Source organism: Maniola hyperantus, chromosome 5 (genome assembly GCF_902806685.2).
Source record: "Maniola hyperantus chromosome 5, iAphHyp1.2, whole genome shotgun sequence".
Classification (NCBI taxonomy): domain Eukaryota; kingdom Metazoa; phylum Arthropoda; class Insecta; order Lepidoptera; family Nymphalidae; genus Maniola; species Maniola hyperantus.
Window position 1 is genome coordinate 10204333 of NC_048540.1, and position 1015223 is coordinate 11219555.

General features: G+C 36.5%; 15 protein-coding genes, 3 long non-coding RNA genes and 1 pseudogene across 37 annotated transcripts; 13 read left to right on the plus strand and 6 right to left on the minus strand.

The window, feature by feature from the left end:
• Window positions 1-8: 8 nt before the first annotated feature.
• On the plus strand, window positions 9-1030 carry LOC138402329 (uncharacterized). Its single transcript, XR_011236734.1, has 2 exons — window positions 9-347; window positions 901-1030. It is a non-coding gene; the product is annotated as an uncharacterized lncRNA (long non-coding RNA).
• A 2147-nt stretch (window positions 1031-3177) lies between these two features.
• LOC138402323 (uncharacterized) lies at window positions 3178-7566 on the plus strand. The gene is made up of 2 exons (XR_011236732.1): window positions 3178-6884; window positions 7437-7566. It is a non-coding gene; the product is annotated as an uncharacterized lncRNA (long non-coding RNA).
• A 4755-nt stretch (window positions 7567-12321) lies between these two features.
• LOC117982571 (putative gustatory receptor 28a) lies at window positions 12322-15200 on the plus strand. The gene is made up of 4 exons (XM_069498689.1): window positions 12322-13356; window positions 14001-14069; window positions 14178-14267; window positions 15138-15200. Exons 1-4 carry the CDS (start codon window positions 12322-12324, stop codon window positions 15198-15200), a joined length of 1257 nt encoding a protein of 418 aa, XP_069354790.1.
• Window positions 15201-19906: 4706 nt separating this feature from the next.
• LOC117982429 (cytochrome P450 4c3-like) lies at window positions 19907-28750 on the plus strand. The gene is made up of 10 exons (XM_034968788.2): window positions 19907-20263; window positions 20962-21051; window positions 21547-21657; window positions 22826-23011; window positions 23776-23972; window positions 24327-24396; window positions 25139-25340; window positions 26258-26409; window positions 26773-26961; window positions 27843-28750. The coding sequence occupies exons 1-10, from the start codon at window positions 20107-20109 to the stop codon at window positions 28037-28039; spliced, it is 1551 nt and encodes a 516-aa protein (XP_034824679.1). The 5' UTR covers window positions 19907-20106; the 3' UTR covers window positions 28040-28750.
• A 2815-nt stretch (window positions 28751-31565) lies between these two features.
• Window positions 31566-44376, plus strand: LOC117982427 (probable tubulin polyglutamylase TTLL2). Of its 3 annotated transcripts, none has more exons than XM_034968785.2 (13): window positions 31566-31792; window positions 31873-31972; window positions 33108-33230; window positions 34883-34986; window positions 37719-37866; window positions 39821-39983; window positions 40457-40570; window positions 41053-41258; window positions 41469-41626; window positions 42782-42935; window positions 43169-43255; window positions 43458-43652; window positions 44135-44376. In XM_034968785.2, the coding sequence occupies exons 2-13, from the start codon at window positions 31892-31894 to the stop codon at window positions 44327-44329; spliced, it is 1728 nt and encodes a 575-aa protein (XP_034824676.1). In that variant the 5' UTR covers window positions 31566-31792; window positions 31873-31891; the 3' UTR covers window positions 44330-44376. The 3 variants fall into 3 exon arrangements, with proteins under 3 accessions (XP_034824676.1, XP_069354642.1, XP_069354641.1); XM_069498541.1 differs by having other exon boundaries at window positions 43458-43613; XM_069498540.1 differs by having other exon boundaries at window positions 31566-31788.
• Window positions 44377-109660: 65284 nt separating this feature from the next.
• On the plus strand, window positions 109661-664212 carry heph (polypyrimidine tract-binding protein 1 heph). 15 transcript variants are annotated; one of them, XM_069498756.1, is made up of 19 exons: window positions 109661-110402; window positions 338943-339047; window positions 348974-349116; window positions 455396-455452; window positions 584543-584644; window positions 594520-594666; window positions 603134-603280; window positions 611494-611520; window positions 616962-617081; window positions 619514-619640; window positions 628234-628292; window positions 652308-652521; window positions 653982-654178; window positions 654662-654695; window positions 656154-656246; window positions 657573-657687; window positions 658634-658735; window positions 658818-658895; window positions 659325-664212. In XM_069498756.1, exons 3-19 carry the CDS (start codon window positions 349108-349110, stop codon window positions 659455-659457), a joined length of 1761 nt encoding a protein of 586 aa, XP_069354857.1. In that variant the 5' UTR covers window positions 109661-110402; window positions 338943-339047; window positions 348974-349107; the 3' UTR covers window positions 659458-664212. The 15 variants fall into 15 exon arrangements, with proteins under 15 accessions (XP_069354857.1, XP_069354853.1, XP_069354854.1 ...); XM_069498752.1 differs by lacking the exons at window positions 348974-349116; window positions 455396-455452 and adding an exon at window positions 253427-253475; XM_069498753.1 differs by lacking the exons at window positions 348974-349116; window positions 455396-455452 and adding an exon at window positions 253432-253475.
• Window positions 316137-318061, minus strand: LOC138402333 (uncharacterized). The gene is made up of 3 exons (XR_011236737.1): window positions 317847-318061; window positions 317300-317521; window positions 316137-316921 (listed from the first exon to the last, which is right to left on the minus strand). It is a non-coding gene; the product is annotated as an uncharacterized lncRNA (long non-coding RNA).
• On the plus strand, window positions 647752-649990 carry LOC117982040 (uncharacterized). The gene is made up of 2 exons (XM_034968315.2): window positions 647752-648242; window positions 649113-649990. Exons 1-2 carry the CDS (start codon window positions 647947-647949, stop codon window positions 649975-649977), a joined length of 1161 nt encoding a protein of 386 aa, XP_034824206.1. The 5' UTR covers window positions 647752-647946; the 3' UTR covers window positions 649978-649990.
• Window positions 664213-678709: 14497 nt separating the features above from the next.
• On the plus strand, window positions 678710-684091 carry 140up (RPII140-upstream gene protein). The gene is made up of 6 exons (XM_034968375.2): window positions 678710-679137; window positions 679419-679584; window positions 680231-680319; window positions 681463-681596; window positions 682448-682556; window positions 683376-684091. Exons 1-6 carry the CDS (start codon window positions 678959-678961, stop codon window positions 683494-683496), a joined length of 798 nt encoding a protein of 265 aa, XP_034824266.1. The 5' UTR covers window positions 678710-678958; the 3' UTR covers window positions 683497-684091.
• Window positions 684092-684999: 908 nt separating this feature from the next.
• On the minus strand, window positions 685000-694203 carry twf (twinfilin actin binding protein). Its single transcript, XM_034968701.2, has 9 exons — window positions 694036-694203; window positions 693517-693594; window positions 693332-693443; window positions 692349-692511; window positions 691281-691414; window positions 690252-690355; window positions 689939-690082; window positions 689005-689123; window positions 685000-688016 (listed from the first exon to the last, which is right to left on the minus strand). Exons 1-9 carry the CDS (start codon window positions 694058-694060, stop codon window positions 687864-687866), a joined length of 1032 nt encoding a protein of 343 aa, XP_034824592.1. The 5' UTR covers window positions 694061-694203; the 3' UTR covers window positions 685000-687863.
• Window positions 694204-736789: 42586 nt separating this feature from the next.
• On the plus strand, window positions 736790-747480 carry LOC117982572 (uncharacterized). The gene is made up of 8 exons (XM_069498691.1): window positions 736790-736897; window positions 737819-737996; window positions 739256-739429; window positions 740576-740604; window positions 741262-741499; window positions 743806-743975; window positions 744316-745819; window positions 747416-747480. The coding sequence occupies exons 1-8, from the start codon at window positions 736790-736792 to the stop codon at window positions 747478-747480; spliced, it is 2466 nt and encodes an 821-aa protein (XP_069354792.1).
• Window positions 747481-748954: 1474 nt separating this feature from the next.
• LOC117982575 (uncharacterized) lies at window positions 748955-755416 on the plus strand (annotated as a pseudogene).
• An 11952-nt stretch (window positions 755417-767368) lies between these two features.
• LOC138402406 (tenascin-like) lies at window positions 767369-774042 on the minus strand. The gene is made up of 7 exons (XM_069498803.1): window positions 773975-774042; window positions 772882-773088; window positions 771965-772171; window positions 770565-770756; window positions 769841-770032; window positions 768627-768809; window positions 767369-767607 (listed from the first exon to the last, which is right to left on the minus strand). Exons 1-7 carry the CDS (start codon window positions 774036-774038, stop codon window positions 767549-767551), a joined length of 1104 nt encoding a protein of 367 aa, XP_069354904.1. The 5' UTR covers window positions 774039-774042; the 3' UTR covers window positions 767369-767548.
• Window positions 774043-775276: 1234 nt separating this feature from the next.
• On the minus strand, window positions 775277-804073 carry LOC117982576 (zonadhesin-like). 2 transcript variants are annotated; one of them, XM_069498710.1, is made up of 37 exons: window positions 803947-804073; window positions 802459-802653; window positions 801144-801335; window positions 800083-800268; window positions 799432-799629; window positions 798716-798910; window positions 797930-798130; window positions 797516-797707; window positions 796401-796598; window positions 795714-795911; window positions 795020-795205; window positions 794547-794744; window positions 793822-794022; window positions 793125-793316; window positions 791789-791983; window positions 790956-791156; window positions 790338-790532; window positions 789631-789825; window positions 788844-789038; window positions 788170-788364; window positions 787731-787913; window positions 786973-787164; window positions 786397-786591; window positions 785864-786058; window positions 785229-785411; window positions 784816-785007; window positions 783791-783985; window positions 783458-783652; window positions 783016-783198; window positions 782258-782449; window positions 781905-782099; window positions 781301-781483; window positions 780713-780904; window positions 779819-780013; window positions 778958-779152; window positions 778158-778355; window positions 776100-776924 (listed from the first exon to the last, which is right to left on the minus strand). In XM_069498710.1, the coding sequence occupies exons 1-37, from the start codon at window positions 804014-804016 to the stop codon at window positions 776902-776904; spliced, it is 6864 nt and encodes a 2287-aa protein (XP_069354811.1). In that variant the 5' UTR covers window positions 804017-804073; the 3' UTR covers window positions 776100-776901. The 2 variants fall into 2 exon arrangements, with proteins under 2 accessions (XP_069354812.1, XP_069354811.1); XM_069498711.1 differs by lacking the exons at window positions 776100-776924; window positions 793822-794022 and adding an exon at window positions 775277-775401.
• A 4223-nt stretch (window positions 804074-808296) lies between these two features.
• LOC138402364 (uncharacterized) lies at window positions 808297-812330 on the minus strand. 3 transcript variants are annotated; one of them, XM_069498610.1, is made up of 5 exons: window positions 812162-812330; window positions 810696-810782; window positions 809945-810142; window positions 809297-809497; window positions 808297-808469 (listed from the first exon to the last, which is right to left on the minus strand). In XM_069498610.1, exons 1-5 carry the CDS (start codon window positions 812199-812201, stop codon window positions 808369-808371), a joined length of 627 nt encoding a protein of 208 aa, XP_069354711.1. In that variant the 5' UTR covers window positions 812202-812330; the 3' UTR covers window positions 808297-808368. The 3 variants fall into 3 exon arrangements, with proteins under 3 accessions (XP_069354711.1, XP_069354713.1, XP_069354712.1); XM_069498612.1 differs by having other exon boundaries at window positions 812003-812330; XM_069498611.1 differs by having other exon boundaries at window positions 811981-812330.
• A 50621-nt stretch (window positions 812331-862951) lies between these two features.
• LOC117982361 (junctional adhesion molecule 2A-like) lies at window positions 862952-882934 on the plus strand. Its single transcript, XM_034968715.2, has 6 exons — window positions 862952-863163; window positions 868587-868792; window positions 875362-875497; window positions 877371-877504; window positions 877967-878171; window positions 880861-882934. The coding sequence occupies exons 1-6, from the start codon at window positions 863121-863123 to the stop codon at window positions 880953-880955; spliced, it is 819 nt and encodes a 272-aa protein (XP_034824606.1). The 5' UTR covers window positions 862952-863120; the 3' UTR covers window positions 880956-882934.
• A 50814-nt stretch (window positions 882935-933748) lies between these two features.
• Window positions 933749-938210, plus strand: LOC117982577 (uncharacterized). The gene is made up of 2 exons (XM_069498571.1): window positions 933749-934682; window positions 938102-938210. The coding sequence occupies exons 1-2, from the start codon at window positions 933811-933813 to the stop codon at window positions 938127-938129; spliced, it is 900 nt and encodes a 299-aa protein (XP_069354672.1). The 5' UTR covers window positions 933749-933810; the 3' UTR covers window positions 938130-938210.
• A 32934-nt stretch (window positions 938211-971144) lies between these two features.
• LOC117982273 (glutathione S-transferase 1-like) lies at window positions 971145-977310 on the minus strand. The gene is made up of 6 exons (XM_034968600.2): window positions 977152-977310; window positions 975085-975225; window positions 974602-974660; window positions 973397-973535; window positions 972177-972370; window positions 971145-971312 (listed from the first exon to the last, which is right to left on the minus strand). The coding sequence occupies exons 2-6, from the start codon at window positions 975223-975225 to the stop codon at window positions 971195-971197; spliced, it is 651 nt and encodes a 216-aa protein (XP_034824491.1). The 5' UTR covers window positions 977152-977310; the 3' UTR covers window positions 971145-971194.
• A 23942-nt stretch (window positions 977311-1001252) lies between these two features.
• Window positions 1001253-1002056, plus strand: LOC117982578 (uncharacterized). Its single transcript, XM_034968941.2, has one exon. The coding sequence runs from the start codon at window positions 1001253-1001255 to the stop codon at window positions 1002054-1002056; it is 804 nt and encodes a 267-aa protein (XP_034824832.2).
• Window positions 1002057-1015223: the final 13167 nt, after the last annotated feature.

The following is a 1015223-nucleotide window of genomic DNA, read 5'->3' on the forward strand; positions in this document are numbered from 1 at the left end:
GTGTCGCGACGAACGTCGCGAAATATTTAATTGTACAAAATATAAATAGTAATCATCGTAAAATTAAATCATCCAATTATAATATCTAATTACAATAACGAGCAAAACGAGATTAGAAGGAGAGGAATCCAGAGCCGGACGCTTAAAATACTATGGTAAGTTGTCTGTGACTTTACTCTGTGGGTCTAATGGTCTACACTTGAAACGCGACGCCGACTGTCTGTGGTCGAAGCCTCGAACCACGGCGCCCACCATTTTGTTAACTGACTGGATCCGAGCACGGCAGCCTCGCCTCACAGCACGCCCACCGTCATCAGTTCGGTGCCTCGCATCCTGTATTATTACTCGTAAGTGGCTAACTATAAGTAACTATATTTGATTGCTATTAATTATGTGCATAAGGAACGTTTCCATGTAGCCAACGTCGAGAGTCGTAAGGGCCCTTTATTGGCAGGCCTTAGTCGGAATAGTAAATCGTCAGCGTCGGGAGCCATTGGGACCCTTGTTGGCAGGACTTGGCTGGGAGAAAGTAATCCGTCAGTATCGAGAGTCGTAGGGGCCCTCGGGTGGCAGGCCTTAGCGTCGAACCGCTAACTCTCGATACAGATGACGAGACCAGCTAGCTCTCGACGTCAGTGACGACCCCGGCTAACTCTCGGCGTAAGTAGCAAGCAAAGGTGTGGCACTTTGAGCCGGCACGAATAGCCAGTTACCTGACCGAAACGCGGTAGGTCAATGGGACCCAATTATAATCCTAATGGCTAGGGCTAATGATGGAACCGTTCCTCCTTTAATTTAGCGCTAGTCAGCACTGGTCTTCCCCGCTTAGCGGCGAGGAAGACAGTAGCCCCGGCAGATTTCGTCTAGGCGAAATCTGCCCGTCCCATATATGTATTACAGAGTGCGAGGCAGTGGATTCTGTCCTATGCGACGGGGAGGAAGGCCGCTTCCTCGCCCGTCGCCTCAGTGCCGCGGAGACGGCGCATTAACCTGGTGTCGCACGCGCAAGCAGACTGCGCATCGAGCAAGGGTGAGTGCATAATCAAACATTCACAAACTAGCCTTCGTGACGTCTCTGGTTTCAACCCTCAAACCCGGGCGGCAAGCCGAGTCTAACTAAGCATGAACAGGAGGCGTCACGACATGGTGGAGATGCTGAGGATCTGATAAATCAGTAAATGAGCTTTCAGCAAAAAATGCTAAAAGAAAGAGGGTTGTCAAATAAGTTGTGAATGTTGTTATGCACTGACCTAAATCAGACATGTCTCGACAAGTCTCGACACGTATAGAGCGGCAAAGACCATTAGACCTTAATAGGTTATTTTCATGTCTTGTTTTCTCGTAGCTATGTGATTTGTTCTGAATATGATTATTCTTAAGCGTGAATGACCTACCTACCTACACATGAAAATTATTTTTCCTACTATTGAGTTTTGATACCTACCTACAGGTGATGAATAATTCTACTTATAACTAACACTTTAAACTCTAATATCTACTTTAAATAAGCAAAGTTATGTTGCATTTCACTGATGATTTTAACGTTTTCTTAGACAGTTTTAATATAAATACCTACAATACATTGTAGTGAATAGTGACAAATGTTCAATGTTTAATTTAATAAAGGATAGGTACCTACCTAATGTGAAGAATAAAGGAGGATGCTGTGCGTATAGTCCTATAATAGAATAAAGGAAACCGAAAATTAAGAATAACCTCATTCTCTGTTAAAGTCTAATTGTAAAGATGCGACGGTATTACCAACGTTCTGAATTATTATATTCACAATAAAGTGACACTGTTATTGCAGTTTAGTGGAATAATTATTATAATTATGTTGATCCATGTGGGACTAAATCAATTAAAATAAAAGTTTGAGCTCGCATGAACTTTCTGACAAATTAAGATTATTGTAATATCATATTCAACTGAGACTTAAAGATGAGTCAATTTCAAAAGTGTTTAGGGTTCCGCACCTAGTAAGAAAGAAAATCAATTCTAAAGGTTATCGTTTCTTGTATAACAGTTATAAATGTGAAAAAACCCTTCGTCTCGGTGCGCAAGGAATTGTTTTTTTTTTTTCACAAATTTTATGAATGAAACAGTGAAGTGATATGGACATTAACAATAAACGATAGGTACCTAGAGCAGTCACCTGCGATAGTACACTGACCTTTGCCGGTGCATTCACACTGGACTTGCTAGAACGGTTAAATAGTTACACACACATACCTACCCGACTTGAGATTGCTATGATCATACAATTTTGATACGAAGGGGTCAATCATTGAATGCTTATGCTGAATGGTCACACAGTGTGTGTGCCCACGCATACCTAGTAACTGAGATGATTAAATACTAAAATTGAGACCCGGTTTAGCAATGCGAACCTTAGGCATGAAATAAAAGCCAGTAGAATGTACAGAGATTTAAGAATATTTGTAGAAGTTTATTGAATAGAGGTATAATGCTACTCTATTTTACTACATTCTATATCTTGTTGCAAGGGTAGGCATAACCCTTCTAGCATGTTAGTGGAATTGTGTACACATCTGTGGGCAGATGACTGACAATTATTGATAAGGTCGTTGTCACACTATGACGACAGGGCCGGACTATGAAATTGATTTATGATAAAGTCGGTTACTTACTTTATCCGCGATACTAATTAATTTCATTCTACAACAACAACGGTACAAAATTATTTCGTTATAACTAGTCGTTGAAATTTATTTGATAAATTATTTGATGAATATATGAGATTTATAGAACAAGGGTTACCATGAATATTCAAACCATAGGACATTGATGTAACACAACAACTAAATAGAAGTTTTAAATGAACTTTAAAGTGAAATAAATGAAAGATGAACGATCATTTGAAAAATAGATCTACGATACTGACACAGATAAATAAAATTAAAAAAAAAATTTTTTTTTTTTGTTTTGGCCAATCCGCTTCCTTTCTTTCTCTCTCGCTTTTCTCCTAAGCGGTGCTATTTCATTTATAGAGAGACGAGCCACGAAGTTTCCGGTCACAACGAAGACATCAACTAAAATTCTAAAAACCTTAAACCACTAACCCGTTTAAAGGAACTTTTATCTACTAATATTTCGAACATACCGACAAGATGGATCAAAGTCTCATGGTGATGTTGCACTCGATGAAAACAAAATTACAAAATCTATCCACCAATGCATCTCAAATAATAGAAACTCTTGATGATCCAACAATTCAATCTCCAACGATTATACAAGAAGCAGAAATTATTTCTTTGAAATTACAAACTTCGTTAAATAGATTGAGCTCCGAATTAACCAATTACTTTCGATTAAGCAACGATCCTGCGCCTGATGACATATCCGAGATATCTACAGTACAATTAGAAGCCGAAGATATATTGTGTGAACTTAAAGTCAAAATTAAAGAAAAGATTAAAGTAATTGAACGAGAAAATCAAGTCAACAGGGATACGAATCCGAATCTAAACAGCCGGCTACCGAAACTGAGTTTACCGGAATTCGACGGCGATATCCTGCAATGGTCAACATTTTGGGATCAATTCAGCTCAAATATTGACAAACGAAACTTAACCGATGTTGACAAGCTATTGTATTTAAAAGCTTCATTGAAAGGTGAAGCGAAGAAGATCGTGGAAGGCTTAGAGACAACAAACAAGAATTACAGTATAGCTCTAGTGACATTAAAAAATCGATATGGGAAGGAAAACCACATAATTGATGCACACTACTCAGCACTGTATCGTGTCAAGGCTTCCACCGCAATGAATGTCACGGAGGTGAGACAAACACTGAACGAGATCGAACGACATCTTAGGGTGCTTAAATCGCTGGGCGAGGACATAAACCACAACCATCTACGTTTCCTAATCATGGAAAAATTCCCGCAAGAAATCATTTACGAAATGAAAATGAAAATAAACACCGAGTCCATCGAGGAGATAAGGAAATGCCTCGAAGTCATTATCACGGCTAGGGAAGACGCAGAGAGAGTTATCCAGGGAAAATCTGAAGACAATTACACTACCCAATCTCTACACGCGAATGCATCCGACGACAATAATATGAAATTAAAATCCAAAAGGCCAACAAGTAAAGAAATGTCCACAAAGAAACAAGATAAAAATCGGGGACTATTTCAAGGTTGTCAGGGAAGTTCTAGGAAACAATTCAAAAGAAAATGGGAAGAGCCAGTAGGAAACCAAGAAAGGCAACACGAAAAGAAAAGAAAACTTCACTGCATCTTCTGTCAGGAGAACCATTTTAACGATCAATGCAAAGCCTTTACAACGTTACGAGAAAGGAAAAATAAATTAATTAACCGATGCTACGCATGTCTTCGCATAGGACATACCGTAAAGATATGTGAGAGAAAAATAAAATGTGCACACTGTAACGAGATTGGATCTCACAATCGGGCACTTTGTCCTAAAAATCTACAAAAGGAGAGTGAAACAACTAATAAATAAATAAAAATAATAAATAAGAATGTAAATAATAAATAAGAATAATAATAATAAATGATTATATAAATAATAAGAATACAAACGAATCAACTAATAATTTAATGCAATTAGATACCAAGGATACTACTATACTTCAAACAGCAGTTGTGAACGCGAAATCTGAAAAGGAAGAACATCCTGTTCATTACTTGCATCATTGTGTCCATCAGAAGGAGAAAACCATCAGAATTATATACCGACTCCAAAAAAGCGTTTAAACAAATGTCTATGAACTTAAGGGAGTGGAGTTCTAATTCTTATGAATTTATGACACAAATCCCAGACTCGTCAAAGGAAATCCGTGTTAAGATATTAGGACTTGATTGGGATTTAAAGGAAGATCTACTTCAATTGAGATACAAGATCGACTCTAATGCGAACAATAAACGGGAAGTATTGAGAGTGATCGCTTCAATCTACGATCCTTGCGGATTTGTTGCACCACATATCCTACCTGCTAAATTATTTAAGAAGTCGTCTTATAAAATGTATTCGGAACTTTCTTCCTGCAAAAGTAACACATCAATTTCTTTGGACCGATAGCCAAATTGTAATCGGATGGTGCAAGTCTTCTAAACTTTTACCACCATTCGTAGCAAGGAGAATCCAAGAAATTAAATGAAACAAAGAATTGATCATAAGATATGTTCCCTCAGAGCTAAATCCCGCAGATGTAGCAAATAAACCTTACAGCACTTGTGAAGATAAAGCGAAATGGTTAACTGGACCTCAATATTTGTTACAAGCATCTGATACATTGCCACAAAGGGCAACGAATAGTGATCCCTTTTTGTTTCGGGAGGCTCTTCCGAATGATAGTGAAGATGAGGAAGTTGAAATTAATGAAACTATTTCTGTAATATAGAATAAACGAAAAGGAACAAGAACATTATAAAAACACTGTCTTAAGGATCACGAACTATCTACAGTAATGAAGGAAATTGAAGCCGTGGTAAATACACGTCCACTCACCCATATAGATGCCGAGCTGGATCATATATTTGTCGGCAGAGAGCTCTAGGATCGTCGTATTACCTTCTATTGGGCGTTTATCTACAGGGTTATCATGTTGGCTTAATAGGAACGCGGGATACGATTCTACACAAGTACACAAGTCGTTTCTCTTACCATCTTCAAACCATATTGTTATTCTTACGTGTCCATGGTAACCCAGATTGTGTCATAATGCGTAGACTCGATCAACGCCACTAGACAACGTTTGCGTCCCGATTACTGCCGAGTATCTCCGACATATTGAAACCAGTTGATTTCTTGGCTGTAGGAAAATGTATAACAGTAGAGACTACCCGGAAGGAACCTTTAGCAGAAGGAACCGTTACAAAAAGGGAACTAGTTAAAGGTTGGAAAAGAGCTCTTAAAATCCAGGAAGAATTTAGAGAAATGTTTTCTAATCGTTACCTTCTCAGCCTTCGAGAAAGATACCAGCATTCACATAGAGATCCAAGAGTCACTTCTAAATTAGAACCTCAAGAAGGACAAATAGTCCAGATAAAGGGGGAACATCCTAATCGGGAAAGCTGGCGAGTTGGGAAAATAACAAAACTTATGAAGGGGAAGGATGGATTTAGCAGAACAGCGAAAGTAAAAGTAGATAATAGCGAATATATTAGATCCATTTCACACTTATATCCACTGGAAATGGACGAACAAGAAGCTCACGCTCTAGCTGACAAACCTAGACCAAGTTACAACTATATACCTTCCGAACGCATAACAAGAGAAGTGCACGAAGAAACCACTGGAGAAACCAGTGAGATACGTAGTGGTGAAATCGATGCACCTGAAAAGGAAAATGATCACACCATACAAGACCATAATGAGACGATGTTAGAGGATCAACTTCTGCCAGAGGAGATTACTAACGCAAACGAAGTAGACCTTTCTTCCGAGGAGCCAAGACCCAAGAGAGAAGCGGCTGTCAGGGCCCTCGAGAAGATTAAGGAATGGACGCAGAATCTTATCGTCTTATTGTAACTTCCGTTGTTGGGGAGTGTCGCGACGAACGTCGCGAAATAGTTAATTGTACAAAATATAAATAGTAATCATCGTAAAATTAAATCATCCAATTATAATATCTAATTACAATAACGAGCAAAACGAGATTAGAAGGAGAGGAATCCAGAGCCGGACGCTTAAAATACTATGGTAAGTTGTCTGTGACTTTACTCTGTGGGTCTAATGGTCTACACTTGAAACGCGACGCCGACTGTCTGTGGTCGAAGCCTCGAACCACGGCGCCCACCATTTTGTTAACTGACTGGATCCGAGCACGGCAGCCTCGCCTCACAGCACGCCCACCGTCATCAGTTCGGTGCCTCGCATCCTGTATTATTACTCGTAAGTGGCTAACTATAAGTAACTATATTTGATTGCTATTAATTGTGTGCATAAGGAACGTTTCCATGTAGCCAACGTCGAGAGTCGTAAGGGCCCTTTATTGGCAGGCCTTAGTCGGAATAGTAAATCGTCAGCGTCGGGAGCCATTGGGACCCTTGTTGGCAGGACTTGGCTGGGAGAAAGTAATCCGTCAGTATCGAGAGTCGTAGGGGCCCTCGGGTGGCAGGCCTTAGCGTCGAACCGCTAACTCTCGATACAGATGACGAGACCAGCTAGCTCTCGACGTCAGTGACGACCCCGGCTAACTCTCGGCGTAAGTAGCAAGCAAAGGTGTGGCACTTTGAGCCGGCACGAATAGCCAGTTACCTGACCGAAACGCGGTAGGTCAATTGGACCCAATTATAATCCTAATGGCTGGGCTAATGATGGAACCGTTCCTCCTTTAATTTAGCGCTAGTCAGCACTGGTCTTCCCCGCTTAGCGGCGAGGAAGACAGTAGCCCCGGCAGATTTCGTCTAGGCGAAATCTGCCCGTCCCATATATGTATTACAGAGTGCGAGGCAGTGGATTCTGTCCTATGCGACGGGGAGGAAGGCCGCTTCCTCGCCCGTCGCCTCAGTGCCGCGGAGACGGCGCATTAACCTGGTGTCGCACGCGCAAGCAGACTGCGCATCGAGCAAGGGTGAGTGCATAATCAAACATTCACAAACTAGCCTTCGTGACGTCTCTGGTTTCAACCCTCAAACCCGGGCGGCAAGCCGAGTCTAACTAAGCATAAACAGGAGGCGCCACGACAATAATGTAGGGAAAAATAAAAAAGTATATCGCGTAAAATTTAACTCTTCACGCGCCATTTTAACTTTTTGTGTCCATGTCAAAAGTACGATTTTAGTCCTTATTATAAAGGTGAATCGTACTTTTGACACGACAGTGGACCCATGGAGTTAAAAATGCCGCGTGAGGAATCATTTTTTACGAACTATATTTAAGAGGCTAAAATAGGCTACTTGACTCATATCTAATTTCGTCCAATAAATGATTATTTATTATAGTATTTTGCTTAAGACAACGAAATATATCAATAACAATTATTAAAAACGCAGGATGGATATATAAATCCAATTTAAAAAATACAGTTTTTATTTTTATTTGAAACTCAGAAAACGCTGTCAGCCATGATGTGACGTCATTAAATATGTAAACAAACAAATGTCATCCCTATTGACTAACGTAGTATCCATATATATAAAATTCCAAGTCCTCCAGACTAACTTATATATCAACGCACAGCCTAAACATCTAAACAGCTGGTCCTAGATACATGAAATTTGGTGCGTGTGTTCTTTGTAGGTAAAGAGAAGGTATCCACTAGGAAAGGATTTTTTGAAATTCCACCCCTGAGTGGGTTAAATGGGGGTTTGAAATTTATGAAGTCCACGCGGGCGAAGTCACGAGCATAAGCTAGTTTTTATATATTTCTAAAAACTCATAGTAAACGTAAAAAATTATCGTTTTCTCTTTATAAATTGAATAAGTTATTAAGTAAGACTTACAACAAAGTGATCTTTGCAAAAATAAATTTGGGTTGCAGTCGTTAGTCATATAGGATCCCTTTAAGCAAGTCTTCGCGTGTTACGTATATTTATTTCACTGGGCACTCTAATCCACAACTTTCCTGTGGTCTTTATCGATGCGTTTTTACATTCTCGGATGATACAATACCGATAATTACTATATTTTTCATGTAAACTAGTATAGAAGTCATGTTTATTAAACTTTGGGAGGTTATGCTGTTGTTTACAAATGCATGACGTCAGAGCACAGATAATCTATCGGCCAAACATGGCCGACAGTGTTTTCACCTGTCTAAGAAAAATATATTTTTAAATTAAAGTTTTACGGTTTCTAGGGCGCAAAAAAATATAGTGTTAATTTTTTTGATCTAATAGGACAAATATTAACCATTTAAGACCTACTTAAAAAAAGTGTCAACTAGCCTATTGAGACAAATTTGTGTTATCTTTAATAAACAACAGCTTTTGTCATTGGTCTCTATTTGAAATACAACTATTTAGCATTTATCTCTTATCAAAAGCCCATATCGTAAAAAACACCGAAATAATGTTGGCATTTTACTTTGAAAGTACCAAAGTTATTAATCCATTCAGCAGATATTATGTAATTCATTAAAAAAACTTTCGATACATAGTATATTTAGATCTTAAACATATTGTGCTATCAAAAATATTAGGTTAATGTTAAATTATTACAATAAAACATAAATAATTGCGGCTGTATTTCATTACTTTAGGCGGCTATTAAATAGTTGAAAGGCAGCTTAAAGTTAATAGTTTATATCTAATGTGAGATCAGAATATTTATGTCATTAACTTGAAATTAATTATTTTGACACGAACATAAAATAAATACGCTCGCGTAATTTACAAGTGCATTTGTTATCAATATTTTCACTGTTGGCAGCTAAATTCTACTATTTTAGACAGGTAAAAATTAAGATGTCTAATGTTTATAATAGACAATTAGACGCCACCTTAAGAGGGATAAATAAAAATATGTAATTAGTATTTGTCTACTATACAGTATATTGTTAACAAAATTAATGATGGGAGTAATATTAGAAGCAGACCAAACTTTTAATTAAAACACATATGACACTATAATAATTATGAAAAAAAATAAAACACAATATTATATAACTGCTGTCAATGTTAACTATTATGTCACAATGATATAATTCGACTATTGTTACAGCGATAACGCACTGCACTTCCGTCATCCGAGTTCTATCCGTCATCCGTGAGAATACCGTCTGCGCGATTGCGGTACCTAGTATGCCTACAATGCATTGTTGCAACAAGAATCGCACAAATTCAGCCAATCACAATAATTGAGATTGTAATAATGTTTTACGAAATCGCCATACAGCGATTATCAGCGACTTAACGTCATAAGCTACCATACAAAACAAAAAGGAACGTATTTTCACGAACTCGGATAGGATGAGTGCGTAACCGCCTTTAATGTCACAAAAATGCATTTATTTCAATGAATCTTATTAAGTATAGGTTTCATTTAAATTTTACCTCTATAGAATAAGGTGAAGTTTCGATTGGCTTGGCTTTGTAATGGTGCCTCAAAAGTTCTATATAGAATAAATATCGAAGTACATAAGCAAAATATACCCGTAATATAATATACAGTTATTTATTTTTATTGCCTGAAAGTGTGATAATTTTCTAAAATATTTCACAGATAGGTTATTATTAAGTATATTCGAAACTTAAACTATAAAGACCATTATTTAAAATGCAAAATACTTATAGTAACTCAAAATAATATATGAACGAAGTAGAATAAATGATTATGAAATGAATATAGTCCTACCTAAAACAATACCTACAGCTTGAAATACTCGTACTAAGTAAATTAAATCGTATAACGTATAAATTCTTTAAATTTTTTTTTTGACTAAACGGATTTAAAATAAGCTAATATTTATCAGAACAACAAGTTCGTAATGATATAAGGGCACACATATTAAATAAGTATCGTTTTTGATTTCCAAAGTTGAATATCTATTACCACGGCTGTTTAAATACGAAATGTACCTACACATTATTATTCTACGTTTAAAAAAAATAACAATTTGTAGTTTGTAGAAAGCTCTTTGGAAATAAAGTAGGAGATCAGACCTTAAAAAGTAGCGCAGGAACATAATATGATATTTTACATATGATTTTTTATAAAACTTCATTTATCCCTGAAGCAGTAAATAATCTAAATGTTTTTTTTTTACTACTACAATATTTTTTGAGAGTTATATTTTTTGTATAGTATATGTATTTTCAGTTAATTTATTTTATGACTATGATATTTATTTCTGTTTCATTACATTCCAATCAAGTTGTAATAATAATTTAAGTATTTAATTTGTTATTCTATTTGACAGTTTTTAAATAAATAAAAAAATAAAAAAAATTGTAGCCTAGCTCTACAATGTTCCTAAATATTAATGTGTAGTAATTACATCATATTTATAAAATCTCAATTTCAAATCCTTAATAAAGCTTGCGGCTAAGGTACAAATTACAATGTTATTTATATTAAGCTCCATTGGAACCTGCAAGTACTTATTTATTATTATTTACCACCATTGAGTCACACAGAATATTTCTTAATTGATCGCTACATCTGTCATTAGGGTTAACTACACTGGATTAATTTAATTTTGGATTTTTTTACAGAATCGAAGTACAACAGATTCTTGAGGCGTTTTTATTCTTTTGTAATTGATCATGTTCTTGGAAATTACCATCACGTACTGATTTTTAAGTGTAAACATTCACCATAAATAATTCACCATAAATTCACCATAATGCATAAAGTTGCCTAAGACAACAATACCGTAGTCGTAGTCGATTTTAAAACCTTACCTATTTAAAAACTTAAGGAACAAACTTTTGGTATGGTTAAAGCGCTCTCAGTCAAAGTTGTTCTTCGCTATTAAAGTGCGCTTTCTGAAAATGCTCATTGCTCATGTTATGCGTTGACCATTAGCTTTCTCTCGAGGCTCGTATATATAACCTTTGGGTTATGGAGTTGATACATTGGTACTCCAAAAACATAATCGCTAAGATAATAATATACAATTTCAACATAAAAATAATAATACTAAGCAAATGAGACCTTTTATTATGAATTAACTATTATTAAGAAATAATGTTAGAAAACGCTCTCTTATGTACTAGATTATTGTGATTGCTATTACGAGGAGCACAATTATTTTATTGTTTGTAAGTTTTTATTTACTTAGTTATCAAAATGTACGTTGTATTGCGATTACTATATTTTTGGTAGCGAGATTGAGATATATCATAGTATTATAATAAAATATATTGTATACTAAAGCGCTTGTAATTTCACAATATGTAAAGTTGTATAGTGCTTATAAATAAACGCGAAAAGAGTTTCAACACCTAGAAATCCTGTGTATATAATATGCCTCCATTTATTTGTTAATCTGGACAATATATAGAATGCCTATGATGTTCATTAATGAAGGTTATCACAAAATGGACTGTAAATGTGAACTTTCAAAAGAAATAAAATTAATTATCCATTGGATAATGGCGAATACCATAACTTGTTTTATTTGTTTGCGTTTTGTCTAATTTTACAAATATTAAGTATCCCTTATCGGAATCATGTTGAAAGTATAGAATTTGTTATGGCAAGTCCACAACATAAGCGTTAATTTAGGCAATTATAATAAAAGAAATTGTCACTTTATGGATAACACGTAGTAAGGCAATTTTCATAATGTAAACAGTTCATACTAAATTGTTTCATTACATTAAAACTTTAATAGATGTAGTGCCGTGAGCTTATCCAGAAGAGAACAAAACTCCGTGCTGAAATGTACAATTTAATTAAGAAATTGAATTTATTACAAAAGCCGAAACTGCAAGAAAACATTGTGGAAACAGCTTATTTTATACGATTCATAAGAAAATTAATCGGCGCGTCGGTGATAACGATAGAATGTACCCCTGAGAGTAGAGTTGTTCAAGCATTTACTTGGTTTGGTTTTATATCTTTTATTATTTGGTACACTTCATATTTCTATTGTATTTTCAAAATTAGTATGGAAGATCACACCATATTAAGGGCCCTTTACGATACGAGACTTCAACGATACGGCGACGACGTAGAGAGATTTACCGTCTGTGTTTTCATGTTGTACGCAATGTGGAAGGTGCCTTTTGACCTGAGCGGAAGCACTGAAGATGTCCAATTGATCATTGAAATAGATAAAGCTTTCCAAGCTTTGAACGAGCCGATGATTTATTCGAATAGCCTGCTTTTGGCCTTCTATTTATTTCTCATCCAAGCGTGTATCAGTGGGACCCGGATGTTTAGTGTATGGATGTCTCTTCGTGGTGGCACGAGCATGCCAGCGGAAAAACTATTTCATATGGTTTTCACAGATTCCATAATTTTCATTATAACAGCACAGTACTGCTCTTACCTTTTAATTTTGAAAAGGAGGTACAAATTTTTGAACAGGGCTCTTAATTCAATAAGATTACGTACCTCTTCAGAGTTTTTTAAATTTCGTTTACAACAACAGACTGTTCCAAATGCAATTTGTAATGTCAAAGATAAATATCTGTGTAAAAAGATCAAGGCGTGTGGAAGAATATACGGTATGTTGTATGCAGCAACCGAGACTGCCAACGATAAATTCGGGCTCGTGATATTAATGATGATGTTTTTGACGCTTTTGTTTACAATATTATATCTTTATTATTTTATGGAGGCAACAGCGTCAGGTTTATTTCATGATCCCGAGAAGTACATTAATTTCCTAATTTATGTTTTCTGGCAAATTGGATATGCCATTGCCGTTATGTTGGTTTGCATATATTTCAGCGAGAGAACTGTTAGAGAGGTAAGTGTCTTACTTCTTTTTTTAATTTTTTTTATTGAACCACCAACAGAATATTACAAAAAAAACCGGCCAAGTGCGAGTCAGGCTCTCGCAACGAGGGTTCCGTAATACAGTCGTATTTTTTCAACATTTTGCACGATAATTAAAAAACTATGATGCATAAAAATAAATAAAAACCTGTTTTAGGATGCACAGGTAAATACCTTTCATATGATACCCCACTTGATATAGTTATCTTTCTTAGAAAATTTAAAATACTAATTATTAGTTCATGACCACAATTTTTTTTTGTGTGATGTAACCACAAATTCACGGTTTTCAGATTTTTCCCCAAATGTCAGCTATAAGATCTACCTACCTACCAAATTTCATGATTCTAGGTCAACGGGAAGTACCCTGTAGGTTTCTTGACAGACAGACAGACAGACAAACAGACAGACAGACAACAAAGTGATCCTATAAGGGTTCCGTTTTTCCTTTTGAGGTATGGAACCCTAAAAATTACATTATTCAAATCCTACTTAACTTCACTTTTTAAGTCTATTCTAATTTCTAGAAGACAGTAGGTAATTAATTAATAATTATAAATAGATACGTATGCACCTACCTACTATAGAGATATATTTACTTTATACTTTTTCCAGGCTCTTGTTACTCCTCAAGTAATACATCAAATAATAAACAGTGATCTGGGTAGTACGATAGAAATGGAGGTAAATCTATTGATTTTTTTAATATTTTTTTAATTAAAAGGTACCATTTGGTACCAATTTTTGTAGGTAGATACCTTCCTATGTAATGCATAATTCTGCTTGTTTTAGGCAATTAATTTGTCTTTACAAATACTCCATCAAAGGCCTACTTTTACTGCGTATGGTTTGTTTAAGCTAGATAACGTGATGGTGTTGGAAGTAAGTACATACCTATTATTTTATTTAAACGAGTACCTACATTACATATATACGCTACCTATATAGCTATATAGTTATACGCTACCTACCTATCTATAAAACCGGCCAACTGCGAGTCAGACTCGCGCACCGAGGGTTCTATAGTCGTATTTTTTCGACATTTTGCACGATAAACCAAAAACTATTATGCATAAAAACAAATGAAAAACTGTTTTAAAATGGACAGGTTAAAGCCTATTCATATGATACCTCACTTAGTTATCTTACTTTAAAAATTGAAAATACTAATTATTTGTTCATAACACATTTAATTTTTTTTGTGATGTAACCACAAATTCACGGGTTTCAGATTAATTCCTTTACTTGTGTTATAAGACGTACCCACCTACCAAATTACATGATTCTAGGTCAACGCGAAGTACCCTATAGGTTTTCTTGACAGACACGACGGACAGACAGACAGACAACAAAGTGATCCTATAATGGTTCCTTTTTTTTGAGGTACGGAACCCTAAAAATTAAATTAAATTCCATACTATTACTTAATTATTATAAATGCGAAAGTGTGTCTGTCTGTCTGTCTGTTTCTTTGCTAGCTTTTCACGGCCCATCTATTAAACCGATTTTGATGAGATTTGGTACGTACGTACTTTAGCTTGCATCTCGGTAAAGGCCGAAGGACATGGGCTACTTTCGATAGCGAAATATCAAAGAGTTTCCACGGGATTTTAAAAACCTAAATTTACGCGGACAAACTCGGGGGCAACGTCTAGCAATAAATAAATTGATTTTATATATTAACTCTTAAGTGGTAAAAAATGTTACTTAGGTACAACATAAAGTTACCTACTTTAAGCTGTTCTGTTTCAGGGCGCTCGCTCCGTGACAACGTTTCTTGTGATCCTACTACAATTCGTTACGGATAAACATTAGAAATAAGAATCAGTGTGTTCGTTGGTTTGTCCTTTAATCACGCCGCAGTGTAGGAACGGATCGACGCAATTTTTTGCACGGGTACTACAGTTAAAGACCTATAGTCAAACAAAGTTACGGGCATATAATTATTCTTATTGATAAGTTTATTAATTTTATCATTCTACCATAACATAATGTATGATAAATAGGTGTTATGTGTTGAAATAAAGTACTTGCCTAGTAAAATCTAGATAGTTTCACAAAATAGGCGGTTCCTAATCTTTAAATATATAAAAGGAAAAGGTGACTGACTGACTGACTGACTGATCGATCTATCAACGCACAGCTCAAACTACTGGACGGATCGGGCTGGAATCCGGGCATCCGCTAAGAAAGGATTTTTGATAATTCCACCCCTAAGAGCCCTCGCCCATGGCGACTTTTTGTAGCGATGCTGTCGCGCGTTTACTAAACACACGCCAGCATCACTACTAACGCGTGTTAGTCGGATTAGCAACGCGCTACTGCATCGCGACTGTATCGATGCAAACGCGCGACCGTGTTGGACGACATCGGGGAAAGAACGGAGGGAGGGTGGCGCATGAATAGAGAAGCATGCATCAGTGCAACATTTTTTTCTCGTTTGCATCGAGACGGAAGCGCGACAGTATCGCGTTTGCATCGCGACTGAATCTAAGACCGTGGGCGAGGGCACACAGCTAGCGACCGCTTCGCGACTGTATCGATGCGGAAGCGCGACAGCATCGCTACTGTATCGCTACAAAAAGTCGCCGTGGGCGAGGGCTCTTAGAGGGTGAAATAGAGGTTTGAAATTGTAGTCCACGCGGATGAAGTCGCGAGGATAAGCTAGTTGTTAATATTTGTGGTGGCACGTAACGTGCTTGAAGATAGGTAGGTATAGATGCGAATTTAACTGCCGTTAATTTACTAGGGATGTACGTAAGTATACGTGTCACAAAGTTAATTGTCCAATTAACTAGGCAGGTAGGTGCCTACCTTCCTACAGTTAGCATGCAAGGATACTCTTCGAAGAATTGTGATTTAGATATTGCGGCTGTTTCAGAATAATAACATTTACGTATCTATTATTATTAATTATTCTAACTTTTTGTAAATTTGTTTGCGCTCGAGCCTTTGAAATCCTCGCTACGCTCAGGATTCAATACAAACTCTCGCGACAAAATTACAAGTTTGCAGCCTTGCATAACAAAATTCTATTATTTTGTTGCGAATTTTTTGTCACAAGTGGCACCAAATCATTATCAATCGACTCGGGCCAGCGCTGATCGCGCGAATTAGCGATACAATGGATCTAGGTACACAAAATACTAATGAGTGAGAATTGAGAACATCCATCCAAATTCAGAACACAACGCTTGAAGCTACGTCATATTGTGTGGCCTCTGCTTTACAGCAACATAGAAAAGCAACTGTTTGCTGGAATAATATAGTTCTTAGTATAAGTACGTATAATTAAATATGACGTGAAAAACCTTAAGCCTGCATAGTTGACCCCCGTAGTTGAGTTGATTGTGGGTGACATATAATTAGCTTGTACTCCTATTTGATCTGAATATACATACCTACTTATATAAAATCCTGTAGTAGTATAATGATAATTATAGTATAATTATAATTCCCGTCACGGAAGTTGGAATTAAGTTCCATTTGTGGTGCGGGGCGATTCAAACGCATATCTATAGTTCGCGACAGGTCGAGATGACTATCGGGGTATGAGGCGGGGGGATGCCCCGCACATCCGCATAGCGCCCGCCCTAGTCTGTGTGTTACCTTTTGACGGTAAACCGATCAACCGGTAAATCGATCTTGGTATAATTGGACATTTTGCACGATAAATCAAAAAATGCGTAAAAATGTGTTTTAGAAACTGCACTTTCATATTATGACTCCCCGCTTTGTATAGTAATCTATCTTTGAAAGTTGAAAATAATAATTATTTGTTCATGAACACATTTTAATTTTTTTTTGTGATGTAGCCTCAAATTGACGGTTTTCGGATTTAGTCGTTTACTTGTGCTATAAGACCTACCTACCTACCAAATTTCATGATTCTAGGTCAGCGGGAAGTACCCTATAGGTTTTCTTGACAGACACGACGGACAGACAACAAAGTGATCCTATAAGGGTTCCTTTTTCTTTTGAGGTACGAAACCCTAAAAATTAAATTAAATTCCATACTCTCACTTAATTATTATAAATGCGAAAGTGTGTCTGTCTGTCTGTTTGTTTGCTAGCTTTTCACGGCCCATCCATTAAACCAATTTTGATAAAATTTGGTACATAGATAGCTTTCATCGCGGGAAAGGCCGAAGGACTTAGGCTTCTTTTTATAGCGGAACATCAAAGAATTTCCACGGGATTTTTGAGGACATCTACTTGGTACAGAGACAGCTTGCATCCTGGAGATCGACATAGACTGCATTTTATCCCGGAAGATTAAAGAGTTCCCACGGGGTTTTAAAACCTAAATCCACGCAGACGGAGTCGCGGGCATCATCTAGTGTCTAGTACAGACTAATTTAATATAGGTTATAGAGTCAAAGCTACGTAGGTACTTATAGTTGCATAATAAGATTACTGTAATCAAATGTGTAATTAACACTTTATAATTATACCAGAAGTAGGTACCTACCTATTTAAATAATTATTATGTAGGTATTATTTAGAATTGTGCTTGAAGTAATCTTTAAATCGAGATTTAAGAATCGAACCCGGGACCTTTCACTTATAAGACCATAGCGCTCACCAATGCGCCAGAGAGGACGTCAAACCATTGGTCCTTTATAATTCTTGTTTTCGTCATAGCACGCAACATTTCAGCGCATGCATCTCAATTCCCAATCCCAGTTACTCGTTCGCATTGTCGATCGCATGCGATCATCTGAGGTTGCCCCATCCGAACTTAACTAGAGTAGGTTATAAGGAAAATGCTGCATTGTAAGACACAAAAATGCTTCATTGTGAATTGTAACACGTAATAAGGTGGTTAAAAAACCGGCCAAGTGCGAGTCAGACTCGCGCACCGAGGCCAATTTTTCGACATTTAGCACGATAAATCAAAAACTAAGTAGGTATTATGCTTAAAAATAAATGAAAATCTGTTTTAGAAAAACAGATACAGCCGGGGGCGAGCTGTGACTTGTGAGTCAAAACGTAGGTATTCCTCGATTGTGTAGTGCCTATGCTTTTTTCGGGAGCATATACCTAACTTCAATAGATTTAGGCATGTCTAAAATTAATTGTCGATTTTTATTATAGAAGAGTAGGTAACTATTGATGTAGGAATAATCTACAAGATTACCTTCACTCATTCCCACAAACGACTTTCGGACTTTCCTGAGACAGCGCAGGAGTCGCGAGCCTAACGGTTTCTAGTTTGCCTATCATGTCGCCGATTTTCGTGTAACTTTTTAGGCGTGGTTTTAAATTATAATAGACTGTGCGTTAACCTACTTACCTAATAATAAATAAAATATCTGAGTAGATAGTAGGTACTTACCTAACGCTTTTATTGCTGACATTAATAGAAATTATATCTATAGGTAGGTACATATACCTATTTTGTTTAACTCTATACCGACTTGATGGGTCAATGGTCATTGACAAAGTAGGTAGGTATACCTGCAGGAAATAGGACCTTGCTCTTAGGGAAAACCAGACGCGAGTCAGTAAGTACCGTAATAAGATCTATTACATTGGACACCATGCTAACAACAATGATAAGAGGTGGATATACCTAATAGCTAGCATATCTAGAATGGAGTAGGTACCTACCGACATTTTGTCTCCTTCAATGTACAAGTAACGAGATCTAGGAAGGTATCGGACTGTTTTTATCTGACTAACAGACTACAGCGAAGCCAAAAGGAAAGGTTATGATTTTAGCAGTCTAGGACTTAGGTTATCGATAAGACGTCCTGCCGGGGTCACACGGGGCCTCTTCTTCGAACCTTTAAAGCCGTTAAGCTCGCTGAACATAATCCAAGCAACGGATCGACGTGATATTTTGCATGGATATAGTTTAAGACCTGGAGAGTGACATAGGCTACTTTTCACCCCGAAAAATCAAAAAGTTTCCAAGGGATTTTTGAAAACCTAAATCCACGCGTACGAAGTGAATTGGTACTAAATGATTTGGTACTGAGATACCTTGCATCCCGGGGACGGGCTACTACGGATAGGCTATTTTTGTCCTGGAAAATATAAAGTTCCTACGGGATTTTAAAAACCTAAACCCACGCGGGCGAAGCCGCTGGAATCAGCTAGTTCTATAATAATATTTTAGACTACTACATCATCACTTACCACAGTGAGATTGCAGTCAAGTGCTAACTTGTATCTGAATAATTTTTATTTATATTTATATTGTATGCCGAAAAGAAATAGTGATATAACTAAAGCAAGTTGCCCAAAGACATTTAATAGGTATTGTTTCTCCAAAATCTACGCCATCCATACCTTTAAAAATTAGTGGTTTATGTTTTCGCTTCACTAACCACTTTCAAAATAATAACACCCTCTATCTATGTCATAGAAGCCTCAGTGACAAGTGGTGTATGAACACAGAACATCGACTATGTACCATGAATAACAAGTACCTATCTAAGTAGTTAAGACAATTTTTCCTACGTCTTTGAAGGTTACACGCTTTATACCGTGAACTTACGACCCCTAGACTGGTACCTACTACCTAGTCAGCTTGTTCGCAAACCGTCGCGGTCAAAGGAAAATGTCCATATAAATCGTAGCGCTATTCTTTCATGTTAATACGCGATACGTACGTTAAAAATTGCTTGTCTCGTAGTTATGTTCATTCATTCTCCACGAGAATTACTAGTCTTAGAACAGTCACTTTTATAAATCTTTAATAGTAAATCGCACAATGATTTTGTGGCTATTGTTAGTGGTGCTAGTGCTATGGACTGCGCACTTTAGGTTTAGAAGGAGGAGAATGTATGAATTGGCTTCAAAGGTTCCACATCCGAAAGATGAGTTGCCAATTATTGGTATAGCACATAAATTGTCGGGAAATACGGAAGGTAGGTATGATTTTTAAAATTAAACGATATAACTACTTACGTGGTCTAATATTTTTAGATTTTTTTCTTTTATAGATATTCAGTGTTAGTTTATGATAAATAATGTATGTACCTACCTAATTAATAAAAAACCGGACAAGTGCGAGTCAAACTCGCGCACTGAGGGTTCCGTACGCAGGTATTTTTTTTCGAAATTAAAAATGAATCAAAACTATTATGCATAAAAATAAATAAAAATCTGTTTTAGAATGTACAGGTAAAGCCCTTTCCATATGATACTCCACTTTTTATAGTTAACTTACTTTGAAAATTTAAAATACTAATTAATAATTTGTTCATTCAATTTATTTTGTGATGTAACGACAAATTCACGGTTTTCGGATTTATTCCTTTACTTGTGCTATAAGATCTACCTACCTGCCATTTCATGATTCTAGGCCAACTTGAAAACCTATAGGTTTTCTTGACATACACGACAGACGGACAGATGATGGACAGACAGACAGGCAACGAAGTGATCCTTTAAGGGTTCTTTTTTTCCTTTTGAAGTACAGAACCCTAAAAAGTAGAGTCGTTATTTTGATCGTACGTAGTAGTACCTATCGCAGAGCAAAAATTGTAAACGTAAAATATTTTTTCAAACAGAACTGATATTAATTAACACCCTAACTATCTATTAATAATAATAATATTTTCAGATATAATGACATATTTGAAACAACTCAGCTACGAAGCTATGGAGAATGATGGCGTAATTAGAGGCTGGCTTAATCACATTCTTTATTTCTGTAAGCAATATTTTTTTAACTAAAAAGACATGCCCATGATGGATACTCTGACGACCTCCCTGGTGTGTGATGAATCTTGGGTTCAATTCCCGGCTAGGGCAATTTGAGAATTTATAATTTCTGAATTGTCTCTGGTGTGGCTAATACTACTACCCTATCGGCAAAGATTAGTGAGCACAAAGAGATAGAAAAACAAAAATATTGTAAAAGTGAAAAGTGGTTGTTGTGCATTGTAACGTGTAAATTATTGTGTAACCCCACAGACAGAAAGTGCGCGCCAAAGATGTAGTCCAATCTGAAGTTGCAACATGGCACAGCTGAGATCTGTTTTTTTTACAATGCGCAATCAAACCCTTTGTGTTCAGATTGGAATATTTCTTTTGCCCGGACTATAATATTATTAATACGTTACATTCGCATTTACAATATTAGTATGGATGGATGATTAAGTTTTTTTAAATAATACCTATTTACCTAGTTTTTTTTACTTATCAGTAATAGTAAATCCCGTGGACTTGGAGATGGTGTTGAAAACGTCCATGGAAAAGGATGATCTCCATAGATTTTTACGAAAAATAATCGGCAACGGCGGCATTTTCGCACCAGGTAAGTAACTACAGGCGATGCCAAACTTCTTGAATGCTCTGAAGTTCTTGTTTACCGATAGTACAAAAACAAAAATCCTTTCGATGTTCCCCGGGTCGAGGGCAGGGGGCGCTCTATACTCTGCTCCCGCTTCTCGCTGATACCTGTTATGCTCATGCAACGACTCCTCACCACTTCAGAGCATTCTAAATGTTTGCCGTCACCTATGGACTATTTATGAGTGGTTTGTTAGTTTAATTAGGTTTTTTTAAATGTATATCATGTTATCTAATAATCCGGTTGACACTACATCCTTTACTTTACTTTTATTCGTTGTTAAAAACGATTCGATAGTTTCACTTATATTAGATACATTTTATAACGTAATTTTTTTGTGATACGGAACCCTAAAAATACGAATTCTTCATGATGAATTATCATGGTAAATCACCTTGTATGTGAAAAATGATTAAGTGGTGTTGATGAATCTTTTTTTGCGAATCGCCTTTCGGTGTTTCTTGGTGGTAAATTCAGAATTCTACTTTTTGTTTTGTTATTAAAACACGATATGTTTTATAAAATATTACTTAAGTAAGTGAAAATCTATTCGTGAATATCGAAACGTTATTTTAAATAAATAAATAAAAATATTTTTTATTCAATTAAACTTTTAAAAAGACTTTTTAATCGTTTTTTTAAAGCTCTCTCGGTTGCTCTTTTCAAAGATTTGAAATACAATATTATGCCATACATATAAAAAAGTAGTTGCAGCCCCGCGCATTGCTGGAACGGGCTGCAGATCAAATCCACGCTCTTTTATCATTTACATGATCTTCGATTGTGTAATATGCTTTTTTCAGGAGCATACTTTTAATGGATTTTTTAAACTTGTCTAAAGGCAAGTCCAAAATATTGATAAAGAATCCTCAATTACGGATGTATGTACGAACGGACCGTAATACCCTTTCATACATATCTACTTACATTCGCAAGGAGCGCAACGTTAACTACTCGTCGATGCTTGAACGGACCGTTACTTATAATTCCTTTTAATTATTTATTATTTTTACTATACATCACACACTTACATACATATAACTACCCCACACGTTAAAAAAATATCGTAGTACCCATTTCATTTATTAATTATGTAGGTACCTACTATTATTTAAGTATTGTTATATTTTAGTTCCCATTTGGAGACGCCGAAGAAAAATCCTAGTACCAACGTTTAGCCCCAAAATTGTTGAAAGCTTTATCGAAGTTTTTTCAGAGCAAAGCCAAATATTTACGCAAAGAATGATCAGTATGTGCGGATCTGGACCTTTTAACATCTGGCCTTTTGTATCATCTTATTCTTTGGATTCCGTGTGTGGTAAGTTTATCATTAGATAAGGGAGGGCGCTGCCTGAAAGTAACAACAGGTCGAGATGGCAGTCAGGATTGGGAGGCCCTCACACCCGCACTACCCCCATGCTCACCCGGTGCGGGATAGCCTAGGTGACGTGCGGGTGTGCGGGGCGTCCCCCCCGCCTTACACCCCGATTGCCATCTTGACTTGTCACGTACAATCAGTGCGTACAATCGATATTGTAGATAGGCAAGGCAATTATGTAGGTACATTAGGTATTTCGGAACGTGTGATACATTAACGGTGTCGTTCTAGATACAGAAGTATTCAAGGCAACGTTATTCGTTGATTTATCTACGTTTATAATATCATTAAAGGTACACGCGAAGTAAGACTTTGATTTACGGGGATTTTTAGTCTAGAAAAGTCGTGATTTACCTGTTTGATATTTGCAGTAGATTAACTGCAATTATGCAAGATTATTGGAAAGGAAAGGATTGCGAATTTTTAACTACTGCATCCTGCATGTAGGTTCCTACTTAGATACTTTTATTTAAATGAACTTTTATAAAGCGCTTTTGAATATTGACGGATGCTCTTTAAGAAAATAATCGCAATAAGTATTTACATATAACAACTCCACGGCCTCTTTAAGAGGCCCATGCAGACTGCTGCAGTGCTTATCTACATGTAAACTGCGGTTCTAGTTTAGACTGAAGCAGTAAAAATTACGATAGTCAACGCAAAAACCTTTTGCAAGTTCCACCAATTTCAAAATCTTTCCTCAGAAACAACGATGGGGGTGAAAATAAAGGCGCAGACGAACTCAAATTCACCATTTTTGACGAGCCTGGCGAACGTTCTCAACATCGTCTGCCAAAGGATCTTCCACTTGTGGCTGCAACCTGACTGGTTGTTCAAATTCTTCCCGCAATATCCCAAACACCAGAAATATATTAAAACTCTACATGACTTTACAGATGTGGTACGTAACTAAAACAAAAATCTGGGAAGGGAACTATGGCCTATTTATGTACTCAAGTACCAAATAGACCAGAATTTCTATAAGCTGTAGATCAGTCGCGTCAGTCGTGCGTACGAATAAATAAAATAGATATACCCACTGTACCACAGTGGTTGCAGTAGGTACTACGATTAACACGTGGCATCAACGTACAAGACCCATAGGGGTCTATAGTATAGACATCATACACTGAAAGTCAGAGTAGAAAGAATTCAGGCCATATTTTCTCTATTTATAGATTTCCTAACTAGTAGCTAAGTACTTACCATTAGATTAATAGAAGTAACGTGTTCTTAATGTCTCAATTTTATTTAGGTAATCCGAAAGAAAAGGGATGAGTTAAAGAATGAAAAACATAATCAACCCGAAGCTGACAGTCACTATGGTATGTGTTATGAGTTCATATTTAAACAAATAACCAGGTGAAACCACTTGGAAGCCCCCGTAAAAAAATTTAAAGAGTAAAGTAATTATAAATACCATAATGGCAAGAATTAAAAAAAAATTTACTCTCGCTTCGCTAGCTTATATGTTTAGTTGTTTAGTCAAATCACTAGCATGCATATAATTATTATTGAAAGTTTATAAGAAGCTGTGCTCAGTACACTCGCAATCATCTCGCAATAGATATTATTCAGTGATTCTAGATTCTGATTTTCTGACCTCTATTATTAGGAGTGCACATTGCTTTTGTAAAATGGAAGGAAAAGTTTCGCGCGGTTACTTAGCCTTATGTACTCTATGTACTATGATTAATTTACTATAGTTTCAGTTCGTTCTCGAATCTACTTAGTTTGTTGTAGTTGTAGTTTGTATTACAAAACTTATTACTCTTATTAGAAATCGCGAACACTTCGCTTGCAAGTGAAAAATTTATTAGAGCTCACTTCACTTGAGCTTTTATTATTACATATTCCGTTTACAAACAACTCCGGGGGATACTTCACAAAAAAAACAACAGAACGATTGCATCACTTAGCAATACCGCTTCTGGCACCTTAGTCCGCCGCTAATCACTTAACATCAGGTGACCCACCTGCTCGTTTGCTCGCTATACAGTATACTTATTAAAAAATATAAGTATACCTAAATATAACATATCTAATGAATACAAAATTATTTTGCAGACTTAGGTGATTATCAAAGGAAAAGTTTTCTTGATTTATTAATCACTTTATCCGGCGGCGAAAAGGGTTACACAGATTTGGAGCTTCGCGAAGAGATCGTAACACTAACTATCGCTGGCACAGACACGTCTACGGTCTGTTTGTGTTTTACCCTCAAATTATTGGGAAAATATCCAAAAATCCAGGAAAAGTTATATGAAGAGTAAGTAATATACGGGTTACAGGGAAATAGGACACGATCCCGTTAAGGGGTTATAGTACAGGACATTAGCTATCAAACGACCCCTAAAGTGCTTATGCAAAAGTGTATCGTTTTCGAGTTATTCATTTTTTTATATTTTTCTTGGTACCAATGGATAGCTAATGAAACGTAGATGTTTTTAAAATAATCCGCAGGATAAGTGCCACAGTAATTTTTACAGAAAATTTGCAAGTTATTCAAAGAATTAAATTTAAAAATTGAAAACTTGTACAGTTTTTGGTCTGTAATTTTAAAATGCTTGAAGATTTTTCTTGGTTTATAACTGTTTATTATTAACAAGGATATGTACTAGCAAGAAATAAAAAAAATCTGATGAAAAACATTGTTCCTTTTTTTTATTAATTTTTAAAGTGGCAAACAGCCCTTTACTAAGAAAAAAATAAAAAAATGAATAACTCGATAACGATACACATAAGCACTTTAGGGGTCGTTTGATAGTTAATGTCCTGTACTATAACCTCTTAACGGGATCGTGTCCTATTTTCCTGTAACCCTGTATACACAACCTTAGTGATATATGTTATACCTATTTGAGGTGCTGTTACTCCTCATTATACATAACAAATATAACGAATTAGTTGATGCCCACGACTTCGTTCGCATGGATTTAGGTTTTTTTAAATCCTGTGGGAACTAAGTATTTGATTTTCCGGGGTAAAAAGTAGCCTATGTCACTCTCCAGGTCTTTAACTATACCCATACGAAAAATCATGTCAATCCGTTGCTCCGTTGCGACGTGATTGAAGAACAAACCAACAAACAAACAGTTTTTCAAACCTCACATTACTTTCACATGAAGTTCGCAGTTCGACGTAACGATCTAAATTGCCTGATCATAACCATACCTTTAATTTTAGGATAAGAGAGGTGTTTGGAGATTCCGATCGCCCGTTAGTAAAGGAGGACTTACTTAGGTTGAAGTATCTGGATAGAGTTGTGAAGGAATCTCTAAGGTTGTTCCCTCCTGTGCCTTTTATTATTCGGAAAGTCGAAACAGAGTTTACGTTACGTAAGTTTTATGAAACCACATTACTTATTATAAAATAGAACAGACACTTAGTTTTAAAAAAAATGAAAAAATCGTTTGTTTAAATATACAATCAAGTACAATACAACTGAGTCCTGCTGTGCTGGCTTAATATTTAGTGGTTAGAGATATTGTACCAAAAGTTTGTAATCGAAGAAACTTCAAATTTTTCTATAAAAAGAGATGATCCAAAAACGCATGAGAGTACCACTGCGTATAAACCCCAATTGATGTACACCAAGTACCTACTAACAATTATGTAAAAATGATAAATGAAACCATTTCGTGAGTAAGTTAAGAGTCAGGACTTTTTGTTCTAAATACATAATTAGTAATTTTTTTTAGCTGGCTCTGGTCTGACAGTCCCAAGTGGTTCTGGCATAGTTGTCTCAATAGTTGGAGTTCATCGCGATCCCAAGTACTGGGGTCCGGATGCAGAGCATTTCGATCCCGATCGGTTTCTTCCTGAACGCTTCAAGTTGCAGCACGCCTGTAGCTACATGCCGTTTAGTAATGGACCTCGAAATTGTGTGGGTGAGTGCTGTTGTTTTGCTGGTAAAAAACTTTAAAATAAACTATTATTTTATAGAGCGCGTAAAAAAGTAACGTGGCGGCTTGCGCAGGTTATAGGTATACTAAGGATTAAATACACAAGCCCAGCTGAGATTTGTTTTTAACCAACTTCCAAAAGGAGGTATAGTTCTTAATTCAGCTCGTTTTTTTTCAAATGTATGTACCTACACCGATTTTCACAAGGTTTCTGGACTGATTTGCATATTTTTTTAAATCAACAGTAGAAGTTTCCTTAGTAGTCCCATAAAAATTCCGGATCCAACTCCTTAATCCTGATGCTGCAGGGTTACTGCCCGCTTAAGTTATCAAGATTCAGGAAGTGTTCATAGTGAATTAATATTGTAAGTACCAAGCAACGACTTCATGCTTGGATTCCAAGTCCCAACTCGGTACAGCACTCCTAAACTATAGTGATTCAGGTGATGGTGCAATATTATGTTAGGTAGCAATTATAGACTACATTATTGAACTTCGGTTCCCAAATCCTCAATCCTGATGCAGCAAGGTACTGAACTCCTAAGCCGTGGGGATTCGGAAATTTCTGATAGTGAATTGATATTTTAGGTATCAAGCAACGGCTTCATGCTTACACTCCAAGTCCGAACTCCTCAAACCTGACGATACAGGGTAGGTACAGCATTCCTAAACCATTGAGATTCAGGAACTGTTCCTGGTGAAATCGTATTGTAAATGCCGAGAATAGACATTTGTTATTGAATTCTAAGTCCTAACTCTTCAATTCTGATGCTGCAAGGTACCTACTGAACTCCTAAGTTGTGTAGATTCGGAAAGTTTTGTAAAGTGTTCTATTCGTGGAGCTAACCATGTTATTATGTTTACAGGTTACCAATATGCTCTGACATCAATTAAGACTGCATTAACATCGATAATACGAAATTTGAAAGTCATAGGAGAGCCAGAAAAAGGTCCCATACCGAACATAAGAGTTAAGTTGGACATCATGATGAAAGCTGTTGACGACTACCACGTGACCTTGGAGAAGAGAAAATCTGACCCTGAGACGGAATCACAAAAATAATCTCCTAAATGTCAACATTTTTCAGCTTCCAATAGCTGAAAAATTTAGATCTATTTAGTTTGAATTTCAACTTTAATATAAGTAAGTTATAAATATATTTTGTGGTCGACGTTTATTTGAAGATAGCGACGATTTAATAATTTATTATGACACATCTGATTTGTAAATACCTATGTTATATATATATAAATTACTGGGGAAAGGTGGAATAGATTGAATATATGTACTAACTTCCGTGAACATTATTATCTCATGAAGTTATTCATTAAATAAATAATTATAAACTTATTGAGCATCTAATTTAGTTTCGCTTAGTACCTATTCTTATGTAGGTAATTTGTAGTAGGTGTAAGATTTGTCTGACGAGGGTTCCGTACTACAGTCGTATTTTTTCGACATTTTGCACGATAATTTAAAAACGATGATGCATAAAAATAAATAAAAATCTGTTTTAGAATGTACAGATACAGGAAGACCTTTCATATGATATCCCACTTGATATAGTTATCTTACTTCGAAAATTGAAAATACTAATTATTAGTTCATGACCACAATTTAATTTTTTTTGTGTGATGTAACTACAAATTCACGGTTTTCAGATTTTTCCCCGAAAGTCTGTTATAAGACCTACCTACCTGCCAAATTTCATGATTCTAGGTCAATGGGAAGGACCCTGTAGGTTTCTTGACTGACCGACAGACAGACAGACAACAAAGTGATCCTATAAGGGTTCCCTTTTTCCTTTTGAGGTACGGAACCCTAAAATTAACCTTCATATCGACTTATTACTATACCCAGTAGGTAAATATTTATAGGTAGGTACCAACCATTAAATAGTGTATAATAAAATAAGCGTTTGTAATTATAACTTGACTTTTAAAAGGACTTCCCCATACAATAACTTCTTAGAGAACGTTTTATGAGCGTTTTATTGACAATATAATTTTATGAATTAAGTAATTACCCAAGTAAGTACCTACCTATTAAATACCCAAGATGGAAGTGTCATTTATTGATTCTTTTAGACTTTAGATTATTACTTAGTGATTCTACAATTATTATTGTTGTAGAGTCTAGAATGTAGACCGTTAGTATCTTTTTGCACTGCATCCGATTCGACGTTGATAAAATTCAGATCTGTTTCAACGGATGTTGTTTGCGTACCTACTACACCTGCCCCGACTGGGATCGGATGCAGTGCGCAAGCGTCCATACTTCATACAAGTAATATTAATATTAATCCGGTCACTAAATGATACTCTGAATTGAAGATATTCTCTGTGATTCGGATCAGATCCAGTTCGTAAAGAGCCTTAGCAGTCTAACGGTCTAGAGTTCTGAGTTCAGAGTTCTCACAGAGCTCTGCTCTCTAATTAGACTAAAGAATCGTGAAGCTTATAAAAACCTAACCTGCTAGCACTCGTAAAATCGGAGACTATATTCATTCGGAGAGTATATTTTCTCAATTTTTAGGGTTCCGTACCTCAAAAGGAAAAACGGAACCCTTATAGGATCACTTTGTTGTCTGTCTGTCTGTCTGTCGTCTTTCTGTCTGTCTGTACTCTGTTCGTCTGTCTGTCAAGAAACCTACAGGGTACTTCCCGTTGACCTAGAATCATGAAATTGGGCAGGTATGTAGATCTTCTAGCTGACATTTGGGAAAAATTCTGAAAACCGTGAATTTAGGGTTAGATCACACAAAAAAAATTAAATTGTGGTCCTGAACTAATAATTAGTATTTTCAACTTTCGAAGTGAGTGACTATATCAAGTGGGGTATCATATGAAAGGTCTTCACTTGTACATTCTAAAACAGATTTTTATTTATTTTTGTGCATCATAGTTTTTGAATTATCGTGCAAAATGTCGAAAAAATACGACTGTAGTACGGAACCCTCATTGCGCGAGCCTGACTCGCACTTGGCCGGTTTTTTTTTAATATATAGACTAGCGCTTGGCTGCAAGCAGACCTAGTGGCAAGTGATGATGCAGCCTAAGATGGAGCGCGCTTGCCTAGAAGATGCCTAGTCACTCTTGACTTGAAGGTACCCATATTATAATTGGCGGGGAAAACTGATGCTAGAAGGGCGTTATTTTAATTTTATACCTATGTCAAATTTCATGCAAAAGTATCTAAGTATGATTTTAATCCTCAATTTAAAGTGAACCGTACTTTTGACATGACAATTGAGCCATAGAGTTTAAATGGCACGTGAGGAGCATATTCTACGAACTATGCACACGACTATGCATAATCTGCTTGGTTCATGACAATTGATTCTAAATCGGGTGAATAGAGCAAGATTAGCCTGTCATGACATAGCGATGTTACGAAAGATTAATAAGAAAAACGATTTCCAATTTACTAACTGGCGTAATTTAGTGCATGCTTTAATTATATCGTATTTTGTAAGTTTAAGGAAAAACTAGCTTGCCAAATTAAGTTAGGTTGGTATAACTTTTAACTTGTGGAAGTTTAACTTGTCAGGGCTTATATAAATAACTAAATTCTTAAGAGTATTTATTATAGGTACATGCTCTTAAAACTAAATACCTTTCTATTCAAATATTAAACTTAAAGTTAAATATATTATAAGTAGGTACGTATAGATCTATCTGAGGGTAGCGACACACCTGCTGAACGTACTGCGGCGATACTTCAGCGACTGAACTATCGGTCGTAGTCGTGGTCGTGGTATGCGGTTGGCGTGACACACCAAACGCGCCGAACAGTCGGACGGCAGCGGCGCCGGGCGTTAAGTTCAGCAATGTACGCGACGAAAACGTGGTACGTGGCATCGTCGTCAGCGGGTGTCGTCACTTTGTGGTGTGCGGTTGCGACGTGTTGAATAGCCCAGAAAGATGGATTTTATTGGCTATTATAGAGGGCTTAGAAGAGGAAGTACAGGCGCCGAACTTTCGGTAGCGTAAAGCATCACGCATCGGCCTATAGCACAGAATTATATAATAGGTAGGTTTATCTAAAGGTTTGCTAATACCCTCTGGGCTCTGTGGAAATAAATTTTTATGCCCATTTTCTGCCTACGAATACTCGTATGGTGAAAACATAACATTCTTAGGTTAATTAACTTTAAAACCAAACGAGTTTAAGAATAGGTTTTATACTTAACGCTCACTCTAAAGCTCACGATTTCAACACCGCGAGGAGTTATACTTAAGTTCTTAAATCAACAGATCCTTGAGTTATGTCGTAATGGTATTGAGACTGGTTCCAAATCCCCAATCTCAAAATCAATGAGGATAGAGGATCCTCACTTCGATCGAAATCCTATCGAAATTGTATAAAAGTAAACCTAGGTAGGTAACTCAAAAGTTTTATGTTAATTTTCTTGTTAGGTCGATAAATGAATGACAAGTGCAACGATCAAAAATAAAACCTCCACATCATTACATCTATTAAAGGAATTTAGTTAGTAACTGATTTTACTAAAAGCGGTGTGTCACGAAAGCTTTAGTTATAAATCACTAAGTTGTCTTTGATGTTCGCAGGAGCAGTGTGGCCCGGGCGCGCGGCGTGACTAGTCGAGCGCCTGTCACGTTTATGTGCTCAAACTTGAACGTAACGTAAACAGTAAACGTGTCTCCATCGACATGTAGGCTCTAAATATGAAATAATGCCATGCGTTTATTACGATAAGTTGGCATGCGATTTACACAATCGCGTACGCAAAATTTTACTTCGACTTGGCTGCGACATGAAATGCCTTAAAGTTTGAACAAATTTTGTTTGTAAGTAAGTACCTAATTTGAACATTTTTTTATCAAATTCAATATTGAATACTTTGTAATATTCAATAATATTCAATATTTCAGATAGCTAAAACTAAGAAAAATGGGACAGCCTTTCGATAGTGATGAACCATTTATTTACCGACTAAACGACAACGGTTCAGGACCAAGTCTTCTGGTTAGGGTAAGTTTTGTTGGAGTTTCGCTTAGAGTAGGTAGATAAGATCTTAATCTTACAAACGATTGGTTGGTACTTTAAAAGTCTTCTAAAGTATAAAACATCACGCCGCGTTTGAGATCGTTGATAATAAGAAGTTGTAGAGCCGCATATCCATCTACTTACCTACGAGTTTCTATGTAAAAGATTACCAAGCTATAATATTATTTATGCTCTTGGAGCCCCTAAAATTTCATTAGAAAATACCATCAAAATTTGAGCAGTACCTATTTTGCAACAGCTCTTGATAATTTTCGTAGAGCTTTTTTACACCTAGAGCATCTACACAACACCTCACACAAAATAATTAGGTGAGTAGGTATTCTTTCTGTTTTTTAGCGCTGCACTGCAATGTGATGTGATCTCAAACGGGTTAAATTTGCCACCAATTTCTCATGACATGACACAGGCTCACTAAACTCAATTTTGTGATGCGTTTGCTTTTCCTGCACGTGTACCAGTGGAAAAAACGAAGGGTGCATATTGAATGCCTCATGCGGTACCAGTACCATCTACCTACCAGCTGTATAAGAACGAAAACTTGTCGTTTCAAAGTTACACACACTATCAATCACGTTTCTCTGACGTTTTATACTTAGGTACTATTGTATTTAAAGCTACGAAACCCCCGACAACGTTAAAACCATGTTAAAACATGGGGGATATTTGACGTGGATTTTTTCATAATAAGGTATAGCATGGTGATTACTAAAAAAGAAGGAACGAAGCCAATACCTACTTCAATGTGGTTTCATTTGTCTGAAGCATTGAAACCCGTTCATCCCTTTGAAATCTTAGATTTTGATGCTACGTCATGTAAAGATTATAGTAGGTACTTAATGATATCTGAGGATTGTTCAAATAAATATTATGTACCTAATGCTTAATATATCTGACTCAAGGCTCAACCGCTATATGCAACAGAAATAACGCAATCGCAATACGCCATACGCATACATTAGTATGCGTATGGCGTACCGAGATTGTGCTTGATTACTGCTAATTTTTAGCCTGTGAAAATCTGAATTCCGACATCCTATCAGCTTTTTAAATAATCTAAATCCGCGGATGAATTCGCGTTATAATTTCGTGATAATTCTAGGTTTGTATCGACCGAGGTTGGCGTATGTACCAGGGCTACAGCGGTTGCGAAGAGAAATGGAATCTCTGGTGGAGGAACAGCGCTTTTCCGGCAACCTCTTACAAGTCTTTGGGGGACTGGCAGGTGAGGTTGTAGTGTTTATAAAAATACACTGTGTCAGTTGTCTACTGTACCTACTAACTACCAACCAGTACCTACTTAGTACCAAGAGACGACCCACAAGAAGCACAATGCTATGCTTCAAAACTGAAAACGCACACGACGTTTTAAATTCAGTCTCATTCTATTATACTCAAAACTGTGTCTCTTTCTATCTGCCACAATAATCATCGAAGAAATTTTGATGATGTCATCATCATTTCAGCAAATTTCAGCGACAGCAAAGGCACAGGTTCGTACTTCTTGCAAGTCAGCGTCTACTTCTGCGAGAACTACGACTGCTCTGCCTCTGCCATTTCATGACATCATCAGAATTTCTACGATGATAGAGACACACTATTCTTACTTCTTGCATGGCAGCGCCGATCTCTGCAAGAACTACGGCTTCTGTGCCTTTGCCATATCATGTTATCATCAGAATTTCTGCGATGATAGAGGCACAGTATTTTTACTTCTTGCACGGCAGCGTCTACTTCTGCGAGAACTACAACTGCTGTGCCGCTGCCTGCCATATCATGTCGTCATCGGAATTGGTGCGATGATAGAGACACAGTATTTTTACTTCTTGCACGGCAGCGCCGATCTCTGCAAGAACTACGACTTCTGTGCCTCTGCCATCGCATGCCATCTTCAAATTTCTGGAAAGCAACCTGACCTCACGCATTTTTACAGCACGTATATACGCTGCTGCAGATGTCATACTTGAATTTTCACTAATTTCTGAAAATGTGTGATCTCCAGTGTTTTTATTAGGTTGTATTGTATTATTTAGTATACAGATAAATAATAATCAAAGCCTGTGAATAGCTACCTTTAGATAACTCTTGATAGATAGGTAATTCATTCATGTTCTCTATTGAGATTTCTCGTGCTTACGCCTAATCAAATGTTATGACGCTGTGACAAACATTGGTAGTTTTATAGCAGATGCTCGTGTCTGACAATATTATAATTCATATTTGTATCTATACTTTTTTATATTCTTTACCTCACTCGTAAAGTCAAAAATTTGTATTAGACCTACCTTATATTATTGAAGGTGCAAAGATTTTTATCAGGTTTATAACTTAGGTCTTTCATCGATAAACTTATAATTAAAAAATAACTTATAAAATACTTTTGAATTATTTGGATTTCATTTAGGATTTTATGATAATATTATAAAAGAAAATGGTTAAGCCTATGAATGTACTTGGCAGTGAAGTAATGAAAGTGATGGTACAGTCCAAGAGTAGGTACAGTACGCGGCGGAAAGTAATGTACATCGACATTTAGAAGGAGATAGCAGATTTGTAGAGCGTTGACCCTGTCGTTGAGACCGACAAAATGTCATATAGGTATAAGTGACAGAGACAACGCTCTACAAGCCGAAATGTCATTCTAAAGGCCGATGTACATTACTTTCGGCCGGGTACTGTACTTACCAAAGACGGGTACATTTCTTCATCTTGCTGGAACGAAATTGTGATGAAACTCTTAGTTAGATACTATGAAAGTAGGTATAAGTTGGTTATAAAATTGTGCCAGTAGAAATAAGGTCAGCCTAAGGAACTTGATCAGTCGATTAGATATGCAGAATTAATATACAATTGATAATTTCGTTGGATTAATTTCAGTTCATGAATCATATTCCGAAAGGAGGCTCAATTTGTCGGAAAGACAGCTTGTCTCGCTTACTCCGATGCATGAGAAGAATATATGGATCAATTTACGATTTCAGGTCATTATCACTTAATATTTTATGTATTCTTTAGTAGGTAGTACTGTTAATTAATTGAAGTGGTAAGTTGAAATGATTTTCCTTCAAAGCACATTGCGGCAGATTAAAAGCAAAGGAGGTTTATTAAATGTTACAAAGTAAACCAAACTTCATCTCTATTCTCTATGATGCTAGAATCGATGCTTTAACGGTGAAGGAAAACATCGTGAGGAAACCTGCATGCCTGATAGTTCTCCATAAAGTTATGTGAAGTCTGCCGTACTTGGCCAAAACCCTTCTCACTCTGAGAGGAGACCCGCGCTCTGTAGTGAGCCGGCGATGGGTTCATCGTGATGATGATGACATTTAAGAGACGTTGTCATCATAAACTTCAGAAGCTATATTTTGCCATCGCGTTTCTGCTTAATAGGACTCTTAAATATGGATATGGGAATATAATGGGAAATAGTCAATAAACAAAACATAAATCTTCCAATTTAAAGCTTTAAAAAAATTCAACACGCGAAATCATGAATTTTAATCGACGTTGTAGAATACAGAGAGGGTATTTGCACCCCAATACTTTTGTGTTTCGGCAAAAATACACAAATAAAATATTGGTTTCTGAATTTCCAAAGACTTGAGAATATTTTTGCTATCATCCATACTACCTAATATTATAAATGCGAAAGTGTGTTTGTCTGTCTGTCTGCTAGCTTTTCACGGCCCAACAGTTTAACCGATTTTAATGAAATTTGGTACAGAATTACATTCTTACAGCTTACATTCCGGGAAAGGACATAGGCTACTTTTTATTCCGGAAAATCAAAGAGTTCCCACAGGATTTTTAAAAAACTAAATTCACGCGGACGAAGTTGTGGGCGTCGTCTAGTTTTTTATAAAATTAATAGTAGGTAGGTAGATACCATGGATGTACGAAGTAACATTTCTTACTAACCCAAAGGTCTTTGGTACACGAGTACCAAAGTTTGGTCAAAGGTACACGATCTTGATATCTACTCGTGTGATCTTAACAATAACGATCTTAAAGAAAATCAAGGTAGCATGTAATAGCAATCTCGATTATTTGAACGCATGTAATTATGTATATACTTACTATGTACCTAGGTACTTAATACAGTTCATCGGGTTAAATACTAGGTACTTATTTTGAAAATTTGTACGCTGCTGCGTACAAATTTGTATTATGTAAAAACTTGGAACTTGTTCACGCAGATTTCTTTGTAGTTATGTATAATATATCTACCTACATATAGGTCTGTACGGATATGCGATAAATTGTCGAGATCAATGGTTGCCGATGCTATATACCTGTAAACTTCCGAAGTTAAACTGCGATTACAGATTATTGCTTATAATGAATATCGAACGGCATGAAATTAACAAATTTTATCATAAAAATAGCATCAATCGGCAATGAAACTTTCCAATACGAAATATCAAGCTATTAGGCAGTGTAGTGGCATTGTCGATCGCATTATGTACACACAACTGTAGAGTAGCCTGTATTACAATAGCAAGAAGGACCATTAAATTGTTAACATAATATTATGTATTTTCTTTGGGGCACGAGTCAATCGCTCCACGTCATGGCTTTTGAATGAATCCACGCGTTTGTTGCGTGTAGCACGACATTATCTAGTAATTCTTTTGTAGGATTCGGTGGAACAGAACTCATTTTTTCAAACGTCGTCGTCGTCGTACAAGAATTTTAAGCAAGTTTGTATGAAAATTTGCATGCCACGTACAGCAACTTTAATGAAATTGGTTTAAGCATAAAATTATTTGCAGTAAGCTGAAAGAAGCTCAAATTCGTTAAGTAAAACGAATATAACAATGCATATCTAAATAATATACTTATTTAAACAAAATGGTTTTTTATTCGACGAATTATGATCAAGGTACGAAAATGTATCTGAGTAGGAGGGTACCTAAATGTTACCAAAAGTTCATGAAAAATACCTAAACAAAGTAGGAATAGACATTTCCTAACAAAATTAAGCTCTACAATCTTGCAAAAAAAATAGATATAGATATTCATTTATAAATCATTGTACTTACCTAATCGTAGTTTTAAAAGTAGACCATGAACAAATAAGAGGCAAACGAAACAAAGCTTTACCCAACAATTAATTATGCCAATGAACGAAACGCGATATTGTCGTTCCAATACTTGTTAAGTAAACTGCGATTTGCAGTCTAGTCAGAAAGGTCTATGCCAAAGTTTAAAATATACCAACTCTGATATTAAATTAGAAACTTTACTTTTAAAGGTCAAATAAGAAATTCTTCCTGTTGGGACGAAGGTGAAAGTTCGAGGTAATATTAAATTATGGTGATACTAATGAATCGTGCTTCTACGGCAATTACGCCAAGTGGTACCGCAGATCGCGTGTCGCTCCTGGGAAAAGTCAATGTCGTGGGTTTGTTTTATAACAATAATAATTATAATGCGGGGACGTTTTATTAGCGGAAGGAGTAAACGCTGTTTAATTTTTTAAGAACCTAAAAAAGAATTTTATAGGTAACTACGTAGCTTACTCCCGCAACATCGTCCGCGTGGAGTACAGAAATTTCAAACCCCTTTTTCACCCTTTAAAGTTTTAGTATTTTTAGGTGAGTTCGACATAATTCTAATAATAGAACTTTTATTCACAATTACATAATTGAACCTTCAAACTTTATGCTCGGTTGAATATTAAAATCTGATAGAGATGAATTTCTCCTTTCAGCCCGCCCTGCTTTCATCTACCGTTGGAATACGCGAAGTTGGTTTCGGAGTGCTCACGTTTAAGACGAGGAGAAGATGCCGGCTCCAGCGTGGTGTGGATACATAAGCCGGTAGCTCAAAGCCAGGGTCGAGGGATATTTCTCTTCAGGGTAAATAAACATTACCATCGCACGTAGACATAGGCAGCATCTGGTTAGCTGGATTTTGATTGAAGTTGCGAAGCTAAAGTGGCAGTGGACAGTAGGTCATCCGCATATGGTTCGAAAAACCGATACATATTGAGATTATAAGTAATTAGCGACAAAGAGAGTCGATGCTAGCCCAAGGTGCTAGAATGGCGACCTCTCACCGGAACCGACGATATCTAACGAGTCGCAGGACTAGACGCTGAATTCAGGCGACGCAAGACCATGGCGTGTGAAAGTCCCTACAAGAGACTATGTCCAGCAGTGGACGTCTATCAGTTGATAATGATGATAATGATAATAGGTTGAAGTTGGTTTAAGAGCAGTGCAGTGGTACGTAAAACGATAAGCGGACTAAAGCAGACGAGTTTTATTTTAAAAATCAACGAGGTCGCTTCTCTGATGATTAATTTGTGTTTATTTTGTAATAATACAGTAAACATTTTTACTCTACAAAAATCATAAGTAGCTAAATAATGCCCAAGACTTCATCCGCGTGGATTTCGGTTTAAAAAAAAATCAAGGGCAACTTTTTGATTTTCCGGAATAATATGTGCCTATGCCCGTCTTCGGAGTGCAAATTATGTGTGTAAGTACCTACTACTTAGGTAAATTTTGTCCAAATCGGTTGAGCGGATGGGCTGTGAAAAGGTAATAAATAGGTCTAGGGTTAGTTCTCTTTAGGATTTAATAAGTTTAAATGAAAACAATGTAAATCAGTCCTATGCCAATAATGTAAACCATGCCTAAGAAAGTACTACGGGAGGATAGCTCTTAGCCCATATGCATACCCCTATATATCCCTATATACCCCTCCGTTCCATCGTGGATATACTTATAACAGAATCCTTCAAGAAAGAGTAGGCATAATATCGAAGAATTCCTCCCTAAAAGAAAAAAGGCATACGTAGGTAGGTATAAGCAGGTTAACGATTCTTGTTCTTAGGTTTTACTATACACTATACTGTCACACGGCTAATAAGTTTCCATAACAAAATGTGAATAGCATTGTTCGTGAAATATTCGGTTGGCATTACTGTACGAGAGTACTTATACCTACTCGTATTTACCAACGTCTGCAATAGCTTCCGAGTGCACAAGTTTTGGGCTAAATTCCTAAACTAAGCACGTGTAAACACGCGATAAGGCGGTTCATAGGTTCAAAAACTACAACTCGTACAGGTTACAGTCATACATAATTTTGTTTACTAAAGTCGTATGCACGAAGTCTGTATTTGACCTTTGTATGAGCGAATGTTTCGAGTTTCAACTTCAAGTAAGTACCTATCATTCATTCCTTGAAGCGCTTATGGTATTTTTATCAGTTTATAGTAGTTGTAAGTTTTGTTTCAGTAATGGATGCAAGTAGGTATTATAATAAATGGGTTAGTTGTATTTTTATTTTGGCTTAAATTCAATCTCTGTTTTCTATTCTCCGTTTTTAGATAGCAAGAAGTATGGATAGATTTTAAGCCAGGTTGTTGGTTTGTCTTCTTCATGCAATTTGTTGCAACATCAACAGAGCATCAAATTTCAAAAGTAGCTGGAGAGTAATAAGTTTTTTAGTAATAAGTTAATTTTATCCCGGAAAAAGGTTTCTAAGGTCAATTTAAATCCACATCGAAGAAAGTGCGAAAAAAGCTAGTAGGTACTTACTTAGCTAGTTTTCGGAGGTAGGCCTAGCTGGATTTAGTTCACCGCTGCCTTAAACTGTGACGTTGTACTCATGTTGAACCATTGACGAAGGTTCTTAAGCCAGGATGTTCGTCTACGGCCAGGTTTACGTTTGCCTTTTATCTTGCCTTGTATTACAAATTACTCAAAATATGACCATGTAATTATGGCCCAGATATTCGAGCTTTGTTCTTTGCAGACGTCATTTGAGTATATAGAAAAGGTAAATGCAATTTATTTTCAGAGCGTATGCGATATGCGATGTGGTAGCCCAGCCGTGGTGCAGAGATACATCGAGCGACCACTTTTGATCGCTGGATACAAGTTTGATCTTCGATTGTACGTTTGTGTACCCGGATACCGACCGCTAACCGCTTATATGTATGCGGAAGGATTGGCACGATTCGGTAAACAATATTAATTTTATAGCTGCTATCTTCATCCGTTTATAAGTAGGTACCTACCGCAAAAGTGCTGAATAAAATTATTGAATTAATATGGAAGAACCCTCCACTAGGTGGACGGACGACATCTGATGAATCGCAGGGAGCCACTGGATTCAGGCGGCGCATGACCGTGACGTGTGGAAGTCCCTACAAGAGACCTATGTCAAGCAGTGGACGTCTATCGGTTGACGATGATGATTAAAACTAAAATATTTTATCGTTTTCAACTGTGGAGGGTTCATACCGACTTTCTAAGGGATTCTTTCTTTGCGTCGTGATGCGAGAGAGCTAGGATTTATCTTGAAGCGGTGGTAGAACTATGTTGTGTGTTAACGATGCTACCATCGCTAAGACTTCGGTCAAGTATGGGTGGGTCCGGGGTCATTATTGCTTCAATATAGGTACTATAGGGCTTTTGTGGATGTTTGTTACAGGTACTGATAAATACACGCTATCGGATATCCATAATCCTTACAGACATTTGACAAATTCGTCATTGAATAAGACAGGTCCGAGGTATGCGGAATGTAAGGATCGAATCGGCAGTGGTAAGTTAATCCTTGGTCGAGTTCAAGATTTTACTACGGTTGAGGTGGTGATCAAATATCAGAAGATACACTCGGGTTTTAGAATTCCTACCCAGTAGTACCAAACTCACAATACGCCTTTACTTGATATAGCAAGCGCTACGGGTACGCTACTGGACGTGACGTACTTGGCTTTTCACTGTGTATTCTGAAATCTGTGGTAGCACAGATGGTATCTACTACTGAAACATTATTTGGTTGTAAATGGACGCTGAATTTAAGTGAAGCGGCCGTTTGCCGGTACCGTTGCTCTACTTTCCACCTTGCGGCTTCTGATATCTGTTAATGTAGATGGCGTTACTAGAACATTTTTCTCAGGTTGTAAATGGACGCTGAATTTAGCGACGTGGGCACTCCGCGACGGTACCGTTGCTCTAGTTTTTCCAACTTATGGCCTCTGACATCTGTTAGCATAGATGGCGTTACTAAAACATTTTCCGCAGGTTGTAAGTGGACACTCAAGCAAGTGAGACGAGCGCTCGTCGGTAGATGGGGTGCTGTAGAGTGGTTGGTTTGGCAACGAATACGAGCACTGGTTACCTTGACGCTACTAGCGCAGGCTGCGGGGACTCCCCCGGCAAGGAATTGCTTCGAGTTTTACGGGTTCGACGTGCTACTCGATGATGCATTGAAGCCCTGGCTTATTGAGGTAGGCCTTTGTATGTATTCATTTATCTATTCATGTACCAATAACTTAAAACTAAAATATATCTGCTACAATGGAATGACGTGCATCTTCATTGCATCTTCATTGCATTCAGACGTGCAAGGACAACAGCTTATCTGTAATGGGGAAATTTCTTTCCTTCTTTCTGTTACATCTTGTAACATCTGTGCAATAAATAAATAAAACTTTCAGGTAAACTTGTCTCCAGCATTGGCGGCGGACTGCGAAGCCGACGTGATTGTGAAACAACCAATGCTTCACGAGCTATTCGATTTATTGGGCTTACCCATGAAACACACCGGACTGTCGTTACTCCAAGGACCACCTACACCTGCACCTAATCTTACTAGGTAAGATCGCAGATTGAAAGCACGACGCGACGCGACTTATCTTTAAATGGTATTAGGTAGATAGTATATGTACCGAATACTTCATCTACGGCCGGGCGCAGGTACATATTTAAATGTGAAACAAATCAAGCTAGTGAATGAATAAGAGACCGTTATGTTATTCAAGGCCCCTGAAAAAAAGAAAGGAATCTGACGTGTTGAAAGAGTTCACAATTTATCTAATCGATATAATCTGTAAACAGGGGCGTGCAGGTCATAGAGGCATAAATGATCTGCTTACCACAGTTGTAATTTAGCTCAATGCATATTTTTCATTATGACCTGCCAATGATGAGGTTCCTAGCTAACTAATGCCTACCCTGGCTTCAAACCTGTGCACGCCACTGTCTGTGAAATATGAATTGAACGGAATATAGGTATTAATGCTCTTACAGTTTTAGTTCGGTAGAGCCCTACGAAGTTTCTTGAAGAACTCCATGCTTGCTATAACTTTTTAAAATTTATTTTCGATTCTAAAAAAGGTCAGAGACAAATTTAGGCTAATCGCGTGCGGAATCACGCGAAATCCATTGCAATGTAACATATTGAAATCTTGGGGGCGCGTCATATCTATGATCATGATTGCGTGATCTACAAACAAAATACTTAATTACTACTAGCTGATGCTCTGCAAGAGTTGCCATGAGAGTCGCGCGCCTTCTATTGTATAGTCCGCGACAGGTTGAGATCCCCCGAACGCCCCGCCTCATACCCTGCAATCGGGGTATAAGGTGGGGCGTTCCCTTCCCGATTGCCATTCTAACCTGTCGCGTACTATACCTACGTTAATGGTACTGTCTCAAAACCTATCAGAAAGTCGCTGATTTGATGTCGACGTCTACCTGCTGCCATCGCAACGCTTTCCGGTTCGAACGCACCATTTTAGCACCTTGGGACCGAAACGTCTATCGGTTTTTTAAACTAATTGCTCTGGTCATTACCAATTCTGTTTCTCAACTAGTTGAGCTATGTCGGTTACTTTGTTTCTTCTGCGGATCTCCTAATTTCTTGATCACTTAGAGAAACTCCAACTATAGCTTTCTCCAATGCCCGCTGTGTGACTATTATCGATAGATAGTATTAAGATATATATGTGTATGTGCGGGTATATTACAGCTGTAGTTCAGAAGACGAGAGTGGTTCAGCGAAGACTCCTTCCAGACATGCGACAGGACACCGTCGAGGAGCTCGCCGCATGCGCAGGCGTCGCGCGATGCCCATCCACTGCGTCACCTTACAGGCTCCTATGCCGGAGAGGTGTTTAATGACTGTGAGTAATTAAGATTAAAGCAGATCAACCTCTTTTGATTCCATATCGATTGTAATATTAATAAATACGAAAGTGTGTTGGTTTGCACATCAAGAATTAATACTTAATACTACCGCTACATGTTTTATTTTGATATTGTTTGCTTTATTCGTTTGGTTATTAGAAATGTAATGGATACTAGATAAGTAATGGATATTGTTAATCATCATCCATCATAAATATTTTCATTGCAGGATTTGTCTGAAAAACCTAAGGATATTCAAACGGGGAGGTTATACAAAACTACATCTGAAATAAACTGTGAAGGCATTGAATCTCAGGTAAGTTTAAAAAAACATTAATACTTTTTTTTTAATTCGCGCTCGCTGCGCTCACCTCTGTAATACATTGGTTAAAAATAATTAAGTATTCCTACCAAAATTAAAATTTATAATTTAAAGCCATCTATTATAGAAAAAAAATCTTGACTTAATTTATTAAAGAAGCATAAAAAAATATTTTCTTACTTGTTCTACTACTAAGTCCACAACGAGTGTGGCCATGCCGTCTGCGGATCCGGTAGACGAGACATGGCGGGGCGGCTACGCGACCGCGGCGTCTCGGCGGCGCATGATGACCGCGTGCTCGTGGGGCAACGGCGTGCGCTGGGACCGCGGGACCGGCCGCGTCGGGCAGTGGGTACGGATATATCCCCACGCGTTACCGAAGGACGATCAGGTGAAATTAAATAAGACTGATCTTTTAGGTTGCCTTCAAAAGCGAAGTGCGTTGCACGCGCGTCACAAGCGTGCAACGCACTTCGTCGTAAGCAAATTCAAAACGCACCTAAGACGGGTGTTCACGCACATAATTGTAAGTTAATACTTACAATTAGCCGCCGGTTCACGCGGAGACATGGTGCTTTGTAAATTCATATAATTTCGATCGTTAAACTGATGTGCGGCTGCAGCGCAGGTGTAGCGCTGCAATAGTGCGTTTTTATTTATATGGATTTACGAAGCAGCGCGGCAATTTGTAATCGGTTCATTGTATTTATTTAAAAATAAATAGATTATAGTTATTTTTACAAGTTTAGAAAATTCAACATCTAGCAAATCTCTGATATCGTGATTTAAAACATATAAAGTTCATCAAGCTGAAAAAATTATTGGCACCATTAAAGCAACCTAATTTTTCATTTAAAAAAACATTTCTTTCAGCTATCTGTAGAAGATGCTCGTGAAAGTGTAGCTCATGTGTCAAAGTTCCTCCGAGCGGCGCGCGAGACCGCACGCGAGGGCGGGCGGGACAAGAGCGCGCCTCGGGACGGAAGCCGCGACGCCTTTCTAGAGGCTGCGCTACGCAAGAAACTCCAGTACGGTTCAAGCTTTGAAGTATGGCTCCCACCATTCTAATGTGTTCAATTAATTTAACTAAATTTAGTTAGGCGTAATAAATGCTTGCTCAATAAAACAATCGTTTTTATTTTATTTTAGAGAACACTTTCGGCTAGCTTTTTATTTGTACCAACGTTGTGATACTCATTTATAGTATAGTTGAAATTAATTGACCTTAAAATAAAACAAAAACAGACACCGTAAATTGCTGTGGACAAAAGATTTGTTTTGCTTGTTAGCAGTCTACCGAACTGAATAACCTTTATAACTCAAACCAAATAGAAATAAAAAATTCTTATTATGTAAATGAAAATATTAGTTCAGGACATTTAAATATTATATTATTACATGGTTGGCCAAGACAGGCGCTAATTACGATTTGTTAAAAAACGGAAACTACATTTATCCAAATTTTTATGAGCTTCAACGGAAACTTCATTTATCCACATTTTTTTGGGTAATGAACCTACTTACATTTTCACCTCTTAAATACCTATCTATTCCCTATCTTTTTCTTTTAAATATCCAGAAGCCAGATATGAAATCTAAATACACTTACGTCATCCAATCCAAACAAACGTTCATTGAATTTGGTAGTATTGTTCATTTATCAGTATTTCCCGAAATTCGCAGTCATGAAGCAGCCAGTGATTTGAGCGTTAAGGCTACAAACAATGAAATCACATCGTTAGGCACAGAGGCCGGGGCATTTCGGATTTCACACTGCAGGCGACTGATACGCTACGCTCGTTAGCAGTTGACTGCCCGAACCTTTGTAAAGCTAACCAGTTGGAAAATATTACTGCATTTGTGAAGGTACCATTCAGCGCTAACTCTACGATCCCGCATTCTTTAAGGATTCCGTACCTTAGTGAAAAACTTAGTAAAAGGGAAAACGTCTAAGTGCGGAAAAGAACAAGGAAGCAAGGATACTATAGAATAAGTTGACAAAGAAGCTTAGGTATAATTTTGTTAAGCTTGATCTAGGTATTAAGTTTTATCAAGAAAATACACATATAAGCTTTCAAAGGTATCAAATCCAGCACTTCCACTTCCGGAAACTAGCTGTAATTGACGGCAGTAAAGAGGCGACGAGCGAGCGTATGAGCAGAGCTGGTCAATAGAAAAACACAATGGCCCCAGAACAATGACGCCATTCACGACTTTTAAACGTTGCTAGCCGAATGGAAATTTGAGAGCTTCATGTCACACCTATATGTCGCCAAATGGAGCATTGTACATATTGTAGTGAATTTTAACAGGCAAAGAGCTCTATTATCTCCTGAACTGCATTTTTGATTGCAATTTGTGTCGTGGTGTTATCTGTGTGTCTATCTATGGGAATGAAAGGTCAAAATTTGCAAAAAAATAAATGATTTTTTTGCTATTTACTTACTCGATTCAGATTAGGTACTGTTTCATTGGGCTACATAATATATCTTTTCTTATTATTACTGTCCACATTATAAATGCGAAAGTGGCGGTTTGTTGGTTTGTCCAATCACGTCGCAACGGATTGACCGGATTTTTTGCATGGGGTATATTCAAAGACCTGGAGAGTGACGCACATAGGTTATTTTATAAAAGGTAAATGTTTCTCTGTGTATTTTCCCCAACACAGGGAGGAAAGATCAGCGACTATGTATGTAGTTTGGATCATGGTGGCTTTGCGAGGTAACAGGTCATAAATGTGTAAAAAAATCTTACGTTTAAGTATAAAGTCTAATTTTTAGGGTTCTGTACCTCAAAAGAAGGAACACTAGACAGTGCACACAATAAATAATCCGCATGCGTCTTTAGTTCGATTGTAACTCCGCCACTTTGATTCAAGTTTGTGGCTTCCATTTTCGAATGACAATAATAATTATTGTCAATTATTAGAAACATAATTACCTATTATCTTCTACGAGTAGGTATGTTGATTGTTGTATCTATCATCTGCCGTAAAACGTAATTTCCGACTAAGAAAGGATTTTCAGAAGGGCATAAGCTAGTCAGGTAGGTATATTATTGTGTCTTGGCAAAGAACATCATTTGGCGATAAATCTCATGCTCTCTGAGAGCAAGTCCGAGCTGAAGGTAATGTTATAAAGCCGTACATTCTGCGCCTGCCCGCTGGTCGCCACATAATTCATCCACCTCCTTTAATATATATTTGCTTTATAAATCTATTAGGTTATTACGTGTGGCTTATGCTCTATGAATATACCTACATAGAATATACAATAGTTACCCCAAAAAATAAATTTTTCCAATCATAGAAGCAGATTCGGATTTTACTATATCTACTTACTATATCTATATTATATCTACTTAGCATCAATAAGGGATAAGACACTTATTTTGTTTTTGAGAATAGCATTGTTTGTCTCAACTCTCAAGGTAACTTTTAGTTAAAGTTACCCGTGCTTTGCCTAAACATGTAATTAAGTTTGAAGATGACAAATCATTACGTCTATTTAAAAATGTAGATTTTTAAAGTCTAACATAAATCGTATCGACTGATTCTTATTATGTACCAGATAATTATACATATTTCAATTTACCCTGTGTGAGCTAGGTTAATAGGTATTTATATTATTATCAGGCTGGGCCCACTTGGTCACGTGACCCTAGAAATATACCTACAGCGGTGTGCCCCTTTGACGGCTCTTGCATAAGTCTTATCTCATAAGAGAAAGATAAGAAATAAGAGTTAACGCGATAGAAAGAGAAATGTTTGTTAAATTTTAGTACGCAGCGCTGTGCGAACTGAATTGCACTTCATTGCGACGCAACAAGAGTCGCTGTTTATTTAAACGTCTTTGCAAAGTGAGCCTTCTGTACCTGGAAGGTATAAATTAAATTAAATATTCTATGGTATTAGTATGATCATTAATGTATTAGATTAATAATTTGTAGTGTTACCGACGCGACGTACAAATGACAAAACAGGTGTTCAAATATGCATATAAATCCCCTGGGCTGCGTCCGGTGCAGTACCCAGTTACCTAACAGTGTCATCTAACTATCTATTCAGCTAAATTCTGAACTCATACAAATTGTAAACTTGTAAAGTCATTTGCAATATTAGTTACTCTGGGAATTGAGTGAATAATGTTCTTATATACATCCTTGGGCAAATAGAAACAAACGATGGAAAAAGTTGTTAGTCGTGACAAGACAAAATTTGCAATCGATTAGGTAAGTATAGATAGGTATATACTTCCTAGATAAAGCTGTAAATTATTTATTTATGCTTTTAGATTGAAAAAGGGATAGACAATTATATTAAAAAAAACTTAAATCTAAATTAAAAGGAAAATAAGGCAAAATTAAATTAAAGCTAAAATAAATTAAACTAAATCTAAAACATCATCGAGACCACCGCACTTCCTAGATTAAATAATAAAATGTTTATGAAATAATCTTTCCACCAGGGATGTGAGAGTACGGGAAGCAAGGGATGAAAGTGAAACTTATATTCTTATCCCTTTTTTGTTCAGTTGAATATGCAGTTTAGAAAAGGAAACTTGATTTGTTGGTCCTTTGTTTTAAGTTTTCCTAATAATATGAGCAAGATGCTACAAATAAAAATACCTACTGTAACGCTTTCGCAAAACCTGGCCACAGTACCTATTTCCTAATAACCTATACTTATTACAATGTCAGCAGGTCCAGCAAGTCGATAAAACGGTATTTCTAAAGCGTCATTTCGGTATGAAATTATTAATTCCATACTCCGTAATAACCGGGCGACACATCGGCACACATCGACGACCGCGACAATTGAATGAGCGACCGGACGGCGCGTTCGGCCGAGCAATCCATTATGCAGATTGCCAGCCCGATTGCGGCATTGTCGCCGGCTCGCTGTGCCTATTACGTACGATGCACCGTACCCGCCCCGTGCGCGGCCGATTCATTTTATGGATATAGCTGGATTAACGATTGATTGATGATTGAGCTGGTTTCACTACAGCGGTGATGATTCTAAGCGCAGGGATTGGTAGTACGGTGCGTGCGTGATGCTACGAGTAAATTGCATCCGGGTGTGTACACTTTATTAAAGTGACATTGATACAGAGATACTTTTTGTAACTGTAGTCGGCTGGAGCTGCTGCGGAGCGTGAAGTATAAGTACGTGACAGGTCAAGATGGCAGTCGGGGAGGAAACGCCCGCACACCCACACAACCCCCGTGCTAACCCGGTGAGGGCGAGCGTGGGTGTAGTGCGGGTGTGCGGGACGACCCTCGATTACCATCTCAACCTGTCGCGGACTATAGGTATTTTTAATTCTAACACGCTGTTACTCTTGTCGATGCCAATGTTCCTGGATTTCTGAAACACGCTTAGGATTAAAGATAGGTAGACTTATCTCAACTAAGTAAGTATAGATGTGTCTTGAGAAGATTTTGCGATCTATTTCATACTCACCTCTCACTAATAGCCACATTTGCGACTACTTTAATGTCAATGTAGTAAGTACTTACTAAGTATTTTAAGTTATACGTAATTAATTTTTACACAGGCGAACTCTTCAGGGCTTAGCCCAACCCTTTCTCGTGGCCAGGACGTCGGAGCGTTATGGAAGTCATGAATATGTAATTATTTCTCCGCTATTAATATTTTTACCATCTCCCGGAGCGTTGATTGCCTCTTGAATTTATTATCTAACTCGGCAATAGCCCATTCTCGTATTTATTAAGACCACCTGCCACGCCGCGAACGCACCTCTCTGAGTGAATTATGGACCGGAGGATTTCGCTGATAGAATATTTTATTTTGCTTGTTTCGCTTTGTTTATGGCCTGCAAAATTAATGCCTAAATCTAGTACACGATTCCTGATGGTTTCGCTGTCGGCATTGTTTGTATGGTAATCACTCTTCAAGCACAGTTACACGATTCTTTTCTTACTAAGAAAATTTCAATAAGAAGCCTCCTTCCTTCAAGAAGAAGAATAACCTATTGCCTAAACACTTCTTATTCTGAAAGGAGATCTGTGCTTAGTAGTAGGCCGATAATAGGTTGCTGATGATGATCCATTTGCCTACGATCTCGTCCGCGTAAAATTAGGTTTTTAAAATCCCCGTAAGAACTCTTATTAACGTTGAAACTACGGAGAACGGAGTCTTATGATACAGGAGTAGTTATATATCCTACTCTAATATTATAAAGAGGAAAGATTTGTATGTTTGTATTCGATAAATTCTGAGACTACTGAACTGATTTTAATAATTCTTTCACCATTATTCTGTCAAGCTGCGTTATTCAGAAGTAACATAGGCTATAAATTACATAATTATTATGTATCACGGATGAAGTCGTGGGCAAATGCTAGTTTGAAAGTAACTAAGTATTATTATTTGATTTTATACTAGCTTATACTTCGTCCGCGTGGACTTTTCAAACCCCTATTTCATCCCCTTAGGGGTTGTATTTTCAAAAATCCTTTCTTATCGGATGCCTACGTCATATAATAGCTATCTGCATGCCAAAATTCCGTCCGTTAAATAGTTTGAGCTGTGCGTTGATAGATCAATCAGTCAGCCAGTCAGTCAGTCAGTCACCTTTTCCTTTTATACATATATTTAGATAGCCAGTATGAAAACCTGAATACATATCATTTTAAATATGGAATATCCAATAGCCATTTCTATCGGAACGGCAAATGGAGGGCAGTTTTATCGTGCTGGTACATTCGCAATCACCAGGATTGCTAAGGTTTGTAGTTATTAGACAAACAGTGGAGCGCGCACCGATGCAATTGTTTGTGGATTGTGCTCATTATTGAAATAGCTGCTCTAATGGCTCTAATATGAATCGAACTGTCAATAGACCAAAATGATTTATGGTGATACGAAGGGAAATGGATCGTTTCGAATTGTAGGCTGATGGACTCTGGAATAGTCTCCTTGGCAAAAATTTGAGACATAAATAAGATTTTATTAACTAAACAAATCAAACTTGTTCCTGTTTCAAAGCTAAGTATATTGTGAGATTAAGAAGTAAGTAAGTTCTCAGACCACTCAATATTCAATAATTCAATAATTGACAATCCTAAAGGGTTCCGTACCTCAAAAGGAAAAACGGAACCCTTATATAGGATCACTTTGTTCTCTGTCTGTCTGTCTGTCTGTCTGTCGGTCTGTCAAGAAACCTACAGGGTTGACCTAGAATCATGAAATTTGGAAGGTAGGTAGGTCTTGTAGCAGACATTCGGGGAAAAATCTAAAAACTGTGAACTTGTGGTTACATCACACAAAAAAAATTAAATTGTGGCCATGAACTTATATAATTAGTATTTTCAATTTTCGAAGTAAGATGAAAATATGAAAGGTCTTCACTTGTGCATTCTGAAAGAGATTTTTATTTATTTTTACTTACACATCAGTAGTCAGTACCTACCATTGATGTTGGGTACCTACTATCACCTGTCTTCTTTTTTGTTAGTGCTCTAATTACACCGTAAATTAGGATACGATCGCTGACATACAGCTAGCAATGTAAAACCTTCAAAAATAAAAGATTTAAAAAAGGTCTGTGACAAAGTTATTTTCTGCTAAAAACGAGGCGGTACGAGTATATTCAGGGAATTACACATGGTACGTAAATGTTTTTAGCTATTAGATAAAGAGCAAAGAGCAGAGTTTGTATGTGCACAGCAAACTTAGTTTGCGGATTGTGCCGATGCATATTAGCGCACCCATTTCAGTAATGACTGTTTGGGTTACAAAATTAGTGTTTATTGTGGTAAAACCTAATTATTTATGACGTTAATACCTAATCAATCTAGGTACACTTCTATAATCTATACTAACTTATAATAAAACTGTAAATAGACGATTTCTGTACATAAAAATAAATATTACGTATTATGAAAAATTTAATCGGTGGAAGCTAATCTACTGGCCTAAACGCTGGCGCGTGCAAGACCTTCCTTTTTTACAAAAGCTGAAAGTTTATCTGCGTACAACAGGGTTTCTTCGGGCATGGGGTTAGGGAATGAACATTTGTGTCGATGTTGTACTCCATACCATAACTCTGTCAAGTCTTAGCCGATTGTAACAATTTTTACAAAGGTTGATGCCAGTTGGTACTGGCATACAACCTTTGTAACCTTCCTAGTTGCTGACTTAACTCATCGTTACAACTAGAGTCATTGACATTATTAATCATTATCGCCGGCTCACTACTGAGCACGGGTCTCCTCCTAGAATGATAAAGGTTTGACCATAGGCCACCACGCTGGCCAAATGAGAATTAACACACACCATTGAGAACATTATAAACTCTCAGGCATGCAGGTTTCCCGATTTTGTTTAATCGCTTAAAACGCACATAACTTTAAAAACTTCGAGGTGCGTCCCCAGGATTGAAGACCGGACTCCCCGACTAGGAGGTGACGTCTTAACCACTAGGCTATTATCGCTTAACAGATATACGAGGTCGCAACTAGGTCACGCTACCGGTCAATAACAAATACACAGTGTTTCTTCGACAGCAAATAACATTCAATAGTTATTCCGATCGGGACCGCAAATGGGAGATCGGTATAGCGTATTGGTGCTGATTGCAAATGTTCTCACTTATTAGATAAACAGTGGAACGGTAGCAGCGCGCGTGTTTGCGGATTGCTCTCATTACGGAAATGAGGTCACTAATATGCATTGAATCGTCAAAATCGGTCGGTGGTTGTTTGTCATTATTATATACCTAGGAGATTTACCTAGATAAGGTAAACTTCATACACGCTTCTCCATACAAATATATTACGCCGACTATTCTATTATTTGTTGTTCTAGATCTAAAACTAATTATCGACGAATTATCTAAAGCTTATTATCGACTAGCTGATGCCCGCGACTTCGTCCGCGTGGATTTAGGTTATTAAAAATCCCGTGGGAACTTTTTATTTGGTCAGTGATGAACGGCATCGACTGTGGCTAGTTAGCGTCCTACCAACAAAGCCGTACCGTTAAGCGATCGAGCGTTCCGGTACAATGTTGCGAAGAAGTGTGATTCGATCCCGGGATACGGGAATCGAGTTCGAATGTATAGAACATGACATAATACATATGATTGAGTTTTTGATCATTAAATCTATATACCTACCTAGTCCAAATATTGTATTCAGAGCACTACGACTTTGTTCAGTATTTGATTCACGAAAGCAGTAACTTCAGATGAGTAACAATAACACAAACGGGCCCTATCACCCCCAGGACCAGGTTGTACCTGTGCCATTGTTACGTGTTTAATTAGGCGCGAACAAATACGGTGCGCTGAGCAAACTGAGCAAATGCCCCGCGGTGCTGAGCTTTTGTCCTTTGTGATGAAATTCACAACTTTCTTGCGTCCGCAAACCGACGACTTTGAGACCGCAGCAAACGGCTCTATTTTAATAATTCGTAGTAGTTCCTTTATCTTCGTCCATGCTCATTGCTTACGGATGTAAGTTATTATATTTACTTGTTTATTTTTTTGTTGGTTAGTGAAATAGCGTATTACCTACTAAACATTCTGTGAAGTTATCCGACTATCTAAGTACATACGTTTGTTTCCTCGTGATTGTCAAACTAAGTAAACTAAGACGTCGCGCGTCGTCTTTTCTTCCGAAGTAGGAAAAATAGGGAACACCTGGAAGCCCTGGACCCTAGCATTGGAGGAATTCAGGACTTAGGAATATCATCCTAAACATTGTTTCCATTATCCACGCGCCTGACGTACCTAAATATCGGTTAACTGTTTCGTAGATAAGTAGTAGGTAGTCTATCTTGTAGATACTAGAATTTAAAAGTAGCTAATTACCCAAACTTGCACGTTTTGAAAAATGATTATCCAATTCAAACTTGATATTGTAGGACCCTTTGTCTTTAGGCTATATTTATTTTTACTCTATTTGCAGTTTGGATTTCATTTAACGTTCTGCTTACTTAGGTTCTTTCCATTACCCAAGTGTTATGTCTTAAAACATCGAATGTTAGTTTTGCATGCTAATATGGAAACCTAATTGTATTTTATCCATATTATTATACCTTTAATACCAGTTTGATACGACCTTTATTGTAAAACATTTAACTAGGTTTCAAGAGATTTCCTAAAAAAAGTTCTTCTCTAATCTTAATCTAAACATAATAATATTATTAACTATTGTACCTAAGTGGGTACGGTAACTCTGAAATCTGAATACAAAATAAAATTAACATAATTGTAAAAGTTTTATTTGAAAAATGACAAACGAACTAATTGCGAGCTGGGCTAAGCCCATAGGTACAGGTCCTTCCCATATGGTATTAAGTACTCGTAAATACGAATGTGTTAGAAAAACTAATAAATGTTACATATTAAACCCTGTGAAATGTGATAAATACTTAACGCATTAAAATCGATGCTATACGATTTAGAGAAGAAAAGAGATAGGAGACCTTACCTACTCGTAATTCGTTTGCGACTTGGATTTTTAAGTTCATTCTACTTATTAAATTTTTGAACTTAAAAAGCAGAGAAGAATGCTGGAGGCTAGCTTTATTAATAAGCCGAGCAGAGCCGAGAACCCGACCGGGCTTATAATGTTTGGCGTATGATCACTAAATGATTGACGCTTTTTCATAATTTTCTTGAGAAAAACTCAGTTTATGAGGGTTTATTTTTAAATGGCATGTAAGCACTGGTGTAAAATGTAAAGCGGAGGCAACACAAGTAGGATAGCTTGGGGCAACTATTTTAGTTTGCACCGTACCTACCGGGCACCGGCCTTCCCTCAGGCCCTCCTAGCTGTGTGAATTTTCCGTTCCAAAAGTAAACCCGTCTAATTGAAATATATTATTTAAAATAATGGGTTTGGTTTAACATTTTATACAGGTATGTGTTTATTTTTTATTTATATTTTACACTTTCATGGATTGTTGCATGGAGTTTTAATAACTTCCACTGAACAATATTAATATTCTTGTGAAACGATTTCATTCCTATGCCAATATAACTCTGAAAAACAATTCCTTGATCTTGAAACACAATATTGTAAAGTACAATTTGTATTAAGTTTGTTTGTGATACTACTGACGAATTAATCAATCATTTTTAATTAATTCAATTTTATTGGGTTTATTTATTACATATAAATTTTCTATAAAAAAATGCTTTTTTTAAAATGTAAAGATAAACAAAGAGTTTCTATTGAATCGGTCTCACCATAGTGGGAATTGGGATGGTTTGAATTGGTTAAACCAAGGTTACACCACACGTATACCATTCGCAATTAAATGAAAATACCTAGAATATTAGCTAATAAACATGAAACCAAAATTGAGAGAGCTTTTTATTAATAGGTATCATGGCATTATGAAGGCATTCATTTACTGGCAATTCACGGGAGTAAACTGTAACAAACAAACATATTTCTAACAATGGCGGGAATTGGCCCGACGTATTTGTGTTTGGCAAACAACTCGCCAACCGCCCACTCCGATGATTTGCGCTCAAAATTAAAATGGATACAATGAACAATGACCAAAAACCAAACGCCCCTACTAGGTATCAACTACAAACATGTTAGAGGTATCTACTTCTACTATTATATTTTAAAAAGGTAATGTTTGTAAATTTGGATGTAGGGGGTAATGGTCCGATTCTGAAAATTCTTTTACTGATTAGCTTCCTGTACATTATCCTCGAGTGCTATAAATTAAGCTAACAAGTCGTGAAAATGCTAGTAATTTATACATTATAAAATTTAATTATCTGTCTATGATTTAGAAATAACTGCCTTTTATGTATAATGTAAATCATTAGGTACATTAAATCTTTCTAAAACTCTGTCTGTTGGTTTATTGATATATGGCAAACGTGACTGACTGACTGATTGTCAACATACAGCTCAAATTACTGGACGGATCGGGCTGAAATTTGGCATCCTGATAGGTAGCTTTTATGACGTATAGATTGTATCCACTACGATAGAATTTTTGAAAATTCAACCCCTAATGGGGTAAAGTTTGCGGCCCAGGTGTCTGAACCACGCGGATGAAGTCATGGGCATAAGATAGTTCTTTATAAATTAATCAATCGTAATTAGTAAGATCATAATTTAATTTCTTATCAGTTTCAATCGAGTGTAAACCGTAGTAGGTGCTATCGACAGGTTTGTTGATAATTTACCCCCACTGTTTGATCAAAGCGTGGTAAAAGCTAGCTAGAAATTTCAGTATATACTTACCTACCTAGTCACGAAATATTGAAATATCTAATATTTAGTATATTGTGTTTGCACGGTATGAAATTTTTGATTCCCTGGTCCAGGTTTGTAGGTAAATATAATTAGTAAAAGCTTTTAATAAAAATGCTGTAAGTAATAGTGAAACAGTTTTTGGTAATTACGTAGTACTTACTATTTTTAAATTTAAGTAAAAAAAATATCTGATGGCACATGTTTTAAACAATAGTTAGTTACCTATTGTTTTTCCTGTATTCGCCCTAAAAAAATATGGAAATTAAAAATTAGTGGCGTAGGTATGTAGTTTTGATTGTAGCTCTGTGTCCAAGCTAGTTATTAAATGAATTGAGCACAACTTAACATTATTTAAAATTGAAATATTAGCTATCGGCTATGAATTGGCACGGCTTCGCACCAATCGATGCCCCGTGAGATTGATGGATCCCCGGTATTATTACTAACGTTTGATAAAATAACTAAGGAAGGAGGAGAAAGGGTCATAGAACCTGCTGCATTATTATCCCAACAAACTGCTTTCATTATGTGATTTATGGAAAGGAGTCGTGACCCTCAGCAATGAGGAACTCCTACGACGCAGAGAGAAAGGGTATGTAAGATTCATCTATAAAAATTACTTTTTAACTAAAAAATGCACTAAACAATAATAGCCCCCAAGTAAATCGAATCAGCTAATTTGCGAGGCTACACCATGAAACTACGTGTTTAGTGGCTTAACCAAATCTCACGTAGCCATGTTTAACCTCATTACCATAATTACAGACATGCGTTGTTCATGAGGAGTTCATGTCTGGTTTCGAGTTGTTTTGGTAATCATGTCTATCTAACAAAATATCTGAATGTGTCGCTATCAAGCAGATCCAAAGTTTTGCCGGTATTTAGTCTACTCTACTATTTGAGAAGCCCGTCCTTATCCGGCAGGTCTGGAGTTCGATTCCGGGCTATCTTTTCGGAACTCTATCTTTCCGGAGTTATGTGCGTTTTTTTGAATTGATCTCACGGTGGTTAGAGATGAATGATTATGCAGTCAAAGATAAACTTCTAAAATAACTTGAGAAATTATCTAAAACTATTAAAATACTAGAGGGAAAAACAGTATTTTTATTTTATACCTTTTACGTCATAAATACTTTTAAATAAGATAACGTTTAGAGTTCTATGATACCTAACATTTATGACCAAAAGGAACACTTAATAATTGAACATTTAAATTTTCCCCTGGTACCTTTCGTCTATATTTATGTGAAACTATAATTTTACTTACCGTATTACTTACCTGTCATAATATTTACTTAAATATACTTACCCAAAATGTTCTGTAATATTATAACTTAAATAAAACTAAACTATCATGGTTTCAACCCGAAATAATTCATAATCAGGCTAATCCCAGATTTGGAAGAAACAATTACGGTTTGTGAATTATTAAGAAGGCTCCGGCATTTGGCTGATGTTACAATATAATTTGGGGATAACCTACAAACAACCGCTGCGCTCCTAACTTCGACCTTTACGATCTTGAATAGAACTGTACGTACACAATATTTTTATATAATATAAAAGATTTATGAGCCAGCCCTCGTTTTCTTTAATATTTACTTTTGAAGTACAAGTTTCTAACATAATGTGCATAGAAGCATTATTCAGTAGGTATCTACCGCGTACTTTGTTTGTCCCGTTGTAAGTGACCATTTATAAACATTTGAATTATTATTATACGTAGGTACTTATACTTATAAAGTTTTCTTTTCTCAAATCTGTATTGGCCCGAGAGTCCATCGAAAATGATGTTTGATAAAAGGTCAAAGTTTGAATACTATGGTGCAGTAATATCTAATAGATAATTCTTTATTCTTCTTCTTCTATACATAGTATAAAATAAAGTCGCTTCCCGCGTCTGTATGTATGTATGTATGTATGAACGCGTAGATCTTTTAAACTACGCAACGGATTTTAATGCAGTTTTCACCAATAGATAGAGTGATTCAAGAGGAAGGTTTATAGCTATCGTTTAATTCTCAACAAATTAGAGATCCTTATTGAAATTGAAGTAATGTGAATTAGGTCGGAAAAAATCCTTTCATTTGAGTGTTTCCGAGGCAATGACACCACATTAGTATCTACGTTGCACCCATGCGAAGCCGGGGCGGGTCGCTTTTACGCTTTTAGTTATTGATACAAAACATACATATGTCATGAGTTCCAACTTTGGTTCCAACTGATCTAGTGGTGGTTTTTGAATTTTAGACGAAGCTCCAGTTCCAGGTAAGTAGGTACTTACTCATTCACTTGTTTTTTATCCCACAACATTTAGCTGAGTTCATCAGGCCCCGACAAATTTTAGATATTGATTTTCTGTTAATGCGACGTACTGTGTTTAGTATTCGATCAACCGATAAGCCCCGACAAATTTTAGACATTGATTTTCTGTTAATGCGACGTACTGTGTTTAGTATTCGATCAACCGATAAGCCCCGACAAATTTTAGACATTGATTTTCTGTTAATGCGACGTACTGTGTTTAGTATTCGATCAACCGATAAAACAAAGTAGGTTCTATATTCTTTAATCTCGAGAACAATTATTATTGTACTTACTACCAAGGCAAGTAATCGACATAATGTAAGAGTAGGTATATAACATAATGGTATACCTATCCTTGGGCTGGATGTATTTAAATAAGAATTAGGTAAGAACCCATGTGTTTAAAGCTCAACAGAAATCTATTGTATCGCGGTTATCTACCTAGTTTATTAAATTCTGCATTCTGTTATAACATAATTTCCTTATATTAACTCTACCTAGAGTTTCTTTAACATCTTATGCATCATTAAAATATTACATCGCCCACCGTTTCCCAAGACCGCATACGGTTTCTTGTATAATTTTCCAACATTCTGCATAAAGTTTCCCTTCTTACTAACGACTAGACTTACTCAGGTAATTACCTTGATTGCGCTGAAAAGTAACTTCATGATGTACCGTTTGCCCACAAAAACTTCTAGGAACACGTCTTCGCAGTTTGTCTAAACGTTGACGCAAAACATAAAGTATCTAACTATATTCACGGTTGTACCTATAATATAATATGATTCTAACGTATACTTAATAGAAGTTTTCCTAGCGCAGTCACGCTTTGAAAAAGGATTTGTACGTAAACGTTGGAGCCCGTAAGTATAACTTTAAAACTATACAATTTTTTACAGAACTCTGGACAACTACTCAGTTCCACCATTCTGGAAAAAAATAACTAATTGTTTCTAGAACGTGTCTACAAAATTTAATTGAGTTTGATTGGTCAATATTTAAATAAGAACCAAACTACGTTTTTTGGAGGGCGCTACGAATAAACTCCTCTTAATACTTAGGTATTATTTTCCTCTATCTACTCCAACCAACAATGCACAGCTTGAACCAATGGAACCAGAAGCATGAAATTTTCCTATAACGTAAGTAGGTGAGCACTATAAGAAATTAAAATGATTTTTGAGAATCACATTGACAAGGAATCGAAGTGAAATTCAAAAAATTACAAAGCATCATAGCACAATTTTGCGTAAATTTAGATTAGTAAGTAGGTACTTAGTAGTTACCTATCCAGAGATTCCACTCGAGCAAAGCTGGGGCGAGGCAGGTAGTTTCTGACTATGTAAAGTCATAATATTATAAAAGTAAAATCTTATTGCAAATAAATAATTAATGTATTTCTAAGTTTCTAATTGAATTCAAATGAAGGTCGAAGGACCCACTCTAAGGAGGATTAAAATAAGTTTATGAATTGTTTATTTATCCACAAAGTCACAGAATATATTTATTTCATACCGCAACTAGATGCCCACGACTTCGTCCGCGTGGATTTACGTTTTTGAAATAACTCGAGGGAGTTCTTTGTTTTACCAGTATAAAAAGCCCGTTCCAGGGATGCAAGCTACGTCTGTACCAAAAAGATGATGCCCATGACTTATCCAGGTGAATTATGGTTTTTTAAATCCCGTGACTCTTTGATTTTCCGGGACAATATTCATCCGTCTCTCGAATGCAAAGCTATCTCCCTACAAAATTTTGGCAAAATTGGTCAAACGTAAGGAACATGAAAAGCTAGCAGACAGACGGATACAATATTGCATTAATACTTAGTATTAGTACCTATGATATAGATTAGTGAATAAATAAATAAGCAAATGAGTCGTAGTATTAGGCATAGTTAATTTAATAGGTACTACAGCAGTCTTTTGGTACCGACTATCGGTTTGTTTGATTCCCTTAAAACAAATGTACTGAATAAACGAGAATAAACATTCCATGAAACTCTTAAGCTCATTTAAATTTGTAGAAAAACTAAAGAAACATTGAATAATAAATAAGTATGACTATTTGTCCACAAAGCAAGTTGCTTGCGGTAAATAAATATCGCAATGTCACCGCAAGCCTCTTATCTGGCGATTGAAAAGTTCCATTCAACTATTGTAACGACAGACGGCCCTAACATTTGTATTTGATATTTTTTTTCATGTTAAAGAACTTAAATTTATTGTGGCCTAGTAGGAACAGTAAAAAATATCTATTCTAAGGTCGACTAGCCCTTTCATGCATATTCTTCCGCGCGGATTTAAGTTTAGGTTCACATGTTCATTTGTTCATTTGTTGCACGCTTATGATAACGTATCAACAAATTCCTGAAAAGCCATTGGTGGTTCTTTTGATGCTACAAATGTTCATGAGCAGCGGTAATTTTTTATACAGATACCAAGTTCGCCCTTGACTGCTATCTCACTTGGTGGTAATAAGTGATGATGCAGTCTAAGATGGAAGTGGGCTAACCTGGAAGGGTTGTGGCAGTTTTTATCCAACCCATACCCCTTTTATTTCTACATGTCATCGTACCAGAACGCTAAATCGTAGACTACGAGCAAAATTACAAGTTACCAGATCCGGCTGTTTCAACTGTAGGTTTTCTTTTTATTTACATTAGTAATATTAATTTTATACACCAGGTTTATTGCAACGCTAACCAAATACAACTCGTTTGACTGAATTTTAGGAGGTACACATTCATTCCATGCCTCTGAGAGCATAATATTAAGCCCCGATGTGACAGCCGAATTAACTTGGGTTTTTTTTAATAGAGCCCAGAAACATTGGTAGGGGCCTGGAGAAACGGAAGCGAACCGTTTAGATTGTAACCGCGGCCTGCGGCGACAGAAAAATGCTATTTGTTGGAGCCGATCGCAATATAGTGGAATAAGCTTACGAACAAACAATAGAGACTTTATGTAGATAAGTTAGATACACCAACTACCATTTATTACTCATCGAATCCACAGGACCAATCTCGGATATCCCCTTCAGACCTTACCTAAGGCCTAAGTAGACTAAAAATTAAAAGTTAAACTATTTCAATCACATGTCTCTTCAATGGGAGACGACGAGTGATTTTATATGATCTATTTGTATGATTTTTTTCAATCTTAAAAAGGAGTTATACGCGCATGAGCTGTATTTGTATGCTGTACTTTTAATTTAATTTAATTAACTACATAGTACATAATATTATAACTGTACACGGAACAGAAAGAACAGTTTTTTCTGTTCCGTGATAACTGTAACTTCATATTATACATAATTATAATTATACGTAGGTATGTATACTTAGCGCCTAAGATTGATATCACGCCCGTTGTTTACGTGTAACACTGCTGCAAGTCCTAATAAAATAAAATAAAAATTTGCCAGGTAAGTATTTTTGTTCGATGTGAAAATGAAGTCTGTCCGTTACACTGCCAACTGAATCGATCTCCACGAAAGACTAAGTATAAGTAAGTATAATTCATGATGAAAGTTTGCATCCTGTAGACGCGTATAGAACAGTTTTTATTCTCGGAAAACAAAGGCTTATTATTCTTTTAGATCATAGTTTTCCTCACCTCGAGTTGTTATTAACTGCGGTCATCTATTAGGATTAGTATAATTTTTTATTAAGCTTCCAAGCGAGTTGCGCTTTGGAATTAATGTGAAGAACTGCGCCAATATTTCTTAATATGCAGTAGCTTAATTATCAGATATTATGATGGAGAGCTTTCTCATTATTTAAAGCAGAGGCCATAAATCAAACATTTTTGTTTTACCACACTGGTAAGCTGGGGTCAGCGGAGGAGCCGTGGTGGAGGCAAGGGGCAAGGAGCGTGCACATATTTTATAAAAGTTCCCGCAGTCCGCGGTCAGAGTTCGTTCCATTCTCCTCACTAACAATGCTGGCTGACGTTGACTGATCGCACGCTCAAGAACACAGCGCGCTTGGTTTCTACGTCTTTGCTATGTTTATGTAAACTGCTGGTAATTTATAAGTCGCTCCATTGTGCTTTATCGTATAAGTAATTAACTTTAGACGAAAGTCGATGTCTATACTTACTTACTTTCAATCAACCCTGGTAAGGGGCCGCCTTTTTCCCAGGAACGCTCGTAGGTGTCAAAAGGAAAGAAACTCCACGCCAATAACGCCAATTAGCGAATGTCTCATACGTCATAATAGCTATCTGCATGCCAAATTTCGATCCGTCCACTGGTTTGAGCTGTGCGTTGATAGATCAGTCAGTCAGTCAGCTTTTCCTTTAAATATATAAATATATCTTTGCTTCCAATTTCCATTCTTAAAATTAAAAAAAACTAATTAGGTGTATTTTCATGCTTCCATTTACAAAGTTCCCTTGAAGCTTTTTGTTTCGACGACAAGTTAGCCCTTAGCGTTTCTGCGATTTCATAATAATTGTTATGATGGTATTGGTAAGTGATGACGGCTAAGAGATGTAATCTTAGATGGAAAAGGGCTCACCTCATCTAATCTCAACTCAATCCAATCTACTAATCAACTACTATTGCACGATATATGAGCACGGGTCGCATTTCATATACTAGTCTAGAGAGTTTAAGTCCACCACGCAGTACAGTGCGGTTTACCAGATTTCACACATCTTTGAGAACATTAGGGGAGCTCTCAGGCATGCAGGTTTCCTCACGACGACGTTTTCTTTCACCATTAGGTAAGGGCTAAGGCAAGTGATATTTAGTAGTTTAAAACGCACATAACATGCTTTTCAGCTTTTTTGTAGACGTCGAGACGTCGTTTTAGAGACGTCTTAAAATAGTTATTTAATTATTTATTATAGAGTAGGTAAGTAGTTATATAGTATAGAAGGTAGGTACCTATATAGCTTTAAAGCTGAATCGATTTTTTGTTTTCAATTTTTCTGTCTAAAAACTAATTAGGTAGGTAGGTACCTACCTTAACCTAAGTACCTATTAGGTAGTAGCCGAAGTGATTTCATGTGTTTAGTTTTTCTTTCGAGTACGCAACACTTTTTAATACTTCATAGTATGGCTTAAAGCCTACAAGTAATTCAAATATATTTTTAATCAATACATTTTAATATATTTTGAGTATATACCTACTAATTAGAATCCGATCCATTTTTTGTGAAGCTTTGAATCATTGAATGCAAAGCTTTTGATTCGTAATCCGAAAACGGAGATTGCATGGTTTTATGGTTTATACTGTAAACTGCCATCTACCAAAAATCCTTCGAAGTACGTCGTGGTAAGTTGGACACACTCGCGAACGCAACATACACTAGATGGCGCTATGTGTCGCGTAAAAAGTTAAACCTTAGAGTTCACTCGATTTGAATTTTGAACTGTGTAGTTTTATGGTTCCGTAGTAAAATGAGGAATCCTTAATAATTTCGTCCCGTCTGTCTGTCCATCTAGCTGTGTGTCAGCCATTTTTGAACTAAACTAAGATTAAGATATCTAACGTTGAAATTAAACACAGTTACTACTTACCCATCCGTTTAGCGCCGTAACGCAGAAGTAAGTAAGAGGAAAAACATATTTTTTTTAATTTTCATGGCATTAATTTTTTGTTGGTTGGGGTCAAGCGGCAATAGAAATATATAATTTTCTGTCAAGTTCAAGTCTATCTATTATGGTTCACGAGACGCTGGTGGACAGACAGACACCGGATGGTTAGTAATAGGGACCCGAAGTGCCCGAAGGGTCCCACCCTTCGGGTCGGGAGTCGGGACCCAGGACCCTAAAAATGATTGTTATTAGGAACATACGAAGGTAATGGTAAGTAATGCATGGAAAATTTTGGGATAGTTTATGTAAGCGTTATAATAACATAATGTTTCGCTCCAGGGATTCAACGCGTAGAAGTGAAAATGCCAGTTTCGTTTGCATGCACTCAGGGATGGCGAATCTCACATAAAAAATATTTTATTTAGCTTATGAAGTGTTGGGATGGTTCTAGATGGGTATCTGGGTTCATTACTTACTTGCGTTTGTTCAGTACAAGAAGACTCTTTATCTATGTTCACAGGAACAGATGATTCTCCTTCTGGACTACAACAATCAACACAATCATAAAATTGATCATCACCAGGTTCACTATGTTCTTCGAATAGTAATACTGACTCCGTATTTTGAACTATAGGTTCTGATGCATTTTCCTTTAAAGGTGTAAAACAATTCTCAAAAAAATTTGCATCTCTTGACTTAATAATACGTCTTGTATTTGCAGGATCCCGAAAAACATAAGTATTAGGATCTTCCGAGTAGCCAACGAAAATTGCTTCCTCTGCTTTTAAATCTAGTTTCCTTCTTTGACATGAAGGTACATGAACTAGAGCTCTACATCCAAATACTCTTAAGTGACTTAGATCACTTTTCCGACCACTCCACTTATCATAAGGTATTTTGCCACTCAAAGCTCGATGAGGGGACCTATTCTTCAAATAAACAGCAACTTGGAAAGCATCTTGCCAGTATGCTTTAGATAGTGAGCTTTCAGCCAACATTGATCTCGCCTTCTCTGTTATTGTACGATTAGTGCGTTCAGCAACTCCATTTTGCTGTGGGCTATAAGGCGTTGTTACTTGGTGCTCAATCCCATTCGAAGAAAGGTAATCAGAAAACTCTTTATTTACATATTCTTTTCCTCCATCGGTTCTAAGAGCCTTTATTTGAAAACCTAGTTGTTTTTCAACTAGAGCTCGAAATAATAAAAATTTATTCTTTACGTCAGTTTTAGAAGATAAAAAATAAGGAAAAATCTTGCGAGTATAATCATCTATGAAAGTTAAAACATAAACGTTTCCTTGAAAAGATGTCGTGGACATTGGTCCACATAAATCACTATGGATTAGTTCTAAAGGTGATGACGCCCTATTATACGCTACGTTTTTAAACGGTTTTCTGGCTTGTTTGCCTTTTACGCAAGCGATGCCACTATTTTTATCAACCTTAGTAAAATCTACTCCTACCTGATGATTCTTCAATTGATTCATGCCTATGCGACATAAGTGTCCTAACCGTTTATGCCAGAGCTGATACTTGCTCAGACAGTCAGAGTGCACCTCATACGCAATATTTTCACTATTCATCTTAGGTGGAATATTAAAAGTACCATCAACTATGTACAGTCCACCACAGGGCGAAGCATGAAGGACAGAATCACCTGAAACACAAAAAGTATCATTTTTATAAAAACTACATCCTCTTTTGTCGAAAACACATACAAAACCTTTATCAATAACTTTCTGTACAGATAGTAAATTAGCCTTTAAATCTGGTACTAGGGCAACATCACTTATTGTTTTTACTACATCACCAGGTGTCTTAATAGAAATATTTCCTATTCCACAGCATTTAACGCTTTAACCATTTGCAACAGTTATATTTCCAGTATTCATTGACCTAATGTCCCGAAACCAATCTTTTCTGAAAGTCATATGTTTTGTAGCTCCAGAATCTACGTACCAAACATCCTTATTTGAAAAATTAGCAGTAAGTGCTGTGACCGAATCCATGACCTCATTTGCTACACTTATTTTATCTTTATTACGTCGCTGAGGACAATCTGGGCGTTTATGCCCTGGCACGTTACAGTCATAGCAAATAATCATTTTATTTGGTTTGGATTTCATTCCTTTGGCCTGGAAAACTGTCATGTCATTTTTAGACATTTCATTTAATAGTTTTGTTTTGACCAAATCGGAAGTAATATCGATGTTGCAGTTTTCAAGTGCCATAATCAATGGCTCATATTTCGATGTGAGACCTCCTAGTAATATAGCTGCAATCGATTTGTCTTCTATTACTTTGTCTATGTCAGCTAGGTCTTGTGCCGTTGACAGAACTGCATCTATATATTGTTCAATATTTTCAAAGTCTGAAAGACTTAATCTATAAAGCTTAGGCTCTAAGGCTAGCCTTCGGCCCATACCTTTATCCTCAAAAGCTGCCTTCAGGGCTTCCCATGCTTCGGCTGCAGTTTTTGCACGTCTTACGTGTGTAATAGCTACACCGTCTAATGTTAAGCATATTTTAGCCAGAGCCTTAGCGTCATTCCTTATCTTAATTGATGCAGCGGTCGTATCTCCTTCTGGATACCCAACTATAGGAAACCAAAGGTCCTCATGTACCAAATAATTTTGCATTTTAAATTTCCAAGTTGGATATCCTTCTCTATTTTTGAGACTAAACGGAGGAACTGACGAAGAATGTAACATCTTGTTACTACTTAAATCTCCGCTTGCTTGCGACATTTGAAAAAGAAAAATATCAAAAAAAAAAACGATTTTTCTTATTCGCAACAAATAAAGCAACTATGGACAATTAATACCACTTTTCCACTTTTATTTTTCCACCTAGAGCCCTTCGTGCTGATAACGTGTTGGGATATTTAGAATTTATCGGAAAAATATCAGTAAAAGGAAAAACTTGGACGTCCTGTTTGAGATATATATTTGAAGTGTGTTAAAAAGTCATCAAACGTAAAACAAAGGATTTTAGAAAAAAATAGGAATAAGAATATATTTAAATATAAACAATTTAGTTTACAGCCAGTTCCAACATGAAGTATGAATGGGAAAATATTGCGTCGGATTTCGATGGAAATAATTTGGAAACGAAATATTATAAATACTATCTGTCCCGGCTTACTCACGTGTGTAGTCGACGTTAGCCCGACTAGTTTCGAACTCGAAACGAAATATCTAAATACATGTACTAAATCGAATGTGTCTTTTTTAGGGTACCGTGCCTCAAAAGGAAAAACGGAACCCTTAAAGGATCACTTTGTTGTCTGTCCGTCTGTCTGTCAAGAAACCTACAGGGTATTTCCCGTAGTCATGAAATTTGGCACGTAGGTAGATCTTGTAGAAGACATTAGAGAATATTCATTAATAAAAATATAGTAAGTACTATACCGAAGATTAAAACATACCAAGCGACAGAAATTACTATATTTTTTTAGGCGTCCAAAATATTCTAGAAAATCGGAATATCACTTACGATATTATGTCATAGGTTTGCCATCCCTGCCTGCTCCCGACTCATTTCACTCAGGTGTACGGAACTCTGTTTATAAATGCACGCATGGATTACTTTGAGTCCGCTTCCATAGAACAGGGCATGCATGGAGACCGATTTTGAATTTCTTTGATTTGATAATAATATGGTAGGCAATTTCTTAAAATCGCCAAAAAGTAATTTCTAAATACTTTTTTTGACATAAATACTCAAGTAAGGACTACAGTATTTATGTATAAAATAAATACCTACATAACAAAATGAATACCTAGTGTTTAAATATTTAGTAGTTCAGATTTTTTAGATATATATATAGATTTTGCGAGAGAAAAACGTTTAAAAAACTGTTTAAAGCTACATTTTTCATATCGTTGAGAAAAAGATTTATGCAAACCATTAAAAATTGAGCAGCGGCTTGAAGCCGCAAACTGTGATTTGTATCCATTGCAACAAAGTAATGTCACTGAATAAAAATATCAGCGAGACCAATAATTAATCTATGAAAAATATACTTATATTTATAAGGCATTACCTATCGCTGTTCTGTTAGCTTATTTACAACCGCAGCAGTTTTAAGCCGTCGCGTCGTGGGTTCAGCCATATGAGCGATGCGTTTTGTGTCAACCCGAACATCTATCGTAGAACGTCTTCGTTATTTATTCTAAACGCTAATATTTACTCTAAATCTGCTTCCAAATTGTTGATGCATTTTTTTCACAAGCTAATTGCAAGCATATCTGGCAGCTAAGAAATCATCAGTTGTGCTGATTACATACAAAGAATCGGAGAATGCGGTACTTTTACAAGTATAGTCTCACCTGCAGTAAATAAAGTAATTAAGTAACCTGAAAGTGATTAAACAAAAGCGTTATTGGTGAATAATTTGGCTACTCGAATTATGTCGAATTAGTAACTCTACTCAAATTATAATAAGTATGTAAAGATGATAATATCAGACATGAAGTTATATTAAAGTCTTTATCTTAACCCAGGAAAATTCTATTAAATTTCCGTCTGTTCTCATTAAAAGTTTAGGGTCTTGAACATTGCTAAAAACAATGAAAATTTAAAGGTTAATTTAAGCAAGATTATTATAATTTATTTATACAGATTTGGTTTGAAATTCTCCATGAAAACATTCACCTGAATAATTAGGGTGATTATTAATTATTTATTTAAATATCTTTATTTCTACATTCTTAAGTATTACAAATAATAAAAATACAGGATACACTACAAAATAAAGTGCATCAAAAAAATATTTGAAGAATTATATTATCGCCTTAAATACCTACATATTAGATTGGGTACTAAAGTTATATTTGAACAAGGAGAATTAAAATCATCTTTGGCATTCTTGATTTTCATAGACCCCCTACTTTCAAAACTCTTTCAAGACAGTATTTTTTAGTTCACGCTGCTGAGTCGTAAAAACTTTCCCATTTTATTTACTTGAAGTCAACTTATTACGAGTTAGCTTATCTAAACTTTGTTTCTTACAAGCAAATAGGTACCTACCTACCTACTAGAAACAATTTTCCGTAGCTAACAACATCGAATTCATACTAATAATATTATAAATGCGAAAGTGTGCCTGTATGTCTGTCTAATAGCTTTTTGCGGCCCATCTGTTAAACCATTCATTTTGAGGAAAGGTTCAGAGATAGCTTGAATCCCGGGGATTGACATACAACTCATACTATAGGCTACTGTTTGTCTCGAAAACCATACAGTTCCTACGAGGTTTTTAAAAGCCCATCCGTTTAACCGACTTTGACGTGGTTCAGAGGTAGCTTGCATCCCGGGGGTCTGAGCCGGGGACAGAATAGTCTTTTTTTTATCCCGGAAAATCCAAGAGTTCCCACAGAATTTTTAAAAACCTGGTGCATGAATATTATCATTGTCGTTCGAATTCTGTGACGTAACGCTGAAATAATCCAAATGCATACGAAGTAGTACATGAAATTTCTTTGCCCAAATGGGCAAAAATGTTTGCGTTCGCGCCATAACTTTTATTTGAGAAAAGTTACCTGTATAAACCATGTCTTATTTGTGAGATTTCATTGCTTTCCCAAAATACGTACGTACAGTACGTATGGATATTTTTAGGGTTCCGTACCTCAAAAGGAAAAACGGAACCCTTATAGGATCACTTTGTTGTCTGTCTGTCTATCTGTCTGTCTGTCTGCCCGTCTGTCTGTCAAGAAACCTACAGGGTACTTCCCGTTGACCTAGAATCATGAAATTTGGCAGGTAGGTAGATCTTATAGCTGACATTTGAGGAAAAATCTGAAAACCCTGAATTTAGGGTTAGAAAACACAAGAAAATTAAATTGTGGTCATGAACTAATAATTAGTATTTTCAACTTTCGAAGTGAGTGACTATATCAAGTGGGGTATCATATGAAAGTTCTTCACCTGTACATTCTAAAACAGATTTTTATTTATTTTTATGCATCATAGTTTTTCAATTATCGTACAAAATGTCGAGAAAATACGACTGTAGTACGGAACCCTCAATGCGCGAGCCTGACTCGCACTTGGCCGGTTTTTTATATTATATTTTTTGTACCTACGTAACTATGGAGTTTCTTTTTAGTTGGTTTTATTGTACTTATTTAGCAAGTATTTTTATGCATAAAGTATAAACTATGATAAATTGGCCAAGTTCCTGGTAGGCACAAAAATATGAAACTAAGCTTGGTAACAGGTTTTACAATATTTAGATACCTAACAGTGCTTTACTCTACCTCTTGATACAGGTAGCGTAAAGGTAGAGGCAATAGCTAGTAACTAATATAAATTATCTAGAGTCTAACGATTCTTGATAGAATCTATAGACTCTAGGTATATTTGTTACTAGCTTCCCCCGACTTCGTCCGCGTCCCGCGGGAATTTCCGTGGATTTTCCATAAAAATCTTTCATACAAATAGACCTTGGAATCCCAAGTTGCTAGAATATCAAAACAACCCATGAGCGCTGTTAACCACCCACTCGAAAACCAAGGAGATGTGACATGAAAATTAAATAAGTCGTACGGGGTCGCTGGAAACAAACAACTCAGGATCATTGCAGTGTAGAAATCTCTATATGCTATGTCCAACAGTTGACTTGCGTTGGCTGAGATGACGACCACGCTAAATTACAGTCGTATAAATAGTTTATTAGTTGAAAAATACTCGACACTCTCGTGCTTTTATTGAAGAGCCCGTGGGATTTATAGCTCAGAAATTTTTCCAATCGAAAAATGATCAAGATTCAAGACGATATGTTATTTTTTCATTTCAACAAAGTGTTTCTCAAAGGAATGCTAGGTTACAAATTAAATTATATCAACCAATAAAACTCAATTTATTGCTCGTTTCCAACCTATTGACCTCCTCTATGATTTAGAGGCTATATTTTATGAAAAATCGGGCACACTCCGACATAGATGTTTATATTTACAGTACGACAAGGCTCTTTTGGCACTTGAATGACATTGACAGGGGGGCGTAGTTGTAGAACAAAGGCTGCCAGCAAACAAAATCTTAATTTTACGAAATATATTGAAAATGTTAATGTGGAAAATCGAGTAAGTTTTATCTTATTTTAACTGAATGATAAATTGGGAAAACCGTCCCTGTTTCCAAATCGAGAAAGAATAATGAAAACCTACTCAAATACTGTATTTACCTATTGCTAAATATAGCTGTAAAATCCAGACACATTTATGTTGTATATATTATCAGGATATATCGTGATGTTATGTATACGGAATGGCTCGAATATTTACCAAAAACAGTGAATTTTAGATTTTTTACTTAACAACACCGTATATAAGGGGACAGTCATAGTGAAGTATGCTCTTAATCTATGGGGACAGTGTAACACTTCACAAGATGGCGTTAGTTTAGTTTTTCGTCACGCGCCAAAAAAGCCTTGTCGCACTGTATTGTGGTTTAATTGAATCTACGTAAAAGCAACTTAGGTACATACTTGCAAACGCAAGCCCTAATTTTGTTTTAATTTTTCCCACGAAAAATAGGTCAAAAGGATATTAATCCATCAACTGCGATGTTCAAATATGCGATACCTAACCGTGAGTTTTAGTTTTCTTATCAACCTGCCACAGAATAAATACAGATAGAGAGAGTGCCAGTGCGTGCCAGATATTCGTTATTTTATTAACTCCGATAGTTTCTCTGCGTATTGTCCACAATCCTGGGAGGGACGTTTGTTTGGATCACAGTGGCTTTGGGAGATAACAGGTAATAAAGGTGTATAAGGTCTACTTTTATATTTTACTTGGATTAGTTGTTAGTAGTTTGGAGTAGTTTGGAAACTTTTAAACTTTAAGGGTGTCTGGCAGGGGGTTGCCATGATATTAAGTGCCTAGCAATGCATGACATGATTTCTAATACTATTCTGAAGAAACATAAAAAGTTAGACTTTATACTTTGACGTCAGATTTTTACACTTAAACTTTTAAACTTTAAGGGTGTTTGGCAAGGGGTTGCCATGATATTGAGTGTCTGGCAATGTATGACGTGATTTCTAATACTATTCTGAAGAAACATAAAAAAGTTAGACTTTATACTTTGATGTAAGATTTTTTACACCTTTATTAACTGTTATCTCCTAAAGCCACCATGATCCAAACAAACATACAAACAAACGTTCCTCCCAGTGTTGGGGACAATACGCAGATAAACTTTCAGCTTTTATAAAATAACGAAGGTCTGGCACGCGCTGGCTCTTAGTCCAAGAGGAGTTGACCGGCTCACCGGGCCGGCTGCGACTGTCATTTGTCATCGGAGCGGCGGAACTCTGACGGATTCCAATTACCCAACCCACACTCCCTCCACAACGAGCGGGCTGGCCCAGGGAAGAACTTTTCTTTGATATTTTGTAGTAATTGTGCATTACACCTCATTAGGCACATGAAAGTATGACTGTAAGTTTATGTTTATTACTTAGATGGTATCTCACTTGATGGTATGGTACTGTCTAAATATTGGATACATTAGCAGGTATGGCATACAAGAATCGAACTTTCATCTAATTTATTGTTTCCGCCGCTTTCTAAAGAAAAAAATGAAATATACTACTAACTAAACTAAACTCTATACCTACGTAGTTTAAGATTTTATAAGCCTAAACAACTATTGGCTAATCGGTTGAACGGATGGGCCGTGAAAGGCTAGCAGACAGACACACTTTCGCATTTATAATAAAAGTATGGATATTAGCCTTGTTAATAATGACTAATATTCCCCTTTCCCCTCCAATTAAGCAAAAAGCTTGTGCTAGGAGTGGGTACGACAATAGTGCAACGGGTGGGGCTTGAACCGGCGACCTTTCGGAATTCAGTCCGCTTTATTGAGGCTCTAAAACATTGAAAACGAATATGAAATGATTTCCAAGCAAAACTATTTAAAACTGCTAAAAATAAATCCAAAGTTCAATATTTCGATAAAAAACGGTACAAACAATAAAATTTCAAAGCTTATATTAAATTTTTTGCTTTTGTAAAATTTAATTTCATGCAATTTGTTCGCCAGCTACTGATATTTTTATGTTGTATCTAGTTGGTTGAAGACAAGTAAATCAACTGTCCATATACACTATTAGGTATAACTTTCTTACATTTGTTGAAAATTTACGACAAGTGCCTGAAACTAGGGGATTTAGGTTTATTGCTTCCTATATTTCAATCGGGACATAAATGGTCCGGTGTATTTCAATAGAACAACACTATTATTGCTCCACATCACCCAAAGCTGTTTAACGCAACACTCGTAAAAAGAACATTAGTGTGTCCAAAATTACATAAGAATTTGATCACTGATCACTCACCGCTAGAAATATTTCCGTTCATACCTATATGATTAGCAGTACTTCATCATCATCATCATCATCAACCAATAGACGTCCACTGCTGGACATAGGTCTCTTGTAGGGACTTCCACACGCCACGGTCTTCCGCCGCCTGGATCCAGCGGCTCCCTGCGACTCGTCTGATGTCGTCCGTCAACCTAGTGGGGGGTCTTCCAACGCTGCGTCTTCCGGTGCGAGGTCGCCATTCTAGCACCTTGGGACCCCAACGTCTATCGACTTACACACAGCAACACTTACTTACGACATATTTGATGTCGTACGAGTAGCTGTAAATGCTTGACTTGACTTTATTGTTTTTTAATCTCCGACGTAAAAGACGGATATTATAAAGGGGTTTGAATATATGGGGGCGGGGAGGATGGCCTACCAGTCCGCCATTTTTAGGGTTCCGTTCCTCAAAGGAAAAACGGAACCCTTATAGGATCACTTTGTTGTCTGTCTGTCTGTCGCTCTGTCAAGAAACCTACAGGGTGCTTACCGTTGACCTAGAATCATGAAATTTGGCAGGTTTGGAAAAATCTGAAAACCATGAATTTGAAAAACAATATAAATTTATTTTACACTAGATGATACCCGTGACAACGTCCACGTGGATTAAGGTTTTTTTAAATCCCGTGAGAAATCTTTGATTTTCTGGGATAAAAAGTATTTTTTCGACATTTTGCACGATAATTCAAAAACTATGATTCATAAAAATAAATAGAAATCTGTTTAAGAATGCACGGGTTACCCTTTCATATGATACCCCACTTGTTATAGTTATTTTACTTCAAAAATTTAAAATACTAATTATTAGTTCATGACCACAATTATTTTTTTCTATCACGAACCATAAATTCGCGGTTTTCAGATTTTTCCCCGAATATCTGCTATAAGATAAGGTTAAGTATAAGTTTTTAGGTCAACGGGAAGTACCCTGTAGGTTTCTTGACAGACCGACAGACAGTCAACAAAGTGATCCTATAAGGGTTCCGTTTTCCTTTTAAGGTACGGAATCCTAAAAACAATTATGATTTTGTATTTCTGTATTGTATTCAATTACCTTTACTCTCCAGAAAATTCCAAAGAATATTAGTGCTGTCGATGAATAGTTAGTTGTTTTTAAATTACCAGTAAACCACATCACAAAACAGTGATCCAATTTCGCCATACAGGGCACGGTCGTGAGCAGTACCTGAGAGCTAGGATTATCTAGCAATTACACTTCGGTGCGGGCTTTGCTATGCTCTGACTTGTGAACTTGAACGTGTTTCAATTTCGTCGCCTTCCTAAAGTGTGCACGGGGCTTTTGCTGTCGTATTGAATGAATAATATCTACCTACCACTCTGAAACAGACTATGCGCAACGGAAAATGCATGGCAGACACACTGAATGCGCGCGTACTTGTGTAGGTACGAGTTTTAAAACAAGAAGAAGAATTTTTGTTTCTACACGTGTATGTATGTTGAAGTCGGGCGAGCTTCACGATTTGTTTTCTAGTGTCTTTTAATATGCTCGTCCGACTTCATACATACATACACGTGTAGAAACAAAAATATTTTTTACTTAGTGTGTTTTTGGAAGTCGGTTTTTTAATATATTTTTTATTTTATTCTTTTTATTGTAAGTAATCATTACTTGGTACCTAAAATATCAATTCACTAGCAAAACTTTCCAATTCTACCCGGCTAAGGAGTTCAGTACCTTGCAGCATCAGGATTAAAGAGTTGGGATTCGGAATTCAAGAAGAAAGTCTATCCTCGGCATTTACTATATTATTTTAGGCATTCCGAACCAGTGGTAGATGCATCCGACTATTCGTAAGCACTTGTATAAGTTTATACGAATAAAAAAAAAGATTTTCATTTAATTTCATTTCATTTCATTTCATTTCATTTAACCAGGAACAGTTCCTGGTTTAGGAGTGCTGTACCTTGCATCATAAGGTTTGAGGAGTTCGGACTTGGATTGTAATCTAGAAGCCGTTGCTTGATACGTAAAATATCAATTCATCATCAGAAATTCTCAAATCTCCACGGCTTAGGAGTTCAGTAGCTTTCAGCATCAGGATTGACGAGTTGGGATCTGAAGTTTAATGATGTAGTCTATGCTTGGTCCTTATAATAATACCTATTGTATCATCTGCAGTTCCTGAATCACTATAGTTTAGGAGTGCTGTAATCTACATCATCAGGGTTGAGGAGCCGATTTGAGAACCACCTTCATTTTGGAAGTCGTTAAAAAGCTTTATGACGTGACTTCAGAACTAGTTTAAATATTTTTAAGTGAACATGGCTATAATAGGTATCTAAGATATCTTTTACATTTTAAGCGATTTTAAAAAGGATAGATATTAGTGACAATATAACAAAATATTAATAAGTGTGAGTGAATGATGCAAATAGGTATACCTGAAGAGTAGTTAACGTTTATAATAAGTAATGAGGCATTTACGTGTTATATTGTTGAAGTGCACGAGGTAATTTATGCAGAAAAAAAATTATCATTAAGTTCTCCATTTTTATGCACTTAAATGGAGTAAATTACCTGAGCAAAACGCATAGCTTTACGAGCAAGGTATAATTATACTTATATTCAATACGAGTGAGGTGGTAAAAAGCGCATAAAACTTTTAAATTACATGTACCTAATTACCATTGTAGAGCCTGCGGTTGAGCCCTATGCGAGGTAACAGCCAATTTCTCTTTTCTAATTTATTCGACTTTTATGAGCCTTGCCTAGGTATGTGAAAGCATTATTAGCACTTTACTGGGAATAAAACGAGTTCACGTTAATGACCTTCGCGTTTCTTGAAAAATTTGTTGGAGTTAACTTTTTTGTCAAAATTAGATGTTTCTTTGATTCAACCATGCGCAGGAGGCTTTCCCATGAACATGGATTAGCTGGGGGAAATACGTAGAAAATTTATTTTTTAGTTTGCTTAGAAAAGAGTAGTAGATTCGTATGAATCGGTAATGTTGTTTCATATTATCGGAGCAATAATATGGTTACAAAATAACTTATTATGAATACTAATTATAAATTTGAATGCGTCATGTTGCAGCATTCCATTTTATGCCAAAGTACCATCGTGTTCAAGCATTGGAATACTACTACCCTACTAGTACTACCCCTCAGAATACAGTGTTCTGTATTCTTAGTACTACTCTAATATTCCAACTCTATGTACGACAATGAAGGTATTGCTAGTTGCCATATCTGACGATATTTTCTACTTGCGGAGCATGACGGGCTCCGATAAAAGACCCCCTAAGCACGCCCTAAACGATTCCAACAATTAAATCATACCTGACAATGCACCCTAACTTGTAGGGCATCTACCACCTCTGCACAGCGTCGTCACCGGCGAAGACGAGGTCTCCAATTTCTAACGTCTGTGTGGACGTGGACTCACGCCACGGCCTTGGGGACATATGAACTAATCAAGTCCAACCAACTCATTCGTCCCAACGTTATCTTACGCCGCGGTTCGTGTCTCACAGGAGTCAGGAGTCACCCTTAGGAAGACATTATCTCTCCAATTATTTCTTCAAGCCCTAGGCCTCACCCCCAGGTGGACTCCACGCTCCTATTCCACCTGGTGACGCTATAGCAGCCAGTAGGGCCTACGCAGGATACCTTCGCAATCCCAAACTAAAAAAGAAGGCAACGGACATGATGCGACACCTCCAGCGAGCTCGTCGCGCGTTTGAGTGTGACAAACCCTTTTATACAATCCTCTGTAGTCCTACTACAGATTTTATGTGTATTTTGTGTGCCCAAACCTTTATAATAGGTTTACAATTGACATTGTGTTGTAAAGTTAACACAAAGTGAGTCTTATCGTATTTGTTATAAGGCACTTGTAATACGATGATGATATTCTGCCTTTGTTACGTACTCAAAGTTCGATGAGACCGATTGTACTCCACCTACAATAGCCATTGGCGTTGCATCGATCACCAATGTCAAGCCTTTGACGGTGTAATCTTGCAGAACGGTTAATTACTATCAGTTATTGAGCACCGACCAAGTATTTTGGAATTGCAAACGGAATACTCGGACCTAAGTAGTTATTTGTGAGTATAGCAAAGCATCTTCGTTGGCTTTAATCCAGGGGTCTTTGTCAAAGATCTACGTGTAACTAGATGTGACATGATTTATGTAAAGTTTGGATTAATATAGGTACTTAGCTGAGACTTAGTTGCAGTAAGTTCAAACAAATGGAGTAGAATAGAAAACACTTTATAGTAGGTATCAAAATCAGGTATCTGTATCAAAAAAATAATTACAGTAAGAAAAAATAAATATGAGTCTAGCCCAGCCTGCAATGGCGGAGAGGGATTATGATTTGCTAGATAAACGTGTTTCCACTCGAAATTTAAAGTGTTTTGGGTATGTGATTTTAAAATAACCTATGGTTATTAATACGATTTCAAAACCTCATTCATCTATTTTTTATTTTATTTTGGTCTGTCTGTCTGTTTATTTGGTCGGCCTAATATTTACAACAGCTGTAACGATTTTAATGAGACGTTGACAGGCAGATAGGGGACAACAGTATCTTAGGAGTGGTTTAGGCTACTTGTTGTCCAGAGAAAACCAAGGGTTATTACGAAAATTCAAAAAAAAACCTGTTCAATCAATTTGATGATTTAACTTTTACTTGCACTTCTTATTTACATGTGACAAAGTTGTTCCTTTATTGAAGAACCTTTATAATCTGGGAATTTGTCCGACTTGTCGTTTTATCAAATAAAGTTATTTTGGTTGTACTGTACACGAGTATGTAAGTTACCTATTATTATTATCTAAAGAGTGACAGACGTGACAGGAATACAACTTTATGCTTAGTATGAGATTTACTTCTCACCAATGTTGATAGAATTCGAGTCTCGTTACAAAATAACAACGTAAAATGGCAAAGTAATAAAAATCAAAAATTCAGTATCTACGACTTTAATTTCGCAACGTTTCCACTTGAAAGGCTGGCTGTAAAATAATGTGTGGATAAATTTGAGCTTTAAAATAAGTCAGTTAAGGTTCATTTTACTTTAACGCTGAAGTGTTTCGACACTCGAATACTATCAACGTTGGTGAGATATAAAATCTTATTCTATGCGTACTGGTCGAGGTTAGCAATTGCGAGGTACGTTTATGATGGTGTAGTTTCCGGCCTCTGACACCGGACCTGGGCCTGAAGGGTGCGAGGGTGATAATGCTCGTCTAATGTCCTTTAGAAGCGTTAGTCGTTACCCGAATGTAAACTTGTATGAATAGATAAATAGAAACATCGCCCCAAAAGGCCTTTTATGGAAAAGTGTCAAAGATTACTTATTTGTTTTTGTATTATGCGCCAAATAGTAACAGTTTCAAATATATTCGTCAAAAACGTGTTAAAAAGCAGCAAAATTACGTTTTTATATATATTACTAAATATTTCCTATTTCACTCCAGGTCTTTATCTATTTCTTGGAAAAAGAATTGTTGCTCCATTGCGACGTGATTGCCTTGACAAGCTCGCAAACAATCACAAATCGCATTTATAATGTGGGTAGTAATATAAGTATTTTGAAAAAGGCTTCGACAACTGAGTAGCAACCGATTTAGACTTTTTTATTGTTTATTGAAATTGTAACAGTAAAACTTAGCTAGCCAATTTAATTACCGTATATAAATCACGCTCGCGTGGAATAAATACCCACTGGCCAAGAATACTGGCTGCATTTCCGCTCTGAACATTAAGTAGAAATATTTTCAAAATCAGTTCTGGCTTTTTAACATTAAACACAACAATATCAGACAAAACCGTTCCGTGAAGTAGTCTTGTAGAGTAGACTTGTAGAGAAGAGGATACGTCATTGTCGTCAACAGCATTCCTTCGATGCGCGCTATGCTGTTGAGCACTCATGTGGCTCAGGTGGCTTTTGAATCTTCTGCGAATCTAGCGAGTTGCCTAAATTCAATTCGCAGTTAATTTTACTCCTTCCAAAATCTCTATATCTACGTTGTATGGCTCTCTTGCAATTAGTTTCTGCTCAAAGCACGTCTGCCACAGACTGGAGTCTATGATCCGAGCTGAGCTAACGGGAACCAGAACTACGGTATACGGAAATCCCCCGACAAAGTAAAGGAGCGATTTAAAATGTTTATCCACCGCTAATATTAACTGGCTGATATACCAACAGCGTAAATGCGAAAGGGAAACTCCTTACTCAATGTTTAATATTTTCACCTGAAGTTCTTGATGCGATGCTTTGTTAATCACTGCGCAAACTGCGCTAGTGTTTTGACCGCCAAGAGAGCGTCGCTGAGCGAGTTTTTGTTTGATAGACTTGTCGCTACGACGAACTACTGCCGGTGAGAACTCTTTTTCCACCAGAAGAGAGTTCTCACCTGGGCACACTATAAATATATCAATAGTTGATCGCTGACTGGTCAGCTATCAACTATTGATATATGACCGTGATTGAAAAACCGTGGGATTTTTAAAGCATCATACGTTTAAATGTGTTTACGGGTAGGTACTACTACAGATAGGCTACTTTTTGTCCTGATAAATCAAAAGTTCCCACGGGGTTTTAAATACCTAAATCCACGTGGGCGAAGCTGTTTGCATCAGCTAGTTTAGGTAATATAACAATTCACCGCTGCATCAGCGTTGAAAACACCCGTTTTCAACGCTGATGTTTTCAAGTTATCCCCAGGTTATGTTTTCACATATATTATGTAACCCCGACCGCAATCACCTAATATAAGATATTCATCCAACAAATTCAATTGAGTTCAGATTGATTGAGCCGTGGAAGACACACATACAGATAGAATTTTCTTTATAAATTAAGTATGGAGCAGGGATTACGGAGGTCAACATTAACTAAATAATACAACTCGTCGCTGCGTCAGCGTTGAAAACAGCTGCCGTTGTAAAATAGTACAAGTTAGGAACCTAACTACAAAGTAGAATCAATTATTAGCTAATCGGAAAGTAATCATGCAAGGGTATTTCAAGTTATCCCCAAGCTTTGTTTCCACATACATTATGTAGCCTCGCTCGCTATAAGATATTCATGCAGCAAATCCAATTGAGCCCGGACACTAGGAACAAAGAAAATCATTTACCCTGCTTTTATGTCCCGTAAGTCTTTTGTATTTTTAGAAAAGATATGTTTAAGTATAAAGCATGATTTTTATTTTCTAACATTTAATTTTCTTTAAAATTACATTTTTTTCAGCCATGTAGACCGCACAATAAACACAAAAGATACATCGAATAAAGTAGTTCGCTAATAATAAATATCCTATCTATTAATATTTATTTGTCGGTTACTTCTTTAACATAACTTAAGCTACTGAACCGATTCCAAATCAAATCAAATCAAATCATAAATTTTATTGCCTTTAAGTTGCTGAGTGCTGACATAAATTATATAAGGAACACAGAAAAATATTAATAATACAGATAAAGAACAATTAATAACAATTCAACCTTTGTTACAACTCTTAAACACTATCTGAGGAAGGGCATACAATATTTCTATCCAAGGGAAACAATGGGTTCCTATAGGGTTTTTAAAAAACCTTTACGACCCCTAAAACTTTAGCGATGAAGTCGCAGGTAAAAACTACTTAGTTCAAAATAAGAGCTGTATTGGTAAAATTTTATTGCTAAAACTGTATTCTTTAACCAAATTTACTTCTACTATCTTATAAGTAATTTTGTAAAAAGAAGCTATGCAAAAAAATCTTGTCTAAATTATAACTTTTACTATATTAATTTAACGAAATATTTAAAAGGCGCTACCTGGTTTCATATAATATTAATAATAGCCCCGGTACGACCTATTCACATATTTGAAAATCAGATAAGGCACTTGAAAAAGGCCGTCTGTACCTTCATTACAAGTCTCGAAGGCTCTCACAATAGCTGTGTAAGTATTCAGGTGGGGGGAGGCTGAGCAACCTCTCGTGATTTCTCAGGAGATGCGCGTGAATGCCGGTCTTTGGGCTACTGGGCCGAACTGACTTAGAAACGACAACTATGGAGACTACTTTATATATTTTACTTACTGGATGATGTTTGCGAATTCATGATTCACTGGTTTAGATTTTTGAAAATCCCGTGGGAATTCTTTGATTTTCGTCCGTCTTTGAAAAAGTCCAGAATAAAATGTCTGTCTCAAAGATTTAGTTATCACTGTATCAAATTTCAACAAAATTGCTTAAGGATTTAGTAATTTTATCAGTATGGACTATGGATTATTATAGCTGTTATCTGGGATTTCGTCCACTCAAAAATGCCCCTAGTTTATACTCACATTAAACTTAATGCTTTAATTACATTGACTTATATATTACTTCGTATGGACAGGGCTATTGAACAAACAAAATGGCGCCGATTCAGGGGTGCTTTAGCACTAATGTAACCTCAGTGACGTCTGGATTTCTAACGGGTTGTTCATTAGTATCTAAGAGGTGGCGCTGATTTATTTGGTTCCAAAACCGTGAAAAATTTTGTTCGCTTGGGCATATCTTGTCATTTATATCGATGTTAAATTACAAAGATATTTTGCTGTTACTGTAGGTTAAAAAGTAATTTTTGCCCGTCCTGATAGCCTAAAGCTATTTAAATCTAATCAAATTCAATTCAGCTGTTTATCCGCAAAAAACTGAAATGATAAATTAGGCATTTGGTTTTGTTAGATTAAAAAAAATACTTTCTCAGATTCATAAAATAAACATGTTTATCTCGTCATAATATGCATACAGTTGCATTCTTCTGTCATAGCACTGCCGTTTTTCATTTGAAAATACTTAGATAGGTAATTATAATTATATTATAGTTAATGTGAATTTATTTGAAAAAAAAACAAAATCAATTCTACCAAAGATCATGATGATCAATCATCATCATCATAATCAATAGTCCGTTTTACCAAAAATCGTTTGGATTTTTTTACAATAATGGTGAAAATCTACCATACATTCCAACCTCTTTCCATACCTTCCAACTTGATCTCGAATTCTTTATAAATCCATATTAAGGGAAGCTCTATCAGACTGTTAATTTTAGGCCAAATTTACGAAATTTAATTACATTAATGAAGTGAAATGCGTTTATCTACGCTGCGGGAGACGACGCTTTCAAATCGGGGCTTATTTGTGGAGAGACAAGTGCTTTTTGAATGTTGGAAAATGGAATGGAATTATTTTATTCACAATAGCTATTCAAATCATTCAAATAATATTTTCAATATTTTACTGTCCCGGTTTTTGACTTCGATTTCGCTATTGTAGACCTAAGAGGTTTGAATCCCCCTAAATAATATGTGTTATTAATAATCTCTGGAATTTATAAAAATCTTATCTTTGTGGGTATAAAGAAAACCTAAAGGCAAAATCCAAAGTTTCTACACCTGTAGTTTGAACTGTACCTTGATTTCAGTCAGTTTTGCCTATAGATTTATTATTAACTGATTTACGCCCGCGACTTCGTCCGCTTGGGCCACACACATTTCAAAGTCCTATTTTACCCCCTTAGGGGTTGAATTTTTAAAAATGCTCTCTTAACGGATGTCTGAGTCATAATAGACATATATCTATATACCTGCATGCCAAATTTCAACCCAATCCATCCAGTAGTTTGAGCTGTGCGCTGATAGATAAGTCAGTCAGCTTTTCCTTTTATACATATATTTAGACGAACATATAACCGCGATTTTGTTAGTGTGGGTTTAAGTTCTTTCTAAAAGTACCATCTATTTTCTTGCGATGTTTTTACTAGCTGATGACCGCGACTTCGTCAACGTGAAATTAGGTTTTTTAAAAATCCCGTGGGAACAATTTGATTTTCCGGGATAAAAAGTAGCCTATGTCACTTTCCATGTCTTTATCTATGTATACCCATGCAAAAATCACCTCAATCCGTAGCACCGTTGCGACGTGGTTGAAAGACAAACCAAAAAACAAACACTTTCGCATTTATAATAAGGATAGGTACCTACTGATTAAGTTTGCGTAAAGTCATATCGGCGAGTGTCTATAGATACTTAGGTATTTGTCTCAGTATGATCTAATACTAATATATTCAAAAGCAATTTCAATGACGAGTACAGTGATTTAGATAATAAGACCGCTGATCTAACTATAAGTTTTTACTTAGTTGCTCAATCAGTTCTCGGAGTTTTGATCAAAGTGTATTGGATCAAAGTTTAATAAAGTTTATAGTTAGCGGTTTGATTTGCTAAAACGCCGAAACTTTCTTATGAGTTGTCCTTTTCCTTTCATGCTTATATTTTCATCTGTTGACTACTTGATAGGCACTAACTTCAGGTGGCCGGAAGAAATAATGTCGGGATGTGCGGGATACCTCGGGTGACATACGGGTGTGCGGGGCGTCCCCCCGCCTCATACCCCGATTGTCATCTCGAATTGTCGCGTACTATACATAGTTCATAGGAAGATATTATTTTACTACACCATATTCTATCTTTTACCCCCACTTTCTTAGTAACTACACAGAATCTATGCTACACAGCATTAGGCAATCTTCTACAAACACGAATCTTGTCTTTTTACTGGATCGCAATCCTTGAAATGCGGGAATGAGACAAGAGTGTTTACAAACCCACTTAGAAGCATAAATAAACAGTAAACTGCCAAAAAGTTCGCCCTCTTGCTTGCAGACAACAATATTCTCTGCAGACTTGTACAGATGACTACCGTTGGATTTTCCCTTCAACGTATTTTGTATGATTAACTGTAAATTTTATTAAAAGGCGTATTTTACATACATACTATAGCTACCTATTATTATTTATAAGGAAATATAATTTTACTCGATGATGCCCGTGAATTTATCCGCGTGGATTGACGTTTTTAAAAATCCCGTAAGAAGTCTTTAATTTCCGGGATAACAACTAGGTAGGTACCTATCCTATGTAGGTATGTCCCTTTTCCTAGAAATGCAAGCTATCTAGCTAGTAGGTACCAAATATATGTTGCAGGCAATTTATTCCACGTGGATTTAGGTTCTTTAAGGATCTCCGGGACAAAAAATGTGCGGGATACTACCTATATCCATGCTAAAATGAAGTCGATCCGTTGCAGCTTTGCGGCGTGATTGAAGAACAAACCAACAAACAAACCCACTTTCGTATTTATAATATGGGCAGTGACTACTGATACTTATATGATCTAAACTAGACCGAAATCATCCCCTATTTACCTTGGTTCGGTTATTCCATTATGTAAAAAGCCCCAGATTTTTACTTTGACTCCAGAATATGCAGAACACGCAAAATCTCTTAGTGAATAAAGGAATTTTCCTCCAAAGCAAATAAATATATATGTATAGGCATTATAGCAACCCTCTTCACCTCCCCTTGTATTATTCAGTGATATTGCTCGTAAAATTGGTGGCGTAAACGCGCTGTGACGTCAACTCTGGTACCAACTGATTGTCAATATATCAGAGTGAGATCAACTGAATTACTTTGCGGCACCTTCTAATTTGTTTGGTTTATTATTTTTGATAGTGAACATATAATACATTTTAAAATAAAATAATGTATGAAAAAGACAACCAAAAATATACGCATAAATTCATGTTCCTTACTGAAAACTTGTTCCATTTATGAACATTTTTTTTCATTTTAAAGACATGAATGAGACCTAAAAATCAATATCAAAATCAAATAATTCATTCAAAATAGGTAATAAATGACACTTTTTGATTGTCAGTTGTTGGATTTGTAAGATTAGGTAGGTATAGGTGATAATTTTTACGCGAACTTATAACTAAAGCTACGAGTACACCACTCGCTCTAGAATGCCTTATTCTTATGACTTAAGCCGTGTTGTAATGTTGTACTTATATCAATTGTGCCTTAAGGGATGTAATGTTGTACTGAAATCCATTATGTCTTAAGGGATGTAATGTAATTTGAATTTAGAACATTCAAGTTTTCAATCATTCTTAGTCTTAGTTAGTTAAAAAATAAGTCTTAGTCTTTGGCGCCCCTAAACCTCGCGCTTCACTCAGGTTTCTAGATGCAACACACTCGCTACGCTCGGGAGTTACGCGAGTAAGCATAAGAGAGCGTATATTATGTGTATGTACATACAAATGTGATCTAATTTCGGCAGTGTTAAGCACTTTAGACATGTATGTAACGTACTTTTTACATAATATGATTACATCACTGGTTAGTCTATACAAGCTTACTTATTTAGCTCACTTTAAACACTTTAGTCAGTTGTACTGAGGTTATACGTTGTACTAACTTTATTCCGCGTCAGATGTTTGCGTGTAACTCCAGGCAAGCTAATTCAATGGAACGGGAAACAGTTGATGCGCGATATTTCCTCGCGCTAAACACAACGCGATTAAAACAAAGAGAACTTTGTATTAACGATGTTGTTCCACATTTGTGGGTAATGCGATGATCTGTGAACGTGCTACGATGTGGAATATCGGAGTTAGCTTTTCTTTGTCACTCGTCTCGTACACAACTAAGACTTATACCATTTGTTTCATACAAAACTAAGATAACCTAGATAATAAAGACGTTAACGATGTCGATTCGCCTATTGTGTTATATTTTTGCAAGAACCACACCGATATAATCCATCGCTACACTAATTTCATAGCAAATACCGGAATGGATATTAAGTAGGTACTTACCTACATTTGCCCAATTAAGTAATATTTCCGCTAACTTACGAATATATACCTATATCTACTAAGCTCATGAGTCACTCAGCGGGTGATAGAGAGAGCTATATGCTTGCTGTTTTTCTACGTAATCAAATCAGAAATGAGGAGATCCGTAGGAGAACCAGAGTAACCGACATAGCTCATAGTGCTAAAACGGCAGAAGGTAATGTACATCTGCCTTTAGAATGAAATTAAATTTCGGCTTTCTAGAGCGTTGTCTCTGTCACTCATACCTATATGATATTTTGTCGGTCTCAACGACAGGGACAATGCTCTACAAACCTGCTATCTCCTTCAAAAGGTCGATGTACATTACTTTCTGCAGCGTACTGTATGTATTTTAAAGGCTGCTTTGATATTTAGGTATGATTGAGCTGAAATTTTACATCATACATATAGATCACTCATACAGATAGCTATTATGACGTAGACATCTGTTAAGAATGGATTTTTGAAAATGCAACCTCTAAGGGAGTAAAATAGCCGTTTGAAATTTGTGTAGTTCATGCGGACGAAGGCGCGGGGATAAGCTTGTAAAGAAATAATTTTATTCTCTGTTACATTAAAACACAACATACAGAATGATACCTATACAGAAATATAGGTATACATCTGTATAGGTACCTACACAGATGTATACCTATACAGAAAGTTTACATACTTATTTCATTCTCAGTACTTTAGATAAAACTTTCTGTTTGTTGTCATTCTGCTTGTATAATTCTACGTAGATGTTGTATACCTATCAAGATTTTTAATGCAATGTATTAAGCTCTACCCCTCTAACCATTTAGGTGAATTTTCAAGTGAGCAGTAAGCAACGTTATGCTTTTCGTGTATCACAAAGCCATGTTTTGAAGCAGACACAAAATATATTTCAATTAAAGTTGCGTCTGAAAGTTGCTTTCAGTCGCTGAGAGCTGCGTTCTACAAAATGGAATTATGAGCCCGTCTTACATTTATGGTTACCTTCACTAAACTTAGGGTGGTGTTCGGATAGGCGAACCTAAGTACTTAACAAATAAAATATACTTTTAATTTTTACTTTTTAGGGTTTCGCACGTGAAAACTTCTTTAGGCCCTTCTTCTTTAACTTTGGAACCAACTCCCATCGGCGGTGTTCCCACTAGATTACAACATGGGGTTATTCAAGGGGCGGACCAACAAATTCAGGGAACCCGCCTGCTTGCTATCTCTATTTAAAAAAAAGGCCCGTTGGGCGATTTTAGGATGGGTAAAAATTACAAGCAAATCGGCCCGGCCGATTCTCTTGTACGCAATCTCTAATCTAAACTAATTTAACAGGTCTAAATCTAGTGCTATCCTTTTCCGCAAGCAACATTATGAAAGTTGAAAGATGAACATTAAAATTCATCCTCGGTGACGTGTAAGACATAAGATACAAAATACATGCGAGTAAAGAGATAGCGTAGCGCACTTTAGATACGTATGATATAACGTACCTACCAACTTGTTTTTTACATAAAATATTTATATCTAATTGCCAAATCTTATTTTATTTTTTGGTAAGTATTAAATATTTACATTACCCATACCGATATGCTGAGCCATTTTGCTCCGAATTCCGATACACTTCATCGGCCCCAAATGTGTTTAAGACATGAACACCGCGTCTGATGCCTAATACAAAGTAATCGGTTTAGAGACTTATGAAATTCTTTATTCATTTTTCTTTACCTTCAGTATTTTTTCTTTGTAATCAAATAAAGAATTACTGGCAACCATCGTTGTTGAAAAGCCGCTTAAGTTTTTTTACCTATTTATTGTTAGCGAATATTTGACTTGGAATTTGGTATAGTCGAGTTGATATAAAAATAAACCTAAATATTAAAAAAAAAACATATATTTCTTATTGAGAACCTATTTTTTAAATGCATTATAGGCTGCATGCGTTTTCGTACGAAATTCGGTCGTACGAACACGTATCGAATTCGCGAACGACTAACTCGCATCCAGTGTGAGCACTCATATCTACTTGAAGGGTCGGGATCGTTCGTACCTTTTCAAACGTGTTCGCATGACCGAACTAATAATTAAATTCGAGGACCCAACTCCTCAACCTTGACGCTGTAAGGAATTGCATTCCTAAGTCATGGTGATTTAGAAACATAAATACCTACCTACATTTTAAGTTTTCTTTTTTTGTAACCTGTTATTTGTGTTTTGTGCTGGTGCAATAAAGTAAGTCGACGACCTCTTTGGCGCAGTCGTGAGCGCTGTGGTCTTATTAGTGGGAGGTCCCGGGTTCGATTCCTGGCAGGGGTTTGGAATTATATAATTTCTAAATTTCTGGTCTGGTCTGGTGGGAGGCTTCGGCCGTGGCTAGTTACCACCCTTCCGGCAAAGCCGTGCCGCCAAGCGATTTAGCGTTCCGGTACGATGCCGTGTTGAAACCAAAGGGGTACGGGTTTAATAAAAACTGCCATACCCCTTCCAGGTTAGCCCGCTATCATCTTAGACTGCATCATCACTTACCATCAGGTGAGATTGCAGTCCCCATGACTGCAATCTCACCTGATGGTAAGTGTCTGGTACTGGTAGGTAAGGTCTCACCTCACCTAACTTGTATCTGAATTTAAAAAAAAATATATATAAACATACATAAATTGTTTTATTGCTATTTACCTACTCGATTATGAAAATGATCAACAAGAAAATTATATTTGTCCGATTCATAAATTCGATCAATGAAGAGCTTTTCTGAAACGTTGGTTTGTCACCTACCGTCACACACGAGATCGCAATCAAGTGCTAACTTGTCGTCGGAAAAAAGAATTGTATAAGTATTACGTCAGAACAGAGATGCGCATCTGAAAATACTCGTAAAAATGTATAAAAATGGTAGTTTAGTTATACTCACGAACTATATTAAGTATGTAAGTATAGTATGAAGTCATTCGTTACCTTAATTAGATTTCTCGAGGCAATTTAAAACGAATCAATTACCTGCTTGATTAAAAAAAAATTAATAACGACAAAGCATGCAAAGTTAAAATAAGAAATATACGTACGCCAGAATGTACTGTACAATATTGCATTAATAATATTGCAACAGTTAAGCACTTAAGGCGTAAATTTTAATTAGAGTTAGAGCTGCTTAAGTAATAGAGAGAAGCGTAATTAATATAAGGTTATTTTGTACATGTTACGGATAAAACGGGCAAACTATGCAGCATAGTTGTGTGTAGTGTGTGCTTGGACACCAGGCGACATAGTCATTATAGTATCAAGCTGTTTAACAGCTCCGAAGGATTAACAAGCTGTTAATCCTTCGGAGTTACTGTATAATAATTATCCTACTATAAATAATAAATAACCTACTATTACTGTATAATAATCAGTGATTTGATACCTAATATAATAAGTCTATGATAATAATATAAAGGTCAGTTAAGAGTACACTAATAAAGGTCTTGAAACGAACAACAATTGCATTAAAGTTTCCTAGATACTAGAATAGATTTAAAACTTCACTAATTGCAATCCAAATTATAATTCGAAGCTTAAGGGGTGATTTATGCCAAGATAAAGTTTTGAATCCATGCCTCGTCCGCGCCTCGTACGTGGCACCGTCCGCGCCCGCCACGTGTTGGCATAAATCATTCCTTAAACCGAAAATATTTTAAAAGGGAATTATAGAGCAAGACAACTAGATAACACACATTTTGTTACTCATAAAATAAGGCGAATCTGGCGCTACGGAGATCTTGGTCTATTATGTTCAGTAACTTGCCAAAGTGACTTATATACGGAATGGGAAGTGAACGGAACACTTCTGAAGTTTCGTTAATGAATAATGCAATCGGTAAATTAGCGGAGCATCAAGTTTGTCAAAGAACTTAGTCTAATTGCACTTCGGTCTCTGCATTTATTTATCAGTGAGGTAAATGGATACGATAGGAGTTTCGAATTCGGTACTCTCATGTCTACGAGAGAAAAACTGCATCGAATTTCAGAAGGAATGAAAAGCACCTAAAAAGTAATTGTAGTACCTACTCGTAGTATTTTATACCAATCTATCGTCTGATTCGATTTACTTACACCACTGCTTCTCACGATACCTAATATGTACTACTCTATAGAATTCTATATTTTTGAAATGAAAATATTCTTAACATGAACCTTTTTTCTTACTTACCTTTATTCAGATCTGAGAAGGTGGGTACAGTTCGTAACACATACGTATTTTACGAGGTTAGTTTATTAGGACAGACTGTCTATATGTCTAACTAATGTGTTTTCATCTCGTGTTTCAACTTACTTCTAATTACCTGGTGCGCATGTCTCATGTTCATCAATAGCGCATACATCAAACCCTGTGCAGCACGCAATAACGCACGCACTTTGTTGCATCCTTTCTCTAGTTTATTTATGACAGACATGCAATAAATTAATATTATACGTAGATGCATGCACGCATTCAGCAGCTTACATGATGCGTGTACCTCTACGCAAGTTGAAAGCACACCTGTATAGTCAGACCATATGGGGGCAAAAACGAAAAAAAATAGGAATCTCATAATTCCACCGGATCAACTAATACTAAGTAATAACTTATCGACCTATCAATGTGTATCACAATGTGATCGAAATTCTTGCATCCAATGTCAAGTCACGGGACACACGTCGCTCTTTCGAAAATCACTGTACGATTGTTTGATATGCCGTCAAATATGATTGCTCGTTCAATCTATTACGTTGACCTACACTATTGTATTACACCTCACTTGCCTTACCTTCGCAAAATATTAATGTATAAAGTAGCTATTGCATAGGCAGTTCCTATGAGTGCCAGTGTGTCTAATGTAACTAAGATGCCAATCCAATTACTTATAATAAAATATAATACCTATGTGAATATAATCCGAGTATTTATGAGCTATGCTCAAAACCACTTGCATGTTTACAACCACAGAACAAAAATCGTAATATTGTAGCAGACTGTACATCATGAATCTTCTAAGCGGGTAGAAATACGGTGAAAATACAAACATATTATATTCAATACTGGGAACACCTACGGCATTGCGGTATCGTGAGGTTTCCTTTTCACCAATAATACAATGATCCTATTTTATTTAATCGTAAATAAGGCAACTCGGCTGGGCCTCGTAAATTACCTGTCCCGTGCGAATTGCCTCTCCCGACTCTAATAAATATCAATCAATACATATGTATGTATATACCTATCTATGAGGCCGTAATGGAGACGTTATCTCCTCTTAAACGTCTTTTTATTCAGTTAAATGGCTGAATAAGTAATGTCTTAAGTGCCTTATATGAGAAAGGTACAATAGTGTACCTACTGTTATATATATTTTCGTTTTACCGAAATACACTATTCTCAACTTAATATTAATTCTAACAAGTATAAATTTTCATCCCTATCAATTTCGGCTATGTTTCAACTAATTGCAGAAATAACATTTTTATGTATAATGATTTCAAGCAAATCATTCTAGAAACTTTGTACACGAAATCGTACCTGAATTTGTTGTTATTTGAAGCCACTAGAAAAAATATTAAGTAAGTAGGTATATCTAACCAAAAATATTATAACCATATTATTTTGTATCACTATCAGCCGCTCGTATGTTTCGACTCCATTTCAACGTCTGTGTACTACATCATTATTATCATCATGATCAACCCATCGCCAGCTCACTGCTGAGCACGGGTCTACTCCTAGAATGAGAAGGGTTTGGCCATATTCTTCTATGCTGGCCAAGTGCGGATTAGTAGACTTCACATAGGTATCTTTGAGTACATTATGGATAACTTTCAAGCTTGCAGTTTTCCTCAGAATATTTAGTTAGAGGTGCGTGTTCGGGATCGTACGCGCAAACCTCCCGAGGCCGAAGTCTTAACCTCTATTACCGTGCTAGGTACTGTAATATTATTATTAGTAACAAATTACCACTAGCCGTGGTCGTAGCCCCCACGTATTTGGACTTTAGAGTGGGGTATATGAAACCAATCGTTTCAGCCCTTTAAAATTCACTTGAAATATATTTTAAAGTAGAATTTATTAAAAACCTATCAAAATGTGAAAAAACTGGCGCTTCGAGTGAAGCATGCTATGTAGAGATAAATATAGACGAATAAGCTTCCGTCCACAATGTTTTATTCATAACCTTCCATCGCGAGAAGTGCCACTGAGTGAAACTCATTAACTACTTAAAACATGCGTTTAAGTTTAAGTATCTTTTTTAATATTATGTACTTCAACCTAGACCTCATCATTGCTTTTCTAAGCATGATTGTCGTCAAGCGTAAGCCTATCATGCAACAAAAGAAATATATAAAACTTTTTGGATTAATTGTCATGCTCAAGAACTTAATGCCCAGGGCGTTACCGAGCAAAAAATATACAAAATTTTCATACATCTAGATAAAAGGTAGCCTATGTGTTAATATAGAGTATCTATGTGCATGCCATACTTCAGCCAAATCAATCTAGTAGTTTTTGCGGGAAAGAGTAACACACACACACACACACATACAAACAAGCTTTCGCCTTTATAATATTAGTGTGATTACAAAGTGAGAGTTTACGCTAAACATATTAGGTAGGCATACGTTAAAAATCAAGTAGGTAGTATTGGTGAGGCAAATGGAAAATATTTTCATAATCCGAGCACCGGATGCAAAACATGGCTGCGCTGGATAGACTTGGTCGGCGTTCATTATTAAACAAAGTTGATCCGACCGACTGTGTGCAGCATATTGGCCTAGAGCTGACGGACACTTTTAGAGAAGGTGCTTTATAGAAGCTTTTAGTTTGTTACGTAGTTGTGCGTTTTTTGAGTAAATATACTTACCTTGTGTCCTAGACATCTGGTCGGCAGTGGTGTTGAAATGTAGTGACATGACAACATTATTCTGATTGCAAAAAAACAGTGGTTGACCGTAGCCACCGGGCTTATAGCGTTGACAAGATGAAGTTTTTAGCTCTTACTAAAAATATTAACATTATAAGGAAAAATTTATGGTAATATAATTCATTTGTAAGCGAGCCGCCTGGTTTAAGCATATACTATAATAATTAATATATAGCCTATGCCTATCATAAGTAATTCACCTTTCAAAATTGTGAAAGAAATTCTTTCACCATTTTGAAAGGTGAAAGAATTTGCATAGAGATGCAGTGGTTTCAGAGATTAGTCTCCACATACACACAAATTCACCAAATTCGCAAACTTTCTTTATATCAGATTATAATATTATAAAGTATAGACTACCTTGTACCCGCGACTTCGTCCGTGTGGACTACAGAAATTTTCAATCCCTATTTAAGGGTTAAATTTTCTAAAATCCTTTTTAGCGAACGTCTACGTCATAAAAGCTATCTGCATGCCAAATTTCAGCCCGATCCGTCCAGTAGTTTGAGTTGTGCATTGTTAGATTAGTCAGTCAGCTTTTCCTTTTACATATACATAGATTATAAATAATAATCTGATTCTGAAGTTAACGATAAAGGTATACCTATTTATTGAAGTTGCATGCCATACTTAACCACAAAGTCTAGGTAGTTTACCAAACTCAGGTAAAGGAAATATGATATTAGAAATTTTGAGCCTTTTAATCACCTCGACAGAATTTCCCCTTAGCTCTCGGCCATATTGGTTTGTCTATACTCCGGGGCAGTTCGTATGGAATACAATCGCTGTATATACAACTCAACGATTTGACATTCTGACCACAGTTTTCGATGGCAGATTTGCGCAAACATAGAATGACCTGATTTGATAATCATCAGTAATATAACTAGTAGTGTGCTAGCCGCTAGGAGTCGTAATAGGTAGGTAGTTATTGTGGAGAAATTATAAAGTTAGGTGGATACTGCCGAAGCTATCCATTAAAATACCTACACTTTAGAACTCAGCTGTTGACACTTGACCAACGAACAAGCAAAGAAGCTATTATAATATCCCTATTCCTCCCGCTGTACATCTGTCTGTTCATCCGTCTGTCTGTCAATGCGCTGTATCTTATGAACCGTAATAGTTGAAATTTTCACAGAATATGTATTTCTATTGCTGCTATAACAACAAATAATAAAAAACCAAGTTGGCACATTTCGAAATGGCCGCTATGCAAGTTTAAAAAATTAAAAAGTTCATAGTGTTATAACTTATACGGGTACGGAATCCTTTGTGTAAGGGTCTGACTCGACCTTGACCGTTTTTTTAAAGCATGCTTTTAGGCAAAATTATAACTATATTGCCCCGTAAATTGCTCCCCGTCCGCTGTGCCAGATCCTTCGTTCCACGCACATGCAAACTGTGGAACCCACTCCCATCGGCGGTGTTCCCACTAGATAACAACATGGGGTTATTCAAGGGGCGGACCAACAAATTCCTAAAAGGCCGGCAACGCATCGGCGGTTCCTCTGGTGCAAATGTTCATGGGCGGCAGTATTCACTTAACATCAGGTGACCCGCCTGCTCGTTTGCTCGCTATCTCTATTTTAAAAAAACATGCTAGACGTGACGGAAAACTATAAAATTAAAGAGCTTTCCGAGGAGTAAAGGATAAATTCGGACCACCGAACTCCAAAATCAGTCACCCATTCAGTTAGTTAGGTCAACGGTGCATTAAGTATCGGGCAAAACTACAATAATTTAGCTTATGGGTTTATCATACTCGTATAGATATACGGCAGCATTGCATTTATTTTACCACAGGACAAAGTTCTTATCTACAACTCGATTATAGTGTGCTGGAGTTTCCACATTCCAACATACTTTGATATTAAAAGTTTTCCATTTGTTGTCGTAATAAAAAAGTTGTTGAATTATCGTGCGAAAAGTGGAAATGCACTATTGACCCGGTTTATGTAGTAAGTAGGTAGGTAGGTATACCTAGAATATAGATGACATGAAATAATATGCATAACTATAGGTTATATTTTACTGCCCGCGAATTCATTAGGTTTTTAAAATCCCGTGGGGATTTTTTAATTTTCCCCGGTATGCCAGCTTTCTCTGTACCAATTTTCGTCAAAATCGGTTGAACGCATCGGTCGTGAAAGGCTAGCAGACAGGCAGACAGACAGACGCATTTATAATATTAGATTGGATGGATGGAAGTATTATAAACAACTTAACCTCCAATCCGGGTTTATTAGTCTTGGGATGACCCTAGTATGAATCAAACGCATGTCCACAGTCTTATATTCAGGTACACTTGTCACATCCACTTAGTTTATATCTAGCTTAATTAATCACCTAGTACTTATATCTCGCTTAATTACTTTTATATCGTTCCTCTTTTTTTCCGCGCGCTGTCACACCTCCACTCACGGGTGACAGATCGCAGGTTTTTCTGTGTTGCCCACAGTCGTCCATCCTGCTCCAGATATGTCCCCATATCTGACCACTCGGCCTTCCAACCGAGAGTAATGCCCTCATACCCATAACTCAATAGGAGCAACATAGAATACCTTAACAGTCCTATATTATAATTAATATGATTAGTATAATAATTCCTCTAACAGATCAAAGCTAACATTGTTAGATTTAACAAGTGCACAAAACAAGTGCCAATGAGACCTACAAAATACTGGTATCAATAATCATTATGTACATTGCAATCAACATCTGTAAGTCTAATTCTTATAAATACACAACAAATCACACTGAGATAAGTAAATAGTAAATACTATAAGTCATTCTGATTTAAGCTTGATATTAAGAAAATTCTATAATCTAGTTATTGTTAGTGATATACGTATACAACCAATTCACAATAGTATAATCAAATACTGAAATCAACACAATTTATGTTAATACTTAATACAAGGAAATTATAGTGAAATCAATAATTTAATTTTTAAATATTATTATGAACTACATATTCTTCAAGTTTGTATTTGTATTTAGTAATACGTGAATAAATATTTGCATGGCAAATGTGGCAATACTAATTATGAGAATTATAAAACATCTTTGGTAAATTGCATTTAAAGCGAATAAAATATAATCAAACTTAAACAAAACAACAACGAGGAAAGAAAAGAAGGATAGTGAATTATCACCAACTTGAATTCTGAGTGCTAAGTACTCTATGATTTTAAACCATGTCACTATCAGTTTTCAATTAAAGTAAGTTTGTTTGCCCTTTCCTTCTTACCACTGTAATGACATGAATTCTAATCCTACATAATGCTCTAATGCAACACAAATACAATATTTTCACTAGTATAAACATTTTAAGAGATATGGTAAGAGTGGTTGGATCCCATTGACCATTACTAACACTTTATACAAAATTAATCACAAAGTTCTACAATATACCAATGAACCTAACTACTTCTGTAGACTTCATAATTTCTTTAAACTTAAAAATAAATTAAAAGAATATCTTATAATCCAATTTTCTCATACAATTGATGAATATTTGATATGAGTTGACCTTGATTATAATGTCTTTGTAGTGTTTCATGAATTATCAATTTGACTATCGTGAATTGACATTTAATTATTCTCAAGTGGTACCTACTGATTGACACCGTTGAAAAAAATTATAATATTACAATATAAGTATGTAACGTAAAACAAATAATAAGAAAACAATATGCCAATCTTTAATTGCATATATGTAGTATTATACTAAGCAATATCGGTAAGTATATGAATAATGATTGTAAAATATTTTTGCAGACCAGAAAGGCAGAGATGTCGGCACAGATATTATGTGACCATATTTTGTACTCTACTTGAATAACAATAAAAGATAATTACCTATCAAATTGAATTATTGAATATTGAACCAATATTCTTGATGTCTACGAAATCAAGATAAATAATATGGTTAAATGTAGTTGTTATTATTAATAAGTACTAAGATCGAAACAAACCACAATGTATTCTAAGGAGAATCCAATAATCATATTATTTCAGAAATTTAATGAAACATGAATCCACTAATTGATAATGATACACAGTACAGATCACTATGAGATCTACAATGTGCACAATGTAATCCTATATTTTCAAATAACTGAGACGACTTCCTCTGACTGTATCTCGATTGTAGTACAACAAATACTATTATTAATATAACAAAATAAGTCACAATGATGTTAGCCAAGGTATTATTGTATTATTATAAACTCGTTACCCGTGGTGCCCCATATCATCCTTGCACTAGGGGTAGATGCATGCATAACTGTGTCTACCATAAGCCCCGTAAGTGCGATAGAGAGCGCAACAGACGGCGTTTTGTTGCCCCATTTTATTGTCTCGCAAGCAACGAGTCCTTGATGGCACTATAGACTTAATTGATGTAACATACAATAAAATCTGATTTCTGGAAACTTCCATTCTTGTACATTCTTGAGCGCGTAAGGACGAACGATGCCAGAGACCCTCGTCCTCTTATGATAATATGGTTAACTTGAACACGGTGATTGAGGACAGACAGCACCCAACGCTGCACCAACCCAGCGTCATGCTGAGCCGTGAATTGCTGCATCGGTCACCGTTGCTTGTCTCGTGTCAGTGTGTGACAAATGAATGACTAAGATGTAGGAAATTATTTCGTGATACATTGGTGTACTTATACGCTTTGATAACATATCAGCGATCCATACATTAATACCTAGCGAGTGAAGTCAGCAAGCCTTCGTGCGCGAACTGCTTATATAGTCTATTAGAATAGATGTTACTCGAAATAGTATTTAAGAATTTGCTCTTTACTGTGCTGTTTCCACCAAACATCAACGTAATACAATGAGTAACTGCGAAGATGTGCATTAACATGAACCGATATTTAGCATTTACAATCAGCATGTCATTTTAGATCTACTTTAAAGGGTCTATACAACTTCTACTACGTACCGAATTCAGCAAGACATAATTAATATATTATTACTGAATACGTCCATTATAAGAACTTTAATTTGAATTTAAGTAACCCTTGAACATTAGTAAGTATCTGCTAGAACAGGTAAAGTGATTTCCAACCATGATATCTACTTCTGTACCCCTATTCTGTAGATAAATCTATTATTATTAATAAAAAGGATACACCCTTTCCACTTGCCGACCCCGATTTAGTCTGCTTGTTTTCCATCAAATTAACTGGACTCCCTCTTGTCACCATCGCGACCCGATCAGTTGCTGAAGTTCATACTGAAGATCACCGTCCACTCGCATCGGGATTATCGAATCAGGTTTTACCAGACTATTATTGTTCGTCATTTTTCAGACGCTTCGTCAGCCGTTTTCCAATTCGTTTGTTGGTTCTTACTAGGACCAGCTTTTGTCACCGGAATACGATCCATTGTTTACGTCAGTATTGCCACCTTCCATTTGTCATTCTTGATTCCTTATTCTTAGGTTTATATTATAGTCAATGCTGCCCTCCTTTGGCACGATTGCTACAAAATCAAAAATTTCCACTTGCTGTATGTCACAATTGGGACATGAATTAAATTTTCCAATAACAATATGTCTCATTTGGAACATATAAAATAGACAACCTTTGACACAATTGGGACAAGGTATATTACATAAACTATTCTCAGCAATTACCGCTTATCACACCAGGAATAAGTCCATACATAAGTCGGTATTCTTTTCTCTTATTTGCTTGTTGGGTTATCATAAAATATTCTCAAGAATCACCGCTTATCTCACCAGGAATAAGTTCATACATAAGTCGGTATTCTTTTCTCTCATTTGCCGGTTGGTTCATCATAAAATATTCTCAGGAATCACCGCTCATCACACCAGGAATAAATCCATACATAAGTCGGTATTCTTTTCAACTATTCTCAGGAATCACCGCTTATCGCACCAGGAATAAGTCCATACATAAGTCGGTATTCGTTTCACTTATTTGCTTGTTAGGTTATCATAAAATACTCTCAAGAATCACCGCTTATCACACCAGGAATAAATCCATACATAAGTCGGTATTCTTTTCAACTATACTCAGGAATCACCGCTTATCGCACCAGGAATAAGTCCATACATAAGTCGGTATTCGTTTCACTTATTTGCTTGTTAGGTTATCATAAAATACTCTCAAGAATCACCGCTTATCACACCAGGAATAAGTCCATACATAAGTCGGTATTCTTCTCTCTTATTTGCTCCTTAGGTTATCATAAAATACTCTCAAGAGTCATAATGCTGATATCTACTTACTATTAATAATTATAGCCTTCACTTACTCTGTTCTAAAAGTATCAATTGGTAATATTGTGACTTATCAAATACCTACTTAGGTATTTTGATGCAGTAATCTTACATTAGGCACTCTTAATATTCACCCATGCTTTAATGAACATCCACTGTAAGAAGGTAAGTACACAGATTCACCGCTTTCAATACAACCTATGGATGCATTGGACCCATCGACCTACGTACTTCTGCTTGTTCCAGACAGTATAAGGTGCTTTCCTCCAACCAATCTCTTGAGTAGTTGCGTTGGAGACAAGTCCTCCAACTCGACACAGGTCTACTCAAGTACTCCCAAAGTAATAGTGTAGCACCATTGCAGTTTGTATGTATTTCATATTCACTTTGTTATTCGTTCAGGTAGGTTTCTTCATATAATTTCCGATATAAGTACCTAATAAATATGTTGCTATGCATCTTGTACAGGCACTTTTAACATCTTCCAGGATAGACCCGCATTTTTGGGCATGAATCACATCCAATCTTCTGATATAAACAACTTAACCTCCAATCCGGGTTTATTAGTCTTGGGATGACCCTAGTATGAATCAAACGCAGTTCCAATGTCCACAGTCTTATATTCAGGTACACTTGTCACATCCACTTAGTTTATATCTAGCTTAATTAATCACCTAGTACTTATATCTCGCTTAATTACTTTTATATCGTTCCTCTTTTTTTCCGCGCGCTGTCACACCTCCACTCACGGGTGACAGATCGCAGGTTTTTCTGTGTTGCCCACAGTATGGATTAGTCGCTTCTTTGTTCAACATCATCATCATGATCAACCCATAGCCAGCCCACTACTGAGACCAGATCTCCTCTCGAGTTAAGAAGGGTTCAGGCCACAGTCCGCCAGCTGGTCAAGTGTGGATTGGCAGACTTCACACGCCTTTGAGAATATTATGGAGAGCTCTCAGGCGTACAGGCGTCCTCACTATATTTTTCTTGTGATATTTAATTGCTTAACGCACATTGATCAGTATGAACTCACGAAACTCAAGCTCCTATACTTACCTACCAATAACGATTGTTTGAACGATGCGATGACGTTTTCTTTTGGTTTTGATATCTAACCGCTCTACCTCCCTTGAAAGTTTAGGCATTGAATAATAGCGAATTCGGAGAAACTTTGTTTAATTGTAATGCCTCCTCTGTGGTCATTCGTCATTACCTCTTCACGTTGTCAGAGACAAACTTACCTACCTGAAGAATTCCTATTCTATTAAATTACCTAAACGTCCAAGGTCTGCTAGTTATAAAGTACCTAAACGGCCCATTTATCACCTTATGTACCTACGCACATTATGCAAATAAAGAATTGTATTATGAATAATTGAATTTTTTTATTTTTTTAAATTATTTAAGGACTAGATAAATAATATTTTGTAGATATCTATGTGACTTATCTAATTACTATATAAATCATGACCGCGTGGAATGGTGCCAAGAATACTGGCTGCATTTCCGCGCTGGACAGCCAGGCTGATCCGTTGCGCAAAAAATGAGCCAGCCCTTCTGTCACCAGATGAGGCTATTAATCGCTTATCGAGAGTCCGTTTCTACACAGTAAGGCAGGACTTTGGGGTTTTAACTGCTCTGAATCCCACCATTGACCCAATGCACTATAAAAAGTCATGGGGTAAGGACGCTTGTCGTTCAACAAAGGCAAATGACGCTTTTATAGCCCCACCGCTGTCCGGAGGAACCTGGTGCACGTTCTCGGAGTTCCGACGAACCGTTACGTATAGGGTGTTCTGTACTATAATGTACAGCTGATTACCTATCGTACAAAACTTCTAGTTAGGGACTTTAATAGCCCTTTCTGATGGCACGAGAGGCCTAAACCTCAACTCCACTGATGTAGAAAATTTGACTTAATTATAATAATTATTGTATTATTGTATTTACTTATATCGGTACTATCTAGTATCGCCGGTATTAAAAATAGGTTACCTATTATTATTAGAATAATGTTAATCTTCTTTCCGTAAAGATTCCTATGAAAATTTTGGGAGCAGGGAAAACGAATAGGTTGAACCGCGCATCCATACTAATATTATAAATATTCGGTGTGTCTGTGTCTGTCTGTCTATCCGTCTAGTTACCTAGTAGCTTTTCACGGCCCAACTGTTCAACAGAACTTGATGAAATTTGGTAGAGAGATAGCTTATATTCCTGGGACGGACATCGACTACTTTTTATCCCGGAAAATTAAAGAGTTTTCACGGGATTTCAAAAATCTAATTCCATGCGGACGAAGTCGCTGGAATTTTGTGTTATTTTATATTTTCTCTCTTTTTGTCTCTCTCTGCGAAGTTATCCTCATCACTGAAGATCGTCACCCCTTTCCACCACACACAGTCACACAATGGCTCTACCATTGTAATAATAATACGGTGGGTTCTCATCTCCTGCATATTGTAACTCGATTAAGAGGATGATTTCGACACTTCGATTAATGATTTATTTATCATCATCATCAACCGATAGACGCCCACTGCTGGACATAGGTCTCTTGTAGGGACTTCCACACGCCACGGTCTTGCGCCGCCTGAATCCAGCGGCTCCCTGCGACTCGTCTGATGTCGTCCGTCCACCTAGTGGGAGGTCTTTAATGTAAATGTATGGTATTTAAGGTTTACAAATTATTTTAACCTCTATGATTAGATTAGGTACCTACCTACTAAATTATGGGCAGGTATCAAATAAATAGTTTGAAAACTTCTTCGCTGTGAAATATTAAAGCCACACATGCAATTATGGTATTAAGGGGTAAAAAATAAACAAATTCGAAATGCATATTTTATCACGTTAGAAAACCTATTAAGCTCGGTAATGACCACTTTCGATGTTAGTAAAATCTGCATAATGTGAAAAGCAAAACCAATTTAGTGACCGCTTGGCTCCGAAATTAGTTTTCAGCCTTATTTGCGCTGTGGTTGAATTCCGATAAAGACAAAAATAGATTGTCCTAATAAACACAAACTTTGAATCGTATATCTGTGTTATTTTTAGACGGACCACAACTATAACCAGACCTTCTCTCTGTGTCATATTCCTCATTGTTGAGAGTCGCGACCCCTTTCATTTCATTTTATCACATAATGGTAGAATACGGTGGGTTCCCAGATCCTTCCTCTTACAATTCGACAATGACATTTCGACTCTTAGTTTTTTTACAGATATTATCAGATCTTAGTGACCTATTAATCGAGACGGCTTAACATGTTCTCCGAGGACGCAGGAAAGGAAAAGCCCAAATTCGGATTTCCAAACTAGGTCACCCATCTAGTTACCGACTTGCGTCAGCGTTGCTTACCAATCATGATCGATCGATATGCGTTGTCACAACTAGGCCACGCGTCCCTCAGCCAGACAACAGCAGCAAAAATGACGCACGGCACAACACGTTTGAAATCGCGAGGTTCCATACACACGTAGGATAGTATGCGGCAGGTCGAGAGGGCAATCGGGGTAGAAACGCCCCGCACACCCGCACAGTCCCTGTGCGCGGGTGACGTGCGGGTGTGCGGGGCGTCTCCCCGCCTTATACCCCGATTGCCATCTCGGCCTGTCGCGAACTTATTCCCACAATAATTTTCAGTTAAGACTGTCGCGAAGAACACTTCGTCGTCTTGTGGCTGTGTCAACGCGACTTCAGGCAGTTGCCGCACCAAATTTTTACCATTTTAGTGGCTATCCAGACCATCTGAATATATCCAGATTTACGATTAAGATGCACTAAAAATATGCAAGCACTTAGTATTCCTTACAAGCTTACTTGTGAATAGTTTAAGTACTCCTTAATTGCTTCTACATGCCAATTAACAAAATTCAGAGGATAACATAACTAAATGCGCAAGTAAACCTATTACTTAGGTATACGAAAATGAGATCTAGATGATGCCCGCGACTTCGTCCGCGTGGATTTAGGTTTTTAAAAATTCTATGGGAACTCATTGATTTTCCGATCATTTTTGATGTAGCCTGTGTGTTGATGCAAAGTATAATAGTGCTATCTCCATTACATAGCCAAATCACTTGTCATTGTAAATGTAGCATGAAGGAGTAACAAACATTCAAACTTTCACATTTATATAGTGTATAAGGATCTAAAAGAAACGACAAAGGTAGACTCAAATAGAATCAAACGCTACGCTTTTTATACTCTTTATATAATTAATTTAACTTGTAATTAAAATTAAACTTTAAACTCGAAATACATGCCTACATGTAAATACAATACCGGGAACCTTTTACCCTATTGTAATTCAGACCAACAAATGGAGGCGTAAATAATGTATGAAAATGCTCGTCTTGAGCGATAATGACGTCACAATGACAGGTATTATCCTAACAATTCCTTCGCTCCCATTTACCTCCACAGACAATGTGTATTGTTTACACAAACAATTCAATACAACGCCGATCAATGTATGACTGCGTCTCAAATGTGTTCGCGTCACAGTATCTCGGTATGTGATGAATAAAACATAGGGCATCTCGTGGATCTTTGGCTTCTACATATTGTATTTAACCACTCGTTCGAGAGCTTTTTGTTCTGACTTACGAAATCGACGCTGAAACAAAAGTGACGGAAAAGGAGAAGAATTCGAGCGGTAAATTTTACTTATTATAAAATACATGTCTAGTAAAATGTTAAATGAAACGAATACGGTGTACATAAATAGGATGAAAGATTAGAAAGATATGATACGTAATCTGATAGCATGTGAGAGATTGGCGCGAAGTTAAAGGAATAGATCGTAATGAATTCGTAGTATATTCTACGAATCGAGGATCGTTACCGCGCGCCAACGCAGGCCGTTGGCGCGCGGTAACGACTTGATTTCCTAGTCGTGTTGGTATCTCACTGAAGGCGGATAACTGTCGATTTAGTGGCAGCAAGCCCAACAGTTTCAGCAAAGCTCACAATAAAGTTACGGGGACGCGAGGAGAGATTAAAAATCGAGCGAGTCCCAGACACAATGAAAATGTTTTTTCACAGGCCCCTTTCAGGCGAGCGCTTTGTTTGTAAAACGAAGTTCGCAGTTTTTCCCTCTATGCGCTTCATCGCGATTTTCTCTTGGGTGGAAATATTGCGTAATGAATACTCTGCTCCGATTTCAGTAAATGAGTGAGATTTTGAATTGCATACGTCGAGCTCTTCTAATACAATAATTTGACAAACATCAGCACCATATATTCAGGGTGTTATTCGAGTACTTTTAGTGCGGTCTTCTGAGACTCATTTAACAACAGCTAACATTTAACTATTATAGTGTCCTCTCTCTTTGAAACAATTATTGCTTAATGAATATTCCGATTGAGCAAACTACGAAGAACCTCAATTGCAAACCTCGATAGCTCTGATACAATAATAATTTGGCTTATCAATGCATTGTTCGCTTTCAGGACTTCTTTTTAATGATTGCGCTTTCATTTTTATTTTCAACTTGACAATTTTCACACATCCAATAATATTTTTAGGGTTCCGTACCTCAAAAGGAAAAAGGCACCCCTATAGGATCACTTTATTGTCTGTCTGTCTGTCCGTCTGTCCGTCGTGTCTGTCAAGAAAACCTGTGGGGTACTTCCCGTTGACTTAGTATCATGAAATTTGGCAGGTAGGTAGGTCTTATAGTACAAGTAATGGAAAAAATCTGAAAACCGTGAATTTGTGGTTACATCACCAAAAAGAAAAAGTAGGTAAAATGTGTTCATGAACTAATAATTAGAAGATATTTTCAATTTTCAAAGTTAGATAACTACTTAAATCAAATGGGGTTGTGGCGGTTGCCACAATAGAAACTAGATGGCGCTGTTCGCTCCCCTACAGGGTATCATATGAAATGGCTTTACCTGTATATTTTAAAACAGATTATCATTTTATTTTTTGATTTATCGAACAAAATGTCGGAAAAAATCCGCCTATATTACGGAAAACTCGGTGCGTGAGTCTGACTCGCACTTGGCCGGTTTTTAGGGTTCCGTAGCCAAATGGCAAAAAACGGAACCCTTATAGATTCGTCATGTCTGTCTGTCTGTCTGTCCGTCCGTATGTCACAGCCACTTTTTTCCGAAACCATAAGAACTATACTGTTGAAACTTGGTAAGTAGATGTATTATGTGAACTGCATTAAGATTTTCACACAAAAATAGAAAAAAAACAATAAATTTTGGGGTTTCCCATACTTAGAACTGAAACTCAAATTTTTTTTTCATCAAACCCATACATCTTCAAAAATGATATTCAGGTTTCCCAGGACAGGAACCCTCAGTGCGCGAGTCTGATTCGCACTTGGCCGGTTTTTTATTATTTAGAGATTAGAGTCCCGTACCTATGCCACGGTAATATAACATTACCGTGCCTATGCCATTGATATGCCATAGGTACAGTCGGATCGGTTGAAACTTAAAACGCCGACAAATGAATGTATAGAAATGGTAAAGATTGAAAAAAAAAATACAAAAAAGTTTGTAAGTTAAAATATAAATTACATTCCAATCGTATTTACGTTTGAGGCATATGGAAAAAGGATGTTTTCTAAATTATTTCGTAAGCTCATCCTCAATAACCTCGCTCAAGGTTTCAAGGGATATTTTATTGCGTTGGAAGAAGCCAATTTAGTAGGTCTCAATTTCAAACGTTCGATTCGAGTGGCGTAAGATGAAACGATAGGGACTAACGAGGGTGATGTTCTTATTTAATTTATGTAATGTATGCAGCTCTTGAGACGATCACCAAACCATTTGATACTTTCCTGGGTCCCATTTAATGTAAAAATTTATGTTAAAGTATTTTTTTGCAGTTTTTTAGAAATATTTTATTGATATGTCCATTTGGCTCATATTCTGCGATATTGATTTGCAAAAACAGATACTGATTCAAGTAGGAAAGAACCCACAAGCGTGGATGGATGATGGTTTTGCCGTCGGTACTACTTAAGTATTGCTGCCTACCTAAGTGTAAAAGTACAGAACGCAGCCGAAAGTATTGTACATCGACCTTTAGAATGACATTTCGGCTTTGTAGAGCGTTGTCTCTGTCACTTGTACATATATGACGTTTTGTCGGTCTCAACGGCAAACACAGTGCTCTACAAATCTGCTGTCTAAAGGTTGATGTACATTTCTTTTGGCCGCGTACCGGTACTGTAGCTAACAAATTGGAAATTTAAATGGAATTGCTGAATTATCATCTTCTTTCACTATAAAACACGCTTTGAAACGGAACAGTTTCCGAGAGAGTTCACGGCTGCTAATTGGGTATTTGACTCCAATTTTTTTATTACTTTATTATAAACTAGGATAAAAATAATGACATAAACTGAAAAAACTAATTAAATCGATCAAATAACAAAAAAGTTATAAGCATTTAAATATTTCTGATTAGACAGAGATAGCGATATAGCATTTGACGTCACACCTTACTAATGCCATAGTAGCTTCGTGCGGTTTCATACAAATTTTCGTTTTGCGAGAAAGGGATAGAAGACCCTCCCACTCCAAAATTAAAATGCCTGTAACTTTGTAAACCTTTGTTGGATTTTAATGTTTTTTTCAGCGTACGTCATTAATTTTATCCTAGTTTATAATAAAGTAATAATATTTATCAAATTCAAAAGTAGGAAAATACCCAATTTAGTTGGCGTCGACTTCCGAACTCATTGTTTTGTCACGCTTAGCTTTGGATCATACGCTGGTCAATACAACGCAATAGAGTAGAAATTTAACAAGGAAATGAAGTGATTTGCCTCCCCATTTCTAATTCGCACCACTAGGATATGGAACGCCCTTCCAGCATCAGTTTCAGTTACTCTTCAATTTTATATTTTCTAGTATCTTCAAGTCAAGAGTGAATAGACATCTTCTCGACAAGCGCGCTCCATTTTAGGCTGCATCATCACTTGCCAGCAGGTCTGATTACAGCCAAGCGCAAGTTTATAAATAATTAAACTATAAAATTAGGAATATTAATACTTATTATTCAGGACTTGAGATTAATAATTTAAATTCAAAATAATTTTACAATAGGCACTGAATTCAGAATTAGGACGTTTATGACAACCGCCGCACAGAGGAAGGTCGCATTTTTCGCTCACCTACAACGAGGATCCCTCTACGAGTTTACATGGTTGGACCTCGAGGGGAACATAGCCAGAAAAAGGACCTGGCTGTCAAAGAAGGAAGTGGTTCGAAGATATAAGGATGAAAATTGCGCAAAACCAAAAAGTTTTCTCGGCTGACCGCCGAACTTTTTCGTAAAATGTCATACATAATAATATGCGCGCAGATAATCACAAAAGCTCTATACTTAGTCGTTTTTTTCTGTCCATGTTTAAAACCATTTCTGTTCAAACAATCGAAATTTCGGGTCGAGCTAGCGTCCTGAACCTGAAGTATTTCCTACCATACGCTTTATTAAACTCATATCGATAAATGAAGTTGGGTTTCCAGCTACAGGCAATACTTCCAGTATATCGGCCAGAGCTAAGCTTGACAAAACAGTAAGTTCGGAAGTCACCGTCAACTCAATTGACAGCGGTGGATGGGCGCCTCGGAAACTGTTCCATTTCAAAGAATATTTTCCTCTATACTCCTGGTATTATATCTGGTTCTGGTATTAAATTCAACTTGCTTTGTAATGGGGTATTAATTTGTATGGAGTGGGGCTAAATTCTTGAACTTTTGAGGCAAAATCCAATTAAATTACGCTTCGTTACATTTTGTACTAGACCCGATTTTGTCTGTGTGGATATGAGTTTTTTGAAATTCGCGTGGGATCGGTGATTTTCTGGGATAAAAAGTAACATTTCCTAATGATTTGATGATGATTCCTAAGATTTGTCCATTCCCGAAATGCAAGATCTTTATGCAAAATTTCATCAAAATCGGTTAAACGGATGAGCTGTGAAAACGTTTTAAACAGACAGACACACTTTCGCAATTGTAATATTACGTACTACCTACCTATGGATCCGCGCAAATAAATAATATCCACGACCTTAAGTTTAAGCCTTAAATCTCTAAAGGCTGTTTTACGCCGGAACAACAACATACAATAAAGCAGCATAACTACAAATGCTTTTTAGGCAACATGCGGTCTATATTTTTATACAGACACTTAACATCATACTGTAGAAATGGAATAAGTACCTATATACCTACGGTACAAAAGTCTGTCGATGATTCTTCAATTCAATTCAATTCACTTTATTGCGAATTTGTGATATTCTAAATAATAACTGTTCCATGCGATTCTGTGGCATTGTGATTTGTGACATTAAATGAGCTTGAGTTCATTATAGCATATCAAGCGAAATGGGATAAAAAAACTTTACCTGCGGCACATTTAACTTATTGGATCATGTGACTTTTGACACTCGTTTGCATAAAAAATGGGACCGGCTTTAATCAAAATAAGAAAAAAATGCTTGAAAAGGAATGGATGTAGGTATTGAAAAGGTAAAATTTACCTGCATGAACAACATAAATAGCTCCGTGGCACAACGATGTGGTAACATTTTTGTTATTAGTTTTATGTTCTTAGTTAGGATTGTCATTTGTCGATGACAAGTGATAAATGATAATACTATATTTACTGTTAGGCATAAAGTAGACAAATTGCACACAATATTTTCATCAGTGTGGGCTTTTTACGTGATTTTACAGAAAAGGATTCGAATTGGCGGTGAATTTATTTACATTTATGCAGTCGACACTTTTCTCAACATTTTATTGGCGTGGTTTATTTTTGTATCTTTAAAAATAAGTTAATACCTACATAGTAGGTAAATTGTTACAGCGCATTAGCAATTTGCGAGATTTATCTATAGCGCAGAGCAAGGAGGCCTCAAAATTAAGTTGGAACACGTTTCAATTATGTAGGTATTTTAAAATCGTATATTTTAAACCATCGTGATTTGATTAAATTAATGTTTAATATTTCCGTCATGATTCGGAGTTTTGAATGAATCGTGTTTGACTGTGAGGTGGTCAATTATTATTTTAAAGAGGCAATTTTTCCAAGAATGGCAATACTATTTTTGTGCTGGTATCCTTGTGAGATTGGTAGTGGTAGACATAATTTAATTTACCAATAGTAATTGAGCGCGCGTTTTTTAGAAAAATGGCGATGAGCGGGTAGGGAGAAAATGGAGACGTAAAGACATGGAGACTGGTCACTGGAATCAGGGATTCATTACGTGTTTCTGGGTAGAGCGAGGTTGTGGAAGAATAGTGTGAGTGAGTTACCTGCTGTAATAGTTATCTTGAGTGGTTGGTTATTCGGTAAGTGTTTTGTATCGTTAAAATTTGTATAGATAGATGTGGTTTTACATAAGTGTGGTTACTGTTGATTAGTAATGTTGATTGTAATTGAATAGTTACCTAGATACTGGTTGGTCTGGGACCGGTGTAGGGGTGGAAGGAACCCGTCTAGGTAGGGATTAGGCATGGATTAGGTTAGGTTAGCCTTGCCTAGTACTCTTTATTACATCAGTGGTTTAACTGGTCGGTGCTACATATTCTATTTAGTTATAGGATCTCGTGCCGCTCTATGAGTTTGTAACACAAAATAATTCCAGTTGAAAGAAGCAACGTCAATCTGTAAAACTGGAATTAATGATGGGTATCATCAGTGATGCATCCGTGCTGTGTTGTGCGGAACCCTCCGCTCAGTGTATCACGCACGTGTTGTCAGATTAATTGAATGCCTTGCCGCCGCCGGCGACCCGCCCGCATCGCACTCCGTCCCTACAAATTATTATTTGAATAAATACGAGGGACAAACGGATAGTATTCATATAATATAGGACTCTACTTCGCTCGTATGCTCTCAACTTCAAAAAAAATTCAACGTAACTTATATTTTCCATACGAACGTCTGAACGCGGGTCGCAGGGCGCGGGCGGGATAAGAGGCGGTCGCGGGGAGGGGCGGGTCGTATGGCCTCTCGCGTTTAGTACAGCGCTCAGCAGGAGTGTCGGACGCTCGGCTTCGCAGTCGCCGACTTTAGTATTCTTCGTTTATTTTCTTTTTCTATTCGTTTAATTTGTCGCTCAGACCCGTAACATTAAAAGCTAAAAGTATCGACGCCACCGAGTGAGTTTTGATGTTATTTAGATCGGTTTTGTTTTGACAGTGTCACGTGCGAATTGAATTGTTACCGGTTCCGTAGTTTACAAGTGTTTATAACGCATACGGCCTTCACTTGCCGCAGGTAGAGCCGGCGAATCATCAAAAAAGTGCTGTCAAGTTTGTTGGAATTTAAAAGTAATACAGGAATTGTTGTGGGAACGACGGATCTGAGTGGTTTCCAGGCGATAAAGTGCTTTGCGCTGGATAAAAGTTCACGCGGATTGCCTCCAATTGGATTCTACTTGGAAACTTTGGAAGTGCGTGGAGTGAAGTGAAGTCTAGAAGTGCCTATAACTTAAACATAACCTTATTCGAAAAAGGCGCGTGTTCCGCGGGCATGCGCAGTGGAGTCCTTCGAAATTATTAACAAGTGGATCGTACCTAATACTATAAACAAACGCGAAATGTGTTGTGCCGGCTCCTAGTGCGTTTGGAACATCTAGTGCACCAGCATTTCTAGTCGATTGTTACGGCATCCGTTATCTTCACCTTTGGGATTTCGAATTTTGAATCGAGAATAACGTTCAACTTTTGGAATCAGGGATTTTACCTGCGCGCGCATCTCTTCTTCTCAGGTGAGTCGAGTGTTGACTGTTAAAAAAATTTAAGTTGGCACCATAATTATTATTGGTTACTATTAGCACCAATAGAATATTGATAAGAAGTTAAAGACATGGTACGTGCTCGTAGTAGGTAGAGAGGTACAGTGTGCCGACTGTCGGGCTAACCTGTCTGTGTCTTCAGACTTCTTTTTCACTTTTATTTTTTGTGCATACCTAACCAGTTGCTTATTCTTCGGATCTGACTATGGCATGACGTCATTACACATTTAAGCATCCACGATTTTATTTCTACCTCGCACGTTAAGCGTATTGGAAATATGTGCTTATTACCCCGTCATAAGGTCTATTCAGCTGACCGCATACCTATTTCGCTAGGTGTTTTAATTAAATATCCCTGGAAATCGGCTCATGAATTTTGAAGTTCATTATAAAAAACTGGTGTGTGTGTGTGTGTGTGTGTGTGTGTGTGAAAATTCATGATTCTAGGTCAATGGGAAGTAGGTACCCTGTAGGTTTTCTTGGCAGATACTACAGACGGACAGACTAACAGACAACGAAGTGATCCTATAAGAGTTCCTTTTTTCCTTTAGACGTACGGAACCCAAAAAAGAAAGAAAGTTTGCTCCATGGTGTTTCTTGATATTGAAAAAACTTTTGAAAAAGTTTGGCATGGAAGGTTTTATTTATAAAACTATCTTATGCCCTCGACTTCGTCCGCGTGGACTACACAAATTTTAAACCCCTATTTTATACCCTTAGGGTATAAATATTAGATAAGATAGATAAGTGTAAATTACAAACTTTCGCGATTCTAACTTCAAAACTGACAGACTTTCATACAAACTTCAAACCCCTATTTTACACCTTTAGGGGTTGAATTTTGAAAAATCCTTTCTTAGCGGATGCCTACGTCACAATAGCTATCTGCATGCCGAATTTCAGCGTGATCCGTCCAGTAGTTTGAGCAGTGCGTTGATAGATCAGTCAGTCAATCAGTCACCTTTCCTTTTATATAATATATAGATTAGAAAACTGCTTCCCAAATCATTCGCAGATATCCTGGAATCATACATTACAGATATAGCATTTAGAGTAAGACAAGAAGATGACTAATCTGAACTGAAATGTATGAAAGCTGGAGCTGCGCAAGGGAGTGTTTTAGGGCTGGTCCTCTACCTATTATATACCCGCGACATTCCAGAATTTGAAAAGAATATTGCTACTTTTGCTGATGAGACTGCTATTATGGCCGTAGGAGGCACACATGAAGAGGCAGTGGGTAATGTACAAATAGCGCAAAAAAAGTTTAAAAATTGACAAAAAAATGGAGTTATTCTCTAAATGAATCAAAGTCATTCAGTTCATATAGCTTTCACAAATAAAACAAAAAATACAGAAACAGAAAATCTCCTACGTGGATACAGTTAAATAGTACAGGTACCTTGGTAGAACACTTGATGTAAAGTTGCGCTGGAAAACTCCACAGACAGACAGACAGACAACAAAGTGATCCTATAAGGGTTCCGTTTTTCCTTTTGAGGTACGGAACCATAAAAAATATATCATGTAAGTATCTAAATAGGTACCACTAGTTAGTAGGTAAGTATGTACTACCTGACGTTCATGAAATGCTTAATTATAAGTTCAAACATAATACAGAAATCTTACAAGGTCTACCAAATTTGCTCGAAGCTAATTAGTAAGTAGAGCAATCCTATAAGAATTCGACTTTTCACCTACGGTTTCTATTTCTAAGTAAGTCTATTATATTAATTTACTTTGGTGTACTTAGCTATTGACGTACATTTCTTTGTAATCTAAATATATAAAATGAAAAGCTGACTGACTGACTGACTGATCTATCAACGCACAGCTCAAACTATGGACGGATCGGGCTGAAATTTGACATGCTATTAGGTATAACATAGACACCCCAAAAAATTGTTTTTTTGAAAAGTCAACGTAAGTCAGTCAAGTAAGGGAATAAAATATGGGTTTGAAGTTTGTGTAGTCCACACGGACGAAGTCGCGGGAATAAGCTACTCTATATATATAAAAGGAAACGCTGACTGACTGATGCCACGAATTCTCAAAGTTTGTTTTGCAACTAAAGTTGTATTCCTAGAAAAAAATCGGTTACACGATAAGGGACAAAAAATAGGTTAGCTGCGTCTCTGTTTATCACATTAGTAACTTTATCTGTGCTCTCTTTTTAGTGTGATTGAGAAAGCAAACGTTCCTTTGTCTAGATTTTTTACTCCGTCTACGGATGGAGCGAAGTTTCTCGGAAAAATGTCCGCTGTTTACGCAGCATATCACATCAATGAATTATTATCGTTACGTTTAACATAGTTACTTTCTCTTTCTTACATCAATGGTCCCCGGGCCACTAGGGGAATCAGGAACGAGTGTTTGGAGCAGACAGCTGGCATAAAGGAAGACATGGAGACGTTTATACCGTACAGAACTACTACCTATATTATGTACATAGTTGTTATTATTATCGTTACTTGAAACCATTAAAACTAATAGACCGGTATAAAACTGACGGGTTTCGAGCTGAAGTGACAATGTAGGGTAGGGTAGGTACATATAGTTCGAAAAACCGATAGACGTTGGACCTCGCACCGGAACGTTTTCCGGAAGACCCCCCTCTAGGTGAACAGTTAACCTTTAAGGTCATAGAGTCGAAACACCATTGGGGTCTTGGAAACTCTGACTAAAGGCCCAGCATCCCAAGCACAATCAGTGCGACAGTACTTTCATGCGTGAATTTTTCAAGGCCCATGACTTTTTCCACGACAAAACGTTGCAAAAGCCGCTGGAAAGATAGGTCGCGGCGGTAAAGCTCGGCACCACCACGCTATCTGAACACTGCGAATTTTTCCGTAGGATAAGGATTGTATCGATAAGGATTGTTAAGCAACGTTGACCCAAGTTGATAAATGGGTGACCGATTTTGGAGGTCAGAATTTTGCTTTTTGTTTTCTCCGTGACTCACGTCGTGAGAGCACGTTAATTGCTCGGTCTCGGTTATTATCCCTAACATCAGCTGATCAGAGTTGAAATCACGTTTTCTCTTAGTCGACTTGTATGCGGATGGATCTGAAAACCCACCGCATTATTATCCAGAGAAAACTTCATCATTATGTGATTCATAGAAAAGGGTTACCTTACGACCCGCAGCAATGGAATACGACGTAAAGAGAGACTGAAATCATGATCATGATCAACCCATCGCCTGCTCAATACAGAGCACGGGGGTCTCCTCTCAGAGTGAGGAGGGTTTGGTCATAGTCTACCATGCTGGCCAAGTGCGGATTGGTAGACTTCACACACCTTTGAGAACATTATGGAGAACTTTCCGGCATGCAGGTTTCCTCACGATGTTTTCCTTCACCGTTAAAGCAAGTGTAGTGTGTAGTGTTAAGTGTCTTTAAGTAAACTCAAAACGCACATAACTCCGTTTAACGTGAGACTGATATACAAACGTTTAAATTCTGAGTTAGGTAACTAGTTTAACTTATTAGGGTTCCGTACCTCAAAAGGAAAAAAGGAACCCTTATATAGGATCACTTTGTTGCCTGTCTGTCCGTCTGCCGTGCGTGTCAAGAAAACCTATTGGGTACTACCCGTTAACCTAGAATCACGAAATTTGGCAGGTAGGTAGGTCTTATAGCACAATTAAAGAGAAAAATCCGAAACCGTTAATTTGTGGTTCGCTGTCCGTCATTAACTTGCAGTTATCATCATCATCATCAACCTATAGACGCTGCTGGACATAGATCTCTTGTAGGGACTTCCACACGCCACGGTCTTGCGCGGCCTGAATCCAGCTGTTCCCTGCGACTCGTCTGATGTCGTCCGTCCACCTAGTGGCGGGTCTCCCAACGCTGCGTCTGCGAACTTGCAGTGTTCTACTTAAAAATATTAGGTAAATATATCATATCTTGTCGGATAGTACGGAACCCTTAGTGTGCGAGTCTGACTCGCACTTGACCGGTTTTTAAGTATGTAAAGTTCAAATATTATGTCCGACGAGTTAATCCGATTTTGGAATCATTATTGTTTTAAAACCTCATGCCATCAACGGAGCCGATCAATTAATTTAAACTCACGTAAACCATTAACATCCATTAGCGAGCCAAGCCTTCATAGGTCAGAATATTCGTAGTTTGTTATTTAAGTAAGTAAATGAAGGGATAATTTTATATGGGTAAAAACTTGAAAAGTCTATAAATAAAAGTAGGTAGGTCTTGGTGGTTCTACTTAAGGTTGACTATTTCGGTCTGTAAACTATTGGATTTTTTTCGTTCGTTTCAGAAAAAATGTCGGCTATATACTCGTAACTCCGTAACTTCTCCGATGTACGCTTCATAATTATTGAAACGCATAGCATAGTTAGTAAACATTCATAGGTACCTACCTATACCTAGGTATGTACAAGCCCGCGAGAGTCATGTAACCGAAAGGTTTAATGAAACGAGCAAATAGAAACGCTTTCCTGTAAACAAAGTTAAGGTACACCGCATATTACGCTGAGGAAGACACATGTGGATTGCGATAAATGAATCGCTAATTCGCCACAATTTGTTTTACAAATTGAAAACTTAATCCTTGTCGAAGTTAATAGTTAGTGGACTTAGAATAACTAAGTAAATAATCTGTCTCTTAACTGCTTAATGCTCTATTAGCTAAGAAAAGTAAATACTAAATAGGCACCTCAGTATAGTTAAGATGAAATATATGATTTAATAAATGTGGGTGAGTTGAGTGTGAAATGCATAATCGAGATTACATATTAGAAGGTAAGAGTAATAATAACTTTATAAAACTAAACAATATATTATGTAAGTAACTAATGGTTCGCCCTGAACTAAACCTATTAATAAAAGGGAAAATTTTGCAAGAAAATAGGACTTCTTAATTTTATTCTTAATTTTATAGAAGGATTAATTTTTATTTATTACTTTCCAAATTTTAATACAGTATTTATTGTTTAACAGCTACAGGATAGTTATATTACTAAAATTAGGTATGGGTACATAAGTAACAGCTTTTGAGTCAAGGCAGTTTTGAAGGTAGAGCCCGGTACAAAACATGTCTAAAACAGTGACTTTGATAGCCCTCTAAATCATCAATTTATGCATTAGTTAAAATTCAAAAGAAATTGTTTTATGACCCGGGGACCTCCCTTCGCTCGGTCAATAAATATACATACATTCGTTCCCAGCAAACTATAAAAAAATTATATAGTATGTATGTATGTATGTATATACTTTATTGCACCACAGAAACACAAATGACAGGTTACAAAAAGAAATCTTAATAAGTAGGTACAAAAAGGCGGTCAGGTAGGTATAGTCGTCTGGCATAGTCTGTAATCGCCTTTAACCATCGTACGCCATAGAGTCAAGGCTCAAAATCGTCGGGTACGGGGTTTAATGAACTGTCTACCACTTAAGGATCGTAAATATTTGAGACCTCCTACATCTCTGCGGCACAGTGTAATATCACGAAAATGTCGTGGTTTGCCCATTTACATGTTTAAAATAAACAAATTAAAATGCACGTACGTAGAATGAATTTTTGAAGATACTCGTAGTTTTGCATAATGCCCCTACCAAAACGACAAAAGTTTAGTTAAACAAAACAGTGGACTTATTACGTGTGTATACTCGCCTACCTTATACTTAGGATTTAAGAACTCAGGCAGAACATTTTTTGACTTTTTAGGGTTCCGTACCTCAAAAGGAAAAACGGAACCCTTATAGGATCACTTTGTTATCTGTCTGTCTGTCTGTGTGTCTGTCTGTCTGTCTGTCTGTCTGTCTGTCTGGCTGTCCGTCTGTCTGTCAAGAAACCTACAGGGTACTTCCCGTTGACCTAGAATCATGAAATCTGGCAGGTAGGTAGATCTTATAGCTGACATTTTGGGAAAAATCTGAAAACCGTGAATTTAGGGTTAGATCACACAAAAAAAATTAAATTGTGGTCATGAACTAATAATTAGTATTTTCAACTTTCGAAGTGAGTGACTATATCAAGTGGGGTATCATATGAAAGGTCTTCACCTGTACATTCTAAAACAGATTTTTATTTATTTTTATGCATCATAGTTTTTGAATTATCGTGCAAAATGTTGAAAAAATACGACTGTAGTACGGAACCCTCATTGCGCGAGCTTGACTCGCACTTGGCCGGTTTTTTGTGATGTAACCACAAATTCACGGTTTTCAGATTTATTTGGATGTTTTTTGGTTACAGTGGGGATATTTGTTACTCAATCACGCAAAAACTACTGGTTACGGATTTGGCTGAAATTTGGAATGGAGATAGATTAAACCCTGGATACCTGACTGGACCTGGACATAGGCTACTTTTTATCCCGAAAAATTAAAGAGTTCCCGCGGGATTTTGAAAACGTAAATCTACGTGGACGAAGTCGTGGGCATCAGCTAGTTAACTATAAATCTATTATACAATCTACTGATTTATGTGTAGCAGTTAAAGTTACTTCCTTTGTACTCTTACCTATGCATTAGTGATTATAAAAGGTGAGGAAGGTGAAACCATTGTTTTATCAACTTCCAACAAAAACTGAGGAAATGCTACTTGAATGGTTTATTTTTTTGTTATCGCCTCGATGTTGTTATTATTATTAATACTAATAAGTATTTACGACGCGCGTTAACACCAATAAGTTTTTCTATCGACATAACTATGACTGAGTTTCTTCTATAGATGGGAGCAATAATTACGCTATATTACATAGTAGGTACGCGACAGGTCAAGATAGCAATCGGGTTGGGGACGCCCCGCACACCCGCACAGCCCCCGCGCTAGTCAGGTGCGGGATAACGCGGGTGATGTGCGGGTGTGCGGGCCGTCCGCCCGCCTCATACTCTGATTGACATCTCGACCTGTCGCGTACTATACCTATTACCACAGTTTAACGAAATACTACTATTACCTACCAATCTTTATTAAGTAGCAATGTAATGTATTTATATAGGCTCTCAGGTATAAGCCTACAATGATGCCTTTCTATTCAAGATGTTACATTCTTGGAATGCAGCCTGCAGTGGAAATAGTTACATAGTTATTCTAGTAAGAATCTTTCGCAATTTGTTCGTTATAATAATATTTATTTAATTTATATTATATAAGTAACAATTTATAAATACAAAATATATAATATCATCTTTAAGGTCATAAGGTAGATTAATTTGTATATTATATTATTAATAGTGACTGTACCATGCACCGCGCAGCCCGCTGCACCCGGTTCAAGACCAACTATACAGTTGAAAACGTCTGCTGTAACTGCAAAAATGCTTCTACTATGCTAACTTAGTTATTAGAAAAACGTTAAGTAATATTAATTTGTCAATACTAAACAAACGTCTTTTAAGTAAACAAACGAAGATCACGATAATTACAAAATAATCACCGATGATCAAATAGGCACGTTTGTCTTGAGATGTTGAAAAATATCCGTTCACTTGGGAGGTCAAGTGTCATGGATACTACACTCGCAACTGTACTTATTTAACTACCATAAACATTCGCCTTTGCTTCGTAAGCATCTCGGAATTATCTTAGAAGAGTAAGCATCGTGATTCATGTTGCACAACAGATTATTAAGTATGTAGGTACATTATTTTATACGTAGTTGTTTTACCAACTACTTTAATTAATAGGTAGTTAAGGGTATCTATAGCTAGCTAGAAGGTAGGGTCATGTTACAAAAGATACGGTTTAAAAATATATCTAAGTAGTATAATGTTTCTGCACGTGTCAAATAAGTAATTAACTACATGATGCAAAACGGTTATTTTTGTAAGAACTTAGCAGTAAAAACGATCTTTTTTAGTACTTGGCTATCTAATTATCATACTATTACCTAGCTAGTCTGTTGGATAACGTTATACGTATAGCTAGCAGAAGCTTGTCTTAGCTGTCAGATATAGGTAGGTATATATTTCATTTTAACCCGATTAAAAAATAAGAATATTGTAAAATGAAGTACAATTATCCCAGATTGCGTCATTCGACGCGGTTAAAATATCTTTTACGCCGACATAAAGAGTAATAAAAATAGTTTAGTTTCGATTGGGCGTAACAACCGGATCTGGGTTCGTCCCGATCGCATCCCGGCACAGACAGACAGATTTATTTCTTGAGGTCATCGATCGATGTGTATGTTAGTGTTACTTCAAAGATATTTAGCCGTTTAATAATACAGACAGGATAAAGCCATTTAGTTAAGCACCTTTATATTGACGAACTTTGCGGTATGCGCCAGAGTTGTATACAGAGGAACATGCAGTTTTCAATACGCATGACGTCAGCAACACGCCCCACATTTGCGTGAGAGTCGTGCTGCTGACATCATTCGCGTTATTATTATCAAAAATTAGTTGATGCCCGCGACTTCGTCCGCATAGATTAGGTTTTAAAAATCTCGATTTTCCGAGATAAGTAGCCTATATCACTCTCCAGGTCTTCAACTATTCCTATGCAAAAAATCACGTTGATTCGTTGCTCCTTTGCGACGTAATTGAAGGACAAATCAATAAACCAACAAACAACTTTTGCATTTATAATATGGGTGGTGATATTGATACGTTGCGATCGGTGTGCGACTCGTCCTTTAGGTGATCAATCTCTTTATAACCCGTTTCTGTTAATACTTACGCGAGAGTTGAAAACGAAAGCGCTTAGTTACAGCAGAAGTTTGGCTTAAACGTCTGTTCTATGCGTTTGCTTCACCCTTGCATCACCACCACACCTAAGACCGGTGTTTAATTATTTTATTGCATAGCGCAAGTTATAAGAGTTCAAAATATACGATGTTTTGATTATCCTCTCTACTTTTTAAATATCTCTGTCCTAATCCTATGCAGTAATCATATTAATACGATGACCGATTGTGATTATTTGTATGTTAAAATTCCGTGAAGGGAATGACGTGCTGATCAATTGTTTATTAAAACTATATCATCATGGGTACTCGCCAGTCAACACTCATCGCTTTTGTTAGGTATAAATATTTATTCACGCTTTCAATTATATTATAAGTCTGTCACTAGTCTTCTGAAAAAGTTATGCCATCAATTTCGAATCTTGACTTTTAAGTAAGTCACTAGCCGTAATTTTGTTTTTGTAATTCATGAGTGACGATGGTGATCGCACCATTAAACCGTCGAAATGTGTTTAGACAACTAATTGCATTAAAAATCATTTTACCTAATTTAAATAATGTAATATGTTTATTTTAGTTTAAATACCTACTCAATATTTACATAATATTTTTTTTCTTTTTTTTTTCTTTTTTATTACATAATATATTACTTGTATACCTACATCATATTTATTAACTTCTATTTTACGTACAAACGTATTGTTCTTCCTTTACAATCTCTCCCACTGCCAAGCATCATTGGTAGAGATCCCTAACAGTGATAAGTGCTTGCCTGTCCAATTCTTATCTATTTCTTTTTACTAAGTACTAATTTTTGGTACCTACGCATAAATAGAAATAATAATAATATGTCCTTGTTGAGCTCTTGGCAATTCATTCACCTTATACTTTACTCATTTAATTAATATTATTTCTAAACATTTTCGATTTTTGCTTCTTACTTAATTAGTTTATTATGAAATGTGACCTTTAAAATTTATTTTTGTTGTTGAGTAAAGTGGCTCGGTGTGTTTATTTATGCTAATGTTTTATGAATGCTTACTTAAATCATAGTTCAATGGAAAACATTGTAGAATCAGTTGAAGAAATCGTTGCATAATTATAATAAAATCTTTTTAACTTACGTACTATTGGCCGAAATCAATAAATAATTAAGTAATCAATCCTATCTGTTGATAAATTAATCAGCAACGTTGATTTTGTCTTTTTATGGTCTAATTACCCGACTACGGCAAACACTTGTTTTAAGTGATCTTGTTTACTAGCGTTTGACGTCACACGTGTCATATGACCAGCGCCATTACAGAAATGTCATTTTTGGCGCGGTCTTCAGAACTTTAACTTTATCATTGATTTTAATTCTTAAATCTTAATACATTCGATTTTCCGAAAAATATTAATGTTGTGTGCTTGTTATGTATAATGTAATAAAGCATGATTTAAAACGATTTCCAAAAATTAGTCAAATAGCCTATTGGTTTCTACCGACTGAAAGCCGTATGTACCCGGATGTAAGTGCGTTGCTGTTCCAATCCTCCCGACGAATAGCGGCGAAGTTTGTCAAATTATCAAAGAATTTCACGCCAAAAAAGCCCCAGGCCCCGACTCTATTAATAACAAAACTCTAAAGTTACTCCCCGACGTATTAATCAACCTCCTGGTTGTCATTTTTAACACCCTCATGGCGGGATGCTCCTTCCCCGACAGGTGGAAAGAAGCTACCGTTATAGGCATCCTCAAGCCAGGGAAACCTAGGAACCTCCCTACTAGCTACCGCCCCATTAGTTTGCTCAACACCCTTGGCAAGGTGTATGAGAAAGTCATCCTTAACCGACTTAGGTCCGTCGTAGAGGAGAAAAACCTCCTCAACGACGAGCAATTTGGCTTTCGAACCAGACACTCATGTGTTCACCAAGTGCACCGCCTCACGGAGCACATCCTTCTCGGTTTCAACCGATTCAAAACGAGAGGCATCGCAACGGGAGCTCTCTTCTTCGATCTAGCCAAAGCCTTCGACAAGGTGTGGCATGCCGGCTTGATCTACAAGCTTTACCATCTTGGCGTGCCCGAAAGACTCGGAACGTTTACTACGAGAATTTCTCACCAATCGAACTTTTCGCTACCGTCTGGATGGGACCCTATCCTCCCCAAGACCTCTCCGAGCTGGAGTCCCTCAGGGCTCCCTGCTCTCGCCACTTTTGTACGCGCTGTACACCAGCGACATTCCCAGATCCCCTCATGTTCATATAGCCCAGTTCGCGGATGACACCGCTCTATACAGCTCCGACTTAAACTACCGGAACGTTAAAGCTCGACTCCAAAAGGCAGTCAGTTGCCTAGGCCACTGGTTCCGCCTTTGGAGGATAGAGGTTAACCCGGAGAAAAGCGCAGCAGTGCTCTTTCAAAAGTCCAAAAGGAAATCACAATACAAACTTCGACAGACTGAAATAACTCTTTACGACCGCCCCATTCCCTGGCAAACTAATACCAAGTACTTGGGTGTAACCTTTGATGACAAGATGAGCTTCGCCGCGCACATTCGTAGAGTCCGCAAGAACGCAGCGTATGTGCTTTCCCGTCTCTACCCCATGATTTGCGCAAAAAGCAAAATGTCACTTCGACATAAAGTCACGCTATACAAAACGTGCATCCGCCCAATAATGTCTTATGCCTGTGTTGCATTTGCACACCTGCCGCCCTACTCTCTTAAACCTCTCCAAGTCCTACAGAATAAATTTATGCGTATGGCCACTGGCTCCCCGTGGTACATGCGCAACAAGGACCTCCACAGAGACCTCCAACTCCCGACAATAGCTCAGTACTTTAAACAGCTTTCCAAAAACTATTTTGAGAAAGCCATTAGACACCCCAACCCCCTAATAGTTGAGGCAGCGACATACACCCCCGACCGAAACGACCCCCCTGACAAAAGGCGCCCTAAGCACGTCCTTAACGATCCCGACGATCAAATCATGGCCGACAATGCTCCCTATCTCGTAGGGCTACACAATCCAACCTTATCACAGCGTCTTCGCCGGCGAAGACGAGGTCCCCGATTTCTAACGTCACCCGGACGTGGGCTCACGCCACGGCCTCGGGGGCGTACGGACTAACCAGTAGTCCAACAACTCCACCCATCCCAACGTCATCCTAAGCCGTGGTCCGAGCCTCACAGGAGGCGCCCTTAGGAGGACGTTGCCCCCCGACCTCTCGAATTATTTCTTCGAGCCCTAGGGCTCACCCCCAGGCGGAGCTTCGCGCTCGCCAACCCCCCCGGTGACGCTGTAGCGGCCAGTAGGGCCTACGCAGCATAGTCAATCCGAAACAACACAAAAAAGCGTTGCTGTATTGCAACTTCATGAAAATGTAATTGAACGCTCCTCGCCCCATTAAACACTGGTATTGGCAGAAACCCAATCTGTAGTTTACAGTCGACTCCCGTCAAATATCAAAACTCTAGGAGGGGAGCTATCCATGCCTAGCTAACTTCAAGCGTTTCCAGGGCTGTCATACATGGACAATTTAAGTTCTTCATCCCATTTATTTACTTAGCATATTATAATGGACTACCTGATGCCCGCGTTCGTCCGCGTGGAATAAGTTTTTTAAAAATCCCGTGGGAACTCTTTGATTTTTCGGGATAAAAAGTAGCCTATGTCACTCTCCAGGTCTTTATCTATACCCATCACGTCAATTCGTTGCACCGTTGCGACGTGATTGAAGGACAAACCAACAAACCAAGAAACCAATTATAAACAAACACACTTTTGCATTTATAATAAGGGTACTGATTAAAAAGGATTAATCCAATCGTTAGTTCGTCAAATGTATGGTTGTTATGCTGATATTCCTACACGTTCAAGCCTTAGTCCTTACGCGAATTGGATTAGAGTGTATGTAGGGAACCAGTTACTTAATTTAATTTTATCCTTGGGTCCAGGAAAATTGCTTCAAGTACTTACTTAAATAAAGTGTTAGAGGAGCTACTTATTGCTAAATTATTTAAAATATTGTTTCATTCATTATGCAGCTACACAATGAGTTTATGACTCTTCTGAGATATATTACGACTAGTACTAATAAAGAAACGATTTGAAACAAAACAACGGTTAGCATTCCAATCTCACTCACACAGAAAACTTACACGCTAATACACAGTATAGTGTGTACAGTTCTCGCAATTCACGAAGACGAGTGAAGATTACTTGTGGTTACGTCGTTTACAGGGCCATTTCGTAAGTGTGCGTGCATGTCGGACCAATGAGTCGCGAGCAAGCGCTCGCAAACGCACACGTTTAGTATACCTTACTTTCACCGATACGACTTAAACACAAGCATGAGCCACTGGTCTTCGTGAAATGCAAGAACTATAAGAGGAAATGATCAATGCTGCCATTTTCGATTCATTTATTGGCATAAGTTATAATTAAGTACCTAAAGAGGTAAAAAGTTTCGATCCTCAATTTAAAATGTCGCTCCAATATTTAGATTAACTGTGTGGCGTCCCTAATTCTGCAGCGATGGAGGCCGAAAGGTAATTAATTACCGCTGCCACTGACAAGCGAAAGGTGAGTTGTCTAAGTAGGAGTAGATAGCATAGCTCGTTCCAGACAAATTGTCAAAAACGTTATACTATAAACCAGTTGTAGTGTCTACGTTTTTGTCATCGATATATAAATGACAAGATATGCCCAAGCGAACACCATTTTTCACGGTTTTGGAACCAAATAAATCAGCGCCACCTCTTAGATACTAGATGAACGACCGTTTGAAATCCAGACGTTACTGAGGTTGCATTGGTGCTAAAGCACCAATGAGTCGGTGCCATTTTGTTTGTTCAATGACCCTGTCCATACGAAGTAATATATAAGTCAATGGTTTTGTAATGTAAAGCTAATCTACTACCCAATTTTTTCAAAATCAGTTAAACGGATGGGCCGTGAAAACTTAGCAGATAGACAGACACACTTCCGGATTTATAATAATGGACGTATTAGCATTCCATGTGACGTGCTGCCGGGATGTTGCTGTCGCACTTTGGTTCTTCGCCAGTTACACTAGACAGTTTTTCGGTATATTAATTGGTTTAATTTCCCCATACAGTAACTGTACTGATAAATAAAACACACTGTATTATAATACTTACTTAGTACAGAAATAAACTAATAATATTATGTCCACCAACAATAGCTAGTTTATCTACTTATTTAAACTGACTATAGTCCGCGACAGGTTGCGATGGCAATCGGGGTATGAAGCGGGAGGACGCCCCGCACACCCGCGAGTCACCCGCGCTCGCTCGCACCGGATTAGCGCGGGGACTGTGTGGGTATGCGGGGAGTTACCTCCCTGATTGCCACTTCGACATAGAGTTATATTTCCAGAGATGCGGATGCAAGTCTGGAGATATCGCTTTATTTGCTCACCACAACGTATATTCTATTGTATGTAGTTGTAGGCACGCTAGTTAGTTGTTTTAGAAAGTGTTGAATGGATGGATTTCTACAAACATGAACGTTATGCACACTAATGACGAGCAAGACAGTTACCACTTGCAATCAATTGCAAAATTTATGACACGAGACTGGAGGTTAAGAATTAAAGATTTACGATTTATTCCATTCTAATACCAACAACTAATACCACTGGTATTTGTTTGAACTCATATGTATTTTCTTTTCCTAACAGATACCATTGTATAACTAATACCAAAACAAGCTCAAAGATAAAAGGTACAGACAGTTAAAAAGTTTTGTATGTAATTTTAAGACCTTTAATTTAAAAATAAACAGCTGTAGGTACATCCAAAAATTTAAATTTAGTTAGCAAGCGTCTCGTTCAATAATAAAATATGACTAATAACAATTAACCTTAGAATGAATAATTTTGATTCCTCCATATACCTACCAGTATATATTTTTTTTGCAAAAACATTAAACAAGAACAATTTACTTACAATCTAAAAATTGAAAATCATCACAGAAAATCACCTTTTTTAATAATCAAATTGGTAATTTATCACCTACATGCAGTGGCGTGCAGCTCATAGAGGCATACACGCACTGCTTACCCTCATTGTAATAAATCAATGCTTGTTTTTCATTATAACCGGCCGTAAAATAAGTTCATACCTAAATGCATACCCTGGCTTGAACTCCTGTGCACGCCACAGCCTACATGGCAATGAATAGGCAAACATTTTTTTGCACAAACATCGAATAAGAATAATCCACTTATAATCTGACAATTGTAAAATATCACAGAAAATCAACTTTTTGTATCATCATCATTTTATACTTACAGGTAATGAATCGGCAAACTTTTTTTGCAATAAACATTAAATATAAATAATGAAAACATCAAAAGAGAAGTGACTTTGGAAAGAAACTGCATTTCGAACCTCGGTTCGTATGCTACGTCTGTGACTCTACCACGGGTGGTAGATTCACAGACGTAGCATAAGAGACAGTAGTTATCATTTACCAAATAAATAAATTTCGATTTTTTGATTTTATGAAATCGTACCTATTCTTACGCGTTTGCGAGAGGATCTGGGGGCATAAAAATCTCTCTACCTACCATTATGTGATTATTGGAATGGGGTCACGACTCACGACTCTCCATAAGGATAACGGCTCGGCGAGAGTCCAAATAAAATGTACCACGAAGTTTTAAAGCATTATGTAGCCCACCGATAATGGTGTAAGATGCAACACAATAGGACTGAACTGCGAGGATGAAGTTGCAAAAGTGTGCAACTGAATTCTGCAAGCGGAGATACGTCTCCAACGAGACGTACGTAATGCGCTCGATAATATATTCAGCATCGCATTTATTCGCAAAGCCGTACCCAGCGAAACAAGGTTTGTTCACAGCCGTAAGACAATCCTCCTGGGTTACAAGAACGCTTTGAGCTACAAATAAAAGTAATTCTTCAGTGTTAAAATACATAGAAATCAATCTATAGGTACATTATACATGTTCCTAATGTGCACTGTTGCCATGTCTTTGTTTACACCAAAAACAACTTGTGACGGTAACTATTTTGTAATACATGACTTGTAAATTACATTAAATATCACTTGCTTTAACGGTATAGGAAAACATTGTAAGAAAAACTGCATGCCTGAAAGTTCTCCATGTTCTCAAAGAGTCTGTCAATCCGCATTGGGCCAGCGTGGCAAACTATGGCCTACACCCTTCTCACTCTGAGAGCCGTGCTCAGTAGTGGGTTGATTATAATGATGATGAACTTGTAAATAGTTTTGCCGTGGCTCTACTAGGTATCATTCTGTTATCACGTTTTGTAAAACTAGAATCAAACTTTTTTGTTGGTGTAAACATGGCGCAAGAGGAGAGCCGCCGAGCAACAATTCTTCAGTGTTTAATTAATATGTAGATAGAAATCAATCTAACAATAACCAGTTAAGGTTTGAGCCAAAATAATGAGCTTGAAGTTTAGCTAATCGTAATTACATAACTAACCGGTTACATATAGGTGTAAAACATGTAGATTGTAGGTATTCTACATGTGCCTAACATGCGCTGTTGTCATGTTTTGTTGACACCTAAAACAAGTTGGGACGGTAACTATAACCCATACTTCTATATCCATATTCATACTAATATTATAAATGCAAAAGTGTGTCTGTTTGTCTGTCTGCTAGCCTTTCACGGCCCATCCGTTCACCGATTTTGACGACATTTGGTACAAAGTTAGCTTACATCCCGGGAAAGGACATTTTATCCCGGAATATTAAAGAGTTCCCACGGGATTTGAAAAATCTAAATCCATGCGGACGAAGTCGCGGGCATCATCTAGTACCTAAGAGTTGTACAACAAAACTTGTGAATTACTTGTAAACAAATTTTCATGGGTCGGAAATTTCGGAATATTGAAGAGTTCCTATAGGATTTTTAAAAACCTAAAACGAAGTCGCGGGTATCTGTCTCTCCCACTGCGCAAGTTCAAAGTCGGAGTTCTGACATTATGAATATCGTTGACCATGTCGGATTCCAAGACGATACTCGTGGCGAATGACGTATCGGTATATTGGCTGTGTTACGAAAGTCCAAAGCTTGTGTGATGCACGCATGGTATGAACTATGAAGAGCTAGCAAGCGTGACGCGGTGTGCAATATTACGCACCGGCGCGTATCGCAATGAGAAGGTAGAGTATACATAGTGCAGATCCTATTTTATTTCGATGGTATTAAAGTTCAAACTCGCATGTAAATATCCACCATACCACGCACCGTGGTAAGCCACCATAAACAGCCACAATTAGGGATACCAACCCGAAATTGTAAAAATAAAATGTATTTAAAGAAGTACCTACATACTTACCTTATCATCATCATCATGATCAACACATCACCGGCTCACTACAGAGCACGAGTCTTCTCTCAGAGTGAGAAGGGTTTTGGCCATAGTCTATCACGCTGGCTAAGTGCGGATTGACCGACTTCACACACGTTTTAGAACATTATGGAGAACTCAAGCGTTAAAGCAAGTGATATTTAATTACTTAAAACACACATAACTCCTAAAAGTTAGAGGTACATATACTTACCTACTTCATTATAATTCATGTTATGCAAAATTTTAAGTAGAGACGTAGAATCATCTGCATTCTGCATAAAGCAAGTCGCTGAATAGAAGCGTCGCTAAAAGAAAATATACCTATTCGTAAAGGAAGGACTTCAGTGGGCTCAAACATGAAAAAACCGGCCGGAGGGTTCCGTATTACAGTCGTATTTTTTCGACATTTTGCAAGATAATTCAAAAACTATGATGCATAAAAATAAATAAAAATCTGTTTTAGAATGCACAAGTAAAGCCCTTTCATACGGTACCCCACTTGATATAGTTATCTTACTTCGAAATTTTTTTTTTGTGTGATGTAACCACAAATTCACGGTTTTCAGATTTTTCCCCTAATTTCTGCTATAAGACCTACCTTACTCCCAAATTTCATGATTCTAGGTCAACGGGAAGTACCCTGTAGGTGATCCTATAAGGGTTCCGTTTTTCCTTTTGAGGTACGGAACTCTTAAAAAACATATATTTCACACCTAACAAATTAGCATAGTAAGTAACATTTTTACTATTGAAATGATATCATGGTTAAACAATAGCTAAGCGGTCACATTGTCTTCACAAATAGGAATACCTACTTGTTTGAGGACGTGTGAAAGCTATTAAAATATATTTTACTTAACGGTTTCTCATACAAAGCGTGATGGTGCGATATGATGGGCCTGCCCCCCAATTGTGTAAGAATAACCATTTCATGGCTATCGCAATCGTCAAGAAATTCTGCCCTTTGATTTGTTGATTCGCTGTTTACATTTTTTCACAGCCAATCAAAGGGCAGAATTCTTGACGATTGCGATAGCCATGAAATGGCTATTCTTACACAATTGGGGGGCTGCTTAGTTATGACTAGAGTTTGTACTTGCCTCCAGCCCGCGAAAAGGATGGTTGACTGATCAACCATTGAGCAGACCAACCTACATAGGTAATAGCCGCCTATCACCGCGCCTCATAGTTTCACTTTAATCTTATAGTTCATCGTCATCATCGTCACAGATAGACGTCCACACTCCACATGCCACGATCTTGTGCCGCCGCCGCCATCCTGCGGTTTCTTGCGTCTCGTTGAATGTCATCCGTTCATCTAGTAGTAATATTAAGTCACCATCCAACAGCTAGAAAAACGTAAAGAAAGAAACAAAAAGGAACAGCAAAGCGAACGAGTCTGTAATTACAAATTTTGGGAACCGCCTAGTACACTGCGTCAGTATTTTAATTTTCTTATTTCCTTTTTTTTTTGTTAAAATTCGACGTAAATGGAACTCTCGCGCATGACCAAAAATGTGGGATTTTTCTAATACTGATCTTTCTACTAAGCGCAGCGCTTTCCGGTGCGAAGTCACCCTTCCAGCACCTTGCGACCCAACGTCTATTAGCTTTCGTATGAAGCCCATTATTATTGTTAGCGATCATGTCTTGTATGTAGTTACTAGGTACACACCTAATAGATATAAGTCCTCACCTTTTCGAAGTACCTACTCACAATGCTGCACGCGACTTCATGAGCGCAGCTTCTATGCGCACTTCAAAGTGTGAACGCCTTCGTACAGTTTCTTGTATTACAACTGCTAGGAGGCACGTCGGCAAGCGGCAGCTACTGGCAAGCGTGCCTGACAGGGAAGCAGCGGCAGTGTCCACCGTACTTACTCGATATCTTGATATACCTACATATTATTATGAAGTCATAGAAAATGTAGGTATAGGAACCAGTAGTGACGCTTGCGGGCGGCGGTACAGTAGCTTGTCGCCAGTCGCCAGTCTCAGACTCGAGTGTCTACCGTCGAGTGTTTCAAGTTTGAACTGAATTATCATTCGAATACTTGTCACGTTTTTAGCCTTTGTAACGCTGTAAGTTTTGAAATTCCGTTTAAAACTAAGTAATTCAGACAAACTCGGCGTCAAGTTTTATTGAAAATTTAAAATTCTAAGCGTCTCGTTGGTTTCGCAGATTTCTCCCATATCCGTATACAGGATTCGGTGTAACAATTTAACGTTTGTTATTTCTAAACAGATTGCCTTGTCTATGTTAGTAAAAATATACCTGTAGTGTAGGTGTACTAACTAAATCTCGAGTGTGATGTGATCAAGGCTTTAATAAAATGCACTGGCGTTATTAAAAGTTTATATCAAGGCGTTTTATCAGGTAGCTGAAGCAGTGTATTGTAGATTTTCCGTCCCGTGATTGTCAAGTTTGATGGTGCCCTGTTGTTATATCCGATGCGTCTACTCTTCGTCGCCACTGATGCCTAATTACGGAAGCAGTGTTGAGGTACGGTACTTACATAGCAAGAGCAACTCACGGGGCATAGGAGCTTAATTTCTAATCCGGACTTACTATTCAGGAGTGGTAATAATATGCGCAACATCCGTGTCCGCGCAAACATAGTATCTTTTTGTAGAGCCAATCAGCTAGGGAATGCTGTTTAAGTATTTGTTATTAATTATGTTATTCTAGTTAGTTATTCATGATCCAGTCTATTAAAGTAGGGAACTAGGGATCCATGATCCTCAAACTTATGACAACAATAATATAGATCGTCCCTAAAAGTTTATTCTAATGTGTTAGGCAGATGTTGATGTCTCCAGTTTCGGATTGTTTGAACAGGACCGGCGTTGTTAAGGAGGTTAACTGTAATTAGTGAGCTCTAGAACATAATCCTTAACTGTTTGTTATAATAAGATTAACACAGGTTTATCCGCTGATAAGAGGTGATCCCTATTTGTTGAGTTTCTGTAATCTTCCCTGGCTTGATGACGAGCGACGAGGAATAAAGAATTTCTTGTATTTTGTGTACAGTCGCCATTTAGAGCCAACACACTAACTATATTACGTATTATTTTTAGCATCATGTTTCAGCTTTTTCGGGATTCAAGCTCATTTCATACTACGGGATATAAATTATATTATAGTCCGGTCAAAATAGACATTCAGGGTTACAATAATTAGTTACAGTTAGATTTTATAGTACCTATGTATGCGCAAAATAAAAAAATCTACATTGTTTTGGTTTTAACTAGATGTTAAAAATAAAGGCTCTATTTTTAGTGACCATTTTCCTTTTTTAATGAGCAGATAACTACTTTATCTAATTTTTTTTTTGCCCTATATTCTTGTCGTCATTCATTTGAAAGACGACGGGTCGCTATCCGACTGCTCGTTAACTATTTTCTTTCATTTATCATGAATAGGTTTACCTATACGTAATCTATTTTTGCTTCGTAACAAGGGCAACAGGATTAAGAGATTCTTGAAGCCTGTTTTTAGCCGACATCTAAATAAGGTCAAGGTTAACGTATCCATACTTTGTCTTATATATATTGTGATATTTTATCGTTGCTCTACTACTTTACACAGTCTGTTATGCTTTTCTAAACAAATAAGGAGGTACCGAGGGTTCTTATATCTTATGGTGCATCTACATCGCACTTACCTTTTGTGGATTCAAAGTTTTGGATCGTAAACACATTAAGTAACTTTCTATATTTTCTATAAAGAGCTTTCCGTAATCGGAACTTGCCCACTAACACTTGGAAACTCTCTACAAAAAGTAAATACGTCAGTACCTATTTACTTTTTGTAGAGAGTTTCCAAGTGCAGTGTGTATGCATCTTTATTGATTATCATCTTATTAACGTCAACACATTAGGCACAAACCATTTACTTAAGAGTTAAATGCAAATTAGTTTGTGAATGATCCAGCAAATGAGATAAAAAATTGAAACAAAATCATCTAAAATGAGCGATATCTTGAAATCTTCCTTTAAAACCAGTGTTCTATGCCGCAACGACATAATATTATGTATTTCAGAGTTAGGTAGGTAGGTATATAATATGTGATATTGTTGACCATCAAGAAATTAACACTGACGTTTTGTTTTGTGAGGCTTCTGCGCAATTGGGTTTCTTTTTCATTTATTAAATATTTTTTCTCGAAGTTTTAATCCACTGTGTCTTGGCAATTAAGTAAGTATCATATTATGTAGGTACCTATAACTATAAGTAGGTAGATATTTCCCTACTTAAATATTATATAGTGACCTCTTTCATGTGTTTCACGAGGCGTGTCGGTTAACGTACGATCGTTGCTGTGTGGAAGAAACAGATAGTAGGTATATAATTGAATGACCTTCACTTATCGTCTCAAGAGTCACTCACCAATTATTTGAATAATTCAACCTGACTGCACGTTTACTAGGTATTATACAAATACCATTGTCATTGCAAGGTTACTTGTAAAGCATAGGGGGTCTTTTGATGGACAATAAAATTAAATACTAACAAGTTGTACTTAATAAATTAAAAAATCACGACTGCCCTGCCACTAAACGTTAAAATACAAGTTTAACATTCGAAAATGGCGACAATAGTTACCATACTAAATTTTCTTCAAAAAATAATTTAATCAGCGTCACTCGGGAAGATGAAAGCATTCTAACAACACTCCATACATTCAAATCTGTGTAGGCAGTTTAAAGTTATGGTAGAATAAAGAAACTCACAAGCATACATTAATGAAGCCTGAAAATATTACACTCCTGTTTTGGGCGGTCTAGTAAAAATTAACACACTGCTAAGAACATGACTTCAATTAAATAAATATATTGAGACAGTAAATAATAAGACATGAATAAATAACGTGTAAATTTTTATTGAGTAAGTAAGTAATTAGCTTGGGTGTTTTAAATTAATGTTATCTACTTATTAAAATAATAAATACCTACCTAGTTATTATAATTTGACTTGCAGAAAGCAACAGATATTTTTCACTCCATTTTATCTTTAAAATTGTGTAAAAAACTGTCCATTTCATAGTTCAGAGTTATGCGTAGTAAAATCAATTTAAGGCTAATCATGAGGTAAGAGTATGGTAAAAAAAAGGCAGTCTACACTTATGATTGTTATACTTAATTATTACTTAAGTAGTACGTACTTATAATAAAGTAAAACTTATTTATCGTTAAGTAGGTACCATTTTTATCGCTGCCAAACATTCAAAACTATCGAATCGTAGATTAGGGAATAGGTACAGCGTACGCAACTGTAGTGTAACTATGTGTCATCGGCAAAAGAACTCGGCAAGTCTATTCTAAAATTAGAATAAATTTCGTTGCGGATCAAATGGCCGTCTGTGATAGCGGACAGCCGCAAGAATATTGTCTAAAACGTTGGATCCTGTCCAACAATCGATTATTTTCAATTCAGGAATGACCAGGCACAGGAAGTTATCATATTATGGCAGCACATTCAAACGCGTCTAAATTTTTCGCATATGATTTCAAAAGAATAAATAAACTGTTATTAGTGCGTGTTCACGTTGAAACGCGAGCGTGGAGACGGTCGCTTTAATTCTTGTATACCGCATCCGAGTAGATGTGACACATACACTTGCGTCAGGTACAAAGAACTCTGAATTTGGACCTATCTAGTGAGTGATTAATCGATGGTATGAAGTGAGAAGTGAGGATGGAGATGTACAATTTACATGCTGCCGCGCTATTTGTTCGTCAGTCAATCTGTCGGTTTCCCACTGCAAGAAAAGAAAGTAGTAGTAAACACATCTCCTCAAAGTCGTCTTGAGTTCTTTTAACCTGACGCTACTACTACTTACTGCACTACTCCATAACATATCCATACATTTGTTTGATATAATGACTAGAATTCATAATTATAATTATGTATTTAAAAAAAACATTATATTTATTTATTTTTAACATAAACGTCACGCTGTACGGAAGGTGAATAATGACGTCACAATCCGTAAATGAGAGTTTTTTTCAATTTTTAAACACAAAAATAGAATAATTTCCGCGGGAAAATATTTTTTATGTTACAAAATTAAAAAATATTTGTCGTTTACACCTTGTGACGTCATTAATCACTTTTGGTACAGCGTGACGTTAATAATGAATTACGTATATTAAAAATAAATAAAAATCTATATTTTTAAATTATTCTCTTCAATAATGAATTTTTGCCCCATAAACTGCTGCTATACAAAATATCCCGTCATTTTATTACTGCAGTCCAAGACCCTATTCGCGATGTCGCCCATTTAGTCACTCGCTAGTAAGCGTGCACAAGCATAAGAAATTCCTAGACTAGCTCTTAAAATTGTACCTATATAGGTAATAGTTATGTTCCCTTGAGTGGAATTCAATACTGTTCTCACATTATCGAGGCGGCGGTTATTATAAATTAGCCATAAGTCACTTGTGTGGCACCTGACAACATATCAAAGATAAGAATTGACATTTTTATCACTTTAACATGTTTGACATGTCACTTGCAACTTGCGAGCATCTATATCAGACGTGATCAGACTTAAGATTGTAAATAAACCAGAAAACGGTCTAAATTGGTAACAGAATTGGGTCGAGGAAATAAAATATTTTCCGCGATCTTGCCCGCGAATAACAGAATTAAATTTTCGAGAGAGGACTGTACCCAGTTCTCTGTAAAAGTACGTAACTATAATAAAACTAAACAACTAGTTGTATTTATACCAAGCAGTTATCTGAAGTTTAAACTTACTGTATTCCAAAAAAAAATTGTTTAGTAAGTAAGTAATATAGCTTAGGTACACTTTTTAAAGCGTTTTTGTCCCATGGGTTCATGGTTTTCGCATTTGTTTTTTACTAGCTGATGCCCGTGACTTTGTCCGCGTGGATAAGGGTTTTCGAAATCTTGTGGGAACTTTTTGATTTTAACTATAAAAATTCACGTTGAACGACAAACCAACCAACAAACATAATTTCGCATAAGCTGTGTCAACGTGTCACTATCCAGCGGAAGCAATTTTGACATTCATGTTATACTAACTAGTTATAGCTTTTCTTTAAATAAATCCATTATAACATCAACACACAATTTTCGCGCCAACATAACGCAGTTATCCCAACATCTTTTCTAAATTATTATATGGTTCAACAATAATTGCGAACTGGGCTCTTGTTGTTCAGTCAAGCGAGTCCTCCATTAGGACGACCTTTAGGGGAAAAATTCACTCGAAAAAATTCCCATGTATTTAAGATTTTAAAAAGTATAACAAAGTGGGCGTTTGCAAGGTTCGTGAAAAATGTTTGGAGGCTGATATATATATATGAGATGAGAGCGTGCTTTGACTTTGCTTAGACTTAAGTTTCAGTTAAAAAGAAAGATTTATGCCAGCAATATAACGCTGTCTCTTTTTAAAACTGCCTCAAGTCTGAGCAAACTCAAAGTGCATTCTATAGATTTCAGCCTTAGACGTTTATTTTATTAACGCCAAGGGTTTAACAAATATCTGCTCAGAGCGTTTATTTTTCTTCTGCGTGGACGCCTAATATCGGAAAACGCCAGAGGAAACTGTTGTTAAATAAACTTCGAAGTAGGTAACTTCTCATATACACGTTTGACCCGATATCGAGATAAAAATAAATACATACTATATCACAGTCTATTCAGGAATGACCTTTTACATTTTATTGTTAGCCTCTGAACAAATTGATTTGAAAAATTCTTGCTCGAGTATTTGTTGACGATACACGGGCTCACAGTTGATAACATGGGTCTATTTCAATATGTATGTTGGAATAACAGAAGAGAAATGAGATGAGATGCGTTGTACCGCTTATAGTTAGGTACATATATCGAATATTTCCAGTAAAGTATCGGCCGTGAATCTCTGGTCAATCTATCATCTACCTCCGTGCTTTGAGGAGTCTGGGTTGGTAAAACTAACTTCACAAATGACGATTTACGAGCACTTACATATCATCTATTTCTATACGTTAGTATAAAGTTTGTTCATCTTAGACAGCATAATTTTTATCTTTAGAGTACGAGTAAGTACGGTTTCACATCAAGTTGAGACTGACAAAGATGGCGCAAAGTCTATCTTTAAACCGGCTCTTCTATGGCTGCTCTGATTCGATTCCTAATTCTTGAACGAGCCCTATCTCGCTCTGACATCAACCATTGATGTAGGAAAAATCTAATCAACGGTGTCCGTGTCGAACCTGTCATGGGTCATCGATAAAGAGATCCGGACCGGACATGTGTGATTATAAAAATATGCTAAATTCCTTAATATTATAATCTTACGACTGCCTGATATCAGGACCGGTAGCCTTGTTAATGAACGCTGTCACGACGCGGGCGAGGTCACGCCGCACGATTCATTGCTCTATGATTCTTTCCAGCAATTCAAATATACCTACCTACCTATGGTTGTCTAAATGCATAGCTATTGGCTTGATCTACAGAGAATAACATACCATCTTCATTGATTTTTTTTAAACAAATTACCTAGCTACTTATTTATTTTTATTTTATTCAAATAGGGCGTCATATAAAACAGATAAAAATACTTTAAACTCTGAAGGTAGCCGTAACTATTAGTAAATAGGTTATGCTAACAAGCATAATCTAAGTTTGACATTGAAAATAAATATCAATAAAATATAATTTAAGCAGGTAATAATTTATTTTAAATCACCTACAAACAAAAAATATTACGAAATCTGGAATGAAATAGTGGGGCCGATTCTCTAGTACACAATCTCTAAACTAAACTAAATTAACAGGTCTAAATCTAGTGCTTTCCTTTTCCGCAAGCAACATTATGAAAGGGATAGCAATAGATTTAGACGTGATATTTTAGTTTAGTTTAGAGATTGTGTACAAAGGAATTAGTCACATTGTGGCCGATTCTCTTGTACACAATCTCTAAACTAAACTAAAATGACACGTCTAAATCTATTGCTATCCCTGTCGTAATGTTGCTTGCGGAAAGGGGTAGCACTAGATTTAGACCTGTTAATTTTGTTTAGTTTAGAGATTGTGTACAAGAGAATTAGCCCCATTGTCTGAATAATAATTTCAAGATACGGTTCTGAAGAACGTAAATTGTAAAATATAGGTAAGTTACCTATATTTCAATCAGCTTCTAATAAATGTATAAAAAAATTGCATTTTGCTGAATAAAATATCTCAGTTATTCTTGGTTCCGTGTACTCGTAATCGTTAGGTATCTTCGCATTATCTGTTAAAACCTTTAAACACAACGCAATTATTGGTTGCGTGCAAATAATACGAAGTTAGGTAAGCGGTTGGGAATGACTTCCGCGTGTTGATGATGCGACGTTTTGATGACGATGATGTCATTCAGCAGTCTTAGCTTATTCGGGGCCATAGTTGATGGGAATAACGTGTGTAATATATGTCACAGTAAATTAAATTAAAGCAAGTACCACATCACACTATTATCAACGACGAAACGTAAAATATTAGGATAACGGACGATCGAATACTGAACCATTGATTTAGTACCTACACTGAAACGGTATGATTTTTGGTAAATATTTTGTTTATGCAACTACTTAATGTAATAAAACTTTATTTGTTAGCGTTCTTAGGCAGGTGTTAAAATTAGTTTGAAATATTTGGCTGTTAGTCCCAGATTTTGATCGATAAAGATAGTTTCATAATGAAAAAGTCAGTTTCCATAACCCTGACTGCCCACAACATTATAATACCTACCTGTGCTCTTGGAAGCGATAACTTGAAATTACGCTTGTAAACACGGCAATAAAAGACCAATCAAATTACTTAACTTATTAAAAAAGTTTAATAAAATAGGTAATAAGCAGTAAACAAAGAACTTTGCAACAAAATGTAAATTATTTAGGTAAAGTTTTCATTTCTAAGAGACCCATCAAAGGGATACAAGCGAAGATAAATTTAATCTTTCGAAGTTTCCACGCCGATAAATAGAAAATTTCACAAAGTAGAGTTGATAACAAAATTCCTTATTATCTCCTATCAAAATTCGGTCATGAGTTCAACAGTGTTTTATGGGAATCGCTATCCCATTAAGTCGGTGAAGCAAAACTTTGGCGAGGAATTTGTACTGGAATGTTCGGTAAAATTCCCGAAATAGGGAACCGCCATCATACTCCCACTGGGAACTAAGACGTTAAATCCTTGTTACGACCACCTATTGAGCCTTTACTCACGCTCTAAATAGATACAAATTGCTGAATGAATTGCTGTTAGGAATTAGCAATGTTGTAATGCCGCTATCAAAGTTAAGCTGGAATTTCAACGGACTGCGATGTTTCCAATATCGAGGCGAGGATTTGATATTTAGCTGATTTCACATTTTAATTTTCTTAACCTTTGTGCAGTTGATATCCGAGTCGCGGACATCAACTGCACAAAGGTTAAGAAAGTCTTCGTGGATTTAGGTTTGAAAATCCCATTGAAATAAAATAAATAAAAGGTTTCTCATTGTACCAACACATTTTTAAATGACTATACCATCATTTTTGAATGTCAATACTTTAAATCATACAAGTTAGGTTGTAGTGGTTATTACTAATAAAGTTAACTTAAAACTAAAGCTTGGATGGAACTCTCGTAAAGCTCTGAGAAAAGAAAAGAAAAGAAAGTATAATTTTTACTATCATTATCGCACAATATTTCCGAACCAGAGGTAGATAGATGCATTTGAAGACTTAAAAGTACTTGTAAAAATTTAATTGAATAAAAACATTTATATTTTTTATTTTTATTGTGATATAATAGATTTGACCTATAAAATACAATTCCTCGCAATAAATAAACTACGAAATAGGTACATATTATCATAACAGCGATTTCAATACCTGTCTTCTAAAAATACCAATATTTGTTATTCAAAAAAGTAGATGATTAACGATGCTTACAAAATACAAGCGCAAATTTTCAAGGTCGATGGTAAGCGCCGAAACGTACCCGTACGAATTTAAGCAAAAAGTAAACAAATTTGAAGAACGAGGTCATGCTACATGAGCCTCGAATCTTGATTAAAGACTGAATTGCACAGAACGCGGTCTTCGGTCTCGTCTCGAAACAGCGCGATTGGGCGACGTGACAGAAGACGAATGTGTGAACAGGTAGCTCGCGTCCTGCTTTGTCACTCGTCGCACTCTATTGCAATTGAGAGTGAACAAGCCCATTCTCATCAAGCAGCGGATATCTTTCATTGTTTAAGCGCACACTCTTACTTTTTCGGCCACGTGTCTAGGGGAGAAGGTGTGTCCATAGAACGACCATACGTCCATAGGCAACGGCAGATCGCCCAGGAGACGAATCAAATAAAAAACAATAGAAATTCCATTACACGAGAAATAACACGAGAAATAACATAACTGTAGCACCTAAGAAGAAGATGCACCCAAAAGGACATTCACGCTCCGAACTGCGCTCTAGAACTAAGCTTAACTTTGACGTGGTGCATGTCATTTACTTGATATTACAAAATATTGTACAGTATAAGTGCGCGTTTAGAGTGACGTTCTGCCGTGCATCTGTCGTCGCGCGTTGTGTGTTGCAGGCTTAATTGACGTGAATGTAATCTTCTTTTTAATTAAATTACGCTTTTCGAGGTGAAATATATAACTGTGTGGTCTAGGTCGTTTGTATGTTAGGCAGTGGTCTTTTAGTTTACGAGATCTATAAATGGAATTCAGGTTGGTGCAAATAAAATTGGAAATGGAATGAAATCGATACCATTAGCTATTCGGAGTTTACGCTTTCTGAAATATTTAGGTTCACAGTAACTCTTTAAGAATTTAAGACCGTCCGGCGTCCATGTTTCCGGCAGCAAGAGGAATACATAGACACCTTCTAGACGACCTCCCTGGCGCAGTGGTCTTATTAGGGGGAGATCCAGGGTTTGATTCCTGGCAGGGATTTGGAATTTTATAATTTCTAAATTTCTGGTCTGGTCTGGTGGGAGGCTTCGGCTGTGGCTAGTTACCACCCTACCGGCAAAGTCGTGTCGCTAAGCGATTTAGCGTTCCATGTAGAAACCAAAGGGGTATGGGTTTAAAAAACTACCATACCTTCGGACACACCTCTAGGAAAATACGGTAAAGGACGAAAGGTCCTCCTTTGCCGGATTTTCCGAGATTCCGGAAAATCAAGAAGTTCCCACGGAATTTTCAAAAACTTAAATCCACGCCAACGTAGTCGCGGGCATCATCTAATCTTGTATAAAAAGAACTTAGTGCTTAGTTTTGTTTACAGAAACGTGAATAGAAAAAAAAATAGGAATAGAGAGATTTTTACTCAAATAAACCTTTACAACTGCTTTTGAATCGTCAAGAGAATCTGCTACTGGTTCGGATTGCCCTACTTCCGTGAACCTTAAATTCCAACTTAAAATCGTAATAAAATAGAGGATCTCATACTTAATTAGTTTAAGCTCTTAAATAGTGTTGTTATTTAAGATATAATATTAACATTACAATAGCCAACCCTGTACCGTAAATCTTATGAATTATCCTATAAAGCGAGTTAATTAAGCAGACAAACATAATGCTTGGTGTAGGGGGCTGTTCCGTAGAGCCCTTGAGACGGAAAGATAAAGGAAGACCGTCAGTCAGTTACCATACAGCCCTATTTGACGAATTAATATGTTTTGTATTCTGTGAAGGAAGTGATGAAATGCTTGCGATATACCTAAGTACCTACATCATTATTTATCTTCATTAGCTCACACATCAGTACAGCCAGTCAATCAACTGAATCCAGTGTTTTGAGTGTACCAACTTACGATTGAGCTAGCAGATCATCAGGTATTCTGCCATAATAATTAATATATTAGGGATATAAGTTTATGTCAGGGACTTCGTTCGCGTGGACTACATAAAATTCAACCCCCTATTTTACCTCCTTAAAGATTGTATTTTAAAAAGCCTTAGCAGATTTACGTCACAATAGCTATCTGCATGCCAAATTTCAGCCCGATTTGTCAAGTCATTTGTGCTGTGCGTTGATAGATCAGATAGTTAGTCAGTCAATCGGCTTTTATATATTTAGATGTTCCAAAACGCAAGTAGCCAACGTTGGGTTTGCGACGCTTTACTTTAAATGGGACTGGGCAGCTCATATTTTGTGCTATACTTATTCCAGACGACTTGTCTGACTTATATATCAACGCACAGCCTAAACCGCTGGTCCTAGAGACATGAAATTTGAAGGGTCTGTTTTTTGTAAAGAATAAGTATCCACTATGAAAGGATTTTTCAAAATTCCACCCCTAATAATTCAATGCCCCTAAGTGGGTTAAATGGGGTTTGAAATTTATGTAGTCCACGCAGACAAAGTCGCGAGCATAAGCTAGTCATAAATCCTATATTATTAAAATGCAGTACCTTGGACATAGCAGTAGTTAAAATTGAGACAGGAAATGGCATTATGCGGGAAACTGTCAACGCCCGTCCCTGGAGGCAGAATGACCGCATGATCGATAGCAACTGCCTATAGCTACTTGTCTCTAATGTATGCGTAATGCATTTCACATTCCGTTGCTCTAGTAAGTCTAGTTGGTAGTTCGGCAAATCAAATTAAATTACTCGAAATTCGAAAATTTCATAGAGGACAAGATTATCTCGAGAGCAGGGATAAATTAATCCACAGGATAATAGCTTAACATTTATAGGATCGTCATCATCGACCAATCATCAGCTCACTACTAAGTACGGGTCTCCTCTTAGAATAAGTAGAGTTTTGTCATAGTCCGCTGCTTTAGCCAAGTGCGGATTGGTAGACTTCACACTTTTTTTTTGAACATTATGGAGAACTCTCAGTCGTGCAGGCTTACTCACGATGTCTCAAGTGATATTTAATTGCTTAAAACAACACATAACTCAGAAAAGTTAGAGGTACGCTCCATCCTAGGCTGCATCATGACTTGCAAGCAGGTCTGATTGCAGCCAAGTGCTATTTTATAAAAAAAATAAAAACACGGTTAAAAATCAGTTACAGGATACAGAACAAAATTATCTTGCAAGCAGGGATAAAATAATATACAGGTAAAATACAGGTAAGACTAAAACGCAGCGGATCAGCCTGGCTGTCAGCGCGGGAATGCAGCCAGTATTCTTGGCACCATTCCACGCGGGCATGATTTGTATTATAATTAATTAGATTAAGACTAGCTTGAAGTTTTTTTGTAATATTTTCATTAAAAAAAAGAGTAAAAGACATTAGTATTCTAAAAATATCATAAACATGGGCTGCACGCAATCCCTCGTTAGAACAATAAAACAAAACAGAAATTGATGTCCGCAGAATGCATGTTCGATATAATAATTAAAACGACTAGTTTATTATGAAATCGCATCGATGTAGATTCTTGAAATTTGGTAAAACTTGTGCGTACATTTGTTTATTAATTTTCTCGGGGGAATCCTAACAGACAGCCATGAAATAGCGGACGAGTGCAAGATCAATAACTCTCTACTGCCTATCCTTAGCTACCTTATCTCATTTTTATGCTCATCTCATTCCTGTGCTGGTAAGCAAAGTAGATGGGCTACTTAACAAGCAAGACAAAAATCCGTCGTCCTTTACTTCGGTTTTTTGCCATACAGTTGGCCTTTATGAAGGTGCGAACTGAGTCATAAATAATAACGATCATAGGATTGTGAGAATGCCGCAGAAGTTGTTGTCGATAAAAGGATACCGTACGGACGCAGGTAGCTGGTAGCTAATTTTGTATTGTTTCCTCTCGCTCTTTATAACCTGTTATCAACTACCGTCAAATCATTTTTTGTACTGTTACACACACCACTAGTGCATCACGTTCCATTTCCATTAGGCCTGTAAGTGCAAGCGAGAGGCTTGATAAAAATGATTTATGACCCAGTTCGCACGTTTGTAATGGCCCATTTATAGTCCACCATGTGCATTATGCGATTCAGTTCTTAAGTAATCGATGTTTGTCCTCCGCGGACAGTAGTTCGTCGTCTAAGCAGACCCTTGTTTGTAGAAAATAGTGTTCCGACAAAAAAGGAGAACGTACTTTGTTGGAATTTCCTAGATCAGGATTACGTAGATATCTAAGATGACCGGCAAAATATCTAGGATCTGACAATGACTTAAAATGGGGCTAATACCATGTCTAATTGATTGAATCGATAGAACAAGAACCAACAAAAATGATACAATAAGTGAGTCTTCACTTATATGGATGGACATCATATTTCGACGCTTGCATTGTAATGCAGAAAAGAAAATCTTAAAAATTGTTCAAAATTCACACTGGGGATGAAATGTAGTACTAGACAACGAACGGTATGACGCGTGAAACTGTCAGCGTTTGCCTCAGGGACAGGACGACCGCATGATCGATATAACTGCTACTGCATATACTTGTCTCAAATGCTTTGAAATGGGATATGAAATCGAATGCACTAGTATTACCGACTAAAACCATCCCTATTAATAGAGAATAGCCGACGGATTATAAATTCAATTTCTTTATTTTGCATTTTATTTTGACACATTCTTTACAATAAGATCTCGTTAGTGGTACAGAGTTCTCCAATATAAATGTTTCACCTTAAAAGACAGGCATGAGAAATGACATAAAAATGATGAATAATTGACGCTTACTGTGATTTTGATTGATTATACGTGACAACGTAATTCGCTAACCTATTTAGGTTAGGATTTACGCTATAGTAGTTTTTGAAACAACTACAACATTCAATTCAACCCGTTTATCAAGATTTTCTTATTTAGGTACTATATTGCTACTTCGCTCTCTCAAAACTTGATAATTATGACCTTGAGATAGAGAAAAGCTATATTTCAGAGAAACAACTTTATAGTAATGAAATTTCGGGTAACTACAGCGAGCTTTTTTATCTATTAAATGAAGTTACGAAGTGAAAATTAGACAGAGTATTCTGACTTTTACTATTGCATCTCTGATAGCCTTGAGTCTAGACGGTAAAGTTAAAATTATCAAGATACTAAATTAAATTACGTTCAAAATCACAATCACATGTTATAATATTATGTACATAATTACGTGGCTACATTGCTGGTGTCTGCATTTTTTTTTATTGAACCACCAACAAAATTATATACAATAAAAAATTACTTTACATTATTACTTATAATTAAATTCATTAAAAGATTTTTTTATTTCCTGTATTCTTTATTATATATTTTTAATTTTAAGTAAGTACCTATTGTGTAAACTGTTTGGGCCTGAATGAATAAATAAAAATAGAATAAAATAATTAAGTACCTACCAAAATATGCTTCATAGTAAGTAATTTTAATTAGTTCATTAATATATACATTACTACTATTTTTAGTAAATTACTTTATTGAAAATTCTGGAGGTTCGACATGAACATTTTATGCTTATCTAGCAATTAACTACTATTAGCCTACTGCTGGACATCAGTCTTTCCTCAAGCGCGCCACCAAAATAGTCCCCCGCGTTCCTCATCTTGATAAGATTATATCTATAAAAGGAAAAGGTGACTGACTGACTAACTGACTGACTGATCTATCAACGCACAGCTTAAACTACTGAACGGATCGGGCTGAAATTTGGCATGCAGACAGATATTATGACGTAGGCATCCGCTAAGAAAGGATTTTTGAAACTTCAACCCCTAACCGGGTTAAATAGGGGTTTGAAGTTTGTATAGTCCACGCGGACGAAGTCGCGAGCATAAGCTAGCTCTTAAATATTTTTATCATCATCAATTAGTCAGCCTGTGACCGTCCGTTGTTCAATATAAGCCTTCGCTAGTGAGCGCTTTTAGTGTTTTTAGATTCCTCATTGAGCCGTTGCTGCCTACCATACTTCTTTTATCATCGTTAACTTTTGAACTTCGTTTAAATTCGATAAGAAAGCCAAGCTATAAATCTTAGCTTGGCTTTTATTCTGCTATTAACAATTAGCTATTATTTTATTTAGCTATTTTGGCTTGGATTTTGATAGAGGTAAGTACACAGTATTTTACGTTTATTAGCAAAGTTTTGCATAAGAAACATTTTGAAATTTAAATAAAATTGCAATAGGTACGTATTTGTCAAAATTTCTTTAGGTACCTACTTACTTGAGTTCACTATGAGCTATCTAGTGTTCAGTTTGTGGTCACTGCCATGTGATTCAGAGTAGGTATAGTGGGTAGCTGATACGCCACGGTGTCTGGCAAGGATCCATGAGTAAGTGTTGTGTGCAAGGCGTCAGACTAATAATGTATCGAGACATTGCTACCGATAAAGCATGTTTCAACCAAGTTCAACACAGACTTGCTTGGACACAGTGTGCATTTTACATTTTCACCACAATTTATAAATCTCAAGCATACTTCTAGCTAAGGTAGTTCAAATTAACATGTAAAATAAATGAAGATGTGTTTAAAAATAATAATCTCTTACTACATCAATTAAAATACTTAGTACAATGGAGCAAATTCAGCAACAACTGGGGATGTTAGGGTGAATCTTCAGTTGGAAGGCAAGACGAGTATTCAATGCAAGGCACCTTGTAAAAAGATTAACTAATAACTCATACCAAAAATACCAGCGCGGGTGCTGCTAAGATTGACATAGTAAGTTGGAATCTAATTATTTTGTGTTGGAAATTACATAGATAACTACAGAAAACGCTGAAAAAATTACATCACAATTAATATAATTCTACAATAATACGTAGATGGCATCATGTGTGCACGTCATAAAAAGTCTTTAGAAATATCAAAGGCATTAAAGGTAAGTATTATTCCGTTCGTTCGCTAACTGTTCACAATTTGATGAGTCAAGGATTTCAGGTTCGTATAAAATTCTTTTGTGACAAGTGCTTCAATGAAATCAATAGATATTTGGGTCACATTCTAAAACGCTTGGTCTCATTACATTTTTAATATCCTACACAAGCGATAACAATGATTGGATTCAGGGGAGCAGAAACCATAAAATTGAAATCAATTTTGCTGTAATGGTTATGGGTGCATAAAACACGTTGCTGGTCACCAAAAGAGTTTCTTTATCTTTATTGCAAAAAAATTTATGTGCAGCTATTAGATTTTCATTGCACTTTCATGTAAAACAATACTATCGTACCTATTTACACGTTATTTTAGTAAATTAAGAAGTACATATTACTGTTTTACTCACTAATATCTTATTTGCAAACTAAAGTAGGATTTTTTTTCGGCAACTTGATTATGGAGTTTTTCTCGTTAAATGATATGCTCGAGATTCATACCGATAATATTATTATTTGTACAATACCTAACGCATTATTTTGCACTTTATCTTTCACAACAAATGTCATTGTGCGATAGTGTTCATTCAGTTACAGTCATGTGTTGTGTTGTCTCTAGTATCTAAGTAGTTTTGTAATTATTTTTAGTAGTAGGTATATGTGGTCAGTGACAGCATTTGGTCTGAATTGTTTATTTCACTTATAAAATATAGCTAACCTTGAAAACACACGTGCAATCGGAAGTTGTTAAGTAACTAGAATACTGAATAGAGTTTAGTGTCAATTTACATATCTTTATGACGGAGTAGGATTTCAATACACCGAACATATCGCACGCCTTACCGTGTGATCGCAATTTGGGATTTGTAAAAATACCTCATCCGAGATAAACAATTTTGTATTTTATGTTTAGCGAGGTAGAATTGAAAATAGCTTGATTTGATTGGAATATTCTCTCTCTTATTTCGACAAATACGCCTTATTTCAACATTCACCCATACGCAGTAGTCATAGAGTTTGTTATTTCTTAACCCAGTATAATATATTCAGTTCACAAAATGAATTGCCTATGTTAGTAACTCCGAGTGAGCCCGTGAACATATTCGTATGGATCCGTTGCTTTGGGCTTCTCTCATATTGGTTACACGGTTTGGAAACGTTGAATTCTCCTCCTAATCATATTTAAGGTTCAATTTCGTTTAGCTAATGTTTTTGAAATTTCGGAAATCTTTTATATCGATGGGGATTAAAGTAAACAAAACCAAGTACCTAGGTACTTTTGAAAACTTTTTCAGTTTCAGAGAAAGATACTTACTAAAGTCTTGAAGACAAAAATGACGCAAGGTCGGAATTTACGTTTTAAGGACGAGCACTTCACGGCATTGTGACGTTGCTCTTCAGGTAGATAAGACTGAAGATTCAGCCCCTCAAAATTGGGAAGGTATTTTTATTTGAAAAAGTATACCTAGCTGACGACCGTGACTTCGCGCTCCCTCTTATTTATTTATTATCTCTGAACATTTCTGTAAACTCTGCTCTGTACACCCATACTAAGCAGATAAAAAGAGTGTCAATCTACGCACATTTTATATCAGCTCTGGATCAACTATTCTTTCATACTATAGAGATTGTGAATAAAATATTAGGTATACACTTACATTAGATAAAATTTCATCGACACGTAGAAAATATCATCATCATCGCTAACCGATAGATGACCAATACTGCAAGGGTTTTTGTAGGGATTTCCACACGTCGCATTGTCTTGCACGCCATGAATCCAGCCGCTCGCTGCGGAAAAAATATATGTACCTACTTATATCTTTTTCTGAGTTAAGTATAAAACTACATAAGATGTTTTTGCATACAGCATTAACATTGTTTGTTTAGTCAACGTTAGCTGCTAAAAGGTCTCTTTGCGGCTCTAAAGTAAGCAAGTCTGTTGCAATATATAATTCATGTTTATTTACTATAACGGCTCATCCTTGGCACAGTTTAAACACTACTTCGCTTAGCTTGTGAATTTCCTAACTTGTCGGGATAGGCTTAGCAAACGATTTTGTAGAAGCTACTATACTCTTATATACAATATTATCTATAACACTAATCTAGCTATTACCCGGCGATCGGCATGCTTTGCAATGCTTGTTGAAAATTTGTTACATGTGTGTGATTCATGCCAGTAGTAACAGCAAGTAACTAACAGATTAAATAGCTTAGTGCTGTTATTCAATTACATGTGCAATTTTATGAAAATGTAAAAGATAATGACAATTTTGTGTGCCTGCAGTAAATGGGCAACGTAACGTCTCAGCACAATCGTAATGTTGCAAATGGCGGTGACGCCTTTTTGCAACATAGCGCTGAGCTCGTGCCTCGAAAACCACCAGGAATAAACAAATCTTTCGTAATATGTTACAACAGAATATTATTTCGCTACGAATCCGAAGCCATAATAATTTCAACAACACCAAAATTATTTTCATCATAAAGAACGCTTTTACAAAACTGGGGGCTAATATTTTTATTATTCCGACCGTATTTTTCCTACGACTCCATTACGAGTATGACTTAGTACTCTAGTAACCTCAAAATGAATCGGTGTCTTGAGGATTGCCCCGCAGACTACCTCGTGAAATATTTTAACTTAAAAGATTCCCATAAGAGTCTGCTTAGCGGGGTTTTTTACACGAGAGTGAATGTATTTTACGTGTGGAAAATAGATTCTCGAGCCTTCGGAATTCGTTCCATATTGGAGAATATAGCGTGTGGAAAATTTAATTATCATTCTGACCGCTGGGCATCCGTCATTGTTATTCGACTTGCGTTCGACTGGCGACCGATGACGCAAGGGCGGAATATATCGCTGCAGATCGATGACCTCGATGCTGTTTGTCTAGACTAGCATTACAGTAGAAAATCAGAGCTACAAAAAATAATGCTGATCGAGTATAATAATATTTTATTTGCACTGAGTACCTGCCAGGTTTCGCGAGCAGTTCGTAACTACTAAAAAAATACCATACGAGCCATATACCATAACCACCATACGAGCAAAATACCTAGTATAGTACTAGGTATTTAGACTGCTCGTATGGTGGTTATTTCAAAACTTGCCAGCAATACAATAATACAATAACTGATAAAGTGTGTGTTAGAACACGCGTAATGTAAGATTCCGTCGTCATGCTAGTTGCTAAAGACATTGGCGGTCATTTCTTAACTTTTTTTAAAAACGATTTAAGAAACAACAACAAGAAGAAACCATAACGGTTTCTCTTTTTACAACGAAACCCTAAAAGATATTAGTATATTCTAACTATGGTTGATACGTAAAGTTAGATTCTTTGACTCCCTTTAACAAATAATACTTAACAAAAATGAAATCGTGTTAGGCCAAACTTTCGAAGAAGGTCGGTTTTTCTATGATTACAAGCATTTGTCTAAAAAGGCCCAAACAAATGAAGGGGAGACATTGCGAGAACAGTCACCTTCATTTTGTTTGAATAAATTATTGTTCTTTTAAACTTTATTAATGTTGTTTTAACAAAGACTGAAGTTTTGCAATCAGGGAACATTAATGATGTAAATGGTGGACGTTTCCACTTTCTAAGTCTTATTTTAGCCTTAATTTGTTGTTACGTAATGTCTTGTAAGTTGTTTCCAGGCCGTAACTTACTGCCTGAAAATGCTGAAAACAATCTAACTATTGGCTCAAGAACCCTTCGGCTCAGCGTGTTTGGTCAAACACTGTTCCAACGAGTCACTTGGAACTTGTGCGTGAAAAATAGACCAAGTGGAGGGCCACTAGTATGTATTGTAGTCGTCATCAATTATTGTTAAACGTCCACTGCTAAACATAGGTCTCTTGTATGGAACTCCACACGCTGTGATCTCGCGCTGCCTATTAGATCCAGTGGGTCCCTGCAAAGCCTTTGGTGTTGTCTGTCCACCTGTTGAGTTGGGTTGGGTCTGCCAATTCCAGCACCTTGGGGGCCCAACGCGTACCAGTTCTTCGTACTATTTATTACTCCAATTATACTTAAATACATTGGCACAACATATTTACCAGGACCCTTGTGACATCTATTGCATTATTTGTGATGACCGTAACTGGTCATTGTTTGTATCAATCAAAGGTTTGAGGGAAGTGGAAATCTGTGCTAGAGACATGCAGATGTCAGGCATTTGTTATTCAAATTCGTACAGACGCTACGCTTCTCAAATGCACCCTGACATCTCAATGAATATGTAAAAACGATTATGGAAAACTTTTGAATAATATTAAAGGACTCATTTTTTTGTTTGGATTTTTATGTGAGTTTTATGAAAATCTAATTTTTTAACACCGTTCTAAACGTAAATTCTTTTATGAGTTGTACATTTTGTTGGAACCGTGTTGGATGTTTGGGGTAGAATGTGAGGTAGATATGTTTTTGTTTTACAGTTTTGCTGTGGTACAAAATCGGCTTAAATGTCGGCTTGTAGCACGAAACAAGTTTTTGGATTTATTCATTTGAGTAAGTAAATTATTGGGTTTGCAATAAACGACGTAGGGAATTGAAACAACGATTGAAAAATGATCGCATAGGTAGGACTTACTTAATAAAAAAAGCCTTTATAATATTTAAGTAGGTACCCACTTACCTAGTCTCTACATAGTACAAAATAAAGTCGCTTCCCGCTGTCTGTATGTATGTATGAACGCGTAGATCTTTTAAAATAAGCTACGGATTTCAATGCAGTTTCCACCAATAGATAGAGTGATTCAAGGTTAATAGGTATAGTAGGTATTGGTTTGTGTTAATTTGTTGAAATATAACGATATTTGTACAAAATGTTGAAAAAATGACGCATCCATCGAAAGTTAACAAATATTATACGAAAAAAGTAGGATGAACTCACCCCACCACATTAATATCTACATTGAACCCATGCGAAGTCGGGGCTGGTCGCTAGTGTCTAATAAAATACTAAGTATTTTGCTTCCGAAAATTTGATTTTTGCTAGGGGCCCATGTTTTATTTTTATATAGGTTCACAACCAAAATACTTGATGAACTTTTTCAATTCCTGATTAAACTTTTTCAGCTCTCGCTAATTGACTTATATTGCTGCTAAATCTTTTCCTTGCGTATATTTTTCTACAATTTGTTTTTAATTAAAGCGTCGCGGAGGCTTAAACAGGCAGGCTCTTTTCTCTCTATTGTTGTTGTTCGCAGGCCGTTTTCGAGATTTCATTTTATTTTATTTGAGCGGCCGCGATCCGATTGATGAATACTGGCTGATGACAAATCTAATCTACTTTTTTTTCTTTTTTTTTAATAGAGATAGCGAGCAAACGAGCAGGCGGGTCACCTGATGTTAAGTGATTACCGCCGCCCATGAACAATTTGCAGCACCAGAGGAACTGCCGATGCGTTGCCGGCCTTTTAGGAATTTGTTGGTCCGCCCCTTGAATAATCCCATGTTGTAATCTAGTGGGAACACCGCCGATGGGAGTTGGTTCCACAGTTTGCACGTGCGTGGAAAGAAGGATCTGGCACAGCGGACGGTCGAAGTGCACCAGCCACCCAGGTGATGAGGATGAAATTCCTTACGGTGGCGCGCGGTGCGGTTGTAGAAAAAAGAGGGTGCAATGAGGTCAAAAAGCTCTTCAGAGCACTCCCCATTATAAAGGCGATAGAACGCGCATAGAGAGCTAACTTCTCTGCGGTGCTCCAGACTTTGGGACTGTGTACATAGTAGTAATAATAGAAGAAAGAACTTAATACCAAATACTTAATATATAAAAAAAACGCCTGTAGTAGGTAGCAGTGGCGTGCACAGGAGTTCAAGCCAGGGTATGCATTTAGGTATGAACTTATTTTACGGCAGGTTATAATGAAAAATAAGCATTGATTTATTACAATAAGGGTAAGCAGTGCGTTTATGCTTCTATGAGCTGCACGCCACTGGTAGGTAGGTATGTAAATAACTAAAACGTAGGTCAATCAATATACTCCCATTCAAACCTGAACAAAGGAATTTTAAATAATAGAATCGAATTAGCATAAACTTTATATCACTAATTTTTGATTCTCTCATTAGAATACTCATGACAATAACATTTTTTAAAAATGTATACAAAAAATAAAATATCAGCAACATTCCTAAAAATACGGTTGAATGGATTCATCTAGCAGCGGGGTTAGGTCTATAGGTTAGGAAAAAAAAATCTCAATAAGACCGTGGATTTGATACAACATAACAGGCAGAAATCTCGTGTTACCTTTTACCTATTATGTACGTAAAATATTATTTTGTGGCTACTTTGCACAAAGTATGTCTAAAGTGTAGGTTTGATATTGCAGGGGTAAATGAGCACCTCCGCGACAGATCGAGATGGCAGCTCGACCTGTCGCGTACTATACATTTATTGCGGTAGGTACGTAAATTCAAGAAAAACCTAGTCCACATTTTAGTACCGGTAGCCACATAAATAATGAAATATTTTCACGCCAAGCTGTACGGAGACGTCTATGTTAATGGAAAACAATCGTGTTTTATTAGACTCGTAAGGTTTGATGGGCATATAAAAGTGTTCACCTCAAGGAAAGGGTCCTGCCTTCACGATTATAGAGGGTTTCTGTACTTAAGACGCCCTTTATAGGCTAGTCGCAAAAAATCAGCCCCACTTCTATCCAATATTGAACCTAATCTCCAAGATGGAGATAACGCCCGTGGATTCATCGTTAAGAGTGGGTTAAGGATAAGTTCTTGCTTTTTTATCTATTGATCGATCTTGTGAGAGGAAGTCGAAATTAGTTGGTAAAAATTTAGCTCAGCAGTTTTATTTTTAATCAAGTCACACTTTTATATTGTTATATATTTCCAAAGATCTCGTATTTTAAGTATATTAGGTAGAAGAAGGTTTCAACATTTTACTCATTCGAAAGTAGGTATTTTAATATGTTGTGTAAGTATAAAACTCGTGTAAAAATGGCGAAGGTTTATAATATTTAAATACTTAAATCTATATGTATAAAATTTAAAGTCCTGACTGACTGACTGACTGACTGACTGACTGACTGACATATATATCAACGCACATCCTAAACCGCTGGTCCTGAAGACATGAAATTTGGAGGGTCTATTCTTTGTACAGAGTAGGTATCCACTAATATGATGCATAAAATTTTTTTACAAAAAAAATTAAAACCGACTTCGTTACACAAACACTAAAAATTGTAAAATAATTTAATTTATTACCGAATATATTATGTATACAAGAGTTAATATAGTTCCATAATAATACTTTTTGGTGCCGGTGCCAATTAGCTTTAGCTGCGCGAATCGTCTAGACTTCATATTTTTATGGGACTCCACAATGGCACCTCATTGGCACCGACCCCAAAAAATATTATTATGGAACTATATTAACTCTTGTATACATAATATATTCGGTAATAAATTAAATTATTTTACAATTTTTAGTGTTTGTGTAACGAAGTCGGTTTTAATTTTTTTTGTAAAAAATTTTTATTTCACAATTTTTAGTGGCCCCATGGAATTATGCTATGACTGGTTAAAAATCTACTGTTTACTAAGCTATTACACTGATCGCGAGCAATTTACTCTTATCCGTTGAGGAGTTCCAGTATCTATCTTCGAAGATGTTCATCAGATCTTCACCAAATTGAAATGGGACCAACTTTGAAGTATACCCTTTCAAACAAAAAAAGAATTTTCAAAATCAGTTCAGGCGTTTTTGAGTAATCGGGGAACATACATAAAAAAAAAAAAAAAAAAAGATTCCGACGAATTGAGAACCTCCTCCTTTTTTTGAAGTCGGTTAAAAATAAATAAAAATCTGTTTTAGAATGCACAGGTGAAGACCTTTCATATAATACCCCTCGATATAGTTATCTTACTTCGAAAATTGAAAATCCTAATTATTTGTTTATGACCACAATTTTTTTTTGTGTGATATAACCACAAATTCACGGTTTTCAGATTTTTCCCCTAATGTCAGCTACAAGACCTACCTACATGCCAAATTTCATGATTCTATGTCAACGGGAAGTACCCTGTAGGTTTCTTGACAGACAGACAGACAGACAACAAAGTGATCCTATAAGGGTTCCGTTTTTCCTTTTGAGGTACGGAGCCCTAAAAAGCATCAAAATAATAGGTTTGATGATGATCATCAAAATAACATTGGGCTTAATACACTCACAACTAAGTTTCAAGTAAAGTTTGCATACTAAGAAGCTGGAAAAGTTAAAACAAATTTATCGCTGCCGGTTTTGTCGAGAAAGTTACGGGTCAAGGGCCTTGGATCTTCGTAACATTCCAATAAAGTTAGGGGATATCGGCGCATCGGCTCACTTGCTAATCATTCAGGAGGAACGGGAAGTTTTATTACTAGTTTGCAGGTAGATTGCATTAAAGTGCTTCATAGTTTTGAATCTCCAGTTTATCAGGAACTTAAGAAATGTTAAGTCTACATTGCCAAACATGTAGTTTGGTTAAATAAGATAAACACTAACTAATTTTTTTTTAACGATCGACCACGACGTGGGCTGCCGACACTTGAGGGTCAGTCTTTAAACGTCATTGCGCCATGAGTATCCAAAGATAACTTTTTCTTAAGAAAAATTCTAGTAGGTAAGTAATTTAAGTGGGTACTTTATTAGAGAACACTATATACATACTAACTAAATAAAAAACACTAAATATTATATTTAGCTATACTCGTAGATCAAGAAATTTCGTAATAAGCTTTCAGTAAAACTTAATCCAAGACTGCAAAAGACTTGAGCGATCCGATACCGCGGGTTAAAGAGAAGAAACTTATAATTATTTATACAGGTACTTACTTGCATCTCTGACTCGGCTAGTTGTGAGCTCGTTCATTCAAGTTTTTGAACGAACGCCTCGAAAGTCAACAAGTCTGCGTTACCGTAGCGCAGTACAGTTTATAAGAGCCAAGTGCTTTGAAGTTGGCATATTAAAGTACCTGGCTATTATATTATTATGTTAATCATACTTTGCATAAACATTTTTAGTTTGAGTTGCTTTAGTTAGTTTTTCAAGAGTCAAGATATCTTCAGGAGGACTCCTGAAACTCTTGATTTTGAAAACTCTATTATGAGAAGAAGAAATTGAAGTTGTTTTCGTGAGTGAGTTGACCTTTTGCATATAGATACTGATATAGGTATGTATGTTCTTAGTTTTGTAAGTAATTAAATCAAAGTTATTTCTGGTCTCATTATAGCCAATCGTATATCTATTTATGTAACCAATGTAACAATTTTAACTGAAATTCCGATAGTCGACGAGTTTTCCGGAAATAAAACAACGTGCCTTGGCCGTCCATACGAACTTTTTAAATAAATCTTGCACCGCTGACAGGGGACCAAACCAATAGCGTCGATTTTAAAGCATCCATTTTAATTCATGTAGGTACATCTTCTTTATTTTAAAAAACGAAATTGTTAAATTGAATGATAAGGACCACTCGTAAGTAAGTGAAATTCAAACTCGTGGGGAAATCCCATCTCTAACCAGAACTCAAAAGCTAGCAGCTATCAGCTATTATAATATCAAATTGAAAGATTTTCTACCTCTAATTAAATGAAAAGCGTTATTCTGCACCAAAAAAGTTAAATTTTTATAAAGATGTGGACATTTCTTTATTGACTTGAACACCTGTAAAGAGGATGGGAGAAGATCATGCTGTAAGAAATAAGAATAACATACATGGGTTGTTCGATAGGGAAACCCTACTTGGATGCCCAGCGGCTCGATTGCGGTAGAATGACAGTTACAATTTCTTCTTTTTTCTTCAATTTCACTTTTGGCTTTAATGCATTGTTGCAACAGGAATCGTACAAATTCAGCCAATCACAACAATTGAGATTGTAATAATGATTGATGCAGGTTTTACAAAATTGACCTGCAGGTCTCGCTGGGTCTTGTTTGGTGTAGTGAACAAAAACCTGCAAAAAATGTAGAGAAGACTTCTTAATTCTTGGAAGACTCTGCTGGCGTGAAGCGGCCTAAATAGGCGTAAGTGGCAGCTTCACTAGTTTTTTCTTTCGGGAGAGGAAAAAATCCCTACAAACTTCTGCCTGCTGTTAGGATGTGTCCAAACTTGCACGGACTAAAATTTCCTCCCTCCTGTCGGCAAAATCAGCATGGAAACGTGTGGTATTACATTACTTCGCAGTTGTTCTCTCTTCTCTTTTTCTTGCTGTTTTTTGTTCTCTCGCCTCATTAATATGACCCGCAGGATCTGACTTTCTAGTGTCAAGATCCTTTTTGGGTCATTGAGCCAGTAAAGTAGGTACCTAATACGAGTAATTTAGTACCTAAGTACCTATTGTGCTAAAACTGGACTAATAGAAACAGAATGTAGTAACTTGAGCACAAACACATTAGTTATACAGACAAATGATAAACACCAAACTGTGTGAGGCTAGTCCGATAATATATAGCTTTATTAGGTTATTTAACTGGGAAGCAGGCAGACTCGCCCTGCATTTGTCCGGTTGACGGAGGTTGTCACGGCGGTCATTACGCCTCGGAAATAGGCACTTTTCCCCTCGTTAGTAACTCGTTCGCTGTTTTAGCCCTGACACTATCAAACTACGTATACACAGTTGGCTATAGCGATTCCTATGTAAACATTGAATGCGATGACACGGAGCGGAGCTAGACAAAATAAATACTTAGTGTTGACATAATGTTACTTACATAATATTAAAAAAGCTAAAAAGTTAAACACGATTTGTTTATTTTGTATAACATCATCTATGTACATATTATAAAAAGAGAAACCGATTGATTACCTACTGACGGCTCTAGAAGCTTAAGAATTTGCACATGCGTCCCTTCCCCGATTGTCATCTCAACCTGTCGCGGACTATAGGTTAAGAAAGGTTTTTCAAATTTCCACACCAGCAAATCCGGTCAGGTGAGCTGGAAAATTATTATAAGAGTAATTTTCGGAAAGCTGTCTGTTGGTAAATAAGTTATAGAGCAGTAGAGTATCTCAACGGATAAAAATATTTGAGCGTTCTCTGCGACGAAGAACGTGCGGTTTGGTAAGTACCAATAGTTATATTATATAGGTACCAATAGTACCTACCCTACTAGTTTGTATCGATGAACAGGGTATAGTGAATTTACAGTACTTACCCACATTAAAGGCTGTTGCAGGGTTTTTCAAATGTCTGTAAACGACCAGAATCGCGTGCATCTGCTACTTGACAATAAACGGTTGTAGTCCAATTGAAAATCTGTTGGCGCTAATGCCGACCTTTTATAAAACCACAGTGTGTTCCGAACAAACTGGTTAATTCGCTTGATAGAAATCGACTTCTGTTCCGTGTACATAAGGACCAGTTCATCGATTTCATCTTGAGACCTTTCAGCGTCTGACACTTCCGTCTTAATTAATGTTCGGTACAGCACTAAGCTTGGATTGTGTATTTTTTGTGCCTGCACTGTACGCTTATTGCAAGGGTTTTAATTTCTGTAGTATTAATTATGGGAGTGTTGGCGATTATGAACCTTAATTGCTGGCTTTGTTCTGTTTCAGAAATGGAAGAGGGTTAAGTATCAAATTACGTGTTATTGAAGTAGCATGCTCGTCTACGGTGTATGAAACAGTTGCTATTATTGTAATACTGAAAATTGACTTTGAATTGTTGTTTTTACTGTTAAAAATTCTTAGACAAAGAGAAAATTCGACCGGCTGTATAACAATAACAAATAGAGAAAATAGTTATCACTAAGCATTCTATAAACGCGACAATGTATTTGTTTGTTGGTTTGTCCTTCAATTACGTTGCAACGGAGCAACGGATTGACGTATTTTTTTTACATAGTTATAGTTAGAGACCTGAAAAGTGATAGTGATAGGCCACTTTTTATATCGGAAAATCGTAGGGTTCTCACGGGATTTTTTAAAATCTTGATCCACGCGTATGAAGTCGCGGGCATCAGCTAGTCCTGAATAATTTACACTATGTGGAGGAAATAAAAAGACAGTTCAGAGGAAAAGCTTTCTATTGATTAAACTTTTAGGAAGTCCGCAGTCAAGTTACATGGTAGGTAGGTAGCTTTAGGTAATTTTAAAACCAATTTTCCAACAGACGTAGTGGTGGACTTATTAAACCGAGGCACATCACACAATAGCAAAGATACAATAATTACTGATGTTTCGGGCCGTTCAGGACAATCCGTCATACAGCTGTGACAACCAAAAGAAATCCAATAAAAGAGACATTCCAATGCCATTGGCGTCTCATCCCAAACCGGTTGAACCGAAATCCAAGATGGCCGGCGTGGCGGGAATACAATATTTACATTGACATTTCCACGTTGGAACTGGTTCGCGGTGTTTCGGTTAATGCGAGGCACGTGACCTTCACCTTGATCACGCAGGTGTATTGGATGCGTACAAGATGGGATTTTTTTACGATTATAAGCTCAGTCCCAGTATTGGTTTGACATTGTAAGCATTTATATCTTTCAGTCTTTTTATTCCCTCAAATCGTACTATCAAATGCTATTTATAATCTTCGTTGAGATCACCGTTGAAATAATAGGTGTAGGTGCGTCTACTAGTAGTTGGTATGCACGATGGAACAGACACTATTCAGTGTTGTGGTTTCGGTTTAGAGGTTTTGTGTTTGGGTATAATTTTTATCAAAAACAACTTGACTTTTGATGTACTTTTTTGCATCATAAAGCTATCACCTGACAGCCGTTTCTTTCAAATGTTGTACGTTTGTAGACTAGCAGTGGCTGGTGTAGTCTTAGATTTTTAAAAAATCTATTATTATATATTCATTTGTTACCTAATATAGTTCAGTAGTTATAGTACGCGACAGGTCGACATAGCAATAATCGACATAACTAAACTTTATAAATCATAATTTCGCACAAAACCTCAAAAAAGCTAAGTGATTGAGCTATTGGTGGATAAAGGAGCGCCTGACGTTAAAGAAACTACTTCGATCCCATTATAATGCCAAGAATTAAAAAATAATTTAATTTATAAAACTACTAAAAATAAAAAATCACACATACTAGTAAAAGCGAAGGAAACCTTTGAAATTAAAAATTAATACTATTCCTCTGAGACGGTGTTGGATGCAAGAATAAAAGTTGTGGTCCTATAGGAAATCGCGCTAACAATTTAGCCTCGTTGGAAATGCCACAAAACATAGCAATATTTAACTTGCTTCTGTGTTGATTAACCGATATTCAGGGTTGCCAATTCATTTTGACATCCATTTCTGGTCAGCACATAGGTCTTTGCAAGGGTTTTCATAGAACACAGTTACGGACTTCCTGGTTTATCTGGTGCTGCAACTTTATATGGAACGCTCGATGGAAACGTGTCACATGCGGCTACTAGAAGTTATACCTATGCATATGCAATAAAAATAACTATGTTATGAACTCAGAATACTCTGTATTCTGAGGTTATGAAGGCATGCATACACACTGGGAAGGGCGCGTTGGAATGCCAATTTCCACGCATCGTTTGCGCACGCTCTACAAATTGACGTCCTGCCATGGCCCATGCAGTATCAACATCATCATTATCTTCATTGACATCACTATCATCATCATCGACATCACTATCATTATCATTATCAACATCATCATCTCAACCGTTGGCAAAACTACTGAGTCTCCTTTCAGAATGAATAGCGTTTAGGCCATAGCTCACCATTCATATCATTTGCCAAGTGCGGTGTGGCGGACATGCTGGTTTTCTCACGATTCCTTCACCGTTAAAGCAAAAAGTATTCAATTTCTTTAAACTAAACTTGCTAGTAGGTACTCGTAGTCAAGTATTGGTTGAGAACAGGTTTACACCCAATGCATTTTCCGTCGCGTGTTGATGTTTAAAGCCTTACTAAACTGAGTGACTACTGACTGCTTATATAGTTACTTGGTCAAGAGAAGGTTTGCATTCAACCCATTAAAATATCGGGATAGTAAATTGACAACCCTACTGAAATTCTATAATTTCATTTCATTTCAATAACAATGACTTGTATTGAATAACAATGACTGCTAACACAATAATCGATTGAAACGTTAAAACCTTTTCGGGTGTTCGTTAGCAGCTGACCACGTGTTTCCCGAATTAATACGTAAACAAACAATGCTAACCCAAAAATAAACTGCGGTTTGCGTTCAAAAACGTTCGCAGCTGTTGTTGCGCTGATTGAGCGTGAAACGATGGAACAGGCGTCGACAGCGGGCATTTTAGACAAGAATTTAAGAGAAGTTTCCCTAGCGCGTTCCTCAGTGGTTTCTATACAAACGTAGTTTGGTTCTCGTTTAAATATTAATTAATTAAATTGCATTAATTCCTTCAGGGATAAGGTCACTGACATACCCGAATTACGCCCTCCAGCACGATGGAACGACGATATAAAAAGTCTGGCGGGAAGTGGCTGGATGAGGAAGGCTAAGGACGGGTGTGGTGGCGCTCTTTAGGTGTCCATGTCCAGCAGTCGACGTCCACAAGCTGATGATGATGATGATGAAACTCAATTACATTTTGTAGTCACGCTCTAGAAACAAATATCTGTGTCTGTGGTTTGGCAGATTTCCGTAAGAATGTGTAGTTTCAAAATTATACGGTTTTTTGGAATGATAATGTAGTGAGCTCCCAGTTCCTTCTGCACAAGCTACATTGACTTTACGATTTATTTTATTTATTTTTATTTTTTTTATTTTTATTGAAAAGGTTCGCTAGCGATTTTTACAAAAATGATCTTAAATTATATAAAGTTAAATTACATGACGTTGTTTGTAAAATCATTTGAAAGCAAACACTACATGCACATTCACACAATTTACATGCAAACAATTATTAATCATATAAGTAAAATAATACAAAAAGTAGGTAAAACTTTCCGAAATAGTGAAAACACAAAAAACAAAAATTATTCAAGGTGCAATGGTAATTAAATAAATCTAAAACTATAGTAAATTTATTGAAGAAATAGGCCAAACTCGGAGCTCTAAAATAATTTTTGTCGCTGAGGTGTGTCATGTTTCGTAAGGACCCTTATATTTATGTGTATAAAAAAGAAAAAATTCTATTGTTATTATGAGAACTTATTACCCATACAATATTACAGTCTATCAAGGCATAAAAAAGAACTCCTGTAGTATCATAAATGTTACATATTATGTATAATATATCGTTTCTTTAATATACTGTCTCACTGTCTCAGAGTTCTTTCGAATATTAAAATGAACTGACTCAGTATCAGTTTCATTATCGTTGCGAGCGTTTATACTTACCTATAATATCGAAGGGGAATCTTGTTATTCGGGTCCGCGGTGTATCACAAATTGCCAGATATCCGGTTTTAAAGCATGTATAGATGTTCCAACAAGTCACCTAACGACGCGTTCTCATCAGATAAATAAAAGTTTGGTCGGGCTATTTTTTTTTTAGCAAATATACTAATCAACCTTTTTATGTGGCCACTTTAATCATTTTATAACGGGAGAGGGGTGGAACCAATTAATACTACCACGCTTGTGTGACAGCCGATTGCCTTTACCACTGAAATAATAGTCATCAGATTGGCCTAACTGGCTCATTATAGCCCAACGAGTCGGCTGCTGACTTGTGTTGGGAGGACAGGAGTCGGTATATCTGTTAATTGCTTTAAAAGATGGCAAACCCACCACCGGTATTCGGTATTATTGGTTTCGGAAGTTTTTAATGTATTCACAAGCAGCTAATGTTTGCCTTTATTAAGTAAGATTTTACCTCAATATTACGTTTTTAGGGTTCCTACCTCAAAAGGAACCCCTATAGGACCAGTTCTTTGTCTCTATGTCTGTCTGTCTGTCCGTCTGTCGTGTCTGTCAAGAAAACCTGGGTAGATACCTACTTCCCGCAGATCTAGAATCATGAAATTTGGCAGGTAGGTAGGTCTTATTTGAATGAAATTCTGTTTGTAATGACTATGATTATGTTTTATATCTAATAGGTACTTTGTTTTCTGCTTATACTGTTTTCTAAAATAAATCCACTTTGGTCACTCTAAAGCAGTTAATTCAACGCCTGTGTAACGAAAGTAATGTACATCGACCTTTAGACGGAGGTAGCAGATTTGTAGAGCGCTGTTCCTGTTGTTGAGACCGACAAAACGTCACATAGGTATGAGTGACAGAGACAACGCTCTACAAAGCCGAAATGTCATTCTAAGGGCCGGTGTACATTACTTTCGGCCGCGTACAATTACATGTTATATGTGTTGTATAGTTTCCCCACAAGTGAACGCATTCCTTGACATGGGTATTGCGTATTCGTGTTTAGGTACTCGCGGTAAAAGGGAGACTGTAATGCACACGTCAAGGTCACAGATAAGGAATGAAGACGCTTAAAGTTAAGGACTGTACGATATAACTACTATCTTATGTAATAATATTAAGTAATTACTTACCTATTTACTTGCAAGTTAGTTATTACTTGAAGCTATTACGTAAGTATTTAGTTATCATTATTGTTTTTGCTACATAGCTATTCTTTCTGAGGAAATTTTAATTGATAGAAATAATTTCACTCTCCATTCTCACACAACAGTCGCGATCTGTTATTTTATGCCAAACTGTCATGTTGACAGCGACGATCGCTTTTCATGTTGACAGACGATCGACGCTTGATTCGTTAAAAGCATTTTTAGGGATCCGTACCTCAAAAGGAAAAACGGAACCCTTATAGGATCACTTTGTTGTCTGTCTGTCTGTCTGTGTGTCGGTCTGTTAAGAAACCTACAGGGTACTACCCGTTGACCTAGAATCATGAAAATTGGTAGGTAGGTAGGTCTTATAGTTGACAATTGGGGAAAAATCTAAAAACCGTGAATTTGTGGTTACATCACACAAAAAAATTAAATTGTGGTCATGATCTAATAATTAGTATTTTCAATTTTGAAGTAAGATAACTATATCAAGTGGGGTATCATATGAAAGGTCTTCATCTGTACATTCTAAAACAGATTTTTATTTATTTTTATGCATCATAGTTTTTGAATTATCGTGCAAAATGTCGAAAAAATACGACTGTATTACGGAACCCTCCTTGCGCGAGCCTGACTCGCACTTGGCGGGTTTTTAAAACTAAATAGGCATGCGCTTGACTGCTATCAGACCAGCAGGTGATGATGCATCCTAAAACGGAGTGAGCTTCCCTAGAAGGTGCCTACTCACTCTTCTTTAGAAGCATAAGATGACAGCGCGACCAAGTAGCGACTGGTGTTGCTTAGTGACAAAAACCTCATGAAATAGACCTACTAATTGAATCGGATCCCTGTCAGTTTGCTTAAATATAATTCAGTAATCAGTCCTTGACCGCCGTACTCAGAGTCGCTAATCGTTACTTAAGATTGAGTTAAAACGAGACAGATTTATGTGAGAGATATAGCTCTGTCTCGTTTTAACTAAACTTAAGTAACGATTAAGCGACTCTGAGTACGGCGGTTAGACATATTTATGCGAACCAACATTACAATGTTTTAAAAGCTCTATCTGAAATGTTGGCAATTAAAGTGATTAGGACATGCTATCCCAACACGCTACATACCTACGAGTAACGGTGGTACATAAAAAGTACAAAAAGCTACGTTTTGCACGCGATTCCATTTGTCATTGTAGCATGCGAGACGAACCATTGTTATATTATTTCTCAGGATTAATCGTTTTTAAGTTGCTTGTTGTTTTTTTTTCCTATTACAAAACAGCTATTATTTACCCTTAACTATCTACTTATCATGAGAAAAACTGAGCATCAAATAAGTAGGAAAACATTAGACGTCTCAGGTCTTCAGTAGAACCAATTGGTGCGAAAACGCGCAAGACAGGCATGAGTGCCTTTTGGCGTCAGAAACCAAGATAATAATCATAGGGGTAAATCAGTTAAGAGATTCGTCATGTTCCGGTCCAATGCATCTATCTAACAAAAGGGTGAGGGTACAAACGTGAGGTAAGTAGCTTGGTCTAAAAAAACCATCGACTTATTATAGAAAAAAAACCGGCCAAGTGCGAGTCAGGGTCGCGGAACGAGGGTTCCGTACTACAGTTACATTTTTTCGTAATTTTTCACGATAATTCAAAAACTATGATACATAAAAATAAATAAAAATCTGTTTTAGAATGCACAGGTGAAGACCTTTCATATTACCCCCACTTGATATAGTTAACTTACTTAGAAAATTGAAAATACCAATTATTAGTTCATGACCACATTTTTTTTGTGTGATCTAACCCTAAATTCACGGTTTTCAGATTTTTCCCCAAATGTCAGCTAAAAGATCTACCTACCTGCCAAATTTCATGATTCTAGGTCAACGGGAAGTACCCTGTAGGTTTCTTGACCGACAGACAACAAAGTGATCCTATAAGGGTTCCATTTTTCCTTTTGAGGTACGGAGCCCTAAACAGTTAAATCCAAACTCCGCCCAAATGCTTATAGCACGACCTTGACAATTCAAAGTTGTGAGTGGTTAGCAGGAAGTCCTCACCGTATTAGCATAAGTATTTGAACGGGGTAACATTTCTATTTCCTCCTATTAGTGATACTGTGTGGTAGTTCAGGTACATGACATTAATAAGCATTTTCTTAGTAGGTGCACCATATTCATGATTCATGGCGTTTATGAAACTCTAGCGATCCGGTCCGCCTTCGCAAAGGTAACTTATTACAACTTTCGTAGGGACCTCAAATTTTTTTGGTAGTAAAATATAGCACATGTCACATAGAAATAATATAGCTTTCTACTGGTGAAAGAGTTTTTAAAATCGGTGCAGTAGTTCCAGAGATTACCTCCTACAAACCAACTTACAAACTTTATATTATAGAATGGATTATCTCAGCATGTATATTCTTTCGACAAAACCCTCATGCTCAACAGGTGTGGTATGTGACAGCGCACAACAAGCGCTGGTTTGTCAAAGAAGTTAACAATAGAAAGTGAATGTGTTGCGTTCGTCTAAAGTGTTTCTGGCATTCCTCATCCCCATGCCCATTCGTAAAAGTTTTAATACTAGTACGAAAAAAAAAACCGGCCAAGTGCGAGTCAAGCTCGCGCAAAGCCGTTTCGTACTACAGTCGTATTTTTTCGACATTTTGCACGATAATTCAAAAACTATGATGCATAAAAGTAAATAAAAATTAGAATGCGCAGGTGACCTTTCATATCATACCCCACTCGATATAGTTATCTTACGTCGAAAGTTGAAAATACTATCTATAATAATTATTAGTTCATGACCACAATTTAATTTTTTTTGTCTGATTTAACCACAAATTCACGGTTTTCAGATTTTCCCCGAATTTCTGCTATAAAACCTACCTACCTGCCAAATTTCATGATTCTAGGTCAACGGGAAGTACCCTGTAGGTTTCTTGACAGACCGACAACAGAGTAATTCTATAAGGGTTCCGTTTTTCCTTTTGAGGTACGGAACCCTAAAAATATTCTTCGTCTTTGGGGGTTAGAGCTACAATGGTAGGTGCTATCCTTTTTACAATGTTTAATGAAAAATATGAATGTGGAAAAGCATAGCATTACATTTAGACCTGCCAATTTAGTTCTATTTAGAGATTGTGTTCAACCGAATTAAGAACTTGGATGTTATTTAAAGAAAACAAATTAGTTTAGTAGAGATTTAAATACAGAAAACTGGTTACATTGATGATATCCTAATAATAAAATAAACGAGTCTAGCAATCACGATTTCTAAGATATTATCAGTAGACGCCAAACTGATCTCAAAACTCGTGACCCGAAGCAAAAACATCTCACAGGTATTTATAGTTGTAACTTCCGTAACTTTACTTAGCCTTCCTACTCGATATTGCATACATCGAAATATCATTAGCGGTTCTACGTTATAGGCCGAGACGGGAGTCGGAATTATTACGATAGAGCAAACTCTTTATAGAGAACTAGCTTGCGACTTTGTCCGCGTGGACTACACAAATTTCAAACCCCTAGTTTTACGGGAATTTAAAAAACCTAAATCCACGCGTACGAAGTCGTGGGCATTAGCTAGTTTTAAATATATAAAAGGAAAAGCTGACTGAATGACTGACTGGCTGATTTATCAACGCACAGCACAAACTACTAGACGGATCGGACAGAAATTTGGCTATTATGACGTACCTAGGCATCCGCTAAGAAAGGATTTTTGAAAATTCAACCCCTAAGGGGGTTAATTAGGGGTTTGAAATTTGTGTGGTCCACGCGAACGAAGTCGCGAGCATAAGCTAGTCTGTCTATAATTTGTAAACAGGCATAAATGAGTACAACCCTCGTGCTAGTTATTGAATTTTATATTCCGGGTCGCTGATATTCTATTTTAACAGTTCTAGGGGAGTTTAGGAGCGCCGAAAATAGTCCCGCAGGGGCGAAATGTTTTTAGTGTTAGTTAAGACCCATTTTCAGCGACGCGACGCTGGGGGTGAATGTAAATAAGATTTAAATATTTAAACAGTGTACATACAGGTAACACATCAGACACTCAAAGTACAGTGTGTGTTAGCTAAATATTATCTACTAAGTAAAGTAGGTTAGGCATGAATTTGAGACACGCAAGTTTTTGTTTTTTGAATTTTTTATTTGTGCCAAAACATTTACAGTAAAGAGAAAAAGAGAGTAAAAGTAGACATGGAAGCACTTACTCGTACATATAAGAGATCTCTACCAGTGACACTCTTTAATTTTTTTAAACTATAATAATTACTTGGTTTGTCAGAGATGACCTGCCCCCCAACTGTGTAAGAATAACGTTTTCATCGCTATCGTAATTGTTAGCAAATTCTGCGCTTTGATTGGCTGTGAAAAAGTGTAAACAGTGAATCAACCAATCAAACGGCAGACTTTGTTGACGATTACGATAAGGATGAATACGTTTTTCTTACACAATCGGAGGGCTGGTATATTCATATCATGAACATAATAATAAATAGTAGGTATACTAGGTATAGGAAACCTCGTCATCATTATCAACTAATTTGCGTTCTGAATAATAGGCCTCCCTGAGAGCGCGCCACCACACACACTAAACGCTTTCCAGTCGAGCTTAATTAATTTTATCACGCATCAAAAACTTGTACTAATAACTTGTAATAATATAATGTTAATAATAAGATAAAATTAAAAACTAAGTATTCAAAATGTATGTGCATGGTAAGGAATAATAAAAGCTTTTTTATTAATTTATTTTATTTATCAAAAACTAAATTAAGAATGATTGATTTTTTTCTATCTTTTATTAATTGGATTTGAATTTTGGTTATTTGTTGAATCGAGTAGTTTAAGTTATTAAGTAATATCTCTAACAAAAGGTGGCTGAGAAGGTTGACGTTAAAAGGGTACTTCACGCCTTATCGGCAGCATTCGAAACTATGAACTATTGTTAAAATGTCATTCACGTAAGGATACCTTATGGGCCCATTGCTTAGTTAGTATATACCTCCAACAAAATAAATATCCTGCGGAAGTTCCATATTTGGGTCATTGGGTGCAGCCGTACTCTATACAAATGCATTATATAAAGTTCTATACCAAACCTCTCTATGGACTCTAGACTAGATACTTAATAAACAATGAATTCTTCCAATATAAAATATTCAGTATATTGTAGGTATTCAATGCAACGTACATATAAAATAGCTTTGATAATGTGAAATTAGAATTTAGAATTATATAGGTATTGCTAGTGCGCACCACGTTGCGGTGAATTGCAGTACGTTTTAAAATCTGAAAATTTGAATTTTAATCTATCAAAATCCGGTGCGGAATTAATTCCGCACTGCGCGCACTTCTATGTAGTTCAATGTTCACAGATTTGGCCGAAAACAACCGTACCTACGGAAATTTTCCGTGGTGCGCACTAGCTCGTAAATGATTCCGTAGGTTACCGAACGTGTTTGCTACAGTATTATAGATTTTATTCAAATAACAGTCAACAAGTCTTCTATGTCCCCTGAAAGTCGACGTTGTGCCCTTTCGGTGTTTGTTCATGTAATTATATGTACGTTTTGTAAAGTGCTTTTATTCAGATGACTTAAACACGTGCAACACGCATAAAGGGCTCGGTTATCCCAAAGCCCTTTTATTTTTACCCCGTAAAGGTTAGGCCAGACAAAAAGCCCGATCGCGACGCCAAAGTTATACGTGTTGCCGTTGCAGCTTTTAGAAGTTTTAATAAAACGAGATAACTGTTTGAAGTTGTACACAAACGCGACGATTCTATACTATGACAGAGTGAACGAGAGTGAGTGAACTCCGGCTTGACCTTGAATCGATGATCTGTCAAATATCTATCACTAGGGTTGAGACATAGCTACAATTATTATAGATAGGTAACTAATTACCTATTAAATCGAATTGAAAAAGTTGTCATTCTGTCTCTCTTTCTCTTTGCACCGTATCCCCTCATTGCTGAAAGTCCCTTCCAAACATTTCCAAATCAATTTGGAGGAGTTTTCTTAGGCTGGCTGCTGTGTGGTGTGACTGCGACGTACCTCAACAGTTCCCTATATAAATCGTACACGCATTCAGTGTAAACTTCTGCAGTGTTGCTGCAGTCGCGCTTTGTGTCTGTACAGGCCTTAAGCATTACATAGATTCAAACCGAACACATGGCCAAGTCTCTAGTGTGCCATCAGGGCAGGGTGAATGGAACGATTAAAATTTCAAAGACCGTTTGTGGAGACCGCAGTAGGTGAAGACCGAAATAGCGTTCCCCTTTGGTGGATTGACGCCCTACGTGATTTTGTAGCCGTCACTGAGATGTATTGTTTTTACTTTGTGTATCAGTTTTCTACTGTTTCTTAGAAGTTGTACAACATTAGATGGACAGGACTAAGAAAAATAACAGTTTATATTTAAATATTTTTTTTAAGTTAGTAGATTTAAAGGTTTCCTACTATTTAAACTAAAATATCTTACGTAGAGATTATACTGAGGCAGATTAATTATTTTGAACAATCAAATAAGATTTTGTTGCCATTAAATTAAAAGTACTACTTGGCAGCGTATATCAACAATTTTTTAAAATATAATATCGACTTGAATCAGTAATTACTGATTCAAGTCGATATTATAATAATCTTTGAATTACTTAAGTGAGATCAATTTCATCTAAAATATTTTTAAGTTATAAAGCGTATGTATTAGTAAAATATAATTTCACTGATTTCACCCCTGTTATACTAGAATAGTACTGCAAACTTCGTTATTTTGAAGTGGGATAGAACTAAATATAACGTTTGAATATAAATGCGAGTCTGTTACGTACGCAGGAAACGAGGGGAGATACCCCGAGCCTCGCGTTCGCCGGTTGCGTCGAGATTTCTATCGCCCGTCGTATATTCACGCGCGAGATACACAATACACATGTCTTATTAATTGTGCAACTATTTAAACCAGTTATACAGTATTGTATTGCTACTTTAACTTAGTGTAGACTAGCTGATTCGGTAGGAGCCCGGACTGAACACAGAACCAGTGTCTCCATTTTAAAAACGCTAGCCGTAAAAACTCGACAAAGTATTTAACAACAATCATAATATATGTCTGCGAAAAATACTCAAGTACTTCCGTCACATAGTCAGGAAAGATGCTACAAGCATGGAAAAGCTCATGCTAACAGGTAGAATCGTAGGAAAGAGGCAACGTAGACTAAGACGTTTCTTTAGATGTACCTTCTTATCACACGGAGGAGAATATGCTACGTTGGAAATATATTATCAGGAGGATGTTATCAGACAGAAGCCTTGATCCTCAGAAAGTGAGGGAGTGACGCAAGGAGAAGGAGAAAAAGTACTAAAAAATTACAGCACTTTAACGCGTAGCCCAGTTGGTAGTTATATGGAGAAGCGACCTCAACTCGGAATGGCAAAGATTAAAGCGATATTGTGCGAAGGTGTAACATAAGAATGTCTAACGAAAAGATACTCGCATAATTACTGAGCAAAATTACACCACTTTCACACCAGCGCGTGGCACAGTAGGTATGTTGAGACTGGAGAAGTGCCCTCAAAAGTGCGCGAAGTTCACTCGCGCCATTACGCTCGGAATGACGGAGATTACAACGATATCGCGCGACGGTGGCGCCTAAGAATGTCTTACTCGAAATTAGATCAGACCGATAGATTTCATGGAACCGATACTGATATTACACTCGAAGAAAGATGTCGAGGTTCGCCAATAATATCGCGGGAATATCTCTAAATCCTGGATGTAAAAGCTTTAAAGTTTATTGAAAATTTGATTTAGAGTTGGGAGTGTATAAAGCTTAAAGGTGGGCTATACTTACACATATATATATTCATATAATTTGCTTTGCCCTTGTCCTTATTTAAATATTAAAGATGTGATGCTATTAAGAATGTGACAGGAAATAAAAAAGTAAATTATGAGCCGAATTGAGAATCTTCTCGTTTTTGGAAGTAGGTAGGTACGCTAAAAACGTATTCTTGACAAAATTCTATTTTTAAAGATTATGTAGCAATTTTAATTTTCGTATCACTTATTTTAAGGACTATTTAGAGACATAAATACCTAAAAGAAATATCGGGGAGTTCATTGAAAAGAAAATGTATATTGAGACGTAGAAAATAATATCTAATAATTTATATCGGCTAGTGTTTTTTTTATTTACACAGTTAACTATAATATTAACAAAAATGTGTACACTACAGTGTAAATGTGCATTATTTAAAGTTGCAAGCATTATAATATCACGGTAAACTCTTTCTCAGAGCGATGTCTATAGAGCGTGGGCTCCGCGTCACCCGCTCTGTATACCGCCATTCAACCGGCGGACATCCGCCACGCCACGCCATTCGCCAGCCATGTTAAAGGTTTGGACAGACAACGCGCGACATCGCTCCATGTGGAACGTGGCTCGTAGTTTCTTGCGGGACCTTCTCGGTAAGAAGGGCATTTGAGTTTTGAATTCTCTTGATGATTCGAAAGTAGGTACGTAAAAGTTTGTTTGGATAAAAAACTTTCCTATTCTATTCCATTTTAAATAGAAGGAACTGTTGTTGTTATACTAGTACTTAGCCTACCGGTTTTGGCTGTGGTAATTCTTTTTGCTTTGTAATAATTTTTGTTTCCTTCCTATTTTATTTTTGCGCTGAGTAAAGATCGAGCACAGTAAGAACAACATAATATTAACGCGTAGGCAGTAAGAGACGAATTGGCATTTCGCTACGCATTGCGATTTTATACAGTTTTTCGTATTGGTACAAATGGAGTTTGACGTCTCGCAGACCAAATACAATCAGTGCTACAAATCTCTCCACGTGAATTTTGCACCTCATTGACGATAAAAAATCACAAGAAATAAACTATTGTGGCACTGGTTGTGCTTAGGTTGTGTTTCGGTTTTCTATCCAGCGCCACTGCCGTTGTGCGTAACGTCTGACCAAGCCCTAAAGGACTGCGCACCAGACAATGCCCCGCGACGTTTTGTTTTATTTAATTGAAAATTTTCGCTGTATCGCGCGCTATTGTTGTGCTGAATATACGTCCATCAAACGCTACCGAAAGATAAGACGATTTAGATTTCATAACGCTACAGTCTGCACTGGGAATGGTTGTTCTATTTATATTTTGGGAAGCGGGTCTGCTTTCCCGTGGCACGAGTAATTAAATAAGCTTTTGCTCTATTAACTCTGTCAAAGTAATTCAATTATTTTAAATGGAAACACAACCAAATCAAAGTAACTTTTACCTATTTTTGATTTGTGTTCGTAAATCATGAAAGCTTTTTTCGTACCCGCGACTTTGTCCTCATGGATTAAGATTTTACTAAATTCCGTGGGAATTCTTTGATTTTCCGGGATCAAAATCAAATCCGGGATTATGTACATCTTCGGGATGCAAGGTATCTCTGTACGAAATTTTGCCAGATTTTGAAAATTTTTCGGTTAGAGAGATGGGTCCCCCTCTGCGGGATGCTAGCTATCTAACGTACCTATCTATTAAATTTTGTCATAATATTCTGTTAAACGGATGGGCCGTGAATAGGTCAGACAGGCACACTTTAGCAATTGTAATATTAGTATGGATTCATTTCATTATGTGGTAGTAGGTAGGTATACTAAAAGATGACTCGCAAAAGACGCAAAAGTTGTAACGTTTTTCAGTAATGAAAATGTGTCTGATATGCTTATTTAATTACTAGGTGATGGCCGTGACTTCGTCCGCGTGGATTTACGTTTTTTAAAATCCCGTGGGAACTCTTTAATTTTCCGGGATAAAAAGTAGCCTATGTCCTCCCCCGGGATATAAGCTAACTCTGTTAAAATTTCATTAAAATCGGTTGAACGGTTGGGCCGTGAAAAGCTAGCAGACAGACAGACACACTTTCGCATTTATAATATTAGTATGGATGTAGTTACAACGATTTTGACAATGAGATCTCAGCTGCGCCGCATTTATATTCAGACTAAATCTTAATCAAAGGGAAACCTATTGATATAAAAATATTTTAAACTGTTTTTGTATTAAGTAGTTAATCGTTGCAGCCAATTCCTTGCGCACAGTCAGTCAGGCCCATCGGTCGCTTATCAGCCGGCGACACGCGGTCGAAGCGGATTTGACACGGGGATGCACAGCTATTATGTGGTCCCTATATATACATGTGTTGTATACGGGTGATACTATTTACCAAATAATTCTGTATTGTCTTGAGGAGTAGTTGATTATGGACAGCCAATGTAGTTTACGATTTTTTTGAGGGGCAGAGAGATAAGGATCCATAACATCGCGTGAGTCGCCAACTCTTCACGTGTCGTTATAGGTAAAAAGTTGAAGTTCCAACCTATTCCTTAATGGGATATAGTAGTAACTAAACCTAAGTATACTCGGTTGAAACTTATAAAGCTAGAGTAAATATAAATTTGGTATTTTATTCAATCTAAGTAGGTAAAGAACTGTGTACTTACTTAAGTTATTTAATTAAGACATATTTTTTTCAGAAATTCTCAAGTTGGTAAAAGTAAGCTACAAAATGCTCTTGAACCGTTTAAAAATGTATAAAACTGTAGAAAAGAATTCTGAATAGTGAATTCTGTGAAGTCCAAGTGTACAGTACATACACTCATTATTTGTTTTAGTATTTGACCAACACGAAATGTTGTGTTTACATTTTTATGTATTCCGGTTTTAGGGGACACCTTCATGTTGTAAGTAGGTAGTCACGATGCCGCATTCCTCAAACTGTAAAAACCGGTCAAGTGCGAGTCGGAGTGGCGTACCTACCGTACAAGAAATAACACTGTTTAATTTTTAATTTTCATGGGAGCCATTTTGAAATTTTAATTATTTGTTGTTACCTGCCGTCGACTATGTCTGTGAACACTTCGCGCTTTGTGGTGGTCTATGTCTGAAGAACTTAGAACGTTTTGTTTGTATATTAATAAAATTTACTGCACGAACTCACAAATTCCCAGCAAGCCGCGTTCGAGTTCCGTCCCTAGAGCTTGAATTATGAACTAAGTTGTTCAAGATTGAAAACTGTAACTTTCAACAATGGAGACTCACTTTCGACTTGCTAGGTAATAAGAAACGTTTTTCTCCGCTCTCCAGGGAAAATGCCTAGACGGTTGATTTTTTTTTTCAATTTCTGTTCGTAAGTTGAAAGTCAACAAGAATTAAGTATCTAGCTAAAACGGATTTGATGAATGTTCTTAGAGGAATTATCATCATCGTCAATCGATAGATATACACTGCTGGACAAAAGTATCTTGTATTGACTTCCACGATCTTGCACCGCCAGAACCTCGGCTCACCGCGACTCGTTTGTCAGTGTCGTCTGTCCACTTACACTGCTGGACAAAAGTCTCTTGTAGTGACTTCCACGATCTTGCACCGCCAGAATCTCGGCTCACCGCGACTCGTTTGTCAGTGTCGTCTGTCCACCTACACTGCTGGACAAAAGTCTCTTGTAGTGACTTCCACGATCTTGCACCGCCAGAATCCCGGCTCACCGCGACTCGTTTGTCAGTGTCGTCTGTCCACTTACACTGCTGGACAAAAGTCTCTTGTAGTGACTTCCACGATCTTGCACCGCCAGAATCCCGGCTCACCGCGACTCGTTTGTCAGTGTCGTCTGTCCACTTACACTGCTGGACAAAAGTCTCTTGTAGTGACTTCCACGATCTTGCACCGCCAGAATCTCGGCTCACCGCGACTCGTTTGTCAGTGTCGTCTGTCCACCTACACTGCTGGACAAAAGTCTCTTGTAGTGACTTCCACGATCTTGCACCGCCAGAATCTCGGCTCACCGCGACTCGTTTGTCAGTGTCGTCTGTCCACTTACACTGCTGGACAAAAGTCTCTTGTAGTGACTTCCACGATCTTGCACCGCCAGAATCTCGGCTCACCGCGACTCGTTTGTCAGTGTCGTCTGTCCACCTACACTGCTGGACAAAAGTCTCTTGTAGTGACTTCCACGATCTTGCACCGCCAGAATCCCGGCTCACCGCGACTCGTTTGTCAGTGTCGTCTGTCCACTTACACTGCTGGACAAGTCTCTTGTAGTGACTTCCACGATCTTGCACCGCCAGAATCTCGGCTCACCGCGACTCGTTTGTCAGTGTCGTCTGTCCACTTACACTGCTGGACAAAAGTCTCTTGTAGTGACTTCCACGATCTTGCACCGCCAGAATCTCGGCTTACCGCGACTCGTTTGTCAGTGTCGTCTGCCCACCTACACTGCTGGACAAAAGACTCTTGTAGTGACTTCCACGATCTTGCACCGCCAGAATCCCGGCTCACCGCGACTCGTTTGTCAGTGTCGTTTGTCCACCTACACCTATTGAGAGGTTTCGCTAACTCTGCGCTTTCTTATACCTAAATCTGCTTCTAAACGTACTAGAAGTCAGAACCTTGATTCTCAGCGAAGTCTCGCTAATTTAATAATATCTCAAATTATATTGGGTCGCCGCCAGTTCTTCAATATCCTAATTCTTCCTCGAGTCTTCATTTAGCGTGCACGCATTTCATGCTTGTTTCGTCAAGCAGGGAAATGGAAAGAGGAGGGGAATGGGAGCAGGGGAATGGAGGAGTAAAAGCAAGGAAATGAAAATCCACCAGACAAGCAAGGATGAGTCAGACGAATGATATATTGTAAAAAAATCTGTGGTTTCGTGACATTGTCTCTAATATCTATAAATAAAATTGAAGTGTCTGTTTGTAGTGTCATAATAACAGCTTTTTACTAAATGCATATGAAAGTATAACAATACTTATAACAAAAACAAATTTTTAAAATTTTTGTCTGCCTGTTTGTTCCGGCTAATCTCTGAAATGGCTGGACCAATTTTGACGAGACTTTCACTGACAGATAGCTGCTGTTATAAGGACAAAATCAAGGTACATTTATTTAAATTTAATAAATAATTAGAGCCCCGCGCAAAAAAAAACCCCATGAAATCTTACTTTTTATCTCAAATATTCAATGAGTTCCCATGGGATTTTCAAAATTCTAAATCCACGGGGACGAAGTCGTGGGCATCAGCTAGTATTGTATTTAAAATTGTTCACACATGCAGATCGAGGTCACGTAAACGCGTTGAACGCATTTGTCACGCATACGACCGTAGACAATTTACTTTTTACGTCTCGTAGATTTATTAATTCTACGGTGTTCTATTTACACTTTACACAAATGAATAAATCTATTATCTTTATGTTTAAAAGTTAAATGTAATTTAATTACTCAAGTAATAGTATAACACAAACTACTTACCCAATTATAAATTATCTAAACAATACACAGTAATTTATTTTCTAACCGATCACTGAATACTTCAGTATTACACCAATTTCTGAAACGTAGGAATACTTATCGCATCGTCTTCAAAGTAATTTTACCTACCAAATATTATTTTTCGTAGTTTCAGAATTTTATTTTGTAAGCGGATAAGCTGTAGTAGCATATAATGAAAGAATAATAAAAACCTCGGTCTATCTAGTGTAAAGGTTTTTATTTTTATTCAGTAGTTATGTACAGACATGTAAAGAAGCTATTTCATAAAATAAACAACGACGTAGAATGTGCGTGCCGTAAATTATCTGAGCAATTTGAATTTTAAATGATTATACTTTTAGTACTAACATGGTTGCTCAACTTGCATGAAGGAGCCATCGCGCATTCGTGAAAATAAAAAATTCTAGCAAAACTTTAGACCACATGTTCTCATAACAGACTAGTTATTAAATCGTAGCTACGGTCAATAAAACTTTAGACCACATGTTCTCTAACAGACTAGTTAATAAATCGTAGCTACGGTCAATACATAGAATATTAAGAAGACACATAAACAATTTACATTTTTCTACATTGAGATATTTTTTTATACTTGCCTATGTTTGAATAGTTGATCCTTCCTTTGTTACCTACTCGGATTTTTTATTCAATCACTATCACTAAGTATTTGTAGTAATATCCGGATATTTATATTCGTTTTTTAAATTTTATTTAGAAGATTTCTGTCACGCATGCTGCAGTCATTTCAAGATTTTAGTCGCATGTATGTAACCAATTATAAAGCTAATGTTAAGTTTACTCATTGTAACCAATTTAATGACCCAAATATATATAAAAAAACAGTTGATCAATTGGTCCAGCAAAATAGGCAGTTGCGGTAAAGCCAGTTCCATTCGATAAATCGATTGCACCGATCTACACTCTACAGTCTACGACTTCATTACGCACTAAAAGAACTTATCACTGCTAGTAATAAAGCAACTCTTTATGGCTACGGAGTATGAAAAGTAGCACTATTTTGTAATTATTTTAATGCGGAACGGAAAGCTCAAATTGAAATGAATTTCTTCTCGTTTTCAAGTAGGTAAGTTCAGGCTACTTACTTCGCCTCTAGACTTTTAGAGCTATAAATTCGGAATGCCGCCTGATATATTTCTCTTTGGAAAATTAGGCTTCCAAATGTATATCGTGCAGGTAGATTTTTATCTTGAGTGTCTTTGTAAAGAAGATTTTGTCAAGTTTTGAAAGTGAACTTAGTTTTAAAAATTTTGATAATCAATTATAGCTAACTTTTGCCTTTTTTTTCAGGTAATTCCAGATATTTTCAGTTGTAATTGTAAGTAAGGGTACCTTTTACCTAGTTTAAACTATCGTGAGTGATCCATATAGATAAAATGTCTGTCAGCGGCCGAAAGTAATGTACATCGGCCTTTAGAATGACATTTCAGCTTTGTAGAGCGTTGTCTCTGTCACTCATACCTAGATGACGTTTTGTCGGTCTCAACGACAGGGACAACGCTCTACAAAATTGCTGTCTCCTTCTAAATGTCGATGTATGCAAACATTCGGCCGCGTACTGTACACATATGGTATAAGATATACAATAAGAAGCCGCTCATTTAACTTTCAACTGACCCTAGACTAGACGTGCCGAGTTTTATTACCTAGCCATTCTTCAGAACGCTACGGAGCTCTTAATTGCTGGAGCAATTATTTTTAAACTTAAATTGATGCGAGAAAGCATTTTTGCACACGAAACCGACATTCATAATTCATTACCTCCCTAATATGAACCTCAATCTATTATATCTCTAAACGATTTCGCACTGAATGAATATTCATTTAAGAGTAATACCGCCGAAAATGGCATTAGAAGCGAAAAAATACCCCCTTGGGTTGCGGGTCGGCGGAAGCTCATTTAAATTTTTGATTGTGACGGAAAACGCGCTGCCTGCTTGAGTACTGTAATTTAAAGGTCAATAACGTGAATATAGTCCACTGTGTCTATCTTTAGAAGTCACTAGTATGTCTTATCTATATCTACTTGTTTAAAAATATCGGAACTATGGTGTAAATGAATCCATATTCCTAGCAGAATGTGTGTGTATTCCGTCTCATAAGTCATAACACAATCTCTAAGTAAGTGTGTATCTATTCCAGTTAAGCTTTTAAAGTAATTTATACAATAGAGAATATCAACCAGTGATTTCATCATCATCGAGCTGACAAACATCAATGTTGGGCCTCTTTACATCATCAGACTAAAGTTAATGACACATTTGAAGCACCCAGAATTTCGCCTAAGGAGAGGTAGGTACCTGCCATTAATTAGGTGTCATGTTCTTACCACTAAGGGGTCACAGGATCCGTCTGCACATGTCGAACGGCTAGAAGACGAATGGCCGGGTATTTCACAAAAACCTTTTCTGTGTGTCATTAGTGTTATAGTAACGAGCAAAAGTTCTGGTCCAAACCGTCTAAATATATCTTTCGCCTTTACCAACGACAATTAATTTATATTTAAGCATTGGGGCAATCGCCAGTCGAGATTTTTGACATTCAGTAATTTCAAAAAATTAAAAAATTTCATTCAGTAAAAATTCAGATAATTCGCATTCAGCGCAGTACCTGCTTTTATTCCTCCAGTCTATTATATTACTATCTTCGTCGTATGAGTATGATAAAGAAACAAGAAACTACCACAGATTCAAAAAAGCGGGTTCTGCTAAGCCGACAGTAAACTCAGGTTACTCCTCAAAACGCATCGTGCTAGACTTTTGTATAGCAACATTATTATAATCATGTCTATCAATCAACGTTAGAAATCTTCTAGGGCCTAGGCAATCGAGCTCCATCTTAGGCTGCATCATCAATTGCCAGCAGGTCTGATTGCAGCCAAGCGCTTGTCTATAATTTAAAAAAAAAAGCTATCTTGTAGGCAGCTGAATGCTTCCTATCCATGCAACTTTTGTCATGAATTGTATACCTAATAAAAATAACCTTGATTCAAAACGTTATGTGTGTCGTTTTTTTTGCAAATCCTATATTAAACATAACAAAACTCTATATTATACATAGGGATAATACGTATATTGCTTTGCAAAGTGTTTATTTCTGCCAGACATAATATACAAATCACCGGTAATGTTTATAAATTAGCTTGCATTGCTCAACATTGTGCAACTAGGACGGACTGAGTGCGTAACCTTGATTTTATTTCGTGCTTGAATTGTTTCGTTAAAATCTTTACGGCGCGGCGCGGGGAATTATACCGCGCGTATTCCTAATAAAATTCACTGTAAAATCAAATGTTTTCTTACTCTATGTTCCTGGTATTTAAGCAAAGCCTCTAACTCCTCTAACTTGGCTACCTGACAGATGCTCGCTCGTGAGTGGCGACCTTTCATCTTCATAAGTCTAATCCATGGTATTTACCTACATATTTATCAGTGAGTCCGGCTCGCCACTTACTGTTTATGTCATCGACACGTCTCGCCACTGCGCGAACTCACTACGCCGTTTCATGCGAATAAATGCACCGAAAGACGATTTTGCGATTGCCGCTGTCAAATCAAAAGTTACATTACAGAGCCGCGATCGCACAACCATCGCGTGGTAAATCAAGAACTTGATCAAGAACTTTAGTAACTGTCACGAAAACAAGTTATACGATTGGCTAGGCCTGCTCATTATTAATGTTATTATTCATCGATGAATGAACCAATATACTGTGATTACAATAATTGCCACCAATATTTTTTCTCGCCGCAACTTTTTAATTATTTTTTATTTTTAAGCAGTTAATTTACTCCTATTATAATATGTACATGTATATATATAACTAAGTAATATAAAATGCAATATTAGTTGACCAGATATTAAAAGTTCTAATTAAATAATAATTTCTAATATTAATTGGGCACTCTAAATTCTCACATTGCATTTTCGATCCTAAAATATTGCCTTTTTGTACCTAAATTAATTTACATTCTCCGCGCGAGCCCAATTTGGAAATTTCATGGACTACTCGATAACATGGATGCCACCCTTAAAAGTACACTAGAACAAATTCTAAATTTAACTTTTGATGAGCACTCCTGGAACCAAGCAACTTTACCGGTCAAGTACGGTGGCATCGGCGTGAGGAAAATTTCCAGTGTAGCTCTTCCGGCTTTTCTGTCCTCTGTGCATAGTATAAAAGAGCTTAGCTCTCAAATTCTCAAATCCAATTCATCATTGACCTATGCCACAGAGGCCCTAGAGAGTTGGAAGGTCAGATGTCCCAATGTCGACATCCCGAAGGAACGTACTACACAAAAACTTTGGGATTTGCCATTGGTTCAACTGACACATACGAATTTGGTTCAAAATCTTACAAGTGACAGAGATCGTGCCAGGCTTCTAGCATTATCCGAAAAGGAATCTGGGTATTGGCTGCATGCCTTGCCATCAAAAAATCTCGGCACACTTTTAGATAACGAAAGTTTTCGTGTGGCTCTAGGTCTCAGATTGGGAACACCACTGTGCCATCAGCACAGATGTCCGTGTGGAAAAGAGGTTGATAAATTTGGAATCCACGGACTCTCTTGCCAAAGGAGCTCCGGTAGGCTGTTTAGGCATGGCTCTCTTAACGATACAATTAAAAGAGCTCTTGCCACCATAAATATTCCTGCGCTCATTGAGCCGGCAGGGATTAGTCGGGATGATGGCAAGAGACCTGATGGATTGACGCTGGTTCCCTGGGAACGGGGACGGGCGCTAATGTGGGACGCAACTTGCGTTGACACATTGGCCCCGTGTCATATCAGGAAGACAGCATCAAGACCGGGAGCCGCAGCAGAAACAGCTGAAAACGGCAAGCGGCGCAAGTATGCCTCTCTTATAGAGAGTTACATTTTTGTGCCGTTTGCCGTGGAGACCCTGGGGCCATGGAGTCTTAGTGCTAAAAATTTTTTACGAGACATTTCACCGCGATTAATAGCCTCAACTGGTGACAGAAGGGCTGGCTCATTTTTTGCGCAGCGGATCAGCCTGGCTGTCCAGCGCGGAAATGCAGCCAGTATTCTTGGCACCATTCCACGCGGTCATGATTTATATAGTAATTAGATAAGGCTAGCTTTAAGTTTTATTGTATTAAAAAAATAAAAAAAAAAATAAAAAAATAAAAAAAAAAGTTCTTGTAAGTCCCCATATTGAAAATATATTGAACAAAATCAATACAGATATTGACAATGGGAGAAGTCACTTGTCACGCACTTCCTAATCTTTTCTGAACCGCTTATGATGTATGGACCCTTCCGGTGACCTTCGGAGAAAGCACGTCTCCGACTTGAGAATCATTTTCGAGGGTCGCCCCCACTTTACGCATCGTTTACTGTTCTTCAATTATGTGATTTTCTTTAAGTGGTCAGTCCCTTTTTGTCCTTACGAAAGAATTTGGCATGGCGCGACCTGATTTATTTAAGAGCCACGTTGAGTAAATGAATGTTGAGGTATGGTTTTAATATTTAAAACTATGCTCAAAAGAATAGTATTTTCATTTTCTTGAAAGGAACTCAAGTAAACCTCGTTACTTCTGTGACATAAGTTCCTATTTTTGGAGACAGTATGTAAATCACCGTAGTCATGTCATGTCGGTACGGTAGTCTGTGGGTAGAGTAATACACTAGATTAGTAGGTACGTATTGTAATAATTCTATTCTATCTGCATACCCACATCTAATGTGAAGAAGTTCGACCAATAAGGCACATAAAGTTACTTTGTAGAATTTTCAATGCACTAAAATATTTACAGTAGATGCAGATGCTCGCGATTTCGTCGTCTGCGTGGATTTAAGTTTTTAAAATCTCGTGGGAACTCTTTGATTTTTACATGATAGAAAATAGCTTATGACAATCTCTGGGAAGCAAGCTATCTTTGTACCTTTCATAAAAATCGGTAAAATCGGGCATTTAGCCCATCCGAATCCTATGGAAACTCTTTGATTTTCCGGTATACAAAGGAGCTTATGTTCATGGGAAGAAGTTATTTATGTCCAATTTTTTTTATAATAAACCATAACACCTTCCTTTTGGCCTTGCCGTAGTTGGGTAAAGAATAGGTTTAACGGAGGGGCCGTGAAAAGCTAGCAGATAGACGGACACACTTTCGCATTTATAATATTATGTATGGATAGTATATGACATGTTGTATATATCTACGTAGGTGGAGGTTCAAAATGCTGAATATATAATTTAAAATAGTCAGCAGACCCGTTAATGGGTACACATTGCAGTTTGCTCGTCCCCACTGTGACATAGAGGTCAAATTCATTGCACTCAATTGAGTGCGCTGGAGATTCTATTCGTTTGTATACTTACAAGTGAGTGAATCAATTGTCAAGACCTAGTTCGCATGAAACCCAGTTATATGCGGGCGTTGAACGATGTCAGTTTATGTGTTTCCTATATATACGTGTATGCAGTGGCGTGCAGGGCATAGAGGCATAAATGCACTGCTTACCCCAGTTGTAATGGCTCAATGCATATTGTTCATTATGACCTGCCAGTAAATAGGTTCCTACCTAACTAATGCTTACCCTGGCTTCTAACACTGTGCACGCCACTGCGTGTATGCAATGCCCGATTTCAAATACATACCTTACCTATATTACGAGTAGGTATGTGGGAAGCTAACCTATTTTAAGGTATTGTTGAAAATAATGAACAAAAGTTACAGACAGTTGATAGGAGTGGTGATAGTCGAGTAGTTCAAAAGATTCAAAAGTACGTACTTGTTAAAGTTTATTTGAATAAAAATATTTCTATTTTATTCATTTAAAGGTGTGATTCCGAACCACGCTGCACGCAGCAGTGCTGCCGCAACAGTGCTGTCGCGGCACTACTGGTCCCCATACAATGTCTATAAGCTTATATGAGATTACATTCCGAGCTGGGCAGCAATGTTCCGCTACATTGCTGCCGCGACATTGCTGCCTAGCTCGGAATGTAATGTCATATAAACTTATAGACATTGTATGGGGACCAGTAGTGCCGCGACAGCACTGTTGCGGCAGCACTGCTGCGTGCAGCGTGATACGGAATCACACCTTTAGACTAGTTGCGGGGTCCGGGATCACGGACAATGGACATGCACCCCTAATTTTTCGGATTTATGTGTGTTTTAAGCAATCACTTGACTTACGGTGAAGGAAAATATTGGTGAGGAAACCTGCATGCCTGAGAGTTCTTCACAATGTTCTTAAATAGGTGTGCGAAGTCTGCTTCCGCTGCGATTCGCACTTGGCCAGCATGTCAAACTGTACGCCGATATATCGCCGCCGGCGATAGTTTGTTGATTGAAAAATTCATAATTCGAAGTACGAATAGGTACAGTAGGTACCTTTGTTATTCGTAGATAATAATTCGTATTTCTGCGGTTGATCTGTTTTTTTGCGTCAGGCATATTTTTTTTTATTTTTTTTTTTTTTTTTTATTTTTTTATTTGACTAACCAACAACATTTACACATACACAAGTATTTACATACAAAAGGATTTATAACTAAAGGACACATAGCATAAACGTTAACAACTGGCTAGTACATAAGATTTAGGTACAATGATGTTATGACTTTAAAAGGCAGTAAAGTAAAGCAAAATGTAATAAGGAATTAGCACGTTAAATCGGTTACGTCTCATTACAAACTGATTAATTAGCTCCCTTTCGTAGGGAGATAATGACGTTACGACGAAAGCAGGTTGTCGTAGAATTAAAAATATTTAGCTGTCGATCTTTCTGATGAAGCGTATTAAATTGATGACAGATGCGATTGAGGAAAGAGTGCGTCGCAAAAACAGTGCGGCAGGGCTTAGTTGGAAATACGTTGTAAGTGCGAGTTGCTCGTTTTGGGATTTTACAATTTAGACCTATTTTTGACAAAAGTGTGGTATCCGTTTGATTGTTGATGATTTTATGCAGTAGGATTGTATCAAGTAGCATACGGCGCAAGCATAGAGAATCGAGTTTAAAATATTTTAACTTGTCTTCATAAGAGGAATTGACAAGCTTTCTATTGAATTTAAAGAGAAGTCTTCGTAAGAAACGTCTTTGCACTGATTCAACGGCATCGGCATACGTTTTCTGGTAAGGGGACCAAACTGGGGCACCATATTCTAGGATACTGCGAATGAGACTTTTATAAAGATGCATTAGACTTAAAGGGTTTTTAAATAAATACTATATGTATTTATTTAAATAAGGGGCACTACATATAATATAATAATATTATATGTAGTGCCCCTTATGTAATGGGTATACTTAGTGAGAACAACACCAAGGATATAATATTATGAGAACACCGCTGCCCTTGTATGTTGCTAATGTCCTTACATTAATAGCTTAGCAAGATCAGCCCTGTCGGTTCTAAATACATAAACAATGTAGGAGCTAATCCGTGGGGCTCCGGAAAGTTTGATTACGGGTCGTTTCGTCGATTGGTGGTCGATATCCCCACAAATCACAATGGCTGCTTGTGACGTTTTGAAATGTGTTTGGATTTATTTATTGAAACTTAGGTTTTAGCTCAAAATGTTATGTTAAAGTGTCTATATCTAGTAGGGAATTTCTTATTGAATTATGATATCTGTTTCTTATTTAAGTACCTAACTATAGAACGCGACAGGTCGAGATGGCAATCGGGGAGGGAACGCCCTACACATCCGCAAAACCCCCGGTGCGGGTGAGCGCGGGCGACGTGTGGGTGTGCGGGGCGTCCCCCCGCCTCATATCCCGATTGCCATCTCAACCTGTCGCGGTCTATACCTACTATTTATGAAAGTTATAGAATTTATTGCAAACATGACAAAAAAATCGATAAAAAATCGTACGAAAAGATAATGGATAAACACTTTCGTATTTATAACATTAATAGATGACGCCCATGAATTCGTCGACTCTTTCTTCTTCTTCTTTGATTTCTCGGGATAAAAAATAGCCATGTCACTCTCTTCTTTCACAGTCTTTAATAATATCGTTGTTCAGTTACGGCATGATTGAAGGACAAACCAACAAACAAACACACTTTGAACTTTCGCACTTCTATGTTAGAAGGAATAAGTATGCATGCATACTTCATTTTAGTAGCATCATTACTAAATCTAAATCAACAAAAACTTCCCGGCTTCTGGGATCTATTTTTAACCGACTTCAAAAAAGGAGGAGGTTCATAAATTCATAAATTCGTGTTCAGCGGAATATTATAATACTAAATAATGCCCGCGACTTCGTCCGCGTGGATTTAGATTTTCCGGGATATAAAGTAGCTTATGTGCTTCCCTGGGATGCAAGCTATCTCTGTACCAAATGATGATCTTATTAGGTCAGAATTCAGAAAGTGACGTTGGAAAACAGGATTTAAAACTAAAGAATCTGTCAGCACATTGTTATCAAATCGGGTAAAGTATAGCTGGAAATACCGATATTAGAGCTTCAAAGTCAAGAAAGCTTAAACAAGAATTTCCTTTAAGTTTCCTTATCTAATTCCTTCCTCTCTTTATTTTTCAAATAGCCAAAGGCACTCACAAAATTGAACCGTATCAGAAAGAATGTTGCCAGCTAAATCAATTGAGGCGTATGGACCAATAAGTGTTAACCGGGGCCGATTTCTTAAACTATTGTCGCTCGACCGACCATTCTAGACGTCACGTGGTCAGAATTGCAACGAGATCGCTACTGAGAAATACTCAAATTGTTTTCTTTGGAAAATATACAATGCAGTGGTATTGCAGGACTGTACACAGCTATGGCACCTAACAAAACAAACTGCAACAAACAAAGAACAAAGTAACATGTTTCATCAATCAGAATAGGTATACCTACAACATTAAAGAAGTCTGATATTGTCGCCGCGACAATGGGCAATGACGCGTCAAGGATTATTGTGCGTTATTCTAAAAGTAGACTCGGTTCTTTGGATGCTGGAGATATGTTCTGTTCTTTTGAAAAATTTTTGTACATTTTTGTATGACTGATTTGGTCAAAATCGTCGGCTTGTGGTTGCCGTAATAAAAACAACAGATACCATTTCTATGCTGTGACCAACTCTAGTAACTGGCAACATTTTGAAGCATGCTCGAAGGCGTCGTTGACACTGTCGAATGCATAAACACCGCGCTGGTATCTAATGTAATCTGTACCGCTACGCGCATGATATTATTTGTGTAGCACACCCAAGAGCGTCGAATTAGTCTTCGCTTTTGGAATACGAATGTATGAGCTTTACCTATCAGGAGTTTTATAATATCCTATGAGCCTATGATCGATGATGATGATGATGGTTTAGCCTGTGATCTAGAAAAAGAAGAAAAAACAATTTTTGAGCCTATTCTAGATACAGTTGAAATTGAACTTACCAACTCGAAGCTTTAAAAAGGCGCCTGCTAAAAGTTACATTTATATGATATGGGGCATACGTGATTCGATTTACTCATTCTGAACTGAAACCTGAAACGTTATGATATATGGCTGTAATCCACTCGCTGCTCTTTATAGTATCAAAAAATATAATCCGTTATCCGTAAAGCCTGAAGGTGCTCTTAGAAAAGTAATTGAAATTGAACTACCAATTCGGGACATACACTCTTTGAAATGGTACCTATCTGGTGAAAATATTTTATGAAAGGCACGTGATTTGAATTACTCACGCTGAACTGAAACTACGCTGTGTGCTTTATACAGTTTTCCACTTTCATATTTTGAAGTCAAAGAATGTTAGTGTTTCTATTCGCGAAAGCAAATATTGAAGTATCTTGCGAATATTAAGTTTGGATCCTAAACTTAAAGCTAGCTTGTTGTTTAAGTTTATAGCGCTGACTAGTATTTTGCTCGCTGCTCTAGCTGCTAAAGCAGCTCTCGAGGTCTATAATGGCCATTTTGAACAATTAAAAAAAAAGTCATACATTTTGTATGAAAAATAAATTCCGCCATTTTGAATTTTTTTTCCATCCATCGAGTAGACCTTTGGACCCTGATCATCTTTTGCCAAGAAACCACTCTTCCATCTTTCATACCCTCCGAGATGGACGCCGATGAAATTTGTATGGAAGCCATATTTTTTTCACAATTTAAAAAAAATAATCAAATTTTTGGCAATTGGATGAGGTTTCGAATGACATTTGCTCGAGCACCTCCCACCTATCTTCAATACCTTGAGCGTGCCCTTCACCCGTCTCCGAAATCCTCAATCATCAGCTCCCTCCATATGTTGCCCTAAAGGAATCTTTTTCTTCTATATGAAACCATAAGTGAAAAAAAAAAGTTTCATACAAAATTTTACAGGAGGAAATTTTTTGAAAATCTCGCCCGCCATCTTGTTTTTCAAATTTTTTTCACTTTTTCTAAAAATCCCGCCGCCATCTTGTTTTTCTGAAATGTCATAATTTTTCCCTACTCGAATCCCACTTCTGAACATATCTCCCATACATTATTATATCATTATCTGTCTCTTTCTAGGAGAACAATTATGTCAATGAGTGAGTCAGTGAGTCAGTGAGTGGTAATTGAGCTATATTATATAGCGCTGATTTTACATATTATTTTAACCTGACTGGACCGTTTTTTATGCATTTTTAGGGTTCCGTACCTCAAAAGGAAAAACGGAACCCTTATAGGATCACTTTGTTGTCTGTCTGTCTGTCTGTCTGTCTGTCTGTCTGTCCGTCTGTCTGTCAAGAAACCTACAGGGTACTTCCCGTTGACCTAGAATCATGAAATTTGGCAGGTAGGTAGACCTTATAGCTGGCATTTGGGGAAAAATCTGAAAACCGTGAATTTAGGGTTAGATCACAAAAAAAAATTAAATTGTGGTCATGAACTAATAATTAGTATTTTAAACCTTCGAAGTGAGTGACTATATCAAGTAGAGTATCATATAAAAGGTCTTCACCTGTACATTCTAAAACACATTTTTATTTATTTTTATGCATCATAGTTTTTGAATCGTGCAAAATTTCGAAAAAATACGACTGTACCCTCACCCTCGGACGGAACCCTCATTGCGCGAGCCTGACTCGCACTTGGCCGGTTTTTTTTGCATAATAGACATCTGTATGGTGCAACGTGCAGCATGCGATTTTTTGAAAGCATTGTAAGGTCTACGTCTCCTGAGACGATCCAACAACGCGATCCCGCGCACTTCGCCCGCGTCCCTTCCTTCGCCTCGTCAACTGTGCCCTCTGTAAGCTCCCCCTGCCAGGTCATTAGCCATAGCCAACAATATCCCCGAAGAGAAATTATTAGCTATGTTACGGGGTGCACCGGCCCGAATACTGCTCTTCCCCTCGGACGGATCCGAAAGGGACCACCAGCACCCAGGCACACTGGGAGGTTACCTGGCTGGCACCCCTCCTTGTAAAAAAAAACCTAAAGCTCTCTGGGGTTGGCCGCATCGCGAAATATGGCTATGTCTATAACTTCGTCGGATGACGGTTTAAATCCGTACCGTATTGCGTCCAGTTTATCAAACCACAGATTTTTATCGTGCGAATTTCATGCCTCCAATGGATGCGGTTTTCTCTCAGTACGGACTAGTTTTTACTGGGCCTATCTAGTTATACATATAAATTCACCAAAACGCCTTTAATCATAACTAATATAACCTAGTAAAACCGCATTCACGACATGCTTCTTGCCGTCGAAAAGCGTAGCTCGCCCAGATATTTATGACCCTAAGTTGTAGATGAGAGAATATGTCGCCCCCCAATGAAATATCGGGTCATAATTCTCACTCGGACATCTTCGATATCGGATGCCGCGTTTAATAGCAAATTGCATTATTGATTGGAAATAAAATAGCTAATGGCCAATGTTGTGATTTGTTGATACCTACTTGTTTTGACTTTTGACGCAAAGAAAAATATGTGGTAGCATTAATTTTACGTCTCATAAGAAAGCTCCAAGGAGAACCAAAACTAATGACCTAGTTCAATGGGTTGCAAAGCTGAAGTGGCAATGGTCAGGGCCACCATAGTTCGGAAAAACGATACACGTTGAAGAACGTGGCAAAAGGAAATCCCTATAAGAGACCTATGCCTCACAGTGGACGTCTATCGGTTGATGATGATGATTATTTTGTATCAAGTTCTGCAAACGACCTTCGACAAAATTGATTATAAAAACATTAAACTATAATAGTGAACTAATGCTACATGAGTTTTTAAGTTACGTCATATTCGTATTTTTATAATACTGCTGTAATGTTAAGTTACACAAGTCGTTTTTTGCCGCACGACTAGTATAAAACCAAACAGTGTTTTATGACACCCAGTCGAATTTCAGACGACTTTCGCCATACTTGAGGCGAAAACAGTTGTTAATCCACCTTATATTTAAGTTTCGACAGATAATGTTTGGTAATGAATCATCCACAACTATTATACTGTATGTACGTAGAGAAAAAATACAGGCCAAAAAATGGCAGTGTTTTTGCTATGATTTTCAAAGATAGAGGCGAAGACGCTAGCGCACAGTTAAATAAAAATACTTGAAGAGAGTCTTTACTCTTTAGTCTCACAGACATTTATTTGACTTTTCCAAACGAGAAGATATTCAAATACTTTTACTTAGTTCTTTTTAGTATGCAGCGTTGACGATTGCTCCGGACCAGTAATAATTTAAAGTTTGGACGGATGCAGTTTAGTTCAGCTGTCTTTGCTAATGCAGTGTCAATATGCAATAAAATGTCTACTTATTTAATTAAGTACCTAAAATAAAATAAAAAGTTTTTATTAAAAACCTCATTGTAATGAAAATATACAGGAAATTTAAAATACATTAGCTGTGGACTAAGAGCCAGCGCGCGCCTTACCTTCGATATTTTAGAAAAGCTGAAAGTTTCGCTGCATATTGTCCCCAACACTGAGAGGAACGTCTACGTCGTCGTACGTTAAGTAGTCCGATGGCTGTAATGACCTTATTTCCGTAAGAGCAAATAGTAGTACTCTATCATCTGCTTTTGGGCGACCTATTTCTCATCAAAAATTATTTCGTTTGATAGATGAAGACATTAAAGGCCATTAACTATTTATTGTACGAGAATATATTATAACGATGCGTAATCCTTGACATTCATATAAACACATAAGAATGTATTTTAATTCAAGGAACATTAATAGTAAAGGTCGTGGAATCATGGTGGACAGTGTTCGGTAATCGATTAAATGTGTCACGTCACACGTGTGGAATATGGAGGTCACTTTTATATTAATAATTTGTTCTTCGTAGTTATTATAACTAACTAATAAAGACAGGCATAATTAATTAAAGTAACGCCGACCTTTTCAGTTGAATCACATTACACTAAGCAAACTTATATGAAAATAAGATTCATGAACGGACCAGAGAAACGTATAGATGCCCTGAACCTTTAACCATCCTTTCATTCGCTAAACTCAATTTTTTTAGTAACTCCAACCCTGGTAATGGGTCGCCATTTTTTCAGCATGCTCGACGGTGTCAAAAGGTGCGTAAACCCCGCTCGAATATCTATGTAGTCTGTTTCACGCATACAAGCATACGAATTTATCTTCACTTTTTAAAATATAATCCTATGAGCTTTGCCTATCTTGAAATTTTAAATATCTTTGAGCAAATCTATCAAAATTCTAGGATTTTCCAAATTTTACTTCTATTACACACATCTGTTACAAAATCCGATTGAAGTGAAAATGTCTGATACGTTTTAAGATGTAAATTATTCTGCAGATGTATTACAAGTTGAATACCCTATTAATTCGAGAATATCTTTGATGTATGATATAAACACATGTGATTCATTGCTGAGCGGTCATATCCGTGAATCTTGACGTGTCACACTTCAATGACTTGAAGCTTGTTGCCGGCGATCATTCATAGAGTCAAATTGCATAGTAAATTTTGCGATGCGGTTTTTGGCTTCAGCAAGATGCAATTTTTACTACCTGGTGACAATTTATATCTATGTAAGTACTTACTTGAAATAGATTTTGTGTTTCTAGTATTCAACATGGTTTTATTTAACCAGAGGATATTATTGTACCTATTCATTGCTAAATCTTTAATAGGTACTTTCTTAAAATCCTCATAATAATATTAGCGTTTTTAAGAAACTTAATATTCAGGAATTAACAAACAGTCATCTTGTGTTTCATAAAATATTGTATTCAGAGCTTTGATCTTTGATTTTCATAGGAAAATTAATAATTCCACTATAGGTTCCACTATTATTACTTCTATTAATAATTAATATTATAAATTTACCTCTTTATACCAATATTACTAATATTATATAGTTACCTTTTTATAATATTAGTTTGTAAGTTTGTTTGCGGAAAGTTATCTCTGGAGCTACTGAAGCGCTTTAAAAAAATCTTTCACCAATAGAAAGCTAAGTTCTTTTTGAGTAACATAGGCTATTATTTTATTTTAAGCAACCGTGCGAAGCCGGGGTGGGTTGCTAGTATCTACATAATATAGCTAAATTAAAAATATTTTACCACCTCCTACCTCAGTCTAAACATTCCTTATTCATTTAATTATTGCTGTCGTTCTTCATTATCGCCTTATTGATAGATTATCTACATAATATCATACCGGAACAGCTTCTTAATTAGTTTGATATTTCGACGTCCGTTAGGTACCCGTATCTATTAGACAACTGACATGAGACCCTTTGAATACATTAACAACTTATTCAAACAAATCGGGTCCATTTAAAGTAGTCAGATGAATAATAAAACGCGGCTTACAATGATTGTCGAGGGTCGAGCCCGAGGCGGGTCGACACGAAAACTTTAAACTGTCTGACTTCTAAGGAATTAGGGACGACTGATGACGGTAGTAAGATAAAGACATTTTGCACTATTCGACACTTTAGAGAGGAGCAAAGGGATAATTTACGTCATGATATTGGGCACGATCCCGTTAATACAATGAAATGTAATTCAAAATTAGGTCAACAGTGTAAATATTTTATTATTATTATTTTAATGAAGGATGTAATCGAACCGCCGAAAATGTTACCACATCAACAAGAGACATTTAATATAGATAAAGTCATCAATATTAATAAAATAGACATATTCAATGAGTTTGTCCTATGAGGCGTGTCTGTAGTTATAACCAATATCAACCAATTGTTATATCCTTGAATCCTATATGTGCTAATAAAATGTACTCAATGTCTATTGTTCTCCCCTACGGGATTCCTTTTTATTTTGATAATTACATTAGCTGGTGAAAGGTCGACATCAAACGAGACGCGGCGAACCATTGGACACATTGGACACGAGCGGCACACGAATAGGGATGATGACTATGTCAAAAATAATTTATTTCTTAGAAACTATTAAATAACTGGGTCTTCCAAAATTCGTAAAATCCCAGTCCGCTGTTAGCTTTAAGTTTGCCAACCATTTAAATCATTATCGAATTCACTACAAAAGTACGTCTAATAATGTCAAACCTTTAGGACGTACTGTGTATTTCATACACGCTCCGATACTAAGCAAGCGTTTTGACGTTTTATAAAAGTCGCCGATTTGACTAGTAATCATCATCCCTATTTGCAACTGTGGAGATCACTTCTTGCCTAGGCCCTGGGTCCATTTCTCCAGGCGAACACATCCATCGTTTGAGGTAACGACGACGACCACATAATCTTACAAACAATTATTTCTTTTATTTCCTCATGGAACTTAGGGCTGCAGCAATTGTATTCTATGGCTGCTGATTTGACATAGTTCCACGAGAGTCCCACTCTTTTTAGGTCTATCTTAATGGACTTCCTCAGGTGTTGGTTGGTCGACCAGCGGTATGATTTGCTAAATCAGTGTGTAAAGTGGCACCGAGTGATAGAAACCGAGCTTACTTCACATTAGCTGGTTTTACAATGCTGACCTGACCTGGGTGACGTCACAGTTACAACCGTAAATTATATATATAGCAAATAGCATCATTGATTGACGTAAAATAATGTTTGTGGCTTCAATACATTCATTAATCAAAAAGAATTGGAAGCATTGGAGCCTTAGCGACAATAAAATAGATGAAGATCTGTTCAACGAGCTCTTATTACTGGGCGCGTCTCTTATAGCCAATATAAACCAATTGTCACATCCTGGAGTAAATAATCATACATTTGATGCTTATTGTGGACTTCTATCTCTCGGGAATTGCTAGCTGCTAGCAGGAGCTTCATAAGTACAATCAATATAGCTACTATTCGATGAGGAATTCAGTACCTAGCATCCAAATCTCAAGGTTATAAGCAGATCCCCGACGCTTTCTGGAGTGAGTGTGGCTTATTTACGTTATAAGTAAATAACTGTATACATTAGGTAGTTTGGTGTAGTAATTACTATGACTTGTAGTTATAGTGAACATCTGAATAAACAATGTTTGTCTCCGAACATAAACTGCAATCAACTTACTTATATTACGTGTAGATAATAATATATAACCTTGTGGTGATGTGTTCTCATCTCAATTTAAAGCGAAGTACCCATAGAATTAAATTAAGAGATGAGTTTTTTTTGAATAACGTTACAGTATTTTATTAGTGGTAGATGGTACAGAGTATAGACGCCACTTGTAATAAGGTATGCGAAACGAGACAAGGCGTTAGAAAACCGCATAATAGTTTCACTTACATTACTTTAAATTTCGCGTTAGCATTTAAAATAGGGTAACTTTAACAGCTAAAAGACAGTGAGATAGTATTTCAAACTAGTGCAGATATAGATATAGGATTACTAATTCAGTCACACTGTTCGGGAAACCTAAAAATAGACGCTGGAGATACGTCAGTTGGTATTCCACATTAGCAAGAATAACTTCTAAAATTACTGTTTGACAACCTGGAGTTTGTAATTTTGAGTTACAAGGATACACTGTTTAAAACTACTAATCTTGATACTATACTATACTCATTGATAGAAGATAATAGCGATAGAACTGCTATTTCAAATAAAAATCGTGTTCTTTGAAGCTATCAAAATAAGTTATGAGTTACAAAAAATAGACAGTTCACGAAAGTTAGCGAACTTCCAACAAACATCGAGGCTTCTACGTCACTAGCAGGCGTTAAATGTTAGTACATTTGACGCACGTAGCCCTTAAGTAGCCCTATTTTTCTATGATTCATGTCACCATAGCCAAATATCTGACATATCGTTACGTTAGTACTATTATATTATTCTGTGATATCGTCAATTCAGGATCAAACCGAGAGTTTCCTCACTCTAGTTTACTCTGGCAAAAACGAGTTGCAGCCCGCAATTTTTTTGACCCGTTGGATGATCCATCTAGAGTGTAGAGATAGAGGTCGTTGATTAAGGTGAAGTAATTGTTAAAGGCATATTAAATTAAGAGAAATACTAGCTGATGCCCGCGACTTCGTACTCGTGGATTTAGGTTTTTAAAAATCTCGTGGGAACTCTTTGATTTTCCGAGATAAAAAGTAGCCAATGTCACTCTCCAGGTCTTAAACTATACCCATGCAAAAAATCACGTCGATCCGTTGCGACTTGATTGAAGGACACACCAACAAACCAACGAACAAACACATTTTCGCATTTATAATAGGGATATTGGTGATTCGCATTTGCGAAAGTATTGCCTAAAATTAACGTCTGGCAAATAGGTGTTTGCTGTTTGCTGGCAAATAGGTGTTTGTTGTCAATGTTACACACGCAGTGCTTATAACCGCTGTATCGATTCCCACATGCTACCGACTATCATTAGCCTAATCAGGGCAATGTAGCTGTGCCCATAAATAATTTATGTCCTGCTCTATTGTTTTCAGGGCGTTCATAATGTATGCCTTAATAATTAATTGATTAATGCGCAGATTGTAAATGTTACATAAATGACGTACTTATAAATTTATTTGTTTTGTTTGTCGTAATACCACTAGCTTTTACTTCTTTTTTGCAGCATAAAAAATAAAATATCACTTATAAGGTCGACTCTTCTAGCTTTGCTATCATGCTTTATGCATAACATTTATTTTCAGATAAGCATCTTTTTTCTGCTTTTGCAGGATTTTATTCTGCATTTGCAGAATAAATTATTATTATTTTTAACATTAACAATTTGAATGTAAGATTTTCTCATATCTGATGTTGGCGCCCAACTTAGTGAAATATTTGTTTTATTACTTAAAAATATTTTATTGGAGCTATAGCAATGCTTCAAAATGTTAAAGCTCAAATGTTACAAATACAGATCACCATAATAATGCCTGCGACTTCGTTCGCGTGGATTTAGGTTTTAAAAATCCTTTGGGAACTCTTTCATTTTCTGAGTTAAAAAGTAGCCTATGTCACTCTCCGAATCTTCAACTATACCCATGCCAAAATTGAAGGACAAACCAACAAACCAAAAAACCAACAATTCAACAAACAAACACACTTTCGCATTTATAATAAGGGTACTGATTTTCAGCACACTTAGCAAATCTATAATTACTTAAAGATCGTTTTTGTACCGAGCCCAAAAATCGTACCTACTGGTTTATACAAAACAGTTCATTTTATTGGAGGTAACCCAATTAGCGAAGTCTCTTTCATCCGTAGCCGTTTTGTAACTCAATAACTTTTGAACCGATTCAGCTGATAATTTAAATTGGCATACAACGGCCGATTCGAAAATAAAAACTCAAAAGTCATCCTGTGAAATGGATGCGGATTTTGGAATGGAACTTTTGAATGAATGATTTTTTGTTGTATCTCAAACGTCGGGTAACTAATCAATTTGGCTTCGTCTATTGCCTTGTTTATTAAAACTGTGTACTTATTCTAACATTTGATGGTTTATACGTAGTTGCGTACCTATAGTTGCCTTCTGATAATTAGAAGCTGCCACTTTTGAACGAAGATGATTCTTTACCAGCCTCTAGTTGTCAAACGGTAGAGTCGCGCTGATTTAGTCTCTCCAATTATAGCATATAATTGAACTCTCAAGCGTCTAACTGTATATTTTTTATTAGTTTAATGATTGGTCATAACATAGATCAAAGTTGCAATTAACAAACGAGCGCTTTGCCGTCAGTCCTTGATTAATAGCTGTTGTAAGTAATTCCTAAGCTAATAATTTACAAGTTTTGACGTCCCTTGGCACTTTGATTTCATGTTATGTGTCGTTGTGTTAAAGATCGGTCTTATATTATTGAGACTATACCAATATCACTCAACTATTTCAATTTTGAGCAGGTAGACTTTGGAGCTCATCACGACATTATTCTAAGCTTCAGCTTTAATAAATTCACCCAACCTAAGTATGAAACGTATTGTTATGTACTATTCTTACTGCATTAATCCATTAACGTGCGATCTTTTTTTACGGTCAACGTTGTGTAAGAGTTAATTAACAACTTGGTCCCGTGTAGAGTTTACACATTCTATGCATTTCTCGGAAGCTGAAGCCTATACCGAAACCGTTGTCGGTCCATGATTGATAACGGTTGTAATTAATTTCGCCGCTGATAAGTTGACAGTTTGGACTCAGAGCGCCGGCGCTTGATTATGCTTTAATACGTAATAAAGCTTAAGCAAGTAAATTAGCGCATTAATTTTCTGTGCCTATATCAGTATTAAGTAGTTTCAACTCTATATAATATTATAAGTTTAAGGGTCACAACTTACCTACAGGGAGCGTTCAGGGTTAAGGTCGGGTTCAGGGTTGAGGTCGGGTTCAGGGTAAAGATCGTCTTGCCAAAATCGCTTGTGAACTTCTAAAGAGACTTTGACAAGTGGGACAGGCCCGAGAGAGACGATAGCCCGTCTGGAGACGTCATTGTCGTGTTGGCAATTCGTGCAAGAGACCTGTGCCCAATGGACATTAGAATAGAATATTTTTTTTCAAATAAAGCACTACCTAGTGGTAGTGCTTTTGAAACGTCAATTTCGAGGTAATCGGGATGATGATTACAAAAACCGGTCAAGTGCAAGTCTGACTCGCACTTTTTTAATTCGCAATGCGGCCATTTTGAATTTTTTATTATTTGTTGTTATAGTGGCAATCGAAATACACATTACATGCTCTGTGACAACTCAACCTATTACGGTTCATGAGATGGCCCGCTGACAGACGGACGGACGGACAGAGGAGGCTTAGTAATAGGGTCCCGTTGAACTCTTCGGGTTCAGAACCCTAAATATTACATTATTTCTAACTATTTATGCTAACTAAGCTTTATTTTGCTAAGAAGCGTTATCACGCGGCGCTCCTGTGCGTTTGAACTGTCAACTAACCAGCAGCGAGGAATTAATTACTGCCACTATCAATCACGAACCGATGACAAACTGCTACAATATATTCATCAAGACGCTTAATCATCTCACAATTATGTATCAATTAAGTTAATTTCTATATTAATATGTTTATTTTATTATTTATTGCCGATTTAAAAATGTCGAACGTTAAATTTTATTCAAGTCTAGCAGTTTATGACGAAAATGGTTTCATTTTTGTTTTTAGGTATTGTGGCAAAAAAGTATTTTAAAGATATGAAGTTATCATATTACTTATACCTATTTATATCTATGCGAAATTATGAGAAATCCGAATAAATGGTTCTATGATTTTACTGAAAAATAAAAATAATGTAGATAGGTTCAAATAATCAATCTGAAATAAATTTAGTAATTTATCTTTACGTAACAAAAAGGAAAATCTTTTCTATTGTAAAGGTGCAGCTGGCACATATTACCATTAATAAAGTTAATTGCAAAATAATTGTGTCAGCGGAAGACACAAGCGTTTTAAAGATCGGCTCGGCCTAGTTTAGACGCGAGCGTTTAGCTTTTATTGAACTATACATTGAGTAATATTACAGTTTTCTAGATTAAAACCTAAATGGATTGGTAGGAAGGTATGACTACCCTCTACACTAAACCATATGTGATTAGTCAGTCTTTGACAAATTAGATTGGACAGTCATTGGGTATTTCGCTTTTATAGAAATAGAAGCACTTAACAATAATATGGAAATTTGAACCAGGTAGCTAGATGACAGTAAAAAATCTATAAAAAATTTAGTACACGCCTACAAGAGCGACATCAAAGAATTCTTGTCTTCCTGTACAACAGTTATTGCAAGATCATGTGATAATAATATTTTTCAGCACCTACTTTTTCAAAGTCCAAACATTTATAGCGGATGTCTGTCGAAGTTAGGGGTCGTTTCGCATTTTATTGCCCAGCTGGTTTATGAAGTGTAAAGCTGGCTACTAATGAAATGGTGTTTATAGTATATTTAAAAATTTACTTTTAAATCCATTCAAAATCAAGGATTTTTACATAAACTAAACTCTTAAATTCACCTAATATTTTTATTTGTACGTATAATTTATATATTTTTTTTATATTTTAATTTAGATACAGGTTGACTGCAATCTCACCTGGTGGTAAGTGACGATGCAGTCTAAGATGGTAGCGGGCTAACCTGGACCATACCAGGGGTATTTACCCTTTGGTTTCTACACGGCATCGTACCGGAACGCTAAATCGCTTGGCGGTACGGCTTTGCCGGTAGGGTGGTAGCTAGCCACGGCCGAAGCCTCCCACCAGACCAGACCAGAAATTTAGAAATTATAAAATTCCAAATCCCTGCCAGGAATCGAACCCGGGACCTCCCACTAATAAGACCACAGCGCTTACCACTGCGCCAGGGAGGTCGTCAAAAATTATCTATTGTATATAAGTGTACTTATTTTATATCTATACTATGTATTCATTTGGAAGGAAACTAGCTATTTCAATAGTAAAATATGTACGTATTGGTAATAAAATACGAAATATTATTGCCTACGTATTTATGAGCTTTGTGAACGAGTGCTAACATTTTTAATATTTGATAACACCCACCTTCTCATATTATTTTATATGGAACTGTAAGATTGATCTCTGCAATAAAGTTCTCGGTTAGAGTTAGGGATGGACATTAGGTTCGTCAGGTGCTGGGAGGGTCACCCGCACTGGAAAACGCTGGTAGAGAAACTGTATGTGTACGAATTTCAAGCGAGTCGAAAGAAGACAACAGGCAAAAAGGTCTTGGAAATGGCTAATGGAGACCAGCAGCAACATAATAATATTGAACACTGACACTTCTTTAAATAAGTACTTATGTATTGCATTTTTTCTATTCGTACCAAATTAGTCACGGTAAAAAGAAAAAAGATGGGAAGTAAACATGGAAGAAGTTATCTCTATAAGAGATATCTGTCGGTGACCGTTGGTTGTAAAGCTAGAAGAATAGGTACAACAATTAATATAGAAGGTGGGACTTAATAAAAGCTTCTTATTAACATGTATCATATTTTTTCGTTTTTTAAAAGTATAAAACATCATTATCAGCTTATATTGCAAATATTATAACTTATATTATATTTAAGAAACCGAACTGCATTGTAAAGTCACGACTGGTAATATTTTTTCTCATACAAATCTTTAAAAGTGACATATTGAATTGGCTCTAGGTATTAGTTGTTAGATTATAAAAGTTAGATAGGTACAATAGTAGTAAAAGGAACGCATAAAATGTAGCTAGTTTGTACGTAGTAAACGTTTTGCTGGGACAAGGTAGCACCGATGTTATCGGGCGGCGGAACAACCGATAACCAAATTGTGTGAAGAAAATAGTGGCTTGGTAATTTACTTGCTTAGTTTCTTTTATATTATGTTGACACGTAAGAAAAATGTTTTCAGCCTGAACCATTGTTACGGCTGAAAACGTCACGGCGGTGTTAGTTACAAAATGCCTAACCAACTAATCAATTTGGTAGCGATTCATTATTGCAAAAACACAACTAGCTGATGCCAGCGAATTTCGTCCGCGTGGATTTAGGTTTTCATAAAAACCCATGGGAACACTTTGATTTTCAGGAATAAAAAGTAGCCTTTAACTATACCCATGCCATCACATCGATCCGTTTGCTCCGTTGCGAGTTGCGACGTGATATGAGGACAAACCAATAAACAAACAAACAAACTCACTTTCGCATTAATTATTATATGGGTAGTGATGTTCGACCGCAACGCAGCGACACGGTATCTGCACGGCAAGGCGTCAGACTAAATTCACACTTCTTAGCTTTTAGTGCTTATACGTGGTGGAGTAGAGATCAATCATCATCATCATCATCATCGCCGTCAACCTATCACCACTACCACCACTAGTCACTAGCCCTAAGCGTGTGCTTGTAATACATGGAACTGGATGACGCAAGCTAATAACTGTATGGATAGTACATCGGAAAACGTAAAACCTAAAAATTATAATATTTACTACAAAAAATTACATTGAAATACCGTGGGAATGCACAACTGTATTTGCGCAGCGCTGTTACCTACATTCAAAGTACATTTCCATATATATACCTACTTACCTATTGTACTATGCATGTAAAATGTTCCCTAACGATTTGCTGGTGCAACTTGGCACCGACGTTGTCGCCGAATGGAACGACCGATAATGCAATTGTTTGAAGGAAACAGCGCCTTGTAAATTACTTGCTCAGTGCTTTTAATAAGAAAGATAGTGATAGGTAATCAAAAAAAGCTCTTGCAACTTGCAAGAATTTTTATATACCTACCTGTAGGTAGAAGACATCTATCTAAAGACTGTCCAGAAGGGGCAAATTCGCCGCGACTCATTTTCATAAACGAATTCATTCATTTGGGTGCAATACATCGATTCCACAAGCATCGTGCGAATGCGAAAGATATAACGCCTAAAATTCAACTCCTCACGCGCCATTTAAATTTTTTGTGTCAAATTTCATGTCAAAAGTAAGATGTTAGTCCTTATTTTAATCCTTTTACTTTTGACATGGCATATAGTTGAAATGGCGCGAGAGGAGTTATTTTGTACGGACTATACGCGCTAATATATTTTTTATTCAATTAAACTTTTAATAATACTTTTGAATCGTACGAGTATAATGCATCTACCACGGGTTCGGAATGCCTACGCTACGTGCTACGCCTGGTTCTCGATTCAAGATACTAGAGACTCGTTGCGTTCAGTTTACGCGCGAAGCGAACTTCAGAGCGAGTTTATCTATCTAGGGAAATGGAACGGCTTGAATGCTTTCTGGCCGCAACCCGCGTACATGCGCGAAACGCGTTTCGCGGCGAATTCGCCGCTTCTAGACAAGGTCAACAAAGCCTGACTCACAATTGAGGAGCTGGCGGTGTGATTGTACAAAATACAATTTTATAGGAGGAGCAAAACAACTGAATGAAAGCCATTGAAACTATACTGTGATTGTACTATTTTGATAGAAAACACGTACTTTGGACTGAATTTGAGCATGGTTTTATGCCATTTGACTTAGAAATGAGCTAAACGTATGTAGCGATCAAATTATGAACTTTGGAGTTCGGACTCAATTTCAGTACAGTTTTAAGTCAGTTAACTTGGAAATGAGTTCAAATTTGTTTTCAGTGGGCCAAAATTTTTTTTGATCAGAACTGTAATTACTTATATTTAGTTCGCCAGCTCCTCAATTGCCTACAATCAATGTTTGGCAGCAGTTCAAGATACATTGACTAGACAAGATACGTACAATAATAATCATCAATGGATACATCTCACTGGCAACTTTAGAAACGCCTTGTCAATGGAAAAGATACGAGAAAGTCTTGTCACACTGATTGTGCTTTGGCTACGGGATATCACAACGAACACGCGCGTATTCGTGTACGCTTGTATAGGTACACTACACGTTCACGCGCGTTCTGTTTCAGCTTTTAGCGATGCATTTACAGATTATATAGGTACTTAAGTCAAAACGAAAAGTCTCTCCAGCCAAAGGGTGTCAGTTATCGGGTATTTAGTGGAACCATGAGATAGTAGGAGAGAAGAAGGAAACGATTTTCCTAAGACAAGTTAGCCCCGATGTTATCAGCGAGCGGAACGGCCGATAACGTAATTGTTGGAAGGAAATGGTGGTTTGTTTTCTTTAGTTTTTTTTTCTATTAACATCTAACACCTCAAAACACTCACGCCATCGTGCTTTGATAAGACTTAAGTAAAAGTATTTTAATTGCTTACGCCTTTTTTTAATAATAAAAATGAATCATTATGATAACACTCCTATACATACTAATAACCGATTATTTTCTTTAACTTATTTAACTAACTATAGATAACTGTCGCGACATAAATTTTCATTTTGGATATAGTACGCGACAAGACGAGTTGGCGATCGGGGAGGGGACACCCCGAATACCCGCACAGCCCCCGCGCTGACCCGGTGCGGGCGAGGCGGGTGACGTGCGGGTATGCCGGGCGTCCTCCGCCCCATACCCCAATTACCATCTCGACCTGTCGCGAACTATAGGTCCTACGTTTCGAGTAGGTACATCGATTATATTTTAAAATGACATACCTACCTATCTTTTATTTTAAAGCTGTCTTTAATTACGTTTTGTAAGTTGTAACCTCAATGAAAAAGCTAAAATTCTACCTTTGTATTTACTACTAGCTTATGCTCGCGACTTCGTCCGCGTGGACTACACAAATTTTCAACCCCTATTTCACCCCCTTAGGGGTTGAATTTTCAAAAATCCTTTCTTAGCGGATGCCTACGTCATAATAACAATCTGCATGCCAAATTTCAGCCCGATCCGTGTAGTAGTTTGAGCTTTGCGTTGATAGATCAGTCAGTCAGTCAGTCAGTCAGTCAGTCACCTTTTCTTTTTATATATTAAAGATTTACCTTATTCCCCACAAGTCCGTCCACTGTGCGCATTATATTATGCGAAAACATATTTATTATGGATGAGTGAAAACGCTTAACTCACTTATTATGCAAATAAAATGCATATTGCACGCAGTTTTAAAGCCTTACAAATGTGCGAAATTTATTTAATAGGATGATCGTGCTTTAGAAGATTAGCATCTGAATAGATTGTCAAGGCCCTTTGTTTATTCAACTTAATAGGTACTTATGGTGGGTAATTATACGTTTATATGAGTATAAAATTATTTATAATTGTATACCTTAGTTATAGGTAGCTTAATGTGGCCTTGTTATATATTACGTTACTTCAACTTATTAAATGGTTGAGTAGGATTCACCCCACCAAGCGACTGGGTGGCGAAGTCGTGGCGCAGACACAAATGCCTCATAGACTTGTAGCGACAGTACGCGGCAGAAAATAATGTACATCGACCTTTAGAAGGAGATGATGGTTGTGCTGTGTGGTGGTTTACTCGGTTAGTAGAGATAAGTTAGTACTATTATATTATATTCTGTGGTAGAGATCAAATAGCGATTTTAATAAAAATTGGTAGTATGACAAAAACCACTTGAAACAAAAAGTGGGTCCCAGTTAAATACAGAAAACTTGCTGGCATGTCTTTGCTAAATCTCCTCTTTGTGTGTTTTACGTAAATACTAGGTCACTGGATGGTTTTGTTAAACATATTTTTGTATTTAATGCTTTAGTAAAAGGAAAACTTTTTTTAAGTAATTATTAAGTAATCTAGCAAATTTAATGCATCGAAGATCTGTGGTTATAGTTCGCGACAGGTCGAAAAGGCTATCAGAGTATGAGGCGGTGGGACGCCCCGTAGACTCGCACGCCACCCGCGCTATCTCCCGCCGGGTTAGCGCGGGGGCTGTGCGGGTGTGCGCGCGTCTCCAGCCCGTTTGCCATCTTTTTTTTCAACCTGTCTCGTACTATAGTCTGTATTAGTGTCATGAAAATAGAGGCGGACGTAATTTCGAATGGAAGTATGGGTTTCAATTTTCATATCCGCTTTCTGTGCGTTCTTTGTCATTTAGAGGCTCAAGTAACGGCGTCATGTCACGGACGGTGTGCAGTCATAACAAACCATAAAACGCGCCTCAGCATATATGAGGAAATTGCCTGGCTGACATCTGGTTACAGTTATTTGAACCATTGTCTCACGTCCGCGTTAGGTACCTACTTGAGAATGTTATTATTATCGATTTTCGGGCAATACCGAATTGTTTTAGTATGTCTAAATATATAAAAGGAAAGGGTGACTGACTGACTGACTGACTGACTGACTGACTGACTGACTGACTGACTGATCTATCAACGCACAGCTCAAACTACTGGACGGATCGGGCTGAAATTTGGCATGCAGATAGCTATTATGACGTAGGCATCCGCTAAGAAAGGATTTTTGAAAATTCAACCCCTAAGGGGGTGAAATAGGGGTTTGAAATTTGTGGAGTCCACGCGGACGAAGTCGCGGGCATAAGCTAGTTCATTCATAATTTCAGTTAGATATTTTTTTATTTTATTTACTACTAGCTGATGCCCGCGACTTCGTCCGCATGGATTTAGGTTTTTAAAAATCCCGTGAGAACTTTTTGATTTTCCGGGATAAAAAGTAGCCTATGTCCTTCCTCGGGATGGATGCAAGCTATCTCTGTACTAAATTTCGTCAAAATGGGCCGTGGAAGGCTAGCAGACAGACAGACAGACGTACACACTTTCGCATTTATAATATAAAGTATGGATCACACAAAAATGGAGAAGATGCCAATGCAACGGCAGAATCTGCGCCATGAATCATCTCAAGGCATTATGAGGCATCTCAAGATCCCGGGTATCGGATGCAATTGAGACCTTTAGAATCTGTTAACCCTATTCCGAAAACAAATAAGTTACTGTTATTTGAACCGTTTACCTGACAATGAGATCCCAAAGTGTTCTCCGAGAGATTTTTTACAAAGTTAATAAAACATGCAAATTCAGTAGTGAAAACTCATTACTAACGGTATGGAACAAAGCTGGAGTTGTTAAAAATGTAATTAAACGTTCCCAAAATGCCTACAGCTCATTTTTCGTTCAACGCAGAGAGATATCATACACTAGAGGTGGTGATGTAAGAGTGAATTGTGGTGATGTCCTTCAATATGACAGGTGACCAAGAGAAGCAGCCGTGTTTTTGTCATTTAGTAAATGAGCGCTACTCTTGCTGTTACTCTGTCTGTCAATACTATTGTTATTTTCATAATAATATTCTGTGTGAAGCTGATTGGAGACTGCAGCGTTGGCAGCTCTCCCTACTAGGTGGTAGCATCCCCTACAAGAGACAGCAGTGGACATCTATCAGTTGACGATGATGATGATTCAGAACAAGCTTCTATAGTACGTAAAATTAAAAATACAGAAATAAATATATTTATTTAAAGACCTTAAAGTATTGTTATTTAGGACGCGTCAGGCGTCGTATGAGGTCTGTATCTCTATATTTTTTAGCTCAATGAATGATTTAACGTAAAACAATACGTGTTGATGGAGAAAAGAAAACAATGAATGCCAAACAGTAACAAACGTAGAAATAGCGATATGAGCTCAACTGGCTGCATATCGGCGTGCAATTTATAAACATTTTAATCGTTGATTGTTCCGCTTCTAAAATGCATGCACGCGTCGCGTCGCGGTCCATTGTTTCGACCTAGTAAATACAATCATTCTGTTTGCAGTTTTCATTACATTTCTAGAATTTATGTAGTACTTTGTATTAAGGAAGAAAATAAGGAAATAATAAGGAAAACTTAAAAACGGTATATAAACACAGATGCAAATTTTTAAAATAAAAGTAACTAGTTTATTCCCGCGACTTCCTCCGCGTGGACTACACAAATTTCAAATCCCTATTTTACCCTTTCTTTAGCGGATGTCTACGTCATAATAGCTATCTGCATGCTTTCAGCCCGAACCATCATTTGTTTGAGCTGTGCTTTGATAGATCAGTCGGTCAGTCAGTCAGTCAGTCAGTCAGTCAGTCAGTCAGTCAGTCAGTCAGTCAGTCAGTCAGCCAGTCAGTCAGTCAGTCAGTCAGTCAGTCAGTCAGTCAGCTTTTCCTTTTATATATAAAGATGTTGGTTTCTTTCGAAGTAGTTTAAAATATTCTTAAACGAACTTAGGATAGGTAGGGTCGGCAGATGTGCTAATAGATAATATTGCGTTATTGTTTTTAATAAGGCAAAAGCACGGGATTATGCTAGTAAGAAGTAATCACGAATATAGAAGATACCGCCGCAGGTTCTGAAATTCAATTTTAACCTTTTCATGCTTTGAGTCTTATCGAGACTTATTGATATTCTGGATAGGCTCTCCGCATAAATAATAAACAAGCATCGTCGGATGAAATTGTGAAAACGTGACATTGAATCGGTCTACCGAAATTCTTTTGTATAAAACTTTTTTCGCACCTGCCGTTTTTAAGCTCCATGCAAAGCGCTATAAAGTTTAATTTCGGGAAGCACAAAAGGACTCTATATCACTTACCGGTGCCATAGGAAAGTTCGTGACGTGAGAGGCGTCAAACGATGAAATGGCTTGACGACGTTGCAAATTTAGGTCATGGAGCCTTCGAGATTAGGTTGGTAATCCCGAATTAGGCTTATCTTTTAGTTTTATTCAAAATACGGCAGCGTCGCTCGGAACGGTGTGAAGTGAGATTTATGTCGTTTGTGTAACAGCCGCGTTTCGCAGGCGGGTGGATGTACTCTGCATGCATGAAGGCGCTCCGGAGTCGCGGGGAATCTTAATTGTGCTCCATTGAGAGATTCCAGCACAACGCAACTTTATTTTTGAATAGCGCGACTTGTTGCATGCGGTGACCGTGACTTGAGGTATATTTATTAGTCAACGCTCAGTTTTATCGCGAGTGATGTGACTAAAGCGGTGCACATAATATCTCTTCTGTATTTTATCTTCTCTGTAGTATAATACAAAGTTAAAATCTCCGTTTGTGTGTATAACGTATAAACTTTTAAGTGGATTTTGGGGCGGCTTTTACTATTTAGAACATATTACAAGAAAGTTTTATTTATGGTCTACGACTTTTTACGCTTGGATTCAGGTTTTTTTAAAACCCCTGATAACTCTTTATAATAACATAAAATAGCATAAATTTACCTACTTATGTTCGTCTTCGGGATAAGCTTGGGTTATAAAAAGGTAAAACACAGATACCTACACACACTTTCGCATTTATAACTATGGATATGGACTTACTTTTACATTCAATACAAAGTCACAGATTTCTTTAAAAATGTGTAATTTTAAAGTTACAAGACGTACAAACAAATCTTTGAGCAGGGTTACTTCTCTTAAATTTCGTTTGAATTATGGATAGGTACGTAGACGCTGAATATAGACCAAAGAAGAAAATTTCGTAGTTTCTACGCGTTGCATTTAGCAGAGTCATAAACACTAATTATGTTACCCAAGTAGACGTACGAAATTAAACTGAGCGTAGAGTAGACATTTCCGTTGTTATTTTCCGAACCAGTTGTTTAGGTAACCTGAATACTTAGCTATAGTTACGTACTCACTAAAAATGAAGCTAAATCGAAGGATCGATTTCAGCAGGAGAAAGCTTGTATGTTTAATGAACCATTGTATTTGATTTTCCAATCTCATTCAAAACACGAGTATGCTCGTATCTCATGAGTTAGGACCTGTCATTCTACGGTCCCTTGACGCGCGACCCGTTTTTCATCCTAAGTGCTGTTCTTAAGCATGTAATTGAATCTCTACTGTATTACGTTGATATTAACAGTTCATATCAGTTGGTAATATCGTGTGAATATTCATCCCATTGAAGGTATCCTTTCAATTATGGGCTTGACTTAGAAGTTGCTTATTATGAATGTTTGAATAGAAACAGATAAGTCCATTAGTACGGTCACGAAACTCTATATTCGGTTCTGAAAACCATCTAATCGTGAACAAAAGTTGTGTCATTTACTTTCTCTATTCCTGGAAAAGTTACTTTACCTACTTCACTTATGCTAGAAAATAATCTACATAGCATGGCTAGGTACACTACCTAATATATTTTTTAACTACCAACATCACCATCTTCTTTATTACATTTTATTTTATTCTGATTCAAGTTAGCCTTTGACTGCGATCTCGCCTGTTGGTAAGTGATGATGCAGTCGAAGAAAGAAGCGGGCTAACTTGGAAGGAGTGTGGCAGTTTCATTAAACTTTATACCCCAGATCGTTTTCTACACGTCATCCTATCTGAACGCTTAATCGCTCGGTGGCACGACTTTGCTGGTAACTAGCCACGGCCGAAGCCTTCCACCAAATTTCTCCTGCCGGGAATCGAACCCAGGACCTCACACTTATAAAACCACAGTGCTTACTACTGCACCAGGGAGGTCGTCAAACTATGACTACTACAACAGCATGTGACTATAGCTTAGCCACTTCAAGGCATTCGTCACAACAACAGATTTAATGGGGTACCCTTATCGATATTTAATTAAGCAAATTTAAGGCAAGGCGAGAAGAAATTGACGTGAAGGAATTTAATTATAAGCGACCATTGATTCTACCACGCTTCGCAAACAATTAACAAGCTTCAGGGCAGTTAGTATCGAAAATATTTCTCTGACAGATGTCTGTCGTCAATGATAAGTATTATTTAATTATTATTATTTATTCGGATGCCTGGATCTATAGTCTATATTGGTCTATACCATTTGGGATGAGAGGAAATACAAATTACTCAGTTATAATTTGTTTTTCGACGTGTATCAAAAGTATGCCCTTCCGGCATCAGTTTTCCCCTCTACTTTTAATATTGGTACAGTACGTGGCCGAAAGTAATATACATCGACATTTGAAGGAGATAGCAGATTTGTAGAGCATTGTCTCCGTCGTTGAGACCGACAAAACGTCATATGGGTATGAGTGACAGGGACAACGCTCCACAAAGCCGAAATGTCGTTCTAAAGGCCGATGTACATTACTTTCTACGTTAAAAATAAAAGTTGAAAATACTAATTAACTGTTTATGAACACATTTTTTTTTGTGGTAAAACAACAAATTCACGGTTTTCAGATTTTCTCCTCACGCTATAAGACATACCTACCTGCCAAATTTCATGATTCTAGGTCAACGGGAAGTACCCTCTAGGTTTCTTGCCAGACACGACAGACAGACAAACAGAAAGACAGACAGGCAGACATACAGACAGAAAGACATCAAAGTGATCCTATAAGGGTTCCTTTTTTCCTTTCGAGGTACGCAACCCTAAAAAGTAAAATGAGTTAAAAATACTTACTAGTCATTACAATAACCTTTAGGCCTAACACTTTACCAAAGTAGGAATGAAAACAGTATTTCAGACATTGAGTTAATGTTCGAAACTACTGGCTTCGATGCAAGTTCCTCTGTACTGATCTCATTCCTAAGTCCATCGTTTAACTTTAGCAATTATGCACATACTTTAGCTGGTCCTAAAACATCGACTATTGTTAGTTAATACCTACCTACTTTAATTATAGTTGTAGTGTCTTAGCTCTCCATCATGATCAACCCATAGCCGGCTCACTACAGAGTACGGGTTTCCTCTCAGTATGAGAAGGGTTTGGCCATAGTTCACCACGCTGGCCAAGTGCAGCAGACTTCACACATCTTTGAGAACATTATGAAGAACACTCATGCATACAGGTTTTCCTTCACCGTTAAAGCGAGTGATAGTTAATCTCTTAAAACGCACATAACTCTGAATAGTTAGAGGTGCGTGCCCGGGATCGAACCGAATGGGAGGTGGACCTTGTAACCACTAGGCTATCACGAATCTAAGTAAGGTTTTCTTATTATCATTTTAATCTGATCACACTATATCGTTAACACGTTTATCATACGTTCTATTTCTTTCAGCCTTTAGATTTGAAACTGCAACTATATCAGCAGGCCAAGCACAATTAGTGCGATAACGCGTTTTCACGCTTTTTTATCGACAAAGCGTTGCAAAAACCGCCAGAGAGATGTGTCGTCATTGAGCTTGGCAGTAAGTTACTTAAAACGCGAAATAATGTGTGTAATTGTAAAAGCTATTTAAACACTCATTAGCCATCTGCTTTGGGCAGGGTGAGGAGATGCTGCGTCAATTTGAGGCATACCGACCGTGCTATTAGCTGACGAGGCATGATTTGTCGTATGTTGTCGCGCAGCGCAATTCCGATTTCCGACTCGTGCGCTTAGGGTATCTATAGGCCACTCCAATGCACGCGAAGCTTACAGTAGTGATATATAATACTTATAAATAATCGGAAGATATATACTACTTACTTTTGGTGATTATAATTACGCAATTTCAAATTCTCTCTGCACATAACTTAGTTTGCTAGTTACTAATCACACACGTAATCTAGTCTCTTGGTAATAATAATAATAATCAAGTAGGTAATTGAATTTCCCAATTTAAGTGGTAAGATGTCAAAACTCGAACGATTTTGTTTTATTTCTTAACATTTTTGTTCGATATGCCACTTCTTATATTATGCACAGAACAAATATTCATTACCTATATCTGATTCTCGCGATATTAATGAAACATTATATTCATTCTAGCATGAACACTAGTACTGCCTGTAGCTCATTTGGTAAAGGGCGTTTCGGCTAAAGCCAGAGTCGTTATTTCTATTATCATGTAGTATCAATTTTTTTTCTCTTTTCTACTTGTTCTGGTACAAGCCTCAGAAGTCACTTGAGCGGTGGTGAGAGCTACGCTCGAAGTCAGTACATATTATGTCTACGTGATCAAATGAGAAGTTCCGTGGAAAATCTCACGTCACCTGACCTCAAATGACTCGCATTGAGCCCCTTAACACCAGGTCTGTAGTGAATGAAAATCCCTTCAAAACTAGCAATCTGAAAGTCCAAATGTTATCGCACTTTTGCCGCCTTTGAAACGGAAGTCACGTGTTCTGTTTTGGCTTGTGGGGCGGCCATCTTGATTCGATAAATACGATTTCTATAAATACGAGTGTTTGATGATTCTTAAGCTAGTCTCGTTCCGACCGGGACTCGATCGACTATTAAATGCTTTTTGTGTTTAGGTCGCCATTCTGACTGAGTGGTCACAATAACAATTGGACCCTAGTCAAGTTAAATATTGCAGTAAGCCTATTCGTGTCGTGGTTAATATTTAACTGCACTTCTGTTTATACAAATATGTATGTAAAAAAGAGAATGTCCAGTTATGGACATACAATCCGTCGATTGAATCGACGACTAGTCCTAAAACGAGGTCAGAGATGGACAGTAAAGAAGAAACAAGAAGTAATTGGTCGGTATACCTATTAAGTGTGACCAATCAACGCAATCGTTTGATATATCTTCCTACGCTCGTAGTAATATGACATGTAATTTATTCTAAAATATTTATAGTCATTTATATAAATAGGCACCTGTTATGGCACTACAATATCCGTGATTGTAAATAATGGTCAGCATAAAAGTAGCTTGTAAATCATTGCTTAATGGCATTAATGCATTTTCTCATTCCGTGGAAATATGATGTCGGCATCTTTATATGCCGTTGGCTGGATAACGGATCGTAAACAAAGGCATTCGAAGGTAAGCGCTTAGGTTGGTTGTTTGCTCTTTTATCACCTCTTTTACGAGTCTGCAGGGCACTGAAAGTCTATAAGATTCTATTTCTTTGCAACCGTCTGGCGATGCTAAAGCTTGATTTATATAAATAACTGCTTGCACCTGTAAACTTTGATTACATTGCTCCCTATAGATGACTTGAAAACAAACTCAAATTATAATGTTTTATAGTTAAGTAAAGGTTGAAATAAACAGAACACACGGCGATGCAGTTCTTTGATTTTGTAATAGGTAACTAATAGGCGTTCCTACAGTGCCTTCTAGAGTTCTTTGTATAATCACACACGCATTTGTATTGTCCTCCCTACCGAATTTCGGCCACGGCAAATTAGACATCTGCGCGTGAGATATTACCTATGAAGTTCAAGCGTATGCGCAAATACAGGTGCATTCTCTATTCCCTTACTATCATAGTTCGATAGGATGGCAATTCGACACGAAGGAAGAGAGATCACGCGCAGGACCGTCGACTTTACGAGCTCTCCGTAGCACGGTAGTGAAACACTGCTAATATGCCGCCAACTTTATAACACCGGGTTAGTACCTAGTACTGGATTTTTTTAACAGAATTTGTATTATAAACGTGTAAGCGCGCATTCGGTGTATCCGTGTAGAAACATTGAAAACCATAAAATACGCCGGCAAACTATTTTGTGTTTTCAAGGTTTCCTGCAGTTTAATGCCTATTTGAAGTCCCACAAAGGGACATCAAATAGGCATATTTTATTTCCATTTTCTAATAGAGCAATACTACTTACTGCATCTTCCTATAAACCCATATTGCCAATGCCAAACATATAACAACGCTGCAACGGCCTTTGACACAAAAATCATCCGGCTTTACTAAATAATTTTAATTGGATGATTTCTGATAGGTGATAAACCTGTTTAGTTAATATTTAATATTGAGTCACGAAAATCACAACTATGTGGTTTATTGCATTCATAAACCAATGTATGAGCATGCAATTAAATGGGATGTGAGAGGTGACCTCTGACACGACCTCGGCTTCAAAGGTAAAAATTAGGAGTGCTGTATACACTGCAACAACATTGAATAGGCACAATAAGATGATGCCATCGAAATGGTTGATTGACGGATTTTAAATAACAAATAATACGTAGGTACTTATTTTTATAATATTTCTTTAATATAATATGTCAGACGTGTAACAATGTAATTGTCTTCCGCGTACACTTACCTACACTACCTTCAGGCGTTTTTTAAAATATTTTAGGCATGGTTTAACAAAATTATTTTGTTTTTTCGTTTGGAAATTAAAAAATCCTCATGGATGCCTCAGGCATGTCGGATTTCATTGGAGATATTGCCCAAAGGCCTACGGACTAAGAACCTCCTCCCCTGCTCTACTCTTTCTTTCAGGTAACATCTTTCTTTAGGCGCCAACTTGTTTCTGACTATTCTATTAGCCCTTAATTCTTTTTTTCATTAATTTTAAGTTAAACATTAATAATTATTTCATACTAGTTGATACACACGACCTCGTCCGCGTGAATATTGGTATTAAAATTTCCATGCGGGCTCTTTAATTTTTCGAAATAAAATAACATAGCAAAATTTCGTAAAAAACTAAACTATATTTTCTATTTTCAGATTATTTAAAACAGGTTTCGTTATTATTCAGGTGATTTTTTTAATTCCACCACAAGTTAGCCCTTGACTGCAATGCAAGATGAAGCTAACTTGGAAGGCTAACTTGATAGATTTATTGAACCCATAATAGGATATGTATAATACGCGCCAGATCGAGTATCGTAACCGGGGAGGTAACGCCACGCACACCCGCACACTGTACGCTAACACGCTGCGGGCGAGCGCGGGTGACGTGCCTCCCCGCTTGCCATCTCAACCTGTCGCGGACATCGATGGTTAGGCATTACACCGATATGGCGATCTGTTTACGGTTAGAAGTACGAGTAGGCTTGCAGATAACTGTGCAACGTGAACCGCCCTTTATTAAGCGTTTTGAGCAGACGAGTTTGCCATAATTACAGCATCGGATTGTAGTGTGTAGTGATACGCGAACTGTAATTAGTCTGCCATTAAACCGCGCAGCCTTGATTTGATTAATGATAGTCGGCTCGCTGCATCAAATTCGCGACAACTGATACCAGCTTATGGACTAAGATCCAGCGCGTGTCAGACCTCCGTTATTTTATAAACGCTGAAAGTTTCTTTGCATATCTCTTTGGGAGATAACAGATAATAAAGGTGTACTTATAAAATCTTACGTCAAAGTATAAAGTCTAATTTTTAGGGTTCCGTACCCTTATAGGATCACTTTGTTGTCTGTCTGTCTGTCTGTCTGTCTGTCCGTCTGTCTGTCAAGAAACCTACAGGGTACTTCCCGTTGACCTAGAATCATGAAATTTGGCAGGTAGGTACATCTTATAGCTGACATTTGGGGAAAAATCTGAAAACCGTGAATTTAGGGTTAGTTCACACAAAAAAAAATTGTGGTCATGAACTAATAATTAGTATTTTCAACTTTCGAACTGAGATAACTATATCAAGTGGGGTATCATATGAAAGGTCTCCATCTGTACATTCTAAAACAGATTTTTATTTATTTTTATGCATCATACTTTTTAATTATCGTGCAAAATGTCGAAAAAATACGACTGTAGTACGGAACCCTCATTGCGCGAGCCTGACTCGCACTTAGCCGGTTTTTTTATGTTTTCTTCGGAATCTAAATATATAAAAGGAAAAGGTGACTGACTGACGATTGACTGACTGACTGATCTATCAACGCACAGCTACTGGACGGATCAGGCTGAAATTTGGCATGCAGATAGCCATTATGACGTAGGGGTCCGCTAAGAAAGGATTTATGAAAATTCAACTGCTAAAGGGGTGAAATAGAGGTTTGAAATTTGTGTTGTCCACGCGGACGAAGTCGCGAACATAAGCTAGTAGTATTACAAAACCGCGTCATGCACGACACTTAATATCGTGGCAACCCTCGGCCAGACGTAACTCCCAGCTTTTATAAAATAAAGGTGCGGTGCGTTTTAAAATTAGCGGATTTTAAAACGCACCGCAACTCGTCGCACGGTGGTGCGCACTAGGTCTTAAGTTACAGACAATGGCGTCGATTCTGTTCTCTTTCTCTAAACTAAATTTAGAGTATCTGCATCTTTTTATTTTTAATATTGCTGCAAAAGGACGGATCATGAATTTTACATTTTTTTTTTAAATACTCTTATTTTTATTGCACGCTATTTAAACAATAGGCTCGCGAATAAATTAAATTCAAACTGTCAAACCTTGTGTCTGTCCTTTTCATATTACAAGTAAGAAGAGGATGCAAATACTCTAAAATTTTGTTGTGCTTAGAATCAGTACCAATGCAAAACCTCCGTGCGTGCGGCAGTCACTCTTTATTATAGTAGTTGCACTATATTGTCGTAGAACTAATATGTAACCTATAATGTTAATATTGATTCAAGTATAACTAATTGCTTTAGTTCGGCTTTGGCGTGTCCTGTTTATATTGATCTCGCTACCCGCAAATATTCACTGCACTGACATCTGCAACTTTGGCGTACAAACATAATAAACTTCAGATATTGATATGCAGATGTGAAACTGATTTCAAAGTCAAGTCACTTGACAAAGACAGTCTACTTGTCCTTGGCGTTTTCAAGGAGTAGGTATGCCACCAAGGCCTATGCAAAGTTCTTTTCTTTAGTCCCTACTGGCACCGAAAAATCTCCCTCGAAACCAATTTTCGAATAGTCAACAGATAGACTGTCCGTTGATCTAAATCTGCTTAAAATAACTTTATGCTTTTCTTTTATTTACAGGTACGTCTACTGAGTACTGAATGAGCATTGGCAAGACAAGACGCAATGGAAAGTGTGAACACTGCATGTACAATACTTATCACAACATTGTATAACATAATTCACCCGCAACTTGGCGAACTACGCAAAATCGATTTTACCTCAGAGGCATCGGGGTCCTCGTTATTTTTATTTTACCGGCGACACAAATTGAGGGTCTTTTTTATAAGAATATTCCCGTTACTCGGTTTAACAAACTTTCCAAGTGCCTTTATTGAATTTTCTCAAGTTTTGATAGGTTCTCCGTCGATTTCGCCTTTGTTGCTTTTTGTTGAAAAGTTAGTCGCTCTAGTAATTTGGTAGCAAACATTTATTGTGTATACTTTTAATAAACTAGAGTTTTTCAGCCATGACTTTTTCGTAAGTGAATTTTTCAAAAGTTACTTTGTCAACTTTATGGGATTGGTTTTGACGTTGTATTGCAAAGTTAAATTCTTTTTTATAATATTCTTAGGCGATATTTTGTATTAGTCTTGCTTGCTATGTACCTATTTGTCATTAAAATTACCTTCCACTTTACCGTTTATGGTTTTATTCTCAATTTCAATCTAGTTCGCAAGATCAAAATCTTCAGGAACCTTGGTGATTTTATCAAACAACAGTTTTTCCGCAACTACATATTGTTCCAGCAACTTTAGCGGGAAATTCAATAAAATAGAAAGTCTCGTACGCACTTAGTAGCGGTCTGGCTCAATTCCTTTCCGCTATTTTTCTTCTTTCATATTACCTCACTGTATTGTACATGAAGTATTTGAAGCGAAAAATATTTTTAGCCCGGCTTAGTCAAAATAAAAACATTATAATGGTAGCAGCTTTATGCGAATATAAACATTAGGTTTACTGAATATTTTATTACTATTATGACTCGTAAATGATTTATGAAATTTCGCAAACAAAAGCACTTTTAGTTTTGTACAGAATATTTTATTAGTACTTACCCTTTTCAGTATGTGAATCGTATTTCAGCATTAGTACCTACCTGGTATGTGTGTGTTCGATTCTGTCATAATGCTTAAACTAATCATTAAAAGATATTGACAAAAATGTGATTGATAAGTGACGTCATGAAAAATCTAATACTTTTTACTTTAGCACATCCATTTGAGCCTGAGGTTTGAGCGCTGCGATGCCACAGACAAACACAGAGCCGCACACAGAAAAGCAATCAAAATAACACCGACAGAGGGGTTGGTATTTTTATGAGAATAGTTACTCGTAGTCTAGAGTTTGAGCTTTATCTTGTTAAGGATTAATCAACTCTTTTAATCTCGAAATGAAGTGTTCAAAATTATGATCGCTCGAGTGGCAACGGCAACGGTGGCGAATAATAAATTAGTAGGAGCTCGAAAGTTTGTCGCCGTCATGTAATTAAATGCTCACGGCTTAGCAACTGTTACTTTAACTTAGTTAATTGCCGTTTAACTTGTTAGTGATACGCGGTTAGCTAACTGGATTTACATATACATTTGGTTAAGTGAGTTATACTAATAACTGTCACTTGTGGATCTTCTTCTCTATCTCTAAATGATATGACGTAAACTAGCAGCTCACGTTTGTGTGTATTCGTTTATAACTTTATAACTCATTTGAATGTAGTTTTCATCAAGCTATTATTTCTACTTATATATGTATCTAATAATATGTATTCCTATTTTACATTTATATTTTTATATGTTATTATTATTTATTTATTCATTATTTAAACCTCGTCCTTTACATTCGAAACTTTTACATTCAACGCGTTTATCGTATTATAATTTGCCTAGATAGATAGACTCTGATGAACTTATGGAGTCATGAATGTGTCTTTGAGTTTGTAAAAATCTCTATAATTTCCATTTAGCAATAGACGAAAGTGATCAAAATTAAAAAACCATGTTAAGTAGTATCCAAATATGGAATTAACTTGTAACATTTTGGATATTGAGTTTAAAAACAGTTTATTATTATGAATATATAGTCATTGTAGGTATAAAAAAAGGAATAGAGGTAATTGGATATTTCTTATCTTATATCTTATCTTTAATACAAAGTTTATGATGGATCTGCTAGTAATTATTGACTGATAGTTGCCTTCATGTAAAATATACGTTTATGAAGGACCAGATGCGGTACTATTCTATTCCAAGTAATAAATACATAAATATTAAATACCATCCTACCGATACTAATTAAGTAGTTATTTCTGGATATGTCATTGTTGGGATGATGTATGAACTCGTCAGTCGCGTCCAGCTTTAAATACAATGTGCTGTACGGAAGCACTGAATGATATTATTATTATAATAACTAGAAAACCGTCTTGTTGTTAAACCGTAACATAGGTACAGATCCCTCAATAATTTAAATGCAATACAACAAAATTTTTGTTTGCGCTTAAAGCAATGTTTAAAAAAGTAGATAAAAGTTCAAGTTAAAGTAGATAATTTCATTTCATTTGACTGCAATCACACCAAGCAGTATTAGATGATGCAGCCTAAGGTGGATAGGTCTGATTTGCGGAAGGATTCAGAAATGCGCCGCACTATTATCCGAGTAAAACTGCTGTTTACAACCTTTACGAATGAGGAGAAACGCTATAGAGAGAAAAAGAGGTGTGTAGATAAACATTTTGCTTATTTCCAAAGAAAGGATAATATGAATACATCATATATTTAAGGAAATATTTAATTGTATTTCGAGAAAAAATACTATTTTGAGGCGGAATAGAGACAGTAAAAACTATTTTCATCCATATTTCATATAAAATTATTTGGGAAACACTCACGTATGATATTTATTGGGCAGGCCCGACTAGTTTAGATTCCATACGGAGTTCTTATAGTCATAAACTCGGCGTCGCGATGCGAGCCATGAATGTAAGTACTTGTAGTACCTAGTTCATAAAAATTCAAATAATATATTTGGAGAACGTCGTATGGAGGAGTCGTATTTTTCATTAAAGTTTTTTTTATAGAGATAGCGAGCAAACGAGCAGGCGGGTCACCTGATGTTAAGTGGTTACCGCCGCCCATGAACATTTGCAGCACCAGAAGAACCGCCGATGCGTTGCCGGCCTTTTAGGAATCTGTTGGTCCGCCCCTTGAATAACCCCATGTTGTAATCTAGTGGGAACACCGCCGATGGGGGTTGGTTCCACAGTTTGCATGTGCGTGGAAAGAAGGATCTGGCACAGCGGACGGTCGAAGTGCACCAGACACCTTGTTCTTGACCTTTTCTAATTCCGATTCTATTAAAACGTTAAAATTGGGGTTTTCGTAGATATAATGCGGCCAGAGCTGAAATTTTTCCGCATACGTCACGACTTCGTCTCTTTATTTTATATCAATAGATAATGTGGCTAATTCCTTTGTACACAATCTCTAAACTAAACTAAAATATCACGTCTAAATCTATTGCTATCCCTTTCATAATGTTGCTTGCGGAAAAGGATAGCACTAGATTTAGACCTGTTAATTTAGTTTAGTTTAGAGATTGTGTACTAGAGAATCGGCCCCATTGTTTATTAAAAATCCCGTGGTAATTTTTTTGATTTCCCGGGTTAAAAAGCAGCGTATATATCCGTCTCCGGGACATATCGAGTATTTTTGTAACTTTCATCAAACTCGGTTAAATAGCCTTCAAAAATCCCGTGCGAACTCTAACTTTCCGAGACAAAAAGTAGCCTAGGTATGTCTATATCTATCCCCGGGATGTAAACTAACATTATTATGTCAAAATTGTTTAACAGGATAGGACGTGAAAACTAGCAAACAGACAGATAGACAGACACATTTTCGCATTATACTATATATAGCTCAATTACCACTCACTGACTCACTCACTGACTGACTCATTGAAATAATTGTTCTCCTAGAAAGAGACAGAAATTTATAATATAAGTATGGATATGAATTTTCAGATCTTAGTGATAATAGCTGTGACAGATGCCCCGCTTAGTCTATATTGGGTATTCTCAACAAGCATATTTGTAATGGACTAAGAGCCAGCGCGTGCCAGACCCTCGTTATCTTATAAAAGCGGAAAGTTTCTATGAGTAATAACATCAACACAGCGAGGGACGATCAGGGACTTTGAAGGCTTTGGGAAATAACAGGTTAATGTGTAAAAAATCTTACACCAAAGTATAAAGTCGATTTTTTATTTTGATTTTCTGAATAGTATTAGAAATCACGTCATGTATTGCCAGACACTTAGTAAGGTGGCGACCTCCTTGTAGCATACTATCATAGGTTAGTATCTGTGGTCAGGACTCGCTCTATGGTCTGGAGAGTCGAAAGTACTCACTAAAATGTTCAATTGTTAAAAGTGGCCTAATAAAATACAATATTGTGAGAATGTCTCTTTTATTTGTTTAAATAGTTACATGTAATTAATAAAGTGTGATACAACATGATACATGGCGCAGTCTTTGTTGACCTACGTATAAAATCGTAAGCAAGAAACATCAAGCAACAAAATGGCGGTTTCGTCATTCAACTTACCAGAGAAATTGGATGTACTAGGAAACTTGGCTGAAAATTGGAAGTTTTTCGAACAGAATGTGAACATATATTTAACAGCCGCGGGTCTTAACAAAACCAGTAATGAGAGAAAAATTGCGATTCTTCTAAATATAATTGGTGAAGAAGGCGTGAAAATTTTTAATAATTTTTCCCTTGCTAGCGATGCTACTTATGAGCAAGTAATTCAGTTGTTCAGAGAGTATTCTGAGCCAAAACAAAATGTGTTATATTCTAGATACCTTTTCTACCAAAGGTCTCAAAAGGAGGAAGAACCTTTTGACCAGTTTGTAAATGATCTCAAAAAACTGACAAAGGGCTGCAAGTTTGGTTCAGAAGAGGAGGCCATAAGAGATAGGTTAGTTTTTGGTACTACAGATAAAAAGACTCAGAAAAAGTTAATCAAGGAGGGTGATGTTTTATTGGATGATGTTATAAAAAGATTAAGACTGGCGGAGGTTGAGAATCAGCACGCTGCTGAAGTTCAAGGTACTTCAAATGTTCAGGTTAATAAAGTTAATAAAAATTTCATCGAAAAGAAGACATTAAACATGTTGATACGGTGCAAATGGTGTGGTGATGAGCATGAGCGGAAATTGCAACTCTGTCCAGCAAGAGGAAAACAGTGTGAAAAGTGTAATCGGTTTAACCATTTTTCTAAAGTGTGCCGTACTAGGCAAGTTAAAACAGTGGCTTTTAGTCAGTTTTCTGGAGGAGAATCTGGCCATGAGTTTTATTGTAATAGTGTAAATGTTAATATTTGTTCTATTGAGTGGACGGAGACACTCATTTTAGAAGATAAAGAGAGTTGTAAGTTTAAGTTGGATACAGGTTCAGATGTCAATTTGATTCCATATAATGTGTTTCATTCGTTATGCGAAAGTAAGAAGTTGAATTTAAAATGTTGTAAATTTAAATTGCATGCCTATAATCAGACAAATATTAGAGTATTCGGGAGTGTTTTATTGGAAGTGAGGTTAAAAGATAAGCACTTTTACATTGATTTCATAGTAACTGACTCGTGCTTTCAGCCAACTCTTGGCAAAGATGCTTGCATTATATTAGGCCTTATAGAACGAAAGAAACAGGTTAGTAGCGTAGATGTGGAAAATCTAAGTTCAGATAGCCCAGAAAAACAGATTCTTATAGATAAATATATTGATGTTTTTACTGGTTCAGGTAAATTTCCTAACGAATACAAAATTTTACTAAAAGAAGGATCTGTGCCTGTTTCTAAACCACCACATCGCATACCTTTAAAATTGAAGGAAAAGCTCAAATTTGAATTGGAACGGTTATGTAATAAGGGTGTCTTATCTAAAGTGGATACTCCTACTGAATGGGTTAATAGGATAGTGGTTGTTGAAAAAGATGAAAATAACATTAGGGTGTGTTTAGATCCACGTGATTTGAACAAATGTATTTTGAAAAAATATTTTGAGATACCCACCATTAATGACCTGAAAGCTAAGATTGGTAATGCAAAATATATTTCAGTGTTGGATTTAAAAGAATCCTTTTGGCAAATTGGACTTGCAGAGTCCAGTAGAAAAATTTGTACTTTTTCCACTGCATTTGGAACTTATCAATTTAATGTGTTACCTTTTGGTCTTGATGTTTCCGCTGAAATTTTTCAAGAAACTTGTGAAACTTGTTTTAAAGGGATTGACAATGTATTTATTTATATTGATGATTTTTTGGTTTTTGGACATACAAAGGAGGAACATGATGTAAATTTAAAAAAAGTCTTAGATAGGGCTAGACAGTTAAATATAAAATTCAATTTGAAAAAATTTCAATATTTGCCAAAAGTTGTTAAATATTTAGGACATGAAATAGTTAATGGCTGTTTGTTACCTGATAAGAATAAGGTTAAGGCGTTAATGGATTATGATGTACCTAATGACAAGAAGAGTTTGCAACGTTTTTTGGGAATGGTTAATTACTTAAGAGAATTCATTCCAAATCTCTCAGAACTAACTGGACCACTTAGAGAGCTATTAAAAAAGAATGTTGATTTTGTCTGGAATCAGAGTCATGATAATTGTATACAAAAAATTAAGAATGTTTTAACTAGTCCACCTGTTTTGAGAAATTTTGATCCTAATAAGCCGTTAACCATTCAAACAGATAGTTCAAAGGATGCAATTGGTTGTGTATTATTACAAAATAATCAACCAATAGCATTTGCATCAAAAAGTCTAAATGATGCTGAATGTGAATATGGACAAATTGATAAGGAATTTTTGGCCATATTATTTGCATGCAAAAAATTTCATTATTATATTTATGGAAGACACACTATCATACAAACTGACCATCAACCGTTAGTTGCATTGATGAAAAAAGAAATTCACTGCATTGCATCTCAGCGTTTAAGAAAGATAAGGTTAAAACTTAATATTTATGATGTTGATGTACAGTATGTAAAAGGGTCGGAAATGTTGATTGCAGATGCTATTAGTAGAGCATCTTCTAAAGCTGATTGTGTGAGTGTTGAAAATTCTCTGGATGTAGTGGTACATTCAGTCAATGTTAGTGATGAATTTTTAAGTGATATTGTTGAGGCAACTGTTAGTGACATTTTAATGCAGAAGTTAATTGATTTTTATAAAAATGGGTGGCCAAAGAGTATTGATAAAGTTCCAGATTATGCTAAGTTTTATTGGAAATTCAAAGATGATGTTTTTGTGGAAAATGGACTGGTTTATTTAAATCACAGAATTATAGTACCAGATTCACTTCAGAAAATAGTATTAAAAAAAGTTCATTTATCGCATTTTGGTACAACTAAAACTTTGGGCAGGGCTAAGTCATTGTTTTTTTGGCCTAATATGAAAAATGATATTATTTCATTGGTAAGTCAATGTCCATTGTGCCAAAAATATAGCGTGAAGAAAGCAAAGGAACCTATGATTATTGATGAAATTCCAAAACTCCCATTTCAAAAGATTGGTTGTGATTTTTTGACATTTTGCAACAATAACTATTTGATAGTTGCAGATTATTTTTCGAAATGGTTTGAGTTAGTCAAAGTTAATTCTCTGTCAGCTGCAACTGTAATTAAAATCTTGAAATGTTTATTTGCTTCACATGGCATTCCAAAAATTCTCAGAGCTGATAATATGCCATTTAATTCACAAGAATTTAAGGATTTCGCAAAACAATGGGGTTTTTCAGTTGTAACATCCAGCCCCTTATATCCAAAATCAAATGGTTTTATAGAAAGATTTGTAGGTGTTGCAAAGAGTATGCTTAAAAAGTGTAAGGAAGTGAAGTCAGATATTGAATTAATGCTATTAGAATACCGTAACAGCCCAGTGATTAATAGTCCATATTCGCCTTCACAACTATTGATGAGTAGGAATATCCGATCAATATTACCAATGCATGACAAATTATTGATACCAAGGGTCATAGCTAATTTTACTGAGTTTCAAGTTAAAAGAAATGAAATAAATAAAAGAAACTATGACAGAAATGCTAAACAGTTTAATTATAATTTTAAAGAAGGGGACAAGATTATGTTTTTGAAAGATAATGTTTGGTTGCCAGCTGATATTGTAAGCGCACATAGTTCTCCAAGATCCTTCATAATAAAGGATGATAAAGATAATTATATGAGAAGAAATACATCTCAACTAAAACCGTTTATTAAAAAAAGTGTAATTTTGGAAGAACAAACATTACAAGATTTGTCACCAGACAAATTATTGACCAAATTGGAGAACTATGAACGTCCCAAAAGACTCATAAGGCCCCCTAACTATTTGCAGTATTATGATACTTCATCGTAATTAGTAATTAAGAATTTTAGGTTTTAGGATTGTATTTGTAAGGAGAAAGATGTAGCATACTATCATAGGTTAGTATCTGTGGTCAGGACTCGCTCTATGGTCTGGAGAGTCGAAAGTACTCACTAAAATGTTCAATTGTTAAAAGTGGCCTAATAAAATACAATATTGTGAGAATGTCTCTTTTATTTGTTTAAATAGTTACATGTAATTAATAAAGTGTGATACAACATGATACACTCCTACCAGACACCCTTAAAGTTTAACAAAAAGTTAAAAGCCTTTATTATACTCCGAATAGAATAGATACTGCTCGTATAGTCGATTTCAATAAGAATCTCTTACATCAGAATACGTAAACTCTTCTTCCTCATTTCTTATTTGAATTTATTTTAGCGACCTTTTATCCATATCTAGATCAGTGCATCCTAAATTAGTTTTTTTTCTTTTAAATAAAATGAGTCTATTAATATTCCATCACTTATAAAAGTTTTTTGCGTTTGAAATAGTCAGTTCGGAAATAAATTGCTCTTAAGAAATTTTGTTAGAAACTTGTTGGATAGCTGTTTACCGACACAAGTCCAAACTCTGTTGGCCACGAATTTTTAATTACGTAAACAATTTTTCAAAGTCGCGATTGCTGGGGTTCAGTTAAAAGTTTTTCTCTTTTTTTTAGAACCTAAAGCCGTATCACAGTAGCAGCTTATTTTAATATGAAATATTTAATTATTCTAATATTATAAATGCGAAAGTGTGTCTGTCTGTCTGCTAGCTTTTCACGCCCAATCCGTTCAACATATTTTGACGGGTACAGAGATAGCTTGTATTCCGGAGAAGCACATAGGCTACTTATATCCCGGAAAATCAAAGAGTTCCCTCGGGATTTTTAAAAAGCCGAAATTTACGCGGACGTAATCGTGAGCATCATCTATAGTCTACGCATTTTAAACTGAGTCGTCGAGTTATCCGTCTGTTTTGCTCGCACTTACCAACGACCTGTAAGTGCGAGCGAAACAGACAGATAACTCGACGACTCAGTTTAAAATGCGTCGACTATAGTTTGACATAATCCGTTTTACAATTATAGCTGCTCATGTGTTAATCTGAATATCGAAATAGTAGTATCCGTTACGATAATGGTTTGAGCGTTTAAGCGTAATGGAGTAATAACAATCTTAAACGGGGTGTTCTGTACAGTGTACTATTTGATAGAGTACCTACATACCATATTATGATTAATTTGATTGAGCAGTTTTGACAACATCTATGGATAACTAGGTACATATTAGATAAAGGTGCTTGGCCGACTATAAATGATAACATAAAAGTATTAAGGAAATCCTTACTAATACAAATTTAATTAAAATTTAATTTATATCACGTATGTATGCATGTATTGCACGAAAAAACTTAATACATATTAGAAAATACGTACGTATACGTAATACGTCCTATCCGTTTAACTGAATTTGACGAAATTTTATCCCAGGAAATCAAGTTCCCAAATGATTTCAAAAAACCTGAATTCAAGTCGCGTGCAGGAGAAACAGCGATAGTTGGCATCCTGGAAACACAGATATAGGCTACTTTTTATCCCGGATATCAAAGAGTTCTCTTGTGCTTTTTAGAAAACCGGAATTCATGCGGATGAAGTCGCAGGCATCATCTAGTCTGGATCGGGGATGGGGCGTGAAAACGCGGGCAGGTAGATAAGCATACTTTTGCATTTATACTAGATTATGCCCGCGACTTCGTCCGCGTGGATTAAGGGTTTTAAAAATCCCGTGGGAACTCTTTGAATTTCCGGGATGAAAAGTAGCGTATGTCCTTGCCTGGGATGCAAGCTATCTCTGTAGGTATCAAATTTCATCAAAATCGGTTGAACGGATGGGTCGTGAAAAGCTAGCAGACAGATAGACAGACACACACTTTCGCATTTATAATATTAGTACGGATTAGGATTTTGTGATTTCCTACAAACAACAATAAAATAATTGCCTACTAGCGGTCGTCAGTGTGATAGCGCTCTTAGATTTTATTACTTGCTTCTCCAAAAATCTCCACAACAATCTGTCTAAAAGTTTTTAAGTAAGCAATCGTCAGTGGAGCTTATAACTTTGACCTAAGCGATTCTCCTCAGTGTATACACTCTGAAATTCACCAAATCCTCTGGACTGTAACACTTTCTTTAAATTCAAAACAACTCCTCACTCTTTACCAGGCTCAGGTTCGATCTGGCATGGAATACTGCTTCCACCTTTGGGATGGGCCTGTCAAGTACCAACTCGATGCATTATACTCAATAGATCGCCGAGCCCGAAGAAGTGGCGATCAATCAGTTACGCAGGCGAAATCGCACAACTTACAGCACCGACGCAATGAAACTTCATAACATTGTTCCTACTTCACCATTCTACCACCTCTGTGGAAGAATGGTGAAGGAGGAACAAGGTTATGAGAGCAGCGAGGAACCATAAAAGTTGGCATCCTTATGTGGTCGACATCCAATCCACTGCCACGAAACGCTTTGGTTCAACGTCGTTTGTGATACAAATCGCTAAGGTGTGGAAGGCCCTTCCGGGCGTCCAATTTTTTTTTCAGACTTTTTTTTCTTTTACGGATATCCGTTTAATTGATACAACCTTACAACCCTCGAAAACCAATTTCTGCTCATCCATGGATGGGTTTGTCCTCCTTGTCGAGATTGTCAATTATTTGAAACCCGAACTTTTCCATTTAACTTTCGGATACCCAAGTTCAGAACATTCTTTCAGACATTTCGCGTTGTCAAGGCTTGCTGTTAAAAATGGAATTTTCGTGGTAATTTTATTTCGAGCGCGGTGCCTTAAGGTGCGACAGCGGTCTTCTTGCAACAGTTTTATTAGTTCAAAAATACAGTGCTTTTAGAATTTTACGTTTTCAAGCCTTGTACGTATACTACATCTGCAAAAAATTATGTAACGATAACGACGTTTTCGTTGGCGTGTAATCCCGCTGGAATTATTTGATTTTTGGGGATAAAATAGCCCATCTTCGTCTCCGGGATGCAAATTATTTTGTACCAAATTGCATCAAAATCGGTTGAACGGATGGGCCTTTTAAAATCCCGTGAGAACTCTTTGTATTTCCGGGATAATAACTTTTGTCCGTCCCCGAAATGCAAGCTATGTTGTACCCGTCGAAATTGGTTAAATGGACCGTGAATAATTTAAGTATGGATTGAAATACCTAAACTTTACATTTATTATATACCTTACATAATTTTAACGGTAAACCGCTAAATGAATCTTCAATCATTAAAACTTTGTTAATGTAGGTTAGGCGGAAAATTATGGATGCATATATTTCTGAGGAAGACGGTTTAGACTTAAATTTCTATTAGAAGAGACAATATTTAATAGCTTCCTTTTCATATTCTGCAAGATAATAAATATTTTATTATATTAAACGTGTCGCACTAACAGACGATTAGTCTGTGTCGAGGAAATTGCAGACTTTATGCGCTTTGATAAGCTTCGCACCGATATGGTGTATTTAAATTTTAAACGTAAATATAATGTCATACGAGCTGGTATTGTCAAATTTTTGCTGAAGGTTACCTTTAGATATTAACCTACAACTTTTTTCAAGAGAATTTTCAGTACCAAATTTCTATTATCAGTTTAAGTGCCTGATTACGAACATGATTTATTTTGAACTTTAATAAAACGCCCTAACCAGAGATGTTTTCTAGTTGCATATTTTTTACCCAATTCGTCTAGCCATTAAAAATTTTCTTCAAATTTTATGTGTTGAATATAGTTTTTCATCGAGGAAAGACTGAGGCTCAAAGCTAGTCACGTTAAAATATAATTACGGAAGTGCAGCTGAAGCTGCCGAAGCGGGTAAACTTTACACAAAAGCTGTTAGTGAGGCGCTAAAACTGGATTCAAGAAAAGTTAGTCTTAGATTTGTTTCAAGATCTGTCTTTCTCAGGGTGAAGAGCGAAATGTATGTACATTTAGTTAGCTGTGTATGTGAACTTAATAATTAAGTTTCATTTTGTTCTACAAAAAACAACGAATTTTTTCCAAAATATTCGAAAGTTTAAGGTAGATACCGACTCAAAGCTTAAGAACATCGTTTGAAGAACCAGTAGGCTCCCAAAGTGGTTGAATGCTGACCTTGCACCGGAAATCGCAGCGTTGTGTTCCTTCCTCCCCACTACACTGCCACTACACTAGGTGAAAGCAAGATCTTCAGAGTATCCGTTGAATACCAGTGGTAGAGAAGGACATACTTGTTATCCCGGAAAATCAAAGCATTCTCACGAGATTTTTTAAACCAAAATCCACGCGGACCAAGTTTATTAGTGATTTAACCAATATTTTTCTGACGAGGCAGCGTTGTAGTATTTAGTGTAATGAAATGAATGAAAAAAGTATAACGATTATTAAAACTAAACAAGGTTACGAGCTTTTGATGATCAAAAGCCAGAATTAAAATTATAACACAGAAGGTAATAATTTATTTTTAAATTGTACCTACGGTTAAGACTAAGTTCGCCGTACTTAAATGTAGATGCATATCTTAAGAACGTATTTATATTCAAGGCTGAATAATCATTTTAACTGAGAGGAGAATATGTATATCGTTTATTTTAAACCACGAAACGATGTTTGCTTTAATAAAATCGAGCATGTACATTGTACTTACGGTCTATGCTAAAATAAGTACATTCAGTACTGCTTCTAACTATAAATATAGAGTTTCCTGAAATCTATGGGAACTTTGGGAATTGTTATATCAAGCGCATACCTACCTGAAAAAAATCAAATAAGAAAAAAGTAAAGGTGGCTACACTAAAGAATTGTCGCAGATTCGTAGAATGTTTAAAATTATGCCTATCACACAGACAAATTGTTTTGTAAGTATATTGTTAGACAAATTATCTACAGCAAGCAGCATTGAGCGACTCCTAAATGCAATCCGTCTACTACAGACTCACGAGAAGATAAATAACCTGTGAACGCTGATGCCAATGATTGGCATAATTTTAAACATTCTACAAATCTGCGATTATTCGTTAGTATCTATATTCCGCGACAGATCGAGATGGCAATCGGGGTATGAGGCGAGGGGACGCCCCGCACATCCTCACGTCACGCGCGTTCGCCTGCACCGGGTTAGCGCGGGGGCTGTACGGGGCGTTCCCTCCCCGATTGCCATGTCGCGTACTATACATGGACGGCACGGCTAATTTTATGTAAACCTGCCTTATCTTAGTTATATTTACCGTATCTAAAGCTTCCCCTCTAGCCAACTTAAGATCAAGCAAGATTTGATGAGTTTAAGTTTTCCAATAACTTTTATTGACTGGTGACCGGCTGTCACTTTTAAAGCATGTGAATAGGTGTCGTTAGCGAAAACACTGCGCCAGTATCTACGCAGCCGTTGCTGCTACGCGTATCCTACGTACAGGCTTTGCTAATTTACGAATTTGCTTTACTTTTTAAAATACGGATGTATGAACTTGTCTATCTGAACTTTTATAATGTCTTTGAAGTTTCTATACAACTCTATCCAGCTATCCTGTCTATACAAGTCTAGCGTTTTTGTGCTGTGCGACCTATTTAGTAATTTTACTTACGTTGCTTGTAGCATTTCTATATAATAATATAATAGATGCAACCTACATTTATCAAAGTACCGTGAACTTGTTAACAGAAGCGTCGCGTCGCTATAAATGACCGGGCCCGCACTTAAGAGGATTACTACTGATTCACTTAAAACCGGATTTGTTGCTTTAAGCATTTCACAACCCAGTTACTCTTGTTACACAACAAAATTTTATTCACAGTTAAGTGAATTAGTATTAAGTATATCCGTAAAATATTTGCTTAATTTCACTCCTACCCATTATTGAAGTGAAAACTTCTTTAGACGCGTTGGGCAATTTTGGGATGGGTAAAAACTTCAAAGTTGCATCATAGATATGGTAATTTTGGTAGTGCTCGGAGTGCGAATAGATGTAAAAAAATTGTAATTAAAAAAACTAAAAACCCGACTGCTAATAAATAGTACAGTATATGGCAGAAAATAATGTACATCGACCTTAAGAAAGGTATAGCGGATTTGTAGAGCATTGTCTCTGTCGTTGAGACTCACAAAACGTCATATAAGAGTGACAGAGACAACGCTCTACAGGTGTAACGATGTACATTACTTTCTGCCGCGTACCTACTGTAACTGGAAAAGCAAAAAATAAGCTTTGCATTCTATAAAATAGAAATTGATTAGGTCATAAACATAAATGTTAGAAAATGTATGACAGGCGGGGGCATTACTTAGCCAACTACTAGGACCTACCTACTTAGGATGTTAGGTTTTTATTTTTATTTTTTTATCTAATAACATCACTACACCAATATAATTTAGTCGGTCTGTAGACGTCTAAAATAATGACTTCGAGAGCTAAAATCGCTTTGCAAAACATTATACGTAGTAAGAGGATTATCAGTGTTATTTAACTCACGCTTAGCCTTTTATACTCCTCGGCTAACTTATTCATTTTCTTAGAGTAGCGTTTAAACACATTTATGTAAAGTAATTATTGTTAAAGTACTTAGTAAAAGATCTAGAACCGTCGTGGTAAGTGACCTGGCTTTGTACTAAGAGGATTACTACTACACGCTTCATTTAAAACAAGCTTACACTCCTTTTCATACTTTACTTACCTCTCTCTCGGCATTCTATTTCTCATTCTATCTGTACATAAAAGATAAACTGACTGTCTAACATACCAGAGATGTTGCAAATATATTTTCTCAATAACGGACTCTCACTATGAACGGATTTTCAAAAATTTCACACAAGTGAAGCCGGGATGGCTCATCTAGTTTGATATTGAAAAATAGCGTCATCTTTTTAAGACCTTATCTTTTATTGTTCGGATTTTTAAGTGTATTTCAAGTTTTGGAGTATCCCACAAATAACATTGAGTTTAGTGGTGATACTTCAAATATTGTAATGGCTGCACCTAATGGTCTATACTATAAAATCTGGACATGATTTAAGTGTTAGACCATAACGCAAGGCTACATGAAAACTTTATAGTCTAAATTACGGCAATTTGCGTAATGCTGGAGGATGTTCATCGATGTTTATGACTTGGCATCGTTTGGACGTTACACGTTCCAAGATGGTAGCAAGCTATGTTATTATATCTGATGCATTCAAGAAAATATTATCTGTTTGAATTCTTTATATCTTACTCGTGTCCTACAGTGGCAAATATTTAGCGTAACGTTTTACTGTTTAAAATTAACTAGGCAAGAACGAAAGAATTTAAAGGCGCACTGTCAGATTTTGAAAATTGCAGAATTACGAGCGGCGAACAGAAAACATCGAAATGCAATCACAATTTAAAATAGCGTATTAATTAATAAAGCAGATTGCACACAGCCGCAGGAAGTACAAGAGTCGTATGAGGCGCATTGTTTAGTAATGAATATGCGAGTGAGGTTTGCAGCATCGGGCGCATCGGTCACATCGGCGTCCTCTGGTGACTTTATCATCATTTTTCAATCGCAATTGATTCTGCCGAATCTTGCCGCTGATGTCACACCGATTTTCAGTATTGAAGTTGGCGTTCTGTGAGCCTCTGGCGACTTTCATGTCATAGCGTGTCATGGTGTACGGGATTATCTTGTACACCGCAATCCTTATTAATATGACAAATGTGATAGAGCGTTTGTCTGTCTTCCTGCCTGTTTGTTATCTGCGACGCACATAGGCCTTTTTATCCCGGAAAATCTGGAAAGTTCCCACGGCATTAAAAAACCCCTAAATCCACGCGAACAAAATCGGGCGTTAAAAATTCTTTTATTTGAGTTCAATTATCACAAGTTTCAAATTAGCTAAAAGCGTTCGACTATCAGAAGAATTTAAAAAACATCAGGCATATGTTTCCCTATCTTTATTGGAATGCGACCAACTTCGAAGTGATTTTATTAGTGTTCCCGATTTTGATAACAGTCTGTTACCAATTAAATTCGGCTCGGAGTTGGCTTCCGATCAAAGATCTAAACCGGCGATAAAAAAAATGTTCTTTGTTGACACAAACGTCAGTCAGTAAGCACTTAACTCATTTTTACGACTCCTCAAGCCCCATCAAATATTGTGGTACTCGTAAGTGCTGTTCGCGCCTTTGATTAGAAACATTTGGGAACTTATCGCAATTGTTTACTTTTCCTTTTTATATCGAAGCCGTTCTTGGAATCTTTTGTCTACACAAAAATATTGAATTACTAGATGAAGCCCGCGACTTCATCCGCGTGGATTTAGGTTTTTAAAAATCCCGTGGGAACTCTTGGATTTTCCGGGTTAAAAATTATGTCCTTACCCGGGATGCAAGCTATCTCTGTACCAAATTTCATTAAAATCCGTTGAACGGATGAGCCGTGAAAGGCTAGCAGACCGACAGACAGACACACTTTCGCATTTATAATATTACCTAGTATGGATGTGAGCTATGTTTACTTGGTTGTTTAGCTATGTTTGCCACTTTTGTTGCAGGCAACTATATAATATTTGCTTTTTTACATTTCACGAGTTTGGTATAAGGGCCAAACATAATATAAATATAACATAGCTATTTATAAAAAATGATTATTCGATCATTTGTTTCAGTATCTAGGTATTATTTTATTTGACAGTTATATATGACTGTGGAAGTGTTACGCGACTATATTTTCAAAACATGTTTGTATTTCTAAAAGGGCAGAAATTACAGCTTTAGCGCAGTGTCCTGGTTTAATGTAACTACATACCGTTTCTCTACCTAAATAGTTATTGGACATACAAGCTCGCTCTTTGCACTTGCGTGCAAATCACGCAAAACGCACATAACTTCGAAAAGTTAGAGGTGCGTGCCCGGGATCGAACCCCGACTTTCCAAATAGGAGGCGGGTCCTTACCACTAGGCTTTACTACATACTTTACTATATCTAGTCGCAACTGTACGAATAAAAGTGTCACTACCCAGGCGTTATACCCACTCGCAAAATAAATCTTGTGCGTAACATACCTATAAAGTTTGTTAATTGCCATCTGAATTATAATTGTCACAGATAATTGTAGTTGTTTCGGATGTGTTTAGGAAATTCTCGGAATACTTGGCTTAGGTTGGCAGAGTTAGTCACTTGTTAGAAATACACAGTTATATACTATACCTAAAGCATGCGGAAAATCATCATATTGGTAATTGTACAAATATGTGATGATAGCAATATTGCTATGAAATAATATCATAGAATCCGATACAAACAGGTACTTATTAAATGTTTAGGGTACCGTACCTACAAAGGGTGCCAACGGGAACATATCTAAGTCCATCCGTCTGTCTGTCAGCGGACTGTATCTCATCGTATAGAGTTAAAATTTTCAGTGTGTATTTCTATTGCCGCTATAAAAATAAATATCTACTTAGTAAAAATTTCAAAATTTCCACTGTGCAAATTAAAAAGTTAGTACATATCTAGAACCCTTCGTGTGCAAGTCCAGCTCGCATTTGACCGATTTTTGATAATCGTCTAAAGTTTTATTGTTTTAAAAGCGACTGTTTGTATGTTTCGAGTTTCGACGCGTATTGTAGTCGAATAAAAAATCTCTCGCATTCTCAACTCAGCTAGACAAAATTAATCCGAACAGCTGCCGCGTGCCATCTTTGTGATGTTTTTAGTGCACGGTAATCCACAGTTTAGTGAAAAAGGGGATACGCTTTGACAAATGGTTCTTAACAAAACTCATTTAAAATGCGTTATTCAAAAGTGAACTTTTTAAATGTGGTCAATGACAGTCTTCATCTAGATATAGTACGCGACAGCCAAGACAGGTCGAGATGACAATCGGGGTATGAGACTGATTGCACTACGCCTTTTCAATCTTGTCTATTTCTATGTAGTTAGCGAAGGCCAGTAGAATTCCTAGTTTTACGATGTACACTTAATTTTTTTATTACATGTAGCGGCAACTGTTCAAATCCTCGAATATATTATGTTTATTACAAAATGTTATATAATATGCCTGTGTGGGTTCGACTGTAAAATAGTCAGACTTTGTTATACGAAGGGCTTTTAGATTTTTTAACGTCGCGCGGGCTGACTCTAACTCTTTTTTTAAGCCCAATTGATTTTTTTTACATTTTTAAATACCTAGACTACTCGTACTAGTAATGCCAGAGTGAACTATCCATTGATATTCTAAAAAAAATCTATGTTGAATATTTATTATTCCTATTATTATTATATAATTATATTATATTATTATTATTATATATTATAGAATTACGATAAATAGTAATTTCAGCTAAGAAGATAGATGATAAAAAAACTGACTGAAATTATAGAGTTACGAGGTGATTCATAAGAATAAAGGTGGAGGGGAAGCAATCTCGTCGTTCAGTGACGCGGACGCGGCGTATTCAGCCGTCTAATTGGGCGAAAATTACTTCGCAAGTGCTACTAGGTTGGTGCTAGGCTGTAAGACCACAATTTCCTTTTTAACTGGACTGCTTTGCGCCGAAGTAAAGCCAGACGATTTCTGCTTCGTGTTATTTTGGTTATTGAAAAATCTGTTTTCGTGAATTAATTAAAGGTTTACTACATTCACTAGGTGTACCTACAGACGAGTCGCCGTTGGATTAAGGCGATGCAAGACCGTAGCATGTAAAATGACGTAGGTATGTTGGAAGTCCTACAAGAGATCTACGTCCAGCTGTGGACGTTTATCGGTTGATGATGATCATGATGTCAATACCTACTAGTTGACCCCTCCTGGTAAGACTCCTGGAGTGGAATATGTACTAAAAATTCTTTAGTGAAGGTCTACGTTGTGAAGAACACCTAAGTACATGCTAAATCTCAAATAGACAAAAAGAAAGAAAGAAAAAACGTTTTGTACGACTTATGTAGAGTGGATGTGCGGTGAGTCGGAAGTTTTCCAAGAAAACACGTCGATAGTAGGGACCGAGTATGTATATTCCGTTACAAGCATAGAGGTACAAAATTGGTGACTACTGAACTGATAACCATCCGTATATGGCGGCGGGAACAGCATAGGAACTCTAGTTTACAGGTCGACTAATAAAGTCAGTGTTATAGTTTTATTTTATGCCACGCATCACCAGTTGTACCTACCTGAGGCTACGTCTTAACAATTTAAATGGTAACTAATTAGGTATTTTATAATTCGTTCGTTCGTTTCGTTTATACAGTAATCTATGTTCAGTTATGAGCAGAATTACAAGACGTGATAATAAAATAATAATTGGGACTCACTTTTTAACGAGAATGATTTATCTTTAGTATGAACGCACCTACATAAATTCTTGTACTGGCGTGATAGAATAATTGGTTGTCGTCTCGAAACGAAACGAAAGAGCGTAACCACAACAGATAAGTAGGCGGATAAGGGGAAATATAACTTCTAAATTGCTCGTAACGCATTAATCAAGATTTAGAAATAGGCGACTGTTTTGAACACATGGATGGTGTCGAAATATGAAACAACATCTGTCTTGTTTAGACCATGTTCACACGATATTAACACCGCACGTCTTTTAGTAGGAGAATAGTTATCGAATACCTAATGGCGCATACTTTGAGTATAGTCACACCTTGTTTGTACTGCAAAAAACCGTGTTCACACGGTTAAAACTGTGAGTTTCTATAGTGTATTCACATATTTGTTAAAATTTTTGCAAAAATCGTGCGGTGTTTAAGCTGTGTAAACGGGTCTTAGGGTTGCCATATAATTGTATAAAGATCAAGGTCACAGAATATTTAAAGACATTGCGAAAGAAATAAAATTTGGGTCACATTTTTTTTTAAATTGTAGAATTTCAACTAAGGAAAGAGAAGAGTCTCTGTTTTCTTGACATTACCAAATTTTTAATGGGATTTAAACATATTTTTGATTGGGTTTGAAAAGAACATAAAACTGGGAATGTTGAACAAATGGGTGACAACAAATGTGTGGTAGTTTCGGCAATAATTTTAGACACTTATTAATTGTACCTACTTACGCAAAAGTTATTTGTTAAAAATGTTTTTGTTTTTGTAATATCACTGTTAATTTGGAATCTGGCATCGATTCTTACTATTGTGAAATGTTGAATGAAATGAATTGTAGTAAAACATCTTCAACATTTCGTCTTGAGAATTACCAGAAACATAATTCAGAGAGAATATTATCGTGGAACATGTTAATCCGAAACGTTAGGGGTGTCACCGTGTTTTCCCGGGAAAGTCCTATATTAGTAATGTGATAGATATTTATGGTTATTGTCTATTTCTGTAGCACTTGGCTGGGCACTAGACGTACATTTATTTTTAGGGTTCCGTACCTCAAAAGGAAAAACCGGCCAAGTGCGAGTCAGGCTCGCGCAATGAGGGTTCCGTACTACAGTCGTATTTTTCGACATTTTGCACGATAATTCAAAAACTATGATACATAAAAATAAATAAAAATGTGTTTTAGAATGTACAGGCGAAGCCCTTTCATACGATACCCCACTTTATATAGTTATCTTACTTCGAAAATTGAAAATACTAATTATTAGTTTATGACCACAATTTTTTTTTGTGTGATGTAACCACAAATCCTGACCTACCTTCCTGCCAAATTTCATGATTCTAGGTCAATCATCTAGGTTCCATCTTCTTTCTTTATCGGAGAAGCAACTGACATCAACGTTGACAAAACGTTGTTATCAATGGTTGTTACCAATATAACATATCACTGGTTGTTACAGATAATGGTGTTAGATAGTAGGGTTGTTGCGGATGCCAACATGATACCGATGGAGATTATTAGAAGTTCACATCCGCGGATGCGAATGCATATGCTGATGTCTGAATTCATGCGAATGTTCCGAATTTGCGGATGCGGATGCGAATATCCGTAACACCCCTGTTGGGTACCACTGTACACTTTTATCAACATACAAGATATCAACTAGCAAACACGCGCGAGGCACGCGCCACTCTTTCCCCGCCCATTTTCTATGCAGATCGTTACTTGTTGCAAGTATGAAAACGCATCCGTAAAAGCTCCTTATTAATTTGATGCGGATGCGGATGGCTGAATTAAAACAAATGTTCCGCATTTGCGGATGCGAATATCCGTAACACCCCTATTAGATAGTTACTAGTACTCATAGGTATATATTGAAATAAATACTCTCGAAGGTATCTTTACAAAAACGTACCTATCCTAGCAGCAGAATAGCAGATCATTCTTACTTATACCTTTATACGATTTCCTGTATGTTCCTTTTCAAGGCATAAATAAATCGAGAGGGCTACGAATCGAGAGGAGTGGAAAATAAAAAAAACAAGGCATAACGGAGCGGTAAATGTCGAGTCTTCCTGATTTTAATGAGATCGCCAATAAGATGAGGGTCGCCCACTTTTTGTAATTAATTATGGAAAATGTTTATGTTGGTATTTCATTTATATTTTGAAGCTTGTACTTTCGTTAATGGTATTTGTATTGTCGATATTTTCATGTTTAATTAATTAATATTGATGGAAATGGATGTGGATTCCTATGGAATAATGTCGGTTTAAAAGTCTGAGTAATCAGAATTTCGAATATGAGGGCCATAGTAGACACGATGCTTTAACGTCCTCATACATATTTATAGTACGCGGCAGGTCGAGAAGGCAATCGGGGAGGGAACGCTCAGCACACCCGCACAGCCCTCGCGCTACCCGGGCGAGCGCGGGTGACGTGCAGGTGTGCGGGGCATCCCCGCGCCTCATACCCTGATTGATTATCCATAATAATATCTCAGTAGGTAAGTACCTACCACCGACCGAGTAAAAATAAATAGGTAAATTGTGAAATACCTGGACGTAAAAAAAAGTGAAAAACACAGTTATATAATATGTAGATACCTAAAGTAAAATAGTTTAAAGAGAAAAAAAATAGTACAAGAGTCAGTTAAGCTGTTAATCGCGGAAATGCAGTTAGAATTTCGTTCTACTCTATAGTAGGTTAGATTGGTTTAAAAAAATGAAGTACCTAAATAACTTTGGCTCTAGATATACCTACTAAAATTTTGTGTACTAGGTATACTGTTATCAAACTATAATTACATCTCATGATAGTGCTGTTCTCGATAGAAGCCGATTAATTATAGTAATTTTGCCTATTACGCCTAGCATCATCGGGGAGCGTCAACCGAACAGTAGGCTTAGTATAAGATTTTACATCTCGCCAACGATGATAGCATTCGAGCGTCGAAACACTTCAGTTGGACCTTAATATCCTTGTTTTAAAGTCAAACTTTCAGTACCATCGAATTTAATTTTGTAAGGTTTCCTCTTGGAGCGCTGCTGGCTGCTCATACTAAACCTATAGGAGAGTGAGGATGCCGAGATTGTAAACAGGGTATATTTAGGGTTGCCATCTATGTGCAGGCACCTGGACTTGTGACTCGACTTTTTGTCTCTTTGCTTTACCGTAAGTATAAACTTGCAGTCGCATGACTTTCGGTCTCTAGATTCTGGAATATTATGAAATGGGTTTAGATACTTGGTGACTTTGTAGATAGGTAAGTTACTACTTAAAATTTTCGACATGTTATTTTTATCGGCTTTAAATAAGCGATCCCTCCCAATATTCTGTGCTGTTCCGACTGGGTGTTTATTTTCTTGTCATCTAAATAATGTTTAAATACCTAATTATAAAGTTACATAATTTTATGAAATCTATTTTATTTTATTTATTAGGTCACTAAACAGTAGCACGAAGTCTAAATCTAATTAAATTTTTAACTTTCTCTCTTCGGTATCCTTAACTTTTAGAAGAGGAGAGTAGATTAGCACTTAGCTGTTGTTTAAAGACAGGTTAGTATATATTTAGTAAGTACGTATTAAGTTTGTTGATCAACAGTTTACCTACTCGAAGACGTAGACATCTAGGTACATATTATTTTGTCCTTATTTTATTTTTTAGATATCCACTTTGCATGTACTTACCCAGCAACAGCTATATATATGTAATTCAAGTATCTATAGACAGCACAGTCACAGTGCGTACAAATTATTTACGCTAATATAGCCGCTATTGTCCTGTATTAAATATGAAAATTGTGTGGAGTATTTGTTGCGGTACAACATCGTGTGGCTGACAGCCGCCACTGCATGGGCGCGAAATTAAATTGGCCTAAATTGACTTATATTAAATTAAGGTTTTCGGTTTTGTACGGGCTGTGTTGTAGCGGTTGAGGTTGCTAGTTGAAATCTCTTAAATCCATATTAGACTTTATAGAGTTTGCGTGTTGCAGTACTTATACCCACTGGGAGTTTCTTGAGATGGGCTTAGTTTGACTAAAACATTCACGTGGGCATATTGTAAATACTAGCTTATGCCCGCGATTTCGTCCGCGTGAACTACACAAATTTCAAATACTTATAATACCTGGCTTCGTCATAATAGCTATCTGCATGCCAAATTTCAGCCCGAGCCGTCCAGTAGTTTGAGCTGTGCGTTGATAGATCATTCAGTCAGTCACCTTTTCCTGAAATATATATATAGATTTAAATGCTTGATTGAAAAAATTGTACACGACTCTTTTTATTAATACTGACAGTGATAGTCATCTAAACTCATCGCCGCCGGCCCACTACAGAGGCAGTGAGCACAGATCCTCTTTCAGATTGAAAAGTGTTATAAGGCTATAGTCCACCACCCTGGCTACTTGTACGGACTGGCCGACTTCACACACTTGAAAAACCATTATGGAGAATTCTCAGGCATGCAGGTATCCTCAAGATGTTTACCTTTACCGTTGATATTTGATTACCTACTTAAAACGCTCATAACTCCGAAAACGTAGAAGTAGATGCCCGGGATTGAATCCCGGACTCCCCAATAGGAGACCGAGTGACGTCTTAATCACTATATCCCCATTACAATGACCACTAGACTATGATGTTAGTAGGTAAGTATATAATACAAGATATATGGTGAATATACTGTGTGTATTATACACTTACACATTTCTGGATTACTCGCATTAACGGTAACACGTGTATTAATAATAAACAAACTAGATACCCAAGCAATACCATTTTCATTATTTATTAATGTAATGAGCGCTTAGAGGATATTGTCTCACAAAAAGCGAGCACACCTCTAGACGAGATTTATATTGTGTTTTCTGTTACTTTTATTACTTAGACGGATCTTGTTATGACCCTAGTGTGGGTACTGTTGGAACTGGCTGTAAACTAAATTGTTTATATTTAAATATATTCTTATTCTTATTTTTTCTTAAATCCTTTGTTTTACGTTCGATGACTTTTTAACTCACTTCAAATATATATCTCAAACAGGACGTCCAAGTTTTTCCTTTTACTGATATTTTTCCTATAAAATCAAAATATCCCAACAGGTACCTATTTAAAGTTAACGTTAACTTTATAAAAATCGGCCAAAATTGTTATGGAGATTCCATTTGTAGAGTTTCGTACCCGAAGGGTGCCAACGGGACCCTATTAATAAGCCTCTGCTGCCCGTACTCTGTCCGTCCATCTGTCTGTCCGCAGGCTGGATCTCCTGAACCGTATGTAGAGTTGAAATTTTCTCAGAAATGTGTATTTCTATTGCCGCTACACTATACCAACAAACAATAAAAGTTAAATTCAGTCAATTGTTCAGAAGTGAGGAAAACGTAATGTGCTTCGTATCCATTAAAAGCAGGCCAGGTGAAGACCTCAACCTCTGTTATGTCATGAGATATGCCAAACTTTCTTTTGTTGGTTTTTTATTTACCTGACTGCTCTAGAAGGAGGGTAATGTTTTCGCGCTTAAAAGGTTTTAATCTCAGCTGCTTACGTGGGACTGCTAAAAAAAATCGCGTCATAATAAATAGATGTCTCTCACAACCCTCTTAAATAAAGATAACAAAATCCAAGTTGCAGTAAACTTTGCATTTCGTTTAAACTCTGTGATAAGTAGAAGAATGCAACACGGATGTATAGTGTAGCCCTCCTATATTTTGTACCAAGTAAATGTATAGGTTATGTCTGTCATCACCTTATCGAAGTTATATGAAACGATCTAGATACCATCTCGGGAACGTGTAACAAAACGATTCATCTGTTGCTATCTTCATTCATAAATCCCTAATTTACAGTTTGATTAATATACCGTCATCATTTAGATAGAGTTGGAGGATGAATGTAAGCCTGTCACCCGTCATAGGCACCTCCCATTGGTGTGCTGCTGTCATTTAATAGCTACAGTTATTAGTCAAACGATTGTTCCTTTGTCACCAAACACGCGTCTGTTTTGATTTATTACTTTTTAAGAGCTTTATAATATTAGTTCAGGCTTTTGAATCGAGATAGTATGCTTACAGACAAGCGGCACTTTATCGACGACTGTGGAGTGACTGCTGCCGTCGTCGCGCATTGTCATTGCCTTTGACGCTTTGGCGGCTGCCGTCGACACGCTTATGGTGGCAGCTCACTGGCTGCTGCCTCATGGCGACGGCAGCCGCTGACATGCGAGCGGCTATCGTAGCGAGTCGGCAAAGTTACGCTCGTCTCGAATACTACTCGTTCTCGTACTTCGATACCATGAAGTCTATCTTCGTTACCTCGAAGTTGATTTTCGTAACCTCGACATTGACCGTCCTTACCTCGACATCAACCATCGCAACCTCTTAGTCGACCTTCGTTACCTACTCATCAACCTTCGTTACCTCGATATCAAACGTCGTTACCTCGAAGTCGATTTTCGTAATCTCGATATCGACCTTCGTTACCCACACATCGACCTTCGTGACCCGTAAGTCGACTTTCTTAAGCTCGTTATTTTGTTATTTGTTTCATACAGGCATGCCCTAACCGGCCTTGGACGATCTAACCTAGGTTAGATCGTCCAAGTAACCGGCCTTAACTTTGATATGCGCCTGAAGTGTAAGTTAATCTGCTTAAATTAGATAAGACGTATAGAAAGCGGAGCGAGACCAATAATTAATCTATGGTACAGAAATATCAAGTCGTGACCTTTGCCTTTGACAGTTTTTTTAACGCTCATGTCACTGTAACTAAACTCCCGATAACTCGAAAGTGACTACACTAGGTCTCGGGCATAATTTTTAATAATACTAGCTGATGCCCGCGACTTCGTTCGCATGGAATTAGATTTTTAAAAATCCCGTGGGAACTCCTTGATTTTCCGGGATAAAAAGTAGCCTATGTCACTCTCCAGGTCTTTATCTGTACCCATGCAAAAAATCACGTCAATCCGTTGCACGGTTGCGACGTGATTGAAGGACAAACCAATAAACTAACAAACAAACACTTTTTCGCATTTATATAATAAGGGTACTGATTAATACAACTTATATTGATACAATGTTGTGTGAACAATATTCGTTTGAGAACTGTATTTAAACATCTCTAAACTCATTCTAGGGTTATAAATGTTAACTCTATATTGAAATTTTGCACCCACTGAGAAAGAATTTTCAGAAACTCAAACCGAATTAAGCTGTACCACCAGGTCAGCTAGTCATTGAATACGTTCATTTCTTTCATGATACTCTTATTTCATTGTATTATAAAAATATTATAGCAATTTTCCTTCTACAATGCACTTCGTGATACTATTCACGGTCTATACAAATATTTGGACTGCATCAACATCTCAAACGTAAATATAACTAAGAGTAATAATCCTGAAAAGATTTGTACCGTTTCCGTTCTTCCGTTGAATTATTTTTCATTGTTGGTGTACGGTTGGCCGGCGCCCAACTTTGCTTTTACGATTATCCCCATTTTAGTTTCCTCGATATATAATGGTCTAAGAGCCAGCGCGTGCCAGACATTCGCTATTTTATAAAAGCTGTAAGTTTATCTGCGTTTTGTCCCTAACACAGGGAGAAACGATTAGCGACTATGAAGTATGGACCATGGTGGATTTGGGAAATAACCTAGGTAGGTAATAGAGGTGTAAAAAAATCTTACGTCAAAGTATGAAGTTTTTTTTAAAATAGAATAGAATAGAATAGAATAGAATAGAATAATGTTTATTCGAGGTATATAGGTGGTACATGGTGTAGGCAATATCGTCCTGTACAGCAGTGCAACACCTCGAACAGGTAGGCCACTCAGCTTGTGTTGAGACGTCGGGCCCCTCAGACACAAACCTCTAGAGCAAATATCTGAGGTACCAGTTGCCCCAACGCTGATTTTCAGTGACCGCCTTTTAAATATTACCTAAACGTCAGTGGCATAGAATACATAAAGTTGGCGAGTAAATGGATAAATAAAATGAAAAGTGCTTACAGTTTTTAAATTTAAAGTGATATAGGACATAAAAGAAGAAATAAGAAATAATACATTGAAATAGATGTTGTAAATTGTAAGAATAGGAAAATTGTACGATAGTTTTTTTTTTGTAAGTATAATAAAGAAAAAATAAAATAAAATAAAATAGCTCGCAAGGTGTGGATGAGAAAGTAAAGTTTGGTAAGATAAATAAATTAAATAAATTTTGACTAAATCTGTAACTTTTGAATATTTAAAAGATGTTTTTTGAATTTTACTTTAAAAGCGCCAGAAGTCTGAAGGTTTCTATAAGGTGGAGGAAGGTTATTCCAACATTTCGTTGCATTATACTTAAAACTACCTCTGAAAGCCGCAGATGCATGACGCGGCATAAGGATTAAATATGCAGCTGCCCTGGTATGGTGAGTGGTATGAATATCACTTGCCCACTGCAGTTTATGGTATAGATACTGAGGAACTTGGTATTTTATAACCCCAAATAATAAAACGGCAAAGTGTAACTGTCTCCGGTACTCCATTTTCATAACTCCAGCATTATTTAAGAATGGCGTGACGTGAGTACGGGGTGGTATTTGAAAACAGTAACGAGCGCAAGCATTTTGTACCTTTTGGATAAGATTCTTAGTGCGAGCTAGTAATCGTGGACCGATGACAATGTCTACGTAGTTCAGCTTAGATAAAACTAAAGATTCACATAGTTGAATGCGCACATCTGTTTTAATAAAAGGTCTTATTCGATACAAGACCTTGAGACGGTAAAAGCAGTTTCTTACTGTGTTAAGTACATGCTTTTCAAATCGGAGATTTTCGTCCATTATCACACCAAGATTACGTGCCTCAGTAACGCGTTCAATGTCTTCGCCTTGTATTTTTACGGTAGGTCTTTTACCAGAAATTTTTTGTATTTGAATTTTTGTTCCAAGGATGAGATATTTGGTTTTAGTTGGATTTAACACCAAGCAGTGAGACTCTGACCATTTGGCTATGTTGCTTAGATCTTCGTTTAGCTTATCCATAGCTTCATAGGTCTCATTTGGTGCAAACGATATATAAATTTGTATATCATCCGCATACATATGATAATGACAATGACGGATCGATTTAATGACGTCTGCGCAGTATAATATAAATAATAGGGGACCTAATATGGTTAATTTACAATACAAAACTACAAGCTGACATAAATTTAAAACTTTGTTTTTGTTCTCCATTGGCCTCTTGTCCGGCCAAGCGCTTAATCAACCTAAAACATAAGTGTCTTATAAATAACTCTACACTACTTTAAGTCTAATTTCTAAGAGTAACACAGTAATTCCTTAAGTCAAGCAGGTTGTCGTCGCTAAGTATCAATAATTTTAACCGTACCTACTTGAGACGCACCCTTTTTTGTAACCAACCGACGAAGTATGGGTTTTTATTTGTTCTACTTAGGTACGTCGTTCATCGAATTCATGCAGCAGTAAATCTAGTCGCTAACAAAAATAGTGTTAGAAATCACGTCATGCATTGTCCGACACTTAGTGTCTTGGAAACCCCCTGCCAGACGCCCTCAAAAATTAATAAATTGTTAAAGTTTAAGGGTGCCTGGCGGGGGGTTGCTACGATAAGTATCTGGCAGTGCATGACGATTGACGTGATTTTTACTACTATTCCAAAGAAAAAAAAATAGCTTTTATACTTTGACGTAAGATTTTTTACAACGTTATTACCTGTTATCTCCCAAAGCCACCATAATCCAAACCTCATAGTTGCTAATCGTTCCTCCTTGTGTTGGGGACAACACGCAGAGAAACTTTCAACTTTTGTAAAATAATAAAGGTCTGGCATGCGCTGGCTTTCTCTCTATAAACATTGGTGTTACGCTTTGATAAATAGGAGCGTATGGATCAAGTCGTCACTATCCTCTGATTTATCAAATTTCGGTACAAGACCGCTTGCTACATAACTCAGCTTTTTCATACATTTTTTTTTCAATGTAGGGTTTTCACTCACACAATCTTACTTTAAAATAACTCTTGTGAAATCGGACACTTACGTATTTGTTTTCGTATAGACTTAAGTACTGGCTTGGTGGTGCTGTTTGCCGGTACATAATGTTAAACCTCGAACGAAGAATACCTACTAACTATACCCCAAAATCAACGATATCTATATACACAGATCTGGAAAATGGAAAAATAGTTTTCCAGTGGAGTGCACATAAAAATAAAAAGAAGTAAGTACTTAAATAACAATCTATTCTACTACTCGAGTACTTATTCTCAAAACTGCGCTAGTAAGGTCACCAAAAAACGATTAAAAGACATCCCAGCTTCACTATTCATAATACAAACAAAAGCAGAGCTTATGCAATTCGTTGAATACCTACGCTAACGAGCATTTTAATAATAATTGTACAAAAAACCTCGTACAATCAATGCATCACGAAAGGCACTTGTAGGAAGCTCCCATAACATAGTTTCCACTTTTTTGGGAACTTGAGGTCACTTCTGTGAACATTCAATTTTTAGGGTTCCGTACCTCAAAATAATAAACGGAACCCTTATAGGATCACTTTGTTGACTGCGTGTCTGTCTGTCAAGAAGCCTACAGGGTACTTCCCGTTGACCTAGAATCATGAAATTTGGCAGGTAGGTAGGTCTTATAGCAGACATATGGGGAAGAATCTGAAAACTGTGAATTTGTGGTTACTTCATAAAAAAAAGTCATGAACTCATAATTAGTGTTTTGAATTTTCAAAGAAAGATAACTATATTAAGTGGGGTATCATATAAAAGGGCTTGACTTGTTCATTCTTAAACACATTTTTCTGGAGTCTTTATATTATGAAGATTGAAGACGTAATAATACTAGTCTATCGCGGCGCACTAACGCTCGAAGCTCAGAATCGGTCGCACCATTGCATTGCGACTTGCGACATATACCTACCTACAGTGTCTGTAGTTTAAAAAGAATACCTATAAAATATTTCGTTAGAATAATAATCTCATTAATGTTTAAATAGTAGTTTTACGATGTGCATAGATAAATCAAAACAGGGAAATCTTGATCAACGCGCTGCTGTTTGTTAAGGCGTAACGTCAATCGTTTATATCGAGGAAACTATAAAATGGGGATAATCGTAAAAGCTAAGTTGGGCGCCGGCCAACCGTATACCGACAATGTAAAATAATTTGACGGGCGGAACGGAACTGGATCAGAACTTTTCGAGTTTATTGCTTCTACATAGTTACTCACTAGCTGGACAGACGACATCACATGAGTCGCAGTGAGCCGCTGGATTTAGGCGGCGCAAGACCGTGGTGTGTGGAAATCCCTACAAGAGACCTTTGTACAGCTGTGGACGTCTATCGGTTGATGAAGATGATGACATAGTTATATTTACAGTGGTCGCAGAACATGCAGTCTAATCTGAAGTTGCAAGTAACATGGCGGTCGGCGCAGATACCGCCAAGGATAAAAGCCTCGCTGAGATGTTTTTGTACATTGCGCAGTCATACGGCTCGTGTACAGATTGGAAAACCTTCTAGTTTTGCGATCATCTCCATCTGTCTTTAGTGTCTGTAAAAGAGAGACAGTGATGTTCCGTAAAACGGTCTTAACCTGACTGCAAAACAAGAAGACCAGTCTTGTCATTCAGTGCATAATCGCCCTTTTTTATGTGACGCATCTGAGTGTTTTAATTCATTCAAGACCTCAGTATTATAACGAAACGAAAGTAATAGACATAAATAGTAAAACTTAATTTTTTGTTTTCATACTTACGTCTTTATATCTGCGATCTGTTTGGTCAATTTAGAATAGAATAGAATATATTATTTTAATTCAAGTAAACTTTTACAACTGCTTTTGAATCGTCAACTAGTTTAATTTACTATTATTGTTTGTGGATTAATGTTTTCGATTCCTTTAGGTACATAAGCATTTACTTTTTATAACAACCGAATATTTTCTGCCAGTAGGTATGTACTCCTACGACCTGCGTTGTACGAATTTTTAAATTTTATGATGGACATACTTACCTGACAAAGATAGAAAGCCTGCAAACTTTACTAGAATACATTCATGATTTTAGTTAAGAATCTGCATATGCTACTTACTAATTTTGTTATAGCGAAATGTAGACCTATTGATTTAAAAAATGCCTAACCATAGATTGCAGAATATCACCCTTTACATGTTGTCATATCCAGTCCAATCGTATCACAATAAAACTTGCGATCAAGTGTGTTTAATACAAGATTACACACATACTGCAGTATAGAGTCACATTCTAAGCTAGTATTATCCTTAAGGGCTTCCGAGGCGGTCAAACGGCTTGTCGTCAAGCACGTATTTCTCTTTTGCTTGAAAAAATTGACAGTCGCAGCAAACAAGTCAAGCAGCTTGATCAAGCAAATGGCATTTAACTGATATCACGAACACTGTCCGAACGTCGCGTCAAGCAAAAATATAAAACTGCATTAATCACCATCAAGCACGTAAATGCTTGACTCGCCATTGTAAACGGTCAAAATGCTTGGCTCAAGCAAAGATCTATGTGCTTGACCGTCTCGGAAGCCCATTAGACTGCTCGCAAGTAAAGTTGCAAGATAAAAGTTTTAACTATTTACTGTTGTTGAATTTTAAGATCAATAGCGGTTAAACATGTTTTATGAAACTCTGTAGGTACGTAGTGTAGAGCAAAGGTCTCGTCTCCGCTAGAAGACTTGGATCATAGCCAACAGTCGCAAGTTGATGGCAAAACAAGCGATTATGGAGTTCCTCTCTAAAACCAGTGGCTTGCAAATAACCGCTTAATTGCTGATAAACGTTTTATGCTTGAAACGATTTCTGTACATTGTACCCACTTAGTTCTAACAATATAAAATTATATTGTAACTACTTTACATACATATATTATATGCTTACTGTATTGACTGTATTTATAGTATTAAGCCAAAATAAAAAGTTTTGGTGTGATTTCTGATTGTTTTTTAAACAGAATTCTCTTTACTTTGTACCTACTTTATAGTTCTGTGTCGCTCATAACATCTCGAACAAATTAAAAATATCGAATAAATAAAATAACGGCCCACCCGTTTAACCGATTTTTGACGAAGTTTTGTACATACAGTACAGACGCAGATAGCTTGCTTTTCCAGGACAGACAAGGGCTACTTTTTATCCAAGAATATCAGAGTTTCCATGGGGTTAAAAAAAACCTGAAACCACGTGGAAAAAACGGCAGAGATCTGCTAGTCATCTTGTATAAATACATGTGCGGTTAGGTATAATAAATTAAGAAAAAGTAACTATTTAAATAATTCAATTTTATGAGTTTGAAAACAATGAACCAAAAGCTTAATTTGCTATAATCCGCTGAAACAGGTCGAATCTGTATGGTGCAACATGCAGCATGCAAAATTCACGGCCCGTCCTCCCACAGCTAAACATGCAGGAAAAAGCAGCCACCAGGCAAGCAATACGCACCAACACCACGCAGCACCACACAAATCCCAAAACACACTCGACGCACGTTTCGCCCCGACACCGGAGCATCCTCAGGAGAGGTAGACCTTACAATCCACAATGCAAAAACTACGATGGAGTTTCGATAGAGTTATTTAAAAAGTACACCCGAGTAAGAATTGTAACAAATTGAATAAAAAAAACCATTGGGATTGCCCTTCGGTTTATTACGAAATACACTGCACTAAATTTTAATACTCTACTGTTAAAATTTCATTGTTCGGAAAGCTAAAAACGGTAGGTATTTTACTCGGCGAAGAGACCCATTGTACTTTGAATTGTTCCGCCGAAACCACACATTTGACACGGCCGTCTGTCTCTATTACAGTTTTGACCTCTTTCCTCTTTAAAATGTATATTTTTTGCGCTCTATTTAAAATTTTCATCTAGATTCGAGTTTTTCTACTGCAGGCATAGGTGCTTTCGTATATACGAAATTCGTTTTGGTGCTTACGATACTTTTATATCAGCTATCTTTTCATACCTACCGGTTCCACATCATCGGATAATGTATTTTTATTTTATACATAAACTAAGAAAATCATTATTTATTACTTCAAATTTCGTTTCATATCAATATTTAGATCATTTATCCGCAAAATGCAATAATTTTTTTATCTGAAATTACGTGTGACGTTAGCATCAAGTTTTTGTAGAAAATCTGATGGCATATGCAGAGGTCAGCAATACCCCTGCTTATGCATTTTTGCAGAGCACCCGATGCTGCCGACTGCTTTGGCGCCTTATGTTACTCGTGCTTTCATCGTATGCGTTTTTATTTCGCATGAATTATCATAGTAAATCATTGGCGAAACTTGGAATAGAACAAAATCGAAAGTAAGTATTACAATCTGAAAGTTGCCGTTGTTATCGCAAACTACATGCTTAATAAGGCTTTAACGAACAAATGAAGCTTACGAAGTTCCATTATAAACCTTACATAAATAATGAACTTGTTGTATACTTACTTGAATTTGTATACCTACGGAAGTTGTAGATCCATTCAAAAGTAGGAGAGGATTCACCTTAAGGATCTAGCCTTAAACGTCCAAGAAATGCCATTAAAAATAAAAAATAAAAATAAAAATCTTTTTTATTCGAATAAACTTTTACAAGTACTTACGAATAGTCGGATGCATCTACCACTGTTTCGGAATGCCTATCCTACCGAGAAGAACCAGCAAGATACTCGGCGGTTGCTCTTTTCAAATATTTGATATAGGTACAAGATTATGCCATGTATAAAATAGTATTTGCAGTCTTGTGCGTTGCTGGAACGAGCTGCAGGTCAAATCCACGCTCTTTTATCATTTAGATAATCTTCAATTGTGTAATATGCTTTTTTCAGGAGCATATTTTTAATAAATTTTTTAAACTTGTGCAAAGGTAAGTCCAAAATAGTTTGCGGGATTTTATTATAAAAGGTAATACCCATACCCACAAATGACTTTTGGACTTTCCTGAGGCGGAAGGTAGGAGCCGCAAGCTTGTCTCTGTTTCTAGTTAGCCTAGGTATTGTGTAGATCACCAATTTTCTTGTAACTAAGAATATTTTGTCTTACAAAAATTATGCTATTATAAATATATTGAGAGGCTACAGTAAGGATATCTATTTCCTTAAATTTCTCTCGAAGGGAATCGCGTGGTCTTAAGTTATAAATTGCGCGTATTGCCCTTTTTTGTAATACAAAAATTCTCCCAATATCTGCATTGAGAAATAGGTAATGACTGATGACGGAAAACCTTCAGAATGCCCTGCCTGACATTTAAATATATAAAAGGAAAACTGATTGACTGACTGATCCATCCGCTAAGAAAGGGTTTTTGAAAATTCAATCCCTAAGGGGGGTCAAATAGGGGTTTGAAATTTGTGTAGTCCACGCGGACGAAGTTGCGACCATAAGCTAGTTCAATAAAGGCTTTAACCTTGTTTTAACAACCAAAAAAGCTTAAGAAAGAAGTTTCATTAAGAAGCTCCTACATAAATAATGAACTTGTTGTGTACCTAAATTAGTATACGAAAGTTGTAGGAACCTTGAAAAATTGGAGAGGATCTAGTCGTAAACGTTCAAGCAATGCTAGTGAAGTGACGACAGGGAACCTTCAGAATGCGTTGCCTGTACGTTCAATGAACTTGACTCACTCAGTATTTCACCTTGAGCCCCTTTACAATGGCCAGTGCTTGAACGGGCAAATATAACCGAGTCAACATGATGGATGTATTTTTGTGTGGTGAATACTAGGTACTAATACGATTGTATGTTTAAATTACTTGAGCTTCTTTTGGAGTGGGTTTTTGGGTATTCTTTTTAAATGTGTAGGTACCTATTGTACGAGTATTTAAGTATAATTATTATTACAGTTTAAAAGTTCAAGGGTAAGGATTTCTAATACTATTCTGAAGACTATATAAAAAATAGACTTTATACTTTGACGTAAGTTTTTTTACACCTTTAGTACCTCCCAAAGCCACCATGATCCAAACAAACGTTCTTGCCAGTCAGCGTTGGGGACAATACGAGAAACTTCTAGCTTTGATAAAATAACAAAGGTCTGGCATGCACTGGCTCTCTCTCTATCATGGACGTCTGTTGGTGTTACCGACGAAGACTTTTGGTAGTCAATTAGATTCGAAATGCGTAAAACATTGACTGTGAAAAAAGACAGCGACAGATTTTTCTTTATTATATAATAGCTATTTTTTTTCCTACTAGTTTCTATATTTAAGTCCTATGTACATAGTTATAGGAACAAGGCAAATAAATAAAACTGAATATAGCTATCATGATCTATAGTCTATACTAATATTTCAAATGCGAAAGTGTATTAGAATGTCAACCTAATACCTGACCACGGCCCAGCTGCTTAACAATTTTTAATGAAATTTGTTTCAGATATAGCTTGCATCTTGGAGCTTACTCGATTAGGTATCGCAGAAAATTATAAAGTTCCCACGGAATTTTAATCAACATAAGTCCACGCGGACGAAATCGCTGCCGTCTTCTTGTATCGAATATTTACCAAGACCTTCCTATATTTAAATGAAAATCGATACCAAGTTATAAATGTAGGTGGCCATAAGTGTCACCGCGGAGTGCCAGAACAGTAAAGTGTAGAAATTTACAGCATTGCGAATGAAACTGGAAACTAATATTAGTTTGAGAGGGTTGTCGTCGCCTCTGTTTGAATTTATGGTGTGACATGTTTGTATTCCTTTGCACTATGCCTTAGACGTTAGTTATTAACCTGCTGCAACATAAGGGGATTACACCATACGTGTTAATCGGCTTATGTACCTACTGTCTTAGGTAAGTGTCACACCGTTGATGAGGAAGCGACTAGCTATCGACTCAAAAAACGTACGATCGATGTGACTGTGTCAAAAAGAGATAATACACACTGCATGTAGGTAAGAACTCTCTCTCTCTACTAGTTTGTCGCAGCGACAAGAGTTACTTACCAAAGAAAAACTCGCTCAGCGACGCTCTCTTGGAGGACAAAACACTCACTCCTGCAGTTTGCGTAGGTATTAAAATTAATGTATGACAGGTGATTACTCGCTCATAAGTCGTAGCCCAGCGACAAAACTATCCCAACTTTACACTCGCCTCTCGTCGCTCGCTAACTCGTTTCTAGTTGTAAATGTACATATTACAATATATGATCACCTTTAACTCACTTGTTAGTCGGAGTATCGTTAATTTTGGCAGTCGGACAACCGCCGTATAGTGGCATCATCTTTTCGTCATCATCAGACGTGTGGCTGTGGTGGTGGCCTGTTTGCGTTTAGCAGTTTAGCAGGGTACTCACTAGCCGTGTAGCATGTAACGTATCTGAAACTGTATCAACCTGCAAGTGGGTACGGCTCTTTCACGGTCACCGCGTATCCAGCTACGAGCTACGTGTTGCCGTCAAGCAGTGATACCGCCACTCGGCGGGTCACTGCGAACCCAGCGCTCCACTCACTTGATACAGTATCAGATACGTTACATACTTCACGGCCAGGTGAGTACCCTGCTTTTGAGTGAACCTTGATGCTAACATTTTCTTGTGCTCGTTCTTTACTTACATCCGAATCGCGGGTAGAATGCCCGGGAACGGCGCGAAACAATCATACACATTGTTGTTGAGAGAAGAGCGGGCTTTAGAAAATGGGTACATATCTCTCTGATAATAATAACTATTTAATACAATAGATTTCTACTTCTTCTTCTTCTTCGCTCTGGGCTGGTTTCCGCACTTAAACGTTTCCGTCTGTTGTACGTGCATTGCCCCTCCCCGCTGAAGTCTTCACTCCAGCCATCCAAGCTCGCTCCAGAAGCCGAGTAGACCGCCCAGGTTGCCGAGGGCTTCATGGAGTGAGGTCGGGGAACCCAAATGGCGTTCGCGTTGTTCTGCTACGCCCGTGCACTCTAGGAGCAATAGATTTAAAAAGGTTCGAATCCCCGTTAGTCGCTTGGCGGTAGACAATCCAAGGGACCACGGTAACTAACAAAATTACTAATAGTATTTTCAGTATCCACGTCTGCTCTGCCATCTGTACCCATTCATCACAGAGTTTAATAGGCCGTCAAAAACAAACTAAGCCGTTATAACACATAGTTCAAATGCGATCTCGTTTGCAAACGGGATCTGTGCTTGACGTCACTGTTAGAGTTGCATTATTTATGGGCGTTTCGTAGGTATTTAGGACGGGAACATGACGTGTGCAGGGATCCAGGCATTACTTGTAATTTAACGAGCCCTTTGTATTATTTAATGTGTTGTATTTTAAAACTAGCTTATGCTCGCGACTTCGCCCGTGTGGACTACACTTTCAAAACCCCTATTAATTGGCCCCCTCAGGGGTTGGATTTTCAAAAATCCTTTCTTAGCTATGTCTACGTCATAATAGCTATCTGCATGCAAAATTTCAGCCCGATCCGTCTAGTAGTTTGAGCTGTGCGTTGATAGATCAGTCAGTCAGTCAGTCAGCTTTTCTTTTTATATATTTAGACTAGTTTATGCCCATGTCTTTGTCCGCGTGGACTACATCTATTTCAAATGTTTATTTTAACCCCTTAGGGGTTGAATTTTCAAAAATCCTTTCTTAGCGGATGTCTATATATCATAATAGCCATCTGTATACCAAATATTAGCCCAAATCGTCCACTGGTATGAGCTGTGCGTTGATAGATCAATCTGTCAATCAACTCTTTTCTTTTATGTTCGCGACTTCGTCCGCGTGGACTACACAAATTTCAAACCCCTATTTCACCCCCTTAGGGGTTGAATTTTCAAACATCCTTTCCTAGCGGATGCCTACGTCATAATAGCTATCTGTATGCCAAATTTCAGCCTGATCCGTCCAGTAGTTTGAGCTCTACTATGATAGATCAGTCAGTCAGTCAGTCAGTCAGTCACCTTTTCATTTTATATATTTAGACTAGTTTATGCTCGCAACTTCGTCCGCGTGAACTACACAAATTTCAAACCTCTTAGGGGTTGAATTTTCTAAAATCCTTTCTTAGCGGATGCCTACGTCATAATAACTATCTGCATGCCAAATTTCAGTCCGATCCGTACAGTAGTATGAGCTGTGCGTTGTTAGATCAGTCAGTCAATCAGTCACCTTTTCCTTTTATATATTTAGACTAGCTTATGCTCGCAACTTCGTCCGCGTGGACTACACAAATTTCAAACCTCTTAGGGGTTGAATTTTCGAAAATCATTGCGTAGCAGATGCCTACGTCATAATAACTATCTGCATGCCAAATTTCAGCCCGATCCGTCCAGTTGTTTGAGCTGTGCATTAATAGATCAGTCAGTCAGCTACTTTTCCTTTTATATATGTACTTGGATTTAGACACTAGTATGAATGTAATAGTGTGTTATTCTTCTTTCACGCAGCACAGGAGGAACGGGTCGACGTGATGTTTTGCGTGGCTACCATGTTTAGGTAACTACTAATATTATAAATGCAGTGATAGTCCAGTGGTTAAGATATCGGCCTCCTATTTGTGGGGTCCTAGGTTCGATTCGGGGCACGCACCACTAACTTTCAGAGTTAAGGCAGTTTAATATAATTTACTTTTACGGTGAAAGAAAACGCCGTGAGGAAACCTATAAGTTCTTCATAAATTAATGTTCTCAAAAAGGTATGTGAAGTATGCCAATTCGCACTTGGTCAGCGTAATGGACTATGGCCTACATCTTCTGATTCTGATTGAGACACATGCTCAGTAATGAGGTGGTGCGGATGGGTTGAGTTGATGGTGCTTTCTAGATAAGGAAATAGGATAATTTTATTCCGGAAAATCAAAGAGTATTCGCGGAATTAAAAAAATCTGCTATTAATACATAATATTATAGATGCAAATGTATGTATGTTGGTTTATCCTTTCAAGCTGCAATGGACTAACGGATCGACGTAATTTTTTTGTATAGATTTAGTTATAGTGCTGGCGATAGACCTATGCCTAGGCTTTGTTTAAATTAAAATAAGTCTATGTAGTAAGTGGACTTAGGGTACAAGTCCGTAGCCGACTGCAGGCAAGCAGCAGCAAGCGACGTGTCGCCGCGACACTATTAGTTTCTATAGTCCGCGACAGGTCGAGATGGCATTCGGGGATAGAACGCCCCGCCCACCCGCACAGCCCCCGCGCCAACCCGGTGCGGATGAGCGCGGGTGACGTGCGGGTGTGTGGGGCGTCCTTCAAAAGACGCCGATATTGAAAGTATCGCGTGTGTTTTGACCCTAAAACGTTGTTGGAGTAAATTACCGACGCAAGTACAAGGGTGAGGTTTGGCCTTAATGAACGTTTTTGTAACTCCTTAGCCTACTCCGCCCACTTTGAGAGTTGAGATTACACTTTAAATACAAACAAAATAGGTCTCTAGGTTCACGAATGTTTGGCTACGCGAAACTTTCGACCTGAGTTTTTCCAAATGAGTTGAAATACTTTGGAACTCGTTTATTTGCCTACTAGCTTATACCCGCGACTTCATCCGCGTGGACTAAACAAATTTCAAACCCCTAGCGGATGTCTTAGTCATAATAGCTATCTGCATGTTAAATTTCAGCCCGATCCGCTCAGTAGTCTGTGTGCGCTGTGCGTTTATAGACAAGTCAGTCAGTCAGTCACCTTTTCTTTTATATATTTAGATTTAATTTTTCACATAGGCAACATATCCTTATTAGAAATGTATCTTACCTATTTATATTATTGGTAAAATTAGGCTGTGTAGCCTAGTTTAAAATAACTGCGCTTCAATTTTCCAGCTCTAATAGTTTATTTTTAAAATGGCTTTGAACAAAAACACATCGCTAGACAGCCTAACTGTTCAATAAGGGCTCCTTGTTTTACTAGAAACCCCTAACAAGGGCGGTCCTTATTGAAAAAAACCGGCCAAGTGCGAGTCAGGCTCGCGCAACGAGGGTTCCGTATTACAGTCGAATTTTTCGACATTTTGCAAAAACTATGATATATTAAAGTAAATAAAAATCTGTTTTAGAATGCACAGGTGAAGACCTTTCATATGATACCCCACTTGATATAGTTATCTCACTTCGAAAGTTGAAAATACTAATTATTAGTTCATGACCACAATTTAATTTTTTTTGTGTGATGTAACCACAAATTCACGGTTTTCAGATTTTTCCCCGAATGTCAGCTATAAGACCTACCTACCTTCCAAATTTTATGATTCTAGGTCAACGGGAAGTACCTACCCTGTAGGTTTCTTGACAGACTGACTGACAGACAGACAACAAAGAGATCTTATAAGGGTTCCGTTTTTCATATTCAGGTACGGAACCCTAAAAATAGGTCCAAATTGGAATAAGATAAACTTTAATAAATACTTGATCAAAGTAAAATGAATAAAAAAGTTTTTACACATATTCAGAACATGTAACCCTGGAAATTCCAGACGTAATGTAAAAAGTGGTCTAATATGATATTACTTTCTTTTACGTCGAGAGATCTGTGTAGACTTTTTTGCGTCAAGGGATAATAACCTTTGAACAGACTGAATGGAAATGGAATAAGAGTGGGTGTTTGGGTATATACTATATACCGGGTTAGCGCGGGGGATGTGCGGGTGTGCTGGGCATTCCCTCCCCGATTGCCCTTTCGACCTGTCACGTACTATAGTCTGTGACTCTACTACCAGTTCGGCATGCAGAGCTTAATTATGTGGAGTTCAGTATTTACTTTGAGAAAACTGCAAGCGACGGTTTGTTCAAAATATTAATGTTGCAAATCCTTGTAGTGCACCGAGTATTATAGGTCTACTAGCTGATACTTCGTCCGAGTGGAAGTAGGAATTATAAAAATCCCGTGGCAACTCTTTGAATTTCCGGTATAAAAAGTAGCCTATGTCCAAAAGTAGTGTATGCCACTCTCCAAGTTTTTATACCCATGCAAAAAATCACGTCAATCCGTTGCACCGTTGCGACGTGATTGAAGGACAAACCAACAAACCAATAAACCAACAAACCAACAAAGAAACACACTTTCGTATTTATAATAAGGGTACTGATGGGTGCACCGTACAAAATATGGACTCAGCAGGGCGGATTGCAACGAGCGGTAAACAGTGTATGCAGCGGAGATTGTTTACAATGCCGACACGCAAGCTTGGGCTGCTCGGCCGCATGGCTGCATGCTGAATAAACCTCGTAAAAATTTTGATTTTCATGTTGTTTTAACCTTTGGTACTATGGTGTAAATTTAACTTATTTATAATATCAAACAATTACAAATATAGGTACTAGATGACGCCGCGACTTGTTCCGCATGGATTTAATCGTATAAAGTTTAAAAATCCCGTAGGAACTCCGGTACAAAACTTAGCCTACATGCTTCTTTGTGATGCAAGTTACCAATTTTCGTTAAAACAGTTAAATAGATGGGCCGCGACAAGCTAACAGACAGAGAGACAGACTTTCGCATTTATAATATAAGTATGGAGCATGAATTTAGATATTTAGGTGTAGTCCACACAAGAGACGTGCGCGTCCCCGCCCGTCTGTCTTCTGAGTAAAGCAGGTATAGTGTATTATCTATGAAAGCAAAGCACGTGTTACTCGTATTCATTCGTATGTTCTATCCTTCTCTTCGATAAATGCACATAGGGTCAGCGAAAATTGGTCACACTGCCTTACGGGACCGCGACACGCGACACTTCGGAGGAAACACTTGCACACTACTCTGTATTTTTTTTAAAGGATATTAGCCAACTAAGCGTAAAGCTTGTGCTAGGAGTAGGTACGACAATAGTGCAACGGGTGGGGTTTGAACTCCCGACCTTTCGGATTTCAGTCCGCGCCGTGACCGTTGAGCTATTGACGCTCTGATATGTAGAAATTGTGGAAATGATCTGGGATAGATCTATCATCATCATGATCAACCCATCGCCGGCTCACTACAGAGCACGGGTCTCCCCTCAGAGTGAGAAGGGTTTTGGCCATATTCTACTACGCTGGCCATGTGCGGATTGGTAGACTTCACACACCTTTGAGAACATTATGGAGAACTCTCAGGAATGTAGGTTTCCTCACGATGTTTTCCTTCACCGTTAAAGCAAGTGATATTAATTAATTTATTAAAAATCACATAACCTTGAGAAGTAGGTGCGTGCACGGGATTGAACCCTATACCTATACAAAGTGGCCACTGGCCACATCAACTAAACGACCGACGCGACGGTGATAGGGCCTTAGATAAGAGGTTCAGAGTTTATGAATAGAGAGAGAGCTTTTGTTTGACTGTGCCGTGATAACAATATATATATTCAAAATGAAAATTAAATAGTAATGAGAAAAAAAATTGAAAACAAAAAACTATTTGGTTATGATTTATTCGATTGATTTATTTATTTTATTACAAAAACCGTGATACAAAAAGCGTATACCTACCGGTTTTAGGTCGCATATATTTTTACCGATGCGTTTAATCTTTCGTGATCGCCTGTCACCACCAGATTTGCAAGTTAAATCGTTTGCACAATAAATTGTATTTTTTCTAAACTTCCACACTTTATTATATTTTCGTCGTCGTCGAACGTCAGCTCGCTCGTTGACGCTATGGAGTTGATATAATGAGCGTTTGTCCATAGAAGTCCATATTATATGGATTACTAGCCGCGCGAGTCGAGGCGGTGCAGGTCGGGTGCCGGGTGGCTCTAATGAGCTATGACCTTTACACTGAGAAGCGCGCGCGTCGTGCAGTTTCCGTCGCGCGCCCTGTTTGATTCAGTCTTTACACTCTCCATTTATGCAAATTATAAAAGCAAGGTAGGTGCATGTTAGAGGTTTTTAATTTCTAAATTATGAACAAAACCTTGGCCGGGCTATTGTTGTACAAGTTGTAAGCGTAGCATACTTTTTGTTTTTTGTGCTATGATGTAAATACAATGTGTGGGGATTACAGACTCATTCGTAAATGCACTGGGAAAGTGCAGATTTGCTACCTACTTTTTGTCTCTGAGATGATAGATTTATACTTAACATGAAAAAATTTACTAAAGCCTCAGGCACAGTTCTGTTTTTAAAACCTCATTTTTTTGAAGTTGGTTAAAATTAGGCACCGGCTATGTAAACTCAGAGAAAAAATTTGCTAATGCGCGAGGCCGCCATTTTAGTGACGTCAGCACTAGACTGAAGTTTCGAGCTGATGGTATATTTTTATTTCGGCTGACGTCAAAATGACGTCATTTCGATGTTAATGAGACATGGTTCCAGCGCAATAGCAATTTGCGGGACTTTTAACTACTTACCACGTTTGTATTATAATTTTCTAGTCGGAAATAAAAAGTAGGTGTAAATATTTGATGGCGACGGCTGACGCAGCCGGACGTTGCTGCCTAGAATATTAATTACTATTATACCAGTCAGTGAGCTTTTAGCGAATGCTTAACTTAGGGGTGTCTTCGAAGCGACTGCCATACCAACGAAGTTTGTTTCTTACTTGTTTTTAGGGTTCCGTACCTCAAAAGGAAAAACGGAACCCTTACCCTGTCTGTCTGTCAGGCAGATTTGGCAGGTAGGTAGATCTTATAGCTGGCATTCGGGGAAAAATCTGATAACCGTGAATTTGTAGTTACATCACACACATAAAATTAAATTGTGGTCATGAACTAAATAATAAGTATTTTCAATTTTCTAAGTAAGATAACTAAATATATCAAGTGGTATATCATATGAAAGGTCTTCACCTGTGCATTCTAAAACAGATTTTTATTTATTTTTATGTATGTTTTTGACAGACTGTAGTACGGAACCCTCATTGCGCGAGCCTGACTCGCACTTGGCCGGTTTTTTATTGTTTGAAACTACATATAAACTTCCTACTTAATTATATTTTTACGGAAATCTGACAAACCACAGACAGATAACAGCTATTCGTTTATATGTCTAGAAAATTCATTGAATTGAGTTTGATTTACTTAATAATCAAATACCTACCTATTAAAAATTTACTTTAAAAAAATATAGGTAGGTAGGTACCTAAACTTACTTAATCAAATTTTGTTTTACTGAGTTCTGTCTGTACTTACTACTTACCTACTTAATTTTACAAGTTTAGAACTTTAAAAGTTTAGAACTTTATTCTAAGTTTAGGACACTAATAATATAACTGTACGGTGACGCTGGATGCACGTCCGAACTGCTCGGCCCACGTGGGTAACCTGTATGCTATTTCACCTAACATTGTGATAGAAAGAAATAGACTCAGTGATGAGCAGTGTAGCGAGTGCATGCGCTCACACTAGCGTCCGGATATATTGATGATGGCACACAGATAGTTGGACAGATGTCACCGATGAATTTTGTAAATATATGATTTATGAAGGAACTACTTATTTCAATTATTATTGTATAAGATTTTATGGAAGAGCGGGGTCGCCTGCCACGAGTACTCGTAGCAATACTAAAACACTTACTGGGATGGTCCCAATTACTACGCACTATGTGAAATTGTTTTACCTACTGAAATAGATATTTTTAAATTTTTTTTGAATGATAATGATTACCTACTTATCTTTTGATGAATACTATAAAATCTCACTTACATACATACCTATTAGGTAACTACTACCTCAGCGTGTATAAACAACTCGTACTTATATTATATTATAGAAATCCATACTTCTATGAAGTGTCTGTCTGTAATTTCGAAATAACTACCGCAAGCTCATAATATTGTTATTTGAACTGTACCATAACAGCTGAATCAAATGTTTTTAAAAACTGTCTGTCTGTCTGTCTGTTTGAAGTTTGAACGGGCTAATCTTCGGAACGGCAGAACCTATTTTGACGGGACTTTTACAGACAAGTAGAGAATTAACAAAGGATACTTTTTTAACCGACTTTTAAAAAAGGAGTTGTGTTTTTCTACCTATGTACACAGAAATCTCCGAGATTTCTGAACCGATTTGCGTATTTTTTTTAATTGATAAAGAAACTTTGCAACATTGTCCTATATAAATGTGGATTTCAACTCCTCAATCCTGATGCTGCAGGGGACATGACCACCAAAACTTATGGGATTTTGAAACTGTCGGTTATAAATTGATATTGAGAGGTAGGTACCTATATCTACCAAGTAAAGACTTTATCATTGAACTCGAAGACCCACTTCTCGACCCTGATGCTGTACCTAAGGAATTGCATTGCTAAATCGTGGTGATCCCACGGAATTTTAAATGAATCATCGCCCACGCCCGTTCGGTACCCTCATTCCGCACATTGTTTTTATTAGTCAGTCCACCAATCACAACAAAGCATTCTCCCCTGTCCCCCGCCAACATTTTACGATTTTGTTTTCATGTAAATCCTTGTATATGCGTACTCTAGGAGTTGAATTCTCTGTGCTGGCGGATTACCTATTAGGAACACATGATTACACATTCGTTTGTCTGTGAAAATAAATTTTGTTGCCTACACTTATCTATTAGTAGCGACTAAAAACTATATATACCATCTACTTGTGTATAAAAAAGTCTAAATAAATTCCACTTTGATCTCAAAAATGAAAATTTTATTTTTATAAGTAGGAAGTAGGTACAATTCAATTTCCCTCTAAAAGCCCACTACACACATAAACACAATATGTATCATTTTCTGTTTCAACAGTCACATTAGATGTATCATTCGACGCAGAACTATTGAAGCTCTCCATTTCATTTCTGGAATTAATAAACATACAATCAACGTAAATATATTGTGAGTATTATCTATATAGAATGTATGCAAAAAACATAGCATAACAACTTACAAGTATGGTATGGGTAGACCTTTCAATATTTAGTACGGAATTGAATGTTGCAGCATCATGTTGGATTTCAGTGGTACGTATATTGGGCACATTCATTTTATTTTCCTTGTTTTCTTCTAAAAGGAATGTCTTGAGTCACTAAAATACAACATAATTCAGCATTGACAAATCTGACAACAAATAGTAAATCTCTATATTATTATATAAAAATGAATCGTTGAATGTGTTGCTGATCGCAAATCTCGAGAACAGCTGCACCGATTTCGCTAATTCTTTTTGATAATATTCCTTGAAGTACGGGGATGGTTCTTATGGAGAGAAAAATTTAAAAAATGTCCTGAAAAAGAATCGACTGTAGGCGGTGCGAAGTTCGTCGGGGCAGCTAGTAACATAATAATTATATTATCCTAATCCTAATTCCTAATCTAAATATATAAAAGAAAAAGGTGACTGACTGACTGACTGACTGACTGACTGACTGACTGACTGACTGACTGACTGATCTATCAACGCACAGCTCAAACTACTGGACGGATCGTGCTGAAATTTGGCATGCAGATAGCTATTATGACGCAGGCATCCACTAAGAAGAGATTTTTGAAAATTCAACTCTGGAGGGGGTGAAATAGGGGTTCGAAATTTTGTGTAGCCCACGCGGACGAAGTCGTGGGCATTTGCTAGTATCTAAATAATATCAACTTACAAACACAGTGTCAAACTTTCAGAAGCTGGCTCTAAATGGTACGGTGTGATAGCATCATAATCTAATTCAATTCGATTTTTTGCTTTGTCGTTTCCTTGCCAAAGAAAATCCCGTGATCCACTAAAATAGAGTATAATATATAAGTATTTATTAAAATAAATAAATGTCATCATCAAATTCACCATCCTGGAGAACCTTGAAAACGACACTCGCGTCTATTTTTTATAAAAAAGTGCTGGCCCGCCATCTTAGATTAAAAAATTAATGTCATTATCAAAACCAGCATCCTGGAAACCCTGAAAACGACACCCATTTCTATTTTTTGTGAAAAGTGCATGTCTACTATTTTGGATTTGAAAATAAATGTCATTATCAAATTCAGCATCCCGGAAAAGTACATATTCAGTCAAATAAAATTCCCGTCGAGTCACATTGTTACCTACTCACGTCGGGTGTGACGCACGGGAATAACCCCGAAAAAGTAATGGCATTATCATCACAAGATAATATTATGGTTTGGAAAGATTCTGATGAATTTTAATAGATCTCCTCTTTGCAAGGGATTTGCTTTTGCGAGAAGCTTTTGCGAGTCTAAACCGTTTCTTTTTCCTCTTCCGCCAATCCATTTTTGTTTCTGTTACACGAAAACTCAAGTATATAATTAAATTGTCTAAGCACACAATATGACCTACATACTTATATTTGTAACTAGATGATATACGCGACTTCGTCCGCGAGGATATAGTGGTTTTTTAATCCCGCGAGAACTCTTTCAAAAGCGATCACTATTTCAAATTTCAGCCAAATCCGTCTTGTACTTTTTGCGTGAAAGGGTAACAAACCTATACACACACACACGCAGATACAAAATTTCGCCTTTATAATGTAAAGTGTGATTTGACAACCCTGACTTTCGGAATTCGGATAAGTCCAAATTATATTTTATTACTAGTTGATGCCCGCAACTTCGTCCGCGTGGAATTAGGTTTTTAAAAATCCCGTGGGAACTCTTTGATTTTCCGGGATAAAAAGTAGCCTATGTGTTAATTTAGGGTATACCCTAAATTAACACTTTTACTACTATTACTATCTCCATTCCAAATTTCATCCAAAACTGTTCAGCCGTTTTTGTGTGATTGAGTAACAAACATCCAAACATCCACACACACACATCACTACACCTATTATAAATGTGATAGTGTGTTTGTTTGTTGGTTCGTTGGTTTGTCCTTCAATCACGTCGCAACAGAGCAACGGATCGACGTGATTTTTGCATGGGTATGGTTGACCTGGAGAGTGACATAGGCCACTTTTTATCCCGGAAAATCAAAGAGTTCCCACAGGATTTTTAAAAATCTAAATCCACGCGTACGAAGTCGTGGGCATCACCTCATCATCATCATCATGATCAACCCATCGCCGGCTCACTACAGAGCAGGGGTCTCCTCTCAGAGTGAGAAGGGTTTTGGCCATAGTCTACCACGCTGGCCATGTGCGGATTGGTAGAATTCACACACCTTTGAGAACATTATGGAGAACTCGGCATGCAGGTTTCCTCACGATGTTTTCCTATACCGTTAAAGCAAGTGATATTTAATTAATTAAAACGCGTATAACTCCGAAAAGTTAGAGGTGCGTGCCCGGGATCGAACCCCCCGACCTCCGTTTAGAAGGCGGACGTCCTAACCACTAGGCTATCATAGCTTCACCTAGTTTATAATATTAGTAGGATATATGTAAACTACTACCACCAGCTGTCGATACGATGCATTCTAAAATAAATCGACCGACCGACCGACAGACCGACCGGCCAAGTACGAGTCAGACTCGCGCCCCGAGGTTTCCGTACTACAATAGTAAAATGTTTATCTCTAAATCTCCGTTTAGAGATAAGCATTTACAATGTAACTTAATTTATTACTACTATGTAACTAGAATTTCGGTACATATAAAAATGAATCGCTAAATGTGTTGCTGATCGCAAATCTCGAGAACAGCTGAACCGATTTCGCTAATTCTTTTTTTATAATATTCCTTGAAGTACGAATATGGTTCTTACGGAGAGAAAATTTTTAAAAAATTCCTGTAAAAGAATCGACTGTTAGGCGGTACGAAGTTCGCCGGGGCAGCTAGTGAAAAATAAAAATAATAAATAGGTAAATAGTATTTTTTGACATTTTGCATGATAAATCAAAACTATTTATTATGCACTAGATGATGCCCGCAACTTCGTCCGCGTGGATTTAGGTTTTTTAAAAATCCCGTGGGAACTTTGATTTTCCGGGATCAAAAGTCAAAGTCAAATGATTTGTTCAAAATAGGTAATAAATTACTCTTTTCGATTGTCAGTTGTTGGATTTGTAAAATATAGTGGTGATAATTATTTCGCAAACGCTACGAGGGTTCCAAACGTGCCCAAGACTGAGAAGAGCCCACAGCTAACTCAGCCGGGTATTCTTTTTATTATCACCACTTTACAAAATCATAAATTAAACTTATTAGAACTATCACACAGCCGAGCAACTCATTCCCAAGCTTGCTTATCATTTAAATAATCCTTTACAATGTAATAGGATTTTTTAATTAGTTTACGTTTTATGAAAACTTTGAACTTATGACAGTCACTTTGAACTTATGACAGTCACTTTTTTTGTTAATTTATTTATGTTTTTATATACGTACAATAAATTTTCAAAAATATATTGATTATGCACTGTCATAATTTTAACTTCTCTAAATTTAGTTCTCAGCGACTCTCGTGGTCCCATACTATATATGGCTCGAACAGCCCTTTTCTGCAGCACAAAAATAGAATTTATATCAGCAGCATTACCCCATAATAATTCCGTGGTGCCATCTGAATCAGGGTTTCTACTGAAAACCAGCGCTGTATGTTTTTGTACTTGTGCAAGACAATATGCATTTATGCTGAGTAGGGACCTTTTTTTTTGGGTTGTGCCACACATGACATACTTTATTCCGGCGCTTCTTCTACTTGAGGTTTTTTGACTTTATTACTCAAGTATAAGAGGCGCTGGGATAACCTAACCAGTTGGTAACTGGTAATGTGTGGTACAGCTTTAAAAAATAAACGTTTTTTCTTTTCTTTCTTTTTCTTTTCTAATAATATGCCATATGACATAATGCTGTGAAAGTAACTAAAATATACTAGTCTCGCCGTTTCTATGTCTGTCAACTGGCGAATCTTTTTTACCGCATATGCAGCAGAACTGTCTGTTCGATAAGTTATTTATATGAGAGCCCCATTGAAGTTTCGCATCTAACGTTATTTCCAGAAAAATAGCGGTATCCACTAAATCTTATTTATCATAAAAGTAGCCTATGTCCTTCCCCGGGATGCAAGCTATTTTTGTACCAAATTTCATCAAAATTGGTTAAATGGATGAGCTGTGAAAAGCTAGCAGACAAACAGACGGACAGATAGACAGATACACTTTCGCATTTATAATATTAGTATGGATAAAAATAAATAAAATCGGTTTTTGATGTACAAGTAAGGTCCTTTTATATGATATCACACTTGGTTTACTAATCTTACTTGAAAGTTGAAAATACTAACTATTCGTTAATGAACACATTTTTATTTATTTTTCGTGATGTAACCACAAATTCATTGTTTCAGATTTTTCCCCTTACGTGTGTTATAACTGTTATTACCTACCTGCCAAATTTTATCATTCTAGGTCAGTGGGAAGTACCCTACAGGTTTCTTGACAGACACACTGACAGACTGACAGATAGACAGACAGACAGACAACAAACTGATCCTATAAGGGTTCCCTTTTCCTTTTGAGGTACGGAATCCTAATGATCTCTCTTTTTGCACTGCATTTAATCTGAATCCAAGAATTCCCGATCCGAAATAGCCGTAAGCAAGACTGTATCGTCACTTACCACCAGGTGAGATTGTAGTCAAGGGCTAACTTGTATCTGAATAAATAAATAAAAAAGTACTATTTGTACGAAGCGTTGCGTACTTTATTTGTAAGACGGACAGACAACAAACTGATCCTATAAGGGTTCCTTTTTCCTTTTGAGGTACGGAATCCTAATGATCTCTCTTTTTGCACTGCATTTAACCTGAATCCAAGAATTTCCGATCCGAAATAGTCGTAAGCAAGACTGTATCGTCACCTACCACCAGGTGAGATTGCAGTCAAGGGCTAACTTGTATCTGAATCAATATTATTATTATTATTTTATTACTTATAATAAAACTGTAACAGGTGAAATTCTGTACATTGAAGATATTTTGAAATTTTTTTTTCGAGGGCACTCTATAATCGATACTGAACCCAAAACTGGAATTTTTTTCATTTTTGTCTGTCTGTCTGTCTGTCTGTCTGTATCACGGCCGCGCATCACGCTGAAACTACTGAATGGATTCCAATGAAACTTGGTACGATTTGACGTCATACTATAAGGATATAGGATATAGGATACTTTTTATCCCGAAATTCAGCATGGTTCCCTTAGGAGAGGGGTTGAAAGTTAAAATGTATACTGAGCTGTAATTCATTAACGCGTAGTCCGATTTCATTCATTCTTTTTTGTTAGAAACCATACATGTTAAAACTTCAAGTGCCAACTTCTCAACCATCATCATAATAATCACGGGTAGCTTTTGTACTTTTGGATTTCAATCAGCTGTTTTAGGAATAGTTGATGTTGAATTGATATTAAAGGTACGCTTAGAATAAACTATCTCTGGTTTAGGTACCAAGCAACGACTTCATAATTCAACTCGATATCCCAACTCTTCAACCCTGATGATGCAGGGTATTGCACTCCTAAGCCACTGTTGATTGTGAGATAATATTGTAGATGCCAAACATATATACCATTATTGAACTTTAAGTTCCAACTCTTCAATACTGATGCTGCAGGGTACTGCACTCCTATTCTATGGGTTTTAGGAACTGTTGTTGGTGAATTAATATTGTACCATTTACTATTGTACCAAACCACGACTACATGGTTGAACTCCGTTCACAAAAATCCACGCACTCCATCGAAATCCTATTCTATTCCAAACTTATTCGCCAGCGTGACAGGAGTGGAGAAGGCGGATAGGGACGTGTGAGGGGTGCAACGGATCAACGTGATTTTTCCATCATCATCAGCCTGCGGTCGTCCACTGTTGGACATAGGCTTTCCCTAAAGAGCGCCACCACACCCGGTCCTCAGCCTTCCTCACCTAGCCACTTCCCGCCAGCCTCTGTATATCGTCGGTCCATCGTGCTGGAAGGCGTCCCACACTACGCTTACTTATACTTACGCGGTCTCCACTCAAGAACTTTCCGGCTCCAACGGCCATCACCTCTACGACAGGCATGACCTGCCTTCTTTTATCCCAGAAAATAAAAGAGTTCCCACGGGCTTTTAAAAACCTACATCCACGCGGACGAAGTCGCGGGCGTCAGCTAGTAAATAAATAAAAAAGTACTATTTGTACGAAGCGTTGCGTACTTTATTTGTAAGACGGACAGACAGACAGACAGACAGATAGACGGACAGACAGACAGACGGACAGACCGACAGACGAACAGACGGACAGACGGACGGGCAGACGGACCGATGGACGGACCGACAGACGCATGGACGGACGGACGGACTGACGGACGTACGGACGGACGGACGGACGGACGGACGGACGGACAGACGGACGGACGGACAGACGGACCGACAGACAGACAGACAGAGGGTTCCGTTTTTTCCTTCTGAGGTACGGAACCCTAAAAATACAAAGAAATACCACCAGGTAGGTACCTACCTACCTATATTATTATACATATACAGGTACCTTTTTAGGGTTCCGTACTTTATAAGGAAAAAAGGGACCCTTAGGATCACTTCGTTGTCTGTCTGTCTGTCCGTCTCTCCGTCTGTGTCGTATCTGTCACACAAACCTATAGGATACTTCCCGTTGACCCAGAATCATGAAATTTAGTAGGTACGTAGGTCTTAGAGCACAAGTAAAGGAATAAATCCGAAAACCATAGATTTGTGATTACAACTTACAAAAAAAAATTAAAGTGTGTTAATGAAAAAATAATTAGTATTTTCAATTTTCAATGTATAATAAGTATACCAAGTGGGGTATTATATGAAAGGGCTTTACTGTATTGTGTGTATTCTAAAACACATTTTTATTTATTTTTATGCATAATAGTTTTTGATTTATGGAGCAAAATGTCAAAAAAATACCTGAGTACGGAACCCTTGGTGCGCGAGCAACTCGCACTTGGCCGGTTTTTTAAAATTAGATAAAATAAATAACTAAACAAAGTTACTTACCTATTGTACTAGGACCACACGAGTAGATATCCCTACTAGGACCTCAACAACAAAGTCAGGTCAATAAACCAATGAATAAAATTGGTGTCCAAATTTCAAATTCCAGAGGTCAATGTACAAAATGCAATAAGTATTTGAAGGACTTATTGACTCTGCTCTGCTCAATCTTCTACACATTTGCATAGCCACTGAATAAAAATTAATTTTATAAAATCATTACGACTTTTGTTTTTGAAAACATATTAATAACAACAGTTGTCGTCATAGAAACCACAATATTACACGCGCAGCCGCGCGCCGCTGGGCTGGCCCTTCCCTCCGCCACCCGCGCGGTGTCTAATGTTTTGGGGTGAGAAGCATGATGATTTTAGCCGAAATCTAGCGCTTGAAAAGGGTTGAACAGTAGTTTGGGAAAAGTATTTTTGAGAAAAAACTACTGAATTTAGGTTTGCAAAGTAAAGTTATTTCAACTAATGAATAAATAAACTATGTCTAATGATATTTTTTTTTAGAATTTTCCTATTCCTAATCTTATTTATTTACGCCCAAAGTTGACATAAATTTAGTGTTAAAATAGGAATCTTTTGAGGCTCGTAACTTTTAAATCAATATTTTTTTCAATGTTTTAGATATCATTGAACCTAGATAATGACGAGATAAATCGATATAATTCTTAGTTTTGTGCGTACAATATCGAATATTGTTGTATTTTCCCTCCTACGTTTGTATGAAGAAAGCACCGAACTGAGCTGCCTTAATTACTGTTTCTTTTATTTGCAGGTACAGTCTACTTACTTAATAATAATTTAAAAACAGTATAAAACAACAAGACAGTAAAAGAAAATAGAAGATTACAGGTAACAAACAAGAAAAAAAAGTGCCACAATAAGTTAAATTATTAGGTATCATTATTCAATAAGTTAACTAAATTAGTTCCATCATGATAGCTGGCGCTTGGATCGTATTCAAGAGGTTCGTATCATGGTTCTTGTCTAGGCACCCTTGTTACGTCCATTCCGAGTATGCTCTGCGAGTTCTGATGAATTCTCGTAGATGGCGTTAGCAGTACTTATGTTTAGTTTCATTTCATGTTTTCAATAGCTTTGGAATATTTATATTGGATATTTTATCAAACAATTTTTTTAAATAATGGGTATGTTTGAAGTTTGATTACCTATTTAGTTCATAGTACCATTAATCACATAATGGTAGGAGTTTAATTGGAATAATAATTCTTCCTAGATCCTTCCGCATACAACAGGAATAGAGAACAAGATTTGGACTCTTAGATTAATCAGATCGTTAGTGATCATAACTGGGATCGAGCTTGCCAAGCTCTCCGGAGCACGAAGGAAACGAAAAGACCGAATTCAGACCTCTAAAGTCGATCACCCCTCCAGTAACGGACTTGTCAACGTTGCTTAACAACCGCAATCGATTTATATGCGTTGTACCAACTATGTAGATTACATAAATATGTCCCTTCCTCTCTAGGAGTAGGTAAGTACTTATCTATAGTACGTGACAGGTTGAGATGGCAATCGGGGTGGGGAGTTGAGGACGCACCGCATACCCGTACAGCCCTCGCGCTAACCCGGTGCGGGATAGCCCAGGTGACTCTGAGTACGGCTGTAAGACTGATTTTCGCTTGCACCTCGCAACGTCACCTGCAAAAGCAATTTCATGTCTGATTAATTTCATCAAAGGTTAATTAAAGCGCATAAAGTTATTAATTTCGTTCCTTTAAACATACCTCCATTTGGGGATTATGAAATTCTTTGATATCGTTTTGTTTTAGGAAGCTTTCATTAAAAGCACACAATTTTAAATTACAGAAAAATATATGAAAAAATATTTACTAAAGACTTAATTTCCTTGTGCAATTAATGTTATGACTGTCGCTTTATTAATTACAGTACCTAGTATAATAACAATATTAACTACTTACTCTGTACGCGGCAAAAAATATCGCTAATCGACCTTTGAGGTATGATTCCGAACCACGCTGCACGCAGCAGTGCTGCCGCAACAGTGCTGTCACAGTCCTGTCGCGGCACTACTGGTCCCCATACAATCTCTATAAGCTTATATGACACTAACTGATCCCCGCGGCTTCGCCCGCGTGTATATAATATACCCTATGTCACTCAGGAATAATGTAGCTTTCGATTGCTGAAAGAATTTTCAAAATCGGTTCAGTAGTTCCAGAGATTACGCCCTACAAACAAACTTAACGACATTACCTCTTAATAATATTAGCACATTTTAGCGTTTAAACTACCGTGAGTGATTTCCATTATAACCGCGCAAATCAAAACCGCGCAGTCAAACCGCGGCGCGTGCGCGGACGGACTCCCTTGAAAAAGGACCCCGGATGGGTTCGAAACTAGTCGGGCTAACGTCGACTACACACGTGAGTAAGCCGGGACAGATAGTATTTATAATATTAGTACAGATTACATTCCGAGCTAGGCAGCAATGTTCCGCTACATTGCTGCCGGAACATTGCTGCCTAGCTCGGAATGTAATGTCATATAAGCTTATAGAGATTGTATGGGGACCAGTAGTGCCGCGACAGGACTGTGACAGCTGGTGACAGCACTGCTGCGTGCAGCGTGGTTCGGAATCATACCTTTAGAATGAGATTTCGGCTTTGTAGAGCGTCATCTCTGTCACTCATACGTTATGTGACGTTTGGTCGGTCTCTTCCAGCTTCTAGTACGACACATATTGATGTGATCTATTGATTCTATCATCGTCAAAACTTTCCCAATATAAGACAAAGGCAAAGAATTCCATGATGCTAAACTCAACAAGGCATGTTTTAATTAAAGAACAAAATTAATATAATGCAATTTTATAAACTCTTGAGATGACACTAATCAGACGAGAAATTGCTTTTGCAGGTGACTGGGTTTAATCAAAATTAAACTGAGTGCACTTTAGAAGGTACCTAAATCTCTTTCGAGTAAGGATTTTCCCTCAGAAAATATAACTACAGTTGGTTTCATGTAAAAAGAGCTCGAGGCGACGGTGGAGGGGGTTTTTTTTTAAAATTCAGATACAAGTTAGTCCTTGACTTCAATCTCACCTGGTGGTAAGTGACGATGCAGTCTAAGATGGAAGCGGGCTAACCTGGAAGGGGTATGGCAGTTTTTAATAAACCCATGCCCCTTTGGTTTCTACACAGCATCGTACCGGAGTTTTAAATCGCTTGGCGGCACGGCTTTGCCGGTAGGGTGGTAACTAGCCACGGCCGAAGCCTCCCACCAGACCAGACCAGAAATTTAGAAATTATAAAATTCCAAATCCCTGCCAGGAATCGAACCCGGGACCTCCCACTAATAAGACCACAGCGCTTACCACTGCGCCAGGGAGGTCGTCAAAATTTTCTGCCACCTACTCTTTTTTATACTGCGCATGAAATCAAGGATTGAAAATCAAACTACGTTTGTACGGAGAGCGCTGTGGAGCGGGTTAGGGAAACTTCTCAGAAAATCAGAGCGCCTAACGTCTTTCACCTGAATTAATTAATGTCAACAGTCCGATACGATTCTAGGGTTTACCTCGCGGCACACTGTTCTATAATACGCCGGATTAAACTTTAATCAATGTAGATCTAAACCGAATCAACCTTAGCTTAATAATGACATTCGCATCTTAATATAGACGTAAAAAAAGGTCTTTACTTCTTGGTTTTCGTCAGAAATACTGAAATAAGGATTAGAGTTATTATAGTTTATTTCAAACATAGCTCAAAGAATGGCAATGGGCAGGTCATGTCTGTCGCAGAACCGACGGCTGATGGGGCAGACGTGTTCTGGAGTGGAGACCGGTAAGCGTAGCGTGGGACGACCTCCAACCCGCTGGACCGATGACTTGAAGAAGGTAGTGGGGAGCGGATGGATGAGGAAGGCGGAGGACCGTGTTTGGTGACGCGCTCTTGAAAAGGCCTATGTCCAGCAGTGGATGCAAACAGGCTGATGGATTGGATTGGATTAGTATTTTAAAGAAAGTATTTTGCCAATTGTTTAGCATCAAATAAAAAAACATAATTGACGAGTTTGACGACTTCCTCGGCGCACTTTGATGAGCTCTGTGGAATGGAAGGTCACAGGTTCGATATGCGGTGGCGATAATTTGAAAATTTATAATTTCTAGAGTGGTCTTGGTTTGGTCTCGTGAGAGGCTTCGGCCGTGGCTACCACTCTACTGGCAATTATAGGTATGCTGCTAAGTTTTTAAGCGTTTCAGTAAGATGCGGGGTCAACTTGTTCAGGCTTATGTGTTTTATAAGAGCTGCTAAACGCCATCCAAGTTGTACCACTTTCATTTTAAAATTAATTCGCCAAGTAAAATGGCGGTCAAAAGCTAACTTACTCGTATCAACGAATTTAAAAAGTTACAGACTGCATCCGTACGCCCAATGGCTTGGAAATGGTTAAGAGGGCGGTAAAGAAATCTCCTTTGGGGGCATTAAAATATGTAGGGGCAAAAATAACGGATGGTCTAGCGCCGCCGACGTAACCCACTGTAATATAGACCCAGCTCGCAAAAGAGGACCCCAGGGCCCTTAGCGATGTTAGTTTAGGGACGTGTAACTTGTTTGTCTGAAATATTGTTATTTGCCTATCATTTTTGTAGCAAATCTGCGGATAATCGGGCCTTGTTTGCAAACGAAAGTAGCACTTGAAAAAGAATTGAAGTATGGCCTCCATTCTCTCTGTCTGTATTTTTACGAATCAGGGTGGGATTTGTAAGGCAAAAATATACGGAGGTCAATATAGATATAAAACAAAATAGAGGCTTTTGCAAGTGCATTGTAGTGTATACTTTTCCTAAAGATGCTCTAGAGTCGGCGTGAGATGCGTAGATTGTGCCTTGAAGAATCTGTGTAGGCTTGCGTGGTGTTAGTGAATATATTGCTTTTAGGTTCCTAACAAATAAACGCCAGTGAAAATGAAATAATGAGTTCGTCGTCGTCGTAAAAATCGCTCGGAAGTCTTTGATTTTCCGGGATAAAAAATAGCTTATGTGTCAATCCAGGGTATAATCTATCTCCATTCCAAATTTCATCCAAATCCGTTCAGCCGTTTTCGCATGATTGAGTAACAAACATCCAAACATCCAAACATCCAAACATCCACACTTTCATATTTATAATATTAAATAGGAAGTAGGATTAGTAGGTAGGTAAGGATATAATTTTCACCAAATGCTATGAAAACGATGATGACAACTTTTTTTATAACGCTTGTACAAAACGATGTCTGACAACATAACGAAGTTGAATCAATAATAATTAATTAAAAGGTATTTTCAATGCATTCAGTGAATAAAGCGAAAATCATAGAGCCAAAAATGATATTGAACCAAAAAATAATTCCACCCGCGGAGTAGGTACACCCCGCGGAAGATGAATGAAATGTAGTAGATTTATATAATAATAACAAAATTCAACGAATCGCCAGGTTTTACTTTTGTACCAAAAATAACACGTTTTTGTTTTGAAAGACCATAACCATTCTTACTTAGGTTCGAAAACTGATATTATAAAAGGGTTAGGTACGAATCATCATCATATCACGATCAACCCATCACCGGCCCATTACTGAGAACGGGTCTCCTCACAGAATGAAAAGGATTTAGGCCATAGTCCGCCACGCTGGCCAAGTGCGGGTTGGGAGACTTCACACATCTTGAAAACATTATGGAGAACTCTCAGGCATGCAGGTTCCCTCATGAATCATGATATTTTTCTTGGCCGCTAAAGCATATTATTTAATTACTATTATATTAATAAAACGCACAGAACTCTGCAAAGTTAGAGGTGCGTACCTGGGATCGAATCCCCGATCTCCCGAGTCGAAGGCAGACGCCCTAACCACAGGTTCCCATAGAACCGACATTTATTACGGATTGTAAATTATTTATTACTATTGTTTTCGGCCGTTAATCACGTATGGACAGATTACAGATAGGGCGTTTGTGCACTCTGATTTTACGGATCCGTCAAAAAATACGAATCGAATGTACGTATTTGTATGACGACCACTTTGAAGAATCACGGATACGAATCGAGTACGGATGCGTGCACAAACGCCCTTAGGATTGATTCTGTACCCGTAGTACAAGATTTTACGTCTCACCAAACCAAACCAAATTCGAGAGTCGAAATACTTCCGCGTTACAGTAAACTAGATCTTAAATGCCTTGTTTTAAAGCTCAAGTTTGTCTACACTTCTACAGCCAGCGCTCCAAGCGGAAACATTGCGAAATTAAAATCAGTGGCATTGAATATTTGACTTCAATTCAAGGCTGTTTAGGTCCATTTTACTGTAACGCGGAATTATTTCGACTCTCGAATTTGGTTTCGTTTGGTGAGACGTGAAATCTTGTACTACGGGTACTGACTGTAAGTCGGTAAAACGTAAAGTCGTCAGGGCACAAGTCAACCATCCTTGCTTCAAGGCATCTATCCACAACTTACCAACTTGAACCAATATCGCCGAACAAACGCAATCGGTAACGCATATAATTCGCATATACACCACACCACCCTCGAGTGAATTCGAATCACTTATCACTAGTGTTTGATAATACACGTAAATGGATTGCGGTTTATGCTTCGACGATCTGCGCCTGGGAGCATCATGTGTAGTGGTTTCATGTGTAATTTAATGTAAGTAGGTATATTATAGTAATATGAGGTAGTACCTAAACTATTACATTATTGATGTAGACATAATAATATAAGCAATTGTTGCGAATTGAATAGGTAATACTTGATGGATGTTATGCGAATATGATCTGACTAAACTAATAGCTGGGTAATTCATAGGTAGCCGAACGTACCTATCTAGTATGTACTTACTTACTTAATTTTTGATCTCACACCGACAGATGGCTCTGTGGTAGTTTAAAGCTCACCATCACCATTATCAACCCATCGCCGGCCTACTAATTACTGAGAACGGGTCTCCTCTTAGAATGAGAAGGGCTTAGGCACAAGTCCACAGAAATGAAATGTTTATTTATTTCTTTCAAGTGGGACAGCTTGTGCCACTTATGATAATATGTCAAGACCCTACCACCGGATGAGAAACCAGATTGCCATTACTGAGATGAGCCAGCAAGAAACTCAGTATTTCCTTTCTTTTAATGCATAAAACAAAATGTTTCAATATGTACATATTTTTTTAAATATGAAATAATAACTATTGCATTACCTTGTGGGCTGCTGAATTCAAATGCTAGCTAAGTACAGATTCTCAGACTTCATACACCTTTGAGAATACTCTGGAGAACTCTCAGACATGAAAGTTCGCTCGTGATGTTTTCCTTCACCGTTATAAGGAGATGAATGAAATGAAAGCAATTGGCTTAATATTCAGTTGCCAAAAAATATAACTGATATTTTTTAATTCAAATAATTTGCCACTAATTAGTGCACATCCAATTTACCTTGCGGCTTGAGGAAGTTATAAGTATCAAGTAATTTTTTAATTAAAATATTGCATGACTTATATTCACAATTCTTAAATTACTATGATGAGGAAATTGTGTTATAACTAAGTAAATAAAACTTTGCTTGAATACATATGATAACAAAATCACAGATCACTTATATTCAATAACTTACTATTATAAACTGTAATCAAGGTTACTAAACCATCAAAACAGATTGGAGCTCGCTGTCACAACTAAGCCCCCACACTTTACTAATCGGCTTGACTCGAAGCTTGTCTATTGATTGAGTTATTGGCCTCACTTTTAAGTGCTAATCCAAGGTTTTGATTAATATTATATCATATCTGATAACAGTTATATTTTTTATTTTCATTTGCACCGTGATTTGACACAGGCAAAACAATTGTCTGTTAGTCATTTAGATAGGACTAGGACGGATTTTAATATCCGAAGGTATCTGTCTATTTGTCTGCTAGCTTTTCACAGCCCTTTTGCGTCAAAATCGGTACCTAACATGGATTACCGATTTTGACGCAATTTGATAGATATAGCTTGCATCTCGCAGAATGACATATTATGCTAATTTTGATCCCTAAAAGTTCCTACAGGATTTTATAAATACACCCATTTAACTGATTTTAGCGAAAGGTAACTTACACCTTGGCGATAGATATAAGATACACAGTCAAAGTGTTCCCACGGGATTTTTAAAAACCTAAACAAAGCCGCGGACATCATCTAGTACGTAATATACCTGATAATATTAATAGGTAAACGTCGACGTAAACGACTATCGACTTTAATGACTCACGCAGATTTCGTCCTAATGACTCTATGTACCAACCTACTTATGATTTTTTATTGAAATCGATTGTTGTATTGCCATTCCCAAACGGTTAGTCTAATGTATTCATTAGATTGACGATCACGTTGCTCTTTCACTTAAGCTATTTGAAATTTGCTATCGAAACTACCACTAGCCTCCCCACAATCCACACTTGACAAATCGTTTCGAGTCGGCCCGCTTATTGAATGATTGATTTATTCGCCTCGCTGCTAAGTACCTGGTCGAGGCAACGCCAACAGGTGAACTATTTGATTTACTAACTCCTAATCTATCTTCTATATACATATAAAAAGATTTGGCCTGACTGGCTGCCCTAACTGATTTTCGACAATAGGTTCCTTTTATGACGTAAGCTCCCACTGAAATAGGATTTTTGGAAATCCCATCTCTAAGGGGGTCCAATACGAGATGAAGCTTTGTATGAAAGTCCGTCATTTGTCAAGTTATATCTATGAAAATTAGTGTTCAGATTTTTGCTTGAAACTGACGAAATACGTATTTGAGGGTTTCGAAAATTTTACCTTTTTCAAGGGGATTAAATAGGCGATGAAAGTTTGTATGAAAGTCCGTTATTTTACAAGTTTAATCTATGAAAATTGGGTATTTGGGCAAATATTAAGAGTTAAGACGTAAGTAAGTACGTGTTTCAAGATTTTTAAAAATTCCACTCAGCATTTTTTGTAAAAAATTCCACTAGAACGACGCCGGGGCGGGTCAGCTAGTGCTTCTATATCACTCGATCTTAATTCCTTTCCCTCTTCAAAATGATGTGACGCGGGCACCTGTCTAAATATGTATGCGGATTTGGCCCGTAGAGACGCTTAATGTTATCGAGTCTGTGTGAGTAAGGGATTGTGGCTGTGATGATTGATTTTAAAACCTTTGTTTGGTGCTGAATGAGGGAAGGGGAGGATTAAAGCGGGTATAAAGGTATAGCAACGTTGGTTTCTTTCCCGTTTGTTTTGTAAGTAATATCACTAGACAAGTGAAACTCCTTTAATTAACCGGCAGAATACACGCAAAAGCTATGGTTGTATAGCCATCATTCAATCAATCAGCTTGTTTGCGTATGGTTTTCCCAAGAGCGCGCCACTACACACGGTCCTCCGCCTTCCTCATCCACCCACTTCTTAAGGTCGTCAGTCCAGCGGGTTGGAAGTCGTCCCACACTGCGCTGGTTGGTACGCGGTCTCCACTCCAGAACACGTCTGCCCCAGCAGCCATCGGTTCTGCGACAGACATGGCCTGCCCACTGCCACTTCAGCTGGCTAACTCGTTGAGCTATGTCGGTCACTTTAGTTCTCCTACGGATTTCTTCGTTACGTATTTGCATAGCCCGCTCCATAGCACGCTGAGCAACTTTGTATAGCCATGCTAGTTGCTAAAAAGTTTTTATCTAAAACTGTCTTAGAAACCTAAATACGTTTTTAAAATACCTATTTAATAAGGTACCACTCGTGGGGGTACCTACACAAAAATTTTTGTTTCGACTCTCGCTTTTGAAAAAAAAAAGATTTGTCAGGATACATAGGATACATTGTCATTGTATCACAATTCACGTGAATATCAAAATTTGAGTATGCCACTGACCATCGTACAGCGCGACAGGTTTCTATTATTATTTGTGTTTCAACTTTGCAGCTCTAGTTTGCTTTATAAATTACTGCGAGGTAGGTACAGAAAGGCGGACTCAATGAAGCTACTGAAGCTACTTACATCTAAGGGTTTTTATTTTACTTAATTTTTTATCAAATTTATTAGATGAATAGGATAAAATAATATATGGGTCGTGTTTACCGACGCCTAAGGACATCTGCAGCGCTAAAGGAAACTCCTAATGCGTTGCCGACTTTGTAGAAGTTTGTTTACCCGTCTTTTGAATAAGCCCATATCGTGGCTTTGTGGAACACCGCAGAAGGAAGTTGATTCCGCATTTTGCACGTACACGGAAGAAATAATCGGGCAAAACGGGAAGTGGAGGCGTGCCAAGCTTCCATGTGGTGAAGTTTGTTTCTGCGGTGAGTATACGATGTTCAAATTGGGGAGTTTTGTCTAGAACAAGTTATTTACTCGTGTTAACGTAGTAAGGCAAGTTGGTATCACTTTCATGTCAGTTGAGTTACTTTCAATATATAGTTTTTAGGGTTCCGAAGGGAACCTATTGGCCATTGCTAAGCCTCCGCTGTTCGTCCGTCTGTCTCTCAGCGGGCTGTATCTCATGAACCTTAATAGGCAGTTGCAATCCATACTTATATTATAAATGCGAAAGTGTGTCTGTCTGTCTGTCTGTAATATTTTTTCAAATTAAAAAGTTCGGCATGCTAGGCATATCTTGTACAATAGTACGGAACTCTTCGTGTGCGAGTCCAGCTCACACTTGACCGATTTTTTGAGCTTAACTGCTGGAATTAACGAGGAGAGCAGATGTGTTTTACTAAGCGCGAGTTCTTTCGACAAATTTTGATGTTAGCTTTACTGTTTTGAAATTCAAGTAAGTTCAGAATCATCTCCCCATGGATCGATAGTGCGCAGTCTTGTTGAATAAATTATTTGTTAGTATTAAATTTGATCTGTTTGCTCATAGGTAAGTATTGTTAGCGGGATTGCTTTGCCTAAAAGTTGAATTTAAAAAAAGAATTAGGGGCAGATGTAAAATGACGGCAAGAAAAAGCGGAGGCTATTGATTCGAAGCAGAGAAGATTGGAATTTATAATTATGTCTTGAAGAAGTTAATAGTTTTGAAGATTGAAGTTTATTAAGCAATGTATAGATGGAATAAAGTCAGTTCTTATAAGTTGAGATTATTTTTATTAGTATGTATATTTTAAGATAATAATTATCTAAGGGTATCATAATATTATAGTTAAACTTCCGTTAAAGGAAGTTTGCAATAATTGGCAATTAAACGTTATATCCTCAACAAGGTTGCCGTAATCGCTTCAGCATTACATTCTCGTTGGCGTAGGCGTAGACATAAGACAGGACAATTTTACTTTATAATACTAACTAGCTGATGCTCACGACTTCGTCCGCGTGGAATTAGGTTTTCTAAAAATCCCATGGGAATTCTTCGATTTTTCGGGATAAAAAGTAGCCTATGTCACTCTCCAAGTCTTTATCTATACCCATGCAAACCAACAAACCAATAAACCAACAAACAAATACACTTTCGCATTTATAATAAGGGTACTGATTAATATGATTTTAATTTTCAAGTTCATTAAAAACTAGATGGTTCGTAATGATGATGATGATGATTACTTCTTTGTTTATCGTTTTTACGCTTTAACTGATCAACCAAATTTGAGTCTAGCAACTTTTCCTAGAGAAGTACATGGAATATTTTTGATCATGTTCGGGTAAACAAGGATTTCTAATTCAAATAGACTTCATTGGTTACAAATCCTCACGCTTCAAGCGAGTTATTCGTACACACCAGCACAACAAGGGACACTTTTTGAAAAAATTGAATTTCAAAAAGTTTTAATTTTCTTGTCTAAAGTCTGCGCTCACCTTTAAACTTCCTTAAGAATTTCGCCCGGAGGCGCCCGCTTATTCAATATAATGAAATGAAATTTATTTATAGTGTAAGTAATATTTATGCGTTGCAGCTCTCCGGGCCAAGTAAGAAGCTTTCTGGGGAAAGATCGTGACTCATAAACTATGATTTTTCTCTATGAATATTACGGCAGTTGAGTGCTTCAGGCAGACATCTGGCTACGAGGGGGACGTAAATTGTCGTTTGTCAAAATATGAGTAGGTCTTTAGTGCGTTGTTTCACATAAATCATTGTGGTGAACTTATTTTTGCTGCTCAATGAATAATAAACTAATAGTTCACTATATCGCTAGTTGCCACAAATACCTAATAAAATAATAGTTCACTATATCGCTAGTTGCCACAAATAATAAACTTATAGTTCACTATATCGCTAGTTGCCACAAATAATAAACTAATAGTTCACTATATCGCTAGTTGCCACAAATAATAAACTAATAGTTTGCTATATCGCTAGTTGCCACAAAAATACTCAATTAAACTTAATAAATCGCTTTTAGTCTACAATGTCTCCAGCTGCCACAAAAATACCAATTAAGTAATTTTTTTCATAATATTAATTACTTATACATTTTATCTTCTAAAAGTAGTTACAATAAACGTTAATTATTATAAACGTTTACTGTAACTACTAAACGAATTGTAACTACTGTACGAATAAACGTTTAATTATTATTTATTTATAATACTCAGTTTCAATCCCTGGCTTCGCTTGCGTGGAATTACTTCATATTGATACTCTGCCATCTGGTCATACTGAGTTGAGACTGATTTAAAACAAAATTAGAGCTGTAGGTATTTGATAATTATATACACTTTTAACATGCGAGTTTTATCATAATCGATCATTCATCGTAAACAGGCAAGCTATATAAGTAGCTATTAGACATTTGCAATTTTATGTAGAGATGTGATTTTTTTCTGAAAGGTTCTTCTTTCATCATAATACACAAATTATCTCAAATAAGGCTACTCAGGGAAATTTATAACGCATATTTTTCCATTTCAAGTTCCTTGTTAACAAGCGATGTCAGAACATTCGCTGCCATAATCTCGTAATCTTTATTAAGCGGTGGCGTGATGTTTATACCGAATGTTCGCTAAGCCCAGGCTTTCTGTTTGTGTTCAATACGGGTCGCTTGGACGCTAGGTGAATACTTCTTGTGAGGGGGCAGGGGACATCTGCATGGATAAGGCGGTCACGTTCAAACGCAACTTGTATTGTCTACGAATGTCGCTTTGCACGGTCGAGCGTGTTGGATCAAGTTTACTGAGTATAGGTACCTACTCATATATTTAAATATTGTCTATCTGTTAGCGTTTAACGGCCCACCTGTTCAACCGATTCATTTTCACGAAGTTTGGTTTGGTTCGGCGTACATCACGGGAACGGACATAGGCAACTTTTTGTCTATTTGGTACATTAGATAGCTTGCATGCTGGGGAGATGAACATAGGCTACTTTTTATCAAAGTCAAATTCATAATAATAAATTCATTTAAACTTTATGCACTAATAAGTACTGTTCGCGTCAATCAGAACAATTAATCAGCTTTTTCGATGTTTACGGTAGGCGGTGCGCCAATATAGTCGGCCCTGATCCGCGATGTGTTACGCCCACTGACATGACGTCAATACTCAATAGCTCGCCAAAGTAATCGTTTTTATTTATAACAGTTATATTCTCAATAACTCTTCTCGTATACCTAACTATTTTACCGTCACTGTGTTCCTAAGTTTCTATTTTTGTATAGAAAAATTAGATACTAAAGCATGGCATTTTTATAAAATACCAGCTGATGCCCGCGACTTCATACGCGTGTATTTAAGTTTTTAAAAATCCCGATTTTCCGGAATAAAAAGTAGCCTTTCACTATTCAGGTCATAAACTATACCCACGCAAAAAATCACGTCGATCAGTTGCTCCGTTGTGATTGAAGGACAAAACAACAAACCAATAAACCAACAAACAAACATTCTTTCGCATTTATAATATGTGTAGTGATATCACGAACCAAAGTTAATCCATACTAATATTATAAATGCGAAACTGTGACAGTCTGTTTCCTTACTTTACGGCCCATGCGTTTAACCAATTGCGAACAAAGATAGCTTGTATCCCGGCTGCTTTTTACGCGAAAATCAAGGAGTTCCCACGGGATTTTTAAAAACAAATCCACGCTGACGACGTCGGAGACATTGTCTAGTGATAAAAAATTGTCAAAAATCGTCTTCTATGCTTATCAATAAGTAGATTTGAATAGTCGAGTATACTTGCTGAAGTGAATTGTGTAAAGCTTGCGCTCGTGTCACGCGGCCTTTATTTCTATTTCCAGGGCGGCTAGAGAAACACCGCGGCTAATCGTCCGCCCGTTACTCGCCCCTTCTTGCTAGTGTTGTATGTACTATTTTTTATCGATACTAATTTTTGATTTAATATACCAGCATCGAATTAAATATCACCTTAATAAATTGGCTAAGTAAGTAAAAGCATAACATAAGTTTGTCGTCATGCATCCACAATTATTAATGTTTTAGTTTTTTTTGTATTTAATGCCCGTGGCTTTGCTCGGCGCAAATATAAATCTTCTTTATTCCCTATTCCGTAGGGGCATAGGAATATTGCAAATTCAGACCTTATTCCTTGTCTACATTGTGAAGGGAACCTCTGTGCAGGTTTCTAGATACAAGGATTTGAGCTGGGTGTTGATGAGTAAGGCAATAAGTCATGACTTTTCTTTTCATATATTTTTTTAGATTATGAGCAAAAGATTGACTTAATTGTTGTTTAGATGTACTTCAGTCATCATACTAATAAAGATTTACACTCTGATAGGTACATGGCATATATACACGTTGCAATCAACATTCAACGTGTATAAGCCATATGACGATTTCTATGAATATATGGACCTTCGAATCTAGTAAACTAGATAAAAGAGGACTTTATATGACAACTTTTATTCATCTATTTATACTCCAAATGGGTATTTGGAGTATAAATAGATGAATAAAAGTTGTCATATAAATTAATCGCTTAATGTAAAGGTTCCTTGTTAATGCTTTTTCATCGTTAGAAGTTCTTGCACATCTCTAAAACGTCTTGATATGTCTGGAAAATAACGTGTTCTTTTAGTGGTTTGTCCTACGCTTTGCTACCTGCGCTTCCTCGCATGTGATCAGTTTACACAGGTAGTTACAAATCTATTTTCAGGTAAGTTTATTTACTGGGCACGTCTGAGTTTTCGATTGCACCTTATAGGCCATTTTTCAAACAGTTTTATTGACATTAACTTTATTAAAATGTCGTAGATATCAGTCTCTATTATCTCTCTTATTATTAGGTAAAACCCGTCGGAAATATCTGAGCACCTCGCTGGAATGCGTTCTCCTGGCGCTTCCTCACAGCTCGCCCATTTTCACCTATACAGTACTCAAAGAGTATATAAACACTAAGTTCTACCAGTACCGTTTCCATTATCAGTTCCAGTACCGTTGCCAACGCAAGCACGCTGCATGACGTTATTAAGCCATATGCTCAGATATTTTCGACGGGTTATAAGTATCTATCGACGGCTAGAATCTGTCGTGGATATCAGACAAACTATCTATGAACTGTATGTACCAACTTCTCAATCTTGACTCTATAGAGGCTATTTGTGCCAAATAAATATGAACCGTGTAACTACGCATACGGATAACGCTGTATCTAGATCTTAAAAGCTTTTTGATTTGTGTTTTATAAGTTTAATAAGATAATTTCTCATCTCATTTATTAAATTTTATTTGATTTACACGTTATTATTGATTTTAGCATCACGCTACGCAACTTAGAACGTACCTATTCCTGTATACAGAATTTAACACAGATAGCTACGAAGTGAATCCATTGCTTTATACGACTTGATTCATATCTTGAAACGACCACGACTGGAAGCACCTGCTCCCCGCTAAATAATCATTTGTCAGACTAGGATGTAAGTTAAAAAGGATTGCTAATATCTCAAATGGGCTCTGTTCCGTGTTTTGTTTACGACCGCCGCTAGATTTGTGTGACTTGGTGTTTTTGGGAAAGTTTGTTGTGGTTGCGCACTTGTGGTTTGTGTTTATTTTTTTCTTTTGCTATCTTCTTCTGATATCGAAGTACTTGAGTGGGATTTTTATTTTGTAGAGTAGGGTGTTTCACTTTTGTTTATATAGATTTGAGTAAGTATCTAGTTTCAAATATAGGCGTTGTCCTAATACAACGCGATTACGCGATCATTATGCGAATAAGCGATGCGACAATCGCGCGCTTGCGTCAAATAGAACGAGAATACTCGATCATCACGCGAATGCCAATTAGGACACCTATTCGAGATCAGTGTGTTTGATCGTGCGTTCGTACGAGTAAATTTCGCGCGAACTTGCGATGATCGCGTAATCGCGTTGTATTAGGCTCACGCATCTTCCTTTTTACAATTCACTTACTGCTGGACTGTGACATAGGCCTTTTCATAAGCGTGCCACCATAAACGGTCCTCCACCTTCCTGGGTCCTTAATTCTGCTTGCTGGAAATCCTCCACACTACGCTTAGCGTTACGCGGTTTCTACTCCAGAACACTTCTGCACCAGCGGTCATATCAGCGGTCAGCGGCGGTTCTGTGGCAGAAATTGAAAAATTTGTCTGGTGGGAGGCTTCGGCCGTGGCTAGTTACCACCCTACCGGCAAAGCCGTGCCGCCAAGCGATTTAGCGTTCCGGTACGATGCCGTGTAGAAACCAAAGGGGTATGGGTTTAATAAAAACTGCCATACCCCTTCCAGGTTAGCCCGCTATCAACTTAGACTGCATCATCACTTACCACCAGGTGAGATTGCAGTCAAGGGCTAACTTGTATCTGAATAAAAAAAAAAAAAAAAAATTACAGCTACAGATACTTCAGCATTATAATTTGAATTCATTTTTTCTATTGAACATTAAATATATCCTTACTTTTATACTATTGTAATGATTTGTCTGTTTACGACATCCACAACCTGTTGAGATAAAACTTTGAAACTTTGTAGTTCAAAAGTATAAAACCAGTTTTATGTACCTACTGCTCCTAATATTGATCAAAATCAGTTCAATATAATTTGAGCTACAACTTGACATGAATATAAGGTGCCAACATACCTACAAGGAACCTAATAAACCTATAATAAACATAATATGTCATAAAATCACATATTCATATATTTATATGCAAATGTCAATATTGTTTCCTATTTGCAGGGTAATTCATATCTCTATCATCTGCCATAGCAATGCCAAAATTTGATGCAGCAGATTCATACAATGCCTACCACTCAGGAGAGATTTCTGTGATTTCCTAGTTCGCTTAATTGGCACGGATGAAGTCCGACTATCACACCGTCACGTATTTATTTTTGTTTGATTCTTTATTGCGAAATTATGTTAAATATATAAAAAGAAGAAGAGCCGTGATAGCCTAGTGGTTAAAGACATCCGCCTACTATTCGGGAGGTCGGGGGTTCGATCCCGGGCACGCACCTTTAACTTTTTGGAGTTGTACGTGCGTCTTAAGCAATTAAATATCACTTGCTTTGATGGTGAAGGAAAATATCATGAGGAAACCTTAATGTTCTCAAAAGGAAGTGAAGTCAGCTAGCTAATTCGCACTTGGCTAGCGTTGTTGACTATGGCTTAAGCTCTTCTCATTCTGAGGGGAGACCTATGCTCAGTAGTGGGCCGGTGATAAGTTGATCAAGACGACATTGTTTTTTTAAATAGAGATAGCGAGCAATCGAGCAGGTGGGTCACCTGATATTTAGTGATTACCGCTGCCCATGAACTTTTGCAGCACCAGAGGAACTGCTGATGCGTTGCCGGCCTTTAAAATATTTGATATAGAAAGAAAGTCGTGTCTCACTGACTCATCAACGCCCAGCCTAAAACCTTGGACCTAGAAAGTTCGAATTTTGCACAGAGTTTCCCTGTATAATAGACTAGCGACCGACCATGGCTTCGGACTCGTAGCTTATTAGTTATTACAATTCTCGTAGGGAACTCTACTTTTTTTGAAAATAAATAATGCCTATGTTATTTAGGAATAATGTAGCTTTCTACTGGTGAAATAATTAATTATACTTACTTAAATTAAAAAAAAATCGTACATTATGTAATTAGGTATTTATTATATACTTATTGTCCTAAAAACGTAGATAATAATTCAGCGAATTTCTCATTAAAGTAAACTATGTTAGCATGGCTTAAAATATGATGAATAATTAATTACGCTTTGATATAGAATATTCGGGCATCTATACATAGTTATTATAATTCAATTGTTTATATAAAATGTCCCTTAATTACAGCTATAATAATATAACTTATAGAGAATTATACATTTTACCTGAATGCGAATTGCGTCTATTGGTCTGCTATCTTTTCACGGTCCATCTCTTTAACCGATGTTGATGAAATTTGGTTCAGAGATAGCTTGTATCTCTCGACCAAATATCACCAATATGGGATTTTCCCAGAATATCGATGTGTTTCCTAAATCAATGCGGACGAAGTCGTAGGCATCATCTCGTGTCAAAATAATAATGTTTTGATATCATATACCTGTATTCTATCGTATATCAAAAGAATTAATGGAGCAATTATTATTGTTATTCATCATCATCGTCATTATAATGATCAACCCATCGTCGCATACTATTGAGCACGGGTCTCCTATCAGAATGAGAAGGATTTAGGCCATAATATTCTACACCTTTGAGAAAATTATGCAGAACTCGGGCGTGCAACTTTCCTCACGATGTTTTTCTTCACCGTTAAAGCAAATGAAATTTAATTGCAATTTTAATGCACATAATACCTACCTATAGGTAGTTAACTCCGAAAAGTTAAGAGATGCGTATTTTTTATTCTTATTTAGTAAAATAAACAATACCGTTACAAGCAAGAAATACTTATTAAGTACTAATGGGTAAGCAACATCAGCATAATTTATTCACACATTCGATGCCACGTTGGGCCCTAACGCTTCCGGTAGTTACCGCAATCATGTAACAGTAATGCCATTAGGTTTCCCAGTCACAACACGACTAGTTTAATTAACTTTAACTAAGATATTGGATGCCTAATAGTCCACGGCCTGTTCGGGTATCTAATTGATATACCCGCCCACAGAGGTGCCTTATAATATAGAGGAAGATCCCAGGACCGCTAGGCGTTACTTAATTTTCTGGGGAGAAATGCGTGGGATAGAGTAGTGCTAGGCCCGGTATCCACCTAAACGGAGAGGAAAGGAGATGCGTTCAATAGACCAATCAGATTCAAAATAGATGACGTGAAAAAATCATCGCGTCATCTTTTAAAAATCGGATTGGTTTACTGTACACATCTCCTCTCCGCTCCGATACCGGGCCTTAATGTGTACTTTACTAGCTTGTGTTGATGGCCAATGACTATCTGTTAACTATAGAGTAGTCTGAACGTGTGTACTTTACTAGCTTGTGCGGCCAAATTATAGATATGCTGCTAAGGTAACTACGTAAAAACATTACTGACTTTTCTTAAAGTGCTGATTTTTATGTAGGTATGTGTATGAGGCCTGTATCTCTATAGACTCGATAGTCGCTGCCTGATCTTGTTGACATAGTAAAGTGATCAATAGATCTGAGTGTCATCCTACCAACTTCCTTAACTAGACATACGGCGATTACAGTCTGACCTTAAGTAAAGGTTAACAGCCTGTATAAGATAGATAAACTTCAAATGTAATTAGTTGTAGATTTATTGCCATCGTCTAGATAAGCCCTTTAGAGAAAAATTTAACACTTTGAAATAAAAAAAATACTTATAATAGGTACATAATAGTATGCCAGGCTGGTTGAATCGTGAATAATATTTGAAATTTCTCTTCAACTGAGCGTAATGCTTGTGCTAGGAGTAAGTACGTAGGTATAGTGAGCCAAAATTAAGTAGTCCAATCTGAACATGAAAAGGAATACGACTGCGTACATTGCGCATACAAAAACAGATCTCAACCGGGGTTGTCCTTCGCAAATCAGATTTGACTACTTGTTTTGCGTGCACTGTGCGATATTATCGTGTAAGTATAACTTAGGATTTGAACCGTAGATCTTTCGAATTTAATTCTAATTTAAGTAACAAACCTTTGGACTATTGAGGATTTTTGTTTGAATATAGTGAGTAAATATCGAATAAAAGAAATAATGAGTAAAGATCCCCGTCTTACAGTTCTCAGGTTGCCTGGAGGAGATCACTGTAGTCGCCCTTCGCGTTTTTAAGTGTATCCTGTATTCTTACTCTTTGTAATTTTGTTAACAATAAAGATCCTTAAATTAAATTAAATTAATGGTAGAGTTCATAACAACAACCAAATCGAATACCACAGTCTTTTCACGGCCCATCCCTCTCGACTGATTTTTTACGAAATTTGGTAGATCTATCAAATTGCATGCTAGAGAAGGACAGACTACTTTTTATCCCGAAAAATCAAATAGTTTCAATAACATTTTTAAAAATCTAAACCCACGTGGGCATTGTCTAGCTAATTGATTGATAAATGCTAAATCGTAGACCAATGCTGAATCCAATTAGGTATGAAAAAAAAACCAATTAATACCCACTTAATAAAAAAATATGATAATGGATACCACTAACCTAGATAAGTTTAAACCTTCCGTGCCCGAAAGCATTTACAGCCATCGCTAGAATCAAATAGTTATTGTTGACAGGGAGGCCAATCAAATGCAACACATGAAGGCAAGCGATTTTATGAAATCTTGTATTACTGATATCTATTCAGTATTCCATTTTAATTTATATTCCATGGGAAAACTAATTAGGTAATGAAAATATTAGAATAAAACTTAAAGCTAGCCGTATCTAATTACTATACAAATCAAGTGGAATGGTGCCAAGAATACTGGCTGCATTTACGCGCTGGACAGCCAGGCTGATCCGTTACGCAAAAAATGAGCCAGCTAGTTTATATATTAGGTAATATAGAACTTTAATTTAAATAATAAAAAAAGATATATTTAAATAATAAAAATAGATTTAACTACACCCCATAACCAAATCTGTTCAGGTATTTAGAAGTTATGGTGGAATTTTCTTCATACTTGTTATAGATTATTTTAACTATATGCTTACATCTATACTATAAATTATAATTGTAATAATGTTCTTTAATATTCTTACTAGAGTAGGTAGTTTAGAAATTGTATTACTTTTAACTTTTGCATGCCTTCTGCTAGGCGAAATATATAAGAGCTGTAAGACCTTATGTTAATTAATGTGTTTCTGCAAAATAAAGAAATTGAATTGAATTGAAATAAAGAAACTCATATAATATGTAGTTGTGTAAAAAAACTGTGTTTTTTATTCTTAAATATTTTCCAATTCTCTCTATTATAGTTTTCATCATGTATTTTCCCGCACACGTAGTTCTTACTGGTAAACCTCAATGCATTCTCGATGTATGTAAAATTATTCAAATAAAACTATTACAATGGCGGTGTAAGGCGAGGATCGTACCCTATTGTGATCGATGCGCCGTAAAAGGTATTATTCGATGTTTTCGATAGCTCTTACTCCCTTTCATGTCAGAAAGGTATTCCAATAGCGGACAAGCCTTTGTTTTAGCCTGTTCCTTTGCTAATGACAGGTAAATGAGAGGAAGAAATTTTAGAATGCAAAAATAAAGTTTACCTCCAGACAGACGCCTTTGGTAATTTATTCATGCTAAGTACAAATTTAATTCTCTGTGTAATGAAATGATATTTTTTAAATAATTCTTTGCTTTTCTCAAATATTGAGTAGGGTAGGTACTAGCTGATGCCCGCGACTTCGTTCACGTGAATAAAAAAATTTGAAAATCCGTGGGAACTATGATTATCCGGAATAAAAAGTACCTATATGTCCATCCGGAAGTAAACTATCTGTGTACCCGTCAAGATCGGCTAAACGGATGGTTCGTGAAAAGCTAGTGTGTAATTTTTTTCGCAAATGGTACGAAAAGTAGAGTATTTGCCTCGATGATAAAGCTGTCTTAGTCTTGGGTGAACTTATATTCCTCGCTACACTCAGGACTCGTCTTAAATCCCTCGCTTCGCTCGTGATTTAAGTTTTTAACACCCTCGCTACGCTCGGGAGTAAACCTCGACTCCTTCGTTACGCTCGCGATTTAAATCGTTACCCGCGACAGATGACACTGCTTTATCCCCTTGGTTAATAATCTACTATTATTAGAGAGTAGTTATAGTGGTACCAGCTTTACTACTTTTTATAAGTATGCAACAGCCTGCGAGTTCGTAAAAGCCCCAAAATTTTGGCCCGTTAAGCACGCGTTAAGTATATTTGGAAGAAAATGAGTATGTAACTTATACCTAAGTAGCGCTGTACCGGTTTATCCGTTTATATCTGCACTCGTAAACACACAAGGCACTTTCCAAAACCCCTATTTAACTGGAAGATATTTTCTTTCGGCGCACACCTGCCACACGAAGTGTTTAAGTAAACAAAAGAACAATTTGCTAGGCCTCGAGTAAATCGCGCGAAGAGACGCCAACACACGTCCCGATCAACAGGTCGCCGATTTATCCACCCCGAAGTGAAGACTTGCTAATGGAAAAAATGTCACGCTACCCCCGATTTTTTAAGAAATTGAATAGATGAGTTATGAAGTTGGAAGATTATCGCTGGAGATGGGAATTTGTCAGTTCATTAATTTTATACGATTTAATGGGGGTAAGTTTGGATTCATGCGATTTGTCTTTTAACTTTTAGTACCTTGTCCACGGATTTACGGAATGATCGATGTTAAGTTTATTGAGCTTTTGGATTAGGAGCATAAGCTTGGATAGAAAATTCGAATTGAATATTTTTTTACGATTAGGCGCTGTTTAGTTACTTTTGTGCTGCTGAGATTTCTACTAATTTTAATAGGTTTTAGTTAGATTAGGTGGTTTCAATTTTCTGGACTATAACTTTACCAGCATCTTTATACTTTCCGATACTAATAACTAGCAATACTTACTGAATAATTACTTTAAATGATACTAAAACTTTCTGAAAATATTGGTCTCCATATAGCTACTTACCAATTATTATTTGAAAAGAAAGAAAGAAAAGAAAATCGTTTATTACTTAAATTGTGCCACGCATCACATACTTAACTACTAGTTGGTTATCCCGGCGCTTTCTCCACTTAAGCATTAAATCCAATAAGAATCGTTTAAGTATAAGTAGCCTATTATCGCAAACTGACTCAAAATGTGATTTTAAAATGTAATTTTATTTTAAGCAGGGATTTTAAGTTGTGAAATGCTTTTTTTTACTTTAGCTACAAGATTCGATAATATATATACTTAAAAAACTTAAAATTTTAATTTTTTTTACTTAATAGGAAAATCCCGCCGGAAAACTAAGTGTTTCTGGAATCCCAAAAAAGTCGATATATATTTTTTACTGCATTACATACTCCGGCTTGGCTCTGCTGGAATTTTTGAAAATCTTTTCATAATTGGGTTTACGTTACACGAATCTACTATGCAAAACCCAGTGGTTTGAGCTGAACATTGATATGTCAGTAAGTCAGTTTCATTTAAATCCGTACTAATATAATTATAAATGCGAGTGTGTCTGTCTGTCTGTATGCTAGCCTTTCACGGTCTGTCCATTCAACCGATTTTGACGAAATTTGGTACAGAGATAGCATCCCAGGGAAGGACATAGGCTACTTTTCATCCCGGAAAATTAAAGAGTTCCCGCGGGATTTTAATAAACTAAATTCACGTGGATGAAGTCGTGGGCAACATTTAGTAATATATAATTCATAGCGATTATAAGTTATAACTTAGAATATTTGACACTATACATAAACATCCTCTTTGTATCGTTTGAGCCTGGTCCCATCTCTTCATAACAAGTTAGTGGAATACGTGCTTAAGGAAAAATAAGGGCAATTCCGCCTCTCCCTCGACCCACTACTTGAAGTTAGTGTCTTGGGCTTTATTTAGGCTTAACTTCATTTTAATTCAAGTGTTTTCAAGTAATTAGTCTATCTGTCTTCTGTTTTAATAAGCTGAAGTGGTAAGATAATGATGATTTTAGTAAAAATAAATGAAATCTCATTTTCTAGATAGGCCTTGTTTTTCAAGATTTTTCCTCCAAGGATTTGGAGTAGGTATAACTAATTTTTGCCCGCGACAGTTCATTTGCATTAAGATTATAGAGAAATCCCGTGGGAACTTTTTGCTGTCCCAGGATAAAAGTTTAAAAACCATATGTGTGTCACCAGTATCCATGCAATTCTGTGCCGAGTTTTGCTAAGATTGGTTGCGCGATTGAACCGTAAAAAGAGTAACAAACTAACTAACAAACAGAGACGCTTTTCGTTACTTTATTATATTACTACGCTAGATGATGCCCGCGACTTTGTCCGCGTAGGTTTTCGTAATCCCGCGGGAACTCTTTAATTTTCCGGGATTAAAAGCAGCCTAGATATATGTGATAAATTCGGAGTATAATTTACCTCAACTTCAGCCAAATCGGTTTAGTCATTGTGGCGTGAATTATTACTATAATAACAAACATCCAAACTTTCACATATTTTATAACAAATGCAATAGGCAAATGCCTACGACTTCGTTGGCTTGGATTTAGTTTTTTTTAAATCCCGTGGGAACTCTTTGATTATCCGAGATAAATAGTAGCCTATGTCACACTCCAGGCTTTTAACTATATCCATGCAAAAAATCACGTTGATCTGTTGCTTCGATGTGACGTAATAAACCAACAAACACACTTTCGCATTTATAATATGGGTAGTGATATAAGTAAGATATCGGAAGTTAGTGATGTTTGATTCGAGCTACTAATTTTATTTGATTGCAATGTAACGAGTTAATTATGTATTCGGGATAAACATATTCTAAGCCCGTACGCAAATGTATCGGTCCAAATAAACAATTTCCATTTACAAATTAATTATTTACAGCTGCACAAAATACATTATTGAACGTAACGATTAATACAATCAATTTGGTTAATAGTTGGGCACTTTATCCACATGAGCAAACACTAATTAAATTGGACTCAAAAATCATATGATTACATTTTGTGAGCGACCTAATAATAATAGTATAGATCATTAAACACAATAAGCGTAATTAATCGGCTTAAAGTCTATGTAATTACATACAGCCTGAAGCGTCTACATAATGTCATATTGAACATTACTACTTGGTATCTACTTGCGTCATTAGTATATACACGGCGAATGGGAATTGTAATCAATCGGACGGACAATAGGGATTGCAGGTGTATAGCAACGTCCACAATGCGGAGGGACAATGACGTCACGAATGCGTCCTCCATTACGGAATCAAGGAACGCGCCACACAAGACGAATGAATGTTAATGGACGCCACAGTCACAACAAACGGAATAGTATTAATCTGAACTGGGCTGTACAAATCACGGTCTCTGCTGCTCTGAGTGGCTCTGGTATGCATACCTTTACACTGTGTATCGATAGTACTTATCACTAATGGGGGATGAAAGTTTGTATGAAAGTCGGTCATTTTTCAAGTTATTTGCATGAAAATTGGTATTTGGGTTTTCGGTCACAAATGAAGAAATACGTCTGTCAGGGTTTTTGGAAAATTTGCCCATAAGGGTGGTAAAATAGGGGATGAAAGTTTGTATGGGAAAGTTTTAATTATTGATATTATAATTAGCTTGAAAACATTTATGACGTAGGCACCTACTAAGGATTTTGGAAACTTTACCTCTAGGGGGTTAAATAGGGGATGAAAGTTTCTATGTTATATCTGTAAAAATTGTCATTTGAGCTTTCGGTAAAAAATGAAGCAGTAGAATATGTGTCATTGTTTTGGAAAATACCAGCCTCACTCACTAATTTTCAAAACTTTTATTCGAGTGACAGCGTCAAAGTATCTCTGCCAAGCTTATCCGCTATTCTCAGAAAGTACCGCATGTATTTTCATTTGACTTTCACCAATTGATAGAATAATTTTGCAGCGTCACCACTGTCGAGTTGAAACACAAATTCATAAACACTGTTGTATTTTCATTGTGCAAAGTAAAAAAAAAATCGGCTCAAAAGTACCTAATTGAAAACTTCGACTTAATTTTGTATCAAAGTAATCTTGTAGGTATAAAATAAAAATAAAAACAAACTTACATACTATGATGCCAACCCTGGCGTGTTTAGTATCCTCATATTCCTTTGAAGACGCGATTACATCGATTTAATGATCTAATCCGAATACTGCATTTCATTGTATTAAACGCTATTAGTTAATGCCCGTTAATCTTATTAATTGAAGATGATTAATGATAGATTAAAAGTTTTAGAAGTCATGTCGTATGTTTTTAACACAACTGCCCAAAAAAAGAACTGCAACTTATATTTTCAGGAATCATGTATGTATGTAAGTATAAGTTTTTTATTTCACCATAACTTTTAAATGCCTGAACAGATTTAGATGTATGGCGTATTGTTAGAATCCTTAGGTACATCATCCTGAGAGGCACTGATTTATTGAAAAAGTAAATCAATATGGCGCCTGTATGGTGCAACAAAGCGAAAATTAAGCGACCGCCAGAGAAACCTGGATATTCGAAAAAGAACACAGGTTATTGACGCTGCGGAGCTTGCACGTAAACTTAAATGGAGATGGGCGGGCCATGTGGCTCGGACTGGAGACGGTCGATGGAGTAAGATGGTACTACACTGGTGGCCGCGCAACCATACCCGGCCGCGTGGGCGACCGCGCGCTCGCTGGAGGGACGACATCGAGATTGTAGCAGGACCGCGCCACGGAGAGATCACAGTGGAGCAGGATGGAGGAGGCCACCACCCAAAGATGGGTACCCAAAATATAAATACAATCTAAATAGTAATGTATTTTGATGTATTTTTTTTGGAAATAAATGGCTTATCTATTTTTTATTATTATTTTATGGTGCAAAAACAAATATGAACAAATATGTTTTTTTAAACTATTTAGTTCGTTTTTTGTCAGGGCAGCGACCATCTGTTTGTAGGGTTGTTACATCGTAGTTTAAAGAAATTCTTTAAGTCCTCATATTATTATCTCCTACGAGTATCACGCTACTGGGCTATTATTTTTTTGGTAATCTACACACCGGTCCTGACCTCAACATGCCAGGATGGTATTATGGACATTATCTAACGCCTTGTATATTTCTGCCTTAATTCATTTGCTATGAATTAAGGCATAGCCAGTTCGACGTGTTTAATTATGCCCACGACAATGTCTAATGGCTAGTTGTGGTTTCGTTTCTGTGAGCGAGTGTCAAGTTTCAATTACCTTATTGCATGATAATTAGCTGCATACATTAGCTTTACACGCAGCCACGGACAAACGCCACTATTACAAACCTGATTATTATAATGTGTACGTGGTGATTACAACGCAAGTCTATCTACTACATCATCTGCTAGGTTGTATCATTCTCGTAATTAATTCGTAGCAGATGAGGTTCAATCAGTACCCTTATTATAAATGCGAAAGTGTGTTTGTTTATGGTTTGTTGGTTTGTTGGTTGGTTTGTCCTACAATCACATCGCAACGGTGCATCGGATTGACGTGATTTTGAAAGTGACCTGGAAAGTGACGTAGGCTACTTTTTATCCCGGGTTTGAGTCCCCACGGGATATTTAAAAAACCAAATTCCACGCGAACAAAGTCGTGGGCATCAGCTAGTAATAAATAAGGTTCAACAATAAGCAAGCGCGCTCCATCTTGGGCTGCATCATCGCTTGCCACCAGGTCTGATTGCAGCCAAGCGCTAGTCTATAAATTAAAAAAAAAACTATACTACATATACATACAATGAAAAAAAGAGCTGTGAGTTAGTGGTTAGAACGTCCGCCTCTTATTCGAAGGTCGGACGTTTGATCCCGAGCACGCTTTTCTAATTTTTCAGAGTTGTGTGTTTTAAGTAATTAAATATCACTTATAGTTTAACGGTGAAGGAAAACATCGTGAGGAAACCTGCAAGCCTGAGAGTTCTCCATAATGTTCTCAAAGGTGTGTGAAGTCTGCCAATCCACACTTGGCTAGCGTCGTAGACAATGGTCAAAACCCTTCTCACTCTAAGAGGAGACCCGTGCTCTGTAATGAGCCGGCGATGGGTTGATCATGATCATTCAATAGATACATAGGTACAGATGATGTAAGGCATGATGCTACATCGGGCATGGGCGAAGCTGTACAGTGTCCGTACTAATGTTAATACATTTCCGGGACCGGACAGAGCACGGGCGTGGCAATTCTTGCCTTAAATTACTTTTAAAAAAATTCTTCAAAGATTTCCCCTGCCAGCAGTTTATGTACAATCAATGCGACAGCGTGCGTAGGAAAAGTTGCGGTATAAGATAAATTCACCCTCAAATGGACGTCAGACCCGAACCAGAAAACCCGGTGAAATACTAAATTACTTAGATTTCGCTTCAATCAAATTTTTAATTCTTCAACTATAGACAAAGGCTTGGCTGATACATGTAGTAACTTAGCTGTCCTGTCCTTTTCTATCTAAAATGGAAACGTACGAGTTTACTCGAATCAGATCGTGCCTCCTTACGAGTACATTATGGACTAATATGCACCGTGAACAGCTGAGGTGAACAGTTAAATTGTGTTAGCACTATAAGATGATATGAGTCTATATGCTAACACCCTTGCTGAGCTTCGCACCAGTTTATATGCAAATCTAATGCTTTGGAAGTAAAGTAATGCCTAGACTAAATGGTTTGAAGTCGAATTGAAACTTAACAATGATTGTTCTTTCTATACATTTTATTTTTATTGATGTCCAAGTTGCAACCATTTGGACAAGTGACATCGGCAAAATTCTCAAAAAAAAATAAACTATCACATACGAACGTTCAATAATATGATTATTAAATGAGATGACTTTATGTTGAAAAGTCATCTCATTGAATCAAAAAGTTGTGAAATTATCTGAGAAATATTTAAATTGATAACATTATGTAGAATCCACTGAGCGAGTGGCGTCAGCTAACGTCGAAATATGTTTATCGCTGACGATGGGGTGTGAAAATAAACAATAATATGCCATTGGTTGGTTGGTGGTTCAATCAGATATATCGATGGAAATTTTAACTTTTTTCCTTCGATGAGTTGTGTCGTACTTTACTTGATTTGAAATAGGTAAGCGAAAAATTATAGCTTAAAGAAAAATATTTATTAATTGGTTTACTTAAGTAACATATTTTTTTAAATTTTGAAAAGCATAGTTACAAGTTACTTCCTAGTACGTGCTAGAATAAAGTTACAAACAAAATAAGCCGAAATCGTCGGTCTAAAAACCAGCCGAAGGAAAATCCTTGCATAAACACGTCTACGATGTTCAAAAAGACTCTTTATTTGCTCGACTTTCTACACGTTTCCCGTCGATTTAAACAAAGGGACCGGAAAACTTCATCCCTTATCTGAGCGAACTTTCGCTTAAATAATTCCCAATAGCTACGAAGTGAAATGACGGGCTACAGTTTGACAGCTTTGGTAAGTATCGACCAAAAAACTATAACCGAGATGAGCGAGTCTTGTATCTCCCATAAAATAAAATTCGCGGGACCTCTACCTGGGGCACGCCTAGAAACAATGTTAGCGAAATTCAATCTCGCAAAATAGAAAATGTTTTTACGGTCAATGAATATGAAAATGTGGATATGACGGGGTATTACAATGGGGTTATGGTGTCTTAACACTAAATTTTAGTGTTCCCTCTGTAACACTGTACCGCGGAAGCAGTTGTTATTTTTCTTCCTTACAACAATGTGGTTTAAGGGTATATTTTATTGTTACGTTCGGTCTTGAAAATCTTACTTTGTGGTGATGATGCTGTTGTGAATGGGGAATGCTCTTCCAATTCTTATATAGTAATTTAGCAACGCTTCGCTAATTGTAGTATATATCAAAAGCACGAAAATAAATATTCAGACTAACCTTTCTATCATAATATGAATTTGCTTAAAATAGTTTTTAATCTGGTTTTAATAATTCCAAATAGCTTTAATTATTTATACACTAGATCGACTTGAACCCTCTTGAAAACATACAGATTTTTCATAGAAATAGGTAGGTAGATATTAGATCTCAGTAAATCTTTCAGAAGGCTTCAATTTTATGAAGAACTTGTATGCTTCTTTTGTACGGCAAATATCACAATTCCAAAGATGGCGACATCGAATCATTTCTGCACACCAATCGGATATACTCGTAAGATAGACCACATTTTTCGAATTTCAATTTAGGTGTAACGTGTTATCGTTACGTGGTTCTTTACAGGAAAATTTAAATGATAAATGGTAAAATAGTTTTTAATTTGGCCTTACCTACTCAATTATTCTAAATAGTTAACTGTTCGAATCTTTGTGAACCTTTTAGAAGGCTTCCAATTTAATATTTATGAAGAACTTATACGATTCTTTTATACGGCAAATATCACAATTCTAAAGATGGAGACATCGAATCATTTCTGCACTATAATCGGATCTTCAGGTAATTATACTGGTAAGATAGACCACATGTTTCGATGTTCAATTCAGGTATTACGTGCTATTGTTGCGCGGTTCTTTACAGGAAAATTTAAAATCGATTCCCTGGCGCTTTCTTGAGAAACCAATCCCCCCACACAATGGTCGCGTCTACAATAGCGTCGGTAATAGCTGCGATGACTGGTATCACTACAGCACGCTTAGGGCCTCTTACGGAAGGGATTACGCTATTTACACCATATGATACGAAATTCACGCATCTAAAAATATTTATTCGAATACAGGAATTGAATAGGTACATCTAAATATATAAAAGAGAAATACCACTCACTCACTGACTAATCATGAAATCTCAGGAACTATAAAGCCTAAAAACTTGGAATTTGGAAGGTAAGTTCCTTCTAGAACGTAGGTGTCAGCTAAGAAACGGTTTTGAGAACATCCCCCCCTAAAGGGGTGAAATGGGGGGTGGAAGGTTATATGAAAGTCCTATGTTTTTGAAGTTAGAGACGTGAAAATCGACATTTAGGTTAATAGGTTTAAATAATAAAAACCTGTATAAGTTAAATTGGGAAATTCTCCCCTTAAGGGTGGTAAAATAGGGGGACAAGTTTTTTATAGAAAAGTTTTAAATATTGTTATTTTGACTTGGAATTTAAAACGTAGGTTCTTTCTAGGGGGTAGGTATCAGATAAGAAAGAATCTAACTAAATTCCCTCTAAGGGGGTGAAAGGGGGGGTCGAGGTTTGTAAGGTGAGACTGAGTGAGTAGGTAAGTGAGGCCTTTTGCAGCGGGAAAATTTCTGATCTCATGAGAAACCAGAAATGTTATGCGGATGAAGTCGCGGGAAACTGCTAGTATAATATATTGTATTTATAGAGTACAAACTAAGACCCGATGGATATAGGATGAGTGGATTCGAGCAGTCTTTTTAATAACTACTTTAACTCAGCTCTTTGTTCTGTACATACCTACAGTGGCAATTGTGACAAAATGAGTACTAAATAAATCCCAGATTTATTACGAAAAGTAAGTTACCAGAGTTTTTACCAAGAAATCAAAAGTGAGATCAAGAGCTAAATTGTATACCTGATATATGTACCTAAATTCCTGAATTAAAAAAAAATGGTAGCAGAAAAATCTGTCGACCTATGACGCCAACGTCAGATAAATACTTCGATGGATAAATACGAATAAAAGCATGAGATTGATTAATCAAACCCACACAAACTTACAAAATGAAATAAATGGTTTCAAGTGAGACTTGAATTTCGGGATGGAAACCTTAAAATTATCGTGTACATATTTAATTACCAATCAAACAACTTCCACGATAAAAGGAAAGTACTAATTACTTCGGTGTATTTATTCAAACCGTCACGGCTGCCTGTCTTCCAGCAAAGGATTTAACAAGGGTAAATATTTTAAATTGATACCGCGGAGTTTTCGTCACGGATCATTTCAACCGGCCCCGAGCTACATTGTCTCTTAATGATATTAAAACCCAACAGACCTATAAGGATGGGTTTAATGTTATCCAAACAGGCACATTCTGCGACTTCGTTCACGATTTATGGGTTTTGCGATTAGAAATAAGACAATTTGTGATTAAGAGCCGAAAGAAATCAATTTATAATATGGAATCCCATTTTTATTTTTGTCTGGTAGGAGGCTTCGGCTGTGACTAGTTACCACCCTAACGGCAAAGCCGTGCCGCCAAGCAATTGAGAGTTTCGGTACGACGCCGCGTAGCAACCGACCTTCTTCTTCTTTCTTCCTGGGTTTGTTTTCCGCACAGACGTAGCCGTCTGTTGTACGTAGAAACAACGCAAGTTGTTCCAACAAGAAATTTCTGGGTCAGCCCTGTAAATAGTGATAATCTATATTAAGAATATCTGCTATTTCATATTTGGTTGCCATGCCCCATGAAACTACGATATTCAATCCGACAAGATATCTACAGCATATACTTACCTATTACAAAAATGAACTATAAACAAAGTTTAGTTAACTTCGCGTTGAGGAGGTTTATATTCACTAGAAATGAAATTGTAGAACTGTAAGTATATCTGTTACATCAAAAGTAAAGATCTTTTATTAATTTAATCAAGTTATACCAGGTAGACATACCGTCGTGATTGGAATACATTGTCTGACAAAGCGTCTATGAATATACGACAAGCAGTACAACAAACATAACTATCACAATAACTTACTAAAATAAGAATTAGGTAAGTATGTATCTTCTAAAAAGAGATTACAGAAAACCTTCAAAAAAAGCTTCGTCGAACCCTTTAAGCTCTTGAATTAAAAGAGTCCTAATTTTTTAATAAAATAGACCGAGCCACGCTTCGTTTGTTTGTATTTTTCTCCGCTCTTTAATGTCTTAGTCGTTGTTTCAGAGTCAAAGAGTTTTTTGTCGTGCCCTGTTTGTTTTTCTTGTTACAAATAATCGGCATTAGATTGTCTTATTTTTGTTGTTTTAACAAGTCATTTTTATACTCTAATGCTGTGGACGGACTTGCAAGTAAATTGACATAATTTTTCGATCAATCATAATGCCTGATCACTCACTGTCTTTTCCTGCAACTCGCATCAAAAAACTTTTGCTCAAACCTCGTTCGCTTTCATCAATAATAATAATTGTTTATTTGGGGAAGCCGAATAAGCTCATAAGACATGCTAAAAAATCATGCTGCACTGACCGAAACAGATAATAGACTGATGGAGCCAGGTCTAGAAAATACACTGGGTGGGGGAGGGTTTCACATTTAAACTCCATCAGTTTTTGTTTGACCTTCATAGCAACATGGTGGCGGGCGTTATCATGAAGAAGAATCATCACTTTTCGTCGATTCAATGCAATTGATGGTCTGTTTTTCATCATTTTTTTTCAAATTTTCAAACAAAACAGTATGTTTATCGATTCCAAGATGTTCTCTAAGCGATTGGGTGGAATTATCGTCCTGAAACGCTTTTAATTCCTCATCTTCAAATTTTTTTCGGTTAGCCTGTCCGTTTTTTGTCATAAACATCACAATCACCGCTTTTAAACCTTCTAAACCAATCTCTGTATACTGTTTCGGATGAAGCAGACTTCCCATAAGTTTTCGCAAGTAATCAATGAGCTACTCCCGCACTTTTTATCAAATCGAAATAATTCAGAAGTATACATAGAAAAAACAACTTGATCCATTTTTCACTGTATGTTAAATATCACTTAATGAATACAAAAATGCCGACTATTAAATGGATTTTATTAAATCACCTTCAAGCTTTAAAAATGTGCAATTATAGTTCCGTGTCAAAATTGCTACACATATTTCTAAGTGAACAGCGGGAATTAATGCAACCACCCAATATACATATAGGTGTCAATATGTTTCATACAAAGTACGATGAAATTGATTTAAATTTCATGATGTACTTTACCCATGAATGAAATTAAAGACGTATTTATTATACTGTACAACCAGGTACAACCAATGATTTATATAGAACTTCAGCATAATTTATAAAGTTCGCAAAAGTAAATGTAAGAGTAAAGTTACTAATTAGCATAATGCCCTTAAACTCGGATATTTCACACAACCTACTATTAGATCTCGTAATAACGTTCGGCAAACTCTTTAAACATTCCGAATTTCTACATAGCTAAGGGGTTCAAACGAGCGGAGCGTAGACTTAGGGAGCGTGAAACCGTAACCGTATCAAAGACGTAGAGAAAATGGATGAGCCAGAAAGTTCATGAGTCAACGCTACAAAGACAAAATCATAAAACTTAGATAAGAAAAGCTCATATAATCTCATTTTAAAACTAGCTGATGGCCGCGTAGATTTACAGATTTTTAAAAAGCACGTGGGAATTCTTTGGGATAAAAAGTGGCCTAAGGATATCACTCTCTAGATCTTTAACTATATCCATTATCCATGCATAAAATTATGGCCCGTTGCGGCGTGATTGAAGAACAAACCAACAAACAAACACTATCGCATTTATAGTATATAGACACATAGGTGTAGCGACACACTACACAGATATTGGCGCGGGGTTCACGCACTTTTTGACACCCATTAACGTGCTTCAAAAAATGGCGGCCCGTTACCAGGGTTGCAACGCTATTCATAGAATAAAACCAATGACATTATAACAAATAATCGTAACATTTCCAGCATCTCTAGCTTTCGCCAAAGAGTTGTTACAAATCAAACCTTAAAAACTTTTCCGAAGATTCCCGATAAAACGACCGAGTCGAATAACTTTCCGACTGTACTTATTTGTACTTTGTTTGTATAACAGCGCGGATTTCCTTTGTGAATTTGTCGTATCTATTGCGGGTGAATTATGTTGCTTTATGGGTTTTGTTGATTTTATTATGGCGGAGGTCAGATGGCAATCTCATCGTCTTAAAATTTACGATGTGCAACCCGTCGGAAATATCTGCAAACCTGGCTTAGTGACGTCATGCAATGCGCTTGCGTTGGCACCGGTACTGGATAGGCGAAAAAGGGCGAGTTGCGGGGAAGCGCGAGAGTAAGCGCATTCCAGCGAGGTGCGCAGATATTTTTGACGGGTGTGTACGAAAAGTATGTTAGAGGAGGCGACCAGGCCTGATATCCGAAGGGTTAACGATGACGGTCTAAAGAACAAGCCTCTGAATCAAAATAGATAACACGACTGTCCTGCCAAAAACAAACTCAATTTTTCTAAAAAAAATGAAAATGGCACTATAAATCCGTCACAATGAAGTTTTGAGAAAAAATTCATAGTCAGTGTCACTTGGGATGATGTAAGCATTTTCTAATTATACCTCTCCATACCTACCTGTTTCATTGCCCTATTGTGTATGTATTCTGAGCCCATACATCCATATCTGTCCAGGCATTAAGAAGTTATGGTGGAATAAACAAACTCACATGCGTACATACATGCACCCTAAAAATATTACACTCCCTTTTTTGGACAGTTGCGTAAAAACAGGCCTGTAATTCCACATTCCACTTTTCCTAAACGAAGTCAACTTCGCCTTCCAATTTAGACTTAGTTCAACGGTACCACAAAGTCAAGCCAAAGGTGATTAATTCGTCCAAGAGTCAAAATCATATAATTTATTCAAAATAGGTAATAAAGTACACTTTTAGATTGGTAATTGTTGGATTTGTAAGATATTTATACTTATAATAAAACTGTAACTGGATAATTTCTGTACATTAAATATATTTTGATAATTTTAATCGGGGGAAACTTTATTATCGATATAGACCCCAAAACATTTTTTTTGTAATTTTTGTCCGTCTGTATGCGGGCACAGACAGACAGACGTCTGTCTGTGTCCGCATCACGCGAAAACTACTGAACGGATTTTGATAAAATTTGGTACAGTAGTAGCTGATACTCTAGGTTAACATATAGGGTAGTAGGGTACTATTTATCCTGAAAAAATCTTAGGATTGATATCAATTTTTTTATCGATTTTACTTCATAACTTCGTCAAATTTAAACCGATTTTCACAATTCTTTTTTTTATACAAAAATTATACTATCATGTTGGTGATGTATAAGTTTGGTGCAGATTTGATGAACGGTTTCGGAAATAGAGGATGGAATTCCTCAACGGGTACCATCGGGTAGCAAATCGATCGCTATCAGTATAATAGCTTGGTAAAAGTAGACTCTTAACCATAATACATAGCACATAGCATACAATCCATTTTCATTTCTTCCCTATAACTTAGTAACAGGTTTGATTCCGAAAAAAAAATTGGAACCTATGCACCTAAATTTCTTAGTGTAATTCTATACGGGTTTCATAAGTATTCAGAATATTTCAAGAAGAATCACTACCAGGGAGTTCCCACGTGATTTTCAAAAACCTAAATCCACGCGTACGACGTCGCGGGCATCAGCTAGTAATAAAAAATTAGATACGTAAACTTAAAACTAAAGCTACGAGGGTTCCAAACGCGCCCTGGTCTGCCCACAACAAAGTCAGCTAGTTTACACGTTAACTATACTTTTGTTGCTTTTGTAATACGTATTTTAGTAGCAAAATGGGTATAAAACTCTGCTAAATCATGGTTCGCCATCCGTCAACCCTTAATTCCTGTAGAACACAAGGAGAGGTGGAGACGAGCAATAAAATCTGGTAAACTGTGAAATGATACGCTCGCTTAACCCCGACACCGCTTTGGTGATACGTAATATAATGAAATGGGGTACAATTTGCCTGTTCGCCTGAGGAATTCTTACGAATACGTTGGCTCTTTTATTTTTAATCATTTATTTACTTAACATTTTTTTTACTAGTTATGACTTTTTTTTGGATTTTTTTGGTACCCCAAAAAAATATAAGCCGTGAAAAGATGACTGACTAGACAAATCGTTATTCACTTTCGCGTTTTAAATATTACCTATGGAGTACTTACTTTCGTAATCATATCGACCGTTTAAAAATGGTTTTTGTTTTTGTTTCAGGTAATACGACAATCGCTACAGAGAGTTGTCTCAGTAAAATGAAGCATACAAACAAGATGAGGTTTGCTGTGTATTTCTTTATGATGTCATATTATACTCGTAAAGCTATAGTGTGTGTGACTTTTTTATCACATACCTAACTGTCACATTAGCGGTAAACTTCCCCATAGTTATGGCAATTTAAACGCTTGGCTGTGTGCCCAAAGCCCGCAGTTGGTGACTAGCCTTATATACCCAACTGTTGCGTGCTATGATAGGAAAAATCGGTCATGTGAGAGTGGAGCTTACACATCAACGGTTCCAAATAAAATGAAACTCGATTTTTATTTCTACTGTCTTTTGTGAAATATACATCAACCGTAAGAGTCTTTTAGGCCTAGAATCACTGACTGGGTCTATATTTTTTAACTATAAAACCCTAAGTGCTACTACTAAACGGGTAGGTACTTAACTAAAAAGAGAAGTAATCTGTCAGGTCATACTCTATTACGAAACCCTTTAAAAGGTGATAGAAAAGTTAGAAGTAAAGTTCGTGATAGGTTGAGATGGCAATCGGGGAGGAAACACCCGCAGAGCCCCCACGCTAACAGTGCGGGATAGCACGGGTGACGTGCAGATGTGCGGGGCGTCCCCCCTTTTCATACCCCGATAACCATCTCGACCTGTCACGTACTATACTTATATGTTATGTATTACTCATATAAAAGACGGCGGAAAGATCTGAGAACCCACCGCATTATTAGCCCAAGAAAACTACTATGGATGAAAAGGTATGATGCGACGCTCAGCGATTAGGAGTACGATTTAGGACGCAGAGAGAGAAGATAATAAAAGACGGCATAAGAATGAAGGTAATTAGGTATCTAAATTTTGAACTAATGGGTGGGTTGTTGACTGGGGTCGTAACAAATAACTATTTTAACCAAAAAAGGAACTTGTCTGAAAAAGGTGACTGCCCGGGATCGAACGTCGAACCCCGAATAGGAGACCGACGCGCGACGTCGTAACCTATCATGACCTTCCTTATGACTGTACTTACTTCTCTACTTTGATTGTCGAGTTTAAGTTGGTTATACGTAGTTCGTGAGAGTTATTGTTCTAGAGAACCCTAAACCACGGTAACAAATCGCACGGAGGCCTTCGTGAAGAGTTTGGCGACATGCCAGGCCCCGTTGTCATCGTTGCGCCTTTTGTGGCCAACTGTTGCGTGCTGTGAAGGAAACACTTCAGTTGTACCTTATGATTTTACACACGTTTTCGTATTCTATCTTATCGTCAACACCTCGGACTACTGTTTAAGAAATATCAAGTATTATGAAGTAGTGTGCGAGTGTTTATTTATTTAATGAAATCCAAAACTTAACACTATAAGCCATGCATAAGTACAACTTATCACTTTAAGAGATTTCTAGAACTCTAGGTCTCATATTTTAATGTATAAAACGGGTACATACCACGATTAATTTTTGTTTTTATTTGTCGATATTTCAACCCAATTGCACGGGTCGTGGTCACGATGGGACTCACGACCCGTCGTGACCACGGGACGGGTCGTTAAACCACGAAATAAGCTTAAAATCATTACTCTAGTTCTCGTTGTATAACTTTGTTTATTGACTAAAACTACTCGCTGAGTGATTTTTAAAAGTAGGTGTGGGCCAATAATCGTGCAACACATAGGTATTTCTGACTGCCAAAATCTTTTCATCTTTCATCTTCTATTTAACCGCCTTAGGGGTAGAATTTTCTAGGTTTAGAAAAGTCCGTCACTCGATCAGGCCAACGTTTTTATTATATGTATAAATAGATTAGACCTGACTGATTGACCTATCAAAGTAGGTATAGCTCAAACTGCTGGGCCGCTGCACTGCCTCAAAACTCAGCCGGTTGCTTTAACGCAACTTTGTCATTGAGGAATTCATCAATATGTTATTACAAAATATTTATTAATACGGTAGGTATTAGCTACCAATTAATTATAAGTTAACAAGTAGGATCTACGCTAAAGTTAGCATCGCGTAGCGCGTAGAGCATCTACCGCGATTCGTAGCAGTGGACAATCGATTATTTATATCTAAGAGAATAAAAGGTTTAAATAAGTAGTGGTTTCTGCTTTAATTAAATACATTTTTAACCGACTTCTAAAAAGGAGATGGTTCTCAATTCGGCCCGTTTTTTTAATATATACGAAAGAAAATGTAGTTTGCAGAACCATATCACTTCTATCTGTTGAATTAATTAACTTCGTGCATATTATACCTAAGAGAACAAAGGTTTAAATAATTAGTGGTTCCCGCCTTAATAAAAAAATAATAATAATATGTGTATGAAAGAAAATTTACTTTGTAGAATGCTTAACCACTTTTAACTGTCGGATTAATTAACTTTGTAACATAAAACACATTCCGAGACAATACAATAGACAATACAATACAGTATGGAACTTCCAAGACTAAAACTTTGATTTGATTCCCAAGAGGTCTAGATAGATTAAAGACACAAACTTGCTAACCTCACAAAACCATTATTACGCCTTAAATTAAATTAACTTGTCATCTTGTCCATCTGAATTTTTTACTGATGAAAGATACAAGATAGAAGTTAAAAATACACACTTTTTCGTAATACTGTAATAAAAAGAAAAAAATACACTTTTTCTCTTGTAATTTTTGGTCTGATATAAAAAGCGTTGTAGGCTTTCCGCGCTGAAATGAATCGTTTTATAGTTCTTAAAAACATGACAACCTTTCAAATTATATTATGTAAACGCTGAAAGCGTTTTACGGTTTTTTATCAGAGCAACTTTCAGGACTAAAATAATATAGATAATGCAGATGTAGTATTGTTGATAAACATCTGATATTCGCAACAAATGAATATTCTGTTTTTACAAAACCATCTTGTCGAACTTAGTATCATAACTCTATGCTTACGCCCAAACAAGACTTATGTACATAGGTATAAGTCTTGTTTCTAAGTCAAGGGTCAATATACAAAGTAAGCACACAGGTCTCCGCTCTGGTCCTCTCCGTTCCAATGGACAAGCAAGCATCTTAATTCTACGAATCGCTTAGTCAACTGCCAACTGTTGCTTGTTGAAAAGTTGAACGTTGAACATTGTCTTGAATTTAAAGCGGTTGACTTTATATTTACGGCTATGTAGCTAGTATTGAAAAATATGCAGGTAGAAGGTATTGTACTAACATACCTACTTACTTACCAATATAGTCCTAATTACCTAATTACTAACAAAATGGATGTAATATCTGAAATAAAGATGATTATTATCATTATTATTATTGTGTATTGCGCTTTTTTTCAAATTTGCTTTACGATAATCGATATCTAGGTATATGAAACACTATCTGAAATGATACACCAGAAGAGAGACTTTATAATATGACTACTTGACAGCTGCTAATTCTTAGCTTTAATAGCATTATTAGTTATTTTCTTCCGTTTGAAATATGAACCTAACGAAAGTAAGAGTTTGAATTTTCCACAATATTTTCTTCAAAGATTGCTTTGCGTTTTAAAAATGGCGTCACAAAATGTAAAGCATAAAGTAAGTGCTCGTTTAAATAAAGCAGTTCAACTTTAAACCCACTTGGATTGTAGAAAATAGTTTGAAAGCGTTCACAGAAATGCATTAAATTGATAAAACTTTTAGATTGCATGTTCACGAGCGCAAGGTTTCACTTATGATTGCATGGAAGTCAACAGGTGGCGTTGGCGTGCAGCCAGCCTCGCTGCGTTGGGATAGGGAGTAGCAAATTGAAGAAGCAGCTTCTATCGTCTATTAAGTTCTAGGAATCCAACGTTTCAACAATGTAAGGCACTTGTCCCACCGCCGACGAGGAAGTGATTAACTATCGACAATGTGGATCTAGTGTTAAATAATTCGAAATTAGTTCCATTATTTCCAGATTCCTTTTAAAATGGAACTAGTGATTTAAAATACCTCAATAGTTCCATCATGGAACTGTGGTACTAGTGAAACATGGTAATAGTGGCAACGAATGTTTTCTCGCTCTAGAACTAGAACGTACAATCGATGATTCAGTGTCAATAAAAGAGATTGTTAAAAGATTTATTTATTTATTTATTTATTCGGATACAAGTTAGTCCTTGACTGCAATCTCACCTTGTAGTAAGTTGAACGCTGTCAGTGCACACTGACGGCGAGAACTCCCTCCACTAGTTTGCGTAGAGCTTGGCGTAGAGGCAAGAGCTTTCAGAGAAAAACTCGCTCAGTGGCGCTCGCTTAGCGGTCGAAACACTCGATTGTCGCGTAGTTTGCGCAGTTATTAATTAAAGTATGACGGGCCCGTTGCATTCACGCACTCGCTCATAGCCCATTGACAAAACTAACCCAACTCAACACACAATTCTCGTTGCCCTCCAGCTCGTTTCTAGTTTTTTGGTCAACTAATCTCTCGCTAATCATCGGGGGTTGGCCAACTGCCTGCATCATGCCTGAAATATGTCAAGGCGCGTAAATTACGAGTGACACACTGATGAGCGCAGGTGGACTTGGTACAATAGGATCAAATTGCGATTGGTACAATTGATCGTTTGAATTACAACTCGGTGAAGATTCGATACTACTCTAATAAGAAGATAATATTTTATTCATTCCTATTCCGTACCAAAATGTTAAAAAAAGGAAAGCTTATGGCAACTTCGTCAACCCATCACACATAATTAAATCATATACTTATTAATATTTCAATTCAACTTTTAATTCTGCTTTTAAACCCATGCACTGGTAGAGTCTTGACATAATATCATGAGTGGCACAAGTGGTCCTATATGAAATACATAAATTCATTTCATTTCAATTACAAAAGGGACTGAAATGGAGGGGTCAACTTTTTACGTATGGGATCACTAGATCGAGTGACGTAATGAAAGGGTTTCATTTGCACATTCTAAACTAGGTTTTTTATATTTGTTAAGTTGCATAGTTGCCTTTTACATGAGACATGCTTAAAATACCTTTCTCCGTTACAAAGTTTGAAAAGTGAAAAATATAAAAATAATTAATTAAGAGATTTATATAGATAACATGAAAAATTAAATGACGTCTCTAACTAGCACAGTTTTTTCGAAATCAACAATTACTTAACAAACAAACGTAATATTTACACGGTCCAAAAGAAGAGTTAGTAGTAAGAGTTTTTTAGATGAATATATATCCAAAATATATTCAATCGAATAATTTCAATGTAAATTAGTAATGTTACCAAACCATCCAAGGTATGGACTACGGAACCCTCAGTACGCGAGTCTGAGTAGCACTTGGTCGTTCTTTTTATTTTAATCTGACTCTATTTATTATATTGAATTATTTTTTATTTTCTATTTATTTACTCGTAATTAGTAGATACGGATATTATTATCCATTACACCAATTAGGATAAGAAAGAAAAACATTGCCTTTGTGTTTGTTTTTTATTTGAATTGGACACAACATGACCTTAAAACTAATTACAAAAACATTAAAAATACAAAAAAGTTTACTTAAAAAAAAACAAATCTCTAAGAGAAGACTCTGTGGTGTAAGTCTACAGTTTACACTAAATATAACATAGTGAAGTTAGGTAAAATCATTTACTGTCAAAGTGAAGGATTTTCCTTATACCTATCAGTACCCTTATTATAAATGCGAAAGTGTGTTTGTTCGTTGGTTTATTGGTTTGTCTTTCAATCACGTCGCAACGGTGCAACGGATTGACGTGATTTTTTGCAGGGGTATAGATAAAAACCTGGAGAGGGATATAGGCTATAGGACATAGGACATAGGCATAGACTTTTCATCCCGGAAAATAAAAGGGTTCCCACGGGATTTTTAAAAATCTAATTCCACGCGGACGAAGTCGCGGGCATCAGCTAGTATCACTATAACTTCATTTATAAAGTTTCATACGAAGAATTTAGGAAGTAACGTTCACATAATATGTGATCACACAAACGCAGTTTTTTCTCGTTCACTGTAGTTACAGCAACGCAGCGCTACAGTAGATGTGCAATTAAACATAATATATTTATGAAGTTTTAATTACACTCGATTCGGATGACTGATACAGTCGGTTCGTAGCATGTGGTGCATTCAATGGAAATAATACCCCCATTTCACCCGATGAAAGATAACAGTGATGTAAAAATGTATTGCAGAATATGCTACATGGTGGAGGCTGAAATATTTTATTTAAAACAGTAGACAGTTACTTCGGTTTTTAACCGACGCAAAAAGAGGGGTTTTATTTCGAAGACTATAAATCTGTATGTGATGTGGATTAGATGATATTAATAAAAACAGTGAAAGGTGATTAAAATGTTTAGCTTACTTAGTTACTCTTTTTGTAGTTATTTAGGCGTCGGATCGCCTTAATATTAACCAAAACCAAAGGGCACTTTCACAATACTAAACTAAAAACGCCGTTGCATCTTTATGTAATTGCCCATGTAAATGGGTATTGTCGTAGAATTTTACTCAAGTATTGTGAAAGAGCTTAAATCCTCGCCTCTCAACAAAGCCCGGCTTAACCAGCATAAATACAATTATTTAAGCTAATCTTAACAGAGCTGAAACATGATGTAACTGCAGCTTAATTCAAAATACCAGGCCGTATTCAGAATCTAGAGTCGATCCCATTCTATCACTTAACATGCCTGCACCTGCGCTCGCCAGCCAATATGTTAATTTGCACACTGTCGTATTTCAGGCATGGAGCAGGCATTACATTATTGAAACGGTCGGATTCCTAGAACTTAATAGCCGATATAACCTGATACTTCAATTTGCTACTCCCGGTGTAGCGAGGCTGGCTGCACGCCAACGCCACCTGTTGGATTTCGTACAATCACATAAGTGAAAGCTTCTTGCGCTAACAAATACGCAGTCTCAAAGTTTTATCAATTTAATGCATTTCTGTGAAAACTATTTTCCACAGTCCAAGTGGTTTTCAAGTTGAGGTGTTTTATTCAAATGAGCGTTTACTATTCGCTTTGATATTGTGAAAATCAAGTTTATTTGCATACTTCATAATATAATTAAAAACTAATTTAGTTTTTTGCTCTCTTAGAATAGGGTTGCCATTCGTCCCGGTACACCGGGACATGTCACCGGTTTAAAACTTCTGTCCCGGTCGTCCCAGTTATCCTACAAAATGTCCCGGTATTTCAAAAACAAATTAATGAACTGTCAACGCAGACCTCGCCGCGCCGCGACGCCTGCGCTCGCGCGCGTGGTTTGGCTGACAATGCGTTTACGCGACGACGACGTAACGGCGCGGCGGCGCGGGCGTATACATGTGTGCGTGAGCGAGCCCTGCCACCCGCGCACCTACCCCTGGCGACCGTCTCGCCACACCGCCCTCGCCTTGCCAGTTGGCGCGCATCAGCACGCATTGTCGCTTGCGTTTTGTTGTGTCAGTGTCCCTTATTTATTTGTCGTGTTGTACATCAACAAACCGAATCTACGACGCCTGATAGGAGGAAAGGTAGTTTAAAATGCCAAAACGTAAGTGCCATTTCTCAGATAATTATACAAAAGAATGGTCGTTTATAAAGAAAGGCAGAAATGAATTCGAAGCGCACTGTACAGTATGTAATTTATTTATTTCCGTGAGCCATAGTGGTAAGACGTCGATACAGGACCACATTAAGTCTAATGGACATAAATCTAAGATATCGACAGCTTCTACTTCAAGAGATATTTCGTCGTATATGGTGAGAGAAAACACACCAGAAGATACTTTAGTGTGTGCAGCAGAACTTACAACGGCTTACAAAGTTATTAATCACCATCAGTCTTTTAATTCATTGGACTGCAACACTAAATTGAACGCTACTCTGTATCCTGATTCAAAAATAGCCGCAAAACAGTCAACTGCACGAACCAAAGCTACAGCAATAATAAAAAACGTATTGGCACCACATTCTGTGCTAAAAACTAAACAGGAACTAGAAAAAATTCCTTTTTATGGAATTTTAACTGATGCAAGTAACCATAACGCTGAAAAGTTGTTTCCCCTTCTCATTCAGTATTTCTCGGAAACCGATGGTATGCAACTGAAATTGATAAAATTAGATTCTTTGGAAAACGAAACATCAGAAACTATTGTTTCTTTCTGTATAAATACATTGAGTAACTTAAATATTTCATTGGAAAAGTTAATCGCGTACAGCGCTGACAATACTAACACAAATTTTGGAGGACGAGATAGGCATGGGACGAACAACGTTCATTTTAAACTTAAAACTAAGCTCTCGAAAGATATCGAAGGCATTGGGTGTCCTGCGCACATCCTACATAATACAGCATCGACATCTGCAGATGTACTTTCAGTTGATGTGGAGTCAGTGGTACTCAAAATTTACAAATATTTTTCGATATTTACAGTACGCAATGAACGTCTTAAATCTTTTTGTGAGGCAGCTGATGTCATTCATGCAAATTTACAATCCCACTCAAGAACTAGGTGGTTGTCATTATTGCCAGCAATAGAACGTATTTTGAAACTGTGGGAACCATTAAGAGATTTTTTTTTGTCGGAAACCAGACCACCCAAAGCGATAATCGATTTCTTTAACCACCCGTTGTCACAAATTTATTTCTTATTTTTACATAGTCAATCGTTTTTATTTGAGAAGCAAATAAAGAAAATAGAAAAAAAAAATATAACAATAATTGAAGTTAAAGAACTCATAGATTCTCTTGAAAAAATACTATCAGAACGTGCAGCAGTAAAATTTTTGGGAATTCAAACCAAAAGCGAATATGATAAAATAGTAAAAAATCCCCAGCATTCAAATTTAATAACGTTATTTGACGATGATATTGATAATTATTATAAAACGGCTTTGGAATATTTACGACAGTGGAGTTGTCCACTGACAAAATATGACATATTTTCATGGATGAGTCTTACTACCCCACCACAATGGCAGGATGTTGTAAAGACAGTGAGCTATTTACAAGAAAAGGGAATAGTTATTGGCGACAGTGTATTCGAAGAAATAGCATACCTTAAAGATTTTGTAGAAAAAAAAAGAGGTAACGAATCTTGGGATGAAAAAGACATGCACCAAAAATGGTTAAGTTTTTTTCAAGAGACAGATGTTTTAGAAAGGAGACAGACTTTGATTTTGTTTTGCCAATATTTATACGCCATCCCTGGTCATAACGCCAATGTGGAAAGAATATTTTCTTTAGTAGCTGCACAGTGGACAAATGAACGCAATCGCCTTCACGTTGACACGGTTGAAAGCATAATTCAATGCAAGTGCAACTATAACATGACATGTTCCGAATTCCACAAATATGTTATGGGTGAACCGGAACTCCTAAATAAGGTCAAGAAATCCGAAAAGTATAATAAAAATTAGTGCATTGTGCACTAATTTTTATTATACTTTTCGGATTTCTTCGGATTTCGGATTTTCGCACTATATTGATTTTACGTACTTATGTAATTTTTTTTTAAATCTTTTTTAATAAATTTAAAACCTTACTAAACGTGTTTTTTTTTTTTCTTTTACTTTCGATCACTAGGCACTGTCCCGGTCATTACTTAAGCTGTTATGGCAACCCTATCTTAGAAGTGCCGACGTTTTTTATAATAATAAGTTTTCCTCACCGAATAAGTTTTCCTTTTTTCAACGGCACAGTTTAACCTAAAAGCACCGGGTGGCTACAACCAACGATATTCCACTTGGTATAATTCGAAAGATTCTAATTAAGGTGAGCAGCTGTTTCGCTTTTTTAATTTCGCCGTCAAACTGCGTCGTCAGATGACGAGAAAGATTTACAACGTCAAACTTACGACGTACCTACCTTATCTCCTGACAAACATTTTCTTTTAATATCTACAGAACACGACACTTATATTAAATTTATTATCGCTTGCAATATCCGTAACCGTAACGTTATTTTAAATTATTTCATTTTACCATTTTTTATAACTGATATAATGAATCGGTAATATTTTTTAATGCCACAGGAGTGTTTATGTAAAGCAAAAGTTTTAAGAATTTCTCTGGAAAATACCGACCTTTAGAAAATTCATTTCGGATACAAAAATTGTGAAAATAATAGACTCGTAATTATTAACATGCATGTTCGCTCCGCATACGGCGACTGCATTATCGAAGGGAGGGAATAAAAATAAAATATGCCCTTGTTTTAAAATAAGTTGGGTTATTTAAAATCAACGCGGAGATGGATGTAACGTGGAACACAGAAAAATAAATATTAAACTGGTATTTCCATTTGATATTTAAATTTAAAATATTGACATAACTCCCATTGCTCGCATTCGATTACCGGTTTTCAATTCGTTTTAACACAGCCAAAGCTTGGCCCGAGGGCCTGCAGGAAAACATACAGTTCATAATTTACGAGGTTCGTGAGCGGAAACAATGTCCCGTACAAAATGGATAATGAAAACAATACAGTTTCACATCAGAAATTTAACCGATTAAGTACGAAGTTACGAATGCAATCTCGCTGGAGCGATCGATCGAACGTATGAGTGTGACAAATTTCGATGGAGCGTTAAGACGGTTTATAAAATAATTAGAAGTTAATAATCTAATGTTTACTTTTATCTCAATAGATAAGATAATTAATTATCAAAAGAGGGTAGGTTATAAAAACAGAAGTAAAACCAACCAAGTCGAATAATAATTGAATTGTATTGTTCAGCATTGATCTATTTATATTTAAATGAATCTACCACCCATTTCGCTAAGGTGTTTAGTCATGGAGAAGAAAGGGCAAAGAAACTCCATAACACACATCTTTTAAAACAGAACATTTAGTAAAGTAGTAGGTACACAGTTACATCAGGTAACCTATAAAGGGCAAATGATAACATTACATTATAATAAAATATAAGAATACTTAACTTCAGTAAGGTCCGCCGTGTTTGCTCTGGGCTGTCGATACAAGACTGTGTCCTCTCTGTCGAGGTAGGGTACTTTTATAACACTGCCATCGCAAACAAGGCGGATGTCGAATATCACATGATCTTAATATTAATCATTATTTATTTTAGGTTTGTTGACAAAAGGTATGTTGACACACCCAATTTACAATAATAAAATCAGTGACATTGATGGTCTACGTTTTAATAATTTACAATAATAATAAGCGACTTAAATTGTCAGTTTACACAACATTATTATTTCACATAATAGCTTAGCTTAGTATAATGTCACTCTTAGTATATTGACAATATTTAATTTACAATGAATAATTAGTGACATGTATTGATAATTTATATAATATTATTTATCGTATTGTCACATTCCTAAATATTAAATTAAACAACATACAAGAAAAGATACTATTTAAATCACGGAACAGAAAGAACAGTGGAAGTGCAATTCACCAAAATTACTATAGGAACCGCTGTCGCCAAACTCATACAAATATACCGATAGTCATATATTGCACTACAAAGAAACAAATCATTTGATTTGTCGTTTAAGTTTAGTCAAAACTAGCCTACGTCACAGATTTGGAAATAAACCCTGACGCTCTAGAAATAAGATTTATTTTGCTTTAGCGGAAGAACGTATTTACGAGCTATAGTCACACTCACGTCACACTAGATTCAATTGTCCAATTAATTCCGCTACTTGACCATAGATGGCGGTATTCTAATTAGTAGCAATTATAAACTTAATTACTTTAAACATATGGTTGACATTTGCGTGATCGGTCGATTTTTTTTCCTCCTCAGTTAAGGCTGCACCACGTAGCTCAATGAATTACCTATCGATATCGATAGATACTCGTTATTTTGTTCATTCGCAAAAATAAAATTAAAAAAGGTAATTATAAAATTGAATAAAAGTGCTGGTATGTATGCATGCCTTTTACAAGTATGCACAATAAATACTGCAACGTATGAAAATAGATAAATTTTATTTATTGCCCTTGAAATAAAACATATTTGTTAAGAAACTGGCGTTTCGAAAGTCTTATTTTTAATTTTAATAAATGGTGTATGCGAACATTTATGTATATATTTTTCGACTACTGCCTTCATCAAATCGGTAACGTGATTAGACGCAGGAATCTCCGAATCACTTTGTCTTTTTGAAGAACCTGGAGTGACCACATTTATCATTTTGTGGCTGAAACCAAAATTAAATTTTGAGAATAAATCCGTACTAATATTATAAATGCGAAAGTGTGTCTGTCTGTCTGTCTGTCTGCTAGCTTTTCACGGCTCAACCGATCAACCGTTTTTGATGAAATTTGGTACAGAGATAGCTTGCATCCCGGGAAAGGACATAGGAAGTTGAAAAGTTCCCACAGGATTTTTAAAAACCTAAATCCACGCGGACGAAGTCGCGGGCATCATCTAGTACCTATATAAAAATGAATAGGAGAAAAATTAATTAGTGTGTTTATGAATTGAATTTGATATTTAGTCAGTCAATCTTCATACAAAAATATAACTAAGAGGTGTGTTGTTTTGTATTATAATATCAAGTATTTTCAATACTTACTGAAAGTAATAAAATAAAACAAGGTTATTTGATTAAAAGACTTAACGATTTTCATTGATGGAAGCGCAGTAGGTTTCGTATATCTATATCCTTTATTTGATATTATAAAATCGACTTCTAAAAAAATGTTCAGAGCATATCATGCTTGATTTGGTTGGCATCCAATTAACTCTACCCGTTGCATCTATCCATTTCTCTTTGATGCTTGCATCTTTGGGAAACCTAAAAATATTTTAAATGAAGGTTAGAGGAACTACTGATGTCTATTTAGTGATCAATGCAACGTCTCACTCATTAATAAATTATAATTATTGCGTTACTATTTATTTATATCCTTGTATCGATATCAATCGATAAATTCAATATTCTACTTGGCCACATCACTATTTGAGTAGCGAACACGGAGCGAAGTACTTTCGGAATAGAATCAATCCAAAATAAACTTTATCTTAATTGTTTAAGGTTGATTTTGACTAACCGTTCTATTAAATATTAGTAAATTGAAATAAATTAAGATTTTATAGAAAACAATGAAAATCGTACTTACCGATGATACGAAACACCTCCATTTTTAAGATTTTTTCTCCTACTATCATTTTTACACTCCAAAACGGAACAGTAACATTGCTAGGGCAATATGAATTTGTCGCGAGACTACCAACTCCACGCGATGTTAGAACGCGACTGGGATCAGTTTTACGTAACTACGCTTAATTGTGGCACGCGTGCCACGCCTACTTAGCACTTCCACTGTTTTTTCTGTTCCGTGATTTAAATCATACCCTTTCCGTACATTGACATTGAATCCGGAAACGGAATAACGATTCTGTTTTAAATATTACAACAAATATTTATTTCGGACTCCCAAGTTTATGATTAGATGAATTTTAGCATAATAATTATGTATCAAATTTTATCGTAATATAACAAGTGCATATTAATAATGTTCGAAGTCCCAACAATAATTTTTTGTGGCAATAAATAAAGGGTTTGTTTCTACGACGGCGACGCGCTAAAAATGACTCAGCACTAATAATTAGTTGATATAAAACGAGTGCATTGAAAAAAGGCAAACTAGTCATTCATTCTTCTTTGGCAGATAAGACTTAACTCAATCAATCAGTCAGCTTTTTATGTTTACTGCTGGACATAAGACTTTCCGAGAGCGCCCCACTTCACATGGTGCTCTGCCTGCCTCATCTACCCACTTCCAGCGACCTTCTTAAAGGTCATCGGTCCAGCGGCAGGCTGGAGGTCACACTTAATTGTTTTATGTGAAAATTGTATTATTAAAATGAATAAGAATTAAACTCTGCTTAAATTTCGGGACTACAAAAGATCAAAGAAGATTTATGGTTGTCGGGGTAAGTAGGTAGGTATAAATATATTCTGAGACTTCAAAGCGCCAATATTCCCAAAAAGTGGATAGCTTTAGAGTTATTATAAAAGACCCATATCTTGTTAATTAAATCAGCACAGTGGGGTGCCTCCAGGCGGGTTGTTCGCTTCTTGGCTCATCTTTACAACGATGCTGAAATTCAGGCACAAATGAGCCTTAATTTAAAGTTTACTGAAAATAGCTGCGTTTATTTTGATATAACAATACCACTGTTTGTTACCCGCAACTTCGGCTGCGTGGAATTTTGATAAAATGTAAGGTAGGTATGTCGGTTTTTTATTAACAAAATTAGCGAGCAAACTAGCAGGCGGGTCACCTGATGTTAGGTGATTACCGCCGCCCATGAACATTTGCAGCACCAGAGCATCTGGCACAAAAAGGATCTGGCACAACGGGCGGTCGTCGGTCGAACTGCACCAGGCACCCAGGTGGTGAGTGTGAAATTGCTTACGGTGGCGTGCGGTGCGGTTGTAGAAAAAAGAGGCTGGTAAAAAAAACGGTTAACTCATTTCTGAAGTTTTAGTTTTTCCAAAAACGAATAAAGATCTCCCGACCGAATTTCGGCCACGGCCGGCGGCTCGCGCTCAGTCTCTACAGAGATTAAGGATAACATGAGCGGAACATATTGTGCCGTGTGTGCGCAAGGTGCACTCTCTATTATCTTATTCTCACAGTCCGATGGGACGGAAATCCGACACGACCAGTGAGAGATCAGGACCGACGGCTTTATGTCCAAACTCCGAGCTAGTACTAAAAATTTCTTAATAGGAAAACTAAATATCTAACTATTTTTTGGCCTACCCGGGAATCGCACAAAAGACCTCTTATCCGCAGTCAAACATGGTAACCACTTGACCAACGAGGCAGTTAAAAGGAGCAACGAGTAAGGGATGATTTATGTCAACACGTTGCGGGCACTCCCTCTATTTAATAATTACTGAGAAATAATTTATATTTGATATTGGCAAATCCCAAATCATATTTTATTATTTGTTTGTTAGTTAGTAGGTAAACTTCAAAGTCCCAATGTAACCCTGGCTGAAGTTACGTATAGCATTTTTATCTGGAGGATTCCTTAATATTGTAAAGAACCTTTTAGGGATTTCGGAAAATCTATTTGTATTCCCCTTTTCTATTTCTGTTTTGTAATCTGACCGAATTGATATGGTTTGGTTGAAGGGGATGGTCATTATTTTATTCATAGTAGGTAAGTATTAGCGATATTAAAACAAGCTACTTAGGTAGTACTATTTCTGGATTGGATAAGTAATTTTTTAGTTGGAAGTCAAATAGTAGTAATAATAATTATTAAAAAGCAATTAAAATCGCTTTGGAAATAGGGATGGTAGAAAGTACTCGGTAGGTAGTTAGTTATTTATTCGTATAACGTGGCGGAAATATCTACGCATCTCGCTGGAATGCGCTTCCCCGCAGCTCGCCCGTTTTCGCCTATCCAGTACCGGTGCCAACGCGACCGCGTTGCAGGACGTCACTAAACCCGGTTCGTAGATATTTCCGCCGGCTTATAAAACGTTTTTTAATCTCTCAGAATATTTTCACGTGTATTTGGGTCGATTCAACTTCAAGTTGAAGTTGGAAGTATTTTTGACATTATAGTACGCGACAGGTTGAGATGGCAATCAGGATATGAGGCGAAGGGACGCCCCGCACACCCGCATGTCAGCCGCCCTCGCCCGCACCGGGTTAGCGCGGGGGCTGTTCCTTCCCCGGTTATCATTTCAACCTGTCGCGTACTATAGTGATGTTAAAAAAAACTAACAACTTCAACTTGAAAATAATAAATATGTTGGTATGGTAGAATAATTAATTATAAATTATAATAAATACAAAACCAATATTGCACGTACATTCATTGTGGTGAATATATCATACACCATTCGTAAATTTTACACTTGCGTTCCATATTTATAATTGGTTGGGACAAAGGCGTAAAAAGCGGGCCTGTTTGTCGACCCGCATGCTGCCGCCGCAGCCCTGACGTTTGTTTAAGTTTACAATTAACACTAAATTTTAATTAATATCCCCCGTTTCATAGTTCTTGTTCGTGTTTATTATTTGACATTAATTAATATAATTATAGTCAACGTGTGGAAAGCAACAAAAATCAACAGTTCATTTTGAAAGCACCTGTGGTGTTCCTATATTTCATTGTTACTGTGAACTTTTAACTGTTTTCGTATTTGTATTACCTCAACTTGATTCCTACATAACATAGTGGTTGGGTTTTTTTTTTCGAATAATGTTTTTTTTGGGTTTCCAGATCTTCCTGCATACGTCTGCACCAAGATTAAGTACGATTGCGACTCCTCATAATAACGGGACCGGTCCGAGACCTGGGGAGCAACGCAAAGGTGAAATTTCGAGGACCCGTCCAATTTTCGATTTAGTCGATGTTGTCTATCTAGTGCAAGATCGACTTATACATATTTGTTAATTACTTAGTAACTTCAACCTGAAAAAGACTTAGCGAAATCGGTTCAGCAGTTTTCAAGATTTGCGATCAGCAACACATTCAGCGATTCATTTTTATATTATAGAGAAGATTTCGTATCTCTAGCAAAAGTTCTATACTACTATACTATAACAGATTTCCACAAATTCTTTCACGTCACAATATCATAAATTATTTGTGTACAATAACAGAAAACTCAGACAGAAGTAGGATTCCAAAGGTGGCCTTATCGCGAAAGACGCCCAAGTTTTCTGTTATGAACTTAAAACTTTTCAGTTATGTAAATGATTAAAAAAGCTGTGATAGCCTTGTGGTTAGAACGCTCGCCTTTTAATCGGAGGTTGGGGGTTCGATCCCGGGCACGCACCTCTAACTTTCGAAGTTATGTGTGTTTTAAGTAATTAAATATCACTTGCTTTAACGGTGAAGGAAAACATCGTGAGGAAACCTGCATGCCTGAGAGTTCAACATATTGTTCTCAAAGGTGTGTGAAGTCTACCAAATCCGCACATGACCAGCGCAGCGGGTAGACTATGGCCAAAACCCTTCTCACTCTGAGAGGGGACCCGTGCTCTGTAGTGAGCCAGCGATGGGTTGATCATGATGAAATGATTACTTCGCCGTGATAGCCTAGTCGTTAAGACGGGCCGCCTCCTATTCGGACAGTCGGAAAGAAATTAAATATCACTTACTTTAACGGTAAAGAAAAGTATCGTGAGGAAACTTGCATGCCTGAGAGAAGACTCGTACTCAGTAGTGAGCCGGCGATGGGTTGATCACCGGCCACATCAACGTTCCAGGGAACTCAGCTGTATTAAAACTAATTCGGAACTTGAATCTGTAAATAAATGTCAAAAACATTAGCCGAGCCGAAACAACTTTAAAATCTAAACTTCAACGTTTGCCCAGTGACTGTTGACATGGCCACATTACATTACAGAAATTAGAGCCCCCGGAATGAACAATAGTGGAAAAGGGTTATATTTTGTGTGGGTAAATTAAATGGACGTATTACAGTTAGTACGAACAGCCCGAGGCAAAACCGGCACAAAGGTCCAGAGTTTCGTTCTATTATTGAAAAGGGGTGATCAAAGCCGAACGATACGTTTTCATATACAGACCTTTTTCTATTTCAGTTTGTACAGGTGTTTTTTGGGTTCCTATTCCGGTGCAATGTAAAGTTATTACGCCGTTGTATGACCATTCGCTGGTCACAGCCGCTATGGGAATGGTTTTAAAAATCATGAAAATGCCATTGTTTGTCTGTTGTTCCGTTTATAACGCTTTTGTTTGTGTTTGTTGATCCAACCGGACTACAAAGATAGAAAACGATGTTCCATTATATTATATATATCATTCTATCTAAATATGTATATATATATGAAACGAAAAGGTGACTGACTGATCTATCAACGCACAGCTCAAACTACTGGATAGATCCGACTGAAATTTGGCACGCATATATCTATTATGACGTAGGCATCTGCTAAGAAAGGATTTTTGAAAATTCAACCCCGAAGGGGGTGAAACAGGGGTTTGAAATTTGTGTAGTCCACGAGTATTATATTATACGAAAAACATGCGACTTTTTCAGTCTTATTGCTCAGTATAATAGGTGACCAGCCTTGAGACATAAAGTGAATAAAATAACAACAGCTAAAGTGAAAGAAAGAGTGAATACTATAAATCCGACTCAATACGATGAAGATGAGTTTTATGTTCCGTGCATTGCGTGAAAGAGATCACTGTTTTGTGATAAATTTGTCCTCGTGCTTTTATCGTTTTTGTATGCAAGTAAGTAATGCTAAATATGTTTTTTTTTTTCAATTTAATCTATTGCGTGGATTGATAACTGACATTGGTGTTTACTTTGAAATAGCACTACATTCTACAATTAAGGCACGCAAAATGTAATAATTATTCTTATCTTAAATTAATTTACCTTGATTATAACTTTTGTATAGTATATTAGATATAGTAACACAAGTGATGATAGCTTAGTGTTTATGACGTCGGCTTCCTATTAATGAGTTTGATAAACTTTCGGAGCTATGTGCATTTAAAGCAAAAATATCACTTGCAGCCTGAGAGTGTGTGAAGTCTGCCCATCCGCAATTGGCCAGCGTGGTTGATTGTGGCCAAACTCATCTCTTTCTGAGAGGAGACCTGTTTCTGTAGTGAGCCGGCAATGGGATAAAGTTTGTTTCTAAATTGAAGTTCGTTTTTGTTTTCGCGCAGTAAAGATTGATGTTTGATATTTCAGAGGTGCAAGTGAAATATATGTATATTCTCTTTACATTTGCTTCACGTGCTTTTCCCAAACTGAATATCAGGGAAATGCATAAAGCATTCGGGTTCGTAAAGGGTATTCTGAAACTGGCCCACTGCTTACATAAACACTACATGCCCTCCAGCTGTAAGCTCGATGAAAAGGATAAGATATGGCGTATTGGAATACATATGCAAATATAAAAGCGGCTAATTCCGACAAATACCTATTGGAATTTATAAAAACTGAAGTTTGATATTTTACATTGGGCCAAACTAAAAACTAACTTAAAACCGTGGTCTTGTGTAGTTTTTAAAAATTCCATACGTTTTGGCAATGTGATATTATCAGGTGCCTAATCTTAATCTAAATCAGCCTGCATTGTCCAACGTCTGGGCAAAGGCCTCTCTCCGGTGTCTGTTTACTTATTTTTATTACTATTTGACAATTGAATGATGAATGTTAGAACTTGCGACAAATTTTGTGGACAAAACGAGTGGTTGTGTATTTGTTTGTTTCTTTGTCGCGCTCTAGATTTAAACGTTTGTATTCTTACACTGATTGATTCATCCAAATCTAAATATATAAAATTATAAGGTGACTGTATGACTGACTGACTGACTGATCTATCAATGCACAGCATTTTCAGAGACACAGAAATTTCGCATGCAGATAGCTATTATAAAGTAGACGTCCGCTAAGAATTTTTTTTTGAAAATTCAAGCCTTAAGGGGGTAAAATTGGGGTTTGAAATTTGTGTAGTCTACGCGGATGAAGTCGAGGGAATAAGCTAGCTAGCTAACATTGCATTGTAACGATTAAGCAAGTTTGTGATTTTATTTAAGAAAACGCTTTACTTCTTTAACTTGAGTCAGTTGCCATATCGCCATTCGTTTGTTACGTGCAACTGCGATACAGAATAACAATATTTTTAGTAAACGTTAACTTAATTCTTTGGTTATCTGAACATTTCTTTACTTTTGAGAACTAAAATAGTTTTCGAAACCAGCTACTTTGTTCTTTAGAGCATTCAATTTTTTGTTAAAAAAAGATGGTAGTTATTTAAATGCTGTATGCGAATAAACTTCTAATGGCCCCTGTGTGACAGAAACAATTATTCAAAGTAATAATTAAGTATAACGGTATTATATAAAGCCATCCATCAAACAATAAAGCGTCCAAAGAATACACAAATAAACCAAAACTCTTCGGAGTTACCACTCAATAACGTTAAAAATGAGCTCTCGAATAGAAACAAAATTGTTTTTCCGCCCAACAGCATCGGCCCGATACATCGCCAAAATGAAAAGTTTCCCCATCAACCACTGACACATCGATTGGCGTTTACATCTTTGTGAAAGAAATTGGTATATATCACGCAAAGAAACATAGACCTTAAGTCGAGGGTCTACGCTCTCTAAACCGCAACTTCGTCCCCATCGAGGCAATATTTTCGAACTGCCATCATGCTATTGGTAAGCAATCCATCATTTATTGAGGTAACAAAGATGTACGATATAGTCGCATCAAAAGCGTTTCGCCAGTGTTCCACCAAAGCAAGCCTGTACCTGAGTGTATCTAACTGAATAGATTCTGATGATATTGAGCTGTAAGGGGGGCAATGGGTGATCCGTATGGGTATGTTATACGTACATACAGAATGGGAGTAATTGCTTTCATTGACATGCCGAACCCCCAAGCTGCGCGGAGAATGCCTTAATAAATTAATCGAACATAACCGTTGATGGAAATCAGCTTATTGATATCATCCGGTATTTTGTATTTACCTAACATTATTGAAAATCCTTACAGGGCTCTAATGATGCATTAGGTACATATATACCTACCTATATCAAAATACATGTAATACAATAACCACCCCACTAAAATTAAGTACCTACATTGACTAATCGTATTGCTAAACTGTCTGTGTAAAAGTGAATATAGTTGAACAACATCTTAGAGCGCCTCTATTTATTATTAAATGTGAAAATTCTTGTGATAATGTAACTACAGTGAACAGTATGGCACCTAAAGGAATCAACATTTTCATTAATTGCATACTTTATGAGCGACTGTTAAAATTAGTTAGACAAAGTTGCAATTTAAACGGCGTTCCTATAAAATTACCTCTCAAGTAATTTGTACCCAATTCGAACTTTATAGTTTCAGTAATAAAACTTCACTACTAATAATATTGAACGGTGATTTCAATTAATTTTTCCGTCAAATTAAAACGGCAAATCTTTTTTAGATGAAGTATTTTGTAGGTCGTTAGATCATATCGGAAATTTTTGTCGTACAGATCGATAGTTTTTTTTTAAATATTTTCTGTATTCTTATATCCCTCAATGAAATTTAACTCCCAACAACATACCTACGTCATCTACTTTTACGTTATTCTTAATTCAATCTAAGCAGTTTTGTTTTATACTTTAGCCGATACATTAAGTAGTGTTTCGTGTATCAAAATATTTTGTTCTCCAGAATCACCTCAGTTAGCTCAGTTGGTCTCTAGAGATGTGAATTGAGGTTAGAGTACACAGTAACTAGTTATAAACAAACTTCGAACTGCGTGCTGATTGAAATGTAACTTACCTTCAATAGAAAATACAACTATATAATCTGACTATATATATATATGATCTGACTAGATTTTCCAGGCTATAGCGACTAAAATAAGGTTAAATTCAAGATTCACTTGTACTGATTGCGTCAAAAACTTGTATAGAAGAACGTGTTCAAATTGCCGTGGGTACCCAAACATTTGTGTTTTGCTTCATTACGCCTCAGTCTGACCGATAGGGTAAACCCTAGAAGCCTGTCAAAATATGGTGCATTATCTCAGTAAGTTAGAAAGAAAGAAAGAAAGAAAATACGTTTATTTACAAAACTGTGCCGCACATCACATCTTAGAACTAAAAGCTGGTTATTCCGGCGCTTCTTCCACCTGAGAACAAGGAAAAGAAGCGTCGGAACAAACTGACATGTTAGGAGGTATTACCTTTATGACTGCTATAGTCTGTAGAGACGAAATGGCAGTGAAGATCGCATACCCGTAAGTGGGAGATATCTTGCTGACTGAAACACACACCCCCTCGAGTCTTCCTTGAACATGCAACAAAGATTAGTGCGCTTAATTAGCTGATGTGAACATAATTCATATGAAAGCTTTCATGTAGCTCTTAGACCAGGATGGCGTAGAGCGACGTAAGCTCTGACGGGTAATACACTTGATATAACTGAAGTTTAGTGATGTTTGGTGAATTAAACCTGTATTACATACAACGCGCCCACTAGGTACGACAAACTACAAAACACGTCACACTTAACGCGCGCGTATACGTGTGCGATTTTGATACAAATTTTATTTGGCAGTTCTCTAAGTTGACGTTAATTAATGATCAATATTATAGCGTCTACTATAAATTAGTACCTACCTATAATTTTATTACTCTTGAACATGCAATGCTAGTTAATGCCCATGATTTCGACCGCATGAGAAAGGGTTTTTTGGAATCAAGTTATTTTTGGGATTTGTTCGGGATAATTTTTTTAATGTAATCAAGCTGTCTCTGTGGATATTTTTTCGAATACTTTAAGCGGATGGTCTGTGAAAAGATATCGACAGACAGACACACTTTCGCATTTATACATGATTTTGTAGCTATGGATATGGATTAGTATATTATTTTAGTGTATATTAGATAGTTCAATCAATAATTGATTACTTAGTTTAGGTATGGTTCACTGTGCCTTCGCCATATTGTATTACATTTCATTCCTGTTCCTAGTATGTATGTTTTTCAAGTTACCTGGAAGCAACAAGACCGTCCAAGTGTAACTCTAAGATACTCTAATAGGTGTTACTTGTGTTGGCGACTTACCTAGAATCTCCGGTTGAACGTGCAACTAAGATAGTTAGCCTAATTTGCTAATGAGAAAGACTTGAAACAATTTGTATTAAAGCTTTTGAATAGCACTAAAATCTAGGACGTTATCGACCATGTTGGATTATGTAAGTAGGTAGGCTTTGGTACAACCGATGTTAGACGTTGCAGACTTCATTTCGATTACTGACGTAGAGCCATAGAATTAGGGTCTCAGACTGAACGAATTAATCTCTTTCCGAAACAATTAAATAAAACGAAGCCTCTATAACTCTGAAAGAAACCATATCTGTTAATTTGAAACGAAATGTAACTTAAATCGAGTTTATACTGTTATTATAGAAGGCCTCCAGGCTACATTTCTAGCATTAAGTTACCTTTATCTCTTGCGCCAACTGAAATATCTAGTTTGCCTGAGTATACTTGGCCTGAGGGTAAACGCTGGTGTATCCAAACACAATGTCGTCATAAGCCGAGTGAACACAGCTAGTTTCTAGTTTGTCTGCCGCTGAAACTTGGTACCTACGTAGAACGGTTCAACTAAATTATCTTAATGAGGTCGGAGGATTTGCTTGTTCCAAACTACTCATTTACGCAATTAATAATAAACGGAGCAAAGGATTGACGTGTTTTAGCATGGGTTGAATCGCCTGGATATACTCGTACTGTGTTCTTCAATAGGCAATCAATTCTAATGGATTTTGCGGCACCATTTCCTAAGGGAGTAAAAAAAGGTAAATAAAGGTTAAATCAAATTTCACGCTCAAGATTGTGGCCGACCATTGTTACGGCTCGTTTCCATAGCAACATCGTGTTTTTTGCAGCACCAGTATTTTGCAGGATCCCAAGTGGTGGATCTGTGCCACTACTAGCGTTCATACAAGCATCCTGTATGGTGTATCCCGCAAACTGGATGCTGGTGTCAATACTAGTATTGAAACGCTTGTATAACCCTTACTTGTACAGTTATAGCAACCCGGTGACGCGACCCTATTTAAAACAATAACAATCGCTATCGGGTTGGATGCTAAATTAACTTAAATTCCACAAGTCAACATATAACGCAACGTAACACCTGATCTCCTTCTCGAAAGCCTGTAGCTTATTCTTCTGTAGTTTTCGAGAAATATACTCTTCGGGAATAAGCTAGAAATAAGTAACAATGTGGTTTTGATTTAATACCTCAGTGATATTTTAGGATTAGCTTAAGCTTACGTCTGACACATAGGCCAACTTAATTTATACGTCCTTATGAAAGGTCAAGTCTGTTTGTTTGTAGTGAACTGTACTATCGGTTCGGCTGGCAAAAATCTCTGCCGATACTGATATTTTTTCAAAAATTTAATAAAAAGTAATTGATCTTTTTGTAAAAAAAGTTTTTCACAATAACACCTGCCCGAGGGCGCTCGTGTTCACAACACATATTTTTTATTTTTAGTGTACATACTTTTTTGTACACTGGGCTGTAACTTCACCGGGCCAGGGCTCATAATATCATCATTCACGACTTAAACCTACCTTACCTACCGTTGATAATAAAATAACAACCCTATAGAAAGAATTGTTTTTAATTTCAAGGGCTTATTCTATTAAGGATCTCTCCGAGGCCGCAATATAACTTTTTAAATTAATGCATGACGAAAACACTCGGAGGGCAAACATAAAATTGGGTTATTATTACGGAGAATACAATAAAGTGGAAGTTGATTTAGCGCTTTCTTTTTGTCGAAAAAGTTGTTAGTATACCCACGGATAATAATTTGATACGAAATGAATATTTTCTTGTGCCTACGTACTTAATTTGTTTATGTTACTTGCCAGTTGTCTGTCTATTTTTAGTTGCGACATTTTGATTAGATTAAAGAAGACGGATTTGTACAAAACAAACAGAAATATAGCTAAGATATTTTTTTTTCTTGTTTGTGTGGACTGAGATGAGATAGTTTTAAGGTTCGACCACATCAAGGAATATACTACTCTCTAATGCGAGGACCACATCTACCTATTTTGCTGTTTTGTAAAAGGAGAGGGAGACGAACTCACCATAAACAAATTTTTACACTAAGTCGCTTACTCATAAAAAATCTTACTGCTTTCACATGTCTTGTATTAGACCTTCGTCACGTAAAAATGTGTTATTTTTATGTTTTAAAACAGGGTGTACATTTTTGTTACCTAATAAAACTGTAACTATAATACCTATATTTTATAAAAGTTATTTATACTTTTTCAGTATTTAAGATACGATATACGTAAGTTACTTACTTTTGTAGTTTAATACCTTTAGGTAAACATATTAACTGTTGTCACCTCACTGCGGTAGGGGTGAAATAGTTAAGCGACACTATAGATTATAATTCATTAAAGTAATTAATGGAGTTTAGTGACATAATGATACAAGTTTCTCACATAGTTATAGGAGGGTTTACTCCGGGGACGGAGGAGCACGGTCACTCCCCGTATGCGATTCTATACGGACTACTACTACTAACTTTAAATAGCCTACTTACATCTTCCTTATTGGTGAAATTCAGAGTTCTTGCTGAGAGGAGTGGCATCTATTCTCAATGTTTAACATAGTGGCGGCGGCGGCGCGGCGGCGCGGCGACTCGAAACAGCGCGCAGTGCACTCTTTGGTTCAGGCTGAGCCAAAAAAATTGTGCCTGTCCTAGCCGCTAGCCTGAACTTGCTTAGGATTTTTTATTATTATATTCTGGCAACGGCCCTGCTTTGAGTACTCCTCTGTGTTTCATCTCCATTATACTAATTTGACTATATGGCGGTTTGAGTTGTTTAAAAAAAAAGATGCTGTGCCTAGGCTCCACTCTTCAGGTGTGTGTTGGCACTTATTTAGGTACGTTTACGTTTGCCAATTTTATTATAACCGAACATGGACGTATAAATACTCACCGAATAAAAATGTTGCTGCGTTTTTACAAATTAACAGTGAAAACTTTTTGAAACACAAAATTTGGCTCTATACTTTTACGGTGTTGTTAATCGATAACAGAGCTGACCAAATCATATCTTACTTTTGTAAAATGAATATTCATCCACGCGCAAACATTATTCATACATGAACGTAGTCTGATCGAATTTCCACGAAAAATATTCACTATTAATTATTCCTCTTTATAGAGGAAGTAATTGATAAAAAAAGCACAAATTTCGAAATCGTATAATTTGCAAAACATGGATTTCATCCACAGGGATATATAAAGTACTTTTATAATAAACGATTCTTTAATCATTAATTAACCGGGGAGCTATTGGCTTTCTATAATTTGACGGTTTTCAATTATTTTATCGTTCTTCGCCGGAGTTTGATAGACCGATATTAATTAATTAACTACTGAGTTATTCAATACAGGATGTAATATATCTCAACTTAATCAAAATTTCGTATTTCACGTAGTTTTCAAGCTTTAGTTACAAGTTAGTTTTGCTTGGTTGATATTTTCTATACATCATAATAAAATGATGGCTTGAGATCTAGGTATAGATGAAAATGTACAGTATTCTATTTCACAAGAAAATAACCTTACTTATGACCACTACCCAGTAGGTACCTATTACCTACCTATACTTAACCTAAATCGGGTTTCGGGTTGGTGACCGGAAACAGATTTAGACCGACGTTGTTCTAATGATAGTAATAATTTATTTCTGGAACTGAAATATACTAATATTATTCTAACTATAATCCCGACTAATATTATAAAGGCGAAAGTTTGTATGTGTGTGTGTGTGTGTGTGTGTGTGTGTGTGTATGTTTGTTACTCCTTCACGCAAAAACTACTGGACGGATTTGGCTGAAATTTGGAATGAAGATAGATTATACCCTGGATTAACACATAGGCTACTTTTTATCCCAGAAAATCAAAAAGTTCCCGCGGGATTTTGAAAAACGTAAATACACCCGGACGAAGTCGCGGGCATCAGCTAGTAATATTATAAATACGAAATGTGACTGTCTGCTAGGTTTTTACAGTTCATCCCTTTAACCGATGTAGGGGAAAGGATGCTATAGACTTTGCAAGTTGCGTCCTGGGGACGGACGTGGTCTATTTTTGTCTCGGAAAATCCAAGCGTTCCCGCGGGACTTTTAAAAATCTAAATCCACATGGACGAAGTATATCATCTATTTGGTACAGAGATAGCTTGCTTCCCCGAGACAGATATAGGCTACTTTTTATTTTGAAAAATCAAAGAATACACGCGAGATTTTTAAAAATCTAAATCCACGCGGATGAAGTGGCGGATACTTGGATGCGGATATCATCCAGTAGGTACGAAATGAAAATAGAGAAAATTGAACAGAGAGAGTTTTCCAATATCTTTCGCTATCTAAACAGCTATTAGTGAGCGGCATTCTTTAGAATCAAACTTGTTCTAAGCAAGTCACCGATTAATTTGCAATCAGGGCAGTTGCATGACATGTTGCTAGTTGCGAGTTGCTGTAAACAGAGTGACCGTAAGTCTCATCGTAAGTCAGCTCAAGCCAGTGCAACTCCTGTTTGTTGTCTTATAACTTTGCCCAATTACTAGGTGCAATATGTGTATAATTCAATATCTTGGTGGAGGAGAGGAGATGGAGAGGTTGCATATTACGTGAGTATAAGTATATACTAATAATAAATAGGTATATTAATTAAGTGGTTGTAATATATATGTAGGCACCAGACTCTCGACTACGTGTTTCTAGAAAATTCTCAGTTATACAGTAGCCGGCAAGAAATATGACCTTTGGAATGAGATTTCGGCTTTTTGAGCGTTGTCTCTGTCACTCATACCTATGAGACGTATTGTCGGTCTCAACGACAGGGACAACGCTCTACGAAACCGCTATCTCTTTCTAAAGTTTGATGTACCAACAATATTTTCTGCTGCGTACTGTACTTTGGTTACATTACTCAACGCCTACCTAGTAACTTAGATACACTTATAGTCGTAAGCAAGGTGGAGGGCAAAAGACTACGCGGCCAATCCACCCAGCCGCTGGTCTGACCAGGTTAAATTACACACTGGTCTTCCACTTACAACTGCAATTAGAAGCTGAGGACTGAACAGAGTGGAAGGCTACCTAGTACTACTAGCTAGTCACGTAACAAAGGCAATTGGATACATACACGACCTCACGACACGAGTCACAAAGCATAGGACCAAGAAGAAGAAGAACTGGTAAAAAGCAAATAAATATCAATTGATGAAAATATAAATTTGGTCGTAAAATACATTATACTTTTGTTAGCTGACGTGGTAAACCTTGAAAATTAAAAATGTTAGAAGTAAAAATTCCATTTGTCCCAATTAGCGGAATCGAAAAATCGCGACGACGCGAAAATTACATTAAAAGTTTATCAGTAGTTAAATTGTCACGATTTTCAGTCTCAAAAAACAACATTATTAATTACGAGTGTAGCTGTGCCCTTTAAAATCAAACTATAGTATGCGACAGGTTGCGAGAGCAATCGGGGTATGAGGCAGGGGGACGCCTCATACACTCGCACGTCACCCGCGCTCGCCCGCAACGGATTCCCGCGGGAGCTGTGTGGGTGTGCGGGGCGTTCAAGCGCTTGGGGAGTGCTTGTCGCTTCTTTACGTAAGTACTTAGTGTTCTTTGCTAAAACTCAGATTCTGACAAAGACGATTCTATTAGCGAGACTAGTTATTTACGGTCACCTTCTACTCGTAAATAAGTTTTTACGGTAGCTACAAAATATTATTAAAGAAAACTACTGTACCGCATTAAGATAACTATCGGTAGTACTACCTCTAAATAAGAAGCGAAACCTATTTCGGTGTAACGTCTACTCGATTCTGATTCAATATCGATATCGAGCGAGTGTACCGCGGTCGATTAGATTTGTTTGCGTCGATAAATGGCACTTACGAACCGAGTCTGGCGCTTGTTAAACTATTTACCCGCTACGAGATGTTGCATATTGGTTTGCTTTGCATGCAACTTGCTATCCACAAACGTTGATATTCATTACTTTATGAGTTCTATTCAAGTCCTTTCAGTCTGCCAATCCGCACTTGGCCAGCAACTATTTACCTACCCTCTGAGGAGAGCCCTGTATTATAGCGATGGGTTGATATGGTAATGGTGAAGATTCCTTTCATTTTATAACTTTATTAGCTGATGCCCGCGACTTCGTTCGCGTGAAATTAAGTTTTTTTAAAAATTCTGTGGGAAGTCTTTGATTTTCCGGGATAAAAATATAAAGTAGCCTATGTCACTCTCCAGGTCTTTATCTATACACATGCAAAAAATCACGTCAATCCGTTGCACCGTTGCGACGTGATTGAAGGACAAACCAACAAACAGACACACTTTCCGCATTTATAATAAGGGTACTGAGGTACTGATAAGGGTACTGATAAATTGGATTGGTACATTTTCTACTTTAAGTACCTCAAGTAAAAGAACGTCACGTGGAGGGAGTATCAGGTGCCTCAGAAATCAGAATCTTTTTCGATATCGTAAGATATCTCTCTCTCTCTCTCTCTCTCCCTCTCTCCCTCAAGTAGAAACGAGTAACGTTTGTTAAACTTAAGATCGTAGTGCTGTACGAGCTGAATTGCGCTTTAGTGCGTCGTTACAAGAGTAGCTATTTATTTAAACTTCTTTGCGGAAATGTGGCTTTTGTTAGGGACTAATAAGTATTCTATGAACTATTGAGGCTAGTTTGTGATCAGTTATTTTGTGAGTAAATAAATAATCTTTACTATTTAAGGAATTAAGTTCGAAATCCTTTTTTGGTTACATACAACCACAACATAATATGCTCTTAAAAATATTGTGAGGAAAAATACGTCTAAGTTATTGAAAAGTTAAGTAGGTAAGTCTAAAGAAACTTTACAAAGAAAGTGAAGCAAAAAAGTTGGATGCAGGTTTTTAGACTTTATTTTATCAGCGACCTAGTTACTTCAACACTACTGAACTACCCACTATTTAGATTCAGAGTTGCAATATGTCTATTTTTACATCGAATCTGGTTCAAAATAAGCGCTCTTCTTTTGAAACCCAATTAATCTTTGAAGAGCTAGGAGGCTGACGTGTTATTGAATAGAATTAGAATGAACACTAGTACTAATCCAAAGTTAAACTCTTATTTATACTAATATTATAAAGAGGTAAAGTTTATAAGTTTGTTTGTAGAAAGTAATCTCTTGAACTACTGAACTGATCTTGAAAATTCTTTCACCAGTAGGTATGAATTACAGAGACAACGCTCTAAAAATCCGCTATCTCTTTCTAAAAGTAGATGTACATTATTTTCTGTCGCATACTGTTGCTATCCGCAAAGGTTATGGAATATGAGGTACAAAAAAGTGAACGAAGGAACGGAGACTTTCCAAATCTTGAGTCATATACCTACCAACGGCAATGGGGACCACGCGCGACACATATAGTTTAAAAAATTGTCATCATCATCATCACCATTGCCAACCGATAGAGGCCGACTGCTGGACATAGGTCTCTTGTAGGGACTTCCTTACTCCATGGTTTTGCGCTGCCTGAAACCAGCGGCTCCCTGAGACTCGTTTGATGTCGTCTGTCTACCTCCCAACGCTGCGCTTTCCGGTGCTAGTTTTCCATCCTACCACACCATCTAGGACACCAACAACTATCGGGTTTTCGAATTATGCGTTTTGCCCTTTGCCACTTCAGCTTCGTAACCCGTTGAGCTATGTTGGTTACTCTGGTTCTGCTACGGATCTCCTCATCTCGTAACTCCAAGCAAGCTTGAAACTCCAAGCAGCAAAAAAGTTCTATAGCATAATACCTATAGGTATTTCGTAGCTGTGCGCTGCTAAACAATTCGTCACATTTAAATACACGTGCAAATAAAACATCACGGTGTCAGCCTGTCCGTTTGTTCGACGCTTATATTTGTCACAGCCCGGGTAATACCCTGATCTCGCGCGATGCCTGCATTCACGCCTATATATTATTCATAACCTTTTCAACGAACGGACCGGGCCATACGGAATATTAGAGCACATCTACGGGGTTTATCCGGAGATTTTCAAATTCATCGCTAACTAAATTGTTTTCGACGTTTTCAATTCTATAATTTTATTTGTTTATTGGATTTCTACTCTTAAACCTCAATATAAACGGTGAAGAAGTGGACTTAAATTAAAAAGGTCAACGATTCCAGCAGATTGTCGAATATACTTCTATGGGAGTTATTAGTTGTTACACTATCATACCGTATCGCAATTCTGGGATTGCAGTATTTCTAGAACATCCGGATACATCACAATCCTGTCAATATTGGCGAAATCGCGTATCGCGTGATAATATTGATAGTGCAACAGCTGATCACCTCGATCTAGAAGTTTCCTTAACTAATCCAAAGCCCATCCAGGGTTGTAAATAATATTGTGTACGACGTCGTGTATCGACGATGAGATCACGAGATTTTTGCGCTTAATTTAAGCTTTGTTTGAAATTTAACGATGCGGTGAATACATTCTTTTCAATTTCGTACCATACCAAGCATGGCTAGTAAATAATTTCATTTACAAACCTTTTGCACGAATACTTGGTATTTTTATTTTAGGTATTTTTTGTGATTTTTTTATTTTTTATACTATTCAGATCCAAGTTAGCCCTTGACTGCAATCTTACCTGGTGGTAAGTGATGATGCAGTCTAAAGTGGAAGCGGGCTAACCTGGAAGGGGTATGACATGACATGACTTGACATATTTTATTAAACCCATGCCCCTTTGGGTTTCTACACGGCATCGTACCGGAACGCTAAATCGCTTGGCGGCACGGTTTTACCGGTAGGATTCAAATATTTTTGAAATAGCCATAATAACATTAATATGAAAATAAAATTAATTACATTTGATTTTTCCTGGTCTATTTGCATAGCAATGTAGTTGGAGAAAAACAATTTTCGATTTGCAAAGTACAGGATAATAATACCTATAATATTATATTACATTCCAACAACTTGTATTTGTTTAAAAATTCGCAGAAATCAGTCGGAGTATTTCGGGATTGCAAAATTCTATTTCAGTAACTCTCAACGGTATATGCAAAGAGCCCACCGTTCGGGCAAACTACAAAAGCTCGTGAAAAATGTATACTAGATTTAAGTACCTTCGTGCGAAACTCAGGCAGCCCTCTGGTACTATACCTAGTGAATTTTAAAATAACCGTAGAAAATAAATCGATGGGAATCTATAGTAGTAAAAACTCCAAAAATCTAGTAGGTAATTCTGCTCTTCAACTGCAATTTTTTTTTCGATTTTTGTAGTCAACATTATTTTTTAACACTTTTTTCCGACTTTTTCAACTGCAAAATCCACGTGAGAAATGTGTCGAACTGCCATAGATTATCTACACTAATATTATAAATGCGAAAGTGTGTCTGTCTGTTTGCTAACCTTTCGTGGCTCATCCGTTTAATCAATTTTGGTGAAATTTGGTACAGATATTATAGCTGGCATTCCGAGGCCGACAGACATATAGGTTACTTTTTGTCATTACTCTCTAACTTTTAGTTAATAAGTTTTGCTTTCGAAGTTGAGGCCACCCGTGATACCTACAGTAGTCGGCAAAAAATATTGTACATCGACCTTTAGGAATAGATAGTGGTTTCGTAGAGCGTTGTCTCTGTCTTTGAGACCGACAAAACGTCACATAGGTATGAGTGACAGAGACAACGCTCTACAAAGATGAAATCTCATTCTAAAGGTTTATGTGCATTATTTTCTGCCGTCTACTGTACCTACCGTAACGTACCGTAGTAGGTAGCAAATACGATATGGAGCTCGTTAGACTATGGTTAGGTATACCTAATATTTGTTCTGTAAAATGAATTTTCATTCTATACGGAATGGTTGTTTGTTTGTCCGGATATCACAGAGAAACTGCTGACCCTATTGTATTGTTTTCACTGTTTAAAAGTTTAGTTTTTAGTTAGTTCACTAAAAGTGCGTCATTTATTCGTGGATAAAGCTTTTAAAGAGTAGTTCATCCATCTTAATGGATTAGGTTAATGTTTTAACAGGTTTGTCCGATTTCATTAATATAAAGCTGCTTGTCCGGCATGCCCCGGCTCTCTAATCTGAAATGACATATTTGCGTTGGCAACGCACAGTTTTTTTTAATCGCTTTACAAGTTAGTCCTTGACTGCACCATCCAGACTTGCACCATCGACTGCATGATCGCCTCCACTTAGACTGCATCATTACATGTCTAAGGTGGAGGCGGGCTAACTTGGAAGGAATATGGCAGTTTAAACTTTAAAAGGCACAGTGCTTGAAAGCGATGGAGGTTTAAGCGGATGCTGTCGAGCAAAGAAGCGTGGCAAGTGGAAACGATACGGCAATAATATGCTTAAAGCTATGTAAGTAACAGCTATGGTGAAAAGAGCAGAACAGGAAAACAGGAAAGAAGAAGACAAAAAAGAAGTACATATAGGATCAGCACAAAGTAGTACTATGCAGTTCCGGCTGACCTGAAAGACACGTGTTTTTATTGGTTTAAGTCGGACATAGCTTGCCAGCAAGCAGTAGTCTGGAGGGATTTTTTTCCTCCTCCTGAGAAAGTCAATAAAGAAAAAGTTATTTAAAGCTACCGGTCAACTGATTGCGTTAGCTTCATCGCTGCCATGCCGCCGGCTGGCCATCGCAGCTTCATGCCGGCGCGGTGGCGCCTTAACGGTAAATAGGTACCTAACGAAAGTCAAACAATATGAAACAGGGTTATATTCCGATGAAAAATACACGTGAAATTTATGCCTTTAAAATAGTTGTTTTTCAATGATATGATTGATATCGGTTGCCGACAGTGAACTGAAAAATGTGTATAAATCATTTGTTTGACGTATTTGCGTTTTCTCTCTACTTGTTATATGAACTCAATTTTTATTTTATTTGTAGAACACCTGCAGCCCAAAGAGTCAGTGCGACACATCTCTTTCGCTTTCGTAGCTTTTGCAACGCTTTGTCTATGGAAAACTCGCGAGAAAGTCTCACTGACTGTGCTTGGGCCGTTTGTAATGTCTGGTTCCTCATTAATAAGTAGCTGATCCACCAAGATTTATTCATATATACCTAAAATATATAGTCTGTATTTCTTAAGGATAAAGTAGTTTTCTAATGGTGAAAGAATAATTATATAAGTCTATTCAGTATTTTCAGAGCTTATCGTTTACAAAAAAAAAACTTTCGTCGTTATAATATTAGTATAGATAAATAAAAGAAATAAGTGTCATCTTTATTTAGGTTCATAAACGTATGTAAGTTATGTAATGTATTACATAAGAGAAAACTAATTACCAAAGAAAAATATTTCGATATTTCTGGTTTCACTTATTCTTAGTATTTTTGTCGTTCTTGATTTTACTATTAAATAAAAGGCAAGTCTTAATATAATAGATAGTTATTACATAAGTCTACATGCATGACCTGCAGGACATGGTGGATTATCGGATTGGATAGGGACATGAGAGTTTTGGGAGTTCAGAGCTAGAATAAAAAAGTCTCTTGACTGCCTCGGATGGAAAAGTTTCACCTAGAACTGTAGAGTTTTGATGATGGTGACCATGACATATTTAAACAAGTCTTTACTTGTTGCAGGTTGGCGCAGCTATGATGTCCTGTCCTCTGCCCCTGCCGCTTCTGCCGGCCCTTCATCCACAACCTGCTCTGGCTTCTGACTTCCCTATCCACATTGGAATAAAGGTGAGAATATCTTCTATACTTCCTATTACATTTAACCAATTTGCTTTAGATTTACCTATTACATCTTATTTACCGCCAAGCAGTTTCTTACTTCAATCCTCTCCGGTCGGTACAGTATGATTGAGGATCATCATCACCTTTCTTGACGTGATCTTGCCTTGTTATAAATGATGTTCTTCTATCAGCTCTTGATCTTGGACAGCATCGTCAACAACAAGTTAATCGCAAACTTGTTAGTCTGACCATTCCGGGTTGGAGATCCTCCTTGTCCTTACTTCAGTAAACGCCCGAAATGAAAATACTAAATACGAGTATAAATCCTATATAGAGAACGGCACAGACCATACTAACCAGAAGTTCCTCAAAGAAATGCATAAGTATCACTGCGCTTTTTGAGCACCTATTGTGTCATCAGCTTTACAAAACTAACTATATACTAGGTATATCATGTACGTATTGTATTTTATATAAACTCTACAAGAATTAAGTATTGTTTTCAGATTTATTTTCTAGTTCTGTTTAATTGTTACAAGAAAACTTAAATGAAATTTTGTAAATTGTACTAATTTACAAAATTTCATTTAAATTTTCTTTTAACGTTAGTTTTTCGCAAGTACGAGTTAGCTAACTTGACATAAATCTGAGCAACTTAATTGCTGCCATTAACTTGTTGTAATACTTTTAGTTTTCTTCATTTTTTGGTCAGCTTTTCTCATAAAACTGTTTGCAAAGTTGCGATTTTGTTTTAAAAATATATTTGGAAACATTCCTAGTCGAAATAGACGCTCTGGAACTCTGACCCTTCGTCCTAATTTTTATATCGGTAAAATTCTACTACCGTGTCGACGCCGTTACGGCAAAGACGAATCTCAGTATTTATTTACCATTAAAGTACAATGTCGTGTTGATTTACTTTCTAAATAAAATTTCATTACATTTATCTCTATATATCCGAGTATTTTACGTTTTTATTTTTCCTTTAACATTTACTGTCGCGAGTCGTCTCTGTAGGTAAGTCGGGAAAAATAAATAAATAATTTATCCGGCCGCCTCCTTGACGAGTTTTAGACAACTTAAATTGCGAATGTATCAAAGCTAAATAATACCTATAAAGTAAGCGAAGAGTAAAAGGTAACTTCGCAACAAACTTTTATACCTTACACACACAGAAATCATGAAAAAATAACATAAATTACTAAAGTTGGTAAGGCCTTCAAAATGTATCTCTGTATTATGTAAGACTTAAGTTTGGTGAAATGGCACTAGTTTTTATATTTTTATACATGCGCCAAAAATCAGTTTTTGGCAATATTTATTGCGTCATTATACCATCCTGTCCTATTGATCCTATTGATGTCCTCTGGTGAACAAAATAGTATGTCTTGCCTAATAAACGCTACACCTGATCCTTATCTCCCAAAGCCACCATGATCCAAACAAGTATCCAAACAAACGTTCTTCCCAGTGTTGGGGGCAATACGCAGAAAAACTTTCAGCTTTTATAAAATAACGAAGGAGTAGCACGCGCTGGCTCTCTCTCTATAAACCGTTAAGTAAATAATCGATTCAAACCACATTAATTAGACCTCTAAGCTTTAAAACGTGCGCATCATTTATTTGGTTATTTGCATCACTGGTTATTTGTGAATATAGAACAACTTTCAGATTGTTTCATCTTTGTTTGGCATTTCTGAATTAGTGAGATAGGTTTAGGTATGTATATAATATATTCGTGTAATTATTTGTACCTCGATTATGTAAAATTGGTAATTGTTATTTCGGATTCCTAAGTTCAGATATTTGATTAGTTAATACAAGTCCTATTTAAAGTTTATGCCATTTATACTTACATGATTTATACAATAATTAAAATCGTGTAATTTAAGAACACGATATTACAATGCTAAAATGCCAAAAATAAGTCCACATTGCTAAATTCTTGATTATTGCTTTACACTTATCATTCCGCATAAAAGTTAATCAGTGTTTCTTTTAGAAAAACCGTAAAGTTCAGTGATTTATGGATACAATCTCGTTTATTTTAATACGCGAACTGGATCTCGTTTACACAACTTAACCGCGCGGGGTCATCAAAAATCTATTAAACTGCAACTTTTACGGTCGTTCGAAACATGGTTTCATCACAAAAACAAGATGAGTGCACGCCTCGATGCATAAGTTTACTCATTAAAGGCCAATTTCCTCAAACGTCAAGAGAGCAAAATATGAAAAATTTGCTGTTGCAAGTTCGCCCGCTCGAAAGAGCAACTTTATGAAGTGCACTCGAATAACAGCTCGAGAGCAGTTCCGAAGTTATGCTTCTTATTTCAAACGTACTTTTTTTCTACGGTGTATGTCAAGCTAATTTAGACGGTTGATTCAATTTTCAACGGAAGGCCATATTTCAGTAGTCGCGGACGAGATTTCAATTCATACATAATATTTGAATAAATAAATATGCATGAAAGCAATTTATAGAGCCCGCTAGGGTCGGCGGCTGGGCGGCACAATATCGTAGGCTCATTAGTAGCCTGTTACGGTGCTACGCTTGCTACGAAACTATATTGTAGCCTTTACATCTTCTATTGTTTGGTGTCAGCTCTGATTGTTCTATGCTACTTAGGCAGAATTTCGTTTCGCGTCAATTTCAAACCTGCCATTTTTTGCATTATTTACAGAAATTATAATTTATTTTGTTACACATAATAGGAATTTTTCACCATTCTCTATAAGCCAGGAATTCATTAAAGAAAAACATTGTTGTCATGAAAATAACGCTGCGTAAACATCACTAATGAGAAGCGACGTCGAGGATAAAAACCGGCCTAGTGCGAGTTACACTCGCTCACTATGGGTTCCGTACATTGAACGAAAACGTATAATTAGTTAAATTAATTGCAATCGCAAACAAATCCTCTTTTTTGGACTGCATAATTACGTTTATTTGTATCTAATAAAACTACTAATTAGAATTAACATTGAAAATACAATAAACAAAAATACCAAACTTATTCTAGAACATAAAAATTACAGATCGAAAATATCATCTAAACCACCGCAACGAGGCAGGGTGCCCAGAACGCTGTTCTAAAACTACTAATTGGTATAGACTTCGTTTTATTTTTCTTGTATGGTTTTTCGCTTCGCTAACTTTTAAGATAAGTTAAAAGCATTAGTAGTTCCTGAAGGGAGTTGTCACGGATGAAGGACTGACAAAGTCGCACCATAAGGGTCCCTATTTTTACTATTTGGTGCGGAACCCTAGAAAAGGCCAAATATTAGTTTCGGGGCGACGTAAATAAAGGGCATTATCTTTTACAATAACCGTCACGCGTCGCAACCTGACGCAATACCTGAAATTTTTGTAATGGCTGCCCGTCCGTCATTTCCCTTGCACTAGTGTTGTGCTTCGAAAATGTCGATAAAAACTTTTAGGATTTTCAAAAATGTTCAGGCTGAGATCTATAGAACCCTCTTTGAGTTTGACGTTGACAGACTTAAAACACAGTTAAGATTTATGTCAGAGACATATCTCTGTCTCATTTTAACTCGAAGTATAGTCTGAGCGATGTGAAAGTATTTCTATAGATCTCAGTGTTAATGTGGAAAATATCTTTAAATTATTAATTTCTCAAAATAATACGAAATGTTCAGCGTTTGTCATTTAAACTGGTAAGGTGTGGACCCTTACTCCCCGTTTTCATGGTTTTTATTTGTACAGCACGTTTTGCAGGATGAATCTTACCGAATACGTAGTGGTACATACATTGAGGATAAAACCATTGACACGTTGTTTGTATTGCAAAAAACGTAAACAGCTTTCACCGTGTAAACGGTTTTATACTCAGTGTACGCGCCACTACGTATTCGATAAGATTTATCCTACAAAAAGCGTGCAGTGTTAATGATGTCTGAAAGGTATCTTCCAATGTCAGTGTTTTCACTATTCGACCACATCTAACTTTAGTACCTTCAAGATAAGATATTAAATAAGCACCTTCTGGATAATGTTTACCTCACCATTCATCATCATCATCATGATCAACCCATCGCCGGCTCACTACAGAGCACGGGTCTCCTCTCAGAGTCAGAAGGGTTTTGGCCATAGTCTACCACGCTGGCCATGTGCGGATTGGTAGACTTCACACACCTTTGAGAGCATGGAGAACTCTCAGGCATGCAGGTTAAAGCAAATGATATTTAATTAATTAAAAACGCACATAACTCTGAAAAGTTAGAGGTGCGTGCCCGGGATCGAACCCCTGACCTCCGATTAGAAGGCAGACGTCCTAACCACTAGGCTATCACAGCTTTGCCTCACCATTGCTTTGCATCAATTATGGTTCAAAAGCAAATTTACCTGCATGAAAATAAAACATGTACTTACCTACTTATCATCATCATTTCCATCATGTTCAACCCATCGCCGGCCTACTGGCCTACTTCTGAACATGGGTCTCCTCTCAGAATGAATGAGTAGGGCTTAGGGCTACGACTGCGGGTCGGCAGACATCACACACCTTTGAGAACATTATGGAGAACTCTCAGGTACTAGGTTTCCAAGCGATGTTTTCCTTCACCGTCAGTGATATTGAATAGCTTTAACATGTACTTACAGGTTATAATCTGTCGATTATGGTGTGAAACTAATAAGTATAACGTTCTTTTTAATCATGGCTTCAAAATCCTATTTTGTATTATCTTCCCAGCTCTTTGTTTTATTTACGCCACGTACGAGAGCTTTATTTTTCCATACTCCTTACATCGCTGATAAAAGTTTTCTAATAAAGGCCCAACAGCTAAGTTTTTGTTCTCGCTTATTGCCTACAGGTGACAATTGATAGCGATTGGTCTTTTTAACGGACTTGGAGAAACAAGTTTCTGTGTCCCAAAACTCGGGAGACCGCTGTAGCCCACTGGATATCAAGTTCGGTTTAAGTTATTGCATATTACTCTTATTGTGCGCACTTGGAAGTTATGAGAGATTTTCTTTGTTTGGAAGCACGATTACCTCGATTACTCTACCAAATAAACATTAGACGTGTGTTAGTTTTGGTGATCATTGGTTCTGTTGTATGTTTCTGTCTCTTGCATTACCTAAGTCCCAAAGAAAAGAATATTTATGAATTTATAAATTTCTATTCCATATAAGTATGTTAGCTAACATATTTTACTTAAAATAGCAAAAAAATTAATATATAAAAAGCTAAAGAAAAAATTAATAGCCTAGTGGTTAAGATGTCCGCTTTCTATTCGGGAGGTTGGAGTTAGATCTCGGGACGCAACTCAAATTTTTCGGAGCTATGTGCTTCCGATATCTAACCAACTTCCAAAAAGGAGGTGGTTCTCAATTCGGTCTATTTTTAAGAGGGTAAATCTCGTTTACTTTGACGGTGCAGTAAAACATAGTGAGGATACCTGTAAGTATGCCTAAGAGATCTACATGATGTTCCTAAAGATTTGTAAAGTCTGCCAATCCGAACTTAGCCAGCGTGACGGACTATGGCCTAAACCCTTCTCATTCTTAGAGGAAACCTGGTGTTCAGTAGTGGGCCGGCGATAGGTTGATCATGATAATCATAATAATCATAATCATAATTTATTTATTACAAATACATGTAAATCTAACAGTCATGAAAATGTCTCACAAACACTTTTCTATCATTTAATGTAGAGCTAAAATAATTTTATTCCATTCTAAGAGAAAGGTAGGTAAAAAGGTCTCCACAATTTTCATATTGCTAGCTAATCCCAGAATGAATTTTTAATAGTAATGCCTTTTACCTTTTAACTGCGAAAGTATTTATTGTGGTTTTACAAAAAAAAATCTGCTCTACGTAACAGGTTGGCGGATTAATCTTAATCCAGTATTTCCTGAAAAAAATTTACTGGCACCAGTTGTTTTTTTCTTCTGTTATTGTAATTTTTTTTACTTTGTGTTCAAAATTAAAGTGTAAATAAGGTGTTCTCAATCTTTTTTTTATCCTGTACTCTGGATTGTTACTTACTTGACCTAACCTCATCACAAAGCCATGGAGTCATTTTGATATATTTTAAGTTATATTAAACTAGCTTATGCCCGCGACTTCGTCCGCGTGGACTGCACAAATTTTAAACCCCTGTTTTACCCCTTTAGAAGTTGAATTTTCAAAAATCCTTTCTTAGCGGATGCCCACCTCATAATAGCTATCTGCATTCCAAATTTCAGCCCGATTCATCCCGTAGTTTGAGCTGTGCGTTGATAGATCAGTCAGTCAGTCAGTCAGTCACCTTTTCGTTTTATATATTTAGATATATAATGGAAGTCACTCACGATAGTTTAAACGCTAAACTAGATTATAATAATTTAAAAAAAAATTGCCGACGACGGTACCTATATTTTATTTCGGCTGACGTCACGCCGATGTTAATGGTTCTAGCGCAATAGCAATTTATTAATTTGAACATATTATTTTATTTAAGCTCATCCTTGTAATGCAGAGAATCTCTGCTAGTATTGTATATTTTGTAATATTGTCTAGTAGCTTATGAAAATTAACACCCATGTTAGTTCAACGTGTACCTTAGTAGAAATACGTGCCTCCGCAGTTCAGGTGGCTACAAAGGTTCACCGTGCTGTTGGTTTAGGTATGAACCTTAGTAACATTTTACTGTTATTTAAATAAACTCTAATATGCATGAGCATATACCACCGAATTTAAAATAGATATAGTAGAATTGTGTAAGGGAGCACGAGAACTTTTCCTCGCATATCTATCTATACTAATATTATAAAGAATCTTTGTAACTTTGAAATTGGTTAAATAAAAGCAAAAACTATATCTGATTTGTTTTTGTGCATGTGTACATGTATTGTCATTAGAGAAAAGAGACAGTTTTATGTAATGGCAATATTTCCAGATATTGGTCACGCCTTGCGGCCGATCCGACATTTTGATTTCTGCTTCTTTACTTACTTGGAAAATGAAAATTGAAATGAAATGTAAAAAAAAATGTTGCTTAATCAAAGTACATACTAACATTATTTTCATGTCCTTTTTCTCTATTCGTAGGGTGAAAGAAGTTGCTAGAGAAGCTTTCGAATTATTTCTGTACTAGATGATGCCCGCGACTTTGCGTTTTGAAAGATCCCGTGGGAATTCTTTGATTTTCTAGGATAAAGTAGCCTATGTGTTAATTCAGAGTATAAGCCATCTCTATTCCCAGCCTTTCGGATTAGGCATATCGGCGTGAAGGCGTAACACAGATCCAAAAAATTTTTTTAAAACATTTAAGTAAGAGTTATTGAGCAAGGTGTTCATAATCAGCGATACGCTGTGTCGTCCTGATATTTTTATACCAGAACCATACGGCGTATCGCGAAAGCAAAAACTATTTCTATAATTTTATTTATAAGTCTGTGGCATAAGTGTAATCAAACCGAGTCTTGTTTGCATGCAGTATTGCAGGTCAAACTTGTGAGTAAAGTTGAGAAGAACAAGTTAAAACAACTGTTCATTAAGTAAAATGTCTAGTTGTTTATCTTGACTCTGTTTAATTTGTTTTCTTTTAGCTTCTAAAATGTCTGTGTAGTTGGTTCACTTGGGTTTTGTTTTCGAGGAACCATTAAGTTCTATTGAATAAAAATTGGCCTGAAGTTAAAGCAGCAGAAATCAGAATAAGTACCTAATGCTAAAGTGTGAGATTGTCGCCGCGCGGATAGGCAGTGACCCATCATTGCGCGTTATGGTAAAAGTAAATTTATTTGTATAGATTTACATTTTATTTTACTTTGCTTTCGATTCGCAGATAATTAATTTTAAATAATTTCTTGTGGCCTTATTTAAAACCTAGGTTAAGCTTAAAATAACAATTTTGTACGCTGTTAATTACTATTAAATAATAATAAAAAAAAATTCATTTACCTAAATATTTTTGGAATATTTTTCTAACCTTATTTCTACAGCGAGTACAATGCCACTGATGTGTCTAAGTGCTGACAAAATGCAACTCTTTCGCTTCTTGCTGGTCTTGTGACCGTTTGAGGTCTCCTTAAGTTATTTGGGAGAACTTGGCTCAAAAAAACTAGTCTCAAATGTGACTCTATATTATAGAACAGAAATAAGAGCTTTATTTCCCTTTAAAAACCAGATTTATACTCGTATATGTAATATACGTTCTGTCGTCGATTTTATCCACTCAGCGCACCGTATTGTCTTAAGCTCCCTAACTTCAATATTTACCACCACATCCGCTAAGAGATTTTTAATTTTTAATGCGCGCTGATGCCGGTAAACTTCTTACGGGTAAATCTGCCTGCCTGAAACTGTCGAAGCATTGTGTGCGCTGAATTAATAATGGTATATTAGGGTTAATACTTTATTACCACGCGTGGAAAATGGGAGCATAGACTCAGTTTTAAGAACCTTGCTAAATGGTATTGGGAAGTAAATAACCGTACCGCAAGTATGTAACCGTTTTTTTTTTGTTGAAATAAATAAATGTAAATAGTATGACATTGTTTGAAATGAGAAGTCCTAATCTACATGTATAAAAGGAAAAAAAACTGACATACTGACGTAGTAAAGGCTCAAATCGCTCGGTTTTAAATATCAGATATTGCATGTAGGCTCCACTAAGAAAAGATTTACAGATATTCTGACTGCAATGTCACGATGTTTCAGAGATAACGTTGTGGTAAAGGTAAAACAATATCAGACCGCTTTTTAATAAGAGCGCTTTAATACTACCTCTTATTAAACAACGTTGTCGTCTTTCCCAAAATTACATGTACCTGTAAGAAAAAAGAAAGTTGGCCAAGTAATTCTTAAGTTCACGGATGATCTATTACGCGAGGTACAAAAATTTCTCAGGTAGGTATGCTCGTATTGTGCAAAAGTTCCGTAATTAGGACGCCGAAATGGGTATCTTCCCCTTACCTGCTCTTTTGTGACAAATTTTCCTTAATAACAGTTTTTTCTTTCTCGGGTTTCTCGCGGCATTTATTCTTCATTGTTTTATATTCTTCATATTGTAATAATTACTGCAAATAAGGTATAAATCGAAATAAGTTATATTATATTCAGAATCATATTAATAAAATACGATATTATCAAACCTTAGGAAAGTTATAAACTAATTTTCCCCTCGAAATAATTCAAAATAAAGTTCTAGAACGCGAAAATTTTCCGATATAGAGACTTATTGGAAACAAATCCAATCAACAACTTGCCCGAAGTTAATAGAAATGCTCTTCAATTAAAAACCAGTAACGAGTTCGATTACATCCGAAAATACTCAGCTATCCATAATGTTGCACAAATTATCCTTTCCTGTAGCGTCGCTTAACTTCTTTAAAGGAATATCCGATCAAACGTCAGCGTAAACTAATTCCACTGAGCAAACTCCGAAACTCGCTTTTAAAAAGAAAAAAGTGTTGCCGATATCCACACCGGAGCCAACTAAATTGGTTACCTATTACACTGTCGATTTAACTTAACCTAACTGAGCTCAAGTTCCTTAGGCATAACAGTAGGTACAGGTACCTATCCTAGTTTTTATAAATGTTACCGCTCTTTAATTTACAATAAGTATATCGCTGAAACCCTAATGTGAATGTCGCTTCTATTAAATGAAGTGGTAAACGCTTCACTATAATGAGTTTCAAATGAATTGGGCTTTCACATCGATTTGTCCAAATTATTCGTTGACTAATTTCCGTTACGTTATATTTGGTTGTGTTTGTAAACTAATTTACCAAATTGTCTCGATAATTTAAACTGATTAATATTGTGACATGTTTAACAATATTGTGCCCATCAGTATTTATGTTATTGAGATTCTGTGTTAGAAGAAAGTTGTCTACTACGCAGATTAGGCTAGGTTTAGATAATTCTAACTGATAGAAGTTCTTCATTCCGTAAGTTAACTTTTCAATTAATTTTCAGGGCCCGCTATTATCCTGAACAACGCCCGAAGAGAATAAAATAGACTTAAAGTTTAAATAAGTGAATTAAATATCGCTTGGCGTAAAGTGCCGGTTTGGCGTCGCACCTAGTGGCCGACCGTCCCATTACGTGAAATGGTCAAGGTAATCAAAAATCTCTATGAATTATTCACACCTCTTACGCCACGCTAACCCTTCCCTGTTTTGGGCTTTTTGTAAATATATTTTCTAAGTCACTCATCCACTCGCTCGCGGTCCGTTTCGCAATGTACTACAGTATGAATTTTCGATTAGAATTTCAAATTGGAATTTGGTCGCACTTTTCCACTCACTCCTTTCGGCTTCGCATTAGTTTAACATTTCGTTGATTTTGATGTTTTTCGTAATATGCACTGACTTGACTAATAATAGTAATCGTGGTTTTACAGTATAATAATTCATTATAAAGTTAATCGTTAAAAAATCTTAACATAGTAACGTCATTTGTTTAACTTGCAAGTAGTATGTTTTAATCTAATGATTGTTTTGCTAAATTATAACTAATTGGTGTTGTGTTGTAACTAGTTTAATATTAATGTGTGTTTTGTACGTAATTCACTTAAAATATGTCAATTAATACAATTTACCATTAGTGTTTGTTGTCTCATTTTCTAATTTTTATTTTTTAAGGTTTTTGTTGTTCTTTGTCATGTTATGTTTTCTTTGTACTTTTTCTATAATATGACAGAAGTGTGTTATCTTAAGAAAAGTATCCCTTGCGCGCTTCTCAGCGCTTTTCACACAAACGCAGTTTGGTTCTCATTTGAATATTAATCAATCAGACACAATAAAATTTTGTAGACACTCTAGAAACAAATAACTTGTCAGATATCTGTAAAATATATATTTCAAAGTTAAACGAGCTCAAAGATTTGTATGTAAAGCTCATCTCACACTACGGGAGGTAAGTTATATTATAGTCCGATCAAAATAGACATTCAAGGTTACATCAATATTGCATAGGGCTAAACATTGGTACGAATGTTGGGAACACCAATATATAAATGAATTGTGAAAAGTCCCCATCGATTTATATTGATGCCCCATGCGAATTATTGTAACCTTGAATGTCTATTTTGACCGGACTATAATATAATTTATATCACACATTTTTATAGAAATCTGCCTGCCTGATTTCTGCCTGATCGTTACCATTAAAATCGTAACGAGCAGCTTATGATAATTTAATTTTGCATAAGCTGAGTCTATGTGCCTTTCAATCAAAAATTAATATTGATGGACTAGTGCGTCATATTCCCACAAATCAAAATACTAGGTATTATCAAAATATGATCACAAAGGCTAGCTAAAAGTACGTTAATTGCTATGTAATCGGATGACATTAAAATGATAGGTTTTGTAAAAGAGAATATTAGCATACAATGACCATAATATCATACCCATCCATATTATAATAACATTATTATGGAGACTGAAAATCACCGGGAAATTATTTTAAAGCACTAATTATTTCCATTAATTTAGACTCTTTGTTTGCGGTGAGTTTATATAAGGTATGTGTATTGAGTTACCAATTTGTGGTACGTTTATGAGGTTGGTACGGGTATCTCGTGACGCGGATACTGTTACACTAAATTCAATGTTATTATGAAATGGTATAATACCTAATAAGGTAGGTACTTACAGTACGCGGCCGAAAGTAATGTACATCGATATTTAGAAGGAGATAGCAGATTTGTAGAGCATTGACTCTGTCGTTGAGACCGACAAAACGTCATATAGGTATGAGTGACAGAGACAACGCTCTACAAAGCCGAAATGTCATTCTAAAGGCCGATGTAAATTACTTTCTGCCGCGTACTTAAATGCAATATTACATGAAATATTATGTTTTCATTTCTCTTTTTGATAAGGCCGATAATGTTTCTTGTCTAAAAATACTGCGTTATTTTAGCGAATAGGTATTTGTACAGCCGCGTTTGAAAAAACCAGAATTCGATACCGTTATCTGGAGTTTTCATAGCGGCTTTCAGACTTTGCACTGTTTCATTCAACATTTTGACATCCATGCAAAAGCATCGATCAATATATGAAGCCGGCATGAAATGTGAAAATTCAATTCATGTGAAACATAAAACTGTAAAATAGCGCAGATGAACATATTTTGCCTGGCCAAGCTGGAACATTGAAAAGCTACGGGTATAACGGTTTTTGTACGTAAGTAAAACATGGGTTCCAACTTTCACCAACGCGTTGCATCCGCTTGAAGTGAGTTGACGACCTCCCTGGCGCAGTGGTAAGTGCTGTGGTTTTATTAGTGGGAGGTCCCTGGTTCGATTCCCAGCAGGGGTTTGGAATTTTATGACTTCTAAATCTCTGGTTTGGTCTGGTGGGAAGCCTCGGCCGATGCTAGTTACCACCATACCGGTAAAGCCGTGCCGCCAAGGGATTTAGCGTTCCGGTACGATGCCGTGTAGAAACCAGAGGTGTATGGGTTTGACAAAAACTGCCATACTCCTTCCAGGTTAGCCCGCTTCCATCTTAGGCTGCATCATCACTTACGACCAGGTGAGATTGCAGGAAAGGGCTTACTTGTATCTGAATTAAAAAAAAAAATATTAAGTTTGCTATTATTTATTCAGAACTTGATGTTGCCCGCGACTTCGTCCCCGTGGATTTAGTTTTTAAAAAATCTCGTGGGAATTCTCTGATTTTCCGGAATAAAAAGTAGTCTATGTCCTTCCCCGGGGTGCAAGCTATCTTGGTAGAACGGATGGGCCATGAAAAGCTAGCAGACAGACAGACACACTTCAGCATTTGTAATATTAGTAAGGATATTATGCCACACATTAGAATACTAGTTATTTACAAAAGTAAGCTATAAGCTATTAATATTTCGGTTCATACGTAATGCGAACCTGTAAAACAGCTCAAACCGCTGGGTCTAGAAATTAGATTTTTCAGGTCGGTTCTCTCTATAGAATAGACGTCTACGTTCCAGAGAGAGAGTCTAAATATTTTGAAATCACTTATAAATGAAAGGATTTGGAAAAATTCAAGAGGATCTTTAGAAAACTTAAATACACGCAGCCGTAATCGCAAGAAAAAGCTAGTAACAAATATCGAAATAATAATTTGCTCGAATAATTCAAACATTGAGATGATTCACGAATACGAATACGTTATCGACCCGACAAACAGATTATACTTCTCTCGCCATCCCGTTACCTTTCTTTCGACTTCTTCCAGGCCGTATCACTTTCCGCGAGCGCTTTCTTTATCCAATTATCCGAAGATAAATCTCACCTGTGACTGCAGAGGAAATAGCGGATGGAAACGTTGTATTTGGGAATAATACCCGTCTAAGGATTTGCGCGAATTCTCTTGCTTTGTTAGACTTTTCGATATATTAATGTTGCTTGATTCTTCATTTGGATCGTCTGATGAATGAATTAATGGAATGTAATTATTTTGTTCAATGGAAAAACGTCTTTGGAAATTGCGATACATTCTTTCAGAATTTTCTATTTAAATTGACGAAAGTTAGAGATAAAATACTATGTATAGAATTTTTTGAAAATGTTGTTTAGTAGGTACTCTTAATTTTTTTTTACTGTAGGTATGTTTGAAAACTATAAAAAAATAGGTATGATACTGAATTCGTTCATATTCGTAACTAGCTGACGCCTGCGACTTCATTATGATATGATTCGATATGTTTTTAAGTTTTCGGAAGAAACTCGAACCTAGTCTCAAAATTTGTCAATTCCAAGTACTGACACTAATCTACGACTACCAATCTACCAATTATTACAATTTGTAAGCAAATCAACTGATTTATTCGCTCTGCGAAAAGTAAAACTCTTAGAAATGATTGAAAAAGCTATAAATTGAAAGTCGCCTTCGCTAAGGACGTCTACCTATTAAAAACCTGATAAAAATAAAATTCTGTTTCCGATACAATTAATGTCAAACAGAGTGATCGAGGCAAGCTAACTAGTTGCTATCGTACAAAATATTGCTGATTCGAATAAAAAACTGATCCCTATCTCACTTTGATGTTGTCGGAGGAAATGGGATCTGCTTCCGATCCGCGAGGAAAAGGGAATAATCTTCTTCTCGATTTTAGAGTTCCCTGTTAAATTAAATGAAGCTTCTTACCTGCACTATTAATTAAGCTAATCGACTTCATTTATTTAGGACTAGCTTATGCACGATCCGTCAAGTAGTTTGAGCTGTGCGTTGATAGATCAGTCAGTCAGTACGTTTAGATAAATAGGTTTATTAGTAAAATAATATAGAAGCGTAACGTATTATGGTTATAAAATCGGCGCCTCGATTCCTTGGATCAACTTTCTTTATCACTATCTATCCATGTTAGAATTGTAAAAGTGTGTTTGTTTGTTGGTTTGTCTTTCGCTGCAACGGGGCAACGGGTTGACGTTTTTTTGCATGGATAATAGATAAAGGTATGAACAGAGATATAGGCTTTTTTAATCCTGCAAAATCAAAGAGTTCCCACAGGATTTTTATGAATCTAAATCCATGTAGACGATATTAAGTTCAAGAATCACTGAATAAATTCTGTTAATAATGCCGTACAAATCATTTCAAAACAAATAAACTAACTTAACAAATAGGTATAGGTACTTTTTTATTCAGATAGAAGTTAAATATATATACAAGGTAAGTGATGATGCAGTCTAAGTGGTAGCGGGCTAACCTGGAAGGGGTATGAAAGTTTCATACCCCTTTAGTTTCTACACGGCATCGTACCGCAACGCTCAATTGCTTGGTGGCATGGCCTTGCCGGTAGGGTGGTTTTTACCCAGGGCTAAAGCATCCCACTAGACCAGACCAGAGAAAATTTAGAAATTATAAAATTCCAAATTTTAACCCACAGCGCTCACCACTGCGCCAGGGAGGTCGTTCAAATTTATATTATGGACTGATAACATTACAACTCCTCTGCATCTCGCAGTCGGATTAAAGAACCCGTCTTTGTATTCTAAGTGATATCTTGACGCTATTTCTAAAAGTTTGTCGTGATTGGTGCTAGGACGGATAGCGTGATATCAGCTGAAGGGCCCGGTGTCGACTTCTGACCGTTTGGAGTGCCGATCTAATTTGCCGAATCGCGGAAGCATATGAAATTTAATCGATTCGCCTCACTGAAAACGATTTGTTAAGGTGCTGTTGGGCAATTGTTACGTACGTAGTCAGCTATGTATTATATACCAGTAGGTAGGTAAATAAACAACATATTTCCAAAATGCAGGTGACCAGGATAGATGAAGACCTTTTATGATTTTTCACACAATTTTTATTTGCTAACTTATTTGTAGGTCCGAATCGTTGTCCAAGTCCAAGTCTTTGTATAGTAGCTAATCGGGGCGTCCCCATGCCTCATACCCCGATTGCTATCTCGACCTGTCATGTACTATAGGTACAAATCGTCGTCGTAGTCTAGGTCAAGTCAAGTCTACAAAATATATAAAATGTGTTAGATATATCGTAATATTTTCTCTTGCCTTCAATGTACCTGCCTACTTCACCTTTTTTAACAAATTTGTTAATTAGTCCGTTTATTCACCCATAGTATCTACAAATGGTCCTGATTGCTCGCATGTCGACGGTGCCCAAACGAAAACAAGTAAATTCAATTGACTTTTAATGATGCAAATTTTTCGAATTCCATTACGAATCAGTACGTGGCATTGCGTTGATCAAAGGCGTTTAATTTCCATAATCAACAGGTCAGAACGTGGCTTGCAATATGTTTTATGTGAAGTTATTGAAACGTAAAAAGTAACGTTCACTTTTTGCTTTATAAATTGTTTATCGCGGCATAAAAACCTATCAAAATGAATTTTATTTCATGTGGGCCAACTGGTGGACATGAGTAGTACAGGATAGAGGTAAGTAGTTAGAAAAATCGACAGGAGCAGGTCCAGGGTCATGGAAGAGTGTAATGCTCTTTCACTGTCATTCTTAACCTAAAAAGTCGTTAACTGCAAATACTTGTCACTAAAAAACGTGGTTCAATGTTCAAATAAAATATAATACTACGCCACGTAGGCCCAACGTTTTTAGTTTGACCTTACGACGAAGCGAAATTTTTTAGAAACTGTAATTGTTCTAAATTTCATTTTTTTTGCGATTAATCTTATTTTTTTAATCGCAGTCAACGGCTTTTTAGATTTAGTATGACAGACCACTATAAATCGTTAAGTAGATTCTACTGAGAAGAGCAGGCAAGAAGCTCGGCAATTACTTTGTTCGAAATACGTTACTCTCATTTCTGTCATACAACATTGTATTAAAATTTTAAAATGCAACATTTCGAAGTATCGCATCTTGTGATACAGCTATAAATAACGATAAACATACAGCGGCCTTTGACAACACACGGCAGCAAATATAATATTTTGTCGTGAGCGAGAATTCACATTTGTGATGGTATTTACATTACGTCTTCGAAAACGTAAATCTATAGTAAACAAGCACAAGCAATACATCGAGAACGTTTAAAAAATTACAAATAGGTATGGATTTTTCAGAGCATCGCCAGTGAATCATCCGAATAACGATTGCGTAAAACAATTTGATTAAAATTTTGGTAAATGAGTTTTGATAACCAATATGTTTCTCGTAGAAAGACTTAGGCGTTATAATTATTTCAATTATTTAACTACAGTACGAGGCAGAAAATAATGTACATCGGCCTTTAGAGTGACATTTCGGCTTTGTAGAGCGTTGTCTCTGTCACTCGTACCTAGGTATATGACGTTTTGTCGGTCTCAACGATAGAGACAATGCTCTACAAATCCGTTATCTCCTTCTAAAGGTACATTATTTTCTGCCACGTACTGACTTTGATGTGTTTTCTGAAACAGTCGCAGGTCTTAGAAATATTGAGGTTTTAGGCATTATAATTTTAGTTACACCTACCTTAGCAGATTTTCGCCATTAATATTATAGTAAGTGTATCCAGCAATAGTTTGATAAACAGACAACAAATTTTTGTACCAAGCGAGCTTCATCCGACCTTCGCAAACCTTTAAGGACGACCCAACAGCACTTATTAATGATTAATTATTCATCATAGTAATCAGGACGGGCGGTAGCTTAACGTACTCTATTAAGTACGGAGAGAAATTAATGTCCTAACTTTGTAATACCACAGTCAATCACCTAATCTGTTACCGTCTTGGTTCAATCTTGCTTAAGAAAAGGTATACCTTTTATGAAAAAAATTGAAAAAACTACCACATACCGATACACAAATACCGAGCTATGATAAACTACTGGTTAAGACGTCGGATTCAGGTGGTCAGGGATTCGATCCCGGGCACGTATCTCTAACTTTTGGGAGTTATGTGCGTTTTAAAATATCACTTGTTTTAATAGTGAAGAAAAACATCGAAGGAAAACAGAAACAAGAGGAAAGCTAGACCTCATCATTGTTTTTTTAAACTTATTTTTTGTCAAATGCAAGCCTATCACGCAATTAAAAAAATCCATACATTAGAGTTCTCCATAATATTCTCACATTGTGTAAAATTTGCGGATCCGCACTTGACCAGACCGTGGCGGACTTTGGCTAAACCCTTCTCATTCTTAGAGGAGACCCGTGCTCAGTAGTGGGCTGGCGATGGATTGACGATGTTGATAACGCACAAATATAATAGTTTTAAATCAACTACAAGTAAAATAAAAATTGATTCGGGTTTTTATTTAGAAAACGTTACGGAGAAAAATAATCCTTATATATTTTGTTTGTAAATTTCAATGAATATTCCAAAAATATTATAAACGAGTGAAATATGGAGTGGCATTGGTATACTTCAAGTTGAATCTTTATTGCAGTAGTCATTTATCGATATTACGTCCCTCGGCGTGAAGTTATTATACAACTTGGAGCGCTTGCGCGGCGCCGGTTTCGGGTGACTAAGTGATATATGGGCGCCGAGGAACCCTAATGCTTCAGAGCGGAACAGACTTACATACGCGGCGAGCCTTCAAGACTGCTGGCTTGTCAAACTAATGAGCTAAACGCCGTTTGTTTTAGAATTGCTGCGGTTTTCGTTGCCTTTTCTGTGTTTGATATGGCTCTACAGTACATTTATCCGGAAAATTAGTGCCGTTCAAAGCATCGGTCATTTGAAAGACTGCAGGTACTTTAGAGTTTAGAGCAAAGTTTATCTTTGCTCAGACTTCAGACACAATTAAAACGAGACAGATTTGTATCTATGTCCATAATACAATCGTAAGACACTGTTACTAAAATGAGACCGATTTAATATAAAGTAGTATTATTTTACTTAAATGGGTCTTAAGTCTGAACTAAGGCCAAAAGCGCTTGGTGTTTTTCCAGTTTGATTCTTGGTTTCTAAAAGTATTGTTGCAGGTGATACATTGCGTTTGTACTTTATGGCAGGGGTACATACTTAGTTATACTTTAGTTCTAAATCACTGGACCTAAAAAAACTATATTATGTACCCCTTTCAAATAGAGAACTTTTTATTAATCAAGGTGTAGTGAAATCCAAAAGTAATTAAAATTTGATTCATACTTCATATTGAATTTTACGAAAAATAACAGACTAACGTAGTCTTTATTATTAATAGATTTTCAAATAAGAGAAAAGTTTTCGTCTATCGAATAAAATATTTACAAAGGATTTGTGTTTGTTAGAAATTTGGTGATGTACATCGCAAAGGGCCGTGTAAAAGGCTTAACTAAATTAATTTAGCTGATGATCTCTATGCAAAATTGAATTACGGCTTTGGAGGAATCCAAATTAGTTTGACCTGGACAATAGTTGCCATAGTGAGATGATTGTTCAAATATTTGTAGATTTAGTCGAGATGTCGTCGTAAACCGAAGATACTGGCCCGGTATTGTTTCGAAGAGATTAGTTTCCTTACAATTCTGCCCTGTCATCGTTATAGGGATTAATTTTGGGTCGTGGGTATTAGGATGTTACTATTTATATTTTATATTATTTATATTTTAGTAAGTTATTGATATGAGTGTGCGAATCTGTGTATTACGACTCATGACTGATTTTATTAAACGCTGTAATATAATTGGTTTGGAAATGGTTAATAATTTCAAGTGGGTACAGAGCTCTGAGCTTTTCAACCCTGAGTTAATCATCTCAAGTTAACTTTAACTGTACGTCAGTTTGCCTAAATGTAGAGATGTCAAAACATTTCCGCCCTTTTTTGTCCATAATAAATGACTGATAATAATTTACTTACACTCCGTAAACTGTGCATAAATCTGTTATTTAGTATAGACTTTTCTAGTATAAAACTTTTCCGTCTCTTTCTCTATAATATTAAATGATCGAATTACACACAGTTAACGGTAAATTGAAAAGTTATGGTTTGTTACTTAGTTGTACTTCAGGGCTTTGGGAGTAGCTTTTTAAGTTACGTTAACTGTGCGAAGTTCTTTTTCATCTATACATGACAGATACGCGAACAATTATTAACCTTAACTTGAAAAGTAATGGTAGAACGTATGTAGGTTCTGAGGCCTAGTGTAACTTTTTAAGATAACGTTAACATACTGAATGAAAGAATAACTTTTCAAATTAATCAGTCGTTTAGTATGGATAGAAAATGAACAGAGAAAATTACAGATTCTCGCACAGTTTACATAGTTATTTTAAAAAGTTATACTCACTTCAAGTCTGAACAGTTCGGAAAACAAATTCTTTGCAAAAAAAACGGTTATAAAATCGTCATTATGGCTAGACTAATTATCGTAAAATCGTCAATCCAAAATTCAGCAAACATTCAACCCGCCTGCAACACCCGCCCGCATCACCGCAAGTTTCACGTTGATTAAAGATAGCTATATCAGTTTCGACCTTTCATTAGAAATGGCACAAAGGCAACGCAATTACATCGGTGACATCTGGTGGCCTTATCATGAAAGGGCTGCATCTTAGGCCACACAATTTAGACAATCTCGAACTATGGTTGCTTTATCTAGTTAGACTGGTTTGTTTCAGCTTTGACAGGAATGTTTCGATGTTTGTTTACAGTTGTTTCCGTTTTAATTTTGATTTGAAGATTCGTGTGTTTTACTTTACTTTTACACGCTTACACATGGCTTATACGCAAAACACAATATGCCAAAATTGAAATGTTTAGAAATATTGTGTGCCAATGACGATAAATAACTGTAGACTTCTTTTGGGTTACTGAAAGTATTGCAAATTAACTTTTTTTATTATTAAGTATAATAAATTTGTAAAGGTTGTTAGGCTGAGGTCTCCAAAATACTTTTAAATAAGAAAAGTTTCTCCATCTTTATTTACCTCGCTACATATACAAATAGACTGGAGCTCTCAAAGTAATTTTACTCTTTAGATGGATCTGATTTAAATTATTTCTATAACCCGAGGATAAGCTCTAAAGTCTGAACAACCCGATGAATTATTTAAAGAGATGTTGTTTCAGCCCATTTCTACGACCTTTTTGGTTCTTCTACTTTGTTTTTAAAATATAGATATAAAGTATACTTATTATAGATCATATACTTTTTGCAAAAACTTCTCAGTCATAGTCAGTTCGTTCTTATTTAATACAAGAAGTTACGGCTGCATTGCCCCCCTGCCAAAGCAGGTTGATTAGGTGCCAAAAATTTAACTAGCCCATCTGTCACCAGAAAAGGCTATCATCTGCCCCAGGAATAGCACGGTGAGAAAAACTAATATGATATTTGAGCTTATTTTTTAAATCATTAGAATGTTTCCCATGACTTTGTTTTGTCGTTTGTTTAAGATTAACTGCTTAGATTTTAATATTTAAAGAACAGTCAAATCAGGTGTGCAGGTTAACAAAGGACAAATCGTAAAATGTTCTATTTGCACCCGGAGCACAGTCTCCGTAATACCGTTGACACGAACAATGAAGGAAACATATTTCCTTTTATTGCGTCTTTTGGTTTGTTATGAAATGGTGTGACACCTCAGATTTTAGAAAATCATATCTTGTATTATTACACCGCTTTCAGCTATTGGTAACTTGGTATCACTGCCAAGCCCATATATTTGTATAGCAAAGTAGCTTTTATCCTGCGACGTCGTCCACGTGGATTTAGGTTTTTAGTCTGCGTTAAAAGAAAACCTACATGCAAAATCTCTTGTTTCTAGACCCAGAAGAGCTGTGTTTGAGCTGGGTCTAAGCTTATATATTTCAGCTCTGTTTTTTTATCCTAGTTATTAAATCAGAAATACTAAAGGAGAGTCTGTCAAAATTTTCATAGCTTAAACCCTGAACTGTTCCTGGTGAGTACATGGATAGTTTGCATCATCGAGACACTCCAAAATTGTAGTATCCTACATTACGAAGTGTAGTTATCCAATGAGAAAAGTGTTCTGGCCTTAGGTAGTCTGTCTCGTAGAAATATACAAGAAACTGTCTTTGCTTTTGTCCCTATAAAAACATCCTGAAAGCTTAGGAAAAATACACAGATAGGTAGAAATGTAATAAAATTAAACAAAAACGTATTTTAATATAAACCAGTAAATAATATAGGTACCTACATCGATCAAAACGTAAGTGAGGCTGTAAACTAACATTTTTACAGGCAACCTACAAAAAGTAAAACATGACAAAAAATATCGAGTTAAGGTGTACACCTTAACTCGATATTTTTTGTCATGTTAAAACTAAATTAATGAATGGTTAATAAAATACGTCTGAGAAATTTAATGAATAGTATACCTACTGTTCTTCTGATATTAATATATCAAATTTATTATTTTTCTGTTTACAGGTAAGCACTTGTTCTTGGGTTACACAAGGTAATATTTTGTACTTACTAACTTCATAAAATGCAAAAATAATAAATAAATGTTGTCTCTCAATAAAAAAAAATCTTTGAACTAATTAAAACGGAGTGTTTCTGTTAGACAATATTGTGTCAAATTCTATTCATGTTAATTAAAACATCAATTTACTAAGCCGTACAAAATTATAGGATCTCACATAAATCCATGATCGAGATCACAAATGTATTGACTACATATAGATACATACAATTAGCACTCAGCAAATTACTAAATTAATACAGAAACAGCAAACTATCAAAACACGAACTTGCTGCCCAATGCTGAATCAACATTAGTACAAAACACCATACAAGAGCGTAATGCATTATTATTATATTGAAACTATGGCATTATTCTTCCTTTATTGCGAATTCAGTTCAATAAATAATTAACTCATTTTAGTATCCGCTTAATCGGCTTTTTAGAAAACTAATTTGACTGGCAAATTGTTTTGCTTGTTTGTACGTGTTGCTTATGTTACTGACTGTTGCGGTTTCACGTAACAATTGATATTTTAAAAAGTGTATGATGTTTTTTTTGATTTTTTCTAATATACTTCAATTGCAAGGGTACGGATTGGACTTTAACATCTTGTATAGAGGCGATAATTATTATACGGCCTGTTTAAATATAAAGACCCGGATGTCTTTTTTAGATGTTAGTCACATGCTTTAACTGAAGATCTTTTTTTTTCTGAAGGCAGGATCAGACTCCGCTCTCGACGTCCCAAACAACCAGTGTATGTTTGAATTGGTTCTGAATTTGAAATAGTGTCCAGTCAGCAACACGTGACCTAATAGGGGTCGTATAGCACCTCTACACTTGCAACATCATTGGAGCTGCTGATGCGTTTCGGGCCCCATAATATCATACTTTTAAGTATCAAGCAGGTAGATGCTGATCCCACCGTTAAAGTCATATGCGAAGCAGAAATGACTTTACTCTTTCTTCTATCTCCCATTAGGCATGTACCAGGCATCCAGATAGGGTAAATGAGTTCCTGCTAAGTTTTTGATAGCGGACGCTATCTATAACCTAACGAAATTGTTGTGGACGATCAATAATTTATTTTTAATAGTACTTTTAACTTTTTCGCTGTATTTTCTAATTTTTATTTGTGTAATTTGCGTATTCTGTATTTGATTATTAGGGTGCCCGTTAAAAAATAACATAACAATAAGATACTTCAGTGCGCCGCTGCACTGGTCGGTTTTGTATAAAAATCAGTTGTACATCTATTTTCAACCAAAACGGTAAATCCTTAATCCCCGTACAAATAAAATAATGGATACTAAATAAAGAGCTTACAACGTTAAGAGCAAAATGGATAATAACGTTCGGCTTATTTAATGGCTACATTATTAATTTCCACCGCAAATATTGCAATTTGTTCGCTCGTGCGATTGATTTTAGGTAAAACAAATTTTCATTTACATCGGGAAAATTTACGCTACATTTAGTTTATTTAAATATCCCTTTTTAATTTCAAATGTATTTTATGTTAATCCAATCAATTGTGTTTCGTTAAACATACCTACTCGACTCGTATTCCCAATGCATATGTACAATTTTCGTAATGTCTAGACTTATGAGGGAACCTGGTTTTAAACTTATCATTCCTTGGTGGTCGTCGCGCATCGTAACGGAAAAATATCAATTCGTCAAACTTGATTTGATTTCGTCCTGTTTTTGGCCTTACCACCAAGTTTCTTGCTGGTTCTTCTAGGTAGGAAAGGCATTCCGTAACAGTGCTAGATGCATTCAAAAGTACTTTATTTATTTATTTATTAAGCAAAATTTATTTGAATTAACAATTCTTTCTATAATCCAAAGCACAGTGCGTACGCCATGCTTTGGCGCGGCCGTGAAATTTTCAATGTATTTGTGTACAGAGGAGCATGGGTGCGGCACAGTCTAGCATTAATTACTTAATACACAGAGACACAGCTATCATAAAGTCTCGTCTGTCTGTCTTAAGTCTGAGCAAAGTCAAAGTGCAGTCTATACCTAGATCTCATTAGTATAAGAGATTCCTAGAAAGATTTTTGAAAACTGTTTGAAATACAAACGCTAAGCGGTCATAGAATATAAACGTACCAAACTGAGATACACTTGGACCACACCATTGATATGGTTAAGTCTTACCCACGGATAATTAGCTAAAATATATGGTAAATTATTCGTAAGCACCGATTCACCATATTTACATGCGGCGGCGGCGGTCACGGTTGTTAGATAATGCTGGATAATTAATCTCGTCGCTGCATTTAATATTGAATTATAGTTTTGTTTATGTTTTAGATAATATGCCTTGTTGGAAAATTATATTAATTCTCAAATATCTACGTTGAACGCAATCGTATTTGGGAATTTATTAACTAAATAGTTTCAATGAACACAAACATTTAACAACACGATACATAAACTGCTCAATTCTGAAGGATATTCAGACGTGAGCAGATATAAGTAATTCACATCATGTTTCATAATCATATCAATTTTGATTAAATTTAATAATTTAAGTAGATCTCTATTGGCTTTTGTTAAATTACTTTAATTTTATTATCTTTCTCAATTTTAAAATAATATTATATTTTATTCAAAATAGGAAATACATTTTCTATGGCCTGAACTTAAATCTAATCTACTTCTTTTCTTTCTCTATATCCAATTTGATTCTTCTTCAAATCATTCCTATCTTTTTTGTTTTATTTATATTAAGTACCAACCTTTTTAGTGTTCCGTACCCAAAAGGTGCTAACGGGACCGATAAAAATATACATAATTTTAATTAAAATAATCTTTTAGAAGTACTTTTGAATCGTCAAATGCATCGCACTGGTTCGGAATGCCGTTTCGACTGAGTACAACTAGCTATAAACTCGACGGTTGCTCTTTTCTATGATTCGATAATATTATGCGATGTCTAAAAGTAATTGCAATACCTATCGCAAGCGTTATGCGATACCTACTTAGTATGTAACGCGCGGCATTAGGTATCTACTCGGTGGTACATACCGAATACGTAGGTATCGCATTAACGCATGCGATACGTCGTGCATCGGTTGTATAAGTCCCGCAAATTGCTAATGCGCGTGGCCGCCATTTTAGTGACGTGTTTAGTGAGTTGCTTAATGTCGTAGGTCGAAAATATCATAAACAAAATCTTGAAGACGCCGCGAGTACATCATTATTTTATAGCTATAAGGCACCCACCATATGAAAATAGCCTTAAGATAATTATCACACGACAAGAAGCTACGTACTAACGAGATACATTAGTTAATGAGATAGAAGGTTCACTAGTTCTGGTGAATCTCGGCGAATTGAGACGAAAAACATTATTTCGAAGTGTGTTACGGAAATCACTAATGGGATAGTAAACACTACACGTAATTAAAATTATTATTTTGGTCCTTTGAAATGGGATATCCATTTCAAAATATAATATTAAATCTAAATATACAAAACGAAAAGGTGACTGAGTAACTGACTGATCTATCGCACAGCTCAAACTACTAGTCGAACCGGCCTGAGCATGCAGATAGCTACTATGATGTAGACATCTGCTAAGAAAGGATTTTTGAAAATTCAACCCCTAAGGGGGTAAAATAGGGGTTCGAAATTTGTGTAGTCCACGCGGACGACGTCGCGGGCATAAGTTAGTTGTGAAATAAAAAGTCTTTATTTCATGTTAGACGACTTGTGCAACATAATAATATGATAGTCCAGACCTAAGATGTCTACCATCAGTTCGGAAAGAAGATTCTAGTGAGAAGAGCCATATACTTAACTCTATTTTATTAACATTATATTTTCCGACCATTGGTATACATAATGCAATACGTCATGTACCTTTCGTTTCTATGTAGGTACTTTAACGGTTAAGTGACTGCTCCCTTTTTTAATTAGATTAGATTTAAAAGTATGAAAGTATTAAGAAAGAGTAAAAGACTAACTGAAATAAGACACCCACTAAATAGCTCTCGAACTTTGATTTGTTTAAAATCTGGATTAATTAAATTAGAAAATTCTCAACTAACAGTTAACAAAACAGGCGGGTGTCCCGATCCAATTTGCGCTATAATTATGATGTCATCGGAGAAGGATTTAATTAAAGACCTTTTTAGAGGCCTCCAAGGTAATTGCTGTTCAATGACTCTTTGTAGTCCGAGAGTCGAGTTGTTTTTACCTAGGTACTTGGCGATTATGTCTGAGCGTCTTTATTAGAGAATGCTCAATTTTCTCTTGTTGTTTTTAGCTAAGTCGGGCTTCATTGTTCGTAGAATGTTTCTAATCAAAATCACTTTGATACATACCTAATGTTTTTAGGGTTCCGTATCGCCAGAAAAAAAAGGAATCCTTTGTAGGATCACTTCGTTGTCTGTCGACTGCCTGTCTGTCAAGACCCGTCAAGGGTATCAAAACCTATAGGGTACTTCCCGTTGACCAAGAATCATGAAATTTGACGGATATGTGGGTCTTATAGCACAAATAAAGGAAAAAATCTGAAAACCGTTTTGTGGTTACATCACAAATAATATTAAAATTTATTTTCAACTTTCAAAGTAAGATTACTGTACCAAGTGGTATATCATATGAAAGGGCTTTACCTGTACATTTTCAAACAGATTTTTATTTATTTTTATGCATTATAGTTTTTGATTTATCGTGCAAAATGTCGGAAAGATACGACTGTAGTATGGAAGCCTCGGTGCGCGAGTCTTACTCGCACTTGGTCGGTTTTTTATCTCATATTATTAGTATCTCTGTTAACTTTACCAAGTAGGTATCTTAAAAAGTTAATAAAAATTTAATTGAAATTATAATTAAAAAATCCCGTCGTTCATAGTGCGGAATAAGCAAATGGCGTCTGCCTCAAATGGAGTAAAAAGATTTTAATATGCAGCGAAAAGCCCCGAGCATGTCTAGGTGCAGTTATTTGTTGTCAAATCCTTTCTTCTTTGACCAAGGAGTACAAAGGATATGTGCGCTTGAAAGATAATTAAATTTAAATATGGTACATGGCGATAAAATGTGTGTTTTGCTTTCGAATGTTTGTCGTTGCTGTTAGCTATACCTCATATACCTAATTAAAATGCTTCGGAACTTGATCAAATAAGTTTATATAAGTACCTATGTTGAGTCATGCCATGACAAAAATACCGTATTACCAATCGATTGTGATTGTTGACCGTTGTCAACGTTGACCGAACTGGATGGGTGACGGGTGGGTTTTGTGTCCTCCGTGTCCGTCGAACCCGGTTATTACCTATATCACTAACATCTGATAATATTTGTACAAATCTGAGATATATGCGAAATGATCTGGAAAGCCACCGCATTACTATCCCAAGAAAATTCTTACCACTATGTGTGGAAAGAGTTTTTTTTTTTTATCCAGATACAAGTTAGCCCTTGACTGCAATCTCACCTGGTGGTAAGTGATGATGCAGTCTAAGATGATAGCGGGCTAACCTGGAAGGGGTATGGCAGTTTTTATTAAACCCATACCCCTTTGGTTTCTACACGGCATCGTACCGGAACGCTAAATCGCTTGGCGGCACGGCTTTGCCGGTAGGGTGGTAACTAGCCACGGTCGAAGCCTCCCACCAGTCTTTAATATTATTATTTATAGTCTTTTAATATAATTTTGAGCAAATTTGACCCCGACGAGTCGAGACAGGTTTGGAAATATAACCATATTAGTATTTTAATATATCATTGGCCAGTTAGCGCTGTGCATAACACTTCACTACACTTTGATGGATGGTCATCCATGTGACAAATTTTATAGAGCCCTCAGGTTATTAGTTTCAATAGGTACACAATACGACCCTGTTCATTTACGGCAAACATTAGTTGTACGCCAATTTGGCGTTTAAAAGTACCGGTGTTTAGTCAGAAAATAGCGTGGATAATTTGGCAACTAGGGCCGCATATTGTTCATGGGAGCCGTGCATGAATTATGAACCGATGGCTAGCTCAAAATTTATAACGCCATTAGTAAATATTTGTGTAACTTTAGGGATGGCTACATTATATCGTGTCATTAGTTTTACAAGCACACTTCGATTAACTTCGATACTAACAGGTGATTGCTGCAATGTCTGTATTTTAATGCTCACCTACTAAAACCTTTTTAGTGGGTCATGATGATTTTTACTAACCCCTTTAACGCAAAATAGTTCGACCGCTTTGTCAGTCTGTGGCGTTGTAGTGCTCATACAGATGGACCTATTTAAATTCTGTCTTTTTTATTCGAAAGTTAAACATGCTTGGCTTAATAGAAATTGTTGTTTGCTAATTTTGATAATTTGTTCAGTTGTTTGAGGATTATCAGTTCTTTTCTCTGGCGGTGTAGAGATCTGTCATACATTTAATATTTATATTCCTTGCACTTCTCTAATGATGCTGAAACCAGAACAGCCTGCAGAAATAGCTTGCATCTCGGAGACGGGTGTAGACTACTTTTTATCCTGGATAAATCAAAGACTTCCCACGGGATTTCTTTAAAACCCAAATCCATGCGGACGAAGTCGCGGGCAAATCTAGTGATAAATAAATCTACTTTTGCGTATATTTGAAATGAAAAAATCCATATATTCAAATGGTAAATGCGCGAATATATTTAATTAAAAACGATTATTCCGGTAGTTTTCCGTTTTATAGACATTTTATTGGATATAGTAAATAAACTCCATTCGAGTTTTGTGTACTGAAAGGACTGGATAGTTTAAAGCTTAACCACATGCGAGTCGAGACCATTGCGTTCGATAAAAACTAATTAGGTTATTGAAAATCCAATTTAAAATTTGATATCCTTATTGTGTTACAATAAAAGCTAATTATTGGTAAACTATTAATTAATACGCACGATTAAATGAGAGTTGTAATGAACTTTATGGAGGGTTGCGCTTATTGCTGAGGTAGACCGATCGGAAAAGTAAAAGCTTGTTTAATTTAAACATCTTTATTGTTTAATACTATAACAAAGAATAAAAATACAGGATATACTTAAAAACATAGGGCGACCTTATTTATCACTACCTACAGTGATCTCTTCCAAGCAGAACTTATATAACTGTAAGACGGGGAGTCGCAGTGCAACTACATATGTATAGGTATACATAAACATACACTCTAATAAGTACATTTAAATGCATATTATATAAAATATATATTTAATGTACGTTTAATTGCTTTAGAAGTGAAACCCATCTTATGTTGAAATAATTGTTATTTAAATGTTGTATGACATTTTAAATTTTAAAGATTTTGTTTGAATTTCTTGGCTCAATATTGAAAATTGTAATTGCATCGTCGCGGATAGTAAAACTATTCCTAACTTTTTTTTCAAAGAATATTATCCCCTTTCTAAATAACCGTACCTAAAGCTCGTGCTGATTGTAGGTTTGAACTGTCTAGCTAGCTAGGGTATACGGGGCGTCCCCCCATCTTACACCGCGTTGCCATCTCGACCTGTCGCGTACTGTTAAAACTTACGACTTAGAAGTTAGAACTGTTACCTACTAAAAATACTCGTATCTTTAAAAAATGTAGCCTGTTATGTAGCCTGGCCTAGCGCCGAAAATTTAAATAAAGTCTGTGTATAAGTGTACAGAATATTGATTTTTAAAATAATTTTGTACTTAATAGTTGTCTTTGTGCATATTTATTAATTTTTAATTAAAATCTCTATAATTAATGCCCGTTTACATCGGGGCTGTTCGAAAATTAATAATTATTTTAAAGTGCCTACAAAGTAAATATATTAAAATATCTGTACCATATTTAAGGTAATGCGAACACAAATTTATAGTTTCAATATGTGAATACTTTATGATTATGACTATTGTTTTTTTTTTTGTAATGAGCTTTTATTTTTCATAAAGATCAGTTCTGATTTAAATTATAGTTAAGTAGTTTGTGATTTTAATTTCCTTTTAGGAAACCGGCATGCCTGAGAGTTCTCCACGATATTCTCAAAGGTGTTTAAAGTCTGCCAATCCGTACTTGGCCAGTGTGGTGGACTATGGCCTAAACCCTTCTCAGTCGGAGAGGAGACCCGTGTTTAGTACCTAGTGGGCCGATATTACGTTGATTATGATGAAATGTACCTAGTCTTATTGCTGGACAAGCTATTATTTCGAGGAAATTTCTGCAAACCGGCGGAAATGTTAAGATCTAAGACAATCTTATGGTATAGATAAAATAAAATTTATGTTTCCGGGCCATGAAATCCGAAACGGTAATAATTTAAAGCAGTCGGATTCGACACTCAATTTGAATTCTCGAAGGTATGTGCGCGATCTTACGATTCGGCGAATTGTCTATCCTATTGGTTTCATCCCTAATTTAACTTTTAAGGATTGGAGTCACCGAAGCAGAAAGTTGTATGGAACTGAAAGGGATCCGATTGATAGGTTCTATTTTGCCGGAGTGCCCCATTACTTTGCCGTGAAACCGCGTAATATTGGCGGTAGCAAACAACGCTGTGTGCTTTAAGATTCTATATTATTTTGGGGTTTACCTCCTGATAAATGAGTATTAGAGGACTTACAACTGTTTTACGTAAAATAATACACTTTGATAAAAGTTACTACTCCAATTAAAAGTCGCCCGAGTTGGTAAAACATATTTTACTAACCCCAAATGGTACCTTTATGGTTTTTAGCTAATTTAGTGAATACTAGATGATGCTTACGATTTTGTCTGATTTTTAAAAAATCCTGCGGGAACTGTTTGATTCTTTAGGATAAAAAAGTAGCCAGGTTCGTCTCTAGATTTTATGATATCTCTGTGCCTCGTCAATATCGTTTAGACTGATGGATATTATGTTAATGGATAAATGGCTAATGGAAAAGTTAACAGACAGATACACTTGCGCATATTATAACAGTAGTTGTTGCAGTATGGATTTTAAAGTTTTAATTTAAAGTGGTTGGTGGACAAAGGACGTAGATTTTAGATATTTTGGAAGACCCTCTAATTAATAATTACCAAGAAATAATTTATTTTTGATATAGGCAACGTCCCTATTACCTTGGCCGGCATAATATCACCCTGGCGTTTTAAAGAGGTATAAATGCTGCCAGCGTTCTGGATGCCATTCCTCATTGCAGTGCTGCTGCTTGACTTTGATTTTATTCTATATCGATCCTTGTATGCATTTTTACTTCTTGGTACAAGGATCTCGTTTTCAATTTGAGGTAGCTACATTAAATAATTTATCCAAAGCACACAAAAAAACGCACTCGGATAGAGTAGGTAATCACAAAATTTCTTTTTCAACCGCTTGGGGTTTTTGAGGGAAAAACTCCGGGAGCCAATTTTGCATAATAACTTATTCTAACATGGCGAACACGGATCTAATTGGATTTCATGTTTTGTCTGCTTTATTTGTGTTCCGCCACAAAATATGAAACAGGGTTCGTAGAGTCATATACAGTAAAAATAAATTGTTTAATCGAGCCAAATGCAGCTTATTATCAAAATTTAATGTATTCATAAATCAAAATCAAGCAAAAGTTCTATCTACTTATGTGTTAGAAAATAGTAATTACAAGCTATAAGTTCCTTTGAGTGCCATAATTATTGGCAAAAATATGTTAATTTATAGTATGCTTAAATGGCTGAAAACGGCAAGCGCCGCAAGTATGCCTCTCTTATCGAGACTTACATTTTTGTTCCGTTTGCCGTGGAGACCCTGGGTCATGGAGTCGTAGTGCCAAAAACATTTTACGAGACATTTCACCGCGATTTATAGCCACAGCTGGTGACATAGGGGCTGGCTCATTTTTTGCGCAACGGATCAGCCTGGCTGTCCAGCGCGGAAATGCAGCCAGTATTTTTGGCACCATTCCACGGGGGCCTGATTTGTACAGTAATTTAATTCGATTTAGAAATTTTCGATTAGATTGTAATTTCGAAAAAAAAAACTAATATATAAATATTTTTAGTAAGATCTATATTACTAACTACACTAAACTATTTAGCTAACATTATTACAATTCTCATTTAAAAGTCATTAATCCAACCACTAACAGATTATTAGTTTGTTGATTGTTGATTAACGCTGTCTAAACAAATATTTTCTAGAGATGCTTAAGCCTTAAACGTTACGATTTGCGGAAAAATGAGGTAACATACATAGAAGCTAGAAACATTTAATGTTGTGTTCCGTTTAAAAAAGGTCCTGCTTTATGGAAATTTTAAATAAGTAGACACTCAGCGAGATTCATTGCGAAAGTCAATTTACAGTTCCTCCGGTTGCAACTTTTTACCACAGAGAACTCCTGTTTGATTTATGCATTTTAAAGAGTATTTACAATTTTTTTATGCGTCCATTCGTACATTTAATTTATACCTGTTTGTTCAATCTGATATTTGTGTTACATATAGCAGTTTGCTTTTCATTACATTTTTAAGTGTAAACCACCAGTTGGTAGGTGGGCACGTTATTTTTAAAGGTGAAAGTCAAAATAAATGTTTTAAAAGCTCTTTGAATTGTCAAAGGTGTGTTCATTAGTATAATTATTATTTATTAATCTATATCTGATTTGAAATGTTGTTATCCATTGTTATGGATCATGTGACCTTGCAGAGTGAACTGTGGCATTATTCTTGATAGAGACAATAAAATGCTCTTATTAGAAAACATATTTAGTTGATTACTACCTACTTAATTTAATTTTAATTGTAACGAATTGAATTTTGATTATTTCATCACATTGTATTTATGATTCATTTCTGATATACTTTGTCTGATAAAAATAATTGTCTGTCTTAATTTATTACAATTTTCCTATCATCAATTTTCATATTATCTATATTGTATTTTGCTGACTGTAGCACTAGTTATACATTGACTCGAAATCTATTTGTATTTACTTATTATATTTGCTATAAATAAAATTTACCGAAAACCGCATTTTAGTAAACTAAAGCTTACGAAACTTATTGAACTCCTGTGTCAATAGTACGCGACAGGTCGAGATGGCAATCGCTACCTGCCTGAGCCTCTGCGCTAACCCGGTGCGGGCGAACGCGGGTGACGTGCGGGTGTGCGGGGCGTCCCCCGCCTCATACCCCGATTGCCATCTCGACCTATCGCGGACTATAGATATACTTCTACAAACTTAAAGCTTAATAATTTATTATTACTTTTGTTTTATTATTATTATTGGGTGCTGGAGTAACTTATAAATTAAACTTTCATTGTGTTTATCAAGCTCCTTATCAAGCTCAAAACCTTAACTATTAAAAATTTAACAAAGCATATAAATATATGCTTTGTTAAATTTTTAATTGATATAGAAAGTTGCTACCTTCCTGTAAACCTGACACAGGTAAGGTTGGAAGTTCAAACCCGTAAACTTTACTTTGTTTATGTAGGTAACTTCAGTTTCCGAAAGCAGCCAAGTTTTAGAACATTGTGGCTTTAATGATCTAATATTAACGAACGTCGAGGGTATTAATTAAGGATTCAAAGTAGATATAGGCTCAGTTGCAAATCAAGGATGCCTATAGAAAAAGTTGTTATTGTAATATAATCATTATTAGTTGTTTGGATTGTTCAATATAAGGAAAGGGAAGGAATTATACTTGCTGTTATTGAATCAACTAGAGAGATTGGAACAAACGTAATTATAACATAATTATAAAAACTGTTAACATTTGTAAAGTGAATTCTATTTTAATTTCCGTTAGGTTCAATATACAAAATAGTTCTAAACATTTTTTTAAATCATGTTCTAAACATAAATGCACTGGCTCATCATGCACAAAACCCTTTATAGAAATTATAAATGAGTCGCAATTTTCATTCTGAAATTTAAATATTACAATCCAAAAAGACGACAATGTAAGCAGTTTGCAGTTGACAAGTGTCAGATTTATTGACGTGTTCACGGTCGACTAAGCCCATTTCCACGTAGCCCTACTCCTTTCCTTCTGGAATTGGCACTCTTTAGAGACATGAATAGCAAATCAGTATGGTAATAATATATACCTACCTATGTAAAAAATAAAAAACAAGCCAAGTGCGAGCCAGACTCGCGCACCGAGGGTTCCGTACTACCGTCGTATTTTTTCGACATTTTGTAGAACGCCTCTTAATAAGACTACTCTTGTACCTATAGCATTTTTATCTTACAGTAGCCGGCAGGAAATATTGTACATCGACGTTTAGAAAGAGACTTCGGCTTTGTAAGGCGTTTTCTCTGTCACTTATATCTATGTGACGTTTTGTGGGTCTCAACGACAGAGACAGCGCTCTACAAACCGTTATCTCATTCGATGTACAATATTTCCTGCCGGGTTCAGTATGTCTTAATCGTGACAGAGCACGAATTATACCATAGTACGTGACAGGTCGAGATGGCAATCAGTGTATGAGGCGGGGGGACGCCCCGCATATCCGCACGTCACCCGCGCTCGCCCGCCCGGTGCGGGGGGTGCGGCGTATAGCACGGGGGCTGTGCGGGTGAGGGGGGCGTTTCCTCTCCGATTGCCATCTCAACCTGTGGCGCATTATACCTACAATTGTTTTTTGATAGAATCGAATGTGCCTATTGTAAATAATTCATTCGCTTCCAGTATTTGTACCTTGGTGAAGAGCAAGTCGTCATTTATTGGCTGACGCGGTGCCGCTCGGATAATCCTACTACGTCAGCCTCGTGACCTCTTTAATCCTTCTACCCATTTCGGCAAAACCGAAGCCCCACCGTACTTTGTTCAGATTATAGATTTCTTCCTATAAAGCTTTAACTGCTGATTTTTCAAAAGAGCTCTTACAAGATGGTGGATACTTTTCTGTCTGTCTGTCGGTCTGTTAAGAAACCTACAGGGTACTTTGGCAGGTAGGTGGGTCTTATAGCTGGCTTTAGGGGAAAAAATCTGAAAACCGTGAATGTGTGGTTACATCACACAAAAAAAAAATTTTGGTCATGAACTAATAATAAGTATTTTCAACTTTCGAAGTGAGATAACTATATCAAGTGGGGTATCATATGAAAGGTCTTCATATGTACATTCTAAAACAGATTTTTATTTATTTTTTGTATCATAGTTTTTAAATTATCGTGCAAAATGTTGAAAAAATACGACTGTAGTACGGAACCCTCGTTGCGTGAGCCTGACTCGCACTTGGCCGGTTTTTGTTTATATGCAGCGCTGCAGCCGCGCTGCCTCCGTGCGGCACTTTGCGGCAACTTTGAAGGTGCAATAATAGGTACTCCGTAGAATAGACTAATTTATAAACTAATATAAGTGATCAATTGGTCTTTTCATCAACTTAATAACGCCACCTAAGTAACAACTAGTAACTTGAGTCCGGAGTTGCAATACTTATAAAGAGAGAGCCGGCGCGTATCAGATCTTCGTTATTTTATAAAAGGTGAAAATTTCTCTGCGTTTTGTCCCCAACACTGGCAGAAAAGGTTGTTTGGATGTTTAACGAGTGTCTGGCAATGCAGGACGTGATTTTTAATACTATTCTTAAGAAAATATATGGAAATTCGACTTTATACTTTGACGTAAGAGTTTTAAACCTTTTTTACCCTTTATCTCCCAGTCACTATGATCCGAACATACGTTACTCCCACTGTCGGGGACAGTACATTGAGAAACATTTAGGTTTTATTAAATATCGAAGGTCTGGCAGGTGCTGGCTCTTAGTCTATTATCAGTTACCATATACGAGGGTGATTCTCGGGTGTCCTCGAGTTATGGCGAGGAACTTGTAAGCCGCTTTACTGTGTACTTCACTCGGACTAATATTAACGAAATTACTTGACTACACAACTTCTGCACGGTGGTATTTGAATAATTGATTCCCGGAAATTACATGGCTGTGCTACTTTTTTAACCAACTTCAAAAAAGGAGGAGGTTCTCAATTCGTCGGAATCTTTTTTATTTTTATATTTTTTATGTATGTTACCCGATTACTCGAAGATGCCTGGACCGATTTTGAAAATTCTTTGTTTGTTTGAATTTTACCTTTATTACCTGTTATATCCCAAAGCCACCATGATCCAAACAAACATCCAAACAAACTTTCGTCGCTGTGTTAGGGACAATACGCAAAAAAAGTTTCAGCTTTTATGAAATAACGGAGTCGTCTGGTTCTGTCATTATTTACGAGTTGTTACGATAACTGCTAGGTATTCTATTTATTCAAAATCGTAAAGTACAAAGTGATTCCGGATAATTAATCAACGGGCTTCTTATACTTCGAACTTCATCGAAATGGTAACAAAATTACCCGTTTAACCAATTTCTGATCGTAGTTATTTGAATAATTGCCACAGATCTCCGAGCTCAGGCAATTTGGCAAACATTTGCAATCCGCAATCAAAGGTTCAACTTGCCCCAGATGGTGGTTCAAGTTGCACGAATTTAAAACCAAAACTAGGAAGGTTGTATTCGGTAGCTTTATGATGTAGCTATTTGATAGCCAAGATTTCGACCAGTGTTCTCAGAACCATGCACTATTTCTGATAAAAAGTGGCTGATTCTGTTGTTTACCATCTCTAAACTAAACTATACTAACTAACTAACAGCAATAAAACCCGACTACTACCCGAGAACTGCCGAAAGATAGCGCTAGTTTTATACCTACATAATAAAAATCTTTTTCTCTTCCTCGGTGCATTTTAACATTGTACTCTACCTACTTATATTTATGAACTCAGAATTTTCTCCTCTTTCATTTGATATCTCACTCGATATCAAATGCAAGAGAAAAAAATATTCAGTGACCCCCACATCCCCCCCATATATAAATTGTAGCCTAATCGGGGTTGATAGACATACATTTACATGTAACGACAAGACACAGACCTTATCTGCAAATTAGTAAGGTGGCCATTGAAGACGTCTCGCTTCGTAATGACAAGGTATTTCTTGAGGTAAGCACTTGTAAGTTCTAATATGCGGATGAATACCCCCACTTTGATCTAGTTAAATTAACTATCTCGATTCTAGTAGTTATCTAACCTTTCACAGACCATACATTGACCCGTAAACATCGAGATAAATACCTGGTGCATCGAGAAAAAAGTCATTTGCTTACGTAAGTAGCATGTAAGCCACATAATTTATAGAGCAAGATCCCCGTAGCGCCAGATCTGCCTTATTTTCTGAGTAACAAAATGTGTGGGATAGAGTAGTCTTTGTATTTACCTTTAAAGTTCGCATATTTGCGAGCTAGGACCAAGGCACACGAGTAGATATAGACCACAGGGGAAGCTTCATACTAGCGGCTGGCTGTAGGTTCACTCACTCTAGAGGTACGAAAACGAACGTTAAAGGTAGATAAAAAGACTGCTCTACCCACACATTTTCTTACTCAGAAAATAAGGCAGGTCTGGCGCTACGGGGATCTTGGCCTATAATGTATGTGTGCGTTTTTTTAAATTTAAGTTTTGTGTAATTTTTTTAAATATTCTTCAGAATAGTATTAGAAATCACGTCATGCAATGCCAGACACTTAATATCATGACAACCCCTTGCCAGACACCCCTAATGATTTAAAGTTTAAGGGTGTCTGGCAGGAGGTTCTCACAACTCTTAGTGTCTGGCAATGCATGACGTGATTTCAGCTTATATAAAATAACGAAGGTCTGGCACGCGCTGGCTCTCTCTCTCTATTAGGTTATGGGAACTACTATAACCATCAACTAGTAACAAAATATCTGATAACCTGGAATAGTTCACATGCCTAAACGGTGTCAAAGTGAATACAAATGCGCATAATCTTTTACAAAATTTAATAAACGCCAGAACGTGAAAGTCGTTCAGTATTTCGTTGAAATGGAGACTATTTCCGAAATTTGAATATAAGCAATATTTTGGAATGGAAATCGAGTCACAACATTAATATGTTTGTTATATTAAGTTGGTGCCGTGTGTCGCATACCAACGGTCCGAGCAACAAGTGTTTGTATCTTTCAGAAACTTAAAGCGATTTCAAACTTTTCTTTGTCGACTATAATATTATAGGGTAGGTACTAAACATTGCCTTATATATTACTTCGTTAGGACAGGGCCATTGAACAAGCAAAATGGCACCGACTCATTGGTCCTAAAATGTTTATTTAGCACCAATGCAACCTCAGTGCCGTCTGGATTTCAAACGGGTCGTTCATTAGTATCTAAGAGGTGGCGCTGATTTATTACGTTCCGTAAACCGTGAAAAATTTTGTTCGCTTGGGCATATCTTGTCATTTATATCGATGGTACTAAAATATTTTTTACTCAATTTGTATTTCTATTTACCTTTAACTGCCCTTAGTCTATCGCAGGGCAACGTACCAAATAATTGCTGTCGGATGAGTAAGGAATACAAATCGGTTGAGTTAAGAAAAAAAAATATGACGGGATGAGACGTCATAGGATGAAAACGGCACAACCCCAACGTTGGTCTCGAGTCCCGATAAATTATAATGAACATTTTGATAGTTATTAACAATATCACACAATATCGACATATTATTGTAAATCCCCACCCACTCATATTTTGCTGTAGGTAAATAGGTATTCATCTTGTGTAAGTGAGTTTCTTTAAAATAAAAATATAATATAAATCACCAAACCAAAACAAAATTTATTTATTTCATTCTGGACAACTAGTCTCTTATGCTAGTCTGAGACTACGACCGCGATGCAGATATTATTGAGAAAAGCCGGCATGAAACTTAGCAGTAACTCTTTTCAACTCATGAAATGTTACAAAAACCGGCCAAGTGGCCGGCCGGCAACATCGTCTACCATCATCAGCTCTGCACAGCCACGGGTGGACTTAGGCACCATACGTCGTCCTTGGGTTTCCTGATAAAACCCGTTCTACACTACACTTACTTTAGTCTACTTCAAAATTGGGCTCCAACGGAAATCACTTCTACGACCATCACGACCTGCCCACTGTAACATGCACATGTTGCAGGTTTGGGCAATGTCAGTGACATTAGAGTTCATTTCAATACTTTTACGTTTATTTAATACTAGCTTATGCTCACGACTTACAAATTTCAAACCCCTATTCCACCCCCTTAGGGGTTGAATTTTCAAAAATCCTTTCTTATCGGATCCCTACGTAATAATAGCTATCTGCATGCTTAATTTCAGTCCAATCCGTCTGGTAGTTTGAGCCGTGCGTCGATAGATCAGTCAGTCAGTCACCTTTTCTTTTTATATATTTAGAAATCCACATTCCACTCATATAAATTCATATAGATATTTATAGATCCTCTATGAAATTAAATTACCACGTGTAGAGTTGGGCACTTAGAATTGAAATTAAAAAGTCTTTAAACATTCCGCGTCGTCTCAACGTTATCTAGGGTATTCTAGGGCATATGCTCCTGGGAGCGATGCATTGCGATTATTTCTACGTTTAGAATGTTCCGAACATTTGCGGTCGTTAAGGCGAGCATGCCTGCATGCATCCCGGTGCAACATAATGATAAATAGCTTTAAAAAATTCTTATTTAATATGTCTTATTTTTATCCCTTGTATGAATAACTTTAAAATTTTTGTATTAAAGTCTCATTTATTTACAATTAGATAACGATCTGTAACTGTGTCAAAACTTAGTAGTTAATTACATATGTTCTCCTTACTAATTATTACGTTAATTATACTAAGCCCGACTCACTTGGTCACGTGACCTAAGAAATATATTTAAGGCGACATACCCCTTGTTTTGTTGTTTTTGAACTTATTGTGCAATGGTGGTTTGCAGTATACTAGAGTCTGGCTAACGAAAAAAGAGACTGAAAACGCGCCAAATTAAAAAAAATATCAGTATGGCAGCCCAAAAATTTGTATGACAGACTTGGAATAACCTAATTTGATACTTTAAAATTACTTATTTTATTTCTGTTCTATCAAATTATTTTATGGAAGAGGCGCCGGGACTGACACGTTAAATCTATAGAAGTCTATGGAAAATAAAATGTACTCACTACGATGCTATGCTACTTCACACTTCTGTATATACTGCGCATACCTTACCTTAGATTTTCGCAATAGTATAATTTATACAATACTAGATGATGCCCGCGACTTCGTCCGCGTGGATTTAAGTTTTTAAAAATCCCGTGGGAACTCTTTGATTTTCCGGGATAAAAAGTAGCCTATGTCCTTCCCCGGGAAATGAGCTCGGTACTAAATAAATTTCATCAGAATCGGTTAAACTGTTGGGCCGTGAAAAGCTAGCAGACAGACAGACAGACACACAGATAGACAGACAGACAGACACACTTTCGCATTTATAATATTAGTATGGATTATGAAAATTGTTATAGCGTTTTGGTAACGAGTATAACAAGAGGATTAGGTATGAAGATATAACAACCTGGAACATAAATCCTCTTATACCTCGTTAATACGTAAATGTAGACCGAAAATAGCTAAATATGAGGATTTTAGGAGTGGCTCAGTACTACAACTATTACAATGGGCCAGGCCAGAGTTGTAGAGAGCCGTAATTGGTGCTCGAGCTTAACTATCGCTTACAATTTGCACTATTTAGATTCAATTGCTCGTTTCATGTCAAATAATTGCGTGACTTGGCCCGGCTTTGCACGGGTACACTGGTCTATTGATACAATATTATATGTTACTAGCTTTGACCCGCGAGTTTGCCCGCGATACATGTCTAAATAGCTTGTAGCACTCTGGCATAATATTGCTATTAATCAGTGAAAGAATTTTTAAGCTCGGATGAGTAGTTTCTAAGATTACCTCCTACGTTTCTGTACTTACAAAATTTACCTCTTTATAATATTAGTGTAGATAGGTACGTTAGGTAATCTTCCAAGCGACTCGCGCGCCTTCTATTATATGTTGATGGTACCATCAATAGTACTATCTCAGAAACCTTCCCGCAAGTTCTGTACTTTTTATAAATGAGAGATCAGATCATAAGAAACAAATCAGTACCGTGACTGACTGTCAGAATATGCAAAGCCTATAAACTGGTGAAGAGAGATCGAAAATTATTTAAAGGACATTTCTTGAGTAAGTCCACTGTGCGTGTACGTATCAACGATTTTGAGAAATTCCGAAGGGATCGTTAAAAAAGTAAATCCACTTGAATGAAGTCACTGAAGTTCTTCGTAAAATGCTCAAACGTTAAAACAGCCAGCAACGAAATTCAATGTAAGATCTAGAAGCAAATACACATACCAACGCGGATTTTAATTCTAAAGATTTAAAAATGCATCCCAAAAATATTATACTTTATGAAATGGGAAGAAAATGGCTAATTGTGAAGCTTATACAAATTGTTCAGTAAGTATTTCGACTATCACAATAGCCGAGTCCTAGAGCTATAGAAATCCGTAATTGGTGCTCGAACTCGCTATCGCTTACAATTTGTGCTCTTTAGATTCAATTGCCCGGTTTATATTGTGTGCTCGAGTTTTGTCTAATACTATAATAGTCGTAGTGGATCTTCGCCTTTTGGCTTCGTTACATGCCGCATAACGATTGCGCCTGATATGCTATGCTTGGAGTTTCTCTATGTGATCAAATCAGAAATGGGAAGATCTATGTGGACATCTATCCTGCCTTCATGTGTTTATATAAATTTTTAAGCTGCACTCGATCATATTTTTGTAAAAGAGTAAATGAAGGTAGAGAGTTAAATGCTAGGAGTATGTAGAGTGATTGGGAAGCTAATAAGAAAGGAAACTGGATTGATTACAATTGCTTCTTACCTACTCCGTAATACTGACAGTAGCATGAAGGCCATACTTAGAGCAAAAGCATTGCTTACCCTAGTTGTAATAACTCAATGTTTATTTTTCATTATCACATGCCTCTATATAAAACATGGTTTAGGTTCCTATCTAAATAACTCCCTGGCTTCAAACCCTATGTACGCCACTGATAAGAAATGGAACAGGTACAATCTTAAACTCTTCACGTAAAGAACATCAAACTCGCAGCGATAGGTACATTTTTTTCCGTACGAATAATACTAGTGGTTCGTCCCGAACTCAGACCTCGCGGTAATCCCATGATTTCCGATAGTTTTATAATGTTAACAACGCTATTTATTATATTTTAAACTCTGTAGTTCTAGTAACAATAAAGTTGTTTTAAATTTTTTTTTTTTTTTGTATATGTTAAAAATACTGATCCCCATTAAATTGAAATAATTTCGTTTCTTTATAATATTTATCTAATTTTAGTATTTGTTGTTCAAGTACAGGACATAACTGAAATTATACATAAGTTTTAGTTTCTAATATGTAAGTAACCGTTTTTGACATATAATAGTGTCAAATTCAGTCTCCACTTTAAAGTCCCCCATTTCGTATGCGAGCCCGCCTGAAATAAAGTTTTTATTTTTCTATTCAATATTCGGCTGAAGGCCATCAGTTTACATATTATGTTTCAAGAAGTAATTACGTTCAATAATTCAGAAGTTGTAATATGACTGTGACAGACTGACAGACGGACCAGTGCAATTTTACTCAAGTAGACTCAGTAGACTCGCTTTGCCCGGTCAATAATTACTGAAAACATACTAAAATCATTTTCATTCATCATTCATGTTGATTTTAATTTTGAAATTGGAGAATTTCTCGGATACGATGTACCGGGTTCTAATTGGCCAACAATACGGCCTTAGGGCTTAATTTGATGGAGCGGTTCACGCGCGTTTGACTAGCGCATTTCGAATTTAGAGCATGTCAGAGTTCCGTACATTTTGTATACATAGTACAGTTTCGCTATTTGTTTCCTTGATATCGCTACCCATGTCCATACTAATATTTTAAACTAGCTGACGCCTGTGACTTCGTCCATGTGATTTTATATTTAGGAATTAGGAACTTTGATTTTCCGGTATGAAAAGTAGTGTATTCACTCTCCAGGTCCTTGCTACCTTTTTAAGATCGGTTTATTATCCGAGCAGTGAAGAGTTCGAAGGTATACTGACCATCAGATTTTTTGTAATTTATGGGATGGATAATTCTATCGTATTGTAATAGAAATGTATACATGTTCTACTGTGTTTCCCAAAAACAATTACTATATTTTCATTGAAGTAACAATAGTTACGTGAATCGTCAATATATAATCAGATGACTCTACTCTACTTTTATTAATAGAGTTACTTGAGCGACATTGCAGAGGACCGTACTCAATAAATCAAACAAAATCTAATAAATTATTAAAATCCTCATCGAATACTATACTCGCTTTTAGCTTGAGCGATGGAAGCGACATTTGAAATTGTCCTAAGACCTTGGCACTACCTGAGTTAAAGCTTCTTTACATCAAACGGCATAACAAATTCATACATAATGTATAGACGGCTTAATGGAGCTGGCATGAGGTCAGGCCGACTTGGCATTAAGAGCTTTCGGTGAGGCTAGGGGTGGGGGAGGGACCAAAGTGAATATTATAACAGGATAATAATAATATTCCTTGTTTTCCAGCTGCTAAATAAACAGTTGTGGCTCCGTCTCCGCTTTGCTGGCAAAGGCTTAGTCTACATCTGAGATTCTCTACTCAAAGAGATCGCGATTGTTTGGGAAAAACAGTTTTACACGGTCCAGGAAAATTGCTGCTAGTTTTAGTGCTAAGAAATGAAAATTTAAAAGGCAGGTCAGTAATTAGGTACAATCGTTGTTTCACGAGATACTTAAAGTTGTTTCGGGTTCAAGTTTATTTTTACTTTAATTGCTATAAATGTCAAAAAAAACACCAGAAAAATGTACTTGTTATTATAAGCCTTTATCCTCTGAATTGTGGTAAGACGACAAATAAAGTTGTATTCGATTCCCTTCAGAGTAAATAAATATTTGTACAACATTCATTGTATAAATATGAAGGAGATGAAAAGTACATTTTGCTACATACAAAAATTAATTTACCGGCTTTAGCATCTGAATGAATTTAAGATCCTTTCGTCGAGAGGTACATTTACATAAGTTGTTACGAAATCCTCGGTTACCGTAGCAGTAGACTGCCGCTAATTGTTCTCTTATTATGTAACATTCCAAATGACAAAATGTATAGTAACTTACAATTATTATAATTATATCGTTATTTTGTATGTTGTTTTGCAAAAATGTATACGATAAGCTTTCGAATAGGTATAGGTATTTATATGATCACTTCGTTGTCCGTCTCTGTGTCTGCATGTCTGTTAAGACCCAATTAGTCAGGAACGGTTGGAGGTATAAATTTCAAATGGATAACAAACTAGCGACCCGCCCCGGCTTCGCAAAATCATCGTAGCGATTTGTTTTGAAAATTAAAGTAAAACTATGCACTCAGGAATAATATAAAAGAATTTTTAAAATCGTTTCCGTAGTTCCAGAAACAAACTTACTTACTTTACCTCTTTACAATAATATTATCTATTAACAAATAACAACAATTCTAGGAAACTGTTCGAGAGTTCACAAATAGACAACTCATTCAAAAAAAAATCAACCATTTATGCCGCGTTGAGTAGTGGAGATGTAAAGAAATAAGAAAAAAACAAAGAAACAAGTGACATTTTCGGATTTATACTTAGTAACAAGTAAGTAATTAATCTTTGACTTTGACAACGACTTTTCTTCTAATTTCAAGTTTTTTGGGCTACAAAAGAAAGTTATAATTAGAGTATCTACTAACTTTGGTTACCTACATTTAACAGATTCTTGATTGAGTAACTTTGTACGAGCTAATTTAATACAGCCACTTAAATATTTCTATTATAATACATTAATAGGTATATTTATTAGTTATATACAATTGCTATTCTAAGTTAGTCCATGTACGTACTTTTCTTACTTAAAACGATAAGTCGAATTGGAATTTGAGAGAATTTATTATCTAAATTGAATGATTTTATGAAATAACATACCTAAGTACTTTTGTAACATACATAATATATTATGATTTTCGTAACAGTTTAAATACGGCAATGTAAGTTTTCAAAACTATTACGAAAATTATAATATATTATGTTCGTTAGAAAAGTACGAAGGTATGTTATTTCTTTGTCATCTAAATATATAAAAGGAAAAGGTGATTGACTGACTGACTGACTTGCAATGAACCAAAAACTTAATTTGCTGTAATCCGCTGAAACAGGTCGAATCTGTATGATGCAACATGCAGCAAGCGAAATTACACCGCCTGCCCTCCCATTGCTAACCATGCAGGAAAAGCAGCCACTCGGCAAGCAATACGCACTACCACCACGCAGCACCTCACAAATCCCAAAACACACTCGACGCATGTTTCGCCCCGACACCGGAGCATCCTCAGGAGATATAGACCTTACAATGCACAATTTATTGCAAAGTGAGTGACCTACTGACTGGTCTATCAACGCACAGCTCAAACTACGGGACGGATTGGACTGAAATTTGGCATGCAGATAGCTATTATGACGTAAGCATCCGCTAAGAAAGGATTTTGGAAAATTCAACCCCTAAGGGGGAAATAGGGGTTTGAAAATTTTGTAGTCCACGCGGACGAAGTCGCGAGCATAAGCTAGTAGAAATATAAAAAAAAACATTTTTTGGCTTGCGACATCGTCGTTTTTATTTGAGTTTTTTAAAAAGATTCGAATCGGTTGAAGTTTCTTAAATACATACGTACAAAATCTTTAGTTACTAGCCACATTATGTCACGCAGTCAGTTTATATGTTTTTACGTAATTACTAGCGGATGTAGGTTTTTCTCTTCTTCTTTTCTAATTCTTTGATTTTCCGGGATAAAAAGAAGCCATCTTTGTCTTTTTCCAGAAATCAGTATGCGAGCTATTTTTGTATCAAATGTTTTGTCAAAATTCCGTGGAAACTCTTAAATTTTCTGGTACACAAAGCAAAATTTGTCCATTGTCCATCCCCGGCATATAAGCTTACTCTTGTATAATTCTTCATCAAAATCTGTAAAACAGATGGGCTGTGAATAGCTAGCAGATAGACAGACAGACGCACTGACACTCTTTCGCATGTATAATATTAGTATAGAAAAGCTGGTTAGCGAATACAATTTTAATTTAGCTTTAGACTTTTGAAATAACTGTTGCAACAATTTTAATCTCGGTGTATAGTTTAACGCGGTATCTTCCGAGTGAATGCACCAGTTAAGTACCAATTATCAAGCTCCCTTTGTAAAGAAAGTTCATTCTGTACCTACTCTAAAATAGGGTTGCCGACTGTTTTCCTGGGCATGCTCTAATTTTGTGTTGAGATCGATGAAATTCCTGCATACACCCGCTATCATCTTAGACTGCATAATCACTTACTATCAGGTGGGATTGCAGTCAAGGGCTAACTTGTATCTGAATAAAAAAAAAAAAAAAAATACAAATCTTTGAGCCGGTATAACTTTGACACTACAAATTTTTACGTAAATGCGACAAACCACAGACTGACATTTTTGTTTCTAGAATATACAAACATTACAAAACTTTATCGAGTTTGATTGGTTAATATTCAAATGAGAACCAAACTACGTGTATGTGGAATATGTTGGGGAGCGTGCTATGGTTACTTATATTAAAAAGAAGTGCAAGATCATAAAAATAGCCTTACCACCCTGCTATTGGCATCATTTTTTTCTCGCCTTGCCCTAGTGTAGGTATCTATTCAAAGCGCTGCGATGGGGTGCGGTGTGCTGCGCTGCGGCGCGGTGCGATGTAGTGCGATGCGGTGCGGTGTGGTGTGATGAGATACGGTGCGGTACAGTGTGGTACGGTGCGGTGTGGTGAGATGCAGTAGGTACGCTGCGGTACGGTGCGGTGCGGTGTCGACCGTCCTTAGTACCCTGTTGTCTACATAGGTAGGTTAGTAGTAGGAAGGTATAATTAGCCCACGTTTACTTTTACATCTTTTTTTCATACAAAATAGTCTACTATTTTTTTCTAGTTTTCATTCAAAAAATTTCAGAGAGCATTGGCATCCCTATCTATGTAGAGAGTCGCTTTGCGTATTTCTTAGACTTACATACACACGAGCTAAACTTATAACAATGTCGTCTACAAAGGGCATTTACAATGCAGAGTAAATACAATCATTTGGATACAAGGTCGTACGATACAAGCCTCGGGATGGCCTAAGTAAACCGCCTTTGAGTAACAACAGCCACAGCCCACAAAGTATGAAGTAACCGCTGTTGGACCGGACAATTTCGCCGTGAGGCCAGGCAAATATTCATATTTAATTCTATTCTGCCTTTGAACTTGCCTATTAGCAAACAGACCTTTTGAGGACCAATTTTGCATAAGATTAAAACTTTGCAATGTTAATGTTCATATTGTGTTCAAAGAATTTTTGTTTTATATTTGCACTACTTACTATATTATTGTGTTTTTGTGATCCGTAGGATAACCAGATTAACTGAATTGAAGTGGCAATGGGCAGGGCACGTGTACGAAACACCGATAGACGGTAACGGACGGTAACCGACAACTGTGCAACGGATGAACGTGATTTTTTGTATGGATAAAGGTAAAGACCTGGAGAGTGACATAGGCTACTTTTTATCCCGGCAAATCAAAGAGTTCCCACGGGATTTTTAAAAACCTAAATCTACGTGGATGGAATCATGGGCATCAGCTACTAGGTTATAAATTGTATCATGCGAGCAAAAGCTAGTTAATTATTGTATTCGTATCTTTTTTTTTCAATTGGCAGTGAGATTAAAAGTTGAGCCAGCGTCACGTCAATGTAGTAGGATGTACCGAATGATGAAAATCAAAATTGGAGGCGAATTGGTGAAAAATCGCCTTGAATTGGCTAACACTCTTTCGCAAGGAGCGAAACATTGATGTTCTTGTAATAAATTGTTAGGTGTAATGGTTGTAATGCGAAGTATGAGGAAGACCTGAAAGCAGTTACGTTTGGATGTTGATGACTTAAAAAAATAATTCCGTACCTATTTGGCTCGATTTTTCAATATGTCACAGAGATTATTATTTCAGCTACAGGTACTAAGCGGATGAAATTTAAAATACATTTTCGAACCTCAGTGTACGCGATACAACATTCGTTATTAAAATTTTAAAACTAATTCTGTACCTATGCTTAGTATGAGATTTTACATATCACCAACGTTGATAGAATTCGAGCGCCGGTATACAATAAAGTTAGAATTAAATGGATCTTAGGACTATTGATTGAAATTCAAAAATTCAGCTTCACCGATTTTATTTTCGCAAGGTTATACTTGGAGCGCTGGATGTAGAAGTTTTTTGAATTTATAGACCAGCTTGGCTGCAATCAGACCTGCTTGAAAGTAATAATGCAGCTTAAGATGGAGCGCACTTGCCTAAGATGCACTCTTGACTTATAGGTAGGTATTTAAGTTGGAGGGAAAACTGATACTGAAAGGGTCGTTCCATGTCCTAGCAGTTACAATCAGAAAAGAGGAGGCAAATTTCTTTGTACGTGTCCGTGGAATTTCGACTGCACGTACGGATGCAGATCTTGAAGTATGTACGACTTGAGCTTTGAAACAAGACAGGTAGAGTTTTTTCTACTTTTACGCTAAAATGCTACGACTTTCGAATGCTATCAACGTTGCTAAGATATAAAATCTTATACTAAGCCTTTTTGTACTCAGCAACTCAGCATCCAACCCGGCGACACATTAACTTGTAACCCTTCGTGTTAATCTAAATATCCTATTCCGTTTGTGAGCGAGCAAAAACACGGTATGCGGTTAGCCATACACCGTGGCTAAAGCAGCGAGCAGGGACTCTCGTTAAATAATTAACGATACATATAATATTTTATTCAGTTTTTAATTTTTCATCCCGTGGGTCACGAGATGTGGTCAGTTGGGCTTCCATTTTGTGTTTTGTGATCTCTTGATATCAAGTTAGGCCAGTATAATTTTTCTCCAAACTTTAATCTTGTTTGTATTTTTAAATTAAATTAAATTTTTAAATTAATTTTTAAATTAAGCGAGCATCGGCTAGTAAATTAATAATAATTATTAGAAATGTGTACTACTGTGGTGTTTAATTCGATTTCAATATTAGCCGTAGATCTTGTTCATATTATATAACCACTAATCTACTTATTCATAGTAACTTAAAACAGTACGTGAGTGACCAACGGGCATCGTAGGTACAGCATATACAGTAGCGTGCACAGGGTTTGAAGCCAGGGTAGGCACTAGTTAAGTAAGAGCCTGTTCACTGGCAGGTCATAATGAAAAATATGCATTGAGCTATTACAACTGGGGTAAGCAGTGCATTTATGCCTCTATGACCTGCACGCCACTGAGCATATACCTAGTAGACTGAGATTTGTGAAAGAAATATTCCTAAAGGAAAATTCCTACGGGATTTAAAAAAAGTCTAAAACTAAGAAATGAGCAAGTAACAGATTAACAATAATTATTTCCGAGCTCTGCCCGATTCGTCAACGTCAAATGCTTAATAAATGAAAAGGGGTCTGGACATACTGAATGTTATTAATATTGATAAGCTCCAAATGAGATCGCTTAAGTATTAATGAATTGCTAGAATACCGAGAAACTATGAAGCCAGACTCTCATATAATCCTATGAATTTTCCTTAATAAATTAAAATCCTACAGGTTCTAGTAGTGAATATAGCCTAGTGCTTAAGATGTCGGCCTCCTATTCTGAAGGTTTGTAGTTCGATCCCGGGCATGCACTTCTAACTTTAAGAGTTATGTGCGTTAACGGTGAAAGTAAACATCGCGAGGAAACTAACTAACGCTAAGAATTCTCCATAATTTTCTCAAAGGTGTGTAAAGTCTGTCAATCTACACTGGGCCAGCGTGGCAGACTATGCCCTAAACCCCTCGCATTCTGAAAGGAGACCCGTGCTCAGCAGTGGGCTGGCGAAGGGTTGATCATGATGATGATTACGATTGATAGATTTCCTATACCAAAACTGTCAAAACATCAGAATTATTACCTATTTTACAAACTATATCTATAATAATAAGTTTACATCCGATTAACTTTATAATTTGCACCTCTAGTTGAGAATACGTAATTGGTTTTTATTAATTCAACACTCAGGGACCAGGGTACAGTAACCCGACGTCACACCTGCATTTGTTGAACTTTGTGAATCTACGATGCTCATCTGAGCAAGACGGTCCCGTTGCGATTACTACGTATGTTATTATAAGGCTTAGGGCATATGCTGCGTGAAACACAGTGGGACGTAATTTATTACTAGTGGTTTTAAGTAAAAATAGATAAGGCTCTTCTAAATGCCGCAATGTGTAAGTAACTTATCGACAGATGACAGATGACTGATTAAGTCGTCTGTTAAGTCTGTTAAGGTACAATAAGTTTTTGACACAACACTGTTATGTCTAAAATAACCATAAAAGTGACAAATAACAACGTTGCTTGGTAACCTATCGACTAATTACTAATTTTTTTTCAGTCTTAACTGTAGCGGTTGTTTAACGTGCGCGCAAACAAAACCAAAGAAAAGCTCACTAAATAACTAATTTGATATGAAAATATTCTGAAATGGTAAAAAAAAACTGCCCACCGTTGTGCTCCTTGCCATAAAATAAAATCTGTAGGTCGATTTCGTAAAACCTGCATCAATCATTATTACAATCTCAATTGGTTTGATTAGCTGAATTTGTGCGATTCTTGTTGCAACAATGCATTGTAGCCAATAGTGAGCGAGCGTCAACCAATCAGAGGTGATTGCGATCGTGACATTGTAGCTGTCATTCTACCTCAATCGAGCAGCTGATTTAAGCTTATAGTTGTAGGTAAAATAGAAAACACTCAAAAATTTTAGACGTTCCGTAACATATTTATATTACAAGTACATATATTATTCTCATGAACACCGTCAGTGTCAAACTTCTAAACTTGTACCAGTTTGAGCCTGAAAGTTAAGTTAAAAAGTGTTGAGTGCTTTTTAATTAGCGTTATTCTTTTCTTCCCCTATTCTATATAATAAAATTAGGTTAGATAAAAAATGGAACGAAAATTGCTAATTTTAAAAAGGTGTTTAATTTTGTAAAGTTTCAAGTACCTTGGTTAGAAATTCGTGGTTTGCTTTTTAATAATACATACATGAATACATGCTTTCAGTTTTTAAAGTGAAGTTCAGATTTCGACAAAGAAAATCTTGCTACAATGTTTTTCCTCCTAGATATACACTATCACAGGGCGTGTCTATGTCGTGTTCCGTTTTGTTCCAGTTAGATTTATTTGAGTTTCTTTAAGATTAAACGAAAATGTACAATGAAAATGAAAACGAAACAAAGTGCAAACACACTGCGCTCTGGTACTACTATACTACCACTTTTATAAGTTACGCTGATGTTTACGCAGAAATCTTATTTTTGAATGACGCGAAAATATCTCAGCCAATCAGCGCGCGTCCTTCAGCGGAAGGACTAATAGCGATTAGTTGTTGCCTACGCGCCATGCTTTGTACGCGCGAATTATGAGCGAGATAGCATGAACGTGTTGTTCTTATGTTTAAAATCTTAACGTCAATCAATAAGGCCTGTATTTCATTGGTGTACCATTCGGTATAAGTCGGCGTTAGGTTGCGATTTTCTGCGCAAACGAATTTTGCCTATGCGACTTATAAAAATAGTAGTTCTGTACATTGTGTACTAACCCTTACTATAAATAATATATACACCATGGAAGTGCATGTTGCAGTGAAACAAGTTAATGCTCAATACAAAAAGTGCATTTAAATCCCAAACCATACGCGGCGGCGGCAGCGTAGCGTAAATGCCATGGTCACACATTGTGGCTACGCGATCATTGCGAGTTTTTCATCAATTTATGCCTTATTAAATTAATTTATGCGCTGCTACTTTTATATGTTTTGTATGTAAGTAGCTGTCTGTGCCTTCTTCCGCATTTTCGAAGGTTTATTACGTAAACTTACTCTTGACACTTCTGAATCTACACGCCAGGGTGAGTGCGTACTACGTTGTATACAGAGTGTAACCAACACGATAGCAAAAACGACGACTGGTGATAATTACTGATATGATACCACAAAAAAACGCGAAAAAATATCACGATATATTGCTAATAAAACATCTGACTGACGCTAAAGGATAACGAACGTTGCGTAAGTAGGCCACTCGGAGGCAATGCCGCATCGTAGGTGGGGTATTGACTTGAGCTTTACACGCTATGCAATGCGGGTTTGAAAAATACTAAATCACTAGAACTACAAAATGAGCAATTGGTTATTTATTAGTATTGGATTGTGTTTAGGTAGTATAACAATAACGCTACGTTTTTGCTAGCGTTCTAGTTACATCCTGTATGTGTAAAACAGTATATAGTTAAAGACGTCCACTGCTGGGCATAAAAAGTAGTCTATGTCACTCTCCAGGTCTTTAACTATTTATTGCCCATGCAAAAACTACGTCGATCCGTTGCTCCGGTGTGATGTGATTGAATGACAAATCAACAAACAAATTCCTTTCGCATTTATAATATGTGTAATAGTGTCATCATCATCATCATCATCAAAACCATGGCATGGGCAAGCAAACCTCAATTCATCAAATGCAGTTTTTTGTAGCTCCGAACCTCCAAAACACTTATGTCCTTCTTGACTCCGTCAATCCACCAACCTCTCGGTGTTCTTCGGCCTCTACGGGCCTTCTGGTTTGCTGTTCTTCGAGGTTCGTGTGTCGTCCATGCGTTGCCAATAATTGCTATATCTACAGAAATAACTATTGAAAAATCCTATTACAATGTAAAGGATTATTTAAATGATAAGAAAGCTTGGGAATGAATTGCCAAAGAGTTTTGATAGTTCTAATAAGTATAAGTGATTTTGTAAAGTGGTGATAATAAATATGAATAAAAATTCGTAGCTTTAGTTTCAAGTTTACGTAATAAATTATCACCACTAGGTACAACATTGTATTGCAAATTCAGCAATCGACAATCAGACACTGTACCTATACAAGAATACCCAATCTGAATACATATGTATATATATGATTTGAGTTTGAGTTTAATTGTTGACATCTTTTTAGGGTTCCGTACCTCAAAAGGAAAAACGGAACCCTTATAGGATCACTTTATTGTCTGTCTGTCTGTCTGTCAAGAAACCTACAGGGTACTTCCCGTGGACCTAGAATCATGAAATTTGGCAGGTAGGTAGATCTTATAGCTGACATTTGAGGAAAAATCTGAAAACTGTGAATTTAGGGTTAGATCACACAAAAAAAATTAAATTGTGGTCATGAACTAATAATTAGTATTTTCAACTTTCGAATTGAGTGACTATATCAAGTGGGGTATCATATGAAAGGTCTTCACCTGTACATTCTAAAACAGATTTTTATTTATTTTTATGCATCATAGTTTTTGAATTATCGTGCAAAATTTCGAAAAAATACGACTGTAGTACGGAACCCTCATTGCGCGAGTCTGACTCGCACTTGGCCGGTTTTTTAATGTATTCAAGTTGGTAATAAAGCAAATAATACAAACATACAGCGTGGCCGATCTATTGCAGTCACGGATTGCCTACAGATGCCTGTTTATTGTTTTCGTTTTTCGACCGGTATTTTGCATTTTTCCGATGCACTGCTCGTGGTAATTTTTTTGTCGGATTATGTTTACATTATAATGGGTGAAAATTATCAAAATATTTTGGTAACAACCTCACAAGGTATTTGTAGCTTGTTCATTATAAACAACAAATATTTCAATATTTTTTTAGTACGCGGAGATGGTATTTCATGAATTTCAATAACAGCCTGAATATGGAATTTCAAATATTTTTGTTTACATTAAAACACCGATAATAATTTACCATAGAATAATTTTGTTTAAATGTAAAATGCTTATCAACGTTCATGAATAAATTCATACTAATATAGTCAATGCGAAAATATGAGTAATGAGTATGTCTGTCTACCTGTTAAATATCTTTTCACGGGTCGATAGCTGTTTAACCGATTTCAACATTTAGAACAGAGATAGCTCTTCGGGGAAGAATACTTTTTGTCCTGAAAAAAAAGTTCTCACATGATTTAAAGAAACCCTAAATCCACGTGGGTAAATCCTCTATTTGATACATAGATAGATTGTATCCCGGAAATAGATGTAGGTTACTTTTATCCCGAAAAAATCAACACGGGATTATTTGATTGACGGAAAACCTAACCCTGCGTAAATGAAGCCGCGGGCATCATCTATTATACAATAAGCTACGACTCGACCAAAAATTTCATTCATTGTGCCACAAATTTAGCATATTATATTGAGGTCCCCACTTCCCAACGCCCAATGTTAAGGTCAAGTTACGTAACGCCCGGCGTAGACGGCTTGGCGGCGCGCGCGCAGGGTCAACGACCGGGGCCAGAGCGGGCGCGCCTCTAACTTTGAACTAAAGAATTCGCATACCTACCTATCTGGTTGCTTAATCTATCACATACATAATATTATACTTACATAGCTCTGTGGCCTCTGTTTAATGTTCTAGTCAACGTTCTATTTTGTAACTACCATTTGAAATTGTGTCTTAGGACTGTGACAGTATAGTTTAGTACTCCAGGAAAGGCGCTTTCAACGATGTGCTATTAATTTTCTGATCGTACATTCCTATACTATGATTGCCGTAAAGAATTTACTCGTAGGTACCAATAACCGCTAACCCTACAAGTACCTATAGAGTATGGAGTTTTAAATGATGCATTATATTTCTACGATATCTCTATACACTGTAGGGAAATAGTGGTGGGCTTAGAACAAGCCTCTTCTAATGTACTTCCATGGGACTCTATTCTGAAGAGTATGCGTAAAATGCATGCATAATTTTTGGTTAGGTTTAATTATTAAGGTAGGGTTGGGTATTTAAAGGTTGTAGTTACCAGCTTCCATTGGGATTTCTCCATGCTATTATCATCCGAAACTGTGTAGCTCTCAGCTTCATCTTCACAGATCACAAGTTGCCTGACTCGACTGGGGGAGGCTTATACATAATTATATATATGTATCGGTAGATATTATGACAACTGAAATATACGTCTTATTAATGTGTTTTGATTGCTTCTAAAACAACTCCTACAGCGCGGCGTTGCTAATTCTGTTTTACCTACTTCTATGTCTTTTACAATGCTTCCTAAGGTAAAAGATAGCACTAGATTTACTTAAGACTAGAAATTAGAAAATAATAAAAAAGAATTGACACCAATGTTACAAAATAAGTACTATAGTACGTGAAAGGTCGAGCTGGCAATCGGGAAGGAAACGCCCCGCAAACCCGCACATCCCCCGCGCTAATCGGTGCGGGCGATCGCGGGTAACGTGCGGGTGTGCGGGATGTCCCCCGCCATCTCAACCTGTCGCGGACTACAAGTATATCCTCCGCCTCTTCGTTACATACTGGAAAGAGCTCCTAAGCCTATTCCAAACCGAAACACTAATTTCATAAAGGAAACTTTAGACAAGGGGATCAACCTCTCGAAACACGTGTCAGTTCACCACAGCCCGTAATTACCTTGCCTTGTACTGATGACAAGAATTAATTAACACTATCGAAAGCAGACGCCCCGTCGGTAAAGCTGACACTCGCTACTTACGTGTAGCTACGCCGTTTGTCTAATCAACGGGAATTTCCAAATAATTGTAACTATAACACTACAACTATGATTATATTTCCATGGTATCAATAATTAAGTGTAAGGAATCTATTACACGATAAATGCCACAGTTTTGCGACTGCTGTGAGTTGTGACTGAATATGTCTAGGGCTAATGCGGACAGTGTGTGTTGCCAGTGATGATTGTTAACATATTATGTGGATTTAAGAGATATTGTCGTTAACTATGGGCTTCGTAAGAAAGCTCAAAATCACTCAGCGGGCGATGAAGAGAGCTATGCTTGGAGTCTCTACGTGGTTAAAATGATGAGATCCCTAATAAAACCAGAGTAACCGACGGAGCTCAACGGGTTGCGAAGCTGAAGTGGCAATAGGCAGGGTCCATGGTTCGAAAAACCGATAAACGTTGGGATGCTAAGTCCATGTGACCTTGCACCGGAAAGCGCAGTTTCCTCTAGATGGTCAGACGACATCAGATGAGTCGCAGAGAGGCGCTGGATTTAGGTGACGCAAAACTGTGATGTGGAAGTCTCTACAACAGACCTACTCGTATGTTATATAGTGGAAGTCTATCGGTTGACGATGATCATCAGTCTGGATAACCTAACGTTTAATATGTCAAGTAGATTTATGTAAAAGATATTTGCCCGACAATTACCTGAACATTTCTCTTCTCCATCAATCATTCATCAATCATTACGTCTTATGATTAACGGAATTGACTGCTGTAGAACCTGTCGTCTAATGCAGCGCTAGTGGTTTCGCATTTCATAACCCAACTAAACTACGTCGTGCCATACCGTAGTGATGCTGTCTGTGTATAAGACCCCAAGAGTAAATTTTCAACTTAACTAACTTGACTATAATATGTTATATGCGTTGGCATGAATCGGTCAATTTAGTAATAGACAGGCAAACGATATCTCCTTACAATACAGTTTATGTAAGATAACGTAACTCCGGCGTCACGTTCGCGTTTTGTAACGTGAAAAGTTCCATCCGAGCCCGTGTGAGCTTTTTGTGCAACGCCAACAGAAAGTGTTTTAAAAACAGGTAAAAAGAAATCCAAAAATCCACAATTTATTTATTTTATGTAGAACCGCTCGCGTCTCTTATGCTACATCTGGGACTCTACCATCGCACTGCAGTCTTGTCCATACTGCGACAAGGCTCTCTTGGCACTTGAGTGACATTCACAGGGGGGCGCTGTTGGAGAATAAGATGAGATGATGAACTTCCATACGAACTTTCATTCCCAATTTAGACTACCTACTAGAGGACACTATTAGAGGATGAATTTTCAATAAGTTTTTTTTATTGCTCATTAACGTTAGATAGGGCAATGCTGTGCAAAACGTGCTTCTAAACCTACCAGTTTAAGCTGTGCGTTGTTCATCGGTCCTTCTTTCCACGCACGTGCAAACTGTGGAACCAACTCCCATCGGCGGTGTTCCCACTAGATTATAACATGGGGTTATTCAAGGGGCGGACCAACAAATTCCTAAAAGGCGGGCAACGCATCGGCGGCTCCTCTGGTGCTGCAAATGTTCATGGGCGGCGGTAATCACTTAACATCAGGTGACCCGCCTGCTTGTTTGCTCGCTATATCTATTTAAAAAAAAAAATCGGATCACTCTGAGAATTTTATAGCAAGTAATAAATATACTAAGTCGCAGAAGTTATTTAAATGAAGAGATGTTGAATTTTCTCTTTACCTTTGATTTTCTTGTAGCCTTTCATATTCGACCTAAGTTTTGTTTACCTGTTAGCCACTAACGAGACGTACGTAATCTGCGTCTTTAGAACCAAAAAGGTCTTACCGTTGAAAACATACGGATGCACAAGTTGTCACAAATCATAATACCGTTCTATTCAAAACATTTATTACTTTGAATGTATGTTATGAGCCTATTTTGTTTTATGGTTTAGTAAACTTTCAGGCTTAATTAATATAAAGATTTACAATAAAAGTAAGTACGTTAAATCAACTCAAATCAAACTTATTTATTCAAAATAGATAAATACTAGTGGTGAACACTAGTATTTATCTTTGATTCTCAATTGTTGAATTTGATATATAGGTAGGTAGGTAGGTAATTGATTGTAATGGTGATAAATATAAATTATTAATTACGTTAACTTAAAAACTTTGTCAAACTTTATTTCGTTAGACGTTTCAAATTTGGCTAATGTAAAGATTAACAAGGCAACCCAAAACTTTTTATCACTCATAGGTAGTTCAATCAGAATTGCGAAATTTTAATAATTGCGGCAATGTGTCTTGAACCGAAGAAATACTTAAATATTTCAAATAATTTTGGATAGTTACGACCTTCGTCTACTGTCGACGAACATTGTCAGGAAACCTGCTTCAGGCAAGCAGTCAGTGCTTCAGTTCTCCATAATGTTCTCAAGGGTGTCTGCCAATCCTCACTTGACCAGGGTGGTGGGCTTTGGCCAAACCCTTCTCATGCTGAGAGGAGACCCGTGCTCTGCAGTGAGTCGCCTATGAGTTAATCATGATGAAACATCCACGTGCATTTTACATTTATCTTATTCGCGCGACGCAACGGTTCGTCTCAGAAACTACTCCTTGTGTTTTCACTGTAAAAGTAAATAGTGAACGACGTTAAAAGGCGCTTAATGCCCCTAAGCGTATACAATGAGCTTATACCGGATGCCTCTTGTGATGTCCTCTAACGAGTCCGATCTTCAGGATCAATACAATTTCATTCTAGTGATAAGGCAACTGAAATAATCCTTCGCCGGCTTTCTGTCTTCGATATGCCGAATATTATTAAGTATAAAAAAGATCGGACATTTATACGCTGACATTTTGTACCTATATTATGTATTTGTTGGTAACTTTTCATAATAATATGCACGTAAGCTAAGTAGGTACAATTTAATTGTGCTCGGTACTGATTTTAATTAACCTTTTAAATTAGAAATAAATTATATAAGTGCGTTAATTTTGTAATGAAATGTTTGTTTGAGCTTTAATTCAAGGCAAACATTAAAGTTATATTCATGAAAGTTTGTGTCCGGCGGCGGCGGCGTTGGTCATGCACGGGCGGCGCGGCGCGGCGATGTTTGTTGCAAAGAGTAGCGGAGCGAGGCTCCAGCGCGAGATGCAGAGTCGGAGGCTGAGCGAGCGCGGCGCAAGCGCCCAGGTGAGTCAGGTAGGCCCGCCCCTACGCCCTCCGCGCTCCTCGCGCACCTGCCTCGCCGCTCAGTCCACTGCCACACGCCGGCCTGGCGACTTGTGCTCCGTGCACGCCGCCACTTTCTCCACACTCTCGCGAGCCCTGCGCGTCGTTTCTCGCTTCTCCCGATCGCTCAGTTTCCCGCTCCCTACCGCGATCCGGCCCTTCCCGTACCCGACTCGACCCGCCGCGAAACTTTTCACGAGTTCCCGCGCTGTTTAAACTTGTACCGGTCTTTTTCGGGCATTCGACGACCGGCCGGAGACGGTATCGAGGAGTCGGCGGCGCGAGTGGCCGTCGAAAGCTCGAGGGTCGGCCGTGGATGCGGTCGTGAGAGACGTGGGAGAGGCCTCGAGGAGGCCGTCGGCACGCTGTTCCCGCCGCAGCTTGGGTGCGTGTCCTACGCGACGCCGTGCGCCTGCTGCCCGCCGCTGATCCTGCAGCACCCGCTCCCATTGCCACTGCCCCTCCCATTGCCCCTCGCCTTCCCGCTCCAAGCTCTTGATCCCCAACTCGCTAAACACCAGCGTCTGCTGCTCTCTAACATGGTAAGTCCGCTCAATGTTTCCCGCCTATCTGCACGCACTCGACCGATATAAGTTTCCACGAATGAAGAGCTCGACGCCGCAAAGATTGCATCTGATAACAACTCTCCCAACTAAATACAGCGATATCATCGCTGTTTTCATATGGTAAATGCCGCACTACTGTGAGACGTCTCACAGTGTATGGACAAATAAATAAACAAAGTTTCAGGTATGTATACCTACGTATTGAAATGCTTCTACTTGACTTATTTCAGCCAAAGTAACAGGAAGTTGAAATTTTAAACGTGTAAGACTCCTGAGTGGACTAAAACTAGAGTATGAAGTATTTCAGGGTATTGTATTGCATTGGTAAAGTGTCTTATTTAAAAAAAAACATCCATTCTAAGAAAAATTCGTAAATATGACACAAATTTTGGAAGAACAGTTCTTATACTAGAAACGAAATAACTACTGCAAAGGTGGTAGGTACTATGTGTTACATATATGCGTATTAAGTACTGCTTTTCATCGTATGTATTAATGAACAAATAACTCGAAATTGAACAGTTTATTAGAAGATGATAGAGCCTCTGCTAATAAACTACACGTATTCACGATAGTATTTGAGAACTCTTACCAAGCAATACCTACTATCACTGAAAACTTAAAACGCAATTTGAATGCAATCGGCGAAGTAAAGAGGCGGAGATCGAACAAAGCGGACTACGTCGATAACTAAATTAACTTTTGTTTATAATTCGAGGGAGATCCTTATCTTGTTTCCGATGTGCCGACTGGTCGCCCCAGCCATGAAAGTAAACGGTGATGACAGAAGTTTCACTCAAAATGGAAGTCGCATCAAACTTTTCTCATTAAGACCTTCCGTCAAAGGTAGTGTGTTTACGTTATTTTAATACCTGCTTATTGCCCGCAAAACTAATTTATGACAAGCCTCAGCCTCAAGTTTTTGAGCAAGTCAAATATACTTACTGCTCCCAGGAATACCTACCTACGTAATAACTTAAAATTCATGAGTCTATGAGAAATTGAACAAACTGAGCCATAACATTACAGAATAGAATAGAATATATTTTTAATTAAGTAAACTTTTAGAAGTGCTTTTAAATCGTCAAATAATTTATCATACTTAGATATGTTGCGTTTATACTTATTATTACATCTACGAGTTAACCAGAAGTAACATAGGCTATAAATTATTTATTTACGCGGACAAAGTCGCAGGCAAAAGCTAGTGGCATATAAAATTCGTGCTCGGTAACGAGTAAGACAGAAGATGCAAAACGTGTAAGAGTAGAAGAGATAGTGCTCTACGAATGTGCCCTAAGTGTGGTAGTTTCAAATGATACATACGTATCATCGCTTTAAATACATTTATATAATATCATTGTTTCTGAGCAAATAAAAGAATTTAATATATTTTCATATCAAACAGATACATACTTATAATATTAAATAAGAATTTCCAATTAACTTTACCAGCAGCGTTGCAATTTACTTTCCTAGATCACTAATGACTGAATTAAAATGCACATACGGAGTCGCATTATGTAGTTAAATATTTCTGATACAATATTGGTTAATGTAAACGTAACATACTAATACCAACCTCCGACCTAATGATACCCAGTATCGGTCCCAAACTAATGAGTGTAAAACTACACAATAAAATCCCAGACCAAATAAAAGCGATAGAGAGAGAGATAGATATTATAGCATATTTATGAATTCATTAAAAAAGTTTGTAATAAACAAAGCCTAGTATACAGTTTAACGACTATTTTAAAATTAAATACAGCGTCTGTCTGCTAATCTATAAACTGTGGAACCACAACGGGGTTCCAATTTAATAATATAACCTGTATCTAATTCAAAATTTGTAAATATGAGTTGTGTATAATATTGGAATGCAAAATAAATGAATATAAATACTCAATATATTCAATTGAATAATATGATATTATTTGAATGATTGTCACGTTCATTGAAAATATTCAAAGTCGCGACAAAGTAACGGTCGAAAAAAGTTACTAGACACATTATGTTGTTCAGCTATCTATGTAGTTAAGTTTGGCCGACTGGCTAACGGGAAATGTTCATATGATGAAACTTTAACATCAACATTTATATTAGAAGAGGTATTTTAAAATATGTTAAAGATTGACATCAATTTCTGAGGTTTAGCCTAGGTATATCTTATAAATCATGAATTTCTTGATATGAACATATTATTTAAGTATAATATTTTGATAGAGGTAGGATAGCTAGCAATAACTGACTATACGACCACACATACCGCATCTATAAAATTTATAAAAAGTTCAGTAGTTACTCGCATCATTGCATTAGATATCATTAGAATATATTCGGATTCAGTTAATTTTCCTAGAAAATATAAACCTAAACTGAAGCCTACACCGAAAATGCTACGTAAATCACTAAAGGCTTAAAAATACAAAACTACTCGTTCACATTTTGTAGATGTAAACTTTAATATTTAAGCTGGAATAGGTAATTTCCTCTGCTCAGTTTCAACTTTCAAACAAGAGCAACATAAAGACAAATATTTTAGCTTTTTTTTTGTGGAACTGAATATTCTCTTACGCCAACTGAGGTCAAAAGAAGTACTACTAAATATTACGACATACGCGTAATTTATTCTTGTTAAAGCGTTGATCTCTCAACCAAATGAGTTCTGCAACCATTTATAAATAAAATAGCCTACCCGACCCAGCTTCGCTTGGAGGGAATATCTGAAAATCCTATCTACATACAACCTTCAAAAAGAAAATTCCAGATCTAGCAGTTTGAGCTATACATTAAGACGTCATAAGTCAGTCATTTCCCCTTTTATATGTATTATGTACAGATTTGACTCTATAATTTGATAGTTACTTATTTGATAGTTGCGGTCAATGATTTTTCTAGGTTTCCGTACCTCAAAAGGAAAAAAGGAACCCTTATAGGATCACTTCGTTGTCTGTCTGTCTGTCTGTCCGTCTGTCGTATCTATAAACCTATAGGGTACTTCCCGTTGACCTATAACTATGAAATTTGCCAGGTAGGTAGGTCTTATAGCACAAGTAAAAGAAAACATCCGAAAACTGTGAATTTGTGGTTACATCACAAAAAAATATTAAAATGTCTAAGTAATTAGTATTTTTAATTTTCAAAGTATGATAAGTATACTAAGCGAGGTATCATATGAAAGGGCTTTACCTGTACATTCTAAAATAGATTTTTATTTATTTTTATTTGTTTTTGATTTATCGTGCAAAATGTCGAAAAAAATACCCACGTACGGAACCCTCGGTGCGTGAGCCTGACTAGCACTTGGTCGGTTCACAACCAATCGTAATTTGTGAACCCAAAGCTCTAAACTTGGAAGTATAAACTGTAGGTAGTTCGACGTGTTAACCAGATTCTATTACAACGTTAGTTTAAGTATACGCAAAACCTGATAGTAGTTTGTTCAGAATCAGTAACAGAATCGATTGCAATCATTTTTACTAAGTGTTATATTTTGACCAAAAATACTTAAAGATCCTGCAAGTTTGGACACCTAGTCGAATGACGGCATGCTCCAGCTGATTCAAGCCGTGCAAGCGGGAGCGCGCAAGATCGACGCCAGCCGTCTCGTTCGCTCACAGCTGCTCGCTTAGGTTGACCATGTTTTTGCAATGACAACGACTCTACACAAGGCTTATAACTTCGTAAATTTTCATTAAATATTTTTGAAATTTTGTATACATATTCTTTATGTAAAAATATTCGACATATGTTTCGGTTTTTGCGTTAACTAAAACTAACGTTGTATATTGTTCTACGGTATTCTATAACAGAAAGCATCGCTTGCATGTATCGTGGTTGCCGCGCTCATCATTATATCAGTTTCACCGCAATTTCGCTCGAAAGCGCGGCGCGACCGCGCGAAACGACGTTCACGACACAAGTATGCGATTAATTGCATTCAGATATCTAACACGTGTATAAATTTCTATTTAACAAACAATTATACAACAAAAAGCAATTTTGTCGAAAGAAATACCGATGGCCGATTTACTAACCACGTTTTTACGCCTCTTATGTGCGTACGATACATGCAGGAATGTACTTTTATTGACGATTTCTCAAGACGCATCTCTCATCTCAGATGTCTCATCTTTTATTTATCCTATCGTAAAATAAATAATTGATGGTAAAGTGTTATAAATACTTACGGTACTCTAAAATTTAATAGTAGGCAATATAACAGTGGATATAAATAAAAATACCCAAAAGCTACGACAACTTTGTTCAAACCTCTATCGCGGTATATCTAAGGTAAATTTTATATAATTCAGACATGTGGCTAGTGATAAAATGCTTATATACCTCCACATGTCATTAAGTGAGGCTTCTATCGTCATTATGATTTTGAACTCTGAGAGGCCCCGTTGCGTCATTGGGCAAACTATTTTTAACTTTAAACGTAAGCTGTGGCGATTTAATGAATTGTTATTTAGTTGAAACCTTAAAATGAATACTATTTACTATAATATTTAAAAAAAATACTAATTGGCTCTTGAATTCCCATTCATGACATTTTTTTAATAACTTTTAACCTGTTTCTATTTAATACGCATAACAACAACCTCTATGACGTAACGACTTAATTTTACAAAAGAATAAAAGAGATAGGATTTTTCTTTAAATGCCTATATAGGAAGCGTCAGCTTGACTTTTTATTATTAGGCGGATACAGTTTTTGACCCAACCTATCTGAATGTTTTCGGTCTGGTTTATAAAGTACGTTGCTCCATATTATTCCGATGTGATTGGCACTTATAACTACAATCAAAACATATCTACTATTATAAATGCGTGTAAATGCCTGCTTATAGTGAAAATTTCAGTCTGTCTATCTGTTACCTTTTTACGGCCCATTCGCTTAACTTATTTTGACGTTTGATACAGAGAAATCTTCCCAAAGACGGACTATTTTTTATCCTGGAAAATCAAAGAGTTCTCATTGGATTTTTAAAAACCTAAACAGACGAAGTTGTGGACATTATGTAAATTACTATAAAACTTACATTTAAGGCGACGTACCTATCTGCCCAACTTTACATATACATTACTATACAAATCAGAAGTTAAAAATGATTATTACAGTTTAATATTGAACAAAAATGTCCTGTAATCTCGTCCCGTGAAAGCGCTTGACTGTTTTTATTATTTTTCTTTGGGTCAAGACATCGTTATGACATCCGGAAGAGTACTCGACTCCCCGCGTTCAAGTACTAATTCGTTGCCGTTCTTAATTCCAATGTTGACAGATACAATTACATAGCCATTATATACGACGGGCTCTCTTTAAAAAGGTTCAGCACTCGATCCATAAAACTCTTACGTGATCAACAATCATCTACCCTTGGCTCACGAGCACTGCTCAGCGGTACCTGGTTGGGCTCCCATTGTCTCTCTGTTCAGTCTTTCCTTCATTACTAAGATTGTGGTTCTGGTGACATTCCAGCCTCTATAGGATCAGCTGTTTTAATGTCGGTGACCATTTTTAGTTTTGTAATTAATACTTAATATTTTTCAACCATCTTGTTGAAAAATATCTTGGCCCAGAAATGGTAAAAGAAAGTTATGCTATAAACAATATACAAACTAATAAGATTTTCTTTATAAAATATTATGGGTAAAAGTTAGTCCCACCTTAGGCTGTATTATCACCTACTATTAAGTATAAATGCATTCAAGCGCAAGCAGCTCTATCGACCAATCAAAATGGTTTCTAAGATAAGGGCTTACAGCTTGCGTTAGAAATCATATCCTAAATGCGTTTTCTATCAACCAATAAAAATTACTCTCTACGACACGTTTTTTTTTTGGGGGAAAACGCTAGTTCTATTGCCGCTCTCTGCTATAACTTACGCCAAAATTGAATAATAAAAGGTCATCGTGCCGGCTTACGAACCGGAACGCCCGTAGACTAACGTGTGGCGAGTAAAAAACTGTCTTACTATTTGTTGAAATAAATCTATATTCTTATTATTGCTTCACTCATACGCACCTGCATTTTTTGCTAGACTAGTATTGTATCTTTGTAAGTTTTTGTGTATTCATGTTAAAAACTCCCACCACTTTTTTACCGTCTGCCTTTACACTTGACATCATTGGTCTATAATGAAATGAATTTGATCAAATGAAAAGTACAAAAACTAGTCAAGTGCGTATTAGAAAATCATAAGATATGGTTCCCTAGTCATGTTAGTTGCTATAAATTGCATTATTTTCTGCTAAAATTTATTGTTAAAGTTATTGTTATTGTTTCTGCTAAAGTTTATTGTTAAAATGATTGTGATGTGACCCACTGAGAGACGAAAAGACGGACTGGATGAAACCTTGATTGTTCCTTGTTTTATAACGGACCCCTAAACACCATTCAGTCAGTACCTCTGACTTGCTTATTGTAACATACCTACTCTTAAAAAATCGTTTACGATAAAATTGCGTAATTTTACTGAATAAGTACCAAAACCAACTAATATCTAACGTGGGGCCTTGAGAAACGGAAGCCTTAAAAGAATAATTTAATGTCCATAAGATTCCGTGTTTCCTTTCAAACCTGCTGAAGTCTGGCCGTGCTCGTTAGATTGCAAATAAATGTGTATTTAAATGTTAATCTAATTTAAATAACTCATTGGTATTGGCCTTTTTTTCTAAATAAACCACTGCCCTAATTTTTTTCAACAATCTTCAACGACTTAGCAAAATACGTATGATTTTTTAACACAGTCGAAGAGTCTCTCTTTCTGGTGTTACAATTTTATTTCTAAAATCACGATTGATTAGGTGAAGTCGTTTTTCTTTCCGCTTAGATGAAAGTCGGAGATAGTATAACTCCTAATATATTCGTATCGCTTCTGGCGACTTGAAATTATTCCGCTGCAATGGTAAAATACGGTACTAAATGTCAGAGTAACGAATTTTTCTCTCTAATTACTTGGTGTCAGGGCGATTGTGCAGGAAGTGCTCTCGCGCTGGACAAAGGAGTCTGCGACGTTCATTAATAAGATCCTTCTAACTGCAATTTCCCTGAATAAAACCCGGGGGTCTCGTTAAAAATATTAATATCGGCGATATACCCACCCCCTTAATGGCGCCGATTATTTAAATCCTTTGTCCTGCTTAGCTGTATCGCTTTAATTACAAATTCATTTTACTAGCGTTTGAAATATGGTGCAGCGGGAGAATTAGGGGCAGCTTATACCTACATCATGTGGGGAAACTTATGATTTTCATCCCAATAACCTATATAAGATAATATTATGTTTATATCCGTACTTACATAGTAATATCGTAAAAGCAAAAGTTTGCTTGTTTTTAACTCTTTATTGCACTTAGCAATTTTAATAAAAATTCTACCCGAACGAAGTCGGGGCAGGCCAGCTGGTTTTATCCTACTAATATTATAAATGTGAAAGTGTGGATGTTTGGATGTTTGTTACTCAATCACGCAAAAACGGCTGAACGGATTTGGATGAAATTTAGAATGGAGATAGATTATACCCTCGATTCACACATAGGCTACTTTTTATCCCGGAAAATCAAAGAGTTCCCTTGGGATTTTGAAAAATGAAAATCCACGTCGACGAAGTCGCGGGCATCAGCTAGTATTGTATAAAAACTTAAATTGATACACGAAAATACTTAAGGTGAAAAAAAATTCTGAAGCTCTATTATTTTGTTTATTGGTTTTCGATTTTCACAGAATCTTATTGAACTGATTTTATTGGGGTAGGGTGAAAGTACAAGGTCAGACTAAAAATTAAGTTTTGATTTATTAAAAACCATTGACCTAGCAAAGTTACGAATAAGATCAGTGACTGAAACTAAAAGAGTAGGTATTTTTCTCTGTAGATCGAGAAGAATCAATTTTGCGTTTTTAGGGTTCCGTTCTAAAATGGTAAAAAGTAAATTCTTATGGTACGAACAAGTCCGTCATTTCTAGTTATTTCAGTAGGTAACTACGTATATTTTTGTAAGCTATCGGCTTGAAATTTGGAATTAGTAGTTTTAATTATTTTCTTTCTCAATTTTAATGCTAATAAAATATTTCAAAAAAAATATTATTATTACGATCATAAAAGGGGTTGAAATGGGTGGTTGAAATTTTGAAGTGGGGTTACTAAACTAAAACTCAAACCCATCCAATGTTATTTACGTAATCAGCAATAAACTTTGTTTTAATGAAATATAGTGGTAAAATTATCGTTATTTTTCAACAGTTATTTTTTTCCCATAAAAAATATTAGGACTCCGACGAAAATAAACAACTCTGAACGACGACAGAAAAATCATTTGAGAATACTTTCTTTGATGTAATAATATAATTTCACTCTTACTACCAACAAATTCATTTTAATTTTGCGTTTGCCGTATTTCAACAAAGCCCGTTGCTAGATCCGTTATAATGTCTTCATAAAAAATACGTCACGGCAAAGAAAGGATAGAGGGAAAAAGGTGCTTCTTCCCTCTTTGTGATACAGGTAATGAAAAAAATGGACTAGGTCATCATGAAAAGCTTTTACATAAGCTTATTAATTTTGCTTTCTTCTCGACATTTTCGTAAACATAATCGGATTTTTCTACGAATGTGCATATTGGATTGTCTTTGAACGAAACAAAGAGATATTTCATAGGTATTATGGTAATTTCATTTTAGGTATGTTAAAATTTTCAACATAAATAAGTTATGAACGAACTACACGATAATTTTTTCCTAAGATAGTTATGTGAAGTATCTTGGAACTAATGGAATCTTGAAATAAATTCTGAGATAAATCTTAAGTATAAGTCCTGCCTACAGAAAGAAGTATAAGGTGGAAAAGCCTGAAAAGCACATTAAGATAAAATCAATTCGAACAAAAATACTATTATTGGTATAGCAACCGGCTTTTTGAAATGAACTAAAATAACAATACTTTGCTAAATATGACTAAATGTTATGATGTTTTGTTCTTCATTCTACTTTATAGCATGCAAATATTATTTATACCATATAAACATAGGTATACCTACTAATATTATACAAATGCACTGTTTACGCAAAATTTGTTTTTATTGCGTAATTTTGGCTACCATCTTGGAAAAACAAAATCCCTAAAATATCGTAGTTGTACCTACTAAGTGCGCTTTCTTATACGGCTAAGCGCTTTCCACTCTATCTAAAACGCTACTTGAGTAGTTAATAGAAAATATTGCCTAAGAGAATTTCATGTTTTACAACTTTTCTAATAACTCTAAATATAATTTATATGACAGATAAATAAAGCAATAAATGAAGGAAAACATGTTTTAGAGGTTTTATGTTTTCCCGAGGTGTTGGTAAATAATATCGTGTAATTCATTATGCATTTGGTGTGCCAATTTATTAGGGGGCTATAACCTATCATTTACAACAAGAATCATTTTTGTTGCAATTAGTTCAACACTATACTTAACTAATTTTTTAAGAGATTCCTACACACGTATTATTGTAAACATGTGAGGTGAAAACGATTATGTACGTTACAATTGCCTAGTTTTTAGGTCTTGTACGTAGGTAACCTAGAACAGTTCACAGGCAGGCGTGTGAAAGATGCCGTGTGAAAGAACCTACAAAGGGATCGTTCAGAGCAAAAGAAATACTATTTTCTCGTTCCAAGTAAGTATAGCTGTAGAAAAGTACATCTATTAATATATTGCAAAGACTAGACACAAAGTGTAAAAATAACAATCACGTATTTTGATGTCGAATGATTTAATTTTTCCGTTGTTTCTTAATAGATTTACCTGCCTTTAAAATTGTTGGCTTTTAGTAAAGTCATTATACTATGTTATAAATATTTTGTCGGTAGCACTAAAAATCTAAAAAAAAATGCCCCAGAATTGAGAACCTCCTGCTTTTTTCGGAACTAGGTTAAAATAAAGTGATTTATTTTATAAATACATAATCGAGTTAATAATAACTAGACGACGATCTTTAAGATTATGTTTAAAAAGTTTACATTCCTTAAATGAACAAAAGATTCGCTTAATCTAAATCTAATTATTATTGGTGAATAATTTAGTTTAAGTAATAGTAATAATTTAATAAATTAAAAACTAAGTTTGCACACTATACGTTTTGCGACATCATTCCTCATATCTATGGATGGCTAAGGTTTGGAATATTTTTCCGCGATCTGTTTTGCCCACCAAATAAATTAAAAAAAAAAATCTTCATTTTAGGGTTCGTTCAGGCTTTGTCTTACTCATGTTCATTTTCTGGCCCATCTGATGTTGTAAAACTCTGTTTTTTTCAATCTGTATTTTTGATAATGCTTTTAGTTTATCTTGAAACTGAAAATGTTTTTACATCAAACTCTTTAGTAATTTACCGATTCTTAAAAAAATACATTAATAAAATATGAATGCAGAGAATTCAATCTGCCACAGTCTCCTCGGTAGAAGCTGAACGATAGTTTTGATATCGTTCGTTAAAGCGCCTGTAAACCAATATTGCCTTTAATGGCCGCCCATTTGATTGTTTATACAGGTTTTCCGCTGTAAAAGTCGAAACTCACGGTGAGATTTAATACTTTACTAACAATAACAAATCGGATTTGCTTTCGTATTGCGCGGAACGATCTTTTGATTTTAACTTTTATAAAAATAAAAATAGTAGCAGTACCTAAAAGGTTTTAGTATTGGCTTTAATTTTATTTAGGTTGTTTGTTTTGACCGGATTAAGAGTTTTGATTTTTGACATAAAAAAGGAACACTACCCTTTTATTGAATGCAAATGATGCATCAACTAGTTGATGTATAATCGTAACGTAGGTACTTACTATTCAGTAAATTAAAAGATCGTTGCTGCACCAATTGTACCTAATCTTCATTACCTTTTCCAAATGTTCAGAAACTTTAAAAAATTTGAATTTTCGACATATTTATTTTATCTTTAAAAACAAACTGTCTAATGTCTATTATGAAGAATAGATGAATGTAGAGAAAAACGAAATTAATAATTCCACCGCTGAATTTTAAGGGCCTCCACGTCTTTTTAATCCGGGCTAATCCACAAGAAAATGCAATATAAAACTGAAATTTCAATTTTAAAGAAAGCTCAATACATGGTAACCTCCCGCCATAACTCATAAAACAATGGCGGCGCGCCAGAAATAGCCGCGGAAAGCAAACAGACCGCTGCGCAGACACCGGCTTTTAACACTGTTGAGATAGAACCAAACCAGTACCTATTGAGCACAGCTTTGAATTTTTTTACAAAACGCAGACAGTTTTCTGTTGTTATTTTTCTGAGCGAAATCTGCTTCTTGTTACAACTTTTTTGATTAATTAATTCTGCCAATGGTCTTCTAAATGATCATGACTAATGGATCATGACTTTACAAATGCTTAACTGGAAAGTATACCCTGGTGTAAGTGTTAGAAGCAGGACGAAACGACGTTAACTTTAATTACCTTTTTTATCGATTATGTACAAGTAAGTTCTTGACTACGGTCTCATCTGGGTGCTAAGTGATGATGCAGTGTAAGATGGATGTGTACGGCAGTTTTGTCTACGGCTTCGCATCGGAACACTAAATCGCTTGGCGGTAGGTACGGGTTTGCGGGTAGGTTGGTACGTAACTAACTAGCCACGGCCGAAGCTTACCACCAGATTAGACCAGAGACAACTTAGAAATTATAAATGTCCAAATTGCACCGGCCAGGAATCGCACCCGGCCCTTCCACCCACAGCCCTCACCTCTGCACTAGGGAAGTCGTCGAATGTACGTTGTAAATCAATTATTTTCATAAGTCACACATCGGCTATATATTAATTAGGTATAATATTATGTGTGCTGCCTTTTCACGCAATGCGAAATATTTTCTTTGTATGAAATGTCGACATTACCTTCAAAAATAACGTACAACAGTACCCGTAGTACAAGATTTTACGTCTCACCAAACGAAACCAAATTCGAGAGTCGAAATACTTCCGCGTTACAGTAAAATGGACCTAAACAGCCTTGAATTGAAGTCAAATATTCAATGCCACTGTACAGGTCACGTAATCTTAAATCATACCAATATTAACACCCAGTACACATATATTTTATAAGCGAACAAATGCAACTCACTGGTATTGTAATGTAACATAATAATATAGTGTCCCTTTCAGCACTCAACTTAAAATCCATAATGCAGTCCGAGCCAAATCACGTCCCTCGACTATAATGAAAAGTCAAATATTTTTTGATGCGGAATCCATAAATAAACTCACATAGCGTTGAAAACGAAAAAGATATTCAACGCTTTCTGAATACACCTGAAAACAATTCAGCAACCGGATGCACTGAACTAACTGGAAACAATAGTGTTACATTCCAAACAGGGCATGACTGAATCTGTTACAACTTCATAGCCCACTGCGTTCTGTAAATCAATATTGCGTTCACGTACAAATACAATAAAAGTCGTTAATACCAATATCTATATAAAACGAATCTCAAAAAAGCGAAGTGCAATTTCATAATTATGATGATATTGCCAATGGAGACAATAATAATAATCACTTCAACCGAACTGTAAACAATTTCTTTAATGACGTGATAAATTATGAAAAAACCGGGCAGGTCTAAATAGGACTCGCAAACGAAGAGTTCCGTACCATCGTACTAGATATAGACTTGTTATTCTAGTACTTTTTAAAATTTTGAAATTTGCCATCTTGGATTTTTATTATTTGTATTTTATTAGTTGAAATTTTCAACTCTACCTAAGCATTACGCTTGAGACAGATGGACGGATGGGCAAACGGACGGTCAGCGGACGCTTGGTAATAGGTTCCCGTTTTCACCCTTCGGGTAGGTACAGACCCTAACAAGACTATGTAAAACACCAAACCTGTTATTTCACGCAATTGTTTGGATATGAGAAAAGTGTGTTCACTTAAATATCCAAAATTATACTTAGGAATGTGAAAATTGTACACATTAGCTACAAGCCTTAGGAAGAGCTGATTGGCGCTAAGTGCAGAACATGCCTGAGTGGCAAAATCAGCGGCCAAAATCCGCTTTCGATCCCAAAGCCAGTAATGTTAACCCATAGCCAAACTTTCATACTAAATGTAAATGCATAAATGTGTCTGTCTTTAGCTAGCATTTCACTGTTTAGCGGTTTTTACGAAATGTGTTACAGAGATAGCTTCCATCCCAAGAAAGGGCATAGGCTACTTTTAGTCCCGGAAAATCAAACAGTTCTCACGGGATTCTTCAAAAATTTAAACCCAAGTCACGAACATCATCTATTAGATAAATAACTCTCCATCTATTAGATAGGATCTATTTGGTACAGAGATAGCTTGCATGCTGAAGACGACCATAGGCTGCTTTTTATCTTACAAATCCAAAGAGCTCCCACGGGATTTCTACACCTATAGGTAAGGCAGATAAATTGAATATAACTTCAATAACATAGACGCTTGAACCGATTTAATGAGACCAGGCATATGAAAGGAAAGCAAAAAATACGATTTCGCAACCAATAGTAAAACGGGACTTGTCCTAATGTAAGCAAATTGCCGTCATAGCCTTTCAACGTCCGGTCGCGGCTATCATTTTCAAGATAAGCGCTTAAAAGCCTGCTGGAAAACGCTTTTCAGTAGACAGACTATATTACATGAACAGCAAAAAGTGTGAAACACCCCGGTGTTCCTATACTTTTTACTCGTGCTACATACTTTAGAGATACCTATACAGTTTTCTGTTCTCCTACGTATACCTATGAAAACAATAACGAGGAATAAAAAGTACGACTGTACTAGTAATAAGTAGACAATAATTCCTATAGGTACTCAATTATTTTACAATATTATTATATAACATAATATTATAAAGCCGGTTATGTTCAGTTTTATTGTCTACTATTGACCCGCCCCGGCTATGCTCGAGAGAGGAACTAAACGCTCGCTACTGAAGGTCTCAAGTGGGACAATTTGTTCCAACTTGATTCCCAATTAATACCTATCGGTTGCTTTTTTCGCAAAATGTTCATAAATTATAGTCTATAACCTTCTTAGACAATCCCTCTTTCTATTGATGAAAACCATATGAAAATCTGTACAGTAGTTTCTAAGAATAGCCTAATCTCTAAAAACACGAACTCAACGCGGCAAGTGCCTTTAATTTATAATACGCAGTGATGAAGTAAAATTAGGTTAAGAACGTAGACGTATTTGCAAACGTTCAAAAATATACATAAGTAGGTATTTTCGAATTAAGTTGATTAGATGCTACCCAAAAAAATCGACAGAAAAATCCTTTGTGTACGAACGAGGTAATTTTCAAATAAGATGATGTCAGAACAACCTAATAATCTTAATGCATTGGATTACAAAGGGCTTTCTTGGGCGGGCGAGGGATTTTTATAATGATTAATTTAAACAACTTCAGTATTTTGACTCTAGCTAACTTATTCTGACTTTGCTGAGGTGGGTTACGTATTAATAGATGTAAAACTAGAGTTAGACACATATTAAACCTCTTCTAGGCATATCATTTCTTTTAAGCATGATTGTCGTCAAGCGTTGCCTAATCACACATTAAAAGAAACCTTTGTTCCGAAATGTTCTAAATGACGGTGAAAACCGCCTTGAAATACAATAATACAATTATAGGTTATAAGCCAACTTTGCTTTATGCTAAACTAGCCAGAGTAGAATTTTACAAGTTGTGTGCAAAATTGCATGTTCCGAGAACCAGTAGTTTGAGCTGTACGATGTTTATGACAGTCAGTCAGTTTATAATTTACTGCTACTTTCCGGGTTAAAAAGTAGTCTTTGTACTACGTCTTAAGATGCAAGCAGCAATCCATCTCTATACCAAATAGTGTCAAAATCGGTTAAGCGGATGGTTCATAAAACGGTTTCAAACAGACAGATACTTTTGCATTTATGTGAATTGCATAATATTTGCGAAGAGACGTAGAAGAAAGATAACTTTAGCGATAGGTAAAGTCGTAACTACGTGATGATTTTAGTTTTAAAATTCAACGGAAGTAATGTAACATTTCTTTGTGTTTACGATAAGCTAGCTGGGAAGGAGAGCGTGAGGGGGGAAAGTTAGGGAGGGAGGGAAGGGGTACTTGCATCGTAATGCCGCTGCACTTGCCTTGGTCAGGAAGCGCGGCGGAATGCCGTCAGGCGCGTTTGTACCGAAGGGGGGGACTGTAGGGGGCAATGCACGCTGCGCCGGCGCAACTCTCGGCTTCCCATTCAGATGCTTTATTTACTATTTTAACTTTTGTGTTTATGTATGATAACTTCCCAAGATCACGGTGTGCAAAAGTTTGATTATCTGAATTTTTATAAAAAGACAAATCTTTAAATATGCCCGTGTAAAAATAAAGTCAATACTTAACTCTGTTACGGCGTGATTGAGGGATAAATGCTTCAAATATAGTTTACTATCCTGCGGGAACTGTTTTTTACCGGCATAAAAAGTAACCGATGTCACTCTTCTATTTCTCAATTACTATACCCATGCAAAAAATTACGTCGATCCGTCGTTCTATTGTGGCGTGATTGAAGGATAAACCAACAAACAAACACTTTTGCATTTATAATGTTGGTGGGGACTAGCTGACTATATCCGTGCAAAAATCACATCGATCAAACAAACTAACAAATTGTTACACTCGAAACGTTTTACCTATACCTTTGTGAAAATCGTTTAGAAAGTTAGGTGCTTAGAAAACGTCAGTTACGCGACATCAATAGGTAGCTACAGTAAAACAATCGATGAATACTATTTGATTGGTTTACTCTATTGACGCGTCTAGAAAATTCCAAACTTTGGAAAGAAAGATTAAGATCCTAAAGATGTAGTTTAACTGAAGTGAAGAAAACTGATTTTGATAAAATGTAACTTGTGAGTGCACTTTCGCCTTTATTTTGATACCGAGTAATAACCGGATTATAATTATAATCTTCTGACCGAATTTTGGCCAGTCTTAACGGAGACTAGCTAACTACGTGTTACATACTAGCTTAAGCTTGTGACTTCGTCCGCGTGGACTGCATAAATTTCAAACCCCTATTTTACCCCCTTCGGGGTCGAATTTTCAAAAAATCCTTTCTTAGCGGTATGCCAAATTTCAGCCCGATTCGTCCAGTAGTTTTAGCTGTGCGTTGATAGATTAGTCTGCCTGTCAGTCAGCTTTTCCTTTTATATAGATTACACAAGTGTGTGCAAGCACAGGTGCTGTTTTTATTCTTTTAATTTAAAGTAAAATCCGATGGGACGACAGATACAATCGGAGATCTAGTGTAGGGCCTTATGTGTTCTACGAGGCATAAAATTATAACAAAACAAGTAGGTCAGTCCAATCTGAAGTTTCAACATGGATTTACGTAGGTCATATACATCATGGATTAAATACACAAGGCTGGCTGAGATCTGTTTTTGTACAAAGTACAGTCAAAGCGTACCTACTCTTATGAAAAAATGGTTTAGAAAAGAGTACCTACGTAAGTTAGAGTTAGCGCGATATGGATAAAGTATGAAAACAGGTAGAGAATACGTCACTATTCAGCAGAATATCACACATACACCACTGATGATGTACACATACGTGATGCTCTTATTTCGTCATCGTTGAACCGAAGCCGAGAGCCGTAATTGTGTGTGGAGCTCGGAACCACAGCACGGGAATGCACTCGTTGTATGCGCACTCGAGGATTACCCGCTAGTTGGCGGCCAGCGATTAACTGACGCTCGTGGCTTGCTATTGGTTTGTTCCAAACAGCTATATTGCTTGAATTTGCGTCCAAATGCATTATTACGGATTGTTCAGCCGTATTTCTGAGTAATTATCTATCATTTCGGCAATTTGATGCTAACCGAGAATTGGATTTATATTGGTAGGGGAAGATCAGGGTAATTTTATGGAGCAGGACAAGAAAAAGTTGAGTTTATCTTTTCTACAGATTCTGCTTTTCGAAGCGGTAGAGTCTTGATCTTGAGATTTGTCTTCTACAATAACTTGCTTATTGATGAAGACAAATCTTGCTCCAAATGAACTTGCTCCATGAGAAGGAGATGATATTGTATCTTTTTGATTTTATAATAGTAAAGTGACAGAAAATTAAGGACCAAACATAAATTGTTGTCTCCAGTACTGCCGTCGTATTTCTGAAAAGCGATATGATGCAAAAAAGTAGTTTTTGAGTTATCAATACTACGTAGAACCTCCGTAGAATCCTCCGTGGCATTATGTTCTGGAAACATAAGGTTTTGATTTACACGTTTTTTGGCGATAACTCAAAATAAACTTTTTGTAGTTGGCCGCTTATTAAAAATAGGAAGGCAGAATACATTCTGCATTTAACTTTTCTTGTTACACCAGAAAAAGCGGTAACATCTCATATTCTAGTAAAATGAACTCAGTGCTTTTAGGCTTATGACCTGTCGCCGAAGTCGTGACTCGGTGATTAGTTGAACCTATTCATGGATTCTTACAAAAGACTCGGATGTTGAAATTTCAAGTAGCTCTAGGATCTCTATAAAGCTTATCTACTTAATTGATTCTTATTAAAATCACCCACTCTTACCAAGTTTTATAGTGCTTTTTGATTAATCTTGTTAGATTGAGTTTGTAGAAATAGGACCAAAACAAGCCGTTTGTTTAGTTTTATTAATTAACACTTGTTATTTTTTTCAGGTACGTATCTACGTGAAGCTCATTGGTACAGATTTTTTTTGTAATTTATATCGCAGTAGGTAAGTAGCAGATATATTAACCGAATATGGCCTATGTTGCTTCATTGTTCAAAGGTGGCTGGAACTCTTAAACGTACTTTAATAGAGCCAGTGTTTTACGTTAATGACCGTCTTCGTAAGAACGCTTAAGGAAAGGATCCGTGAAAGTTGCGCACAACGTCAAAAACTAAGTACAAAGTGCTATTTTTCAACGTCACTAAAACAACGACTCAAGTTTAAAATAACGTTATCGTCTGTTGTAAAGGTAAACCTGTCTGCCTTCATACGGCCAACTTGTCACTACTATCCTAAAGTAGTAGCTTTTAAAAGCAAACTAGTATCAACTAGTTGATAAACTATAATATGGGCCTCATAAGAAAGCTCAGAGTCACTCGGCGGGCGATGGAGAGAGTTATGCTTGGAGTTTCTCTAGATGATTAAATCAGAAATGAGGAGATCCGTAGGAGAACTAGAGAAACTGACAAAGCTTAGCGGGTTGCGAAACTGAACTGGTCCCACGGTGCTAGAATGGTGACTTCGCACCGGAAATTGCAGCGTTGAAAAATCCCCCACTAGGTGGACAGACAATATCAAACGAGTTGCAGGGAGATGCTGGATTCAGGCGGCGCAAGACTGTGGCGTGACCGTCCTTACAAGACAGCTATGTCCAGCAGTGGACGTCTATCGGTTTATTTGATGATGATGATATAAATTTTTGTTTAAATATATTTTGAAGTTTAAAGGCATATTTTCAGTAGTATAAAACTGTAAAGATTTTCTCACCGCACTGCCGTTGCTCGCAAAAAAACACTGTCGACAGAGTCTTTCTGAATGGCAGTGTCTCTCCGAATAGTGATTACACTCGAGAGCTCAGAACGAGGTGAACAAACAGAAAGGCTTTCAGAAAGCAGGTGTAGCTCTGAGCTGCAATATATCCCGTATTTGGATATTCCGGAGGTATTCATTGCAAATATTTGTCACTTTTCGGCAACTTCACTTTTCTTCGCTGTACCTATTTACTTTAAACTTTATTGACATGCGTTTGAGTTAAAAGCTATTTATTCGTACTTGTCTATTGATTTTATATCGATCATTTCTTATAGAACATTAATGTATTGTTTTATTTTATTTTATTTATTAATGGAAGTCCAGTAATGGTACATTTATAATTTAAATATTCAATTTTATAATATAAACTAAGGGTAACATGATACATGCTCAAATTTTATTGCAGGCTATATAATATGAGCAATGAGCATTCACAAATATTATTCTCGCTGTAATTACAACACTAAATTTTAAAAATGCATTTTGTATAATCGCATACCTAGTTACACAGTTATTTACGGTCGTATTCGTTATTAGAAGTTAAAAATGCAGTTGTTCTATCATGGCAAGGTTTATGATTTACGGCAGTGGTGGGCAAAGCAAAAACATCTCAAACCGTTCGCAACAGGCAATGAAATATGTATGCATTTGAACAACAAAACATCGGCTAACTAAAATTTACCGTGTTCCACCGTTCCCCGTGTAAAATATCGAATGTGCCGCCAGTCCCCAGGTGTGGTTGAAACGGCGCAAGTTTCACTAATGTGCGGCTTAAATGATGACAGTGTTGTGGGACGGGCTCACCTAAGTCTGTGTAGCTGCCCGACTCTATGGCCTTCCAGATATCGACTTTATTTATGTTTTGCTTTCATCTAAACTAAGCGTTACAGCTTTTATCTTACGCTTTATGGTATGCGTGTAACTTTTTATTTATTGCCACAACTTTTAAAAGATGTTACGTATTCGCGCGGAACGGTAGGCGATGTTTTAAAGATGAGATTGCTAAATGATGTAGAATGCTCCACTTTCAAACGATATGTGCTTTTTCTAGTTGTGTGTTTTTCTGCAATGGGTAACTCTGCAATTTACAGCGTAATATTGAACAGTTCAATCTGTTTTTAGTTGTAGCTAAAGGTAAAGATATAATGATATTGTCCACTATTACGTACCTATAAAGTAACATGTTAATTTTTTTATAGGAATATCTTAAAAATTTACTAAAACAATGAAACTAAAACTAAAACCTTAAAAATATAATATTACAACTAAACTCGTACCTATTGTGGCATTAATCTTTTCATGTATAGATAAAGTCACAAAACTCTATCAACTGGCTACCAGAGCAATCTAGTTAATAATACACACTAATAGAACATTTATATCGTAGAATTACTTGCCACGAATATAGCTTAAAAAACGGCAAAATTTCATAATTATATCGGTCAAAAGCTTAGAAATGTAGTTTTATAGACGGAGCAGAGTAATACCCGTAATTTTTTATATGTATTCCGTTTTATTTTTCCCTCAAGTAACACTAGAAAATAAAGTGAATTTATTCCCTTTTCTTCGTGTGAAACAGTTTGTATTCGTCACATATGAGAAACATTTTGTAGTAGGTACGTTGCCGAAGCCTATTTCCCCCGAAAACGCACTAAACAACCCACTCCCAGTAGAATTCGTAAGCAAATCACCAGTTGCTTATAAATCGCTCTACTCCGTCCAAGATTTATTTTGTTTCGGTAGTCCGAATTCGAAGCTCCCATAAGTTTGTATAAACCTACGCCTCGTTTGTTATGTATCTACCTATATACATATCCGAACTTTCATTTTATTTACCAATATATTCATGGCGAGGCCTAATGGCGAGTATCTTGGTGATTCTTCTCGGTAGAAAGGGAATTCCGAACCAGTGGTAGATTCAGTTGACGATTCAAAAGCATGAAAGATTACCTATGAAAATATGTAGGAAAATCACTTAATATTTACCATTATCTAAAATTAATTAGGTAAATACTGCTTTATACTATTTTTTTTACTAAATTATTTATAAGTAGGTACTATGATTAAAAATACATACAAAAAAGACGGAAAAGGAATAACAAACCCACTTTAAATTATTTTTTATTTATTTGTAGAGGAAAAGCTTTTAAATTTAGTGTAAAAAAAATTCATTAAACTAAAACTATTTTTGTGAAAAAGCTGTGGTAGCCTAGCGGTTAGGACGTCCGCCTCCTAATCGGAGGTCGGGGTTCTATCCCGGGCACGCACCTCTAACTTTCGGAATTAAGTGCGTTTTAAGTAATTTAATATCACTTGCTTTAACGGTGACGGAAAACATCGTAAGGAAACCTGCATGCCTGAGAGTTCTCCATGATGTTCTCAAAGATGTTTGAAGTCTACCCAAGTTGACTATAGCCAAAACCCTTCTCACTCTGAGAGGAGACCCGTGCTTTGTAGTGAGCCGGCGATGGGTTGATCATGATGATGATGAAAACTATTTTTTATCCAACTAGTTGCGGAACGACCATATTGGGAACATGTGCCCTCTACTCGACCTTGAACCACGAGGTGTCTGATGATACCACTCTTCCTCGTAATGTTACGTACAAGTTACAACTATAGGAATTTAAATTCAAACGCGGTCAAAGTCAAATTGTACGAAAAAAATAACAGTAGCGCGCTAACTGTCGCGTATGAATTTCAGTGCATTCGTTAAAAATCATCGAATGGTAGAATGGAGGTATTGTTATATGGAAAATAGTACAAAAATACTAAAATAGTCGTGTAATGAAAGAGTGGAACGCGATATTAATTGTCCCAGCCAGGTGTCGATTACTGCCTCGACTATTATATACTCGATATTTTATGTTTTTTTTACGTATTCGGTTTTTGACGTACAATTGTTCAGCTATGAATTTTCTGTCTTCGCACCTTCGCTAAAGAAAAAGAAGAACACAACATTTTCAAGGTACTGATGTAAAGCTGATATTTAACACAGTTATATAAAAATAATATTAGGTATAGTATAGGTAAAGTGCAAAAGGACTTTGGGCAAAATCTATAGTCTAAATATATAATTACAAAAAAAATAAAAACCGACTTCGTTACACAAACACTAAAAATTGAAAAATAATTTAATTTATTACCGATTATATTATGTATACAAGAGTTAATATAGTTCCATAATAATACTTTTTGGTGCCGGTGCCAATTAGCTTTAGCTGCGCGAATCGTCTAGACTTATTATACTATATTTTATGGGACTCCACAATGGCACCTCATTGGTACCGACCCCAAAAAATATTATTATGGAACTATATTAACTCTTGTATACATAATATAATCGGTAATAAATTAAATTATTTTTCAATTTTTAGTGTTTGTGTAACGAAGTCGGTTTTTATTTTTTTTGTAAAAAAATTTTATTTCACAATTTTTAGTGGCCCCATGGAATTATGCTATGACTGGTTAAAAATCTACTGTTTACTAAGCTATTACACTGATCGCGAGCAATTTACTCTTATCCGTTGAGGAGTTCCAGTATCTATCTTCGAAGATGTTCATCAGATCTTCACCAAATTGAAATGGGACCAACTTTGAAGTATAACCTTTCAAACAAAAAAATAATTTTCAAAATCGGTCCAGGCGTTTTCGAGTAATCGGGGAACATAGTACATAAAAAAAAAAAAAAAAAAAGATTCCGACGAATTGAGAACCTCCCCCTTTTTTTGAAGTCGGTTAAAAAGAAAAGGTGACTGACTGACTGATCTATCAACGCACAGCTCAAACTACTGGACCGATCGGGCTGAAATTTGGCATGCAGATATAGCTATTATGACGTAGGCATCCGCTAAGAAAGGGTTTTTGAAAATTCAACCCCTAGGGGTGTGAAATAGGGGTTTGAAATTTGTGTTGTCCACGCGGACGAAGTTGCGAGCATAAGCTAGTACTTAATAAGACAAAAATTAAATACGTAAACCGTGTGTGTTTTTGACAGGAGTTTTTCTTATATGTATAAATATTTATTTCTGTTGAAATCAATTAAATTTCGAAGAAAGGAAAAAACCTGGTACCTACTTAAGCATATATGTATATCCCATTATCATATCACTGATATTATATCCAGTTATTTTCGAATGAAATGACGGGGTTGATTGTAGAATGTAGAGTTTACATAATATGGTAGAAAAATCTTTTTGATACGATTTTTCTATAATTTTTTTTAATTAGTTAATTAGGTAATTAGTTGGCAGTTAGTAGGGCAGATATATAATACCTTATAATTTTTAATATTAAAGCTGTTTTTGTGATTGCATTTCTTATAAAATTGCTTCATCACTCACAATAATGTTATTACCATTATTTTAGATCGTAATCAAACAAAACCCTGTCACAGCTATATAAAGAACCCAATACTCACAAACAAAATATTATGTGTCTCATCGTCATCAGCCAGGACATTAGTGTAGGTCTATTTTTGGCGATCAATACAGATAAGAGATTATTATTAAAGCACATTAGGTTTTGGGTTTTTCAACGTCGACGTATCGCTATGGTTAATCAGTAGCGTGTTATCACGCTTGTACTCAAAAGCTTGTCACAGACGACTTGATAAAAAACCTTGATAAAGTTTGTCCAATATATTGATTTTACCAAAGAGGTGACGATTACTAGAGGTGGCGATTGTTAGTCATTCAATTTTGCACGGGGCTTGCTTTTACTCTGTCTAATCATAACTATTGTTATATTAATCATGTCATGTCACAGCTCTTAAGGTATTGTAACAATAATGTATTTAGCACGCCAATCCATTTACACGCGGTATGCTTTATCACCTCAAACGATTGACGCGTTTACGCCACAAGCATAAAGGCGTTAAATGTTTCGCTAACTTATGTGAATACGCCGGTGTGCTAACGAGATTATTATGTATATTAATATTATAGAGGTAAAGCTTGTAAGTTTGTTTGTAGGGGGTAATCTCTGAAATTACTGAACCGATTTTGAAAATTCTTTAACCTAAAAAGCTACATCTTTTAGTAGAAAGCTTCATCATTCCTGAGTAGGCTATATTTTATTTTCAAAATAATTAGAGATCCCTACAAAATTGTAATAAGCTACCCGTGCGAATCCTGGGTGGGCCACAGTTAATGTAATAATGCGCTAATAGGCGTGTATATGTGTAATTATAATATGTGGGCGCTTTTTTCTCTTCTGATGTATGAGATCTGCATCTCTAGGATCCACAACTCAATAGGTTTTACTAACACCCCCTTTTAGTCCAGTTTTATCGGTTTGTTGTGCTCGTATTGTACATTTTATTTCCTTTTGTGTTTTCATTTGATTAATGGATCCAAAGCCCATGATACAAGCCGGACTTACTCAGTATTACGTTACATATATTTCCTACAAATTGAATACCTAGTACCTAAATAAATAAACAAAGTAATGTGCAATTTGTAAATTTATATTAAGAAAATGCTGACTGACTGAGTAATGTATCAAGGCACAGCTTAAAAGGATTTTAGAAAATTTAACCCCTAAGGGGGTAAAATAGGGGTTTAAATTTATGAAGTGTACGCGGACGAAGTCGAGGACATAAGCTAGTTTGGGATAAAGTTAGGCTTTGTGAGTTGTTTTAAAGCATACACTAAACGGAGTTGCATAGATTAATATTATCATAGTTCCAAAGAAAGAAAATGCATTTATTTGTTGCTGGTGTCACAGATAAAAACAAAACTTACAAATAGCAGTAGGCGAAGACACCATAGTCATCAATCACCATCATCAGCAATCATCTTCTAAGGCATTCCAAACCAACGGTAGATTTTTTGACGATTCAAAAGCACTTACAAAAGCTTATTTTAACAAAAAGTCTTTCTATTTCTATTATGTCCCGCTCGCTCATGGGCAATAATACGCGCTGTCCAGCCAATAACGTACAGCGCAATCGCGTTCGTTAATTTCACTTTTTGCGATTTCCGTTGCCTTAAAAGTACATAGAAGTTCAACAAAAATCTTCTATCAATGAATTCGTAAGATTTAAAACAAACTCGAAACTAAAGTTCGCCGGCGAAAACAGTTAAACTAAGACAAGGTACAAATGTTACAGTAAGTAGAATTAGGCGGCGAGTAAATCGGCGGTGGAGTAGGTACAAGTGATAGAACAAAGCTCTGTCCAAACACACGTAAGCGCAAGTTCAACATCCGACCCTGGAACCAGGAGCTGAATGCTAACATTGCGGAAACTACACTGCGAATGTGTTAACTTGCACTTGAAACATTTAAGCTATTTAAAACTTTTCATTTTTTTGTATGTATTAGTGTATTAACAATATGTACTTTATATTCTTATTATATGGTTTAGTTTATTTAGCTATTGGTATTTAGGTTTATTTTACACCACCTCCCATTGTCCATTTGTTCGTTTTTTCCCTAGCGTTAAGGTTGTCTGGAAGAGATCGCTATTTAGCGATAAGACCGCCTTTTTGTACCTACTTATTAAGATTTCTTTTTGTAACCTGTCATTTGTGTTTCTGTGGTGCAATAAAGTATATACATACATACATTTTTTGAAGTATGTTTAATATGCCTTGTACCTAAATCGCAAGAAGTGAAACTAATGAACACGATGGCGCCGTACGTTAATAGCTGGGCAGCACGTATTACTGCCCATGTACTTATAGTACGCGACAGGTCGAGATGGCAATCGGGGTATAAGGCAGGCGGGCGGACACCGGCGGGGTGATTACGTAAAAAGTTGCAGTAGCGACAGCAGTAGCAATGCGACAGTTCATTTGCTGTCTCTCTTCTTCTTCTTCTTATTTTGCTTTGTGGCGATTGCTGTCTCTCTCTAGCCGCTATTACGTGTGATGTTTGACAGCAATGATCGCGAGATTTACGGCTGCCGCAAGCCTGTCGTGAGATACGTAATCACCCCGCCGCTCACGAGTTTGCGTGCGGGCTGTGAGTGTGCGAGGCGTTCCCTCCTTCGATTGCCACCTCGACCTGTCGCGGACTATATTATTTATATTGTGTTTAATGTAATACGCCTGGCTGGGCAGCGTATATTGTTGCCCGTTTCAGTGAGCGAGACAGAAGTCACCTTCACTTTTCTCGGGACGCGGGTGTCCCATCCACGACATCTTGTGTTTTTAGTCGATGGTAAGTTATATTAGTCCTTGATTGCACCTTTTGATAAGTGATAATACAGTTGAAGAGGGTAGTGGGCTGACCTGATGATGGGGCATGCTAGTTTTTTTTAAAGCCATTATTCTTTCCGGTTTTAACCAGCATTTTACCGTTAAATGAAATCGTTTTATAACATGGAATCCACGGACTCTCTTACCAAAGGAGCTCCGGTAGGCTGTTTAGGCATGGCTCTCTTAACGATACAATTAAAAGAGCTCTTGCCACCATAAATATTCCTGCGCTCATTGAGCCGGCAGGGATTAGTCGGGATGATGGCAAGAGACCTGATGGATTGACGCTGGTTCCCTGGGAACGGGGACGGGCGCTAATGTGGGACGCAACTTGCGTTGACACATTGGCCCCGTGTCATATCAGGAAGACAGCATCAAGACCGGGAGCCGCAGCAGAAACAGCTGAAAACGGCAAGCGGCGCAAGTATGCCTCTCTTATAGAGAGTTACATTTTTGTGCCGTTTGCCGTGGAGACCCTGGGGCCATGGAGTCTTAGTGCTAAAAATTTTTTACGAGACATTTCACCGCGATTAATAGCCTCAACTGGTGACAGAAGGGCTGGCTCATTTTTTGCGCAGCGGATCAGCCTGGCTGTCCAGCGCGGAAATGCAGCCAGTATTCTTGGCACCATTCCACGCGGTCATGATTTATATAGTAATTAGATAAGGCTAGCTTTAAGTTTTATTGTATTAAAAAAAAAAAAAAAAAAAAAAAAAACATGGCTTTGCAGGTCAAGGTGGTAACTAGCCACGGTGGCAATCTCGCATCAGACAGATATGAGACAGTTTTAAAATCACTTTCTTAATCAACCTAGCCGAGAACGGGACTCGAGTTCTTAAACTTATAAGACCAAAGCGTTCTTCCCAAAGAGGGAGTCTTCCAAACGATTTGAAAAATAAAAAGCATTTCACTTGCAGTTCGTTTTGAATTACTTTTAAATTGAATTAAAAATAAGAGTGAATGCTAATACGAAGAAGTAATTTTCATTTATTAAGACAATTTGAAATGTTTATCTCTCGTTCTATTGCTAAATTTTTTTCCTATTTTCGTATAAGATAAAGCGAATAGTAAAAGCTCATATTTTGCTTCGCATTTTTAAAGGTAAGTAAGTCCATAGATTAATAGCTGTGGCCCAAACCTATTTGAAAACACCCAGATCTGAGCCAAACTAATTTTTATTGCGACTTTTCTTTTAAAATCTGTCTTAGAATCACTTCTGAGACAGATTCTGTGGTATGCATAGTTATCATATAAATAGATAATTAAAATCAAATAAATAATTAAAAGTTTATTATTGATGATACTTAATTATGCTTACCACGGGAAATTTATCTTTGAATAAACAATAAATAATTTAAAGTTAACATAAGTATGTTAAGTAAAAATTAGCTATAAATGTATCCCACTTATTTAAACATCTTTGATAAAGAATAAAAGATACAGGATAGACTTAAAAACAAAGGGCCTACTTAGTCCTTGTTATTTGTTTTTGGACCTACGCAACATTTTTTTCAACAGATATGTTTCGCACCAGGCGTTAATATTTAACTAGAAGTATAGTAAATCACAACAAAAATTGTCTGCTAGAACTCCCCCGACCATGGGTCCGGAAACACAAACAAGACCGTAGCACCATGGCAGAGCATGGCGACCGCAAATAAAGGATAATACACAAATAAATATTTGTTATTATATGATCCAACCGATCTTTGTCCCTTAAAGGGTCTGCCGGTTAATAATGGGGCTTTATTTCGTATTTATAAACTTATATTTTAGTATAAATGCTGAGAAGTTCTATTGTTCCCTTTTCGGACACGTTATAAAAATATTATTTTGTAGAAGACAAACAATTATATTTAGTTAGTTTTGTAAAATAGTAATAGATACTTAGGTTGATTTTGGTATATCTAAACCAAACTGATGTTATAAACAGGAAAGATTTGTTTGTAATCGATAAACTCTGAAACTAGAAAATTCATTCCTTAAGGGGGTAAAAAAGGCGATTGAAATTTTTGTAGTGGATTTTCCTCGCTCTCGTATGATTTGTATCCTCATGATCAACCCATCGCCGACCAGTCTGACCACGGGTCTCTCGGCCATAATCTGCCACACAGACTTCCACACATCTTTGAGATCATTATAGAGAACTCTCAAGCTTGGAGGTTTCCTTTTCCTTCACCGTTAATGCAAATGATATTATAACTACGCAAAGTTAGAGGTGCGTGTCCGGGTTCGACCCCCCCGACCTTCCCAATGGAAGGCCAACATTTTAACCACTAGGCATTATGGAATGTGTCAAAAACTGTTGCACAATAATCGTAAAAACTAAAACCTGTTGACTTAAAAGCCCTTACTCAGCGTATATCTTATCTCCGAAGGCCGCGCTAGCGAGCTATCAGCGGCAACCAATTGTTTGGTTAGGTAATAGAATACGATGTGCTTAACCGACCCATTGGACATTACGGATACACTTTACAACCGTTAATTGCCCATGAAATGATTTTGAGGACGACAAAATTAATTAATTGGGACATAAACTGGGATGCAGGCATTTATCGTTGCAGTAATTTGAATAATTTTATTTATAAGAAAGAACATGTTTTGCATTCATCTCTTCTATCCTCTAAATGGTCAAAACAAAGTTCAAGTTTATCAGTATATTCGATTTTAACTTTTTAGTAGATATTAAAGTAGTTCTCACTATCATTTAGAACGTTTCACGTAGAAGATTCGTATATGTACAATTGAACATACCACTTGGTTAAATATATTATTTTAGTCGTTAGTAATGATACCTAAGAATCGAAATCGAAGTTGTATGCGGAATAATCTGGGAACCCACCACATTATTATCCTAAGAGAACCTACCTTTATGTAATTAATGGAAAGAGATCACGACCCTCATCAATGAGGAAGACTACTATATAAAGAAAGATAAACCGTGTATAAGTAGTGTGTTAGGTAGTTATTTTATTGAATAAGTATTAAGAACTTTCATTGTATCTCAAAATAGGAAAAACACATTATCTTAGAGAAACCGTACAGCGCTTTATTCGCCTGAGTATTTTTCTATAAGAGAATAAAGACACCGTAAAAATACAACAATAAACAATAGCCACTTTTAAAATGAAACTTTTTAATTGCACGTGTACCCCTCGCGTAAGCTTTATTATTGGAAAAAATGTACACGGACACCATTTTTCAATTTTATATCGCAGTCGGAAAATAGTCGAAATTTTACGCACTCCTCTGGATGTGTTTTTGATATGGAACTAAATTTTAACGCATATTTACAACCTGACTCAGTATAAACAAATGAGGTTGACAATAGGTGCGGAGCGCTATAAAAAATAATGTGTATTTTACAAGCACTGTAGCAGAACACCTGGCTCACTGCGGGCCAACAAACTGACAAAAAAATTCATACAAAACACTATAAAATTGGAATTAATATTTAAGCTTATTATACACGAGTTAGTCGTTCCGTCATTTAATTTTAAATCATAAAAAGTTACATTTTTACAACTGATAAAAATCGTATTATACTTGCTTTGTACTTACTTATCTACCTTGAATGGAAAGCTCATAGAATAGATTTAAATAGAAGATAACATTTAAGAAACATATTAGCATTTAACATATTAAAATGAATTTTCCTTAAACTTAATCGGAGTAAAGTTAGTTATACGGAATAAATAACCACAACGTTCCTATTTGAGACAACAATACTATATGCAGTGAAACTCAATGCTTTGTAGCCACATAGGACAATGCGTTTGTTCATACCTATATCATTCCTCTTTCGGATCAAATAAAATTGTTGTACTTATTGCGTACAGAAAACATGTGTTAAAGTGATAATATTATATAAGTATTATGTACAAATAAATAGGTGTCATAAGTTTTTTTAGTTGCTGAGTTTTTTTTATTTAGCATATACCTACCTATCTGTTATCTGTATTTGTACATCATTGCCTGGCCACGATCGCGGGTGATCACCATTAACACCTGATAATAAATGTAAACCATACGAGTATGGGCAGGGCACATAGTTCGTAAAACCGATAGACGTTGGGGTCTCAAGGTGCTGGAATGGCGACGTCACAGCGGAAGACGCAGTGTTGGAAGACCCCCCACTAGGTGGAAGGACGACATCAGAGAAGTCGCAGGGAGCCGCTGGATTCAGGCGGCGCAAGACCGTGGCGCGTGGAAGTCATTTCAAGAGACATATGTCCTGCAGTGGATGTCTATCGGTTGATGATGATGATACGAGTTGCGTTCTCCGAAAAGGTCTGGGACCACACTGAATTTTGAAATTTTTACTAATTCTAGAAAGGGGTCCGGACCCTCAGCAATGAGAAATACGTTGCAGAAATCCCGGAAATCCCGAAAATTTTATCCCGGAATCTAGAAGTTTTATTCTTGTTCATATTTGACCCATGTAATACTTATTCTTAAATCATATTTCACGGCACTTGAGCGTTCATTAATCGCGAGAACGTTACTCATGACGTGAACATGAGATGTTTATTCAGTGACTTTACCTACAATGTCGAAGCTTGAATTACCAAGACAATTAATTCGTTGCCCGATTTGTCTTAGTTTATTATCTCACATTTTAATGTTATCGTCTTGCTACTGGGTAAAGCATAAACTACGAGAATATTTTATTTTATGTTGGATACCGTATAGCCGTACTCAGAGTCGTAAACTTAAGTAATCGTTACTTAAGTTTAGTTAAAACGAGACAGAGCTATATCTCTCACATAAATCTGTCTCGTTTTAACTCTTAAGTAACGATTAGCTACTCTGAGTACGGCTGTTAGTCTATGTGTCGCGGATACGCTATCTTGGAATAAATATTTTTATTCCTTTAAATAAGTGCGGTAGCGGATTTCTTGATGTTTGTATTTAAGTCTCATTTCGAGACTATAGACGATAATAATTTATGAAATTCTTTCAGTGTTGAAATCTTGATATTTAAATCAGAAGTTGCGATGGCATCGCTCCATAATCAAATGAAAATTGCCATTACGCTTAGCCGAGTGTGATAATAAAATGAATTAATTATTACAAGATAGTTCTGAGCCCTATCTCAGGTAAACTAATCTCTGAATCGATATTGATTGATTGAGTTTGTGGGAGTGATAAACACATATATTTTAATTCTAGTTTTCAATGTTACTAAGCTCGTCAACGCTCAGAATGTCTACTTCTGGAAAGATGCTTAGACATGAAAGGACTGCCCTCCCGCAACTACACATGCAGAAAAAGCAAGCAAGCAAACAAGCAAGCAATACGCACTCCAAGACACAATCTACGCAATTTTCTCTCCATACCTGGAGCCTCATCCTATCTTGGATCATCCTGAAGACTGAAGAGATTATGACACTATGATGCATAATTGCAAAGAAATCCGATTACCATAAGCTTGTGATTCTTTGTGAAGTTAATTAATACAAATATTGTATAGTGCTCATTAGATAAGTAATTCTAATAGCGTTACCTGTCAATATCGTAGGCTAATCTTTCCTAGCCCAATTAATTAGCTAGTGAGCAGATCAAAGGCACAGTTTGCGATCTCTCCGCTAAGTCTCCAGACAAGTTAGTAATGAGGCTGACAGTTTAAGTTTCAGATCCGTCCGACACAATGTAACTATACCTACTTTTGTCAAAGTCAAAGGGAATAAGGTCGATATTTGGATGGCAAGGTCGTTTGACTAAAGTTTATCTGATGTCGAGCTACCGCAGACGACCGATTTTTCTCTGCGACCAATTATTTTTATCCGTCAATGCCTGACTAGACACGGTGAGAAGCGGTGTCAGATTTTATATGCTAATTTCATTGCACATTGTCAGTTTTAGTTCGTATGTTTTATTCTTTCCTGACGGTATAATAGGATCGGCTAGAGTTAAACATGAGCGCTAGTAGCCTATATAGAGCCTATATTATATATATATAGCGCTAATAGCTAATAGGTAAGACGTCGGCCTCCTATTCGGCGGGTCGGGGGCTCGGTCCTGAGCACACACGTGTAACTTTTAGGAGATTGTGTGTTTTAAGCAGTTAAATATCAGTTGCTTTAACGGTGAAGGAAAACCTCGTGAGGAACTCGAACGGTGATGAGTTGTTGATGGTATTGAGGAAGACTTATGATGAGAGTTGTACTTCAACTTTTGTGAAATCTGTCTGCGTTGAAAAAAATTGTTTCGGCGACTTGAACATGCTGTCTTATATTTTCGGTCGTCTGCGATGCCACGTATTAGTGATTTAGATATTTTGGATGAATTTATGTGGTGTGATAGTTTAGTAAGGATTAAACGTAGGTCCTCTTCAGCTTTGCAGTTCGGTCGCGTTCTGAATACCTGGGTTAGCGAGATTGGCGTTAATCTGTTAAATCGACTGAGGAATGAATGTTAATTTGATCCTTCGGCCCAATATTGTTTGCACGGTTAGTTGATCGGCATGATTGCGATAGTTGGTTGATTTGGTGCTCACCGTGTTTGATCATGTAGTCAAGTAATTTTAAGAATGTGGAATCACTAATCAGTTGTTATGTAGGCAATCCAATCACTATCCGCAATACAGCAATGTAAATTATAAATGTGAAAGTGTGTTTGTTTGTTGATTTGTCCTTCAATCGCTTCGCAACAAAGCAACAGTACCGACTTGATATTTTGCTTAGTTAAAAATCTGAAGAGCGACAGACTAGTTTTGGACGTCGATCACACAGCTTTTTCAATAAAAAAAATCAAAATAAATAGAATATCATATGTGCAGAGATTGTCCAGTTGCAGTTTTATACTAAGTATCGCTCACAATAGTTCAAACCATAGTGTGTCTGGTAGAACTTTTTATCGAATTTGTATTTAAGTATTAGTTTTCTGATATTATTCAAACATTTAGCATTTTTAGTGGCATTTCTTATTAGTAAATTACGATTAAATTTGTACTGAACATGCCAAGTGTCTAAGCAGCAAAATAGTAAATCTTTGTACAAGGCCGTTCGCAAACATTCTTAGACAAAAAGCTTAGTAATTTATAAATAATCATATCGCTATGAATGCCCTGTTTACATGCACCGTTAGCAGTGTTCCACGAAATAATACCAGCTCTCACGGAAGGATTACACAATGTTTTCTTCGCAAATCCTTTATTCAGTCGCATTAGGTTCGCAAATTACCCCAATTTCCTAATCGTGGCGACTGTTGAAATTTCACGAGGAAACGTCCATAACCTCACGAAATGTGTCTGAAAGTTTTTCACGCACTAATTTATACGTTGCTCGCCCGATCGGCCGACTAGTCCGGCGATTTATCCTCGTACACGTCGCCGGGACGGCTTATTCCGGATATTGAAGCACGTAATCTCAATACAGTGTGTCTCCATTCGCAATTTATCGGACGATGAATGGTGCTGCCATTATTTTCAACCCTTAACCTTCCTACTTATTAATATCTAGATAATTTATTGTAAATTGCATTTTGCACGAGTGATCTCGTGCGTGAGTAACGGCATGGGAATGACGGTTAATAAAAGGCTTCCCTACGTGTGATTTATTATATTTTGGAGGTACCTGAATTGATCTTATGAACAGACACAATATTATATTTTTTGTTTGATTTATGACAAGTTTAACGTGCAGGTACCTATATAAATTATATTTTTCAAAAATCAAAATTCTATCCCTCTTACAAATAAACCTGAAATAGCGGTGGAATAGCTATACTCTGTTTTGTCTTTCTCTGTCGTCAGTAATTTGACATTTGAAGGAAAAAAACAAAACATAGTATAACTATTCCACCGCTATTCTAGGTTTATTTGTTAGAGGGTATTCGTTTACTTGCCAAGCACAACACTTAAGTGAAACAAGATAAGCTACAAAATCATATTTTTTATAATTTTAACGTAGATAAAGGCTAGCTGATAAGGTTTTGCACATTTTGTAATCTTTTTTAGTGAACAGTTACAAAGGCTGACAGCAACTTCTTGTACACTTCCTCTTTACAAAGTTTTTAGTAAACAAAAGACAGGTTCTGTTGAGTTAGCAAATTAAAATTTTATGCTTTTAATTTAATTTCTTAGAAGGAAACTAGTGATAAACTATGCGCAACTTTATACCCGTGACAAAGTCACATTAAACAACTCCTTCTAATGGCACAGAATATTATAGTCTTATAGTACTAATGGATTAATTACTATTCATTATTGTGCTAGAAGCCGACCGCGACTATACTCGCATATTTTTTTCTTTTTCAGAAAACCGACAAACACGAGTTCTTTTAGTAATCCTACACAATAACACGACATAATAAAACATAAAAAACCGGCCATGTGCGAGTTAGACTCGCGTACCGAGGGTTCCGTAGTCGTATTTTTCGACATTTAGCACGATAATTTAAAAAAAAAAAAAAAAAAATTTGTGATGTAACCACAACAAGTGATGTAATGGTTTTCGGATGTTTTCCTTAATGTCTGCTATAAGACCTACCTACCTGCTTTTCATGATTCTAGGTCAACGGGACGTACCCTAAAGAGGTTTCTTGACAGCCATGACAGACAGTCAGACAACGAAGTGATCTTATAAGGGTACCTTTTTTCCTTTTGAGGTAGGGAACCACAAAACACTGGCAGTTATTGCAATGTGGATATTCAATATTTTATACTAAGTACACAAATAACTCTGTTATTAAAACAGTCTGCTTTTTGTACGTAATATTTGCTTTACAGTTACATTAAAATTTAAAATACGTATTTTCCTAATTTTACGTTCAAAAAGTTTTATTCGTAAATAACAGCAAACGCTTGCCAATGACCCATTACGCGCTCTGTTCGAAAATAAATGGTACGCATATTGATTTAGGGGCACTAAACTGTATTATTGTGTTTAAACCTGCTTTCTGAAATAAAATGTGTTTCTATAAGCAAGGAGAGTATGTAGTGATTTACTAGCAGAGCTTTCGGCGAGTGAAAAATGCCAGGCCCGGCTCACCGCTATTATTATGTTTAAAAGTACCTAGTTGTAATCTAGAAGAAGCGAGTTTTGACGCTAAACACACCTACGGAACGAAGCGCCGCCACTGAAGCGTGGAATAAACTGGTTTTGTATCTAAAATTTTGTTTACCTATCGTAAATTATATGCTATGTAAAATAGAGGAATTCGCAAAATCTTATTTGACTAAAAGTTTAGCCCCTAAAAAGGTCAATTGCGAGTCAGACTCAAACAAGAAGGGTTCCGTACCATCGTACAAGAAATAACACTTCTTTTTTTTAATTTCATGGCGGCCATTTTGAAATTTTTATTTTTTGTTGTGTCCACATTCTTCGAAAATTTCAACTCTCTGTCTATTACGGTTTATGAGATACAGCCCGCTGACAGACAGACGGACGGACAGACAGCAGAGGCTATAAGGCCCCGTTAATACGGGATTTCGGGTACGGAACCCTAAAGATTGACACTTGTAGGTATAAAATTAACTGTAGGTAAACTAACTATCGTCAATACTAATCACATACTAATTTTATTAAGAGGAAAGTTCGTTTGTAATCCATAAACTCTGAAACTACTGAAATGAAATAAAGTTATTCAAGTTGAATTACAAGACCGGCTTTCGGTTAGGTGGATTTTTTTAAATCCATTCTTAGTGGGAACATTACTGAAAACCTGTAGTATAATAAATCTTGTCTCTAGACCCAGCTGTTTAATTGATATGACAATAAGGTAGTTTATAATAGTATGTAAATAAAAGAAAATATTACAATAAAACTTAAAGCTAGCCTTATCTAAGTGCCAAGTGCCAAGAATACTGACTGAATTTTCGCGCTGGACAGCCAGGCTGATCCGTTGCGCAAAAAATGAGCCAGCCCCTCTGTCACCAGATGAGGCTATTAATCGCGGTGAAATGTCTCGTAAAAATTTTTTTTGCACTAAGACTCCATGTAAAAAGAAAAAACCTTATTTAATGATCGCAAAGATCAATATCATACAAAATCATTGCCACTGTCATTAGGTCCTTCATTACGTCATGGTATTGTGTTCCATCACTCATCGCTCGCACGGCTCTTGCATAATGCATTTCTTGCGTCAACCCCCTGCCCTTCCGTAGCTGTGTGGAATTAATGGGCGTACCTTTATAACGTATCTATGATAATTGAGGATCTGGCGAACAAAATGGCGTAATAATTTTAAAAACATATCATAAATTGCGTAAAAATATAGTAAAAAGCAAATAATGTCATTTCTCGTGCAAAGAGCTACATTGTAATATGGGCCTTTGAAAGTAGTTTCGATAACTGCAAAATGTCACTACTAGATGGCATTAAACAGTCGCTTCAGTACTGAGTTAACATACATATCACCAATTTCGTCACTGGCCGTAAGCGAGACCGTGGCCGAGTGGTCAAGGCATCGGGTGCGAACCCAGAAGATGCAGGTTCGATTCCTACCGGTTACGAAATTTTTGATGTGTATTTAAAATTATTTAGTAATTTCCTTGAAGTGGTAAACACTAAAAAAATTATGAAAAATGGCGTAATTGTACGAAGTAAAATTTAACTGTTATAGTCTAAACGAAATAAACTATAGTTATAAACTCTTTAAAAAAATCTTTTAAATGATATGACGAATCAAAGTCAAGTTTCTAAAAAGTATGGTTTTTTTTAACTTTGACCTTTTTCGGACCCTATCCGGAAGATTGAATAGTAAAACCTGAAGCGGTGCAGCTTCTGCTTTTGACTGTAATATCTAGGTGTACGTGAGGTGTACAAATACGAACTAAGTTCGTGTTTCGTTATTTATACCAAGAAATACTTATTTTACATCGAAAAGTTGGAATCTAGACTCGAGGAATTTGAACAGAAACTTTCTTTTTATGATCACGAGTTTTTCATTTGAAAAGGAAGCTGTTTTTTATGATTTCAAGCTTTTCATTTAAAATGTAAAAAGGAAATTGTTCGTTGTAACGGCAAACTTCTTTTTGGCTCCCAAACTCAGATACAAGATATGTTCTGTCACTGTACATAGAAAAACCTATTGATTTACCTGTCTCTTTCTAAATGAAAAATGTTTACGCTATGTTACCCCATACAAACTAGGAGGCGGATTTTTCATTCGTTTGCTAACATTCGTTGTTAATCCTAGGAGAGATGTCAATACTTTAATCTGGTGATCAGCAAGTTCAATGGCGTACCTGTTGCCACATGAGTAGATACTGTTGCGTCTATAAAAGCACTAATCTAAAACAGTGTTTAAAAATATTTTATTCAAGTCATCAAAAGATAGAGTCTTCCGCAGAAGGCATTTACTTTACTTATATTTTAATTTGGCAAAGATTTTAAATTTCAACTGTCGAATATTAATAAAAATATTATATTTCTGTGGTTCTAGTGTAATAATTTAAATCTGGCATAAGGTCAAAAATATAGTAATCTTCCATTTTCAGTTTTTCCGAAAATTGGTGTTTAAGTATGCCGTTTACGTTCATGAACATAGTCAAATATAGAGAACAGTAATAATATAGGTACATAATATTAAAATGTTCGCCTGCGTGCAAGTTAACACTCACTTTATGTGCAGAGGGATTCAGAAGTTTGCCGCAACCTCGACTTGGGAATAAGCACAACGAAATGCGTGCGACGAGTTGATCAACACTATACAAATTCATGGCCATTGCCATCGTTACGTCATGTCATTGTCTTTCAGTCATGGCGCGACGCACGGCTATTGCATAATGCAGGAATTGCCCCGACCCCATGCCCTTCCGTAGCCGTACGGAATTAATGAGCGTACCTATAACATTATTGCTTATTTGTGCCGTTTGTCTGGCTGCTCTATTGGTTCTGCCAAACTTGCAATTTTCTGGTACAGTTTTAATAAAACATAACTTGTAACGTTTGCTGCTGTGAACGGTTGATTAATGCGGTGCAGCGAGCGATACAAATAATTGTATGAACTATGAAGGGTGTCCGTGAAGTTCAGTAAGGTTAGTCAAATTAACGGCAAATTATTGAAAAAATTACTAATAGGAATTTCATTAACTTTTAGGACGTAATCACTTTAATTTCTATGGTGACTGAATTTTGCCGAATTTGTTAGGCGGCATTTTAAGTTTAACTCTGTTGTTTTAATTTTTGCAAAAATGGTAAAATCTAATGTTGTTGTTAATTCCACACACATCTTACTTTAGTTCTTACAATTTTGATAGTACGATCGATAGTTTTTGATAACGGGAAAACGCGGGAAGTCTCTCAAATCTGTCAATTCATCCCGTTTATTTTTTAGTCGTATATAGTCATTCATCTCTACAATTTTTTGACTACAAAAAGACTGGATCTGGCTCATAGACATCCTTATGACAACCCTAACCCAGAATTTCTAAGTGGGGACTCATTAACTCCCCTCGGTGACCCGTTTCGTCGGCGGCTGTAAAGGCAATCCGAGTAGATACCTACAGCTTTCTCCATCCAAAAAATAATCCTACCTATTTTTTGTAACCACATGAATAGTAGATATAAATTACTTAGTGTGATTCTCTACCTTAATGATCATCATGACCAATGACTTTCTCACTACAGAGCACGGGTCTCCTCCCAAAACCAGAAGGGTTAATTTAATTTTGATAGTAATAGTGAATTATAGCATCCAGAACAGTTTGAAATGGCAATCGGGGTATGAGTCGAAGGGACTCCGCGCACACCCGCACGTAATCCGCGCTCGCCCGCACCGGGTTAGCGCGGGGGCTGTGCGGGTGTGCAGGGCGTTCCCTCCCCGATTGCCATTTCAACCTGTCGCTACTATACATGCATTTCCGAGCTAATTCATTTAAGAAAGAAAGCATTATTTCATTTGCGCGAGGAACCAAAACTTTTTTTACTATAAACCGAGAGAAAACTATTTCTAGCGCATTATAGAACAATACGTTTGTTGTTCGAAGTATACCTATCGTGTGGTAAGTATCGTGCAGTTCCGATAACTTTTACTTAACTTGTTTGTTCAAAGACAACAACTTAATATAAAATTAGATTAACGTATTTTACTGTTTCATTAGACAAATTGGGGATGTTCAAAAGTAGTTTTGACTGAGCTCAAAACTCTTCGCCGGAATAAATCATCATTAATTTCATAATAATACATATAAAATTGGGTCAAATGTTGTCCAGACCGAAATCGGAGAAGCCGGACTACGCGTAGTCTTGTCTATCCTGCCCCTAGAGTCGTTTTGTAAAGCGCGAAATCAGAAGCTTGCGAGAGGTCCTGAATGAAGCGAATCGACTATGTCAAGTGGAGCGAAGGAAGGAGGTGGCTAGCGAAGCGAGCCTGCGACCTCAGTAGCGAGAAAAGGTCGATAAGGTGAAGCCGAATGAAGGAGCGACGAAGAAAATCTTCAGGCGTTAGGACAGTTGTTATGACAGTGATGTTAGTTGGCTGTAGGTTACATGTAGATTTATACACCCACGGGTTCATGATAACGAGTTCCTTAATCTATGTGATAATGTGTTTCAGTCATTTTGATGCTTGCGCCGTACTCTCCGCAATATTGCCGCTTGATGATTATAGTGACGTTTGTGCACAAATTCACGAGTAAATTGTTATTACTCGCCCATCGCATCGCACTCACGTATGGATAGACAGTAAATTGTACGTATGATGAACCCATTTGCGCCTCGCTCATACATCCGTTTCCGTATAAAATTAATTGGGCCGTAACGTACGGAAGGATGCATGGCAACAACTCATGTAAATTGCTTATACCTTCTCAGTGTTGAGACTGAGATAGTCGGAATGGACTTGCCTCATTTCGCAATGTAAAACTAAATAACTCTCTGGATTGCAGCGTGGGTGGAATTCCACAGATTTATCAACGGTAAATCTCCGTTTTAAATTGGAAGTTTATTAATCGTTGTTATTTTATGCAGACTGCAATTACATAAAATTTAGACACTAGGTAACTTACACTTTTTCGGCTTTGATTTGACTTCTGTTGGACAGTTTTTGCTCAGAAACAATGTCAGCATACTCGTACAGTATCCATAAGTTTATTTATAATTGGCTTATCATTTTGTAAACGTATTTTGATAAATTAAAATTTTGTACCATGAAAGAAAAACCTATTGACTTATACTCTTTTCAATGTTTAATAACTTTCCCCCCATCGATTTTGAATCAAATATTCATATACATATGTATACAGAAAGGTTACAATATTATCTTTGATTTAAAACTATTGTTCATGTCCGCTTTTATATGAATGCAAAAGTGAATAATTATGTTAGTCTCACTTGTAGGTTTTACATGGTTCGATCGTTGCTGAACAGGTCCTAACGAAATTCGGCACAGTTTACATTCTGAAGACGTACACAGGGTTGTCTTTATTCCGAGAAAACAAATGGTTCCTACGAGTTTTTAAAAAGCAATTATAATCCCCGCGCACGATGTCGTAGACTAAAGTCACTAATTAGTTAAAATTAACTTTTTTGTGTGCTGTGATAGCCTAGTGGTTAGGACGCCCGTCTTCTAATCGGTGGGGGGGGGGGGGGGGGGTTCGATCCCGGGCACGCATCTCTAACTTTTCGGAGTTATGTGCGTAATTAAATATCACTTGTTTTCACGGTGAAGGAAAACATCGTGAGAAAACCTGCACGCCTGAGAGTTCTCCATAATGTTCTCAAAGGTGTGTAAAGTCTACTAATCCGCACATGGCCAGCGTGGTAGACTATGGCCAAAACCCTTCTCACTCTGAGAGGAGACCCGTGCTCTGTAGTGAGCTGGCGATGGGTTGAACATGATGTTGATGATGAACTTTTTTGTACTGAACCAGTGATGAATGCGATCATTTCAATCGCATTTTTTAAATTAAAATCTTACAATAAAATTTAAGGCTACTCTTATCTAATTACTGTACAACTCATTCGTATTTAGATTACGTCATGATATCCTTAGGCCATACCGCATAATTATTTTGCAACCCAATGCATTTTGATACACCAGCATCGGACTGAACTATGAGATTAATATACTCGTAATTAGTTCCAAACTAGGTGGTAAAGAGATTACCTGTGATGACTAATCCTTTGTGAAGCTGTGTTGATACGCTTTGAGATAATACGCACCTAATAATAATATTGCTTTCACATTGTATACTTACCTATTATTATAAATGCCAATACGTAAATCCCAAAATACAGTGCTGTTGAATACAAAATATGCCGCTCAACTATTTATTATGTCGTACTTAATATCGCACACTTTTGTCTGGTGGGAGTCTACGGCCGTGGCTAGTTGCCACCCTGCCGGCAAAGCCGTGCCGTGAAGCGATTTAGCGTTCCGATACGATGCCGTAGACAGACTGATATGGGGTATGTGTTTAATAAAACTGCCATACTAGCCCGCGACTACCTTAGACATCACCACTTACCATAGATAGGTGAGATCGCAATCAAGAGCTAACTTAGAAGCGAATAAAAAATACTAATCGTATACGAATAAATAACAAGTGTTTTACGTCCAGTAATTTTTAAGAGAAATTAATTAAAGTGAAGTAAAACCAAAATCCATATAACGGGTTTTAAAATTCATAAAAATTAACTGCTGGCTTGACTGCAATCACACTAAATTGGAGACTATAAGAGATTTGGGAGTAGTATATGACCAAAAGTTGACATTTGTCCCACATATTGAATATATTACTAAACGAGCGTCGAGGATGCTTGGTTTTGTTATTAGAAATGCTAAAGTATTTAAAAATATTCGCACAAAAAAGCTTCTCTACAATAACTTAGTCAGGAGTATCGTGGAATATGGTTCAGTGGTCTGGAGACCTCACTATGCAACACATATTTTGAGACTTGAACGCATCCAAAAAAGATTCCTTTGGCACCTAGCTACTAGTGTTGGAAAAGGTAGTAGAAATTTTGCATATAAAGAAAGATTGTCTTATTTCCAAATGTATTCGTTAGAAAAACGTAGGGAACTTTTAGATCTGCAATTCTTGTATAAAATTTTTAATGCTAAGATCGACTGTCCTCAACTATTGAGCAGCTTCAAATTTAAGGTTCCTGTCCATTATCCACGTAAACCCATTACACCACTTTGTCCACCGTTGTGTAGAACTGTCCTTGGCGCCAATTCTCCTGTCTCTAGATTATGTAAAACTCTTAACCACCACAGCTCTGTCATTGACATTAATTCTGACTCTTTATATAAGTTTCGGGAAAAGATCTTTGCATATTGGAAGTCTTGAGTAGGAAGTATTATCTTTAATCTTATTGATGTTTGTTTTTTATTTTGTCACATATGTTTGTAAATGTTGTATTAACTTATAATTGGCGACTGCACTTAGTAAGTAATATTTTCAGAATTAAGTTTTTTTAAAAATGTATTAGTGTAAGTAGCCGTTAGTTAATTTAATAAATAAAAAAAATAAAATAAAAAAATAAATAGTAAGTGATGATGCAGCCTAAGGTGGAGCGCGCCTGCCTAGAAGATGCCTATTAAATCTTCTTAACTTAGGCTCTGAATCGTACCCTTGCGATTTTTTACAGTTCTGGTTTGAAGATCTGTCAAAACTGCGATAACAATGTTCCTGAGTCCTAGTTCAAATATGTGAAAACGCCCCAAAAAATGTCCAAAGGACATAAAAAAGTAGCTGGTACTTCATCAATGTAAAGATCTCAGGTAGAGATGATAATTTATAACAAAGTGAAGTTCAATTAATTTTATTAAAAGATTCATGGAGATTTTCACTTAGTGAAGAATAGAGATAAAAGCTTTGATACAAGCCAGGCTTGTAGGTCACTAACAGTTGGAGGAATTGTTATTTTCATTTATTCTATTTACTAACAACGACTTGAACCAGTTAACAAATTTACAAACATTTTTAAATGACGTTGAAAAGGCAGATAACTAGGATATTATGTTTCAAGAGGGCGACGTATATTCACTACCCATATTATAAATGCGAAAGTGTGTTTATTTGTTGGTTTATTGGTTTGTCCTTCAATCACGTTGCAACGGAGCCGCAGATCGACGTGATTTTTTCCAAGGGTATAGTTAAATACCTGGAGAGAGACACAAGCTACTTTCTATCCCGGCAACTCAAACAGTTCTCACGGGGTTTAAAAACCTAAATCTAGGCGAATAAAATCGCGGGCTCAGCTCGTGACTGTTATAATAGAAATAGAAGGATTTTTTAAACAAATTGGTAAACTTTAGCAAGTGCTTTTAAATCGTCGCTGAATCTACTACTAGTTCGGAATACCTTTTCTACCGAGAAGAACCAGCAAGAAACTCGGCGGTTGCTGTCTGAAAAACTAGACTACTTACTTGCAAAAGTCCTCTGCCTTGCGGTAAAATTCCATTTAAAATCGGATCAGCCAATTCAAAGATTCAAAACAGATTGTTGAGTTTGTATTAATTCCAATTAATCCTACGAGCTCTAAAGAAAAATCTATCGAAGAAAATGCTATTGATGGTGTTATGGGAATTGTTCAAACCTATGCCCTCGAATTGGCTTCTGTTTGGCGTAGTAGTGGAACATAGTCCCTTGACGGTATGATATTATCAGTGATGTTCGTCGCTCCCTGTAAGTAATGGAGGAGTGTCAATCACGTAATGGTGTAGCTTTTATTGCGCCTTGTTGTTTGATGGCAAAAAGTTCAAGGAATAATGAGATTGTGTAGTTGTACAGGTCTCTGACTGAATCGATTGACGACTGAAACCTAAATTATAATCAACCGATTAAGTATTTTTTGTTATTAGTATTTCCAAGTTTGCCATTGCCATTGCATTGAAAATAACCATTTTCATTATTATACAAAAATATAACATGAGTATTTCGACAATTTTGTTTTGACGGTGACCTGTTTTTACGAAGTCTGTTTTCATACAAATATTTTTCTATAACAAAATAGCATATTGTTCAAACCTAATCTAATTAACCTACGACACGATTCCAAATGTGTTAAAGGTGCGTCCCGAAAGCTGAAATGAAGTTAAAACTCGAGCGAAACTAGTGCTTTTGTTCTAAGAGCGAAAGGTGGTATTTCCTTGCCCGGGCAGCTCATTAGCATTCATTGTGTGCCTGCGACCGCGCTCTTCCGAATAAAGCATCTGTTAAATGTCTCGTGCTAGCTAAAACTTAGCCGTAATTATCTGTTAACATTCCCAAGTTTGACCCCGCGAAAATCTTTGCCGAAAATCGCGTAGTTGAAAACTCTCCGGAGGCGTTTTACTTCCCTAATAATCAGGTTCATGGAGATTTTTAATGAAAAAGATTGTTCGCCGTTATTTAGAAAGTTAGTAAAAGGGATCTCGTCTAAAGTTTGTTTTGATTTAGTAGCAGCCTCGCTATGTTCATTTTATCCTTTTCAGTAGCTTTGTATCGGATTAAAAGTGATTAAAAAAATTCACTGTAGGTACCTGGTACATGGTCGTTCTAGATTAGCTTGACAACATGCTCGTATTAGTTGATTTAAATAAGTTTGTGAACATTTATGCAACCGCTGGATAAGAAAATTCAAAGAGGGTATTACCAGAAAGGAGCCATGATCTTCAATAATGAGGAAGCGACTCGAGGAGGAGGAGGAACGTTTTTATGTTTTTTTTTTGTTATGATTTAGTATGCTGCAAAACCTAATATATGACGAACTAGTTGATGCCCGCAACTTCGTTCGCGTGGATTTAGGTTTTTTAAAAATCCCGTGTGAACTCTTTGAATTTCCGGGATAAAAATTAGCCTATGTCAATTTCCAGGCCTTTGACTATACCCATGCAAAAACACGTCGATCTGCTGCTCTGGGATTTATAAAAAACCTATCCACACGGATGAAGTTTCGGGCATAATCTAGTAATAAAAAAAGAGTTTGACGGTTAGTAATAAAAAATATATTATTAAACTACATATTTGCGTAGTATGTTAATTTGATTAGGTATAATATGTGCCTTAAAATAAGCAATAGGCCTGGTGATAGTTTTTTATGCAAAAGAAAAAAACCTAACCAAATACCTAACTTTTTAAAATAATATCAATTTTCATGCTAACGGCTAAATATTATATTATCACCATAACTCGATTTATTACAAACGCATTTTCAAGCTCGGTTAGGGTATTTAAAAAGTCATTAGAAATAATCAAAGGGGACTTTTGATACGGGGATTTGCGAAGTCAGCATTTTGGAATAGTCAATAAACTGTGTGATAGCATTAATCACGAGTGACGTTATAATTCCGTCGGTTATCGTACCAAAGCAAACTGAACGTGTTTTGATAGATTCAAAGGTATGTCCTCATATCGATTTTCAATTAATCTTTTGTTCGGTTCTTCGGTGAGCCACCATAATGACCATGCCCGGGATATAATTCATAAATATGATTTTTTCATATTATGTTTACTTATTGTTCAATTGTACTCTGATGATTTTGGAATTTAAATGATATGTTATCATAATACTAATATTATCTAAATATATAAAAGGATAGGGAAACCTGCATCCGTGAGAGTTCTCCATGTTCTCAAAGTTGTGCGAAGTCTGCCAATCCGCATAGGGCCATCGTGGCAGACTATGACCTAAACCCTTCTCTCTCTGAGAAGAGACTCGTGTTCAGTAGTGTGCTGGTAATGGGTTGATCATGTAGATATAAAAGGATAAGCTGATTGACTGATTGACTGACTGACTGATCTATCAAGTATCAACGCACAGTTTAAACTACTGGTTGGATCGGGCTGAAATTTAGTATGCGGATAGCTATTAGACATCAGCTAAGAAAGGATTTTTGAAAATTTAACCTCTAAGGAGGTAAAATAGGGGTTGAAGTTTTTGTAGTCTAGCCGGACGAAGTTCGCAGCCATAAGCTTTTTAAGGCCCTATAAGTTCCGAAAGTTTCTCTCTGTCTGCCTATTTGCTTGTCTGTCTGTTGCCTTTTCACGGTGGAACCATTGAATCGATCTTCGTATAATTCGACACATCTAGGGGACGGAAGAATTGGCGCTCAAAAGCTAGTAAAGTAGTAACGTACGAGTACGTACAAGCAGCAGCAGAAATAGATTTACAGGCCACACTACACACATCTATGTGTGTACCCATGTGTGATGTTATCGACAACGTAGTTCTAACTAAACACACGCGCATATAGCTGGGACACGTTTGGTCCACGACATTTCGTTGGTAAAATTTTGTAGTTTTGTAACTACAATTTTTTTTCATTACAATCCGTAAAAATCCGTAAGTCTTGAAATGTTTTATTTTCTACCATATCTTCGTGTACACTGCATGTTGGAGGACATTCGTTGGCTTATATCGGTTTGCTCTAGATCCCGTCTTCACATTTTACCCCCTATGCTAAACAAACATCGGCTACAAATATTGAATCCACATCGCAACGTCGGCCTTTATTTCTATTTTCATCTATTTTCAATCTTCTACGAGGACTTGTGGTACTTATTTTTCCAGTTTTCTGTTGCTTTTATACGAAAAAATGGCTGTAGCAGCGCATGTAATTGACAACTGCAGAAGCATCGCTAAAAATAGAACGTTATGAAAGTGTAATATTTTTACGTATTCTGCATAGTGCACACAGAAATAGTACGCATGGGTGTTTTGACGAATCTGATGGTGTTTTATTTGGTCTATTCAGTCCAGAAGTAATATGTAGTACACTTGCACTGACGTGCAATGTGTATACGCAGAAAGGCAACGCTTACCACATCTTTAACGCTCCCAATACAAACTTTTTTCCTTTTTTTTTGTATTTTTCTATTTTTTAATTAAGTATATTCAATTTGAACCTAAATCTATCTATATTCTATATATATACAAAAAGACTTGTCATGACTGACTAATCTATTAACGTAAAGTACGCGACAGGTTGAAATGGCAATCGGGGAGGGAACACCGTACAGCCCCAGCGATATCCCGGTGCAGGCGAGCGCGGGTGACGTGTGGGTGTGTGGGGCACCCCCCTGCCTCATGCCCCGGTTGCCATCTCGACCTGTCGCGGACTTTACCTCCGGGGTCTATCAAGTTATCAACACTGTGGTTTCTAGTGCTGCGTTGCTATTCCAGCACCACCTACGTCCTATGGATTTTAAGTCAAGTGCAAACCTGGTAACAAAAATAAATGCATAGAATTGTACATGATTTGAAGGTAAAATAGACCAAGGATTTAACGATATTACAAAACTGTACTATCTATGCAGCCCGAGCAGTGTAGAGAAATGTACTTGTACTATTTATGAAGTCCACGTAGTTATTTCGGAACATAGGTAGCCTGAATAGACTGGAGCAAAAAAAAAGGCCGATGAAAAGCCAGTCAGTGCCGGAATTGAAAAAATTCGCCATAGATACACGCTCGTTTTATGGTCGATATGTTAATAAACATTCGACGTGCTTTGAATTGATGAGATTAAGGTTCATACGAGTGGAGCATGCAAAAGGATTAATAAACTGACATAGGTGAAACACAAACAATCACATAACTTTGAATACAAGGTTACTGTAATACATGTTATATTTTATATAATATGTAAAATAATTTATAACGATATGAAAAATAACGGTAAATAATTGGGCGTGGGTAAATTATTTACCGTTGTAAATACTTATATAATTATTTGACTATACTAGCTTATGCCCGATATGCGTTGCAACACGACTCGAGCGCCACCTACTGCGTGTTCACGTAAGTGCCAACAACAACTTCACAAAGTGTCTACACAATCGAGTGAATGATGCCTCGTTGAATAGATATTTTTGGGGTTCCGTTCCCAAAGGGTAAAACGGGACCCTATTACTAAGACTCCGCTGTCCGTCTGTCACCAGGCTGTATATCATAAAGCGTCATAGTTAGACAGTAGAAATAAATAATTAAGGGGGTTCTCATACAACAAACGTGTTTTTTTTGCTGTTTTTATAAAAAAATGGAACGGGAACCCTTCGTGCGCGAGTCCGACTCGCACTTGGCCGGTTTTTTTAAAGATAAATTTAAGGTTTCTTAGACAGTTATTGAATTAATAAACTAGCATATTATAATAACCGTCAAAGTTTTTAACACTGCATGACTACGGAACCCCAACGTCTACTGGGCGTGACACGCACTTGACCAGTTATCATAATCAAAACATCTTTAAAAAATAGAATAGAATAGAATAGAATAGAATGTTTTTTTATTCATGTAAACTTTTTAAAAGTGCTTATGAATAGTCAGGTTTAATTTACCACTGGTTCGGAATGCCGTTCCTACCGAGAAAATTATAATCGTCGCTTAACTCATTTTTAGCGTCATTACGAATCTAAGTTATTATTCGAAAGGAAAATCTACTTACTTTACTGTCGTATATAAAATACTTTAAGATGTTACGGAGAAAAATAAAATTACCATAAGGAACTTTACCGCTTAAAATACGAGTGTAAGTCTCCATATTTATCGTTTAAGATAGACATAATGGCTGTGATTCACTCGGTATTAATTTAAAAAATACAAAACATACTTTGCGGAATAATTCATGGCAAAATACACGTAACTTTATTAAATTCCCTCCAGCGTTAGCCAGGTAGCTTCGTAAGACTTCACTTTATGACTCAATTTAAAAAATGCTTCACATTACATGGAGAACTAATATATTGTGGACTAAATCCAAAAGATTACAAAACCTTTTTCCGTTTATTTTAGAAAGGTGCAAAGTAGTATTAATATTTCACTAAAATATTTTCAATCTCCAGATAAATTTAACGTTTTGACAGATTTCTTATTTTCCTATATCCATCCATACTAATATTATAAATGCGAAAGTGTGTCTATCTGTCTGTCTGTCTGCTAGCTTTTCACGGCTCAACCGTTCAACCGATTTTGACGAAATTTGGTACAGAGATAGTTTGTATCCCGGGGAAGGAAGTAGGCTACTTTTTATCACGGAAAATTAAAGTGTTCCCACGGGATTTTGAAAAATCTAAATGCACGCGGATGAAGTCGCGGGCATCATCTAGTATAATATAAAAACTTTCAAAACCTCATAATTCCTCAGGTAAAAATTTTTATGATTGAAAAATCGGCCCATAACCATAAATTAGGTTTTCATTGAATATTTTTCAAATAGAACTTTAGCGTTTTACTTTCTCTTTATTACTTGTATTATATTTATCGTCATCATGATCAACCCATCGCCGGCCTACTAATGAGCACGGATCTCCTCACAGAATGTGAAGGCCATAGTCCACCACGCTGGCCGACCTTCTGAATAAGAGGCGGACGTCTTACCCACTAGGCTGTCACGGCTCTTTCAATTATTATTATAGTATATTCATTGACTTATATATTACTTCGTAAGGACAGGGCCATTGCACAAGCAAAATGGTACCGACTCATTGGTCCTAAAATGTTTATTTAGCACCAATGCAACCTCAGTGACGTCTGGATTTCAAACGGGTCATTCATTAAGGTGGCACTGATTTATTTGGTTCCAAAACCGTGAAAATATTTGTTCGCTTGGGCATATCTTAATAATAATATTTTTTGTTGTTCCTGTTATTTGATTTACTGTTACTGTTACTTTAATTTTTTTGTTGTTTCTGTTATTTTATTGTTTGTTTTTTTTTTAATATGATAAAAATAAATAAATGAGAGAGTTAAATAATAAATACACTTTATTTGCACAACCACATGAAGGATTACATTAAAGAATAAAAAACACAGACAGAAGGAAGATACAAAAGGCGGACTTATCGCTAATTAGCGATCTCTACCAGGCAACCTTAAAGATTGGAAAATATAAGGAAAATTAGACTGCAGGTGGTGTGTAATATACTAATAAACATACATTCAAATAACTGATACATACTAATACATAAACTACTAATACATGCATTAAATAATATGTATAATACCAATATACTAATAAAATAGACTAATATCTTGTCATTTATATCGATGAGTATAGTACACAAAATGAATAACATTGAACAAAATACGAGCGTCGGAAGTTGGGAGAAGAAGTATTTTTTGATCAAAGAGCCGAAACATTGGCGTTATCGGGAGTTTCCCCAAAACATTTCGAGTACCTCTCACCCCACATTTTATTTACCCCAAGAATGTGGACTTTGAAGACGGAAAGTAATTTGTTGTTAGTAAAGATGTGACGCTCTGCTTTAGATGCCCGTTAGATTACACATTTCCTAACCAAGAAACTATTTTAATCTCTATGTTTTGTTGACTTACTTGCCTTTATCTTATTGAAGTCCGAGTGCCCCAGAGCGGTTATTCACTGAATCTATCTATCGTATCAAGTATCTACTACTCGTGTGGTAGAGCCGTCTATAATCAAGTTCTGTACCTATATCTATCAACATATTACAATATGGAAATTGGGTATTTGACTCCAATTTTTTTATTACTTTATTATAAACTACAATAAAATAATGACGTAAACTGAAAAAAACTAATTAAATCGATGAATTAAGAAAAAGTTATAAGCATTTAAATATTTCTGATTAGACAGAGATAGCGATACAGGAGTTTGACGTCACACCTACTAATGCCATAGTAGCTTCGTGCGGTTTCATACAAATTTTCGCTTTGCGAGAAAGGGATAGAAGACCCTGCCACTCCAAAATTAAAACTTTGTAAATCTTTGTTGGATTTTAATATTTTTTTCAGTGTACGTCATCATTGTTATCCTTGTTTATAATGAAGTAATAATATTTATCAAATTCAAAAGTAAGAAAATACCTAATTGTTTAGGTGTAAAACCTTTTAAACGGTAAAGTTACATTTTTCCAAAAACGAGTTCTTAACCTACTCTACTCCTACTTTAAAAAAAACATGAAACAGGAGGAAATAGTGAAGAACTCTTTCTAAAATTACACACATTGGGTGTAACGTAGATTTGGATGGCATGAACTTGAGTAAATTGAGTTATTTGATTTATTTGTGTTACCACAAGAGCTCACTGAAAAAAGAAAAATGTGTCTAAATTTTTAACCCCCTATTCTTAACTTGATCGGTTCTAAAAATAGTCACGTTTAGTACTTGAACACAGCAAAGGCCAAAATTATGTTCTCAATAGATAAATAAACATGAAGGCCGAAATGTTTTTAATTAACGCTTTTCATTTTGAAAGTATGTTTTTGTATGAAGTAGGTAAATATAACTGAGATCCATGTGTTATCCTTATCTCTATATGTGCCTATGTTTCGTTAATTAAAATTTATTTAGAGTGTGATAAATTAGTTGATAATAAGTACGTGTGTAATAATTAAAAACTGAATAAGTTTAGAACATCTTTACCCATTTATTTGTGACTAACTGATCAGCCCCACCTTCGCTTGCGTGGAATTTCTGAAAATCTTCTATATGTGGGGGAGGTCTATGTTATAGAAATAGCCTACAAGCAAAATCTCAAAATTCTAGTCCCAGTAATTTGCCTGTCCTATAGGTAGATATGTCAGTGTGTTTTTCTTTTTTGTTCCTTGCCTTTTTACGCATAGATTTAGGATTCCGTGATGTATTTATTTATTCCGATACTGCTTAGCCCTTGACTGCGATCTCACCTGATGTAAGTGATGATGCAGTCTAAGTTGGAAGCGAGCTTACTTGGAAGGGGCAAGTAGTTTCATTAAACCTATTATGGCCCAGTCGGTACGCGGCATCGTACTGGAACGCTAAATTGCTTGGCAGCGGCGGATGTTACAAAAATAACATCGTTATCAATAAAAAATATCATTAATAATTTCTAAAGAACATTAAAAGTTGGTTAATTAATGAAGTGTATTCGCAAAGTATCCACCCGCCATTAGCGATCCTTTCCTTACCAATACGCCCTGGGCTCACATCATACTGGGTAAAACTTAATAAACTTTAAACAATGCCAGGAAGATGCGATGTCAGAAGTTGTGGCAACTCAAAGTGAAGGTAACCGAAGTTATGCCCCTATTAAGGTACACAATATGTCTAATGTTCAAATAATTAACATACACCGTCAGTGTTTGTAGTTACTAGTACTTGAAACTTTGCAGAATTCAATAAAACGGTGTACCTTCTATCTAAGTAGTTATAATACCTACTGTATTGCAATCTATGAACTAACGTACCTGTAGACTGAGATCGACATATTTTGTCTGTCGATTTAGCTAGTCAATTGAGCAACAACAAATTAAGAGTGATCAATAGAGCTAGTAAATTAAATAATTATATTTGTCAAGGTTTAAAATTTCAGTTAAATTGCATTAAGGTACTTGCTAAGAAAAAATTCACATACGTACTTAAGTAATTTTTTTTATAAATCTTGTCCTATGACATTATAAAAAAAACTTAGATTCCGGTAACAGGCCCTGGAGCACTGAGCTTTGTAACGTTGCTTTCATGAATTTTACTTGAAAAAGAGAAATTTTAATTAGGTTTTTGCATAACTTATTGTTTAATAAAATTTTACCAACCCACCCGTTTCTTTTGCGCAAACATTAATAATTACATTTTTACGTTCTAATGCGACCCCATAAGTTAAAGTCGTTTTGTATTACTTATGAAAATTAAAGGCCCACCCCTATTAAAATTATATACCTATGTACTGTCAGTGGTGAGCGCTGTCATTTTATAAGGGTTCTATTTCCGGCAGGGCCAATTTGATCTGGAGGCTTTGGTCGTGGCCATTTACAAACCTTCAGACAAAGCCGTGCCTTCAAGCGATTTAGCGTATCGACTGGATGCCGCGCAGAAACTGATAAGGGATGTATATTTATAAAAAACTAATTATCTTTCCAAGTTAGCCCGCCTCCATCTTAGACTTCATCATAACTTATTACAATGAGATAATATGTGATCGAATAAAAAAAATAGCTTTGATAGTTCTAATAACTTTAAGTGAGTTTGTTGAGTGGTGATAATTAAAAGAATACCCGGCTGAGTTTGATGTGGGTGCTTCTCAGACCTGTGTGCATTTGGATGCCTCGTAGCTTTAGTTTTAAGTTTACATCATTAATTATTATCACCAATTACACCTTTCAAATTCAACAATTAACAAGCAAAAAGTGTACAATGGTACCCGATTTGAATAAATGATTTGACTTTGACTTTGAAAAAATCTAAATAATAAAATGTTTTGGAATACAATATTATGTACCGGAATGTTTAACGTTACATTTGTAATCATGAGATATAGTAAAATTATAAAACAAGAGTAAAAAATATTTATATCACAGTGTGTATCACAGTGTGCAAAACGCGCCTCATTAAAAGCCTTTTATAATTAAATTACGAAAAATTTACTAGGCACTTCTACGATTCTTTAATACTTTTTAGTAAATAAAACAAGTGAAAATATAAAGTTTTTCAGTATGTCAAATTGGTATGCCTTAAAATAAACTTAAATAAGAAAAAAGTTTATGATTCCAAATAAAATAATATTTTAGCGTTTAAACTACCGTGAGTGATTTCCATTATAAATACTATCTGTCCCGGCTTACTCACGTGTGTAGTCGATGTTAGCCCGACTAGTTTCGAACCCATCCGGGGTCCTTTTTCAAGGGAGTCCGTCCGCGCACGCGCACGACACGACGTGAGTCAAAACCGCGGCGCGTGCGCGGACGGACTCCCTTGAAAAAGGACCCCGGATGGGTTCGAAACTAGTCGGGCTAACATCGACTACACACGTGAGTAAGCCGGGACAGATAGTATTTAAAATAATATTTATTTACCTATTTAATTTATTTTTTATTTATTTTTGATAGTATAGACACGAGTAAATGATATAATTTGTGTTCCATTTTATGCATGATAAGCTGGGATGGCGTAGCTGTATCAAATTGGGGTTGAATCTATTCCCCGCTAAGCTCCTTTGTGACTCAAGCGCCATTAATGGAAAATCATTTTCCCTCAACTATGAAATTGTGATCCACTTTTGTATTTATCGACAAGAATGACGAAAACAAAAATGAAAGGTTCTATTATCTTAAACATACCGTTACGCTTCACTACAATCTTGCCTTCAGGACAAATTTAATGAGTGAAACCTTAATCTATAAACAATTAAAACTCTTTGAAGTAATTTGTTTATTGTAGGGGTGAAAACAACTGAATTTGAAGTACTGATTTAGTGTAGGGATGCAAACAGGCAAATGAGTTATTTAAATGAATGCTTTGATTGCTTCATACTTAATTTATACACAAAAAAAAAATCTCATGACTTTCATCATCAAAGTAGCTCCGGAGCCACATTTTGAAAGTATTTACTATTTTTTTATTAATAGTCTAAAAACTCGAGTGGTATATAAATCCTCTAACCCCAACCAAAGAGGCGATCTAAATTGGCATTACCAATCAAAACTCTCTACGTAATTGAGCATTATATAACTCGAATAAGATTAAGTTTGGCACAGTATCATATTTCTATTGTTTGCACTGCTTTCTTGGTCGGCTACGGAACGGGGCTTGACCAACAAAGGGGCATTTAGCAATTCTCGTAATGAAGTTAAGCGCAGATTGTGGTCTGTTGCTACTAAGTACCTTTTTACCTTACCTGCTCTTACTATGAATCGAGCAATACTGAACTACGAGTTGGTAGATATACGACGGTGGTTATTTTGAGCAGTTTGTAATCATCTCATCTAGTCGGTAGCACTAACACAGGTAGTTTCCCATACCTCAATTAAGTATATTAAGTGTGGTTTAGTTAGGGTGTTATAGATAGTGTAACGAAGCTCACGTGGTATACATCGTGCTAAGTTTCTGATGGGGTTTACCCAATTTAATTTTTACCCAATTGCTGCCAATTTACTCATCCTAAAGACCTTTGAGCGTGCTTCAAAAAAGGCGGCGAGCTAACAGGACTGAGTAGGTACGAATAAAAGCTATATGGTGTGTGAAAATCCCTACAAGAGATCTGTGTCTAGCTCAGCTATGGACGTCTATCAGTTGATAATGTGATGATGATTTATCTATGTTCAAACTATTTTAGACAATTGAATTGTTGCCCGTATTTAATAATTCAGTTTTATAATTCCTAATACTGAAGTATAGGTGCCGTCGTACAAAGCTGAAATGCTGGCACATAATGATTGGCCCAAACAACCCACAGGAATGCTGAGAGTGCTTAGTCCAAAGCCAATAGGCTTGTGCCTGGCGAGTTTTTGGTCCACTCGCTGAGCCTCTGAATTCGCAGTCCAAAGCTAAAATTCAATTTGGCTATCGACTAGGCGTCCTGTGCTTAGATTGAGAATAAAAATATCAACTTTTCCGTTTGGCGGAAGACAGGAAATTATATGACGAGATGACGCCAACCTCCAATAGGGAGACGCACAAAAAGAACAATAATATTTTTTAGTTTGTATATTTATTGTTAAAAAAATATCACGAAGTTTTCCCGTCCATACTTAATTACCTACATTTTTACTCACAGTTAACGTTAAACTCGAAAAATTACACTAGAGCCTCTGATAAACTAAACGTGTACCCATTTGCATGACTAATATCTCGGGCAAGTTTGACCAACAATGCCCCATACACGATTTAGGGTAATGGAGTTACTCGTGTATTGTATGTAGTCTGTCACCGCCATTATTAATCGTTTTAGAATGCCAGTGCTATTATGTATTGGTTTACTCTATCATTTTAACTCGTCACTTAGTAAGTTACTTTAAAGGTCTAGGTCGTGGTTATTTTTAGTCTAGCTTATGCTCGCGACTTCGTCCGCGTGGACTACACAAATTTCAAACCCGTAGGTATATTATCCCCTCAATGGTTGAATTTTCGAAAATCCGTTCTTAGCGGATGCCTTCGTCATAATAGCTATCTGCATGCCAAATTTCAGCCCGATCCGTCCAGTAGTTTGAGCTGTGCGTTGATAGATCAGTCAGTCACCTTTTCCATTTATATATATAGATATAAGAGATAAAAGTTTCAGTTTCAAGATAAAAGTTGCAGCTGAATGATTTGCCGTCTCTGTATGACACGAATAACATAATTATGTATCTCGTTAAATATGCAAAAGAGCAATTTCAATTTTCCTCGTTTGTCTTAGATTTATTTACTACCTACATATTTTTTAGAATCATAGATACTTACCGTAATTTTATTATGTTTTATTGTAAATGAAGTCGGCCCTCTTCACGTTTGTTGTTTGAGAACGCTAAATCGAAAAGTGCTTAACTAATTTTAGTAAACTTTTCACCAATTGATTGTGCAAAATTTAATATTTTTAAAAGATATAAAAAGATTTTTATAAAACAGGTTTCTGTGTAAACACAACACCAATAAAAAGGAAATACCTACTTATTTTTAAACACTTTAATATGTACCCATGAAATTAGCAAGTCAATAATCAAGAATTAACTGAAATAGGTACAGGAATCCCTTCAAACTAAATTAAATTGAACACAAACGGATATCTATTTGCATGTCTTATCCTTGGGCTGCCACAGGCGGGGCTTGACCAACAATGGGGCATTTAGCAATTCCCGTAACGAAGTTAAGCTCAGATTGCGGTCTGCCCCTACTTCTATGAATCGTGGGGAAACAGGGTACAAATGAAAATGCTTTGCGGATAGGACTTGGACTGATATTAATCTTCTGCCTTAAGGCGCTGTTTATAATGGAAGTAGCCAACGAAAACGTTGCGATGGCACTTTATACACAAATCACAATAATAATACAACGTTATGTAAATTCCTCAATCATGATGTGCTGGGTACTGGGCTGCTAGGATAATGTCCACCTAAACAGCGAGGCGACAGAAAACAGACTGTTATTAAACTTCGGTTTCGAACGCCAGCTCCTGATGCTGCAATAGTAATGTCACACGAACCATGAGGATGTAGGATCTGAAGATGGGCCTCATTGCTACTTTTAAATCATTTTCATTTGGTGAAATTATCATTTTTCTTCACAGTGCTTTCACATGTGATATTTCATGGGAAGTGATTTTTAAACTTTCGCACATATAATCGTTTGCTACATTACTAGTTTAACTAGATGTTTTTCTTTTTCTAACACAAAGCGATGCGAGTGTTCTTGCTGGCACTCTCTTTAGCATCTTAGCTTGGGTCAATGATCATGCGCATGCGAAAAAATAATGCAGGATTAAATAGATGGTTGTTTCGTGATTTTTACAGGCTATTGTTACCTTATGATGATATTAAAAGGCTTTTCACGTGATTTTTCACATGCTAGCTCTGAAATGGATCAACTATGGTAGGATCTATCTAGGTAGGATTTTATGAATTTATATTAAGGTTAAAACAAAACCCTTCATGTGTTTCTTGTTAACTAGTTTTGGCTTAAGCCACCCTATAAAACATCAGGGTCAAAAGCAATCGTACGTATCCAGATAAAAGTATTAACTAAGTGAATTTCTTAGTTGAACCGAGTATGCAGGTAGTTAAATACGCTTAGTTATTTAGTTTTTCCGCTGTTTACTTACATACTGATTTTTATTTCTTATTACAGGTGAGTGAATCTTCACTACTTGAGTGCAGCAACGGGCGCTACACAGCGTCCGAAACGGTGAGTTCCTTTCGAAAATTTGTTGGTAATTTGCACATCAATACGATGTTATGGCATAAGGGTTGTACGTATTACGTAATTGTAAAAATTCATTTAAGGTACAATGAGTAAATGTACATTAATTTCCTATAAGTAGATAAAGTTAAGTTAGGACCCGCCCCGGTTTCGGATTTTTAGTCAAATGTCTACAGAATTTCTTTCAATTTTTTAATAATATTTTTGGTTACTGTGAGTTAATTTTGGGAGATAGACTCCCTAGCATCGTTAATTTTTTTATGTTTATTTAAGAAGAAGATATTTTATGAACTCGACAATAACTACTAACGGCATATTCAGCATTTACCGAGAAAGCTCTCAAATAGCGCTATTTCTCTCACCTTACAATATGAACTTATTTGGCCGTTATTTAAACATCATTCAGTGTCAGTAACTCGCTATTTATAAATTTGTATTTACATCGCCTTGGCTAACTTAAATTGAATTCGAATATAGCTATCTCCATTTCCTTATATAAAAGTTAAAAAAAATACTTTTGAAGAGACCGAAGAGTTAATCAACAAGATTTTCATACTTTCAAGAGTATCAAAGCGAAACGCGGAATCCACAAAGTTATTCGGCTTTTTGCTATTTCAAACTCCCGTAAGTCATGTAAACATTTTTTTCCACTGGAGTTTTCTGTACATCCAATTTGTGAATACGATTTCGAGAGAAATGAATGAGAACCGCAGATGTATAGATTATACTTTTTGTGAATGTGACTTCATATTATATGTGTTTAGAAATATTTTATTGGAATTAATTCTAGTTTTTTGATTTGTTAGATCATAGGTATTCATTTTATATATTACATTTTTGTGTTTTATTGTTTAGGTATTCATTTTTATACGCCCGCTTCACTACAGTTTTTGCCAAATGCTTCTACAGATAATATTGGCAAGTACCTCTGGAGAAGTTGCAAAAATAAACTGAGGCTACTGTGTATAAACCTTATAATACCTAAAGTAGCTTTTCCCGCGACTCTCAAGTTTTTAGATCCAGCTGTTTGAGACGAAGGTACCTCCATTGATATGTTAGTCAGTCAGGTTTTTCTCTTATATAAATTACTACTAGCTGATCCGCCCGCCCCTACTTCGCTGGGATGGAAATTCTCAAAATCCTCAATAGGTCATTTTATAGAGATCTTATAGATGAAAAATCTTAAGGTTTTAGTAGGCTTAGTGCAGTCATCATCATCATCAACTGGTAGACGTCCACTGCTGGACATAGATCTCTTGGAGGGCGCCGCCTAAATCCAGCGGCTCCCTGCGATTCATCTGATGTCGTTCGTCCAGTTAGTGGGGGGGGGATGTCTATTGGTTTTCCGAACTATGTGCCCTGCCCATTGCCACTTCAGCTTTGCAACCCGTTGTGCTATGTCGGTTACTCTTATTTAGTTCTGCTACGGATCGGATAGATTCCAATCATTAACAAAAGGCTTAGTAGATCTTTCTTCCACTTAACTCTTGGTAAGTGTTCACGACTCCAATGACTAATTACGGCCCACATTCTGCATAAAAATCTACATTAAAAATAAAATAATGCTTACGCGATCCACTTTAAAAGCTATTCTTATAAAGTAGAGTTGAAAGCTCCGTGAACTTACAATCTGATCTCCCAGACTGGAATTGTAACCTGAAACGTGAAGGAATTGGTTTAAGGAACATATTATATGCACGTAAATTTGTTTAAAGTTCAAGTGGCATATTGAATTCTTTTTAATGTTAAAAACCTCATTTTTGTTTAATATAATAAAAACATTCGTTTCTTTTCATTATTATCTCCAGTTACTTACTTTTCCAGTAATTCAAACAATGCCTACTGCCACACATTTTACCTACTGTGGACACACTCGTATAATACGAGTTCATTTTCGGTTTCAGTTCGGCTGATTTTCGGTTAATATTGTAATGGAATTATTATAGCAGCATTTTCAAACATGCCTCATTTATTAACTGACATATCTCGGTAAGCACGCATTACAATGTTACAGATGTATACATCGAATAATTAAAGGTTGAATAATTAAATTGCAATAAAATACCTATTCTGGAATTAAAAGCGATGTAGCATCGGTACATAGCTGAATAAAGTGCAATTAGTTTGGAATATATGAATGGAAAGAATTTCATTTTTAAATAGGGAACGCGCTTTAGCGGTCGTGGCGATCGTTGCGCTGCATGTTTACCAATTAGCATCCAGCACGCGGCTCTCTTCGAAGAATTACATTCCTTATTTTTCCCGTAATTGATATTAGATTCAAGACCGCTTTCCGTACTTACCCACTGACGAGCTTTACTTTTGTTCCGATGTTTGCAGAATAATGAATGAGTTTATTCGAGGGCTTGTTACGAATGCCGTTGTGTTTGCCTTAGTAATTTCAATCAAATCCTCTTCGGTGCATCGAAGGTGGTTTGGCATGTTTGTATTTTAACTTCTCTCTGTATGGATTGTTTCTCGTTTACAAGCACATTGTGTAGAACGTAAACAGATAACAGTCTAAATTGCAGAGCCGCTCTCGTAGGATCGCCTCACCTCTCGTACGCGGAGCGGCGACGAGTTTTTGAATTTTTAAATTACTCATTGTGCGATGGAATGCTGCTAGTCGCGATGTTTCGTAACAACATAGACTGCGCAATCAAATGTGCACTCAAATACTTAGACTTATGCCACAAAATACAAGAGCCGGCCGGGCAGTTGGCACACTTCGCATCGCGGCCGACGATACACTCGCAAGTCTAGGACGCGGTCCTCCGGAGAGTGATACTAACGAATGTAGTCCTAAATATTTGATCGTTAAAGTTGAAATATCCGTGGCTGATAGTACTCTTGATATCCAGCTTTTAAATTACACGGGATGGAGATACATCTATGTAATCCATGAGTTAGGATGCAAGCTCTAATGGATCCATGAAACCGTACACAATACTGTCAGAACGTCTTCATATCGTCGATGCGAGGCAGACATTTTAAGTAGGAAATAAGTTTTACATATGCAGGAGAACCATTCACCTGGAATGGAACGAGATAGTGAAACAATACAGCGCGTCAGAAAGATCGACCGCTTTCGAGTTTCCACCAAGAAAGTTATACTTACGGAAAATGGATCTACGAATGTTACGTTTTGAACTATTGTTTCGTTTGCGTAATGCATTGTTTTGGTTTGGGTGAAACAAAACTATATAGTGGAACTTGTTCTCTGCTTTCTCAAACTTCATGCTTTGTTATTGTATGTCGTTGCATTCGTTAAATTAAGTTAATAATATAAAACTCTTATACTGCATCCTTACGTACCTACTTATAAGTACATAATAGGAAAAACCTGTGACGTCTGTAGGTTATCTCGAATTTTTATGGATATGATATTGCCTCAAAACTTATAGGACTAGTGATATGCTTAGGCTATTCTTGTTTTTGTTATGCTGCTGTATGCTATTGCTAAATATTAACGTAAGAACATAAATCTTAAGTCAGATTGTTAAAATAATGTGATCGTGGTAACCATTGTTTCTCATACAAGTAATCGTCCAAGTCATCGACAGAACCCGTTCCACGCCGACGACGTATAGCGTCGTAGAATGTTATTACCTCGGCAACCGGGAAGCGCAGGCGCAACTGCGTGCAACAGAGAGGGGAAATGAAGAAAGTAGTTAGTTAGAGTGAGATGGTGTCCGTGGGAGGAGGCATGGGGTCAGCGAAAGTGCATTGCCACGGCCATTGCGCCGCACCCGATGGGAAAGTAGTTCTCGACGTATGTGGAATATTCACCATGGGAAATTGTACGAATATTGCAAGACGAGACTCATCTGTAGCTTCATCGACATATCCATTTGTGGTTTTGTACTTATCGATCTCTGCAGAAACACGTATTCATTACTTAGACAGAAATTCGTACTCATTAGGGAAGACCTATGTCCAAACTTGGAAGTTCACAGGCTAACATTAACGTGCTCAACGGCTCTAAGAAGTTGTAATAGAAGGAAATGTATGAACGCGTTTCCACCGCGGAGAACGTGAGGTAGGGTTTGCGGTCGCGACCGCGGCGCACGACGGCGACATGCGACACAATGTCGCACGATTGTGTGCAGTGTGATGGATCGCGGTTGCTCACATCAAATGCCCTCCATACAATTATATATAAACAAGCTGATACCATGATTCTTCCGTATGGATTACAGAAATATACCCCTATATTACCCCCTTAGGGGTTGAATTTTCATAAATCCTTTCCTAGCGGATGCCTACGTCATAATCTAAACTATGTGAATAAAGCTATCTGAATGCCAAATTTCAGCCCGATCCGTCCAGTAGCTTGAGCTGTGCGTTGATAGATCAGTCAGTCATTCAGTCAGATTTTCCTTTTATATATTTAGATAACTTCATGATGTTATGAATGTTTTACGTGTACGCGTTTGATGTGACGTCTTATACCTACAGTTTGCCCACATCATCAACTTCTATAAACTGGTAACGGCCACCATGTCTGAAGCATGTTCGTGGGTGTCATTGTACCCAAATGTGCTTAAACATCGCGCCAGTACTATGTAGCCTGTGGTGCTATTTGTACGCGTGTCAAGCACGTAAACGTAAGTTGGTATATGAATTTGTCTTCTCTTTTGCCTATATGAGTTAAATGTGCGCAAATATAACAAAATTTTAATTTTCATCAGTTTCGGATATTTTAAGTGTTCGTATTCATAAAAAAAGTAGGTAGAAATATCGATCATTTGAATTTGAGAAAAGGGAAAATCGTGTCAAGTGAGGTTTGGATCTCTTGTCTCGCTGGTGGCCGTCGAAACAAAAGGTGTTGCGAAGGTATCCCCTTCAAGACGACCGAGATCTTTAATCCAAGGAACTTTGGCTATATTAAACTTCTAGTAGGTATGTACTAAATTATTTATGGGAGTAATCATATAGGTACTCGTATAACAAGTACCTACATATTATCACAATCCTAATCTTCTATGTATAAAAATGAATCGTAGAATGTGTTGGTAATCGCAAATCTCGAGAACAGCTGAACCGATTTCGCTAATTCTTTTTTCAGAATATTCCTTGAAGTACGAGGATGATTCTTACGGCGAGAAAAATTTAAAACAATTCCTGAAAAATAATCGACTGTTAGGCGGTACGAAGTTCGCCGGGGCAGCTAGTAATATTATAAATGTGAAAGTGTGGATGTTTGGATGTTTGTTACTCAATCACACAAAATCTACTGGATGGATTTGGCTGAAATTTGGAATGGAGATAGATTATACCCTGGATTGAGACATAGGCTACTTTTTATCCCGGAAAATTAAAAGTTCCCGCGGGATTTTGAAAAACGTACGTCCACGCGGATGAAGTCACGGGCCTAGTAATTAATATTTATGATTTTGTCGCTTTTTCGTTACGAGTTACATCGAGATGTTCATCCATGCAACTATGTCGAAATATCGAACAGTTTACCTATAATGGTACGAGTATGTACTCACTTGTACTTATTACCCATACATTATTTTGTCATTAAACAACAATACAATTAAGTAATTACATAAAAGTGATTTACAATAAATATCTTACAGTAAAAGCTCTATCGGTATTGTATCGGTAACTATATTTAATTAATCAATTAATTAAACAAAGTTTAATTAAGCTATTTATTAGCTGACCCAAACTCTGACTCTGTTCGTACTTCTGAAAATCCTTTCTTATTGAAGGAATAGAGACAATTTACATGAAAAATCTCAAGGTTTTCAACAGCGGTTTGAGATGTACTTTGAAATCAGACAGCCGGTTTTTCTTTTATATACAGTTTGATGTTTAACCAAATCAGAAGGAAGAGTGTTTCAAACAAAAATTGCACGCTGCACTCCTATCTCAACACTCAAATTTTTACCCATGTAGAAAATTTTAAACAGTAGTAAACTCTGAAGCTCTGTCTCATGGAGTCTTTAGTAAGTACCTAATTTTTATTGGGAGATGACTTCTAAAATCGGGAATCTTATTATATTGAAAACATTAAACAAGATACATATTAAGAAGAAGCCATGACAGACTAACAAGTCAGCTAAACAGGTTAATGGTATGCATGACTACAATGTTATCGAGTCTATTTTTATAATAATGTGCACTGTAAGATTATATTTGTACGTGCATTTATTACAGGATATATAAAATGGCTTCTAGTAACATAGGCTTTGTTATTGTAACGCTCTACATAAATAAACAACCTGACCCACCACAGTTTCGCTCGAGTGAATTTTTGTAAACACAAATTCTCATAGAACATCTAGTCTAATGCAGAGAGAATTGTTGGATTTCGACTACTAGTACTCGAAATCCCTAAGTGATTTGAGTTTCGAATACCAAAATACTATATTATCTATCACTACTGCTCCCCATCACTGACCTATAGATAATTAATTATTTTATTAATCTCAAGATAATAACAGCCTAATGGGTAGCGATTAAAACCAAGCTTCGGAGTTAGGTCCACAGTTTTATCATGTAATTCATTTATTCATTGAAAACATCAACAGAAGTTTAGACATAAAAAACATAATTGCAATTTACGAAGCTCACTTTGATTAAGTACAACACTAACTATACTATAATATGCAACGAATTTAATAGTTAATGCTCACGACGCGTTGCCCGTATTCGCAAATTACTATATACTCGTACTGGCACCCAGGAGGGCGTTGTGTAGATTTATGTGTGCTTGGTGCTTGCTTGCCTCCTCTGGTTCGAATCTGGTACGCAAGAATGAATTTATTCTCTCAACGCAGGTACGTTGCTAGTTGCTACATGCAAGCTTAGATAGGTTTTTATTAGATAGATATGTAGGAACACTATACACTATGACCGGTTAAAGTATATTTTTTTGAATAATAAAATCATATAGAAATTAATTTTAAAACTAGTAGTTCGCCCCGAAACTTCTAAAACTTTTTTGTTTTGTTTTGAGATTTCATTTTTTGATATTAGGTATAATAGATTGAGTATTGGTTGTTAACGAGTAAGTACAACTAGACATCACCAAAATTATGCAATAGTTTTAGAAATCAAGCCGTTTTGGTGATAGAACCGGGATAAATTTCTAAAAACAGCTAGGTACCTTTATTAAATCCATATTTTAGTCGCAAAATTAAATTACAATGAATGGCCTTCTATTACAGTAAGTAAAGGTATTCTTTTAGCATAAAACCATGCCGTATATTTTTACGAATATACCTATTGGACTTCCGTTTTTAAAAGTATCGTTAAAAAGCCTCGTTAAAGTTAAATATTAATGGGGCCGCTATTTCATTTACTCTGAAAGTGTTTAACGGGGTACTTTAGACGCTTATTATTTGGAAAACGTTAATGTGCTTTACCTACTTCTTTTTCGTAGATATTATTCTTGCGATGAGCAAGAAAAATTTGCTTTCGCTGGTGTTCATGGTTTTTTAAAATTTACTATAATATATTGAGATATTACACTGCGATATTATTTTGTGATTGTGAAAATTAAAGTATATCAAATACCAATTAGGTGTAACGTTTCGTAGAAAGTGAACTGCCATGTTAAGATACTATTTTTATCTAAATATTTTGAATCTTAGCATCGCAAACCTCTTGAAAAAACTCCAAAATCTATGCTCATGTCATAAACTACTAGATGATGTCTGCGTGAATTTAGGTCTATTTTGAAATCCCGTGGGAACTCTTAGATTTTCCGGCATTAAAGTGGTCTATATCTTGTTCGGAATGCAAGCTTTCTATGTACAAAATAGTTGATGCTGCGTGAATTTATGTTTTTTAAAATCTCGTGGTAACTTGATTTTTTCGGGCAAAAGTAGCCTATGTCCATCCTTGGGATGCAAGCTATCTCTGTACCATAATCAAAATCAGTTAAACGGATGGACCGTGAAAAGCTAGCAAATAGACAGACAGACACACGTTTGCGTTTGTTACATTAGTGTGGATAGTGTGGATTATAGAACTACTCTAATACATAGTTTATTTTACTGAAACAATACAGAACAGGTGAAACAACACATGCTTGTTCAAAGCTTACCGAATGACACATTTAATTTGTAACCAATTAGGAAAACGCGTGTAATTAGTAACGACCTAATAAAGCCCCACAAATATAACAATCCAGTGCCTAACCACGGGCAGCCAATTATAAATTAATCTACACCAGATTACACATAGCCGGGCACTTTCAGTAACTTTTTAATTAAAATTCTTCCATAGAATGCACGAAGTTTGTCGGCCTACCTATAATTTCAATTTTTACTTTTGAACCCTCCTCACATATGGAAGCTTTCGTATTCAAAGCTTCAAAATAAGTTATAATAATAGCCTATGCATGCACACCTATATAGAATTCCTTTATAGATCAACGGTTTGTGGTGGCTTGAAGTCCGAACGGTTCTATGGACATAGATTTCCACACGCCATGGTCTTGAGCCGCCGTGCCGCGCCGCTTGAATTCAGCGGCTCTCTGCGACTCTTTTGATGTGTCTGCGCCTTAATATGGTATAATGCACGCAAAACAAGTAGGTCCAATCTGAACACGACGCGTATGACTTTGCATTGTACGAAAACAAATCTCCGCCGGATTTGTGTATTTAATTCTTAGTCCTGCGCAAACCGTCACTTGTTTTGCTGTATCTGTGTCTACTCTTTGTATGGCTTTACGCTTTGTTGTAGGGGTAATATTATTTTATTACTTTTGTAGAATAAAAGTAGCCAAAAACTTTAAAAATTCAGAACCCTAAATAATGGATGCCTTAAAGTTGTAGTGAGTTATAGTTATAATGTTTAAGTACCGATATGCTGGCCGAAATGCTAAATTGATTTGGCTGAATTTTTCCAGAAAGGTGGTAACTGGCCACGGCCGAAGCTTGTCGATATTTAGTTAGATGCAAAATCTCAAATTTATAGATCAAGCGGTTGGACCTCTTAAACTGATACGTCAGTCAGTTTATCGTTTATTATTTACTAGATGATTTAGGTTTTTTAAATCCCGTGGGAAATCTTTGTTTTTCCGGGATAAAAAGTTGCCTATGTCAATTTCCGGGACGCAAGGTATCTTTGTACCGAATCCATACTAATATTATAAATACGAAAGTGTGTCTGTCTATCTTTTTGTCTGTCTGCTCGCGTTTCACGGCCCATCCATTAAACGGATTTTGACGAAATTTGGTACAGCGATAGTTTGCATTCCGGGGGAGGACATAAGTTACTTTTTATCCCAAAAAATCAAAGAGTTCCTACAGGATTTCAAAAACCTAAATCCACGCGGACGAAGTCGCGGGCATCATCTAGTTTCATATAAATCGGTTAAACGGATGGGCCTTTAAGAATCCCGTGGAAACTGTTTTAATTTTTCCGTTATAAAAATATATATATATTTTTCCGTTATAAAAAATATATATATATATATATATATATTATATATATATATATATATATATATATATATATTTTAAAGAATATTAGCCATGTTAAATGACTAATATTCCCCTCTTTCCTCTCCAACTAAGCGTCAAGCTTGTGCTAGGAGTAGGTACGACAATAGTGCAACGGGCGGGGTTTGAACCGTCGACCTTTCGGTTTTCAGTCCACTCCTTTACCCGTTGAGCTATTGAGGCTCTATATATATATATATATATCATCCTATATCAGTCCCCGGGACGTAAGCTACCTCTGTACCAAATTTTATTAAAATCGGTTTAACTTTTAGGCCGTGAAAAGCTAGCAGACAGACACACACACTTACGCATTTATAATATTAGTACGGATTATGTATCAGATCAAATAAAATACACGCGTATATCAGATCCCTCGTTGTTATGTACGACCAAGACATAGTTATATATCATTATTCATATGACTTCCTCCACAATAAATGAAAGGGCATCATTTATACTGCCGCGTCGCCTTGTGGCTGTTAGGCCTTTTCATTTCGCATCCCTATATTTTACTGTTAATATTATGTGACATAAATTAATTATACGTGATTATTCATTTTCGTGATATTTAATTATCAAATTTGATACTACACAGACTTTCTTTATTGAAAAATCTATATACATAAAAGGAAAAGCCGACTGACTGACTGACTGACTGACCTATCAACGCACAGCTCAAACTACTGGGTGGATCGGGCTGAAATTTGGTCATGCAGATAGCTATTGTGACATAGACATCCGATAAGAAAGGATTTTTGAAAATTCAACCCCTAAGGGGGTTAAAAGCAAATTTCAAACCCCTAGGTTTGAAATTTGTGTAGTCCATGCGGACGAGGTCACGGGAATAAGCTAGTTAAAATATAGGGGTATATTTTCTTTTCTGGAAATAATTTTAGTTGGTTATTTTTTAGATTTGTACGTTCCAGTTTATAGTAATGTCATAATGCATACTAATTGTAAATGCGAAAGTGTATCTGTCTGTTTTCACGGTCCAATCGGTTTTAAAGGCTTTGACGAAAGGTACAGAGACAACTTGTACCCTGGGGACTAGGTACATAGGCTTTTTTGTCCCGAAAAATTAAAGAATTCCCAGGGGAAATAAAAAAGAAACATGGCATTTTCTAGTATCTAGTAGGTATTTGTATGAATAATAAAAAAACTTTAAAAAAGACTTTAGCCTGAAACTTTATTTTAGTCTAAAAATACGCTCTAATATCTGAGGTATAGATGACATATTATATTTTGAATTTAATTGTTAATAATAACCGTCGTGCGAATATACTTATAAAAGATGTAACAGAAAAAATACAGAACACTCGAGTCGCGATAAAACAAAATACCAATTTAAGGCACAGAGACGTAGAAAACAGCGCCATTTTCACTCCCCTCGTACTTTTTGGCGCTCCGAGGACCACTCAACCCAATTCTTTTCATATCTATGACAGCTGGTAGGTATACTATCGGGCTTTTAAAGAAACCTATTCATTTTGACCTCAAGACGTTAGGGAACTTAATAACGGGGGTCGGAAGCCGAACCGTGCGGCGAGTGAGGCGCATCATCATTACGATTTAATTTCAAGGGAAAACGCCCGTGACAAAGTCTACGTTGCCATTATTCTGTTCCACCTCAGAGGGTGTTTAATAAACAAATGACGCGGGGCCTCGTAATGATGTACCGGTCCAACCCGCCCTGCCTCTCGCCTTGTAAAGCCTATTTTATGTTCTTTGTAAGTGTACGTACCGACGACCGCACCGCGAGCGAATGAGCCCATTCCAAGAGTACTACTTTGATATTTATGAGGATATAATACAGTTCATTTTCGCACAATATGTCCTCAAAACTATTCGCACCTTATGCAAATAACTATAATGTAGATTGGGTGAGAGAAGTTCTAAGTAGTTAAAAGCTGAAGATTTTAATTTCTATTACGGCTTTTGGGTGACTCAGAATCTCAGAAACTGTGACCGCGTTTACTCGTAAGTAGGATAAAAGGTAAAGGTCGATTGGAGTCGTAATTTTTATTTAAGTCAGAGTTAAAATTGGAATAATTGCTCTTAAAGATTTTGTCCCGAAAGCTGTAAAATTACGAAGGAGATAACAGGCGTTTTACCTGCTCCACAATTCCCCCTAATTTATTCGCTAAAGTTCTTGTAATAGTCACGAATTTGGGTCTTCGCATATACGAGATCTGTTCTTCAAACAGTATTTATCAAATAAACTGCGTAGTGTGTGGTAGTAAGAGTGAAATAATTAAGTAGGTATGAAACTACAACCATTAGGTCAAAGTGAAATTATAGTTCTAATTTATTTCGACTGAAAGTAACCTTAAAATATTTAACTACTTTTCTATGTTATTACTAAGAGTAACTCTTAAGTACTCTATTGTTTTATTGATACAAAAAATAATATTCGTAACGTTACCGTCCTATACTTTTCTTATTCTGAGGAAAGAACCGTGATCAGTAGTGGGCCGGTGATGAAATGAAATGAACGCACATCTGAAACTACTGTAGTTTGAGATGTGCGTTGATAGATCAGTCAGTCAGTCAGCTTTTCTTTTTATATATTTAGATGTCAGGAAAGAGTCAAAGTAATCCAGCGCCATATATAAGACATACTGTTTACATTACAACAAATGGTTTCGATACTTACAAACATTAGCACCTGTCACGGTGTCGCTGTCTTAATAACAGTATTTATAAGGAAAGCTCGGAACACGAAAATACAATTTGGTAAAAGGTGGATGTTGTCGCAGTAACGCGAGTGAAACATTAGGCGGGATCGCGTGCCGTTCCGAGCTTTACAAGAAATTACATACAAATAATAGGTATCGGTGACATGCCCAATGACTCTGGTGATATTTTGGTACCCTCTTGCTTTGCTCATTAGAGCTTTTACGACCGACCTATTAGGGCGTAAAATGTAAATAGATATATTTTGTAGGTATACAACATATTAAGTAGGGACTTAAATTACTATCATCTCGAAAAAACTGTAGGAAACAATAACTTCTAACTAACAGTTGAATTTCTATTTTCTGTTTTCTTTACGAAAAAATATTTCAGGGAGACAAAGCAACCTATGCCCGTCTTCGGGATGCATAATCTGTGCATTTTATGTTTATTTTATTTTATTTTTATTTTATTTTATTTTATTTGCATGACAACATTAAGCGGTTGCATGCTCAGTAGTTGCATGAAAAGCCAACTTGGATTTGTTAACTTTAATACTAACTTGTGCAACCCACTTTGTTTCTTCTTGGTGGTCAAAGTTTGGTACGTAACTTTAACTGTCTTGCAACTGGACCTAAACCGGAAACACTTTCTCTTTTGTAATAATACTAGTTGAAGCCCGCGACTTCGTCCGCGTTGATTAAGGTTTTTTAAAAATCTCATGGGAACTCTTTGATTTTCCGGGATAAAAAGTTGCCTATGTCAATTTCGGTTATGCAAGCTACCTTTGTACCAAATTTCATATAAATCGGTTTAACGGATGGGCTTTTAAGAATGCCGTGAGAACTCTGTCCTTTCCCGGGATTTTTTCAAAATCTTCGACCAAATTTCATCAAAATCTGTTAAACTGTTGGGCCGTGAAAAGCTAGCAGACAGACACACTTTTGCATTTGTTATATTAGCATGGATTTTTGTTTAAATAGGATATTTACAGGATATAGTTAAAAAATTATTACTAAAATTCAGTATAAGGGTTGGGACTTGGAGTTCAATCAGGAAATCGTTGCTTGGTACTTACAATATTAGTTCACCATCAACAGTCCCTAAATCTTCAAATGCGGACAGTACCCGTGCAGCTGTCAGATCCGTAAAAAAATATGGGACAATCTCACAAACTTCTTCTATTAATTAAAAAAAAAATGCGAATTGGTCCAGAAACCTAGGAGAAATCGGTATACCTATATATTACATACATAGAAAAAATGCACCGAATTGAGGACGTCCTCCTTTTCGGAAGTCAGTTAATAATAGATAACTAGTATGTAAATATACAAACAAGCGTATAGAGTTAGATTTTTTTTTAATTACCTTCCGCGATTCGTAAACGACTTTACAAAATACTTATTGGTTTACAAACAGTAAACGAGCGGTCAATCAATCAATGTTAAGGTAAACCTGTTATCGGTGCTCCAGCGGATATCCGATTATGCAGTAAAGGATTATCTTACACGCTGCGAAGCTTTGGCAGACAATCGCTTTGAGTATGGTAATTTAAATACATTGACGATTCACGCCGCTACTGTTTTACAGAAGTTATTTTCGAACTTGTATTTAAAAAAAGATTCCGACGAATTGAGAGCCTCCTCCTTTTTTTGAAGTCGGTTAAAAATAGCTCAAAGGATTAGCAAAGCTGAAGTGGCAGTGGGCAGGTCATGTCAGTCGCAGGTCTGACGACCGATAGGGCAGATGTGTTCGGGAGTAGAGATCGCGTACCGATAAGCGCAGTGTAGGGCGACCTCCAGCTCGCTGGACTTATGACCTGAAGAAGGTTGTGGGAAGGGGAAGGGAGTGGCTGAGGATGGCCGTCTTTGTGACTCACTCTTGAAAAGGCTTATGTCCAGCCGTGGACCGATTGGAAACTGGATTAGATTGGGAACCGATATCAGTTTTTCAAGGAACAATACTTAAACATACCTGGAGATGGATGGATGATATTTTATCGCGGAAAAACTAAGGATTCTTGCGGGATTTTAACATGTATCTAAAATGACACAGTAGGTGGATAGGTACATAGTAGATGTATTGTTCATAAGGGTTTTAAAACATGTGCTTTACATAATATTTGACCTATACATAATATTTTTAAACCTTCAAAGTGATTTAATCAAGCAATATCATTTTGGTAATATAATAAGTAGTTTCAAGCATGTTAACATACTTCAAAAATGGATGAGGCTCTAAGTGACGTGATCCTAATTTTGAAACCATTAAATTGTTGTGAAACAAAATACGAACTATAAAAAACCCTTTCCTATAAAAGGAAATTATTTATCCTTAAACGTGTGAATTCAAGTCAATACATCAGGGTCCAGAGTACGAAGAAAAAAATAACAAAACGTCCGAAGAGGTCCGGATCTCATTTGGACAAATCGCTCGTTGCGGTCAGGTCAGATACCAATAACAAGGGCCACGTGCTATTGTGTTCCTAGCCGTCATTAGACGCTTCCGAAACCCCGACACACGGCATTTAGTATCTTATTCCGGTAAGTATAAGATGTGAATTCACTTAGCTGTATATTTGATCTCACCAATTTGGTTCAATATGACGACCAAATAGCCGAACATCGGCAATCGATTTGTTAGTGCTTTATGACGTCATGAAATATAGTCAATTGATGTAACTTAGTATTTGATTACTCTGCATCTCAAGGATGTCAATTCAATTTAATTTTGGAATTGATTTTGCATTGACGTCAAACTATTTGCGTAACAGATAGGTCAAATACCAATCAAATTAGCAATATAAATCTTAATACCCACATTATCGTGTTTCTTACGCTCACATTTCCGTGCTTTACTGAATCGATTTTAATGAAATTTGGTACACGATTAGCTTACATACCGGGGATGGACATAGGCTACTTTTTATCCCGGAGAATCAATAGTTCCCACGGGATTCTTAAAGACCTATTCGTTTAAACGATTTACATGAAATTTAGTGCATCCTGAAAATTTATATAGGCAACTTTTTATCCCGAAAAATCAAACAGTTCCCATGGGATTAAAAAAACCGAAATCCTCGTGGACGAAGTTGCGGGCATCATCTCGTCTTAAATATTGTAAGAACGGTAGATATCTTGTATTAGCAGAGCGTCTTTCCTGCAAAGAAAAATACTAAAATGTAGGATTTTAAACGCACTTTATAATTAATTAGCCGCGCAACACAAGTAGCTAGTTTGACTACGAAAATTAAAGTGGAGGTACATTTAAAATTATTCACAATTTTAACACAGTGCACTGTAGAGCTGAGCAAACGCGACTTTTCATGTCAATTAATTTGCGAAAGCGTTACGTAGTTATAAATTCCCTAAATTATGCATTATTTTACATAAAACAAACAAAACTATTCATATTATACTCGGATATACCTAGACACACGGCACATAATATGCTAATACTATAACTTTAAACGAAAGAAAAAACTTATCTTGTCCTTAAGGTTTTACTCTCTACCTATTACGATTCATGGCATACAGCCCGCTGACAGACAGACGTGTGGATAGCAGAGGCTCAGCAATAGGATCCCGTTGGCACTCTTCGTGTGGAACCCTAAAAATAAGATCTAACAGTTTGTAATAAGGAAACTTACGGGAGATTGCCATAATAAAGATTTCATATCTAATTTTAAGGAAAATTTATAATTTTTACTCTCTCGAGATATCGAGCTTTAGCAAGGCCAATTATTTGATAAAAGCTTCCGTAAGTAGGCCATCAACATCATAAATAATGAACAACGTTATCAATAATTTCACCGTAACGAATTTTATCAGATCCAAATGAATATATTGCCGTCAAAATATGTAGAAGCCACCGCAGCCATTTATGCCGTCTCGTATATATCAATTGGTTGTAAAAACTTGTAAGGAGTTCTATTACAAAGTTGGTAAAGTACAATTTGCTTTGACAAGACCCAAAACCTAATACGATCATGAAGAACTTTACTATCTCCTTATTTAATTCAGCAGCTTCCATAATATAACACGGGACAGTCGTTCTCGAGAGCAACGCAAACTCGGACTTGTTGCATTTAAGTTAATTAATCCTCAGCTACATCAGATAAAGTCTGGCGTCGCCCTTAAATCCACCTCGGAGAATATAGTTATTGATGGTAGGGTGTAATCTTGACCGGAGTAAGTTTAGTTAGTAGTTTAACCTTATTTCACCCTGTGATAGCTGTTATCATATTGTGGTTAATATTTTATTCATTATAATATCTGAGAGTTATTTTGGTACTGTAATAATATTCTAGCTTTCCAAATCCATTTCTTTATTGAAGCATCTGTTTATTCTTTAAAAAAACACACGTTTCGGTAAGAAATATACGATAAAATCTTTTTCGCTAACACCATAAGTCCTTTCGACGGAATAATCCGTTGGTTTTCCTTTAAGTAATTTTATAAGTACCTAGTCCAAGAATTATATTATTGGAAATGCGTGAGAATGTGTAACTCAAAAAGTTGAGACGCGGTTGTCGAGCGAGCGCCGGGCACTGAATGCGTGCGACAAGCGCCCTAATCCGGCCTTAGCTGAGTCAAGGAAATGAGACTCATGCAAACTGCCTCTTGATTCCGCACCGCTTCTTTACTTATAATGTATGTGATGTGAAAAGCGTTGCCTCCGCTGTTTCTTATGAATTTACGCACGAATTTTCCTCGTTGCTCGGGTGTGAACTACGATAACCGTCTTGGAACGATTCCCAACAATTTGCGCAGGATTTTGGCGATTGGAGTTGTTTCGTTGATTTTCGCTAATTATGTTACAAGATATATAATATATATGATCATAAGTTGTGGCTTATGAGTTACTAGCTGATGTCCATGACTTCGTTCGCGTACATTGAAGCTATTAAAAAATCCTGTAGGAACTATTTGATTTTCCGGGATAAAAAGTCTATGTCACTCTCCAAGTGCAATATAACCATACAAAATCCGTTGCTTCTTATCCTGAAAAAAATTGTTATTGATTATAATTAGGTACTTACTTACCTGCCAAAGAAGTTTCTGATAATTAATAATGATTCATAGTTACGGAATATACCTATAGGCACAGGAACTTTAAAGCGAAAACATAAAATATATAGGTATAATTGTAGGAAATAAAAAACCGGCCTTATTCCTTGTTTTATTTCATTGTATAAAATTTCAGCTTTCCACGTCCAAGACTTTGGGTCAGTCAATGAGTGAGTCAGGACTTTTCACCTATATATATTTTAGTGAAATATACCTATCATACATAGAGATCGTTGATTATATCGTATATAAAATGTGCGTAGGTATTTACTTAATGCGTGCACTCAGTACTTTGTTATATTGAGCTTGAAAGCTATCACGTTAGGTCCTTTGAGTGCGCCTCGTATGCACGCACGAAAATAATCTTAAGATAAACATTATGACGATGAATTTTAACTATTCATACTTATGTTGTACTTTATCAAAGTTAAACTGAGCGTTGCCAGGTTTCTCCCTTGGGTATTTATTGCATATAGTAGACTAGATCAGCCAATTCCTTACAATATAATATTCCTTTTACCGAACATAATTTTGATACTATGTAACTAATTTTCTAGTTATAAGTCTCGCAAATTGCTTTTCCGCTGGAACCATGTCTCATTAACATCGAAATGACGTCATTTTGACGTCAGCCGAAATAAAAATGTATCATCAGCTCGAATCATCAGTCTAGCGCTGACGTCACTAAAATGGCGGCCTCGGACATTATCAATTTGCGGGACTATAGTTAACACAAAAAGCGCAAAATTTATGGTTTTACACAAATAAATAAAAAGGATAACTTATTTTTAAGCCTGGCAACTTTAGGTTCGAGGTTTGAATAATGTCTATTGTTTAAGTAGAATTTGTTATTTTCCATTTGTAGTAAGATGTCATCTATACATATAAAAGGAAAAGGTGACTGACTGACTGACTGACTGACTGACTGACTGACTGACTGACTGATCTATCAACGCACAGCTCAACCTACTGGACGGATCGCGCTGCAATTCGGTATGCAGATAGCTATTATGACGTAGGCGTCCGCTAAGATAGGATTCTTCAAAATGCAACCCCTGAAGGGGTAAAATAGGGGTTTGAAGTTTGTATGAAAGTCTGTCATTTTTGAAGTGTCTATAAAAAAGTTTTGTATTTAATATTTTTGCAATTAGCAGTATGACATATTTTATTAGGCTCATAATGTTAAAATCTCATAGTTAAGGGGACTCAGTTCGGTGCTTTCTTCATACAAACGTAGGAGGGAAATTACAACAATATTCGATATTGTACACACAAAACTAAGAATTATATCGATTTATCTCGTCATTATCTAGGTTTATTGATATATAAAACACTGAAAAAAGTATTGATTTAAAAGTTACGAGGCTCAAAAGATTCCTATTTTAACACTAAATTAATGACAACTTTGGGCGTAAATAAATAAGATTAGGGATATGAAAATTCTAAAACAATTTATCATTAGACGTAGTTTATTTATTCATTAGTTGAAATAATTTTACTTTGCAAACATAAATTCAGCAGTTTTTTCTCAAAAATACTTTTCCTGAACCCTTTTCGCGCGCTTGATTTCGGTGAAAATCATCGTGCCTCTCAACTTTCACATACAATGTCAAGTGAAAAGCAAACATGTTACCCACGTGCGCTGCCAATTTCGGTCGAGCGTCCTGCGTCACCTTAAAGATCAACCCTAAGGGTGTAAAATAGGGGTTTAAAATTTGTGTAGTCCACGCGGACGAAGTCGCGGGCATAAGCTAGTCATCTTATAAACTAAGAGCCTGATTTAATTAAACATTATCAGATTAACAATTCAATACAGCAGTGGTTAAAGTGATAGATAAGGATTACTCGCAATTAGACTCTCCCTGAATCACATCTAGGGTTACCAAACTTTCGGGATATGACCCAAGGCTAAGTTTGGGTCATGTACAGGATTGGCTTCTTTATAATTTTCATGCCCTTGGATTGACTACGGATTCCTATGTATATGTTATAGTTCAATTAACAACACGCTATAACTAGAAAAAATAAATATTATTCATATGCGGACGGATTTCAGGGGCACCACATTATTATCCTAAGCAAACCCCCCTCTTTATGTGAGTAATGAAACGGGGTTATGGCCATCAGCAATGAGAGTTAAGATTGTGTTATAGGTGCACTACCAAAAGTGGATATAGGTACAGTACGCGGCAGAAAGTAATGTACATTGGCCTTTAGAATGACATTTTGGTTTTGTATAGCATTGTCTCTGTCACTCTTACCTATATGACGTTTTGTTAGTCTCAACGACTGAGATAATGCTCTACAAATCTGCTATCTCCTCCTAAAGGTCGATGTACATTACTTTCTGCCGCGTACTGTACTATTTTTACTAGCCATGGTGTGTCTTCTTTACAACAAATCGATTTTCAAATTTATAAGGTTCAAAAAGGAAACTTTCTATTCTAAGTTTGTCAAAAATCATGATACTACTAGCTGATGCGCCCTACTGCTAGTGTTTGATTATTTAAACCTGCAAGTAAAATCTCAAGTTTCTAAACCCAGCAGTTTCTGCTATACAGCGCACTTGTCAGTGATGTCAGTCAGTTAGTTACTTTTTTCTAATTTACCTGCGACTTCGTTCGCGTGGATATAAGTTTTATAAAAGCTGTACGGGAATTACTTGAGTTTCCGGGGTAAAAAGTATCCTATGTGTTAATCCAGGGTATAATCTATCTCTATTCCAAATTTCAGCCAAATCCATCGACTAGTTTTATAAACTTTCGCCTTTATAGTATTAGTGTGAAATATATTTGTGAATATATATATTTTTGTTATCAGCCCTAATATTGCCCTAATACATAAATAACATCCACCTTAACCATTACATCTTGCTTCGAGGAAACCCTGTTAATTAATATCGGTTTTATGTAGCGTAGTTAAAGATATTTAATATGCCCACTAGCGGATTATATCTCTGTGCGAGTCAAGGTAAAAGCTTCGCAATTGAAAATCCTAATATTCTATTGTACCTACACACACAGGTCTACATAATCAGAAACACGAACATAGGTTTACTCTTACCTTCTGAGAAACAAAAAGTTTGAAGATAATTTGCGTTTTTATTACAGAATAATGGAAACATTAATATAATTTTTGCCTTTGGATTTTGGAAGTTCACTTACGTTGACATACCATTTTTTCTCATTCACTTTGCTTTTTTTGCGCATCGAAGCACAAAAATTCTGCCAAACGTTTTGCTCCCTACCACACTACGCTTAGGTTTTGTTAGTTTTTCAAAAACTCATGACAATGAACAAAGCATTTCCAATTTTCCAGCATCACCGTAAGCCTATTAGTCTATTGTCCTCTACTATTTTTATAAGCTTCAAGCTAACATACACAAGAGTACATACAACATTCAATCATGAACTGACTTTTTAATAGAACCGACCTGGGTGTCATAAACATAAATCAATTCAAAAAACTTAAGCCCCTAGCAACACCTGGTGACTACTTGGAAACGTACATTATATTACAATAAACTTAATAGAAACAGAAAACTTAAGTGATAGACCCTTACCGAGGGGCACCTTACCTGAACCCACCCTTTCGGTGCAAAATCTTAACGTAAACTTAGTCCTCTATATTATATCTGGCCCGGTTTTCTAACATCTGCGTCGGCTATAAGTAAAGTTCAAATGTTGAAACAGTGGAAGGGAATGAAATTCGAGTTCTAAATTTCTAATTTATACCCCTACCCACATGAGAATATGAGGGGTGCTGAGATGTAGGCAGCAGATATGTGACGGCGCAAACGCGTACCTTCCTCACGTAGCTAAATAACTTATGTTTGGTTATTAGTACAAGTGTACAAGTGTCACAGAAGCAAGTAGCAATATGTATGAAAATATTATCTTTTAACTAGATAATATTCGCGACTTCGCCTGCGTAAGTTTCGATTTTCACAAGTATATAGCATCTAATTAAAAAATTAAAAACAAGACCGCTCTGCCAATTACATCTTCAAAAATGATAGCCCAAAAAGAAAACTATCTCCTTACTATTAATAGATTGCCGAGGAGATTCTTGAATATTGAGGTAGGATTCTATCTTCAGAAAGAATAACGATGAATTTCTCATAGTTTTATTAATCACTGTTACCACTTTGGATGTTGGTATAGGAATAAATCGGTGTGTCGTAAGACTAACTATTATAACTCAAAATAAACGAAGCGAATGCAGGCAACATTCGTTCTATAGCCTACCTTCACATCAATCCATTCCTACACTCACAAAATATAGATAAATTAACACTGTCAAGTCAATATTTAGAATCTACCTACAACTGTGTACATTATTTTATAATAGGTACCTGCATTTATTTATAATATCTAACATTCGGGCATTCTGACTACATTAAGTTTGTCCTCAAACTTATTATACAAAACAGTTTTTACCTATTTTCATAATATTATACCTATACCTAACAATATCACAAAATTTCAGCAATATGTACATTATAATCCAAATACATCCAAATTTAGTAGTAGACATAATTTTGTAATAAGTATTAATTTTTTTCATTGGAATATTTAGGTTTACGTGTTTTATATCTTATGTACTAACTATCCATGTACTATAACTGTTTGTTTCCACAAAACTAAATAAATAAAATTAAAGTAAATTCGTGTACAGCTTCTGAAACATAATCTGGATTGCATCGAGGACTTTACCCACTTTGGGCCACCCTCGCTTTCCAATCCAATTAATCGCATCTGCACCGGACCCCTCACCGTTAAGTCAAGAACTCATCGTGCTACCAGACATCACGGCCGTGTACGACTTCCAGATGTAACGACTCCACTACTCATCTGCACCGGACCCCTCACCGTCAAGTCAAGAATTCATCGTGCTACCAGACTTCACGGCCGTGTACGACTTCCAGATGTAACGACTGTTGTTAACACATCAAAAAAAACAATAATAGCATCACCCGTTTTATCATGAGTATCAGATCAAATAAGTACTATTCATTAAAAACAAGACACAAAAATATCAAAACACATAATAAGTATCATAATTGTAAAACTAAAATCAAAGTATGTAATCATTCAATAATATACCTTCAAATATCACTACATATAATTAATATCAAAACATCATAACAAAGTATGATAATCGTACCTACTACTAAAATCAAACTAATTGTTTATCCACTCATCAAATACTATTACACAATAATATCTAAACATCATTATATAGTATCATAATCGTATTACTAAAATCAAATTAATTGTTTAATCATTCATCAAATACTATTACACAACAAAATCTAATCATCATAGTATGGTATCATCATCGTAGTACTAAAATTAAAGTAATAGTTTTATCATTCATCAAATCAAATACTATTACACAACAATATCTAAGCATCATAATATAGTATCATAATTGTTGTACTGAAATCAAAGTAATCGTTCGATCATTCGTCAAGTACTATTACACAAAATATCAAAACATCATAATAATAATGTATCATATTTGTGGTAATGAAATCAAAGTAATCATTTAATCTTATATAACATCAAATACTATTACAAAAAAAATCATATCATCATAATATTATAGTATCATAATCTTACTTACATTAAAATAATCATAGTAGTCTTAATAAGCTTACAAATCAGTTCAATCTTTCATCGAGCCTGTCTCATCATCTAAGAATCACTCTGATTACTCAAGATTGTGATCCATGATCAACATGCCAATTGTTTGAATATTTTACTCTGATCAGAAGTAGCCCATTTCCTCATCATGAAATCAATTTTATTTATACCCAGGATAAAGTCGTAAGTTACTCTCAAATAACCAATTTTTCTTCTCACTAAATACCTAAGAATAATGAAAAGGGAGATCTGATGGATATCTGGCTTATTTATTGGTTAAAATCAAAATGACATCAAAAACGTCACCATGGTAACGCAAGGCAAGCTATAAGACGATCAATTTCAATCGACATTGACAAATACCTATTTATACTTCAAACTAATGTAGGTATAAATGAGGTATAAGTAATCGGAGAATCGGAGTACTCTCAGTTTTTGATATTCACTAATTATTTGACTTATTCAATCGTTCTGGTCATTCCAAATTTTTTTTTGTAAGCAAAAGTCTAACTACATATTTTGCACGCGTAAACATAAATGGCAAAATGTGAAAGAGTGGTACCATCCATGAGTGTACCATCATTTATTTCGTTACTCACATTTGGAAAAATAAATCATTTCATTTTATTTCATTTCGTATCATTTCAATCATGCCATGGACAGCTAACAAAACTCTATTTCAAAGAATAACTAATTTAAGATAGGTAGGTATAAATTGGTGAAACGCATTATAAGTCATCCAACAGCAAATGTAGCGGTTAATTTTATTCTTGACATAGTTATTCTCGGACAAAGCCACCCTTGGTGAAATTGGGCCTTAGCAATATTAGAGCCATAAATACTAGAGATATCGTACTAATAATTTATCTAAAATGCTAGTTTCTCTAAGAGAATCCGTTGTGTTATTCGGCAAAAGTTTCTCTTTCAGTCTTTAAACTTTTATAGAGATCTCATTTCGGTATAACCGTTTTTTTTTTTTAGAACTAAATTCTATTTATATTGACTATTTCATGTATTGAGAGCCTTCGGGCACAGAACAGATGTGTCAAATGTTGGGATCAGCAGTAGACGTTGAAATCAGACATTATTTTTATTGATCAAAAGATGAGTTCGTTAATAATTCTAAATCGACTTTTAATCAAGCAACCAGACCACATCAAGAGTTTTCAAGCCATTTTTCATTTGTAATGACTATTCTATTTTAAATTATGGAATTTGTTTCAAATATGAATTAGGAGACTAATTTTGGAAAATCCATTATGAAAACCCCCGGATAATATTGTACAAAAATCAGCGTTGGATTTTTTTTTTTCTTTTCTTTTAATATTTAAATAATGCCACCCTCTTGTTGTTTGTAGAATCGTCCGAAAACCTGTATCAATCACTATTACAATCGCAATTGTTGTGATTGGCTGAATTTATGTCATTCTTGTTGCAACAATGCATTGTAGCCAATAGTGTGCGAGTATCAGTCGATCAGAGGTGATTGTGATAGTCACCAATAGCTGTCACTTTACCGTAACCGAGCACCAGACAATAGCCTAGCTATTGCAGAAAAGTCCTCAATAAATTGTTTCAAGTAACCTGCCCCCATTTAGTGGAAATTTCAAACCCAAAAGTTAGTGTCGGTATCCAAGAAACGACACTAATCTTCATATTTAATTGCAACTGGTTTCTTTTAATAATTACTCGTAAGTATACCTAATATAAAAGTTTGTTCGAGTTTGACCCTCATCATAATCTTTAATTCCAGCCATATTCAATGTTCACAAACCGCGTTTTTTTTTTTTTCTACTTCAATACTTTACTACTACTGTTCTGATAGTACACCCTTCTATATACAATACTCTTGGCTATTTACATTTCATTTTAATTAAGTAAATCACTTCACTAATAACCTATAAGCCTTTACCTGACATAGGTATGATCTAACATTTCCGCTATTAAAACTACCTACATCAATATTGAAGAGTAGGTATTACAGGCATTTAATTGCATGACAAACTATTAAATGACTTATCAGAGTTGATGTAATAATTAAATCAGGTAGTTCTGTAAAATGTTACCATTATGAAATTGAAATATAGGATACGTGCACATGCGGATAGTCAATTAAGTATGCGGTAATATTTGCTTCAACCCAATCAATGCATAAAGAGAAGGTACGAGTAAGTAAGTATGTAGTTTAAATCGGAATGACCACGTCAGCCACGCCTCCTATAGAGGGCAAACTTTTTTTTTTTCTTGACGACTTAGACCATTAGTAATGTGCAAAGAGGCGCTGCCCAGATTAATTAAATACTAAACCCGATAATTGACTACAGCTTGTTTGTAATATTCCGAGGTTATTCGCATTTTTATTTATTTATTTAAACTACTTCATCAATTAACTCATCATCACCATCATGATCACCCCATTACCAGCCCACTACTGAGCAGGGTCAATTAATTCCTCAATAATTATCTATTTATGGTTAATTGTTGTAGGTAATGCATAAGATTCCTTTTTAAATCAGAGGAATACCTACGCATTCGCGCTAAACTATAACTATTCATTTCTTTTCTTCAAGCAATTCTTTTATCGATTTTATTCTTACAAAATTCGTGTCTAAAAGTAACTCATCGACAATGTCACTAGCAGAAAATTCACTACTTACAACAAATTCTTACTAAAAATAATAAAGATTATTTTATTTCTGTTTTGGTTTATGGTTATATTACAGGTTAAATTACATACCAACATTGGGTTAAATGGTGACTATAGACCACAAACTACGGACGAATGGCGTAAGTAAATAATAAGTGGGTGAAATGCACCCAAAGCATCGATTAACAACATAGTTTCGTGATTAGCAAGGAATAAGTAGGTACCTATTTTGCAAACAAAACATTTTTTTTTCCTCGTTCTTATTAAATTATCATTTAATATTGTATAAGAACTGACATTATTTAAGGTTATATAGAAACTTAAAGCACGAGTACCTATTAGTCTTCACGCCTAAATTAATTACACTAAGTAAACACAAACACTTTGACCTTGACTTTGCATCTATCCATGAGTAATTAGATAGCAAACAAATTGCAATCCCGAAAATTAAGCCAAATTCGTGTTCATTTTCATTTGAGATCAATTATAATTCTCGTGTAAATATTTATATGTTGGTAACTAAGTACTTTTTTTTTTAACCCTTCCTAATATGATCATATTGTTTGCTACAACGACACAATATGGCGAACCGACTTCCCTTTCTTAGCTTGTACCTACCTACTCATAATAGCTAATATCATTGCGAAATAAGATGAAACAAAATCAATTAAAAGTTTACGATTACGAAAATATTGATATCGGACTTTTAACGTTAAAGTAGGTGCCTACCTGCCATTCTTGGTAATTACGTATGTAATATGTATCCTGAATCCTGATACCCTCTTTTTCTTTTGTATTATAGCTACAAGTTTCCTACCAGTATGCAATAATAATGAGCTTCATGGGCTGTCGTTTTTCTTTGATATCCCAAGTCAATTGCATAATTATTAATTATTTACCTACATTTACATTAATGATTTAACCAGGCTTTATAAAAGATTGCAATAATTGCGCAGTCCCTATAATTTACCCAAAAAAAATGTTTTATTACCGACCTGATGTATCTTCGTGCGATACCTGTACCTACTTGATGCTCGGACCCTCGCCAGCTCAAACGGCGGCGGCCGTATGGTGCCGCATCTATAGTCGCTCCAGGAAGGCAGCCTGGTGCCCGCACAATCGCGGCGGCGCAGCGCGGTTGCGGCGGCGTAGAACGGTCGCGACGCGCGGCGCGGCGGTGGCGGTGCCGGTTCCGGTTCAGCGCCCGCCGCGCCATCACTCGCCTTTACCGAAGGTAGTTAGGGTATATCTCGTCCAGTCGCAGAACCTCTTGACCGTACTATATCTCTTCTTTCGCCTTCAGTACAAATTTCAACTCGTCAGGTCGCAGAACTTCTTGATCGTTCCATTATTTCGCCTTCCTTCAGTACAAGTTTCAACTCGTCCGGTCGCAGATACAACGTCGCTCAATAATAATTATTCTGATGTAGCAGCAGCGGTTCACTATAGGATGAGTCACTCGTCGTTTCTTCGTGTCGTCGTCTTTGTTTGCCGAATTATTGTGAGCATTTAGATTGCTTCGTACCACTTCTGATAATAGATTGCCGAGGAGATTCTTGAATATTGAGGTAGGATTCTATCTTCAGAAAGAATAACGATGAATTTCTCATAGTTTTATTAATCACTGTTACCACTTTGGATGTTGGTATAGGAATAAATCGGTGTGTCGTAAGACTAACTATTATAACTCAAAATAAACGAAGCGAATGCAGGCAACATTCGTTCTATAGCCTACCTTCACATCAATCCATTCCTACACTCACAAAATATAGATAAATTAACACTGTCAAGTCAATATTTAGAATCTACCTACAACTGTGTACATTATTTTATAATAGGTACCTGCATTTATTTATAATATCTAACACTATATTTTATTAAAATCGTTTTAATAGATGGGCCGTGAAAAGCAGTTAGACAGACAGATTTTCGCGCTTTATATTATTAACTAGGTATGGATGTTAAAAAGATTTAAGCAACAGGTTTTTAAGTATACTGAAAGGCAGAGTCAATCATTTCGTGTCTAACTTGAAATGTTTCACTTAATAGAAAAACCACGTTGCTACCAACGAAAAGATATTACAATAATTTATAATTTATTGTAATACAATTGACTTTTGTAATGTACTCGAACTAATAAATAATAGGAATCATATTTATTTTACAAATGTCGCCGGATATAAAAACGTAAGTACGTAATTTTAACGGTTTTTCCCAGTACATATTTCTTTTTAAGTTATACTATAATAGCATTCACTTTTTTTTTTCATTCATCACAGCGTACGCAATAACTGAATGTAAATAAAAGAATTTTAATATTATTTTGATCATCAGCTTTGTAGAGTACTAGCGACCGGACGCGGCTTTGTTCTCGTAGGGGTTTTGAAAAGTCTGACATTATTTCTTGTCTACATTATAAACGGAAACTCTGTTCAAAACTTCAGCTTTCTAAGTCCAAAGGTTTGGGTTGGGCGTTGATGAGGCATTCTGTGATGGAATCAGATCTTCATTTAATCTGCTTTTATTTAAGAACTAGCTGATGCCCGCGACTTCGTCCGCTTGGAAGTAGGTTTTTAAAAATTCCGTGGGAACTCTTTGATTTTCCGGGATAAAAAGTAGCCTATGTCACTCTCCAGGTCTTTATCTATTACCCATGCAAAAAATCACGTCAATCCGTTGCACCGTTGCGACGTGATTGAAGGACAAACCAACAAACCAACAAACCAATAAACCAACAAACCAACAAACAAACACACTTTCGCATTTATAATAAGGGTACTGATAATTAGTTATGATTGGTTGGTTATATCGCTGAAGTATCTATGATATATTCAAACATTCGTTCACTCCCTTCATTCTGAATGTAACATCATTCACTCAACACCATGTCTCATACATTATTTTGTATGCGAAACATAGTCACTCGTTATTCGCTAAGTTGAGCGTTGTGCGTATTAATTGAATTTATTCACACAATGATTTGAGCGTACGTTTTGGGGTCGTGGCACGGGCTTTCATAATATAATGGTATAAATGATTCGACATAATATTTTTGTATTTTAGCTTGCTTATTGTTTTACATACATTTTTCAAATTCGATAACACTTAGTTAGTCCTTGATTACGATCTCACTAGTAGCCTTAGCATGACGTCCAGACGATCGTTTCACGCGTGACTTGAGTCGTAAATCTGGAACCCACTTGTCTATTAGTTTTATCCATTGACTTACGACAATGTTTCGAGATGGTTTCAAGTCTTAGACACAAGTCGGGCATATATAACTTATTTATGTTTACAATAGTATTGACATAAGGGGTTATAATTCATTAATAAAAAGAATAATTTAAAAAGTCATGATTTTCATTTATTTTAAACATAGTTAATTATTAACGTCACGCTGTACGAAAAGCGAATAATGACGTCACAATCCGTAAACAACAAAATATAATAGAGTAATTTCTGCTGGAAAATATTTTTTATGCCATATACCAATTTTATTCAGTAGGTAACTTTTGTGTAACATGATAAAATGTTCTATTTTTACAAGACAAGAATTAAATCTTAAACATCCTAAAATATTAGATTTTTTTAACAGCGCCCGTCACTTTGCTTCAGCTTAAAACGGCTCCTTCTGAAACTCAACGGAGCCTATCAGCCATTTATAAGTTAAAAATATATTTCCATTAAACGTTAAGCGCTTATAAAAGTGTACAGCCACGCAATTAACACAATTCTATTTCTCCGTGACGGTTCCGAGATAAAAATGGAAAAATAATGGATTGATGTCAAACTTGCCGTGAAAAATTTTAGCCAATGGGGGAGATAATTTTCTCGAAGCAACGAGAGAAGTGTTTTATAAAATTTCGATGAAAAATTGTCGCCGAGTAGCGGTCTCGAGGGCGCGCAGTCGCCCGAAGTTGCCGCGGTAATTTTACGTCATTTGTTTTCTATGAATATTTATTAGCCGATTCGAAAACAATGGCGATATTGAAATTCAGTATGAGTTTTAAATGATACGTCTACTTATTTAAGCTGTGGTATTTTATACGATAAATTAACGGTAATACGGCTGTAATATATTATTTTTATAATAACGAAAATTCGCTTAAGTTACTTCCCCCGTCGTTCGCGGAGGCTGCAATAAAATCGCGTCCTAAAAGCGGTGATATTTAAATTTACCACCGTGCAAACTTTGTCGCCGGCGACAATTCAATTACAACTAATAGCTTCTGATTCATGTTTGTATTGCTAATTAGTAGCCGACTCAAGTTTTGTCACTCCGCTTACTGCCGCTTTTACAGCTTGTACTATTACTGCTTGTACTGTCTGTCTGCTTTGCTTAGTTGATTGTTCAGTCGGTGGTTTAAAATTGCACGCGGACTTTTGTTCAAGTTTATTACTGTACGTATTTGGCCTTATTTAATTAGATCAAGTGATTAAATTTTGTTCGTTTATTTTTACTTTATTATTAACAATGTTTTTATTTACCTATTAAACAGATAGGTGGCATATTTTATTCGGGGTCTGAAAATGCCGCAGACATGGCAGACTTCATTCTATTTTTAATTAGCTGTAACGATCGTTATAGGTATATGTATATCATCATCATGGTCAATCCATCGCCGGCCCACTGCAGAGCACGGGTCTCCTCTCAGAGTGAGAAGGGTTTGGTTATAGTCTACCACGCTGGCCATGTGCAGGTTGGTAGACTTCATACACCTTTGAGAACACTATGGAGAACTCTCAGGCATGTTGGTTTCCTCACGATGTTTTCCTTTTTCGTTAAAGCAAGTGATATTTAATTACTTAAAACGCACATAGCTCCGAAAAGTTAGAGGTGCGTGCCCGGGATTGCACCCCCGACCTCCGATTAGAAGGTTGACTTCCTAACCACTAGGCTATGACAGCTTACGTGCATAAAACTCCAATCAAACAATCAATATTATTATATACCTATAACAGGAAATATCGATAATAATTCTGACTGAACTATCGTGCTATTTACCAGAAACCGACTTAAAACTAGCTGTAGGTTCAAAGCCTACTTCCACAGCTGTGGTGCACTTTGCTGATTAGCAATAGAGAGACCGGCAACATTTGGTCTTAGTTTATATAGGTCAGTGTAAGTGGATACCACACAGAGTACTTACGCTTAATAATACTCGGAAGTATGTTTGAATCACTGAATGTACTAAGGGTTTTATAAACTACTTACTAGATATAGATTCTTCGAACTGTTTCGAACCCATCCGGGTTCCCCCGTAGTCGGGCTTACGTCGACTAAATACGTGAGTGTAGCTGGAAGAACCAATATTTATAATGAAAATCACTCATAATAGGTTAAACGGTAAAATACTTACTAGGTATTAAAATCGAAGTTTGAAATCGAAATGCTTCATCTATGAAATAAATTGTTAGTCCTTCAATTATGTGTCAAACTTCATGTCATTGAAGTACGATTTTTGTCCTTATTTTAAAGGTGAACCTACAGGGTGAACCGTACTTTTGACATTTCAGTTGACCCATAGAGTTAAACTGGCGCGTGAGAAATCTTTTTGTACGGACTTTATTAGAGTATCTGCTCGATTGATTAAAGTTTTGATAGAGTAGACGTTTGACCACAAGTCTTCGAAAAACCAAAGGAAAATTTCGATGAAAACAATGTCCCGCAAAATTTCGATAAGCCGCAACCCGCAGCTAACCCTAACCGAAACTGGCATTCAGAGCAATAGGAAAAACTCCTAAATCTCGTTGTGGAACCGCAAGGTACACGCGACGAGGGGTATTAAGAGCTTGTTGTTTGTGGCTGTCTTTTATCTTGTTACTGCTGTTAAAGTTGGTTTACTAGTTGTGAAATCTATACCAAACCTCACTTGATACTTGACAGTAAGTGACGATCTAGTCTAAGATAAACTACTGCAATTAATTTTTGCCTAAATGCTAACAAGATGTCCCGTGTCATACTAATTTTGATACTTTCATATACAACTATTATTGTCCTGAATAGCCGTTTCGTATTTTTAAGATTTAAAAGTTTTTTTAATTTGTAAAGTAAAACCATTCACATTAGTTTAGTTTTTACATCTAACCGCATTCCGTGCACTATTAATATTATCATGTCGGTGACGCGACCTCGAAGTTTTAAAATCGAAATCACCCAACGCGCCTGAAGAAAAATAATATTTTACACCGCTAACTTGATCAGCTTTCAGTAAAAAAATATTATAATCATTACGTACTCTCGATCGTCTACGACATACGTCGTAGCAGCTACGACAAGCAAACTTCAAGTTCATTTTGTTTACTAACAGCACACATCAAAACTATCGATTCCAAAGCAATAAGACCATTGTATTAAGAAAGTCTAGTCCACATATCTGAAGCACTTAATACCAGGATAGTAGAGACACGGTAGCTGTTGCTATTGTACTGGCAGCGAAGCGGGCCGCTCCAACCTGTTGCTCGGAACTATTTTATTAACACGAGTGTGTCGGTGGGCCATTCTTTACGGCTCTTTTGTTGGCGTGGCGTTTAGTTCGCTGCAAGCTCCACGATCGTGATTGGTTCGGTTTATAACGCAAACAGCCGGAATATTTTCAGCCTGTGCCGCCCTTTTGTCTATTGTCATTCGTTTTGTGTGCTTAAATTCCAATTCGGTTCCGCTCGCTCGATGAAAATGTCCTTTACATTTCATGGTATTTTTTTTTCATTACATACTAGATGAAATTAATATAGCGGCAAAACGCCCGAAGCACAAAAATGTTCTGACAGAATAGATCGTCTGTATTTTTGTAATGGCTGGGTTTTACAATATAGCTTTTAGCCGCCGTTGGTATTTAATTTAGGTAAATGCTTTACGAACCGGTGGTGGCTAGAATCTTGACGTAGCCCAAGTAGTAGCTGTACTTTAAATTCGAAAGAAAATGTAGGTAATATTGAAAATGATAAGGAATGGAAACGTGGAAGACTTATTTTATAAATAACACAAAATCACTTATAATCGTTTACTCCTCCTATCCTAATCCTAAGACGAATCCTAATTTTTCATAAAAGTTCAAAATTATTTTCCTTGAAGCTAAGATAATCCTCATTGTTCATCCGCTGTCGTCGCATATGTCAAGATTGCCATCCACTGAGACGCCAATGCGGCCTGCATAAATTGAAGGCTTTGCAACTACAACGCCGGAAATTTCCCTCAGGGCTTTGAGCGAGAAAAAACTGGATTCATCTGGTTCTTGGTTCTTCCAATACTTCATCTATAATTCAAAATTCACTATTACCGCCAGCCTCCGCCAGCGAGCATTTGCAAAGGCGTTTTTATGCAGCTAATTCTTTAACATTGACTTTACAGATTTTCATTGTAAATAATGCTCATCAAGTTAAGTTTTGCAGTAGGTACTTTTTAGCGTTCTATTTATTACTATTATCTTAACTCTTTTCTCAGAACGACGTAAGTGAGTCTGAATACTTTTAGAAGCCTTTTTGTTAAATTGATACTACTCTTCTCTCGAGGCTTAACTTAAACAGGAATATCGTTTATTAGCTACAAAGTCATGAAAGACTGGGAATCGATGCTTATTTAACAACTTTGCCTGCCTTTGAATTCAATAAAACAAGCTAAAGAATTCACTTCCTTTGACTAAATAGCTTAAGAGTTAAAAGATTAATTAGGAATAACTTTACTTTATTCGGTTAACATTCTGCTAGAATAAACAATTTAATTTTCGTATTCCTGAATAAATTAACACTGTTCAATATGAGAGGATTATTCTAAAGTTAGGCTTTACAGTAGGTATACCTACTTAGCTAAATTTAGTGTTTGTTCAATTACCTGTTAATTTTAGTTTAGGACCGAATTGTACATGAACCTGATATTGTGATAGCCTAGTAGTTAGAACGTCTGCCTCGTAATCGGAGGTCGGGGGTTAGATCCCGGGCACTTACCTCTAAGTTTTCGCCGTTTGTGCGTTTTTAGTAATTAAATATCACTTGCTGTAACGGTGAAGGAAAACATCGTGAGGAAACGTGCATGCCTTAAGAGTTCTCCATAATGTTCTCAAAGGTGTGTGAAGTCTGCCAATCCGAACTTACCCAAGCGTGGTAGACTATGGCCAAAACCCTTCTCGCTCTGAGAGAAGATCCGTACTCTGTAGTGAGCTAACGATGGGTTGCTCATGATGATAATAATGATGATGATGATGATGCACATTCGAAGTATGTTTGTTTTATACTAGGTAGTATATTTGTAAACGCGCCTGCGAGTATGAATAGGCACTAAGAACCGACGCATACCTACAGACGTAGCGGAGTAGAGTCAGTTCTTTTTAATGACAATTTACACTCACCTCTATAGAGGTAGATACCTACCTACTTCAAACGAAGTAAGGGCTACTATAGCTTTGTTGATTTTTGTAAAATCAGTAAAGTATTTTCAGCGATTTTGATTTAAATAAAATAAAATGGGTTATTTTCAATAAAATTATTCAAAAATAATGTTTAATCGGTAAGCGTTCATTTAAAAAACATTTTAAACAGAAACTACATTAGGTACTACATCCTCGTACAACTTATTTTGCGCGGCGCACTTGCCTGTCTTGGCGCTCCTCTGTGTTTTGTTTTAGGCTAGCTGCTGCCATCCGCTGCTATGTCAAACTACTTAAATAAAACTTAGTTTGAGTTTTTATCAAGAAAAAAAAAGACTCGATTGGTGTGCTTTTCGTCTAATATTTAAAAGAAAATAATATCTAGGTTAATGGCAGCGACAATGATTCGCTACATACAAGTATATTTCTTATAACGAGATTACAATGTTGTTTATGGGTACTAAAGAACAATTTATACGCTAACGAAGTGACGTCTTCCAACAGTCCGAGCATGATCAGTGCGACACGATACACATTTGTCGCTGCTTTTGAAATGCTTTGTGGATGAATAAGAAAGATGAAAGCGTTGTCGTACTGATTGTATTATGCTATGAACTGCAATACTTACTAATTAGTCCTCAGCCTTGATTCCGAGAGACAATCTTTTTTTTAAATTGGTCTCCTTAACATATCTCCGCTCCAGGCACAGGCACCCTAATGGGGGTTGCGCCAAAATTTTAAATAGCAAATAAAACGCGTACGACGACCTGCGACATGCCCCGCGCGACTTGACGCGCTAATGGGTTGTTAGTAATCGTGCATAGATCCTTCATCCAATGTTCTACAATCTACGTAATATAGGAACTTATCTTCAGTCATCCGCTCCTAGTAAAGCTCCCACGGATATACACATGATTTGTGTGTTCCGAGCCGCCATGATGTGGTTATTTGCAGTGCTCTCTCTAAGCGGTTCCATTCGCACGCAACTGCACTTGCGCCGGGATTGCAATGTCATCACATCTCAGCGGCTGTACGTGACCCTATCTTCACTAAACCGTAGACACCTGCTTTTCAACTATCATAGTTCTCTCGACATCTTGTTATAGCGCAAGGTGAAAATATTTCCGAGTAATCCTTTTCAAATTGGTTAGGTGTCTTTTCGATTTTATACGTTTAACAATTTTTGTTATTTTATTTTATTTCTTGTTTAACGTTCTTATATAGGGGCATGACTAGATTTTAATGCACATTCAAAATTATACAAAAAAAATCGTACTTACGTATAAATACTCTAAACCTCCTAGATATTTACGCAAAGAGAATGCAACTAGTCATTGGCATCCCTTTCAAAAGCAAAAGAACAGTCTAGAAGCCTACTAAAATTATAAATGCGAAAGTGTGTTGGTCTGTATGTTTCTGTTATTACCTTTTAATAGCTCCTCGGCTTAAAAGCGACTTGGAGGAAATTTGGTACAGAGATAGTTTGCATAGAGTCGAATATAGGCTATAATTTATCCTGGACAATCATTGATTCCCCACGGAAAATCACAGAATGAGACACACAAGTACAGATCACAAGTACAATCTAAATCAAACCAAACAAAGTCGCGTACACGGGTTGAATCGGTGTCGCAGCCATGGTATATGGATGTATAGGCCAGGCTCACTTGGTCGAGATAATTGTTTAATACGGGCGCCCCTTCGACGGCACTTGCGTAACTGTTACCTCTTTTGAGAGAGAAAGATGGAAAGAGTTTCCTACTAGAAGAGAATACTCTTAAGAGCGCCCTTACGAGATCTTTTAAGAGCGCTAGAAAGAGAGGTATTTAATAAATTATAGGCCACAGCGCTGTGCGAGCTGAATTGTACTTAATTGTAACAAGAATAGCTGTTAATTTAAACGCCTTTGCGGAGTGATGCTTCTATACCTGGAAGGTATTATCAAGTTTTTTGTGGTAGTATTTGTATTTCGTACAGGTTCAAGGAAAACCTTCGTTTTTAGGGTTCCGTACCTCGAAAGGAAAAACGGAACCCTTATAGGATCACTTTGTTGTCTGTCTGTCTGTCTGTCTATCTGTCTGTCGGTCTGTCAATAAACCTACAGGGTACTTCCCGTTGACCTAGAATCATGAAATTTGGCAGGTAAGTAGATCTTATAGCTGAAATTAGGAGAAAAATCTGAAAACCGTGAATTAGTGGTTACATCACAAGAAAAAAATTAAAATGTGTTCATGAACAAATATTGCTATTTTCAACTTTTAAAGTAAAATTACTATACCAAGTGGGGTATCATATTATGAAAGGGCTTTATTCTTGCATTCTAAAACAGATTTTTATATATTTTTATGAATAGTTTTTGATTTATCATGCAAAATGTCGAAAAAATGCGACTGTACTACTGAACCCTCAGTGCGCGAGTCTGACTCGCACTTGGCCGGTTTTGTTTTTTGGTCGTCTTACATTTTCTCGTTGTTGTTTTACAAAGAAATAATTACATATTACATTTCCACCATACAGTAATTGCTCGCAGCAATAATAACCCTACAAAAACAAATTTATGATTCACTGACGTTACACACGGCAGAAAAACTGTTTAGTCAGTGGTGCGTTGAAGGTATTCAGTTTATAAATGGGGGCTTTCATCTGAAAAAAAAAACGGCACGGCACATCGCGTGATGAGATGGGATGAGCGATGCATCGATCGTGACGCTTAGCTACATTCCTTCCGATCTTCCTTTTATATTTTAGTGCTACGAATTAATAGTTTTATTATAGTAGGTAGTTACGACATACCTATCTAATACGGTAATGGAACAGGAATATTTTGTAGTAAAGGAATAATCGAAAGACAAGTTGATCTACGAAAACTTAGCCGACTCAAAATAACTTGCTTAATACTTACCTCCTCTGATTTGCCTTTTATACTGCTGTATAAAAAAAACTGTGTTTGTACAACTGTAATGCAGGGGAATATTTTTTAACAGTATAGGTTATAAAGTACGCAGTCTGGTAATTTTTCGTAGATCAACTTATTTCTCGATTGTTAAGTATTTTATGTTAAAAATATTGTGCTTCGTAGTTTTGTATCCATACTTACTATATTAATGTATCCATACTAATGAGCTAATGCTATAAACTCGAATGTCTATCCTTCTATCTAATACCTTTTCACAGCACAACGGCTGAACCGATCTTGATTGAATTTGACTTAGAGATAGCTTGCATAAAAGTATCCTAGTTCCTATGTCCGTCTTCAGAAGATGACATAGGAATTAGGACACTTTTATCTCTGAAAATTAAAAGTTGATGCACTTTTATCTCTGAAAATTAAAAGTCGTGCTTTCTAAATTTTTTTTTTAATTTATTTATTTATATTAATTTTACAGAGTTTCCTACATATCTATCTCGCCAAACTGGTGGGCCAGTTTGTTGGCGAGGTGGCTCTTTTAATACTATGTACATAACTTACTACTATATTTCCTTAACGCTATTCATACACCTATATCTACACTAATATTATAAAGAGGAAAACTTTGTTTGTTTGTTTGTTTGTTTGTTTGTTTGTTTGTACTGAATAGGCTCAAAAACTACTGGACCGATTTTAAAAATTCTTTCACCATTCGAAAGCTACATTATCCACGAGTAACATAGGCTATATTTTATTTTGGAAAAAAATAGGGTTCCGTAAGATATTTGGGTTTTTCGGACACAAGGTGTAAAAAATCAACCAGAAAAGTTACTTATTTTGCGTACGCTGCCTAAACTATAAAAGATAGAACCATAAAATGTTCTAATTAATTGTAGATCTTATAAATATCTACAAAAAAGTCCGCGACACACTATACCCATCTATGTCGAGTGAGGCACAGCAACCATTTTTTTATTTAAAAATCTTGAATTTTTTTTGGACTACATTTAAACGCGTTTATTTTACTCATGCTATTAATCCTTATCAAAATAAATGATTTCATCACTAAGAACAGTTTATGGAGATAATATTTGGTCTTTGAATGATTAAAATTGGACGTTTGGTTTTGAAGTTATGGCGAAATTAAAATATTACGATTTCTGCTGCACGGCCCGTTGTCTACACTAATATTATAAAGAGGAAAACTTTGTTTGTTTGTTTATTTGTTTGTTTGTTTGTTTGTTTGTTTGTTTGTACTGAATAGGCTCAAAAACTACTGGACCGATTTTAAAAATTCTTTCACCATTCGAAAGCTACATTATCCACGAGTAACATAGGCTATATTTTATTTTGGAAAAAAATAGGGTTCCGTAAGATATTTGGGTTTTTCGGACACAAGGTGTAAAAAATCAACCAGAAAAGTTACTTATTTTGCGTACGCTGCCTAAACTATAAAAGATAGAACCATAAAATGTTCTAATTAATTGTAGATCTTATAAATATCTACAAAAAAGTCCGCGACACACTATACCCATCTATGTCGAGTGAGGCACAGCAACCATTTTTTTATTTAAAAATCTTGAATTTTTTTTGGACTACATTTAAACGCGTTTATTTTACTCATGCTATTAATCCTTATCAAAATAAATGATTTCATCACTAAGAACAGTTTATGGAGATAATATTTGGTCTTTGAATGATTAAAATTGGACGTTTGGTTTTGAAGTTATGGCGAAATTAAAATATTACGATTTCTGCTGCACGGCCCGTTGTATTATATTATATTATATAAAGAGGTAATGTCGTTAAGTTTGTTTGTAGGGGGTAATCTTTAGAACTACTGAACCGATTTTAAAAATTCTTTCACCAGTAGAAAGCTACATTATTCCTGAGTGACATAGGCTATACGGGATCTTTAAAAACCTAAATCTACGCGGGCGAAGCCGCGGGGATCAGCTAGTCTACACTAATATTATAAAGAGGAAAACTTTGTTTGTTTGTTTGTTTGTTTGTTTGTTTGTTTGTTTGTACTGAATAGGCTCAAAAACTACTGGACCGATTTTAAAAATTCTTTCACCATTCGAAAGCTACATTATCCACGAGTAACATAGGCTATATTTTATTTTGGAAAAAAATAGGGTTCCGTAAGATATTTGGGTTTTTCGGACACAAGGTGTAAAAAATCAACCAGAAAAGTTACTTATTTTGCGTACGCTGCCTAAACTATAAAAGATAGAACCATAAAATGTTCTAATTAATTGTAGATCTTATAATATCTACAAAAAAGTCCGCGACACACCATACCCATCTATGTCGAGTGAGGCACAGCAACCATTTTTTATTTAAAAATCTTGAATTTTTTTTGGACTACATTTAAACGCGTTTATTTTACTCATGCTATTAATCCTTATCAAAATAAATGATTTCATCACTAAGAACAGTTTATGGAGATAATATTTGGTCTTTGAATGATTAAAATTGGACGTTTGGTTTTGAAGTTATGGCGAAATTGAAATATTACGATTTCTGCTGCACGGCCCGTTGTATTATATAAAGAGGTAATGTCGTTAAGTTTGTTTGTAGGGGGTAATCTTTAGAACTACTGAACCGATTTTAAAAATTCTTTCACCAGTAGAAAGCTACATTATTCCTGAGTGACATAGGCTATACGGGATCTTTAAAAACCTAAATCTACGCGGGCGAAGCCGCGGGGATCAGCTAGTATTATATAAAGAGGTAATGTCGTTAAGTTTGTTTGTAGGGGGTAATCTTTAGAACTACTGAACCGATTTTAAAAATTCTTTCACCAGTAGAAAGCTACATTATTCCTGAGTGACATAGGCTATACGGGATCTTTAAAAACCTAAATCTACGCGGGCGAAGCCGCGGGGATCAGCTATCTTATATAAAAAGATTGACTGACTGACTGATCTATCAACGCACAGCTTAAACTACTGGATGGATCGGGCTGAAATTTGGCATGCAGATAGCTATTATGACGTAGTGCATCCGTTAAGAAAGGATTTTTGAAAATTCAACCCTAAAGGGAGTGAAATAGGGGTTTGAAATTTGTGTAGTCCACGCGGACGAAGTCGCGAGCATAAGCTAGTCATTAATATAATTAAATATAAAATACAGTATAACCAATAGCAAAAACAATGATAAAATTTATTATAATATGCACCGTTGCGAGTGCGTGCACACGACTCGTTGATCTATAACATGCGCGTATATTCCGAGAATTTTCGATTTCCTTCCGTATTTGGTTGCACTCGAACTGGTACACGCAACTATTTTGGGATTTCTTGTTTGTGTTTCAACCAGACATAAAAGCCGAAGAGTGACGGGCATAAAATTACATTACATCTTACAAAATCGCATCTCCTACCGATTGTTGTCCTTTTATAGGTAAAACTAGCTTATGCTCGCGACTTCGTCCGCGGAACCTCCTTAGGGGTTGAATTTTCAAAAATCCTTTTTTAGCGGATGCCTACGTCATAATAGCTCACTGCATGCCAAATTTCAGCCCGATCCGTCCAGTAATTTGAGCTGTGCGTTGATAGATCAATCAGTCACGTTGTAAAAGTTTACCTCTTCAATTATTAAACTTTCATCGATCGTGGATACACACTAAACTTTTCGCATATTTAATTTACTATTATTATAACATACTTAAGTACTTACTCATTTGAACTTTGTCAAAATATCAAAGATGTTTTTCGAAGTTATCGTTTTCGAAATTGGCGTTTGCTTAGAACAATTATTAATCTAAATATATAAAAAAGAAAAGGTGACTGACTGACGGACTGACTGATCTATCAATGCACAGCTCAAACTACTCAGATAGCTATTATAACGTAGGCATCCGGTAAGAAAGGATTTTTGAAAATTCAACCCCTAAGGGGGTGAAATAGGGGTTTGAAATTTGTGTAGTCCACGCAGACGAAGTCGCGAGTATAAGCTATTTTATTATATATGAGAGGCGTTATTAAATCATTTATGTATAAATTATATTAAATGACCAGCAAGAAGATAAGACTACAATATGTATTCAAGAGGGCAAGTCCTTGCTTTAAACCATCTTTTAACAAAATATTATTGTTTGACAAAAATATTAAGGGAAACTTCAAAACTGCTGTGCTGTCTAATTAAATTCGATATACTTCTCTAGTTAGGGCTGTTAAACCTTTTGTCTTATCCTTTACAAACTTGATGAAGAATGACTTAGCTCAGTTTATAATTTGACTTGAAATTAATTAGAAAATTTCATAATAAATGGTTCAAGAAGTTTAATTAAAGCAGGTAATGCCTACTTTTGTTTACAATCTGTGGCGAAGTCTGAACAATCATGGAACAATCTCATCTAAACAAGAACGAGACGTAATTAGAACCGGGAAGTTTTTGCTATGTTTTGACGGCACAAATGTAATCGGCAGCTGTACCGTCTGGTGCTACCTTACCTTGTTGATTGACTTGGGCACATCATATTATTAAAGAAATCCGTTTGATCTATCAAAACTCGGAGCTTTCGCTTTATCTACTGTAGGTACCTGCTAGTCTTTGATGTAAAAAAAATTTATTATAAAATATAAGATTTACTTAGTTTATTATACGTTAAAGGTACTTTAGTAAAGCTTTGCTTTATTATATTTCATCCAATTTAAGTAAAAACAGCTTATACAAATTGAAAAAAAAGATATGAGCTTTCCAAAGTTTCATTTTTGTTCTTTTGTGCGAGTATATATTGCCACATTATGATCCTACTTATATTATTGTAGATACCTTACTTAATTCAAATATATTACTTACGACTTTTTGAATAAATTGAATCGATCACTTCTAATTTAGGTAAAGGTAAAGGTACCTAGTTTTATTTCCTCTAATTTCTCTCTCTCTCTCTTTCTGCATCATATTCCTCTAGCAATGCGGATTATGATGCATATCATTTTATAAATGGGCATTTTATAATTGTGTTGTTATTAAAAATAATAAACAATTTTTCTACTTTTTCTTAAAACTTAATATTATGTGGATTGGTTCTGGTTTGCATAGGTAGGTAGGTCCAAATGCAATATGAAGGTGCTTAGTAGGAATTAAAATGTAATCTCGCCCCGGTAATGTTTTTCGCTAACGTGCAATTTCGCAGCAATCTATTTACAGTAAGCGCATTTCCATTAATTAAGCGTAAAGAAGCATGCGCGTCGAATCGGCTCGCCGAGTGGACGATCAACCGGAAATGACGCAGAAAATTGCTCGGCCGCCTCACGTGGACGCAATATCCTACGACGACTTCCAATTATGTAGATTATCCAGCAGAGTATGCTCTCAATACATTGTTACTACATAAATGCATTTAAATAGTGCACATAATTGGATATATATACATGCGCTTTCAACGAACTTTGTTAGTGGTGGAGATGAAAATTAATTCTTAACGTGATTTTTTTAAGATTTCATATTTTTGAACTAACTAGCCATATAATTCGAAAAATGTTTGTTTGTTGGTTTGTCATTCAATCAAACCGCAACGGAGCAACGGATCCACGTGATTTTTTGCATAAACATAGTTAAAGATCTGTAGAGTAACATAGCCTACTTTTTATCCCAGTAAATTAAAGAGTTCTCACGGGATTAATGAACTAAATGCACGAGAATGAAGTCTTATAGATATTAACTAGCTTATGCTCGCGACTTCGTCCGCGTGGACTACATAAATTTCAAACCTCCTTCAAATTTTCAAAAATCCTTTCTTTGCGGATGCCTACGTCATAATAGCTATCTGCATGCCAAATTTCAGCACGATCCGTCTTGTAGTTTGACCTATGCATTGATAGATCAGTCAGTCAGTCATTCAGTCAGTCAGTAAGTCAGTCATCTTTTCCTTTTATATATTATTTAGATAATGGATAAGGAATCCCTTGTAAAACATAGTATTGTGACATTTACTATTCAAAACAGGTAACCTCAATGGCATATCAAATTCTTGTAAAACTATATGCATCCGAAAACCACTTCCTACCACAATACTTGCTCTCCAAGATGTTTAGTGAATGCATATGTGAACCGGAGGGCAATCTGCATAATGAGAAGTCGGGGGTTATTGCGCGGATCGGTCCAAGTCTGCAATTTCCCGGCTCAATTGTTATGAACTCGCCTGGAGCGTACCATGCATTGATTCTTGGTTAAAGTCTGATTTCTGTCCGATTTAAAGCTATTACTATCACAATATGCCAACAGAGAACTTTAGTTTTAAATTTTGAAATGAAAACTTATTTTGATAATCCTAATAAAACAGAAAGGATTATTTAATTGATAAGAAAACTTGGAAATCAGTGGTTTTAATAGCTCTGATTGTGCTGATGTTAATTATTATAAGTAACTATAATAGTCCAGCAGCCGCCAAGGGACTTTTTTCTTTTTAATTACAACCTAATTCTTCGTCTGTAGGTCCGTTCGTTCGAGACGTTCAACTTTTGTTCTGTGAAAATTCTCTATACAGATAGCTATTGTTTTGCGCAGGTGCTTAACTTGTCTATTTGGTGGGTAGTTGAAATTGTTTGAATAACAGAAAGTATTTTTTTGAACATTGAGATAATTGGATAATAAACTCGGAAAAACAATTGTCCTACAAAATAAATGGCATGACTCCTTCACTCCGAATATGTCGAAATAACGAGGTCATAAAAATTATGAATAACCAGCTGATTTTTTGTAGGCAGCTTAGTATTTTATCAATTGACGAAGTCGTGGGTATCATCTGGTTATTAAATAAAAATATTTTCATTCAAAAAATGTATTGTAGCTTACCAAAATGGAATAAAATATTCCGATTTTATTTTAGAGTTTTCTATGTATTTATGAATAAAATACAAATGAAGCTTGCAATGTAGATTAATAGCTTAGATAGAGAAAACACATTTTCAATATTAATTTCGTTCGTTTAAAATAAACGTGCAAGTAAAAGGTAAAAAAGTTCCACAGGAAAGCGTTTCCGTGGACTCTCATACCAATTACCTATTACGTTTTAGTGCTTGGGCGTTAAAGTCATTACAACTGGCCACCTTTATCGGCGATTGGATACTTATATCCAATCTGCAATAACGGTAGGCTTTTCTAGGACAGAAAATTTAATGACCTACATTTTTAGGGTTCCGTACCTCAAAAGGAAAAACGGAACCCTTATAGGATCACTTTGTTGTCTGTCTGTCTGTCGGTCTGTCAAGAAACCTACAGGGTACTTTCCGTTGACCTAGAATCATGAAATTTGGCAGGTAGGTAGATCTTACAGCTGACATTTGGGGAAAAATCTGAAAACCTTGAATTTGTGGTTACATCACACAAAAAAAATTAAATAGTGGTCATGAACTAATAATTAGTATTTTCAATTTTCTTAGTAAGTTAACTATATCAAGTGGGGTATCATATGAATGATCTTCACCTGTGCATTCTAAAACAGATTTTTATTTATTTTTATGTAGCATAGTTTTTGGATTATCTTGCAAAATGTGGAAAAAATACGACTGTAGTACGGAACCCTCATTGCGAGAGCCTGACTCGCACTTGGCCGGTTTTTTCTCTTAGATATTGAAATATCCTATTGCAAATGTCAATGATTACTTAAATGATAATCAAGCTTGGGAATGAGTTGCCTTAACTGCTTTGATAGTTCTAAAAAGTTTAAGTGAAATTGAAATGGAAATAAGAATAATGAAAAATATTATACTTTTAGGAATTTGTTGTATTATTATACAACAAATTTCTAAAAGGCCGGCAACGCATCGGCGGTTCCTCTGGTGCTGCGAATGTTCATGGGCGGCGGTAATCACTTAACATCAGGTGACCCGCCTACTCGTTTGCTCGCTATATATATTTAAAAAAAAACTTTAGCACAGAGACTTAGAGCTATTATAGTGACTTATATGTAGCCATGTGTGTGAGTATGTGTATGGGTGTAAGAGGGAGTATTGTGTGTCTATAGTATTGCACGTGTTGTTTCTTTAAGTGTGAGTGTGAAATGCATGCACTTTTTATGCGTTCTTTAACAATTTTTTTGCGATGCTGATTTATCATAGCTACTTTTTAAATTGAGTTTTAGAGAGAAGAAAAACATTGTACATATTTGGCGTGTGCTTAGTTGTATTAAAATCAATATTGATCGGATTTCATAATGCAGGGTGAAATTCCTACTCATAAAATCTGATCGTCGATTGTATTATCAATAAATCAAGGGGACTTTTCCTATAAATCGTAATAGGCCCATAATATTTTATTGCATCACCGGCCAGCAGTTACAAATAAATTTGTCAAAGGAAAACGATCTGAGATATTTTTAAGACAGGTGATATCATTTGGACGACACTAAACCCCTCCAATTACACCCCGATTGATGTTCGCGATCTCACCCTGTCAGGGATCAAATTTCTTCCAAGATAGACCACTTCACGCTCTCGCCCCCTCACTACTTTCTTTTATTTCCGCGACCAGACGTATTTGACATATTTCCCCGGGCCCGCATAGAAAGATTTTATTGACCGGTTATTATTTTATTTTATGGACATCCACTCTTATTTCATAGGCCCTAAGTTCCGAGTTACGGTTTTTGTCGGGCGATTATTGGGGCAAATCTTTTAGCGATTTCTAACACTTTTATTGAATAGTATTCGGGTTAAGGGATTGTCGTAAAGGTTACGTAATGCAATTCCGTAGCCAATTTTTCTTTTGGACGGTCTCATACGGCATCTTGTATAAACGGTATATAGGTATGTGACGGTATATATTAATATTTAAAGAAGATCTTTTATTCAATAAAAGTGAAGTATGCGATGAAGTTTTATTTTCGTTTTTGTTTTTTGTCGTATTTTTCGGTTTGTCCTTTAATAAAGCCACAACGGAGCAACAGATCGACGTGATTTTTGCGTGGATAATAAAAAAAACTGATCAATTGAGAGTGAGACTCGCGCACCAAGGGTATTTAGGTATTTTTTCCGTCATTTTTCACGATAAATCAAAAACTATTATGCATAAAAATAAATAAAAATCTGTTTTAGAATGTACAGGTAAAGCCCTTTCATGTGATAACCCACTTGTTACAGTTATCTTACTTTGGAAATTGAAAATATTAATTATTTGTTCATACATTTTAACTTTTTTTTGTGATATTAACCACATTCACGATTTTCGGATTTTTTCCTTTTTTTGTGCTCTAAGACCTACCTCCCTGTCAAATTTCATTATTCTAGGTCAACGGGAAGTACCCTATAGAGTTTGTTGACCGACACGATAGACGAACAAACAGACAGACAACGTAGTGATCCTATAAGGGTTCTTTTTTAGGGTTCCGTAGCCGAATGCCGTAGCCGTCTGTCTGTCTGTCCGTCCGTATGTCACACCCATTTTTCTATGTAACTATAAGAGCTATACTGTTGAAACTTGGTAAGTAGATGTATTCTGTGAACCGCATTAAGATTTTTACACAAAAATAGAAAAAAACAATAAATTTTGGGGTTCCCTATACTTAGAACTGAAACTCAAAATTTTTATTTCATCAAACCCATATGTGTGATATGGGTGATATGTTTTTGAAGACCTATCTATGGATAGGTCTTCAAAAATGATATTGAGGTTTCGAATGTCATTTTTTCTAAACTGAATAGTTTGCGCGAGAGACACTTCCAAAGTCGTAAAATGTGTCCCTCCCTGTAACTTCTAAAGTAAGAGAATGATAAAACTAAAAAAAAATATATGATGTACATTACCATGCTAACTTCCACCGAGAATTGGTTTGAACGAGATTTAGTGTATAGTTTTCGATTTTTCGTTGCAAAATGTCGATAAAATACGATTGTACTACGGAACCATCAGTGCGCGAGTCTGATTCGCACTTGGCCGGTTTCTTCCTTAACCTTAATAACTAACTAAACATTAAAAAAAGAAAACCAAACCGCTATAAAGCTCCGCTTACAAGCACTTGAACAATATCGAATTGAATAAAAAATAAAAAGTAGTGTCTGGTGGTGTTTTCCATCAAAGAAAATTACGAACGTTAGGACTGGGACTCCCGTTCCTTTCTAAGGCCGGTGTTACTTCTATACAATCCTTTTCGTCACAACATATCGTCCTTTTCTTCCCGAATTGCGGCTGTCCCGACGCGGCAGACACGTCCAGGTAATAACGCAATAAACCACTGAGAGCTTGTCCAAGAAAAGCGATCGAGTTTTCCTTGAACCTTTCGAAGAGCAGTTACCTGATTTTATTCTCTGATGCACTTGAAAACAAACCTTATTTTCTTTAGATTTGTGTTTGTTTTCCGTTTACCGTTAACGTTGGGTGAACGGTGTGCAATCGGTCGGGAAGCTTGACCACAGCGCCGTTTTTCGCGGTGGAGCCGCAACCCTGCGGCCATCACTTTGTGTAATTGAAAACTCGATGTGCACTTGTACTGAACACCCGTTTACAAATAAATCTTTTACGGCTGTGGAAAAACTGTTTATTTGTAGTGTACGAGAGCGACTTTTAACGAACATACTCTTTTCATTTTGTTTCGAACTTAAAGCTTATGACGACCCTTAGTGAAAATTAAGTTTAATATCTGTAAACAACCTAGCTGATTGACCGAATTATTATTTTTGGATCGTAATCATTTAAAAAAAACCGGCCAAGTGCGAGTCAGACTCGCGCACTGAGGGTTTCGTACTGCAGTTATATTTGTTATAGTTGCAATATTTGTTCATGACCACAATTTAATTTTTTTTGTGTGATGTAACCACAAATTCACGGTTTTCAGATTTTTCCCCGAATTTCTGCTATGAGACCTACCTACCTGCAAAATTTCATGATTCTCGGTCAACGGGAAGTACCCAGTAGGTTTCTTGACAGACAGACAGACAACAAAGTGATCCTATAAGGGTTCCGTTTTTCCTTTTGAGGTACGGAACCCTAAAAATGACGCTTGAAAATGTCATGCTTTTAGAATACGCATTGCCAGTTGCTTCATGTTTTCCATGCAACAGTTACTCTGTCCATAACAAGCCATTAACTAATCCGATTCGACTAATGCTCGGGCGGACACTAAACAAAGCTCCCTTAATCTAGAATAATAAAACTAGTAAATAGAATAATAAGACCACTAGCTTTTACGTCTATATTTACCTATGCAGATACTTGTTTTTCGTAAAAGGGCGGAAAGAGCTTTGGCTCTCTAAGTACCTATGCGTAGTATTAAATATTCTGAGTCGCGTGGGTAAGAGTTTTGAAATATTTATCAAGATACGCGACTGTTTGGGGCTGGACTAGTGATGCACAAGCGCAGATCTCATACTTTTTGATAGTTTTTAGTCTTGAGAACGTTTTCATGCAAATATATCGTTTTATAAAGCTTAATGTTCTCTGCAGTTAATATGATTTTTTTATTCGCTGACAAGTAGACCCTTGATCTACTATCTAATACTTGGCATGCGTTGCAATGCGTAATTTTGTACTCTCATGGTACTACATCAGAAACAACTTTCCCGCAAGTCCAAACAACAACTGTATAAAGTTTTAACTTAATACACGAATGCATAGTTAATGTACAGACAGACTTTATTTTTTATTTATAATATAACTAGACGATACCCGCGATGTCTTCCGCGTTGGGTATATGTACTTTAAAAAACCTGTGGGAACGCTTAGATTTTGTAGAAAAAAGTCTATGTTCGTCTCCGAGATGAAAGCTACTACTGTACCAAATTTTGTCAAAATCGGTTAAACGGATGGACCGTGAAAAGGTAGCAGACAGACACACTTTCGCATTTTTAATATTAGTATGGATTTAAAAATTATTTAAATTTAGAGTTGGATTATTAAAGCTGGAGGTTCCGTGTTTCGAGCTCACCACTGGCCAAGAGGTCGTCAGAAGTAATTGAGGGGATCTAAATAAAACGCTGTGCAAATACGTAGCTTTAGCTTTCTTTGTACGTTTTGTTAACACCAACGATCTCTTTTTACTACGTTACCACGTATTGTTACACTAAATGTTTGAGTTGCTTTTCACGTATTGTGCTAACGGGAATATTGATATTGCTTCATATAAAAGTTGTGCTCAAAATGTAACGTAAATATAAAATTGTTACACGAAAAACAGTACAACAACAACTTTTAACTGAAACGTTTTATTCAAACTATGTCATGTTATTATTTTATTTATTATTGGGTACTTATTTCAAAATCTTTAAGTAGTAGTAAGCCGGGTTCACTGGTACATGTGGCCTTTTTATTATTATAGAATACTAGCTGGTGCTCGCGACTTCGTCCGCGTGGACTACATAAATTTCAAACCCCTATTTCACCCCCTTAGGGGTTGAATTTTCAAAAATCCTTTCTAAGCGGATGCCTACGTTATAGCTATCTGCATGCCAAATTTCAGCCCGATCCGTCCAGTAGTTTGAGCTGTGCGTTGATAGATCAGTCAGTCAGTCAGTCAGTCAGTCAGTCACCTTTTCCTTTTTAGATTTCAATGACCCATCGACGGCACCTACGTAAATCTTATCTCTTAAAAGAGAAAGAGCGATAAGCGATCTAATCTCAGATCTAATTCTATTCTGCAGAAGAAATTGTTTTTATACTTTGACGTAAGATTTTTACGCCTGTATTACCTCTTATCTACCAAAGCCACCATGATCCAAACAAACATTCAAACAAACGTTCCTCCCAGCTTCAGTTCAGTTCAGTTTCAGCTTTTATAACATAACGAAGGTCTGGCACGCGCTAAATGAACTTCGCGTATTATTTTATATAGAGCAAGAACGACAACTTGTTAGATTTTTGACTTCGAAAACCATTTCCCGGCGCCCAAGTAAAAATCACGCGAGCTAACTTGATAATCGATGCCGAAATATGAGAGTCGAGTCGAGGCAGGAATTAATGAAAGACCGCGCTTTGTCAACTGCTCCTTTAATTTTGATGAATTAAGAAAATAATTTATTTGCCAGCATTTGCGTTCGCCTTGATTTATTTAGCTACTTAGCGACATTGTTTTATACAGCATCTGAGGAAATTGTTTGTGAAATTTTCATACTTACGCTTATTATGACTCAAATGACACGTATATTAATCATATTGTGATGTCTTGCAGACAAAACATTATTAAGAAACTAGATGATACCGCGACTTCGTCCGCCTGAATTAAGGTTTTTAAAAATCCCGTGGGAACTTGTTGATTTTCTGGGATAAAAAGAAGCTATATCCTTCCCCGGGATGCAAGCTATCTCTTTACCAAATTTCATCAAAATCGGTTGAACGGATGGGCCGTGAAATGCTAGCAGATAGACAGACAGATACACATTCGCATTTATAATATTAGTAAGGATGTTTATGTAAAAATAAAACGTATATATTATTATTGCTTTGTGGTTTGTTTTGTGCTTGTTTTTTAATGATGTTTTCCTTCTTTTTCAGGTAAGCTATTTATCAACTATACGAGTAAGTCATTTTGTGATAAGCAACATCGTGGACGTGGCACTCTCTAAGGTTAAAGGATTACAACGCTTTTCAACTCGTGAAACCCAGAACAACTTGTGGCGTAGCAACGTAACCGCGTAGCACCGTAGCACCGTAGCACCGTAGCGACCCCATCCGTAGTAAATCTTTTAATCTCTTTACAATGGTCCAACGTCATAAATTTGACATCTGTGACTTTTTTATTACGATATTCGAAAACGTGTCCCTCCCAACGGCATGATAAAATCGTATTTTATGGACGCGCCACCCGTCAGTTCATTATTTTACTTCGTTTTATCTATTAAATTGACGCGTAAACCGTAACACCGTACAAAATAGTCTGTATGAAATCTATCAAAAGCGCGATTTTCGTGTTGCATTTATTTACAGGTGCGGAGTACAAAAACAGGCTCACAAAATGAAAAATGCAAATGTGTCATGAATAAGTAATTTATCTTAAAGGCTATTGTTGAAAATATTCAGGAGATTTTCAATATACAAAAGTTTCGTTACAAAAGATCTGAAGCAGGAGGTTAATGTTCATATTGTGATTTCTATGTATTTTCCCTGAATTGGTTCTATTAAAGGTCGCACTGGCGAGGGTCCCCGATGAATAGATAATATCCATTCGCTTCAGACCCTACCATGAGTCGACGTTTCTGAGAAATTGCAAACAACGCTATTATATTGTATTGAATTTGTGTCATTATACCACTTATTTGGTTTGTTATTCTGTTACGTTGCCAAAAAATGCGTACCTCATGCAAATCTCGTACGTATTTTAACTTTGATCGACAATAATATCAGTTTTAAGTGTTTATAAATTATTTTAAGGTAAAGTAATTTTTTGGTTAGAAATATAATTAATTTTGTGTGATCTTTATGTGGTCATCATTTTTTTATGTAGTGATAAGGAGAAGTGAGAGGGGACAGAATTGAATATGTCCAGGAATATATTTACCTTGGCCAAATAGTTACTTTTAAGGCTCGCCAAGATAAAGAAATCACAGGGCGCATCGAAAATGCCTGGAGAAGCTTTTGGTTATTGAAAGAACTGTTGAAAGGCGACTTTCCATTACATCTTAAGCGAAAGCTCATGGACATGTGCATTCTGCCAACTCTCACGTATGGTGCTCAGACTTGGTCCCTGACAAACTCTCAAAAGTCCAAGCTCAAGGTTTGCCAAAGAGCCATGGAACGCAGCATACTAGGTATACAACTAACAGATCGCGTAAGGAATTCTGCTATACGTTCCAAAACGCGACTAGCTGACGTTGGCCTTGCAGCCGCTTTACTCAAATATGACTTGGCAGGTCATGTGTGCCGTATGCCAGATGAGTTATGGGCAAAATTTGCTTCTTTTTGGACACCCAAGAATCATCAACGCCAGCGTGGTCGGCCGAGGCGACGTTGACGTGATGAATTAAGTAACTTTACAGTTACGTGGCCTGAAGAGGCACGAAATAGGAAATGGTGGAAGGATCGAAGGGAGGCCTTTGCCCAGACGTAGGACAGCACAGGCTGATTTAGATTAGATAAGGAGCAATGATTTAAAGCCTGTTACACAGAAAGACAAAATACAGATAATTTTTGAATACATATCAAAAGTTAAGAACATTATAAAGAAATCTCAGACACGCAGGTTTCCTCATGAAACGCACATAACTCCGAAAAGATAGAAGTGCGTGCTGTGATCGAAACCACGGATCACCGAAATAAGAACTATCACCGCTTTTAAGTGCGGAACGCTAAAAAAACATTTCTCTCGCACATTTTTTTATAAGTATAGATAAAGATAGATGGCTACCCTTCAGTTTTCGTCCCACCCATTCCACGCTATCATTGTAGCTCATTGTAGCCACTATCGCAAATTAACGATCTGAGGGCCCGTTCCGCAAAATGAGTTTTAGAGAGTGAACTCGTATTTTGGTAGGATAATACGTGATTTGTAATGAAATAATGAGGGTGCGGCGTTATATATGGGGCTCCCGGTGTCTGATAATAGAATTATTATAATGTTCAACCTGCTTTTAGTTACGTCCAATTACTCTAATGGTATATAAGTCGTCTGTCTGCTTTACCGCATTTTATTTTCCAATGGGGTCGATTCAGATATTTTTGTCTAAATAAATGAGTACTTGTATAATGTATAGTACGCGACAGGTCGAGATGGAAATCGGGGTATGAGGTGGGGGGACGCCCTGCACTTCACCCGTGCTATCCCGCACACAAGTCCCTACAACGGACCTATGTCCAGCAGTGGACGTCTATTGGTTGATGATGATGATGATGATGAATGCTTTCAACTTATTTCTTAAATCATTTATTGAGTATTTATAGTGATATTTGTTAGTGATTTTTTAAGTACCTACTAATAAAATAGATTTGCAATGAATAAAAGCACACACAGACGAAAGAACATTGTAACAACAACAGAACTGACGGTAGTTAATGAAAATACACTTTCCTTTATTGCGACACTCTCAACACTGATTTTCTTTTCTACAACTCGAACATTTTATGCTCATCCCCGAAACTTTAGCAATCCTCTTATATCAACCGTGAAACGCCAAGAAAAAAAAAGTTTCTATGTTTAATCTGCAGGTTTTGAGGATTTTCATTGAAATATCACGCCGAACGCAGCTTTTAATAATCCACGTCGACATGATTTTTATTTATATACGACTTAAAGCAACTGAATAATATATATTCGTGATTTACAATCTTATGACTTCGCTTATCTCTTTCTCGTATGAGTTTTTCGTCGTTTATTTTGCGAGGAAACGTACTTATTGCAAAGGAATAAATTTAGTTCATGAGAAACTTTTGCACACTCTACGTTAAAGAGTAGGAATTGCCAGATGCTGGTCTCTCTTGTCGTTGTTTCTTCCCATACGAGGCTTATTTGAGAAGAAAATGGGTAAAATACATAATTCTGTTCGCCCTACAGACATATTTGTAGCTTACACCGTCGAGGCGCGTTGGGAATTCTTATCAACCAAACGCAGCACTTTGATTACGAAAGAAAGGAATATTTTAAGACCCCTTCGCTTGCTTTGTGTTTTCTGACACGTGTATATAATTTATGTCATAAAAATGTATTCTTTGCCGTAAAATATTTTTGATTCAATAATTATCAGGATAGTCGCAAAAGTTGGGTTAATCTATATCGGAATATTAAGGTATTAGACTTATGAATTCTCGTGGATTGCAATTAGCAGTTGATGCGTAAAGTATACCTAAAGTACTGCTGTCATTAAGCGTGTTAGCTAAATAAACCCCAACAATGTCAGCCAAAGACCACAGAAAGTTTTTGTTATCCCAGCAACTTATTTCGATCATTGAAATCGGATCCGGATCGAATGAAGTCCCCTCCCATACCCATCACTTATTCATCGGCCCATGAATACTTAAATTCAATCGTGAGCTGAGAAACAAGCTTGCCTAATGATGTTTTAGTTATATTGAGAGGTGGTTAATACATTATGTCTTCATATTTACAATTCTATGATTAATTATTTAATCATCATATTATGTGAAGATATTTTTTATATTCGACAAGGGAAGCTCGTTACCAAACTCACTTGCAAAGGATGCGGATCGTTCAAAATAGTTTTTATTAACATTAGGTAATTATACTCGATAGTTGCTCGTAAGTTTTGGCGTGTATTGAATATAATCCCGTGTACTTAAATTATAAATCGTGTTATTTTGGCGTTAAACCCAATAGAATAGAATGGAATAGAATGTTTTTTTATTCATGTAAACTTTTTAAAAGTGCTTATGAATAGTCAGGTAGTTTTAATTTACCAAAATATAGGTATACCTACCCTACCTACTTGAATTAAATACAAAAAAATTCAATCATTTTAGTTTGCGGCGGAAATGGCAGGCTGGCGCTTATTTATTATATAATCGTGTAAATATTTTATCACCAACATCTTTGTCACGTTATTCCGATTATATACCTATTGTATCTAACCGTGCATTTACATATTTGCTGTCGCGGCCTGGCTCGCCACTCGCGTTTATTTTATCACTGACGTATCGCGCATGATTTTGCCACAGCGCGATTGCGAGACGAGATCGGAGACGTATATGTTAACAGGTAGCTCGCGTGCCGGCTCGCTACACCCTGCACCGCTCTCTTCGTGCGAATGTGTAAATGCATCTTTGATTTTATACGAACAAGATGAACATTGTATGCAAGGTGCTAAAACAGCTTCCTATCCGAGAGTGAGATATTTACGGTTACCGTTGCCGATTTTATAGTTTCATCCTCTAATACCCTCGTAGCACTACATAAAAGTAGTAATCGTAAAGTTTATAACACTAACAAACATTTGGGGAATGGGTGATATGTAAAAGGTCTTACTTCTTCTTTAGGTGGATCGTCTTATTTGGCCTTCTGAACGTTTATTACGTTTTTTTATGTCGGGTTTGGTTCTTGTAGAAAATTAGGTCCTTTTCCTAATAGATTCATAACAAGGCATTTCTGATTGTGTCGGTTATGGCTTACCACCAGCCTTACAAGAAATAGTAGCAAATAGTAGGTACTTAAAACTTAAGTAGTTGGAATCTATTAGTTCAATGAGTAGTGGCGAACACAATTCACAACCCACAGATACTCTCTTTGAGGTTTAGGTGGACAGTACCCCAGTTTTTTTTTTTTTTTTTTTTTTTGTTTTAACGCTGGGAAATGCGTTTACGCATCCCCCCCTCCTGGAAGCCAGCCAACTAATCAGCCAGCCAACCAACTGGAGGGAAGGTATGTGGGACTCGCCGGCCGAGAAGCGACCGGAATACCCACTAAAACCCAGCGGCACTCCTGCGCGTCGCCTGGCGACTGGTTCACGGGAACGCCGAAGCGAACCACCGCAACCCAGCCAGCGACGTCCGCCGAAGCGGACCCTCCACCTCCTCCACGCACGTCTGAGGTGCACCAGCTATGTATGTGCACCTCACCTCCCCTGGAGACGCAACGGGCGACAACGCAATCTCGCGCACGTCGCCCGCGTCTCAACCTCCGCCTCGTCCACTGTGCCCTCTGCTAGTCAGAGGGACACGCGGAGAAACCTCCCCCCTGCCAGGTCATTAGCCATCTTCTTCTTCTTCTTCGCTCTGGGCTGGTTTCCGCACTTAAACGTTTCCGTCTGTTGTGCGTGGTCATTAGCCATGACCAACAATATCCCCGAAGAAATATTATTAGCCATGTTACCGGGGTGCACCGGCCCGAGTGGACAGTACCCCTCCAGTATCATTACGGAGCTCACAAAATGTCGTATGCCCATGGCAACAATATTCGTGTGAGAAGAGCTGTAAGAAAATCGGCTTAGAAGTAATTTTAATTATTCCTTTTTAGCGAGAGATTTGTGTACAATTGAATTAGCAGCATTTTTTTCATTTAATTAGATAAAATAGTTATATCGGTAAGTGTAGATGACATTATAAACAATAGTAATACCATGAGACCAATAATTAATCTATGAGTAATACAAAGTTTCAAGTCGAAACATTAATAATATTAATCCGTCATAAGGTTTGAAATACGAAAGTGATAGCAAATAAAACTGTTACGCACAATGTTAATAGTGTAAATAAAAACGAAATGGTCAGTATAGGTACATCTGTTTGATGGATTCGGCCGTTTCCAATTTCTTAAATGTTTCTACCAGTTACCAGGGGAAAACAGCTGGACAACTTGAAACTAATAAAGGATTTGACGACGGTCTAATACAGACCACTTAAAGATAGTGACTTTTGAAAGTAATATAGGTACGTAGACCTACTCGTATAACTTATTTTTACGGGATCTATATCCGGAATGTGTGAACAGTGTGTAAAAAGTTATGTAGATATATTATAATTACAATTGTAGTTTATTATGAGTGTTATATAATTTTCTTTTTATTTCTGATTTTTCTTAAACTTTATTTCAATGATATGATATGATATAGAATAAGTATTTATTCAAATAATTTTTTTCAGGTGCTTTTGAATCGTGAAAAATAATTTACCACTGTACCCGTAGTATAAGATTTTACGTCTCACCAAACGTTGCTAGAATTCGAGAGTCGAAACACAATAACATCAAAGTAAAATGGACCTAAAGAGCCTTAAATTGAAGTCAAAAATTCAACGCCACTGATTTTAATTTCGCAATGTTTCCGCTTGGAGCGCTGGCTGTAGATGTGTAGACAAACTTGAGCTTTAAAACAAGGCATTTAAGATCCAGTTTACTATAACGCGGAAGTATTTCGACTCTCGAATTCTAGCAACGTTTGGTGAGACGTAAAATCTTATACTGCGGGTACTGGTTCGGAATGCCAAAACTTGTTTCATACTATTTTTTGAAAAATTATATTTATGAGCTTCGGTTTGATTGCAAACCGTACAATATTAAGTCATGATGCAGCCTAAGATAAAGCGGGCCTGTCTAGAAGATATTATTCCTATTCTTTCTTCTTTTGAAGATTCCATTAAGAAGTTACATAGGTAGGTTGTTTAAGTAAATAGGGTCTTTTTGTGAGAGAACTTCTTATTTTATCTATTGGTAACAAATTAAGTAAAATCCTTTCATTGCTTTTGAGATATATACGAAGCGGCTGATTTTGTTTTATTGTACCTATAGTCCACGACGGGTTGAGATGGCAATCGGGGTATGAGGCGGGGGGACGCTGCGCATACCGACACGTTATCCGCGCTTGCCCCCACCGGGTCAGAGCGGGGGCTGTGAGGGTGTGCGGGGCGTTCCGTCCCCAATTGCCATTTCAAACTGTCGCGTACTATAACCATGTGCTATACCTTAGAGATGGTTGGTATTAGCTATATAGTGTTGATTATTATATTTGGTACATCCAAAAACCTTGATACATTGTTAAAATAATAGTTTAGGTATTTCACGTGGGTATATGTATTAATTAACATGTTTGTTTACCAAATTCGGGAATACCTAAGAGCCTTAGCATTATTAATCTTCTCAAGAACCATTTCCTTCCTAAAACAATTTGAGGGACACAAGAACGTTCCGATACGAGTGTGTTGTACTGCAATATAAACTTGACCCTATTCTGAGGAGGACCCATTGTTTATCTCTCCAGTGTTGATCTCTTCAGTGTCTCTAATAACATCTCACTAATTAGACGTTTAGTAAATTAATTTAGTTTATTTAGGCATTCTCATTTCTTCACATTCTTTAGGCTCTTACAATAAGAAGGGCCGTAGTCCACCACACTGCCAAGTGTGAATTGACAGAATTGACATACCTTTGAGAACATTATGTTGAACTCTCAAGCATGTAGGTTTTATGATGTTTCTTTCACCGTTTGACTGATATTTTGATTGCTAAAACCGCACATAACTTCAAAAAGCAAGGCTTACGTGTCCAGGATCGAACCATTGACCGCCCGAATATGAGGCGATCCTCTTAACCACTATGTTATCTGTCACCTATATGAAAAAAACGACCAATTGTGAGTCAGACTCGCGCACCGTGGATTCCGTATACTAGTCGTATTTTTTCGTCATTTTGCACGATAAATCAAAAACTATTTTGTATAAAAATAAAAATAAACTGTTTTAGAATGTATAGGTAAATCGCTTTCATATGATACCCATTTGGTATAGTTATCTTACTTTGAAAATTGAACATACTAATTAATTTGTTCATGAACACATTTTTATGATGATGCTGTAACCACAAATTCACAATTTTCTGAGTATTTCCTTTACTTGTGCTATAAGACTTACCTACCTGCCAAATTAAATGGTTCTAGGTCAACGGGAAGTACCCTATAGACACGACAGACGGACACACCGAAGTGATCCTATAAAGTTTTCTTTTACCTTTTAGGTGAAGTACAGGACCCTAAGAACAAAATGTAACTGATTTTTCCCTTCTTTTCTTCAATGCAGGCTATTTTTACCTGTAAATGGGCGACATTTATCTGTAAATATGACTAGGAGTGCATAGATCGACACATAGCGTCGGTTGCACAAGTCAAACTGCAGCCTACTGCAACGTACGTGCCGACATTCATTAGCGAAGTGACGCGTCCGACATCAGAACCTCTTGCCGCGTGCGAACTAGGTACTCGTATGCACGGTGATAATAATAATTGACGCTCGAATTGGATTGCAGGTAACGACGAGACAGAACAGCTAGGTGGCAACATTGTAGTTGAAATATAAAACATACTAGGTTATGCCCGCGACTTCATCCACGTGGCCTACACAAATTGGCCTACAAAAAAACCCTATTTTACCCCCTTAGGGATCGAATTTTCGAAAATTCTTTCTTAGCGGATGTCTATGTCATAATAGCTATCTGCATGCCAAATTTCAGCCCGATCCGTCCAGTAGTTTGAGCTGTGCGTTGATAGTTCAGTCAGTCAGTCAGTCACTTTTTTGTTTTATATATTTAGATTAAGTAGGTAGTCTGGCGTAATAGTAAGCGCTTTGTTCTATAAACGTACTGTTGTTGTCAGTACTTAACGATGTAAAAAAAAATGTTTGTAGGTCAACGGGAAGTACCAGATACGACAGACAGAAAGACAGACAATAAAGTGATCCTACAAGGGTTCCATTTTCCTTTTGAGGTACGGAACCCTAAAAATCAGATGAGATCACGAGATTAAAAATATCAAAACGCGTTGAACACCTCCGCTTCAGTGAGCAAGATTCTTCGGTATTATATGTCAAGACGCCCAGAATGATATCTGACTATAGCTGTTAACATCGCCTGACCGGTTATATGGTACATTTTTTTTAAAATTTTGCATCTGTGTAAATGGATAAGCTTTTGAATTAGATCTGTTTAATCCCCACTAAGGTTCACGCATTAAAAATCTCAAAGTATGATTTCAGAAAACTTCCTACCAAGGTAACTTAATGGTATTATTAATCTGTGCTATAGCCCACGCCAAATTATTAGTCGTCCTTGAAGTTAAAATTATGTTTGCGACTTCGTCCGACATAGTTGGACTGCAAATTTTTTAATTCCTATTTTACCCGCTTAGGGTTGAATTTTTGAAAATCCTTTCTTAGCGGATGTCTACGTCATAATAACTATCTACATGCCAAATTTCAGCCCGTTCCGTCCAGTAAGTCAGTAAATACTAAAATTGTTTCTATTCACGTGAAAATAAAATCGCTGAAGGTGCGGGTATGTGTAAAAAGTGCGCTTGTCAAGTGCCAGTGTTCTTTTCGTAACCATTTTAGCTAACGTGCTTTATCTTAATTACTTTTAAATATTCTTCCTTTTACCTTTAAACTTTCAAGCCAGTCTTTTTTGTAAATACTTTTGTGTTAAGTTTAGTGTAATGTTGTTTACTTTTAGTGACATATTGTCGAAGCTCCGGTACGTTTGCGATGAGCGGAATAATTGTCTGGGCCATTCTGTTAAGGTAAGAAATTAAAACAATTGTTGCAATAGAATTATTCTAATACGTATTTTTCTTACCACTAATTCGTGTGAAAAACATAAATTATCTTTTGTTGCTGTTATATACTGATAAAAGTATACCTACAATCAAGGAAGTTGAGTGAATATCTGTATACTTATTTATAGAATTACTAGCTACTGCCCGCAACTCCATCCACGTGGATTACGGTTTTTAATAATCCCTGGATCATTCTTTGATTTTCTGGGATAAAAAGTAGCTTGTCACTCTCCAGGTCTTTCCTTGACCTACTTATGCAAAAAATCACGTGGATCCGATTATCAATAGAAACAAATACTTTCGCATTTATAATATCGGTAGTCAAAGACTGGCTAATGTTATGTTAAATTCAAACCGCAAGAAGTAAGATTAAAATTACTAAGGAAGGATTTTCGAAAAGTCTTCGAGATACACATGGGCAGATCAGCTAGCAGTAGAAATTACGTTATTTCCTTTAAGGAACAATGTTGTTATCCTGGTCGTAAACGGCCAAAACAGTTCGAAACATTTTATCCCCTAATTGCAATCTCCTAGCGACGATTTGTTAGGTCCCCATCTGTCTTGGCGGAACTTTGGTTTCGCTAGTTGCATTTGCCACGTCACGGACTAAGCATTTATCAACGTATGGTTGCGAGTGTTGCCAGCACCTGGACGTTGCCACTGTTTTCTAAAGCGTGTATTTTTTGTTTTGTTTTTCCCATTCGTTTCTAGTGGATATTTTATGTTTGTGGCTAGTTCTTAGTACCTACAGGTGATATTATTTCTAACTAGCGTGTACCTATTTAGGTTTTTAAAAATCCCTTAGAAATTCTTTGATTTTCCGTGATAAAAGTAGCCTATGTGATTTCACGTCTTTAACTCCTCCAAAAATCTTTCCTTCCAAAAAATCGGGTCGATCCGTTGCTCGGTTGCAGCCTAATTGAAGGACAAACCAACAAAAAAACCACTTTCGGATTTATAATTTGGGTAGTTAGGTATATCCGTGTTATGTAACTTTTTGGAGTTATGTTTGTTTTAAGCAATTAAATATCACTGTCTGGCTATTACGGTATAGGAAAATACCTGCATGCCTGAGGGTTTACCATAATGTTCTCCAAGGTGTGTAAATTCTGTCAATTCGTTGGCAGCGTGGTTGGACTATGGCCTAAACCGTTCTCATTCTGAGAGGAGACTCGTGCTCTGTAGTGAGCCGGTAATGGGTTGATCAGGATGATGTGAATTGTACTACTAGTACAAAACTCAACATTACTCGTGTAATATTTTGAGCTAGGGCTGTGTGCCATAGTCGTGCATTTATTCTTTATTACTTACATCAACCGAATATATATTGTTTAATTTACATAAATTTTAAAATATATATGTAAGTATTATATGGTTTTAAAATTATAGGATGGTCATAACACATGAAAGTAATGAGTTTAAGCTAGACTGAGTAAAAAGCGCAAAAATATATAGGTACGTACCTATAATATGTAACCATAGAGAAAACCACTATGTTTCACTGAGGTATATTGATTTATCAGTTATCACCTGTGGAACAAATGCCTAGTGTTCCTCTATCTGCGTTGGGTAAAAACTGATCACAAACATAAATCAAACGGCTCTGAGAGGCCGGAAATTGATAGTGCTGTCCTCTCTCCCTGTATTATAACCTGTGCTATAGTTCTATACCTAAAATCCGTTCGGACACGTCCAACTTGGCTTTGGAAAGCGTAATTGAAATCAAAATGTCTTTAGTTTGCCTTTGGTTAGGTATATTTTGTTTATTTATCTGTTTTGTAAGGACTTGTCCTATAGTTTTTAGAATTTTTTATTGCAACACATCCATACTATCTTTACATACTAATACTATAAATGGGAAAGTGTATCTATTTGTCTGTCTGTCTGCTAACCATTAAACTGATTTTGACGAAATTTGGTACAGCGATAGCTACTTTTTATCCTGGAAGATCAAAGAATTCCCACGGGATTTTTTAAAAACTAAATCCACGCGGATGAAGTCGCGGGCATCGTCTAGTTTTTATATATACAAATAAAATTAAAGTTTTACAAAGAGCAACAAACTATTCAATTCTATAAACCAACTTGATACATCTGTCAAACGCAGTTCACGATCCAGTGTAATCGCAATTGTTTTGAAACAGTTTTAAATTTCATACTGGAACTGGTGGTATTAACGTTTAATGTACCGACAATACGACGGGACGGCTAGTAAAAACTTTGGCACTATAGACGCTCGTAGGGTATCCAAACGCTGTAAGTTTTGGATCAAAGTCTGTACAGTTGTCTTGCCTGATGCGCCCATCAACGGCGAAACTTGCTATAAATAGTTCTGGATATTCATACAACTTATGAAACAGAAGGTCGCTGGCTATTTCGTTTTAAAGGTCATGTCACAGTATACTTGACCTGCACCCTTAGCATGAATTCTTGCACGTAGTTAGTGTGAGAGAGTGACATTATCTTCACACTCAGTTATCATTTTGTGGGACGGGACACACACAACTGGCAGACGAGTGGGCTCAAGACTACGATTCAAGTTTTGCGGGGAAATCATTGTCTTGGCATCATTCTGAGGCTGCTGAAGAGTTGTAGGTGTAACCGTAGGAAGGCTCGGGGTGATTTTTATAGCTATTAGAAAAGCATTCTACTTATAGCTAGATATTTTAAGACAACTGTTTTTATTCAATGATTTGTAACTGTTAAGGCAGGACTAATTTTGGCACACGCCAATTTCATTTGCATGCATTCATTTGCAATGGCCACACCATTTTTCCAACGGTAGGTATTGGACAACAAAAATACCGGCCAAGTGTGAATCAGACTCGCGCACTGAGGGTTCCGTAGTACAATCGTATTTTATCGACATTTTGCAACGATAAATCAAAAACTACTTACTAAATCTCGTTCAAACCAATTTTCGGTGGAAGTTTGCATGGTAATGTACATCATACATTTTTTTAGAACCTCAATATCATTTTTAAAGACCTATCCATAGATACCCCACACATATGGGTTTGACGAAAAAAATATTAAATATTTGAGTTTCAGTTCTAAGTATGGGGAACCCCAATTTTTTTTTTCTAGTGTAAAAATCTTGATGCAGTTTACAGAATACATCTACTGACCAAGTTTCAACAGTATAGCTCTTTTAGTATCGGAAAAAAGTGGCTATGACATACACACACACAGACAGACAGACATGACGAATCTATAAGGGTTCCGTTTTTTGCCATTTGGCTACGGAACACTAACAAACGACTAGTGAGTAATCTTAAATCATTGTGATACGCAATTTTATTCGATCCAGTTGAATCTATAATTTTGTAATTCGGGGTTTGACTTAAATAAGTGTTACCCTAGTCTCGCTGTAAATAAGAGTTTGACTGCACTTCGACGTCCTAAAAAGCAAATTTCAATAACCCTAGAAGTTTGGCACAGTTGAGTTTAGTTTACCCGTCTAAGTTTTTGAAAGTTCTTGTTCAATTAATAGCTTAATCAAAGGTAAGATCCTATTTTAGGGTGACACTTAAGAAGAGTGTATTCGGAGCGCGCCTCCTATGAAAGAACTTTGATCCTCATTCGAATATTACTTACTCTCGTAATAAAATTTTGTTGACACGTTCTTGAAACTAATATCTGTGGCTGTGGTTTGCCAGATATCCGTAAAAATCTGTAGTTTCAAAGTTAAACAGGCTCAATGGTTTGTATGTAAATCTAAAGTGTCTACAAAATTTCATTGAGTTTGATTGGTTAATATTCAAATGAATCTAACTTAGTTTATAGGGCGCGCTCGGGAGCGCACGAGATTCTCCTCTGCTCTATGTAGTTGTAGGTGCATTTTTTTAAACTGGTTAAATCCATAATTTAATGATATTAGAGTGTATTTGTTGATGTCCTTATTTATTTATTATTATTTAAAATATTTTGTATTTTAGTGGCAGGTTTAAGTATTATTTTTAATACATCGTTATCAATTAGCCTTATTATTTCATAGAAATAAATTTAGTAGGTGCCTATTTATCTTTTAATATAGTCCGTAAGTAAAGGTAAAATAGACGTTTTAATTACTTACGTAGCCGTGACGTCACCTGGATAAGGGTTCCGGATGGAAAAATTCATATAAAGCCGCGGGCAAAACTAGTAACATCACGCATACGCATCATAAAAAAAATTGTAAGCATGCTTCATATTTATCTTGCATGATCACTTATTTCGCAGTCAGCGCAAACAGTGCATTAATAAAAAATATACACCCACCCTCTGATGGGGGCTTAAAATATTCAAACAATGCATGTATTTGCAGTCGTGCACTCAAATCTACTCGCACATCGAACTACGACGCATCATCAAACACATTTAATGCTTTGTACTGTACAACATTATGAGCTGAGAGCCCATAGGAAAATGTAAGGAGGTGCTTGGTAAACTCGAAGGTAGGCGACTTCTCCGCATGTCCGTAGTATAGCAAAACTAAACTTGACATGTGGTCCATGGAGAATGAATCCAACTTTTTCGGAGTTTTAGATAGAACTGCTGGTATTTTGGTTCGTTTTAATCATCTCACAAAATATATCAAGATCAGATATTTTAGAAAACTCATAACTCACAAACTAACCTCACGTCGATTGGCAGTCTATGTTTACTTTACACAAATAGTGACTTAAGAACCTTATAAAACTTTTCTTTTTATTAAGCACCTCTTTACTTACGGGCTCCCGAGCTTCCAGGTACAAATCCGACGTTAACTCAGCCGCTTGACATTCCACATGTTCAGTAGTTAGTAGTAATTGGTATTCAGTGCTGTGGAAGAGCCTGACGGAAATTAAAAATGATTGTATTGCCTTGCATACATACCTCCGTAACTGTATCAGTTTGCTTTTATTGGATTTAAGCGATACGGCCGGCGCCCCGGTGCTTTTATGGAAGGAATTCTTTAAATGAATTGTTTCCATTCTATACCCGGGGGATTTTAGACTTCAGCTAAAATTGTTATTAAACGTTTCGTATAATGTAAATTGACGAAGTACTTCCTATTCTGTAAATTGATCTAGTAGTGTATATGATATAGTGAAAACAGATAATAACATTTGTGTCTGTACTGGTAACTGGTGAAACTTTAATTAGGAATTATTTGCCTAAATTAATGCATCATAAAGCCACGTTAACTCTCTGTGATTGGCTGCAAAGCCGTATTATATCACAGTAAAGTAATGAAACTACGTTGGTATTTAGGGGTTTTTCATTAATACATGTTAGGGATTTTTAATTAAAACCTTTGATTAACAATAAAACACTTCAGTAAGTACGATCCCGCACTTAATTATTCCCTCACAAAATGAATATTTTACCATTAATTAAACTGAACAAATTAAATCAGTTCCAATAAAGATACTTATCTCATGATGTTTGGCAATTTCCAAAAATCATCCCCATCATTATAATGTTGATATTTTGGTGGAAAATTTAAACACGCGATTTGCACACTTTTCCTCCAATTAAACTCCCGAGTAGGGCTGGCACGCTCAATTCGGGGGTCGTTTTATATTAGGTTTCTTAATTTAAATTGAGAATTATGTTTCATAACGCTAAACCTATACACTGAAATTATTAACAACATGCCGACGCTTTTATACACAAAAAGTGTTAATTTTACCTAAAAAACTTTTTTTTAAACAATGTTTATATGTACTTAAGCTTTTAATATAAGTAAAAGTAGCCCTCTTAACGCAAAGATGGTTTTGCGCATACAACTTTTCGACACTTTTCTTAATCTTTTGACTTTTTAGGGTTTATTTTCAATTTTGTCAGCCTGGAATAAGTACGAGTACGTTTACTTCAAAATTGGTTCAAACCTTTATCTTTTTTTTTACAAGTAAAGCTATATGTACCTAAGCTTCATATTAGTCAAAATTTTGATCCGTGCGTGATATGAAAATGTTGCCACATATCGTTGAGGTAAATATCTTTGTAGGAACCCTATTAAAAACATGCTACAAAAGCCAGCTTGTCATCGTTCGGATAAATGTGTAAACGTTTACTCAACACATCGGACGTTGTGTGCATCAATTAAAAATATATTACTCGCCGGGTTGCTGGGTTATTCAACACTGTTGCATTCTATACGTGTACCATATTGAGTTTCGCACGGACTGCATACGATTTTTATAGTGTTTATGTTAATATTCTTTATTTTCATACTTTTAACAAGCGAAATGTGCTGTAGATATTTTTATAATATAATATTATATAGATAGACATACAATATCCTATTGTAAATTATGATATTGTATGTTATATTGAAACTCGCTGTATTTAACACGACTAGCTCACCGATTTGATTGTTGTTTCTTAATTATTGTAATGCTGTTATAAGTCCCGCAAATTGCTATTGCGCTGGAACCATGTCTCATTAACATCGAAATGACGTCATTTTGACGTTAGCAGAAATAAAAATATACCATCAGCTCGAAACTTCAGTCTTGTGCTGACGTCACTAAAATGGCGGCCACGCGCACCAGCAATTTTCGGGAGTTATACCCTTGTACTTGATATACCATTTTTAGGGTCCCCTCTCAAAATGGTAAAAAAACAACCTTTTATTGCGATTTAATCCTGTCCATCACACCTGCCTATTTCAAGTATAGGTGTGCTATCGGCACAAACAACTATTATATTTCTTTCAAAGCTACGGAACCTTCAGTCTTACTTGCACTTGGCCGAAAAATGACAAATTCACTGACAAAACATACTTGCCATTGCCAATAATAAGAAATTAGAAATGTTGCAACTAAATATTTGCATTAAGAACATAACATTTTAAATAAGCATGAAACAAATTGCTGTAATGAAAAGCACGTCTCGAACGAAACGTCATTAAATGTTTCATTGGCTTTCAGAGATAATAAAAAACAAATACTAAAAAGTATTCGAAAAATTTAAAGGCCTTTGAAATCACCGCTCGTTAAAACTTGGTATAATAACGATGAATCATAGGAGACATTTTTTTAGCAAAAACGTATTTGTACAACTTTCATACTCACCGTTTAATTTTTGCTGTGCATTTCGGTCCGAGAGACTGTAGCAATATTAAGGAGGTTTTTAATACAAGCTGAGAGTTAGTATGGTGGGTATTCTGCGTTGCCCGACTATGGCAAACTAGGCAAGTAGACTTACCAGAGGGTCCTGTATGATGTATGTGGTTGGCTTCACAATTTTTAATGTAAGTGGAACTCCTTGGTTTTTCGGATCACCTTCGCCATATTATATGAAATTTAACACAAGCTCATGTAAAATATCTATTTTAGCATCTTTGTTGCATCTTTTAACGCTTATACCCTAAGTATAAGGTGCTTGAAGAAATATTAATTCATACTAAGTGGGTAGTATTAAAAATGCGAAAGAAAGAAAAAAGTTAGAAATGTTTGTTTGTTTACTACCTTTTTACGGTCCGTCCCTGTAACCGATTTTGGAGAAATTCGTGCATAGAGATCTCGGATACGGGGATATTGTACTTTTTATCCCGGAAAGTTAGATGTTCCCAAAGTTTAAATAAAAACTTAAATCCAAGCACATAAAGTCACAGGTATCATCTCGTACAGTAAAATATAGATAAACTTAAGCTTATTGTCTTATGATTTAGATATTGCAGGTCTAGTTTACCTTACAAACGCATGAGGTCACGTTCAAGAAATTTCACGGGCTTACCACAAAAAACTTAAACAAGCGTTGAATACCTGTTTATTTTGAACTTTGTAGTTTTTGCATACAAAAGCTGTCAAAATCGTCAATTCAGTTGTTTTCTTTTTGTCCTAAAATGCCTTACCAAGCACACACTCATAATTGTCCACCGACTCTCGACCAATTTTGCAATATTTGCATATGAATGTGCAGTTTCGCTTGACGTATTTTAACATTTCATTTTTTAGGGTTCCATACCTCAAAAGAAAAAAAGGAACCCTTATAGGATCACTTCGTTGTCTGTCTGTCCGTATGTTTTCTCAATAAAACCTATAGGGTATTTTCCGTTGACCTGGAATCATGAAATTTGGTAGGTGGGTAGGTCTTATAGCATAAGTAAAGGAATAACTCCGAAAACATGTATGAATTTGTGGTTACATTGTGTGTTAAATTTGTGTTTGTGTTAAATTTTCAATTTTCTAAGTAAGATAACTAAACCAAACGGGGTACCATATTATGCAAGGACTTTACCTGTACATTCTAAAACAGATTTTATTTATTTTTATTATGCATAATCGCTTTTGATTGATCGTGCAAAATGTCGAAAAATACGACTGTAGTACGGAACCCTCGGTGCGCGAGTCTGATTCGCAGTTGGCCGGTTTTTTTTCAATTCTCGTTACAGTTAAACTGCCGATAGTATCAAAGCGCCATATTTGTTCAACGATACGTTGAAAATATGAGAGGACAATTTTTTACACAATTTATACCCATTGAACGCTCCTTCTATTTCTGAAATACGCACGTGATTTCCGTGTTTTTTTTAATTTTGTTCCAAAATGCAATACTGTGTATTGGGTAAACATACCTGCTACTGGACTTTCATCATCATCATGATCAACCCATCGCCGGCTCACTACAGAGCACGGGTCTCCTGTCAGAGAGAAGGGTTTTGGCCATAGTCTACCACGCTGGCCATGTGCGGATTGGTAGACTTCACACACCTTTGAGAACATTATTGAGATCTCTCAGGCATGCAGGTTTCCTCACGATGTTTTCCTTCACCATTAAAGCAAGTGATATTTAATTACATAAAACGCACATAATTCCGAAAAGTTAGAGGTGCCTGCCCGGGATCGAACCCCCGACCTCTGATTAGAAGGCGAACGTCCAAACCACTAGGCTATCATAGCTTTACCCATTAGAATTTTTTTATTATTTTTGGAAACAATTTGTTTGAAAACTATAAAATACAATTTCACTGTGTTTCGACATGTGATTTTTGGGTCTTTAATCTAAATTCTTTATAAAATAGAAACATGATTGGATACAATTTCCTCAATAGAAAAAATCCAGAAATTGCTCTTAATATCTAGATTATTTAATTTTAATCGGAAACTTTAATTAAATTATGTGTATTGTTTTAAATTATTTATTTAAATACTAGCTGATGCCCGCGACTTTGTCCGCGTGGATTTACATTTTTCAAAATCCCGCAGGAACTCTTTGATTATCCGGGATAAAAAGTAGCCTATGTGTTAATCCAGGGTATAATTTATTTCTATTCCAAATTTCATCCAAATCCGTTTTTGCGTGATTGAGTCAAAAATAAACATCCAAACATCCAAACACCCATACTTTTACACTTATTAGGATAGCATAATATAGTAATTTGATTTTATGGTGTCATGGCGGTTAACGTTGCTTTATTTATTCCCACCTCTTTCTGTGTTCTCGGTTCATTGTAGTGAATAAATCTAACCTCTTCCCCTTATTTGCTGTTACCTTAGACAAGACACCTTAGAGTTTAGACCCTAGGTAATACAGACCTTATAATGTCAATTTGTATGTCACTAAAAGCAGTTTGAATGTCATAGAAAATCAGGGGTCTATATAAATAAATAGGTAGTTTTCAAAAATATTAGTTAACCTTGTACTAGCTTGTAACCTAAATAAATTAATCCAGGTTCTGTTAGTTTGTCAACAATTAATTGATCTGAGTTTCAGTCCTTCTGTTTATTCGTGTACACCACGGTGTACACACTAATACCTATTGATATTGCATTGGCATTGATCCCAGAGGTACTGAGTGATTCTGGTCTAAGTCAAGACGTAACTATTCCAGTATTGAATAATACATGTCTTGAATTTATACAACCTAATCTATCTGTCTATAAATAAAATAACTATAGTTTTAAACAAGAAACTGAGGTCTTTAATATTTTTTTTTACTATTGTATCGAGTGGGATATCAAATAAAAGAGGGAAAAAATTGAGTTCTTAAATGTAAATCTATATATTATATAAAAGAGAAATACCACTCACTCACTCACTGACTAATCACGAAATCTCAGGAATTATAAAGCCTACAAAACTTGGAATTTGGAAGGTAGGTTCCTCCTAAAACGTAGATGTCAGCTAAGAAACGGTTTTGAGAACATCCTCCCCTAAGGGGGTGAAATGGGGGATGGAAGCTTATATGAAAGTCCTATGTTTTTGAAGTTAGAGACGTGAAACTCGACATTTAGGTTAATAAGTTTAAATAATAAAAATCTGTATAAGTTAGGGAAATTCCTCCCTTAAGGGTGGTAAAATAGGGGGTACAAGTTTGTATAGGACAATTTTAATTATTGTTATTTTAACTTGAAATTTGAAACGTAGGTTCTTTCTATGGGGTAGGTATCAGATAAGAAAGGATCTAACTAAATTCCCCCCTAAGGGGGTGTAATGGGGGTTGAAAGGTTATATGAAAATCCTATGTTTTTGAAGTTAAGATATATGAAAATTGATATTTAGGTATTCTGGGTTCCGTGCCTTAAGGTAAGACTGAGTGGGTAGGTAAGTGAGGCCTTTTGCAGCGGAAAAATTTCTGATCTCATGAGAAACCAGAAATTTTACGCGGGCGAAGTCGCGAGCAACTGCTAGTATAGCATACTATTAAAATATACCGAGCGACAGAAACCCAATTTTACTATAATATTTCAGCGTTTATTGAGACGATCGTAGTTAGTAGGTTTTAGTTTTCAACTTTATCGTGTTTACCCTGTTATTATAACATTGTTTTAAAATATTTTCAAATAAAAACCTGTTATTTAAACGTTAAAATAAAACAGCCCCTTATTTGAATATCCTAAAGTATTTCATTTCAATCTGCGAATAAACGAGACGGGCCCTTAATTATTATAGCAGAAGTTGAATCTTTTTTGTTCCGTCCAACCGAATACAACCCTAAATAGGTCATCCGGTAGAAGATCCGGCAAAAAACGGAATCGATACAAATTCCTAACAACAAATATTTTCATTACTCCAGCGGTAATTGAACCCAAGACCGTGCGTAGGAATGATTAAAAAGGGAATGAAGATAAGAAAACCTTCGTGGATATATAGGTATCACATATTATGTCATATGTGTCCATGATATATTCTGTAAGGTCATACAAGCGTTAACGTTCACAAAAAAGCCCAAGGAGTATAATATTGTCAAGACTATTTCACAGGCAGAATGTAAAAAGTCACGTGAAAGGCCTTATCATATGTAACAGTAGCTAATGCTTGCGACTTCGTCCGCGTGGACGTATTTCACCCCCTTAGGGGTTGAATTTTCAAAAATCCTTTCTAAGCGGATGCTACGTCATAATAGCTATCTGCAATCTGCATGCCAAATTTCAGTCAGATCGGTCAGTCAGTCAGTCTAGTCAGTTTAGACTAGCAGCAGCAGCTAGCTTACATATAATGGTCTATGAATAATCACGAAGCAAATGACACCGAGTTATATTATTACTTACATTTAACCCCGCTTTTTTAAGCGCTGCTTACGGTCATCGACCTGAGCTAAGACGCATAAATGTGTGCGAACGAAAGCACTCGTATCACTTTGTGTCAGAAAGAGAAAAACATCTAGGTAAATTAATGAAACGTGCGATTGTAAAAATTTAAAATTTAAAAATCACTTTCCGTGAAACAGTGCCTGTGAAATCACTGTGAATATAAATTATATGAAAATGACTTAAAATTAGGAATACCTAATGCCCATCTATAATTTTTTGTGATGTTACTCACTATAGTTTGATCTCTCAGAAAGATTTGATCAATTGATTGTAGCGAATCACAAGACCCAGGAAGGCAGAAAGATAAACATGCTTGAATGTTAAAGCCTTACGTTCAGACATAACGCGTGTTTATACGAATTTTACGAAGCGAGGATGCTGGAATATTTTAAATCCACAGATATCGATATGTTTACCTTGGTCTCATCTTGATATACATATTTATTGAAGGATGTTGCGATCGAGATCTTTCCTTATTGGTTTCAATGTAAGTGTTTATACGTTTATTGTCGTTCAGTTTTAATGTAAATTGTGTTCTAAGGGTTAAAGACAATTTTCTATATAGTACGCGACAGGTTGAGATGGCAATCTCAACGGGTGCGGGTGTGCGGGGAGACGCCCCACACACACCCGCGCTCGTCCACTGGGTTAGCGCGGGGATTGTGCGGGTGTGCGAGGCGTTCCCTCCCCGATCGCCATCTCGTCCCGTCGCCGACTATAAGTAGGTATTATAAAATCTACCATAGCGTTCGCGTAAATAAATCACTTTAAAGGTAAGGGTACACTCCTTTTTAGGGTTCCGTACCTCAAACGAAAAACGGAACCCTTATAGGATCACTTTGTTGTCTGTCCGTCTGTCCGTCTGTCCGTCCGTCCATCTGTCTGTCTGTCTGTCTGTCTGTCTGTCTGTCGGTCTGTCAAGAAACCTACAGGGTACTTCCCGTTGACCTAGAATCATGAAATTTGGCAGGTAGGTAGATCTTATAGCTGACATTTGGGGAAAAATCTGAAAACCGTGAATTTAGGGTTAGATCACACAAAATAAATTAAATTGTGGTCATAAACTAATAATTAGTATTTTTAACTTTCGAAGTGAGTGACTATATCAATTGGGGGTATCATATGAAAGGTCTTCACCTGTAGGTACATTCTAAAACAGATTTTTATTTATTTTTATGAATCATAGTTTTTGAATTATCGTGCAAATTGTCGAAAAAATACGACTATAGTACGGAACCCTCATGCGCGAGCCTGACTCGCACTTGGCCAGTTTTTTATTTTTTCGTGAAGCACTGGACAGGCGAGAAACCGGTGCACCGCGGTGGGGCAGCCAGTGATTGAATGAACACTCATCACCAACCGCCCACCACAGCTACACCCTCCGCTCCTGGGGCTATGCCCCATGGGTGCATCTACTGCGCCACCTGCTCGCATCACTCAGAGGAAGCGCGGACAACACCCACTCCCTGACAGGTCAATTAGCCATGACTAACAATATGCCATGAAGAGAAATTGTTAACCATGTTACCACCGGCCCCAGCACTTCTCTTTCTCCGGAAGGGACTCGCAATACTCAGGCACACGAGGATGTTAGATAACCTCCCCGTGGTACCCCAATTGAGCTACTCCTAAGTTAAGATTCGCATATGAAAAATAATCTCACTTAGGTAATAATTATCACGAACAATTTCAATTATTTAAATGGATGTGCCATGTCCCTTTTAAATTCCACTTTAAGGATTGAAATTTTTATTCCTGAAAACATTCATTAGCATATAATTATTATAAATTACGTGTATTTGCATGTATGTAGAAAATACAAGGCTCGTTTTCCGATGTTGGCGTTTCATCAACATGGTAATCGTTCAATAACATGGGTTGATACGCGACTGCGGCGCACCTGCCTTGAATTAAATAAAAATAATCCTCAAAATAAGAGCAAATAGGTAATTTCTGTGGATTGTTTGCGAAGGCAACATTTCGGTGAACGAGGTTATATACACTCAAAGTGGCCATCATTGTAAAAAAGTTTGCTGAATAGGCATCATTAAAACCTTTGTGGGCTTTGTTAATATGAAAGTAAGCGACCTGAAACTGTTATAAAGACTAATTAAAAACTGTGTTACACTCGCTCCAAGTTTCTAAAATTCATTATTTATACGTAGTACAAATATCATTTTTTATTATGAAACCATGCATAATGTTTATTTATGACAACTAAAATGCATCAAAGCCTATTATAATATTTTCCCCGGCATTTAGCCAAGGTCTGCTTAGTTTTCTAAGATGACCAGGCTATCGCTTTTAATGGGCTATAAATTTTTACCAACGCCTTTAGTCCGGAATCCACGAAATTACATCATAGGTAAAGTCTGTTAAAGGTGTATTATGTTAGATTAATAATTTACCACCAAGGGTCAGCGATTATCATCAACCGTTAGTCTTAATATTAGGGAACAACGGTTTAACGAGTTTTCCGGGACATGAAGGGAAAACAAAGATCTATTTTAGTACCTATTCGGTTACCACCTTGAGGTGACTTTTCTTCATGGAATAATAATATACTTAATACAAGCTCTTGCAATTGATATATTTTCAATGGCCTTCACACAAAACTTCTGCTCAATTTTTCTCAGTGCATCATCCTGGTGCATTAATGACTCATTATTATCAAAGGAAATTCATTATTTAGGACGCAAGAACCACAAAATCTAGGATATAAATAACTTAACAATTTGACAAACGAGCTACGGAATGACCATTATTTATTGATGTCCAAATACAGAACTCAGTAGGACGTATTTATGTTTTGCGACACTCGTAAAAACATGGTTTACTCCACCAGATGTCGCTAAACTAACCGCGAATGTAATGTCCAAAAGTTGCTTGACGTATAGGTAATCCATTCACGAGCCCGTCATGGGACCCGCTTAATGACACCCAATAAAATCTTTTTCGACCGAATGTGTTCTGGTTCTACCCGTGTTTTGGACGGAACAGGAATACTAATTTAAGCCGCTTTCATTTGGATTGGTTAAGATTTTATATTCAAAATTTTAATTCGGAAGTTGACCAATAGTATTTTCAATCATGATTAATACGACAATAAATTAGTATTTTCTTAATAAAGTTTTCATATTCTTTGCAATTTTAAATTTTTCAATACAATAAAGACACATTTGGTTTATTGTATAGCTAGTGGCTAGCAATCCACCCCGCTTCGCACGTGTGACAATTTTTTCCGACTTAATTCACAATGATCATCATAAGTTACACCGGTAGCTTATCACAAAATATTCATAAATTGTTTAACATTTTTAGATAACTCATTTTTATATTTATGAAAACTGTATGACAATTTGAACAGTAGTTTCTGAGATTAGCGCAAACAAACGAACTCAGCGCGGAGGCATGTACTGTTCATAACGCATCTTTCTGAACATGTTCAGCAAAATGGCAATAAAGAAGTAAACTCTCGCACTTTTAGATGGATGCACGGGCTACCGATAGAGAAAACGGCCTGTAGTTATGTTCCCGCCCTCAATGTCGATTTATTGCAATGACCACCGCGGTCGCTCGGCTGTTTTCACAAATAAAATTTCCTGACGCTTACATTAGGTATAATGTGATAGTTTTTCCTTTCTCCGTCCGGACGTTATGTTTCGGCACTTTTTTATTTATTGGGTGTTTATTTCTAAAGGTTTACTTCTTTAGCATATTTTGTTGATTTTGCTATAGCTATCCACTTACTTATTTGAAAGAAATTAAAGTTTTAGAGTTTATTGTGTTCATATTGTATACAAACCATTCCATAGAAAATTGTAGTCTTTTGACAGATTGTCTTACCCATTAAAGGTGGTAATTAGCAAATTCCAAAGCTTTTCACCGGATCAGGAAATAGCTCCGGAGATAGATCCTTTTGATTGAAGTGAATACACTGCAGAATAAAGTACTCTGTGCAAGGTAACGAGCAAACAAGACAGGTACCTAGATACGTACAAAGTATAGTTACATAGTAGCTATAAAGTATTAGCGTCTAACCGCCCTAGCAGCTACCTACTGCTTCTAAAAAAAGAAGCTGTTTCTAACTGCAGAACTTTAAGTACCTTTGGCTCAAATTATATGAGCCAAAGCTACTTAAAATTAACCACCGCAACCGATGATAACAAGCGAACGCCCATGTGATAATAGCCAATGTGGCTAATTCTGTTAAATACAAACTCTAAATTTTACAGGTTTGAATCTAGTGCTGTTCTTTTCTGCAGGTAGTTATTACAAAAGGTATAGCAATAGAATTAGATTGGCTATACCAGTTTAGTTTAGAAATTGAATAAAACAGAATTAGCCACACTGTGTGCTCAGCCTTAGTGAAATAATGCAGCGAGCTTACGCGAGACACTATGGTGAATCCGGAAACCGCAGAACCGCTGTCATGATCACCCGTTACCGACCAACAGTTTGAATAAATAATTAACACGCCCTCTCATAGCCCTATTACATTTCCAAATAATTATGAGTATTTTAATTTCACGACAAAACTCAATCATCTCTCTGTCATCCCGTTTATCAGCAAGATTTTTGAAGGGATTTTTTAAAAAGACGGATGACGCAATTTTGGGATGTATAAAAATCTCTAATGTTAAGAGTGCTCGAAGTGCTGGTAGATGTAAAAAAACCCTGCTGTTATTTTATAGTTTTTAGTTTTCACTTCTGCCAGCAGTCCCCGCTACCGTACAATAAATAAAATGCTAAGTACAACTTACATTTTATGAGAACACTAAAGTCTATTTTATTTGATATAAAATGTAGTGTTCCTAAATACGTAATCATCTCATCTTAAATATATAAAAGAAAAGGTGACGGACTGACTGACTGACTGACTAACTGACTGATCTATCAACGCACAGCTCAAACTACGGATCGGGCTGAAATTTGACATGCAGCTTTTACGACGTAGGCATCCGCTTAGAAAGGATTTTTAAAAATTCAACCCCTAAGGCGTTGAAATAGGGGTTTGAAATTTGTGTAGTCCACGCGGACGAAGTCGCGAGCATAAGCTAGTCATTAATAAACGGAATGAATTCACTACGGAAAAAATAGCAATAGGTGTGCAAAATTCGTTTGTATTTTTTTATGTTCAGCAAATGCGTACCAAGTATAAAGATTTAACGCTGAAATCACTTTTCATGTATTGCACAAATGTCGACATAATAAAACTCGCCTATTTGTTCACATCGTAAGCTTCCTAAATAACCGAATCTATCCGAACCGTACGAAAGAGAATAACCGAATATTGTTGTACCCTTTTCATCGAATACAGTACACGCTCTATAAGGCGTACAGACCTCTTTCCCCCTACAAAAACCTCCCTTATTATGTTCCCGTGTAGGATATAAGGAAATTGGCTGAATGGCTTCATATGAAAAACTCGCGTAATCTCCGAGGGGTATAACCAACAATATCCTGCACTTGGCATTTGTACCACTAGTAATGCCACCCTAATTCAATAAATTGACGAGGTCATTGTGACGCTTACCTATTCCTTAGAATCTTTTAGGTAAACAGGTAAAAGATTTTTTTACGAGCCATTTTTTTTTTCTAAATTTTTATAGAGGGTTTGTTTGAGCCATATTATTTAAAACTAGCTCTTACCTGCGACCTCGTCCACGTAGAATAAGGTTCTTAAAAACTCCGTGTAGTCTATACTCTAGAGTCTAGCAGAACAATGTTTGGGAAACACTGCAGGTCTATAGCAACAACATATCAAATTCCCTTTTAATTTTCCCTTCCCTTTCCTTTAGAATTTCTCAAAATCATGTTAGGTATTCTTTCATTTTTCAACCTAAATAAGTACTAGTTTTCGTTGAAACAACTTTAAAACTGACAGACTTTTTTTTATATAAAATTCAAATCTTTATTTTACCTCCTAACCCCTCGGCAACAAATGACAAACAACAAGTGGGAACGGGGGGTTAAAAATCCTTCCTTGCCCACGTCATAATAGCTAAGTATGCCTGGCAAGCCCGATTTGCCCAGTTGTTTAAACTTTGCGTTGATAATCACCTGGTAAACTTTTCCTTTTATATATTTCCTAAGACTAGATGATGCCTGCTAATATGTAGTACGAGTGGATATAAGTTTTTAAAAACTCCGTGGAAACGCTTTGTTTTTTATCAGATAAAAATAAGCTTATGTTCATCTCCAGGTTGCAAGTTATCTCTGTACCAAATAGATGATATTGTCCGATAAACACGTTCAAGCGTTAATGGAGGAATAATAAAACCTAAAAAGTCATACGCGTCGCAACACCTTGTTTAATTGCGTCCTCGTATGACAAGAGCGTTAGCTCTTTTTTTCGAAAAGAATCAGCTTAGCGACTCATCGCGGAAGTGCAAGCCTACATTCTTTGTGAATTCCCCACACGCTTTTATAGTCATTTTCCATATCGCTTACGGCTTAGTTTTAAAATAATCAACATCTTTAAAATCAGTATATTGCCTATGTATTTAGTTGAAATCTTTTGTTGATTTAGTGTTACGACAAACGGCAGTAATTAACTTCTGAATAAATTAGTGCTCTTAGATAAGTCTAAGAACATTATGTCGTGTGGATCTAGGAATCTCGTTGCTGTCTATCCCGACCGTGGGCCAATGCGACGACCTAAACGAAACTTGAACCGCCCGCCGCCAGCTCGAAGCTAGGTTGCGAAGGATTATGTGATTGGAAGTTGAACACCTCTCGGGAGTCGGGACGCGAACTCGCTACCTCGCTCGCTTCAACGATCCTCGCCACACGCCAGTTATGAAAATTCCGACATTGGAATTTCGACTCACACTACAGATTTTGCTGAGCGTTGCGGTTGTCGTCAGCCGGATTTTTTAAAGAACCCGGAGTCTGTTACGTTTATTTCAGTCTGCATTTTATGGAGGCGGGAATGTTCTCCGCTTTGGTTTATTTGTGGGCCGCCTTTCTCATGAAATTGCGCTGTTTCATTGCTTACGAGCCATTTTGAGATTCTCGTTAGGGCAACATTTTTTATCGCGATGTATTTTTCTTCGCAAATTATCTATCCCTCCTGCACTCTAACCCCTTTTATTGTTTTAGCCGTCGTGTAAGCCGATCCAATATGTTTCGCTTTATACGGAACTCGTTACAGTATTTTGGGATTTTCAGACAAAATAGATTCTAACAGAGGATCAAAAACACAAGACGTATTAAATGGTTCTCGTAGAAAATCTAATTACGAGTATCAATGTTTGGAATAAATGACCCAATGAAACAAGAAAGAAAGGACGACGAACATAAATTTTCAAAACCCATCAACCATTAACAATTACAAAAGAAAGGTAAGGAATGAAATGTTTTATTCATTCCCTTAACGAGGAAATTACCGAGAGGGGGCGATGGATCGGATTGCAAGAGGACGCGAACAACCTTTAGGGAGAAGTATGCCCAATAGGCCTTCTAGGTATCTTCACCAATTAACGAAAGCATCTTACTTGAGTACCCTATTGCCTTATTCCACAAATTCCATAATTACTCAATACAATTATTATAGGCAAAACAATAGATACCTAGGCCAAAATTTTGTTGTTAAATAATTTTCAAGAAAGTATTTTATTTGTAAGCTTAAAATAAAATGTTAAGTTACACACTCAACCCTTTTAAATCGTAAGTAATACTAGAATATTTCAAAAGAATTTTAGACGTACAATTTAAGCACCTAAGTAGTAGGTATTTATTATATTATCATCATATTATATCATTCCCAGTAAACTCCCATTCCCATTATATGAAAAGTGAAGAGAACCCTCAGCAATGGCTAAAGTTCTTGCTCTTGTATCTTTTAAGTGAGGTCTTTTTATTTACCAAACTAGATGATGCCCGCGACTTCGTCCGCGTGGATTTAGGTTTTTTAAATCCTGTGGGAACTCTTCATTTTTCCGGGATAAAAAGTAGCCTATGTCCTTCCCCGGGATGCAAGCTTTCTCTGTACCAAATTTCGGTTGAAAGGTTGAGCCGTGAAAAGCTAGCAGACAGACAGACAGACACACTTTCGCATTTATAATATTAGTATGGATTATTATCAGAAATCTTTTAATCATACCCTTGGTTTTCTGACGTAGGTAACTTTCAAAATTACATTTAAAAATAAATTTACAATCTTAATAACTAATATAAAAGTTATCATAATTATCTAGTTTTCTAAACTACCACAATAGCTCGATCCCATTATTTAAAACAACGTTTACGTAACAAAAAAGGGGTATCCGTGTTAACGCACTCGCTAAGTCCCTAAAACGTTTGCAAAATTTCAGCATCAACGTTCAAGATCGGGGCTAATTACATAAACTTTTGTACAAATTCCGAATGGGCTGTAAAGAGTGAGAATTTGCATCGAGGATATTTTTCGTCAACAATTAGCCGGTTAGGCTTTTGTCTGACGGGGGTTGGATTTAACGATGTTTTAAAAGATTTCAACCCGCGAGACCGGGGCTTATCGCGAACGTGCTCGCCTGCTTGTTACAAAAACCCCTTTATTAACTTTACGATGTCTTTAAAGAATAACAGATATAATAAATACGAAGTTCGTTTTAGTACGCGGCAGTTTTATGCTTCTGAAATCTTTTTACACTCGTTACTTTTTAATTACGCGCCTAAAACGTAATAGTTTATGAAAATTAAAATAAAATTAAATCCTTATATATCCTAAGCTAGTTGCGGTTAAACATTAAACTATTAGAATAGTTGACAAAAGTAGAATTAAACTATAGTATAACTAGGATTTACTGTCCGTAAGTATCAGATGTTCATGTCATCATCATCCTAAAGCCATCGCCGGCACACTACTGCGCACTGGACGGACTTCAGAATGAAAAGGCTTTGGCCAGAGCCAACCCCGCTGGCCAAGTGCGCATTAGCAGACAGAGACAAACATGGAGAACTCTACGACATTCATGTTTTCTCAGGATGGTTCTCTCATGATGGTTTCCTTTACCGTTAAAGCAAGTGATACTTGGTTGCTTAAACGCGCAAAACTTTAAATTTAGAGGCCCGGAGTCGAACCCTTGACCTCTCGAATAAGAGCCGTCATCTTACCGCTAGGCTATCCACAGTTTCGAATATTTTTGTAAAGTTGTACTATTTGTAAAGAGGAATTGAATATCGTATCAATATCATAATAATATTGAACTTGCTCGTTTTAAGGGGCAAATTGCACAGATAGGTTATTATGAGATGCGAAAGGCTTTTATATATTTGCATGTCCGGTTTGAGTGGGACTGCTTAATTGGTATGACTGAATATCTGGCTCTTTGTGTTCTCTGTTCATGAAAGCACTAATTGAACCAATAAAACCATGCACATTATACGTAGTAATATACAAACTAAAGCGTGAAACAAACTATTGTTGACGCGTCCGTAAGCCGTGGGTGACAGTCGCGACATAGGTGTGCAACTTGAGCACTTGGACGTCCGCGGACGTTCGAGCGCTCAAGTTCACGTCCGCAACTTACGTCCGATAGTGTGCACAGTTCAGTGTATTAGTATTGTCCAGATACCTATACTTAATTTGTTTCTACCTTAAGGGTGATGTTAACCGCTCTGCCCAAGCTCGAGTACAGTGTTCGCACACAGTCGTTCGTAGTGCTTGCTGCGTAACTATTAACTTAGCCTCAATAGCTCAACCGGTAAAGGAGTGGACTGAAAACCGAATGGTCGACGGTTCAAACCCCGCCAGTTGCACTATTGTCGTACCTACTCCTAGCACAAGCTTGATGCTTAGTTGGAGAGGAAAGGGGAATATTAGTCATTTAACATGGCTAATGTTCTTTTAAAAAAAAAAAAAAAAAACTATAGAATTTGCTCCCAAGAATATTCTCTGTAAAAAGACCCCTGTCTTGGGCAAACTGAAGGAGCAATTATAATAAGTCCTTCAAGAATAATAATATTTTTAATAGGGTTTCTTATTCATTGTATGTTTTTATTGGCACATGAATAAATAAATTTCACGATTATCGCAAAAACGCATAAACTTAATGCAAAGACCTAGTGTCCATTTCACAGCGTATTTTTACCTCTATAATAGAGTACAGAACCACGTTCCACGAAGTTTAACAATTACATTCGGACACCGTACGCCCGCAGGGCTACTCTATTTGATACATTTGAATACCAGTTACTGATACATTGCAGCTTGGATTGAAATAAGCTTTATGTAGTTTCATGTATCAGGTACTATAATAATAATAATAATAAAAATATATTTATTTAAGAAAAAATATTTACAGGTTACACAAATTCAGGTATAATCATAAACTCGAAGCTTGAGTTTTTCCGTATACCGAAGCCGTTAACATTAGGTATCTACACGTCACACATATCTTATTAAAAGCTAAATAACAATACTTATAAACTAACAACATTGAACCAAATGTACGATATTTTAAAACTTATATTTAGTAGGTAAAGGTAGGTACTATGGTTATTGTTAAAAGTGAAATGCAGACATGTTTTTATATTTCTGCTGCCTTGTTTTTGTACCAAATTAAAATTCGTTGTTATTAAATTTCTGTTAATATTTTTTAACAAATAAATTTAAGTGTGGTACATATAAAAAGATTTGTCATTTTGTAACTTCCCTCCTTTAAATAATATGTAGTTACGAACAAAGTCGCACTTTGTGGTTGTCTATTTGTATTCGCTTACGACCTCTAGACTTCTTATGAATTGAGGAATTAACCATTATTTAGAACGTTTCACGAGGAAAGTTACGTAATATAAGTACCTATATTTTGTCTTACCCGCCTGGTGGAAGCGGCGAAAAATGTGTGAAAGGTAAAGGTGACTGACTGACTTACTGACTAATCTATCAACGCACAGCTCAAACTACTGAACGGATCTGCCTGAAATTTGGCTTACAGATAGCAATTATGATGCCTAGACATCAGCTAAGAAAGGATTTTGAAAATTCAACAAAGGGTAAATAAAAGAGGGGCTTATTAATGTAGTCCACGCAGACGACATCGCAGGAATAACCTAGTAAACGATAAACTGTTTATGAGGATTACAATGAAAACTTGTCTATTAACTATATTCAGTTGTCGAACTTACTTATTAACATGTATCACTGCTAATAATTAGGTACTGATTAGATTAACGAGTATAAAAAAGGTTTGACATTCATAGATAGCTGTAATGTAATAATGCATACGTCATAAATACAGAGCAGTAGAAACTGCCTGTGGGAAACTCACGCAGAAACCCGAGGCAAAGGCAGCGGAGATGGGGATCATTTTCCAAATGCCGCTGGCATCCGGGATTATAAATTATATACCTGGGTATGTAGCTACAAGAGCGAGGGGGCACGCTGCTGTCATAGCCCGCTTTGTCGACATTGGCCGGGCGATGTCCGTTGAAATGATTTATGTTTGCAAACCAGCTTGTGCTGTGGCCACGTTAGCAACTACGGGGAACTTTGTCCTGTTTCATGGACAATGTATTCACAAACACTCTCCTGGAGTTGGTCGCATACGTGCAAATGCAAATGTGTTTACTGCAGTGCGATAACTTTTTTTATGTTGCTGCACGGAAAGATTAGTAGGTATACGGTGCCGCTTTTTAGGGTTCCGTACCTCAAAAGGAAAAACGTAACCCTTATAGGATCACTTTGTTGTTTGTCTGTCTGTCTGTGTCTGTCTGTCGGTCTGTCAAGAAACCTACAGGGTACTTCCCGTTGACTTAGAATCATGAAATTTGGCAGGTAGGTAGTTCTTATAGCAGAAATTCGGGGAAAATCTGAAAACCTTGAATTTGTGGTTATATGACACAAAAAAAATCAAATTGCGGTCATGAACTAATAATGAGTATTTTCAATTTTCGAAGTAAGATAACTATATCAAGTGGGGTATCATATGAAAGGTCTTTACATGTGCATTCTAAAACAGACTTTTAATTATTTTTATGCATCATAGCTTTTGAATTATCATGCAAAATGTCGAAAAAATACGACTGTAGTACGGAACCCTCGTTGCGCGAGCCTGACTCGCACTTGGCCGGTTTTTATTTGGTACCTACATCTTTGCCGTTTTAGTCGACAGTGTCTCAGTGATAAAGTACTCTCCATTACTCTGGCGGTTGTTCCTAAAGGATAATCGTAATAATTTACATTGGTAACTTTACTTTGAATTCTCTTATTAGTTCACAAACTGTCAAAAGTGACCATAATTCAAATAATAAATAATTCCTTATAACGAAATATAACCAGGCACAAAAAAACTAATAATAAAATTTCATCATATCTAAATATATAAAATTCAAAGTCCTGACTGACTGACTGACATATATATCAACGCACAGCCTAAACCGCTGGTCCTAGAGACATGAAATTTGGAAGGTCTATTCTTTGTAAAGAGTAGGTATCCACTAAGAAAGGATTTTTCGAAATTCCACCCCTAATTGGGTTAAATAGGGGATGGAGGTTTGTATGAAAGTCCGCCATTTTTGAAGTTACATCGATAAAAATTGATATTTCAGCTTTCGGTTAAAAATAAAAAAGTACGTATTTCACGATTTGAAAATTGGTATTTGGGTTTTCGGTAATAAATGAAGAAATACGTATTTCAGGATTTTTGGAAATTCAACCCCCACCTCGATTTTCAAAATTGCACCCGAGCGAAGCCGGGGCGGGTCAGCTAGTTTTATATATAATATATCACACACCGGCTTTACTCATGTGTTTAGTCGACGTTAAATGGGACTAGTTTCGAACCCATACTACACCCATACATCTTTTTTCACAGGGACTCCGTTTGCGCGTTCATATTTTATTACCAAAAAAATCTAATTATTACTACGTAAAAAAGCGCCATTCATTCCCCCGGCGCCCGTAACGTAACATTACCTACGTAATAACATTACCTAGTAATATTATGTAAAGCGTTGTCCTTATCCCGGTCAGTTGATGTATAGTGTTCAATAGTAGATGTTTAAATCTGAAGTGTCGGGGGTATGATATTAAGTTGTTAATGTAATCGACTGCAGCAGGGCCGAAGAGACAATAGCAATGCATTCCTTACATGCTTGTTTTAAAATAAAACTATTACTAGTAGGTATTGTGGTTACACATACCCAACAGATTTCCTGCTCGTATATGAAAATTTAAGTGATACCTAAGACGGATCTTTCATAAACATTGACGAAATCACTCTCGACTGCTTAGCTATGAATAGAAAGGAAAATACATCATTGAATAGATGACTACGCATTTGACAAACGAGCATTCACAGCTATATCCCGCGGTAAACGAGGAGAATGATCCTCCCCAACGTATTATAAATAATATAAGAATTCCTCAAGGGGCCGCGAAAATGTACTGGTTTTGCCGTAGTGCCTTATACACGTTTTTTGTTTAGTTCCGAAAAGTTCGACTTACCTACACTGAAGTTCTAAACTTTGCGTTTCGGTAAAAGCGTATATATTATTTATTAGATTTTAGAGAAAGTATCTACCCATAGTAGTAGGTCCTGTTCCTATACCTCTGCCATAAAATATTCCTAAAAAAACCCACAAATAGCTATCTGCATGCCAAATTTCAGCCCGATCCGTCCAGTAGTTTGAGCTGTGCGTTGATAGATCAGTCAGTCAGTCACCTTTTCCTTTTATATATTAAGACTAGCTTATGCCCGCGACTTCGTCCGCGTGGCCAACACAAATTTAAACCCCTATTTAACACCATTAGAGTTACCCACCACCAGTCAGTCAGTCAGTCAGTCAGTCACCTTTTCCTTTTATATATATATAGCTAAGTGTATAATATTACAAAATTTCGCGATTCTAACTTCAAAACTGACAGACTTTCATACAAATTTCAAACCCCTATTTTAACCCTTCAGGGGTTGAATTTTGAAAAATCCTTTCTTAGTCATAATAGCTATCTGTATTCCAAATTTCAGCCCAATCCGTCCAGTAGTTTAAGCTGTGCGTTGATAGATCAGTCAGTCAGTCAGTCAGTCACCTTTTCCTTTTATATGTTAAGATTATTAGGAAAAGAAAACAATAGTTCATTTGAATAATCTAATAAATTGTTAAAGTAAATATTTTTTTACATGTAAGATGTTTTCAAACAACCGTAACAAAGTGACGACGTGAATCTAAAGCGCTTTGTAATTCACATTTTTCTCTGCAAATTGGATATATGAAGAGCCCATGTACACACGAACGAAGATAATAAAACTATGTTAAAGTACCACTTTATCATTCTAGAGCGAGTTGTTAGGAAGCATTATCGAATAACGCAATTCTTTTGCATAAGAGGTGGTACAGATTGGCGTTTGACATAGCATCAAAAGCGTAAGTAACTTACACACTGGGCGTTTATCTCGGCGTGCAATGTGTAACGTGACCATTTTTACCAAATGACGTCAATCCCGTTCACTCCCATAAAAACGCATCAAAATAGCGGCACGTGTATTTGTCCACGTATGTACCTAATCTCTATAGCGGTACCGCTACGGTATAAATCCCTACCCATATTATAAATGCGAAAGTGTGTTTGTTTCTTGGTTTATTAGTTTGTTCGTTTGCCCTCCAATCACGTCGCAACGGAGAGCAACGGATTGACGGGATTTTTCGTATGGGTATAGTTAAAGACATGGAGAGTGACAAAGGCTAATTTTTAACCCGGAGAATTAAGTTCCCACGGGATTTTTAAAAACCTAATTCTACGCGAACGAAGTCTTGGGCATCAGGTAGTAGCATATAAAAAACATGAATAGAACATAGCCGCGATGTGACGGGCACCGCAATTCTTGGACACTGAAATACTTGAGTGTGTCCCTATTCTCTAAATTCCATGTTTTCTCTTAACTGTCACCTTGCGTTACCCCGCGTTCGCTGTATAGAATCAACCCTAATGTGTACTAGGTCTTCGACAAGGCAAGACTCCCATTGCTCATACTTGTTTTTCTTAAATCTCTCTGTGAACAACTCTATTATGGCGAATCTTGTTAACGTTTGAAATGATTTTCTCTGCCCCGGGAATAATGAGTTCTGTGTTTTCACTCGAAACCCCGGTGACTTTTGTTTAATGGAATGATAATACGAATGCTGGCCTCTTTGTAGTGAGGGCTGAGGATATTGTTGTTTTTCCTCGGGCGGGTCACTTTAGTTCCCAAGGATAATTTCATTGCTTTTCTAAAATTTTCTTACTAATGGATTACATTGCGTACCCTAGGTTGTATTATATAACCGTTGAGTTGTCCTCTAAAAAAACTTTTGTGGAAGTGCTTTGTTAGAAAGACAAAGTAGTCGTATGTTTTACGAAAATTCAAAGACGTCTTGTTTTTTGGACTATTATACTTATTTTTTATTCTTCGTGTATTTTATTTATTCATAATCCACTTTTATTTTTTTCTTATATTGCAATATTACCATTTTTATTACCATTTATCTAAAACGTTTTTATATTAATCTTCCAAGCGGGTATTTCTACGACAGATGTGACCTGTCTTGTCTGTGTTGTGGCAGTGGAATTGTAAGAACTCTTAGTTCAGCCAGCTAATCCCCTGGGCTATGTCTTCAGTCCTCCTACGGAATTTCGAATCAGATCTATGTCTTCGTAGACAATCCTTGCACTGTCCGGTACAAAATTTAAGTGATTACGTTTAAGTTATGTACGAATTTTAGATTACTTCCTTCGATTAATAATCTAGTTATATTTAACTAGTGTAAAACAAAGTCGTAATTCGTGGCTATTTGTGCTAAACTGCTAAACTTGTTTGCTAACTCCGACGTGGTTTTTCACAATAATTTAGAAAATAATTTGCAGGGAAAAATATAACGCATTTTACATTTTATGTCACGGAATATGTAAGCCAACCCATCTAATTGAATAATAAAATAAACCGAACCGATTCTTGATACTAATTAATTTACTTGCATTAAAAGTTTCAATTTTCCTTTTTTATCTACATTTAAATATCCTGAATAAATTTCCGTACACTCCCGTAGCCGTACACTTTTATTTCGCTAAAATATGTAGGTAAACAAATTTAATTACAGCCCTGAATTAGCCACAATAGCTACCCATCGTGAATGTAAAACTTCGGAGACCTCAACTTTAAACGAGTTTCCCTGCAAGTGGGACTCACAAAAAGTGTTTTGTAAAAAACACCTTTTGTAAGTTCCATCACAAATACATTTACAAGTTTTTCAGTGAAAAGGAAGTGTATATTTTGTGGCGTATTCTCTTTTTCCTTATTTATTTGATTAACGCCACAATGTTGGTAAAATCTTTATAGTAATTTGTTTTTGTCTGACTGTAAAATGACTTAAAATTATTTCATAGAAACGATTAAATATTTTCTTCAAGAATAAATTGCGAAAAAATTAAAGAGGCATTGCAATTTATGCCGTAGCTAATCATCATTATAAAAAGAAATTAAATAATAAATAGTACTATTTGAAAGCTCGTTTGATATCACTGTGTTTTATTTTTCTATACCAAGTAGCTAAACTACACTAACTGGATCCCCACTAGGTTCGGAAATTGCCAAAGGTCGTTGTGACAGTTTTCTTGACGCTGATCTGGTAGAAGGCTTCAGCCGTTGCTAGTTAGGTATCACGCTACCAGTAAAAGTTTTCTAGCGATTTAGCGTTCCTGTATGATGCCGCCTAGAAACGAAGGGGTAAAAACTTTTTAAACTAATTTCAGGTTTGCCTTCCATCTGAGATTGCATCATCACTTACTACCAGGTGACATCACAGTCAAGGGCTAACTTGTGTCTGAATAAAATAAACTGCTAATCATAAAAATGTCTCAAGTTGAAAATTTGAAGCTGACCCGATAAAATCAATAGTTAAAACAAAATACGTGACAATAAAACGGTACCTACAGGTGAAATTTGTTGCTAAAATCGCAAACTATGTGATCAATTTAGCAACGATACCCCTATTTAATATCAAATTTACGTTTTCCCAGAGGTTTAGAATTCGTGATCCGAAATTGCGGTATTGTGTTAAATAAATTGTTATTAATGACCAAAACGATCCTCACTTGCCATAATAATAGCTGCCCGTATTTCGTTTAAGGATAAATATTGGATACATAGTTAAAGCCGGGAGGATATTTCTGACTCGGTCTGCTAAATCCACCTAAAGGAGTTCGCACACGGTCGCTAGCAATGCATTATTAGGGCTACGGTGCTACGACGAAGCTACGAAACTTCTAAGTAGTTTGGACAAAAATAATTTATTATAAGAGAACCCAAATTAAAAATAAACTAAGCTGATCAACTACAAAACGAAGTTTTACAGATTTTTTACTAAGTATACACATTATAAAAAAAATTACGAAAATAACTTATTAACTTAAATGTAGATTTGGAGCAGTTTTCGGATTCTTTTCTATCGTGTTTCTATTTCACAAATTAAAACTCAAACATTATTCAGATATCAAAGTAAATGTTTAATGCATAGTTTTCAAATTATGAGCTTCCAAAAGTCGCAAAATTTTCTATATAGGCCTTAAATGAAAAACAAGTTTCGGCATGCCGAGAATGAAGGGTTGTAAAATATTTCAACCCTTCTTGTGTTACTGGGCCAGTATTACAGGTATATGCGGAAATTTAACGATCTTTCGGGTGGATCGTTGCGACTAATTCTTGCTAGTAGAAGTTCTCAGATTCTATTCCAGTTAATAAATTCTTCTGAAGCCTAAGATAAATAAATAAATAAAATATTTTTTATTCAATTAAACTTTTACAAGTACAATACTATACTTGTACAATAGATAGATACGACGGAACCATTTCCTATGATTTGTAACATATGGAGTCTTATGAATTCTAAAATTAACATTGTCTTGTACACTTTAGCGTTGTTCCCTGTTTAAGAAATATTAAACTTGTATTTCCAACACATTAATTTAAAAATTCTTTACCTGAAGCGATGTAGGTAAAATATCATAATTATGAAACATTATAATATTTTTCACATACCTCCATAATTTCTTGAGATTAAAATGTACGTGGATTTGCTAGTCTGCAAACAATTATGAGGAACGGATGGTTCACACGCATGGTGGTATTTTAATACGTTTTACTCTCGGTCTGTTTGTTATTACTATAATTTTTATTTTATTTGGAATATATAAAATAAAACCTTTCAAACTTCGTCTGTCATATCCGCCATATTGGAAACCGATGATACCTGACCAAATGTTACGAGCATTTTGGTAGGTAGGTAATTACAGACAAACATACATAAACCGAGGAACACTGTAATATTTCCGTCTAGTTGGATAAAACTACATGTATAGTATTATATTCATACTTTAGTTCATTTTAATACTCCTCTAAGTAAAATTTTAATACCAATTTGTGGTAAAGTGCATTAGAGTAAAGGCGCAGGCACAACGAAGCGGTTTATATTGCGCGTTTTAATAATATTTGCTTTTAGCACATAATAAAGCGACGAGCTTCAGAATTACTTCTATGGCTTTAATAAGAAATTCCGTAAGCAAAATTATTCATCGATAAATATAAAACAAGAATAGATTCAAATCTATTCAGTAGTATATAGCAGAAGAGCTCCAAATTCTCTTGAAATAAATATGAATATTTATGAAAATTGGTACTGCTAGTCGTATACATTCGAAAAAATCAAATGTTCTAAGATTTCTTCTCAATTAAGAATTGAATGCGAAAATTTTCTAACTTATTGGGTAAAATAGAAATATTTGTGAAACAAGAAGAATTCTACAAAATATATTGTTTGAACAATTATATACATACATAGGTAACCAAAGTTGTGTCGGTGGCGATCTTGATGCCTGGAGGCATATATTTCGATACCCTAATTTTTTTTAAACGTTCCCACATTTCTTTGTGCTAAAATTTTCACTAGAATTTTTTTTGAAAGCACGTGACAATTTTCATATCTTTGTGTTGGGATAATCTTTGTTCTCCATTACACGGCCACAGCTCCATGTGTTCTCGGTGAAAGGGTCCGTGCTCTTTATTCATACTCTTTTACGATTCCACCCAAACACGGAAAACTCAGCCTAAAGATAACCCAGGGGCGATGCGAAGCGTTGTTGAATTTTACGATTCCGCTAAGCCGCCTTAAAGTCGGGCCCTTCCTGAATATTTTGATTTATTTATCGGCGGCAAGGCGAAGGTAAAAGGGTGGACCAAAAACAATAAACCTGTACTCATCGGTGACACTCTATAAACCTCAGAAAGCTGCCGTACTTTTTATTTCAATAAGCTGCTTAGTTTTTATTTAGGTATAGTGATTTTATCTATCATCTATAAAGATTTATGAATTGTATTTGATTCTTTACGAGAGTTTTAAATGAAGTTCTTATGCTTGAATTCTTTATTACACATAAAAATAGGTAAAACGAATACTTATTAACGACCTTATTAACCGTTTTATTGCTGGATTCGGTTTAAAGAATAATTTGAACCATGAACCCATATGTAAATTATTATTATTATTTATTTACCTTGAGCAAACCTCCAAAAGTCATTCTGCAAGAAATTGTGGAGTTTACTTTTCAAATGTAAAAACTTGCAGCGATTGACGTTCTTGGAGTATATACATAGTTCAAGTGACTACGAGACCTGACATCTGCAATTTTTTTGCGATCAAGCCCCTAAAAATTAAGATTATAAATAAGTTTCATTGCTAGTGGACACTTGGCATTAGACAAATGATGAAAACGTATACTAAGTAATCTATTTTAATTGAACATATTCAGAACTAGCTGATGCCCGCGACTTCGTACGCGTGGATTTAGGTTTTTAAAATCCCGTGGGAACTCATCAATTTTCCGGGATGAAGCTACAGAGCTGAAAGCTAGCAGACAGACACACTTTCGCATTTATAATATTAGTATGGATTTATCTCGCATAGGGAAGATAAGGAATTATTCCCTCGAAATTCTTCCAAATAATTTGAAGGTAAAGGGAAAACCGCCTTTGTAAACACCTTTAATTATCCACCGTGTCTTGAGGCTTAACAGAAGCTCAAACAAATTTGCGGCAGCAAAGTTTTATACTAAATTCGTCATTATATAATATAATGTACAGCGTGAAAAGACGCAGTTCGCTTTAAAGCCTGAAACAAACAAAACGTGCAATTGCTCCGCGGTGCAAGAGCAACTGTGTGTTTAGTATGAGATTTTACATATTACTGTCACCAACGTTGATAGAATTCGAGCGTTGATACACTTTGGCGCTAAAGTAAAATGGATGTTAACTGCCTTTTTTGAAAGCTCAAGTTTTCTCATACATCTACAGCCAGTGCTCCAAGCGGAAATTAAAATCGGTGGTACCGAATTTATGACTTCAAATCAAGAGGTTTTTGATCATTTTAACTCTGACGTTATTGTTTTGACACATGAATTCTACCAACGTCGGTACTCGATTACATGTAATAATAATTTTATAGATGCAAATCACACTGGATGACGTTACGTCATTGTACGTGAGCATAGGCGTGCAGGATTTGTAATACATTGAATGATTTTTAATACAAGGAACTGAATAAAGCACATGAAGCTAATGGCGCGCGAATGCAATAGCGTGGCTCCAACACACGCTTTAAAACTATGTGAAGTGCATTGAACTAAATTAAATAGTATGCATTGATATAAATGACAAGATATGCCCAAGCGAACTAAATTTTTCACGGATTAGGAACCAAATAAATCAGCGCCATCTCTTAGATACTAATGAACGACCCGTTTGAAATCCAGACGTCACTGAGGTTGCATTGGTGCTATAGCACCAATGAGTTGGTGCGATTTTGTTTGTTCAATAGCCCTGTCCATATGAAATAATATATAAGTCAATGGTAGTAGGTACCCTTAGATGTAGTACATATATAGAAGGGTTATTTCAAATCAATATTCGTGTTATATGAAGCTGTCAAAATTAGTATGACTGATGACACTGGACATCAAGACGTTGCAGCCCACAAATATGTATTTTTGTTCAGATTGATACGCCTTGTGTTGTAGAGGTTGCTGTTGAACATCTTTAAACAGTTCCTTCAGCTTCTAGAACCCGCGATGTACACATCGCAACGCTATACCGTTACGCGTTCCCTTTATTTCAGCCTTAACCACTTATGCTTCTAACACTTCATTGCGATGCTAATTTAGGGCAGCTCTATGAATATGGGGGCCGTTATCCTAATACGCGTACTTTTTGCCTCACGACGCTAAATTAATTTGAATAATACACCACCGATAGGCAAGCAACTCTGCCGAAATTGTATTTTATACGAGCTTCCGTCTTAAGAACTCGGATGTGAATGTCGTGAACATTTTCCTTGCCAATTTTTTAAATCCTTTACATGCGTGTTTCTGTTTGGTAAGAAAAGAAGGGGAGATAAATGTCATTTTTTTTAAATTAAAGGCACTTTTGTCATTCTTTATTTTTATCATGCTGGAAGCGTACAAAAAAAACTCCCCGTTCGCCGCTTTCATTCCAATGTTTTTGTTACTTTCAACATACAAAACATCTCACGTTCCCTAAATAAACGTCTTGTTCAAGTATACGAGTATGTATGCACTTACACCGAGAACACTCCTGATAAAATAAATTTCACTTAGCTTCTAATCACGTCCCTAAAGCGAGAGTGTCCGTGTGTGTGCGGGAGGTAATGGCCTGAGTACTATGACAAAATTGGCTTAAGCTATCTCGCGCTTGGAGTACATCTGCGGTACGCGACGACAGCCACCAATTCAAATACGAAATGCACTCAAAACGCGACCAATCCGCGTCGCACGGGAGGCGTACGTGTTCGTCATAAAAATGACGCGAATAATTTTTAAGTGTGAATTTTCTGTTGCAACATTTACTCGTTTTTAGGCCTCGTATGTACGGTAGGGCACTTAGACAAGGCAAATCCACTCTCAAACAATTGTAAGTAAGCTTTTTCATTCGAAACTCGTTCTTAAGCTGATTAACTAAAAGGCGGTGAAAACTTAATGAACTAGAATAATATGGAATTCTTAGTGTTTGCTCTTAAATAAATACTCTTTGAACGAGTTGAATGATTGTTATGAATGTTAATGCATATTAAAATACATAATTAGAACCTTTGAAAATATTTAACCTCGTGGAACTCAGATTCTGAAAATGTAACCTTCGCAAAATATAAATAAATATAATAACGGCGCCTACTAAAATATTGAAAAGGCGACATAAAGCTATTTAATAACAAGTTTATGGGCCATCAAATAGAGCAATATCAAATGCTGCCAAAGTAGACGCTTTACTTAAACTGTAGTATATTTTCGACTAGCCGATGCCCGCGGCTTCGTCCGCGTGGATTTAGGTTTTAAAAATTCCCGTGGGAACTTTTTTATTTTCTGTAGCCTATGTTACTCCCCACATTTTGCAAAAATCACGTCGATACGTTGATCGAAGGACAAACCAATAAACCAACAAATAAACACACTTGCATTTATAATAGGTGTGGATAGTAACGGTAGAGTGCCATCCATAGTGTTCCTAGTTAGTCTTTTACTTAATAGCTACGAAACGAGATCCCGTGTGATATATCAAATGTAATCGATGCTTATGGCAGTTTTTTGGGCGAGCGAAGTTTAAATTCAATTTTCAAATAAAAGCAAGGCAAAACTTGGATGTCGAGCCAGTTCGGGTAACCACTAAACGGTGCAGCTCTTCCGCAGCTGCTCGAAATGTTTGCCCATAATTGTTTGCTCACATATTCGTAACTATTATTTGCACAGCGAATTACGCCTGTCGCTTTGTTACTCAAATACCAGCGATGATACGCATAGCTTCTAATATTGTTCTATTTGTTCTAACGCTAAGCGAAATTTGTAAGTTAAACTTCATGTTAGAAGCCTTAATTACAATTTACACCTGTTTGTCTTTGAACTAGCTGACGCTCGCGACTTCTTGTCTTCTAAATGGGTAATTCTAATTACATACAAAGCTCGCAACTCTATTGAGCATTTTTCTATTTTTCGATGATATTATACCGTCTCAATGTTCGTTCATATTACATATTACGACAAGACGGAAGATAAAAGACGCACGAGGTTAGAGCAGATAGCTATCTAGGAATAAGACCTAAATGTGGTAGTTAATAAATCTTCACTTTAAACGTCTAGTCTACACTTTAAATATTATTTCAGAAAGCAGGAGATTTTTTCACACTTGAAAACTTCTCTTAGTACAAAAATGTTAATATATATTTTGTGATCATATGTTTTATCAGTATGAGTTGTGGGCCAGAATAAAATGTAGTCTAAACATCAACACGAATATTTTTCCCGCCATAAATTGAGTATCAATTTGGATACTAAAAAAAATTAGTCAATTTACTGACAATTTTATATGTAGCTTTATAAGATAAAGCATGAAAAAAATTACTATTGTATTTTCATTGAAATAAAAAGTTCGGTATATCCATTTCGAGCCATACGTCAGAAAATTGTTGAACTAAGTTGGTCTATATTTAAAAGCTCATTTATAACGGATTTATCATGTAGTTATTGTGTGATGATGTATTGGGGCCATGGCATCGCGTGTTAGGATTTTTTATTTGTTTCTAAATTACAGTATAATTACCAAAAAAATATGTGTTACCTATGATGTGTTGAATCGAATCCTTTTTTCGACTGAATCAATATAATTCAACATTGGCTGAAACAAGAGTTTTGGAATTTAGAATATTGTTGTGGGCTACTTTTGAGACTAAGCCTGTGGCCCAGGTGGGAGCGGGTGCGTCCTGCGGGGCGACTAGTATGTAGAACAAACTCTTATGTATGACAATAAATCCTCGCCTTACTAAATAATAATTAATAGGTATGGATGATGGATATTTAAGATTTGTATTTCTAAAAGTATTTTGTCAATGATTATAAAAGTAATGCAAATATATTATGTTCTTTACAGGTAAGTGTCCTCATATTATTTTGCTGGGATTTCTTATTGTAAGTACTAAAGTATTTTTTTGTTTCCTAGTTTCATAGCTAGAAGGTTCTTGTTAACGCTTAGTTAGCATTATATAAACTATAAATAACTATCTCTTTTCACAGGCTCTGGTGTTACTTTTAAACTAACAAATTTTTCTAAAATTATTCAACGTAGAAATATATTTTGTGCACAATCTCACGTGATAATACTTCCGTGACAATTAAAAATTATGACTAGAAACAGTAATGTTTATGGCATCACAATGCACAGACGGAGAGCCGGACTGGACGGATAGTCGGTTGATAATGTAATCTGCGGTATTTTATTACTCACGAGGTTTTATTGTACGTAGATTCAAATCAAATTCTACTGGAAACATTGATATCGTCCCGTGCAGCTTAGTCCTAATAACCGTAATAAACATCAACGGTAACGAGCAATAGGCAGCGATTCGTGCTGATGTTACAGTGTTTTTATACACGGCCGGTACATGGGAAAGCTTTCTAATTGCCGGAACAATGCTGAGCCGGTTATTTGCCGGCGGCATTGTTTTTGTCTGCCGGTTCATTTTACCCCACCTTTCCCCGGGCGGGAGATTAATGGAATTTGAATACGCATAGCCTTTGTGTTCAGCTTTACGCGTAATTTGAGCGTACGGCTGCCCCGTGAGTCAGCATTTTATGCCCAATCTTAGGATATCACAGGTGCACAGCCTCTCTTTGACTCTAGCGAATATCACATATTACCCGTTGTACGCCTCCGTGGGCGAAATTTTTCTGCTGTGTCACTGTTGATACCGGGAGGGTATTATTTTTCATCCGCACCTTTTCATTCCCATTGTAAATAATACAAAAGTAGCAGGTTGTCGATCTGGGGGGCGGCTTTCAGCGAGATGTAGGCTGGCACCTATTCATCGTAAGATAACGTAACGGTTTCAAAACATCGTTGTTTATATGGCGGAATTACTTTTTCGTACGTTTTCAGGCGGCCCTCGATTTCTCCGCTCAATAAGCGGCGTGTGTACTCAAAACACTATCAATCATCGTCTGCGCCTATACCTAGCCGCCGATAAATTAAATGTATTTGTTATATTGCGCGGCTATTGATTTTAGAAGGAATGTCCATAGTGTGTTTGTGTGAGCTAACAATTTAATAAGTAAAAAATACTTACAGTACGCGGCAAAAAGTAAAGTACATCGGCCTTTAGAATGTAATTTCGGCTTTACATACATACTGTAACCAAAACGTCACAGAAAGAAAAAACAGCGTTGTTTTAGGTACCTAAAGGTCTAAAGCGACTATAATATGCGCATAGGGTGACATAGGTACTAAAGTGTACTTAGTTCACTAACAACAGTGCATCAATCAGTTGGATTCACCTATTGAAAGCAAGTCCATTATCATAATTGAGCGTCTTATGTCCGGGCACTTCTCCGTCGGATCGAAGGCGTCTGACGCATCCGAGTAATGAGGGGCTGCGTCGCGTCATCAACCCTAATGTAAGTATATTTACAATGCTGTATAGCCCATAGATAATTTCAGTGTTTCGTTTTATTCTCAGCAATCGAAAGCAAAAGATCCGAGTTTGTACCTAATCTTGTTGTGTTATCTATACTAATATTATAAAGAGGTAATGTCGTTAAGTTTGTTTGTAGGTGGTAATCTCTGGAACTACTGAACCGATTTTGAAAATTCTTTCACCAATAGAAAGCTACATTGTTCCTGAGTGACATAGGCTATATTATATACACGCGGGCGAAGCCGCGGGGATCAGCTAGTTTGGTATAAAAAAATAACTTTTCTAAATTTTCGGTTATTTTTTCGACCTTTTGCACGATGAATCAAAAACTACTATGCATAAAAACAAATAAAAATCTGTTTTATAATGTATAGATAAAGTTCTTTCATATAATAAACCACTTGATATAGATATCTTACGTTAAAATTTGAAAATACCAATTATTTGTTCATGAACACATTTTAATTTCTTTTTAATGGTGTAGCCACAAATTCACGGTATTGAGATTTTCTCCTTATGTGTGCTACAAGACCTACCTACCTGCCAAATTTCATGGTTCTAGGTCAACGGAAAGTACAAAACACAAAGTGATCCTATAAGGGTACCTTTTTTCTTTTGAGATACGGAACCCTAAAAATAAAAAAAACATGAATAATTTTAGGACTCTTACAGAACGCCCCTAGGCTTTAGGAAGCCGAGCATCTTAATGACCTCAAATCTCTTCTTGCCCAATGAGCCCAAATCTAATTGTAGCTTTAATTTGTTCCGCTACCGCAAATGGTATCGAGTAATGACAAAAAACACGCAATACTTAAAATTAAACGACGATAATACCAAAATGCGAAAAAATCGTTTGTTTCAATTATTTTAATAAATTATAATTGCATTTGAAGTGTGGTGCAAATGAGCCATTGTCCAAACAAAAATCTCGATGGAGCGTTTTGTTGATTTATGATATTTTCAAAAACCCCAATTTAATTGGGCACCGGTGTGGCCACAAATTAATTAAAAGCGCTACGGGGTTTTATTAACTTATTGCAATTATATTTATCGGGCGATTACGAGGGCGGGCGGCCTTTGCCTTGTAGCTGCCGCACACTGGGCCTCCGATAGCGTCAATTTGCGGATGCCACCAGTAGCCCGCTAATACATTGAACGCGGCCACCAATTTCAGCCACCATTCGTAGCCGCTAATGGCCACCAGTCATAGCTATTTGCTAGACGCTTCTACTTATCCGACATCTGTCCATTTCTTGAGTATTCGATACGGACAAACAAAAAAGTTTTTGTATTTTTCACACACGATACCTAACTGGTCGAGAGTGTGCGTGGGTGACCTGCTACGAGACGCGGCTCTATGCGAGATGCTTATAGCTTCGACGCTTCCTCTCAAATGCCTAGTTTGATTTTTGTTTTTGTAATACTATAAAGAGGAAAGATATGTTTGTTCATCCCTAAACTCTGTAACTGTAATTCTTTTACTGTTAGAAAGCTACTTTACCCAGATGTAACATAGGTTGTAATGTATTATGTAAGTATATAATATACGAGTATATCAAATTTCAGCTAACGAAATTGGGCGCATCAGCTGGTACCATATTATAAAATGTATAAACGTTGTGGCGGCTAATAGCCACGAGTGGCTCAGTGTGCGGCAATAGTAAATATGGTATGATATACTAAATATGCATTTACGCCGTATCGAAATTTGATCAAAAACCCTGTAGTCGAGGACAAATAAATCTCACCGTTAAATCTACCGGTGACCTCGCCGCTTCGGTTCCGTCCTCTTCAGTAGATTTATAATCGCCTTTCTGAATAGAGCTGCGATTATATTAAGTCATAAAATAGGTATTAGTTGAATATTACAGTGGCTATGGTAATGGTTTAGTCGTAAAGCTATTATATTGCGTAATATCCAATTCCTTTCACTGATCATCGTTGATATGAGATAGCTTAATGGAATAACTTTTTGGGACCAACTATAAATAATAATAATTCGGGTGATTATCTTTGGTAAAATAGTAATAATATTAATGGCTAAAACATAATTTTCTGAGTAGATGTCCCAAAAAAGCCCAAAAATTATTTCAAAATTGCCTATAGGTACCTCTGCGGTTCATTTTTAACAAAATCATCAGACATATCAAGCATTAATTAACCAATCAATAACTAAAAAAATAAAAAAGCATAACGAGGAAAAACTCCCTTTAACCTATATTTTCCATCCATTCACTCATTCATTTTTTTCCTGCGTCCGGTCCATTCAATTTGAACCACTCATGTCCCGTACCACGGTAATTTACGGTTATCATTGCTTAATAAAAATGAAGAAATATCGGCATTCCCACTGTATCTGACACGTTCTGAAACATATTGGTGCGATCCGGCAAAGGGCCGGCGCCCACTGACAAACGACTGGGGCTACTTCATTAATTGCGGCCGAGTTGTGCGACCGCTTCTAAATAATTCACATACGGCTGCCTTCAAACGGTGTATGCACACTATCATCGTAGTGTCTTGATAGCTAAAATAAATATCATTCGAGTAGTAAGTACACATTCGGTTCTTCTCGGTAGGAAAGGCATGATGTACCAGTATTTAACGATTCTTGCACTTGTAAAAGTTTATTTCTACTTTTTTTAGGGTTCCGTACCTCAAAAGGAAAAACGGAATCCTTATAGGATCACTTTGTTGTCTGTCTGTCTGTCGGTCTGTCAAGAAACCTTCAGGGTACTATCAGGTAGGTAGGTCTTATAGCAGACATTAGGGGAAAAATCTGAAAACCGTGAATTTGTGGTTACATCACAAGAAAAAATTAAAACGTGTTCATGAACAAATACTGCTATTTTCAACTTTTAAAGTAAAATTACCATACGAAGTGGGGTATCATATGAAAGGGCTTTACTTGCACATTCTAAAATAATTTTTTATTTATTTTTAGGCATAATAGTTTTTGATTTATCGTGCAAAATGTCGACAAAATACGATTGTAGTACGGAACCCTCAATGCGCGAGTCTGACTCGCACTTGGCCGATTTTTTAGTTTATACTAAAAGTATGAAACTGATATGCCTCTGACTCGTCATGAATCACGACACTCTATTATAGGTTCTTCCGTCTTTCATTTTCTGAGATAAGATATTCTATATATTCTGGAGATAGGTACAGAGTAGAAGCTATGGTTGTGCTCATTATGACTGAATCAGCGGTTAAGCAGTGAAAAGTTAACACACAAATAAACACAGACTCGCATTTTTAGGGTGCCGTATCCCTAGAGAAAAATCGGGGACCCTTATAGCATCACTTCATTGTCTGACGGTTCTGTCGTGTCTGTCGAGGCCCGTCAAGGAAATCAAAACCCATAGGGTACTTTCAGTTGACCTAGAATCATGAAAGGCAAGTAGCAATGTCTTAGAGCGATCACGCACTTCATCAGATCCGAATTCGTGAAAATACGGATATAAAAATATCTAGGTACTAGGTAGGTCATATATCATAAGCTATACAAATAGTTCTATGACTACTTCGGAACGTATTTTCATGAACTTGGATCGGATGAGTGCGTAACCGCCCTTATAGCACAAGTAATGGGGAAAATCCGAAAACCGTGGTTACATCACAAAAAAATGAAAAAATCTTCTACGATAGTACGGAACCCTTCGTGTTCGAGTTCGACTCGCACTTGGCCGATTCTTTAATATTACTCTGGCTCTGGACGTTTCTTTTACGAAATAACAATTAAATACTTGAATTGTATTTTCCGAGTTACACAATACAAAAAAGTTGTTTCGTAGTGTTAGGGGAAAAAAAATAAGGTTGTTCTGAGTGTAAACCCAGGCCTGGCAACTCAACTAAACACACATTAATTGCGGTCCGGCTGGCTGCCCGAACGCCTCTTAATAATTCATATTCAAATGTTTTCAGGAGGCTGCGGCGCCGTGCCTCCATCTGGCTTTTCAAAATACGTTGCCATGTTAAAATCGTCTGTTGTATGTATGCTTTTGCTAGAAAAATATCTTTTAAAAATATTTTTAAACAACTACCATAGGTTTCTTGTTCTTGTTGGCTTAAGCGCATTCATGGAAATTAAAAAGACCTAGTTACATTTTTTTTTAAATAATGGAATGTACATCAAACGATATTTCTTCCTATCTGCAACATGAAAATTGATTGTACCTATAGTTTTTTCACATACACAAAATATTAGAACAAACAAAGCTTACTGCTATCTCGATTACCACGACCTACTTACTGATATGGCAACATTTTAAAATCAAAAAATTCCAAGTAGGTACGTATAGTCCGCAACAGGTGGAGATGGCAATTGGGGTATGCGGCGGTACGTTACCCGCGCACGCTCGCAACGGGTTAGTGCGGGGGCTGTGCGGGTGTGCGGGGCGTTACCTCCCCGATCGCCATCTCGACCTGTTTCGTATTATTGATATAAAAGTCACGAAGAATACATGATCTTAGAATACACGACTTGATAAGTTTAAAAGTAAGTAAAACACGAAATTCGTAGGCATGGATCATGAATACGAGTATAATATACAAAAAAGAAAGCCACAAAACTTAACTAACACAATAAACTAACAAACAAGTGATTTTTATTTTACTCACGCAGCGTGCATCGAATTAACGTAAGACCGATTTCACGATCGGATTACGAATTTTATTTTGCGATCGAGTGGCAACACCACGCGACTACAGTACTCATTGGAGTACCTAGAAAATAATCCATGGAACATGTCCAGATGAATGCAAACCGTAAAAATATTCAGTCTTACAGGGATGAAAATAGTCAGAACGTCATAATACTGCGTTAACAATCTAAGATTTGCATAGTTGAGTTTGAAAACAAAAACTTGTTTAATATTGGTATTGTTCAATGAACTTCAATCTTGCACCTTGTTTATAAACAAAACAGTCTTTAGCTTTAGTCAGAAATAATCTGATTGATATTTCTCAATAATATAAAAATATATGAAAGGGCTCGATGAATACATAATGTCTTAATCTGAGGAGTCGAATGTCGATTGCGCAATAACAAGAAGCTGGATGAGGAAAAAGCAGCTGCGTACCCACTCGCACCGCTCGTAACTAGAGTCGTTACGCAATATCGGGAACGGCCTAATTGATTCCTCGCCCTTTCGGCCAGACGGGGCGTCGCATTATCGAGCACAGGTGCCCTTCTCTCCAATTATTTGCCTCCTCGCAATTGACGATGATATCGGCCCACCTCTGATTTGGAACACTCAAAATTCATTTTGTCTTTAATTGTACATCGGATATTCTTTTCGTGACGCGACTCTGTTAGCAATAAAGATCCAACACGGCGCTCCATAACGGAAATGACTTAATTTTCGCAGAGTGTTCGTTCAACGATCGGCGCGTTCGCCTTCCCTCTATTAAAGGTGTGTGTAAATCGAACGAGTCTTCCGTGAGGTAAAATATAGAGTATCTTCCGTCGATTTGTATGCGCGTCGAACTCTCGATAAGTAATTTATCTAAAAGTATTTTTGACGGCAGACGTGAAGTATTACGGCGAGACGGCGAGAGCGGCGGACTGAGACGTGTCTTCACTATTTCAATTACATTAAAAGCTTAATTAGTAATATTAACGAAGTGTCCTCGTTCCCGGTCAGAATTTCACAGAAGCCGAGTGCCCGAAGAGTTTTCGTACTCTTTGGTAGTTGGTTTCTGTGAATTTTCACGACTTTGTTCACGAAGTCTTCGCTGCGGGCCAAAGTTCTGAGATGCTTAGACGAAATGTAGCTCGCAATTAATGTAATGGACGTAACCTACCCGAGCGAAATTAACGTTATTCGTCTATAGCAAATGTAAGGGCGCACTCGGCACAATTAAGTTGTGGAGTGGAGAGAGATTGCAACAAGTGCAACGGGCCTCGCCCTGTCCACGGTCCATTTAACCCACTCAGTTTGCGGCCATTCCAAAACCAGCGCCAACTTGCGAAAGCATTCACGTAAACACCTTTTGCTACATATTGCACACTCGATTACCCTTCGCTTCGTTGTAATATTTTCCTCCGTTTTAAAGTATAAAGGAAAGTAAAGTTCAACTCCGCCTGCCAAAGATCCTATTGCTCGCACGTGTAAGTAAGCATCACGCATTGGAAATTTGGCAATACATACATACGTTTTTCAAGGAATATGAAAAACGAGAAAGAACTAGCATCCCAAGCACAATCATGTGACGACACTATTTCGCGCGTTTTGCAATAGTCGCGAAAAAATATTGTCAGCCTAAAAGTACGTAAGCTGTAACATCTAACCTGCAATTTTACAATCGACTTGCACTACAAATACAGGCCATCTGTCTTGCTACTTATCTTTCGGTGATAATCCAACATTGGCTCTATAGGTAAATCTTCCATATTCAATTCTCATTCCTTTTTTCCCCATTAAATACCATTTCGCTAAAATGTTAAATTTGGCGGCAATTTAAACGGAAATCTTACCGCCATCAAAATGTCATTCCATTGTTTACTTGGTCTTTTGTCTCTTCACGAATATCTCTTTAGCGAGTCGTCTTCTTCGTTCATTTAGACCTTTTAGGACTTTTACAGCAAGACGGCAATGCACAATTGGTTTCTCCCGTCCTTTTTCCGAAAGTATTTTCTTTTAAAGTCTGCGTTTGAAGTTCGTTCGTTTCGCACGGAGCGTCAATACTTACATTTTAGTAGTGAGTGAAAAATCAGTGCAGTTAAGACAATCGTCCCTCGCACAAGGAAGGCCAACTTATGAACTAAACAAGATTACAGGCGCGTGCCCGGGATCGAACCCTGACCTCCGATTAGGATGCGGACGTACTAACCACTAGGCTATCACAGCTTTTTTCCTTTTGTGTAATTTTTTTTTTTTTTTAAATTTATAGACTAGCGCTTGGCTGCAATCAAACCCTGGTAGTAAGTGACAATGCAGCCTAAGATAGAGCGCGCTTGCCTAGAAGATGCCTTCAGATTCAGTCTTGACTTGAACACACTATTAATTTATGGACATAATATTATATAACTCTTACGAATGGGTAGGTACGCGTCTGTGTTAAAAATAAACTTTCATAACAACTATATTAATTAGTGCTGCGCTACCCATTTATTATATTCTAACGAAGTCGATAAAGTAGTAAATTATTCAGAAACGTTACAGGCATACTTGTTTCCTTACAAACAATTTGTCTAATGTGGGTAACGCTCTATCACTTTAGCTTCCCTTCTTCGCTTAGGTATACATTTACGCATGTATGCATTCACTTAGTTTAACTTATGTGTGGTAACAAAAATTAGCTTTTATTAGCATTGATATAGAGCTGATAATTCAAGGTTAGAATAGGGACTTGTTGCTGGTTTCATCCCTCAGTGTGTGAGATCAAGCCGTCTTGCCGAACTAGCGCGGTTCGTACCTTATCGTCGGAAAAACAAGAGAAAAGTATTTTGTTGCAACAGTATCACTATCCGCTCGTGGACACATTATTTGTTTTGGTATTTTTATTCAGCGTTATCGGAACTTTATTGTTTTTTACCAATTGAATACGTTTTTGTGTATATTCATTTACAAAAGTAAAACGTGAATGTTTTCGTTATTAAATAGTATAAAACAAAAATAACTATAGTACGCGATAGGTTGAGATGGCAATCGGGGTATGAGAGGGCGGGGACTCCCCGCACACTCGCAAGTCATTCGGGATCGCCCGCACCGGGCTAGCCCAGGGGCTGTGCGGGCGTGCGGGGCATTCCCTCCCCGATTGCCATCTCGACTTGCCACGTGTTCCTATAGAAATCTGTATATTTGGGTAGTGGTTCTTATATTATGATCTCATATCCCATATGTATTTTACATGGAACATGTAGTAAGAAGATATGTTCAGAAATTTCACCTGCGGTGGATAAAATTAAAGTATCTATCTATTATACTTAATGTAACCTCTTAATTAATATACAATTGGAAAGGTCTAATAGAAACGCTCTTGAAAGGGTTAAAAACAAAATTATACGTCTATTAGTATCTAAATACTATCAGAGAGTTTATCCCCTTAATAAAACAAAACCTCTCTACTTTTATGCGCGAGTTAGTAGAACAAATGAGCGGCCCCGGTTTAATGCAATAAAGCGCTAGGTAACGGTGAAATTTACCTTATTAATTTCATTAGCGCGAAATAATCACGCTGGTTGCCTTCACTGATCCTTAAAATTATTTATGAGGATACCCTTACACGGCCCCGCAATATTCCCAAAATATTTGCACATAATTTTGTTCGCCTTCGATACGGTTCTAGTTTGTAGTGGGGTATTTTCTTTGCTATTATAATCATATTTTTTGGTTACGCTCTGCTTTACGGTTGAACACAATTCCCGTAAAGTAAATAAATTGTTTCTTATTTATTTAGGGACTTCGCTCTTTGAGTCCAATAACTTTGTTATCGTAAGTCGCTTGACCATGATCTAACCTCGTTCTTGGTAAGTGGCGCGGTAACCTGAAAGGGTTGCGGCAGCCCATCAAATCCTAATCGGCTTGGTAAAGCCTTGCCATTTGGGTTGCCATAATTAGGCGCGGCCAATGTCTCACACCACGGAAGACCTCAGCCATTTCAGATCGGACCACCCGAAATTCAAAACCTAAAACTTATATTAAACTGTTTCTAACAGAAAACCCATTAATTTACACTTATTAATTTTCAGCATACTATAATAGTAGATATTATCACTACTCTTTTACTAATTGACCGATTAAAATGCCCATTGATTCACTACTGGGCACCATGCCCTTTAATGACTCATGGACGGTGTCATATTTTTTACAAAATATTATTATTTGTCATAGGCTACGATGCGTTCTGAAAAGATCTCGAAGTCTTCCAATACGCGCTGAGGGTATCTACCGAGAGGGTTTTAGTGGGTAAAAATCCTATTTAACCCTCCAGGACGTCGGTTATCTTAAGATTTCCCCCTAATGAAAAAAGAAAAAGAAAAAAAATATTATTAAGATTTATTTGTTAATTGCTAATATTATGTTCGATAAATTAAAGTAATATCAGTAATATCTAATTCAAAGTTTTGGTAAGTACATTATGACAAATTTTTGCCTCCTGTAAAAGTAAACTAAAAGTACACTTGCGTACGTTTGACAAGTTTTGTGTAGATCCGGTTTTATTAAATCAAAGCTAAAAAACACCCCCCGCTTTTCACCCGTGACATGATCCAGCCATGTCACAGCCCGCTACGCCGCTGTCTCTATCCGAGGCGCCACCTAACTGTGACCCCGTGACATGCCTCTGTCTCAATCTCTACAATCTGATCGAACTTTTACTGAGTTATGGCTCGACGAAGTTACTCAACTTCTTAAACTTAGTTTGAGTTGAGTTTTTATCCGGAGTTTCGTATCATTACCGGTGTATTAAAAGGAGTTTATTCGTAGCGCGCTCCGAACAAACGTAGTTTGATTCTTAGTTGAATATTAACCAACCAGACTCAATGAAATTTTGTAGACATTTATTAGAAATTAATATATGTGTCTGTGGTTTGCCTGTACAAAAAATGTCCGTCAGTAGGTCTCAATTATTAATTTTTATACTCGTATGAATTTGGTTAAACATCTTTCTTTATCGGAATACTGGAAACTTACTTATCTATATATTGCCTATCTAAAATATAGCAGTAATGAATGTACTTACATAATATATAAGACAAAGGATCTTAGATTTTTTTCTACATTAGATGTAAAAAATATACTCCGAATTCGTTATACGAAGAAATGAAATGAAATTTGGTTAGGTAAGCTTCAAGTCTTATAACTAACCTAATACGGTCCTCATAAGAACTTTAGCCTAAGTCTGAAACACAACTGTTTACATCATGCTACTGGTTACATGATTAATGGCCATGTCATAACCCTTAACCTCACTTTGGTTATTATTCCCAAAAACGCGCAAAGTTTTCCAATTACCTATTCAACATTCCATTCAGAAAAAATTCGTTGCTCTTTATACAAGCGTCTCTATGAAAAGAAATCACCGAATAGGTGAGCGCGGTAAACTCAAGAATAAATATTTGCGTATGTAAACTGGAATTATTCACGAAAAAAACTTTTAATGGCGTCCCCGGAGTTCCCGTCAAACATTTATCAACAAAAGAACGAACGTCCCGCAGGCGATAGAACTTGAAATGTATGGAAATTACCCAGTCACGAGCGGGAGAACAATTCACTAACGGCATAGGCAAATGTTTTTGTAGCAGCTTGTTTCGTCGGATTTGAAGTTCCATCCAAAAGAAAGACACAGAATAATGCACAGCAATGTACCTGCTGCAGAATATTATATTCATAACCCTAATTTAGCGATGAAGTCGCAATCTTAGTTCTAATGTAGCACACGATGAATAGAGTATAGTTCGCCACAGGTTGAGATGGCAATCGGGGTATGAGGCGGTGGGACGCCCCGCACACCCGTACGTCACCCGCGCTCGCCCGCACCGGATTAGCGCTGGAGCTGTGAAGTTGTGCGGGGCGTTCCCTCCCCAATTACCATCTCGACTTGTTGCTTACCTACTATAGTTTTATGAAGAAAAATCATCAGCTGATTGTAAAGGCGGTGTTCCTACTAGATCTTAACATGGGGTTATTCGAAGGAACGAATTCCTGAAAAGCTGGCAACGTATTGGCGGTTCCTCTAATGCTGAAAATGTGGCGGCGGTAATCACTTAACATCAGGTAACCCACCTGCTCATTTACTCGCTACTTAGATGATTTGGTTTTACTACGAAACCGTCTACGTAAGAATACATTTACTCTTTGTACGATTCCAATTAACTCGTGCTACGTAACCAGTATCGCGCAAAGAAATTTTTTCCTTACTACAAAATTGTTCGTTTCCAATTCGCCTAGCTAATATTATAATTTCGTCCTCCACCTCAGGCTATTTAATCACTGTATTTAAGGCTGGTCGGTACTTAGATGTACAATTCGCCTTACTGAGGTTGGTATATATGTCTCAGTTTTATAAAATAAGACCGCACTATAGAGCCGTGTATAATTTTTGGACAAAGTTTATTCAATGGTACGGTTTTACTGACGGGCAAATACCTAACTCAAAATTAAATACTAAAGCGCCCGAGATTGTTGAGTACATTTTATGATCCTTCTCGTTCTGTGACTGGAGAGTTAATATTTCATAATTAAATAATTTGTGAACAGTGCAAACGTTGCTGCAGAGTTTCTCTTCTACGAGTTCCTTTGAAACGTTAAGAAATCATGAAATTTGAGATGAAAGTGTAAATATTGATATGGTGGCTACCTAATTTCATAGATTAACTAAGAAGTTGGATAGAATAAATACTTTCCGAACGGACACCATTCCATTTGCATTTCAATCAGTCTGATATAGCCGGTGGGAAGGAAAATCCGCTCCGTCGCCTCACTTAAAGCTTTTGAAATATTCCTATAACTTCTGATTCAACGAGAAAAAAGCCTATTTGAATTGGAAAGATCAAAGCGTAAAAATTTATCGTTACAAAAAAAGCGCGACAAGAGCGTCCAAAAAGGCGTCAGGCACTTATTATTTCAACAGAGTCAGTGTCTCGTCTCGCTCATTCTATTTGTCTTTTCGATTGTTCCGGTGCATAGACTCCTCCATTACTCGGCACTGAAAGGAAAGTTTTGTATTCAATTTGGTATTATAATTCCCATTTGAAGTCGCCACGCACCATCGCACCGACATCGACTATGTAAATGGGCGCTTCCGGAACTTAGTCGCGTTTTCGTCAAAAAATCTCCAAAAGTTTCTGTTTGTACAAACTTCACCTTATCCAAAGCATCGTTCTTCAATTCCATACATTACCCATACCAACTATCTAATACACAGCGGACTTGAATTCACTTATGAAAAGTATCGGTATGTAAAATTCATAACTTGCGCTTTGAATTTATTCATTTAACCACTCGTAAGGTCTTCGGTTTTTGCTTTGTATTCACCTGACTTGAATTTTTATTCATCCGCACGCTGCCCGACGGGAGACAAGGCAACATTTCAGAGTTTCTCTTCAATTTAAAACGGAAACTTATCCCCGGGCTACCATAAAGTCTACATTTTCCATAGAAATACACTGAGCTCTTGTATTCTATTCTAGCCGGTGTCCGAGCTGAATCCACCTGGATTTAGATCCGCGCGTACATCGGTCGAATGGTGCCAGCGAGAGGGACTTGCATCTTATAGTGGGACAGGTTTTATTTTACGAGATGTTTTCCGCGACCGTTTCGCAGATACTAAAATAATAAGAGTTTTACGTCGCCGCGTATTATGTAGCTTTTATGGCCCCCCCGAGCTCGGCTGAAGCGCTGTTACACTGGCTTACGAGGCTTCTTGTGACGAAATAATTAACCCAGTGTTATTCGTATTAGAGTCTGCTTCTACCTAACATTGACTGCTTATATTATGTTTTACATTTTATTACGGTAATTCCAAATTCTCGTAAGAACTTTAATATCCATTACTTTATCGTATTATAATTTTCCACATGGCTTATAATAATTTGTGATGTCACAGCTACAATATTTGCGCTCGTTTCCTTCCAGTTTTGCCAGTGCTATAAATACTCTAACGAAAATAAATTGTTAGCCTTTTCTGCCAACGTAACTGTTTTAAGCACAACCTCCTAAAATCCCGGAGACATAGAGCCAGTCCGAACGTCTATATTCAGCCAAGAGACAAGGGACCGATAACAGATTACCCGCAAACACGTTTTAAATTCATTTCCCGACCCAAGAGCCGATCGCGCCCCGATAAAATGTGGGGACCTTCGGGGACCGCCGGGAAACGGGGACATATTTACTCTGTCTCCCCGCCTCGCCCGCGGCCAATTCCCCGCTCAGGTAACACACGAAGTGGCAAAATATTTGCACGGGGCCCGTTACCTGCCCATTTGGACTTAAGAACATTAGATCACAGTTCAGGATACGGCTTAGCTGTTACTCGCTGCTTCACTTCCTTTTATATGTGCTTAAGTAACTCGCTCTATAAGTGATCTAGAAAACTATTAGTAGTAGTAGTAAAAAAAGAAGCAAATTGTATATTGTGGCTACTCGCAACCTACACAATTGGTAATATAAAGTTACTAATATTTTAAAGAACAAGTACGAATTTTCTGAGTTTGTGTGTATGTAGTCAGTATTCGAAATTCCACGGCCATAATATAATATATAATCGAGGAAACGATTTGCTTCCTCGATTCTAATTTGAACCGCTAAGATATGGAACACCCCGCCGGCATTAGTCTCCACCTCCAAATCAAAAATGAATAGGCACCTTTTAGGCAAGCGCGCTCTACCAGGCTGCAACTTGCTAACAGGTCTAATTGCAGCCAAGAGCTTGTCTATAAATTAAAAAAAAGAAAGATATAGACAGACAGACAAACTTTCGCATTTATTATAATACCAGCTTATGCCCACGACTTCGTCCGCGTGGAATACACAAATTTCAAGCCCCTTATGTTTCTACTTAGGGACTAAATCTTTCAAAAACCATGATACACGTTTTCTATGTTTATAACAATTCGTGTAAATACACAATTTCACGATTCTAACTTCAAAACTCACCGATTTTCATACAAATTTCAAACCCCTATTTTAGCCCTTTAGGGGTTGAATTTTGAAAAATTCTTACTTAGTGGATGCCTTTCCCTTTGCCTTTTATACATATATGAAGTATGGAGTATAGATATGGAATCAATTTAAAGTTATCCACGTTTGCATTTGATTCCCTAATTTGCCAGACAAGTCCCAGGCGATAACTCGACTCTACGAATCCGTAGCGTGCACGTATTCGAAACTCGTAACACGGTTGTTGTCGCAACCGCAGAGCCCTTGCGAACAACTTGTCCACTAAAGCTAACTCCATTAGAGCGTCAAGGACGATGTTTTGACTCCAGCTATTTTGGTGGGAACAGGGTCCCGAACGCTTCATGTAATCCGGTCAACTGCTTTGTGCCACCGCAAAAGTTTTCCGTGATTTTATTGAATTAAATACGATGCGGATGTTAGTCGATATTAGGTCACTAGCAAAGGCACGTAAAGAAATATTGTGCGTTTACTAGTTATAGTTTTTTCTTATTTTGTTGAGAAGCTTGATGTTTCAATATCCTAATTTTACGGACATCCGTCCGTTTAATTTAAAAAAATTTTTTATATATTTTTTTATAAACACTAGTGGACTCATCTTGCAAAATTCTTCTATTGAGTTAAAAAAATATCAAATCGGTGTAGGTACATATAAAAAGCGCAAAATTGAAAACCTCCTCATTGTTTTAGCAGTCAGATAGAAATTATTGCTTAGAACTCTCTTAAGACGAATTAAGACTGTCTTAGTTTAAGTATTACTATTTAGAAGTTTTGGATTACACATGTCGAGTTAGCCTGTAAATGAGTATGCATTGATAGTCTTAAGTTTACATAAATTGTCATAAAATAATTATTTCTTTGTATACCGTTGGCTTGCTAAAAAATTAAACTCACAGATAGATAGCGTCTTACCAGGATACTTCACTATTATCATTATAATTGCTATGGTTATGTAATCAATGTTTATGTACGCCTGTAGACCCAACTTCCACGATAAAGTCCTTTGTAGATAATGGGTGTTTTGGCAGATGAGGGAGTAGATGAGCGAAGTTAAGATGAATGAATGGCATCTTACGTCCATCTCGGCAATTACGGGAGCGATCGGTGGAGGATCGGGAAGTAGATCACTCGTAACCTATATTAGCGTAGATTGTGACTAATGATAATTCGTAATGCTCGGACTGAGGTAAATTACGCTAGATACATTCTAATCAGCTTTCGTGTTGTTGGTAGGTAGATTCCTACTGTATATGAGTGTATACATATATCAATCTTGATCGACTTTGTAAAGATTTCTAGTAAATCGATTGGGTTTCTTACTTAATATCATAAAGTGAGTCTTTTTTTCTGTCTATTTGCTAACTTTTTATGGCCCATCTCAACTTTTAAATTAACTTTGACTTTGCAGATGCAGATTTAATCCCCACGGGATTTAAAAAATCTTTATCCAAGTGGATGAAGTCGTGGTTAACATCTATTTGGTACAGAGATAGCTTGCATCCCGAGGACGAATATACGCTACTTTTATCGCGTAAATTCCAAGAGTTCCCACGAAATTTTTAAATAACCTAAATCCAGGCGTACGCAGTCGCGGGCATCATCTAGTCACATATACACGCGAAACTGAAAATCGGGAATATAAATTGTACCCATATAATATAGGGTCGCATAACGAACAATGAATGTCACTTTCCGCACAAAAAAGACTCCTTCGCCTCTTACGATGTGAAATAATTTTACGATGCGAATACTATGATGTAGTTCCATGAAAACTCTCATAATATAGACATAGTCTTCAAAGAAAAGTCAACACAATATTTTACTTTATCTTTCCAAAAATATGTATCGAAAAGAGACTCTCTTTCGTCGACGCGAGAGACAAATCTGCTGTTGCTTAAATATTTAAGATGAATTTCGTAACAATGTCTTTGATCATTTATTTGAATTTATCGCTGCAGACTTTTTCAAAGTGAATATTTGATCACTGAATAAACACTGCGAATACAAAATTATGATGACAAAAATAATATAGGTAAGTGCATACGATCTCATATAGGTACGTAGATTTTATGAACAGTGAAGAAACTAATAAAACACATTTATGTTACCGCTAAAGCGAGACGACTCCGGCTTGAAGTTGCGAAATAGGGACAAAAAGTGTTTAAATCTCGGCAGTTTTTATTTGTTTTTGCTGAACGCTGGCGGCAAAGATAAATATTCGCGGCTAGGACTCATAGAGACATGAACGTAAACACAGCACAACCTTTGATATAATATCCTTTAGGTGTTTTTGTTCATATTACGAAGATTTCAAATTAAAACATTACATATATGCAACAATCTGTTGGTAACAAAATTAACGCAGTTTTCTAATGATTATAAGCGTATTTCGTGGTTTAACGATATATTATTATGAGGTAGATAACAGGTACATTACATACCACGACCCATGCAACTGGTTCGAAAAATCGACAAATGAAATTATAAAGTTAATCGTGGTACGTACTCGTTGTCTACATTTTAAAATGCAATTTTCAGTTAAAAACGCGTTGCAATGCTAGTCACGTATCACTTATTATAATATTTTGATAGTACCTACTATAACATAGTGTTTCACGCAAGTATCGACAATAACTATACAAAGTTACATTTCAATGGGATGAACGGTGCACGAAGTTATTTAATGAACATACAAAGTACAAACATTAATTTTTATAATATGTATGGATTTGCATCTTATTTTTATTTCAATCAATCAATCCAATCCATCAGCCTGTTTGCATCCACTGCTGGACATAGACCTTTCCAAGAGCGCGCCACCAAACACGGTCCTCCGCCTTCCTCATATTTTTATTTAACAGTATTGAATGCTGGAATAGATTTCCGAGAAAAGCGTATAGAGTTTGATGCATTGCATCAAAGAGTCCATCGACGGGCGAGTTGTCTTTGATCTACGGTAACAAAACTACAAAGAGACTGACATTTTGTATTCCTTTCTATTTACATATCGTAACAGTCACATATCGCAAATATGGTAGAATAACCCTTGTTTTATCCGTAACTACTAAAGCATAAAATTTAAGGATCGCTGCCTTATAAGTTGTAATTTCTACAGATTTTCTTTCTAGAGCTTTCACAGACTAATATATATTGGGAAAGTACTCGTACAAAACACAGAAGTTTATTTGTTCAATAAATAAACATGTATTTGACACACGTAACTGTAAAAAGTTAATGTTGTCTCAGTATAATATTATATTTGCTTAACCGATGCTTTACTGATGTTGATTTTGAATCGTGCAGATTGCAGACGAAAATCTTCGAAATACAAACGAAATCGCAGCCATGTATCGAGGCTCGACATAACATTTGGGAAGCAAAAAGAAAATATGAAAAGACGGAATATTGCCCGACGAAATTACGATCTCTTTAGATTTCGTACGGCCCATTGAGAGATGAATTGTTACCTTCGTACATTGCTATAAAGAATCTATTTGTTTTCTTCACCGAGCTAAGATATTGATTGTGCTCTCGTCCGATTGACGGAGATGCCGTACGTGGATTCAATCATGTGCTCTGTGGCGCCAAGGGCTCGGTTTTAATCATGTTTCTTTTTCTTTTCCTTTTCCTTTACGTCTTAAAGGAAATAGAAATTGGAAAACGTTTCATTGCAATACCAGCAAAATTTTATGATTATCCATACTATAGATGACTCTAAATAATTTGGCCTGTTTCTTACTGGATGTATAATTTGAAACAGGTCGAGATGGCAGGGTATGAGGTGGGGGGGTCGCCCCGCACACCCACACAGTGTCCGCACTCGTTCGCACCGGGTTAGCGCGGGGGCTGTGCGGGTGTGCGGGGCGCTCAAAGATTTGCATGAAATTTTTTCGGAAATTTGACTAAACACATTAGTGGAGTCAATGAAGCCGTAAAACAGCCAATCTGCGTCTTTGTTTCTTTAAAAATTAATTTAAAAAGTAAGTATTGTATAGAAGCAGGCGTTACTTTGCGGAATTCCATGATATGCAATGAACCAAAAACTTAATTTGCTGTAATCCGTTGAAACAGGTCGAATCTGTATGATGCAACATGCAGCATGCGAAATGCACCGCCCGCCCTCCCACTGCTAACCATGCAGGAAAAGCAGCCACTCGGCAATTGTAAGGTCTAAATCTCCTGAGGCTGCTCGGGGACGTCGAGGCGAAACGTGCGTCGAGTGTGTTTTGGGATTTGTGTGGTGCTGCATGGTGGTGGTGCGTATTGCTTGCCGCTAAGAAAGGATTTTCCAAAATTCAACCCCTAAAGGGTTAAAATAGGGGTTTGAAGTTTGTATGAAACTCTGTCAGTTTTGAAGTTAGAATTGCGAAATTTTGCAATTTACACTAATCTATATATATAAAAGGAAAAGGTGACTGACTGACTGACTTACTGACTGACTGATCTATCAACGCACAACTCAAACTACTGGACTGGTGGTGGGTAACCCTAATGGTGTTAAATGGGGGTTTAAAATTTAAGTTGTCCACGCGGACGAAGTCGCGGGCGGGAATAAATCTGAAAAACACAAAACGATCAATAACTCAAAAACGAGCTCTTTTTGCCCGTGTGTTTTAGGTCACTTGATAGCATTTGACATCCTCTACAACCTCTCAAAGAAACCGTACTACATACACAGAAATTAATTTGTCGAACGTGTCTATAAAATTCTATTGACTTTGATTGCTTAGTATTTAAATAGAATTCAAACTCCGTTTGTATGGAAACTGCTCCGATAAAACTACCGCTAAATTGAAATTTAAAAAATATGTTATACTAGCTTATGCTCGCGACTTCGTCCGCGTGGCCTACACAAACTTCAAACCCCTATTTCACCCCCTTAGGGGTTGAATTTTCAAAAATCCTTTCTTAGCGGATGCCTATGTCATAATAGCTATCTGCATGCTAAATTTCAGCCCGATCCGTCCAGTAGTTTGAGTTGTGCGTTGATAGATCAGTCAGTCATTCAGTCAGTCAGTCAGTCAGTCACTTTTTCATTTTATATATTTAAATTTGAACTCTATATTTTATTTTAAATCGTTCAATGTAACTTAGTTATAGCTGTTTACGTAGGTTAAAAACACCGCACAACATTGTTCTGAAGATGTCAAACTAAAAGTCTGCTAGTAATTCTAGGGAATTGAATATTATTCACAAGACAAATGTGGCGTTCGAGTTTGATAGTTTCTCATTAGGAGCCCGCCTTACCTCAGGACTTCCCATTTATTTTATATTACATCTTATTGTTCTAGTAATAAAGACTATAGTGGATGTTTGAAAGTGGTCGATTCCACGGCCATAGCAAATTCACTGAGCCGATTTTCTGTATAAGTTGGGGACAAGTAAAGTATAAGTGGCTCTCGTCGAGTTGCAGTCAATAATAAAGGAATATGAAACGAAGGCGTGTAATGTTTCTACTTTACAACTTATTACCCTTTATTTTGGGGCTGGCTTTTATTATTTACTAGCGACCCGCCCCGGCTTCGCATGGGGGCAATGTGGCACTAATGTGGTGCCATTGAGGTGTCATTGCCTCGGAAACTCTTAAATGAGAGATTTTATTTCCGACCTAATTCACATTATTTCGATTTCTCTAGGAATCTCTAATTTTTTGAGAATTAAACTATAGCTATAAACCTTCCTCTTGAATCACTCTATCTATTGGTAAAAACCGTATTAAAATCCGTTGCGTAGTTTAAAAGATCTACGCGTTCATACATACAGACAGCGGGAAGCGACTTTATTTTATACTATGTAGAGATATGAAGTAATTGTCTTGTAAAAACCGTATTAAATAACGTTAAAACTTGTTAAGATGTGTTAACTATACAAACTGCGTATATGCCGCCATGAAAAGTAGTCTGTTAATCGGATCTTACTTATGACATTACTAGGTGAAGTCCGCGACTTCCTTTGCGTGGATTTAGGTTTAAAAAATCCCGCGCTAACTCTTTGATTTTTCGGGATAAAAGGTTAACACCAAGCAACGTCCTTTCAAAAGAGTCCAGTAGAATGCGGAAACCTTTGCAGCCAATATAATTCGTTTTTACACGTAGCTAGTTGTTTTTATCAACCAAAAAACTGTCCGTGGATTTTAGCGGTTTTCTATTCCATATTGCCTAGAGTTGGGTCCTAGTAAGAAGTTGGGTCTACGTACTGTTTTTATTTAAACTTTAAAAAAATATTCTTGTAATGCATTATATAGAGTTATGTAATCACTAGGGGTTACACTACAAAATAATAGGGGTCTATTATAAATCTGATCTGGTTTCTTACCCGATACTCTGGGACAAGCTCAGACGCACTGGCATGCCTCAGGAACTCATCGGCTTCTTTAGGCACTGGTATGCAAGGCAGGTTAACCAGGTAAGGTGGGCGGGGGTGTACTCGGACACGTATAGGCTGGAATGCGGAGTCAGGGTAGGTGGGCGGAGCTCACCGAAGCTTTTCAGCCTGTACGTGAACGAGCTGATCGAGGGGCTCAGCAGCATGCATGCGGGATGTTCGATTGATAATCAGATGATTAATATCATCTGATTATCAATCGAACCATGCATATCATCCATATCATCCGCGTAACATCAGTTACGCGGATGATATGGTGCTGCTGAGCCCATTGGTCTGCGCGCTGAGAGATTTGCTGCGGGTGTGCGAAGACTATGCTGAAAAGCATGGACTTAAATATAATGTAAAAAAAAGCATGCTCATGGTCTTTGCGGCGGGTAGCATTTCTCCCAGCTATGTACCTCCAGTGAGACTGTACGGTGCAGAGCTGGTTAGGGTGCCCAAGTTCACATACCTGGGTCATGTGGTTACAACAGACATGAAAGATAATTGTGACATTGATAGGGAACGGAGGGCGTTGGCGGTTAGAGGGAATATGATAGCTCGCAGATTTGCACGTTGCACAAAAGAAGTTAAGGTCACTTTGTTCAAATCCTTTTGTCAGAGCTTCTACACGTGCAGTCTGTGGGTTGACTATACCCAAAAATCTATAAACGCTCTCCGAGTCCAGTATAATAACATCTTCAGAATAATGTTGGGACTGCCTCGGTACTGTAGCGCGTCCGGTATGTTTGCGGATAACTGTGTAGACGGCTTCTTCGCAATCATACGGAAAAGGATCGCTTCAATCAAAAGTAGGTTGGAGAGAAGTCCCAACATTATCCTGAAGGTGATAGCAGACAGACAGGACAGCGCTCTCAAAGCGCACTGGATGTCTGCATTAGTTAATAAGTATATTAATTATATTAACTAACATAGAATAAGTCCCTTACTAACATACATTATATTATAATATAGTTACTAACATAGGTTAAGATGGTTACTAACATAATATTGTGGGCCTTTGATGTCTGAGGAAATAAAGATTATTTATTTATAAATGCGAAAGTGTGTTTGTTTGTTGGTTTGTCCTTCAATCACGTCGTAACGGAGCAACGGATTGACGTAATTTTTTGCATGGGTTTAGTTTAACACCTGAAGAGTGACATAGGCTACTTTTTATCCCAGAAAATCAAGGAGTTCCCAGGGGATTTTTAAAAAACCTAATTCCACGCGTACGAAGTCACGGGCATCAGCTAGTTGAATATATTTAAGGAAACCGATGACTGACTGACTTCAATATCTGTAGCTTGCTGGGAAAATACACCAACTGATGTAGGTATTCATGCTTAGAAGCAGCAGAATTTATTTTATTGTTAGAGTAAAACTAATCTGGCCTTTGGAAAACTTTCACGATAAATGCAAACACAGAAACGCCGGCAGGAGGAACAAAGGGCAGCATTTAAAGGCGACATTCATTTGCATGCGGGACGATTTGAATAAATATCGCGGCACATTGCTTGTATTTTATGTTTTTCATTATTTCATTCCGGGAAACTTTCATTATATTTTAATTACGATGAAGCGGAGTTTAATGTTTAATTCCCTATTCTGCGTAATAAAGAGTCCAAGTCGAAAATTGTTTTCATGATAAATGAATATAAAAACTTCACCGTCTGTCAAATCTGGGTTAGGTTAATAAATAGTTCTTGATAATAGAATATCCATACTAATATTAATAATGCAAAAGTGTATCTGTCTGTCTGTCTGTCTGCTAGCTTTTCACGGCTCAACCGATCAACCGATTATGACGAAATTCGGTACAGAGATAGCTTGCATCCCGAGGAAGAACATACTAGCATACAAGGACATACTACTACCTACAGGCTAATTTTTTTTCCCGGAAAATTGAAGAGTTCCCACGGGATTTTCAAAAACCTAAATCCACGCGGACGAAGTCGCGGGCATCTAGTATTATATACGACTCAACTCACGTTGTTTGTAGGAGTATGCCCGACTAGCTTTGTACCCGTCCGGGATCCTAATGGATGAGTCTGTTGCGGCGCAAAACAAACTGAGTGCTGCGCGGGCGGCAACACAAGTTGAGTTTTATATACTTACACTACTAAGCTGATGCCCGCGATTTTGCCTGCATGGATGTAAGTGCATAAAAATGCCGTGGAAACTCTTTAGTTATTCTGAGTAAAAGTAGCCTAATGCCACTCTCTAGGTCTTTACCCCTGCAAAAATCACGTCGATCCGTTGCTCCATTGCTACATGATTGAAAAACAAACCAATAAAACAACAAAAACACACTGTCGTATTTATAGGAATGAGTAGAGATTTATATAATTAATATCTCTCAGAACAGTTAAAACGCTGAAACAGATGTTCATAATTTTTAGCCACATTATTTGTTACTGTAAATTCACATAGACAGGAATAAATGATTAAACATTTAATCGACAAGACAACTTAGCCCTTGACTGCGATTGACTATTTTTAATGGTGCTAAACTTGGCTGAACCTTTTTGTAACATCTCCACTGTTTACCCATATTTGCAATAAAGCAATTTGAATTGAATTGAATTGAAAATATAGAATATAGTCTGGGTTTATCATATGTTTTTTTAGTTTTCTTCCCTGTAACATTATTTGCCAAGACGAGACCTATTGTTAAGTACCATTTATTGCTTTTCTTACAAGAATTACTTTACTAGACCTAGATCTGGGACAGATCCGTAACTCCGTAAGAGGACAAGAAATGAAACGATTCGATGCTATTCTTGAAAACCAATAATATTGTATATTATGTAAAAAAGTAGCTATGTTATATATCTATATAAAGTGGAGACACTTGGGGCAAATTTGTAGAGCACTCTATTGTACTAGCGTGCGTTTCGTATCTTCTGTTTTACAGAGTACAAATTACATACGCCACATAATATGAACGTAACATGTCTAGGTATGTAGTTCAATGTTATTGCTCAAAACCCATCAAAGGTTTGTAAAAAATTAATTAATTATAAATTATATTTTATTACTTACTAAAAACCGTACCAAAATTGTAAATAAAACCATTGTAGCTTCTTTTTATATAATTAAACTAGCTGATACCCGCGACTTCATACGCGTGGATTTAGGTTTTTTAAATATCCCGTGGGAACTCTTTGATTTCACGGGTTTGATATCACGTCAATCCGTTGCTCCTTTGCGACGTGATTGAAGGACAAACCAACAAACCAATAAACCAACAAACCAACAAACAAACACACTTTTGCATTTATAATAAGGGTAGGTATTGATTCTACAATTTCGATATAACTAAAATGTATACTTCATACTTATCTATCTAGGCAGATATAGAGCACGAAATGTAGAGCACTAAATAAGTAATTCCTTGTTTTTGTGCCTAGCCTGCCTAATTCCATATCTTATACATCACCACTGATTATAATCTCAACCGAGCTAAAACATGCCCTGCATTGCATTGTGCCCGTATGTTCAATTAAAGTCCAATAAACGTTCAGTGTAAGATAATCCAAGTCCCTCGCATCGAACCATCGGGTCAACATAGTTTAGCTATTGCCTGAAGTTGAAATGGTATGCGAGTTGCGCCCGAGTGGTGGTTAGCGTCTGACGTCTCTATTCATTACTGAGGCAACCAGCCTCCACAACTTTGTTCACGTAAACTCTCCCGTACTTTCCCTATAAAGTAGAGTTGTGACAGCGACTAATGTCTCTTTATATTGTTCTGGGGCTAAGAGGCTTGCTTGCGATGAGAATTGCTAACTTTTACTGGCTCTATTCAATTTGTTGCAGCCCATTCTTCAAATATTTAACGCTGTTTCGAGCGTCAGAAACTTGGACTTACCTATTCGTACTATTATTTTTAGATAACGAATTTATATAGTGTTGAAAATTATACCTACTGCAAGTAGGTTTAGTACTTAGGAATATTTTCGGATTTTATTCAAATTTAACACCTTTATTTCATTCTTGAAAATTTCCGGTATTTACAAAGTCTGTTGAAATCTCAGATGCTAGTAATCTCCAACTCAAATTTCACTTTGCCAAAATTTCGCATCGGAGCTGTAATACAGCACAGTATCTTAGTAGGCAGATACTACAATCCAAAACTTAATTGTTCGCGTTATTTATGTTAGGCATCAGACTGGTATCCGACTTATGGCAAAGAGTTTTCCTTAATCGATTCGGAGTATCGATTATGAACTTTGTGCGAAAATGATCCGCTTCGGGTGGGCGCTTGACAAATGCCCGTTATAAGCGCCGAACAAATTGGTGCAATTAATTACTGGTAGAGCTGGCAGCGTTGAGCCAACAAATATTATCAAGATCGTTAATTTCGACATCTTACGCGAGACGGAGATGATATTAGGCGATAGAGACGGATGTGCGGTGCACGTCGCCTCAGTACGGGTCACATTACACGTACATATCGCTCTCCTATTGCACCGTTGATTGCATTTTCTGTCACCAGATGCCATTTAATCCATTGTATTTGACAGATATAATATTATGTGTTTTATTTTGTTTGATATATATCTTATGTAATGTTTTCAGGGTTCATATACTTAGCTATGTATTATGTACGTGATTTTCCTTATTCCACCATAACTTTTAAATGCCTAAACAGATTTGTAATTTCGATATACAAGTAAGGGCCATGGGGTATCGATCGTTAGAATCTTTACATCATCCCGAATGATACCTACTGGCTATAGTTAGTTTTTTGATAGGGCAGTCGTGTTTTTTAATGTCTACAGTATATTTTATAGAAAGGGAACTTTAACTTCAATGATAAGGTAATCAAACAATTTTTTTATTTCAGTAATAATAATAATAATATCTTTATTTTGTTCCAAAAAAAGAGTAAAATACAATTTGGCTTAAAATTACCCTCGAATGTTTGGTAACTTAAAGTTTAAATTGCTTTCACTGTTATAAATTATTAAATTGGCAAAACAAGATTACAAAATTGTACCTACGTCAATTTTGTGATTGGGTGAAAATTGATGCCTGTCCGCAACTACGATACTGTTATCCTATTCAAATGCTAATGGCACAGTTTACAATTCACGCTAACGTCATTCACAAAATAGAATTAATTTTGGTAATGAAATTGTGAGTGAAGTTAGGAAAAGACGCACAACCGCGCCTGCTATAATTTTATGAAGTCAAGTTTTTTTATTGCGTGACTAGCTTATGCTCACGACTTCATCCGCGTGGACTACATAAATTTGAGACCCCAATTTCACCGCCTTAGGGATTGAATTTTCAAAAATCCTTTCTTAGCGGATGCCTACGTCATAATAGCTATCTGCATGCCAAGTTTCAGCCCGATCCGTTCAGTAGTTTGAGGATGATGATGTGCGTTGATAGATCAGTCAGTCAGTCAGTCAGTAACCTTTTCCTTTTATATATTTAGATGAAGGTGATAGGCTCAACGCTTGGCGGCAGACATGCTTAAATAAATAATGATGAGGTCTTGGTTGGAGCGCGATTGCCTAGAATATATCTATTCACTCTTGCCTTGGAAGTATTTAGGTTATACGTGGCAGGGAACACGGAATCCGGAAGGGCATTCCACGCCTTAGCAGTTTGTATCAGAAACGTTTCATGTGGAAGCCCCTGAAAACACTCTCCAAAATAAATCCGTTAATAACCTTATTTCATAAAGTTTTTACAAAATAAACTTATTACCCTAATTCTTTCAGTCCCAATGACGGGAAAACAATACAAATGAAATCAGAGTCTAGCGCCATGAATCGTAATGAAAAGAATAATATTATCTCACATAAAAAAACATTTTACGCTCGTTTTCAACGGTGCTTATTAAATTAAATCATAATTTACACGCGTCGAGTTAAATCAGACTGTGGAGGTCGTGAAATGGCAATAAAAATTATTAGACCCGCTACAGCTTTTCCCCGGCATAGCTTTTTATTCTTTTCCATATTAGGTACCTAAGCGATTTTTCATTCTAGTCGTAAACCTAAACATTGGTGTTCTCTCGACTCCGTTTTATTCGGCCACAGAAACATGTGACTGATTCTGTATGTTATATATAATATCTGTCCCGGCTTTACTCACGTGTTTCGTCGACGTTAGCCCGACTAGTTTCGAACCCATCCGGGGTCCTTTTTCAAGGGAGTCAGTTTGCGCACGCGTCGCGGATGTGACTGTGTGTATAGGAGGGATAACAGCGTAATATTTTTTTTAGTTCATATAAAATAAAAGTTTGAAATCACTCACGATAGTTTTAACGCTAAAATTTATGTATGTTGTTACCACCCTAGGTCTTAGAAGTATTGCTGTACAACATTTTACTGAAACTAACAATTTCAACGTAAAAAGCTCGTAACATCCGATCTAGTGTTATGCATGTCAGAAAATCAGCAATGCTAAGAAACTTGAATGATAACATTAAGCTAAGGCAGCGCCTGTTAAGCCAGATCAAAAAGGTGGGTAGACTTTAAATTACTAAACTATTTCAATATTTTCTTGAACTTCCAAATAATAGACTTTTAGCAAGTTTTAGCTCACCTTTTGTTTTTGTGTTGTATAAAATAATACAGTATATCTACTATCACTATAGTAACTCAAATCAAATCAGTAACTTTTAATCAAACGTCAAAACGCGCGCTTAGTATGCGATATTTTATGAAATACCGGTGTGTGACGTCACAATCATTTGACATGCTTTTTTTAGTTTAATCGATAATTTAAAATGGTTATTAAACTTAAAACCAACACAGGACGTGGGTTTTACGTATTATGAGTATTACGTATTTTGAGTATTTTGAATCCCTCTATTTAATAAACACTGAGAAATACTTTATTTTTGATGTAGTCAAATAACCAATTATTGTGTTAATAAGTTTTTATTTTGTTTACAACTTTCTATCTCAAAATAATACGAAACAGATTTGATATGTCACATTACAATAGCAAACAGCAATTTATAATAGTAGAAGATATTATGTACTAAAATGGATAGTAGGAAAAGAACTGTCATTTATTAGAAGCGGAATCGATTAACACCGTGAATAGAGTTAGTGGCGAATAAATATTTCATGCGACATCGATAGTTGGTTATCGGTCGTGTTTACGACCTTCATAAAAATCGCGACTGGGAGAAATGGTTTTATTGCCAGTTCATTCTCTATATCAAATTGTTATCTTTCATGCTTTATGAATATGCGTACCTTATTCTTTTCCTCTATTTATGCGTTAGTTTATTGTTTAGGATTCTTGTTTATTTGCTGCTAGTTGTTTTCGCTAACTTTGTTCGCGTGCGTTTAGATTTTAAAAATCCCTTGGGAACTCTTTTTTTTCCGGCATAAAAAGTAGCTTTTGCCCATCTCCTAAACGCAAGCTATCTCTGTAGGTACCAAAATGATAATTCTCGCGACTTTGACTAGGTAGATTTTTGATTTTCTGCATAAAAAAGTAGCCTATGTCCGTCCCTGGTACGCAAGCTACTTCTTAACCAAATTTCGTCAAAATCAGGTTAATGGATGGGCCGGGCCGTAAATTCTAGCAAATAGACACACTTTCGCATTTATAACATCTATACTGATATTATAAATGCGAAAGTGTGTTTGTTTGTCCTTCCTTCATGCCCTAACTAAGCAACCAATCAACGTGATTTTTGGCATAGGTAGTAACATGGCTAATTTTTATCCTGGAAAATCAATGAGCTCCCACGGGATTTTTGAAAACCTAAATCCACGCGGCCGAAATCGCGGGCATCAACTAGTTCGTATATGAATTAGATTATTATAAACATACCAGAAGTGAAGTTAAATATTAACCACGACACACAGCGGTATATCGAGAGTTTTGCCTTTCATAATAACCTTACTGCAATATTAACTTGATTAGGGCACAATTGCTATTGAAACCACTCAATCAGAAATGCGACCTAAATACAAAAGCATTTAATAGTCGAATGAGTCTGTGGTCGAACACAGACTGCCTTAAGAATCATCAAACACTCGCTTTTATACCAATCGATTCAAGATGGTGATGCGACACATCACGTGACTTCTGTCAGACATAATTAATTATTATAAGTGCGCTAACATTATGGCAATTATGTGGAATTAAACAAAAATGCTGCAACGCTAATTAATCAATATTTTAAAAAAACTGGTATATAAATGAATAAACATTTACTTCTATAAAGACACAATCGCTTTAGCCGAACCATAACGGCATGCCATTATCAAACAAGGTATTTAAATCCAAATTAGATTTCGAGGTTCTAAGAAGTAACCGACAAAGTATTTATTTAAATGTGGTCCGTAGATTGCGAAGGAAAACGCGACGAAAATTATACCTAAAATAATATTGACTTAAGCAATCTGTAAAATAAGGGTCCCTTTCTGAAATAACAATAAAATCTTGCGGACCCATCTTTGGGAATTTTCGCGGAACATTTTAATATCACTAATAGATTTTACGTATAGATACACCACAATAGGAACTGATACTCTTGTCTGACTTAATAAAATATATCCCTATATCCCTGTATCCATTTTATTAGTGGATAATCTGTTTCATCTGGTTTCATGAAACAGAATTTTCGTGGTACCTACTCAAATCATTTATTTATTTGTCAAGTAAAGCTATTTAATTATCTATAACTAGCTGCCCTGGCGAACTTTGTTCCGCCTAACAGTCGATTCAATTTTTTAAAATTTTTCTCTCCGTAAGAACCGTCCTCGTACTTCAAGGAATATTATTAAAAAAGAATTAGCGAAATCAGTTCAGCTGTTCTCGAGATTTGCGATGAGCAACACATTTAGTGATTCATTTTTATATTATAGAGAAGATGTCACGTACATTTGTCATTTGTCATGTATTTTTATTAATTTGATTACTTTAACGGAATCAAAGTTACTTTTAATTTTTTTTCAAAAGTACGTTGTACACAAGAATTTGTTAGTTTTAAAATCCAATAGCTCCTTTTACCTCTTACAGAATATTATAATTTAAAACTATTAAAGAATTACCAAGAAAGGTTTTATCAGATCACAAGTTTCAAATGTAAACCTATGCCATTAGGCCCCTGCCTTTATCTCGGGTAAAAGAGAACCACAATTTTCAAAAGTGATCTCCACGTTGATGTTACTCAAAAAAAGCCGGAGGTTTATTTGTCTGATCTCAGTGAAACTTACCTTTTATATATATTTTATTCTTGATAATATTCTGATACGAAGGGTCCTTGTATCACGTTCATTCAAATGACATATTGGAGAAACGTTTCAGTATGTTTTGATCGGAAAATATCCAAAGATTTCTTTGGAGAGTAAAACCAACATTTCTGTAAGACCCCAATATATGGAATTGATTTTGCACAACACATATGTATTCAACTAACGGTTGTATTATTATCTGGTATTGGGGCAGGTATGTTGCGTCCATTTACGGGATCTTTACGGTGGACATCTTCACGTTACGTAAAAACTTGCGAATAATATCTACTAGAAAAAAGATTTAGTGTGAACATTTTGCTTTCAAATCTATCTATTACATGCCATATAAAAGAAATTGAATAGACAAGCTTACAAAATAGATTAATAGGTCGCTGATTTTTCCCTTACTGTGAGAAGACTGAATTGAGTCGGTGAAATAAAAATTATCTCATTTACTCTTATTAATATCATATTCTTCGGTTGGGAAAGAACGTGCTTTTTTTAGCAAACAACTTTTTACGAACTCTCAAAAAAAAATATTTGAAACTGCAAAACTTTACCAGAATTTGTATTTCATTGCTCGTTTCTTACAATAAGAATATTATGAAAAGGCTAAACTAATCACTTCTTGTCTGTCGTGAAACAATACAATATCATCCTCTATTAACTTGATAAATTGTTATGAAAACATAAATTGTCTTATTTTCTAACTTAATCCACAATTTCGCAACAAAATTTTCGTCCACGTTGTTTCTTTGTTGTGAAAAATGTTATTTAATTTCGAGCAATTATTACACGCAATCTGCGAAATTACTCTTAGGGATAGGACCTCGTGTCAGCTTTTTTTTTGCTTGAGAAAACGGCTCGTTTTCCTACAATGAAAGCTTTATTCCTTAAAATGGAATTCCCGCTGTTACCGTAATCTTTTTATACTATTATGCAAATTGTAGGAAAGTGTTTTAAAATCTAACTAAAGTCTTTGTTGTCATATCTAAGCGTTCACAATATCTGATAAAACCGGTCATACTAATCAAATAACAACAGATTTTCATAATTACATTCAATAAATTGGATAGAAAGATCGCGCGTTATAAAGCGCAAAAGTATAAAATCTACTACCTAAAACGCTATTTATAATTCATGGATTTGAATTTTCCTTTTTGAAATTGAAACTTTGTAGTCATTTTTCAGCCAAGAAACTCATGCATGCGGAAATACTGTCCAACAATTTATAATCTCCACAGGCAACGACACGTGACAAAAACCTAGAGAAATAAGCTAGAGCCCGCATTTTTGCGAACAATTTCGCCATCAGCATCTGTTTCGTTTTGTGAAAAAAGCATTACGAATGACGTGTGGGCTTTATTAAGTGTCTCGTGTGACGGATACCTGGATGTCGGCAGGTGCGAGCGAGTGATATTTCGCCGCATACAGATTAGCTGAGCTGAACACGATGGCGCGCCGCTATTCTCATTAAATGTCCATTCTGAAGGACCCTTTATGGCCTTTTGCTCGCTTTGGGTATTGCTCCAAATGTATCACGGCACATCACTTGCGTTTATTGAAACGCTGTTGTCAAAAAGTCTCTTCAGACTGCTTTAAATGTGGAAACTTTTGGATGGTAAATACTTTGTACGCTTCATACTATTGCGCATATTCTAGCATGACTTTAATACTGGTTCATCATGTCCGAATATTGTTTCCGATATAATAATAATAATTTATTTATTTTAGAAGAATATTTACAGCTTACAACAAGTTTAGGTGTAATCATAAACTTCAAATCATAAGTTTTTCCGTACACCAAAGCCGTCGACAGTATATAGGTGATATAACTTCACATATCATAAATTTACTACGAGAAAAGCTATTGACAAACGTGGCGATTACTTAGCAGCAACCAAAGGTGTAACCAAACCATCTTTTGAAGCACGCTCATAAGTGTCAAAAAGGTCCGTAAACCCTATGTAAATATCTATGTAGTCTTCGTTGTTATGCGTCACAAGCATACGAATTGAACTTCACTTTTTAAAATACAAATTCAATACAAACAATACTTTGAGCTTTGTCTATCTGTAATTTTATAATTTGTTCAGCAGTATAACATTGACCGCCGAATTCTCTGACCCCAGACTTCCAACCACTTTACAGGTCGATGACAGTTCCGCGATTTCATTTAAAAGCCTCCAACCGCGACTCTCGCTGTCTCCGCCAACATTTATTTGTACATTTACTTTATTACGTGGGGTGATTTATACCTCTGCCCGGTGCGCTTAACTGCTGAGGCCTGTCATTTCCTCGTCTTAAATTGAGATTGATCCGATGACAGGGGGTGGGTTGACGTCTGCATTCGCGTGATGCTAATTGTGTTTCACTTTGCCTTTTTAATACTTCCACCCATGTTACCTGCTTATTATAGGGAGGAGCTTATTACACAGTTTTGTTTATAGTGATCCTATGTAATTGAATGAATGTTTTGAGGTATTATGGATTATGATAGTTATGACGTTATAGAGATAAGTGGAAACTGTTCAAATGCTAAAACCTGGATTGTGTTCCAAAAGTTTTTCGATTATACTTAGGTATACCTAATGCCTACATGAATTAAAATATACATAATACAAGAAACCTAAAAGGTCGTAATGGAGTACGGCATCTTAAATGAAATCACCCAAAGTATTAACATTGCGAAAGTTCTTTCCAAAAATAACTTAGCTCTTTTTGAGGATATTTAGAAAAGGGTCGATAACCCTTGCACATAGAATTAGTTTGGCCATCCAAGGGGGTAATGCTGCCAGCATCTTAGGTAGTGTACTATGCCTCGCTGCGGTGATCTCGATGAGGTTTTAGATTTTAGTTTTAGTTTAATGTTTTTTTTTTTTTAAATTGATGTGAAATTTTATTTATGATATTTTTACAAGTTTATTTAATAGAATTGTCTGTTATTATTATACCTTCCCAAATAAAATAAAAATAAAATATTTGACTAAGCTTACGTTTTAATTTGCAAAACCTTCTGACAAAATATTCCACCGAAAAAATATACAACAATAATAGGTACGTCTTAGCATTTTGTTGTCGTACAAAATTGTTTCAACGTAGGTACTGTTTTAATTTATGAAGAATAATAATGTCAGAGGTGTAAAAATAATATGTTTTAATTAAATTCTCTTGTTGTTTCAGAGGGGCTCCGACGAGCTTCTTTCGCAGAGTGGCGTCGCCGTCATGGCGCCCGCTGCTCCTCACCACGCCGACAATAACAACCAGGATTCAGCCGCCAAAAAGGTATTTTATACTTCTAGTAGCTTATGCTCGCAACTTCGTCCGCGTGGACTACACAAATTTCAAGCCCCTATTTCAGCCCCTTAGGGGTTGAATTTTAAAAAATCCTTTCTTAGCGGATGCCTACGTCATAATAGCTATCTGCATGCCAAATTTCAGCCCGATCCGTCCAATAGTTTGAGCTGTGCGTTGATAGATTAGTCAGTCAGTCATTCAGTCAGTCGGTCATCTTTTCCTTTTATATATTTAGATAAGATATTCTAGACTTATGGAATACCACCACCAAATAAACAAAAAAAAATACGCTGCAAATCGTGATGCTATTTTTTTTAAGTCTGTTAAAAAGAACTGAACAGATTTAATCAAACAAAGCTAAAAACTATCTCAATGTAACACTTCTTCTAAAAACCGTAGTGTCTCGTAACCCGAGCGAAAACAAACGAAAAACCTATATAGTTTTTTCATTAATACCAAGTAAGCAGTACCTAATCGCTAAAGATAGGTAACAAAAATAACGTGTTTACTGTTTAGTTTTCATAAATTCAAAAAATATAAAGGGTCAAACTTACTGACTGGTACCCAGTAGTTTATTGTATTGTATCAGTATGTAGAATAATGAAGCCGAGACGGTATAGTATAGTATAAATAAGGAACAAAAATCTAAACTAATATAGCATTTAGGTAATGAAGTAGGTAATGATATCTATGAAAATAAGGTTTTTTAGTGGTGTAGCTCGCACACTAGTGTTCAATTGATTTTATAATATCTCAGACATCTACACAATAATCATAACCGTAGTTCATGTAGGCACTTAAAAATTACTAATGCTAACTTAGAATCGGCAAATCAAAAAAAATATATATAAGACCAAGGTATTAACCTAAAAGAGCGCTCGTAAATACTAGCGGGTCGTAAAGGGACATCCCTAGCGGATTTAAGGCCCAAATTTTTATTAATCTTACCCAACTTGCAGATAGCGGATAAATTTCTTACATATTGAATAGAAATTGAATTGATAATTTTGAGCGGATGAATCATAAAAATCATCTCGGGCATAAACGGCCCTTATTGATTCCCGAATTTTCTATTGGACAATGTAATTATTCCGGCTGACAACAGTCCGATCTTTAGGGGTGCTTGCAAATGGCATATATTTGAGAAAAGGAATATTTTATCGGACTACTTTTCATAATAATATGATTTATATATTTTTGTGGATTTTATTGTTCATTAATTTTAAAGGCATTCAGAATAGTGCCACATAATTAATAGGTGATGATTTCTCGCAAATCGACCTTATCGTCGATCTTTTTAACTCGTTTAACATTGTTTAACATAGACAAAAATTTAACAAAATTTAATTTAAGTAACAAACGAAATTCAAACATTGTTCTTGTAATGTTACCTCATACCATTCAAAGTTCTTCAACTAAAAATAACCATAGTAAAAATATTATTCGCTTGAAAGTTTAGCTATACAGTTTAGTAGAGCGCGGTCTGGAGTTTCTACCTACCTACCGTGTGTTTCAACTGAATCGTACTTAAACCGTATGGAACTGTAATAAAAAATAAACAATGTTGTTTCGGATTTCCCGTTGCATAGTTTTTTTGAGTTTATTTACATAAACTGGGCGCACGCGGGGTTGTAAAAGCGTACTTTGTTTGGTGCTGAATAAACAGCACTTTTTTGTCGGTGCGATTTGATCACCATGAAATGGATTGTGTAATCCACTATACCAATCTGACTATACCGTTAACCGAACCTGGTGTAATAGAAATGATCTCCGTGCAATGTCGATGTTACAGTCAAAACTCTTATCTAGTCATATCTACATTTAAGTGAAAAAAAAGTCATAAGTCATAACCAGATCACGATAGTTGTTGGTCTAAAGTAGTTTTGACTGAAAAACTCTTTGCTGGAATAACACATCTTTAAATTCATAAAATAATGCTTGTAAGATTAGGTCGAATGTGGCCAAGAACGAAATTGGAGCAACCCGATCCCACGCAGTATTGTCTGTCCTACTTCTAGAATGAGTTACAAGAGCTCAAAGGTTTATATCGAAATGGCTTTGAGCCCGTGTAACTTTAAAACTACTGGAAACCACAGACTCAGATATTAGTTTGAAGAACGTGTCTACAAAATTTCATTCAGATTCATTAGTTCATATTTAAATGAGGAGCAAACTACGTTTGTTGTACCGCGCAACGAATACACTCCTCTTAAGTTGCTTTAGTGTTAATAGATATATAATAAATATTTGACCCTTTTTTGAAAAGTAATCCTACAGTGATAATAAACTACCAAAAAATTTACAAAAATTTTATTCGATCGATAAGTGCAATAAAAATGCATTTAAATTTTGCATGTCAAAAACACTACGTTGCAAGTTGCAACTTGCAGTGTCTATCGCCTCTAATTTTTAATGTTAGTATGTCAGAAACCTTCACTTAAGTTCTATTAAAGCAAGTACAAAGTTGAAACCTTAGAGTTGAAACTCTAATCGGATGAACGAAGCGTGAACGCATTATAGGTAACGAACGAACACGGAATCATTAAATTTAAACATTAAACATAAACACAAATATTATACTTATGACTAATATATTAACATTATGGCGTCTTTCTTCGAATTTTGGTCGATATTAAGACTACACGCGTGGTAATAACGAACTAACAACCAAACGGGGCCAAGACTGTAATCTAATTAAGAGATAACTATGTTAGGGCTTAGCGAAAGGGCTAAGAAAAAATTCTGGTAGACGGAAAGATAAAGGACAAGGACATATTAGCAATATAATGTGCAATACACATCAGCAAGATAATGTGTCGAACTTTTTTATTTTATCTTTTAATTACTACAAACTGACCCTTTACTTGAAACTGCATTAAAATCTCAAATCTCAGACCCAACTATTTAAGGCTGTGTATTTGATGTTATTATGGTTATTAATCAGGATCACCTTTTAAAATGTTTGTAGTAATAAACCAAGGGGTATGGGTTTAATAAAACCGCTATACCCCTTCCATGTTAGCCCGCATCCATCTTAGATTGCATCATCACTTACCACCAGGTGAGATTGCTGTCAAGGGCTAACTTGTATCTGAATAAAATAAAATAAAAATACAAAAAAAAATTGTTGAGACGCTTAAGTTTAGAAGCTTTTAGCCATAGAGCTCGATCTCGCAAATCGCCTACCCTTGTAAATTATTACATGCCAAAATGTTTTAATAATTACTTCAACAAAACGTAAATCACAACAAACCTAGAAAAGTATAATCAAAAAAGTGCGCCTCAATAATAAAAAACGGCGATGAAAATAAAAGAATACCCCGAAAATTAATTATTTATATAAGCTAAGAAGTCTTGAGAGATGACAAAGGAACATTACTAATGTATAAAAGGAATTTTGCCTCCCAGGCATTGTTGTGTTAAGGTAGAACGGAAAATGGTAAAACATTTCACCGCATGAACTCATAGAGATGTAATATTACTAGAAAGTAGGGATACTCCCTAGAAATGGCCTGAATTTTACTGGTGAACTGTGTATAGATAGGCTCGTATAGAAGACCACGAGTCGACAGCGGTGTCTTTTTTCTATTTATTTTATACTTCATTAGTTCCAAATTTATATCCTCGTAATCATTAAAGCCTGGCACCTTGTACAGTGTGGTATAAAAATATTGGAAATTGATCTCTTGAAAAGAGCAGCCGCCGAGTTTCTTGCTGGTTCTTCTCGGTAGGCACGGAATTCCGAACCAGTGGTAAATTAAACTAGTTGTCGATTCAAAAGCACTTGTAAAAGTTTATTTGAATAAAAATCTATTCTATTCTATTCTATTCTATTCTATTCTATTCTATTCTATTCTATTCTATTCTATTCTATTCTATTCTATTCTATTCTATTTATCATTAGTGGCCTGTGATAGCTTAGTGATTAGGACATCCGCCTCCTAATCAGAGGTCGGGGATTCGATCCCGGGCACGCACCTCTAACCTTTCAGAGTTATCTGCGTTTTTAAGTAGTTAAAATATCACTTGCTTTAACGGTGAAGGAAAACATCGTGAGGAAACCTGCATACCTGAGAGTTGTCTATAATGTTATCAAAGGGTGTGAAGTCTGCCAATCATGGTAGATTATGGCCAAAACCTTTCTCACTCTGAGAAGAGACTCGTGCTCTGTAGTGAGCCCCCGATGGGTTGATCATGATGATGATGAATCATTAAGCAGGCGATTTTCTGATGATTGGTGTATAAGGTTTCCTACTCTAGTAATATGACATCTCTCTGTCATGAACTACACTATTCCAAGGTATTTATCTCAAGGATTTTTTCATCCGACATAATGACCGTTGACACGGAATATAAACTGCCTGCAGAAGAAATACAATAATTATCGTAGATAATAGGTATTTACGTGTACAGTCTATTATCATTTGATTTATTACAAACAAACATACCACGTCGTCTGTTGCTTGGTCTACATAACCGCGGGATCTAGGACAGAAGTTATGATTATCATGTATCACATTGCACTGTCACTTAGGGGGTGATGGAGAGAGTTATGCTTGGAGTTTCTATATACGTAATCATATCAGACATGAGGCGATTCGTACCAGAATCAGAGTAACCGACATAGTTCAACGGGTTGCGAAGAAGTTCACACGGTTTAAAAACCGGCCAAGTGCGAGTCAGGCTCGCGCAGCGAGGGTTCCGTACTACACTCGTATTTTTTTGACATTGTGCACGATAATTCAAAAACTATGATACATAAAAATAAATAAAAATCTGTTTTAGATTGCACAGGTGAAGCCCTTTCATATGATACCCCACTTGATATAGTTATCTAACTCCGAAAATTGAAAATACTAATTATTAGTTTATAACCACAATTTAATTTTTTTTTGTGTAATTTAACCACAAATTCACGGTTTTCAGATTTTTCCCCAAATACAAGCTATAAGACCCACCTACCTACCAAATTTCATGATTCTAGGTCAACGGGAAGTACCCTGTAGGTTTCTTGACAGACAAGTGATCCTATAAGGGTTCCGTTTTGCCTTTTGAGGTACGGAACCCTAAAAACCGATAGACGTTGGGGTTCCAAGGTGCTAGAATGGCGACCTCGCACCGGAAAGCGCAGTGTTGGCAGATTCCTCACTACGGCATAAAACGATTCAGGCGGCGCAAGACCTTGGCGTGAGGAAGCTCCTACAAGACATGTCTTGCAGTGAACATCCATAGGTTGAAGATCATTGCGAAAAGCTTAGTTATTGTAATAGGCCAGTTTTTTTATTTTATCTGATTAAATATACCTACTTTTACAATATAAATAACACTTGGTTTATTGAGAAATTTAACCGTTTTACCCTTGATAATTAGGTATTGACTTCATTTCATTTTACCCCGTTATAAACTCCGAAATCCCGCTACACCCACGAAAAGTTTTACTTAAACTTCCCGATGGCCGTACCTACTTAACTACATATCCAGCAGATTTTTTTCAAAGTATAAACATGTAAATTTTTCTTCAGCTGTAATTTTGACCGTAAGTACATTTATTTTTCCTTAATTATCGCGCGTTAAAATCAAATGTATTAAAACTGTTTTAATAACAAAATTAACTGTTTATTTTCTTCGAAAAGATTTTCTTACTCCCATAAATAACTCAGTTTCCAAGAAAAAAACAAGGTTGCTACGTAAGTTTTACCGACCATTTACTCTCACTTGGCGGACACTCTGAAAAACCTCGACTCAGTAATCTTAATTACATTGTGATCTCGTTACACCGAGCTCTTAATTCATAATTAAATAGGGCCATATACCAGAGTCGTTTATTTATTTGCTTTTTTTAATGGTTTCAGGACGCTATGTTCTTTTTTCAAGTGAAAAATTTAGACTATGCTTTTTGCGACCCCTTCTTCTTAGTCGCGTTGAATATTCATTTAGAATCCATCACAGGAACGGCGAGCAGTTTTTAAAGTACCTATTGCTCTTTTGTTCTGTGATTCAGCAAATTAGAGTTGATGTTATTAAAGTCGTATTGTTTTCAGTTATTTTTATATAATAATTATCTCGCAGTACTTTTTTGCTGTTGCCACAAAATATATGACGTACTTAAACAAAGGTAATAACCCAAAACATAATATTAGAGCATGGCTAATCTACCCTCGCCATGGACCGAGTCATTAATGTCCAAATAAAGTAATTAATTACGTTCCCCGTACCTACTTTCCCCATTTTCTTGACGTCGGCCTGTAAAAACGTAGAGAACCCAGCAAAGTGAAGATCAATCAAATCAGAGAATGCTGCTGAACGACTACTTAAGCATTTACGAGGTTGTCTAACAAAATTACGACTTCGCCCCTCTAACTTGACTGTTACGCTTATTTACGGTAAAACGTATCTTTACTAAAATATTCTAGTCTACCCTAACAAACATTTTTATTATTTCTTACTTACTTTATTTTAGTTGATTTTGCGAATCTCTACGTCTGCGATTATTATTCTTCATTTCTACTAACAACCGCCCGCGGCTTCGCTCCCCTGGGAATTTCAAAAAAATCTGGCATTATTTCTTGTGTAGGTACATTATAAAAGAAAACTGTGTGCAAAATTACAGCTTCTTAGGTCCAAGGGTTTTGGCTGGGCGTTGATGAATCAGTGGGTGAGTTAGGGCTTTTCTTTTTACTGTATATGAGATATTTGTGTATACCTAATGCGCGACATTAATTCATTAATTAATTATTATTTTAGAACGCCCAGTACGCGTTGCAATGCGATTCACACGTATAGTCTAGTTTGGAGTCCAATAATATAGTTTTATTTAATGAGTAAATTTCAAAACATTAAAAAGTTAAGAATAAAACAGAAAGTTTTTTTACATGTAGGTAACTACTTAATTAAATGTAAACGCGTATCTTGTAAACTTTCTCTTTACATAATTATCTATACCTATTATTATGAAGAACATTAAATATAAAAGTTCCTTCGATCTTGACTTTGTTACAGCGTAAAATTTATCTTGGACATTTAATAACAATATAATCCGTGGGATGCGAATTAAAAGTTTTACCGGCGTAGTCTACGTCGATATTAAATGTTAATATTTAGCTTTAATAGATCTGGAAGAGATGGTGGTTTTATGTACGTTATACATTTTTAATGGATGTTTGTGTGTCATATCTAAATCCATGACCCTGCTGTGAGTAATTTGAAACTGTTGCTTCAAAAACAACCTAAATCTTTTAAATTTATCCTGTATTTTTGTACAAGTGATTCGAGGCTAGTAGTTTTCGGAACCAATCCTTTAGTTACCAACTTTTTATGTACCTAGCTTTTCCAAGGATTTCCATCAATCGTTAATAAACCGACAAGTTGAAAGAAAAAATAAACAGACAATATTTTTTATTTCAACAATACGAACGAACCCTGTACATTCGACATCAAAAGAACCAAATCTCCGTAAGAAAACAAATAAAAAAATATATACATATTTTCCAAACTCAATTGAAAATGGAGGAATAAATCGCGACGCACGTTTGCTCACCTTAAAGGATACATTTCTGTGTTTTCTCTCTCCACGTAAGAAAACAACCGGTACGTAAAACGTTAAGGAGGACATTACTGTCGTTGGGTCAGAAAATCTGCGAAGAACCATTTCCACATCAGACAACTTAAATCATTCGCTCCGTCTCACATTTCATCCATAAATATTAAATTCTGACTTGGCTCGTGGAAGAGAAAAAAGCGGTATCGCGTGACATTTCCTCGCGAGGATTTCCGGGAATCGGTCAATTTTCCCAGTGATCGCATTGAGTGTGTTTATTGAAATGCCATTTATCGGTTCGTCGCCTCCGGCTCTAGGTCGTTAGGTCTCGTTCCGTCTGCTTTTGAACTAATGAACCTTTACAGAGTAGAGATTTTCTCAGTATATATTTTATTATATTGAATGTTGACATAATCAGATCAGTTATTTGATAACAAGTAGACCATTGGTACCAACAGACCTGCACAGGTCACCTTCATCCCAATGGAGATGACCTGTGCAGGTAGGAGAACCAGACGATGTGTCGCAAATTTATGAAACAATCTATTACCAGCAAATGACAATTAGCTATTACGTCTATATCTAGCAAGCTATCCAAATCTCAGATCCAAATACTATCACATGCTAACAAAGTAGTAAATCCTTTTGATAAAGTTGTCAATGACCATCCATAGGCAAGCTCATTTGTTACACATTTACGCCTCGCCGATAAAAGGCGAACATAAAAGAATGTTCCTCCGAAACTCGTAATACCTTCAAAAAGTTCAACTCACTGAGATATTTCTTCTGTTCGTGTGAAATTCTTATTGCCATCTTGAGGTCTTTTACGCTATTGTAGTTGTAAAACACTACAGATGTTTTTGCTCATTTTATTTGCGTTTCGGTACCGTGCAAAAACTTTTTATTTTCTAGGTTACCTAGTGTCAAAGTTTACCTTTTTGTACTATCTTGTCCCTCTTCATCTTTTTACCACCTACCTACGCTACGGTCGAGTTTCTATCCTTATGTCGTCGACATTCCATCTACGCGCACAAAACTTTTTGCGTCATATTCCTCATTCACATGGCTAGGGTTTGGAATAATCTTCCGCGATCTGTGTTTCCTACCACTTACAATGCATAGGATATCTTTAAAACAAGAGTGAATAGGCATCTTTTAGGTACACGTGATCCATCTTATACCACATCATCGTTATCCATCAGGTGTGACTGTGGTCAAACGTGTGCCTATTCCTACTGTAAAAATAAATAAAATGTGGTTAATAGTTACTGCTGTGCCAAAAAGTGATAAAAAATGGTTAGAGTTGTAGAATATATAAATTCTATAACTATAAATATGCCATTCTATATAATATCCGCTTATGTTAAGATGGACTTTCACGATGACTCTCCTCTTTTCCCTTTTTTTTCACTTCTTAAGTTATTAGGCGTAACCGTTCCGCCCTAGTTTCAAGTACTGTTCCATTAATCAGTTGTGAAAAGTCACCATACAGGTAACTCCTTTCACCTCAATAGAAAGTGAAGTGTCATACGAAGTTACAATATATTGGAGGGTTCGGCTCAGGCCCGCCGCCCGCCGTAGCCCGTAATCAAAAGGCTCTCCGGGGAACAATAGCGCCCACATCGGTTCGGGGCCGATAAGCCTCGACAATTATACTACATCGACTTTTCAATTATCCAACCGACTCTTCCTACGAACAATACTAGCTTTATTTATGTATATTAGAGCGGTCATTTTGTACGCCGCTTAAACGCGTATTCACACAAACATTATTCTCCATTAGCTGCGCAGAATGGACTTTTGTACCTCCGCCTAAATTAAAAATATTTTAACATTGTTTAGGTGTTTAATATCTTGCGCTCGTGATCTTTTTATTGTGCCTGTGTTACAAAGGGCTTAAATATATTTAAAACCGGGAGTTATTTAACTGCTCAGGCATGTTTTTTGGGTCAATTAAAATAGGTATTGATAACCAATTATACCTTATGTTTATCATTTCTTTACAGTTCTTTTTACAATAAATTTACTAAAAGTAGAGTCATATTTACCTACTGATAAATAGTAAATTAAAAATGTTCAGAAATAATAATATAATATTAGTATTACAAGAAAATGAAAGTTTAAGCAAGAGACATTTCTCTCACAAAAAGGGATAACAAGACACTTTCTTTTACGTGGATACACACAATATTGCATTGTAGAATTTTACTTGCAAAAGTCGACGTCAAGTTCAGAACATAATCTTTTTGTTGTTGTGGCTCTTATATTTCACACCTTTTCCGTTTAGAGACTTTAAAGTGGTGCTTAGTTTTTTTCTCTTTTACAGGTGAAACTGGAACAAAATGTCGGCAAGCCATCAAGGGTTATCCACATACGGAACATACCAAACGAGACGACGGAAGCCGAGATCATACAACTGGGCCTACCCTTCGGGCGGGTCACTAACGTTCTCGTTCTCAAAGGAAAAAATCAGGTAAAGACGCAAAATTATACCCAGCTCTCCTGCTGCCTCGGGATACGTGGGTGCTGCGATGCGAATGTTTGAACTATAACAGTCATAATATTGCTCTTATGTTATTTGCGTGGATATCTAAACAGCCTTTAATGTTTTTGTTAGGGTCACTTGTTTTCTTTGTCGTAGTGTTTTCACTGTAATCGATATTATATTAATATTGATATTATAACCCAGAATACACAACTACGATTTGCCAAAAGTTAAATGTATGACACGGTAATGAGATGAAAGATATTTAGATTACATCACGGGGTTTTAAACCCCCCCCCCCTAGATTTTCTCATAGTCGTTTCTTAGTTGACACCTAACCTCAAGAAAAAACCTACAACCGAAAACCCAAATACCAATTTTCATGCAAATTACTTGAAAAATGACGGACTTTCATACAAACTTCCATCCCCCATTTAACCCACTTAGGGGTGGAATTTCGAAAAATCCTTTCTTAGTGGATACTTACTCTATACAAAGAATAGACCCTCCAAATTTCATGTCTTTAGGACCAGCGGTTTAGGCTGTGCGTTGATATATATGACAGTCAGTCAGTCAGTCAGGACTTAGAATTTTATATATATAGATTGATAACTATGATGATGTAACAACTTCGTCCTCGTGGATTTAGATTTTTCTGTATATAAAAGTGGGAACTTTTTAATTTCCGGGATTAAAAGTAGACGACGTCCATCTCCGGGATGCAAACTATCTTTGCACCCGTCAAACAGAGCCCTGTTCCAGATTTTTTTCAAAATCGGCTAAGCAGTTGGGCACTGATAAGCTAACAGACAGACAGATAATTTTTAATATGGATAAAATCACATTTAATTCTTAGTAAATATTTTTTTTTAAATCACCTTATCTCATCGGCACCTTGGTTAACTTTCCGCTCTAGAGTTGATAAACAACAATAGGGCCCAACTGCAGTTAGCAGTTTCCAACTAACATTGGATAAAGTGCAAATATTATTTCTTCTTCGCAATAGCCATAGAGCCGGGCTATCTGGTGCATAAATAATGAACAAATCGCTTAAACTTCTGCTCTATGTTACTTTACGTCCCAAGAAAGTTTTGAGGACTATTTTGCAACGACTCCGGCACTTATGCTCGCTTTCTGCTCCCGAGTTATACAGTATTCAATTTGTAAAAATAACATATGCTTACGCGGTTTCTCCCTTTTGCGGTATTTTTGTACACTGCATATTTTATGTAGAACTCATAAGTATTTCTTCCTCATTGGATGTTTAGGATGAGGATTTAACTCGCAAAAAGTGAAACGAAACGCACCTGATTAATAGATAGATTTTACATAATAATTAATTATTTCTAATAGGTATAAGGTAGCAAGACAGTACGATTTTATAACAAAGTCGGTCCAAAACTACCCCTCTATCAAGTCTTACAAACAATACAATACGCTAGGCCTTTAATAAACGAACTCGGTCATGTTACACCACTCCGCACAATAGACGCGGCTAAAGCGGAAGCACAACAAGTGGGCGGCGCGGTCTCGTCCACAAATAGGCCGCTAACCATTGTAGCACCGGCCTCTACCTACTTGTTTCCCGTTTTATATTACCTATGGTCCCTGTGGAAATATGTCACCTGCAGCCCCTAGTACGAACAGGAAATATAGTTTATTAGACATTCCCTGAGCAATCGGACTTACCGTTTTTTTACGTAATTCACCTTGATATACCAAATCATTTCGCAAATCGGGTGCTAACCATTGTAGCACCACCAGCCTCTACTTAAATTGTTTCCTGTTTTATATTAGCTATGGTCCCTGTGGAAAATAGGTCACCTACAGCCCCAAGCACGAGTAGGAAGTACAGTTTATTAGACTCTCTCTGAATTAATTGCTGATCGAAGCTCTCAAGCTCGTGTAGGTTTCTTACATTCTTACCTAATTTTCCTTGTTATACCAGATAATTCCGCAAATAGACCGCTACACTAACCATTGTAGTACCAGCCTCTACCTCTACTAGCACAGGCATGTATCACTACTTGTTCCTCTTTTTGGTAGATTAATTTTCCTTGTTATATAATTCCGCATTTAGGCCGCGAACCATTATTAATAGCACCGGCTTTTCTACCTACTTTTTACACGTTTTATATAACCTATAGGCACTATAGAAAACAGGTCGCAATATAGCCCCTAGAACGAGTGGGAAGTAGAGTTTATTAGACTTACCCTGAATAAATTGCCTTGCGTATGCAAATATAGGCATTTTCTTACGTAATTTTTCTTGTTATACCACAAATAGGGCCGCGAATACCCCTACTTGTTTCCTGTTTTGTATTAACCATTGATGACAAGATCCACAAGTTTGTTATATTCTGTGGTATTAACTATGGTAGCACAAACAGGAGCTATAGTTTATTAGACACTAGCTGATGCCCGCGACTTCGTTCGCGTGGATTTAGGTTTTTAAAATTCCCGTGGGAACACTTTGATTTTCCTGGATAAAAAGTAGCCTATGTCACTCCAGGCCTTTAATTATACCCATGCAAAAAATCACGTCGATCCGTTGCTCGATGCGTTGTTGATTGAAGGACAAACCAACAAACAAACACACTTTCGCATTTATAATAAGGGCACTGATAATAAGGGTACTGATGACATGAACAAATCGCTGCCTTGGCAGTTTTTATTTTTCTTACATTTTCGAAACTAAATTTTTCTAGATAGTTTCTCGTTGTACAGATAAATCCTTGGATAGAACAAACATTGAGTCACTTATTCTTTTAAACTTTTTCTCGTTACCCGTTTGATACCTATAGGCCATCTAAAAAACTGTCATCTAAATAGTGTGAGCAGGAGGAAATCCCTCACAGACCGTTCGTGAGAGTCAATTTTTAGGGTTCCGTATCTCAAAAGGAAAAACGAAACCCTTATAGGATCACTTAATTGTCTGTCTGTCTGTCTGTCCGTCTGTCTGTCAAGAAACCTACAGGGTACTTCCCGTTGACCTAGAATCATGATATTTGGCAGGTAGGTAGGTCTTATAGCTGACATTTGGGGAAAAATCTGAAAACCGTGAATTTGTGGTCACATCACAAAAAAAAAAATTAAATTGTGGTCATAAACTAATAATTAGTATTTTCAATTTCCGAAGTAAGATAATTATATCAAGTGGGGTATCATATGAAAGGGCTTCACCTGTGCATTCTAAAACAGATTTTTATTTATTTTTATGCATCATAGTTTTTGAATTATCGTGCAAAATGTTGAAAAAATACGACTGTAGCACGGAACCTTCGTTGCGCGAGCCTGACTCGCACTTGGCCGGTGTTTTTAAACTATTGTGACTTTGCACTTGTCCAACTTTATTCCAAGAAAATAGGGATCAAGAAAATTTTGTATTCAATTCAGAGGTCAAAATGATATACTGCACCGTTGACGTTAGGGACCTTATTTTCTTTGGTTGATTTCTTCATCAACAACATGATTATGCGAGAAATCAACTAATACCCATTCAAAGTAAGTCTCAGTATAAAAAAGAGAGTTTAAGTTCTAATCCTTTCATGTCTTGGAAATCGCCAGGCAGGCGTTAAACTCAATCGGTAAAACTTTCGCGAAATGAAGCTCAGTATTAGCGGACATTAGCGAAGTTTATTCAGCTTAAGCTGCGAATCTTTCAATCGACTTCGAGGTAGACGCTCTCTGATATATCTCTTTTGTAATCTTTAAGCTTATTTCACACTACGGCATATAAATTATAAAGTTAAAATTGGTACGAATGTTAGAAACACCAATATTGACTGGACTATAATATAATTTAGGTATATCCCGTAGTGTAAAATAAGCTTTAAAATGACTCTTTTTTCGAAATTGTATATAACACTATAACTACTAAGTTATAATGACATTTCTACACGTAGGCGTAAAGTTTTGAGTGAAATATGGGCTGGACCAACTTTACCTGGCGAATTCTTATATGTAGTTGGCTTCCATTGCTTAGTAAACATTCCTACACCAACGTGCGTAGAAATGTTTACTAAGCAATGGCATATCCTTCTTATTTTTGGTCAAGTGTGTTAGTCTAACATGCAGGCTCAACGTCTATAGGTGCTTTTTACATAAGAAAAAAAACTAAATCCACGCGGACGACGTCGCGTGGAGAAGCTAGTTTATTATACTAAATCATTATTGTTTCATTATACTTAATTAAAAGATATCACCATTTATATTTTATGTATTATGTGGCCGGGGTTATTAATTTATACTTTTTGCAGTGAAATTATAATAAATTAGCCCGAATGCGAAATTCCATCAAAATTCTACTTAGCGGAACTCAAGGGGTGGCAACGTCGAAAATAAATTTCAATTTGGGCTATGAATACCACGGCGCGCAGCTGTATATTATTTTTTATTCTTATTTGGTAGATATGTTCTATATATGTGACAATTCTGTATCTTACTTGTAATAATATACTTGATCTTCTCATTGAAGCAATTCGTATATTCGCCCATATTAATAAGAAATTTTTTAAAGTTTTATTCATGTTCATATAAATTAATCACCAAAAGATTACAATTACATGACACAGGTGGTTTTCTGGTTTAAAAAAACAGAGAATTAGCAAAAAAACTATGTTTTTATATGTGCGAAATATTATGCCAAACGCAACTATTAATTCCACGATATGTCGCATTAGTTCGTAACATCATATGGTAGAGAATTACGTCCGAACAAGTTTAAGACGACATCCAGCCATTTTTATTGCCTGTTTTACGTCGAAACAGGCTCTGAAGCACGTGCAGCTCGGAATTTACGAGTCGCTGCTGACAAATTAAAAATGAGTTAGTTTACAGCCGGGAAGTAAAATAATAAAAAAAGAAATCTTATTACGTGCAGGCATAGGACAGACGCCCCGACAATGTTATCCCATCTAATAAATAGCCTGTATGACATCCACCCCGTATATATCGTGGCGTGAAGAAAAACAATCTCTCCTTCAGCAAGAGAAACAAGTCGAATCCCTTTTTTATGAACGGTCACGAGCTTGCTGTTTGTTATGAAATTTTCTGTATCTTTTCATTTCCGTCCTCAGAGTGCAAGCACAATGAAATTTAAATGTGCTTTCACCTCCATATCTTTAGTGTTGTCACGTCATCGCTGTTATTATTTTTGCCCTCGGTGGGGTCGCTTCTCATTCTTGTTTAAATCTGGGAGCTTTGAATCAGTTAATGGACGACATTTTTATGTTATTACCCTGTGATCGTATTCAACAATTTTTGTTTTCAATTCTCAGCGCAATAAGAGGTAAGGACGTTTTCAAGGTGTCGACTGAAATTCTTTGTTGCGGTCTACGTCACGCTATTCATATCGGCACTGTTCGATATAAAGCACTCTTAACCTGAACAGGTCTCGATCCTTTGATGGGCCCTAAGAGAATGCTGAAAAGTATCGCAATTGACGGTAACCAAAGCTCGGGAGCGTCCAGTTACAAAGGCGGCATCTGTCGAGAGGTAGGCAAACATCGATGTGAATGGGTGCGGACAATCGCTTCCACTCTCGGTGATTAAAACGAAGAGCCGTTGACACTATTTTATGAGCGAGCGTTGCGTGGCAGCCATGTTCCCATTAATTTGTACGCCCTCACTCAGGTTAACGTTTCATCTGATTTATGAATCAGTTCAATTTATAATATCAAAGGCAATTTTATTCGGACACGAAAAGTGAAATGCTTATTTTTTTAAACAAAGGTCACCCATTTTTTTATAGGCAGCGGACATTTTTGATGGCTGCGGAGAGCAGGTTAAACTGTCGGTATAGGATTTTTATGACTTTGAAAACGACGCGTAGATTTAATGCCACATCTTTTAAAAGGGTGAAGTGAAGTACCTACAATAAAAATTACATTGCTATTTATAAAATTATAAAAATATACCTATTTGACGAACCATATTTCGTTTATATTTCTAAAGGTTAAAAAAAAACCTGCGGGAGCTCTTTAGATTTCCATGATAAATAGTATTCCTTAAATAGCCTTGTAGAATCTACCCATGTGTTAATTCAGGCTAAAAGCTACCTCAATTTCCTTCAAAATCAGTTCAGTTACTATGATGTGAAGGAGAAACAAACATCCAAACTGTCTGAATTATAGTAATATTGGATATTAGTATAGGGATACCATCGATATCAAATTGGTATCTGGTTAGATAAACATGAGCTCCTTAGGAGATCATTGTGTTCTAAAAGTTAAGAGTAGGAAAAAAAAAGTTTTTCGCCAATAACGGTAAGAGAGAAAACACTAAAAAAAATCAAAAAGTCCTTGCGTTATTTACTGAAGGTGTCTTATTAGCATAATTGCGGCAAAGGTAGTACAGTCTGTTTAAATTTCCCAGTTCCTCTCGCTTTTCACCATCTAAGTATTTGTTTTTTAATTAGCACCAGACAAATTCTATTTAATTTGCGGCTTACTACACGGGCTTACACCGGTGTATTTTGCACGTTGGTCTGCCATGTTCAAATTCCAAAAGCAGGATCCTGCGGTCGTGAATGGCGCGTACCGCGTATATGAAATAGGACGTGGGCATGCTAAATTTTCCCTGTAAAATGATCGTGGAAATCATAACGCATTTAGGGCACTATTGCAAGGCTGCAGGCTGCAGTGTCCATGTAAGGGATCAGTCCTGTTGTTTGAGCACCGAGTTTATGTATGGCCGAGTCCATCAGAGCCGATTAATTGCGGACCGTGGGCGCCACAGAGACAAAACCTTGTTACCGGCACGTTATGCTAACATCGCTTAGCGATGTATTCATTCGCAGAATAGTGCCCGAAATACCTGGAAATTCATAAACCATTTACGTCACGTTCAGTGTCAAACGTAGAATAGTGTTTTCGCTTTCCAGAGTTTAATTTTGTTGCGGTAATAGGCAATAATAGGTAATCAACTAAATTGAAACATATTTGCATTTTGTACGTTTAAACTGAGAGTTCAAACTTTCTTTCTGGAGATTTCGATGCTCTATTTTTGTTTCTGAAGTACTGCAACTTTTAATCCTTGCCGCCTTGTCATTAAATCCTCTGCAATGTGGATCTGTTTCTGTTGTTTATTGATTTTCGTAGTTGTTTTTTGTATTGGTGTATAGTCCGCAACAGTTCGAGATGGCAATCGAGGTATGAGGTCGGGGGGTGCCCCGCACACCCGCGCGTCACACACGCTCGCGCGCACCGGGTTAGCCCGTGGGGTATGCGGGTGTGCGGAACGTCCCCACCCGGAATGCCATCTCAACCTGTCGCGTACTATAGGTACTGTTGAAGCATATTTCCATTCATTCATTATCATACTGGTGTTCCTTCCATATTTTTCTTCATAATCACTAATCAGTTATTTTTAATATGGATCATATTAGAAAATTATTATCGTTACATTTGCGAAGTATAACTACCACCAATCATCCTAGTAAATTAGATGACACCTACCGTCGCCTGGAATAAAATATATGGGTACGACATACGCGGAGCGAGACCTCTCGACACGTCATCTTTCATTCCCATATATTTTAGTCCCGACTCCCGGTATTCGATTAGATTAGGTGATAGTTGTCGTAGGAGACCCACTCGGTACTCAATTTATGTTCTTTCTTTGTACGAGGTTTACCTGGCTTTATTTATATCTTGTATACTAAAGCTTTTTATTTGAAGTAGATATGTAAAATATTATATATCTAGTTCTACATCTATCTACTTTTAAATTAAATGGATTTATTTTAGAGATTTATAATTTGGAAATCTTGGATCCTTCTTACTACTTAAAACAAACTTCATAACTTAAGTAGTTATGATGACGCAGCTTGACGAAGAATGGAATAAAGTTGGAATAAAGAAACTTAAACCTGAGTATGGATGAGTAGACGTTTTCTTCACAACGTTTGAGAAAGTAAAACTAAATTTAATGAAGTTCAACTGGATGAAACTTAAAATTTTGTTAAAATATGTTGTTTCAAAAGTTGTGTTTTTTGGATAGGAGTAGGTAGTTATTATTTGGCATTCAATTATTTCAAGAATTTCTTTCATCTTTAAAGTAAACGTTTCACGCTTCACTTCTTAATGTGCGTTGTTAAGACGAAAGGTGGAATCTTCTTTTTGGCTGCATCTTCTGTCTTCTCGGCCATCTTTAACCTTCAACCAAAGACAGAACTTGACTTTTTAAAATCTGTGAACTTGAAATGGTTTATTTAAATTTCTAGACGTGTTCCCAGTTAAAAGCTGTAAATGCCGCGATACGTCGAGATGGCGATCGGGGAGGGAACGCCTAGCACACCTGCACAGCCTGGCGCTAACCCGATGCGGGTGAGTGCGGTTGACGTGCGGGTGTGCGGGACGTCCCCCGCCACATACCCCGATTGCCATCTCGACCTGTTGGGTACTTTAGGTATGTTCTTTCTTTTTTTAAGTTTTGACCGTTTTTCTCTCACCAGGCATTCTTGGAGATGGCGGAAGAAATATCGGCGGTGGCGATGGTGGCGTACTTTGGCGGATGCGTCGCACAGCTGCGCGGGCGCGCCGTCTACGTGCAGTTCTCCAACCACAAGGAGCTTAAAACAGACCAAACTCACAGCAATGCGGTATGTTGTTACCTATTGTTACCTACTTTTTCTTATAACGTAGGACACAAAGAACTCGTTTCGCAGTGTTGAAACTCACAGTCGCCATGCTAGGAAGGCATCCTCCGTCATGTATAGTCCGCGGTAGATTAAGATGGCAATCGGGGTACGAGGCGGGGGACGACCCAAAGACCCGCACGTCATCCACGCTTGCCCGCACTGGGTTAGCGCGGGAGCTGTGCGGGTGTGCGGGGCGTTCCCTCCCCGATTGCCATCTCGACCTGTCGCGTACTGTACAATGCTTTGGAGATATATCGAGCTGGTAGGGTTTTAGTCGATTATATCTTAAGAATCGAGAATGATCGGAAACCTTATTTTGCTCACAAGAATGTTTTATATAAAAAAATATAATAAAGTGATCCCGTAGCCTATGATGGAAAAACATTACCTACCCTATAAATACTAGAATGGCAGCTTTTATAAAATCCCCAGTCGCTTCCCAAGACAATTTGTTTCTATGCAAGAATAAATCGTTTAGCGTTGATATCGAACTGGTATCACCAAGGACCAAAATTCACCATGGATGGTCGTGCCAGAGACGTCAAAATTTATTTGTATAATTTGTAAAAATTGACTTCTCACGCGTCATTTTAAATTTATGTGTCAAATTTCATGTCACAAGTACGATTTTAGTCCTTATTTTAAAGGTGAACCATACTTTTGACTTGACAGTTGACCCATAGAGTTGAAAAGGAGCATGAGAAGTCATTTTGTACGGACTATAACCAGATGATGCCCGCGTAAATTCAGGGTTTTTAAACATCCGGGGGAATTCTTTGATTTTTTGGGATAAAAAGTAACTGTCTGTCTCCGGGATACGAGCTATCTCTGTACCAATCATATGATGTTCGCGAGGTCGTCCACGTGGATTTAGGTTTAATAAAAATACCATGGGATCTCTTTGATTTTCCGAGACAAAAAGTAACCTATGTCAGTCCCCGGGATGCAAGCTATATCTATACCAAATAACGTCAAAATCGGTTAACAAATGGGCCATGAAAAGCTAACAGACAGACAGATAAGTAGACACACTTTCGTTTTTAGGTATAACACTAGCATGGATTAGGATTGTAATCCTATAACGTAAGATCTAATTGGTTGGCCGCTTATCGAACAAGGATTTAGCTAAACTTTAACGATCTCACCCGCGCGCTAATACCTTTTCAAGTTTGCTTTTCAAGCGCGTTTGAATCCCAAGTCTCTATTCCTAAGGACTATACTTACTTGTAATGCTTTGTATTCAGAACACAGGTTGATTTTTGTTCAGAGTAGAAGGCGTTTTAAGCATCAATATTATACTCACAACAAAAGTAAAAACCGGCCAAGTGCGAGTAAGGCTCGCGCAATGAGGGTTCCTACTACAGTCGTATTTTTTCGACATTTTGCAGAATAATTCAAAAACTATGATACATAAAAATAAATAAAAATCTGTTTTAGTATGCACAGGTGAAGACCTTTCATATGATACCCCATTTGATATAATTAACTTACTTAGAAAATTGAAAATACAATTATTAGTTCATGACCACAATTTTTTTTTTTGTGCGATCTAACCCTAAATTCACGGTTTTCAAATTTCATGATACTAGGTCAACGGGAAGTACTCTGTAGGTTTCTTGACAGACACACAGACAGACAGACACCAAAGTGATCCTATAAGGGTTCCGTTTTTCCTTTTGAGGTACGGAACCCTAAAAATTAAAGGACTTTTTTTCCTTTAACAAGGACAAATGCTTCATTTAGAAACGATGTGATGACGCTCTTTTTTAATGCTACCTTATTTCCACGACTTTGTCTGCGCGGATTTCCTTTTTAGGGTTCCGTTGGAATTTCTCAAAATCTTTCCGTAGTGCACCTCTAGGGTCTTCTCCTTTCTTCTTTTTAGTCGTTTCACACTACAGAGGGTAGTAGTTTCCATTAATTGTGTAGTGATAAGAGTTCTCTTGGGATAATAATGCATTGGGTTACCAGATCTTTATGAATAGATACAACTCGACTAAGGGAACAAGATTTCAACTTTTGGGTTTTACAGTTATTATCAGATGTTAGCGCTAATAATCGGGACTGACAGCTTAAAACGTGCTCCCCGAGACACAAAGGTGACGATAATGCCAAATTCAGACCTACAAGATCGGTCTCCCATCTAGTTACCGACTTGGCTCAACGTTGCTTAAGAATCGCTATTGATTGATATGCATTGTCTCAACTAGGCCACACGTCCTTGCTCCGAGTACTCGAGGTACATTGCCTCCTTTCAAATCTCCAGGTCTGCCGTGTGTTGTCTGTCAGTCAGTCATGGTACTGCTTTTATGTGTAGACTAGCTTATGCCTGGAACTTCGTACGCGTGGACTACACAAATTTCAAACCAGTATTTTACCCCTTTAGGAGTTTTTTCAAAATCCTTAGCGGATGTCTACGTCATAATACCTATCTGCATCAGCCCGAACCGTCCGGTAGTTTGAGCTTTGCGTTGGCAGACCAGTCAGTCAGCTTTTCCTTTTAAATACCTACCTATACAGATTATTTATTTAAAGTCATTAGGCCACCAATTAATGGTAATAAAAATCATATGAGGTATAGGTAGTGCCTGTTCTGCATGCCTGAGAGTTCTCCATGTTCTCAGAGGTGTGTGAAGTCTGCCAATCCGCATTGGGCCAGCGTGGCAGACTATGGCCTAAACCCTTCTCACTTCTGACGTGGCTCAGTAGTGGGCCGGTAGTGGGTTGATCATGATGAAGGTATAGTGGGTATAATTCATACTTTATACATATTCATACATATCGCTTTATAATATGTTATATAGTCTAAGAGCAAATTATACATTGTGATATTGAAACACTGTCCGGTTTATAACTAACTACATAACAATAGTTCAATTAGCTTTTTACTACTACAAAAGGATTACACAGCAATAATATGAAATGGAGTATTAAAGCCGTTACCAATGGGGGAAGCCCTCTGTGGCCCGAAGCCCCGAACTGCACTCAAACTATTATGTATAATCTTTCGAAAGGGAATCGAGAGCCCACAATATACATACCAAAAGCTGCTTTTGAATTACCACAATGTGTCTCAAACTGAGTTGTATTGATTTATTTATTCGTATAATAGGATCTATCTAGGTTACGTACCCTACGATCTATATTGATTTTGTTGTTCGAAACATTCTTTAACTAATTTTCTTTTTTTTTTCACTTTATTGGACGACTAATCTAAATATATAAAAGGAAAAGGTGACTGACTGACTGATCGATCTATCAACGCACAGCTCAAACTACTTGACGGATCGGGCTGAAATTTGGCTTACAGATAGCAATTATGATGCCTAGACATCCGCTAAGAAAGTATTTTTGAAAATTCAACCCCTTAGGAGGTAACATAGGGGTTCGAAATTTGTGTAGTCTACGCGGACGAAGTCGCGTGCATAAGCTTGTCAGTCATATATTAAAGACGGACTGGCTAGAGAATCTGCCAGTATGGCCATTTTGTCAAAATAATTGTTTTTTTAAACTAAAACTCGATAAACAACTAAAAAGCATGATTTCACAAGAAGTTACATTTCGGCAACCCATTTCCTGTATATTTTACTGGATGTTATATAACTGAAACGAGTATTATAGGGTAATTTATGTTTTTTTCACTCGGATGCCCTTTTCACGGGGCTGGCTTGTATAAAATTAACGCCTTTCAACGTCTTCACAGCAGTAAAAATTAACCCTTTTACTAGTGTCTGCCGCTTTTATATGAGCACTTTTTCTAACTTTTATTAGGTCTAATCTAACTGAGAAAATGCAGTAGGTAATTGGATAGTGCTTATTACTGTTATGCATAAAATGTGTTGAGTGTTGGTTATTTAAATAAAGTTTATTTTTTATTTTTATTAAAATACAAGTTAGCCCTTGACTGTAATCTCACCTGGTGGTCAGTGACGATGCAGTCTAAGATGGAAGCGGGCTAACCTGGAAGGGGTATGGCACTTTTTAATAAACCCATGCCCCTTTGGTTTCTACACAGCATCGTACCGGAACGCTAAATCGCTTGGCGACACGGCTTTGCACGTAGGGTGGTAACTAGCCACGGCCGAAGCCTCCCACCAGACAAAAGTTACCTATGGTGACCTAACTAAATGACCGAAAAACAAACTTCTATTTTTAGATTTTGACACGGGATTGTGTAATTAACAAAATCAATACATATAACATGTAACTAGCCAAAGTTAAAGTTAACGAAAAATTAGAAGAACCTGATTTTGAATATCTTGACATCAGCTTTCCTAATTTGTACATATCGTAATTTTGTTTCTTAAAATCATTTTGTTTGTTGCAATTTTTAGTACATAGCTAAGCCACAGCACAGTATATGCTTTATAAGTCAAAGTCAAAGTCAAATGATTTATTCAAAATAGGTAATTAATAACTCTTTTTGATGGTCAGATGTTGGATTTCTAAGATAATAGTGGTGATAATTATTACGCAAACTTAAAACTAAAGCTACGAGCTACTATACTAAATAGGTAGGTATATTGTTATTTAATATGTAGCATAGAAGGAAATCGTTAAATTCTGTAACACGAGACGAATGAATGGATGGATTAATTAAAACGCTAAATTAGATTCATTTATCTGCGAAACCTATAGAAAATACCCTTCAATCATTTGTTGTCTCATAACATTTACTTGAAATAATCGAGAGGGCCGCTCAATGGCTCCCATTTGTTGGCTTCACGATGAATTGGCCTTCTACCTGAAATATTTAAGAAGATAATTATCACTATTAGCTCAGAATGTTAGAAAGAATATCATGTATTATGGTGATGTTTAATTACATTAAACTCTCAATAGCTCAACGGTTACAAGAGCGGACTGAAATCTGAAAGGTCGGCGGTTCAATCTCCATCCGTTGCACTTTTGTCGTACCTACTTTTAGCACAAGCTTTACGCTTAATTGGAGGGGAATATTAGTCATGATTAACATGGCTAAAAAAAGAGTGGAAACGGATTGTTAAGCGAGTGACAGCTCTAATAATGACCACGTCCAGTCTGCAGCGAAACGATATAATACTACATCCATGCTACATGCATACCAGTCTGTCAAGACCGTAGCGCCCACGAATAAGAAAATAACAAACAGTACAAAAAGTCGTTTAAAAACAAAAAATAATATTATCGAACAAACAAAGTAAAAACATTGATAAGTAGGTACATCAAAAAGAGGAGATACATAAAATATTATTATGAACAGAAAACACTTAGTGAACAAAGGTAAGCAGCTTTTGAACAAGATAACACATTTTTCAGATCTTACCCTGAAACAATGTTTGTGACTACCATATTACTGTAATTGAAATGGAGCTTTTACGTCTTATAAATGGAATATTCTAATCCAGTATACATAATAGAGTATTTTTATTGAAAATGATAACTATATTTGGAACTCAATTTTTATGGTACTCTGTACTCACTCAAGGAGAGTAAAGTACAGTAGAGCGTAGATATATTATCTAATAGGTACTAAGACAAAGACCTGCTAAGCGATCTAGCGTTCCTATGTCGTGTTAACCGATTAGTTTAATCAAAACTGCCAAACGCTTTCCAAATAAGCTCGCATCCATCTTCATCCATCCTCATGCGCAACGCACACCAACAGAACGGAATAAAGCCGGAGCGTGGCGTCTTTCTTTGTAACAACTGAAACTAAACTTTATTTACTTTGACTTAAAGGCGGAGCGCCTAAGTAACCTATTAAACTATTGTACTAATAAAAGTGATTTATCTGCTGTTAATTGAGAATTTCTGGCCTTCATAATATCCTAAAATCTTGTACTTACTTGTTGAAGTCGATTAATATTACGTTTACGGTCTAAGTACTTCATTTATTTTGCAAATCCGCCCGAGTGTTAGATAAAAAAGTTAAAACCTATGAAATTCGAAATAAGCCGTAACTATAGCAAAATTTAATACAGCTAACACTACGTCTGAATTATTTTAATCATTGTTTCGCAACTAGATAAGTTGATACACTAACATAGAAAGCGAGCCAAATATATTCATTAAAGGCAATTATACACGAGTTATGATTATAATTATCTCATTGTTTATTAATCAATAGTATAATAGTTGTTTGATCGGATTGTCAACAATGCAAACAAGCGTCTGAGTAAACACAATGGCTAATTAATGTGATGATTAAACTGAAAATGGATTCAACTAGTTGTCTATTATCTGTTTGTCTGTTTGACTATTAAGATTATAATTATGTGATTTTAGAAATTACCGCATATTACTCGTTACCTTGGCAACTCCCCCGGTTAAATATATACAGGGTTACAGGAAAATAGGACACGATCCCGTTAAGGGGTTATAGTACAGGACATTAGCTATCAAATGACCCCTAAAGTGCTTATGCGAAAGTGTATCGTTTTCGAGTTATTCATTTTTTTATTTTTTTCTTGGTAAAAGGGTGTTTGCCACTTTAAAAATTAATAAAAAAAAGGAACAATGTATTTCAGCAGATTTTTTTTTTTATTTCTTGCTAGTACATATCCTTGTTAATAATAAACAGTTATAAAACTAAAAAAACTTCAAGCATTTTAAAATTACAGCCCAAAAACTGTACAAGTTTTCGATTTTTAAATTTAATTCTTTGAATAACTTGCAAATTTTCTGTAAAAATTACTATGGCACTTATCCTGCGGATTATTTTAAAAACATCTACGTTTCGTTAGGTATCCATTGGTACAAAAAAATTACAAATAAAATCATAAAATCAAGAAAAAATTACACAACAAAGAGACCTGGTAGAAAATTCTAACAAGTGCTATTGCCAAAGAATTAAATCAGAATCAATGTAAAAACGAGTTTAATGCAAAATAGTTAAAGATTATTTTTAATAAAGTCAAAAGGTAACATAAAATCAGTCATGTACGAGTCGGGCTCGAACACGAAGAGTTCCGTACCATCGTACAAAAAATAACACTTTTAAATTATTTTTTAATTTTTATGGCAGCCATTTTGTAATTTTTAGTATTTATTGTTATAGCGGCAATTAAAATACACATTCTGTAAAAAATTCAAGTCTCTACGTCTTAGGGTTCACGAGATACAGTCCACTGACAGACAAACGGACAGCCGGACAGACAGACGGACGGACGAACGAACATGAAATTTTCACAAAATGTGTATTTTTATGGCCGCTATAACAACAAATACTAAAAATTCCAGAATGGCTGCCATAAAAATTAAAAAAAACATTAAAAATTGTTATTTCTTGTACGAAGGTACGGAACCCTTCGTGTGCGAGCCCGACTCGCACTTGACTGATTTTATATTACCTTTTTACCTCATTAAAAATAATCTTTAACGATTTTGCATTAAACTCGTTTTTACATAGATTCTGATTTAATTCTTTGGCAATAGCATTTGTTAGAATTTTCTACCTTGTCTCTTTGTTGTGTAATTTTGTCTTGATTTTACGATTTTTTTTGTAATTTTTTTGTACCAATGGATAGCTAACGAAACGTAGATGTTTTTAAAATAATCCGCAGGATAAGTGCCATAGTAATTTTTACAGAAAATTTGCAAGTTATTCAAAGAATTAAATTTAAAAATCGAAAACTTGTACAGTTTTTGTTTTTGTTTTTATCGTCGTTATTGCAAACTCACCGTTACACTTACAAGAAAATTGTCATCATACTAGTTTTCGACAAAATTTGCCAACAACTTTTTTTGCCAATAGGCATAGTTTTAAGTCAAACTTTCGTCTTGGTCATCACTTGGTCATCATTAAATGAAGGCGCTTTTTGACGTATGAGATTTGCAGCTAAAACTTTAAAAGTTTGCTGTATAGTATGCCTATAATGGATGGTTGTAGTAGTACTGGAATTGTTTGTGACCTGTTTTTAATGGTTGTGAATGTTGTTACAATTTATCGTTGACATGTCTAATAAAATAAAATAAAATAAAAAATAAAGTAAGACTCTGTGTAAGCAAGCTTCGTTCTGCTTATTCTGATAAATTCGCAGTCAATAATACCTAGATAGATCAATGTTAGGACCTAGACCCCTAATTTGATAGTTTCAATGAAGGATGTCTGTTATATGTGCACTAAACCTACGTACCTACTAACCCTGCAGGCTGGAATTTCCAATAAATAACATAAAATGTGCTTCTTTCAGGTTGTCGCGTATCATCCATATTTTGATGTAAGTAAGCATTTTGGGTTCCAAACATATATTTACTATCATAATAACTATGAAAAAATTAGGTAGACGATGCAATCTCAAAATTATAAAATTATATATTTATTTTAAAATATTCTTCCGGTATTTTGACATTTCTTTGTCAGTCCCATTTCCTCAGTCCTCAAAACGATATTTCATAATGATGTGATTCGTGCCCTGCGGGAACGTCTCCTTAACATTATCAAGGACTTATTTTTCGTGACAATTTCTGAGACAGATCTTCTATTATTATTTCACTTTTGACATCCCTCGTTAATGAATTCCAACGGTTTATTTTTTGGTAATATAATTATTCGGCAATATTGCAAATCGCTTTGAACGAAGCTCCAATTCTGATAGCAGTTAGGAAATAAGAACACGACTTCTCGGAATTGCTGTTGAATTACTTAGTACTTACTTTAGTTTGTAGCCTATCTTTGTTAGTCAGAATAATTAATTAATTACTTATAACAGTGTACAATCAAGATCGTTAAATAAGGTTATTTAATTTGATTACAATTATAAAATTTAACTCTTAGTTAAGTGACTTAAGGTCTAATTAGGACTCAAGTCTTGAAAACTCTCCCATGTAGACACAAATTAGTACCCTAAATGCGAACGTGTGTTTGTTTGTTGGTTTGTTGCTTTGTCCTTCAATCACGTCGCAACGGTGCAACAGATCGACGTGATTTTTCCATGGGTATAGATAAAGACCTGGAGAGTGACATAGGCTACTTTTTATCCCGGAAAATCAAAGAGTTCCCACGGGATTTTCAAAAACCCTAATTCCACGCGGATGAAGTCGCGGGCATTAGCTAGTAGGTAGATATAGGTATAATAGGTATTTCATTTAAAAAAAATTGTTGCTTAAGTGTCTTAATCATTCAAAATTTTGAGGACACAAAACCTCTTATCTTATATTATTTTAAGTAAAGATAGTAGTCATTTTATACTTAGAAGATGTCACATAACTCAAATGTCTTTGTATCTTGCGCTATTAAAACTTATAATGAGGGATTTGGGTGAACAGACAGACTTGACATTGTTATCGTTATGTGATTTATGTACAACTAAATTGTGTTAGTTTGTTCTAGTTATGTTTTACCAGTAGTGTATGTGACATGACCACACACAGAAATCTAGATATGCTGTGCCATACAAAATGTCAGTTATTTTTTGTGCCGATTTATAGCGCCCTACCGAACGTACTGGGAATTCAAATTGACACTTTGTGTCAAAATTGGTCATCGTGTTGACATAGGGCTCACATCACTAATATATTATTTAGTTCCGAGTACGCTCACATGACGTTCATTGCTGCGATCAGCGCTAAAAAGGCAAAAATCAAGTTGCTTAAAAAACACGTTGTTAATCGCAAATCTGGCGTACTATGTAATAGTATTATTGTATAGGTATCTATAGACATGATATGTTATTGGTTTATTTTAGAATCAAAGACGGTTTACGCACTTTCCAAATAAAATAAGCAAAATAAACACGTATTGCTGTTTTAACATCAGCTTATGTGGGGACTGTATGTTATCTTTACCCAGGTACCGTAGAACTGAAATCTGCTCAAGAATCTCTATTTCCTCTGTACGGATAAATAAACGAGCGAAATTTGATTTAACAAAAATATTTTCAATTCACCTACATAACACTAGCTTTACAATTTCACATAAAAAGCACAGGTGTAAGTGTTGGAAAGTTAACGTAGAAGGTTATACCTTCCCCAGAAATTCATACTTTTATTGAGCACCGATGCATTTTAAAACTCGTACATTCAATGCTGGGCTTTGATCAATCATGCGACGCAAAAGGTTTTTGTGGTGGCTGAATAAAAGTCTCCAATGGCGGAAGGCGTTATTTTGTCGCTCCGACGTCTGCTAGTGGTCGCGCTGAAAGATTGCACGTCCTTCGAATAAGACCGTTTTAAATAACTCCAGTTTGCCACTGCACTTTAGACGACCGACGGTATTGGAAAAATATTATTCAAGAACTCTTAACTTCAATTATTCGTGTCACACTGTAATACCTTAATGTTTGAACGGTCTCTTTTGAATTTTAAGTCTGCTAGTTACAGATATATTTTGCTGTTACTTAGCGTAATTTAGATACTATATTTTCAACCCGCTTTTATTATTATTTTTGACTTCGTCTTCTTCAAATTAGCGTTGTTTCAACTAGGTGGGGCTCACTTTCCTACATTTTGCTGCCCACTTGACCCGGTCTTGAGCGTCCGATTTTTATTTGGAGTTTATTGCCTCTCAAGTTAAATCCAATCGCACTGGGCCAGCAGCGTGGCAGACCTTGACCCAAACCTTTCTCATTCTGTGAAGAGACCTGTCCTCAGTAGTGGGCCGGCCGGCAAGGGGTTGATCATGATGATGTTGATAACACTTAAAATATGTATGTACCTAAAGCATTTTCTGTGGTCTTAAAATGATAATGATTTAAAATGAAAATTTCTCATGTATTGAGTTATTCTCGTAAAGGACGGGGGGCGTAAAGAAAGGGGCGGAGAGCACGGTAAAGTCAACGTGAATTTGTACCAAGGCCTTTGCCGTCGACGGCAGGCTTACTGTGACATGGTTAAAGCCTTATTTTTGTGTCTGGCCTGCACGCTTGTCAGCTTGTCGTCGGGCACAAAGCCATGTGAAAATGTAGGATCAAAGAGTGCCCCGGCTTGTGCGATCATGACGGCTTATTTTACACAGCACGTTCGCCCAATTTAAACGTCGGTCATTTTAACACTTTGTGCTTTATATCAATGGTCAGGTAGCTTGCAAATTTTCGACTTTTCAAGGCGATGTCAACATGGCTTTGTGACAAAGGCACGTCTATTCAGCATCAGTTTACATCAAATTGGTGTGGCACTAAAAATGTATAGAAAACTTTTGACGGTGAATACGAATATGCCTACTTTCGTGTAGGTATTTTAACAACGTTATAATAATTACAAGCATTTTTATTATAAAAGCGGAAATGCAAAATTGGAAATATGGAAATTTATTCAGTTAATTACCATTATAAATATACTAGTTCCCGGCTGTACTCACGTGGTTAGTCGACGTAAGCCCGACTAGTTTCGAACCCATCCGGGGTCCTTTATCACTGAAACTCAGCTCGAGCCGCGGCCCGAGCAACACGCAGTGTCAACCGCGCCGCGTCGCGAGCTGAGTCCCAGTGATAAAGGACCCCGGATGGGTTCGAAACTAATCGGGTTTATGTCGACTAACCACGTAAGTACAGCCGGAAACTTGTATATTTATAATGGAAAACACGATCGTATAAACGCTAAAATTAATTACCAATTTTATTACTAAAGTTATAAGTACAGACAGCGGAAGTGATTCTAAGGGATTCTGTTAATTTTTGATGGTGTCTCCTACACTAAATTACAAAAAAAAAATTCAATAAGAACCAGTAGGTATCTAAGCTAGAATCATGCGATTATTTGTTCAGGCTATCGGATCTCAAATATAATTTTATATAATTATTTCTCTGAAGCTAGGTACTGTAGATGTTTTCCTAGAGACAACTGCGGAGATAGAAGTCAATGTTTAAAGGGAAATGGTTTGAATTAAATCGTTTCTACGCCTTCTAAGAAATCAAAGGACAAGATTAGATAGGTACTTAGTAGGATTGATACAGTAAGTGGCTGTTGAATTTACTGAATCGTGTTTCATTATCTAAATATATAAAAGGAAAAGGTGACTGATTTGACTGATTTATCAACGCACAGCTGGCACTACTGAACGTATTGGAGTGAAATTTGGCATGCAGATAGCTATTATGACGTAGGTGACGCTAAGAAGGGTTTTTTGAAAATTTGACCCCTAAGGGAGTAAAATAGGGGGTTGAAATTGTAGTTACATCCGTGTTTGTGGAGCTTTAGGATTTATGGAAATTATCGAATCCGTGATCAATTAAGATCAAAGTTATTTAATTATTATTGCGAAATGAACAACCGACTATCTCATTTTGAAACCACTATTGACAGATACAATTATTATCGGAGAGCGATTTTTATTATACTTATTATTGTACAAATAAAGACGTAATGTAACTTTTGTCTCATAAAGCAAATACTTGACGTGTCTATACACAAGAGGTTTATTTTATTCGCTCGCAGTAAGAGGTCATCTCGAAGCCCCTTTTTCCTAACAAAGTAGTGGATTTCCCGACGATACAAAATAAGTTTATGATGTCCCTTTGTCTGAGCCGGTCAATGTTATCTACTGGTCTCTGCACACTCCAAGGTGCGCGCAAGATAACTCGTATTGCGTCCTATTGTGGTCCTACTTTTAGAGTGAGAGAGCCAGCGCATACCAGACCTTCGTTATTTTGTAAAAGCTGAAAGTTTCTCTGCGTATAGTTCCCAACACTGGGACGAACGGTTGCTTGGATGTTTGTATAGATCATGGTGGCTTTGGGGAATAACGGGTAGTAAAGGTGTATAAAATCTCTATTTTTTTTATGTTTCCATCGGAATAGTATTAAAAATCACGTCATGCATTCACTTATTGTCGTAGCAAGCGCCTGCCAGAGACACCCTTAAGCTTTTTAACTTTAAGGGTATCTGGCTGGGGGTTCCCATGATACTAATTGTCTGGCAATGCATTCATGATTACTATTTTGAAGAAAATATAAAAAATAGACTTTATACAAAGATTTTTTACGCCTTAATTACCTGTCCCAAAGCCACCATGATCCAATTAGACGTTCCTCGCAGTGTTGGGGACAATACGCAAAGAAACTTTCAGCTTTAATAAAATAACGAAGGTCTGGCATGCACTGGCTCTTAAGTCCAAAGTGGCATATTTATTTTTTACGTGACCCTAATGTGGTTTATTTCCTGCAATAATGTTGCAGAGTTGTGACGTGATCCGCTGTGGCGCTATTGTAGTGAGTGATTTGTAAAGAAGGTTTACGGTTTCTGAGAAGCGCTCTAGATTCTAGCACATACGGCACCACGTGCAGGGGTTGCCTTTTACTCTATTTATTGTGATTTAAGCTCCCTATAGAAGTTCTGACGCGTTTTGTATTTTAATTCTTCAGTTGTTTGATGCGTTATTATATTTGATGCGTAATATTATTTTAGTAATATCTGAGTGGGGATGAAATCATACATGTGTAACTCCCCTATTCTATTCACGGCTCTACCGCAAAACCCATCTTGACCTGCATAGAGATATCTTGCATCCTGAAGATTTTTATCAATAAAAGCTAGTAAAATTTGACCATATAGTAGGTACCTAAAGTAATAAAAATGTAAAATAGACTTTTTCTATTATCGGTGATAGTTTGAGCGATGAGATGAACAAGCTTTTATTCTGGAAAAAGTATACTCATTTCAAATTTAAACAAACAAAGCCCTTATGTATTTTATTAGACTGGTAAAGTTATAAATTTGTTCACAGTCAGCGTCCGCGCAGGCGGCACTTCAGGCTGCGCAAGCAATTTCAAATAGTGCAGGCGCGGCTTTAGTGGCAGGCGCGGGCGCGGCCCTTCAACCAGCCAATGGTGGAACAGAAATACAGGTTGGTGTAAATAGCTTTTTCATCTCACTATCTTGGAAAGGCTTTTTTTATCGTTCGCGCGTATCTCAATCTGCGCGGAAAAATCTATTTTGTTTGCTAATCTGGAAAAGTTATTTTGAAATTCGTTCCACTTTTGAATAACTTTTCTACATTAGCGACGATTGTATTTGTACATATTTAAAAAATAATGAAACGTTCAGAATTGTGGTTGGCCCTCACAGTCTAAATATTCTTAGTGATACGTTAGTAAATTTTTCATTAAGTAATGTTCGTACGGTGCAAAATGCAAAAAAGATCGAGCCGTTTTGTTAACGGCCATGACTCGATAGATTTATACTTTAAAAGGACTAGGCCCCGAATTGCAATAGACCGGGAATAAATGGAGGACTGAGGCCTTGTTCAACAAAGTGTCAACACAACAGGCAATAAATAAATAATTTAGGTTACTCTGATTTGGAGTAGCTCTTCCGGGCAGAGCATAATTTAAATACACGACCCGTAATGGTGCATACACAGTGCACACCGATCCAACCTAACCCCATGGTAGAGTGTGTACGCACCCTAACAATAAAAACAATTAATTTAAACATTACGAGTACCTACTTACTTCTATTAAAAAAAACTTCAATCAATTTTGGCGATACCAATTAAATTAAAAAAGGAGAGTTATAAAAATAACTAGGTATAATAGCAATCGTTCAAGGTTCGATAGATAGGTATAATATCTTTTATCAGCCCCGGGCAAACCACGACAGACTTTATGATTTAATTAATTATTAAGTAGGTACAATTATAATTACAATAAGTGAAAAGAACGAGAGGAAAAGCTCAGAAAGATTTTAATTAAGGCTATTAACAATAATTAATTACCTACCTTATTAGTAACCTCTGAAATACGAATTCTGAACGGGCAACGTTACGTCAATATTAATTATTTATTATCTGTCTGTAGCAGTCTCTTTTTTTATAAAGACTGTTTAGATGCCAATATTAATATGTTATTTTGTAAGATGACTGTCGAAGTCTGTACTCTACCTAAACTAAGTAATGTGTGGTTTGTTCAGGTTAACCGAATGTAATAATAGCGATATAATTTTATACCGTCCTGTCTGTCCTAGTTATTATGGCTAATCCCTCATAATAATCGTTAACTTTTGGGCTAAATTTTCTGCGACATTCTAAACTGGTGGCAAAATATGTCTGATAATATTCAGCAAGTACCGATTTTAATGAAATTTGGTACAGAGATAGCTTGCATCTCGGGAAAGGACATCATAGACTACTCTTGATCGCGAAAATTCAAAGAGTTCCCACTGGATTAAAAAAAACATAAATCCACCCGGACGAAGTCGCGGGTATCGTCTAGTATGTAATACCTTCCGAAGTAATAAATGATGAATGTATGGTCGATAAAGAAAACGATACTAAGTTATCTAGAATGTCTCCGAGAATTTAATAACATACTTTCCGAAAATATATTTTTTCGTTCTTTCCGTAAATGAGCATCAAATATGATTTAGGCTCTTAATAACATAATACATCAAGATAATAGCCCGCCTTACATTTGAGGTATTAAATCGTACATTAACGTTACCTAGGGCGACGTACAGTAAAGGAGATTATCTATTTAGCACAAAACCGAACCAAAGCTGATTACGGAGACCATCTTAAATATTACAAGCTCGTTCCGTAAATCAGATTTTAGTTCCTAAGGGAATAGCTGAGGCCAAGATACAGACTGATAGAGCTTGTGAACTGCATGCAAAGAGTGTTTATTATGCAAACTAGTGCATAAGACGCCCCTGCTAAATACTTGGCAACTACCTACAAGGTGCTAATAATTGCATGGTAAAGCTTCTTCGCCTAGCGACCTATTGTTTTGGTGTGTTCTTGTGACGATATTAATTCGCCTACACTTACGAATTTACATTTAAGATTAGGTATATTTCTAAGTAGCGACCGCCCACGGCTTCACTCAGCGATAATTTGTATTCCCTATTCCGTGGGAATTTTGAAAGATCCGGCCTGGTTCCTTGTTAACAATATTAAGATAAGCTCTGCAAAATTTTAGCTTTCTATATTCAAAGGTTTGGGCTGGACATTGATGACTTAGTCAGTGAGTTAAGGCTTTTCTTTAGGTACGAGTATTATTTAGATTGTAGAAAACACTCCTCGGAAGCTTCTATTGACCCTTTCTGTAGGTAAAATATACTTGATCAAAGTTTAGTTTTTGTACAAAGTGTGTTTCTGTACAACCCATACCTATAGGTAGTTTTTGAGGGAACACTAAAAAAGAATCAATCCCCTAAAGGATTTCTGTTAATCTGGACTTTGTTGTTGAGGCAAATGCTTAAGCTGTATAAGAGTAGTATTATTACAGTATATCATAATACTTGAAGTTTGACTCCAATATTGTGAAATTTTGGTTGCAGGGCGGTCCAAACACAGTACTGCGAGTTATCATAGAGCACATGCTGTACCCGATAGTCCTGGACGTGCTGTACTCAATCTTCCAGCGGTACGGAAAGGTGCTCAAAATCGTCACCTTCACTAAAAACAGTAAGTATAACATCATTCGTAACATATTTTTTACGACTGCTTTAACGGCTTTGATAGTTCTAATTAGTCTCAGACCATGGCGTCTTTAGAACCATCGCAGCTTTACTTTTAAGTTTACTTCGATTCAGAGACACCAGTGCTGTCACTTGCAGTTTGCGGTCTGCAGCCCATCTTGGACTTGTACCTTAAATAATTATCACAATTACATTATCAGCTTACAAATCCTACCTATCTATTTTGGAGTTTGAGATTGTGAACGGGTGAAGACCATAGATTATTGGAATCATAAAATGTTTCGCATGTTTATTATTTACATCTTCTCAAAACCTTTTAATTATAGCTCAACATTCATTTTCAAAATTCAAAATCTAATTATCAAATAAGCCCTTTATCCCTCAAGTACGTGTATTTATCCCCACAGCATTGAGTAAAACACCTATTAATAATCGAATCGAGGTGGGCATTAAAATTAAATTTGGCGAAGCCTGTTGTAGTGATAGATTTACCAAACATAACGGAGTTCGGAGGTCCAAAATCCAAGGGCGCAATCCGTTTAAAATTTAAATCGCACCCTCATGCATACCCTAAATAAATCCGGCACACAGGAGGCTGCCAGGTAGGTAGGTAGGTACATATTTGATAAGCTTTGCCCGCGGCGGTGTAGAGGCTCTGTATATACTGCTCACTTTCGGCTAATTATAAACTTCGTTAATAACTAATTATGCTTTGTTTTAAACTAGAGACCTTCTTAACCAACCAACGAAACGTAAAAAATAATCTACAACTAAATATATTTTTTCATTCGAATTTTTCGATTTTTAAGTTTTATTTAAAACAATATGTTAAACTAAATTTCTCAAATATGGAATTTTACTTATTACTAGATGATGCCCGCCACTTCGTCCTCGTGGATTTTTTTTTTAAATCCCGTAGGAACTCTTTGATTTTATTGAACAAAGAGTAGCATATATCCTGTAAATTTCAAAATCGGTTAAACGGATGAACCAATTCCACACTAACTAACAAGAAGAAAATGCCTTTTGGTGCTTAATTCGTCCTACTCCATAGTGAACTAGTTTTAGATAGTTTCAGACAGGCAAATACTATATAATTATACAGACGCAACAGGTCGAGATGGCAATCGGGGTATGAAGCGGGCGAACGCCCCGCATACCCGCATGTCAGTCGCGCTTGCCCGCACTGGGTTAGCACGGGAGCTGTGTGGATATGCGGGGCGTTCCCTCCTTGATTACCATTTCGACCTGTCGCGTACTATAGTTCAACCTGGGAGAAGTCTGAGCGGGCCGCTAGTTATGCATTAAAACAGTCAAACAAACAAAAAGCTTATTCACAAAGAGAATTAATAGTCTATAGTGATTTGTCAATATTTAATTGGCACGATATGGGTAATTCTCTTCCGGAGCGCTCATAATTCGTCGGTATCGTGACACTCCTCGGGCTAATGCACTGGTTTCAATTTCCCCTTGTTGCTACCGCTCGCTACCGAAATGTCTGTTTGCTTTTTTACCGCACATTCGTCACTGTCCAGTGAGAATTGGTCTTTTTGCTTTAACCAGTTCGCAGTTTAGTTCTCATTGTAGACATAACTTACTTTTTAGCAATGCTAAATATAATATGCTACTGGCGTAGGCAATAGACAATTCGCGGAGCAAAAATTTACCACCAAATCAACACATACTATTAGAGTGTTTAAAAAGTCTAATAAAAAGTAAGAAAGAAAAAAGACTCAATTATCATTTTCAGGTTACCTACTTTTAAAACAATCAATTTTTTTTTCAAAATTTATAATACCTCTGTGTAGCGGTAAAAAGAAAGTTACAGTTCTTATAGTTTATTTTTAAAATGGCTGTATACACAAACGTAGGTATAGACAAGCGGAGTGGATAAAATTAAAAGGTTCCTGTTTTACTACCTAATCCTAAAAAAGTGGTACAGCATAGAGGTACGCCGCCAGTGGTCTAAAAGTCCACTGTATGATATCTTAAACCTACGGGCACGCTACGGGAAATGTCCGTCGTCTGCACTCGGCATTATTTATTTTCCTTGCAAACATTTTCTTAGGTTTACATACAGACTCAACATTTCAGTCCTTTACTTTAGCACAGGTATAATATAAATACAACTGCCTACCTACTGCAACCTGCAAAAATTGACAGAGGCTTCACGTAGAGTATTGACGTTCAATGCCTTCGCTTTACCCCAGGGTTTGCAATACTACCCGGTGCGATAGACAAATATACCGAAATCGCCCTGTACAAAGCTAAATCGGTACAAACCGTAGTAGATCGTAGATCCGAAACGTATAAATCCCTACTTCAATTATCCTGTCTCGTGGGGAGCAAATAAAGCACATATTTCGTATACATTTCACTTTCAATGCCCTACAAACGTTCCGTACCCAACTGAATTTAAGTAACTTACTTATAATGTAACCCACACGATACTCGTATGTAGGAGAATAACTTTGTTTACTTTTCCATATATATTATGCTACTTACGCTACGCTAACTTACGCTAAGTTTTTTGATTGGTTAATTAGCAACCTACAAAAAAATATTATATTGCCATATAAAAATTCGGAACCTATTTAGCAATGTTTGTCTCACGTTGATTTGTAATTGAATAAAGGATTTCCCGTCTATTTATATTTTCGCATTCGGTACAGGGAATGACCACCGAAAATGCTTTATAACTTAAACCACTTAGGAGTTGTTAGCAATTTTGGATTCATGTTGTTTCTCCTTGTTATTTTCGTAAGTTTTGCGAGTTTATCTAATGAATATTCCCTAAGTTTTTATCATATTACTACTAATAAAGGGGACGAAGTTGAAAATTGTTTCACTGAGTTCACCAAATATTTTGCGTTGTTGATTTGATAATTGCTTTCGGTCCATTAAGTATTTGTCATTGTGCTTATACACGTTTAAGCATAAGTCAGAAAAGCAGGTTAAATTTAACTAATTTTATAAGTTACTAAAATGTTCCCTAATATAAAGCTTGCACGTGGATATAGATCACAACGCGTAGAGGCTAATCGAGAGATTTAATCTTTATAATTACCTAACTGCAATATTAACTTGATTAGGGCACAATTGCTATTGCAACCACATAATCAAAATAGCGACCTAAACACAAAAAGTATTTAATAGTCGTCGAGTCTCGAGTCGGAACGAGACTGGCTTAAAAACCTTCAAACACCGGTGTTTATACAAATTTCAAGATGGCTCCCCGCCACAGATCGCGTGACATCGGATGGGTCAAATATTGTCCAATTCATTAAACTAAATTCAATAAGCTAACACACGAAACATAAATATATATTCTATACATTAAACATCTTTAATTGGTCTGGTTATGAAATTATTACATAAGCGGGCTTTGCACGGATTGAATTTCCGTGAATATAAAATATAACCTTACCGTCTACTTTGTAAAGAAAACCTCAAAACTCAAATTTCTAGACCAGCGATCTGAACTGTACATTGTAAGCATAATATAATATTTCGATAAAACATATTTTGATAAAGAGATCACAGATTATAAGGCGCTATGATATTGTAGAATATAAGTCGAACTAAATTCTTAATTACATGAATCCTATGACATAGACACGACATCCAACGCAAACAGGGGACGCATAATAATTGTAGCGGTCTGCTACACCTTAATAAAGCCAATCGACTGGGGGCGCGCGGGAAGCTCGGGAGGGGCGGGATTACCACGATCTTCATTGAGATTTGTTCTGGGATTAGGAACGTGTGATATAACCTTCGTTCTTACGTGATGTGTTGACATTGTGATGTTTTGTTAATATGATTCTCCTAGGAATAAACCGAAATTCCGTGTCCTAATTTGCAGACAGAACAAGTATAATAAAAGTGGAATGCACTAAGCACAAATTTTTATTTGTAACTCGAATCGATGTCACTGTTCAAACGCAATTTGTTCAGCCCTACGAAAACTCTTTGGAAATGACATAGAACTTCAGTAATTAAGCAAAAGCTAAATCAATAGAGACAAGCTTGCTTCGCAAGCGGGGTTTTTTAGCTTTTCTTTTCAAACTAAGTACAAAATCACTTTAAATCGTGCTCGTTTTGTGCACAAATTTCAGTACACTTTCATAATTAAAGCTATCCACTTTACACAGCACAGCTGGGTTTTTAAATGTAAATAAAAGATGAAATATCGCAATACAACGCGAATTTGCGTAATTGTACGCTTGCGGGTGTCGCGCGTTTTAAATTACATATATTTAGAACAAACGAGTCAAGGGTCGGCTTTTTGCTGCGGTTCAGCGTTCCCAACTTTTCACTTTGCTCTTTGCAAATGCCCGAGCGCAACGAGATGAAAGGACGCCTAAATTGCGAACGAGAATGCATTCACCTTGACATAGCACGGCCTGAGAAAAGGCAGCGAGATTTAAGATATCATATTATATCGTAATCGGCTGGACGCCGGAGACGAAACCTCGCTAAAATTTACATAACGGAAGCAACGGTAGCTACCCCTTTCCTTCAGAGCGAAATGCGGATTAGAGAATTTTAATTTACAACCTCAGCGCCCGTCTTGTGTTTACGGAGATATCGACTTAAATATTCCATAAAGTAATTGCGTTCTCCACTTGAATTTTTAATGAAAAAACATCGCATAGGGATTGATTGGAATCATTTGAATTTCTTGTGCGCAATCGGGACAAGCATCGTTATCGAATTAGCCCTCGAATATTAAAATCAAATAAAGGGTAACCGGGCGAAGTTGTTTTAAAAACTTCCGGCCCGGCTGTTGTTAACTATGTCTGAATTTTTGTCGCACAATTTTCATATTTTGCTTTATATTCATTTGTTTCATAACAAAGTCACGTTCAAGTGTGAAAGTCATTCAAAGTTATAATATCACTATTTATTCGTTCTCTTTTTTGATAGAAGACTCTTTTGGCTAAAAAAGTAACACAGCCGCTTAAGAACGATCACGCGCTCATCAGATCCGAATCCGTGGAAATACGGATATGAAAATATCTACATCATAATGATAAGCTACCATACAAATAGTTCTATGACTTCTTCGGAACGTATTTAAGACGATTTTTTTCACATTATTACAATTTTCGTAGGGATCTCTAATTTTTTTTGAAAATAAAATATACCCTATGTCACTTGGGAATAATGTAGCTTTCTACTACCACTTTTTAAATATATAGGGTTTCTTAAAGGTCGCAAAATCATGGTAAACGTCTTATTTGATGTGCTTAGCTAGCAGCAAAGAAAATATGAGCCAAAATAGAGACCATTTAACCATTAACTATGTATGAGGAGACGACGCGTTACTTTTCATTTGCCTCTACGCTCCTGGGTCGAGTTTGAGTGTCTTACTCTATATTTTATAGCTTTAGTGAATTGTTCGAGAAAAACGGACAATTTTACTTACTACTTATACTTTTACATTTACTACGTTATTTTATAAAAGCTGAAAGTTTCTCTGCGTATCGTCCCCAACACTGTGAGGAACGTTTGTTTGGATAATGGTGGCTTTGGGAGATAACATGTAATAAAGGTGTAAAAAATATTACGTCAAATATAAAGACTATTTTTTTATATTTTGTTCAAAATAGTATTAGAAATCACGACATGCCTTGCCAGACACTTATTGTCGTGGCAACCCCCTGCCAGACACCCTTAAACTTTTAAACTTAAAGGGTGTATGGCAGGGGGTTTTAAGTTTTTAACAGTCCTGTATATTGTGGTGAAGAGTTTATATACACATTATATACATAGACTAAATATGATTATATTTATACGCTAGCTGATGCCCGCGACTTCGTCCGCGTGGAGTTAGGTTTTTTAAAAATCCCGTGGGAACTCTTTGATTTTCCGGGATAAAAAGTAGCCTATGTCATAAAGGTCGTAAAGACCTGGAGAGTCTTATGACTTTACCCATGCAAAAATCACGTCAATCTTTTGCACCGTTGCGACGTGATTGAAGGACAAACCAACAAACAAACACACTTTCGCGTTAATTATAATAAGGGTACTGATAAGTATAAACTTTCCTCGTGACATGGTAAAAAATATATATTATTATGAAAACTAAAAGTGAATTTCAATGAATTAATTTTTAGAAATGTGCCACTTCAATTGCCACGTTTAGATTCATAAGTATTTTTATTTCACTGAATACAACTTTAATAAGTAAACAAAACGGAATCGTTATTTGGTTTTCCTCGTATAACCTTTGATGCTAATATAACGGACACTAAAAACAGAAAAATGTTGTATAAAAGAGGGTCAAAATAAAAAATCTGTCAAGTGCTAGTCGGACTCGTATATGAAGGGCTCCGTACCACCGTACAAGAAATAACACTTTTTAATTTTTTGTAGTTTTCATGGCGACTATTTTAAAATTTTCATTATTTTGTTGTTATAGCGGCAAAAGAAATACACATTTTGTGAAATTTTCCACTCTCTAGCTATTACGGTTCACGAGATACACCCACTGACAGACAGACGGACGGGCGTAAAGCAGAGGCTTAGTAATAGGGTCCCATTGGCAGCCTTCGGGTACGGAACCCTAAAAACATTATCTAATGGTACATAATTTGACGCAGGTGTTGCCCAAACGATGTGGCTCCTGTGTAAAAATGTGAATTTATTCCCTCACACCGCGGACTACAATGATCGCAATTCGCATCTTAAATTAGGAGCTCCTCGTTTATCCTTTGCAGTAAATATCCCTAACGGAACTCTTCATGGAGTCTAACCTCTACTTTTTAACCTACTTCCAAAAAGGAGGTGGTTCTCGATTCGGCTCGTTTTTTTAAAATGTTTAATATGTATACCTACCGATTTCTCTGAGATTCCTGGACCAACTTTCAATATAAATTACTGTCGTTATGATTTTAAATAAAAGCATAAATGAAAATACTTAATTTACTTTAAAGATAAACAAGTGCAGTACATCGAAAGTAATGTACATCAGCCTTTAGAATGACATTTCGGCTTTGTAGAGCGTTATCTCTGTCACTCATACCTGTATGACATTTTGGCGGTCTCAACGACAGGGACAGCGCTTTACAAATCTGCTATCTCCTTCTAAAGGTCGATGTATATTACTTTCAGCCGCGTACTGTAATTTCTCGCTGAAATGCGTAAGAGGCGCCACTTTATACGCGGCCCACGCGACCTTTACCATGAATTGACAATGAAATCATGAGTGAAAACCCCAACTCCAGAAGGTCTAAAACGGGTGAACCCTGGTCTTCAATAAACTGAGTTCATAAGGAAAAAGAAACTGTTTGTTAAACATGAAACAACAATAATCAACTGTAGCCCCAAAATGTTCTAAACTTTCACGAATCGAGAGAGTAAACCTTGAGTAAACGTATCAATTTATGCTCGCAAGAGTTCACGATGGAGGCAAAATTACATGAAACTTGTTTCGCATATTTGCTAGAGTGAAGATGATAGAATAGCTGTGGAGCACCTGAGACGGAACTCCACAAACTCTTGGAAGAGATGGATCGCATAGCGCCCCTCGTGGCGGCAACTTCACATTGTTTAAACGAACATGATATTATGTAGTCATCAAACGTTGAACGACTGTTCAGTGTTTCGATTACTCAAAGAGCATAAGTAACTTAATATTATGTAATCGTGATTACATAAAATGAAACACTTAATACTGTCGTCGTAAAGATCTTTACACCCCTGTGGACTAAGAGCCAGCGCGTGCCAGACCTTCGTTATTTATTTATAAAAGCTGAAAGTTTCTTGATCTGAAAAAAATAATCTTACATCAAAGTATAAAGTCATTGCCAGACATCCTATCGTGGCAACCCTCTGTCAGACACCGTTAAACTTTTAAATTTCAAGAGCGTCTGGCAGCGGGTTGCCACGACACTAAGTGTCTGGCAATGCATCATACGATTTCTAATACTATTTCGAAGAAAATATAAAAATCAGACTTTATACTTTGACGTCAGATTTTTTACACCTCTATTACCTGTTATCTGCCAACGCCACCATGACCCAAACTTCATAGTCGCTGATCGTTCCTCCCTGTGTTGGAGACTATACGCAGAGAAACTTTCAGCTTTTATAAAATAAGCGAAGTCTGGCACGCGCTGGCTCTCTCTATATTGTAAATGTGAGTCCAGGAAATGTTATGAAACCTTTGTTGCATAACATATCATCGCTAACAAATATTTCTTAATTCATACTAATATTACAAAATATGTGTCTGTCCTAGCTTTCCACGGCCTATCCATTATACCGATATTGACGAAATTTGATACAAAGATAGCTTGCATCCCGGGGAAGAACATACTCTACTACTTTTTGTCTCGTAAAATTATAAAGTTCACACGGATTTAAAAAAACCCGAAACTTACGTGGACGAAATCACGGGCATATCATCTAGTATATTATAGTATCTAGTATGCTTTATATAGTCTGGATGCAGAGATGCAGCAGAACAAGAAATTTATTTTAATTTCCAAGAAGTAAGACCTACTGTGAAGATGACTCAACTATGTAAATAACTTTGTACAGTTTTAAAGATGAAAACAATTCTTTTGCAGATTCATTTCAAGCCCTAATCCAGTACCCAGACACCGGGTCAGCGCAAATGGCAAAAACGGTGAGTGCTGAATACTTCTTTTTGTTTTTATTTAACTGTTTGTAAAGTAAAGCAATAAAACAAAGTTCTTATTGCCGCACGTTTCATTCACGTTAATGACTCGCTCTCGAACTATCTGGGAATGAAGTGACTTAAGTCTTATCTGCTCGTGTCCCGGCTGCGTACCCTCGTGGCCCGAGAGCCAGTTGAAAATTTAGAGGAGGTGCTTGATAAATGTTAAAAGTTGTGCATCTGCGTCTCCTGGTTTCAGCAAACTAGATCTGGCAAGCTAGCTCGTAGCGAACTATTTTTTTTTATTTTACATCGGATTGCCAGGTCATTTGGGTCATCTGCCACAGTAACAATACTAGCAGCTTCAGGTATGACATGAAGTAGGTGCTGGGTAGTTAACATTTTAACAAAGTACCTTTTTAGCATTTTTCAAAATCTTCGATCTATCTGTCATGCGAAATAGCTTGCAACTTTGTTTTTATACTCACTTAAATATATATTTGAAAATAATTCTGATTTTACCATTTAGCTTTTTATCTAAATAAATATTTTAAATTTTTTAAAAATTCTATAACTTGTGACCCCTTCACGGTTTGACAACTCTCGTAGTTACAACTCAAAAGATCTACCTAACAAACTATCTACTTTTATCAAGCATCTCACAAGTTCCTGCAAGCTCTCGGATCATCGGCTAGGCTAAGACTTTCATATTGATAGTTGTTCTTAGTTTTGTTGGAAACTTCCGTTTGTGTCTAATTGCATTAGTAATACATAATCTCGATTTAGCAATAACTTACAAATCCCACTCTAGGGGACTCTGGAGTTTAAGGCGCTTTGACCCATTATATTATTTAGATATGCTTTGACCATGTTGACTTTGCAATTTATTAATCACCTATTGGTAAGCGCGACTACGATGCAATGTAGATGACGAAGTCAGTTAGAAGTGGGTTATCTACGCTACCAAGCTCCCATACTAATGGTATGGCAGTTTGATTGAACCCATAATAGGTTTCTACGTGGCACCATACTGGAACGCTAAATCCTTTTGTAAAAAACCAGTATGTGCGCAAACACATATTGTGTATTCCCTATATTATTATGTATAACTATTCCTTTATATTATAATCCGACGGGATGGCAATTCGATAAGACCGGAGAGAGATTAAACACAGGATGTTAACCGAAGCACGGGAGTGTAATACTACAAACTTTCCAACTTTAGCAAGGACTTCTGGGCATCAAAAATATAAACTCTCAAATTGTCTTAGTCAATCAATTGTTTCAGTCGGTTTTTTCTGCGCCCAATACCTGTTTTTCGGTTGACCCGGGACCTGATCTAAAGCAGAATAAACTAACAAGGGCGTATGGCGATAAAGCTATACGTCGAACGTATCCGTTCACCAAAGTAAATGACACTAATATCGAGTTGGAACTCGGCAGCGAGTGCGCTGTAAGTCGACAATGGTCTGAACTCCGCGCCGAGTGGGACATCATTTTTCTCAGCTTAACTTTTCCCATTCGCTATTCATTTGCGTTAGAAGTTGAGCGTACTGCCGCCTACTGCAGCGACTGTTTAAACTTTATTTCTGATGCAGCGTTCAGGGCAAATTAAATTTCGTTTTGCGGCTTCCGCAAACTCGCTTTGCTAGCATAATAATTATTATTGAGCTTTGTTTTTTCGCTTTCCCAGCTGTTATGAATCGTGGTAGATAATTTTACAGTCGATAGCATCCATAGTTTCTGTTCCTAATATGGTTCAGTTGTTTCATTTAAATCAGTTGTTTTATTTAAATATATTTTTTAATATATCCAGATTTTCGTTTCGGCTTTTTGTTGAAGCTCTACCTCGACTTTTAGTAAACCTATTTGGATCTTTCTAGGATTACTTAAGTTTTATTATATGCTTTCGAACTGCTAAAGTTTATCCTAAACAAACAACAGCTCCTATCAAATTGTAACAGAAGAAACTGTACGAAGACGTTCATACTACGGATTAATCTCCTAGCTGTGCACTACAGTTTGACAGTTAATGTTCCTTGTATTACAAATCGTACACGTGTACGCGAGCTTTCCGTTTGATGACCTGCCATACATTATTTATCGTGACGTGTTGCTTTTACGCGTTTTATTTGTTTCAGTTTTCCAGTCGTAGTAGCTTCTGAATTCTATGCTTATAATATTCAGTACAAACTAATTGCTCCAATTTATGGGCTGAATTCGTATTTATGGGTTGTTATAGCATCATTATGATTGCGTATCAAATTCACAGAATTCCTCCAATTATTTTATTAGTGGCTCCTATAAACACAAAACAAATAAAATTTATTAACAATAAGTTATGTGCCTTAAAATAAACCTAACTTATTAATTTGAGTAACGGCTTAAGTTATAATAATATCAGTTTAATTAGAGATAAAGTTTTAGTATTTTAAAAGTACTTTAAAAGTATGCTTAGTTTATTTTTTTGGCGATGTAACTTCATCCGTTTCCATTGTGGAGACAAACATAAGCTACTTTTTGTCCCAGAAAATCAGAGTACAGAAAAACGGGATTTAATAAAATCTTAAATCTATGTGGATGAAGTCGCGAGCATCATTTAGTATGTGGTATACTAAAACTCAAACTCAAAGCATTTGTAAAGTAGGTACACTTTTTGATTGTCAATTGTTGAACTTAAGCTACTAGGGTTTCAAATGCTCCCAGGTCTGAGAAGAGCCCACAACATACTCAGACGGGTATTTTTTTTACTATCACCATTTCAATAAACCACTTAAACTTATTGGAACGATCAAGTTAATAATAATCATCGAAGATAGAGAACAGGGTTCCTAACAGGATCCACATAAAACAATCATAATCACGGCAAAGTTAACCAGCACTGCTGTTTAACCATCAGGATTATCTTCATAATACAACCCACAGATTAATACTCCCAAGCGAGGAAACCCCAACGAATTGGAGATATTTGCCATACATTCGCAGCATTGGCGTAGCGAGTGGTGAAAACTTAGGAACGCTAATCCTCTCTCACTTTACTGCTACGATATTAGAGTACGACGAGATACTACAACACCAATTCTCCAACGTACCCTGCATCTATTTCAACTGTTAATTATTATTATATTTTTATGGTTTTTGCTGAAATTCCTTTCGATGTTCGAAAGCCTAATAATTGGCATTTTGATCAAAATTGTTAGCAAGATCCGCATTTCACGCAAGCTGAAATGAAGAAAAAAGCTAATTTATTTTCATTTTCTGCACTTGACTTGGTCAACAGATTAAAGACCATAGCTTATTAGACCCACCTGGTACGCCACCAGCACTACCTCGTTGTTCGGCAACATGGGTGGATGCCGCGTTGTCGCCAGTGAACCTCGCGTTGTCAATGAGTTAAATTCGCGTGGTCAACGAGTGGACATCGCGTAATCCACAAGTTTTAGATTAGTTTTGCGGTGATTGGCACTAGGTTTCGAATATCCATAGAGTGAATCACTCGCAGGCAGTGCGTGGTTGACTCGGGACCCGTGTGTTGGCAATGAGCAGTCAAAATAAGGCAAGCATGCAAGCAGACTTGACGTCTGCGCGTGGACAGCTTGCGAGCGAGGCGATCCGCTAACGCTACGGAGTTGGTGTAATGAGCGTATGCCCATAGAAATCCATATAAATAATACTAATCGCATGAGATGAGGTGGTGCACATCGGGTGCCAGTTGGCTCTAATGAGCTACGACCTTAATACTTCCAAGCGATGAAGCCCCAACGAAACGGAGACAATCGTAGCATTGGTGTAGCCGAGTGGTGAAAACTTAGCAATGCTAAGTCCTCTCTCACTTTACTGCTACGATATCAGAGTGCGACGTGATACTATAACCACACTATAACAGCTATCCTCCAATGCACACAGCATCCATAGACTGCGACATGTTGAGATGACAATCGGTTTATGAGGCGGGAGGACCCTCCGCACACCCGCACTCACCCGCACTGGGTTAGCGCGGGGGCTGTGCGCGTGTGCGGGGCGTTCCCTCCCCGATTGACATCTCGACCTGTCGCGTACTATAGTTCAAGAAGATTCGTTAGTTACTAGCTGTTGCCCGCGACTTCGTCCGCGTGGATTTAGGTTTTTTAATTCCCGTGGGGACTCTGATTTTCCAAGATAAAAAGTAGCCTTTGTCACTGCAAATTTTGTTGGTTTGTCCTTCAATCACGTCGCAATGGTGCAACGGATTTACGTGATTTTTCTCATGGGTTTTTTTTCATTTCTCAGATAAAGACCTGAAGAGGGGCATACGCTAATTTTATCCCGGAAAGTCAAAGAGTTCCCACGGGACTTTTAAAGACCTAATTTCACGCGGACGAAGTCGTGGGCATTAGCTAGTTCATTATATTCTGCACTTGACTTGGTAATCATATTAATGGCCCCAATGAAATGGAGACAATTGTAGCATAAGCCTACCCGAGTGATGAAAACTTAGCAAGTCCTTTGTCACCTTGCACGTGGTACTCTAATATGCCACGTGTATGTTTCCTCCATCGCACACTGCATCTAGTTCAGGCAGATTCATATTATATTCTTAGCTGGTGCGATATAGGCACTACTGCAGAACTGGTATTTCTTTTGTTAACGTAACTATATCTAATAATAATATCTATATATCAGAAAATATTTATATTTATAGGACTATAAGGTGCAATTTTATGCCATAGACGAGTGAGTTTTAGTATTTTTCTCTTTACTGGTGCTGCTTGTATTGCCCTGTTTACCTGCTGTGGATATGCGAGTTGGGTTTCTTATTATTTTTTTAAATAGGGTAAATAAAGCTGACAGTTACAAAAACTAACTGTGTTTGTATCGTTTAAAATTTTGAGCCAATTAGTGTCGCTCTTATAATGAATTTGTTAAGCTGGATGTAGATATAGATATTTTTGATGACAGATTTCCAATCTTCTTTAAAAAAATAATTGAACTAACTAAGTAACATATTTCTGCTCACATAATTAATTATTAGGGTATTATTTATATTGATATTTATAATACGCGTGCTTTTTAAACTCTGGTTATGCTTTGCAACCATTAAGGATTATAATAAGAACGAAACGTATTGTATAATTAGGTTATAATTGTAATTATTGTAATCTGTTTTGGATGCCAATAAATTAAAATTTGCTGACGAACTTTTTACATTTTATGCGTACAAAAACCGCCTGTAGAGTGTAGACCTTAGGGAAAAGATGTTTTTAGTTAATTGGTATGATAAAGCCGCACATTGTAGAGCAAGAATCAGCTTGGCAATAATTCGTGCTGTAACGGATCTTATACCGCAACATTGTTTTGCAAACTAACGAGCTACTATGTCGGCTATGGGTTGGCAGACGCGCTCGTAACATTATAGGTACGTAATATTACTCTAACATGTATATAATATACTTCACATTATGCGCTTTCTATTATAAAATCTACATCAACTTACATTGTATCGGTAGTTTATATTTGTATTATTATTCCTAGGTTCTGTTTGCAACCTTGCTTACATATTTTTTTACATGAAATTTGATTAGAGAAAAATAGTTATAGGTAGTACGCATTGAAAAAACCAGAGAGGTTTAATCTTGAAATATGCGTACCTACGTCTGCGCATTATACTATAGTTAAGACTCGCTATTCATCATCATCATGATCAACCCATCGCCGGCTCACTATACAGGTCTCTTCTCTGAACTCTCGCTATTATTAGATTTATTAAAAAAAAACAATTTAAAAATATAAGATATGATTTACTAGAAACCAGTAGCCGCCGGGCAGTTTAGTAAGTACAAATATAATTTCGTATTTTCAAGAATACGTGTAGGTATATTCTGCCATGCGAACCTGATATTCAGCTGACTGGACTAGCCGCGGATTTTTCTTAAAACGAAATTGAAACGTCCCGCAAGGTAAGTGGCAGCAGGAGTAAGAGGTACAAAGTGAAGTGAAGCCGGATAGTGCTCCAACCACAAAGGGCACAGTCGGATGTTGGAGCACTGAAATCCCCCGATCCCCGACTCTATGATCCTTGACATAAATCTCTAACCTCGCCATCAAATCTTTTCAGAGGGCGGCTTATGCGCGCAGACATGAAATGTAAGCTCTTAATGTGCTCAATTCTGGTACCTATATGTCGTATCCCGTTTTACGAGTAAACATGTCCGTAACGTGTTACACGAGATTTTCCGGAACTTATTTACCGTTCTTGTTAGTTTTGCTTGAAATTTGGCAAAAATTTTAAGCAAAAATACGAACGATTCTGGTTTGGAGTTCCAGTTAACATGAGCATTCAAAGCATGAACTTGTCACTAAAGATCCTAAAGTGTCTAACAACATGTTATACCTACCTATTAATAGAAGCTACCATGTAAGAAAATACACCCGTATGGTTTTAAGCAGCCCTATTTTTAATCTTAACGAAAAATCTTATTAGAACAACATAAATATGCCCATTATGTATTCATCTAACATACGCTATGATTTTATTTCAAGTAGGTACAGTCATAACAACTAAAACTTAAATATAACTCCAATTTCATACAAACTGTGCAGTTAGTATTGAGATACAACTTGAACTGATTTCTCATGGATTAAGTCGAAAACAAAGGCTATTAAGTAGTCGCATCCATATACCTTATACATTTATTATAAAAAAATAAGTTCATGTGTTTGTTCGTTCGTTATCTATTCACACGTCACTCACCTGATTGAGTTGATGAAGAGTTCTACATAGTATCAGAAACCTACAATACAAACGTACCTACAACATCAATGACAGGCAAGAATTCGCATTGCAAAAACGCAAAGCAAAGCATGCCGGTTAAGTTACAGTTAAGTTAAAGATAAAACTGGATAGTATTATGGTGATATTTCAATTTGACAAAACACTCTAGCTGTTATAGGTACTTGCAGTAAATATCGGGTCTTTTAATCAAAATCACAGCACTCCATCAATAGAGGCGTGATTGATAACAATGTGATTCATTCGCGCCACGGACCGCCCCGTGTTCTACTCGTACTCCTAGCCCGATCCATAACCGTAACGACAACTGCCGGTGTGTAGGTAGGTGTGACGATCACTCATAAGTCATATTATCAGTAGGTAGGTAAGTACTGCTCAAGATACGATATCATTTCTTTTGTTTATGGCCGTTGTTTATCATACATATAGAAAAAATTGTACTTACTGACTAGTACCGGCTTCGAACGTTTGTTAAAAAAAGTCATAAGTCAAATGATTTATTCAAAATAGGTAACATGCTCTTAATGACTGTCGAAATTGTTAGATTAAGATGATATTATAGTGGTGATAATAATTAATTACGTTAACTTACACTAAAGCTACGAGGGTTCCAAACGCGCCTAGGTCTGAGAAGAACCCACAACAAACTCAGGCTTATTTAAGCTATACCTAACAGTATATGTATGTGTATGAGTAAATGAGTAATATGTACCTACATATAAACGGTAACACTGACTGACTGATTAGTGAGTAGTGAGTAATATGTATCAAAGCACAGCTCAAACCGCTGGATTTAAAAGCAAGATTTTGCATGTAGGGTTTCTTTAACATACGAAACCACAAGCGCTAAGAAAAGGTTTTTAGAAATTCCATCCGAGCGAAGTGTTTAAAATGATGTTGAAGCGTTGCAGTACACTAAGAATTTTAGAAGTTATAAGCGAAAACACAGGCAAACGCAGTTTGGTATTTTGTTTTATTCTAAATGTGAAGAAACTGAAATCTAGTCGTAGACTCTCTACGGCGTAGAAATATTGCCGTAGAGAGGTTACGGCTTAGGAATGACCCACAATTCGAAAGGTCGCAAGTTCACATTGGCTGCTGGTTTACTGTACCCGTAGTACAAGATTTAATGTCTCACCAAATCAAACCAAATTCAAGAGTCGAAATACTTCCGCGTTACAGTAAACTGGATCTTAAATGCCTTGTTTTAAAGCTCAAGTTTGTCTACACTTCTACAGCCAGCGCTCCAAGCGGAAACATTGCGAAATTAAAATCAGTGGCATTGAATATTTGACTTCAATTCAAGGCTGTTTAGGTCCATTTTACTGTAACGCGGAAGTATTTCGACTCTCGAATTTGGTTTGGTTTGGTGATACGTAAAATCTTGTACTACGGGTACTGTCCAATGAAACAGATAGCACGCCCAACCCTGGTTTTTGAAGCATGCTCGCCCGCCAATTTTTTAAACGAACTTGAAATCAAAAGGTGCGTAAATAACGCGCCAATATGTATAGTTCCCAACAGGTTGAGATGGCAATCGGGGCGGGGACATCCCGCACACCCGCACAGCACCCGCGCCAACGTACGAGTGTGCGGAGCGTTTGTCCCCTCGCCTCATACCCCGAATGCCATCTCGACCTGTCGCGTATTATATGTATTCTGTGATGCTACGCGTAATGTCACACACCAAGTGTACGAATTTGTCTCCACTTTTTAAAATACTAACCTATCTGGAGTTTTATAATATCTTTGAACATATAAATGTATATATATTTAAAACTCTCATCCACCTTGTCGTAAAAATGAAGGGCGAGGTTCACAGGTTAAAGGCGAAGCGTTTTTATTTACATTTTAAAATTGCACTTTGCACTGCGACCGCGTCTGAGCGGGGCTTTCCCGGCGATACCGGGGACGTGTACAAACAATGTATCTGTCGAAAATATGATACTTGCGCGTCGTGGTTTCTTTGACAAATTGTGCTGCTAATGTTTTTCGAGACTTCGAGAGCCTTACCAACTGAGCTATGCCAGAATCCTTTTAGGTGAGATATGTCAGTTGTTACAGTCTGCCGCGCTTGCGATACATTAGGTATAAGTCCCGCAAATTGCTAATGCGCGTGGCCGCCATTTTAGTGACTTCAGCACTAGACTGAAGTTTCGAGCTGATGGTATATTTTTACTTAAATATACGTCAAATGACATCAAAATGACGTCATTTCGATGTTAATGAGACATGGTTCCAACGCGATAGCAATTTGCGGGACTTATAAGTGTATGTGGCAAGATTTCGAGAAAACGACTCGTAAAGTTCAAAGAATTACATTCATAGGCTACATTGCTACACATTTTTAATTTCCCTGGCTTATGGTATCGAGTTAACTAAAAAACTGTTGTTGAAATACGTAACTTACTCGTAAGTGGTCTATTACAATTTTATCAAACCATTGTAATAGATTAAAAATGGCAAAAACTGCTTCACCAATATAGGTTAAACTAGAAAATTTGTAGTAGTTTATTTGCTTTAACGCTAATCGCGTGGCATTGTGCCAGAATGCTTAATTAGAACCAGACCTGACCTTCCCCTTGACCAGACTTGAGCCAAAAAGTCAAAATTGTCTACTTATAATAGATCTTCAGTGCTCACTAATTTCAATAGGGATTTCGTCAAAAAATAAGACTAAGATGCTCTGTAAATTTTTTGTGGCAACCCTGAGTTGGGATACCTCATGATTTATGGCTCAAGATCTGTTTTTATACAGCTTTATGATCTCAGGTGTCACCAAAATATCCCTTTGAATGTCTTACATCATAGGACTGACATTGCGGAGTAATTTGTTAGCAGGGACTCCTGAATGCCATAAATCAAACATTGAATGATTTTATAGCAAGTCACAAATATCAGGACGGAACTTCACTCTCATATTCCTTAGTACTACAACTTTTGCAGGTGAAACGCGTTGGGATCTCATTTACATTTTCAAATCACATTTCAAATCACGACTGCATCTAAGCGAAGCTTTTCCACTACAAGGAAGGAAAATATGGTACTTAAGATTTCTTTGACAAACTGTGCGGTTATTGTCTTTCGAGACTTACGTATTATGTACTAGATGATGCCCGCGACTTTGTCCGCGTGGATTTAGGTTTTTTTTAAGTCCCGTGGGAACTGTTTGATTTTCCGGGATAAAAAGTAGCCTATGCCCTTCCCCGGGATGTAAGCTAGCTCTGTAGCAAACATCAAAATCGGTTAAACTGTTTGGCTGTGATAATATAGCATACAGAGAGACAGACAGACACACTTTTGCATTAATAATATTAATTCAATTCAATAGTTTTTGAAGCGACAAATCTCTCGAAATCATTTCGAAGTAAAGGTTTTGTTGTACCCACATGCAAAATTTGAAGTTTTTGGACGCAGTGGCTTAGATGTTGATATGTTAATCACTCATTCAACCGCCTTTGTCAAATTGGAGGTATTCCCAATCTGCACTCACCAAATGCGGTCTCCACTCCGGAACGCGTTTGCCCTAGTCGCAAGGATATCAGCCGTTCGAAAATCTTATGTACTTGCCTGCCCACTGTAATTTCTTCTGGGCTATGTCGGTTCCTTTGGTTCTTTTATGGATTAAATTATGAATTAACTTGAATTTAAATTCATGCTGTCATGATCTTGTCTGTTAAAAATCAACGTCGAAAGTGTGGAGTTTAAAATCGCTTTGTGAACCATATCGAAACAGGGATTTTCCGTCAACACGTTTTCAGACAATGTATGACTGTCGAAATGTGATACATACATATTTTAGGGATTCTTTGATAAATTGTCCACTTTATGTTTGTCCAAATATATACCAGTACGTGCTTCTATTTTCCTTAAAGAGAAAAACGGCATTAGTATTTTGTATTGAGAATAATAGAATCGATATCATCGTGCTAACATACGTATGAAAACCGGCTTTGTTTAAGCTAAAGTAACAGAGTGCATCTTAGTTTGTTAGCTCGTAAATCTTTTCTAGTATATTATGCAAGGTCGAATTTATGAGTAACTGTTTTGTTTCGATTTAAAAATGCATTTTGCATGACAATGGCTTCTAACCGGAGCTTTTCTTTCCACACGGGGACGCATTTAAATACTATTTTCTTTAACATGTTACACCTTTTTTTAAAGATTCAGGGTAGAATTAGGTAGGGGTAAAGCGAAAAGCTGACAGAGGGTTAAAGTTTGTGTAGTCCACGCGAATAAAGTCACAGGTATAAGCTATTAATTAAGTACTGGTTTTCAAGTACTAAACTAAAGTAAGGGAACATATTTGTTTTAATATACGTAGATGACACTGCACTTTATTACCATTAAAAACTCTTCATAACTATGTATGTACTTTCTTCTTTTAAAAATTTTAATATATAAAAGGAATAGGTGACTGACTGACTGATTGACTGATCTATCAACGCACAGCTCAAACTACTGGACGGATCGAGCTAAAATTTGTCATTCGGATAGCTATTATGATGCAGGCATCCGCTAAGGATTTTTAAAAATCGACCCCTAAGGGGGTGGATTTTTGAAATAGGAAGGGAATAGGAAATAGGAGTTTGAAATTTGTGTAGTCCACGCGGACAAAGTCGCGAGCATAGTTTAAAAATAAAACTGATCGATATCTCAAGTAAATATCACTAGTAACATTTATGATGTTTTATTAGCGCTAACAAATTTATTAGTAAGCAAGACTAGTTGCACTTAAGGTCTACGCTGAGCAATAATAATAGGTACTCGTAGCTCGCAACGATTCACGCTTCGCCGAGCTCGCAATGCTCAGACACCATTAAAAACCAGTTGAGTTCTCATCTCTAGCATTTAATAATCAAATCATATTTATTTTAAGATTTAACTTAGCAAAAGATGATCAGGACATCGATGTGAGGGCTTGCTTGTACGAGCGAACCTGGACGATCACTTACACAGGTTTGACCGAGTAACCTGTGGTGGAGCGGGGAATTAAAAAATCTGGTTCTATAGGTTAAATTGCTCCTCCTTTTTACACATGTATCCTGTAGAGCCATGCGCAGAAGTTAGTATCCATCGCTTTCTTTATAATAATGCTTTCAAGGTACTGATGGAGCTGCCATATTTCTCTAGCGCAAGGAAATTTTGTGATTCCAAAGTAGAGTATTTTTTTTAATTCATGCGCCATAGATGCGCCTTATTACTTAAAAATTAATTTATTAATTATTAATTAATTATTAAATAAAAATTCCTTATTTTACAAAATATCTTTAAAATAGATGAAGTCGTACGTAGGCAAAGACTAGTTTTTTAATATTTTGAGCTATCTTTCAAGAGATTGATCAGACTCTATCGACGAAAGCAAAGATCGGGTCTCACTTAATATTGCACGTCCCGTTGTCGCCCTCCCTACTGTTTAGATACCTACGACTTGTGTCAACAGCGTTCAAGCTGCACTCTGCATCGCCTTGTTACGTGTCAAACATTGTTTAACGGTTGTTTTGTTAGTGTTCACCGGTTTGCTCAATGTAATCTTTGTTCTTAATCGCTTGCTCTTGGCACACTGGTAGCGGTTAGAGCACAAGCTTTCCTCTCCTTCCTTCCTTTGCTCTCCAGCTGCAACTGTGCTATACTGCTATACGACTTCCCCATACGGTATTTGACAACTAGTCAAATCAGTAACTTTTTATCAAATGTCAAAACGCGCGCTTAGTATGCGAGATTCTATGAAATGTGACGTCACAATCATTTGACGTGCTTTTTTTAGTTTAATCGATAATTAAAAATGGTTATTACACTTAAAATCAACAAACGACGTGGATTTTACGTATTTTGGAAGACCCTCTATTTAATAATCACTGAGAAATAATTTATTTTTGATGTAGTCAAATACCCAATTCTATTAGTGTCATAGCCAGGGCATTCATTTTCCCAGTATAACCTACCTTTTAAATGTACAAACTTTGTAGCGTATCCTAGAGTTGAGTTATGAGGGTGCAATGATTTGTTTCCGGTGAAAAGTGATCTTCAAATAACCATTAGGTTATTTCAAGCTACGGTATATTAATTATATTATAGTCTGGTCAATATTGGCGTTCCCAACATTCGTACTAATTTTTACTTCAAAAATTGATACAAATGTTGGGAACGCCAATATGGACTGGACTGTATATAATTTATATCCCGTAGTTTGAGATAAGCTTTATTCGTATTTCTTATTCATCATCTTAATCGGTTGGCATCCATTGCTGGACATATTATGTAGGTATCTTAAAGGTACTTCCACACTCTACGGTCTTGTGCTCCGTTTTCTCCAGGTATTCCTTGCGACTCGTTTTTTCATTCAGTCTGTCAACACTGCGCTTTCAGGTGCTGCTCACGATTTCAGTAACTTCAGGCCCCAACTATTACGTTTTTCTGATTTGAAATGTCTCGCTCAACTTTAGTTTTAATTTTTGTTTTACGTAGGTATTTTATAGAAAGTACCTACATAAATGAGGTTGAATGCAACCGCCGCGTTGTTATAAACCAATAATTGGGGCTATCCTGCCCACTATTACATTTTTAACGTCCCGCCAACAGCGTGCCTGAATTATATATGATGTACTTCAAATAACGCCGCGTTTACAAGCGTTGCAGGTAAAACAATGCCATTATGTTGTGAACAAACAATACCAGTACTCATAGACAATGCCAATTCACGCTTTCAGTAACAAAAGTCGTCGGTTTCATTATTCATGATGTCACAATATAGTTCAACGTCAGTAGGGCTAATCACTAATATTGGGTTACGGTGGGGGATGGTATCTATTAAGGAGCGGTTTTTGAGCAATGATGGCACCGATCTTTGTTTGTTTGTCAGCCACAATTAGGTTTACCGGTGGGTATTAATTACATTGTCTAATGGAATGGAAACAGTTTGCATTAAAACGAGACAGGGTGTCGTAAAAGCCTGCCCACTGAATTTTGTTTTGTCATAACTTACTTCTGTTGTGAATTTTTATGGGTACACGATTATTTTGTAATATTCGAATTTATTTTGGAAACAGACGAACAGAAAATATTTTAATATTGTATTATGTCTAATAGGCATTGAATATTGAAATTTTTATTCAATTCCATTATCATCGATACAGAAAATACACAAAATAATAATAAATATACGTCACGGTGCAATCTCATTTCCGTTGATTGAAGTTTTGAATGACCTCCGTTCATTCAATTAAAAGATAAACAGATTGAACGGGCTATATGGAGCTATAATTATTTTGCTCGGTCTTTAACATTTTAAAATATATTTATCAATAACAGATCATTACGGATCTAAAATATACTTGATGATAATCTTTTGTAGACTTTGGTAAGGTATTTATTATTATTTTCTACTTTGGCAAAGCATTGAAAGACACGAAAAAGTATGTTCAAACTTTTTTTTAACTTTATGTATATTATATAATATAAGCCTGTCGATGGCATTTTTAAATCAAGAAAGTAAAAAGCATTTGATTTGAAATAAATAAACTCAATTTCTATTTTTTTTTGCATAATCAACAATCGTCATTTCACTTAATAGTTAAATGTACTTAAGGTACACCTATTTGATACAAAAAATCTTATCCGTTACTTTTTTTGCGTATTAAATAAAATTATATCACTTAATAGTGAAAAGCACTTAAGGTTTTAGTTACATAAATTTACTCAGTCTTTTATTTTATATTTTAATACATTTGAATGTATTTTTTATTTCAGCATCAAAGTAGTAAATGTAATCATTGTTTATTATTTGAAATCTAGACAATAGGTATATAATTTGTTCTATTATTTTCTAAGTGAAAGCACTCTTTGCCCAGTAGGTATTTATTTCGTGCAAACTCGGCGACCGGCGTCCCAGTAAGTGGTCTCTATCCGTGGCTAATCGAGCGAGTGCTTGCCCGCCTAGTACAATCAATTATTTTGTACATCCCAAACTTAAGTACCTACTTAAATATTATTTTTTAAGGGTAGGTGCTCTTGAAGAAAGTTTCCTCATTATATTTATCGAATTTTATTCTCCCTGCGCGTCATATTGCTCATTGCCGTGACCTCTTTCCAGTTATCACATAATAGTAGGAGTTTTCTTGGCATAATAAAACGATGGGTTTTCAAATCCTTTCACATACAACCAAACTAAGAGAACGCGACTCTTAGGTTTTTTTTTATAGTTCTTTTGTCAGATGCTAGTATAACAGGAATCGACGGATTAAAGTGTTCTCCGAGGCAAGGAGGAAGCGAAACGGTCAAATTCGGATTTCAAAAGTCGGCCACCCAACCGGTTACCTACATGGGTCAACGTTGCTTAATAATCGATTGATATGCGTTGTCAAAACCAGGCCACGCGTCCCTCGAGTCTTAATCGTTTGCCTAAAGATGTCTGCTCGTATTTTGAAGATTTAGGTACTTAAACTCTGACTAGTTTTATTCGAATAGACTTTATCAAAGCCAGTGATACACTATACACAAGTATATACTTTAAAACATCACTGGTACCGGGGCTACAAAAGTATATTCACATACCACGGTTCCAAAATAATTTTATTTATTTAATTGGCTGTCACCATAAAATAAACTATCTACTCGTATTAGTCATTTGTTTTATGGTTAAAGCACTCAGTAGGGTTTGTATTGGGTAAACTCGGGGTCGGGCGGTCCCGTAACACGATTTGTGGCAAATTCATTCACGCCCAATAGAATCAATTATACTCCCGGTTCGTGTACGGGAACGTTAAAAGTGATTTTCGACTAAAAGATTTGATTACATAAGTAATATTGTTTTGAAATCATAAATATAAATGTATGATGGCTAAACTCACGTGTATGTCGTAGTATTGATTAGTTTACCGGTGTTTAGAACCCGGCGGGGTATTTTTCAATGGGCCTCTGCTGGCGACGCGGCGACAAGAAGGCTGCGAGCTGCGCGGGCTGCGACACGAAGACACACTGCGAGGGGTTAAGGTTGAAGGGAGGTGGCTGCAGATCGTCACCCGACGGTTCCTTAAGTCGCTGTGCACCGTCACCGTAGTCCAGGCATGCGGAACCAATGGTGTCCTGTTCCAAGCATGATAGCGTTGTCTTAGCGTTAAAAAGCCATTTCCACGCTGAGGACTGCATCCATTCATTGTAACGATTATATTTATACGATAGTTTATACGCTAAAATTGTTGTTCTTTTATAGTTGAAAATAAGACTGCCGGTCGAAGAATAAAATAGAGCTACTGCCTGTAGGCAACTAAATACTCTAGAAAATTGCATTGCTAACTTGCTAAGCTCATTGGGAGTTACGCGAATCACCACTAGGGGACTACAGCGTAAATCTTTTAAGAGTCTCTTAAAACGAGCAATAAATAAGTCTCGAACATTTTCTGTAATTTTTCCTTCGAACAAAAGCCCCGAATGCATTCTGCCGTTGACGTAATCCTTGCACCGGCAAGAGAAGCAATCTGAGCGATGTTGGCTCTTATAAATATTAAACGTTGCGAGCTCGGGACCTCAACAAAAACGTTTATCTGGTCTCCGTGGAAAAACCGCCAGAATTAGCAACAGGGGGTGGATTAAGGCGGACCGCATTTAATCCTTCTCTAAGACGGCTTTGCTTAAACGAGTTCTAACGAGCTAAAGATAAAACAATTACCGGGGACGTGATTAAGAGATACGGGGGACACTTGTTACGTCTTACAATGATTCTGTCTCGCAGCCCTGACGGCCGGCCTCGTCGCCGTTTTTAAGTCTTATTTACCCCTTTGCGAAACATCTAAAGTTAAGTCAACCCGATTAATTTCCTTAAAAGGCTGTTAATTGCCTGCGTAAATAAAGCTACGCTCTATTTTTCTTTACGTCACATTTTCATTTTGTCCAATTATTTTAACAAAAAAGATACTAGAACAAATCCCTATACAAATAAATAAAATTGAAGACTGTGGTAGGAGATTTACTTTAAAATTTATACATAGATAATTAATCTAAACGCGAACGATAAATACGGTCAAAATTCGGTCTTTATATTATACAGGTACCTATATGTACGTTACAAACCATACTGTGAAAGTATGTATCTGCTAGGTTTTACGGGTCTTCTGGTTAACCGATTTTGACGTTTGCTACATAGATAGCTTACATCCCGGGAACGGACATAATAGTATTTATCCCGGAAATTCCAAAAGCTTATTTTTAAAACCTAAATCTACGTGGACGTTGTCGCAGATATCATCTTTGTGATACAGAAATAGCTTGCATCCTGGAGATGGACATAAGCTAGTGTTTATCCCGGAAAATCAAAGAGTTTCCTCGGAATTTTTAAAAAACCTATATCGTCGCGGACATCATCTAGTGTAGTTTCATATCCTATCACAAAAGCAGACTACACTCGATTGCAATGGCATGATAAAATTAAATGAGGATAGATGTTTTTTTTGGAATGCCAAAAAGTCTTTTGTTACTGTAAAAATAAAAACAACAAAGGATCACGTACCTGTAGTCTGCGACAAGTTGAGAGAGCAATCGGGATATGAGGCGGGGGGACGCCCCGCACACCCGCACGTCACCCGCGCTCGCCCGCACCGGATTAGCGCAGGGGTTGTGCGGGTGTGTGCGGCGTTCCCTCCCAGATTGTCATTTCAACCTGTCTCGTACTAAGTGTAGGTGTACATACGTATTTGCAACGGACGATAGCTTTTGAAATCGATATAAATTTTTAGTACTACTAACTAACTAGGAACATCAATCAATTAGCCTGTTTGCGTCCACTTCTGGTCATAGGCCTTCCCGAGAGCACACCACCATTCATGGTCCTTCGATTTCCTCATCCACTCACTTCCTGCTACTTTAAGATCGTCTGGTACGCGGTCTCTATTTCAGAACACGACCTCAGCGGTCCTCGGTTCTGAGACAGGCCTGCCCATTGCCACTTCAGCTTACTAATTCGTTGAGCTACGTCAGTTATTTCGGTTCTCCTACGACTGTCATCATCATGATGAACCCATCGTTGGCTCACTACTGAGTATGATTCTCCTCTCAGAACGAGATGAGTTTGGTCATATTCAAGTCAAGTGCGGATTAGCAAAACTTATCTGATAGTAGATCCAAGAATCTCCAAACACTATTTTTGAAGCACTTCGTTAGCACCGGTTGTCTACAACTTACTATGTGCTATGTGTACTTTTTGTATAACTAACAATTTTTGTGTAAATGTTTTTATAGTAACTAAATTCTTATATTTTTAAGCACAGTAGGTACATGTTCGTGTAGGCGTCATGTTCATTAGTTCCACGATGGAATAAGTTAAAATGTATGCAAATTACACCAGATGAAGTATCGTTTGGCTCATCGTACTCGTAAAGTACCTACTTCGAGGTACGACACAATTTTGTCAAAGCGAAAAAATATGTCAACGCTCTACAATGTAGGATGTCTAGAGAAGATACGGAACTTTTTTTAATAGGTAGGTATACTGTAGAACCTTAAAGTCTAAAGGGCTTAGAGCAAAAAATGTATATTTAAGGAATAAAAAACCAGTCAAGTGCGAGTCGGACTCGCACAATCGTACAAGATATCACTGCAATTAAAAAAAATTGCATAGCGGCCATTTTGAAAGCCGTTTGCATATTTCGGGTACAGAGCCCTAAATAAATAAAAATTGTGAAAATAAGTTTAGGTAGCTACGGCTGGCCTAGGTTAATTCGCTTCATAAAATAATCAAAGGGGTATGGGTTTTTAATAAAAACTGCCATACCCCTTCCAGGTTAGCCCGCTATCATCTTAGACTGCATCATCACTTACCACCAGGTGAGATTGCAGTCAAGGGCTAACTTGTATCTGAATAAAAAAAAAATAAAAAAAAATCACGTATTTTATGATTTTTCTCAGCTGAGTCAGGTGATTTTCAAAGGTCATTTTATGCGAAGGACTTTGCGAGAATTTTCCTATTTTATACTATAACACATTTTTATAATACCTCAATGTTAGTTTAACCCGCTATTAGCCTTCAACGTAATTAATCATTGGACATTAAATGACTTTAGCCACCCATGACGCAAATTTATTCATAATTAATAATAAAGCTTTTTATAAATCCCGGAGCAAAAGTGTTGACTTAGATGAGGTGCTTCGAGCCTTCGTCCCCTTTTTCTACCTACGTGCATATTTTATTGTATTACTAATCATCTATTAGGTATCTTAATTTCTTCCACAGATTATGTTAATTACTTTTTTTTTAATGAATGAAAAGTAGAAAGTTTTGTGATTCTATCTACCTAAATCCATACTTAATGTTATAAATGCGCAAGTGTGTCTGTCTGTCTGTCTGCTAGCCTTTCACAGCCCATCCGGCCAACCGATTTTGACGAAATTTGGTACAGAGATAGCTTGAATACCTCAGGGAAGGACATAGGCTACTTTTTATCCCGGAAAATCATAAATTTCCCACGGGATTTTAATACCTAAATCCACGCGGACGAAGTCGCGGGCATAATCTAGTTTTAATTAATTTTCTGGTTTATCATTAATTTTTAATAAATAATTCCGTTTTATTTCACTTTTCGCAGACATCAGAATTGTAAAGTATTTATTTGAAGGTTTTTACGTTTGCAGGAGGCGCGGTGGTTACGCACTTCGCAAAATTCAATTTCGCGAAAATCAACTTGAGGCGTGACGGTCTACAAAACTAAAGGCTTTGTCAGACAGGATGCGTATTTTAGCGCTGCGTAGTAGCGTTATAGCGTCCCGTTTTAACGTCGCGCGAGGCTTCGTCAAACAGAACGCTTTAGCGCGCGTTAGGGCACTGACTCGACGACACCGCGCCGCCATTTCGCCATTCGCCAAAGCGTAGTGCAGATCGATAGCAGTGTGAAGAGTTTGTTCGTTATGGAGATGTCGAGTGATTCAGATGTGGAAGAATTATTACTTTTATATGCTTTATCACGGTCACAGAGAAAAAGAGTATGGGTGCACGACATCAATCAAAAGAGAAAGAATTTAGGAGAGTATCATCGTTTGTGTCGTGAGCTTGCATCACATGAAGATCGTTTTTTTACATACTTTCGTATGTCTCAAGATTTATTCGAAGAACTACATGAACTGCTCATCCCAAAAATAAGCAAATGTACCACAAACTGGAGGACACCTATTTCTACAAGAGAAAGACTTGTAATCTGTCTAAGGTAAGAAATATTTATTTTTTTAAATACATGTTCATTGCGTTATTATTATGAAAATCAATCAAAATCAGCTGAGTTGTAATCAGAAGTCGATGCTCCAAAATTAGTTACATGTAGAATATCGATTTCGCGTAGTGGTTGACGTAGCTGCTCAGGCTGTTGCAGGTATGATGAAGTACTGTTAGATAAATCTATAACAGCTACTGGGGATGAATCTTCGGGAACAGAATTGGGTACTGCATAGCAGACGGAGTCTTCGGTACTAATAATGGAATAGTGTGGTGAATTCAATATCTGGACGTTTTCTTGCAGTTCCTCTGTTTCTATGCTTGCAAATAACTTGGCTAGTTCTACTTTGGCTTTTATCTGTTTGTCTTTGGAAAAACTTTTAAATGTTTGGGCATAACTTTGGAATAGGTGATCTATGGCATCATACTCTTGTTTTTTCTTATTTTGAAGAAAATTTATAACTTTATCCATTTCGCTGTCAGTTTTTTTAATTTTCTTAGCTCGTGAACTATTTGTGTCATTTGTTTGGGGCGTCTCTAGCGGAGGTGTTTCTGGCGGGGGTGCGCTTTGTGTTCTTGGTGGAGGTGTCTGTGGTGGAGGCGTCTCTGGAGATTGAGTTTCTATAGCTGACGATGTTTCTGGTGTAGGTTCTCGAATATTTGAAGTTCTTTCTCGATCTGTCAGAGTTGAGTCAAGGAACTGTAACTGGGAAGCCCAAGGCCATTTTGTAAATTTTTTTGCAGCTTGTCCTGTAGTACCTGCAACCTCTTTTTTGTATCTCATATAATTGTCCCTCAAGCTCTTCCATTTTTTTTTAGCTACTTCACCTATAAAATAAACATAAATTGTATTATTTTGTTTCAGGTACTTAGCTACGGGTGATTCACATCAGACCATAGCCTTCTCCTTCCGAGTAGGTCGTTCAACAGTCGGTGGTATTGTAAAAGAAGTCTGTACAGAAATCTGGAATACATTACAACCAGAATATATGCCATCGCCTACTGAAGAGACATGGAAACAATCAGAGAAGGGTTATAGGGAAACCTGGAACTTCCCGAATTGTGTCGGTAGTATTGATGGGAAACATGTCTCTATAAAGTGTCCCCAAAATAGTGGATCAGAATATTTTTGCTACAAGAAGTTTTTTTCTGTAGTTCTTCTTGCTATAGTCGATCCATGTTACAAATTCACCGTCATAGATGTCGGTAGTTACGGGCGGCAAAGTGATAGTGGTATATTCGAGAACTCAATATTTTATCGGCAATATATCCACGGAAAATCTCTGCTGCCAGATAAACCTCTTCCAGGCACCGAGGAGCCCGTACCTCATGTACTTATCGGCGACGAAGGTTTTGCTTTAAAAACATATTTGATGCGTCCATTCCCAAGAGCCTTAGCCACACAAGACGAAAGAAAAACAAATTTTAATAAAAGACTTTGCAGGGCACGTCGGGTGGTTGAAAATACATTCGGAATATTAGCACAAAAATGGCGCATTTTTTTACGACCTATTGACTGTGATGTGGACACATCAATTGATATTATTAAAGCTGCATGTTGTTTACATAATTACTTGCGAACAAAACAAGGTACAGCGATATTAACTCCGGAGTCGGAAGACGAAAACGCACCTATGCGTGCTTTAATAACTCATCGTCCAACAAATAGAAGATCAACGACTGCAGCATTCGAAACTCGTGAACAATTTGTGTCTTATTTTAATCAATAAACGAATTTTTTTACTTACCAGTTTCATTAATTTCTTTTCCGATTTGTGCCCACAATTTTGCCTTCATTGATATATCTTTATATGAACTATCCTTCGTATTATATAAGCATGGATATTTTCTAACCAATTCTATCAAATTTTCGATCATTATGCAGTATTTTATTATTATTTTACGCCTATTCACTCCGACGCTAAAATAAAATTTGTAAAAAAATACAACACCCGACGTTAAAAGCGTCCTAACGCCGCGACAGAGCGTTGCGTACTGCTAGCGCCGGCGCTCTGTTTGACGGTATTGTACGATGGTAGTACAACACATCTTAGCGTCATAGCGCGGCGTCAAGTTAACGCTCTGACGCGCGCTAAGTACGCGTCCTGTCTGACAAAGCCTTAATTACGTATCGAAGCGATCTTCTTCACGCTTTCTTACGTGCTTTTCGTATTTCCATATAAGCTGAGGTATAAACGAGCCAATCTATTCACGTCTACACATCAGGGGTTCGCATTTGCATATAGAGCAGAAATTTATTAAATCTACAGCCAATATTCCAGCTTTCCGACATTGAACTCTTACTTATTCATTGCGTCTCTGAAATTTTTATTGGATTGTAAAAAGGTATTCAAATTTAACTTCATTTATAGGAAGTACGAGCGTGGTTTAATCAACGATTTAAGAGGGCTCTTCGTAACGATCGATTGTGTTTTTTATTGCTTTGCTATGTATGGGTAGATCGCGATCTTCTAAATTAAACAGGAAATGAAAGGAGGCTCGGTTCATTTGCCCACGTGTAAATTGTTAGTACAAAGTTGCTTTTATCCGTATAATTGAAATATGAAATATTTATTACATGAGCACCAGTTTTACGCTTTATGTTAAATTGCTTAATTAGTTTAGAATTTTCCATGTAATTCTCGAAGAATTTCTCATGGTTTCCCTTTTTAAAAGAAAACAGTGATGTTAATTGGTTTAATTAATAATACCGCGGTAGACACGGGGCCGCGGGCATCGGCAAGTTGGTGGTATTAATGAAACTGCTTCAGGGAAGGCCACGGGCGCAATTGTTGAAATGTATTACCAGAGTCCGGAACCGACAGGGCCGCGTTTCAAAAGAATGTTCTTAGGAGGGATAAATAGTTAAAAATTAAAGTCTATTTGCGGCAAGCAAACTGCTCACGAGCAATCCCCGTAGTAACATTTATCTTTTCTAAATTAGATAGTGGAAGGTCCCCCGCGAATTGGTTGTCTACCTGTAAGAAGCAAATTGATTTAACCATGTTGAATAAGAGATAAAGTGGTTCCTATGAATAAAAACCTGGGTTTCTTTTATAAAACATTTTTATATTATGCTCGCTTTGTGTCTGTGAAAGTTTGAAAGGCATAACGTTCACAGGAATGGGTTGAGTGCTGTTGCATTTTAATTAATTCTCTTTCCTATCACGATGCGGTGTTATCAGGCTCCCGCAGGCGACGTCGACAAACAAATAGGTAGCAGGCAGCAGCGCAGGAAAGTAACGATTTTGACACCGTCATAGTTTTTCTCCTGCACTATCCCGTATATTTTATTACTAGTAACACTGCTGTTTTAAGAGTTCTATTACTAATCGAGTATAATATCTACATGTGGTATGACTAGTGTTTCGCCGTAAGCATAGATGGTGTTTAAAAGTTTATGCATTTTTTTGTTATTTCGATAAAGTAATTGATATTTAAATTTATATTTTATACCATAATTAAATTTATATTTCATACCAAAATTACAGTGGTTGCCGTTTTTAAGATAGACTGCTATATAAATAAGTCTAAAACTTTTTCTTATTTGCTCCGCAAAAATAACAATTAGTACTAGAAAAAGGTACTATAATATCTTTGTAACGAAACGCAAAACCCACAGGAAAGATTACCCAGCTCTATATTTGAACTATAAAGCGTAGACGTTATCATGAAAATCACTATACCCACATAATAAATGCGAAAGTGTGTTTGTGTGTTGGTTTTTCCTACAATCATGTCACAGCGGAGCAACGATCGACGATCACCTGTAGAGTAACATTTTATCCCGGACAATCAAGGATTTCCCACGGGATTTTTAATAACCTAAATCCACTTGGACGAAGTCGCGGGCATCAGCTAGTATATAATAAGTAGATAAATTCTCCTTTATTTGGGTGAAAAAGCGACACTGTTCCTACAAATATATCATACAGTAACGAAACCATATTTGATATAATAATGTATTATGACCACTTATAAATAATTATTGTAAGGGCTGGTTCTGATGGTTAAATTATTTATTTAATTCAAAATTAACGGATTATATTATTGTCAACAGGCACTGGACGGGCAGAACATTTACAACGGGTGCTGCACACTGCGCATCGACTACTCAAAGATGACTTGCCTCAACGTTAAATACAACAACGACAAATCCCGGGACTACACCAACCCGACGCTGCCGTCCGGCGACGGCGACGCGCACCAGCTGTTGACCAGTGAGTTGATGCCTCTGCGGGCCCGCCTCGCCCTGGCCCTCGCTTCCAGGATGAGTTAGTCTTATACTACCCGACACCTGGACGCTTTTTACACAACTCTTCGATTCACCTATATATACTCTTTTTAGTTCTACTACAGTGTAGCGAAGATACAGTACAGAACGATAACGTATAAATAAATATAAACATAAACTTTTTATTTAGGAATCAAAATCTTTTTTAAGGACCTTTCATCCCGTCTTGCGGAATCCACTGGGGACCGGAGGGCTGGCAGTTACCTCGGTCAGCATATTAGTCTGGCCATTCAACGAGGTAACGCTGCCAGCGTTCTGGGCACCCTGCCTCGTTGCGGTGGTTTAGATGATATTTTCGATCTGTAATTTTTACGTTCATATTATAATTAAAAATAAATAATAAATTTTGGAATCAAAATTATGTTCAAAGCAACGAATGAGCACAATGATCCTACATAACTATAAACTGTGTTGCCTCTTGTATCTCCATCGTATGGAATGACTTTCCACCTCCCGTGTATAATTTAAGTAAGTGGAGAGTAAATATGTAAGTATTTTTAAGATATACGAGTTCCAACTCAGATCTCATTGTTTGTTTCAATTTTCCACAAATAAAAATAATAAATCTTCAAGTTAATAGTGAATAGGCATCCTCTTGGCAGGCTCTATGGCTGCATATTTGATTGCAGCCAAGCGCTAGTCTATATAAAGAAAAAATTGATTAATTTGCACGATCCCACATAATGATTTGTGGAACACGAACTTTAGTGCGCTATTGGCCTCGCAAGCCCAAACCTTTGCTCTGCAAGTATGTTTGTTTTTGAATTGTATGCTCGCTAGGCTGTGGTTCTCTAAATCTCTAAGTAGAAAGTATTTATTGATAGCTATTATTTTTCCAACAACATCTATGGTGAATTAGATATTTTAAGTACCTATTTAGTAATTTAAATTTGCATGTGTAAATGCAAAATGTTGCGTAGTATTGAATATTCCGTCTACCATAATAACAAAAGAGCATAGTTTACAATCTAAATAAGCACGCATACTACCCCTCTTGTCTTGTTTATTATTCATAATCAATTCTAAATGTTTCCACAGTGACTAATAACTTATCATAAATCCCTATTGCACCGTAGAGGGTTGTAATATATGAGGATTATTCCTGTAAAGCCTATTTGTTGCTTTTGTTATACTATTGCTATATATTTTGGGGTTCTCGCAAAAAGAGGTGATATCTAACATGTTTGGTGTGGTTTTCCCGAACGAGCTCTTATATTCTTCTTGACTAAATCATTGGAATAGATGGAAAATTTTAATTTTATTACACAAAGTTATTATATTATTATGGGTTTTGGAAACACATTGCTGAGATATAACTAGATTAATGGTTGTGTGTGTCATGCTAATTTATGTCGTAATTAGATATGCGATCTTAAACTTTCCGGAATGAAGATAGATTGCCAAGGTTAAAATCATTAACGGGGCACAACTTTGACGTAGGTGGCGGAGTTTTGGCACCGCCGTTCTTGGGGCTGGGGTCGGGCTTGGCTTCGCCATACGGTGTGGGCGTCGGGGGCGTGGGCCTGCCAGCCTTCGGTGCGCTCACCCTGACCCCAGCGTCGCCTGCTCTCCGTGCCTTAACCGCACCACCTCTGCCGCTAGCCACCGTACTTCTCGTCTCCAATCTCAACGAAGAGGTAGGTATTCTTCTTTCACGTAGTGTATTTGACACCACTAAGAATTTGACGTAGAAGTTCTAAATCAACACATAAAAACCAAATGATGTTGAATGCTTTTTGCATTGTAAAAAACGATCCATCCTTAGATACTTAACTTTTGTAAATGAGTTGAAGATATCACTCGTAAATCTGGTAGGCACGAGTTGTAGAGAGATTATATTTTACAACCTTTCAATTCAATTTGGTAGTTTAATGTTTATTGGCAAATTATGCATTATGCTAACACAATAGCCGGTAACGTCTACTTAATTTCATTTAATAATATGGGTTTAAATCCACCGAACGACTAATAGATCCAAACTAATACAGTCGTTACAGGCTATTCATTTATATATTCTACTTAAAACTCTTTAAAAATAAGTTGCTATTTATAGACATGAAGTCAGATATCTTTTACGACTATTTATAATACTATCTCTTTTCTCTTTCCTATTGTTTTAGATGGTCACGCCTGACGCTCTCTTTACCCTTTTCGGTACGTGTGCACATACATTCCGTATTTTATATTAAAACATTAATATTGCTCCCGAGCCCCTGTCTGCCTGGAAGACAAATTGTCAGCTAACACTCTCAACTTCTCTACTGATAACAGCATCCGATGACTTTTTGTCGAAGCTTCGCTTGTTAACACTATCCATTCTAAGGTCATTCTAAACGCTTTATTAACTTGACAATTTGTGTTTCAGACATCTTAGATGTAGCTAGGTTAGTGTATGTACCCCGTATTGTATTTTGTGTTTATTGTACTTCACTACTATAAGGTGTTAACCAATGTAAAAGATAACACACCTACTTGTAATCAATATAAAGGCTCATAATTTTAAAAAAATGCGTGAGAGTATTAAAGGGTCTGTCAATCAGGCAAGCATAGTATTACTGTTTTTAATAAAGATGTCTTTCTTTTGTTTGTTTTATGTTCCATCGACAAATACTTATTTTAAATCTTTTTTACGTAGCATCTTAGCTTTAGCTAGCTGGCCCAAATAGAGCCAAAGCTGTTAACCGCTAAAGCATTAATCGGAAGCTTATACGTGACCAAAATAGAGCTTTGGAATTATTTTCCTCTTGTATCATTTTCTGTCTATCCAGTTTCACATTATACTGTATGAGTATGAACTAATTCGTCAAACTAAAATATTCCTTCAATTACCGTTGGAATAAACCTGTGTTTAAATGTAGTAACTTAGCTTAGCCGTAGGTACCAACTTAGATGGTAATTTGGCTGCCTCAACTTTGCTTTTATCGTCACATTTTTGGGTAGTCTTAAAAAGTTTCCCATCTTCGTGGTAGTACTGTGGGCGAAACTTGAACTGTCGCCTGGTTTTATTGTCTTTATTTCATTAAAACTCTTATGACTAGGGGTAAAGTAAAAAACGCAGAGTTGAGCTGTCCTGAAATTTCATCTTATTACAGTAAAACAACAGCAGGCCTATTCCGTATCTTAGGCTGAAATCTACAGACCGCACTTTGAATTTGCTCAGACTTAACTCTGAGTTAAAATAAGTCAGACTTATGTAGAAAGTATGACTCTTACGCAACAACATCATGAGCAAAGTTAAAGTATGCTCCATAGATCTCAGTGCTATAAAATTAAGTTTCACACTACACAATGACGAACAAATAGCATTCGCCATTCGGTGACCATATCATTTTTGTTGGTGTTGATCAGCCGTTTTGCTTGGAAATGAGTTCATTCAACAAGTTTATAAGAAATAGATTTATTACTTAGAAATTAGTTCAAGTTTGCTTTCAGTACAGTTGTAAGGCCTTTTTCTTAGAAATGAATTCAGATTTGTATTCAGTGGGCTAAAACCGTCTGGATTGTCCGTATTGGCGTAGTGGCGTAATTTTCGTAGTGTACATCTAGACTATTATACGGAATAGGCCGGCAGGAAATACATTGTTCAGTATGTAACACACTTTTATTATGTAGGCGTGTATGGTGACGTGCAGCGAGTGAAGATTCTCTACAATAAAAAGGATTCAGCCCTAATTCAGATGGCAGAGCCGCACCAAGCTCACCTAGGTATTTACTTTCTACATTATTCTCTACCTTATTCTTGACTACATTAGAGTCATTTTCGAGCGGTTTGTTTCTTTTGTTTAGATATGGGGATGTGACGTAGTTTTCTACTGCTTACATTTCATATTGCGTGAAGTGGTAAATCTGAATAACTCGCTTATGGTATGGTTATTGTAACGAAGAATGAATTATTCATTTCCGTTAAGCAGGAGACAAGTGCCTATGATATTATGTACATATAATAATATCTAAGCTGTGATATCTTAGTGCTTTGGACGTCCGCCTTCTAATGGGAGGTCGGGGATTCGATCCCGGGCACGCACCTCTAAATTTTTCGGAGTTATGTGCGTTTAACGTAATTAAATATCACTTGCTTTAACGGTAAGAGAAACATCGTGAGGAAACATGCATGCCTGAGAGTTCTCCATAATGTTCTCAAAGGTGTGTGAAGTCTACCAATCCGCACATGGCCAGCGTGGTAGACTATGGCCGAAACCCTTCTCACTCTGAGAGGAGACCCGTGCTCTGTAGTGAGCCGGCGATGGGTTGATCATGCTGATTATGATAATAATATCATACCTACCTATAAAAAGATATAGTTCGTTTCGAATTTGAAATTGCTGTTAGGTATATCAATATGTCATTTATGAAATTGCACTTGATTAACTTCACTTCTGATATGTTTATAGCTATGAAAGTTAATAGATGTTTCATACATTTTGATCCAGGCTCACGCCCTTAATAAATTTTAAGATGAGCAATTCAGCAAATTGTGCCTTTTGTGGTACTATCTACGGAAGACACACAACGTCCTTTTATTCAAAGTAGGTCAGCAATGTAGTAGGTACGCCCTCGAACCGAAATTATGCGAATCTCAATAATATTACGTTAAAATTTTAATTGAGCTGAAGTTTACTCCAGTGCTCTTCAAGCGATATTATCATCAGCGATTGAATCATTTTATTAGTATCACGATAGAAGATAGGTATATCATGATGAAATCTTGAGAACAGCTGAACCGATTTCGCTAATTCTTTTTTCATAATATTCCTTGAAAAAAATCCTAAAAAAGAATCGAGTGTTAGGGGATACGAAGTTCGCTGGGGTAGCTAGTAGTAGAATAAAAATAATAAAATTATTGTTATAATATGTCGATAATAAAATCAGTTTGGATCTGAGACATGATCTCAGAACTATTGACACATTTATAGACAATTGAAGGGACTTTGGAAGGGACCTAATACAAACTCTAAATTTTTAGTGCGTACAGAACTTCATTACCAAAATGTATAAGCACAACTCGTTAACTCAAAATCCTGATCATTTCAGCGATGACCCACATGGATAAATTGCGCGTGTTCGGTAAAGCGATGCGCGTGATGCTCAGCAAGCACCAGACGGTGCAGCTGCCCAAGGAGGGGCAGCCGGATGCGGGCCTGACTAGGTATGTATCGTGTATCAATCCTTTGACGTCTATCAGAGTGAACTGGAGTGAAGGAACTCTCAGTTTGATCCTGAATCGACGATATGTCAATATTAGACTATGGTGACGTGAAATCATAGAAAAATAGAGCTACCTGCGTCAAATGTACTAACATGTGACACCTGCCAGTGACGTCGAAGCCTCGAAGAAGTTCCCTAACTGTTGTTTGGGAACGCATGTTTGACTTGGTTGAAACAAACACAACGAGCGATGTCTCGCCTCATGCGGGATGACGACTAGTTAAATTAGGTGATTGAATATCCAGGCGGCGCGGCGTAACCAATGAAATTTACCAGCATATTTTGACATCGTTCTAAATCTGAATGCGTTTTCTATCAACCGATGAAATTAATGGTTCCCCGTAATGCGGGCCTGTGGCCATAACATAGGGCATATTTTTTTTGCTATAACTAGGACTTCAGTGCATATTTTAAACCTTTTCAATCCTTTGTCGACAGCTTATAGGCTTTGGTCGAAACACAGCATGCAGTATAACAACTCATGAAATTAGCCGGTTGAAACCCTAGTACCAGAAATCAGCAGCTATTTCGAAATCGTCTACACTGACCATTAAAAATCGCGCCGCATAATATATCATACGGCATATTTTCTTACCATAGGACTAAGATGTTGGTATTTTAAGATTGTTATATTATACTTAAGTATAACAGAGATCTCCATTTTATCACGTTCATTGACATCTTCGAGGCGTGTTCCATAATACGGCTGCAAATAAATCACTATTGAATTCCTTTCATAAAATTCCTTTGTTGCGTACAGGACATAATTTTTTTCATTTTTCTAGATTGCATTTACTGCGAAACAGCAAATCCTTTGTCCACAGGATTGGTTGTATCGAGAGAATTATTGAAGGTGTTAAATAAATTTTCTTTCTGCTCTATTCCAGGGACTATTCCCAGAGTCCGCTCCATAGATTCAAGAAGCCCGGTAGCAAAAACTACCAAAACATTTACCCGCCGAGCGCTACATTACATCTATCCAACATTCCGTAAGTTATTGTTCAATTCCAAAACCCCCATTTCATTTTTACGCTCAAACGGATCTGTCTTACATATCATATTTGTCTGCAGAGCCACGGTCTCTGAAGATGACATCAAGGAAGCTTTCACCAAACGGGGATTCACGATCAAGGCGTTCAAATTCTTCCCGTGAGTTTATTTATATTATTAAAATATACATAATAATAGAATCATACTTTCTTTAAACTTCAAGGTTGGTAATTGATAAAATTCAGAATTAGAATATATTTTATCAAATAAATAAATATTTCTAAATTAATTTGGGAAGTATAATATAGTTTCATAGTAAAGATGTTCTATTTCACAAAGTCTGTTTGGCTATGTTCGTGTAAGTGTTTTATTGTGCATAGCAATCATCCCGCGACGTGATTAACGTTACGCATACAAGTTTGTTAACACTAATATCGCTACAGTCACTATTAGACCGAGACGAGTGTAGCGATATTTGTGTTAACATTTCATGAAGTCCGCTCAGCCATGGTTGTACCTGTACAACCCATGGTTGAGCGGATTAATGAAATAGAACAACTATAACAGTTTCGTATTCACATTTTGCAGGAAGGACCGAAAAATGGCGCTCGTGCAACTGCCGTCGATTGACGACGCGGTGGCGGCGCTCATCAAGATGCACAACTACCAGCTCTCCGAATCAAACCACCTCCGAGTGTCTTTCTCCAAATCAAGTATTTAAACAAAACGACCCAACGCCTCGGAATATCACACAACAGTCGTTTCAAATGTGCACGCATACGAGATTGGACCCTTTCGGATGACAAACAGCGTACCTAGCTCTCACGCCTTATCGTTCGGTGATGCGACTGTACATCGCACGAGTACCACTCTCACTAATCGAGAATATCTCGACTGAAAATTATAATATATCTGTATTACGCTTACTCGGATCAGTATAGAAGTTAAGTGCTAACTCTATTTCATTAGAATACGTACTATTACTGTACACCATAATTTAAGATGTCTCGTCATCGTTTCGGACGGCAGCTAAATTCGATTTTAAGTTTTTTGAGGGTACCCTGACGTCGAACCTTCGCTGTGCGATAAGAGAGGATAATTTATATTTTGTGTGGTATTCATTCCGTATTTTTATTATTCGATATATTATTTTTATACATACTTAGCGTTAATCGTTTCCAGTGATTTCAGCGTATGGTTTCTATCTCAGAGTATTAATGGTCGATTCACATTGACACTGAATCGAAACGTCAATCTAAAATTTTACTTGCTCCTCCATCTCCACAACGTATTGTACAATTAACCTAATAAGGGAGAAAAACGCTAATGTCTACGCTAAAAATCTTTGTCTGTAGTTTGTGCATTACTTTTTGGAGTCTTATCTCCAATCAGTATGTTATGTAAAATTTTAGATTGTCGCTTCTATACGCTTCGACTTGTATGAATTCGAAATTCGAATTAATCTCAGTATGAATCGACCCTAAGTTACTGATCGCTAAATAAAGCATTCTAGACATATCAGATACATATCGATCCTTCAGTATGTATGATTGGTTAAGAAAATTGTTGATATAGTTTATTAACAATACATTGATGATGATTGAACTCGTTGAAAATAAAATCTACAAATTATCTCGGCGTTTTGCCGCGTAATACGCGTGTGTTCACATCACAGGTTTCCGTACCTGTGTCGACTGTTGCGATCTGTAACTTATCGTTACTCTGAGGTTTTAATCAATTTGTATGAAGCAGATTGCAATTAGATTGCGCTAGACTTATTTACAATTTGGCAACTTTTATATTATCTATTTTACGGCGTGTTAAACATTGCCTCGGTTGTTTTGCGGTTATTATTGTAACAGGCTTATTAACGATAAATAGTATTTTTATATTATGATATTCAACACTAGAGCACATTGTTAAAAGTATTTCCTTATCAGTTTTAATTTGCAGTTATTACTCTAAGATTATATTTTATACATATAGTTTATGCTCTATTATAATCAGCACAATTTATTACGGCATTTTTAAATAATTATTATAGGTTTGTGCGCATACACATTTTTTTTTTAATAAAAACGAATACTTAGCTACGTTCAGGAATGTGTATGTGTGTGCAATATTAGTTGTAGAGAGGATTTAGTATAATTTTAGGTATTAAACTGTCGTCTTCTGTAGCCGGCGCATCCGGAACCTCCACTGAATTCTTCCGTAACTGTTGCGTTGTTTAGGAAAATGTTCTGTTTACTGTTGAAAAAAGATAGTTTCTTCTCGATTAGTTAGCGTAATCACGACTTCTATCTCTAATCAGCTATATTATAGTTGATATATCATCTATAAAACGTTATGTTCAGTGACATAATAGTGACATGATGCATTTATTTTGATGTTAATTTATATTAATGGTAGCTACAACATACTATAAATGCTCGTGCATATAATCACTAAGCAGTTAATTATAGATAATTATTTATTTGTTTACGGTCAGGGTCGACCCCTGCACAGTTATATACGACAGTGTGGACAATGTTGCGCTAATGTATTTTTTAGAATAATTTTAAATAAGTATAAATAAAATACTATTAAAACGTTGCCACACTGTTAATTAAGGAACTAGAAAGTCATGACGTTTTATGAATAAAAAATATTTTCAGGATTTGATGCAAATGCACATACCTACCTACGTTGTGTGCGGAAATAATGCAGTATCGCTTTAACACGACAGTATTTTAGTTTTATGCTCTCTCACTTGACACTTTGTACATAACTGTCAACTCGCGGCGAGCTCGCTGCTCGCGCTCCCCTTCTAAACTTTGCACTCGATTGGTTTTCACACATCTTTGCCTTCTTAAAATTAAACAAAAATGCGTCTAGTCCAATGCAAAAGAGATTAAGTTTGTGGATTAAGTAAATTAACGTAATAACTTTAAAATTTCTCTCAAGAACTCTGGTAACGCTTTTAGAGATATTATTTATTTATTGTAACGAATTTGGTCAAAGAGTTGGTGCCCGCAATCTACGCTTTGACGGTTATGACCAGATCAAGTGTTCAGCCACACGTCCAGTCTATGTGATTAGGCAAAGCATGCGTGAAACAGATACCTGAATTATGACGAGTTAGTGAAAATGTTGCTGTTTGCAATATGATAATTATCAATTAAATTTTAATAGAAGACGTCTAATGTTAAGTGGAAAATGTCAAAGAATTCATACATATCTTCCCTAACCCGCTGACGGAAATCTTTTATTAAGCACTTAAGGTGGAAAATTAAAACATGTCCATCGTTAAGGATTTAAACAGTAGTAGTTTTTGAAATATTCCGCTGTAATGTTAGGCTTCGAGGCCCCGTTGCCCTCGGTGTAAGATTCATTTTCAACATATCTTTAGTCACAAAAACGTTTTTTGATTTTAGTTTTATAAAAGTAAACTGTCATAAAAATTACATATTTACACTATTATGAAATGTATCATATACATCACGTACCGTTTAAATATAATATAAAAATAGAGCTTAGTAAGATGGTTAAACTAAAAAAAAATTAGATTGTCATGTAATGTAAGGTTAATAGAGAAATTTGATCGTACAGATTGTATTAATTCTGATAAATACTAACCTGTCTACGCTAAGAACGTGTAAGTAGTAGTTTGGTTTAAATAATGTTAGGCGACCAGGGTGTGGTGATATTTTGCACGTTTTTGAAGATGTTTTTCTAGGGTACACGAAATTGTGACAGCGATTTAAAATCAGTTCAAGTTTGGTATGACGGTGGCGGAAGGTGTCGGTAGTAATCGCAAATTAATATTATTACCAAACATGTTTTACTACAAAATTACAATAAGAGATTACATAATATCTACTGTACTCAGCGTAGACGCTGTACACACTGGGCATCAGGTGATTTTGCTTTCATGGAAAAATTCTCACAGGTCTTCAACACGGTAGAAACAGTCAGCCAAATCGCTTATTGTCAGCACGGGGAAAAAGTAAAAATCATGCTTAAAAATTAATGATAATTAATTAATCACTAGATTTTCCGTCTCCAATCTCCATGTCCAATTAAGCGATCAAAAATTAGGATACTGAATAAAACTGTTTCTAAATAAGTACAAATGGAAGGTCGAGAATTATTGATTGCTTACCTACATTTTAAAAATATTTATAAGTAGTTCGGTACCTAGGAACAATAGTAATATGTTACTTTTTTTTCTCCGTCGTATTTGCTGTTCAGTCCTCATTGCTGAGAGCCGTAACCCCTTTCCATTACTTATTTTATGGTAAGAGTTTTCTTGGGATAATAATAATGTACCTACCGAAGTAAACAAATACCCACCTAAAAATTATCCACCTTATAATTGAATTGGTTTTATGCCTATTTTTTCAGTCAAAGCTAGGTCGAAGCAGTCTATAACTGCAAAGAGCATATTATTCTCACCTTTGCATTTTTATGAATTCCAAAAAAAAAGAGGAAAAGTAAATAATGTGAAAATTTAAACCTTTACCTAATGATATCAAATTGATGGACAGAATTGTTTCAGCCGTGTTGTCAAGTTGCCCTTTAGAGTTTGGATTAAAAGAGCAACTCACTGTGCGCCATGACAGTCGTAGTGGTAGGACTGCAAAGTGTGTGTAGCGTTTGGTGGCCTAAAATTTTCTCAATAATATTGGTATTGACTAATAGATATATAATTATAGGGGTTTATGTGTTTAGAGAAGTATTTTAAATATTTAGGATAATATCGTAATAATATAATTAAAAATAATAAATCAGTGTTTAGAATGAGATGCCAAATTTAAAGTCAATACACATTATTTAGGTAAAAAGTAATTGAATTAATCTTAACATTTATTAAAAAGTTGATGAGAATGTTACAGTTAAATTATATTTGAGAGTTTTATTAAGCGCAATATATGCAATTTTATTCATTATAAGCGAACATTGTTTCAATTTGTTAGTTAAAGTTATGCGTTGAAAAATATGTGAGAGCTGTTGTTTTTCAATCCTATTAAATTGATCCATTCGCGTTGATTGAACGCCGTTACTGTAATCGTACCCTACATGTTACTCTACTTCGCGATTTGTCTTTGATGTGCTTCACTCATATCTGTTCATATCACACGACGGTGGGGATATATGTCTATCCCTACAACTTATTGATGCTTCTTTATTCCTTAATCTTTTACGGCATTTTAAATGTTTTAATATTTTATAACGTAACATACCTACATGGGTAAATGCCAACATATCAATATAGGTACCTACCTATAAAAGTGGCAGAGGTGGAATTTTTTCCAATTCCTACCCATTATTTTTTTTTAAACTAGGTACATTTCATTTCCGATTATTTACTTTGTATTTTTAATTATTGTAATTTAAAGTGTCGTCATTTCTTTGTATTTTCTTATTTTAGCGTTAAGCCTTTTGTGTGGTTAATTTCATTCTTATTTTTAGTTTTATAATTAAACTATTATCATCATTAATTCTTTTTCTTTATTTTCCTCACCTTTCCTGCCTCCGTTTGCTTATTATCGACCTAACCTACTTAATATCGACAAACCCGTCTTCGATTTAAGCGCTGCTTTAGTTTATTCTTATATATTCTAATAACTTATTTCATCAGAATAGTAGAACTATTTGTAAATAAATCTTATACATTTTTAAATGGGATCAATATAATGAGGTTATGTACGATTGTACACCATCTGTACTCTAGACCTATTCTTATCTACTTAGATCTAAATTGTCTCGTCATGACTACAGAACTATGCTGTTAAACGTTTCAATACATACCTAAATCTTCATCTGAGCCCTTCGCGTCTTGAATATAAAAAGTCTATGGGACTTTGCGAGAATTTATGCGAAATACAGGTTGTTAAGTTGAATGTGAAAGGGGTAAGGGACTCAAATATTGCCAATGATAGGTTTTATTTATCACGTGGAATATACTACGCACAGGGTATAATGTGAATATATAAGCCGACTCTGATGTCTGCTGGTCAGGTTGGCGACTGTCCGTGCCGCGTCCCTTATTCCTGCGTTGAAAGAACTGATGCATTCCTTATTGAAACGTTGATCTAGGAGATATGTATAACTGCCAATTAATAGGAAAAGATTCGAACTTTTAAAGTAGTTATTATCAATTGAAAGAATATTTGTTAAGAAATTCGATAAGCTCCTATGATGTGGCAGTTATCCTTGTATTAAATTAATTATCGTGGGTGTAAATGTAAATACACTGACCTTATAAATAGTTAAAATAAAATTATAGAACTATTACAAGATTAACATAATCAATACTTTAAGATTAACTAGATAAATATCCTATTCTAATTTCAGTAGTCTCTCTAGTAACCTTATACCTGCCTACAGAAAAGTACTCTTAGTAGTGGCTAACTATATTATGTACCCTTGTACCCGTCTTTGTTACAGTATCTAGCGATCTTTCGTTGACTTATAAAAAAATTAATGGTGTGCAAATTAAACGGTTGTGTGTAAAATAAAAAATAGTTTAATAGATGTATAAATCGTTCCTGGTAACGATATTATGTATTTGTCTCCTGGTTTCGTCTCGAGCACATCCTCCTAATTTTTCCTTTTAAAGTAGTTAATACAATTTAAAATGTCAGAACTTTAGACTAATTAATACTAATTTAAAACAATATGCCAAAGACCAATCATTGGGAAAAATAACAGGGATCTATCAGATAAATATTTTTAATTTCCACTAATCTAAATAGAAGATCAAATTATAATATGATTTAAAAGCAAGCTTTAACAAGCACGAGTTATCCAAAAGATGTATTTTGATGATTGTTTTTGTGTAAATTAATTTTGTGTAAACGCCAACAGGCAACTTTTGACGGCTACACTGTGTAAACCACATACAGTTTATGTGAAATATATAAATATATACACTATTTTAACAACTAAGTGACTACACTATTAAACTCTAGATTTATTCTTTGTCATTTTATAATAAAATATAGTTGAAAATAATATATTCTATTATTATATATCCAACTCTTACATCGACAATAAGAGTAGTTACCTACCTTTAGATGGACGGGCACGTCGACTGGACATCTGTTCTTCAGCTTTGTCGAGATCTCAACAACGTAGTAAGTACGTACCTACCTTCATTAAAGTAAATAAGTAAAAGTATATATATATATGTCGGAGAACAAGGGGGATGGCCGACATCAGAAGGTAGTAATTTCAATTACAATCATTTTAATACTCACTTATCACACGTGAAAACCACTAGCGTAACGTAACGTAGCTAAACCTAACCCTACCTAGCGACCGGCTCCACCATGTCCATGGGGACATGGTGGAGCCGGGTCCGGGAGACATGGGTCCGGTATGGACCGGCCCCAGACCAACCAGCTAACCTAGCACACCAGAATTAGTTCAATTAACATCAACTACAACGATCACGTTTGTCTAATACAAATTGGAACGATACAAAAGGACTCACCCGATAAACAACCTGTCTAGATCGCCAAAACACACTCACAGCAACCTTTCACAACCTAGTAGTATAACCTCAAACAACTGAAACCACATTAGGTCACAACGACAATGATAATAATAAAACCTACAGTGTACACATAGTATCCACTGAGAAGCGACTCTGGCCAAAGCCAAACGAATAATGTCTCGAGACACACTGCGCATCTCATTTTATAATCTCACAATGACGGTGGGGACGATGACGCGATGTTCAATGAGCAAAGTCTTCACAATTAAATGGCGGCGAGCCTACACGGCCATTCTGACATGCGTACGTCCTCGTACGCCAAGTATTACAAAGTATGTGAGGACAAAACCATAACCACAAAATCATTTTACCGCTCGCCCAACCTGACTAACTACTAATCGTCATTAAACACTTTTCGCATAACTTTTTCTCATCAAAACAGCCACCTCGCCGTTTATCATCTAAATGGCCACCTCGCCTTTTATCATCTAAATGGCCACCTCGCCTTTTATCATCTAAATGGCCACCTCGCCTTTTATCATCTAAATGGCCACCTCGCCTTTTAGACAACCCCCTTTTTTTTTTTAAATCGAAGCTAGTGTGTGAATAATTTTCAAAAATGTGGGCATAGATCGTGTATCCCACTTCTGATGTCGGAGAACAAGGGGGATGGCCGACATCAGAAGGTAGTAATTTCAAGTACAATCATTTTAATACTCACTTATCACACGTGAAAACCACTAGCGTAACGTAACGTAGCTAAACCTAACCCTACCTAGCGACCGGCTCCACCATGTCTCCATACCGGCCCCAGACCAACCAGCTAACCTAGCACACTAGAATTAGTTCATTTAACATCAACTACAACGATCACGTTTGTCTAATACAAATTGGAACGATACAAAAGGACTCACCCGATAAACAACCTGGCTAGATCGCCAAAACACACTCACAGCAACCTTTCACAACCTAGTAGTATAACCTCAAACAACTGAAACCACATTAGGTCACAACGACAATGATAATAATAAAACCTACAGTACGACACACATAGTATCCACTGAGAAGCGACTCTGGCCAAAGCCAAACGAATAATGTCTCGAGACACACTGCGCATCTCATTTTATAATCTCACAATGACGGTGGGGACGATGACGCGATGTTCAATGAGCAAAGTCTTTACAATTAAATGGCGGCGAGCCTACATATATATACACTTTAGGTTTATATATATAATATAGTATAAATAATAATGTCCTCCACGCTCCACGATTAGCCATCTAGGCGATATTATGGTGCACTGTCTATTCCCTCACTCCCATAGCTCGATGGGACGGAATTCCAATACAACTGGAATAAGATCAGGTGCATGACCGACGCCTTTACGTGCTTTCCTCTCCGAGCACGGGGGGGGGGAATCACCACCTAGTACCTATCTTAACTACTGAGAATTTCTTAACAGAAAAACCAAGCAGGTATCCAACTATATTTAGTCCGACCCGGGAATCGAACCCAGTACCTCATCAGCAACGAGGCAGTTAAAGTAAATTCTGCAAGTAAGTTTAATAGTAGGTAAGTAAGTACCTATCTATAATCAGCTTAATTTTATTACACCTAAGGAGATCACCCACCGCGAATTTTTGCAGCGATATTGTACAGCCGCAAAAAGGTGGCGTTACAGTAGCAGTTAGGGAACTTCTAACATAACGTCGAGGCTTCGATGTCACTGGTAGGCGTCAAATGTTAGCACATTTGACGCAGGTAGCCCTATATATTCCTCAATTAGCCCTAATATTTGACGTATTGTCGATTCAGGATCAAACCGAGAATTCGTTCAGTCTGGTAGCAATGCGTCGCTGCCCACGATTCTGTATCGCCACTGTCGCGATTCAGAATCGCGTTCAAGATACGCGCGGCTGCATCGCTACAAAAAGTCCGCGTGGGCATGTAGGTCTTGAGTCATTGGCATAATATGGCAAGTAAGCGGTAAGCGGTACCAGGTTCGATTCTCGGTAGAGTCGTAGGTAGTAGGTATCCACATAGAGACTGTAATATTGATATTATATTGTTTTAATAGGTAGATAGATACATAAACAAATCAGTAGTCATCATAGTATTAACTAAAGCTCGATATTCAAGTAGGTAGGTAGGTAGTGTTAGACGGATAAAAACTAGGTGATTGTATTATCTGTGGTGTGCTCTGCGGAGTAGGGGAATCTATGGGAAACGTCACTTTAAAATGGCGCGGAAAAGGGGTGTTTTGATATAAATAATAATTACTATGTAAACAGTGAATAAAATCTGTGATAGCCTAGTGGTTAGGACGTCCGCCTTCTAATCCAAGGTCGGGGGTTCGATCCCGGGTACGCACCTCTAACTTTTCGGAGTTATGTGCGTTTTAATTAATTAAATATCATTTGCTTTAGCGGTGAAGGAAAACATCGTGAGGAAACCTGCATGCCTGAGAGTTCTCCATAATGTTCTCTAAGGTGTGTGAAGTCTACCAATCCACACATGGCCAGCGCGGTAGACTATGGCCAAAACCCTTCTCATTCTGAGAGGAGACCCGTGCTCTGTATTAAGCCGGCGATGGGTTGATCATGATGATGATGATGATGAAAGTATATCAAAGTGGTTTTCATTCTAATAGTAGGTAGGTACCTATTTAAATCTAAGCAACGTTGACCCAAATCATTAACTGGATGGGTGACCATTTTTGGAGGTCTGAATTTGTTATTTAGTCCATCGTCCGTCCGCCCAGGTTTTCACTGATTTATCTGTAAGAATAGTCCGCGATAAATGGTTGAGATGGTAATCGGGGTATGAGAGGGTATGAGTAATAATAAGGTAATAATATTATTATTTAAAGGTATAGTATTATTAAAAAATTGTTCCATTCATAAAGTGAAGATTATTATAAATATTTTGTATATAAAAGTCCGATTATACTATAGGTACGAATTATTTTTATGTTTTCTGTTATACATTTTAAATTGTTTAATAACCTCTAGGAACTCCCAGGTCCCAGTTTCACTAAATAACACTTATCCACCACCTCAGAACAAGGACTATTAGAAGTAGCTCTATTGTGACACTTACTGTTACAGCGAGATAGCTAAATACATTTAAGCTCTTATTAGAACGTGACAAAATGATTATGTTTTGTCCTTATCACCGTGGCCACTTTTTTTGTTTGCCAAAATGTATTTGTAGGTACGTGAGATTTTGGCAAACAACAATCTAGGTATTCTGTTAAAATAGTTTTAATTATAATTTTAAGTAATCTCTTTTGGCCTTCTGTTATACCTAGATTTAAATTTAAATAATAATAATGTATTTACGCTGTTGATTACTTTCAAATAAACAAAATAAAAAATAAATAAACGTGAAGTGAGGTTATGTTGACTCAAGTATTGTACATAAATAATTGATTCGTTTTGTTGTTTTTTGTTTTTGAAGTTATTGTGCAATGGTGGGTTGCAGTATACTAGGCTACAATAGCCGAAGCGAACGTAGAATAAACGGAATAACATTTCACAAGTAAGTACCTCTGCTTGAGCGAGAGGGACTGAGGGGGCCACGCTAGTTGCATATCTGGACATATCTGTGTCCACCACCTATCACATATATGTATTTATTTTTATGCAAAACTATTTTAAGGACATCCTAAAGCCCCCGCTAGTATACCATGTTATCTGTTTCTATTGGAACATTATTACTATTTTGGCATAGAGTAAAGAGGATAATGCAATGGTTTTCGGGCGATGATAGGTGGGCGACTGGGCGATGGTTTTGAATTTTGACAGTCTATTGACTGTGACTGACTTTGTCATTCTGACGTTGATGGTTCAACTTAAAATAGGGATGGTATGTAGGTCGACTAAATATATCGATATAATATTTATTTCAAATTGATGATCGTTCATCAAGAAAATTTATTGCTTGTAAAGGTAAGGATTGCTTATATGACCTGTATTATGATAAACTTGTATGTAAACTTTTTAAATAAATAAATAAAATTGAAGTGTCTGCCTGTAATTTCGAAATAACTGCCACTACTACTACTAAATTGTCCAACTCCTCAATCCTAATGCTACAGGGGACCCGACCACCTAAACTGATGGGATTTAGAAACTGTCTGATATAAATTCATTTTGGAGGTACTTACCAAGTAAAGACTATCGTTGTCGCGACGAACGTCGCGAAATAGTTAATTGTACAAAATATAAATAGTAATCATCGTAAAATTAAATCATCCAATTATAATATCTAATTACAATAACGAGCAAAGCGAGATTAGAAGGAGAGGAATCCAGAGCCGGACGCTTAAAATACTATGGTAAGTTGTCTGTGACTTTACTCTGTGGGTCTAATGGTCTATACTTGAAACGCGACGCCGACTGTCTGTGGTCGAAGCCTTAAACCACGGCGCCCACCATTTTGTTAACTGACTGGATCCGAGCACGGCAGCCTCGCCTCACAGCACGCCTGCCGTCATCAGTTCGGTGCCTCGCATCCTGTATTATTACTCGTAAGTGGCTAACTATAAGTAACTATATTTGATTGCCATTAATTGTGTGCATAAGGAACGTTTCCATGTAGCCTACGTCGAGAGTCGTAAGGGCCCTTTATTGGCAGGCCTTAGTCGGAATAGTAAATCGTCAGCGTCGGGAGCCATTGGGACCCTTGTTGGCAGGACTTGGCTGGGAGAAAGTAATCCGTCAGTATCGAGAGTCGTAGGGGCCCTCGGGTGGCAGGCCTTAGCGTCGAACCGCTAACTCTCGATACAGATGACGAGACCAGCTAGCTCTCGACGTCAGTGACGACCCCGGCTAACTCTCGGCGTAAGTAGCAAGCAAAGGTGTGGCACTTTGAGCCGGCACGAATAGCCAGTTACCTGACCGAAACGCGGTAGGTCAATGGGACCCAATTATAATCCTAATGGCTGGGCTAATGATGGAACCGTTCCTCCTTTAATTTAGTGCTAGTCAGCCCTGGTCTTCCCCGCATAGCGGCGAGGAAGACAGTAGCCCCGGCAGATTTCGTCTAGGCGAAATCTGCCCGTCCCATATATGTATTACAGAGTGCGAGGCAATGGATTCTGTCCTATGCGACGGGGAGGAAGGCCGCTTCCTCGCCTGTCGCCTCAGTGCCGCGGAGACGGCGCATTAACCCGGTGTCGCACGCGCAAGCAGACTGCGCATCGAGCAAGGGTGAGTGCATAATCAAACATTCACAAACTAGCCTTCGTGACGTCTCTGGTTTCAACCCTCAAACCCGGGCGGCAAGCCGAGTCTAACTAAGCATAAACAGGAGGCGCCACGACATGGTGGAGATGCTGAGGATCTGATAAATCAGTAAATGAGCTTTCAGCAAAAAATGCTAAAAGAAAGAGGGTTGTCAAATAAGTTGTGAATGTTGTTATGCACTGACCTAAATCAGACATGTCTCGACAAGTCTCGACACGTATAGAGCGGCAAAGACCATTGGACCTTAATAGGTTATTTTCATGTCTTGTTTTCTCGTAGCTATGTGATTTGTTCTGAATATGATTATTCTTAAGCGTGAATGACCTACCTACCTACACATGAAAATTATTTTTCCTACTATTGAGTTTTGATACCTACCTTACAGGTGATGAATAATTCTACTTATAACTAACACTTTAAACTCTAATACCTACTTTAAATAAGCAAAGTTATGTTGCATTTCACTGATGATTTTAACGTTTTTTTAGACAGTTTTAATATAAATACCTACAATACATTGTAGTGAATAGTGACAAATGTTCAATGTTTAATTTAATAAAGGATAGGTACCTACCTAATGTGAAGAATAAAGGAGGATGCTGTGCGCATAGTCCTATAATAGAATAAAGGAAACCGAAAATTAAGAATAACCTCATTCTCTGTTAAAGTCTAATTGTAAAGATGCGACGGTATTACCAACGTTCTGAATTATTATATTCACAATAAAGTGACACTGTTATTGCAGTTTAGTGGAATAATTATTATAATTATGTTGATCCATGTGGGACTAAATCAATTAAAATAAAAGTTTGAGCTCGCATCAACATTCTGACAAATTAAGATTATTATAATATCATATTCAACTGAGACTTAAAGATGAGTCAATTTCAAAAGTATTTAGGGTTCCGCACCTAGTAAGAAAGAAAATCAATTCTAGAAAATCAATTCTAAAGGTTATCGTTTCTTGTATAACAGTTATAAATGTGAAAAAACCCTTGGTTTCGGTGCGCAAGAAATTCTTTTTTTTTTCACAAATTTTATGAATGAAACAGTGAAGTGATATGGACATTAACAATAAACGATAGGTACCTAGAGCAGTCACCTGCGATAGTACACTGACCTTTGCCGGTGCATTCACACTGGACTTGCTAGAACGGTTAAATAGTTACACACATACCTACACGACTTGAGATTGCTATGATCATACAATTTTGATACGAAGGGGTCAATCATTGAATGCTTATGCTGAATGGTCACACAGTGTGTGTGCCCACGCATACCTAGTAACTGAGATGATTAAATACTAAAATTGAGACCCGGTTTAGCAATACGAACCTTAGGCATGAAATAAAAGCCAGTAGAATGTACAGAGATTTAAGAATATTTGTAGAAGTTTATTGAATAGAGGTATAATGCTACTCTATTTTACTACATTCTATATCTTGTTGCAAGGGTAGGCATAACCCTTCTAGCATGTTAGTGGAATTGTGTACACATCTGTGGGCAGATGACTGACAATTATTGATAAGGTCGTTGTCACACTATGACGACAGGGCCGGACTATGAAATTGATTTATGATAAAGTCGGTTACTTACTTTATCCGCGATACTAATTAATTTCATTCTACAACAACAACGGTACAAAATTATTTCGTTATAACTAGTCGTTGAAATTTATTTGATAAATTATTTGATGAATATATGAGATTTATAGAACAAGGGTTACCATGAATATTCAAACCATAGGACATTGATGTCACTCAACAATTAAATATAGAGAAGTTTTGACTGAACTTTAAAGTGAAATAAACGAAAGATGGACGATCATTTGAAAAATAGATCTACGATACTGACACAGATAAATAAAATTAGTTAGATTAAAAAAAAAAAAAAAAATTTTTTGTTTTGGCCAATCCGCTTCCTTTCTTTTTCTCTCGCTTTTCTCCTAAGCGGTGCTATTTCATTTATAGAGAGACGAGCCACGAAGTTCCCGGTCACAACGAAGACATCAACTAAAATTCTAAAAACCTTAAACAACTAACCCGTTTTAAGGAAACTTTTATCTACTAATATTTCGAACATACCGACAAGATGGATCAAAGTCTCTTGGCGATATTGCACTCAATGAAAACAAAATTACAAAATTTATCAACCAACGCATCTCAAATAATAGAAACTCTTGATGATCCAACCACTCAATCTCCAACGATTATACAAGAAGCAGAAATTATTTCTTCGAAATTACAAACTTTGTTAAATAGATTGAGCTCCGAATTAACCAATTACTTTCGATTAAGCAACGATCCTGCGCCTGATGACATATCCGAGATATCTACAGTACAATTAGAAGCCGAAGATATATTGTGTGAACTTAAAGTCAAAATTAAAGAAAAGACTAAAGTAATTGAACGAGAAAATCAAGTCAACAGGGATACGAATCCGAATCTAAACAGCCGGCTACCGAAACTGAGTTTACCGGAATTCGACGGCGATATCCTGCAATGGTCAACATTTTGGGATCAATTCAGCTCAAATATTGACAAACGAAACTTAACCGATGTCGACAAGCTATTGTATTTAAAAGCTTCATTGAAAGGTGAAGCGAAGAAGATCGTGGAAGGCTTAGAGACAACAAACAAGAATTACAGTATAGCACTAGTGACATTAAAAAATCGATATGGAAAGGAAAACCACATAATTGATGCACACTACTCAGCACTGTATCGTGTCAAGGCTTCCACCGCAATGAATGTCACGGAGGTGAGACAAACACTGAACGAGATCGAACGACATCTTAGGGTGCTTAAATCGCTGGGCGAGGACATAAACCACAACCATCTACGTTTCCTAATCTTGGAAAAATTCCCGCAAGAAATCATTTACGAAATGAAAATGAAAATAAACACCGAGTCCATCGAGGAGATAAGGAAATGCCTCGAAGTCATTATCACGGCTAGGGAAGACGCAGAGAGAGTTATCCAGGGAAAATCTGAAGACAATTACACTACCCAATCTCTACATGCGAATGCATCCGACGACAATAATATGGAAGTAAAATCCAAAAGGCCAACAAATAAAGGAAAGTCTATAAAGAAACCCGAAGCAAAATTTCAAAATAAAAATCGGGGATTATTTCAAGGTTGTCAGGGAAGTTTTAAGAAACAATTCAAAAGAAAATGGGTAGAGCAAGTAGGAAACCAAGAAAGACAACACGAGAAAAAAGGAAAACTTCAATGCATTTTCTGCCAAGAGAACCATTTTAACGATCAATGTAAAGCCTTCACAACGTTACGAGAAAGGAGGAATAAATTGGGTAACCGATGTTATGCATGTTTTCGCAAAGGACACACCGTAAAGACATGTGAGAGAAAACCAAATTGTGCACACTGCAACGAGATTGGATCTCACAATCGGGCACTTTGTCCTAAAAATCTACAAAAGGAGAGTGAAACAACTAATAAATAAATAAAAATAATAAATAAGAATGTAAATAATAAATAAGAATAATAATAAATGATTATATAAATAATAAAAATACAAAACGAATCAACCAATAATTTAATGCAATTAGATACCAAGGATACTACGATACTTCAAACAGCAGTTGTGAACGCTAAATCTGAAAAGGAAGAACATCCTGTTCATTACTTGCATCATTGTGTCCATCAGAAGGAGAAAACTATCAGAATTATATACCGACTCCAAAAGGGCGTTTAAACGAATGTCTATGAACTTAAGGGGGTGGAATTCTAATTCTTATGAATTTATGACACAAATCCCAGACTCGTCAAAGGAAATCCGTGTTAAGATATTAGGACTTGATTGGGATTTAAAGGAAGATCTACTTCAATTGAGATACAAGATCGACTCTAATGCGAACAATAAACGGGAAGTATTGAGAGTGATCGCTTCAATCTACGACCCTTGCGGATTTGTCGCACCACATATTCTACCTGCTAAATTATTTCTGCAAGAGCTTTGGAAAACCAAAATTAAATGGGACACCACCTTTTCAAAACAGATGAAGGAAGAGTGGTCGACAATACGTGAACAACTAGACAAGATTAAAGAAATATCAATACCCAGATGTTATATGGCGAATGCTCAAAATAACGATGTTCAATTGCATTGCTTTACCGACGCGTCTCTTAAAGCTTATGCAGCTACTGTATATATAGTGAATGAGAACAAGATCAGTTTCGTCATTGGAAAATCTAGACTTGTACCTATAAAGGATCAGGATAATTTGAAAATTCCTCGATTAGAATTACTCGGAGTATTAATTGGAAGTCGTCTTATAAAATTTATTCGGAACTTTCTTTCTGCAAAAGTAACACATAAATTTCTTTGGACCGATAGCCAAATTGTAATCGGATGGTGCAAGTCTTCTAAACTTTTACCACCATTCGTAGCAAGGAGAATCCAAGAAATTAAACGAAATAAAGAATTGATCATAAGATATGTTCCCTTAGAGCTAAATGCGGCAGATGTAGCAACAAAACCTTACAGCACTTGTGAAGAGAAAGCGAAATAGTTAGCTGGACCTCAATATTTGTTACAAGCATCTGATACATTGCCACAAAGGGCAACGAATAGTGATCCCTTTTTGTTTCGGGAGGCTCTTCCGAATGATAGTGAAGATGAGGAAGTTGAAATTAATGAAACTATTTCTGTAATATAGATGCCGAGCTGGATCATATATTTGTCGGCAGAGAGCTCTAGGATCGTCGTATTACCTTCTATTGGGCGTTTATCTACAGGGTTATCATGTTGGCTTAATAGGAACGCGGGATACGATTCTACACAAGTACACAAGTCGTTTCTCTTACCATCTTCAAACCATATTGTTATTCTTACGTGTCCATGGTAACCCAGATTGTGTCATAATGCGTAGACTCGATCAACGCCACTAGACAACGTTTGCGTCCCGATTACTGCCGAGTATCTCCGACATATTGAAACCAGTTGATTTCTTGGCTGTAGGAAAATGTATAACAGTAGAGAATACCCGGAAGGAACCTTTAGCAGAAGGAACCGTTACAAAAAGGGAACTAGTTAAAGGTTGGAAAAGAGCTCTTAAAATCCAGGAAGAATTTAGAGAAATGTTTTCTAATCGTTACCTTCTCAGCCTTCGAGAAAGATACCAGCATTCACATAGGGATCCAAGAGTCACTTCGAAATTAGAACCTCAAGAAGGACAAATAGTCCAGATAAAGGGGGAACATCCTAATCGGGAAAGCTGGCGAGTTGGGAAAATAACAAAACTTATGAAGGGGAAGGATGGATTTAGCAGAACAGCGAAAGTAAAAGTAGATAATAGCGAATATATTAGATCCATTTCACACTAATATCCACTGGAAATGGACGAACAAGAAGCTCACGCTCTAGCTGACAAACCTAGACCAAGTTACAACTATATACCTTCCGAACGCATAACAAGAGAAGTGCACGAAGAAACCACTGGAGAAACCAGTGAGATACGTAGTGGTGAAATCGATACACCTGAAAAGGAAAATGATCACACCATACAAGACCATAATCGACGATGTTAGAGGATCAACTTCTGCCAGAGGAGATTACTAACTAAAACGAAGTAGACCTTTCTTCCGAGGAGCCAAGACACAAGAGAGAAGCGGCTGTCAGGGCCCTCAAGAAGATTAAGGAGTGGACGCAGAATCTTATCGTCTTATTGTAACTTCCGTTGTTGGGGAGTGTCGCGACGAACGTCGCGAAATAGTTAATTGTACAAAATATAAATAGTAATCATCGTAAAATTAAATCATCCAATTATAATATCTAATTACAATAACGAGCAAAGCGAGATTAGAAGGAGAGGAATCCAGAGCCGGACGCTTAAAATACTATGGTAAGTTGTCTGTGACTTTACTCTGTGGGTCTAATGGTCTATACTTGAAACGCGACGCCGACTGTCTGTGGTCGAAGCCTTAAACCACGGCGCCCACCATTTTGTTAACTGACTGGATCCGAGCACGGCAGCCTCGCCTCACAGCACGCCTGCCGTCATCAGTTCGGTGCCTCGCATCCTGTATTATTACTCGTAAGTGGCTAACTATAAGTAACTATATTTGATTGCCATTAATTGTGTGCATAAGGAACGTTTCCATGTAGCCTACGTCGAGAGTCGTAAGGGCCCTTTATTGGCAGGCCTTAGTCGGAATAGTAAATCGTCAGCGTCGGGAGCCATTGGGACCCTTGTTGGCAGGACTTGGCTGGGAGAAAGTAATCCGTCAGTATCGAGAGTCGTAGGGGCCCTCGGGTGGCAGGCCTTAGCGTCGAACCGCTAACTCTCGATACAGATGACGAGACCAGCTAGCTCTCGACGTCAGTGACGACCCCGGCTAACTCTCGGCGTAAGTAGCAAGCAAAGGTGTGGCACTTTGAGCCGGCACGAATAGCCAGTTACCTGACCGAAACGCGGTAGGTCAATGGGACCCAATTATAATCCTAATGGCTGGGCTAATGATGGAACCGTTCCTCCTTTAATTTAGTGCTAGTCAGCCCTGGTCTTCCCCGCATAGCGGCGAGGAAGACAGTAGCCCCGGCAGATTTCGTCTAGGCGAAATCTGCCCGTCCCATATATGTATTACAGAGTGCGAGGCAATGGATTCTGTCCTATGCGACGGGGAGGAAGGCCGCTTCCTCGCCTGTCGCCTCAGTGCCGCGGAGACGGCGCATTAACCCGGTGTCGCACGCGCAAGCAGACTGCGCATCGAGCAAGGGTGAGTGCATAATCAAACATTCACAAACTAGCCTTCGTGACGTCTCTGGTTTCAACCCTCAAACCCGGGCGGCAAGCCGAGTCTAACTAAGCATAAACAGGAGGCGCCACGACAATCGTTGATCTCGATATCTTGCATCCCAGGCAAGACATAGGCTACTTTTTATCTCGGAAAACCAAAGAGTTCCCACGGGATTTTTAAAAACGTAAATCCACGCGGGCGGAGTTGCGGGCATCATCTAGTAATATTATTTTGCTATAATACCATCACTATTTTCTCGATATATAATCGCATTATCGCGTATCTCCAAATAATATTAATAATATAAAAGGTCTCAATGTTGTCGGTTTACGCAAACATGACTTGGGACACAGTTTTATCTTGTTTGGTGATAAGCCGAGTCAATTCGTTCAAATTGATATCGAGCTATTGATCCCCTCACTAAACGACAACAGCTGTCACTGTCAATAATGTCAATTGTCAATGTTTTAGGTTTCAGCGTGGTTTCAGCAAGGTTTCACAGCCTTCAGTGTCGTTTTCAGATAAACACAGATTTTCATTTTATGCAAGAGCCAAGAATCAAATCAAAATGCAAGTGATGCAAGTTTTATAAGTACGAACTAGAAATTAGATATACTAAACCAATTAAAAATAAGTTTACAGTTACCAAGCTAGTTTCGTAAAATGTGGATGTTATTGTCTTAACATATTTTGTTTTATATATGCCCTATAACCTATTTCAAAAGCAAAACAATGTTTAGCCGACTATTGAATCAAAAATTAATGCTAGGAACGGTTGCAAGGCTGACACCAAGCGTGCTAATACCAATTTTCGGCAGAAGAAATGAAAATGATAATGATGAACTAAATACACCAAATTCGCCACTTCCAAAGACGGGATGGGATAGAGTCAAAGCTATGTATTATAAAAAGTAAGTTATATATTTCTTGATATATTCCATATGGTGATATGCCACTTTTAAGCCATGGCTAAAATATGCTGTAATCTGTCTCTGATCTTTTGTTTAAGTAAGTACATACCTATTTAGGTACTGAAGATGTAATAAAGCGTGCAAAACAAGTATTCCAATCTGAGGTTGTAATGTAACTAGCAAAGTTGCATACAATGTCATCATTTCACATTTTCAGTACCTATTGAAAAGTGTTGATTGCGATGGGTATATTGTGGATAAGTTTTTTTCTTAAATTTCAGTGAACACGATGAGAATTCAGTTGAATTGCACAATGTAGCACAAGCAACTCTGACTGGACTGTTTGTTGGTGCATGTTTAGGAGGCTTTGTCAAGTCGAGAGAAGCTTATTTGTACTTCATAGAAAATAATCAAGCTACTATTTTTAATTCAACTGTGCAAGCTAAGGTAAATAAAGTTTAACTTTATGGTCTGGATAGGGATCTCGAAGGAGTATTTTACTATTTAAAAAATAAATGTTTAATGATGTGGATAATTTATTATGATTCTCCTGTTAATTCAATAACTACATAAAATGATTTTATCTTGGTTGGAACTTTTTGAATATATTGTCAACTGTTGTAGTTACTGTTGATAATAAAATTTAATAATAGCTAATGTCCGGCACACGTTCCAATGCGACTTGCACACCACCTATTGCACGTTGATGGGACTTAGTCAGAAATCTTCACGCAAGTGCCAACAACAACTTTACGAATGCTCAACTCAATCAGATAAAAGTTGTGCAAAAGCATAAGTAATACAAACAAACACAATATAATTATATTGGATTTTAGCAAATGGACTTGTCATTGCAGTTTCTGACACTTTCTTCTTTCTCACTTTCTGACTTCTCTTGTCTTACTGTCTCTCATGCTCAAGCTTTAGTAAACATGAAAGACAGTAAGCTCAAGCTTTAGTAAACATGAAAGACAGTAAGACAAAAATGATTGAGTTATTTCCTTATTAACCATCTAATTGCTATGGTATTCTTATTAATATGCTATAGTCTACTTCTGTGAATCATAACTTTTAAGCTCTTTGTATTTTGCAGAAAAAGTTGCAGGACTACGTAACAGTAGCGTTTGCCAAGGGTGCTTACCATTGGGGATGGAGACTAGGTGCCTTCACAGGAATGTTTAGGTAAATCATTTAATTGTTAATTTATATAAATATACTTCATTATGTCTAACACAAGTTGTCTGTCGTTTAAAAAAGTACCATCGCAGACTAAAGGCTAGAATACAGTTTATGTAAATACATACATATTACGTAACACTGTAGCACTGATTATCTATATACACAAAAGGAAAAGCTGATTGACTGACCGACTGATCTATCAACGCATAGCACAAACGACGGACAATGGACGGATTGGACTGAAATTTGGCATGCAGATTGCTATTATAGTTGACGCATTTTAAAATGAGTCGTCGAGTTATCTGTCTGTTTCGTTCGCACTTTCCTACGACTTGTAAGTGCGAGCGAAATAGACAGATAACTCGACGACTCAGTTTAAAATGCGTCGACTATAGTCTATCTGCTAGGAAAGCATTTTTGAAAATTCAACCCCTTAGGTGGTAAAATGGGGATTAAAATTTGTTGTGTCGTCCAAGCGGACAAAGTTGCGGGAATATGATAGTATGATATGAAATATTACTATGAAAAGAAATTAGTATATTTTTAATTCCAAAAGGAACCTACTTACTTACTTTTGAGTGACTGATGGAAAAATATTGGAATGCACCTACTTACACCAAAAAATTTTGGGATGTAAATAAATTACGCTCTTTGGAAATATGAAGTAATCAATGAGGAGGTTTTCAGACAATGTTCGAGAAAATTTTCATAGATGGCGCTGAATACTACCACCACTAATGATGAAAAATAATACCTATATCTATATGATCTATGCTTTAATTTTTAGGTCGTGTCAATCAATGACATAGATGAAGAGTAAGAGCTAGCGTGCCTTTCAATTTTCCTTACGTTTCTTCCCCACAAAATATCTGTGAACTATAATAGAAGTAATTAATTAATTTGGCATCCGATTTAAATTTAAAAATTTAAAGCATAGATCATAATATAGATATAGGTATTATTTTTCATCTGTAGTTGTGGTAGTATTTAGCGCCATCTATGAATTTTTTTTCGAACGTTGCCTGGAAACCTCCTTATTACATATTATGGAAATTATGGAACCATTTGTCATAAGTCTGGATCTCAATTTGGAACTGAGGTATAAATAGTATAATTATTAATTTGTATACCTACTTTTAATTTCAGTTTAATTTCTACAACAGTATCAGTTTACCGGGATGAGAGCTCACTGTCAGATTACATCATAGCAGGTTCTCTGACAGGGGCGATATACAAAGCAATGTTGGGGCCAGCGGCTATGCTAGTTGGAGCTGCTTTAGGTAAATATTTCATCACGATCAACCCCATCGCCCGCTCACTACAGAGCATGGGTCTCCTCTCAGAGTGAGAAGGGTTTTGGCCATAGTATACCGCACTGGTCATGTGCGGATTGGTAGACTTCACACACCTTTATTTTATTTTATTTTATTTTATTTATTATGTTAACTTTCGGCTACTTTACATACATTAAAAAAATACTTATTCTGAACATATAAATTACTAAATGTAGTCGCCATTTACAAGTTAACACAACATTTACAAAAATATGTTACAAAATAAAAATACATTACATCAATAAGACGATGAGACAAAAAAGACGTGAAAGAAGTGTATCTAATAATATTAACTATAACTAAACACCTTTGAGAATATTATGGAGAACTTTCAGACATGCAGGTTTTCTGAAGATTTTATTCTTCACCATTAAAGCAAGTGATATTTAATTAATTAATGCGTGCCCAGGATCGAACCCCCGACCTGTCACAGATTATAAAGAAAGGTAAAGATTTAGTTATCGTATTTATATTGCACTAGATTCCTGCCTCATAACTGCCTCGTTGGTCTAGTGGTTAGCATCTTCGATTGCAGATGACGAGGCCGTGGGTTCGATTACCGGGTCGGGCTAAAAACAGGTATTCGGTTTTTCTGTTAAGACATTTTCAGTAATAGCTCGGAGTTAGGAAGTTGACGGTGTGTCACCGCCTTGGACAGTACGTAAAGCCGTCGGTCCTGCGCCTGATCTCTCTCCGGTTGTGTCGGATTTCCGTCACATTCCGAATTTGGGATGCTGGAAGTTTTTTTACCCGTAAGAATATAAATTTGAGTGTAATATTTTTCTTTTGTTTTTCAGGTGGAGTATTGAGTGCTCTTGGTGGAATACTCATAATAAGTGTAATCAAAATGACTGGAGTATCTATGAATGATATTAGAAATACCATGTACAAATTTAGAGAAATGAGGTTAGTTCCTAACATGTAAAAAATAAAAATACCCAAATAATAATCCAGCAGTTGGCGCCGATTCTATGGTCTTTCTCTAAACTAAATTTAAAGTATTTGTATCCTTTTCTTTTTTATATTTCTAAAAAAGGACAGAACATGAATTTTACATATAAAGACTCTAAATTATAGTGCATGCTACAAATTTATACAATAGGCTCGCGAGTGGCAGCTAAAGTCACGAGGATTAACAGCTCTAAATTAAAAAAAACTGTCAAACTTTGTCTGTCCTTTTCTTATTTCATTTTGGTAAGAAAAAGATGCAAATACTCTTAATTTTAGTTGCGCTCAAAATCAGTACCACTGACTGTTCTGAAATTACACTTAATTTTTTTTGTCTAAGCAAGAAAAATATGTAAATCAGCACTTGAAAATTTCCCGGTTTTATTGATTTTTATGACTGCCAATCCGCACTTTGCCAGCGTGATGGACTATGGTCTAAAGTTTTCTCATTCTGAGAGGAGACCCGTTCTCAGTAGTTGATGATGATTAATTTTTATCTAAGCTTACGAGAAGCGCGCCCCTTCGACGGCACTTACGTAATGATAGAGTGTGAGAGAGATAAGATTGAGAGATTTTTAAAATTTTAGGCCGCAGCGCTACAGGAGCCGAATTGTACTTTATTCCATCGTAACAAGCGTCGCTATTTATTTAACTCCCTGCGGAGTGATCCTGGAAGACACAATTGAGTATTTTGTATCTTCTTTGATTTGCAACTTCCTATATTTCTCTAGATAAGTAAAATAAGAAACACTAAGTATTATTTTGTTGTTGTTTCAGGCAAGAGCAATTAAATCAAGCCATTGATAAATCATCGTCAGAAAAACACGACAACCTGACGAGACATCACGACCAAATCGTTGAAGAGAAAGGTGTAAAGAATATAGACCAGTTGTCTTAGCGGGATCTGATTATTGTCCATGGTGCTTATTCGGTAGTACACAAATCTTTGAACAGAACTAAATCGACAAGTACAGTGCCATCGTTTTCTTCATAGAGGATGTGATAAGGATGGCACTAATGTAGACCGATCAATTTAGTTTAAGACTTAGTTAATTTAGATAAATTATACCTTCTTTGTGACAAGAAACGCAACGTACATAGTCACATACAAAATCTGACTCTGATAAATTAAAACTCCTTTGTGATAAGTGACTTACACACTAGTCATGTAGAAAATCGGCCAGAAACAGTGTTGCTTCCACTTTATTTTATTTACAGCAGAATAAAAAAATTAGCTTGTTGCTTTTGGCGGAGCAACAAGCAAATTTTTTAAGAGCCTATGCTTTTGCATAGGCTCTGAAGTAATAAGGTGACACAATATAACTGGCTTCATTTTTATCAACAAGTTTGAATGATGGCGTTGTCGATATTTTTTGTTTACTTATACAAATATTATAATAATGTTGAATTATTTGTATTTATTGTTGCCAGTTTTAATGTAAAAAGTTGTTAGGGTTAGACTTTAGTAATAAATTCAATTTAATTATTAAGAATGGCTTTATTTAACAGCGACTTCCTCAGCGTGATATAATTTATGCCACTCAGGGATGTGCTGAAATGGCGACGTCGCATCGGAAAGCGCAGCCTTGGAAGATCCTCCATTAGGTGGATGGAAGACATCAGAGTCAGACGAGTCGCGGGGAGTCGCGTTCAAGCGGCGCAAGAGCGTGGCGTGTGGAAGTCCCTACAAGAGACCTATGCCCAACAGTCCACAATTATAATTCGGAAAATCTCCCAGTCACTTAAAATGTAAGCTTTACAACTAGTGCTGTGCCGGATCATTAGCAATGTAGATCCGCGGATACGGATCATTGGCATCAAGATCCGCGGATACGGATCTTAACTTTCTTACTCAATCAGTGTCAAAACAAAAGCTATTTTTTACTTTGTAGTGGTTTTGGTAATCGGTTTTTTTTTGTTTAAGTATTTATCACCTAAAAATAGAATTTAATCTATGTACCCATTAAAAATTAATAGGGTAAAAGATCCGCCAAAAAAGAAACGGATACGGATACGGATATCCGGAACATCACTATTTACAACCCTCCCACATCCCAAACGATTTCATTCGGGAGGAATAAAACCCACCACCACATTTAATATTGAAACTATTTTATCATCACCGGTCCACTCTGAGCACGGGTCTCCTCTCAGAATAATGGTTAAAGCCACAGTCCGCCACGCTGGCCAAGTGTGGATTGGCAGACTTCACACACACCTTTGAGAACATTATATAGAACTCTCAGACATTTTCTCACAATGTTTTTATGTGTTTGTTTGTTTGTTTGTGTGTGTTTAAAGGAAGTATTCTAAGGCATGGTAATAAATATATTACCACGCCTTGGAATTTTAGTGAAAGTTGTTTCGTTAGTTGTATATTTATTACAATAAAAGTAAAATAAAATATCAAAAGCATTTATTTAAGTATACTACTAAAATAAAAGAATGACAGAATATAAAAATATGATGAAATTTTCGAAAATAGGTAGATAGTACATATAATTTAAAAATACGTTATTTTGTGCATTTCCAATTATTTACGTTAAACTTTTTTTACAGGAAACAAACTTTACCTACCTGTAGGTTGAAATTGAAAGTGTGATAATGATAGAGTTTATTGATTTTATTTACATTGGCAAGATAACAATATCAAAATAGAAATAACAATCATCTTAAATAAGTATATCAAAATTTTAAGAACTTTAATCTAGTGAGCTGAAGATTCTTCAAAAGAATCAACTAAGCAAAACTAATTTTTTAGATGACTGAAACGAAAGGTATAACATATTTACTTAAAATAAATATAAGTTAGCCTTATTCCATAACGCATTTACAATATTATTATGCTAGTAAAATTAAAGTAATAATGATTTAATGACATAATCAAAATGAGATTAAAAAGTATCTATCTATTATTATTAAATGATTATTGTATTACAAGCTGGAAACATAAAAAATAAAATTGTATTATTTTACCATCCTCAATACTGAATAAAATATTATATTACATAAGTATTATCGTATAATCTTCTACTATTTTTGAATAAATATTGATAGGTAAGTATATTAAAAATTTTGAAATTATTAATACTATACCATCAACCTCTTTATGGCTGCTGATACCATACGATTTTTGTATAATTATTATTATTGCACATTTATCAAACATAAGTCTAACATATTATATTAATATAATAAATAATTGGTTTAATACTGGTTTTCAATTATTTATTTATTTTATTGCTCTCTCTCATTACATACAACAGCAAATATTGGTCAAACTCTACTACAACAGTGATCTTTTCTAATTATTATTAATTTTGGTGATATTTTAACCAGTGATTTATACACTTAATACATTGTTACATAATTCATTATTTTTCGTAAAAACACGAATTAATAGTTATTTTCATAGGACTACCGACGGAAGAACAGATCTAATAAACATACAACTTACAGCAATCCGAGTTTTCATAATTTCACAGTACAAACTACACCAATTTTCAAAAAACTAATTTAATTTTCTTCAATCTATAATAAACGACAGGTAAGGAACTTTGGAAGGAAAAGCTACAAATTTACACATTTTAAATTTCACATTTACAATTACAAACAAAAGTATTCTTAATATAAGAAAAGCTCTTAGCTCTTACTGAACAATATACTATTATAGTATTGTTTACGGACCTCTATTCAAAGAGCCCTTGCGGGTCGAATGAATCCGAGATTCCTCTTAGGTCTTGTGTAGGGAGACAGGATTGACAGCCAGAGCAATTTTATCGTTTAATCACTACCCATATATATGGGTATTGGGTATATACCCACCCATAAATGCGCAAGTGTGTTTGTTTCTTGGGTTGTCCTTCAATCACGTCGCAACAGAGCAACGATTCGATGTGATTTTTTTGCATGGGTATAGTTAAAGACCTGAAGAGTGACAGACTACTTTTTATCACGGAAAATATCCCACGGGATTTTTAAAAACCTTATCCATGCGAACGAAGTCGCGGGCATCAGCTAGTATACGATACGCCGACGACGCCCTTGATGATTGCGGACGAGCCGACTACCATTTGCCATTTGGGCATGTAACTCGTAACACCTACATGCTCGAAAGAGTGATGCACTACTAAGAATAATATTAAAGCGCTTTTCGACTTATACCGGTTGGTATAATCGCTCACATCTGTAACCCCGCAGGATTGCTTGGTCTATACTTTATCCACAGATAAAATTAATATAGGGCTCTCTGTTACGCAATCCCATACCACAGACATGTCCAGATTTGCAACTAGCGTGGCCCCCTCAGTCCTCGCTCAAGCAGATTTTCTTACTTGTGAAATGTTATTCCGTTTATTTTACGTTCGCTTCGGCTATTGTAGCCTAGTATACTGCAACCCACCATTGCACAATAACTTCAAAAACAAAAAACAACAAAACGAATCAATTATTTATGTACAATACTTGAGTCAACATAACCTCACTTCACGTTTATTTATTTTTTATTTTGTTTATTTGAAAGTAATCAACAGCGTAAATACATTATTATTATTTAAATTTAAATCTAGGTATAACAGAAGGCCAAAAGAGATTACTTAAAATTATAATTAAAACTATTTTAACAGAATACCTAGATTGTTGTTTGCCAAAATCTCACGTACCTACAAATACATTTTGGCAAACAAAAAAAGTGGCCACGGTGATAAGGACAAAGCATAATCATTTTGTCATGTTCTAATAAGAGCTTAAATGCATTTAGCTATCTCGCTCTAACAGTAAGTGTCACAATAGGGCTACTTCTAACAGTCCTTATTCTGAGTCCCATACAAATGACAACTCGGTGGGCGTTAACCATTTTGAGTCTCTAACCAATCATAAACCAGAATAGGTTTTTGAATTGAATTTCGAATGTTTTTTGTCATATTAATTACATACATTACTTAATTATTAATAAGATACATTGGGTATCTAATAGAGTAGTACAGAAAACAGTAAGTTCGTTTGTAATTGGTTGACCACTCAAAATGGTTAATGCCTACTGAGTTTTTGTCTTTGTCATTTTTGTATGGGATTACCTATCAGAGAGAGAGCCCTATACTAACTTCTCTCCGTGGATAGAGTATAGATGTCTCCATTGACGGACTGTATGAAGTATTTTTTTAGGCTGTGATTCTTCTGTCGATCGACATTGATCGGTTAGTTTGAGAGAAATTATTGGAAGAAAAAAGTTACGGTTATAAAAACAATTATCCTTAATAAGAAAAACTATTGAGTTGTTTGCGCTTTAGTGATTCTTTTCGCGCCTCTGTTAGGCGGGCCCTTGGGTTTCGCGAACGCGGGTCGATGGAGGTTCCTCTTTGGGTGGATCTCGTCGTATAAATACTCTTCGGTTAATTCTTTACCGTCGTCTATTTCTAGCTGGAAGGAGAAAAAATATATTTTAAAAAACCGGTCAAGTAATAAATAATTAACCTTAACTTGGACTTGTATAACCCGCGGGGTGATAACGTATCTCGCGACAGGCTTGCGATAGGCGTAAATCTCGCGATCATTGCTGTCAAACGTCTGCCTAGAGAGAGACAGCAATAGCCACAAAGCAAAATAAGAAGAAGAGAGACAGCAAACGAACTGTCGCATTGCTACTGCTGTCGCACTGCTGTCGCTACTGCAACGTTTTACGTAATCACCCCGCAGATTTTCTTTTATTGATGGCAATTCAAGTTCAGTAACGGTAACGCAACTCTAAGAGCGTTTGTGCACTCATACGTAAAATCACTAATTACGTAAAAATACGAATCGAATGAGTACGTATTTATATGACGGCCACTTCAAAGAATCAGGGATACGAACCGAATACGGATGAGTGCACAAACGCACGGATACGAACCGAATACGGGTGAGTGCACAAACGCCCTAACTGTCTGTCATGCAACTGGACGTAAAACCTGAGCAAAGTTAGAGTACGCTCTTTATTGATGTAATTTATGACAATTAGTCTTTTTTTTTTTTTTACAAAAAAAAACCCGGTCAAGTGCGAGTCGGACTCACACACGAAGGGTTCCGTGCTGTCGTACAAGACATTTTTATGTGCAACACTGCAAGTTAATGGCAACAGCGCCATCTATATGTAATTTAGCAAATTAACTTTTTCGTGAACATTTTTTTTTGTGATATGACCACAAATTCACGGGTTCGGTTTTTCCTTTACTTGTGCAGCTTGTGCTATAATCTACCTGCCAAATTTCATGATTCTAGGTCAACGGGAAGTACCCTATAGGTTTTCTTGACAGACACGCTAGACAGAAAGACAGACAACGAAGTGATCCTATAAGGGTTCCATTTTTCCTTTTACCTCAAAACCAGAACCCTAAAAATGGCGAAGGACTACACTGTTTCTATAACATACCCGTTTTGCAACGACGACGCCTATTTTTTCAATGATTTCTAAGAATTGGCCTTTACAACTTGAATACATCATTCTTTCCTTTATACTGCAGCTGTAGCCGGGCATTGAATATATGAACACTGAAATGAAAACGAATATATTTAGCATTACTTTAAACCTGTTGAATAACGGTGGTGGGTTTGGTGGGAGGCTTCGGCTGTGGCTAGTTACCAACCTACCGGCAGAGCTAGCAGCCAAGCGATTAGCATTCCAGCACAATACCATATTATAGAAACTGGTAAGGGCTATAATTTATTTTTTATTTTTTTATTCAGATATAAGTTGGTTAGTTCTTGACTGCAATCTCACGTGGTAAGGATGGAGTCTAAGATGGAAGCGGATTATCCTGAAAAGGGGTATGGCAGTTTTTAATAAACCCAAGCTCCTTTGGTTTTTACATGGCATCGCAAATCGTGGGCACCTGTGTGTATAGTATGAGATATTGTTTCACCAACTTTGATAGATAATTGGTGCATCACTTAACAGCGTTAAAATTAAATGGACATTAAATTCTCAAGTTTTAAAAACTTGAGTTTAAAAAATCTCAAGTTTGTCCATTCATGAACAGCTAGTGCCTCAAGTGGAAACGTTGCGAAATTAAAATTAGCGATACCGAATTTTCGACAAACTATCAATATTGGTGTAATGGAAAATGACTAAATCTCAATCTCAGACCGAATAAACTCAATCAAGGAGCTAGGTGGACGGACGGATTAGGCGAGACGCTGGATTCAAGCGGCGCACCAGCAGCAGCCCTATCAGCAGTGGACATCTATCGGTTGATGATGATGATGATGAAGGATCTTCAGGTCCATTTTACACTGACTTGGTGTTTGGACTCTCGTTGGTGAGACGGAAAATCTCATACCAAATCTCAATCTCATACTAAACTCACCAATACTCTCCATGTGGTCGCCCTCGTGCGTGTGTGTGAATATATACAGGTGGTAGCGCGCGGCGTCACTCGGTACTTGCGCGGGCAGTTCAGTCAAACTGATCACAGCCGCTTTTGACTGGCAGATTTTTTCTTCTTCTAAATCTGTGAATGGTAAAAAACGTTAAAAAATCTGGTTCAAAAGTGTTTGTATATAACTACAGTAAAATCAATGCTACTAATCTTTGATGATTTTGATTACTAAATTTTATGATGATTTTAAATAATGTTTTCGAATCTTAATAAAATTAACAGCAACATCTTAGCCACTTACCTATTTTAAATTGTAGATAATTGTAGGAACCATATTGGAGATCAATAATAGCCTGTTTCGCCGACTCAGTGATAGGAAACGCGATTCCTCCCATAGTCGACTGTCTGTAAAAGCAAAAATTCATATCACAAATTGCTGGGTTAGTTTTAGTCTGACAAGTGTTTATAATATTATTCACTAAAATACCCAATAATTTGACACTTTATATTATACTTACTTTATATTATAAATGGGAAAGAGTGTCTCTCTCTATTACCTTTTCACAGCTCATCTGCTTAACCCATTTAGAAAGAATTTTGTACAGAGATAGCTTGCATCCCAGAGACAAACAAATATAACTTTTGTCCCAGAAAATCAAAGCATTCCCACAGGATACAAACCTAAATCCAGTGGAAATTGTGGGTGTCAGCTCGTAATCACATTAACTTATGTTGAGTCATATTCATAAATATGTATGAACACCACAAAAGGAAAGACTACAAACATAAAAACTTAAAAGGTAGGTAGGTTAGGTCGGTAAATAAATCTTTTAGTTGTATATAAGTATTTTTTTTGTTTTGTTTTAAGAACATTAGCCAAGTTTATCATGCTGACTAATAAACTTGGAGGGGAAAAGGAAGGGGGGGGGGGAATATTTTCCCCTTTCCCCTCCAACTAAGCATAAAGCTTGTGCTAGGAGTAGGTACGACAATAGTGCAACAGGTAGGGTTTGAACCAGCGACCTTTCGGTTTTCAGTCCGCTCCTTTAACCGTTGAGCTATCGAGGCTCTAGTATCAACTTATCTATGCAAACAATATTCTTTATGTTTACCATCGATATAAATGACAGATATGGTCAAGCAAACAAAATTTTTCTCAGTTTTGGAAACAAATAAATCAGCGCCACCTCTTAGATACTAATGAACGACCATTGAAATCCAGACGTCACTGAGGTTGCATTGGTGCTAAAGCACTACTGAGTCGGTGGCATTTTGTTTGTTCAATAGTCCTGTCCCTATGAAGTAATATATAGTAGTCAATGATTTTTACCTTGAGTCTGTGCCATAGTTGGGATCTTGTCCACTTTGTTGTAATTCCTTTAAAGCTTCTTCCCTGTCAGTGAGTGGCGCTGGTGCATTTATACCACTTACGTGAGCCTTGTAGCCTTTCAGGCATGCTTCGTCCTGGATCAAACAAAGAAAATTTAAATTTTGTATAGCAAAAATGTGAAGCTGAAGTGACAATGGGTGGGATGCAAGAACCGGCTTTTAGCTTTTACCGGGCTGAGTTTGTTGTGGACTTTTCTCTGACCTGGGCGCGTTTAGAACCCTCGCAGCTTTAGTTTTAAGTTCGCGTAATAATTATCACCACTATTTCTTACAAATACAACAACAGATTATCAAAAAAAGCAATTTATTGCCTAGTTTGAAAAAATATTTAAATTTGAATTTGAACCAGTAGTTTGATAGTCCTGAGTTAATAAACACTCTGTATGTAAAACCTATATATACTACTTGAGCATAATCTCTATCAAAAAAAAATTTTTAGAATTAGATCATTATTTTGGGAGATTATCAGCTACATCTAAACTTACAAACTTTATAATATTAGTTTACTTAGATTTATCTATACCTAGATTTATCTATATCTATAGATAGAGCAACTGGCAAGTTTTTTTTCAAGTTTATACTTATCCGCTTGGTCATTATAATTTTGTTTCTAAAATGTTTTAGAGACTTCAATGATACATGAGGAATATTATGTATTTTTTTATTCAGATACAAGTTAGCCCTTGACTGCAATCTCATCTGGTGATAAGTGATGCAGTCTAAGATGGAAGCGGGCTAACCTGGAAGTGGTATGGCACTTTTATTAAACCCCTTTGGTTTCAACACGGCATCATACCGGAACACTAAATCGCTTGGCGGCATGGCTTTTGCCGGTAGGGTGGTAACTAGCCATGGCCGAAGCCTCCCACCTGACCAGACCATAAAATTAGAAGTTGTAAAATTCCAAACCCATGCCAGGAATTGAACCCCGGACCTCCCACTAATAAGAGTGCTTACCACTGCACCAAGGAGGTTGGCAAGCCAGTATCAATATAAAACTGTATCATACCTTGCTAGTAGCATGCATTTCATCTTTAATATGAGCTGAGCCAAATTCCTGCTTGAGTGTGGCTTTAGTAGAGGCATACAACATTTTGTGTCTCACAGGCGCACTGTCCGGAGACCAACTGAGTAGCAGCCATTCATGTCCTAACGAGTTGGTTGTATCAAACCTGAAATTAACAAACTTATTATCACACTTACATTCTACATAATCAAAAGCCACACTATTATATTATATTGAAATATGTTTGTCTGCCTGTTTGCTATCTTGTAAATGTTAAACTGGTTGTACGCGGCAAAAAGTAATGTACATCTGCCTTTAGAATGGCATTTCAGCTTTGTAGTGTTGTCTATGTCACTCATACCTATATGATGTTTTGTCAATCTCAACGAAAGAGCACTCTACAAATCTGCTATCTCTTTCTAAAGGTCGATGTACATTACTTTCTGCCGCATACTGTACTTAAAGGACTAAAAGACAGTGATTATAGATGTCATTATGTATGACCTATGTCATAATGACAGCATTATTTCCATTTTTAGCCGATTCAAAAAAAGAAGGAAGTTCTCAATTCATGGGTGGGCATGTTTTAGATGCAATCACTTCACACTGTAAGATTATCATCATTAATATGATATGCTATTCAATGCTGATTTCCGTTTTTATCCTGTGGGAACTATTATTTTACAGGTTAAAAAGTAGCCCATGCCATTGTCCTAGTCTTTAATGGTGTCCATGCTCAACAAATCACGTCAATCGTCAGCTTGATTAAAGGATAAACAAACACTTTGACATTTATAGAGTGTGATGATAATATGAAAAATCTGTCTCTTTTTAAAGGTTGCTTTGAAACTTTGTTTAAGAAATTCCATACTTTAATGTTTAGATACCATTGTTCATACAAGCCTATATAATTATTCATCCAGTTTATCAATGCTTTTGTTTAAGCAAATGCAAACATAAAGAAACAGGGAATTATTTATGCTTACCTACACAAAATATAGCAAGGCAGATCTTCTACAATAAGCGACGGAACATACTTATCAAAATCATGTTCAAATGTGCCTTTAACTGGATAATGTTTTGACAGTGATAATTGTTCTGAAAATTAATTTATATTATTTTTAATAACAGATTCTGTAATTAATAAGAAACATTTATGTAGATGCCTCACCATTTTCTATGCTAACTTTTAGAAGTCTGATTTTCCCATCTCTGCATTTACTGAAAAACTTTTTCAATTCTGCATTAGCTGGAAAAATGACATGAATACCTAATGTTAAAAATTCAATACTAAGTAAGTAATGTTAACTTCAAGCATTTAAATGTGTAATATCAATAGAGTATAAAATGCTTAATTTATTACTGTTTAAAGTGAAGGAAATTGTTTTACGGAAACATTAAGCGTTCCGCTTCATAACCTTAAGTATATTAGCTCAAATAACTTTCAATTTGTTCTGTATCAATAGCCAAGTGGTTATATTGATTGTTTTATTATTAGTCAAAATTATTATTTGAATGCTTAGTCAACCAACCAAATCACGTGAATCTCTCATAATATTATTATTAGTGCATTTCTAAGAACCATTAGTCTAATAAGATTAAACTGATACCTAATAATATAAGAGATAACAAAAATTAATAAATACAAGTTCTGTGATGTGAAAGACTTGGAATAAAGATAATTTGGTACCTTGAATTCCGGTTTGATGAGACATTTTACTAATGAACAATTATCCCTTTATGTGATTCGATGTATATTTTATGGTCAAATGACGAATTCTCGGTTTTATAACGGGAAATTATGTGGGCGAAAGAAAGCAAAACCAAATCAAAGCACACACAGCGCGACTTCACGGCAAAGAAACATCTGTCTGTCAGTGTCACTGTCATTTTTGTCACTTGTTTGACGTTTCTCAAATATGTCATGTTCGAAGCGTTCAAAAAGCGTTCGTTCTAGGGCGATTGTCTAAAACCTGCATCAATCATTAATTACAATCTCAATTGTTCTGATTGTCTGAATTTGTGCGATTCTTGTTGCAACAATGCATTGTGGCCAATAGTGAGCGAGCATTAACCAATCAGAGATAATTGCGATCGTGACATTGTAGCCGTCAAACAACCGCGGTAGGTGTGGATTGGTTGGTCAAGCCCATCTAAGGTCAAGCGGTTCGACGTCAAGCACGTAGATTTTTGCTTGGATCAAGCATTTAACTGATTTCAAAGTTTGCTTGATGCTTGAGTCAAGCATTTACGTGCTTGACGCGTGATCGGTGATTGATGGGTTTTTTTTTTCTTGACGCGACGTTCAGGCAGTGTTTGATGTAGTTTAAGTTTATGCAGTATGAGAAAAGTGCCGTTTGCTTGATCGTTTGCCGCTTGACGAGCACATCAAGCACGCAATGCCGCGTTGTAGGCGGCACATTGACCCAAGTTTGGCACGCTATACATTGCTGGTTTGAAGAATACTAAATCACTAACCGCCGCGCCTTACTCAGAGTCGCTAATTGTTACTTAAGATTGAGTTAAAACGAAACAGATTTATGTGAGAGATATAGCTCTGTCTCGTTTAACTCAATCTTAAGTAACGATTAAGCGACTGTGAGTACGGCGGTAAAACTACAAAATGAGGCAAATGGTTATTGAATTGACATTGAATTGTATTTAGGTAGTAGGTAGAGTTTTTGCTAGCGTTCTGGTTACAGCCTGAATAACTAGGTATACTTAGACTGCCCGCAACTTCGTTCGCGTGGATTTATGTTTTTAAAAATCCCGTGGGAACTCTTTGATTTTCCGGGATAAAAAGTAGCCTCTGACCTTCCCCGGGATGTAAACTATCTCTGTATCAAATTTCATCAAAATCGGTTTAACGGATGAGCCATGATAAGCTAGCTGACAGACAGACACACTTTCGCATTAGTAATAATATTATTATGGAAATATTGGTATGGATGGATATGGATATTATATAATATTGTGATTAGTTATTACCTATCTTATGATTATTGCATTACATTTAAAAGTCTGAATGCGATTAGAACGTAAGTTCCTGTTGCAATTCAGCACGTACCTACATCTTAAGTAGGAATAGGGACGACGTCAAGCTCATTCGACGATATTGGCCATGCGGGGCGGTACAAGGCGGTAATACCGTAATTACTGCTACGAGCTCTACGTGCTTCAGATGCAGTTCGATGTCTCGAATGAATTTGGCATTTAGGTAATTGGAGTCTTTGTAGTTTCTTGATAAGTGGCTAAGATTAGGACTTTCTCTCATCTCTGCCATTATAAGCTTTTGTCCGCGTGGATTTAGTTTTTTAATTTTGTAGGAAACTTTTAAAACTTTTGTTCTACATCTTAAGGTGGCCCGGCCCTTAGAGCGCTTCCTTTTGTTGACTTGGTAGCCTAACCTAACCTAACCTAACATTCCGTAATGTCACATAAGACGAATTCCGTAACTAAGTACATGCCTATAGTCCGCGACAGAAGAGATGGCAACGGCATTCAGCTCCAATGTTGGAGTGCACAGTTAGGTATAATATGCGCAGACGCTGGACAAGATGCGGTCCGCTCGTGTTTTCTATGCCTCTGTAGTCTGTGACACTGTATGGTTGACGGTAAACAGCAACCTTCAGTACTTTAGGTACTAACATCACGTTATCGGACATAATTAATTGTGCCTTGAATATAATATTGATTGGAGCGGAATGCAGCTCGCCAAATTCCGCGCCCCGAATTTACGGGACCTAGATGTGTTCCTAGCCTACGCAGACCTTGGTCAATATGTAGCTGTATAGGTAGTGTACTAAGTAGTGTGTAGAAAAATCGGATGGAGTAGGTACTTAGTAGGTGGCTTGATAATAAGAAACTATAGACTACTTATAATCAAGAGTTAGACCGTGTTAGTAGCCACCATTAAAACATTCCGCAACATCAGCTCTACTAGTTCCCTACTACTAATTAGGTATAACCTACCTTCTCTAACTTGCAAACTGGACGGAGTTTCGACATACGACCAAACTTAATTGTGTTGAATTACTTGACTTCTCCATTCCCCGCTAAACTGTGTCGATTTCCGTTGAGAAACGGTTTACTTTATGTACTTACTCGTATTCAGCTGTGGCTCTACGATTCAAATGCATTAGAAGTTAGGTTTAACTAGCTAGACCAAAGTTAGGTACGGGACCTAAAGTTTGTTACGATTAAAGAGAGAGCATCTTCGCATCGTAAGACACTAAACGTATTTTAATACAGTGCATCTTATTTGAATAAGATAAACAGACAATTCTATTAAATAAACTTAAATCTAAATTAAAAGTTAAAAAAGACATTAAATTAAAACTAATATAAATTAAATTAAATCTAAGACCTCATGGAGACCACCGCAGCGAGGAATTGTACCCAAGATGCTTTTAGGTTTAAATTAATGTTGTTTTTTTAACTTTTAATTCAGATATTAAAAAAAAATCTTTGTATAGGTAGGTACCGTTGGCTTCCTATATTAAATAAAAAAATAAACCGGTAGGTATTATGTAAAAGGTCGATGATTCACACGTCATATGGTGTTGTTGCAATGTTCCGCTACATTGCTGCCGCGACATTGCTGCCTAGCTCAGAATGTAATGTCATATAAGCTTATAGAGATTGTATGGGGACCAGTAGTGCTGCGACAGGACTGTGACAGCTGGTGACAGCACTGTTGCGGCAGCGCTGCTGCGTGCAGCGTGGTTTGGAATCATACCTTAATTATTATTCTGTAGCTCTAAATACATTTGCAGTGTGATTAAGTTGACGAAAGTCAAAACGTCGCCGTGCTTAATATTACAGGACGTATCCTCTAGTTTAATATTAGAGATATTCTCTTATCTCTAGCAAATAGTGTACTGAAATAAACATAAGCAACCACCTACAGTCGCCCCATTTGAGCTTCAAATCCTCCGAGGGTATGATTTGCATGTCAAAGACGGAACTTATCTGTATAATGGCGTATTCATATATAAATTGTTCGACATTCAAAAGATATCAATAACCTTCCACGGATGAATTTTAGAAAGAATTTATTTATAAGGCAACCTTTTCCTTAAGTTAATACCTGTATTATTTTGGACGGTATCGATACAAAGTAGGTAGTAACGTGTAAAAGAGGACAAACAAGGCTGGGTTTTGAATTGATGGATAAAGAAAATACAAAGGAATAATATTTTGTTTGTTGGTAAAAATGGTAAAAATGTATAGTTATCTTGGTCTTCATGAAGAACTGTAAACTCAGAAGTCCAGACCATTAGATCCGAACTTCTGTCGTCAGGTTTGCGTTCTGGGATAACTATTATTGTATTCATTATTATTTATTATCTGTTTCCCAATTTTTGATCGTCAAAATTAACTATTCTTGTAGGTATATTATGTAGAGATCTAGTAACATTCATTGCACAGCATTTATCTCAGAGGGGCAAGATAATATTCAGCTGAGTTTGTTTTGGGGTTTTTCTTATAAAACGCAACATACACCGACAGAACTGAGGCACGGCTATTTTAGGCAGGCTATGTTAGAGTTCTCAAACTTACACGTACTTACCTAAGTAAATATTATGTGAAACAAAAAGCGCTGAGCTCTTAAAAGGAACTTCGAAGACATTTGAAACAGAGATGTCCGTCTTATATAGCAACATTAGTACCGCCCGGGAACGATTCGCTAGCAGCGCAAATATGTACTCAGTATTCAATCTTCCCCGTTATTGCCCAAGCGGGACGCTCGCCTCGAGTTAATCTTTATAAGGTAGGTTAAGTTTGTTCCGCAGTAAATAGGGTTGTGTTACTAGAATATATCCCATGCAGATAGCACAATATAAACTGGTGCTAACTGCAAGCAGAGGTCCTAGAAGCCTATCTATCGTACCGTGTATCTGTGGCTACGTAGTTTAGCGGTAGGTACCTACCTATAGTGCCTACAGGCTACACTGCCCATCAATAATTATGTACCTACTCATGAGTAGCCAATAGCCATCTCAATCAGTATTTATTTCAGCTAATATAAAAATATAAGTAAGTATGGGTATCTTTTCGAAGTGTAGAACAGCCACTAAGGTATAGAGGCCTGCTGGCTACGAACAATGGTGAAGAGGTGACGCGCTTATTTTTCCAAGTCCGCAAATTTTCTGTAGATAATGAGCCCTCTTCTAGCTGCTATGTACCTACCTCATTTGAAGCCAGACTACCAAAATTACCTACCTGTGATTCAAATTATGTTTAGTCGTTTGACTTCTGCGTGAATAGATAAATCACTAAATAACTAAATGTTAATTAAAAGACTGACTGACATAAATAACAGAAATTACACTTTACAAAGTAAGCATCTTCCAAAAGTAACTAATAAATAATTATATAGGTTCTTGTTGTACAGCGAGAGTATATGTATTAAGTGTAGGTACATTTTATTACCTAATAGCCGATGTCCGCGAATTTGTTACTATAGACAAACAGACAGATAGAGACACTTTCACATTTATAATATTAGTATGGACAAGTATGGATTTAGGTCTATCATTTCTTGAATCAAATACTTTATTTATCAAGGATTTCAAACCGCTACTTTGCTGGCATTAAATATAACTATGTTAATACTTAGTATGTTTCAAACGATCCAAGACTCTCAAAGCTCTCCACTTATTCTGTCCTGAAATATTTATGTTAGTCCAATTTTAATTATAGATGCTTTAAGATTGCGAGTAGGTGATTTGCATGACAAAGTTACCGACTGTTGAGTTTCCTAATATTGATAGAGCTACTTACCTGTGTTCTACTGCTAAGATAACCTAATTGTTAGATAGGCCCGGTCGAATTGCAAGCAAACATTATACTTACTTAGTAGGTCATCATCATCATCATGATCAACCCCCTATCGTCAGCTCCCTACAGAGCACGGGTGTCCTCAGAGTGAGAAGGGTTTTGGCCATAGTCTAACGCGCTGGCCATGTGCGGATTGTTAGACACATACCTTTGAGAACATTGTGGAGAACTCTCAGGCATGCAGGTTTCCTTCCGATGTTTTCAAGTAATATTTAATTGCTTAAAACGCACATAACGCTTAGCCGGTACCTAGGTCAAACTGCTAGGCGTAGAAACTGTTGAAAATGGCCCTAGTTAGCGCTACAACGCACACTGTCCTCAGCCTTCCTCATCCAACTACTTCCCGTCACCCTCTTTATAAAAACTTGCTTTTTCCCACGACTTTGATCGCGATCTATCAGTGAAAGAATTTTCAGAATCGGATCATTAGTTCCGGGGATTATCTCCTACATTAAAGGTCACAAACTAATCATTATCATCATGATCAACCCATCGCCGGCTCACTACAGACCACGGGTCTCCTCTCAGAGTGAGAAGGGTTTTGGCCATAGTCTACCACGCTGGCCAAGTGCGGATTGGCAGACTTCACACACCTTGGAGAACAATATGGAGAACTCTCAGGCATGCAGGTTTCCTCACGATGTTTTCCTTCACAGTTAAAGCAAGTGATATTTTAATTACTTAAAAACGCACATAACTCCGAAAAGTTAGAAGTGCGTGCCCGGGATCGAACCCCCGACCTTCGATTGGAAGGCGGACGTCCTAACCACTAGGCTACCAAAGCTTTTTGTCACAAACTAATACTTCTTTATAATATTAGTGTAGAATATGGTGATTGTTAAGGTACAAGTCCGAGATGGGCTGCAGACTACAAACTGCAAGCGACACTGTTGGTTTCTATGAATCTGTATGCAGTCTGCGGCCTGCAGGTGTTGCCTCACTCGGAATCAATTTCATACAGATTTATAGAAACAAGTGGTGTCGCTTGCAGTTTGCGGTCTGCAGCTCAGCTCGGACTTGTACCTTTAGCTGAAACCGAATCCCTGGACCAGAACAGATCTAAGGCATAGTTTGCCAAATCCATACTTAATATTATAAATGCGAAAGTGTGTCTGTCTGTCTGTCTGCTAGCTTTTCACGGCGCAACGGTTTAACCGATTTTCATGAAATTTAGTATACAGAGGTAGCTTACATACATACCGGGAAAGGACATAGGCTACTTATTATCCCGGAAAATCAAAGAGTTCCCACGGGATTTTTAAAAAACCTAAATCCACGCGGACGAAGTCGCGGGCATCATCTAGTAGATTACATGAATCAGGAGTTGACACAGGATCTTTTCGTTTGCACGTCGAGATTGCAACGCTGTGCCAAAGAGCTATTTACGATAAAACTTAAAATTTTAATAGCAGCAAAATTCCCGCTATTATTTTTGGAAAGCATAATAATTAGTATCCGGCCGTATAGCGCAGTCGGCAAGTGAGTGTTATTAAACACTTCTTTACCCATTTAAAATCCACAGACTGAGCCAAATATGTATGTACTTAAATTAAACAAAGGATATAAGTGTTAGGGGAGGATATGCCTACCTATTTTATATTTTTCTTAATAATAATACTACTGATAGTATACACTGAGCGTGAAGTCTATAGAGCGCACTCTGACTTTGCTTAGTTAAAACGAGACAGATGTATATCTCTCACATAAATCTGTCTCGATTTAACTCAATCTTAAGTCTGAGCAAAGTCAAAGTGCGCTGTATAGATCTCAGCCTGAAAGAGTAGCCTTGAATCCCTTTTTCTATGTGTCGTATTCCTCATTGCTGAGGGTTGTGACACCTTCCCATTAATAACGTATTGGTAGGTGTTTTGTTGAGATAATAATGCGGTGGGTTTTTCCGCATACGTAGTCTTGAATCACTACCCATATTATAAACTAGCTGACACCCGCGACTTCGTCCGCGTGGATTTAAGTTTTTGAAAATCCCGTGGGAACTTTATATTTTCCAGGACAAAATTAGCTTATCCGTCCCCGGAATGATATTTTAAAAATCCTGTGGGATCACCACTATTTACGATTCAATTCCTTACTTCCTCAGGGTTGAGGAGTTGGGTCTTTGAGTTCAACGATAATGTCTTTAAATCTCCAATACTTCCAATATCAATTTATAACGGACAGTTTCTAAATCCCATCAGTTTAGGTGGCCAGGTGCACTGCAATCAGGATTTTTGTATGGAACAATGTCGCAAAGTTTCTCTATCAATTATAGAAGGAAGAACGCAATTCGGTCCAGTAATCTCGGAGATTTCAATGTATATAGTTAGAAAAACACAACTCCTCCGTTTTTTTTAGTCTGTTAAAAAAGTAGCCTTCGTTACTCCCTGGTTAAAAAAATAGAGATCCCTACGAAAATTGTAATGAGCTACCCGTGGGAAGCCGGGGCGGATAGGCGGATCGCTAGTAGGTATTATAAATGCGAAAGTGATTCACTAGTTCTCGAACCACGAGTTTGCAAGTCGGTATTAGCAATGCGAAGCGGTAGATACGGCACCAATACCGTAACCCGTAGGTAATTACCGCTACGCTCGCGCTACGCGGCAATGAGTGCTACGTGCCGGTACTGGGATGCATTTCGATGCACCAATTGGATTTGTCTCCATTGAAGTTTCTAACTAGCTTAGCTGAGGAAATCTCTATGCTATTATAAGGACAATAATTATAAGTAATTGCTTAATGAGTCTGCATGGTATGGACTGGATTTCACCAGCACCTCTTATTTTTGTCGCTGTTTTTATTGCGCTCTGTCGATGAACTGATTGTGCTCGGGCTTGAACCAACTTGAAAATAGTTTTTTAGATCTGAAAGGTTCATAGAATATTTAAAAAATCATCAGTAATTACAGTCATGCATTTCTCACCACTACCGACGTTAATTTCCCGTATAGTTATTCGGACGTTATTTACTATTTATCCATGTACAGATTGATCAATGGTCACTGAGGCAATTTTAACTAAATTGGGTAGTAGTGAACCCAAACACGGTTTAATTTGGCTGCTGAAAGTCTATGTGGTTTGCGAACGCAAACAACGCGTGAATACTGTATGTAATTACTACTAGACTAAGAGATGGTCGCGAAATTAGTATTAGATAAGTTATCTAATGTTCGTTGTAATTTATGTTACTAACTTACTAACGTATTAGGCCGCGATTACACCTGTAATCTTTACTCACGTTATCAACGTAGGTACGATAAAATTAAAAAACACTATTATAAATAAATTTTCATTACTAAATTTATTGTAAATTAATTATGTACGTAATGTACCTACTTACACGAGTAAAACCTACAGGTGTAATCACGGTCTGGTGTTGGATAGAAATCCACTTATTTAGTGAAGTTATAAACTTATAAAACGTCTAATGCAAGTGAAAATTTAAGTTAACCGAAACATAGCGTAGACTACCGATAATACCTAATAGACCGATTCATCTTTTGAACACAAAAAACGGTGCTACGAAAATCGGAGTAAATATGAAGAGCATTCTTTCACAGCCGACTCGAACGAGCCAATTTTTGACAAAGAGAAGGAAGAAACGCGATGGGCGTTGAGTCAATATAAAATTGGACACTGTTTCTCACTGTTTGGACACAGCCCTTTGACTAGTTCTTGCATTTGACGAGGACCAGTGGCTCATGTTTATGTGTAAGTCATATCGGTATAAGTAAGGTACAGGAACTGATTGGTCCGACATGCATGCACACTTACGCAATGTCCGTGTCCACGTAACCACAAGTAAAGTTCACTCGCCTTCGTGAATTCCAAGAACTGTATCTATAAAAATCACAAACAAAGACTAGTCAAACTCCAATTTGAAATGATTTTTTTTAAATAGTGGTAAAGCATTAATTGAAATAATAATATTTTATTTTAATTTTATTTTTATTAATCTAAATATACCTATAGAAGGAAAAGGTGACTGTCTAACTGACTGATCTATCAACGCACAGCTCAAGCTACTGGGCGGATTGGGCTGAAATTTGGCATGCAGATAGCTATTATGATGTAGGCATCCGCTAAGCAAGAATTTTTGAAAATTCAAATGGGGTCCAAAGAGGGTGAAATAGGGGTTTGAAATTTGTGTACTCCACGAGGACGAAGTCGAGAGCATAAGCTAGTTACCCATGAAATACACTTTAAGTGTGCTGATCAAGCTTCCGCGAAACGCTCCAATTTATATTTACTTTTAGAATTAATACCTACTTTAAAATAAACTTATGGTACCTATTTGCTTATTTATTTTGAAATGAAATTGTGCCAATTTTTTGTGCTGACATCAAAAACAACTCAAGACTAAAGTTGCTTTTAATTAGTGTCACTATATTATAGTGACACAAATTAAAAAAAAATACTTATCGCAATAATTATAAAATACCTATTTTAAATTAAATGTAACCAAAAAGTAAAGCAGTATTTATCGATAATTTAAATTTTAAAGTATTATTTATTGATTTATTACAATGACTTAATACAAATATGATACCTATACCCATAGTCACGGTCCATGGATAGAAACGACTATTTGAACTCGTTGGCATTCCAGATTCCGGGCCCAAATAAATTGGGATTTCCTCGATATTTTCCTGACAAAGTTACATGTAATATCGCCGGTGCTGCAGGTTTTGTAGCGATTGCAAATAAATTGTCTCCCGTTTTCTGGCACAGCCGGCGCGGCGCTTGGGTGCTAATTGTTTTCATTTTTTTGTGTTCCGTACTCGAAAGTTAAAAACGGAACATTTATAACATTCCATTGTTTGTCTGTTTTGCACAGACGTTTTATTCAGAAACTTCATCTCAAAACTCTTATCATCATCATCATCAACAACAACAACAACAACAACAACAACAACAAAAACAACAACAATAACAACAGATAGACGTCCATTGCTGGACAGAGATCTCACATCCACACGCCACGGCCTTGCGCCACCTGATTCCAGGGTCTCCCTGAGACTCATCTGATGTCGCCCGTATTCCAACGCTGCGCTTTCCGGTGCGAGGTCACCATTCCAGCATCTTGGCACCCCAACGACAATCGGTTTTTCGAATTCCTCTCTTATACGTTAATATTTGATTAGCGGGATGATTGGCGTGTAATCAAAAATTGCAGGGTGCCTATCCTGATTTTATTCAAATATCCACAATAATAATAAACAGTGCGTTAATTTTTTTCTTTGAAGGGTCTAATAATAAAAATAATATTAAGTACCTAATCATTATATTTTATTATTATGAGGTTTATTTAACGCTGTACGAAAAAAATACCGTTTATGAAAAATTTATAATTTTTTTATTTTAAATTTTTTATGTGACGGTCGGACGGATGGATCTTTCACGGTACTTACGAAGATTTTTTAAAATATTGCGGAACCGTACACGTGCAAGAACAACTTGCATTGCCCCTGTCCGATTTTTTTTTATTTAGAGCGAAACGTTTGCCCGAGGTTGTGCGTCGGAGATTTGTAGCTGCTTTTATAGCTCACCGATTGTTTATTGCTTTTTGTGAAAACCGCGGATTCAAATGTATTTTTTATGTAACCACAAAAAAGAGATTTTAAATTGATTGATTGCAGGGTTTGCGGTCTAGTACGACCTCATCCAATGATTAATTACGATGATGCAGTAAAGTAAACTTTTCAGTAGGGTTCGCACCAAAATCATGTTGTGATTTTTCAATAATCCCTTAATGATACATTACTAGCTGATGTCTGCGACTGCATCCTCGTGGATTTAAGTTTTTGAAATCCTGAGGGGGCCCTTTTCGGAACAAAAAGTAGAAGCCTACGTCATTCTCCAGGTCTTTGATTCAGCAAGAAATCACGCCAATGCGTTGCGCAGTTGTGCCTTGATTGAAGGACGAACCAATAAACAAACAAACAAACACATTTTCGCATTTACAGTATGACTGATCGATAGCTAAAATTATGGTAGGTATCTAATATGGCCACAACTGTGCATTTTAGACGATAGCAGAACAATTCGTGATAACCAAAAGACTCCTTCTGATTGGCTTGACTTGGTAAAAAGAACCATAAATGAAATCACTACCAGGTAGGAATGTAATAATTACTTATCAAAAGCTACATAATTTTTTGGATCGATTTAGTACTATTTGTAGGAACTCGTATGTCATAGTCGATAGAGATTTATATTAGTAGAGGTTGAACACATTTTAGTAAACAGTCTTAGTTAATCATCAGTAGCCCATGCAATGGCTATTTACTTATTCCCTTCTAAGCCAGAGAGAGTAACAAGTTTGTTCTAGATCGTGCTGACCACCAGACATTGACAGTTCCTCGGTCACAGAATACCAATACCACAACTTATCAATTGCACATCCCACCTACAGTGTTGGTATATTAATTCACTCCTTTTCTAAACACTGTTAACAGTCACGTTTCAAATTAGTACGCCTACGAATCGACAGACTCAATGAATCTTTGATCTGAAAAGTACAAGCATTTTGTTTGCTCATCGCGGTAGGTTTTTAGGGTTTTGTTGGGCCACAGTTAGTGTTAAATAAGCGCGCATTGTTCTCACGGCTCGCGGCTTTAATTGCTCACAAGTGTTTAATGAACACTTGTTTGCTCTTTGCCGGCTAAGCTATTACGGCCGGATACTATTTTGTGCTCAAAAAATAATGGCGGGGAATAGTTGCGCTGGTGAGTGCGTAGCAGTCTTATTATTTATACTGCCTATATTAAACTTATAGAACACGATACATTCGTATCTAAATAGTAAAAAATGAAAAGCTGACTGACTGACTGACTGATCTATCAGCGCACAGCTTAAACTACTAGACGGATCGGGCTGAAATTTGGCATGCAGATAGCTATTATGACGTACACATCCACAAAGAAAGATTTTTTTAAAATTTGTGTAGTCCACGTGGATGAAGTCGCGGAAATAAGCTAGTTAATATTACAAATGTGAAAGTGTGTCTGTGTATTGCACCTTGTCCTATTTACGTTGGAATAAACCGGGTAAGTATTCGTATCATGTATGGGTTAGATCCATTAAAGTTTTTTTTTCTAGGACTAGGCCGTAAATTGTTGTGCAAAAATAACTTTAATAAATGGAGAAATTGACAGACGGATATTTCAACGTTAAACTTAACATTGTTCATTAACATCAGCTCATTTACTAGCTTTGTAATCTCGAGATTTTGCAGGTTCATCTCTATAGACTCCCACTAAGAAAGAAAGGATGTTTAGAAATTCCACAAGAGCGGAACCGGGGCGGATCAACTAGTCATGAATGGAAAAATACAGTAACTAAAAATGTACGTAGTTAAGAATGTACTAGTGAAGTACATTTCCCCTTTTGACGGTAAAACAATATAAGCTGACGAAGTAGGTAACAACTGCACTCTTCAATAGCTCAGCGAGTGTTAGTTGAATAGCTTATCCAGCAAACGAGTGAGGGCTAACAAGGGCTTTGGTACATGAAACTAAAAGTTTCACTAAAGTCTGAAGAGTTTGCATGTTTATTTTTAACTGTTTCGACATGAGTATGACTCAACTGTTTGATTTATTGGTTTATTTTACTAAGTAATTAACTACTATGTAGATGATAAGACCTACTCGCGACTTTGTGTGCGTGGATTTAGGTTTTTTTGAAAATACCGTTAGAACTCAACTCATTGATTTTCTGGAATAAAAAGTAGCCTATGACACTCACTGGTATACAAGCTATCTTTGTATAGGTACAAGGTGCCTTTCGACTAAAAAGGGACAGAAAGACACACTTTGGTAGGTATTTATGATAATTGATAAAAGTATGGACTAAAATTTATCTTTAATTTTGTATTTAAATTCTTACACTTACCTACCGAACAATTAAATGAAGTGTTTGAACTACGATTTGTTGGTATTATTGTAGCAACAAAGAGCTCTGTGCAACTGGATTTTGTGTTATCTATAAAACTGGCCATAAATCTAAAATTAAAATCAGCTTAATATACCTATATATTAAGCTAATTTAAACCATAATATGTCTAAACTTTAAAGCTTCATTTACGCCATGTACGCCAGACAACATGGTGCGGCATTGCTGCATGGTACAAGAATCATCGGTAGACCAATTATACCGTACCGATACCGTAATATCGCAATATGATCGAAACAAAAGTTATCATAGCTTTGTCAAAAATAAAATATTTCGTATTAACCATTAAATAGAATGTCTTCCAGAATTCGTAAAATCCATGTCCGCCGTTAGTTATAAGTTTGCTAACTATTTTAAATTATCGATTTAACTAAAAAAGTACGTATAATGACGCTACGTTTATGACGTTACATCTGTGTATTTCATACAAGCTCTATATTAAGCAAGCGTTTTGACATTTGATAAAAGTCGCTGATTTGACCAGTTGTCATCATACCTACTGTACAGCACGATGCTGTCTCGGCTGCTGTTTAACCCGTGGGATTTTGTTGTGAGCGACCGCCACAAACCATTGAATAAAATTAATGTTCCCATTTGTATCATGCCACATTGTCGCATGTGTTGCTCTGGCGTAAAACTTAACAGAAAATGCATGATTAAAATACAGTAGACTCCCAATACAAAAATAACGTTAGATCTAATACATTTTAATATGTGAACACTGTGAGCAATTTTATAACACCAATTATTTATTTCAAACATAGGCAGAATAATGAGTAAACAAACAATAAGTACGGGATAACAACTCTCATACATATGCAATCTATTTGACAACCAGAGGGATCGAAATATTCAATATCGTCCACGTGAATTTTAATAGAGTGCCTAACTTCGGAGAGAAAATTGGAGAAATCTGAATATTCTTCGGCAATTTCGAAAAAATATATGTTAATCTATTCGAGAGTCCATTTTCATAATATCGATTGATACTAGCCAATAATATAAAAGAATAGCTCACCTGACCCGTTTTTGTTTTAGAATGAAATTTCTGGAAATCTTTATAGAGAAACCTTATAGAGAAAGCCTACATGGAATAATCAAATTTCTAAAGCCTGAGCGTGACAATAATATGTCAGTTAGTCAGTTCCGTGGTATACGATCACCTCAAAAACCTTTAGGAATTTTATAGTAAGTATGCATGATTTAAAAAGCATATTAAATGAATTAAAATAGATACACGTTATGCTATGAGAGCCCCCCGGAAATTAAGCTATATTCGGCTAAAAGCTATCAGTTTACATATTTGATTTACATGTTTAAATTACATATTTACATGTCTAAATTTGAAGTAATTACGTTCAGTAGTAATTCAAAAGTTATAAGGCTGTGACAGACGACAGACGGACAAGTGTAATTTCACTCAAGTAGATTGAAGATTCAGAGACCTCAATTCGCTCTGTAAATAAGGTTCAGTCAGTTTTTATTGAAACAAAACCACGCAACATGTTGCACGTCGAAAGTCAAATAGCTAAAATGTTCAACAAAATGTACAAACCACTAAATGCCACAGTCTGTCACTGCGGTCTCGCAATAACCTCAATTATTCAAGATACAAACAAAACACATAGTACGAGAGAGCAAATAATTATGTTTATTTTGGGTTTAACGCAAATGAAGCCTAAAATGAAGCAGAAAACCTGTGCTTCACTTTGTATAATTATACATTATGCAAACTCAATTATATTTTACATTGAAAAGGTTTTATTGTGACTTACGGGTGATTTGCTAACTCAGTAAGCACTAATCTCATTTGACATTGGTTGGTTTTACATTGCTGCTTCTCTGAGCAATTTCAAACAATTTTTTTCGTAGTAAACCTTCAGTGGATTAAACATAAATGTCAATAAGCTTGGTGACTTTACTAATTCGGAACTCACCCCTCAGTTTGACGTCACAGATTATTATAGCTGACCTTCCTGCCCCGCCTTCACTCGGATAGAATTATTTTAGTCGTTGAAGTTCGCATTATAAAGATAATATGTAAAATAATACTCACCTTACCTAGCACCGAAGTGAGAGATACATGATTTTGGTAAAATAGCAACTTTAGCGTTGATTTTATCGTAAATAATAATTATTTTTGAATAATTATCGAAGTGATCCCATAATCGTTTTAGTACGAGGTCTCCTTCCTTCTTCTTATACTTTGGGGCTATATGCAGGTTCTTAATAAGGGGGAGCTTAATAAGGGACCCTCTTTTAAATTGACGTTGTTGATAGCCATCTTTGATATCCTATCCTTAGCAAAATGGAAAACAGACGCTTATACAAAACAGAGAGAATTGATATTTCCCCTGACCCTTGAATTTGAATCGAACAGATAAACGTATAAATCAGAGGAATCAGTAAACACTGAGGGCCTGAGAGTCCGTGAAAAATTTTACAGAGATGTTTGATACTTATATCTATATTATATAAAACTTCTAGACGGATCGGGCTGAAATTTGGTATGCTATTATAGTGTAGACATCCGCTAAGAAAGGGTTTTTGAAAATTCAATCCCTGAAGGGGTAAAACAGGGGTTTGAAATTTGAGAAGTCCACGAGGACGAAGTCGCGGGTATAAGCTAATGTTAAATAAAGGATAGAGACAGGTGGAGAAATGCACTGGTGGCCTACAGTTTTTTGTGGCCCACTGCAGTGCATTTCTTCATCTATCTCTACGATTGCATAGGTCCCGCTAGGGCCTAGGCGGCTAGGAGTACGCTCATCCTTTCTACTTGGGTCAATGTTTCTTAGTCAGCATATTTAACTGACATGCGCTGTCGCAACTAGAACATTCGTCTCGTAGCTTTCATAAAACAACTCAGGCTCTCTGTCTACGGTGTCTGATCTCTAAGCAGTCGCAACCTGACTTTGTCATTCAAATCAGCTACTCGGGTGAGTTGATTTAAATTAGAACATCATAAAATTTGCAACGGTGAATTAACGATGTTACTCTATTTCCTTTCAGCATATTATGTACTTAATAAAACTTATCTAGGTAGGCATATTTTAATAGATTTAGGAGGTATTTGAATGATTAAAATCAGTACTCTCGGGTAGATTTTACTACTTAAGTACTTGGACCATTTTAGTAAGTATGGGCTTTCCTGAGATTTCCTCACAATATTTTTCATCACCGTAAAATCTAAATATATAAAACGAAAAGCTGATTGACTGACTGACTGATCTATCAACGCACAGCTCCAACTACTAGATGGATCGGGCTGAAATTTGATATGCATATAGCTATTATGACGTAAGCATCCGCTACGAAAGGATTTTTGAAAATTTAACCCCTAATGGGGTGAAACAGGGGTTTGAAATTTTTGTAGTCCACGCGGAGAAGTCGCGAGCATAAGCTAGTAAATAATAATTAATCATTTTGATTTCACATCATTATGTAAACACTGAGAGTTTATGTGCATGCCAACCCAGTGTCTCACAATCAATTTAATTTAATTTAATTTAAAACAACTTTATTGTTACTAAAATTACAGAGAGTAAGAATACAGGATACACTTAAAAAACAAAGGGCGACCTTATCACTAAAGTGATCTCTTCCAGGCAACCCATACTTAAGAACTTATAGAACTGTAAGATGGGGAGTCGCAATGTAGTGTTTAAATACTGCTGATAAGCAATCCTGTTAAACATTACCCACTATTTGTTGCCCTAATGAACTTAGCCTACCTTATAAAGATTAACTCGAGGCGAGCGTCCCGCTTGGGCAATAACGGGGAAGATTGAATACTGAGCACATATTTGCGCTGCTAGCAAATCGTCCCCATGAGGTAGTAACATCGCGAAATGAGGCGAACATCTTCCTTTAATGTTTCCTGATAGCTTTATGGTCGTGAGAATATACTTTAGTTCGTATTACTTTTGTATTTTGCCTATAAAACACACAACATGCAACAGCAATGCGAATTGCGACGCGAAGGAAACATATTGTACCTACAGTAGGTACGTAATCTATAATCTATAATATTGTATAATTTGACTGAGTAATTTGAAATTGTACTGTTTGACATTATATACGAGTATAATTAAGTGACTAAAGTTTTCGATTTCAATTATAAATGTATAATTATGTTAATATTAAATTCAAGCTAAATATTTGCACACTGTCGGTGACAGTCGATTGTGTAAGGGACTGTTGTGTTATTGTTAACTTGTTATGCCCACAATTTTGCAAATAAAACATTTATTATTTATTTATTTATTTATTTATTTAGGTACGCGTAAAGTAAATGGTTCAATATGAATTCTGAAGTTGCAACATGGTGGTTTGCGGTTTGTACGTCATAGAATAAGGACATAGACTAATTATTGGTTTCGCTACGACTAAGGAATAAAATAATATACACAAGCCCGGCTGAGAGCTGTTTTTGAAAATTCAACCCCTAAGGAGGTAAAATAGAGATTCAAAATTTGTGTAGTCCACGCGGACGAAGTCGCAGGAATAAGCTAGTGTAAGTATAAATTCACACACAAAGCTAGATAAGTAGAATCTCCAATTTTGTAAGTGTTAAATAAGAATGTATGGACAAGGGTTCTAGTAATGAAATGTAAATTACAGGACTATGTTTATTTAATCATTGTGGTTCGGTTTGTTTGGGTTTGTTTGATGAGGATCGTGTATTAGAATTTAGAACTATATTATCTCGATGTTAATCTAGATAGATAGCTAACTAGTAAGAGCTAGTAGCCACCTATGCACCTAGAAACATGACTAGTAAGTAGCAACCTTATATTATTAAAGAAAGCAAAGATTTTGAAACAATTCGTTATAGTAATGTTACCCGCCGGCGGCGCTGTCCCTTTTACTAACAAAATATAGTTCTGTTTAGATACCCATGTTCTGCTTTGTTGTACAATGTTGGGTGACCTCGAAGTTCGTCCGTTCTATTTTATTTTGGCACAAAAATGTGAAGAGATGTCATTACTAGAGTAACAAACTTATACTTCTAGCTTCAATTAAGCGCCCCAACCTAATAAAAACATTGCATTTGGTTCAAAATATTATCTTTCTTACTATTTATAAATATTTTTGTAAAATACTGTCGTAACAGTTGTAATGCTGAATAATAATTACCTATATATTATTGTTTAAATAATTGTATATTTTATATTAATAATTATATTTGTATATTTGATACAAATCTATATACTACCTTATATGAATGGAAAAGCTGACTGACTGTCTGATCGGGCTGAAATTTGGCATGCAGCTATTATGACGTAGACATCCGCTAAGAAAGGATGTTTGAAAATTTAACCCCTAAGGGGGTAAAATACTGGTTTGAAATTTGTATAATCCACGTGAAAAAAGTCGCGGTAATAAGCTAGTATACCAATATAGTAATTGTTATTGACAAACAGTAAAAGCAAGCCCAGTGCACCAACTTATTACTTGACAACAAGCTGAATTAGTTTGAGGGCATTGCACGCTCTATTAATACTTAACATGTCTCTCTGCAAAAATGTAACTGAGGTACCTACTCTCTCTAGTAGAGCTCGTCAAACTATACAACGTCTAACTTTATTAAACTGAAATATTTCAACAGGCCAACTCTGTGAGTAACAATACCATTCAATCTAAAGTTTTTTTTAAATAAATATATGGCACACTGACTTTATTGTGCTCATTGTGCAAGGCCATAAACGGCGAATCGCTAAGTGAGCCACAGCCAGACCACGACCAGTCTACCAAGACTGTCTCCCTGGCGCAGTGGTGAGCGCTGTGGTCTTACAAGTGGGAGGTCCCGGGTTCGATTCCCGGCAGGGGCAATTTAGGAATTTATATTTTCTAAATTGTCTCTTGTCTGGTGTTACCGGCAAAGTCGTGCCGTCAAGCGATTTAGCGTTTCGGTACGATGCCGTGTAGAAACCGATCAGGAAACTGCTGTTCCTTCCAAGTTCCATCTAAGACTGCAATCTGCATCATCACTTACCATCGGGTGAGATTGTAGTCAAGGGCTAAAACCTAAGAGTATTGCAGATTGCTGCTCGATAGTACGCTACAGGTCGAGATGATAGTCGGGGTATAAAGCGGGCGGCCGGCCTGCACACCCGCACATCACCCACGCTATCCCGCACCGGGTTAGCACGGGGGCTGTGCGGGTGTATGGGGCGTTCCCTCCCCGATTGCCATCTCTACCTGTCGCTTACTATAAATGCACAACGCATCTCTTACGGTGTCCGTGAATCTTGCAAGTTATCTCTTTTGATGCGATCCAGAACAAAAGTCTTACCGGTGTAAGACGGCAAACTGCTGTAGAATGCAGTTGACGATTGCCACCTCTGATTGACCTCTCTCATTATTAGCTAAAATGAATTATTGCCGCAAGAATACTTACCATAAACTCAACCAATGACAATAATTGAGATTGTAACAATGCGACAATCACAACTTTCGAAATCGACCAGCAGGTCTCGAATTTCACAGGGATCTTGTCATCAGCAGCTCCAAATATTTGACGTCGGCCAAGATGTAGCGACCGTCCTAAATAAACACCCAGACACGAGCCCCGTACAACTCAAACCTGTTTTCTGACAAAGGACGTCTTGAATATTAACAGGGACCGCAAAATAAAGAACAATGGACGTTCGTGTAAGGCGAAATTTACATTACCAGGGTGAGTAAACTTTGCAAAACCTTGAAATTTAAGCTGTAATAATAGTTGTCTAGATTATCCATTTGGCATCAAAATTCTACAACTTATAAAGGTGAGGAGTGATCTGTATCATGTGAATGTATCTAACATGTTACACTGGAAGAATTTGCATAGTAACTAGTAAGGATAGCGAACCGAGCCGTTCATTGGCCGCGAGCTCCGCATTACATTCGATCAAACACGGTAATCGCAAGTGTTACGTTACAATACATTTTTAGGCCAGTAGCTATCTGAAGGCAGCCTTCCGTGGGTTACGGCTGAAGTGACTTTCAATTAGGTATATAATTATATATAATATATAATATATACAAGTGTTTAAGTAGGTAATAGTGGCGCCAGCCACTGTGCGTCATTTCATTCGCTTTAACCGCCGTCTTAAAAAAAACCGTAAAGTGCCGCGCTTCCTCCGCGCGACACTTTGCGGCAAATTCATTTAAAGACGCCTCTAAGGATATGCTAGTGGGTAGCTCCAAGTAGTGTTATAATATGTACCGGGTGTAAAAAAAAATGATAATGAGAGAAATGATGGAAATGAAACGGCATAAATAGCACACGGTAGAATTTTAATAATATAAAAATGATAGTAGGTACAGAAAACTACCGCGGCTTAGCTCGTAGGTCGGCACACAAAATTTGTAGGGTCGTGGTGTTACGTTGATTTCGGCCTTTGCCCTAGCGGCAGTAATGTGTACTCCCCTCGTGTTGTCGGCCTCGTAGATGGTGTGAGGCCGGGAGTTCGGTGTCAGCAGATGTTGCCGTGGGTACCCGACGGTGCTGACTAGATGATGGAGGTTTCTGATGGGGGTTAAACCCGCCTTTAAGTCCAGACCACGCTTTCAAATCCAAACGTAGCTCCCTTTTACGGGAGCACTTTTAGATTAATTACGTTTTATTTTTAAAGAAAAATCAATTTTATTTTAAATTAAGGAACAATGTAAATAGACAACAACTTCGGCTCGCCACCAGAGCGAGCTCTCAACCGAGAAAAAGTTCAAAGGCCTCTTTCAAAGGCTTCTTTTGACAGCTAGCGTTTGGAAATGGGTATTGCCATTTCGCAACAACTACTTTTAATAAGAATGCAAATTAATTAAAAAAATATACTTAATTACGTTTAAAAATAAGATTTATAATAATAGATAGGATAAAATAATAATATAAGTAATAATTCATGTAACGCTTCGTTACATTACCCCCCTTCGCACGCAAGGATTTTATTTTAAAATAAAATCCGAACCTACAAGTTAAATTTACTTCCCTGCATACCAACAATTGTCCTGATATTAAAATAATGGCTTATGACTTTGTTGCGAAGAAAGCAAAAGTACTCTCAGTAAGGCCTGGAGTTAATGTAACTAACAAGTATAGCTGTACAATACAATAATATTACACTTGTAATATAATACGTAACATAAAATACAATAATACATTACAATACTCAGACAATATTTGTGTATAGATATACATATAAATAGTACCATATAAGTAATATAATAATTATGTTAGATAAACAAAAAAATGTATTTAGTGTAATCAAACCATTAAGGAAAATTTAGAGAGCCGTGCATTTGAAGGGTAAAACAACTACAGTGATATGAAATGACTAATATTACTAGCTACTGTATAACATATACTTAGGCTAGCTCTTCTGAGTATGTATTTTTAAATCTTTTATGTGCCAAGTGCCCAAGTTATTGCCCGCCATATCTTCTAGAACGTATACAAGTGGTGAGCGTTTCGCAATAACTCTGCATTGTACATATTTCGGGGCCAATTTCTTACTAAAGTACTTGTCTTTATCGGAGAGGACGTAAGTTCGTTTATAAACAATGTCTCCGACGTTAAACTCGAATGGCTTACGTCTTAGATTATAATGCGCCGTATTTTTTGCGTGGGAATGGTACAACGACTTCTGAACATTATTGAAGATTTCACTCATGCAACCGCGGTTTTCCGCATATAAATCCCTGGGCAGAAATAAAACTTCGTCCTCTAGGTCATTATCGAGGTAGTGTGAGCCACAAATTACCACTTCCCGGCCGAAAACAAGAAAAGATGGTGTAAATCCTGTTACCTCGTTGACCGAGTTATTGATGGCGAATTGTACTGCTGGGATAAAGGTATCCCAAGACCGATGATCCTGGTCGACAAAAGTAGAAATACAAGTAATAATTGTTTTGTTATACCTTTCCACAGTATTAACCTGGGGGGTATATTTTGGTGTAAAAAATACGTTTGGGACATTATATTTTTTGAAAAGGTTGTTGGTTGCATTACTAATAAACTGAGATCCATTGTCCAGAAAAATGGTCTGGCTTACGCCATGTACCAGAAATATTTGTTCTTCCAAAATCTTTACTATTATATCGGAAGTTGCTTTTTTAATAGGAAATATATGACAAAATTTAGAAAAACAACATGTTATTACTAAAATGTAAGAATTTTGTTTACGTGTTACTGGAAGAGGACCCATCAGATCTATGGATATCATTTGATATGGCCGAGAGCACTGCTTAGGCCGACCCATCTCTCCGAGTGTAGGATGATTTTGGGCCTTGTACTGCAAACAGATGGAACATGAACCTACATAACTCGCTACATCCCGGTACATACCTGGCCAAAAATATCTGAGTGAAATGCGACGGTACGTTTTAAAAATGCCCAGATGACCAGCCGTTGGTTTATTGTGGTTTTCGGCAATTACTTTTTCTCGGAGATCAGAAGGGACCACTTCTTTCCACGAAAATTCGTCGGTAAGTTGGCATTTATTCTTAGTTAAGCGAAAAAGACAATCGTTTTTAACTTGATAATTTGGGCAATTTTGTGGTTTTGTGAGGCAATTATTGTAAATATTTTTATACCAATCGTCACTAGTAGTCGCGACGGAGTTGGCAGTGATGATGGCAGAGACAGCTACAGCGCGAGATAGCGCATCTGGGATTACGTTGTCGACACCGCGACGGTGTTTTATTTCGAAATTGAATGCTGACAAACGTAAACCCCATCGTGCAAGCCTACCCGTTGGATTGTTCAACGAAAGAAACCATTTTAACGCGCTATGATCTGTGTAAACGGTGAAGGTTTTCCCGTTTTCCACATAGCAACGCCAATGTTCCAAAGCAGTCAGAACAGCTAAGGTTTCTCGTTCTGTAATACTGTAGTTTTTCTCAGCTGATGTCAAGGTTCTACTCATATAAGCGACAGGATGTTCTAAGCCGTCTATGTTCTGCGTGAGCATAGCGCCTACTCCATAGTTGCTGGCATCCGTATGAATTTCGAATGGCAGATCGTAATTAGGACAAGAAAGAACTGGAGCCGAAACTAAGCATTCTTTCAGCTTCTTAAAAGCAGCGTCAGCTTCCTCAGACCATTGAAAAGGTGGAGCGCTCTTTTTATTGGAGGTCAGTTTATTGAGAGGCCCTGCAATGGTGCTAAAATTTGGAACGAATCGACGATACCAGGTAGCAGTGCCTAAAAATCGCTTAAGCTCCTTACGAGTAGTAGGAGTAGCGTAATTAAGAATGGCTTCTACTTTATCTGGGTCGGTCCGTAATCCGTTCGCATCAACTACATAACCTAGATATTTGAGCTGACTGCGGAAAAAACTCGCATTTTTCCAAGTTTAACGTCAAGTTCGCTTTATGCAACTTTTCCAGGACTCGAAGTAAAAGAGTGACATGCTCCTCGAAGGTGCTGCTGACGATGATGATGTCATCTAGATAAGCAAAGATGCGATGATCAACATCACCTAATAGTGTGTCAACTAAACGTTGTTGTGTGGCGGGAGCATTTGTTAGGCCAAACGGAGTAGTCTTGAACCTGAGCGTACCTCGACCTGGAACGTAAAATGCTGTCTTGTCTCTGTCTTCCTTGGCTATAGGAATTTGCCAAAAAGCTTTGGACAAATCTAAACTAGTTAGGAATCGAGCATCACGTAAATTATCTAAAATTTCCGAGATGTAAGGCAAGTTATAGGCGTCTCGTTTCGTGACAGAATTAAGTTTTCTGCTATCAAGGCAGAAACGAGGCTGACCATTCTTTTTAGTTACCAGTAGAACCGGGGACTGCCAAGCACTCTCACAGGGTTCCACGACATCTAATTTTAACATTTCATCGACTTGTTCAACAAGTATTCGCTGTTTTTCAGGAGAAAGTCTATAGTACCTCTGCCTATTCGGCGGAGAATCTCCGGTGTCGATTCTGTGGGTGATAAGATGGGTTCGACCTAACCCTTTATGTTCAAATGAAATATCACGGAATTGTTTAATAACATTGTCCGCTTTAGCTTTTTGAGTTGTGTCCAAATTGTCGTAAGAATATATTAACGTGTTTGTATGATTGTTGTCATTCAAATCCTTTGATGGCTCAGCTGTTAATGAAATTGAACCTAAATATTTTGGGCATAATTGAAAGGCTCGCCAAAAATCGATACCTAAAATAAGTGATAACTTAATGCCTGGAACAACAAGTGCTTTAATAATATGAAACTGGCCCTCAAAATGTATGGGTAGGTTCATATACCCTATACTACCAAGAGTTTGACCCCCGGCAGCGACAATGGACATTTCATTATATTCAATTAATCTAAGGCCACGACTCATTAAAACCTCATGAGCACCATTACCTATAATAGTGATGGTTGCTCCCGAGTCTAAGAGACCTGAGACTTCTACATCATTAATTTTAATATTTAAATAAGGTCTAGTATCATCTATTGGTTTATTAGGCCGAATTGTTGCAATTTTATAACAAATGAAAAATTTACGTATCGTCTCCAACCATTCCTCCCATTCTTTCTGTTCGAGGTGACCTTTACTTGGAGGTGGATTACAACAATTCTGCCGACCTAGTTTTTTGAGTTGCAATTTGGACAGTCTGGGATTTTAACATTCTTGTATCCGCATCTGAAGCAAATAATCTCTGTACTTTTACAGTCTCGGAAATGATGAGAATTATTTCGGCATCTCTGACAATAGGGTGGTTTATTGATATTAGTGGAGTTAGTGTTGTTAATTGCATGCAAATATTTTTGATTGACATAGTTGTTAGTAGTATTAGTTTTAGGGTTGGTGGTTTGTTTGTCATTAAAATTCTTATGGAAATTCGGCCTATAATTACTGTTTTTGTTGCCAGTATTCGGTTCTTCTTTGTATGAGAACTCCGGTGCAAAAGTCTCTGATGTCGCGGCCGTAGGTGTGTGATATTGAGACAAACGTGACTGAAAGTTTTCGTAATTTTTACACAATGTACGTAATTCTTCAACGGAAACAATGTTTGTTGCAGAGGCCAGTGTACTCGCATAACGAGGATGAATATTGTGCAACACTATCTCGAGCTTGTCCTCCTCTGGCAAGGGCTTTGACAATCGTGCAAACATGCTTGCTAAGATTGATAGGTAAATGGTGATGTTCTCGCTCTTAGCTTGAGTTCTAGCACGAATATCCGATAATAGGCGGTAGTCGTAATCAATTATGTCAAAATCCTGCTTTAAGAGAACGGTGAGCTCTTCCCAAGTTGAAACCTGCTCCTGAACACCGCGATACCAGTGTAGGGCATCATCCACAAAAATCTCGGTAGCATAAGCCAAAAGCTTGGTACCTGATATATTGCGGGCCAAACTAAACTCATTTGCTCTTTGGATGAACGAACGAACGCATGTTTTACCATTAAATTTTAATTTGTCTACTTCGGATGAAATTTTGGTGCCGCCTTCACATGTGACGTTTACATTTACCGAAGATGATGGTGCTGCGGGTTCTGAACTCGGACCAGCTACTGCAAGTGGGTCAATACTCTTTGGCTTTAAATTTAAAAGTTTTTCATAAAGCTCCTTGAACAATACGTTGCATTGTATATGGTTATCCAAAAGCTGCCTGTCTGGTTCTATCCTGTTAAGCCGATGATATAGGTGATGTAATAAATTTTCGTAACGAGCAAGTGTATTTTTATCTGGAACATCACCTGTAAACGCTGTGTTAATCTTATCCAGCAGTTCTAAACAGCTGGATAGGTCTTCAGCAGGTTCCAAATGAGAACATAAAATGTCCTCAGAAAAGTGCAATTGACTCAGTTTATTAATTTGTTTCCTAAGCTCTGCCACCGTGGCACTAGGAGTTTCCCCTCTGACTGCAACCTCGTACTCCAATTCCGACTTTTGTACTGAGAAGTACTTGATTGGGTACGGCATGGTATTTTTTTTTTTTAAATCAGAAAAACCAATGAAAAAAAATTATCCTGAATAAGTGTATAAAAATGTTACAAGACAAACCGCAACACGGGAAAAAACCTTGTTGCCGGGTGGGTTTTTTTTTTTTTTTTTGAGTGGTACCAAAAACAAAATATTAAGAAAAAATACTCCGTTCTGTTACAATCAGCTTAACAGAACGCTTTGGTTTGATGACAAAACAATGAAATATGAATGGCAAAATAAAGGTGAATTAATCAACAATAAAATTAAATTTGCAACTGGTGTGAACGCAGCTTTATAATGGCAAAAAAAATACAATACAAAGTTTCCACAAAAAATCTACTAATAAAAATAATATGGAAAAAAGGAACAAACAATATAATTGTGTGAAATTGCTGCTTTCATCTCAGTTACTGCAAACCAAAAAAAAATAAAAGCGTTTTACAAAACAAGCACGCACCGTACAAAACTATCACTATACCACTAAGGAAAAGCAGAAATCAACCACGTTGGGCGCCAGTGTACCGGGTGTAAAAAAAAAATAAAGGTGAATGAAAGGAAACGGCATAAATAGCACACGGTAGGATTTTAATAATATAAAATGTTGGTACAGAAAACTACCGCGGCTTAGCTCGTAAGTCGGCACACAAAATTTGTAGGGTCGTGGTGTTACGTTGATTTCGGCCTTTGCCCTAGCGGCAGTAATGTGTACTCCCCTCGTGTTGTCGGCCTCGTAGATGGTGTGAGGCCGGGAGTTCGGTGTCAGCAGGTGTTGCCGTGGGTACCCGACGGTGCTGACTAGATGATGGAGGTTTCTGATGGGGGTTAAACCCGCCTTTAAGTCCAGACCACGCTTTCAAATCCAAACGTAGCTCCCTTTTACGGGAGCACTTTTAGATTAATTACGTTTTATTTTTAAAGAAAAATCAATTTTATTTTAAATTAAGGAACAATGTAAATAGACAACAACTTCGGCTCGCCACCAGAGCGAGCTCTCAACCCAGAAAAAGTTCAAAGGCCTCTTTCAAAGGCTTCTTTTGACAGCTAGCGTTTGGAAATGGGTATTGCCATTTCGCAACAACTACTTTTAATAAGAATGCAAATTAATTAAAAAAATATACTTAATTACGTTTAAAAATAAGATTTATAATAATAGATAGGATAAAATAATAATATAAGTAATAATTCATGTAACGCTTCGTTACATTACCCCCCTTCGCACGCAAGGATTTTATTTTAAAATAAAATCCGAACCTACAAGTTAAATTTACTTCCCTGCACCAACAATTGTCCTGATATTAAAATAATGGCTTATGACTTTGTTGCGAAGAAAGCAAAAGTACTCTCAGTAAGGCCTGGAGTTAATGTAACTAACAAGTATAGCTGTACAATACAATAATATTACACTTGTAATATAATACGTAACATAAAATACAATAATACATTACAATACTCAGACAATATTTGTGTATAGATATACATATAAATAGTACCATATAAGTAATATAATAATTATGTTAGATAAACAAAAAAATGTATTTAGTGTAATCAAACCATTAAGGAAAATTTAGAGAGCCGTGCATTTGAAGGGTAAAACAACTACAGTGATATGAAATGACTAATATTACTAGCTACTGTATAACATATACTTAGGCTAGCTCTTCTGAGTATGTATTTTTAAATCTTTTATGTGCCAAGTGCCCAAGTTATTGCCCGCCATATCTTCCATCCAGTCTAGTTCTATCCAGTTATAATATATTTTTTACTGTAAATAAATAAATAATTGGTGTTTTTTTTCAATATTAGCTTTTCCTACATCTACACACAAAAGAGTACCTATGTATGTAAAACATAATTAAGCACGCCGTCGCGTTGCTCTAGATTTTATATCAATTGGAAATAAATGATCTACTGTTGGTCCGTACCAACCTGCGTTCGCTAATTGTTTCCATTTTTAGGATTCTGTAGTCAAATAATTATTATGATAATGAGATTTAGTTATCATAGTCACAAAATCATAGGCAACGATCGCAACAGCCGAAAGTAGCCGTTCTTAGTAGCTGTACTGGAAATGAGAATGGTTTTAGCAAAACGAATCGATAGCATCCATCGCATCATGCCGCTGATGTTATCAGCACTTTTATGCGGCCACTTTTTGGAAAAATTCGTTGCGTGTAAATTCTTCTGTTTCCTATAGCTCTGTCAGCTCTTGTAGGTTATCGTGTAATATAAGTAATATGCACAAACGTAATTATTAATCATCCACAATTGAAAATCAAAAATTGTATAGTAGATAGTAGGTACCTATCCCATTTGAATTTTTTTCGATAACCATAAACACGAGTGGCGCATAAATGTGGATTAAGGTACTAACCTTCTCTCTGACAAAAATCGGACCGGATCGGCATGAGATCATACTTACTCCGATTTTGTAGGTCCTTTTTTGTGGAACGTCGATGTTACAGAAGTAAATGTACCGTGTTTGCCAAATTTAGTCGAACCAACTTATTTTCGGTCGCTAGCGGAACCCCTTTTATTCATGGGAACGAGCTTTACTTTCCAAATTTATTTTTGAGCGGAACGTTGGCGAGGATTGTGCATCGGAGATTTGTAGCTACTGTTTTATGGTTTCCCGGTTATTTATTGTTTGGTGTTCGGACCGCAAATTTGAGTGTGGATTAAGGTTTTATTGTGGTCGAGAATAACAATTTATGACCAGTGCTCTACATTATGAGGGGATGCTGTGTTTATTATACGTAAATAGCTACACTTCGAAATTTCAGAAATGTTTTTTAACTTTTCCAAACTTTTTCTACCAGGAATCAAACCCGAGCACTTAAAATACCACATGGTTCCTGACTTCGCTACTGGTACTGCTCATAAAAGATCGGAATGAGCGTGTTTGGCGTATTGCTGAGCGAATGTGTATTTAAACTCAGCCATAGTACGAGTAATTACTACGTAGTGCCTACTACGCATTGTTAGCTTTGGCTAATTGGACCGAGTTTGGATTCAAGCGAAAATGTTCAATAGTATTCGTCTTCTATGTGTTTTGTAAAGCTTCGTATCTAGTTTAACAGCTTGCCTAGCCTAGCAGCCTGGATACATACAATATGTGCTCGTCATTGTCGTCGACAAAAACCAAAAAAAAAACCGGCCAAGTGCGAGTCAGACTCGCGCATCGAAGGTTCCGTACTACAGTCGTATTTTTTGACATTTTGTACGATAAATCAAAGTTTTAGAATGTATAGGTATAGGCACTTTCATATTATGATACCCCACTTGATACCTATAGTTATCTTACTTTGAAAATTTAAAATACTACATATTTAATTTTTCTTTTGTGTCGTAACCACAAATTCACGGTTTTCGGATAATTGTTCCCTTACCTGTGCTATAAGACCTACCTCCCTGCCAAATTTCAGAAATGATTCTAGGTCAACGGGAAGTACCCTATAGGTTTTCTTGACAGACATGACAGACAGACGGACAAACAGACAAAAAGTGATCCTATAAAGGTTCATTTTTCTTTTTGAGGTACGGAACCCTAAAAAGTAATTTCTCAAACATTTTATTAAATTTATTCTGATACAAGTTAGCCATTGACTGCGATGTCACCTAATGGTAAATGATAATACAGTCTAAGATGAAAGCGGGCTAACTTGGAAGGGGTATGCCAGTTTCATTAAAACCCCTTAATTGTACCCCTGATCGGTTTCTACACGACATCGCACCGGAACGCTAAATTGCTTGGCGGCACCGGTTTGTCAGTAGGGTGGTAACTGGCCAAGGCCGAAGCATTCCACTAGACCAGACCAGAGACAACTTAAAAAATATAATTTCCCATATTGCCCCTGCCGAGAATCGAACCCGGGACTTCCCACTTATAAGACCACAGCGTTTACCACTGCGCCAGGGAGGTCGTCGAACATGCACGGGTACATTTTTGTAATTAGAAAGACCGGTTCCGAAATTTAATTTTGGCGGCAAAGCTTACTCAAAGGGAATTGAAAATTAGGATGAACGAATATCGTTTGGAAACACAATGTGATCGAATTCAAAGTTTAGTTTGTACAGGAGCTAATTGCACCCACGGTAGAACGAGATCATGTTTCGAATGTTCATGCATTACAGAGTAGGTAAACCACTTGTTTGAGAGAGTAAACTCTTACTAAAAAAACCGGCCAAGTGCGAGTCAGGCTCGCGCATCGAGGGTTCCGTACTACAGTCGTATTTTTTCGACATTTTGCACGATAATTCAAAAACTATGATGCATAAAAATAAATAAAAATCTGTTTCAGAATGTACAGGTGAAGACCTTTCATATGATACCCCACTTGATATAGTCACTCACTTCGAAAGTTGAAAATACTAATTATTAGTTCATGACAGAACATGAAAGACCTAGGTGTAATTTTTGATAAAAAATTGACCTTCCATGACCATATTAACACCGTAGCAGCTGACTCATTTCGAAGATTAGGATTTGTACTACGCAACTCTCGGGAGTTCCATAGTCCTTTGGTAATACGATTACTATATTACGCCTTAGTCCGAAGCAAGCTCGAAACAAGCACCTGTGTCTGGCATCCGTACGAGGCAAAGTACGGGCTTATATTAGAAAAAGTACAAAAGGCCTTCCTAAGATACCTGTATAAACGTTGCTATGGATATTATCCTTTCCTATACCCAACCAAATTTCTGTTAGGTTGCTTAGGTTTCAACTCCCTGGAGGTCAGACGCATTTGCGACCAACTCAAAATTATGTGTCAAATTTTGCGAGGAGATGTTAATGCTCCAGAACTTCATAACCAACTGTGTCGCATACGTGTCCCTGAATCCAACAGTAATCTTCGTCCACGAAAAAATAAACTTTTCGTGGTCCCACATCATCGCACTGTTGCTAGATCTATGTCACCTATACCCCGTTCATTAGCATCATTCAACGCGCTTTTGGACAATAATGCTCAATGGGACCCATTTAATGATGGGTCTATAATACTGGTTCGGGAGTTACTGAAGTACGCTGAGAGCATTGCATGAATATGTCATTCAATGTTCTCAGCGTACATATTCAAAATTCTTTGATCTTTTATCGTTTTGTATTTTGTCTTTTTTCTTGTACCTTTATTTGTATTTAAATTTATTATTAATCATCTAGTTAGTGTAAGTGGCACTGCCGTTCTAATTAGATATAAAATAAATAAAATAAATAAAAATGACCACAATTTTTTTTTTGTGTGATCTAACCCTAAATTCGCGATTTTCAGATTTTTCCCCAAATGTCAGCTATAAGATCTACCTACCTGCCAAATTTCATGATTCTAGGTCAACGGGAAGTACCCTGTAGGTTTCTTGACAGACAGACAGACAACAAAGTGATTCTATAAGGGTTCCGTTTTTCCTTTTGAGGTACGGATCCCTAAAAACCGGCCTAATACGAGTTGGACTCGCACACGAAGGGTTCCGTACCATCCTAAAAGATATACCTACTACACTTTTATGTAGAACACTGCGAGTTAATAACAGACTGCTACATCTATCTATATATTATGTGATCAAAGTAAATTAAATTTTTCGTAAACACATTTTAATTTTTTGGTGAGGAAACCACAAATTAACTGTTTTCGGATTTATTCCTTTACCTACTTGTGCTATAAGACCTATACCTACCTGACAAATTGCATGATTCTAGATCAACGGGACCTATCCTCAGTGGCGTGCAAGTCATAGAGGCACGAAATCATTGCTTACCCCAGTTGTTATAGCTCAATGGATATTTTTCATTACAACTTGCCAGTAAACAGGTTCTACCAAACTGATGCCTACCCTGGCTTCAAACCCTGTGCACGCCACTGCCTATCCTATAGGTTTTGGACTATGGACAAACAGAAAACAAAGTGAGGATCACTTTAATGGTTCCTATTTTCTTTTAAACCTTGCCTTACCTGAAAACGTACACACTTCGGGTTGGGTCAAAAATACACTGGGTTTTCTGTCAAAAAATGAATGCTCAATAGTGACCCCTGAATTGGGTCTTGGGAAGTTCACCTTCGTGCACCATAAAATATTTATAGCCGTCGGTCCTGCTTCTGATCTCTCTCCGGTCGTCTTGGACCGTCATATTTGACCAGAGAGTGAGGGAATGCAGAGACTGTACCTGTGTTTTTCGCACACAGTAATTGTGTAACATTATTTATATTAGTCTGGTCGCGTTGGTTGAGACTTGGTTAGGAGAACATTTAATTATAATATATCTACATTTGAGGTAACTACGACTAATTTTTATCAATAAAAATAATATTTAAAGTAATGTTTCTGATTAGTTACAAAATATGTATATCTATTTACATCTATCTGTGAAAGCCTAGACAAGAACACAGCCAATAAGCGCGACGAACAGAATATCATACATAATCTTAGCAGAATATTATCACCGTATCAATGTCAAAGAGCGAATCATCCTACATATTGCTCATGCACTTGACGCAAGTGGTATAAACATGGTTCAGTGCACTTCAATATATCGGCTTATTACTAGACAAGTATGTTTCAAGAAACGAATCAAGACTCGCTCTAGCTCGGCTCGACTTGGAGAAATAGGTCAAGACATCTATCGGCACAGATGTCTTGATTGACACTAATATAAATATATAAAAAGAAAAGGCGACTGACTGACTGATCTATCAACTCACAGCTCAAACTACTGGACGGATCGGGCTGAAATTTGGCATGCAGGCTATCATGACGTAGGCATCCGCTAAGAAAGGAATTAGAAAATTCAAGTCCTAAGGGGGTGAAATAGGGGTTTAAAATTTGTGTAGTCCACGCGGACGAAGTCGCTAGCATATTCTAGTTTAGCTATAACATCGTATCTGAATTTTGGGTTTTATTGCAGCCATCAATTATATTGTTATAATTTACACCTAACGTCTATATATATTATATAAGTATGTGTAAAGACCGGCTTTGGTCACTTTTTGTCGGAGTAGGTATTCGTTTTAAAAAGGTAATTTTACTCTATACGCGGCACTCTCTATGTTAACATAATCCCATACAAATGATAGAGCCAAAAATCTCAGTGGGCGCTAACTATTATGAGTCACCTTCTTCTCTTTACCAAATATCAAAATCAGTAAAGCGGATAGGCCGTGATGAAGCTAGCTGACAGACAGACAGACAGACAGACAGACACACTTTCGCATTTATAATAATATGAATAGTATGGATGCATATCATTCACGAAAGTTTAAATTGTGTCGTTTTAGGAAGGAATTTCCCAATACATAAAATTTTAGAGGAAAACGTAGGGTGGCAGTCTTGAAGTGAATAAAATCCTAAATGAAAGGAAGAAAAATGATAAAAACACATAAAATGGGGCGACAATTTTATTAAAAACATAATTAAATGCAAAGTAGAAGGGAAGCACGGTAGAAAAGATATAAATTATACTTGCCTTCGTCCTTCGCGTTTTTATATCATTTTCATATGGATAAAATTAAAAAGATGAATACTGGTAATAAGTTAAGGTAAACTGAAAGAAAAGATAAAATTAGAGACACGGAGAAAAATAGCCGAATAATTAGAAATGGCGGGAAAAGGCAGTGTTGTTGGTTCACAATTGCGCGGGCATCATCTAGTATGTAAGTCTCTACAAAAGACCCAAGTCTTACAATGGACGTAGGATAAAGTAAATTTATACTGCAAAAACACGTACATACAATTTTAATGAGTGGATGGTTCTACAAGTAGGTAGGTAGGTACTCAGTGTATTTCGTAATATTTATCCAGCAAAAAACGAGAACAAACCTAACACTACTTTGTTTGTGTAGCTTACTTTTTGTCTGTTCATTTGTTAATTATTACTGCTTTGTTTATCTATTAATAGCTATAGTGAGAGAGCCAGCGCGTGCCAGACCTTCGTTATTTTATAAAAGCTGAAAGTTTCTCTGCGTCCCCAACACAGGCAGAAACGATCAGCGACTATGAAGTTTGGATCATGGTGGCTTTGGGAGCTAGATATTTTATTAGAATTTTATTAGAAAGGTGTAAGAATCTTTCTTCAAAGTACAGTCTGTTTTTTTTTTAAATTTTCTTCGGAATCGTATTAGAAATCACGTCATGCATTTCCAGACAATTAGTGTCGTGGCACCTGCTAGACGCCCTTAGAGTTTAAAATGTCTCTTAGTCCACTGGTTAATTTGTTAAAAATCACTTTTTAAATACCTCCTTTCTAAATTTGCTTTACTTGAACAAAGTTTCAAATCTTCAAAATATTTAAGGGTTAGTTGTAATCAGTCCTAAATGATTTGCAGCCAATGTACAGTATAAATCGGGTGCGGCTCGGCGCTGGGCAGCTCTAATGGCTTCCATTACCCGCTGCCACCTGCGCTAATGGCGCACAAATATTTAATTGATGAGAGCCGCTACAGATAGCTCCGATTCACATTTTTCATTAATTTATGGCGCTTTCACGTTCTATTTGTGGAATCGAGGCGCATTACGATGCGGAATTCAATTTCATTGCACATTATGGATAACTTTTATAGTGATTTTTGTATGATTGAATTTTTACTTATATAATAATACTAGCTTATGCTCTCGACTTCGTCCGCGTGGACAACCCAAATTTCAAACCCCTATTTCACCCCCTTAGGTGTTGAATTTTCAAAAATCCTTTCTTAGCAGATGCCTACGTCATTATAGCTATCTGCATGCCAAATTTCAGCCCGATCCGTCCAGTAGTTTGAGCTGTGCGTTGATAGATCAGTCAGTCAATCAGTCAGTCACCTTTTCCTTTTATATATTTAGATGAAAGATTATATAGTTATTATTATTGTTACTGTATTATACCCACAATTATATGTACATAGTAGCGCATGATCTTGCTTTTGAAATAATTCTTCTTACTAAAATATTGATGTGATTATATTATATATTATTATACCTTTCACTTTTCTTTTATGTCTTCTGAAACTGATTCATTTCATTACAAATAATGGGGACGATTCTCTTGCACACAATCTCTAAACTGAACTAAATTAACAGGTCTAAATCTAGTGCTATCCTTTTCCTCAAGCAACATTATGAAAAGGATAGCAATAGATTTAGACGTGCCAATTTAGTTTAATTTAGAGATTTTGTACAACGGAATTAGCCACAATATTAACTTAAAACCATTCCTAGTATCAACTTATTTATTATCTCAGAGTAGACTTGCATCGCTATAAGACACTTGACCCGGAAATCAGTAATAATGTCCCGAGAGCCCGTAGGAAATTTTAGTAAGGTGCTTGATATCAAACGATACTTAGATGAAATTACATCACAAACTGGCAAGTTTGTAATGTAATTTCCTCTTCATGTACTCGTATGCTCCGCAGTGTGTTCGTCACTTCGCATATGACTCGACTAAGAGTGCTAATTTGACTATTATTTTATTACTAGCTGATGCCCGCGACTTCGTCCGCGTGGAATTAGGTTTTTAAAAATTCCGTGGGAACTCTTTGATTTTCCGGGATAAAGCCTATGTTACTCTCCAGGTTTTTATCTATACCCATGCAAAAAATCACGTCAATCCTTTGCACCGTTGCGACGTGTTTGAAGGACAAACCAACAAACAAACACACTTTCGCATTTATAATAATGGTACTGATTTATCCAAGGTGGTACTACTCTCGCTCTCTCCACCGCATGTAGGAAAGGTAAAGGTTCAAGTACTTAGGTCCCCACAACAGTTACCAGCGTATGTCTTGGTTAATGAACCAGTGGCCCTACCGCGGTTGTTTGACAGCTACAATGTCACGATCGCAATCATCTCTGATTGGTTAATGCTCGCTCACTATTGGCCACAATGCATTGTTGCAACAAGAATCGCATAAATTCAGCCAATCAGAACAATTGAGATTGTAATAATGATTGATGCAGGTTTTAGACAATCGCCCTACACTACAATCCAGTGACATGCGCTGTCTCAACTAGGCAGCGCCATCGTCAAATAAGTATTACTCATAAGTCATAATATTACAGTTATTAGGGTTCCGCACTCGAAGGGTGCCAACAGGGGTCCTGTTTACTGTATTACTAAGCCTCCGCTGTCCATACGTCCATCCGTCTGTCTGTCAGCGGACTGTATCTCGTGAACTAGAAAGTTGAAATTGAATTCACAGAATGTGTATTTTTATTATATGTAACAAAAAATTATAAAAATCTCAAAATAGCCACCATAAAATTAAAGCAATAATTAAATAGTGTTATTTCTTGTATGGAACCCTTCATGATTTAAAAAAATTAAACTTCTATTACTCAGTCGTTCACTCTTGGCATGGTCATGCTCATGACTCATGGTTATAATAATATGAGTTATCATTTTATTAATCACCTCTTTAATATTTTCTAGGGGTTCTTGGGCTATAATAAAGGCACAAGCGTACGAGAGTCGTACAGAGCGGTTTCGTTAAATCAGCGAAGTGAAAAGAATCCTCCAGTTGGATCGCAGCCCAGCGACGTCGTTGAGATTGCAGCAATTTATCCTCTCCATGATGGCTTTGGTATTATCTTCGTTTCTCTATAATTATTAAATATCACTCGAACATTTTATACTAGTCTTCTATTGATATAACGAAGGTATTGTTGTTGCGTTCTGAAAAGAGTATTAATGCCAGTTACAAAGCTTGCAATAGGTAATTCCGCGCGCGGAATCCTGCGCAAATAAAACGGCACTCCGCAAGCAATTAACCGCTACATGTGTCCCTGGCCTTATATTATTTAAATGCGGTTCGATCCCGGACAGGCACCTCTAGCTTTTCGGAGTTATGTGCGTGTCAAGTAATTAAATATCACTTGCTTTAACGGTAAGGATAACAAACCTGCATGCCTGTAAGTTCTCAAAGGTGTGTGAAGTCTGCCAATCCACACTTGGCCAGCGTATTAGTTTATGGCCAAAATCCTTCTCACTCTGAGACCCGTGCTCTGTAATGAGCCGACGATAGGTTGAGCATGATGATGATGAATAGATACTTCTTGAACGAGCAGATTTAGACTTAATACCAACAAAATTATGGAAGAATTCTATATACAATAGATCCAATAGGTATCTTAGCAAGAAACTAATCTTAGGTGAAATTTAATCAATCTCTAAAATAGGCACAATAGTAGGACACATAGAGGCTTCGGGGAATACAATGCCGTTCAAGTATATTGAGTTGACAATACTCAGGGATAGGGGTACAAAGAACCTAAATAAACCAAATTCAGTTCACTCGTCAGTTCTTAAATGTTATTAGCAGGGTGCCTACAAAGCGCGGCAGCTTCGCGAGGTTTTGTTTTGTTTGGCAAAGCGGATGGTGTAGCTGTAGACGTACCGCCGCGCTGCCTCTTTCGACGGAGAGATGCCCTTTTGCCTCGGTCAAGGTAAGTACATTCATATTATATTGTGTTCATGTCTCGTGAGGATGCCGCGGTATGTGTAGATCCAGCTATTCCTTTCAACGTAATATACTCCACTGAGTCAAACATCAAAGCAAATTTATCTTACGTTTCTGGTAGAGTTTATCTAATAATAAGGGGTAATATGAAAAAGTAGGTTATGTTCATATTATGTAAGGGAATTTTGAGCCGAGCAAAATATGTGTAGAAATTTATGTGTAATACATTTTCAGATACTTGTCATAATATTAGACATAGGTGTTTATAATTTGTAACGTGCCTATTATAGGAACATTATTAATATACGTGAGCTTCGACTTAATCTTCAGTTTTCTAATGGAAGAAGTAGTAATTTGAGTTCAGTTCAATTCAATATAGGCTCAACAGTTCTCAAATCAAAGCTGAACCTTCTTGTTTTTATACTAAGTAGTTTCATCCCGAATAATAATTAATGGATAGATACCATGCAAAAATCCACTACTTAGGTACCTAGTAGTAAAACTTACACCACATTACATTTACTGGTAAGACACTTTATATGGCTTTAGCGTACACATATAGACAGTCTAACCTGAATCTGAGGACATCTTACTTTCATACTTGCTCCATCCTGAATCAACAGATACCATGCAAAAGTCCAATAATCCCTGAAACTTACGCCAAAGTATTGCTTTAAATGTGCTGTAACTGCTGAAATAACATCTTATATGGCTTTAGCGTATGTAGGCGGCAATAAAACAGCCAGTTAGCAAGACCAATTTGCGCCAGTTTCGTTACATGGGAACTCATATCGTTTTATAGTATGCGGATTCTAACCTCAAACGTTGGTACATGGTAATAGAGACGAGGGATGAGAACGCGAATTGTACTATTAAATGTGCTACACAATACCTACTGTACTGTAAGCTTCCGGAAATGGTGAGAACATTGCGTTACATGTTCTTATAGCTTTCGTTAGGTACGCGTAAAAATACTGAAATTTTCCGATTGTGATTTTAAGATGGATTCACGATCTTCTTATTGCCCCTTTATTTTTTACCACGGTACCGCAAGTCACCGAGATTTCCCATATTCCATACATCTTAAACATATAAAAGGAAAAGGTGACTGACTGACTGACTGACTGATCTGTCAACGCACAGCTCAAACTACTAGACGGATCGGGCTGAAATTTGGCATTCAGATAGCCGACGACGAGATGACGCTAAGAAAGGATTTTCGAAAATTCAACCCATGAGGGGATAATATAAATAAATAAATAAATAAATAAATCCTTTATTTTGCTAGAATACATGTCACAATGGTAGTTAATTTTTAAGGTAAGTAAGAATCAATGTAATCGGCCATTTCTGGCATGCAAAATTTTTTCTATTATAACACAATTAATAAAATTCTAATAATTATTAGCATAGTTAAATTCATTAAATTTTAATTATTTTTACAATCTAAGTCAAGTTTAATTCTATATATTATATATTATAAGAGTCAACTTAACCTACTGTGCCAACATTTCATTGATTGAATAAAAACATTTATCTATAAGCCACTTAAAAAGATCCATCTTAAATCGTTGGAGGGGTAATACCCGTAATCCTGGAGGTAGTTTATTAAATATTTTTATACACATGACATAACTACATTTTCCGTAAGATGCACTGTAAAACCTATGTTCAATCACCAGTCTATCACCGTTTCTTGTATTCCTTGGATAAATATCTTTTGCTTTTGTAAATAGATCATCATGTTGTTTCACAAAGATACAGATTTCATATAATATATACATACACGGAAGTGGGAGAATACGTAATTTTTTAAATAATGGTTGACATGAATCTAAGTAAAAAGCTCCTGTCATAGCTCTCAAGCATCTCTTTTGAGCTATGAAAGCTCTGTAAGCCTCACTAGAGTTTCCCCACAGTATGAGTCCATATCGAAGAACTGATGCGACATAGCCGTGATAAGCTGCCAATACCGTACTTGGCAATGCTGTTTTGCGTAATCTATATAACACATAAACATATTTATGAATTTTTTTGCATACTATGTCGACGTGCGCTTTCCACTTTAGATTTTTATCTAATAGTACTCCTAAAAATTTAACCTGCTATACCTATACCTATAGGGGTTTGAAATTTATGTAGATAGTCCACGCGGACGAAGTCGCGAGCATAAGCTAGTATCTGATATACGAAATGCTTGGTGTCCTTATTCCTTATAGGCTTTTATCCAATATCCAATAGGGTTCAGAATATGCTTCCAATACCCTTCCAAACACAGGAAATCTGTGTTTGCTGACACAATCTGGGTATTTTATAAATTGAGTGAAAAGGCGTCTTTTAAGCAAACGCGTCCTATTTTAGCCAGATCACATTACATTGTATTCAAGTATGCGGCCTAGTCTGTAAAATCTCTATATCTATCTAACTATTATATAAAAAAATAATATTTATATTGTGTTCGTTTATTAGTTGCTTACGTATGTAATATGTATTCTTTTTTTATTCAGATACAAGTTAGCCCTTGACTGCGATCTCACTTGGTGGTAAGTGATGAATGATGATGCAATCTACGATGAAAGCGGGCTAACCTGGAAGGGGTATGGCATTTTTTATTACACCCATGCCACTCTGGTTTTCTACCCAGTATCGTACCGGAACGCTTAATCGCTTGACGGCACGGCATTGCTGGTAGGGTGGTAACTAGCCACGGCCGAAGCCTCCCACAAGACAAGAAATTTAGAAATTATAAAATTCGTAACCCCTGCCGGGAATCGAACCCGGACCTCTCACTAATATTAAGACCATAGTGCTTACTACTGCACCAGTGATGTCGCCGAAAACGAATCGTTCAACCGATTGTGTTGAAACTTTATGAATTTTATAGCTACATTTTTGGCATTTATGTGATGGTTTCTAACATAATAAAATCAGCGTAAAATAATTGACGCGTAAGCCGTAAATTATATGACAATTTTTTTTGAACTTTTATGATTAAAAGTTTTCCAATTTGAAACTTCGCTTTCGATGAGAAAAACAGTAAGTTCAATAATACCTTTATTTTTTAAAATATAGATTGCGTAACTTTATCCTTTAATTGATTGCGTCACAGTCCTCCCCCATTATCTTTAACTAGATAAAATGTAGCCTTATATTATTATTTTCTTCTCACTTAACTTTTGAACTTTAAAGACCTATTCATCTCTGCGCAACGTTTTAAGTGCTTAAGTGGCCCAGCTAGATGGTGAAATCGTGTTTAATTTTACTAGTACTGCAAAACGGATTTTCTGTAGGTATATACTTTTTTATGTAGTACTACTTAGTTAGATTAAAAATCCCGCGGGAACTATGATTTTCGGGATAAAAGCATGCAAGCTAGCTTTGTACCCAATTTCGCTAATTGCCGTTAAACCGATGGGCTTTGAAAAGCTTGAAGACAGACAGACAGGCTGAAGAATAAGGCTGCCTTTGCTGAACATGGGCCTCCTCTCCTTCACCGTTAAAGCATGTGATATATTTTAATTAATTAAAATTACATAACTCTGAAACGTTTGTCCGGGATCGAATCCCCGATTTACCACAAAGAAAGCAGACGTCTTAATAATTAGCTAAGCTATCGCCTTTTTTACTACTATCACTACCACCACTAGGAAAATCGCTGCGATAATTTTATTAGTTTCTCAGATGTCATAGTGATTATTAACTTTTATTTAGATTAAATTAAACTATTTAAATCAACTGATCGACGATTCTACTAGATTTAAGATGTTCTACCATAGTCCATACCATACATTTGCATCTGTGCCGTACGGGTGCCATACAGTGTGCTCTAATCTTTATGGAAAATGTGCTGCATGGAACTAGGAATCAGCTTAGCCACAGCCCCCCACAGCCAAGGAATATAGGTATAAAATTATCCTCTAATAATCGAGAGGTCACAGCTCTGGCTTAGCTTAGAGGTGCTGAGATAATATAAGCACTATTTTAATATTAAGTCATCATAAAAGAAGATTTCTTTGTGAAATTGTCAGTGTCAAATCAAATACAAAATTTGATATAAATAAATAAATGCGAATCCTTGCAAGTTAATGTTTAAATTTTTACTCAATGTTTTTTAAAATATAATGAACAAATGTTATTTTTGGATGTTTTACGGTAAGCTTTTATGAAGAAGAGGTTATTTATTTATGATGTGATTCAGTTACATGGATTGTCTATTGAGTTAGGTTTTCATATGCATTTATATCTTATAGAATTATTACAGGCCATTTCAGGCATAGAAAAATGGTATTTTTACAAATTGGACATTTACTTTAATAGTAGAGGTATAAAAACGTAATTTATAACGTATTTTATTTTATTTACACCTAATTTTGTTTTATTGTGGTGGATAGACGTGGAAACACGTCAGACTTCTATATGGGAGGCCCGAGGTTTGATCTCGGCTACGCATCTTCTAACTTTCAGAGTTTTGAGCGTTATGCAAATTATATCACTTGCTTTAACGGTGAAGGAAAACATCGCGCGAAAACATACAAGGTGTGAATTCTGCCTATCTGCACTTGGCAAACGTGGTGGACTATAGCCTAAGCCATTTCTGTTCTGACAGCAGACCCATGCTCAGTATCAGGCTGGCGATGGGTTGAAATGATGATGATGAATATGTCTTAAGAAACCTAGCGAATCGCCTCGGCGTCACAAGGGTTTTTTTTTACTGAGGTTTTTCTAAAAAATTTCTTTCATACAAACCTTGTTTTGATAGTTATCTTGTACATCGATGGTTATGAATAATAAAACGTCGTCGAGCCATTCTCAAGTTATGATCATTTATACATGCAGTACCTAATTGATATAATCATATTTTTATGGATTTTACCTATTTATTATTTTGTTCCAGTGTATTTGTTTGTATAGTACTTATTAACGCTCGCCCTATGTTTAAAAGTATGGAATACGAAAAATCTTTTGAAGATAAAGCCACCACTTTGAATCTACGTCATTTTAAACAATACAGCAACAAGTTTAAAATTAAAACTAATGTAATAGCTCCACCAAATGCTTTTGTAAAAAATAGTATGAATTTCAAAAGAAAAGTGACTAGTAAGGAGTTGGATTTAAAAGTATTTGATAAATTCGAGACAATTGTAGATATTAAAAGTTCAGTAAAAATGTTAAAAGATAGTGTAGAACATAGTATTACAAGTACTCTACCAACAATGTCGACTAAAATTTACAAATTACACCAACTTTACGTTCCTAATGATGCCAATTTTATTGTGAACAAAGAGAAAAATATTAATGTTTTTGATAAAAATGATGTTTCTACAATGTCTATTAATGACGATATGAAATTTTTAGGAACAGCAGAAATTGAAGATGTTCTTAATGATATTAAACAGAAAGAGATTCAAATGATAGTGGATCAAGAACCTTCGGTTACTAATCTTATAACTAATGCAGTAACAGAAACTAGTTTTACCGCAGTACCGTATATTGCACAATCAAATATTTTTCCTGGTTACGCATTTAGTACCTTTTTATTTCTTAGCTATCCTAATAACAGCTTAACAAAGAATACCTTTAAAAATAATAAAAGGCAAAAGCACAATAAATTGATTCGATCCCTAAAAGAAGATTCATGTACTTTGGCATGTAATATTGAAAACAAATTGCAAAAAAAACTAAATAAAACATATCGTAAACTTAAAGCTAAATTAAGTGAAGAATGTAGCAAGGAAATTAAAGAGGCTAAAGCTACAATTATGGGACATATTATAAAGAAAACTTCTAAGCATACTTCAAAAAAAGTTTGTACATTACCATGTAAATCAAAATCAAATTCTATGTCAAAAACCAAATTAATGAATCTACACATAAACGGTACAAGGTTTAGAAAAAATAGTACAAAATCTATAGGAAAATTGATTGAAGGTACTAAGTTTTCAACATCCACTCGTGAAATTCAGATCACAGAAGATGATTTTTCAATGATTTCAACATTAGAACAATTATTAGCTAAATTTAATGGAAACAATAGGATGGAATACATTATCTTACCTACTCAAAGTAATTTTGAAAAGAAAGGTTCAAGAAGGTTTGTCAAACGAAATCCCAAAACCAATTTTATTCAAGAAAAAAAAAATACTGAAATATTTTACAAAGCTGGTGAAGAAATACCTGACAGCGTGAAGTATACTGACCGTCATAATAATGCGGATAATCTGACTGCTACTGACAAAATTACTGAAACATATGATCGATCTCAAGTAACTGCAGATGCAAATTATAAAGCCCTTAGCAACAAGATCTCTTTTAATGATTACGTTAATGGATATAAGTATTACTTAAATTTTCAGAAAGACAATGATGACGAAAAATTTTCAAATCTTGTTCGATATCAAGCTCACAGACATCACAATGTAGATGATATAGGAAAATTTATTCTGACAAAAATTCCACGATTACCAAGTACAAGGGTCAGAAGATATTTTGTAGAGTCCGAAACTTTAGATGATCAAGATGTGTCGACGAAAAGTGAAGATTCTTGGTTCAAAAAACATTTTTTTGCATATTTGGATACAAACCCCCCTCGAAAATTCCACACGTCACAGACTGTTTCCCTTAAAGCTCCAGACCTGCAGACGAGTGAACGAACTACAACAAGAACTACAATTACTATGTATAAACATAAAAAAATAACACTACCGGAAACTAAAATAATAATTCTACCGCGACGTCATAGAAGAAAATATAACCTTCCATCAATTTCAAACCCTGAAATCTATCGTGTACAAGACAATACACTACGTAAGCTTATTTTTATTGCTTGTGTAAAAAAAAACTATATACTTAATAAGAATTTACGAAAACTTACGATAGTGAACTAAAAAGTAAAATAGAATGTTATCTATGTTGTCAGTTTTTCAAAATTAAATTAAATGCAGAGAGGGGTTTAAATAATATATAAGTATGGAGCTTACCCTACCTACATGTTCTTTAGCTTGTATTTTAAAGACAAACGTAGACTTACTTTCAAAAGTGGAAAATTACTTGTACTAGTTACTTGAGAGATTTAAAAAACTTATAAATTTCATGCTGTATAAAATATGTTGAATAAGCAGTGATAGCCTAGTAGTTAAGGTTGCCTCGTAATCAAGAGGACGCGGGTTGGATCCCGAGCGTGACAAGTGCGCTCTAACTTGTCGGAGTCATGTGCGTTTTAAGCAATTAATTATATACCTAACTTGTTTTTACGGTGAAGGAACCTGCATGCCTGAGAGTTCTCCATAATGTTCTCTGTGTGTAAAGTCTGCCGACCCGCACTTGACCAGCGTGGTAGACTATGGCCAAACCCTTCTGCTTCTGGGAGAAGACCCGTGCTCTGATGACAAATGTTGTTTAATTTTTTTTAAAATACAATATCAGTACCCATAATATCATAAATGCGAAGGTGTGTTTGTTGGTTTATTGATTTGTTGGTTTGTCCTTCAATCACACTGCAGCGTATTGACGTGATTTTTTTGCATGGAAATAGTAATAAGACCTGGAAAGTGACATAGTGTACTTTTTACTCCGGAAAATCAAAGAGTACACACAGGATGTATAAAAACCTAACTCCACGCTGACGAAGTCGCGGACATCAGCTAGTAATTCATATTTCGTCAAATACAGAGCGAGTCTTATTCAAAAGTAATAGTATACCCAGTAGATGTGTAAAATTCATCAATCCACACACACTGCAACATGAATATCGTAATAATATCTACAGTCTTTACTTTATATTAAATTTGCAGAGTCCTGCGAAAGAAGTAGAAGAAAGCAAAACTCCAGTTACGACGAATCATACAATAGTAATAGAAATAAAAGTATCAATTCGCCTATTATTGTTGACAATAATTCAGAAATTAAGAAAAAGTTTTTTTCTGAGAAGCTATCCAAGCATAAAATTTGTAAAAAAGAGATACCTAGTAAGAAAGATTATGACGAAAAAGTTAAAAAGCTGTCAAAAATAAGTCACAGAAACAATGGTTTTGTTAATATTAATTTAGTTCATAGATCAACAGGTATTGTTAAATTGAATAAAAATAACAAAGGGAAGAGTAAAATACATAATCTTTTTAAAAAACTTCAAGTAAATCGACGTAAATCCAAAATATTTGAAAAAGATAACAATAGTCGTCAACAGCGACATATTTTTGAGAATTTAAAAAATATTTTTCGTGAAAAACCTAAACAAGAAATAAAAAATGGACTTAAACTGTTTGATTATAAAATAGTGACATCAAAGGAAATCCCAGAACAGTATAATAATTTTAGTTCTCTTAAATTTTTAAATGTTGAAGACATATGGAAACAAATACCAACTATTACTGATGATTTCACATATCCATACTATTTTTTACATACGCAAGATAAGTATAATAGCTTGGATAAAGCTATTGAAAATAAGAAAACTCAGCCAATTTTAACACGTTTTAAGAACTATATGACTGAAAGATATATTTACGATAAAACGATTTTAAAATCAACGAAAAAGATAAATTTTGGTAATCAACAAAACAAATATGAAGCAAAACAACGTAATATACCAGTTATTGAGCAATGGGTACCCATAAATAAAGTAACAAAAATAATGTGCCACAGAGTACCGTTTCCTTTTTCTGTGTCTATGACTACAAAAGAAAGAAGTCAAACGTCAAATAAATTGCTAAAAAATCATAATGGTAAAATAATCTTTGATGGTAAAGTATTTCGTTCTGTAACACCAGTTGCTAAAGTTATTACAAAAACGGCTGTTAATAATGATGATTCTTATGCATTAAAAAGACGGCAAAATAAAGGTGATCATCATTTTATTATGCTTAACCTAACTATCTAACAATCCATTTGAAAATATTTAATGCTGAAAGCTAAGTTCCTTTGGGCTTTGCCCAAGACCAGGGTGGCTTTGAAACTCATAGAAAATAAATGTCATTAAAGCTTTATTTTTACATACGCCTTTTACCGACTTTAATTTTAGTTCATTTGTACCTGTAAATGTTATTAACGCACGAAATGTCACTGATTGTTTCTATCAATATAAATAAGAATGAATGTACGTTCCTATTTTACAGGTATTTACAACACTAAAATCTCTAAAACGGTAAGTACCTAACTACCTACGTTTTTGATTTTACGTGAAAAAATTGCATTGCCTTGCCTTGTAATTTGCCTTAATTTCGCTCCGCATGGGTGGTCTTAAGAAATAAGATAAATATAGTATTATTTAGTATCTGCTAGTTTTATTATATTTAAAGAGTAAGCATGTTAAGCCGAAGTTAAAAGTAAATAATTATTACTAGGGAGGTATAGTAGTACCTTTAGGTACTTTGTAACTTGTTACAATATTCATGCAATTCGCCAGTCCATGTCAGTATAAAAGTTTTAGAATATTATGGAGTTTCAAGCAATTTGATAGTTTACACGAGCTATAATAATATTATACATTCAATTTTATTATTATTACGATATAGGCTCCTCAGTGTTTTTAATACGTTACAAAAAATCAAATATCGGTATTGTTTTGGTTGCAGTACATGGTGTTACCACAAGAACGAAAGTAGCGTCCTCATTTAATTTTTTACTCTTTTCAGTCGATCTATAACCATAGCAACACACGATACGATTTCATACTAAAGCACATTTGTTACGACATTAAATTTATCGATTCAGATAGTGTTTTAATTAATATTTAATTTTGTACGAACATGTCTGCTATTACATTACTTAATAATGAATTGAAATATTACAATACTTTCAGATAGCACGAGTGAATGCGCCGCCTGAACAATATTTTACAACGTTTTTACCAATGCAGATAAATGACTTCCATAAGTTTCTGAAAGAAAAAGAAATTGACGTTGAGTCTGTTACAACGCCTCTAATAAATTCGTTGCCTAGAAGTCTTGATTCGTGGGATACTAAAATAAACAATTCTAATTCGAAAATCAAAGAGAGTATGGACAATTCCAAAAATTATGTGTCGCGCAAACCAACACGTAACTCTCAAAGCCTAGATTCTTTATGGTCACCTTATCAAAATCAAAAGAATGAATTGCAATTCGGTAAAAGTTTGTACAACATGAATAATCATAACCAATGGGAAAGCTCTCGAAGCCAGAAGAGTGTATACGATAGATTAAAAAGGATTAAAAGTATCACTGGAGGTTACATGGGAAATATTTAACATCTCAAAAAGATATACATGTTATTGATCTAGACGACCAAATATTTGAACAAGACAAATTGGCCACAGAAAAAATAAAACATCAAAACGATTACTTTACTTTAAATGATAAAGTTTCAGATAAAGATTTACAATTATACTTATCTAGGCCAAATAAAAATAGAGATCCACTCAGATTCTCTCATATGTCAACCGAAAGATACTTTCCAAAATATTTTAAAAATAAAATTACGAAAAAGCCAGAAAGAGTCCAAATAAGTGGTCATAGTTATAAATATGATATTATTTATCATAAACCACTATTACATGATGATGAACAGAATAGTGTCGACACCGGTTAGTTAAAATAATTTAATTAATCTCCTTATTAATAGTTTCAATTTTAGAATTAACATGTGCTTTTATGACTGTATTTTAATTTCAGATTACGCTGATACTTTAATAAGGAACGTTAATAATGAGTAAGCCATCTTTTCCAGTATATAATTTCATGCAATCCCTGAAAATTATTATTTTAACAATCACCAGAGATGCAAACTATGATAATATTATGTAGAATGCACGCACTAATGTAGAATAAGTAAATTTATATTGTTTAAAAAATATATTTTCTTTAGAATATAAAAAAACTACAAATTGAATGAACTAATTTAAGAAATAATATTCTTTCAGTGATACCTATTCATCTATAATTGAAAAGCCAAAAGTCCTTAATATAAGAAAGACTTCAAGCTATCGAAGCCAAAAAGGTACCACTAGAGATACCACACAAATACTACCTTACCTATATTATAAATGCGAAAGTGCGTTTGTTTATTGGTTCGCAACGGAGCAACGGATTGACGTGATTTTTTGCGTGGGTATAGTTAAAGACCTGGAGAGTGACATATTCTACTTCTATGAACCTAAATCTACGCGGGCGCAGTCGCGGGCATCAGCTAGTACTGTATATTTTAACAATTTTACTGGGAATAGTAGCAGGTTGCAGTACCCGCATTTCGCCAAAAAAACTATCTAATATTATATTTAATTCTCTAGTTCTAAAAAAGGACTCCTATAATATTATAACATACAAGAAGTTATAAAATTGCAACCAATCATAATTAATTAACAATTTTAGTTTGTTTAAAAATGCATTTTTAGTAAGAATTAAGCATTAAGTAGGTTCCTAATAAAAAAAGTTAACTTTCTTTATTTAAAATCTCCCTCTGAAGTATTATTATTATCTTTCGTTAATGCAGAATAGTCGTAAGTACCTACTCCTAGCACAAGCTTTACGCTTAGTTGGAGAGGAAACAGGAATATTATTCATGATAAGCATGGCTAACATTCTTTAAAAAAAAAATTATTCACAAATTGTGTATAAAATACATTTCACTAATATTTTAACTCTATTTTAAGATACAATTAAATCACGTAAAGCAAAATTCTCAAATTCTGAAAGTAAAAAGGTAAATAATATTTTTATTTTACTACTGTAGTTTCTGACATTCATGTGTTGTATTTTTCTTTTTTTTGCAAAATGACCGAAGAAACATTACTTGTGAACTTATTAAATAACGCAATGACTTGTTGTTTTGTTGTTTAGAACCTAGTTAACAAATAATAATTTAAAAAAATCATTTTTTAAAATAGATATTCTAATAAACGGTCTAATAATGAAGCAAGTAAATAAAATATTACCAGATTATTTCTCACTATAAGAATAATTAATTACATTAGCACAATATTATTAGTAGGTACTAGCTTTATGATCGCGACTTCATCCGCATGGACTACACAAATTTTCAAACCCCTATTTTACCCCCTAAGAGGTGGAATTTTCAAAAATCCTTTCTTAGCGGATGTCTACGTCATAATAGCTAGCAATCTGCGTGCTAAATTTAAGCCCGATCCGTCCAGTAGTTTGAACTGTGCGTTGATAGATTAGTCAGTCAGTCAGTCAGTCACCTTTTCGTTTTATATATTTAGATTTTTGTCATTTGAGAAGTACCTAACTACACAGATATTTTGATGTGAGTAATATACCAGTTATAGCTTTTGTTAACAATAGGTGCAATTTCAAAAACTAATGATGTACAAGTATATTTAATACAAATATTTATTTCATGTTTCAAGAACAGCAGGTAAAAGACAGAAAATATGAATTGTTCCATAAAAAAGCTTGTAAAGAAGATAACCAATATAAGCTTACAACTAAGAAAATTATATACAGGGATACTTGTAGCGCAATGTATGAAGAGAAAAAACCATTAATGTCAAAAACTGAAAATCACCATGGCCAAAATGTAAGTTTTGATGGCTTTGAACTTTTTTGATAGCCAGTGAATAAATTACAATTTTATCTATCTTATATTAAACAATATGTGCGTTTTAAGTAATTAAATATCACTTGCTTTAACGGTGAAGGAAAACATCGTGAGGAAACCTGCATGCCTGAGAGTTCTCCATAATATTCTCAAAGGCGTGTGAAGTCTACCAATCCGCAAATTGCCAGCCAAACTAAGATGCGGGCATTAATAAGTAATAAATTGATTACCTAAATTTAAAGTATTGAGTGAGTATTTTAAGTGTTTATGTTTTTCATATTCATGTATCAAATGGTACTTATTTTGTAAATTTCTGAAGGTCCATTTTGAGTCCAAGCCTCTACAATTACATAAATCTACGAAGCAAAAAAATGCAGCGTCAGATAGAACAATATCCAAGCATCAAAAACGTAGCGCAAAAAGAGATACATTTACCGCTAAGGACGTTGCTGCCTTAGAAGTAGTGGTAGATTTAATGAAAAACACTCCAGTCTATGACGGCAAAGATGGTAATATAAAAGCATTGGTTGATGACTCAAATTATAAATTTGCGAATCATTCGGCACCAATATTTTCAAAAGAAAGACAAGTTACAAATTCAATACAAGTTCATATTGCTATTCCTTATAATACTGATGACAAGAAACGATCATTAGAACCAGGTAGATTGAGAAAGGTTTTTTCCGCTGTTATGTCTACTCCAATTGACTTAGAATATCAAATAAATTCATTTGAGGAAACTACCACAGCACAAACATCCATTGTACGAGATATTTTGACTCCAGGCTTATATTTATTAGTTGAAAATACTAATATAACCTGTCCTGAAGGAAATTTTGTATTAAAACCAATCAGAACGTCTTTAGAACCTTCCAAGTTAGCAGTTAGATATATGACTAGTGCCATTGAAAAAGAGAACAGCAGCTCATCATCCGTCAATAAAGAAAGAGTATCATTTAACAAAGACTTCATAGATGCTGTATATAAACTAATACAAATGAATGGGAATAATGCATTCAACAATTCTAATACTAAAACGAGACGTAGTATATCTACGGAGGTAGAAAAAAACAAAATCATTAATACGATAATTCGTAGTTCAGTTCCAGAAAGGAAAAGAAACATTAACTGGGATTTAATTAAAAAATATTTTGCCCATGATAAAGTATGCCACTGTCGATGTAAAGCAAATCATACGCTGTGTCGAGAGTGTGCCGCATGCAATGCTATTATAACTGAATTAATTTTCGAATTGGATAACTTAGCTGATTACATGACACAGCATTGTACAGAAATACAGACTTTTTTTTGGATGAATCCATCAGGGGGGAGAAAATTACGCAATGTTATACATCGTATTGATACAACTTTAAACGATTATTACAGAAGAGTCAAAGGAAAATGTCAAGGTCGTACTTGTCAAATGATTTCATCTAACATTGATAAACGAAGTTCAAATTATTTATGTAATGATAATTTAGTAAACAGATTGTACGAATTAGCCGATAATTTAGAAAATTCATCAAAGTATAAAATATTCAATGACGAAATTTTGATGTCGGGTACCAATTTGTTAAATATGGCTAAACGTTGTATGATAACACACTTCCATAAAAGATCCGGTAGAAATACAATTACGAAACAGCCACTTGATAAAACCATATTGTATTCACTTAGCAATATCAAAGTAAACTTAATATGCAATAAAGATTTTACAAAACCCATATTTGGAGCTTCGATTTCCAGTGGTTCTGAAAAAAATACAAATTCAGAATTATACTTTGGTGACGGAAAAATTAAGAAGATGAAGAAAAATGGAGAGGGTATAAAAGCATTTCTGAAAAAATTTTTTATAAAAAAGAAGAGTCGAACAAAGATTCTAGGCGCGAAAAATAGAGTCATTAGAAACTGGAGAGCAATAGATCAGATTTCTAAACCTTTACTACTTATTAATCAAAAACCTATAGAATCAGAATTTGGCCAAGGGATTGGACATAGTAGTAAATTTCTCGATCCTTCAAGACTTCCGAAGTTTCAATTAAATAAAACACGTAATGAGAAAAACATAACCATATCGGAATATGAAAAAATTAAAAAATATACAGATAACTACCAATACGAATATAACAACGAAACAAATAGTTATATGGTAGACACAGACTCTTTTAGTTACAATATGAATGAACTTTTTAGGTTACTTAATAATGTAGATTCGCTTGACGCTTTGACTACAAAAAGTATTTTTTATTTAAATCATAATTTCACAAAAAAGACGTCACTAAAAAGCAAAACTGGAACTAAAACAGCATATACATGGAGTAAATTGAAAACTAAAAATAGTTCAAAGCAGGATTTGGAAGTTTCAAATAAAGGAATTTCATCTGAAACTACTTTAGTAACAAAAAGCAGCAAATACAGAAACGAGGAATCCAAAATAAAATGTTTCATTAATTATACAAAATTAAATTTTCTTAACAGACTCAAATCACTAGACTTTCTATCTAAAAAAGATCAAATAAAGTATAAAACGAATATTCCATTTATAACTTCATCTGACAATCGCTATGTAAGAAGTCGCATTTCTAAATATAAAAAACATCAATCAATAACGGAAAAAGTAACAAATTGTTTAGCACAGAACGATAAAAATATAAATGTTACAACTTCGGATTTATTAATTAGTATGGATGATGATCACAATAGATTTTCTGATGAGTTATCAACAACAAGAAAACCATTTAAAAACTGTCACAGAAAAAGTTCTTCTCTTATATCAAATCCAACATCTGTACCAAATTTGATTCAAGACAAAAAAGTAAAACCAGATAATATGACAGGATCCTCACAGAATATTAATGATACAGAGTTTGAAAATCTTAATCACACACTTAATTGTAAATCTAGGTAAGATATCGACTAAAATCATCTCTGGTATTTTCTAAGTTCCCTTCTGGTTTAACGGCATAATTAAATATTGACTAAAGTTATCGTTGTAATTTTATATTATTATGGGTTACAAATTGAACTGTTATTTTAATTCAATTACAGGAATCAAAAAACATCTAAAGACTACTCATTTAATTACAATCATATACTTCAAAGTTTGAAAAATGTACATAATAACATCTTCAATAATTCAGTTTTTGATACTGAGCCCAAAAATTACAAAGGCGTTGTAAGTAAAATCGCTGACCAGTTTGTTATAAAAATACTTCCGGATCGTGAGATTAATAAGGTATGTATTACATATTATTTTCATTGTAATTATGTATAAATAAATTTCACACTACACAAATGTCAGAATGGTTTAAATAATATGTGAATATATCTCATTTCAATTGGACATCAGTTTCATCGTGATATAGGTCATAAATGAGTTTAACTTCCCTTTAATAAAAATAGTATTGTAATTTTTATAGGGAAATCAGAAATACCACAATTGTTCAACAACAACAACAACAACAAGCAAGCAAAAAGAAGGTAATAGTTGTTTGCAATCCGTTAAAAAGGAAAATGAAAATATATCAAGAAGTCATAAAGGTACTTAAGTATATTTTTAAGAATTTAAATAACTGCTAAGTAGGTAGGTAGGTACTTAAGAAAATATTATATGAAATTAGTTATATTTGATAAGTATGACTATTTGGATTGTACTTTAATCAAACTAATAGCATTAATGAATTTAAAGCACGATGTTTACTGAGGCTACTGTATAATTTTAAACTAACTCTTATTAACATGCCATGGCTTTCAATTCAAAAAAATCTAAATTAATTTTTTTAATTATTTTAGACAAAAGTAAGCCGTTAAGCACTATATCAGTTCTAACACCAAAGACAGCAACAAAGATGGTTTGTTTTCATAAATTAACATTTTTGGAAAATGACTGTTAAATTATTCGAAAAGCGTTTTTAACCTAATCTTAAATTATTGTAGGTCCAAGGAAAAATATATAAAGAAAAGATCAAAGAAAAAGGCGCTCAAAGTACTAGTAACTTTAGTTTGAAAAGTGAGAATTTTTTCCCGTTTTATGATAACAATTTTGTTACCTAAATAGAGACATTATTAATGATAACTTTTTAGCTTTATAATCTCTTTATAACAATAAATAATTGTGAACCTTCTTTCAAGAGGCGGATGACGGGAGTAAGGTATGCGATATTGCTGCTACAATAAACCATGTTGAGAAAATGCACCACAGCATGCCTAAGAAAGACTTAGAACAGTATGTAAAAAGTTTATCGTGTCATAAATATAAAAATATGCCAAGATTAATTTCTATCAAATACAAAACAAAAAAGCACACAAAATATCGTCGTAAATGTAAACCATGTAAGAATGATTACAAAAATTTACTGAAATGGGATTGGATACGAGATAAACGATCTTTAATAGTCGATGATACAAGAAATGAACTTGATGATTATGAGGACAACGAAAAATTTAATGATACAGAGTTACATATTATGACCGCTCACGATGATTGGGATAATAATGCACATATAAATTACATCACAAATAGCACAAAAAAGTACAATAAATCTATTGAAATTATTACCTTTCGTGATTATCATAACCAAAAATATTTTGATCGTATTAGGCATCGAGTTGGAAAAAGATCTTTTCTTTACTTAAACAGTTCGCGTAACGAAAATGACTATCACCTTGATAATAAAAAAACTGGTTTGAAAGAACAATATTACGAGTTATACTTCAAAAGAAAAGATGGTATTTATCAACAAAGTTGTGATAGAAGAAAGCGATCGGATGTAAATAACTTAACTGATCTTAGATGGGGCTTGCAAAATTTACCACCATTACGTCCAGTATCTGTAAGCCTATTTTAAATTATTTTTTATCAGTATTCAATAAGTATAACTATTTGAATAATTTCTTTAACGTTTAGATCGTTGAATAAATACTTTTACTGTAAATTACAGGATGAAATTTTTGTAACAATGTGGGATTCAGTTTCATTTATTTGCGATCAACCACATAAAAAATTCAACCATTCCGTGTCCGATTATGTTTGGAACACTGATCGAAACGAAATGCTTGATCATGACAATATTGTAGTCGAAGGATCTAAAATATTTATAAGAGACGTGGCTGCAAAAAACTTTGGAACTTATGTTTGTAGTAAAGTAAGTCTGGAGACCATGATATTATTATGTTTGTGATTTCACTTTAAGAAACCATGTGCTTTTTATCAAGTCTACACATCAATAATATATATTAAATCCATACTAAAACTTTACTAGCATTGTTACATGTATTCTAGCAAAATAAAGGATATATGATTTATAATAATTATGTATTTATGAATGCGAAAGTATGCATATATCATCACTGTCGTGTGTCACCTATTCTTAACCGGTTTTAACAAAATTTGGTATATAGGGATAGCTTGCATCTCGGAGATGAACATAGGTTACGTACTTTTTATCCCGGAAAACAAAAGAGTTTCCATGACATTACAAAAATCCTTAATCCACTTGAATGAATTATGAAGTAGGTAAGGTACTAATTCTATATCGATGATTGCATAATTCTATTTCAGGGTGATGCAGTTGTACGAAGTATTAAAGTTACTATTACCAGTATTCCAAGCTTTAATATAGTTTTCAAACCTGTCTATCGAACTGACTCAGCTTGCACATATAAAGTAAGAATTTAAACAGGATTTGATTGTTTTTGCCCTATGATGATAGCAAGCTAATAATAATAATAAGTAATTGTTTCTGTATAAAGGATCTCAAGGAAATACAGATGCTAAATTCGGAAATATCTCGAGAATGTTGTGGGAAATATTGTTCAGCGAGGATAGATGAACCTATTTGCCTCAAGGATAGGGTTTGTATTTTAAATTATGCAATTCTTCTTTTTTGATTCATTGACTTTTGATTTAAATAATTCAATGACGTATATTTCAGGCAGATGGTTCATCTTATGTAAGACCTATAGTGGTGATATCGTTGAACGCGATACCTAATATAAACTGTAGTTGCGAATGCAAGAGGAACTTACAGTGTTCTATTACAAGGTTACTTTTAAGCAACATGCCGCCATTAGCATTTGTAAAAGGTAAGAATTTATTTTACAAATTACTGATTTCATAATCACAATATTTGTGAATTGTGTCATAATTTAAATAAAATAAATTATTGTTAACAGTTCTAATATCATTTGATAGTATGAGCATGAATAAAACTCTGACACCCTTACTTGGTTCTAAAAGGAGATCTTTTGTAACACATACATTAAGAAGAAGAGGTAAGAAATAAATGAAGTTGGCTTTGTATACTGTGTTATCATCTGTCGTTAATAATTAATATTTATTATTTCAAATATTTTTCGTTTGGCGTATAGATTCAAATGGTCATTATGAATACCATAATATTGCTGCGCATATGGAACCTGGAAATTTTGACCTAGTCCTACTATGTTCTGCTGGATTTTATCTCCTTTCTGAACAGAAGATTTGTGGTAAGTGCAAACAAGAGTACATTATCAGTCTATAATCGATTAAAGAGCAAATAAATGCGCCTAGACAAAAATGTTGCCTAGGCCCATATCGTTGCTGACAATGGGCATTATATGTGGCAGTCAAATATAGCTCTTTTTAATTATTTTAGTCGTCTGTCCTTCGAACACATTTTCTGAAGAAGGTGACAATGTACATGCAGAACATGTCCGCAAGGTACTCGGGCTGCACCTGGTTCAAGATCTTGTCGCTTGGCACATCAACGCTTACGGCGATTCGTTGTATGTATAATTTTATTAATATAAAATACTATTCTTCTACTAGACTTCGTCCACGGGATTTAGGTTTTTAAAAATCCCACGGGATCTCATCCCTTTGGTTTTCCGAGATAAGTAAAAAAATATGGGTAATGAGGGGTAGTGATATCGATAAATAAAATTCTATACTTAGTTGCGTCGTAATAGATACGCTACTTTCTTTTTACCATTGGACCTGAGACGATATTTTCAAAACAGAAATTGGACCAGTGACGATTTGTATAGCATTCAAAAATACTTATTTATATTTTTTATAACGTTGAAAAGGTCGTCTTAAAAATTTAATATTTTCTATCAGATCATCGATTCTATCATTCTATCGATTCCCTATCGAAACCTACTTATTCATTATTAAAAACTGATTTTCTCCACATAAAAAAAAAGTAACTCCTTAACTTTATAATTCCTTACAGAGAACAATGTTGATTTTATCAATAGGATATGAACCGGTATAGTTTTTTTGAAAATGCTCTTTTTATAGACATATGAAAAACCATTTTTTTAAATCCGTGTATGTGTTTCAATTGTCTCACAGTGGAATACGAATGAATGGAGCATAACAACGTTTTGCGTCCTCGCATTGAGTGCTTTTGCTATTTGTTACGGTGCTATTCGTCTATTGCCACGTGCTTGCCGGTCGCAGGGGAATAATACCTGCAACTCCCGTGGGAATACTAGGCGTAAGATTCTTTTGTCAGTTGTAGTTAGTTAGTCGGTACAATTTCACCCAGAATTAGGTTAATGTAGTTGTTGTGCGTTGATTGAAAGGGCTTACTGAGAAAGGCTTCATCGTTATTACGCTCTAGCGTACAGACTTAGTTACAGCTTTTTCAGTTTGATTAAGGCCAACGCATATATACAAAGTGGAGTGCAGGTAAGATTTTTATGATAACATGATCCAATTTGACATAGGATTAAAATTTACTTAAAAGAAAACACTCAGAATGTGAGCTGTGACAACGAATCTCAGCCACTCTGCGGGTGTGCGTTGTGCCTAAAATGTCCGTACATGAATATCATAATAAGCTTAACCTACCGTATTTTTAATTTTGTTAAAATCAATTTGCGTGTTACATACACTTATACCTAATACGCCAGTCGCAACCTAATTCGAAACCACTCAAGTCTCGACGCTTGTTCAGTCTAGTGCCATAATACCTAAATAATAATGTTATGACCAGAAGCACACCACACGTATCGGATGGCAACTGGCGAGTAAGGGCCAGCGCAAATAGATAGAGTGGAGTCCTTCTGATAACTACCTAAACTCAGCTTTGTAAACTTTGACATACCGTTGAATTGGTTTAGATAGAATAGATAACAAAACACGGAGGACACGCGCCGCACTTGGGCGCGACTGCTTGCCGCCGCTTTTATGCCTCAGTAAAATATAAAGATCTGTACGCACCTGAGCTGCGCTGCGCGTCGCTTCAGTCCGACTGCAGGGCGCGTCACTTCAGGCCGCTCACGGTACCTACCGCACTACAACTGCAGTACGCGGCAGCTCGCGTCACTTGCGCGTCACTTCTATACCCGATCGCGTACGAACTACAACGTCGCAAGGTGAGCGACATTGAAGAGGGAAAGGGTGGAAGCCGACATCCTAGGGGTTGGGAATTTTGAGGATATACTTTTAAGAGCCCGTCATGTGCCAAAAATTAAAACTACGTTATTTATTTTGAGGTCTATCACGCCTATACATTAAATACTTAACTCGATGCGCGTGTATCTTATCCGAGTGCCGTATGCATTCTGAAGCGACGCAACGCGCCACTCGGTATGTCACACTAGCGTCGATGCACCGCGCGTCGCTTCGCTGCGCTTCACAATATTCTCCCAACCGCGACGCGCGGCAACGCGTGGTGAAGTGCTGTGCAGCGCCGCTCTAGTGCGATATGCGCCATACAAAATGATATAAATAATATTATTTTGACGCTCTGTGCCGCGACGTGCAGTGACGCGCAGCGCAGCTTAGGTGCGTACAGACCTTTAAGCTTAGTTTGATTTGTTTTGATATTTCTTGCTGGTTCTTCTCGGTAGGAAAGGCATTCCGAACCAGTGGTAGATGCATCCGACGATTCAAAAGTAGGTACTTGTGAAAGTTTACTTGAATAAAAAATATTTTTATTTTCATTTTATTTCCAGTAGGTAGAAGAAAACCTTGCCAGAAAAGCCCTAGCAGACGATCAGTATCACCATCTCATGTTATTCTCAGCCGTTTACTACAAGGATCGATAACCTCATCACGAGCTACAGGTATACGTACTACGTAATTACTATCCATACTAATTATTATTATAATGCGAAAGTGTGTTTGTTATCTGTACCCGTAGTACAAGATTTTACGTCTCACCAAACCAAACCAAATTCGAGAGTCGAAATACTTCCACGTTACAGTAAAATGGACCTAAACAGCCTTGAATTAAAGTCAAATATTCAATGCCACTGATTTTAATTTCACAATGTTTCCGCTTGGAGCGCTGGCTGTAGAAGTGTAGACAAACTTGAGCTTTGAAACAAGGCCTTTAAGATCCAGTTTACTGTAACGCGGACATATTTCGACTCTCGAACTTGGTTTGGTTTGGTGAGACCTAAAATCTTGTACTACGGGTACTGTGACAGCTCAATCGCTGAACAGATCTCTACAAAATTTGGTATGGCTTGCACTCTGGACACGGGTCCTAGGATGTTTTATATCCCTGGAGAATAAACGGCTCCACGGGATTTTTAAATAACTTAAATCCAAGCGGATGTAGTTGCTTGTAGAAATTAATCATATTCCTTTGGAAAAATCTTCTAAAGTTGCTCAACCATTTAGCTGCCTGGCTGGCAGTGGAGTGTACGGGGTTTGAAGCCAGGATACACATTAGTTAAGTACTTCGTATGTACCTACCTATTTAGTGGCTGATCGTAAAGAAAAATAAGCTTTGAGCAATATCAACTAGGGTTAGTGTGTGTGAAGTCACACGACTTTATGCCTCTAATGATCTGCACGCCGGTAATTTAAAAAGAAAAGCTCTGAATCACTCACTGACTGACTCAACAGCCCAAACTCTTGGACCTAGGAAGGTGAAATTAAACAGATTTTTTTTTGGCAAATTCCCATGGGATAGGAAATAAAGAGGATTTATATTTTCGTCGAGCGAAGCCGCGCGGGATCACTAGTAGAATCTAAATAGACCCTGGTCTGGACTGATGGGACTTTGGTCGTATATATTGGGCACTAGTTGATGCCCGCGACTTCGTCCACGTGGAATTAGGTTTTTAAAAATCCCGTGGGAACTTTGATTTTCCGGAATAAAAAGTAGCCTATATATCCTTCCCCGGGATGCAAGCTATCTCTGTACCAAATTTCGTCAAAATCGGTTGAATGATTGGGCCGTGAAAGGCTAGCAGACAGACAGACAGACAGACACACTTTCGCATTTATAATATTAGTATGGATTAGTATGGATTATACCACCTTACTCGTAAACCCCTTTATTTTTTTATTTTGTTTATTTGAAAGTAATTAACAGCGTAAATACATAATTATTATTTAAATTTAAATCTAGTTATAACAGAAGGCCAAAAGAGATTACTTAAAATTATAATTAAAACTATTTTTAACAGAATAGATTTAGAATAAATGTAGGTATATACAAGCTAATTTCGCCGAGCTAATTAAGTTTCTGACCTGCATTTATCTTTCCACTTTTCACTTCACCACCCGACAAACCGTGAACCTCGCTAGGTATTATTACTGTGGATGTTCGCGACTCCCCACGATTTCCCACTATCGCAGACAAGTGACAACTGATGTCGGATGGCAACGTCACAAAGCGCGAAAGTGAAGCCGCGACACTTTGTTTCGCGACATTTTTACGTGCCATAAGCATGGAATACAAGCACCTCGTTATTAGGTGAGGTTGCTGCCGGTCCTAAAACGCAATAGAGTTTCAATAGGATAATAAATGACCATGCTATTTTGGACATTGCTTAATTAGACACTTTAAAGGCAGCATTGGTCGACAATAGTGCTGAAATTTTAAATGTCCAAAAATAGTCCTATCCTATTCACATTGTTCCCTGCGAAATAGGATAGTATTTTAGACCTGTCAATTTAGAGAATCTGTACAACCAAATTAACACCAGTATTCGTATGAAAACCTCTACAAAGTTTTCAGCTTAGGAAGTTCTAAAGTTAGAGACACATAGCAAAGGAATAGGTACTTCTTACCTACTCGTAATTTGATTCACAAGACCACAAGGTTTAAATAACTCAAGATTTTCTCAAGTCCGCAATTCAGAACACAAAAGTATAATAAAGCACAGCGTATCCATTTTTTTCGTTATAAAATCTCAAAGCAATCTTTTTGAACATTAATCATTATGAGCACGCTGCACGAACCTAATAATTCAAACGGTTTTTTACGGCTCTCGACATTAAAACGCTTATCTTTGTTGGTTTTTTCTCTTTCAGATTCTCAAGAGAACCGATTTGAATTGTGGAAAGAGAAAAATACACTTCCGCCTTTGCCTCCCATTGACTTTGACTTGTGAAATTATGGAAATGCTAAAATATTACGGCTTTAGTTTTTTGAATAGGCTTCATTTTTATTGGTCGATAAGAAATGCATTCGGGTGAGGGGATTTCTAAAACGCAAGCTATAAGGCTTAAGTACAATTTACGTAAGTAAGTAATTAGGTAAGTCAGTCAGTCGTCGATAGTTAGGAAGTACCCACCGAGTAGAAATCAATGCTTTCAGCATGCGGCAATTGATTAATTCCATCAAACGTTGTTACGCCGTCTGCGGGGTGTCCCTGCATGATGTGTATCGACTGGGTTTTTTAACGCGAAAAAGTGAGTAAGGATTCCACGCAGGTAAGTCAATTATGTTTGTTTGTACCAAAAATTAAAAATATTATGACATTGCAACGTGAACAGTGATAATTTTCTTATCTCCTAATAAGTTAAATCCTACTATAACTAATTTACTAGTCTTTACCTCACCTGACCGAGGTATCTACCAATGAAAATGAGTCTTGCATAATAATATCATGTTTATAATAATTGTCAAAGTAGGTAAAGATACATCTAGGTTTTATTCATAGTCCAATAATTGATGCTTGAGTAGTAGCTCTATACAATCTTAAAGTTTCAAATACTCTTTGTTCAGTATTTGTATCTTTTATGTTAAACTTTTAAGTGTCCATACTTTTAGATATAGTATGTTATTTAAGAGGGCAGTATAGTGATAAATATTTGATAAGTGTTGTTATTAGTGTAACTGTTGAAGGGGTAATGTAATAAAGTTAAAAATTAAGTTTGGCATTTTTAATTTTTGCAACATTATTAAAGTTCAAGACACTGAAATTTGGCGCAGACTGCCGAGTCAAAATATTCAGCGGCGCAGAGACTCGACTCACATCGTTTTCAGCTTTTCACTCTGCACCAATGGACCTTGAGCCTATACCAATAGTCTGCGAAAGGTCGAGATGGTAATCGGGGTATGAGGCGGGGGGACGCCCCACACACCCGTACGTCACCCGCACGTCACCCGCACTCAGATTAGCGTGGGGGACTGTGCGGGGTGTCGCATACATATATCGTATCTCGCACCGAATGCCGACACCTTTCCGTCCGGCCATCCTTTCCATCCACATTTTGTCACTGTCAAACCAACAACCCAAAATGGACAAAATTATAATAATCTCTTACAGTGAACAGAATAGAATTGTAGGTAAATAGAAAACTATCAATTTGCCAACATATAATGTGTATAATTACGAGTTTTCAATGAATTTATGGAGCTCAATTTTATAGGGCTCAATTTTATGGGGCCAATAGGCAATAATACTTAAAGCGATTTGACCTAAATTATTCAACACTGAGTAAAATTGTGTCGTGTAAAGTCAAGATTTACGATGAAGTCATTACGTTTTATGGCCCATAATTGATAGAGATAACATCTTAGAGCCACTGAAATTGCAAAGTGGACTTTCTGGCGCATTGAACTCAAAGACGCGCATTAGTATGGAAGAAAAATACCTTAAATTAGCATAAACGACTGGCGTTGTGGTTATTAATTACGATTTTTTTATGGACGTGCAACACGCAAAGTTAGCGCGTCGCTTAAATTACTTTGAAACTTTGAAGTCAAGAGTCATTGGGGCGTTAAACTTGAGTGCTAAAAGATTTTAGGGGTTAATTAATTATAATATTTTGTTAGGAGCTATGTGCGTTTTAATTAAATATTTGTAAGCTTTAACGGCGAAGGAAAACATCGTGAGCAAACTTGTATGCCTAAGAGTTCTCCATAATATTCTGAGTAAGGTGTGTAAAGTCAAGGACTCTATGCAGGGTCGATTTGGTCAGCGTGTTGGACTATGACCTAAGCTCTTCTCATTCTGAGAAGAGACACGTTCTCAGTAGTGGGTCGGTGAAAGGCTGAGTTTTATTTAATACTAAAAAAAATTACGTTGTCCAAATCCTAGGTGCCAGGTCATACATAAAAATCCAATTAAAGGCAGCTACAGCATTAAAGATGATGATTAAGACGTGACTATTTTGTGCTTTCATAATAAATGTTTAGTTATCTTGATTATTATAATGATTAAGAGTAGGAAACTGGGGCAAAACATGCGTTTTCATCAAACTCCTGGCAGCGTGCTAAACATTAGTACGTAGTTTAGTGGTAAGAAACTACTTCCGAGGTAAATAGCGCTGTAATATTAATTGCATGTTTAGCGTTATACTATAGGGTAACCACGAAATCTAATTCTAACCCATTGATTAAGTACGGTTATGATTAATTTATTGATAACTAGATGATGCCTGCGACTTCGTCCGCGTAGAATTAGGTTTTGTAAAATCCCGTGGGAACTCTTTGATTTTCTGAGATAAAAAGTAGCCTCTACATTTCTCGGAATGTAAGCTAACTGTACCAAATTTCATAAAAACCGGTTGAACTGTGGGCCGTGAAAAGCTAGCAGACAGACAGACAGACAGACAGACACACTTTCGCTATAATATCAGTATGGATTTTCTGGGATTTTCCGGGATAAAAAGTAGCCTATGTCCTTTCCCGGATTGTAAGCTAACTCTGTACTAAATTTCATCAAAATCGGTTGAACTGTTAGGCCATGAAAAGCTAGCTGACAGACAGCCAGAAAGACAGACAGACAGACAGACAGACAAACTTTCGCATTTATAATATAAGTATGGATTTTACGGGATAAAAAATAGCATATGTCCTTTTATTTCCTGGGACGTAAGCTAACTGTGTACCAAATTTCATCTGGAATATCATAGTAAAATATAAAATTTTTAATCAATTGACTGCCTGTTTGTCTGTCTATTCGTTACTTATACAATTGCACATTGTTTATCCGATTGAGTTAAAGCTTTGGACAGTTGTTGTTGAAACTTGCGGATAGGTTCTAACATTAGCACCTACTCTTGACGTACACTGTACGGTGGTGCAAGAATCGCATTTTAACACATGCCGGGCAAGTAATAAATTCTTAAAATCAAATTGTAACATTCTGTAGACCACGTAGACACATAATTTTAAAAGTTAGGACTTGGTTAAAAACTAGAAAACTACGTTCAACTTTAAATAAGTCTCTGAAAATAAAGTTTGCAGTTTACAGTGAGAAACTGTCCGCAAATGAAAACGACAACATGGCGATCTTACATGTAGTAGGTATATATAGGGCTGCCAGACGTCCCGGTACACCGGGACAAGTCCCGGTTTGAAACTTGTGTCCCGGTGTCCCAGTGTCCCGGTCAGTAAGTTAGTTGTCCCGGTTTGGCAGTTAGGGCGTTTGTCCACTGCACCGCGCTGCCGCAAATTTCGCGCTCACTTCGCTCGTGCTTTTATTTTACTTTGGTTAATGCCTGCAACTTCGTCCACATGGATTTAGTTTTTTAAATCACGTGGGAACTCTTTAATATTCCTGGATAAAAGCCATTTCCAAGTGTAGACAGACCAACTGACACTTTCGAATTTACAGTCATTATCATCAACCGATAGACGTCTACTGCTGGACATAGGTCTCTTATAGGGACTTCCACACGCTACGGTCTTGCGCCGCCTGAATCCAGCGGCTCCCTGCGACTCGTCTGATGTCATTCGTCCACCTAGTGGGGGGTTTTCTTGTCTTCTGGTCTTGAATAATTACAGTATCAGTATGCATTTGGATGGATGTCCCGGTCGTCATTTCAGGAATTATGGCAGCTCTAACGTAGTAGAAACTTGTAAAGTTATGAAATTACCCAGGTGTCCGAGAGACAGTTCCAACTACTTAATCCTATTTGCAGTTGACTCTACTATTGATGAGGTTGGAAGAGTTTTAGTCAAGATTAATTATTTACACAGCGTTGGCATGGTTGGCAGCATACATTATAAGTCCCGCAAATTGCTATTGCGCTGGAACCATGCCTCATTAACATCGAAATGACGCCATTTTGACGTCACATCAGCTTGAAACTTCAGTCTAGTGCCGACGTCACTAAAATGGCGGCCACACGCATTAACAATTTGCGGGACTTATACTGTCTTTAATAGTAACAGAATCCATATTCTTATTAGATCATTGATTGACAATAAAATTAAAATAAAAAAACATTTCTAGGGCTTATAATTTTTAATATCTTGGTAAACCAACTTATTTTTTATTGATTGATACTAAATAATTTCAAGGTTTGTATTAATTGTAACGAATCTATACAAATGCTATCCATTTGTTGATAGAAAACGCATTCAGACTGCAGGCGTTTTCTTAAACACATGTCATAGCCCGCAATGCCCGCTTACCTACAAGAAACCATAATTTTTACTGGACGAATACAGGCAGGACAATAGAGAAAGTTTTTGGAAGGGGGTGTTGGACGGTAATTTCACAGCTTATGTGGAAATTTCTAAAATGCATGCCATAGGGGAGCATTTTCATTGATAGGAAGCGAATGCATTGGAGTGGGAGTGATTCAATCATTGGTCACGGCTGCTATGTACTCCTCGTACAGACAGGTATAAATATATCAAAGGAAAAGCTGACTGACTTACTAACTGACTGACTGAATAACTGACTGACTGACTGATCTATCATTACACAGCTCAAACTACTAGACGGATCGGGCTGAAATTTAGCATGCAGATAGCTATTATGGCGTAGACATCCGCTAAGAAAGAATTTTTGAAAATTCAACCCCTAAGGGGGTAAAATAGGGGTTTGAAATTTGTGTAGTCCACGCGGATGAAGTCGCGAGCATAAGCTAGTCGATCCAATAAAAGTGCGCAATTTACAATTCTCCTAAATTACATTTACAGTTTTTGGATGCATAGTTACTTGTCCTACACCTACTGAGGCTAACAGCTCAGCTGAAACAGTTGAGATCGGGCAGTTAAACAAGATCCAAAATACACCAAGCACTAGAACTATTAAAGATGTATTCGTTCTTCTATGTTTAATCCTTTTTAAACGTACAAGGTTATATTAAAAGCAGTCGCCAAAAGTCCGGGCTCCAGAGGACATTTTCGCCAGCACCTTAGAGCACGATGCAGCACCTGCTAGCGAACTTGGCCGAGCGCCATCTGCTAATATATTGTATAACTTAGGCAGTTAACAGTTTAAATCTTGGTACATTTCTCTTTAAGATACAATTTATTTTAACACAAAATGTTTCTGTTTATCATTTTTACATTGTAGGTAGGTTTATTACGAATTGGGTTGCATGCTACACATTTTTCAGTAGGTACCAACAGAGCCTTGAATCTCTATGACAGAGCGTAACGTTGTCTTGTGTAAAATAAATGCTACTTAGACGATCCACGACCCTAGTCTTTCATTTTCTACCTGTGACGGCCTACCCGGTCACAAGAGGTCTCCGAACTTTTTAGCCTAATGGACATACTTATTCCAAGGACTACTAAGTCCAAGTTTCTAGGCCTTTGGACTTAGTAGTCCTTGGAATAAGTCCAAGGGCTACTAAGTCCAAAGGCCTAGCTTATTGTTTTGGATGACTTCCCTATATTATAAATACAATGTAATGAATAAAATTGCTAGCCTTGGCCAGCGTGGTAGACTATCGCCACAAACCCTTCTCATTCTGAGAGGAGACCCGTGTTCTGTAGTGTGCTGGTCATGGGTTGATCATGATGATAATCATGATCATGATGGGCGCGTTTGAAACCCTCTTAGCTTTAGTTTTAAGTTTGCGTAATAATTATCACCACTATATCTTACAAATCCAGACCATCAAAAAGAGTTATTTATTACCTATTCTGAATAAATCATTTGACTTTGACTTTGATAATCAATTAATGAATAAGATGTAATGTTATAAATACAAAGTAATTTAAACTATGACGGGCTGAAAATATTATGCACTTTCACCATACCCGTTTTGGCCCGTGGGCCACAGTTTGGAGCTAGTTTAGAGAGCCTTGCTCTATGACATGAGTGAAAAGCTAGCAGACAGACAGACACACTTTCGCATTTATAATATTAGTATGGATATTTAAAAATCATTTAAAATATCCTATTAGTGCCCAGACAGTGGAAAATAAGTTTCGAAATAGGTATTTCTGATTTCCCTCTTGTTCTGTTCGAGAGACATTATTTGTAAAGAAAGTCAATACATCACTTTGGCAGACCACTGACCAAGGACCCTTGTATTGATGATATAATTAAATACTGTTACCCTTGGCTTGTGTATTGGCATGTTTTTGCCCCTCTAGCCTTCGGGAAATGTGGACGATCGGAATTCGAATTAAGTCTTAAGAGCTCTTTGAATAAAAAGTGTTTAGCTTTAATTGTTTTTAGGGTTCAGATATATTCTTTTTGATGTATGAAATCAGTCAGCTGTCTGTGTCTATAAATATTGTACCTATTTATCTAAAATTACTTATTTTTAATTACATTTATAATATAGTTTGGTTCGACCTAATACATAAAACTAGGTGTTTGTTCTTTACTTTGAGTCACTTTGAGTAGTAACAATTAAAAGATCGAAGTAAGTATACTAAATGCGAAATTACTGCGAATGTTTTGCGAAAATAATTTTTTTTTGATGTAATAATTGGCTAATAAAACAAAATCCATTAATTTCTTATGTTTTTAATGTAATAAAAAGTAGCTTAACCTCGTAATCACATTATCGGTCTTCTCTTTATCATTTGGTAACGGGACTGCCGCTAAGGTCACCAAGCCATACTTAGACAAATGGCGCCAAATTTAAACAAAAACTGAATATTCGCATTCGCAATGTTGGCAGCAGATATTTGCATTCGCATTCGTTACATCACTAAAGTATACGTCTCCGTTTCGCGGTAACGATGTAGGATAGACGAGAAAAGAATTGGCAGTATTTCGGCATACAATACGAGTGAATAGGCATGCATCGTCTAAATAAACGCGTTCCATCTTAGGCCACATCATCACTTTCTATCAGGTGTGATACTGGTCAAGCATACAGTGCCTTTAGTGCCTCTTTAATAATCAATGAATTCAGATTCTAACCAAGTAAATAAATATTGAGTCTGATTAAAAATATAAGACAGTACCTACTAGGGACCTAGTATCTACTACGTTTAAGATAAAGCATCTCTTGCTTCAAGCTAATCGAAGTTTACCCGAGTTAATCAATTGTACGGGCTTGGTTGCTGTGCAACTGATCGGCTCCGATGTATAGTACGCGACATGTCGAGATGGCAATCGGGGAGGGAACGCCCCGCACACCCGCACAGATCCCGCGCTAACCCGCTGCGTGCGAGCGCGGGTGACGAGTCGGTGTGCGCGGCGTCCCCCCGCCCCATACACCGATTGCCACCTTGACCGGTCCTGGACAATACATAGTTAGTGGCTGGTTTGAAATTCAAGTCGGCCCTACGAAACTAGACGACGAAGTAATTAAGCTGGGAATTTTTTGTATTGCTTGTTGTAGATACAAACTTTCTCGAATTTTGTACCTACGTCCTAAAGCTAGACCATGTTGTTGTTAAAACAATGTTTTTTCCCAGACTTTCACAGTTTATTATGCTTTTTTGGGTTCCGTACCTCAAAAGGAAAAACGGAACCCTTATAGGATCACTTTGTTGTGTTTGTCTTTCTGTCTGTCGGTCTGTCAAGAAACCTACAGGGTACTTCCCGTTGACCTAGAACTATGAAATTTGGCAGGTAGGTAGGGAAAAATCTGAAAACCGTGAATTTGTGGTCACATCACACAAAAAAAAAATTGTGGTCATGAACTAATAATGAGTATTTTCAATTTTCGAAGTAAGATAACTATATCATATGAAAGGTCTTCTACAACAGATTTATTTTTATTTTTATGCATCATAGTTTTTGAATTGTCGATAAATTAATACGATTGTAGTACGGAACCCTCAGTGCGCGAGTCCGACTCGCACTTGGCCGGTTTTGTATTTGTTTCTAGTTTATAAAAGTAACGAATCCATATACCTATGTATGTACCGATACGCCAGAAAGTTTGATAATTGTCTTTTAAGAAATAGTTTCTAGAATCTGGTTGGAGGTAGAATTTGTAAAATTTTTACTGCGGGAAAATGTCTTCCTATCACAGGAAATTAATTTTATTAGCTTATCTCGTATAGACACGGTAGAAGCCGCAGAATATAAACTAGTAGATTTTACTTAAGTATTCTTATACTGGACTGTAGGTGCAGTTTATACCTAAGTTTCAAAAGAAGTAACTTAAGTAGAAGTCATACAAAACTAAATTATTGCTTCTCTATTTAATACGTATCAAGTGTCGTATAACTTTACAGAAAGTAGTTTCATAAATCCCAACTAAATGGTTTCGGTCCGTTTATTATCTGACTGCTAGCAATTTAGATGTTCCTACGAATATCCCAGATGTTATATACCATGTACGTGACTACCTAGGTACATGGTGAAGACATTTTGCTAGGACGTGTGGTTTTCATAGTGGTCTACAGCACATTTAAATACTTTGTGAATGTTGACATTTTACCTGGTTGACTTTGAATAATAGTAGTACATAGGTACATATTATATCTATGGATTTGAACTTTGAAGTCTTATTTTTAACTAACGCCTTCTTGGAGTATACATACTTATTATGTATGTGTAATGTGTATATGTATGTTTGCAGTTATCTCAAAGACCAAGAAACTGATTTAGATTTGTTTTTTCACTACCATAATCCACATTTAGGGAAGATTTTAGTATAAAACATATCTAGGTATCATTCTTGTGTACGAAGTAATACTGAGTACCTTCATATAATAACTACCTTATGCTCGCGACTTCGTCCGCGTGGACAACAATTCACCTTATTTGTAAACTAGCTTATGCTCGCAACTTCGTCCGCGTGGACCACAAAAATTTCAAACCCCTATTTTACCCCCTTAGGGGTTGAATTTTCAAAAATCCTTTCTTAGTGGGCGCCTACGTCATAATAGCTATCTGCATGCCAAAATTCAGTTCGATACGTCCACTAGTTGAGCTGTGCGTTGATAGATCAGTCAGTCAGTCAGTCAGTCACCTTTTCCTTTTATATATTTAGATTTACACTGGCCCCAATCTGATAGCAGCCAATAAATCGCACACATTCAAGCGGCGCGAATTTGATTAAGTTTGTACAATGTTACAAATTGTTTGACTAACTATCTACATCACGGCAATTATCTCCTTCGCAAATATAATAACTCTGTAGGTACGTTCCTACGATCAATTAACATGTTCGTTATGATAGAGATTACATTATTGATTTAAAATAGTTACGAGTACGTCATGATCATCATCATGATCAACCCATCACCGGCTCACTACAGAGCACAGGTCTGCTCTCAGAGTGAGAAGGGTTTTGGCCATAGTCTACCACGCTGGCCAAGTGCGGATTGGCAGACTTCACACACCTTTGAGAACATTATGGAGAACTCTCAGGAAACCTGCATGGGTTTCCTCACGATGTTTTCCTTCACCGTTAAAGCAAGTGATATTTTAACTATAGGTACTTAAAAACGCGCTTAACTCCGAAAAATTAGAGGTGCGTGCCCGGGATCGAACCCCCGACCTCTGATTGGAAGGCGGACGTCCTAACCACTAGGCTACCACTCTAGCTTCTCAGAATTAATAACGAGTACGTAATTACTCGTATTTAATTGTTTGGTGTACCTACAAGGAACGAAAAGCCCAATAATTCGCTATTTATATCGCTATAGTGTCAGATCGAAAAGTGAAGAGTGTGTTTTGGGGGTTTTTGTGGTGTTGCATGGCGGTGGTTCCTATTGCTTGCTTAGTGGCTGGCTTTTCCTACAAGTTTAGCAGTGGGAGGACGTGTGGTGCATATTGCGTGCTACATGTTGCGCCATACAGATTTGTCTGTTTCAGGGGATTATAGCGAATTGAGCTTTTGGTTACTTGTATATCATGGACTTCCGCAAAGTAAGCCTGTTTCTATACAAAATTATTTTTTGGGTGGCTTTGGACCGCGGCTAGTTTCCACCTCAAAGTGAATTAGAGTTCTGTTATGAAACTGCATGAGAACTGATTTGCCACCTCTTCCAGGTTACTTATTGCTTCCATCTAAATACTGCTTCGTCCCAAATCACAATGGTGAGATTGCAGGCGGTTGACTCGTCATATCATCATGATCAACCCATTACCAGCCTATTACTGAGCGGGTTCTCCTCTCAGAGTGAGGAGGGCTTAGGCCATAGTCTGCCACGTTGGCCCAATGCGTATAGGCAGACTTCACAGACCTTTGAAACCATAGAGAACCCTCAGGAATGCATGTTTTGTCACGATGTTTTACTTTACCGTTAATGCAAGTGATATTTAATTGTTTTAAAAACGGACATAACTCCAAAACCTATACCTATTGAAATTGTTTTTCATCAAAGACATTATTTGAAATTACAATTTATGAAATATTGATATCAAAAAATCAAGCACAGCCAAATTAAGAATTTCTTGAATTTCTATTGAAATAATAAAATCACAAAGATAGCTTAAAGTATCTCGAGTCTATTATTAAAATGAAGCCGGCAAAAGTAATTAATATTTAAAGTAAATTGCTTAAAGTAATCTGCATAGTAGAGTAGGGTACATACGTAGTCATAGCAAGAGAGTTGGTGGCAATTTCAATACGTAAGATTAGGCCATCGTCGTCGCTAAAATTTTTACGTTGAGGAAACGAAGCGAGAAGAAAAGGCAAGATCAAGATCACTGATTGTACGAAAAAAAAAATTGTTCAAAAAGTAGAAACAGTAAACAGTCAGAACAAAGTAAAAACACAATTAATTAATGGTTTGCTTGTTTCTGGTGTTTTTAAATATTAAGTATGTTGATTTGAGTTCATAATAATATGTACGTAAAACAAATTCCAAGGCAACTCAAACGTCAAACTCAAAAATAAAATTATAACTCATTGACAAAGAGACATAGAAGTCCGGAGACGCGATTTATGTGGGACTCTACTTAAGAAACATTACTGGAAAAAATTCCAGACACGAGTCCAGTATTTCATTTTTAGGGTTCCGTAACTGAAGGGTGCCAACGGGACTAGTACTAAGCCTCCTATCCGTATAACAACTTGTCAACAACAAGTTGTCGCTACAACAGCAAATACATAAAAAAAAATTAAAATACCATAAAATAAATAAAAAATAATAGGGTCTTGTACGATGGTACAAAACCTTTTATGTGCGAGTCCAACACGTACTTGACGATTTTTTTTTATTTACTTATTGGTGCAGTATTAAGCCATAAGTTGCCATAAGTTGATTTTAGTGGTTTTGACGCTTCTTTAATTTCAATTTCTGACACGTGAAGTAACGATGTAATTATTTCTGCCGTCAGCTCTGTATCTATTAGCTCTGTTGAAGATCGTAAATGCCTAAGTTATACCTCAATAGCAGGTGGCTCTTTGCCAACTTTATCAGCAGATGCTATTCTGTAGTCAGATAATATTCTGTATTTTAGTATTTGTTGTTATAGCGGCAACAGAAATACATCATCTGAGAAAATTTCTACTGTTTAAGGCAGTGGTCCGACCGCCGGCGAGAAAACGATTAACTATCGGCGATTTTCTCTCCCAAGAAACGCACAATAAATGTACATTCCGTGTAAACGAAAGAGAATATATCAAAAGTTGTTCTCTGACTGTTCACACTGCCGGCGACCACTCGCTTTACTAGTTTTGTCGGTCAGAAGCAGCTTCCAGCTCCAAACTCCTAAAACCCTCATATCCTCTTCACTCCTTCTATCCGCCGACTTCTAGGTCTTCCTTGACCTCTAGAGCTCTCTGGTTTGCAGTCCAACGGGTTTGTAGAATCAGAATTTATTATTTATTGTTGTAAATGTGATACAGTCAAGAGCATACTTTGGATTTGGGACAGGTCCCATGGACAGCACAAATCAAAGCTCAGCTAGGGATTTGGCTCTACTAGAGATCTCATATCTTTTTAACAGTGAAAGGCAAGCATTATGAACTTAATATGAGTCTTGACAACTAAATTTACATAAAATGTTTTATGTGGGATACACTTACACAATAAAATTCGTAGCCGTTTTTTATCAGTCCTTTATTAATTTGCATGTCAACAAAATAAAAAATAAACCAAAACCGTAATTAATATTCATAATACAAATGGCGCTGTATAATTTCAGGATAATATTATAATGCAATCACATGTGCGAGTACCTCTGTCTGCCTAGTGAATATAATTAATACCTTAGTAGTAGGTATCTATTATGAGAAAAAGCTGAAAATTTCACGCTTAACATTTTGACGGAGGAGGTCTAGTAGGACGTTTAACTGGTGGTGATGGTGATTTTTCTGAAACAAAAAATATATTATGTAACATAAGTAAGTAGGTATTATACTCATGAAATGAAATTAATGTATTTATTTCATATAGGACACCACTTATGATAAGGTATGTCAATTTTTATATCTATGTATGTATGTATGTACATAATATGTGTCGAGTGGTGTGTTGGTTATAAGTTCGTATATTACCGTCCTAATGTTACGGATAGTGAAGGTTAAGGGATGATTTTGCATGTCGCGTGCATGGACATAACCGTACCGGATAGTCGTCAACAGTTTTGTGCCCGGACGGGCATGACCATAGAATTTTAGGAATAGGGATGCAGCACTATTAGGTATATCTATTGTTCTATCATTAATTTATAAAAGACGAGGTGCAGCACGGGATGAATTCGTACATAGGTACTATGCTACAATAATTCTTTGACCATGCCAGGTGCTGACCTAACATAAATCTACCCTGATGATCACCTCCTACTCAATAAAACAGACACACCGCTTTAACGGGTCGGTTTAGAAGCCTGAAACTTTGTGCGGGAGTTTCATCTTATTATTTTAGGTAATAGGTATATATATCTCATTTTGAAGCCTCAATAGCTCAACCGGTAAAGGAGTGGACTGAAAACCGAAAGGTCGACGTTTCAAACCCCGCCCGTTGCACTATTGTCGTACCTACTCCTAGCACAAGCCTGACGCTTAGTTTGAGAGGAAAGGGGAATATTAGTCATGTAACATGGCTAATATTCTTATATATTGTATAAAAAAAAATCTATGGGATATAATAAATCATGCGAAAACAAATAAGTTGGTGACTGCTAATGGCATAGGTTAATGTTCAAATATGCTTGCGAAAAATTAACATATCTGGCGATAATATATGGAGTACAATAAATAGGTAAAATGAGCTGATAAACGTGGAAAATATTTAATCTAATCTTGTAATGAAAATTTCAAGTGACTGAATTAAAAACTAAAGCGTGTGAATAAAATAACACGTGGGCCAAAACGACGGAATATTCACTTACCACATTGTTTCCTAGAAACACAAAAGCCGCTTTGATATCTCAAATAGCCATCGAGACATCGACAACCAGCTTGGCATTCTTGATCAGGTGGACACAAAACTGTCCTTGGATCAACGTCGCATCTTTGCGGTGGGCATGGTTTTACGCAAGTATCGTGAACTTCGTTTGGACCACATATGGGTGCTAAAATAAATTTTAAAATAATTTTATTGATAAAGGTAGGCACATACCTACTAATAAGTATCGTTCTTTATCAATACGTTGGTCCATTTCATGCAACAATAATTGTTAAAAAAAAAAAAAAAATATAATTTTAAAATAGGTACCACCTACACAATTTGTACATATTAATTATAACAGTAAAAATGATAGTTTATTTTGAGTTGCAGTAAAAGCAGACAGCTAATCTATCTAGCTGGTGTTTGGCAGTCCCATCCCAAACGTGGCTATGGTACTCCAAGTAATTTCAATTCAAAATATTTATTTCAGTTGAGCCAACATAATATTGTGGTTCCTACGAATACCTATTACGCGCAGTTTTAGAACGCAGCTTCTACTCAGAAGAACCGGCAAAAATCTCAGCAGTTATCTACTCTTTAGAAAAGGAAAAATGTTACAATATTATAGGAAACATATAATTGATCAATGTTGCGTATCATTATAATAACATTAAGGGCAACTTAGTGCAAAACCGAATACATCCATTGAACTTTGTCACAGACTAAATTATCATCATTATCATAATCAACCCATCGCTGGCTCACTACTGAACACGTGTCTCTTCTCAGAATGAGAAGGGTTTTGCCACAGTCCACACACGCTAAGTGCGGATTGGCAGACTTTACACACCTTTGAGAACATTATGGAGAACTCTCAGGCATGCAGGTTTCTTCACGATGTTTTCCTTAACCTTTAAAGCAAGTGATATTTTAATTGCTCAAAACTCACCTAAATGCATAAGTAGATAAACTAAGGATATTTGTTTTGTAGAATAAATTTGCCGTTGCTATCTTATTTATATCCAATGTGACATCGGCACTAGAGCTCGCAGCTAAGACCAACAGGCAGCGCCAAGTACAGAACTACACTTGAAACTATACCGCATTGTTGTTGGATATGCCAGTGGACAGATGCCCGACCTTCCGAATAGGAAGCGGACATCTTAACCACTAGGCGATCACGGACTGAGTAAATTGATAAATAGATATACTAACGACATTTGTTTCGTGGAATACATTTGCCGTTGTTGTTTCTCAAATATCCAACGCGACATCTGCACGCGGGCTCGCAGGTAGGATCATCGGGCAGCGCCAAGCACAGAACTACACTTGGATCTACGCCGCACTGTTCACCCGGACATGCTGGTGGGCAGTCGTCAAATTCTTCGTTGTCTTCACATTGGGCCTCTGGAATCAATATAACATAATCTTCTTCTAAATATCCATAGTACGCGACATTTCGAGATGGCAAGCGGGGTATGAGGCGGGGGGACGCCCCGCACACCCGCATGTCATCTGCGCTATCCCGCACTTGGTAAGCGTGGGGGCTGCGTGGGTGTGCGGGGCGTCCCCACCCCGATTGCCATTTTGAACTGTCGCGAACTATTTCTATTGTTTCTTAATTTTGTAATTACGACTTGTTTATATACTTATGCCTACTTACTTATTTTTATCTACTTACGAATTTAAAAATTCGAGAAAACTGTGTGAGCTTTCTTATGAGGCCCATAGTGAGCAACCATGTCTCAGATCCATAATGTCATCACTGGCAACACGCACTGTTCGAAGACTTTGGTATTCAAGCAATGAGGAATTTCGGACAAGCAGACATCTCGAAGCTTCCTGAACGTTGCCCAGCCGATGATGATGACTTATAAGTTCAGCTAAATAATCGTGCTTGTACAATTTTGGGAATTTCTTAGGAACACCATAAACTTACCTGGGCATTGATTAATAGGGATACACGTTCCGTTATTATTTCTTAAAAATCCTTCTTGACACAGACAGCCAACGGTACAGAACATTGGGTCTATCCTCACGCAAGCAACTGGCTGTCCAAGATCGGAACAGTCTCTACGTTCACATTTTGCTTGGAAACATGAAACTGCTGTTTCATTCTCTGGACATGTCTCTATTAAAAAAAAAATAGAATTAAAATACAATATTTTAAGTTACCAGTTTCGTTGTACTAGTAGGTACCTACCTACCCACATTAATCAACAAGTAATAATTTGATAGATATTGCGTGATGCGTCTTTAAATAGCCCCAAAATGAATTATTAGTTCATAACCACAGTTTAATTTTTTTTTGTGTGATGTAACCACAAATTCACGGTTTTCAGATTTTTCCCCTTAAATGTCTGCTATAAGACCTAACTACCTGCCAAATTTCATGATTCTAGGTCAACTGGTAGTACCCTGTAGGGGTCTTGTCAAAAAAGTGATCCTATAAGGGTTCCGTTTTTTTTACGGTACCACCGCTAAACCTCATTAAACAAATGAAGTAAGTATGTTAAAAAATAAATTAACCAGTCGGTTTTTATCCGAGATGTTATTATAACACACACAATAATTTATAACGGACCAATTAAATAATAATTCATATGGTGCGTAATCCTTTGGTATTAGGTATATTACAACAAATTAAAAGTATATTTTGTAATTAGGTTTTTTACGAAGTTTAACTGATAAGTCATCTAGGTTACAATGAATTATTATTGAGTGTTTTAGGGTTCCCTACCTCAAAAGGAAAAAAGGAACCCTTATAGGATCACTTCGCTCTCTGTCTGTCGTGTCTGTCAAGAAACTTGTACAAGAGTGTACTTCCCGTTGAACTACATAGAATCATTTGGCAGGTAGGTATGTCTTATAGCCCACGGGGAAATATCCGAAAACTGTGAATTTGTGGAAACGAAAAAATAAAAATAAAATGAACACAATACATATACCTAATAATAATTAATTAGTATTTTCAACTTTCAAAGTAAGATTAATCTACTATACCAAGTGGGGTATCATATAAAAGGGTTTACGTGTAGGTAAATTCTAAAACAGATTTTGATTTATTTTTATGCATAATAGATAGTTTTTAATATGTTAATAGTTTTGTTACATTAATAGTTTTGATTTACCGTACAAAAGGCCGAAAAATACGACTATAGGACGGAACCCTCGGTGCGCGAGTCTGATTCGCACTTGGCTGTTTTTTATCTTTAGTGTTAATTGCTTTTTGTGGACAGTAAGTTCCTGGTCAAACACAACGCGCGACGTCAGCTATACCTACATCGCGATGTCTTATTAATTATCATAAACATTATAAGGTACTCTAATGTAACTTACTGCATAAATTCCAAGTAACACAACTGCCATCACTATCTCGATAGAAACCAACGTTACACCGACACGATCCCGGTGGACATCTTGGATCGCCGACTTCCAAAGGTTCGGGACATGCCGTTCTATTGTCCATGACACCACAAGTCCTCGACGGGCACTGAGGTGGACATGCATCGTAATACTCATTTGGCTTGGGACATTTGAGGGCATCTGGTAAAGGTAAATAAATTAATGATCAATCTTATGGCAGATACCTCCAGAGTCTGGAAAACAGTAATATATTCAGACTGGTGTGTCTGGACTCCAGACACAGACCTCAAAATACAGGCCATGCTTGCCAAGGAAGCAAGTTAATTATAAAATGGTGGACATTTGTAATTATAAAATGTTATGTACATTTATATAATGGACATTTATAATCATAAAATGTTGGACATTTGGGCCTAAAGGCTACTGTGGTTATGTGCGCGGTGATAGTGAGAAAACACGAAAACGTTTAAAACGAGATGATTAGTCTTCTTCTTTTCTATCCGTCCGGTACATCCGTTGTAAATGAAACATTGGTGTAGCTCCAGAGTCCAGATCACTCCAGTCAGCCAAGCTCACTCCAGAATTTGCCGAGGTTGACGAAATTTTCCTTCTATTTATTAAACCCTGGCGCCATCTCCACGGACGAGAGAATCACGGCGATAGTCTCGCCGTGTCACAAAATACATACGTGATACAAACTCTATGCGCCTATCTCCACAGGGCGATACTATCGCGGCGATAGTTTGTATCGAATTTTGTGACACGGCGAGACTATCTCCGCGATTCTCTCGTCCGTGGAGATGGTGCCAGGGTTTAATAAACAGAAGGAATTATGTCAAATGGAGGTGGTGGTTCTAATACTGTATACTTAGCTAATAATAAATACTTACTCGGACATTGGCTTGCAAGTATGCACGTTCCATTATCCGCTCTTAAGTAATTTTGTCTACATACGCATCCCCTTTTGCAATGTCTATGACTCATCCTAATGCATTCTATAGGTTCACCTACTTCGGAGCATTTCTGGTAATCACATACACGATTTGCACACGAAGATAAAACTTCATGTTGTCCACAATGAGATTTGTGATGTGGAACTAAAAGACATAAAATTATTGCAAATTAGGTTTAGAGCACAATCCTACAGAGTTCAAAATGAAGCGATATTGCGTCTTTACTACAACTTTATAATAATGACATAAATGACTATCTAAGTTCGTGTGAAGTACAATGAAATAGTCGCGAATGTACCTATAGTACGCGACAGGTCGGTCGAGATAACAAACGGGGTGAGGACGCCTCGCACATCCGTACGGCCTGCGCTAACCCGGTGTGGGCGAACGCGGGCGCTGTGTGGGTTGTCATCTCGACCTGTCGCGTACTACATCTATAACTCCCGCAAATTGCTAATGCGCGTAGCCGCTCTTTTAGTGACGTCAGCACTAGACTGAAGTTTCGAGCTGATGGTATATTTTTATTTCGACTGATGTCAAAATGATGTCGTTTCGATATTAATGAGACATGGTTCCAGCGCAATAGCAATTTGCGGGACTTGTATTTGTTTTTTATCTGTTTCTTTGAAATATGAACCGAGATTTAAAGTTCATTTTTATTTGCATTATTAAAGAAAAGACGCGTCGCGTGCTGTTTTTTATTCCGTAATGTGTCTTGTTTATAAAACGTAGTCAAAATACTTCCAAGATTCAAGCAATCTTTGTGCAAAGTGGTTGAGCCGTCAAAAGGAAACTGATAGAGTTTTAGATTTAGCACGTATTGAGATCAATAAAATATTAAGACATTTCATATAACTTGCAAACATGACCATAACAATTTAATATAAAAATTATAAATAGTTTATAGCTATCCGTGAAACTACTACTTAATTGTAATATAAAGAAAAATTAAAACAAGTAAGTATGTAAAACACAGCTACAATTCACAAACTTTACGATAAGGGAATACATAAAATTATTAAATACTTACTAAGAGCAAATACAGTTCTTGTAACACAAACAAAGATGATAATAGTTGAAAACGACCGAAACATTTTACATGCGAGGACACTGTCTGGTATATTATCAAGAAAACACTCATTTTTATAGCCGTACCGTTTAACGTATGTACCAATTTTCTATAAAGTATTGTTATTGTATTTTATTACAACTTTATAAAGATAATGATTATGTGCATAAAGTAAAACTTCACAACTACCCTTTTAAAATTATCACCACCCACGAACGGTAAATTTATTATTTTAATCTGTATGTATAAAAAGAAAAGCTGACTGGCTGACTGACTGACTGACTGATCTATCAACGCACAGTGTCAAACTGCTGGACGGATTGGGCTGAAATTGGGCATGTATATATGTAGCTATTATGATGTAGACATCCGTTAAAAGAAAGGATTTTTGAAAATTCAACCCCTAAGGGGAAAAATTATTAGGGGTATGATATTTATGTTGTCCACGCGGACAAAATCACGGGCATAAGCTAGTAACATTATATTTTGGCATTTTCATACCTTTCATTTGACACCAATTTTTTTTAAAGTAGGGGACAGTGGGGGTACTGAGTAACACGTTAATTTCTATTAAATCTTAATTATTATTGATGAATAATAACATAATTTATTAATTATGTTATTATAAGAAATGTAATTTGGACTGTTTTTGATTTTTGAATATTAATATTGTTAATTTTATAAAAGAGAATCAGGAAATATTGCGTGGAATGGATCATCAATTAATTATTTGTCTGTCTGACTCAGCATAATCTTAGCCCGACACGACTATAAATTCCGAATCAAAGTTTTTCGTAAGTAAAATCTGAGCAAAGTCAAACAAAGTACGCTCTATAGATCTCACCCTAAGATGAAGTCAACAACACCCCATTTGCCAAATTCCTCTCGATAGCGATAACTCTACATTGAAACATTAATACACACAAACATAAAAACACGTTAACCTTCCCTTGCGTTGCTGGAATGTGAAAAACAAAATTAGCATATTCATGTGGAAACTACGATATCAAGAAAATTTTGATGCAGTTGGTGTAAGTATTCTTGTAATCAGCAAGTGTTTATACATACGTTAATATATTTCATTGACCCTAAAATGAATCATCGCATAATTAAGGTCTGACACACAAAGCGCATAATGGCACACTCCATTGTTTTCTATGGCACACTCTTTGCTCGATCGTTGGGCACATAAAAGGCACCATCATCATTGGCAACCAATATAGGTACAGTACATCCACTGCTGGACATAATAAGTCTCTTGTAGGGTCTTTATAATTTCTAAATTTCTGGTTTGGTCTGCTGGGAGGCTTCGGCCGTGGCTACTTACCACCCTACCGGCAAAGCCGTGCCGCCAAGCGATTTAGCGTTCCGGTAAGATGCCGTGTACACTGTACAAACCAAAAGAGGCATGGGTTTAATAAAAACCTTCCAAGTGTGAGTCAGATTCGCACACCGAGGGTTCCGTACTCGGATATTTTTTTCAACATTTTTCACGATAAATAAAAAACTATTATGCATAAAAATAATTAAAAATCTGTTTTAGAATATATAGGTAAAGCCCTTTCATTGATACCCCACTTGGTATAATAATCTTACTTTGAAAATTGAAAATACTAATTATTTGTTCATTAACACTTTTAATTTTTTTGTGTATGATCACCACAAAACCACGGTTTTCGGATTTATTCCTTTGCTTGTGCTATAAGACCTACCTATTTTAGCGTAATTACCGTAAGTGATTTCCATTATAAATAATATCTTATTATAAGGACCCCGGATGGGTTCGAAACTAGTCGGGCTAACGTCGACTAAACACGTGAGTACAGCTGGGACAGATATTATTTATAAAGACCTACCTACTTGCCGAATTTTATGATTCTAGGTCAACGGGAAATACCTTATAGGTTTTCGTGACAGACACGACAGACAGCGAAGTGATCCTATAAGGGTTCCTTTATTCCTTTTGGAGGTATGGAACCCTAAAAACTACGGCCATATTGTTACTAGTTGTTGTACGATGTATGCAATTACTTACGTATTTACTTCATCTCACCTTATCAATAAATAAAAAGGTAATCAAATGAAAATGCGTCGTCATTTAATTTTGAAAACTGTTTATTTTTTTAATTTTAGCACTAAAATTAATAGAAAACGGTTGTACGTCGTTGACAATTTTGATTTCAGAATAATATTTTGTATCTTTAATTCGGTTGGTGTGCTTATTTTTTTACCTTGCGCTTTACTGCAATCATCTCTACATAGTATAATATAAAGGCGCTTCCCGCTGTCTGTATGTATGAACGCATAGATCTTTTAAACTACGCAACGGATTTTAATGCGGTTTTCACCAATAGATAGAGTGATTCAAGAGGAAGGTTTATAGGTATAGTTTAATATTGGTTTGTGTTAATTTATTGAAATATGACGACATTTAAACAAAATGTCGGAAGAAATCAAGCTTTCATCGAAAATTAACAAATATTATAAGAAAAAAGTAGGATAAACTCAAAAACTACTCAACTGATTTTAAAAATTCTTTCACCTATAGAAAGCTACATTATTAGCAAGCACTGACACCACATTAGTATCTACATTGCACCCATGCGAAGCAGGGGCGGGTCGCTAGTAATAAATAATATAATGATTCAGAGTAGGTAGCAAATAATGATTCAGTATGAGGTAGAGCATGCCTGTCTAGAAAACGCCTATTCACTCTTCCTTATTTATTATCTACTACTTAGTTATGGTCCTGCATATAATCCACAAAAGATTGGAGTTTATTTGTATACTTAATATAAAGTAAATAAATTGATGGTCTGCTCTAAATATGATGTTGTCCACAGGTACAGCAACTGCTAATGCACGTTGCCTTGTTCAAATTCCTCCAATTAATTACTCGTATTATTGTTATCTGTAAAAAGATAAAAGAATGACTGAAATGTGTGTTTAGGGCTACTTGCCCGCGGGGTAAAAAGGAGCCCTATCAAAACATTAGTGTCGTAAGAGTTCTCACAAAACATCATTTTTAGGGTTTCGTATCTCAAGAGGAATAAAGGAACCTTTATATTCACTTTGTTGTCTGTCTGTCTGTCCGTCTTTTCCGTCGTGTCTGTCAAGAAAACCTACTTCCCGTTGACCTATAATCGTGAAATTTGGCAGATAGGTAGGTCTTATAGCACAAATAAAAGAAAAATCCGAAAGCCGTGAATTTGTGGTTACGTTACGAAAAAAAAAATTAAAATTTGTTCTAAAATAATTAGTTTACTAAATCACGTATAATGTTCTAAATAAAGGTGTTAGGTATAGGTATCTTGTACGATGGTACGGAACTCTTCGTGTGCGAGCCAGACTCACACTTGACCGGTTTTTATTGGTTATGGCGCTGTATAAATTCCACCTGCATCCAAGCGTAACTGTAACATTGTAATTGGATGCCCTACGGGAATATCAACTTCCGCGGCAGTTCTAACTTCTATGACAAGTATTATTATTTTCCTAGGGCGTCTTCTGACTCGGGAATAGTTAATCCTAAAAGAAGGCTCCAACCTCTTTGTGTTAATGTAAACTCAAGTTATCTCTATATGTAAAAATGAATTGCTGAATGTGTTGCTGATCGCAAATCTCGAGAACAGCTGAACCAATTTCGCTAATTCTTTTTTCATAATATTCCTTGAAGTACGGGGATGGTTCTTACGGAGAGAAAAATTTAAAAAATTCCTGAAAAAGAATCGACTGTCAGGCGGTACGAAGTTCGCTGGGGAAGCTAGTTTGAAATATTTTTTTTTCCTACGACATCAGTCTGCGAAAAATTGGTACTCCCATAAGGCGGGAAATTATTCATGCTACTGATGTCTGCAGCTGAGTGAAGTCTGAGCTGGTAAGCCAGTAATATTACTAGTAATATAGTATATAATATATATATAAGTAACTAGTAATATGAAAATATTTATTTAACAAAACAGTTTTGTCAATTTTAACATAGTCTGCAGATGGTATCCACACCTGTGTCGTGGGTTTCTGAATCGCATTAACAATAAACAATGTAACCGGTAAATTGACGCACGGTTCTAAGTTCACTAAACTTAGGTATCTTAAATATGTTAACGTATAAATTAGGTGTTTTATATAAGTTATGTTCACTTACCACATTGATCCATTGGAATACACTTGTTAAGGTTGTTTCTCAAATAGTTGTCAATACAGCGGCAACCAGGCTTACACTGTGGATCGCCTGGTTTTGGATTTGGTGCACACAAACTTACTCTCGGATCGAAATCGCACCGTTGTGGTGGACATATTGGCGGACAATAGTCATAAACTTCATTAGTCCCACATGTTGGAGCTTAAAGGTGAAAAATAGGCAATTTTAACAATAAAACATAAATTCAAAAATAGGTTTTCGAATATTCATATTTTTAGGGTTCCTCAAATCAAAAACGGAACCCTTATAGGATCACTTTGTTGTCTGTCTGTCTGTCTGTCAAAAAAACCTACAGCGTACTTCCCGTTGACCTAGAATCATGAAATTTGGCAGGTAGGTAGGTCTTATAGCAGACATTTGGGGAAAAATCTAAAAACCGTATATTTGTGGCTACATCACATAAAAAAATTAAATTGTGGTCATGAACTAATAATTAGTATTTTTAATTTTCGAAGTAAGATAACTATATCAAGTGGGGGTATCATATGAAAGGTCTTCACCTGTGCATTCTAAAACAGATTTTTATTTATTATTAAATAAATAAACAAAAAAAAATCTTTTTTATTCAAATAAACTTTTACAAGTACTTTCGAATAGTCGGGTGCATCTACCATTATTGCATCATAGTTTTTGAATTATCGTGCAAAATGTCGCAAAAATACGACTGTAGTACGGAACCCTCGGTGTGCGAGCCTGACTCGCACTTGGCCGGTTTTTTTATAATATCGTTAATATCGTCTTACTTGGGCACTGTTTAGCAGGAATGCAAATTCCGTCATCCGTTCGGAGTAGTCCGTTTTTGCAACGACATCCTTCTCTGCAACCTCCCTCAATTAAGTCTATACAAATTATTCCCGGCTGAGAACAATTCCATCTGCCACAACCACCGTTCACACAGCTGTCGAATACTTCATCAGCTCCACAAACAACAGGTTTTGCTGTAAAGTAAGATGATGTTTGTGATATTAGTGTTGTCTAATTGGGAAAATCGAAGAATCTCAAATTTTAATGTTTAGTCTTTGCTTAACATGGTGGCCATCATGTTAGGTTTATTAGTCCCGCAAATTGCTATTGCGCTGGAACTATGTCTCATTAACATTGAAATGACGTCATTTTGACGTATATTTAAGTAAAAATATACCATCAGCTCGAAACTTCAGTCTAGTGCTAACGTCACTAAAAAGGCGGCCACCCACATTAGCAATTTGTGGGACTTATACTAGCTCTGTGGTAGGTACATGTGAAATGTGAATTGGTTTGTCGAATTCAATGGTAAAAACAGATGGATATTTCAAACAAATTGGGTGACTGTAACATTTCCCCGGGTATGTTTTTATCAATCCAAACTTCCATACTAATCCATACTAATATTATAAATGCGTAAGTGTATCTGTCTGTCTGTCTGTCTGCTAGCTTTTCACAGCCCATCCGTTTAACCGATTTTGGTACAGAGATAGCTTGCATCCCGTTAAAGGACAAAGGCTACTTTTTATCCCGAAAAATCAAACAGTTCCCACGGGATTTTTAAAAAACCTCAATCTACGTAGGCGAAGCCGCGGTCATCATCTTCTAAAGAATAAAGGATGCTGTTTACAATTACTTACGGCATTTGTTTTTTGGGACACAAACGCCGTGGTTATTTCTATAGTAACCGTCAGCACATCGGCAACTAGGTTTACATTCTGGATCGCCGGGTTTTGGAGGAGCTCTACATCTGTATGCTCTTCCCAAGGCATCACAAGTTCTAGGTGGACATGTCGCCGGGCATTCATCGAAGACTTCATTTTTTCCACAGATTGCTAAAATATAATTTAAATATTAGAACCCTCGTAGCTTAAGGTTTCAGTTCGCGTAAAAATTATAAGCACTATATTATTATCATCATCTCACAAAATAATGCAACAACCGACCGACCATCTTTTGATGGTTTATATATATATATATATATATATATAAACCATCAAAAGATGGTCGGTCGGTTTTACACTTATATATATATATATATATATATATATATATAAAAGTGTAATTTATTACCTATTTTAAATAAACTTTTTTGACTTTGACTTCGAATACAATTTTTTCCTGGTACTGTGGTCTTATTAGTGGGAGGTCCCGGGTTCGATTCCCGACCGGGGTTTGGAATTTTATAATTTCTGGGATGGTCTGGTGAGAGGCTTCAGCCGTGGCTAGTTACCACCCTACCAGCAAAGCCGTACCGCCAAGCGATTTAGCATTCCAGTACGATGCCGCGTAGAAACCAAAGGGGCATGGGTTTAATAAAAACTGCCATACCCCTTCCAGGTTAGCCCGCTCCCATCTTAGACTGCGTCACCACTTACTACCATTACAGTCAAGGGCTAACTTATATCTGAATAAAAAAATACATAATATTCCGTATCTATCATTAAAGTCTCTAAAACATTTTAGAAACAAAATTATAATGAGCAAGCGGATAAATATAAACAAAAACATCTAAGTCATCATTCTTTACTTACGTTGTGGACATTCCGATATAAGTACGCAAGTGTTATTGCTATCACGAGCGTATCCTTCTTCACAATAGCACTTTGGATTGCATACAACGTTGATAATGGGACAGTTAGCTTGGCTTTGGTTCGCCAAGGTAGAACAAACGTTATCACAAGCTCCACCACAAGAAAAGTATTCATTAGGTCCAGTGCATTTCACTGCAAAAAATATATTTGTTATTTTTCTTAACTACTAACTAAGGACCCTCTCAGGCGTTAAAAGAGAACCAGGGAAAGGAAAACAGTTTTAACCAAATAATTAATTTGGCTGATAATAAAGTACCTACATAATATATTTACTCAATATAACGTCAGTAAAAAGAACCTTGCACCATTTTTTAAATTAATTATTTTTGAATCCAATATTGTTGTTTAAAATAAATATGCAGTCGAAAAATTTTTATAGTCCACATGGTGCACTTTAAAAGTTACTATTGTACATATTACATAAACTCATAATTTAGTAAGCAGAACCAATTATACTGTAGAGAGCCAGTTTTTTTTGACAATTTACGGACTTCTAACAATATGTACTTTACATACAAAATCACTTACAACAATCTTCTTTCGATATGCATTGACCAATTTTGTTTCTCAAGAAATCTTTTTTGCAACGACATTCTAGCCTACAAACTGCAAGTTGCAGTGGACAATTGTACTTTTTCCCAATACTTTCACAGGTTTGAGGAGAACAAGTATTTTCACAACCAACCATTTCGTTTTGACCAAAGCAATTTACTGAAAAATAATTAAAATTTGTATATACGAAAACAATCACTCGCTTATTATATAAATCATCAATTCTCATTGAATAAGTATTAAGTCTACTTGTTATAATAAAAGCTCAAACAATGGGCACTGGTCAGCAGGAATTCAAGTACCATCATCCGCTCACAGGAAACTCCCTCAACCAGGAAACCTCTTTTCAAAACCACCTTTCTCTACAAATATCCTCAATTAAGTTAAACAAATGATTCCCGGCTGATACCGTAACCACCGTTTATAAAGCGGTTGTAACTCCATTAGTTCCACAAATAACTGGTTTTACCGAAAAGTTCAATTAAGTTTTTGTGTCGAAGAATAATAACAAAAATATAAAATTTTGTTGTCAAATCGGTTGGTCATAGTTTACTCCAAACCAAATATGTTTGAAACTTACAGCATTCACTTTCTAGGACACAAATGCCTTGTTTATTTCTATAGTAACCGTCAGCACATCGGCAACCAGGCTCACATTCCGGGTCACCAGGTGTTGGAGGAGCTGCACATTTGTACGCTCTACCCAAGGCATCACAAGTTCTAGGTGGACATGTCGCCGGGCATTCATCGAAGACTTCATTTTTTCCACAGATTGCTAGAATATTATAATTTAAAATAAAGTTATAGTTTTATAATAATATATAACATTCCTCATGTGTTAATAAAATTTCTAAAACAATTTAGAAACAAAATTAAAATGAGCATGCGGATAAATAATAAACAAAAACGTCTAAGTCAGTATTCTTTACTTACGTTGTGGACATTCCGATATAAGTACGCAAGTGTTATTGCTATCACGAGCGTATCCTTCCTCACAATAGCACTTGGGATTGCATACAATGTTGACAATGGGACAGTTAGCTTGGCTTTGGTTCGCCAAGGTAGCACAAACGTTATCACAAGCTCCTCCACAAGAAAAATATTCATTGGGGCCAGTACAGTTTACTGTAAAGAGAGTAGAGTATTTTCTTGAATTATTAATTTTCGTATGAAATATCGGCCACACATTTCAAATTGAATAAATACTCATAATAATTAATTTGGTGTTGTTAAAATGTTTATGAACTTATACTATAAAAATTTAAACATGTAAGTATATATTACTATAAATTAAAATATAATTAAGTAAGCGGTCGATCCTCCGAAAAATTAGTGGTTAGCCCGTAACCATTAATTTTTCGGAGTTATAGGCGTTTTGAAAACAATTAAATATCACGTGCTTTAACGGTGAAGCAAAACATCGTGAGGAAACCTGCATTCCTAAGACTTCTCCATGTTCTCAAAGGTGTGTGAAGTCTGCCAATCTGCATTGGGCCAGCGTGGCAGACTATGGCCTAAACCCTTCTCACTCTGAGAGGAGACCCGGAACGAGAGAGACCTTAGTAGTGGGCCGTATTGGGTTGATCATGATGATGATAATTAAGTAGGTGCGCACAGAAGTCAGTATAATACACTGACTTCAGATAATAATTGTGATAAATAGTAAAAAAATACTCAAATAAAATACTTACAACAGTCTTCTTTTGATATGCACTCGCCAATTTTGTTTCTGAAAAAACCTTCTTTGCAACGACATTCTATCCTGCACTCTTTAGTTTGAGGAGGACAGCGGTACTCTCTACCGATACTCTCACATGTCTGAGGAGGGCAATTAAGACCACAGCCTCTTATTTCATTTTCACCAAAGCAATTTACTGAAAAATATTAAAACATAATAATGAAGTACCTTTAAGTATCAATTAATATCATAAATTAAGTCAATTTTTATTCTACTCCTAAATAATTTTTAGCGTTAAGTAACCTAGGATGCCAACGGGGTCAATAACAAATAATAAATATTTCAAAATGGCCACCATGCATATAAAAAAAATATCTTTTACGATGGTACGGAACCTTTTGTGTGTGTGAGTCCGACTCGCACTTAATCGGTTTTTTTAGGTTATTGTAACTTACAGGGGCACTGGTCAGCAGGAACGCAAATGCCTTCATCGGTTCGAAGTAGTCCCTCTTTGCAACGACATCCTTCTCTACAACCTCCCTCAATTAAGTCTATACAAAGTGTTCCTGGCTGAGAACAATTCCATCTGCCACAACCACCGTTCACACAGCTGTCGTATACTTCATCAGCTCCACAAATAATAGGTTTTGCTAAAAGTAAGACGGTGAATTAGTGTGTATGATAGCCGGCTTACTCAGAAGGGGTATGGCAGTTTCATTAAACCCATAGGTGGCAACACATGTTCGAGGAGGTAAGTATACAATATAATGATGATGTTTAAAACTTACGGCATTCACATTCTGGGACACAAGCACCTTGTTTATTTCTATAATAACCATCAGCACATGTGCAACTGGGCTCACATTCGGGGTCACCGGGTACGGGAGGAGCTGCACATTTGTACGCTCTACCCAAGGCGTCACAAGTTCTAGGGGGGCATGTCGCGGGGCAAACATCGTATACCTCATTTTCTCCACACACCGCTAAAATATCATTTAAATTAAATTGCGGTTATCTAATAATATCCATGCTAACATTATAAATACGAAAGTGTGTCTGTCTGTCTGACTACTACATTTTCATGGCGGTCATCATCCATTTGGTACAAAGATATAGCTTGCATCGTGATAACGGATAAAGACTAATTTTTATTCCAAAAAATCAAGGAATGCCCACAGGGTGTTTCCCACCCGCACAAAGCAGCGGATATTATCTAGTACTAGCTGATGCCCGCGACTTTGTCCGCGTGGAATTAGGTTTTTTAAAAATCCCGTGGAAACTCTTAGATTTTCCGGGATAAAAAGTAGCCGATGTCACTCTCCGGGTCTTTATCTATACCCATGCAAAAAATCACGTCAATCCGTTGCACCGTTGTGACGTGATTGAAAGACAAACCAACAAACCAACAAACCAACAAACAAACACACTTTCGCATTTATATAAGGGTACTGATTATAATATTCCTTATCTATTGTTAAAATTTATTCTTAAAACCTTACGCTCGCGACTGCATCCGCGTGGACTACACAAATATCAAACCCCTATTTCACCCGCTTAGGGGTTGAATTTTCAAAAATCCTTTCTTAGCCGATGCCTACGTCATAACAGCTATCTGCATGCCAAATTTCATCATGATCCGTCCAGTAGTTTGAGCTGTGCGTTGATAGATTAGTCAGTAAGTCAGTCAGTCAGTCAGTCAGTCAGTCTGTCACCTTTTCCTTTTATATTTTTAGATCACGGAACAAAGATGATAAGCAAGCGGAAAAATATACCTACCTAAACAAATGCTTACAAGTCAGTATTCTTTACTTACGTTGTGGACATTCCGAAATAAGTACGCAAGTGTTATTACTATCACGAGCGTATCCTTCTTCGCAGTAGCACTTTGGATTGCATACAACGTTGACAATGGGACAATTAGTTTGGCTTTGGTTCGCCAAGGTAGCACAAACATTATCACAAGCTCCACCACAAGAAAAATATTCATTGGGGCCAGTACAGTTTACTGTAAAGAGAGAAAAGTATTTTCTTAAATTATTAAGTAATTTTTGTATTCGTAATATATAATTGGTCACGCATTTCAAATTGAGTAAATACTTATACCTACTAATTAATTTGGTACCTATTTATAATTTTTTATGAACTTATATTACTATAAAAATAAAATATATACACTCTGGCTTTATACAATTATTATGATAGTAAACAGTATAAAAATATACTTACAGCAGTCTTCTTTTGATATGCACTCGCCAACTTTGTTTCTGAAAAAACCTTCTTTGCAACGACATTCTATCCTGCACTCTTTAGTTTGAGGAGGACAGCGGTACTCTCTACCGATACTCTCACATGTCTGAGGAGGGCAATTAAGACCACAGCCTCTTATTTCATTTTGACCAAAGCAATTTACTGAAAAATATAAAACATTATAATGAAACCTTTTAGTAATAATGTTTTTATTTTATTTTATTCAGATATAAGTTGGCTCTTGACTGCAATCTCACCTGTATCAATCAATATCGTAATAAGACAATTTTTATTCTAAGTATTCCTAAATAATTTTTAGGGTTAAGGAACCCAGGGTGTCAAAGGGGTCCTATTATTAAGCCTTCGCTGCACGTCCGTCCGTTTGTCTGTCAGCAAGGTATATCTCATGAACTGTAATAGCTAGAGAGTTGAAATGTTCAGTGTGTGTTTCCTATTGCGCTATAACAACGAATACCTAATAAAAATTTCAAAATGGCTGCCATGCAAATAAAAAAAACTAAAAAGTGTTATTTCTTCTACAAAATGGTACGAAATCCTTTGTCTGTGAGTCCGACTCGCACTTGATCGCTTTTTTTAAGGTTGTTGTCACTTACTGGGACACTGGTCTGCAGGAATGCAAATGCCGTCATCCGTTCGAAGAAGCCCCTCTTTACAAAGACATCCTTCTTGACAAGCACCTTCAATTAAGTTTATACAAATACTTTCCGGCTGAGAACAATTCCGCCTGCCACAACCACCGTTCACACAGCTGTCGTATACTTCATCAGCTCCACAAATAACAGGTTTGGCTGTAAAGTAAGACGATGATTGTTTATTGATTATTATACACTAGCTGACCCGTCGAACTTCGTACCGCCTTACAGTCGATTCTTTAATTTTTTGTAATACTTATTCTGCTATTCGGGACACCGGGTCAGCCTTCCCGGAACCCCTCCACTAACATTTAAACTTTATGGTATGGTATTAAAGTTCAAATTGACTTTTAATTATTATTACGAATCTTTTGTATGGGAATATAGAAAAGTGTTGTTTTTCGACTTTTTCAGGCAATTTTTTAAAATTTTCTCTAGGTAAGAACCATTCCCGTACTTCAAGGAATATTATAAAAATGATGTTTAAAACTTACGGCATTCACATTCTGGGACACAAGCACCTTGTTTATTTCTATAATAATCGTCAGCACATCGGCAACCGGGCTCACATTCGGCGTCACCGGGTACGGGAGGAGCTGCACATTTGTACGCTCTACCCAGGGCATCACAAGTTTTAGGTGGGCATGTCGCGGGGCAAACATCGTACACCTCATTTTTTCCACACACTGCTAAAATATAATTTTAAAGTGTTGAAAGTTAAAAATTAAATAAAAATAAAATAAATTGCGGTTATAATATAATAATATCCATGCTAATATTATAAATATGAATGTTGTTTGTCTGTCTATCTACAACGTTTCCATAACGGTCATCACCCATTTCGTGCATCTGGATGACGGATAAAGGCAAATTTTTATCCCAGATTATTAAAGAGTACCCACAGGATTTTTATGTAACCTATACCTATCCACACGCACAAAGTAGCGGATATTATCTAGTATTATAATATTCCTTATCTATTGTTAAAAAATATTCTCAAAATTATAATAAGCAAGCGGAAAAATATACCTACCTGAACAAAAGCTTACAAGTCAGCATTCTTTACTTACGTTGTGGACATTCCGAAATAAGCACGCAAGTGTTATTACTATCACGAGCGTATCCTTCTTCACAATAGCACTTTGGATTACATACAATGTTGACAATGGGACAGTTAGCTTGGCTTTGGTTCGCCAAGGTAGCACAAACGTTATCACAAGCTCCACCACAAGAAAAGTATTCATTGGGGCCAGTACAGTTTACTGTAAAGAGAGGAGAGTGTTTTCGTCAATTATTAATTATTTTCGTATGAAATATTGGCCACGCATTTCAAATTGAATAAATACTCATAATAATTAATTTGGTATTGTTAAATTTCTTATGAACTTATACTACAAAAATTAAACATGTATATTAGTATAAATTAAAATATAATTAAGTAAGTGGTCGATCCCGAGCAAACCAGTAATTTTTTGGAGTTATAGGCGTTTTTAAAACAATTAAATATCACGTGCTTTAACGATAAACGAAAACATCGTGAGGAAACCTGCATTCCTAAGACTTCGTCATGTTCTCAAAGGTGTGTGAAGTCTACCAATCCGCATTGAGCCACCGTGGCAGACTATGGCCTAAACCCTTCTCACTCTGGGAGGAAACCCGGGACGAGAAAGACCTTAGTAGTAGGCCGTAATGGGTTGATAATTAATTAAGTTGATAATTAATGATGATAATTAAGAAGGTGCGCATAGAAGTCAGTATACACTCTGAGTTCAGAGTTCAGACAATGATTATGATAAATAGTAAAAAAATACTCAAATAAAATACTTACAGCAGTCTTCTTTTGATATGCACTCGCCAATTTTGTTTCTGAAAAAACCTTCTTTGCAACGACATTCTATCCTGCACTCTTTAGTTTGAGGAGGACAGCGGTACTCTCTACCGATACTCTCACATGTCTGGGGAGGGCAATTAAGACCACAGCCTCTTATTTCATTTTCACCAAAGCAATTTACTGAAAAATAGTAAAACATAATAATGAAGTACCTTTAAGTATCAATTAATATCAAAAATTAAGACAATTTTTATTCTACTCCTAAATAACTTTTAGCGTTATGTAACCTAGGATGCCAACGGGGTCAATAACAAATAATAAATATTTCAAAATGGCCACCATGCAAATAAAAAAATATCTTGTACGATGGTACGGAACCTTTTGTGTGTGAGTCCGACTCGCACTTGATCGGTTTTTTTAGGTTATTGCAACTTACTAGGGCATTGGTCAGCAGGAACGCAAATGCCTTCATCGGTTCGAAGTAGTCCCTCTTTGCAACGACATCCTTCTCGACAACCTCCCTCAATTAAGTCTATACAAAGTGTTCCCGGCTGAGAACAATTCCATCTGCCGCAACCACCGTTCACACAGCTGTCGTATACTTCATCAGCTCCACAAATAATAGGTTTTGCTAAAAGTAAGACGGTGAATTAGTGTGTATGATAGCCGGCTTACTCAGAAGGGGTATGGCAGTTTCATTAAACCCATAGGTATCCCTAATCGGTTTCTACGCGGCACCATACCGGAACCCTAAATTGCTTGGCGGTACGGCTTTACTAACAGGAAGGTAACTAGGCATGGCCGAAGCCTCCTATTAGACCAGACCAGTGACACTTTTGAAATTATAATTTCCCAAATTGATGATAAAACCACAGCGCTAACCACTTCGCTAGGGAGGTTTATTATAATTGTTGATTTTTGTAACCTACGGCATTTATTTTTGGGAACGCAAACACCTTCTCTGTTCCTGTTGTAACCATCAATACAACATTAACTTGGTTACATCCTACGTTGCCAGGTTGTAGGGGAACTACACATTTAAAAGCTATTCCCAGAGAAACACCATGTTCGAGGAGGTAAGTATACATAATGATAATGGTTAAAACTTACGGCATTCACATTCTGGGACACAAGCACCTTGTTTATTTCTATAATAACCATCAGCACATGTGCAACCGGGCTCACATTCGGGATCACCGGGTACGGGAGGAGCTGCACATTTGTACGCTCTACCCAAGGCATCACAAGTTCTAGGCGGGCATGTCGCGGGGCACACATCGTACACCTCATTTGTTCCACACACCGCTAAAATATAATTTAAATTAAGTTGCGGTTATCTAATAATATCCATGCTTACACTATAAATACGAAAGTGTGTCTGTCTGTCTGTCTACTACGTTTTCATGGCAGTCATTATCCATTTGGTACAAAGATATAACTTGCATCTTGATAACGGATAAAGACTAATTTTATCCCAGAAAATCTAAGAATGCCCACAGGATGTTTCCTACGTGCACAACACTTAACCTTGTAAAGTGATGATGATAAAAAGAATACCCGGCTGAGTTTGTTGTGGGCTCTTCTCAGACCTGGGCGCGTTTGGAACCCTCGTAGCTTTAGTTTTAAGTAGGTACGTGTTAATTATCACCACTGTATTATCTTACAAATTAAAATTTTGACCATCAGTAAGCGTAAAATTTTATCTATTCTGAATAAATAATTTGAGTTTTGAGTTTGAAATAAAAAATAATAAAAAAAGTGTTATTAAGAAATTAACACTTTTTAATTTTTTTTATTAATTTTTTTTATTAATATTGTGCAAAAGCACAATAGTACGGAACCCTTTGTGTGTGAGTCCGATTCGCACGATATTTTTTTTAAGATCTTTGTCACTTACTGGGGCACTGGTCAGCAGGAATGCAAATGCCGTCATCCGTTCGAAGTAGCCCCTCTTTACAAAGACATCCTTCTCGACAAGCGCCTTCAATTAAGTTTATACAAATGCTTGCCGGCTGAGAACAATTCCGCCTGCCACAGCCACCGTTCACACAGCTGTCGTATACTTCATCAGCTCCACAAATAACAGGTTTTGCTGTAAAATAAAACGATGAATTAGTGTTGTTTATATTATTTATTATACATGTAGTGTATATTATACATACTATTATAGCCTTGTGGTTAAGACGTCCGCTTGGTCCACGGGGGTTCGGAGTTATGTTCGTTTAAGAAAATTAAATATCACTTGCTTACGGCGAAGTAAAACATCGTGAGGAAATCTGCACAACCCCTTCTCATTCTGAGGGGAGACCCATGCTCTGTAGTGAGCTGGCGATGGGTTGATCATGATACATACTATATTTTACACTATAGGTACCATATTATTATACATTTACAAGTTAGCCCTTGACTGCGATCACACCTGGTGGTAAGTGACGATGCAGTATAAGATGGAAGCTGGCTGACTCGGAAGGGGGTGTTTCATTACTAGACCAGGCCAACGACACTTTTGAAATTACAATTTTCCAAATCGATGAATTGATAAAACCATAGCGCTTACCACTGCACCAGGGAGGTCTATTATAATTAATGATTTTTTAAACTTACGGCATTTATTTTTGGGAATGCAAACACCTTGTTTGTTCTTGTAGTAACCATCAATACAACGGCAACTTGGCTTGCATCCTACGTCGCCAGGTTGCAAGGGAACTACACATTTAAAAGCTATTCCCAGGGAAGCACATGTTCGAGGTGGACATGAGGCAGGGCAAACATCATAGATTTCATTTATTCCACACAGAGCTAAAATATAAAGACCTTGATTATATTTATATCTGATTTTCCCTGACGTATCCGTCAACCACAGAACCGGCTTTAGACGGAAATGCGAGCAAAATGTGACTAATACGTGCAATTGACCAGAAGAATACTGTAAAGATTTCAATTCAAAGATTTAATCCATACTCCATACTAATATTATAAATGCGAAAGTGTGTCTGTCTGTCTGTCTGCAAAATTGAACAAAAAACAATAGTATAAGTCCCGCAAATTGCTAATGCGTGTGGCCGCCATTTTAGTGACGTCAGCACTAGACTGAAGTTTCGAGCTGATGGTATATATTTTTACTAAAATATACGTCAAATGACGTCATTTCGATGTTAATGAGACATGGTTCCAGCGCAATAGCAATTTGCGGGGCCGATAAGGGAACTAATTGTTACATACGTGGACACTGCTCAGCAGGAATGCACGTGCCGTTATCAGCTCTCAGCAGTCCGTATCTACACTGACACCCTGCTCTGCAACCTTCGGCGCCCACTATGACACAAGTATTCTTTGGTTGCGAGCAATTTCGCCTGGTGCATCCACCATTTATACAACTAGTATATATTTCATCTCGTCCACAAATATAAGGTAGTTTTCCAGCTGTATGAATAAAAAGGCGTTGTTTATAACATTGCCATATTAATGAACATATATTATATTAATGAATATAATATAACAATAAAATATACGCAAATCTTATGGTAATAAATCAATAAAAATAAATACAATTTAAAATAAGTATCCGTGGATTAAAAATAACTGCCTTTTTTAGGCTCTTAACCCTTGCAAATAAAGGGCTCTTCAGGAATTTGCATACTAAATAAAACCAAGCGGACAAAGTCCAAGCAAAGAGTAATAAAATACAATAGAAGTATTTTGTGGAGAATATACTGATATTCTCCACAAAATTAATACCCATATTTATTATACTCGTATTATGGGTATTCTTTATACCCATATTTTAAATGCGAAAGTGTGTTTGTTTGTTGGTTTATTGGTTGGTTGGTATATTAGTTTGTTGGTTTGTCCTTCAATCACGTAGCAACGGAGCAACGGATTGACGTGATTTTTTGCATAGGTATAGTTGACGACCTGGCTGTCCAGGATAAAAGTAGCCTATGTCACTTTTGACATAGGCTACTTTTATCCTGAAAAAAACAAAGAGTTCCCACGCCACGCGAACGCGGGCATCAGCTAGTACCAGGCTAGTTTACATTATAAGCAAAACTTACGGCACTCATTCCTAGGGACACAGACGCCTCTATAATTTCTATAGAAATTATCAGCGCATCTGCAACCAGCCTTGCACTTTGGGTCTCCAGGCTGAGGTGGGGCAGCACACTTGATGAATCTTTCGTCAACATCACACCTACGAGGTGGGCATGGCGCTATACAAGTATCATATACTTCATTGATGCCACAGATAGCTAAAAATCACATGTAGGTACTTGAAACTTTTATCCAATTACATGATAATACTCGTACATTGTAAGGGTAAGTGGTGATAGCCTAGTAGTTAAGACGTCGTCGGGCACTTACTAACTTTTCGGAGATATGCACGTTTTAAGCAATTAAATATCACAAGAAAACATCGTGAGAAAACAATCTGAATGTCTGAGAGTTCTCCATAATGTTCTCAAAGGTGTGTAAAGTCTGCCAATCCACACTTTGCCAGCACAGTAAGCTAGGCCAAGCCCTTCTCATTCTGAAAGTAGAGCTATGCTCAGTACTGAGCCGGCGATGGGTTGATAATATTGATCATGATGAGAAGAGTAAGTGCATATATCAGTCAACGCTGATCCAAGTCAGTGATTAGATGGGCGAAACACTTTTGAGGTCCGAATTGGGTCTTTCGATTCGAAATTAATGATTTAGCCTTTGTGCAAAATTTCAAGATTCTAATTCAACGGAACGTGTAGGTTTTGATGACATGACGTTTTGTAGTGACTGCCTGACTGAGACAGTCTCTCAGTCAGTCAGTCACTGGTCAACAAAGTGATCGTTTATCAGTTCCGTTTTTAAGGTTTCGTACCTCAAGAGGAAAAAGGGACCCTTATAGGATCACTTTGTTGTCTGTCTGTCCGTCTGTCCATCATGTCTGTCTAGAAAACCTAGGTATAGGTTACTTCCCGGTGATTTAAAATCATGAAATTTGGCAAATAGGTAGGTCTTATAGCACAAGTAAAGAAAAATATCCGAAAACCGTGAATTTGTGGTTACATCACAAAAAATTGTTTGATGTGTTCATGAAAAAATAATTAGGTAGTATTTTCAATTTTTAAAATAAGATAATTATACAAAGTGAGGTAGGTATCATATGAGGTAGGTATCACCTGTACCTACATTCTAAAACAGTTTTTTTTTTAATTTTATGCATAATAGTTTTTGATTTATCGTGCAAAATGTCGAAAAAATACGACTGTAGTACCTACGGAATCCTCGGTGCGCGAGTCTGACTCGCACTTGGCCGGTTTTTCCATAGTGAGAAACGTTACTTTAAAAAACTTATATTTCGGAACACAAAATACTTATCTACTTACTACTTATTAAATAAATAAAATAACTCACGTGGAGGACAATCCTCTATCGGTATGCAAATGTTGTTACTATCACGAGCGTAACCTTCCTGGCAATAGCACTTTGGATTGCATTTTTTGCTAAGTATGGGACAGTTTGTTTGATTCTGTATGCTCAGTGTTGCACAGACGTTGTCGCAAGCGCTACCACAGGAGAAGTACTCATTTGGACCATTACATTTCGCTGTGGAGATTTCAAGTCAATTAATCTTTAATGTAAATACTTTGAATATAATATGTGAGAGTCTGTGATTACAATGTAATTTATAGGTAACTGAATTGAAGTTATTACCATGTCATCAAATTTCAATAAAACAACGTAGAGCGGAGCGAGACCAATAATTAATCTATGAAAACAACAAATCAAATTATTATCTATCTACAGCATACTGTGTGAAAATATCAGTACCTACTCAGCATTAGTTTTCGCACATTTTAGCTGCTAGAAGAAATGTCTCCAGTAGAGATAAATTGTCCTTTGTGCACGTCTTTTCATTGTGTTTCATTGTTTCATGTAATTCATTTTGAATTTCTTGTCTATTTGTCTAAGCTAATATTTGGGGCGACAGAAGTGCAGAAACCAGCTCAATGGTTGATAATAATTATGAAGATGCTGAATAGTAAATATACTTGTACATTTAAGAAACCAATAAACTACAACAACTTTGTTTCAGTAACACCCTACTTACGGGGGCACTGCTCAGCAGGAATACAAGTCCCGTTTTCTGCCCTCAGCAGACCTTCTCTGCAGATGCAACCTGGTTTACAATCTTCATCTAGCATTAAGTTGCAAATTTCTTGTGTTTGCGAGCAATACCATATACCACAACCACCATTCACACAGTCTGTAGGTACTTCATCAGGGCTACATATTGCAGTTTGTGGTTTCGCTAAAAATAGCGACTGAGGATAAATCCGTTCCTAGTCATACCAGGTCTTACTTATAAAAATAAGTATGAACTGGTAATATGTATATTGTAAATATAGCTAAACGGATCTTGTCATTTGGCACGAAGATGGCCTGTCCGGCCTACCCTAAAGACGAAGGAAAGTTTTAGTTCTGGGAAAAAGTGTGCTCCTGCGAAATTTTAATCACGTCTCAATTCGAATACGTTTTTGGGGGATGGAGAGAGCTATATGCTTAAAATTCAAGTTTATCAACGAGATGTGAAGCTAAAGTGGCAATGGGCGAGGTACAAAGCTTGGAAAACCGATGACGTTGGGAGATGAAGGGAGTCACTCTTCAGCTCTTTAGGATCCCAACGATACAGATAAGTACAGATGACATCAAACAAATTGTAGAGAGCCACTAGATACCAGAAGTACAAACCATGGAGCGTAGAAACCTCCTTAAATGACTAATATCAAGTAGTTGAGACGGCGATGATACAAAAGATAAGTATATAATACTAACGACATTGGTCCCTTGTGACACAGCAGCCACTATCATTTCTAAAATAGTTATCTTGACACCGGCAGCCAGGATTACAGCTAGGGTCACCAGGTTGCGGATTAGGTAAGCACAGAATTACACTAGGATCTACTCCACAGCTTTCTCCCGGGCATTGTGGAGGACAAACGTCGAAGATTTCATTGGTACCGCATTGAGTATCTATGAATAAAATAACATAACATCGTATTATTGAAATTGAGTTTTAATTGAAAGTAAAAATAAAGGAAAGCAGTGGTAGATTCACTTGACTACTGGTAGATTCAAAAACTTTTGTAAAAGTTTATAACATTAAAAACTTTCCGTCTATTCTATAATGCACTAACGCACCAACATTGTAATATTCTGAGTAGACATTCAAACTCATCCATCCACCTTGTTCTAATGTCTGTAGTACTTTTTATCTACTATCAACATGGACTTCATCACATACTAACTTGGACATTGAGCGATTGGTATACACTTCCCGTTTTCATCTCGCAAGTACCCTTCTTCACACAGACATCCATTGGTGCAGAAACGTGGTCTCACGCATATAACCGGCTTTCCAAGGTCTGAACAGTTTCTACGTTCACAAATCCCTTCAAAACATGATGTTGGTATTTCATTTTCCCCACATACCTCTGTAAATAAGTTATAATCAGCTTTTTAGGTACTTTTAGTAGGTAGTGTAGTAGTAGGTAGTTACATAAATATGAATAAATTTGTTTGTTGTAATTGGAAACCCATAATTTCGCGGCAAACTTCATAAACCTATTGTTAGTTTGTAACCTATATTGGAATTGCTTCTATAGAACTACTAGTAGCTTTGAAGGTTCTATTGCTAGGTGCACAATGCAACTGATCAGACGTATTGTGTAGGTACATCCCAACTCGAAGACTTCGCTTGTTCAACTCACTATTTTTTTTAACTAACTAGCTTATTCCCGCAACTTTGTCCACGCGGACTGCATACATTTCAAATCCCTATTTTACTCTCTTTGGGGTTGAATTTTCAAAAATCCTTTCTTAGCGGATGCCTACGTCATAATAGCTATCTTTATGCCTCGTAAGTGGGCATACATCAGTGGGAATTCTGAAACAACCGTAAATCTACTTCTGAGATTATTTTGTGAATATTGTTATACATACGTGGGCATTCATCTCTAGGGACACAAACATTTCTATCATTTCTATAGAAGTTATCGGCGCATCTGCAGCCAGCGTTGCAATCTGGGTCTCCAGGCTGTGGTTGGGGTGCACAGTCGACAAGGTTCTCGTCGACATCACATCTACGAGGTGGGCACGGCGCTATACACGTGTCATATACTTCATTGATTTCACACACAGCTAAAAAATTACGTGTATTTGAAACTTTTATCCGAATTCATATATAGATAATAATACATTGTAAGGGTAAGAGGTGGTAGCTTCTGGTTAAGACTTAAAACGTCATCGGCCTCCTAGTCGGTGGGTCTGGGATTCGATTCTGGACACGCACTTCTCTCAAGACTGCCACCATGTCTTGTAAGACGCGAAGCTGAAGTGACAATGGGTGAGGTACAAAGCTGGCTCACCAATGACGTTGGGATCCTTAGGATCTGAAGGATGACTCTGTATTGGCAAGCGCAGGGATAATAGACACCCAATTAGTTTGATGTTGTCTGTCCACTAACTGGAAAGAAGACATCAAAAAAATTGCAGGGAACTACTGACACCAGCAGTATAGTACAAACCATGGAGCGTAGAAATCTCTTCAAGTGACCTAATATCAAGTACTTAGTAAAAGTATACTAGATAGTAAGATACAGAAAAAAAGCAAAAGGATATAATACTTACGACATTGGTCCCTTGTAACACAGCAGCCAGCATCATTTCTAAAATAGTTATCTTGACACCGGCAGCCAGGATTACAGCTAGGGTCACCAGGTTGCGGATTGGGTAAGCAGAGAATTACACTAGGATCTACTCTACAGTCTTCTCCTGGGCATTGAGGAGGGCATACATCAAAGACTTCGTTGGCACCGCATTGAATATCTATTAATAAAATGGCATAAAATGAATATTATGAATAAATTTTTAGTTACAATGGAAACCCATAATTAATTGTCGGTAAACTTAAATAACTTTTTCTTATCGAGTAACTATATTTTTATTACTTTTATTGAACCAGTGGTAGATTCACAATTTTTTTTATTTTTTATTTAGATACAAGTTAGCCCTTGACTGCAATCTCACCTGATGGTAAGTGATGATGCAGTCTAAGATGATAGCGGGCTAACCTGGAAGGGATATGGCAGTTTTTATTAAACCCGTACTCCTTTGGTTTCTACACGGCATCGTACCGGAACCCTAAATCGCTTGGCGGCACGGCTTTGCCGGTAGGGTGGTAACTAGCCACGGCCGAAGCCTCCCACCAGACCAGACCAGAAATTTAGAAATTATAAAATTCCAAACCCCTGCCAGGAATCGAACCCGGGACCTCCCACTAATAAGACCACAGCGCTCACGACTGCGCCAGGGAGGTCGTAAACTTGACGATACGAAAGCTCTTTGTGAAAGGTTTTTTTAATTAAACACATCTATTCTATTATATCATACACTATCGCACCAAAATTGTAATTCAATATCCTGAAATGATATTCAAACTTATCTATCCATTTTGTCCCTTACCTACCACATGTCTGTTTTAACATCTGTGAATACAACGGGGTCTTGCTCATGAGTACGCATGAGTACGTGACAATTCGAGATGGCTATCGGGGAGGAAACACCCCGCACACCCGCACAGTTCCCACGCTAACCTGGTGCGGGCGAGCGCAAGTGACCTGCGGGTGTGCGAGGCGTCCCCCCGCCTCATAAGCCGATTGCCATTTCAACCTGTCGCGGACTATAGGAATCAACACGTTTTTATCAAGTATCACACATCGATATAGTAAGCATCACATACTAACTTGGACATTGAGCGATTGGTATACACTTTCCGTTTTCATCTCGCAAGTACCCTTCTTTACAAAGACATCCATCGGTGCAAAAACGTGGATCCAATCTCACGCATATAACTGGCTTTCCAAGGTCTGAACAGCTTCTACGTTCACAAATCCCTTCAAAACATGATGTCGGTACTTCATTTTCCCCACATACCCCTGTAAAATCAAAATCAAGAATCAAGTAGGTATTTAATCAGCTTTATAGGTACTTTTAGCAGTATAAGTATTTTTTTTGTTATGATTGAAAACCTTCGGCAAAGCTGTTAATAAAACCTATTCTTAGTACCTATTTATTTTAATTGCTTCTATAGAATCAGTAGCTTTGAAGAGGTGTACATTTCATTTCGAAGACATACGTTATAAATAATTGTTACATACCTGGGCACTGATCGGCAGGAATGCAAGTGCCGTCATCCGCTCTCAGTAGTCCGTCTATACACTGACACCCTGCTCTGCAACCTTCTTCACCCACTGGTACACAAGTGTTCTCTGGTTGAGAGCAATTCTTCCTATCGCACCCACCGTTTATACAACTATTGTATATTTCATCTGGGCCACAAATAATAGGTTGTTCTCCCGCTGCATAAATTACAGGGCATTTAAAAAAAACTTAAAACATTAATGAAAAAGTATAACAATAAATAGATGAAGGCGAATTGCTATGTGGTTCTTTTTTAATGAAATAAAAAATAAAATAAAAATGTCTGTGGATTAAAAATAACTGCCTTTTATTATGCTTATTAGAATGTCATCTAAATATATAAAAGGAAAAGGTGACTGACTGACTGACAGACTGATTGACTGACTGACTGACTGACTGACTGATCTATCAACGCACAGCTCAAACTACTGGACGGATCGGGCTGAAATTTGGAATGCAGATAGCTCTTATGACGTAGGCATCCGCTAAGAAAGGATTTTTGAAAATTGAAATAGGGGTTTGAAATTTGTGTAGTCCACGCGGACGAAGTCGCGAGCATAAGCTTATATAACAGTTTTACAGTTTCAAGCAAGCTTATTTTTATCCTAGGCAAATAAAGGGCTATTACGAAATTTAAAAAAACCAAGCGAACGAAGTCTAAGCAAAGAGTAATAAAATACTATACACAGTATTTTGTAGAAAATACCACAATCGGCATATTATTCTTAGTACACAAAACTTACGGCATTCATTTCTAGGGACACAAACATTTCTATCATTTCTATAGAAATTATCGGCGCATCTGCAGCCAGCGTTGCAATTTGGGTCTCCAGGCTGTGGTGGGGCAGCACACCTGATTACTCTTTCGTCAACATCACATCTACGAGGTGGGCACGGCGCTATACAAGTGTCATATACTTCATTGATTCCACAGACAGCTAAAAAATTACATGTACAATGTACATACTTGAAACTTGTAACCGAATTGATACATTGTATTGCATATTATGTTATAAGGGTAAGCGGTGATAGCCTAGTGGTAACGTCAGCATCGTAGTCGTGGGATCCGTGGTTCGATCCCGCACACGCACCTCTCTTAAGACAGACACGCCATGTCTGCAAGAAGATGGGCGAGTTACAAATCTTGGATCACCAATGACGTAGGGATCCTAAGAAGCTGAAGGATGGCTTCATATTGGAGAGCGCAGGGATGGTGAATAATATCAAGTAGCGTAGTTTGGGACGCCCTCCAGCACGATGGACCGACGATATAAAGAGGCTGGCGGGAAGTGGCTGGATGAGGAAGGCTGAGAAGCGGGTGTGGTGGTGCTCTTTAGGGAAGGCCTATGTCCAACAGTGGATGTCCACAGGCTGATGATGATGACGATGATGATGAAAAGTATACTAGTGAGACGACGATGATATAGGAGAGAAGTAAAAGGATTTAATTAAAACTTACTACATTGGTCCCTTGTAACACAGCAGCCAGCATCATTTCTAAAATAGTTATCTTGACATCGGCAGCCAGGATTACAGCTAGGGTCACCAGGTTGCGGATTAGGTAAGCACAGAATTACACTAGGATCTACTCCACAGCTTTCTCCCGGGCATTGTGGAGGACAAACGTCAAAGATTTCGTTAACACCACATTGAATATCTATGAATAAAATAACATAATATAATATTGTTGAAATTGAGTTTTAATTGAAAGTTAAAATTAAATAAAACTAATAATTTGCCAGCAATTGAGTACCTTTGTTTTATTACCTACTTACTTCTAATCTATTGAACAATGGTAGATTGACTGACTGACTGACTGACTGCCGACCGGGCTGAAATTTGGCATTTGACGTAGGCATCCGCTAAGACACGATTTTTGAAAATGCAACCCATAAGGGGGTGAAATAGGGGTTTGAAATTTGTGCAGTCCACAAGCAGAAGCGTCACGAGCATAGCTAGTATATAATAATAATTATATTCAAACCCGTCCATCTATTTTGTCTCTTACCTACCCCATATCTGTTTTGAGATCTAAGATTGCAAGCATCAGGATCTTGCGTATATCTATTACACATGGCTCTACCTATAAGCTATCACATCATATACTTACTTGGACATTGAGCGATTGGTATACACTTTCCGTTTTCATCTCGCAAGTACCCTTCTTCACAAAGACATCCATCGGTGCAAAAACGTGGTCTCACGCATATAACCGGCTTTCCAAGGTCTGAACAGTTTCTACGTTCACAAATCCCTTCAAAACATGATGTTGGTATTTCATTTTCCCCACATACCTCTGTAAAAAATCGGAATCAAGTCATAATCAGCTTTATCGTACAAGCCTAGTAGCATAGTAGTAGTAACTGAAAGAAGATATTAACAGTACCTACCTATACACGGTGACTCTTTAGTTGCCTTACAAATCCAATCAGTCAATGTGCTAAATGTATAATATCCATCAGTTATTTAAAAAAATTAAAGAACATTGAAAAAGAATCGAATAATCGAATTTTGCTAGAGCGAATCCCAGAGGTCGAAAGAAGCTCACGTGCCAGTTAGGCACCGCAGCCACCTTGCCTTTACTTTCCTTACATATTATGGTTTTTCATAATGAACATTTTTTTCAAAATTGAAATTTTTGTTATTTTTTATTACTACTTTAGACACTACGTCATCATTGAGTAGGTATAGTACGCTACAGGCAGTGGCGTGCACAGGTTTGAAGCCAGGGTAGGCACTAGTTAGCTAGGAACCTGTTTATTGGCAGGTCAAAATGAAAAATATGCATTGAGCTATTACAACTGGGGTAAGCAGTGCATTTATGCCTCTATGACCTTCACGCCCCTGGCTACAGGTCGGAATGGCAATCGGGGTAGGGACACCTCGCACACCCGCGCAGCCCCTGCGCTAACCCAGAGCGGGATAGCGTGGGTGACGTGCCCGCACATGCGGAGCGCTTTCCCTAGTCCCTACCTTTTACCCCGATTGCCATCTCATCGCGTACTACTAAAGTCACCATTTGAATTACCTCGATGTCTGTAATTTAGCACCGCATTAGACATTATGTCGAAGATATTTAACTGAAAACTACTTTGAAATTAATTCAGTGGCGTACCGTACTCCTGCCACACACTGAACTTTCTAACAACAATTTTATCACAATATACTAACTTGGACATTGAGAAATTCGTACACAAATTCCGTTTTCATCTCGCAAGTACCCTTCTTTACAAAGACATCCATTGGTGCAAAAACGTGGATCCAGCCTTATGCACGAGTATGGCTTTCCAATGTCAGAACAGTTTCTAAGTTCACAAACCGATTCAACACATGACGTTGGTATTTCATTTTTCCCACATAACTCTGTAAAAATAGGAAAAATCAAGTCAAAATCTGTTTTAAAGTGCTCCATATCTGAAAGTGATATCTAATCACCTCGATGTCTGTCGGTCTGCCATAAGTGTTCTGTAAACAGTTCAAGCTACAAAGCTCTAATTTACGGCCAATATCTCGCTACAACACCATGATGGCGCTACTGGATGATCAGTTTCAAAATGGTCGTCGAAGAGTTGACACTGCTTCTGATATACATACGACGAACGGCGCACGGCGTCCGTGATAGCGCGATGCACGTGGTTGAGTGAGCGAGACGCCAAATAGCTCTATACATGTTAACGGTTGCGCCACCAGCGAGTGGTCCCGGTCTCCGCCACCAAATTGATTGCGCAAGCAAGTAGAAATCAGGTGAGGTACCCTCCATAAAGATGTACACATTTTGTCGGTAGCACGACTAGTTGTGCTGTGCCACCTTTGGTGTCCTATTGAGATAGTCATCATCATCATCATCATCAACCAATAGACGTCCACTGCTGGACATAGGTCTCTTGTATGGACTTCCACACGCCACGGTCTTGCGCCGCCTGGATACTGCGACTCGTCCGATACGCTGCGACTTCCGGTGCGAGGTCGCCATTCCAGCACCTTGGGACCCCAACGTCTATCGGTTGTACGAACTATGTGCCCCGCCCATTGCCACTTCAGCTTCGTAATCCGTTGAGCTATGTCGGTTACTCTAGTTCTCCTACGGATCTCCTCATTTCTGATTTGATCACGTAGAGAAACTCCAAGCATAGCTCTCTCCATCGCCCGCTGAGTGACTCTGAGCTTTCTTATGAGGCCCATAGTTAGCGACCAAGTGCTGCGTGGATATCATATCAAAGATTTTTAGTGAAAACGACAGTGAAATTAATTGAGTTGCATACCGTACTCATGACACACGTACGACTTTTTGATAATAAGTAGGGGTACGGGGTACGGGTAAGGGGTACGGATTTAATAAAAACTGCCATATCCCTTCCAGGTTAGCCCGCTATCATCTTAGACTGCATCATCACTTACCATCAGGTGAGATTGCAGTCAAGGGCTAACTATCTGAATTAAAAAAAAAAAAAAAAAGTACCTACCTAGTATCACATCACATACTTACTTGGACAGTGAGCGATTGGTATACACTTTCCGTTTTCATCTCGCAAGTACCCTTCTTTACAAAGACATCCATCGGTGCAAAAACGTTTATCCAGTCTCATGCACGAGTATGGCTTCCCAATGTCGCCACAGTTTCTAAGTTCACAAACCGATTCAATACATGACGTTGGTATTTCATTTTTCCCGCATTGTTGAGCTATGCGAAAAAATAAGTATTTTAGATATATTATGTAGATAGATAATTATTTTATTTGGTCACGAAAACATTTAAATTATTACCTATCACTAACGCTAACATGCATCTGATAATACTCTTTAACTTTGGAGTCGAAGTTGTAGTGTATTGAGTTCAACCAAAGGAAACCCACATCATAGGTGGTTGGAAGGAGTGACAATACTCGGTAATGAAAATTACCAGTTAGCTAGAGAAAGTCAGTAACATCATTTTTAGGGTTCCGTACCTCAAAAGGAAAAATGGAACCCTTATAGGATCACTTTGTTGTCTGTCTGTCTGTCTGTCGGTCTGTCAAACCTACAGGGTACCTCTTCCCGTTGACCTAGAATCATGAAATTTGGCAGGTAGGTAGATCTTATAGCTGACATTTTTGAAAAAATCTGAAAACCGTGAATTTGTGGTTATATCACACAAAAAAAAAAAATTGTGGTCATGAACTATTAATTAGTATTTTCAATTTTCTAACTAAGATAACTATATCAAGTGGGGTGTGTGGGGGGTGGGGTCATATGAAAGGTCTTCACTTGCCAAAACCGATTTTTATTTATTTTTATGTATCATAGTTTTTGAATTATCCTACTAAATGTCGAAAAAATACGACTGTAGTACGGAACCCTCATTGCGCGAGCCTGACTAGCACCTGGCCGGTTTTTTACTTAGGCAAAGGTAATTCCTGTTTTTTTTATCTACGCCCAAGGAATTACAAAACACAAATAAAATACATAAATAACAACACACACCATTGAAACAGCTATAGAAATAAATGTATCGGATGGTATGAATTATAGGACTTAGTACGATGATAAGTGCAAATATTATTATAACAATTTACTCAATAAAGGTCTTCAATTATTATTCAAATACTAGCAGGTGCCCGCGGCTTCGCCTGCGTGGTTTTAGGTTTATAAAAATCCCGTAGGAACTTTTGATTTCGGTTAAAAAAGTAGCCTATGTTACTCCCTGATTAATTTTCTACTTGCCTGTGAAAGTCCCGTCAAAATAGGTTCAGCCGTTCCGAAGATTATCCCGTTCAAACAGACAGACAGATAGACAGACATGAAAATTTTGAAAACGTGTGATGCAGTTATGGTACAGTTCAAATAACCATATGAGTTTAATATGCGGTAGTTATTTCGAAATTACAGACAGACACTTCAATTTTATTTATTTTATTAGTATAGATATTAGCTGTTATTTAGGGTATCTCTAATTAACCAAAATTTTGTTTACTAAAGTAGGTATAGATTAACAAACCTGTACAAACATCCATCACAAAAACAAGTCCTATTAAAAACAATATAACATGACGTAATCTTTTCATCATTGATACAATACTAAAATTATTTAATACCAAGTAGACTATTATGTTTTTACACGTGGTTCACCAAAACGTCTTATTTGTGTGAGCAAGTCCCACATTATGAACCATTAGTTAAAGTTACTGAATATTTTAATAACATTTATCAATATCACGACTATAATATAAATAGTAGAGTTACATTTAATATTTATTGTAATGACCATAATCTTAATATTATTATGATTTTATTAGGTAAGCATATCCATAAAAATAGTATTAGAAACGTAATTTTATTTATTTCTGTTTCCAAAATCAAGTCTTATTTTATAACCTTCCAATTATTGTATAATTCATACAGTCGTATATTGTTTATTGATATTCAATATTGCTGTGTAATAATATTAAAAGATAAGTCATAATAAAATAGATAAACATAATTTTTTTTTTAATATTTTATGGTGAAACAACCCTTCTGAATCCTCCATTATCCTCCAGGTAAATATCGGAATGAATTCAATATCAATGTGCATAGTAGTTTATTAGTAGGTACAGTACAATAATTTAAATAATATTTCAATTGGGTTATTCTGTTGGTACCTACCATACAATGTTCTTTTGTGATCAGACTCTAAATACAATTTAATTGTTCAAGTTTTTTTTCATTTAGGTATTCACTTTATGTTCAATGGAACTAACGTCACATGGAGCAAGCAAACATTGTACATAGGTAGCTACCTAGTTTTTATACGTTAATATTATACTTTTAGTAATAATTTATAGTTTTTTTATTTTTTTTTATTCAGTAACAAGGTTAGCAATTGTCTTGACTGCAATCTCACCTGGTGGTAAGTGACGATGAAGTATAAGAATCAGATGGAAGCGGGCTAACCTGGAAGGGGTATGGCAGTTTTTAATAAGCCCATGCCCCTTTGGTTTCTACACGGCATCGTACGGGAACGCTAAATCACTTTGTGGGCCGGATTTGCCGGTAGGGTGGTAACTAGCCACGGCCGAAGCCTCCCACCAGAAAAGTTTAATGGTTGATTAAATGGTATATAATGATGTGCCTAAATAAACGCGAAAACATTTGATTCATTCATTCATTTAATAAGTATTTACAAAAAATTACTTTATACCAATTTTCATTTAACGGCTTTATTTTCTAACAGTCTTTTGGAATGAGATGGAAAACATACTCGTATTTGTTGTAATTTTTACCTAACATTATTTCACTTATAAAACCACAGAGGTCTCTAACTTTTCGGAATAATTATGTGTGTTGCTTTAACGGTGAAGAAAACATCCTAAGGAAAACCCACATGCCTAATAGTTCTCCATAATATTCTCAAAAGGTGTGTGAAATCTGCCAACTTGCACTTATACACACCTAGGATCATGAAATTTGGCTGGTAGGTATGTCTTATAGCATCTGTAAGGGGAAAAATCCGAAAACCGCGAATTTGTCATATCACGAGAAAAAATATTAAAATGTGTTCACGGACAAATGATTAGTATTTTCAACTTTCAAAGTAAGATCACTATACCAAGTGGGGTATCGTAAGAAAGTGCTTTATCTGTATATTCTAAAACCGATTTTTATTTATTTTTATGCTAAATAGTTTTTGAATTTTCATACAAAATGTCGAAAAAATACGAATGTAGTACGGAACTTTCGGTGCGCGAGTCTGACTCGCACTTGGCTGTTTTTTTTGGTAGTAGAACACGCAAAGGGAGCTTACGTTAGAACACCGCCAAGAAGTTATACACTGTAGTCTGTGGAAGTAAGCTCTCTTTGCGTGTTCTACGTTTTCCAACGAGGTTAGTTTGAGATTGTCCACATAAGTTTGATTGACTGCCCGCTTTTGATTCAAATAGAAGTTTGCAGTGGGCTGTTTACTCTGAGCAATACTTCATTATATTGTAGCCGAGCCTGAGACACCTAAACAATTTACTGATGTACTGCAGATATATCTCGAGAGCACATTATCGTCGTTTTATCTAGTGACTGCTGATTTTGCGTACGCATCCTTTACACTAATCGCCCGTCGTCCACGATAGATTTGAAATTAGCAAGGCAGATTGTATCAACTTCAAGATGAAACTTGATTGTCAAATGCAACAATCATTCAACTTATTAATGCATTGTTGTCGCACCCCTTTTAAAAAGATTATATAGCCTCAATAGCTCAACTGGTATAGGAGTGGACTGAAAACCGAAAGGACGACGGTTCAAATCCCGCCCGTTGCACGATTGTCGTACCTACTCCTAGCCCAAGCCTGACGCTTAATTGGAGAGGAAAGGGGAATATTAGTCATTTAATATGGCTAATATTCTTATAAAAAAATAAAAAAAAATACATCCTACCGATCCACCTCTACTTTGCTTACAAAGCTTCAAGGGTTATTAAAATATCCAATATAATATACCTACTTAACTCAAGATAATATCTATTTGATTATAATAGCTCTCGTAGGTATGTATCATTTTAGCATCTTTATTGAAGACAAAACTATTTCAAAATTCAAAGTGCATATTATATTATTTTTAAAAAACTCATTTTACCAAGTAAAAGAGATACATTAATTTATTATTGATGAGTATAATATTAACATAAAAATTAAACCAATAAGTAATTTTAATTAAATTCATATAAATATTTTTATAATATTCACCTGAGCCTGAAGCGGACGCGAGTTTTACTACACATAATATAGATAATATTATGGTTGTATAAGCAAACGACTTCAACATTTCACCGTTATTTCTAACCGTCGTCTGTTCAATTATCAAAAGTACACTCATTTTTATATACTTGTACGAGTTCATGTACCTGTTTATTAGTTTTATATAAAGGTACATTATAGATATAGCGTTCTAAAACTGCAGGTAAGTATATATCAGCCTTATCATGAATGTTATGGTTGCGTCGTTTAAGCTGTTTGTAAATGGTTATCAGGATATGTTATTGGGTTACTGTCATGTTAGATTAACTTTTTACGGTAAACTAACATCTGCCGAAGAATACCTACCTACTCTGAACTTGGGGCAAAGTAATCAATTTAATAAACACACCTGAATTCACTTAAGAACTGTTAATAGCTCTGATCTTAACGTCCTCATCGTCGTCATCAACAGAGAGACCTTCACAACTTGACACAAGCCTCTTATAGTAGTTACAACTGCACACCTTGGTCTTGCAACACCTGGATCTAGCAGCTCTCTGTTCATCTGGGGGTCTGCCAATCAGCTGCACTTTCCCTTGCGAGGTTGCCATTTCAGCAACTTAGGCTGTTTATGTTTATCGATTTTTAGAGTTCCGTACCTCAAAAGGAAAAACAGAACCCTTATAGGATCACTTTGTTGTCTGTCTGTCTGTCTGTCTGTCTGTCTGTCTGTCTGTCTGTCTGTCTGTCCGTCTGTCTGTCAAGAAACCTACAGGGTACTTCCCGTTGACCTAGAATCATGAAATTTGACAGGTAGGCAGATCTTATAGCTGACATTTGGGGAAAAATCTGAAAACCGTGAATTTAGGGTTAGATCAAACAAAAAAAATTAAATTGTGGTCATGAACTAACAATTATTACTTAGTATTTTCAACTTTCGCAGTGAGATAACTATATCAAGTGGGGTATCATATGAAAGGTCTTCACCTGTGTATTCTAAAACAGATTTTTTTATTTTTATGCATCATAGTTTTTGAATAATCGTGCAAAATATCGAAAAAATACGACTGTAGTACGGAACCCTCATTGCGCGGGTCTGACTCGCACTTGGCCGGTTTTTCCTTTTGAACCCTAAAATCATCATTGGGCACTCCACGCAACTCCTCAATATATCGAAGTAGGTAGTCGCCTGCACATCGGATTGAAAGAGCAAGTTGCAAAATTATATAGGTTAGGTAGTTAAGTAATACGATTAAAACAATAGTATGTAAGATTTCTTTATTGGTATTGTTAGCCCATAAGTTTTGTAGATCACAAGCCGGCTCTGAATAAACATCTTTCACGGTTGCCGCATTTAATTATTACCTACGGCCACAACATACTTCAATATGCTATGGATTAAGAGTTCTCAGTATTCCTGATGAAGATGATCGCCACGATGGTTTTGGACTATGACATAATATTATTTAAACAATGGGGCCGATTCTCTTGTACACAATCTCTAAACTAAACTAAATTAACAGGTCTAAATCTAGTGCCATCCTTTTCCGCAAGCAACATTATGAAAGGGATAGCAATAGATTTATGCGTGACATTTTAGTTTAGTTTAGAGATTGTGTACAATGGAATTAGCCACAATATCTAATTAGGAATTTATAGAAATTTAAAAATATATTAAATTTTTTATTGTCTTTATAGATTACATGTTTTTCTCAAAATAAAGTTTCTTCCATGTCATTTTTGGAATATTGCGAGTATGGCCTATATGGCTTTGGCCTTGATGTCATCATCTCCTCAAGAGGCATCTCTGAAGCTGTAACAAATGAAACAAACTTGCATAAAAATCTGGTTACTACTCTTAAAAATATTAACACGAATAAATGCACAGAAGAAGAAATTCTTTAAAGTATTTTTTATATTTTCACACATTAGTACGTAGGTACATTGTAACTCAGCACCCGGTTTTTTAGGGTTCCGTAGTAAACAAGGAACTCTTATACAGTATACCCTTATACATAGTAGTTTCGCCATGTCCGTCCGTCTGTCCGTCCGTCCGTCCTCGGTTAATCTCAGAGACTATTGGTGCTAGAAATCTGTAATTTGGCATGGGTATAAATATTAATCACGCCGACAAAATGGTGAAATAAAATTGTGATAATATTTTTTTTAGGGTAGCTCCCCTACATGTAAAGTGGGGATGTTTTTTTTTCTCGTCTACCCCATAGCGTGGGGTATCATCGGTGTGGGAACATCATTTTTCGATTTCTAGATCCGTTTGTAAAATATGATGTGTCATCATCATTATTGTTATGATCAACCAATTACCGGCTTACTACAGGCCACGAGTCTCTTCTCAGAATGAAAAGAGTTTTGGCTATAGTCCACCACACTGGCCAAATGTAGTTTGGCGGACTTCACACATCTTTAAGAACATTATGGAGTACTTTCAGGGATGCAGTTTTCCTCAAGACATTTCCCTTCACCTTTAAAGTGTTATTTAATTGCTTAAAACACACATAGCTCCGAAAAGTTAGAGGTGCGGGCCCGGGATTGCACCGCCGACCTCCCGAACAGGAAGCGGACGTCTTAACCGCTAGGCTACCACAGCTTTTTAAAACTACTGGTTATAAAAATACTTACGAGGGCAAGGCTCAGCCGGCATGCAAGTTCCAGTAGACGAGCGTTTGTACGAGTCCTGACAACCACAGCCCACTTCACACGGTCCTTTTACCAAACAAACATAACCATGGTCTGTGCATCTCCATTTTGTACAAGCGCCGTTTATACATTCTGAATATCCTGGTGACTTCGAATTGCACTTAGTGGCCCTCGCACTTAAAACTGAAAAAGAATACAGGCTGTAACCAGAATGCTGGTAAAAACGAAGACAGGTGATAGTACTGATGATTACTGATATGATACCACAAAAAAAGACGCGAAAATAAAACTTTAAAAAATCCTATAATTTTGTAAAAGTATGCGATATATTGCAAATAAAACATCTGACTGACACTTGAAGTTAACGAACGTTGCTTAAGTAGGCCACTCGGAGTCAATGACGCGTCGTAGGCGGGGCATTGACCCGAGTTTTGCATGCTATACATTGCGAGTTTGAAAAATACTAAATCACTAAAACTACAAAATGAGGCAAATGGTTATTGGTATTGGATTTTGTTTAGATAACTGGCGTAAAGGTTTTTAATGATCTAAGGAGGAATCTTTATATAGGTTCCTAAAATAAAGAAAAATAAATTATTTATAGGTACTTGTTACTATAAAATCACTTACGGCATTCCTCTCTTGTAATACAGTCACCAGAGGCGTTTAAATAATAGTTATCAGCGCAACGGCATCCAGGTTCGCATTCAGGATTGCCTGGCTCAGGATTCATTCCACACACTGTTAGCATTTCCTGTACATTGCACCTAAGTGGAGGATATATTGGAGGGCAACTGTCGTATACCTCGTTTACACCACACAGCAACGCTAAAATTATTAGATTAACAAGTTTGGCTGTACGTAGGTAAAGCTACTTTTTGTTTTAAAAATTAGCAAACCCAACGTTAAAGTGAAAGGATTAAATGAATTCATAATGTTGCACCATTAGGTGGCAGTGGCAATGCTGGATAAGATTTCTGAAACACTTGGCAGGTAATTTTGGAAAGAAAATGTTACCTAAATAGGGATGTTGCCTATGTCAAAAATAAATTATTTATCATGTTCCAAAATACGTAAAATCCACGTCCTTTGTTAGTTTTATGTGTGATAACCATTTTAAATTATCGATTAAACTAAAAAAAACACATCAAATCATTGTGACATCACATGCCAGTATTTCATAGAAGCTCGCATACTGAGCGCGTGTTTTAACTTTTGATAAAAAAATACTGATATGGCTAGTTGTCAAACACCGGATTATGGTAGATTTAGTGTTATACACACAGTGTAAAATAGATGAGGTCATGAAAATAGACTAGTTGAATGAATAAAGGCGTGTTATAAAATAGAATAGGTATTATTTAAATTAAAGAAAAATTACGTCGTTCCACCATTCGGAGCTCATAAGGGTTTTCGTAACCGGTCATGCTAGGCTTTCCATACTGTCTAGCTGGCGGGGCCACCGATTCTGAAAATAGAGGCTTGTTCTGTATTCATTATACCTGTTAATGTAAGATAAAAATATAGCATTTTTATTCATAAATGCTATATTTTAATCTAGAGACTAAGATTATCCAAGGTAATTGATTCACCAGAATCAAAAAAATATATTTTGAAGGCTATTTGAATTATACAAAACAGAAGAGAATAAAAATATTTTTTTTACAAATAAATTTTTGAAATTGCTTTAGAATCGCACAGATTCGGAACGGTCTTTCTATCCAGCAAAACCAGCAAGAAACTTGGCGGTTACTCTTTAAAAACTCCTAAAGGTAATAAAGTTTTTTTTTAATTTATAGACTAGAGCTTGGCTGCTTGCAGACCTGGTGGCAAGTGATGATGCAGTCTAAGATGGAGCGCACTTGCCTAGAAGATGCCTATTCACTCTCAACTTAAAGGTGCCCATATTATATTATAAAGTGTCATAAATTGACTCCCGCACATAGTATAATTATTATTTGGAAGTATAGTTAGCAGGTATTAAAATAACGTGTTTCAGTTAAATATTAATTAAAGCCTGATCAGAAAATATATAAAAAACTTGCTCTGGGGGCACCACTAGTATAGGTATTATGGTCTATATAAGTCCCGCAAATTGCTATTGCGCTGGAACCATGTCTCATTAACATTGAAATGACATCATTTTGACGTCATTTGACGCATATTTAAGTAAAAATATACCATCAGCTCGGAACTTCAGTCTAGTACTGACGTCACTAAAATGGCGGCCACGCGCATTAGCAATTTCTGGGACTTATAGTCACTAAGATGGTCTTGTAAAATTAGTCTTATAGGTTATCCGCAATATGGCAAGGTGTGTTATTTTTCTGGTCAGGCTACAATAATAAGGAAACATACCAAAGATTAGATTAAATCATTTGAAATCTAGACCAAATATGAAAAAAGCAATATTCATACATAAAAAAATATTTAAAAAGTAATATTTACCGGCGACGAAGATTAGGGTACTTATAACAAAAAGTAAGTTCAGCATTTCGACAAAACAATACACAATTGTTTTGTTATCATTGGGTACACACTTTTATAGCAATTTCTTACAATGCTAAACCAGTTTTCCTATCAGCTTTATTAAAAATACCACCGTGCTAATTATATAATATTATGTATATGTGGCAAATAGATTAATAAAGGGAACCCAACTTTACATAATATTAATTATAGCATTACACTTTATTAATATTTTCATAATTATACACTTTGCACAGTATATTTTTTTTTAATTAAGATAGTAGCTGTTCACTCCAGCGGCATGCGTAGGGGGTTCGAATCCACGTTCAACTAGCGGACTGCAAAGCGTAGCGTCGATGCAATATTAATGATGCACACCAGTGAGGCGAAAACAAGAAAGCCCACTCATCAGCCTCATCGTAGTCTCCTTTGGGTCGGTACTGACACTATACACTTCACTGTAGCACTATGGTGGCCCCAGGGTTTGGGACGTGGACGCGATGAATACATGTGGCGTCCGTCGAGACTCGGAAGCGACTCAGCCAGCGAGAGGCAAGTATCTACCCTCACTGGCGATTATTTTTTATCAACCCGAAATCGAAAAGTTCTAACTAAATCTACAATATTTCAGCGTAAAAAAAAATAGTGCTACTATAGTGGCACTATTTTTTTTATGAATAGCGTGAATCCCTAACAAAAGAATTCTATTAAGATGTTGGCCTGGATTCCTTTTCTATATCCCACAAAATGTATCAGGTATCGTAAAGTACCATTGTTTGCCTGTAATGGATATTTTATGCAACGTCGCAGCACCTTTTTGTCCTCGGGGACTATTTCAAGACATATTATCAACAGTTATGTGGCCCCAATAACTTCGTGTTTGGTCACGTATTTCATTCTATTTTATTTGGTAGGTATTTTGACCCTCAAGTAAACTTTAATTGGGTATTTGACTCAAATTTTTTTATTACTTTATTACTTATTTATTACTTAACAAAAAAGTTAAAAGCATTTAAATATTTCTGATTAGACAGAGATAACGATACAGCAGTTTGACGTCACACCTACTAATGCCATAGTAGCTTCGTGCGGTTTCATACAAATTTTCGTTTTGCGAGAAGGGGATAGAAGACCATCCCACTCCAAAATTGAAATGCCTGTAACTTTGTAAACCTTTGTCGGATTTTAATATTTTTTCCAGTGTACGTCATTATTTTTATCCTAGTTTATAACAAAGTAATAATATTTATCAAATTCAAAAGTAGGAAAACACCCAATTTAGTTAAGATGCCTACTTAATTATTTCTTTTTTTATTGCTAACGGAAACCGGCTAAGTATGTCTACATAATATTAAAATAATATTGATTAACAAAACGATAGGTACCAAATTATTCAAGTATCAGTCGACTATTTAGGTAGGTACTATACGCACTAGAGTCTAGACGGTTACTCCAAATCATTTTTATTTTCGGGTGCCAATTTGCTTTTGCTTATAATGTAACTAGCTGATGCCCCCGACTTGAACGACTCGAAGCGTAAATATACTCATATTATCCCGAAATTCAATTTGCACAAAATATATTCGGTTGCCTACGCTACGTTTTGAATGTCATTGTCATTACCAACTTACCAAGCCATTGCCATCCCATTGCATCGCTGGATTTGTACTGAGCACGGGTCTCTTCTCAGAATAGACACGTGAGACCTAGGCATACACGGGCCTAGGTCTACACGGGCCTAGGTCTACACGGGCCTAGACCCGTCAGAGTGTAGGCCATAACCTGCCATGCTACTAGATGCTAGTCCAGTGTAGATTGGAAGATTTCACACACCTTTGAGAATATTATGGAAAACTCTCAGGAATGCAGGTTTCCTCTCGAAGTTTTCCTTCGCCGTTCGAATTGCTTAAAACGCATATTAATTCCAAAAGGTTAGTGATGCGTGCCCATCTCGAATCCCAGATGCCCCGTTTAGGAGGCTGACGTCTCAACCTCTAGGCTATCATCTATGCATCTGTCTTCCATTATAATATTGATACAACATTTCTAACTCATAAGGATTGTGCGTCCAAATATGTGAAGAAGATTGAAAGGCGAAAGGTCGTAAAATATACGCATATTATTCCAAAATTCAATTTGCACAAATATACGGTTGTACGTTTTGAATATAGTGAAGCTAAAATGTAGGTACATCAGGATAAAATTTGCCAATAAAGCGCGACCGTAGCTCGAATATTGGAATGTTTGTATAAATTTCCGGCCCGAAGGCGGAAAACGTTTTAGCGCGTGTTATTTTTATTACGCTATGAGAATATTTCGATACAAAAAATATGAACCATAAAACTGTATTAATTATGTTTTCAGTTAATTCAATGCAACAATATACCTAACGTTGATTGGTTTGTGATGCAATGAGTTATAGCTAGTTTAGATTAAGTATATTATTATTTCTGGTAAAACAACCAAGGAGGTAAATCTTTAATGTTGTATTAATAGGCACGTTATATTTTTATTTAATTTCGCAATGCTCGCTCGCCATGCCTCCAAGAGTTATGATTAAAACTTTCTGGGACGGCATAGGAGCGCAGATGCTGAACGCCTACTCCAATATTTTTTCATGATTTGTCTCTTTGTGCTTTTGAAAATTGTTTTCTTTGTGCTGTTACGTAGGTATTTCTTAGTTTCGCTTGAGTTTCAGTTTGTTTCATCTTGGTTTTATAATTCAAATTTATTATTTTGGTTTTAATGTTCAGCCATGGAAGCGTGACGAAGATTAGTCAACTACGCAGATGTGTGTGAGCGAAAAGCAGGTGGACTCTTTATTGCCTAAATCTCGTAGTCCGATGAGATGGCAATCCAACACGACCGGAGAGAGATCAGGCACAAGACTAAGACAGCACTCGGTGTAACACTGCCTATTTAAAAACCCTAAATTCAGGCGAATAAAATTGCGGGCATAAGCTACTTAATACTTACCATGTAGTATCTTTTCACTTTTTATTTTATACTACCATACATCTGTCGGCTCTTGTTTTATTCATTATCGATTTATGTACCAATTCTCTGTGTGAAAAAGGTATGGTAATAAATAAATCATCAAAAGAACAATTTCATTGCTATGTTGACTTTGTGTCTTTCATACAAAGAACGTATTGAAAGGCAACAATAATGTCATTATTTTCCCGACGGCCGATAAATTGGATATCACATCACAGAGACTCTTTCTGTCTACAATTACAGCTTTTTTTACCTGTTTTGTTTTGCTGACGTGCCTATAAAGAAATAATACGAACAATCTAAGTACAACAACTTTTGGAATTAATTGAATGAAAAATTGAATGACAACCAGAGAAAAATGTATGTATACCTATTACTTTGAATTTCTATAAAAAATGCGCACGTTCCTAAAAATTGTCTCTATAAGATATCCTACAATCAAGCATACAACTTTCATAAACTGAAAAATATGATTAGTTTTTACGTATAGTAAAATTGACAATTATAACCAAGACTATAATTTGGTTTAATTCAATTTAAGATCTCCATTAATTTGCTTTTGCAGAGCGATAAGCGAGTCAAAATTAGAGCAGTAAATTGTGTGCCCATTTGCATAGAGCATGTACGAAACTGGCAAGATATGTGGGACTATTTCTTAACTGGGTTGCTGAGTGTAATGGCGGAACTATTTAAATGTCTTATTGCATATTCTTATTCAACTCTATAGCACTGAATTTGCCCCAGACTCCAGACGATTTAAACTTAGTCGTTATCCTGGGGCCCTACTGCGGTTGTTTGACAGCTACAATGTCACGATCGCAATCATCTCTGATTGGTTAATGCTCGCTCACTATTGGCTACAATGCATTGTTGCAACAAGAATCGCACAAATTCAGCCAATCAGAACAATTGAGATTGTAATAGGTAATGATTGATGCAGGTTTCAGACAATCGCCCTACTGGTGTACCTTCTCAAAAAGTTGAATGCATAACATTTCATTGGTTCAATGTTCTTACAAAATGTTGTAAATATGGATGGATGGATTTAGGTTTTTAAAAATCCCGTGGGAACTCTTTGATTTTCCGGGATAAAAAGTAGCCTATGTCACTCTCCAGGTCTTAAACTATACCCATGCAAAAAATCAGGCCAATCCGTTGCTCCGTTGCCAAGTGATTGAAGGACAAACCAACAAACAAACACACTTTCGCATTTATAATAAGGGTATCTACTGATTACGGCAACGCGTTACGATTGAGACTAGTCGGGTTTACGTCGACTGAACACGTAATCATCCATATTTATAATGGGTGCCTATGCTTTCTTTATTGACTTTGTGTCATCACGAGCTTCAAACAGAAAACCTACGTCCAGTTTCAATATTCAATTGATTGGTAATTAATTTGTCGATAATTTAGAGAGCAACGTTAAAAAATTGTATTTCTTGTTGGTATTTTTTGACAAATTAATAACATTGCTACAAGTAGGGTAGGACGACTATCGACGGTGGTCGGTTAGTGAAATAGACGTACTACTAGCCATCAATCATGATCATCGCCGGATCACTACAGAGCACAGGTCTCCTCTCAGAGTAAGAATGGTTTTGGCCATAGTGTACGGTCACGCTGGCCAAGTGCGGATTGGTAGATTTCACACACCTTTGAGAACATTATGAAGAACTCTCAGAAGCAAGCATGTTTCCTGACGATGTTTTTCTTCACCGTTAAAGCAAGTGATATTTAATTAAGTACATAAAATGCACATAACTCCGAAAAGTTATAGAGGTGTGTGCCAGCGATGGAACCCCCACCTTCGATTAGGAGGCGGACGGTCTAACCACTACCCTATAGCATATAGCCAGCTAGCCAGTTTATTTTACCAGCAAAGTATTTATATTATTCTGAGACAAAGGTAAAGGACCTGTGTTCATAATTGATCAAGTTTTCAGTAAAATGAATATTGTGAATAAAATAAATATTATTTCTTTAATAGCTTACTCTATTGACATGATCGATTGTGGCTTGGGGTCATTTACCTTTTAGCTATATGTTATACCAATTGATACATAATATTAGCATAAGAATATACAAAAATGAACTCTGTAAAAAGTAATACCCGCCAAAATATTAATTTATGAAAGATTTTAGCGTTTATACTATCGTGAGTGATTTCCATCATACATGGACCCCGGAAGGGTTCGAAACTAGTCGGGCTAACGTCGACTAAACACGTGAGTAAAGCCGGGTGTGAGGATATGGATTATGAAAGAATTATGTAAGTCTATAAATATTTATAACAATATTTTGTTTCCATCTAAATAATCTGATGTTTTACGTACATAATTAATGGTATTGTGTAAAGTATAAGGGTCCTCGTTTGTAGCGAAAATTTTTATCGTCATGTTTCATTCTCTATATCCCAGAGAATATAAATATCGAGTATCATAAAGTACCATTGTTTGCTTGTAATGGATGTTTTATGCAATGTCGCAGTCCCTTTTTGTCTCCGGAGACTTGTTCATGACATATTAATAGTTATGTGCCTTCAATAACCTTATATAGAGCCTAATTTGTTATTTTTTTCAGTAGAGTCCTTTTTTATTGAGAGCTGTATTTTGATGATACTGCTAATAATATGGTAACCTTGACTTGATGCTGCAACTACTAATTATATAGGTCTCGACTAGACTCTTTGACAACTTACATCAGATATTTACTACTAATTATACGTATTATACTTATAATACGTGGGTCAATAGGTACAGGCACAGGACAAAACTCGTTTAGCACCTTAATGATCAAAGTAGTTGTGCGCATATTATCTCGTTTGCGTGGCGTGTTTAAAAAAAACTGCGACTGGTTTTTGATGCGATAGTTTCGCGGAATTGCTACTCGAAATCTGACGCCGACCGTACCTTCAAGTCAAGAATAGAATAAGTAGAAAAGATTTTTATTCAAATAAAATTGTACAAGTGCCAAAAGTCATCAAAAGAATTTATCAATGGTTCGAAATGCTAACCAGCAAATGTGAGTATCTATGTATATTCTAGACAAGCGCGCTCCATCTTAGGCTACCTACATCATCAGTTTCCAGCAGGTCTAATTACAGCTGTATTAAAAAAGATGTAGGTACCTATAGTGTTTGGCCTTATTGAATTGGTCTCAATAAAGGCAAGGGCAGGGTTTTGTCATGAAGCAGGAAGGATGTCGATCACAGCGTATAAGGTTAATCAAATGTAGAGTCACAAAAAATTTCAAGAATGATTTAAATTTTAATTTAATCTTGTAAAATCCATACTAATATTATAAATGCGAAAGTGTGTCTGTCTGTCTGTCTGATAGCTTTTCACGGCTTAAGCGTTCAACCGATTTTGACGAAATTTGGTACAGAGGTAGCTTGCAACCCGGGGAAGGACATAGGCTACTTTTTATCCCGGAAAATTTAAGAGTTCCCACAGGATTTTTAAAAACCTAACATTAAGTTCACGCGTACGAAGTCGCGGGCATCAGCTAGTATTCCATAAACATGTTTTAACTTATGAGGAAAAAAAACAGTTTTGTATTTTTCTGATATTTTCAATGAGTAGGTACCTACCTACGTTATTATTTCAGTAACTTTTCTATAAGAAGGTAACTTGTTTATTCTATAATTTATTAATAACAAATAACGATGTTGATAAGAGCTTGTTAGTTCACCAGCCAGGGCTCTCTCGTAAAGCTAGATCTAGTAAATCTACTTCAACTATAAAAGCACTATCAAAACATGAACTACAGCATAACTTCGGTTTATTGTTATAACAACTCGTAAAATAGGCAATTACTCCGGGCTGTATGGTAGGTATATAGAAGTCTAACTTTCGAGATCGATCGAAAAGTATATTGATAAACAATTCCACTATATTTTGTTGTGAGTCATGTCGGTTATTTAGGTACCTACTTGTATCATCATCATCACCATCATCATCATCATCATCATCAACTAATAGACGTCCACTGCTGGACATAGGTCTCTTGTAGGGACTTCCACACGCCACGGCCTTGCGCCGCCTGGATCCAGCGGCTCCCTGCGACTCGTCTGATGTCGTCCGTCCACCTACTTGTATAGTCCGTACAAAATGACTTTACATACGCCATTTTAATTCTGTGGGTCAACTGTCATATTAAAAGTGCGGTTCACCTTTAAAATAAGACATGAAATTTGACACAAAAAGTTAAAATGGCGCGTGAGGAGTTAATTTTAAGCGTTGTATTAAATTTGAATTTTGAATTGAACTAATAAGCGACAGGTCGAGATGCTAATCTGGGAGGGAACGCCCCACACACCCGCACAGCCCCCGCACTAACCCAGTGCGGGCAAGCGCGGCAAACGTGCGGGTGTGCAAGGCATCCCCCTTCCTCATACCCCGATTGCCATCTCAACCTGTCGCGGACTATACCTATGTGAATACCTGTTCTTGAAAAACTACATAATTATAATTTTTAGGGGTTGTAGTAGGTAACTACTACAAGGAACTAGGTATATATGAATGGGGTAATAGTCTAGTAGTTAAAACATCGGCTCCCTATCGGGGTCGGGGGTTCGATCTCGGGCATGCACCAGGGAACGCCACGCACACCCGCACGTAGCCCGCGCTCGCCCGCACCGGGTTAGCGCGGGGGCTGTGCGGGTGTGCGGGGCGTTCCCTCCCCGATTGCCATCTCGACCAGTCGCTGATTATGTGCGTAGGTAGGTACTACAATACGCGGCAAAAAGTAATGTACATCGACCTTTAGAAAGAGATAGCGGATTTGTAGAGCCTTGTCTCTGTTGTTGAGATAGACAAAACGTCATAATATAGGTACTTATGTGTAACAGAGACAACGCTCTACAAGCCGATGTAGGTACATTCCTTTCTGCCGCCTACTGTATAATCTTAGTTACGTACTTACCTAAACCATCGATGACCTAAACACACAAAATCAGTGTTTGCCCAATTGCCTTTTTAACCTATATTTTAATTTTTTTATTAACCTTGTTAACAAAATTATCTTCGTATCAGTAGACGCGTCACCATATAATACCTATTTACACATAATTCTTATATCAATGAAAATAAACTGTAGACAACAAATACATTATTTGGTGCAAGGTAAAGGTCCTAGAAAGCAAACAGTCTTCATGATCATGATCAACCCATTACCGGCTCACTACAGAGCATGGGTCTCCTCTCACAGTGAGAGGGGTTTTGGCCATAGTCTACCACGCTGGCCATGTGCGGATTGGTAGACTTCACACACCTTTGAGAACATTATGGAGAACTCTCAGGCATGCAGGTTTACTCACGATGTTTTCCTTCACCGTAAAAGCAAGTGATATGTAATTAATTAAAACGCACATAACTCCGAAAAAGTAGAGGTGCGTGCCCGGGATCGAACCCCGGACCTCCGATCAGAAGGCGGACGTCCTAACCACTATGCTATCACAGCTTATTTCTCTTTAGAAAGCAAACAGTATTTCCACAATATTTACTTGTTGTTTCTATTGAAGAGTACCTATGCTCTTACGGAAAGACATTAAGTGCCATTGTTCTCCTATAATGGCTACCTAACTTGATACTGTGGGGATTCTTTGTCTTCATCTCGTAGCCGCTTATACGGAAAAAAGATAGAGATTTTTCCCCTTCGATTTCATATCCCTTCGGAACGCCGTATATTTGCAATACGAGCGATCAGTCCTGATAAGCAGAGCCTGTTAGTTTCCCATCGCTACGGCTTCACATAAAGTTAAATCTACTAAATCTGCCTCGACTCGATACGATACGCTCTCAGAGGGTACCATTACTTCAGTTACGATATTTGCACAAGAATAAATTTAGTTTATATGTAGTGGAGTGAAGACTTTGAAAGTTAAAGTTAGGAGGGAATATTATTCTTATCTATACACTTTAACTAAAGTAGGTAGGTATAGATGGAAAGCACCTAAACTAAACTACTACTAAACACTATAATAAAAGTCACTAATTAATATTATGGTATGGGTGAAGTTCAAGCTGATGTATGTACCTACGTCTTTAAATAACACGGCTGAATACTCCTTTTTGCAAAATCACAACGCTGAAACGGATTTTAATAAGAGCTAAACGCATGTCTGTCGTACGAACATTGGGGCCGATTCTCTTGTACACAATCTCTAAACTTAAATGAAAAGTCTAAATCTGTTGCTATCCTTGTCATAATGTTGCTTGCGGAAAAGGATAGCACTAGATTTTGACCTATTAATTAAGTTTAGTTTGGAGATTGGAGTGTACATGAGAATCAGCCCCATGTACCTAAATAAATCAGATAGGGTCCGCGACAAAATGAGATAGCAATCTGGATATGAGATGGGGGTGACGCCTCGCACACCCGCACGTAACCCGCACTTTCCCGCACTGGGTTAGCGCGGGGGTTGTGTGGGTATGTGGGGCGTTCGCTCCCCGATTGCCATCTCGACATGTCGCGTACTTACTTTATATTACGAGTATAAGTGTAAGTACTCTCGCATTACGAAACGAAAGACTCGTATCAAATACAAACAACGTGTAGTAGGTACTTACTCTTGATCTTTTTGGAGTACCGGGTGTGAATATCGAAAAAAATCTTCATAAAAACAGTAAACTTTCCATAAACAACCGAAAATTCATAGTAGGTACAATGAAGCTAAAGGGTAAACAACAGAAATTACCGATAAAGTGAACGGGTTTCGAATAAAGGAGGGTCTATATGACTTCCCGTCCCGTAGACAGAATATTTTACGACCCTCTATTATTTTTATTAGAGCATGTGAACATTTCCCCAGACTATGGAAGAATATGGCATAATTTTATTCCAATACAGAGTTTATTATACCATAGTGAGTTACGATAGCTTATACCTACCAGTCCACTTGGGCCTCCACTTCTGATCAATATTAAGAGTACAACACTTAAGTTCTTGAAACTGATTGGATAAACGTTAAAAATATGTAGCTGATTCATTGGTTATGGTATCCAATACCCACTATATAATTCTGTTTTGTTACTCTTACGAACTTATGATCAAATCAGGAGTGAGAAGATCCGTAGGAGAACCATAGTAATGGGTAAAGTAGAAATAAGTAGTGGCACTGATTCTGAGCACAACCTAATTTTAGAGTATTCGCATACTCTTCTTAATAATGTAATATGAAAAGGACAGACGCAGTTTGACAGTTCTAAATTTTATTTTTAGATGGTAAAACCCGTGATTTTAGCGCACACTCGCGAGCTTACTGTTTAAATTTGTGGCGTGCACTAAAATTTTGAGTCTTTAAATGTAAAGTTCATGTTCTGTCCCTTTTTAGCATTGTTAAAAAGAAAAAGATGCAGATAAGGCAACGGAATCGATGCCAACTAGTTCAAAAAACTGATAGACGTTGGGGTCCCAAAGTGCTAGAATGGCGATCTCGTACTGGAAAACGTAGCGTTGGCAGACCTTCCACTCGGTGGACAGACGGCAACAAAAGAGTTGCACGGAGCTGCTGGATTCAGGCTGCGTAAGACCGTGACGTATAGAAGTATCTGCAATAGGTCATAGACATAGGTCTGCTATGTCTAGCAGTGGACACCTATCGGTTGACGATGATGATGGTGATGTCGTGAAAATTGCAAAATATTATGGAGAGAGCTATGCTTGGAGTTTCTCTACCAAATCAGAAATGAAGAGATCCGTAGGAGAACTAGAGTAACCGGCATAGCTCAACGGGTTGCGAAGCTGAAGTCGCAATGGGCAGGGCACATAGTTCGTACAACCGATAGACGTTGGGGTCCCAAGGTGCTGGAATGGCGACCTCGCACTGGAAGACGCAGCGTTGGAAGACCCCCCCCCCACTAGGTGGACGGACGACATCAGACGAGTCGCAGGGAGCCGCTGGATTCAGGCGGCGCAAGACCGTGGCGTGTGGAAGTCCCTACAAGAGACCTATGTCCAGCAGTGGACGTCTATTGGTTGATGATGATGATGTTTGCAGAGTAATCATCAATTTCTCAATGCATTATTTGGGTTAGTACGGTGATCGATTGTAGAGCCTATAAGATTGATGATGGCGGTAAAGCAAGCTATTACTCTTAAAGTCGGAAACACACAAGGCGCGCCAGTAACGGTTCAACACTGATTGTATAATTTGTAATATGGAACTATACAACGTTGGTTTTTGTATACGCAAAACCTGAAAGTTACTTTTTCAGATACAGTATAACAGAATCGATTGCATTTTTACTACGGGTTATATTTTGACCAAAAAATACTTTAAAATTCTGCAAGTTTGAACACCTAATTGATGGACCGCATGCACCAGCTGATCCGGGCCGCACAATTATACTCATAATGTTCTAAGACTGTTCACAACAATAAAATTTAGACACCTCTAGATGAATCTTTTTTTCCTTTCGGACTGTGTTGTGTACCTATTACTGCTGGCCCCTACTGGCCAATCAAGAGAAAGCATTTTCTCAAAATAACGGGAAATTTTGTGTTCTGGAATCTCGGTATACCAATGGTTCTTTTAAATATTTGCAATAGGTTCCTTTAAATATTTGAAACAAACATTAAACATACTTTTACTATTCTACTCCAAATCATGTACCTAATCAAAATTCTGTTTGTAATGCCAGAATAATATTTGTTGCTTTTCACTCAAAGCATAATATGAAAGTAGGTACGATACATAGATCAAAAAACAATTAAGATTTTTGTCTAACTCTATTATTTAGTCTTTTAAAAATACTGTGGGTGTGGGAACATCATTTTTCGAATTTTTCGATTTCTAGATCCGTTTGTAAAATACCTATGATGTTTTAAAGTGCTAATTTTTATTAGAGTCAAGTGTCATCGTCGTCCCCTCCCCCTTATCAGCCAAATGGTAGTATATAGGAACGTGAAAACATTCACAGCAGTAGGTAGTATATATAATCAATTCTAAAGGAAAACTATCATGGCTAAGTTGTGACTACGGCACCCTACACTGCGCGTGGCCCGCCACGCACTTGGCCGGTTTTATAAGTTTAGATTAGTAAAAACAAACAACTCAAAAACAACAGCAGTAACTCAAAACATACCTCTTCTAATGAAATGTTATTCAAGATTAGGCCCGAAGAGTTCCCCCAAATGAACATCGATTGTTGGTTTCGTTCAATCAGTACCAGCTATCAAAGTGATTGATTTTTTAAACTCGGTGCCCTTACCGCGCTGGCACCATTTGTTACTTTGACCCAGTGAGATGAAGTAGCAAGTCTCTGGAGTAGCAAATCTCATACATCAGTCGTCAAAAAAAAAAGTCTCCATATTATTATTATAATTACAAAAAACTTAGGGATATTTTAAGCAATCTTTTAATTATGTTAATTATTTTTATCTCTTTAATCTAATCATTGCGTTACCGTACAAGTAACGCCATATTCATACGCTAAGGATAGCGATATATTATACAGGGTTACAGGAAAATAGGACACGATCCCGTTAAGGGGTTATAGTACAGGACATTAGCTATCAAACGACCCCTAAAGTGCTTATGCGAAAGTGTATCGTTTTCGAGTTATTCATTTTTTTATTTTTATCTTGGTAAAAGGGCGTTTGCCACTTTGAAAATTAATAAAAAAAAGGATCAATGTATTTCAGCAGATTTTTTTTATTTCTTGCTAGTACAAATCATTTTTAATAATAAACAGTTATAAAACTAAAAAAATCTTCAAGCATTTTAAAATTACAGCCCAAAAACTGTACAAGTTTTCGATTTTTAAATTTAATTCTTTGAATAACTTGCAAATTTTCTGTAAAAATTACTATGGCACTTATCCTGCGGATTATTTTAAAAACATCTACGTTTCGTTAGCTATCCATTGGTACAAAAAAATTATAAAAAAAATCATAAAATCAAGAAAAAATTACACAACAAAGAGACCAGGTAGAAAATTCTAACAAATGCTATTGCTAAAGAATTAAATCAGAATCAATGTAAAAATGAGTTTAATGCAAAATAGTTAAAGATTATTTTTAATGACGTCAAAAGGTAACATAAAATCAGTCAAGTGCGAGTCGGGCTCGCACACGAAGGGTTCCGTACCATCGTACAAAAAATAACACTTTTTAATTTTTTTAAATTTTTATGGCGGCCATTTTGTAATTTTTGGTATTTATTGTTATAGCGGCAATAAAAATACACATTCTGTAAAAATTTCAAGTCTCTACGTATTAGGTTTCACGAGATACAGTCCACTGACAGACAAACGGACGGCCGGATAGACGGACGGACGGACGAACGAACATGAAATTTTCACAAAATGTGTATTTTTATGGCCGCTATAACAACAAATAATAAAAATTACAAAATAGCTCCCATAAAAATTAAAAGAAAATTAAAAATTGTTATTTCTTGTACGAAGGTACGGAACCCTTCGTGTGTGAGCCCGACTCGCACTTGACTGATTTTATATTACCTTTTGACCTCATTAAAAATAATCTTTAACCATTTTGCATTAAACTCGTTTTTGCATAGATTCTGATTTAATTCTTTGGCAATAGCATTTGTTAGAATTTTCTACCTGGTCTCTTTGTTGTGTAATTTTTTCTTGATTTTATAATTTTAATTATAATTTTTTTGTACCAAGGGATAGCTAACGAAACGTAGATGTTTTTAAAATAATGCGCAGGATAAGTGCCATAGTAATTTTTACAGAAAATTTGCAAGTTATTCAAAGAATTAAATTTAAAAATCGAAAACTTGTACAGTTTTTGGGCTGTAATTTTAAAATGCTTGAAGATTTTTTTAGTTATATAACTGTTTATTATTAACAAGGATTTGTACTAGCAAGAAATAAAAATAAATCTGCTGAAATACATTGCTCCTTTTTTTATTAATTTTTAAAGTGGCAAACACCCTTTTACCAAGAAAAAAATAAAAAAATGAATAACTCGAAAACGATACACTTTCGCATAAGCACTTTAGGGGTCGTTTGATAGCTAATGTCCTGTACTATAACCCCTTAACGGGATCGTGTCCTATTTTCCTGTAACCCTGTATACAGACAGTGTAAAAAATAGTATTTAATAAAAACACACTAAACGCCAATTTGCCGAATGTTATCATTCACCACTAATCCCATGCACATTGGATGCAAAACGATTTCTCACAGGTTTGCAGCGTTGACATAGTGCGTAAAGAAGCGTTGCCATGTCGTTCTGATTTTTCTATGGTTGCAGTTAGGTTGTATTTTGCATTCTCTAGATATGATGATATCTCTCTGCTTTGACCTGTTAAATGGGAAGAAGCAATCGAAATATTTGGTCTTGTACTACCTGGTCTTCATTTGTAACACAGCTGAAAAGCTAGACCTAATAAGGTGCTTATTATTATTTGTAGGTATATTGTTTTTTATGATTTTTTTATGCCTCTAATCGATGAAAAAACACACAGTTAATTTTGTTATAATATACTTAATGCACTTAATATTATGAATGCAAAAATGTTTCTGTCTGTCTGTTTACTTTTCACGGTCTATTTAACTAATTTAGATAGATTCATCATCATTATTATCATCAACCGGTAGACATCCACTGCTGGACATAGGTCTCTCGTAGGGACTTCCGTACGCCGTAGAGATAGATTGCATCCAAGAAAATCAGTGTTCCTACGGAATTTTAAAATACCTAAATCCACACGGACACCATCTAGTATTAAATTAAAGTATGGATATATCTATAAAACCAAATGAATTGGTAAAACCGCTATCGATAGTGAATAAAAAGTTCACTTACTTAATATAATAAATAATATCTAAACTAGGCCGGATTTCATTAGGATTACTCGCAACCACTCCAGAAACTTTTATCGTTATTAAATCGACGGGCTATAATAGGATTTATTCGTTCGCCATCCGTAGAGATATCGTTAGGAGTATACAAAAGTTATGGGCCTATAGTTTACCCTTTGAGAGCATAAAGTCAAAGAAGCTTAACTAGATTTAGGTTTATGTGTAAGCATGTGGATGGCAAACTAACAGACTATTCCTATCAGGGTTGATCTTTGAAATAAACCTTTTGTTGGTAGGTATAGATAAAAGGAGAACGTACATCTCTAATCACTGATTCTATTTAACTAATCTGGTAAATTAAGTTAAATGTGAAAATATATTGCCTTATTATTAAATACTAGCTTATTGCAAGGACTTCATCCGCGAGGACTACATAAATACCCTATTTTACCCCTTAGAGGTTGAGTTATAAAGAATCCTTTCTTAAAGCATGTCTACGTTATAGTAACTAACAACCTGCATGCCAAATATCATATCGATCCGTCCAGTAGTTTGAGGTGTGTGTTGTCAGTCTGTCACCTTTTCCATTTATATATTAACCGCGTTATAAAACATAAAATTATTTGAAACCAGAAAACAGAATGAGCTGATTCGAAACAGATCTGGGGCTAAACTTAGATTGAATGTTTTTCAAAAATGCATTGCATCTGAAACCAATTACTAGACCTCGACAAATTCTATCTATAATTAATTTGCGTACCTAACCTGCGATAAAAAATTAAAGCTAGGTGATAGGTCGGTAAAATTGGCAACGCCCTCAAACCTAATATTTAACGTTAATTATACCATCTCTTCTAAAACATTTCTGTTTAAAGCACAGTAAAGTGACAACGAATTCTCCTCCAAGCGGCATTTGGCTAAATTACAGTCGTTTATCAAATTGTCACCTGCTTTATTCGCAAATAAACTTCCTCAGCAATAACGGTGCTTTAGAAACTCAATTAATCTGAATAAAAATCATTGAGGTGTATGTTTTGATAACAAGCACAACATCACACAAAATATAAACTATTTAAACTCATCTTCATCCAGGAATATGTACAAGCGAAATTTTGATGTAGCTCGTAAAAAAAATTGTTAGGAACGACGACTTCACATAACAAATGAATCCTCCTACATCAAAGTACGACGTTTTGTGTGTATTTCTTATACCTACGTGTAGTCCGCGACAGGTTGAGATTGCAATCGGAGTATGGGGCGGGGGGACGCCCCGCACACCCGAACATAACCCGCGCACGCCGACACCGGGTAAGTTCGGGGGCTGTTCGGGTGTGCGGGGTGATCCCTCCCGATTGCCACCTCGATTTGTCGCATACTATTACTTACATCAAACATCAAACAATTTTTAGGTCGGTTAATTTTATTTTATGTATAATGTCCAAACCCACAGAATTTAAAATATTACCTTTTATAAATCATCATATGTTTACCTATTATATCTCAAACATATAATCATTTCATTATAATAATATATCGTAGTTGAATAGCTATCAGGAACGAGTAGGTATATTATAGTAATTTGTTTCCTTTCCGTTTTAAAATATTTTAAAGGAGATCGCTAACGGCTGCAAGCCTTGCAAAAAGGAGTTGCAACAAGCTTAAAAGCTGCATGTAGCGCATTTTTCAATACTGAAACTGCGAGTGACTTTAGCAGCATCGACAGTGCCATTAATAAAGCGTAAGTAGATGTCACGCCAACACCGAACTGTGGTGACTACTACTTCGCTAGTTCAGTAATCCAAAAAGGATCTTAGCCTCTTACACTAGAAGCACTTCTACTACCTTGTTCTGCGCTGCTTTATGCCAATCAGCTCTTCCAAGGGTTTTCCGTGCTTCATCCATTCAGTCATAACTAGAGCCTCTTACAAGACATTAACCAACTGAGTACCTGTGCTCAGAGGACTTATGGTCTTTCCTCTCCCACTCTAATTGTCCGAGCCTGTGGAGTCTCTCTAATTATATTTATCCAACTACATTGGGTTCGGTCATCAGTTCTTGAATCCACTGGTTCTTTCTGTGCCTTCAAATACTATCCTCTAACTTAAAAACCTAGTGATGCTCAACGTTATCGGGATTTTATCTTTTATCCTCTTCTTCCTGGGTTTCTTTTCCACAATTAGACGTCGCCGTCCGATTTACGTGATTTTCGATGCTCTTGATCTAGCTGAATCTTGCCGCTGATATTACACGTATTTTTAGCATTAAAAATGTCTAAGATTGTCCGCAAATGTCGCAGTATACGATCACCTTTATGCTGATAGGTATATAGAAAAAAAACGTTCGACTCGATTGCATAGAACAGAGATAGTTTTACTTTATCGACGGAGCACCAGGTGATGTATTTACTCCATATTCCCAGTAAAGCTGGTTTATCGGGCTCCATGCATTTTTAAACGGATAAATGGAAGGTGCAATATAAGACCGTTGTACCACAAAGCTCTAGTGTTTACGAAGTATCGTTGCGCTTTTATTCCCTGTAGTTTTATTTATATTTTTGAAAGCCTTTGCCTATTTGTTTGTTTCATGCCGGACTATTTGTTTTTTTGGATGTCAGTTTTCAGTTATTGTTATTAAGAAAATGTTTGTTAAGTAGATGAAATTATTTTTTATGAATTGTAATGTATGAACTTGCTAGTTCGTCGCATAGTTGCCATAAGCGGATTGCCTGATTCTGATTGCCTTTTCAATTTAACTTAAAAAGATGCAGAAAGTTATGGCGCTTGACAGTTCATCATGAAATCTCAAGATTCATGAAACTGGGAAGAGCTGTTATTTGGTATTCGTAGTCGTGTCCATCTCTTCCCTTATAGGAGCACCTTTTAGGTAAGAGATGAATATGTATTCGAAATACATGCACTAAGGATTTTTAAAATTCAACATTTAATCTGTCTTACACTCGTAGCTCAGAGTATGAAATCTGGCGAGCGAAGCTGCTAGGGTTAGTCAAAGATAAAATGCTTGTTACCTAAATATGAATACATAAAGCGTCAGTGAGCTGTTTCCCACGGCGTGCGAGCTCGACGAACTTCCCTCATAAATCCTCGCCTTACATGATGCTTGTTTGCATAATACAAGACTTAGTCGGCTTTGTTACATTAGTTTGATAGGTAGCAACACGTGCCTCTGAGTGCTTACATGACCCTTCTTGATGCTTTGTCATAGTCTTATCTAGTTACTATCCCGTTGGTCTAGTGGTTGGCTTGTTTAGCTGTGGATCATAAGGTTCGAGTCCAGAAACAGATCCAGATGCTTGTTTGCATAATACAAGACTTAGTCGGCTTTGTTACCTACATTAGTTTGATAGGTAGCAACACGTGCCTCTGAGTGCTTACATGACCCTTCTTGATGAATCATAGTCTTATCTATTTACTATCCCGTTGGTCTAGTGGCTGGCTTGTTTAGCTGTGGATCATAAGGTTCGAGCCAAAATTGCTATCAGGCTTTTCTCTCAATGAATCCTCAGTAGCAGCTCGGAGTTGGGATGTTGGCGGTGCTACACTTGTGTCATGTGTCTAATCCCTTTTATGTCGGAAAAAGAGAGTGAGTGAATAAGTTTTTACGGACACACTTGTATACTGATATCTCCTGCGTTTGGATGAATTGAAATTTGAGTTAATTTTTATCTGAGTGACTGGTCGAAACTGTACTAAACATAAATCACTGTTTAATTGGAAAAATTTCAAGTGTCTTTACATTACAATGAAATAAATACGCATAATTAGTTTATGGATTGCATTATTTTTAGAAATTGGTTATAATAATCTAAATATATAAAAGGAAAAGGTGACTGACTGACTGACTGACTGACTGATCTATCAACGCACAGCTCAAACTACTAGACGGATCGGGCTGAAATTTGGCATACAGATAGCTATTATGGCGCAGGCATCCGCTAAGAAAGGATTTTTGAAAATTCAACCCCTAAGGGGGTGAAATAGGGGTTTGAAATTAGTGTAGTCCACGCGGACGAAGTCGCGAGCATAAGCTAGTCCATACTAATATTATAAATGCAAAAGTGTCTGTCTGTCTGTCTGCTAGCTTTTCACGGCCCAACAGTTTAACCGATTTTGATGAAATTTGGTACAGAGTTAGCTTACGTCTCGGGGAAGGACATAGGCTTCTTTTTATTCCGGAAAGTCAATGAGTTCCCACGGGATTTTTAAAAACCTAAATCCACGCGTACGAAGTCGCGGGCATCAGCTAGTATTATAGTTTAGTGTAGTATAGTGTTTGTAGAGGTGCAAAGGATGATAATTATTTAAATTAATATTATGTTGCTGGTTCGGTACACATCGGGGAATAAATTTTAACTATAAAGCAACAATATTTGCACAGATGCAAATTATCAGCATAAATTATCATTAAATGTCTAAAAGAACAATTTATATTCGCGGTGCCACATGAAAGTTACTGAAATACGTGCCCCTAGAGACAAGACTGGCGGCTCCCTGTATGTTTATACCTACATCCGAAGGCAGTAAAACGCCGATACAGACACCACTAATATCAGCTATTAAAGATTAAGTGCCTAGTACAATCAGTTATTCGTTGAATGTGTGCTTCTTTATTTTAGAAAAAGAATTTTATTTTGTCTGGTGGGAAGCTTCGGCCGTGGCTAGTTACCACCCTACCAGCAAAGCCGTGCCACCAAGCGATTTAGCGTTCCGGTACGATGCCGTGTAAAAACCAAAGGGGCATGGGTTTAATAAAAACTGCCATACCTACCCCTTCCAGGTTAGTCCGCTTCCATTTAGACAGCATCATCACTTACCAACAGGTGAGATTGCAGTCAAGGGCTAACTTGTATCTGAATAAATAAATAAAAAGAAAGAGCCTATGAGGACCAGATCTTCGTTATTTTATAAAATCTGAAAGTTTCTTTACGCAATGTTCTCACAACACAGAGATTAACGATCAGCGACTATAAAGTTTGGATCATGGTGATTTTTGAAGATAACAGGTAATAAAGACTTCTTCTTGAAGAAAAAAGAAGAAAGAATCTTTAGTCAAAATATAGTACGCGACAGATCGAGATGGGAATCTGGGTGGGGAGGCCCCGCATACCCGCACAACCCCCGCGCTAATCCGGTGATGGCTAGTGCGGGTGACGTGCGGGTGTGGTGGGGCCCCCGTCTCATACCCCGACTATCACCTTGACTTGTCGCGAACTATAATATACCTAAAGCCTAATTTTTTTATATTTTCTTTGGAATAGTATACGAATTCACGTCTTGCATTGCAAGACACTTATCGTGACAAGCCTCTGACAGACACCCACAGGCACTACTACCCCTACTTTAACAAAATTGTTAAAGCATTGGTAGCTTTTATAAAATAACGGTCTGGCCCTCATGGGCCATTACTCCATTTGTTCCCCGACATGATCTATCGGAGTTTTTTAAGTGATAGTCTTTGGTAGCTAACACATCTTGCTTTTTAACCGACTTCAAAAAAAGTAGACGGTTCTCAATTGGAGTGTACGTTTTTACTTTGACTGGAGAATATGAGCAACTTGCTTTTTTAACATAACTAGCTTATACGCGCGACTTCGTCCGCGTGGACTACACAAATTTCAAACCCCTATTTGGCCCCCTTAGCCCGAATCAACAGTTTTACGTACCCTCTGAGGCACGACACCAAAAGCAAGATCCAGCTATAGTCCGTAATCAGCATCTTTATAGACACATCTGGCAGTCTCATATTATGCCTCGAATATAATATAAAAATTTCTCCGCGACCTACTTACTTTAATATACACCGTAGATGGAAATGTCAGACATATTATTTTTTGGAACTTGTCGCAACTATGCCCGCTGCCGAGATTACGTAATGAAAGAAAATTAAATGAAATTATCTAAATATATAAAATGAAAAGCTGACTGACTGACTGACTGATCTATCAACGCACAGCTCAAACTACTAGACGGATTGGGCTGAAATATGGCATGCAGATAGCTATTATGACGTTGGCATCCGCTAAGAAAGGATTTTTGAAAATTCAACCCCTAAGGGGGGGAAATAGGCGTTTGAAATATGTGTAGTCCACGCAGACGAAATCGCGAGCATAAGCTAGTCATGTTATACCCATTCTATGTTGTAGGAGAATCTATGTTATTTGGAGAATGCAATGTTGTGAAAAGTTTTTAAGTGTAGGTATAAGGTATATATATATTATAAGGTAGGCTCTAAAAGACGAAATATGTTAATGAACAGGTTGAACCGTTGTAGAGAGAGATCTTCGTTATTTTATAAGTAAAAGAAAGTTTATCTGCGTATTGTCCCCAAAACAGAGAGGAACGAACAGCGACTGTGAAGTTTGGATCATGGTGGCTTTGGAAGATAACAGGTATCAAAGGTGAAAATTTTCTCACGAAGTACTTATAGTGTAATTTTTTACATAATAATTATTCTTCGTAATACGAGACAGTTGCCAGACACTTTAGTATCGAGGCCACTCTCTGCCAGACCCCCTCAACTTTTAAATTTTTTATAAAGTAAGGCACCCTTTGGGTACGGAACCCTAAAAATGACCTGGCATAACGCGAGGTTGAAGAGTATACCTACCTAAAAAATTTGCTTTATGAAAAAATCTTTGAAATATCTGGAAGTTTGGCGTTGGCAAAAGCTAATTTAATTGTTGCTTGTAAATGTCTTCTTTTAAAAGTGGGGACAATTTTTCGAACGGACCGCTATTATTACAAAACTTTTCTTTAGTATCTGGCATCTGCAATACAATAGCTACAGCACGCGGCCAAAAGTGATGAACATCGGCCTTTAGAATGACATTTCATCTTTGTAGAGCGTTGTCTCTGTCACTCATACCCATATGACGCTTTGTCGGCCCAAACAACTGAGACAGTGCTCTACAAATCTGCTGTCTCCTTCTAAAGGTCGATGTTCATCACTTTTGGCCGCGTACTGTACACATCTATTTGTGTATTTAAACAATTGTTATACATTTGTGAGAGCATAACATAATTTTACTCTAATTTTCTTTTTAAATAGAAAAATAATATGTACAAAATTTGAATGAAAAAGACTCATCAAAACTAATAATTATGACCCGGGCAATACGTCTAATTATGGGTTTCTCTGCTCTACTTTATAAATAAACTATATGATTCCCGCGAATTCGTCCGCGTGAATTTAATTTTTTTTAATTCCGTGGGAAATCTTTAATTTTCCGGGATAAAAAAGTAACCTATGTCCTTCCCAGGGATGTAAGCTAACTCTGTACCGAATTTCATCAAAATCGGTTGAACTGTTGGGTTGTGAAAAGTTAGCAGACAGACAGAATGACAGACAGACACACTTTCGCATTTATAATATTAGTGATGTCACAGTTATTGCCTACATTATTATGTGTCATGAAAAGAAATAAATTTTTAACCCACACTTCTGGTTTTAAAAAGCCATTTTGCGAAAATGCAATAGAACTGACACCAAATTCCCCTCCAAGCGGCATTTGGTTAAATTACAGTCGTTTATCAAATTGTCACCTGCTTTATTCGCAAATAAAGTTCTCTGGCGAGAAAGGGGTTTTTAGAAACTCTATTAATCAGTGTAGAAATAATTACAGGTTATTTGTTTGTAAATGATTGTGTTTTGGTGTTTGTTTGGTGAATAACTAGCTGCTGCCCGTAATTTCGTCCAGATTTACGTTTCCTTTAAATCCGGTACTCTTTGATTTTTTGGTTAAAAGTAGCCTATGTTAATCTTCGGGATGCAATCTCGAAGTCTTTGACCCAAATTTCATAAAAATTGGTTAAACAGATGGACTTTTAATAACCCCGCGGGAACTCTTTTATTTTCCGGGATAAAAAGTAGCCTTTCCCGGGGATGTAAGCTAACTCAGCTCCACAAAAGGTTTTTGTTTTACGCAGACGATATTAAGTATGCCCTTGAAACCAGATGCAAAAGATAGAGTCGTATTAGGTACATATTTACTTAATAGGTTTATCATTTCAGAAGCTAAATGGCTTTATGTACTTAATTTAGGTACTCTTGCTTAGGGAGTGAACCTTCTGGTTGGAATAACAGTTTGTTCTATGCAACAAAATCACGATATCTATACAAAGCAGCTCCGTAATCCGTCTCGTTGAGAAGTTATGTGGTATTGTAGACGTTGTTAGAAACTCTGATAGCTTTCTAGTTACATCTATTATGTATACGCAGTGGTTGAAGTTCTTAAAGTTAGGATTGTTAGAATCTGAGTCTAAGGCTTGTGCTCTTCTTGTTACTACAACTCACTATTTTCAAAATTCACATTTTTTTGTTAATTTAACCTAAAAATATAATGTAGGTGTCGTAATATTTTTTTCATTGATCTCACGTACTTGAAATTGACGATGCAGTATGTAGCATTGGGCAGATTTATAAATTATACTTACATCCCTTCAAAAACATACATCTAAAAAATGAGCCTTTATTGATTGGCCAATAGAAAGTGGATTGTAAGCTTCACCGATAAAAGCATTGATATCCAGATGGGTCCAAGTTCTATATAAAGTCTTTGTATCATCGATACAAGAATGTAGGTATGTACTTGAAGCAGCTTTGATTGAAAACTGGCACGCTTAATGGCACGGCACCAGACGGCCGAAGCCTTCGAAATTATAAATTCCTGAATTGACTCAGCCGGGAATCGAAACCAGGACCTTTATAGAACTTGCCACTGCTTATGAGAAATCAACCGAAATAACAGTTAGAAAACCAATACAATATCAACAAATAAAAAATTTAATTGAGATATTTTATGTCCATTAATTCGAGTATGTATTTATTGAAAACATGTTTTGCATATTACAATAACGAAAAATATTATTGGAAAACATTTGAACTGCATACCACGAGAGGATTTTTGCTAAAAAGACAATATTATTAAATTTAGGTACTTAGATATATCCCGCAAAAAATATTTTAAAAGGTTGCTAGTAGATGTCATTTTTTTCATGAATAATAATTATCAGTAAACATTTAGGCGACATGGCACATTTTGTTCCGAACAACCGACTGGTATTATACCTTCTTGAAGTATGTGAGCAAAAATCACTTAGGTGCGCTATTCTCAGGCAACACTCAGGTAGAAAGTAAGGTAAGAGGTCACTTTAGCAAATGTCCCGTGTCGGACGACCGACCGCATTTGGGGGACTATTACCAGGAGATTGACGACGTCATATTGCCACGTAGACAATCGCCACTGACTTACGCACTTTACCTACAATGCCTCATTCATATTATAAATGATATTTGTAATATCAAAATATGTAGGTACATTGGCGGCATGAACTTTACTAATACGGAAGATATTGCTTTAGTTCAAAACATATGAACCATCGAAATTAACTTTAGAACTATTAGAATACCAGCGGGCATTGCGCGTTGTTTAAAAATTTCCAAAAATTTGCGAAAAGTTGACATGCTAGGTATATTAAAGCCTTGGTTAGACACAACGCGTCACGACATCGACGTGTCGCAGCAGCGTTAAATATAAATAGTGAACAAATGAGCAGGTGCGTCACAAAATGTTAAGTGATTACCGCCCGTCCATAGGTAATCATTAGCACAACAGCAACAGAGGAACTGCCAATGCATAGTCGGCTTTTCATGAGTTTGTTGATCTGCCCTTTGAATAATTGCCCATGTTGAAATCTAGTGAGCTCCCGCCGAAGGGAGTTGGTACTACAATTTGAATGCGCGTGGAAAAAGATCTGGCACCGCGGGTGGTTAAAGTACACCAGGCGCCCAGGTGATGAGGATGGAGAGTTTTTAGAAATAGTACCAAATATAAGGATAATATAATCAACTGGTTGCCTCGTTGCACATTGCTGTGCGATAGTAGCAACGAGGTCTGTCATGGTCTCGCTTCAAAGTCTGTTCCACTTCCGTGAAGCATATATCCGTCACGCGTTTTATCTAACGAGGGCCTTAATGTCTAACCAAAATGGGCCGGTACAAACACATTTAATGGTTTCTATAATGACCTCGTAAAGTGTTAACAGCAGAGCTCTTTCATAAATACCAAACCAAACTTCCTTTTTCACGGGTCAGAAAATTTTGTTTTTCCTCAACTGAATTATTCGCTTGTCTTGGCAACACTCAGCAAAGGGATGATTTATTTATGAAAATAAAATATTGTTCATAATCGAAATATTCCTTTACTAAGTATACCTACGTAGTTTTCGTGATGTTTGAAAATGTGATACATATACTTCACGAATTCACGATTAATGAGATAAGATTAAGAATTACACTGGTTCTATCGTCATAATTATCATCAACTAATCGTTGGCTGATTATCATTGAGCACGTGTCTTCTCTCAGAATAAGAAGGGTTTGGTCATAGTCAGCCACACTGGCTCAGTGTGGATTAGCAGGCTTCACACGTAGGCCGTTGATCCCCCCCCCCCCCCCCCCCCGATATCCCAGGCAAAGAAAAATTATGATGCATCGTTCTTGTCAAATTACCAATTATTTTTGTGCACATTATATTATCTAAATATCTGAAGTTGTATAGATCGGGAGACCTAAACAACCACATTATAAGTGCATTTTTTATGGAAAATGTAACGGGCACTATACAAATCTAAATATATAAAAGGAAAGGGTGACTGACTGACTGACTGATCTATCAACGCACAGCTCAAACTACTGGATGGATCGGGCTGAAATTTGGCATGCAGATAGCTACTATGACCTAGGCATCTGCTAAGAGAGGATTTTTGAAAATTCAACCCCTAAGGAGGTGACATAGGGGTTTGAAATGTGTGTAGTCAACGCGGACGAAGTCGCGAGCATAAGCTAGTCTTTTATAAATAGACACTCGCACTGAGAAAAGACCTTTTATTTCATAGCTTTAATAGATTAATGGGTTAATCCTCTCTCCTGTTTCGATTGTCAGCTTAATGACAGGGTGTGTGCGGTAAATGCACAAACGTTGTATCTGTCCTCCCACACTCCCACAAACCTAAAATGCTCTCCGCCTGTGGCAAAAATAAAACGTTATGACTTTCATTTTGATAATTAAAAACCGGCCAAGTGCAGGTCAGGCTCGCGCAACGAGGGTTCCGTACTACGGTCGTATTTTTTCGACATTTTGCCCTCGACTCCTCATTTTGACTCAAAAACTATGATACATAAAAATAAATAAAAATCTGTTTTAGAATGCACAGGTGAAGACCTTTCATATAATATCCCACTTGATATAGTTATCTTACTTCGAAAATTGAAAATACTGATTATTAGTTCATGACCACAATTTTATTTTTTTGTGTGATGTAACCACAAATTCACAGTTTTCAGATTTTTCCCCGAATGTCTGCTATAAGACCTACCTACCTACCTGCCAAATTTCATGATTCTAGGTCAACGGGAATTACCCTGTAGGTTTCTTGACAGACCGACAGACAGACAGACAGACAGTCAGACAGACAGACAACAAAGTGATCCTATAAGGGTTCCGTTTTTCCTTTTGAGGTACGGAACCCTAAAAATATCTACTGGATAGCGTTGATATTTTTTTACATTTTTTGTGACTTATCGCCTTATTTACTTAACGAGTCCCTACAACGAACTTTCTTTCTTTAGCTTTCGATGGATTGGGTACAGTTCCTTCGAGAGAGTTAAATGCAAATCTCAATTTTCTACTTTTCTATACCCATCAGTTTAAGCAGTGCGTTGATATTATGTCAGTCAATCAGTTTCTCTTCAATGGTATTTTTATGTGTTTTTCCTTTTAAGTAAATGTATTTAAGGTATGTGATTTGATACAAAAGCTTAGAATTAATGATGACAAATAATTTACTGTTGCTAAATAATTTATGATAAAATTTATGGTACAATATTATATTGATGTATTTTATAGATTACGATTATTACATTTCTTGAAGTAAGTATAACGATACTGCAGACTAAATATTTAATTCTGTATTGGCCTGTACCCATCTTATCTTGATTTCCCCAGGGTTCCGTGTCCTAACTTATGTAAGCATGAATATTAATTCAGAAATACCAGGAATTATATCCAAAGCATTCGGTACATAGGCATATCACACAAAAAAATGTATGTAGGCAAATCATATTTACATAGAGAAAAAATTTCGTCCGCGTGGACTACACAAACTTTGAACCCCTATTTTACCCCCTTAGGGGTTGAATTTTCAAAAATCATTTCTTAGCGGATGTAGTACGTCATAATAGTAATAGTCATAGTCATAGTCATAGTAGTAGTAATAGTCATACTGCATGCCAAATTTCAGCCCGATCCGTCCAGTAGTTTGAGCTGTGCGTTGATAGATCAATCAGTCAGTCAGTCACCTTTTCGTTTTATACCTATATTTAGATTATAACAAAAATACACAGATTTTTAAGATTGTTACTTTGTTAGAAGATATCGGCTATAATTTCTAAGAAAATGAGTGTGTAACTTCAAATAAAACTAGTACTTTTAGGTACATTTGATTAAATATTCCACGCAGAGCCAGACTAAGACATTCCAGACATTTCATAGTTTTTATTTAAAAAAATCATAATTCTTGCTTCTACTTCAGCGGCTAAAAATAAAGGCGAATTCAGCAAAGACACGAGCAAACGATTTCTGAATCAATGAATCGAGAACAATTTCGAATTCACTTCTTGAGTGAAATCGATTCTAGTCCGAGCGTTTGTTCGAGCTTAAAAATGATCGAATTATTCTCAGATGGCATTCTAACCGTGTGTTTTCGAAGGATTATCTTGTGAAACAAGATAAAGGGCTTACGCGTTCTGTTCAGTCCACTGAATGTTGATGATATTTCTACAAGCTCAACTATTGGTAGTAGGCATAAGTTCTAAATATGCCCAATGTTCATAATACGACCATGCTTTTAATCGTATCATTCTATAAAATCAAATCAATCAAGATTTTATTCCAATTTTTGACTTGAATAAAACATAAACTTTTATCTCAGAGCATAATACTTAATAGCTACCTCAAGTAGATATTAAAATTATATGTCCGAAATCATTAATGAAGTCAAATCATTTATTTGACGAGACCTGCTTCATTGGAGCTCATGATAAGACTAAACCCTGCTACGATTTAGAACCGCTGAAACTGTGTTGTAAAGAAACCGGAATATAAATTTAACAAATAAATACATGTGCCTATAGTACTTGTATATGTTAAACTTAAGCAAGTTGATAGTAATTTATCAACTAGCTGAAGCCCGCGACTTCGTTCGCGTGGATATAGGTTGTTTAAAAATCTATCCTTAAATCACTACCCAATCACTATCATAAATACGAAAGTGTGTTCGTTGTTGGTTTATTGGTTTGTCTTTCAATCACACCGCAACGGAGACACGGATTGACCTGATGGGATTTTTGAAAATCTAAAACCACCCGTATGAAGTCACGGGCATCAGCTAGTAAAAATATAACTGTAAAAATATGCCGACCCTCACTTAAGTAGCTACGTTTCCTGATCATACCGCATCACCGAACAAAGTAACTTTACGTATACTTTTATCGATTTCTCGTGTCGCGTTAAAAGGCCACATTTCGTTCTATTGTATGAATTGTATGGAAGTATAATTTGCATTGAGTTTGTGGTCACGCACGGCATAGGGAGTTACCCTTTTCATTGTACGATTGGCTTTATCGTTTTTTTAATATAGTGGGTAATTTAGTTCCCACAGAAAAGCTACCAATGAAATACTAGGGACCACCCACGTCTTTGCTCCCGTTTGAATTATTTTAAAAATTCAGACTTACTTCTTGTCTACATTATAATAAACTTTACTGTATAAAATTTCCGCTTTATAGGTCTAAAGGCTTGGGCTGGGCGTTAATGAGTCAGTCAGTGAGCCAGGACTTTTCTTTGTATATTATATTAAAAGATTGTTTCCGAAAACATTTTATGCACCTGCTACTATATAAATAGTTTATTTGGGCTATTGAAATACGTTATGTGTCTAATCTCCATAACTATCCCATCTATCACAGAAAACTATCACAGAGAAACATTTTCGTAGAAGGTACCGTAGCATTATCGTAGCAATATTGTGTAAAGGAAGTATTGTGTCCGTAGAATTTTTGACCGCTACACTATCTTACAGTATTTTTATTAAGATACATTGCATATCGTTGAGATAAAAGGTTATCGCTTGAGTACAATCTCTTGTGGCAAGTGTCGGTGCAGTCGAAGATCAAAAGTGGGCTAACCTAGGTATTGCAGTTTGTATGAGAACCATACACCTGGTTTCTACGTGGTAAAACAGCTAAATCGCTTAGCGGTACCTATCGCTTTGCTGTTAGTGTGGGAGGCTTCGGCCGTGGCTAGTTGGAGCTGAATCCTCCATCCAGACCAGACTTAAGCCAATTTAGAAATTGTAAATTCCAATCCAGAGAGAGAGAGAGAACTCTCACCACTGCGCCAGGGGGTCACCAATTCCATATCATAATTGAATCTTGTAGTATTTCGACTGCAGTGGCTCTAACAGAAAGAATCCTGAACAAGTTTATTAGATCAGGATTACTTCCAAAGCGAGGTCAAAAATTTAGTCCCATACTTACTTACCTATAGTATGCTCCTACACTTGGTTAAATATCAAGTCGTTTTCAGAGTTCAGAGTAGCCTACATGTGGTGTCGTAATATAAAATAATAACATATCTTTTGGCCTAGGGCCAGCTGTGGCTGAAAGTGGTGCAAATAACTTCCGACTTGACTTGATTTGATATAAGTACTAGCTTATGCCCGCAACTTCGTCCACGTGGACTACACAAATTTCTAAAATCCTTTCTTAGCGGATGTCTACGTGCTAAATGAATCTGCATGCCAAATTCCCAGCCCGATCCATCCAGTAGTTTGGGATGTGCGTAGATATAATATCAGTCAGTCAGTCAGTCAGTCAGCTTTTCCTTTTATAATATATTTAGATAACTTTTAATTAAATGGATAATTTTAATAAACACCGTGACTGGATTTCACGAAATTCAATCTCAAAGGGTACTGTGCCCATTGCTCGGGTTTCAGCTACCGTTCCAAGCCCGGTGTTTTCATTTAAAGGCGGGTGCATTTAAAGGGTTGCCTGTTTCTAAATTACATCGGTGCTGTCTTCAAAACTTTTGTTGCTGTACAAAGTAAACGCCGGGTATTCTTATTAAGTACTTAGGTATATAACTTGAAGTATAATAACGTGAAAATCTTAAGTTTGGCTGAAGTACCAGTGTTATTTCGCTTCAAGAGCTACTGCAACTGTTATACTATTAAGCCAACATTTTATTTTAATGAATATTGAAAATAATAGTAGCTATAGTTATCTAGAAAAATTTGCTGTGATTTTTTTCATACAACATACCTATTATGAATTTTGAAAAAAAAAACTTATAAGATTAAGAAAATCTACGTGAAAGCCTAGTGGTTGAGACGTTGGCCTTCTATTCGGGGGTTCGATTCTGACCACGCATTTTTTGGAGTATTAAAATATATCACTTGCTTTAAAACATCGTGAGGAAACCTGTAAGTGTGATAGCTCTTCATAATGTTCTCAAAGGTGTGTAGTCTTCCAATCCGCACTTGGCCAACGTGGTGGTCGATTGCCAAATCCTTCTCATTCTGAGAAGAGACCTGTACTCCATAGTGAGCTAGCGATAGGTTGATAATAATGATGTTATACTGCATTTAGATTTATTTATATCTTATTAGAACGGTAGTGCCACTTACACTAACTAGATGATTAATAATGAATTTAAATACAAATAAAGGTACAAGAAAAAAGACATAAAATGCAAAACGATAAAAGATCAAAGGATTTTGAATATGTACGGTGAGAACATTGAATGACATATTCATGTAATGCTCTCAGCGTACTTCAGTAACTCTCGAACCAGTATTATAGACCCATCATTAAATGGGTCCCATTGAGCATTATTGTCCAAAAGCGCGTTGAACGATGCTAATGAACGGGGTATAAGTGACATAGATCTAGCAACAGTGCGATGATGTGGGACCACGAAAAGTTTATTTTTTCGTGGACGAAGATTACTATTGGATTCAGGGACACGTATGCGACACAGTTGGTCATGAAGTTCTGGAGCATTAACATTAGATGTTTAATGGTTTTCAATTGTTCAAAACAAGATACGAAAGCGGTAGTAAATTAGTTATAAGGGATGATTGAATTTGATTTACATTTTTTTTGGATTTTAGACATTATAGACATGCTCGACTTTCGTATTTCGTAAGTAGTTTACGTTACATTGAAGTAATTTTTCAACGACACGAATCCATGAATTTCAAATATGTTTTTTCGAGATGGGCCAAAGTTAATATAAATTACGATTACGCAGAGAAACCACGCAAGCGTGCCCCGACCGTAAAAATTATAAAACGAAAAACCAAAAGATACAAATCGTGTACAGTCAACAAAACAGTAAATTAGCTTACTTAATCACTTATGAAACAGATGTTTTGTCCAAAAAAGAGCTAAAATAAGCTAAGACTGTCGCTTGGACACTATCTGTGCCGATTTGATCAACAGCGTGTAAATAGCCAACGATCCGGTAGCGGGTGCGTAATTAATTGTTATATTGTAATAAAAAACTATTAGGTACATTCTAATGAAATTTTCATAAATATTTCGAGTATTCGATTTAATATAAAAGTAAAAGATTAAAAATAAGAGTAAAAGTACAAGAGGGAGGTAGATTTATATAGAAAAACTTTTAAGGTCGAATATAGGAAAACTTAAAGGAAACATCATATCTCACTGTTTTAATTTTATTTAACAAATAGCTTAACCCTGCGACTTCGTCCGCGTGGACAACACAAATTTCAAACCTCTATTTCACCCCCTTAGGGGTTGAATTTTCAAAAATCCTTTCTTAGCGGGGGTAAGGGGGTGCACTAACATCTTAACACCCCAAATGTCAACCTCACCTGCACGCGGTGCCCCCTGCGAATCAATGAACGAGGATATGACGACCGAAGAATGGCGGGATAACCATTCCAAATGGCTTGGCTTTAAATAACACAGACCAGAGACGGGCAGCAGCGTCACTGGTGCGAAATGGCCTACAGCCCTGCGCTGAACAACCCGCCTGCCCAGCGTGGTCAGTATGGGCATTACTTCTAATGACCAGCGCCAAACAGACAAAGGCCCCCAGTTCCCGGCTGCCCTGCTATTCCCGATTACGGTAAGGTGGTGGGGAGCAGCCAGTCACCTTTTCCTTTTATATATTTAGAAGAAGATAGATGTTATTAAAGTATGTACCTATTGTTTTTAAAATATGTACAAATGTTTGGACACTATACTTACAAGTGTGCTACGAATAACAAAACGTTATGTCAGCCGCGTATCACAATAATATGTGCGGTACATTATTTTGACCATTATTGCTTTTTTATGGATATTTTAGGACACTTGATTTAAATTTTTTAACTCCATCATCATCATGATCAACCCATCGCTGGCTCACTACAGAGCACGGGTCTCCTCTCAGAAGAAGGGTTTTGGACATAGTCTACCACGCTGGCCATGTGCGGATTGGTAGTTTAAACTACATAAACGTCTTAAATACCGAACTCTGATAAAGCAGATTTTTATGGTAATTTAAAATTAGTGGCGTATCAAATGTACCTTAAGATTCTGATGTCAACTGTACATGAAGTTATACAGATTTTATACTTTCTTTTATGATGTACTCGTAGCATTATTTTTATACGTTGATCCGGACTTTATTCGAAGTTAAATGTAAATTCGATTGCCGCCGGAGACATTTGAATATATTATCCTTTGCACACAAGTATGCTGATTTGAATTCAACTTGACGTAACCTTTTTATGCTAATTTAATTTTACTTCTCATCCATTTGTATATTTTTGTTTAATTGGATACTATTGTTTTACGTTGTTTCAGAAACGTCTGCAGTTGACTGTTTTACATTTTTCACATAACATTTCTCTTTAAAATTTTAGAAATGCTTTAATTTATTAAATTTGAAAATCTTAATTAAAATGGTCATAGTCGAAGTAGGTATAAAAATAGGTTTGTGATACAATAGAGACTGGAAAGTAAATTTAGCTGAGAGCCTTCATAAACATGGTTCACAAAATACCGCAAAACAAGGCAACGGCTGCAATATGCTCCATTTCAGAGCATAAACAAGATAGCACACGATCCAGCGAACAAGTGCCCCTTGACATCTCTACAGCCACAGACGACGTAGTCTGTTAGCACCCCTTACACAAACGGCTGAAACGAAACCTTGCAAGTCTATTATAACTTAGTTACAGTTCCGGTATAACTTTGTAGGGTTCCGTACCTCAAAAGGAAAAAAGGAACCCTTGTAGGATTACTTCGTTGTCTGTCTGTTCGTCTGTCCGTCGTGTCTGTCAAAAAAACCTATAGGGTTCTACATCTCAAAATCATGAAACTTGGTAGGTAGGTCTCAAAGCGCAAGTAAAGGAATAAATCCTAAAACCGTGAATTCGTGGTTTCATCACATAAAAAATGTGTTTATGAACAAATAATTAGTATTTTTAACTTTCAAAGTAAGATAACTATAGCAAAGGGGGTATCATATGAAAGGGCTTTACCTCTAAATTCTAAAAAAGACATATTTTAATTTTATGTTAGAAAGGATTTTTGAAAATTCAACCCCTAAGGGGGTGAAATAGGGGTTTGAAATTTGTTTAGTCTACATGGACGAAGTCGCGCTTATAAGCTAGTTATCTTATAATATTAATTAATGTATCCAATACACCACTAAAAGAACTAAGCGAGGAATAACGCAGATGTTTTAATTTTACAAAATTATAATAATAGGTAGTACATACCTACAGTAAACAGATTTTTCTCTTAGCAACGTAAATAAAGTCAAGATTAAATGTGCAATGAAGTCTGTAGGGGCGCATTTATAACTGCACTCGTTACAATAAATAACTCGTAAGTCTCTTTAGTCAAGACAAACAGAAAACATTTAGCCATTTTCTTTAATCTCCGTTTGTAACGCTGGAAGCACAAGCGTCTTAGGCCCAGTTCTATCAGGTGGTTAAAGTAGGGTTACCGTTAAATTTAAAGTAACCGGTCCATTAAAAAATTATAAATTACTACATAAAAATAGCAAATTATTCCTTAATTCATAAAAACATCCTTTCATATTAATTTTGATGCATATAGGCACATAATAATTTTCACAACGGATTTGTCCGTTAATTTGACGTTTATTGTCAACTATCATAGAACCGGATAATACTGAGACTACTAGAACTAGATAAAATAAAAGTAAGAATTTTACTTATATTATGGAAGTAAGTACCTACTTATGCAATCCACTATGTTCATGTTTCGGATAGTCAAAATTTTAAACGGAACTTACTTTAACCGCTCGATGTGCAACTGGCTCTTAGTAAAGTTCGATACTACGACACAAAAAAGGAAATAGAATTGAGATAGGAGTAAAAACTATTATTTACTTCTAGCTAGCGTTTCCCCAGTATGAAACGGTGTGCGAGGCGGTATTTATAATTCTAACCGAGTTTTATTGGCGGTAAACACTTTAATCGGTATTTTTATTAGAAAAAAAACAAAAAAGCTAGTATACATTCAATAAAATTATACAATATGGTAATGCAGATTGATATTGATCATACAATCCTCTTACGTGAATGGAAGTTACGTACATTAAAACATGGACGTTGAGTGAGAGGCGAAATAAATTCCTGCTTTTTATTCTTCACTCAAATGCCTTTGAAATGGAAATTTTTATAATACCTATCTCTCTAGCTATCACTGATGTATCTGAAAAATAGACTTTGTCATAATTATAGTATAATTTTAGTAGTATCTAATGGGGTTCAAAAGATTTTAACAAAATTCATCCATCCACTAAACCAGAATTTAGGCAACTATCTGTATCTAAAAATATGAAAGAAAAAGGTGACTGACTGACGGATCTATCAACGTACAGCTCAAACTACTAGACGGATTGGGCTGAAATTTGGCATGCAGATAGCTATTATGTCGTAGGCATCCACTAAGAAAGGATTTTTGAAAATTCAACCCCTAAGGGAGTGAAATAGGGGTTTAAAATTTGTGTAGCCCACGCGGACGAAGTGGCGAGCGTAAGCTAGTCTAGTATAAGTATAAAGTGCTTATTCAATGGTATGCGACGTTTAGAATTATGAGTAAAATTCTTATGATGTGGGTCTCATTAAAAAGTTCTTATTGTGTAACTTTCCTGTCAAGGGATTTTCTGTTCTGTTGTAATAATTACTTTGTACCGTGAAATCACATCCGGTAAAGTAAAACATTGCCTCATTCTGCAGCAGACGAGTTAACCGAACTCGTTACAAGCCAAAAATATTTTGTGTTCCGTGTACCGAACAAAACAGGGCTTTAGTTAGAGCTTGAACTGCTAATTTTTTTTATTACAAAATGTAACTAGGTAATAAATGAAATTAAAATGACAGCATATGGAAATAATCGGTACCTACTGTACCCGACAAGAAATATTATACATCGAACTTTAGGAAGAGATTTTTATTTCGTAGAGCGTTGTTTCTGTCGTTAAGACCGACAAAACGTCACATAGGTATGAGTGACAGAGACAAGGCTCTCCAAAGCCATGATCTCTTTTTAAAGGTCGATGTACAATATTTCTTGCCGGCTACTGTTCTATTTACTTTGCACAACTACTTTTTAACTACCATAATAAATTGAGGGCGAATACAAGAAAAATAATATATATATATATATATATATCTACTATCTGTATATAGGTACGGAACCCTAAAAAACAAGATATTTATATAAAAATAATAATAATCTAACAAAGTTTTCAAAGCTTGTTTTTTAGGGTTCCGTACCTCAAAAGGAAAAACGGAACCCTTATAGGATCACTTTGTTGTCTGTCTGTCTGTCAAGAAACCTACAGGGTACTTCCCGTTGCCCTAGAATCATGAAATTTGGCAGGTAGGTAGATTTTATAGCTGACATTTGGGGAAAAATCTGAAAACCCTGAATTTAGGGTTAGATCACACAAAAAAAATTTAATTGTGGTCATGAACTAATAATTAGTATTTTCAACTTTCAAAGTGAGTGACTATATCAAGTGGGGTATCATATGAAAGGGCTTCACCTGTACATTCTAAAACAGATTTTTATTTATTTTTATGCATCATAGTTTTTGAATTATCATGCAAAATGTCGAAAAAATACGACTGTAGTACGGAACCCTCATTGCGCGAGCCTGACTCGCACTTGGAAATATTGAAAATATGAATATATTTGTGGACATACTATACCTACGCTAACAATATTTTGACTTTTTTTTTTTTTTTTAAGAATATTAGCCATGTTAAATGACTAATATTCCCCTTTCCTCTCCAACTAAGCGTCAAGCTCGTGCTAGGAGTAGGTACGACAATAGTGCAACGGGCGGGGTTTGAACCGTCGACCTTTCGGTTTTCAGTCCACTCCTTTACCGGTTGAGCTATTGAGGCTCTAAATTGATATTGTAAAAATTGATATTGTATTGTAGTTACTCTCTACTATCACTCGAGAATAAGCTTACATTATGTTTATCAAAAAACCATATTGCCGGAATATCGTGCAAGATATAATTTAAACATTTTTTCGCTCGAGCAAACCCCCGATCAGATAGATTTCAGTCAAAGTCAATGCGAAAAACGTTTTCAATTCACTGACTCAGAAATCCTTTTCCGGTATCATTGCAAAATTGATCTTTATTTCTAGCCACTGATGCAGAAATTTAAGCTTAATTTTTATACTGTTCAAGTAACAGCTTCGCACCCTACAGTTGGAAAAAGTACTTAGTCCTTTTGTCTTATTGTAGAGACAGCTTAGATTTAACAAGCTGTTATCGTCATTGAGTTATAGACTTTAGAGATTGCAGACCTCATTATCCAGATGTTAAAAAGGCGTCAATGCCTAATTATTTAAACACATAATGGATTTAATAAAGATTGTAAAATAAACCGTTTATACATTTTTAGCAACTTTACTTTAGTTACTGTACCATAATAGTTACGTTATTTAATAAAGATATTATTGACAAATACCTACCTATATCAAATATTTGAAAAGAGCAACCGCCGAGCTTCTTGCTGGTTCTTCTCGGTAGGAAAGGCATTCCGAACCAGTGGTAGATGCATCCGACTATTCGTAAGTAGGTACTTGTAAAAGTTTATTCAAATAAAAAAAGATTTTTATTTATTTATTTATTTAAATAGAGTAAAAACAGGTATAAGTCTTCTAGGCAAGCGCGCTCCATCTTAGGCTGCGTCATCACTTGCCACCAGGTCTGATCGCAGCCAAGCGCTAGTCTATAAATTTGAAAGAAAAAAAAGTACAACGGTATCTAGCCTTACGAATAGTCCTTTAGTTCACTAATCAGGTCAGGCATTTTCGGGGTAAAACTAAGATTTTTATTCATTTCATGCGAGTGCAATGCAATGTGTTTTTGTGTTTTAATTATTGTAAGGTAGGAAACATTTTATTGTGGGCTCTCCACCATACTGTACACCTATAGTGCGCGACAGGTCGAGATGGCAAGCGGGGCGTCCCCCCGCATTATACCCCGATTGCCATCTCAACCTGTCACGGACTATATATAGATAGGTACCTAAGTTCGAAAATCTTTTCCAAGTTAATTAAGTACCTCCTAGGTACCTGTTTCGGAGCTATTAACAAAGACCTCTGATACAATTTGTAATTATTATTTTGTAGTAATAAAACGAAATTCACAATACGAGTATTACAGAATTATAATATATCTACAGACTCTACACATTAAAATTATTATTGTAATATTCAAAAATTTAATATTTTACCAAAATTATATTAGTTCAGTAAGCTTGTATCAATAAGACTTGAGAATTTAAGATTAACGCTTAACATAAGTCGCATGGTTTGTTTTCAGCCACATCACTCAGGGGAGTTTATACCTTTTTAGATTAAGGTCATGTATTACGAGAGTTCTGTATTACTACAATATTAATATTATTTTAGCAAGAACTCATGAAATTCCAATGCTGAATGATTTTTTTAATTTGCTAACCTACGAGTAAAATCTCATACAGAGAGAGGGCCAGCAAGTGCCAAACCTTTGTTATTTTATAAAACCTGAAAGTTTCTCTGCATACTTATTGTCCCCAAACAGTACACTTTTAGGGCGTCTAGCAGGGGGTTGCCACGAAATTAAGTGTCTGGCAGTGCATTATGTGATTTCTAATAGGCACTATTCCGGAGAAAATATAAAAAAAATAGACTTTATACATCTGGCACTCGCTGGCTCTTAGTCCATTAATATTTGTGTAAAACACTATCTCCCCTTTTTAAACGAACAAAACTATAAATAATGTCCTAAAACTTAATAAATGAAGGAGATTAAATAGTTCATCCCAGACACAAAAGACTTTGATTAAAACGGAAAAATTAATCCAAGTAAAATTTAATTTTCATTAAAACCCCTGAGCTCTCAATGTTCTTGGAATTAATACCTAATTTAAAAATGCAGCCAACCTTGAATGCCATATTTAATTATGGATTTGGAAAATGCCCGCGACTTCGTTCGTGTGGATTTAGGTTTTAAAAATCCCTTGGTAACTCTTTCATTTTCCTGGATAAAAAGTAGCCTATGTCACTCTCCAGGTCTTTAACTATACCCATGCCAAAAATCATGCAAATCCGTTGCTCCGTTGGAACGTGATTGAAGGACAAACCAACAAACCAACAAACCAACAAACCAATAAACCAACAAAAAAACACACTTTCGTATTTATAATATACTGATTGTCTCATGATTGATAATTTCAAAGTTCGATAATAATATTTTTCTCGTGTAAAATAGCTATACCACCTAACTTAATTAAAGATGTAGAACTCGATACACGGTTGAATGTTAACTCATTTGATAAAAAGTTTTAGAACAAAAAGAACGTCATGAAGCATCACCATGATTTCTTTTATAAAATGAAAAACATAAATTTTCATTACTTTGTGGTCACGCATAGCTTCGGGCGATTTCTTATATTGCTAAGTAAGGCTGTGTCCTCATTAGGCGAACAATTGTTTGCTTCTAGTTTGCCTTTCTACAACTTTTAAATGGAGTGTCTATTCTGCGCGTAATGTTGGAACGCAGTCAATCAATACTCATTCAGTGAGTGGCTGATCGTAGCGAATGATGTGCGTGGTACATTGATATTGTTAAAAATACCTAGAGGTCTCGAAGCTTCGATTGCTTACCTGACTTTTTAAATATTACTCTGTCTTCTTCTTCTTCCCGCGTCGCTCCCTCAATTGTGAGGATTGTGGCTGGTTTACTTGATGCGATTTCTGCTACCTACGATGTTCTTTCTTGTTCTCCATTTCATCGCAGATATAGTTGTGCTTCTTTTATTTGGTCTGACGGGCTACGTCTACGTTTTTTCTTTCTTTTCCCTTCGATCTTACCAGTGATCATGAGTTTTTCCATATTGTTGGTGTTCTTTCTTGCTGTATAAAATGCTAAAATCTTAATCAAGGGCACATTAACATTAAGGATCTCTTTCTTCCTTTTTATCAGCGTTTAGGTACTCTTTCATTGTAGCCCTTAGGCTTCCTCTTATTCTTCTAAGGATATTAAGCTGTTACTACATTATTCACACGTTAGATTATTATTTAATTCAAATTATATTTCACTATTGTGAAAAACAATAAACCATACTTTACGAAGAACCCACATTTTATTACTCATACGATTACTGCTAAAAGCTATACCAGGAGGTACTTGCATAAGGAAAATAATTTGCATAAGCATTTTCCACCTTTATAGCTTACGTCACGGCATCTTTAACGACTGAGAAGGTATTTCGCGACGCCTTAATGCTGCAATTAGTGCCACGGGTGTAAAAGCAGCTTTTACTAAATAAAGTAAAATAGCAACTATTTTGTCGCAATGTATTAGTTATTGTTTTGTCGTTATGTTTGAGTTTTCTACGCTAAAAAATTATCTTTTTATCGCCTTGGTGATTATTAGAATTAAAAAAAAACACGAACGCCCTGCCATATCGAATTTATCAAAAAAATTATAGCCAATGCCTCTCGGGATGATGTAAGAATTCTGATGATAGTCCATCCAAATCTGATCAGGCATTTAGAAGTTATGGTGGAATAAAGAAACTCACATACATATATACATATATACAATACTAGCTGATGCCCGCGACTTTAACCGCGTGGATATACCGTGGAAATGTAGCCCAGGTAACTCTTCGTTCTTTCAACTGTCTCTATGCAAATCAAGTCAAAAGTCAAGTCAATTTGTTGCTTATTTAGGGCGTGAAAGAAGGACAAATAAACAAACACACTTTCGAATTTATAATATTAGTATAGATGAACCCTGAAAACATTAAACTCCTTAAGCGTTTAAACTACCGTGAGTGATTTCCATTATAAATCCCTCTAAAAAATCTCCCTTGAAAAAGGACCCCGGATGGGTTCGAAACTAGTCAGGCTAACGTCGACTACACACGTGAGTAAGCCGGGACAGATAGTATTTATAATTAAACTCCTTATTTTGGATCCAATCCAATCCAATCCATCAGCCTGTTTGCGTCCACTGCTGGACATAGGCCTTTCCAAGAGCGCGCCACCAAACACGGTCCTCCGCCTTCCTCATCCATCCGCTCCCCACCACCATTTTCAGGTCATCGGTCCAGCGGGCGGGGGGTCGTCTTATTTTGGATAGTCGTATAGTAATGAACGAGAGTATTTCCTAATTCAAGTTTCCACTCAAAAAGAAATAAAGGCCCGACATGCAAATAGCTATTATGACGTAGACATCCGCTAACAAAAGATTTTGTAGATGTGTGAAATATCGTTTAATAGAGGTGTGAAATTTGTCCACGCGGACGAAGTAGCGAGCATAAGCTAGTACCTAAATGTAAAATAGAATGTATAATGTATATTTCACGCACAGGAGTCAAGTTTGTCATATTGCTTATGATAAATCGAAGCTATTATTTGACCACTGGTCATTTAACCGCCCGCGCCTCCATAATTTAACACAATCGATCTGACGTGTCATAAAAATAAATTAATTACTTATGGTGGAAAGAGTGTTAAAATCAGCGACCAGTGAAGTGTACCTATCGAAGGAATAATTGATATAACACCCAGGTGAGTCCCACAGGGCTTTCCTCTTTTCACTCAAAGATTTCCACCATGTGTCACAGTTAGATGTATTTACATGAATATGAAAATTGAGATTAACATTACAATCTGCATAACTGAGAACGATGATGTTTCAAGCGTACTAAAGGCTGTATAATCCCATTTTTTTTTTAACAAAAGCTTGTTCTGTATTCGAATCAGGAAGCCCCTTTAAATTTGCATGACATTGTTCAACAAAAACACCATTTGTTTTTGTGAACCCCAGGGAATTTACACTTCCGATTAAATACCAAATTAAAAGTATCATTTTTATTACAAAACCGTAGGTATATTAGACCCCTTATTTATTTAAGTAGACACAGTGGAATAATATACCTAATGCCCAAAGGACTAGAAACTACTACACTAGAAATCGACGCATGACGCTTGCCTGACTACAACGTGTAGAATTAACCTTGTAGTGTCTTTGGAAGCAGATTAAAAAAAACTCAATTCTAAATACTTCCTTTTATCTAAGGTGGGTAAGGTGGGTCCAAAAACCCACCTTAGATAAAAGGAAGTTTATTTTAAATACTGCTGGTCCGCATGTACGTGGTGTACGTGCACATGCAAACTGTGGAATCAACTCCCTTTGGCGGTGTTCCCACTAGATAGGAACACACATGGGGTTATTCTAGGGGCGGACCAACAAATTCCTGAAAGGCTAGCAACGCATTGGTGGTTCATCTGGTGCTGCAAATGTTCATGAGCGACAGTAATCGCTTTACATCAGATGACCTGTCGGATCGTTTGTTCACTATTTTTATTTAAAAGAAAAGGAAGCCCCACTCGCATGCTTGATGAATCATCTATCAACATCTACGTCACTCGGATTATTTTTATATGATTGCGTCGATTGACGCTAACAACACTTATTTTGCTTAGATAAAATAACATTTATTCTAGCTTGGTTTTAATTAACAACACACCAGCTTCAAAGAACTCAAAATTCTCACAAATTAATTTGCGCAACTTTTATAAACATCATAACGTTAACGTAACATACCTACAAGAATGTTTTTCAGCGACAAACCTATTTTATTATGTTACACGCTTATCTTCAAAAGAGAGAAAAACCAAAAAAACCAGTCAAGTGCGAGTCAGGCTAGCGCAACGAGGGTTCCGTACAACAGTCCTATTTTTTCGACATTTTGCACGATAATTCAAAAACTATGATGCATAAAAATAAATAAAAATCAGTTTTAGAATCCACAGGTGAAGCCCTTTTATATAATACCCCACTTGATATAGTTATCTTACTTCAAATATTGAAAATACTTACTAATTATTAGTTCACAACCACAATTTAATTTTTTTCCACAAAACCACAAATTCACGGTTTTCAGATTTTTCCCCTAATTTCTGCTATAAGACTTCCCTACCTGCCAAATTTCATGATTCTAGGTCAGCGGAAAGTACCCTGTAGGTTTCCTGACAGACCGACAGACAGACAGACAACAATGTGATAAGGGTTCCGTTTTTCCTTTTGAGGTACGGAACCCTAAAAAATCCGAGTAGGTAAGTAGTTTTTTTTAAAATTAGGTACCTAGAATTTGGATGGGAGAAAATATAATTTCACCAAGTTTTTGCTTCAAATTTTAGTTAGTAAAATCACGATAACTTTGTCTTTATTTTGTAAAGTAAAACAAATTAGTTAATTTTTATTACATATTTTAACTAGCGTAGCCATATTATACATTTGGGGTAAGAGGTTGTTCGGGTGTACGTTTGTTACCATTTTCTTCAATACGTTACAGATTTTTATGTGGTTTATCTAATTACAAAGCTACCATCTTAAAACTTCCTAAACTTAGCCCTTAGCCTATCTAAGGGTGTTGCCTATGCTTTAAAAAACACAGTATTGAAACCAATGCAAAACTCTGGAAAAAGTTGCACAAACTAAACAAAAGGACGGAACCAGGGTGAACTAGAGGGAGGGAACTCACGCTTTTATCCTGAATCGACATAATATTTGTGAAATCATAGAAAAATAGGCGATTCATAGGCTATCTAGCGTCAAATGTAAGTGAGTATTTGACGCCTACCAGTGACGTTAACAGTACGAAAGACCCCTGTCCTAAACTCCCTGTCGTGAACTGTCAGGGCACTATCTCCCGTTTTTGGAATCATTCTTCTTCTTCATCTTCAAGGTCATTTTTGACATTTTAGAGGTTTGTTTGTAACCATCGATTTAAGTAGAATACATTCTTGCAGTCTTACAGTTCTATAAGTTCTTAAGTATGGGTTGCCTGGAAGAGATCACTTTAGTGATAAGGTCGCCCTTTGTTTTTTTAAGTGTATCCTGTATTCTCACTCTCTGTAATTTTGTTGACAATAAAGTTGTTTAAATAAATAAATTCTTTATCGAAGCTTGTAACCTAAACTAAATGTGAAATATGCACGATTTTTGAATAAAAAAGTTGAAAATATAAATAGCGATCAACTTGAGAAGCTACGCGAACTTGGCCCGATCGTAAATATTAAGTAGCCGAAAGATTTTATTTTCCTTTTTACAAGGTTGCGTTATTTTATACGGTGATTTGCAGTTTACTCCAAGTTAAATGTTAATTCGATTGCCGTTGTAGACGTTTGAATATCGTTATCTGTTAGGGTTGTTTCTCACGGTCCAGCATTTTGCACTTTTGCTAAAACGATTTTACCATTTCCAATTCCAATCACCAGACAGGTTCTATCGCAGTTTTTTTGCACTATACTTAGTTACATCACATCAGAGCAATAACTTAGATATTATGTACTAGCTGATGCCCGCGACTTCGTCAGCGTGAATTTAGTTTTCTAAGAATCCCGTGGGAACTCTTTGATTTTCCGGGATATAAAGTAGCCTATAAATCACTCTACAGACCTTTAACTATATCCATACAAAAAGTCACGTCGATCCGTTGTTCCGTTGCGACGTGATTGAAGGGCAAACCAACAAACCAACGAACCCATATTATTTATAATATGGGTTTGTTGGTTTATAATATTGGTAGTAATTTTCTTACCAATAGATAGTCTAATAAAAAAATTGAATAAAAAACTTCTATTGCTATGCGAATTTTCTCCCCTCGTTAATAGATTCGCCTAATCTTGCAAAATCCTCTTCCTTATTTAGTCGATGAGGAAGAAAAAAGCCGAGAAAAACTTGGTCCCTCTGAGTTGAATGTTTGATTAGGGTAAATTAAATTATTGGAGATTGGGAGTAATTATGCGTCAAGTGAATTACTTGGCTGTTGATTTATACTTTGTTTTTCTAAGCACAGTAATTATCTTACAAAATAAGGTATCTATATAATTACCTTTTTATATTTTGATGTCTCTACCACAGAAAATATTTTTTTAATAGTAGGGTACCTATACCCTATAGGGTAGGGTATACTGTCTATAGGTACCTACCTGATTACTACCTACCTGGTAGTTTCTAATAGACCAATGCTCACATCTGTTACTATTCTCTCCGTCTACTAAAGTCTAACGTCCTTGGCAGCTATAGCGTCAAAAGAAAGGTCTCTGAGGCTGCTACTAAAAGCTCAAATACTTATGCATTCATATTCCGTTCCAGTGCTTCCCCAGAGCATCTTTACAAATGTATAAGCTGCTAATAATCAGACGGTTAGCTGCTAAAAGAAGCTTTCATAGAATCAAATGGGCTTACATCATCAAGTCCAAAAATTTTCAGGGAACCTTGCCATTAGAATTACTTCTAGGCAAGCGCGCTCCATATTAGACTGCATCATCACTTGCCAGCCGATCTGATTGCAGCTAAGCGCTAGTCTATAAATAAAAAAAATTTAAAAAAATTGCTATATGAAACACGAAGTACGTTTTAACCCCGCATTACACAAAAATACCCACTGATTAGTTGGAATTAACTGAAGTGCCCAGCGAACAAAGGCCTTGATTTTAACAGCGTAAATGGATTACTGGGCCGATCCCCCGGACCCGTTTCGATTGTCAGCTTAATCACAGCTTGTATTGTGGTAAATGCACAAACGTTGTATCTACCCACTTAGAGGCCCACCCACTTAATACGCTTCATTTAAAAATTCAGCAGGCTTCAATGTCACTATTACCTAACCATATTTACGTAAACACATACATGATAAATACATGAATCCTGCATTATTATGATATTATTGCCTGATAACAAATTGCCTTTAGGTTCATTTCCGTAAAATTATGTAACCACCTTTTGCCTCTTTTCTGTGTTCAACCTAATCGCTGGTCATAGTTTAGGTCTACCACGCTGGTCAAGTTCGTATTGGCAGACTTCCCGCATCTTTGAGAACATCATGGACAACTTGCGGATATGCAAGTTTCCTTCACCGTTACCGTTATATATTTACTGATATTTAATTGATTATAATTCTCATAAGGGTAGAGGTGCGTGCCCGGGGTACCCCGAAAATAGGAGGCTGACTTCTAAACTGCTAAGCTATCACCGTAGAGGTTCATGGATGGCGGTAATCACTTAACAGTACCCAACCACCTGCTCGTTTGCTTATTGGTTACATAATATTATATTAAGAAAATATGGTATGGTGTTTGGGATGAACAAGAAAAATGCTTTTGTCGTGCCGTATTCATCATATCTAAAATAAATATTATTTATGTAATGTGCCTTATGTAAAAATATAAAATCCTCCTCTCGATAGATAGCTTTTAACATTTGTATAAATTAGGTTGTATTTCAAGTCCCATGCCTCTTTTTGAAATGTAGATTTCATAACTACACAGCCTTAATAAAAATTGTTTTTTTTATATTTTTATTCAGATACAAGTTGCCCTTGACTGCAATCTCACCTGGCGGTAAGTGATGATGCAGTCTAAGATGGTAGCGGGCTAACCTGGAAGGGGTATGGCAGTTTTTTATTAAACCCATACTCCTTTGGTTTCTACACGGCATCGTACCGGAACGCTAAATCGCTTGGCGGCACGGCTTTGCCGGTAGGGTGGTAACTAGCCACGGCCGAAGCCTCCCACCAGACCAGACCAGAAATTTAGAAATTATAAAATTCCAAACCCCTGCCAGGAATCGAACCCGGGACCTCCCACTAATAAGACCACAGCGCATACCACTGCGCCAGGGAGGTTGTAAACTTAATCTTTTGATAAATATCTGCCGTTTCTTTAATTCGTCAAAGCCATGTCAAAGCACTATTTAAATTGAATAACTTTGTTAATATGAATAAACCTCTCTCACCCAGCCTAATATACCTAGAGTCCTAATAGTATTCCACAAATTAAACAGCACGTGGGAATAATCCGCACATTTTCACACTTGAGCTGGCGTCCGATCATCACTTGATTTCTGTCAATATATCCATGCGAAAACCTACACGATCCATTGGGTCGGAAATTGTTTCAGCGTATATTTGCTAGTGTTACATTTTCAGTTATTGTCATAGAAGCTTTTGACTTTTAATACTAGATATAGGCTTTACTTATACTTTTAAATCAATTAATATTATGAAGTTAATTTTCGTACTTAGGTATAATCAATTGTCAGATGTTTTTCTTTTTCATGCGCATGCGAAATTTTAAAAATAAAGTGGGTTTAAAATGTAGTAATTTTCAAACTTTGTTAGATTTTGCCTTGATATTTTTTAGGTTACCTACGTTGTAGTTACATACTCATAAAAAAACTTTTCACTTGATTTTTCAGTCATCTCATTGATAATAGTATATGTAACTAAAAAAACAAGTAAAATACACAAATAAACAAAAGATTTTAGCAGCCCAAATACAATGACTACAATAGGTAGATACCTATACCTAAGTGTATTGTGACTTTTGCAACGTTTTTGCAAAACTGCGATGTAATAGAAAGCATTGTTGCACTGATTAGTATGCTTGGCCTAAACGGCCATTGAAAAGAAATGAAAAAGTTACTTCAAAGCGCGTAGCTTGCCCACTATTGGACGTAGATAATCCTTCAAATATTATAAATGTTAAAGTGTGGATGTTTGGATGTTTGTTAATCAATCACGCAAAAACGGCTAAACTGATTTGGATGAAATTTGGAATAAAGATAGATTATACCCTGGATTAATACATAGGCTACTTTTTATCCCGGAAAATCAAAGAGTTCCCGCAGGATTTTTAAAAATGTAAATCCACGCGGATGAAGTCACGGGCATCAGCTAGTAATATTATAAGTATAAGAATTCTATAAATCGATTTCCACAGAGATTTGTATTATGTGGCACAGGCAAGTAAAGTAAGTAGCTATAGGAGGTATGTCTAGAAATTAAGTATGATTATCAACTACGATAGTACCTACTGGTCGGAAAACCATCTTTCGCTGTCCGTTTGCGGTTTTATTTTTTATTGTATGTACTTTATTATGTAGTGTTAAAATGACATTTATATATCAGCAATTATTAAATTTTCGGGCTGTAACTCAGCAGTTCGGAACAAGTAACGCACCAATTACAGCTTTAATTAATATAATTGTATGAGTTTCCAATATCATTTTAAACACGAACAACCACAACACAGAATTGAAACAACATGTACATGTCATTATCGCATATCCTCCGTGATTGCAGTATATATAACGTATCTATTTATATTGTATACTGTGCATGTTAAGTATACAGAGTGTAACCAGAACGCTGGCAAAAACGAAGACAGGAAGGGTACTGAAGATTACTGATATTATGATACCACAAAAAAGACGTGAAAAAATATATAAAAAATCTTATAACTTTGTAAATGTTTACGATATATTCCAAATAAAATATCTGACTGACGCTAGAGGTCTGTTAGTTCTGCAGCAGACATGGCCTGCCCATTGCCACTTCACCTTGCTAATTCGTGGAGGTATGTCGGTCACTCTGGTTTTCCTACGGATGTCCTTGTTACAGATTTTGTCTTTCAGAGAGATACACCACATAGCCCGCTCAATAGCAAGTTGAGCGACTTTAACTTGTGGACAAGGCCAATTGTCAGTGTCCACGTTTCAGCGCCATACGTCATCACAGGTAGTACAGAGTCTTTAGGCTTTGAGGTATCGACGAATTGAAGACTTTATACGCCATTTTACAAATGCTGCCCAGCCCAGCCGTATTCTTATTATAAATATTATGTATAAATATTTATGCCAGCATGAAAAATTGTTGCGGCCTCAATATAAGATTTTTCATACAAAGTAAAGTGCTTTTTATATCGAACCTGTGTCGTGTTAAAAAGACCTCATTTCATTTTATTATACAAAATGAATGGGAGTGGATTTGCATTGAGTCGGTGGTCACGCACGCCGTAAGGAGTTACCCTTTTTAGGGTTCCGTATCTCAATATAAAAATGGCAACCTTAATACGATTATTTTGTTTGTCCGTATTTCATATAGGCCTTTTTTATCTGATTAAACTAGCTGATGCCCGTAACACTATAGACTTTTACCTGCGTGAATTTTGATTGTCAAAAAATACCGTTTGAACTCTTTGATTTTGTGGGAAAAAAAGTGCCGTGATTGAAGGACAAACCAACAAATAAACACATTTTCGCGTTCATAATATGGATGGTGAATTAATGGGTTGTGATGAGTTAAAATCAATATGGCTAAGCAATACCTACTGTCGTAAAAAATTTCAAGCATTTCGCTAAATGTTTAATTTTATAAAAATAAATAATATGGCCTTTACGAATTCATTTTCAAATTAAAAGTCCCACGCACTAAAATATCATCAAAACGATTATTTTTGAAAGGCACGGACGCACTATATGGGCACAAGTTGAATGAATAAATCGAAATAAAAATAATTTGAATTCACCTCTGAAATTATGACGGTACAAAGTTATCATTGCGGTATATTTTCAAATCAATTTTCCGGGCTGCTATTTAACATGTACCTACCTACGGAACCCCTTCAAGACGCGGATCCTACTCGCACTTGGCCATCTTTTTATGGTTCGACATGGCCTTTACTGTTTCTTGTATGTAGTTCAAACTACTCCGACTCAAAGTGCTTAAGCAGATTAGCTACTCTTTAGTAATGTGATTTCATATTACGATCGCTAGCTAGGCCATCGTCACAGCGTGAGGTTACAGAATTTCTTACGCATAATTACTAATGTAGAGAAGTATAAACTATCGTGAGTAGTTTCAACCGTGTAACGTTTGCGAGCTCTGAGCCTCTGTGAAAAGGGACCCCGGATGGGTTCGAAACTAGTCGGACTTATTCCGACTAAGCACGTGAGTACGGGGAGCATCTATATCAAGTACTAAGTACTAGCGGCCCGCCCTGTCTTTACTCAGGTTTATAACTTTATAGCCTATACACATCTGGAATAATGTATCTTTAAAATGGTGAAATAATTTTTCAAATTATCTAGAGATCAAGTAAGTAGTTTTTGATTTATCGTGCAAAATGTCGATAAAATACGATTGTACTACGGAACCCTCAGTGCACGAATCTGATTCGCACTTGGCCGGTTTTTTCATCAAAGAAGCGTCGCAAAGGCCTCCAGAAAGATGCGTTGTAATACGTGTACAACCAATACAAGCACATTTATTCAGTGCGACGACGCTTTTTCGTGGTTTTTTCATCAAAGAAGCGTTGCATAGGCCTCGAGAAAGATGAGTCGTAGTGATTGTGCTAGGGCACGATACAAGGTGATATGTATAAGCCTAATTATTATGTGTTCGTGAACGTACGGGGAACGTAAGTCAAGATGTTTTCCGCGTAGTTTTCTAAGACTCTTTGTCAAGGGCCATAAGCTTTGCACTCGGAGAATGACATGCGTCGAGAAAAACGTACCTCTCTCGTATCCTATGTTTTCTTCGTATACCTACCTCCCTACCTACCTTCGTATATTATGTTACCTACTGCGGAGACTATTGAATAATATAAAAAGTTTTCACAAAATTATTCCGGTTTTTTACTCTTGGATTTTTCAGTTGAACTCCATTATTTTAATTAAAACTTGTAGTGGATAAACTTCTTTGACATAGCGTGTTTATTTTTTACACTTTACCGATAAATTCTTATTACAAAACTTTCAATAATCATCATTCTTATATTATTTATACTAACTACAGACCGGGACTTTGAGAGCCGGTGATGGGTTGATGATGATAAATGATTATGCTGTTTTTCAAATAAAATAAAATCAAATGGTTTATTCAGAATAGTGTAATTTATTAATAGTAATAAATTACACTTTTAGAAAGTCAGTTGTTGCATTTGTAAGATGATTGTATTATATTAAGATGATGATAGAGTGGTGATAATTTTTACGCGAACTTAAAAACTAAAGCTACGAGCTTTCCTAGAACTTATGAAGATATTTTAGAAAGAAAAAATTCGCTATAGATTTAAAACTTAGCCAATAGGTATTATTTACACAGAGAGATCCCCTCGGGAAAATATCTTATATGCGGTCATAAATTTCGTCGGTTGACATAATAGCGCCAAAGGAACGTAGATTTATGCATGTTTCATTTTCCCAGAATTGAAGACTACTTCTGCTTGAACGGGGAATGTATTTTACGACTGTAAATATATACTTGGATTTATCCAAAATTTTCACGATGCTACATCATGTGTGAAACGGGAACTTATATTCATTAGAATTGTTAACCAAAAAAGAAGGTTGGTCCTCAATTCAGCCCTTTTTTTAAATGTATGTACTGATTTATTCGAGGTTTCTGGACCGATTTGCAATTTTTTTTTAATCAACAGAGGATTTTTCCGTGGTGGTGCCGTAAAAAATTCTGGATCCAACTTCTTAATCCTGATGCTGCAGGGTTACTGCCCGCCAAAGTTATCAAGATTCAGTAAGTGTTAAATGTAAGACTAAGTAAAGCTGCTCATGGATCCTGATCTAGATTATTTGAAATAATATAGACGTCTCTTATATTGAATTTTCTTTTTTTTGTTTAGTAGTCTCGAAAAATGTAACAGAAAAAAAACAGGAGTAGGTACCTATTTAACAAGCCGCCAGTGTGAAATTGTAGGCGTAGTACTCTAGCTTTCAAGTACGCTCTGTTTCAAGAGTAGCTTTTGACAAGTAAACTTCATGATCATGAAAATGTTGAGGCTCTGTATAATCCGACTAGTTTCGAGCGTGGAGGCGGTCCCAACTCTCAAACACTGCGAATACGAGGAAAGCTGAAGCCTGAAAGCACTCAGTCGGGTATAAGCTTTCAATGGAGACTGACGTAGTTGTCTGTACCTCGAAAGCTCGTATCATAAGGTTTGACAGGCGTTATAATAATGTTTGTTTATGTAATGTGTGTTCAGTGATTATACATTAGTGTGTGACTTGTGATGGAACAGTGTGGATTTTATTGAAGAGGATGTTTGTTTTATACGCCATATTAAGCTTACTGCTTATAAAAGGTAACTCAAACTAATATTACTTATTCAAAACTAAATGGAGATAATAACTCAAAAAAGTAGAGTTATTCTTTTCTTGAACATAATATAACGTAAAGGCCAGTGCATACATGTAGAATGATCCCTTGTTGGAAGTACTTTTATAAGCTCGATGGTGCAAGTTTATATTCAGTATTTTTTCTAATAGCTCGCGCTGTCTGAATAATTAATTTTTCTATCATTCGGTTCGATATTTTAATAGCGCAAATACACAAAGAAATCGGTTGAAATAGCAAACTTGTAAGTAGTTTTGTTCTGCTTTAATGCGCATTCTGAACAATAATATTTTTCATTCAATCATTCGGCTACATATTATACTAGCGCAATGGGTAACAAATTCACACAGAAATCGGATGAAATGGGATAACTAGTAATTTTATTTACTTACTGCTTTAATGCCATGTAAATATATCTCAAGTCTTATACCAATAGTACCTACTAGCGAAGCAATAGGTAACTTAGGTATTTAGTGGTAGGTTTTATAAAAGAATTAAAATTACCTATTGTATTATTCAATCTCTTAAATCTATAAATATTTATAGAGAGAGAGCCAGCGCGTGCCAGACCTTCCTTATTTTATAAAAGCTGAAAGTTGCTCCTGCGTATTGTGCCCAACACTGAGAGGAACGTTTGTTTAAATGTTTGTTTGGGAGACAACAGGTAATAAAGGTGTAAAAATCTTTTATAAAATAATGAAGGTCTGGCGTGCGCTGGCTCTTATGTTCAAACAGTATTTCATCTCTAGCGTCTATCAATCTACATAGGTATATACATAAAAGGAAATGCTAACTGACTTACCGACTGAATGACTGATCTATCAACGCACAGCTCAAACTACTGGACGGATCGGGCTGAAATTTGGCATGCAGATAGCTATTATAACGTTGACAATAATTGACATCCGCAGAAAGGATTTTGGAAAATTCAACCCCTAAGGTGATAAAATAGGGGTTTGAAATTTTTGTAGTTCACGCAGACGAAGTCGTAGGCATAATTTCGAAAAATCATTTCTTATTGGATACCTATAGTCTTTACAAAGAACACACCCTCCAAATATCATACCTCTAGGACCAGCAGTTTAGGCTGTGCGTTGATATATATAACTCAGTCAGTCAGTCAGTCAGTCAGTCAGTCACCTTTTCCTTTTATATAAGTACTAGCTGATGCCCGCGACTTCGTACGCGTGGAAATAGGTTTTTTACAAATCCCGTGGGAACTCTTTAATTTTATATAAATAGGGATAAAAAGCCTATGTCCTTCAAAATTGTACCAAATTTCATCAAAATCGGTTGAACGGTTGGGCCGTGAAAAGCTAGCAGACAGACAGACAGACAGACACACTTTCGCATTTATAATATTAGTATGGATTTAGGCAGATGGATTTACGTGTCCGTAACAGCGCCACAATTATTATTATTAGTGTACTACTGAGTGTAAATGAAGCTGTGCGAAGCATTGAACATTGTCTTATAATTAATTACAGCGACGCTTTTAATGCACTTAGCTGTGCCTTGTTATTTGCTTTGTTTCTGTAATTAACTTAACCGACAACGCTCAACATTTATTTTCTCAATTCCTTTATTTTACTAGGTATTAGTTGTAACTCATGAGTTCATGTGACCAAGTGGGATTGGGTATTTTCCTACTTTTGAATTTGATAAATATTATTACTTTATTATAAACTAGGATAAAAATAATGACGTACGCTGAAAAAAATATTAAAATCCAACAAATATTTACAAAGTTACAGGCATTTTAATTATAGAGTGGGAGGGTCTACTATCCCTTTCTCGCAAAACGAAAATTATTGTATGAAACCGCACGAAGCTACTATGTCATTTGTGATGTGTGACGTCAAAATGCTATATCGCTATCTCTGTCTAATCAAAAATATTTAAATGCTTATAACTTTTTGATCATTTGATCGATTTAATTAGTTTTTTCAGTTTACGTCATTATTTTTTCCTAATTTATAATAAAGTAATAAAAAATTGGAGTCAAATACCTACCCAATTTACATTTCCAAAGGGGTATGTAGTGTGTACATGTTTTCCTGCGGAAAAACTAGCTTAAATCGTTTTCATGAAACTCTGTACAAAATTGCGTCAATATTCGGCGGATAGGTCATCCGCGTGAATTTAGTTTTTTTAATTCCTTTGGAAATTCTTTGATTTTCGGAGATGAAAAGCCTATGTAGTAAGTCTCCCCGATGCAAGCTGTCTCAGTAACAGATTTCGTCAAAATGTGCCGGATCGGATCGGATGTGCCGTGAAAAGGTACTAAATACCTATTTCTTTGAATTCTAAATTCAATACTGCAATCTAATACAGCTGCAAAATCTCAAAAGTTTTTTATAGCTTTTCTAAAAAAGGTGTAACATCCACATGTAGGATAGACAGACAGACTAACACACTTTCATATAGTTATAATATCAGTATGATAATATTAATATGGGTAGATACGTACGAATGGATGATGTTGATGCTAATACCAGTAAATTATTTTACTTTTTTACTAAGTCTATACGGTTATTTGTAGAAGTTCGATATAGGTACTTAATCTAAATAATATAAAAGGAAAAGTTAACTGACTGACTGACTGATCTGTCAACGCACAGCTCAAACTACTGGACGGATCGGGCTGTTTGGGATGCAGATAGCTTTTAGATAAAAAGGATTTTGGAAAATACAACCCCTAAGGGGATGAAACAGGGGTTTGAAATTTTGTGTAGTCCACGCGGACGAAGTAGAAACAATAATATAACTATCTCAGTAGACATTATATAATTGATAGAGCTTTTAGTTTGTGTTATCTTTCAAAAGGTAGCGGCATCGGAAATGGTCAATCAGTATTCAGCACGCTACTGCTCAAGGCTGTTTGAATATACAGTAAAAGTTATAGCTATCCTAATATAATTAATGTACAAATTATTCCCGCTTGGAATGATACCTAGAATTCAGGTTGCATTTCAGCGCTAAACAGCCAGGCTGATCCTTTGTACAGAAAAAAACCGGCCGAGACCGAGGGTTCCGTACTCGGGTATGTTTTTCGACATTTTGCATGATAAATCAAAAGCTATTTTGCATAAAAATTTAATATAATAATAAAAATCTGTTTTGTTTCTCAAATCAGCTCTGTCTCGTTTTAACTCAATCTTAAGTAACGATTAGCGACTCTGAGTGCGGCAAATAAAAGGATTGACTGACTGACTTATATATCAACGCACAGCTTAAACTACTGGACGGATCTGGCTGAAATTTTGCATGTAGATAGCTATTATGGCGTGAGCATCCGTTAAGAAAGGATTTTTGAAAATTCAACCCCTAAGGGGGTGAAATAGGGGGTTGAAATTTGCGTAGTCCACGCGGACGAAGTCGCGAGCATAAGCTAGTTTGATTATATTCGTTTGAGTAAATAATCTCTGGGAAACTTTCCATAAAAACAATCTGAATACCTACTCTTAATCGTTGGCGGTCGTAGAGATAAGGTATATTTTAACTTCTTTCGAGATCACGGTCGCCATATCTCAAAAATCATGTCAAGTGAACCCGATTAAGATATCAACAATTAGTTTTCTGTATTATGAAATTTATTTTCTTTTGTAAACAACTATGTAGTTTGTACAGAGTGAAATTGTACGATTTTCATACAACATTACTACATCCATATATGTATATAAAAGGAAAAGCTGACTGACTGACTGTTACGTGTCTAGTCCACGTGGACGAAATCGTGTGGATAAGCTAGTATTTAAATAAGTAGGTAAGTATTTAAACAGCCTTCTTCCGACACCCTAAAGCAATTTACAATTTGTATTCAGTAGGTACCTTCACATAAGATAGATTTCTTAGTACAAAGTGCACTTTTCAGTTCCTTTGTAATGAAAGGATTTTCACTCAGAAATGCTTCGCTTGAGTCAATTAGGGGAGCCTCGGAAAAAAGTCTTTTGACGGACTAAAGGCTCTTTCAAAGAACACTTGCTAAAAATTCTCTTGTAGCTTTCTTCTTTCTAGCGCCTCTTTATTATGCTTCAGTATTTTTCTTATACTACCATAAAGTTGCATTACCTTCCTTTTATTTTTTTTATAAAATTATGCCCGCGACTTCATCCGCGTGGACAATATAAATTTTAAACCCCTTTATCACCCCCTTAGGGGTAACATCCTTTCTTAGCGGATGCCTACGTCATGATAGCTATCTGCATGCTAAATTTCAGCCCATTTCATCCAGTATTTTAAACTGTGCCTTATAGTTGTTGTACACGAAGTTGCGAGTATAAGCTAGTACATACCTAATATATCGCGATCATCGCCAGTACATTATTATGTACGGAATACGGATCTCTTCTCAGAATGGTGCACTTTAGAATGATGCTTTCATTATCATACATTTTGTGGCTTCTAACTAAACCGTCTTTAAACTTACTCGAGCTAGTTATGAGTTTATACTTGCTTTAAGCACCCACTCGACTTATAACGACTTTAAGACTGAACCGCGTGCCTCGAGGAAAATACGTGAAATAGACATATTTAGCTATTAGTTTATGTCTACTAAACTATTTTGAATGGGTTTGAAAACTTTATCCAATACAATTTTAACTTATGTTTAACTTTCCCTATTTGAACATAAGTTTCAAGTATAATCTTTGCTTGTGTATCACAACTTCGTACCATTTAACTTTTATCCACGACTTTGTCGTCATGAATTTAGGTATTCTTTTGATTCTGTAGGAATCTTTAATTTTTGAAATGTGAATTTTTTTAAACATATTACTTTTTGCCAGCCAGCCCCAGAGACAGAAAATGAAAACTCCGCATCCAAATGTTTCGTCTAAGGGTCTATACAGACCGATTGCACTTGAACTGCAAAAATGCAGTTGGGATGCAGTTTTATTACAGTTGACACAACTGCATCGCAACTGATGCCGATCCGGCAGCGTAGTCCGCGTTCATTTCACACTGAATGCCCGTACTTGAATTACTGCACGCCGGACTGCACACGGACTGCGTAGTCGGTCGGCAGTTGCGATGCAGTTGCGTTAACTGCAATAAAACCGGATCTCAACTGCAAATTTTGTAGTCGGCTTACAGTCCAAATACAGCTGTTCATCTGTATAGACACTTAGGATGTTTGAAAAATAACGTTCCCAGACAACCATAGAGTACGCGGCAGAAAGTAATGTACATCGGCCTTTAGAATGACATTTCGGCTTTGTAGAGCGTTGTCTCTGTCACTCATACCTATATGACGTTTTGTCGGTCTCAACGACAGGCATAACGCTTTACAATTAATCTGCTATCTCCTTCTAAAGATCGATTTACATTACTTTCGGCCGCATACTGTAGGTATACGTAGGGACCCAAAGTAGGATTTTTTTATTGTTACAGAATCTCTATTACTGAGGATAGTTCATGTGACGGTCCCTTCCTATCGAATAAGAGGCCAACAAGCCCAGTTGGAGTGTGAGTACGAGTTAGGCGGCGATACGCTCTACTCAGTGAAATGGTACAGAGATAACGAAGAGTTTTATCGCTACATGCCGAAATACGACCCTCCTAAACACGCTTACAAACTTGACGGTGTAAAAGTCGAGGTAAGTCCTTTTACAGTAAATCCGATAGCGATAGTGGGTGGAAAATTTTGTGCCGATTGCAAACTTTATTTCACTGATAAACGCTTGTTACCTAACAAGCTTGTTAACTTGCTTTCGTTTTGAAATCGCATTATGATTATATCTAGAAATCATTCCTGTGTTATGGCTACAGGGACGATTTCTAGATATTATAAATTACTAGCTAATGACAGGCATGCATTGCAAAGCAACTCACGTGCCATCTATTGTTAGTTGATGCATCAGAAATCTTGCCCCGATTCCTAACAACAACCGTACAAAGTTTCAACTCAATCGGATGAAAGATACGCAAATGCATAGGTATAAACGAACAGACTGGTAGAAAATACAAAAATAATCAATCGTCAATCATAGACATGAATATTGTTACGTATGTTTTATCGACTTATTTAACAAACTAGCTTATGCTCGCGACTTCGTCCGCGTGGACTACACAAATTTCAAACCCCTATTTCACCCCCTTAGGGGTTGAATTTTCAAAAATCCTTTCTTAGCGGATGCCTACGTCATAATAGCTATCTGCATGCCAAATTTCAGCTCGATCCGTCTAGTAGTTTGAGCTGTGCGTTGATAGATCAGTCAGTCAGTCAGTCACCTTTTCCTTTTATATAATACTAGCTTATGCTCGCGACTTCGTCCGCGTGGGCTACACAAATTTCAAACACCTATTTCACCCCCTTAGGGGTTGAATTTTCAAAAATTCTTTCTTATCGGATGCCTACGTCATAATAGCTATCTGCATGCCAAATTTCAGCCCGATCCGTCCAGTAGTTTGAGCTGTACGTTGATAGATCAGTCAGTCAGTCAGTCAGTCAGTCAGTCAGTCAGTCAGTCAGTCAGTCAGTCAGTCAGTCAGTCAGTCACCTTTTCCTTTTATATATTTAGAAGATTTAGATTACTAGGATGGTATTGAATAAGTACCTACTTACTCCAGTATGGACATCTTCTGTTATTTGTCCAAAAGATTATTTATATTTCTCTCTTCGAGAGAGGTATTGAATTCTCATAGATCGGAAACCAATACCATTTGCCCTCATTATTTTTATCAGTAGGTAAGTAAATACGTTTATTATTATTCAGTCACCCGGATTACGCTATTTCCGTTTATGTTTGTGATAATACAATTCTCATTATTATAAACAACGTAAGCAGATTGATATCCTATCTATAGTTAGGTTTTGTATTAAAATAATTTATATTAGTATAATGAAGTAAAATACCTACTATGTAATTTCTTATAATAAATGGCAATGCCCTATAATGGAAATGTACCTAGGTATAGTTTGCGACAATTCAAGATGGCAATCGGGGTATGAGGCGGGGGGTCGCCCCGCACACCCGTACGTCACATGCGCCATCCTGCACCGGGTTAGGGCACGGGTGCGCGGGGCAAAAGTTTTAAGCCGGATTTTTCTGAAATTCCCACGGGATAGGGGATTAAGAATATTTACATTTTCGCTGAGCGAAGCCGTGGGTGGGCACTAGTAATTATCTATTTTGATGTTTAGCGAAATCTCAAAAGACAAAGGCGTAGGTACCTACTTTTGTTTTTAAGGGGTAAGAAATATGGGTTTAATAAAACTGCTATACCAACTTACCCTATCCAAGTTAGTCAGCTTCCATTTTAGACTGCATCATCACTTGCCACCAGGTGATATCGCAGTCAAGGGCTAACTTGTAATGCGAAAAATGTAGAGTTTTAATTTTGGACCAGCTGTTTTTTCTGTTCCGTGAATATTAGCCATGTTGTAAGGGTGGTAAATTGGGCGGAATAGAAATATACCCGGATACGGAATAATCTACCACCTTACAAAGATTAGAGGAAAAAAATAATTTTACTTACTTGATCTATCTACCTAGTAAAGAATAGAAGCTAGCCGTCGACTCCCTTGTAATGTATATGAGGTGTTATAAATGAAATTTGCTAGATGTTAGGCAAAATTGTTTTTAATGTAACTTTTACCGGGGTCGCTTAATACATAGTGATGGCTAATAATGCTTAGTTATTCTAGCTTAATGCCAAGACTTAATTTAGATACATTAGAATGCCTTAGGTAGATAGTACATAAAATCTATGTTTTAAATTTAAGATGCCATTGGCATGGAATAGACAATGACACAGTAAAATTCATAAAATTGTTTCAAAATAAAAAACTCAGTAGTAAAGACAGGGTTCTTACTGTACACATACACGAAGAAGGTTCACTAAACTGTTCCAGGATACAAACATTTGCTTACTTGTAGGTGCGAAGACAGCAAGGTAGCTGGACGGCATCGGCCAAGCTCCCAAAACTCGATTTAACTTGATTCTTCACAACCGAAATGTTTCATTACAAAGATTTTCACCAAGTCTTATCCATAGAATTAAGTTGCCAACGTGAATGTGCAAAAGAAATAAATACGGAAAACGAAAGCGAAAAACGGAAAACCGAAAACTAAAAACGGAAACGCAAACGGAAACCCTATTGAACTCCTGGCCACCAATGGTTTTCAGGAGTCCACCCACAACCCATTATCCTCATTTATTTGGGAAGGTAAAATAACTGGAACATAATTGATGAAACATTGAAATACGTTAGGATGACTAAATTTATAACTATTGTATTTTCCCAGGCGAAGCCATGGGCGAAAAGGAGTGAGATTTTCCTGGAACGAAAAAATTCGTCTTCACATGTTGACTCCAGAAAAATTCTAAATCTCACCAATCGGTGTTGCCAGACGCAACCCGAGTGTGGCCGCTCTCATTTAATTTGATCATGAAGCCAATTCATTTTTGAATATTTGCGGAACCTAAGGATATATTATAAGAACCGTTTTGTTAATGACTTAACGATAAACAAATGATATTATGGTTTTATTTAATTATTTTGTTTTATTTTTACGACAATTGACAACGAAGCAAACGCCATCTATTGTGGCTCGAATGAACTCTGAACATCGACCCACGCGTAGTTCTGCACCTTGATGCTAGGTGGCACCAACATACTTTGAACAAAATAGATTTTAATTAAAAGCGAAACGCTAATTAGTAGTTCAAAATTTACAACGTCACAATACTTCCCCTCCTACGAAAAGGTTCAACAGGTTGAACCACGCTGCCCTCAGCGTCATCCAACAACTACTAACAATTTGCCTGAAACAAACAAAAAAAAACACAGAAGTTACGCGTGAACGCACATCTACTACTAACAAGGAAAATTGTCTAACAAAATAAATATACTGAAAACAGTGTAAGGTTTTATACATTATACTTAACTACACAACCCTAACTTCTAAAAAGAATATATACAAAAAAACTTCATGGTGTCTAAGACACTTGAGTGGAAACATCTTGGCATCATTCTTCAGCTGACTGATAGAATGCGTCTAGGCCTACGGTGGTTCACTCTTTTAAACTACCATCTTAATATTTGTTACTCAACAAATACGGAAAAACTGGTTGTGAACGGGTCCAATCTGATATGGCAACCGTTCTCTATCCCATTCGGAAAAATAAAACCGAATCAAAATCGGAATATGAGAAAAAAAAAACGAAATAACTCTCCTAGAAAATAGATCTCGGAACAGAATCGGAAAAATAACAGAAATGATCCATTATCTAGAAGGAAAACGAAAACAAAACACAAAACCCCCCCTTTTCGTTATCCCCAAAGTACGATATTTGCATTTTACTTTCTCAACCGGTTGGTCTACCACAAGCATTCCAATCATCACATATTCATCCCTACATACATCCACTACATTCATCTTCAACTGAACCATGGTAATGTAACTGTTAACTCAGAACATCACTACACTCATACAAATTCCTAATTGAATATTGATAACTTAAATATTCAAACAGTTTAGACCAAACTAAGTAATGGCAAATATCTACTTCTTAATATCCTTAATATGCCAAGTGCCTATTGGGTGGTTGTCAGCTACTCTAACTAGTTCGTAAACCAAAGGTGACAAAACCTTGACAACCCTGCACTTTTCATACTTAGGTGCCAGCTTAGCTGTGAAAAAATTTGTAGCGTCGCTTTGTGGATAGGTCTTTTTCCACACTATATCCCCAACAGAATAGCTTGCAGACCTACGCCTTAAGTTGTAATGCGTTGCATACTCTGCATGAGCCTGAAACAAATTTCTCCTAACCTGACCAAATATGTCCTCCAAAGATCCAAACTTTCCTGCGTATTCCTCCCTTGGAATTCCGGCCTCGTACTCCTTATCCGTGTCCTTATAGAAGGAACCATTTAAGACCGGTTCTCTAGCGTGGACAAGGAAGAACGGGGAGAATCCAGTGGATTCATTAACCACATTTTCAGTGGCAAATGGAGACAAACTTGATTGCATGGGTTATATGTTTATTCCGATTACTTATAATTCCGTAACTCACATAATAAAATTTTTTGTAGTACCCTCTATAATAGCGGATGTTATTTTTGGCTGTGACTTTTGGAAAACATTTCAGTTAGCCCCTGGCATCATTCTTCAGCTGACTGATAGAATGCGTCTAGGCCTACGGTGGTTCACTCTTTTAAACTACCATCTTAATATTTGTTACTCAACAAATACGGAAAAACTGGTTGTGAACGGGTCCAATCTGATATGGCAACCGTTCTCTATCCCATTCGGAAAAATAAAACCGAATCAAAATCGGAATATGAGAAAAAAAAAACGAAATAACTCTCCTAGAAAATAGATCTCGGAACAGAATCGGAAAAATAACAGAAATGATCCATTATCTAGAAGGAAAACGAAAACAAAACACAAAACCCACAAACGGAAACCCTGTAACAAAGAAAAACAAGATTATAATTTGTGCTGTGTGAAAATTTCGACACGTGGAATTTTCCCGATCAAACACAACTCACCTATTCCCTGTTCGGGCGCCATTTGTAAGGGTGGTAAATTGGGCGGAATAGAAATATACCCGGATACGGAATAATCTACCACCTTACAAAGATTAGAGGAAAAAAATAATTTTACTTACTTGATCTATCTACCTAGTAAAGAATAGAAGCTAGCCGTCGACTCCCTTGTAATGTATATGAGGTGTTATAAATGAAATTTGCTAGATGTTAGGCAAAATTGTTTTTAATGTAACTTTTACCGGGGTCGCTTAATACATAGTGATGGCTAATAATGCTTAGTTATTCTAGCTTAATGCCAAGACTTAATTTAGATACATTAGAATGCCTTAGGTAGATAGTACATAAAATCTATGTTTTAAATTTAAGATGCCATTGGCATGGAATAGACAATGACACAGTAAAATTCATAAAATTGTTTCAAAATAAAAAACTCAGTAGTAAAGACAGGGTTCTTACTGTACACATACACGAAGAAGGTTCACTAAACTGTTCCAGGATACAAACATTTGCTTACTTGTAGGTGCGAAGACAGCAAGGTAGCTGGACGGCATCGGCCAAGCTCCCAAAACTCGATTTAACTTGATTCTTCACAACCGAAATGTTTCATTACAAAGATTTTCACCAAGTCTTATCCATAGAATTAAGTTGCCAACGTGAATGTGCAAAAGAAATAAATACGGAAAACGAAAGCGAAAAACGGAAAACCGAAAACTAAAAACGGAAACGCAAACGGAAACCCTATTGAACTCCTGGCCACCAATGGTTTTCAGGAGTCCACCCACAACCCATTATCCTCATTTATTTGGGAAGGTAAAATAACTGGAACATAATTGATGAAACATTGAAATACGTTAGGATGACTAAATTTATAACTATTGTATTTTCCCAGGCGAAGCCATGGGCGAAAAGGAGTGAGATTTTCCTGGAACGAAAAAATTCGTCTTCACATGTTGACTCCAGAAAAATTCTAAATCTCACCAATCGGTGTTGCCAGACGCAACCCGAGTGTGGCCGCTCTCATTTAATTTGATCATGAAGCCAATTCATTTTTGAATATTTGCGGAACCTAAGGATATATTATAAGAACCGTTTTGTTAATGACTTAACGATAAACAAATGATATTATGGTTTTATTTAATTATTTTGTTTTATTTTTACGACAATTGACAACGAAGCAAACGCCATCTATTGTGGCTCGAATGAACTCTGAACATCGACCCACGCGTAGTTCTGCACCTTGATGCTAGGTGGCACCAACATACTTTGAACAAAATAGATTTTAATTAAAAGCGAAACGCTAATTAGTAGTTCAAAATTTACAACGTCACAATGTTAAACGACTAATATTCCCCTTTCCTCTCCAACTAAGCGTCAAGCTTGTGCTAGGAGTAGGTACGACATTATAGTGCAACGGGCGGGGTTTGAACCGTCGACCTTTTTCGGTTTTCAGTTGAGCTACTGTTGAGCTATTGAGGCTCTAATTATTAAAATAATTAAAATAAAATATATTACTAATTAAAGAAAGCGTTGTCGCCCTGGTTATCCTGTTTACTAATAAGGTTCCATCCCCGTTGGAAACTATTTTTTCGTAACCAGCTACGAAATAAGGTCAATTCTTCGTCTTTTCCTTACTGCTTATTAATCAAGAAATTTATTCCCTCTACTTAGCTATCGAAATCGGATGACAGAAGAGTGATGCTGCACCCAGTTACTTTGAAATCTTCAGGTCAATACCGATGTGAGGTGTCGGCTGAAGCGCCTAGTTTTGCTTCTGCTGCTGGCGAAGGCAAAATGGAAGTCATTTGTGCGTATTTATTAATTTAATCCATACTTTATTATTATTAGAAGAACGAAACTGTCTTTCTATACATTAAATTCTGTATAGTCTATTTTTAGGGTTCCGTACCTCAAAAGGAAAAACGGAACCCTTATAGGATCACTTTGTTGTGTCTGTCTGTCTGTCTGTCCGTCCGTCGGTCTGTCAAGAAACCTACAGGGTACTTCCCGTTGACCTAGAATCGTAAAATTTGGCAGGTAGGTAGATCTTATAGCTGACATTCGGGGAAAAAATCTAAAAACCGTGAATTTGTGGTTACATCACACAAAATTTTCGAAGTAAGATAACTATATCAAGTGGGGTATCATACGAAAGGTCTTCACCTGTGCATTCTAAAACAGTTTTTTTATGCATCATAGTTTTTAAATATCGTGCAAAATGTTGAAAAAATACGACTGTAGTACGGAACTCTCGTTGCGCGAGCCTGACTCGCACTTGGCCGGTTTTTTTTAATAAAAATGGCGACCAAACGAGCAGGTGTGTCCACTTGATAATAAAGTGATTACGGCCGCCCATGAACATACTAATTATTCTTTAAGTCTTTCAAATCATGTGTGATTAGTGCTACTTTTTGATCTCGTAATTACACATTTCGTGTGTTTATTTTACTCGTTATACACAAAATACTTATTATTTCATTGACGATTTTAATCTGAACCGGAACCATGAGGACAACACTATTTTTGTTAAGATGGTTTAGGAGATATGGTGCCTCTCCTAAGGACGGAGATAAAGGAAACACGACCTTTCCTTATAACATCATTTAATAGTCGTGCTCCCAATAGGAGAACTAAGTATGGACTGACAATATTATATATGACGACTGAAGAGTTTCGGAGCCATTTTTTAAAACAGTGACGTCAGCATTGCTGACGTCACTGTGTTTAGTATCTTCATCCATTATGAATGAAACCACAATACTTGTTTGAACTTTACTTTTATTGCAAATCTCGAGAGGTTCGAGCAGCACGACGTCTAAAGCAATAATGAATCCTGAGACTTTTTTTGTGTTGTTTCGGATTGACTATGCTGCGTAGGCCCTACTGGCCGCTACAGCGTCACCGGGGGGGTTGGCGAGCGCGAAGCTCGTCGCCCGCCTGTATTTATACCAAAACATGCGTAATCACTCGCTTACAATAACAATTCGTCATCACTTTCAATTGTCCACTATGATTAATCAACTTTACAAACTCTGAGGCTATTTTAGTACTTGGTTAACAAGGTAATATTTAACTTTTGATTGACTACGATTAACTATTAACGCCTTCGCGCCGACATATAAAATATGAAATGAAATATATTTCTACGGCGATGATCGACTGAGTCAGGTACAGGCGTCATATTACATGTGCAATGTGACCCTACGATGGTATCATTATTTTTAAGTTTGACATTTCTAGCTGTCATTTTAGTCTCTGGGATTAAAATATAGACTTTTACCTATTTAGGGTTGAATAAAAAAAATGCGTTACAAACTAACATTTAGCAGTTTTTTCGTGATTACAATCTTACAGTAGCACTTGGAGATAAAATTTAATCAACAACATAACACGTATCCTCCCAATGTACGGGACCATTGGTGCGTGAGCCTGACTTACACTTGGGCGGTTTTTCTTGCATTTCACTGTTGAAGTATTTCATCAAATATCAAAATTAACTCTACTTTAATTAGTGACACTTCGCTTGGGTTACCTAGTTAACTGAAGAGATAACTAAGGACCCGTAGCTCTAATTAAAGAGCATAATTTTTTTGCGGATAAAACCTCTTTAACTATGAGTGTTATGATAAAAATGTGTGTTAAATATTGACGTAGGTATTCATTAAAGTTTCCTTAATTAGATCTACCACGGGAAGGACCTAGGATAACAGGCAACGAACAAGAAAACAGACGAGGAGATTCTTTATTCCTCAACTGTACTTCAGGCCGGTCGTACCCCGCAGCCATTTTGAGTTGGGACATTGATGGTGAGAAGGTAATAGCTTATTTTGTGCCTTATTATTAGTTACCATAAATTTCAGTTTTCGAGAAAACTATCTTAGTATTAAACTCAGAAATCATCTGTGGCTTTATAAGAGGGAGGTTGTGGGTTCGATTCTCGCCAGGTGCAATTTAGATGTTCATAATTTCTAAATAGGCTTTAATCAGGACTAGTGGAAGGCTTTGACCGAGGTCAGTTCTCGAGGTCACCCTACAAGCAAATAACTTTAAAAGAATTCATAATAAGTAGATATTCTTTTTCGTAGACAAATATATTACTTTCATAATATTATGATGGGTAATGTCTTACCGTCGCGTCTGTCGAAGATACAAAAACGCGCGAGAGTGGAAGAGACAGCGCTCTACAAATGTAACTCAAGTATCATAGTTTTAACTCTTCACTTTAGGTACGCAATGTATTTACTTTTTTTTACTTATATAATATCATTGTTCGTAGGTAGTTGACCCAAGGCTCCTAGTAGAATATCCACCAGTGCATCACGCACACGGTCTTCTATCATCAGCTCTTGGGTTACGAGTGCCGGCTGGTCGTACGATGCAAGTGCGATGCACCGCAAGAGTCGCCCCCGCATGGCGAGAGGGCAGTGAAGCTATCGTAGGCAACAGCCAGCTGGCGGATAGTAAAGAAGCCATGTTATTAGGTAAGTAATATATCTACTTAATATAGGTACCATAATATAATTCCGACCAAAGTAGCATTGGAAGACCCCCGACTAGGTGGACGGACGACATCAGACGAGTCGTAGTGAGCCGCTGGATCCAGGCGGCGCAAGACCGTGGCGTGTGGAAGTCCCAACAAAAGACCTATGTCCAGCAGCAGACGTCTATCGGTTGATGATGACGATGATATAATTCGATTGTATATATTATTATAACTCCATCTTCTTAATATTTAAAACACAAAAAATGATTCTCGTTTCTCCTTTCTCGTTCTTATCCTATTACGCGCCGCTAAGATTTAGGACGCCCTTCTGGTTTCTATTTTTCTTTTCTTGGGTACCTTTAAACTTTAAATTAATAGTGAATAGGCATCTTCTAGACATCAGTGCTCCATCTTTAACTGCATCTACCATTTTATGTACAGGTGTAAATGCAGTCAAGCGCCAGTATATTGTAATCAAAAAATTCTGCTAGGGTTTATACGGAAAATGAAAGGATTTTTTGGTATTGACAAGCCAAGAAAGAAAAAATTATTTAATGATGTACGTCCCGCAAATTGCTAATGCGCGTGGCCGCCTTCTTAGTGACGTCAGCACTAGTATGAACTTTCGAGCTGATGGTATATTTTTACTTAAGTATACGTCAAATGACGTCAAAATGACGTCATTTTGATGTTAATAATACTGAGACATGGTTCTTATACCTGTAGAACTGGACTACCTATCAATTAAGGTTCTGAACTAAGGAATGAATTTATTTGTCAGATATTTAAGTTAATAGAAATTTAATAAAGCTTGAAAATTATCAGGCGTATCAGAAAGTGCTGGAGCGAATTTCTCAATTAACTTGGCGCCTTAGCAAAAAGTTGGATTTTTCAATCCGCGCTCGCCTTAGCGTCTACATAATAAGAATAACCTTTTTTCTATCCAAGGAAAAAACTAACTATGCATTAAACTCAACTTTTTTATTATAAGAACGAGAAATTATAATTAGCGGGTTTACTGGAACCTTATACTAATCCATACTTACTTATACCTACTAATAATATAAATGCGAAAGTGTGTCTGTCTGTCCATCTGCCTATCTGTCTGCTAGCTATTCACAGTTCATCCGTTTAATCGATTTTTATAAAATTTGGTACAGAGATAGCTTGCACCCCGGGGAAAGACATAGGCTACTTTTGATCCCGGAAAATCAAAGAGTTCCCACGGGATTTTAAAAACCTAAATCGACGCGGACGAAGTCGCCGTTTTTAAAACCCCCGTGGGAACTCTTTGATTTTTCAGGATAAAAAGTAGTCTTGTAGCCTTCCCCGGGACGCAAACTATCTTTGTGCCAAATTTGATCAAAATCGGTTGAACTGATGAGCGGTGAAAAGCTAGCACACAGACAGACAGACAGACAGACACACTTTCGCATTTATAATATTAGTATGGATATGGATCTCACGTGGACGAAGTTGCGATCAAAAGCTAGTAGTATATTAAAATCTGAAAATGTTAATCATATGAAAGACTTCGAAAATTGCACCTCTAGATGACCTTTCGTTAAAAGAAAATTGTGTCATGCAGTATTCATTTTATCACACCTCAGCTCGTTGCTGCTTTTCAAAGAGTTATTTTCAACGTCGATTCAAAATGTATAGAAGCAATTACCGCACGTAGTCTCAAGTACGAATTGATGTTTTCGGGTAAATTCCTCTTTAGAATTAATATACTATGTGTAGGTAACACATTTTTTCTGTAGTTATATCGCACACTATTACTTTGTAAACATTTTATACTCGGTGATGCATACGACTTCATCCGCGTAGATTTAGATTTCGTATAAATCCCGTGGGTTTTCCCCTCTTTGATTATTCGGGATAAATAGTAGCCTATATCCCCGGAATGTAAGCTAATTCTGGACCTATAAAATACGGGTAAACTTTTGGGCCGAAAGCAGAGATAGCCGACAGACAGCCAGACGCATTTATAAAATTTAGTTATTCTATCTAAATATGTAAAAGGAAAAGGTGACTGATTGACTGACTGACCTATCAACGCACAGCTCAAACTACTGGACGGATCAGGCTGAAATTTGGCATACGGATAGCTATTATGACGTAGGCAACCGCTAAGAAAGGATATTTGAAAATTCAGCCCCTAAGGGGGTGAAATAGGGGTTTGAAATTTGTGTAGTTCACGCGGATGAAGTCGCGAGCATAAGTCTTATATAAAACTAGCTGCCCCGGCGAACTTCGTACCGCCTAACAGTCGATTCTTTTCAGGCAATTTTTTAAATTTTTCTCTCCGTGAGATACCATCCCCGTACTTCAAGGAATATTATAAAAAAAGAATTAGCGAAATCGGTTCAGCTGTTCTCGAGATTTGCGATCAGCAACACATTGCAACACATTCAACAATTCATTTTTATATATAGAGATGTATATTATACCTAATCAGCTCTGTAGGTATGTATATATACTATAAGTCAAAATTTAGAATCAAAACACATTGAAAACAGAAAGTTTACATTTCATTATTATTTCAGCCCACCTTAATAAGTTCCTAACATCCCAACTTATTAAACTTTAAAGAGGTTCCAAACAAAGTTTTTAAAGGACTATCATCATTTTATTCTCGGAAGTACTCCCATTTACTGGAATAATAATCATCTTGTTTGTTACAGTACGGAGCTTGAGCGCGACGCCTACATTAAGTTTAATGTTGTTAACACTTTCTCTTCTCCAACTTTTCCACTCTTCAGCGCCATTAATTACGTGATAATTAATAATTCCTGATACCCGAAATTGTAATTTTTTTCTCATTCTACGACAAAGAAATTTGCCAGCACAATTTCTTTATCTATATAATAATTAGGTCCTTGATTTTAGCTGTTACGTTATTTTTTTATATAAATTAAATTTCTGAAACTAATATTTTATCGTCGTTTTCAACCGATAGACATCCAATGCTGGAAGTGTCCACATATGAAACTCCGTACAAGAGATCTACTCTTGTACGGTTTTCCACATAATCTTGCTCGACATGTTTGGCGGTCAACCAACACTATATGCTTTCCAGTGCAGGGTCGCCATTCCAGCATCTTGGGACCCCAACGTCTATCGGTTTTTCAAGCAATGTTCCCCGCTCAATACCACTGAAATAATAATAATTAAATTTTAATTTTACCAAATACTTTACAAAGTAACCCAATACAACTTGATCACATTGTTTTGTAGATTTATGTCGATAAGCATTTTATTTAATAACAATACCTTAGTATATATTAATATTATAATTATAATTAAATTATTAAATATTGTTACACTAAGTTTTGATTTAATTGTGAAGAATAGACATATCATCCGTAATTGAGTGTTGATTGTAACATTTTTTCGTCACAAAAAGAAAACTACCTACATATCATTTTAATATAAATTACATCACAAAATACCTACTAAGTTTATTAGAACCGCGTGTAACTTTTCAGGATAACTCTAACCGTCAAATCATGATTATCCAATACTAAATGACCGATTTACAGAGCTCAAACACATAAGGGACAATTTTTTTTGTCTCAATCCGCGTGATTCACATTATATTACTATGGAGCCTACACTAATGTGATAGGACGTGATAGGATAAATATTCAGACGTTATGTTCTGTCCAGTCCTATATTCCGACGGAGCTCTAACTTGAAAAGTTACAGTAGGGTCCGCTAGACACGGATCAAAATAATAAGATTTGAGCAATTTGTGCATTGTCACAAATATAACTAAAACTGTGCAGTCAGTAAATTTAAATTTCAATTGGTTTGATCGATGATAGACTGTTAACAGCTTGTTTAGGGTAACTGTAAATACAGCATTCATGGTGTTGAATGTATTCTTAATAATGAACAGCAGATTACGTCTACATCAGGGTAATGGCACGTATAATCATTAATCTGGGCACAAGATTAGGGCGTTGTTATTGGGCGTTGCACTGGCAACGAAAAGTTCAGCTTCGATTAGTCAAAATCCTTCTGTTCGAACGCCCAAGTCACCCTCGTGCGTCTCGATGGAAGCCTATTACATATAAGAAACTAAGCGATCTTACAAGTTACAACATCTAGCCTGCAACTCCTACCTATTAAATTTGAATGTTATACAGCGAAGTATGCGCGATTTGATAGACAATTTATAGTGGATTAAGCCAGCGCATGCCAGACTCTCGTTATTTTATAAAAGTTGAAAGTTTGTATGGGTACTATTTAGAAGAAAATATAAGATTTTATATTAGACTTTATACTTTGAAGTAAGATTTTTTAACACCTCTATTACCCGTTATCTTCCAAAGCCACCATGATATAAACTTCATAGTCACTGATCGTTCCTCCATGTGTTGGGGACAATACGCAGACAAACTTTCAGATTTTATAAAATAATGAAAGTCTGGCACGCGCTGGCTCTCTCTATAGTGTAATAATCTCGTGTTGGTTTAAAACACTCGTAATTAATAATGTCCCTGATGTCTACTAAGATTTATGCTGTACATAATAATATAAGAGCCATCGTAGACGCAGAATAGTCCATGTTACGTCTCAATCTAGAACTGAGTGGCAAACGTCGTATGGAAAAAACAGGTAAAACTATACTTTAAGGAATTTTTGTTGGGTCGTCTGCGTTGGGCCTTATATTTATAAATATAATTTTAAGCCAAATGTTTTTCCCGCTACTAATTAATTACTATACGTTTTAATTATTAAAGGATTGTTTTAATAGTGAGTGCTTCTTATTGTTACCACATTTGTAAATACAAACTTTAGGGATGCCTTCTTAGGTAGAAGTACATAACAGTAATGATGTAAATAGTGATCAGTCTGTTCTTTTGTAATGTTGCATACTTTAGTCTTAAAAGAACTTGTACGTATATATTTACTAGGAAACTTAATGTCAATTTAATAAGTGTTTAAACTCTATTATTTTATTAATAAAAGTATTGCTGACAAAATGTTGTTTTATTTTTTAGCCTGGGTGTAAGCCGAAAGCTTTCGTCATAGGTCAAAGATGAAATTTTTATAAATCAACAAAAATGAGTATAATGCAGACGATCCCTTTATCTCTGAGAATGATTTGTATCCGACAATGATCATCTTTGGACAATGAAAAGAGACACCACCCCAATTCCAAGTCCAATTTGACTCGCACATCGCCCGCATTAGGGCGTGTTGATTCATATTTTCTAACGTTCTCCGACAGAATCGGATAAGTTAGGTGATATACAAGGAACCACAAGCCTAATCTATATATATAAAAGGAAAAGGTGACTGACTGACTGACTGACTGACTGAATGACTGACTGACTGACTGACTGATCTATCAACGCACAGCTCAAACTACTGGACGGATCGGGCTGAAATTTGGCATGCAGATAGAGCTATTATGACGTAGGCATCCGCTAAGAAAGGATTTTTGAAAATTCAACTCCTAAGGGGGTGAAATAGGGTTTTGAAATTTTGTAGTCCACGCGGACGAAGTCGCGAGCATAAGCTAGTTCAATATAAACCACCAAAACATACAAATCTGTATGGTACAACGTGCAGGATGCGATATTATGTACCACCCACCCTCCTACTACTAAAGCAGCAGGAAAAGCAAGTAAAACACACCACCAACACACAAAATTACACAGATCTTCTAAAACACTCAACCTACGTTTCACTCTGACACCGGAGTATCCTTAGGAGATGTCAACAAGGCACAATAATTGCAAAGTGAAGAAGTTGGGTGAGACTTTGTCATACTTACTCTGCTTGTAAGATAATTTTTAGTGATAAACTAGTTTATGCTCGCGACTTCGTCCGTGTGGACTACACAAATTTCAAACCCCTATTTCACCCCCTTAGGGGTTGAATTTTCAAAAATCCTTTTTTAGCGGATGCCTACGTCACAATAGCTATCTGTATGCCAAATTTCAGCCTGATCCGTCCAATAATTTGAGCTGTGCGTTGATATATCAGCCAGTCAGTCAGTCAACTTTTATATTTAGATAAGTAAAATGTTATCATGTTCTATTGTGGTCGACTATAATTTAATTGTCGCACCGATTATTATCGGTAGTTTGCGTAAGATTTAATGAACCTAGAGTCCATAGTTCAAGGACTTTAACGTGTTGTACTACTTTAAAGTATTGCTATATAACCAATTCTTTAAAGTGAAGTAAAATATAGTTTAAAGTGCCAAAAGTCACGCAAGGCATTAGGTCGGCCTCCACTAATAAAATAGCTTGATATTAATTAATCTACGTCTTTATTTTGTGGTCAGGTCATGATAATAAACTTTAAGTCAATGGATTACCTAACTTAATTAACTTAAAAGTAATTGTGAATTAACTGTAAAAAATTACTTTATTAATATCCATTAATAGAGAAGTGAAATTGTGCAGAATAAGTATCTCCCCATTCGTATTATTATAGAATGCTATTGTTTATATGATTATCTATCCATCATCATCTCAATCCATCCCCGGCCCACTACCAAGAACGGGTCTCAAGGTTTAGGCAAGACTCAAGAAGACTCTGGCCAAGTGTGGTTTGGCAGAATTCATACCCCTTTGAGAACATTATGGAGAACTCTAGGGCATGTAGGGTTTCCTCACAATGTATTCCTTCACCGTTAAAGCAAGTGATATTAAATTGCTTGAAACGCACATAACTTTGAACAATTAGATGTCCGCGGCCGGGATTGAACCCCGGACTTCCCGAATTATTTACCCCTAAGTTTTTGCGGCTGTTTATTTTTATCATTTACAAGAAATTGACTAAGCTATTAATATGACTCAAAATACATTGATGTAGACTAGGTATATTAATTAGTGTTTGATGTAGCTAAGAAAGGATGCGGTTTTTCTAAGTAAGTTTAAAAAAAAACAATGACAATAGGCTCAAATGTACGTGTCAACACGCACGATTTTCAGATTCCATGCGTAGGTGCATTCGGTACGTACAGCTAGCAGAGTTAATTCAGTTCAATTTAAAACTATTTAGATAGATGCGTAGATGTGTTTTTACTCTGCATCTGTACCTATGCCTTGAATCTTAGGTAATTTTTGTGAAAATAGTTTATGAAATAGGTAACCTATTTAATTTACTTAGTCATTCAAAAACCCACAACTTAAAGCAGGCTATAAGTATAACACCTACGTATAAAAGGCGTAGATTACTATCGCTGTTTTGTTATTTGAATAAATAATAAAGGTTTATTACTTGAACAACATGTAGAGCGATATGAAGAAACTATGTTATTTTCCATCCTAATTATAGGTGCGACACTTTGACAAAGTAGGTAAAAGTGGGTTGGCGCTGGTTGGGACTAGCAACATGAAGTTTAGCCAACAAAATAATTCCCATTTCGTGTAAGTGACGTGTCAGGGTTGTATTTTGGTTATATTGCGTGACAAAACACCCCTATGTGCCTCGAATTATTCAGATTGTTTAATTATTTGGCACGATTTCTTTGTTCGTAGTTGAATTGTGTTTGTGAATTGTTAGTTGTACTTACTACTTAGCTGTTTTGTTTGCCTTAAGGTTGCTTTTAAATTAGAATCGCCTGTTATTTGAATGAAATTTAACTGTGGGGTGATTCGCTAACTCAGTGTCCACAACTGAATGATAGCCACCGAGCTCATTTGACATTGGTTGGTTCTACATTGCTGCTTGGTTGAGTGATCACTCTGATAGGAAACCCGTGCTCTGTAGTGAGCCGGCGATGGGTTGATCATGATGATGATGATGAATCTACCCTCACAGAAAAGTCGTGGGTAGGTCTTATACTATAAAATATTATAAAGCTTAAATAATAATTCAAGACCGATAATTGCTTGACAAAGAGAAACTTTCATTTATTGTCTTTAACTTGAACTAATTACTGGAGTAAGAAGTCAAAAGCTTGGCTTCTTATCGCGGAGTTAGCCAAGTTATTGTAAGACGCAAACTTGGTAATAATCCTTTATTCAGAAAGTGCTTTTATCCGAATTTCTATTGTATTGTGCAGTATTTAATACTTTGAAACAAACGAATTCGTTACGCAAAAGTTATCCGACATAAAGATGGAAAATTATTATCCACAATTATTCGCATTTCTTGACTCAAGACACTTTAATTATTCATTTGTGGTATTTTTCTTTAACTTAGTAAAAGTCTACAACTACTTGTCTACTACTGTCTCTGAAAACTCCTATAGCGGATTCATCAAGATGGTTTGTACCTACATAGATAGGTGTACAAACTATAGTACGCCACAGGTCGAGATGTCAATCAGGGTATGAGGCGGGGGACGCCCTCGTTTGGTAACCATCACGGATATGGCTTTTGTTGGCTCTCTGAGGTCTTTCAGGCACCATAAATACTTATGGCGACCACTCAGCGCTGGCAGAGTCACATACTTGGCTTCAGAGAGTTGCCCTTTATCCTTTGAAACCAACAAAATCTATATTTTTGATGGTTACCAAATTTGTCTTGACCCCCTAATCTATTAGTTTTTAGTTGTTATCAAGACAGGTGCTACGCCTCCGCCCTGCAAGGTGTCCACAATGATGCCGGAAGCTGAGATCGCACTGGCACGATTTACACATTTCTACGGTACGTCCAACGTCACTTGCAACTTAAGTTCTGAGAATGTCTGAAAAACTGAAATGCCACATCACATAAATAAAATATTCTTTATTTTATATAATATTATATAATAAAATAAAGAATACATTATATAAAAACAAGAGTGACTTGGCAGCTTCTAGGCAAGCGCGCTCCAACCTAGACCTTATAATTGCTTTTGTAAGCATGATTTTCGTCAAGCGCAAGCTTATCTAAGTATATAAAACGAAAAGGTGACTGACTAACTGACTGACTGATCTATTAACGCACAGAAATCTATTGGACGGATCGGCTGAAATTTGGCATGCAGATAGCTATTATGACGTAGACATCCGCTAAGAAAGGATTATTGAAAATTTAACCCCTAAAGGGGTTAAATAGGGGTTCAAAATTTGTGTAGTCCACGCGGGCATAAGCTAGTCACGCAATAAAAATGTGCCGCTCGTAGCTCTGACGGCTTTTGCGCTTCACGACCTTGGCGGTTGTAACGCTTTTTGTGGGGTTTCGGTTCGTGAAGCTATGTGCTACCTCATTTATAAGGAAACTCGGACGCAAGACATTCCAGCACCTTAACACACGGGGGAATGTCTATCACGTAAGGCGACATACTCAGCGCAGATTTTCCAGTATAATATTTACTACACTGTTCAAACTTTTGCAATTCAACTTAGGGACTTACACGGATATCTTACGAGGGTGATTTCGTGAGTGCAATTTTTATTTGGATATTTACTTACACTGAGGTAGTAATGTAGAATCACGGCATGTACAGTACGCGGCGGAAAATAATGTACATCGACCTTTAGAACGAGATTTCGGCTTTGTAGAGTGTGCCTCTGCCACTCATACCTGTGTGACGTTTTGTCGGTCTCAACGACAGAGACAATGCTTTACAAAACCGCTATCTCTTTCTAAAGGTCGATGTACATTATTTTCTGCAGCGTACTGTAAAACTTTTAACCATGTGATGGTGTGTGGTATTGCTGTCTTACTGATGATGCCATCTGTTATATCTACCCGAGGCATACTAGATAAGTAATATGGACCATAATTATTCTTGCCGTAGTAGGTTCTGACTTATTTCCAATCAAAATGGCCAAAAATTGCTGAAAATCAGTGCAGTGCAGTAAAGTTTCAACAGCTTTCATTCAGTTTTTTGCTGCTCCTGTAAAATTTTATTTGGTACAATTAGACCGCTTTGTTAGCCGGCTCTTCATTTGATGTTTTATTAAATTGCGCTTATTACCTTAGTTAAGAAACACTCCAGGTACAGTACGCGGCCAAAAGTGATGAACATCGGCCTTTAGAATGACATTTCATCTTTGTAGAGCGTTGTCTCTGTCACTCATACCCATATGACGCTTTGTCGGTCTAACTAAACGATCGAGATGTTCATCACTTTTGTCGGGAATCCCGTTTGTTGGGAAGCTCATGGCAAACTTAAGATAAAGCCAAATCATTCGATTTGTTGTAGGAGCGTTTCGTGGGAAAATAAGTATCCTTTGCGTTGTATTTCTTAACACAGTGTTCAATGGTCGGTGGTCACGCAGCAAGCATACACGCAAGAAAACCTTAAACCACTCATTCCTTAATTCACCTTTTTTATTCCATTACCAGTAATAGCTCTTGATGGTAAGTGACACTAATAATAAGCGCAATGCCAAACTTACAAAATACCTTGTAAGTTATTTTTAAGTTTGACATTACACTTGAAATTCTAAAAGGAAAAGGTGACTGACTGATCTCTATGCAGATAGCTATTATGACGTAGGCATTCGCTAAAAAACGATTTTTAAAACTTTAACCCCTAAGGGGGTAAAATAGGGGTTAGAAATTCGTGTAGTCCACGCGAACGAAGTCGCGGGGATAAGCTAGTTATTATTTAAATAAAGCTTAATTTTAATATACCTTTTAGAACAATATTTGGGACACTAAGGCATGTAGGTTTCCTCTCAATGTTATCCTTCAGAAGTAAGAAGGTAACCCTAGCGCGCTCCCCAACGCTTTTTATACAAGCTTGGTTTGGTTCTCATTTAAATACAAACAAATCAAACTCAATGTGTAGCTACACATTTTAGAAACACATAATATCAGTGTCTGTATATTTCCAGATTTCTGTAAAAATGGTACTACTTATGCTTAGTTTTAAAGTTACACGAACTCAAAGATATACCTACCTACATGTTTGTTTCTCATTTGAGAACCAAACTACGTACCTAGATGCCTAGAAAGCCTTGCGAAGCGCTCTAGCGTTACTTTTCTTAAACTACACAAATAACTCTGAAAGTTAAAGATGCCTGCTAAGAGCCGAATAGACCGACGATTTAACCACAAAGCAATCGTACTTAATTGAAGTCAATGATGATGAGTAGGTTGGACCTGCTTGCCTAGAACTTGCCTATTCACTTTTATCCTGAAGGTATTCAAGTTATACTTAGGTATAGGTATACACATACCATACCTATATCATAGTTAACATACACGTGAAGTCCGGAATACCTTCCTAAATCTGAAGTATACTTTCCTAGACAACCAATAAATTTTCCCTATGTAGTGTACATTCTATGTCCATTACAGAATTCAGAAAATACCAGCCTGGCCTCTTCATTACTAACTACTTCATTATGGGGTCGTTGTTTGCATTGGAATTCTAGGTGGGGAAACGGTGGCGTATTTTGTAAACAGTTGCATGCATTTAGGCAAGTCGCTCGGCGGGAAGATTGTTTGGCCTGTGGTCTTGTTGGGTCGTTGCCAAATTTCCGTATATTAAATGATATAATAATTATTTTGCCTGTATTACCGTGTTTCATTGGACTTTAAAATTAAAGTCTTCTTCGACTCAGAGTTATTTGATGCCTTCTTCTTGTTTATAAAATTTTAAAAGATTTTTTATTAAGATCCTATAAGATTACAGTGATTACACTATGCCCAATGTAGCTCAGGTTCTAGTAGACCCGATACTATACTAGAACCTGATAATTATAATATAACCTGCTAGTCTCGTACGCTCGATATTATAGATGGACGGACTTTTGATTAAAGCTAGAATAGTAGGTATTAAAGACCTGGTTATAATATGATTTCTTCCTTAGACTTTCGTTTGTATTCTGCGAATCTTTCTTTGGCATAACAAGAAAGATAGGTGCCATCAAATATTCCGAGATACGAGGTTACACAGGAGTGGAGCGGCACGCCCAGGGGGATACCAAGTGGATGGAGAGTCTGGATGGAAATCGTAAGAGCCACAGAGAAGTATCATAAGCTACCTTTAATATACCCCGTAATCTGTATATTACTAGCTGACCCGGCGAACTCCGTACCGCCTAACAGTCATTTCTTTAATTATTTTTTTGAATACTTTAAATTTTTCTCTCCGTAAGAACCATCATCGTACTGCTGTCATCGAGATTTGCAATCAGCAACACATTCAGCGATTCATTTTTATACATATATAGAGATTATAAAAGGAAAAGCTGACTGACTAACTAACTGATATGTCGACGCACAGCTCAAACTACTGGACGGATCGACCTGACATTTGGCATGCAGATAGCTATTATGACGTAGCCTTCTGTTAAGAAATGATTTTTAAGAATTCAATCTCAGTGGTAATACAGGGGTTTGAAATTGTGTACCTAGTTCACGTGGACGAAGCCGCGGGAATAAGCTAGTATAATATACCACGTAATCCATACTAATATTATAAATGCGAAAGTGTGTCTGTCTGCTAGCCTTTCACAGTCCAACCGATTTTGACCAAATTTGGTACAGTGATAGCTTGCATCCCGGAGATGGACTTAAGCTACTTTTTATCCAGGAAAATCAAAGAGTTCCCACAGGATTCTTATAACCCATCCGTTTAACTGATTTACATAAAATTTGGTACAGAGGTAACTTACGTCCCGGAAATTAACATAGACAACTTTTTATCCTGGAAAATCAAAGAGTCCCTACGGGACTTTTATGAACCTAAATCCACGCGAACGAAGTCGTCATCTAGTACGTAATATTTCAGCGTGAATAGTACAGTAATCTTGCAAATGGAGATCACAATATGATCATTAGGAGCTCATCCGTCGTCAAGATGGTGCTTACTTTGCGGCTCTTTTGTGATCTCTTGTAATGAATAGACTTAATACGTCATGCCTTCCTAAGGATTTTTGGTAATTTTCTTCAGTGATGGGCAGATCAAGAGATTAGGTATCTTATATATCTTAGTTATTGTTACCGGAGCGTAAGTATTAGTTTCAGAAACTGCTGTTAAATACCCTTTTTTTCAAATAAATTTTTTTTCGAACTGAAATAAATGGAAGTAATTTGATGACATAAATGACCAAGACAAGACCAAGACACGACCAAGACACGACTAAAGGTGCCAACGCACCTGAGCTGCGCTGCGCTGCACTGCAGAGCGCGTCACTTCAGGCCGCGCGTCGGTACCTATCGCACTACAACTGCAGTAAGCGGCAGCTCGCGTCACTTGCGCGTCACTTCTATACCCGTTCGCGCACGAGCAACAACGTCGCAAGATGAGCGACAGTGAAGAGGGGACGAGGAGAAGCCGATATCCCTGGATAGGGGCTGGAACTTTTGAGGATGTACTTCTAAGAGTATAAGGATCACTTCATGTGCCAAAACCATTGCCATTTAAACCACTTTATTTATTTTGAGGTCTATCATGCCGGTACATTAAATACTTAACACGATGTGCGTGGATTTTATCCGAGCACCGTGCTTCACACTATTCTCTCCAGCGGTGACGCGCAGCGACGCGCGGCGATATGCGCCATACAAAATGATAGAAATAATATTTTGACGCTCTGTGCTGCGAGGTGAAGTGCAGTGCAGCGCAGCTCAGGTGCGTGGGCACCTTTAGACACGACCAAGATAGAATCAAGACGTGACCAAGTCCGTCCGTGTGAAAGACCATCATTTATCAACTAGTATACATGTCCCATACCTATCCCTAAAAAATTGGTATTTGGGCTTTATTTTTAAAATGAAGAAAAACAATATGTTTCAAGATTAATTCACCCACTCACTCAAAGTCTGTGGTGGTCTTTCAGGAGTAGCAGTAGTTTTGGTTATCAAAACACTACGAAAATCTTGTTTTCATTTCATTTCACTTCATCTATTTCATATTATCATTTATACAGAAGTAAATTAAACCTTAACTACCCACTCTCTATTGTTCCAGGAAAATTGATCGAGCAAAATAATAGCAAATTATATCTACTCGTCTGAATTATTTTATGATTAGAAGACATCATAAAATAATTCAGAACAAACAGTGTTGTTTTCTTTTGATTTATTGATATCAAATCAAATAACTAAAACATACGTAAGATATTTCTACGAGTATTTTTTTCTACGAATAACTATAAACTGCTCACAATACATGTTCCTATATATATTGTGTCTACCTAATATTATATTGATCCGCCCTGGCTTGAAACCGGCTTACGTTGTAAAGAAAACCTATATGAATTTTTGTTTAAATCCTAGTCCTAGAGGTTTGATAGTGTGTTAGTTTTCCTTTATATAATGCACGTTTATAGAGTGGACGCGTGCTCCATAATATGATTACACGCGATCGTTATTGTGACAAAATCAGGTTCACAATATCACCCCAATGTAGTAGGACTAGGTATAACAGAATTATTGTGGCTACTAAGGGTACAAAAGGTTCATTCCTGCTAATCGGGACATTAAGTGGACTTATCCGAAAAGCGATAGCAAAGCCTGCCTATCAAACTGACGCACGCAACAAGGGTGAGACACTGGAATTGTCAGATTATATGATAACAACGAAGGGGAGACGAGGTGTCTAATAGATAGCTTATAGTTAATAGCACCTATCTACCATGTTTATTGATACAGGTTTAAAGTAAGGAGCTTTTACACAAAATGGTGTTATTGCGCAAAAAAAATATACAGGAGTAAAAATTTCATTTCATTTATTTATTTCAACAAAAAAACCGATAATAATATTGGTTTCTTCGTGCTCGTAAAGCGCTTGACGTCTTATCTGAGCACTGCACATTCCTCTATCATCTAAAATCAAAATATGACTGACTGACTGACTGGTCTATCAACGCCCAATTCAAACTACTGGACAAATCGGGCTAAAATCTGGCATGCAGATAGCTATTATGACGTAGACATCCGCTAAGAAAGGATTTTTGAAAATTCAATCCCTAAGGAGACCGTAAAACAGGGGTTTGAAATTTGTGTAGTCCACGCGGACGAAGTCACGGGCATAAACTAATTCTCTATAAAGTTTCCTGTGTGCGATGCGTGAATGTTAATGAGGTAGGTCAGACGTTTTGTCTACAACTCTTCAGTCTCGACAGACTTTTCAAGGCGAGTAAACGCGCCCAGCAAGCGTGAAGGTGTGAACTCTCATCATAAGAGGGTCAAAGTCCTATGGAAACGAGTCCCTTTGAATATTTTTCAAACTGGATTTCATAGAGCAATAAAAATAAAAGGAAAAACTGGATGATTGACATAATATTAACGTACAGTTCATACAGCTAAACCTACATTAAAGATTTAAGATCTACGCTAGAGATCCACTGTTGGATCTAAGTCTCTTGTAGAGACTTCAAACGCCGCGATCTTACGCTGCCGCCCTCCAGCGGCTCCTTAAGTACGACCATTGAATTTTCAACTAGACGATCCTCTTAATATCGATTATCTATATTATTATAAACCATGTTAGCCTAGTGGTTAAGGCGCCCATCTCCTTTTCACCCCCAGATCGGGGGATTCTGGTCACGCATCTCAACAATAACATATCACTTGCTTTAACGGCAAAGAAAACTTCCTGAGGAAACATGCATACCTGAGAGTTTTCCGTAGGTAATGTTTTCAAAGGTGTGTTAAGTCTGCCAATTCACACTTGGCTACCGTGGTGTACTATGGCCTAAACTCTTCGCAGTCTGAGCGGAGACCCATGCTAAAGTTTTTTAATTTTGTTGATTTATTGGCTTATTATCCTTCAGTCACGTCGTATCGGAGCAACTAATCGACGTGATTTTTTGCATAGGTACCTATATTTAGTTAAAGACTGGAAAGCCGCTACGGAGCAAGCAACGGATCGACGTGTTATATTTAAAAACCTGGAGATTGGAGAGTGATATAGACTTCTTTTTATCCCAAAAATTTTTTTTGGGATAAAATGTGAAACTTCATTTTGTTTTTTGAGAACTCTTTGGAGTTTCCAAGGGATTTTTAAAATCTAAATCCACGCGGACGAAGTCTTCGGTATCAGCTTATATTTTTTGTATAATCGGATTAATTCGTTCAAATAATTCTTGTACTCCTTTAAAATGTCAGCACAACTTGTTTTGATTAGGCGCTCTAAGCTACGACCATTATTATTATGAAATTGTTTATTCCGTGTAAATTGCTGAAACCAGATATCAATTAAAATCTTAATCTTATTACGATAAACCTATTAGACTAATGGATTATTTTCTAAATTGTAAAAGCGCTCATCTCGCTTAGGGATCAGAGATTTCTATGAAATGGTTTTATAAAACCTATTTTATTTAAGAGTAATGTAATATGTACGAATTGACAGTTTAAACGTAGCATGTTCATATTAGCTGTAACATAAAAATGCAACTCCTCAATATATCAAAGTAGGTTGCCTGCACATCGGATTGAAAGAGAGGTGATGCAAAATTATGTAGGTTAGGTAGTTAAGCAATAAGATTTAAACAATAGTATGTAAGATTTATTTATTGTTATTGTTAGTCCATAAGCGAGAGTAGATCATAAGCCGGCTCTCAATAAACATCTTCCACCGTTGCCGCATTTAATTATTACCATACGGCCACAACATATCTCATGGCGACCCTGCCAGTCGGTGCATGCCTAATCTAAGTGCGTGCACCGGCTGGGCACCGATCAAGAAGAAGACTACACAATTTTCAAAAGAATATTCAAGACTCAGCTAGAACAAAAAGAAGAAACTAATTCCACGTCCTGTATTAAAATCAAGAAACACTAATATCAAGAAATAAGCCAAAAAAATGAATCCATAATGAACAGAAGACATCTCAAGCTTCATTGATCGGCCCAGCATCATCGTGCGTCCAGGGTTATCCCGGCCACAACTAGGAGGTGTCCAGGGTATTCCCGGCCCAGTTCGAGGAATCCAGGGTTTTCCCGGCCCACCAAGAAGAAAGAAGAGGCGCAGACTCCAGACCTCCGGACCTGATGAGCGAAATCACCCCTGACGACGACGGCGATTACACGGCGGTCACGAAATTGATTAATAAAATGTGTCGCTAACAGTTAAAGTAAGTGCAATTTATCTCTCGTAATGGGCAAATAGGTAGAATGTGTAGGTATTGTAATTTTTTTTTGGGTAGATAATTTAATTTTGTACGTATAGGATAGGAGAATATTGGTAATTTTTTTTTATAATAAATAATACTTGCTCCACTATCTACTAATAAGTTCCGTTCGTGCTTTATTTGTAAGATTTTATAATATAGTGTGTAGGATAGTTTAAAATGATACTAGATAATTAATAAATGAATAGGTCCTTACTTCTTTCGTAAATATTAATAATTCAGAGAATTATAACGGTGTCATCGCGTGGTCAACGACACACGCGTACCCGAACATTTTGTATTGTTATACGAGACAATGGTTTTGCTCGAGATGCAATTTGCAAATACAAGGAAATGAATATGAAATAAGGAGAATTTTTTCCCTATAGACGTTTTTCGTCTAATTTCGTGCTAGTTTTGACGATATAAGATTAGACCCGGCTTTGACAAATTAGGACTCTGCAAACCAAAGGCTTGATCACCCTTCGGCTGTAGAAGTGCTAGGTATAAAATATACAATATTTATTTTGGATTGAGACATACTGACGTAGGAAGATGATTGTTATTTATTTATTTGGACGCGATGTTTTGCGCATATTTAGTACCTCCTCATTCAACTATATATTTGTCTAGACTCTTGATCATTATCTACCGCGCTGGTGTTAGTGAAAGACCTAGGTTTTTTATGAAAAGTTGAATGTTATTGAAATACTTATTGAAAGAAATAAGTTTGATGAAGACTATAAGTCTTATGAAAAATGCTTGCAAGCATGTTATGTTAAATATTTATTAGGAGAGTACGCGCCGCGTTTGTTGATTTGTTTATTTATTTGTATTATGTGAAGAAGTAACTTGAAAGGAAGATGAAGACTAGGAGAGATTTATTTTGACTGTCCAGGAAATATGAATACCTGAGATGTTTACTTAATAATACGTATTATTATGGGTTTTAGAATAGAAACCTTATATTTACCGTTTTACGACGATGCTATACGACAGCTGTATACTTATGATGACGACGATTTGATAGGTCAAAGAATCTTTTGAAGTCGATTTGTGAAATCGATATCTCAGCTTATACATATCTAATACCTATGATGCTATTTTGAGATTATTTTATTATGATGAGATTTTTTCGAAACTTTTGTATAAGTTAAATCCTTGACTTGCACTTAATAGATAACGATTTTTCTATTTATAAGTAAAGTTGAAAATATGCCCATACGAAGTAAGAGATAAGATAAATTGCACTTGAGCACAGAAAGTAACGATAAAAAAAAAATGTTTCCTGACATAATTTTAATTTTATTTAGCATTAGATTTTATTTTTCTGATTGTCATCATCTTTTCTTCTGATTCGATGTAGCGTCTAACATTTTTTTTCTTTTAAGGGGAGGGGTAACCGCATACATTTTCAGGGGAGTTGTAATATGTACGAATTGACAGTTTAAACGTAGCATGTTCATATTAGCTGTAACATAAAAATGCAACTCCTCAATATATCAAAGTAGGTTGCCTGCACATCGGATTGAAAGAGAGGTGATGCAAAATTATGTAGGTTAGGTAGTTAAGCAATAAGATTTAAACAATAGTATGTAAGATTTATTTATTGTTATTGTTAGTCCATAAGCGAGAGTAGATCATAAGCCGGCTCTCAATAAACATCTTCCACCGTTGCCGCATTTAATTATTACCATACGGCCACAACATATCTCAGTAATATTAAACTAATATTAATCTTTTAAGAGCTTGAGCCGAATCTGTAATCATTAATTACGCACATTTTGTACACAAGATGAGTTTTTGAAATATGATGTAGGTACTTAGGTAGGTACAAGAAAGAAAAGTAGCCCTATTTCCAAGGTAAGGGTGTACCTAAATGTATTTTATATCGCAGGTTACATGGCTCTGATAGACACATGGGCAGACAGATGACTAAAGCATTTAGACGCACAACACCAAACACGCAGGATTCCAAAAGATGTACCTGAAACGGTATGCAAAATCGCTATGAAGTAAAAAAATAAAGAAAAACAAGACTAAACTATTATATAAAGTATAAACCAAATTACCTACCTATGCCTAGATTCAGCACCGGATCTCGTTGGCAAAGATTGCAACTGTAGCATGCTTACTTTTATGATAGAGCATGTTCGTATGCTGAATATAATATTCTACATTTTTCTATTTCCTTTTGATAAAATTAAATAGACATTTATAAATTGTTTATAGCCACATTCATTTCCACAGTCTAAGAGCAGCTAATTGAAGATTGCATGCTAACGAAATATAAAATCAAACACCTCCCTGGGACATTTGTTTTTATTAGTTCCTGTACTTCTTATTAGCAAAAGATAGGAAACAGACACGCTAGGCTATAGGTACATACCTAATAGGGTAGGGATATCTATCTATACTTACTACATACTTTTATGAACCAAATTTAGTCTAAAATGTATACACAAGACAAACGAATTTTCCGATATAAAAGTTGCCTGGATTAATCCTTGCACAATCTGCCAGTGAAACTCTCGATAAAATCGGCTAGGCAATTTTGAAGATGAGGCTTGTCAAACAGACAAAATTTTAACGAATTCGTGTTTAGGTTTTGATAACGTTTCAAAATTATACTAGCGTTTTAAAAGTTGAGTTATTTTGAAATCACGAACACGCTTATCTTGATATAATTTGTAGATATACTCGTAGATTGATTGATCAACGCAATCATAATTTTTTTATATCTGAAATTAAATATTTTATTACGGACGGTTAACAGGGCAGTTTTAAAATACAGCAGTTGGTTTTCCAAAATATATTATTTACACTAAGTAGTTATAAACTTTATCCCAAAAACATTTGATGAAATAAAAATCAAAACAAGTTTGTTAATGTAGAGCATTATTTCTACAGTAAAGTAAAAAATCATACGTAGGATTTCTTACTTTGTATGACTAGGTATATTTTGCAATCAATTTTCTTATTATATCCGCTCTTAAATCAAGAAAAAAGGCTTATTAAGTAAGTAGGTTGTTATAAAAGACGTTGTTTCGCATTAGTTTAATTAGAAGAGCAGTAGAACTAAAGTAAATCGCAGTCATGGTTTTCCAAGATACGCCGTAAATATTTGCATTTACTATAAAATAAGAGGTGAAATGCGTCTCTCCCTAGACGTCATAATAAAAGCAGCAGTCACTTAAATTACAGAGCATATAAAATATGCGTTACCTCGGGGAAATCTTGCCTACACTAGAATGTAGTCGCCTCGTAAAACCATCTAACGAAGCTCCACCGAGAATACGCTATTTGTTTCCGTCAAAAAGTCATCTTAAGCTATTTGTGCATGATAAGTTATATTGCAGGTAGCAATACATAATACTTTCTGGCCTATTCAAACCCCTTATGAGTGGTATTTGTAAAAATTGTGAAACACTAATTTCTTCATTCTTAACCGACAGCCTAAATACCAATTTTCATGGATACCTATAACTTGAAAAATATGACGAACTTTTACAAACTTTCATCTTCTATTTAACCCCTTTAGGGCGGTTACGCATTCAACCGATCCGTTCATCATGGTGGCTTATGACATACGACGTAGATATTTTTTTATATCCGTATTTTCACGGATTCGGATCGCATGAGTACGTGATCGCTCTTAAGGGTAAAGTTTCAAAGAATCCTTTCTTAGTGGGTGCTTACAATGTAAAATTAACCTGTCAACATTTCAAGTTGATAAAGTTTAGGCTTTATGGGCTTAGGGCTTTAGGTTGTGCGTTGATCGATCAGTCAAACGGTCAGTCAGGATACGTTTTTTTATATGCAATAGTATAGAAAAAGATATCCTACCTGGTAATTATTGATTAACCTGGTTGTAGCAAAATACAGGTTGCAAATGCTTAAACATCTGTTACTGGGTAATTATATTATAAGACTATTTGCGGAAACAGTAATTCTTTATATCTAACGTTTACGACTGTACGTACTGTGTACAATAAATAATGATTAGGAAGAAGGAAAGTGTAATCCCAGACAATAATTATAGATAATGTATAACAGTGCGACATGTTCAGTTAGCAGTCGGGATATGAGGCGGGGGGACGTCCCGCACACCCACACGCGCGCTCTCCCGCACTGGGTTAGCGCGGAGGCTGTGCGAGTGTGCGGGGCGTTTCGTCCGGGCGGGTGGCGAAGCTGAAGACGTAGCAATGTACATGGTACATAGTTCGAAAATCCGGTGGACGTTGGGTTGGGTTCGTAGGCAGTGGACGTCTATCAGTTGCTGCTGCTGCTGATAATGATAATGATTATACTATAAATACATAATTATGTAGACCTACATCATTTTCCTAGACTGGAAAACATTTTCAGATTGCGATAAAAAGTTAATTAAGTAGTTTGTCACCCTTTCACAGCAGCGATTAATACGTTTCATTATTTGAAGCTTTAGTTCACGCAAAAAGCCGATTACGACTTGTCTTATTGAGTGAAGCTAATTACGAAGGGTCTTCGCCATTAAAAACAGTATAAAGTTTCTATTTGTTCAATAAACTTACTTATTATACTTACATAGTAAACTAGTACTCAGTTTATTAGTGCTTATTTACCTATACCAGCCATACTAATATTATAAATGCGAAAGTATGTCTGTTAGTCTATCTTGTAGATTTTCACGGCACGGTTTTGATGGAATTTGGTACAGAGATAATCATTGTGTGGACGGACACGAAAGCTACTTTTTATACACGAGAATGAAGTCATGGGCCTCATCTACCTATTTGTACGTAAACGGAACTGAAGGATAAATTTCGGCATACAAATGAACTAAGTCTTGAGTCGGCATACTTATAAAATGCTTTTTATACCGGCAAACCAAAGAACACCTACAGGATTTTAAAAATACTTTATCTGAGTAAAGTCGCGAGCAACACCATACCAAAAAACAAGCAATAATTAATTAACAACATGGATCTTTGTCAAGAAACAATTAATGAATGTTGTTAAAAGTTTTATAAGAATGCAATTTGGGAGCTTTATAAGCTTTTAAACGTTTAAACTATTTGCTACATAGAAGGTAAGAGAAGAAAGCCAGTTGAGGTACAATTTACGATCAAATCCCGACCCATTGTCGCATTAATTCCACACAGAGTTGCCGGATAACCGCCTCGCTCGATTTATTGCTTTAATCAAAGCTAAAGCTCGCTGACGAAAAATGCGCTTAATGTAATATCTGAGCACTCGGGATGTTATGGATTCACGTGAAACTTCAATTATCCTGTTAAGTATATTTTGGTTTCTTATACACTGGAGCAGAGATGGGGGCTATGGTTTTATAAGCGGCAAAGGATTTTTAATTCCTGGGGAAAATTGGGATTTATAATCTGGTCTTGCAGAGGACTTCAACCGTGACTCATTAGTCATTATCAATGTTATCTACGGCACTACGCCAACCAATTTAGCGTTTCAGTACAATACCGCGTAGAAACCGATTAGGGTTACGGGCTTAATTAAAGCGTCATACACTTTCCAGGATATCTCGTTTCCATATTTGACTACAACAGAACTTGCCACCTACAGGGTGATTCGCTAACTCGGTTTCTAACACTGATTGATAGCCACCGAGTTTGATTGGTTCTACATTGCTGCTTCACTGTGTGATATTAAAATATTTTTTCGTAGAAAACCTTCAACGGATTTAAAAATGAGCTAGACAATCACCAAGCAGGTCAAATTGTAGTCAAAATTTAGCCTGCATCAGCTGTTTCGAAAAAAAATCCGCTTTTTGGTGGCGTATCTCTTCTCTTGACATTCAATAAATATAAAGATGATATTTTTAATAGTGGTATGTCTGTATGCGTAGTGAAACTCATCGATAGAATCGCTACATGTCTGCACACAACTCTGATCGAAAAGGATTCAGTGAAATAAGATGCAATCCAATTTGAGGGTCTCACACAAATTCCTCGCAATGTATCCTCGCATATTCCTGGCAAAAGGCAACTTTGAAACTTCACTCTGTACTAGACACAACTATACCAGAATAGATAGGACTTTAGATTTCACAGTAAACTATAAATAGCCTTGAATGAACAATAACGAAGAGTTTCAATTCAGTTTGTTATCCTTCCGAAACGTGATCTAATCTCGGACGGTCGTTTGACGATAGTTAATCGTCTGACAAAATTACAAGAGTTGTAACGACGCCTCTCTTAGTAAAAAATATACTATTTATAGAGTTCGGTTTTATATTTTTGAAATAACGAAATTGTGTAATAATCTGTCGACAGCAAATTTTTAATTTTAATTTATTCAATTTAATTTAGTTGTTTTAAGTTGTTATATTTTTTGCAAAAATGGTATGATTTAGATTAATTCCTATCGTAAGAGCGATCACGTACACATCCGATCCGAGTTCGTGGAAATACGGATATAAAAATTATCTACGTCATATTATGTCATAAGTAAGAAGAAGTCATAGAACTATTTGTATGGTTGATACAAATAGTACTATGACTACTTCGGAACGTATTTTCACGAACTCAGATCGGATAAGTGCGTAGCCTAGCCACCCCAAGTGGTGTAGGTAAGTTGCAAAAAAATATTTATTATTCGGTATCTATTTACTTTGTGAAATCATAATGAATTCTACAAATTAGAAAACAAAACAAAAATTGAAATAAAGACCTAATTTACAATTTAGAACTCTTACCCTACCTACTTAATGGCAATTCATATTTACCTGAGCTTGCGGAAAAGACTCTACAAAAATTACTCAACTCTGGAAAATTCGAGAGTGTTTATTGGTTGAAATATAAGATCGGGGAATTTAAATCCTAAATCGCAATAATAGCCTCCGAAAGCGTATTTAGGGGTATTATAAAGAATTTATGCTTGATACTTAAACGGAAATTACGAGTGTCCCGCAGTGCGGTGTTCAGCCGCCGAATAATCTTCATCTTGCCACCGCATTCGTCCTTGTTCCTCATCATCATCATCATGATCAACCCATCGTCAGCTTACTACAGAGCACTGGTCTCCCCTCAGAATGAGAATGGTTTATCCATAGTCTAACACGCTGGCCAAGAGAGGATTGGCAGACTAAGCTTGCGCACTAAGTACTTCACGAAAGTGAGATCACCAGGCCGTGGCCAGGACACTGCCTATTTGACGGAGAAAGATGTATTCAGTGTGCACTTAATCCATACGACCAGCATACGTCTACGTATGATCTTCTTCTTCTTATAGTGCCGTCTCCTATCGGAGGTTGGCAACCATTAGGGCTATCTGCACATTGGACACTGCTACGCGGCATAAAGAACGGCTACCTTTCCCGTACCACTGGCGTAAATTCTTGAGCCACGATGTTCTTCTTCGGCCAGGTGGTCTGGTCTTCTGACTGTTATTTTCCCCTGAATTATAAGCTGAAGGTGGTCGTACGTACTATACAATATATATTTTTTTTAATTATTAGCCATGTTAAATGACTAATATTCCCCTTTCCTCTCCAACTAAGCGTCAAGCTTGTGCTAGAGTAGGTACGACAATAGTGCAACGGGCGGGGTTTGATCCGTCGACCTTTCGGTTTTCAGTCCACTCCTTTACCAGTTGAGCTATTGAGGCTCTTCGCATAGAAAGTGTCGTTAAACTTAAGCATTTTAGCAATAACCGGAGTCCCTAGTATAAGTTTACAAGTAAGGGAACGTGATACTGGAGTGTGTTTATACGCCAAAGTATGGAGTTACCAAAATCTTGACGTTAGACCTTTAGACCGTCCATTTAAAAGTAATAGCTCCAATAGAACTCGACACGTAGCCATGAGTTTTTGCTCAACTACGTACGCCTGCTCTACGAAAAGATTGATAAAGTGATCATCACGTCGAGCCCAGACAAAATAGAAGGACTACTTTTACTGAAATAGCTTTCGACTCAAAATTACATACAACTTCACAAAAGTTTTGTCTACCTACAATACCCTCTTGAAGCAATGCTTGCTTAGACACTTGGAATGAATCAAAGCGCGCAAACGTTGCCACAAAGCCTTTGTACGCATTTAGCTTTGTGTTTTCCGTTTATATAACAGCTGAAGTTTTGTTGAAGACGTGCTCAAGCAAATCGACCCCCCGACTGTCAAAGTTGCATTTGTTTTTTAAGGTCATTGACGTAGGATAGTATGTAGGTTCGTAAGTAGCGGCTGAAGCGACTGACGCGACAATACTAAATACTATGAAAATGTGCATGACCGCATACGCATGGCACGCGGGGACTCGGAAGCGGGCGCCATACATTTTCATAGTATTTAGATAGGTGTTTAGTATTGTTGCGTCAGTCCCGGCGCGTTCATAGCGCTAATCAACCGCTTCAGCCTCAACCCACGGAAGATCACGCCTTCACAGTTCACACGTTCCAAATTTACTAGTTTTGATTTCATTTTTCATCTTGATCAATGTTCTTAGCAGAATCTGCTGTCGCGATAAGGTCGAGTCAAGGGCAACGCAAGCTAAGAACAACAATAATTCCGTTAAAAGAAAATAATTTCTGTTTTGAATTAATATAATAATTTACCCACCCGACTTTGCTCAAGTCAAAAATTCATTCTTAGTAGGGGTCTACGTTTTAATGTATCCTACTTTTTGTATAGAAGCAGGCGTTACTTTGCGGAAGTCCATGATATGTAATGAACTAAAAACTTAATTTGCTGTAATCCGCTGAAACAGGTCGAATCTGTATGATGCAACATGCAGCATGCGAAATGCACCGCCCGCCCTCCCACTGCTAACCACCCAGGCAGGAAACGCAGCCACTCGGAAAGGAGTGTGTTTTGGGATTTGTGTGGTGCTGCATGGTAGTTAGCAGTGGGAGGGCGGGCGGTGCATTTCGCATGCTGCATGTTGCATCATACAGATTCAACCTGTTTCAATTGATTACAGCAGATTAAGTTTTTGGTTCATTTCTTATCCTACTTGCAAAATCTCAATTCTCATTGTACACACGTTGTTAATATGGCAGTCAGTCATTTTCTCCTTTTTAGAGAACAGGGACAAAACGTTTTTTAAAAAGCTTCAAATTATTGTTTAAAGCGTTGTCTTTGACTCTGATACCGACGAAATAATTAATCAATTTTGCAGATCCAAGAATTCTTTATGAAGGCAACTGAAAGCAAACACGCCTCCGTTTATTATCTTGAAAGGTTCTCACTTATTCGTGCCATTAAGCATTTACGTTTCTGAAATTTTAAATGAGTCCCGTATTCTCATTAGGAGCTTTGGAGACGTGTAGAACAAAATAAAGTAAAACAAGCTACGAAATATAAGCAAATAAGAAAAAAATCTCAAAGCGTGGTAGTATAGGTGTGGCACTTTTGATTAAAACAAATTAAACTTAGAAACAAACCGGCCTGCCATTTTATAAAGCACGTTTGTAGATATCAAAAGATGCGTAAACTATCTAACCATAGTACGTGACAGGTTAATATTGCAATCAGGGTATGAGGCGGGGGACGCCCGCATATCCGCACGTCACCCGCGCTCGCCCGCACCGGGTTATCGTGGGAGCTGTGTGGGTGTGCGGGGGCGTTCCCTCTCCGATTGCCATCTGGACCTGTCGCGTACCTACTAAGTATAGTCTATATCGCTACGCGTTTGTGTCTAACACACAAGCGGTCGAATTTGTCTTCACTTTTTATTAAAATACGATAAGTATTTTCATAACATCTTTGCCGTTGAAAATAAGTAAAAGTCTCAATAATAATTAGAGTACACTAAAATCTTCTAAATGTTTTATGTATACAATTTCTTTGAAGATAATAAAATTGTATGTAAGGTTTTTTTAAATTTGATAGTGGCATTTTCCGAGTTACATTGAACAATTTTCCGAAAGATATTATGTTGCCTGGATGTGGCCTTAAATATGGTCCGCATATCAATCACAAGTCAGCGCCCCTTTTCCAACCAACTGAGGCATATCGGAAACTTATTATTCTTTACTAGATGATGCCCGCGACTTCGTCCGCGTGGATTTAGGTTTTTTAAATCCCGTGGGAACTCTTTAATTTTCCAGGATCAAAAGTATGCCTTTGTCCTTCCCCGGGATGCAAGCTATTTCTTTACCAAATTTCATCAAAATCGGTTAAACGGATGGACCATGAAAAGCTAGCAGACAGACAGAAAGACAGACAGACAGACGGACAGACAGACAAACTTTCAAATTTATAATACTAGTATGGATAAAGGATCAAAATATAAAATCGTATTAGATGGAAATAACAAGAATATAATATTATTATGGTTTAATTTATAAATAGTGACTTTTGTTTCGACGCTATAAATAGAAATTGAACTCGCACTACGCTGCGGCCTAGAATTTGATAAACGCTTCTCTTTCTATCGCATAAACTCTTATCTGTTATCTCTATCTTTCATGAGATAGGACATACGCGAGTGCCGTTGAACTTGGGTCGGACTATAGGTGAGCTTAGCCGGATCGTAGACTTTCAAAGTAGGTAGGTATACCTATGCCTGGTAATGCTATTGTGTAAAACTGTTTTTGTAATTTGTTTGGTTGTGCGGATTTCGTGACACTATCGCGGCTGTCATACCAACCCTCGTCACATCAGAAGTGTCACCAAAGGAATTTACTACCCTTGTTGTTCTTTCTACATACTTAAAACTATATCTAATCTAGAGCTCAAACTACTGGACGGATCGGGCTAAAATTTGGCATGCAGATAGCTATTATGACGTAGACATCCGCTAAGAAAGGATATTTGAAAAATCAATCCCTAAAAGGGTGAAATAGGGGTTTGAAATTTATGTAGTCCATGCGGATGAAGTCGCGAGCATAAGCTACTAGGTACATAAATACTAACGAAATTTTGTGCAGAGTTATCTTACGCCCCAGAGACGTGAGTAGGTATCTTAAATCGGAAACTATAATAACAGCACTTTTAACAACTTAATATTATTGGTTATTCAACTAATATAAGGCCTATAATGGATCAATATATACTTGCAACTCTCTCTATCTTTCGAGACGAAGGCGTCGAAGCGGCGTGAAACAGCATATTTGAAAACACCTACTCGCGTCGTGTATTATCACTAGACGACAGTTTTAACCACTAGGTTATCACGGCTCACTACTAAAAACAAACCAACACATCACAAACTAAAAATACAAAGGTAAAAAATGAAAAATAAATAACCTGTACAAATAAATCTGTGCATAAAGTATGTTGTCTCAGTATTCGTTAAAAACCTATTGTATCGCAACAAGAACAGGTGGCTCAGTCGTTGAGGATACCTATAAAGTGTATTTTATGCGCTTGTGCATTGGATAGATTTTACTCTCTTTGCCGTCTGATAAAGTCCGACACTCCTTTGTTCTCAAGCTGCTCTTGAAAATTTAAAAGCGGTTCTTGCAGTAAATTCACCTTCAGCGGGCGGTCGCCAGACTGAGGCATCGACAAATGAATAAATAAATACATGCAGCTTTTATTTCTTCACATTTATTTATTGGAGCTGGATCTGCTTTAAGGCCGCGATTACACCTGTAAGTTTTACTCACGTAAGTAGATTACGTAAATAATTTTATTGTCAATTTTACTGATGTAAATGTACGTACCTACCTATAGTCTGCGACAGGTTGAGATGACAATCGGGGTATGAGGTGAAGAGACGCCCCGCACACCCGTACGTCTGCATCCATGTTCGCCCGCACCGGGTTAGCGCGGGGGATGTGCGGGTGCAATCTCGACCTGTGGGGCTGTCGCATACTTCGCGTATCATTTTCGTGAGATTCCGAAATAATACTTAATTATCAGATATTGGTTTAAAGGCACTTCAAAGCCGCGATTGCTAGAGGGATGCAGGTTCAATCATTAAAGTTCATATTAAACTGATACTTATTATTTAAAAAAGTTCTTACCTGTGTGTTTGGAGAGCGGACCGGTAAAACTTTTTGAAAATCAGGTTTTAGAGAAAATCTACATGCAAAATCTCACGTTATGCTGATATCATGTCAGTCAGTTTCTCCGATTATATATTAAAAAGAATATAGAATAAGTATTATGTTTAACCTCGGGGTATGTTTTCTTTCCTTATTTTCCGTGACGTAGGTATGAGTCGCAAGTTATTATCCTTCGTCAAATATTTACCGTAAGTATTCAACAAACCAACGAAATTGGGCTAAATATTTTTATCCTCCGTTAAATTTGGGAGACAGATTGGAAATTACTGTGCTATAGATATTCCTGCTTTTTATTAGCTAGCTAGCTTTTTACTAGCTGATGCCCGCATCTTCGCGTGGAGATCCATGTTTTTTGAAACCCAAGGAAACTCTTTGATTTTTGATCAACGCATGAACAGATTTTGATGATAGCATCAATATATTTATCTTAATTTTCGGAGTGTCACTAAATACATCAAAGTAATGAAATACTTAGAACGATACGTGTGACTTGAGTTGTTCCTTATTGAACGATGCAAGTCAGCGCTGCGCATTAATGCAGTTTGAGTTTTTATCAAGAAAAACGCAGTGCCTTAGTTCCACTCCTTTTAATTTCTTTTTTAATTTGTAGACTAGCGCTTGGGTGCAATCAGACCTGCCGGCAAGTGATGATGCAGCTTAATTAGAAGATGCCTATTCAATCTTGACTTGAAGGTACCCATACTAAAAGTGGAGGGGATAACTGTTGCCAGGAAGCATATCCTAGCGGTTCGATTTAAAAACGTGAAGGCAAATTGCTTCGTGCCCTTTGGAATATCGACTCCGTATGGGTGATTAAATATGAAATAAATATAATGTAAATAATATCTATCCCGGCTGTACTCACGTGTCTAGTCGACGTTAGCCCGACTAGTCTCCGCCGTGACAGCCGGGAAAGATATTATTTATAATGGAAATCACTCACAGTAGTTTAAACGCTAAAATATAATGTATGATAGTATATTTTGGTAAATAAATAAAAGGGGAAAATGATTAAATATAAAAAAGGTATTTAAAAGGACCATAAATACAAAATGCCATAATAGAGAATATCGAGAATTCCATAATATATTAATATTATGCCAATAAGGTTAAATTCCCCAGCGGTTATTTTATGTCGTATTGGCAGAAAAGCTTCGGAGAATCAGACGGCCGTACATCTATATATATAAAACTTAAAGTCCTGACTGACTGACTTATATATCAACGCACAGTCTAAACCATTGCTCCTAGAGACATGAAATTTGAAGGTGTGTTCTTTATAAAGAGTAGGTATCCACTAAGAAAAGATTTTTCGAAATTCCACCCCTAAGTAGGTTAGATAGGGGATGAAAGTTTGTATGAAAGTCCGTCATTTTTCAACTTATTTGCATGAAAATTGGTATTTGGGTTTTCGGTCACAAATGAAGAAATACTTCTTCCAGGATTTTTGGAAATTCAATCCCCGGCTCGATTTTCTAAATTCCACCCGAGCGAAGCCGGGGCAGTTCAGCTAGTTATATACATTTATGTAAATGGTAAGCAACAGAGCGTGTGTTCGTACGTTGAGGACAGACTGTTTAATCTTGCAAATTTATGCGCGTCACACCGCCTTCTCTTTGAGACGCAATCCAAATTCGATTCTATCTTCATTGCAGCTGTAAAACGCTTCAATGTTGGAACTGGCGATGGGCATGATTGCTAATGTTAAATCATTTTCATATTTTGGTGAAATTATTGCTTTTCTTCACAGTGATTTCACAGGCGATTTATCACAGAAAGTAGTTTTTCAATTTTTACCCTTACGATTGTAACGGTTTACTATATTTTAACTAGGAATAATGATCGACATCACTAGCGCTGATGTTTCGCAGGTTGGTTTACATGGAAAATGAATTTTCGCATTTATGACTTTAAGTGTGAAAATTAATTTTTCGTGGAACGTAGCAAACGATTGTACCTAATTGAACTAGAACTGTTTCTCTTTCTTACACGCAGCGATGCGAATGTTCTCGTTCGCACGCTCTTTTGCGCGGATCGATAGCCATATAAGCACGAAATAAGGAATTTAAACAGCAAAGCGGAATTATTAGATTTAATAATTTTGAGACTTTGTGAGGAACATCTAATGATTTTTTAAAGACTAAGTAAGATAGCAAGTATTATATAATATGAAAAGACATTTCACTTGATTTTTCACATGCTATCTGTAAATTAATGACCAATCCCTAGTTGAAACATTTCATTGCATAAACTCGACCTCCTTGTAGATTTGCCCTTGATATCAGTCAAGCGTTCATACCCTCAATAATAATATTATCCATATGGATGCGATTGGGGAACGTTTCATGAGTTTACGATATAATTTCAGCTTACATGAGCATGAGCAGTAAAGCTATTAATGATGAATTTATAACGTAGAGAGTTAGGCCATAATAAAACGTTTTACGAGTATTTAATTATCCGATAGACGATGCCTACGTTCTACATCGGTTAGTTCCATCTATTCTGACTAATGGTTGCATAACAAGAAGTCAAAATCATCTAGATATTTTCATGCAACTATAAGTCAGCGCATTAGATACTTAATAGGTCATCCGTCAGTCACAGCAGTAGCTATCATCATCATCATGATCAACCCATTACCAGCCTACTACCTGGGCGCGGGTCACCTCTCAGAATCAGAAGGATTTAGGCCACAGTCTGCCATACTGGCCCAATGCAGATTGGCAGACAGCAGTAGCTATAGTCCGTAGAAAATGACTTCTCACGCGCCACTTTAACTCTTGGGTTAACTGGCATATCAAAGTACGGGTCACCTTTAAAATAAGGACAAAAATCGACTTTTGACATGATATTACACATTTACATTTGACACAATATAAACTACAATAAGAATAAAAAATATTGATCGTCAATAAAAGTAGCATGGGTTGTATAAGTGAGTGTGTCAACTTTGGTTACAGTAATCTTAAAGAAATTCCTGCAGCTATAAATAGGTTGGTAATGACTCCTGCAGCCCACTGTGCTTTTTATTGACGGTTATTAAACTTTAACGATATCCGTAACGTAATTTTAACCGCATGTCATACAACCGGACTTTGGACGTGTAACCATCATCAAATAGAAAATAAAAGATATTTTTAAAGATTTCCAAAAATAAGCTTATTATTTAAATAATAATTATTTATTTAGATTAGATTAGATTAGATTTATTTATTTGCTTTCATGTACATTTACATTAATTGATGGTGGATGCTTAAAGCTAAATATAAGTACATGAGACCCTGTCAGGGTATTGCAAATACAATTTTAGGTACAATTTAAAAGACAGCAATGATACTTCATAATAATAATATTATGATCAAAAGATACCCAAGTACGGTAATAGAAACTAAGTGGTCTGCTCAATTCACCGTGACATTGCCAGCCCCTAGTATCCGCTTCACAGACCACAACAAATTGTTTACAAGAACTTTATCCAATACATGTTTTGCTGGTATAAATCATGTTTCGTTTGACAGCTATTGATTACAGATTAAACAGAACATTTAATATTAAACCAATCGCTTGTTCGCGTGCACTCCATTATTGTTCGCGTTATTTTTTAATTACAGTCGTCATGTTAAAGTGTTAGTCAATACGAGTGTTTTGAATTTTGTATCAGGGTAATTTCATGAATGTCAATATGATTACAATGTAAACATATTATTATCTATACTTTTTAGGGTTCCGTACCGGAAAAGTGCCTATACTAAGACTTCGCAGTCCGTTTTTATTTATTTATTCAGATACAAGTTAGCCCTTGGCTGCAATCTCACCTGGTGGTAAGTGATGATGCAGTCTAAGATGGAAGCAGGCTAACCTGGAAGGGGTATGGCAGTTTTTTTACTAAACCCACACCCCTTTGGTTTCTACACGGCATCGTACCGGAACGGCACGAAAATCTGTCCGTCTGTCTGTCTGTCAGCGGGCTGTATCTCATGAACCGTAATAGCGTAATAGGTAGAGAGTTGAAATTTTCACAGAGTGTGTACTTTTATTGGCACTATCACAAAAATGCATACTAATATTGTAAAAGCGAAAGTGTGTCTGTCTGTCTGTCTGCTAACTTTTCACGGCCCAACAGTTTAACCGATTTCGATGAAATTTTAAAAAGTTCCCACGGGATTTTTAAAAAACCTAGATCCACGCGGACGAAGTCGCGGGCATCATCTAGTACTAAATAAAAATAAAAACAGGTATATACCTAGACTGATACCGTCGTTCGCGTTGTATGAATTTTAAGATTAGTCCGTTATCACGTTTTTAAATTGAAAAGTTGCACTATAGCTTCTACGTAACCAATTTCTTCTCTAAAGTATCCACACTAAGCAAGGCGATAAAACTATCAAAATATAGGTAGGCTGGATAGTGGGTAGCTAAATTATGGATGATGTTCGTAAGAAATAAAATATTTAAGAATTCCTTTTGCACTCACTGGGGAGAAATTTAGATACCGCTCCCCTCTAACTAACAAACAGTGGCAGGTTAGCGAAATATCGTATTATTCTAGCATTTTCTATTGTTTCTCTCAGTTTATTTTTATTGTAATGGACCATTCGTCAAAAGGTAAAAGTTTCTTCGAATTCAGTACCACAAAAGGAAAAAAGGAGCTTTTATCGGATCACTTTGTTGTATGTCTGTCTGTCGTGCCAAGAAAACGTATAGGGTACTTTTGGTTGACCTATAATTATGAAATTTGGCTTATAGCACAAGCAAAGGAAAAAATCCAAAAATCGTGAATTTGTTGTACCTATATTAAAATAAATTAAAATGTGTTCACGAAAGAATTAATTTACCTACTAAATCACATAATGTAAATGACGTAGTCCGTCATTAACTACTAGGTAGGTACCTTGTACGATGGTACGGAACCACTACGGAACCCTTCGTGTCAGAGTCCGACTGTCTCTGACTGATTCTGCCTGTCATACAGCTAACTAGAATGACGCTATGACCACATTATTTTGATTCCTTTTTGATCTATTCATTTATCTATCTCCTATTTGTGTATCGAAATCGATTATTCTATCTACCTATTTACTATTCATGTTCGGTAGAGTACGAAAGTAGGTTTATAGCTAATTGGCCAGCGAAATAGTTCGAAGGTTGATCAATTTACTCAATCCCTATAAATTAGTTATGCTTGCGAACTCTCGACATAACAAGATCAAGTTTTGCCTCTGTAAAGTCACCGCTAATCGAAGCTTAGACTTGGTCAGAAGTTTCTGTTTATACTGAACTATTTCTGGCTACTTTTTGTTTTTGTAAAAAAAAAATAGTATATAAAAATTATTAATCGTAATCGTAATCGGTAGCAAATTCTGCCTCTTGATTGGCTGTGAAAAAATGTGAACAGCAAAGTCAACCAAACAGGGGCAGAATTGTTTGCTGTCAACGTTTTTATTACATAATCGGGGGGATTATCCCTTTCAATAATACTAGGAATTTTCCCAAATCCTTACGCATAAATTATGATACGTTTAAGAATGGAATTTCGATTCTTAGTTTTAACGATCATTTATCAGATGTCAGTGATACTGATAATAGCCTAAGTAGTTAAGATTTCGGCTTCATTTTCGGGGGGAACAGGGTTCGATTCCGTCACGCATCTCAACTTTTCAGTTATTTGTATTATATGCACCTAATTAAAAATCACTTGTGATGATGAGGAGTGATGAGTGAAGTAGGGATACCGAGGCTGGGTACCTACTAAACTTATAGGTACAATTTTCGAAATGATAACATTGACAATGACAACATAGTACGCGACAGGTCTAGATGGCAATCGGGGTATGAGGCAGGGGGATGCCGCGCACACCCGCACGTCACCCGCGCTATCCTGCACCGGGTTAGCGCGGGGGCTGACCAGCTGAGCGGGCGTCCCACCCCGATTGCTATCTCGACCTGTCGCGTACTATAATGCTCTTAGGATCGAAATAAATGAATCTGTATTGGCGAAACTCCTTCACTAATTTTATTATTAAAGATCACTCAAAATATATTTTGAAAGGAACTTTGAATTATTAAGGTCCTCTCATTTTCAGTTTTAATTGAAAATTGTAGCGTAAACGGAAAATTCTAAAAGCAATGAACATATTGGCGTAGGTACCTATCAAAAATAGAGGAGAAATGAATTCGTAGCTAATTCCTCTGGGATTAAATTCTGAAAGTAGTTCTTCGTTCATAATCGCTCCTGGATCGTCGTTCCTAATCCGATTTTATTAGCAGTTCCGACTTTGCGGTTTATTCAGCCAGCTTCCTCCTTTCCTCCTCGCACTAGGACCGATTTTTATTAGCAAATTATTTTATAGTTTAACATTTTCCAGGGGATAAAATTCTAATTTACTAAACTTTACAGAATATACCTACCCGGTGATGTTACCAGGAAGAGGCATAGAAATTGAAATTATAAAATTTCGACGCTCACGATGTTTTTCTGAACTGAAAGTCACCTGATTAGGCCGTCGCCGCCTGTTTTTAAGGCTGCCTGTCCACTGGTGCGAAGAGAGGAGTGCAGCAGCAGAGCTGTGCAAATATTAACCAATAGGATTGTATAAAACTCCCACTCCGCTTTAGTGGGCAAGGATTTGCGGACTCGTTTAAAAAACCATACATTTTAACGCGGGGCTGCGCAAATGAGAAACATAGCAGTGAGGCGGAGCGGGGAAGCAAAGAATGGTAGGTATATGCAAATGACTCCGCGTATGGAAAAACACAGTCCGCATCTCTGCTTCGCATTACTTTCTCGCTCCGCTCCGCTACCTAGCTCCACGTCTATGGACAGATACAGTCCGCAACTCCGCTCCGCATCACTTTTTCACTTTGCTCCGCTACCTAGGTACAGGCAGTCTAACGATGTCTTCACTTCATCAACGCATTTGCATACGGTAACAAAACGATTAATGTATTTATGACATTGACGTAAAGGCGTTGATGTTTCGCTACGCATGAACAATACTAATGGCGATATGGTGGCAACTGGCGGCTCTGTTTTCTGATTTTGATAAAACTCTTCTAAAATAGTTATTCTCAAGTACCAAACTATCCACACGCTATTTAATTTTCAGAAAATAGACGCGGAAAATCAGATTTAAAACAATTCAATTTTTGAAGGTTTAAAATAAATTTTCACTTCCATTTAGTTAAAGCACCCTCTATTTTAGATTCGAATAGAATTAATTTAAATCGATCTAATTGGATGCCATTGGCTACAATTGCGTTCGGTTTTAAATTACTCTGTGAAACCATAGCGTGGTGTTTTACGATCCTCGTATTCCGAAAATATCTGCAGTCGAACAAGAATTATTTGGTAAAAATATTATTGTATCGTATATCGTATATATTGTATATAATAGAAATACTGAAAACTGTAAATACGAGGACACATCAGTGCAAAGCGAATTGTCGTACAAACAGACTTATTTGCATAGTACCTATTACAGTTTAATTTATGTTACAGTGGACAGTAGATAATATACTAAATAAGCGTGAGAATTTTTATATGTGTGTGTGTGTGTAATATAGCTTTAATCGGTGACAAGATTCCTTTCTTCTGTGGTTTCTTATATTGTACCTAAGTAGGTAGTTATTATAATATACTCTAGGCCTACGTAATGATACCACAGAATACTATAAAAAGTAAAACAGGATAACTCCGCGAAAAATTTAAAAATAAATAGCGACTCTTGTTAGAATGGAATAAATTGAATTCAACTCTCACAGCGTTGCGTTGCGGTAAAAATGTAATAAACGCCTCTGTTTCTTTTACGTAGGTAACTGTTTAGGCACAGAAGGGCTAGAACCCAGAGCCGTTAAACCAGTTTAAAAAAGTAAGTAACTCTTATCTTTTATCTTTTTCCCTCTCAGAAGATATTATTAGAGTCATGCAAGTGCCATTGAAGGGAATAGCCGCTTGGGTATGTTTCTCAGATCAGGTGGCCAAGTGAGCCCGGATTGGTACAGTTCTTGCAATTCACGAACGCGAGTGAACTTTACTTGTGGTAACGTCGTATACATGGACATTGCGTAAGTGTGCGTGCCTGTCGGACCAATCAGTCGCGAGCGAGCGCTCTTAAACGTACACATTTACTGTACCTTACGTATACCGATACGACTTAAACACAAGCATGAGTCACTCGCCTTCGTGAAATGCGAGAACTATAACACTCAAGGAAACCCGTGTGGAACCATCGCAACGCTGCTAACTGGGTGGTTATTATAATATTTTAATAGCTAGTCCTAGCATACAACTCTCTGGACCAACTAGAACAGAATCTCTTTTATAATTTCAGACAAAACTGCAAGTTGTTATAATAAATTGCATCCCCAATGGAGCAAGTACCGTTGCAATGAGAAACATCGCAAACCTGTGTTCCATTGTATTGCATTTACGTGAGATAAATTTCATTCTGGAACGATAAAAAGTGTAATAAAGAAACCATTATTGCATGTAATGCTCATTTTATAAATTAATAGCTTTTGTCTTGTGTTGCTTTTGCGCTGGTGTTTTGTGGACAGATTATACTCTCGAACAACGAAAGATCAATCGCAATCAACCAGTTGCTTTTGATTTCAGTCAACAGTGAAAGATAAGAAGATAGATAGATTACGGCAAAATTGTAAAAACTTCCACGCATGAGTACTAGAGAGAGCATTTTTAGATATATATATATATTTTTTTATAGCGAATTAATTTTATTTATTTAGTAGGAAGATACAAAAAACAAAAATACCAAACTTTTTTTTTAATTAGAGAGTTATAGCTACAGGCATCATGTCATCTACGTCATGAACACGGGTTGCAGGAGCGTCCACAGTGTTAATTTATCCGTGCAGGTGTAGTGGTCATATAATATTATGTAGGTGAGCATGGCGCCATTATTTTATAATGGTAGGCGACCGCTGCGCGGCTGACGTTCGCGCTTCGCATCCTCGTACTTCAAGGAATACTATAAAAAAAGAATAAGCGAAATCGGTTGAGCTGTTCTCGAGATTTGCGATCAGCAACACATTTAGCGATTAATTTGTATATACTTATAGAGATATGAGATTTTTTCCACAAACTTTTACAATTGACGCGGATCCAAAACGAATGTCGCCAGAGAGTCGTTTGAATAAAGTTAGCGCTCTGATTTATGTGAAAACTTTCCCATCCTCTCTCCATGTATTGTGTATCTTTGAATATTTACCCGCTAACTACACTATTATTCTCATTTGTTCAAATTTACAGTTGTCGAGCGGAAACTTTAAATGGGATCAGAAATTTTACACTGTAGGTAATTAAACTCGCTGATGCTTTTGTTTATTTTAGAGTTACATTTCGTCGTATACATTTAGTGTTAATTATCATCATATTATTATTAATCCATCATCAGCCCAATACTGAAAACGGATCTCATCTTAAAATTAGAAGGGTCACATTAAGCCGCGTGCTTAAAATTAGAAGGGTCACATTAAGATGCGTCCTAATCGAGAGCGGGTGCCGCTCGGCACCCGCTCTCGATTAGGACGCATCCACGCGTCTTTCTTCCAATTTCTTGTAAATATTTAGTTTGTTTTACACGCTGGCCGCCCCCGCAAGACGCTCCCGCTCCCACCTGGTCCGCAGGCTTAGTGTTATTTTTTATTTGTTGAATGAAAAGTTAACCTATTACCTATGACCGCTATCTCGTAGTGGTAAGTGACGATGCAGTTTACGATGGTACGGGGCTAACCTGGAAGACAAAGGTATGGCAGTTTTATTGAAATGAAATCGAATGACTTAAAATTATTTTATTTCATATAGGACATCATGTGCCAATTACGATAAGTCAAGTCTCTACCACCAGTTCGGACTGAATATTCTACTGAGAAGAGCCGGCAAGAAACTCTGTAGCTCTTTTTTAAAATAAAATATTATAATAGGTATGTAATCAAATATGCATTACATAAGCCATGTAACTATTACAAAGTACTATTAAACTGTACTATCAATTATCAACATCGCACTGGAGCGATAAATCGCTTAACGGCATGACTATACCGGTAGGGTGATAACTAGCCAAAGCTCCTTTTTAAATCCATCCTGAGTGTAATATTCCATTTCAAAGAAGAGCAAAATAATCTTGTTATATTATGTGTTCTTGTTATATTTACTAATATACCTACTATTGTAAAACATGAAGTTTTTTTTTGAGTTTGTTTCACTTTCGGAAAAATGGACGCGGCTGACTTTATTACTTAATAAATATCTACTTTGTAGTGATGATAGCTCTTAATAATGAGTTGCACAGTGTAATTAAAACGGAAAAAAATTAATGCATGTAGTTTTAACGAATTCTAAATCCGAGCGTAAATGCAATTTAAAATAAGAACTTTCTTAAAACGTGACTGAAATATCCCGTCCCCGCCAACCGTACGCCTGACACACTCGTGCTTTAAATTATATTGACACAAGCGTCACGTACTGCGTTGGATTAACCCTTAACTACCTAGCGTCGGTCACTGAGACCGTTCCGCCTTTTCTGCGAGGCGAAACTATCGCAGACAAACCGTGAACAACATACGAAATAAAAACGGAATTTTAGCGTATAAACTATACTAAGTCTTACTATACCCACTACATTATGAAAAGCTATCATATGTATAAAGACCGAAACAATTTTTTTATAAGTAACGCAAAGGTTTTACTTTGCTGTACATTTTTCCCACGCGATTTTGGCGATGTACTCAGTCCTCTAGTACATCTTTGCTATCGCTCTACTTACCGCTTAACTACTGCACGTTTTGCTCAGTGAAACAATTGTATGAGAAAGAGATGGAGTCATAGTCAAATCTTTGCGTTACAACAAACAGTTCGCAATTCATGTAACACAGTTCATGTAAAAGTTCATTGGCTTTTCTCCTGTAATTTTGTGGCATCGCCATCGGTGTGCTAAAGGGGTTTAAGGTATACCGCCTCCGCAGTGAGCAAAATTGGCGAGCAGCAAAACACACTATAAGCAACCCACGCAATATCACGGCTAGCAGCCGTGTACTTTGCTTGGTATGTGAATATGCTGTAGAGTTTTTGGTTAATAGATTGTATGCCAACGATACTTATCTTACTTTTCTTCTCTTAGAAAGCCAGCAAGTCATGCCAGTTGCTCAACGCAAAATGAGGGCACGCGTCTTTATGGCTTATTTCGCACGGTCACATTTACCGATGTTAGGTGCTTGTGGAACTCTAAAATAGGTTTAGTAGTCGAGGGTTAAAACCGCATCGCTGCACATCCCACAACCAGGCTCCTTTGTGCCGTTAACGAAAAGTTTGCCTCGGCAAAGGAAATAGGACTGATGCCCGTGGAATATCAAGTTTTTAATACGAAAATTACTTCAAAGCGCATAATAATACCCACGTATAATTTAGCCATTTCCTAAAATACGACGATTATCTGTATTCTTTTATAACTAGAGTAATATCGATACTAAATAACTCAACTGCCAAATCGATCTCAAATAAAGGCACAAAGTTTAAGCTCTACCTAACTAGACTTAAAGACTGAAATAGATAAGTATCTTATCCCAGTAAAATAACGTTTTACAGAATTTCAACTAATTTCACTTCAATTAGTACCTTGCCATGATAGATGGCCAACGTAAAATAATTTGCTTTTTAACATAAAAAAGTCACAAGGTGCTGGGAAGATTGTTGTAGATACAGAAAAACAGAAAAATTCCAAACTCCAAGTTTGTAGACCTCAAACAAATCGTCCAGTTGCATGACAGCCGGTTAAAGTTACGTTACCGTCAACTTTTGGCCACTAATAAAAAGCAAAATAAATAGCAAAAACAAGTCTTGACTTTTTTCAATTCATATTGCTTTTATTGACAGTCGGACTTTAATGGTAATCTTAATGTATATTTAACCGCTTGTAATGGAACTGGACCGCTTAGGGCCAAACAGATGACATCAGGATAGTCCCAGGAAGATGCTGGACACAAACGGTACAAGATTGTCGAGGGTCGAAATCCCTTCAAATCAAGACCCTTTATTAAGTAGTAGAATAATGTCGGTAGTAATGACGATTGAAAATAAATATAAAATGCTATCTATTTTGAACAAGGCAAACATAATAAAGTAGCAATGCTTCAACGTATTTCCTTGTAAATAAATTACTACTATCAACTACAGCTGTTCTTATACTGTTTTTCTGTCTGTCTATCCATTGCTACAGCAGTTGGTTTTTGTTACTGTATATTAATGAAGACTTAAATGTATTATACAAATTCCAGACAACTTCTAAATAATTTACAACGAAAGCGGATACCATCGCGAAGGCATGTTGAAAGGTTTCGTGTAAGTACGTCGCTTTCAATATAATTTTTGAGAAAGTGTTTTCTGACAAGCTGATTCCCGACTCGGTAGGTATAGAATTTGTTAATTAAAATGTTATGTTTCCCCGTGCAATTAAGAATTATTTTCTGGGATAAAAAGTAGCATTTGTTATTCCCAGGATGTACCTAACTTATCTCCATGCCTAACTTCGACAAGATCGATTTAGCGGATGAGCTGTGAAAGCTAACAGACCGACAAACAGAATACTTTCGCATTTATGCTATGAAAATTATTGATTTAAATAATAATTAATACTTCATACGAGCTTGATAGGTTTAATTTTCTGGTACCATCGATGTTACCCAACTGGGTTGAAGTTATGAATCTGTAAATAATAGTTACACGATCTAACGTAGGTACCTATTAAACTAATATAATATGCTCGTGATTTCACGCGCAATTAAGATTTTATAAAATTCATAAGGAGTTCTTTGATTTTCTGATATAATAAACAGCTTATGTTCGTTCCTGGGATGCAAGCTAACTCTGAAGCAAATGTCGTCAGAATTGGTTAAGCGAATGGGCCGTGAAAAGACAACAAATAAAAATACAGGCATGGGTTTCGCATTTATAATAGGTATTAGTTTGTATTATTTTCTCTTTGCAGTACCAGTATCGAATCCGAATTTGCTAGATTTTAATTTACTCAGACTGTATTAGGCTTGTCAATTCTAGTAAATCGTTTAGTCACAATGAATAAAATTAACGAGTCGACTCGACTCATCACTTCACTCGCTCACAAATTTAGCTATTCAAATCTTCAAATACATACTTAGTCGATAATAATAGTCACAGTCGTAAGTAAATTAGATTAATTCAATGTTAATTGCTATGCAATATAGAGTAACCGACATAGCTCAACGAGAGTGGCAATGGGTAGAGCACATAGTTCGAAAAACCGATAGAGGTTGGGGGCCCAAGGTGCTGGAATGGCGACTTGGGAGCCCAGCGTTGGAATACTCCCCAACAGGTGGACGGACAACATCAGACGAGTCGCAGGGAGCTGCTGGATTCAGGCGGCGCAATAAGTTGTGGAAGTCCCTGACAAGAGACCTATGTCCAGCCGTGGACATCTATCGATTGATGATGATGATAATGATGATGAATTCAACGCGCCTTCCAATTTGGAATCCTAGTCTAATGCGATAAACCTATTAAATTAATAAACTATTTTCCAATTTGTTAGAGCGTACATCTCGCTAAGGGATTACCTAGAGGTTTCAATTATTTCTATCCCTTTGAAACCAGTAGTAGTGCCTACCACACCGGTAACTTCGTTCGTTCGCGTTTGCGTCACTCGTGATTTTCGCGTGTTTATCTCAAACTTTGGATGTCTTCGTTTTATAATAAAAAATTGTATTATGCAACAGATTAATAATGAATTTTGAATTTTAAACACATACTTACTTTATATATAATATCTCTCACTCGGCTATACTCACGTGTTTAGTCGACGTTAGTCTAAACCTACACGATAGTTAAACGCTAAAAAAGCCACTTGCCACAAAATAACTGCTAAAATTCTGTTCTATTAAGTTTGTGTTCCATTTTTCTAGCTAAGGTATAGAAAACCGGTCAAATACGAGTCAGACTTACAAAGGGCTCGTCCCGTCGTCGTTGGTTATACAAAAATAACACTTTTTAATTATTTTAGTGATGTAACCACAAATTCATGGATTTCGGATTTTTCCCTTTCCTTGTGCTATATAATATATAAGACGACTCTAGCTCTTCCCGTTTTGATTTCCTTGAAAACTCTTGACAGACATGACAGACAATAATAGACATCATCATCATCAGCATCAACCGATAGACGTTCACTGCTGGACATAGATCTCTTGTAGGGACTTCCACACGCCACGGTCTTGACTGCCTGTATCCAGCGGCGAAATTGTCCGTCCACCGACACAGTGGACATAGTGGACATACAATCTATACTCTATACTTAATATTATAAATGCGAAATAAAGTGTGTCTGTCTGTCTGTCTGCTAGCCTTTCACGGCCCATCCGTTCAACCGATTTTGATGAAATTTGGTACAGATATAGCTTGCATCCCGGGGAAGGACATAGGGGATAGACACTACTTTTTATCCCGGAAAATCAAAAAGCTCCCACGGGATTTCTAAAAATGTAAATCCACGCAGAAGAAGTCGCGGGCATCATCTAGTATTCCATAAAATTCTCATAGTCCGGTAACAATACGTGCGCAACTGAACAGAGTTCCGGTTATACTTAGTTCTGATTCCGTTTCCGCAATGGGCCGGAAGTGAATTCAAAACACCCTGTAGTTGTATCCGACATCTTGCAAGCTATCTAAGCATCTGGTATTCATGAGCAACGGATATATCTGAATCGCTACGGAAGGTTATTAGGACAGGTACTAGAAGTATTTTCCTGTTTATTAATTCCTCTTGTACGTACTCTCTCATTTTTTGCGGGAACTATTACAAATAATACCTAGCCGATAAAGACAAATTGGCGCGGTTTTTTTGGTGATTAAATTTTGTCGATCTAATCTGGACGGAACTAGAATAATCCATTTTATCAACGACCTCTATATAGTATTTCAAACTAAATGGGTCAGTCCAAAACAAGATGTATGTAAGATGCATGTAGGTATTTTTGCTTACAAATTGAAACACAGAACACGACTTTTGTTTTGAAATAGCCCTTCTATAGGTCTACTAATTTAATTCAATGAATTATAATATAATTTAATGTCTAAATGCAGATAACTTTATTATATCTAATATCAACTCTTCCGTACCATTTAGATTCAGTCAGTCGAATTCATTTTACATTCAGGGAAAATTCATTTAAGTAAAGCCATTTAATTGAATGCCATTGGCTACTGCCGGATCCTATTTTAAACTCAGTGAAACAATAGGTCTTTGTTATGGAGCTCCCATTTCTAAACTATGTGGGTGAAAAAAAATTCACACTTATTACGAAACTTTATTGTTTTTCGTTTTTCGAAAATTTGACTAACGAAGCATTAATAAAAATTTGACTAAGTAAGTACTTATGATAAATTATTAATATGGCCAAAGCAAGTTTGCTGCCCTATCATAGTTAATAATCTGACCTGTAATAGTGCCTAACACAAACTTTAGGTATTTTTAAATAAATCCAGACATCAAAGCAAATAAAGCAAAGTAAAAACAATGTCATGGCCTTCGAGCGCACCTCGAACAATTATTCAACAATACCATAAATTTTCTAATTTTGTTCATACCAAATGGACTTTTTAATTGGTATGAAAAAAAATGGTTTAGATTTTAAATTAACTCGTGAGTAATATGAGCCGATTGACCTTCAGGGTATCTTTCTTAGATACCCTGAAGGTCTTAGTTTTAAGTAACGCATACAAAAATTTGATTTTAGTCAATATAATTATACAAGTAAATAAATAAACTGTAGGCACAACATCTATTCTATAAATTCAAAATAATTACTAAGCTTTTTCTAGTTTTCGTCAATGTAAGAACTGATAATAAAAATGATTACGCAAGCAGTTAGAGAACTGTGCAAGGAGTTATCTGGGGTCCTTTTTACCCTGTGATAAACAAAGAGCTAAAGGTAACCTAGAAAATCAATAAAATTATAACTTTCACAAATAGATACGCGAGTTTATGTGAACCGTTAAGACCGAAGGTAACTTTTACTAACTTGGTTATAACAAACACTGGGAGAGTAATAGAAGCTTTTTCATGTTTTATTAACATTGAGTTGGAAATCTCTTCCTTTCTATGTTCAAACTAACTTTAACAAGCTCGTTTGTTATTACAGTCTGCCCCTAAAATCCTTTGAAATCCGCGTTGCTACCTGCTTGTTTAGTAATCAATTAGTAAGACCAGTTCAATTGATCTGATAAGCCTTTAACTGTCCCTCTTATGTCTAACAGTTGAGATTCAAAGTTAATGTAAGAGCCTTTTATTAAAAGGGTATCATTGTACACTTTGTGATTCTCATCACTATCCATATTTTAAATGCGAAAGTGTGTTTGTTTGTTGGTTTGTCCTTCAACCACGTCGTAACAGAGCAACAACGTTTTAATGGATCAACGTGATTTTTTTCATGGGTAAAGCTAAAGACCTGGAGAGTGACATAGGCTACTTTTTATCCCGGTAATCAAAGAGTTCTCACGGGATTGTAAAATATCTAAATCTACACAGACTAAGTCGTGGGCATCAGCAAGTTTATAATAATATATTATTATCTATGGGCCACTAGGCACAGATATACCTATAGGTAGTAGAAAAATTAGAGTCAGAAAAAAAAATATTGCGGGGTGGTTTCTATTATAGGTTTACGCAGGGTTGATGCCTATTGGTGTGCGTTTACGGACGTTTGAGATAAATGAGATCTTTTTTTATTTTATTTATTCAGATACAAGTTAACCTTTGACTGCAATCTCACTTGGTGGTTGGTAAGTGATGATGCAATCATGGAAGCAGGCTAACCTGGAAGGGTGTGGCAGTTTTCATTAGAACCATTCTCCCTTTGGTTTCTACAACGGCATCGTACTGGAACTCTAAATTGCTTGGCGGCACGGCTTTGCCATTAAGGTGGTAACTAGCCGTGGCTTACGCCTCCCACCAGCTTAGACCAGAAATTTAGAAATTATAAAATTCCAATCTCCTGCCGAGAATCGAACCCGAGACCTCCCACTAATAATACCACAGCGCTTACCACTGCGCCAGGGAGGTCGTTAAAATCTTTGAGTCTTCTAAAATAAAATGACATTTCAATTTCGCTTCGTTTTCCTCAAACTTGATTTTGTTAAAATGTTTAAGTGCCGTTAGGTGTTCACTATCCCCGTCATTAATCTCTCCCTAATGGCGGTGCGACGTGTCTCTAATGGACGATGACAAAAATACGCCCTTAGTAATTAATGAACTTGCTTCTTGAATAAAATCACTCTAGGATGGTCAGACATAATGTGCGATGACAGTGACGTGCGACGACTATGTGTCTTAGAGGTTTTTTTTTTACTAGAAGGAACCAATAAACACATTTATACATTTATACATACATAGCGAACTATTTTCTGTTTTTGGTTCTCTTGGTAGGCAATGTGCAATTTAATTAATTTGCAATTAAAGTAAAAAGCGTTTACTTTAAGAGCTCAAGTAACTACATAAAGAGTTCTGGTATTAACCTTTTCCATATCTACTTATATAAAAGCGCAAGTTGTAACTAGAAAAAGAGTTTAATGGTATAAACCTATCCGTACCTATATAAAAACCGTAAAAAGGACTTAAATTGTTGGATTCCACGCAGTGATTAATTAATGTTTGATTACGAGGTTTATCCTTAGCACACTGCGAGGCGACATCATTTGTTTTCAGACGCGCTTAAAACGGAATCTTATTAGAATTTTAATTAAATCTCGGTGTAAATAATTGCTCATAATTGTATGTAGAAACGAGACAAAGCATTGCATTAAGGAAATGAACATTCTAATACATTTGTGCCGTGAAGTATAAATTCATCCTAAGATGAATAGTATTTTAGAAGGGAATAGACTCGTGCCTAATATTATGCCTGAATTAATTTTATTTCTTATTATTCTGTCAACAAAATATTTTTTTAAAAATAAATATCAAAAATTGCGGCACTTAACTCTAGTTCTAGTAAGCGGAAGCTTACTAGAACTAGAAGCTAGAACCGTTGCTTAGCGGTCAGAGAGTCGGGTGCGATCCCAGGAGAATCCTGCCGGTTCCGCAATTTTGTAATGTATTTAAAATTTCCTTGAAGTGTAGGTGTAAACACTATCATAAAAAAAATATATTTTGCATAAACACTATCATAAAAAAAATATATGGTGCGTGCCTCTTTGGTGAAATAAAATGCTATTTATATTATATCTTGTTTACCAAAGACACGGTTTAATCTGGTAAAAATATAGTCTCAATTACTGTTGTTAAAATTACTTCATATTCAACAAATCGTGAATCCCTCGTAAAGCTAATTTAATATTTTCAGAATAACGAAAGTAGATCATTTAAAAGGGCATGCAAAATTAACTCTAATAGTATTGTAACTCAGTCAATACATTCACACAACTCTAGACTATTTACAAAATCAATGCTGCTTTTTCTAAATGAACAATACCTACTAGTTGCAGATGTGGTCACATAAATGGTTTTCAATTGGAAAATCTCGCAAGCAACTTCGCACGCTTTTCCGTGCTAAACACACTAGACGAATGGGCTTTAAAAGTTGCTGTTATACTAACTTTAATAAAAACGCTCGACTTCGTACAATGGAAAAGTAAACATTTGTGCGCGGGAAAGTATAACGTTTATATAGTGTAAGACTACCTTACTCGCTTACATATGAGAAATTTTGTATGAGAGAATATTTACTGAATGGAGGTAAAGTATATCGTTACTTGAGCAGTTTACGGGCAGGGCCGTATGTTTCAGCCGGGCAGTTGTCAATGCAATTGCGTCCGCACTCAGCGCAACGCCCGCTCGGTCTAGTGCAAATTATACCTACTTCTACTACAATTTCATTGAAACATAGCTTATAAAGCGATTTCATCGGGCTTTCCCCTCTTAAAAATAATGTCACCTTCATCATCAACCAATAGATGTTTACTGCTGGATGTAGATCTCTTGTAGAGCCTCCCACACGACACGGTCTTGCACGACCTGAATCCAGTGGCTCCCTGTAACTCGTTTAATGATTTCTGTCCACCGATGACCCCTCAGTCTTCCAACGCTGCACTTTCCAGTGCGAGGTTGCCATTAATGCACCTTGGGACCCCAACGCCTATCAATTTTTCGAACTATGTGCCCTGCCTATTACCCCTTCACCTTCGCAAATCAATGAGCTAATTTACATACATAAAATAATGTAAAATAAAAAATCTCATGTAAAAAGTCTGATCCAACATACGCTTACACTTTACTTGATACATAAAATATACCTATTTGTATATGAAGTTGAAAATGTTATTATGTTAACCAAGCTTCTAATTTTACGAAATTGACTGCTTTTTGCGCAAATAAAAAAAAACGAGTGTCTACATAGTGTGTCGGTGTACCTCCAGCTTTTTCGTAGAACGAGTTTTCATAACGGAGAAGTTCATAAAACACTGAATATGAAAATTTATCCACTTCCCAAATAAAAGCTACGAGTTCATAAGCGATTACGTTATAGCGGCGAAAAATTACTTTTAAATCCGGCTTTCATTGCGAAGTGTAGCCGCCCCCGCAACCGTGATAAATTGCTAAAAATTGTCTCGGCGATTTGTGGTTACGAAGAAAGTAAATTATTACATTTTACAAGTTTGAAACGAAATTTTATAATAGCGGTCCAAAGTTATAGGTACATTTGTTGAAACTAGATGGGTACCTATTTACGGCAGTATTATACTACTTAAACTCAAAAACTTAAATAATGTCAGCAAAAATAAAATTAAGTGTAATATGTAATCATCATCATCATGATCAAACTATCGCCGGCTCACTACAGAGCACGGGTCTTCTCTCAGAGTGCTATTTTTTTGCTCTAAAAGTTATACTGAATATTTCTTTTTTTGTATTATGTTACTTTCTAATCGTTTTTGTACTTATTCATTTTTTAATTCGACTATCGACCGTTGCAAGCAGCTAGGAGCGAGACATTGTCTGAACCTTTTTATTCGATTCCTTTTGTGCAATAAAGTAGCTAATCAGTATGCAAAGAGGCTGCCTCTGAGGATTGTGCTTAATTCAATAACAAAGCCTCGACGACATTTGCATATTTGCATATAAGTTTTATTGACAAAATAGCTGTTCACTGTAATTTCGTGAATGTATTTCTATTAATGTTCTCATTTATTTGCTTTGACCTTATGCTCTCTACTTCGTCCGCATGGACTACACACATTTTAAACCCCTATCTCACCCTCTTAGGGGTTGAAAATTAAAAAATCCTTTCCTAATGGATGCCTACGTTATAATAGCTATCCGCATGCCAAATTTCAGCCCGATCCGTCCAGTAGTTTGAGCTGTGCGTTAATTGATCAGTAAGTCAGTCAGTCAGTAAGTCACCTTTTCCTTGTATATATTTAGAAGAACTTATCTGTATTTGTAATCACTAGTATTAGAGAGTAACATTCAGAAGTTAGTAACGCAAAAATATCGTAAATATCATAATATTTTCAATTTTTATTCTTCCTTCATAAACACAGCTTATATCCTCAAAATATATGAAATCAACTGCGAATAAGTATAACGATCTATCATCATCGGTGATCGATATAGAACATCGTCCATTTTCTTGATTATAAAAGGGTTTTAGTATAGGTAATATTCGCTGTAATTTTCCATCTAATATAAGTAGGTTAAATAAAATAAAAGCAGAAAATAAAAGTTTACAGCGTCATTTTTTGTTCAATAAGTATATCGTATAAGCTTGTTTACTTATTGGAACAAACCGTTTAAAAGTTGCAAGATAAAAAGTTGTAGTCGGCTCTTACTAACTAACTTTAAGTACTTTATCCCACTCCATGTCTAAAGTGTGCTATACTGCCAGTGCACAATTGAATCATTGCTTCAAGGAAAACTTTGCAGTTTAGGTTTTTGAAAAATATATCTACTTTAGATATTAGATAATCTGTTACTGATTTGAAGAGGATCTTTAATAATATTTAATTTTCTAAATTTTGAAGTTGTTTATTTCAAAATTTTAAGTTAACTTGCTTGAAGTTTTGTAGTGTGTTATCGTTACTCAGAAGTATTTCTTTACTCTTTATGAAGCTTGCTTGTCAAATATCTAAATGTGCATGGACTATAGCTGCAGAGAGCAAATTACAAATCCAGCGTTGTATCATCTTTTTTTGTGTTTTATTAGGTATGCGATCATCGTCTTCAACTTAACTGATGGCACTCCACAGCTGGACATCTCTCCCATCATGCCCATCACAGTTTTTTGAAGTCATCTCTACAATATACTGTCGGTTCATCGATTCGCCTTACCAAACTAATGATAAGATTATGATGAATCGTTCTGTATGTCAAAGGAACTTACAGATTCCTTATTCTGTGGTTTTAGGGCATCCCGTTATAATTTCTCAAAATCCATCTTAATGGGGTTTACTTTATAGAAAGAACTACGTGCAAAATCTCAAATTTCTAAAACTAGCAGTTTGAGAACTGATTTACTAACTGACATAATATTAAAGCACAGTCAGTCGTTTCTCCTTTTCGTAAATTCCCGGCCAAATATAATAATGCCTGCCTGCCTCTACTGTTGTCAAGGAGAACGTAATAGAGCTTTGAACTAAACATGTCAGTGGTTTCATGACTTCAAAGTTCTATTTTAAATGTAAATTCACAAACTTTCTCATACATTGTGACAGTCCAAGTCCTCTTATGAAAATGAAGGTAGTATTATGTTGATCGCACACTGCTGTACAAACTGCAAAATATGTCAGAACTGCAATAATGTCACGAAACCTATACGAAACACATTTTACTGAAACTATTTAATGATGATAGTAGCACTAGTACACGCTGCAGGTAAATGCTTTCATCGTGCGTGTGCGTCATTCGATCGCCATTCCGTATGGTCGAGAGTAGCCGTGCAGGATGAATAAAACACCAGCTTATTTTTAATCCATACTAACATTACAAATGCGAAAGTGTGTCTGTCTGTCTGTCTGTCTACTAGCTTTTCACGGTCCATACGTTCAACAGATTTCGACGAAATTTTATCCCGGAAAATCAAAGAGTTCCCACGTGATTTTTAAAAACCTAAATCCACGCTGACGAAGTCGCGGGCATCATCTAGTAGTATGCCGTTTGCATTTGGTTTCTGCATAACACTACAAAATTTTCCTCATTTAATTCTATCACTGTATAGTATTCTTGATAGCAGTATCTACCTCTAACCTTAATTGGATAAAGTGTCTTAACAAATAGCCCGAAGGACAGCAAAGTGATCCTATAAGGTTTCTGTTTTCTTCATTCTGGGAAATGGGGCCCCAAAAACGATCCTTTTATGTAGATTATTACTTTCTGGCCAATTTTATTCCCGTATTTCCGAGAAAAATCATGCTATGTAATAGAGGCAGTTTATTTGAATATTTCATAGGTTCGTGGCGGTAGCGTTGGCCGTAAGTGATTACAGCGAGTGAGATGGAAAGACGTAATATACCTCTATTTTTCTTGTGAATTTTGTGTTTTGAGGTGTTTTTAATGGAAGGTACATAATATTTTATTCACAAACTCACTATTTTTCGTGATCTAACGACTTGCTATAATAGGTGTACTACTCGAGTGAGACGCTTCGTGAGATAGGTAGGGGGACATAGTTGAATTTTTTTATTTTAATTATCTCATTCAGTACGCAACAAGGTTCTACGGGAGCTCTACGCAAAGTCTACGCGCGGTCTGTCGACGCGCTCTTAGCCTTAGTATAAGTTTTTACATGTCATCAATATTGATAGAATTCGAACGTCAAAATATAAGCGTCACAGCAAAATAGTCCTACGCTGCCTTGTTTTAGTGTTCAAGGGCCGGTTCATTGTAGAGTTTGTAAAATTCAAATCTATACCAACGTAATTTTTAGTGATAAGTTTTTTCTACATAGTGTACTGTCTAGTCTAGTGACGTCAGCACTAGACTGAAGTTTCGAGCTGATGGTATATTTTTATTTCAGCTGACGTTAAAATGACATCATTTCGATGTTAAATGAGACATGATTCCAGCGCAATAGCAATTTGCAGGACTTGTAACACCATTACGTACAACTCTAGTTATGCATAATGTACATATCGTAGTGTACTAATCTCTACTAATATCAATACTACACTACTAATATTATTAATTCGAAAATGTGTTTGTTCATTCATTTATTCGTTTGTACTTCAAACATGCTGTAATGGAGCAACGGATTGGAGTAATTTTTTTTTGGATCCGGATCGTAAAAATGTGGAATGTAGTCGCGGGCATCAAACAATTAATATACTCTTGCATTATTATTTGTAGCATATTATAACTAAACAAACATATTATAGGTATTATTTGTAGCAAAAGTATAACTAAGTAATATTATAATCTGAAAAAAAATGTGAAAAATAATAGGGGTTAAAGTATGATATTGCCGTTTTATGGTAATAGGTATTTCGAATTGACATAGAACCTTCATGGTTTGAGATTTTTGAGTGAAACTTTTTACGGTAACGGTACCTATGTAGTTCTTCTTTTAAAAAATCGGCCAAGTGCGAGTCAGGCTCGCGCAATGAGGGTTCCGTACTACAGTCGTATTTTTTCGACATTTTGCACGATAATTCAAAAACTATGATGCATAAAAATAAATAAAAATCTGTTTTTGAATGTACAGGTGAAGACCTTTCATATGATACCCCATTTGGCATAGTTATTTTACTTTGAAATTGAAAACACTAATTATTTATTATTAAGGTTCATGACCACAATTTTTTTTCTATGATATAACCACCCCACTAGGTGGACGGACGACATCAGACGAGTCGCAGGGAGCCGCTGGATTCAGGCGGCGCAAGACCGTGGCGCGTGGAAGTCCCTACAAGAGACCTATGTCCAGCAGTGGAAGTCTGAAGAATGAAGATGAACCACAAATTCAAAGTTTTCAGATTTTCCCCTTATGTCTGATATAAGACCTACCTGCCAAACTTCATGATTCTAGGTCAACGAGAAGAACCCTGTAGATTTCTTGACAGACAGACAAACAAACAAAGTGATCCTATAAGGGTTCCGTTTTCCTTTTGAGATACGTAAACATAAAAATATAAATTATAAGAAATACCACTTACATATTCCTTATAGTTCAACGACAAGACAGAATGTGTTCAATTTCGCATATTTTAGTAATGACATAGACAGCGAAATTCTAGCGCCCTATTATTCGTTTCTCGGACGCATTCGGACTAAATATTGTCAGCACGTCATTTGCAAAACTTGTGCTTGTGACATGAATCAGATATTGTATTGCTGAAAATAATAAGGCCGGATACGTATCGACTCGGAAACGGAAGGAATATAAAAATAAACTAAACTACTTATTCGATTCATCCTACCTCCAAGCAAATCGAGATTGTGCAACAAAATGTGCTAACTATTAAGCGTTTTACAGCTGAAATGGCGCACCAAATCGGATTTGGATCACGTTTCAAGCGAAGACGGTTTGACGCATTGTCGCTGACTTGCATAAATTTGCAAGATTAAACAGTCCTCCGATAACCTGGACTTCCTTAGTATTTATTTATGGAGATTCCTTCCGAGTTTACTTGATTGATCTAACAATCGTAGAATGCGGAGTTTTTTTTTCAATTTTAATAAATGTTTAAGATAAACTATTGAGGCTCGTAACTTTGTTCATTTATTCTTGGATAAGGTTCGTGAAAATCATGTGGGAACTCTGGTTTTCAGGAATAAAAAGTAGCCTATGCCTGTCTACGGCATGTACCTAATCCATATCTGTTTGAAAATTTATCAGACAAACAGACGAAAAAATGGATAAACATACTTTCGCATTATCGAATATTATCAGAAAAGATAATAAAAAAAATTTACAAAAAAAATTAAAACCGACTTCGATACACAAACACTATAAATTGAAAAATAATTTAATATATTACCGAATATATTATGTATACAAGAGTTGATATAGTTCCATAATAATATTTTTTGGTGCCGGTGCCAATGAGGTGGAGTGCTAAAAAGGATTTTCAGAAATTCCACGTAAACGTAAAGCTCAGGTGGGTCCACCTAGTGAAACATGATAGTTCAATATGTAAAAAGAGACTTATTTAATATAGCCAGACCTTGAAGGAAAATTTTCTGCAAGCGAAATCGCTTTTTGTACGTGAAGGAAATTAATCGCAATTATTATGGAAACGTGTGAACTTTGTTATCAAAATAACCGAATTCTATTGAATATCAAAAGTACAAAAGCAACTTTTATTTCGCAAAAGCTTGCATATTTTAAGGAAATTGATGCTGTTTAGTCCGTTTGTTTACATACAAATATTGATAATAATTGATTAAAAATTTGATTCAACATTTCTTTTATCTGACGATCTTCATGAAATATACTATGAGTATGTAAGTGGCCTAGTTGCGATAGATCGACACCTCCTACGTATAGTATCGTAACCAACAAATTGGCGAAAATGACTTTTACCGATTTTCAAATACTTTATTACATATATTATCGTTTGGCCTAATCAAATTTTTTTTATTTACAATAGAACCTTAGATAATAAGACTGTAAATTATCGTATGTTCATCTTGATCGAAGTAAAATGTAGTATGGTGTAGTTCCCATACAATACGCGGGGGTGGGGTCATCGTTGAGCCGCGCGACCGGATCGTAACTGTTAGTACCGATTAATTACGCGGGAGAGGATTCTATGAGGATAGAAGGTGAATTATGTGTTTCTCTAATATTAATAATATCTTAATATGAAAAAAATATATAAATATAAAATTGTATAATACCCATAGTGAAATATCTTAAGTATGACTCACCATATTTTACTTCGATCTCAGTTACTTTTCAAATATCGTAAGTATATACTTAAGATACTCTACGATGGAAACAATATATACACGGTTCCCGTATTTGTACTTACAATACTTTACGTCGGAATTTCTTCGTGATTTTCTATCCTATGTTGTATTTAAGATATTTTACTACGCTATGAAAAATAACTTACAATAGTATTCTTTTCAAAAAATCTCAATTATAAGATATTTTGTACTTTTTTTCACAGAATCACCACTCCCCCCTCTGACGCAAATATTGTGGGAATAAACCAAATGATGGATTGCTTATCTGGTTTTGAGAAAATACATCAAAGACATCGTATTTCACTTACGTAACAAAGTAGGGAACAGTGATGTTAAGCAAAAAGTTTTAATTAATTCGTTGTACATGTATATTTTATCATATATTTTTCATAGTAGGATGAGTATTTAAAAATAAAATTTCGAAATTATAAAATAGTTTGTCCCTTCCTTACCACTATAGGCTGTTGATTCAACCTAAGCTAATTTGGTTTACACTCCGCAAGCAAACTCGCCATTGTCTTCGTCCTCATACAAACTTCTAGGAAAAAGAAGAACAACCCAAGAAACGGAAATATCAGACGTTGACATGTTACTAAATGGAAAGTGATGTGTATTACACCTTTCATGTAGGTAGATCTCCAGTAATAAACGGACCGTCCGACCGAGCAGTTGTTTCATTGATCCATATCTATCATTTGGCTACGCGGTGGGATTGCTTACCCGTATTTTTTTAAAATTATTATCGTTAAAAATGTCGGCCTATTTGGGGAATTTGCAAGTTTTTGACCATAAAACTAGTGAATGGCAGATATTTAAAGGGAAGTTAGTGCAATTCTTGAAAATTAATAAAGTGCCGGATGAAGAATCTAAAATCGGAGTTCTTCTAACCCATATGACCGATGAGACATACCGCTTGGTGCGTAATCTAGCATTCCCGAAAGAGTTGGAGTCGTTAAGTTACGCAGGACTGATAGAATTACTCGACAGTCATTTCAAGCTGAAGCAGTGTTCGTTCGCCGATAAAGCTAAATTTTACGGAGCGAGCAGGAGTCCAGGCGAATCATTGGGAGACTGGGCGGCGCGACTTAGAGGTCTCGCAGTCTATTGCGACTTCGGCACCGCCTTGGAGACGAATTTACTAGATCGTTTCGTCCTCGGTCTGGGCTCAGGACCAGAACGCGATAAGCTATTTGAACAGAAGCCGTCCTCGCTTACGCTGGGTCGGGCGATTGAGCTGGCAGAGCAGGCGGAGTGTGCCAAGAAGGCTAAGGCGTTGCCCAGTACGAGCGAAGTTCAAGTCAAGGAGGAGCCGCTGTTCCGAGCTAAGTTTCAAGGTCGCGCCGGTCGCGCCGCGGCGGCTCGGAAAGGCCGCGCTGACGGGCGCGCGAGCGACGGTGATCCACCAAAGCTACGTGATACTTCGCGCTGCAGTGTTTGTGGGTTAAATAATCATAAAAGTGAAAAGTGTTTTTTTAGGGGTTATAAGTGTAAAAAGTGCTTCCAAAAGGGGCACCTAAAAAAAGTTTGCCCTAATTCTAGCTCGGGTGTTTACCACGTCGATGACGAGGAGCTGCCTGACGGAGGGCATGAGTCATGTGAGGAATGCCATAATATTAACATAAGGTACGTGAGTGATAAACCTATCCTAGTGGATTTAACATTGGGAAATAAAAATATAACTATGGAACTCGATTCAGGGTCTAGTGTCTGTGTAATTTCAGATACATTATTTAAAGATAAGTTTGCAGATTATAAGTTAACAAAAAGTAATGTAAAAATGTGCATGTATAGTGGACATAAGATCTCACCCTTAGGGTTTTTCATTATTGAAGCTAATTTCAATAATTTAAAGAAGAAAATTAGAGTTTTTGTCATTAAAGACGGAGGGCCACCCCTGTTAGGTCGGGATTTTATGTCCGCCTTCAACCTAATTATTACTACTAAAATTAACTCTTTATGTGAAGATACGGATGCACAAGAATTATTAGAAAAGTTTCCCGATGTTTGGCGAGATGAATTGGGTTCGTTTAATAAATTTAAAGTCAAACTACAACTAAAAGATAATTCAGTTCCCAAATTTTTTAAACCGCGTACCGTACCTTTTGCCTTAAAAGATAAAGTCGAACAAGAGCTCGACAGATTAGTTAGTTTAGGCATTTTAGTTCCAGTTAATTATTCTCAATATGCTACTCCAATAGTGCCTGTTCTGAAGGCAAACGGCCAAGTTAAAATTGCAGGCGATTTTTCTATAACTTTAAATAAGGATCTCTTAATCGAAAAATACCCTCTGCCCCGAATTGAAGAGGTTTTTGCAAAAATAGGAGGGGGTGAGCGATATAGCAAAATCGATCTAAAGAATGCGTATAACCAGTTTATTCTAGATAAATCTTCTCAGGAACTTACGACAATTAACACCCACAAAGGTCTTTTTAAATATACTAGATTGGTATACGGGTTGGCCAACGCTCCTGCGATTTTTCAAAAGTCGATGGAAACCCTGCTCACAGGGATAGATGGAGTTAGCGTTTGGCTCGACGATATATGCATTACTGGCCCCGATAGAAACTCCCATTTGCAAAGGCTAGGTGAAGTTTTAAAAAGATTATGTGACGCCGGCTTACGTTTAGAAAAGAGTAAATGCGAATTTTTTAAGAAAAACGTCAAGTATCTAGGTTATGTCATAAGTAAATCGGGCTTATCGACTTGTCCAGATAAAGTGAAAGCCATTATTAGCGCACCGGAACCTAATAACATCACCGATGTTAAAAGATTTTTAGGCGTTGTGAATTATTATAGGAATTTTATTCCTAATGCGTCAGCTTTATTGTGTCCACTGCACGAATTATTACGTAACGATGTACCGTGGCAGTGGGGCTCGCGACAACGGAACGCCGTGGCGGCCGTGCGCCGGCACTTGGCGTCGGAGCGCGTGCTCGCGCACTTCGAGCCCGGAGCGCAGCTCGTGCTGGCGGTGGACGCCGGCCCCGACGGCCTCGGCGCCGTGTTGTCGCAGCGCGCCGACGACGGCAGCGAGCGACCGTTGGCGTACGCATCGCGTTCGCTCGCCACCAGTGAAAGGAATTACAGCCAAATTCAGAAGGAGGCGACTGCTATCATATTCGGTGTGAAACGTTTTCACCAATACTTATATGGTTGTAAAGAACCTTTTATTTTAAAAACCGACCATAGGCCTTTAGTGTCTATTTTTAATAGTAAGACGGGTATACCGGTGACGACGGCGCTTAGATTACAGAGATATGCAATTATACTGTCGGCTTATAATTATACGGTTCAATACGTGTCTAGCGATAACAATAAGGTTGCTGATTATTTCTCGCGCGCGCCCTTAAAGTGCGACGGTGAATCTACCGATCATGATGATCTGGACGCTCACTATGCCCTAAAGTTTTTAGACGAAACGTCCGCGGCGACTACTATTCGTGAAATAATACAGATGACGGAGCGCGATGCTACCTTGCAAACAGTTATTAAGTATATGAACCGAGGATGGCCTCGTAAAATAAGCTGTAAATCAATTTTACCTTATTTTCGGTGCAAGTCGGATCTACAGTTCGAAAACGGATGCCTATTTAGGGGCCATAGAATCGTCATACCGTCCCTATTAAGGGAAAAGATGTTGCGCGAGCTTCACAACTCTCATTTAGGCATTGTCAAATGTAAAAGCAATGCACGTCAGCGTATGTGGTGGCCTCAGATAGACGCACATATCGAGCGCTGGATCGGCTCGTGCGAGGCGTGTGTGCAAGCGCGCCCTGCGCCGCCGCGCGACCCCCCCGCGCCCTGGCCGCCCGCGGCTTGCCCCTGGCAGCGCATACACATAGATTACATGACCGTTGAGCAAAAAGTGTACCTGATTGTGGTCGATTCCTTTAGCAAATGGATTGAGTGTGTATATATGCATAGTGGCACGTCGACAAAGGCTCTAATAGGGAAACTTAAAACGATTTTTTCCACACATGGTCTTCCAGAGGTATTGGTTTCCGATAATGACGTTAAAATAAACTCGAACGATTTTAAAACATTTTGTTTAAATAACGGCATTAAATACATGACGACACCCATATATCATCCGCCCAGTAACGGTCAAGCCGAGAACTCGGTAAGAACGTGCAAAAAAATGTTAAAATGTATTATAAAAGATAGTCCGTCAATACAGCAGACTCATGAATTGTTACTAGGATATTTATTTAATTATAGAAATACCGTGCACTGTACTACGGGCCAGACACCGGCCAAGTTGATGTTTGGCAGAAATCTGCGGTCCCGTCTTGACTTGATTTTGCCGTCGAGTAGGATGGATCGTGGTTTCTGCCAAGCAACTAAAAGAACCTTTGACATTGGAGACGTTGTTTGGACTCGATGGTACAGTGCTCGGAAGGAGACATGGCAATTGGGGACCATACAAGCGAAGATAGGGAATAAAATGTATAGAATTTTAATTCACGACCTGGAAGTTTGCTGTATTAGACACGTAGATCAAATAATAAAATATACCGGTAAAGAAGATGTAAAGAAAGAGTCTTATCAGTTACCTTCTCCACCACCTTCAGCCGAGACCGCAATCGCCAGCCCCATTGATAATAATAATCAGTCCTTATTTCCCGCGAACACTCAATGTACCGACGAGCTGGCGGTGGAAATAGAAACTGATAAAACTCAAGCAACAACGGCACCGGATGTCGAATGTGTGGCAGATGGCGGTGATGGGGAAGAATGGGGCGATTGTGAGGACGGAGAGTGTGAGCGAGGGCTTGCGCAGTCGGAATCCGGGAGTGCGGCGGCAGCGTCGCAGGGTGGACCGTCACCCACGGTGGCTGACCCTGAGCAATCACCTCAACGTGAACTTAGCGCGAACGCGCCCGCGCCGTCACCCACACTCTCATGTCGAAGTAAGCGCAATAGAAAAAAAGTTGACTATAGAAAATATTTTTAGTGCGGTTTATTTTGTTATTGATACTTAGCGATTAATTATTTGGGTACCTACTGTGTTTTAGTTTAAGATTATTATTGTTTGTCAGCAGGTTCCAAAAATTAAGTGTGGAGGAGTGATGTGTATTACACCTTTCATGTAGGTAGATCTCCAGTAATAAACGGACCGTCCGACCGAGCAGTTGTTTCATTGATCCATATCTATCAGAAAGACAACAAAAGGAGAATGCTAAGAAACTTCGGCAAGCAGTATGAGTTAATGAGAGTAGTGATGGTTACTGTAAGATGTGGTAAATCTTTGAGTCCTACGTATCATATTATGAAGAAGAAAGAATACTGATTTTCAATAGGTTTTGGGGTCATGGCAAATTTGGTTATGAAACAAATAAAACGCAAGGTTTTTGCTGATACTGAATATAAGCGTTATTTTACTTAAATTTATAGACTGGAAACTCAAGGAAATCATTTAACTGTATGTTAAAAGATGTTTTTAAACACATTTTCAGTAAATGAATAATTTGTGTACACGTACGTACGCTGGGCTAAGCAAAAAGGAAAGCTTTACATAGTTGAGGAATTAAAATACACCGATTTTTTTGATTAGGAAGCATTGTCAAAGGGAAATTAGGTTGAAAACACTCATGGGGATAAAATGCAATGGAATAAAATAAGAGACGTCTTTGTCAAACCTGAAGATTATTTTAAGTTGTTTTATAAAAATGATTTAGCTGCTGATTATCATATTTTATCTATGAAGGCGTCTGCCAGGAAACAATGTGTATCCACTGTTCTGTGTGACCATAGACGGCTGATTTCAAAGGCAAAAAAAGATGACTTAATGTGCAAGGCTCAAATCATCCCCAGTGCTCATCATGATTTTTTCCCAAAGTATACCAGAATAAAATTGGCAATTAATTTGGATTTGGCTTAATTTTTTAGAATATTTTTTTTTATTGTTTTACTAGTTTTGTAATATTAAACACTGAGCAGTTAAGTTTATTATACTTTCGACCAATAAGTAAAGAAAGTTTATTATATTTTTAGTTTCTGAAAGAGATTTTTGTCTCGCGGATTTAAATTATTATATATTTTATTTCAAAATTGTCTCCGTAATTATAGGGGTTTAATAATGTTTTCGAATATAACACTACTAGTAATATTACAACCATAATAATAATGAAAAAAGCATTGATTAGTTTTTAAGTTTTCGAGAGTAGTTGATGTTCATTTGGACTGTTGTAATTATGAAATACATTATATTTTAGTTTAAGGAAAGAAATTATTCCTCAATATATTACCCGCGTTACGTTATAATGACTTTAATCTATAGTATACTGTAGTAATACACATTATTATTTAATTAGTATGAATGTAAATTATCGTATGTGTAGCAAAAATTATTTAATCCTACATTATGTTCGACGTAAAGTATAGTAAGTACTATATACAATGAAATACGATTGATATTTTCCAAAGTAAAATATCGTATGTGATTTTTAACGAAATCTGGCAAAAAAATCAAGTAACCTTTTCAAAGGTAATGTTCCACTCATAAAAATGTAGCTGTATGCGAAATTTGGTTCCTATACGACAGTATTTGACCTCATGAGCATCATTAATCTGCTTGCAAAACTTTAAACAGCTCTACTGTAAAGTTGATAAAATGCAGTTACGATATTATACGTAGGAGGTGTCGAGATTATAAAATTATTATCAGTCGGTTACACTGGACTGTTGTTAATGCAAGCTGGTTCCTGGATAGGTAACTTTGAAGATCCAAATAGTTACTTTTGGTTTCCTTCATACCTTGACGCCTAGCCGTTGATGAGTGACCGACTTTGGAGATTTTTTGACCTTTTAGTTTCTTATATGTCTGGGAGCCTAGTCGTTGTTAAGTGACCAACTTTGTAGGAAAAGAAAAGACAACTACGAGTACGTTTGTATAAGGAGCACAGGAGAACGCGCTCGGGAAACTTGTCTTATCAAAGTTTCGTAAAGCGTATCAAATTGTCCCTATTCAAAATCGATGAACAATTATACTTTGACAATAATTTATACTGACAATAACCTGGATATGGAAATATATTCAGTTGGTTGCAACATCGGTGACAGCTGCATTATCGACTAGAGCGTGATAATTTACTGCCTACATTGCTATTGTACCTATTTGCTTTCAAAGCGAGCTAATAACTATTGTTATTATAACAATATGTTATTAGATAACTCGCCAATTATTAGTATCAGCTTGTTATTTATAGGTTTTTGGGTAGTTTCAAAGAAACGCAGTTACTCCATTACAAGCTATATTTCCACTGACTCATGCATCGCGCGGCTGCAACCACGCACCTTTTATTTTCTATCTACCTACATCCTATAACACAGCTTTATTTTACCAACATCAATTCAAAATCGACTGATCCTTGTACTCACGGCTTGTATGGATGTTACCTACTGCACTACCAGGATTAAGATTGATTTAGAAACCGGAGATGACTTATTGTTGTATTGTTATAGAAATCAAATTCTATAAGGTTCAGATCAGTAGAAGTACATACTCGGTACTTAGGTATTTTGTCCGTGAAGAGACATCCTTATTTTTTTATATATTTAAAGTAAATATGTACCTAAATAACTAGACTGGCCTTAATCAGCTTTAATAAGGGCATAGAATATTGATTGGGCTTAAAATACGTCCGAATGAATTCAAGTTGTGCCATTACAGGTATAAATAAGTTATAAATAGAACTTGAAATGAAGGTAATACTTTAACTCGTTTTTTTCCTGTTACTTAAATAAGATGAACGATGAAAAGGCGCCAGAAAAAGGAGATTGTTATGTCAGGTGCAAATAGTCAACTAGGTACAGCTTCCTATGGAGTATCACAATTCACACTCACGCATGTCTCAACGGGCCACGCAAATCTTGGTGCATTATAACTTCTTGGCTTCCATCCAAAAAAGAACGTAAATTCATTGATGTTTACATAGCAATAATATTATCAGATCCATGGGTGGCTGCCAAAAATGTAGACGGTGCACGGAACATGAATAAATCGATATTTATCAATCATATCTCGTATAAATTCGTCTGATATGCACTCCGGAAGCTGATCTGCTGATTGGAGTGTTGGCATCGAGCTTGAAGAGCTGCCAATGTTTTTATTTTCTCGCGCTATCCAATTAAATTTTATTACTGTTAAACCCTATATCGGCAGATGCTTGTCGATTGAAAATAAGTCATGTTAAAACAATGAACTTGTTAACGAAACTTTTATGTTTTCATTTCGATAAACGCATTCTTTACTAACCCATCCTTACTCTGAGTTGAATTTCTCATTGGTAAGAGGCATGCCCCCTTTCCATTAATCATCATCATCATCTTCATCATGATCACTGGTGCTGCAAATCAAAACCGGTGCATGGGTAGCGGTAATCACTTAAGGTGACCCGTCTGACCCGCCGCTATTGAGTCTATACTCATTACCATCATGATCAACCCATCACCGGCTCACTACAGAGCTCAGGTCTCCTCTCAGAGTGAGAAGGGTTTTGGACATAGTCTACCGCGTTGGCCAAGTGCGGATTGGCAGAATTCACACACCTTTGAGAACATTATGGAGAACTCTCAGGCATGCGGGTTTCCTCACTATGTTTTCCTTTACCGTTAAAGCAAGTGATATTTTAATTATTTAAAAACGCACATAACTCCGAAAAGTTAGAGGTGCGTGCCCGAGATCGAACCCCCGACCTTCGATTGGAAGGCGGACATCCTAACCACTAGGCTACCACAGCTTACAAGATTAGTCTATACTAAACAAGTAAAACTATCAGCTAAAAATAATTTCAAAACAAGATACTTAGGACTTAGGTTCCGTTTAAAATATTAGAGAAGCAATAAAATTAGGGTTTCTGAAATTTAACCTTCCAGTCTGGTCTTGTAGTTTAAGACAAAAGTTCCTTTGGCAACACAAAGGGGAAGACTAGACTAGTTTGGGTTGAGCAGCAATGCAGCTTTAATTTGGAGCCGTACGTGACGTACGCCTGTCTCGAGACTTGATATAATTTATAGCACAAGTTTGTCAAACCATACAGGGAATTGTTGAATTTTTCCTACTACTATTTTTTTTAAACAAAACCACTCATGGCTAATCATATAAGCTTTTTAGGGTTCCGTACCTCAAAAGGAAAAACGGAACCCTTATAGGATCACTTTGTTGTCTGTCTGTCTGTCTGTCAAGAAACCTACAGGGTACTTCCCGTTGACCTAGAATCATGAAATTTGGCAGGTAGGTAGATCTTATAGCTGACATTTGGGGATCTGAAAACCGTGAATTTAGGGTTAGATCACACAAAAAATATTAAATTGTGGTCATGAACTAATAATTAGTATTTACAACTTTCGAAATGAGTGACTATATCAAGTGGGGTATCATATGAAAGGTGTACATTCTAAAACAGATTTTTATTTATTTTTATGCATCATAGTTTTTGAATTATCGTGCAAAATGTCGAAAAAATACGACTGTAGTACGGAACCCTCATTGCGCGAGCCTGACTCGCACTTGGCCGGTTTTTTTATATATAACAACTTTTTTAAAGAACTTATAGTCATAGCTTGGTCGAATATCAAAAAGTCTTGTTCATAACGGAAATAATACCTCCGGGAGAAACAGCACACTGAACTAAAATTGGTCACGTATCGAACGGATCTCGAGATAAATATAAACTTTCCTTTGCCATTGTCTTTACCAGACACGGCCTTTACAAGCTAGGTAGTGTAACGCCCGTACCTACTTACCTATTTCTTTACCAAAGTTACTTAACCAACAAACAGATAAGGTACTTATAAACTATATCTTTTGTCCGCTCTGAAAAATATGGGATTTGAAGAGCCCTGTTTTTGAAGTGAAGCTTCTAATTTTAGCGTAGAAGGCAATTTTTTAAAAACTTTTTACTAGGTTGACTTTTTTTTGTATCTATTTGTCTTTCCGTCGAAATTGGTAACTGATTTTTCTTATTATTTTATTTTTAACTTAATTAATTGGACTTTTGGAAGTAGTTCCAAAAGTCCAATTATGTTAAAAAATTTAAACACGACGTGTGGGATTGGATAAGAATTAATGATATTGGTAGAGAGTAGAGACTATTGATTATTACTAATGACGACCTCCCTGGCGCAGTCGTAAGTACTGTGGTCTTATTAATTGGAGATCCGGGTCGATTCCTTTCAGGGGGTTGGAATTTTATAATTTCTAAATTTCTGGTCAGGTCTGGTGGGAAGCTTCAGCCGTGGCTAGTTACCATACTACCGGTTCAGCCGTGATGCCAAGCGATTTAGCGTTCCAGTACGATGCCGTGTAGAAACCAAAGGGGCATGGGTTTATTAAAGACTGCCTTACAGGTTCCAGGTTAGCCCGATTCCTTGTACATTTATATGAATAAAAAAAACCGGCCAAGTGCGAGTCAGGCTCGCGCAATGAGGGTTCCGTACTACAGTCGTATTTTTTCGACATTTTGCACGATAATTCAAAAACATAGTTTTTGCATAAAAATAAATAAAAATCTGTTTTAGAATGTACAGGTACCTTTTATATGATACCCCACTTGATATAGTCACTCACTTCGAAAGTTGAAAATACTAATTATTAGTTCATGAACATATTTTAATTTTTCCCCTTACGTGTGCTATAAGGAGCTCCTCATTAATCGGTGTCCTCATTATAAGGTAGTTGCTCCTGAACTAAACCGTTTTGATTTTCAATTTTACACCATAATTTGTACACCAAAAAAACAAGAACTTACAGGATATAATTAATGTTCGCCAGAATTCGGGATATAAAGTATAAACTTGCAATTATGCGATTTCGCAACAATTCCGCTGTAAGTTAACGTTGAAATAATATTATTTTTGAAATAAGGTTGCACAACGGATAGAACAACCGCTGACTCGCGATGAATTTTTCATAGCGAAGCAATCGTTTAAGCAGAATAACAGTTTTAATTTAATTTCGTAAGTACTGTTTTTTTCCTTAATTTTGCCTTTAAATAGACGAAATTACGAAATTTTGGAGGATAATATGAAGGTATAATATGGATCAAGAAAACTTTAAGCAAATGCGAATGTCATTCCATATGATCCGATAAAATACGGTAAGTGGGTACGGTTTTTTTAAGCGTATTTTCTTGGATTCAGATGCTACTGATACTAGTGTAAAAAAGCTTTAATTGCTTATTGGAATATTGTAAAAAATAGCTTTCTTTTATATTAAACTAGAAGATGCCCGCGACTTCGTCTGCGTGGAGTTAGGTTTTAAAACTCCTGTCTTTCCCCGGGATTTAAGCTATCTCTGTATCAAATTTCGTCAAAATCGGTTGAACGGTTGAGCCGTGAAAAGCTAGCAGACAGACAGACAGATAGACAGACAGACACACTTTAGTAATTATAATATTAGTATGGATTCTAATAGATTTAAAAAATAACTGCAAAAAAGAAAAGGTACCTAATAAAGAGGCAGATAACTTAGCGGAAGAAATGAATATCAGGATTTTTGTAACATTTTTCAATTATGTAGAAACAGTAATTGAAGTTACACATCGAATTTGTAGCAAAAAACTATAGGCGGGTTTTTTGGGTTAGGAAGTTTACCTATAAATCGATGACCCAACTTTATTCGGACGACTTTCTAACGACGTTATTGGAAAGCGATCCACGTCAAACTAAACTTCTTCATGAAAGTACTGCAAGATACACGAGATGAAGTAACATTGCTTTAACTTTTTGAGTAGGAAACTAGCAAATGCAAACGCCTTTGCACTAATAGAAAATTTCGAAAATTTCAGCTTTACGTATAATATTTTATTATACAAGTATCTGAGTGTACAAAAATTACGTATTTTCGACTATATACCGATTATAATTACAATTGTATTGTACAAATTCTTCACCAAAAAGTGCGTGACAGATATTTTTTACTAGCCGATGCCCGCAACTTCATCCGCGTGAATCTAGGATTTTAAACATCCTGTGGGAAACTCTTTGATTTTCGGTTAAAAAGTAGCCATTGTCACTCTCCAGGTCTTTGACGATATCTGTGCAAAGAATCACGTCAATCTATAATATTAGCATGATTGAAGAACAAATCAACAAACAAGCACAGTTTGGCATTTATATTTTTTATACTGATATTTTATAAACTTGATTTTGCCTACAACTTCGTACGTTTATCATAAAATTAACTCAACCGATTTAAATAAACTAAAGCGTTCAATGTTTTGATATTTGATTATATCAAATAGGCTTTCGGGCTGGATTTTTTTGTCTCAATCGATGCAGTGCAAAACTGTTGAAAGGAGATCACTGCCCATACAAAAATGCCAAAATTTGAAAGTGCCGGCCAAAAAAAGTTAGCAATTCCTTCGATAGGTCGTACTATTCTAAACATATTTTATTACTACAGCTAAGCTGTAAGGGGGCTACCCGAAAAGATATTGTAGTTTGAAAATCTTTAGTACGTTTTGAATGATCTCCTTTATAAAGATGGAATTAAAAGAGAGACAAGATAACAACTAGACAGGAAACTACCACATGATATTTTATTCTATTACCACGTGCAGGCGTAGATTAAAGAACCGCTTTTTCTGAGCCTGTGTTGGCTTGCTAAAAACGGGTAATTACCCGTTTTTTACCCCAAAGTAAATCAATTAATGGTATCCATTTAGCTTCTCAAATTGTATGTGTAGCTCGCCTTTGTCTCGAGAGCAATTCGCTGGCTAATTGCTTTTCTCCGTTGTGCGGCGAACAAGAAATCGTTAAGAAGTCTCTTTTACTGTTCCTTAATTGAAGTTATTCTTTTCCATCAAAGGAGTGCCGGGTTACAAGCACTGTACTATGTAGCATTTGTATTTCATTTTTAGGGTTTCGTACCCAATGGGTGCCAACGGGACTCTATTACTGAGACTCCGCTGTACTTCCGTCCATCCGTCTCTCTGTCAGCGGGATGTATCTATCTCATGAACCCGTAGAGAGTTGAAATAATTTTCACAGAATGTGTGTTTCTATTGGCGTTTAACAGCAAATACTAAAAATTTCAAAATTTGCCACTATTCAAATTAAAATGTGTTTTTTCGTGTACGATGGTACGGAACCCTTCTTGTGCAAGTCCGACTCACACTTGACCGATTTTTTTTATATTATAAGATCAGAACTTAAGTTTAGATCCTCAAAACAAACGAATCGATTTTGGAGCGTAAGTTTTTGAATTTTCAAGGGCCGTTTCTGATATCACTTGCTTTTTATCAGTGAAGGAAAACATTGAAACCTGCACGCTTGAGAGTTCTCCTTAGTGTTCTCGAAAATGAGTGAAGTCTGCCAATCCGCACTAGGCCAACGTAGTGTCATTCTTCATCATTAGCTCTGTCAAAATTATTGGATTCTATGATTCGACCACATATAGGTTTTCAATTCAAGGAAATAATATCTACTGTAAACTAGCTGGCGCTTGACTGCAATCACACCTGATGATAAGTAAAGATGCTTTCTAAGATAAAATAAAAGCCTGAAGCCTTACCTTAAATGACGTTTCGTTAATGTTGTGATCGTATCAATATTGTAAATTACGGACGCAGACTAGAGAAGTCGAAAGGACATTCCATTAGCAGTAGGTACTAGGTAAGATGAAGCAATCATGTGCTCATGGCATGTTGAATACGATAATATGGTACCCTTATAAGGATAGGTGCTTTATAAAATTATTTACTACATAGAAACAATGACAAAGAAGAACAATACATATTACTTATTATTTAACCAAGTAGTTATTATATAGTAGTATTCTTGGCAACATTACACGTGGGCATGATCTGTATAGTAATAAGATAACGCTTGCTTTAAGTTTTATAGTAATATTTTAACAATCTAGTAGTCTTTTATGGTTAATTATATTAATTATATTATTTCAAAGCTGGTATAAGCCGTATAATCTGTTCACAACAAAATTGTATGAAGGTGAAACCGCCATTAAGAGCCTGAAAGCCAAGTTTAACGAAGAGGAAAACAGATTATAATGGTTTGTGAAATTTCGTCTTGACCCGAAACTCACTGTGGGAAACTTATACAATAACCCTGTAATGGTGAATAAGTTTCATAGAACTTCCGTTGAAGGATAATGTAACCTTTGAACAAAAGATATTTTTATGTGTGTTTACTTACCTACAAAATAAATAAACCTTTTCTTGTTTTGAGTAACTAAATATATAAAACGGAAAGGTGACTGACTGACTGAATGACTGACCTTTCAACGCACAGCTCAAACTCAGACAAGTAAAGTAGGTAAGTTAGGTATATTGTTAGGGAGTTTCGTTGTGGTTGATGTTGCTCTCATAACTTCAACTCGAATATTTTAAAGCAACATTACTCTTGTCGTATTCATTCTGTACTTGTGTCACGTTTAACATCGTAAGCGCCGCAGCGGCTGAACGGGATAAAATATTCAGTCGGCAATTTTCACTGCACTCGTCACGAAATAGGAATATCAGCTCAAAATCTTGAATTTCGTTTACATCGCAAATTCTAAAGTGCTCTCGAAACCAAAGAACTTGCATGTACTACTACGTAGTACACTCGAAACTTAATTCTTGTGACGGTGTAAGCGACTTGTCATTATTCACTGAATTAGTAGTTTTATTGTTTTGTTTCATATGTATTTTTTGTAACCGAGTAACAACCTACTGAGACCGCAGTAAAAGTAACTAGCCACCGACAAATACTTTCGCCAGTCAAGCCTAGTTAGATAAATAATAATTGCATGTAAAATATACCTAATACAACAGTTATTTTATCATGTTTTTTTTAAAATTAATTTGTAACATTTATTTGTATTAAGTTTTCCGGTGTTCTTCGTGCTAGCATATTTGTATGAAACATAATGATTGTCGTGTTGAATTTTCATGGAAATTGTGGTCCGTATGAATAGAGTTCGGATTACGTGACAACAAAGGAATTTTCCAGAAAACTGGACAGTGTTCATTCTGAAACTCACCAAGCCAATGTTTATTTACAATTCAAACAAGCGTGGCCTGGATACCGCTAACAACTCTCATTCTATTGTTCTTTATAACTAGAGAAAATACGGATAAAATCGAATGACGTAGATCGACGTGGTAAATTACGATATAGCTAGTTCTGACAGAAATCTGAAAAGTTCAGAATAGTTGTAAACGTTTTCGAGGAATGTAAGATAATCGCTGCAAAGAAATGATGTGAGTGTACATTGCGCGTTATTATAAAAACAGAAGTTATCGAAACAACAGTACTTGTTGTTCTTACGAAGTATTTTTGTGCTAGGTTTTTTTTAAATCGGCAAACTACTGTCCTGGTAGATAAACATTTCTATAACCTTATTTGAAGATTTGCGAGAGCTACATGCGGGAGGATCTGGGAACCTAGTAGCATTAATATACCAAGAAAACTATACCTACTATTGAGTATGTGATTAACGACCTTCAGCAATTAGGAATACGATGCAGAGAGAGAGAGAGAGTTAAAACTACCCAAATGATTGTAAAAGTAATAAACAAAAATATAGCTATACTCTTTTCACGGAGAGAAGTTAGTGTAGGCTTCTCTCTGTTACGTAATCCCATACAAATGGCAAAGACAAAACCTTAACCATTTTGAGAGACCAACATGTTTTCAAAAACATTCCAAATTCAACTCGAAAACAGTTTCGTTTGCGATTGGTTAGTGACTCAAGATGGTTAACGTCCACCGAGTTTTCTGTCTTAGTCATTTGTATGAGATTACGCAACAGAGAGACACTTATACTAACTTTTATCCGTGGATAGAGTACAAAATGTGTTCATGAATTGTATACAGTGCTGCAGTGCAAGCACATTCAGTACGACGGGGTTTTCTCGCGGCCTTTGTTTTGACAATGCACTGCAAAATCGGCGAAAATATATTTCAAAAATATATTTCAATAGGTACTTCATATTAAGTGTAGAATTGTGCCACTAGACAGGTTGAGTTGGTAAAGTGTATTCACTCGTAGTAAGTAAACAAACCTGAAAACCTTTATTCGATGATTGTTTTGTAAAAATAATACTCGAGATACAATGTTTTCACAATATTTGCCTAAAGTACAAGCAATGTAAACTGTAAATAAATTTTATTCCAATATTAATAAGCCGACGAAAGAAATCGTCTTAACATCTTTTGATTTTATTTTATTCTACTGATTTGTATAACAAAGCTGCTTTTCAATATGGAACGGAGGCATCCTGAATAGAATGTAGGTACCTACTCGATAACAGAGTTCCGACTGGTGATATCATCCCTATACTTACCAGAATTTATTAATACGTTAGTACGTAATTTTTAAATACCTAATTATTTTAAAAAGAGTTTTTAAAAATAAATAATTGCTACATAAATTCACGCGGGCATGACTTGTAAGGTAATAGGTAAGTTGTAAGTTTTATTATATTCATGTTAATTTTATTTATAGTTATAGTTGTATCAGAGTTTCTTACATTTTTAAAGCTGTATTGTAACAAATCATGTTACTTACCTACTATTTCTGTGACTCTATACCTGATAGTAAAGACAAGATTAAAAACCTGCCAAGTGCGAGTCCAACTCACGCACTGAGGGTTCCGTCAGTCGTACTTCTACTACTACAATCGTATTTTATCAATATTTTGCACGATAAGTCAAAAACTATTATGCCTTCAAATAAATAAAAATCTGATTTAGAATGTACAAGTAAAGCCCTTTTATATGATACCCCACTTAGTAATAGCAATATTTGTTCATGAACACATTTTAATTTTTTTCTTGTGATGTAACCACAAATTCACGGTTTTCAGATTTTTCCCCTCATGTCTTCTATAAAACCTACTTTCATGCCAAATTTCATGATTCTAGGTGAACGGGAAGGTTTCTTGACAGACAGACAGACAGACCTAAACTTCAAAAACTTTTTCAAAAATTAAAAACAGGAGGTAAATTTAAATATTCATCCTCCTCTTTATCATATTTTGATAACTGTATACTTACTTGCCTATTGCCACTTCAGCTTTGCAACCCGTTTAGCTATGTCAATCACTCTGGTTTTCCTATCTCCTCATTTCTGATTTGATCACGTAGAGTGCCTCAAAGCATAGCTCTCTCCATCACCCGCTGTGTAACCTTGAGCAATGAGCAGGGCACATAGTTCAACAACACGATAGACGTTGTGGTCCCAAGTTGGCCCCGGAAAGCGCAGCATTGGAAGACCCTTGATAGGTGGACAGAGGACATCAAACGAGTCGCAGGGAGCCGCTCGATTCAGAAGATGCAAGACTGTGGTGTGAACGTCCCTACAAGAGACCTATGTCCAGCTGCGGACGTCTATCGGTTGATAATGATACTTACTCACCTTACGTCCTGCTTACTTAATTTTCCTGTTTTATTTTAAAAAAGTAAAGTGTTCTATGTTAAGTGATCACTGTTTGAACCATTAATCTTCTGCTATGTCACGTCACGACGATGTGCTGTAATAGATGGCGACATAAATGCATGCAATTATAATTTACTCTCGCTTTTAACATGGCTGCACCCACACGTCTCTATGTTAAGTTATTAAATCTTTATAATAACATAATGGTTGATGAAAAAGACAGCTCTTGCATTTCAAAATAATTTCTCTTTCTAAAAGTACCTAAGTACTTATCTATGCATAAAGTTATTTTGTAAAGTCATGTCCAATAGTTTGTTATTAATGACTTAGGCAATAGTTTGGAAAGCAGATTTACTAAGAAAAAGCTGGAAAGAAACTTGGTTTTTAAAACAGTACTTTTAAAAGAAAAACGTAACAATACTTACCGACATCTATTATTAGTTCTCGCGGGAGCTAACCATCATTATACCTACTTATTATTAGTGATGAGGAGCTGCTAAGCAAATTGATTCCGTAGATTACATTCATTTCATTATAGCCTGACATAGAGATGATCGTACCGCGAACAACAGCTGTCTGCAGCGCAATTTCAGCTTTAGTTATGGATTTGCTCTTGCAAATTGCAAGCTTATTTTGAACTTACATTTTTATCTGAAAATAGGAAACATTCGTTACGAGAGCTGATATAAACACATTTTTAAAATGATACAAGATTTATCTTCATCATCATCATGATCAACCCATCACCGGCTCACTACAAAGCACGGGTCTCCTCTCAGAGTGAGAAGGGTTTTGGCCATAGTCTACCACGCTGGCCATGTGCGGATTGGTAGACTTCACACACCTTTGAGAACATTATGGAGAACTCTCAGGTATGCAAGTTTCCTCGCGATGTTTTCCTTAGCCGTTAAAGTAAGTGATATTTAATTAATTAAAACGCACATAACTCCAAAAAGTTAGAGGTGCCCGGGATCGAACCCCCGGCCTCCGATTAGAAGGCGGACGTCCTAACCACTCGGCTATCACAGCTTTTAATACAAGATTAATACACAGTAAAATTCAACAAAGGTGAAATAGTTAAAGAAAAGTAAAATAGATTGTGCTATTCTCAAATAGCAGGAGCATAAAATTTCATTATTATCCGTAAAAAGTAAAGAGGAATTCGATATGCGCGGAACGTCTGAACCCTTAGGGCACCCACTCATCTTTATTTGTCTAAGATTACTTTGGCCTTTAAGAAGTTACATTACAAGCCCTGAATATATTCGGATTTGCACAAAGGGCCCAGTAAAATAGGAAAGTTTTGCTATACCTAGCAAATATGGTAGCTTAACAAAAATAAAACTCGCTTTACATTATATTATCAGCTATTTATTTCAATTTAAGTAGGTAATCTAATCTAAATCTACACTAATATTATAAAGAGGAAAACTTTGTTTGTTTGTTTGTTTGTTTGTTTGTTTGTACTGAATAGGCTCAAAAACTACTGGACCGATTTTAAAAATTCTTTCACCATTCGAAAGCTACATTATCCACGAGTAACATAGGCTATATTTTATTTTGGAAAAAAATAGGGTTCCGTAAGATATTTGGGTTTTTCGGACACAAGGTGTAAAAAATCAACCAGAAAAGTTACTTATTTTGCGTACGCTGCCTAAACTATAAAAGATAGAACCATAAAATGTTCTAATTAATTGTAGATCTTATAAATATCTACAAAAAAGTCCGCGACACACTATACCCATCTATGTCGAGTGAGGCACAGCAACCATTTTTTTATTTAAAAATCTTGAATTTTTTTTGGACTACATTTAAACGCGTTTATTTTACTCATGCTATTAATCCTTATCAAAATAAATGATTTCATCACTAAGAACAGTTTATGGAGATAATATTTGGTCTTTGAATGATTAAAATTGGACGTTTGGTTTTGAAGTTATGGCGAAATTAAAATATTACGATTTCTGCTGCACGGCCCGTTGTATTATATAAAGAGGTAATGTCGTTAAGTTTGTTTGTAGGGGGTAATCTTTAGAACTACTAAACCGATTTTAAAAATTCTTTCACCAGTAGAAAGCTACATTATTCCTGAGTGACATAGGCTATACGGGATCTTTAAAAACCTAAATCTACGCGGGCGAAGCCGCGGGGATCAGCTAGTATTATATAAAACCAAAAGGTGACTGACTCAATCAACCAGTTCCTGCTTCTCTATTTTACGTTGAGCTCACACAGGCAGAGTAAAAAGGAAGCATTATAAAATTAGTAAATAATTACAAAATACAATAAATACGTACCTAGAGGTAGAATGGTATAATAGTGGTTTAAAAATCGTTTTAGGATATGATTTTACGTAAAAATAATATTATTTTTTAAGTAACTAGGTGGTGTTAGATGTTATTAAACAATTTACAGCAGGTGGTTGAGTTTTTTTTGTAATTTTTGTACTATTAATTCCATTGAACCATCGACTTACAATATTAGACATCTTTCTAAAGTTACCCGTTGCTACTGTACCAACTCAGTTGGCGATTCTTTTTGCCCCCCGCACTATTTATTTTCTGTAAAAATCTGGTAGACTGGAAACGTCAAAAAATGTTATTTAATTAAAAATTCGACTGTAGCATAAACAGTGCGCCAACTTTCTCGCAGATTATCATCGACAAAGCATTGCAAAAACCGTGAGAGATTTTTTTGTTGCTCTGATTGTGTTTGGCCAGAATCGGATCAATGTCGGATATTCCAATTTTTTCTACGTTTTAGGTGCCACACGGTTTGACAAGCTACCGCCAATCAAGTTGCTCGTGTTTACGGAAATATAGAATCTTTTTCAAGTGAAAAGTGGAGCATTGGCAACACCAGTGAAAAAATAACCACAAGGATATATCCTTGTGGATATTTTTCCCCGGGGAGTACTAACAGAAATTTGATAACCTTAAATCAATATGCTGTTAGAAATAAAATAAATTGTGTTGATTGTACACTGGTATTCGCTAGAGGTATCCGTTGGGCATTAGATTACCTTTTTTGTTTGTATTTGTGTAAAGAGTAAATAACATTGGAAAATAATATGATATCCTTTCGAACAATTTAAATAATTTTCAAATAATACTTACAGCTTTTTCTTTATTTTATTGATACCGCGTATTTACATCAAAATGACGCTATGCATGTAATGTGAATGATTTTGCTAGCGGTTCTAATATAATATATCATTGTTGCTAATGAACTGCAGTTGAAGCATTATTATGATTAGGTATTTATGTCGATATCATTAAATAGATTGGCCTATTCGCTACTTCACATTTGTTAATCATGTACCATATTGCCATCTATTCCTCTTTCTTACAAATAAACGTAAAGCGCGTCTGTTGGGAGGCCTTGGCCAAAACTAGTTATTGGGGCCGATTCTCTTGTACACAATCTCTTAACTAAATTAAATTAACAGGTCTAAATCTAGTGCTATCCTTTTCCGCAAGCAACATTATGAAAGGGATAGCAATAGATTTAGACGTGTTGTTTTAGTTTAGTTTAGAGATTGTGTACCAGAGAATTGGCCCCATTATCACACTATCAGCACACACATGCCGCCTAAAAACTAGGAATAAGTAAGGGTTTAATTACATAATATGTTATAGTCCACTCCTTGTCCTTTGAGCCATTAAAGCAACCAAAATAGTGATTCGGTGTAAGCTTGGTAAAAGTATGTTAGGTAAGTAGAAAAACGTTTAGGACATTATTTATGTCCTAAACCTTTTTCTACCTGATACCTTCTTTGGACGTTTTTTTAATGCCTCGGAAAACATTTATGTTAAAGCATTAATTTCCAAAAACCTAAATCCACGTGGACGAAGTTGCGGACATCAGGTAGTCCTTCATACAAAGATTACTTCAATTTTTTTGTGATGAATTAAGTAGCAAAATACATTAGGTACGGTCTATACACTATTTCACGAGATTATACTCAAAGTTTTGCGAGCTCATGTATTTATCAGAATTTTATTTCAAAAATCAGTTTTCTAGAGTTTATGCAACAAAATGTTCTCGCTAGATGCTTGTCGCGGCGAATCGGATTTGGATCACGTCTCAAACGAAGACGGTTTGACGTGTTGTCGGCGACTTGCATAAATTTGCAAGATTAAGCAATCCCTCGTCGACCTAGACTTGCTCTGTATTTACATAAATGTAGCTTTGTTGTCTGTTTCAGTTATGTTTTTGCTAAAGGGTTTTCCGCTGAAGGGTTTGCTGCTGCGAAACATTTTTTTTTGTTTCATTGTCATTATTATTCATGAACTTTTTAACAGTAACGAAATCTTTTATTTTTTATTTTATGTTTGTATTTATAATAATAATAATAGTTCATTTATCCTTTCATATGCGCAAACTAACCATAAAACACTTTACTAAGTAATAACTTTCACATTTTGAAAGCATTAACTAAAAATATATTGTTCGAACTCAAAATAAATAAAAAATTATAACACAGACATCTTGAATCACATACAAAATGGACCTCACCTTAGTCATTTTTACGGAGTGCCCGATGCTGCTGACGTAGCTCTGCTATATTAGTACTAAATCTTATATGCTCCGATGGGCCCTGCATTTAACGTGGTTTTTGACGGTGAGCGTTCTCCTTTACATGCGTTAAAAAAATCTTCTTATTTTTGATGACCTACCCGACGTAGCAGTGAGTGCTATAGATACTGCTGTAAGTAAGAAGAACCACAGGCTCAATTTCTGACAAGGGCTATTTTGAGATTTGTAATTTCCATAATAATTGGCTTTGTTTTAGTCTAGTGGGAGGCTTCAGCCATGACTAAATAACACCCTACCGACAACTCGACGTGTTATTTAGCATTCCAGACCTATCTTATTAAAAACCAATAAGGGGAATAGGTTTATCATCCCTTAACACTTACTGTAAGATCGCAGTCATTAACTAATTGCCATTTATAATAATAACTACCCCATGTGAAGTCCTCTCATTATCATCTGACAAATATATAGTATATTAGTATACAAATATATATCATCTGATAAATATATACCGATAATGATTAATGTCCATACTAATGGCTGTGAGATGAGATAGTGCACAGTTCGCCACAACTGTACACATTACAGGCGAAGGCGATGTATAATTTATGTAACTTGTGCCCATTTGCTGAGGAGGTAGGTATATGATTTAGACATTCGACATTATGCTCTGTGTAGGCAGGCCACAGAAAATTGAACATCAAGAGTATGCATATACAAGGTTTTGCATGAAAACAAAATCGTAAAATGTTGGAGGGGGACAACGGAGAATACTTTGTTGTGATCGGTGGACTCAAAAGTCACGTAATCAAGACAATGTGCGGAATGAGGGTACCGAACGGGCGTGGGCTGACTTTTATGCTAAGCAACTGCCTAAGGCAGTGCTCCGCACAGGTGCTCCGACCGCCGGCGAGAAAACGACTAACTATAGGCGATTTTCTCTCTCAAGAAACGCACAATAAATGTACATTCCGTGTAAACGAAAGAGATGCATATATCAAAAGTTGCTCGTAAAATGACGTAGACACCTGTTATGAAAGGATTTTTGAACATCCAACCTCCAAGGGAGTAAAATAGGGGTTTGAAAGTCGTGTAATCCACGCGTACGAATTCACGGTCCTAAGTCCGTTGGTAAGAAAATCTTGCCAAAAACGATTACATTACGCTTGAAACAAAATAAAATCCAACGTTATATAAACTGCAGAAGCGCGGCTCTTAGACACACTTATACAATTTATACAATTTCATGTATAATAACTTCTAGGAGGTAGATCCGTTGGGTACGTAGATTAGAGTTGGATGGATAGTTGGATAGAGTCAAGTATGTAGGTACACAAGCGTGGCGATACGGTATATCGCCACGCTTGTGTACCTACATACTTGACTCTATCCAAGAAATGACAGCCTTATGAAAATCTTTATTAGCATCGTTCGTTAAATAGCGGGAAGTTTCCAGTTCCATTCTTTAGTTGACTGTATAATTAGTTAATACATATTATACGGATTCACTTTAAAAATTTAGATAAAGTAAAGGTTCAAAGTAAGTAGGTATAGCTTGGAACATTTTTATGAACTCATTTCGTTTACGGAGACTAATCTTCACGTCATTTTTTAACAATTTATCTCAAGTGAGGGCCCGAAGTGGTGGCCGGGGTTTAAAGTCATTTTTCACCGGTTATAACCTAACCGCTTTTTATTCAGAAGATTTTTCATATTCAACGTTTTATAAGCTCCTCCGGTTTTGTAAAAAGCCGGCAATCGTTTCATTCAGTTGGCTGAATTCACTATGCATTTGTTTTCAAACCTAAATTGGTTTTGTTTTTTAAAATTAATGAAGAATTTGCAAAATTAGTAGATTACTTTTTGTTCAAAAGAATCTTATGACATGGTGCCTCTTGCGTTCACAAAATTTTGTAGCAGGTACAAACTACCTGACCTACCCCGGCTTCACTTGAGCGAAATTTTTGAAAAACGGTAAGAATGGAATTTCCCAAACATCCTGATACACGCACTTCTTTAATTTTAACGAAAAGTTCAAATATTTGAACCTCAATAGCTCAACAGGTAAAGGAGTGGACTGAAAACCGAAAAAGCTCGGTCGATTCAAACTCTGCCAGTTGCACTATTATCGTACCTACTCCTAGCACAAGCTTGACGCTTAGTTTGAGAGGAAAGGGGAATATTAGTCGTTTAACATGGCTAATATTCTTTAAAAAAATACCAATTTACGTAAATATATCTTAAAATTACAGACTTTCATCCCTTTTAAACTCTTCAGGGGTAGAATTTCTAAAAATCCTTTCTTAGTGAGTGCCTACGTCATAAAAGGAACCTACTATCTTTCATGTTGTAAGTTTATTCTGTGTTTTGGTAAATCAGTCAGTCAGGACAAGTCTTTTTATAATATGAATAGGTAAATTAGGTATCTATCTGCATGGTAAAAATAACAGAATAAAAAAGCATTGCTTTGATGCTGGAATTATTATGTATGCTAAATCAATAAAGAGGAAAACTTCAAGAAAGAGTAGGTATCCAAGTTATTAGTAACATATAAAACAGTTCATTAGAGTGCAACTTAAGAAGGCAGTTCATTAGTCAAATTCGCTCGAAATTTACTGCTGTAGTAACGAACACATCTTCCGCAAATTATATTGGGCTTGCAGCTGAAAATGGTAATTCTGGCCCATTTCGCTTGGAAAACGGGACGGAATCGGTTTGCGTGTTCTATTATAAGGCCGCATCTACGAACAATAAACTCAAATTACTTAATGCGAATTATACTTACGTACGTTATTTTTATTACTTTTTTAGGTTTACTACAGTCTAAATTTATAAATTCTCTTTATTCCCTATCCTGTGGAAGTTTTGGAAAATCCGGCCTTGTTCCTTATGTACATTATAACCTCTTTGCGAAATTTCAGCTTTCTAGGTCCAGTGATTTGGGCTAAGCGTGACGAATCAGTTAGTGATTCAGGACTTTTCTTTTTATTTCCATATTTAGATTTCGATTAACTCAAAAATAACTGATAGAAACTTTATAACAGTACCTACATAATTTAAAATTTGAACAATGATGAAACTATACAATGAACCAAAAGCTTAATTTGCTATAATCCGCTAAAACAGGTCGAATCTGTATGATGCAACATGCAGCATACGAAATGCACCACCCGCCCTCCCACTGCTAACCATGCAGGAAAAAGCAGCTACCAGGCAAGCACTACGCACCCGCACGACCATAACGCAGCACCACGCAGCAGCAGCAGTGGTGGCTACTGTGGTGGTGGGTAGTGGTAACTAAAAATCTTCCGCAAAATAACGCCTGCTTCTATACAAAATGATGAAACTATCACTGAAATCATGTTTCTTATCGGTGTATGAGTGACTGATGAACTTGTTGAAGCGACATCTCCTAATTCGAGATGCTGGGCATATTATGTTAATAGTTGTGTAAGTGGAGAACTTCCATATCACTAAATGTTTTTGCTTTTGTAAGAGGCACGTTTCCATGTCCATGTCATGAAGTGGCCACATTAGTAACGTTTCCGTTAACAAAGGATTACCAGTTTCAATATCCCCGTTATCAAGTACCTAACATAATTGCGGCACAAATTTCCAATTAAGTGTTAGAAGTGCTCGTAAATTTGGTAAACGTAAATCTCCGGCACCTTTTGATTACCCACCCTTTAAATCTGTTTGGGCGTCATAAAATTGTGTTATATATTCTACTAATTAACATTGTTTAGAATACGGTAATTAGTTTGTTTTAAACAAGCTGATCACTACGGCTTCACTCATTTAAAGTTTGATATACCTAACACAACATGTCTATGTTATTTCTGGATAAAGTAACTTCAAAATAGTGAAAGAATTACTAAAATCGATTCAGTACGTACAGATTTTATCGATTACAGATAAGGAAACAAAATTTTGCCTCTTTATAATATTATACTAAGTTTAGAAAATACAAACTCACTTAATAAAATCTTTATGCTCTCCCGACCGATGTCGGTCAAAGAGGCCAATCTCCTTAAGTATAAAAAATCCCACCAGATAAAATAAGCCATCTGCGCGGAAGGTAAAGTGTGTGCATGGACACAGGTGCGCTCTCTATTCCCTTACTCTCACGATGGAAAAGCAATCCGACACGAACGGAGAAAGATCATACACAGGATCGACTGCTCTCTGAGAGGTAAAACCTACTGAAAATTTACAGAAACCCCCCTTAGTACATACGAGTATATTAGTAAATAGTTGATTTTGTTATTAATATCTATGTAGTTTCCAACCACATTTAGATCTTTTCAATTCAACCATTCGGTTGATGCTTTATAATATATTCAAGTTTTGTTTTAATGAAACAATATCAATAACGGTTCCATATCGGTCTCTAAAGTGCCATAAAACTTTGCATGGCAGTAGTTTATTGATAAAACTTGTGTGGAAATTAATCACTCGGGAGCTTGACACCAAGAGGGGCTCAGTGCGGAGTCAGAATATTCTATTCCATTAACCACGATCTCCTCCCAGAATCAGAAGGCTTTGGCCATACCAAATATATGGTCTACCTCGCTGGCTAAGTGCGGATAGGCAGACTTTGCACAACTTTAAATTCAACAAATTAACATTGTTTCATCATCATGATCAACCTTTGATAACATTATGGAGAACTGTCAGGGGTGCAGGTTTTCTCACGTTGTTTTCCTTCACCGTTAAAGCAAGTAATACTTTATTGCTTAAAATGCACATACCTCTGATACGTTAGAGGTGCATGCCCGCGGAATCGAAGTTCAAACCCAGGTCACCTGATTAGGAGGTCGCCGTTGTAACTCGACGCTATCGATCTCTATACATATCATAAGTTTTATTTCAATGATTTATTTCCGTTTTTTAGCTTTTAAAGCATTTTTATTACAAGTCAGTCCAAGCTCTATAATTTGCTCTATAATTTTTGCGTTGAAAATTTAGAACAAACTTCCAACTGTGGTGCTTCTATTGCTAACCGAATTCGTATAACAAATGTATTATTTATGGTAAACGAACTTATTATTCTGTTTTGGTTCATAATAAAATGGTTTGAACTCAGTAAAATTATTATAATAAATGGATCAAATTATGGTTTCCAGTTAATTTAAAATCAAATATTATCCTGAAATAACATAATTTATGAAACGGCCTTGTGGATACAGGTAGGTACTTTATCTAGTAGACAATCTCACTTGTTTATTGAAACTTTTTATAAATAATAAATAAACCTACCAAATTTTTAGCTAGGAGAGAGTAGAGAGTCAGCAGATGATGGAGAAAGCTATGCTTGGAGGCCTGTAGTACGATTATTTAGTGGAGGTTCGAGATCAAAATAATTAGAAAATGAGGATATCGGTAGAAGAGGCAGAGCAACTGATAGATTAGTGATTGATACTTGATCATTTAGTATGGCACGCCTCAGGCGTGTGAAAAGTCATTTTGTATGGACTATACATGGAAATCATTGTTGTAGGTGGTAGAGTATTAGGTAAGTAGAAAGCTTACAAAAAATAAACTGCCGTAAAAGCAATAGTTGCTTGCAACAATTCTGCTGTGTATGCTGCATAAAATAATATTGTTCGAAATAAAGATTTAAAACGAATAGCTGACCGCTAAACGCTGACTCAGGATGAATGCCTCGTAACGAGGCGGTGTTATACGTTGAATGGGAGTTTTCAACCGAATAAAATGCTTACTAATAAATACTATATGCACATCAACCGCTTGTGCTCTTTTATTTACTAACTAGCAGATGCCCGCGACTTCGTCCGCGTACTGGTTTCACATGAGATCTGATATTTTCCCGCTGCAAAAGGCTTCACTTACCTACTCACTAAATGCCAATTTTCATATCTCTAACTTCAAAAACGTAGGATTTTCATATAACCCTTCCACCCCCATTTTACTCCCTTAGGGGGGCAATTTAGTTAGATCCTTTCTTATCCTACCCCCTAGAAATAGCCTAAATTTCAAATTACAAGTAAAAATAACAATTGTTAAAACTGTTCTATAAAAACATTGCCCCCCTATTTTACCACTCTTAAGGGGGGAATTTCCCAAATTGAATTATACAGATTTTTATTATTTAAAGCTAATAACCTAAATGTCGATTTTCACGTCTCTAACTCCAAAAACATAGGAGTTTCATACAACCTTCGACCCCCCCTTTCGCACCCTTTGGGGGGGGGGGGGGGGTTTCTGACACCTACGTCCTAGAAAGAACCTACCTTCCAAATTTCAAGTTTGTAGGCTTTATAGTTTCTGAGATTTCGTGATTAGTCAGTCAGTCAAAGTGTCAAGTAAAGAAGCGGTGCTATGCGCGTATTATGGATATGTGTCGTCTGTACTCAGTTACGGAATTGTTGTCTGGGGAAACTCAGTAGATGCAGATAGAATTTTTAAAGTCCAAAAAAAATGCATTCGTGCTATATGTAACGCTCACTTTCTGGATAGCTGTAAGCCCATGTTCAAAGAACTTAAGATATTACCCCTACCTTGTATCTACATTAAGGAAGTCTGTATCTTCGTCAAAAAGAATCCCGAATACTTTAAAACTCATGGCCAGGTTCTACAAAGAGTAACAAGGTATAAAGATAGACTGCTTGTACCCAGAATCAAACTAACTTTATATAGACAAAATGCATTTTGTATGGCGATTCAAATATTCAATAATCTACCAACGGCCATGAAAGAAATGACACTTCCTAAATTTAAACGGAAGCTACACGAGTGGTTATTATTTCATTGTTTTTACTCGGTTAATGACTTCTTAAACTTCAAAGAACGATAATTTGGCGGATAAAGTGTTTGTTGTTAACAATTACTAATCTAAGTACTATAACTAATAATAATTTTAATGACAGCATGTTGACATACTTTTCTCCACTTTTGATGTCTGTTTAAATAATATTTTATTAATTTTAATAATTGACATTTTGTAATCGCAATATTTTATTTTGTTTCGTACTCAATATTCTCCTTTAAATACTAATTATTGATGACTTATTTAAATTAGGTATATATTATTGACATTATTGTACTTAATAACATTGCACGCCATACTTGGTAATACACTGTTTCCAAAAAAATATTGTAACACCACTTCACGTGTATTTTTTGCAATAAAAAATTATGAATTATGAATTATGAATTATAGTCAGTCAGTCAGTCAGTCAGTGAGTGAGTGTTTGAGTTGTTGTTGAGTGTTGAGTTTGTTTTGTATCGGAACGATACAAAATCAATAAGTACGATACGATACGAACTGGGTTTGAAATTTATGTAGTCCACGCGGACGAAGTCGCGAGAATAAGCTAGTCTAAATGTATAAAAGGCAAGGTGACTGACTGACTGACTGATCTATCAACGCACTGGACGGATCGGGCGGAAATTTGGCATACAGATAGCTATTATGACGTAGGCATCCGTTAAGAAAGGATTTAAGAAAACTCAACTCCTAAGGGGGTGAAATAGGTGTTTGAAATTTGTGTAGTCCACGCCGATGAAGTCGCGAGCATAAGCTAGTTAAGATATATTATTATTGTACTCAGGACTATAAAAACATATTAATATCTTAAGACTATAAATTAGTGTAACATAGTTAAGGTTTCGGATTATTATTTATTATTTAGGTACTTCGTACTTGTGATTGAATTTAATGCAAGATAAGTATGCAATCATTTGTGTTGTTTGCCTGTACTGTTAAGTTTCATTAAGACGATAAATCGAGCCACGGCGGTTATCTGACGGCTCTGTGTGAAATTATTGCGGCTTCGGAACGGGATTTAGTCGTAAATTGTCTCTCAACCGGCTTTCTTCCCTTACCATCTCATATATACCAACAAAGGAAGCTTTAGATTTTAGAACCTCAGAAGCTAGAGTTCAAAACTAAAACATAATTGAAGTAACAAACCCTGAACGAAATTTAACAATGTGCCTTTTGTATTAAATAAATAAATAAATAAATAAAATATTTTTATTGAAAGCACCTATAGCTCAATTTGTTAGTAGACAGACTTAAAACTAATTATTATCGTCTACTAAATCACTAGCCATAATTATACCTAAATGCGAAAATATTGCTTTGTTGGTTTGTCCTTAAATCACACCGCAAAGGAGCAACGGAACGGCGTGATTTTTGCAAGGAGATGGTCAAAGACCTGGACATTGACATAGACTTTTTATCCCGGAAAATGAACGAGTTCCCACGGGGTTTTTATAAACCTAAATCCATGCGAACGAAGTCGTGTGCATCAGCTAGTAGTAGAAAATAACTGATATATTCAAGAAATAAATTAAATTCTTTACCCTGGTCAACGATTCATAAAAAAATTCTTGTCGATCAGCCTCAATACAACAAACTAGAAGTTTCCAGAGAGCTTCGATTAGCGGTGGCTTTCAATAGGGAAAACTTAATGCTAAGTTGGGAGTTTCACAAGCATTAAGTATTTATTAAGTTAACTTAAGTTAGCCACAACCCCCAACCTTGCAAGTAATTGTTTTTGTTCCTCATAAAGCATGCATGACTAAGCTAAACATGTACCTAGATTATTTTCGTAAAGCATAAACTAAAAAGGTCTGACCTTTGATTGTTATGAAATGTTGTTTAAGATAACATTTGTTTTTATTTGTTGTATATCAATATGAGTTTATAGTGTTAGACGGATAAAAACTAGGTGATTGTATTATCTGTGGTCTGCTCTGGAGTAGCGAATCTATGGGAAACGTCACTCTGAAATGCCGCGTAAAAAAAGTGGTGTTTGGTCTTGTGTTGATATAAATAATAATTACTATGTGAACAGTGAATAAAAGCCTACTAAAGTATATCAAAGTGGTTTTCATTCTAATAATAGTAAGTACTTAAAAATCAAATTCAATATATTTCTCATTCAGATACAAGTTAGCAATTGACTGCAGTCTCTCCTGGTAGTAAGTGATGATGCAGTCTAAGATAGAAGCGGGCTAACCTGGAAGGTTTTTTTATTTTGAAGGCAGTTTTATTAAACCTACACCCCTTTGGTTTCTACACGGCATCGTACCGGAACGCTAAATCGCTTGGCGGCATGATTTTGTCGGTAGGGTGGTACCTAGCCACGGCCGAAGCCTCCCACCAGACATAATATTGTGTTGAGTTAGGCTCACATTTTTGTAATAAAATTATGGACTGATAATTCCCCACGGGCAAAGCTTCATCATCTTGACTGTAAGCAGGCTATATTTGTCTGGTGGGAGGCTTCGGCCGTGGCTAGTTACCACTATCGGCAAAGCCGTGCTGCCAAGCGATTTAGCATTCCAGTATGATACCGCGTAGAAACCGATCAAGGGTATGGGTTTAATGAAACTGCCCTTCCAAGTTAACCCGCGTCTGTCTTAGCTTATCATCATCACTTACCACCAGCTGGGCGATTGTCTAAAACCTGCATCAATCATTATTACAATCTCGATTGTTCTGATTGGCTGAATTTGTGCGATTCTTGTTGCAACAATGCATTATAGTCAATAGTGAGCGAGCGTTAACCAATCAGAGATGATTGCAATCGTGACATTGTAGCTGTCATTCTCCCGCAATCGCGCAGCAGGTGAGATAGCGCAGTCAAGGGCTAAACTTATCAGAACAAAAATGGCAATAGGTAAAATTAATATCCCCTTCCTTCTATCTTTTAATTCCATCGATCTGTCTGATCTATGTAGGTCGGGCTTTTGTCTACACTATATAACTATCTATACCTTCTCGAAACTTGAATTTCATTCACTAAATGCAACCTGTTTTCCTGTGAACTATTACGTAATATCCATGGCATAGGATTCAATTTCATTGCTCATGAATATCAGGTGGTTAGGCTCGCTTCCAGGAGATCAAACATCGCTAAAGGGTATTTTGAATTCATTCCCGATAATTTTCGGAAACGGAAATGCCTAGAACCAAATAGGTATGATGCTATTTTGTTTGTACGACTTGCTTATGTAACGTAAAATCCATTTTACGTAAACGATAAACAAATTACGATAAGAAAAGAGCATGGACGGAAAAGAGATAGTAAAATTATTATAAACTAGCTTATTCTCGCGACTTCGTCCGCGCGGATCACACAAATTTTAAACCCCTGTTTTATCCCTTTAGGAATTTTCAAAAATCCTCTCTTGGCGGATGTCAACGTCGTAATAGCTACCTGCATGCCAAATTTCAGCCCGATCCGTCCAGTAGTTTGAGTTGTCCATTGATAGATCAGTCAGTTAGTCAGTCACCTTTTCCTTTTATATATATAGATTTGTCAAAGTATTTTCATTTCAAAGTACCTATCATCATTCATGATCGTAGTTTTGATGGTTATTTTTCAATCACCACGTAAACTCAGATAATAATCAATGTAAAAACTTTTATAATGTTTTATCACTCAGTTAAACAATATTTGGCGACTACTCTACTTCTACTTATTCAATGAAATGATATCAACTGAATGTACAAATGTAATTTATCTTCAAAATTTAAGGGCTGTCTTATTTTTTTCGCAACGGATCAGCCTAGCTGTCTAGCGCTAGATTAGATAGGGTTAGATAGCAGCGTTAGATTGCTAAGTAATAAAAGTAAATAAATAACTATTAACATCTAAATAACTAAAGTTGGAAACAGAATATCTACTGGGATGTCCAGTACAAATTCTGTTTCTAACTTTAATTATTTGACATTCTTCAATAGGTATCTATTTTTTGTTTTACTTAGCCTTTGGCTGCTTTCTGGTGGTAAGTGATGATGAAATTTAAGATGGAAGCGGGCTAAACTGGAAGGGGTATGGCGGTTGTATCAAACCCACACCCCTAATCGGTTTCGACGTGACATCGTACGCTAAACTGCTCGACACTATGGCTTTTCTGGTAGGGTAGTAACTAGTTACAGTTAAAGCCTCCCATTAGACTAAATTATAATGAATTGTGGGCTTAAAATCGACTTTTCAATCCAATCCAATCTATCAGCCTGTTTGCGTCCACTGCTGGACATTGGCCTTTCTAAGAGCGCGCCACCAAACACGGCCCTCCGCCTTCCTCATCCATCCGCTCCCCACCACCTTCTTCAGGTCATCGGTCCAGCGCTGGAGGTCGTCCCACACTGCGCTTTCCGGCACGCGGTCTCCACTTCAGAACACTTCTGCCCCATAGGCAGTCGGTTCTGCGACAGACATGACTTGCCCATTGCCACTGTTATCTTCAGTTAAATATTGGTTAGCCAGATTGGTATTCTTTGGAAGTTTGTCATATCGGAAAGCGTTTTTGCCATTCACGCACTCTCCCATGTCTTTGACGGAGAATAATGGAGCAGCCTCCTTCCAAATGGAAATGTGGAATATGATAAATCACAAACTTTTGAATTTTGCCGCCTACTCTTATGATTTATTTGCAAAGATTACTAAGCGATATGCGTTATTTTGCTTTGATCGCTATTTCATCCCTTGCAGTGGGATTGAAAGTGAATGATGTGTGAATAATTATATTGTCATCTCAATAATTAAAAAAAAAAAAGTTGCTCAAGAACATTTAGACAGGTTAATTTTTACTGCTGTCATTTTTTTGACAACCCATCTCTGGCTTGCTTTAATTTTAAAATGATAAAATTCTTACTTACAAACAATTTAAAACATTTTAGGTTTGTTTAAATTTAGTGAAATAAGAACCACGTTCAATTTAAAAATGATCAAACTTTCTTCATAGATATTGATAAAACTTGAACGACTTTTCAATTCGGAATCTCCGAAAAGCACATAACAGTTGTAAAATAAACTACAGTAAAATAATACATAAAGTATTCCTATTTCGTAAAAATTTTAACAACCACAAAACATATCAGTGGGAATCCCAAGGGTTACTATGAGTTATTAAGTCTATTATTGAAGGAGGGAGGTCACAAAGAGTTTGCGAGGCAAGCTTCGTTTTCAGGACGACTTAGAGCTCAATTATCATGTAATCCCTGCTCGCAAGAGATTTGCGAGGTCAACACAATTGCTCAATTGCTCTTTTGGAATTTTATCCGACCCTTGTTGGACAGAGCTGGCCATTATATTAATAGCACTGGTTACTAAGCCAGGCAAGGGAAACAACTCAGCTTGATGGTGTTTTTTTTGTTAAACATTTTTTAGCTGAATATCGATGTTATACTTCTATTCACGTCCGTTATAGTACCATCGATATCAAGTCTAACGAATTTGTTAGATGCAGTAGCGATTTTTACACTAGGTTTCCATTAGCCTCAAGAAAACTATAACTAAACAAAGACCAGGTTATAATACAAAGTCTGTTTACATGTTATATTATGATACATAGTCGGTCCTTGCGTATCTTATTAGTGTAAATTCGTCTAGTTTAACTATGTTAAAATAATTGACTAGGTCTTAAGACTCTGTTTATTAGACAGTGTTCAGCGAGTAGTAGACTCAAATTTTTTTCTTTCTCTAGTGCTTATTCAAGATAACTTGCGGGAAATCAGGCGAGAGACCTCGTAAAATATATAAAGTCTTATGGAGTTTCATACAAGGCAATACCCCTTTGTGTGTGCTAACGTTGTAACTTACGGCGAACACGTAAACAATTTATCGAAGACTTAAACGGACAAAATTGTTGAATTAGCAAGCTTTGCTGTGTACATTAATTATTATCTTTAGTCCTTAGATACATTCAATGAGAAATATAAGTTATAACACTTTTCACGTTATAAATTAAACTTTAATTTATACTCTTAAATCTTTTATTTGATTTAAATATTCGTTTTATTGTTTTCTCGTACAAAAGACGCGGTAGAATTCCTGCAGCTTTTTGTAAATAAATCTAAGTGTCTTACAACATTACAACAACCTCGTTAACTGCCCGCAAAGCCTGTGTTCAACTGTGTCCACATTTAGTTTTCAAGTGTCTCATTTACAAGACCGCTACAAGTTCTGCATTATCATTCTCTGAAACTCCGAGCTCGTCTTTGAGTTCGATGTTGAGTTTGCCGTTGATCCGTCAAAACATTTTTTTTTAATTTGATGATAAATTAGGCCATGACGGCTATCACATTTATAATGATTCATAAGTTGGAAATAGTAGTTTGAGTTTAGCCTTAAGCCTCAAACCCTAATAATTGGTTTCCCCGCGCCATGGCCCGATAGTATGATGACTAACCACGACCACCAAATCTTCTCCTTCTTGATAGAGTGGTGGTTGTGGTCATCACCTTTAAGGTCAGTTTTAAGGGCAGATGTTATGCTCCTCACGAACATACTTCGTCACTTCTCCCTGCTGGCCAACAGGTCAACATTTGGTCGGTACATCGAATGAACGGTCGAAATAATCAAGTCGGTTAAAAAAGTAACCTATGTTACTCCTTGGTTAATTCTCTACATGTCTGTGAAAGTCCCGTCAAAATAGACTCAGCCATTCCAAAGATTAACCCGTTCAAAGAGACGGACAAAAATTTTAAAAACATGTGATTCAGTTATAGTACAGTTCAAATAACCATATGAGCTCAATATGCGGTAGTTGCTTCGAAATTACAGACAGACACTTAAATTTTATTTATTAGTATATATTTGTTATACAGCTACCTAACTACTCGCATTAAATTGCATTCATTTGTTACGCTCTATCTTATGATTGCACGTGACATTCTGATTAAAATTAAACATAGATAGAATATTATGACCTTAAATTATCACCAAATGTCTAAATTATAATTTATATTTGCGATACCATAGCTGTGTCATTAAAATATACGTCCCTTAGGAATACTTTGGGTAGTTTGCATATTGTCATTAAACGTTCATATAGTAAGTATTGATTCATATTGATAACAGCTCGTAAAGAACATTATTAGTGCTAATTTTTAGTGCTAATTAATAAAATTAGTTTCTTTCACAAAAGAAATTAAATTAGAGATATTTCTTCTTAGAGAGAGGCGTTCTCGCTCTACAGAAGGATTTATATCGATTAATTATTGATAAATAATACCTACATTCATTCTGCATATGCAGTAGTTTATCTCTTCAATTGTATGTATTGAATTCCAAGTAATTTAGATTGCAATAATTTAGGTTATGGGGCTGGAATCTCCGTGTTAAAAAAATCTATAATAAAGGCAATATAAAAAAGAAGCTAAATTACTTATAAATGCTATCACTTTCACAATTTTCCTTCGGAAAAAGATAACACTGATTTTAGATCTACCTAAAATCAGTGTTATCTTTGTCTACTACTATTTTAAATTCCAATTTTAAATTAAAATATTTCTGTAGAACCTAGTTAATATTATTCAAAATGTTTCAGCTTCTTCTTAGTTTGTTTTCAGTTACAAGACCTTATTTTAATTTGCTGGAAGTTTTTGCTCAAAATGTTTAAGCAATGTTATGGTCTACTATGCATAAAACAATATTTTTGTGAATATAATATTATTTTCTCAAACGAGTTGCTGGATATGGCACAAGATTGTGTGCTGAGGCAATCCTTCCAAAAGACTTATATGTCAAGCTGTGGACATCGATTAGTTGAAACGACGACAAAGATGGTAATGTCTAGGTACACTAAGCAATTGCATAAAATACCTAGTTGTGATTGAACGTTATGCATGCATTTTGTGTTTAGCAGACAGTGTATTCTCCATGCGATATCTCATCATTCATACATGCAATAACAGTTTCTGCTCACTACCAATAGCGAGAAAATAAATCCAATTTGTACCGGCATATATCATGGTCAGATCGCAGCTCACGATTTATTCACACTTTGTATATTTGTATCCTTTGTGTACAAATGTACAGTCGTCTTCAAATATTTGTATCCCTGAACTAAGTACTTACTGAAATTTGAAAATACACGTTCTGTTTTAATTGTTGGTGTAAGCCCGACTATTATTGAACCCGTTTGGGGTTCTTATGGCTACCACACTATGCCACTGACATAGCCGCCGGTCTGTTCCATTACACGTTTGGAGCTATACTTTAAAAAAATGTACAAAATGTGAGCGGTCGCTCTTTTTATATAGTTGTCCTACAATAGATGTGTATACCTTTAAGTGGCATGTCACACAGAACAAGACTGTATTATTTATTTTTTAAGTGCATTGATAATGTGCACTTGCTGTTGGTGTACCGAAATTTAAAAATTAAAAATAACAATAATAAAAATAAATAAGTTTGCCACCTATGGCCGACACACGCCAGCGGTTGCAGAAGATTGCAGCAGAAAGCCGCAGAGCCGGAAGTGATCTACCGTTTAGCGCCTGCGCACCATCCGCCAGCAAACCCAGCGGCCATAAAAACATACTTGACTCATTTGTGCGGTACTACTGAGCCTCGTGTTAAATACATTGTGTGTAGCCTTGCTTGAGTTGCTTTCCGTGATGCGTTCCGAATGCAGGGCGATTTTAACATTAAAAAAGTTATCCCTTGACAGCAATCTCCCCTGCAACGCGAGTACGATCAGTATAACACATTTTTTTCGCGGTTTTGTCTGGAAAAGCAATTGCTTGACGGCAATGGACAAGTTATAGTGGCTGTAGGTTATTTTTGATACTTACTGTACATGTTCACGTAAGGTGTGGCATGCGGCCCAATCGGATAAATTCTTGTCTGATGCAACATGCGATAAACTTTGCATTTTATTTTCCTTTATATTTTGGGATTTGTTACATGCAGCTTAATTGAATACATTTTATTATTTTTATTTTTTGTTAATAGGACGTAGGTATCTATAGTCCGCGACAGGTTGAGATGGCTATCGAGGTATGAAGCGGGGGAACCTTCCCCGATTGCCATTTCAACCTGTCGCGTAGGTAGGTACCTACTATACCTATTCTGTCAAAATGTTTTTTTAAAGTTAATCACCTTTATTTTGCTAATAGCAATATTAATTTATAAATAATTCGTATATTATGATATACATAGATAGGTCATCTTCATCTTATCCCATCGCCGACCCACTACTGAGCACGGGTCTCCTCTCAGATTGAAAAGAGTTCAGGCCATAGCGCATCATGCAGGCTAAGTGTGGATTGGTAGACTTTGCACACTTTTGAGAACATTATGGAGTACAACTACTTATAGGTAAGCAGGTTTCCTCACGTTGCGTTGTTTTCCTTCAGTGTTAAAGCAAGTCACATAAATCATTAAAATTAATTATTAAGTATTTATGCATTAATGTATTTTTGAACTACATCAAAATCAAATCACATATCTAAATGCTGCAATAGGATTTCCTTAAGTTTCGCTGATCCTGCTGCAGTTCGTTTTTGGTAGAAAGGCTGTTTTTCCATGTATGAAAACCACGCTTGCATTTTAGGATACCTGCGAAACCAAACAAATTCATTTCAAACTCGTTATCTATACATAATCATAATAAACTAACTGGCATAACAACGTTGGTAGCAACAGCTTAAATTGCTGAGTCTAGAAACCTGAGATTTTGTATTTACTTTTCTCCCTTCCTCTCCCTAATAACCTTGACAGAAGAAAAATGAATGATGTATTAAGTATAAAAGTACCTACCTACTACCTACCTACCTAGTACGTACCTACATACGTTTACGTAGTCAAGTCAATAGCAATTAAGTGTTTGCATGCACATAATACTAACTCTATTGGTTTAGCTATGAAAATAAGACTTATTATATTACTAGGCGATGCCTGCGACTTCACCCGCGTGGATTACACAATTTTCAAGCCTCTATTTTTATATGGTTCTTCTTTCTTTTTTTACTCTAGGCTGGACTTTAAGGTGTCAAAAATTCCGTGGGAGATCTTTAATTTTCCGATAGGTACCTACCTATATAAAATAGCCTTATGGATTACGGGATATTTTACGAAATTTGGAACAGAGATAGCAAATTTAGTCAAAATCGGTTAATAATGGGGTAGACCTAGCTAGCTAACTATCGCATTTATAATATTACTAGCTTATTCCCGCGACTTCATCCGCGTGGACTACACAATTTTCAAGCCCCTATTGTACCCCCTCAGGGGTTGAATTTTTAAAAATACTTTTTAAGCGGATATCTTCGTCATAATAGCAATCTGCATGCCAAACAGCCCGATCCGTCCAGTAGTTTGAGCTGTGTGTTTGAGCATTGATAGATCATTCAGTCAGTCAGTCACGTTTTTTCCTTTTATATATAGATAGAAGTATACGAGTAAGTATGGATATAAACTTACTTCTTATCGTCAATTGGGATGACGTAACGCGAGGCCGAGACTGTAGAGGCTAGAGATACATCGGCAACAGTCATGTGGTCGGCCGCAACAAACTCAGTTTTGTTGAGGAATGTTTCAAGGAAATCATAAGCTTCACGTACTGCATTCAATACCTTCTCCGGCGGCTGTCTAACTCCCTCAAAGATTGCCGGATACTTAAAAAAAACATAATGTAATTTTAGTTTAGTTGAAAGGATATTATTTACTCTAATCATGCGATCAACAATTTATGGTTGCTTGCAGCTAGTTGGCCTAAAACTCGATTTTATATTATTTAATCAAAATTTGCTCTGCTCTCCACGCTAGTCTATGTGAATGAACCCTGTGCATCGCTTGGGTAGGTACAAAAGGAATAATAATATTTCCTCCAAGCAAGTCTCTAGGTCTGCCGGCTAAGGCTGTAGGGTTCCGTACCGTACGTATGAAAAAGGGAACTCTTATAGGATTACTTCGTTGTCCGTCTGTCGAGTCAAAAAACCTACAGGGTAGTTCCCCTTTGACTTAAATCATGAAATTTGGCAGGTGGGTAGGTCTTAAAGCAGACATCAAACCGTGAAATTTTTTTTAAATGTGTTCATAAACAAAAATTTAGTACTTTTATAGTAAAATTACTATACCAAGTAGGGTAGCTATCATATGAAATGGATTTACCTGTAGGTACATTCTTATGCATAATAGTTTTTAATTTATCGTGTAAAATGTCGAAAAAATACGACTGTAGTAGGTACGGAACCGAGTTTTTTAATTTATAGACTAGCGCTTGACTGCAATCAGACCTGGTGGCAAGCAGCCTAAGATGGAGTGCGCTTGCCTAGAAGATGCCTATTCACTCTTGACTTGAAGGCACCCATAATATTATCATTGGATGGAGGGGAAAATAATTGATATGTATATTATGTGTGTAAACAACTATGTGTATTGTGTATACTAGCCGTGAGCCGCTGGATTCAAGCAGCGCAAGACTCTGGCGTGTGGAAGTCCCTACAAGAAACCTATGTCCAGCAGTGGACATCTATCATTTGATGATGGTATTATGTACATACCTAGATATAAATTGAATGTCACGCGTAGCGATGAGGAAGACAACAACATCTCATTCATTTGTAGTTTAGCAATTAATATAATATAGAACATAACTGGAAAACTCTCCCATAATCGGGTACTAAAATATAATTACTCACTGATATATTCCTCACACGCAAGAAAAACCACACATCAAAATATATCTTTTGGTCTACCAGTGCTCTTTTCTTTAAATCTTTGGGATATAGGGAGTCATCTTTGCCATACTTATCCGTTAGGTATGTTAGAATAACGTGGCTGTAAAAATAATGCAAAACATTAAAAGTAGGTATACCTACCGATATTTTAGACTATATTTGCTATCAAAAAAATTAGTGAGGCTCACAACACAATGACAGAGAGCTGATGTGAAGAGTCATTTCACAAATCTTTTAAAATCAAAATAAACTAAATTTTGCCTCAATGACGTAATTGCTGACTAATTAGGATTCATTTGAATTTACAAAATAAAATAGTGAAATAAATAATCAACGTTATCCTCTCAGCTCTTTTTAGCTTAAAATACAATCAATTAAGGAAAGTAAGGTGGTTAAATAAAATATTACAACTTTGTTTTATTTTAAAAACAAAATTAACTAAGTAACGCTAGGAACTCATGGAGCGGTTATTACCCGCGCCTGTCGCGGGTGCGGGACCGCAATACTCGTAAAAACACGAAATACATGGAAATGTAGATAGCAATTTTCACGACACGATTTATTCCTGCGGAGGCGCGGTTGTTTGCGGGTCCCGCTACACCAGCGGGCAATTTGTAGAATCGCGCGAGCTGCGGTCGCCTGTGAGCTTTGCGGGCGTCGTCGCCTGCAAGACCTGCGATGGAACGGCGGGCAAAGTGAAGTAATTCAGAACTTTTTTCTTAAAATTTCTGAATAACTACTTACGGACATTCCAAAATAAATATAGAACTTTTCTTTGACTCACTAAAAGAAGAACAACTTAATAGACCATAACAATCACTTGTCTGAATTAGTGGATGCACCCAGAACCTTTTAGGCCTTCTTTTTTGAATTCTTTCTTAAAATGTGTGTCTAGAAACTAGCTGAACAGCCGTAAATGACTGCCGGTCTTGCGACCATCGGCCGCCGATTTTGCGGGCGATGACTGCAACCGCGGTGGCTGCTGTTCCCGCACAAACAAGCGGTCTTGTGAGTAGGTATAGAAATAAAAAAGGTCTCCCGCAACCGCGGCAGGCGCATGTGAAAACCGCTCCGTGAGTTCCAAGCGTAAGTATAGTTTACTTGTGCTACTTTTATTAATTGTGTATGGGGCTTACCCATTACTTTTATTATGGTGAGCTACTTACCTATCATGTATATACAAATCACCATCTTCTAGCATAGGGACAGTATGCATTGGGTTTTTCTGAAATTCAATCGTTATTATTTATCAAATGTAATTTATCAATGATACTTTTTCACGTGAATTTAGATTTTTTGAGATTTCATTTTAGAAATATTTAATTGAAACTTCAATGTTACTTTTAAATGAAAACTATGCAGATTACGAATGCGTATCGTAATTACTAATTTGGTACCTACTCACGATAATCATACGTCTGAGTAAATGATACTAAAATTCACACACATTTAAAAAATAATTTCCGTCTATCTGTCTGTCAGTCTACTTTTACTTTTCACGAAGAAACTACCCAAAGGATCGTGATGTACATAGGCAGGCTAGAGATATATTATATGCTTCATATCGCTTGAGTTATAATTATAGTCCGTGTATAATGTATACATCTTTAAAAATTCGATAAATAAGCAATATTTATAAACGGTCTTACTTTTAGATACTCAGTCGTCAAGTGTTGTTTTTCCATAAGATTCAATTCAATCATCTCAACGGGTACATCATGGATCTCGCAAATCATCATGGCAGCGCAAGCAGGCGGACTCAAGTCCATTTTGTATAATTTTAGCGACATCTGAATAAGAAAATATTATCCATACTTCCATACTAATATTATAAATGCGAAAGTGTGTCTGTCTGTCTGTCGTCTGTTAAACATATAATTGTTATGAGGCTTGATATAATTTGCAGTTACATCAAAGGTTCAATCTCGGTATGTCATGCAAACTGACATCTCTACATGATCAAGTTTGTACGATCAATCCTTCAAGCTACATGCAAATTGAGTAAATACCTAGTTGCTGGTATGTAGACAATATGTAGACTTCAAACATCGTTATACAAATAGAAGATGGGCCTAATAATATTAGGCTCAAGACAGTGGCAGAAGCAAGACGTCATTTTTAAATCTTCAACAAATTACTATGAGGCAAATATTATGTCAGGTTACTATAATACCTATTATTTACAAAATGAAGAAGCAAAAGGTAATTATTGTGTACCTACCTAGCGGGTACAAGACAAGACGCTAATGATTATGTTGTAGTTATCAGATAGATGCAATAGCCCATCACAAGTGGCCTTGCAAGAACTACTTCGGTTACGTTAATATTATACATCTAGTATAGTATAAATACCTACCTATCTACTTTTGCTAACCTTTACATCGGAACATGTTTACAAGTCACATAGATGAGTGACAGAGACAACGCTCTAGAAAGCCGAAATCTCCTTCAAAAGGTCGATGTATAATATTTCCTGCCGACTACTGTACCCTACTACTTATACCTACATCCATTTACGTTTATATACTACTAGATGATGGCCGTGACTTCGTTCACATGAATTATGGATTAAGATTTTTAAAATACTGTGAGAACTACATTTTCCGGGATAAAAAATAGCCTTTGTCTGTCCCCGGGATGCAAGCTATCTCTGTATCAAATTTCGTCAAAGTGGATAAACGGATGGGCTATGAAAAGCTTGCAGATAGATAGACACACTTTCGTATTTATAATACACTAGCTGCCCGGCGAACTTCGTACCGCCTAACAGTCTATTCAAAATTTTTAAATTTTTCTCTCCGTAAGAACCATCCTCGTACTTCAAGGAATATTATAAAAAAAGAATTAGCGAAATCGGTTCAACTGTTCTCGAGATTTGCGATCAGCAACACATTCAGCGATTCATTTTTATATATAGATAATATAATAATATAATACTAGCAGATATCTACGGAGCCAGCGTGTGCTACTACGGAAAAAAAACTCTAAAACCGTCTTAGCATTATTATTGTTTTTCTAATGAAACCGGTTTAGGGCACATCGCGGTTGAATGCTTTCAAAGTCTACAATGGACACAGCTAGAAACATACTTTGTGTTTTACATTAAGAATACCTATCAGGTTTAGTATTGTATATCATGGATGCTATCCATACTATCAATTACTGCACTATTTCCACTGTAAAACAATTAATTCCACACCGATACCACCATGTTGTGTTAATGAAACACGTATTCGGATGACAACTGACTTTATTCTTAAAGTAGCTTATACTCGCGACTTCGTCCGCGTGGACTACACAAATTTCAAAGCCCTATTTCACCAACTTAGAGGTTGAATTTTCAAAAATCCTTTCTTAGCGGATGCCTACCTCATCATAGCTATCTGCATGCCAAATTTCAGCCCGAGCCGTCCAGTAGTTTGAACTGTGCGTTGATAGATCAGTCAGTCAGTCAGTCAGTCAGTCACTTTTTCCTTTTATATATTTAGATACCCAAAACAGCTGTTATTAAACAAAATTCAATTTAACTCTGTTCAATTATATCAAACCGAATAAAAATAGTCGTAATAGGTACGTAGTAGGTAGGTGTTACAGTAGTAAGAACGACATTCCGAGCCTGTGATAAATTATTTTGACGATTCAAAGCACTTGATGTAAAGTAGGTAGGTATATTATATTCTATTCAAAAAGGTAACTAGTATTTTTTTTAAACTTACGGTTAAAAAGAAGTTGACGGCGAATGTATCAAAAAGTAAACTTTCAAACCAACTAGTGATAGTGTAAGTAATAATGTTGTATTCGTTTGATTTGAGTCGTGTGCTCCTGATGGAGCGTTGATAATAACTGACAACACAAACGAACAAGAACAACACTGTGACAACATATCTATTACGACATACCATATCGAACCCAGTGAAGTGCCGCATCATTCTAAACAACGAGTAGGTACACGATGAGTACACAGAATATTCCAATGGTAGAAAATAGAAATACGATCAGTTAATAATTAAGTATTATGAATCATTTACGCATTAGTTGAAATTCATACAGAACAAACAATATGGAACATAATCTGAAAATACAATATTATTTTGTAAATCATTTGGCAAGCTGCCTAAATGATACTCAGATAGAAATCTATATATATAAAAGGAAAAGGTGACTGACTGACTGACTGACTGATCTATCAACGCACAGCTCAAACTACTGGACGGATCGGGCTGAAATTTGGCATGCAGATAGCTATTATGACGTAGGCATCCGCTAAGAAAGGATTTTTGATAATTCAACTCCTAAGGGGGTGAAATAGGGTTTTGAAATTTTGTAGTCCACGCGGACGAAGTCGCGAGCATAAGCTAGTAAAATCTAAATTTTATTTTACTTTGGATTTAATTTATTTTACAGATCTATAGACGACCCTCCTCAATTACAAGAAATAACACTTCTAAGTTTTTTTAATATTCATGGCGGTCATTTTGAGATTTTTATTATTGGTTGTTATAGCTTCAATAGAAATACATAATGTGAAAATTTCAACTCTCTATCTATTAAAAGTTAGGTTCACAAGATACAGCCTGCTGATAGAAAGACGGACGGACGGAATAGACGGGCGAACAGACAGACGACCGGACCGACGCGACGGTCCCGTTGACACCATCCGGGTACGAAACCCTAAAAACAACTCTAGTATAAAAATCTAGTTATGGTGAAGGTCGTTCTTATCCTCGTATTTCTCGCCTATACAGTTCACTCTAATTAAAATGTTACACTTGGGCCTCGAATGAATTCTAACTTCAAATAAACTCAACTCTGACCAATGTAGGTACTAGGTACCTATTCTAATATAAAAATATTTACTTAAATATTAAAAATATACTTACTTCTATTGATATATCAACGCACAGTTCAAACTTCAAACTACTGTACGGATCGGGCTGTTTGGCATGCCATTATGACGTAGGCATCCGCTAAGAAAGGATTTTTGAAAATTGAACCCCTAAAGGGGTGAAATAGGGGTTTGAAATTTGTGTATAGTCCACGTGGACGAAGTCGCGAGTAGGTATAAGCCAGTAAGGTATAAAAAGATTGCCAGTAACACAACAAAATTTGGCTATCGCCAATAGATTAGTTCTTATCGCATAGTTTTCGGATCGCAACAGTTTGCTTAAAAGAGACAAAAATATAGGTACCTATTTGACGATAAGATTACACAATCCAAATTATTTTTGTACAATATATTTGAACCAAATGTGACCATGATGTCACGTTGTCTGATGTACCTAAATAGGTAAGTAATCAGATCTAGGCAATCCATTTTCACGCACTTAATAATTGGATTATTAACTTTGTACCTAAAAGTCGAAGTCTGGCAATAACATCTTAGACAGATGTTGAGTTTCAAAGATGAGCAGAATCTGACTGCCCAAAAGGTCAAACTAAACTTTTAAAGATAAACAGATTCACTTTTTTTACTAATAATATTGTTCTGTTATCATTGGTGGCTGTGATCGCCTAGTGGTTAGGACGTCCGCCTTCTAATCGGAGGTCGGGGGTTCGATCCCGGGTACGCACCTCTAACTTACCTAAATGGGCACCTACTGTTACTTTTTGAGATTTTTCCCACGTGGACAAAGCCCTAGAAAATTGTTCACTATGAAAGAGTAGGTAAGGCATATTTTGTAAGTAAGGTTTGGATCAGTTAACTTGTTAAGTTTAGTAATTGTTGTTGTTACAAGCTTTTGCTCGCAACTTTTTCCGCGTGGATTTATTTTTGAAAATCCCGCGAAATCTGTTTATCTTGGGATAAAAAGTATCCGACGTCCATCTCCATTGAGTAAGTTACCACGATGCTAAATTTCTGCAGTTAAAATTTCTAAAGGTCACAGTCAGGCAAAGCAAAGTAATTATATTTTTACACTAAAGCTCTAGTCACACAGCAATTACTTAGTTCAGTGCGTACCTAAGAACGTGCTATGTGACTAGTGATACTATGACAGAAAATATATGTATGTAGGTTTTTACAGTTTACATAAGAGCATTTTACTTTTCTTTACAAAGTATTACCAATCAGAACAGAACAATACTGTTAAAAAGTCTTATAAAGTTAAATTTGACCTTTCGAGACGATCAGATTCTGCTAAACTTTCGAAATCAACATATCTTTACCATGTTCTTCAAGTTTAGGTAGATACAAAGTTTAGAAGAAGAAGTGCGTGAAAATGGATGGCCTAGATCTGATTTTTTACCTACTCAGATAAATGGAATAGATAATAATAACTAAAGGCACGGGCTATGGGTTTACCAATAAGTACAATTACGTTCATAATGCTATTTACACACCCATTAAGTATTATAAATTATATATTTAACAAAAGTGGCACTTATACATTATTACTAAGATTATTTTATACAAACATAAAATACATTAGGCAGAGAGATGTCAAATTACTAGAGGCATTGATGCCCCGCAAAATGGACATCCTGACTAATCACTCCATAACGCGCTGAGCTGAAATTAAAATTAATTTGCGGACAAGGCCAATTATTGTCAGCATCCATGTTACCACTACATACGTAAATAAATACATACGTTGAATACTTATACTAAGATATACTTATAAAGCTATCCGTATACAGTCAGAGCAACTTGGCTAGTATGATGATATGAAGATAAAAATAATAAATTATCTTAGTTTAGACCGGGCGGATATCTAAATGTTACTATTGTGGCTGTCATCCTAACCCTCGTCATGTCGGAATCCTCTTAAATGTCAGCAAACAAAACTTTTCCCTTGTAATTGTTCTTATCTAGAATAAGTTGGACTCCGCAGGCAATAAACCAAATTGTTTTCTACTAATTTTAATATAAGTGGATAGGTACTATAAACAAACCTGTTTGTGTGTGTGGAATTTCTGAAAATCCTTTTTTGGTATGTAGATCATACCAGAAAAGAATTTTTTACAATTTGGGTACTAGGTTTTTTATACCACGTTGTATAAAAAAACCTAAATGCCAAATCTCAAAAGATCAGCGTTATTTAACTAAATATTAATCATAACAACCAACAATAAAAATTTCAAAAAGGCCGCCATGAAAATAAAAAATATTAAAAAGTGTTATTTTTTGTACTATTGTACGGATACTGTACGGTACGCTGCGGTGCGCTGCAGTGTGGTGCCGCGCGGTGCGGTGCGATGTGGTGTGGTGCGGTGCGCTGTGCTGCGCTGCGGCGCGCTGCAGTGCACTGCGTGAATAACTACGTAAACTCACCTTGATGTAGTCAGTAGGTATTTTGACATAATATTATGGTTGAAGTTGGTATACTGAAAAAATAGTAACATGGAAAACATGCGCTGCGCTTGGACGCGCCTGGGTTTGCCGTGTCGCTTTTATGCTGAAGCAAAAATAAAGTTCAGTTTGAGTTTTATCAAATAAGATACCATGCCTTAGCTCTACCAGTGTGCGTTGTGCTTAAAAATATTTAAACGTTTAGCGTCAGTTATTGTTCCCTAAACGATGCTACAAAATTCTTACAATAATGATTGTTTTGAAGAAATTTTTCCAACAAGAAATATAAATAAGTATCATAGAATGATTGTCTTGTTTTGCAAAAGCCGTCCAAGGAAAGTTTTGTAATAAGAAGCGGAAAACTTGGAAATACTTTTAGAAGAGACAAAATATAAGTAGGAATTCAAATTAAATTAGCTTTATGCAACAACAACCGCGCGCTGTTGTTAGGTTTTTTTTTTGTAAAAACCATTATCAAATAATGTTTAACTGTTTACCTCTTGTATACGTAATACAATAATTTTCATTAAATCAATGTTTTTGTAAGTAATTAATCGTACTATCTCTTTTACATGACTAAGCAGATTCATAGGTACGAAGACAAAAATATTTTTGTCTTCGTAAGTAAGTACTTCTGATTTCTAACGTTTTGTGTTTAGGATTTTGAAAAAAAAGTTGCCAATAATACAATCTGCATTTTCACTTCATAATAAGCCCGCGACTTCATCCGCGTGGACTACACAAACAAACCCCCTTGGGAGTAGAATTTTCGAAAATCCTTTATTAGCGGATGTCGACGTCATAATAGGTTATTCGCATGCCAAATTTTAGCCCGATCCATCCAGTAGTTTGACCGTGCGTTGATAGATCAGTCAGTCAGTCAATCAGTCAGCCAGTCAGCTTTTATTTTAATATAAATATATATGATGCATGACGTTATTTTGTCGGCGTGAATGTCATTTTTTTTAATCTTGTGGGAACAGTCAAAACCATTTTACCCCCGTTGCACTGCATACGCACCTTTTACAAGCTTTTATAGATCTCCATTCCGAATTGCAATATTATCAATCAATTGTACTTTATCCGTATGATGTTTCGCATAAATCACAGTGAATACAAGCTATTGTGACAGGTTTATCGCATTGAAATCGTGATCGAAAGCTTTGGGATGCGTGATGTATATCACATAGAATATTTTATACGTGCGATGTCTCATCGTTCATACGTGCGATATAATAGATCCTATTCTATACCAGCAGGTAGGGAGTACGAGATATGGTTTCAATTTCTACAGCTACATCAGACTGTCATATTATTTAAAAAAGATTCCGACGAATTGAGAACCTCCTCCTTTTTTGAAGTCGGTTAATAAAAGGTAAATACATAGGTACATCGCTTTTTAAAAACAAAAGTATAACAATATTTATAGTTGTGTGTACCGTTTTATTCAACAATCCGTAATCCGCCGATAAGTTACTTAGCAACGTTATAAACTGCATAATCTGCTTTGACAAATAACAACGTTGCTAATTATTAATATTATGAAAGAAATTGTAGATCGATTGATTAATTATTAGGTATATTAATTTCAGCCGTGAGATGGCTCGTAGGGTAGGTATAGTACGCGACAGGTCGAGATAGCAATCGGGGAGGGAACACCCCGCACACCCACACAACCACTACGCTAATCCGGTGCGGGCGAGCGCAGATGACATGCAGGTGCGAGGGCGTCACCCCGCCTCATACCCCGATTGCCATCACAACCTGTCGCGAACTATAGTTGTGGGGTGCAGCAACGTCGAGATTCTTGAGTTTTATTTTAACTGTCACCCTCCGGCAATCCACGTCTTAGTTCAGTGAAACGGTAGATAGTTAGATTAAATTTGAATACTGAGTTCAAGAATTACTAAGCAAGAAAAGAATTGCATTATCATAGTTTCATTTAAAATAAATAAAAGTACATCTAATCTGCTGATAGAGCTGCTTAATTGATTGCATGCCAGTAGGTACTCTGAAAACAGGCCATCCAGGTCGAGATTAAATTAATTATGTTTGAGTATCCTTCTTCTTAAGCCGGGTCAATATGCATGACATATAGAAAAACTGTCTATGTATGGATAGACTATGCAATGTAAGGGGAATTGATTAATGATGCATGAGACATCAAAAGCATTTTTCCCTTTACACAAGTTTAATAAATCTATTAAAAGTATACTCAATGAAAAAAGCATATTACACAATCGAAGATTACCTATGTAAATGAAAAAAAAAGCGTGGATTTAACACTGCAGATCGCTCCAGCAATGCGCAGGATTGCATTTACTTTACTTGTGTTCATGGTAATAATGTAAACCGAATTTTTTTATCTTTGAATTTTTCTTGCTTGATATTATCAGCTTCTATTTATTTAATTAACTTACATGTACAATACTACTTAATAAATAACACACGGAAAAACTAAGACGTCCTGACGATTTATATCCTGGTTAAAAATGAGAAACGTACTAAGGCGAGAAAGAATCTAAATATATAACAGAAAAAGGTGACTGATTGTCTGACTGACTGATCTATCAACGCACAGCTCAAACTACTGGACGGATCGGGCTGAAATTTGGCATGCAGTTAGCTATTATAATGTAGGCATCCGCTAAGAAAGGATTTTTGAAAATTCAACCCCTGAAGGGGTGAAATAGGGGTTCGAAATTTGTGTAGTCCACGCGGACGAAGTCGCGAGCATAAGCTAGTCTAAATATATAAAAGGAAAAGGTGACTGACTGACTGACTGACTGACTGACTGACTGACTGACTGATCTATCAACGCACAGTTCAAACTACTGGACGGATCGGGCTGAAATTTTGCATGCAGATAGCTATTAGGACGTAGGCATCCGCTAAGAAAGGATTTTCGAAAATTCAACCCCTAAGGGGGTGAAATAGGCGTTTGAAATTTGTGTAGTCCACGCGGACGAAGTCGCGAGCATAAGCTAGTCTTATTCTAAAAATAGCAGTAAAATAGGAATATAATCTCAAAAGACATGATACTTGACAAACTGAACTGAACCATAACAGATTTTCATGCAGACGATGTAGTAAGCGGTCATGAGTTCCATATAAATTTTGCTCTGTTACTAACGCTAGTCGGTTATAGGTACAGTTAGGAAACTAAGTAAGTACTAAGATAAATAGAATGTTGAGAAGAACGAGCTGCATACAAATTGTTATCTTTAGACTTTGTTACGCCTTGCTTGGATTTTGTAAATGTACCTACATTTTGGGGTTTTATATAAGATTGTTAATTTAGTTCAGTACAAAAAAACTGCAAACATTTGTGTTTAAATTGCATCAAAATAGGTACATGATATTGTATCTATTTTTGTCTAAATAATACTAGTTATTACGTCTTGAGTTTTTCACTATCTTAAAGATATTTAGCGTAAGAAATGCATTAAGACTCGCTGTAAATGACTAAAACGAGTCACAGGATAGCGCTGGACTACACTTCGCTGTCTAATACCAAGTGGTATTAGACAGACATTTGGCACTATGCTATTCTGGCGTAAATGAAGCTTTACCATACAACTGTATAAAGTTTTTTATTCAACTATTAAAAGAAGAAAACAATTCTATTTAATGCATAAACTTTCCAACGGGAGCTCAAATTGTTTAGTTGAAACGAGCAAGAAGCCAAAGTTTCTCAATTTTAAGTGTTTTTAATAACTGCTGCACTTTTCTGCAGTTTGTTGATTTATTTCAACAAAATATACATATTTCAGCAAAAGACCAAATTATTTGTGATTCATGGTTATAAACTTTAGGAAATACAGAACTACACAAGTAACATATTATATTTTTACTGCATAGTGAAATACTGAATAAATGAATTAAATATCCTCTATCAATCAAGAACACAAACGCTGCGACTTAGAAATTAAAGGAAAATTAAATTAGGAATGAAAGAGAAATTAAGAAAAAAAATTATTATGATTACAGAAATATTGGAAATTTATTATGTTGCCCTATAATTTGCTTACTGTATGGTTTCACATGGGTTTCATTTTTAAAATATTACCAGTATTAGAGAACTCTGTAATATTTTGTTTTCATAAAATAAAAAATAAAAGTTACAGTGTGGCTATCTTGGCGCGTGACGAAAATCCAGAAGAAAATATGCTTAGTTTTATTTGTACTAAAAAACTGGTCAAGTGCGAGTCGGACTCACACGCGATGGGTTCCGTACCATCGTACAAGAAGTAACACTTTTTTAAAATTTTAATTTTTTTTTTAAATTAGTGGCTATTTTGAAAAAAATATTATTTGTTGTTATAAGTATATAGCGTAAGCGGCAATAGAAATACACATTCTGTGAAAATTTCAAATCTATACCTGTTACGTTTCACGAAATAAGTACAGCCCGCTGACAGGCAGACGGACGGACGGACAACGAAGGATTAGTAATAGGAGTCCGTTGTCCCCTTCGGGTACAGAACCCTAAACATGTTATTCTTCAAAAATTTTAACATACTTATTGAAAATTCTTTACCGCAGTCCGCAGTGTTCTCCGTTTGAACTGGAATACAAAATTAAATTAAAAATTGCAGTAACACTGTAAAATTTAAACTTTATTTATGCATGCAACATAAATACTGGAAGCACTTTCGTACATCGCAAAGAGAGCACGTCTTAATGTTAATAAGATCGTTCCGGCAAAGGCTACTTAGTAGGTACCTACTCCATTCCTTCCTTATACAGGCGTATATAAAGCGAGAAATTTGCATAACAAGGGAACGCTTTAAGCTTCTGAATACTTACTATTACATCGTTTTATTTTATATCCATATCAAAACCTTCTTATGCATAAAAAATTATGTTTATCTGTCTGTCTGTTCGTTACATAAGTGCTCGCTTATCGTTTACTTTAGTTTAATCAAAACAATCCAATTACAAAGTATAACGCTCGGCTCGTAAAATGTATTCAGGTACATACGTACTCAGCGACATATTATTGTATCGCACCTTTCTTAGGTATACCTAGTAGGCGCCAGGTCGATATGACAATCGGGGTATGAAGCGGGGACGCCCCGCACACCCGCACGTTACCCGCGTCTACTGTTTTCTTCTATAGATCGATGATCGATGTTCATCACTTTTGGCCGCGTACTGTACTCCCATTAACCCCGTCAAGACGGCTCTGATGATAGACCAAACCCCCCCCCCCCCCCCCCATAATATTATTATGTGGGAAAATAAATAAAACTATAATAATAATAGACCCTAATGGATCCCAATAGAGCCTTTCTATCTTATAAGATGCTCATCACTGCGCCAGCAAAGTTATGTGATCATATTTTGATATTGATCGCGCTGTGGTTATGATACGAGTGCCATACGAAACTTATTAGCTATACTATGATAGTACTACGTCTTAAGAGGTTATTACTATCCGGAATACTAACTCACCTCAGCAGTATATGTTAAATCAAAAGATGCAGATATATTTAAACAAATAAATTTCTTGCATATATTTGTGTATAGCTGTACCTACTGCTATTTTATTATGAGTACCTGCTAGGTCATACCCGCAACTTCGTCCACTTAGCTAAAAAAAACAAGCCAATCCATTGCGTCGTAATGAAAGACAAACCAACAAACAAACATACTCACTTATTAGATAACATTGGTAGGATTAAAACTTTAAAACGATCAGATTATTATTTATTTTATTGACCAGCTCGTGCTCACGGATTTATCGGCGTGGATTTGTGTTTTCAAATATATTTAATTTTTCGGGATAAAAAGTACATAGCTAAGTATATCTATACAAAAATAACATTGCTCCGTTTTTCCGTTGTAACGTAATTGAACGACAAACAAACGCACTTTTGAATTTATTTTATGGATACGTAGAGATTAGTAGGATTATAATGATCTGATTATTATGTACTGAATATTTTAGAAGATAAAGTTAAAAATTAATGCCCGACTAGGTACTCTCTAAACATCAGCACTTGAATTGAACTTGGCATATTTTATTAAAATAGGAAATTCTAAAAAACTTAAGTGGAGTTTCATTCAACAGTTTACATAATTTCCTAATTATTTATTTCATTTCTGAGATGTTTATTTCAGTTCTGTTCACTTTTGATTAATTGAAGAATAAATTTTATCTAAAAATTTTGCTGCTTCACACTAGTAGCCACTTACCCATGCTGAATAAATAATAAACATAAAAGCTTCCTTAGCGCTCTACTGTAATTTTACTTTCTATATTTACTAGAATAGGAAACCACATAGGATTCTCAAATCGTACCTACCCGTATTTCTGCCTAGTTTTGTAAGAATGTTTTGAGAAGCTTATTTTTCTCATGGAATGAAATATAACGCTTTGAAACTATAAAAAATAACAGTGTTAGACTTTTTTTATAGGTATAGGCTTCTTTTATCCTAGAAAATCAAATTCGCGGTCAAATTCAAAATCATCAATGAATATGCATACTTTTTTTTTTTTTTCACACCTGATGGGAAGTGATGATGTGGCCTAAGATGGGACGCGTTTACCTAGAAGATGCCTATTCACTCTTGTTTTAAAGATACCCGGGTTATAATACATTTAAAGGGTTATATTAGTTTTATATTAGTCTTTAGTTTTTTGCGCATAATAATACTTTTATCATACTAAGCTATTAACTAAGCTTTTTTCCATACATACTTACTATATCGATGAACTAAATAATTAAATAAACTATAATAATTTGCAAACAGTAAGTATTTTTCTTTGTGTTGTAATTTTTTGCAAAGAGATTAATAAGCAAGCTTCAATGCATTCAGAAAAATATTTTCTTTTCAAAAGGCTGTTACAACCGCAACTTACGGGCTATTGTATTTTGATATCAAAGTAACATTTGAAAACTTTATCGCAGCTTTGAATAAGACGATTATTTATGAGCAAGTTTTATTCTAAATTTTTCTTTGTAATATTTATATTTTATGTTTTGATTTAAGTACCTATAGGAATATTTAATTGATGAATTTATATTATTAAAGTTTAAAATGTTAGTAGGTAAAAGACGCAATAAAAATTTAATAAGAATCAGGAAAAATGAATTGTTACTATTGCATTTTACTTTTATTTTTAACTGGATGACGCCTGCGTATGGATAGATGATTAAAAATCTCGTGGTAAATCTTTGATTATCCGCGATAAAAAAAGTATCTTATGTCCTTTTCCGGGACGCAAGCTACCCCTTTACCAAATTTCGATAAAAAATCGCAAAAAAATTAAGTGCACTAAGTACAAGTGGCCCTACCGCGGTTGTTTGACAGCTACAATGTCACGATCGCAATCATCTCTGATTGGTTAATGCTCGCTCACTATTGGCCACAATGCATTGTTGCAAGAAGAATCGCACAAATTCAGCCAATCAGAACAATTGAGATTGTAATAATGATTGATGCAGGTTTTAGACAATCGCCCTACAGTTATCAGATCAGTGGCCCTACCGTGGTTGTTTGACAGCTACAATGTCACGATCGCAATCATCTCAGATTGGTTAATGCTCGCTCACTATTGGCCACAATGCATTGTTGCAACAAGAATCGCACAAATTCAGCCAATCAGAACAATTGAGATTGTAATAATGATTGATGCAGGTTTTAGACAATCGTCCTACTGGTATATCTGATCTGATAACGACAGTAATATTATACAGGTTTGTTTGTTAAAAATGAAATTATTGAACAATTAATAACCGTTGGGCCTGCACTGGACACGAGCGATACCTACTTGCTAGAAGGTGTTCTGTGGAGAATGGAGATCCTTGCATGAAACCTTTATGTTCGTCAGTGAATGTCCATCGGTCGAGACGACAGACAAACAAATAAACAAAAAACGAATCCTAATCAATTTGCTTATTAAATCCTTATAATTTAATGTACCAAAAAGAGCTTCATTCAATAACAAAGTGGTACCTACCTACTTAGTTTCGAAGAATCATTTTTAACCTGCAGACAAACATAAAATTTTTTCGCGGTTTTCCCATCAATAAATGAACAACGTTGAAAGAGGTTTAATATCCAACAGTGGATACATACTGGATGTTGATGATTATGGCGATGATGATGGTAACATATAGGTAGGTATAAACAGTTTACTGCGGAGCGATGCCCGTAACTTCTAAACTAGAGGTTAGAAGAATGTATTTATTTTATTTGTAATCTAAAACCACGCGTTTTGTTATGAAAAAGGTCATCGCTTTTAGCTCGCTCTCTACCACACGGAATAATATGTGTCACCATTATCTTTACAAGGGGCTCTGAGGGTTTTAGAAAACAAAAGACTTAGCCGCGGGACAAAGAATATGGCTCTCTAATGGCTCTACGATTGTTGTCTTCGTAAATGGCATTTCAGTAAAGTGGTTGCACTTCGCGTGTTAACAATAGGTATCTGAAAACAAGCATCAAGAGAACCATTTTAGTCATTAATTGAAAATTATGTTATTAACAAAAAAACTAGGCGCCACATGTTTTATTTGTGTCCCTCTTATTTGTATTCTGACATGACGTTCGCGGAGAATTCAGAGTTGCAAGTTTTATTATAGTTCTTGCATTTCACGAGTGCCACTGACTCATGCCTGTGTTTAAGTCGTATCGGTATACGTAAGGTACACTAAATGTGTGCGTTTGACAGCGATTGATTGGTCCGACATGCACGCACACTTACGCAATGACCATGTAAACGACGTTACCACAAGTAAAGTTCACTAGCCTTCGTGAATTGCAAGAACTGTATCATTAAAATGATTTAATAATAAACCAGAGACCAGACGGTATGACTCTTGTCCCGTGGAAGCAAGGTAGGTCGCTTGTGTGGGATGCCACGTGTGTGGATACACTGGCGCTGTCACACGTACAGGCGACCTCCGTGGCGGCCGGAGCGGCGGCTACTAAGGCAGAAAGTGCCAAGAGGCGCAAATATGAGAATATAGAAAGTAGTTTCATATTTGTGCCTTTTGGGGTGGAGACCATGGGTTCGTGGGGCGAGGATGCTAGATCCTTTTTTAAGGACCTTTCATCCCACGGAATCCACGGGTGACCGGAGGGCTGGCAGTTACCTCGGTCAGCATATTAGTCTGGCCATTCAACGAGGTAACGCTGCCAGCGTTCTGGGCACCCTGCCTCGTTGCGGTGGTTTAGATGATATTTTCGATTTGTAATTTTTATGTTCTAGAATAAGTTTGGTATTTTTGTTTTTTGTAATTAATTAATAGTATAAAATAAATAACTTGAAAATAATAATAATAAAGTATTGCGAAGTGTCTATCTATTGAAACAATATTTTTTCCATATACGAGTATGTTTAAAAGTTGCGGCCATACCTACCTTGTTCAGAAACCAATTTCTAGGTTTGCAATAATTATAATAACTATTGACTTATTTAGCGGCGGTAAAATATTTGATATAGGTACTTTTTTATATATATATATATATATTGATATAAATACTGATATTATTTCTAAGCTGAAAAGTAACCAAATTTAGAATATCTTGCACAGATTTGAATTAAAACTGTAAAGAAAAACAACGTTTATAATAATATGTACTTACAAAGACTATAAAATTATAGACTTACTAGCCAAAGTTGTGCAGAATAAAATTATTATCAGACGAGTCAATGCCCTCTCAACTTTCTAGCATACCGATCTACGATCGCAAAGCAAAACTTTAATTTATACTGGTAATCCTAGTCCAAGATCCCACTCAAAGAAGTGTTATTCAAGTACTACCTCTCTATAAAGCTATACGTTTTTAAGCGTTTGAATATCGTTTAAAAATTCACCTTCTATTTTATCCAGGAAAATTATGATACACTAGCTGATGCCCGCGACGTCGTCCGGGTGGATTTACATTTTTCAAAATCCCGCGGGAACCCTTTAATTTTCCGGGATAAAAAGTAGCCTATATGTAAATCCAGGGTATAATCTATCTCTATTCCAAGTTTAAGCCAAATCCGTCCAGTAGTTTTTGCATGATTGAGTAACAAACCTCCAAACATCCAAATATCCAAACATCCAAACACCCAAACATCCACTCTTTCACATTAATTATAATATTATTACTAGGATTACGATTACAAATACTGTTATGTTAAATAGAAACTTAGGAAGTAATTCCATCAATATTTCACTTCTTATGACCGTAAAGTTCTTCTTTATGCTGGTTGTAAGCGGACACTGATTTTTATGCTCTCGTGCATAAAAGTGTTGTATGGAAAGTTTTATAGTGCCTGAGCCTTGCCTCCTATGCTCGTATTATGTTCTCCTAGTACTTTATTCATGTAAGCTACAGTTAGTGTCACGTCAAAAGGTCACAGACCTTGAACTTGCGCAGTGGGTGATATATAGAATAGAATAGAATAGAATAGAATAGAATAGAATAGAATAGAATAGAATAGAATAGAATAGAATAGAATAGAATAGAATAGAATAGAATAGAATAGAATAGAATAGAATAGAATAGAATAGAATAGAATAGAATAGAATAGAATAGAATAGAATAGAATAGAATAGAATAGAATAGAATAGAATAGAATAGAATAGAATAGAATAGAATAGAATAGAATAGAATAGAATAGAATAGAATAGAATAGAATAGAATAGAATAGAATAGAATAGAATAGAATAGAATAGAATAGAATAGAATAGAATAGAATAGAATAGAATAGAATAGAATAGAATAGAATAGAATAGAATAGAATAGAATAGAATAGAATAGAATAGAATAGAATAGAATAGAATAGAATAGAATAGAATAGAATAGAATAGAATAGAATAGAATAGAATAGAATAGAATAGAATAGAATAGAATAGAATAGAATAGAATAGAATAGAATAGAATAGAATAGAATAGAATAGAATAGAATAGAATAGAATAGAATAGAATAGAATAGAATAGAATAGAATAGAATAGAATAGAATAGAATAGAATAGAATAGAATAGAATAGAATAGAATAGAATAGAATAGAATAGAATAGAATAGAATAGAATAGAATAGAATAGAATAGAATAGAATAGAATAGAATAGAATAGAATAGAATAGAATAGAATAGAATAGAATAGAATAGAATAGAATAGAATAGAATAGAATAGAATAGAATAGAATAGAATAGAATAGAATAGAATAGAATAGAATAGAATAGAATAGAATAGAAAAGAATGGAATAGAATAGAATAGAATAGAATAGAATAGAATAGAATAGAATAGAATAATGTTTATTCGAGGTATATAGGTGGTACATGGTGTAGGCAATATCGTCCTGTACAGCAGTGCAACACCTCGAACAGGTAGGCCACTCAGCTTGTGTCATATCAATCTGCATATTGATTTCTAAGAATTGCATTGATAAAATTATGAATAACACGTGGTGACATCATGCAATGGGATCTCGGTATCTTGGTTGAGATTGAGTTGAAGCATGATTCATGAATATCAAAGCAGTATTTCGATAAACTTGAATGTACAATATGCATCATTATTTTTCAGTCGAAAATGCGATGGAAGAATGAAGACAAGAGCACATCCTTTGCTTAAAATGTGATCAATACCATTTTTGCTCTTCAAAGGGCATATTTTATTTCTTTTTATCCTCCATCAAAGAAAGAAACCACATAAGTTTGTTACACAATTTGTATCTAAGAGGTAACCGCCCAAGATAAATAGATTACGGTTCCAGTAGTCGACCGTTGTCAACGAGCAGCTGGGAGCCGTCGCCGTGTCATGCGGAAACAATTTGATACTGCCCCGCACCGTGTGGCAATTTACAAGACTCTAACAAGAACCCTCCATGTGAATGTGTCTCTGAAACGAATGTCGTTAGCCATTTTAGTGCCTACATAAAGCTGTGAAACTGGTTGCACTTCAAAACAGAGGAAGATTTTCAGCAAATCCTAGCTAATGCCTGGAATGCGTTGCAATGTCACTTTGTATTAAGAACTCGCACGGCATTTATTGTCTTTCTCGCAAGTCCCAACAACATTTTTAGGTACTGTTCTGCAATCATCATAAGCATAGCTGATGATAGAGTAGGAAAGTACTTGAACTAACGCAGGCAGTGGTGACGAATAGGACGCCTCAACGGATTGACGACACCAACGGATTCAACACTACACGGCGAAGAATATCAGCTACACCTATTAAGAGACTTTGGCCTTCCAGGCCAAAAAATAAAGAGTTCAGGTAATTAAAGGTCCAATAATTTTATAATTTCTAATCTCAAAAAAAAATATTTTTATTTAGATAAAAGTTAGCCTTTGACTGCAATCCCACCTAGTGGTAAGTGACGATACTGTCTAAGGTGGAAGCGGGCTAAACTGGAAGGGCTATGGCAGTTTTTAATAAACCCATGGCTCTTTGGTTTCTACACGGCACGCTAAATCGCTTAACGGCACGACTTTGCCGGTAGGGTGGTAAATAGCCACGGCCGAAGCCTCCTACCAGACCAGACATGAAATTTAGAAATTATAAAATTCGTAATCCCCGCCAGGATTCGAACCCGGGACCTCTCACTAATAAGACCATAGATAGCGCTTACCACTGCGCCAGGGAGGTCGTCAAGACGTCGTTACTACTCCTCAAAAGAATTTTTCAGATAAAAGTCCCATTTCATTCACTTTACTTGGTACTTTAAAAGATTTACTCATATTTCAGTTCTTAACATTCTCCAGCCCATATTTACTAACGGACAGTTAACACGTTTTACTTGCTACAAATGTCATCATAATTATAAAAACAAACAAGATTTTACCTCCAGGCGGGATTGCAAACTGGAAACACAAAGCTAAATGTGGACACAGGCTTTGTTCGAAAGAAAAAAAGCATTCAAGGATATTTCTGTACCATACTTAACATCATCATCATCATCATCAAGCGATAGACGTCCACTGCTGGACATAGGTCTCTTGTAGGGACTTCTACATGCCACGGTCTTGCGCCGCCCGAATCCAGCGGCTCCCTGCGACTGGTCTGATGTTGTCCATCCACCTAGTAGGGGGTCTTCCAATGCTGAGTCTTCCGGTGTGAGGTCATCATTCCAGCACCTTGGGACTTTTACTGGTTACTTAACATAATATTATTATTTAATAGATACCTAATGACCGCGATTCAACCGCGTCTGAGAATGGATTTTTTGAAATTTTACCCTTAAGTGGGTTAAATGGGGGTTTGAAATTTATGTAGTCCAGGCGGACGAAGGCGTGAGCATAAGCTAGTTAATTAATAAGATACCTACTTACGTATTACAAACACGATAAATTATAGAATGTTAGAAAATTCACAGGTTTTTCCTAGAGTCATTATTTTCAAGTACCTACCTACCTATCTATGCACGATGGTAGAGATAAACTTCTTTGAAAGCTTGCACAGCGGTATATGAATAGCAACGCCCCCTTTTTCTACAAAACTGAATAGTATCGCAGTCACCTGTATGTTGTTGCTTTTAACACACTACGCACTGATGTCATCTCTAATCTTTGCACCTTTTCCCTTCATCTACATTTTGTGATACCATTTAAAAAGAAGACACGTTTTATAAGTCTACTAGCTGATGCCCGCGACTTCGTCCGCGTGGAATTAGGTTGTACAAAATCCTCATCATGGGAACTCTTTGATTTTCCGGGATAAAAAGTAGCCTATGTCACTCTCCAGTTCTTTATCTATACCCATACAAAAAATCACGTCACTCCGTTGCACCATTGCGACGTGATTGAAGGACAAACCAAAAACCAACAAACAAACACACTTTCACACTTAAAATATGGGTACTGGTTAAATCACAATAGAAGCTTCTACTTAAGTAAACAGTAGTTTATACCTGCAATTTTGCCCACAAGGATAAAAAGTAGTATATGTTCGTCTCCGAGATGCAAGCTAATGTATCAAACATCAAAATCCGTTAAAAGGAATGGCCGTGAAAAGGTAAGACAGACAGATAGACAGTCAAACTTTTGCATTTATAATATTAGTATAGAATTTGTTAAGATTTGTTTAGTTCTAGTTGTATAGTTGAGTTGTATTCATATTTGTATAGATACATGTCTACCTACATTTGTATATTGCGCTCGTCAAAAACTTGCCGTATATTTGTATCACCTCAGTTTGACAGACTTTTTTACTATCAAGAGTCAGAATCCAATTGTTTCAAGCTACAACAATTTAAACCATAACCAAATTATACTGTCCTCAGCTTTTGATCCCATAAGTTTTAGAAATAAATGTACGTAGATATCGTATAGAAAATACAGTAAATATGAGAGAAAATAAACTCGCGGACAAAGTCTCAGGTAACAAACTGTTGTACTCGTATGTACCTACTCATTTCAGTACAAAGTTATAATTTAGTATATCTGAAAAACCTTCTACCGAAGCGTTTTTCAAGGACAACCATGGCGTTATGATAATGAATTTCTCTCCAAATGGCATTCATCTCAATGCTGGTCGTTTATCAAATTTTCACCTGCTTTATTTGCAAACTAAGTTCTACAACAAAACAAAGACTTTTAGAAACTTAATTATCTTGAAAATGGGAGAAATTCTTGTTTTAATTGTGTTTTCTGTTATTAATATTCAGATTTGTTGATTTCAATATGGATTTGTAAGATTTTAATTTTTCTGCAGTCTACGTTAAGTTCAAAGTGTGCACCTGTGGTATTAGGCTTACCTGTGGTATTGCGATTATAATAACATAATAATCGCTTTCTTAGATAATAGGATGGTATGAAAAATATTTTGTCAAAATAAACTATTTTAGGATTTAATGTATCGTAAAAATTGTTGCCTATCATGTTTCATCTAGATTAAAGACTCAATAAAAATAATACTTATAGTCATGTAATTATCAAATTGTTTTCAAAATTTTCAAATAAAAATAGACCACCAAACATCCATGGTATTCCATCCTATTGGGTACCAAAGGTTAACTGAAAGAAAATACCAGGATTCACCTATGTTTATTATATTTATGTAATCTGCATTAGAGAGTTTTAAACAAACCAAACAAAAAAAATCTTATTACAATCTTGATCCAACAATTAATGTGTGTATTTCAGAAAGTCTTCCACTGTAAGTAGCAGTAACATTACTGTGGATTTAGGTATATTGCATCTACTATTTTATCTGTTTAAAAATGTATGGAGCGCTATACATTCGCATTGTTGGGGTAATGGCGTAATATATTTCGAAGCTATCTGCCTGATTTGGAATATATCACTAGTGTTTCGCTGTTATCAATAAATTTTTATATTTTACGATTGAAAGAAAGAAGAAAGAAGACATTTTTTAGAAATTCTATTTGATAAAAGTTATTGAAAAGTAGCGATTTATTACTTTTGCCTGCATAATTAATTTATTTTTAATTAAATAATTAATTTATTTCATTTCAAATTATTTAATCATCCATTAAGATATTAATGTATACTTTTTATGCATAAGAAACTGATAGAATTATTAACTACAAGCTGATGCCCGCGACTTCGTCCGCGTGGATTTACGTTTTTCAGATTCCCGCGGGAACTCTTTGATTTTTCGAGATAAATAGTAGCTTATGTGTTAATCCAGGGTATAGTCTATCTCCATTCTAAATTTCAGCCAAATCCGTCCAGCAGCTTTTGCGTGATTGAGTAACAAACATCGCAATATCCACAATTTCACATAAAATATTATTAGGATTAGGATTAGGATAAAGAATTTAGTCATGTGCGTGACTTATACCCCATCAGATCCTAAGCTGTAGGTAAAATATACTTAAACACCGACAGCCGATAATAATAGGTATATCTACTATCCTAGTAATAAAATTCGTACATATTTTTAATTGCCATAATAAGACATACGGGATTTCGATCCCAAAATGCGATTATTCATATGAATAATAAAATTATTCACAGTGGTAAATTGGAGTCACTCACGCATTTTTCCCACGGGACAAGGCGAAGTGCTTCATGTAAACCCAAATATGAATATATGGCGTAATAGTGAACCGTTTTCCCTTGGGTGCGCTATCTTCAACCAACTTTGCTCATAAATCCACGCGCTACATGGTGTTGTTTGCATAATACAAGACTTTGTCGGCATTGTTTGGTAGTTTGATATATATCTAGCAACACGTGCCCCGGACTGCCTTCTGACAAGATCGTATGCTCGGAATCAATATTTCTAATCACATTCATCCGATTTTCACCTATTCGATGCAAAACTACACAATGATTCCATTAAAAATTGTATTTCCTTAATTTCGTTTAACGGATTTTGACGAAAGGTTCAGAGATAGCTTACATCCCGGGAATCGATATAGGCTATTTTTGTCCCGGAAAATCGAAATTCTTAAAAAACATACACGTGGATAAAGTCGCGGGCATTGTCTATTTGACACAGAGGTAGCTTGTATCCGGGAAATAGACAAAGGATAATTTTTATACTAAAAAATCAAAGGGCTCGCACGGGTTATAAAGAAAACTTAAATCCACGTGGATGAAGTCTTACAATTACAGTGAAAGAATTACAACAACAGGCGTATACGTACGTTAATTTAAAGTCTTGCTGTAAAGTAACTGTAGCTTTGTGTGTTTCAGGCTTTAGGTACAATTAGGTCGTTCGTTTTGTCTGTAGTTTGCAGGGATACGCCTATTGTAGTTGATAATGTTCCTGTTTTCGGTTGTAACTCCGTAACATCAATTAATAACCATTTCCTCATTTAGTGGCGTTTACAGCTCATTAGACTGGTAACTTAATCGCTAAGTTCCCAGTTGCAAAAGTAATTAAGGGAAATAACATAATTAAACCATTACCTTCTATTAAGCGGTTTAAACTTAATTCCTTCGGTGTCGAATATGGAGATTTTATAGCACCGTCCCTATTTGTACTTATTTATTAACAACTAGCTGTCCCGACGAACTTCGTACCGCCTAACAGTCGATTCTTTTTCAGGAAATTTTTAATTTTTTCTCCCCGTAAGAACCATCCCCGTACTTTAGGGAATATTATGAAAAAAGAATTAGCGAAATAAGTTCAGCTGTTCTCGAGATTTGCGATCAGCAACACATTCAGCGATATATAGGTACATATAGAGATTAAGCACCTACTTTCATTTTTATCTGTTTTAACCATTGAGAACTCATATGTTTGGCATAATAATATTTTGCGAAAATTACACGATACACGTCTAAGGAAAATTGAAAGGAATGTAAGAAACTAAGTATTTTTTTTCTTACGTATCCTTTAGGTAAATCTTGTAATTTTTTTAAAGGTAGTTGACTTATCACTTGTTTACAATCTATATAAGGCAAGCTGTGTATGTGATAATGATATATAGTATTTTATGGGTATTAAATAAGAAAAGAAGATAAGTTATTAACTTTTAAGCATCTAACGTTGTGAAATCATGAAAACGGAAAACCCTAAGGCTATAGATAAGATTCTTCGTCGGTTTTCTTGGAAATCTCGGAGGCATATTTTGTGTTTCATCATTTCAGCTAAGATTTACCTTATCTCAAAGGCAGTAGTGTCCAAATAAAACGTTAATCAAATTAATATTATGATATCATCATGGCATTACAAATTAAATTAATTTGTTAATTAATATTAATTATTATTTTGTGAAGAATGTGGGTTCAAAATTGAATATAGAATTAGAAATTAAATTAAATTATTATTTTACAGGGCAATCCCAGTATGACAGTATGAAAAAGGACACCTTACATTCGTACCTATTTCAACTGTGATTTCAACAAATAAATAGATTTTGATTTTGATTTGTTTTTTGATTTTGAACCGAAATAATTTTTTTACCTTGTTGGATGACATTGCCTAGAGACTCATAAAATAATTTTTCTTTTTATTTTCCTTAAGGTAGCCGCCGGTCGCTAAAGTTGTTAGACTATTATTGTTACGGGATCTATCTCAAAAACTAAACTAATAAGATAAATAGCTCATATTTCCATGCTTTACTGTGAGTTGAGTAGGAGTGGAGTCAGTGTCATGTCAAAACCTTAATAGTAATATTATTAGTCTAAATATATAAAAGGAAAACGTGACTGACTGACTGACTGATCTATCAACGCACAGCTCAAACTACTGGACGGATCGGGCTGAAATTTGGCATGCCGTAGCTATTATGACGTAGGCGACCGCTAAGAAAGGATTTTTGAAAATACAACCCCTAAGGGGGTGAAATAGGGGTTTGAAATTTGTGTAGTCCACGCGGACGAAGTCGCGAGCATAAGCTAGTTAAAAATAAAGTGTTATTTCTTGTACGATGGTACGGAACTCGTGTACGAGTCCGACTCGCACTTGACTGGTTTTATTTTTAAAGATAAGTAGGTAAATAAAGATATTTGATAGTTATTTATGTTGATTAAACTTCCGGAATAGGTACTTTACTTAATGTTCACTTGACTGAGCAAAACCATACGAAGCACGATTTATTTAGTAGGTAAATTCTTACGTGAAAGTTCAGTACCTACGCTTAGTACGAGATTTTATGTCTCACCAACGTTGATAGTATTCGAGTGTCGAAACACTTCCGTGTTATAGTAAACTGGATCTTAAAGGCAGGATCTTAAATCATAAAGGCATTTCGAACCAGTGGTAGATGCATCCGACTATTCGAAAGTACTTGTAAAAGTTTATTCGAATAAAATAGATTTTTATATTTTTTATATTTTTCTTAATAGCATTGTTTTAAAGCTCAAGTTTGTCTACACATCTACAGTCAGCGCTCCAAGCAGAAACGTTGGGAAATTAAAATCAGTGGCATTGAATTTTTGACTTCAACTCAAGGCTTTTAGGTCCATTTTACTTTGACTTTGTTGTATGTTCGACTCTCGAATTCTAGCAACGTTGGTAAGACATAAAATGGTATACAGTTCTTGCAATTCACGAAGGCGAGTGAACTTTACTTGTGGTTACGCCGTATACTCGGACATTGTGTAAGTGTGCGTGCATGTCGGACCAATCAGTCGCGAGCAAGCGCCTGCAAACGCACACATTTACTGTACCTTACCTATACCGATACGACTCACACACAAGCATGAAACACTCGCCCTCGTGAAATGCAAGAACTATACTAAGCGTACAGAACACATCTTACGTGAACATTTTAACACTTGACGGTTACTGTCGTTGAACTTTAATGAGATTCTCGGAGTGTTAGGGCGGAGACACTTTAACATCGAAATGTTTCACGACGCCACAGTAGTAGTTTGTTGTTTTATGTTACTTTAAAGATTAAAAAAAAAAGAATGAATGTTAAGTACTTATCCCTATTACTCTCTACATACATTTAGTTACCTATTTACTTTATATAAGTCCTGAAAATTGCTAATGCGCGTGGGCGTCATTTTAGTGACGTCAATAGTAGACTGAAGTTTCGAGCTGATGGTATATTTCTATTCCGGCTGACGTCAAAATTAGATGTTGATGAGACATGGTTTCAGCGCAATAGCAATTTGCAGGACTTATACCAACATAAACATCTCTTTGAGAGATTCCTATTCCTATAATATATACGTAACTATATCCATGACTCTATTGATAACAGTAACCCTTTGAAAACCTGGAAGTTTCTAAATTCACTAGGGATCGGCAAGCAACAGTATCAGACCGTGAAGAATGTAAACCTGGATGATTTGAATAGGTATTTTACCACAATAACGCCAATGGATAGTCAAATAAAAAATGATACTTTACACCGTTTTAGTGCAGCACCCTCTCCTGTTTTCCCCCCATTTATATTTAACTCAATTACCCCTGATGATGTCAAGAAACACATATTGGCAATCAAATCTGATGCAGTTGGCAGTGATGGTGTAAGCCGGAAAATGATAATGCTTGTACTGGAACAAGTGACCCCGATACTTAGTCATATTCTTAATTACTCCTTATCGACTAGTACTTTTCCCAGCGCGTGGCGGGTAGCGTATGTTATTCCTGTTCCCAAAACGACTAATCCATCGTCCTTCTCTCATTATCGGCCAATTTCTATTCTTCCCTTCCTTTCTAAAGTAGCTGAACGTATAGTTTCCTCTCAACTTCGCCGCTACCTATCTTTTAATAACCTACTTAATCCTCACCAATCAGGTTTCCGGCCAGGGCACAGCACTGTCACAGCGCTCACCAAGATATGTGATGACATTCGCTACGGCCTCGACAACCAACTTGTGACAATTATTGTTCTTTTAGACTTTAGTAATGCCTTTAACTCGGTTGATTTGGATATAATGTTGGCCACGCTTAAGTCTGTTAATATATCGCAAGAAGTGGTGGACTGGTTTCATTCTTATTTATGGAATCGTCAGCAATGTGTCCGCATTGATAATAATTTTTCCTCCGTTTCCTGTCTTCGTGCCGGTGTACCTCAAGGAGGTGTCCTTTCGCCACTTTTATTTGCTATTTTTATTAATTCTATCTCCCATTCCCTCTCTTCATCCTTCCACCTTTACGCTGATGACCTGTAAATATACATATCCGTACCAGCGGATGAAGTTATGACAGGTATTAGTAAAATTAATTCTGACTTATGTAAAATTAGTACTTGGAGTAAATCGCACGGTCTGACTTTAAATGCTAGTAAGTCACAGGCTGCTATCATTGGTAACCCCAGGCAAACTTGTAAGATCGACTTCAATACCACTGGTTCAATCGTGCTGAATAATTCGACCATACCGTTCAGTGCGACTGTCAAGAACCTCGGCTTGTTTATTGACTCCTCATTCTCCTGGATCCCGCAAACTAATTATGTAAGCAGACGCCTCTTCGCTGCTGTCGGCTCTCTTAAAAGATGGAAGAATCTCCTCCCAATCAAAACAAAAATATCTTTGGCTGAAACTCTGCTCTTACCCATATTGGACTATGCCGACAGCAGCTACACAGATCTAAACGAGGAGCTACTAAACAAGTTGGAGCGGTTGCAAAACCTTTGCATTCGATTTATTTATGGACTAAGGAAATTTGACCACATCACCGAATACCGTACGCGTCTTAAGTGGTTGACAATTAGACGGCGTCGGGATTTCCACGCACTCACCTTACTCTTCTCTATCCTCTATGCTCCCCACACTCCTTCGTACCTTAAAGATCGCTTTCTTGGTGCTGCCGATCGCGACAGGAAGTTGCGCTCATCCACAGATAACAAACTCCAAACCCCACGTAACTGCACAAAATTCTACGGGAAATCTTTAACAGTATATGTTGTACAACTGTGGAATGCTCTGCCCAAAAATATCCGGGATTCGAAATCCTTGCCCATATTCAAAAATCGTCTTAAAGAACTATACTTATCGATGCCATAATAGTTAATTTATTCGATCATAGGTATAATATGTATGTCTATTATAATAATATATGTAGGTATGTAGTTATATATATACTAGCTGATCCCCGCGGCTTCGCCCGCGTAGATTTAGGTTTTTAAAGATCCCGTATAGCCTATGTCACTCAGGAATAATGTAGCTTTCTACTGGTGAAAGAATTTTTAAAATCGGTTCAGTAGTTCTAAAGATTCCCCTACAAACAAACTTAACGACATTACCTCTTTATATAATACTAGCTGATCCCCGCGGCTTCGCCCGCGTAGATTTAGGTTTTTAAAGATCCCGTATAGCCTATGTCACTCAGGAATAATGTAGCTTTCTACTGGTGAAAGAATTTTTAAAATCGGTTCAGTAGTTCTAAAGATTACCCCCTACAAACAAACTTAACGACTTACCTCTTTATATAATACAACGAGCCGTGCAGCAGAAATCGTAATATTTTAATTTCGCCATAACTTCAAAACCAAACGTCCAATTTTAATCATTCAAAGACCAAATATTATCTCCATAAACTGTTCTTAGTGATGAAATCATTTATTTTGATAAGGATTAATAGCATGAGTAAAATAAACGCGTTTAAATGTAGTCCAAAAAAAATTCAAGATTTTTAAATAAAAAAATGGTTGCTGTGCCTCACTCGACATAGATGGGTATAGTGTGTCGCGGACTTTTTTGTAGATATTTATAAGATCTACAATTAATTAGAACATTTTATGGTTCTATCTTTTATAGTTTAGGCAGCGTACGCAAAATAAGTAACTTTTCTGGTTGATTTTTTACACCTTGTGTCCGAAAAACCCAAATATCTTACGGAACCCTATTTTTTTCCAAAATAAAATATAGCCTATGTTACTCGTGGATAATGTAGCTTTCGAATGGTGAAAGAATTTTTAAAATCGGTCCAGTAGTTTTTGAGCCTATTCAGTACAAACAAACAAACAAACAAACAAACAAACAAACAAACAAACAAACAAACAAACAAACAAACAAACAAACAAACAAACAAACAAACAAAGTTTTCCTCTTTATAATATTAGTGTAGAAGTGTAGATAGTGTAGACAACGGGCCGTGCAGCAGAAATCGTAATATTTTAATTTCGCCATAACTTCAAAACCAAACGTCCAATTTTAATCATTCAAAGACCAAATATTATCTCCATAAACTGTTCTTAGTGATGAAATCATTTATTTTGATAAGGATTAATAGCATGAGTAAAATAAACGCGTTTAAATGTAGTCCAAAAAAATTTCAAGATTTTTAAATAAAAAAATGGTTGCTGTGCCTCACTCGACATAGATGGGTATAGTGTGTCGCGGACTTTTTTGTAGATATTTATAAGATCTACAATTAATTAGAACATTTTATGGTTCTATCTTTTATAGTTTAGGCAGCGTACGCAAAATAAGTAACTTTTCTGGTTGATTTTTTACACCTTGTGTCCGAAAAACCCAAATATCTTACGGAACCCTATTTTTTTCCAAAATAAAATATAGCCTATGTTACTCGTGGATAATGTAGCTTTCGAATGGTGAAAGAATTTTTAAAATCGGTCCAGTAGTTTTTGAGCCTATTCAGTACAAACAAACAAACAAACAAACAAACAAACAAACAAACAAACAAACAAACAAACAAAGTTTTCCTCTTTATAATATTAGTGTAGATGTAGATATTATACTACTTCATTTTTTTTTTTTTTTCTGTATTGCGTGTAAGTACTATCCAACACATCTAGTTTCTCCTTTCACCAAAGGTTGCCTGGAAGAGATTGCTGTGAGCAATAAGGCCGCCTTTGCATACAATAATTTTGTTAGTTTAAGTTTCTGTAATAGTTATGTAATTTTTTTTTTGTGTGCAATAAAGTATTTCTATCTATCTATCTATTCCTAGACCAGAAAGCCCTAGAATGTGATAACAAAAAACTTAGGAAAAGGCGAGTAGGTATAGTCCGCGACAGGTCGAGATGGCAAGCGGGATATGCGAGGCAGGCTGACGCACCGCACACCCGCACGTCACTCGTGGCCGCCCACACCGGCGCGGCGGGGTGATTACGTAAAACGTTGCAGTAGCGACAGCAACGCGACAGCAGTAGCAATCCGACAGTTCATTTGCTGTCTCTCTTCTTCTTCTTATTTTGCTTTGTGGCTATTACTGTCTCTCTCTAGCCGGACGTTTGACAGGAATGATCGCAAGATTTACGCCTATCGCAAGCCTGTCGCGAGATACGTAATCACCCCGCCGATTAGCGTGGGGGTCTACGCCATAAGTAATTATAATAATTAGCTAAAAATAATCTAAAGTATTTTTAACCACATTTTATACTGACACTACAAAAGTGTATTAATAAAGCGGCGCTTCTTTAACCACTTGGAATGAAACATAATTGTCGCAGCGTGCTGTTACGGGACCTTTGGGGAAAGCCTTTTTAAAAAAAAGATTTTATTTCCCTAAAACTATTTAATTAGTTTTCTACACAATTTATATTATGAAAACAAATAACCGGAAAGACGTGTTAACTGGTTGACGTTACCCTCGAGACTGACTGTTGTCGTCTAGCCTCTTGTTAGGAGAGCTTAGGTGGGGTGTGCCTGCGTTAGCACTATTGTATACATACCAAAGGTGTAACACCTCCCCCATGGGGGTAAACTTCGGATAGTTTTTCTTCCGAAGTTTATCTTCATAAAGAAGACTTAAAGTTTCCGTTTAAGTTTCGGATATCCAATAGACTTATCTGTGACTTCATCGACTTCACCGCCCTTTGGATTAATATTCACTTCCAACTCTATATTTTCAAAATTCTTATCCGGTAATTTATTTTCCTTTACATTTACGTTTTTGAATATCTTACGAACTACAATATATATCACTCCACCGACAATACCAATGGAAATGATTATGGTTAGAATTGAGTAATGCGTCCCGTATTTTATTATGTGAGGAATCTCTTCTGTCAGTTCTGTGCTGAAGAAATTTTTATTTAACATTTCCCTTTGGGATTTTAAATTATCTAAATCGATTCTCTCCAAACGAATAGGGGACACACTATCTTTAATTTTCTCAAATTTAAACCTATTACAACACGAATCATTAATGAGATTGTAATCAAAGGTTATTAGAGGTAAAGATATATTTTTATCAAGTTTATTTGTCATAAGGACTGTGTTTTTATTGTATCCAATGCATGATTCTCGTAAGGTTAGAACACCAGTACCTAACAAAGTGTCCTCTTTATGTATTTTAAATCTCTGACATTCTATGATAATTTTACTTGGTTCGGATTGGACAAATATCCACCTATTATAATTCAATTTTTTCCAAATATTTACTTTACCATATATGAACTTGGTTTCACATTGGTTCGGGATTTTATTAATGACCTTTGATAACAATTCGCTTTCACAAGTACTTTTACCATCAGTTGCATACACATTTGCAACATCACATATATAATGTTCGTAATTAATAATTAAACAGTTATTCAAATCGTCCAGATCGAAATAGTGGTTTTTATCAATAGTCATTGCGATATATTTCGAACTAGGAATTACTAAACTGAAAGACTCTGGTTTACCAGGAATATGCGGTATGGGCAAGGGGATATTATGATATAATCTATATTGTGTACTTGACACTAATGGTATTTGTAATACGAATATCAATTTGTTTTTCATATAGTAAGACGATACCTTTGATATTTTCATAATAGTATGTATCATAGAAATCTCAAGTGGGACTGGTAATTCTAATTCTTGAGGTAAATGTCTAGAGCAATCAATAAGTTCCCTGTGGAGTTGTTTTGGAGTAATTATTGATGGATGCAATATATTCTGACTACTAAACATTATGGCATTTATGATATCTTCAAGTTTGAATGATAATGTAAGTATAGACATTTCGAGGCTAGTGAATACATCGTTAATATCTAATTGCAATTGAATTTTATCTTCAGTGATGGATAAATTTCCTATTTTCGCTGAGAATTTGTCAATAGCTTCATTCAGACGGTGTTCATTTACTTGGACCTTTATGAATGTTTCATTAAAATTATTAATTATAGAGTTAGTAACTAAAATATTTTCTTTAACCAAAGACGATATTTTCTTTTCGTTATTCAATACGGAATCTATTGCTTCATCAAAAACTACTGCATCATCTTCGTCTAAAGTTCCAAAGATGTGTTTCATAATTGAACCGATCCCTGCAAACCAAGCACTGCGTTTGGCTTTTGTATCTAACAAATGAGATATGGCAGAGAATTGTTTTACTATATCTTGGTATCGTAATGCTAAAGGCTCGAAAATGTTATAGCACTCTTTACTAACTGAAGTTCTCTTACAAGTGTTTCTAACTGTATTAATTACCGAGTTAATATTTTCGACATGTGGTTTTACAAACGATATATCTAATGGAATTAGAACATTTAATTGTCCTTCGTTTAATTTTACACTTCCCAGGTAATCAAAATAAATACCGGAGCTTGCTGAAATTTGTTGTATGTATTCCTGATGCGGTTGGGCGAAAGCACTGAAAATTTCATAATATATGTTAATGGTAATTCTCAAGAATTTATTTGTTAAATTTTAAAAATGATAAGAGTCTTTTCCTTAAACCTAAGCTAAGTAATCTAAATTAAATTTTACGAGAGTAAGTAAATGAAATTAATACTATACTATATCTAATTACCTTTTAATTTTAAAGGTAAACTTTTCTCCTACAACTAATACCTATAAGTAGTTTCCGTTAACCTATTAGGTATTTCCGGATGTTTCGGCCAATTTCACCTCATCGTAATGATGAGTGACATGACGTCTATTGATTAGCAAGGATAAGGTATTATTACCGAGAATTTTTATGACCTTATATGGTCCTTTCCATAATGGGGATAAGGCTTTGCGTAACCTTAGATGGTTTTTCAGGTAAACGTAGTCGCCTACTTTGTACTGTCGTGGTCTACTATGGGAATCATAATAGTTTTTTGATCTGTTTTTAGAATTTTGTATGTTTTGAACTGCTTTTTGTTGTGAGAATTTAAGACGATTCTGAAGCATCTTCACGTATTCGGGATAGGTGGCTCCAGGAGTTTCGTCAAAGATAGAATTCGGGATAAATGGCTTATGGCCATATAACAATTCGTACGGGGTGTAATTGGTAGTACAATGGGTAGCTGTATTATACGCTAGCATTGCGGTGTAGACGTAACGGGGCCAGTCAGTCTGTCCTTCATTAACATAGGATTTCAAATATTCTTTTAAGGTTGAGTGACTCCTTTCTAATGCACCTTGTGTCTGGGGGTGATATGGCGAAGACCATAATTGCTTTATTTTCAGGAATTGGCAGGTTTTCTTGAATAATTCTGCCGTGAAGTTCGTACCTTGGTCTGTAAGAATCATTTTCGGTATTCCAAAAAGAGATATGAAATGTAGAAGACAGTCTGTCGTTTCTTCTGCTGTTGTACTACGAACTGGATACGCTACGGAAAATTTCGTTAAGTCGTCTTGTAGTGTGAGTATGTATTTTAGTTTTGCTAATCCGGATTCTGGTAAGGGTCCAACTATATCTAGACTGAGGCGCTGCCATGGCGCAGTACTAGTGCTGGTAATTTGCATGGGAGCCCTGTTTATCCTCCTTAGTGCTTTGTTTTCCTGACAAGATTTGCAGGCTTTGACGTATGTTTCTATATCTTTACGCATTCCTTTCCAGTAGTACATATCTTTTACTCTACTAAACATGCGGGCTGATCCTAGATGTCCAGCGACTGGGATATCATGGTTATCGTGTAAAATCTTCTTTATTTCGGTAGGAGATGGATAAGTTATATTATTGTGATATATATTCACCTTAATACCAGTGTTATTGAAAAGAAATAAAATAATATTATATATCTTTGTAAAGGAATGTTTTTCAAACGGGTCTCTGAAATCGGAAATTGCAATTTCATCTATATTTCCAAATATTAATAATTGATTTCTAACGCGTTTCAGAGTCTCAAATATTTCAATATAACGTGATTCATCGAAATGGTGCACTTTCGTGAAGAGAAGAAAATATGTTTTATTAGTTGCTTCTACTTTGTAATATGAATGTAATTGTTTTTCAGCTTCCATAATCTCGTTTGAATTTGCAACATTACCTAATATTTCTTCAACATATGGATTTGACTCATCGAGATCAATGGATGTGGGTATTAATAATGTTTTAACCGATGATTTCAGTAAACTTTCATTGTGTTCTACGATGTGCGTATTGAAATTTTTATTCTTGTCAGACACAGTTTTCAGAAATGTGGAGTAGTCATCATCAGTTGGGCTTAATTCTCTACTTGGTAGATCGATCTGCTCGATAGGTGGTGAACCAATGAGTTCAGGTGGAGATGGTACAGAAGGTACAGGTGGTAATGGTTCCGAAACCAGCGGTGTTTCAAACATGTCTGGTAGATCTTCGGCAATCGGTAATGGAGAGAAGTCTTCTATTTGAGGATTAGAAGTGGGAATAATTGGTTGGTCTTCGGTATCAGGTAAGATTTCATCTAGTTCAAAAGATGGTGGAGAAATGAGTAATTCTTCTAGATCTCCATCTAAATTTAGTTCTTCTGGACTTACTGTAACAGGATTAACTGGGTATCTTGATAAAGCGTCAGCATTAGCGTTAACTTTTCCCTTTTTGTATTTTATGCTGTAATCATACTCTTCCAATTTGAGTCGCCATCTTACTAAACGTGATCCAGGATCCTTGCAGTTGAAAAGCCATTGAAGCGGTTTATGGTCTGTGACAATGGTAAAAGTATTTCCATACAGGTAAGGTCTAAATGTTTTAGTACCAAAAACAATTGCAAGACATTCTTTTTCTGTAGTGCTGTAATTTGTTTCAGCTTTATTTAATGTACGCGACGCAAAAGCAATAGGACGATCTTTTCCTATTTCTCCCTGAGACAAAATTGCAGAGATAGCATAATTTGATGCATCACAGGTAAGTATGAACGGCTTAGTAAAGTCTGGGTAGATAAGTATTGGTGCTGTTAATAATTTACTTTTCAAAGTTTCGAAAGAGAGTTGTTGTTCATTACCCCAATTGAACGTGGTATTCTTCTTCAAGAGTGAGGTAAGTGGTTTTGCAAGCATGGAGAAATTTGAAATGAATCTTCGGTAGTAAGAAATGAGACCTAGGAAAGATTTTACATCTTTTTGATTCTTTGGGATAGGGAATTCTTTTACAGCTTTTATCTTGTCGGGATTTGGTCTAACTCCTTCGTCTGTAATAGTATGTCCTAAATAGTTTACTTCCTTTCGCAGAAATTCGCATTTGTCTGGTTGCAGTTTAAGATTGAATTGGCGTAACCTATCGAATACACTTTTTAACTTTTCTATGTGCGAATTTAGATCGTAAGAATAAATGACGATGTCATCTAGATAGACGTAGCAGTGAATTCCTTGCAGCCCGGAGAGAACGGTATTAATCATCCTCTGAAACGTGGCTGGGGCGTTTTTTAGTCCAAATGGCATCCTTTTGAACTGGTAGTGCCCTTCTGGGATGGTGAAGGCGGTTTTGTCCGCGTCCTCTGGGTCTAGTCGGATCTGATGGAACCCAGATGCCAAGTCAAGGGTAGAGAAGTATTTACTATTTCCTAGTTGGTCCAGGATTTCGTTAATCTGTGGAATGGGATACGATTCTCCAATGGTTATATCGTTGAGTTTTCGGTAGTCTATCACCACTCTCCATTTTCTTTCACCTGAAGCGTCAATTTTTTTGGGTACCACCCAGATGGGTGAAGACCAGGGTGATATCGATGGCTGGATTATGTCTTGGTCTAGCATCTTCTTTATCTGGTTTTGAACCTCGTCTTTGTGGCATTGAGGGAATCTGTAAGATTTTGCGTTAATAGGAGTGTCCGAATTTGTTTTGATTTGATGTTTCAACGCGTTCGTGTATGTTAGTCTGTCATCTGGTAAGTGAAATATATCGGAGTATTGCGAACAAACATTCACGAGTTGTTCGCCCTCTTCGTCGTTTAAATGCGACAACCTGAGAGAATCAACAACTCGTTCGGTTCTCTCTAACGTGTTCTGGCAATTGTTAACTAATTTTATGTTGTGAGACGGAATTTTCTGCAATTTAAGGTTTAGATTAGAATTTATTTCAATAGGTTCTTCGGTAGTATTCAATATAGTAATGTTGACTCTTTTATTGGGTTTCACTTTAACCATGCAGTTGGAAATAAGAACCTGTTCGGAAATTCTCTGATCTATTATCATTCCTTCTCTTATTTCGGGATTTTCTACCGAACATTCGATAACAGTTTCTGATCTTGGTGTAATAAGGTACTTTGGTTCAGTGAAAATTAAATATGCCTTGTGTTGATTGATTTCGAGGCTATTTGTATTATAGTTTAGCTGACAATTGTATGCCGCAAAAAGGTCTGATCCTATGATTCCATCATAGGGGATCTGTAATTCGTTGAATACGTGGAACTTATGGCATATCAATTCGTTTCCTATTTTTATTTTAAGGTTCACGTAACCTAAACTTTTGAGGGGTAAATCGATTTTGGAATCGATTCCCTTTACTGACACATTTTCCGAATGCACTTTCATGGTGTTTGTTAAGGCGGACCTTCTTATAAGGCAGATGGATGCGCCTGTATCGAGCAATAATGAAAGAGGCCTGGAACTTCCTGAAGTCTTTACGTTAATATGTGGTAATAGCCTGTTGTTGTTGTTATTGATTTTGAAAATCCTATTCGTGCCACGACTTGGGTGATGTCGCGTCCGGCACGACGACGTGACATCTACATGTTTAAATCCTCGTCGTTCTCATAGTAGTCGGTAGTTTCGTCATGATCCTGTTCGTCGGGGACGGAAGGTCCCGGATGATTTTCCTCATCATAAGGAGTCCTATCATCTTCTTCCTCTTCTTCATCAACGAAGTTGATGTGTGGTTTATTGAAATAAGATGGTTGTTGAAATCTGTTTCCTTGGTGACCTTGAGGAGGTCTGGGCACAAAGCTATTTTGTGGATAATATGATGAGCCTTGAGGAGGCCTATAGAAGTTTCTTTGGCCTTGTTGACCCTGAGGGGGTCGGGGCCCAAATTGGTTTTGCTGACCCTGAGGGGGTCTAGGTATAAAGGAATTATTACCTTGAGGAGGCTTGTAGAATTTTCTTTGTTGTCCCTGAAGGGGTTTTGACATCAATTGACCCGGAAAATTCCTTCTTTCCTTTTGGTAGTTTTCAGTTTTTCTATATAATGTCTGTTGGATCTTTTCTTCCGAGATTGCTAGCGAAATTGCCTCGTTTAGGTTCCGAGGGGACCGACACCTAACAATGTTCGAAATCCTAGGGTGCAAACCCATAAGGAAGTGATGGAGAGCTAAGTCCTCCATCGCGGCTGTACGCCCTGGAATTTCTAACTTCCTATGTGAATTCATGGTAATCTCTGTTAGAAGCTGGGTGAGAATTGACTCAATTTTGGTTGAAAATTGTACGACACTGTCTGTGGATAATTGTTTTGTTTCCTGCAGGTCCATGATTAAATGGGAATAGTGTTTCTTTTGACTGAATTGGGTTTTGAGAAATTCCTTAAGTTGTTCGAAACAGGTAAAGTCTTTAATCGAGGCTGCTATTTCAGCCTTGCCTTGAAGTTGGCTTAGAATGTATTTAAATAGGATATACTTTTGTGACTCCGTAGCCAAATCGAAAGCGTTATTGCAATTCGTGATAAAAGAATTAATAGTTTCTCGTGACCCATCGTAAGGTTTTATAAATTTTAACAAGATGTTCAAATCTACTTCTATTTCGCCTTTAATTGACAGGACCGGGGACGGTGACCTAGTCTCACTGTCTTGAGGTCTCTGTGGGACGTCTAAGCTAACCTTATCTGACCTCGGCATTTTGTAAAACTATGTTAGTAGTTCGATCTGGATACTTTGATACACAAAACACAAAAAAAAACAATCAATAGAATAGAGTAAACACACAAGTAAAATAAAGTACACACAAAAATGTAAAATAAAACTGTAAAAATATAAAATGTCAAATGTAAAATGTCAAATATAAGTTTCTTCCACAACTTTCTATGTATTCTCCTTTTATAAATTTCTTTTTATATAACTTTGTCAAAAGTTAATAGTTTTTAAACTTTCAAATTCCTTGAATATTAAATCTATAATTTTCAATCTATAATCTTCTTTGTATTCAATTCAATATTGTTCATTTATAACGCGTAGACCATAATAGAGATAACACTTACAGTTCGACGAATGTTAACATAAACAAGACGCTCGCCTGCATTCTTCAGCGATAAGCGAAGATGTTTACAGAATAAGCGGCCGGACCTCCCGTGAATTCCAACTCTGTGGGGTCAGGGTCACACCCTGGCGTTGCACCGGACGGGTTAACAACACTTCACGAATTTGAGATCGTCTGCCGACACAGGACTCGTGCACTTTTCACTACACTTTTCACTTATGAGCTTTTTGCACAGCACTTTTCACTTTAGAGTCCTTGTTTCTTCTTTTAGATTTTCCTTCCGGAAAAACGTTCAAAAATCGGTCTACGCGGAGCCCGGGGTATACGACACTTTTTAGGCAAACCGGAATGTTCAGGATCCCACACCGCTGCCACCAAATTGTTACGGGACCTTTGGGGAAAGCCTTTTTAAAAAAAAGATTTTATTTCCCTAAAACTATTTAATTAGTTTTCTACACAATTTATATTATGAAAACAAATAACCGGAAAGACGTGTTAACTGGTTGACGTTACCCTCGAGACTGACTGTTGTCGTCTAGCCTCTTGTTAGGAGAGCTTAGGTGGGGTGTGCCTGCGTTAGCACTATTGTATACATACCAAAGGTGTAACAGTGCGAACTGCCGCAAAGCCTTTGTTCGCATTTAGTATTGTGTTTTTCGTTTATAATACGAGTAGTTATTACCTCCTGAAAGAGTTTTTCTGTGGATTTTCGTAATAGGTACTTTTATCAAAAACTAGCTTATGCTCGCGACTTCGTCCGCGTGAACTACACAAATTGCAAACCCCTATTTCACCCCCTTAGGGGTTGAATTATCAAAAACCCTTTCTTAGCGGATGCCTACGTCATAATAGCTATCTGCATGCTAAATTTCAGCCCGATCCGTCCAGTAGTTTAAGCTGAGCGTTGATAGATCAGTCAGTCAGTCAATCAGTCAGTCAGTCAGTCAGTCAGTCAGTCACCTTTTCCTTTTATATATTTAGATAATTTGAAATGGTTTGTAGTTTAATGAAAACGGCAAGCGGCGCAAGTAGGTATGCCTCTCTTATCGAGAGTTACATTTTTGTTCCGTTTGTCGTGGAGACCCTGGGGCCATGGAGTCTTAGTGTTAAAAAAAAATTACGAGACATTTCACCGCGATTAATAGCCTCATCTGATGACAAAAAGAATGGCTCATTTTTTGTGCAACAGATCAGCCTGGCTGTCCAGCGCGGATATGCAGCCAGTGTTCTTGGCACCATTCCACGCGGGCATGATTTGTATAGTAATTAGTTAAGGCTAGCTTTAAGCTTTATTGTAATATCACATTAAAAAAAAAAAACAAAAAGTAATTTCAAAAACTACCTGATACCTGCAGAAAATAGCATAGCTTGTAATAATAACTAGCGTTTGCCCGCGGCAAAAGGTGCCAGAGACGCCTTTTCAATGGTAAAACTGCGTGTCGTTAACATTTCGTCAATGCAATCTATCCTGCCAAATCTGTCACATATATTTTCAAATTGAATCGACTGTTAGGCGAACTTCGTTCCGCCTAACAGTCGATTCAATTTTTTTTAATTTTTCTCCGTAAGAACCATCACGTACTTGGATCATGGAATATTATAAAAAAAGAATTAGCGAAATCGGATCAGCTGTTCTAGAGATTTGCGATGAACATCACATTTAGTGATTCATTTTTATATTATAGATATTAAAAACACGCTGCGTCTATCTCTTGCGGTTCCGGCTGCTCTTGTTCCCCCACCTGATATTATTACGGGTTACCTTGTACTTTGTTATCTGGTGACTTGGTAGCTATGCAATCACCTTTCTTTAAAAGGTGACTGACTGAGTGACTGGCTGATCTATCAACGTACAGCTCAAACTTCTGGACGGTTCGGGCTGAAATTTGGCATGCAGATAGCTATTTTGACGTAGGCATCCGCTAAGAAAGGATTTTTGAAGATTCGATCCCTGTGGGGGTCAAATAGGGGCTTTAAATTTGTGTAGTCCACGCGGACGAAGTCGCGAGCATAAGCTAGTCATCATTACAGCGTGACTCAAATAATTAAAAATAAATTTAGAATAAATTACGTAGGTACCTATCTATACTTTTTAAACTAAAACTATTTTTATAAAGTCTCTAAAAAATGTCACACAAAAAGTTTAATGAGTACCTATATTATCAGTACCCATATTATATCAGTACCCATAAAATTCGAAAATGTGTTTGTTTATTGGTTTGTCCTTCAATCACGTCGCAACGGAACAACGGATCGACGTGATTTTTTCACATGGGTATAGTTAAACACCTGGAGTTCCCACGGGATTTTTAAAACGTAAATCCACGCGTATGAAGTCGCGGGCATTAGATAGTAACAAAATATAAAAACAATTAATTTTTTTAAGAACCTAGAACGATCTCTATATTTTTTAAACTCTGGAATGAATAAAAGTGAAATTATGAATACCGCGCTGGCATCATAAGTAAGCAACGATATCAAATACCTCGGTTTTTTTTCTTTATTTGAACCAAAATAATAAATGTACATTTATCCGCTTTGTAACATCAAAAAACTCTCTAGAGTTTATGTGGATGTTGCACATTCCTGTTATGATACTAAACTAAGCTAGAAATCGATGCAATCAAAGTGTGAGTAAAATGTAGTTCAGTAGGTAATGAACGAAATATTACCCGCGATTGATAAGATTAATTTAAAGCTGATAGCAAAGGCAACTTGAGCCTACGTTTAAGTACTATCTTGAAGTAAGTAAAGGTGGAAAGTCAAGAGTTTGTTCAACTACGTGAACATAAACTCTTTGGACTACAATTTATTCACACAAAAGTTTAAACGAGGTTCTTGAGGAGTTTCAAAGGGGTCGTTTACTTGATAATGGGTCTTAACTTACAATATTTATATTATTTTTAT

Coding starts and splice junctions, on each gene's coding strand:
- 140up (XM_034968375.2), top strand. CDS start 678,959: ATGTTTAGCCGACTATTGAATCAAAAATTAATGCTAGGAACGGTTGCA. Junction 679,138..679,418: donor AAAGCTATGTATTATAAAAA/GTAAGTTATATA, acceptor CTTAAATTTCAG/TGAACACGATGAGAATTCAG. Junction 679,585..680,230: donor ATTCAACTGTGCAAGCTAAG/GTAAATAAAGTT, acceptor TGTATTTTGCAG/AAAAAGTTGCAGGACTACGT.
- LOC138402364 (XM_069498610.1), bottom strand. CDS start 812,201: ATGAGGCTGATGAGTGGGCTTTCTTGTTTTCGCCTCACTG. Junction 810,783..812,161: donor TTCTTGTTTTCGCCTCACTG/GTGTGCATCATT, acceptor CTCTATTTTCAG/AATCGGTGGCCCCGCCAGCT. Junction 809,498..809,944: donor TATTACAAGAGAGGAATGCC/GTAAGTGATTTT, acceptor ATTCTTTTTCAG/TTTTAAGTGCGAGGGCCACT.
- LOC117982429 (XM_034968788.2), top strand. CDS start 20,107: ATGATTTTGTGGCTATTGTTAGTGGTGCTAGTGCTATGGACTGCGCAC. Junction 21,052..21,546: donor TAATCACATTCTTTATTTCT/GTAAGCAATATT, acceptor TTTACTTATCAG/TAATAGTAAATCCCGTGGAC. Junction 25,341..26,257: donor CAGGAAAAGTTATATGAAGA/GTAAGTAATATA, acceptor CTTTAATTTTAG/GATAAGAGAGGTGTTTGGAG.
- LOC138402406 (XM_069498803.1), bottom strand. CDS start 774,038: ATGTTTCGGTCGTTTTCAACTATTATCATCTTTGTTTGTGTTACAAGA. Junction 773,089..773,974: donor AAGAACTGTATTTGCTCTTA/GTAAGTATTTAA, acceptor TATGTCTTTTAG/TTCCACATCACAAATCTCAT. Junction 768,810..769,840: donor TATTCCACGAAACAAATGTC/GTTAGTATATCT, acceptor AATTTATTTTAG/CACCCATATGTGGTCCAAAC.
- LOC117982577 (XM_069498571.1), top strand. CDS start 933,811: ATGTCGGCCTATTTGGGGAATTTGCAAGTTTTTGACCATAAAACTAGT. Junction 934,683..938,101: donor TGCCATAATATTAACATAAG/GTACGTGAGTGA, acceptor GTTTGTCAGCAG/GTTCCAAAAATTAAGTGTGG.
- LOC117982572 (XM_069498691.1), top strand. CDS start 736,790: ATGTCTATTAATGACGATATGAAATTTTTAGGAACAGCAGAAATTGAA. Junction 739,430..740,575: donor TTGTAAAAAAGAGATACCTA/GTAAGAAAGATT, acceptor CCTATTTTACAG/GTATTTACAACACTAAAATC. Junction 743,976..744,315: donor AAAATCACCATGGCCAAAAT/GTAAGTTTTGAT, acceptor AAATTTCTGAAG/GTCCATTTTGAGTCCAAGCC.
- LOC117982427 (XM_034968785.2), top strand. CDS start 31,892: ATGGGACAGCCTTTCGATAGTGATGAACCATTTATTTACCGACTAAAC. Junction 39,984..40,456: donor GGAAGGATTGGCACGATTCG/GTAAACAATATT, acceptor TGTTTGTTACAG/GTACTGATAAATACACGCTA. Junction 41,627..42,781: donor CCTGCACCTAATCTTACTAG/GTAAGATCGCAG, acceptor GGTATATTACAG/CTGTAGTTCAGAAGACGAGA.
- heph (XM_069498752.1), top strand. CDS start 338,955: ATGATGTCCTGTCCTCTGCCCCTGCCGCTTCTGCCGGCCCTTCATCCA. Junction 594,667..603,133: donor TTCTCAAAGGAAAAAATCAG/GTAAAGACGCAA, acceptor TTCTCTCACCAG/GCATTCTTGGAGATGGCGGA. Junction 656,247..657,572: donor GCCGCACCAAGCTCACCTAG/GTATTTACTTTC, acceptor TGATCATTTCAG/CGATGACCCACATGGATAAA.
- LOC117982576 (XM_069498710.1), bottom strand. CDS start 804,016: ATGATGAAAAGATTACGTCATGTTATATTGTTTTTAATAGGACTTGTT. Junction 790,533..790,955: donor TCCTGCTGAGCAGTGTCCAC/GTATGTAACAAT, acceptor TTTATATTTTAG/CTCTGTGTGGAATAAATGAA. Junction 783,653..783,790: donor TGTCCCAGAATGTGAATGCC/GTAAGTTTTAAA, acceptor TCTTACTTTTAG/CAAAACCTATTATTTGTGGA.
- LOC117982571 (XM_069498689.1), top strand. CDS start 12,322: ATGTACAATTTAATTAAGAAATTGAATTTATTACAAAAGCCGAAACTG. Junction 14,070..14,177: donor GTAGTACGATAGAAATGGAG/GTAAATCTATTG, acceptor TGCTTGTTTTAG/GCAATTAATTTGTCTTTACA. Junction 14,268..15,137: donor ATAACGTGATGGTGTTGGAA/GTAAGTACATAC, acceptor GTTCTGTTTCAG/GGCGCTCGCTCCGTGACAAC.
- LOC117982578 (XM_034968941.2), top strand. CDS start 1,001,253: ATGACAGGTATTAGTAAAATTAATTCTGACTTATGTAAAATTAGTACT.
- LOC117982361 (XM_034968715.2), top strand. CDS start 863,121: ATGTTTGTTTTATACGCCATATTAAGCTTACTGCTTATAAAAG. Junction 863,164..868,586: donor AAGCTTACTGCTTATAAAAG/GTAACTCAAACT, acceptor TTATTGTTACAG/AATCTCTATTACTGAGGATA. Junction 877,505..877,966: donor GGGACATTGATGGTGAGAAG/GTAATAGCTTAT, acceptor CATTGTTCGTAG/GTAGTTGACCCAAGGCTCCT.
- LOC117982040 (XM_034968315.2), top strand. CDS start 647,947: ATGGAGATGTCGAGTGATTCAGATGTGGAAGAATTATTACTTTTATAT. Junction 648,243..649,112: donor AGACTTGTAATCTGTCTAAG/GTAAGAAATATT, acceptor ATTTTGTTTCAG/GTACTTAGCTACGGGTGATT.
- LOC117982273 (XM_034968600.2), bottom strand. CDS start 975,225: ATGTCGCTAAAATTATACAAAATGGACTTGAGTCCGCCTGCTTGCGCT. Junction 974,661..975,084: donor TGACGACTGAGTATCTAAAA/GTAAGACCGTTT, acceptor ATTGAATTTCAG/AAAAACCCAATGCATACTGT. Junction 972,371..973,396: donor TGCGTGTGAGGAATATATCA/GTGAGTAATTAT, acceptor GTTTTTTTTAAG/TATCCGGCAATCTTTGAGGG.
- twf (XM_034968701.2), bottom strand. CDS start 694,060: ATGTCTCATCAAACCGGAATTCAAG. Junction 691,415..692,348: donor AAATGCATGCTACTAGCAAG/GTATGATACAGT, acceptor TGTTTGATCCAG/GACGAAGCATGCCTGAAAGG. Junction 689,124..689,938: donor CGACCACATGGAGAGTATTG/GTGAGTTTAGTA, acceptor TTTTCATTTCAG/TGTTCATATATTCAATGCCC.